The sequence below is a fragment of the Myotis nattereri genome (genome assembly GCF_964212035.1).
Source record: "Myotis nattereri genome assembly, chromosome: 1".
Taxonomy (NCBI): domain Eukaryota; kingdom Metazoa; phylum Chordata; class Mammalia; order Chiroptera; family Vespertilionidae; genus Myotis; species Myotis nattereri.
In genome coordinates, this window is record NC_138075.1 from 170,198,046 (window position 1) to 171,309,912 (window position 1,111,867).

Sequence of the window (1,111,867 nt, forward strand, 5' to 3'; positions counted from 1 at the left end):
AAACTAAAAATTAGGACTCTAATTCAATTGTAAAATGTCAAAAATGTCAAATATCTCATTTGACACATAAATTAATGAGGCAACTAGTAAGATGTTCCTATGGAGTATATCTTTGTGTCCCACCCAAATTTATATGTTAAAAAAATCAACCCCTAATGTAATAATATCAGGAGGTGGGACCTTTTGGGGATAATTAGGTTTAGATGATGTTTTAAATGGGGAGTCCCATGGATAGGGTTAATGAAGAAGAGATGATATCTCTTTTCTCTCTCTCTCTCTCTCTCTCTCTCTCTCTCTCTCTCTCTCTCTCTCTCTCTCTCTCTCTCCAGTACAAGGAATGGCCATGTGAGGACCTAATCAGGAAGAGGACCCTTATCAAGAACTCAAACACACTATCACCCTTATCTCAGAATTCTAGCCTCCACAAACATTAGTAACAAATGTTTTTTGTTGAAGTCACCAGTTTATGGTATTTGTTATGGAAGCCCAAGCAGACTAAACCAGATGTTAGGATCAGTTCAAAAAACCAATTTGTGTGTATGAGCTTTCAGGAATGCTGAAATGAAGTTGCCAATACCAGTGGTTCTCAACCTTCTGGCCCTTTAAATACAGTTCCTCATGTTGTGACCCAGCCATAAAATTATTTTCGTTGCTACTTCATAACTGTAATGTTGTTACTGTTATGAATCGTAATGTAAATATCTGATATGCAGGATAGTCTTAGGCGACCCCTGTGAAAGGGTCGTTCGACTGCCAAAGGGGTCGCGACCCACAGGATGAGAACCGCTGCAATAGATGCAAACCAGTTAATATGCTACAGGGCAATACATCACTGTCTTCTTGGTGATCTTTTCTATGAGGCAGAAACCAATGTATTTTTACTGGAGAAGGTTCATTTGCACTACTATAGACAAGAATCACTACATTACTATGAATTTTCTACAAATAAAGTTCAATCCCTATGGAGTTATAAAATAATCTACTCAATAGAAAGCCCATCAAAGATACATCTCCATCCTCACCCCTCATTCCCACCATATAACCCCCAAAATTTCCTATAAAAATGCTGAGCACTGAAAGAACACCTAACAATCTTTTATGCTGTCACAAACCAAGGACGGTCAGGAGTAAGGAGTTAGGAGAGAGGCTCAGAATACATCTCCCCTAAAGCCTTCAGAAGGAACATGGTTCTGCCTACACCTTGATCTTCATCTGCTAGTCCCCAGAAGGATGACATATTAAATTTCTGTTAGCTAAGCTACCCAGTTTGCAGTATTCATTATAGCGGCCCTGGGAAACTAACTCACTAACCTATTTCTAGGCCAAATCCAAATTCCCACTGACAAGACATGTAAAATTTCTAACATATATCTCAAAAAGATGAAAATAAATCAAATTTCAATCTAAATACTAAAAAGAAAGAAAGAAAGAAAGAAAGAAAGAAAGAAAGAGAAAGAAAGAAAGAAAGAAAGAAAGAAAGAAAGAAAGAAAGAAAGAAAGAAAGAAAGAAAGAAAGAAAGGAAGAAAGAGAGAAAGAAGGGTTGGTTTTGGTTTCATATTTTCTTGCTAGCAACAGGCCCTTTGTTCCTGGTAGAGTACAAAGGGCTGCCAGCCTTTTGTGTAGTATTGCTTTATAACATGTAACACTGTATTTTAAGCAAACATTCACTTGTGGCAAAGTCAATATCACAAATGAAATATAGTCTGAGAAGAAAGGAAAATCAATATCCACCTTTAGGGTCATTACATTTTAATAAGGATTCTCTGCAAACATCAATATACTACCAAATAGATATGCATTGCATGTTTTTCTTTCTTTTTTTAAATTTTTATTTAATGAAATCTATCTGGATCTCTCTCTCTCTCTCTCTCTCTCTCTCTCTCTCTCTCTCTCTCTCTCACACACACACACACACAATACACAATTTTCTACAGAATCACCATAATCCTTGAAGATTTCTATTGTTGTTATTTTGTTTTAAATAGATGTGTTAACAGATATTGGCCTTGCATTAGAAAAAAAGAAAATATCAAGCTAACCAGATACCTACATACACTCCAATGTCTGGACAAGTAGTTGTACAATTAGAATAGAGTAGACAGCTAAAAAGGATGAAGGGGATTAAAATTTTTGACTTTCATATTTGACAAAGATGTTTAAATTAAAAAAGATGGAAGTAACCAAAGTATTTAATAGTAGTTGAGAAGAACTCAGGATGAAAATGAGAACTAAATAAAGTGTCCTAAAATAGGACATCTTCCCACAGGGTTTGAGACAGTAGCCAAAGAAAACACAATTTCTGACAGGGCTCAAATGATCTAAATTGTTTTTCATTAATGTTTTTTCATTTTATCAAAACTAAGCTTTAAGTAACCCATTCCTAGACAGAAAAAAAAATTTTGCTAAATTATGATTTACACATGTACTTGCTTGACTATATGTTAAAGAAAAACTCAGGCTTTCAAAATATTTTTCTTACATTTTAATGCCATAAACCTAGCTATACATTACTATTAGCTAATTATCTTTATCCAATTCCACTCAATATTTGATTCACATTCATTGTAAAATGAGCTAATGACAATTTGAATGCCTTGGGCCAATAATTCTCAAACTCTTTGTCTATGCATGCTTTCAAATATGCGCATGCTTATGCAACACCAGGAATGCAATTTTGGACCTTGGAGTGACTGAACAAATACAAGTATAGCTACTATGTTAAATATTAAAACATAGCTACTATGGAACTGTGTGACACACAGACATAGTATGTTAGCAAACACTCTTCCACTGCTAATCTCCTGACATCACAGTAGACCCAGACAACATTGCTTATAGATAATGTCCATAAAAAGTTTGCAAATCTCTCCAATCTTATGTTGCATGTATGAAGTCCCTTACACTGTGTCCGGATTCATGCACTGGTGGGGTCCCTTGGCCTGCGCCCTCCCGCAATCCAGGACCCCTCAGTGGATGTTGGACTTTGGTTTCAGGCCCAATCCTTGCAGGCCAGGCCGAGGGACCCCACTGGTGCACAAATCCGGGCACTGGGCCTCTAGTATGCATATAAAAACTTTGGTTAATCTTTTCCTGCCCTCCCATCTCCCCCTTCCCTCTGAGATTCATAAGCCTGTTCTATGTTTCCATGCTTGTGCATTGAGCATCTGGCCCCTGGTGGTCATCAGTGTGTGTCATAGTTACTGGTCAGGTGGTCGGACAGTAGAATGGTCGGCCGGTTGCTTAGGCTTTTATATATATATAGACGGCAAAGAGCATTCACTGACTCCTAATTGCTTACAGATTTACCTACTATTTTTGGAAATATTTCCTTTGAAGTATTTCCAGGTACCCTAAAACTTACCATATCCAGCATGATACACTTTCCCTTTATGACTTTAGGACAGGGTCAGCACTGTCATTTGTGCACATTTTGTCAGTCATTATGAGAGGGAACAGCTCATCAAAATATAAACCGAGAGACTATGTTTCAGTAAACAAACTATGGAAGATAGTGCAGTGGTGTAAAATCTCTTTATATCCAGGAACACTTACAAATGACTGTATATCCTCTCACAGGGGATGTAATTTTGGAAAAAGGAATACACTGAACTTAGATTAGGGCAGGGATGATCATTATCAAGCCCAGGACCTTAGCCATGAAGTGAGCTAGCATCTACGGATAGACAATGCTCAGCAGTCAGAAGCATTTTGTTCACCAAAAGTATTTCCTAGCCGTTGGATCACAAAGAATTATAATTTTCTGGTGCTGCATGGGCCCAATTAAAAAGAATATAAATGACCAATATTTTTATAGTTCCCCTGATTAAAGGTTCAAAGCAATACTAAAAAGAAACATTGCAATGATTCCAATGTGATGGTATTACACCAAAATAACTTTTTCATGGTTTCTATTCAAGCATCCACAATTTCTCTTAGTTGACCTTCAGCAAGGAATTGTTCTTTTCTGTTCTCTAAAGGCTACAGCCTTTCACGTTCCAGTAGACACAATATTGTTCTCCCACTTTGCTCCTACTCATTGTGAGTTGTGCCATGCTTTCACATCATAAAACCCATTCAGCAAAATGTTTCATCTATGAAAGGTCAAGGAAAAGCTAGATAAATGCCCAGTTGTAGCAAAATAACTTTAACAATTTGCTTACAATTTAATAGCATAACCGTGATAGGTTAAATATATCCAGCTAAGCTTTGACATATGTATTCCACTCCTTTAGGGATCAAACAAAAAGGACATTACAGACAGTCCTCAGGTTACATCAGACTCGATGTATGTTGTTTCGTGGTTATGTCGCCATCATCTCCCATTTATTTATAAAAAAAAAAAGTTCCATCATTTCAACGTATGTACATATGTGCTTTATGTTTTTTTTATTATTTATTTACCACAAGTAAAGGTCAGGAATTGTTATCTTTCTTTTAATTTTTTTTTTTTTTTTTTTTTTTTTTTTTTTTTTTTTTTTTTTTTTTTTTTTTACTGTTTCACTTCATTACTGCTGTGTATGTGCTCCATGTGAGTGACATAGGTGCTTATGTAGGTGGGTTCCAACTTATGGCGAAAATCGCATTACATCGCACCATAGGAACGGATCTCCGATGTAACCCGAGGACCTACCATATAGGAAAGGTGTTTGGAGGGAAAGGAAAAAGCAAGAGAAAGTGAGGCTAGAAAGGGTTACAAAGACTTAGCTATCACTGGATCTCTTCATAGTTGCTCCTTATGTTATTTCCTAATTTTGCTTCTTAACAGGTCACTACACAGAGAGGTTTTCATTAAGAATTGACATACACTTGAAATTTTGCTAAAAGTACATGTTTTAAAAAATCAGATTGTACAACATAAATATATGTAATTTTATTTTTTTAAGTTTACTTCAAAAAAAATTTTATTTTTTAATCCTCATCCTGGGATATGCTTATTGATTTTACAGATAGGAATGGAGAGAGAGAGATAAACATTGATGTGAGAGAGACACCTTGATCAGCTGCCTCTCACTTGGGCCCCGGCCAGCAATCAGACCCACAACCTCGGTTATAACCGGACCAGGAAGCGAGCCTACAACCTTTTGGTGTATTGAACAATGCTCCAACCGAGCTACACTGGCCAGGGTGAGTTCCCAATTTAAACACCTAAGCACATCTAATCTCTATTCATGAGTACAGTTGACCCTTGAAAAATTCAGGGATTAGGGAACTGACCTTGGAACAGTTGAAAATCCATGTATAACTTTTGATTACCCCCAAACTTAACTACTACTGGCCTACTATTGACTGAAACCCTTATTGATAAGATATGCAGTCAGTTAACACCTATTTTACATATCATATATATCTATTAGAGGCCCAATGCACAAAGAATCATGCAAGAATAGGCCTTCCTTCCCCTGGCTGCTGGCACTGGCTTTCCTCCGGCACCCGGGACCTGGGCCTTTGCTCTGGCTGCCGCCTTTTGCCTTCGCTCTGGCCAGAGCCACTTTCCACCTTCACTCTGGCCCTGCCACCCTCCTGTAGCTCCTTCCACCCCTCCTCTCCAGCCCCAGCCGCTCTGTGCCTGTGCACACACACTGCACATAGGCCTGGAGTGGCCGGGCTGGTCAGAACACCTGCGTTGTCACCATGATGACAATGCAAGTGTCCTGGCCTGACTGCCACCATCTTTGTCACATCAATTTGCATATTCCCTCCTTATTGGCTGTGGGTGCTGCCATCTTTGTTGCAGAACGATGGTCAATTTGCACATTCTGTCTTTATTAGATAGGATAAATATTATATACTTACCATGAAGTAAACTGTGATTAAGAAAATCATGAGGTTTATGACTGAATGATAAAATTACAGCCCTTTCTCATTGGTAATTTGAAAGTGGACCAATTGAAATTATTATCTTCTGGCTTGTTTTATTTTTTAAGGGTTTATTTTTTTATAGGAACATGATTTTCAATAGTTTGCAAAGTAGTTTTTTAAAAAAATATATTTTATTGATTTTTTTTAAAGAGAAAAAGCGAGAGGGATAGAAAGTTAGAAACACTGATGAGAGAGAAACACTGATTCAGCCGCCTCCTGCACACTCTCCACTGGGGATGTGCCTGCAACCAAGGTACGTGCCCTTGACCGGAATCAAACCTGGGACCCTTCAGTGCGCAGGCCAACACTCTATCCACTGAGCCAATCTGGTCAGGGCATAAAGAAGTTAATACAATGCCCAAATACTGATAACATTGCTATAGTTGCTTCCATGTGCTTCTGCTTTTAAATCATTTGTAATTTAATATTTCAAAATTAAGTCCAAGTTGAAAATGCAAATTTTTTGCATTTTATAATTGCTGATATTGTCTTTTGAACTTTTCCACAAATACATTGCATCTCAAAGGAATTCCATTGTTCTTGTATTCATTTTATTTTAGTTATAGAAATGTTTAAGAGCTTCCATTAAAAGCCTTATTTTGCCTTTCATAAAATGAGTAGAATGTTAAAATGTGATAGTTCTGCTTTACATGTAAAAACAAACCTTTGGATAAGTCTAAAAGCAATCTAATAAATTGGAAAGAAGGCAACGATGGGGAACGAGACATTCATCAAGATGATAATTAGACATTTCTAACTGAATCAAAACTATTTTTCTGTTTATTTTTTTGAAAGAAGAATGAAAAGATCCAAAATATTCCTATGTGTGTGAGGTTTCAGATGTTTTATGCAGTATAAAGATAAATCATGCCCGATGCCTCACTGAAACAAAGAAAAGTAATCTAGCCTAGAAGGGAGACAATGACTGAGATTTGCTTTCTGCAACTGAGAAATAAGTCCTGAGAAACACATATATTCCTCCATGCAATTGTCTTTTCTACTTTAGTGTTAGCGTTAGAAGAAATTTCATTTAAATAACATTCTTTTCATAACCTCCTAATAACTTAGAAGGCAGATAAACATTTACAAATGAAAACAATAAATACTAAATAAATACGCTTCCAGTAACACTTTGGGCTTCTGCGTGATTTGTCCGTAGTGTTAATGGTTGTGTCTAGGTAAATGTCTGAAACAATATATGTTACTAATTAAAAGACTGTATATCCTGTGGTGTGAACTCTGTGATCTAATTAAATTCTGGCTGCCCTCCATTATGAAAAAGGAAAGGATGTGATGTGTGAAAATGTGCAAATTAAACTAGATTACTAAGTCCTTGAACCAATATTGCATTGCTAAGGTTAGATGTTTTTGATGATCTGGGGTGCATGAAATGATGAATCAAGGGATATAGCTCAAGAATGGAGGTATACATATTATGCCAGAGAGTGTGTGTTAGCCTGCTAAGATTAAAGTTAGCCAATGTATCAACAAGTATAGGTATTAGAAAGAAAAATTTAAGGCAATACCTTGTCCATTTAGCATATGTTAATTCTACTAAACCGTTCTTTCATTTAAATGTCAGTAAACATAATGCTAAAATTATAGACTATCTCTGCAGTTATTTTCTTTTTTAAAGTAATTGTATTTTATGAACTAGTATGAAATCAAATAACAGACACAAAAAATCATATATTTCCTAATTAATAGACATTATCATTTAGAAGTGTTTAAGAAAAATCAGCAGATAGCATGGAGAGTTCTCACACATCCTCCCACCCCTGTTATTAACATTTTATAGTACGGAAATTATAGAATAGTATAGTAAAACTTTATAATTTTTATAATTAGTAAGTAAATATTGATATATTGTTATGAGCCAAATATTTATAGCCCATCATTTATTTGATAATTAATCCATACTTTATTTAGATTTTCTTAGTTTTCACCCAATACCCTTTTTCTGTTCTAGCGATCTTATCCTGGATACCACATTATATTTAATTTTCGTTTTTCCTTAGGCTCCCCTTGCCTATGACGTGGATTTTGTACAATGTTCTTTGACATAAGATTGGTGCAACACCCACTGTCAAGAATCCCTGAGCAGAATCAGTGATTAAATTACCCATTTAACTGTATAAGAGTGATTTGGATATCTATTTTGAAAGTCCCTAATAAATAAATTATAAATGTATCATGCATTCAGGTAACTAGCATCATTCTTAACACTAATTACATCAATGTAATCATATGTCCTTAGACAATGACCGTGTGACTGTGAGTGTTTGCTTTAAACTTTTTATACTGATAAATTATGAGAAGGAACCACAATTTATGGCTATTTATCAAGGGATAATTATTGAGGGATTACTATGTACCCTTGTAGAACTGAATATATGGTGATGAATAAGCCAGAAAAAGTCCTTTCTTTGAGTTTATACAATAGTTAGATTAATAAACAGGGAATGAGATAATTTGATACCATAATTTCAGATATTGATAAATACTGTGAAAAAGTATACATAGTTTGAGCTGATACACAAATGACGAGAATGATCTGTGGGAAAATCCTCCTCGGCAGACAGGAGAGCCAACGCCAAGCTGTAAGGCATGAGCAAGCGCAGCCGTCAGGGCAGGAAGGCGGTGGCAGAGAGAAGAGAAAGCATTGGGAATTCGGAAAGCAATAAAGGACAGGCCAGAATGATAGGGCCCTTTACACCACGCAAGGAGTGTGGATTTATATCACAATAAATAAGCCACTGGAGAATTTCAAATAGAGAGTTTATGTAGAAAGCTTATCTGCCCTGATTTATGTTTTTTAAATATTATTCCCCTGTGCTATGGAGATTAGATTTGGAGGGAAACAGTGCTGGAAAATAGATGATCAGTCAGGAAGTGATTGTAGAAATAAGAAATGATGTTGACTTGGAATAAGGTGCTTTGCAGCAGAAATAAACATAAGCGGGAGGACTTGGAGTGCCCTTTGAAGGGAGAGCTAACAGAATTTGCTGATTAAATGAATGCTGGGGTAGGGGAAAAAAGAATCAAAGAGGTTTCCTAGATTTTTTGCTTAAGAACCGATTGCCATTTACTGAGGTGAAATATGGGGAGGAGTATGTTCAAAGGTGGATATTGAGTGTTTTATTGTGACTCCCATGAATTTTAGATACTTACATTTATATCCAAATGAAGATATCTGTTTGGCAGTTCAATATATGCTCAGAATTTGGGAAGAGGTCAGGATTGGTGATACAAATTTTGGGGTTACAGGGACATTGTGATTTTTTTTTTAATATTTTTGTTGATTTCAGAGAGGAAGGGAGAGGGAGAGAGAAATAGAAACATCAATGATGAGAGAGAATCATTGTTCAGCTGCCTCCTACACGCCCCCACTAGAGATCAAGCCTGCAACCTGGGCATGTGCCCTGACCAGGAATCAAACTATTACCTCCTGGTTCGTCGGTCAGTGTTCAACTACTGAGCCACATTGACCTGGCAAAATTATTTATTTTTATAAACTCAATGTCAAAATATTTATTAGGTGAACATAATTTTATCTCTGGCATGTACCACAATCATATTTTAGTAGATAAATCATGTATTAATTCCTTTTTTAATATTTCAGTTTTTAAAAGGTAACTGTCATAACTAAATTCAAAAGAAAATTTTTATTTCAATAGACCTAGTGGTAATACAAATATCTATGCTATATATATTAGTGTAATGTATCAGTGAAGAACCATGTATCTGTTAGATAATCAATTAGGATCTTTTCCATACTCAGCATAACCTTTACATATCACTTCATTATTAAATAATAGAATATTTATCAATATCCATCTGTAAATTGTGCACATTATTTACAGATTACAAATAAAAGGACCATGTAAAACCATCTTTCCCTACTACTTCTGAAAATAGCTTATGAAAATATTTGCTCTTAGTTAAGTCTAATCTTCCTTTTAGGGTGAAGAGAGTAGCCGCTACACTTTTAAAAACGCTTCTTAAAACCTAAGCCTTCAAATAATTACTATATAAACAAAGATAGAAGAAAAATCTGAGATATATCCTAAATACTGACTGGGGCATGGAGTGAATGAAAGAACCTTAATGCTAACCTAGCTTGCCAAATCAATTATATACTATTCATGACCTGTAACTTTGAAAGCTCTCTTGGTGATAAACATTTTTTATAATAATAAATTTTACTGCTTAACACAGAACTCTTTTTTCTCTACCTTTTCAGTTGTCACTTAGTTAAAATCTTTCATAAATACCTTGAAAATATCACCATTTGCAGTGATAAATAAAATCCAGTGTTTTTAAAACCAGTGTTCTTCTAAACCTGGGCTGAGAAAAATAATTGTTGAAAAATGAGTAATTTATTTTTATGTTTGAATAATTAATTATATTTTAAGCAGCACCATTGAATTAGTATCTACCTGAGGCACAGATGTCTCAGTCTCTGAAAGCAATTAATGCTTTTATATGCTATTTTCCTAACAGAACTGATGGTGGCTTCATTTTCACTGCCATGAACATACATTACTTGATTTCCTTGGCACTAAAAAATAGTGCCTTCAAGTCTTATTCAGAGTTGTAATTTATCTAAAATAATGAGTAGATACCAAAACTAGACATTTTAATACACCATTTTTTAAAAACCCCATTATCAGAAAGCTGTTCACACAGCAGATAACAGAAAATGGAATTAGTTACAGTTCAGATATGCAATCACATATTGTTTGTAGTAATTTTATAATAAGCCCCACTGATGTCGCTGGAATTGGTTACACTGAAAAGACACATTAACTCTCTCTTTCAAAGGATTATTGACTTCCTGAGTCTTAAAACTTTTCTTTCCAAAGTAAAGCAACAAAATGATTCATTATTTCAAGAGCAGGTAAAATCTAGACAAAGGAAAAGCAGTAGTTCCAATTGAGCTCCTAACTTGGCAATGACGTATTTTGTCTCCATTGTGTTTCTCTTTAACTTCCATCTATCCCTATGCCTCCAACTGAATATTAGATATCACAATAGCAAGTGGTTCATTTAAAGCGAATATCATTTAATGCAGTATGATTTTGAAGCCAATTTTAACTTAGTAACACCACCCAGTAATATAATGAGAACTAATACCTACTTTTTTTTCTAACTTTTAGAGAGAAAAAAGTCCATGCTAAAATTTCTATTGTAATTTTTATAGAATTTATGATTTCTTAATTTAGTACATGCATGTAAAAGAAGGAAATCAAATTGTCTTTAAAAACATGCATAGAATATGCAAATATCCTTGTAGTATTGCTTTCTTCCTAGTATAGTATAACCCCTGGAGTCAAACTAGTTAGCTATGACATGTCAGCTCTGTCACACACTTTCATTTTCTAAACACACAAAGGTGATAGTAATGACAGCTCCTCTATAGGTATCAAGTTACTATGGTGCTCAAAGTAGTGCTTCACTATATTGATTTTTGAATACCAAAAGGTATAGTTGGGTCTTTATTAAATAAAGTTAAAAAATAATATCTCAAATGGTATTCTCTGGGCTTCTTAAAATTCAGTTTAATCAGAAAATTCACAGACATAACATTTGCACAACTTATAAAATGCAGTGTATCATGGAAAAACCATGCTTTAGTTCCATGTGATCTCACCTAATTAGGTGCATGCCTCACTTTTAAGGGCTTAATGGAGTTTCAACATTTACATAGAAGCCTCTAGCCACAGTTCTTTCATCTAACATGGTGTTTCTCAAATTTTAGCATGTATCAGAATTACCTAGACAGTTTGTTAAAACGTAGAATGCATTTTGGGCCTCACCTCCAAAATCTCTGATTTAGTTGGTCTGGGTTAGGTCCTGAGAAATTGCCTGTCTAACCAGTTTCCCTGGTACTGCTGTTGTTGGTCAAGGCACCTCAATTGGACAACTGCTGCTCTAAAAAAAAAAAAGTGATTGCTTTTCCCATCTGGGTTTTGGGAACGATATAATCAGTACTGTAACCACTGAACTGCACGCTTCACCAGCACTTGCCAATGGTTTGGCTGAGGCAGGTGATATTTGAGAGACATAATCAGGTCTGAGGTCTTCCGTTTTATTCCCTTCTATGTTTGGGGACTCCCACAGTCACCTAGGCACGGACACCGGTGTGGTCCACAAAAGATTTACTGAAGTTTTTAAGACTGCAATTCTGGTTCGCTCTATGATTTAGACATCTCATTTTCATACATTTCTTGTGCTTGTCTTTCAGCCTCCATCCCTACCACCTTCTATGTTCTCTTTATCTAAGGTGCCTGAATCCTGGAAACTACATTTCTGTATTTGCTTTAGGCCAGGGGTGGGCAACCTTTTTGTGAGTGCGTGCCAAACCCAGCAAAATCTCTGACTCAAAATTCTTCTGCGTGCCAACCCTAATTTTTTGAGAACATGTTACGCCTACTTGATATCTCTTAAGGTATACGTATGTGAAGAACCTTGAAGAAATAATAAAATTCATTCGAGCGACAAAAACACAGTATATGATGATGAAAAATACATTTATTTTTTAATGTATACATGTTATGTAAAATTATTTATTTATCTAAGACGCACCTACACTGAATTTATCTGAAAAATAAAAAAGTCAATATTAAGAAAAAAATTATAAATGGAAGATTATAAGAGAGGGTTTTGCGTGCCAGCAAAAGTTACTGGCGTGCCATGTTTGGCACCCGTGCCAAGGGTTGCCCACCCCTGCTTTAGGCTCTGTTGATGACATGCATGCAGGTAAAATTTGGAAGGCATAAGAATGGGGCTGACACAGAGGTTCCAAGACATGACCTCGTGGCCTGTGTGGTCATTTGGAGCTCTGGGCAGCTGGGACTGTTTCCAGCTGCTTCCTGACTTCCGTCTCTCAGCTGTAGTGGCATCGGGCAATGATAGGTGATCCCATTTCCAATTCAGTAGTCCTCCCAACATAATTTCTTGCTGTAAGTGGTTTCTGATATCTGCAAGACTATCTTCTCTTTATACTCTCTATACCTTTTCTCTGTATCTCATAATCACAATTAATAGTATAATTTTTATTAGCTGTCATCATGCCATTTTCATTTCATTTCATCAGTTATCTACTAATTTCTCTGTTAAATTAGTCCCTTCTTAACATCCATTAGGCCTTCAGAAATCCTTTAATTTCCTAAATATGCCCATAGTTTCTTATCCACATCTATGCAACTGACATGCACATTTGAGTTACGTTTCAGTGCAAATGTCATTGCGTCTACAAATTGCTTACTCTAAAATATTGTTTTTACCACCTTCTCTTAAATACATTCTCCTTCAAAGTCTACAATACAGTTGTGGTTTCTTTTGTTTTTCCTACATACATTTATTGGTCTACTGTCTGCTCACACACGTTTCTATTGAGAACTTTGTCACATGATTAAGTTTTTGTCCCTTGGCAACCATTGCTTTCTTCTCCGGGGATTTTACCTTCTATTTACCATTCTGCTCTCAATTCTAACCTTGAACTTTTCCCTTCATGCCTTTGATCCTACTTCAGTCAGTTTCCGGGCTCATGTGTGCAACCTGGAATTTCTCAGAGGATAAATATACACCCTTTAGCCAACACGCTTCATAGTCTAAACCAGGCGTATCTTCTAAACCTCATCATCTTTCATGAATATTCCATTTACATTCTTTGCTTCATTTTACCTTCCACCTAAATATCCTCATCTTAAGAGCAAAGACATGCCCTCTTTAACATTTTCTGAAAATATCTTGTCCTGTGGCTTTTTTCTGCCCCAAAATCTTGATGAACTTTGTAAAAACAGAGATAATATATACTATCACTAGAATAAAAAGCCAGGTATTTTAATTATAATGTAAATTGACATTGGAGTTCTATAGTATATTAATGATGAGCCTTGTAAGGGTAGTTGAAGTAGACATTTTATATGTAGATCCAGTATTTTTAAGTAAATATTAGTTCATTTTATTCAAAATTGTTCTGTTAAATTGTTCAAGTTAAAAATCAAATTAAATCTTACTTGCTTATATTAAAATGCCAATTACATTTTGAGTTACACATTCAATATTACTGTTTAAATGAATCAAGGTACGATTCTAAACAGAAATCTGTGTTCTCTTTAATAAGATGTATCGTGGGGGAAAAAACTTAAAATTTGTGAAAGATAAAAGAGTCATTTCTATCATTCTTCATGCACCTCAAGTATCACCTCCTTTTAAAGGATATTCAAATGCCTCAGGCATATGACATTCCACTTGACTGCAATCTCCGTCCATTTATGTTTCTATTTGATAGCTGAATATGCAGGGCAATAATTACTAATTACTTATCTCCAACTCCCACTGGAACAGGTGATTTCCCGGGTGTAGTGATTAATATCTCATAAATGAACAAATGAGATAATGCCAGTAAATTTGGTCAATACAAATTTTACTTGCTGATAAAAACAGGAATAGAAAAAAAAAATGAGCTATTCCTGTTTACCCATCAGATAAGAATCTTTTTAAAAACAAATTATTTGCTGTTAATTTTCAGTTTTTACCTATTGAATCTATATATTATGTATTAGCCACTTGGCTATACTGACTTTGTTTAATCAACCAAGGAAAGTAAACCTAGAAAAATTCCAACAATTAATTACAATATGTTTTTAATTTAATGCACATTGTCTTCCAACTCTAAACCTGAGAATCACTATGTCACATGAAGAGAAAGGGTGTAGCGGGCAAGAGAAGGAGGTAAGTAGAAGGACAAGAATACACAGAAAGGGAGATGGATAGACATATGAAAGGAAAGTGAAAAGTAGAATCATTTATCTTCAAGTGGTAAATAGAGGAAGAATATAAGGATTTTGACATTGTTTTCTATACCTGCTTTCTTCCTTATCCTGCAAACCTCATTCCCTCTTCTATTCCTATTTCTCCTCTTCCAAAATTTATGTGGAATTTATTCCAAAGAATCATTCACCCTTCCTTTTTTGAAGTTTGTTAAAAATTTGTGTAACTTTCAACCTGATTTCAAAGGAAGGATTTAAGGAATTACTTCAGGATTTTTAAATGACACATTGTCATATAAATATTTTGAGAGTATGTTATACTTATACACATTAAATCTTCATTTGGTCACTATAATGACACTAGGCTGAAGTTTTTTGTTGTTTTTTTTTGTTGTTGTTGTTTTTTTTTTTTGATTTCCTTCCTTTAAAATATCTTAACATGAAACATTCAATAGTTTGCTTTGAAAGCCATTTGTTTAAAGCAAGCTATTGAACAACATGGGTTGGAACTGTGCGGGTCCCCTTATATACAAATCTTTTCAATAAATATAATGAAAACATTTTGGAGATTCCCTTACTACTGTGAAGCAATAGATTCCATTAGGCTACCATAAAGCAATCATATCGCTATTCCTTTGTTAGCACTGCAAGGATCGTTATACCTGTAATAAATATGAATTTCTTTTTCACATTATCTTCTCATTTTTTATGTCTAATATTAGTAACACATATAACATCTCAGTCATATATGACAATACTGATGTGGGTACTGACATGATACATCTTGTAAGCAAAGTAAACTTATGATATCAATATATACAGCAGAGTACTCTAAATGTATTTTTTCTTCCTTAAGGTTTTCTTAATAATATTTTTTATCCTCTAGACAACTTTATTAGAAAAATACATTATGAAATATACTAGAGGCCTGGTGCATGAATTCGTGCACCAGTGGAGTCCTTCGTCCTGGCCTGTGTGATTGGGCTGATACCGGCTTTCTGACATCTTCTGAGGGGGCCCAGATTGCGAGAGGGTTCAGGCCAGGCCAAGGGACCCCACTGGTGCACGATCAGTGTTGGTGAGGGACCACAGAAGGGCTCCAGGGTATATCTGGCCCCATCTCGCCCAGTCCCGCTTGGGACCAATCGGGGCCAGCTGGCCAGGGAGGGACATGGGAGCGGTTGAGAGGCCTTAGCATATTATTAGCATATTACACTTTGATTGGTTAAATGGTCGACAGGACACTTAGCATGTTAGATTTTTATTATATAGGATATAATATACCAAATATATTCTAATTGACTATTTATGTTATAGGTAAGGTTTCCAGTCAACAGTAATTACATTTTGGTAGAGTCAAAAGTTATGCACGAAACTTTGCATGGAGTTAGTACTCCTAACCTTTTGTTGTCCGAGGATCAAATGTAATTACTGTGATGAATATAAAAATGCAGTCTGACTAATCCATGCTATAACCCTTAAAACCCAAGAACAGGTAGGATAACTGTGACACAGTATCATTTATAAGCCACCCTTCCTGAAAATACTGAAAACCTCAGTATCAAGAAGAAAAAACAAACCCAGAGATTTCTCATTGTATGCAATATTTATGAAGATAAATGCATTTTTATAACTTCTAGAAAACTATTTTTTTCTAAATATGTGTTGTGTTTATGCTCTTCATAAAATAATATAGTTGGTATTCTAATATTTTAAAATATTTAATTTCACAGAATCCAGTAATTCATTCCTTCAAAAAGAAACACCAGCATCACAGAATAATTTTCTCTGTCTAATAAGTTTTCATACTCAAAATCTTCATATTGGTTTTAGAGTTTATTTATTTGATGAGTTAATATTTTATATTTCCTATGAAAAATTTAATATTTCCTTAAAATTAATTTTCTTTATATTTTATCTATTTAACTTTCTGATACAGTAAGAAATTTAAAAGTGCTATTTAATTCATATAATAATTAGTATCCACTGCACCTAATTGAATATTCTCACTCTGCTTGTTTCTAAAGTCTAAACAATACAGAAAATATACTTAAGGGGTAATATACAATCATAAATTTTACTAGGCAGCTTAAGTTATATTTTCCTCTCTGTAATTACAGTGAGATGACATTGCTAGTTATTTGGAAATGAAAGAGACAGTCATATTTTGCTAGTGTGTAAGCAAGTCAAAAGCAGGGACTGTGTTTTAAGTCATCTTATTAAGAGTATTATCTTGTGCCTAATATGGAAACGGCTATATTATTGAGTGGGCGTAGAGCAATGAAAAGCACTGGTCCTCCGAAGTCAGAAAAAGAAAACACAGAATTTGAATCCTGGCTCCATGCATGTTGAAGTAAGCTGAATAGTCATTCTCCAAAATATTTCCAAATGGTAACCCCCTGTTCATACTTGGAAATGGGTGTTTACAGGTCTAATCAAGTTAATAATCTTGAGGATAGATAACATCCTCTTGGAGTTAGAGTGGGCCTATATCCTTATAAGAAACAGAAAAAAGACAGAGGTGCAAACAGAGAAAGGCCAAGTGAGAATGAAATAGAGATTGGAGTAGAGTCCACAATACCAAGAGTTGCTGAAAGCCATGAGAAGCTCGCTGATAGGCCTGGGGAGGCTAGCTCTGGGCCTCCAGAGGAAACCAACCCTGCTCATACCTTGATTTCCGACTTCTGACCCCCAACATCCGGGATAATTTGTCACAGTAGTCCTAGGGAACTAATGCCAGCATTCAGTCACTAAGAGAGCTACATTTCTCATTTAAAAATGAGGCTAAGGACTATTATTTCAGATCTGTTAAGAAAGTTAAATGAGATAACCTTCAACCACTTAACCTGATTCTGATATCCAGCAGCACTCAGATATTGGTTCCCCTTCTAACAACCACTCAGGAGCAGTCTCTACTATGATTTTTCAAGGCAACGTATCTAAAATGTGCTTGCCTTAGCAAGGAGTATAAATATAATTTGTGCTTACATAAACTACGATTCATTACGAGGCAATTTTTATGTTTATTTCCTATATTGCTGATGATTTAGAAACCACCATAATGAGAAAATTTAATTAAATACAGTGAATATTAGTTATTAAGGATTTACACAGCACTTTTGAATCTCTTGAAACATCAGTAAGTCAGGTAAACAAGTTTCATCTTTTTCCCTGAACACTTGCTTTTTTTTTTTTTTTTAAACCTCACCCGAGGATATGTTTCCCATTGATTTTTAGAGAATGGAAGAGAGAGAGTGAAAGACAGAGAGCAACATTGATGTGAGAGTTGAGGTTTAAAAATCAATGTGAGAGAAACACATCTATTGGTTGCCTCCTGCACATGCCCTGAGCAGGGCCTGGTATGGGAAGGAGCCTGGAACCGAGGTACATACCCTTGCCCAGAATCGAACCCAGGACCCTTCACTCCACAGAGCAGGCTCTATCTACTGAACCAAACCAGCGAGAGCCACTTGCCTTCTTGACCCTTCCATGAGGCTGCCCACATTGACCTCAACATGAAGTGCAAAGGAAGAATGAAAAACAAGGGAAAGGATTTTGTCTAAACTCAACTCCTAAAGGTCCAGAGAAAACCTTTTATAGCCTATAATTTGAAGAATAATTATATTTCACATTTTTAGAAATTAAAAAAAGGTAATTTTAATAAGTGTTAAGTCTCAACAGCCTGACCCCACATTATTTTTAATGTTTTGCCTGTTTTGGCTATTCTTCTATGTGTGAGCAAGGACACATGTTCTTGTTAATAGTACATAAAAGTTTGGCCAAAACAGCTGACTGTATATCACATTTTCTATCAAAACTGTATTGCAAAAAACACAATTTTAAAGAGACAAGGCTACAAAACTCAGAACTCCCCCTGAGTATGCATTGAATAAATTCTGATCAGCAACTTTTTGTAAAATAAATCTCAATGTCCAATGAATATTTATTTATAAGAAATGATTTCTTTGTTTTCCATGTAAATTGAAACAAAAGCAGTTGTTAACAATTAAATTAAAATAATACCCTATTAATTTCAGTTACTAATTGACATTTCATAGATAAAAATTATACCCTAGGCAAATATTCTTTGTAAAAAAATTTAGGTGGTATAGAATCATATATTGTTATATTAATTTCAGGTATACAATATGGTGACCTTTTTCTACCTTACGATGTGATCTCCCCACTGATTCTAGTAATCATCTATCACCATGTAAACTTAACTCAATAAAAATGATGGAATGCCTCATGGATTTGCATGTCATCCTTGTGCAGGGACATTCTGGTCTCTGTGTCATTCCAGTTTTAGTGTATGTGCTGCTGAAGTGAGCACAAGCAAAGGGTCCTTACATTATATAAAGGTGTACTTCAACCTGTTGACTAGAGCTTAATCATAAGTTTCTCAGGCAAGTGGGTTCTATAAATTTATTGTGTTTAGCAACGTTTTAAAATGCTATTAAAGTCCACTAAACCAGGCATTAAGAAAAACATATTTATAATGTTTCCAACATTGTTCTAAATGAGACCTAGCCAGTTCAGCAAGGGCTACAAGAAGTGAGGAGGTGGAAAGAATGGCCCCTGGGGAAGGCGTCCTCTGGGGGTCTCCCGGGAAACCATTCCTCAATGCATTTTTAGGCACCTCAGATTGTACCTTTAGTCGCTCAGGTTTGAAAAGAGACCAAGAATGAATTGTTTTCTTATGGACAGATTCATCTGAACAACATTCATATGAAAGTTGTGTAAAAGTCAATGTCAATTTATTGATTTCCAATTTCAATCGTTACTGCTAAGGAAACCAGATTCGTAAGGCCACCAGATTCTAGCTATATGTTCTCTCTGTAGATACCCTGTAGAAAAGCAGCTCACAGTTCCAAATACGAAGGTGTATGAGGAGCATGGAATAATAGAGACAAAAAAATGCTTAAGCATTGAACTAAGCTGACTGAGGTTTCCATTTCTCCTTTCAATTATACCTTCCACAGGGATCAACAATTCAAGTGTTTCCTGTATTGTGCATGAAGGAGCTCTTGAATGCTTGATCTGTGGACTATTTTTTGTTTGTTTGTTTGTTTTAAACATTACCAAACCCTCCACTTATGATTGATGATGTCTGCTTTCCTCAGATTTAATATGTTGAATTAAATACAGCCACATTTTTAAGGGTCATGCCAGATTTTTCCAGTTTAAAGGAATTTGCATATATACACCCATATCTATTATGTATTGATTTCAATTTTCAGAAACCAATCATAATTTCAAATGTTTATTTCTCTTGGAGGATATTTCATTATGTCCTTATATAGAATATATGTCTTTATTTTTAAGGGCTTGGCAATGCACCTGATCAACATGCTATGAACAAAATGAGTCACATGTCTTCAAGAGAACAGGATAAAGGATATATTTTACATCCTATTTTAGGCCAACACAGCCATTTGAGTACAAATGTAGGGTTTTTACAATAGGATTCTTAGTGGACTAAAGAAAACCAAACACACACCCTGAGATTATGTGTGTGACAACAAATGAGCTCATTTTATTTAATTGATATTTAAAATTATCAAAAATTATATTTACTAATATTTGTGGTAAAAAATGTGATTATAATTTTTCCCCTGAGGATCCAAGTAATATATTTAGTACTCAGAGGAAAATTCAAAATGGAATTTTCTGACCTGTGCTAAAAGAGTTAAATGCTAGTCTATTTGCTCTTTAAGAAGCAAAAACAAATAAAAACAGTTTTGACCCATATTCATATATAATTACTTTAATTTTTTGGCATAAAAAATTAGATCATTATAATACTTGTCACATTTCATAACTGAAGTGAGGAACTTAAAATACTTTACAGGTTATTTGAGGAATCTAACACTATATATATATTTATATATATAATCTAATAAAAGACAAACATGGTAATTGACCATACCTTCGTTACGCTTCCCATTGGCTAATCAGCATGATATGCAAATTAACCGCCAGCAAAGATGGCGGTTAATTTGCATATGTAGGCACCAAGCGATGAAGCCAAGCCTGCTGGCCCCAGGCAGGAGCAGCAAGCGAAGGCTGGTGTGGTGAGTGCAGAGCGAAGCCCGCCATGCTGGCCCCACCTCTGGGGCCCGAGCGAAGAGCGAAGAGCGAAGCCCATCGTGACTGCCCCGCCTGGCGAAGAGCGAAGGCCTGGGTTCCAGGTGTCGGAGGAAAACTGGTGTCAGCAGCCAGGGGGAGGGGGTCCTGCGGGGCCCAGACTGCAAGAGGGCACAGGCCGTGCTGAGGGACCCACCCAAGTGCACCAATTTTTGTGCACCGGGCCTCTAGTCTATATATAAAAGCCTAAGCAACCGGCCGGCCAGCCAACCATTTGACCTTCAGACTGGTAGCTATAATGTGCACTGACCACCAGGGGGAAGCACTCAGTGCAGGACCAGAGACCACAGGCAGGGAAACGTGGAACAGACTGATGAATCTCAGAGGGAATAGGGGAGGGGAAAGGGAAGGACGGGAAGAGATTAACCAAAGATCTTATATGCATACTAGAGGCCTGATTCATGCACTGGAGGGGTCCCTCAGCCTGGCCTGTGGGGATCAGGCCAAAACACTCTCCGACATCCCCCGAAGGGTCCTGGAGTGCGAGAGAGCACAGGACCCCACCAGTGCACTTGTGAATTTAATTTGACCTCTAACCGAAAAACTAACATTGCAAAGAAATACTTCAATTGCACAAATGCCTGATCCTTCAGCCTTATGAGCTACGTACAGCTTCTCAAAGAAGCTGTGTTCTGGACCCCAGCCATACCTCCCCACATACTGCTCCATTCTCCTGGACTTGTTCTACTCACATCTTCAACTGACTCACTTATATTCAACCTTCCAGAATTACTTGGGCATCAACTCCTAATTTGATAGAAAGAGGAAAACTTTCCATAGCTTTTGGGGGGCGGGGGGTGGGGAGACATGATGCCTTGATAGAAATATTAAAGAAAAGAACCTTGGAATAAGAAATAGGAAAAATGGATAGAAGCCTGGTTTTGTCACTAAGCTTTGAACTCTGAATAAATCACATTATCTTTCAAGGATTTATTTGTGATATGTATGGATTGGAATAGATAATCTCTGGGACCATTTATAATTTTATATGGCAACTTGGAAACTTTTAAACTGAGTCATAACAGATAAAATTAAATTTATCCTCAAAATCCATAATATCAATGGGTTCCAATTACAAAATCTAAATTATATTTACTAACATACTTAATATGTTGCCTTAATCTAGATTTTCCTTTATATGTCATTAGTGATCTTACCATCTGTGTCCCTGGGCCTTCAGTGCTTGGCTTTCTCCTCTCCCAGTAGTTCTGGACCCATCGTGTATTCCTATCACTGTCCCATGAATAAAGGATCTTTTTCTGTTCCCTCCCCTCAGCCACAATGGGTTTTCACCTGTATGGGGTGCATCCCCCCCTGTACTTTAGGCTTCTGTTCTGTATGTACCTTTCCAACAGTGGTTAATGTTCTCTTCCTTGGACTCTTCACTCAATTCAAGAGTCACTTTATCAGGGGTTTTGCCAGTAATTTTATGTGATTATCCAGTGTGGACTGTAGAGAAGAACCTAAAAGTAGGAGCAAATTCTCACTATATTGATATTCTCTTGCTAGCCCACATTTGACCTTACCAGGTGGTTAACTAGAATTTAACAGAAGTCTTACTGCTGTTTACCTGTGTCTGCTACATCTGTTCTCTCCATGCTATTTCCTTCCTTTTCACTGCTAGCTCAGGCTAGCTGGTTGGCCTTGACTTTTCTTCTCTGGTGGTTTAAGAGAAGTTGCAAATGTATATTTCCTCTATATATTTTTGTTATTAAAAGAGTAGGAAAAAGGCTCTGCAGTTTTCTATACCCCAAGCTAAAACTAGAACATCTACATATGGTTATAACATATTTTCATTACCTAAATATATTCAGTAGCTGAGAATGATAATCATTATTGACTACATATCAAAGGAAATGCCTTCTATATTTTCTTTTTATTGAAACTGAACATGACTTTTACTTTTTAGTTGCTTAAAACTAAAAGCTCCATTAGATGTAAAAACTCTTACTTTGTTCTAAAAAAAAAAAAAAAAGACAATATTTAGAATTTTCCTTCCAGAGGATTACAACATAGATTACATTCTTTTTTTGTACCTTTTCCACTTCCTAACAATCTATTGTATTAGCTTGTCTTTTATTAGTGGTATATTGATGATTTCATCATGTCATTTAAAACTTTTCCTTGTTATTCTCTTTCTAACTGAAACTTCTCTTTTGAAGAATGGGATTTCCTTCATCCTAGATACATATGCACATTTAACTGTGAACTTACAGACATGATGCACTTTCTTTGTTCCCTGAGCATGCAGAGCCACATAAGCCTTACTTTACTCATGTAAGGTTTAAAGCAACCCTACCAGGTATGGCTTCTAAAGGTGTCTTTCAAAGGCAGTGATCCAATATAGGTAAAAAGGTCTATTAGTTCTCACTGATGTTGAAGCCTGTTCCTTTATTGCTTCTAAGCACAGAAAACAATGAAGAAAAGTAAAATCAAAGTTATGTCTAAAATAGGATAATGAATAATGTAAAGGTGTTCGTGGAATAATAGAGACCAAAAAAGGAGGGGGCAATAACAATAAATAAACTGATAAACCCAAAAGGAAATAAATCAGAACAAACAGTGAAAAAAATTGTTAGAAAAATATACTCTGAAGATAGCCCATCTTAAAATTATTCCTTCTGACTTTGAAAGAAATATTATTGCGAATAAAAATCTTGCTATCATTCCTTTCTTCTTGAATGTATTGTTCTTTACCACTTGCTGAATTAATCAATTTAAAAATTGCTCTTTAGTTCTAAAAAGAAGGGAAAAACTTGATTGAAAATGAGAGAGGTAAGCTAAAACAAATGAGAGAAAAGCATACTTTGAAGAATAGATAATATTAAATTTTTGACATATGAATAAAAATTGGTATTGCATAGAATAATTTTATATTTTCAAGAATAGATTGAAATACATTGTGAAAAACCCTATAGAAACATTTAATCTTTTAATCATGTGTAGCAAAAATAATTTCCCTTTATTTTTAGGATAATCCCTTAAACTATTAAACAAAATACGTATGTTTTTATGTTTATGCCCTGTTTTAAATATATAACCTCAGTTTATGTGTGTTATAATGGTAACTCCTATCTGATGATTCTGAATAAGAAAGTAGCATCATTTTCATGTGTGATCATTTCAGTTACGTTGATATTCCATTACCTGAGGATGGCGCAGCTAAGTTAGATATAGGGCATACCTTGTTTACTGCACTTTACTTTATTGCACTTCAAAGATATTGCATTTTTTTTTTACAAATTGAAATTTTCTGGCAACAGGCATTAAGTCAATAGGCTTTATTTTTCCAACAGCATTTGCTCACTTTGTGTCTCTGTGTCAATTTCTGATAATTCTCGCAGTATTTCAAACCTTTAATTACTATCATATTTTATGGTAATCTGTGATATTTGGTGTTATTATAGCAATTGTTTTGGAGCACAATTGCATCCAAATAAGATAGCTATCTTTTTTAAAAATTAGAATCCATGAGTTTGCTATTAGCATGAGAAGGCTCTTTTCTTTTTCTTTCCAACCATCCTTCACCTCCTCCCCTTAGGCAACCATCAGCGGTTCTTTGTATCATTGGATTTGTTTCTATCTTGTTTTGTTTATCCATTTGTTTTGTTTTGTTTTCAGATTCCACATACATATAGATGAAATCCTACAGTATTTGTCCTTCTGTTTGATTTTTTAAATTAAAATTTGATAAGGTGATATATTGATTAATAAAATTATAAAGGTTTCAAGAGTATTAATCTTTAATACTAGTACATCCTCTATATATTGTATTGTGTGCCCACCACCTAAAGTGAATTCTTTTTCTATCACCATATAGTTGACCCCCTTTAGAATCTCCCCACCTCCCTTCCCTCTGGTAACCAACATACTGTTGTCTGGGTCTATGAGTTTTTGTTTTTATTTTTCTTATTTGTTCATTTATTGCTTTCAGTTTTATATCCCACATAGGAATGAAATCAGAAGGTTCTTGACATTTTCTGTCTGACATATTTCGCTTAGCATAATATTCTCAAGGTCCATCCTTGATGTCACAAATGGCAGTATTTCATGTTTCTATATGCACCCCTCTGTTCATTGCAGCATTAATCATAGTGGCCATGACATGAAAACAACAGAACAGTCCTTCAGTAGATGATTGGGTAAAGATGTGGTAAATATTTACAATGGAATTCTTCTTTTTCTGATTCATTTTACTTAGCATAATACCCTCTAGGCCAGTGATGGCGAACCTATGACACACGTGTCAGAGATGACACACGAACTCATTTTTTTTTTGGTTGATTTTTCTCTGTTAAATGACATTTAAATATATAAAATAAATATCAAAAATATAAGTCTTTGTTTTACTATGGTTGCAAAGATCAAAAAATTTCTATATGTGACACGGCACCAGAGTTAAGTTAGGGTTTTTCAAAATGCTGACACGCCGAGCTCAAAAGGTTCGCCATCACTGCTCTAGGCCCATCCATATTGTGGCAAAAATAGAATAAAATTAATAAATAGAATTTTATTCTATTTTTGTCATTAACATTTGATTGTGTATATACATAGATATATGACATCTTCTTTATCCACTCATCTATCAATGGATACCTATGTTGCTTTCATATCTTAGCTATTGTAAATAATGTTGCAATGAACATAGGGGTGCATATAGCTTTCCAAATCAGTGTTTTTGTTTTTACAGATAAATAACCAGTGTTATTGCTGGGTTGAATTTGAATTTGAATTGTTTGAGAACTCTCCGTACTGTTTTTCACTGTAGCTGCACCAGTTTAAAATCACCACAAAAGTGCATGAATGTTGTATTTTATCCAAATCTTTGCCAACACTCATTTGTTGATTTTTTTATGACAACCATTCTGACAGGTGTGAAGTGGAATCTCATTGTCATTTTGATTTGCATTTCCCCGATGATTAGTGATGTTGATTACCTTCCATATGTCTGTTGGACATCTGTATGTTTTCTTGGTGAATGTCTATTTAGGGGTTTAGCTCATTTTTTAGTTGGATTATTTGTTTCCTTGGTGTTAAATTTTATATATTTGTGATATTAATCCTTTTTTGGATATATCACTTGTAAATTCTTTACCATTCAGTAGGTAGTGTGTATTCCGATTGTTTATCAGTTGGCAATTCACCAGTCTCCCTTACCCTGGGCCTTCCTATTCCCTGAGACACAACAATATAAAAATTATGTCAAATGATAACTTTACAATAGTCTCCCAGTTTTCAAGCAAAAGAAATAGTCACATGTCTCTCACTTAAAGTAAAAAGCTAAAAGTGATTAAGCTTAGTGTGGGAGGCAAATGGAAAGCCAAGCTAGGCCTCTTGCGCCAAATAGTTAGCCAAGCTGGGAATGCAAAGGAAAAGTTCTTAAAGAAAATTAAAGGTGCTACTTAAGTGAACACAAATGATAAGAAAGTCTAACAGGGTAATTGCTGAAATGCAGACAGTTTTAGTGGTCTGGATAGAAGATCAAACCAGCTACAACATTTCATTAAACCCAAATCTAATCCAGAGCATGTCCCTAAGCCTCTTCAATTCTTTGAAGGCTAAGAGAGATAAGGACACACCTGAAAAAAGTTTAAAGCCACCAGAAATTGGTTCACAAGTTTTAAGAAAAGAAGTCATCTCTATAACATAAAAGTGCAAGTGAAGCAACAAGTGTTGAGCTAAAAGCTGTAGCAAGTTATCCAGAAGACCTGTGTGAGATAATTAACGAAGGTAACTACACTAAACAGGTTTTCAACATAGATGAAACAGCCTTATATTGGGATATGATGTCTTTCAGGACTTTCCTAGGTAGAACAAAGTCAACGCCAGGCTTCAAAGCTTTAAAGAACAGGCTGACTCTCTTGTTAGAGGCTAATGCATCTGGTGATTTTAAGTTAAAGCCAATACTCATTAACCATTGTGAAAATCCTGGAGCTCTTATAAATTATGCTGCATCCACTCTATCTGTGCTCTATAAGTGGAACAACAAAGCCTGGAAGACAACACATCTACTTATAACATACTTTACAGAACATTTTATGCTCACTGTTGTGTCCTAATACTCAGGGGGAAAAAACAAATCCCTCTCAAAATATTACTGCTGATTCACAATGCACCTGGTCACTCAAGAGTCCTGACGGAGATGTACAATGAGATTAATGTTATTTTCATGCCTTCTAACAAACAGCCATTCTGAAGCCCATAAGTCAAGGAGCAATTTTGACTTTCAAGTCTTATTATTGCAGAAATACATATTATAAGGCTATTGCTGCCATAGATAGGGATTCCTCTGATGGATCTGGGAAAGTAAATTGAAAACCTACTGGAAAGGATTCATCATTCTAGATGCCATAAAGAACATTTGTGATTCATGTCAAGAGGTCAGGCTATCAACATTAATAGGAACTTTGAAAAAGTTAATTCCAATCCACGTGGATGATTTTGAGGTGGTCAAGACTTCAGTGGAAAAAGTAACTACAGGTAAGATGGAAAAAGCAAGAGAACTAAAATTAAAAAAATGAATTATGAAGATGTGACAGAATGACTGCAATCTCATCATAAAACTTTAATGGATGAGGAGTTGCTTCATATGGATGAGCCCTTTTAATTATTTCACCATTTAATCAATCTCTCTTTGTTGTTAGTTTTGTTTTGGGTTGTCACCAAAATAAATTTGTTAAATTGGGTATACTTTTGAAATAGCTAAAGTGATAGCCATAAAACAAATAAGTTCTTAATACTGAATACAACATAAAAAAGAGTAAAACTTTAGTTAATTTTAACCTCAAGAAAGTATTAATCACTGCTTTCCAACAGTCATAAATATAAATACTACAAACCAAAATCAACTGTAAGATATCTATATATGTGTTGGTTTTATAGAATAGGGTAGGAATGAAGATGATATCAATATTCTCATGTTTGTATACAGAATAAAACATTCATTATTTTAATATCATATTTTTATAAGACCCACGATTACAAATATTTAAGAAGTCTCAACTAATATGTAATTCAGAGATTCTAAGACTTGTACTTGACCAAAAGAAAATGTAATACTTAGCATTCCAAATTCATGTCTTATAAGCTTACTATTTCCAAGTCCACATGTTTAGAAATGCAATATCCTGTTTATGGTCTTATATTCTGAGGCACAGGATACACTTCAATTTTGGTTCCTCAGACTAAGAGAATCCATCCATCATCTTATTTTTCTTTCTGCTTTTAGTAAGATTAAGCCTTATGTAACCAGAAATAATAATTGGAACTCTCAAATATCTACTATTATTTTCATATTATACAGTTTAATTTTCTGCAAGTAAGAAATAAGTTTAATCCAAATTGAAGGTTACACTTCCATAACCTTTATATTTCCACTCATGATTTCACAGCACCTATTATGAATTTATATTTCCAAAATGTTCTAGTAGCAATAATTTCTCTATTCCAAAACAATAGATATTATTTTATCTTCAGTAACATCACTTATATGCACATCAATAACTTTTTACTTTAAGAAGTGGTAAATAAATTTTTTTTATCTCATTGAAATTCCTGCTATAGTTTTCATTTTTTATCAATTAATACTGCACCAATATCTACATAAAAGATGCCATAGCTTTAGTATACTTTAGAAAGTTAGATAATTGAGAAACAGGTAGAAGGAAATAACAGCAAGGGGCAATTTGAGACCTGCTAGTGATTATTTAATTTGGGGGGAATATTTAATATATCTAAATCCCATCTTCTATTCACATTATCAGTTCTTTCTGCCACAACTTCAATCATAAGAATTTAAATTTTGACCATTCTTTCATGAAAAAGGAGAGAGTACAGTGCGTAGTTTTGTTTGTTGTTTGGCCAGCTTTATAATGGTGCAAAGTACTTCATTTTTAAAAAAATCGATTCACAGATCCTCCTCAGTGAATGTCGCCAAAACCATGTGTTTCTTCTGCCGACAGTGAGGAAAGGCATTATGAGACAGAACTGCACCTTCGAATCACCTTTAACATCATATTAAGATGAATCTATTTGGCATTTATTGCTGAGCACGGCAATTAGATACACGTGGTGTACTGCTGCAGCAGTCAATAATGGAAGCAAACAACCATGATTTTCTGATGGATTCTGGTATGGGAAAAAGGAAAGACACGGATGGAATGGGCAATGAAAATAGCTCCTTCTCAAAGTCTGATGGCACTTTGGAGATTCCACATCTTAAATTTACACGTACATCCCTCACTGAAAAAAGTTCAGCGTATGCTCCTGAGCTAAAATGCATGTATCTGATTCTCGGGCAAAGTGTATATATTTATAATACAGCTGAATAAGGTTGTAATACCTCGGATTTATATCTAAAAATTATTATTTTCATCTGTTCTGAATATTATGACTTGGGGATAAACTATGGTGGTTATAAAGTCAACTTTGCTTTAAATTCACTAGTAAGACGATTTCTTTTCATGGATTTTTTTTTTCCTTTTCAAGAAAAGTTGCCTCATTCACGGTGGCTAAAACGCAGCTGTATATGATATCAGAGCTCTCTGAACAAGTATGTAAAAGAAGTAATGATTTAAGAAAGCTTACTGACTCGGTTGACAGAGAAAGCACTATCACTGTTGCTAAATAAAAATGAAATTAAATAAGAGCCACTTCTATCTCTGCCCCAGACTTTGAGCCATTATTGAAGCCTCGATGCACTGGGCAACATTGCAATGCAGTTTTCCTAAACGGGCTGGATAATGACAAACGGATAAGGAAGAGGCAAAAGGAACCATTTGCTAGAAACAGGCTATAGGTAATATACAACATGGATTGCATATTGACCTCCGGGCATTTGGTCTCGATCAGCATGCCATGCTACAGCACAGGAACACAGTCATGTTTACAACACAGAGCTGAAGGGAAGAGACTCACATAGCTGCCTGCGAGAAGGTACAGGAGCACTTCCATAAGCTGTGCCCTGTAAATAAAACACATTTTTTTTTTGGAGCAACTGATCATTAGAAACAGTATAAAATGGTAACAAAATGAACAGAGAAAATGAAAACACACAAAATAAATAAAAAATGGTTTTAGAGGCTGTTTTTATTAAATAAAGTTTTGGAGTTACTGTATGTGGCAGACATAAATATCAAAGTAATAGTTGTAGGAAATTAAGAAAAATATGTAATACATCAAAATGAGATATAAAAATAAAACTTGCAGCCAAATATGGGAAGGTTGAATTTGACAGACAGAACGTTATGTGAAAAGTAGAATGCATGATATTTATGAAGTGGCCTCCTTCCAGAGTAGGTTCTTTATCTGATGTAAACTTTTCTACAGCATTACCAGTAAACTAAACAGTGTTGTAGTTGCTCTTTCTTTCTCTACCTGACACACTGTACAAACCAAAAATAATGACTTCAATAAAACAACTCTACCCTGTGCATCAATAAAAGTTAATCACTGAAAAACAGCATAATTCAATGGAAAAAAGTTATTAAATAAAGATATTAATTGTGTACGATAGGCACTAACATTAGAACAACTACATTGTGAATATTTGCTATATCCTTCTAGTTGACAAAGATCTGCACAGACCTATTGTAATTAAAATTGTATATTCTTATTCCTGGCACTAATCTCCATCACAAAATTACATTATAATTTATGCAAGGAGAAGTTTTGAAATTTTAGGAAAATATAAGTCTCAGTGAAAATCAATAGTTCATTATAAATATAACTTGCAAATAACAAGAATATTTGAAAATGATTAATAATTATTGAACTTTCACTGTCTAAAGCTGCTATGCCTAGCACATGAACAGCATTATCTTATTTAGTTCCTACAACAGTCCCTGAGGTAGTTACAATTTTTTACTGTTATTTATTATGATTGCTGTTTTTGATGATGAGAAAACTCCTTAGAATTAATTAAGTAACTTTAGATTCAGGTTGGAATCAGTTAAGGAACTATCCACTTTGTTTAATGCTAATTATATAATTAAAAGAGGGATCCACAAAATAATTCCTGTTGCTGGCATTTAATGAATTTTCCCTCTAACAAGAAGAGCAAAAGCTAGTATTAAGGCCTTGGTTCCTATCCTATCTAATAAAAGAGAAACATGGTAATTAGCCATATGTCCGCTACCTTTCTCATTGGCTAATCAGGGCTATATGCAAATTAACTGCCAGCCAAGATGGCGGCCGGCAGCCGGCAGCTTGAAATTAACATGAGGCTTGCTTGCTTAGTGATGCAGGACCCAAAGTTCCCTGCCTGCCACTGCTGGCATCTGAGTTTGCAGTTTGAAACATTGTTACAAATATACAAGCTAAACAAAACCCCAGAAACCTCCTTTCAGTCAGCTGGGATCTCAGAACTGGAGTTGATACAGTGTTTCGATTACAGAACCCAAACAAACCAGGTACCTGCTTTCAGCAGCAGAGGCCTCAGAGCTGGAGCCAGAGCTAAAGCTGGCTGAGAATTAAAAAAAAAAAAAGAAAGAAAAAAAAGGAGCAGTTGGGAGCTTTAGTCACCCGCCAGCCTGAAAATAGCCCTCAGACACTCACCCAGACTGGCCAGGCACCCCAGTGGGGACCCCAACCCTGAAGAGTGTGTGACCAGCTGCAAACAGCAATTATCCCCTCATCCAGGCTGGCCAGGCACCCCAGTGGGGACCCCCACCCTGATCCAGGACACCCTTCAGGGCAAACCAGCCGGGCCCCCCCATACACCAGGCCTCTATCCTATATAGTAAAAGGGTAATATGCCTCCCAGCACCGGGATCAGCGGAGCTGCAAGGCCTCCCAGCACCGGGATCAGTATGACAGGGGGCAGCGCCCAAATCCCCTGATCGCCCTGCGGCTCTGTGTGTGACAGGAGGTGGGGCCAAAACCTCCCTATCTGCCCTGCTCTGTTTGTGACAGGGGAAGGCGCCCCAACCCCCTGATCAGCCCTGCTCTGTGCCTGATAGGGGGGAGCTCCCCAACCCCCTGATCTCCCTGCGGCTCTGTGTGTGACAGGGTGCAGCGCCCTAACCCCCTGATTGCCCCTGCTCTGTGGGTGACAGGGGGTGGCGCCGCAACTCCCCAATCAGCCCTGCTCTGAGCCCAACCAGGGGCTGCACCTAGGGATTAGGCCTGCCCTCTGCCACCTGGGAGCAGGCCTAAGCCAGCAGGTCGTTATCTCCCGAGGGGTCCTAGTCTGCGAGAGGGCACAGGCCGGGCTGAGGGACACCCCTCCCCCCCGAGTGCACAAATTTTTGTGCACCGGGCCTCTAGTAAAGGTATATAAAAGAGCATATACCTTATCTTGTAAAATGTCTGTATACTTGCATTGATGGATGATAAATAAGATATGCAAATCCCCTGCTTTAATGTCCTCTAAGAATATATTTGTATTTCTAAAAATCATCATTATTTGCAACAAGATAATAATAACTTGTAACAAAAATTCATCATTTGTGAAAACATTTTGTACTTTTTAGAATTTTAAGGAATTACTTCAAGTATAAGTAAAACCCATGAAACAAGAATACTATTTTTTAAAGCTGTACTATTAAAACAGAATAGAAACTGAAAATCACATTAATGTTCCTGTTTATTAAAAACAAATATTTCCAAGGCTGGCAGTATAATAGGACTCATCTTTATTAGATATATAATTATGGAAAGATGTTTATTCAAATGTATTCCTATAATTAATCTGGATCAAACTTACCCCTGGACCAAAATGTAAAATACAGGAAAGTAATATATCATGTTAATATAATTTGATTGGAGAAATTAGTCTCTGAAGTTCTGAAATTCCAGTTGTGATCACTGGTAGGGAGGGTCACATTGAGTTAATCCACAAAAGTTCAATTTTGTTATTAGGGAAAATACCTTGACTTGAAGGTTTTTTTTTCGTTTGTTTTTTATTTTATTGATTTTTTACGGAGAGGAAGGGAGAGGGATAGAGAGTTAGAAACATCAATGAGAGAGAAAGATCGATCAGTTGCCTCCTGCACACCCCCTACTGGGGATGTGCCCATAACCAAGGTACATGCCCCCAACCAGAATCGGACCTGGGACGCTTCAGTCCGCAGACCGATGCTCCATCCACTGAGCCAAACCTGTCAGGGCCGAAGTTTTTGTTTTAACTGGCTCCAAGCAGCTTATTGCATGACTAGAGGCCCAGTGCATGAATTCATGCACCAGTGAGGTCTCTCGGCCTGGCCTGCGGGATCGGGCCGAAACCAGTTCCGACATCCACAGAGGGGTCCTGGATTCCAAGAGGGTGCAGGCCAGACTGAGGGACCCCACTGGTGCACGATAGGGCCCAGGGAGGGATGCAGGAGATTGGCCAGCCGGAGAGGGACCAAAGGAGGGCTCCAGAGTGTGTCCGGCTCTTCTTGCTCAGTCCTGCTTGGCTGGACCCCTGCAGCAAGCTAACCTACCAGTTGGAGCGTCTGCCTACTGGTGGTCAGTGCATGTCATAGTGACTGGCTGACCAGTCAACTGTCTGCCCCCTGGTGGTCAGTGCACATCATAGTGAGCATTTGATCATCCTTAGCATATCATTAGCATATTATGCTTTGATTGGTTGAATGGATGACTGGACAACCAGACACTTAGCATATAAGGCTTTTTTTATATATAGGCCTAGAGGCCTGGTGCACGACATTTGTGCACTGGAGAGGGGTGTCCCTCAGCCCAACCTGTGCCCTCTTGCAGTTGGACATCCTCTAAGGGGTCCTTAGCACTGTCATGAGACAGGAGAGGCTCCCACCACCACCTCTGTGCTTGCCAGCCGTGAGCCGGGCTTCTGGCTGAGCAGTGCTCCCCCTGTGGGAGGTCGCTGGCCACCAGGGAACAGCTCCTGCTTTTAGCATCTGCCCCCTGGTGGTCAGTGTGCATCATAGCAGCTGGTCATTCCACCCTTTGGTCGATTTGCATATTAGGGTTTTGCTATATAGGATACTTCTTTCTTGGACAATATGAAACCCGTGTGTGGTGTACATACCTCTGTGGGAAACTGATAAAGGGTTGAGCCTCGGACTGACCTGCTGGCAAAGTCACAAACAAGTCCCAGCTTAGAGGGCTCAGTCCTCTTAGCATAATTAGGCTTGACCTTATAACACTCCCCAGATCTTACCTGGGAAGCTGATGGGCTGAGGGAAGTGCAGGGAGTGTAAACATGATCAAAACAGGTGAAACTCACAAGAACTGTAACTATGGTAACCACTGCATTATTTACCTTAGACTATAAAAGGTCAATGCGGACTGAGCACAGGTGGAAGTCCTTCCTCTTGATTTGGACTTACCCGCCTGGTCCCCCAATATTTCCAAATTATCTCTTGTCTTCATTTCTTTTGTGTGCGGCTTCTCTTCCAGATATTGAACCCTGAACCACGCAGGACGTGGAAGGAAACATTTACGACATACCTCATTTGGGTTGTCTCCCAGATCACCTTTCTCCCCCAAGTTACATATTCTCTGCATCAATTAAGTTTCTTTTGATTGCACTTTATACAGGTGACTGCTGCGTATTTGTGTTTCTCAGAATCATTTAATTTAGTTATATGTTTATTCTCAGTGGAATTTTTAAATAGACTGTAGTAATTAAAGCAGTTTTGGGTTCACACTGAAATTGAGTGGACGGTACAGATTTCCCCTATCCCCACTGCTCCACATATACGCTGCCTTTCACACTGTCAACATCCCCCACCAGAGAGGTACATTTGTTACAACTGATGAACTTACATTGACACATTACTATCACCCAGTGGCATTAAATGGGTTTGGACTGACATCTATCCATAATATGATAGTGTCATGCAGGGTACTTTTCCCTGTTCTAAGAAATTCTCTGTGCTCTGCCTATCCATCTCTCCCTCACTCCAACTCTTGACAACCACTGATCGTTTTTTACTGCCTCATAGTTTTAACTCTTTCAGAATGTCTTAGAGCTGGAATCATATAGTATATAGCCTTTTCATATTGGCCTATTGAACTCTGTAATATGGATGTAGGATTCCTCCATGTCTTTTTATGGCTTGATAGCTCATTTCTTTTTAACATTGAGTAATATTCCATTGTATGAATGCACTACAGTTTATCTATTCAACTACTGAAGAGCATCTTGGTAGCTTTCATGTTTGGGCAATTATGAACAAAGCTGCTTCAAACATCTGTGTGCTGGTTTCTGTGAAAACATAACTTTTCAACTAATCTGGGTAAATACCAAGGAGGGCAACTGCTGAGTTTTATAGTAAGAATATGTTTAATTTTGTAAGAAACTGTTAAACTGCCTTTGGTAGAGGCTGTATCTCAGTAGAATCTTTTACAAATAAAAATGCCATCAAATGTCAGTGAAAAGACCAACTATAGACAAAGTAATTGTATTTAATAAAATGCCAAATCCAGGTAATACATTTCCAAAGTCTTTATAAACATTATATGATGATATAAACCCTGACATTACAACTAATATATGTTATGTGTATTAGGTAAGAAAAAATGGAGAGCAAATATTACTAATTCTTTTCAAGTAATCCTTGGGTCAGGGTAACAAATTGTCACATATTACCATAAGAAGACTAAGCATTGTTAAAAAAATATTATTGTGTGTAGGAAAGCAGCTGAGCATAAACAACTTAGAACCAGTTAGAATATTTAGGGAGCTCTGATGACTAAATCTAAATTCTTCTATGTGGGTTTACCCACATAATTTTCTTTCCAACCCATTTTATCCCTAAAAAGTTGATTAAAATTCCATCTATAATTTGGGATTATAAATTGAATTTATTCATCCAAGGCTCTGATAAAGAACAAGCCTGTGTTCAATCATTTTAGAATCTCAGCAAATCCAACAGAGAATTACTTAACCCCCAGATTTTCTTTCGTGCGTACAATATCGTTCATGGATATCATTATGCTTATTTAACTAATATTTTTACAGTATTTTGTAGCACACTATGGGCTGATTTCATACATACTGCTATATAAGAAAGAACCAAATTTTCTGAAGCACATGATATCTCCATATGAGGTGACATATTTCCCATTACCACAAACGGAGAGGGAGAAGTAGAAAAACGAGTTCCCATGGCTACAAAGCCAGAATGTGGCAACAGCAGGCCTTGAAGTGAAGTCCTTTGGCTCCTGCAACCCAGGAGCTCACTTACTACAGGCTGAGATTGGTCAAGGTGAATATGAGGAGTGAGCCACACACATAGAGGCTATTCTGTGAAACATGGGAACATGGTGATTCCCACTATAAATCATATCAGTTGTGAATAAGGCCAGAAATAAACAGAAGATTTTGGAACAGTGAAAAATATAAAAATCAGAAATTCACAAAAGAAATGCAATACATGTATGTATGTATGTATGTATGTATTGTAAACAAAAATAATTTAATGTAGATTAGGTGCATACAAAACCAATGAAGTTGTAGAGGAGCAACAGACAGAAGATACTACTGCTAGCTTTTAGGTTTTTTGCTACCATGGTAGTGTTGAGAAAAAACATGCTGCTATTGCACTAGTTAGAATTATGAGAAACTACCTCTGAAATCACAGATTCCCCATAGTCACTGAGCAGGTTACCTTTAAAAAGCACACACAAAAAAGTGACAACCCTCATTAATACCTTCCTGACCTCTAGAAGCATTTAGAAAAAACAGATTGTAGCCCTAGTTCAGAACACAGAGATAGAAAAGAAGAACATATAGTCTGGTTGGGGTAAGAGCCAACACTGTTTTTACCTGAGAAAATATTAAAATAATATCTCAACTATGATGAATAAGAATTCAGAACATACTCACTGGCCCCAGGCACACACACCAAAAAGCAAAACAATGCCAGGCATGGAATGGAAATATGAATGTAAGAAAATTCTTAAGTAACCTTTATCCAAAAGCCTTGGGCTAAGTATTATTCAGAATCCAGAATTATTCAAAATTTACAAACTAACACTCCCAGCTAAGTCTAGAGCTGGAGTAATCAAATACATTAATATTGCTGGAGCAAACCAATGACAACTCCACTGTGATTTAATAAAGATTACAAATAGCTTCTTGTCAATTCAGATAAAGGCAGATTTGGTTACCAAACAAGTCATAGAAAAGCTCTTGGTTTTTAGGGGATTTTGTTTGCTTGTTTGTTTTTGGGATCTTAGAATTACTGATAAAAGATCAAACAGCTTTAAAATTATTAAAAATTGTGTAATTAGAAAGCAAGGAGGTATGAAATTTAGAAAATTAGAATTTTAATTGCCTTATCTTACATCCTGGTAGTGCTAAGGTTCTCGTGAAGAAGAAATACTTTAAGAAACAATTAGTTTTTCAAGAAAATAGATTTAAGATTTTAGCATTTACAAAAGAATGCTCAACTTTTAGAATAATCACAAATTAAGGGGAAGTTTGACCTTTTCCTCTCAGATACACATATGAGGAAATAGTAGGATTAAGTAATAAAGCCATTTTAAATTTCATAGAAAATATGATTTTAAATAAGATATTTATAATAAATGTATCAGTATCCTTGCATTCCTTCATGCTTTTTTGGTGGAACTTCTATTTTAATTGATAGTGTAATGTTTCAAGTTTACATATACCTCTCAGAACTATCTTCAAGGACTAATAAATCAGAGATGGGTGAGTAGTTCAGGAAATATGTAGATTTCAAAATGCTTGTTAATTACTGGAAATAGAAAACTATTCAGGTGTGTGAATTTTAGGTACCCAAATTATACAAGAAACAACTTTATTCATTCTTTTCTAACTTATATTCTTGCTTTGATATTAACTTTATCCCTTCATTAATGTACCCAAATTCAACATACTCAAATACTACCTCTTTTAAAATTTCTCTTAGGTAATAGACCTGCCCAGGTCATGCCCTTGATCTACTACTTTAGAAGACATATAGTGATAGATGCACTTGCTCATTAATCAAACCAGGCAGTGCACAGAAGTTGCAAGGCGAACGTGCCTTTAAATAGACTGCACTTTTTGTACCCGGCTCACCTTTATATAACCAAAAATAGTAAGAATCAGATGACTATCTACTATTAGCATCAGAAGATAGTGCAGTAAATTTGGTACAATAAAGGAAGAAGGATTTGGTGTTAGATATCTTAACTGCCAAAAAGCAAAAAAGAAATAATTTTTAATCAATAAATAAAAGAGCAGGGATATGTGAGATACTTTATTTTCTCAACAACCTGGAAGAAACTTTAAAATGAAAGCTTACAAGGTAACAGTGACTGAAATCCTTATGGCTTCCAAATAATGTACTGGCTCTAAACATTTCCATTAAGGAAATAACCATGGTAAAATTGTCTTGAGAAAATTAAATTTATGCCCTTCTTTTTTACCTACCTCCAACACTATGTATTTACCACAGTTACACACATAGTAACAAATTTACTATATATGCTTTAACAAAAAATTGCAGTACAAATTTTGATATCATTAGTTTTAAATATTAATGGTTAAAAGTTACCAGTTTTATGAGAGACATTTAACTGAGGCATACGAAAACATATGTACTATTACATGAATTTAGTTTTATATTTTGTATTCTTTTCTTAAATTGACTCTCTTGACAGTTATTCTTCTGCAAGTTTCAATAATACATCTCCTGCTAGTACTTCAGTAAGAAACACAGGAGATGGTATGAACTCTGAAGACACACTGAGAATATGAAATGCAATATTGCCCAAAAGAAAAACGCAAATTCTTCTGCACACTTTGTATCCTTTTAACTTAGAATAGTAATCACAACTTAATGTATTTCCCGGGGATCTCCCAAGGCACAGCCAAAGGCAATCAGTTCCTTCCAGCTAGTCACCAATGTCCTGTGTTTCTTTCGTTGCTTAAATGTTACCCTAAGCCTTTTCCTTTTATTTTATGCCTTTGAAATGTAGTGAACCTTTTCCCAAAAGACACTTATCAAGGAATTTGACATTTGCAACAGTGAGAAGCAGCATGCACTGTGTGTTAATATGAGGGCCTGAAACACTTGACGATTTGTGAGTCCACTTCTCTGGCAGTGTGTTCATTTATTATTAACACGCGTTAAAATCTTTTAAATGACAGCACTCTTCACACTATAGAAGTATGGAAAACAGGTTAGTTACCATGGAGGACAGGCTATTCATTATTTTTCTGAGAGGTACAGATAAACATTATCTTTAAACTTACTTTTTTTCTCATTTGACACATGTGCCAATCATGACAAACTACATGCTTTCTACAGAAAATGAACAGAGAAAAAAATTAAAGGTCAAAAAAGGTAATGAAAAACAAAGACCAATAAGATTAATTTAATCATTCTGAAACATACAACTGACATGTACAAATATTCATCAACAATCTTAAGTGCTTCCAGTGATGGCAGAATTAAAAACCTTTGCTTGACCCTCAGATTTGCTACAAGTTTACATTCACCTACTCCTTTAATTCTACCTATCACTTTCCCAAATAACATTCAGGTTGGCCTTTAAATAAAATGGAAAAACATGTAGATTCTGAGGTGCAGGAAGGAAGCATATAATTCTGAAAAGTTTATGTCTTGATGGGCTAAATTTGAACTTTATCTAAGTAAGGATCCAGTAAAATTCCGTTTACGTGAAATCAGGGATGAAAAATATTTAGAAGTATGAGAGGAATGTGGACCTGAAAGTAAAATGACCCATAAGTAGTAAAGAAGATATTGTATCATAGCATTATTTCACAGCTAAGGAATGTAGCATTCCTTGGGCTACAACATTACAATGAAACACATTAAATCTATGCCCTCTCATTTTTAAGATCAGTACTAGTTGACCGGCCACTGAAAAAGTTTATAAAACCAGAAATATTAAAAAGTGTATTTCCATATGTAAAACATTTTATTTTAACCTAAAGCACGTGGAGGTTCATTCATTCATCCATATTTTAACAATGACCATGGCCTTTGGAGTGAAAGTCTACATGTCACTCTCCTTCCTTTCTTTTGTTTTGTTTTGTTTTGTTTTGTTTTGTTTTGTTAATCCTCACCTGAGGATATTTTTCCATTGATTTTTAGAGAGTGGAAGGGATGGGGAGAGGCAGAGATAGACACATTGATTGATTGCCTCCCTCACCCGTCTACCAGGGCCAGAGATTGAGCCTGCAACCCAGGTATGTGCCCTTGACCAGAATCTTACCTGTGACCCTTCAGTCTGCAGGGCAAAGTTCTATTTTTTTAACCAAACTAGCTAGGGCTCCTTCCTCTTTCTTTCAAAGTCACACAGTAATGTATCTTCTTCATATTCCAGATTGAGTTACTTTAAAGTGGCTTTATAGTTTAAAGTCCATCGCAAAGCAATCTAAATGTTGATTCCCTATGAACTTGCTCATTTCTCCGTTTTTATTTTTCAGTGCTTTCAAAGGCTTTCTAAAACATTCTACTTGGTTTTGTTCATTGTTTTCACTTGCATGTTTTATCTGTTTATCGAATATTCTACTAATTCACCTAATAATGATAATACTTATAATAATAATTACAACCAAAATAAATATATTTAGGGGAAAATGACTCATGAAAAGGAAGTGAGCAGACTAACGGGAGAGATGCTTGTCACCAGCACCACAGCTTTCCGGAGGGAATGAGGCCTCTGAGTCACCTTAGTAAGTATGTTAAGTGGGATCCTCCTATGATCCCAGATGATGAAATGAATGTTCAATTAAGTTCAGTAACCATATTTTAAAGATGGGCAGAAAGTTAGATAGGAGTATGTGCTATCAATACAATTAATTTCATGACATGGTAATCTTCAATTATTTGGAAAATCCCTTAACTCACTGTACTTCTGACCCTTGTGGTGGTACCTTAATGAGGGATATATATATATATATATATAATTTACATAAACCATTATTTATTCAATTACTTTTCAATTTAATTGTTTGTATATTCAATAACATATTGACTAAATTATTATTTATTTTTATTGAAAAAGCCCTAAGTTAATCATAATTCCAAAGAATGATTTTAGAGACCACCACCAAATTTTAGAATTTGGTTAATGAACATAGTTATATGGAAAACATGAAAGTCAGTAGCTACTGAAAATTCTACTGAAATCTCTTGGGAAATGTCATTAAGCTATATCAACATTTCCTTCTTATGGTTTCATATGACTAAATTTAGGAAATAAGAGTTCACATACTATTACCAGTAACTTTGTCTGAAGTCATTTTAGCCAAGCTCAGAAAGAAAAATAAATATAAAAAACATAGATTAGCATACATGTGTTCAGATAAATATATTTTCTTTGTAATATTTCATGCCCCTACTGGGAATTGAGTCTACAGCCTGGGCATGTGGCCGAGAGGTGAATCGGCAACCTCTTGGTGCATGGGGCAATGCTCAACCACTGAACAACACCAGCCAGGGCTATAAATGCATTTTATACATAATACTTTATAATCCTACTAGAGGCCTGGTGCAGAAAAATTTGTGCACTCAGGGGGGAGGGGGGGGGGTCCCTCAGCCCGGCCTGTGCCCTTTCGCAGTCTGGGACCCCTCGGGAGATATCAACCTGCTGGCTTAGGCCTGCTCCCGGATGGCAGAGGGCAGGCCCAAGCCCTAGGTGCAGCCCCTGGTTGGGCTAAGAGCAGGGCCAATTGGGGAGTTGGGGCACCGCCCCCTGTCATGCACAGAGCAGGGCAGATTGGGAGGTTGTGATTGCACCCTCAGTCACGCTCAGGGTAGGGCCGATAGGGGGGTTGGGGCACCGCCCCCTGTCACACTCAAGGCAGGGTCGATGGGAAGGTTGCGGCGCCACCCCCTGTCACGCACAGAGCAGGGCCCATCAGGGGGGTTGGGGCTCCACCCCCTGTCATACTCAGGGCAGGGCGGATCAGGGGGTTGGGGCATCAACCTCTATCAACCACAGAGCAGAGCCGATGAGGGGGTTGGGGCACTGCCACTCTCACACTCAGGGTAGGGCCGATGGGGAGGTTATGGCTCTACCCTGTCACACACAGAGCAGGGCCCGTGGGGGGCGGGGGGGTTGGGGCACCACACCCTGTCCCACACAGAGCTGCAGGGCGATCAGGACATTGGGCTGCTCCCTCCTATCAGGCACAGAGTAGGGCTAATCAGGGGGTTGGGGCGCCTTCCCCTGTCAGGAACAGAGCAGGGCGGATAGGGAGGGTGTGACCCCGCTCCCTGTCACACACAGAGCCACAGTGCGATCAGGGGTTTTGGGCGCTGCCCCCTGTCACGATGATCCCGGTGCCAGGAGGCCTCTCAGCTCCACTGATCCCGGTGCTGGGAGGCATATTACCTTTTTACTATATAGGATAGAGGCCTGGTGCATGGGTGGGGGCTGGCTGGTTTGCCCTGAAGGGTGTCCTGGATCAGGGTGGGGGTCCACACTGGGGTGCCTGGCCAGCCTGGGTGAGGGGATGACGGCTGTTTGCAGCTGGTCACACACCCTTCAGGGTGGGGGTCCCCACTGGGGTGCCTGGCCAGTCTGGGTGAGGGGCTGAGGGCTGTTTTCAGGCTGGGACTGAAGCTCCCAACTGCTCTTTTTTTTTCTTTTTTTTTTTTTTTATTCTGGGCCAGCTTTAGCTCTGGCTCCAGCTATGAGGCCTCTGCTGCTGAAAGAAGGTATCTGGTTTGTTTGGGTTCTATAATCGAAACAATGTATAACTCCAGCTCTGAGATCCCAGCTCGCTGAAACCTGGTTTCTGGGGTTTTGTTCAGCTTCTATATTTGTAACAATGTTTCAAACTGCAGGCTCAGAGGCCGGCAAGGCAGGTGGGGAACATTGGTTTCCTCCGTCACTGATGCAAGCAAGCCTCATGTTAGTTTAAAGCTGCCTGGCTGCCGGCCGCCATCTTGGCTGGCAGTTAATTTGCATATCGCCCTGATTAGCCAATGGGAAGGGTAGCGGTTGTATGCCAATTACCATGTTTCTCTTTTATTAGATAGGATGAGATCTTCACAATCTTCAAAACAATCCTCCAAGCAAATATCACTCATCATTTTACAATTCAGGAAAATGAAGTTTGTGGAAGAGGTTAAACAGCTGCCTAAAGTCATCCTTGTCTGCCCTCCTCTCAAATCTACCCAGCAGAACTTCATCCATGCACCTTAGCACTACATTACTCAGGAGTAGGTTCAGCATATCTTTAGAGCACCAGCAATTAAAGGTACAAAGATACATGCTATATACTAACAAATTATATACTTGCTGTTTAGTAATTTAAAAACATTGACATATTTATGAATGGAGGGAAATATTACAATTTAATATTAATATGGTTTCCTTTCTTCTAATTGTGTGGTTTAGTGTTGTTTTCAATTAAATTATAGTATATACGCAGGGGTGAAGTGGTGCCATGATAAGACACTATAATTTTCATTGCTCAGAGCTTCTGACAGTCTTACTCTGACTCTGTACATTGTTCTATATTCATAAAAGTTACATGAAGCAGCATTATTTGTGGCTGAGAAAATTCAATTACTTGTCCAAGTTCACAAGACTAGTAAACAGCAGATATGTAATAATGTAAACTAAAAGCATTCTGACTGCAGTAGCCAAGTTCCTTCTAAGATATCATACTGACAACTAGTCTATTTGAAAGAAAGCCATAAGAGAAGAAGTTAAAAGAAATAAATGGGCTATCCTGGAGAAAAGAAAAGTAAAAGGATTATAAAACTGGTGCATGGGCCAATGCTCGACCACTGGTTGTATTTTCATGGTTAAAACAGATTTAAATGGTATTACCCCCATGAGACAGGACCAACACCAAAAATGGAAGAAAGAGTGGCAGATTTTGAATTAATCTAAGAACTATGTTGACAGTCAAAAACTATTACCAGAGATATTTGGATAGAGATCCAGTAACTATGTTGGTGTGAATGAAAAGACTGTACAAGCATTAATGGTCGAGAGAAAGGTGTCTAGACTACTTATTCTCAAGCATGACTATATTTTGGAATCATCTATAAAATTTCATTTAATGTTTAGCAAAATTTTCCCCAGTCCTATCCCTTTTGAGAATCTCTGAGGACCATGCCATAAGATGGATCAAGCCGGGAATCATGAAGTAGGACATGAACAACAGCAGTTTTGAAATCTGGATTTTAGCAAGGAAACTCCTTCCATAGCTTAATAATGTGAACACATATTAGGAGTCACAATAGAGTCTTGCCTCTGCCAACTAATCACTCTAAAGTTCAGTTGCCTCATCTACACAGTAAAATACTATAGAGTATATTGTAGAGTTAATGTAAGATCTAGCACAAAATCTATACAAATAGTAGTTATTACTTGTATGATTAATTTCAGTGAAGTAGAAAGTACTGTAGAGAACTTTATTTTTCTTTCCTCAGGCTCATGTGTGGGGGAGTGATGGGTAGGGGGAACAGTATGTTACGCTCTTGCATAATTATTAACCTCTTTTCATCCACAGATTTATTTTGCATATATTTCATACCCTTGAAGCTTATTCAATGTGCTATTATTTTTATGGTGAGAAGGTAAGCTCAACAAGGTTATTAAAAGAAATAGCTTATAGAAACCGATATCAACTGTATATCCACAGCAATTCTAGAAGTTAATCCTGCTATAAATTCATTTAAATTTGAAGTCTGTGCCCATGTGAATCTGAAAAACAATATACATGAAAGCATAAACATATCTAAACACTCAACTATCCATGCTATTTATTATTTCATTCATTTTGTGATTGTTTCCTTTCCCTAATGCTTCTATGTTGAATAATTTCTCTTTTGTAAGATTACCAAGGTCTTACTCATGTTTGTATGAGGTCATATCCTTTCATGAATACCACGGCCTCTTTGAGGACTATAAGGAAAATACATGACAGAAAACTGGCTCACATAAATGCTTTGAGAACAAATATATGTCCCATTTTATTCCAATACAAATTAAAACAAAACCATAAAACTAATATTTTTGTTTTTAAAGAAAGAAATATGGCAATGAATTTGCCAAATGTACCTTTAAGATAACATTCATCCAGAGCATTTAATTTCCATCATATTGGTTTTGAATCCTATTCCCATCTACAGTATTATTTGTGTTTGTTTGTTTGTTTAACTTTTCTTTTCCATCTTTTTCTAGAGTGTGTGGAAGGGACAGAGGGAGGGGGCGATAAAAAGAGAGAGAAACATCAATGTGAGAGAGACACATCAATTGTGCCCTGACCAGGGCCAAGGATCAAACCTGCCACCCTTTGGTCCTCAGGATGATGCTCTAACCACTGAGCAAAATCAGTCAGGGCTAGTGTATTCTTAATAATGCTCTTTTATTTATCAATTGTCTTCATTTTAATTTTTTTAAATTTCATTAAAATTTTTCCTCCAAAACCCCAAACCTGATGTAAAATGCACAATTGTTTTTATTGCAAGCTTAGTATAGATTTGATTTGCAACCTATTATCATAATTTAAAAACATTTTGGGAAATAGCTCTCAGGTTCCTATTCTATAGACACATGAAATGGAAGAAAAATCTATATATATAAAAGCCTAAGTGACCGGTATGACCAGTCGACCGGTCATTCAGTCGACTGGTCATTATGATGCAGATGCTCAATGCAGGAGCTGCCCCTTGGTGGTCAGTGCACTCCCACAGCCAACCTCCCATGGCCAGCCAACCTCCTGTGGCCCCTCCCCCTGGCCGGCTAGCCCCGATGGGCCCCAATCACAGGCCAGGACAAGGGACTCCATCTGTGCATGAATTCGTGCACTGGGCCTCTAATAATATTATAATTAAGAACACATGGATTTTTATCCTGGCTCCATCTCTCAATATGTTGGTATCCCTAGACAACTTGTCCTTCCTGCCTCATATTCTCCCCTAAAGTTAATTAAATGAGTTATATTTGTAAAGCACTTAGAATATTTTCTGATATTTAGTAATGGTCTGTAAATAAGCATGATGGATTTATTTTTGCATATTAGCATAGGGTCTGATATAATATGTACTCAATGAGCAAATTTGAGGTCATTTATATCCACCATTAATTGTATGATATTAAACGCAATCTCCTCAAGCTTCAATAGCCTCACCTTAAACACAGGATTTTGAGAGAGAGAGAGAGAGAGAGAGAGAGAGAGAGAGAGAGAGAGAGAGAGAGAGAGAGAAAGGGAGAGAGAGATCCATCTGTTGTTCCACTGATTCATGCATTCATTGGTTGCTTTTGTATATGCCCTGACTGGGGACTGAACCTGCAACCTTAGCATCTCAGGACAATGCTCTAACCAACTGAACTACCTGGACAGGGCCTGTGATACCTATTTTGTGTCACATATTGCTATGACAATTATTTGAATGCTATAATGTAAGAGATCAGTTAAAAGAAAACTAAAGTGCTTTACAAGTTATTACTCAGTATTGATATTAACTCAATTTTTCTGTAATGTATTCTCAAGTGTCAGGCAGAGGGAGTTTGCTTAACCCAGGAAGCACAATATTGGGAGACTTAGGGCTTCTCAAAGAGAAGATATTCTCTTCCAAGGATACTGCCTGGAAATATGGCTGACAAAGAAAAACATATTTTAAATAACATTCTATTTCATTTTATTGCACAAAAAGTATTAGCTATCCAAAGATTTTTAGTGTTAAATTAAGTAGTTCTTAGTGCATTACAATTTTCTGTATCTTAATCTCTTTGCCTCTCACATTGTGAGAAATTATATTTGTACTCAACTGACTCTAAACGATCACAAATTCTAAATTACTGACATCTACAGTAGTAAAATTATTGAACAGCCATAGCATTTGTCCAGCATAAAATAGGGTTATAATTGACATTTATATACTTTAAAATAGTAGCTATCATATCTCACTTCCCACCGATTATCTTACATATTTATTTCCCCTTTTTATTTTGGAAAATATCTTTCTAAAGCAAATTTGTTAATCATAAACAGCCTCCAGTTAAATGCACAAGTATTAAATCTTTTCTTCCCAGAAATATTTCTCAGAGTAAAGTTATAGCTCAATAAGGAAAACACATATTTCCATCTTAAACTTAGTACTAAATGTTTTGCTCATGGTCTCCTAGCACATTTGCTATTTATTGAGAAGAAACATTCGCATTTTCTGCAGTGGGCATTTAATACTAAGGTGAATTATTCTATTAAGAACAAGTTGAGTGTTTTCTTCACAAGTATACACACCTATATTTAAGCACACTGTGAGGTTACAACACACAAAACATTTCTTTTTATTATGTGCCCTTCTTCTTTTTTTAAAATTTTAATATTTTGTGATAAAAACACTTAACCTAAGATTTACTTAAAAAAAAAAAAGTAACTGTACAATATACCGTTGTTGACCAGAGGTACCGTGTTTTATAGCAGATCTCTAGAGAAAGAGTCTTCATTCATTATAAGATATTTCTGGATAAAATATTTGGTGTATCTTTATTTTCAGAGACCATTTAACTACTTGGAATAAATAAATACATTAGCTGCCTGCTTTCCATTAGAATATGGTGTTAGATTTGCAGGAATGCGTGTATGTGTGTGAGTGCATGCGTTCTGTATTCAAACCTTCTTGAATCCACATTATTCAGACAGACTAGGCAAGCTGAATCATGAATATTAAAATGCATTTTTCATATTGAGCTCAGCTTGATGTTAAAATAGTCTGAGATTACTTACTGCAAGAGATTTCTTCTTGAAAAATGAAATATTTAGTTATGTTTTCTAACTCCACTGCAGCAGTAGGCTACTTTGAGACATGTCAAAATTTATTAGGATGAAATAAAAGCTATCAAGAAATATTCTAAAACATAATAGTCCTAAGTATATATCAATACTTCTTTTTTTGTTTTATGTTTTTAGTAATAATACTATTCATCACTTTATCCTTAGTATATAGTGTTAGTATTTGGAGGCTACAAGGATAGTTTTACCCATATGAAAAGTTAAAATGAAACAAGACTTCTTTCTTTTTTTTTTCTTTCTTAAAATGTATAGATAGACTGAAATGTTGAAAAGTCTCGAGAAAGTGACAAAACATTTGTAAGCCTTTAGGAGTATATTATGATTGACTTATTAACATGCCTAATGAAAAAACAGTATCACCCAAGAGGAGGTTTTTTTAGCCCAGAAAGCACAGACTGGGAGAAGATATGAGGTCCTCCCAGCAAGAGGATGTTTAGTTACAAGAATACTTGCCTGGCAGTATTATTTTCTGTAAATCATAAAGCAACTTAGCAAAAAAAAAAAAAAATCAAACAACTTTAATTCCTTCTTTAATTAACATGCTCAGTTAGCCGATTTGATTATATTTTGGCTGCCTCTGTGCCACCCACATGGAGACAAAACTGAATAATTTATCTGCTTCCATCCTGTAGTTAGCGTTCTTACTGTTCAAGGATAAATTAGAATCCTGAGTTTGTACATCAGTCTCATAAACTCATTTTTTTTTTTTTGTGAGACTGCCTCTGAGTGATGGATGCTTTGGGAGTGCTAAAAGGAGTTTATCATTCTGTAGGCTGACAATTAGACACTAGAACTTTGAAAAATCACTATCAATGGTGACATTTCCTCAGTAATGATAATAAAGTAAGCAGACACTTACACAGGTCTATGATGTGAGATACTACTGTAATTCTGCCACATATACTAACACATTCTATGTCCATAAGAGGCCTTTGAGTTACGTACTTTTGTTATATGTCTTTTGCTTTTTCTTTTTCTTTTTTTTTAATGAAGAAGCTGAGTCAGAAAAGCAAACTTTAGAGGAAAGTGTCAAACTCAGACCTTTGGTTCCAGAAACTGTGCCTTGACTTCTATGTGCCAGAGTGCTTCTAGAATAGTTATTAATATGCTCATTAATAGAAGGCTTATTAATACCAAGTGAAATAAGTCAGTCCAAGAAAGATAAATATCACATGATCTCACTCATTTGTGGATTATAATGAACAACATAAACTGATGATCCAGAGACAGAGAAGCATTGATTATCAGGGGTGGGCAAACTTTTTGACTCGAGGGCCACAATGGGTTCTTAAACTGGACCGGAGGGCCGGAACAAAAGCATGGATGGAGTGTTTGTGTGAACTAATATAAATTCAAAGTAAACATCATTACATAAAAGGGTACGGTCTTTTTTTTCAATAGTTTTATTCATTTCAAAGGGCCGGATCCGGCCCGTGGGCCGTAGTTTGCCCACGGCTGGATTAGATGCTCAAACCTCAGAAGGAAGGTAGGGGAGGGAAGGGGTAAGGGGGAGAGATCAACCAAAGGACTTCTGTGCATGCATACGAGCATAACCAATGGACACAGACACCACGGGGGTGAGGCATGAGTGTGGGGGGGTAATGGGGGGACAGGGACACATATGTAATACCTTAATCAATAAAGAAAGGAAAAAAAAACACTAAGTCAGTCTATTTTATATTTCTTCCTTGAGGTTTTAAAAAAATTCCATAAAGCTAAAGTTTTATAACAAGGTAAATAGGAATTAAAATATTAGTTTTGTATTAGTTGGTAATGTATCTAGGTTCTAAAGATCCTGTAATATGCTACTTCCAGTGGAATATTAAAATTATTAGAAATTAGAAATATATTTTAAGTATTTTTGGAATAATTGACCTATAACTTTTTTTAAACCAATGTAGAAAATTCAATAAAGTAAACTATGGTGCTTTTAAAAGAGTTTTTAAGATAGAGCACTCACTCTTACTTATATAGATTTTATAGGAAACTTAGAGTTTATGAAACTGAAATCACACATCTATTTATTAATCACTGCCATTGCATGAGAGTTTTTCCTTTATATTTGTATTTTCCTTTATATTTAAAATTAGTGACTAAAATTAATGCCTGAAAGGACAAATCAGTAAATCTTTAATACTGCATAATCTTAAAATAATTCTTTATCACAAATATTTGCTTGTGAAAAGTTTATTTAGGGAACACATATGAAAATTATTACTGTGGGCCTGCTAAATACAATGCACCAAGAGAGATACAGAATAAGTTAGGAAAATCTCCCTTTTTAACCTATTACAAAAATACTGACAAAAAATAACAAAATAGCAAAAATAACAATACTATAGCTAGGATATGCTAAGTACTATAAAAAAGTATATGAGTAAAGATTATTTCTGACTGGGCTTTTATTTACTGAATACATATTTACTGTGCTACTTACTCTATTCCAGACTCAGTGTGAAAGAATCGGGGATACAGCAGTGAACAGATACAAGTCTCATGAATCTTACTGTAGATTCTAGTGACAGGAGAAATACTAGAAGTTATCAAATATGTAAGGAAGTGATGAGCTTGCTTATTAAGCAGGATGGTCAAGAGAGAAGTGAACTCAATGACATGAGAAAATTATTCTTGCAGGTACTGGTTGGAGATTAGCTTATTTGGCTGAAGGATGGATAACAGATTAAGAATAGTTATAGTTCATATAAAGCAAAGTTCTTTTTTTGTATTTTATAAAATGTAATTTAAACAAAATCTTAAAGGATAAATATGATTTGAGCAACTAATGGTAAGAAAGTAAAATTACAAAGAGAAGGTTTGGCATGAACAAATGCAAGATATTGAGAAACAAGGGAAAATTCAGGGAATTCGGGTTATTCTGTGAAAGTGTACGGTATGCATGGAAGGAAAGGGAGGGTGAGGCAGAGAAGGAAAGTTGAAATTAGCTGTATATAAGGATATGAAATTTAGTGAAGTAGATTATAATTGCTTCTACGGACAGGTTAGCTAAAATTTGATCTTAAAAATACATTTAGCAGTGCCCATGATGAAATTTTCTTAGAAAATAGGTCAGTGTAAAGGGCGGCGATGTTGTGCCAGTTTCAAACTACATTTATCTTTGACAATTGTTTGGCATTTTACATATTTTCCCCTCTGGCTCTTAAATGTGCCATATTTGAAAAATGACCAAATTAAAAATCATGAGATTTGGAATTAATGCCAAATCTGATAACTGTCATTTACATTCAAATCACCTAGTTCCCTCTCCTATAAGAAACACATTTTGAACTCAATGGTTTATCAGATTAGTCCCCAAATTTTAAAACTGGTTTAATGATATTAATGCAGTTCCAGTGTGAGGACGAAATACTACCCTCTGTTCAAGTAGGGGATGAGCTATTTGATTGACTAAGGTTTTTTACCTGTCTAGGACAAAAGTAATCACATAGTTTGTTTAAACTTTGAAGCTCTGGCTTCCTTTAAGCCATTCTTATCCATGAGTAAATGTCATTTTAAAAAATTTACTACCAAGACATCCTTTAGGGGGATGTTGACAAATCTCAGACTTCAAGTTATAAAATCACATATTGTGGATGAAATTAATTATCTACAGAATTTCTTAGGGCAGAATTTTAAAAATTAATTATACTTAAGTAGAGTTGATATACAATCTTATGTTGGTTATATTAGCTTAAGGTGGTCAATATAATGATTCAACATTGTTATACCTTACAATTTAATCACCCTACTAATTCTAGTAATCACCTGTCACCATGTAAACTTATCACAATGTTATTGAATAATTTCCTCTTCCCCTTTTTCCCACTCATTCCCTCTGGTAATAACCCATTTGGTCCCTGTTCCTATGAGTCTATTTTTGTTTTACTTGTTTGTCTGTTTTGCATATAAGTGAAATCATACAGTATTTGTCTTTCTCTTCCTAACTTATTTCACTTAGCATAATACCCTTTAGATGCATCTAGGTTATCGTAAAGGGAAATATTTCATTTTTATTACTGCATAATATTCCATTGTATATACATACCACATCCGCTTTATCCATTCACCTAGTGATGGACACAAAGGCTTATTCTCTATCTTTTCTACTATAAATAATGCTGCAATAAACATATTGGTGCATATATCTTTTTGAATTAGTGTTCTCATTTTCTTTGGATAAATACCCAGAAATGGAATTGCTGGGCCATATGTTATATCTAGTTTTAATGATATGATAAGTATCAGTACTATTTTGCACAGTTGTTGCACCAATTTGCAGTCCAACCAGTAGTGCGAAAGGATTTCCTTTTCTCCACATCCTTGCCAACACATGTTATTTGTTGACTTTTTGATAATAGTCATTCTGACTGGTGTGAGGTGGTATCTCTTAGATTTGCATTTCCCTGATGATTAGTGGTGTTGACCATATTTTCATAAGTATATGCATCAGAAAATCCTAGAGAATCCATAAAAAATTATAGAATTAATAAAAGAATTCAGTAAAGTAGCAGGATACAAAATTAATATACAGAAATCTGTTGTGTTCCTGTACACAAATCACAAACAATCAAAAGGAGAAATGAAAACGATCAAATGGGCAATTGCATCAGTAAAATAAAGTACCTAGGAATAAACTTAACTGTGGAAGTAAAAGACTTGTAGTGTGGAAACTATAAGACATTGAATAAAGACACTAAAGGGGACACAAATAAATGATCTACTGTGCTCATCGGTTAGAAAGATTAATATTGCAAAATAGCCACACTACCCCAAACAACTTACAGAGTCAATGCAATTCCTATTAAAATACCGACATCACTCTTACCAAAACCAGAAAAAATATTTACAAAGTTATAATAACCAAAACAGAATGGTACTGGCACACACACACACACACACACACACACACACACACACACACAGAAAAGAATAGAGAGGTTGGATATAAACCCTCACTTATATGGTTGACTAACCTATGACAAAGAAGATAAAAGTATACACTGGACTATTGACATCCCTTCACCAAGTGGTAATGTGAAAACTGGGTAGACACATGAAAAAAATAAACTGGACCACTCTCTTACACCATATACAAGAATAAACTCAAAAAGGGTTAAAGACTTAAATATAAGGCCTAAAACCATTAAACTCCTATTAAAAAAGCAGGAAGTAAACTATCTGACATCAGTCTGAGTAACATCTTTTTGGATACATCCCTTTGAGCAAGGGAAATAAAAGCAAAAATTTTTTTTTTTAAATGGGACTACATCAAACTAATAAGCTTCTGCACAGCGAAGGAAACCTTTGACAAAACAAATAAGCAAGCTGCTGAATGGGAAAAATATTTGCAAATAATATATCCAATAAGATATTGATATACAAAATATAAGATATTCATTCAAATAAGTAACAAAAAATAAACAATCCTATTGAAAGTTGAGCAGAGAACATGAAAAGACATTTCACCAAAGAAGATCCAATTACTTCTTATTGTGACTGAGTTAACACAAAATACATTTTCAGACTTTCCTACAGAGAAGAATATGCTAACAGAAGATGAGAGTGTTGTTTTTCCCAGCAATTACATTTCTCTAAGTCAGTCACTCTTGTTTTAGAGTTGCTAGGACTTTTTATTATCATGAATTAATCATCAAAAAAAGCTCTCTGATAATTCTCACACATTGGAGGATTTCAACTGGGACAATGAGACTCCATTAAGGCAATTTCCCCAAGTAAAACCTCGCTTTTCCTCTGTAATATTAAGGTCTGGTGAAGATTTTTTACAAAAGATATATGTCAAATTTAAATCTTCACCAGAGGATATGTTTTCTATTGATTTTGAGAGAGAATGGAAGGAAGAGAGAAACAGAAATATCAATGTGAGAAACATCGATCGGTTGCCTTCCATGCATGCCCCAACTGGCGATCAAACCCCCAACCTTTTGGTGTGTGGGATGATGCTCCAACAAACTATGCCACCTGGCCAAGGCTGATATATATTTAGTAGAGGCCCGGTGCATGAAATTCGTGCGGCGGGGGGGGGGGGGGGGTGGGGGGGGATGCCCTCATCCAGCCTACACCCTCTCCAATCTGGGACCCCTTGGGGGATGTCCAACTGCCAGTTTAGTCAGACATCCCACTCACAATCCTGGACCACTGGCTCCTAATCACTCACCTGCCTGCCTGCCTGGTCGCTCATAACTGCCCCACCACTTGCTGGCCTGATCACCCCTCACTGCCCTCTGCTGCTGGTCAGGTCACCCATAACTGCCCCCTCCCTGCCCTCCTGGTTGCTCCTAACTGCCCCCCACTGGCCTAGTCACCCCTCACTGCCCCCCCTGCCAGCCTAGTTGCCCCTAACTGCCTCCCCTGCTGGCCTGGTCACCCCCAACTGTTCCCCCCACTGGCCTGGTCACCCCTCATGGCCCCCCCACCAGCCTGGTCACCCCAGGCAGCCTGCTGTTCAGTCATTTGGTCGTCTCTCACTAACATCCCTGCCGGCTTCGTCGTAGGCAGCCATCTTGTGAGGGTGTGAGGGTTACTTTACATATTACCTCTTTATTATATAGGAGATATATATATATATATATATATATATATATATATATATCTTAATATACAGATCTACTCAATATCTCTAAATTTATTGAAGAGCTTACATATTTCCTCTTACTATTGCGCCACTAAAGAGAAAAGCACAGGTTTCAGCACTGTATTTTTATTCTGCGAAAACCTGCAATTATTTCCTTTCATACACATGTAGGGTCAGTATGTGCACATCTGGTTACTAGTCCTTAACGTTTGTAAGAAATATAAAAAACTTTTTGGACAAGCTATATGTCACAGGTTCACGTCTATATTTAATTGATGGATTTACAACAACTATCTGACCTTTTAAACACTTGATTTTAGGTCCAGACTTTATTATGATATGCTTGTTATTGCCTTTTAAAATACTAAATAAATATAGACTTAGCACTTTCCTGATTGATGTCCTTTTATCCTCAGCTTATGAGCTCTTTCCTAATTCTCATTCTCAGATGGAAGCATCTTCAGATCCAACGAAAATTTCTCAGCAAAGAATCCAATGAAAGAATTTGATTACAGGCTGAATTACAAATATTTTAGATTCATTATTGGTTCACCATCAATGGTGATTCATGTCAGCCTCCTAAAAGGCACATTTTAATATGGCCTCTATTGCTTGACTATTCAGGGAAAAGTGTATTTTGAACATGGTTGTGCCAGGAAATGCACTAAGAAATTCAATTAGTGGAAATGTTTGGGACTTCATCCGACTCCTCAAGTGGATTATGCTCCTCAGAAGCTTCATTTTTGTATTGTGTATCAAGCCTGCTGTTATGGGTAAAACACTTATGTAACAGTAAGGATAAACACTTGCATGGCCTTACTCCCTTAGATAAGAAATAGCTCAGCACTTCCTATGTACAAAACAGACGAAGAGCCTACGAGATACATAGAGTAATTTCTGAGATTGCAATTACCTCAGTATTTCAGCTTTCTGACTCAACTGCTAAATATTTCTCATCAATAAAGATCCAAGAGTTTATTTATTTATTTTATTTTTTTAAATATATTTTATTGATTTTTACAGAGAGGAAGGGAGAGAGATAGAGAGTTAGAAACACTGATGAAAGAGAAACATCGATCAGCTGCCTCCTGCACATCTCCTATTGGGGATGTGCCCGCAACCCAGGTACATGCCCTTGACCGGAATCGAACCTGGGACCCCTCAGTCCGCAGGCCGACGCTCCATCCACCGAGCGAAACCAGTTTCGGCAAGATCCAAGAGTTTAAAGAATTAGCGAGGCACTGCCCTCATGCCCAAAGGCCCTGCTCTAGCACAGTCAGTCACCATATTTCCCTCGATGCCATGGGACATGAGAGCCAGTCCATCAAGGCAGAGGGGAGGGACTCCAGGGCCTGGTTTTCTTAGATCACTTTTCGTTAGAGAGGACCATAGCTGCCTTTCATAACAATAACTTAGAAATCTCATTTAAAATAAAGATGCCAAATCCTCTTAAATTAGTAGAAGCAAAATCACAGGGTAGCATCCATTGTGTCTGTATTATAACCTGCACTCTCAGTGAATTTTATGTACACCACACTGTTTAAAATAAGTCTAGTACTGATGCCAGAGGCTGACATTTCCATCTTAGATAATTATTTCCTTTTAGCTTCCTTGCTGAGAATAATCCATATGTTTATACTATCGTCTTCAAGATTTGACAAAGAAAAAGCTTGTCTCTTGTGCAGATTTTATCGTCACATATAAAATACACTTTCTGAAGCAGATTTGATGAAACCATAAATGATAAGAGAGGGGAAAAAGATAGTAAAAAAAACCCTGATAATAGTTAAAGACAGAAATAGAAATAAATTATAGAGAGCGACATAGGTTAACATTTACCCCAAAGTTACTACATGCAAGTTGTATTTTATATGCAGGATGAGGCTGGGATTGATGATGATAAGCCACTCAGTCAAAGGGAAAATTAGGTGAAATTTGCTAATTTTAAATGTGGAATATTTGTGAGAGTACCTGCATCAATTCTCTTCACCTCCACTTATTATTTAGAGAAAACACTCAGCCCACTTTAACAATTTTGATTCGTGATTTAACATGTCATGCAAAATGTGTCTAACTCAAAGATAGTTATTGCCCTGGAAACTAAGAAACCATTCTATTCATAACAGTTGTGTTTCACCCTTATAAAATGCAACTATATTTTGATCCAGCAGCACGTGAACCAATCTCTCTCTGTACTTCTGATCATTCTAAGAAAACATAGTTATGTTTATCTCCTGTAGTTCAATATTATCAAACCATAAATGAGCAAACATGCATGCAGAATTCAAAAGAATGCCTCCTAATATTTGACCTGATTACTCCCAAATAACCTTGGTACAGCTTCTTAAACAGGCCTGTCCTCTATTAAGGAAAAGAATTAGGCTGTCCTACTTAGGAGAAGGCCAGGACATGAACCTTTGTTTTAAACTATAAAAAGATAGTTGATTTTGTCCCAATTTCAATCTAATCCATTACAAAGCTAGAATGAAAATAGACAAATACATTCAATAAAGTAAAACTTCGTCTGTTCTATATTTTCCCTAAATTTCAACAATTGATTCATCTGAACAAAAACCCAAAGAACATAAAAACTCTGACAGAATATAGATCGTAACTTTTTCATTCCTTCTGAGTGCAACAATTGTACACAATGTCCGTGTGTTTTTAAGAAAGAACTATTGCATGCATTTGAGGAATAGAGTTCACGGATTTTCAGTAATAAATGTAAAATATGCTAATAGTTTTAGCTTGTTTATTATAAGTCTATCATGTGTCAATATTAATGAGTACATACCTCTCTTCCAATAGGGGGAAATTAATTAGTATTATTATTTTAGAATAGACTTTAGAGATAAAATAGCAAGGGTAAAATACAATAATATAGGCTTAAGTAGTGGTTGCTATATAGTAGGTACTCTTCTAAGTACTTGGTTTATGTTAACGGATTCTTCATATTACCCTTATGATGAAGACACTATGTTGTGTGTGTGTGTGTGTGTGTGTGTGTGTGTGTGTGTTTCCATTTTTCAAATCAAGAAAACACAGCGAGAACATAATGGAACCGTAATTCAAAGCCTGTCAGTCTGACTCAAGAGTTTGTGCTCCTAGCCACTCAAAAGGGATGATTAATTCCATAGTGTTTTGGGTTAATATTACTACAAAGGATTATGAGATTTAATAGGAACATTAATTACATGATAATTTCTAGAGATGCAGGATGACAAATCTGGAAACGATGCCTACAGAGCACCAGGTGAACTGGGAATATCAGATTTTAAAAGGAAATATACCAAGAAAAGAATGTTTAAATTTTTCACATATTTCAAGGAAAAGAAAAAAAGAGAGATTAGATATATTCAAAATATAATATCACTAAAATGAATATTTGAATTTTCTTCCTAAATATTCCCAATTTCCATCTGAACTTATAAATGGCAAAAAGTACAATTTATGCCTACATATCCCACAAATTATTTTATGGTGTTCAAATTTAGTATATGCTTTCTAATTAGATAAAAATCCATCAATATAACTATTTATGGCTTTTAGGTCTTTCTATAATCTCTGTTTTGGTTTTAAGAGTGTTGGTTTTTGTTAGTTTTAACCTCTAATTGAGCTATCAGCTCAGACCTCACGATTCATTTTTAATTGAAACATCTATTAGAACATTGAAAAAGTAAGAAGAAAGAAACCCACAAATTGATGAGAATCTTCAAAGAATTAAATTAGAATCCGAGTAAATGTTGAATGGTGAGACTGAATTTCAAAGGCTTACAATTCTTGTTTATTAAAGCTAATGGGAGAAGAGGATGAGGCTGGGTGAACAAAAAGGCCTGACTGGAAAACTAATGGGAAGCTGAAACTCTCCCGGCAACTCTGACAGGTGGGTTTTACATAATTGACAATTAAGGGGATTTCCCATTTTCTTCTGAATTTCCATTCTGCTTGTTGCCTTCATATCTAATGTGTCAAATGTTTGTACTTTTTGTTTACTGTTGGAAAATATATTTTAAGAATATAAAATGAGAAAATCAATATGTTTGCATTTCTAGAAAAGTTCATTGAATCTTTTTTTTTTTTTTTAAGTTCATGGAATCTTGACAGAAAAAAATGATATACTAAAAACATAGGTAATCGAAAAGTTTATTCTGAATGTAATTAGTAATACTTTCACTAAATTTTAAAAAAAATTTTCAATATGTATGTCTTTTTTTCATTTATAGAGGTCACATATTATATCTACAGGAGAAAGTAAGAAAAAAAATCACATTAAAATGTGCTTTAAATGATGCATGTTGGTCATTAAAATAAATTTAGAAACTAAAAGACCATTTGTTGAGACCAGATGATATATTTACATTTTCTTTTACTTAGCTTATAGGCTGGACTTTTATTTTAGTACTTGAGTACACTGATGGGGTTCAAATTATCAACTTTTCGGTAAGACAATCTTGTTCAAATTAGCAAAAGGGAAAGTTAGCAAAGAGAAAAACCTTAATAGCATTTTAATGGTGTATTCTGATAATGGCCTAATCAGCATTTTACACAAACCTATCCTGTAAAGTGGGCATTAGGTTTTATGCTTGAGAGACTTGAGGAATGCATCCCATTCAGTAATGTAAATACAATCCCTGCCAAAGACTTTTCTTGAATTCCAACAAGATGTTCTTAGTGAGGACCCTGATCTGAAAGTTATGATGTCATTATGTCTTTCATTTCACCTTCCAAAGATGTTATCTCTACGACACTTTAATTAAATAATAATATGTTGTTTTCTTCAATAAAAACCTGCCAAGTGACTTTGACCAGCAAGTAAGTACAGATTAGTCACTTCCAAAAGTTTGGTCTTTTGGAAAAGTGTACTTTTTCATTGTTTTAGAATAGGATAATTCACTCTCCCTCCCTCTACTCCTCCCTTTCTCCCATAAAAATAAGACATGCCTTGTATTTTAAAAATATCAAACAGAATATGATACAAAGTAAACAATAAATATATCAATCCAATCCCTCAACCCCAAGTAGCTAAGAGTTCCACCCCCAGAGACTGCCATTCTCAATATTCTAGAGAACGCTTCATAGAATTTTTGTGCATATATTTCCATGTGTATATATACAGTGTTACACAGGATGAAACTACATATACCCTTCTGTGTCTATTTTTTTACTAGAGGCCCAGTGCATGAAATTCATGCACGGGTGAGGTCCGGAGCCCTGGCTGGTGATTGAAGCACAAGTGTCTGGCGTTGAAGGGCAGGTCCCAGCTGACCTCTGGGCCCTAGGCAGCACCTGGGCCCCTGGGCCCCTGCAGCGCCCCCTCATCCTGAGTCACAGCACCCAAGTCCCCACAAGATGTGGTGAGCGCAGCTGGACGCTGCAGGCGTGCTCTCTCCCGGCTGGCCTTGCAGACTGGCTCTTGCGAGAACCCACAGGGAGCCAGATTGGCCCCTGAGGTCCTGGTGGCTGTGGCCTGGCTCACCTGGAAGGTGCCACGCGGGTGTGGGTGGGCTCCTCGTGGGTTCCTGGCACCTGAGTGCAGGGCTTTCCTGGCGTGCAAGCCCTGGCGTCCTGGGGGAAGGTAGCAGGGGGAGTGAGAGCGCGCTCAGTGGACACCCCACACTGTTGGATTTCTAGGAACCTGATTGCTAGATCAAATCTTTTATTTTATTAAATGTTGACAGAATTTTTCCAAAATGGCTAAAGCAATTTACATTTTTACCAAAAATATATGAATGTATCACCTTCTGTGTACTCAAGCAACAGATAAATAAGATGCTACTGAATTTTTGCAAACCTGATGGACATTATGTAAAATTTTACTGTTTATTTCATTTGTTTTCTCTGAACACCAAAGAGTTGGGGCATGATTTATATGTCTTGCAAACAGTTTATAGTTATACTAGAGACCTGGTGCACAGAATTCGTGCAAGGGGCTCAGCCCTCGCAGCTGCAGCAGCTTGCCTAGGCCCTTGCAGCCCCAGCTTTGTCTGGAAAGACATCGGGAAAGGTCATTTGGCTGTCCGGTCTAATTAGCATATTATCCTTTCATTATTATAGATTTTAATTTGTGCCCCAATAACAATCACCTTCCTTTTACTAATGGTTTTACTCATATATATATATTTGAAATGTGTTTGATCATAAATTTGTATTAATATCTTATGTTTCAAATGATTTTTAAAATATTTTATTATATTTCACCTTATGGGCTATTCTTGCTTTGTCTTACTTTGTTGGATTTTCTTTTGTACCCTCAACAACATACAAAAATAGACAGATAAATAGATTATGTATATAATATAATTAATTTTCAACTTCTCAAGAAATAATATTCTAACCCCTACCTACAATGAGCAATTAGAATTTGTCCCATTAGGCTTAGAGTATTTTCAATTATTTTATCCTGTTTTACCCATCACCCATTTAGTTTAGGTGAGCATTTATTTTTTCTTAGTGTTTATATCTATAAACACAGTTATAATTCTAACATTTTATTTACTCAGGTAATTTTTATTGAAAAAAATTAATTATCTCACATTTTCCTTATCTCCTCCTCTCCATTATATAATGTTTTCACTATAACCCCATGTATTTATGAGTATTCTGCAATCAAATATGATTATAATTCTTGCACTGCAGTTAAATGGTTCAATCATTGTATATTTATTTGGTGTAGTTCTTCCTCAATCAATTATTAGCTGAAATTTATTCTCTAGAAACTTCTTATCAATTCATAGCAAATATTTATGTAAGGTTTTGAATATTTTTATTATTTTGTCGCAATCATTTGCAATAGTATGAATGGACCTGGATAGTATCATGCTAAGCTAAATAGGCCAGAGAAAGATAAGTATCACATGATGTCACACATATGTGGAATTTAATGAAGAAAATAAACTGCTGATGAAAATAGATCCAGAGACATAGGACCATGGAACAGACTGATGAATTTCACAGAGAAAGTGGGGGTGGGGGTGAGATTAACAGGGGAATTTATATGCATATATGATTGCCCATGGACACAGACAATGCTGTCATGAAGTTTTGGGATTGGTGGGTGCAGGGAGAAGGGGGCCAATGGGAAAATATAACAAATAAACAAGGGGCATATATTCAACAATAAAGAGAATTTAAAAAAAAAATTGTAAGAATCCTCAAAATTCTAACATTGAATGTCATTAGGAAGAAATTTGAAACTAATGGGATTTTTGTCCTCTCAAATGACTAGATAATATTTTCTAGATGTCTGAAAGAGTTTTCTATCTGGCCAGGGCCTCTATGTCATTTTTGTTTGTTTGTTTTAAATTCTGAAATTTAATCTGTATATCTAGAAATAGCATATTTATGTTTTACCATTTATGTTCTCTTTTGCAGGATTTTGTCTTGTTTTGTTTTGGATCCAGTGCTGCGGTCATATTGCTCACTTTCCTATTTTATTTTGAAGTTGCATATAACACAGGTTTTGGGTATGGCTGGGTTATTTTAGCCTTTACTTATTCTCTGCCATCTGAGATTGGCAGCCACATGCTACTCACAGGGAAGGTGTCTTGTGTTTGCCACATCAATGGTGATTCAACATGATTTATTCTATTCCACCAAGCTTCTCTTGCCGAAGCAGTTATAGAAAGCTCCCAAAGCTAGCCTGTTCAGCTTCCTGATGTTCCAAATAAAGGATTGTTGTCTTTCCTGCTCAAACTTTGTAACAAACTTGAAAGAATTATGCTCCGGCTGGTTTTACTGAGATCAGCATTCCAGGGCCAGTTTATGGCTGTCCTCAGAAACCCTGGGGCCTTCAGGCATTTCTCAGCTCCTTCTCACTTGTTTCAGTTCATTGATACAGGTGGACCTTGTTTTATACATAGATATATTTTTTCTTGTTATTTTTTTGGCAGGCAGGTGAGAGGATAGATTCCATCTTTATTTCATTTACAATAAAAAATTTAACAACGAAAAGGTTTTTATAAGCCATATTGCTAGTTAATGAAATATATCAGTAAAGATGAAAACACTTTTTGTAACAAAAATGTAAAAATTGATGTTATTCTTCCTGCTATGTAATGGATTATATATTTGATTTGCAGTGGTAATGTAGATCCAATAAGATATATATTTTAAAGAAATGTATTTTTTAATTATTTTGTCTGTTTTCAGATTATGTTTAATCAGCTTATATTATGCTGATATAAAATTTAATGGCATGATTTATGTAAGAAGCTGAAAATAATTTATGTTTTTAGTGTATATATATATATGTATGTCTGTGTATGTGTCTATACATGTGTTTCATTTGTAAACAATCTTGAACATATATAATTTTTAACCAAAGAAACATGTTTTTGCTTTTTAAAAATAAAAACAAAAACTTACTCCTTTAGGGAAAAAACACACATGTTTTTTAGTTTTCAGGAATAATGGATTCTATTTAAAATTACACCTGATTTTAAGAAACCAGTAGCAGGGTTCCCCAACATGTTTACTCAAATTATGACAATTTTCAAATATTCTTAAAATATTTTTGTTCCTTTCTCTGTGCAATCTAGGGTATTGTTGTTTTGTTCTGTTTTGTTTTAATGTTTGGGGAAGGATCAGAGAAGATCCCTGGGCTGGTGAGCAAATTTGGTTGGGGATAGACATGTTTAAAAAATTCACAGAACTGCCTGTGCAGAAGAAAATGCTGACTGGCTAAAATTTATATCCTAAAAATAGAAACCAAATAATTGATAAATCCACATATCTTTTTTCCTCTTTGCTGGTGTACACAGCTTGCCTTATTCGCACTGATCCCACTATCAAATGTATAAACCTTAACTACCAGAGTTAGAGATTTGGAGATTTTTTTTCTCAAATTTGACTAAATAGACTGTATGTTTTAAAGAAGCAAACAAACAAGCACAGACATGATTTTTAGCAGTTGCAGTTTAACTAAATATTTCACTGTAAAGCAGAAATTTTGTCTTCATGCACATTCACAATAGAACCTATTAAAATCGAGATTCAGTCTTAAAAATAAATCCTCTCAAGTTCTTTCTGAATTACTAAGTAGACTCCAATTAAGAGAAACTACTGTCATTTTTTGCTCATTTCTATTTGCTGGTTCCTTTTTTGTTGGTCTTCTTTATTGCTTATTACATAGTGTCTGTTTTAAAAAATGTAGTTATCTTCCACTACTTTAGGTACAAAAAGTGTTTGTGAACTAATATATAAACCTTAACTATCAGAGTTAGAGATGTGGAGATTATATGTTTTAGAAAACTAACTAAAAATAAATTATAGAAAACTTTCATTAATAATTTTAGAGGTTCCCTATGTAATGTCATTCATATTTTCAATGATAAAATATTGGGTAGTTATATAATTTATCACTTACAATATATTAAGTTATAGGGAGTAACTTTGGAACATGCAGTGATTCAGCACATTGCAAAAAGGTTTACATGGGTCATTTCATTTAATACTCATATTTGTGTGCTTGTGTTAACTATGCTATGATAATTATGGCCATTTTACAGATGATACAATTGTGCCTGAAATACTTTTATTCAATTTCCAATGACTAATAACTGTTGAAGCAATATACAGTCTTGACCTAGCCTAGATAATGCTCTAAAGTAAACCATTGGGCCACACAATTTGTTGTATTTAAACAGCAAGCTCCAATGTGTGATTCATATAGACTTAGATTATCTAAAGCCTCACATCAAGACAAGAAGGAAGAAAAACATACAGTGAACTTTGTTCAAATACACCAACAGTAAAGTATTGACATCATATCTGCACAGTCCTCCTGCAAGTGCATCCATGCCCTTAATCCCAACACTGCAAATTACTTATCGCTGATGTCCTGGTAGGAGCACCCGCTCCATAGTCCAGCCCCGATGTGCGTAGGTCTATTCATTCACATCAGCCCCACCAAAGAAAAGAAAAGAAAAAGTAAACCATGTTGAATTAGAAATCTGACCTATTTGTGTTGAGGAGTATAATCTTTAATTTAAATCACTGGCACAAAAATGTCTTTAATTTAATCAGATTTTCAAAATTTTGATAATTTCCTCTTTTGAAAATTTAAAGGGTTTACCATAGCTGTGTCATACAAACAACTGCATCATAAATTAAAACTTGTACATATATGTTCTTCCAAATTGACTGATCCACCCCTTGATCCATATCTGAGTCACCATAACTTCCTACCTTGTTATTTTTCCTTGACCTCTTCTTTTGTATATCTCTCATTGTTTTCTTTCATTTACTCCTTTTCTCTCTTTATCTATTCATGTTAGGGATTTCGTTCATATTTTTAACCTGTCAATTTATACACTACTTCCATTTTCCTTATCCAGACCATACATTATCTTTCTTTTGCTCTGTGCTTACAGTATCAATATCTGAGCTCAGAGGTTAAGTACTCAGATTCTACCCAAAGAATGACCTGTATTTCTGGCCCCTCCAATCTCACTCCAAAATATTCACTGAGTATACAATGTAAAACTATTTAGCTGCCACACAGATTAAAAGTTGCAGAATTAGGATTTAAACTAAACTCTGACTACAAAACCTGCACACAGATACGCAAGAGATTCAAAACTAATTCTTAGGAGGTTATAGACTCAAAATGACACTTGTCAATAGGAAGGATAAATAGAGCATCGATCTGTCTTCTCTGGTTGGCTCTTACCACTATTTAAAAAGTTATCCATGTGAGACATATGTACTACTCTTTGTAATACTTTAAGCCAGTGGTTCTCAACCTGTGGGTCGCGACCCCTTTGGGGGTCAAACGACCCTTTCATAGGGGTCGCCTAAGACCATCGGAAAACACATAATTACATATTGTTTTGTGATTAATCACTATGCTTTAATTATGTTCAATTTGTAACAATGAAAATATATCCTGCATATCAGATATTTACATTACGATTCATAACAGTAGCAAAATTACAGTTACGAAGTAGCAACGAAAATAATTTTATGGCCAGCACAGATAGAAAACCTTTCATTATCATGCATATTTCTACTGGACAAGAATGAGAAGTAGAGAAAATCTGTCATTTTGCAATTTATTCACAGACTTATTTAGTAATAAATATTAAAACATGTGCCTTATCTGTCTGCCTCCTACGGTATAGTTACAACTTTATTTTCTCTTCTTTTTGGATTTCTATATGATTTTGTACAAAATTACTATTTAATTAAATGTATATAAGCAGCATGATAGATAAATGTACATTGCTGAGAGTGAATCTGAAGCAATGTTAACTCACAATGTTTTAGCTAATTTGTTTTCTGAGGCAGGTAAGTGTTTTGTATGCTTTTTTTTTCTCATGTTTGTCACAAGAATTATTTTTAGGAACAGCTCACTCAAAGCACTATAACTAACAAAAAGATACAACAAAACTTTGGCCAGCTTCTAAAGTGGCTGCATTTCAGGATTCCTTCCAAACATAAAAATTGTTTGGAAAGCATTCCAGTTATAAGATAAGTAGCTCACTGTTAATTTTTTATACTTGGTGAATATTTTATTTTGGAAAACATCAATTTTGTTATTATTAATAAAACATGATAATTTTGGCTGAGTTGCAGCGAAAATCCTTAGGAAACCCATAAACATACTAGTCATGGCTTCATAGGTAAAATGTGAAACAATAAATATACTGGTCAATTCTAACACTCTCTGGGACTCACATTATGTATGCGACAAAGTGTAAATTCCTCAGCGCTCCTCAATAAATCCAGTATGTGTCTACCATATATCTTGTCCAAATTTTCCACCATTGGTACCCATATAGCCCTAAAGATCTTTTTACTATCTATCCTCTGTTGTTTTCTCTTCAAAATAACTTTATTTTTTGTGTCTTGCCAATTATCTAGGTCCTCGCCAATTAGGCCGTTTAGGATTTTCTGGCACCTTGCAGTGCAGGATCATGTGCTCTCCACTCACAGGATCTGAACAAACAGCCTAAAATAGTTGCAATGCTTTTCCTCTCCTCCACCTTCTCTCTCTCCCTTTTTATATATGTGTACATAACTTATATCATATAAAATTGGTTTTCCTTCTTCCCTTATCACACCTTTACTGTGTGCATTTTCTTCACAATACACTATTATAATACATCACATTAGACACACCCAGAATATTTATAGTAAAAGACAATAGTTATTTACTATTTATTTATTTGACAATTCCCCACTGGACAATATATTGTATTCCAAATTTGCTTTCATAAATAATGATCTGTTCTGCACTCTAACACACTGCACTCTGGTTATATTTTGATAATTAGTTTCTAGTATTATAGCATATATACAATGAGTTCAAGGGCTATATGACTTGCTCATATCTATATCCACATGCTTGGCAGTGAATCTAAACATCTTTGAAACCTAATTTTAAATTTATGCCTGAAATACCTGATAAAAATACAGTAACTACTTTAGGGATCAGTTCAAACTATATGTATTTGACTTAAGAGAAAATTATGGTAATAAGAAAAAATAAAGGTATTATAATTTATAACCTGATAAACATATAATTGAGTTTTCTTTTTCCATTCATACTTAAGGATTTTTCACTTTATTGGTAATACACAAGTATTAATTGAATGAAGAGATTGTCATAACTTTTCATTTGGAACTCTTAATATTATAATTATGTTCAATAAACATGTGTGTTTTAATTAATACTGTTGCATAATCTAGGAATGGAAAGAAATTCATGTTTGAAGAACAATTCATGGTAAATATTAATTTTACTATCTGTGTGTGTGTGTGTATGTGTGTGTGTGTGATGTTGGTATGAGGAAAGAGAAGCTTTTTGCTATGCTGAGATCTGAACAATAGAGAAATACTAGAAGCTATTTGAGTCACAAAAGTGAGAAATAAAAAATGAGTCCCAGAATTAGAAGCTTGAGGACTTTGAAGGGAGAACTGTAGTAACCAGTGAGAAAGTTTGACTGAGTTTTGCTGTATGGAGTGGAATATGATCCTCTCCACACTTATCTACATTGCATGCTGATGATTTTAAAGATGGATTGATTTTCAAGTTGATAACTCATGGTGAGAGCAAAAGCCACCTAACCATCCTAGTGATCTTAGAGTATACTTGAATGGATAAAACATATCTGGTCAGGGCTAGAGTGAATAACATGTCAAAACCCTTTGAAAGCAAAAAGCTCACATATTGGACAAGTAAAAGAAGGCAGTTCTTACAGTGGACAATGGATCAGACACAAATACAGAGGTAGAGGCCAAAAGAAAGATGAATCTTTAGAAAGAGCAATATATCTAGCTCTCTTGTTTTTTTGTTTGTTTTGTTTTGTTTTTAATTTCCATTTCTGGGTCCTGGTTCCTTGAAGCCTGCCTCATTTTCTGTCCCTAATAGTCCCTGAGACATACTAAGTGATCTTTACTGTAAATATTGTTTTAATTATGTCAGAGAGAGGTTTTGTGATTTTTTCCACTTAAGAGATTTGACAAAACAGCAGCTTCTCCCCCAGTATGGCTCAGTGATTGAGTGTCCACCCATGAACCAGGAGGTCACAGTTAGATTCCTGGTCAGGGCACATGCCCGGGTTGTGGGCTTAATCCCCAGTAGGGGACATGCAGGAGGCAGCCAGTCAATCATCCCCTCTCATCATTCATGTTTCTATCTCTCTCTCCCTCTCCCTTCCTTCTTTCTCCTTCTTTCTGAAATCAATAAAAGGAATACCAAAAAACAAACAAACAAACAAAAAGCTTCTCTGTCAGTAGGGAAATACCTGAGAAAAGAACCTGGGTTTCTCACTCTCAGTTTAGCTCTGTCCATTATACTGTGCTCCTGGCTACATCTTCTCCCCTCTATGGTACAAAACAAAGAGCAGTTTATGAAAGATCTGTAACTCTGGGAGGTCTTACAATCAGACAGTATAATAAGCTTGATAAAATGTGTCCATGAAGAGAGACTAGCAAAATAATAATCCACATGCATGTATGAAATATGTATACTACTTTAGATTAAAAAAAAAAAAAGGTATCAATTCAAACTGCTCTTGCTAGGTTACTAAAAATTCAACTTTGTTTAGAGGTTTTTCAGAGTATTGTACCAGAAATTGAAATGTGATTCTCATTTGAAAAGTTTTTCATAATGCTTTAATAATGAATATTGTTGATAGTTTTCCCTTTTACAACAGAGTAGTCCTTAAGAAGGAAACACATTAATATGAAGAAACACAAAGGAAAGAGTCAGCGTGGAGTGTGAGCACAGGTCACCACTGGTGACCTTGGACTGCAGAGCTATGATCAGCCGAACCATCTTCGCCCAGACACATGTGTATGCAGAATATGTGGACTGTCCATAGAGTGTTTGAGCAAAAGAACACTTTACAAGGATACACAGTATGCAGGTTATGAGTACTTTAGGAAAGTAACTATTCCTCCTACCAAATTTACAAAATAATATTTTAAACAGTCAAGTCCCAAAAATAATAAGTAAATAAATACCACCCTTAAAAAATAAGTTGAAATAGAAAATTTTTATATTTTGTCATTGCTTTTTCAATTTTTTCATGGAGAACTAGAACATAATTGATAAAGTTGAATTTCCTTTTTTTTTTTTGCCTTCCCAGGGTCAGCAATCCCCTCCTTCCTCTGACAGAAATCACTATCAAAACTTTAATCTGTATCCTCCTTGTCTATATATATTTTTAACTTAGCAGTTCTCAAAGCTTTTGCTCCCAAGACACCTTTATTCACTTAAAATTATTAAGGAGTCAAGAGTTTTAGTTTATGTTGGTCATTTCTACGTATCATATTAGATGTTAAAATTGAGAAAAAATATCTATTCATTGAATTAAAATGCACAAAGCAATAAACCCATGACATCTAATATAATAATAGAGGGATATGCAAATTAGCCAGAACGCTGTAACATCACAACTGATCTATAAGCATCGGAGAGGTACAGGGGGCAGAGCAGCAGGCAGAGAGCTACGGAGGGTGGGGAAGCGAGCTAAGAGCAGCTGAGAGCTACCAGCAGTGGTGGGCGGGGTGGCCAGCTGAGGCAAGCGGCAGGCAGGGAGCTACTCGCACACTGATTCGTGTTCAGGGCTACTAGTGTTACTATAAATAGCATTTTGTTAAAAAAAAAAAAACAACTAAATTTCCAAAAGAAAAATAAGTAGTGTTAAAAGTAGATTGATTCTTTAAATACAGTTCTAAAAAACTTTTAATGTCGGCCTAAAAAGAAAAAGCAAAACTCTTTCTTCTGCTTCTGCATTAAATCTATTCAGATGTAAGGTTTTATTTTAAGTATATGAAGAAAACCTGATCTGGCACAGATATGTGGTAGGTAAAAAGAAGGATTTCTTAGACCTCCTAAAATATGTTGAGGGTCCCATAGGTTCTCAAACCATACTTTGAGAAACACTGCTTTAATTATTTATTTGTAAACAGTGTGTAATATTTCTTCATATCAATTTAAATTTACTTAAGTGGTACTCTGAATATATATATGTGCACCATTATGCAAATTTTTAAGGTCTTTCAGATTGATACATTTATCTTAATGCTCCATAATAACTCAAACACTAAGGTATTGCTGGAGAGACAGACATAGGGATCAATGGAATAAAACAAGAGAGCCCAGAAAGAAACCCAAGCTTATGTGGGAACTTGTTTTATGATGGGCAAGTGAAGGATTATCTAATTAGTAGTTATAATATTAGCACCCAGATGCTTAATAACTTAGGTGCTAATTTTTAAGATAAATTAGATTATGTAGACCAGTAGAAGAAACAAAACTGGACTTGTTGTTGTTAAACAGAAGGATGGAGTAAACGGGGGCAGACGATGAAGCTTCCTGCCAGATTAGCGCCTCTTCTGTCATGATCAGGGCCACGAGAGGATAGACAGCCTCCCATCAGGGAATAGTCTTACCTAAAGTGTAACTTCTTCAATGTCTTTTTATTCCCAGAATATTCTTTAGGGAGACTGCGGGTGGGATTAAGTGAAGTAGGCCAAAAAGAAAAAAGAGGGAGTTGCTGCTATAGTGGCAGAACTAGTCAAATGCTTACTGAACAGTAGACTACGTACCAAAAGGAAATTTCATACGCCAATTCCCATTAACCCGCTTCACTTATTTTAGATGTTTCTGAATTATTACTCTGTTTTGACACATAAGGCATCTCTTTTAAACCGTCATTGTATTCTAGCTCTCAGCAAAGAGTATTTTCCAACATATTGTTCTCGTTAATCACCTAATCATAAGAATCAATTTTTAATGTTCCATTAACTATGTGATCGCTCAGGCAAAACAAATTACTTGTCATATCTGTCAAGTCATTGCCACCTTGTCAGTGAGCAGGAAAGCATGCAAGGAACTAGCATACATTTCCAGAGGCAATTGTTACTAGAGAAACAAACAAAACAGAACAAACACTTGCTTCTCAATTTGTTACATTTAAGAAGACAATATCTAACAAATCATGTGACCGCGATAAAAATATACTACCTAGGTTCTATTCTAACCTACCTATCACCCTTTCTCTGTGGTCCACATTTGAAAGAAATCCCAGTGGATTTCAGAGAGCTTCATTGAGCCCTATGCTCTTCCCAAACACAACACAGGAGGGAAGTGACCAGAAAGGCCAAACTGTGGGTCTTTCACTCTCATCTTAACCAGAACAATTCCAGGCATAACTGGGATAATAATTGATATTAATAACTCTATGAATAATTTATGAACTCTAGGGTAAGCTTACATGTTACAAAATGTTATTTTAGATAAAAATTAAATTAATACAAAATGAAAATCACTGGCTAAACAATTGCTCTGCATATGAATTTCTACCTATATGAGTTTCTTTCTAAAAGACAGATATGAATGACAGATACTCACGCTGGCAAGCATAGGCGTACTACTAAAATTAATACATTCAGGTTGGTAAAAATGTATATTCTCCATGACTTTTCTAAATATATCGTGCTCTTTTGGGAGCAGCAGTCCTCATAAAAATAGCATGCTACCAATAGGGATCTCTTGCCCTAAACTGAAATAACTAAGGAAAACTTCTAACAGGCCATTTCTTTCTCTCCCTTCTATCAAAAGTTTAAATAAATAAATATTACTATTTGAAGATAACATATAAACATTTACCATTTACTTTCACCCCCCTTCCCCCGATTGGCCAGTGTAAAGATCATCTGTGAAGTAGGATTCATACTAGCTTTGATAACAATTGTATTTGAAAATAGATTTTGAGAGTGTTTTGAGCAATCATTTAAATACATTTATGAAAATTTATATTGTAGTATATCAACTCAAATGAACTGAAGTCAATGAGATTGATTCAGATAACTGAAAAGTCTAGGAGTATGTAGACTTTATTAGATCTAGAAGTCAGAAGAAGGCTCTGGGGCAGTTTTCTCCTTTGCATTCAATATTTTTCCATCTACATTTGCTAAATTTTTAACAGATTTATTTTTTCTCCTGAGGGCCAAATTGGTCATAGTAACTCTAGGCTTACAGGTATTTGTGGTGATACTATCTCAATCACAAAAAAGAATTCTAATTGACTTTATGTCAATCACTAAGAAAAAGATACACATTCTTGGTATCTTTCACAGTCCCTGGCTCAATCACAGTTCCCAGGTATATTTGATAATCTGATGGGCCAGCCTAGGCCATTGATGTTAATATAAGTGAGTTAATATCATACAAGTTCTTTTCTGGAGGGAAAAGTGTAGTGTCCCAAAGGAAGGGAATGACTCTGTCTTCAGAACAAAAGGGGAAAGAATATAAAATATACAAAACAATGGATGTACCCAAACCTCAATGAAATTTCTGCAAAGTATAACAGTGATATGTGTCATTCAGTTAACATATTGTACTAAGATTTTATAAAAATCAGATTTATGAACTTTTAGTGACACCTCATAAACTGGCTTATTTCATTTCTATCTTCTTTTTGTCTGTTTCATAACAATATTGTTTGTATTCCAAACAATAACAACGGGATGATAAAAGAGATGAAATCTAAATGTAGTGAAGTTGTATATTTGTCCCTTTCATTCCTTCTTTCATTGGTGAGACAGACAAGCGAGAAAACTAACACAGCAATATTTAATTACAATGTGGAAAAAGCAAAAGGGTAAAATAATGCAGGAAAGAATTTGTCTTGTACATAGGAACTCTTTAAAAAATAAAGAATGACAATAGGATGTCCTAAAGTCAAGACAACATGTGTAGATTAGTGTTTCTCTACTTGATTATATCATGTTACTCAATGTGCTCACTGACAAGGGAGAGCCAACAGCTAGAGGCAGCCAGGAGGCTGCAGGCGGGAAGGTCCCTCTTCACCAGCTGTAGGTCTGAAGAATGACAGCAATTGAGAAGCTCAAGCACAGATATCTTGTTTGAAATGTTTGAGCAGAAAATTAGGACATGAGTTGAGGAGTCAAGAGAAAGTGGCTTATCAAAGAGGCAAAGTTCTTTAGAAGAAGAAAGATGATTGGATTCAGAACAAAGACCACTATTATATAAGGAGAAAAGACAGGATCAAAGACAGGATCCACCTTTGGTGGTGGAAAAATTAGATAGTTTCCAAGTCCTTGGGGAGTTCTACCACCTCAGAAATCCATAGCGCAATAGAAGACACTACTGTTTTTTATCTATCAGAGGATTTTAATAATTGCATGGATTAAAATTGGGCTCTAAAATTAACATTTAAATTAGGCATAACAGTTTATTCAGAGTCATTATACAATGACTCTGGAGAGTCATTAAATACATTTTCACTTAATATAGACAATACAATATTTCAGGATCTTGTGATTTCTCAGTACTTTAATTGTAAACATAATTTATCATATATATATATCTCCAGTTAACTGAATGTCTTTCTTGATTAATGAAATTTTAAATAAAAGGAATTAATTTTAAAAATCAGATTTACTTTAAAATTAATAAAACAATTCTTTTTGTCATATAAATATTCTCTCTTCTTATAGCAAGTGGTAGGTGAAGGAAATTCTCATATTCTTTTGAAAACTATCCCTTCAAGAACATACAATCTCACTTTGTTTAAAGGAGACTGAGCTTTTCATTTATTTAAAACTAGAGGGCCGGTGCACAAAAATTTGTGCACTCAGAGGGAAGGGGGGGCCTCTCAGCCTGGCCTGTGCCCTCTCACAGTCTGGGACCCCTCAGGAGATAATGCCCTGCTGGATTAGGCCTGCTTCCGGGTGGCAGAGGGCAGGCCCAATCCCTAGGTGCAGCCCCTGGTCGGGCTCAGAGCAGGGCCGATTGGGGAGTTGGGGCGCCGCCCTCTGTCATGCACAGAGCAGGGCGGATCGGGAGTTTGCGATGCCACTCCCAGTCACGCTCAGGGTAGGGCCGATTGGGGGGTTGGGGCACCGCCCCCTGTCACACTCTAGGCAGGGTCCATGGGGAGGTTGCGGAGCCACCCCCTGTCACGCACAGAGCAGGGCCAATCCGGGGGTTGGGGCACTGCCCCGTGTCACGCACAGAGCAGGGCCCATCAGCGGGTTGAGGAGCTCCCCCCATCACTCAGAGAGTAGGGCCGATAGGGGAGTTGGGGCACCGACCCTGTCACACACAGAGCAGGGCGGATCAGGGGGTTGGGGCACTGCCCTCTATCACCCACAGAGCAGGGCCGATCAGGGGGTTGGGGCGCCGCCACTCTCACACTCAGGGCAGGGCCGATGGGGAGGTTATGGCTCTACCCTGTCACACACAGAGCAGGGCCGATCAGGGGGGGGGTTGGGGCACCGCACCCTGTCACACACAGAGCCGCAGGGCGATCAGAGGTTGGGGAGCTCCCGTATCAGGCACAGAACAGGGCTGATCAGGAGGTTGGGGCGCCTTCCCCTGTCACAAACAGAGCAGGGTGGATAGGGAGGTTGTGGCCCTGCCCCCTGTCACACACAGAGCAGCAGGGCGATCAGGAGGTTTCGGTGCTGCCCCCTGTCATGCTGATCCCAGTGCCGGGAGGCCTCTTGGCTACGCTGATCCTGGTGCTGGGAGGCATATTACCCTTTTACTATATAGGATAGAGGCTTGGTGCATGGGTGGGGCTGGCTGGTTTGCCCTGAAGGGTGTCCTGGATCAGGGTGGATGGATGATGGCTGTTTGCAGCTGGTCACACACCCTTCAGGGTGGGGGTCCCAACTGGGATGCCTGGCCAGCCTGGGTGAGGGGCTGAGGGCTGTTTTCAGGCTGGCGGGTGATGAAAGCTCCCAACCGCTCCTTTTTTTCTTTTTCTTTTTTTTAATTCTGGGCCAGCTTTAGCTCTGAGGCTCCAGCTCTTAGGCCTCTGCTGCTGAAAGTAGGTAATCGAAACAATGTATAACTCCAGCTCTGACTCCAGCTCTGAGATCCCAGCTCACTGAAAGCTGGTTTCTGGGGTTTTTTTTAGCTTCTATATTTGTTAAAATGTTTCAAACTGCAGGCTCAGAGGCCTGCAGCGGCAGGCGGGGAACGTTGGAGTCCTCCGTCACTGAAGCAAGCAAGTCTCATGTTAGTTTCAAGCTGCCTGGCTGTCGGCCGCCATCTTGGCTGACAGTTAATTTGCATATTGCCCTGATTAGCCAATGGGAAAGGTAGCAGTCGTACGCCAATTACCATGTTTCTCTTTTATTAGATAGGATAGTGACTATGCTGTCTTTTAGGCACTGTTTTAATCACAGTTGTTTCATTGTGAACAAGAAAGATAAGCAGCTGCTATTCTAGTAAAAACTGGTAGAGAAAGATGAACAATAAGTAAGCACAGATATAAAGCCTCAGCAGCTATAGGGGATTTGAGAATATCAAATGGACTAACTCAGAGAGTAATAGAGGTAGGCAGGAACCACTTCAGTTGCTGATGATTGCTTTAGAGGGGAGGGGCACTGAAATTACTGAATGTCCAGGTATAGGGAGATGGGATAGGGTTTTATTTTTTACTAGAGGCCTGGTGCACAAAATTCATGCCCACAGGTGGGGGCGTCCCTCAGCCCAGTCTGCACCCTCTTGCAGTGTAGGAGCCCTTGGGAGATGTCCGACTCCCAGGGAGTGGGTCTAAGCCGGCAGTGAGACATCCTTAGCACTGCTACGGAGGCAGAAAAGGCTCCCCCCACCACCGCTGCATTTGCCAGCCATCATCACAGCTTATGGCTGAGTGGTGCTCCCCCTATGGCAGGGGTGGGCAACCTTTTTGTGAGTGCGTGCCAAAACCAGCAAAATCTCTGGCTCAAAATTCTTCTGCGTGCCAACCCTAATTTTTTGAGACCATGTTACGCCTACCTGATATCTCTTAAGGTATACCTATGTGAAGAACCTTGAAGAAATATTAAAATTCATTCGAGCGACAAAAACACAGTATATGATGATGAAAAATACATTTATTTTTTAATATATACATGTACACTGATAGTCTGACAGAAAACTTTATGACTCTGTTTGATATTATCAGTGGGACTTTTGCTGCTGCATCACTGATGACAGAGATTTTACATCAGGTTTATATTTCATGACCTTCAGAGATATGCACGAGCTACTACTTTCATCCATGAGGCTACTCTTATTACAAGACTTAACAAAATTCATCACTGAGAACAAAGATTCACAAGTGTATGTGGATGAAACCAAAACACTGGTCGGATCTAGGAAGGCAGGGAGAGTTAAGGCAAAGGCATAGAAATTGCTCTTCCCCTCTCTCGTCAATCCATGTCTATGGTCTTTAAGATAACTTGTTATGTAAAATTATTTATTTATTTAAGATGCACTTACACTGAATTTATCTGAAAAATAAAAAATCAATATTAAGAAAAAAATTGTAAATGGAAGATTATAAGAGAGGGTTTTGAGTGCCAGCAAAAGTTACTGGCGTGCCGTGTTTGGCATGCGTGCCAGGGGTTGCCCACCCCTGCCCTATGGGAATGCACAGACCACCAGGAGGCAGTTTCTGCATTGAGTGTCTGTTCCCTGGTGGTCAGTGCACATTATAGCAAGGTGTTGCGCATACTTAGCATAGCATTAGCATATTATGCTTTGATTGGTTGAATAGCCGACTAGATGATCAGACACTTAGCATTTTAGGCTTTTATTATATAGGATTCCATTTCAAATGACAATTACAATACACAATGTACAACTAAAAGACAGAAAAATGTATGTGACTGCATTAAATACATAGGCAAGCACTTTATCTCTATGCAGATGAAGATTATGCAAGTAAAGATAACTATTCTTTAATATATTGGCAAGGTAGACAGAATAATCGGAGCATAAGAAAATGTATGTGTGATTTCTCACTGACTCCTGCCTTGCTGCATTCTTTTGTTGATAGGCATGAGGCAAATGGTATAAGAATGGAATTTATGTTTTCTTTGCTAAACCCCAAAGACACCCAGCCAACCCACATACAAGATTTAGTTCTCTAAGGACTGGAAAGGCCTTGTCTATAACTCAAACAGACAAACATTCTGCGGCATCTCCATGGAAATAGGAAGCTGCTACGTGAGACAACATAACAGGCACAGTGGTAAACAGTGAAGGGTTTCTCCTGGAGGAATCTGAGAATCTGTAGCAATGTGTCTGGTCCATAGGACAGAGATGGCTTGATATACCAACGTGATGGCAACAGAAAGAACTGGTGTAAAGCCCAACATAAGGTTTAGAAACTTGAGTTCCCGACTTCATTAAAGGACCGTATGCTCCCATTGCTGCAATAACTTTGGTATCGAATAAACTGAACTTGTGAAACCAAGCTGTAAATTAGGCAACAAGTTTTCACACTGCTTTGATTGTGCAGGTTGACTCATGGATTAAATTTACTCACAGGGTCCTCCTCCCTTTCAAAAAGTTTGTGAATCTCTGGAAGCCTGGCTAGAATGCAGTGTTCATTTTTTATGGGGGACCAGCATATTTCACTTTATAATTGTCATACCTGAAACTCAAAATGTTTAAGTAATTTACATAGGTTACATAGGTAGCAAGAATTTCAGCCAGTTTCAACATGAATGCATGAAAACCTAACTCTTTTTAATACACCACAATACAATAACGTGGTATCTTTGAAGCTGGGAGACCTAATATAGTAAAATTGTGGCTGTACTGTAGACTTTAAGCTCTATGAGAGTGAAACTGGCTGTACAGAATCCCCACCACCCAAACAAATGCTTGGCACAAAGGAGGCATTCACAAATAGTGAATAAATAAATGTACAGATACACATATAAAAAGTTGAAATATAAAAATTCCAGTCAAAATATTTAAAATCTCTTTGTGTGTTACCTATAAAGTTCATATCATGTCCACTGTTGTTTTCTTTTTACAGAAAAGGTTGGTGCAAAGTGAAGTATCAGAAGTTAATGATCAGAACTGGAATGCTTCTTTCTACTTAATTCTACATTTTCCCTCTTGCTTCAGTAAAATATACTATCCTCTTGATCCCAAATGCTCAGACACAGGTGACATTGCTGCTGCCATATCCATAGTGAGAATACTGCCTCAGTCGTTAGAAAATTATATCAGACATATGCTAGAACCACTTAGCAGCTGAAACACTGAAGAGACAACTTTGTTGGGAAAAGATAAAAAGATCCAGCAGAGGGAGAATGGGGATGCATTCCCACATTCCAAACCGCCAAGGGTCTCAAAAAGCAGCCAGGCGAGAGCTTAATGGAGTGCAGTTCCCTTTTACAATTACAAGCAACTGTTTTTCATACAGCCTTAGCATAATGATGGGGCACAGTGTACAGAGAATACAAAATGGAAAGGAAGGAAGACACTGAAAGAAGTATGTTCTATTCTAAGCAACAAGAACATTCATTCACTTGTCTGGAGTGAATATTGTACCAAACAATTATACCTAAGATATTAGAAACACAGATATAATTTAAGGCCATTTTTCTGGACCAATGCAGTAATACAATCTTTAAATAAATTTCTCACTCTTCAAATATAAGCAAACTATGAGAAATGTGCATAATTTAAGAGATTTGAAAACACAACTATTGTCACAAAATCCAAGATAATCCTTGATAGCAATTCCTATGTCTTCCATTTTTCTTCCATGCATTTTTATAAAAAATGATAATTTCTTCAAACTAAAAAATCTCTATTAAAAGTCTTTGCAGAAAATTTATAATGCTACTTCTACCACTACTATTACTACTATTAATAGTGACTATAAAAATATGTAGTTCAATGCTAACACCCACTTTACATTATAATTAATCCTTATACTATGTAGTAGTTTTTATCCATCATTTTATATATGAGGATACTGAGTTTCTAGACTTTAGAAATGTGTCCCAAATTATAATTTGCTGACCTAGACCCTGAAACCATTTCTGTCTAATTCCCTAGTATTTATTTACTCCAATCATTATACTATATTGCTCCACATGCCCTTGTTGATGTAATATGACAGTAATATCTTTGTTAAAGCCTTTGTAAATGGCATAGTTCTATAACTCACAACTAATTTATTTCTCAATAACTTAAATAATCTTCGGAATATAGCTGCCATATTACCACACCTTTGAGACATGGAAGCTGTAGTACCAGGAAAAGAAAGACTAAAAGCAGCAATAACACTCAATGCCTGTGGAGCTACAAACCTTGTCTGTTAAGTCATCCTGTATGTTTTGTCTTTCCTAAATACTCCACATCCAGCAAGCTTTGGAGGTTGTCATTTCAAAATATAACTCAACTCCAAGTGATGCTCACCACCACCTACATTCTATCCCTAGTTCAAGCTGCCACCATCTTCCTCTAAATTATTATACTGGCATCTCAATTTCTCTCCCTCTCTCTTTTCTTATACTTGCCCATTCTCCATCGTCAAACCAAGCATCTTGTCTACACAGTAGCCATGATGTTTCCTTTAAAACGTAAGAAAAATCATTTCACACCTGAAGAAAACCACCCATGGCTTTCCCTCATAATTTGTTCTTATTCAATTTCTAACAACCTTAAATTTATATAAAATATTCAACAAAATGTCATGTGTATATAATGTTCAGTACTAAGAATAATGCTTTTCCTAAACCATTTAAAATAAGTTTCCAACCTAAATACTTTCCACACAAAAAGGCACTCTCCAATGTAACCATGACACCATTATCAGTATCCGGAAATTAACTGACATTGACATTACTACAGTCTCCTCAGACCTCATTTGGTGTCATCAATTGTCCAAATAATGTATTTTACTGCAAACAATCCAGATCAGAATACCACCCTGAATTTTTCATATCTCTTTTTACCTTCCTGACTTTTTTCCTTGATTATCATGTTCTCAACACTTTAAATATTTTGAAGTTATTTTGTAAAATGTCCATTTGGGATGAAATTATGTTTTATTATTCAAATTATACTTATTTTCAAGGGATATTATTTTTAAAAAGTGACAATGTGGTGTCACTGCATCCTACTAGGTGACATACAACTTTAACTTGTTCTATTACCAATTATATAATAAGTTCCAGACTCATTATACTTTCCCTGACAAGCTCTAGGATCAACCATTTCTGCAATGAGTCCTGATTCCTTTTAGTGGAGTATGGTATTTAGAAGCAAGATCTAGGTGCTAAATAGGTATTTGAGGTATTGTTGCTCCTAGGCACTCTGAGTTGACAGAAATAGAAAATATATGCATAAATATTTTATGTACATATAGTTGTATATATTATACATATATTTATTAATATTTATTAAACCTTAAAGTCACACCATTATCTCTAATTCTTGTAGACAGAAATATAATTCTCATTGTCCTTAATATATTTACTTATTTTATCAGTCCCCTTCTTTCTAACAAATCTTTCTTCACTTCTGCTCTACCCTCCATATCACTTGGGCTTGAACATCCATCATTGGGCCATAGCTCCACATGGAAGCCCCACTCATTCCTTTGGGTTTCTCACCACATGTGGGTTGCTGAAAACCACCCCTGTCATGTTGGAGCACCATGTAATTCAGTACTCCTTTGGGGATATTCTCTTGACCTTGTCTATGCTCCTACACCTGCACTAATGTACCAGGCCTGCTCCTTCAGGTGTGTATGCCTGTCTTACTCTGCCTAGCATCTTGGCTGAAATGTTCAGGAAAAGAAGAAAAGGAAGAGGGAAAGCTTCTGACAACAACTTAAAACATAGCAGCACTACTTGGACCTACAAAATTCTCCATGCACTAGACATCAAATTCCAACATCGTCTCTTACTCTGGCCTCAAGCACTTGTTCCGTGAACACACCAAGTACCAGCTTGCTTTTAGTCTTCGAGACTGTTAATCTCTGTACCTGAAGCACACTTCCCCAAGATTCCTTTCAGCCTCACAATCACTCCACCTAAATCCAATCAATCTCCATCAGTTACCCTGGTTTATTTGAATTGTTGTACTTTTACTCATATATTTATATTATATTGTATTATGTTATATATTATATTATATTATATTATATTATATTATATTATATTATATATATTATATTATATTATATTATATTATTATATTATATTATATTATATTATATTATATTATATTATATTATATTATATATATTATATTATATTATATTATATTTATTATATTATATTTATTATATTATATTATATTATATTAATTATTGAATTTGTTTATTGTCTGTTCCCTTGATCCCATGAACTGGAATGTAAGCTCTATAAGAACAGGAATTTTGTTTTCTTAGTGCCATATTCTCAGTAGGTAGACGATATTTGGTACAAAATGTGAGTTCTTCAATACATTGTTTAAATAAATAATACATGGGACATCTGCCCTTAGCTTGGCCTGTCTTTTCATCTTTGAATTCTGCCTATGTTTATCCATCTCATGTTCTATTAATTTATAGCTACTAGTTATTAGTGTTCTTCTGCTCAGACTTGCTTGGCCGATCTTGGTTCCTAGATTTAGTACTCCAGATTCTAGATGTATGGCCTACCCTTGAACAGTCTAATCTCATTTTCCTGCCCATAGAGCTAATGAGTTCAGCTACTATAGTTGGCCTAGAACAGGCATTGCCAAATCATTTCCATGAATGTATTCTTTAGTTTTCTGTTCAATATTTCATTCATTTATCCCAATGTTTTGTTCATAAACTTTTCATTGCTTCATTTATGCACATCAATCAAGTATTTTTCAGAAACAGAAAAATTAACATGTTAAAAATCTTATAATCTACCCAGATTAAGCATGACTTAATTCTCCTCTCAGATGGTCACTTTGGGCTCAAATTAACGCCAAAACAATCAGTTAACATTTGCTAAAACCTCATTGCTGTTATGAGCAAATGCTTCTCCCCCAGTGTCTTCCCATGACTCTTTGTAGAAGAGCATTCACTAGTGTGCAGCTCCCGGCCTCCTTCCACCCTTTGCTCTTTCTTCTCAAGGGAAAATAACTGATGTGAAGTGTGGTAAATCTGGGAAAAAGTAAACCAATTATGCTTGGCTCACCTTTATGATGCTGCTTCTGTTAGGGGATTTGTTGATTTTCCTGTGAAGGGGAAGGTTTCCCTGCCTCAGGTTTAGGTAAGTTTGTCTAATACTAAGGGCCAGTATTAGGAGGCCATTCTTACAAATGAGTAAAGGTGATATTCTGGCCCTTTTACATTCTTCAGATATTTCATATCATTTAGACCCAGAGCTGAGAAATTTTGCCACCTAATCCTTTCAAAACTTTTCTTGTTGTAGTAGTATTTTCCTCACATTCTGATTCTTAATAAAAAATGAAAGCTAGGTGAGATGCTCAGACTATACATTGATTCAAGACTCCTATTACGTAAGTCATTAAACTTAGTTATTTCTTTTTTTTTAAATATATTTTATTGATTTTTTATAGAGAGGAAGGAAGAGAGATAGAGAGTTAGAAACATCGATGAGAGAGAAACATCGATCAGCTGCCTCCTGCACATCTCCTACTGGGGATATGCCCGCAACTCAGGTACATGCCCTTGACCGGAATCGAACCTGGGACCTTTCAGTCCTCAGGCCGACGCTCTATCCACTGAGCCAAACCGGTTTCGGAGAACTTAGTTATTTCTTGACACATGCATTTTGAGTGTATGTCTCAGGACTTTGCAACTATATTATTTTGGAAGAACTTTTTATTGGCATATTAGTTTGGGTTTTGATCTTGCTATGAGGGGTTTGAAAGACTGAGAGGTATTTTTCCTCCCTCAATACTAAAAAGTTGGTTAAACCTTGATTTGATGGGAGTGGAAGCCCCAGCTTATAATGATTATTAATAGCGTTGTGTGTTTTTTCCTCTTCAGATTAAAGATGAAAGTTACCAGGTCCTTCATGATGAGGGGCAAAGAGCTGACACTGTAAAAGGCAACAGCATAAGTGGACACTCTTAGGAGGGAGAAATTAAATTTTGCTGCTACCAGGGAGAGGCTCAAGGTACAGAATTTCCATCAAATGGTAAATATCTTTCCCACTCTCCACCTTGAAAATAGAATCAGGGAGGCATCGCTACACGGCATCTTTGATGGCTAATCACTATGATCGCTCCTGGACTGGCCTCTATGAATCCACCAGGCAACAGTGCCCCAAAGAAGATGGAGGACCATACTTCACAGCAATATGCTAACCACATTAAATATTATAAACCACTCGGTTGTTGGAACAAGGACCCTCTCTCGTTTTATAGATATCATGTCAATTTCTTTAATACTGATAATCTGCAGGAGCTTCAATCAAAGAACTAAGATGGAGGTTCTGGATATATTGATTGGGAAAAAAAAAGGCTCAAATTGAATTTGATTTAAAACACAGTACAGTAGCATTTCATTCACCAAAATATTATACAGCAATTTCACATCATTACTTTAAGTCATTCCTTTATATATTTATAACTCTTTTTTTTTCCTTTGAGGTAAAATTTACATAGAATGAAATACTTAAGTTTCTGTAACCCATACTGCTATCAGAGGACATTAGATAATAGAACATTATCATCCCAGAAAGTTCCCTCATGCTTCTTCCCTTGGCCCCAACCCCAGAGGCCACTACTACTAGTATTCTTTTTGTTTTTGCTCACAGTATATTAATTCTACCTGTTCTAGAACCTAATATAAAGGAAATAAAACAGTATGTTAACCTTTTATGTAAAGCTTCCTTCACTCAGAATAACGTTTTGCAATTCATTTGTGTTGCTGCATGTATCAAGAATTCGCTATTTTTTGTTGCTGAGTTGTATTTCATATGAATATGACATAGTTCATCTTCCATGTTCCTATTGATGGATATTCAGTTGGTGTTGAGTTGTTTTTTTTTTTTTTTTTTTTTTTAACTAATACAAATAAACCACTGTAAATATTCTAGGACAGGTTATTTGGAAACAATCTTTTTCTTTTAGTGGTAAATATCTAAAAAACACATTTTTTAGTCATCAAGGATGTGTATGTTTTGTTTTACAAAAAACGATTCAGACATTTCTCCAAAGAAACTGTGCCATTTCACTCCCACCAACAATGCATGAGGGTTCTGTTTCTGGTTGGTCCATATCTCAACTCCAATGTTGATGTCAGTCTTTTTATTTTTACTAATGTGGTGAATGTTTTAATTCATTTTTGTATTTTAATACTTTTAAAATTTGAATTTAATATAAACTAAATTATAAAATTATAAAAATTTATAATAAAGTCAAATGAATTTATATGAGGTAAGAAAACATATTTGTTTTGCTTATTATTAACAGTAGTATCTAGAGAATTGCCTGACATAGTAACTGCACCCATATTTATTGAGTAAAGCAATTATGTAAATATTATCGAAAATGTTTTATCAATTCTTCTTCTTTGCTCTAAATTTGTTTTCATAATTACATCCTTTAATTCCTAGCCTCTACATACTTATGGTATTAATTTTAATTACCAAATATCATTGTGTTAATTTAAATACATATTCAAGTCCCAGAATATTATCAATACTGCTTATTGATCTCCATCTAGATTTCCCCCCTTCAATCAGGCTTGAATCCTCAAGATCTCCTCTCACCTGATTAGTAGAGTATCTCCAATTTCAAATCCTTCCACCCAACTACATGTCTATGGTCCTAATACTCCTGTCTCCATTCATTTTCATATTTTGTTTCCTTTGTGTAAAATGCCCTTTTTCACAGTTTTTTTTTTTTTTTTTTTTTTTGTGGATGGCCCTGTAAGTATCTATGCATATATCTAATTTTTCTTTCTGGATAGAAAGAACTGAAGGAAGAAAATACTACACCTACAAGTCTGGTTGTTTGGAACTTAAAGATGAGTACCAAAATGTCTAAGAGGAAGTGCAAACCACATTCAAATAGAAAATTCCAGAAACTCATGTACAGAAGGCACATCAAATTGAGAATGATTCAACCATCTCCCACGGTACATTCAGAGCAAAGTAGAAGTCCTTCAATGCCCACAACCAAACAGGTCAGAGCCCATCTGTCTCCTACAGCCATTGCCACCATGCGTCTTGCCTCATCAATTGTTGCTATTGACTGCTGGTGCTCTACTATGTGGCCACGTCTGCATAGGTGGCCCTATTCCTTAAACAGGAGACTAGCTTCTTCAGGGCACTTCTCACTGAATCTGCCATAATCACTCCTCTTTATCTCCAGTCCCTGTGGGCTTCTGTATTGTTTTTCCTTTAGAATTTCAGTTCCAAGGGAGTACGGCCTGTTTCTATATTGTTGTGACTGTATGCAAGAAATATTTGTTGAAAGTAAACAACTCTCTGTACTGGTTGAGGTCCTAGGAGTGAGCTTTGGCCTCAAACTGAAATTTCTTTTACTCTGCAAGAACCCCATCTCTGAGGAACATTTTATTTTCTTCTTTTCATTACCTTTCAGGCATAGGAGACCAACTGCATCTTTTAAATACAAAGACAAAATGCATTCACTAAAGGTAGGTGTGTTTTTAAACATACAACACTGATTACTGAACCTAATTGGTGGATGCAGTCATAAATGTATGAGTATTTTCTTCTCTTGATAGAGTAAACATGAGAATGTAACATTTAACCTTAAATTCTGTTACAGAGCCATAGCACAATTCTTTATTGTTTTCAATGAAAAATGCTTTCTCTCTCTTCCATGCTTTCATACATATTCCTTTCTCCAGACATTCCTGATCCATCTCTCTAAACCTTCAGATTTCAGTTTAAGCATAAATTCTGCAGGGTGTTTTATTTGGAAACTTAGAATATACTGGGTATCTTTGCTCTACTTACCCTTAGCTCTCTGTACATCTCAATCATGAGATATATTTATTTAATTATTTATTAAAATACTGTCTTTCTTGCTAGAACTCATGTTGATCTTGTTCTTTGCTCTATTCCTTGTACTTTTCACAATGCCTGCTATAGAGCTGTAAATGAGTAAAATGCCTAATAATCTTTCTTTTTTTATATATATATATACAATTACACAGCCTGCAATGACAAAATCTATATATATAAAAGCCAAGCAACTGGAACAACAGAAGACCAAAAGGACTGGTTGCTATGATGTGCACTGCAGCAACCAAATGGCCCAATTGGGGGCTTGATTGGCCCCCTTAAACTCCCACACCACTCTCCCTGCCAGCCCGGCTCAATTGGCCCCCATTGTGGTGGGCTGGAAGACCCCGCCTGTGCATGAATTTGTGCACTGGGCCTCTAGTAGAGAAATAAGGATAATCTAGGAGAAATTGGTTGGGGGAAAAAAGAAGAAGAAAGAGGAAGGAAGAAAGAGGGGGAAGAATAAAGGAAGAAAAATGTTGGTAAAAGAAGAATGTCAGTGAAAATTTTGGAGTAAAATTAGATTACCCTCTATTTCCACCATCAATTTATAGGAAATGATTAGAATTCTTGTCACTAGTTGTTTTTAACATCACTAATATAAAATGTACTTAATTTCTACTTATTCCAGGTTAAAGAAGCATAAAATATCTATAATTAAAGATAATATTTAAGTGCTTCTAGCAATATTTAAAATCTATCAAATAAAGAAAGCAATATTAGTAATAATTGATGTCATGTATATCCTCCTGAAATTATCTGTGTGTACATTCTATAGACAGTAAGCAGCCTAAGTGCTTTTTAATGAGCAAAGCTTCAGCTAAGGATTTTAATTTGAATTTTTATTTAATATTGAAGGAAAATTTAATTACCAAATCATCTTGAGTATATTCAGAATATTTCAATAACTTAAGAGTGCCTTCAAATTTAATTATTAGTAAATATTTCACTGCACATTTAATTTCAAAACCAATGGTCCTATAAATCACAGATAATTTAAAACTATTTTCATATACAATAATGAATATTATTTTGATTTATCTGTGTGGAAAACTTAATGGTTTAAGAATATTAGATTAAGAAATATGAAGAAACATTATGTCTTTATATAAGAGTTTTAAGGTACTTCCTTCATTTTTATTTAAAGATCATAAAAATATTTCATTATATTTGCAAAAAACAGTTATTTTCAAAAAAATATTAATAACTGTCATTTCAATATTTTTATTTATGATTTATATAAAAAGCATACTCTATATTACCCTTTTTATTAAAGAAAAATATTTTCAGCAATAAATAATGGAAGTTTTAGGAGAATGCATATTGTTTATGATGTTTGTGTGTTGAAATAAAAGTACAATATATAGAAATCAAAATTATCACCTTAATTTTATGAGAACTAACAAAGCAGTATTTCTTTTCTTTCTCTTTTCTTTTCTTTTTTTTTTCTAACTGACTTTAGATAGCGAGGAAGGGAGAAGGAAAGGGAGAAACATCAATGCAAGAGAGAAACATCAATCTGCTGCCTCCTGCATACCCCTACCAAGGGTCAAGCCCACAACCCAGGCATGTGCCCTGACCAGGAATTGAACCAGCAACCTTTTGGTGCATGGGATGACACTCAACCAACTGAGCAACACTGGCCAGGGCCAAAATAGCAATATTTTTCAGTGAATTTATTTGTAGAAAGTCCCCACAAAAATATAAAAGATTCATATCTTGCAAGAAGTTTTAGGGGTGGACACCTTTTATATAGCAACTGAAAAATAAAGACAGTTAAAAAGACATATATATGGAGGAAGACAGTTAAAAGATTTTCTAAATAGTATATCTAAATGAAACCCCGGGATGTTTACAACAAAGTAAGCTGAAGTGAAAGTCTTTATAGTCTTCTATGGTTTAAATCAATCTTATTTGCCATGTATGCAAGCTGGTTACTGAGCTCAGAAGTCAGTTTGAAAGTCTATGATCACTTCCCCCAGAAAGAATTTCATTCTCCACTGTTTGCATCTACACTCTACACTGCAAAATGCTTTCTGCACTTACGTTTTTAAGTCACCCTCCCTAGAGATCAGAGACCACTTTATAAAGGAATAATGACTAAATTATGTCACTTTATAAATGGTGGCAATAATAAACTGACCTTGACAACCATATTATTTCCTATTCAAATATTTAGTTATTCATAATTATAAAAATTACATTTCAGCCCTGGCTGGTATGGCTATGTTGGTTGGGCAGAATCCAATGCACCAAAAAGGTTGCTAGTTCAAATCCTAGTCAAGGGAATATGCCCAGGTTGTGGGTTCAAGGGGTTGTACAGGAGGCAGCCAGTGGATGTTGCATTCTCATATCAAGGTTTCTCTCGAAAAATCAATAAACTATTCTTTAAAAATAATTGTATTTCAGTCAATAATTTGACATCTAGAAGCATTAACCATACATTAAATTATTTTAAATGTTCATATGATTTTCTACCTAGTTTAGAGTAACCAAATTATATTACTCAAAATTATTTTTATAATTAGGCAGTAATGTTTTACCACAAATCACTATTAAACTCTCAGATCCAATGCATTTTATATTCAACAGACAGTAATCACTGTGGTCATAAAGTTATAAACTTTATAGAAATAACCAAGTACCAATCCTTCAAAATCTAATCAAATCTACTTGATTCAGAGTTTTTATATGTTTGTCCAGTCTCTTCTCAAAAACATCACTTTCCACACAACATAGTTGTTTATTCTCCTACATAAACACTGGGTTTTCTACTAATCCTGTTTTTTTTTAACAGAAAATATGCATGTTTTAACATAGCATACATATATATGCACATGTATATGTATAAATAAACATATCTATAGATCTACACATGCATATATAAATATATTTTATCAATATATATGTTTTATATACACACTAGAGGCCTGGTGCATGAAATTTGTGCACTGGGGGGAGGCGTGTCCCTCAGCCCAGCCTGCACCCTCTCCAATCTGGGACCCTTATGGGATGTCCGACTAAACCGACAGTCGGACATCCCTCCCACAATCAGGGACTGCTGGCTCCTAACCACTCGCCTGCTTGCCTTCCTGATTGCCCCAACCACTTCTGCCTGCCAGCCTGATTGCCCCCTAACTGCTCCCCTGCAGGCCTGGTTGCCCCCAACTGCCCTCCCCTGCTGGCCATCTTGTGATGACATGGGGGTGGCCATCTTGTGATGACATGGGGGTGGCCATCTTGTGATGACATGAGGGCATAAGGGCACAAGAGCCACCTAGGCTTTTATTAGTATAGATAAATGTGGTATGTTTATAGGTGTATGTCTGTATGTGTACACATGTGCTTATTGTCTATCATAACTCCACAGGGACATTTAATTTATTGTTTTAGCTCCAACACAAGAACAACAGAACAGTAGTAAGCAATCAGTGTATATTTGTTGAATTAATAAACATCAATAAGATTTTTTTTCAAATCGGGGCTTTGTTTCAGAAACACTAAAACACTTATTTGATAAAAATTATCTCCTAGATAAAAGTGAGTCTGTAGTTATAGAAAAATGTAGCAAATAGAAAGATAAGCATACAAATTTATACTGCTCAATGTATATATCTTTACTAGTTAGCTGGGATCAAAAGCTGAAACTATTTCATCTTTAAAAATTTTTGCTCTATTTTATTTTTTTCCATTACCATTCATCCCCCCACCCGCATACCTTCTTCTTCTAATTAAAACATCAGGTATTTCAGTCAACCCAATTTCAAAGATTCTTTCAATGCTAAGATTTGAGATGTATTCATTTGTAAAATATGTGAATGATTATATTCAAGAAGACTTTTAAAACAAAGAATATATTCATTAAAAATGGTTTTTTTAAAGAAACAAATCTAACTCATGATCCTTAGCTTTTTTACCATTGAAACATTGTTGTGTTTTCATTCTTTTATGTTGAACAAATAATAGATTATAATTAAAAATAATATTTCTAAGTTTTGAGTACATTAACAAATTTAGTGAAGTTAGAAATTTGATAGATTCATCTTGCAGCTGCACTAACGATGTTGGGCTAGAAACAAAGGAGAAGAGAAATGCCGACTCTTTGGAGGTTCATTTAAAGAACTGAGGCTCTGAGTCAAGGCAAAAGGAAGCCATTGCAGCGTTGTGAGAGGGATGGTGTTAATCACTTCTGAGTGGACAATGACTGCAGTAGGAAAGCAGTGACATCTGAAGACTGGGTGGCTGTAGCTCCCAGTAATCACACAGATAGATCCAAGAGAGAGACAGGAGAGAGACAGACAGACAGACTTTGAACATATTTTCTCAAATCAAATATAAAAATTAATAGTATTATTGTTTTTTATGCCAGTGAAGAATAATGAGAACAAGTAAATGGATGCATTACAAATAATCTTGAGCAGTAGAGCAAATGGGTAAGTCAAAGTACATATAAGAATCTGAAGCATCTTCTAATTTCTAAATATAACTTCTCATGAAATCAATTTCTTCCATCTATTTCTAGTGGAATATATTAATGTTCTCAAGTAGACCACGAAGAAGATTCTATAATAGAATCTTGTAACACTGTCCCCAAAATTTTCCCATGAAGTTAGTAAAGGTTGATTACCCTCCTAATCCTAGAAGGTCTCTAAAATAGCACTGTGCCTGCTAAAATACCAGTACATTCTGTATTTGACGTCTGTACAAAGTAGAGTTTGAGCTGTAACCAAGAGGAGATCTCAAATATTAAAGCTAATAATAATAATATTGGCCATACTGGCTTTGACAGAGTGCATCCAATGATAGACACCTCCCCAGACACTTAAAGAAAAATATGTTTGATCTTTATTTTCACTAATTGGCATGGCAATGTTCTTAATTGCTGAAATATTTGCATCAGGGTCAAGTGTTAATAGCTTCCTTAGCATAGCTAACATATCTATTATTGAAAATCATTCCATCTACTCACCATTTACTGAGGCTCAAAAATACTAATTTCAACACCTAACAATTTATTTTAAAACATTTCAAGTGTTATGATTAGAAAAATGAAGAAATAAATATGGCAGCTTCACTATCACTTTCTTCCTTTATTTAATGACTAGAGGCCCAGTGCATAAAATTCATGCACTGAGGGGGGGGATTCCCCCACCTGGCCTGTGCCCTCTCATAGTATGGGAGCCCCATGAATGATTGCCTCAAAGAGATAGGCCCTGCCCACCCATCCAGGGCTCCTCGATGGATTGTCCCAAAGAGGTAGGCTGGAGGCAGGGGTCCCGCCTCCATGCTGCATGGAGCCACGGTGCCCCCAGGCCTTGCAGAATGGAGTCGCCAGGCCCCACCTCTATGCCATGCATGCAGCATCAAGTCCCACCCACCCATGTACACCCACTGCACACACAGCCTCCTGGTGATGGATTGTGACAGCGTGAGGGTATCACGGCTATTTGCATATTAGCACTTTATTATATAGGATATTCCAGTGTAAGTTCTCAAATAACCCAATCATTTTTTTAGATGGGGCATGCAAGCTATTTTTTAAGGTAATGAAAACACTTAGAGATTTTCCTGTGGTAAAGTTTTCAATGACTCTCATGGATATGAGTAGGCCATGGCCTACAGAGGGTGTGAGTTGTACATTTGACCTTATTCTGAAAAATCTAATGAAACCTCATATTAAGATGCATCATAAATCACTCTAGTGAAACCATAGTCCACTTGCAGACAACAATTATAATAGTTGTCTCCAAGTGGACTGTGTGTGTGTGTGTGTACGTATGTGCAAGTATATTTTCCACTACATGCATTAGTTACAATTAAATAAAGAAAACTTGGGATGGTAAAAAGTACTTCTTTTTCATATTTATGTGATGTGATTTGTTGTGCTAAGAATACTTATGAAAATCAGTAAAATGTTTCTAATTTTTGAGACCCATCTCAAATGTCACCACTTTTATGCAAAGACTTTTTATAAAACATATTTTTATTTATTTCAGAGAAGAAGAGAGAGGGAGAGATTGAAACATCAATGATGAGAGAGAATAATTGATCAGCTGTCTCCTTCATGTCCCCTATTGGGGATGGAGCCTGCAACCCAAGCATGTGCTCCAATGGGGAATTGAACCATGACCCTCTGGTTCATAGGTTGACACTCAAACATTGAACCACAGTGACCAGGTGCAGACTATTTTGACTATTACTGTTACCTCAGATTCAATCTCCTATTTTGAATTCTTTTAGCATTTCATTTTTATTTCTTATAGGCATTTACTACATTTTTCTTTGTACTGCAATTATATTTTGGCTTGATTTATCCTTCATTCCTATAAGGGACTATCACCCACTATATCTTATTAGGATATTTCACATTGTTCATTTTAATGCAAATTGGTTAAAATTATTTATAATTGACATTCATTTAAAATCATAATAAGAGGGTGGGGGGGGGTAAGAGATCAACCAAGGACTTGTATGCATGAATATAAGCATAACCAATGGACACAGACACTGGGGGGTGGGGAGGGGTGATGAGGGCATGTGCTGGAGGTGGGGAAGCCGGGGAAAGGTCAATGGGGGAAAAAGGAGACATATGTACTACTATTTGTAATACTTTAAACAATAAAAAATTAAATAAAAAAGAATAATGTATTTTGTGTTCTTGTCAAGTCAATCAAGAATTGCCTCAAACTAAAACAATTATAAAACCCCTCCCTATTAACACAGTGACCATAAGGGGCATCAGGCCAGAAGGCTCTGAAAATCACACACACAAAAATAAGCAGGAAGATAATTCTAAATTATAAGTGAAAATGTAAATGCAGTGGGACATTGTTCCCTTATAGGGGTCAAGATACCTTAGAAGTGGCACTGAGTCAAAATATGGACTTACACAGGAGCACGTCAGGAAGCTTGATTGGGGGCAGTGGCAACAATAATGATCACACGAGAGCATTGCATATTCATATAATATTTTAACAGCTTTCCTAGCGCTTTGGCTTACAGTATCTTTTTGGACTCTTACAGTAATTCTGTTACATTTGCCCCTATAAATTTATGCTTTATCTGAGGTTAAAACTGAGTACAGAGATAGAACTAGTCTGGGGTTCTTTCCAAGAAAGAGAACTTCTTTTTGGATTGTTTTCCTTTATTAGTTCTTATGATATTCAAAACATTAAACATAGAAACAAAAATAAATGTAAGTCCCTATAGTTTATGGAATATAAATCCTGCTTCCATTATTTTAAGGAAAACTCAGTTATCATGGGACTAGATCATTGTAGGAGATGTTTGTCATGAAGTAAATTTTTTTGCAGATAGGGCATGCTTCTCTAGAGAGAAATTTACTTACATTCAAATAACCAAATGACACTGACATAAAGGAAGTATATACTTGTTATAGGAAAAATAAGGATAAAATGCAATCGGCTTAAGAAAAATATGCATATTAATGTAAATATGTCCCATGAGAATATAAGAAATAGAAGTGCGAATTCTATATAAGGTGCGGAAGTTGCCTAGAAACAGTTGGAAGTCAACTAAGGTTATCATTCTAATTAACTCATTTAATTAGACATGTGAAAGGCTCTGAGAGGTTCATATGAGGGAAATGATATTTCAGTTAAAAAAAAAACGAACTTAATCAAAAGATGTTTGCTAGAAAGTTCATTTTTAGAGCTATACATTTTACAATATACCAGGGACACTGCCCATAGTAGCCACCATTAAAAAGCTTATGTTCAGAAATTTAAGAATAAATAATTTTGACATCATTTTATACAAACTAGATTATTTTTTACTAGGAAAGAAACATTAGAAAACAATGCTGAATAAAAAAGTGAGAATGGAATCAAAAGATACAGAATCAAAACTAACAGGAGGAAATTAAAATACAAAGAGAGCCAAACCAAGGTTCTGCCAAGGGGATGGGCAATAAAAAAGTGATGTAAGAGATTTCAAGGATAGAAACAAGTTCTGTTGGCAATGAGAAGTAGGGGCCAAAAGGAAAGGGAAAGGGAGCATTTGACAACTTTCATTAATTGAGAACAAGCCATTAACTAAAAGAGTAAATTTCCTCAGTGGACCAGGTTTAGTGAGATGGATATATTGGGATATATTGAGTCAGAGGTGTATAGGGGGTAGACAGTTATCCTGCAAATATTGAAATCTAAGCATGATATTGCACATGACATCCAATAAAATTAAAAACAAAACAAACAAACAAACAAAAAAAACATGACTTATAATTTGAAGTTGGAAATCTCAAAGAGAAATTGAACTCTTGGAGGCTGAAAATTATCCTAGAGAAATTTATAGGAATATGGTGAGAAAATAGCCACATCAGGAACCACAAGCATAATTAAAATGGAATTCCATTTGGAGAAGACAAAGTATAACACTGGAAGGGAGGATTCTGGGGTAGGAAAGGAATCAGGAGAGGAAGATAATGGTTCCCAGAACAGGAAGAACAAAGTTGTCCTGCACTCCACTGAGTCTCGGCAGGGTGAGGAGTGAGGCTTTAGTTAGGTCACTGTTCCCTAAAAAAGATGAGGCAGAACATAAGGAAAGGAGATGAAGCAGCAAAAAATAGGCTACTCTTATTTCCATCAGGGTTCTCGGTTGCAAGCAATCAAAACCAACTCTGGCTGAATGAGGCAGAGAGGGAATTTATTACAAGGACATTGAGTAGTTATCAGAAATGGGAGAAGGGCTGACTAACCAAGTTCAGGGCCATGCACACCACATCCAGGATTCAACAAGGACACCGTGCCATCATCTATCAGTACCAGATGGTAAAATTCACACTTTCTAAGCAGCTAGCTCTGGACAAAGGACAGTACCCCACTGTCACTACTGCCATAGGCCCCCAGTCTCCCTGAAACTGTGAAAATTGCCTTGAAAGTGACTACCTATGACTCCATCTTTACAATATGACCATCAGGTTAATGAAACCTGAGTTGTATGTTCTTACCCTGGTAGTAAAGGACGCTGGGGAAGTGAGACCCTACTTCTCCAATGAGAGATGCTCTATCTCTCATCACGAACGACTCTGATAATAACCAGGCAGGCATTGTTATTGACATTTTACAGGTGAAAAAACTGAGGTCTACACATTCATAAAGTTGGGATTCAAAGTAAATTTTATTTAACTCTTTTAAGGATAATAATGCAATACACATGAGAGAGGATAATCTTCTGAAACCATGAAACATATAATTTTTACTCTGTAAATCATATTGGCCTATAACTCCCTACCCTTTAACTCAATGATATTCATTTACGTAGGAAATATATGTGAATACAGTCTCAAATAGAGAAGTCATTGCTCAGCTCTGAGTTTCCAATGTAGGTTCTTTTTTAAGTCCTTAAAAGACATAGTCTTAAAAGTCAGGCTTTGGGGTAATTCCAAAAATCCCCTTAATACATTAAAAGCAAATCTTAGATATCTGCATTAAAAGTTTTTTTGTAAGACAGTATAGAAAGTATAGGTGATATCCTATATGATAAAAACCTAATATGCTAAGTGTTTGGTCGTCTGATCATCCATTCAACCAATCAAAGCATAATATGCTAATGTATGCTAAGGCTGCTCAACTGCTCACTATGACTGCACTGACCACATGGGGGCAGACAATTGACTGTTCAACCAGTAGCTATGACGTGCACTGACCACCAGGGGCAGAAGTTCCAATCAGTAGGTTAGTTTTCTGCTGGGATCCGACTGATCAGGACTGAGCAAGACAGGCCAACACACCCTGGGGCCCTCCTATGGTCCCTCTCAGGCTGGCCAAGATCCTGCATTCCTCCCTGGCCCCAATTGTGCACCAGTGGGGTCCCTGGGCCTGGCCTGCATCCTCTCGCAATCCGGGAGGGTGTCAAAGAGCCGATTTGGGACCAAGCCCACAGGCCAGGCCGAGGGACCCCATTGGTGCACGAATTCATGCACCAGGACTCTAGTGATATATAAGAAGATAATTTCTTACCACATGGGAAGAGAAAAGTCCGCTCTGGTGTTTGAAGAAGTTTGAAGAGATTTGAAAGGGATCAGGGTAGCCAGCAATAAGGTAATACTAAATCTCTCAAAGGAAACGGGACCTAAATAAACACTTTTCAAAAAAGGACATACAGAAGGCCAAGAGACATATGAAAACATGCTCAAAGTCACTAATCATCAAAGAGATGTAAATCAAAACAACAATGAGGTACCATCTCACACCTGTCAGAATGGCTATCATCAACAAATCAACAAAAAACAAGTGCTGGTGAAGATGCAGAGGAAAAGGAACCCTCTTGCACTGCTGGTGGAAATGCAGACTGGTGAAGCCACTGTGGAGAACAGCATGGAGTTTCCTCAAAAAACTAAAAATGGAACTTCCATTGAACCAGTTAATGCCACTTCTAGGATATATCCCAAGAAAACAGCAACACCAATCAGAAAGGATATATGCACCCCTATGTTCATAGCAGCACAATTTACAATAGCTAAGATTTGCAAACAGCCTACAGTAGGGCCTTGACTTACGAGTTTAATTCGTTCCAAGACCAAGCTAGTTAAGGAGCTCGTTAAGGAGCTCGTTAACTCAAATTACTCTATCAACTCAATGCAAAAAATCGGTGGAGAGACAGCTGGTATCTCAAAAAACTCTTTAGTCGGGACACTCATAAGTCAAGGCCCCACTGTAAGCACCCATCAGCAGATGAACAGATTAAAAAACTGTGGTACATCTACACAGTGGAATACTACACTGCTGTAAAAAAGAAGGAACTCTTACCATTTGCAACAGCATGGATGAACTGGAGAGCATTATGCTAAGCGAAATAAGTCAGAGAAAGATAAATATCACATGATCTCACTCATTTGTGGAATATAATGAACAACATAAACTGAAAAACAAAAACAGAACCAAAGACATAGAAGCATCAAACAGACTATCCAACCTATGAGGGAAGGTGGGGGCTGAAGGGGTAAGAGATCAACCAAAAGATTTGTATGCATGCATATGAGTATAACCAAAGGGTACAGACAGTAGGGGGGTGAGGGCATATGCTGGGAGGTGGGAGTGGACAGGGAGAGGTCAAATGGGGGGAAAAGGAGACTCATATAATACTTTAAACAATAAAGAATTTGAATTTAAAAAATAAAAAAACCTGAAAATTGAAGGTAAAACTCAATTAATGTATTTAGTATTGCATATGAATAGAGAAGTTTCCCTGAAATGTGACTCTTGTTCACCCTTGCTATCTTGGAGATTTAGTGAAGGAAAGAGATGCCTCACATGAACCAATGGGTATGGAGAGGTCTTGACTTAGGATAAGGAGACCATGAAGTATAGGTATGTTAATAAAAACAATTATGTCAGGGGCCATAGATTCCAATAGTGGGCACCAAGGAGATGACCACAAGACTAGACAGGTACTGAAGTTCCCAGTGGATATCTGCGTGGGCTGCCCAGTGACCAGCCACAGGACAGAAGAGTACTGTACTTGCACTTGCTCTTCTGATGCTATGAGGCACAATCCCAGAAAATATCCTAAGATAAAGAGAAGGGAGCTGAGGAAAGGAGTTTCAATGAGGGGGTGAGTAGTAACGGAAAAATATAATAGCAGCAAAAATTGAGATAATTTATGTTGTATACCCTTAGTTTTAATTTGGTAGTTAGCAGGAGGCAGAGAGCTGTGATTGATATGACAGACTGAAGGAAATAGAGATTTAAAATAATCGTTAAGTGAATTATTTGGTCATTTATCCCTGAACCAGGAAAAAGAATCTGCTTTTAAAAGGTACAAAACCATCCATCACATATCTAAATGAATTCAATCCTTACAGTTAATTTGAACACACAACCGATGTTAAATAGTTACATGAAGTTTTTTAAATAATGTCTTCTTGTTCTTAGAAACAAACCATATGGGACACAAATTATTTGCATTTATCACTTTAAACTGAACTTTTATCTTTTCAGGTATTTTACATCTAGAATACAACTGCATATAATGACTAAATTATTCCACTATAACAACCTGCTATTTCTAAATATGAAAATACTTTTAATAATTAAAATAAAACATAAACCCACTCATTTAAATTCAAACCTTAATGAATAAAAACTTTAAAATCAAATAAATTCTCAATTTATGTTCACTTTTTTAAGAAATCTATAGATCTATAAATCATAACCTTGCATATATATAATCTTTTGGGAAAGAACAAAGTATAAATTGAAATTAAAAAATAAAAAAAGAATAACCAAACTGCATTTATTTCATTTGGATTCACAGAAATATTTGGCCAAGGACACCAAAATATTCAGATAATTTCCAGATGAATTTAAAGAGAACTACTATATCAATGACTATAATTTAAATGAGGTCATGTACAATAACTTTCTCAACTATTCTCAAATTCAGGTTAGACAATGACTCCAGGCCACAAGAGACCAGATGCTACAGGAGGAGAATTATTAATTTTATCACTAAGTAAATTTTCAGCATCTCCTGTCCTAATTAAGAATGAATACAGTGACATCAAAATAAGTACATCTACATGCTCTAAACCTGATTTTAAATCCAGGGCACAATACCTCTTGGAATACTTGGATTCCACCCATATTAAATAAAAAATAGGAAACACTTTTAACCATAAATCATTTTTGTTGATAAAGATAATACTGTTGCCCTGACCAGTTTGGCTCAGTGGATAGAGCATTGGCCTGTGGACTCAAGGGTCCCAGGTTTTATTCCGGTCAAGGGCATATACCTTGGTTGTGGGCACACCCCAGTGGGGTGTGTGCAGGAGGCAGCTGATCAATGTTTCTCTCTCATCGATGTTTCTAACTCTCTATCCCTCTCCCTTCCTCTCTGTAAAAAAATCAATAAAATATATATATTTTTAAAATAGATAATATTGTAATGACCTGACTGTAAAGCTACAGCTACAAAAAGTTTTAGGAGCTAACATTTACATACTAAGCACCACCATCTACTTTTTAAAAATCATTTGATACTTAAATTACTTTAGATCTAACGTATTCCACATATACCTAAAATCATCATGTGCACAATTTGGGGTACTTGCACATACCATCTAGAAAGCAGAATTCTAACAATTATATTCCTAGATATTCTAACTATAACTCTTTTACACTATTAATCTGGTAACTCCTAGAATTTTTTTGGTCACAGAAGATATCCCTTTCAGGAGCATATATAGATAGGCATATTAGTTCTAACTAGCACAATGATAAAAACTCTAGAGATATTATGACTGTTGTGATAGGCACAACACAGTTAATATTTTGTTGGTTCTACATTTTCTCACAATGAGTACAATGCTTGAACCACAAACATATTAAGTGTACAATTAGATCATTCATTCATTCAAGTGATATTTATTAGATATGTATAGACCACCTAATCAATATTAGGTAATGTTCTAAGATAAATAAGTAAGTAACAAGATTAAGTTTCTGCCCCTATACTTATGCATTTAAAAATATTTTTCAGCAATCATAAAATGCATCATAATAGTATTGCCTATTCCTATAAATATGTAATACTTGGAACAGGTCAACCTCATCATATTTACCCTCAAACCCTCTAATTCCTTTAGTTTATCAGAATATTTAGCAAACTAAAATAATCAAAGTGATAGAAAGGTTTGGACTACTTAGTTTAAAAATATAGTCAAGCCCAGCTGGTGTGGGCCAGTGATTGATTGTCGACCCATGAACCAGGAGGTCTGGGTTCAATTCTCAGTCACGGCACATGCCCAGGTTGCAGGCTCAGTCCCCAGTAGGGGGCATGCAGGAGGCAGCAGATCTATGATTCTCTCATATCTTTGATGTTTCTCTCCCTCGCTCCCTCACCTTTCTTCTATAATCAATAAAAATATATTTAAAAAATAAAACACAGTCAAGATACAACTGTCTAACAAAACCCAAACACCATAGCATCAACACTGAGAAATGACTGCTACTAGGAAACTTGAGATAGTATTGTTAAACACAATTTTTTCTAAAAACTGAGAGAAAAATAAACACTGGCAAGTACTATAATTTTAATATTAAAATAAGAACTTCCTCAAGCTTTACATAACCAAATGATGAGTGTTTCTTTTTGTTTTTGTTGGCTTTTGTTGTTGTTTTTTTTGCATTCATACAGGTATAGAAGGGGATATATGATATATCTTCTAAAATGACTGTTTCAATAGACTTCTATGTTAAGGGACTATATTTTATGGGTAGTGTTTTGATCTGAGGTTTATCTGATCCACATAATAAATACATGTTTTAAAGTGACACAGTCATGCTAAATGTCCCCTGGAGTAGAGAGAGCATGACATTTCCAGTCAAGAGATCTGAGGGTTATGCAATATAAAGTACTAAAGGTACTAAAGTTCTCTCAGACTCAGTTTCTTTATCCTGAATATGGGACTGTGTGAGACTACAACAGGACAGTCTATATGTTGAAGTGCTTTGTAAACTGTTCAGTCCTGTACAAAATTGTCCCCTTCAGTTCCTTCTACCACTTCTGAGGTTCCATAGTCACTGATAGGTGTAGCACGTCAGTAATTTTTTTTTTTTTTGTCTTAAGGTCACTTTCCTCCAGCTTCTCATGATGTTGTGTTGCTTTTTAATTCCAATAGTCCATAATTTGCTAAATAACAAATGCTACCTCTTCTGAGCACAGCACATGTGACATCTGACTTTCACAACTCTATGAGAAAGAGGCTTAGAGAGGTCATTCAGCTAATGCATGACAGAGCCTGGATTCGAACTCAGACAAGCTCTCTGTGTGCCCCTTACACCATGCCAGTGTACCCACTGGTCACAGGACTCTTCTGAGTACAGGATGGTGTCTTATTCACTTGCATGTTCTCAGAGTCTAGTGCTCTGTTTTTCAGTAGGATCCAATATGCTTAAGTGAATAACCCATCCATATGTCCAACTGACCTTCCTCTTCCTGCAAGCTGAGACCATGTCCTATGGTTTTAATATCAAAAGGAATAAAATACTTGGTTAGTTAACATTTGTATATTAGTCCTCAGTGATGTTTATGTAGTATTATATGCATTTTAACTTCTTAAAAAAATATATTTTATTGATTTTTTTTTTACAGAGAGAAAGGGAGAGGGATAGAGAGTTAGAAACATTGATGAGAGAGAAACATTGATCAGCTGCCTCCTGCACACCCCCTACTGGGGATGTGCCCACAACCAAAGTACATGTCCATGACCGGAATCGAACCCAGGACCCCTCAGTCCACAGGCTGATGCTCTATCCACTGAGCCAAACTGGTCAGGGCATGCATTTTTACTTTTAACTATTATTTTCCTTGAATTTTATAAGTAGGGTACAATCATATGTCTTTACCTTCTACACTTCAATTGTAACTGTTGCTAATGGAGAAAAACATTAGAGCCATAAAAACTTTCCAGATCCCTACTCCCCCCCCCAAAAAAAAAGAAGTAAAATGAAAGAAACAAAAAATAAACCCAAAATATTTTATTTCATTTATTCATACCCTCCTTGTCTAAAATAAGTTTTAGGTAGCTTTCAAAATAAAAAATAGCATGATAGAAATAAATTTTTTAAATGAAGCACTTAAAGTAAGGATAGAAAAATAAGATGTGGCCAGGAATTAAATTAGCAAACTCATTAAAGTTCCTATGCTTGGTTTAAAGTAGGGTCACAGAATATTCTAGAAGATGAAAAAGAGATCTATTGGAGTGTTCATGAGATAAAACAAACCAGTTGCCTAAATCTAACTATTCCTTACGTCAATACCGGAACAAAGTTTTACTGTGGATCCTACAAGAAATCCACAGTAAACATTGTGATGGATTTTATGGGGCTGTTTCTTGTAATGCATCTCAATAAAGGTTAATGGCTTCTTACCAGAACATAATGTTATAACAGGAATTTCACAGAGCACAGGTAGATGCAGTCCAGTGCCAGCCTTATGGTGGTCTACCCTAAACCAAGAGGATCTTAGAATATCTAGGGTAGGAGTTGGATTACCACAAAAATCTGTGAACCTCCCAATACTTGATGTGTGTGTGATGGGGTGGGGTGGGGCTGTGTATGCTGAGGTGTGTCTTTCTGTAGGGAGCAGAGAGCACCATTAGCGTTCATGAGTTTCTGAGAATGGATCAAGAAATAGAAGAACTGAGCATGTTCCCTCAGGAAGGCTCTGTAAAAGTTTTTGACCAATAGATAGTTCAAGATTAGGGTTACTGAGAGGAAGAGGAACTGTTGCCCAGTTCACTGCAGAACCAGTAGAGATGGATTTTCTTTTTTGAAAACTATGCTCTATAAGGACTTCCATTAAGAGGACCATTTGGCAGGGCAAACCCTTCTTTGGGAAAAAAAAAAAATTAGATGTTCCTTCTAACTCAGAGACAAAATGCACAATAATATAAATTATATAATTTCTTTCTAAAACACATCATAAAGGAATGCTACATTTAAAAATTATAGAGCTTGTATTTATTTGTTCATTTCTTGCTTCAGTTTTATATCCCACGTATGAATGAAATCATATGGCTCTTAGTTTTTTCTGTCTGACTTATTTGGCTGAGCATAATAGTGTCAAGATCCATCCATGTTATCACGAATGGAAATATTTCATTTTTACTTATGGTTGAGTAATATACCATTGTGTATATATATCACAACGTCTTTACCTAATTATCTATCAAAGGATACCTGGGTTGTTCCCATGTCTTGAACATAACGAGTGATGCTGCAATGAACACAGGGGTGTGTATATCTTTATGGATAAAAGTTTTCAAGTTTTCGGGGTAGATTCTCAGAAGACAGGTTTCTGAGTCAGATACTATCTCTATTCTTAATATTTTGAGGAGCCTCCATACCATTTTCCATAGTAATAGATACAAACAACATTGTGGTGGTTACTAGAAAGAAGGGGGTAGGGGTACTAAAGGGTAAATGGGGTCAAATATATGATGACAGAAGATTTGACTTTGGGTGGAGGGCACATAATGCAATATACAGATAATGTATCATAGAATTGTATACTTGAAACCTACATAATTTTATTAATCAATGTCACCCCAATAAATTTAATTTAAAAAACCTCCATATTTCATAAAATATTGCTTATCAATTTACCTCTAAATGAAACATAATCAGAAACTAAATATATAACCTAAATGATAGAAGATATTTGGCTGAATTATGCTCTGTTTTATACTGTTAGTCTTTCTAGATGAATCTATTTATTCACTGTATATCTTGTCTTCTCATTATTCAATTACTAAATAAATATTGCACATTATTTGAACAACAACAAAATGATAGAGCAAAATTTGAAGACATAAGCATTTGATAACTTTGTCTCTAGTCCTTATTATTTGCAATTTAAACTAACCTTAAATTTATTTCCAGACCTATGTAGACCTTTATTTTTTTTTACATACATATGTGTTATTTATTATGTTTTTAATTTTTTGGTTAATTCTCACCTGAAGAAATTTTTCCATTGATTTGTAGAGAGAGTGGAAAGGAAGGAGGGAGGAAAGAGAGAGAGAGAGATTGATTGCCTCCCACACTTGCCCTCATCGGGAGCTAAGGGTTGGACCTGCAACCTAGGCACATGCTCTTTACTGGAAATCAAACCTGATAACCATTCAGTGAGCAGGTCCATGCTCTAACCACTGAGAACACTTGCCAGGACTATTTATTTTTTTTAATGGTATCCAACATGTTTAAATAAATAAATAAATAAATAAATAAATCCAAAACAATTTAACCTAGTGATTGATGAGTTTTATGCAAAGCCAACAATAATGAAAGCTACAGATGAATAATTATTATGGAGTTCTTTATGCATTTTTAGAAGTATAATTTGTATTTGTTCCTTTCCTAAGCATGACTGGATTTATTAAAATCTTTTACTCTCTGGAACTAGAATTAAATAGATACCTTTCTTTTTTTTAACTTTACTGTTATTGATATCTATTTTGGATAGCAATATGTTTTATCCACTTGCATAGATAACCAAAATTTGTTATAACAATAAGTATATCTCTAATATTCTGGATTTATTTTACTCTTTAAATCGCTAAACAGTGGAATCAAATAATAGAATCTAGAGTTTCTATTTCTAAACTCAAATCCATTAATAAATAATATGTGACATGGCATTGTGAAGGTTATGATTTTCTTATATTGTTACTACATTTCTTATAACATTTAAAATATATCAATTTATATCATTGAAATATTATAAAAGTTAGGTAAAAAAATGCCAGGTCCTTTGCCATGTAAAACATCTGAGAAAATAGAAATTCTATTTCATTGACTATAAAAAAAGACGAGAATATCTGTAGGGGGAAATGTACCAAATTGCAAATGTTCACCCTGAATTTCTCAAGAAAGAGAATACCATAAAAACTTGAATGGATTGAAATAATAAAAAATAATATTAAAATGCATAAAAACTCTCCTATCCAAAATTATTATTTTTCATGATGACAGTTTTATGAGTCACAGGTTAACAAAATAATTATGTATATTAGATTACCTTATTACATCCAATTGTCAGGTGAATATCACATTCAAATTTTGCCTAGATATTTTACTCTTTTTTATGAGATGTATAATTTAGGTAAAATACAGTACAGAGAAGTGTCATATACCTTGGAATGAAAAATTGAGCTCAGTAGAATTAAATTATTTGAGGCCTGGGGTACTACAATAGTTTAAACAAAACTCTGAAAACAGAAATTCAAGAATACTATACTTATATCTGTAAGTTGAGTAGGTGGAAAATAAGTTAAGCTGACAATTTGTAAAAGTCCATTTCAAAAACATTTCTGAGACTTTTAATATTTCTGTAATTCTAAGTACAATGTTTTGCTTATTTGTGACTCAGCCAAGTTTCAGCATTAATTCATGACGTTAGACTATTCAAGAGAAACCTCACTAAAATTAAGGAAACAAATGTCTGCTGATATCATCTGCTAAGTATCCTATCTAATAAAAGAGAAACATGGTAATTAGCCGTACCTCCGCTACCCTTCCCATTGGCTAATCAGGGTGATATGCAAATTAACTGCCAGCCAAGATGGCGGCCGACAGCCAGGCAGCTTGAAACTAACATGAGACTTGCTTGCTTCAGTGACGGAGGACTCCAACATTCCCCGCCTGCTCCTGCAGGCCTCTGAGCCTGCAGTTTGAAACATTTTAACAAATATAGAAGCTAAAAAAAAACCCAGAAACCAGCTTTCAGTGAGCTGGGATCTCAGAGCTGGAGTCAGAGCTGGAGTTATACATTGTTTCGATTACCTACTTTCAGCAGCAGAGCCTTAAGAGCTAGAGCCTCAGAGCTAAAGCTGGCCCAGAATTAAAAAAGAAAAAAGAAAAAAAGGAGCAGTTGGGAGCTTCCGTCACCTGCCAGCCTGAAAACAGCCCTCAGCCCCTCACCCAGGCTGGCCAGGCACCCCAGTGGGGACCCCCACCCTGAAGGGTGTGTGACCAGCTGCAAACAGCCATCATCCCCTCACCCTGATCCAGGACACCCTTCAGGGTAAACCAGCCAGCCCCACCCATGCACCAGGCCTCTAGTCTATATAGTAAAAGGGTAATATGCCTCCCAGCACCGGGATCAGCGTGACAGGGGGCAGCGCCCAAACCCCCTGATTGCCCTGCGGCTCTGTGTGTGACAGGGGTCGGGGCCACAACCTCCCTATCCGCCCTGCTCTGTTTGTGACAGGGGAAGGCGCCCCAACCCCCACCCCCCCACGGGCCCTGCTCTGTGTGTGACAGGGTAGAGCCATAACCTCCCCATCGGCCCTGCCCTGAGTGTGACAGGGTGTGGCGCCCCAACCCCCTGATTGGCCCTGCTCTGTGTGTGACAGGGGGCAGCCCCAACTCCCCTATGCCCTACTCTGTGAGTGACAGGGGAGAGCTCCCCAACCCCCTGATTGGCCCTGCTCTTTTGCGTGACAGGGGAGAGCTCCCCAACCCCCTGATCGACCCTACTCTGTGTGTGACAGGGTACGGAGCCCCAACCCCCCTGATGGGCCCTGCTCTGTGAGTGAGAGGAGGCAGTGCCCCAACCCCCTGAGTGGCCCTGCTCTGTGTATGACAGTGGGTGGCGCTGCAACGTCCCCATCGACCCTGCCTTGAGTGTGACGGGGGGCGGTGCCCCAACCCCCCAATTGGCACCAGTCCTGATTGCTAAGCACCCTTAGAAGGTGTGAGTGGCGGCGGCTGGTCCCAATCTCCCCAGAGGGCTTCTCCACCTCCCCTACTCCTGAGGGGCAATTGGGGCAGTAGCTGGCGCTCGCACCTGCTGCTGGCACCAGCCACTATTGCTCCGCTCTGTCAGTGGGTGCAAGTGGGGCCAGTGCATGTGGGAGCAATGGTGGCAGGAGCTGCCAGCAGACAGGGGACTGGGGGTTGTGGCTGGAGGGGCTGGGCGGGGATGCAGAGGATGGGCTGAGACCCACCCCTGTGCCCACTGCAGTCTCATGGCTTACAGTTCCTTTCTAGGTGCACAAATTTGTGCACTGGGCCCCTAGTAACATTATATAAACAATTGAATAATTGAAAATGAAATTAAACTGTCTACAAAATGTACATGTAATCATAATTCAATTTAAATATCTTTATAAAGTTTTATGCTACAGACTGCTTTGTATCTAATAAATACAAATACAACATGGCAACCACCATATATGAAACAATTTATGTTCTGAAAATATTCATAGTTGTACCTTTAGAGGGTAAAAAATAGCTTAACATGCCTACAAGTATTTTTAACACTGTTGATTTTATTGTCTGTGTTTTTTTTCATGTGCATCATTTAATATACATAATTTCCTTTGTTTTAACATTTTATCTTGTCTTTGTAAAATCTTACAGAAATTTATTAAAAACTAGCAAGTTGAAAAATCATGTATATTTTGGCATTTGTTAAAAGGAAATATATTTTAGGTTTTAAAAAAGTATTTCTGTCTGGCCTGGTAGAGTGCAAAAGTGAGACCAAAGAAAATGAAGAATTGGAACAAATAAATAAATGCATTAATTTATGTTTCCATGTTAATTTTCCAGTAAATCAAAGTTCTCTTTTACAAAAGGCAGGTTTTGTATTTAAAAAAATAAATATTTTCACTGAAAATATTTTCTCATTCAACTTAAAATACTGCTAGTGGAAAGAGAAAAAGTACTAAAAATAATTTAAGGTGTCAATCTCAGAGGGAAGGTGTGGGTGGAAAGAGATTAACCAAATAATTTATATGCATATATGCATAACTCATAGAAACAGACAATAGGCTGGTGAAGGCCTGGGATGGGGGTAGGAATGGAGGCTAGAAGGAGTCAATGGGGGGAAAGGGTATATTTGCATAACTTTCAACAATAGAGATAAATTAAAAATATGAAAAAAAGACTTATAAAGCAGAATGATGATTAACTATGTGTGGTATACTGTTTTATAAACTTACTCTTAAACATCATTTAAAAAAACTTAAGTGCTCATAAGATGTCAAAAGTAATTATTTATTCATGGCTAATTGAAAGCTAATTAGACTTTCTGTTTGGGCAGTGTTCATCATTAGAGTAACTAACATCCATTTGAAATGAGCATTTGGGTAATGTCAAAGAGAATGTCTACTTTAATCATTTTTTTTTTTATCACCAGTATGTGGCACAGTTTGGGTCACATACTGTGCTCAACAGATATTTGCTGAATTAGTGAAATAAATAACTTACAGTATAAGTAAAATTTGGCTTTTTAATGTTAAACTTTGTGCAAAACACTATGTCCCTTCTCAAAATCATTCATCACTTAGATGCAAACAAACCTCATTATATTTAACTGGAGGCCCAGAGCATGAAATCTGTGCATGTGGGGGTAGTGGGGGTGGTCCTCAGCCCAGCCTGCACTCTCTCACAATCCAGGACTGCTGGCTCCTAGCCACTCACCTGACTGCTTGCCTGATTGCCCCTAACTGCCTCTGCTTCCTGCCTGATTGCCCCTAACCACTCTACCTGCCTGCCTGAACCCCCATAATCCCTCTGCCTGCCTGATCATCACTAACCACCTCTGCCTGCCTGCTTCATTGCCCCTAACAGTTCACCTGCCTGCCTGATCACCCCTAACTGCCTCTGCCTGCCTGAACCCCCCTTATCCCTCTGCCTGCCTGCCTGATCACCCCTAACCACCTCTGCCTGCCTGCCTCATTGCCCCTAACTCCTCGCCTGCCTGCATGATCACCCTTAATAGCCTCTGCCTCAGCCCCTGCCACTCTGGCTTCATCTGGAATGATGTCCATAGGTCATTCAGCTGTCTGGTCTAATTAGCATATTATGCCTTTATTATTATAGATTACTAAAGATTTCCTCACTTCTTTACTATGTCAGTAATTAAAATGTAGCTTTAAAATATCTTAAAAAATAGAATTAATAATTGTCTTAAAATCATGGTTATAAAATAAAAATTTATGGTATTGAAAGTCTTTGGGAATTTGATTAAGTATCCTTAAAATTTTTCTGAGTTGCACTTAAAATATTTTTATCCACACAGAACAGAAATCTCTAACACATGTATTTTTTCTGACTCTAAAAGTAGTTCTCAGCTGCACAGGTTTTCTGAGAAACTACTAAAGAACAGAAAGAGTATATTTACTCCCAAATATAAAAAGGAATATTAATGGAGGGAATCATTTTACTCTTGGAGGAGAAATTAGATATCAGCTGTGATCTAATAATTAATAGCTAATATTTCAAGTTTTCAAATTTATCTTAAAAGAATATTTGTACTACTAACAGGCATAACATCATTTTACTTTTAATACTGGAGCTTACCTAATTTTGGAAGTTATTTACAATCAAGGTATGTAATGACAGCCATCTAGAAGGTTAATACAAGCTCTAATACAAATCCTTCTTCTTTTATTTCAAGATAATACAGAATGAGTAATAAGATTTCCCATTTTCCTTGGTCAAAAGCTGTTGGCATGGCACTAATTTACTATAGGCATTAAAGAATATATGAGATTTTGACAGACCAAGTTATAAGAGGGCACATTCTAATCAGAGAAAATAGTATCTCCCAAAGTGGAAAAGTGTGAGTTCCTGAAGCCCAGGGATCCTATGAGATGAAAGTCAAATATGAAGTTAGTTGGAGCAGATTAGTAGCACCTTAACTGCTAAAAACAAGATAAGTCCGTCATTTAACAGGCATTGGGAAATCATTGAGAATCTCGAGAAGGGGAGATGTATTACCTGAGCCATACTGTAGGAAGCTGCAATTGCATGAAAGACTAGCTTGAGAGAAGGACAGGCAATGGCAAAGTTAAAAACTATAGTCCTGGCAAGAAGTTTAAAGGAAGAAATATTTTCAAGATAGTAAACCAAAGTGTTTTTCTTCCCAGGAATTCCTAGGTCCTAATTGTCTTGTGAGTCTCCCACTAACTGTATCAGTGGTATCTATTACTTTGTAGGAATTCACAGCATCAAGTCAGAAATAAGGGAGTCACTAGAATAAGGTAGTCACTCAAGTCTTAAAAATTAATGTGTGTGAGAGAGATTGGTTTTCTAAATTCCCAAATTTACTATATATATATATATATATATATATATCTCAGGCCAGGCTGAGGGATCCCTCCTCCCCCACCGAGTGCACAAATTTTTGTGCACCGGGCCTCTAGTATATATATCAGTATACTGGTATAAAATATGACTATGTGCCATAAGGTAGAGATGATGTAGTGTATATATTATGATATTAGAGCAGAATTTCCTCTAATGGTAAAAGGGCGGACACTTTATGGAGTAGGGAGGAAGTGAATAAATTTGAAGATAATAGCTCTAGAGCTAAAATGACTGTTGATTTTGGTGAAGGACTCACCAACACAATCTCTTTCCCCTGAGCTGCAAAGGGTGCTCTGTGCCAACAGTCACCACCATAGAGTAAAAATATTTTCAAGTAAGGGAGGGTATAGGATGGTGCTAGGTATATTTTAAGCTTCAAATAACATCTATATATATAAAACCCTAATATGCAAATAGATCGAATGGTGGAACAATTGGTCACTATGATGTGCACTGACCACCAGGGAGCATAAGCAGAACATGGTGGGCATCGGCAGCAGGAGGCAGAGCACGGAACATGACCGGAGTCAGCCGCAGCAAGATGGTGGAGCAGGTGAGTGGGGCCATCATACCAGAGTGGGGCACTGGTCGCTATCATCGGGGCAAGCCTCTGGTGGTTACTGAAAGTTCTTTGCTCCCACGTGCCATGGTCCCGCCCAGCACTCGCACCCACAGATGGTGCCGGAGCCACTACTGGCACCGGGCGCCAGCCCCGATTGCTCGGCACCATAAGCAGGTGCGAGCGGTGGCTGCCGGCCCTGATCGCCCCTGAGGGCTTCTCCATCTCCCCCTGCTCCTGAGGGGCGAACAGGGCAGCAGATGCCAATCATACCCACTGACAGCAGCAGTCCTGCTCGCACCTGCTGCTGGTGCTGGCCTCAATTGCTCTGCCCTGTCTGCGGTGGGAGTGGGGCTGCCAGCAGAGAGGAGACTGGTGCTGCAGTGGGAGAGGCTGGGCAGGGGCATGGAGGATGGGCCAAGGCCCACCCCTGTGCCCACCGCAGCCTCATGGCCCATGGTTCCTTTCAAGGTGCATGAATTCATGCACTGGGCCTCTAGTATTTAATATTAACTAATGGATATTCAAATAACTTAGAAGTGCAGAATACTGCTCCTTTGCTGCTTTGAGCAAGAAGCATTCAATAGTGTTGCCCCTGAATTGAACATTGAGATTTCATCTGCTCTAATACAAATCCTTCTTCTTTTATTTCACAAATACAATAGAGTCAGTTGAATCATGATTACATCTTACCAAATTCAGTTTTCTGAAAAGTGAATTATATTATTTTCAACCCTGTTCTGTAACTTAGTCCACATTTAAGTATAAGTGAAAAATAAGATCCTCCTATTGCCTGAAAGAAATGCTTCCAATTAATAACTTTTTGAGATCTTCTTCACTTTATTCAGTACTAAATATAGGAAGACTTTGAAAAAAGTACATGGACAATCAAAAAGATATTGACTGTTTGTTATACTATTTCCCAGATGCCAGGGAGATAGTGGTCCCAGATTTGGGACTATATCTAGGACATCAGGTTTGACATTTCATTTGCAATAAAAGTTACAGATGCTGGCCCTAACCTATTTGGCTCAGTGGATAGAGCGTCAGCCTGCAGACTGAAGGGTCCCAGGTTCGATTCTGGTCAAGGGCATGTACCTTGGTTGCGGACTTGATCCCCAGTACGGGGTGTGCAGCAGGCAGCTAATCAATGTTTCTCTCTCATCAATGTTTCTAATTCTCTACCTCTCTCCCTTCCTCTCTGTAAAATCAAAAAAATATATTTTTTAAAAAGTTACAAATGGTGAAGAGACAAGACCCAGCCAAGTGGGAATAGGTTCTCTAAGTGCTGTCCCTTACATTAACATATAAATGGAGATATAAATATAAATGAAGCATGTTATCACCTGTTGAATCAAAATGTATTTGATGTTCAGAAGGTTTAAGATTTCAGCATATTGGATATTAAAGTACAAAATGAAAATATCTATTATCATTATACACCAGTTGACACATTTAAATCCTGAGAAAATCAAAGAAAATCACTGCTGGAAATATGATAACACTAATAAATATAATACCATCCTACATAATAAAAGGGTAATATGCAAATAGACCAAATGGCAGAATGACCAGTCGCTATGATGCGCACTGACCACCAGGGGTCATATGCTCAACACAGGAGCTGCCCCCTGGTGGTCAGTGCGCTCCTACAGGGGGATCGCCGCTCAGCCAGAAGCTGGACTCATGGCTGTTGAGCCCAGTGGTGGTGGTGGGAGCCTCTCCTGCCTTCGCATCATTCGGACATCCCCCGAGGGCTCCCAGACTGTGAGAGGGTACACCGAGCTGAGGGACCCCCTGCCCAAGTGCACGAATTTCGTGGACCGGGCCTCTAGTAATACATAATTAGAAAAAAGAGAAATGCCTTAAAACATAAAGTAGCTAGACTCATCTGAAGAGTAAAGTCTAAAGTATTTTATTACTTATTAATTTCAACTTATAATATTAAGCATTTTCTTTTTCAATATTTTTTAAAATAACTTTTAGTATCTAAATTATACAAAAGAAGTCTGATTATGAACAATGACAAACAAAACTATTGTTGCTCAAGAATATTAAGGAGGACAGATATGAGACCATTTTGTCTAAAGTAGTTTATTTTTCCATAAGGCAGAGTTAATATGAGAATTAGAATGGTGAGGCTGGAAATGAGTGAGGTTTAGGCTGGTGGTAGGTGAATTGGGTAACACTCTCCAGCAGAGACTGAGTTCTTTATGTAACAGATAAAAACCCTGAAGACAGCCAAAACCGGTTTGGCTCGGTGGATAGAGCGTCCGCCTGTGGACTGAAGGGTCCCAGGTTCGATTCCGGTCGGGGGCGTGTACCTGGGTTGCGGGCACATCCCAGGTGGGGGATGTGCAGGAGGCTGCTGGTCGATGTTTCTCTCTCATTGATGTTTCTGACTCTCTATCTCTCTCTCTTCCTCTCTGTGAAAAATCAATAAAATATATTTTAAAAAAAACACCAAAAAACCCTGAAGACAAAGGACCCAGTGCATGCTCTCTCTCTTAAACATGCCCACTCCTCTCCCGACTACCTTCTTCACTCCGGCATGCTCTCTCTTTCACTCTCTACTTCTCTTTCTTTTTTATTTTATTTTTTTATTTTATTTTATTTTTTCATTTTATTTTATTTATTTTATTTTATTTTATTTTATTTATTTATTTTATTTTATTGTTTAAAGTATTATTCCCAGGGCACATATAATTTCTCCATAACTAACTTCTCCCATGAATACAAAGTTTCTTCTTTTTCACAACAAGAAGGTGTAAAAGCAGCGGACTAGCTGAAAAACAGAAGCTGACAAACTTATACAAGAGTTTCAAGGAATCAATTGTTTGGCCCTTAGTTTTAATCACTGTTCTTCTTGCTTGCACAAATCTATATTAAATATTATATAAGTGTCTAGTTTAACAGCATTTCCTAAATTTAATTTTCTAGGTTGCAATTATATACTCTGCTCTTAAATGTTAACTCAATGTTTGTGATATTTTCTATGCATTGTGCTGGAAGTGTTGAAAAATATAATCAAAACCCTCCAGACTTCAACACTCTTCTAGATACTTATACCTGTCTCTGAATTTTGCTACCTCTTGTAATTTTTTTTTTCTTTCTGTTCAATATGCAAATTTTCTTTCTGAAAGAAATATGCAAATCTTAGAGCACTTAGATATATGGCTTACATCTTCCATTCTAATTGGCTCCTCCACAAATTGATCAAAATAAATCCTTCTCAAATGGTTGTTCTGAGGAAAGCATGAAGCACAATACTTAGCATAAATAGACAATAAATAGTGCTTGAATCGCTTTTCCTATGTGCTTGTATTTAATCCTAAAGACCAGCATTTTCATTTGCATTTCTGGCCATTTTCCCTAAGGTCTTTTGCACATAACAGGTAGATTTATAGGAGGCCTATAAAGACATTTTTTTACAGTATTTTTTACCTCTCCCAATGACTTTCTTTTCCCAAACTATTGCTTTTTGGAATATTGCTTTAAAATTTTTTAATGTAAAAAATAAAAATAGGATCACTTTGGATTTAACATGCAGATTTTTAGCATGAATGAAATTTTATATTCTATACTAGACAGTGCTTCAAACAATCTTACAATTAATGAGAATACATTTACATTAAACCATATTTGAATATTCATAATACAAGGTAAAAGTACCTATTACCATACTATGATGATTTTTATTTATTTTAACTAAACTTATTTAATAGAGCAAACATTTCTATAACAGGTTCCTGTAAATTACATAGGAAAAACAAGAAAACATGTAATCAGATATCTGCTCCTGAGCCTTGGACAAGTGAGTATTCCTGTGTACCACTTCCAATAATTGAAAATTTATTTATTTTATTTTTTAAAATTTTTTATTTTTGAAAGTATTATATATGCCCCCTTTTTTCCTCATTAACCCCTTCTAGCCTGCACCTGTGCCCAGCCCCAGGTCTTCACCACACTATTTTCTGTTTCCATGAGTTATGCATATATGAATACAAGTTCTTTTGATAATGGGGGAAACATTGATGAACACATACAATGCTGATGAGCTTTGCTCTGAAATTTTAAAGGCCTTTTTGAAATCTGGCCTCATGACTACTATAGGGATTATTGAATATTTGGGACTTGTAATTTTCAATGTTTTGCTTTCCCAATCTTAGTCATTTGTAAAGAACTAATGAGTGTTGTGCACAATCAAAACAGAGGATATTTTATAAATTTAAAGTTCTCAATGTAATAAACAAGATAATTTTGTGAGAAAGAAGAATTAGATTTTATTAATTATATTCTAAAATTTAGAAACTAAGGTATAGAGAAAATAAATAACTTAGAGGCAATCATTCAGAAGGACTCAAATGGAACCTCAATTTCTGTGAATCCCAGGATAGTGATAAGAACACGAAAACACACATACATAGACACATTTAAGGAAGAAATGAAAATTTGCCAGCAACAACAAAAAAAATTGTACTTTAAAAATGGAATTTTAATGTCCTGCCATATAATGCCTACATATTATTACCTCAGCATTTAAGTTAATTTAATTATTTGGACCAATATACTCATGATGTCAAAGGCCATGAAATATAGATTAATTTAGTTAGGGTATGTGGTGTATTTTTCAATAAACTTACAGAAAATTTGCAAAAATAATTTAAATACCCCCTTTCATCCAGCACCCAGGGCACCTATTTGTGAAAATCTTACCACTTTTGCTTCTCCTTTCACCACTTTTGCTTCTCCTTTCCTTCCCTCTCTCTCTTCCTCTTTCCCTCCCTGCTTCTTTCTCTTTCTCTATCTGTCTCTCCCTTGTGTGTATATGTATGAGTAATATTTTTTAGTGAATGACTTGAACATAAGTTGCCGATAGTACATCCCATCACCCCTGAACATTTTATTTATTTATTTTAAATATATATTTTATTGCTTTTTTACGGAGAGGAAAGGAGTGGGATAGAGAGTTAGAAACATCTATGAGAAAGAAACATCCATCATCTGCCTCCTGCACACTCCCTACTGGGGATGTGCCTGCAACCAAGGTACATGCACTTGACCAGAATCGAACCTGGGACCCTTGAGTCCAAAGGCTAATACTCTATCCACTGAGCCAAACCAGTTAGGCCACCCCTGAATATTTTAGAGTGAATATCTTATGTTAAAAGAATTCTTGCCCCAGCCAGTTTGGCTCAGTGGATAGAGTGTTGGTCTGATAGCTGAAGGATCACAGGTTCAGTTCCTGATCAAGGGAACCTTCATCCCAGCCCTGGTTGGCTCCTGCAGGAAGCAGCCAATCAATGTGTCTCTCTCACATCATGTTTCTCTGTCTCTCCCTTTCCCTTCCACTCTCTCTAAAAATCAATGGAAAAAATATCTTCAAGTGAGGATCAACAACAACAAGAAGAATTCTCTGTGTAACTCTGGTACAGCCACCTAAATCATAAAATTAACATTGAAAACAATACCACCATCTAGACCAGGGTGGGCAACCTTTTTATGAGTGCGTGCCAAAACCAGCAAAATTTCTGACTCAAAATACTTCTGCGTGCCAACCTTAATTTTTTGAGAACATGTTACACCTACTTGATATCTCTTAAGGTGTACGTATGTGAAGAACCTTGAAGAAATAATAAAATTCATTCGAGCGACAAAAACACAGTATATGATGATAAAAAATACATTTATTTTTTAATGTATACATGTACACTGATAGCCCGACAGAAAACTTTATGACTCCATTTGATATTATCAGTGGGACTTTTGCTGCTGCATCACTGATGACAGAGATTTTACATCAGGTTTATATTTCGTGACCTTCAGAGATATGCACGAGCTACTACTTTCATCCGTCAGGCTACTCCTATTATGAGACTTAACAAAATTCATCACTGAGAACAGAGATTCACAAGCGTATGTGGATGAAAACATGGAGAGTAATGCTGTTGCAAAGTTTTTTAAACGAAAAAAATTTTCTGGAATGGCATTCCAAGTCCTCAATAGTTTGTTTTTGACACTATTGAAATTGCTCTTCCCCTCTCTCGTCAATCCATGTCTATGGTCTTTAAGATGACTTGTTATGTAAAATTATTTATTTATCTAAGATGCACCTACACTGAATTTACCTGAAAAATAAAAAATCAATATTAAGAAAAAAATTGTAAATGGAAGATTATAAGAGAGGGTTTCACATGCCAGCAAAAGTTACTGGCGTGCCATGTTTGGCACGTGTGCCAGGGTTGCCCACCCCTGATCTAGACTGCCATTGAATACACAGATCCCATTCAAATTTGAAGAATTCACTTTTTAGATATTTTTGAACTTCTGATCTGGAATCCAATCCAAGAATTCATGTTGCTTTTGTTTTGGTCATATCTCTTTAGTCTCCTTCAATCTTGGAACTGTTTCCAAATCTTACCTTTACTTCTGTGACTTTAATTCATTTTTAAAATGTGGTCAGTTCGTTTTAAGAATGCCTTTCAGTTTTAGTTTATTTGATATTTATAATTGGTTTCTCATTCTGCACTTCTGTTAGGTATATTACAAAAATGATGTTGATTTTTCCCATTACTAGTGATCATTTGGTTAAGATGATGGCTTTAAGTTAACTGCTAAATTATTATTTTCAACCTTGTAATGAATAAGTATATGTAGGGAGCTATTGTGAGACTGAAAAGATTCTGTTCTCAACATACTTCACTGTCTATTAGCACCCATTGATAATCCCATTACATTATTATGATTGTACCCAAATAGCTACTTTCTATTTCATATTCTCCCCATTTGTTTAATTATTTTTTTTCTTTATGTCAATAGGGTCTCAAGGATTTCTATTTTATTCAGTAGATAATGTGAGCATCAATATTTATTCTGATGCTCACATTTTCTAGGTGTGTTCAGTAAAGACTCTTAAAGCTGGCTCCTACATTTTTTCTTTTCTTTTTACTAAAAAAACAAAAGCAAACAAAAAACAAAGCAATAATAACATCTTTCGAGTACTGCCTTGTAAAACAGGAAAGTGCAGACTCATCTCGAACTTCTGCTGCCCTACCATGTAACCAGTCATGATTGTTATTCAAGAATGCTGACATATTGGAGTAGAGACTGGTATTTAAGATCTGAGTGCTTGATGTAATCATCGTTTCTAAATATCACTGCTTTTTGGCCCTCCGAAAAAGACAAAGTTAGGAAATATATGTTTACATAAGCACACACATATTGACATTTGTCTATATCTATATTTTTTCTTTTTATTAAAAATCAAAAGTTCACACCAATGCTTCCAAGTTTAACTCTATACCACAAGTGTCCAGTCATCCAGTTGGCTGTTCAACCAATCAAGGAGTAATATGCTAATGATATGCTAAGGCCACTCAACCACTCGCTATGACATGCACTGACCACCGGAGGGCAGACACTCAATGCAGGAGCTTCCCCCTGGTGGTCAGTGCATTCTCACAAGGGGAGCACTGCTCAGGCAGAAGCCCTGAGCCTGGCTCATGGCTGGCGAGCACAGTGGTGGTGGCGGCAGCCTCTCCTGCCTCCACAGCAGCACTAAGGATGTCTGACTGACAGCCTAGTCCCACTCCCCCCGCAGGGCTCCTGGACATCCCCTGAGGGCTCCTGGACTGGGAGAGGGTGCAGGCCAGGCTGAGGGACCGGCCCCGAGTGCACGATTTTGTGCACCAGGCCTCTAGTATTTATATATTTGTAAATATATTCTCTAATAGTGAAAATTGATGTCCATTATCATCATATACTATTTAATTGCTCACTCATTCCCTGTGTAACCAATCTCTGACTTTGTGAGGGGCTTTCTCCCTCCAGTGACTGGCCCACTGATTGTCATGGCACCTCCTGAACACCAAATCCTCTTTACCCTGGTTCATCATACTTTACCACAAAAGAATGGAATGGAGAAAGAAAAAAAAAGGGAAAGGGAAGGAACAAGAAAGAAAAGAGGAAAAAGGAAACAATTTTTTTTTTAAAGGAAGGAATAGAAGACAAGCAAATAGAAGAACAAGAACAAAAGGTTTTACTTGAGTAACAACATTTAGTACCCTTCAATCTTTTAAATAATATTTGAAAATTTGTAGTTATCTTTAATATGCTGGTGGATTTGTTTTATATATAGATAAAGCCCCCAACCATATCAGGCATTCTATCCCCAAGAAATACAGACCTAAAGTTTATTACAAAGAAAAATTATTTCAGTGCATATTTTATTATTATTTGTTTACCTAAAACTTATAAAAACTAAGGGTAAAGGAGTATTAAGTCTCTAATAGGTATATATTATAAAATCAAAAATAGTTTTATTTTTCCCCTTTTATATTTCAAATTATCTGTTCTAGAGTAAAAGTTATATTTCAACTAAATGCTACAACCCTCACAAAACTGTCCCAATACTCCAGGAAATATTTAGATGCTGCTTTGAAATAAGCATCTAAATCCAATAGTCACTCCAAGGGAGGAAATAATTGTAATTGCCTAAATGTATCCATTTCACTTGACTCTGAAGTCCTTTAATGTTCATATCATTTGTTTTCATATTGCATCACCAACACAGAGTTTAAAATTTAAAAGGTGCTCTATTAAAATCTATCCACTGAGTGAATGAATCAATTCTTCAGATCTCATTAAAGTTTCAAGGCAATTTTGAAATCAATCTGAAGTTAGAGGGTGTTCTCTAGTGTTATAATACTAGCATTTACATATTGTAGTGTCAACTTCCTAATTTGTATTCAGCACTTCATTATTCACATGTTTACATTATGCTCCTTATAACCTTTTGTATACTATAAATTCCTTATTCATCTTATATCTGTTTTTTATTAATTTCCTATATTAATTAACTCTACACTAGTCACCCTTAACCTTCATTTTATTTACAGTCACCAAGGTCATTTGAAGTATGCTAAATTCATTTCCCTAATAAACAAAACACTTAAACTCCTGTCATCTTCCAAAATGATGAATATATTCTTTATTCATATTCCATGTCTTTCTGTAAGATATTAGAGTACACAGACTGGGTTTTCAGTTTGAGACAAATTTGGCTGTTTTGGTATTCTATATCTAGATATACTGTGTGAAGAGCTCTGGTGTGTTTTCTTTTTCAATCTTAAAAACAACATATAAACTAGTATTTTCATCTTCATTTTAAAGTTGAGAAATATGAGCTCAGACATTTTTAATGATTTATCCAAAAATCATACAGCCAGCAAGTGGCTGAATTACAGCCCTACCTCAGTGTATCAATTCCACACCATGGCTTCCCAGCTTTTTATTTTGAAATGTTTCAACTACTGAAATATTGAAAGGCTAGTTTCATGATCATTGATATACTCTTCACCTACATTCACCAATTGTTAGCACTTACTTTATACAGAGAAAATGCTCTATATCTGACTCTCTCTTTTACTCAGGCTATCTTTACATATAGAGGTGTGTGTGTGTGTGTGTGTGTGTGTGTGTGTGTTTTCTTGTAAACCATCTGAAAGCAGCTGCATACACTATGATACTTACCTATCAAATAACTCAGCATGTATTCGTTATAGAAAAGGACATTATATGCTGCTTACACACACATTACCTATGTAGTATTCTTACCACAAATATTTAACCTGAATCAAACAATGAGGAAAATATCATACAGAGCCAAATTGAAAAGTGGTCTATACAACAATAGAATTGGAATTTTCAAAAAATATTCATATAAGATGATAAAAAATAGGAGAGTACTATTTATTCTACATGAGACTAAAGTACCATGAAAACTAAATACAATATATAGATCCTATCTTGACAAAATAAAAAAATAAATAAAACAGCTATGAATACAATTTTGAAGACAGTCCAGAAAATGTTAATAGTGTGGCATATTGAATAATATTATGCCACATTCATACCAGTGCTTTTCAGAGTCAAAGTAGTAAGTGCCTCCACAAGACTATTTTCTCTGAAATGCATGCAAACATATTTAAATGCACAAGAATTCTGTGTATGCTTTCTCTAATATACATACATACATATACAGATCTATAATAATTACGTGTTTATTATTTTTGTAAATATAGTATTGAATGTCGATAGTTCTTTTCATGATGCACCAAAGCTTTATATAGAGATATGGAATGAAAAGTATATAACATATTTTAACCTAAACAGTATGCCTAATAAAAAACAACTGAGAGCAATTTAATATCCCAACCTTTTTTTATGTTCTGATCTTTGGTTATTAACATTAGCAACTTATTTTTTTTAATATATTTTATTGATTTTTTACAGAGAGGAAGGGAGAGAGATAGAGAGTTAGAAACATCGATAAGAGAGAAACATCGATCAGCTGCCTCCTGCACATCTCCCACTGGGGATATGCCCGCAACCCAGGTACATGCCCTTGACCGGAATTGAACCTGGGACCTTTCAGTCCGCAGGCCGATGCTCTATCCACTGAGCCAAACTGGCCTCGGCAACATTAGCAACTTATTAAGAAAATTGGCTATTTGCTTCTCAATAGTAGGACAATAGAAAACTGCTTCCCTTGTAATAAACAGGGATTTTTAGGTCAGTTATTCAGTCATATAGCAAGCACCTTTCGAAGGATCAGAGAGGTATGGGCTAACTAAAACTATTAAGCATATCAAATTAATTTTGCTGATACCATTTTAGATACATATGTATTAATTATATAAAAGAATTTATGATATAAGGATAAAAGCCCATATGATAGAGATTTTGAGAAATGGCCATGAGGACCAAGAAGGAGACAAGCAATAAAAACCTGGGGTGAAGAGAGCAAATCACCATCATAAATCTGAGGGCTGACAAGGACCTGTTTGAGTATAAAACAGTTTCCTTTATTATATAGTCACAGGGGGAATACAATGAACTTTGGGTGTAAATTGGAGAGTTTGATAAGTTCAAGATGGACGATACCATGAATGTTGGTTAATTACACTTATAAAGGCTCAGCTGAATCAGTGGTTCTTTGTTGCTGAATATTAATCTATATACTTAAAACAATAAACAGAAACAAGCCACTGGGAGCTTGTTCTTTACAACAACATTTTCTCCAAATCTGCTGGCAGAGGGTCTGATATTTTTTTTTTTAATCAACTGAGATTGAATTTAAGTATTATGAATGTAATTACATCACCTTTTTTTGTACTGCTAGCCTACTAGCTTGTTTTTCTTAAATGATATGTATTCAAAAGTATATGTGAAATAGGCTAGTCAGAGAAAGACAAGTACCATATGATTTCACTCATATGTGGAATTTAATGAACAAACTGAACTACCAAGCAAAATAGAGACAGACTCATAGAGTGCAGGCTGACAGTTCTGGTGGGGTGCGGGGAGGGGAGGTGTTGGGGAGGGTAAAGGGATTAAGAAAAAATAAGAGAGAGAGAGAGATAGAACTCGTGGACATGGACAACAGTGTAGTGACTGTGTGGGGGTCGAGGTGGAAGAGGACATAGAAGGGATAAATGGTGATAAAAAATAAAATTTAAAAAAGTAAATGTTAATTATGTCATTGATAAAATCAGAGTTCTGTTTATAAGGTCAGTAACCTTTATTAAAATAATTGTTCAAAAACATTTCTTGAATTGAATCTGAAGCGATACTTAAAAGTACAACATACAAATCAAGAATATAATTAACTTCTAAGGGAAAACTTCATGTCCAGACTTAAGCATTTTTAATCAGTAGAGTTTCTAGTTAAATTTCTCCACATAGATGAAATAGAATGGACTCATCATTTATCTTCTCAAGGTAAAGGTCAACCCATTACTATGCAAATAGTAACCATTTCTTCCTATTCCACTCTTGTCTTTATCTGCTCAGATAATGGTATTGCTAAGTTTCCCTTCTCAACCCTGGGGATATCTCTGTCTTTCCCCTCACTCTTCATGCCCAGGAGACTACTGGCCATGCCTGTGTTTGATTTGAAATTCCTAGCGCTATTCCTTAGTTTACATTTCTCTTACATCATTGTGCATTAAACAGTTGTGATCTTTTTGCTTCTTTCTTTTACATCTTCTAATTTATCCCAATCTCTACTTCCATAGTTAAGTGTCTAAACCGCAAACTCACCTTGTTATTTCTTTGTCAGACTTAGTAGGTTCTCTATCCTTTCCCTGACTTCTTCCTTGATAATTCAACCCTCATATTGTTCAGCTATAGACAGGTAGCCACATATTTGTGGAACAAAATAATCTAGGATTAGGTAATTCCATTCCCATATCAGCGGCCATTTTCCAAATAGGCTTATAGAAGAATTTTGGCCATTGACACAGGGGGAGGAATCTACTGCAGAAATTTCTAGGCAAGAAGATGAAGAAAACAAAAGCTTTATCCCCTACCTTTAGACATTATAGACTGAGACTGTTATGCTTGAAATTAAATGAGCCATATAAACATAATGAGGGAAAACAATTGCAGAGAAGTGGAGTTAAGCCATGCTTTCACTGCATGACTGGATTCACTCACTTTCCCTGTACCCACCTTATCTCTACACCTTGTTATGTGTGATAGTACATGCCCTACTTTTTCTTTAATCAAGGCCTTCCTCCATTACTTGAAATAAAAACCACATTATTCTATTCAGAATTCCTGATGAGGTCCCTAATTACCCACCAGAGAAAATTCTCAATCTTTGGTATAGAATTCAAAGCATCTTAAATCATCGCAGCCTAACCTGGTTCTAGTCTAACTCTATTTTCCCATAACCACTTTGCAGAGAACATTTAGAAATTAGAATTACATTCCTTTTCATTTCTGTGTCTTTTTTACTGTAACCTGAGTAAATAATGCTTGTCACCCTTTTCCCCACTCAAAGGAATGTGAAATCTGACTCATTCTTCCATCCTCCATTTAAATACAAAGCTAAACCTTATTTGGCCCTTAAGATTAGAACCAAATATTTCCAATTTATTTATTTAATCTCGAAAACAAGTTATTTATGTTATAACTTAGTAATCATATCATGCTTGCATCTAGTAACCCAATTAGAAGGATAAATTATTTTTGTTAAGGGGGAGGACCTTCAGTTGAGCCTGAAGAAAATTTAGGAAGTGACTGGTGAGGATTAAAGTTTACATTTTTTAATCTTTGTAAAATGTGCAAAGTAACTTTATTAAAGTTGAAGGAGAGAATAGAATCCTATACTAATAAAAGAAAAACATGCAAATTGACGGTACTTTTGCTATGCCTTAAGCCACGCCCACAGCCAATCAGAGTGACTATATGCAAATTAACACAACCAAGATGGCGGCCGGCAGCCACAGTGCTGGAGCGAGCAGGAAGCCAAGGTTCCCTGCCTGCCGTGGCCCGTGTCTGAGCTTCATTGAATGCAACAAAGTTTCAATTGTAGAAGATAAAAAAAACACACCCAGATACCTGCTTTCAGTCAGCCGTGGCCACTGAGCTGGAGCAAGCAGGAGTGGGTTGCCCCTGACGATGGAGGAAGCCAAGCTTTTCGCAGGCCTCCGCTAAAGGCAACAAAGTTTCAATTATAGAAGGTAAATAAATCCCAGAATAAAAAAAAGAAAATAAGAAGAGGTTGGGAGCTTACGTCGCCAGGGTGCTTGGCCAGCCTGCAAACAGCCCTCAGCCCCTCACCCAGGCTGCCCAGGCTGGCCAGGCACCCCAGTAGGGACCCCCCACCCTAAAGGGGGTGTGGCCAACCTGGAAACAGCCATCAGCCCTTCACCCAGGCTGGCCAAACCTCCATGGGGTGAGGGTCCCCACTGGGGTGGACATCCTCTGAGGGGTCCCAAACTGCACGAGGGCATAGGCCAGGCTAAGGGCCCCCCGAGTGCACAAATTTTTGTGCACCGGGCCTCTAGTTAAATGTAATAGTCTCACAAAATAAAGGGACCACTAAGGATTATAAAATAATGTAATGCCATTTTGTTGGTTTGTTTTTGTTTTTGTTGACCCTGCGGAGGGAAGGGGAAGAGAGTCAAAAATTAAAGGGACTGATTTTAGAGGAAATGTGTAGGACTGGGCCAAAGAAGATTTCAGTAGAAGATGACCTCAAGCAGTATTTTCACAGCAGAACACAGATGACATACGTGACAAAGGGCCATGGTTTCATGTGAGAGAGCAGCAACAGGACTTGGACTCATGGCTGAACACTTTAGACCCTGTGAGGCCTGCCAGAAATATTTTATGGTGTCCCTCTGCAAAAGCACTGATAGTTTGGGAATGTGGTACGTGCAATAGGAATTTGAGCATTTATGCTAATGTGACTTTTCATGTTCCCCAAAGCAATATGACTTTTGATATCTGAAGTGCATCTATAGTCCATTGCACCTATAATAATACCTTATCCCTAGTAGCCATGCAATAACTATTATCAGGATGGAACCAAACAAATTTGTATAATTCTTTGATTAACCACAGCCAGTCAGTACATCCTTGGTCATCACCCAGGAGGCAGAACTACACTGAGTTGGGAAATATTTTACTAACATCAAAGCATATTTACAAAATAAATGCAACTGTGAGTAATTCCTAATTAAAGAACTGAGAGTCTCCCCTCCCCCCCCCCTTTTATTTTTCTCCTGGAGCAAAATATATAAAAGTAGTTAAGGTAGTGAAAAATATAGCAAGGGCATTCAAAATCTCCAATTTGTACAATTTAAAAAAATTACCATACAGCAAATGCAAATTTGTGCCTGCAATGCTTTGCTGTCAAAAGCAATTGATCTCTGTGTGAATGATAATGCTTAAGCTCATGGCCTTTCTGAGGAAAAGCACCTGCAGCAGAATGACAAACGAGGGGAGGCCGAGTAGTTGGCACATGGTCAGTGCGGTTACAGGAACCTCTTTTTGAAATAGAAGGAGCACAGTCTTCTGAACAGTAGAACTGATTAAATTCATATCTTTCAGGATCTCCCAATTCTATCTCATATATTGCCTGGACTTTTTTATCCACATGGTGTCCTTGGTAATTTCATAGAGTAATCATGGGGATTTCTAGATCATTTGCAGAATCTAATTTGAAAACATCATAGCTTCTTAGTCAATCATATCCCTCTGACTATACTTTTAAAAAATACATATATTTTTATTGATTTTAGGAGAGAGAGCGAGAGAGAAACATCAATGATGAGAGAGAATCATTGATCGGCTGCCTCCTGTGGAGATCGAGCCCACAGCCTGGGAATGTGCCCTGACCTGGAATCGAACCTTGACCTCTTGGTTCATAGGTCAACATTCAACCACTGAGCAACACTGGCCAGGCTGATTGTACTTTTTATGAGATGACACATGTTTCAGGATGATGGCAGAAGCAAGGGCTGAATCAATTACAAAGAGCTCTCTCCAAACAGGATAAACGCTCCATGTCATAAGGCATCTTCCTAGACATTCTGGCTTTCATGACTCTATTTTCCTCCTGACTGACAACAAAAATATATCCTGAAAAATCTACCTTGTCCACTTCAAGTTTTTGTATACAGACACTATATCTTCAATCTCAGATTTATTTTTTAATTTATTACCATCTATATTTGTGTTGAGCACTTTGCTGTGAAGTGCACAATTCTAGTAAATGTAGTAAATAAGTAAAGCATATTTGATAATTCAAACTTGTGACATGATGCTTAGTCTTATCTCAATTATTCAGCTATTCTTCAATAAAACTTAATGTAAATATCCATTTTCATTGCATCTATTCTATAACTGAATATTTGAAACAACTTTTAAAGTACTGCCTCATTCTAATTATGATTAACTCCTAATAAATAAATTGACATATATTTCATCTTATTTTACGGACAATATAATTTCATGTTTGCAACCTTCATTTTTTTAAATACTTAAGTTATTTTATGTTAATAAGCTACTAAAATATTTTTAAAATGTAAATTTGGAAATGAAAAATTTTTGGAAATTCTTGTCATTTATAAAAATACTAGAGGCCCAGTGCATGAAATCTTGCATGGGTAGGGTCCTTAGGCCTAGCCTGCAATCAGGGCCATCTTCCACCTGTTTGCCAGTCTCCAGTCCCGCCCAGCTGCCAACACCCACCCGGGTTCCCCATTAGCCACCTGGCAATCTATTGGAGCCTGCGGGCAGGGGGAGCGACCAAGAGGCCAAAAGGTCTGCCTTCCACCCAACCACCAGTCCCCAGTCCCACCCCACCACTGACACTCATCCTGGTTCCCCGTTGGCCATTCAGTGATAAGATCTTGTGGGAGGGGGGCAGGGACTGAGAGGTGGTCAATGCACCTCATAGTGCCTGGTCAATCGGTCATTCTGGTCATGATGCCATTATAGTCGCTGGCCTTTTATTATATAGGATAAATATCATGAGCCTAGGCCACTGGTCAGCAAGCTGTGGCTCGTGAGCCACATGTGGCTCTTTGGCCACTTGAGTGTGGCCACGAAGTTTCAATTGCATTGTACGTACACGCCCGCACGTGGTATTTTGTGGAAGAGCCACACTCAAGGGGCCGCAGTTTGCCGACCACTGGCCTAGGCTGTGCACACACTTAGACAAGTAGAGAAATAGAAACACAGGTAGAAGGAAAACCACTGAAAGATGGGCAGTGATTAAATAAGTCTTGGGTGTTGGAGCTAGGGTATGCTTCTTCTACTACAATTCCTTTTCTAAATTTCTGTGTAAGGAAAATAGAAAATAGCCTTCTACTTATTGGAGGGCTAAAGGAGGTATCTTTGGATGCTGATTTTGACAAATGTATTTACTTCATTCATTTTGTTTATACTTATTTCCTAAATTTGTAACCATGAACTTCATTAGGAAAAAGTAGTTTTAAAACACTACATATGGAAAATTTATATTTAGATAGAAAAATATGCATAGATATTTACCTTTTTTCTCCTAATCAAAAATTAGCTTTTTCTCCTATGATCAAAGTAAATGATAGATATCAAGTGCCAGTTGAAATATACCTTCAGTTTATTCAATATCTAAAATATCCATAAAAGCAATATTTTTTAAAGGAAAAGATACATATAATATATTCTGGGCTTAAACTAAGACTTTAATTAGGCCTCTTGTGATTTACTGGGTCTCTAACACTGAAATAAGTTTTTAAAAGAGCTAGTTCTCATCCCAGGGATAACTATACTTAAAAATAAACAAAATATGTATGTAGTTTCTTAATTTTACAATTACATATATAGTCCTTTTATAATTCAGACTTATTAGTAAACTATAAAATAGATTCATTCTGGATGAATGCCCTGGGCTATGTTTAATGATACATTTGTGTGATGTAACAGATGCATATCCGAAAATTTTGTGTAAGGCATTCTTCATAAATCTATGATTTGTAAAGCTACTAGGAAACCAGATAGGGAAAAAATAAATTCTAAAGTAAAAGAAGAAAACATCTTTCTTAATTAATCTGCTTTACAGACACAAATGTTCACATACTATGTTTTATTTTCAACACAAGCTATGCATGGATAGAGATGCTACATAAATTATAGGAATTTTTGATATATAAAGTCTACAACACTAATAAAAATAAAACTGTGAGATATGTTTCTTTAGTAGAAATAATGTTTACTTTACTGCAAAACAAGCTTCTCTATATACATTACTTTTAATGAGATTTCCCAGATATACATTATTACACATGATGTTCCATGCAAATAATATGCAATTAAAATATAGTATATCATATACTACTTATATAAAATTAGTAATTATTTCATAACTCCTGATGCAATGCATTTTTAAACATACTAATTTAAATAATTTAAATGTATGATAAAAATTCTACATTAAAAATATGTTCTAATTTTATTTAATGATTGAAGAAGTAGAAGCAAGGTTTAATCCCACATAGTAGTTGTAAAGTATATAAGAAAATTATAACTTAGGGAGAATTTAGTTTAAATTCAATTATTTCTATTTGAATTTGGGATCCAAACAGGACTTCCTTTCCATGAAGTTTTAAAAAATTGTTAGCCCTGCTTTTTCTTAAAAATAAGTAGTATGTAGAGAAAAGAAAATGTTCAGAGGAGCGTAATAGAATTAGGTTAAAGCATAAAAGAAGGCTGTTCTTTTGTTCGAGTTAAGTCAGTGAAAAAGTTTAAAGTGGATCAAACTTTTATATCATACAATTTAAATCCACCTAGAAAAAAAAAGACTTTGACTCTCAGCTCATGATGCTTAACTTCATGCAACACTTCTCAACTTGGGTTATAGAGACTTAATATGCCAACCATGAAAAATCTGGGTTTACCTATTTGTTTATCCTTTCACACACATTAAATGAATGTCTACTTCTATGGCAGAGATCGCTCCAGGTGCCAGAATACAAAGCTGAGTAAGCCATGGTCCCTGTACTCAGAGTTTATTATACTGTTAAAAGTTAGTGAGCTAAATCAAGCATTTCAATACATTGTATTATGTACCCTGGTTGAAACAAGAATATAGTAGAGGGGCGTACAGATGAGCAGCAGCAAAGTCTATCAAATTGAAATGAGGAGAAGTGTTGAAGCTTGAGTCCAAAGTATTCCTCATAGTTAGCCTGATGGAAAATTTCGATGTGGTAAAGTGGACAAATGGATTACATGTATGTGTAATGGCATCTAGATATTAGAAATTCTATTCAGATCAATAGGCTGAATCTGAGGGAAAATACGCATTATTGAATTTTTAATCCAGGTGTAATTTTAAAAATAAACAATGCAGGATTTCCTATGCTGTTATATTTATATTTTGTCCTACAAATGCATCTCCATTATGAATAGAACAACTGACAATAACTGAATTTTTAAGATAGTAATATTCTACTACATTTTAATAACATTTGGAATAAAAATTGCATTAACAATTAGCATAACATGTGTGCCTCAGGAAAAGATGTATTAATTTTGCTTTGGGTAATATAAATATTATATTTTATATTTATATATTTTATAATACTATATTTTAAAATATTACAGCAATGAAATCCATAGGAGTCCTGGAAAAGACAGATGACAGAAATATAAAGCAATTCTATCATTACAATTAATCTGTATGTGTGTCCTGCTCACAGTGAATAAGAACTCTTAAAATGGCATATAATTAGATAAACAAAAGAATAGACAGCAGAAAATATTGAGGCAATGCCAGCACACTAATTCTGGGTTTAATTAAATTAGGTTGACACTATATCAATGTCAGCTACAAAGCAATGACCTTAATTTCATAAATACATAAATCTGTGTTAGTTATATACAGCACATTTTAAGGTATTCTACTTTTGTAAATTGTTAAAGTGACACCTGACACCTGCATTTTTACTCCCTTCAACTAATATGACAATAACTGTAAGAGAAGAGAATTAAGGGTATTGTATAGTCATCCTAGGAAAAAAGTCTCTATCCTACAAATGCATTTAGTGATAAGAAAACTAAGTCACTGAGAGATTAAGCAACTTGCCCAGAGCCAAAGTCAGGATTTATAAAATTAAAAAAATATTTAGAGGATGCCTAGTCTGTCAAACTGCATCAGACTCTAGGCTTCCTGATTCCATGCTATACATGGGACAATTAAATGTCTTAATCACTTCATTGAATACCCATGTGACTATCTTGTTTTATATTAAACTAGTGGCCCATTGCACAATACCACGCACAGTAGGCCAGCTGTTGCTTCCGCAGGAGCTGGCGGGAGGGAGCCACACTGCTTCCAAGGCAGCCAAGCGGCTTCTGCGGGAGGTGGGAGCGAGCCACCACCCACAAGAGTGGAAGTGGGGCAACCTAGAGGTGCTCCATGCATCTATGCATCTGCTGGTGACCAGTTGCACATGCAGCCCCGCTTCCCCCCGCATGCAGTCCCACCCACCCACAGTCCTTACTGTGACACCGTAATGGACAATTTGCATATTACCTCTCTCTCTCTCTCTCTCTCTCTCTCTCTCTCTCTATATATATATATATATATATATATATATATATTCCTTTATTTATTAGTAAAATGACTACACTCGTGTCAAAGTTCTGATTTCTAGAGAAGCATCTGGATTACAACAAAAAAATAAAATATTTTGGTAAATATCTTACTGATTCTTTTGTATATTTTATCATGAGTAAATCCTTCAATGAAATATCTTTCTTAATTATAATGCTTGATGAATCTAATCAAACTACCAGGTAATAATGAGACAAAATGTGAAATAGTTTATAAAAACAATGCTATTTGAAAGAAAATCAATCCTATAAAATAAAAGCCTAATATGCTAAGTGTTCTGTCATCCAGTTGGCCATTCAACCATTCAATGTGGATTATGCTAAGATATGCTAAGGCAGCTCAACTGCTCGCTATGACGTGTACTGACCACCAGAGTGCAGACACTCCGACTGGTAGGTTAGCTTGCTGCTGAGGTCTGGCCCATCAAGACCGAGTGAGAGGGGCCAGGCACACCCTGAAGCCTTCCTGCGGTCCCTCCCTGGCTGGCAACCTCCCATGTCCCTCCCCGGCCCCGATCATGCACCAGTGAGGTCCCTCGTCCTGGCCTGCGCCCTCTCACAATGCAGGCTGAGGAATCCCCACCAAGTGCAGAAATTTCATGCACTGGGCCTCTAGTTTGTTTATAAAACTCATGGGTATATTCACTGGCACAGATGTAGTAAAAGAGGTGAAATAAAATAGACTTGGTTTTAATAAAATGATACAATTCAACAAGTATGACAGCAGCATAATAAAGGTCCAATTGTCATTTATTCTATTGTCCTCTAATATTCATTCAATGGAGTAGAAGTCTTCTGGTCTGTATGAGAATTTCGCCAGATCCCATGAATTTTCTCCTCACATTTAGGTAAGTCATTTAAAGTAATAAAACATCCTTCCTTAATAAGTTAAAATGATTCATTCTATTATGTCAATCGACACCACAGCCTTCAAGGTGAGATCCGTTTTCTCACAAGTCCAGACCTGGCCTGTATTTGGTAGCTATGTGCCTATTGGAGAAGAGGATAGATTGGTCAGATCCTCATCCTTTTTATATATGTTCTCTTTCCTAACATGATAAGTCAGGGGCAGGCACACAGAAAAAAAAATATTATTTATCTGTGTTGGTCTTGGTAATTTGTTAAATGTACTGTTATCTCTTTGGAATAAGAAGGCCAAAAACTCTCCCAAAAGTATATGAGCCATATTTGTAGTGATTGGTTGTGGTTATCACTTGCCATACATTATATTTGATAGGTTTTCTCATGCTCCTTGTTTTGTTTGGTTGTGTAATTAAAAAAATAGGAATCCTTTGAAATAATTTTTAAGAGAAAATATGCTTGATATTTGCATGTTGTTTTCCAAGTTGTACATTACTGAGGTCTCAAGATATGTGGAAAAGTAAGAAAAAAACTGTCAGGTCGCTGAAATAGTATGTTATACATCAGTAATGAATTACATACCTTCAAATAAATGTTTCCAATAAGCTCAACAAATGAATAGTAATAGTAAATTATCTGAAGTTCAGTGAATAATTAGTTTTGTATCTACAAGTCAGCAAAGTTAACAAAGATTAGGTTAAGATTCAGCAAAATTGTCAAGGGACCCATTAGTACTTAGTATTTGACTTTTGGATATAAATTTTAACCAATCATGACTCATGTGTTATTACTGTACTTTTAAAAGCAAACATATATTTCTGAATCAAAATTAATCCCTCAGAATCCAAATTCAATTCCATGTTTCGAAGTGAAATGTGTTTTTAATATGTTACAAAATAACTTCAAAAATTTTGCCGAAACCGGTTTGGCTCAGTGGATAGAGCGTCGGCCTGCGGACTGGAGGGTCCCAGGTTCGATTCCGGTCAAGGGCATGTACCTGGGTTGCGGGCACATCCCCAGTAGGAGATGTGCAGGAGGCAGCTGATCGATGTTTCTCTCTCATCGATGTTTCTAGCTCTCTATCTCTCTCCCTTCCTCTCTGTAAAAAATCAATAAAATATATTTAAAAAAAAATTTTTTAAGTAATTTTGGGGGATAAACAAATCACATAAGTGATATCTTCTTCACTATCTCAGAAATAAGATAGAATATTCTGCCAAATATGATCTTTTACATGTAAAATGGACTGGAATGATGATATTATATACATATATTATATATGCTATATATAGTGAATCACAGTAGAATTAGAAATTATCTACTTGTGGATGTAAAAACAAACCAAATAGAAATTAATGTAGGTAAGGAAGTCTTAATTACTTTCCAAAGTGGATTTCCAATCACTTTGAATAGAAAGGGTAATCCATATTTATATGAGTGACAAAAAAAAGAAGGAAACAGAAATCAAATTTAAAAGCCAAGAAGAAAAGTAAAGAGTATTTTTTCTATAATAGCTTTAATTAAATATTAAACATTAACAATTATGCATATACTTTTTTATTATATAAAAGTAAGTTTGGGAACATTTTTACATTTCAAATATATCTGCTTTTATCATGTTAAATATAAATAAAGTGTATATTTTTATCTGTATTCTATGCAAAAACAGGCTAAAAACAAACAAACAAAAAAAACACCTGTGGGTTGTGCTACACTTTAAAGTGCAAAAAGGAAAAATAAATAACCATTTACTTCGTAACTTTAGAAACTCCTAGATGCTACGCTAATGACCTAGCAATGACTACATATAGTTTATTTTTCGAAAGAGCTTACTTTTGCTGGGAAAGAAAGTTAAAATAATGTCTTAAGCCTAGCTGACCCATTGGCCAGTGTGGCTCAGTGGTTGAGTGTTGACCTATGAATTTGAAGGTCACAGGTTCAATCCTTGACAGGGTATATGACTGGGTTGCAGGCTAGATCCCCAATGCAGGTGGCAGCTGATCAATGATTCTCTCTCTTCATGGATCTCTCCCTCTCTCTCTCTCTCTCTCTCTCTCTCTCTCTTCCTCTCTGAAATCAATAAAAACACATTTTTAAAAATATTTTAAAAAACATATCTAAATAAAGTGATTGTTTTGGAGAAGAAGGCAGTTAACCTATCTATGAAAAAGTAAATAGCTATAATACCAAAATTTTCTCAATAATTGAAAGCAATTATATTGCTAGTATAAAGTATTTTTTAAAGTACTTTCTTTTTTAAAGGATTGTATTAAAAATATTTCTTGGTATAAACTCTTCTAAAAGTTAAAAAATAAGCATATATATTTTAGCTCATACTCAATATTTATGATTAGATGATAATATTAATATATATTATGAAAACTAAGAAAGATTTCATTTAATTAATGGAGACATAATACATAATCCAAGTGAAATATTTTCACTTTATTCATATGCTATGTCACCTGTCTCTAAAATGATAAAACTAATTAATAGCCATACTCTTCTACTATAAAAGGGAGAAAAAATGGAACATTTCCCTCTTAGCTAACAGCTTATTCAGCTGACACAGCAAATAGAGTCTTAATGGTCGACTCTGTCTACCATTGGAGGTGTCAGAACTCTGACAAACTGATCTATAGTAGAAGTACTATTAATATTCAGGAATGTAGACTAGGAACAAAAGTCATTTTTCATTATTATTTTGCCATCAAGAAACCAATCATCAAATAGGTGATAATAAGAAAAAGGTTACAAGAAAAATTTGGATTACTTAGTTTGATGATAATATAAATCTCCAATAGAAAGCATGGGTAAAAGGGACATTTAAAGTCCCCACAAGAGGACAAAAGGGGTTTTGTCCTTTATATAATATGTATGTCAGAGTGGTTAAGAAAGTTAAACTATTAAACATCAAAGAACTTTTATTAAACATCCATTTCTGTATGGCACTTGAGAGAGAGAGAGAGAGAGAGAGAGAGAGAGAGAGAGAGAGAGAGAGAGAGAAACATAGAAAGATTTTTCTATTTCAATGGAAAACAGTATGGAGTTTCCTCAATAAAATAAAAAATTTAATTGTCATTTGACCCAGTGATCCCACTTCTAGGAATATATCTGTAAGAATTCCAAAACACCAATCAGAAAGAAAAGATGCATCCCTATATTCATCACAGGAATATTTATAATAGCTAAGATTGGGAAATAGCCCAAGTGTCCATCAGTAGATGTGTGGCTAAAAAGCTGTGGTATACTATATAATAAAGAGGTAATATGCAAATTGACCCTCACTCTGTCATGATGGCTGCACCCACAGTGGAGGCAGGGTTCCCGTAACAAGCAATAAGCAGGGACATGAGGCTGTGGACCCCCGCCTGGTGGGGTTGACAGGGGACCTCAGGCCATGCCCCCCACCCCAGGCTGGGGGACCTGAGGCCATGCCCCCTGCCCTGGAACCGGGCCGGGGGACCTGAGGCAGCATCCCCTGCCCAGTGGTGCTTGACGGGGCCCTGAGGCTGTGCCCCCCGCCCGGCAGGGCTTGACAGGGGTGGGGCCTGCCAGGTCTGGGTCTTGCATGATTTCGAGGTGCACGTGGGCAGGCGGGGACTTGACTCTGGGTCCCACAGCATGCCCCAGACTCTGACAGGAGGAAGATTTTCATACACATTTTATAAATTTTCTTTCATCTCTGACACTTCTATTATAGAGAAAGGGAAAATAGCAATATTAAAATATTTCCTCTAATTAATTCCCTTTTAATGTGCACGAATTTTGTGCACCGGGGTCACTAGTATTTATATAATGGAATACTATGCAGCTGTTAAAAAGAAGGATCTCTTACCCTTTTGAGACAGCATGGAGGGGCCTGGAAAGTATTATGCTAAGCAAAATAAGCCACTCAGAAAAAGACAAGTATCATATAGTCTCACTCATGTGTAGAATCTAATGAACAAAATAAATGGCAACCAAAATAGATCAGAGACAAGGAAGCATGGAACAGACTGATGAATCTTGGAGTGAAGGGGGCAGAGATGGAAAGAGATTAACCAAAGAATTTATATGCTTATATGCATAATCTATGGATACAGACAATAGTGCAATAGGCCTGGGACCAGAGACAGGTGTGGGGTGAAGGGGACTAATGGGGGAATAGAAGGGGACATCTGTAATACTTAAAACAATAAAGATAAATTTTTAAAAAATACAAAAGGGAGAGCAGATGTTTGTGAGGTACTCTCTATTTCCTCTTGAAACCTTTCCTCTATTTGCTATACCTTTTTGGTTTTATTTTGTTTCTTTCTTGTTATGTTCCTATCTCTATCTCAGATTTCTCTTTCTGCTCATCCCATACATTTAAATATATTCAAAGCTTCATCCATAGTGATCTGGTATTTTTTGCTACACCCTGAAGATCTCAATTTCCTTCCTGGATTAAACTACCCCTTATTTGATGATGACTTCCCCAAGTTGTTTTGTCTCCTGAAAGATTCCTATAATCAATTAACCAGTGAGAATTTCACAGGTATCCCTTCATCTGGAAGAAAATTTGGAAACTAAACTATCATGCTACAGTTAAGCTTTTCCCTGAGCTCCCTTATATTTGTCACATAGTTAGTTAGTTCTATCAGACCTAAAACTTTGCAACCACCCTTGTTTCTTTCTTTCAAGTAACATTGGACTAGTCTCTAAGATGGGTCAAACCATCCTTCATGTTAACTCCACCCCCACTGTCTTAATATTTTCATCATAACCATGTTGATATATGATGAAATAGAAAATTCTATAGTGAAACTGTACCTGAAGCCTGCCTCATGTATTACCTCCATGAACCAAATTTTGTTCCAACTATACTTTGTTGTGGTCAACCATCATGTTCAAAAGTTTATTTAATTCTAACAGAGTTCTTTGATTATAGCAAAATTTTAATAATACTGAATTAGTGGATGAAAACTGATCATTGATCCTTCAATATAATATCAAAATGATTATGCAAATCTACACTAATAAAAGACAAACATGCAAATTGACTGTACCTTCGCTATGTGTTAAGCCACGCCCACCAGCCAATCAGAGCGATTATATGCAAATTAACCCAACCAAGATGGCGGCCAGGAGCCATGGAGCTGGAGCAAGCAGGAGGCTTGGTTTCCCTAATGATGGAGGAAACCAAGCTTCCTGCCTGCCACAGCCAGCTCTGAGCTCCACTCAAAGCAACACAGTTTCAATTATAGAAGGTAAATAAACCCCAGATACTTGCTTTCAGCCAACCATGGTCACGGAGCTGGAGTGAGCAGGAGTGGGTTGCCCCTGGCGATGGAGGAAGCCAAGCTTCCATCCCGCCCACCCTGGCCAGCTCTGAGCTCCTCTCAAGGCTACAAAGTTTTAATTATAGAAGGTAAGTAAATCCTAGAATTTACAAAAAAAAAAAAGAAAGAAAGAAAAAAAGGAGAGGCTGGGAGTTTCCATCACCAGGGGGACTTGGCCAGCCTGAAAACAGCCATCAGCCTCTCACCCAGGCTGGCCAAACCTCCATGGGGTGAGGGTCCACACTGTGGGGGGGCTTGACCAGCCTTCAAACAGCCATCAGCCCCTCATCCAGGCTGGCCAGGCACCCCAGTAGGGACCCCCACCTTGAAGGGGGTGTGACCAGCTGCAAACAGCCATCAGCCCCTCACCCAGGCTGGCAGGCACCCCAGTGGAACCCCCACCCTGATCTGGGACATTCTTCAGGGCAAACCAGCCGGCCCCCACCCATGTACCAGGCCTCTATCCTATATAATAAAAGGGTAATATGCGAACTGACCCTAACAGCAGAACGACTGGGAATGACTGGTCACTATGACACGGGCTGACCACCAGGGGGCAGACGCTCAATGCAGGAGCTGCCTCCTGATGGTCAGTGCGCTCCCACAGGGGGAGCTCTGCTCAGCCACAAGCCAGACTAACGCCTGCCAATACAGCGGTGGTGGCGGGAGCCTCTCCTGCCTCCTCAGCAGTGCTAAGGATGTCCGACTGAAGCTTAGGCCTGCTCCCCGCTGGCAAGTGGACATTCCCTGAGGGCTGCCGGGCTGCCAGAGGGATGTCTGACTTCCAGCTTGGGCTCAATCCCCCAGGGAGCTGGCCGAAGCCAGCAGGTGGACATCCCCCGAGGGATCCCAGACTGCAAGAAGGCATAGGCCGGGCTGAGGGACCACCCCGAGTGCAGAAATTTTTGTGCACCGGGCCTCTAGTTATTAAATAATGCAAATAATGTTCCCTGATTTCAGCATATAGCTTATAATATCACTTATATTGAAATAATTTTAAACTATTTTAGTCATCATGTAAATTCAGTTTTGCAGGTCTGTTTTATTGTTTCTGAAATTATTTGTGAAACTAGATAATCTATAGAATTCCAGGAAGTGCAGACATTCTAAATTTTTCTAAATTTCCCCAGTCCCTAGTATATTCTTCTAATATTTTCATTGTATACTAACTATGAATTCTATTTTAAAACATGCTATACACACAAATTTATAAATGTAAATTACACAATGGGCACAGCTATTCATCTACTTACCTACCAGATATCAATTCGTTTATTTATCTAGGTATCTTTATAAAATTTGAAAGCAGTCTTATTAATGTACTGTATACTAGCACATATTTATAAATTTGTTTATTATATTTCTACAAAGATAAACAATATAAATGACTTATTAGCTAGTATTTAGAGTTTCCTCCAGGGTTGAAAGACTGACATAGACAACCTTTTATTTCATTTTATTTTTTTTAAATAGTTATACTGCTTTTATTAATTTTTAGAGAGAGAAAGGAAGAGAGAAAAAGAGACATCAATGTGAGAGAGAAACATCAATAGGTTGCCTCCCACATGCACCTCAACTGGGATTGAACCTGGGTATGTGTCCTGACCAGGAATCAAAACCACCACCCTTTGGTGTACTGGTCAACACTCCAACCAACTGGCCACATCAGCAAGGGCTAACCTTTTATTTTGCTTATAGAAAGAATATTTTGAATCTGTTAATAAACAATTATTTTATCCTCTTTTCTCATATCAAAAATATACGTAGAGGCTCTATAAATTCTATTAATGTGAGTGAAGATGAATGTTAAAAGGCGGTCTAGGATTATTCTCAGGGATGTGACCATACATGTTATATATGTGTAAGTAAATTTGACTGTCTGAAAATACATTAAAATGATAGTTCATTTTAGGATTAATACTATAAATCAAAGAAAGATTTTAAGAGGGGAGAGGCTAAGAAAAGGTTGAAAGACCAACAATACATTTTAAATGGCTAATCCTCTCCTTTGTTCACCAATGGAGTTTAAGCAATGTCTTCTGGAGACCTTCTGCCAAGCCTTGAAAGTAAGCATATTCATCTCTGAATACAGTGTATTATGGAAATGAGTTACCAGAAAAGAACATCTGCCCCCCTTTATACATGAATATCAAAACTGCAGATTACAACTTCAATAGCTCACTTCTCATATCTTTTAAATAAGGAAATGTAAGTTATCTTTTAAACGCTGGCTGGCACCTTCACTGAGAACCCCAGAGCATATTTCCTTACTTAGACTGCCTGAGGAGGAAATGAGGCTATCTTATCACGGTTTCTAAATTTGAACAATTTACCTAAATTTCACTACAGAAAACATCTTCTATAAAAAAAAAAAAAAGCTATTGAAAGAGTTGATCAAAGTACTCATCTTCAAAATGATAGTCTACACTTATAGCAACAAGAAAGCTGCAAGTTAGAAATTATGCAAAATAGACAAAAAGAACACTGGAGTATAATTATGAATGGAGCTGTTGTTCGTATAAACAGAAGGCATTCTTTGGGGATGTATGAAAAGGTGTTTATCCATAAAAGTTTATTTCCATTCAGTGTTTTAGTTTCCTATGAAGTTATCCAGTCTAAAAAGAACTAAGATTAGTACCTATAACTACAGTTGTTACTACTTCCCTAAACAGATTACTACAAAGGAGAAGAAAAACAGATATGTCACTAATTAGCATTTTCTAAAATGTGAACTTTTATTTTTAGAGTATCCATACATGTATTTGCAAGCATCTCTCCTTAGCAGAATATTAATGATTAGAAGAAAATATTGAATCTTGGAGATACCAATAAGAAAATCAAGTATTTATTAGATATACATAATGCTAATGTTTTGTTATCAAATACATAGTAATATTATTTAATATATAAATATATAATACGTATAACTGTACAACTTTTATAACATATTTGTGGCTTACAGTTTGAAATATCAAAGATGGCAAGACTTAATCACTTGGGTAATACAGAAGTTTTTGAATTTTGTTAGAAAGTAAATATGGATGAAACTAATTACAAATAATCTTGTTCTGTTCTTACTATTGAACTAAAAAAAGAAACTAGTTTTTAAAGAAAATAAGTAAGTCTACTAAGGCCATATAATTGATGAGTAGCAAAGCCAGGATTTTTTAAAGTGTGGTTAACCCAGGGGTGTGTAGTAGAGCTCAGGAAGTATGTCTCAGCGCTGTGGCTGTTGCAATGGTGTGAGCACACTCCACCATGACATGCTTCCTCAGCACACCAGGAAGTAGCAACGCCCGCCTGAACTAACTCCTAGAGCCACATGCATAGTACCCCAGCCTTTCAGCCATTGGTCGCCTATAGCAATGTGTCTCCCTCTGATTGGTCGCCTATAGCAACGTGTCTCCCTCTGATTGGTCGCCTATAGCAACGTGTCTCCCTCTGATTGGTCGCCTATAGCAACGTGTCTCCCTCTGATTGGTCCCCTCATGCTATATATACCCCTGTAGTTCCTCAATTAAACGGATCTGCATCAATGAACCTGGTCCCCGGAGTCGTGCATGCAGACGCCCTAGCGCGTTGGGGCCCCGTCATCCTCACCCCGGAGGGATCCCCTGCTTCATCTGGCGCCCGAACGTGGGGCCCCCGGAATGGCTGGACGGGTGAGCGACCCTCTACAGTAAAATGGGAAACTTTCCCCCTTCGGCGAGAGCGCCACAAGCGTGCGCGCTCCACGCCTTACTGCAGAGCAGGCAAGTTAAGGTCTCTGAAAAGGAACTCCAAACTCATTGGGAGTATCTATTACAGTCAAATCTGTGGTTAATCAAGGCCCCCATTTGGGACCCCTCCACTTGGGAGAAGGTCTTGAAAAGGATTCGACCCGCTGAGGTCCACGAGGAAAAACCGTTACCCCCTTCTCTGACATTCCGTCCCCGTCGCCCGGAAGCCGTGTCTCCATCCCTCCCTCCACCCTGGGCTCAGCTCCCAAACCATCATGGTTTTGTTACTGTTGGTGGGATTCGCAAAAGGCACCACCAACTCCTCCATTCCACCGTCAACTGTCAATGGCTGCTGCAAAGGGCACCAACTCCCGCATTCCACCTCCAACTGTCAACGGCTCCCTCAAAGGGCACCCAGTGCCTTCACTGACACGGGGAAGCATTACTGTGCAGTAATAATAAAATCCCCTAAAACTTCCACCAACCCCACTTACCTTAGATATCCTTATCAAGGCTCAGCACAAGTAGGAGAACTAGAGCTATAATATACTCCCTTCTCTACTGTCAAAATAGTCCAGTCAATTTATTCTCCTTTGGTCTGGTGGAGAGACCCACTCACTGGAGCCTGGAAAGGCCCCGACCCGCTCTTAACCCAGGGGAGAGGGTTTGCTTGTATTTTTCCAGAAGGTGATGGGAGTCCCGCATGGATCCCTGCTCGTGACGTCAAACCCCACACCATCAGCGATGAGCCGTAGAACACCACCATCGCCCCCCATGGAGGAAATGGAGGACCTGACCATAGAAGAGAACCAGCCCCGACGGCGGAAACGACCTAGACACCGACGAGCTCACCCCATCACCTGGGGTGACATCAAGGCTCTACAAGACCAAGCCGCGCGCATGGCGCCAGAGAGGAACCCGTCGGCAGGAACGTTATTCTTGTTGGTGTGTGCTATCATCACAGCTGGTAGCACGGGTGCACACAGATAAGGACTGTGGACTGTGATACCTCACCCTGGCGTTCTCATGCCAGTTAGTTCCCAGTTTCCAGTGGCACGTGCCTCTGCTACTCCTTTCACCCGTTATAAGGCCACCCTTCTATCTCCTTCTGAGTAGTGACAACTCCTTTGCTTTGGCGCTAATTAGAAAGGAAGGGGGAGATGTAGTAGAGCTCAGGAAGTATGTCTCAGCGCTGTGGCTGTTGCAATGGTGTGAGCACACTCCACCATGACATGCTTCCTCGGCACACCAGGAAGTAGCAACGCCCGCCTGAACTAACTCCTAGAGCCACATGCATAGTACCCCAGCCTTTCAGCCATTGGTCGCCTATAGCAATGTGTCTCCCTCTGATTGGTCGCCTATAGCAACGTGTCTCCCTCTGATTGGTCGCCTATAGCAACGTGTCTCCCTCTGATTGGTCGCCTATAGCAACGTGTCTCCCTCTGATTGGTCCCCTCATGCTATATATACCCCTGTAGTTCCTCAATTAAACGGATCTGCGTCAATGAACCTGGTCCCCGGGGTCGTGCATGCAGACGCCCTAGCGCGTTGGGGCCCCGTCATCCTCACCCCCGAGGGATCCCCTGCTTCAGGGGTGGGCAAACTCTTTGACTCGAGGGCCACAATGGGTACTTAAACTGGACCGGAGGGCCGGAACAAAAGCATGGATGGAGTGTTTGTGTGAACTAATATAAATTCAAAGTAAACATCATTACATAAAAGGGTACGGTCTTTTTTTTTTTTTTTTAGTTTTATTCATTTCAAACTGGCCGGATCCGGCCCGCGGGCTGTAGTTTGCCCACGGCTGGACCTCACAAAACTGATCCTAGTATTCTGCCTCATAGTGTTGGTTGATTGGGACTACATAAAATTCCTCCTTACAAAGTTACCATAGTGAGGTACCTTTCAGAGCTTTGACTTTGCAACACTATGAAACACCTGATGAACCACTAATAAATCTTTAAAAGATGGTTTTGATCTCATTTTATCAACTCCACTGAAATGACTATGCAATAAAGTACTTCTATGTATTCACTTAAGCACTTACATGACACTTACTCTGCATCAGGTACTATTCTAAGAATCTTATTAATATAAGCTATGTAATCTGCAGTAACCCTGCGGTGGGAACTAGATAAGGAGTCTGACCCAAGGAGAAGTTTACCTGGCATAAGGCCAATTCAATAGCTACTAGTAAAAAGAGGTTAAGTATGGATTTGAACCCAGGCTAACTGTTGTAGGCGTCACACTATGAAGCCTCTGAAAGCTTTCACATTCAATGATCATATTCACAATTTCCAATTGTTTTTCTAGTCTTGCTAAGGGTCAAGACTCATTTATATGGAACCAAAATTTATATAAATAAATGTATTTTGCAGTAATGAACGTTACCTTATTTTATCAACCTGTCTGCTTAGTACTAAAAGCTTTTTACATGCAATTAGGACATTCTGCCATCAAGTAGTGCCTTTGTATGGCTCATGATATGAATGCAAAAAGTTTCTTTTTACTTTTAATATTTTTATTGAATGTATTTGGGTTACATTGGTTAATAAAATGATATAGGTCTCAAGTGTATAATTCTATAATAAATCATCTGTATATTGTATTATGTGTTCACCACTCAAAGTCTATCCTCCTCTGTCACCATTTTAGGTAAGATTCACTGACAAACTCACAAACAGACTTTGTACTCATATTTTTCTTTAAAACAAACAAATATAAAAAGTTGATTATATTAAAATAACTAAATAAATATAATGAACTATTAAAAATTCTAATGTAATTCTCATTTATGTTTAGGTAAAATCATTTTCAACTTTTTTCCTTTGGAATTATTAAGACAAAAAAAAAACAAATGAACAAACAAGAATGCCTTCTCAAAATTCCCACTGAGCTCATCTAATTTTTATGCAAATTGAAATAAAATGGAATCCTGTGTTTTGATTATCACTTGAGGAGAAAACCGGGAAACGTATTGGATAGTTTTTTTCTAACTTTAAAAAGGTTCCATTTTCTTCAGCAATAATAGCATCAGCAGTAATAGCAACAACTGAAACATCTAAAGCAGTGGTTCTCAACCTTCCTAATGCCGTGACCCTTTAATACAGTTCTTCATGTTGTGGTGAGCCCCAACCATAAAATTATTTTCGTTGCTATTTCATAACTGTAATTTTGCTACTGTTATGAATTGTAATGTAAATATCTGATATGCAGGATGTATTTAGGCGACCCCTGTGAAAGGGTCGTTTGACCCCCAAAGGGGTCGCGACCCACAGGTTGAGAACCGCTGCTCTAAAGCATTTATCAAAAGCTAAATATTGTTCTAAGGGCCTTACCTATTCAAGATCATTTACTCTTCACAATAACCCTATGAGCTAGATACAGTTAAACTCCATTTTCAAGATGAGAAAACTAAAGCACCGTTTCTTAGGCTTTGTTGTTGCTGTTAAAAGAGCTAGTAAGTGACTTAGCTGGGCTTTGTTCCCGGGTCCATAGGCCATCGTCTCTTATTGCCAAGCTTCCCTGCCATCTTATACTCAATCAGGGTGTGTAACCGATGCCCTATGGCTTCCTGGAGCTTCCCCTGTGTTTTCTCAGGGCAAAATGCCAGGGATGCGCGAGGGAGCAGAAGAAAACTGCTAAGCAACCCTCAAATCTTCCTCTAAGTTTCTTGATTCACACATTCAACATCCCCATAAATATTTTTTTGAGTATGTACCCTGTGCCAGGCAAAAGTAAAAAGTTACAGATGGAAGGCATATGTACACAGAGCATTTGTCTAGGTTTTATCTGTGCTTTAAAAGTATAAATTGATGCTGTTTTCTACTAAGAAAGGAGTAAAAACTGGGGACATTTTACTTAAGAAACATGTTGTTAATGACTTCAGATAATTTAAAACTCTCTTAATTTAATGCAAATATTGATGAAGGTTGAGGAGTATTTTTGCTTACTTCTAAAGAGATATGTCCTTTTGCAGAAATAATAATTTATTGTTCACTTTACATTAAGCTTTTCTTTATGCATTTTAAGAGGGGATTGAAATTATTTCAAATTTTGGAAATACGTTGAGTATATATCATCTCTTTATATTTCTAACTTTTTTTTTAAATATATTTTATTGATTTTTTACAGAGAGGAAGGGAGAGAGATAGAGAGTTAGAAACATCGATGAGAGAGAAACATCGATCAGCTGCCTCCTGCACATCTCCCACTGGGGATGTGCCCGCAACCCAGGTACATGCCCTTGACCGGAATCGAACTTGGGACCCTTCAGTCCGCAGGCCGACGCTCTATCCACCGAGCCAAACCGATTTCGGCTATATTTCTTAACTTTTAAATCACATAATTAAATTTTACATACCACATATTAAATATTAAGAGAGGCAGATAGTCTGATTCCATGACTACATTCATTCATTCTCTTTAAAAAGCAATAGAGAACATTATCATGTTGCACATAAATATGCCATTTTAAATTAGTTGATGGGATTTAACTCCTTTACATAATTAACAGTAGCAAAAGCAAAATACTAACCACCATCACTGAGTTTGGAAGGAAGTTTAAGTAGTCTGATGCGGTATTGAAACCGACCAATCCAAAGAGAAGCTATAAACTTTATGGAGATCCATGAGCCCCCTCCCTCCCTTTCATCTTTCTGTCATTTGTATAATGGATGTGCTTTGGAGCCACTTCTGCACAGGGAGGTAAAGCATGACCATGGGATCACTCAAGTGCATGCCTTCCGATGTAAGCAGCTCAGCGGCTTCCTTATAACTGTTCTCTGACTGGAGCTCCCACAAATACAGGAGAGGGCACATGTAGATTTACTGTGCCATTGTGGCATTCCTTTGAGTTAATAAAGCTATTGAAATAATCATAATCTGCATGTCTTTTTCCATCTGGACAGCTGTAAACATACTTTTGTCCACACCTATGCATATTTCATCAAGCTCTGGATCTTACTTGGGACTCTAAAGGCAGAGTTGTATCCAAAAATATAAGGTGCCCTGGCTGGGTTTGGCTCAGTGGATAGAGAGCCAGCTTGTGGACTGAAGGGCCCCAGGTTTGATCCTGATCAAGGGCGCAATCATGGGTTGCAGGCTCGGTCCCCAGAAAGGGATGTGCAGGAGGCAGCCAATCAATGATTCTCTCTCATCGTTCATGTTTCTCTCTCTCCCTCTCCCTTCCTCTCTTAAATAAATAAAAATATATTAAAAAAAATATATATATATATATATATATATATATATATATATATATATATATATATATAATGTCTCGTAACGTCTGGAGTAAGCAGTCAGGAACTAGTGGACTTTCAACCACTTAGAGATGTACTTCTAAGTATCTTAGATCCAAAAATAGATAAAGTCACATTATCAAATTGATTCGTATCTCTAGGTACTCATATTAAATACACCCCACGGTAAGAATATCATGATGTTCCTGACTTTGAATCAAAGATACATTATAGGTTTATAAGCTCTTTGAAGGTAGGGACTATATGTTATTCATGCGTGCAGTCCAAATTACTAAATGTATCACCGTAAACAGTAGACATAAATTTCCAAATGTCAACTGAAATAAATACTAGTACGTTAATATAAATCAAACTACTACTGTTCAAAACCCATATTCTTATGTTTAATTAAAAAGATTTTACTGAATGGTAGTTTGTTTTATATTCAGGAAAAGTGTAGTAGAGAAACAAAGTCACTGACTTTTAACTCCAAAGGTCTTAAAAAGTGTCTAGCCCAATAATAGCATATTTTGTCAATAAAGATTTAATTTGTTTTAAAAAGGTAGCCTATAGCACTTATCATTTAGATTTCAGAAGTTCATCATAAGAAAAGAAATAGAATGTCGCTGCCACTGTGGGAAAACTACATGTTTGATAGCAAGCCCATGTAGATTTAAATCTCACCTCTATATCATACTAGCTGTATGACCTATTCATCAGTCTAAGCATATGTCTTCAAGGTAGACTTGTGATAATAATAGCTATTTTGCAGAGTTATTAAAAAGATACTGGCACATAGTAGGTACTCAGTAAAGATTAGTTTTTGACTCCTAAACTGCTATTGGAAATGTGGTAGTGACATCTAGTGGTAATTCCTTCACACCTCAAGAAGGCCATCTTTTTACACAGAACTTCCCAAAACATCCTGCATTCATTCATCAGCAAACGTTTTTTAAGTAGCTCCTGTGTTCTAGACACTTGAATCAAATTCTGAAGATTGCAAAGATGTAAAAGGCAAAATCTATGCTAGAGAAGCTCTGGATTTAGCAGGCCTCACTCATACTGGCCAATTACTAAAAAAATATTATTTCTACAATAGTAGTAAGAAAAATTCTATATGTGACAGAAAAAGAGAGTTCACTCTGTTGAAGATAATGCCTTTTGTACTGGGTCTTAAATAAATAAAGTTCCCTCATTATAGTTTCACTGAAGAAAAAAAAATGAGGAAATTTGGATATTTCTAAGATGGTAATTGAAGACCCATTTGCTAAAGTCTTGGTTGATGTGCTAAGAAGGTCAGCCCCTATCTTTGTGTGACAGGAAGACAGTAACATGTTTTATAGAGGAATGCTCATAATTATATTCAGTCAACAGTGTGGAGGACAGAACGAAGAAGCCGGAGAAGCAGTTAAGAGGTCATTATAATAGCTCTCTTGAGAGGTGATGAATATCCAGATGTACTCATTGGAAATAGGATAGACAGGAGAAATGTGATGGAGAGATAAATCTGAAGTAGAGTGGAGACTGTGGAATGACCTTGAGGATGTGGAACAAGAGGGAGAAAGAAGAAATGTCGATTCTATGTTTTCTGGAATGAATGACTGATAAGAAGTCATGTCATTAAATGAAATTAAAAAAAAAAAACAGAGCAGAAGGAACTGGCTTATGGGGGAGGGGAAAACAAAGGTAATGATAATAAAGTCATTGTCTTTGGACATACGTTTAAAAGTTAAAGAATATTTAAGGAGCAGTGTGTGATAAGTGAATAGACTCAATGGTCTAGGTCAGTGGTCGGCAAACTCATTAGTCAACAAAGCCAAATATCAACAGTACAACGATTGAAATTTCTTTTGAGAGCCAAATTTTTTAAACTTAAACTATATAGGTAGGTACACTGTTATTAACTTAATTAGGGTACTCCTAAGGCTTAGGAAGAGCCACACTCAAGGGGCCAAAGAGCCGCATGTGGCTCTCCAGCCGCAGTTTGCCAACCACGGGGGAGAGACCTGGACTAGGGAGAGACTCGAGAACATCAGCATGTAGTCAATTACAGCCACCGGAGAGGATGAGAGTACCCAGGACAAAGAGGGCGGGCTAAAAGCCAGGATCAGGGTTTTAGGAAACACTGTAATTGAATAAGGAGACCCCAATTAAGAACTGGACTCACCCTTAACTTGTTCAGAACTGTCCCTAGTAATTATAGGCACAGGCTTAACCACAAAATGGCTTTGAAAACTAGGCGGATGATAGGAATACCTCAGATGTATCCAGAACATAACATTTAAAACTACATTTAGGATGAAAAAAACAAAGCTATAAAATTATTTCCATGCAGTTTCATGAAATAAGGTATTCTTCAATTTCCCTCTTATAACCAAAAACTCTGGTTTATGCTTTGAGTGTAAGTCCTTCCCGAGTTGGAAGGGCAATTTTATTTGACTGCCTATAAAACACCCAGCTTTTCTACTTATCCCATTAAATTTGGCCATCTAGGTTTCTTCCCTTTTTTTTAAATTTTATTTTAGTGTCTTCTTTTTTTCCTCACTTTCTCTTTTCTTTTCTCCTGATGCATGAATTTCTTGCTTCAGTGATTTTCTGGGAAAAGGGCCCAGTCGGTTTAATGCTTTTTATTACAGACTACCTCACGGAGTTAGGACATTAACTCACACGGGCAGCACTGGCAGGTTGAAAAAAAAAAGAGTTATTCCTGCTATTTTGTCAGTTAAAAATCTACAAATTATGGCCTCCTAAAAGAAATATAATCTTCATTTTATTATTAAAATTAAAATTATTCCCTTATTTTTCAACTTGTATCTTATTAGTGGAAATTAGAAAAAAAAATACCTGTTTTGTCCATAATTTTTGCTTCATGACCATTTCCTACATGCTAATTCTAATGAACTTTATGTGTCATTTAAATCTATCCCTAATCATCACAGATTAGTTTAAACACCATTTAACTATGTCATTTCAAAATCTATATGCCGCATTTACATGCACAGGTTAACTATGGGCAATCAGTTAATCTACTCTGCACCTGAATCAGCATTATTTGTTCGTAAGAAAATTGCAGTTCAGCAGGGTCATTTTAGATGCCAATGAGTCCTGAAGACCTTGCATAATTTCATCTTGATGAAGGATAATGGGCAATTTAACCAGTGAATAAGCCCCATCATAAAAGTCCATAAACACACTTTAAAATTCACTTGGATCACCAGATTTGAAATTATAAAACTTGGCAAATTTTAAAAAAATCAACTACATTATATTTTTCCACAATTTAGGCTTTATAAATATTTACATTTCTCACTATTTCAATTTTTTTATACCTCAAATTCAACTAAAATGTGATTAACCATTATGAGCATCTATCTCTTTAAGTAAGTTATATTGGAAATAAATACAATTAATATACTTATTCACTTTATTTCACTATTTAATTATAAGCCAAACCAAAATATATTTGTTAAATACAAAAAAGACAAAAGGAATGAATTATCTATGTAGAAAATATCTAGCCTGGCCAGTGTGGCTCAGGGGTTAAACATTGAACCATGCACCATGAGGTCACTGGTTTGATTCCAGGTCAGGGCATATGCCTGGGTTGTGGGCTCCATCCCGGCAGGGAACATGCAGGAGGCAGCCAATCACTGTTGATGTTTTTCTCCCTTCGATGTTTCTATCTCACTCTCCCTATCCCTTCCTCTCGCTCTAAAATCAATAAAAATATATCTTTTAAAAGAAAAGAACTAGCACAGATGTTCTAAACCTAATTCTACTGATCCTAAAAAGGCCCAAGGTTTAACTCAACAGACATTTATTATTTACTTGGTGCTTACTATTCAGGAACTGTACAATGTTTTACGGGTACTTATTGAATGAGACTGTTCTCTAGGAACTCAGTCTATATGACAGATGGGTGCAGAAACACACAAAGGACTCACAGTACAACGTGATAAACATAATAACATAGCAGAACTATGCATGAAGCACTATTTTTGCAAGGAGGATTCCTTGGGAATTTTTTTCTTGAATTGGAAACATTTAGTTTGAGATATGGTGCTAAGTAAGTGGATTTATACTCAGGGAGGAGATAGTCCACTGTCGTTTATTAATGTAAGGTCATAGTAACTATAATAAACTAGAGGCCTGGTGCACAGAATTCATGCACAGGTAGGGTCCCTCTGCCTGTCTGGCTACCAAGGCCAATTGGGGCCTTCTGGCTGCCAGCCAGGGCCTTCTTCTGCACCGCCCCCTGTTGGTCAGTGCACATTATAACAAGCAATCAAATTCCGGTCTCCTGGTCAAACTCCTGAGGGGACACTTGGCATATTAGCTTATATATATATATATATATATATATATATATATATATATATATATATATATATATATATATATATTAACAGCATTAAAAACATCCATATTGGCCTAGCCAGTGCTGCTCAGTGGTTGAGTATAACCTATGAACCAGGAGGTCACAGTTTGATTACTGGTCAGGGTACATGCCCAGGTTAAGGGCTTGACCACTAGTGGGGGGCATACAGGAGGCAACCAATCAATGATTCTCTCTCATCATTGACGTTTCTATCTCTCTCCCTTTCCCTTCCACTCTGAAATCAATAAAAATATGTTAAAAATAAAACAAAATAAAAACATCAATATTGGGCAATAAACAACAAGTGTTAGCAAGTATGTGGAAAAAAGGGAACCCTTATGCACTATTGGTAGGATTGTAAATTGGTATAGCCACTCTGCAAAACAATATGGAGGTTCATAAAAAAATTAAAAATGGAACTATACTGTATGAACCAACAATTCTACTTTTGGGTAATTTTCTGAAAAAAATCCAAAACACTAATTTGAAAAGACATATGCACCACTATGTTTATTGTAGAATTATTTACAATAGCCAAAATATGAAAGCAATATAAGTATCCATTGATAGATAATTGATCGGATAAAGAAGAGTTTGTACACATATACAATGGTATATTACTAAGTCATTAAAATGATTGAAATCTTGCTACCTGTAACAACATAAATGGACTTAGAAGGTATTATGCTAAGTGAAATAAGCCAGACAAAGACAAACACCACATGATTTCAATTACATGTGGGATCTAAAAATAAAATAATAAAATAAAAAAAATTAACAAATAAAACAGAAACAAACTCATACAGAGAACATGTTGATGGGAGGATTATTTGAAAGATGGGTGAAAAAAAGAGGAGAAGTTAAGGTCTACAAATTTCCATTTATAGAAACATTTATAAAAATGGGTATATAAAATACAGCATAGGGGATATAGTAAAAAATATGTAATAACTATATATGGTGTCAGATGGGTACTAGACTTATCAGGGTGATTACGTTACATAATTGTCTAATCATTATGTTGTATACCTGAATATCACCTGAATATCATATATCAATTCCAATTGAAAATTAAATAAAGACATTATCAAGAAAGTGAAAAGACAATTGATGGAATGGGAAAAAATACTTATAAATCATATATTCACTATATCTATGAAGAACTCTTACAACTCAATAACACAACTACAAACAATCTGGTTAAAAATGGTAAAAGGAGGTAGTAAAAGGGGTCAATTATATGGTAACAGAAAGAAACTACTTTGGATGGCGAGCACACAACATAACATTATTTAAATTTCTATGTATAATACTGTACATCTGAAATTTAAATAATGTCATTAACCAATGTCGCCTAATAAATTTAATAAAAATAAAAAATAAAGTAAGATATTTTTAAAAACTTCCATATTGGTTATTTTTATTGGCATCAGACATTGAGATGATTTTCATATGTAAAATCTCATTTTATCTATTCCTAAAAAGCCCATGAGGTAAGAATCTGAGCTACAGATAGGTTATGAAACTTGCTCAATGTCACGCTGCTGAGCAAAGGGAAGAATTGGTATTAAAAGCTCCAAAATACATGCCGTCTAACAAGCTTACTACCTTACACTGCTTCTAATATAAAGTCATTTCTCATTTAGGAAAAACGTAATGGATTTTTATGCCACAGATGATACCTTTGTCTCCAACACATATGAAAAGTTCTCACAACTAATTTTATGGTCCTATGGAAGCCATTGGCTCTCAGCACCTACATCATTTACAGTTTTCTCTGACCTCACATCGCATGAATTCCATATGAATGAATACTGGACTGACTATGTTTCTCCAGGCAGTGCCTCATGGTTCTTCTAAATTCCTTTCACTTACCGGCTTCTTAAATATGCTTATCACATTCATTTCCTTGTTGCCAACTCTTGAATATTTTCAACATGGCTATCACCTCTTTTATGCCATCAAAAGTCATTCACTAAGATTAGTAATACATTTTTCAAGACAAAACTAGAAGATTATTTGTTTTCCCTGATGCTGTTGACCTCTGTCTGTTTTTGACATTTCTGTACTTGGTACTACTTATTTTCAATATTCTTTGTGACCTTTACTTCCAGAAGTAAACTAGAGCTAATGCATTATTAATTTTAACTTGTTAGAGGAGAAATCAACAACATCTTTATAGGCTACGACTGGAAGCAAAGAAAGAGATGAAATATTTCTCCATTTTTTTTGTAAAAGGTGACCAACAGGTTATACTAGTATACAATATGCACGAAATTTTCAAATTAACCCCCCTTTTTTAAAAATAATATATTTTTATTGATTTTTTTTTTTTTTTTTTTACAGAGAGGAAGGGAGAGAGATAGAGAGTTAGAAACATCGATGAGAGAGAAACATTGATCAGCTGCCTCCTGCACACTCCCCACTGGGGATGTGCCTGCAACCAAGGTACATGCCCTTGACCAGAATCAAACCCGGGACCCTTCAGTCCGCAGGCTGACGCTCTGTCCACTGAGCCAAACCGATCAGGCTGATCTCACGTTTTTTAACAAATGTGTTTAATTTCTAAAATTCTGGACTTCTAGAATATTAAGTAAATCTACAGTTTAATTTTTTAACAACACTCAAGATTTGGTTTGACAATGGTATCAATTTTAACTAGGCCAATGAGTTAAAATTGCTAAATATCATTAATTTATTCATTTTTGATCTGGCACTTTTAAAGTACTTACAAATTAGGATATAAATTCAAAGAGGCCTGATATTTTATCCCAACTGTGTTAAGGATATTCCTCTGAGCCCTATTTGTGATTGTCTACCCCTGATGCTATGTAGAAATGGGAAGGAAAACAAGAAGTGTATTATGAATTTTCCTATGCAGAATATTGTCTGATTCCTTCCCTCTTAGTTTACAAAATAGAAATAAAGGCCATGCTAATGGAAGCATTCACATATTGACAATGATTTGGTTTAAGAAATACAATGGCTCAGATAAACATCGGATCAGTGATATCTGCATAGGGAACTATTTTAATTTTATGTTTTACTGACATTTGTCTCCTTTTACGGTATGTTATTTTTAATCAGAGAAAGATAAGACCCACACACACCCTCCTCCAGATGTAATAGATTAGAGGAGCAGAACGGTTGAGAAGTTAACTATGCAATGGTGATCAGGACCTAATTAAGAGGGTTAACTCATAGATACAGAGAACAGACTAGTAGCTGTCAGAGGGGAGGGAGTTGGGAGGCAGGTGAGAAAGGTGAAGGGATTAAGCAAAAAACAACTAATACACCAACAACAGTACAGTGATTGCCAGAGGGAAAAAGTATTGGAGAGAGAAAGAGGTTAAAGAGGATAAATGATAATGAAAGGAGATTTGACTTGGGTGGTGAACACATAGTACAAGTCAAAAGTTTGTTGTGAGAATTAAATGAGTGAATATGAATACAGTGCTTACAATGATAAGCACTCACCAAGTGTTAATTCAATTTTTTTTCTGGTAAAGAAACAGGACCTTTATTTTTTGTTAAGGCCACTCAACCGCTTGCTATGATGTGCACTGACCACCAGGGGGCAGATGCTGTGACCCGTAGGTTAGCTTGCTGCTGAGGTCCGGCCAATGGGACTGAGCGAGACAGGCCAGACACACCCTGGAGCCCTCCTACAGTCCTTCCCCCGGTGGCCAACCTCCCGAGTCCCTCCCCCGTCCTGATCGCCCTGATCTTGTACCAATGTGGTCCTTCAGTCTGGCCTGTGTCCTCTCACAATCTGGGGCCCCTCAGGGGATGTCAGAGAGTTGGTATCGGCCCAATCCCACAGGCCAGGCCAAGGGACCTCACTGATGCACAAATTCGTGCACTGGGCTTCTACTATATAATATATAACATATCTTTTTAATATACCCAGAATATGGAGCAGCAGCCTGTACAAACACATTGATATTTCTATAGCAGATATTATAATCATTCATGCTAAGTGAGGAAAAGAATAACTATAATTAGGTTTATATTAGTTCAACTCAGGTATGGGCTACCAAATGAGTCTGTGCCTCCATTTGAGGAGGAAAGAAAATCTGTTTTCAGAGCTGCTGGGGTCCAACCCCAGCAGGTCCAGGGGTCCCCAAAGGTGTGGACAGAGTCGGCGAAGAAGGAATGACGCGGAGACAGCGTTCAGTTGATCAGCAGCCTAGCCAGGATCTCTAGCCAGGATCTCCAGCCAAGTTCTGGGCTGGATCTCCAGCGAAGTTCTGGTTAGGATCTCCAGCCAGGTTCTGTCCAGGTTCTCCAACCAGGTTCAGTCACCAGGTTCTAGTCAGGTTCTCTTGCCAATTTCTGTAGTCAGGTTCAGTCCAGGATCTTTTGCCATGTTCTCTCCAGCGAAGTTCTTCTGTCTCTAGGTTCTGTGTAGGTTCTGTCTTCTTGGTTCTGTCTTCTTAGTTCTGTATTTATACCAGTTGATTCCAATCCTATCAATCTCTATTTCAAAGGTTAGGGCGTTTCTTATCTCCATTCTAGGGAGTAAAGATTATGTAGCTTAAGCATGATTGTTCATAGTTAAAGTGATTAATTACCCACCTGGCATTTAGTTAAGAGGTTTTGTTCCCTCCCTAACTTCAGGGGAAAATCCCTAACTGGGGAAACAACCTTTCTCAGAGACCTTGGTTAAAACACATAGTGCCAAGAAGGTGAGCAAACATATTAAGAACAGTATGCCATATATGCCAGGTCCCTTGAAACAGCAAGCATGGACCGGCTCCCGGCACAGAGCATTTGAGATATTAGAATTGCAGATAAGGAAATATGTACATGTGTTATTTTAATATTTTATTTACTATTGATTATTAGAATGTAAATGTAACTAATTTCAAGGTTACTGAGGAGAGTGAGATGCAACTGAGTAAATATTTAAGAGCAAAGAGAAAGCTTCTATTTGAGGAAAATGGATGGTGGCATTATATTATTTCTAATGTTTGTGATGGGCTGAATTGTGTCTCCCCAAAATTTATATATTGAAACCCTAACCCCCAGTACTTCAGAATTGGCTGTATTTGGAGATAGGGCCTTTAAAGAGGTGATTAAGGTAAAATGAGGCCATTGGGGTGGGCCCAAACCAATCTGACTGGTCTCCTTATAAAAGGACATCTGATAGACAGACACTAGGATGTGAGTAACCAAAGGAGAGGGAGGCCATGTGAGTTCACAGCAAGAAGGCGGCTGTTTGCAAGTCAAGGAGAGAAGCCTCAGAAGAAACCAAACTCGCTGATACCTTGATTGTGAACTTCTAGCTCCAGAACAGGGAGCAAATAAATTTCTATGGTTAAAGTACCCAGTCGATGATATTTTGTTATGGCATAGATAGCAAACAATATGTATAGAGTGTAACAGAAATTTTACATGAAGCTATTATTTTGAGTATAACTATTATTTGTGTGAGTCTGAAATTCTCTTACCTTTACATTTATAATCAAATTACAATTGTTTACATAATTTTTAATTTATTTCAGAGAGGAAGGGAGAGGGAAACAGAGATAGAAACATCAATGATGACAGAGAATCATTGATCAGCTGCCTCCTGCACGCCCAACTACTGGGTTCCAAGCCTGCAACCCAGGCATGTGCCCTTGATCGTAATTGAACCAGGACCCTTTAGTCCACAGGTTGACGCTCTGTCCACTGAGCCAAACAGGTTAGGGTGTGTTTACTTAATATTCTGACAGCACAATGATTCTTAGGAGCTAAAGGATCATAAATACATCATTTTTTCTGTTAATAGGAAATTTGTTTGAAGGTTTTAGATTACATCCTAGGTAGCAATGTGGTGATCACTGGTAAGGGACTGAGTAGGTCCTTGATGTAACTGAATGACAGCAATGAAATTAGTCTGGGTTGCTCCTAGTCCACTGGATTGACTGTGCATTGATGTCCAGAGAACTGTCTCAAAGTAAGTTTGAGGACAATATGCAAAGGAAAAAAAGACAAAATGTCAAGTAATTGTCCTCAACGGAAGGATGATCACAGCATGAAAAGAGATTTGGGGATCTATTTCCAACAAAGAGAAGGAGGCCAGTAATTTCACCAGAAAAGAGAGGCATTGCATTGCTGTTGTTACCTACAGGTTTACAGAGTGTTACTGTTAGTCAGAAAAGCCAATATTTGAGCATTTACATGGTGATTTTTATACTACATGGAAATATAAATCCAAACAAAAGGGAAAGTATCTTACTAAATTATGGGTAAGTATCAACATAATAAAATGTTTATTTTTGTTTGTACTTTATAGATTTTTTAAAATATATTTTATTGATTTTTTACAGAGAAGAAGGGAGAGGGATAGAGAGTTAGAAACATCAATGAGAGAGAAACATCGATCAGCTGCCTCCTGCACACCCCCCTCTGGGGATGTGCCTGCAACCCAGGTACATGCCCTTGACCGAAATCGAACCTGGGACCCTTCAGTCCGAAGGCCGACGCTCTATCCACTGAGCCAAACTGGTTAGGGCTGTACTTTATATTTTTTGGTGTGGAAATTGACTTCTATATGTAATTAACAAAGGAGTCATTAGTGATCTTCTCACTTATGTATGAATAAATACTTCTCTGATGAAAGCAGGCTGAATCAATTCAACCAACTAAAATAGTATTGTTTTAATATTCATTGTCATAAGTAAAGGGCAAGAAATTATTGCATAATCAGTTCCATACACAAATAAAACAACAATGCCAAACCCCCCCAAAACCCTATAAGCTTTCATATAAAGATATAAGATCATGTAATAAAAATTATAATTTTTCCCTTTTCAAAATAATACATCTTTGAAGGTTGATTCTAAAAACAATACTATATATTCCTTATGAAAACCAACGTCTAAATTTATGTTGATTAGAAAGTCAAAAATCTTTCTACTTTAATCCTTTTTAGTTCTTATCCTTTGTAAAATCCACTTTAAAGTTAAAAATCTTATTTTATATAAAATTTTTTGGAAAAAATCATAAACCAGGAAAATATGTTGTGTTTCATAACTCAGAATTCAGAATATTCATTCATTTTACTAGTTGTTCACATCAATGCAAAGTTATAGTGTCATAAACTGTGCCTCATCTCTACTTATTACCTTTGGCAATGTAGTATTTGTGGTGGGGGGGGGGGTTTGTCTGTTTGTTTGTCTGTTTATTTGTATTCCAGTAGGTCTAACAAACTTAGTTTTGTTTGATCAATAGGTTTTCTTCTTTGTGGTCTTTTGTGAGGTCAATAGTAAAAAATTATGGAGATATACTAGATTCCATCAAAACCCCTATGCAAAGTGACTTAGGCTATTGTACTTGAAATAAGTCCTTCTGAGGGTAAGGAAGTCTCCCGTTCAGGAGCCTCTCACACAGCAACACGTAAGCCCTGCATTGGGTCTAAACTTGAAGTTCTTTTTGTTAATCTCCCAAATGCAGAGTTTCTGTCTTCTGGGAATAAGAATGCTTTTTTTTTATTAATTCTAATCAAATTTGAAAACACTTACCCTAGGTGAAAAAACACCTGTTCTTTTCTTTGCAACATTATTGTTGGTCTGTTTTCATGACTCCCCATTGTGAGTCAATAAAAAGAGGTCTAACTTCAAGCACTCATAAGTTCAGAAGTTTTTGTCAGCCTGATTCCTTTACACAAACTTTACCTCAAATCATCTCTGGAAACCTTTAGAAGGACTGTCCTCTATCTTGTTTTTATTGATTCTACTTAGTTTCATTTTGCTTGGAGTGGCGGGGGGTTGTCAGGACCCTCACCTGGTCTTAGGCTAGGTTCTTTTTTAATGTTGACATAATTGCAGGTGATCCCCTCCACATCCCCCCCCCCCCGACCCTTGCCCACCTCTACCTATCTCTATTTCTCCCTCCCTTAGTCTTCACCAGGTATTGTCAAGGCTCTTAAAATAGGAGGTCAGCCAAACAAAATTTTATCATGGTCTTCTTAATCTATTTTATCCTTTAGGTCCACATTACTTTATTTTCTTTGTCTTTTTTATTTTTTATTTTTTATTAAATATATTGGAATGACATTGGTTAATAAGATCATATAGGCTTCAAGCACACATTTCTATGATACATGATCTGTATATTGCATTTTATGCCCACCATCCAAAGTCAACTCATCTCCCATCACAATATATTTGGTCACCTGTACCCTTAACTATCCCTGCACTCCTTTCTCCCTGGGAAGCACCATACTGTTGTCTGGGTCTATGAGTTTTAGTTTTATGTCACACATGTGACTAAAATCATATGGTGCTTATTTTTCTGAATGACATATTTTGTTTAGTATAATATTCTCAAGGTCCATCCATGCTTTTGCAAATGGCAGAATTTCATCTTTTCTAATGGCTGAGTAGTATTCCATAGTAATATGTACCACATCTTCTTTATCCAATTTATATTTTAACTCCTGTGTCTATGTCTCTAACTGGCATAATTCCACCCAGTACAATCTAAAACTGCAGAGTTCATTTTGGGGAACTTTGTCATGAGCATGACTGTTGAATTGTTGGCTGATGGATTCACAAAGTTTAAAATTATTTTTTAAGCTTATTGTACACATTCATTTGTGTGGCTCTGTGTATGTGTGGGTGTAATGTATTTCCTAAATCTAACACTTCTTTATTCCTCCACAGTGATGACTTCATACATGCTGTAAGCTGGATCCCTGTTACTTCTTCTCTTTCCTCTCTCTTTTTTTCTGCTTCTCTTTGGAAATATTGTTCTGTCCCTATGTACATACTCTATAAATATCTAATTGTCATAATCAATCAAACGTTTCCAAAAGAAAGAAAAAAATTAAATGGTGTGCACTTCTATTGGATTTCCCCCCTCATTTGAGAAACTACTAAGAATGTATTCTTTCTTAGTAAAGCAGCTCTAATACACTTAGTTCTGCTTAATCAATTGGTTTCTTCTGGATAGTTGCTTGAAATGCTAATGGTCTAAAAGCATAGAAGAGATAGTCAAAATCTAATTTGAAGATCTCCCAGACATGTGAAAAATGTGAAAAATAGCTTTAACACCTACAGGCCTTAGGCACAGCTCTCTGTAAATAACACTATAAGTAAAAGACGTTTTTTTTTTAAAAAAAAAAATTCATCTGTAACATGAAATGTGGACTTAAGAAATTTTGAGATTCAATGATGGATTTTAAATAGATTTTATTGTCCTATTTGAAATTTGTCACCTCAGATCCAATTTAGAATCAAGCCAGGTCTTAAAGAATCAGGCTAGGTCTTGGATACCTAGTCTGTGTAGATAGTAAAATCTCCCAACAACACGACACTCAAACTCTCTCTAACAGTTTGAAAAGATAAAAAGAAAAGCAGATGATATGAAACGCAGAACAGTAATTGCTGCCGTTTAGTGGGTATCTATTATGTGGCAGGGCACTGCTCAAAGAGATTTACTAATTTTATCCTTTCAACAATCTTATGAAACAGGGATAATTATTATGGTCTTGTAATGTGTAATTCTTTCAATTAAATACTGATCATAAGCACAACAGTCTTTTGCGTTCTTTATTTCCTGTCAATCCTGAGAAGGGGGGAATATAGATATTTTATTTTTTACTGAGTCCTTAAAAGGTCTCCTGATCTCAAAATCAAACTGCAAATCAAATGTGTCTTAGTGGAAAACTGTAGGAACTGAACCATTGAATTATTCTAGTGACAAATAGAAGAATTTCAAAAAAGAATATAATGTTAGCCAATACATATTTCCCCCCCCCAAAAAAACTGTGCTAACATTGAGGTTATAAAGTATCTTTATTCTACAAAACTTCACAGCAAACAAAAATGAGATAGCTAAATTTGAACAGAAGTAGAAACATTCTGTCTATTCTGAATATTGAACATAAGTAAAACATGCAAACGGAAGTCAGTTTGCAGAAAAATTATTAAAGATAAATGAAAATCATATGTTTCTTGGTGAAAATTTTATATTTGATGCACAAAGCTATAAAAGAAGTATAGTTATTTGCTATAATTTCAAAATTATGTAAAATATTAGATTTTAAGAGAACAATGGCACACCAACATTGTTTGCTAACTCCTATTTCCAAGAACAAGACACTTCCTTCAATTTTCACTCTATTCTTAGGACTCACAAAGTTGGTTTTTTTCAAAAAGTAATTATCTCCAGTGGTCTGTTGGACCTAGAAGTAATAAAGAGTTTCTTAGCTTACACAACAATCTGGACCTAAAATAATCTGTTTACTAATTCTAATTAAGTTATAAATAAAGAGAAAAATCAATGGCAATTTTTTAAAAAATATATCTTATTGTTTTTTTACGGAGAGGAAGGGAGAGTGATAGAGAGTTAGAAACATCGATGAGAGAGAAACATTGATCAGCTGCCTCCTGCACACCCCCTACTGAGGATGTGCCCGCAACCAAGGCACATGCCCCTGACCAGAATCGAACATGGGACCCTTGAGTCCGCAGGCTGATGCTCTATCCACTGAGCCAAACCAGCTAGGGCAATGGCAATTTTTGTTTGTTTGTTTTTTGTTCCACTAGGAATATGCTTATGCTAATATTCCAGGAAAACAAATTATTTTGAAATAAAAAATATCATTTAGCATTCTTTGCATTTTCTCTCTTTTGGAGATCAAATTTAAAAATGACTTTTCAACTTAAAAAGTATAGATAAATAATTTGTCAAGAAATAAACAATTAAAAAGTCTATCTAACTAGACATAACAAAGACATAAAATCCACTATTTTTCAGAATAAAATCCACTATGTATCAGAACAAAATAATTATTCTCTTTAGGAATATTATATGCTCAAGTGATACTTTAGATAAATAAAAAGCTTGAATTATTATTTGAATGATTAATGCATTTAATTACAAAGTAGGGTTGGGAAAATAGCATTGAACTAAACATTTGCTTTTCAGTCTACTTTTGTCAAATGACTCTAATTATGTTTCTTTAAGCATTAGAAGTCCATATTATTTATAATTTCTTACCTATGGTATTTGACAAAGAAAATGGAGGGCTGGGGACACTGCAATGCAACAGAGAGAGTTAGGGAAGCATCTGGGCTACAAAACAGACAGATTGCAGGACATTCTCATGATTTTCTTGAGGATGACACACTCATAAATCAGCTATTTTAATAATTTGAAATGGCCACTTTTTAAACTTTGTCTATTAGAATTTATCTATTTGTACTTGCAATCCACAAATTAAAAGTGGGATTTTTTTATATCATTTGCATAGTGAAAAAAAAAAAATTTCCCAAACCACAAGGAATTTTTCTAGTAAGTGGATGAATGTATCTATAGTATTTGTTGATCAACTTTCTAAAAAATGCTTCTAGAAATTATCTAAAGTGTTCATTTTCTTTCAGATGCTTGAGAAGCACATCCATAGTGTTCTATCACAGTATAAAACTATTTATTTAAAATGTTCAAATGTACCAATATTAATCCTGTCTTCAGAATTCCAGGTGAAGAATGGCGACATGATTTCTGTTTCTTTTGCTCATAACTATGGAAGATCTAAGCTTTACAATTACATGAAAGTGATTCTTGTTCATTACACACTTGCAATATTTCCACTGCATTTATCATTCTGGCATCTATGTAACCTCCAATGACACAGCCATAATCCAAAAGTTCCATTAACCATTATCTCTCACATTAGCTTACCACAATCAGCACAATTTCTGAAATTAAATTTTAACACTGATTTATGTACCCAACAATAACAATTAGTCTTCTTCATCCATGATGTAAAGTCACACATCATTTGTACTTAGACTGATATAAAATATCCAGAATATGGGCGATTGAGTATTATTGAGGCAGGGTGAAAATAAAGATAATTAGCCATTCAAAATCAGTGTGCACACACACACACATGCACACATGTACCCATACACACACAGAGGAATCTTATTAAATTACCAAAAACTGTGCTTTGGAAAATATAATACTACTTAAAATAAAAAATAAATTATAAAACATTTTCATAAAACTGATAGTAATTTTGGTTTTAATCAAATTAATTACAAAAAAACTATATGGAAAAACAGAAATTCCTTGAGAACAAAATAATAATTTATCTATATCTCAGACCCAATGGATTTTCACTGAGGTTTTTCTATGTGCTACAAGATCCCACTGTAGGGAGAAAGTTTGCTTAAAACCAGATAGAAATAGTAGTTAATCATATTTTGCATAGCATTCCACTAATTTCCCATTTTAAACAACCTTATTATTAACCACTATGCTAGACCTCATCAATCTATACATGGTATGCATATATAAATATACAAAAATATGAATGCAGCTTTTTAAAGATACAACATCTGTTTTTAAATATTTCACAATAATACAAGCAATTTAGGTGCTACCCATCTCTATTTCCTTCAGAAAAGGAACATATTTTAATCATGTCTTAATTTATACTTTTATACAGCATATAGTGTTCAAATCTGGCCTTCCTACCCAGCAATTAGCTTTTTAATAGTATTTAAGACCTAGCTAAATAGCATATAATGGTCTGCTTCAATTTTCGAGGCATTGCCATTATCTCAAATAAGTAAATAAAACACTTTAAATAACACTTCTTAAACCTTCTTATAAATATTTGGCAATAGGCCTTTAGTATTACATTCATCAACACCTGTTGGGAATATCTGTCATTTGCACTAAGACAAATTAATTCATCTTAAGATGTAATGGTGGTCATTAAATCGTCATCAATCACAGTAGCAATAGGATGAGAAATTCTAAGATAATGTTTTATGTGAGAGTTTCTAAATCTACACATTTCAATTTAACATAATCATAGATATATTATTCACATTTGTAATGCATACATGTAATGCAACAGAGCAAACAGGAATCATCAAGATTTCACATCTTGTAATTAAGAGAGATTAGGAGGCTCTTAAGATAGTAATTGGGGTATTTGTTTCCAGATCACATACCACTAAGATTTGGCAGAACAGTTTTCACAACATATTTCACCCAATTGTCTGATACATCCCTAAATTTCCCACCATAGACCAGATTAGGCTGTATAATCATGAGACAAAACTAAGGTGGGTGTTAGGTAGAAAAGAAATATGCCCAAGTAACCCAGTGGTGCCCAGAAAGGAGGCAAAGTTTCTTTTTTTTGAATTCTAATACAGTAGTTGACATTTACTGTTTATTCCTGAATTTAGAGTATCAAGTGGAAAAGACATTACTGGGCTATCAGTGATTTAATGATCTTACCTTTTTCACAATTACTCCACTAACCTCAGAGAGAGGGCCCGAATCAAGCTTGTCCTTTCAACGTAGATGAAAACTTTAAATTACAGGTTTATTAAAAATTTGACCTTCATACAAACCATAAAATAGTTTCAAGAAAAAATATTTTGAAAAAATTAAAATACATTATCAGCATGTCCCTTACCCATAAGTGCAATTAAAATAAAAATAAAATAAGAAGAAATGAAAAAATAAGCAATAAAATGTATCACTCTTTTCAAATACTAGTAAAACCAGTCAGTCATTAGGTTTTTTAAAATAACATGAAACATTGAAAAAACCATAATAAAACAAATAAAGAATATTTCTATTATTACATAGACATATGGATGTACATGTTCCTTCTTTGGACACACAGTTGCTACTGGACTAGGATGCAGCAGCAAGGAGCTGGATATCTCTAAATTGAGTGTCCTGAAAGGCACTGAATCAGCAGAGATAAATTGTGGCAGGACTGCTTGGCTGTGAACTTCACTTAGGAGGTGATGAATTAAGTTCTTTCTCTAAGTGGATCCATTTCGGTCATGTCTGAGCAAAAGCAGGTACCCTCACAAAACTGTAAGTGACTCTGAGGTCTTCCTTACAGAGTACATCTTCCCCATTCTGCTGCACTGATGACCACATTCTTATTACCTTGCTTTCCTACAACCAGAAAAGTATCTAAAGATTTATCTTCCTTTTTTTTAAAAAAAATATATATTTTATTGATTTTTTTACAGAGAGGAAGGGAGAGAGATAGAGAGTTAGAAACATCGATGAGAGAGAAACATCAATCAGCTGCCTCCTTCACATCTCCCACTGGGGATGTGCCCACAACCCAGGTACATGCCCTTGACCGGAATCGAACCTGGGACCCTTCAGTCCGCAGGCCGACGCTCTATCCACTGAGCCAAACTGGTTTCGGCGATTTATCTTCCTTAGCTCTTCTGCCAATGTGAGCCAACTACTATATGTTCCTCAAAAGGAACAGATTCATCTGGATGGAAAATAGCAAATAAATGGAAAGAGGCCCAACATGACAAGTTTACTAGGAACTAGAATGTCAAATATTAAAATGCACACAACTGGAAGTTATAACAGCATGGAAAGAAGAGGGAAACACCACATATTTAATACAGAAGAAAACTTTTTTACAAAAAGAGAGTCATGGATAGAGGGAGGTAAGACATATTTTCTCATTTTGAAAGACAAAACATCTTCACATGTGCCTTCACACACACACACACCAAACAACAACAACAACAACAACAACAACAACAAACAAACACACAAAACAGTTATATAAATATCACCAAAAAATAAAATTACCTTTTGGGCAATAAGAAAATATTGATTTACTGAATTAAATATTCCACCAGCACCCCACTTCAAACAACCGAAATCTCAGATAAATAAATTTATAAGTAAATTTAGACTAGTACACTTAGCAAGGAAAGCACTTTATCGTGACTGTCTGCATATTAGAATTAGAAAATAATAATATATATCATGTTTACAATATGGTCTTATGTTTGGTATTATTAAAAGTTACCCTTATGTTTAAAGCCTCTGGGATAGACAATAATTAAAGTTTTAAAATCACTAGTCTTATCAAAGCAACTTAACACTATCAATAACATATAACAGCCTAGTACCATATACCAATAGCCTTGGGTAGGAGGGTAAAGAATCTCATATGTCATAAAATGTTTTCATTGTCAGAATTTTGCTAGCTTCTCAGTAAATCATTTTAAATATTGCATGTAATGTTTTCTTCTGCCCTCTTCAGTGGGCCCAACTGCTGTGAAAGTCCATTTTAACAGAAAGAGCCTGCCTAACTAGAGAAAAAGTATTTTTTTCAGTTGCAGAGAAACAAGCACAAATAACACAGTTACATAAGTATGTGTAAAGTGTGGTTTGGCCAGAGTAAATGGAATATACTAGTATGTACACAACATTCTTCTCACCACATCCCCATCTCCATCGTCATCATCATCACTGTCACTGTCATTGTCATCATCATCATTATCATGATGTCACCTTCACCAACCACATCACTGCAACATTGGAACCATTTTCTCTTCCTCCCTCTCCCTCTCTCTTAGACTTTCTTACCTCTCTCCCTCCTGGTAATGCCTCCAGTCTTTTCAGGTTCAAACCCTGAAAGAAAACAAAATAAAAGTAATATATTATTATTGGAAAAGAAGTTATATAATAATTAGTACTAGTGCCAAACTTTTGAAGTAAAAGAAATAACTCACTTAACAAAGAAGATCTGAGTATAGGTGAGTATCTCACACATATGCCAATATCTGTAGCTGCCTAAGTCTTCAAAGCTGGTACCGATGAACTAGTATTTCCTGCTAAATCTTAAGATCAGTAGTAAAAGCGCAATATAAGCATTTATTTCAGTAATGATTGCTCGTGCCTTGCTGAGATGACAATTTAAAAGCTGCTGTTTAAACTGAAGTGGTGCGTGTAGGGCATGCTATGATAGTAAGCTCTTACTCTATGCACTGGGTCTGGCACATTTGGCACACGAGTGAGAAAGATCAAAGCAGCAGCATCCCTGGCAGCACTGGTCATCACCTAGGAAACATTCAGGATATTATCTCCTGGCAAAGGACCTGTCTCCCTCTTCTGTTATCATACCTGCTTTCTATGATAAGAATTCCCAGTGAACATGATGCTTCATTTAAATGGAAGAAGAGTTCATCTTTTTCTCAGCAAGCCTATCGTAAACAGTGCTTATGGCACAAGGAACAGTCTCTCTCTCTCTCTCTCTCTCTCTCTCTCTCTCTCTCTCTCTCTCTCTCTCTCTTGCTATATTCAAACAAAAATCTCAGGAAACACCTATACAGATCTCTAGAGCTTCTTCTTTGTGTATTTCCCGCTACGTGTTTCTGTGATCTCACCCTCAAATTCCAGCTGCCTTTGTCTCTCTAAACTCAGATCTTTGTCTCCTCAACTACAAATTTAAAGGCTCTGATGTTCTGTTTGGACTGTTCCTCTGTGCGCCGTGATCCAAAAACTGTCTCCAGGTAGAAACCCAGGTACTGTAAGCCTCTCTTTCTCTTTTCTCAAGCGTTATGCACTTTCTTGTGTGCTTTTTAATGTGTGTTTTTTAATGATAATTGTTTTATATGTTTTGTCCAGTTTTCTAATCATTACAGCAGACGGCAAGTCTTATAGATAGCACTCCTTCATCAAAAGAAGAAGTCAAAGTAAGTACTTTACATGTATTTTTTTCAAAGGAGAAACTTAAAGCTTATAAAACTTAAATTATGTCAGCTGAGTACCAGAACTAGTAAGTACAAAAGCAAAACTTAAACAATATCTTAAAAGCCTGGACACCAAGCTTATTCACTCATCCTTAGCCAGGGTCCTTTAAATTCATAGCAGTGGAAATGTTATGTGCTTTTTATACTTATGGACACAAATTAATGATGACGTGAAACTTATGAATAAGTCAGGATGTTTCTTCAAGGAAATAGTGATTAAGCTGGGTGTCAGGACTTTGAGGGGAAAAATAGCATACCCACTCGGATGAAGAGGGGCTGAAAGGTAAGCTTGCCAGGGTAATATATTATATGAATTATATACAGAGTTTGGTTATAATTCGGGCACTAAATTATTGCAAAACCAATCTTTAAGTTGAAGAGCTGAGTCAGAGAATCTGACGAGAGGAATTTGGGAGCCATGTGGGCAAAGAATAATGACCTAAGAGGATTCCCCATATGCTAACAGGGCCTCAGGCAAGAATTTATCTCAATGGAGAAGTCAAATGATCTAGGATGTAATGAGATTCACTAAGAAGTACTGAGGTGTGACCTGGAAGATGTGAAACCCTAACCGATGGCAGAAATTACTCTGAGCATTAGAGTAAGACTGAGCTTCTAGTTGGAAGGTCAGCTGGCTTGAGTGGGGAAAGCTGTTGGGGGAAGTACAATCTGTGACTTAGAGCTTCTACTAGGAAAACAATAGCTCTCATGATTTTTGGTGGCTCTTACAGATAGTAATTTGGTTAACTTGCTTTGAAAGATTAGACCATCACATCAACCCAATTAACTAAGCAATAACAGTTAAGACAAGGAGTATTTTCAAAAGAAATATTAATCTCAAAGGAACTCAATCTTTTCCTTGTGTTAATTTATATATGTGCCACACAATTTTCACATTTTTGAAATGAAAAAAAAAAATTGGTGTTTTAATATTTTGTGTAATATCCACTAAAATAAGTATTGAAATAATTCTGAAGAAAATGATTGTATAATTATATTCAATGGGACCATCTGATTCTCAGAATGACTTGAAGTTGACAAGAACAGTAAAATTATTTATTCTATATAATAAAAGGCTAATATGCAAATCGACTGAACAGGGGAATGACTGGTCACTATGACATGCACTGACCACCAGGGGGAAGATGATTAAGTCAGGAACTTCCCCTTGGTGGTCAGTGTGCTCCCACAGGGGGAGTGCCACTTAGCCAGAAGCTGGGCTCATGGCTGGTGAGCACAGAGGCGGTGGCGGGAGCCTCTCCTGCCTCTGGGGCATCGCAAAGGCTGTCCAACTGCCACAGGGAGCAGGCCTAAGCTGTCAGTCAGACATCCCCTGAGGGTTCCCAGACTGTGAGAGGGCACAGGCCAGGCTGAGGGACGCTCCCCCCCACCCCCCCGAATGCATGAATTTCATGCACCGGGCCTCTAGTGGATATATAAATATGTATGTATACTGGTTGACTATTAAAATTAAGGTTAACAAAATTTTAACTGATATAAAATCCCACTTTATTATTCTTAAATATTTAAGAATACAATATTTATCTAGCAAGTCTTGAGAAAATCATGTTTAAAACTACTCTGGAGGATATGGTGGAGGAAAATGTATTTTCCTTGCTATACGTATTTTCTCACTAGAGAATATAAATGGTTTGTGTGGAATGAAATTAAGCACATGGGACCAAACAAAAATGCTATAATTTTTAGGTGAAAAAAATTACACCAAAGCAAATGTTCTACAGTGTGCTAAATTAAAATGGTTGAATAAGGCATAAGGGGAAAAAGCTATCAACTGGGGGAAAAAAAAAAAAATGAATGATCTGCCATGACTCTCTTGCAGTACAGCATTCAGGCATGTATGTGAACACCCCTGGTAACTAGGCCAGGGTATGAGGTCATGTCTGTGTAAAGTATGTATGATATAAAATATTCTCTTTTGTAATTACTACAATCTCTACCTTGCCAAATTGCTATCATGCCATAAAGATTTCCCTTTCTTCCTTGTAAACCAAAAGTCAGAAACATAGTATCCAATGCCTCTAGATTTGGTTGATTTACTTGTCAACCAATATGAAAAACTATAGAATAAATAGGTGGAATAGATATTTCATTTCCAGTACTGTGGAGATTTCATTGTGATAATTTTTCTTAACTGTAGAAGGTAGTCATGATTTAACTGGCTAAAACCAAAATTTCACTATGGGATGTTTTACATTCAGCCTTAGCTATGGAGGCATAAGAAAAAACTAGAAGGAACTTTAAATAATTTGTAGTTCGACCTCTTACGCTGACTGATGTGGGGCTTACATCAGGAATTGAACTTACAAATGGTAGATTAGGGGCTCGAACTCTGATCAGTGGGTCTTCAATCCAAGACTATCTTTCTTTTATCAAATTGTTTTAGTCGTTCTGTTATAAACCATTGTCTTACAAGCTACATAACTTTTGGCATATTCCTTAACCATTTTATGCCCCAGGTTTCTTACCTGTAGAATTGAGATAATCCACTAAGTGGGAGAATCTATATAAAACACAGCTCAGTGCCTAGTTCAAAGTTAATCCAAATATGCACCAAATTTTATTGGTAGCTTAAGGTGTTGCTGCTTTTGTGATATTATTTTTTAAAAAAGACTAATTATTACAAAAGTTATAAAAATAATTAGTATTTTGGGGGTGTTCTCTATGTGTTAAGTACATCTCCAAGTGTTTTACCTGGATTAAGTCAATTCTTACAATAATCTTATTACATATTAAAATCAAATAGTTCTTCCCACACTGAGCTGAAATGAAAATTATCTTCTAATTGTTCTGCTCTATCTGTTTTTGAACCTATTTCTTTAGGCAAATTAAGACATGCCATCTTAGTTCTTGCTGTTGTAAGATCATTTTGTAGCTCCAGTATAGGGCCCAAAGGAATGACTAGAGTATAAAACGCTTCTGCTTCTTACTACTACATTTCGTCTTAAACAGGGGTGCCGTTTGGAGGAGAAACGATGAGGGCAGTGTTCAGCTCTAGACTTTGGTTTACCTATCAGGAAAATGATGTGGTGGTGGGAGGATATAGAGATAAATATTTAAAATTTAATATCTGTGGTATGTTTTAACTTAAAAACATACAGACTGGTTCTCTTACTGGTCTTTTCTATCTCGGATGGCTTCTCAGTGAGACTGATGAAACTACTCAAGAAGTTAAAAAAGTTCCAACAAGGTTAAACACAGTTTGATACACCCATTGTCAACCTTACTCAGTTCCTAAATTCTGGTTTTCTTACCTGGGATATCTACTTTTTCATCTACCATCTTGCTGCACAGACTTTAAATTCAGTGTCAAGTTCCTATTACATTTTGCTGATAAAAAATATTTAGCTGTATACAGTATTTGTATTTCTAACATCAGCCCTACTTAGGATTTTTTGTGTTAGTATAAGATTTGTGACCAGACATAGGTTTAGAAAATAGACTTAGAAATTCAGAAACTTCGCAGCTGCTAAACCTACCTAAAAACTATAATAATTCACTATTACTTATAATTTCCAGTTTACCTTTAAAGTTAAACATAGTTTAAATATTTTTGAGGGCCCTTTATCTCTTTTTTAGTCATTATATTGGAAAATATTTTATTTTCTTATTCTATATTGAAATAATGTCACAGAGAGATCTGTAGTGTACCTGTTTGAAAATTGTAGAGTTCATCAAGATCTAGGCTAAAATCTATCAAAGACAAAAAACAAACAAACAAACAAAAAACAGCCAAATGAAAAAATTTATCAAACTTTGTTTTCAAAGTTAGTTATTTTAATCATCTTTGAACCTCTATACCATGATATCTGTAATCTATTCACTGGGAGTTTTGAAATGCTCTTTATCTCCCTTTTCAAAAAACAAAATATGTCATTATTTTTAGATATTTTACCATTTTTCATGGTGAAATTTCTAAAAGTTCTTGGATTTTAAAAATGAAAAAATCATACCACATTTCCTAAGTAATATCATAACTACACCAAAAATGAAAAACCATACCACATTTCCTAAATAATATAATAACTACACCATGGGATACATTTTTTTTAGCTCTGAACATTGCTTTTATTTATGTTTTAATTAAATCTTTATTGTTGAAAGTATTACATATGTCCCCTTTTTTCTCCATTGACCTCTTCTAGCCCACCACTGTCCCCCGCCCCAATCCTTTACCCCCTATTGACCATGTCCATGGGTTATGCACATAGCATACAAGTTCTTTGTTTGATCTCTTCCCACCCACCCACCCCCTCCACCTAAATGTACACAAATGCATATAATAAAAATAGTGTCCAATTGTTGATTTGTTACTAGATGATATAGGCACTATGCTAAGCCCTTTACAGGCTTATTTTTTATCCCTCACAATTACACAGTGTTGCAGGTGTTGTAATGATTCCTATTTTTGTCACAGTAATTGAGGCAAAGAGAGGTTAATTAACTTGCTCAAGTAGACACAGCTAGAAGGAGGTAGAGTTGAGTATTGAATCCAGACTATCAGATTACAGAGATTCTTTTCCAGCCACTACACACACTACCTCCAAAAGTAACTATTACTTTGTTTCATTTGTATTGAGATGACTATCTAATATGAACTAGATTAATGTGTCTAATAAATTAATGATTGAGTAACCTATTAGATGAGAAAGCCTATTTCCAGCATTCTATTAAAGTTCACCTAAACATATCATTTTTACTGAAGAAGTAAAGGTGAATTAAATTCTTGCTTTTGAATTCATTTAAGATTTGGAAATAAATGTGGAGAAAAATAAATAGGATTGGATTCCAGAGTTCCTGATTTATTGGGAAAAATATATAATTCAATTGAAATATTTCCCATGGCATACAAAGATTAAAAGAAAATTAATGTAAGACTATAGGCACAAATGCATTTCATAGAGTTTGTCTGTGACTATTGTCACTCTAGGCTAGCTAAAGTATTAATCAAGTAGAGCACTTCTATGCCTCCAGTTCTCTAGCAGTTCTCATCGTGGTGAACTGTGTAAATTAAACTCCTGTTCCAAGGACTCAGGTTCTCATATTTTATGAGCTTTGATACGATGGAGTTCACCTTAAAACTGGAGTATTTCCCATGTTTCTAAAGCTCATAGCTGGGAGGTCATTTGTGACGAAGGTGTCGATCCATTTCAGACGTGAGACTAATCAACAGCACAGCACTTCTACTAAGACTTTATATAGTATTATTTTTGACAACCTGTACTTGTTTATCTACTTCTTACATAGAAAGTTACAGACCCAGTTTCAGAAGACAAGTAACCTTAACTATGTCAATAAAAGGTATATTGCCTTAGAATTCTCTCATGGTGGCAAACATCAGTCCAATGATAAATTTAAACAAACATGACAGGCATAGTACCTACTGTATGGATTGTGGCATCGCGAAATATTTGGAAAAGTATTCCTTAGTTACATTAGGCTAATTAAATCATTAATCTGTCTAGTACTGCTGTCTCTTATAGTCTTACCATGAAATCTCAAAATAAAAAATACACTAAACTAGTTCAAGAGAGAAGATTAATAACTAGAATGTGGTTATCTATCAATCAATCTGTCTGTCTGCCTATAACTTCAACCCCATATCTTTCTATAAACTCCACCCTCAACATCCATTACAAAATCTGGCTCTCTTGCGAGTCCATGGACATGTGAGGCATTCTTCTACCATAGGCTTTGGATGAGGTGCTAACCCCAGCTGAACTCTCATCACCTAGATATCCGCATGACCAACTCCAACAGCTCCTCAAGTTTTTGCCTACTTATCTACTCAGTAAGGTCTACTTCTATCACCTCTTTAATGGCTTAGTCTACTTCACCTCTAGGGACACTTAAAACCTTTTAGCATACTGTATAAATGTGCTATTATTGTGTATTATCTATCTTTCCATACTTGGACTTATGTGCCACAAAGACAGGGGTCTCTGCTGAATTATCCCAATTGTCCCAGTACTGCCTGGAGCATGGTAAATGTTAAATCAGTATTTAAATGTTTCTTTGATGAATGGAATATTTACTTTTCTTTTTTTCTGGTATTAATTTTATTCTATTTTCTGTATACCTTTAAGTATATAAGGGTTTATTTCCACAGGCTTCAGAAAATAGGTAATAGTCAAAGGAGAATCTCTCTGCCAAAAGAAAATTGCACACTTTGGTATGTGTTTGTCCTAGAGGGGAAAACTGAAGTTTCCATTAGCAATGCTGTGCAAGATTGTTACATAAGACCTAACACCAGCCCGCAGTGGAGGTCTTAGGCCTTTGTTCAGGGGCCCAGACTGAAGCCAAAAGCTGTTGAGTGTAACGGGGCAAAGGAGACAGTGAGGATGGGTAACAGGCACCAAGCATGGAGACGGAATACCAGATTACTTGGAATGGGGTGGGTTTTTTTGTTTTGTTTTGTTTTGTTTTGTTTTTGTTTTTTCCTTTTTAAGTCATCTTTGTGGGAAGGTGCTGGACAGGAATCCCAGAGAAAGAAAGCATCCAAGATTCCATTAGCTGGCTTGGGTGCAGGGCCCTGCTACAGCAGCTGGCACAGGAGAATCTACTATGTCAGGTTCAGGCGGAGCCAGGATGAATGCAGAATTAAAGGAGTACTTAGAGGAAACAGTTTGGCTTGGAATGCTAGATGGCCAAGCGTCAGCCTTTGGTTCAGTGCAACCCTGGCCTCACTTGTCAACGGTGAAAAATTCGTCTGTTTAGAAGAACCAGCTGGAATCACACCAGCTTCTGCTACCTTCATGCACATTGCTTGGAAAAGATTAATTTGTGTGAACTTTCTGAGATGTTAATTCCTGGGGACTGCTTTATTTTTCCCAGAAGGCTGCTTGCTGGTGGAATAATCCCCACGGGCTGAAAGCTAGAACACACCAGTCCTGGTCGGCAGTTCCTTAGGAACGGGTTGGCATGTGATTGAGCTTGGAGGAAAAAGCTTCATTTTCCTGTAGATCAGCGGTTTTCAACCTGTGGGTCGCGACCCCATTGGGGGTCAAACGACCCTTTCACAGGGGTCGCCTAAGACCATCGGAAAACACATATATAATTACATATTGTTTTTCTGATTAATCACTATGCTTTAATTATGTTCAATTTGTAACAATGAAAATACATCCTGCATATCAGATATTTACATTACAATTCATAACAGTAGCAAAATTATAGTTCTGAAGTAGCAATGAGAATAATTTTATGGTTGGGAGTCACCACAACATGAGGAACTGTATTTATTAAAGGGTCGCGGCATTAGGAAGGTTGAGAACCACTGCTGTAGATGATGAACTGACCGGCTATCCTACACCAACCTCGGTCTGAGGTATGCTTCAGCGAAGGCAGGCAGCTGTGTTTCTCAAAGCAGAGAAGCAGTTTGAAGAGCAGAAAGGTAGAGGGAATCTAGAAAAAATCTTCCCTGATAAAGAGTCATCCTAAGGCAGTGGTTCTCAACCTTGGCTGCACATTAGAATCACCTGGGAATCTTTTTAAAATCCTGATTTCTGGGCCTCATCCTCCGGAAATTCTGTTTCTTTGTTATGGGGTGGGGCCATAACATTAGTAACAAAGAAACAGAATTTATGGAGGTCGAGGCCCAGAAATCAGGATTTTAAAAAGATTCCCAGGTGATTCTAATGTGCAGGCAAGGTTGAGAACCACTGTCCTAAGGTGTGCGGGAGCGGGCAACGAATCCAGTGACCCTTCCCTTATCCAGCAATTTCTGTCACTGCTGTGACCAGCCTCTTCCCATTCAGTAGGCTCTTGTGCTGCTCAGAGATGGAGGGCTCATTAAAGTCCCTGCCTCTGTAGGAATTTGGACATTCATCTCATGATTTGGCACTATCTCACAAACTAGGGAATTCTTGCCCAGGTAAACGTGACAGCCATCTGTCTTGTTGATGGAAATCCCTGGCACTTTTCCCATTACCTGAACTCTGTCATCTCTATTATTGATTATCTCCATGATGCCCACTGCATCATAGAACACCAGACAGTTTCTTACAGTTGTCTAATATAATGGAGTTAATTTTGCTCTTAATTTGCAATGCCATATTAACACACTTGTATATATAAGCCACCTGGTTCAGCTCTGTGCCAACAATTACCAGGCTGGAAATGTTCTCCTGATGTTCCACTCTCTGCTCTTGCCATCCAATTCAAGGCAGAGCTGGCTCCTTCTTTGTGGCTATGTTAGGGGATGGGCTGACTCCTGGTTTAGGTAAGAGAATAGCTTGGGGCCACTTCATACTGGACCACTCTGAGCCCCCAGGGAAGGGTTCTTGTGAGTCTCCATGTCATCAGGTACATGTTTCAGGGCATGTGTGATGCTCTCTCTGATTAATCTGCTCAAACAGTGCTGAGCATGAAGTGGAGACATCTGACCTTGAACTGGTAGGGTAGGCTTTGGTGGGGGAGGCGGGCTTGGCAGGAAACGGGGTGGGATTTGATCCAGCAGAGGGTCCAGATGGCAAGCCACTCAGTTCTTTTGTCACGGGCCGCATTTTGCTCCGGGCCAGAACCACCCTATGGAACTCTTTTATCGTAAGCCTGCAGCTCTATCCACATACTCAAGTACGTTTTGACCAGTCCACATGCTCTTATCCATATCTTCGTACTCCTTGAGGACTTGGTTTGTATAAAAGATGGCAGTATCATTCATTTCTTTCACTTAAGGAACAGGCTTGGGAGCCATACCACCCAGCCCAGGGCTTGGATACTTTCGCTGGCAGCTTGACAGGTAATTTTACAACTTGCTGCCTTGGTTCTTCTCTGGAAAAGTTATCACTTCTTGGATCTGCTCTGAGATGGGAGCCAACAAATCAGAAAGCTGATTATCTGTTGGCTGCTGTCACTGAGAGGCTATAACCAAGAGAGCTCACTCCAACTTCAGCCCTGTATGCACCATCTCCGCCTGTTACTGCACGTCTCCTCCAATCTCTTTCCTGATCTTCAGGTAGTCTGTCACAGGACTAGCTGACTGTGAGTCAAATGCTTCCACGCAGGGAACAGATTCTGCTTTTGGAGCACTGTCTCCAGACCCACAGTGCATTCCAGAGGCACGGGATACACTGCCTCCAGGCAGCCCACAGCCCTCTCCAATCTTTCTACCAGATTTTGCATGTCAGACATAATGCACCACTTGCTTGGGCCTGTGAAAAGCCACTCTCCTCCAAGTATCTGAAGAGTTTTTCCCAATCTGTGCTGCATTAATTTATATTTGTAAACTGTACAAGTGGTTCTGGCTTTAGCAATTATCAGATAAATAAATTCATTTATTCGCATTAAACAAATAATTGAAAATCTAAAATTTCATTTGTAACTTTAAGAGTTTCAGCATTTTCTTATCACGCTGTTTTTTGACAACTCCAAAGAAAGTGTGCCATGCTTTTCCATTAAATGCCTAAGCAGTAATCACTCACAAAGCCTTTTATAAGGCAAAGATTGTTGATTTCAGGATATCCCTTAGAATATATTCTCAACTGGACAGTGTCCTCTTTCTATTAAGATGACAGTAATTATTTCAGGATAAAAAAACAAACATGCGCAAGTTTAGAAATAAAAACTGAGTTCAATTAAAATAAATAACATGGATTACAAGAATCTATCACAATACCTAATTATTCAGTTTTATCATAACTTTGACATTTTTAAAAGGTTTGGTTCCAAAAGACTGAATGATAAAGTTACATGTGATTATATACCTACAATGAATTCTAAGTGCTACTCAACGGGTTTCTGATACTGAGCCTGTTGATTCCTTCTTGTTAAGTAGGATCTCAATGCAAATCCAAGAGAAGCTAAGCAATGCTTCTATTTAACCTTTCCTTCCTCCCTGAATGGACCACACTCTGTTCATCCTCTTTCCTGTGTTGCACACACCTCTCCACTCATGGTTGTCTGCATTAAGATGTACTTTCATTTATCAGGTTTGCTATTATTTGCAGAAATCTCAACATCACATTTCCTCAAAGTTCCCTTTAAGTAACGACCCTTTATGAATTATACTAGTGGCCCAGTACATGGATTCGTGCACATTGAAAGAAATTAATTAGAAGAAATATTTTAATATTGCTATTCACCCTTCCTCTATAATACAAGTGTCAACCAAATTCATGATCGACAATGACAGATCAAAACACATGTGTGCGATTGGCACCAGTGAGAGCTTTATATGTATGGCACATGCGAAAGTCAACTTAGCCTTTTATAGATATAGAATAAACTTGCTTAATTAGACCTGCTTTCTGATTTAGCTAAACTTTTTCCAGCCCAGTGAAGCACCCCAACTTCTCTTTCAGGTAATTGTCAGCAACATAGCAGTAAATATCAACACAAAGCAGATTATTATCGTAGATCATGCAGGGAGAACAAAGGGTAAAATATTTAACTGCAGCAGTGTTTGACTATATCCTGTGCAGTGAGAAAACCTGAAGTCATTTTCAAGTTCCACCATTTCTTACTTCTTTTCAGTTGGGTCAAGTTTCTAAACTTTCTAAATCTCCATTTTCTGGCTAATGAAAAGAAAATAGGATTTTACCGAGTCTCGTATCCACCTACTCCAGGACTTCTGTGAGGGTCAAATGAGATGAGGTATGGGAAAATGCTTCACAAACATTTGGTTAAAGTGTGAAATGTTTGCACCTGACTACAAAGCAAGTCATGTTCCTGGGCTAAAGAAACTGCAAGGAGGCTAGTTTTTGCTAGGGAGAGGGAGCCGGACCTTGCTACGTGATGTCATTACCCAGAGCCCACAGCCACCTTTCCGGGCTGGGTTGTGGGCCACATTTTGAGCCATGGGGTCTCGGCAGCGTTGGCTGTGATTTGGTAGGCTGTTACTCTGGGGTGGTAGTGGGTCCTGTGTACCACTTGGGGGAAGCCGAGTGTTGCTTTGTGGGTGCCAGGTCTGTGGTGCCATTTCTCTGTAAATTGCCAGTGCACATCACAGCAGCTCCTGTGTTGAGCATCTTTGCCCTGGTGGTCAGTGTGCATCATAGCGACCGGTCAGATGAACACTTAGCATATTAGCCTTTTATATATATAGATTGCTAAAGGGGCTTAGCACAATGCTTACAGCTCATTACTTATTACCAAGAATGGGTGTCTCACTCTACTTATTAGGTGCATTTCTTAATACTGCTTTTATTTTTATTATTTTTTTATTTTTTTGTTGTGTCTGCAGGTTCTCTGGCCAAGAGTCCCTGTAAACTACCTCTGTGTTCTTTGCTTCACTGGAGTGATCAGAAGAATTTATGTGCTTCTTGCTTCTGTAAATTGAAGTTTACTTTTTGGAAAGAAAAGTAAAAAGGTACCACCACTGTATAAAAGCACAGATTCTATTTTATCCAATGTTCACCACAATTAAACATCATTGAGTGTTGCTACAGCTCAAGGGCTTTCACTATTTGTACATTTCACAGTGATTATGTGGGTGAGATGTCCATGAACATCATTCTGTGCCAGACTCTCTTTAAGGCTCTGGTGCTAACACATTTGATCACACATATTTGTACACAAGGAGACTTGGGTAACTTCTGGTAGTTTAGCTAGTGAAGTTTAAGGAAATCTTAATACATTAGATTTGGGTGATTAGAAGAACCATCATTCTTATAATGAGAACCATTAGTCCATATAGTTAAATAAAACTGCCCAAAGATACAGAATTAAATACTTCGAATAAAGGTTTTCCATGTTAAGAGGTGCCTCAAGCACATAACTGGTAATATTTTCTAAGACGGCTCAATTAAAGCTTTTATTGAGTCTGTATTGCTAACAATGCCTCTCAGATGTCACTGAGAGTTGCTACTTACAATAATTAACAAAAGTGCTCAAATGCTTATGGAGCTTCTCCCTATTAATCTAAACTTTATTCAAACTAGTCAGACTCATGGAGATCTTCAATCACTTGAGCCTACCACTTTCTTATGCAGTTTTCTTCTAATTTCCTTTTTTAAAATTTATTTTCTTGTTTAAAGTATTGTTTCACCTTAGAGTCCAAGGCTCATGATAATCATCAGGATGATACACAAACCTATCCACTTTCTTACTCTGTTGTACTTCCCCAGCAAATCCTAGACTCTGCATATCAACTGCATGAGGCATAGCTGTACCTAGTAATTTAAAGTGCATTGCTGGAGAAAAATGAAGAGTTGTGCTTAAATGTATAATTATGAAAGGACTTTTAGAGATAGAACAGGAAGTTTTAGGGAAAAGGGAGGTCCACAGGAGAGGAATACATATGTGATGTAAAGGAGATAGCTCCAAGACAACAGGATGCTTATCTTACTATCACAGAGGATAAAGAGATGTTATAAGAGGAAGGCATATATTCACAGAGGATAGAGAAATGTTGCAAGATGAGAGGGAGAGAAAAAAGGGGGACACCAGGTGGGCTTTGACCTTTGAAACTGATACTCTGCAGAAGAATGACCAATTAGGAAAGCATGGGGGTCATAAATTAAGGAAGGGTCCAATAAGAAATAGTCATGAAGAGACAAAGACCTATAGCCTTTATAAACCTGGGGAGAAAGAGACTCAGAACAAAAATTAGATTTTTCCCATTTTAGAGAGAACAAGCTTTTCCCATTTGGGAATCCCAGGGGGTTCCCCTTTAGGGAGCATTTCCCAGGGGGAGTTTGTATACGCTTCCAATAAACTACACATTTTTATTTAAAATATTTCAGTCTTCTGACCAGGAGTCTGGCACTGGGACATTCCTGACCCTCTGGACCTAAGCAGCTATTTTTCTCCTGAAGAGCCAGCCCCTTCCAGCAGTCTCCAGGCAAATAATACAGCCACACCCAGACTACACCCTGAGCAGTACAAAGAACACAAAAAATCTGAATAGCCCCAAAGAGTCCTCAATTGGGTTGAAGAGAGGCCTTTCAGTCCCAGAAAGTGATACAGCACCCTACCTACCTATAGATCTGTCAGAAACAGCCACTTGAGAGATAAAGATTGACAGCAGGCAGACAGGCTAAGTGGGCAGATTGGTCCCACCTGTTTACAGTCAAGGCTGTGAAGATAGACACAAACAGAGAAGCGGTGGATCGCTTGGAACTTCAACACAGTGCTGATTACCTAACAGGAAACTAAGAAGTGGCAGAAAGAACAGAAGAGTGAGGTCTTAAACCCATGGGGCATTAAAACTCAGCTGAAACAAAGGACACTTCACTTATTTTATTTTTATCTTTTATTTAAAAAAAAAACATTTTTCTTTATTTTGTTTGTTTTTTTTCATTTTTATTTCATTTTTTCACATTTTTTTCATTTTATATTTTATTGTCATTTTATCTTATTTATTTATTTATTATATTTTTTTTCTTTATTTTCTTCTTATCCACTCATTCCCTTTCTATCTCCTCTATACTGAACCAAGGTCCTCCCTCTATTCATTCAATTCCTTAACCTTACTAACGGTATATAAGCTCTGCCTCTACAGATTCTGTCTCCCCCTTTTTTTTCTGGGTGTTTGTTGTTTGCATTTTTTGGTTTATCTGTTTTTTCTGTGGTGTTTTATTCTCCCCATATACATTTTTTTCTCTTCCCTTTTCTTCTTGTTCTTTCCTCTATTACCTTTTTTTTTTCTTTTCTTGATATCACTTTTTGCCTTCTTTTCTCTCTCCTAATTTTCTTTTCTCTTGTGGACACTTATATTGGGGTTTTTGGTATTGTGAGTTCATTTGTGTTTTGTTTCCTTTGTGTCATGTCTTGTCAAATTGTATTTTGTGCTGTTCAGTCAACGTGGTAGAGAGTGAGCCACATAACCAGACACCCTGAGAAGAGACTCCATCCACAGACGGGACAATAACATTCAAGACCCAACTACACCAAGAGAATGCAAATATACCAAATAGGGGCATCCCTAGATTACCCATCCCTGAAGACCAGAGAGACTGCACCACTGGGTCCCACAACTCATCTACTATGTAAGACAAACTCAAAAAATCTGGATGGCATAGTAGTTTGATCTAATACATAGAAACAATCTCAAAGGGACAGCAAAACAGGGGGAAAAAAAGAAATAAACCCCATACAAAAGAAAAGGAGAAATCACCAGAAAAGCAAATAAATGAAATGGAGGCAAGCAATTTGTCAGAGAAAGAATTCAGAAGAATGGATATAAGGACACTGAAAAATATGGAAGACAAATTTAACATGGGTAAGAATCAAGAGGAAATGAAGAATGACATAGCTGCAATAAAGAACACAATGGAAAGTTTCAACAGCAGACTAGAAACAGCTGAGGACCATGTCAGCGAGTTAGAAGACAAGGTAGAAAAACACCTACACACAACAGCAACTGGAAAGAAAACTTAAAAAGCAGGAGGGCCTAAGAGAGCTTTGGGACAACACAAAACAAAACAACATCTGCATAATAAGGGTGCCAGAAGGAGCAGAATCAAAGCAAAGGTTAGAAAACCTGTTTGAAGAAATAATAACAGAAAAATTCCCTGATGTTGGGAAGAAAAAAGCCACATAAATACAAAAAGCTCACAGAGTCCCAAATAAGATGAACCCAAAAAGACCAACACCAAGACACATCATAATTAATTTAACAAACACCAACAACAAAATAAGAATCTTAAAGGCAACCAGAGAGAGATAGGAAGTTACCTACAAGGGATCTCCCAATAGACTATCAACTGATTTCTCAACAGAAACACATCAGGCCAGAAGGGAATGAAATGAAATATACAAAGCGATGCAATGCAAGTGACTGAATCCAAGAATATTATACCCAGCAAGGCTATCATTCAAAATTGGAATCTCAATACCAGATATCAAGATGTATTACAAAGCCACTGTTCTCAAAACTGCCTGGTACTGGCACAAGAACAGGCATATAGATCAATGGAATAGAATAGAGAGCCCAGAAATCGGCCCAAACCAATATGCTCAATTAATATTTGACAAGGAGGCAAGAACATACAATGGAGCCAAGATAGTCTCTTCAATAAATGGTGTTGGGAAAATTGGACAGATATATGCAAGAAAATGAAACTAGACCACCAACTTACACCATACACAAAAATAAACTCAAAATGGATAAAGGACTTAAATGTACGACAGGAAACCATAAAAATTCTAGAAGAATCCAAAGGCAACAAAATCTCAGACATATGCCGAAGTAATTTCTTCACTGATACAGCTCCTAGACCTAGGGCATTGGAAACTAAAGAGAAAATGAACAAATGGGACTACATCAAAATAAAAAGCTTCTGCACAGCAAAAGAAACCATCAACAAAACAATGAGAAAACCCACTGTGTGGGAAAACATATTTGCCAATGTCATATCTGATAAGGGCCTAATCTCCAAAATTTATAGGGAACTCATACAACTTAACAAAAGGAAGATAAACAATCCAATCAGAAAATGGGCAAAGGACCTAGATAGACACCTTTCAAAAGAGGACATTTAGAAAGCCAAGAGACATATGAAAACGTGCTCAAAGTCACTAATCATCTGAGAGATGCAAATCAAAACAACAATGAAGTACCATCTCACACCTGTCAGACTGGCTATCATCAACAAATCAACAAACGACAAGTGCTGGAGAGGATGTGGAGAAAAAGGAACACTTGTGCACTGCTGGTGGGAATGCAGACTGGTGCAGCCACTATGGAAGACAGTATGGAGTTTCCTCAAAAAACTGAAAATGGAACTCCCATTTGACCCTGTGATCCCACTTCTAGGAATATATCCCAAGAAACCAGAAACACCAATCAGAAAGGATATATGCACCCATATGTTCATAGCAGCACAATTCACCATAGCTAAGATCTGGAAACAGCCTAAGTGCCCGTCAGTAGATGAATGGATTATAAAACTTTGGTACATCTACACGATGGAATACTATGCTGCTCTAAAAAGGAAGGAACTCTTACCATTTGCAACAGCATGGATGGAACTGGAGAGCATAATACTAAGTGAAATAAGCCAGTCAATGAAGGAAAAATACCACATGATCTCACTCATTCATGGATAATAGAGACCATTATAAACTTTTGAACAATAATAGATACAGAGGCAGAGCTGCCTCAAACAGATTGTCACACTGCAGCGGGAAGTCTGGGGAGGGTTGGGGGGCAGGAGGGAGGGGGGTTAGAGATCAACCTAAGGACTTGTATGCATGCATATAAGCATAACCAATGGACATAAGACACTGGGGGATAGGGGAGGCTAGGGGACTGTCAAGGGCGGGGTGGAAAAAAGGACACATATGTAATACCCTTTGTAATACTTTGCCGGAAGCCGGTCCATCCTTGCTACTTGACACAGTCGCTGCAGGAAAGAAACATCTGCACAGCATATGTTTCAAGGGACCTGGCGTATATGGCATACTGTTCTTAATATGTTTGCTCCCCTTAGCGCTGTGTGTTTTAACCAAGGTCACCTCTCCGAGAAAGGTTGTTTCCCCAGGTAGGAACTTTTCCCTGAAGTCAGGGAGGGGATGCCTCTCCTAGAAAGGTTGTTTCCCCAGGTAGGAATTTTTCCCTGAAGTTAGGGAGGGGATGAAACTCCTTAACTAAGTGCCAGGCGGGTAGTTAATCACTTCAACTACAAACAATCATGCTTAAGCTATAATCTTTACTCCCTGGAATGGAGATAAGAAATGCCCTAACCTTTGTAATAGAAATTGACAGGATTAAAATCAACTGGTATAAATACAGATGTAACAAAACAATAAACAGCAGAACCTCTCTGGAGAGAGACCAGAACTTGGCTGGAGATCCTGGCTAGGCTGCTGATCAACTGAACGCTGTCTCCGTGTCATTCCTTCTTCGCCGACTCCGTCCACACCTTTGGGGACCCTTGGACCCGCTGGGGTTGGACCCCGGCAATACTTGAAGCAATAAAAAAAAAATAAAGGAAGCAAAGGAAAGGCAAAACCACTGTATTTATCAGAAACGTAATTTGCAGTGAAGTGATTTGTAGCACATTAAATCAACAAATTAACCTGTAAAAATAAAATAAAATAAAAAAATAAAAAAACAACAACAACAACAAAAAATTGAAGATGAAATCAGGAGTTTCACAGACCAAAAAAAAAAAGGGCTGATGTAGTTTATTACCACCAAGCCAGCAATGCAAGAAATGCTAAAGGGACTGCTGTAAAAAGAATAAATGGAAACAAAAAAAGGAACACAGGCATAAAGAATAGAACTGGTGACAAACAAGTACCTATCAATAATAACCTTAAACATAAATGGATTAAATGCTCCAATCAAAAGACATAGGATAGCTGAATGGATAAGAAAACATGACCCTATATTTGGTGTTTACAAGAGACCCACCTCAGAAAAAGGACTCACACAGACTTATAGTGAAGGGATGGAAAAAAAAATTCAGGAAGAAAGGATTATGCACTCCTATGTTCATAGCAGCACAATTTACAATAGCTAAGATTTGGAAACAGCCTAAGTGCCCATCAGCAGATGAGTGAATTTAAAAATTGTGGTACATCAACACAATGGAATACTACGCTGTGGTAAAAAAGAAGGAATTCTTACCATTTGCAACAGCATGGATGGACCCAGAGAGCATTATGCTAAGTGAAATAAGCCAGTCGGAGAAAGATAAATATCACATGATCTCACTCATATGTGGAATGTAATGAACAACATCAACTGATGAACAAAAATAGAGCCAGAGTCGTAGAAGCATCAAACAGATGGTCCAACCTAAGAGGTAAGGCAGGGGAGGAGTTGGGAGGATTAGAGATCAATCAAAGGACTTGTATGCATGCATATGAGCATAGAAGTAGAGGTTGAATGCATGTGCTGGGGGGTGGGAGCGGCTGGAGAGAGGTAAATGGGGGAGAAGCGACACTTATGTGATACTTTAAACAATAAAGAATTTAAATTAAAAAATAAAAATATATAAAATATTTTAGTCCTCAAATTTATTCTTCAAACTTCGTAGCACATGAATCCACAAGGGAAAGTCGGCTCGACAAATCCCACGTCACAATTACAATATTTGAAAACTGCTCTCATGCCCTTAAAGTCTTAATTCTTCCTACTTTAAAAAGTTTATACAGCTGCTTGCTTCTTGTAATTATCTTCCCACCATCTTTATAAGATCAATCAAATGATTATATCCTTGCCATTCAAATCTCAGTTTAAATTTATTGTCAGAAGCCTTCCCTGAACACTGAATCTAAAATAGACATCAGGTTGCTTACTGTTATTTCACCCAATTCTAATGTTCTGCTTAAGACTTACCAATTAAAACTATTTTTATCTTTTATTTATTATTTTATGTACTATTTCATCTCACTAGAATGTGAAGTCCATGACAACAAGTGGCATTTGTTTTGTAAAATTGTATTTCTCCAGTACTTAGAACAGGGTGTGGTACTTAGTAGGTGCCACACAAATATTTGTTGAGTAAATAGAATGAATAAGCCTCTATAACTATTCTACTGCTTTTTATAAACATTTTTTAAAAAATATATTTCATTGATTTTTTTACAGAGAGGAAGGGAGAGGAATAGAGAGTTAGAAACATTGATGACGAGAGAAACATCAATCAGCTGCCTCCTGCACACCCCCTACTGGGGATATGCCCACAACCAAGGTACATGCTCTTGATAGGAATTGAACCTGGGACCCTTCAGTCTGCAGACTGATGCTCTATCTATTGAACCAAACCGGTTAAAGCTATAAACATGGTTTTAACATGATATTTGCAATTCAAATTCATTCCAAAGAAAAATTAATTGAACTAATTGATCCCCTTCTCTCACTGACTTTAGGCAAATAACCTAAACCTTTGAGATCACATTTTTTTTCCAGGAAAATTAGAAAATTAAACTGGATAGTGTTTTAGTTCTAAGTTACTGAAATTTTTCTTTTCTTTGAGAAAACTATATTTTATACTTCTCAATTTTAATATTTGAGCTTTGTTTTCTAATCAATTTCAACTCAGGAGTTGTGGCCTTTCCCTAGGTTAAATCTGTGTCTCAGTGCTTTTCTTTAAAAATTTCCCTCAACTATTTTAAGAGCTTTCCAAAAATATTAAACAAGTACATTTAATAACTTTTACCTTGTAAATTGGCATAACTTTCAGCATATCTATGCAAAGTGTTCACTTTTAAATATGGTACTGATAATGTACAACTAAATATTGTCTGCACAACTCTATTGGAGGCTCCAACTTAAACAAATAAATCAGATTGTGTCAAAATCCACTGCTGGAGATCTTACTTTATTAAGTATGTTTATTTCTGTCATTATTAATTTCTAGTAACAGCAAAACGGAACAGAAAAATAAATGCATAGTCTCAGACTGCAAGCCAGAAAACACACCATAGCTTAAATTTTCATCTCAGAGATCAGTGTTCCATAATGTAGTTTAATGTCCTCTCAAACTCAAAGACCTACCTGGAAATAGAATGACAATTTCCATTTCTCCTTAGTGTCTACTCTAATTTAACTGAATTTTCATCATGGATATTTGGAAATTGGATCTCTCTTTAAAATGTATGGACATTAAGAAGAGAAGGTTACAACTATTTGGGCTATATTTTTATCCTCCCAATCTGATAATAACATAACAGCTTTGAAAAGTCAGGTGACACAGATTTCCATTCAAACTAGTCAGTGATTTGTGATAGTGAAAAGAAATGAATTAATAAGTTACATGGCTACATTTGGCAAGGATTAGCCAGGCAGGATGTACCGTTTGGGAAAATATATTTTGAAATTAAATACGGTGTGTTAGTTAACTCTAATGATATTGGCCCCTGCTTTATTCAACTTGAATGTGTAGCCATGGAAACGGTAGGCACTGTTCCTCATGAAATAAGCAATCTGACCACAGCTTGAAGGTCTAGGGATATTTGCATGGCAGAGAACCTGTCAGACATAGTATTCTTTAGTCTCAAAGATTTAAAACCACGTTGTAGCTTTGCTAACCAGGGGTTTTCAAATCTGTGAGAAACTTTGAAATTCCCTAGGAACTCCCTTTTTACCCCTCCTGCCTCACCACCACAGAGGGTACAGTTTACAGTACAGAGGAAGGAGAGGTGGAGTCTTAATGCAGCAGTGTCTGTTAGCACATGCTATTCTTCTGTTGATAGTCATTTAACCAACCCTCCAACCCCTCCCTTTTGTTTTCTGGCTTATTCAGTCATTCAACAAATTTTGAGTGCCTACTACTATGTGCTGGGACAAGACAAACAAGGTATAGTTCTTATGGTACATATAATTTTTTAAAATATGTAATGTTACATAGAGATTTATAGAATATGGCATTAAAACAGCTTAATAAATCATTTTGCCCATCTTTATTTTATTTGTGAGGAAATTGAGGTCAAGAGATAGGAAATATTACTTTTCATGATTACAGTTAGTGAAGATCCATAGTATACAGGCGTAAACAAATGTAGTTCACAGCTGTGAGCTTATACTTGCGTTACTTATTAATTATTATAGTACTGATTTGTATTATTTCCATACAAATGACTGTAAACCCACTTTTGCAGACCCTGTATATGATGCCAGTATTTGTTCTACTTCTTCACGTATCCATAAGGATAATTATCTATTCACCTCTGCTTTTTTAAATGTCTCTTTCCTCTTATTCTTTCACTGTGTTCTGGTTATTCTTTTTCTGCAACATGGATGACCTGGTTGAGAGAGTTACACTTTTCAGTTTGCCCTTTTCTGACTCACCTTCAACTTCAGGTTCTTTAATTGTTGTCTGACACCATAGGAATAATCTTGGCTGCAAAGGAGGCCAGGTGAATCCCCAGGGTTTACTGCTCTGTGCTTCATTTCTCTTCTGTTGCTAACTGTGAGACCATTTGGCAACAGTAGACTTAGAGCCTTAAGATAATTAGTTCTTCCTCAGAATGGCATGGTTTTTAAGGAGAAAAGTATGCAACATTTGTTCCAAAAACCAAATCTATCCTTTGAACAACATGACCCATTTTAGGGGCTCTCTGATATTTTTGAAAATACCTAACATGAACAATATTCTCAAAGAAGTTGTCTCCTTATGTTTTACTTCTGAATAATTTTTAATACCGCCCCAAACACATCTTGCCCTAATTGAAGAGAAACTAAAAAAAACAACTCGATGGAAAAACATAACTTACTACCACTTAAGTATAAAATAAAAACTTAAAGTGAATGAAGAATGATTAACACTTTAATTATAGACTTTATATAGAGTAATTTCATTTTTATAGACATGAGTACACTTTGCACCTAGCACTTAGAATAAATTACTACATATTGAACCTATAGATATTTTGCTAACATTTTAACTCAATGATACTAATGTAGAAAGCTATATTCAAATATTAATTCCAAGACAATGAGTAAAAAATTCATTATGATTGGGTGAAAGATAATTTATAATTTCTATACATATTTGTGAATCAGATAATTATCTACATCCACTAGGTAAAACTATTTGTTAATATATGTATTATAATTCCTCGAGGAAATTTGTTTAAACATACCAGAACAATCAGACCAGGTCTTACTAAATCTTCTATAATCTTCTGTTTGTAAAGATAGTGAGACAAAAATCAAATCCATAGGGATTATTAAAAAAAAACATAAGATATAATACTATGACTTATAATAAGTATATATTTTGTCTTCAGAGAGCACAGAGCAGCCACCAGTAAAATCCTTCTAATTTCCTAAGTGATAAATATTAACATAATGTCATCACATGATTTTTTCAATTTTGTGAGAAATAATGTGCTACTTAATAGCCAATGGGATACTGCTCCTTTCTTTGTTGACATAAAATGAGTAAAACAATTCCTTTGGAATGGAATTCAAAATCCTTGCAAGCTTGGTCCAGTTCACAGTCTTGATCTCATAATTAACTAGAGGCCCAGTGCATGAAATTCGTGCAGGGAGGGTGAGGGTTTCCCCTCAGCCCAGCCTGCACCTTCTCCAATCTGGGATCCCTCTCACAATCCTGGACCACTGGCTCCTAACCACTCACCTGCTTGCCTGCCTGATCACCCCTAACTGTCCCCACTTCCAGCCTGATCACCCCTAACCACCTCTGCCTGCTGGCCTGATCGCCCCTCACTGCCTCCCATGCTGGCCTGGTCACCCCTAACTGTGCTCTCCTACAGGCCTGGTCGCCCCTAACTGCCCTCTCCTGCCAGCCATATTGTGGCTGTGGGTGCTGCTATCTTTGACGCAGGGCAGTCAATTAGCATATTCCCTCCTTATTGGCTATGGGTGCCTTCATCTTTGCAACTGCATAAGGGTCAATTAGCATATTCCCTCTTTATTAGATTGGATTAATTAGATAGGAAAAATATATATTCCTGTGTCACATTGTAGTACATCTAAGTACACAATGTTGTGCATTCACAGCTCTGTATCTGTTCCCTATAAATGAGAACGTCATTGTACTATCTTTGCCATAGAAATATTTAAGGATAATAGAACTAAGTGTCACTATCTCCTGGCATTTTAAAAATTCTTTTTAAAGGGAATTAATATTCCCTTTTCTTACTCTTTCTTAGTCCTTTAAACACTTATTAAAGCATTTATTATGTCCTACTCTCTATGTGAAATATCTATGTGCATCCCTCTCAACAACTATGGCCTTGGGTTTTCCATAGCACTATACTTTTTATTTTTTAACAGTGAGGTAGAGAACAGGCAAACAAGCTTTAATAAATGTGTGTTCCTAGTTATATCTGACCATCTTGGTTTGTCTTTATAATGAGGGATGAAATTCTGAAGAAAAATTTGAAAACCCAGGCTTAGATCATTAGGATTCTTCTTCTACTGATGACACCATTATGTGGTGTTCTTTCTGGCATCAAGTTGTATATTTTTATTCAAAGTCCTGCTGCGTTCCACTGTCTTCACATATTGGCACTGTAAACTTTATAGGAGAGAGTTTACATGTAGGTCTGATATTGCTCTTTAGATGGACCTGTGCAGGAGCGGACCAGGCTCTGTGCCTGAAAACTTGGCTTTTGTTTTCTGCACTGATAAGGCTGCTTTGCATGCCTGGGGCACTGAATTCACTACACCATCCTGATTTATGGTGAACATCTGTTTTCCTTCTGGGAATCAGGAACTTCTGTGATTGTGGCTGATCACACAGGCAGAGAGGTGCCTGTATGACCAGTTCCAACAGAGACCTTGGACTGAGAGTCTAGCAGGCTTTTCTGGGCAGAAACACTGCATACATGTTCCTGTATTTAGCTGCTGGAGGCAGGAGCACGTTCTGTGTGGCATCCCCTGAGAAGGAGGACTTTCCATCCTGAGCCTGGATTCCTCCACGCTCTGCCACTGTGGTTTTCCTCTTGCTGGTCCTGTTAGGCATCCTTTCACCATAATAAATCATAGCCGTGAGGACAACTGCCTCTGAGTTCAGTGAGTCCTTCCAGCAAATTACCAAACATTCCTGGGAGTCATGACAAAGGGATGAACTAATTAGATACTGGCTTGTTACTTCTCTTAGCATCCTTCTTCCAGTCACTACGATATTCTCGTTTACGAAAAATGAATAACCCAGTGTTATACAAAAAAAAAAATTAATTGTCCCCTATACCTCCTAATACTTCATTCTTCTATCAGCAATTCCTACTTGTTCACAACACGGGCATCATTTAAGGAAGGCTTTGCCAGTTAAAAGATGAGAGAGTGAAATAAAACATAATTAAAATGTGTCTTTCTAAAGATGAAGCTGTATTGTCAAAGATATTGGGGAGATAATACAGAAGAAAGACATTACTGGGTTTCATAATCCAGTTACCATCCTGCTATTTCCCATGCATGAGACCTTAGGGAAATTTAACCTCATTGGAAATCAATTCTGAATATGTAACATGGGATAATAAGACTTCACTGCCACTTTTATAGGGATTCTGAGAAGATGAAATAAGCTAAAGTGTGTTAAATACAGCTAAACATTATTACATTTAATTAGGATGTATTCTCTCTATAATTCATTATTTTAGGCTTAAAACTGAAAAAAAGAATCAGAAAGAAGTGGTTCCATTCCATTCTGACCTCCATATACAGAGCTAGAACTACACAGGCCTGTGCCTTCATTTTGAGGAAAGCAAGAAAGACTTAAGAGATTTGAAAAAGAGTCAAGATTAAGTTGCAGCTGCTCAAGGATAAAAAAAAAAAAAATTCTGAATAATTCTTTTTCTTAAATGCACCATCAAGCCTCCAGAACGCATCTATTTAAACAACAAAAAAGTTTGATAATAACATGCAAGTATCTCTTTAATACACTTTCAAATATTCATTGTGAACCAGGCACTAAACTGTCAATTGCACCACATCCCTTATCTCATGTAATCCTATATTGCGCCTCAGAGATTAGGTATTATTATTATCACAAATTTGCAGACGAAGCATTCCAAACCATGAGCTATTATGACATGTCCATATGGATGGTGAGAACCCAGCAGAGTCGGTGTAGCACACCCACTATGTGTAGGTGTATTGTGTTGTAGGATAATTCCTCTTGAATAACACCATAGCGTTTTCCTATTCCTCTGCTTTGGCTAGGAACACAAAACTTTATGAGTTTCTGTTTCATTTGAATGTAACTATTCATGACATAGCTAGATATCATTTTTTCATTTAAAAATAACATATTTTTCAAAATATAAATGTTAGCATTATTTGATATTTCCTTATAGTCTAATAGAGTATTGAACTGGGCCTAATGAAATCATTGTTTATTTCTGGGATTTTGCCTTGCAAGTTTGCCTGACCAATTTACATAAATCAGGGTGTATCCAAAAACAAAGTCCAACATGAGAGGTATGTAATATTGTGGTAAATCCTACCAGAGATTATATTTGTGGATTTTCTTTTCCTCTTCTTTAGTAAGAGAGATAACAAAAGAATCATCTCAAAGTTACTGAAGATAAAATATCTTGATGAGTCCAGTTTGCACTTGTATAAAAACTTGGGAAATAGCTAAACGTGGGTTATTTATGTTTTGAGGACTAAAATGGTAATAATAACCTGCTTGGCTTTTAGATATGGGTTAGCTCAAGAAAAGGAGCAAAGTGCCTTGATGATGCACATTTATGTGTGATCCAAATCAGTACTCCAGGGACCTCCTGGTGCCAGAGAGATGGCTGTGTAGGTACTGATATAGTTCAGCACAAAGAGTTGCAATATTGGAGAACAAAGTCTGAGAACCCTTTGTCTGAAATGAGCCCTGAAGTTGGGTATCCCCTGCAGGGATGAAATAAGCCTCTACAATGAGCCAAAGCAGTAAGGCAACATCACAGATCCCCAGGGCTATATGTACCTGGGCGCCAACTATTGACACCACACGACAGCAGGAATCAATGGAGGAAGTCTAGTGATCCTTCTGCCTTGGTTAAGAAATAAAATTTGATACCTTTGGGGATATAAATTCTGGGGTAGCCTGAACAAAAAATTATTAAACTTAATAAATGAATTTGGCAATGTAGCAGGATACAAAATTAATACCAGGAAATCTATGGCATTTTTATACACCAATAGTGAACTTACAGAAAGAGAGATTTTAAAAAAATCCCATTTACCATCGCACCAAAAAAATTAAGATACCTAGGAATAAACTTAACTAAGGAGGTAAAAGACCTGTACTTGGAAAACTACAGGACACTGGAAAAAGATATAGAGGAAGACATAAATAGATGGAAGAACATACCATGCTCATGGATTGGTAGAATCAACATCATTAAAATGTCCATACTACCCAAAGCAATCTATAAATTCAACGCACTCCCCATGAAAATACCAATGGCATATTTCACAGACCTAGAACAAACTTTCCAAAAATTCATCTGGAATAAAAAAAAGACCCGAACAGCTGCAACAATTCTGAGAAAGAAGATCAAAGTAGGTGGGATCTCAATACCAGATATCAAGCTGTATTACAAAGCCCCTGTTCTCAAAACTGCCTGGTACTAGCACAAGAACAGACATATAGACCAATGGAATAGAATAGAGAACCCAGAAATCGACCGAAACCACTATGCTCAATTAATATTTGACAAGGAGGCAAGAACATACAATGGAGCCAAGATAGTCTCTTCAATAAATGGTGTTGGGAAAATTGGACAGATACATCCAAAAAAAAAAAAAAATGAAACTAGACCATCAACTTACACCATACACAAAAATAAACTCAAAATGGATAAAGGACTTAAACATAAGACAGGAAACCATAAAAATGTTAGAGGAATCCACAGGCAGCAAAATCTCAGACATATGTCAAACCATATCTTTACCAATACAGCTCCTAGGGCAATGGAAACTAAAGAGAAAATAAACAGATGGGACTACATCAAAATAAAAAGCTTTTGTACAGCAAAAGAAATGATCAACAAAACAACAAGAAAGCCCACTGCATGGGCGAACATATTTGCCAATGTTATCACCGATAAGGTTTAATCTCCAACATTTACAGGGAACTTATACAACCTAACAAAAGGAAGATAAACAACCCAATCAAAAAATGGGCAATGGACCTAAATAGATACTTTTCGAAATAGGACATAAGGAAGGCCAAGAGACATATGAAAACATGTTCAAAGTCACTAATCATCTGAGAGATGCAAATCAAAACGACAATGTGGTACCATCTCACACCTGTCAGAATGGCTATCATCAACAAATCAACAAACACAAGTGCTGGCAAGGATGTGGAGAAAAAGGAACCCTAGTGCACTGCTGGTGGGAATGCAGACTGGTGCAACCACTGTGGAGAACAGTATGGAGTTTCCTCAAAAAAACTAAAAATGGAACTTCCATTTGAGCCAGTGATCCCACTTCTAGGAATATATTCTAAGAAACTAGAAACACCAATCAGAATGGAAAGATGCACCCCTATGTTCATAGCAACACAATTTACAATAGCTAAGACTTGGAAACAGCCAAAGTGCCCATCAACTGATGAGTGGATTAAAAAACTGTGGTACATATACACAATGTAATACTATGTTGCGGTAAAAAAGAAGGAACTCTTACCATTTGCAACAGCATGGATGAACCTGGAGAGCATTATGCTAAGCGAAATAAGCAAGTCAGAGAAAGATAAATATCACATGATCTCACTCATTTGTAGAGAATATAATGAACAACATAAACTGATGAACAAGAACAGATCTAGAGACAGAAAAGCATCAATCAGACTGTCAAACCTCAGAGGGATGGGAGGGGAGGGGAGAGGTAAGGGGAGAGATCAACTAAAGGACTTGAATGCATGCATATAAGCCTAACCAATGGACACAGACACCAGGGGAGTGAGGGCATGAGTGTGTGTGTGCGGGGGGGGGGGGGGCAATAAGGGGAAAAGGACACATATGTAATACTTTAATCAATAAAGAAAAAAATAGAAATAAATAAATAAATATAAATAGAAGGCAAAATTTAACCCAGAGTTATTGACCTTCTGATAACTGCAGTTAATTTAAGAAAGAGATGTGCAATCATTTTTGCAACCTAGTCTTGCTAGTGAGTAAGTATGATGTTTTGAGATTTGTTATATTGTCAGTGAAAGATTAGAAAGAGAGAGAGTAGATAAATGTACTAAGATCCTATACAACAAGAATGATAGCTTAAATATTTCCTGTAGTGTATTTTGGCCCAAGGAAGAGTTGATGGTCCCCAGTCTCCACTCAACCTAAATAAAATACTAAATGCCACACAAAAGTAATCACAAAAACTTCCCTCATCTTGTATAAACTTAATAACAACTATTTATCAAATATATACTATATTCAAGGGAGTTGGCTATGTTGTGCTGCAATTAAGAGACACAAACACTATGCTAAGGAACTTAAATTCTACCATAGATGAGAGAAATTAAACAGTTAATTGCACACACAAATATGTTTGCTTACTCTTCTAATTATAATCATTGCTATGAGGGAGAAATAATAAAAACATTATCAATGAATGACATACCTCTGTCAACATAAATTAGATCATAAGGGAGGATAAAACCAAATTTGGGCCATAGGGTGAAATATAGCTTGTTATACCTTCTGGGAAATTTGATTTTAATTTTAACTTAGCTTCAGAAAGAGATCATCTCTCTCCTTGCTGGACTTTTTACTCGGAGAAACATGAGACCAGTATTTCCTTTAGCTATTTCTTTCCCAGCCTAATTAGGACACAAAAAAAACATGGATAAAAGGCAAAAAAAAAAAAAAAAAAAAAAAGTGAATCCTTAGCTGTATCCAGGGGATTGAGTCAGCCTTGAAACTTGCCTCTGTCCTACAATACATTTCTTTACTATTTATGTTACTTTGAATTGGGTTTTTGTTATCTGCAATTGAAAGTATCTGCACTGATATAGCCTCGCACAAGTCATTTAACCTCATGATTTTTTTTCATTTACAAGATGAGCCCCAAGGATATGAAGCTTATTATAAATATCTAATGAGATGATGTTTGTCACTGTTTATTTGCAATCTATAAACTCAAATACATTTTAAAGTCATTATTATGAGCAAAAAATATTGTAATCAGATTTATGTTCATTCTCACTAAGAATCATTCCTATACAAACTAAAATAGTAAAAATAATCCTGGATACTGTTCTTCATATAGAAGTCTCCAGAAAAGAACTGATTTTTATTTCTTTATGACAACTAACAACAATATAACTGAACATTTTATGGAAATTTAGTATTTAAAATCATTTCCACACTTAACTTATAAAAGAAAGAGGAAGTCCCTAAAGGGAGAATATGTGAAAATTATGAAATATGCTCCCTAAATAAAGGTGAAGAATTTCCCATTATAATGCATGAGCAGTGAGCAGATAAAAGTATTTAGGCCATCATCAACCTCATTGAAACTGTTGAACTGGGAAACACATGGCATGCTGGGAGAACACGGTCTAGCACTGAGGCTGGGCACAGAAAAGCAGACGTGAGAGTAGAGAGCAACTGGCCAGCCTGAAGAGCCACAGGCATAGATGTGAAATGAGAGGCAGGAATAAATGAAGCAGAACAATAGGTTGTGGAAAAAGCTCGAGAGGTTAAGAACTTTTTCAATGACATTTTTAAAGAACTTGCTTCAGAGACTTTTCCAGTGGTTCTAATGTCAAGTTTACATTTTATCTTCATAGCTTTGAAAATGAATACTTCCAATTTTAATGTACATTCTATTTATATTGCTCATTAAATTATCCCAATTTGGCCATGGGTGAAAAATAGAATTAGATTATTATAAATTAATAGCCAATTGCTTTTTTATTTATTAGGGTTTACTTATTAATTAATAAGAGTATTATTATAATAAGGTTAACCTTATAAAGAATATTATTTATTAATTAAAATTCTGAATATTTACCAATAAATACTTTTTGTTTATCTTTCACTTATCAATAGTTGTTAATGCCTCAACCTCATTATAGGAAAGGATATTGTTTTCAACATCATAATTTGGAGGGAGGAGAGCAGGATTATTGCTGTTCATATGGAAAATAATTCAATAATTAATACTACAAGAATAAGATCTGTGCTTCATGTACTCACAACTATAAATCTACTTTTGCCCCACCCTGTATAGCTGGCTGAATATTTTCCATTACTATTATAATGGTTCATGAGGAAGTTTAAAGATATTAGGTAAAATGATAAAAAAAAAATAAAAACTACCAAAATGTTAGTAAATCTTCCTGAATCAAATACTAACCTAAGCCTGGGGAAAAAAGGAGTTTCTTAAAAGACCACAACTAAAAGACTGATTGAATGATTGTTCAGCAGTCTGAACTATGGGAAGAAAATTGATCCTAGAGAAAAAAGCAATTACAATTGTTGGCATTTCAGCACTGATAGTGGTCTGTGTGAACCTGTCACTACTCAGAGGAATGAGGAGGTTTTTAGAGGTTTTGTAACACAGGCTTTTTTTTTTTTTTTTTTCAAATCCTGATTATCCAAAAGCATATGAGCATGTTTTAATATAGGACTTATTAGATCTTATATAAATGTCTTAGAGAAAAAAATAATTGTCAAATATAGATTCATGCTAGGTTGGATTAGTTTTTCTAAAAACTGAAAAGTAGCCTCCTAAAATGAAACAATGAACTATGGGCCTCTAGTAAAATTTTGAACTCTTATCTGTTTGCTTCATTATGACTTCTGAGTTATTTTTCTCTCTTGCTAATAAAATTCCAGTTATGTTGATTTCACTTTAATAACAAAGAACATGCATCTTACCAATCATATTTTGTACTCAAACCTTTCTATTCAAACTACTGAGTTATTATCAAATTATTGCCATAATAGAAAGACATTCAGTATTCACAGTTAGGATTGCTGCTTTGGAAATATATACATATTAGTTAAATAAACAAACACAAATCAAATCATTTATTAAACACACAAGCTCCAACATAAATGTCTTGGTTCAAGAAAAAGAACTTTTTTCATTACATTCAAGCAAATTCAAGAACTGGTAAGATTTAGGGGATTTCTATGAATAATATAGAGAGAAAATAAACCATACTAGGATATGACAAAAAATACAACTGTTCCCAAAGGTGGTTCTTTGGAAAGCTTAAAATACTACCCAAGTAATATAGTATTCTCTCAAATTCAACAACATTTTTCTTTCAAAAACCATACATCACTCTGTACCACTAGTAAATATTTCTTATTACGGTGTAGGGAATATATTTGGTATCCTGTATTTGGAGGAAAAATGACTGTGGGAATTATTATAGAGCAGGATGCAGAGTATAATAAATCGATCTGTTAAATTCCTCATTTTGGGGAGGGAATATTGCACGTTGCTTAAATGGAGACCTAGTTCAATTCCCAGATCCCCCACTTAAGCTATGTAAGCCTGAGCAAGTTACTTTCATTTTATAAGCTTCAGTTTTCTCATCTACAAGATGGAAAAAATCGTAATAGTGTTCCATATACTAATACGTTCAACTTAGGGCTTCTAAGACTTCTCTAAGACCTCCTAAGGCAAAGCTGACTTCTTGAAAGGAAGACAAATGTGCTTCTGTACTTGCAGGCAAAAGCAGAGAATAATATGAGGAGTATAAGACTTCTGGGCAGAAAAGGCGTGAAGTAATATTTGAGTAAATAAGAAAGAGCATACAGGATTGGAAAGCTGACCTAAAACAGGTATCATTATAATTTTAAAAAGAATAAAAACTCATCTGGAAATGAGAGATACTTGTCTGAACACAAGACCAATTTAGCTGTATAAGAGAAAATAATCCAAGGTAGAAGATCCTGGGCTTATAAAGAGAAATAATTTTAAGTTTTATTTAACATGAAACAGGAAGGGATGGAGATGTTATAATCAGAGAGATTTGGCATGAATGCTCCTTATATAGGCTGCATGCCACTCAGCTTACCTGCTAAATCATCCACATGAAGTTGTTTTGAAGAGCCAGAAATATATACATTTACACACATAAATAATTATGGTCTTATATGGATTGAATGAAATAATAGTCATTGTATAGTCGTTCTCATGCTGACACTCTCATAGTCACTCTCAGCCTGATCTATTTCCCCTTGGCATAGACCTGGGAGATCTCAATCCAGAGAATAGGTAAATTTGTTCTTCAAGGAAGAGCAAGATTTAAGAATTGCATATGCAAACGTTAAAGAAGGTGCATAGGAAGAGCAGCCTTTAGTCTTTGAATTTTCAATTGTCTTTCAAGGAAGATCAGAAACAACTTTTCCTGCAAGTGTTTGGTTATTGTTATAACTGAAACGGCCCAATTATGTCAGCCTCCTTTCTATTCTCCTAACAAAGTCATAAAAGCTCTCTTGTTTAAAAAGAGCAGAGGGAAGTTAGGAATACTGTATCCTCTGGAGTTTTGTTAGCACAGGATTGCAGCTTGAAAGTAGTTGGTGTTTTCCATGATTAGAAAGGCAAAAGACCAACTAGTGGGAACATAGACTTAGGGAAGGAAAGAAAAATATCTATAAGAAGTCAGCCTAGGAACAGCCAGGAATCCCTGGGTTTGGAGAATATCTGTGAATCTGATGTCATTCCCTATTGTTATTTGTCAAAAATATAAAATCTAACTGCATGGAATTCTCATTTCAAAGTGGGATAACAAGGCTTAAGAAGATAACTTTTGTAATTGCTTCCCTCTTCCATATGTCTAAATTGACCGACAAAACAAAATTGGAGAACGTTGCCCTGTGGCTGATAGTGACAGGAGGTATGTGGAGAAATCATGCCCATTATAACTTACAAGAGGCTCCGTGCACAAAATTTGTGCATGGGTAGGGGTCCCTATGCCTGGCCAGCAATCAGGGCCGATCTATGGGGTGACTGGCAGGCATAGGGACCCTACCCATGCTCACACCCGCCTTGGCTGGCCTGGTGCTGCCCACTCGTCAGCCCCACCCCCCACTGCCACCACCAGTTGGGGCCTGTGGGCTGGGGGCAGCTCCTGCATTGAGCAACTTCCTCCTGGTGGTCAGTGTGCATAATAGTGACTGGTCATTCTGCTGGTCATTCCACCATTCCGTCAATTTGCATATTAGGGTTTTATTATGTAGGATGGGACATCATAATGCTTAATCAGATACACATTAAGGGAAATTTTTTTCCAAAGGTTTATGGTTGCTTCAAGGGCATTTTTTCCTAAATTTATTCTCAAACTACTTTTAAAACTATTTTGTTAAGTAGTCATTTACTATTCTATTTGATCTTGGGCTATTTTCCATTATTTTAATGATTTACATATACTAAACAACCTTGCCAAAGGAGAACACCAACAGAGCTTAACCACCAATTTAATATATGTTAAATACTTTAAGCTTTATATAGGGTGTCTCAAAAAATGTGTACAGACTTTAACAGCTGATAGCTCAATTTTGAAAATAAAATGTATTTTTATAAACACTGCCTTTATAACTATTCAAAGTGGGTGTATACATTTAGGGGGACAACCTATATATAAACAAGCTATTGCTATCTTATTAAGTTTTATAGATTTTTAAAATCATACCTACTATAGTAAAGATACAATCTTAGGCACTTACAGGAGCTTTCAAGCCTTGACAATCAAAATTTGTTTTCAGTTTTATTTATTGACTAGAGGCCCAGTGCACTAAATTCATGCTCGGGGGGGGGGGTGTCCCTCGCCCAACCTGCACCCTCTCCAATCTGGGACCCCCTCAGGAGGTGTCTGACTGCCGGTTTAAACCAGCAGTCAGACATCCCTCTCACTATCTGAGACTGCTGGCTCCCAACCACTCAACTGCCTGCCTGCCTGATTGCCCCTAACTGCTTCTGCCTGCCAGCCTGATCACCCCTAACCACTCCCCTGCTAGCCTGATCGTCCCCAACTACACTCCCCTGCCAGCTTGATCACCCTAACTGCCCTCCCTTGCAGGTCTGGTCCCCCCCAACTGACCTCCCATGCTGGCCTGGTCGCCCCTAACTGCTCTCCCCAGCTGGCCTGATTGCTCACAACTGCCCTCTTCTGCCAGCCATCTTGTGGCTGTGGGTGCCGCCATATTTGAGGGTGTGACAGTCAATTAGCATATTCCCTCCTTATTGGCTGTGGGCACCACCATCTTTGAGGGTGGGGCAGTTAATTAGCATGTTCCCTCTTTATTAGATAGGATGAGAAAGAGAGATGGATTTGTTGTTCCACTTATTTATACATTCATTGATTGATTCGTCTATGGGCCCTAAGGCAGATTTTTAAATGTGATTATCCAACTGTAATATTAATTTAGAAGATAGCATTTCTAGTAAAATATTACTAATGTTAACTGTTTTAAATTTGTAAAAACTGATCTAATATTTTCACAGAATGAAGCAAAATGTATGACAATGCACAAATAAAAAGCTCATGCTTTTTATTTCCATCTATTTGAAAATATGATTAAAAGAAAGGAATGAAATGATAACAGTGCAGGGGGTATTTCAAATCTCTTATTTGTTTTCAGGAGATTTTGTTAGCCTCCCAAAAGGGAGACACAGAACCTTGAATAAAGATGCTAACAATCATCTGTACTAGGACACCAAGTGAAAATCAGAGGGAAATGCAGAGATTCAGAAGATAAATACAAGCTATAGTGGTATCTGGCCAACCTTGGAAAGCACTGCAGAATTTCCTGAAATCTCTCAAAGGTCCGCAAACCCCAAACAAGCAGTGACTGGCCTCAGAATGCTCAGACCTCTTATTAAGTGGCCCCAATTCTGGCACTAGTAGCATCTGGACTGTTAACCACATAACCACTCCTAAGCTTCTCTAAGCACAGGCAACAACTAACTGCAGATCACCTTGTAACTCATGCCATGTGGCTCCAGACCATAGACAACAGCTGACCCTGGCCTGCACCTGAGTCCTTCCCAAGAGGCCCCAGAACCAATATAACTGCTGGTCAACTTCAGACTACCCAAGTTGTGCCACAAATGGCACACCCAAAGGGTGAAGTAAGCAGGCACCAGAGCCCTCATAAAGCAAATTCTACTCTGTAGGGTCAGCCCCTAAACTATATACAGCTCATCTGCTATGTCATGGCCAATCCTCACAACCAATCAGTCTGAGGGTCAATCCCACCCACTGATGTGCCAACAGCAATCATGGCTCAACAAAAATAGAAGGGCACATACAACACACACAAGGGACACCCCTGGAACACCTAGGCCACTGTGCAGCTGGGCCCACAGGACAGCTACTACATAAGGCCACTCTGCCAAGACTGGGAGGTGTAGCAAATCTACTTAATGCATTGAAACAAACATAGGGAGGCAACCAAAATGAGGAGACACAGAAATATGTCCCAAATGAAAGAACAGTATAAGACACCATTAAAAACAAAACAAAACAAAACAAAAAATCACAACTAAACAAAATTGAGGCAAACGATCTATCAGATACAGATTTCAAAACACTGGTTATAGGATGCTTAATGAAAGTGGATGATAGATGAACTCAGGGAGAACTTCAACAAAAAATAGGAAACATAAAAAATGAGATAAAAAACATAAAGGAAAAACCAGTCAGAAATGAAGAATACAGTAATTGAAATAAAGAACAAATCAGATGGCATAAACAGCAATTAGATTAAGCAAAGAACTGAATCAGCAATTCAGAAGGCAAGGTAGTGAAAAACACCCAGTAAGAACAATAAAAAGAAAAAAAAAATTAAAAAATGAGGATAGTTTGAGGGACCTCTAGGACAATATCAAGCATAACAATATTCACACATACCAGAAAGAGAGCAAAGAACTAAAAACATATTTCAAAAATTAGTGACTAAAAACTGCCCTATCAATACTAAAGCTACTTACAAAGTTTAAAAGGCAAAAATAGGAAAATCATGTGTCATTATAACAGTAATTTAAGGGATACTCACAAGCACTCACCAAAAAGTAATAAATAATGACAAAAACATAATCATGGAGGGGGTAAGTAAAAATGGCAGTGACTTTACAATGTGTTCCATCTTAAATGGCCATTGATTTAAATAGATTTTAGCTTGGATTCATGAGCACATGGTAACCAAAAACCAAAAATCTACAATAGATGTACAACAAATAAAGAGAAAAGAATAAAAAACAACTCTACAGAAAGTCATTAATATTTAAGAGAAGAGAACAAGATAATAAGAAAGGAACAGAGAACTACAAACACAATCAGAAAACAATTTATAAAAGAGCAATAACTATAAACCTATTAATAATTACTTTAAATGTAAATGGATTAAATGTTCTAATCAAAAGATGAATGGATAAAGATGTGGCACATATATACAATGAAATATTATTTGGCCACAAAAAAGAATGGAATCTTACCATTATCAACAACATAGATGAAACTAGAGGGTATTACGTTAGTTGAAATACATCAGACAGAGGAATACAAATACTTTATTGTTTCTCTTATATGTGAAATATAAAAAGCAAAATAAATGAACAAACAAAATCACTCATAAATACAGAGAAAAAAAACTGATGGTTGAGAGGGAGGTTGGGGGATGGGTAAAAAAGGTGAAGGGATTAAAAAGTACAAGTTGGCAACTGCAAAATCATCATGGAGATGTAAAGTACAGCTTAGGGAATATAGTCAATAATATTGTAGTAACTACTGTATTTTTCCATGTATAAGATGCTATTTTTTTCTAAAATTGTTAGACTGAAAATTGAGGGGCATCTATACACGGAAGTCAGCCAAGGAGGGAGCTATGTGGGTGCATAGTGCCCATACCTTGTCAAACAGGCTTCCTCCAATCATGAGTCTTATTGTTACTAACATCAGCTGATGCCATAAGTGGAGGTGGAGGTGGAGAGTGTGCAGATGCAACCAGGACCAGAGCATTCTGAGCCCATAAAGATGTCTTAAAAATAAAAAGATAAATACCAGTAAGTGATTGTCTTACTCTGCAAAATTCAAACTGAATGCAATCAGCTATGCAAAAGAGCATGGAATCAGAGCTGCAGAGAGACAATTTGGACCTCTTCCCACTGAGTGTCTGATCAGACAGTGGAGAAAACAGGAAGAACAACTCCTTAAGATGCCAAAAAAGAAGAAGGCCTTAAAGGGAAAACCAGCAAAATGGGCAAACTTGGAGCAGAGGCTTAAGACTTGGATTATGGAGCAGCGCCAGAGTGGCTTATGTGTGTCAACCAAGCTTAGTCAATGTCGGGCAAGAATGTTTGCAAGCAAAATGAACTTTGTTGATTTTACAGGAAAGGCAAAATAGTGCTTCAATTTCATGAGGAGAGAAGGGTTGGCCATGAGAACACAAACAAAGTTAGCTCAGAAAATGCCACCAGTTTATGAAGATCATCTCACATATATAGACAGTGACTCAGAGGACAGCAGTGATACAATAGAAGTTGAAGAAATTGGTATCTCTGGACTAATAGTGATGAAGAAGAGAGCAGTGGTACAACAGAGGCTGAATAAAGTGATTTGCTGCATAATATCATAGTACTGGTATGTAAACATTACCTGCAGTTATCTATACTAATAAAAGCTTAGGTGGCCCTTGCACGTGACGTCATCACAAGATGGTCACCACAGATGGCCACCACAAGATGGCTGACATAAGATGGCCACATGCACAGAGGAGGTGGGGCCAGGCAGCTGCTCTGTGCAGTGAGGCCTGGGGGTCCCACGGCTCCACGTGGTGCAGAGGAGGCCAGTCCCGGTGTCTCCCCTGCCTCATGCGGAGGAGGTGGGTGCCAGCAGAGGAGGTGGGTCGTGGCAGGGGAGGGCAGTTGGGGGCGATCGAGCTGGCAGGGGAGGACAGTTGTGGGCAATTGGGCCAGCGGAGGGGGAAGTTGGGGACAATTGGGCCAGCAGGGGAGCAGTTAGGCATCAATTGGGCTGGCAGGGGAGTGGTTAGGGGGTGATCAGGCTGGCAGGCAGAAGAGATTAGGGGCAATCAGGCAGGCAAGATGTTAGGAGCCAGTGGTCCCAGATTGTGAGAGGGATGTCCCAGATTGGAGAGGGTGCAGGACGGGCTGAGGGACACCCTCCTCCTTGTGCACGAATTTTGTGCACCAGGCTACTCGTTACTAAATAAAAATGTGTTTCGTTTTATGTTTAAAATATTGATTTCTTAATTTGGGGTTGGAAAAGTAGGGGGTGTCTTATACATGGGGGCATTTTATACACAGAAAAAATATGGTATATATGGTTTCAGCTGGGTGATGAACTTATTGGGAGAGATCACTTTGTAAAAAGAAAGATGAAATACCAGCAAGAAAAGTTACCATATCTTTCAAGATAGGAAACCTCTTTTCTTTTTGTGTTTATTATCCTCTATTTCTGCTAGTCTCAACTAAGTTCAGGCTCTAGAATTTGATGGCCAGGACGAAATTCCTGATTTCATCATTTGTTTATTATGTGACATTGGGTAAATTATTTAATTACCCTAATTTTTTGCTCATCATTGGCACAAATTCATAAAACATATCATATAAAGGAATCAAATTGGTGCACTGGATATTAGTTGCATTATTCCAAGATCCATTTACTGTAACTACCTTTAAATATCATTATTGTTGCTAGAACTTATCATGATTTCTTCTTGGTTTAACTCTAGAAACTGGTTAGTCTTATGATGAACAAAATATATCTTCATTCCTTATTGTGATCACCTTCTCTCTCATTTAAAAACTCAATTAACAGGACCAATATGAGTGAGTCACTTTTAAGAAAAGCTATTAAGATGTCCATGTCTTTAATCTGGTTGCTGTGAGGTCAATTATTAGTCATTAAAAATTATTTTTAAGTATGTTAGGAGACTTAAATATTCTTGACTTTAGAGTTTTATCACAAGTAGTTTTTGTTTAAGTTCTTATTATGCCAGTAACACATCATTAAGCATGGGGTAAACCAATGAAAATTATAAGTAATCCCTTATTTGATCTTCCTATGAGCATAGTGCAATGTGTACTTGAAGCTCATTTTAGAACATTTTGGGATGCATGATGTATAAAGAATTGCTGCTCCACCAATATAAGCTCCTTTCACAGATGATTCTATTTTGAACTGCCAGTAAATTTTAGTAATGCAGAAAGATTTAATCATGAATAGGATTTCTGGAAGTCATTTGCTCATCACAAAAGTGAAGGAGAGTGTATAATCAAGCTCTTCAGGGAGCTACTAGATTATTAACTAATTATGTACAATTGTACACATGAAGTCATTATAATCTTTCATTCTTACTGTAGCCTATCCATGAGAATTAATACTCACTACTATCAAATAGTAGAAACTATATTTTAATACCAATTATTATATCCAAGTCCTCACTTTTGAAATCTTTTTAAACAAAAACACATTATTTGGAGGTTGAATATTATATATATATTTTTTTATAAATTAGAAGGTGTTGATTTTTTTTGCAAGTTATAGCAAATTGAGGAAAAAATAGGAAAAAAGACAAATATACTTTTAAGTGTCTAAGGTAAAGAAATGGAGAGGGAGAAAGTACAATGTTTAGTGGCTAGAGATATATATTTTAAAATCTTATATGATGCATATTTAATAACCATAAAATGGTTTAATTACTGTCATCTACCTTTCTACTATAAGTCATCTGGCAGTTATATCAACTAGTTAATAGGAGGTTAAAATTCATGGAAATATAATACAACCTCTTTAATAGCTACACAATAAATATTTGTCATGTCATTAGTAAAGTATCACATAAGTCCTTTTCCAATCAGAGGTCAATAAACAATAGAATTTTTAATAAATAATTTTTTGGATAGGAGCTTGTAAAATAATAAATTTACCCTTAAAGAGCAAAAATGAGGACTTAACTATTTACTTACTAGTAGAAACTAACACATACATTTTGCTTGCTAAAAGTTGCACTTAGATAAATTGAAGAGAAAACATTTGCTATGAATATTACTTTAATATTCCTAAGGACTTGAAGTTATTTTGTAGACAATATTCAAGGATGGCTTAAATAAACCTCAGCTACCTACACATTAGATGCCTAAATACCTCTTTTACTGAGTACCAACATATGGTCAAAAATGGCCTTTGAAGGATTAGAATTTATAAGTGATTTTCCATCCAAAACTGTGGTCTCACATATAATCTCAGTAGTGAACCAAATTCTAGTTCATAGGAGGAATCTGAAGTCTGAATCTCAATACTAATTATGGAGGAGCAGGTAAAGGGTCATATAAGGAAAACAAAGCCAAACATTAGAAGCAATCAGAGATGAGCTCTAATTTGGCAGGTTGTCAGAAATGATTGGGACAGGAAATAGGCCATTTGACACAAAGTGGGCCTGTAACTGGGTTTTGTGGGCAAGCTGAGGCAAGATATGTGCCTTGGTTACTCTGTTTTACAGAGCTGAAATATTAATTTTCAGGGTTCACCCTATTTTTTCTTTTTACATATCTAATTAAACAAATCGGTATTAAATTGGGGGAGTTAGAAGCTATGTAAAAATAATTTTGAGATGAATATAATTAATATCAAACTGGACTTCAACCTAAAAGCTAAAGATCAGCTCAATGCAGCTCTCACTTTACAGCTCAATGGACCCCCGATCATTAAGGCTTCTGCTTTCCCAGGGATCTGATATCTCCTGCAGTTTTGGGGGCCATGTGACTAAGTTCTGGTCATAGGATTAGGATAGAAATGATATAAACAAAGTTTACCATTAAAAACATATTTATTCCTCTTCTGTTACTACACAATTTTGAAAGCTAATGTCCCACAATCATTGTTACAAAATGGAAGAGAACTGGCTTAAACATACTGGGTTTAATGTGAATGAGAAATAGGCTCTTTTAAAAATTTTTAAAGAAACTTTTTATTTTGAGGTAATTAGAGACTCACTTGTGGTTGTAAGAAGTAATACAGAGAGATGGCATCTGTTCTTTACTCAGTTTCCGCCAGTAGTAACATCATACAAAACTACACTAATATACCACAGCCAGGCTATTGACCTGCCACAACACAATGATCTTAAATTCCTGTTTTACTTATACTTGTGAAACACTGGCCTTTCCTGTGACCACAGGAATGTGATTTTTAGATTTGAATGCCACTCTCTGGGCAAAGAAACAATAAAAAATAAATGGTGCATCAAAAATATCAATGAAAAGAGAAAAAGCAGCTCTGATTAAATAATTAAATCTGAACACAAAATTTTAATTTCTGATAATTATTAAAAAGAAACACTGTTAGTAATATGAACTTACAAAAATGGAAATAATTCTGTAAAAACAGAAAAATACACATACACAGAACATTTAATTTGTTATTTACAAGAGACTATATCTTATTTATAGCCAATAGAATTTGAATACTTAAAGAGTCAAAAAACTTAATTCGGGGCTATAATTAAAAATAAAAGAGTAGATAAATAGAAACAAAAATATATGAGAGTAGTAATTTCCCCACAGTATCTTTTTTTATGGTACCTCAAAACTGTATGTTATTTTCTTTTATAACTATAATGGAAACAACATTTTAAAAGAAAATATATCAAAAGAATCCCATTATAACTTCAGATATTCTGTAGAATTCTAAAATAGGAATATTGGCATACTGATGGAGTTTTGATTTCACAATGTGTATGAATAAAAACGTCAGATATGTTGTTTGAATGAATTTTAAAAAATTTTGTATGTAACATCTCTATTTCAAAAAGAGGAACTGATAGCCTTACCTGGTTTGACTCAGTGGATAGAGTGTCGGCCTGCGGACTGAAGAGTCCCAGGTTCAATTCCGGTCAAGGGCACATGCCTGGGTTGCAGGCTCAATCCCCAGTAGGGGGTGTGCAGGAGGCAACCAATCAATGATTCTCTCTCATCATTGATATTTCAATCTCTCTCTCCCTCTTCCTTCCTTTCTGCAATCAATAAAAATATGTTTTTTAAAAAAGAGGAACTGATAGTTAAAATGTATGTAATCTACAAAGGGTATTAAATTTATTTTTAAATACCTGAGGCTATAGCAAACAGAAAGCATTTTCATTTAGTTTATAAATTATGTAATATTTAATTAAGAGCATAAGAACTCTTCGCAACTAAATTTTAAATATTTATTTATTTTAATTCAGGGATTCTGGTGGACTGATTTAGAAGTTCAAAAAGGTTGGCTCAGTGACTGCAGAATTTACAAGTTGTAAAATAATGTCAAGATGAGTGTGAGTGCCCTTCCTTACAGGCATATTACCAACTACCCTGGGTTTTCTTCTAATTCTATGGCACTGCTTTAAGTTTATGTACATAAGATCTAACCCTCTGCTTTCCTGATCACAATTTAAGTATGTCCAGTAGAGAATAATATAAGGTAGCACATGCTACTAACCCACAGTAGAGCTAGTAAGTCATTTTTCTCAGCAAGATACTAAGGACTATAAAAAAGACATATCACCTAAGCAAGTATATCTATATATATAAAAGCCAAGCAACCAGAACGACAGAATGACTGGAATGATCAGTCACTATGACGTGCACTGCAGTGGCCAAACATCCCAATTGGGACTCCAATCGCACCCCCTCATCCTGCGGCCCCTCCTCCCGCTGCCCCGGCCCCTGACTGGCCCCCCCACTCTGATTTTTGGATGGGGCCAGCTGGGGGGAACCCCCCCTCTGATTGAGGGTGGGGCCAACTCGTCAACCTCCTGCAGCCACTCCCTCCAGCTGGCCCAGTCCCATTGGCCCCCATCAGGGCAGGCCGGCCTGGCCCCACCCATGCATGAATTCATGAACCAGGCCTCTAGTACATAATAAAGCCTTTAACAAAGAAATAGAAAACAGTATTCCAAACACAGAGAATTTTATGCAAGAAAAATACCATTTATTCATATGATGAACATAAATTTCTTGATCACTTATTATATGTCAGATGCTATGAAGAAGAAGAGGTACAGAGAGAACTAACCTGGTGAAGAGAATTAGGTCACATTTACCTGAGAAATCTGCAAGAGAAGAGAGATGAAAAAGCTTGTTTAAAGGTCCTGAGATGGAGAAGACCTTAGTGTGTATGAAAAAATGATAGATCAGCTTCAAAAGAAATGAACTGAGATGATGAAGCAGGTTGTATAAGAGGAGGCTTGGATAAAGGGAGGGTCATAACGTACAGGAACAGCTAGGCCAAGATAAACTATAGTTAAGCCCTTCTCGATATGTCTATAAATTAATTAAGAGTTACAAAGAGTATGATCATGAAATTTTTGTTTACTATGAAACCAAAAATTTGCGAGGATTATATTGCCTACTTTAAAGCTACTAGTGTGACCACTATGCCAAAGGAATAATGTTCCCAAAGAAGAACTCAAATTATTTCTTCTATTTTCTAATACATTTTTATCTTTTAACAAGTATATCAATATTGTTTATTTTGTGGATCTCCTTTACAGAGGACTCTGTTTGGCTCTATTTTGAATGGAATGGTCCCTAGTCCAATGGCTGGGATTTCATCTTGGGACAGAATTTCACCACTGAACACTGGTTTCACATATATCTTCCTATTTCTTGGTTCTAGCCTTCATTTTGCTAGCAATTTTCTTAGGAAAGGTATTTTGGAGGTAAATTTCCTGGGCCTTTACATATATAAAATAATCTTTATTTTACCATCACATTGATAGTTTATCTGGGTATAGAATTCTAGGTTAATTATAATACCCCCTGGGAGCTTTGAATATTTTATCCATTATTTTGTATAATCTATCTTTCTGATGAGGAGTCTGATGCTAGAATTTTCTTTTTCAGGAGACTAAGCTTTCCTTCTTATGCAATCTCATTACATTTTATTTCTGGTAATTTTATAATCATAAATTTATTTGTTGACTCTGTATTTGGCTGACCTATGAATCTGAACACTGTGTCCTATGCATAAGATACTAAATCTGTTGGGGTATCTTCTTTATTTTATGCTATCTCTCATTGTTGTTGTTTTTCCTCTTTTGTTCTATTTTCTAGAAGGACACCTTTTCTACTTTTGAAGCTCTAAGACAGTGGTTCTCAACCTTCCTAATGCTGCGACCCTTTAATACAGTTCCTCATGTTGTGGCGACCCCCAATTTCATTGTTACAAATTGAACATAAAGCATAGTGACTAATCACAAAACAATATGTAATTATATATGTGTTTCTGATGGTCTTAGGCGACCCCTGTGAAAGGGTCGTTCGACCCCCAAAGGGGTTGCAACCCACAGGTTGAGAACCGCTGCTCTAAGGAATAATGTTGGTATTTTATTTTTAAGTTTTCGGATGTTTTTCTTTTTTATGATTGTTTTATTTTCATAGTTACGTGTTTCTTTTTCTTTTCTTTTTTTAATGAATGACTTATCTTCTAGGGTTGTCACAAAAATGTAAGTAAAAGTTTTTTAGTTTTTATCTTTACTTTTTTGTTATTTCTTTTGTACCTTTTTTTTCATATTGCTTTCTAACTTCAAATGTTAGATGATACTTGGTTGTCCATATACATTTAAGGATGAAGCAACAAAAACCTGCTGGGGAGCTTTGCATAAGATGGTGAGGTAATTTATTGGAAGGGAAAAGGCTTTGATTTTTGGTAGTTGGGAAAGGAACCAGATATTTTTGTTTTGTTTTTGAGGACCCACAAATTTCATAATGTAGGGAGCTATAAGAACACTTTGCTAGCTGTTTCAGATGATTTATTTTCCTTAAAAAGTAACATCTCCCCCACCACCTATCAGATACTTTTTTTCCCTAGTGTATTAGATTTTTGATACTGTAGATTCTGTTCTCACAGAGTCAGGATCAACCGTTCCAAAAATAGCATTTCAATTAGCATCCTTGTTTATATTTTCATATTTTACTACTGATCTCCTTCAAACCCATACTTTCTATGTGACATGCTTCTCTGGGTTCTACTGAGCAGGTTATTTCTTTCTCAAGATGCATATCCTTCTGCATATAAAATAAGTTGCCAATGTTCCTCACTGATATTTCCGCTATCACTCTTCCACCCCCTTTCCATCTTCTGGAAATACTAAACTTCCACAGCTGCAAAGCACACTCAATTGCTTTATTGTGGTTTTGGAGCATCCTTTACAAAATTCTTTCACTGCCATTTTAAGGGGGCCTTATGAGGTTGAGCACATCTTTAAAAATTTTCTGATAAAAAAAAATTCCTCTAATTTCAAGTTCCTTGTAGGAAAATTGACTGAATACTGACAACATTTACTAATGTGGAAAAACAGGACGAGGAACAGATTTTAGATGAAAGATTACATACACAGAGTTTGTGAAAGATCGAGGTTATATTTCTATCCTCATTAATTCATGCACAAGGCAGGCTTAGACAAACCAAATAAGGAAACACCTAATTAATCTTACCTTTGCAAACACTTTCACATAAGCAAACAAAATTCCATGAAAAGTAATGTTTTTTCTTTCCTCTAGTTTAGATTTCATAACTTAATGAAAAATGCCAAATAGCATATGAAAAGGAAGATCAGCAATAGCGTCAGAATTATATTTTTCAGTAAACAACTAAGAAGTGGACTTTAGAAATAATTACTTCAATCCATCAAACAATGTCTGCCCAGCTTCAGAAGCACTGCTTCTCAAGTATCTGAGGGACATGTGATTGATTTTTGAGGACAAAAGGTTTGGGGACATTGTAATTCATGTGTCCGGAAACAGGTTCCTTCGTTAAAACTGCTGGAATTTATTTTGTTGAAATGCATGCCAGGCATTTTATGCTGGCAGAATCTGTTCTGCTTCATTTGTGAGACTGCTTGCATTTTTGCTGTTGTTGTTGTTGTTTTACTTTAAAAACAAGTAAATCTGTAACACCTGGCACCTGTCATGTCAATCTGAAGCTCTGCAAGTGATGGCATTGTGCATGTCTGGGGATCTGCTGCACAAAGTCATGGGGATTCTTTGCTTCTAATTATCTCTAAGTGATGCGTGTATGTTCCAGAGTTAGCACTAAGTATCAGAAATGAAGAAAGTGTTATTCCGTTTCTTTCTCCAATGTAACCCATGAAGCAATGCTAGTAAAAACAAAAACAAAAAACATGATATAGAGAAATATGGAACAAGAGGTTCTCACATAAATTTACCATTTCTAAGCCGGCTAAGTTGTCACTGACCAAAATGAATGATGTGTGGGAAAATGAAATGCACAAAGGATCAAGCAACTCCTAAAGTAAAATTCAAAAGTTAAGCATGAAGCTGGCCAGGATGCCTCAGAGGTTCAGCGTGGACCCATGAACCAGGAGATCTGGTTCAATTCCCAGTCAGATTGATCCCCAGTAGGGCGTGTGCAGGAGGCAGCTGGTCAATGATTCTCTCTCATCATTGGTGTTTCTTTCTCTCTCTCTCTCTCTCTCTCTCTCTCTCTCTCTCTCTCTCTCTCTCTCTCTCTCTCTCTCTCTTCCTCTCTCTGAAATCAGTAAAAAAAGAAAAAAGAAAAAGATAAGTATGAGGATCTTGTAAGGTAGAGGTGAGAGCCTTGGACCCATAGCATGGATTATTTATATCATGGAAAAATAAAATTCCTTAACAAATCCCATTGCATTCCTGATCCCTCTTCCCAATCCATTGGAGACTCTGATGTCAGGTGAAATTCCTTCACGTAATATTTTTCATGTTTCTTGCCTATTTAAATAGCGTTTGGTGCTCCCCACTAGAAAGTACGGAAGTAGCAGTGAAAGATGTCAGGAATCTTGCTCCATCCTGGAATTTTATGAATTTTCTTTTTCTTCCAAAACATTAAATCAGTTTGTCCTAAGTATATGTTTTTGTCTTCTGTTTAAAAAGCTGTTTGTTTCTGTTTTGCTCTCTTTGTAAAACCTATTAGTTACCTGCTTCTAAACATCCCACCAACCCAGCTTGTGTCATGCTTTTGTTTCAAACACTGTAACACTCCCTGCTCCTTTGAATACCTTTTCCTACTTTGGGTTCTAGACTCTGCTGGTATTTTGGACATGATTTAGGATCAGATCCTTCCCCAAACACACAGTATAGAATGAGTGGTGCAGGACATTAACTTTTTCTGGTGTCATGTCAGCACTTCTATTTGACTCTTTATTGAACGATATTGTTTGACTATTAGTGTATAATCTATCCCTCAAAAATTAGTAATTATAAAAAGACAAAGTTTATTTTCATTAAAAGATTAAAAAAAATAAACAACCAAAATATCTAAAACATGGAAAGTATAATGCTATTATTTTTTAAATATGTTTTGGTGCTTAAGATAGTCTTACACTCTTTGTTTACCATTGTTCTAGATACCTGCAGACCCATAATCCTGAGCAAGTAGTACTGCACTATTTAAGCCTTGTTTTTTATCACTTTTTTTGTATATTTGTATTCCTTTTTTATTTTTTTCTCACAATAAATTCAACCTTCGCCGAAACCGGTTTGGCTCAGTGGATAGAGCGTCGGCCTGCGGACTGAAAGGTCCCAGGTTCGATTCCGGTCAAGGGCATGTACCTGGGTTGCGGGCACATCCCCGGTGGGAGATGTGCAGGAGGCAGCTGATCGATGTTTCTCTCTCATCAATGTTTCTAACTCTCATCTCTCTCCCTTCCTCTCTGTAAAAAAAAAAAATCAATAAAAATATATTTTTAAAAAAAAATTCAACCTTCATCAAAGTATCTAACCTAAAAGTTGAAACCATAAAATACTAGAACAAAACTGGAAGTGTATATTTTTTTATTTAATCTCAGAGTGAATCAGCCTTCCTACACAAGGCAAATATAGGAGATAAAGCAATGTGACTATATAAATAGTTTCCAACTTTAAAGCATATATAATGTTAAGCATAAAAATTATATTTTAATAATTATCCTTATAGATATAATTGCTCAAATATGCATATATACATTACATATATACACTTAGTGTGCATATTACATATATACACACACACACTTGTAATTCTACATTTACAAATTTTCTCTGCAGATACAATTGCTCAAGTGTATATATACAGATTATATATGTACACATTTAGATATACATATGTATAGATATCTATGTGTACGTGTGTGTGTATATACGCACAAACATACATATTTTTTGCACCATTAAAAAATACCAACCAAATGGAAATAGCCTAAATTATACTTTTATTCCAGATGTAGTTGAAATAATTTATTATCCTCGTGAAGTAGGATGAAAAAAACCCAGGTGAACTATGATTTCATCACCTCTATACAATGGGCTATTATATAGCTATTAGAGAGAAAAACTCAATGTGCTAATATTGGAGAAGTGTCCAGAATAAGAAAAAAAACAAAACACAGAACTTTTGTAAAGAACTGGATCTCATTTTGTACATAAAATATATAGAAAGATTATAAAGTGGAACTATGAAATTATAATATGTAAAACTACAGGTATTCCTAAAATTAGCCTGTTTAAGGTTCACTGATCCACCTAGTATTTGAAGTTGACTTGGCCAGTATTGATTTTTATCTCATTATATCCTCTTCTTGACCACAGAAAGATATTTAAATCCTATCTTTCTGCTTATTCCCTTAATGAAACATTATCCCTAAGTCATTTACATTTTCATTTCACACTGCTCTTTTAACAGAGACATAAGATACAGTCTACATGATAAACTAAAGCAGGAAAATACGCAAGGATGAATTTGTCTTATTTTATGTTTGCTAATTCAACAATGTGTTCATTAAATCAAATGCTAATCCGCAATTAAATACTTAGGTTAGAATATCAAGTCAAGGATACATGATCATCTTTATTCCATTATAATTGTTGTTTATAATATTTTGTGGGGTTTTTTCATCCTACTTAATGAGGATAATAAATTATTTCAACTACATCTTTAATAAAAGTATATTTTTTAAGAATTTTACTCTTTTCACATAAGTTTTTTGTTTTTATTTGCTTTGTACTTTTTTAACTTTCTGCTAATTACATATATGTAATCTTGACTAAGAGGTATTATCTATTGTTTTAAACCTCATTAAAAAATAGAATACTTTCATTATATATTATTTACAAGTACCTCAGGAAACAATATCATCTTTCACTTATAGAGGATTCAAATGATCAATGTTTTATTGCTTTACTATATACTTCTTTACTGTAAATGAAATGAAATAAAAATTGATCACAATAGCAATAAATTTCAGATATTTAACAAGCAATCTGTACTACTCATATACATAGAAGCAATGGATTCTCCTTGTGTTAATAGTTGAACTGAGTTAGACACTGGGTCAAGATGGTGCAGCAGGCAAACGCTATGCCAGAGACTTACGGGGAGGAAGTGAATTGACTAGCTTCACAGCAAGAGCTAGAGAGACAGAAGTCAGTGCAGCTCTTTACAGGGACAGCCATTGCTCCTGTGTTGAGCTCTACAAGCCCCAGTATATAGGCACAGAGAGGCACCTAATCTAAACTCTCCATGAACCTGGCTAAAGCCATGCACCCTATCCTGATGATGGCCTGAATCTCTAGTCCCACCCAACTCAGGTGCCTGGGCCCAGCTGCTTCTAGGAGCTTTTCCTCACAAGTGGCTTGCCTCAGCTTGTGCTGTCAACTTTCTTAAAATATCTCAAAGGTCCACAAACCCCAAATATGCTTCAGTGGGCCTCATCATGCCATGTACCTCTTGCTAAATGGCCTCAGATTTCAGAATAAGCAGCAACCGGTCTCAACATATGTTGTAACTCCCATCAGGTGGCTACATGCCTGGCATAAGTGGTGGCCACCATTGGCTTGGACAGTAATTTCAACTAAGTAGTCACAAACCCAAACCAAGTTGCAGCTGACCTCAGCTCACATGGTGCTCACCAAACAGTCCCAAGCCTGGTACTAGTGGCAGCCAGCCTCAGATTGCAGCATAACCTCTCCCAAGTACCTCCAAGTGCAGCACAAGGGGCAACCAACCACAGATCACTTTATAGCTCCCATCAAGCAGCCCTTAGCTGGACATAAATGGTGGCTGACTTTGACCTGCACTGGAGCTTCTCCCAAGAGGCTCCAAAACCAACAAATCCAGTAGCTGGCTTCAGACCACACCAGAACACCACCCAACCAGCTCCACTAACAACACACATAATGTAGGGAGCAGCTATAGGGTTAAGCTTTGGACTGACCTGTGGCAGGGCCACAAACAAGTCCCAGCTTGGAGGGCAGAGCCCTCTTAGCATAATTAAGCTTGACCTTATAATTCTCCCTTGCTGGAGGAGAACCAAGATGGCGGCATAGGTTAATGCCGGAGTTTGCTGCCTTGAACAACTACTTCAAAAGTGAAACTAAAAGACGGAACGGACATCACCCAGAACCACAGGAACGCTGGCTGAGTGGAAGTCCTACAACTAGGAGGAAAGAGAAACGCATACGGACACTCAGAGGAGGCGCAGTGCTGAAGTCAAATTCTGAGGTGCGTAGTGCGCGGAGCGGGCTGGCGGCAGAGGTCATGGTTGGCGTTTTCAATCGGGAGGGAGTCGCAGACTCTGAGCTCCAGATACAGGCGAGTCTTTAGGGACCCTGACTCAAACGGGAGAAGCGGGACTGTCTGGCTTCGGTCAGAGCGAGTGCAGCTTTCTCTCCGAGGTTTGCAGCGGTTGCTGGGACTCAGAGAGGCAGAGCCCCTGGGGACAGGACTGAGAGCCGCCATAACTACTCTTTCAGGCCCACCCTGTTGATCCTGTGCGACCTGCCCCGCCCAAGCCCTGCACAGAGGCATTTGCCAGATAGCCTCAGGAAAGGCTAGATTAGCACCTCCCTAGAGGACAGAAGTTTTCTCACTGCAGACACAGCTGATTCTCACAGCCACTTGGCCTGGAGGTCAAACCCTCCCTGTATTAGCTACAACAATCAAGGCTTAACTACAAGACTGCGCACAAAGACCACTAGGGGGTGCACCAAGAAAGCATAACAAAATGCGGAGACAAAGAAACAGGACAAAATTGTCAATGGAAGATCTAGAGTTCAGAACCACACTTTTAAGGTCTCTCAAGAACTGTTTAGAAGCTGCCAATAAACTTAATGAGATCTACAAGAAAACTAATGAGACCCTCGATGTTATGATGGGGAACCAACTAGAAATTAAGCATACACGGACTGAAATAACGAATATTATACAGACTCCCGACAGCAGACCAAAGGAGCGCAAGAATCAAGTCAATGATTTCAAATGTGAGGAAGCAAAAAACACCCAACCGGAGGGGCGGAATGAAAAAAGAATCCAAAAATGCGAGGATAGTGTAAGGAGCCTCTGGGACAGCTTCAAGCATACCAACATCAGAATTATAGGGGTGCCAGAAGATGAGAGAGAGCAAGATATTGAAAACCTATTTGAAGAAATAATGACAGAAAACTTCCCCCACCTGGTGAAAGAAATGGACTTACAGGTCCAAGAAGCACGGAGAACCCCAAACAAAAGGAATCCAAAGAGGACCACACCAAGACACATCATAATTAAAATGCCAAGAGCAAAAGACAAAGAGAGAATCTTAAAAGCAGCAAGAGAAAGAAACTCAGTTACCTACAAGGGAATACCCATATGACTGTCAGCTGATTTCTCAACAGAAACCATGCAGGCCAGAAGGGAGTGGCAAGAAATATTCAAAGTGATGAATACCAAGAACCTACAACCAAGATTACTTTATCCAGCAAAGCTATCATTCAGAATTGAAGGTCAGATAAAGAGCTTCACAGATAAGGAAAAGCTAAAGGAGTTCATCACCACCAAACCAGGATTATATGAAATGCTGAAAGGTATCCTTTAAGAAGAGGAAGAGCCGAAACCGGTTTGGCTCAGTGGATAAAGCATCGGCTTGCGGACTGAGGGGTCCCAGGTTCGATTCCGGTCAAGGGCATGTACCTGGGTTGCGGGCACATCCCCAGTGGGAGATGTGCAGGAGGCGGCTGATCAATGTCTCTCTCATTGATGTTTCTAGCTCTCTATCTCTCTCCCTTCCTCTCTGTAAAAAATCAATAAAATATATTTTAAAAAAAAAGAAGAGGAAGAGGAAGAAAAAGGTAAAGATACAAATTATGAACAACAAATATGCATCTATCAACAAGTGAATCTAAGAATCAAGTGAATAAATAATCTGATGAACAGAATGAACTGTTGATTATAATAGAATCAGGGACATAGAAAGGGAATGGACTGACTATTCTTGGGGGGGAAAGGGGTGTGGGAGATGCAGGAAGAGACTGGACAAAAATCATGCACCTATGGATGAGGACAGTGGGTGGGGAGTGAGGGCGGAGGGAGGGGCGGGAACTGGGAGGAGGGGAGTTATGGGGGGGGGAAGAGGAACAAATGTAATAATCTGAACAATAAAGATTTAATTTAAAAAAAATAATTCTCCCTTGCTCCTTCCTAGGTAGCTAATGGGCTGTGGGAAGTGCAACAAGTGCTGACAAAACAAGGTGAAACTTACAAGAACATTGTAAACATGTTGACCACTTCCCTTGCGTTGCTTTGTGTGATCTGACTATAAAATAAAACTTCAGCTTGCAGGCTGGGTCTTTCTGTGTCCTCATCCAGGGGGAGATCCACTGAGCCCCAGCTGTATTCTCTTGTCTGTCTTCTTTAATCCTTCACTGCCCCTCCTCAGGTTCACCCTTGGCCATGCAGGCACAGCACCACACAAAGGGTGAACTCTACCGGCACCAGAGACCTGCTAAAGCAAGTCCTTCTCCATGAGGTCAACCCACACAAAACAGCGTATCTGCTGCAGTTACAGCCATTCCTCACTGCCCATCAGCCTGAGCATCAACCCCACCCATTAAGTGCTAATACCAATGAAGAATCAACTTTAACAGGAGGGCACACACAACCCATATAGGGGAACTCCTGAAGCACCAGGCTCAGGTGAACAGGGAGACTGTGCCACTGAGACTCATAGGACTCCTACTATATAAGGCCACTCTACCAAGTCTGGTGGAAGGAGGAGATCCACTGAAAATACAGTAAAGAAAGAGGGATCCAGCCAAATTAAGGAAACAAAGAAACGTGGCCCACAGGAAAGAACAGGTCATTTCAGAAAAAGATCTCAACAAAACAGAGGCAAGCAGTTAACCAGACACAGAGTTCAAAACACAGACTATAATGATGCTCAATAAACTCAGGGGAAGAAAAGATAAACTCAGTGAGAACCTCAGTAAAGTGTTAGAAACCATAAAGAAAAGAACTATTCAGAAATAAAGAATACAATGACTGAAATGAAATTCTAGAAGAAATTGGTGGTAAAATTGATACAGCTCTAAGTAATATTATTTAGATATATCTCTTTGAGCAATGGACAAAAGAGAAAATAATGGGACTATATCAAGCTAAAACATTTTTACACACACACACACACACACACAGAAAAATAAATAAATAAATAAATAAATAAATAAATAAATAAATAAATAAGAGGCTACACAGAAAAGTAAACCATCAACAAAACAACCAAACCAAACCAAACAAAACAAAAAACCCACCAACTTAAAGGAGAAGATATTTGCTAACAATACATTGATAAGGGGTTAATATCCAAAATATATAAATAACTCATATAACTTACTACCTAAAAGACAAATAGCTTGATTTAAAAAATAGTCAGAGAACCTGAAAAGAAATTTCTCCAAAGAGACATAGAGATGACCAACAGACAAATGAAAATATGCTCAATGTCATTAATCATCAGATAAATGCAAATAGAAATAAAAACCACAATGGGACATCACCTCACACCTGCAATCATGGCTATCATCAATAACAAAAACAGACAACAAGTGTTGTCAAGGATAAAATGAAAAGGAAACCCTTAATTACTGTTGTTGGGATTATAAATGGGAACAGCCACTATGGAAAAAATTATGGAGGTTCCTCAAATAATTAAAAATGGAACTGCCTTATGACCCAGCAATTCCACTTCTGGTTATATATCTAAAGAAACCCAAAATGCTAATTAAAAAAAATATATATACACACCTTCATTCATTGCAGTGTTATTTACAATAGTCAAGCTATGGCATCAACCCAAGTACCCATTCAAGAGATGAGTGGATAAAAAAGTGGTGGTACTTACATACAATGGAATTTTACTCAACCACAAATAAAAATTAGAGCATTAAAATATACTCATTTATTTTCCTAATTCCACAGTAACATATGTTCATTGTAAAATGATATGCATACAGATGGTTTAAGAAAAAAAAAATTTAATTTTCCAGAAATATGGCTATTGCATATGTATACATATTTAATAAAACTGGGTTTATTGTAAAAATAACATTCTAAAATTTCCACTTTTTCACTAACCAGGCATTCAGTGGTTATTTATTAATAAAAATGGTAACTTTTGACAACTAAGGTATAATATCACTTATATGTGAAATCTATAAATGCTGTACTCAGAGATACTGAGTAGAGTGGTGGTTACCTGGAGCTAAAGGGTGTGTGAAAATGGGGAGATATTGGTCAAAAAGTACAAACTTCTATTTATAAGATTAATAAATTCTGAGGATCTAATGTACAGCATGGTGGTTATAGCTAATAATATTTATCATGTAAGCAAATCTGTTAGAATAGCAGATCTTAAATGTTCTCACCACTAAAAGAAATGTCCTCTATGTGAAGGGATGGAGGTGTTAGCTAATGCTGTGGTGGTGATTATTTTACAATATATAAATGTATCAAATCAACACACTGTATACCTTAAACATAATGTTGTTAAATGTCTACAGTATATCAATAAAGCTGCAAGGTGAGTAACTTTTATTTTCACCAAAGTATATTTTTAAAAATAAAGGAAAGGATTAAGGTATTTATAAATACACACATTTTAATTTGTGTATATTTCTTTCTGAGTCCTCTTACTTTCCATTTTCATGAGAAATAGAACAAACAATCACAGAAGTGGCAAAATCGGTTTTCAAAATGTGGGGGGTTAGATAAGAGACTAGAGGAAGTAATGGGGCAAGTAAGGATATAAAACAAGGTGACTGATTAAGAAAAAAGTGGTGACAAGATCATTAAGAACAGACTGGTATTAAAATGATGGTAAAATTGAAACAATTAAAAATAAATAAAATTAAAAATCATCACTTAGATATTTTTTCTTCTACTCCCTAAAATTTAATTTTCTCCAGCACATCTGAAATTTCTTTTTTAAATTCTTTATAATGATTTTTTTTCTTTATTGATTAAGGTGTTACATATGTGCCCTTATTGCCCCATTGGCCGCCACAGCCCTACTCATGCTCTCACCCCCCTGTTGTCTATGAATTTCTAAAAAGGGCAGGGTAGGAGAAAGTCTTCTCTGATGACTCTTGCTCACCAGACAAACCCTACATTTCCAAATCACAGGAAAGGCCAGGAGCCTTGACTGAGCAAAGGATTGTGTGTGTGTGTGTATGTGTGTGTGTGTGTGTGTGAGAGAGAGAGAGAGAGAGAGAGAAATATAGAGACACTATACTTGGCTGTCTATTATAGTAGTTCTTTCAACTGTTTATATTCCAATTTTAGTTTATTTTTTTTTAATTTCTTTAAATTTGGGGCTTATTTTTTTCTAATTCATGATTTTTCATTTCTATTCTAAAATTTGTCTTTTCCTTTAAAATAAAATCTCTAATTTAAAATGTTTCTGGTTTTATGTTTTATATTATACCCTTACTTCAGTTTTTTACCTTTTATGGTTTTGTAAATAGAGTTAACATATATTCTATAGGTGGAATGGACTAAAGAAGCTATATAGTATAAACAAAAAATTGGCGCATGGTTTCTGTCTTAAACAAATGAAAGGCTGATAGTTCCATGTACCAACATAAACATATTCCGATTTGTGAAAGTGGAAATTCTGGTGAGGAGTGTAAATCTGATGTTCTATATTAGAAACACAAACTTTGAGCCATCTTTAACACAATCAAGTGTAATATCAAGAAGGGAGGTGCACATTGAAATCTCGGGCTTTAGACTAAAACATAAATTTCAGAATAATCATCATTCTACATTATGTAATAAAATGTTTCAAAATACTGTTTCCTGTCAAATAAGTTTGTTTAAAGAATATTTCTCTAAGATACAACTTTGGGTACTTTGATGTCTTTGTTTTGTGAAAGTGTCTTCTGTATTGTAGCATTTTTAGCACCAGTGGTCCCAGCGCACTAAATAGCAATCATGTCCATCCAATCTTGTGACCATGAAACATCTCCTTCACACACACATTTTCAGGTGCCCCTTAGAATGGGTTTCCTGCCCACTTCCAGCCCTTGTGGGATACAAAATGATTCTTTAATACAAGACTTTGAAGGTTTAGTATAGTTGTGTGTACTGTGAATTATCAAGAGGATGGCATATAGTTTGAATTTCCAAACTGTATCTATCCCTGCATACCTATTTTGTGGCATTCTACTGTAATCAACAGTTTGAGAAACACTGATTTATTCTGAAAACACGAAGCCCTCAAGAAGACAATAAGTTGGTTGTGCAGAGAACCCAGAATTACTTAATATTCAGTTTTGACTTGTTCTGGAATTTTATAATCATTCTTAAATATTAATGCAATGTATTATACTGTAAAACATGTAGAAAGTATGAAATATATGAATAAAAAAATATTCTATAGCCCTCTCCGCTCCAACAATCTTACAATATAGAGATAATACTCTTAACAGTTTGATGTTGATTTTCCAGATATTTATAGAATTATTTCTTTACCTGTTTTGAGATCAACCTTCCCACTTGATTTTAAGAGATATGATGGCCTTTACTTCAGGCATCTCTCAGAACCTATCAAGTATAGTCCCTCGTTGACTGACAGAAATCAAATGGCCTTAGAGAAAAAGGGTCCTTGCCATCCCATTAACCACTCGACGGCAGTAACCAAAGCTCAGTCTAGAGCAACAAAACTTAGGGTGGATTTCCTGAAAAATACACAGTCCCTTTTTGTCGAATATTTAGTGTTATGATTAAGCCACTCTGAGAAAGTCACGGCTCTCAATGATAATGGCCCCCTGTGGTGTGCACCTATAGAACTCTGGTTTAGCACAGTGCCTTCTACTTTTATACAGGGAAATAGCCAACGGAATTGTACATTCACTCTAAAAATAGCACGATTCACCACATTAAGACACATCATCTTCTTAAAAGAGGTTAAAGGATGAATTTTTTCCTTTGGATTCAGTCCAAAAATAGTGTGCTTCTCCTGACCAATTCAACCCTCTCCACCCTCCTCCCCCCTATATTTGATTATTATATTTCTGGAATGCTGATTTTATCTTACTTCCTATCTCTGATTTTACTTTGGCCACAGTGCCTTACCCCTTTTGTCTTACTATTCTGTTGGTACACCTTGATGTTTTTTATTCATTTTTACATTTTCAAGATATTTTTTGAAACAAGCTTCATATACATCTGTGCATGCATATGTTTTGCTCTGGCTTGTAGTCATGAAGAAAATGTCAAAATATTTTTCCCTCTCTCTTCCTCTATGCACTCAACAGAATTTTAAGGATTTTAAATTCCAGTATAGTTTTCTGTGAACTTCCAATTTTGTTCAATTTAATACAAACTTTTGGTTTCCTATCATGTAAAAGACAATACAAATAATAAGTAATTGAACTAACATTTATAGTCTAGTATTCCATTTGCTAATTTTAACCATCATTTATTCAACTGGATCTCTATATAAAAACTTGAGGTAAGGTAGACCTTAACCATTTTACAGAGCAGACTGGAGAGATTAAATGACTTGAAATTAAGAAGCTTATAGATACTCACATAGCTATTCAGGTAAACTGTGTTCAAGTCCCATACAAATATTTCTCTATAACTCACTGCAGTAAGTGCTAAAACCTGCTTCAAAGTGAGGGTATAAAGTGTTTAGTCATTTTAAACTCTAATATATTGCCGAATAAAAATGACTTAAAAGTAACACATTGAGCTCTGGTTACTCAAGCTTCAAGGTGAAAGAATAAAGAAGGATTCATAAAAAGACAAATATTTAAGTTAAAACTTTATATATTTTTGACAAGCAGACACAGAATAAAAAAAAGTGGCTTCAGCAGAATAAATTGCATAAGCAAAAATGTAGAGTGAGTTAAACATATGGTATTTTTGGTGAGAAAATGGTGTACTTCCTTTGCCTTATACTTAGGATGCCTATAGAGAAGTCATAGGACTTAAGGATAAGATGGCAATGGGCTCTTTCTACCATTTTGAATGTCACATATTATCTTATTGCTACCCCCAGGCAATGAATTCTGCCTCAGCTCTTGCTTCAGAAATTTCAGAGAGACTACAGAAAGGGATCTGAAAATAATTGAGATAACAAAGGCCATCTCTTGTTTGTGACTGAGAATTACAAAACCGTGCTGGGATTTATTACATCGAACTACTTTCAGGTACTAAACCAGTTCTCAAAGGTGCTTCCTCTTTGATGGTGAGACAGCTATGTTCTTTTTGCCTTCTTGGTGCTTAAACCAGTCCTGGAAGAGGTACAATGGCTTAGAGTCCTAGAAGTCCTAGAAGTCAGCTCAGAAGGAAGGAGCAAATGGTCCCAGTGCAGCTTGACTTGGACAATCATTTATCTCCTTACTAGAGGCCTGATGCACGAAATTTGTGCAAGAGTAGGCCTTTCTTTCCCCGACTTCCGGCACCGGCTTCCCTCGGGCACCCGGGACCCAGGTTTCCCTCGCATCCCCGGCTTCATCTGGAAGGTTGTCTGGAAGGACGTCTGGTCTAATTAGCATACTATGCTTTTATTATTATAGATATTCAGAGCAAACAATGGTGTTTTAACAGTATTTTTGAGTGATGAATGGTTATGCTTAAGGTTCTGATGTGGTAGTGATATCGTTGTATTTAACCCAGTTATACAAATATACAAAGGGAAGGGCAATATTATAGGCACACCCAGTAAAGTCTGAATGATATAGGGAAGGAGCTATTTGTCAGTCAAACCTGAAAACAGGTCACTGGCCAGTGTAGGCATGGCCACTGCAAGCACAGGGGGATCTGAGATACATAAGCTCCTGAAGAAAGGAGTTCTCCCTCTTGCTCTTGCTGCTCCCACCTGACTCATTTTATGTATCTCATTTCCAGCATTTCTTACTCTAGTTACTATCATTCACTTGATTAAATGTATTTGTGTTTTTGTATATATTTTCTCTAGGGTTTGTCCCTAGAGAATTCTCAGTATATGAGTTAGCTGTTAATAAAAACTTAGTTTAGTATAACTTTCCTCCCTTACAGGAGGCAGGAGGGAACTACAAGGAAAAAGTTTTACTCCAGATCAGTGGTTCACCAAGAGTGGTCCCAAGACACCACCATCAGCAGCATCTGGGAACTCGTTAGAAAAGCAAATTAATTCTCAGGCCCCCTGAAGACTTCCTGAATCAGAAACACTGAGGTGAGGCCAAGTAAGCTTTGTTTCAAACCGTCTTCAGGCAATTCTGCTTTATGCTGAAGTTTGAGAGCTAGGCACAATTAACAAATATAATCTATGTTCCTATAAATTAAAAATATTCACTCTCTCTTCGCTTCCTGCCAGCAAATGCATTAAAAACATCTAGACGTTAACTCTAACCTACCCTCTTGGTCTACCTTCCTTCTTTATCTATCAAAATTCTACTTGTTATTCAAAGTTGAGATGAGTGGCACTCAAAACCTTTTCTGCTTTTCAAATGTGAAAAGAATCTTTTTGTCTGGTATTTGCTTATGCTGCCTTATAACACTGCAATATATTTAATTTTCTTTTCTTTTTTTTCCATATAGGAATTATTTATTTCAGTATCCCCATTCTATTCACGACCCCTGACTATGCCTTGCACACTTCTGCACCCACATCTATCTTTTATTTTATTTTATTTTTTTAAATTAAATCTTTATTGTTCAGATTATTACATTTGTTCCTCTCCCCCCCGCCCAACTCCCCTCCTCCCAGTTCCCACCCCACCCTCCGCCTTCACTCCCCACCCACTGTCCTCATCCATAGGTGCACAATTTTTGTCCAGTCTCTTCCCGCATCCCCCACACCCCTTTCCCCCGCAAGAATAGCCAGTCCATTCCCTTTCTATGTCCCTGATTATATTATAATCACCAGTTCGTTCTGTTCATCAGATTATTTATTCACTTGATTCTTAGATTCGCTTGTTGATAGATGCATATTTGTTGTTCATAATTTGTATCTTTACCTTTTTCTTCCTCTTCTTCCTTCTTAAAGGATACCTTTCAGCATTTCATATAATGCTGGTTTGGTGGTGATGAACTCCTTTAGCTTTTCCTTATCTGTAAAGCTCTTTATCTGACCTTCAATTCTGAATGATAGCTTTGCTGGATAAAGTAATCTTGGTTGTAGGTTCTTGGTATTCATCACTTTGAATATTTCTTGCCACTCCCTTCTGGCCTGCAAAGTTTCTGTTGAGAAATCAGCTGACAGTCATATGGGTATTCCCTTGTAGGTAACTGAGTTTCTTTCTCTTGCTGCTTTTAAGATTCTCTCTTTGTCTTTTGCTCTTGGCATTTTAATTATGATGTGTCTTGGTGTGGTCCTCTTTGGATTCCTTTTGTTTGGGGTTCTCTGCGCTTCCTGGACTTGTAAGTCTATTTCTTTCACCAGGTAGGGGAAGTTTTCTGTCATTATTTCTTCAAATAGGTTTTCAATATCTTAGTTTTCTTTACCTCTGTTCGTTAGTCTTCGCTTTGTTTTCTTAGTGTCTTCTAGATTATTACTGAGAGTAAAAATAATGCCTCAATATTCTTTGAATTCTTTATTCGAATTATAGAATATAGATGTCAGACATTATTCTAGCATTTCAGACTTATTAAAAATATTGATACTTGAAAGTGCACATTAAAATTCTCCCAATATAAAGTTCTTTGAAGAGATTTATAACATGTAATCAATATAAATAAAGGCTAGGGCATTAATGTAATTACAGTATTAAAACAAAATAAGGAGTTATGCAAAGGTAGGACACATTTTCTTTTTCTCCAGTGCTTGACAATTACTTTATAAAAATAATAGTGTCTCAAAATATAATGTATAAATATAGAAGTATGAAGTTATAACTGATTGAAGTGACAAAATTACTTAGCATCTGAAATACTTATTATTCAGAAATAATCAGTGCTGGTTAGAACACATCATTTATCAAGATTAAATAATATCAGGAAAAAAAGATCTATGTAACACAAGAATGAATTTGTAGTAAGAGATAAATTTTTGCAGCACAGATTTGTAAATTTTAATGATTCATTTCATTTACATGATACTATATATTACCAAAATATATCTATGTTGTAATGTAATGATTTAAAAATAATGTTGTAAACAATCTGTGGTATTTTAAATCTGTGCAGAATTTATGTAACTCCAAAGCAAGACTTAATTCTCAGAAAAACAACTAATTTCCTAAAGAAAAAGAAAAATAGGGCTGAGATTATTCAAAACAAAGAAGTGGTCAAAAAGATTTTAAAAGTTCTAGATTTTTTTTTAATTAGTCAAACCGAACAACATAAACTTAGGAGATATATATATATATGATATGAGGTTTGACATTTATTATCTATTTTGCAGTAATTATTTCTAAATTACATGGAGCTTTTATTGAATAACCATTTGCAAATCTTTGTTACAAATCAGTAACCAGGATGAATAAACACCTTGAAAATAAAATCCATTTATTATATGCAAATATTTATTTTCAAGCACGTGTCTTCCTGGTATTAGAGTAGGCCTAGTACATAACCACAGTTTAGGGGTAAAGTGCTCATCCATGTAGTGCAAAAAGAACATTCTAGGGCACTGCCAGAGAAAGAATTTATTTCAAGATAACCTAATGTACTTTACAGCTTAGGTGTGTAAAGTTATATGAAAATTAATTACACATTTTATGATAAAGTCAAGCACACCCGGGCTAGTAAAATCTGCAATAATCAAACTTTGTATACTATTTATAGGTGAATTTTACAATAAAGAACCTCAGTGAAAGAGATGTGCTCCTTACTTTTCTCAGCAGAAACATATTTACACTTCTGGTTTTGCCCATAAGCAAAGCAGATATTTATGAGATGCTGGTTAGTCAACAATCTGAAAATAACTAAACTTTCTGAGGACAGAAGGTGTGACCTTGGAGATAAAAGACAACTGCAATAAACAACTGAGTTGAACCAATAAAATCAAAACAGTAATATATCTATCAGAATACTGTGTAATCATAAAGTTGATTTTCAGGGTGAAATTATGTCTTTTCATCCAACTTTTGCATTTTACAGCTGAAGAAAATATGCCTCAGAGAGGCATATTAATTAACTTCTTGCATATATTCCTATTTTTTTCAGAGAAGCTGGAACTTGAGGCTTTTATTTAAACTTTCTACCATTTAACATGCCCAAAGACTAACAGTTTGAAACTTCTGCAAATTTTCTCCTACTTTGATTTTAATTTAACCAATCTGCTAGTCCTTTTCTTTCCTCAGTTCAGAAGGTCACTTCCTTCCCACAGAAATGCCTCCACAGCTCCCAGCTTCCAGGGTGGCATCAGCTCTGCCTTGCTTCCTGCCTACAGCTGTGACATCTACATGTAGTTACTTGAATCTGAGTTAATTAAATTACAGTAAGATACAAAATGCAGTGCCTCTGTCACAATACCCACATTTCAAGTGCTCAATAGCTGTATATGGCTTTTGGCTCCTGTATTAGATGGAGTACGTACAGGACATTTCCATCACTGCCACGCATTGAAGTAGACAATGCTGGTATCTCAATTCTTCAACTAATTTTGATACTTATTTATTTGGATTCTCTTAGCACATTGATAATGTAATGTGCTTTTCTGGATTTTTAAAAATTCATAGAGTTCAATTTCCCATTTTGTCATTGTCTGTGTGTTCTCCAGTGTATTTCTTGGAAGGCTTAGTTTATGTGCCACGTTGAAAAAAACAGGTAAAATAATAATAATAATTATACCACATATAACTTGTGCATTCACCACCTTTTAATTGATTAAATTAACAGTCAAGAAATATTAATGGCAATAATATATAGCCCATCTTGCAGCAGGCAATGTATAAATCTACATAAAACAATCATGTTAGTGGTGAAAATATTTGCATATTGTTAGTGTGAATTCAATGTCCACTTTTCTCTGGTGCAGTGAACAAACATGGAGCTAGAGACCAATACACTTAAACAGAGTGTATTGTGTGCTATGACTATGTTCACAAAAATCCATTATGGCAGGTACAATTATTATTTTTATTTTATAGAATAGGAAACTGAGGGAAACAGATTAATAAACTTACCTAAGTTTGTACAACTATTAAGTAACAGGTTGGGTTGTACAAACTGTGCATTTTATGATTATTACTTCTGTGACTTTGAACAAATCAGGTATTCCCTTTAAGACTACACAGCTGTTATTTAATTATTAACATTTATTTATTTATTTATTTATTTATTTATTTATTTATTTATTTATTCCTCACCCACCTGAGGATACATTTTTTCCATTGCTTTCTCAGAGAGAGTGGAAGGAGAGTGGGAGAGGACGAGGGGAGAGAGAGAGAGAGAGAGAGAAACATGGATGTGAGAGAGCCAAATTGACTGGGAAGCCAACTGCAACCCAGGTATATGCCCTTGACTGGGAATCGAACTCTTGACCCTTCTATGTGCAGGCTAACTCTCTAGCCATTGAGAAATACTGGCCAGGGCAGGCACACACCTGTTTTTAAAATGAGTATGATAACTTAGATGATTGTATAACATACAACTAACATGTAGAAGTTTTCAAAAAATAAAGAAGTTTTCAAAAAATAAAATACCTTTCCCCTTGCTTCTCAAAGTATCTGGGTACATTCTCTCTAATCCTATATAACAAAAGCCTAATATGCTAAGTGTTCAGTCATCTGGTCAGCCATTCAACCAATCAAAGTGTAATATGCTAATGATATGCTAAGGCCACTTAACTGCTTGCTATGATATGCACTGAACACCAGGAGGCAGACAGTCGACAAGTTGACCAGTCGCTATGATGTGCACTGACCACCAGGGGCAGACCAGTAGGTTAGCTTGCTGCTGGGGTCTGGCTGTTTGGGACTGAGCTAGATGGCCCGGATATGCCCTGGAGCCCTCCTGCGGTTCCTCCCAAGCTGGCCAACCTCCCGCGTCCCTCCCCGGCTCCGATTGTGCACCAGTGTGGTCCCTCGGCCTGGCCTGTGCCCTTTCACAATCCAAGCTGACAGACACCCCTCCCCCTTCGAGTGTACGAATTTCATGCACTAGGACTCTAGTATCTAATATTTGCTTGTTTTAAAATAATGGTTGAGTCTCTCAGAGCATAGTTTTACCTTTGGTATGTGATTTCCTTAACAAGTATCTTCAGCACTTTAGATACTGTTCTGTTAAAGAAAACCCTATATGATAAAGATTCTACTAAAATTTATGAGATGGATGAAATGAATTTTTAAGCTAATATTTACTTTTTAGAGCACATATATGAATGTATTTAATGAAAAAAAATAGAAAAACTATGACTAGTGGCTTCATGGTCATTCCATTTGCTTTATACTGTGAAGAGTATCACTCTATATCCCTTTTCATGGACTTTTTCTGTGTATTTATGTAAGGTTTTTTCTAGTTTATATACTAAAATTAATTATGAAATTACCATATGATTATAACCAGTGGAGCTTCTAATACTGAGTAACTTCATTCTTCTCCTGGATTTTTATTTTTTGTTTGCTAGAGCTTATAATTGTCTCAAACACAGTATTAATATGTATTAAAGCTTCTAAATGATGTTTCTGCTACACTGTGATGTGAATGCAAAAGCATTCCCTCTGGTTATTGCTGCATCTGTCTCAAACAAACAATTTAATTTTTTCATATCCATGGGGAGCCATGCTCATAATATTCACCAGGTTTAGGGCTTCGAGCATGAATTTTCTCCTGGACACATGAATAATCAAGACACTGTTAACAAGAACGAAAGAAACAAGTAGATTACTTTTGTGATGTGTGGAGAATGATGTGACCCAATAAGATTGTATCGCTAATATTAGGCCTCTCTTTTACTCAAAGTGTTATTTGTTTACACGTTTGGTAATTATTACATATCATTGTATTCAGGTAATAAAAGTACTCTTTTGTTTTTGTCAACAAACAATGCCTGATGAAATGGCAGTAGGACATGCCCTTTGAGTCATTTTTTGCACCTGTAGTAAAGTGTGCTAATCTAGCAAGATTTCCCCCCCCTTAAACTCAATCATTTCAAAGGTAATACTTGTGTATACTCCCAATAATTCTATTTTATCAACTCTGTACTGTAGCCAACTTAGGACTCCTAAGCATAAAGGCAGTATGTTTTATTTCTGATTAATGGAGAAGAAAAGCATTCCATGCTGATAAACATATGAAATATTTACTTCATTACCAAAATATAACATTATTATTAAATTGTAGGTTTACAAATACATATGCAGTTGAATGTTTTTATTTAGTTATCTAAGTATGTGCAATTATAATGATAGGGTTTATTCTAATAAATCAATAGTGTTCTGCATCTGAATTTTTATATGTAATAGTTTCCTTTATGCACCCTTCTTTTTTCTTCTTCAAGTTATAACTAGAGTGAATAGAATTACAATGATTAAAATATGTTGAACTCCAGCCAGGTGTCTTAGTTGGTTGAGTGTCATTCCATACACCAAAAGGTTGTGGGTTTGATACCCCATTGGGGCTCGTACAGGAGACAACTGATCAATATTTCTCTCACACATAATTCAATGTTTCTTTTTCTCTCCCCCTTCCTCTCTCTCTCTCTCTCTCTCTCTCTCTCTCTCTCTCTCTCTCTCATAAAGGAACACATCCTCAGCTGAGGATTTTAAAAATTAAAAAAAATACACATACACACACAGACAGTCCTCGGGTTATGTCAGACTCAATGTATGTCGTTTTGTGGTTACGTCGCCATTTCCCATTTATATATATATAAAGTTCCATCATTTTGACGTATGTACATATGTGCTTTATGTTTTTTATTATTTACTGTATTACCACAAGTAAAGGTCAGGAATTGTTATCTTTCTTTTAATTTTTTTTTTACTGTTTCACTTCATTACTGCGGTGTATGTGCTCCATGTGAGTGATGTAGGTGCTTATGTAGGTGGGTTCTGACGTTCGGGGAAAATTGCATTACATTGTGCCATAGGAACAGATCTGAAGGACCTACTATGTGTGTGTGTGTGTGTGTGTGTGTGTGTGTGTGTGTGTGTGTATTTAAATAGAAATCATTCAACCTATACCTTACAATGCATTTGTTGTGTCTGTGTCTTCACAATTTTGGCTTGTATAGGGTTTTTAAGATATACATTAACTACTCCTGCCAGGACTCAACATAAGGTAAGCTCTGCTCCCCAAACAAAATTTACTCTGGGTCACTTTAACCCAATCAGAACTCACAGGGCAATATGCCTCCACTGAAATGAAACACGCACCTTGATCAACCAGCAGTAGCTAAATGAGAATGGTGTGCTTAGAGGGGAAAGGGAGAAAAATTCTAAATACTATAACTTTACCACATAAGATTATTCCACCTTTTAAAATAAAGCAGGAGGCTTTGAGCAGGACAGGAAGCTCAAACTATGTATGTTACACTTGCAAAAAGGCAGTTCATATGTTTAGCTACAAATGAGTCTTTTCAAATAGATATAATATTTCTCCCTCATGTTTCATTACATGCCTCAGCTGAGCTCCAACCCTCAGCCTAGGTATGTGCCTTTGGGAATCAAAACTGCAACCTTGTTGGTGTACCAGAAGACAGAAGACACTCCAAATGCTCCAACAAACTGAGCCACCCAGCTGGGGCTAAATAATGCATTTTTTAATCATAAATATATCTCATGCATATTTGGGACATACTCGAAAATGATAATACTTGCTGGTTATCTGAAGTTCAAATTTAATGTGAACATCATCTGTTTTATCTGTCAGCTTCCTCTAATCTTAGAACATTTTTACATGTGTGATTTTTACTAGCTTTGTTTAAATACTTATCTTATGAAATATTACTAAGAGAAAATAATATCTCAATCATAATTCTGTTTTTAAAATTGACAGAGTAATAAAAAGATTATATTTAATTTAAAACTAAAATTTATCCACAGGCTTCATGCCAATCTTGGACTTTTCCTGGCAAAGTGGATGCCTCCAGTTTTCATCCTTATTGCCTAATAAGTCATACTTTTTATGAATACCTTTTGGCTAATGGTGTGCAAAAACATGACTTTTTCTTTTAAACAAGATTGTTTAAATCTTCTTAATAGCTTTTAAAACTTTACACTAAGCTATTACCTCAGAAAGTACTTCTAGAGTAAGTGCTAAAATGGTACATTGTGAAGTTTAATTGAAGAATAATCAAATTGGCTCGATCTACTATTCTGTGTATGTAAAACCAAAGACTGTATATTCTTATCGCAAAGGGGGGAGAAAACTCCTAATGGATTTGGAACAGCTCATGATTTAAATTGCAAATCACATATTTCAAAGTTAATTTAGTACCATGACAGACCACAAGACCATGAATATTACCAGGACATTCAGAAAATCCTATATAATAAAAGCCCAGCAACTGAAATAGTGGAACGACCAGAATGACCAGAGATCAGAATGACCACAGCCGCTTGCCGCAGCCGGCCCCTCCCCACAGCTGGGATCCTCACCCCAATTGGGGCGGGGTCAGCTTAAAAACTACCTGCAGCCCTTCGCCCTGGCCAGTCACACCCGCCAGTAGGTACCCCAACCCTGATTGGGGGCAGGGTCGGCCTTCAAACTGCCTGGTCCCCTCACCCTGGCCAGCCCCACACCCCAGCAGAAACCCCACCCCAATCCAGGGCCCCCAGCAGGGCAGGCCGGCTGGCCCCCAGCCGCACACCAGGCCTCTATCCTATCTAATAAAAGAGAAACATGGTAATTAGCCGTACATCCGCTAACCTTCCCATTGGCTAATCAGGGCGATATGCAAGTTAACTGCCAACTAAGATGACGGTTAACCGCCAAAAAAGATGGCGGTTAATTTGCATATGCAGGCACAATGCTGGGTGGCGAAAGGGAAAGGACAGAAGAAGCCCCCTGCCACTGACAGTGATTGGAATAAGAGCCTTTGCCCTGCCCCCAGCCGTGATCAGAGAGCCTTGCGCCTTTGCCGCCCGGCCAGTGATAGCGGGAAGCAGGGTGGAGCCGGCAATGGGAGCTGGGCAGGGGGGGAGCCGGCAGTCCAAGGAGCTGGGGGTCCCCTGCACAGACCTAACGCCTTGGCCAGAGGTGTTAGGCCTGGGCAGGGGTGGAACCAGCCATCGCAGGGAGCAGGGACAGAGTCAGTGATCCTGGGCAGCTGGGTGTCCCCTGCCCAGGCCTAAGGCCTTGGCCAGAGGCATTAGGTCTGGGCAGGGGCAGAGTCTGCATCTGTGGGGAGCAGGGGCGGAACCAGCCATCGCGGGGAGCAGGGGCGGAGTCAGCGATCGTAGGGAGCTGGGGGTCCCTGCCCAGGCCTAAGGCCTAGGTCAGAGGCATTAGGTCTAGGCAGTGGCAGAGCCTGCAACCACGGTGAGCTGGGGGTCCCCTGCCCAGGCCTAATGCCTCGGCCAGAGGCCTTAGGTCTGGGCAGGGTTGGTGCCAGAGATTGTGGGTAGCAGGTGCGGAGCCGGGGATGGTGGGAGCTGGGGGTCCCCTGCCCAGGCATGACACCTCTGCCAGAGGCCTCAGGCCTGGGCAAGGGGCCAATCTGGTGATTGGAGGGTGATGAGGTGCAACTCCTCTGGCCGAGGCATCAGGCCTGGGCGGGGGGCAGAGCCAGCAATCGGAGGGGGCTGGGAGTCCCCTGCCCAGGCCTGAATCCTGACCAGAGGCATCAGGCCTGGGTGGGGGGCAGAGCCGGTGATTGGGGGGATATGAGGGTCCCCTGCCCAAGCCTGAAGCCTGGGTCAGAGGTGTCAGGCTTGGGCGGTGGGGTGGAGCAAGTGATCAGAGGGAGATGGGGGTCCCCTGCCCAGGCCTGACACCTCTGGTGGAGGTGTCAGGCCTGGGCAAGGGGCCGATCAGGCGATCGGAGTGTGATGGGGGTCGATGCCTCTGGCCGAGGCATCAGGCCTGGGAGAGGGTGGAGCCGGTGATCTGGAGGAGAGGGGGTCCCCTGCCCAGGCTTGAATCCTGGGCCATAGGCATCAGGCCTGGGCGGGGGCAGAGCCAGTGATCAGGGGGGAATGAGGGTCCCCTGCCCAGGCCTGACACCTCTGGCAGAGGCATCAGGGCTCGGCAAGGGGCCGATCCTACGATTGGAGGGTGATGGGGGTCAATGCCTTTGGCCAAGGCGTCAGGCCTGGGCGGGGGGTGGAGCTGTCAATCAGAGGGGTGTGCAGGTCCCCTGCTCAGGCCTGATACCTGAGCCAGAGGCGTCAGGCCTGGGCAAGGGTGGAGCCCGTGATTGGGGGAGATGGGGTTCCCCTGCCCAGGCCTGAAGCCTGGTCCAGAGGTGTTAAGCTTGGGGTGGGGGTGGGTGGGATGCCAAGCCGAAGATTGGTGTGAACTACAGAGGAAGCACCTTTTCTGTCCGCTCATTGGTTAAGCTCCCTGTATGCCACTGGTAATATTCTTAGTAACTTGGCTAATAAGAATCCAAAACGGTGATCTAGGGTTTTTCACCACATGCCTGGTGAAAAAAACGAAGGTCCGCTTCTGGAGGGCTAAGAAATGTCATATCCTGCCCTAGCCACTTTGGCTCAGTGGATAATGCCTTGGCCTGCGGATGGCAGGGTCTGGATTCAATTCTGACCAAGGGCATGTACCTAGGTTGCAGGCTCCTCCCTGGCCGGGGCCCAGGTCAGGGCTCATGCAGGTGGCAACCAATCAAAGTGCTCCTCTCATTTTGATGTTTCTCTCTGTCTTTCCCTTTCTCTTTCACATTCTCTAAAAATCAATGGAAACATATCCTCAGGTGAGGATAAAAAAATAATAAAGAAATTATTATTATATGAAAGACACATCTTGAAAATGCCTTAAAAAAGTTGTCATTTTTTCATGGTGACAGGACTGGAGTCTGTATTGATGAAAAAACCTTGCTGGCTGCAGTGACTGGCAGTAGCTGCAGCAGCGGGGTTATGGGGCTGGTTCCTTCCCTTGATCAGCCTGGTCACCTCCCACAAAGGGGGGCCAGACTGCGGCTTAGGCCCGCTCCCCTAGGGAATTTCGTGCACCGGGCCCCGAGTCCTATCTAACAAAAGAGAAACATGGTAATTAGCGTATGTCTGCTACCCTTCCCATTGGCTAATCAGCGAGATATGCAAATTAACTGCCAGCGAAGATGGCGGCCGGAAGCCAGGCAGCTTGAAACTAACATGAGGCTTGCTTGCTTCAGTGACGGAGGAAACCAACGTTCCCCGCCTGCCTTGCCAGCCTCTGAGCTTGCAGTTTGAAACATAGTTACAAATATAGAAGCTAAACAAACCCCCAGAAACCTGCTTTCAGCGAGCCAGGATCTCAGAGCTGGAGTTGATACAGTGTTTCAATTATAGAACCGAAACAAACCAGATACCTGCTTTCAGTAGCAGAGTCCTCAGAGCTGGAGTCAGAGCTAAAGCTGGCACAGAATAAAAAGAAAAAGAAAAAAAGGAGTAGTTGGGAGCTTCAGTCACCCACCAGCCTGAAAACAGCCCTCAGCCCCTCACCCAGACAGGCCAGGCACCCCAGTGGGGACCCCCACCCTGAAGGGGGTGTGACCAGCTGCAAACAGCCATCATCCCCTCATCCAGGCTGGCCAGGCACCGCAGTGGGGACCCCTACCCTGATCCAGAACACCCTTCAGGGCAAGCCAGCCAGCCCCAACCCGTGCACCAGGTCTCTATCCTATATAGTAAAAGGGTAATATGCCTCCCAGCACCAGTATCAGTGGAGCCACGAGGCCCCCTGGCACTGGGATCAGCCTGACAGAGGGCAGCGCCCAAACCCCCTGATTGCCCTGAAGCTCTGTGTATGACAGGGGGCGGGGCCACAACCTCCCTATCCGCCCTGCTCTGTTTGTGACAGGGGAAGGCGCCCCAACCCCCTGATCAGCCCTGCTCTGTGCCTCATGGGGGGAGCTCCCCAACCCCCTGATTTCCCTGCGGCTCTGTGTGTGACAGGGTGCGGCGCCCCAACCCCCTTATTGGCCCTGCTCTGAGTGTGACAGGGTGCAGAGCCCCCACAGCCCCCCCCCCCCCCCACCACCACCACCACAGGCCCTGCTCTGTGTGTGATGGGGTAGAGCCATAACTTCCCCATTGGCCCTGCCCTGAGTGTGACAGTGGCGGCGCCCCAACCCCCTGATCGGCCCTGCTCTGTGGGTGATAGAGGGTGGCGCCCCAACCCTCTGATCTGCCCTGCTCTGTTTGTGTCAGGGCATGGTGCCCTAACTCCCCTATCGGCCTTACTCTGTGAGTGACGGGGGGGGGGAGCTCCCCAACCCCCTGATTGACCCTGCTCTGTGCATAGCAGGGTATGGAGCCCCAACCCCCCTGATGGGCCCTGCCTTGTGTGTGACAGGGGGCGGTGCCCAACCCCCCAATTGGCCCTACCCTGAGCATGGCTGAGGGTGGCATCACAACCTCCCAATCTGCCCTGCTCTGTGCATGACAGGGGGCAGCGCCCCAACTCCCCAATTGGCCCTGCTCTGAGCCCGACCAGGGGCTGCACCTAGGGATTGGGCCTGCCCTCTGTCACCCGGGAGCCGGCCTAAGCCAGCAGGTCATTATCTCCCGAGGGGTCCCAGACTGCGAGAGGGCACAGGCCGGGCTGAGGGACCCCTTCCCCCCCAAGTGCACAAATGTTTGTGCACCGGGCCTCTAGTCTTATATAATAAAAGGGTAATATGAAAATTAACCCTAAGGGCAGAATGACCAGAATGCCTGCTCTACCAGTCACTATGAGGTGCACTGACCACCTCTCAGTTCCTTGTCCTGGCCGGCAGGCTCTGATCGTCCAATGGCAAATGGGGAACTGAGCATGGGTGGCGGAGGATGTGGGTGGCACCAGGCCAAGGCTCCTGCCCCACCAGTTGCCCCATGCACAGAGGGTGACCTGCAGTGGGGGCAGGGCCGGTGAGCGGTGGGAATGGCTGACATCTTGGTTCCTCCCCACAGCCGTCAGGCTCTGATCACTGGATGGCAAATGGGGAACTGGGGGTGGGTGGCGGTGGGGGGTGGGGCTGGTGAGCGGGTGAATGGCCAACTTCTCCATTCCTCTCCCTGGCCAGCAGGCTCCGATCACCTGATGACGAATAGGGAACAGGGGGTGGGTTTCAGCGGGGAATGGGCTATTGGCAGCCGGAAAGATGGCCCTGATCGCAGGCCAGGCCTAGGGACCATACCTGCACACGAATCTTGTGCACTGGGCCTCTGGTAGTTTCATAAAATGTTGAAAATTCACTGACACTTAGATAAACAGCAAAGCCATTTTCAAAAAATGATTTAAAACATGATATTCAACTTGATTCCTTTTTTAACATTCATTGAGGTCATTTAATACTTAAGCTTACTTTACCATTCTCGGTAAGGAGAAATTATAGGTGACCTGAAGTGGATAGGGGTAAGATGAGTAAAAAAAGTGGAAAATAGTGGATAGGGGGAAGACAATAGTAAAAAAAAGAAAAAGAAGAGTGAAATATCAAAATTTATAATGTCCTATAACTTTATATTTATGTATTGTGAAGCATAAAACAAGCTTAAGGTCCATATACATCAAATTTAGCAAATGATGCTCTAAGAAATGCTTATGCCACAATCCCACCTTCTGCCTAATCTGTGAACATCCCACAATGCAGAATGTGTTTGGCTTTCCGGAGGCAATTGATGTGAGGATAACAAGTAGACTATAGAAAGCTGAAGCACACACTTGGTGCATGGAAATTGCCTCGGCAAAGGAACCTGTCCTGTATACATTGTTCACATCACTTCTCCTGGCATGGCCCTATGTGGGCTCCTAGAATGACAAAAGCTGTGAGTTAAAAATAAACAGACAAACAATCAAAATAAAAAAAACCACACACACACACGCACACACACATGCACATACATATGCACATGCACACGTTCAACTTAAAACTGAAAGGAGCTGATTTAATATAAACAGTGAGCTGCCAGGAGCAGAAAGTATGTAGAGTTTGGGGTCCTGCAGTAACAGTATAACAGGACGGCCAGGACAAAGAATTGTCCCTTTTGTACCTCAGAATACTGAGTGTTTCTGGTGTCATAATTATGTTTGCAAAATACCCTCTGTCTTTGGCACTGTGTGCTAGTTCTTGCAGAAGGGAGATTTCAGAGAGGCCAGAGAATGCCTTGTATTGTCAGGACATCCTACAGGCATCAGTCACAGAGGCAGCAGCATTAGCAGAACAGGTATGCGCCTTCACAGGGCTTCCTGACCCGCCAGGGTTTTTGAAGCCTCGGAACCTTACATCATCACACAGTACTTCATCACAAAGAGCAGAAACTGAAGAATGAATGACTGGAGAGTGGAAAACGCTACATCTATTTCTCAGCATATAGGAGAGTATCCCTGAAGACTCTCAGAAATAAGGAGGTGGCTCTAAAGAGCTGAAGGCCTCATAAGAGTTGTTGAGGGACAACTAGAGAAACACTTTTTCTTCCACTATTAGTCTAAGTTTCTATTTTTTAAACTCCCCAGTTTGACACCACAGAAAATGCAGATTATATAAAACAAATATGTTCTGAAAAACATTTGTGTCTATTAGCTCAAAGCTGTAAAATATTCAGGATGCACGTGTTCCTGCAATTTTTTTTTTTTACTTTTTAAAAATGTGTATACAGTTGTAACAGCTAGATAGCAACATTCCATCTTTAAAATTATTGTTCATTCAAATATGTGTTAAATATGATTTCTTTGTAAACAATTGCATTGACAAATAAAAATACACTTGTGCTCTTTTAACGTGAACATTCTTATGTTTGTGTAGTAATTTAAACAAAAGAGAATGACTAATACTGTTTTCAAGTGTCTACAAGTTTGCATTGTATCTTTAAATGTAAATAAAAATAAGAAGCACAACTCACATAACTTGAATATATTAGCCTTATTTTGGATAACAGTATTGAAATGTCAGTTATTTCATTTATTTTCTTTTTAGTATTGATTATCTCAATCCAGTGAACAATATTTAAGAATAAAGAAACTTCCTTTGTGCAAATTTTGACAGGGGTTAACAAAGAATTTACGTATTTACAGTTTTTAGAGAGTTTGACTAATAAAAGGAAAAACTTTCTTTAATTTCTTAATAGAGTTCTTATCTATATCTTAAATCAGTACTTCTCAGATGATCTATAGTGACCATTTTTAAAAACTTTTCAATCTGTCACAGACCAATGTTTTGGAAAACAGGATATGAATCATATGTAGAAATAAAATTAAAAAACAAAATATATAAAATGGAAACTCCTCCTTTTTTCTATTAGATTTAACAGACATAAAATTAATCTTCAAATTTCTATAAAAGTTTTTACTTTCAGTTTCCAGACTTATTTTGTAACAGCAATAAACATTTTGTGGATCACACTTTGAGAAGTATTGGATTAAATAACCAAATTTATATTGATTTTGAGAGTACTCATAATTACAAGATATAGAAAAATGTAACTACTTTAAATATGCCTGTATGTTCTGTTTCTGTCTATATCTGTGTGTTCGCACATATTAACTGAAACCAAACGAATGGTTCACATTATTAGATCTTTAAAAAAACAAGTCAACTTTGAAGTTTGCCTTATAAAATGTTGTCATTGCTCCCGCCACTTGAGATATCTCATGATGTTGCATTTGTGGTTACTGGCTTCGAGAAGACTTATTTTACGTAATATTAATCTGTATTTTTTACAGTTTCTGGGACATAATAGATGTTAAAACATAAATGTTGAGTAACTGAATCATTCGGCATAAGCTGTATTAAACTAGGAGGAAATAATAAAATGCTTCTAAGAAAAAGATGCAAAAATGTGTTTCTGAATAAAAAAGGAAGAATAATGTTTTAACTCATCTTGTTTTTCCCAAAAATATGTACACTAAAACAATTAGGTTGCAAATTAAACTTTGTCATTGTAAATTATTTTTATTAGAATTAGCATATTAAATGTGTTTGAAATGTTTATGATTTATATATCAACCTAAGACTAGTGACTGCATTTTCTCCAAGTCTGTCACTTCGAATATTGGCTATATAAACATAATCTGTTGGAGTGGTTTTCACTTTTTATCACATGCACTATTTCATGTAAAACAGCTTTGCAGGCTCTTCGCACAATGTGTGCCATGATTTCTCCTTTCTTCTAACAGTGACTTGGAAGTCATTCCAGAAAGGAAGAGAGGAAAAGGAAAGAGGCAAAACTAGAGATTTGAGTAAAGCTATGATGAGAAGTTTTTAAATTGCCTTATGAGTTTAAAAGCAAATCTTGCCAATTCATCCTTACACTCATATAGGCATTGCAATTTAAAACACAGTTATTTCCTTTTGTCATGTCTCTTAATGGGAAGGTGGTCCTGTAAGAACATTTTTTTTAAGATACTATCTTTAAAGTAGCTCATCTATCTAAAGATATAAAGAAACATAGCAAAGGTTTGGGTTACCTATAACCACAAGTGGGTTAAGCTTTCCATATGGTACAGTATGTAATAGATCACATTTAAATAAGGATCAAGGTCCTTGAGTGTTAATTTCCAAGTAGAGGGGAAGAAAGAACAAGCAGAAACAAAGAAAACATAAGCGCCGTAGATACCTTTTCTAATGACAAATTGGAAAATAGACATGATCTACAAACAGACATATTAGGTTATACACACAAACTCAAGACTCCCTGGTATTATTTTTTTTTTGTAAAGTTGTCAAGTGCTTTCAAAGACTGATATGTTTATTAAAGTAATGTATCAGTAATTAGAGAATCATGATTAAAAGCTACATATCCTTTAAGAAAGAAATGTATACAACTTTACAAGGTGTGTGGTTCGACAGCAACAGCCACAGTATCAAAATATTATATTATATTATATTACTTCTAGTTATACATGCAATTTTAAATTTGAACTCCAAATAGAGCTATAACTATTATCTTAAGTAAGCATTTATTTTCCAAGTGAATCTTTTTTTATCTTGATTTTATTAGTTGTTTTTTCTCCCTAAAGAGATTATAGGTACATTATATTTTTCATTCTTGATAAACATTAACTCTGATGAACTTTTCTTCAATTAAAACTGGTGGTGATTTCTATTTTAAAAAACTACCAGTAGTTTGAAATTATATATATATTTTCTTCTTTGAAGGCTATTGGGTAAATATACTTTTTTATTTTTTTCACATCTGTCCATAATTGGAGAGCAAGCTTAAAGAAATAGCAGTGTGTGATGACAAAGATTTACTTATTTACTTTTGGGCAAAACCATTATGCTGTCTAAAGCTAGTCTGGCATGTACTGCGCTCTAAGGATCCCATTCATCAATGACTTCTGTGGCATTTCAGGGGGGATTTTCATGTAATTTACTTCTAAAGTCCGTGTAATAAGCCTCTTCTGAGTGAGGTACGTAACATGATTATTCATCATTATTGATTATTCTCCCTAGTGGTAAGCAACAGATGCAAATATGCCTATGGAAGAGAAGGAAGGGTGGGTACATGCATGATTAAACATAACTGAAGGCACAGGTTTGCCTTATTAGTCCTTTGAGTCATCATGTGGACTTTCAAAAAACAGCACAAAGCTGAAACTATCGCCTTCTATGTTCCTGATGTTAATGAAATTTCATAGCCACTAAGGCAAACTCTAAAGAGGAATTCTCTTATTAATAAGCTAAAATCATTTGTGTTTTTAGACTCAATAAGGCATAATTATGTCTTTTGTATTGAAAAAATAAAAATAGTAAAAAGAAATTCTAAATGGTTTTACATAAAACCCATGAATATTAAATTTGCAATTGGGAGCTAGCCAAAATGGAGCATTTTGAGTTAGAAACTCAGTCTAAAATACATATTTTAAAAACAAATTTATACAAACATTTATTTATAGTTACAAGAAAATACCTTGTTTTAAAAATGGGAAAGGGTACTGAGAGAAACTATCTTAAAATATCCACAGTGAGAGATAAGCAAATTTTGAATAGTAAACATAGAAAGATAGATTATGTACCATTTTTGGACTCACAGCATTCTAGTCATTCATTAATAACCATTTATTGAGAGGCTGTGTCAGACACTGTACTTCCTGCAGTGGTTCTCAACCTTCTGGCCCTTTAAATACAGTTCCTCATGTTGTGACCCAACCATAACATTATTTTCATTGCTACTTCATAACTGTAATGTTGCTACTGTTATGAATCATAATGTAAATATCTGATATGCAGGATGGTCTTAGGTGACCCCTGTGAGAGGCTCGTTCAACCGCCAAAGGGGGGCTGTGAGGTAGACTTGATTTGTGCTCTCACACAGACCAGTATGGGAGGAAAAGTTAGTCCTCAGTCATTATCACAATAATATGGGGTGAGGATAATCATAGGGGAAGGATAGAATGCTTTAAGAACAGAGAATGGGGCATTCAACAATATCTCAGAAATCAGGGAGATCTGAAGGAAGTAAATGGACAACTGCAGGTTAAGTAAGGATTGGCCCAGGGAAAGATAGGGCTTAGGAGGTAAGGTCCCAGACAGAGGAGCAGGCAGCATGAGTCAAGACTCAGAAGCCTGAGATACTATGGTACTGAATCTAAGAATAATCAGTAAATTAAAAGCTTAGCATACCATAGAGGTGTAGCAAGAAATGAAGCCAAAGAAGTGGACAGATGCCAGATTATGAAGGACTTGCTAAGGACAAAGATTCTTACCCTAAGAGTAATGGAAAGTGATGAAGGGCTTTAAACTAGGGAATAATCTGATCAAGCATATGTTTTAATAAAATGACTCTATCAGTGGAAGACACAAGAGCAGTGGTTCTCAACCTTTGCTGCACATTAGAATCACCTGGGAATCTTTTTAAAATCCTGATTTCTGGGCCTCACCCTCTGGAAATTCTGTTTCTTTGTTACTAATGTTGTGGCCCCACCCCATAACAAAGAAACAGAATTTCCAGAGGATGGGGCCCAGAAATCAGGATTTTAAAAAGATTCCCAGCTGATTGTAATGTGCAGCCAAGGTTGAGAAGCACTGAACTAGAGAATGACATCAAGATTGAAGATGAAGAGATAATTTAGGAAGCCAGTAATTCAAATGAGAGATAAGGATGACCTGTATATCTGAAGATAAAATCAACAGGAGTTGATAATTGATACATGAAGCAGGGAATGAAGAGGAGGGAGTGAGACAGTTAACTTGAAACGGAGATAGACTAGTCAGGGGTCCAGTGGGAAACGAAGGCAGGTAGAATAGACAGGGGCAGACACGTCAGTTTGAGCCAGCCTGACCACAGGAACCAACCAAGCAGAAATAATAAAATGTTTCTGGACTCAAAGCAGGAGGCATGGGAAACCAAGGGAGGGTCTACAGTCACAAGGTATACAAACACATAGAAACAGAGAAAGTTCAGCACAGGAACGGAGAAAGAACGCATAGAAACAGGGAAAGTTCAGGTCCATTGCTGGGCACAAACAATTGAGGGAATCAATCAGGTGACGACAGAGACAGACATAGAAGCAAGCTTGTAGTGAAAGGGCAAGGGCTACGCCCTCCATCTTGCCCCAGGGCGAGGGCTACACCCTCCATCTTACCCCGGATCCTCCATTTTTGGGCAGCAGCCTTAGCCATGTGCTCAGCAAGGAGCTTCTTCCTAGAAGCCCAAGCCTCTGCTAGCCACACCTAGGATTTCTTTAAACTAACCAATGATAATCAAGGGAAGTGCATGCCATAGATACAACCACATCCTGTGTAACAAGACACCAACTTGTGCCTGGCCAATCAGCAGGGCCCACAGTCCTCTCTCCTCCCCTTACCCCAACCCCCCTATAAAACCCCTCTCCACACAGAGCTCCCTCTCTCTCTGCCGCTTGCCGCTGTATTGGTGAGTGTGATCGGGGAGCCGAGCTAGCTCGAATAAAGACTCTTTGCTTTTGCATCGGACTCGGCTGGCTCCCTGGTGGTCTTTTGGGGATCCTGAAATCTGGGCATAACAGTAGCAAATATATACCCCTGGACTACAAGGCTTTAATGGGCAACCCATTCTTTGGGCCCCTCCCCATTGGGGAGTCTGAATCTGCTTGTAATAAATTTTCCACACTTTTGCTTAAATCTTCTGGTCTGTGGAGTTCATTCTTGGGCATCATGAGACATAGCCCTTGGCTCATGGTTATGGTTATCAGGAGGACACCGACTTTCTGGCTTTACTGGTCCTATTTGATAAGGAAGAAAATACTATAGAAAGTATAGTTTTGTTTTGGGGAAGATGAGTTTAGTTTAAAATATGCCAGGCATGAGGAAAGCAAGTGTGAGGTCCGTGATAGAGCGCTGAGCTGAAGAAATGAATGGAAGCATGGTAAGAAATATTAATTTGTAACTAAAACCATGGTTGTGAATGAGGTTGCCCAGGGAAAAAACACAGAGTTACTTGATAGCTCTATATGTTTTATGTACCGGGGACTTCTCTAGTACCTAAATAAGACTAATAATTTCCTCTCCCTCCCATACAAATAACAAGGCATCCCTTTAACTGTAATAATTTCTTTATCTTACAGGAAAAGGCTTCAGTCCTGAGGAGTGCCTCCAGTAGTTAACAACCCGAAGGTTCATTCCCATCTCACAGAATGATGAAAATCAATTTTGACAATGCCTGTGTGTAAATTTGCTCTGTGATGTGTAAAACACAATAAAATGGAAAGTTAATATACAAAATGGTAGAACCATACTTTCCACTGAAGACTAACTAGGCACAACAATGATGGAACGCTATCAGTATTCCATCCTCTCGCCTGGCAGAGAACCGGTCCTTCACAGTGTCGGGCAACCATCTGGTGGAAGGACAGCTGGTGCCGACTCTGTGGGCATCAGTTGAGGCTGAGTGGCTTCCAGGGCTATTGACTTGAAAGGTGGAAAAAGGTGAACAGGAAAATTATGCCCCGGGGCAATTCCAGAGTTTAAACAGACCAAGATGTCAGATGTACAATGTTCAGACTGAATCTAAAAAGAAAGACCCAGGGCCACACTCTCCCTATTCACTTCATGCTTTTCTCTCGAGGTCCTCCTAGATGTTGAACAGCAGTGTAAGTGCGCTGCCACGCATTCCCACCTGCGCTAATACTGAACAGAGGCCGAGACCTGGAACACCGACTCTGTGATCGTGTTTCATCAACCAGAATAAGGCTGTGAAAAACTTTGTGATAATACCTACTGCTGGATAAATAAATCACTCAGAAATACATGAAATGGCCGTAGCTGGTTTGGCTCAGTGGATAGAGCGTTGGCCTGTGGACTGAAAGGTCCCAGGTTTGATTCCAGTCAAGGGCATGTACCTTGGTTGCGGGCACATCCCCAGTAGGAGGTGTGCAGGAGGCGGCTGATCGATGTTTCTCTCTCATCGATGTTTCTAACTTTCTATCCCTCTCCCTTCCTCTCTGTTAAAAAAAAATAATAAAATATATTTAAAAAAAAGAAATACATGAAATGTAAATACCAAAGACAAAATATTCATGAGCAAATCATGCAATGTTTAAACATGAAATCTAGGAATATTAGAGAAGCGTTCACAAGTAGAGGTTCTGAGTATTTGAAAGCTACTACAGACGTATTTGATTAAGATTATAGTTATCTAACACCTGTAAGCTTGGCAGCTCCGTGTCAAAAAGGAAAGCACATATTCTGATGCCTGTTTTGAAAGATTCCTGAGTCTAATAAAACTTTACGTCTAATTTGCCAGGCACGGAGAACTCAAGAAAGTAATAACACAGACCAAAAGATTTTGTGTATACACAGTTGACTGCATTATGGAAAAGTTGAAATTAGATCATTACTGTGTATTATTGTTTTACCTTTATGCTAAAAAGGCTACTTTTAAAAAATGGTTTAAAGCCAGTATTGCAACATTCTGTTAAAGTTGCAAAATGACATAGAATTGTGCAAAATGACCAGTGTCCATAAAATTACTATTCTGTAAGCGAAAACCTTAAAATTAGATTGGTGGACATGAGTATTTTAGTAGACATTAAGTTATACGATTAGATTGATTTTTAAAAAAAATTAAAATTGTGTTCACAAATTAATATTTCTCATACTATCAGAAAAGGTTCCTGGCATTTGCTATTGAGAACCACATGTTCAAATACTCTTCAGACATCTTGGCTTCTGTCTTCATGGAAAGTGGAACGAATTATTTTTTTAATATGTTTTTACTGATTTTTTTTTATAGAGAGGAAGGAGATAGAGATATAGAAACCTCAATGGGAGAGGAACTTCATAGATCAGCTGCCTCTTGCACGCCCCCCCCCCCCCTTTACTGGGGATCGAGCCCACAACCTGTGCATGTGTCCTGCCTGGGAATCGAACCAGCCACCTCCTGGTTACTGGGCCAATGCTCAATTGCTGAGTCATACTGGCCAGGCTGGATAGAGCTCATCATTATTTTCATTGGGAAGTTTAGGACACTGAAAATATGTAAACTCTCATTATTCAGGAAGTACACTAGATGGACAATAAAAGGAAAACACAACTACACATTACATTTTGCATCTTTAGCAGTATACAAAGGAAATAAATCTATTTATTATACTCCTAAATGTTTAGTTAAAAAAATATTACAACTATATATTTTAAAACAGCTTTAAAAATGTAACCTCATCTATATACTTCTGATCTATTATTCCCCCCAAAAGTTGCTTGAAAAAATTTTCACATCTTAGTGGCAACTTAATCAGCCTCACACTAAACTACTGTCAATACCATAACTGATGCAATTTTTGAAATAATGTTATGAGGTTAAGAACGTAGTCCTATAAACATAAAAGCTAACCAATCACAAAATTATTGAAGCCAAAAACTTGATGTTAGTACTAGCAGATGTCAAAACTTTGCGAGGTCTCAAGCTACATTTATTACTCACTGACATTCTCAGCAGGGTCCATAATCTCTGTTCCGTATATCATCCCGGCAATCACTAGCACTGGCTGTCAGCCGATTCAGTTATGTCAAATGCAAATATTCCATAATAATAACTTGTTTTAAATAAAATTAATGGGGGGGGAAGTGAAGGTAAATTAAGAATTTTGATTATTGAGGCTAATTTTAGACCAAAAGCAAAGGACCAGCGCTTACTATTCTGGTTACCTTATCTTTAGGAATGTTCCACTGAGCCAGGGACCACTGCCTGCCACTACGCTGGCTGCATCCTGCACCTCTCTGAGGAAATCGTCCTGAAGGTGTGCAGCACACCAGTACCACCAGGTGCATTGAGTGCTGCTAACCCTAACACAGTGTACTAAATGTACCTACTTTGTGAGAGCCTTCACAATTGTGTCTGTATCCAATGCCAAGCATCATATAGATGATTTGTGATTTGAAAGACAGAAGTAGCTAAAGCCCATGGAAACAGATGAAAATTTGAAACAAGAGAATTCCAAGAAATTATTCACTTGTCCTTTTTTTAGTCACGATTTGTATTGCCATAAGAAAACCAGAAGGGATAGTAAATCCGGCTGTATAAACATCCTCAACATCAACAATAATAAAAGATCCCTTAAAAATTGAAAAATCTGCCCCACATTACTCTATAGCAACAAGGAGCAGAAGCCAATTCTTTGGTTCTATTTTGTATTTAGTCTGGGGGGGGGGGATTGGGAAAAAATGTCATATATTTCATGTCGATTTTCAGTTCCATATCACCTCCTCTGTGAGGTCTTGGTCCCTCAGTAGAGCTTATGTGTCTGTTACAGGATTTATGACTGTGTTAGAGCTATTTGGACAGGTGTTTGTCTCCATGAATTGAATGCTGATTCTTTTAAGTCTCAGACTGGCTTTTATTCATCTTGATATGCCCACTAACTGCTACAATGTTTTAAGAAAATCTAGGAATAAAATAATACCTGGAGAATGAATACGAAAATGAATAGTTTATAGATGTGCTTTTGAAGGATTCTTTTTAGAAAGCTTATTTTATTTGTTATCATATACAATTATATCATAATCATTTTTACTAGAGAGTGATAATTTTATTCATTTATATGATCAACAAATATTTATCGCATATCCATTATGTGCCGGTCCCTGGGTCTAAGCCCTGAGATAAAGAGTACAAGAAAATATATTAGAATTCTGCCACAATACAACTTAAATTATTAATATAAAACATATATTAAAAACCCAAGTAAAATACAGTATTTTGGTTCCTGTAATACTGATAGTACAGGGTACTATTAGAGCAAGTGCTATAACAGGTGCTATTTATTTAGCAGGAAGAACTATTCTAGAGTATGAAAGTCTTCTGAAGAATTTAGTTTAAAATTGAGATACAGAAGATAAGATTTTTGTCAAAAAAGGAGGGGCAGAAGGGAAAGAATATTTTATAAAATACTAAATGTATATTTGTAAAAGCAAATGTTTCACAAACTGGCTTAGATTTTAAAATATAATGTATACATAACACTACTTTATAAAAATTTGTTTATTTTCAGAATTAACAATATATTTAATGGATTATATCTTATAATTCCATGAAAAGTTGTCCTGAAAATTTCAACAGCTCTAAGAATTAGCAAGAATAATTTACTAAATCAGAAGCCTTATGGCTCACCAAAAGAAGTAACTTTTGCTCTATAAAACACTGTGTAAAGAGATTAAAAGACAAGCTGCAGACTGAAAGGAGAGATTTTCAAACCACATAGAAGATTAAGGGCTACTATCGAGAATATATAAAGAACACTCAAAACTCAATATTAAAAACACCCCCACAAATAATCAAGTTAGAAATGGGCAAAAGATAAACAGACATTTTACCAAAGAAGATATGTCAACTGCAAATAAGCACATGATAAAATGTTCAACATTAACCATCTAGGAAATGTAAATAAAAACCACATTGAGATATTACTAAATACATACCAGAAAGGATAAAATAAAAACTAGTGGCAACACCTAATGCTCGTAAAAATTCAGAGAACCTGGGCCATTCATATATTAGAGGTGAGAATGTAAAATGGTAATGTCACTCTGAAAAATTTGGCAATTTCTCATAAAGTTAAACATATACTGACCATATGTGGTAGGCAGAATAATGCCAACCTGCCCCTTCCCCAATAAAAAATTCATAGGTTCACCCTAGCTGGTTTGGCTCAGTGAATAGAGTGTCAGACTGAAGGGTCCCGAGTTCAATTCTGGTCAAGGGCATATGCCCAGGCTGTGGGCTCAATCCCTGGTAGGGGGTGTGCAGAAGGCAGCCAATCAATGATTCTTTCTCATCATTGATTTTCTATTTCTCTTTCCCTCTCCCTTCCTCTCTGATATCAATAAAGATTTGTTTTAATTCACAGGTTCTGGGTATTAGGTTATAGGTATATGTTACTAGTCAAAACAGACTTTGCAGAGCTGATTAAATTTAGGAACTTGAAATGAAAAGATTGAGTTAGATTATCCAGCTGAGTTCATTATATGCACAAAGATCCTTAAAGGAAAGAGGAAAGCAAGACAGTCAAGAGTGAGAGGAACAGATGTGATAACAGAAACAGAGAAATAAAGAGAAAAGAGGGAGAAAGAGACTTGAAGATGTTATGCTGCTGGCTTTAAAGATGGGGGTTAGCGGGGGGGGGGGGCGCGGGTAATCAAGGAAAATGAACAAAACTTCTAGAATTTGGAAAAGCTGGGAAGGCGATTCTTCACTAGAGCTTCCAGACAGAGCACTGTCCTGCACTCACCTTCACTTTGGCCAGTGAGATTTTGAACCTCTAGTGTAAAATAGCAAATTTTCTATTGTTTAATCCACTAAATTTATTGTAATATATTATATTAGCAAAAATAAACTAATATTCAGTACAACCCAGCAATTGTACTGTTGTTTATTCTAGAGAAATGAAACAAGTGCACACAGAAATTTGTGTATGGTTTTTACATAAGCTTTACTCATTTTCAACTTGAGACAGCCAAAATGTCCTTCATGGGTAAATGGTTAAACAAATTGTGGTACATGACTGTCATGGAATATGACTCTATAATGAAAGGAACAAATTAATGACAAAATCAATTTGTTTTTTCTTCAATGGATTATACTGAGTAAAAAAAAAAAGCTAATTTTAGAAGATTATATAAAGTATGATTTCATTTATATAACATTTTTGAAATGTCAAAATTTTAGAATGGAGAACATAGTGTTTGCCATTGGTCTGGGATGGTAGTGATACCATATTTTGGGACTGGAACCTGGATCCTTTGTCCACTAGAGTCAAAGAATGAATCCACGGACAGAAAGTGGTATAGCAAAGATGGAGATTTATTGAAGAACAAGTACAGACTCCCACATGGGGAGAGGGAAAGAGTCCCACAGAACTGATTCCCATGTAGGGAGGGGGAAAGAGTCCCACTGAGTTCCATTTTCCATGGTTTATAAAGGCTGCAGTGACTGTGTCCTGATATCCCCTCTGATTGGTCAATATTCCCCTTCGAATTGGTTACTATAGTGATTCCTGAGGCCCTCCTCCCTCATAGTCCTTCCATTCCTCTGGGCTTTCTGCTTTTCCATTTATTTCGTAAATAGAGACCTTTCTTGGCTACTTCCAGTTCCCTTGTCTTATGGAAATATATCTGTTGCTGCCTCCTTGTCTTAAGGAGATGCAACTGCACCTGGCTTCCTTGTGTACCTTCTCCCTGTCTGTAGTCCTGTGTTTTTACCATGGACCCCAATTCTAAAAAAATCCCTAAGCCTGCTTATGTTTCCCCAAAATTCCTGCTTCAGTAGGGGAGCGGAGGTTAGTATGAAATTTGGTTGGAAGAACTTTGGTAAATCAGTAAGAGGAATTTGACTGGTAGAAAAGTTTTAGGCTAACGGTGAAAGTGTTTGAATTCTCCCCTGAGTATTCAATTAGAGTCCAAAATAGTCACATTGCTAGTTGTACTGATTCAACCTGTTTTTATTTTCTTCTTCAAGATAAAGTCCTCTGATATATGTAAATGAGTGAAAAGCTTTCAGAAATAAGAAACAAATTGAAATATCATCTACTTGCCTATTAATGAAGCAGCTATTTTAGGAAGTTAATATTTAAATTATGTAACTCAGCAAATTTGTTAAGATACCTTGAAATCACAACTAATTTTCTATAGGAGCTTATGGGGAAAAAAAGTTGGAGAGTCCCTGATTAAAAACATTATTCATTACAATGACTTATATCTAATGCCTACCTTTCTAAGATACACATCTGCAAAACATGTTTGTCATGTTACCAGAAAATATTATATTAGTGCATACACTCATCATATGCACTAATTGACATGACATATGCAGATGAAAATAAAATGTTATTTAACCTTCAACAAATTCCCATTTGAATAATATTTTTTTTCTTGTTGATAGCATTGTTGGAATATCTAAAAGATAATTTCAATTACGATTTTGACCAGGCAACTAAATTTAAATTTTTATTTCAAAAAGTCTTAAAATCTGAACAAATTAAAAATGATACGCAGAGGAAATACACTATATATGAATGTTGTTACATTGATTTTATATTTTAAATATAAGGAAAAAAGTATCACAAAAATGTATCATCTTAAGAGCCAGATAATAAGAGGTTACAAATCAACTCAGAATCTTTTACGAGTCTAACAACATGCTACTGGTGAAATGGAGGACATATAGTTTTAATTTGATTAGTTGAATGGCAACACAATAACATAGTATTTCTTAATTATGGTATTATGCTATGCATTTTGGTTTGAGTTTATATTCATAAATAGTAATATAACTTTAAACAATTTTATAATAATAACTCTAATTATGTTCTAAATGTTGGCTGTGAGTAGAAAGTAATCTCAGCTTAATTAGCTGCATACTTATATATGCTAAATTAGAGCTACATAACAAGATAAAAAACCTTTAAATTATATAGTGGGGAAAAAATTTCCAAACATAATTACCAGACTCTACAGGAAGATATAATTACTATGGGCTAAATTCTTTCTTCGGTTTCATTTTTGCATCTCCCACAGAAGCCAAAATATGCAAACTGCATTCATATCTCCAGATTCAATATCAATTTACTGGGAATTCTTCTGGGCAATGTCCAAAAACTAATGGAGGATATACTGAGAAACCTTAAAGTAAACATTTTTCAACTATCTATAATAATAAAAATGTAATGCGCTAATTAGACCGGATGTCCTTCCTTCTGGACAAAGCTGCAGCCCGCGGGGGCCGGGGCAGATGCAGCAGAGGCCCCCAAACGCAGAGGGACAAATTTCGTGCATCGGTCTCTAGTTTATAATAAAACCAACGTAAGACACCATTCATTCTTTTTAGAAGCAGTAATCTGGAATGTTTGATGCTGATCATGATTTCCCAATCAACTTACTGTCTGCTCTTGAAGAACTTATTTAATTAGCTTACGACTAACTTTATGCATCTCTGAAATGGAGATAATAAATATTCACTTATCTCATGGGATGTTTAGGAAATTCATGACTGCAAAATGCAAAGAGATTTATGGATAAGAGTTATAGATCAAAGTGCAGAATGGGGAGCACTTCAGATGGTATGCTTCTGATCTGTGTCTTGAACATGGTGGGTAAAACGGTAGTCATTGGTTGATAATAGCGGTGTTTAGAATAACCAACAGAGTCAGGAAACAGATGATGTAAGGATGTTGAGCAAAATGGAGAAACAACTATATTATGGTGGAGATAAATGATCTGACCTCTAATCCTACCACAATGAATTAATAAACCACCAAAGGAAGAGACTGATCCAAAAAGCAACAGCATACTCAAAACACATAATGATTTGAGCTATGTGCATAGTTGGAAATGAAATATATAGCATATTGGTCAAAACCATGAGCTTTGGAGTTATGCAGCCCTGGTTTCCATCTCAGCCCTGCTTTATGTGTGGCCTTGTGCAAATTACTTTGCCACATTTATCTAATCCAGCGGTCGCCAACCTTTTGGACCTCACGGACCACCAGTGGTCTGCGTTGGCAACCACTGATTTTTCTAATCCATGAGAAAAATAACAGAATTGAAAACAGACTCATAAGAATTTTGTTAAAATTAATGAAATAATGTATATACAGCTCTTACCATAATGCTGATCATTAAATGATTTAATCTTTCAATGAGTGAACTAGCCTTCAAGGAGTTTACATTCTGAGAGACAGAAAAAGAGTAAAACAATAAAAGAGCATAATAAATTTATATGGTGATAGCTACACTGTAACAGACACTTTTGTTATAGATGTGTCCACCAAAATGTATGCTGAAGTTCTAACCCCTGGTAGCTGTGAAGGTGACCTTACAGGCTTGTGCCACTAACTAACAGGGATATGTTCTGAGAAATGCACCAGTAAGTGACTATCTTAGCACGTACATAAACCTAAGTGGGATAGCCTACTATTGCGATTTTTGTGCTCTACATACATATGGCAGCTGCCTCAGGTTTGCTTACACCAGCATCACCACAAACACATGAGTAATGTGTGATGTTACAATGGCTACAATGTCACTAGGTGATAGGAATTTTTTAGCTCCATTATAATCTTATGAGACCATCATTGCATATGTGGTTCATTGCTGACCGAAATGTTATGCTGAGCATAACTATATTTGGAGATAAAATCTTTGCAGATGTAATCAGGTTTGGATGAGGTCATACTACATTAGAGTGGGCCCTAGTCCAAAATGACTGTCCTTAGGAGAAGGAATGGAAACAAAAGGAGAACATGATGTGAAGACACAGAGACATACAGACAGAGTAAGTAGACGGCCATGTGAAGATTGAGGCAGATACTGGAGCTATGCTGCTGCAAACTAAGGGATGCCTGGGCTACCAGAAGCTGGGAGAGGCAAGGAAGGGTCCCTCTCTGGAGGCTTCAGAGGGAGTATGACTTGCCCCAATGCCTTGACTTCAGGCATCTTGGCTTCAGACTGTGAGACGATGAATTTCTGTTGTTTTAAGTCACCCTGTTTGTTGGTAAATTATTAGAGCAGCACTAGAAAACTAATACAAGTTTTGAAGAAAATAATCTTGTGATAATTATTTTAAATTTGTTCATGCAGAGGAGAAGAATCCAAGGTGATAGCGAGGTTAAAGGTTCCATTACAAAAGGAGAAGTTGAAAAGAGGACTATGCTGGAAGAGACAAGAGGGCAGGATCAAGAGGCATGTTCAGTGTGTTGATCACTCCCTCACAAAATCACCTGAGTGTCTGTTTGAAAGTTATATTCCTGGGCCCCATAAACAATGTATGAAAATGTAGTCTCTGAGTATAGAGCCTAGGATTTTGCAATTATTGTGATACGATCACACTAAAGTTTAGGAAACACGATCTAATCACTTCTATGTGCAAACTAAAACAAAACAAAAACAAACAAAAAATACACCAGACTTATATAGAAATAAAAAAAAAAAAATTGGTGGCTACCAGAGGCAGAGATGGGGGAGTTGGGGAAAGTGGGTAAAATTGGTAAAGGGGTCAAAGAGTACAAACTTCCACTTATAAAGTAAATGGGCCATGGGGATGTAATGTACATATGGTGACTATCCTATATAATAAAAGTCTAATATGTTAAGTGTCCGGTTATCTGGTCAACCAATCAAAGTATAGTGTGCTAATGATATTCTAAAGCCACTCAACCACTCTCTATGATGCACACTGACCACCAGGAGCCAGAGAGTGGACCAGTCGACCAGTCACTATGATGTGCACTGACCATCAGGGGGCAGACACTCCAACGGTAGCTTGCTGAGGGGGTCCAGTCAATCAGAACTAAGTGAGATGAGCCGGACATGCCCTGAAGCCCTCCTACAGTCACTCCCCAGCTGGCCAACCTCCTGCGTTCCTCCCTGCCCCAGTTGTGCACCGATAGGGTCCCTTGGCCTGGCCTGTGCCTTCTTGCAAGCTGGGACTCCCCTGGGGATATCAGAGAGCCAGTTTTGGTGCTATCCCGCTCAACACAGAAGCTGCCCCCTGATGGTCAGTGTGCTCCCACAGGAGGAGCACTGCTCAGCCAGAAGCCGGGCCCATGGCTGGCAAGCAGAGTGGTGGTGGCGGGAGCCTCTCCTGCCTCCGCGGCAGTGCTAAGGATGTCCGACCAGGGAGCGGGCCTAAGCCATCGGTCAGACATCTCCCGAGGGTTCCCGGACTGCAAGAGGGTGCAGGCTGGGCTGAGGGACCGTCCCCGCACCACCACCACCCAAGTGCACTAATTTCATGCACCAGGCCTCTAGTAGTTAATAATACTGAATTGCATAAGCAGTAGATCTTAAAAGTTTTCATCACAAGAAAAAAAAAAGATCTTGTGGCTATGTAAAATGACAGATGTTAACTAGACTTATTATGGCCATTTCACAATATATACAAATATCTAATCATTATGTTGTACTGAAGCTAATATAATGTTGTCTGTCAATTATTCCTCAATTTTAAAAAATAAATTTAATTAAAAGGAAACACTGATCTCTAGTGTAAGTAGTTAAATCATGAAATTTAGAATTTAATGTTTTAAAATGAGAGCTCTGGCACATGGAAATGGGGGCTAATCCTAGATTTGTGTTGGAATTGTAAAGCATTAGGAACCAGATGAGATTGGGTCCCATGAATTATTGAAAATAATTAAGTCTTTGATTGTGTCTTTCTCTATACCAGCACAAAGAGTTGCAGTACGAGTCACCATCTTAATACATTTCCCTGTTCTTAAATATATATTTTTTTCACTATCATGTTCTTATTTTTCTTTTGTATATGGCATGATTCCTGTCTTATATTTGTTTTCCAAAGTAGATTATTCCTCTGGCTCCAAGTAAAACTGCTCCATTTGTTATTTTTATTCTTTCTTGCCCCAGCCCTTCAATTACATTGACTCAAACTCAACTGCCGGTCTGTTTTTGATTAATCTTCTTGTTTTCTTCTCATATATGCCAAATTTACCTCAAGTCTACATATTTATAGGGGTAGTAGCCCCTCCAAACCTCCAATGGGACAGAAGACCTGTTCTCAAAGTATATTGGAAAGATCTAAGGAGTATACAGAACTTGTATATTCTTGGGCCCTCCCTCAGAGATTCTGATTTAGCATACCTGGGTCCAAGAATCTGGACCTGCAGGTAGCACTTCATCTGATTCTGAATTAGGAGCAACTTGCACATGCTTTCCAGAAACACTCCCCACAGTGAGAATTATTCTCTCTAAGCCCAAAATGATCACAGAGTCTGATGAAGTAGGCAGTGATGCTAGTGAAATATTTGGCATCATTAAGAGCTATATAATATTCAGATCAAGAAAGACAAGTTTCTTTACTCTTCCATGGCCAAATTGAGATTGAAATATTGTGACTGTTTACACATGCCTCTCCATGTCCAAGAGTGCTAGTCTACTCTTTCTATGGCCAGGACGAATCCAAACTTGATGGCTGACTCAGTTCCTCAACTTGAGAATGTTTTAGTCCATGTGGTTTGGTGACTAACAAGACTCCACTCTAGGTGTGATGACCTCACCTAGTGAATCATTTCTTTTTCCGTTATGGGGTATCAGAATTGTGGAAAATGACATAAATGGAGCGGTTTCAAAATAAGTTTGAGTCATCACCCCAGAGAAATTGCCTTGTACAGCTTACTCCTCAAACCTTTGAAATGTTTGAACTGAGCAAAATAAACTTTGCACTGGGCCAAACAACACTATATTCCAACCACTGTTTGTAAAGCTAACAGGAAAGCTGACACCCTGAAAATTGAGGACATTCTTTAGAATTACCACCACTATAACTTAGTTTATTCGCACGATTATAAATTCCTTCCTTGGCTTATTAGCAGCAATAGAAATTCCTTCCTTCTTTTCAGTTAATTATTTCCCTTCTCTTTCTCATAAATACCCCTTTGCCTTCACCTCATAATTGGAACACTGGGTTTCTGCCGGTATCAATGCTTCCCAAAAGTAGAGTTCTTTCTTATTTCACATAAACACTTGTTGCCTCTCATTTTTTTTTTTTCAGATTAACAGAAGGCAAAAATAATATTCACCCAGAATGGACTGACTGATTTCCTTAAACTACTACTGAGGATTAAGTGAGATAATCTAAATAAAGCACTTAACAATACTTAGCACACAACACTTTCTCAATAATACACATCTAAGGATAACCAGCATGTGAATAGCTTAGACAACAAAAAGAGTTTTAATGATTTCCACCAACAGTAATTCTTCTCCAGCATGCATTTAATTCTGATTCAACTCAGCAAGTACTTATTCATTTATTCATTAACTCAACTGATATTTATTATGAACAATGAAATTTATTATGAACAAGGCATTGTGCCCAGGACTGTCGGTTATGCTAAGAAGTGTAATAATGGTTACTTCGGTACTGTAACTGATAAAGAGAAAAATCAGTACTTTAGTGAATTAAATTGCTTGTAATCTCCCAAGGAGACAAGGATTTTAAAAATTGTATAAACAGCGTGTGATTATGTGCCAAACTATGTAGTATCTAGGCAAATGAGTACCATATATGATCCACTAAAGGATGGTACACAGTAAAATGAAATATACTCTAGAGAAAAATGCTTGATATTAAATTTTATTAGATAACATACTAAAGACTAATTCTGTGAAAAAAGAATGTCTACTAGCCCAAATAGACAATGTCTATTCCCTTCCCTTTAGTGTTTGTTTTCTTTATAATATTTGTTATTTCTTTTCTTAAATTCTTTTGTGTTGCTAGTTTTGTATAAATACATCAATGCTATGCTATAACAGGGTTCCTGGAACTCTGTTTTATCAGGAAACAGTGTTAAAATAGGACTTCAAATATTTCTAAAATAAAAAAAACTCCTGGAAGAGTTCAAGGAAGATTTATGCAGGATCACAGAATTTCTGTGATTGAAGAGACTTTGGGAGTCATATATCCAGTTATCTGGATTATTATTTACAGGGAATTTCACAAAATAACAGGCAGTTATTGAAAACAATTTATTTAGTATGTAGAGAAAAAGTAAGATTAGACTTTGGAATTAGAGTTATGGAAACATGTTTTGTAGACAGAGATTAATGTGTAAATAATTGTTAAAAATGGCATGAGATGCCACTATGCAAAATTGATACCCTAATAACTGATTACTTTTATCCAAGGGCAAAAATGGAATTCAAAAATATCTCTACATTTTTCTTGCCTTTATTTTAAAACACTCCCCAAAAGTAAAAAGTTATGAAAGTGATTCATGAAAGAATGTGTTAGGGTCCCCATGTTGGAGGTGGGGATTGAGTAAATATGTATACCATAAGTCCTCCTGCGACTGGTAAATGAGAGGGCATGAGGAGAGGGTGACTGATGGAGGGCACAGAATACCTGAGGAGATTCACTTAGCTACACTTCTGTGAGTATGAATTGTGTTCTCAGCCTGAGGGTGGGAATGAATGTGGGGCTATTGAAGTATGGTAGTAATCATCTCAGGTAGAAACTATAGTTTAACTTTAACCCTGCTGTGTGGCTTCTGTACTTATTTGCTTTGTTTAACAATAGAAAAGTTATTTTGATTTTCTGAATTATATAAATTATCCCATTCGATTGAATACCGAATACCCCATTGGTTGTGGTCATACTGGTTTTAGAAAGCACATTCTTCTGTACCTGAGAACCAGGACAGCACAATTATCCCAAGACCCGAGGGCTCTACATAATGTGTTTCTGTCAACTCAGTGATCCGGAGACCCAAAACTATAATTTAGATAACATGCTTAAGTCTGCTTCTGTAAACTGCTTTTTGCAAACCAGGTTCCTCATTCCAAACCCTGGGATGTAATCAGTACCTTTGTGATCTTTGCCTATATAAATCTGGTGTTGGGGCTGGGGAGGGCTTTGGGAGAGCGAAATGCCCCCTCGTAGTCCTGGATTTGCAATAAACGTGACTCCTTAATTTGACTTCTTGAGGCGTCCTTGTGTGAATCGCGGTGTACATCACAACACTATCGGTCTGCTTCCAAGGATTCTTCCCATCTTTTGATTTTCATTTTGTTTTGTTTTGGCTCTAGGGTCTCCAGCCTCAGGAACCTATTAAAGAAATCTTATTAGAGGTTTTTTCTCGCTCCTTTTTAGCTGCTTAGGCTCAAAGAAATGACCCTCTTATCTCCTTTGGTGGGAACACTTGTTAGTTGAATTTTACTTTCTTTGTGATAGCACTTGGCTTATTTTAGGCATTTTTATTTAAGCATGTTGTAATTTATCATATTTTGTAGGACTTTGTTTGTATATGTAGCCATATACTAGTACTAGTTCAAATATGGAAGAGGAAGTGCCAGCCTACCCACTCCGACTGTCCCATTGGATCCAGTCTAGCATCTAGCATTCTGTAAAATGTTTCCCATCCTGGCCCCAGATTAAGCCTTGGTTAAAATCCCTATTACACCTGTGAGGTAATACTGAAAATCCCCTGTAAATTTATGCTAATTGCTATAAACAGAATGCTTATATCCCCCATAGATTCATATGTTGAGATTCTAATCCCTAGTGTAAAGGTATTAGGGAGATAATTAGCGTTAGATGAGGTCTATTCAGATGAAATTAGTGTCCTTAAAAGAGGAAGAGATCAGACCTCTCTTTACATCTCAGCTTTCCACAAACCAGGAAGAGGGACCTTATTAAACACCAAATCTTCCAGGACCAAGATCTTGGGCTTCCCAGCTTCCAGAACTGTGAGAAATAAATGTTTGTTGTTTAAGCCATCCAGTTTATAATATTTTATTATAGCAGCTCGAGTTGATGAAGGCATTTATATAAAAAAAAAAAGTCTCTGTTTTCAAAAACATGGATTTACACACAGTCCCTCTCTAAAGCATACCACACTCTCACCTCGGGCCCATTCTTGAGTTCAAAACTACGCTGAGGTGATGGAAGACAGAAAAAAACTAAGCTCAAATCTAGTCTCTATTATTTATAAGTTTTGGGGCTGTGAATCAATTGTTTTACTTCTCTGAGCCTTACTTAATGCACCTCTAACTACAACCTCCACAAAGCTGAGGGGACCTTCTAGGTGCTGTCTCAGCTGCCAATCATTGTGATTGCCTCTGTCTGTCTCTCCGGTTTGCTTGAAAGCTCCCTTCTTCAAAATTCAGGAAGATCTCTTGAGTCTGAGTCCCCATTGAAAACAACATCCTTCCCAGTAGAGGCTATTTTTAGTTTAAGGGTTCTTTAAAATACCCACTGAGTGCCCCTGTGTGACAAGAGTCCTTCTAGCCATTGGAATTCATCAGTAAATAAAAGCAGGAAAAAAAAAAAAAACACACACACACAGAATAAAAACAAAAGAATCCTTGCCTTTGTGATGTTTCAACACATTTAAATAAGTACTTCCTCGCCCTAACCGGTTTGACTCAGCGGATAGAGCTTCGGCCTGCGGACTGAAGGGTCTCAGGTTTGATTCTGGTCAAGGGCATGTACCTTGGTTGCGGGCACATCCTCAGTAGGGGGTGTGCAGGAGGCAGCTGATCGATGTTTCTCTCTCATCGATGTTTCTAACTCTCTATCCCTCGCCCCTCCTCTCTGTAAAAAATCAATAAAATATATTAAAAATAAATAAATAAGTACTTCCTCTTCTATCAGCTCCCAACTACAAACCTTACATGATTGCTTTGAGGATTAAATATGATAAGCTTTGTAATATTGTATCTATGAACCATAAGTAAATATTGACTCACTTTCACTGTTTAAATCCACGGGTTTTATTTTAGAAATTATTCAACTTTAAAAAATTGTTATCTATGTATGGACTGTCTTAATTTGGGTTTCCTTAGAAGCAGATCCTGCTGAAAGGATTGAGTGCAATAGTTTATTTGGGGAGGTGATCCTAGGAAACATCATCACGGAGAACAGAGGTGAGCCAGCGAAGAACAGGACACAAATCCAGGGTGAATTATCAGACATGTTACCAATCTGGACAACTGACATTGAATCTCACCAGGAAACTCTAGGTGCCAGCATGGAATGCCCACCTCAGAGCTAGATTATTTACCCACCAGCTTCTGCAAGTAATTGTCTGAGGGCTTCCCACAGAGGGAATTAGTTCTTTGGCACTTTGCATCTACCTGGAGGGCCCTCAGGCAGACGTGCTGGCTGACTGCTTGGACCTACATGCAGAGGAGTGGCAATTTATCAAGGGGATCTGGGCAGGCTACCAACAGTGCGAGCGACATGAATCTTAGGTAATCTTGTAAGGAAAGAATAACTGTGATAGAGTATTAGCTCCTTAATATAGATCAAGGTCAAATCTGCTCTGGAATTCAGAATGAGATCTGACTTCTCATTCTATTTGTTCCAGGAATTCATTCTGGCATCCTCTCCTAGTTAGTATATGTTTTTAGCCCTTCTCCCTAATCTCTCCTTGCATCCCCTGCTCTCGGCTTCTTTCTCCTGTGCTTGCCGCACTCCCTTCACCTTGTAACCACAATGTCAGAGCAAACGCTGTTGGCTCCATCTCCAGTCTAATTTTGACACTTTGTGTCACCTCTACCCCAACTACCCATAGCAAACCAACCAGTCTCTCTGCTTCCCCTCTTGCCCTTCTTGTTTGTTATTTGCCAAGAAGTCAAAGCTGATCTTCGGAAATCATAAGTCTAATCATATCATTCCCATATTGAAAACTTTTTTCTCTCACTTATTTCCAAGTCTTATTGATCTGTGTGTTCATACAGCCTCTAAATGCTTCTTCCCACACGAATCTCCCCTTGCGCAGGCAGGCGCTCCCACTCGGTGTGGTTTACATGCAGCACCCCCTTCCCCATAGTTTCCAAACGTCCCCATGGTTTCTCCACATATTTGCACGAGTCCTGGTGGACTCAGGACTGTATGCACACAGTTTGTTTTAGAAGCTCTGTGACCATTTGCAGCAGAAGGCCCTGAGGGCTCTTGTTCTCCTTTTTTCAGGTCTCTGACCAACTACCACTTCTGCAGATGTGACTTTCCTGACCATTCTGTCTAAGATAGTACCCACGGCCATTCTTTATCTCCTTACTCAGCTTTATTTTTATAAGCACTTGATACTGTCTGTCTTCATATTACATATCAACTTGCCATTATTATTTTAATGTTTTAGTTTCATTGCTCGAACATAAGCTTCATGTAGGAAGGTACTTTATCTGCTTTGCTCACTATTATATCCTCAGCATCTAGAATGGCCTATATCAGTCAGCATGTCAAGTTATGCCTCATTAACAGAAACAACTCCAACATTTCATGGCTTAACACAGTGCAACTATCTTTCACCACAGTCTACAAGGCAATGTGCATCTGCCCTCTGGTGATCAGTGCGTGTCACAGCGACCAGTCATTCTGCCGTTTGGTCGATTTGCATATTGGCCTTTTATTATATAGGATTATATATGTTGTTAATCAATTATATCACTGAATACCTTTTTTGTACATAATAATACATAGGGCATTGGAAAGGCCCTGAGAACACTAATTAAAGAGATATAATAAAAATGAAATCTAACGGAAACACTAGAATGTTTTATCAATCTATTATCTATTAAAATGTACACTAATGATGATTGAGAAAATGTACCTGCCCATCAACTAATAAAGAAGTGGGAAAGTATATATATATATATATATATATATATATATATATATATATATATATAATTATTATCAATAAAATGTTATAAATAAATGTTATAATAAAAGCACATTCAAGTCTTAAGAAAGAAGAATGAGGGTGCTTCCCAGAGGAAGTATCTTCAAGCTAAACCTTGAAGAACGAATCAGAATACACTAGACAGAGAATTATATATACTTACACATATTCTATATATATATATATATATATATATATATACACATATATATGTATATATATATGTATATATATATATTAGATATAAATAGATATATAGTTCTTTCTCTGTCCAGTGTACATTTCTTCATACCTATCTATAAGCAGCTAGATATATCCACATATATCTATTCAATTTACATGTATATAATTTGTATTACATAGATACATACAAACCCATCAACTTAATATATAATTAATATATAAATAATTAGCATAAAGGTTTATATATGTAGCACAATAAGTCCTCACTTAATGTTGTTAATAGGTTCTATAACTTTAAGCAAAGCAAAGCATAAGGACACCAATCTTCCCATAGGCTAACAGATATAAACAAGAGTTAAACCCCTCAGGCATTTCATCAATGTTATAACAAAACTAGGGGCCCGGTGCACGAAATTCGTGCACTGGTTGTGTGTGTGTGTGTGTGGGGGGGGGAGTGTCCCTCAGCCCAGCCTGCCCCCTCTCACATACTGGGAGCCCTCAGGCGTTGACCCCCATCACCCTCCGATCGCCTGATCGGCCCCTTGCCCAGGCCTGATGCCTCCGCCAGAGGTGTCAGGCTTGGACAGGGGACCCCCATCTCCCCCCGATCACTGGCTCTGGCCCCCGCCCAGGCCTGAGGCCTCTGGCCCAGGAATCATGCCTGGGCAGGGGACCCCCATCTCCCTCTGATCGCTTGCTCCACCCCCCGCCCAAGCCTGACGCCTCTGACCCAGGCTTCAGGCCTGGGCAAGGGGACCATCATATCCCCCCAATCCCTGGCTCCGCCCCCCACCCAGGCCTGATGCCTCGGCCAGAGGAGTTGACCCTCATCACCCTCCGATCACCAATCACCGGATCGGCCCCTTGACCAGGCCTGAGGCCTCCGGCAGAGGTGTCAGGCCTGGGCAGGGGACCCCCAGCTCCCCGCGGTTGCAGGCTCTGGCCCTGTCCAGGCCTAACGCCTCTGGTCTAGGCTTCCGGCCCGGGCAGCGGGGACCTGCAGTGGCAGCGGGGGGTGCCGCGATTGTGGGCTTCGCTTTAGGCCCAGGCAAGGGACCCCTAGCTCCTGGGACTGCCAGCTTCAACTGTGCCCAGCTCCCATCGCTGGCTCCACCCCTACTTCCTGCTATCACTGGCCAGGGCGGCAAAGGCGCCTGATTCTCCGATCATGGCTGGGGGGCAGGGCAAAGGCGGCCCCAGGGCCGCCTTTGCCCTGCCCCCCAGCTCTTAGCTCCCCCCTGGGTTTCCGATCACTGTCAGTGGCAGGGGGCTTCTTCCTGCTTTCCCTTTCGCCTCCCTGCATTGTGCCTACATATGCAAATTAGCCGCCATCTTGTTGGCAGTTAACTGCTAATCTTAGTTGGCAGTTAATTTGCATATAGCCCTGATTAGCCAATGAAAAGGGTATCGCCGTACGCCAATTACCATTTTTCTCTTTTATTAGTGTAGATGGCTTTGAATGAAATTATGCTTTTTGAGAACCTGCTATATGTATGTATATGCATCAGGGTCTGCTTTTAGCTTCAAGTATAAGAAAATCATCCCATTCTAAGGTACTGGTAGTTTGGACTTCAAGAAATGAATTTTGGTGGTAACACAATTCAGTCCACAACATATACTAAAAAAATTACATCTATGTCTAGCTATCATCTTTATATCAATTTCCATAAGTTACAGACTCTGAAAATCCTGGTACCTAAGGAACCTAGTTCCAGGGTTCTGTTATATAACATCTTCTGAGATTCAAGATGCTATTCAACAGATATCCAGGTCAAATGTATGTCATAATTTTAAAGTCTAATATATGTAGAAATATATTGGTAGAGGTTGTCAATACAACTATAAATACCCAATAATGATTACTTATTAAATACTAGAGGCCCAATGAACGGATTCCTGAACCAGTGGGTCCCTCAGCCTGGCCTGCACCCTCTCGTAATCTGGGACCCCTCAGGGGATGTCAGACTGCCGGTTTTGGCCCGATCCCCACAGACCAGGCCGAGGGACCCCACTGGTGCACACATCCATGCACCGGGCTGGTTTCAGCTCAATGCCCACAGGCCAGGCTGAGGTGCCTCTAGTATGCATATAAGATTTTTGGTTAATCTCTTCCCGCCCTCCCCCCACCCCTTCCCTCTGAGATTCATCAGTCTGTTCCATATTTCCATGCCTGTGTGTTGAGGGTCTGCCCCTGGTGGTCAGTGTACATCATAGCAACAGATCGAACAGTCGAATGGTCACTAAAGCTTTTATATATATAGATACTTTAAATAAATATTTTAAATAAAAGCATCTGAACAATTAGCAATATATGAATATCCAACATGATTTATCATTTTTACTAAAAATAATAGCATTCAAGTTTAAAAGGTGATTTTGATTTTTTTCTCTAAAATAAAATAATATGTAATTACCTAAATTCATGTTATAATTTGTTTTTGTCATGCTACTGTGGTTGTATTATCATTAAAGCTTAATAAACTGCCTTCAGTGAGTAGTAGAATTTTTCATTATCTAAAAGCAAATAAATTAATTTTAAGACAGCCCTATATTAAAAACATGCTCCAGTATAGAAAAACAATCCTGTTATTCCCATAATAATACCTGAAAATTGAAAGACCCCCAAAGTATTTTGTCTTTTGCATTTACTTTATATTCTCTCATCTGTACTGTACATTACTATCATTACTATACATTGCTTGCTTAAACATGACATATTTCAAATGCTCATTACCAAGCCCTATATTTATTCCAGATGGAATGTGGTTATATTCAGTTTGAAATATTAGCTATGTGGCCCATTGAGGTACATTCTGAGAACCAAGTGCAAGGGCATATAAATATTCATAATTTCAAGTACTCCCTTATTTTACTGTCATATTGAATATAAATGAAAGATATCCCAATTAAGAAATTAAGCTGCCACAGTCAAAATAATATTCTTTCATTTCTTTGTTTAAATAGTACATTGAGTACAGAATAAGTTCTTATTCATGGTTTTGCCTATGATTTGACAACAGCCATCATTTCAACTTTACAACAAAGGAGAAATCAATAATTTTGCCCTTCTACATTTCTTATGCTTACTTGTATCTTACTATTTTAACTTTTTCATGAGAAAGTTTGTTTTTTGTTTCGTTTTATTTTGTTTTTACATTTGGCAGCGTAATTGAGAGGCTGAGGGGACATAAATACTGTAGAATGCTCATTGACTTAGCGAGACCTAGGGCATATTCCTGGCCCCACTGTTTACTAGCTATGTTACTATGGACTAATTTCTGAACCACTCCAGATCTTCTCAGCACAGAAAAATTGCTCAATGATCAGGGGCTGTAAACAATTATTTTTGCAAAAGAAGATTTTATAAGCATTGTGAGGACAGGCATGCATCGCATAATGACATTTTGGTTCACTAGGGACCCCATATACCACAGCAGTCCCATAAGATTATAATGGAGCTAAAAAATTCCTATTGCCCACCAATGTCATAACCATCATAATGCCGTAGCACAACACATTACTCATGTGTTTGTGGTGATGCTGCTGTGTACATACCTACTGTGTTGGAGGTTGTATAAAAGCATAGCAACATGCAATTATGTACAGTGCACAAGTTTGGTACTGATATTAAACAACTATGTTACTGGGTTATGTATTTACTATACTATACATTTTGTTATTTTTTTCTTATAGAAAGTTTGCTGTAAAACAGTACACCATGTTACATCAGTAACCTCCTCATATATTTTGTGTTTACTTTATCTTTTATATGAATCATTTTCTTTTGTATTTGATTTTAATCTTGTGTTGGTTTGTAATGTAGGAGCAATAGGTTATACCATATAACCTAGATGAGCAGTAAGCTTATACCATTTAAGTTTGTGTAACTGCACTCTATGATGTTCACATAATGACAAAATTTCCTACTGACACATTCCTCAAAACGTTTCTCTGTCATTAAACGTTGCGTGACTGTATTGAATTTTTTCTGCTGTTATTTATTTTTCCTGTTAGTGCCATCAGGCTAAGGAAGAAAAAAAAAAAATCAATCCAAATTAATTTAAGAAATCAATTGTCAACCTGCAGATCAGTTAAATGAACTGATTAAGATAACTCTATATTATATTGATATTAAAGCCTATTATGCACATTCTAGGCTTTTGTAATGGCAACATTGTTTTTACTATGCTGAGTAGTGATTCAACAAATATACATGTTATATTTTTATGTTTATAATGCAAACATTTTAACTTACAATTTTAATGGAAATTTAATACTGTTTTGAACTCAAATTTGTGTAATTTGTCAATAATTTCTGTTAATCCATTTGCAAATTGTCAGTATTAAGGTATAAAACTTTATATTAATATTCTAATATTTCATTTGAAAAAAAATTTTCCTATGGTCAGATTGTTCCATTTTCTGTAAGTTTTATACATATATACTTATTAATACATCTAATATAGGTATAGATATGTGCCTACACTCCCATTCATAAGGTTAAAAAGCTAAAAGATGGATCAGAAAACATAATGGTTGATCTTCTATGGTAACTGAATTGCGCCACAGTTGTTATCTCATGATATTTATGTTTGAGGATATATATATAGCAAGCTAGACGGTCTATACTGGAATTATAATAGTTTAACAGGTACTGGATAGGTAGAAGATCAGAATGTAGCTATTAGGAAAGTGACTCTAAATAGGGAGAGAAGGTGATAGGCAAGCAAGTTGCACTTAGGAGGCCCAGGAATACAAAAAAAAAAAAAAAGGGTGGGGGGGGGCGGATAGAGCAGACTGATACTATTGGGAAAACTCCGAGTTTGCTAAGGCACTATGGCCAATGAGCTAATGGCAGGGAGGGTTGCAAGTCAACACTTGGCTCCATTTCCTATGAGGGCACGGGACAAGGTTAGAGTTATGAGTGCTGGCAATGAAGGCACAGCTGTAACTGGAAAATATAATTTGAGAAGCAGGTTGCATGGTGCTTAAGTGTATAGACTGTGAGCCATATTGCCTGGGTTACTTTATCTATAAAATGGGGATGATAATACTCCCTCCCCTGTAGTATTTATAAAGTACTTATAGCAGTATCTAACTATATTAAGGTTCTAAATAAGTATTTCATAACTTCATAGATATCTCTAGATTCAGTCTAGTCTAATAGTGAAGAATAGAAACATAGTTCCAACTCCTGTAGCAAGGTGTCAAGAATTGGACTTTAGAGGGAAGGCAGGGGAGGATAGGTGGGAAGAGATCAGCCAATGAACTTGTATGCATATATGCATAACCTATGGACACAGACAATAGGGTGGTGAAGGCCTAGGGTGGTGGTGGGGGCAGGATAGAAGAGGTCAAAGTTGTGGCAGGGGGGTGGGGGAACATACGTAATACAATAAAGATTTTTTTTAAAAAAGAGTCAGAATTCCAAGTACAATGGTTCCATTACTGGGAGTAGAACTCTGGGGGGGGGGGGGGGGAGGGCAGGAGGCAAGTGGAGCTTTGACACTGAATCAAAATAAAAGGCCTCAGGTCAGCTGTGAGGCATTTGTTCACAGAAAGATGACAAAAGAGGAAGATGATACTACACTCATCTAGACTGGAGGTAGACTGAGAGGGGTAGAGTTCAGACAAATCTGCTCCTCAATTCAGTCCAAATTGGCTTAGGAACTGAAGTGCAATTCAGGTTCCAGATACGGGGTATCACTGAGCCTAATGATGTGGAGGCTAGGAGCAGCAGACACAGACTGATGAGATACCAGAATGGGGGTGAGGGACCAAATGTTTCCACACTGGGGAAGGAGAGATGCCAAAGTTAGCAACACAGTGTTTTATTTTACTATGTGGTTTCTCTAGTAAGTGTAATTTTCTTAATAGATGAATCCATTTCAGAGTAATGTCTAATTTTCATATCTCTATTCTTCTGTGCCTCTCAGTGTTTTACATATGAAAGCATTAAATGAAATCTTTTTTTAAAAAGAATGAATGATTAATGAAAACAATGTGAACAGATATGATCTGTGAAATATAATTTCAGGTAACTTTCCTCTCTAACTCATAGCATTAAATGTCCAATTATTACAAAGGAAAGCTATTTCCTTATCTTCAAGGGATGGCATTTAGGCCATTTTTGCTGAGCTGTCACTCTGGAGCAAAATTCCTAGACAAGCATAGGAACATCGAATGCTGAAGCAAAAGGTTTGATTAACAGTCTGAACTGGGTTATTAGTCTGAAGCCAACGGGGTTATTAGACACAGCCAAGTTGAACTGAGGTCCAGAGTGCAAAGGGTCTGTATCAAATGGCAAAGTTGGGGTAAAAAGGTCAGAGGTCACAGGCAAAAAGAAAAGAGACTTAAGGTTAAGATATGGATTGATTGAAGTAGGTAAACAAGATGGATTACTGTTAGAGAGGAAATGAAAAAAGCCCCCAAGGCAGAATTTAACCAGGAATTTGAGGTCTATTTTTTCATCTGATTAAGTATTAAACAGAGTGGGGGGAAAGTAGATTTAAAGTTTTCCGCATGGAAAATAATACAATTAACAAATAATAATACAAGAATAAACTCTGTGTTTCACATATTCACAGCTGCAGACCTACTTTTGCACAAGTCTGTATAATTTATCTTTGGCATATTATTTAATCCTAATTAGCCTAGTTTTCTCATAAAAAAGTGGGGATACTATTTTTATTTTTTATAATTAAACTAGAGGCCCAGTGCATGAATTCATGCACCAGTGGGGTCCCTCAGCCTGGCTTGTGTGATTGGGCTGAAACCGGCTCTCCAATATCTCCTGAAGGGGCCCAGATTGCGAGAGGGTGCAGGCCAGGCCGAGGGACCCCACTGGTGCACAATCGGGGCCAGGGAGGGACATGGGAGGGTTCCAGGGCATGCCTGGCCCATCTCGCTCAGTCCCGATTGGCCGGACCCCAGCAGCAAGCTAAACTACCTGTCAGAGCGTCTGCCCCCTGGTGGTCAGTGCACATCATAGCTACTGGTTGACTGGTAGACTGTCTGCCCCCTGGTGGTCAGTGCAAGTCATAGCGAGCGTTGGAGCAGCCTTAGCATATCATTAGCATATTATGCTTTGATTGGTTGAATGGATGACCTGACAACTGGACACTTAGCATATTAGGCTTTTATTATATAGGACTAAAGGCTCAGAACACAAAAATTTGTGAACTGGCGGGGGAGGGGGGTATCCCTCAGACCCACTTGTGACCTCTCACAGTCTGGGACCCCTCAGGAGATAACGACCTGCTGGCTTAGACCTGCTCTTGGGCGGCAGAGGGCAGGCCCAATCCCTAGGTGACTGCTTCGCAGCCCCTGGTCGGGCTCAGAGCAAGGCTGATTGGGGAGTTGGGGCACCACCCCCTGTCATGCACAGAGCAGGGCGGATCAGGAGGTTGCGATGCCACCCTCAGTCACGCTCAGGGTAGGGCCAATTGGGGGGTTGGGGTGCCGCCCCCTGTCACACTCAAGGCAGGGTCGATGGGGAGGATGTGGCGCCACCCTGTCATGCACAGAGCAGGGAAAATCAGGGGGTTGTGGCACCACCCCTGTCACATACAGAGCTGGCTGATCAGGGGGTTGGGGCACCGCAGCCTGTCACACACAGAGCCGCAGGGCAATCAGGGGGTTGGGGAGCTCCTCCCTATCAGGCACAGAGCAGGGCTGATCAGGGGGTTGGGGCGCCTTCCCCTGTCACGAACAGAGCAGGATGGATAGGGAGGTTGTGGCCCCACCCCCTGTCACACACAGAGCCGCAGGGCGATCAGGGGGTTTGGGCGCTGTCTCCTGTCACGCTGATCCCGGTGCTGGGAGGCATATTACCCTTTTACTATATAGAGGCCTGGTGCACGGGTGGGGGCCGACTGGTTTGCCCTGAAGGGTGTCCTGGATCAGGCTGGGGGTCCCCACTGGGGTGCCTGGCCAGCCTGGATGAGGGGCTGAGGGCTGTTTTCAGGCTGGCAGGTGACTGAAGCTCCCAACCACTCCTTTTTTTCTTTCTTTCTTTTTTTTTTATTCTGGGCCAGCTTTAGCTCTGAGGCTCCAGCTCTTAGGCCTCTGCTGCTGAAAGCAGGTTTCTGGTTTACCTTCTGTATTTGAAACAATGTTGCGATCCTGCTGGCTGAAGCCTGGAGACTAAAGCAGGTTTCTGGGGTTTTGTTTAGCTTCTATATTTGTAACATAGTTGCTTAGAGTTGCAGCTCAGAGGCTGCAGCGGCAGGCGGGGAACATTGGAGTTCTCCGTCACTGAAGCAAGCAAGCCTCATGTTCACTTTAAGCTGCCTGGCTGCCGGCCGCCATCTTGGCTGGCAGTTAATTTGCATATCACCCTGATTAGCCAAAGGGAAGGGTAGCGGTCATATGCTAATTACCATGTTTTTCTTTTATTTGATAGGATATATGCATTCATTATAGAAAAAATAGTAGCTATAAATAAAAAGAACAGAGAAATAACATAATCCCAACACAAACACAGCTAAGATATGTTGGTGTACACCTTTCTAGACATCTCCCTTTTGCTACCCGTGTGTGTGTGTGTGTGTGTGTATGTGTGTGTGTGTGTTTATCACTTTAAAAATCTAAGGACTCATACTAAATATGCCTTCACAGAAGTGTTTATTTTGAATGATATTGCTACTTCAGTCACTGGTTAAATCTGTAAAATAATAGCTTTGACCAAAGTTAATCAATCATTTTATCCCTTAGTAATAACTCTTCTTCTGCTGCTGCTTGCCATATATATAGAAAAACTCATTTCAAAGTCATCACAATAGATTAAAAATGTTTTCACATTGCACTAGGTGAAACTTGCTTCACTAGGATTTACAAAGAAATATTTACATAAAGATTGAGACCACCTATGCATTATTTGTTTTTCATTCGGTGTATGGTTTTATTCAGTTCCACACTAAGTGGAAGCTGAAAACACCATTTGTGTCAATTAACATGGAACAACAATATTAAACTAATGTTACCAATTTTATAAGATACTTGGGATGAGAACTATCTTAAGAATTCCTTTAACTTCTTGTGATATACTAATGCAATCATCTTTCATAAGATAAACACCCAGTGAAATGCTGAGTATAAGTTAAGTATAAATAAAAAAATTAAATTATAAGTTAGCTATTTTATTGTTGAAATGCAATAAAAATTAAAAAATGTTAACTACTAAATGTCTTTACTAGAATAGAATATAGTTCTGAGAAAAAGAACAAATACAAAAGTTAGATGTAACTGCAGAGAATATGATAGGTAGGCTAGCTTGAGCTAACATAGACTCAGTTCTGAGTCAGTGTAAGAAGGGGACTAGAGAAATGAAGTGTCTAAAAATGACATTATGGTGCTTCCCCAGGCAAAAAGTAGCATTAACACTGAGAGTTAGTAAACAAATCCCTTTATCATGTTCCTGAAAAGTGCTATAAAACATCCTAGTTACCAACAAATGTTTCAGCAATGTTTACAGCCACCAACTAGAGCAGGGTTTCTCAGCGTTGGCTCTACTGGCATGTTGGGCTGGATAATTCGTTGCTGTGGGGAACTGTCCTGTGCATTGTGTAATATTAAATAGCATCCTTGGCCTCTACCCACTATATACCAGTAGCATCCCCCAATTGTGACAACAGAAAATGTCTTCAGACATTACCAAATATTCCCGGGGTGGGAAAGAGGGGTATTAGAAAAGAATTAACATGGTTTGCCTAGATATTTTATTTTCACCTCTCCTCTCTTGTATTTTGACTTAATATTTTATTTTCATACATTTGCTTTGTCATCTTTTAATATTTTTATACTGACTCAACAAAAAGGGAATGCCCTTAATTATCTGTTAGTCCATGCCTCCAGAAAAGGCTCCTTTACCAGTGAATTTTCCTGCAATGTGATTTAAATTTTAGTTTTTCTTAAAAGTCTTCCAAAAATAGACAGGAGATTAAAAACATATTCATTATAGTAAATTGAGGGGGGGGGTGTTAAAAATATTCAGAGAATCCTTATTTAGAGATTTATCCTACTATGACTGGAAAAGTTAGCCTGACCATGAGAACTCACATGTAATAACTACCTCAATATCTATTTCTTTGAAAAATCTTTCTACTTGCAATAATGAAAACCAGAATAAAGACTTCAGAAGCATTCAAAATAAAAATTACAATTAGCCATGGTCACTGAAAGTTTTTAAATGTGTCTATAGGAAGTCAGATATCATATTTTATTTCTCCCAAATGGACATGCCAAGAGTTAATAAAACTTAGCTTTGATATCTCTTCATTATTAGTTATAAAACATATTGCTTACTTTTTTATTGAATGGGACTTCTAACAAAGCTTGTGAACCTTGTATAAAATGTTGTTAGTACATTTTATGAAGACTTACTTAGAATACTTTCCTGACAATTGCAGTAATCTTCTGGCTCATTAAACATTTTATAAAAGGAAAAGGATAACTGGAAAACAAACAAACAAACCTTCCCTACATTTAAAAACATCCTCAGCTGAAAGCGGGTTACGCCCTTTACAGCATTTTCTTCCCTTTGGCCCAAAGATTTCTCTTCTCAATGGAGTTCCTTGATAAACTATTCATTTTCTCTGCACCCCCGCTCCCCCCCCAAAAAAAGAAAGTATTATTACCTCTTCTTGCATAAGAGTGCTAGACCAAAAGTTATGTTTTAAGGGTACAATGTCATTTTCTTCTACACTTTGCTAAGCAACTAAAATAAACAAATCCAGAAACACTGAGAGATGAGACATTAGGTTCATTAACCCTTGACATGAGGTCGTGAGCCATTAGGATTCATGGCGTCAATGTTCCTGAGAAATCATACCCCAGAAATTTATTAGAAAGATGACATTTATAAACTTAAGTTGTTAATCTCTACCAATCCTGAGTGAAATTTTTAGTTTTCTATTCCTTATAACTATGTTTACAAAACTGCCTATCTAGGGTGCATAGGAGATACTCAATAAGCCATTATTGAAAGAAAGTCAGTGATAATGAAAGATCTCACACTGTTTTTGTGATTAACAATGCTAAACATATTTGTGAAACTTGGAAATGTAACATATGGTTCCCTCAGAGTGTAGTGCAGAAAAGAGCACATGAGTAGCACGTAAGTTACATTTCAATTGCAGGCAGGAAAATCAAATAGAGATTCCACTGTGCAATCATATTTCTTTCAAGAACACCCTGGCATCAACTAAGGTGGTTATCTCCAAACCGAAGATAATCTGACTATGCAGTCGGCAACCTTGCTGTTTTTAATTATCATGTATGATTGTTGGAAGGCTATAAATATGCCTCCTGGCTCTACACTTCTACAAAAGCCTGTACAGAAAACAGAGATGAGCTCCACCCTGCCTTCTGAATCAGATGGATAAAGCTGTGCTAATTCAATGGTTTTCTTTTTTAAAGAATTTCTATATTTGGTTAGTAGGTGATGACACTAGAATACAACAATAGAATTAAGTTTTGTGCTTTGTTTATTTGGGTCTTCACCAGCATATGTAGTTGGTAATAAAAATACATATCAGTCTCCATCAAGTTTGGTTAGTCTCTGAGAAAAAAAAAATTAAATTTATAAGATGTCAGTGTGATAATTCAGAAATGTAAAGGCAATAAGATAAAATAAAATTCAAACTCATTCATTCTCTAAGGCATTAATCCATAATATAATACAAGGACCAAAATGTCAAGACTGTCTTTTATCTATTCTACTTTACTTTCTCTTTTAATTAAAATGCTAGAGGCCCGGTGCACAAAATTCTTGCACAGGCAGGGTCCCTAGGCCTGGCTGGTGATCATGGCCAATTGGGGTCTTCTGGCTGCCGGCCAGGGCCTCCCTTCCCTGGCTGCTGGCTGGGGCCTCCCCCTTCCCCAGCTGCCGACTGCCGGCTGTGGCCTCCCTTCATTCTGCACCACCCATGGTGGTTAGTGCATGTCATAGCAAGCGATCTAACTCCTGGTCTCCGGTTGAACACCTGAGGGGACACTTTGCATATTAGCCTTTTATATATATATAGACAATTTTAATTGGGATCCTAGCAAATGGGCCAGTCAGAGCGTTGATATTAAATAAGTGTGGTTCTTTCCACACATCTCTATCCCCATCTACCTCAAAATGAAAAGAAAGCATCACTGCCTTTTTGTATCTTTCAGACACAGATAATCTTTTCTAACACTATACCTAGTGGAGAGGTATGGTGCAACGTAATGGGTGTGGTCTCTGTTGTCAGACTAACATGGAAGACACTACTTATTGTGCCATCAGGCCAGTTATTTAGCCTCCCTAAACCTCCATGTTTTCATCAGTAGAGCATGAATAATGACAGGGCCTTGCAACTTACAATTGTTATGGCTAACAAATAAGATGAAAACTCCATAAAATGGGAATTATATTTGTTTTGTTCATTGTATTTGTCCAGCACCTACATGAGAACCTGGTATAAAACAGACACTCAAATGAATAAATGTATGAATGATTTAGAACTGACATTACTCCATTGGAATGATTTATTTTCCTGAATACATCACATGAGAACAAAACATAATTACTGACTGATTTTTAATTATCAATTGAGTACATTATTGGTAGAGTAATGTTGTCCCTGACCCCCTGTAGTGACAATGATTAAGACTAAACTCCACCTTTTTCTAGTTACCACATTGTTTTAATTTTTAGTAGGTATAATATTTTAAGAGCTCAAGAAAATTATCTTTCAAGTTAAACAGTTCCTTATTTATGTGTTTTTTTTATTACCCAGTTATCCATTTGTAGTTTATGCCTGCTTTAAAGTTATTAAACTTTAAGTCAGTCTTAAATATTTAATGGAACTAAAAGAATAAACTGAATTCCTCTGCAGCATGGTTGCTCATATAAACAGACATCAAATACATCTATTTCATACAGAAATTTAATAAAACTAAAAAGTATTCAGAACATATGCAAAAGCATTAAGTGTGCCTATGTCAGATACTTAGAGGTACTTAATATGTTAGCATCTCTTCTTCTCTATAGAAATCTGTAAAATAACCCTAAAATCAAATAAGATCATAGATGTTCTCAAATTACGCTAAAATGTATTGTTTCTTAAATTAACACATTTCTTATCAGACATTGTTATTATGGTAATTATAATGGTATTAAAAATAATTGTGATTATACTTATACAGTCTGGTAATCTCTACTCTTCTGTGGTTGGTTGGTACATGGTGTTGTATGGTTTTATGCCCCGGAGCATAATACAACTGTATTTAATACACATTTCCTATATTATTACACAAAAATAATGTGAATCCATGCAAATTATGATTCTCTAGTAAAGTTGAATTAATAAATAAAACCTACTTCCATTTTTTTTCTATAAAAATTAAATACAAAATGGAGATCTGACTTGAGAATTCCCTAAGCAGACAAAATCATTTAAGCAAAACTAAAGCAATCTTATTCATGAACAAAGTTAAAAATTATCTTAGGTTATTTCTTGTAAATGCCTCTGACAATCATCAATAAAATTTAAGTCATTGTCCTAAAAATAAGATGATATAATCATTTTTACCAACCCCCTGCCATCTGGGAGCCCCCGTTGTAATGAGGAATCATTGTAAAAAGTAAATAACTTCCTGATTTTCACTTTTAAAACATTCTGTAACTTAATGTCCCTGAACTTCATATCAGTTTTTTAATTTAAAGGCTCCTAGTTCTAGTTCTATGTACAAGAAACACTTATTAAATACTATGTATTGATTTGGTAATTTTAATTTTGCTATTTCTGGATTTTTTTTACTTTTCTAATGCATAAAAATTGCTTAATAATGTCAGGATCTATATTTTAAAACTTAGAAAATTAATTATTGACACAGTGGGAATTAATATTTTTATAATTTGTGCATTTATTTTATTTTTAAAATATGTTTTATTGCTATTTGAGAGAGAGGAAGGGAGGGGGAGAGAGAGATACAAACATCAATGCATCAGTATTGATTGGCTACCTCCTGCATTCCCTCTTCTGGGGATCCAACCTACAACCACAGGTATGTGACATGACTAGGAATCAAACCTGGGACCTCTTGGTACATGAGTTGATGCTCAATCAATGAGGTGATCCAGCCAGGTAATTTGTGCATTTAAAAATTCTATTGATAAAATTTAAAATTGTGACAGTAAAGCATAGGCTGATAATACTTCAAATATCTACAAATTTTCATTTCATCCAAGATGGCTGCAGAGTAGGTGGAAGCTATACTCACCTACTTCCATCATTGCTTTATAATTTATAGATGAATTACAGAACAATCAACTTAAATAACCAACTGAACACTAGCTGAACTGAAATCTTACAACCAAAGATGTACAGAAGAAACTACAGGAAGACTGGTGAGAAAGGCAGAGAAGTGGAAAGGGCTGGCGCCCGCTCCCTATGTGGCAGCTGAGACCCTGGAGGGGCATCTTGGCTGTAAAACTCCCTACCCCCAGTTGCATGGGGTTGCAACCCACACAGGGATCCACAACCCACAGCAACAGAGATGGGAGGAGGAGCCCACATGGCATCTGGTGAGGAAAACCAGTGGGGATTCAGTTGGCCTGGGAGAGAAGGAATCCTGCTAGAGACCTATATGCCACTTTCCCAGGGTTGAGCACTCTAATTGTTATAGCACCTGTTTGGAGAGTGCGCTTCCTTGTCCTCCAGTTACTGGTGACACCACTCTGCCATGTCCTGCAGAAGGGTCTGCTGCCTATACTCATCGGGAACCTTTGGGGAGCTCTTTTTCTTAGAAAGCTCTTGGAGGAGACTCAGACAGTGATTGAACTGCATAACTTTGGAAAGGGGACCATTTCTCACCACCTTGAGCACACAGATACCTATGAAGCCAAACAGACAAAGAAAAAAAAGAAAAAAGCTACGGTAGCAATACTTAGATCAGACAAAATAGAAATCAAAACAATGGCCATAACAAGAGACAAAGAAGGTCACTATATAATACTAAAGGGGTTAAAATAAGATCAAGGAAGAAATCAAAGTTAAATGGACACAAATAAAAATGAACATACATAACCCCAAATCTATAGGACACAGTGAAAGTAGTTGTGACAGGAAAGTTCATAGCATTACAAGCTTACATCAATAAGCGAAACAAAACAAAACAAAAAACCTCAAATAAACAATCTAACCCTACACCTAAAAGAACTAAAAAGGAAAGGGAAGGAGAGGAAAAAAGAGGGAAGGGAAGGGAAGGGAAGGGGGAGGGGAGGGGAGGGAAAGGAAGGGAGACAAAGTCCAAAGTAAGTAGGAAGAAGGAAATAGTAAAGATAAGAGCAGAAATAAATGACACATAGATGTTGGGGCTCAATCCAAGCAGGTCCAGGGGTTCCCAAAGGTGTGGACGGAGTCAGCGAAGAAGAAATGATACGGAGGCAGCGTTCCGTTGATCATCATAGCCAGGTTCTCTGGCCAGGTTCTCCAGCCAGGTTCTCTGGCCAGGTACTCCAGCTAGGTTCTGTGTTTTATTGTCTTGTTACATCTGTATTTATACCAGTTGATTTTAATCCTATCAATTTCTATTCCAAAGATTAGGGTGTTTCTTGTCTCCATTCCAGGGAGTAAAGATTATGTAGCTTAAGCGTGTTTGTTCATAGTTAAAGTGATTAACTACCCACCTGGCACTTAGTTAAGGGGTTTTATTCCCCCCCTAACTTCAGGGAAAAATCCCTACCTGGGGAAACAACCTTTCTCGGAGAGGTGACCTTGGTTAAAACACATAGCACCAAGAAGGGGAGCAAACATATTAAGAACAGTATGCCATATACGCCAGGTCCCTAGAAATATATGCTGTGCAGATGTTTCTTCCCTGCAGTGACTGTGTCAAGCAGCAAGGATGGACTGGCTTCCGGCACATAGACTAAAAAAATAATGCAAAAGATCAATGAAACCAAGAGTTGGTTCTCTGTTAAGATAAACAAGATTGATGAAACTTTAACCAGACTCATAAAGAAAAAAATAGAGAGGGTCAAATAAATAAAATTAAGAAATGGAAAGAGGAGAACAAACCACAGAATTACAAAGGGTTGAAAGAAAATATGATGAATAACTAAATGCCAACAAATTGGACAACCTGTGCAAAATGGATAAATTCCTAGAAACAGACAAACTTGCAAAACTGAATCCAGAAGAATCAGAAAACCTGAGTAGACTCATTACAACCAATAAAATTAAAGCAGTTGTAAACAAACAAACAAACAAACACACAAACAAACAAAAAAATTCCCAGCAAATGAAAGTCCTGGCCTGGATGGCTTCATAGTTGAATTTTACCAAACATTCAAAGAAGAACTAACACCTATCCTTCAAAAACTATTCCAAAAAATTCAAGAGGAAGGAAACTTCCAAGTTCCTTTTATGATCCCAGAATTATCCTAATTACAAAACCAGATAAAGACATTAAAAAGAAAAAAATTATAAGCCAATAACCCTGATAAATATAAATGCTAAAATCTTCAACAAAATATTAGCAAACCAGATCCAGTAATACGTTAAAAAGTTCATAAACCATGACTAAAGTGGGATTTATTCTGGGGATGCAAGGTTGGTATAGTATTCACAAATCAATAAATGTGATACATCACATAAACAAAATGAAGGATAAAAATCACAAGATCATTTTGATAGGTACAGAAAAAAAAGATTTTAAAAAATCTAGCACCCATTTATGATAAAAAAAATTCAGCAAGTTGGAATAGAGGGATCATACCTACAGAATAAAAGCCATAATGGCAAAACCACAGCCAACAGCATACTGAATAGACAAAATCTAAAAGTGTTTTCCTTAAGATCAGGAACAAGACAGCAATTACTCTTATTCAACACTAGTATCCCGGTGCATGAAATCCGTGCACATTAAAAGGGAATTAATTAGGCAAGATATTTTAATATTGCTATTTGCCCTTTCTCTATAATAGAAGTGTGAGAGATGAAAGGAAATTAGTATAATGTATATGAAAATAATATATACATTTATTAATAAATAAATAGTAACAAAAGGATATAACAACAACAGAGGCATGATATAAAAACGACAAAAACATGATATGAAAACAACAAAGACATGATATGAAAACAACAAAAACATGATATAAAAACAACAGTGATGCAAACAATGACTGATAAAGTGATTAAACTTATTCTAATATCTCCCTGTACACCACATTAAGAGTGAAAACACTTTCAGAGTGCTTGACTAATTTCCCTTGTGATGAAGTATTTAGAACTTTACCTGTAACGTCACATGCTCTAGAGAAAGCAACATGTAACTGACCATGTGCAAAAATGGGTTCAGGTAGAAATATGCCTACTCTGTCTAGAGTTTGTCCTTGTGATTTATTAAAAGTCATCACAAATGCTGGCATCACGGGAAACCGTCATCGAATCAATTTAAATGGGAGGCCAGTGTCAGATGGGAAAAATTAATTCTTGAAATCAGAACAACCTCTCCCTCTGCAGATCCTGTTAATACTTGAGCTTCGATACTGCTAGGTCATAATCTTTTGATAATAAATCTGGTACCATTACAAAGACCCCATTTACTATTGAGATTTCTCAATAGCATGATGATTGCACCTACTTTCAATTTTAATTTATGACACAGCATTCCCGAAGGAGTAATACTATTAAGAAATTCAATGGGGGCCGAAACTGGTTTGGCTCAGTGGATAGAGCATCAGCCTGCGGACTGAAAGGTCCTGGGTTCCATTCCGATCAAGGGCATGTACCTGGGTTGCAGGCACATCCCCAGTAGGAGATGTGCAGGAGGCAGCTGATCGATGTTTCTCTCTCATTGATGTTTCTAACTCTCTATCTCTCTTCCTTCCTCTCTGTAAAAAATAAATAAAATATATTTTTTTAAAAAAGAAATTAGATGGGAAAATTTTCCTTTTCAGCATCATCTGTGGAATCAATGGAATCATCGCTCAAATATGTGTGAAAATTTCCATCGAGTATATCCAAAATTTCTTCATTTAATTTTTGAACATGTTCATTTTTTGGACAAAAAAATTGCATGGTTAGATATATTTTTAATATTATCTATAGATATAGTATTTCCAAAGGTAGCTTCAATAATAGATCCATTACAGATCATTTCACATGGGATTTCAATAATATCCATTCCTAAATGAAAACTGCTATCAAGTTTGCCATCTCCAAGTTTTACTAACCATCCACCATATGCAGAATCCTCTGATCTCCTATTTGTTGCAAGAGACAACTTTCTGAAACATCCCCAAACATTGCAGTACTTTAAACTCATTTGTACTATGGCCGATCACATAGCATGTGTCACAATACAGAGACATTGTTGAAAATCCCCCCTGAGAAGAACTTTCCCACCAAATACAACATTCAGACTCATAATTTCTCTTAGTAATCTGTCTATGGTGTTTATAGCATGACTGGATGCCATGGTGCATTCATCAATAATGAGAAGGTGGGCCTTTTTAATAGTTTTAGCAACTTCACTCTTTATATCGAGTCTAGAAATTGAAGTTTTATTTAATGGAATGGGTAATTTATATTGGGAATGAAAGGTGCTTCCATTGAAAAGTAAATTTGCAGCAATTCCTGTAGGCGCTGTGGGTAAAACAGTACCACCACAAACTCTAATATAATGTATTAAAACTTTATACAGATATGCAGGTGAATAGGATTCCTAGCTGGCAGGCCCCTGACAGCAAGCTGGCCACCTGTGGATTCCATGAGGAATGGGGCTCCCTCCTCCCTCCTGTCAGGGTCAGGGGTGCAGGTGAATGGGGCTCCTGGCTAGCAGGCCACTGACAGCAAGCTATCTAACAGCAGATTCTTTGAGGAATGGGACTGCCTCCTCCCTACTGTCAGGGTCTGGTTTGAAGGCCGGCCACGCCCCCTGTTGGGCCAGACCCAGAGTTCTACCACTCTGTGGCCTCCACCTCAGCAACCCAGGATTGACTGCTGCTGGGTGCTCCTGGCTGCTGGTGGGTTCTTCCCTCAGGCCTCACTGGAAACAGGTCAGGGAGTGTGAAGCCCTTGGCAAGGCAAGCCAGGACTCAGTACTTCCACACTCCACTCCGAGGGCAGGTACCTGCCTAAAACCTCACCCTGAGGGCAGGTTCCTACCTGAAACCTCGCCCTCTGGGTAAACAGCTGGGGTAGGGCGCAACCATTTCCAAGACGACCCCTGCAGGACTGACTTCCTTCTGGTTGGTTGAGCTTTGGGATGTGATGTTACACCCAGGGTTTTTATATAAGTAGATAGTATTGTTGGTGGGGATGCAGATTGGTGCATCCACAGTGGAAACTAGTATGGAGTTTCCTTAAAAATTTTTAAATAGAACTCCCCTCTGACCCAGCTATCCCACTTCTGGGACTATATATGAAGAAAACCACAACACTTATTTGAAAGAATATATGCACCCTTATCCTCATTGCAGCATTATTCACAACTAGAGGCCTTGTGCATGAAATTCGTGCATGGGTAGGGTCCCTAGGCCTGGCCGGCAATCAGGGCCAATCAGGGCCTTCCAGCTGGCAGCCAGGGCCTTCCTTCCCTGACTGCCAGCTGTTGGCCAGGGCCTTCCTTTGTCCCATGCTGCCCCCTGGTGGTCAGTGCATGTCATAGTGAGTGATCAAACTCCCAATCTCCCAATTGAACTCCCGAGGGGACAATTTGCATATTAGGCTTTTATATATAGAGACTAGAGGCCCAGTGCATGAAAATTTGTGCACTCGGGGGGTCCCTTAGCTGGGCCTGCCCCCTCTCACAGTCTGGGAGCCCTCAGGGGATGTCCTACTGATGGCTTAGGCCCGCAATCTGGCCTCCCTCTGTGGGAGGTGACCGGGCTGATCATAGGAAGGCGCTGCCCCCCATCACCCTGCTGCTGCTGCTGCTGCCACTGCTGGCCATCGGCCTTCGCTTCTTAGTGCTGGTCCCGCCCCCTGCCCACTGGTGGGTGGGGGGTGATCTGGGGCCAGGGAGGTTGGGGGAGGGGCTGTGGAAGGTTGAGGCACAGCAGGTCACACTCCGTCCAGCCTCTGCGGAGGCATGGCACCAGGACCCGGCCCGTGCCGCTGCCTCTGTTGCTGCCTCTGCAGAAGGGAGCAGCCAGCCCCAAGACCTCTCTCGTACCACCTCTTGAGAAAAGAGCAGTGGTGGTGGCAGAGGCAGCGCCTCTTCCATGGCCTCTGCCAAAGGGGCAACAGCTTTGGACCGGCCCACACCCATGCCTCTCTCACACTGCCTCTGCTGCCTTTCCCACGGCAGCGGAGCCACCTCCTCTTTGGAGGTGGTGGTGCCTCTCCAGTGGCCTCTGCAATTGAACCTGGGACCCTTCGGTCCGCAGTCCAATGCTCTATCCACTGAGCCAAACCAGCTAGGGCCATTTCCTTTTCTAACAAGCAATGGTTTTTAATCACTGTGTCATCAGTCCGTCCAGAAACTCCTGCCTGTATTCAACATATACATGTGTGTGTCCCTGTTATGCTAATTGAGTTATGTCACGCCTGCACCTTGTTTCTGAAAAACAGCTGATGTGTTCTCCTTTGCTGCCCCACCTCTCCCAAGCCCCTTGGCCCTGGTAGCTGCTGTGGCTTTGTCTGGATGGACATCTGGAAGATGTCCGGTATAATTAACATATTACCCTTTTATTAGTATAGACTAGAGGCCCCGTGCACAAAAATTTGTGCCCTCGCAGGGTGGAGGGAGGTCCCTCAGTCCGGCCTGTGCCCTCTCGCAGTCTGGGACCACTCGGGAGATAACGCCCTGCTGGCTTAGGCCTGCTCTCGGGTAGCAGAGGGCAGGCCCAATCCCTAGGTGCAGCCCCTGGTCTGGCTCAGAGCAGGGCCAATTGGGGAGTTGGGGCGCCGCCCCCTGTCATGCACAGAGCAGGGCGTATTGGGAGGTTGTGATGCCACCCTCAGTCACGCTCAGGGTAGGGCCGATTGGGGGGTTGGGACACTGCCCCCTGTCACACTCAAGGCAGGGTCGATGGGGAGGTTGCGGTGACACCCCCTTTCACGCACAGAGCAGGGCCAATCAGGGGGTTGGGGCTCTGTACCCTGTCACGCACAGAGCAGAGTCGATTAGGGGTTTGGGGCACTGCCCCCTGTCACTCACAGAGCAGGGTGGATCAGGGGGTTGGAGTGCCGCCACTGTCACACTCAGGGCAGGGCCGATGGGGAGATTATGGCTCTACCCCATCACACACAGAGCAGGGCCCATGGGGGGGGGGCGGGGGGTTGGGGCGCCACCCTCTATCACCCACAGAGCAGGGCCGATCAGGGGCTTGGGGCACCACACCCTGTCACACATAGAGCCGCAGGGCGATCAGGGGGTTTGGGCGCTGCCCCGTCATGCTGATCCTGGTGCCAGGAGGCCTCATGGCTCCACTGATCCCTGTGCTGGGAGGCATATTACCCTTTTACTATATAGGATAGAGGCCTGGTGTATGGGTGGGGGCTGAATGGTTTGCCCTGAAGGGTGTCCTGGATCAGGGTGGGGGCCCCCACTGGGGTACCTGGCCAGCCTGGATGAGGGGATGATGGCTGTTTGCAGCTGGTCACACACCCTCAAGGGTGGGGGCCCCACTGGGGTGCTTGGCCAGCCTGGATGAGGGGATGATGGCTGTTTGCAGCTGGTCACACACCCTTCCGGGTGGGGGCCCCCACTGGGATGCCTGGCCAGTCTGGGTGAGGAGCTGAGGGCTGTTTTCAGGCAGGCAGGTGACTGAAGCTCCCAATCGCTCCTTTTTTTCTTTTTTTATTCTGGGCCAGCTTTAGCTCTGAGGCTCCAGCTCTTAGGCCTCCGCTGCTGAAAGCAGGTTTCTGGCCTTTGTTTACCTTCTGTATTTGAAACAATGTTCTGATCCTGTTGGCTGAAGCCTGGCGACTAAAGCAGGTTTCTGGGGTTTTGTTTTGCTTCTATATTTGTAACATAATTGCTTAGAGTTGCAGCTCAGAGGCCGGCAGCGGCAGGCGGAGAACGTTGGAGTCCTCCGTCACTGAAGCAAGCAAGCCTCATGTTAGCTTCCAGCTGCCCTGATTAGCCAATGGGAAGGGTAGAGGTCGTACGCTAATTACCATGTTTCTCTTTTATTAGATGGGAGGATAGCCAAGATCTGAAAACAGCCCAAGTGCCCATTGGTGGATTAAAAAGCCGTGGTACATTTATAAAGTGGAATACTACATGTCTATAAAAAACAAGAGAATCTTACCTTTTGTGAGAGCATGAGTGGACCTTGAGATTATTATGCTACGTGAAATAAGCCAGTCAGAGAAAGACAAATAGCACATGATCTCATTTATATTTGGAGTCTAATTAACAAAATAAACTGATGAACAAAATAGAAACAGAGGCATGGATACTAGATATATATAGATATAGATATATACACACATATACACATACACACATATACACATATACATATATACACATATACATATATACACATATACATATATACATATATACATATATACATATATACATATATACATCTCACACAGAATAGCCGAGGGGGTGGGGATGGGTAGGTAGAGATAGGTGAAGGTGGGATAAATGGGGACAGATACAGACTTTGCTTTGGGTGACTGGCACACGATACAGTGTGTAGATGATGTTTTGTTGAATGACATACTTGAAATCTGTATGTTTTTTCTGAACCGATTTCACCCCAATAAATTCAATAAAGATAAATGACAATGGAAAAATCAGACTAAAGAAACGGAACCCTAATTTTGTGTGTGTGTATGATTTACATATGTGGGTAAACACAAACATATAATTATATTTAGACTAAATATCAAGTAAAAAATAGTTTTGGTGATGTCAACTACCATATTAACATTATAAATGTTGACCTAAGTATTTATTTTACTTACAATGAAAATAGTTTAATTAGCCATAGGTGGTTTGGCTCAGTGTATAGAGTGTCAGCCTGTAGACTGAAGGGTCCCAGGTTAGATTCAGGTCAAGGGCACATGCCCAGGGTTGCAGGCTCGGTCCCCAGTTGGGGGTATGTAGGAGGTAGCCGATCAATGATTCTCTCTCATCATTGATGTTTCTCTCTCTCTCCCTCTCCCTTCCTCTCTGAAATCAATAAAAATATATTTTAAAAATAGTTTTAATTAGTATAGTAATCAGCAAATTAAATATGGATAAAGCCTGGCCACAGTAGCTCAGTGGTTGAGTGTCGACCTATGAACCAGGAAGTCATGGTTCCATTCCTGGACAGGGCATATGCCCTTGCTGTGAGCTTGATCCCCAATCATGCAGGAGGCAGCCAATCAATGATTCTCTCTCATCACTGATGTTTCTGTGTCTTTCTCCCGCTCTCTTCCTCTCTGAAATCAATCAATCAATAAAAAAAATGGATTAAAAGTAAATAATATTTTTGAAGAGTCATAGTGGAAAACAAAAGCAAGAAGAAAGATGCACCCTGATTTGCTTACAAACTAAAATATTAATAGATAATTTTCTTATTAAATAAAAATATAAATTGTTACATTGTGGGAATTGAATATGTTAATATTTTTTAAATATTTTATTGATTTTTTACAGAGAGAAAGGGAGAGAGATAGAGAGTTAGAAACATCGATGAGAGAGAAACATCGATCAGCTGCCTCCTGCACATCTCCTACTGGGGATGTGCCCGCAACCCAGGTACATGCCCTTGACCGGAATCGAACCTGGGACCTTTCAGCCCGCAGGCCGACGCTCTATCCACTGAGCCAAACCGGTTTCGGCTATATTAATATTTTTATATCATAAAGATTGAAAATATAAAACTTGATTTAAGAGAATTTATGAGAAGGCTTTAACATTAAAATAGAGGAAAGAAAAACTTAACGTGGAACCTATTCGTTAATGCAAGTTATCTATTGCTGGATCAAGCATAGCATATAGATTGGGAATAAGAAAGCCACTTTTGCTCACACATTTAAAATGTTATGCCTGTCACCTAAAAGCTCTAGAGATACTTACAGAAGAAAAAATATGCTTGTAAGGAAGTACATGACTAAAAATTGTTGTTAGAAAAACACTGTCACCTTGAATTATTCTGACAAGTACAGTATTGATAGTTAGAAAAAAATCATCAAGTAGCTCTGAAGAAAACAACAACTACCTTTCTATTTTATATATGGGCATCATCATTTACTTTATAATAGTTAAAACAAACTTGAATAGAACTGTGGTAATATCAACAAATTCTAGGCCAATCAGTAGATAGTCTATTGATGTTAAACAGAAATGTTTTTTAGAAAAATACTAGAGACCCTGTGCATGGATTTGTGCACTGGTGGGGGGTATGGCCTGCAGGGATTGGCCTGCTGTGAGAGCACCACTCATCCCAGTCAGCTGAGCAATGCTCCCACTGTGGAAACACACTGACCACCAGGGGGCAGCTCCTGCATTGAGCGTCTGCCCCATGGTAGCCAGTACGCGTCATAGTGACTGGTGAACCGGTTGTTCTGGTCATTCTGCTGTTTAATCTCTCGGCTTTTATTATCTAGTATAAATATTTCAGAAACTAGTGGACTGACTGAACTCTATATGGAGGATATGGTGTAAGCAATAGGTTTGTCATATGACAAAAATTGAGATAAGTGTTATGTACACATGCCATTTTAAGAAAGGGGTATTCACAGGTTTAAAATTTTTGAATTACACCTCCTCCCATGACCACATCAAAATTACCACTAAATTACAGAACAACCATCATTGAGAACAACCTGAACACTAGTGGCACAGAAATTCTATAACTAAGGATATAAAGAAGAAACCATGTGGGGACTGACAGGAGGGGCAGAGACATAGAAAAGGCAGGTCCCACACTGGTGGTATGACAATTAAAAATTGGGAGGGATTTCTCCACTGCAGAAGGTTCCCCGGAGGAGTGAGAGGTCCCAGTCCCACACAGGCCCCCTGGCTCTGGGCACCAGGGCTGGGAAGAGGCGTCCCCATAAAATCTGGCTGTGAAACCCAGTGGGGGTTGATTCTGAGTGGGATGGAAGGCTGCTGGCGACCTAGACACTTCTCTTAAGGGGTTTGAACACTTACTGACTCACTCGCTCTAGCATCCAGTGCAGGGACAGCAGCTCAAAAGCATCAGGAACATGTGGAGAGGAATTAAATTGACCACCACCAGGGTGAGTGCTGGAGGGGCAGGGTTTTGGCAACTCTCTCCAGGGACAGAAGTGCTGGCAGACTCCATTATTCCTTTGTTGAGAGTTCTTCCCACCCAGCCGGCAGAGTGACAAATCTGTGATCTCCATTAACCTAGCTAATATTATTCACCCCACCCAGGTGATTTCCTAAGACCCTGTGACACCCACGTACACACTGGTCCAAGCCTCAGCTTGCGCTGCAGAATTAGTTTCAAAATATCTCAAAGATTTACAAACCCCAAACAGGCAGTGGCTGGTCTCAGCATGTATTGTAGCTCTTGTTATGCAGCCACAAACCCAGCACAAATGGTGACAGGAAACAACTTGCATTGTAACACCCACCAAGTGGCCCCAACCTTAGCATAAGCTGTGGTCAGTCCTGGCATGGAATGCAGCCTCAAATAGGTGACCACCAGCCCAGCACAGGTGGTGGCTGGTCTTACCTCACATAATGATGCCCACCCAAGTGTCCCAGGCCTGGCACTACTGGCAGCCAGCATAAGTTTGCAGTATAGCCTCCCACAAGCTCCTCTAAGCCCAGCACAATCAATAACTGACTACAGATCACTTTGTAGCTCCTATCAATATGCCCCCAAACCCACCCCCGGTGGCAACTAACCTTGGTCTACACTGAAGCCCCCCTCAGAAGGCTTTAAAATCAACACACCCAGTGTCTAGTTTCAGACCACATCAGAGCAGTACCCGACCAGCTTCACAAGTGACACATCCTAAGGGAGGACTCACCAGCGCCAGAGTCCCAATAAAGTGACTCCCACTACATGTGGTCAGCCCCTATGCAATAGGACAGGGCTGTATTTATAGCCTTATGCAGTCAGCCTCACCAAGTGACATGCCAGGAGGAATTGAGGCCCAACTACAACAGAAGGGAATATACAAAACTTTCACAAGGGACAACCCTGAAGCACCCAGCTCGGGAGACTAGGAAGACTGTGCCACTGGTCCTCACAGGATACTGACTATTTAGGCCACTCTACAAGAACTGTGAGATATAGCAAATCTACCTAGCAAATGGGGGGTGTGGGGAGGGAAGGTCAGCTAAAGTGAGGAGACAAAGAAACATGTCCCACATGAAATAACAAAACAAAACTTAAAAACAAGAAACAAAACAAAATGGAGTTAAATAATCTACCATATATAGAGTTCAATATACTGGTTATAAGGATGCTCAATAAACTTAGGGAAAAAATAGATGTACTCAGTGAGAACTTCAACAAAGAGATAGAAAACAAAAAAGTACCAGTTAGAAATGAAGAGTACAATAACTTAAATAAAACACTAGAGAGAATTAACAGCATTAAGATGAAACAGAGAAGCAAACCAGTGATCTGGTGGACAAGGTAGGAGAAAACATTCAATCAGAACAACAAAAATTAAAATAATAATAATTTTTAAGAAATGAGGATAGCTTATTGTCCTCTGGAAATCAACTGTACCAACATTTATAGCAGAGATACCAGAAATGAGAAGAGAAAGAGAACAAGGAATTGAAAACCTGTTTGAAGAAATAATGATGGAAAACTACCCTAGCCTGGCAAAGCAAATAGACATACAATTCCAGGAAGTGCAAAGGGTCTCAAACAATATGACTCTAAAGAGGACCACAACAAGACACATCATCATTAAAATGCTAAAGGTTAAAGACAAAGAGAATCTGAAAAGCAACAAAAAGAAGGAAGAAAGAAAGAAAGAAAGAAAGAAAGAAAGAAAGAAAGAAAGAAAGAAAGAAAGAAAGAAAGAAAACAGTATGTACAAGGGAGCTAGTACAAGGCCATAGCTGATTTCTCAACAAGTGAATTTTACCAAACATTCAAAGATGAATTAATAGCTATGCTTCTCAAACTAATAAAAAAACTAAAGGGGAAGGAAGGCTCCCAAGTTCATTTTATAAGGCCAGCATTACACTAATACCAAAACCAGGCAAAGACATTATTAAAAAAACTAGAGGCTCAGTGCATGAAATTTGTGCATAGGTAGGGTCCCTAGGCCTGGCTGGTGATCAAGGCCAGCTGGGGCCTTCTTTCATTCTGCGCCACCCCCTGGTGGCCAGTGCATGTCATAGCGAGAGGTCAAACTCCCAGTTGGTCGAACTCCTGAGGAGACAAATTGCATATTAGCCTTTTATTATATAGGATAATTATAGGCCAAAATCCTTGATGAACAGAGTTGCAAAAACCCTCAACAAAATATTACCAAACCAAATTCAGCAATACATTAAATTGTACTAGTATCAAGTGGGATTATTCCTGGGATTCAAGGTTGGTTCAATTCTGTAAAATAATATGATATACCACATAAACCAAATGAAGAATAAAAATAATGTGATTATATCAATAGATACAGAAAAAGCATTTGGCAGAACTCAACATCCACTTATTCAATTACTTTCAGCAAAGTGGGAATAGAGGGAACATACCTCAACAACCAAGATTATTCCACAGAACAAGATTCCAATCATTAGAACTGAAGAAGAGACAAAGAGTATACCACACAAGCAAAAAAAAAAAAACAAAAAACAAAAAAACAAAAAAACCTCTTTTTCCTTGGGGGGAAAGAAAGTATACCAGATAAGAAAAAGGCAAAGTAGTCAATCACCAATAAACTAGTACACAATAAGTATTAAAGCAACCTCTTTAAGAAGAAGAAAAATCACAATATGAATATGAAAATATAGGAAAGGAAGAAATTCTTAGTAAAACCAGTAAATCCGCAAAAAAACTAAAAATAGAACCCAGCAATTTCACTTCAGGGTACTTATCCAAAATAATTGAAAACTTCAATTCAAAAAGATATATGTATTCATATGTTCTTTGCAGCATTATTTAAAATAGTAAACAACATAAGTACCCATTGATAGATGAAATGAAGAAGGTAATGTGGTATATAAATACAATGGAATGTTACTCAGCCATTTAAAAATTGAAATCTTGCCATTTGTGACATCATAGGTAAATCTAGAGGGTATTATACTAAGTAAAATAAGTCAGAAAAAGACAAATACCATATGATTTCACTTCCACGTGGTATCTAAAAAAAGTCAACTAACAAAACAAACTCATAAACACAGAGAATAAATATATGATTACCAGATGAGAGAGGGGTTGAGTTATTGGTGAAACAGTTGGAAAAGATTAAGAAGTGCAAATTGCCAGTTATTAAAACAGCCCTGGTATGTAAGGTACAGCATAGGGTATATAGTCAATAATGCTTTAATAACTATGCATGGTGCCAGATGTACTAGACTTATCGGGGTGATCACTTCATAAGTTATAAATATGTAATCATTATATTGTACATTTGCAACTAATATAATATTATGTCAACTGTAATTAATTTTTTTAATATATAAAAAATAAATATAAATTGTGGCTCTGCCATGTACCAGTGGTTTTACTTTGAGCAATATGCCCATGTAATTTGTTAGGATTAAATTAGAATATACTTTCACAGCTCTTAGAACAGTGTCTGGCATGAAGCAAGTGATCAATACAATTTGCTTCGACTATAAAAAAAAAAAAAAAAAATTAACTAGATTTTTTCCTGAAAAACTGCAATGGAATTAATAGTTTTATGTCAGTATATTTACCACATAATGAATTTACACAGATTAATTTAAAGACAAAAAGTGATACAATTATAGCCATTGGTGCCATTTGCCCATGGCTTTTTGTGGTTTTCCCACTTCTGGGCATACAGTTGGTGGGTTCCTCCTGGCTCCTTGGCATTCGTTAGCTGTGTCCACTTGACTTACTTTATTTAACCAATGAAATGGGAGTAGAAGTGTTATGTACCACTTCTGGTGTGCAATCTGCCACCCTCTCTTTGCCTGGAGAAGCAGGAATATGTTAGGGGTGGGCCAGAGAACATCAACTGTGTTTCTTCTTCATACGAACAAGCTGAGAGAGAAGAAATGGCTCTATAAATTAGGAAACTGATGTGAATAAAGACACTGAGACTAGAGGGTAGAAATAATATGTTTGTGGAACAGCAAATACTGGGTTCAGTTTTTCTTGTATGTGTTTTATGGAATTTCTCTACTGCACATCTGATACATACTCAAGTAGAAGAACATGGAATATATATAAAAAAGAGATTTTTACATAAATAATCCTACATCAAAAATATCTTATGACTAGGTATTTTATATTCAATAACATATACAATAATGTATATAGTATAATTGACAGAAGAAAACATAAAGAACATACTCTATTCCAATTAGCCAAATTAATTATTGCTCTAGTAGGAGTAATTTGTATAAATGGCAAACAGAAGCAAAACAAATATTTATAATTTGAAATATTATATAGCTTAAAATATTATGAAGTTCCTTCTTTTAAAAAGATAACATTTAAATAACTAGCTCTTCTCCGGTGTAATATATTATAGTATACATCCAGAAAATCTTTCCCCAATTGACTCACAACATTCGTGGCCTTCAAAAACTACAATTTCTGAAAGCTTGCCTTAAGTGAAAAAAGAAACAAAGAATCTCCAAGAAAAGCAATATTCTATCTCTGGCCTCAAATTGTGTTTTGAAAGATTCAAAACATAGAAGAGAAACAAAAAATAGCTGAAATCTTGGATCAGATAAGCTTTTCCTTATACAGTATTATCTCATTGACGATTAAACAAAATGAAAAATCCAGACATTAGGTTTACCATTCCACTCCAATAGACTATCATTCTCAGAGTGAATGGTGGAAATGAAGCAGGTGGGTAGAAGTTAAAGTAACTGACTCTCCAAAGCAAAGAAAAGAAGGCAGGCAAACCTCCTCTAATCATAGCAACAGGAAAACTGGATCTCCAGGAAAATAAACTAATAATCCTAGCTAAAAGAAGGGTCTTCATCTACAGAAATTTTAATAGCAAGTACCTGGTAAAGGACTTTGAGTAAATAAATTTATCATATGTGGACTTCTGAGCGTGGCTCCCTGAAAAATGTCACACTGATCAGAGATCAAATGGAAGTGTTTCGTGGATGAAACAGTCCTGTGTGAGGCAACCCACAGAACCTCCCCTGGAGATGTGATTTATTACTCTCGCTCAGGAAGCAGATGTTCAATGAGGATAAAAGAGCAGCCCTCCACATTGCAGACCTGTCCCTCTTCATCTGAGCTTGACCGCCAGAACATTGAATAATTAGTAAAGCCTGATATTAGGGTAAAATCTATGATTTGTGTGAGTCTGATTTAACAATCTGATCCTTTGTGTTAGCTCGCCATGCATTGAATATTCTTTTTTTTTTCATTAAAAAGCAACAATAAATTTCTAATGTATATATAACATTTTTCTATTAGGTGCTTTTTTACTTTTTAAATCAAATTAATGCAAAAAGCAGGGGTTTTTTTTTGTTTGTTTTGTTTAATCAGATCAATTCTGATAAAACATTAGAAAAATGTTAATATATAGAATGTGCTTATGAATATAAAATTTTATATATTGTATTTGCATTATTGAAGTTCATAAGGTAGTTTTCAAGAGGCTAGTCATTGATTTTCAGAAACCTATTTTTAAAATTCATGTGGTTACACCCAATGCCAGTTAGATTACAGAAATCTCCAAAAACATAAGTCATAAAATAAAGTTGTATAAAAATTGTACTAATATAAATGAAACTCCAAATCTATTTTAACAGTAACTTCTTAAAACATATACATACCATGATATAAATAAAATTAAAATCTGTGGAGCATATTTATTGCCAAATGAAGTTATCTGTTCTTTCAAGTTCACTCTGCTATTCTTAGTGGGGAAAAAAGTACACAAGTTTTTTCCACGTTAGAAATTCTGCCAGTCTTATGAAGAAGAAACTTCTATGAAGACCCTGAGTAGGAAGGTAACACATTTATTCATTCTCCCTGAATATTATATTCAAATGTATTAGTACATAAGCCTTCCAGATTGTTCATCAGAGTTTAAGATATTGGCTGATCTCCCTTAAAGGGTGCAGGGACACTTCCTTCATCTCCTGAGTCTCACATTTTTTTAAATTAAAAAAAAAACCCAAAAAACTAAACTAAATCTCAGAGGGAAGTACCACAACAATGGTTTTACCCTTGCTGCCATGCTTGTTTTTCTCCATCACAATTCACTTAGCATCCATTTGTCATTACTCTTCCCAGAAATCAAAAAGCTCTTTCCCTTTCTTCCCTAGGAATGTTCTTGCTACCTATAAACATCCTACTCCTCAAGTTTCTTTTTCAAAAACATAACTTTACAATGAGGGTGTCCTCATTTCGTACACATGTGTATGAAATTAATGCTGCAATGAATAGCTTTCAGATGTTTGGAACAATCGCTAAAAATATTTTATCATTATTTGAGCCTCTTGCTCATAAACCTCCTATAAGTGAATCAATGTACAGCATTCAAACAGGAAAAAAGAAAAACAGAATTTTTTTTTTCATAAAATCAATGGATATACTCAATGTTTGATTTGGGGTAAAAAGTAAGAAAGGTATTTACATCTCCCCCCCATTTACAGTCTACCTTACTTTTCTCCATTGCAATTAACGGTATAAGCATACTGTGTATTCAACAGACATCACTTGGAAGGCATAGGACAATCTAACAGCTCTTAATGCTTATTGATGTCAAGAATATCAGTTCTTTTCAATGGAGGATGCATCCATCAATCTATCCTTGACATGTGGACATCTTTCAGCTACATAAATCAAGTACAATTGGTATGTTTAAAAATATATAAAATCCTCTTACAATTTTTTAAAAAGGTTCCAACACATCATAATGGTGATTACTGTTACCACACCCCGCCCTGCCAAAAAAAAGAAACACAAAACTACCAAGGCAAACAGAGAATTTTTTTTTTTTTAGAAAAGGTGATTATACATAAAAAAATTAAGATTGTCTGGAATTATATTTAGAGTCCTAAAAGGATAAAAAAAGCACAAAACACAGCAACATGAAAAGCATCCCTTTGTTAAATTTGGACATTCATGCCTCTATCATCAGGTTAAATGTGGAATAGGAAGTATATTTTGTTTTCTAAATAAACATTATTTAAAACAATATCAAGTTTAGGTAATTATGCAAAGTTATAGAATTTTAAACACTTTAGCAAGGGAGTTTTCATGTGGGTCATAATAAAAATCATATGTACAAAATAACATACTTATTTTACAGTTACTAAAAATCTTTTAAAACAACTATATGTCCTAAATCTAACCAAGAAGGATAAGTTGCCTATAGTTAAAAATATAAATAAATAACAACTAATATGCATATATTTTAGGGCACTACAAATTAAATTTTCAGAATTATTTAAAATATAAAGTATGTGTTAATAACTGTTAAAATATCTAGTAGAAGTGTCTGTGGTTTTCCTTTTAAGCACTTCTGCATTTAAATAAATAATTCTCACTATCATAAAATTATTTCCTTAGCTCATATGCTCATATATTATACATAGTAGATGGGCATTAACATAGTACATCTTCATCATCACAGTTATTGCTGGTCCACACTGCATATTTTAGAGAAATTATATATATATATATATACATATATATATATATATTTTATATTGATTTGAGAGAGAGAGAGAGGAAGGGACTGGGAGAGAGAATCATTGATCAGTTGCCTCCTGCACATCCCCCAGTAGGGACTGAGCCCATATCCCAGGCATGTGCCCTGACAGGGAATCAAAGCCACAACCTTTTAGTGCATGGGAGGATGCCCAACTAAGTGAGCCACACCAACCAGGATGAGAATTCAATCTTTAAAAATTTATAACACATATACAGTATACAGTTACCTATATATTTGCATATGTAATACATGTATAATTTGTATTGAGTTTTGCAATCATGCAATCCATGATTCTAAAATCAGGACAACAAAACAAAATCCTGACTTTTGATCTGGAATACCTAAGCACAATCTATAGCTCTGACACTTATTAGTAAAGTTACATGAACTTGAGAAAGTCACCCAACCTCTTCAAATTCCACTATTCTTATTTTGAAAATGAATATACTTATACTTGCCCATCTCTTATTTTTAGTTAGTGACTATTTCAGACAAATATACAGGCATAATGGTAAAACATAATGTTTCCTTTCATCAATAAATACTAATGTTGCAATCCTTGCAATAGTCAGATACACTCTGATGCCTATTTCTTCTTCTTTGGGGAATAATTATAAACCTTAGCTTTATTATACCCTGGGATATAGTACAGTAATTACAATGGTTCCTATACATTTTTTGCTAAAAACAGATCAACACTCCCATGTTCACCCTGTTTTTAATTCACTTTTAATATAATCAAATAAATACAAGAAAATTAAAGTTAAATGGACAGATTATATAATAAACATTGTGAGAAAATATATATTTTTCCATGAATGTAAAATTAACCAGTATATTACATGTTCACAGATGTATATTCAGCCCAAGTTCCAGTAAAAAATTAAAATAAAATGGGGGGGGGGTAAGAGATGGAAGGGCTTTGGAGCAAGGAGCACTGAAATGTCTTACCAGTATTAAAGAGAAATCATAAAATTGTACCTTTTGAGGTAGAAGCCTTTTTTTTTTTTTTTTTTTTTTTTTTAGTCTGTATTGATTGAGAGCTTCTGCTCATTACTTTTGAGGGGAAAAGTACCTTTCTTTATTGACTTAATCCAGTTGCTAATACAAAGTCGTTTTTTTCCTTTGCATCCTAGTCAAAATATCTTTAACTGAATTCTTTCTTCTTCTTCTTTAAAATGATATTGACCATTCAAGTTAATAATCTTTACCAAGGAAGTGCTTTATTGTAGGTGATATAGTTTCTTACCTTATCTAAATTAAAAGGTTTCAAATATAAAATAAGAAAATAAAAAGAAAGATAATAACAGGATAGAAGAATAAACTCTAGAAAACAGAGAAACAGAAGTTTTTTATCTTGACATAAAAGGGCACTTTAAGTGGCAAAATCAATGAGACATACAGTGTTTTCATGTAAATAAATATATTTGTAGTTTTATTTCAATACCATGATTTAAACCCAGCATTTGACCATGCGTATTACGTTATGTAACAACACAAATAATTTAAGAAATTTTATAACATATTCTTGAATGTTACCACCATTAACCATGATTATTTCATAGAACTCAATAATACCTGCTTTCTTCTCCTTAGCACTATGGCTGTTCTAGTTCCCAGCACACTGCCCACAATACTGAGCCACTCTCTGGGATCCATCACTCATCCTTGCAATAAACTACAACATTCATGAGTGCCTTGTTGCTTCCTAGCCATTTGATAATTAAAGTTAACTATTATAGAAAGTCAATACACAAGGACAGGCCAAAATCAGGTGGCTATTTCAAGTCTAGTAGGTATGCTTTCATTTATGACATTTCAAAAAACTTCCCACAATACTTATAAGGCCCATATCCAATAAACCTTCTTCACCTGTTTAGTGATATAGATTTTTAATTTCTATAGTAAGAATAAGACCTGTCATTATTCTATTTGAAGACATACTGCTTTCATCTTTTTAACTCAATGTAAGGAAAAAATAGAGATAATTTAGTTCTTCAGTAGAAATTGCCCTACTAGGACAGCAGAGCTAAAAGCATTGTTTTCAAACTTACCTAATGTGCACAGAATATGTGGTGAAATTAAATGAAGACTATAACCACAGAGACAAATGATATGGATGAGAAACTTGAACAAAAAATATGTACTGCCAAGTGGAATATTACATTCTAGAATAGTTGAACATAAAATTTTTAAATAAAAGTCTATTTTGTTTTTAAAGTACAATAAAAATAAGGTAGGAATATGTTAGTTGAAACTTTCATCAATATTTTATGCAATTTGGTACAAATGCAAAATGTGTGAAATATTTGGAATGGAAACATTTCTGTCTTACATACTCTGAGAAATAGCTAGCATATAGAATAAAGGAAAATTGTTTATATTCAACATTTAATAAGTCACCGATTCCTTATGGTCAAGTAATGATTTAACCTAGGTTGAAATATGTACTGGTTTAAATAAACCTTCAGTGCATGTAGGATTCCACAGGGCCTTGAAAAGAAGAAAACAAAAATAAATAAATGAATGACATCAAATTAATAAAACAAAATGAAATGAAATTTAATAAACATATAAAATTCTTAGACACTTTAAAAAAGCACACAGACCAACATAAAACTGTCCTATTTATGATTTTCTAAGTAAATATTGCTATTAAAATTTACTAAAAATATTTATATTAGTAATGTTTACAGGCTCCTAACTCCCAGTTAAATACACTTTAGTATTAAACACAATATGAAAGAGGGAAGACCAATGGACTAAATTTTATTATTTCCTTGGTTTTGTAGAGTCAAAAATAACAGTTTTACTAAACTATTTCCTCTTAGAATTCTTCAAGTAAAAAACTTCAGGCAAATTAAGCAATTAAGTAATAAGTCTCACATGGCTCTCCTGGTATTGTTGTAAATCATATTTAGTTACAATACAAGGTCCTAAACACAAAGTTCCAACATAATTTTGTCAATCTGTAGCAACTATGTTATTATTTTTAAATTTCTATACTTTATTATAGTTTAAGTGATAGAAAACTAAAACATTTAAAAGTCTATACTAACAAGTATAGAATATGATATCTGCCCCTAAGAAAAGTAGAATTTAGTTGCAGAGACATAGATATAGGAAAAAATGATCTATACTATAAGGTGATAGATTATATGTGAATATATGATATATGTGCATATATTGAGAACTGATATTATATAGAACAGACAACTGCAAGATAGTAGGTTATATAGGACTGATAGCTGCTGAAGTTCTGACATGAGAGATCACTCCCAGTTTGGGTGATCAAATCAAGTATATGAGATTGCAGCTTGGCCCAAAAAAGAAAGATATTACAGAAGAGGGTTAGTCCAGATAAAATGGTTAAATAAAACAAAACAAACAAACCGAAACACTAAACAACAGAGACAAGATATAGCAATTTATGTTGGAGCAGTTTAAATGGAATAAAAGGTTTAAGTTTAGAAACAGTAGGAGCTAAAATTGCCTAAATAGGGAAGGGAATAATTTTAGCTGCTACAGATGCTGGTTTGAGAAATGTGAATTTTATCATTTACTAGTAAACCTAGTGAGCCAGGGAGTTTAAAATACAAAACAATGTAAGCTGTGTGCGGTGTTTTCTTTTTTCTTTCTTTCTTTTTTATTTTTTGCTTTATTTTTGCATATTTCTTTGTGGTATCATATAGATTAGAATACGTAGAGACTCTAAGTAGGAAGACAAGACCACGGTCAACATGAAGAAGTCCTAAAGCAATAAGCAGTATTGAAAAGTAATTATTCTTCATAATATGATTTCCCCTACCAAGACGCTTGCTCCAGTTTTGTTAACAGTCAACCCATCCCTCAAGTTACAGCTCAAGCACAACATCCTCAGAATGGTCTTTCCTGATGAGTCTTTTCTAGGCATACGATCTCCTCTTTATCTGATTCATATTTTAATTTCATATATCTGCTATTTCCTTCATGGACCTTATCACTGGGAAAATATCTTATTTAGTTCTATCATTTCTAGTTTATTGTCTATCATTATCCACTAGAATATGAAGTTTATGAAGGAAAGGAATTTGTCTATCACACATTACTACAATCTCAGTGCCTGGAATATCCTTATTTTTTTAAATGACTATATGCATGAAAAAGGTGAAATATCTGATGACAAAAATAATCACAGGGCTACTGAACATGATATATAGGTACAATATGTATTTGCCAACCAAAAATGCTTATACAAAAAAACAACAAACGAACACAAAAATCTGTAGAATCATTAAGACTAACAAAGAGTTAAAAGAAGCCCAATGTTCAGTACCCGCTCCCCAAATGCTAGTTGAAACAATGTGAACAGAGGAAAGATATTTTTATATTTTATGTATTTCAGAAATTTGGAATTCTGCTATCCACAAAATGAAGGTTACCACATATCACAAATATAACTTAAGTAAGCCCACGCTTGTGGGAAATGCCTCACTGCTTAGAAAACCTAGCATACCCAATCCCAGTCCTCCACCTCAGCTTCAGCTAGCTCACCTTCCCCCAGGAAACAGGATCTGCCAGTCTGACCCGGCAATCTCTGACCTCAGTCATGCTCCTCATTGTGTTGCTGCCTCTAATGCTCTATAAAACTTGCTCTTGCCCCAAATCCCTCAGAAGAATGCTTCACTATTTGTGAGGCACCGCACTACACAATCCATGGATTATTTCCCTTCGAATAAAGGACATCAAACTCATTACTAAATTGTATACTTTAGTCATTTGACAGATTGGCAACGAGGATGGAATCTGAAGAAACCTGCTGAAGATTCCAGGGATGGCTCCCAGATGCAGGTGAAGGTACCCACAGCGCCTTTAGGTTTGCTGTCCCTCCAAGATTGCCTGTAAGCTTCTCTCAAATCAAACTCCACTTATTTTGTGTTCTGAGCTCTTCAGTGATGTTTGTTCTAATCCTTCCTGCTAGAAAATTGGGGTGTGAGAGACTCCAGACTTTTCACAGGATGAAAATGTGGATTTGAAAAACTTCAGACATTTACAGTGTGGAAACTGGGGTGTGACAGACTCTAGATTTTCACAGGAGACTTACAGGTCTCAGGAATTGTGCACAGGCAGCCAGAAACAGGAAATCTGCTTGAATTAGAAAAATATTATTTCAACAAGGAAAAATAATGGCTAGTTCTCAATCTACAGAAAGCAGGGACACACCTCCCAGGGCCCTGCCCTTTTTATGATAAAGAAATAAGATGCAAACAACTGTCTATTTCTAAAACATTGGCAATAAATAACCAAAGACAATTTAGAAGTACAGTCACCATTTTGGGGTTCTCTATGTTTGGGCTTATCCACTTATGAAGAGTCTTTAAAGTACAGGTTCAAACACTAAACAAAAAGAATGGCATACTTTCTTTGGTATGCTGATGTGTAAGCTTCTGAATCAAAAATTGTCTCTTAAATATTCATGGCAAAAAGCTGCCAGACAGTTAAAACAACAGAAATCTAAAAAATCAGGAAAGGCATTTCACAGTCACTCTAATCCCAACTGTACCCCATCCTCTCACTTCCCTTCTTCCTAACTACCCTGAGATCTCAACTTGTGGTTGGATTTCCCTTTCCATTCTGAAGATCTCATCACTCAATCCCCTTTTAAAACTCAGCCAACAGAAAATCCTAATAAAGACAAGGACACCCCTAAATTTATTCTTCAATCCAAGGCACTTTTCCACCACGATCCAAGGCTGAACTATGAGTCTTAGTAAAATATTTCCCTAAATGAAAGGAGAATCCTCAAAAAATTTACCGAGGAATTTAGAATCCTGATTAATACTTATGACCCAGGACTCCCTGATCTATGCCAATTGATATACCTTCTGGTGGGTCCTGAAAATGGTGAGAGAGGCGGGCTGGATGAAACCATAAGAGGAACTTCGATGAGAAGCTCAAGCTACTGCCAGAGATGCTAGATGAACTTGTAAAATGGCTCACAATTTTTTGAAGGGCTATTCCCAGAGTATTTCCACTAAGAACACATTGGGCTCTTGTTCAATCTTGTAAACAAACAAAGGATGAATCACTAGCAGATTTTAGAACTAGATTCAAATATTTATTTCTGAGACATTCAGGTTTTACTGAAACAACTTTCTCAAATCAATTTGTCCTCGAGTACCTCTTTCTGGGTGGCCTCTTCCAAGCGCTTTCCAGTGTGATCAAGCATGACAGACCAAAATGGGAAGTCATGAATTTGATGAAGTTTGTATTCCAGCTGAACATTCTGAATGTACTTTAGAATCATAAAACCCATGGCCCTCCAGCTCCAAGGGTCTCAGCCAACAAACAAGCCACCTTATAACTTTAAACTTCAAGGGACCTGACTTAAACAATCCTGTCCCCAGGCCCATGCCACATCTCTGAACAGACAGCATATTGGAAAAGAAACTCGCCCCCAAGAAACATGAGCTGAACCCATCTTCCGTACTTCTAAAATGGCCTCAATGGCAAGAAACACACAAAAGTAGCCTTCTGTAGTCCCTCTAATGAACACAATGAAATTCAAATCAAAATAAATGGAGAAACATGTACAGCTTTAGTAGACATAGGAGTGACCTTACCTATATTGAGCCCCACTTTTTAAAAATAAACCACTCCACCAAGTGAAAAACAATATAAAATAGTAGTGGTTTCAAATAAGAAACAAGGAGACTGCCCATCAAAACCAGCCCAGATGTCTGACCCTAGGGCCGGGTTCCTACAATTATACCTTTAGACTTTGTGATTCAACCCCTTTGAATTTAATCAGCCAAGATTTCATATTTAAATTACAAAGGCAAAAATTTCACTCCCAATGGAAAATTAAGCCTTGAATTACCTGACCAACCTGAAAGAGAATTATTATGTGCCTACAGTTTGCTATAGATGATATTGAAGGTGAGTCACCCTATGAGACTCAGAGTTATCTGAAGTTCCCTAGACTCTGGCAACTTTATTAACAGATAGTGGACAATCAAAAGTGCTGAACTCATAAAAGTCTGAACAGAATATACCAAAACTTTGCCTAAATTGTCTTACTATCCATTAAAATCAAGCTGTGCAAGGGCTCATCCCCATTGTGAATTCTTTAATTTCTCTCAGTTTATTTCTCCCTTGTACCAACCAGCCCTTGTAACACTCCCATTCTTCAAATTAAAAAGCCAAAGGGGCAAGGAGGATGAGTTGGTTGTCCAAGATCTAGGGACAATAAATAAAATTGTGACTCCTCTTTTTCTGGGGGCACCCAATCCAAACATCTTATTATCACAGGTCACACAAATCCTAAGTGGTAAACTTATGTTCAGCGTTTTTTCTTTCTTTTTTTGGTTAATCCTTACCCAAGTATATTTTTCCATTACTTTTTAGAGAGAGTGGAGAGGGGAAGAGACAGAGAGAAACATCAATGTGAGAGAGACACATTGACTGGTTCCCTCCCTGACACGCCTGGACCAGGGCCCAGGATGGAATTGAGCCTGCAACCAAGGGGTGTGCCCTTGACCAGAACTGAACTGGGACGCTTCAGTCTGCGGGCCAGTGCTCTATCCACCAAGCCAAACCAGCTAGGGCTCAGATTTCTTTAATATCCCTGTGGTCCCAAGTAGACAATATTTATTTGCCTTTACATGGAACAAGAGACAATGTATTTGGACTATAATGTCTCAGGGTTTTACTGAAGCTCACACCTATATTCCCCAAGCCGTCTATCAGGATCTGAGCTCCCTGTAATTCCCACACGGGTGCTCATTTTTACAGTATGTTACGATCTGTTGCTATGTTCTCCCACTCAGGAAGCCTCTAAATTAGACTTAATACATGGGGGAGAGGGGCAAAAGTAAGTTGACAGTTGCGAGTAGGCAAAACAGAGTTTATTCTTGTATTATTATTTATTGTATTATATGGACAACTGTAAACCCACTTTTGAACCACCCTGTATTTACTCCAAGAGTTGGCAAAAAAAGTTCGCAAGGCCTCAAAGGAAAAACTTTGATTTTGCAAATAGGTTGTTCACGATTTAGACATGAGATTGGCACTCAGGAGGTTTCACTCTTTCCCAAGTGTATGCAATTAATACAAAACTTTCAAAAATCAACCACAAAACCAAACCTTAGTGGGCTTTTAGGCCAGGCAACATATTGCCAGCTTTGGATTCTTGACTTTTCCTTGGATTCTTTCTCTTTTTACGGACTCACCAAAACCTCCACACCAGAACTCCTACCATGAAGAGATAAACATTGTGGGAACCAGGCCAATAAGAGCACAGAGGACTTGTTATTCATACATTGGGATGTTCAAGGCCAAGATACCATGAACAGCTGCAAGGCCACAGCGATCCCAAGGTACGCTGTGCCCTTCTGTGACCCAAATGATTGATGTCACTGTTCGCAACTAGCCTTCTTTTCTCTGGAGTAATATACAGGTTACTGACCAGAGAGAGGCTAGAGAGAGCGCAGCTGGGCAGAGAGCTCGGAGAATGTAGCTCCTATGTGTGCGGGAGAGTGAACAGCTCAGACGGAGCTGAGAGCTGATACTGCTGATGTAAGGCTAAGAGTTCCGAGAGAGCTCAGATATAGCTACCGCGTTAGCCAGCCAGTGTGCTGGGCAGGGTAAACAGGAGAAGCTGCTGAGCCAGAAAGCTCAGGTGCCACTATCATGTGAGGTGGTGAGTCTAGAAGGCAGCATGTGCCTGCTCAGATAATAGCTGTAGCTACAGAGACTAATGATGCTTTATGGGAAAGAGGCATCTGTTCACCAACCGGTGTCCGGCTGCCTGCCTGTATGGACTTTGCTATAAAGGACTGTGTCGTCGGACAGCTATGTAGCCACTGGCTTCTGCCATAAAGACTCATTGTATATGCCCACAACTTCTCATGGCTTCTCCGTCTGCCCTGCCACCAAGAATTGATCTGTGTCTCTCTGAGCAGTGGATAAAGGAGGAACTTGGGCTAAGTTCCTAATAATTTGTACAGTGGGAGGGTTTGAGAAGGACCAGCCCTGGCACAGTTGAATGGAAGAATTGAGAAGAACACATGAACTCAAAGCAAATCAGACCAGCAGAGCCATGCAGAGCTCCAGCTGGCTCTGACAAGCATGAACAAGCATTTAATGACCTTAAAGCAGTCCCCCCCCTCCACCCCTTCAAACCCACCAGCATTAGGCCTACCCAATTATGACCTTATTCCACCATGACATGAATAATCAGGCTTTAGGAATTTTAACTCAAGACCAAGGTGAAAAAATGAGACCTATCGTATATTATAGTGTTACTGGTGGCATTGTCTTCTATGTAAATGTGCCACTGAATCCATGTTTAGTAAACAATAAAAAGAGTTACACTCATTAGCTAGAGTTTACCCAAATTGCATTAAGGAGGTCACAGCGGTGGTTACATTAGTACAAGCCTATCTGATCTCAGGAAATTATGTTTATCTTCAAACACCTTATGCTGTTCAGCGTCTTCTAAACTCAGCCCAACTCAACATCTTTCTTTAAGTAAACTCTTCTCTTTACTTATGATCTACTGTTATCTCCATCTAACATACATCTTAAACACAACTTTAATCCTGATACTTTTTTCCCTTTATCAAATAAGAGAGAATGGGACTATGAGGCAGTTATTTCCAATTAGTTAACAATGTCTAGATTGAAAACATAACCCAGATTTAATTCTATATGTGACAGGTCCTATACCAAAAATAAGCAGGGGAAATATTAAGTCAGTTATGCAGGCACTACTGAATGTAAGTTTATTGAACACAGACCTCTCCTACAATGTGATTCAGCACAACAGGTGGAATTACTTGCCTTGACCAGAACTTGCATAATCATTCAAGGAAAAATCCGTTAACCTTCACACGGATAGCCGCTATGCCTATGGTATGGAAGGAGGTTTTAGAATGTTATGAAAACGAAGAGTTTTTCTAACTTCAAGCAGCACTCTATTAAAAACAGGTAAAAGTAGAACTTCTCTCTGCCATTTTACTTCCATCCAAAATTTAATATAACTAAGGTGGGTATTGCATTAAAGGAACTAGGTCCAGGGATCAGGAAAATGTACTGACAGATTTTCATGCCAAATCTATTGCATTCCCAGTTTGATGAAATCCACCGCATAGTTCAAAAGCCCATTAATTTTCTAACTCAGCTTCTCACATTACAGGTCATCATTTCACGACAAACTACTTCTCCTCCAGGGGAACAGCAATAATGGAAAGCAAAGGATTGCAAATGCAATGAGGCCTCCAAGCTCTGGAGAGTCAGGAAGACTACCTGGTTATCCCAGAATCCCTCAAGGTGCCCCTACTCCATGCCTTACATCCCATGACACACTCAAGAAAAGAAAAAATAATGCAAATTAAGGGATGATATTGGTGGGGAAATTGCCATAAGGCTGAAACTAAAATATTTAATTGGTGTAAGACCTGCCAAACTCATAATTCTGGTAAGCCATCCACAATTCAGGGGGAATAACTTCGCCCCTGAAGAAACGATTTAAACATTTGCAAATGGATGCCATTCAATTGCTCTGGTACAAGGTTATCATATGTACTAGTTACTGTTTGCTCATTTTCTGGATGGGTTGAGACTTTCCCCTATAGAAATACTGATGCCTTTTTTGTTTCAAAAAAACCCCACAAAATACAAAAAACAAAAAAAAACAAAAAACTAAATACAAGTAAGAAAAATCTTTTAGAACATGTTATCCCAACTTGAGAACCTATTTCACCGGAAAAATTGTACAGGCCCTCAATACTTTTTTCCATACCAGGTAACATTGCCATTGTCCAAACCATCTTCAACCATCAGAAAAAAGTTGAAAGAACCAAAGGCATGCTCGAACTTGAACTATCAAAGTTTTCAGAATCCACAGAACTACCTTGGCCTACAAATCTACCATTAGCCCTATGTACTCTCGGGAGCACACCAAATGGAAATCACAAATTAACTCCTTATGGAATTATCACAGGGATACATACTCATGTCCCTTCTGGTCAGATGGCATATTGGCACTTCTCTCATTTATCCTGAAATGATACAATATTGCAAATCTCTAATGTATTTCACCACTGTCTATTTCCAACAGGTTGAAGAAGCCTTTCCAAACAGATTCCATTAACTTTCCTCTTTGAAATCTGAACTCGAGTTGGAAGAGACATAAAAATATAATGTGCCTTTGTACCTCGGGAAGGCACCCTATCAACTTCTCTTAGCCATCAACACAGCAGCCAAGCTGCAGGGCCTGGGACCCTGGCTCCACATCTCAAATGAAGAGGGCACGGCTGGATTCTTGCACTCCCACCACCAGACTTTATCTCAAGAAGACTATTTCCACCCATGATGCCAAATCATAATTCCGTACTTTAACCCCAAATTTGAAAACCTTCCTTTTTCTCCTTCTTACCTTTACATGGACACTGGCCTGGAAAGGTAGTGCTGTCATCCATACCTCTCCCAGGATGCTGCTAATGCGGATATCCTTTCCGTCTGCAGGATTTACCCTCAAAAACTCCGATCAGCCCATGATGTTAATTACTCCCTGGTCCTCCTGGTGACCAGTTTCTCTTCCATGCCCAATGTCACCATAAGCTATAATCAACTCCCCTTAGAAGTCACTTACAAAGTCCGAGCTTTACAGTCAGAATATCCTGTGCCTTGCTTTAACCTCTCTTGTCATAACGAGTTCAGACAGACAGGAATACCTTAAACACATTCTCACCAACACGTTCTTATGATTATCTAAATACAAACTGCCCCTGGCCTAAAACTGCATTTTCCCCCCCTATAAGCACCTGCTTCTGCAAAGAGCTTAGCACTTTTATTTTAGAATAGACAATTATCTTCCCAAAGGCGATGAAACCTAACTGAGCCATGCTCAATTGGGCAAATGAAAAATTCCTAGCCAATGAAACCCATTAAGTTGTACTGTTTGTCATTTCACAAGTATATTTTAAACTTCCTGGCATTCATTATTTTTAATAAAACTCTAATACAGCTTCACCTTTTAATATTATAGAAAATGTTAGTAAAATGAAGTGAAAAATATAACACCATGAATATATTCAGAGACAAATGTCATTAAAACATATAATGCTAACACTTCTCTTACCATAAAAGTGTATAATATTCTAGGAGTTGCCCAAACAGCAAGGACAAACCCCCACTATTTCTCTGTCATTTTAGCTAGAAGAACACAGAGAGGACTGCAAAGAAATATTAAAGCTCAACTAATGAGAATAAGTGGTTCCCCATGACAACTCTGTAGAAACAACAATAATTTGAAAAATACAATTATCTTTTATGATTCATCACTCTGGGAATATTGTAAATTAAGAAAATCAGTTACAATTAGATCATCTTGGGCATTAAAACATAATGCATTCAATGTATTGTTAAATTGGAATAAAAATTCAACATTGAATATTTACTTTTTTAAAATACATTTTTATTGATTTCAGAGAGGAAGAGAGAGATAGAAACATCAATGATGAGAATCATCCATCAGCTGCTTCCTGCACACCCCCTACTGGGGATTGAGCCCACAAGCCATGCATGTGCCCCTGACTGGAATTGAACCCAGGACCCTTCAGTCCGCAGCCTAATTTTCTTTCCAGTGTGCCAAACCAGCTAGGTCGAATATTTACTTTTTAATAATTACATTTTAGAAGAAAAGTGTCTAACTTTGTTTCCTCAAAAATTTTCAAGTTATTTTATTTTGAATGAAAGTAGTACTTGAAATTAAATACAATATACAAACATAATTTCATATCCTTATGGCCGTGTTGGTGAGTTTGCTTTTTTAAATAATATATTTCTATCCTGAAATTACAAACATTATTATTATAAAGGCACATGTGTTCATTGAAAAATGTGAGAAAAACATATAAGCAGAAATAAGGATATAAAATGCCATATTCCTAACAAGCAGAGGTGATTCTATCAACTTTTGAGTATTAATTTTCACATTTTCTTCCTTAACAAAATGAGACCATACCCTGCATTCATTTTTTTTGTGTGTGTGTTTTTTTAAGTTACTATACTTGCTGACTTTTTTCCCAGTCAGTAACTTCTATCTTTCCATGTCAATATATTCTCATGTTATCTAATAACTGTACTTATTCAAATTTCCTTAAATATCCTTTAAATACATGGGATTACTAAACTGCCCAACCCAAGATTTAGTTCTGTACATGCATTTAAATACCATATAAATCTTGCTTCTAATTAAAAAAAAAAAAAGAAAGAAAGAAAAGAGAAAAGAAAAGGAAAAATAGCCTTTCTTTTCACTGGGAAAATTCTAAGCAAGTCAAAAAATAGAAAAACTGGTACCTGCACAGGGCCCACTTACACTCAGTAACTAAGAGTTGCCACAATTGTCCTTTCATTTGTTTCTCCATCCCTCCCACCCATGCACAATTACATATACAGATTGCACTTGTCATTATGTCTTTTTAGTCTCTTTAGTAATAATAACCCCCCAATTTTTTTTTAATATATTTTATTGATTTTTCACAGAGAGGAAGGGAGAGGGATAGAAAGTTACAAACATCGATGAGAGAGAAACATCTATCAGTTGCCACCTGCACACCTCCCACTGAGGATGTGCCCACAACCAAGGTACATGCCCTTGACCAGAATCGAACCTGAGACCCTTCAGTCCGCAGGCCGACACTCTATCCACTGAGCCAAACTGGTTAGGGCAACCCCCCAATTTTTTAATGACACTTTCTTTTTTAAAGGTACATGTCAGTGGTCTTAGAATACTGCTCATTTGGGACTTGTCTGATTGTTGACTGTGGTATTGTTTTACGTATCCACCTACCTCCTGTGTTTACTGTATACTGAAAGTTAGGACTGTCAGATTGAATTATTTCAGGCTATTTTTTTCTTTTCTTTTTTTTTTATTGTCTAAAGTTTTACATATGTCTCCTTTTCCCCCAATTGACCCTCCCCACCAGCCATTCCCACCCCAGGCAAGCCCTCACTGCCCCAGTGTCTGTGTCCATTGAGGCTAGACTTTTCTGATTATTGTTTTATACTCTTTCAGTAGGAAGAGATAAATATATATTCTTTAGTAAATTATTATTTCATATTGATAATTTCTATTTGAATATATTACAGGTTTTTTCCCTTTTTAATTTTCATACTTTATACTTTTTTTCTCTTACCCTGTACTAGTAAAGTTCGATTGAATTATTAGTTGAATTGTATACCATAATTATTAATTGGATATTACATCATATATAAATAGCTTCATAATTATTATTACAGTAGCAATATAATTTTACTACTGTCAAGTTTTAGATTTTTTTTTTTGCAGTTTTCTTTGTCCTTAAATTAGAGCCAACTAAATGTACAACCAGAGAAAGGGTTTCAAATCACTTTTAAAAATGTTTTCCCCCTGTGGTTATGATACCAAGTTGATGTACAATTAAGTTTATTTCAAATGGATTTTAACCTTCAGTTTTCTTTTTCTCAAAAAAGGTATTAAAATATATACTCAAGAAATTTCAACTTAATGTCATCTCTTCTGCACTATTTTATACTTCTTTCTTGCTTTCTCTATGGATAAACATTTTTATTATTCTGCTCTCATTCTGTTGTCTGCACATATACAAAATATTATGAAAATGAAAACTCTGTAACTGCTTCACACCTTGATTGTTTTACTTACTAATGTAGTCTAGAGATTCCTCTATATCTGAACATTCCCCACGCCCTTTTAGAAAGTTTACATTTTGTGAATAGGAGCCGTTATCAAACAGCCCGGGCATTTGTGGTATTTTTCACTTTTAGCTGTTACAAATAATGCCCATTAAGGAAAATCTTTATGGAGAGGCCGTTATTTTGTATGAATGTGCATGCTCAGGATAGATTTGTGGAGACAGCATTACTGGGTGGAGGGGAAAAAACATACAATTTTGTCAGATTTTTCAAAACTCCCTTTTAAAGGGAATTGTGCTATATGATAATGCAGTTCTTTCAAAGAAAAAAAATGTAAAAAATGTTTAAATGTTTGAATAATATGCAGTCATTTAACTATGAAATTAAAATGTTCTTATTAATATATAGTATAATATTCATTATATATGAAATGCCAAAAATATATGTAGATACATATATGTTTATGTACATCCTATATAATAAAAGCCTAATATGCTAAGTGTCTGGTGGTCCTGTGGTCCATTCAACCATTCAAAGCGTAATATTCTAATGATATGCTAAGGCCGCTCAACTGCTCACTATGATGTGCACTGACCACCAGGGGGCAGACAGTCTACTGGTCAACTAGCCACTATGACATGCACTGGCCACCAGGGGCATAGAGTCTACAGGTCGACTAGTCGCTATGATGTGCACTGACCACCAGGGGGCAGACGCTTCAACCGTAGGTTAGCTTGCTGCTGGAGTCCAGCCAATCAGGACTGAGCGAGATGGGCTGGACACTTCCGCGGTCCCTCCCCACCTGGCCAACCTCCCACATCCCTCCCTGGTCCTGATGGTGCACCAGTGGGGTTCCTCGGCCTGGCCTGCACCCTCTCACAATCCAGGACCCCTTAGGAGATGTCAGAGATCTGGTTTCAGCCCAAAGGCAGAATGACTGGTCTTTATGACATGCACGGACCACCAGTGGGGAGACAACGCAGGAGCTACCCCCTGGTAGTCAGTGACCTTCCACAGGGGGAGCACTGCTCAGCCAGAAGCTGGGCTCATGGCTGGCAAGCACTTTGGCAGTGGTGGGGAACCGGCCTAACCTGTCAGTCAGACATCCTCAGAGGGCTCCCGGACTGCAAGAGGGTGCATGCCAGGCTGAGGGTGCATGCCAGGCTGAGGGGACCCCCCCCCCCAGTGCACTAATTTCGTGCACTGAGCCTCTAGTGCAGCGGTTCTCAACCTGTGGGTCGTGACGCCTTTGGAGGTCGAATGACCCTTTCACAGGGGTCGCCTAAGACCATCCTGCATATCAGATATTTACATTAGGATTCATAACAGTAGCAACATTACAGTTCTGAAGTAGCAAAGAAAATAATTTTATGGTTGAGTCACAACATGAGGAACTGTATTTAAAGGGCCAGAAGGTTGAGAACCACTGCTCTAGTGTAATATAGTTACAGATAATGATTCAGTGTTTATGTTTAACCTACTAAAAAAAAATCAAGATGGAGGAAAAACTTTTAAAGAGTAGAAAATAACACATATATTCACAACAGGCAAATTATGTATATTTGTATAATTTTTGTTAAATTCATTTTAGTTTCACATTGCTAAAGGCCTAAGAGCGAGTGACTACAGATGTTCCCTCAAAGAAAAAAAGTTAATCCTTTCACATTCAACTAAGATTTGTAACAACTTTCCCATAAATTAAAAAATAAAAAAGACTTTTAAACAACATTTTTGGAACAATATTAAGTGTTTCTTAAAATTTGAAAAGCTAAGAAAATACTATATTTCCAGTTCAACATTAGTTTTTTTGTAGGCTTAAGAAAAACCATACAACTCATCAATTATTATGTTTTACTTTTGCAATGCAAGAAAATAATAAACCTGTTTAGAATACTTTTCTTTCTGAAAATTATTCTCTATTATACCTTAAACAAATTTCCTTTAATTTGTTGGATTAAATCTAAATCTATAAATTCATTTATAAGCACTGTTGTAATGTACCCCTCGAATCACACAAGGACACCTCAAGAAGTCGAATTAAAGAGTCACATTTATTGCAAATCCGGGACTACGAGAGGGCATTTCGCTCTCCCAAATCTCGCAGTGCCCTCCCTAGCCCCAACATCAGATTTATATAGGCAAAGATCACAAAGGTATTGATTACATCCCAGGGTTTGGAATGAGGACCCTGGTTTGCACAAAGCAGTTACAGAAGCAAGACTGAGCCGATTAGGTATCTACAAAGATTAATTATAGTTTTGGGTCTTCGGACCACTGAGTTGACAGAAACACATTATCTAGTGCCCTCGGGTCTGGGACCACTGAGTTGACAGGGACACATTATCTGGAACCCTCGGGTCTTGGGATAATTGTGCTGTCCTGGTTCCCAGGTACAGAGGAATGTGCTTTCTAAAACCAGTATGACCACAACCAATGGGGTATTCACATTACCATCAATAAGGCATTCAATCGAATGGGATGATTTATATAATTCAGAAAATCAAAATAACTTTTCTATTTTTAAACAAAGCAAATAAGTACAGTTTCTACCTGAGATGATTGCTACCATACTTCAGCACAAAACCCTTAAAATAATGACACATCTAAAGTAATTCTGATGTATAAGTAATTCTTAATATTTATGTATTTGATCGGCAATTTATACTCTCTTTAGAGTAATTCAGCTTTAGAAACTTCAAGTACTAATTATCATTTTTAATAATGAAGGGCCACATAGTATCATTTCCTGTTTACAAGGTCAATGCGACCTGTGGTTCTCTTTTAGAAATGTTCTGAAATGCAACATTATGCAAATTTCCATTCCATCACCTGTTTGGTCTTAGGGTTGCTGAAGGAGGAAAGTATAAGGCCGAAAATGGTAAAGAATTATAAATTTAGTAGATCACCTAGAAACCAGATGAGCTGAGCCCCCTAATGGTGCCAGCACTAAGGGATGGGAAGTCAAAGTTTTAAACGACTCTATGCGGGCTTTTTTGGTGGAGAATTCTCCTAGCAGATCCTCGGCAGATCCAGAGGGCAAAGATACTGGTCTTAGCAAATGGAACATGGTCTAAGTGAAAGGGCATGTCAGTTATGAAGGACAGGGGAGGGGATATCAATTTGATTATTTGATCAGACCTAATATATGGTATGAAGCCAAACATTTATAAAACTTTTTTTCCCCTGTAGTTCTTTACATTCACTTATTTAAAAACCTTATCTCTTCATTTTGAAATACTTGTTAGAGAACAAACGGTATCACTTGTGCCCATGATGACCAAACCTAGATTTAATACCTTGCCTAATTGCCATTTCAACCTCCCAGAAACATAATCTTTATCAACCAGTTTGGAATTTCCTGGTCAATACCAATGAGTTAATCTGCCATAGGGCCTTCTCCATGCCCCTTAGAAAGAAGAAGCAATCTGCATGATAAGATCCCTTGCCGTTCCCTTTCTCCCAAAAGATGGTGCCCTGATCTAAAAGTAATAATTTAAAAACCCTCCCATATGTACTACCCCTTGGACTGCCTTTCTATTTGTTAGATAGAATGATGCAAGATTCATGAATTGCTTAATAAAGCCAACTAGATCTTCAAATTTGCTTGGTTGAATTGGTTTATCAACATACTAATAATCGAATATTTTAATGTCTTCCCCCTCCTAAAATCATTAACCATTCTTTTACTGGCAGAAGATATATGCTAGTGAAGAGGAACAGAATTTGCCAACCTAACATATGCCTCTTTGACATGTAAATTATCTAGAGATGGCTATTTTTAAGAAACTGCAGATAAAGGATAAGCTCTAACAAGTAAAAGTTACCCTCTGTAGGAGACATTTACATTTATAAGGGAAAACTCTATTTTTAAGGGTGTCTCCCTTTTAGTACCAGAAAGAGTAGGATGACTAATGTCTAGAAACTCTAGGCACCCACTTAAATCTGCGTTACAACCATAACCTTGTTTTCCATGTGTTTCCTGGTCACCTCCCATACTGGTGTCCTCTCGTCCCCCACAGCGTCTTTCTTTTGTCCTTATTTGGAGATGTTATTTAAGACGGTGGATTGGGCCATTTGGGGAGTTACTCAATTTTCCTGAGTATCTCCCATGTGTATACATGTTACTAAATTTCTGTTTTTCTCCCATTAATGTTAATCTGTCTCTTATTATGGGGGGAGGGAGGATCTCAGTCAAGAACCTAGAAAGTAGAGATAAAGTTATTTTTCCTTCCCTACATAATTTAAACTACACAAAATATTTTGTATTTGTTCTTTTATTGTTTCATTTTAATGAACATTTTTATAATCATAACAGCTTTAATAGTCAATACCTAGCCTTGCTTTCCTCCTCATAAAGATTTTAAACACAAATTCTCTTAACAAAAGAATTATCAGCTACTTAATTATTTGTAGTCAAAGCTGAATTAAAGACTTGGAGACATTCCAGGAATGTTCTGGCTCGTAGATAAAGATTCGGGATTTTACAAAGGAGCGTTCAGTGCAATACTGCAAAAGCAACTGAATGTACATGCTTAGGTTTTAAAATTACAGGTTGTATATGCTGATCTGCATTGAATGCTTTGTTCTAAAAGGCACACAGAGCCATTTCAAAATGTGTTAGATGCAACAACATAATATAAAATAAAATGTGGGATAGCAATAGGCACGTCTGTAGTTTTTGTTGTAAATACAGTAAAATAATACATAATAATTTGTTATAGATTTTTAGTATCATAGTAGTAACATTACAGCCTTTTAGTTAATGCCTTTATTTTCACCAAGTAATTATTGAATGCTGTCTATGTCCATTTACTGGCACACCTCTGATAAACGAGATGCGCTAACATACAACGAAATCTAAATGTGGATGAAAAGGGACCACATCTTAAGCCTGACAAGCTCAGGTGAGGCATGCATGATGGCCTTATAAACTCAGAGACCTAAAGTAACCACACAGAATGGTATGAAATGAAACTTTCTAACCAAAAGCAGTTCATGGCCTGTAGTTATGTCCTAGGTGGGTATTTATCCCCAACAAAGGACATCTTTACCTTAACTGTCATCTTTTTGCACAGAGGATAACATACCTGATAACATGCTTTTGGAATAACAAAATCTTTTTTGGACCCCTCAATGCGCAAACACCTTACCAGACTGGGAGCCCACAAATCCCCTCATTATCATTGTTAACTGTTGACTGTTAACTAACCTGCACCCACCTATGTGAAAGAAGTATGTATCTATCCGTTTACTTTATATCCAGTCCCAGAGATTTCCCCACTTTGCTTTCTCCTACCTTCCTAATCTACCACCAATGCATTTCATGTAACCTGAAACCCACTTATGCCTCCTCTTTTGATTGTAATGCATAAAATAAGGTGCAAACCTGCCATTTTCCAGAGCATTTTCTCAATCCACTAAGGTTTTGCTTCCCTGCATCTGTCCTCAGTTTGGCTCAAATAAACTCATAAAAATCCTTACAGGTTTGGACATTTCTTACATTGACATTAACTTTACATTTGACGTATATAACTTTGACTCTAGAAGAAGAGTGGCACACAGAGAGAGAAGGAGGTAGAGAGGGTGCGTGCAAAAAAGAGGAAAAGCAAATTCAATTGACAAAGCTTGGGTGAGTCTCCCCAACTCTCTTCTCAGTCTTATTCTAGGGCATGTGCTCTGAGAGTTCTGAGCGGACTATTCCCTCACACAGTATGTGTTTTTCTGGTGTAAAATCTCTTCATGCACTGGGTCTGAGTGTAAGGTTTAATGCAGTGGTTCCCAAACTTATTTGGCCTACCGCCCCCTTTCCAGAAAAAATATTACTCAGCGCCCCCTGGAAATTAATTTTTTAAAAATTTTAATAGCAATTAGCCGAAACCGGTTTGGATCAGTGGCTAGAGCGTCGGCTTGCGGACTGAAAGGTCCCAGGTTCGATTCCGGTCAAGGGCATGTACCTGGGTTGCGGGCACATCCCCAGTAGGAGATGTGTAGGAGGCAGCTGATCGATGTTTCTCTCTCATCGATGTTTCTAACTCTCTATCTCTCTCCCTTCCTCTCTGTAAAAAATCAATTAAAATATATTTTTAAGAAAAAAAATTTAATAGCAATTAAACAGAAAGATATATGTATTAATGTTTCTACCTTTTGCGTAAAATGTAGTAAAGAAAGGTGTAAATTAGAAACATTGAAGTTTGAAATTATGAAACTATTTATTGAACTCAGAATAGAAAAGTAATACAAAAAAAGTTAAAACAAATGCACCTGTGGCCATCACCGCCCCCCTGGATCGCTGCAGCGCCCACCAGGGGGTGGTAGCGCCCACTTTGGGAATCACTGGTTTAATGGTACCAAATGCATTGTTTCCCACACAGCACAGCCTCCAAATGAAGCCAACTGTTCTTACCCATGGCTGCAGCAAGCAAAGCAATTGGTTCTCACCGACTGAAGGTGTTCAGGAAGCACACATACAAAAGGTTTTCTGACTGACTGTGGTTTTCATCTCACCTCCTCCATGTATTCCACCTTCCATCTCACTCTCCGACCTGCCTAGATCACCTTGTTTAAAATCTCTGATCATAACCCTCACCCCAGTCCCTACATTCACAATCACCCCTTCCCTATGCTATTTTTCCTTCCTAAATGCACTTAAGACTTTCTAGCATACTAAATAATTTAATGATGTTTTATATTTATTGTTTATTATAAGTTTTCCCTCACAAAACGGAAGCTCTATGAGGGCATATTTATTGTTTGATTAAAGGATGTATCTCAAGTACAGAGAACAAGGCCTGGCTTCCAGCGGTCAGTTAGTAATATTTGTTGAATGAATGCATGTAGAGATTTTAACAGTGAGGCCCTTAGAACTTCAACACTGGGGGAGCTTCTCCACTGAATGTTAATAAGCACCTGCAGCAAGTGATCATGTTTCCTGTAATTGTTTCTAATCAATGTTCTTGTCTGAACTGGTCCTTACTGCAATATTAAAACCTGTAGTCCAAAAGACAACTTGAAATATATCATTCAGTTTTTAAGCCTGATTTTTTAATTTATAAAAATAAACAGGAACACGTGAGATAAATAAATATAAATAAAGCGTGTGGGGGCCACACTCATCTACTAAATGCTGGGCATGTTGATGCCTGATTAGAAGTATTGAATTAAAGGAGATGGTAGGAACAAATGAATCCCAGGTAGAAACTATAGTTTATTAGCAGGAAGATGAGAGCTTAATTGAGAGTTATTCAATTCTTAGGATTAGGCTTAAGCCATAAGGCTGGCATAATACATTACCATAACAAAAATAGCTTTGTCCAATAGCTAATAAAACAAGTACAGTAAAAAATAATAATTTTATTACTTACATGATAAACTACTTTCATATTAGCTAGAACTCCTTGCACACTACTAACTGTGCCAGGAGCTCTCCAAAATTAAATCTAAGAAAAGTAGTATAGATTGAGACTACACAGAAAGCATTGAGCAGTTTTTCAAAATGTGTATTTATAATTTTTTTCCCCTAGCATATAGGCAGAAAACTACACTTATAAAGCAAATCTCACATTTTGGAAAATGTGCTAAAATATTTGAAAAACACAGTGTTTTGAGAACACATTTCCAAATTGATGTATGCTTCATTCATATGTGGCTGAGACAAAATATGTGTGATGTCACAATTCAGTCCATTTTAAATAAGCAAATTAAAACCACTAATGGCATTTAGACAGCAGTGATAAATTATATTTGATGACATAGAGCCAATAACTTCAAAACTCAAAGAAAATATAAATAATTGAAAGTTCAAAACTACTAAAAACACTTATTAAATGTAAGAGCAAAACATTCACGAATGAAAAGAAGAACCTTTTTAAAACGTTAGCACTTTTGCCTAAAAGAGCAACTTAGAAACCCTATGACTGTTCCACGTTCAGGCAGTAATTGAAAAGACCATGTGCACTTAGTCAATTAGCCACATTTAAAAAGGCACTCTTCTTAGAACATCAAAAGAAAGTTGAGAAAACAAAGCTACCCACAAATATGTCAAGTTAATAAAAGTACCTGCATTTTCTCAGTGTCAGAATATAAAATCTTCACTGAGGATTGTGGATATTCATTCTCAGTTATTTTAACCAAAATGTTATTTCCAGTAGTTCAAACTATGTTTACAGACAGCTTATATGCTATGTTGAAGCATCTATTTATTTAGTTGATACAATCAGGAGAATCTTCCCCACCTCTTAATGTAATCTTATCATCGGCAGCATTGCTAACTTGACTACATCTATTCATCTTCTACCCTGTTTTAATAACACAAGTGACACCTAAGAAATTATTCTTTGATCTCTCAATAAACTAAGCCTGTGCAGACAGAGGAAGGTGAAAGAGGTTAAATTGGCATTGATTATTTAAGACACATTCATCATTTATTTAACAATCTCCTTCATCACAAGAACTACTGTGTTTACAGGCTTTGCCAAGGCACTCTGGATTTACTTTTCAATAATTTGTGCCATGTGCCAAATTATAGCACATTGTACACTAACATTAGTTTTAAATCTCCTGATGAATCTGGTACAGGATAGAGTAGTTTATTGTACAAATCTTTGAACTAATTCACTGTAGTGAATTTTTAGAAATTTATTTTAATAGTTTTCACTATAATTAAGATCTAATGGGGATTCTATTTCATATCTTAAGCAAAATGTGTAACAACAGCTATCTTCCCAAGGAAATTATAGTAATGCATACTTGTAATCTCTTATAGTCTGGCAATCTTATCACTAAAACATGATTTATAATGATCCATAAAGAAAAATTTGTGGCTAGTGTTTGGCAGCTTTAGGAAGGAAGAAGGGAGTATAAGAATCATCAATAACATGCAAGATATTTACAAGATTTTTCATTATTTTTTTCTAACAAATAGTATTACAAATTATAAAGAAGTATATTCTATGTGGGTATCTATATATATAAAAGCCTAAGCGACCGTTTGACTGGCCGACAGGTAGCTATGATGTGCACTGACCACCAGGAGGCAGACGCTCAACGCAGGAGCTAGCAAGCTGCGGTGACTTGTCAGCTGCGGTTCTTGGGTGATGCACCCAGAACCAGAGAGGAGGGAGCCCGATTCCAGGGTTCATCACCCAAGAACTGTCCCCTCGAAATCTGGGAATCCTTAGGGGATGTCAGAGAGCCAGTTTTGGCCCAATCCCCGTAGGCCAGACCGAGGGACCCCACCGGTGCATGAATCCATGCACTGGGCCTCAATTATATATATATTTGTGAAAAATTATGTCAAACTACATTTCCTGAGAAAAAAAATGCAAACAAAATATTATAATTTAAAAGACTAATTATTCTTATTGCATATAAAATGTGAAAATTATTTATAAACAAATATTGAAAAGTACAGAAGATATGTCCTAGTTGTGGAAAAATTACACTACTGATGAATCATATATTCCAAATAGTCACACAAGAAACACTTTTAAAATGCTTTACTTATTTTTAACTTATTTAAAATTCTTCCTCCCCAGGGAGAATACTCTGAAGTTCATTACAACAGTTACCTCTCGTTACTGGCATCGAGGTCTATATGAATATAGTTGGTAATTAATTTTCTAATTCTGATGATGATATCCTAGAATATGTTATCAAGAATTGTTTACATGAAGTCTTTAAAAAAGATTATTAGTCTATGTTAACAATTACCAAAATAATAACAGACGCTTGTACAAGGAAACCCTTTAGGGACTCACTACCAAGAAATCATTATTCTTTAACATAACCCAATCCAGTCAAATACATTAAGTTCTCACTGTCAGATATGAAAAAAGATAGGAACAATGAGGATTTGACAATGAGGACTTAATACTAAGGATTAACTCTGTTTGTGACTTTAATTTTATTTACATGGTTAGAGAACTAGATAGCTCTGATATAAAAAAATGTATGTGGAAACAACAAAATTATGAGGCAAAGATGGGCAAATACACACGCTGCTGCTAGTAGCTTCAGCTTAGTTAGCACTCCGCCTCCCCTCTCCCCCAAGCAATTCATTTTTTAGCAGCTCTTGCTCACAAGCAGTCCTAAGGATTACAGATCTCATACATCCTATATTTTTATTCAGACATTTAGACACTTAGAATTCAATCTCCCAAATATAATTTCCTTATATTGGGTAAAATGGACTATTTGTCCAAATTCAAAGGTATTCCACATTTTTTTAAGAAAACATTACTTTTCATAAAAGACTAGATTTTACCACTACCATGTGGTAGTGAACAAGTGACTTCACTTTTCGAAACTCAGTTAACTTATTTGAAAATTCAAGGCTTTGAAACAGGGCTATAAGTTAACTTGTTCCTGTGTTGTGTGCTTTTGTTATATTGGGATATGATTTTATGGGAACTCTGGATTCATTACTTATTGGAAAACTCTCTGGCTTGAAGATTTAAAAATATATTGGCTATTATTTGTAAAAATACATACTGGGTTTACATCCTAGGCACAGATATGCAAATACTGTGTATTTAAAACTTTTAAAGAGGAAAAAAACTCCTCCAAAAAGATTAATATTGAAATATGTATGGAAATTCCTCTTTAAACTTAATAAAAATAATTTTTCTTAAAATATGAAGCATTAACATCATTGAAATAATACATAACACTGGTATTCAAGAAAAATTATAGTCACAATACTGAAATCTAGAAAATTTAGGTTTCTCAAAAACATATTAAAATAAATATAAGAAAAGTTAAAAATAAAAGCATAGCTTCTAGTGTTTTTATTTTAAATTAAAAAATACTGCATGTAACTATTGAAGACCAAGTTTCACTGGAATTAAAAACTTTGGTTTATTTCCTAATAGAGACAAATAGCTTTATATTAAGTGTGTTACTTTGCAAAACAACACAAAAGTAATATCCATATTTATGTTGTTTAATATAATGAGGACATGCAAATAAACATACATTGTACCATTACATACCTTCATAGAACAACTTAAAATTATCTTTATTCTGTTTATACTTGTCATAAAGTGCTAATAATTCTGTAATAAATGTTTTTAACTAGAAGAGAGAGTTCTCACAAATGTTACCTACAGATAAAGATAAAGCCTCTATTTTTTCATCAAAATGAAGTTTAAAGTCATAAACTTAGGCAAAATGAAAATTTCATAACTGCACGTAAGGAAAAAATAGGTATTTGAATCAAAGTTATCCAAAATCATCCAGTGTTACTTAAAGCAATCTTCTATTCAAACACATTTTACAATCTTATTTTGACAGTTCAACAAGTATTTCATATGAAGAAAAAATGCTAACTTTCAATTAGGTTACTTTCTGTAGCCTGCACTAAAGCCCAAGGGCTAAAATATTTTTTTTTTTATAAATTTCTCTGCTAAGTTGTGTTTCCTTTTATGTTTTAGATTATAAAAATGTTGTGCTTAGCTTTGGTGACTGCAAACTTTATTACACTGTTAATAAATAAATTAGTACTTCCTTAAAAATAAATTGTCCTAGTATCCTATTATGTATTAATCTACATGTCTGCAAATTAACTAATTCAAAGGACTGTCTTAGAGATGTTGGTTTAAAAATAAATTATAAAATATTGTTATGCTAGTCAGTGCCTGTAATTATCTTTTTTAGTTCTAGAGGGTATTTGGGAATTATTTAAGAGTAAAAGATGAATAGTGCATCACTAAATTCTTTTAAATCAATGCATGGGCACAGTAGCAGCAGAGGCAAATAAGCTTGTGGAAGTCTGAATACCAATAAAGAAGATAAAAATTGTTTTATATAGCTACTTACATCATAGCCTAGAACTTCAGTCTGTGTAGATTTATCTACTCTTGAAGCAAAAGCCTTCTGTAAATGCTTTACTTTATCCTGCAAAATAAAAACAAACAAAACACATTATTGGCGAGCCTCTAGTAATTATATATGAACTATGGGGTTATTCTAGTAATTCTAGGCTGTACAAATGCCTTAAGAAAAACAAAAGAAAGGGAGAAGAAATAATGCAGAGACAAAAGTGAGGGCATTGCAGAGTAGATACAAATCACACACCTGTCTGATATGATGCAGTAATATCAAGTGAGAAATATTTTCATGGATAAATTAGGTGGGTTATTTTCATAAAAAGCTTATGAAAATTAAAAACCTATGAACTCCATCCTCACTTTTATACTGTGGGAGAAAATTAATGAAATGATTTAGCCAATAAAATTAATTAGGGAGGAAATGAATGGAGAAGTGTCTTCTATAGGTAATACGGCCCAAGAGAGTTTTTTGACACGTCAAGTCCCAAACAATCCCCATTAACAATATCCTGATCTATAAAGCACACTTTCTATTAGTCGGGGGAGCCTTCAGTCCCCTGGCCCATATTTTCATGAGGGACTTCTGCTAGAAGTACACTTTTGGTTTCTTTCCCTACCTCTCACTCACTCCTCTTCTATAAACTGGTAAGTGACCTTGGGGTAAACACACACACAATCTGCTTGTTACTGGCATGTACGTAGCCTGAAAGTTCAGCTTGCCCAGGCATAAGCATACAGACTTTCCCTGTGGGAGAGGATGCAATTTTCCCCTCTGTCAGCAACCCTAGTGGGACACTTCAATTCAGTAAAGAAGGTATTGGAAACTTTTATGGCTGCATTCCAATCCGGGTTCATAGTGTATTATATTATAACTAGAGGCCCGTTGCACAAAAATTTGTGCACTCGGGGGGGCCGGGGGCGGGGGGCGGAGGGGAGGTCCCTCAGCCTGGCCTGTGCCCTCTCACAGTCTGGGACCCCTCAGGGGATGACCACCTGCTGGCTTAGGCCCGCTCCCTGGGGGATTGGGCCTAAGATGGCAATCAGACATCCCTCTGGCAGCCCAGCAGTCCTCGGGGGATGTCCACTTGCCAGCGGGGAGCAGGCCTAAACTGCAGTCGGACATCCTTAGCGCTGTTGAGGGGGCAGGAGAGGCTCCCACCACCACCACTGTACTGGCAGCCATCAGCCTGGCTTGTGGCTGAGCAGAGCTCCTCCAATGTGAGAGCGACCTGACCACCAAAGGGCAGCTCCTGCATTGAGCGTCTGCCCCCTGGTGGTCAGTGTGTGTCATAGTGACCTGTCATTCCCAGTCTTTCTGCTGTTAGGGTCAGTTTGCATATTACCCTTTTACTATGTAGGATAGAGGCCTGGTGCATGGGTGGGAGCCGGCTGGTTTGCCCTGAAGGGTGTCCTGGATCAGGGTGGGGGCCCCGCTTGGGTGCCTGGCCAGCCTGGATCATGGGCTAATGGCTGTTTGCAGCTGGTCACACCCCCTTCAGGGTGGGCATCCACTGGGGTGCCTGGTCAGTCTGGGTGAGGGGCTGAGGGCTGTTTTCAGGCTGGCAGGTTACTGAAGCTCCCAATCTCTCCTTTTTTTCTTTTTTTTTTTTTTATTCTGGGATTTATTTACCTTCTATGGCTGTCACTGTTGCTGAGAGCCGGGTTTAGCTCTGAGACTCGGCTCCAGCTCTGAGACCTCGGCTGCTGAAAGCAGGTATCTGGGTTTGTTTGGGTTCTATAATTGTAACACTGATGCGGTCCTGCTTGCTCCAGCTCTGATGGCTGAAAGCAGATTTCTGGGGTTTGTTTAGGTTCTATACTTGCAACATAGTTGCTTAGAGTGCAAGCTCAGAGCCCAGCAGCGGCAGGCGGGGAACCTTGGCTTCCACCTTCACTGGAGCAAGCAAGCCTCCTGTTTGCTTCAGCTGCCTGGCTGCCGGCCGCCATCTTGGTTGGCAGTTAATTTGCATATCTTGCCGATTAGCCAATGGGAAGGGTAGCGAAGTTACAGTTAATTACAATGTTTCTCTATTATTAGATAGGATTAAATTTCTCCAAATTTTCTATTTTATAATTCATTCTGAATTTAGGAGGGGGAAAAAAGGACTTGGTTATTGTCCCTTTTAAGCCCCAAAAATACACACACACTGAATCAATGTGAGAAAAATTGAATTGAAGTATAGTTTTTGACCAATACAATATCCATTGAACCTTAAATTCAACCTTGAAAATAGTTCCTCTAAAAAAATCTGAATTACTAAAAACAGAAACCTGTCTACTATATGGAGATTGACACTTTGCAAGCATAGCAAAGATTCCCTGAGCTTTTATTGTTTGACATTTTTATTTAGGAAGGTCAGAGTGTTATACTCAGCCCACTTTATCATTATGATTAAAAAGGATATTCCCTTTTTGAAGAAAAGTTTCGACTCAGGGGATTGTGAGCATTTTCTCTTATTGTAGTGATTTAATTTTAATGTATAGAAAAATTCTTACAATGATCTGTATGACAGTTTTTCAAAGCAGTCATTCATAAGGCCAATATGCTGATGACAGCATTACGAAAACACACGTATAAGGGAGACAAGAGAAAGATCACTACAGACCTGCAAAGTCAGCACAGCATTACAGGTTGACAATTGGCTAGAAATCAACAATGTCATGAATCAAACTTCACGGGACAAATTCTCCACACAGATCAAACTTCACTGTCAAACTCGAGAAATTCTGAATGCCATAAAATGCATTACCCTTCAAATTTCCTTCAGCACACTCATAAGCAAAAGTAAAAAATAAAATAAAATGCCATATATCTCTCTGAAGAGCAGAACCTAATAAAACAGAGAAGCTGAAGGGATTATAGGAGACTAGAATTACTTAGTTGTTCTGGATGTCTGTTTATTGATCTTTTAAACAACTGTTAGGTAAAGACATTTAAAGCTGGATTTAATTGATTCCAACAAATATTTAATGTGGATCTGTAATTTATTCATCCATCTGTCAGTAATTATAGCACATTTAATTATGTAAATTAAACTGATTTCACTTTTTCCTCTGTATAATTAGAAATACAATAACATTTTAGTTTGTTGAATGTGTTGTATTTTATATATTTTACATTTACAAATGAAACTATTTCTATAAAATGTTTGGCTAATCGCTCACTGTGAGCTGTTTTAGAGCCAGCTCCTAAGGAAGGCACGACTCAGCCGTTCAGCTGGTGGAGGTGCAGGCTCTCTCTGGAGAGTGGTCTGTGTAGAAGGCTAAAGCAACGCTCTCCTTACATACGGAGTGGTGAACAGCATGTTGTTCTTGCTGTTTCACTACCTAGAGTTCATAGGGGAAACAGGCTTCCAATAAGGAAACCAATAGGTGTAAAAGTACAAATTTTGGTGATATAAAGGGAAGCAATGAGCACCTAGGAAAGAGAATAACATGAAGGATGCCCTTTATACATGATGACACAGTTTGCCTAAATAAGGAAATGGCCCCTAATGCTAAACCTATAGGACAAGGGCACAGACAGGCAGTAGGCAGGGGCATGTCTGAAAGAGAGAGATTGAAGAAAGCTCAAGGGTGGGTGTGGGGTAAGGTTTTTTTTTTTAAAATAGGAACTGAAAAAAAGTACAGTGTGACTAGAATTTAGTGAGCAAGAGTGATATTGGCATATGATTATTATAGGTTCTGCTAAGCCTTGGTTTTATGTTAAGTTCACTGGAAACCATGAAAATGTTTTAAGTAGGCAGTCCTCGGGTTATGTCAAACTCGATGTATGTCATTGCATAGTTATGTCGCCATCTCCCATTTACTTATAAAAAAAAAAGTTCTGTCATTTCAACGTATGTACATATGTGCTTTATGCTTTTTTATTATTTATTTACCACAAGTAAAGGTCAGGGGATTGTTATCTTTCTTTTAAATTTTTGTTACTGTTTCACTTCATTACTGCTGTGTATGTGCTCCATGTGAGTGGCGTAGGTGCTTACGTAGGTGGGTTCCCACTTACAGTGAAAATCGCATTATGTCGCTGTAGGAACAGATCTCCAACGTAACCAGGGACCTACTGTATCTTCCCATTATATTTAGCCAGCATCATTCTGACTGCTATATGGAGAAGAAAATAGAGGCAAGGAATACATAGGTATAGGGGACTTTTGAATACTCTAGAATAATGCAGTTCAGAAGAAATGCTTTAGGCAAAAGGAATAGAGTCCTGTATTCTTTTCAGACTCAAAATAACTAGATTTAAGGACTTGTAACTTATTATGCAGGTAGGTTAAAGAAAGGAAAAAGTCAAGAATAACTCCCTGCTCTCTCTTCTGAGCAAGGAAGGCTGGATGGTGGCAGCATCTCTAATATTGGGAAAACTGCAGAAGTAGGTTTAATTGGAAACAGGGGTGGATGGGAGATAGAGAAGCAAGATGAATTGAGAGGGAAGGCAAATGGAACATACTTAGCATATTAAAAAGTGAGATTACTTTAAGATATTCAAGCAGATATGATTGTAAGAGTTGTTTTAAGAGACAATTTGGTTGCTAAAAGCTATAAATAGTGCTAGTAAGAGGGCCAAGGACACAGATAATATCTAAATGAATGCATTCCTCTTTTAGATGATAGCAGCACCCATGTTTTCTAACCAGAACTCCTCATTTTTCCCTTCACACAACCATACTTTCCTGGGAACTTCACCTTCCTCCACTTCGGCCACATGGCTGGGCCAGATCTGCTGGGAGTAAGATATGATCATGCTGTCACAGTGCACGGACTGCAGAGAGGGAGCATGAACCCTATTCCCATCTAGGCTCAGGACCTGTTCTGGCAGTGTTGGTACAAGAAGAAAGAAAAGTTCATCTTTCTTGTTGTGCTTGGATCAAAAGTGGTTATGTCTAAGAGCTACCGTGGGCCAAGTTTTTGGTGATACAAGAGAATGAAAGTTGGTGAGAGAGAGAGAGAGAGAGAGAGAGAGAGAGAGAGAGAGAGAGAGAGAGAGAGAGAGATATCAAAGAACAGCAGGGATGAGTAGAGAAAATGAGGATTACTATCATCTTAATTGTTAATGATAGTTGTTCCTAGGCCCCAGCCTCAGTCTTGTCTTTGGTTTCATGAGTCACTCAGGTAGTCTTTTAACAAATTCCTATTTTAGCTTATGGTAGAGCAAATTATTTTCTTGACATTTATTATTAAGAGAGATGTAATCAAGAAAAAGAGAAAGCCAAAAAGCAAAAGTCAAGGAAAGAGAACTAATTACAAAGAAATTAAATATTTCTAAAAAACAGTGACTAGTGGTAAGATCCTAAGTAGCAGTCTTCAAGTCTAGTTTTGTTTGCAGTTGCTTTTTAAATATGTACTTTAAATTTGCATTTAAATAAAATGGGAACTAAGAACTCAAAACTAAGTTGTATTAATAAAATGCATACAACTATAGTCTGTGTATATTTATAAGTATTACATGTTGGCAACTATGCTAACTTTATATATTTTCAATCATAGTGCTTACATGTTATTTTGTACTTAGCTCTTTTTTCTATTATATAACAAGCTTTTCAATATCAAATAATATTAACAACTATTTTAAAACTAGACAATATTTGATAGATGTAATATTTCTAAATGTTCTCAGACAAAACGTACTTATTATTAATATTGTTAATTCTAATAACCACTAATATTTCAAGTGATATACTTAAACCTATTTTCTGATATGTCAAATTTAGATAGTATCTAATAGTCTTTGTTATAAAACATTACAGCATTAATATGCTTTATTACTGACATCTACATTGTTGGATACAATTAGATGGTTTTAAAATTATAGTATTTTTTCCATTTTCTATATTTTAATCATAAATATTGGAAATATATTTATGATTTTGATATGTGAATATTACTTAGGTTTAAAACAAGTTGTATAGTTAGTCCAATAAAAAAGGAAATGTAATTCCAATAGATTTTTCTGAGTAAAAAGAAAAATTCTTTAAGGTTCAAGGTCTAATGGGGCATCTTTTAATTTCACCCTCCATTCCTTACATATGAATTTGTAATGGGCATATCCTGTTACATTTTGCTGATATTACATTATCTGTTAAACCTTCAGGATATTTAGACAACTTTAGAACCATATTGAATATTTTTGTACATGCACTATTTTTGGTTTTGAATTATATCTTAGGGATAAATTGTAGGGGTAGAATTAATCAAACAATATGGATATCTTTATGACTCATGCTACATATTGCTAAATTGTGTTCCAAAAGATTGTAACAAGTAAATGTCACTAGAAATAAATATATGCATCAGTTTTCTAGCAATGCTCAAGCCTTGAATTTGCCTTTAGAAACTATTAGCTAGATTGGTGAATATAATATGTGATTTCAGGCTTACCTTTGCTTAACCAGAGAAATGGGTATTACTAGATGTACGAGTATGTACACTAACTATATCTTTTCTGCTTTGTCTACTATATGTATTTGCTTCATACCAGTTAATAAAACACACATGCAACCTATATGTTCATGTAGACTAATGTCACCCCAATAAAATTTAAAATAAGTAAATAAATACTGTTTTGAGAATATTACTTAAGTCCTACTGATGCCTGAGGTTTGAGAACTAAGTTGATTTGAAATAAAACTATCCTATCTAATAATAGACAAACATGGTAATTAACTATACCTCCGCTATGCTTCCCATTAGCTAATCAGCAGGATATGCAAATTAACTGCCAATAAAGGTGGTGGCCATCAGCCACGCAGCTGAAGTGAACATGAGGCTTTCTTGCTCCAGTGATGGAGGAAGCCAAGGTTCCCCTCCTGCCACGGCCCAGCTCTGAGCTCCGGATACAACAATGTTGCAATTATAGAAGCTAAACAAACCCCAGATACCTACTTTCAGCCAGCAGCGGGCTCAGAGCTGGAGCCGGCTCTCAGCTCCAGCTATAGAAGGTAAATAAATCCCAGAATAAAAAAAAGAAAGAAAGAAAGAAAAAGAGGCTGGGAGCTTCAGTTGCCTGCCAGCCTGAAAACAGCCCTCAGCCCCTCACCCAGGCTGGCCAGGCACCCCAGTGGGGACCCCACCCTGAAGGGGGTGTGATCAGCTGCAAACAGCCATCAGCCCGTGATCCAGGCTGGCCAGGCACCCAAGCTAATGGGCTGAGGAAGTGCAGGAAGTATAACCATGTTGTAAACAAGTGAAACTCACAAGAACAGTGTAAACAAGTGAAACTCACAAGAACAGTGTAACCTTGGTAACCACTACCTTGTTTACCTCTGACTATAAAATAAAGGCTCAGCTTGCTTTGGGATCTTTCTCTGTGGCCCCAGCCAGACACAGGGAAGGTCCACGGAGACTAAGGAAAGCTAGAGAGTTCAGAACGCTGTCTCCATGTAAAACATTCTTCGCCGACTCCGTCCACACCTTTGGGAACCCCTGGACCGCTGGGGCTGGACCCCAGCAGATAGTTACATCTACCCTTTTCATTCATCTTATTAATAAAATATATGTGCTTTTTTGAACAATGTCTATCCCATACGTTAAACTGTCTACTAGGCATGTCCATGTAGATACCCGTCATGCATCACAATCTCATCATATTCTAAATAAAACTTGTCATCTTCTCACATTTTTCTTTCTTTTTGGATTCTCTGTACCAGTGAAAGCTATCATTATCAACGAATCTCTTAATAAATACCCTGGGAGTCATCCTGGTTCCTTTGCTTCTCACATTCATCTATCCCAAATCCAAGAACTTCTCTTACAAAATATTCTTTGGATGTGTCCCTTCCCTTCTACTTTAACTGCCAGTGTTTATTCCAAGCCCTCATGTTTTTCCAACTAAATCACTACTAAAACCTTTTTAACAGCATTTTCTCCTCCAGATTTGTTTCTCTTAATATATGCTCCTTATTGCAGCCAAACTAAACTTTCCTTAATAAAATCAGATCATGCTTCATTGGTTTCTTACAAATTCAAGACAAGTTTAATACTCTTTAGCATTACCCATCTGGTTCTTCTTGATCTGATCTCTGACTCTTTGTCTGACCTACAACTCCCCTGGATACTATAAGCTCCTGAAAAAAAAAAAAAAAAAAGGTATGACTTTCTGTTCCAGAAATCTGATAAGCTCTTGAAGGTGTCTTTGTTTTTTGTAATACTTTAACCCAAAGCCTAAAGTATGTTTACTTCACCTTTTTCTTCACTTGGCTCAGGATTCTTGTGATGTAAAATATAAATTATTTTATACATTTCACTTATTTTCAAGTCTATAAGGTGAAACTAATTTGATTCTTACAATTACAATGCAAATGATTTTACGTTTTTATTCTTTTTGAAAGAGCTGAGCAAAGAAAACCTTGCAACTTGCATTTATTCTTAGAAAGATCAACCTAGTTTTTATTCAGTTTAATGTTACCAAACTCTTGTAAAACAATGTAATACAGAATTTAATAATCCAAAAGGGCAATTTTTAGGCACCCCTAAAAATCACTGTTGTGTATAATATCTTTTGAGCTTATTATTAAGTACTATTTGTTTTTGTTAGTATTCAAATGCAAAGCAAAGAATATGGCTAGAATATTTAAAGAGTAACAATTCATTAAAGAAATATATGGGGCCTTTAATTTAAGTTTAATGCTATTTTATTTTTCAACTCTCTTTAAATACTTATACCTGAAGGAGTGTATATTTGTTCCATTTTTAGTAAAACGTGTAAAATAGGAAAGATATATACAGAGACTATATACTTTATTCAAAAGTTTTAAAATTTATCTTTCCTAATCTAAATTCATTAGTCTGTTAATTTTAATCTAATTTCAAAGTTGCACACACCAAATCCTATTGAATCATAGTTTGTTTGGGCTGCTATAATAAAATGCCATAGATTGGGTGACTTATAAATAATAGCAATTTACTTCTCACAGTGCTCAGCAATGGGAAGTCTAAGATAAAGTCACCAGCAGTTTTGGTGTCTGATGAAAGCCTGCTTTTTCATAAATGGTACCCACAGTTGGTGGAAGGGTGAGAGATCCCTCTGAAGTCCCCTTTATAAAGACACAAAATCCCATTAATGAGGGCTTCTCTCATGACCTAATCAAGCCCCAGAGGCCCTACCTAACACCATCATGTTGGGGGTTAGGATTCAATATATGAATTTAGAGGTAGCATAAACATTCACACCATATCGGAATCCCAAGCACTACCAACTCCAATTATATTGCAAAAAGCTGAGTACAATGTCCATCACATAGAAAGATTTAGTGAATAATAGATATGGCCATCATTGGTACTTGTAAGAAGAAGAAATATATATTACTACTTGATAATGAAAGAAGAAGACAAAGAAACAGAGGCAAAAGTGTGAGAAAGGGGGAGAAAATAAATGGTGGAAGAAATGACAAAAACAACTAGAAGCAGGTGGAGAAGGAAGAAAAGGAAGAAGAGGAAAACTGGGAAGTGGGTTGGAGAGATGGAGCCAATGGGCAGTACAGTCTGTTTTTCTAGGAACAAAGCAAATCGCTTTCCTGGGAGAGGGGCAGTGCAAGACACCAATAAAATGAACTGGAATTTAAACAAACATTAGTTGTCTTACTGCCTTGGTATTTCCAATATGAGGCCATGTACACATGTTGATGTTTTTATGTAAGTAAGCGTGTGCAAGGAAACAAACATATCAAGTTTTCCTCTGATTCAATATCTCTTTAGTTTGAAAAATAATAAGGTAGTTTAATCCATTAAAATAAAGCGTGGATGTTATTTACTCTATAAAAGTAATATTTAGCAGTATTAAAATATATCCACAGAAGAATAAAATTTTATATAAGATTGCATAGGTCTCATCCCATGTTATCTATTCTATAGTTATACTTCTAAGTAATCCATGTGTTTAAAAATTGCATATAAGCAGAAAATTTTCACAAAGATTTATTAGCTGATACTTGGCATTTTCATACTTCATTTACATGTCCTTTCAAGGGAATACTTATAAGGTCAGATTTCTGAATATCTTTTTCATTGTAAATGAAGATTTTTTCACTGTAAAATAAACACAGATATTCAACTCTATAATATTCTGTAGCTATAAAGTTAATAGTTATGAAATTAAAAAACAATGTATGTGAACAATTTAAAAGAGGAAAGTGAGTATGGGACAAATTTTACGCCAATGAATATAAACTTTTTACATAAATAATGCATATTAAATACAAATCAACACATACACACAAATTCATATATTCTCAAGATGTACAACTTACATGGGTTGCTGGTTACCACTTCTAAAAATAAATCTGAACGCACAACAGGGAGAGACAAAATCCAATATCTTATAACAACAACTGTATTTTAAACTGCTCTGTGTGAAAAGTGGGTGATCGGAGCTTAGGCCAGAGCCAACCAGATGCACCAGTGGACAGTTTAAATTCTGCTTCATCTCTGCTCATCCCAAATAACCAAAGAACATATATGCATAACCCATGGACACAGACAATAGCATGGGGAAGGCCTAGGATAGGAGAGAGGTTGGGTGGAAGGGGGCAACAAGGGAGAAAATGAGAGATATCTGTAAGAATGTCAACAATAAAATACAATAAATAAATAAAAACATATAGCCAATAAATATAAATCAAAAGAAAGTTGGAGTAACAATCCTAATTTCTGATGAACAAACCAGATCCTTCTTTGGTGACTTGCAGCCTATGTGACGCTCACATGCTTTGTATGCACAGTTCTGACCCCAATGTAAAATAATAATAATAATAATAATAATTCAAAAAGAGGTGACTAGTAGATAAGTAAGTTTAATTCCCATCTTTGGATTACATGCCCTCCGGGGTTTTGTAACTACATGACCTCCAGTTACTCTTAACTTCATTTGCCTTCTACTGTGGTTTTCACATTGGCCCTTTCCAACTTGTTCCCCATTGCCTACACTGTAACTGTACTTTTCTCATCATTGTACGATCCAAATGTCCCTTTCAGGATTGTGTTCATCTCTGTCATTGTTGATTCCTAATTTGTATGTCTTTCCCCACCTTAAAATTAGGCTGGATATCTCTTCTGGATATTCTAGACATTTGGAATGTTCTAAGAGTGCCTGAATATGTGAATTTGTAATTTTCCTTGGAATAGAGAGAAATGGCACTGTTATCTGGACTGATGTCTGGAACAAAATGCCCAAGAATTTAACCAGCTACTAGAAATCACTGGAAACATTTTGCACAACTTCTTGCACATGGTGTGAAAATGGGCAAGGAACCAGAGTCTCCGGGAAGGTCAGGCAGAGGTGACTCAGAAAAATGCAACATCCCTTCCCCCCTCTCATTTGTCTTAAAAATGACAAATGTGAATTGATGTTCCTTGTAGAACCTTTATTTTCCCACTGATGGTAGCCTTGACCATTATAATTCTTGGTGGCCTGCATTTGGAAGTCCTATCTCAATCTGGGAGCATCTTCACTGTATCCCACATTTATGTAAACATTTCTGTGCGTTATATATACTTCATCATTAAGGGGTATTTCTATCTGTGTGTATAGTCTCTCTTCTTTTACCCTCATTTAAATGTTTTGATTTGGTAGGCCTATTGGCCTCTTATATTCGCAATAGTTCCAATGTAGGTGATACTTAAAAGCAGAAGCAATAATTCAGCGGGAGGGTGCTTAGAAATTTCTGACCTCATGAGCATTGCAATGAGTTCAGTTACAGCCCTAAATTTCTCTTTTTCAACTAAGTAGACAGAGTTTTAAGGACTAATGTTCATAATGGTAGCTTCAATAATAAATAAGAGTGAAAACTCAGCAGAACTATCTTTTTATTTTGTGTCAGGTGACTTTAAATTGTATAAACCTTTTTGCATCTCAACTTTTTAATCAGTAAAACGAGGATAATCATATTTTGCATCATAGAGTTGTTCTGAGAATTAAATGAGAAGAAAATATGGACAAGAAAATTTCAATATATGTTATTACCATTCTTACCAATAATTAGTAATTATTACCAAACTCAAAGATTATAATTTAGGAATAAATATCTTACAAGTTAACATAGTCAATTGTCTGCATCATTTCAGAAATATCTAAAGGTCTGCCAAACAAAAATTTTCCCCAATGATGCTTAAATTCCTCAAAGAAGTTGACATGCATTTCATGGGGGAGGTAGCTCACTTAGAATGATCATTATTGCACTTGAGAATATGATATGAATATCTTTCATGACAAGGCAGACTGAGGCTAAATCAGAAAACTAATGTCCGAAGATATAATTGTTACAAAGACTGAAAGCAGACAATGATAAAAGGATTAAAAAGAGCCCACATCTGCAAGTTGTAAAGTTTCATGAGTTGTTTTTGCCATGATTCTCTCAAAGATATCTCCAGATTTCTCAAAGGGTGAAGGGCATACCTATCCTTGCAATTTGAATCCCAGTGCTGTTGTAACAGCAGCCAGCACCTTTAAGATTCTCATTATCTGACAAGGATGACTGTCCAGCTCACATATGAGACCCAGCTCACATATGTCTCTCTGGCTAGTGCAGAAAGACAGAGGTCACTGGAGAACAGCAATGGAGAGCAGCTGCTGGGAGTCAGGATGTGAGAGAATACTCAAGGCAACTTGCCCAAGATGGTGAACTGACATCAAGATGCAGAGGTATCAGTGATCGAATTGAGAAAAGAAAATTAGTAAAAGGATCAGGAAAAGAACATTGGGAATGAAAAGAATAAGAAAGAAGGGCTTTGTGGTAATGGGTTTGGTAGTAATGACTGTTGAATTCTCCCTCATTTGACATTATTTGCCATAACACTTGATGATGTGATTCAGGCATTCAACAAATTTGGTATTTCATTAAGAGACTTTCTGCTGCCCAGGAGATGGTCGTAATGTCAATTTTTACCACAATCATATTTTTCCTCAAATACTATCTCCTATTATTGCCATCTTTTTCTCAATTCCATTTACTGTTCTAATACAACTAAACAGTGCTTTTATAGCTAAAAGTCCTTCTTAGGAAAATATTCCATGTTCTTTAAGGTCCAAACGAATGAACATCCAAATGCAAGATGAACTCGGCAAAAATAAAAGGTAATTCCAGCTAAATTGTACAAAATTCTAAAAGAATTTATGACTCACAAAATCACAGTAGGTGCTGTTACACAGGGCAGGTCAAAGGCAATTATATTTCATCTGGGATATTAATTTTTAAAGCCATTAAGACAGTCTATCATTTATAGAAATTCTCCATTACCAATCCTGTGACATTTCCATAACTTCAATGATACTCTCTTTTCAACAGTATTCAATATTCAGAAATATAAAATTATATGTTGGCTGACACATTTTCCTTCCCTTTCTTTCAGCAAGTGCTCTCTTTTCAGTTTGTTTGGGGAGGATACTGTATTAGTGAGAGCCCTGCAGTGGTGGCCCTTTAAAATATAAATGCACTGCAATTTGTGCTTGACTCTCATGGTCACTAATAATTTCCTTTGAGAAAAACAGATTAGGTGACTGTCTCCCTATAATTTCTTGAATGATGTCATCTAAAAAGTATAACATTTTCCCCTTAGTTCTTTATAATGCAGAACTAGACCAAATGAGTTTATGCTTTTAATATTCTAAGGCATATATTAAAACTATAAAAGCTCTAACTCTATTGTAATGGAATTTGAAGGACAAACATAGTGGATGACATGAATTTTCTCATTTTTGATTTCATAACTATATTGTTGAGACATCATCTATATTTCAAAAAACTGTCCTCCATCTGTCCTTTTTTTAAGTATATAAAATGCTGAAGTCTCTCCTATCTTTGAAAAAGAAAAATCTCTCCTTGTCTTGAGTCCACTCTAACTCCCTCTCATCATTTTACTTTCAAGTTCAGGTTTTACAAAGTGTAGGTCGCACTTATTGATTCTTCTGCTCAAAATTCCCCAGTTATTCTTTATTGAAAGTTGCCAGGAAATATTTTTATCATGTATAAGTGAGTTTAAAAAATAGCATATACTTATAGACTCACTAAGCACTCTCAAATTTTAGCAAGTTTTCCCGTTTCTTTGATTTCTTAAATAAAGAGATACTGTTAACGTCCTTTGTACAGTTGTCTAATTTACCTCCCATCCTACTTGAGTGAATCACTAATGTAATTTGATGTATATTTCCCCTGGATTTTTAAAATAATTTTACTACATCTGTATATGACCACAGACACAATTTATACAAATTACATCTTATTTTATTTAGGTCCTCCCCCTACCACATGCTGTGCGTGCTTCACCTTGCCCCTAAATGGTGCTATTTTTCCACCACGTTCTTTTCTCCACTCATGACACCTGGCTTTATCTATTTTTCAATAAATAACTTGGAGAACTTATATGCCAAATGCTATGTCATACAAAATCCTGTTTAATGCTCTTTGCATGTTGCAGTATCACCTGCGGGTTTACAATTCCCCAGTCAATTATACGGAACTCTCCCCTGAGCTCCAGTTATCTGTGTCTCTGTATTTGGGGATAGCTACTTGGCGGATACATTGGCCTCCTCCATCCCCTTACTGGTTCTACTTCCTAATTTCTGAATATCATAAATGGCTTCACAGGTCACCCAGTGACTTTATATATCAGAGGTCACTTGTATATTCCTCTCCATTTAGTCATCAATCTCTTATGATTTTAACTCCTACACAATCCCTAAATGCATCTCCTCTCCAATTGTCCTTCTAAGGCACTTGTCAACTTTCTGTATTATTTCAGCCTTTTCAGGTTTACTTTCACTCTATCGCCTTCAGATATAATCCACCTGAAGGAAGAAATAGCTTTAAATAGTTCTCCTAGCATGGAGTTGGAGCACCTCACCATGACAGCATGACAGAAGGCTCTCTGCTAACTGGCACCTGCCTCTATCCCAGACTCATCTCTGCTGTTCTCCACCTCACACTGCTCTGCTCTCGATTAACTCGGAATTATTTTTAGTTCCCATATAGAGCTGGCTATTTTAGAACCAGGCACATTTGCTGTTCATTCTGCCTGAAAAAACCCTCAGACTTTCCTCACTTGTCTATCGTTTACTCATCCTTCAGGGATCCTTTGTCCGTAGGGTAGGCAGAATGCCATTTCCCCCCATCTTATCACTTTTTATATTTCCCAAGCACACTATTCCCAGGGCATTGTAGGAGTCCAACCAGTCTTAGTGGGAACTGAACTAAACTTAACTGTCCGGCATGCCTATTTTGGAAATAAAACAAAGTTTTGTGGGTTTTCAAATACAAAGTTCATAGTTTGTCATTGGTGATAACATCATCTTTGCTGACATGTGGAAGCCATTTATATTTGTCTCCTTTAATTTGCTGCTGTCATGAATCATATTGATAGATTCACTAAAAAATGTAACTATCCTTGAAATCTTACACCGTCAGCAAAACCAGGTAGTATATTGCTAAGACTGTGAGCTCAGGAGTCAGACTGCAGGGGTTCAAATTCTAGCTTTACTACTTATTACATTTATGTAAAGAGTCTACTTTAACTTGCAAGGCCCCAATTTTTGTATCAGTCCAATGGGGTTATAATAGAAAGTACATTGCAGAGTTGTTATAAACAAGAAGTGAGATCATGTAAGCATTTGGTAACCTTTGCCTACTATTTGTGTGATTCTTTTTAATTCATGACTAGACCTTATTTTCAAATATACTTCACTGAGACATTATCTTATTCTTAAGTGAAATTGTTCTATATACATATTTAGGGGGCTTTGTTAGTTTCAGTATTAAAGTTAAGCTAGAATTTTAGAGTAAATTAGAAAAGGCCATCAGTGCTTTCTATGGCATAAAATAAATGAGTGAAATAAGAAGCATTCATTCTGTAATGATTAGGTGGAGCTCAATTATAAAACCGTTGGTTCTTTTAACTTTAATTCTTTAAAATCATCCTTGCAATTTCTTCTTAACTTCTAGTTTTTAAAACATTTTTACACATAGCAGCTCATGGATCCTCACAGTAGGTATGTGACATAGGAAGTTCAGGCTTTATATTACCATTATAAATAAATAAATAAAATTTGAGTTTATAAAAAAATGCCCAATATAAAATATTTATTAACAGTTTAAACATACTGAGAATCTCCACATTCTGCTAAATAGCAATCTTTCTATTCAAAATTTTATGCTGTCTGGTTTGATGGCTCTGTGTGTTCTGAGCAGGTTTACATGGACAGATATGATCTTTCGGTAAATTTGTGTCAATGACTTTAGCACCTTTTCATGACAAGGGATTATGCCCAATATACTTCCACTCACATTTTGCTTGGCTATTATAGAAAAATGAACAAATAAGAACTGTGAACAATTATGATGTAATTAGGCAATATTACATATAAAGGCAATTTTTATATTTGAAAGGAAACCAGTAAAGGTTGGAATTAGCCCCTCTGGCTAATAGTTTAAAGAGGCGCCAGTTTGTGCTATCAGTGTTTTTTGTTGCATATTTGACCTTAACGAAGGACAAAATATTGTGATCTGGAAAATCCCTGCCAACTGCTGAAACTCCCTCAACCATCAACTTTCCAGACACAAAGTTCCCATTTCACTTAGACAATGAAGGGTCTATTAAAATAAAAATATGAGATGACATTTTAATTCTTTCAAAATGGAATGCTCACACACATGGAAATTTACAATGCTATGCCAATGAAGAATTTTAGGTGGTGAGGTTATATGATGGGATACATGTGCAAATACACTGAATACTCAGAAAAAAATATGTTAGAAAGCAAAAGCTCTGAAGGTAATGCTATTGAGGATATTTGGAAGAAATATACTTTTTTTTGAAAGTATAACTTTTTGGTTATGTCTTGAAGAAAATAAATTGGCCATATTAATTAGTTCTACAAAAAGGCCAGTACTAGTGGAAACATATACAGTATCAGAGGCCCGATGCATGAAATTCATGCATGGGGGGTGGGGGGTGTCCCTCAGTCTGGCCTGTGCCCTCTCACAGTCCGGGGCCCCTCGAGTAGGGTCCATGGGCCTGGCTGGCAATCAGGGCCTATCAGGGCTTTCCTGTAGGGCGCAGCTATAGGGTTAAGCCTCAGACTGACCTGTTCGCAAAGCCACAAACAAGTTCCAGCTTAGAGGGCACAGTCCTCTTAGCATAATTAGGCTTGACCTTATGATGCTCCTTAGATCTTATCTGGGTAGCTAATGGGCAGTGGGAGGTGCAGCAAATGCTGCCAAAACAAGTGAAACTCACAAGAACATTGTAACTATGGTGACCACTACCTTGTTTACTTCTGGCTATAACATAAAGGCTCAGCTTACCTCTGGAGCTCTCTCTGTGGCCTCAGCCAGGCACAGGAAGATCCACCTACCTAGACCCAGCTTATTCTCTTTGTCATTTCTTCATCCTTTCGCTGCCCTCACTCAGGCTTTCGAACCCGTGGCTGAGCTGGCTCAGCACACTTTCCTTCCCCCTGCTGCTGGCGGCTGTCCCCAGTCCAGCCCCTGCCACTGCTTGCCGTCTGTGCAGCACTAGCCACCCCCTCCCCTGCCACCAGTCACCTCCCTTTGTGGGCAACAGGCATGGGGTGAAATCGCTTGGTTGGCCTGGGCCTTCCTCTGCAGGGTCATCGCTGGCCGACCCGCCACAGCATTGCTGGCCCGGGGCCTGGGCCTCCCTCTGTGGGGCAATTGTTCACAGGGCTCCACAATCAATCGCCCAGCAAAGGGAGGCCTGCCTACCTGCCCACCCACTGCAGCTTCACCAGCCAGGTAGCCTGGGCCTCCGTATTTGGAAGGATCAATCGTGGGGCTCCATGATTGATCGCCCAGCAGAGGGAGGCCCTGCCCACCCAGCTGGGGCTCCATGATTCATTGCCCCATAGAGGGTGGCCTAAGCCTCCCTCTTTGGGGAGATCAATCGCAGAGCCTCCCCATGTATCGCCCCACAGAGGGTGGCCTGGGCCTTCCTCCGCACAGCAATCAATCCTGGGGCAATGGCCGCCCCCCTCCCCCCCCGACCAATCGCATCGCACCCACCTTGGCTGGCCTGGCGCCAGTGCGTGTCATAGTATGGTTCTCTGGAAGGTTGTACGGACGGTCATTCTGCTGTTTGGTCATTTGGTTGATTTGCATATTACACTTTTATTATTATAAATTCTAAATGCTTCATAATTCCTCATTCACTGAATTCTCACAACAACTATTATGTATTACTCTAATTCTTACATTAGAAATCTGAGGTACAGACTACTTTAATGTCTTACTCAAGGTCAGAGGACAAGTGGCATAGATGAGATTCAAACACAGAACATTCATCTCCAGTGTACATACTCCTCTCCATTGAGAAAAGATGAGGGAACCCATAGTTTGTGAAAGCCACTGGACTAAGAGGAATTAAAAAATAACTAAAACATAAATACAAAGTTAGGAAATATGATCACAGTTGGATTTCTCTACTATAAATGCCATATTCTTCTCAATTGATTACAATTTCCTCCAGGTAACAAGGCGAGGTGAGGTGAGGTAGATTAGTACTGCTGCTAAAATCAACTCCAGAAATATTGGTGTACAGGAGAGTTGGGAAAAGACAAGAGATAAAGAAGTCGGGGCATGTTTTCTGCTAGTTACAATGAAAGCTGCATTGAGCAAATCGAAACTTGTACTACCAAACTTTGATTATATCACTAACTTTTAGCAAAGCAAGCTTTTCTCCTATATGTCAAGAGGTGCCTATGTATGGTAAGCCACAAATGGGTTTTTTGATCCTGGAAACAATACTCGTTTTGTTTAGAAAACAATGTCCCTGAAACTCAAGTTCCTTCATTATAAAGGAAAAAAAGGTGTTTGATTAGAATGAGGATGCAATTCACATCGGTGTGCATCAATTAGGTACATAAATAATTGGAAGCTGAAGAAGATGTGAATGATACATGAACCAAAAAAGTTTATACTCTAGCTGTTAAAACAACTCTAATATGAGACAAAGGAATTCCATACACCAGTAAAGGAAGATTTTAGTTTGATTGAAAAGATATAGGATAACTCTAGGAGACAGTGATTGAGTAGTGATGAAAGGAAGAATGTATTTAAAATATTAGCTGAGAAAACACACAGAGAGAATGACTAGGTCAGAGTGCGTAATTGAGCATATGTCAGCAAAACATGGATGGGATTGGATTGGGCTCTTAATGTTAAAGTAAGGGCATTATGATTCAGAAACAACAAATAATTCTGAATTGAGAGATGATGATTAGATAGATACTATCTTGTTGAGAACAAACTCAAAGATCTTTTGGTTCTGAGTCAGCTTTAAAATTCTATGATTTTATGATTATAAAGGAAGCAACTCAGTTACAATTCTTTAATATATTAAAATATCACTGCATTAACCTATTCGACTAATTTCTTTCATGTCTGTTGTGTTGCCAATGCATAATTTTGGAGGCTATTCCCTGATCAAAAATTATTTTAGCTTATGAATTGCTTTAACAATAATATTTAGAGCTAATTGCTATGAACATCTTTGGAGATACAATCATTTAAACTTGGGTTTATGTTGTAATGAATGATAATTTAATGGTATTATTATCATTCCTCTTAGCTAAAGACTTTTGGAGTGCAAAAAGACAGTTTTTTGGTCTTTGAACTGAGGAGAAAAAAAAACTTCCTGGTTAGAGAGTGATAAGAAGGGCAAGGGCAATCATTTTGGTCTTTCTTTTCTGTTAACTGCCTTCTTTTGCAGATTTAATGATGTTTTTTAAAGTTTGAAAAGAAGGAGGCAGGACTATTACAATGGAAGAAGTAAACAACATTTTCAAAGCACAATAAGCATGATTTTTTAAATGTGCTATTGTAAACACTATCATGAAATTAAGAATTTGTAGTATTGCTTTCCAGAAATGAAATGTCATTTCAATAGTCTACTCCATTTTCTTGTATATTGTTGGATTACATTCCATTAAAGTGTATTCTTCAGAATGTTTTTAAATATGCCCAAAGAAAATTTGCAAATGACTAGGCTTCATGTGCATTGACCTTCGATCTTCTTTTGAATCTGCAGTATGGCTCATTTTAGTCAAGCTGTTCAAACATTTGTGGTATAATGAACAAATTAAAGCAACCAGCTGTGATGTTTAATTTATGTGAAAAGTTTATGATCTACAACTATATAATACCTTAGGTAATAACTGATATTGAGTGTAACTGCACTACAGTGACATGCAAGATATGTTACAAAATATCTATGAAATGTCACATATTTTATCATATTAAGCCATTGGACTTCAGGTCTATAAAGAATGCCATCATTTATACAAAAATGTATATCAGAGGATAAATGAATAGACTCAACATTATTGTCTAAGTGTAGATGAGATATGAAGTAATTTATTCTCATGTGTCAGAAGGGAGGTTTTTTGTTCTATCCTGTATTGTTTGTAATGAAGTACCTTCATTATTTATAGACATTCTAGAATTTGGAAATGTCATTAACCATGAAGCTCAACTCTGTTTATCAAATTTCTCATTGTACAAAAGTGAAGGCATTTAATAACCCCCAAGACAAAAGGATATTCATTTATCATGTTCCCTTTTCTTTGTTCGGCATGATGCACAACACAGTTGTTCAAGTAGCCCAGCCAGTGCAGGCTGCTCCATGTCATAGATCATTAGAGAACTTAAGCTCTTGAAAAAGTATTATATATATTTTCCTATGTTGGACACTGGGTTTTCAAATAACTAAATAAGATAAGCAAAGAAAAACCAAAGATATATTTCCTTGAAAGAATATCAACCTATGAATACCAAAGTCAGCTATAAACATTTGTTGAATTTATTTTTATGGCATTTTTAGATATAGATGGGAATAGATACTGAAGAAAGCTAAGCAACTTTCTGAAGATCCCTGGCAGTTAAGGGGTGGGGACAGGGCTAATCAGTAGCAGTAGGTGAGATCTAGATCATTTGATGATCTGGCCAAATGCCTCATCTATGAGACTAATATCAAAATAGAAACTCCTTGGCATGATTTCCAGGGTTGAAAGATATAAAATATTTTACAAGAATAAGGGGGAAAAGAAACATTTCAAATAAATTTGGACATTTGCTACATAGCCTATAGCTTTATTTGCTTATTTAAAAATCTTCAAATACAAACCCTTGGATGATTTGTGTTTGTAGATAAAGGATTTATGTAATCATATCATAAGAAAATATTTTATGAATTTAAAAAATATTACCTAAAGCTGTGCCTAGAGATAAAAAAGTATAAGAGGAAAATGCTTTGACAGCAATTTTAGTGGAAGAAAACATTATTCAATACCTCTGACTAGGTACATAGTTAATTTTTAAGTTGAAAATGGAAGGAAAGCTAAATGTGAAGGAACCATTCACTTTTCACTACACCAGCATTCTCTTTCACCTTGAACACAGATTAAAGATGGAAAGGTTGAAAACTAAATTATTAACATACATGGTAGTATAGTGCTATATGTAATTGTTTGCTTACAATTTTGAAAATAGAAATAAAGCCAGTTATTGAATAATACATCTTAATAAACCTAAAATATAGAAACAGCCCATTCTAAATGTCATCTGTGCCTAGTAGTGGCATAGAGAATAACAGAACCAGGACAGCAAAGTCAAGGCACTACAACTTTTAGCTTAATATTTGCTGTTTGTGTCCAGGTGTCTGCTATAACAAGTCCACTAACATTTGTTTCTTCTCAAAAAATGTATTTATTTGTATACATTTCAGCAGGTACTGTCCATTTTTCTTAGTCTTAGTACTTAGCATAAGCAGTGAATACTCAACATGATTATTGGTCAAAAAGTATAAATCTAATAAAATTTTTAAAAATAGTGATCTGGTAATCGGAATATTAATTGCTCAATGATTAGATATCTGAAGGGGATACTGAAGGTAAACATAATTTTAAAGGTTTTGGTTTGGTATTAACATGAATTGAACACCAAAAATAAATATCAAAGACATCAATTTGATGGAAGCATTTAAGAAAATCTGAGTCCTAATTGAAAATATTTAAAATCACAGCAAATATTTAACAATCAATACATTGTTTTAAAATGTCAACATTTTTCACATAAATAATTATAGTGAATTACAGAGCTATAGCAAGGGTCTGGGTTTATAACCTATAGCAGTTTTTACAGTTAAGAATATTGAATAGAAATTATTGAACATCTATGTGTAGAGGATTTATTTAAGCCCCATGGGGGGGAGGGGGGAAAGAAAGCATGAATATATAATCTCTGTATTTCAGAGGTGTGAAATCTCGTTAAAGAGGTAAAGAAAACATGTAATACAATAATGAGTATTATAACTATACAAGCATAAAATTAGTTGCTAAATTACAGGAGAAAAAGATCAATGAAGGATGCAACAATCACTTAAGGTTTCATAGAGGGAGGATAATAGTGATTAAACTTTTCATCCATTAATACAATATTAAACCACATAAACTGATACCTAAAACAGGAATTTTTCTTAATAAAGATAATTCTCAGTATTCTGTCTGAAAGTATACATATATTACATTAATAATAAAAATGTACAATTGAAACTCATGCTCAGTTAAGTGTCTTCAACCTACATCTCTCTTATCTATAATAATAAAAGCATAATATGCTAATTAGACCGGATGTCCTTCTGGATGTCCTTTTGGATGAAACTGGGGCTGTGAGGGAAGCCCGGGTCCCGGATGCCAGAGGGAAGCTGGTGATGGCAGCTGGGGGAAAGAAGGCCTAATCTTGTATAAATTTTGTGCATCAAGCCTCTAGCATTGACATAAAAATCGAAATGTAAAAGTTGTTAAATCTAACTTTCTATGCTTTGCTATTAATTCATTTTATTTTTTACTGAATTTATTGAGGTGGCATTGGTCAATAAAATATATAGGCTTCGGTACACAATTCTATAATACATCATCTGTATATTTTATTGTGTTAACCACTCAAAGTCAAGTCTCCTTCCATCACCATTTATCTTCCCTTTAGCCTCTACTACATCCCCCAAGCCCCTTTCCCTTTGGTAATCACCATTCTGTTGTCTGTGTCTATGAGTTTGTTGTTGTTGTTGTTGTTCTTGTTGTTGTTGTTTGTTTGTTTTGCTTAATCCCTTCACCACCTATTTCAACCAGTCCCCAAACACTCCACCCCTCTGATAGCTGTCCATCTGGTCCTTATATCTATGAGTCTGTTTCTATTTCATGTGTTTATTTTGTTCATTAGATTCCACATATGAGTGAGCTTATATGGTACTTATTTCTCTCTGACTGGCTTATTTCAATTAGTATAATGCTCTCCAGGTCCATCCATGCTGTCACAAAGGTAAGATTTCCTTCTTTTTTTAGACCTGAGTAGTATTCCTCTGTGTAAATGTACCACAGCTTTTTTCTCCACTCCCTACAGATGGGTACTTGGGCTGCTTCCAAACCAGGGCTATTGTAAATAATGCTGCAATGAAAATAGGGGTGCATTAATTCTTTGAATGAGTATTTTAGATTTCTTTGGGTATGGTCCCAACCAACTGAGCCACACCAGCCAGGGCTTAATTTAGCTTCTTCATTGCCTATTGTGGAATTGTAAGAGCACAATATACATGGAGGTATGTGGCAGGAGATTATGTTTCTAGGGTATTGTGAGGTATGGCTATAAATTGCCTGTTAAGTATCTCACATATTGGCAATAATAAGCCATCAAAAGTCTCCTGGCGTGGCTACAGTATACTGTATAGATTAGAGCAGGAGGGGAAGAGCATGTGAATGAAAGGAGCCTAGATAGTTAAGTGTGGAAGATGAGAAAACACTGGGAAGTGAGAGTGGTGTTTATCTCCTGTAAACTCTGATTGGCTACATGGCATCTTAAAAAAAACTGCACATTCCCAGTGTTTCCACTTATTAGAAAATTTCTTATTGTGTAGATATGACTTGTGTCCTAAAATTTAAGCCTAAATTTGATTGTTTATTCAACTCCAAATTGTGGGTGCGGATTTTTGCTAATGCCTGCACAAACAACATCACTACTCTTCTGTGTTAATTTTCTTTCATGTGCAGATATCTTATTCTGGGAAGTAACTATAAAGACCTTTTGTAAAATTATAAAATATGATTAATGCTTCTTTGCCTCTGTAATGTGCCTCATTACTCTAACTACTAACTCATTTATAACATGCTCAAATTAGTCACATTAGTAAATGATTTCTAATTATCAGTAGCTTTATAAGTTTACCAGCATTAGCCTTGGGCAAGCGGAAGAGGAAGAGAGGACTAAGGAAGAAAGAATGGGGAAGTAAGAATGTAAGTGTGTGTGTGTACGGAGGAAAGATGAGGAAATAAAGGGTAATGAGAAGATAAAGTGTGTGTGTGTGTGTGTGTGTGTGTGTGTGTGTTTGTTTTAAATTGTCCCCTAGATGTTTAATTAAATATATGACTTACAGTGTCTTTCACACTAAATGATTATGGGGGCTGTGTAGAGAGGCAAGAAAAAAAAAGAGGTGAGTATAATGCTAGAGAGAGATAATATGAATCATTCTATTACTGATGTGCTCTATGTCTACTAGCTGCCTAGATTAGTGTCTAAGACACTAAGTTGTACCAATAACAAATTGCTGGCAAAGGTATCCGATTTATCAGAGTCTGGAGGTAGGCATTTTAAAAATTCCTCAGATATGTCAGGTTTGCTCAGCTGTTATAGTCACATGACTTCCTAACTTCTAATAAGTATGAATCAATATTTAATTGGAGATGAAATTGTCTTTTCACTGCTCAAAAGGTCAACTCTGAGTAAAGAAAACTATGTCATATCGAAATGGAATAACCTTAAAGGAAATTCTAAAGAGACTTCCCAATATTATCTTCCTTATTCTCTACCCTTAATCATAACCACAGCAATAACCTTTAGTTTTTGAGTGAGCACAAGAAGACTAGTTCTAGCTATTCTTGTCAGTATACTTCTATGTCCTTGGGCAACTGACTTGTCTGTACTACAATTATTATGTCTATAAATAATATGTATTTTACATGATTTCAGAAAGAAAGGAATATATTGGATTCATCAAAATGAAACATTGCTGCTGGCAATTGTAAAAATACTTATTTTACAGCAATTTTAGGTGGAAGAAGGGAGGTCTTGAAGAAAATAAATTGGACATATTAATTAGGTCTTGAAGAAAATTAAGACCTAATTTTATTTTATAAAAAAAATTTGAGTTTATAAAAAAAATAGATCTGCATCTATAGATCTATTTTTCACAATGGTGTGTTTTTAAAATGTGAAAATTTCAAAGCTTCCTAATAGTGTGCACTTATAAGATTACTTTATCTCAAAATGTAACCTCTTGGTTACTTGAATGAGTAGATTACATATAGCTGTAGCTGCATGTCTCTAACACTGGGACATCAATCATTATGCATGGTAATATTGCATTATTGCTTCTGAAATCTATTCATTAGAATCATAAGCTATAAGCCCTTCAGGGACTGATTTAGATACACATTACACCCCTCAGTGCTTAGTATTCAGGTTTTATTATTAATAAATAATAAAATATTTATTATTTTCCTTTACATATGCCACTTTGAACTATTTTATTTAGAATAAATCCTAAATACATTCTCTATGTGTGGGAACAAAGAGACAAAGCCAAAACCAAATAAACAAAAAACACCTAAGGGTCTTAAAACTTTAAAATTTTTAAAGCATATGAAAAAAAACCTATATCTTAATATTTAAAGGAAAAACCTTTTGAGAATACTTAGACCAGGTCATAGATATATCATTAATTACTAGGCAAGTGTAAAATTGGCTAAGTGAAGATATTGGTGGTATTTGTAAGCTACAAGAATGGTAGCCATACTATCAACAGATATCCCATCTGTCCTGATATAGAGTAGGCCCAAACATTGACTGGTCCAGATATCATGTCTTGGTTCTGGGAATAACAATGATCAGGAAAAGAATATAGTGCTCTTTTGGATATTCAGGGGATGCTACTGCATCTATAGATCTATTTTTCATTTGGAACCCAAGTCCAACTTAGTTTACTTTGTTCTGACAAACTCTGCAGAATAAAGGAATCTATCTCAGAGACATGTGGAAAGCAAGTACAGGGCACTCAGGGAACGGAAGGGCAGCATTAAGCAAGCACACTAAAATCAAAGCTGAGGAGTAAATATGTCAATCCAACAACAGTTTTGGGGAAATATGGGAAGAAGCAAGCCGGTAAAAACATTAGTGGGTGAATCAGAAGCAAGTTCACAAGAAGAAAATGAAGGCTAAGGCTCTGCTACAAAAAAATCACAGCCCAGCACAGATCATCAAGGTCGGCAAAACTCAGTAAACGTGGTAAGCAAGGTGGACAGGGCAAAAGGAAATTCGGCCCGGATGAGATTGTCTTGGTCACCTCAGTGGTAAAGGGGTTTAATGACAAAGTAATGCTACATGGAACTAAAATTCTGCTACTCCAACTAAGCAAAATGTGTTTATCAAATTTCAGGTAATGAAGATTTAACAAAGAGTTTTTCCTTCCTTTCCTCCTTTTTTTTTTCTATTTCTTTCATTCATTCTTTTTTTTTTTTTTAATCCTCACTCTAGGAGTGAGAATATTTTTTCCATTGATTTCTAGAGAGAATGGAAGGGAGGCGGGCAGAGAGAGAGACAGAGAAACATTTATGTGAGAGAGACACAAGGATTGGTTGCTTCCCGCACATACCCTTACCAGGGCTGGGGTCCAGACCTGCAACCCAGGTACGTACCCTTGACTAGTAATCAAACCTGGGATCCTTCAGTGCACAGACCAGTGTTCTAACCACTGAGCAACTCCACCAAGGCTTATTCATTCTTTCTATTTCTGATTGTGGATGTTACAACTTTAAAATATACCGCATTATTTGGTATAGTCACAATAGCTAATATATAATAATATATTATAAATATACTAAATTGCTAAAGATGACTAAGTAAAAAAATGTAGTTTTCTTGAAAAAAAATGCAGAGGAAAATGAGAGATAAGGGAAAGAAAAGGGGTCTATAATAGGAATGCATATGATCACATTTATTCTTATATTAGCAGTTAATGAGATGTGATGTCTAAAAGTACAATCTGATTGAAAAAGAAAATAGGTATTGAACCAGTGAGGCAGAAGAAAATAATGATTTCTGTGAAGAACATCCATGTAAACATTTCAGAAATTCACTACTTGTACCTCACAATAATAAAATGTCAATAAAATAATCTTGAAGGAAAATCAAATAAAGGAAAGTGTTACATCCAGGTATTCCCTAAAAGATAAAATTATCCAGTAGTAATAAGGGCTTAGAAGTGCTACATAAAGATTTTATCTTCCAAATATAAGCTTTAATAAAAAAAGGAGTGAAGACATACTGATATGGCCAACAGTGGCCTCAATTTCAAATCAGGCCAGTCTGTTGAATACTAACTGTGTTTTTCTGGAGCCCACCAACATATCACAGAATGGAGGATCATTTCTATGCTTCAGCTTTAGTGGAGAGAACAACGGCTTTTGTGTCACCATGTTACACTGTCTAATTTCTATCTTGAAGTAGGACGAGATCGGGGAACACCTCAATGTTTGGAGCTACGCAGAAGTGCCATCATGTCATCTTCAGAGAGTGAGGGCCGTCTCGTGCTTGGCAGAACTAGGGAAAAACACTACTGCGACATTCTATTGTCTTAAAAGGTAGAATAAAAGTTACAGGCCCAGAAGGCATGAGAAGTGGCATCCAAAACCAGGGCCACTATTAAATCAGTGGTCATTCCTAAAAAGAAATGACAAATTCTGCTTTATTTGGGAAATGGCCAAAAAGCTTCACTGAAATGCTTCATTAGAGAGTGATAAATTTTCATTGAAGTAGAGGGACCATATGGTATGTCTCTAACTTACATAATTATTTATTAGTCTTGGGGACATAGCAGCAGCCCAGACATTTTTAAAGTATGTACCATGTACATATAAGTACACAATCTAATTGATAACATTTTTATGATGAGAATCTCTTGAGTCTCCTTTAATAAATAGCTAAATCCTATTTCACAAAATTGTATAAGGTAATGTGCTCAGAAATGTGTCTAATAATGACTCAATAAATATTTTTGAATGGTCCCAAAGAGCAATGGAGCGTTTAGGATTCATTGAATAAAGATGAAATAAACAAAAAAAAATATTTTTACTTGTTAAATGTGAACTACCTGCTCCTACTTTATGCTTTGTCAAATAATCATTCTTGACTATTAGTCTTGTACCATCCCAACCTTCTCTCATCCCACTAACACCAGTGCTCAATCCACACTGTTCTAACAACAACAAAAAAATTATAGAGCATTATATTGGGAGATCTGTGGTTTTTATCATATGTAACAAATCACCCAGATAGGCAATATTATATGATCATGTTCTCTGTTTCATTATTGGTAAAAACTCAGGAATAATAGCTATATGCTCCATCTCACCGATTTTGTGAGAGTCAAATGAGACCTGGTATTCACAAGGTGTGCTAGAAAGTTCAAAACCTTTTCATATTTAACATGATTATTATTGTAAATTACAAGCTAAGTTGTGATACCTGTAAAACTGTTTTTGTTATATGTTCTCACTGACACCTGCTTAACAAAATGGTTCATTTTTTGTACTTTCTCCAACTTCAAACAGAGATACTAACAAATGGATTAAAATAAGAACTCAACAATCATTCTACTACAATGGTGTGTGTTTTTAAAATGTGAAAATTTCAAAGCTTCGTAATAGTGTGCACTTATAAGATTACTTTATCTTAAAATGTAACCTCTTGGTTACTTAAATGAGTAGATAACATATAATTGTAGCTGCATGTCTCTAACACTGGGACATCAATCCTTATGCATGGTAATATTGCATTATTGCCTTTGAAATCTATTCATTAGAATCATAAGCTATAAGCCCTTCAGGGACTGATTTAGATACACATTACACCCCTCAGCGCTTAGTACTCGGATTTCTTATTCAGTTGAAATTTTGTAATTTCTCATATCATTAGCAGACAGCTCTGCTTTCAATAATAAATCTGAAAGCACAAAGATTTGCATATTTTCTCCTTCTCAAAAATCTAACCTATTTTTTTTTTTAATTTTATTTCCCTGAATTGTTTTCTACCTGCTTCCTGAATGGTACATATTCCAATTCAAAAATATGTGTATCATTTATTATTATTTTAAAACTCTTTTATTAAGTTATAATTTAGATAACCATAAAATTGTACAATTCGTGGTTTTTAGTATAGTTACAGAGTCATGCCACTATCAGCACTACCTAATTTCTAAACATTTTCTTCACCTTGAAGATTCTGAACCCATCAGCTATCATTTTCCATGCCCCAGTCCCACACCTTCTGGCAAACACTAATCTACTTTCTGTTTGCATGAATTTGACTATTCTGCATATCCTATATAATAAAGAGGTAATATGCAAATTGACAATCATGCCCTCGCACAAGATGGCCACCACAAGATGGCCAGCAGGGAAGGGCAGCTGTGGGCTATCAGGGCAGCAGGGGAGGGCAGTTGTGGGGGACCAGGCCTGCAGGGGAGGGCAGCTGGGGGGGGACTAGGCCTACAGGGGAGGGCAGTTAGGGGCAACTGGACCTGCAGGGGAGGGTAGTTAGGGATGACTGGGCTGGCAGGGGAGGGCAGTTGGGGGCAATTGGACCAACAGGGGAGCAGTTAGGCATAGATCAGGCTGGCAGGCAGAAGTGGTTAGGGGCAGTCATGCAGGCAGGCAGGCGAGCGGTTGGGAGCCAGCAGTCCCGGATTGTGAGAGGGATCCCAGATTAGAGAGGGTGCAGGCTGGGCTGAGGAACACCCCCCCGCCCTTGCATGAATTTCATGCACCAGGCCTCTAGTTTGGTATAAGTGGGATAATACAATATATGGCCTTTTCTTCCTGCCTCCTTTTACTAAGCTCTTTTCAAGCTTCATCCATGTTGTAGCCTGAATCAGCACTCCATTAATTTTTATGACTAACATTCCACTATATGGATTTACCACACTTGTTTATCCATTTACTAGTTGATGTGCACTTGGGTTTTTTCCATGTTTTAGCTTTAATGAATGCTGCTGCTATGAACACCATGTACAGGTTTCATGGTGGGCATATATTTTCAGTTCTCTTGGGTATCCAACTAAGAGTAGTTTACCAACTCACATGTTAACTCTATAACTTAACTTTGAAGAACTGCCAAACCTCTTTCAAACTGTTACACCATTTTACATCCCCACCAGCAGCGTATGCAGATTCTAATTTCTCCACATTCTCATCAGAATTAGTTAGTGCCCATCTTTTTTATTGTAGCCATCCTAGTGGGTGTCAAGTGGTATCTTATTTCTTTTGATCTTTTAATTATTTCTCAAGAGCCATATGTAGTTACCTTTTTATCACAATCTGATACAGCCTCTGTTTCTTACAGATCTTCCTCCTCTCCCTTTCCCCATTCCTTCCATAGCAGGAAAGGATGATAAGCAATTGTGTAGGGCAGAATCATTCCCTAAGAGAAATGTATCTGTTTTGTCAGTCCTGAATAGGAAACTAAGTGCCATAACAAAATGCATCTAAATTATATAGTGATATTAGTTTATACTTTCTTGCTACTGTGACTTATATATGCTCAAAGTAAAAAATGTAATATGTATTATGTTCCATTACATATGCCACTTTAAATTGGAAAAGTCACTTCAACATATAAATCATATTACACTATATTATAAAACATGGCATGCTACCTCAAAGGAATGGATAAACTTATCAAACACATAACTCTCCACAAAAGTCATCCTAATTGCCACACTTATTTTTGAAATTTCAAAATCACTGTGCAAGTTGTTTATGTAAGTTTCTTTATGAGTGTAAGCTAAAGATTTTAAAATTTAAACAAAATTTAAAATTAATATTTGTTATTTTTCAGATATTAAATTATCTTCTGAAATGGTCTTACAAACTATAACTGCAGCAATAACATTTTTAAGTAAACCAAATGCATTAGAAATGAGAAACAAACATTGGCCTATCCAAACAAAACGTAACAATGAAGCTACCAAATGTACTGAGGCCAATCAGCAAGGAGCTATATTTTAGAATTAGCATTGAAGAAAGATTAGAAAGAGAGTGAGAGGAAATAACCTAATTTAGTTGAGAGTGTAGTACATTAATATTTTGCATAGGTTATTTATAGGTTATTTTTTGCATAGGTTATTTTAATTTCATTGGAGAAGTAGCAATATGAGTTGTTAAATACGGTGATCATGTTTTGTTTTGTTTTTCTTTGTATTGGCTGTTGTTTAACACAGTTTCTATATAAATCAGTTGCTAAGAATGTTAAATAAATAAATATATGAATGTTGTTATTCATGTCCCAGATAAAAAACAAAACAAAACGTTGAGGCAAAAGTAGATAAATATTTAAAATACCACAGCTGATAAAAGTTGAAGTTTGCCTGATTCCCAAAACATTTCCTTTCCCTTTACATGAAATGCTTCCAAATAATTGTCTATTATTTTAAGATCTAGAGTAAGTAGACATCTAATTGACAGTGAAGCTACAACATAAAGATATTGATCAGTTAGTAAATATCACCCCCCCTAATATTTTTCTAACATTTTAGGTATAGAAAACTGGCAGAAAATTATTTTAGTAAAAATTGTTGAACAGAATAGTCATGGAGATATAAAGTACAGCATATGGAATATAGTCAATATTTGAATAATTATGCATGGTGCCAAATGGGTACGAGATTTATCAGGATGATCCCTTAGTAAGTTGTATGAGGTATAATCACTGGGACATATACCTGAAACTAATATAATATTGTATGTAAACTATAATTGAAAAATAAAAAAATGATTTAAAAATTTATTGACAAACTCTTAATAATAATTGCACTATATAAAAATACCAAAAAAATGTTGATTGCAGAAACCAGTTATAAGAATTATTGTTGGCCAGATATGTCCTTTGTCCTTCATTCTTGCTAAAGTGACAGAAACAAAATATGTATGTTTAATAACTTTTGCATTCATTCCAGAAGTAGACTTATTCTAAAAATTAAATACATAAAATGAGCAGAGAGCAGAGTAGTGGGATTCTCAAACTATGCTTTGACTTGTGTCTTCACTAGGGATAGAGTGAATAGTCAGAGAGAAAAGCAAAGTGGTGCTGTGAGATCTCAAGAGAAAGAAAGCAAATGTAGTATTCCTAGAAAGAAAGGAATAGCCCCCAGTGAATATCAATGACTTTAAATTATATTAAAAAATTCTGAATGCTCTTTTTCGGCCAGCAAGACAAGTATAAGGTAAAAGAGGCTGCATTCACCTGTGTACTGTGTGAAAGCTGCCATAGAGAGAATGCAGGGAAGTGTTCTAAGCTGAAGGGTTACATGGTGAACTTTTAAAAAATGTTATTGTAGCTCCCTGGCAGTAGGCAGCACGTGCTTTCCTAAAATAAAATAGCAATGTAAACAATGACCTTAGCATAAAGTGGATAATTGCTTATAAGACATGATCTGAGAGATGACAAGCAATGGCCACTGGATATAGTCCCTTTCAGAATTTGAATGAAGCAACTCTGAATAAATCTACTCCTAACTCCAGCATGGAAGATGCACCTTTCTAGCTCACTACCTCTACTTAAACTGCACATTCCATCCAACCCCACTTACTTCTAGTTCCTTAAACTCTCTTTTGAACTGCATGCCAGTTACACTACTAATGCGATATGATCAATATCCTTCTAATCAGGTAACTAGAGACTATTCTTTCTTCAAGATCCTAATTAAATCCCAATATATCCATGAAGTATTTCTAAACTATCTTATCTGGAAATCAACAACTACTTCTGTAGGAAGTTTTGCATCACCCACATCCTTGAAGGGTCACTGGAATACATCAGGAGCTCACTGCACATTTGTTAAACTGAAGGAATATTTAAAATTCAGTGAGGTCAGGCACTATATTATATAGTCTTCTGGACTCTCCTTTTAGAGATAGTACAGATAGTGAGTGCTAAAAAACACCTCATGAATGGATGGGCTTCCTGACTTGTATAATTGGAATAAGGGAGCTGGCTGTATCCCCTCCTTGCCATTGTTTATCGTTGTACCTCTCCTTGAATTTCATGAGCAAATACATTTTTTCCAATTTGAATTAGTTTTATCATCTCAACAACCATAAATGTCATGCCAATATGGCACTGACCTTTGTGAAATGTGAAATACAAGACAAGAAATTAGAAATCCTATGTGTTATTTCTCAGAACCACCCAAACTATAGGCTCTTTCACACACTTTTAGTTTAAACCAATATGTTCATTTCCCAGTTATTTTTATTTAATACATAAAATCCTTATTTAATTAAATATGATTTTATAGGTATTGGCTTATATAGCTAACGGAGTGTTTTTCAATTATAAAGGTTAAAACAAAACCATAGAGAAAACTCAAGGTAGCCGTATGAAGGGAACCAATAACCTATCAGGAATAATTTATTCTTAGCTGAAATGTTAAATTGGATTTTTAATTATGACTCTGTTTATACTTACATGTCTGATTTTCTTGGCTTATTAATTAGTAAAACAAGTTATGGCAGCACTGCTTTGGTTCACTAAGTTTCTTTGTTTTCTAAGATTTTCATTATTTTCAAGTTCTTGAAAATGAACCTATATTAGAAAAGAATGACCATCTCTGGAAGGTACTGCACTATAGGAAAATCATCTATTCAATGCGTACACTTTTATTCTTTGCTCCATCCATTGCAAAAAGTTATCCTTAAAAAGAAAAATCTAGTAAAGTAGTAAGATAGAATCAGAAGCAGGAGAGTGACCTGAGGGTTTTGTTGTTTTTTCTGTTGTCATTACTGTTGTTTTGATTGTTTATATGATGAAACCTTGGATATTTTTATTTCATACTTTCTGTTTGCATTACCTCTTGCTTATGCCCAAAGCCATCCTGTATCACAGGTGTTTGCTCTTGAAAGCAGCTTAGGGTCTCTCTCAAATTACTAGCCTTGGAGCAAATATCTACATTTACCAGAACATAGAGAAAGCTTTAAACAATCATATCTATGAATTGCTCTATAGTAAGATTATCAGTTTCTTTTTAGTATATAAAGTCTTTGCAGATTATTCTGCAAATCACATACAGCAGGTCTTTGAATGAAGTCATGTGTCATAATGTTGATGAGATGCCATAGGAACTTAAGACTTATTTATATCAATTAGCCTACAGTAAAACTGGTTTCATTATTCACAGTTTCACTTCAAGTTGCAGAACCTATTAGCGACATCGAGGACTTACTGTACAGTCAAATAAAAGCAAAGACACAATTAATTACTAGTTCATTACAAGGATTTTGTGTCAGTTGTCAGTTAATTTGGACTCCCAGTTCCAAATTTACTCTTCATTGCCTGTTGTGCAAAAAGTGAGTTGGGACAGTAAATATTCTTCCTTTGCCAGCTAGCATGACATTATTTTTTTCAAGGTGCTACACTGCAGGAGGAAGGCGTTCTCTTTCCTGGTTCTAATGGGCTCTTTCAGCAGGCTTCTGTAACGTGAGAATCTTAATTGCCAGGCTCCTAGTTGAGGCCCTTTCTGAATCTCCAGCTTCTGCAATGCCAAGGCTTCCCCACTGCCCAGCCCCCAAGTGCATGAGAGCCAACAGCACCCAGTGGCCAGAAGTTTCCCCCAGCAGCCTGCTTAGGCAGTCTTGTAGAAGAGTGCCTCCTCCAATACAGTCCCCATAAGAACACCCCTCAGCATTCTGCAGGGTGAAGTTCCATAAGTACAGGAGGACAGGCTTCCAGTAAATGCTGCCAGTGCAGCATCATGACGACTCCCCTCCCATTCAGTGAGCCATCGTTGTGTTCTCTCCAACAGGGAGAAAACCTTGGTCTAGATCTTAACCTAAGGGTGGGGGGACTCTTCTATGGTTGTTTATCTCAGTCTTAGGAATAGTGGCTGTTCTTTATATCTGCTATTCCTTTCACTCGTTTGTTTGTTTTTCGTTAATCCTCACCCGAGGATATTTTTCCATTGATTTTTAGAGAGAGTGGGAGGGAGGGGGAGAGACAGAGAGAGACATTGATTAGTTGCCTTCCACATGTGCCATGGGCCGATGCTCTATCCACTGAACCAAAATGGCAAGGACTACTCTTTCCATATTCCTTAGAATTGTCTTCTATTTACTAGCTAATGTTACATTAACTGGAGCTACGAATGCAGTTAATAATTTTTTTTATATTAACTTCTGTTCAAATTATTCTGTGATGTCTACTTATTGACAGAATAAAGTCTTAATAAAAATGTTAAAATAGATTTCCATTAAATAAATAATTCTATTCCAAAGACAGCAGAGTTTTAGATTATGTGAAGATGGATGGAATTCCTAAACTTTTCACACCTCTCATGTCTACAATTGATGCCTTTGTTTCTTTAAGATGGAAAAATTTCACTCTTATTCTGAAAGATTTCTACAGAAACACACAGACCCCTATTTAAAATAAGCATACAATTACCTTGAGTTCTTAGGCAATACAGAAGTTTCTGAAGGTATCAGAAATAAAATATCTAATGAATTTCAAAAGATATGTATATATGAGATAATGAATTAATTCTTCATTTTTGGTTATTGAGTCACCTTTTAGTATGTGGCAGAATAAACTCAGTGTTCTGGGTTTAGACAAAGGTACCCTCCTTCATTTTTTCGTGTTGAGCACTTATGATCTTAGGATCTATAATACCCATAAACAACACCTTTAAATGGCCTTATAGCGCTATGACACTAACTACACCCCATTTTGTGTTGCTGCCTAAAACTGTGCTCCAGAGTGAGGAAATACCAGCCGCAAGTTCACTGCCACAATTTCAGGTTTATATCTAACTTACGAAATAGGAAAATCTTATTCTCACAGTTGAAATAAGAATAGCATACACCATAGAAATCATGATTTCTTAATATGCTGAAGAAACATTTTTGTTGTTGGGAATTAAATTAACAAGAACTAACCAAGGTACTTAATTTTAATCTTGAACCTAGGGTTTTGCTGTCCTCTGACCTGAGACAGCCATTTACTGCTTATTATGATTCTAATTACTCTATTTACCTCAGTTATTCTATCATATGTAAGAATACATTTTAGTTGCCGAAACCGGTTTGGCTCAGTGGATAGAGCGTCGGCCTGCGGACTGAGGGGTCCCAGGTTTGATTCCGGTCAAGGGCATGTACCTGAGTTGCGGGCATATCCCCAGTAGGAGAAGTGCAGGAGGCAGCTGATCGATGTTTCTCTCTCATCGATGTTTCTAACTCTCTATCTCTCTCCCTTCCTCTCTGTAAAAAATCAATAAAATATAAAATAAAAATAAAAAAAAGAATACATTTTAGTTTTAATGAGGAACTCTTTTAAGATGACTAAGAAGGACAGAGTAAATATTTTAGTTGAGAAGAAATGACTATCAATTTTAGGGTAAAAGGAGAGGTAAACTTGTTAGGTAATTTATGCTTACATTTTTAATACGATTAATTTCAATACATGCATTTAATTCAGTCAGTAAATGTTTATTAAGAAGTCACTATGTGCCAAACATCACCAGAAAAACCATAGCCAAGTCCAGCCTACAATCTCTTTTAGTGAATACCATTTTATTGGAACATAGCCACACCCACTGATGCCATTGCAATAACCTGGTTATTATTTAAGAGGAAAGAAGGAAATGGAAGACTAGATATAGGCAAGCCATTTACACAGCTGTGCCAAAAAGATACATTGAACATTCTCTAGTCTGTTCTCTGCTGATCAATGTGGGGAGTGACTGGACAAAGGCAGTTTAGACACACACCCAGGAAAGGTCAGTGATGTGGAAAGGTGCCTTCCTGTCTGTCAGTCACACCTGGGAACAAATGAGTGGCAAGGATGGGCGTGGCCACTGCAAACTTGCTAAACGTGAATATTTAAACTTCCAAACAGTAGACTTTCTCTCCTTTCTTCCCCTCTCACAGGCCTGCCAGGTTCCTGGCTCTCCAGTGGCAACATGGTACATGGCCATGTTGGACTCTACATACGGACTAATAGACTTTAATCTGGTCTGAATGCTGAACTGCACCCGGATGCAACATGGAACATACACTCTGCACGCTGGCCCTGTTTCTGGCTCTGCTGGAACCCTCAGCTGCACCTTTTCCAGGACTGGCTTGTTGGGGAAGAGGGATTTTTGGACCTGAGAGATGTAACTCTACCCAAATAAGGCCTGTTTCCACATCCCATCCTTCCATGAGAATCTTAGAAAATTAATTTTCTGAAGATATGGCAAGAAGCTCACTCCCAAGACCAGGGAGTTTAATACCATCATTTACATATTGTCTTAGCTGCTTTCAGGCTGCAATGACACAGTTTAGTTGAGGCAGACACTTTAAAGCCTATATATTTATTATTTGGCCCTTTACAGAAAAAGTGAAGTGTTCTGATTCCTTCCCTACAAAGCAATAACTGGTGAATGAAACAAACATCCCTGCTTCCTGGTTCATACCTATTGGCTAGGGTGGTCAGATATCAATAACAAACATATAAAGAGGTCAATAGTATTGCATATTAGAAAGTAATAAATGATGTGGAGAAAAGAGAGCTGAGTAACAGGAATGGAGCATATGATATGGGGGCAGGTTGCCATTTTAAATAGAGCAGAGTAGGGGAATTTGAGAAGTTAATACTTGAATAAATTTTTGAAGGACAGGAGGTAGTAACCATATGAATTGGGGGGAAAATGTTCAGGTCTAAGAAGGCAGCTAAAGCAAATAACCCAAAAGAAGGAGCATGACTTGTGTGTTCAAGGAAGAATAAGGAGGCTGATTTGGAAGAATAAGTGATGAATATGTAGTTTTAACAATGAGGATTGTTTTCAATGGTACCAATGTTTGTTACTGCCAATCATTGCTGTAAAATATGAGCTTAGAGATTTTTTTTTTTATCATGCATGGTTAAGCAAGTATAATTTAAGAACTCCAAAGTCTAGTGTCAGTTTAGGAATATCCAGTTGCTACATATATCTCAATATATATTTCATATTACTGGAAAGGAGATTATAATGGTGACATGATTTATAACAATATCCTGGAGAACATCTAAATGTAATAATATATGAGGTCACAGAGTGCCTGGAAAGTTCAAAGTCTTGAAAGGTTTGGCTAGGGCTCAAGAGTACTGAATACATTAAAGAATACATTTTATATTATTGCCTTTACGCTTCAAGAAACTAAGCAATGTTTTCTTGATTAGTTGAATAAATAATTATAGAATGAGAAAATTTGTAAAACAAAGAAATATAATGTGTACTTTCATAACAGATTTATAGTCAAGAAAATTTCCAAGATATTTTTTTAAAAGGATTTAGTACCAAGTGACTTTTACCAAGACAAAACAAAAGGCATATGGAAAAGACAGCAAAAGAAGAAAGAAAAAATAAGTAAGTATAAAAAAATGATTTTATGTTGGGTGAAATAAAATATGAGAAAAGTTTCACATTCCATCACTAAAGATACATTCCTTTATAAAACATTTTTATGTTGAAAGAGAAAAAAAATTATTCTTAAGAATGGATCAAATTTTAAAATAACATTTTCAAGTATTAAATGGTATGAAAAACTGAAAATATGAATTTAGGTTAATAACAGTTGACTTTGGAAAAATATTTTAGACAGTCTTAGGCAACACTGGTAAAAGGCCTGACTCTTAGTTTATTACCAGTTTCTCCTGTAGGCAAACTTTAATGCAGAAGATCAAACAACACCTGGAAATCTGTAGGCAGACAATTTCCTGGAGCCAGAGGGAACCACTTTGGCAGTAAATAGTCACATTGCTATAAGCTCGCCTTTTTTCAGTGACTCATTTAATGGACACCAAAGTTGTATGAAGTGGATACTATTATTACCTCTATATCACAGATGAGAAAACTGAGAAGTGAGATATTATGTAATTTGCCGAAGGTAAAAAATAATAAGTGGTGGAAAATTAGGCCTCCAACTGTCCAATGCAGCTCCAAAAAGCCCACACTTAATTTTTAACCTATGCTGACTTAAGAGATGCCATTGTAGGGGTTCAGGTTAAGCCCCCAAATAATCTGCATACCATTGAGGCACATCGTTGTTTTCTGCTGATTCTCTTTGATGATCAAACACTTCAGACCAGTTCCCACCCGTTCTTCTCTGTATACCCAAAGCAATGCCCCCATTGAGCACCCCAAAGTTCTCCTCCTTCCCTTCAGACTCAATTGCTTACCTACAATACAGTCTGGATGTTAGTTCATCCCTGAGGTCATCCTTTCTGCTCTTACTTTGCCTCCATGTTTCTGCTAGTTTCCCATTTATTCCACCTCTCCCAGAGAAAACCAGTTGAGTCCAAACAAGCAAAAAGATAGCTCCACAAAGTCAAGGAATTAGAGATGGTGCATACAAAAACAACCCCGCCCCCTGCCCCCCCACACACATTTCCTGTATAATTTGTCCTAACAGTGTGAAAAGAACAAGTTTTAATAACATTAATTTAACCACTGATAATTTTTAATCAAAATTTGTAATTTTTCTTTCATATTACAGTGTGTTTAAAATATGTTGTAATTAAGGAGCTGGTGAGAAGAAAGAAGTTGTATTGACTAACAAATTAGTCCAGTGAAGGCTAGGGGGTGGAGTAATTAACAGTTACTGAGCACTCATTAATGCGAAGCATTATCTTTAAAGGGGAAAAAAGGAGAGAAAACATTAAATAGGCTGACAAAGGTAGAGAGGAAATGCAAAAAAGATAGCAGTTATGTAAATTATACAAGAAGTTCCTATTTGTGACTCAGACCTAAATTCTCATTCATTAGGCAAGTCATAGGAATGAACTGGCAAGAAAAACCATATTCATTCTACTTAAAGTTTTGGGTTTTGTGAGGACAAATGAGAGCCATATGTAATTCCAGAGTACCAAGACAACCCTCAAAATAGGGATAATGTAGTTTCTACTTGATTTAAAATGTAATAAAATTCAATCCAGCTTTTAACATTTAACAGAGTAGCCAGAAATCTGGGCAAAAGAGAAAATTGAAATCATAAGTAGTTCTAATACAAAATATACCCTGACCTAGATTATATCAGGGAATATATGCAGAAATATCTTCTTCATTAAGTGTTGATTTTTACCTTTGTTCCCACCCTGGACCCAAACACATACCTGAATTCTTGTCTTAGAAATGAGTTACCTAAGTTACAAATGATTATTTTGATAATGAAGGTTATTGTTTGAGAAGGCATGTGTCATTTTGTTTCTACATTAGCTATGGAGGATTTCAGACATTGATCTTATCAATGTGAAAAGTTGACATAAGCAGAGCCATTTTAAAAGAGAGCTAAGTCACCCATTCCAGAGGAACTGCCTTGCATATCTTACTCCTCAATCCTTTGGGATGTTTGATCCGGGCAAAATAACCTGGACTGGGCCAGGGCAACATTGTATTTCAAACAACTGTTTGCAAAGCTAACAGGAAAGCAGACATCCTGACTATCATCAGACTAAAAGTTAAAGACATTCTTTAGAGTTAGCATTACCCGCTAATCAGAACACTATTTGGGCTCCAGCTGGTGTTGCTCAGTGGTTGAGCATCACCTATGAAGCAGGAGGTCATGGTTCCTTTAGATTCCTGGTCAGAGCACATGCCTGGGTTGCAGGCTCAATCCAGTAGGGGGCATGTAGGAGGCAGCCAATCAATGATTCTCTCTCATCGCTGATGTTCCTATCGCTCTTTCCCTCTCCCTTCCTCTCTGAAATCAATAAAAATATATTTTTAATAATAGAAAAGAAAGAACACTCTTTGGGCTCTGGCCTGAACCAGTGCTTCCCAAATAGCTATTCCTTTTTCATCTCAAAAAAATGCTTGTCACCTCTCACTTTGGCCTTTTATTTTTAGGTTAACATCTGCAAAGGAGAGGAAAAGTATCATTGAGTAACAACTGACTCTAGCTGCTGACTCAACATTTCTAGGTTTTAGGTAAAATCTTAATAGGGGCATGTCAGATATATGGAATTTTAGAGCTGTAAGAAATCAGGTAATCTGCCTAATTTATGTAACAATTGCACTGGTAACATGCTACTCACTATCTGTCATTTTTAGATTTTTTAAAAAGAAATTGGAAAAAATTCTGCTTTCTTTTTAACCCAGATATCATTTCACCAATTGAAGAAAAAGAATTTACTCTCTGTTGAGAAATGCCAAAACTGCTATTGAAAATCAGAGTGACTTGGAAACAGAGTTTCAACTACTTATTTTAAAAAAATTATGAGTGGCCCTAACCGGATTGGCTCAGTGGATAGAGCGTCAGCCTGCGGACTGAAGGATCCCATGTTCGATTCCGGTCAAGAGCATGTACCTTGGTAGCGGGCACATCCCCGGTAGGAGGTGTGCAGGAGGCAGCTGATCGATGTATCTCTCTCATCGATGTTTCTAACTCTCTATCCCTCTCCCTTCCTCTCTGTAAAAAATCAATAAAATACATATATTTTTTAAATTGTGAGTGCCCTGGCTGGTTTGTTTGGTTCAGTGGATAGAGCGTCAGCCTGTGGACTGAAGGGTCCTGGGTTCGATTCCGGTCAAGGGCACATGCCCAGGTTGAGGGCTGGATCCCCAGTGTGGGGTGTGCAGGAGGCAGCCAGTTGGTGGGTGATTCTCTCTCATCATTGATGTTTCTATCTCTCCCTCTCTGAAATAAAAAAATATATATATATATTTTAAAAAATTATGAGTGCCAATTCATAGCTGAGGATGCTTCTTTTGCAGTATAACAGTGTCCCTTTGTTGATCTGTTTTAAGCCTTATCCATATGCACTGCAGTCAGTGAAGACATAAAATAGATCAACTGTGAAACATTTTGAATACTGACAATTTAAATTATTTTTTAATACTCATAAAACCCTACCCGTGAGTTTGCTGAAATTTAGAGCTGTCTGTTTCATTCAGTTCATCAGATACCTAGTAGGAGGACGTAATCACAAAGCTAGAAAAATGTGAAACACCTCAGGCTAGACAACTTAGGCTAATCATAATGCAGAAAATTTCTTCAAGACTTTGACACACAGCACTTCATAAGTAGTATCGCTACCAACTAATTTTTTTTAAATGAAGATTATGGATTTCCCATGGTGAAATTAATGTCAGAGTTAACCTCGTTTACAATAGAAAATGGTTATTTTGTCTTCTAATTCTAAATTAAGTTAGAATAGGACCTTTCTCCCCATTCTTCTTCACCTGCACATATTTAATTTAGACATTGGTGGAACTGATTTAAATTTTTCTCTCTCAAGTAAAATAAAGGATTCTCTCCTCTTTCTGCCATGTGAAAATATGACTAGAAGTCAACAGTATGCAGCCTAGAAAAGAGAGAGAGCCCTTACCTGCACCCAGCCATGCAGACACCATTATCTTAAGCTAGTAGCCTCCAGAACTGTGAGAATTGAATGCTTGTTGTTTATAAGCCAGCCAGTCCAAACAAGATCTAGGACAATGGAAGCCACAGGTATGTGCTGTCCTGTCCCATGTTTAGATTCCAATTGTTTCAGAACCTATACTTGGGAACTGTATGAAAAATTCACTCGCATTTTTTTTTTTATTTAAACGTGCTCTGTTTACTTACATCAATGTTTATATCAATGTTCATATATGTGTTTGATAAACTTAAATTTTTGGTGTGTTTTAACCTCTACCAAAACACTTATTTTGTGATATTAATTGCTTATATGTGTGTGTGTGTGTGTGTGTGTGTGTGTGTTTTCATTCCTTATCTAGATTATAGATTCCTTCTTCGATAAAGCAATTAGCAATATAGAAGACAAGCAAAACACTTGATAGTTCACAGGTTAGAAATGACTGACTATTTCAGAAAAATTAAATCCAAATGTATATCTAATGGCAGAAAATAGTTTACTTTTACTATATTTTATTTATTTTTTATTTTTAAACTAGAGGCCTTCTGCATGAAATTCGTGCGAGGGTTCGACCGCCACCGAGGTGTCTGCAGCCTAGGCCCCTGCCCACTGCAGCTTCCTCTGGAAAGTCGTCTGGGAGGATGTCTGGTCTAATTAGCATCTTATGCTTTTATTACTTTATTGATTTCAGAGAGTAAAAGGGAGAGGGAGAGGGAGAGGGAGAGGGAGAGGGAGAGGAAGAGGGAGAGGGAGAGAGAGAGGTAGAGAGAGAGAGAGAGAGAGAGAGAGAGAGAGAGAGAGAGAGAGAAAGAGAGAGAGAGATCAATGATGAGAGAGAATCATCAATTGGCTGCCTCTGGCACACTCCCTACTGGGGATCAAGCCTGCAATCTTGGCATGTACCCCTGACCAGAATTGAACTCAGGACTCTTCAGTCTGCAGGCTGATGCTCTAGCCACTGAGCCAAACTGGCTAGGGTTTACTATATTTTAATAATTTATTTTAGTTATTGAATAACTAATTTAAATGGGGCAACTGAAATATTTTAAATAATTACATAAGAAAATTTATAGTGTCAGTTGTATTATAAAAATGAAAATATTCCACATGACCCTGTTAACTTGAAAAATTATTCATTTTTTGAATTTAAAAAATATATTAGCTGATATATTTTCATACATAGATATATATACTCTATACAACCTATGATAAAATTTAGAAATCTTTAAATTTTGGTACTAAAATGATGAGGTGTATGCCAGAAACTCTATGAGTAAGTCATAGAGGCTGAGAAGGAAAAGAGGACCCAAATAACAAGGCTTATGAGCTGAAGAGGCTCAACAGAATATGCATCTGTTCATCCATATCTACACTAATAAAAGAGAAAAATGGTAATTGGCGTACGGTGATACCATTTTCATTGGCTAATCAGGGCTATATGCAAATTAACTGCCAACTAAGATTGGCAGTTAACTGCCAACAAGATGGCGGCTAATTTGCATAGGTAGGCACAATGCAGGGAGGCAAAAGGGAAAGCAGGAAGAAGCTCCCTGACACTGACAGTGATCTGAAACCCAGGGGGTAGCTAAGAGCTGGGGGGCAGGGCAAAGGCGGCCCTGGGGCCGCCTTTGCCCTGCCCCCCAGCCATGATCGGAGAATCAGACGCCTTTGCCGCCCTGGCCAGTGATAGCAGGAAGTAGGGGTGGAGCCAGCGATGGGAGCTGGGCACGGTCGAAGCTGGCAGTCCCAGGAGCTAGGGGTCCCTTGCCTGGGCCCAAAGCGAAGCCCACGATCGCGGTGACCCCCGCTGCCACTGCGGGTCCCCGCTGCCTGGGCCGGACGCCTAGGCCAGAGGTGTTAGGCCTGGGCAGGGGCGGAGCCTGCAACCGCGGGGAGCTGGGGGTCCCCCGCCCAGGCCTGACACCTCTGCCGGAGGCCTCAGGCCTGGTCAAGGGGCCGATCCGGTGATTGGTGACCGGAGGGTGATGAGGGTCAACTCCTCTGGCCGAGGCATCAGGCCTGGGTGGGGGGCGGAGCCGGGGATTGGGGGGATATGATGGTCCCCTTGCCCAGGCCTGAAGCCTGGGTCAGAGGCGTCAGGCTTGGGCGGGGGGTGGAGCAAGCGATCAGAGGGAGATGGGGGTCCCCTGCCCAGGCATGATTCCTGGGCCAGAGGCCTCAGGCCTGGGCGGGGGCCAGAGCCAATGATCGGGGGGAAATGGGGGTCCCCTGTCCAAGCCTGACACCTCTGGCGGAGGCGTCAGGCCTGGGCAAGGGGCCGATCAGGCGATCGGAGGGTGATGGGGGTCAACGCCTGAGGGCTCCCAGTATGTGAGAGGGGGCAGGCTGGGCTGAGGGACACTCCCCCCCCCACACACCCAGTGCACGAATTTCATGCACCGGGCCCCTAGTCTATATTATAAAAGGCCTGTGGCTGTAACGCCATCATGCCCAAAGACCTGTCACCAGGAGGTGCATTGATGGGCCCCACGGTGCACTGGGCCTGGGTCTCGTGCGATTCGGTGTACTGGGCCTCTAGTTAACTTATAAACAAAAACTTTTCTACAGCTTCTGACATTTGACTAATAACCCTTCATTAGGATGATAGATCCAAAGGTCTGCTTGATCTAAACTTCTGTTCTGTGTTTGCTGATCATATTTCTGTTCATCAGTATCAGAAGGGTATGGGAACAGGGGCTGGGTGAGGATGAATAAAACTATTTGTCAACTCTGTATTTCCTAAAAGTGTTCCACCCAATAGTACAATAGTATCATAAATAATCTGAGCATAGAAGAATATCAGAAATCTCATGCTTGTCAGAACAGAGTTCTATCTCAGAAAGTTGGGAAGGAGTGTTTTTCCCAAATCATGAAATACATTGAAGCCATATATGAAAGCAGCAGTTTTCAAAAGGCCAAATTTCTGTCATTGAACTCTAGTTTCATTCAACAAAGTGGAGTCATTTGAAAATTAGGAAGCATGAACCATTATGTCCCAGACCTTGTGTTGCTTCTAATAAGGCAAACATTTCACAATGGCATGTGATTCTCTAGATTTCAGCAAAATTCTCCCAGATGTCTTGCATACAATTAAAACAATCTGGAATAATCAATTTCAATTTGACAAAATGAAAACTATATTCTAGTTGGATATGTCTCTCAGGAAAAGTTCAGTTTTCCTAAACTGTCATCTTTGATGAAAGTTCCAGGGGCTGCTGGAAAATTATTAGATGTTATCAGTGATGTATAGAGAAAGAAAAGAAAATGTTTTACAGACAGATTTAAATAAAATTTGCTCAGGGGACTAATCCCATGTAGCAACACAGAGTGATTCTAAGCATATCACTGAACTCGACTACCATCTTGCAGGGTGGTTTCAGGGCTCTAAGGTAATAAATACTTCACAACAAAAAGAGACCTTAAATGTAAAGCAGCAGATTATGTTTAATATCATTACATTCAGAAGTTCAAATATGAAGCTGAAATTTGTTGTATTAATTTGAAAAAAATACGGTAGGTGCAAATGCAAAGGGTACTTTAAGAAAATATAAGAAGCCATTGAATAAATGACATATCATGTTCAATATAGATATAACTGTTAATTTCCATTAATAATAAACATCTAAAACTACCCGCTAATACCTTCAGAATGGAATTAAATATTTTTCTCTGCACTGTAATTAGCCAAGGAATCTTAACGTTAAAATAAGATTGTATTGAAATTATTAATTCAAAAATGGAATCTAACATCAGCATCATGTTTAGCATCAATAATTCATTCAGTTTACTGAGGTACTAATATTCCTTACCCTTTGAGAAACATGCATGAGATCCTAATGACTTTAAAAAGTTGATAGTTAGCAAGAAATAAATGATTTAATTTAGAGTTCCCCTGATCCTATATTATAAAAGGCTAATATGCAAATTGTCCCTTCAACCAGGAGTTGGACTGAGAGTTCAATCAGAGTGTGGGGAGTCACCCACCCATAGCCCATCCCCCTTGTCAGCCCGATAGGCCCCGAATTTGTGTACCAGGCTGCTAGGCATTAATAATTACTTGGTGAATAACTAGGAAAGGTAAAGAGGCATGTGGTTTCCCGAGGACCAATAGACAAGGATATTTCTGAGAAAATACAGGAAAATTCATTTAGAGTTGCATATATGACCTGGCTGGTATTGTTCAGTGGTTGAGTATAGGGCTATGAACCAAGATGTCATGATTCGAGTTCCAGTCAGGGCACATTCCTGAGTTTCAGGCTCAATCAGTATATTTAGAACAGTGTGTTCATTTATTCATTAAATAAATATTTGAAAGTGTATGGGACATGTATTATTTTATGCACCGATTCTTAATACCTGGGACTGGATGGCAGTAAACAAATGAGATGTCTTTAGAGTGATACACAAACCCTTTATCATAAGCCTTTTATTGCCAAGAAAAAGTCCCAAGGAATTGGCATAATGAAAGGATTATTAGTACTCTCCATAACTTTAGAGATTATTACATTGTCCTTGTGTAAAGAGACAGCACTAGACATTTAGATTACTGGAAAAGTGCTAAATAATGAAAGATTATTATGCACTACAACAAGTGTGTAGCATCTTATTTCCTCCAAGAAAGAGTATGAATATGTAAAATGTACTTAGTTTATCAGTAGGTATGGACCTTCTCATTTATATACAGGAAATGTATTCATACAAAATGTCAATTTAATATTTAGCTATGGATGAACACTATAAATAAGTTGCAATTTCATTGTTCCAAAATATTTTGTTCAAGTGTATACCCTTCAATTCTTGAAGGAAAAATACATAGAGTTGGGAGATATTGTGTTATTTGGTGTGAATTTTTAGTAGTTAAATGCTTCTGAGTAGAATAAGAATATAAAAAATTTTTGCAGATTTTGGAACTGACAAAAGGAATATTGTTCATTTGCCTAATGACAGGTATGTAATATTTTCAGAAAGCAGTACTTCTTTTCTTTATACATCTCTAAGATAGTGCACTTTGGTAACCAAACTTCAATATACATAATAAGAGAGGAATCATCGAATGGGGGGAGGGAGAGTCAATTCAAAGCAATTAACATGATTATTATAAAGTCCTATAGTTTTCTAAGAATGAGATGATTTTTTACATATTAGTATACACTAAAGCTTCTCTTTTTATATAGTTTGCCAGTTTTCTATGGCTCAGGATAAAAAAAAATGGCCATATCTTTTGATATATTATAAAATGTATATCTGTATCTATACCTATTATTCTAAATGAATATATGCAACTAAACTCAAGAATTTTCTATTCATTTGTAGACATTTCCAGGATAGGAAGGACACTTAAAAATATATATTACTAGTAAACACACACTTGTACTATTGAATTTGAATAAAGGTTAAGTCCTAGCTAGTTTAGATCATCGACCTGCAGACTAAAGGGTCCCAGGTTCGATTCCAGTCAAGGGCAGATGCCAAGGTTGTGGGCTCAATCCCCAGTAGGGGACGTGCTAGTCAGTGAGTCTCTCTCATCATTGATGTTTCTGTCTCTTTCTCCTTCTCCCTCTCTGAAATCAATAAAAAAATATATCTGATAAAACAAAAAAAAACAAAACAAAAAGGGTTTAAACAGTTAAATGGTAATACCTAATGCTTGGGAACAAGGATGTCTTGACATTTCTCCAATAATGTTAATTTTGAGAATTTAAGAAAAGAATTAGACATGTTAAATTTAGTTGATATATAATTAACACATCGCAGACCAGTAATGTTATTGCTATCTTTACCCAGTGGCCAGATAAGTTTCTATTGAACGAGTACAAAAAATGTTTTACATAAATGTTAAAGGCACATTTTGAAATTAAATACCCATTGCTTTTGAAGTTATTTATTATATATTCTTACAAGCTAATATGTTTTGAAAGTATGATACTTTGTAAAACACTGTGTAATATAAAGTGAGAATTCTCATGATCTGTCCACAATGTGTTAAAAAAAATCAGAGTACAAAAGAGTCATTATCATTTCAACAATATAAATGTGGGGTTAATACCTGAATATAACCAAAAAAATTATGTTGGCATCGTGGGATAATGGGTAATATTTTTTCTCTTCTGCCACTAGATAACTTTAATTTAAAAAAAAAAATGTTTACAGAGTTCTGGTCAAGATGGCAGCGTAGGTAAACACAGTACTTGCTGCCTTCTACAACCACATCAAAATTACAACTCACCTACAGAACAACCATCATTCACAATCACCTGGCATTTAGCTGAATGGAAGTCCTACAACTAGGAATTTAAAAAGAAGCAAATCAAGACTGGTGGGAGGGACAGAGATGGGGGGCAGAACTGAGGAACGAGTTGGTCCCACACCCATGTATGGTGGTTTAAAATTGGGAGGGGTATCTTGACTGTAGAGGTTTCCTTGAGGAGCGAGAGGTCCCAGCCCCCAACCCAGGGTTCCAGAGCTGGGAAGAGAAGTCCCCACAACTTCTGGCTATAAAATACAGTAGGGATTGTGACTGAGTAACAGGGAGGCTGCTGGAGTTCCAGGCAGTTCCTTTTAACCTGCCCTCTTATAGACTTACTGGAACTCACTCCCTCTGAGTTCTAGCACTGGGGAAGCAACTTGAAAGTAACCTGGGACATTCAGGGAGGAACTAACATGTCTGGAACCATGATGAGAGCTGGAAAAGCAGCTTTCTCCCAGACAGAAGTGCTGGCAGAGGCCAATGTTCCTTTGCTGAGCCCTATCCACCACAGAGCTCACAGACAGGCACCATATCTGAATCTCCACCAATCTGGCTTACATTTTTCACCCTGCCCTGGTGAAAAGGAACCTGAGACCCTTCCACTACATGTAGTTCATCCAAGCCATTTCCAGTGGCTTTTCCATACAGCTGGCCTCTCTTGCCTCATGCTTGGAACTTTCTAAAGTCTCTCAAGCAAGCAGCAGCTGACCTTAGCACGCCCCACAACTCTCAGTAAGTGGTCCTAGGCCCAGCACCACACCACCTTGGTTCACAGCTTAGCCTCTCCTGTGCACTTCTCAACACAAGACAAGAGCAGCCATCTACAGATTGCGTTATATAGGTCATGTTAGGTGGCCCTAGGCAGGTCACAGGCAGCAACTGATTTTGCATCTCCTGGAAGGCCCCAGAGCCAGTGCACCCAGTGGTCAGCTTTGACCACATTGGATTACAACACTACTACCTCTGGATTCAGTGAGCTCCAAAGGCTCACTGAAGCAAGTCCTGCTTCATAGAGTTGGCTCCTGCACAGTGGCAGCTCATCCTCCCAACTGACTGGCCTGGGGATCAATCCCTCCCAGTGACACCAACATCAATCAAGACTCAAATACAATAAGACAGTGCACATAGCTCACACAGGGACACATCTTGAATGCCCAGTTCAGGAGGCAGGGAAAGCTGAGTCACAGGGCCCTAAGACAAAGAGAGAATCTTAAAAGCAGCAAGAGAAAAGCGTTAGTTACCTACAAGGGAGCACCCACATGATACCTACTATACAAGGCCACTCTACCAAGTCCAGGAGACATAGCAGTTCTACCTAATCACAGGAAAAAAATACAGGGAAGCAGCCAAATGTGGAGATAGGGAAATATGGCATAAATGAAAGAACAGGATAAATCTCCAGGGAAAGAACTAAATGAAATGGAAGCAATAAAACTACCAGATACAGAGTTTAAAACAATGATTATAAGGATTCTCAAGGAACTTACTGAGGACTTCAAGGAACTTACTGAGAACACCAACAACATAAAAAAGAACCAGTCAGCCCTAACTGGTTTGGCTCAATGGATAGAGTGTCAGCCTGTGGACTGAAAGGGTCCCAGGTTCGATTCTGGTCAAGGGCATAATTCCTTAAATTATGTACCTTGGTTGTGGGCACATCCCCAGGAGGGGCTGTGCAGGAGGCAGCTGATCAATGTTTCTCTCTCATTGATGTTTCTAATTCTCTATTCCCTCTCCCTTCCTCTCTGTAAAATATCAATAAAATATACATTAAAAAAAAAGAACCAGTCAGAAATATAGCATATACTAACTGAATTAAAGAATAATTTACAGGATATCAACAGTAGAGTAGAGAACATTGAGAATCAAATCAGTGATTTGGAATATGAAGCAGTGATTTGGAAAAAACACCCAATCAGAAGAGCAAAAGAAAAAAATATCCAAAAATGTGTAGACAGACCAGGTCCCCTGGAGAGGCGAGTGCTTCGGCTCCACAGAAGATGCTAGACCAGGGAGCAGCCACTCAGAGGGTGGTCAACATCCATTTGGCAGACCTGGATGAGTGGTGCTCCCACAGCAGCCGATCCCCACAGGCCATGCCCCCCACCAGTGCATGAATCCCGCCTCTAGGACAACTTCAAGCATACCAACATTCACATTATGGGAGTGCTGAAAGGAGAAGAGAGGGAGCAAGAAATTGAAAAGCCACATGAAAAAATAATGACAGAAAACTTCCCTTGCCTGGTGAAAGAAATAGACATTCAAGTCCAGGAAGCACAGAGAGTCCCAGAAAAGATGAACGCAAAGAGGCTCACACCAAGATATCATATTTAAAATGCCAAAGATTAAAGACAAAGAGAGAATCTTAAAAGCAACAAAAGAAAAGCAGTTAGTTACTTACAAGGAAGTATCCTTAAGACTGTCAGCTGATTTCTAAACAGAAACTTTGTAGGCCAGAGGGAATGGCAAGAAATATTAAATGTGATGAAAAGCAAGGACCTGCAATCAAGATTACTCTACCCAGCAAAGCTATCATTTAGAATTGAAGGTCAGATAAAGAGCCTTCCAGAAAAAAAAATAGCTAAAGAAGTTCATCATCACCAAACCAGTATTATATGAAATGTTAAAGGGTGTTCTTTAAGAAGGAGAAAAATATTAAAAATATGAATAAAATGGCAATAAGTACATATCTATCAACAATTGAATCTAAAAATCAAAATAAGTGAACAAGCAGAATAGAAACGGACTCATAGATACAGAGAACATTTTGATGGTTGCCAAAAGGGAGGGGGTAAGAAGGATGGGTGAAAGGGGTGAAGAAATTTAGAAGTACAAATTAGTAGTTATAGTGTAGTTATGGGGGTGTAAAGCACAAAATAGGGAATATAACCAATAATATTATAATAACTATGTACGATGTCAGATGGGTTTGAGATTTTTTGGGATAATCACTTAATAAGTGTTATAATGTCTAATCACTGGGGTGTACACCTGAAACTAGTGATATTGTATGTTAACTGTAATTGAAAAAATTAACAAATTTAAAAATACAAAAATATGATTTAAAATATATTTTACCAACATTTATTCAATGTTATTGTTTTATGTAAAAAAAATACCCTCCATTACAATATACAAATGATGAGATTTCTTTAAGAAGCATTATTTTTGTTGATAAAATGAAATTGTGTTCATAAAGTTTCAAAGATGAAATATAGTACTATTCATACAACCTTAAGTTCAATTACATCAGACAAATGACATTAAACTTTTCAAGGGTATGCCTTTTCCAATATATCGGGGATAGCAAACAAATTATGTAGCCAATCTTGAGCAGTGTAACAGGCATAGTGTCACCTTTCTAGCAGCTTGTCTATTTTTACTAAAACAAATATGTCTATTGTGACAAAGTTCAGAGGAGAAAAAAATATAAAGAATCTCAACCATGAGAAAATTATCTATATATATAAAAGCCTAATATGCTAAGTGTCTGACCCTTTGACCAGCTGCTATGATGCACATTGACCACCAGGGGGCAGATGTTCCCAAACAGTAGGTTAGCTTGCTGCTGGGGTCCAGCCAATTGGGACTGGGCGAGATGGGCTGAACACACCCTGGAGCCCTCCTGTAGTGCCTCCCGAGCTCCGATCATGCACCAGTAGGGTCCCTTGGCCTGGCCTATGCCCCCTCACAATCTGGGACCCCTCAAGGGATGTCAGAGAGCCGGTTTCAGCCTGATCCCCACAGGCCAGGTTGAGGGACCCCACCAGTGCATGAGTCTGTGCACCGGGCCTCTACTATACTAATATTTTTCCTAAACAACAGATCATAAGATACTCTATGCCATCGAGGCCTTAGCCTACAAAATGATAGAGAATATTGAATACCTATTATTTTTAATTAAAAAGATCAGATTAACTGGGAAGTAAAAATGAGCAAACACATTTCAATTGATTCTATCCTATCTCCTCTCCTTCATAATGCATATCCAGCATGAAGAAGTCAGTTTTAAGCAAAGGCAATATAGGTAGTAACCCTAAAGCATCCCCCAGTCTCTCATCTACTGCTCATTAACTGATGGAAAAGGTCATTAATTGTGTCGAACCTTAGTTTCCCTATTTGCAACACAGTGAGAACAAAACCAACATAATTTACAGAATAATTGGGAACAGTAATGGAATACAGGATGTGTAAATGAATAAAAACTAAAATAAGTAATGAATAATAGGAGGAAGCCCTTACACTGGACAGCTATTATATTGGGGTTAAATGTGTTTTACTCCTCAGCATTTCTTACTAAAAGTCATGTCCTTTTAAAAATCGTAATGTCGTTCAGAATTGCTACCAAACTAGTTTGCTCACAGATGAAGAACAACTGACAAATGTTGTGCAACTGTAAGGACAGGAAGTGTGGGACAGCAGCCTCAAACCATGGGAGCCTTGACATACTGAATCAAGTTGATCTTGGCTGGCTGTCAAATAAACCAAGAACTGTGAAGTGTACTAGGAATTGGGAATTTAATAGAAGAAAAATTGGCAAATATATCTGGAATGCTGTAAGAATTTTAAGAAACTTTCATTTCAAAGCAACCAAGTTCTGTAAACTTCAATAGCTCTGAAACCCCTATCTATAACCACTGACTTGACATGGTCTGTTTTCTTTGTTCCTCTCAGCCTGACACTCCACCAGTCTGTGCAAGCTACAAACAGTGAGAAATAAATTGATTTAAGGAGCACTACAGTGGAAAATTTTTGCTTCTTCATAGCAAACAGTCAAATTTAATTTACATGTGAATAGATTGTTTGAATGACATCATGTAGTTTCATAACTTGGAGCAATTTATTTAATATCTTTAAGCCTGGACTCCCTTGATTATAGAGAAAAATAAAAGTATGACTGAGGGTGATGTGAGATGTATAAGCAAATTGCCTAGCATGATATTGACACATAGCATGGGCACTTATTTGCCCCATGTACTTCTTTCTTTTGTACTTTCACAAATATAGGTTATAAATGGTTGCTGTTTTAATTTATTTTTACTCTTCCATTTATACTTACCTTTTACAGTAATTATTCTTTTTCCTGTGCCATTAGCTTCCCCATAGCTACTTTCTATTCCTAATTTCACATTATAGATCATGTATTCTAAAAAATTTACAAGATCACATTGCATTATTTCAAATGTTTTTTCTTGTAAAAAATGAGAAGCAGACTACATTAGCACTACCTAAATTTTTGAAAAAAAAATTTCATTGTTTTGCTAATGCTGTTTCCTAATATGTTTTTAAAATCTAGAATATTTTGGATTCTAATCAATTTTAACTTTGCCCTTTTCTCTTTGCTTCTATCATTTCTTTTGATTCTTAGTCTTCAGATAATTTTATAGTTCTGCTTTCTCCTCTGTTTTGTCATCACTGTTTACTGTGGCACCCATGTTGCATTTCAGATCCCTGTTTCATGTCTCCATCCCTGGTTCATTTGAACTTCCTTCATTAAATTGTACACCAAAACCTCCACTTCCTGTTTCTCCTTTCCTCCAAATCTTGCATCTGCCAAATCATAAAATTTAATAATTGGATATTATCTTGCTTTATTTTCTAAAGGTTTATTTAACAAATGTAGGACCAAGAACTATGATACATATTCATTCCTTCCAACACTCACTGAATGCCCAGCCACTTTGCTGACAAGGCCCTGTCATTAAGGAGTTCATTAATGAGAAGGGAGCTCATTAATGAGAAAGGAACAGAAGTCAAGGTAAAGCCACATTAGAGTGTGACAGGGCAGCAAATAAGCAGGGCACTTAAACCCAAGCTTCTATGTAGGAACGAGTCCTGAGTAAACTCTGTATCCTCTATTTTATTATTTTTAAAAAATACGTTTTTATTGATTTCAGAGAGAGGAATGGAGAGGGTAAGAGAAACAGAAACGTCTTTATTGCAGAAGCCAATGGCCAGATAGCTGTCAGACAAATCAGTTCTTCACAGAAATCCCTTATGGACAGCCGCACACCGCTGGTAAATACATAATTCCCCACATAGTAGTCGCAGGCTCTTTACCCACAGTTATTATCTGAGCAGCCGCAGGCTGCCCCCTACACTCACTGCCTCTCATAGTAGCGGCACCTGAATTCTCTGCCTCAGCAGCTCCTCCTTTCTCCCTGGCCCAGCACACTGGCTGGTCTCTGTAACCTCACATCGTAACTACCTATGAGCTTCTCCCTCAGCACGCTGGCTGGTTAATTACATGTATTATACTCCTTACACAGAGAAGGCCAGTTGCCAACAATGACATCAATCATTTTGGCTAGAGAAGGGTACAGTGACCATGAGATTGTTGTACTTGCTGTGCACCTGCACATAGTTCTTGGACCTGTGTATGGTATCTTAGCCTTGAACATTCTGATTATGAGTCCCAGGCTCAGAGTGGCCTTGACCATCCAGTGCACTCTAAACAGGGTTCCCACAGGTCAACACTCAATCACTGAGCCACATTGACTGGTGTGAGAAATGGCTCACCTGTCCAAATTTCAAATGACAGACTGGGAAACAGAAATATGGTGAAAATGAGACTTTTAATAATACTCTCCAGAGCAGGCATCCATTATACAGGAACACACGTGGGGAAGGGAACATAGCCTATGTATTTAGTCCCTCCCCAGTTCCTCATAGGCTGAGTACTATTTGGTCACCTGTTTCCTAATACATCACTTAGGTCTTGCTGTTTCCCATTGGGCCATTTAAAATGTTGAGCTGAGACCTTTCTAGCTGTCTCCACCTCCCCTCTCTAGCTGAGGCAGGCCCCTTGGGGTATTTCCAACATGTTGGCCATGTGCACAGTTTTGTTCCTACATCCTCTTTCCTCTTACCCACATTCTGCTTGCCTTGGGGAAACTCAGCAAATTCCATCAGAAGCCGACCATGCTGGAAATGGATCACAGAGGTCCATGTCTTACACCGGGATCAAAGCACTTTTCAAAAATTAAGTTTCATTTAATATCCTTAGATGAAAGGAGTGTCCATGACAAAAACTGACATGGTATGAGATATGACATTGAATGATGTGTGATGTCCATGCCCTTCCTGAGGAAAGTCACCATACTCACCTCTGTGGCTGTGAGAAGGTGCTCAAAATGACTGCTCTGATATATCTACCTGTTTTGCCGCACACTGACTCCCTACTTGCTGCCCTGACTCCCAAGTCTGACTGCTGCTACCAGGCCAAACAATCAATAAACAGGAGCTACTGTTTTCATTCTGGTATTGATATGGAGCAAAGGAGCACTGTGGTATCTTGTTGTATAGCCCTAACTTCACAGCTTTGTAATTTTGAAATGTTTGATTTAATAGGGGGAAAAATATGTTCATGAAATCAGACAGATTGCTTCAAATCCTAACTCTATCCAATATTATGCAGATGAAGAAATCACTTAATCCTTCTGAATTTCAGTTTTATTATAGATGAACCAGAAGTCTTAATATGCACTTCTCAATTTTATTATAAAAATTAAAGGCAACAATAAACCTCAAGAATTATCAGAGCACTTGTCAAAGAGTAGGAACTCAGTAAATAATGGCTATTGTTATTAAAATGATCTGTTCTTGTCTGTCTCCCTCATTTGAATGCTGGCCCTTAGAAAGAGACTGGTAAAGCCCGACATCTTCTTAACCCTTGCTATAGTCAAGCTCAGGCTGGCTTTACAAATTTTAGATAATTTATTGTAAAATAGAACACTGGAACATGTTATATGTAATGTTTTATATATAATTTATTTTTATATGCATGTCGATAGGTATATAACATTTATAGTGCACATACACAATATATATATATATATATATATATATATATATATATATATATATATATATTAGAGGCCCGGTGCACAAAAATTTGTGCACTCGGTGCGGGGGAGGTCCCTAAGCCTGGCCTGTGTCCTCTCGCAGTCTGGGACCCCTTGGAGGTTGGCCACCTGCTGGCTTAGGCCTGCTCCCTGGGGGTTGGGCCTAAGATGGCAATCAGACATCCCTCTGGCAGCCTGGCAGCCCTCGGGGGATGTCCACTTGCCAGCGAGGAGCAGACCTAAGCTGCTGTTGGACATTCTTAGCACTGCTGAGGAGGCAGGAGAGGCTCCCACCACCACCGCTGTACTGGCAGCCATCAGCCTGGCTTGTGGCTGAGCAGAGCTCCCCCATGTGGGAGTGCACTGACAACCAGAGGGCAGCTCCTGCATGAGCTTCTGCCCCTTGGTGGTCAGTGTGTGTCATAGTGACCAGTCATTCCTAGTCTTTCTGCTATTAGGGTCAGTTTTCATATTACCCTTTTACTATATAGGATAGAGGCATGGTGCACGGGTGGGGGCTGGCTGGTTTGTCCTGAAGGGTGTCCCGGATCAGGGTGGGGGTCCCACTGGGGTGCCTGGCCAGCCTGGGTGAGGGGCTGATGGCTGTTTGTAGCTGCCCACACCCTTTCAGGGTGAGGGTCCCCACTGGGGTGCCTGGCCAGCCTGGATAAGGGGATGATGGCTGTTTTCAGGCTGGCCACACCCCCTTTATGGTGGGGTTCCCCACTAGGTTGTCTGGCCAGCCTGGATGAGGGGCTGATGGCTTTTTGCAGCTGGTCACACCCCCTTCAAGGTGGGTGTCCCCACTGGGTTGCCTGGCCAGCCTGGATGAGGGGCCGAGGGCCGTTTTCAGGCTGGCCAGCGACTGAAGCTCCCAGCCTCTCCTTTTTTTCTTTTTTTCTTTTTAATTCTGGGATTTATTTACCCTTTATAATTGAAACTTTGTTGCCATTACTGGAGCTGAGAGCCGGCTCCTACTCGCTCCAGCTCTGAGGCCACGGACTGCTGAAAGCAGGTATCTGGGGTTTGTTTAGCTTCTATAATTGAAACTTTGTTGCTTTTGGAGTTCAGAGCCAGGCCGCGGCAGGCGGGGAACCTTGGTTTCCTCCATCACTGGAGCAAGCAAGCCTCCTGCTCGCTTCAGCTGGGTGGCTGCCGGCCGCCATCTTGGTTGGGTTAATTTGCATGTCTTGCTGATTAGCCAATGGGAGGTGTAGCAAAGGTACGGTCAATTACCATGTTCATCTATTATTAGATAGGACTAGAGGCCCGGTGCACAAAATTTGTGCATGGGGTGGAGGGTCCCTCAGCCTGACCTGCACCCTCTCCAATCTGGCCCCTCTTGCAATTTGGGACTGCTGGCACCTAACTGCTCATCTGCCTGCCTGCCTGATCACCCCTAACCACTCTGCCTGCCAGCCTGATCGCCCCCAACTGCCCCCTGCGCCAGCCACAGCATGGTCTGGGTCAGGGCCTCACGAAGTCTTTAGTTCTCAATGTGCAGCTTTGCATAGAGCTTCCTGAAGCCTCCCTAGGGCTCTTCTTATTGGGGCTGGGTTCTGGGTTTAGGTCCTGCTGCCTCTGGAGGGGAAGGGCTGGATTCTAGGCTGATGTCAGCTGGATTCTCCTACTCCCCCTTCACAGGCCCTCTCCTCTCATTGGCAACTCTGCAGTGCTCCCTGGAGGCCTGTTGTCCCTGACCCTGCCCATCAAGCACCTCTACTCTCTGGGCAGGGCCATCAGAATCCTCAACCCCACAGACTCAGGGCTGCCAGGAAGAATCCAGGCTCTGTGTACCCTGCTCTTGATCAGGATGGGAGAGTCTGATCAGGGGCAGGCTGGCAGGAGGGAGGGGCTGCAAGGTTGGCCTCTGGCCCCAACTCCTGATCAACCAGTTTGGTGGCTACAGTGGGCGTCATAGTAACCAGCCCAATCAGGGTCATCTTCTGAGGGTTTGTGTCTCCGCTTGCTCTGGCCCCAGCAGCCCAGCACTGTGGCTGCTGCAGGGCCGGGGCTGGGGTCCGGACCCCCCTGTGGGTTTGTGTGTCCACTGGCTCTGTTGCTCTGGCAGCACTGCCATCTTTGTGGCTATAGGCGCCACCATCTTTGTCACAGTTACAGTTAATTTGCATATTACCTTTTTATTAGTATAGAGCAGTGATGGCGAACCTTTTGAGCTCGGCGTGTTAGCATTTTGAAAAACCCTAACTTAACTCTGGTGCCGTGTCACATATAGAAATGTTTTGATATTTGCAACCATAGTAAAACAAAGACTTATATTTTTGATATTTATTTTATATATTTAAATGCCATTTAACAAAGAAAAATCAACCAAAAAATGAGTTCGCATGTCACCTCTGACACGCGTGTCATGGGTTTGCCATCACTGGTATAGAGATATATATTTCTTCTTCATAGTAATTCAGGAACATGATTTGTACTTTCCCCCCCTTAATTCTAAGTCTTTGGCTATCTTTATGTCCTATTTACTACTAAAATAGTTATATTTGGTAAATTACTCCAAGCACTGGAATCTCGATTGGTAAAATAAAACTAATAATAAAAAAAAAAAGGGAAAACTACTAAATTATATGGCATACCTTACAGAAGAAATGAAAATATCCAAAATATCCAAAAGCATTAGGTATAAATCAATTTCAGCTACATGCCTAATTTGGCAATAATATGGCTGCATGCTCATTTTAAAACATTTGTCTTGAAGTTAAAACACCTTCATACTGGCATTGAAATTATACCACAGTTATTTTCCTATATCCATGCAATACTGCAGTATGACCACACTCTGTGATAAAGACAAACAAATGTCTAGGATTGCCAAGGCAAGTGCGGCAGAAGAGTAAAAGTTGTACCTTTTTGGCAATTCTTCATCAGGGTACTGGACTGTATAAGGAATGGAGGCTAATCCCTATTATGTATCATGGGATATTGTTACATTCACACTATATCTGTCTCAGTGACTGACAGGAGAGTAATTGCTGCTGAGATAAGCCTTTTCTGGAATATATGCAATTAATTCGCCTGAGAAAAAGAATGTAGACTGCCACTTTAATAATGTTTAAGTATACCTAATCTATTTCTTTTCTGCTCCTAATGTTTCCTAAATATGAAAAAGAAAGAGGATTTTTAAAGTACTTACAGCTGTCTGTTCTTATGTAAATCATGCATGGGCCTGTAATATTCTATCTCAAAATGACTAGCATGAAATAATACCATAAATTTTAATAGAATGTAGAGCAAGTGGGGAATTCCTTTTAAGATTAATTCAAGATATGGTTTTCATGCTAAAAAATGTTTCTCTTATCAAGAAGAAATTATTCTGTTATAAAAGCTTCAAGGGCATACAATTTTATTCAATTTGAATTCTACATGTATTTTTAAACCAAATCAAAATTACTCCTCTCCAGATTCTTGATAAAGTGCTCTTTATCATATATATTTCCTAGAGTCTTTTATTTGTAATTCCCCCTTTTTATTATGCATATAACCTGATTATACATAATGCTATACTTCCTGTTCTTCAATGGCCTCCCACTTCTCAAAATTCAACAATTCTACAAGTATTTTTATGCAGCCCCATACTTCACTATCAAAATGTTAACAAATGAGCTGAGAGCTTGGCTTACATTTAAATTAAATACATTTCATTTTAAAAGGATGAAGATAAATTGTTTATATGCTTACACTCAAATAAGAATATAATTTTCAATATTTCCTTTGAATGAGAATAAAGGTTTAATAACAAACACAATTTTTTTAACTTCTTTTATGTGATTTTTCTCCAGTCAGCTAGCAAGAGAAAGTGTTCAACATAGGGATGTACCCACTATGTTGTATATCTGGAACAGATCATTTTTAAAACTTCTTAAATAATAATAAAGACATCAAATAGATATTAGTAATGTCCAAGAAGAGAAATATAGCTGGTTAAACCTTTGTTGTATTGAACTTTGTAAAAAGTATGTCAAAAGTAATATTTTAATAAACAAAGTTTATTAAGAGTCTACAAAAGATGAGAATAAAGGTTTAATAACAAACACAATTTTTTTAACTTCTTTTATGTGATTTTTGATAACTACAATCTTGATAACTACTGAATCGTGCTCTGATGTAACATTTTTTATTAGTACATTAGTTTTAAAACATACAATTTAGTGTAAAAAAAGTTCAGAAGATATTGAGGATATTAAAATGTACAAACTAAATTTATAAGTGAGAGGGAACAGGGTTTGTTACAACAAAATATGCCTCTTTGGGATACTGATTATGTTAAACTGGCTATTTTAAGAAAAATACTCCAGAAGAACCTCTGACCTTTCCCCCTAACTGTCTAAAGGGAATTGAGATAGAGGACCTGCCCACGGAAAGGAGATACAATCAGTACCCTATAAAGGAGTGTGATAGGGAGGAATACAGCAAGGCCCATTTGTTCAAAGTCCTCTCTGTTAAAGATGGCCCAACAAACATGTTTGCCAAACAGTTTTTTCATCTCCTTGTGAGTTGTCTGTCTGATCACTGAAGCTCCAGACCACACCGCCCCACCTTCTCCTTAGCTCTAGATGGACCATAAGCCTCCACTATCAGATTTGTCCTCCAGTCTCATTCTTATGGCATCTCCATGTGTACATATGTAATGAATTTGCTAATGTTCTCTTATTAATTTGCCTCATGTCAATTTTATTAGTCCAGTGAGAAGAATACACCAGTATCCCCCACAACAATAAATGCCTCACAATTCTCACTCCATTTGTCTGAGTCTTAAATAAAAATACTCTAAATGTTTACTTCAAATGACTGAAGTGAAGTAACTCAAGCTTCATTCTTTCATCTTCACAATAACTATGCTCTCATTTACTTAGAATTTAGTGTTGAATATATTAATATGTAGTACCATAAGAGTTAGAAAAAATTGATCTTAAAATTTACTAGATAATTCTGACTGTATGTTTAGACCAGGGGGTGGGCAAACTTTTTGACTCGAGGGCCACAATGAGTTCTTAAACTGGACTGGAGGGCCGGAACAAAAGCATGGATGGAGTGTTTGTGTGAACTAATATAAATTCAAAGTAAATATCATTACATAAAAGGGTACGGTCTTTTTTTTTCAATAGTTTTATTCATTTCAAACGGGCCGTAGTTTGCCCACGGCTGGTTTAGACTCTAACTGGAAATTCTCTCAATTATCTTTTTTTTAAAAACTAGAGGCCCAGTGCATGAAATTTGTGCCTTGGGGGGGGGTGTCCCTCTCCAATCTGGGACCCCTAAGGGGATGTCTGTACCCCAGCCTGCACCCTCTCCAATCTGGGACCCCTCAGGGAATGTCCGACTGCCGGTTTAGGCCCAATCCCACAGGGCAGTGGAACATCCCACTCACAATCTGGGACGGCTGGCTCCAAACCACCTGCCTGCCTGCCAGCCTGATTGCTCCTAACCGCTTCTGCCTGCCAGCCCGATTGCCCCCTAACCACTCCCCTGCTGGCCCTATCACCCCCAACTTCCCTCCCTTGCAGGCCTGATCATCCCAACTGCCCTCCCCTGCCAGCCCGATCGCCAACTGCCCTCCCCTGCCTGTCTGATCACCCCTAACTGCCCTCCCCAGCTGGTCCAGTCGCCGCCAACTGCCCCCCCTGCCGGCCATCTTGTGGTGGCCATCTTGTGATGATGTGGAGGTGGCCACCTTGTGACAACATGGGAGCAGCCATCCTGTGATGACGTGAGGGTGTGAGGGCCACCTAGGCTTTTATTAGTATAGATGTCATGTTTATTAAGGGATGAATATTAAAAATGTGATAATTAAAATGATTATAAAATATAAAATTCAATCAAAAGCTGGAGTTACTAAATTAGAATTTAGGCCCACAAAAAATATTTTCATGAAGGAGTCTCATCACTAACATTTTTAGAATTGTTGACATATGATAATAGTAAATATAGATGACTTTTAGTCATTTGTATTATTGTTTTAAATGCCTTAGAGTCAATGTTTTCTCTTATTCATTAGCTAATAAACATGTGGTAGTTAAGGTACCAGCTTTCACTACCTTCTGACAAGTATAAGTGCTGTCATGTTGGTAAATAGAGGAGGATTATGAGAACAAACATGGGAAGTATTTTTGTTTTGTCTTGTTTTATTTTTTTCCTTATTGTTTTAATGAGGATGGTATTAAAGTGTACAGTTATTCCTAGATACAGCTAACAAACTTTTATGCTCAGGAAACTTGATTTGGGTGAACCATTTAAACTGTCCTTTTAAATAGAAAAATATTGTTTTCATTTTAAAAATATATTTTTATTGATTTCAGAGAGGAAGGGAGAGAGAGAGAGAGAAACATCAAATATGAGAGAGAATCATCAATTGGCTTCCTTCTGCACTCCCCACACTGGGGATTGAGCCTGCAATTCCAACATGTGCCCTGACCAGGAATTGAACTAGGGCCTCTTGGTTCATAGGTTGATGCTCAACCACTGAGCCACGCCAGCCAGGTCAAATATTTTGTTTCTTAAAATTATACTGTAAAATGTTACAGCTGATATTTTTTACTCAGATCAGCTAGAAACTGATTAAAAGTTTCCAAAGGGAAAAGTCTGAAATGGTAGAAATTATAAAAGCTTAGAATTACTGATAACCACTTTTCTAATGTGGTTATCCATATAAATTCACTAAATCTATTTGACAGAGTATAAGTAATAGGCATCCAAATTGGTATAACGAAACATTCAGTCCATACTATGGTGTATTGATCCTAATTAGGGTAATTAAATTTCAGTATTCACAGTCTTACATCTCCCTAAAGTTATTTTTATTTGTAAGTTACCTTCAATTTATTTAAAAATATTTTGAATCAATAAATAAAATCCAAATAAACTTTCAATTTCTGACATCACATGGAAAATACTTTTTACCTGTAGTATGAAATCATTTATCAGATTAATCATCATTTATAAAAAAATATATCTTTCTCCCCAAGACACAAGGCAACACTTCACCAGGAACATTTGTGAAAAATCTCTTGGATATTTTTAGGCACAAGAAAGTAATATTTACAATGTTCCTCAGTTTCTTCCTAACAATAAAATTACATTGTATTCTTCAATGTGACCTTCACTAAGTCTGGAAAAAACCTAAAACTTTTTTATGAGAAAACTATTTTCTGCATTACATGATGAAATTTAATAGTTAAAAGTTAAATATAAATTAAATATATAATTAATTTAAATACTTTTTACTATAATTGAATCTAATTAAGTATTCTTACTTTTAATCATTATGTTTAGACTTTTGGTCTATACCTGCACCTATGCAGTAAAAGTAAATCCATAAAATCCCCAAATCTTTGTGCTATGTGGGAGATTTATTTCCAGTATTAAAGTTGAATATTTTATACAAATAAACACAAAGTTATATTTGAATATATTTAAATATTATTTATTTGTTTAAAGTTCCTATTACTCCTGACTTCAAATGTTGGTTTATATTCATGTCTTTAAGATCTTGCCTGATCAACATGATTATTTAATAATTTTCAGTAAAGTATGTGTCATAGCTTTTCATCTCATTTTCTATTCTGAACTAATAATACATAAGTCTTAGCAAACCTTTTGTCTAAATTTTTGGTTTATTTGATTAATTTTTATTCTTACATGTGACTGTGTCAATCACAATCTTACAGAGAATTTTAATATGGAAAAATAGTAAAATCATAATTGCTACCATTAAGTAGTTGTAAAGGGGCATAATTCCACAAGACATCTCTGATACTCTTATTTCCCTGTTACAAACTAAATGCTTGTGTTCCCCAAAATTGACTTGTTTAAGTCCTAAGCCCCAAGGTCATAGTATTTGGAGGTGAGAACTTTGGAGGGCATTTGGCTTAGATGAGGTCATGAAGGTGAGAACCTCAGGGCAGAATTAGTGTCTTTATGAGAAGAGGAACAGTCACAAGAGCTCTCCCTCCCTCCCTGTGTGTATGCACCAAGGGAAGGACTGTGAGGACATATGGAGGAAACAGCTGTCAAAAATCAAAAAGGGGGCTCTCACCAGACACTGAATCTGCCAACATCTTGGACTTTCCGCCTCCAGAACCGGAAAGTTGTTTAAGCCATTCAGTTATGGTATTTTGTCACAGTAGTCCAAGCAGACTAAGGCATTCCCCCTACATGTGCGCACGCGCGCGCGCGTACACACACACACACACACACACACACACACACTCACCACAGCATGAGAGCCACTAAAATCAATCTACAGTCTTCATTTATTATCCCAAGAGATATGTCTGATTTTTTTTATTGTAAAAGGAATATATACCTGTCATTAAAAGTGAAACACTACTAAAACATATAGAACAGAATCTAAATATTCTCCTATTACCTAAAGATAATTATTAATTAAACTAGACTTTCTCTCCATGTATATTTTATGCAATGTTATACTATATGCAATTCTCCCCATTTCATTTTATAAATGCACAGCTATGTAAATATATATTATTGACATATACTATCACTATATATTATAATGTATCAAACTCATTGATAAATATTTATTTTTCTATATTTTAGTATTATCTTATTATTTGACAATTTAAAAAAACTGAGGCCAGAAGAAAGATAACTAAATCTAGTCACAAAGGCACACTCATATTCTGATTTTTTATATCACTGTATTCAGTCGGTCTCCTCTTCATGTAGAGAAAGATAAGGCCAAGAAGATAAAAGGAATTAGTGCCTCCTTTGCTCTAGTCTAGTTCTTTTTTTAAAAAAATATATTTTATTGATTTTTTACAGAGAGGAAGGGAGAGAGAGATAGTTAGAAACATCGATGGGAGAGAAACATCGATCAGCCGCCTCCTGCACATCTCCTACTGGGGATGTGCCCGCAACCCAGGTACATGCCCCTGACCGGAATCGAACCTGGGACCCTTCAGTCCACAGGCCGACGCTCTATCCACTGAGCCAAACCGGTTTCGGCTAGTCTAGTTCTTATTTAATCTTCTACCCGTGGTCGGCAAACTGCGGCTCGCGAGTCACATGTGGCTCTTTGGCCCCTTCAGTGTGGCTCTTCCACAAAATACCACATGCAGGAGCACACATACAGTGCGATTGAAACTTCGTGGCCCATGCGCAGAAGTCAGTATTTTGTGGAAGAGCCACACTGAAGGGGCCAAAGAGCTGCATGCATGTGGCTCGTGAGCCGTGGTTTGCCAACCACTGTTCTAACCTAACGCAAAGTTGATCAAATCTGGTGTATGCCCTGGGGATTCATGTAATGTAGCTGCCCCTGAAGCCTTGATAAAAAAAAAAAATGAATTGTGGAGGGGGAGACTGCATAATATAATTACCATTCTAAATTTGCTATCAGAGGGTTCATGAACAAAGAGTCTCAAAAGAAGATGGTATTCTGAATACAGTTTCCTGACACTATTATCTCCCAAGCTGACACTAATTTCTTCTGGCTGAAGCAGAAAGGCAAGGCTAAGAGGCACATGTGGGACAGTTTTGGTTCTGATGGGTGTTGAGAAGACAGGAATCTCAAGACTGTTCTAGGGGCTTAACTGGAGTCATTGGACAAGCACCAATAAGCCTGGGTTAAGAATGAAAAATCAAGGTTCTGGAGAGAGAACAGCTGATGGAATATATCCATCCCTGCAAGAAAGGTGATACTTCCCTAATTTCTCATCCTAAGAAGATCTGCAGAGTATTTTTGGCTGGAAGAACTGCAGAGCAGCCACCTACACCAGTCAGTTGTTTAATATTTGTAACTGAAGAGACCTCATGGTGTCACAAAAGAAAGCCAATGACTAAAATCCTTCAAGTTTGTTCATTGTTACTAGCCAACTAAAGCAGGTTCAATTGGGCCTTTGACCATCTCTGGTTTAAATTTTCTATTCTTTTTTTTAAGCTGAGTACTTAGGATAAATAGAGAAATAAACAAGCCAAAGAAAGTAATTGTGGATCTTAAGGGGACCAAATATCCTAGGAAGGAAGGACAAGCAAGATATTAAGGACAGGCTACTTACTACAGTGCAATAGAAATGCTGCCACACAAATGACAAATTAACACCAGCACATACTAAGAATATTTAATAGTATATAATTAAAACATTACAATTATTTTCTAGATTTAAAAATAATTTCTGTATTTTAATATTTATTAGACTATAAAAATATAGTCATTGTTGAGAAACAAATTAGTGGCTTAGAATATTAATGGAAAAATTTCAGCTAAAGATAAAATAGTTCAATACTAAAAGAAAAATATAAGGAGAGAGAGATCAATAAGATCAAATATGGACATACGGATTTCAAGAGAAAAAATATTCTATAATTTGAAGGAAGCCTTGAAGAGAAAATTTGTAATTTGAAGGAAGAGTTGAATGGACAGAACAGGATTGCTGATACTAGTCATAATTAAGGAAGAAATATAGTCACACACTTAGGTAAACCATGGAAAAAGGTCATGTGCAGCACCCAAATTTAAAAATTATGGAATGTTATTTACTAAGAAAAAAGAACCAAGACCTAAAAATACTACACTTTGACACGGTATCTGTCTTAGCTCAGGCTGTTATAACAAAATATCACAGGCTAGGTGTCTTAAAAAACAAGTTAAGACTGTCCTACTGGTTCAGTGGTTGGACATCAACCTATAAACCAGGAGGTCACAGTCCAGTTCCTCATCAGGGCACATGCCTGGGTTGTGGGCTTCATCCCCAGGATGGGGTAAGCAGGAGGCAGCTGATGGATGATTCTCTCTCATCATAGATGTTTCTCTCTCTCCCTTTCTCTCTAAAATCAATAATATATATATATATATATATATATATATATATATACACATATATGTATATAAATATATATATCTATATTTCTTAAAATGTTAATTTTCTCATAGTTTTGGAGGGTAGAAGTCCAAGATCAGGGTTCCCACATGGTCAGGTCCTACTAAGGGCTCTCCTCCTGGCTTGTAGGCAGCTGTCATTTTTGTTTTCACATGGCCTTTCCTCTGTGCAAGGCCACTAAATTCTATCAATTTAGGACTCCACACTTACCACTTTACTTAATCCTAATTAACTTCTAAAAGTCCTATCCCATATACAGTCACATTGGGGTAGGGCTTCAACATATGAATTTGGGGGGGATACAATTCAATCCATAGCAGCATCCTTTATCTTTCAAGGTAAAGAGATATTCAAAGATTTAGATACCATATCATCAATACCCCCATTGAAAGGAAACATTTGGGAAAGGACTCTAAAAACCATAAATGAATCAGATGAGTCTACATAATGGAATAAGATGAAAAGGAAAGCAAGGAGTAATCTATATATAAAAAGCCTAAGCGACCAAACGAATGACCAAATGACCAGTCGACCTGATTGCTATGATGCACACTGACCACCAGGGGACAGACGCTCAACACAGGAGCTGCTCCCTGGTGGTCAGTGTACTCCCACAGCAGGAGCACCACTCAGCTGACCAACGGGCGCCAGACGCGAGGCTATGGCTGGCAAGCACCGTGCAGTGGTGCAAGCCCCTCCCAATCAGGATTGACTGGGTACCAGCCTGTGGCAAGTGCAGCGGGGCTGGGAGGAGTGGGAGCGGCAGGCAGGAGCAGCAGTCTGACATCCCCTGAGGGGTTCCAGTTTGTGAGAAGGTACAGGCCAGGCTGTGGGACCCACTGGTGCACGAATCCATGCACCAGGCCTCTAGTGTGTAATAAATCTTAAACTACATATAATTTAAATATAAATAGACAATACCATGATTAAGGGTTTGCAAATATAAGCCACACATAAGCCTTCATAAGAGAAGAAATACCTTTCAATGGAAAACCAACTAATAAAAGAACTGAAGTCACTAAAAGTCCTCAACAAGCTCAACAAAATTCATGTAAGTTTGTACGGGAGAGAAAAGAGGAAAATAAAAACATTTTAAAGATCTAATTTGATGTGTGCATACCCCATTCCACATGGGCACCACTAGCCTATGCCCTCCACATCGCCTCACGGCAGGGCAGAGGAGATTTGTTCTGCTATAAAGCAGTAGGGAATAATCACCCCTGTGTAACTAGTTCTCTCAGGTTTACCAAACAGAAAATTCCTTCCTGAAAAGAACATTTCTTTTTCTCTTCAATGTTGCCACACCGCATATACAAACAACCCCAGGGCATTCTAATATTCTAATATGTAATACATATTTGTCCTTCATTTGTTGAGTAAAATGAGAAAGAAGTTATTACTTCCAGATCCAATGGTACATAGCTATTATTAAATTTAGTACCTCTTCCTCCAAGAAAAGTCCTGTGTTGGCTGACTTAGTAAAATGAGGCACAAGTGTGTCTTTTTACTTTAAATTTGAATTACCCAAATTGACTACAAGCTGACCCTTGAACAACATGGGTTTGAACTGCTCAAGTTCACTTATGCAAGGATTTTAAACATTTCTAAATCAGCAATAACACTATGCTCATGAGATCGATAATCAGCATTGTTTCAATCATGGAACAGTCTAAATAAAGGTCACGTCTCAGTAACATGCTGTCAGTTGCTGAGTCAATAAAATATGCTCTAAATTTGCCTGCCATCTCACCAATATGTTAAACATTCTCAGAAGCTTAATGGTCTATAAAATCTCTTTTGTCATTTAATTATATTTAATAATTACATTATACATTATTGTTAAAGTAATCAAATCTCTAGTCAAATATGAAACCATCATAAGTTGAAAACACATACTTTGAAAAGTAATGCCCAGTACTTATTACCTACCAAATGTGTTTTCATGTTATAAAAGTATGATTCCCTTTTTATGATACCACATTTAAAAAACACACCCTGAAAACATGAACTATATACATTTCATACTTCTGTATGATATTTTCTTTTTTTAAATATTTTATCATTTTTTTACAGAGAGGAAGGGAGAGGGATAGAGTTAGAAACATCGATGAGAGAGAAACACCGATCAGCTGCCTCCTGCACATCTCCCACTAGGAATGTGCCCGCAACCAAGGTACATGCCCTTGACCGGAATCGAACCTGGGACCTTTCAGTCTGCAGGCCAACGCTCTATCCACTGAGCCAAACCAGTTAGGGCTGTATGATATTTTCATCTGAGGTTTATATAAAATAATATCTATATTAATAAGTATCATTGGTAATTTTATGAAAATAAAAAGTAAAATCTGGTTTTGTTTGCAGGATGAATGAGTAATTTGCTTTATATTACACTAGGGGCCCAGTGCATGAATTCATGCACTTTGAAAGGAACTGTGGGCCACAAGGATGTGGTGGGCACAGGAGCAGGTCTTGGCCCATCCTCTGCACCCCCGCCCGGCCCCTCCCACCACGGCGCCTGGTCCCTGTCTGCCAGCAGCCCCGCTCCCACTGCCACCGCTGCCACCACTCCCACGCTCTTACGGCTCGGCCCCGCTCGCACCCACTGATGGTGCGGAGTGATTGGGACTGGGGCCAGATGCTGGTAGCAGGTGTGAGCACCAGGCAGGACCACAGTGCTAAGGAGCAAAGAATTTTCAATAACCATCAGAGTCTTGCCCTGATGACAGTGACCAGCTCCCCATCTTGTTCTGGTGCCCCCCGCTTCACCATCCCACCGTGGCCAACGCCCGCCATGTTCTGTGCTCTGCCACCTGATGCTGACACCCGCTATGTTCCACGTGTGCCCCCTGGTGGTCAGTGCACATCATAGTGACTGGTTGTTCGGCCATTTCACCATTCGGTCTATTTGCATATTAGGGTATATATATATATATATATATATATATATATATATATATATATTTTTTTAACTCTAGATATAGTAGAGTTAAATCATGTACTTTACAAAGTAAAATGTGGCTGTATCCTTCACAATTTTTCATAGATTTAACTGAAATGTCTAACTTTGGTTCAGTGATCTGTTTCTGAATTATATCAAGTTTAATACATAATATAAAACGTGCTATTTTTCAGATTGTCAAATCCTTATTACCACAGGATTACAAAATTGATAATCAGATTGAATCACTAACCATTTATAAATAACTAATATTAGTATTAATAAATAAATTGTTGTAGGGTTTATAGCAAATAATCTTGCAAAGAAAACACACTTGTGGGGCAAATATTATCACTTACCAGCTCTTCCTGAAGTTGGGAAATGAGTTCATCCTTCTCTTTCAGCTGCAGCTTCAGCATTGAGCAGTCATCTTTCATTATATCCTATAAAAACATCAAAGAGACAGCATAATAGGCTTAGCCCTTTCACTTTGCTCTTGATAAGGAAAGTCAGCTTCACACAGAGGGAGATAATTGCATCTGACTAATGAAAGTGAAATTTCCTCTACACTATGATAATTCATAATATTCTAAGTTGCAAAATAAGCTAATTCATCCAAAAATATTATGCTACAAATGATACACACGCCTCTGTTTTTTTCCTTATATCAGTCCTTTTCTTTGGATGTCCATTTGTCCATTTTGTTCCCAAAGACAGAAACCTAGGGGTCATCCTAAATTCTTTCACCCATTCCTGTGCATACATATCAGTGGAATAAAAATACCTACATTCTAAAAGAGAGACTTTACCATTTGTTCCCTTGCTGTAGTTAAATATTAGTTCTCAAACCAATGGTCATTTGTAGTCTTTATCTTTAATGATTCCACTATAACATTTGTCCCTTTTTCTAGCAATCTGTGGACATTTAATCTTCACTCTCTACATGTTCACTCAGCCACATCTATGGCTTATCTTAACCTGTCTTCCAAGCTCCAACCATGAATAAAACTACTTACTGAGCATATATTCAGCCTTGTCCTATAGACATTTACACTCAGTGTGTTGTAAGGATCCAGGGCAGGAGGAATAGGGAAACTGACGGGAAAGTTAAAACAAGGCCAAACACTGTGGGCAATTTGCAGCCAGCTTGTAACTAACAAGCCATTATCTTCCCCAGCCAAGGACACAGAGCAAATGGTTTAAAAAACCTCCCTAATGAGAGAATGCAGAAAGGAAGGGGGAAAAGGGAAAGGAAAAAAGGGCCATTTTACTTCCTAAGCAGAGAATCCAGCATTCTCAATGCTTGGCAAGATAAAGTTGCTAGGTGCTTCTCATTATCTCTGGGAAGGCCACAACAAAGTTAAAAAAAAAGGGCGGGGGGATCCTGAGACTTAATCTATACCAAACTATTCAACAAAAGAATTTTGAGATCTATGCACAGGAGGGTGTATGATGCCACAGACCCCAACCAAACTTGCTCTTCAGATTAGCTGAGAGCCCGTCTGTGCTTCATAAGCCAGATGTGTAGGTTTGCTTGCTTTGCTTTTGTTTTTTTTTCAATAAAGATGCATGCCTTAATTGTTTTTAATAAATTGGCTTTTCACAATGCAATCAGGGTCTCTCATATAAACTCATTTGTATGAGAAGACAATGATCGAGGTTGGGGACAGCCCTCTGCCACTCGCTCAGGGGGCTGTCCAGTGACACCTCTCTGGTGTTAGTGAGAGCTGCCTATAATAATTCTTTATTTCAACAACCTTTCCCCTACACCAAAGCTTTACTTCTACTTATTTCTCCCAGTATGTTTTCTAAAATGACCAGGAAGTCATCCTATGCTCTCAGTTCTTGTTCACTAGAAACCAAATCTGGTACTAAACTCTTTTTTTAATTTTTTTTTATTTTTTATTGAATTGATTGGGATGCCATTGGTTAATAAATTATATAGGTTTCAGGTGTGTAATTCTATAATGTCATTTATATAATATTATATTATGTGTTCACCACCCCAAGTCAAGTCTCCTTCCATTACCATTCATCCCCCCTTTATATTCTTCTACCTCCCACCACCCTCTTTCAGTGTGGTCATCACTATATTGTTGTCTGTGTCAATGAGGTTTTTTTTTCTTTGTTAAATCCCCTCACCTTTTCACCCAATCCCCCAACCTTCTCCCCTCTGATTGGTACCAAACTCTTTAATCTCTATTTCCTTGATGTTTCTTGGACAGGAGTTAACTTTCTCTAGGTACTCTTTGCTTCTTACATGACTTACTGCATTAAGTCTCTAAACTGGTTCTCTATAACTTCCCCTATCTACCAGAAATATTTTCCTAAATGGGAATTAATTATATCACTTATTAATTTAACAGCAAATCACTTCCTCTTTCAGAGGAAAAACAAAGTCAAAACTCTTTAGCATAGCATAGTGCCTTTCCTTGTCTGCTATTGCTTGTATCTGGGGTTTCAAACTTTTTAAGCTCCAACTTTCTTACCACCTTGGCTCACCCACAGAACAGAAACATAAAAATGCTCTTTCCTGTCTCCTTGCTTTACACATGCATGTCTCTAGATTACATTGTCACTGTCCCACTGAAACCCTTTCTCCTCCTCAAATTTCTCATGCTGGGAGAGGCATTTCTGAAAGGGTTAACCCTTTTCGGTCCAACGTGGAAGCTGACTCGACAGACCAGGCGCTAGGAGCAGGTCCAACGTTGAGGCTGAGGTTGACACCGCAAACCGTTCAACATTCAATCCCATCAATTAATTTGGACCAGACTGTTTGAATTCCAAAAATAAAATTGTACTGCAAAGGGTTAAAGGAAATAAAACGGGGCAGAGAAAAACGTATTGTTCTTAGCAAAAAGCTTGCAGCCTTGAGCACAGCATAGCTCAGATAACTAGAAGACACCTGGCATGGGAAGAACCAAGGATGGACCAGACCCTTACATCATCAGAGCAGCTTACAGCCAGCAAAAATCAATAAAAACCTATCTCTCCCTGCTCTCTTCACTGATGCCTTTCCTGGTCTCAGCCCACCTGCACCCAGGTGTCGGGAATAAAATCTCTTTTGATACATTATGCCCTCACATCATAGGTGCTCAACCCCAGCCCACTCCGAACCTTTCATTTTCAAGCATTACTCCTTATTCCACTAGGGAGCTTTCCCTTGCTGAATGACTTATGTATCCCTAGAGAGTAAGGACAAGATCCATACCATCTAAATCATACACCATCCCATCTAATAAAAGGGTAATATGCAAATTAACCATCACTCCATCACTAAGATGGCAGCACCCACAACCACAAGATGGCCACGCCCAGTCCTCTCAGCCCCTCCGGAGTCCTCCAGTCCCGGGGGCAGCCGCTGAGAACAGGCAGCGTGAGCAGCCTGGTGGAATGCTTGCTTCATCACCGCAGCAAGGACAATAAAAGTTGGCTCCAAAACAGCCTGTTTCTTGGCGAGTCCAGGCAGGAGGGGGCCCTGAGAGCTCTTCTGCTGGCTGCTCAGGAAACAGCATTGACACCACCAAGGAGCCATTGGGCAGGAGGCAGTAACCGCCACTGCGGAGCCAGAGTGGAGGATGCAGGGGAGCGGAAGCGGAGGAGGCAGGGCTGCCTCTGCTTCTGCAGGGGTGGCAGGTGCTCTGCAGTTCAGGAGCCTCCGGAGTGGCAGCGCCAGGCCATCCAGTGCTGCATCCAGTCCTGAGGCATGCCCGCCAGTACTGCAACACCAACTGCCTGCAGCCATCTGCCAGAAGGTGAGGTGGGTTGTGCAGCACACCAAGGGCTGCCAGCACAAGACCAATGGAGGTTGCAGAGTGTGCAAGCCATTCATGGCCCTTTGCTGCTACCATGCCAAACACTGCCAAGAAAACACATGCCCCATTCCCTACTACCTCAACATCAAGCAGAAGCTCCACCAGCAGAAGACACAGCACCGCTGACAGCACGCGTAGCTCATGCACCAGCGGATGCCACCATCAACACCCGCACCGTGCCTCAGCTGAGTCTGCCTTCCCCTCCTTCAGCATCACCCCGGCCCCCCCACACTGCATCCCAGCACACCCTGGACACCACAGCCCTGACTCTGCCCCAGACCTTGCCTGTAAGCATGTCACTAGCCGGCTTCTCCAGCGTGGCCAGAACTCAGCCCCCCACCACAGTTTGCACTGGGAAGCCCACTAACCAGGTGCCAGCCCCCCCACCCCCCACCCAGGCCCACCTGCAGCAGTGGAGGCGCCCGGCAGATTGCACATGAGGCACAGCAGCAGCAGCATCTGTACTGGGTGAGCACCAACAACGGTATGCCCCTGAGGCACAGTGACCCCTGAGAGCCAGATGGCCCCCATGGGCCTGAATGTGACCCAACCAAGTCAGTGGGCCTGTTATTCTGCCCCCCCCCCCCCCGAGCCCTGGCAGTGGCAGCCAGCACTGATCCCCCAGTAACAGTCAATGTGAGGCATGCCCAGACCCGTGATGTCCATGCAGACCCAAGGTGCAGCCACCTCAGAACATCTCTCCAGGTGCCCTGCAGGGCCTGCTGCGGACCATGAAGTCTCCCAGCTCCCACAGCAGCAGCACATGCTCAACATCCTCAAGTCAAACCCTCAGCTGATGGCAGCTCTCATCAAATAGCACACGGCCAAGTAAGTGGCCAGCCAGCCCGGCCTTCAGCTCTAGCCCAGCCTGCTGAATCTGAACGCCATGCAAGCCAGCGGGCCACGACCTGCTGTCCCTCTGCAGCAGCAAGCAATGGGAGGCCTGAACCCCCAGGGCCAGGCCTTGAACATCATGAACCCGGGGCACAACCCCAGCATGGCGAGTATGAACCACAGCACAGAGAGAAGCCACGGAGCAACAGCAGCAGCAACAACATTGTGAGAGGCACGTCTGACTGTCGGTTGTGATGGGGTGTCCCCTTCCCCTGATCGCCGGGTCGCCTCCCGCCCCTGAGGGCTCCCGGACTGTCAGAGGAGGCAGGCCGGGCTGAAGGACCCCCCCTCCAGGGCATCAATTTTCATGCACTGGGCCTCTACGTTTCATGTAATACTAAAGTTCAAGCGTTATTTGCTTGCACACAGCCTCAATGGACTGGTTCTCTCCTACCCCCACCACCTAGTGGCTAGACTGCAGGCATAACTCCTTCGTTTTATTGAGCACCACTTTACTGAGCTGCACACACAGATGTGTTTTTACTAATTGAAGGCAACACTCTGCCAGCAAAAATATTACGGGTTTGTATATTTCAATATTCACTTTATTGCAGTGGCCTGGAACCAAACCTGCAATATCTCTGAGGTATGCCTTTATTTCATTAGCATATTATTAGCACCAACCATTATAACTGACACACATAATACACTCAAACCCACCTTTCCTTCTCATAAAATTACCAAACAGTATAAACATTAGGAGAATTCTCGCTTTTTCTGAATCTGTTAACCTTATCTGAGCTGACAAGGAAGAAAACAGCTAATGGATCAAAGAAAATAGAATACTTATTTATTCTGGTTCTTGTGTTCATTTCTTCTTCACACAAAGCAATCTAGAACATGTTTCAAATTTACTAATATCTCCTTCCATGTGCTGGCAACCAGCTTGACTGGGAGACGCTAATTATCTCTGTTCCTTTTCTTCCATAATAGTTCTATTCCTTCCCTAAAATGGAGCTTTTTGGATACAGTTTATATTAATCATTTTTAATATTTGTATAGATTCTAAATATTACATGTTGCACTGTTAGTGACAAAAGGCTTAGCTTGCTCCACAGTGCAAAAAAGATATCAGCAGGCTTACGAGGCAGGTAAGAAAACCTTGATGTTTCTGAGAATAAGAGGATCAAATCCTCGGTTCTTCGGTTAAGCAGCCCTGTGGCTCTGAACTTCTTTGAGCCCCATGGACATTTCTGTGGAGGTTAGTGATAACACCAGACTATAAATTATCTGACATAAACTAGTTTATATTCCCCAAATTTTAAGTGATTAACTCCCTTCATAAAATAAAATGCCACAGGTTAGGTTCTCCTGGAAACAAGTACTTACGTGGAATTAAGGGTGCAAAAAGTTTATTAGAGAGTAAATCCACACGAAAAGAAAAGGAGAAGAACCAGAATTGAGCGGAAGTTTATTTGGGCCATGAGTCCTCCCTCACAAATACTCTGCCAGCTGAAGGAACGGCTCCACAGCCAACACTGCCCTTCAGAAGAACCCAGGGTTGAGGGTGGGCGGGTGGCTCTCATACCACTCCTTCCTGTTCAGCCATTGGTTAGGCGAAACCTTGAGGGAACTAGATCTCATTTGTTACTTTACTCATTGTCTCAGATGAACTTGACTTCAGCTGAGGCAGGCCCTACAGGCACCAATAGCTGGAGCAGTCAGTTAACCACAGGACTTGCAGCTGGGCAGTGAGTCCTTCACTGGAAGGGGATCTGAGCCTCAGCCTGGATCTACTACAATTGCTTTTTGTTGATTAGTTATCAACATTTCTTCGTATATTAATTTATATTTTGTTGATTAATTAGTTTAAAATGAAATAGTTATCTATATTTCAGCTAATAAAAATTGTAAAGAAACTTGGTTTTCCAAAAAAAAAATTCACTTCTCACAATTCTGTGATTTCATTCCTGGGGAACTTTTTCAAGAAGTTCAGAATCTCACAGCTTTAAATCAGGCAGGTGCTAACATATCGTTTGCATTTAATTATGGAATAACACATTAACTATCATATGTCATCAGAAGCCATTTTTAAAAACCTTATCTATTAATGACTTTGAAAGTAAATACTAGTTTTCTAGAGTTTTGTTGTTAGTCGGTATATTGTGGTCTGTACCTGCATGATGCAAAAATGAAAGCCTTTGCTGGTGGAGGGTGTTGGTAAGAAAACCTTGATGGTTCTGAGAATAAGAGGATCAAATCCTCAGTTCTTCAGTTAAGAATTTGAATAATTCTTACTCTGAGATGAAGACTGGTAGTGATTTCCCTCATTAGTCTCACTATATTTGCAAAATTCTAGGACACATTTGGCGGGATAATATATTGAATTAGAAATCATGTCGATGTGTAGAATTAACTGGATTTTAATATTCTTGGTTTTCAAAATAAGGATATTCCATTAACACAAAGGCTAATGTAACCAATGTAACCTTGTATTTATTTCAATGGATATTAGTCACAAATAGGAAAAACAGAATTTAATAAGTATAGCATCCTCTGTTTCATTGAAGGATAATTAATTTTTAGGACTAAAATTCAATTACTTCCTAATTCAATAATTATTCATAAATATGGAACTCATAACATAGTAGATTGAAAATAGCTACAATTCCTTTGATATTATTCCTACTGAAAGATGGAGTTTAATCCTTCTTTTTGGACCCGGGATGGTCTTCACTGACTTGATTGACCAATAGAATACAATGGAAGTAACTCTGCTTGACTTTCAGGGTTAGATCACAAAAGACCTTTCAGCTTCCACAGTGGGTCTCTGGAGATACTCGCTCTCAGTTTATTCCTTTGCAGAGAGAACCCAGCAGTCATGCTTCCATTGATAGCGTTGTCTGAGCTGCCAAAGGACACCCAGCACTAACTGCCAGCCCAGAGAGCGAGTCATCTTGCACATCCAGCCCCAGAGTCTCAGGTGACCAAAGCTCCTGCCAACATCTCTCCATAACTACCTGAGTAGAATCCTTTTCAAATTCCTGACTTATAAAAATTATGAAAATAAAAGTATAGTTTTAAGCTACTAAATTATGGGATGATTTGTTATAGAGATTATCAGAACATATGGGCAAACTCCAAATTATTAGAATTCGTGTAAATTGAGTCCTTATAGTTTTATAAAAATGTATGGCGCTAATTTTCAAAGTAAAATGTGTTGTGATTTACTTATGATTTTGGTATTTAAGTTATGTTATATTTAGTGTAAATTTCAAGTAGCTAATTTCATGCACAAAAAGGATATTTATGTTCTCATTATATAAACTACTAGAGATTCAGAAATACAAATATAAAAATTCCTTACAAATCATCTGATTTCCGCACTTTTATAAATTTGACAAGTTAAGAGCCAGATACCTATATATTTGGGTATTTTGTCCTGGAGCTGACTTCAGTCCCATTTACTCTATAATTTATTTATTTATTTATTTATTTATTTATTTATTTATTTATTATTTTTCTCCCAGCCCTCTTCCCTACAACCCTCCCCCCCACCCTCTATAATTTATTTTTGCCTGGAATTAGAATCATCTTTTTGTTTAAGACCAGTGTATAAAAAGAAATCAAGTATCATAAAATTAAAAATAAATACAATCTGTAAATCAACTTGAAAATGATCATATGCTGAAATTAGAAATGCAGATTTAAAAAAAAAATCAAATCATTTATAACTCACAAACCTCCCCATAGTTCCTCAGGTAAAATTATAAATATAACTCTTGGCTGCAAGTTAGAAAAGCAAGTTAAAATTGGTATTGAGTCAACATGACTCTCTATTTATAGACTTTGGTCATCTCTCTGGAGGGCTTTACTTTATGACTTATATACTACTCCCTTATTCTTATAAATGAAAAGGTCAAAGGATTAAATGGAAACAGGCAACTCTATCCAAGTAAACAATGACAGAATGTTATGAACAAGTGGGAAAAAGGAAAGAAAAAAATAGAAATATGGTAGGAGATGACAGCAGGGCAGACTTTAAAGCGTGCAAAAATGTTAATAAATTGACAATATTCTGCAGCTCTACCTAAATAACGGACCTCATAATTCTTAAGTTAACTTAGCTCTTAAGTAGCAGGCTATTTGCAACATAAACAGGACTATAAGAGGAACTGCTTTTCAAATACTGAAAGCAAGGTCAATAAAAATAGGACCCTAATTTTTTATTATTTAGTATAAAACAATTAAAATATATAAAGCATTTAAATATCAATAATTACTACATGACACTATAACATTAAGTTTTTTTCCTTTTATTTTTTTCTTCCTTTATTTTATTATTTTCCATCACCACTTATCCCCCAAATACCCCCTCCCTCCTCCACCCATCATCTCCTCCTGCATTAAATTAAATAAAAAGAGATTTTATATTCTAAATTTGACTATACATTTAAGAGATATACTAACACTCCATTGATGTACACTGTGCCTTTTTTCCTAAATATTGTTTTTATAGAAATATAAAAATAAAAAAGGCATAATAAATGCTCAAAATGTGTTCAAAGTGAGTATCTTAGCAATGTATTTTTTCACATGTAAATCAAATCAGAAAACATGGCATTGTCCCTTGTCACGTGTTATATTGGCTATTTTATATTGGCTAAATACAAGACTATTTGGATATCAACATAATTTTATAGCAAGTATTACTCTTATGAAATCTGAAGACTTCTTACTGACTTTCATCACTCAGAAGATAATGACAACAATGCTATAATTGTATAGGAGCTTTATAACTTAAAAAACACTTTTATGTACAAAATTTCTTTTTTGCTATCATAATATTTCTTGACCAATTTTTTTTTATCAAAATTATATAATTCTAGGCCAAGTAGGGCTTTAGGTATACAAATGAAGCAGAAAAAACAGTTGTAGCAAAAGTCAAGTAAAAGAAAACCATTAATAATACCAAGACCCTAAAATTGTGCTCATTATTTAATGTATTCCTACATTTTTTGAATAGTTAAAAACGTTAGCCTATTACTTAGAAATTTGCTAAGACATTAAAACAGTTCCAGGAGACCATGAGCTTGTCATTCCAAGTTATTAGAGCCCTCTTAAATACCCTTTCTTGCATTAATAAGAAAAAATTGTGTTGCATAACTCATCTAGTATAATGTACTCCATCTTACTTTTCTTTTTCTGTACAGTAAGAAAATAGCATGTTAACAGGTCATGATCCTTATAAAAATGTTATTCAAAGTTTTCACTGTTCTTTTCTTTATTTCATACAGTTTAATTTGTGTAAATTAAAATTTAAAAGCAAACATTGGTATTTCAATTTCTGAAGTTTTTAAATGATGGTACGTAATTTTCAGATATAAGGATATGAAACAAATGCCTCAGTGTCATAGAATGAGTTAGTAGGTATCACAGATTAGTTTCCTGATTTCTTAAACCCGTGGGTTTCATCAAAGTCAATTATAAATCACTCTGAAAACATAAATGTCTCTATAATCTCATCAACAATGAGCTTCCCTCCAGAGAAAGTCGAAAGTGATAAAAGTAATATTAATTCATATTGTCCCATTGAACTTGCCTGATACAAAATTCACAGGGAAAGACATGTCCTTAAGAGGTTTTGAGATTTCCTGATACCAGCATTATTTTCTCTCACAGAAGATAGGCAAAATTACTACATGATATCTTATTTATTTTTTATGCCTCATTTCTTAAGCACAGCAAGCAATGCCTTAAGTGACCCTTCCCACAATATATACAATATATGAAAAAATAAAAGTGGTTAAAAACATCTTCTTAAAAGTTCCTGTTATGAAGGCATGCTTACTTGCTTTTCATGTTTTAAGTAAGAAAATAAGAGAGTTATATTTGAACATAACTATGAACTTGGTTTCTGGGAATAAAAAGTAATCAAAAACATCACACACATCCCATTCCCCACCTAGAAGTGTATAATTCAGTTGCTTTTATTTTTTATTTTTTTGTTTAAAATGCTGTCTTGACCCAGCTGTAAGACCCTGGCGAGAGGCCAGTGAGTTCCCTTTCTTGAACAGCTGATTAAGTCCACATCCAAAACACTTCCCTATTGGGCCCTCCCACTCCAGGCCCATTATGTACCACCAGCCCAGGTACTAAGCAACTAAGGACAGACTGTATGGCCCAGAGCTCTTGAAATGATTCAAATTAGCCGGTCCTCAGGGAGCCCCAGGGAAACCTAGCTAATTCCATCTTGCCAGCCAAACATAAACTGCCCCCTCTGGTTCTAGTTTGCTGTTATTCTGTCCTGCATGGCCCCGCCTGGAAGCCTTCTCTCAGTGGAGGTATAAGTAACAATGAGTTCTGTCTTTAATCAGAGTGTCAGTATGTTATGTCCCTCTATCAAAAGGATCTTTATATCTCATAAAACACAGCACTAGCAGGGGCTGGCTGCAGGTAGAGGGCACCTTTCCACCATCCTTCTGGGGCAAGAGGCTGAGCCAGCTCTTGAGCCTGGGGCATTTATGCCAATTCAGATAGAGGGAAGGACAATGTGGGTAATATTGGGCACTGCTTGGCCATACGTGTTTTTTGCATAATGAAGGGAGAGTAAAGCCCTTTTAGTTTTATGTGTTAATAAAGGAGAGTTAAAAACTCCAGAGGAGGACATCGTAATATTAGCAGATCCTAAAAATTTAGTAGTATTCTGTTTTATGGGGTGCTGCTGAATTGTGACAATGATGAAGAATGCAGAAATAAGTAATGCTTTAAGGGTGTTTATCAAGGATTCTGGCATAATTGTAGAATTCTAAAGATGAGATAAAGTAGAGAGCTCAACATTATGCTGTACAGGAATTATGGACAATGTGACTCAATCTAAGCAGTGGTTTTAGGCAGTCTGGGAGGTCAGAAAAATAAGCTGCAAAAAAGCAGAAAACATTAGCTGAAGCTACGGATCACAGCTACAAAACACAAACCAGTGTTAGATATTAAGGGAAAAAGTAAAGGTTATGCTTTGTTCTGTGTAGAGCACCAATGGATAATGACAGCACACACAGTAGTATCTTCAAGTACTCGTTATATGTCCATTGTTAAGCAGGAGTCTTTTAAGATGGCCTATATATGAATTAGGGAAAATTGATTTTTTAACTTACGAAATAGATATACTTTTGAATGGTTGCTGATATAGTGAGTGCCTGCATATTGTGACTGAATGCATAATTAACATCCATCAAAAAACAAAATTTTGGCTTAAAGGTTATAGCAATTAAAATTAAGAGTACTTCAAAGTTTCAGATTATAATTGAATGGCATTAAACTATACTAGAAACTTTCACCTGCTGTAGAAAAACCCCCCACAAATGTAGCCATGTTTTTCATGTTGCCTCTTGCTGTCTCTCAATCTAGGCAGAGAAGACTTTATTGGAATCTTTGTTGTGTCATAAATTATCTGCGTGACCTTGAATAAATCAATTACTAATAGAGAAAATACAATTTATTGAAATTCTGAAACAATCCCAAATGCTTCACATACATGTCAGTGGATAATCATCTTTACCAGGGAGTTGCTACTAACCACATTTTTCGGTGTTTTAAGAATGTGCCTGTACTAATGGACTAAACATAATCATTACTGAATTAAACTCAAGCGTTCATTATTACAAAACCACTGGATCTCAGTTGTGGTTTATACTATTTCCTGGAGTTTCCATTTTCTTCATAAAATGGGGATCATAGCATTTTTCCCCATAGACACATTCAAATACATATAAAGGAAACAACCACAGTTAGGCTGTGATGGGTAGAACGTGTGAAACAGCACCACAAAGTTCTCCTGTCCTCATCTCCAGAGTGTGTGAATAGAACAAGATATCATTCTTATGGCTATACTATGTTTTATGGTACAGTTGACCTTAAAATCGGTAAGTTATCTGGGTGGGCCTAATCTAGTCAAATGAACCCCCAAGAATCACATAAGAACGAAGTCAGAGATACTGAAAGCAGGAGAAGGACTTGATTCAGGAAAGCTGTTTTGATGACTGCGAGAGTCCCCATGAGAAGGGAGACGAATTTTAAAGAGATAAGAGAAGCCTCCACTTAACAGCCAGCAAGGAAAAAGGACCTTAAACCCATAATGCCAAGGAATTAAATTCTTCCAATAGCAGAAATGGGCTTGGGAGAGACCGCAGAATGCAGCTGGCCAACACCTTAACTTCAGCCTTGGGAGACTTACAAAACTTAAGAGTGGGAGGGGAAAATGAGAGTAGAGTCAAGATTCACACTAAGCTTCTGGCAGATCTTCTGGGTGAATGCAATTACTGTTCACTCCTGTTGAGAGCACATACAATTTGAGGTGAAAGAATCCAAGATGAAGAAAAGACGAGCTGTAATATCCAGCTGAAGAAGTATAGTATGCACTGGCTTTGTAGGTAGGGGCTCAGAAGAGAGAGTTCTGGTCAGCAAATGGAGGTTTGGGAATCACCAGTATATTGATGTAGTGGATAATAAATAATAGGAAAAAAAGTGAAGAAAACCACAATTTATCAGTTTGAGAACAAAGAAAACATGGTGTTAGAATAGCCATAGCAGGAAATACTTTTAAGAAGGAGAGCGAGGTTGATGATATTTGATGTAACACAAATAAAGTAAAAATAAGGGCTCATCAAAAAATAAGGCCCTTTTTGATAAGTGTTAGAAGCAGACTCCAGGGTGAAAACTAAACTAAAGCACAATTATGTGCTTATCAAATGCAAGCCCCTTCCAAGGAATGAAGAATAGTAGCTAATCCGGTTGAGAAGGTGTGTGTGTGTGTGTGTGTGTGTGTGTGTGTGTGTGTGTGTGTGTGTGTTTAGATGAAAAAGCTTAAACTGGTATAATAAAGACTGCTGGGAATGATTCAGCAAGGAGGGAGAAGTTAAAAATACAGGAGAAAGAAGAAATAACTAAAGGAGGGAAACCCTTCAAGTGTTAAGAGATGAGATCAAGGACATAGGTGAAGATATTGGCTTTCAGTTGACAGAGAAATATCCATGAACAGAAAGAAATGAAATAATCTTCTGTTGGTGGTGCTTCAATGGAAAATATCTTGTTTCTAAAAAATCTTGAACTATTTAACAGACTGTTAAGAATAGAATGAGTCAAAAAAAAAAGAAAAAAAAATCCCCCCCTCCCCAAGAAAAAAAAAAAAAAGAATAGAATGTGTCCCCTCAAAAGTCACATGTTGAAGTAAAAATGCCCTGTGCCTCAGGATGCAACCTTGTTTGGAAATAACTAATTGCAGATTAATTGGTTAAGATAAGAAAAATAACGGGAATACTTAGGCCTCTAACCCAATAGACCGGTGTCTTACTATAAAGAAGAAATTTGGATGCAAATATGTGAGCATGGGGAGAATGCCACATGAATTGGAGTTATTCTGTCACAAACCAAGGAACTGCCAGAAGTTGGGAGCTAGACCAGGAACAGATCCTTCCCTAGTGTCTTCAAAGGGAGCATAGTTGTAGACACCTTACTCTCAGAATTCCAGCCTCTAAAACTCTAAGACAATAAATCTCCTGATTAAGCTACTCAGTTTGTGATAGTTTATTATAGCAGACCTAGGAATCAAACATATAGACATAACATAAATTCAACTGCAACATCTTCATATAGATTATACATAAACTAGAGGCCAGGCGCACAAAATTCGTGCACTTGTGGGGGGTCCCCCAGCCCGGCCTGCACCCTCTGGCAGCCCAGGAGCCCTCAGGGGATGTCCGACTGATGGTTTAGGCCCAAGATGGCAGTTGGACATCCTTAGTGCTGCTGTGGAGGTTGGAGAGGCTCCCGCCACCATCGCTGTGCTCGCCAGCCCTGAGCCCAGCTTCTGGCTGAGCATCTGCCCCCTGGTGATCAGTGCACATCATAGCAACTGGTCATTCCTCTGTTCGGTCGATTTGCATATTAGCCTTTTATTATATTGGATAATTGAGTTGATATGATTTTTAAATAGTTAATAAATGAGCAAAAAGAAAGAATGAAAAAAGTATATAAAGCACAACCTATTTTTTTTTTTTACTAAATCTCTTGCCTTTAAAGTTCTCCAAGTACTTACTCTTATTTCTAACATAGAGAAATATTAGAAATAGATGGGCTTATCAGCATATCTATATACATATACATAAAAGGCTAATATGCAAAGTGTCCCTTTGGGAGTTCAACTGAGAAAATGGGAGTTCGATAGCTCACTATGATGTGCACTGATCACCGGGGCGTGGCACGGAACATGGTGGTCGACCAGGGTTGGAGGTGGTGGGGCACTGAGGGAGTGAGGGAAGGAGGAGACAGGGAGGCGCAGAGACAGAGAACCTGATCGGCCCTGATCACCAGCCAGGCCTAGGGACCCTACCCGTGCACGAATTTCGTGCACGGAGCCTCTAGTCCAGCCGTGGGCAAACTACGGCCCGCGGGCCGGATCCGGCCCATTTGAAATGAATAAAACTAAAAAAAAAAAAAAAGAGCGTACCCTTTTATGTAATGATGTTTACTTTGAATTTATATTAGTTCACACAAACACTCCATCCATGCTTTTGTTCCGGCCCTCCGGTCCAGTTTAAGAACACATTGTAGCCCTCGAGTCAAAAAGTTTGCCCACCCCTGCTCTAGTCTAATATAACAGTAGTTCTTTATTCTTTGTTATAAACATAGTATCCTTATCTTTGCACTTTTAGTCACTACTTGATTCTTGAGCAAGTGCATGTATCTATGCAAGGCTTTACCTGACACAGTATTTCTTCCTCTATGTCACAATCACCTAATCATTTAAATGAATCCCAGAACTTCCCGTTGTGGACTTTAGTACAGATACTAGGGCTGCCAGTTAGGAAGCACCACCACATTCTTGAAACTTGAGGTTCATCAAAATGTGTAGACAAGTCAATTATATCAAAATCCAATTCACTTTGCTAATCAGTATGTAATGAAGTTCATGGAGCAATTGTTCAGATTCCTTTTCACATATAATCAAAGTGTAGTTAAGAAAAATATCACCTCCAGACATGGGAGAAAATGTAAATAAATGCCCTGATACCCACACCCATCCCCATCCCATCCCAGCACTGCTATTTAAAAAAAAAATTCTTGAAGACTGAAAATTAGCAGCCATACTGTAGATGTCCAGCATGAAAATGTCTAAATGTTGAAAGCAACCTAAGTATACAACAATTAAAAAATTATTATTAAATGATGGTAAATCTATTACATGAAATACTGTGCAATTTTAAAGAATGATGGTTACAAAACCTATGTGCTTAAATGAAAATATATATATTTGTAAATGTATAAATAAAATATATACTTATCATAAATCTGAAAATATACAAAATTATAACAATTATTTTGTTAGGGTTATGGGTTTATGTGTGATTATAAATTTTTTATTTTCTAAATTTTCAGTAATGTGCTTGCAATATTAAAGGTGCTATATCCTAGAAATGTATATGTATATATATATATATATATACATATATATGTATATATATATAAATATATATATTCATATATATATGAAAAACAAAATATGCAAACATACTGAGCAATCACATGACCTAGTGAATCCATGGCATACATGGTATAGTCTCAGAATAATATTGTTTTCAAAAGAAATGATTCCAGGCCCATAAAAAAGTTCCATAACAACCAGAGATCTTCATTTGTGTATCCTGAACAACATGACTAGAACACAAAGTTCATAAGAATAATCTGCACGATTATTCTCTTCTCTGTCAGTTTCTCTGATACACCCCCCTCTGCTCTCACCCCTAAGCATTTTACAGTCCTTGCTTATCTTGCTTAGGATAGGAGACACCTTTCTTCTACCTGCCCAGCTTTCCTTCTTAATTTTGCACCATAAAAACCATTAAGGATATCTCTGATAAAGAAGCAGCCCCCATCAGAGTGTAGGGAGGAAAAAAAATTAAGTAGACAAGACCAAAATTTCCTTTAGTAAACAGGGAAGAGATAAAATTTGGAAATAGTTTTATATACCCGCCCCCATAAATACCCACAAACTTAGAATAGCCTGAACATGTAGACACTAAAAAACGTGGAGAAAAGTGGCTAAATTATAAGCACCTGCAGACAAAGAATGGCATCTTTGAATCTTTTTGCCACGAAGTACTCTTTATACAAAGAGAAACAATAAGCATTTTGCTAGTTAAGCTTAAGAAAGTATACAAGAACTGTCAGTGCTAAAAAGATGTTACTGAAAATCTACTAGAATGTTATAATTGTAAAATATATAAATGGCAACTTATGAAAGTGTACAATTTTAAATCGCATTGAACTGAGATTTATATAGAAAGCACATATTGTAAAGGTGAATGGTGCCTTATTTCTGTCAATAATTGTCAAGTTATTTTGCTTGAACACAGAAATTGTAATTTTAATTCATGACGTCTTTATTCTGAATTTGTCACTTTGAGAGATTTGCACTTTAATGGTATTATACTATCTTGAAAGTAATAGACCTTTATGCTCACTTTACTGTGAACTTAAATATGATTGCTGTTCTTCCATCGCTACTTTAAATTTTCCCAGCTGTGCATGGTCTAACATCATAAGAAGGGAGCCAAGCAAGTCACAGAATTATAACATAATAAAAAGTAAAGAAAAGAAAACTATATCTTGGAGGAAGCCAATACTGAAGTACTAGTACATGGTTAGCAAACTAGATAGGCAGCTTTCAACAGAGAGTGAATGGAGATTTATCTAAATCACCCGATTTACCTAAGTCATCTGGGAAGCTTTTCAAAGATTTACAGTCTCCTCCTCCCTGCTTTACCCCTCCAGGTTTAAGACTCAATGGGAGGTGTGAATTGGAACCCATCTGTTTTCATTTTTCTAACTTCACTCTTTGGAACATGTTGTTATTGAAAAATCAGTTGAAAAAGGAATGATTCCCAGAATATATTAAAAAGCATATGCATTTATGATAAAGAGTATAATTTTGCTCATTGTAGTCACAGTGTGTCGTAAATTGTCCCCATGTGGAAAACACTTTCCACTATCCAGGGTGATGGGGAAAAGATGGGTTTCCCTGGAATTGTTCAGAGTTGGTTGTATATAAGATCATAAACAGGATGGGAAGGGTTATACAATTGTTCACTCTATTCAGATTACTCCGCTAAGGGGAAAGCCCTCTAAATTAGAGTAACTGAGTTTAGATCTTCTCTACTAAGTCTCTTCGTTTTTAAACTAGATTAAGTTTCTGCCTTTTTTCAAACCAACATAGCAACAGCAAACATTCTGCGATTCCTGGCTTCTGTTCCTGACTCTTTGCTCTTTTTATTAATGAGATTCTTGGAAGAGGAACTGCATATAGAATCCGCACCATCGTTTGCAATTTAGCCGACAAATGAATAAATAACTAATAAATAATCAATCTCCCTGCCTCTGAAAGCTGGTTTCCACTCTAGTTACTTAATTAAAATTGCTCTCATCAGTGTTAAGTAGACTTTTTTTTTTTTTTCTCCAGTCCTCAGCCTGATTTATGCTTTAGGTTTGGCAATACAACATCCCCCTGGACTTCTGCACCAGCATTTTCTCTTATTACATAGTATGATACTTTTTCAAATGTTTTAACATTTTTCCTTTCATTTTGTTCTTTCAAAGTCACCATATATATATATATTTTTTCCCCATTCATTCCAGGTTTCCATCTGAAGCTCTCTCCCATCTTCCCTTAAATGTTTCATCTCAACAACTACCTATAAATTAGCACTTCAGTATTTATTATCTATCCCCCTACCCCTCCTCTTACGAAATCTTGAGCCAAACTTCTAACTGCCTCCTAGAGACTTACACTTGTTATATTCCGGGTGTGTCAGACTCAAAGTTTCAAATCAAAGATCCTCATCCCAAGGGGCAACATGTTATTTTTTTCTACACTTCTGGTCTTAATAATGTAATTTCTCCTATAACTTGACCAAGAATCCTGACTCATCCTTGACTTCTTTTAGCACTTTAAGTATTTTACCCCATTCTCTTTTGGCATGGTTTCTGATGAGAAGTCCATTGTAATTTTTATATTTTTTTCTCTGTAGGTAAAATATTATCTTTCTCTGAATTCTTCCAAAATTTTCTCTTTGTCTTTTTGTTTGCTTGCTGATTTTTTTTTTTTTTTTTTTTGCAGTTTCAATATTGCATGTACGGGTGTTGATTTTTTGACTTACATCTTGCTTGGAATTCTGTGAGCTTTCTGGATCTGTGATTTGGTGCTTGCCATTCATTTTGAAAAGGTCTTGTCCTTTATTACTTTAAACATTTATTCTGCTCCATTCTTTCCTTTTTCTTCTGGTACTCCAGTTAGGCACATTTTATATTATTTGAAATTATCTCAGAGTTCCTGGATATTTGGTTATTTTTTCATTCATGTTTTTCTTTTTGTGTTTCAGTACACATATCTTTAAGCTCACAGATTCTTTCCTCAACAGAGTCTAGTCTACTGATAAGCCCATCAAAGACATCCTTCATTTATGTTGCAGTGCTTTTGACTTGTAGCATTTCCTTGTGATGTTTTTTCTTGGAGTTGCCATCTCTGCTTTACATTGCCAGATTGTTCTTGCATGTTGTTTCTTTTTCCACTAGAACCCTTAACATATTATAATTATTTTAAATTCCTTGTCTAACAATTCTAAAATCTGTGTCATATATATGTCTGCTTCTGTAGCTTGATTCTCTCTTCAGATTGTGTTTGTTTCCTGCCTTGATTATGTCCTGTAATTTTTTTCACCTTGAAAGCAGGAAGTGATATATTAGGTAATAATATCTGGGGTAAATATTGTGAGTTTTTATGTTTATCTAGCAGGAAGTTGGACTGTGTTTAATGTTTGCTGTACCCATAGGCCCCAGAGTTGCAAGTGAAACCAGAAGACTTTATCCTTCTTATCTTCCCTCACATTCCATAAACAACTGACAAACAATCTCCCTCCTTACTCCAAAATTCTTTTAATTTATTCCCTTTCCTCAATTATCATTGTCACTGCCTTCAATCAGGCCTCTGCATCTTGTTAAATTTCTTCATTGATCTCAGAATTGTTCTCCTTGCCTTTGTTTCTACACTAAGGAAGAGAACCTTAATAGAGTTTTTTGCTTATATATCTTAATTCCCTATTAAATATAACCCCTTTGAGGATAGGTACCATATTTTATCTTTATACAGCACAAGTCATCTAGTTCAGTAATTTTCACAGGGGAAGAATTCAATAAATATCAATTAAATGAATGGATGGGCAAACCATCTACTGTCCTTTGCGCCTTTAGTGCTTTAGTAAAAAAAAATAATAATAATTAAGCTAAAATTTGAAGTTAAAATGATATATATACACAGGTGTATATATATATGATTTATATCTGAATACTTAATAAAGGATTTATTAATACATAATTTTACTACCTTTCACACTATTAAAACCACTTACTCCTAATATATTATTTTATAACAGATTTTTTTTTGTTGCTGCCATATCTGGCATTTAACACACTGTTTTAGTTTTCACAATTCTTTTCAATGTGATTTTATCTTTTTTGTAAGGTACATTGCAATCCTTCTTCCTATCTTTCATAAGTAAATTGAAATAGAAAATAGAATGGAAAAGATAAGTGACTTGCTCAAGGCAAAAACAAAAGTTATCAAAAGAGCTGAAATAAAAGACTGTCGATATTTTGATAACAAATAAAAACCATGATTTCATATTGTAGACAATAGCTATAGAAAACAGAAAAATGCAGGAATTTTTATTTTACCTAATATCTAAAGCCAAGATTGCATATTATATATAAATATAATTTTAAAGAACACAGAAAACATATGTACAAAACACCCTATTTTCTTCAACCTCATAAAAGTAAAAATATTAACTAAATCTTATATTCCATATTTTATCCAAAAAATCTTCCAAATTCAACTTCTAGAAAAAAATATGAAAAGATTACCCATTCAGTTCCATGGGATTTATAGCTTTTATTTCATTAGTTTTGATTTTACAGAAATCCTATGAGATAAGTGGTATTACTAAGATTTTACAGGAGAGCAGAGTGCCTTAGAGAAGCCCCAGTAGCCAAGATTCCACGGTTATATTTACATTTAAAGAAAATCCACACATTGCATATTTGATGAATGACTAATTTCTGAGTTGAGCCCAGGGTCTGGTTCTATAGAGAATAAAAGCATTATGAGGCATAGTTTTTATATTCTTAGTTCCAAGAATTCATGGTCTTTTGAAGATAACAGATTCATAGAAATGCTGATACTTCAGTGAATTTAGGTTACCTTTACAAAGTATGTTAATAAAGTAAAAACAGTAGTATTCCTGGGCAAGAAGCCTTCCTGACCATCTGTCTGTCTGGCTTCCCAGGCATACATAGTTATTATTTTAACAAACTCATTTGAAGTAATATCAATAATATGTAATAGCCTATGCCTGCCCCCTTTCTTATAGATGGTGTTAACTGGATGGAAATAGTTCTCCCTCCATTAGATCCCACCTTCAACTTTTGAATAAAATAAAATCATGATAGATAACCTGAACTTCCTTCACCCCTGCTCTCCAGTTGACATCAGTCATGGAAAGTTTTCAGATTTCCCTAGTGTTATTGGACAGGGGACGTGGCCCTAGTGGGTCTGCCTAGGGCCAGCCAGCAGTATGTTAGTTCTTGACTTTATGCAGGAAAGCTTTCATAGCACGAATTCAGGTACCTATGAGGGTATATTTATTAAAGCTGGGGACAATGGAACTGCTTAGCATAGAAGAAGCAACAAAAGAGCCCAGGTTGGTCTGCATTGGCTCTCTCTACACATGTTATAGGAAGGAAATGAGCTGAGGTAGGGCTGTTTTAGCTCATTGGGAAGTCAGAGAAAAGAGGGCCTTGGAGACAGGTTCAAATGGTTAGCCTGGGATGAGCTGCCACTGCCCATTGCTCCTTGGGTTGCAAGTCTCAAGGGGTCCCTTAGAGTTTAGGAGATGCATGCCTGTGGGGGAAGAAGAGCAGGGAAAGGAAAGGCACAGGTGTGCTCCACCGAGGGAGAGTGTGTGCTGGGTCCTTTGTGTTGAGGGTTTTTCTTTCTTTCTTGCAGGCTGGAAGCTTAGAGGAGGTCTTAGGAGAGGGTTTCGGCAGACAGAAAATTTATCAGTTTTCAGGATCATGGTCTTGACTGATTGGTCAGCTCCAGGGCAGGGGGTGTTAGCCATGGCAGCTGGTCCTGGTGTCACCCACCTGGTTTTGCTGCTTTTCTGTGCCTGGAGCTGAAATACCAGTGAGGCCTAGATGTTTTCCCTAGGGAGGTGACCTTCTGCATCTGGCTGTAAATTGCTGGGTCAGTTTGTTCAGCTATTTGTTTCAATTTTCCCATTCCACTAGCCAAGGAATTTTCCGAGCTTCTTACTCTCCTGCCTCATTAGAGCATGCAGCTTGCATGCACAATAAAAATAAATGACTATATAGTATTTGTACTGCTTCTACTATCTCAGCAGCTTTCTTTAATTCTTTTGAGGATCATTAATAACCTAAAATAGTCTTAGAGATCATTTAGAAGGGAAGTAGAAAATGATACTAATATCCATGCTTATTTTTTTGGGATTCCAGCCCATCTTCCTTTTGAGGAAGCATAACACGCAGATTAAAGAAGCAACTTGTCCTCATTGATTAGTAGACAAACCTAGATTTCCTACTCCACCAGATAATAATGATTAACTGTGTAACAGGGACCCAGGGGAAGTCAGTCCTGAGGGCATCTCAGTTATAGTTTGGGTGTTTTTGAAAATAAGTAAAATGATACATACTTAAAAGTGGCTTAAACAGAAAAGATGTCAATTACCTCATGTAACAAGATGACCAGAAGTGGGTGGTTCCAGGCTCAGGTAACTCAGCAGTATAACATTATTAAAGATCCAGATACTCATCCTCAAAGGGTAGGCACTGTTTTTAGGTGTGACCCTTTACAGTTGTAGAACGCAAACACAGGTCCAAAAAGCAAGTTTTCAATCAACTGGTTGTAATACTGGGAAGAACACTTTCTCATCACAAGTATCTTTTTCATCCCATGAAATATTTTTCCCTCTAGCCCATTGGCCAAACTTGGGTCACACAACTAAACCTTAAATCCAAGGGAGTATCAGGCATTTTTCAGCTGGCAGGTTCTATATCAAGGGGTGATGTCTGTGTGGGGAGGAGATCAATGAGGTAGAATCTGAAATTGTAAGTTTATACATGCATAACCCTTAAGGAAAATCTCATTTGAACTTGTAATTTTATAACTCTCATTATTTTAAATACATTTCATTCAGTAGGGTATTTATTTATTCATTTGTTTGTTTTTTAAAAAAAATAGTTTATTGATTTTTAGAGAGAGAGGAAAGGAGAAGAGAGAAACATCAATGTGACAATGATCGGCTGCCTCTGCATGCAACAGCCCGCAACCCGAGCATGTGCCCTGACCAGGAATCGAGCCAGCAACCTTCCGGTGCACAGTATGATGCCTGACTCACTGAGCCACACTGGTCAGGGCTCAGTCTGGTCCTTTATAAATAAGTAAATGTTAAATGCTAACCACTGTACAAGGATTGAGAATATAGCAGCAAATAAGATAGAAAAAGGATGCTTATACTCTTTACATAAGGGACAGATTTTTACAGTATGATGATGTTATGGAAGGGAACTACTAGGTTTTAGGGAAACATAATCTAGTCTTTTTCAATGAAATAATGTTTAAGCTGAGATCTGAAGGATGACTATGGTCTTCCTGTGGGGAAATAAAAAAAAGAAAGAAACACCAAAACACGCCTGGACTGCTGGACTAAGCTACATAAATGGGGACACAGAAAGTTCAAGGAAATAAAACATACCTAGTATAGATGAAGTAAAGAACAAAAGGGGCAAAATGGCACTTAACAATGCTGTAAAATAAGCCATATCATTTGTTTTTCTTAGATTTTATCTTAAGGACAAGGGGAATGAAGATTTTTAGACTTGATTTAAGGACAAAGGAATAGGACATAATCTACAGAAAGCTGAAAGACTGATTGGGAGAATAAGAGGAGGGGATAAAGTTGTAAGAGAGGAAGTGAGGACCTATAAGAAGGCTATTACAATATCAGAGGAAGGAGATAATAATATTCTAACTAAGCTGATAGTAGATGCCTTAGATTGCAAATTTTCTCCCAATTCCGCCAGGAAAATGTTCAACTAGTATCTGAAATAATCTTTACCACAGCATTAACTTCTAAATAAATAAGTGTAAATTAATTCAATATGGTTTAATAAAGACTTTTTAAATGTCAAAAGGACCTCTAACCCTATTTCTAAGGCAGGGGTCCTCAAACTTTTTAAACAGGGGCCAGTTCACTGCCCCTCAGACAGTTAGAGGGCCGGACTATAGTTTAAAAAAAAACTAGTCAGCTGCTAAGCAACAGGCAGCGGCGGCAAAAACACCAGGCGGGCCGGATAAATGTTTTCGGAGGGCCGCATGTGGCCCGCGGGCTTTAGTTTCAGGACCCCTGCTCTAAGGGATCAGGAATCTTGGGAGTACAGTGTTTCCTCTAGATTAAATGCACTATCCCACACGAAGTTCACTGTCTTCGTTGAAGAAAACTGTCCCCTTCCCAAAATTAAAAACAAACAAACAAACCCAAAATAAAATGTACACAATCTCTGGGGTATTAGTTTGGGGAACGATAGATTTGGCTTCTTAACTTGTCAGTGTATTGGTTTGGTTTAGTTTTCTAGAAGAATACATTTCCAATAATATGCTGGCATTTATTGGGGGGAATTTGATTACAATAAATTCTGCTTCTTAGATACTTTACAGCAAGACTTACTTGCAATCATCCAACAAGAGATACAGCAATCCATGCACTTATGCACATCCTACTTCCAAATTAATCTTCTTGGATATTTTTTCGAGTGCTTGAATTTTAGATCTTTCTACGAACAGATTGATGAATACAGGGATATAGTATAAATCTTCTTCCTATCATAGTCTCCCCATTGCCAGTGGTCTGTAAAATGCATATTCTAAAAAATTAACTTTAGTGAGACCCACATTTCCTACTTCCTAAAGTAGTAACTTTAAGCAGTTTAGTGTTCAAGATAATGTAATTTGAGTTATACTGTTATCAGGCAAAAATGGTGCTTATATTTTAGAGAGAACTACATGAAAATAGCCTAATAAATTTATTCAGCCTTCTTTTCCCCCAATATTAAACCAAAAGAATAAAAGAAAATATAAAGTAAAGAAGAATTATTACTAAAAGCAGCAGCTCACATTTATTTGGTTTTAATTGTATGTCAAGCATACTGAACAAATTTTCTCATTTAACCTGTCCAATGACCCTGTGTTAGGGACTTGTATTTTGTGATTAAGCATTGAAAAACTGTTTTGAATGTATAAACAATTCACACAATTTTCCAGAACTACCCAGTAATAGTATTAGGTCTGTTTGGCTCCAATGTTTCAATATGATGCTACATTGCCTCTTTCATAAAATAAATAAATAAATAAATAAATAAATAAATAAATAAATAAATAATAAAAATCTAAAATATGCCAAACATTCTTAGATGTTTTAAGCACATTTACTGTAGTCAGTAAAATAATACAGCTACTGCCTTGGCCAGTGCACTCAGTGTGAGTGTCAGCCTGTGCACCAAAGGGCCTGGGACCTACTCCTGGTCACGGGCACAGACCTGTGTTGCAAGTTCTAGCCCTGAGTGGGCCAACACTCTGAGCACTGAGGAAACCAATTGATGTGTCTCTCTCATCTCTCTCTCTCTCTCTCTCTGCCCCTCCCTTCCTCCTTTCCACTCTCTCTAAAAATTCAATGGAAAAATATCCTCAGGTGAGATTTAACAAAATGATCATAATTATAATCATGCCAGATAGATATGTTCGTTACTAATATCTATATTATACACATAACAAAATCAGAGACCTTGAAATACATCTTCCAATATCACACAGTTAAACAGTAGCTAGAAATAAGTAATGGAGTTTTTATTGGAGCTTATACATTCTGACAACAAGGCACACTGTTCTGGTTCCAAATGATCCAAGATTAACAACAGAAACGGTGACAAATCCTCAGGAGAAAACCAGGTAAGACAGAGAGAACAGGACGTGCTGTGGGTGAGGTCTCAGAGCCCAAGAGAGTAAGTGTAGAGGCATTCTTAAAGTTGTATTTTAGAGCAGAAATTTATCGGTTAATTAATCTTTCAATACATTTATTCAACAAATACGTTTGGAGTGCCTACCACGTGCCCAGACACTGGGTGTATAATGTTGAAAGAAATAAGCTTCCCGTTGAGAACTGAGAGGACTAAGCTAACGGGCTTGCTGGAAGTAAAGAAACGCAGAACAGTGAGGGATAGAAATGCATGGGGTACTTGGACACTGGCAGAGTCGAAACATACACACACAGCCCAGCCAGCGTGGCTCAGGGGTTGAGCATTGACCAATGAACCAGGAGGTCAGGGTTTGATTCCCCGTCAGGGCACATGCCCAGGTTGAGGGCTCAATCCCCAGTAGGGGGCATGCAGGAGGCAGCTGATTAATGATTCTCTCTCATCACTGATGTTTCTATATCTCTCTCCCTCTCCCTTCCTCTCTGAAATCAATACAAACATATTTAGAAACAAAACAAAACAACCACACACACAAAATGTTTTCATTTACTTAGTTGTCTGGCCTTTCTCAGATTCCTGAAGATTGGGATGTTTCGTTTTTCTCGCATGGAGAGTGAGGAAATTATTAGTGCTTAATGTATATGGTTGTTTTAAACATGAAAATGAATGATGAAGATTAGTATGTAAATACATGTAAATCATTTAGGAGTGACTGACTTCCAGGCACTGAATAAATATTACTTATTAACCTTATACTTAGGTTGGATGTTACGATGATGAGTCATGTTTCCTATTAACATGAAGGCACATTACCAAAATTTATTCAATGTATAGCTAGCTCTTAATAGACACTGTTAATTAGAGCTACTAATTGGACCAAGACCATTTAGAGCAAGGGTTTCTTTTCCCAACAAGGTCAATTGGAGCTATAAAATTTTTCCTAAAGCTCTCATTTAATTTTATCATCTTGGAGATAACTTTCAACAATTTTACTTCATTCCCACAGGGGTCTCGGATTGCGAGAGGGTGCAGGCCAGGCCGAGGGACCCCACTGGTGTAGAATTGGGGCCGGGGAGGGACGGGGGAGGTTGGCCAGTTGGGGAGGGATTGTAGGAGGGCTCCAGGGCATGTCCGGCTTGTCTTGCTCAGTCCCAATCGGCTGGACCCCAGCAGCAAGCTAACCTACCGGTCAGAGCGTCTGCCCCCTGGTGGTCAGTGCACATCATAGCAACCAGTTGAGTGGCCTCAGCATATTACGCTTTGATTGGTTGAACAGACGACCAGATGACTGGACACTTAGCATATTAGGCTTATATTATATAGGATAGAACAAATTGTTTCTCCTTGATTTCAAGAGAATTGTAATGAAATTAAAAAGAAAAACTGTTTTATTTCATACAATACTGTTTTTCATTGTGTTAAAAATTACTTAAACACCAAATTTACTATCAGTTGCACTTTGGGCACTTTGGGATGCACAGCTCTAGCCACTCCCTACATTTTACACATGAAGATACAGAATGAAATGTAAAACCTACTTTCTCAAGACCCTACAGCTAATAGAGGAACCTGTACAGGCTGGCACCAAAAGCCCTCTCCTAAACTGTTGTTCACAGCAATGAGACCAACCCAGTTTTCACGTACAAGGGCAACTGACCACCATAGTTATAGCTCATCCCAGCTTGGGAGCCAGTGACAGCATCCACCTACTGAAGTGGTCAGACTTTTAAACATCTGCTTTAGAAAAGGAAATATCATAGAATATCCAACCTCTTCCCCTCTAAAGAACTATAAAACAATAGCTAAAAATTCATAGATGTAAATAACAATTCTGAATGCTAATTTCATAAGTTAAAAGGTGCCTGCCTATTTACGTGTAAATTATTACATTTATTCCATATTACTTTTGAAACCTATCTACATATATATATGAAAAGCCAGCACCTGGAATGCTGTAACAAATGGAATGACTGGCCACTACGATGCCCACTGCGGCCAGACAACTGCCTTATTGGGGGTGGGGCCGGTGGCCAACCTCCTACAGCTCCTCCCCCTGGCCGGCTCTGCCCCTAATTGGCCTCTCTTACCCTGATCAGTTCAGGGCAGCCAGCCAACCCCCTTGTGGCCCTTCCCCCCAGGCGGCTCCACCCCTGATTGGCCCGCCCCGCCCTGATCAGGGGCAGGGCCAGCCAGCCAACCACCTGTGGCCCCTCCTCCAGGCCGGCCCCACCTGCAATAGGCCCCCACTATCCCGATTAGCCCTTGGCCATCCCCCAGCCAGCTGTGACCCTAATCAGCTCCCCCACTCTGATCAGGGGCAGGGCCAGCTGGCCAACCACCTATGGCCCCTCCCCCAGGCCACTGGCCCCTGATTGTCCTCCTTACCCCATTTGAGGGTGGGGCTGGCTAGCCCACTGCCCACAGCCCCTCCCCCCAGCCAGCTCCACCCCTGATCAGCCCCCCCAACCCATCTGGGTCCACCACCCACAGCTTCTCCTCACTGCTGGTCCCACCCCCAATCAACCTCCAACCCCAATCGGGGGCAGGGCCACCTGGCCCATTGAATGCAGCCCCTCACCCCAGCTGGCCTGGCCCTAATTGGGCGCCAATCAGGATGGGCCAGCCAGTCAACCTGACAGGCCCAACCCCGATCCACTGATTGGAGCAAGGCTAGCTGCTCCCCACCCATGCACAAATTTGTGCACTAGGCCTCTAGTATATTTACAATTAACTTCTTAAGGGAAAAATCCATATGTGTATCATAGTAGCAATAATCTTCAGAACAGAAACTGACTTTTTTAAAACATCAAATTATAATGAATGTAGCTAAACCTTCGCCTTATCCCTCAAAATATTTTCTTACTATTAACAATTATAGTTCAGAAATTCTCTCCATGTGCCACATTTAAGAACCTTATCATATTCACAGTAAAATCTCAAGAACAATAGGTCTATGTTACAAACTATTTGTAAATAGATGGAATAATATTTCTTATGTTGTTTCACCAGGTACCACACAAATTTGGAGAAGAGTTAACAGAAAAGTAGTTATGTTTGACATTTGAACAGATTCTCCAGACCTCGAGAGGAAACGGGCTGCATTTTTATCACTTCATCTCAAGTACTCAACTCATCATTTTCCTATGATCTCCCAGAGGAAATGTGGAATGTGTCCATTCAATTTTAGTCTTCAAGGTTCTGAAGAGTTATTATTATACAATGAATCATTTTTCCTTTGTTAAATCAATTACAGAAGGGTTCAAATGGAAAAGGTTCTTGTCAATAAGAACTCTGGGCAGAGTTTAGAAACTAAACATTTCATTTAAAAACATCAGTCAGCTGCTTGTGGCTTTGTAACTTAAATTCAGAATGTCTTCTTTAAATCTGTAATAGCTGTCCCTTTTTAAGGCTGAGGATTGTACTCTGACATGCAGGTCCTATCAATAGACTTTTTGGAATAAGAGTGGGTGAGATTAATGAGCTTATTATAATTCATTAGAAAGTGGTATGTGGATGACTGCCTACTTTAATTAGTTTTATTACTGTAGGAAATTGTTTCATATGCCAGGCTCATCACCAAGCATGCCTGGAAAACATTAGAGAAGTAATCAGACTTGATTTGAGGGACCTTTCATTAGGCAGCATGGCTAAGGACACTTATAACGAACAAGGAGGGTATTAAAAAGATGGACACATGACAGCATTTAGCAAAAAGGATTTTATCAATTCAACTATTTTTGTGAAGCAAAATACCAAGTATAGCACTTCAAAACATTGTTATGGCATACAGGGTATTAGACACATAATTATGGCAAAAGGTTTAAGTACCTCAGGTTTAACCAATTAATCTCAATGCAAATGTTATCTGACTCATATATTATAAAAAAAAGTTAGTAGCCTCATCTTTGAAAAAAGTAATCACTGAATGATATCCCTTAACCATCACTACTCCCAAGGAATAATATACCAAAACTTTGATCAAATAGAAAAAATCAAGTCACAATCTGAAGGAAGCAAGTCCAAATATAAAACATATTTCAGATTAGAGGTAAATTAAAAAAATTATAAACATATTCCATAGGAATTGACAGGGTTCTTTTGGCAAGTTCTGATTAATAAAAACATGCTTTTAAAAAATGTCCTAAATACTTTTTTATTTTTTTAACCTTAGGTCAAAATTAATCTGACAATCATTTCATAATTAAGAATTTTGGCTTCAGACGCCACAAGAAGACACTAAAGGAACTGCTTTTTCAGAGAGCACATCCAGCAGGCTTGAAAATGGGCACTCCAAGAGGATTCGGGACTGGAACATGGGAGAAGTACCGAAAACATACCTTATTCATGTGTATGCGGCATGAACAGTTGGAGGTTCAATTTAACGGCAACAGGTTTCCAAAGAAAAACCTCCAAAAGGAACTTGCCTTGGAACTCTACCCACCGGAGTCAACAACAAAGACTTCATTAAGAAAACGAGTCAAATCAAGAAAGCAGAAGCAGCAGCAGCTATCACTAAAGCAACCAAATCAGATTCTTCCAGCCAAGAATGTGCCCACCCCACCTATAACATCAACCAGTCCCATAGCTCCCTTACACCTCAGCCCATAGGCCCTTCCAATTTGGCATGGGACCCTGTCATCACCGAGAATCCCACAAGTGATGTCCAAATGCAAGGTCCTCAGTTGGAGGGACTGGAGCCCTCCGTTCCTGTTTTGTTCCCTGATACCTATACCATAGAGCAAATTGTGGAACTGTACAGCTTTCCTGATGATATCAGTATCTCACCCACAGGCCCAGCTAGAAGAAAAGGGTTCTTAGCATCTTTAGGTCTGTTGTTTGGGCAAACCTCATCTAGTATGACAAGCTGAGGCCATTCAGCCTACAGTCTCAAAAACAGCCTGGAATTCCAGGATAGTGAACTTTGAATTTCTCTGACCAAAATATTAATAAATACCAGATTGTACAGAAAAAAAAAGAATTTTGGCTTCATAAAATATTAGAAGTTAAACCTCATGGAATAATTACAAAGAATAAAACTATGTACTTACTCCTATTTATAGTTTACTAGATTTTATGTTACCATACCTTGTTAAGTAGTGTTTATGAAGCACAGTCCTTACTTCACTGACCAAGAAATGAAAGTTATCATTTTTACATGTATTGACAGCTTGTTGAAGTTTCTGACTACCCAATCTAACTTTTACTTTCATGAGTACATCCTTTCAGTAGTAAGAATTATTCCTTCAAATATGTGAGCTATACACTCAAGACATTCTAATTTCACCTCTGCTATTACAGAAATAATGCTATTATAATTTCAGGTAAAGAACTGCAACTTCAGGCCTTTCTGCTAATGTATACTGTGTTTGTGTGGGTTTGTGTTTGTGTGTGTGCTTTTTTTGTTTGTTTGTTTGTTTGTTTTTACTGGAAATACTCTAATTACAAAGCATTATTGTTCAGTAATCTATCATTAAATAACAAATGCAAAAAATGCCAGCAACTATTTTTTTATTCCCTATAGATGCTATAGATGTCACCAGGTTGGGTAAAATCTAACTTCAAAAATATTGGGAATTAAGATGGAAAAGCATTTTACTATTCCTGATTAGTCTTATTAAAACAACAACATACAAACTTAACCATCATCACTAATAGTAACAGCCACAACAGAGCACTCCAGTTCCAACCCCAAAAAAAGCATCTGTAGTGTCCTAAAGAAAGTTTGTTTCTTGTAGCTTTCAAGAAAAGCTACATTCCAAACATTGTGATTTCCTATTCAACACACAAGTCTGCCCTCTATTGCTTTTATTAAAGGCATAAAGCAATGTAAAAATAAGCAATGCATATGTTTCAAAATAAGATGTGGGGAATCCATAATTTTAGAAATTTTTGTCCATTGTAAATTCATTTTTTAAAATACTCTTTTTAGATTACATTTCATCTTGTTAGCAATACAGATTAATAGATTAGTGAATATAGAGGATAGAAAAACTTAGGAGGAAAAACATTTTTCCCTTTGGGTCATAAAAGAAAAGTGTCTTCACGGGAAAAGACACTTAATAGATAAAATCATTTTTTAACACAATAAGAAAAGCCTAATTTTTCTTCAGAGGAAATCAATTTTAACAGACAAGTCACAGTAATTCTGCCAGGATGTTCTTGCGATTAGAGAATGATTTGAGGTTTCATTTTATCTGCTACACCACAACTCAAATGTTTGAACACTACAATAACTTAAATCCAAGCATGGAAACATTTTCAAGTATGAAGGCAGTCAGGTGATTGATTGATTGTTCTGCCATAAAAAAAGTTATAATTCCTTGTCAATTTTTCAAATGACAGGAAAATATTTGCATTTTGTTCCAGTAGTGAGTGTAAATTATAGCTGACATTTTCTGTGAGAAATGTTGCCTATTAACATACATAAAGTAATCATCAATAGACAGTAAGCATATATTTGGTAAGTCTTCCTCATATCGCCTGTAAAAAGTGGTTGTAAGCCCTGACCGGTTTGGCTCAGTGGATAGACTGTCAGCCTGCAGACTCAAAGGTCCCAGGTTCGATTCCGGTCAAGGACATGTACCTTGGTTGCCGGGACATTCCTGGTGGGGAGTGTGCAGGAGGCAGCTGATCGATGTTTCTCTCTCATTGATGTTTCTAACTCTCTATCCCTCTCCCTTCCTCCCTGTAAAAAATCAATAAAATATATATATATATATATATATATATATATATATATATATATATATAAAGTGGTTGTAATTTTGATCATGAATAGTAATTGATATAAAGTACAATCTCTAATGATAATGACACCCCAAAATATGCCTTTTGAAATATTACTTTAAGCAGTTTTTTAAGAAACAAAAGACTCAGGACTTTCAAAAGACTTTGACCTTCTCTCTGCCTAAAAGGAATTTAGATGGAGGAGCTGTAGTAGGCAGACAGACATGAACAAAGCAAGGACGATGGGCCAGATACACAAGGTCACCAGGGTGGAAAGCCCCAGGTACCTAGCAATGGGTAAAACTGGGAAAGCAAGGACCTGAACCACACAGTAACCTTCCCTCGCTAGCATATCACTGGCCATACAGTTTAGATCCCCTTACCTTTCATATCTCTGGTCATGCAGTTTGGACTCTCCTTGACCTTTGCACTCCTGGCATGTTGCTAGGCATTTGAGTTAGACCCCCTTAGAAGGGAACAAACAAAGGGGCGGAGAATAGCCCTTAAGCATTAAGCCCCCAGGATAATGAGGTTCTGACTCCCATCAAATACATCGAGGCTTCAGTTGTGTTGTTTCAGCTCCAGGACCAGAAAAGCAGCAAAACCAATCAAGGGTGCCATGGCTGACATCAGGACCAGCTGCATTGCATAATGACCCCTGCCTTGATGATGACTAACCAGTGGAGACCATGGCTCTGAAGGACACAGCTGGAAAGGTGATGCATATTCTGTTGAGATCCTCCCCTGGGAAGGGCCCTAAAATTCCCAACCTTGAAAGTTCTTAGGAAGGAACACCCAGCTAGGCTCTCTCTATGCAGCATGCCCATACTTTCCCCAAGGTGGGTTTTTCCTCACCTCTCTCTTTTTCCTAAGCTCCAAGGGCCCTTCTGCCTCTGTAACTTGTTTCCTGAGCCCATTTTTTCTACACTTACTTCTTCTACCTCTGCAACTTTATAAATAAACTTTCTCTTACAGTCTTGACTCTGAATTCTTTCTTAGCCAGAACTCAAGTAAGGAGTTTAAGAACCAAAGTCTGGTCTGACTCCACAGGTCTAACACCTGGTGCCATTTTGCCACTAACAGACCTGCTCCAGGAAGGCAGATATCATCACAGATAACTCCAGTTCAATATAAACTAGGTGGGATAGACAGGGGAAAACCTAGCAAGGCCCCTTTGCTCAGAGTCCTCTCTGTGCCCCATTGTAAGATGGTGTAGCAAAGACGTATTCACCCACAATACCCTCCCTCACTGTTGCTCCAACAATATCTTTGAATAACAATGCCAGGAAAATCTCTAAGAATAATGGAATGTGTTTATAATTTGATATTCTATTTATATGTTTTATGCTCTTTGCAGAGTAATCATAAGGTTCTGAATGGATTAAAAACAAACAAATAAACTCTTGTTTCTAGTATTTTTGAAACAAATGAAAAGCATCAAAACAGCTATTTCCCTATCTTAAGTGGCGATTCCATTTGCACTGTTATTCAAATGCCTTTTTCAATTAAGACTTCTAGTAAACTATTGAGCAAGAAATTTTGACTCAGTTTTAACTATGTCAATAATGCTTTTTTTCCCTACTTGCATGTAGTTGTGCTTTTGTGAGTGTATACATATATGAAAGAGAAAAAAACAGCTGTGGGAGAAGGAAAAATTAAGAGAGAGAGAGAGAGAGAGAGAGAGAGAGAGAGAGAGAGAGAGAGAGAGAAATTTGGAGAACAAGGGCAGTAGAAGAGGAGAGAATGAGTGAAGAAAAAGGAACACAGTGGTTGGTACGGTAAATGGTGACACTGAATACACTCAGGAAAGGATTACAAGTAAATCATGATTAATATAAGGAACATAACTTGCTTTGGGCGTTTTCTCTGATATTTGAGGATAATATTAAGATATAGCAGTACCTTGTTTAAAGACTAATTTTGACATATGTTATTCTTGTGATATTGATCTCAATGACCTCATGGCCCTGTCTAAAAATGGCAATCCTTACATGCCCTAATTTTTTTTAATTGCAGTTTTTTAAATTTCCACTCACATATTTAATAGAAAACATTTATTAAGTGCTGTATTAAATATATGCCTATAGCTGTGTAACAAAGTCAATGGAAAACAAATTCATCATTTGACACAGTTTCTGTGAGTCAGAATCTGGATGTGGCTTAGCTGGGTGTGTGACTTAAAGTTTCTTGAGGTTGTTGAAACCAGGACTACAGCCTTCTTAACTACAAATCTATTGGAACTGAAGCATCCTTTTCCAAGGTTCTTCATGAAAGCCTTCCTCAGGGCAAGTGACCCAAGGGAGAATGATATTGAGTGTCCAAGGAAAGTGTCCAGGATATGAATGATATAACACCTATACTAATAAAAGGGTAATATGCTAATTAGACCTAGAGACCTTCCAGACGTCCTTCTGGACAAAGCCATTGTGGTGGGGATGAGGCAGAGGCAGTTAGGAACGATCAAGCCAGAAGGGGAGGGCAGTTCGGAGTGATCAGGCTGGCGGGGATGGGGGGCAGTTGGGGGCGAGCAGGCTAGTGGGGGAGGGTTGGGGGAGATCAGGCTGGGGGGGGCAGTTGTGGGCCAGCAGGCCAGCAGCAGGGGCCAGTTGGGGGCAAGCAGGCTGGCAACAGGAGGCAGTTGGGGGTGAGAAGGCTGGCGGGAGGGGCAGTTGGGGATGAGCAGGCTGGCAAGGGGGGGCAGTTGGGGGTGAGAAGGCTGGCGGGAGGGGCAGTTGGGGATGAGCAGGCTGGCAAGGGGGGGCAGTTGGGGGTGAGAAGGCTGGAGGGAGGGAGGGCAGTTGGGGGCAAGCAGGCTGGCAGGCAGAGTGGTTAGGGGCAATCAGGCAAGAAGGCAGATGAGCAGTTAGGAGCCAGTGGTCCCAGATTGCGAAAGGGATGTCCAACTGCCAGACATCCCCTGAGGGGTCACAGATTGGAGAGGGTGCAGGCCGGGCTGAGGGACACCTCCCCCATGCAAGAATTTCATGCACTAGGCCACTAGTCTATATATATAAAAGCACAGCAGCTGGAACAGCCCTAGATTGGCCCCCAACTGCCTGATCAGGGGGAGGGTCATTAGGCCAATGGCCTGCTGGCCCCTCCCCCAGCCACCCCCACCCCTGACCAGCCACCCTACCTAGGTTGGGGGTGGGGACAGCCGGCCAACCACCTGCATGCCCTCCCCCTGCTGGCCCAGCCCAATGGGCCTCCATCAGGGCGGGCCAGCCAGGCAGACACCACCCATGCATGAATTTGTGCACCTAGCCTCTAGTATCATATAACTTTGTAAAAACTGTTTTTTTCTGAATAATCTAGTTAATGACAAAAGCAAAAGTAGCCTTTTGAATTCACTAAGTTAGGACAATCATTTGGTTTGGTTTAGTAACAGTAAACTATAATGCAAATGATCTTAAAGGAGAATAGAGGTTCATAGATAATTTTTAAAGTAGCAGAACTGACTAAACTATGACATTATTAAATCAGGAAAGAAATAGTAAAAAGTTCACATACAATCATATTATGATGCGTTGACTAAACAAAAAGGTTTTTTCTATCTAAATTTGCATTTTGCCTTTTTTAGAATTGTGAATGGTTGCACTATGTATTGCTAAATTCTTATCATATTAACTTATTATATCCCAAAGAAAAAACTGTAGGAACACAGAAAAGCACCATACATTTTAATAGTCCTCCTATGAAATCAGTTCAGAAGGCTCCATTGATCTGATATTGTGATGCTAAGATTATGACTATCATATGCATTTTTCCTAATTTGAACAATACACAGATCATCTGTGAGGTAACTGGCTGGATACCATCCTCTAGTCAGATAAATGGCATTCAACTGGCTAAGCAGTACAATCACACTTGACAGGTAATTCATCTTAAGTTGAACTGAGTGGTAAGGTAGTGATGAATTGCTTTGGCTTTACTAAACTAGAGTATAGATCACATCTCATATGAGCTATAGTGCACAGCACTTAAGGCTTCTTAGACCTCGTAAATGTTTTATATCTTTACACTGCAGTTAATTCTGTACCAATGAAGAGAAAATAAATGTTACTGTAGAATTTGTGAACAGAGAAGAAATCCAGAAAAAATAAATATTTAAACTCCTTTAAAATATGTGTGTATGTGTGTATTTAAATATTATTATCAAGTTGCACTTATTACATAGTGACAAGGTCATTTTGATTATGACTTGCTTTATATTTTTTTAATAAAACATATTGCATATAGGTAACATATTTAAATAAAATAGAGCATAGCCGAAACCGGTTTGGCTCAGTGGATAGAGCGTCGGCCTGCGGACTGAGGGGTCCCAGGTTCGATTCCGGTCAAAGGCATGTACCTGGGTTGCGGGCATATCCCCAGTGGGAGATGTGCAGGAGGCAGCTGATCGATGTTTCTCTCTCATCGATGTTTCTGGCTCTCTATCTCTCTCCCTTCCTCTCTGTAAAAAATCAATAAAATATATTTTTTTTAAAAAATAAAAAATAAAATAGAGCATAAATACATGTACATTTACATATATATATGTATATTACTTATCTCTAATTAGTTGTAAGTGGAATTACTTAATATGCAAGATCCTGAATATCTGAGTTGTAAATAAAAACTTTACACATTATTCTCCCTACCACAGGTATTTATAAAACAGAACTTGTCAATGTCAAAAAGAGAAAACAAATATTTTATATGAACTGAGGAAATTCGGAGAACAAAACTTTCAGCAATGATTTTCATAAATAAATGATCTGCATTAGATAAAAAATCTGCTATGTTCAAATATGGGTAGGATTTTAATTGAGATTGATGGGTTTGTTGTTCAGATTTTTGGCATACTACCTATCCCTAAATTTCTAACAATTTATATTCTAAAAATTTCTGACTTAGTTTATTAAAATTTTATTTCTGTATTCCCTTTTCTTCTTCCAGTGCCTTCAATGATCCTATCTACCTGTTTAGCTTTAGCCACCATACCTCATAGAAATCCATACAGATAATAGTCATGAACTTCTTACATGGCTTCACCTCCTTACTTTTACCATCTTTCTTTCTGCTCAGATAGGCCTTTTCCTATTCTAGCACAATCTGACAAATTCTTAGAAATTCAGAATAAATACTACCCTTTCAGGGAAATCTGGAATCTCTTGGTGTAAATTAGATGTTTAATTTTTGTATTTACTTAAAAATTGATTTTAACCACTAAGAATCTAGCCTTTTAGCTTGTTTTTCCCCCTCACTAGACTGTAATTTCCCTAAGAATGAACTGACTTTGCAACCCTGACTAAAATGGAGTTATGGTCAAGGAGGAAAGAAAGAAAGAAAGAAAGAAAGAGAGAGAGAGAGAGAGAGAGAGAGAGAGAGAGAGAGAGAGAGAGAGAGAGAGAGAAAGAAAGAAAGAAAGAAAGAAAGAAAGAAAGAAAGAAAGAAGAAGGAAGGAAGGAAGGAAGGAAGGAAGGAAGGAAGGAAGGAAGGAAGGAAGGAAGGAAGGAAGGAAGAAAGAGTTGTATGACTGGGAGAAATGGAAAGAGGGGATGGTTCCCTTTAAATCTCTGCATCCAAGATCTGAACAAAAAAGAGTGCAGAGCAAGCCTAAGCAAGTTATCAGGTGTATTTCTTAATTGCTAAGATTCTGGAGTGTGCCTTGAGTAAAATACCTGTATATTAGGTCTTCATAGGTCAAAAATGTTTACAGGAATGGAATATTAGGATGCCCCTTAGGGAGGTGGGAAAGAAATTTCTCTCCTGCTCTGCTTACAATCTGCATATAAATGAATTACTAATACGTGTATTAGGATTTTAAGCAGAGATTCTGAATCCTTTAAGGAGACCAAAGGCTATTGATAAAGCAATTTTTATTAAAAATTTGTTTCTCAAAACTCTTGTACACGTTGTTAAATACTAAACCAATTCAGGTTTGATACAGGGACACCTCTAATAACATAGGAGATAGTTCATTGAGTTAGTGACTTGCTAAGAAACAAGTCCCAATTAAAAGGAAACCTGAATTCTTTCATGAGTGTGTAAAAAACAAGATGTCAAATAATGTAAGATTTATAGTTATAAATATTAACGGTGATAGCATACTTTGAACAATGTCATTATTAGGCACTAATTCTCAATATTTACAAAATGATTGTCTAGTGTATTAGGCAGTGAGAAATATATATTAGTTAACAGTATAATACCATCATTAAAGTGCTTGGAAGTGGCACAGGCCAGAAGAAAAGAGAACATAAATTGCTACTAATATCCAAGTTATAAGTGACTTTTTAGAAAATCACAGGTTAGGAATTTTGAACTAATTATCTAATTGAAAAAATAAAGTTTCCAAAACTTGGCATAATTTAAATGAAAATAATTTTCATCATTCTTTTAAATGACTGAATAATAGATTAAGTTGTAAAAGTTAATATAAGAATTAATATTTTCAAAATGCTTTACGTTGTTTTAATAAATACTTCAATTCTTACAGAGAAAGTATTATGGCCTTGATACTCTGCTTTCTGTTTAAGAAAGGCTTTCCATTATGCTCAATGCAGCCCATACCTTAGTCACCACCATCATTAGGTGACAATTGATTTTTCTGTAGGCATAAGACATCTGGGAAAAATTAAAATTAATCAGTATTTTCAGTGTGTCCATAAATACAGCTTTATTAGTTTATACTTAAAGACCAAGTATTGGTTCTTCTACATAACAGATGAACAGTGTCCTGGATTATAGTTTATTCATATTCTACTAGAGGCCCAGTGCATGAAATTCATGCACTCAAGAGGGGGGTACCTCAGCCTGGTCTGCGCCCTCTTGCAGTCCAGGGCCCCTCGAGGGATGTCTGAATGCCTAAGCCAGAAGTCAAACAGCCCTCTCGCAGTACGGGGCTCTTACAACCTGGGACCCCTCGCTCCTTACCGCCCGCCTGCAGTGGAGGGGGAGAGGCTCCTGCCACTGCCATTGCGCTCACCAGCTGTAAACCGGCTTGTGAGTGCAGCAGGAGTGGGGGGAGTCTCTCCCGCCTCTGAGGCAGTGCTAAGGAGCAGCGAGCCCAGCTTCTGGCTGAGCAGCACTCCCACAGGGAGAGCACACTGACCACCAGGGGGCAGCTCCTGCATTGAGCGCCTGCCCCCTGGTGGTCAGTGCTTGTCATAGTGACCAGTCATTCTGATGTTAGGTCGATTTGCATAGTAGAGTTTTATTATATAGGATTGGTCAAAGTTAATCCTGTTAAAAAAAAACAACAAAGAAAAAAGACATGCACATTGTTTGGAGACATTTTCAATTGAAATGTCTATTAAGTAAATATATATTGAGTTCAAGCCTGTCCTCATTGATTATTATAATCTACCTGGAAGGTCAGACTTCATACAAGTCCTACAAGTATAATAGATACTCTGAAAAAAAAGAAAAGAATAAGAATCAGGAGTTAAGGGAAGCAAATGATAAGAGAACAGAGCATATGATCTGGTGAGCCAGGATAATTGTGAAATATTGTAATGTCTGCTTTTCCCCTCACATATTTTTTTTTTCTTACTCTCATTTTAAGCAAGGACTTAGGTTTAATTTAAAGGATAATCAATGTAAAAAAGAAACTCTTTATAAAATTCTATGACTTTATAAGATCTTGGAAGGATAATGCTGAAGATACTGAAAAATAAAAGGAAAGTGAGAAAACCTTTGAGAAACACGTAAGAGGTGAAGGGAGATCCTTCCATGAGAAGGAGAATTATATTGGTCCCACGAGCAGGAGAGACTTGGTTGTTCCTGGCATCACTGTGGAGACGGCAGAGGCGGCGGGAAAGGGCTGCCTTGTTTACTTTTGACTTAAAGGGCTACATCCTACGTAGAGGACTTTCTAATCTCTCCCAAGGAGCCTGTACCTCAAGTATGACATGACATGGGCAAAGCCATGGGACTTAAATGGTGCACTGGGAAAAGGCATGTCTGATATGGTGCTGTGTGAACTGATTGGACTTTTCAACAGCCACAAAATTTGTAAAAATCTTAGGACATTTGCAAAACTTTGCAATGGGACAATTCATAAATAATTGAAGTTATCACTCCTACTGTCATTAAAGGATGAGTACTTGGACACAGAGAGAGAAACATTAATGTGAGAGCAGAATTCAATCTAAATAACATTAAAAAAAATTGTGGCCCTGGCCAGTGTTGCTAAGTTGGTTGGGCATTGTCCTGTGCACCAATTCCCAGTCAGGGCATGTGCCTGGGTTGCGGGTGGGATTCCCCTGGTAGGGGGCATCCAGGAGGCAGCCAATCAATGTTCTGCTCTCACTTCAATGTTTCTCTCTGTGTGTCCCTCTCCCTTTCTCTCTCTTTAAAAATCAATACAGATATTTAAAAATAAATAAATAATTGTAATATGGTCCTTGAGTGCATGTGTTGACTTTGCTTGCTCCTATTAACCATGGGGGCTGCGCAAAGCATGCATAACAAATGGGTACTCCCAGCCATGTTGGTTAATATTCTGCCTTACCACTCACTTCCCATTTGACTGCCATAACTTAAAGTACCTAACAAGTGGACCCAAGTCCCAGTGAAAGCAACAATGAAACATAGGTAACCCACTGTGGGAGAATGGAATTGCAGTGAAATGACCATACCTATCACATTTTTGTCAAAATAAATTGCTGGAGAGCAGATGGCAGTTGGAACAACAAGATTTAAGGAGGCTGAGGCTGTCTTTGTAGAACTAATTCAATCTACACTAATAAAAGACAAAGATGCTAATTGACCATACCTTTGCCATGCCCTAAGCCATGCCCACCAGTCGATCAGAGTGACTATATGCAAATTAACCCAACCAAGATGGCAGCCAGCAGCCATGGAGCTGGAGCAAGCAGGAGGCTTGGTTGCCTAGATGTTTTTCCCCTCCCTACTAGATATTAATGGTAAGATATTATTAACAGCAACATTAATTCAAATGTTAAAAAATTATGTAAAGTTAGCATTCATATTATAAGTGAACATGATAATAATTTACGGGTGAAAATTATAGTCACATTTCACCCAAAATAGTATCTATTACTTCATATATTCATTTACTCAGGATATAGCATGCATGTCTCATTCAAAATAGCCAATAATTATTGCTTAAGAGACTTTGAACTTGGCACATATTCTTCATGGTAAAACTAAAAGATATTCATATTCATAAAACTTCTTAGTAAAATATTTATTATAATCTTTTAAAATATTAAAACAATAATTTTAAAGAAAAGTCACATAATGACATTTAAGTAGTTTTATACAGCTACTAGTATTTTAACCATATGAGAATACCTTTGTTTAAATAAAGCTTCTAATGTTTTGTAAATTTTGTGAAGTTAATAAATTTGTTCTTGATGTAATTATCATTGCTTTTTTACTAATACACACTTGTGGTATATGTGTGGTGATGGTGTGGAGAGATTGTTGAAAATAATTAATTTTGTTTTGTCTGTACAGATACAGCTCTTCTATTCATATGTGTGTGTGTGTATTCAGACATTTAATACATGTTTATGTATATATATATACATTTAATACATAATATTTCTAAATATACATTCTAAATGTATAAAGCATTTCCAAATGTATATATATTTATTTTTAGAATATGAATGTATAAAGGCTTATTATTTAACAGCTTTAACAATGCTTATGCAAATCTTATAGTTGTGCTTTTTCAAGTTGTTTTAGACATCTATGAATTCAGGTCTTCTACTTGACTTATATCTAAAGGTAGTATCCGGACAGTTGAAGAAAAAGCAATTGCAATGCATGGCCATGAGATGAAATTTACAGGAAAATTCTAATTATTTTTTGCAATCAGATTATATCAACAGTATTTTTAGTATATGTACTAGTATGCATATATATGTGTGTGTGTGCACATATATGTACACATATATACATATATATGTATATATACATTAGTATATGTATTCTGTGATTCTGTGTCATATATCTTTATATATCAAAATATTATTTTGTCAAAATATTACCATCAAAGAGTTTTATAAATTGTGTCACATGTTCTTCACTGTCTATAAAAAATGTAGCTTACTCATGGCCATCTCTCACAGAAAAGGCAATACATCCATAGCATAACATCAGAGAATTTGCCAGTCCCATAGCTGTTTCTAAGAGGTTTCTTATTTATAGGTTTTGTTTTATCAAATCAGGTGATTCTGTGATGCTTGCTACAGTGGAGTAATGGGATGGGTGGAAGTATCTTGGCCCCAAAGCTTTCTTGGCAGAAGCATAAGAGGAAACTCTTAATGAGGGGACTAACTTTGGCATTTTCTACTAGATAGCAACTTGCCAAATCAATAAAAATTTCTCTCAACAAGTTTGAATATCAACTGCCCCAAACGTATGTGGGAAGTAGACAGCAGAATTAGGTAGCAGAGAAGAATGGAAACATCAATGAATAGAAGACATGACATGGTAGGAATGATGTGACAATAGATGTCAACCCAGCAGAAGTTAGCAGGGAGAAACAAAAGAGAATTGGGAGAAGTTAGTCAATAGCAAAGGACAAAAGAATGATAACTGTAACACTGGAGGAAGTCAGGAGCATGGCGCCCTAATGTGCTGGCTGTTGAGTATCAGACCCTGAGAACCACAGTGATATACTAAAGAGGATGACTGGTTTTCTAGTTCATCATGGGTTCTCTGCTGGATTTGCCTGCATGAGTTTGCAAGAGCCCGTTGTGTTCATCTTTCTCGAACTCTGAGGTCAGTAACTTGACTTGATAGTTTGAAACTGGCCTGTGTGGTGGAGCAATGACACCAAATAAATTGGCAAATGCTGTAAATCAGTTTGGTGGTGGTGGTGGTGGTGTGTGTGTGTGTGTTTTAATTTTAAAGAGCTTATTATCATTTTCCAGCACACCACTGATTCTTACTATTTTGCTTTTGAAACTTGTTCTTTTCCTCCTAATTCCCTTTTATTTATAACATAAACTTCTACTTACTGAAGTGGCTTGAGTTTTGCCTATTCTCCAACATCCCGAGGAAACGCTGCAATTTTCTCATTATCATTCCTATTCAGTGAGATTGATTGGATGTTTATTATTGATTGGGCACTATACACAATGCATTATGTACAGCTGATTCTGAGATAAATAAGACATCATACTTACCATCAGATCAATTATAGTACAATGGAGAAATGGATAAGCAATTATTCCTTTGCCCTGTCATAGGCAATATAATTGAGCTTATTTTGAGGGGTGCAGAAGACAAGCACAAAAGAAAGATACTGTCCACTAATTGGGAGGCAGTGTTGGTGTCTGGAAATATTGCTAAGAGAATTTGAATATGGATCTTTTACTTTAAGGATGACTAAGCTTTGGTCAGACAGATGGTTTGGGAGGAGGAACAGTTGTTCCAATAGAGGAGACAAAGGATTTAAGAGAAAAGGGACTGGAGAGAGTATGTGAAATGGTACCACCATAAGAAATCATGACAAGTTGGGAGAAATGCAGATACAATGGTCTAAAATATCATTAAGATTCCTCTCCTTCCAGTTGTCCTTTTTAACCATCACCAGGGGACTTAAAATTCGCTCAATTTGCATTCTTAGTATTGAAGTATTTTTGTGTTGTTTTCATATTTAACACACTGATTTTATTTACTTACTTATTTATTTATTTTTGTTTATCAGAATAATTTTTTAATTTTTCTTATTTTTCAATTATAGTTCACACCCAATATGTGGGGCAGAAGTAGATTATACTGGTGAAAAACAGAGTTTATTCTTGTATTATTATTTATTAATTATTGTATTATTTTTCATAGGAACCTCTGTAAACCTACTTTTGCCCTACCCTGTATATTAGTTTCAGGTGTATAACTTAGTGACTAGACATTTATATAACTTAGGAAATGATCACATAGTTATCACAAAATTATTGACTATATTCCATATGTTGTACCTTACATCCTCTTGATTTTTTAAAAATTTCTTTATTGATTAAGTTTTAACATATGTGTCCTTATCCCCACATTACCCCCCATCCCCCCCACTCATGCCCTCACCCTCCTGTTGTCTCTGTCCATTGGTTAGGCCTATATGCTTGCATATAAGTCCTTTGATTTTAATCTCTTAGCAAACAAGATCTACATCTACATTTTAGCACTTTCACAGGAACTGTTACAAAAATAAATTTTATAAAGGAATTTTTTTAATAAGAGGGGAAAAAGGTTATCCTCAATTACTTAAAGTTTTAATCTTGGTTTAAATGAGTCTTTATAAATTTATTTTTAGTTTAAATAATATATTCATATAAGTGAAAAAATATGCATGTGTCCTCTGTTACTTATTTCATCCGTTTAACCTAATGTTCTGCTATATTTTCAAGAAGTACTTAGTAAAACTTAAGAATTACTTTTATTCAATAATTACTTAATAAAAATGTAAAATATGCAAAGCACGTTGCTAGGTATTTTGGAGGATAAAAATAGATATATGTATATAATAACTGGTTCTTGTTCCCTAGCAATTCAAAATTTGACATGAGAACTGAGAACATAATTTTAACCTTTTCACATTCTCCTAAGAAACCTTTGGCACATGACATAAAGCTGTCAGTATTTATTAGACATATTACATAATGTCATAAAACAAATCTACTTAAGTTGCTCAGAAACTTAATACTAAAAGAGACCATACTAATTAACTTCAATTTAAAAACTTAATTACTTTGATGCATGTTATTCTTTAAGAATCATCCCTGAAAAATGTTGAAAATTTGTTTGTAGTTCTGTGTACAGCAGTTGAATATAGAGACAAATATTAGTTAATGAAATCACTGCAAAGTTCTACAAATCATTGTGATGGTATTTGGCATTTGAACAGAAAGTAAATAATTTCATAGCAATATTTTCTTATATATTTTAAAAGCTTAATTTTTAGGTAAGATAAAACATTCTCAGTAAAATGGGAAATATATTTTAAACATATAAGTTCCACACAGCATGTAATTTAGCCAAAGAAGAAAGTATTGTTGGATTTTAAGTACAGTGTTTACTTTCATTAAGGGAACTGGTAGCCCTTCACAAATCACTTTAGGAGATTCAAGATTTTGTTTATTTCATTTAGGACAAATCACAGTCAACAGTGCTTGCATCACTGATAGTTCTTTAAATTCTGTTGCAACTTCAGTTGGATTTTCTTTCTAATTTAAGTAAGCAATTTGGCTATTTATGTAAGAACTAGGGGCCCGGTGCACGAAATTCGTGCACTGGGTGTGTGGGGGGGGGGGGTGGGGGGGAGAGTGTCCCTCAGCCCAGCCTGCCCCCTCTCACATACTGGGAGCCCTCAGGCGTTGACCCCATCACCCTCCGATCGCCTGATCGGCCCCTTGCCCAGGCCTGACGCCTCCACCAGAGGTGTCAGGCTTGGACAGGGGACCCCCATCTCCCCCCGATCACTGGCTCTGGCCCCCGCCCAGGCCTGAGGCCTCTGGCCCAGGAATCATGCCTGGGCAGGGGCCTCTAGTATGCTAATAATATGCTAAGGCCACTCAACTGCTCGCTATGACATGCACTGACCACCAGGGGGCAGTTGCTCCAACCAGTATGTTAGCTTGCTGCTGGGATCCGGCCAATTGGGACTGAGCGAGACAGGACAGACATGCCCTGGAGCCCTCTCACAGTCCTTCCTCTGCTGGCCAACCTCCAGCGTCCCTCCCTGGCCCTGATCATGCACCCGTGGGGTCCCTCGGCCTGTCCTGTGCTCTCTTGCAATTCAGGACCCCTCGGGGGACATCAGAGAGCTGGTTTTGGCCCAAAGGTGAAATGACCAGTCGCTATGACATGCACTGACCACCAGGGGACAGACACTCAATGCAGGAGCTTCCCCCTGGTGCTCAGTGAGCTCCCACAGGGGGAGTGCCACTCAGCCAGAAACTGGGCTCATGGCTGGCGAGCACAGCGGCAGTGGCGGGAGCCTCTCCCACCTCCGCGGCAGCATTAAGGATATCCTACTGACAGCTTAGGCCCACTCCCCCCGGGGAATGGGCCTAAGCTGTCAGTTGGACATCCCTAGAAGGCTTCCGGACTGCAAAAGGGCTCAGGCTGGGCTAAGGGACCCTCCCCATGGAGTGCACGGATTTCATGCACTGGGCCTCTAGTATATTACTTAAATATGCTAACAATCACAAACAATTGAAAATGCAATCTCATTACTCAATAATCCAATAAGAAAATTTCAAATACTTTAGCATCTATTTAATATATTGACTACCATTAATTTTTGAAAATCAATTTATATAAAAGCCTAAGCGACCATTGCAACCAAATGGACGACCGAACGGACTGCGTGGGGCGACCTGGTTGGCAGGGAGGTTAGTGAGGGGTGATCAAACGACCAAGCAGCAGGCTGCGTGGGGCAACCCATATGTCCATCCCTTTTTACTCTCTTGTTCTCAGTTTGGCACCATAGCCTATCACTTCTAGACAGGAATCTCTCCTGCATTTGCCTCTATATATCCAAGCATGGTTTTCTGACTTTCCAAGAAATTCTGTATATAACCAAATACCCCATACTAAAATTCTGTTTGTTTAAACTAGGGAAAACAAATTATATTCTCTGCATCTATGAAAACTGTCCAATATTACAGGTGGCTTTCATTCCAGGATTGCAAAGGTGGCTCAAAATTATTAGACCTATCACTAAGAAAATACATAACCTTAGTAGCATTATTATAGCAATAGATGCCAAACTGAAAGAATGGAGGGTTGATTTCTTATATCTTTTCTCTTTTATTCCCCTTCTCTTTCACCTCTAGTTTTCTCTCCTCTTATCTTGATCTTTACCTTTGCTTCATTTTGCATCCCTCTTTAGTTATATAAAAGTAATGAATAGTTAGAATCTTAAAATAAAAAATACTGTAGACTTCCTGAAGTACAGTAGTTAAGCCTTTAGAATTTTAAAAATCTGAGTTGAAATTCCAGCTGAGCCATTTACCAGCATTGTGACCTCTAGTCAGGTTCTTAATTGTTTTAGCTTTAATTTCCTTATTTGTAAAATGAGACAATAATTGTGTGTATTGAGGATTGATACTCTAAAGAAGCTGGCAGCTTTGTGAATTTTCAATTTTAAAAAATCAGTCTGTATCTAAAACTTCCAGCATTTGGCTATGGGAATCTCAGAAAAAGGAAACATTTATATACCCAAACAGGCAATTGGCTGGAAATGACCTTGTGTCTTAGATTCTGTTTATCAAATAAATACCAGCTGAAGCAGACACCAAATTTTCAGAACGCAAGATAAGATCATGACAAACAAGGGCTATTAAATACTAAATTTCCTAGCACCAAGTTATTCTCATAACAAATAATTTTTACCTTACCATTGGCCCAGCTATGCTTAGAGTTGTAGGGAAAAATAGAATAAGCTACAGAAAATTTGTTCAGCTTCCACTATTGCCCATTTCCACTCTGAGGGGCTGACTGCTCACTAAAGCTTAATCCAAAGATTCCTTGTGAATGGCATTTCAGCAAAGCCAATTTGATCAATTTGATCAATTGCTACTCTTGTGTTTATGCAAATAATCAAGTCATACTAAAATTGGACTTAATACAGTCTCTTTGAACATGAGGGTAATCTTAGGGGGAAAAAATAAAGTGTGTTTCAATGAAAATCACCATACCAATTGTGGGCATTGAACTCCAGTGCAATTAACTGTCTTCAAAATTTTGTTTTAAGACTGTATCTGTGTATGCCATACAGACCTCAGCACCTGAAAACACCAGAAATGTTCTAACTGCAGACAATCTGGGATTGTCACCGCTTGCTTTCATTCCAGTCGAAGACTTGCATATGGAAATCTTCACAATTAGTTTATGATTTGCTGTGTGCATTAACCTTTGTGTTTTCCTGCTTCTGTTTTCATAAAATGTAAGCCTATATTCTTGTTTACATGATCAATTGCTCACACAATATAGGCCTCACTATAGAAGCCATTTGCATCAACTTCTTCTGAAATGAGACTCAACGGTTTGGACTTATGGTTGAGACAATGAAACATGGACAATCTATTAGCTTCACTGGAAACTGCTTTCCTTTTTCTGGCCAAACAGTTCAGACATAAAAGTTCCACAGTTTCTCATGGGGAAAATCTTAGAATATCTCCTTCTGCTTAATTTAGATTTAGTGGGGAAAGGGGTTTCAGATAGGTAGGATACACCTGCCTCCAGGGAAGACACTCCTCCCACTGGAGACACTGTAAGTTTATCTTTCCCTTTATCACATGGGTTTTTACCTCTCATCAGACCTTTAGTTGTTACAAGTCTCCTCACCTTTGAATTATGCCTTTTAACCTTCCTGTCAAGTTTGTCATTTCTAGAATACAACAAGGATGCCAGCTTGTCCAATGCATCATACTCCTGGACTTCACCCAGGTCACCTCCCAGGGACACCAGACTGATCCAGCCTTTGCTGGTTTTGAAGATGGAAGGAAGTAATGCTGGAAACCCCTGAATGCTAAAGAAAACACATAGTTAATTGGCTTATCCCCTAGCAAGCATGCGGCTAGGATAAGTTTGACATGCTTGTGAGTCTTCAGAATAAAAAACAAAACTTAGCTCTGCCAACACTTTAGTCCAGAGAAACTCAATTCTGTCACAATTATAAGATACTATTATGTGAATTGTCTTAAGCCATCAAGTTTGTGGCAATTTGTTAATATGAAATGAATACACTAACTACAACTTTTTAAGATATAACAATTCAATAAACATAAAAGTATGAATCTTTTACTATGTATTCATATTATTTTAATATTAATATAGGCTTGTTTTTCCTATTGGGGCAAGTACAGATGTAGACAATCAATAATATTAGCTGCAATATAACAATTACTCAGATTTCAAATACATTGTCCTTGATTAGTACCATTTGATAACCTAGGAATTGAAAATTTTCAAATAAGGTGCAGAACTCATTCTGTGGAAATGGAGCACAAGAAGAATTATAAGCCAAGATCTGGAAATAGGCCAAATGCCCATCAGTAGATGAGTGGAAAAGAAAGCTGTGGTACATTTATTCAATGGAATACTATCCGGCTCTAATCAAGAAGGTACTCTTGCCCTTTGCAACAGCATGGATGGACCTGGAGAATATTATGCTAAGCTAAATAAGCCACACAGAGAAAGACAAATGCCTTATGACCTCACTAATGTGGAATCTAATGCACAAAAGAAACTGATGGGGGGAAATAAAGAAAATAATTATACAATTTTCTACATTTTGCATCTTATTATTTGCTTAACTTGCTATGGTCTGAATATTTTTATCCCCACAAACTTCATATGTTGACATCCTAGCACACCAAGGTGACAGAATTAGGAGGTGGGGCCTTTTGGGTGTGATTAGGTCATGAGGCCAGAACCCTCATGAATATGGTTAGTGCCTTTATAAAAGAGGACCCAGAATGTTCCCTGACCCCTACTACCATATTAGGTTACAGTGAAAAAACAAACAAACAAACAAAAATGGCTTTTTAGGAAGTGGGCCCTCACCAGACGCTGAACCTGCCAATGTATTGATCTTGGACTTTCCAGCCTCCAGAAGAGTGAGAAATAAACTCCTATCCTATTCTTTATAATAGAAACCTAATATGCTAAGTGTCCAATCGTCCATTCAACCAGTCAAAGGGTTGCTAATGATATGCTAAGACCACTCAACTGCTCACTATGATGTGCACTGACCACCAGGGGGCAGATGCTTTGACTGGTAGGTTAGCTTGCTGCTGGGGTCTGGCTGATCGGGACTGAGTGAGACAGTCCAGGCACGCCTTGGAGCCCTCCCGCAGTCCCTCCTCGGCTGGCCAATCTCCTGCATCCCTCCCGGCCCCAACTGTGCACTGGTGCATGAATTTATACACTGGGCCTCTAGTTGTTTATAAGCTTCCTAGTTTATGGTACTTTGCCACAGCAGCCAAAAGAGAGTAAGATACAACTCTTGCTTGCTTGCTATACCTCCTGCCTGTGGAAGGTAGTCCTAGCAAATAATATCCTTCACACCAAACAACTTCTTCCTTATCAAGACTGAATATTTATAATTTCTAGATCCTTATGACCTAGCCTGGGGCTTGGGCTCTTCTTTCTCAGCTCAGATCTCATGAGATTTCTCTTTCTTCAAACCTGTCTGTACTTTTGAAATGCTTTGCACTTTTCCAGGCCAAGTTCACATACAACCAGCATTATAATTTTCTGTAGCTTTTTATAGTCAGAATAAAATATTTAGGCCCTAGTACCTTCATATAGGTTTTATACATAGTAGGACCTCAATAAATGTTTGTTCATTTTCTGAATGACTCACCACATTCAAGAAAGTAACAGAAATAGTAAGAAACAATAACAGCAGAACTAATATCACCAAATGACTAAATCCCATAGGAAAGAGCAAGAAAGAGAAGGAAAGAGCTATGTTAACAAGAAGACCACTGTAGGCTTTATTCCTGTAGGCATTAGTATTAGAAACTGTGACCAGATTCTCTTTAACGTGGCCTAGCAATTGGCATGGCTCCATTTTTCTACTGGCTCTCTTGCCAAAGGTTCTATTCCCTGGCAAAAACACTTAAGGGAGAAAAGTGAGCTTATTCCTCTACCCTTAATTATGTTGGGCAATTCTGCTCAATGTTTAAAATTTTTTCAGACTCAAATACTGCTGCCAAAGTCTTTTTTTGCTAAACATTTATTCTTAAGAAATACATGCAATAAAATTCTAATGTAACAGGTTTAGCCAACATCTCCAGTGCCTATCACATCTCCTGACATAAGGGTTTCCCATCAGATTTACTAGAGTAAGAGCGATTACCTAAGAAAAGTTCTTGTCTAGGTATAGACATAGCTGACTACTGATAATATCATGCAAAAACTTGAGAAAACATAATTTGCATAGCTGAGACTCTGACATCAACAGTTACTCAGAATATTAAAATTACCTCTAGCTTCACAATTATTGCTATTAGGCTGTTGATTATATTCTGATATATCCATCTGGCAACTGCTCATCTTCAGTGCTCTGCTCTGTGTGATGGATCTGCCACTATCCAAGACGATAAAAGTAAATTTCTGCAAAACTGCATTGCACCTTTCATTATCTCTTTTGGAATGCATTTTAAAGTGATGCTCCTACTGCCCTACACAACTAAGAATATATTTACTATAGGCAACAGTAAATAGAATTTTCCAGTTTTTCATAATTATTAGCCAACTTTTAATTGGTATCATCAATATGCAAATTTTGCCCAGCAGGATTACTATAAATAACAGAATCTCAACCCAGCTATTTATATGTAATATGAAAACTTCAGGTATAAAATGTTAAAGGTATGCTGCAAAAAATTTAGAACAGAATATTTGCTTATTTTACTAATTTTATTGTATCTGTAACCATGGCCATTTAATACCTCCATATTATATAATTAAAACAATGGATGCCCAATCTCTTAGTAAAACATTTTAGATCTAATCTTTAAATTTATGTTAAAATTTATTACATTATAAAAGTTATCAAGGATCATATAACCATTTGTAAATTTTATTTGATGTATGGTAGAATTAACTGCACTTAATTGTATTGTATATATATATATATATATATATATATGTGTGTGTGTGTGTGTGTGTGTGTGTGTGTGTGTATGCATATATATATAATTTATTGCGGTGACATTGGTAAATAAAATTATATAGATTTTAAGTGTACAATTCTATAATACATCATCTGTATGTTGTATTGTGTGTTCATCCCCCAAACGAAAGTCTCCTTCCATCACCATTTATCCTCTATCCTCTTCTGCCTCCCACCAAGCCCCCTTTCTTTTGGCAATCATCATACTATTGTCTGTCTGAGTTTTTGCTGTTTTTTTTTTTTTTTTTTTTTTTTTTGCTTAATCCCTTCACCTATTTCACCAGTCTCCCAACACACCTTCCCTCTGACAGCAGTCAGTCTGTTCTTTGCATTATGAATCTGTTTCTATTTTGTTTGTTTATTTTCTTCATTAGATTCCATGCACATTATAATTTAAAGTTTCAAGTGCATATTGATATGAACTCTAAAATGAATTTGTAATTTAAATAGACAATTCCAAGACAGAACAGATGGAAGTCATTATCAGATAAACTAAATTCATGCTGAGTCCACTTTTGACAGGTTCTCATATTCATGGTCATTCTCAAATGAGCATGTTAATAATGAATCCTAATCTTTAGACTTTATCTTTATTGCTAACATCTTATTTAAAAATATATATTGCACTATATTTCACACTTACTGGTAAACTCTAAAGTAATGCTAGAGATTATATTAAAAACCAAAATATGAATGTACTAGTATATGGCCTAGAGAGTATATGACATGGTAATGCAGAGATAAGAAATAAACACTATGCTAAATATGAGATAAGTTGTCTAAATTATCATTGAGAATGATGTGTTATCTCAAATGTAGTGTTAATCCCAAGCCGATTCCAATATCTGATGTCAGCATTAGATGTTAAAAGAGATCTTGTTAACATTCATGCGCACAGCAATCTCATATCAAGGTTTTCTAGACACATGGGGCAAGCATGTGTTGAGGAACAGGGCATCAGCCAACCCTACACATCTTGACTTCACTGTTTTCAAATAAAATTGCCCTGACACCTTGTTGCCAGATGAAACAAATGTTTCAGTGATGACACTCCACTTGATGTGGGTCCCCAAACCAAGGCTGAGGTCATAAAGACTCAGTTTCTGTAAAATATTGTGTGTGTGTGTGTGTGTGTGTGTGTGTGTGTTTTCAAGAAACACATAAAGTTGTTTTATTTCCCAAATTTTCAAAGCTTTTGTTGGCTTTAGGATTTGGATAGCAGTACTTCCACATCCTGTCTTTTATGTACAAATGTATCCAGGATTTTCATCCTATGGTCTACACCTGAATTTTATCCTCCCATGTTCTATATCTGTTTTCTAAATTCAAAATTTTCCTACAAAAGCCCCACTTTTGTCAATTATGAAATACAATCCATATCTATGCATCTTGTTTTCTAGGGCTCTGTAAAACTCAGTGATATATAAAGTGGATCTCTGAATTCAATTTTCTGTGTTTTAACAGATGCTTGGTAAATCTTGTCCACAAAAATATATCCAAGGGACCCTTTAATTAGAATAAGCAAAAAGAGTATAACTCAATACTCTGAAAGCACATTAAAATAAGGCTTTTCACAAAGAAAGTTTTATATTAGTATCATTTGGAGAACTCAAAAAGTTAAGTTCTCCTAAGGCATCAACCTATGCAAAGATTAAAAAAAAAAAAAAGAAAAGAACTCATTTAATTTAAATTTAAGAAAGAAAATGAATGGATGAGCTGGCAATGGTGTGGGAAGGTGTATGCCATTATATTTAGTCTGTATTAATGTTGACACGTTCTATATCTTGTACAGGCATTGCTAAAATCATTTGGACAGTGTGTGAGAATAACTTGGACAGCAATATGAAGCTAGTAGGCAACATACAAATATTTGCTTTTTTAAAAATTAAAATCCTTCTCCCTGAGGTCTGAGAGATATTGCATATATTTAACCCAAATTAAACAAAATTGGTTTTGGCTTTAATTTATGTAAAATAATTTTATTTGTTTCATCAGTAAATAAAATTATTTTTCTTCCTATGTGAGCATTCATCATACATCAGTAACACTGCAAAAATCAAATAATAGATAAAATGTTCATTCAAAATTTATCTTGACAGACCAAAAAAAAGTTAGCATAAAATAACACTGTACAAACATAATACAGAAAGAATTGTTTGGTAGTTATTTCAATTTAAATTTTATTCTCAGTGATATTCAAGAATTTGGTAAAATATTTTTAAAGCCATAATTCTTTATTACTATCAACCACAAGATTTTTAGGACTATAAGTTAATTCAAATATGGTGACATTTAATTAAACTTCCCAAATTTAATGAAAATTAAAATAACATTGGAAAATGTACTCACATGTGTATACTGGTTGATAAATATAAATGTTTAAGGAAATCTCTTATTTCCTTATACATATTCTCACACCTGTCTGAGAATCCAATAGCGCTGAAAATTGTTTTAACAAAGTAATATCATATGTTAGATAACAGATTGCTGCAAATCTTTGTCATTCCCCATCAAAATAAGCAGTTTATTTTACCTTCCCTTGAGTTAAGATGTGCCCTATGTGCAGAAAAGAGATAACCTAGCAATCTGGAGTCTATCTTTTATGGGCTGAATTGCATCTCCCCAAAATTTATATGTGACCATATTTAAAGATAAGATCTGTAAGATGTAAGTTAAAATGAGGACATTTGGGTGGGCCCTGATTCAATATAACTGTTGTCCTTATCACAGGAGGAAGAAATACCAGGAATGTGGATGCACAGAGAAAAAGCCATCTAAGAACGTAGAAGACTATCTGCAAGCAAAACAGAGTTTCCCCGGAAACCAACACTTCCAGCACCTTGAATTTATACTCCTAGCCTTCAGAACTGAGAGAACATATATTCCAGCACAGGACTGCCGTAAGAAAATAACACAATATTGTTTAAGCCACCTCCTTGGTGACATTTCCTAATGGCAGTCCTAGCAAACTAACACTATCCTTAGAAAGGCCTGCTTACAAAGTTGGCTACTGGCTGGCCTCTGAGAATGGACTGGTAAACAGTGTCCCACTCTTACATCAAAGTTTTCATAAAGGTTAAGTGTGGATCACTTTGCTTAAAACCATCTGTACAAAAGACATTGCTTATGCTGAACATCTGATTTTTTTTTAGGAGTCTGGAATTTCTATATGCTCTAGGGCCCCAGTGGTTGGCAAACTCATTAGTCAACAGAGCCAAATATCAACAGTACAACGACTGAAATTTCTTTTGAGAGCCAAATGTTTTAAACTTAAACTATATAGGTAGGTACATTGTTATTAACTTAATTAGGGTACTCCAAAGGCTTAGGAAGAGCCACACTCAAGGGGCCAAAGAGCCGCATATGGCTTGCGAGCCACAGTTTGCCGACCATGGCTCTAGGCTTAGGGTTTCTATATGACCAGTCCCCAGTAAAATCTTTGAGTGTTGACATGATATGTATTTGTGTATTTACTGTATATCTTTTTTCATTAGAATCCAAATACCAAGAAAGCAGGGTAGAAACATCTCATACATTGCTGGAAGAAGGGTGTATGTGCTCTGTGTTGCTACAAGCTGAGTTCTGTGAGTCCTTCTAGCAAATCTCTGAACATAGGGGTGGTCTTGGGGACCATCAACATACCATATAACTGCTTAACCAACATAGAAGGATGTGGAGGGAGAGCTGTGTATTTCTGTGTCTAGTGTGTAATTGGTGTGGTGGCTTCCACTGCCTCTCCTCTTCAAACATTCACTCTGGGGGATGCCAGAAACCATGTAACGACCCTAGTCACTCTAAAACCACTATACTGTGAGAAAACTGAAGCTAGTCTGTAAGAGTTATCTTGGATGTACACCCCTCTTGATCCTTCAGGTAAATACATTCTCAGTCTACATCTTACTGTAGCCATTTGTAAACGTCAAGTAAGAACTTTCCAGATATGCTCAGTCAACCTAAAGAATCATTAAAAAAATAAGAACTTATTGTGTTAGGCTGTCAAGCTTTAAAATGGTTTATTAGGCAACAATAGGTAACTAAAGCAATAATTCTATTTTGAAGTCATCCAAAATAATTGCTTAAACTATACATTTATAGATCCCTTAATACATTTTAATAAATTAAAATTTATTCTAATTAGGTCACATATTGATGCCATTTTGTATTTAAAATTATGATTATATCATAAACCAATCTCTTAAATATATAATCATAGTGATTTTATATTCAAAATTCATGTTTGCCCCCCTGACACTTATTTCTTCCACTATCACTAAGAAGTCGTGTTTTACTTGACTGGTGTTGCTTAGTGGAGGAGCGTCAACCTATGAACCAAGAGGTCACAGTTAGATTCCCAGTCAGGGCACATGCCCGGGTTTTGGGCTCAATCTCCAGTAGGCAGCGTGTAGGAGGTAACTAATCAATGATTCTCTCTCATCATTGATGTTTCTATCTCTCCTTCTATGTTTTTCTTTGAAATCAATAAAATCATAAAAAAAGAAGTCATGTTTCTGTCCCATATATAAATCCACATAAAATTATAAGTTAAATCTAGCTTTACCTGTGTGTTTTCAGTTATCCAGGAGAGAAACAGATTACCAGAAATTATTTTCTTTGTATAATTGACATTATCTGACATCTCACATTGCCCTCTGACTCACTACTACTAAAACAATGAAAGCATACCAACAAAAAATAAGATTTAATTCATCTATATATCATGGTATCTACTTATTTGCAATATCAAAGAGAAAGTGAAAAAGGTAAAAATAGGAAAATATGGACAAAGTTAGAATTAAGAATAATCTTTGATATTCTTTTTTATATTGCACATACAATCCAATAATAAATTCTGTAGACTCACATTCAAAATGTGTACAACATCCTGCCAATGTTAACATCTAAACTTTTACTGCCAGTTTAAGCCACCATCATCTCTTGTTATAGGATCCCTGACTTCCTTCTTTTATCATGTCCCCTTGTGCCTAAATCTGCACAGAAGTCAGAGTAATAGTTATAAAAGAAGGTCTGATTATGCCATTTTCTCTCTCAAACCACTTGAATGGTTTCCTATCGCTTGTAAAGTAAGATCCCTAGTCCTTCCTTTGTCCCATAAGGCCCTTCCTGATCTGGTTTCTCTCTGACCTTATCTCTAATTACTTCCGGCCTCATTTACTCTGCCCCAGCCGCAATGGCACTCAGGACTATTCCCCAAAGGCCTGGTGTTCTCCTGCCTCACAGGTTTTGCACTTCTTGTTCTCGGGCCTCATCCCATAGATAGAGATAGATGTGGCTTTCTCCCTTTCTTCATTAGGGTCTCTCCTAAAATATCTCCTAATCCAAGTGGCCATCTTTGACCATCCTCTCTGAAACAGCAGCATACTTCATAGTTACTTTCTGTCATCCAAATCCTGATTCATTTTTTATCATAACATTTATTATCCCTACCTGACATGATATGTATTTGTGTATTTACTGTATATCTTTTTTCATTAGAATCTAAATACCAAGAAAGCAGGAATTTGGTCTGTGTTGTTTACATTGAAGCACCAGGGTCTAGAATATTATCAAGTGCATGGTAGGTATTCAATAAATTTGTTCATTAACAAATGAGTGAATGAGTAAACAGCCTAGTCAAAAAAAAAAAAATGTTCAGCCTGGCCAATGTGGTTCAGTGGTTGAACATCGACCTATGCACCAGGAGGTCACCATTCACTTCCCAGTTTGGGCACATGGCTGGGTTGCTGGCTTGATCCTCAGTAGGAGGCATTGCAGGAGGCAGCGATGAATGATGTTTCTCTCTCATCAATATTTATATCTCTCTATTCCTTTCCTTTCCTTTCCTCTCTCTGAAAATAAAAATATATTTAAAAACAGAACAAAACAAAACAAAATGTCCAGAAACGCAAAATATAATCCTTTGGGGTTCTGTGACACAGAAAAAAAAAATGATTTTTAATAATAAAAGAGACCTTTGAATTCCTGAAAAACAGTAATAAGAGACTCACACAAAATGTCTAAATCTCTGCAGGATATACAATAGATGATGTGTGGATGTCATGCCACTATCTGACTCCTCTCTCCCGGAGTCTCCAAATGTGCTCTCTCCATTATGTTGTTGTTAGACAAAATAAATGACACTACTTAGTGGACTGATGTTTTAATACAAAAAGAGTGAAATGTCAACATTGCTTTGTTCACAGTGTGGTTTTTCCCAGCATCTAATGTGATTGAACAATGTTCCTTTAGTGGCAGCTGCATTTAGGAGGTTACCAGCTTAACTTACAGGGGAAGGTTTGGGAAATCAAAGAAAAATACACTCTGGTATATTCCTGATAAAAAGAAAATACTATTTGTCCCTATGGTTACAGATACTATTATGTATTTCTTTTTCCCCCGTAATGATTTACTATACTTACTAGTTTTCCCCTAAGGAAAATTTACTATATTTACTTATTCTCCCTCATAATTAATAAACATTTCAATCAATTATATTTTATAAGAGGAATCAGATATATGAGCTCATCTCAATACTTGAGGGTATAAAATAAACAGCACGGCTGCTAGGAGTGAACATTAAACACTTTTTTTCACCAAAGCAAAGGGTTTATGTTTCAACTATATTTCTGATCTCACATTTGCAAATAAAGTAAGAGGGGTTGAGTGAAATATTTCTGTGTCATGTTATTTATATCAGAAACTTTTTGCCTTAAAGTTAGAGATATTTCTTCCTAAAAATAACATTTAACACATATACTTCAAACAATATACTATTCTAAACATTTTCAACTCCTTAACTTGTTTAACCTTACAAGAACCCAGTGAAGAAATGATTGCTGTTGCTCCCTTTCACAGATGGTAAAATCAAGACACAAAGGCTTAAGGTCACCCAGATACAAAGTGTCTGGACTGGGATTTCTTTCCAGGCAGTTTCCTAACTCGGCTACATTGCTTATAATGTTCCCAGCTCTCTTTTCTACTTTCTTAAAAATAAATATGTTATTAAAGTAGTAATAAGTGGCCCTTACAGAAACTACAAGGAAAATATTATGATTGATGATTGATGTATATTTTCTGGATTTTTTTCCTATATAATATTTATTTCATACAACTGAGAGCAAACTATGTGTGTTATTACATGCTACTAAGCCCTGAGTTTAGGCTCTTTGGTCAAGTGGAATCATCATCATCCCTGCCCCCCCAATCCCCACCCTGCCGCTAACCTTCCAACATTGCATGACAGAATAAGTTATCTGAGACTGTAACATTTATCTATTTACACCTTGTTCCTTACTTAAACTGGTGACCCTGTGATTCTTAAAGTTATTTTTGTGTGAGGACAGAAGAATCTTCAGACACTTCAGACAATTCTTTTCCTCAATTCTATTTCTAAAAGTACATTGAAAATATTTTTTCCAGACCCTGGCTAATTAAAGGAGAGAGGAATTATATCTGAGAAAAGTTTGAAGAGAGCGTTTTTCTAGTCTAAACTAAACAATGATTTCTGGGGATGAAGAAAAGGGGTCACGAGAACTTTGGATTGCACAAAGAGACCCAGGTACGAGCCCAGCGCCACCCCGTGGCAGCTTCTGGGAAGGTGGCTGGACCTCAGATAGGGTGGCTCCATTGAGTATTCCAAGCACTAGACACCCAAACTCACTAGACAGTCTAGGAACCCAAACATCACAGAGAAGCGGCTGTCAATGGCTGGGCCAAGAAAGCCATGAGTTATTTTGCTTTTTTTTAGACTTTGAAGATTGGTGAATTGAGGGTATACTTCAGTGCCCTTGTGTACTTTTGAAGTAGAGACTAAAGAAAATAGAGTTGCATTTGTTTTTATCTCGTTGAATTTATCACAGGGTAAGGATAAAAGGTTAAGGGAGAAAAGTTCCTTTTTCTAACATATCTAATCAAAGAAAATATGTTTTTTTGGAGGAAGAAGGACAAAATGTAGCATCCATGCTTTGATGAAGTAAAAATAAATTTTAAATTATGTGATGAATGTGGCAAGCAAAAAGAACATGGCCAAAAGAACATATATTATTACAGAGGGGCCAGGAACAATGAACCAGCTTTATCTTCAAGAGTGCTAGCTTAGGAATGGATTGAGACTGTTAATATACAAATAAGTTAATAGGGTAATTCTACTAAAGAACAGTAGAATTTGGTAGCTCCAAGGAATCTCTGGTGTGGAACATCTGACTGAGCTTAACATAGGGAGAGAGGAGGTCAGTGATCAGATCGTTGAGAGAATCAGAAAGAATGGCAGAGAGAAAATGTAGAATATAGTAAAATGGGAATATAAAATTTAACAATGCCAACTGGGTTCATTGTTATTCTACAGAAAAACATAAAAATGTAATTAACAATTAAGTAGTGGGCTCTCTCACTTTTGCTGTTGTTGCTATTGCTGTTAATTTTCACCTAAGGATATTTTTCCATTGATATTTAGGGAAAGTGGAAGAGAGCAAAAGACAGAGAGAAACATCGATGTGAAAGAAATACATCCATTGGTTGGCTCCTGCACTTGCCCTGACCAGGGCCCAGGCCCAGGCCAAGGAGGAACATGCAATCAATGTACATGCCCTTGACTGAATTGAACCTGGGACCCTTTGGTCTGCAGGCAAACACTTTATCCACTGAGCCAAACTGTTAGCACTCTCTCACTTTTTTCAAATCAAAGCCTTAGATGAATGCTGGTGAACTTTCATCATTCTATTATGGTTATTTGACAAAATATTATTCCCACCCTTGCCAAATTAGTTTTCCCTTGGTCCTTTCATAATGATGTAGTGGCAAGACAGAGCAGCTGTGTATAGAGTGTATGTAATGCTGACTACTGTATTAAAAAAACAGAGGTTATATATTTGCTTTTTGTCTCCAAAAGTATGTCTATTGCAATAGCATGCACAGATTTATTTTGGAATCCTAGAAAATTCTCAGCACCAAGAGTCTGACTACGAAATCTGTGATTGTATTACTTACAGAAAATGTACAGAATCATGCATTATACATCTTCTTCTCTGAAAAGATATAGTCAAAGTTTCCGTGGCCAGACATGAATACAGTAAGGAATGGTGATGACTGTGGTGAAATGACATTCATGTGCCCTGCCCTATTTATCTTTGGTCAATCAGTTCTATCTGACAGAAAGGCACAAAGACCCCTGCAATTGTTTAATACTGGATGAATATTTGTAGAAAACATCCTCATTTTTGAAAGCCCAGCTAAGCAAAACAAAACACTACAGCAATAGGTTTTAAATGGTAAATGCAAGTTTAGGAAGTTTAGTAAGAGGTTACCTGCTCTGTGGAGAGCACTAAGAAGGGAGTATGGGATTGGATTTTCTCTCAGTGCAGATCTGTTTTTCTTTAAAAAAATTAAATTGAAGAATGAGATCCAATATTAATAGTGTAACCCTATCTGGTTTGGCTCAGTGGATAGACCGTTGGCTTGTTGATTGAAATGTCCTGGGTTTAATTCTGGTCAAGGGCACTTACCTTGGTTTCAGGGTCCTCCCCGGGCCAGGCCCTGGTCAGGGCGCATGCAGGAGGCAACCAATTGATGTGTATCTCTCATATCAAAGTTTCTCTTTGTCTTTCCCTCTCTCTTCCACTCTCTCTAAAAGATCAATAGAAAAATATCCTCAGGTGAGGATTAAAAAACAAAACAAAAATAGTGTTGAAAATACTGCTATATTGTGGAAAGGAAGCATTTTGTCCCAAACAAGATCTAATTGTCTTGTTTAACCTACCTCTCTTGATTGACTCCTTGAGAGATTCTCCAGGATGCTATCCAGTTTTCTTCCACATTTAACTTAATAGACCTTACTGTGGTACTATTGGTGTATTCTTAGCTAATTTTTCATCTAACGTTCAAGTCAAGAATAAAGACAGAAATATTAGTGGGAAGATATTTATTAAGTTGTAAATGTGAATAAATAAATAAATAACAAAAAATATATGTCATATTTGAGATTATATGGTTAAAATCAATTTAATTGGAATGTCATTCTAAAGCTGATAATTACAGAAAAGCATTCACTTTGATAAATATTTGAGTCAAAATAGGATATTTTCCTTCAATTGTTGCATGAGTACTTTCAACATGGACCAAGAAAGAATGGAATGCATTTCTTTTAGTAATTTAACTTCCAATAGGAAAGATAAAACCAATTCCCTCAATCAGTCATCAAAGAGGCCACATTAGTGCAGTTGCCTAAGGAGTCAGATGCTGGGATCATATTCTAAGAAAAGGAAGCTAAGTGATTAAAGAATATTAATTTTATATTAACTTGAAAGGCCATGCTACATTCATGCCATTTAGTCAAATATAATTTTATTTATTTATTTATTTATTTTTATTTTATTTTTTTTAAAATATATTTTATTGAGTTTTTACAGAGAGGAAGGGAGAGAGATAGAGAGTTAGAAACATTGATGAGAGAGAAACATCGATCAGCTGCCTCCTGCACATCTCCTACTGGGGATGTGCCCGCAACCCTGGTGCATGCCCTTGACCGGAATCGAACCTGGGACCTTTCAGTCTGCAGGCCGACGCTCTATCCACTGAGCCAAACCGGTTTCGGTGAGTCAAATATAATTTTAAACAAAGTTTTAGATGTAAATATTTATAATTTCAGGATTTTTCAAGATATGGTTATAAGAAAACTTCAATGTCTTCTATGTGTTGAACAGTTTTCAACACATTTTTGCAATTATAATACATTTTAGTGCTAAGGTGTATCTCAAAAGAGTTTTTATATGTTTTGTGAATACACAAGGATAAATAAATATTCTATTACTCATTCAAATAGTAAAAATTTATAATATAAAAATAAAAAAGCAAATACAGGAATTTTATCTTGTAATTTATAATTTTAAATAATTTTAGATTCTAATGAGACATTTTTATATCTGATAAATTTTTTTGAAAAAAATTATAAATAGTATTCCTTTCACAAAAGAAGTAACATAACAGATACTATAATTGTATGCATTGACAAAAGCCAATATTATCCTATCTAATAAAAGAGAAACATGGTAATTGGCGTATGACCGCTACTCTTCCCATTGGCTAATCAGGGCGATATGCAAATTAACTGCCAGCCAAGATGGTGGCCGGCGGCCAGGCAGCTTGAAACTAACATGAGGCTTGCTTGCTTCAGTGACGGAGGACTCCAACGTTCCCCACCTGCTGCTGCAGGCCTCTGAGCTGGCAGTTTGAAACATAGTTACAAAAATAGAAGCTAAACAAAACCCCAGAAACCAGCTTTCAGCTAGCCGGGATCTCAGACCTGGAGTTGATACAGAGTTTTGATTGTAGAACCTAAACAAACCAGATACCTGCTGTCAGGAGCAGAGGCCTAAGAGCTGGAGCCTCAGAGCTAAAGCTGGCTCAGAATAAAAAAAAAAAAAAAAAAAAAAAAAAAAAAAAAAAAAAAAAAGGAGCAGTTGGGAACTTCAGTCCCAGCCTGAAAACAGCCCTCAGCCCCTCACCCAGACTGGCCAGGCACCCCAGTGGGGAACCCCACCCTGATCCAGGACACCTTTCAGGGCAAACCAGCCAGCCCCCACCCATGCACCAGGCCTCTATCCTATATAGTAAAAGGGTAATATGCCTCCCAGCACCGGGATCAGCGGAGCCGCGAGGTCTCCCGGCACCGGGATCAGCATGACAGGGGGCAGCGCCCAAACCCCTGATTGCCCTGTGGCTCTGTGTGTGACAGGGGGCAGGGCCACAACCTCCCTATCGGCCCTGCTCTGTTCCTTACAGGGGCAGGCGCCCCAACCCCCTGATTGGCCCTGCTCTGTGCCTGATAGGGGGGAGCTCCCCAACCTCCTGATCGCCCTGCGGCTCTGTGTGTGACAGGGTGCGGCGCCCCAACCCCCCAATCGGCCCTACCCTGAGCATGACTGAGGGTGGCATCACAACCTCCCAATCCGCCCTGCTCTGTGCATGACAGGGGGCGGTGCCCCAACTCCCCAATCGGCCCTGCTCTGAACCGGACCAGGGGCTGCACCTAGGGATTGGGCCTGCCCTCTGCCACCTGGGAGCAGGCCTAAGCCAGCAGGTCGTTATCTCCTAAGGGGTCCCAGACTGCTAGAGGGCACAGGCCGGGCTGAGGGACGCCCCCCTCCCCCCCGAGTGCACAAATTTTTGCGCACCGGGCCTCTAGTATATTATAAGCACTTGCCATTTTTAATTGTTGATACAATCCCTTACACACATTAACACAAAAATAATATTTATCTCTTAGAACCAATCAGAAACACTAACGAAAATGATTATATTTATATTAGATGTATATCATTTGATTTTAGACTATATCTCACCTTTTATTTACCTCTTAAAAAATACATTAACTTTTAAGGAAGGTAGGCCTTAGCAATATATTAAAAAGAGAAAATGACTTCTGATAATGCTTTGAAAATCCAGTGAAAACCTTGTTAAATATGTTTCTTCTGTTAATTTTGTCCCATAGATCATAAGATGAAAATATCAAGTAACACTAAGTTTTGAAATATTGCATTATTTTCTTTTTTTGTTGTAGGATAATAAAGAAATATTTTTCAATAAATAACATAATCAGAATACTATTCCGTATTTTGCAATTTTCTGATATAAATGGATTTTTAACAATTATTATTGTCTATCATTAAGCAAGAAAGCATGCATAATTAGAAAACTATGATAAACAATGGAATTCATAGCCTTCTATTATTTTAAGTTAAACAGTACAGTAAATTTTCACGATATGTAAATCCATGCCAGTCACTACAGTAGGTGTAAGCAGTATGAAGTTGAATAAGCTTTTATATGAAAAAGAAAAACTCCCAAAACAATAATTTTATGATAAATACAAAAATTATGCAAGTTATAATGAACCCCTAAATGTTCATTTCCCTGTCTTTAAACCAAACAACACTGAATTATTGCACGTAAGTGTATTATCCCATCTCTCCAAGTTTTTCTTTTTATCTCCTGCTCTTAAGGAGTGCCTTTATTTATAATAATCCTAATGAAATCCAAATATCCCTGGCATAAATATAAAGTAGCTAAGCTAGAAGCTCTGGCCTAAAGAGAAAAATCTAATCTTAAATATCAAAACAAAAAGATGACTTCATATTTTTAATGTATAAAGCCTCCCAAACTGCAGAATTCTACTAATCATAATACTTAAATACTTATTTGCATATTTACTTAAATATTTTAAAATTATAATGTGGAGGAATGGTTCCATATTTCAATTCATGAATTTGACTATTATTTTGTAAAGATTAGATAATTAATTATGCCCTACAGTCATCAATGAAAATTTAAACACTTGATGAGGGCTGACCATTCACTCTAAATTTATTGCTTAAATTAAAAAGGTTTGGAACCTCAATTCATGTAACATCAAACCATTACAATGAAAACACTGTCTATCACATGCCAAGCAAATAACATGTTCCAGAAAGTATTAATATATATTCCAAACCTTTACTTTTACTTTGCAATTAGAATGACAACAAAATGAAACAAAAAAGATTTTAATATTTCATATAATATTATTACAGATTAAAGCAGTTCATTTGCCACTTAAGAATTAAATATCTATTTTATTATATTTATGAACTATTTTTAAAAAAATCATGTTTGTTTGTTGGTTTGTTTGTTACCTTGAAAGGCAATGGCTCTTCAGTAAGAGGACTAACTGGAAGTGAAGTGGTGCTACTTGCTGGGCTCATATCCGCACTCTGCAGGAAAAAAAAGTGAATTGAAAAGACACTTTTTGTAGCCATTTTTATTATTTCTCACTTAGAATATAATCCTTGTTATTAAAATTAAAAAATAAAGTAAATATGGGTGTAGGAAAATAAAAAGTATCTATATATATAAAAGCCTAAGTGACTGAATGACTGAATGACCGGTCGACCAGTTGCTATGACGCTCAATGCAGGAGCTGCCCCCTGGTGGTCAGTATGCCCCCACAGTGTGAGTGCTGCTTAGCTGACCTACCTGTCCCAGCGGCCCACTAGCCCGGCGGTAGCCACTCACTCCATCAGTATTCCTGCAGGTCCAATCTCCAAAGAACGGGCCAGTCACTGATGAACCAGTGCTGCCAGCACGATCCTGACAGTGTTGATGGCCCCCTTTAGTCGCTTCCCCTCCCTAGACTCTCCACAAGGAAGAAATTATATAAAAGTGGCCGCCAGGTGGCTCCCAACAACTGGCATGAGCGTCAGTGGGAGGGATCCAGATCCTGCTTTGGCAAGGGTGTCCTACCACCCACCCAGGGGATGAACGCATCCAGGTCTCCCCAAAGCCCCCTCATGACAGGCGCCAGATTCAGGGCTTATGGCTGGCGAGTGCTGTGGCTCGAGCCTCTCCAGATCAGGACTGACTGAGCATGAGCGCCAGGGGGCTGGGATAAGTGGGAGCAGTAGGTAGGAGCTGCAGGTGGCATTGGACTGCCAGCTTCGGCCCAATCCCCACAGGCCACTCCAAGGGACCCCGGGCCTCTAGTTGTTATATAATGAACTAGAGGCCCAGTGCACAAAATTTGTGCATGGGGTGGGGGTAGCCCTCAGCCCGGCCTGCACCATCTCCAATCTGGGACCCCTTGGGGGATGTCAGACTGCAGGTTTAGGCCCAATTCCACAGGGATTGGGCCTAAACTGGCAGTCGCACATCCCTCTCACAATCCAGGACTGCTGTCTTTTAACTGCTCACCTGCTTGCCTGCCTGATTGCCCTTCCCCTGCCAACCTGCCTGATCGCCCCAACTGCCCTCCCCTGCCGGCCATCTTGTGGCAGCCATCTTGTGATGACATCATGTGATGCCACCTAGGCTTTTATTATATAGGATTATTTCTTATTTAGAAATAGTTATCTGAGATATCAGTGAAATTATAACAATGTACATTACAAGTGCATTTTATTAAATATAATAATCATTTTTGTGTTAGAGTAGTATTTAGTATTACATTTGCTTACTTTATTTTTTTACCTTTTCTTTGAAGATAATATGTATCTGTGTTAATTCATTATGTTGCTATTTCTATGTCTTTCAAACTCATTATCAAACATAGATTATTAATTTTTTTCATTTATGGAGAATAATATAATTGTATCCAGTTTTTATAAAAAACATGTCTGTCATTACTATATTATTGCAAAATGAAGAAATATTATATTTTTAATATCCCCACATACAGGGCACATACAGGAGGCAGCTGATTGATGTCTATGGACCCTGCCATTTTACAACCTTATTATATTCTGCTAAACAAAACTTTTAAGGACAAAAGACACAGTATAAGAGCATTATTGGAAATTTGCTAATGCTGTTATTTCAGTACTAAAAATTTAATCAATTAAAACTTCTTACGTAAGAGATTAACCTAAAAAATGAGTTAGAAACTTGTCATTATTTTTTCTAAAATCAAGAAAAGGATATTGACAATAGGTAGCAACGTAATTTATTTTACTATATTCTTAGCTTATTCTCTCAGAGGAATTTTCCATTTAAGTAGTCAAGCAAATAAAATATTGAAATTAATTCACACCTCCAGTTTTCAGCTCATTTTCCAAATATACGTGCACACAAATACAATAAATTTTGCAGTGAAGATTACAGCAAAACAAGGAATTAAGCATGATTGAGATACGGGAACAAGTAGACAAGTTTGGCTGACTTAAGTTCCAATAAAAGAAGAAATTCAAAGAACAGATACTGCAACTGCTACAAATTCTTAAACTTTCTTTTAATTCAAAGATTATTTTTGCCCTGGCCGGGTTGCTCAGTTGGTTGGAGCATTATCCTATGCACCAAAAGTCTGCAGTTCCATTCCCAGTCAGGGTACATACCTAAGTTGTAGGTTCAATCCCTGGCCAGGGCACATACAGGAGGCAGCTAATCTCTCTCTCTCTCTCTCTCTCTCTCTCTCTCTCTCTCTCTCTCTCTCAAAACCAAAAAGACATATCCTTGAGTGAGAATTAAAAATTATTATTTTAAGTCATTTTTATTTATGTGTACAATAAACTGGGCACATAGCAAGTGATAGAACACAATTCATATACATTTGAATTATATGATATTATCCTGAACTAATGACATTCTGCAAAGCACATTAAAGTATTTGCCCTTAAAAATTATATATTCAGGTGACAGAGATGACATTCAGTTGTGAAAATATAAAATCCTGGATCATAATCTTACAGATGAAGGTTTTCCAACTTCCATAAGTAGAGCAGCTCGAAATCAAGTTTCATGGTTAACTTCTCTTAGGGCTGAGGTCTCCCTACAACATTCCAGAAATAAATGTGCCATCCTAAGACTGTAAAAAGCAGACTCTAAAATTTGCATCATGTAACCTTGATTCTTTGAATGTCAGTCTTAGAGAAAACTTTGTTCTAGCTTTCAGTTTCAAATCCATCTTATAGTGTGACACTTTAATTCCATTGCTCATGAGAAGTCATGAGAAAAAATCTTTAAAAAACAAATCAATCTTATATGACATCTTATGAACTGCACTTAATTATTAAGTTGAGAATATATATATATATATATATATATACACACGTATACAGTATATATATATATATAAAATTTAAAATCTTCATTTTAGCTTATTGCTTTTTCTATTTACATTTCAGTAATCTGTAATTTAGCTGCCATTCCAATTTGTTTTTCCTTTGAGTTAAAATACTATAGTAAACTCTTCAGATATGCCTTATCCACACATTTTACCATACTTAAATTCATTTACCCTTTCATTCAATGATAGCAATACCAATGCAATTGTATGTTTAAATAAAATTAACAAAGTACTTCATAGATGTACTTTGCATAGATATAAGTTGCAAAGATGATTTTAAAAGCTAACAGTGTATGTTCTTCTATAATATCTTCATAAAATATTTTGTTAGAATTATGGCTTTATCTGCTTATGATATATTTCAGAGGTTGTGGAAATGGCTGGTTTATGATCATGTGAAAGTCAATCCCAAGGGAATATAGAATACTTATTCTTCAAAGGAAGCAAATCATCCCAAAAAAGGAATGCCCTTAATTCTCCTGAAATACCCTTGTGTTTTTTACTCATTTGGAGACTGCAATAGACATTCTCATTATAAGAAGCCTATCCTAACTCTGACACGTGTCCTAAAACTTAGTTTTCTGCTTCGAAGTCCAATAAACATCTCCTTTTCAACACTAGGTTTATAAGTAATATAAACCTAACATTTTCCCCACACTTAAAATGTTATTTCAGCCAAATTGCTAGATTCCCCCCTTTCCATTTCTATAGCTATAAATTATTTGGGGTCCAGCTTCTTTCACGCAGCAAAATTATTTTGAAATCCACCATATCCTGAAGCATTGTGTTGTGACGGAAAGTAAGGACATGCTCAAAAATAAAAAGATGGGGCATGCCAAAGAGACAGAGGAGCGAACTTGAAAGAGCTTCCAATTGCCAAAGATGAAACACTTTGAGCAACAAAATAAATAACATAGAATTGGAGTACAACTCAAAGTATAAGACAAAAATGAATTCAGACATAAGTAAATAAGTGACCAAATAAATAAAAAATTGGGAGACGAGGCAATCTCTCCTGCAGAAGAATTCCAAAAAATTTTAGGTAGCTGCTCCCCCTCTTCAAGAAGTGGGACTTAATAGTCCACCCCCACACCTAGGTTGTGTTTAGTAACTTATTTCTTTTGGGTAGTGATGGATGAAAAGGGAGAGAGGTAACTTTTCAGTGGAAAAAACTGGCAAACACTGCCTTAACCAAGTGATCATGAAGGTAGCATGATATAATGTTATGAGAGGGATAATTCACTTCTGTGGTCTTCTTACCAAAATCCAACTATTTCAGTCTACTTATGAGAAAAATATTCGACAAACTCAAATTGAGGACCTTTTTAGAAAAAAATCTGACCAAAGTCGAGTTCATCAACGACATGGAAAGTCTGAGAACTATTACAGATTATGATTCTAAGGGCAACATGATGACTAAACATAATGTGTCATTTTGGATAAAATCCTGGAATAGCAAAAGGGACACTAGGGGAAACTGGTGATATCAAAATAAATTGCTGAGTTTAGTTAATAAGAATGTAGCAATATCAGATCTTAGTTGTGACAAATATTCTCTGCTAAGGTAGGAGGATCACAATAGGTGAAACTGGATAAGGGTTATTCAGGAGTTCTCTGCAACTTTTCTATAAATCTGAAACTGTTTTAAAATAAAACGCTTATTTTAAAATATTCTTTATTAGCAACATAACTAGGCTTTTCAGTATTATAATGCATGACTGTCATTTTACTGATTGCTTCTAAGCTTGCATCAGACCTTTTATAACCATCACAAAAATAAATTTTGACGGACCATTTTATTGGAATGCATAATATCTCTACCAAAGAATCTTTAATCGTCTATAAAGATCTCACTGAAAAGAAGATGTTAATTTCCCCCCCCCCCTCATGCATTTATGTTCCATATGAGGATGTTGAAGGAAAGCTTCAGCCATATAAAATGATATATTTGTTTGGGTACTCTTAAGGTACTTGGAAAAGTGAGTTTGAATTATTAGTATTTACTGAGTGCAATAATTCCATAGTATAGACCCATTAATTATACCTCCCATGAAAGCATAATTAATGGATCTGTCCTATGGGATTAAAGTTTATTATCAGGATTTATTGAAGCGAGACATGATCAATCGGGCTCAAATCTGTTGAGTACATAAACAGATTTGAGTGTAAGTAAAAAATTTTAATTTTTTAAACCATTAGGATAAATTTTATAAACTAATTCTCCAGGTCTATTAAAAGGAAATGGTCATCTAAATGCATTGACTCTAATTTGAATATGTGTCCTTATAATTATAAAATTATATTGTAAAAAATGCACCACATATTACACTATTAGCTGTTTTGTTTTGTTTTTTATTTTTTTTAAAAATATATTTTATTGATTTTTTACAGAGAGGAAGGGGGAGAGATAGAGAGTTAGAAACATCGATGAGAGAGAAACATCGATCATCTGCCTCCTGCACATCCCCCACTGGGGAAGTGCCCGCAACCCAGGTACATGCCCTTGACCAGAATCGAACCTGGGACCTTTCAGTCCGCAGGCCAATGCTCTATCCACTGAGCCAAACCGGTTATGGCATCACTATTAGCTGTTTTAATAATCAATTATATTACTACTGATAAAATACATAGATTTCTGTGGTATAAATGGGTTGCTTTTCTTAAAAGTGCTTTTTGTCAGATGTGTCAATTTTCTGTGGAAATTCAGGCATTAATTCATTCAGCTATTCAATAATTATTGAGTATACATTAGGTTTCCCTTTCCTTAGATTTTAAGTCATGTTTCATCCCACTTTTAAGATGTGGTTGCCCCAAGGACTTAGTAAGAAAAGGAAAGCAGAACATCTCATCATGACACAGAAAGACATATTCCATGCTTACTTGTTTCTTGTTTTGGCAGCAAAGTGAAATGAGAGAGACAGTAAGTTGAGTTCAATATCTAACTCAGGACTAGCTCTTTGTATTTTAAACAAACTCAACAACCTTATCAATTTTTGTGACATCTTTTATTGGTCCTTTTTTTTCCAGATGAAAATGCAAGTTTTTTTTGTTGTTGTTTTTTATAATACATTCTTGTAGTTGATATCTTCTACTTTGCCTTTCAAGTATATAATCCATTTTACTATGTTAACAAAATTTGAATTTTCTTTTGGAGAGTGATTTCTCCTAAAATCTCAATCCATTTGTTTTGAGCAGTGCTGATTCAACACCCTTGCAATAGGTATGAGCATATGGCAAAGTCCTCCAATCTTTCCTATTGGACACAGAACAGAACAGGAGCCAAATCATTTAAATGAAGCTCAAATATGGAAACTGTGTTGGAATCTTGAGAAAGAAATGCTCTCATTAAGCTAATGCTGCTAGGGCCGAAGAATGTGTTTCTACCTGATTTTCCAGAGGTACCCAAGTACATGGAATATCCTTCGGAAATAATCCAACACAGAGCCAACCCAAGAAATGGAGAAAAAAACTTGAGTCCTAAGTACACATCTGGCATATTGATAATGGAGCTCTGCATGGTCAGATAATTGTTACAAAACAGTGTGCCTAAGATTTAAGCATCCTCTCTACTCTAGGAATAAACACTATGGTTGGGAAATTGCAAGTTATATAACCTAGAATTTGGAATTGGCTGACACAAGTAGAGACCCAGGATACTACTCTATTCTAAGCTAAGCAGTTACCAATATTTATGATAGAAAAATAGTTTACAAAATTATTTTCAAAATTTTGGGGACTCAGTTATCTATTTTTGAATTTGAATCTTCATGATTTGATCAAAATATGCCTGCACATAAGAATGTATTTACTTACATTCTTTTAAAATTTATATATATTTTAAAATTTTCGCTTTAACTAGATAGCACATTCACATAGTCTTTTTCCAGAAAAACATTCCCCTTCCACTTTTAGTCCCCAGACATTGAGAGGCCTCTAATTCTATCATTTTATTGTATAATCTTCCATAGATGTTATATGTATATAATAGAAATACACATAAATATATATAATCATGGATTTTTAAAATGTTATATATATGTTATTATACATACTGTTCTTCAACTTGCCTTTTCAAATTACCATGTATCTGTATATAATTAGTTTATTCTTTATTTTATTTTGCTTTATAGTATCCTATTTTATGCCTCTGTCATAATATAATTAACTAGTGTTGCATTCCCACTCTTTAGCTATTACAAAGAGAGCTGAAATAATCATATTATTTGCATATTTATCTTTAAAGTAATTTTTTGGAGGTGGAATTACTGGGCTAAAAGATATATTCAATTTTAATTGTGAATGTTTTTGCCACATCACCCTGCATAGAGATTCTATCAATTTATACACCCACCTGAGGCTTAAGAGTAAATATTTTCCCACTGTCTCATCATGCATTCTCTACTTCAAAAGGTCTTTAGTACAGATACACAAGGTAAACAAAAGCTCTGGCTGAAGTTCACCTTCCTAAAATCACAGAGGTTCTAAAAACGATGTACTTTTAAAATCTCTTTCTGGATGCTATCCACTAAGATAGTTGAGAGAAATAATATCCCAACAGGTGCCTGGCTCAGAGTTCAGTTAGTTTTGCTCTTTGCTCTATTCTGATCTTCTGAACATTTCAAATTACCAATCTCATTTCTTGAATGTTTTGTCACCAAATTACAGCTAAATCAAAGCCGTGACCAAACCCCACAATAGCCTTAATTACTGGACTATTGCAACAAAATAAACAGACTCAGCCAGGTGCAGTTGGTTGAAGCTTTATCCTATATGCCAAAAGGTTCAATTTCAGTCAGGGCACATATTTAGGTTGTAGTTTCGATCCCCTGTAGGGGCCCATATGTCAGGCAACCTATTGCTTTTTCGCTCTCACATCAATGTTTCATTCTTTCTCTCTCTTTCCCTCCCTCCCTCCTTCCCTTTCTCTTTCTCTAAAATCAATAAAAATATGTCCTCAGGTGAGGATTAAAAATATAATAATAACATAAAATGAATTTACTTGTTCCTTGAGGGTAAATCCCACAGGAGAAATAAGAAATGATTTCTAAGTTTGAAAGCTTCAGAAATTAAAGTATATCAATTCACACAGGTATTAGTACATTTTGCGGGGTAATTCAGAATAACTAAATGAATTACACACAGTACTTTATCAGATGGGCCAACGTAGTAGTTAATTTGGCATTGGAACTCAGGGTGGCAACCTACGTGAGCTCTTCCTTACTGGTGAAAAGAACCACTCAGAAACCACATTATAGAGCAGAGGATTCTTTGTTTAGTATAAAATTAAAACAAGTAACTGGTAACTCTCAAAGGATGCTTTTGTCAAGCAATGGTTCATGTATATAGAAATACAAATCATTTAGAATCAAAGCACTATTTTCTTTGAACAGTGCTAAAGCTTCACCACAGTGACACAATTAATGTTACCTCATTCATTTTAAACAAATTTAAAAGTCAGCTACCAAAAGCATAATTTCTTCATGCCAGACACAGGACAGCATAATTAAGAAGAGAAATGGCTTATCTTATTAGCAATATATTTTTAAAATCAGCTTATTTTTTCATGGTTTTGTGGGCCACCTCAACAATGACTAAGCATATTCATGTTATTTTGCTTGGGGTTTGTTTCATTTTTAGGAAACTGAAGATTCTACTCTTGTATTCAGATTCTGGGAGTGCATGGTATTTGAACCTTCAAGTCCCTATATCATTCGTCTCAGTTATACAGATACTATAAGGCAGAGTTCCTTTTTTAACCCATTATTTTTCCGAGGGAGAGAAATTCTATCTCTGATCCCTAATCTCTGAGGTTGAATCCAAACCAAGTGCTCCTGGATCTCCATATGCTTTAGTCTATGATTTGAATCTCCACTATCCCTCTGTCTGTTTATATATTTTCTTGAACACTCTTGGTATGTTCTGCTGCTTCAAACAAGTTCAAATTATGATCTCATTTAATAACAACATTTAACAAACAGTATTGAGAACCTACCACAAACCAGATTCTGTGATGTATGTTTAATAAAAACAGTTTGTCCCTCTAATTATCTTATGCTCATTAAGGGAGACAAGCCACGTATGGAAAGTACAAAAAAAGAGATGATTAGATAGATAGATGATAGATAGATAGATAGATAGATAGATAGATAGATAGATAGATCATAACAAAGCATAATATGCTTCAGGACAAAGCTGGGGCTGCAGCCACCACAGCTGTGAGGGAGGGATCCAGGCAGCTGCAGCTGAAAAGGCCTACTCTTGCATGAATTTCGTGCACTGGGCCTCTAGTAGATAGATAAAAATCCAAATAGCAAAAGATAATTACTGCTAAAACATATGAGTATTTTCCAGTATTGTGCGCAATGTGATTGATTGAAATTAATGTATATTATGTATCATCAATTTTGTCTTAAACTACAGTCTCAAGACTTTTGTCATATCAAATATTTTTTTCAGTGTAACTTATGATGAATGCATACAATTCCATCATATAATTACAGCTGTATTCATCTTCTCAGGTCCCTAATTTTAGACATTTTTTATACTGCCATTTTTTTCCTTTATAAGTAATGCTGTGATAATATTTTAAAAACATATCTGTAATTATTTCTTTTAACACAGTTATAGAATTATAAGGCCTTACTTATAGAATATGCATATAATTAGCTAACTTCACATATATTAATAAATTTTCCTCAAAGGCTAATGTGCTAATTTTTACTCCTATTTGAGAAGTTTGAGAGTTCTAAATTTACTGTCACTTCAGTAGGTAAAGAGAAATATAATAGGTTATTTAAAGGGCTGTGATTTACCAATTGGTTAGTTATTAGAGAAAAAAATATTCTTAAGTTCCATTCAAATAAATCCTGAATGGATTAAAGTGCTAAATACATAAATAACCCAAACAAAGAACTTGAAAAATATAGGTAAACATTAGATATATATTATCATAAAATGGATGGAGGTTTTCTAAACTTAAACCTAAATAGGCCTGGCCAGCACGGCTCAGTGGTTGAGTGTTGACTTATGAACCAGGAAGTCATGGTTTGATTCCTAGTCAGGGCATATGCCCTGGGTGTGAGCTCAATGACCAGAGTTCCTGCAGAGGCAGCTGATCAATGATTCTCTCTCATCATTGATGTTTCTATCTCTCTCTCCCTCTCTCTGGGAAAAAAAAAAAAATATATATATATATATATATATATATATATATATATATATATATATATATATATATAAATATATACACACACACACACACATACTGAGTGGCCAGATTATTATGACCAACCCCATCAGTACTTCATTGGGCCACCTTTTGCCTTCAGTACTGCGGTGATTCTTCTTGGCGCTGACTCCACGAGATGTTGAAAGGTGATGCAAGGAATCTGACACCATGCCTGATGAATAGCACTGTCCAGTTCTGTGTGATTTGATGGTTGTGGAACCAGCTGCCTGATGGCTCTTTTAACTTCGTCCCACAAATGCTCCATTGGATTGAGATCTGGTGATTGTGGGGGCCACCTATGCAAGGTAAAGTCTCCCTCATGTTCTTGAAACCACTCCTGCACAATATAAGCACCATGGCATGGCGCGTTGTCTTGTTGGAAGAAGCCATCTCCACTGGGATATGCCATCAACATGATAGGATGAACTTGATCAGCAAAGATACTTAGGTATGTTGTGCTATTCAGATGTTGTTCCACACAAATTAAAGGGCCAAAATCATGCCAGAAAAACATGCCCCAAACCTTAACACTGCCTCCACCAGCTTAAAGTGTTGTACCCATGCATGTGGGGTGTATGCTTTCATGCTGTTTCCGCCAAATTCTCACTCTGCCATCTGCATGATGCAACTGGAAATGTGATTCATCGGACCACATGACTTTTTCCCAATGCTCAACAGTCCATTCCTTGTGTTCCTGTGTGAATTGGAGACGTTTTATCTTGGTAACTGCAAACAGCAAAGGTGTTCAAACAGGCCTTTGGCTTCCATATCCCATATGATGCAGTGTATGGCTAATTTGCCTACAAACATCAGGTTGTCATAATAATCTGGCCACTCAGTGTGTGTGTGTGCGTGTGTGAATACACATAAACCTAAATAAATCACACAAAGAGTGGTATATGTGACTATGTGGAATTTTCTGCATATTTAAGAAAACATAAAATAATAAAACAAATAAAAATTTTGGTAGATTTAGAAGTTTGATGGGAACACTTCTTCCTCATTCGTGCTGTTCCTTTCATGTAGAAGGAGCTCTGTTAGTGTTACACTCTCCGTTCCTCTGTCTACCAGAAAAGGATCACTTTTTCTTGCTGATAAATCTGGCATAGATGAATGTGGTGCCTGGCTCAGCTCATTCCTCTTTCGTTTGCTAGCAAGATCACATACAGAGAACATGTGTTCTCCTCCACAGCTAAGCAGTTAGCTTTTTACTGCTGAGTAGAGCTTTAAGCTTCAGATCATAAGAGTTTAACTGGAAGGCTGCCTGCTGCTTTGGAGACTTCTCCCATAGGCAGGAAGCTATTTCTACATTCTTCTTACTCTTAAGTGATGCTTTGTGGGATGAATGGGCCTCAGTAAAGCCTCTGCGTCCCAACAACCTCATGAAGGCAAAGGCCATGTGTAGTCTCAGCCAAAACACAGATGCCAGGGCCTTGAGGGCTGCAAGCTGCTGCTGGTTGACTTTCAACTGCACAGAGCAGCTTTTTCCTAGCAGATTTGGCTGGTGTAGTATTGAAATGGAAGGAAAGGGTGTCATTTCATTCTTGGACTTCAAAAGTGTCAGTGGATAGGATAATGTTTGCAGCTTTTAAACTGAATGACAGTGGAATTTCGTGTCTGCTACAGAGGGCTAGTAAGCTTCTAGCTTTAAATTCTGAGTGCCATCCTAGGGCTTAGCATTGGAGATGTTGCCCAAGGTAAGTGGCTACTCAATGGCCTCAAATGCTTTTTGCTTTTGCACTCTTGTGTAATACCCTTCCCTTCAGTGTGGGCTGGACTTGATAACTCACTTATAATGAAAAAATGTGGCAAATGCTAAGTTAAAAGGAGACTACAGAAGGGCAAATGTGGAAGCTGAAAGACCACATCTGAGCCAAGAGTAATCAGGGGGAAGGAAGAGAACAGTCAGAAAACTATGAGGAGGAGAAAGAAGGACACCTGCTTCTTCTCTAGGCCCCATGACATGAGGAGATGGGTCATAAACAGCCACACTTAGCTAGACTTCTGGAAATCAAAATGATTTCACCTAATTTTTTTCTTTCACAAACCCTACCGAAGAGGACAGAAGTTTAGCACCTTCCTGCCGCAAATATATGTACAACCCACTTAGCCAATTTACAATAAAGAAAGACCAAATGAGGAGATGAAAGAATAAACAGAAAGCATTTACTTCAACTTTACACCAATTTTACCTATTTTTTCCACACTTCATTTGTCTAAACTCCTCAAGTTATCAAGAAACCTAACAGTATTCTCCGAAATCTGTCCAGTCTTTATAGCTAATAGTGTCATTGCCAATAGTGTCTTCTCTTCTACCATGCCTAGAACATAGCAGTTAAGACAAACTTTGCTTTGATTTCTTGTTTCTTTGTTTTTAAAGAATTTAATTCATTGCATGAAAAAATCATATCTGAGGTGGGATACATATGCTGGTGTAACTCAGCCACCTTGCCAGGGCTCCCTAGAGTTGATTCTGCTCATCTCTTCCAAAAGGGGTTAATAGCTCACCAAAGTGTTGTAAATATTATTTTAAACTGAAAACTTCTGAACAATCAGAAACCACAGAAAGAAACGTTATCTGAACTTAAGCAGATCCTCCCAGGAGCACAGCCACCATTGATCCCTTAGCAGGAGTGCAATTCCAGGTGCCCAGTAGAACCTCCCATACTTCCCCACTGAAGTCCTAAGCTGCTTCCCACTACTCCTTGTTAAGTGGGGATGGCTATCCATTGAGTTACTCACTACTGAGCAGCTCTGCATGAGTAACTTTTCTGCTGTAGATCTGTCTGTTGTCAGTTAATTTGAGGGACCCAAAAATGTCAATCCTAAATTAGCAGGGAAGTTTTCCTCCCCAAACTTCCCAAATTCATGTTTAGTTACATCACACTGGTAGTTTAAAATTAGCCATGGAAAGATTAGTTACACCACAGAAATTGGCAAATTCCAGGTCAGGGCCTTTAATTTGGAGGGCTGATTGTTAACCATTTACCTGCACACCACTAGACACATTCAACACACAGCTATTCACAACATACAATTTCTTGTACAAGAGCTTGAGTAGAAGCAGATGAAACTTTAATTGCCTTTTTCTTCACTTTGTAGAAAGAAATAATCACAAAATGCATGGTGGGGAGGGGTCAATTTCTAAATAATATCTTGTTCTGCAGACTCATTTTCCAAGTTTCCATTTCTATATTGGACTAAAGATCTGATTCAGAATACTATAATCCTTGTCTGTACTCAGCCTTCCCTCCTCCAGTCCTTCCCTCACCCGAACATCAGACTGACCTTTCTGATCATCATTCTTCATGCCTCCTCTCTGCTAGAAGGGTTCATTATTTCACTTAGGGACATGGATGAATTTCACACTCTAGGAAGGCATTCAGGTCTCTCAAGCTGAGAAAACCTTTTCTTTTCATTCCTTCACCTTTACTTACCTAAGTAATTCCAGTTCTCAAAACCAATTATTAGCTGTTTTCCAATAATCCTTTTAACCATAATTCCTCTCATGCAATTTTACTTCCTTTTAGTCCCTTCTTCATCAGAAATTTTGGAAATGCCCTTCTTTAATAATCTTAATATCAAAATCTGACCCATCTTTTACCAAGCTCAGCTGCCTATGACTCCATGAACACTTGCCTAATGCCTAAAAGCAACATTGCAGTTCTCTGAAATCCTATAATACATTGCCTGGACCTCTTCTGGGCTCATGATATTATCAGTTACTATATTTTTGTACATATCTCATTTCCTTTCTAGATTTCAAGCTCCCGGTGGATAGTGTACTTATCTTACGCATGCATTCCTCAGAGTACAGAGTAAAAATGGCTTTCATAAAACAGACAGTGGAACAAATAACTGTAAATCAAGCATGTTAAACTCTCGGGCCACATGTGGCCCACAATGAATATTTTTGCAGCCCAGCCAATATATGGTAGGGAAGAAACATTTTAATAAACATTTTGTAACTTAATTTTTACAATATCCCGTTATACATAATTATTAATAACGAACTACAACTAATCAGTTCACTAATGACTGATTACTATAATCACGTTGCATCCATTTCCCTTACGTGCCTTATGCTCAGGCGCACCATTTCTCTCCACTAATACCAGCAGCGAATATTTTTAGCAGCCGACTGCCACGTCATTAGTCTTGTGCTGACTTGTTTGGTGTGTGCAACAGGAAATAGTTCGCTTTCGGAGTACAAGATAAATAGGTTTATTTGAGTCATGCTTATTAACTTGTGCAATTAGTCAGTGTCTGGTAAGTTAATGTTCAGGAAAAAATGTTAATTTTTATTAAAATGTTCTATTCTTTTATGTTAATGATTACTCATTTATTACAGGCCTTTGCATTCAGCATGTCTCTATCTAAATAAACCTACGTTTCTATGAAAAATTGAAGCTTTTGTGTGTTTTTATTGCAGCCCGCATAAACTTGAACCTTGTTTATTTGGCCCGTATTAGAGTTTGGCATGCCTGCTATAAATCAATTGTTCTCCTCTTATAAAAAGTTCCTCAAGTCACCCTTATTTGCCACTAGGATGGAGAATCATTAGGTTAAGTTAATTAATTAATCAATGTTAAACTTGGTCATATCTTTTGAAAGATTTCCTGAATGTTTGTACAAATATCAAATAAATGGAATAGAATGATAGGAGGTGTGTGTGTGTGTGGGGGGGGGTGTTGAGATTTGTATCTTGATAAAAGAATAGTTAAGAATGAGTATTTTCTTATGGATTACTTTAGAAGATAAATGAAATAAGGATATAAAACAAATAATTTTTTTTTATTTCTATCTGTTGAGATATTCATTTTACTCTGACTTTTTAACCAATGTCGCCATTTTATGTGTATTTTGAAATACTATTTATTTTTTTAATAAGCTAACCACAAAGAGGACAGTTTTAAAAGCCTTACTCTGATCTGGACCTTATCTACCCTCTGACACTTCTCATCTTGAACTTTACAGTCTTAACAGGATCCTAGAAATTATGGTGCAGAGCAGTTTGTCACCTGAAATGCTCTAATAAAATGCTCATTTGGGTTACCCAGAGGGATGCTGACTCAGTAGAACTACGACATAGCCTGGGAATCTCTATATTCATCATATAGCCAAGGGCTTCTTTTTCAGATGGTCTGTCGCCTCACTTTGAGAAATATGGCTGTGTTAATAAGAACCTGTTATTGTTCGCCTCATATGTCCATGGGTCTCCTAGCTCTTTGCCCTCAAGAAATCTCTTCTCTGCCGAAACCGGTTTATCTCAGTGGATAGAGCGTCGGCCTGCGGACTGAAAGGTCCCAGGTTCGATTCCAGTCAAGGGCATGTACCTGGGTTGCGGGCACATCCCCGGTGGGGGATGTGCAGGAGGCGGCTGGTCGATGTTTCTCTCTCATCGATGTTTCTGACTCTCTATCTCTCTCCCTTCCTCTCTGTAAAAAATCAATAAAATATATTTAAAAAAAAAGAAAAGAAATCTCTTCTCTTATCCCAGAAAACTCTTTAACTGTTCCCCCTCCCCCAGCCCCTCCAATGGTTTCCTTTTCCAGCACTCTGCAGCACATTGTTATTTCTCAAGCTGTAACTCAGCATCTTCTCTCTGCTACAATTGTAGCTCCTGTATTACACCTCTTTTTCCCCATCAAAATTCAGGCTGCTTGGTTTTAATCTCAGTTTAGCAAATTATGTGTCCTTCGGCAGTTACATATGCTCTCCAGGCAGCATTTTCTTTTCTATAAAATGGAGATGACCATAGAACCCACTCTTAAGGGTTATTGAGAGGAGTAAATGAGGTAAAACTAATAAAAGCAGCTGGCATGCATGAAGTGCTGTGTTAGTTTTCAGCTATTCTCAAACTATATTGAAATTATTCGTTTTTATGTCTGTCGGCTAAAAATGTGAGCCACCTTTAGGATGGGTTCATGTGTTGTTCATCTCTATATCACAGAAACTACCATCATTATTTAATTGGGGCTTATTATAGTTCATTATTATGAATTTAGATGATTACTTAAAAAAAACACCTAGTGGTTAAACTATGTTTGAAAGCTTTTGCTTTGGTAAGTTCAGTGTAATAGGATTTTAGTAGTTTTAGAAAAAAAAGAGCAGTTTTTCAATTAATTTTAACCACAATAAAATACCCAACATGCTAGAAGATCCATCTTGTTATCCAAATTGATAAATATATGAAAAAACAAGTCATTTGTATGAATAACTATTGAATGTGGAACTGCTTGGCAGGAGCAAATCAGTTAATATAAATGTAAATAAATTCAGCCACAAAGCACGGTGCACATTATCTGTGGACATTATTCACCCTGACTGGTAGGGCACTTATTTTTTAATTAAAATAAAATAAAATATAAGATCAGCATGATGCTAACCAACCTCAATGTTCACTGCCTATAAATTAAAGTTGATAGTTGGATATAAGATTTATATTAGGGGAAAGTAATCAATGAGTTATTAAAGAGAGTAATTATTTACAGAAAGTGTATCACTTAAATTAATTTAAAAATTAATAGTTGAATTAATTTAACAAATATTGAGGAATTCATTTACTATCCTTGGTTACTTATATATTTTGTCTGACAATTGTTTCTAAAGAATCAATCTTAATAGTACAATCATAGAATACCAAGGGTTGAACTCAATAAAATATGATAAACATTTTACACAATAATATAAAGAAAATTCCTTGATAAAATATAAACATCAGTACCAGGATATCAAATACAAATATTTGGTTTAATGATATCAATAAATGAAATGCAACAAAGTATATTAATGTAAAGAGAGTATTTGGTTGCCCTTCTCAAGTTCATAAGCTGTGGAGATTCATCTAAATGAGCTTATGTGATCATGAATAAATCTCTCAAGAACCCAAACAATCCCAACTTCCTTGCCTTTATACTTTCCTATTCTGCAAAGAAGACATTTATTCCAATTCCTTATTTCTTTCTGGATCTAACATTGTATAGTATTTCAAGTAATATATACCTAAAAGAATAAACTAAAAAAGAGGAAATAACAAATTAATCCTATCTAATAATAGACAAACATGGTAATTTACTGTACCTTCTCTACGCCTCCCATTGGCCAATCAGCACAATATGCAAATTAACTGCCAACAAAGATGCCAGCTAATTTGCATACTGCAGGCAGGGCCGGCAGCACGCAACGCTGCCCGCGAGACCCGGGCCCCGGACCCCTGACCCGGCGAGGTGGGGCCGGCAGCGCCTGATGCTGCCCAGGGGATCCAGGCCTTGGATCCATGACCTGGCAAGGGAGCAAAGCAGTGGAGAAGGAAGAGGAGCCCAGGTGGCAGAGAAGGGAGGGAGCCAGGGGGTAAGCGGAGAAGGGAGGAAGCAAGGCAATGGAGAAGAGAGCGAAGCCCGCCTCAGTGGGCTTCGCTCCCTTCTCTGCTTTGCTGCAGTCTCAGGAAGGCCTATTCTTGCAGGTATCTTCCCTCAATGGAACTCTAGTAATAGTAATAATTTCAGCTGCAAGTTTTAGAATTCTCACTGTCTTATGAATTGTGAAAAACTGAGATGTTATTATCTAACTAGAGGCCTGATGCATGAAATTAGTGCAAGAGTAGGCCTTCCTTCCCCCGGCTGCCGGCACTGGCTTCCCTCTGGCACCTGGAACCCGCGCTTCCCTCGCACCCCAGGCTTCATCCAGAAGGTCACCCTGAAAGGACATCTGGTTTAATTAGCATATTGTGTTTTTATTATTATAGATAGCTACAGGTGAATGATTTATTTCTCTATAATGCTTTATTTTACTATGTGCATTTTAAAAATTCTTTAGTCTCACAAGTCACAAAATTCCTCATTTATGCTAGATCTTTTTATTTTTTTAATTAAGTTTATTGGGGTGACAATGGTCAACATGAACATATAGGTTTCAAGTGTGTGTTTCTATGTTACAAGATCTGTCTATTGCACCATGTGCTCACTACTCAAAGCCAAATCTTCTCCTGTCAGCATTTATTAGGACTCCTTTCTCCCCCCACCCTCTTCCCTCTGGCAACTGCCACACTTATGCTAGATCTTTTATTCATAATTGATGCACCTATCAGGTTCACACTATTTGAGGCATTTATTCAAAACACTGTGTCCTTGAATTTACCTGTAACATTTTAACTCCTTTTTGAATTATACATGTATGGTTGGCAAGTATATAGAGATCAGAAATTCTAGATTGGTCAAAACAAAACAAAGCACCAAAATACCCTTTTCTCTCAATTCTGGCCTTCTCTCTACATGCCCTCTGAAAGCAAAAGGAAGCATCATTAATAATAATTTTAAAAAAGTGCACGTTAATGGTAAATTGTAGTCACTGGCATTCAGACTTGATAGTACAGTAAATTATTTAAGTGATTTCCAAACATCTTTCCTTCTCTATAAAACTGAGGTTTGTAGCCAATGTTTTAAGAATTCAGTGCTTAAATTGGTTTCATAAATTAAAAAACATACACATCAAGAGGTGAGAAAATGTCCAATACACTGGCTAAATGGAGCTTTTTATACTGTAGAGAACATTTGGCAGAGGTTGCCACATTTAATAAGCTCTCTGACTCCTTGTAAGATTGAAGAAAGATTTTGAGTGTTACTCCCGGCTCTGGAATTTTCTTGAGGAAACAAAAACCAAACAAACATGAAGCCATTTTCCATGCCCCAAAAGAATAGAACATTTTGAACCATTAGGTTTGTCTATGGCACAAAACATTTCACTGGAACTGAAAGCTAGCATGAACATAAAATAACTACACGGAAACTTTCTTTTCTACTTTCAATTGACCTTTCCTCTCAATTAAGCAGGGAAAGTTACCATCTTGCAACAGACTAAATAAATTAGCTGTCTAGCAAGCATTAAATGCCTATTCACTCCACTTCCACTGCTTCCTGAATACAAGGATTCATGAAAAAGTTTGTAATGTATGTAGAATTTTTCTACCAGGGAAAGATGTAAGTTGTGCACGTAATGACTAAAACGTGAATGCTCCAACTTGAGTACATTAGTATTGAGGATTATTAGCATATGGAAAGTAGTTAGCAAAGTACCTAATTCAAGATAGATGCTCATAATTACTGCGATTTCCATTAAACAAGGATGATATTGCAAAATTAAGATTTGTTTGAAATTGTCAGACTCTTGGTCCAGTGTTCTTTCATATAACAAGGACCATTACTCACCTTCAGATGGTGTTCCCTAATTAAAACAATTAGAGCAAACATAAATTTCTAGATTGTTATGACACTATATTGTCATGAAAGAATTTTTCAGTTTTTAGCATGTGTGTGCCTTTGTTTTGACAACTAAATTATAAACTAAAGGATAGGAAATTTCCCTCCCCTCCTCACTCCTCCCTTTCCCTCTTTCATAGTAAAAAGGTATTAACTCCCCATAATAGCTAGTATTGTAAAAGATATAAATTAGATACTTAGGGAATTAATTGGCTTTGGGTTATCTCTGGTAGTATAATTTCAGAGTAACACAAAAATTAGAGAACTTAAAAATAATTTAGATCCCAAATATTATTTTATAACAAACTGAAGTCTGTAGAGTTTTCCAGAGGTTAAATAATAATTAGTTGCAAAATTTGACAAAAATTAAGTCTTACATCCGACTGTCACCTGAACAATGAACTATCAATAGGACACTTTTGCATAGTCATCAAGAGTACCCCCTTTTATTTGTTCACAATCTTCTCCCTATCAGCTCAATAAAATTTCTCTTGGCTTGTCTCTTCCTGTGAACAAATTTCCTTTCCTGAATGAAATAAGTATTGAGTTTTTCAACTCCTTTTCCTCCTTCATCGTCTAGGACAGTGGTTGGCAAACTCATTAGTCAACAGTCAAATATCAACAGTAAAATGATTGAAATTTCTTTTGAGAGCCAAATTTTTTAAACTTAAACTATATAGGTAGGTACATTGTTATTAACTTAATTAGGGTACTCCTAAGCTGGCCTTTGCTAAAAACGTCCTCAATCTGATTGAGGTACATTCGCTGAGGTCGAGCCCTTCCAACTCTCCCATCCACATTCGTCTTGTATACTTGTTTCATCTATCTCCTTTCGTTCATCCTTTCTATATGTCCAAACCATCTCAACATACCTTTCTCAATCCTCGACCCTACATCTTCTTTCACGCCACAACGTACCCTAAAATTAACGTAATAGACTTTACTTAAAGTTTTAAGTCAACTTTGCACTGTACATGCGCGCCCACATGTGATAATTTGTGGAAGAGCCACACTCAAGGGGCCAAAGAGCCGCATGTGGCTCACGAGGTGCGGTTTGCTGACCACTGGTCTAGGAGACCCAAGTCCAACTTGTAGCATGGAAAGAATAAATGGGGACATAATATGAGTTTGGGGGAAGAATTATTATAACCATCACTATAAACTTTTTTTTCATATCTCTGAAGTGGAAATAGAAATAATTTTAACATTTGTTTTTATCATTTTTATCTCATAAGGTTTGCAAAGATTAAATATGTTTATACATATAAAGCTCTTACCTTAGATCAGTAATTGAGAAGTGGTAAGTATGCACTAAATGTTAGTTGTCTTAGAGAGAGAATTTGAAGACTCAGGCCACTGTGAAGCAGAATACCATTTAATGAACCCAAGCTCATCATTAACCTCACCCCCAGAAGTCCCGCTCTACTGCCTCTGACATTATAAAGACTGTTGTCATCTTTCTGGGATATTATTAGTTTCTTTAATTTCTTCACACAAACAAAGAGATAAACATCTTTAGAAAGAATATAGAATATGCACATAAATAAGAAAAAAAGCAGAGTAACTTTGAGAATATATAGTCAATAGGTCATCTATTACATTTGAATGAAAAATAAGCAAAATAAAATGCATCTTTTAAGTTTATATTGATACTATTGTATTTGACATTGTTGTATATTGTTCAGTGATAGAACCACAAAAAAAGAAATAACACATTGTAATTTATGACTAACAGTGTTAAAGTCCAGACACATTTATTGAAGAACCTTCATTAGCTAATTTAATATTTTTAAGGCATTGCACTATCCTAATTATGTTAGCTATTTCAAATGGTTAAATAATATTGGTCATTCATAAAGTATAACTCATATGTCAAAATTAACAAATAATTTAACCAACATCATTATGGAACGAGGCATTTTACATTTTTCAAGATAACTGAAGTTTCCATTTCAATGTCAAAATTGCTTTAAAAAAATTCTATGTTAGATAGACACTATTGTAAAACCCATTTTATAAACCCTGCCTTATTAATTTGAGTATACTGAACCACAGTACATTCTAATTTATGATTTAGGAATAGCACCATAAACATCAATTACTCTCCTGTACTTTGTTATGCAGGTCTGCAGCTTGAACACTGCCACTCAGCCAAGTGTCCCTTCATGTAACTGCAGCCCTTATGCCTCCAAAAATCCCTTCCTAATTTGTTCCTGTTAGTCCAGGGTTTTCCAAATGTATTTGACCATGTAACATTTTCATATTATAATGCATCACTGGAACACAATCAGGAAGTATGATATAAATGTGCTCTAGTATTAAAGTCGATGCCAGAAATTTATTTGAAGTTAGAAATGATTAGCATTTGATTACCATATTTAACAAAAACATTGAGTAACATAACCAAGACAAAATTATAAGGTAAGGCACATGACACAGATGAGCTATTGGACAGGTGTTAGCAAAATTGGCAATGGATTCATTGAATCAAAGAACGATGTTCTTTGGAAAATGGTTTGAGAAACCCTAGTCTAATATGTGATGAATTTAGGAATAAGATAACCAAGACTCTTTAAATTGTAGGAAGCATATCCTATATAATAATAAAAAAAAAACATGTAAATTGACCATCCCTCTGCTACGCTCACCAGCCAATCAGGAGTGAGTATGTAAATTAATCTGACAAAGATGGTGGGTTAATTTGCATACACAGGCGCTGGGCAGAGAGCAGAGCAGGAGAGCTGGCAGAGATTGGAGTGGATTGGGGAAATTGGCTCCCCAAGCCGCCAGACAGAGAGCAGAGAGGGAGAGTTGGCAGCTTGGAGGACTTGGCAGAATGGGAGGCCATGGGACAGAGACAGAGCAGGAAGGGAAAACCAAGATCACGGGGAGCACCGGGAATTCTGGGAATAGTAGTTTTGGTGGCAGCCCTAGGACCAGAAGCAGAATCCCAGAGCACGGGGAGCACCAGGAATGCTGGGAATCGTAGTTCTGGTGGCAGGCGGATCTCCTAGACACTAGAGCAAAGTGAGCCTGGAGCAAGTTACTGTTGCGGTGGGGGATGGAGGGAAAGCAAAGGTGAGAGACATAAGTAAAATCAGAGCGTCTAGGGAAAATTAAAGGGAAGATATCCTAAAAGTTCCAGGAAATCATCTCCACCAATGAAGCAAAGGAAAAAAAAAAGCCTCTATTATTCTGTGAGCAACAAACCAAACTGAGTTGGGGTCTCAGACAATTTGCTCATATGATTGCAAAGACAGACAGAAACTCCCGGATTGGAGAGGGCTCCCAGATTGGAGAGGGTGCGGGTCGAGCTGAGGGACCCCCACATCTCCCAGTGCACAAATGTCGTGCACTGGGCCTCTAATGTATCTATAAGAGACTGAGAGGCATATCTTTGAGTAAAACAGTAGTTTATACAGCGCACGAATGCCGTGCACTGGGCCTCTAGTGTATCTATAAGCGATCAAGAGGCATATCTTTGAGTAAAACGGGAGTTTATAAACTACTAGAGGCCCGGTGCAGTCTGGGACCCCTCAGGGGATGTCTGCCTGTTATGGAGGTGGGAGAGGATCCTGCCACCACCACTGTGCTGGCCAGCTGTGAGCCGGGCTTCTGGCTGAGCAGCGCTCCCCCTGTGGGAGTGCACTGACTACCAGGGGGCAGCTCCTGCATTGAGTGTCTGCCCCCTGGTGGTCTGTGCATGTCATAGTGACTGGTCATTCTGCCATTTGGTCTATTTGCATATTAGCCTTTTATTATATAGGATAGAATAAAAATTTAATAGTCAATTTATTAAAAGATATGTTTCTACTTCACTGATAGTCTTGAAGAAGGCTACCATACTGTTATTTTTATTGTTATTATTAATAGTTCCTATAATCTACCATGTCAGAGGTATTGCATTGAGCATATGTTTACAGTAACTATATGAGATATGGACAACTATCACCTCTTTTTACCAGATGGAGGAATAGAGAAGTTAAATATAATGTTAAAAGTTACACACCAAGTAAGTGGCAGAACTGGGTTATATGTCTGGTTTCAGAGTTTGAGTAAGACTCTTTGAAAAGAAATTAGGAAGCTCCAGAAAAAAAGCATGTAACTTTGTAATCTGGGATCATAATCTATATGGTATCATTTTATCAGAAACTTGGAATTGTAATCCTAAATAATCATTACAGAGAATTAAATGGCCTATTTTAACCTAGAGAGAGAAGAAAATAAAGGAAACAACAAGGAAAAGGAGAGAATGGTGAAGACAGCAGAGTTCATGCTGAGGAGAATATGGTCTCACTGACAGGGTTAGAAAAACACAATTTAGAAAAAAGAAGAGGAAATGAGGCTAGAAGAAGCAGAAGACCAGACTGAACTTATGCAATTCCAGGAACAGTTGGCATAAAGGACAAGAGGTTTCTCTAACAGTGGATTTTTAATAAGTTTTAAAGGACAATAATTTAGTTCATTCAGTGGGACAATTAGAGATTTGAAAAGAGGACACACAAAATTAACTAAAGGAAATCTTCCTCTACAAGGTAAGAGAAATATTGTTAATTTTCCCATATAACATTCATAATACACCAGACTAACACTGTTAATGCTTAGTTTATAGTGGCAAACAGATTAATGATCAGGTGTTCTCTTCCTCTTCCTACTCAAGCACCCTTTGATCCTTATTTCCATCAAATAGAGATGAATCGAACTCCAGTCCTGAGTTATTACTGTGCTTTGAATGTCAATACATTATTGCGTTTATCACATTAATATTTTTAATGCCTAGCACCTCTTCTACAGCATGAATGCCTGGTAGTAGTAGTCACTGGTGGAGCCCCACACATACTGCTTTCCATCCCTTTGGCCAGCTCAGGTGTATGTGTGCTTTGCTTCTAATGGCTCCAGCTATATCCTTCAGAGGATTTTCCTGGACTCTGGGTCTGTCCACCCATCAGAGTTACTGGGAAGACCTCGGAGTTTTCAACATACCTCACTCCCATGATCCCTCTACCTCTTGTCCTGGACAGCAGGGCTAGTAAAGCCTTACTCCTTTGCCCAGAGGAAGGACAAACTCTCAAGTGAAATTTAACTTCCAGAGCTTCCCTTTGGATCAGGCTGAGCCTGGAGCTTCAACTGAAATTTCTCCATCGCATGGCTTCTCTGTCTTCCAGTTCCTCTTTTCTCCTCCCCTTACTATTTAATCTGGGGCACTTCCTTGATATCAATCATCCATACCTGAACTTTAAGCTCAGGGTCCACTTATTGGAGCATCCAACCTATAGCCCTCTTGAATCTAGTTAACATGACTAATATTTTTGAGGTCCCAACACCAAAGCTTATCTTGGCATAAAGCAAGTACTGAATAAGTGATAAGTGAATAATAGTTAAATTACATGTTAGGAATCTCAGTTCAATGTTACATATACTAATAAATTATTAAAAAGTAAACCTAACCACAAAATAATGCATCATAACCAGATATGTTAGATTTATGAAAGACAGTTTTTTACACAGAGAGTTTCCAGCAATTTGACCTATTATTGTTTACTTTGAACTTTGACTTAATGAACACCAATATGCATCCAGAATTCCATATGATTTGTTCAGTCACTTCCAGCTTTTGCGTCCCTTCTTGGGATCTAACTGAGGGTTGTATGCTCTATTTGAATGCTATAAGATTGAGAGGAAAAAATGTCTTCAAGTTTGAAATCATATATCTTAAGCATTTCAAAAGAATAAAATATCACAAGATCTTGAAAACAGAATTATGTACACATTAAGAGTTGTCCTGTAAATGTGTAATCTTTCCAGAGATTATGTGGTATGCAGAAGATAATTTTAAATCAAACTTTATTACTCAGGCTTTCTTAGCCAAAATATAGTACACTAGCTATCTTCTAAAGCAATTTTAGTAGCTCGTAAACATGGTATATAAAAATATTTTCAGATATACATATAAGTAAAAATAATATCATGCATTTATACTGAGTCTTGCAGTGCCTAAGAATCTGAGAGCATGATTGATTTATCAAAAGTAATTTTATAAATAGTTGCCTGCCCAAAGTAGATATTTTATGTAAAGTGTTTAACATTTCCACAGATGCATCAGTTAAGTGGGTTTGTCATATATTTTCTCTGCCTCAGTGTTTGGATGAAATAATTTGAATGCTGTAAGAACAGGCTCACAAGAGACATGCAAATGCCACCATCAAACATTGCCCATCAGGGAGATACACTTGTTCTCTACCTAAACATTTTACTAGGTCTTACTCTTCTGAGAGGCTAAATTTTATTTCAATTTTAAAATCCAGCACATGTTTATTAGGGTACTTATTTAATACTAGAGGCCCAGTGCACAAAAATTTGTGCACTCGGGGGGGATCCCTCAGCCCAGCCTGTCCCCTCTCGCAGTCTGGGACCCCTTGGAGGATCACCACCTGCTGGCTTAGGCCCACTCCCCGGGGGATTGGGCCTACGCTGGCAGTCAGGCATCCCTCTGGCAGCCCGGGAGCCCTCGGGGGATGTCCACTTGCCAGCAGGGAGCAGACCTAAGCTGCAGTCGGACATCCTTAGCGCTGCTGAGGAGGCAGGAGAGGCTCCCACCACCACCGCTGTACTGGCAGCCATCAGCCTGGCTTGTGGCTGAGCAGAGCTCCCCCATGTTGGAGCGCACTGACCACCAGAGGGAAGCTCCTGCAATGAGCGTCTGCCCCCTGATGGTCAGTGTGTGTCATAGTGACCAGTCATCCTCAGTCTTTCTGCTGTTAGGGTTAATTTGCACATTACCCTTTTATTATATAGGATGTGCTGGCAAGTGTATAATACTATGACAACCATAAGGAGTAGCCTACGTAATAAGCTTTTAAGAGGGACTTCTAGTATTAGTGGTATGTACCATTAAATTGTTTCACAGTAGAGTGTATGGCATTTTTTTGTGGTTTGTGGATTTGCAAAAAGAGACCATACACGCACATCCCACACTTTAAAAATGAAAACTTATTTAGCAAAGTAAGAGAGCATGCAGGGCAATGAAAAAGGTATTGGGAGTGGAGCTGATGCAGCACGTTTTGCGGGGTTGGCCCTGACCACTGACTGGTTCCCGAATGAGGGTCACAGATGTCCTTAACACATGGCCTGCAGGCAGCCTCCAGACAGAGTTGAGGACATAGACTCATATTTGCTACACCTCTGCCATTTTATATTTGGGTTTATATTACTATTTCAGAAAAACCTACATGAACAATCTATGCTTTTTTTTTTTTTTCATTTAAAGAGATGTTTGTGACTGACAAGCTTTCCTGGTTTCACTTTATTTGGATGGTGACCTGTTGATTTTGAAGTATATGTTCTCAAGAATTTTGCATTAGACATTAAGAGAAATTTGAAATTCTTCTGTGAAAAATGTACTCAGCTCTAAGAAATCTAGGAAGAAATTATCCCTTTCTCTGGTAGTCATTATCAACATCTTATCTGAAAAAGCTGAGGCTATATGGCTACCAGTCCTGGAGAAAGGCATTGGCCAAGAAAATTACAGTAAAGCTGAACCCTGAAATATGGCACACAGGAACCTCACTGCATCCAGCAACATGACATAATTTTCCTTATTTAATTGATGTTTACAGTTACTTACTGACAGACGCATCCTTGTACTGAATCTATCACCAGAAATGAGTTGTCACAAGCAACAAACTCTATAATGTTACTCTTGCAAAAAAGAGTGGGTAAAACAGAGAAATAATAGTCCACTCTGCTCCTCAGAGCTTCCTGGTTAGTGATCTTTCTTGTGTGGTTTCGAAGCATTTGGCTAAAGGTTTGCTCATTTGGGGAAGTGATAGAAAATTTTCAGGATGCTGGTGTTTTGGTTACATCTTGCAACTCTCAGTTAAGTCCTTCACGACAGAGTTATGCTTTGGCTACAGTTGATGCATTGAAAAATAAAGAAGAAATAAAACACAATTCTGCTTAAAGAGGTTTCCTCATGTTTGTGGGCTATACCACAAAGTGATTTAGATTCCAATAATCTGATAATTTGGGGGAAGGGGGAATGAAAAGCCAAACTTTGTACTCCAAGCTGTAGGCAATGCAAACAGAGACAGTGAGAATGGAGTCTGAGCACAATATTTGATCAGATAAAAGAAAATTCTATAACCCCTGACTTCTGGCAAACACCTAGAGTTAAACATTATTAACCTGCTAAAGGGGCCAATCTCATCTTTAAAATGTAGGTGGAAAGGACACCTTATATGTGTGCCTTCCCATATCAGGCTGTTCTGATTTTCCTCATGGCAGAGACCACCCCTAGAGAGTGATGATTGTGGGGTTGAGGGAGGGATGGATGGGACACTGTGGTGGGTGGCTAAGACTGGATTTCCCAGAAAAAAATGACTTGCCGAGACAGTTCCTCGTTAGGAAATCAGGCCATGTACTTGAATGCAAACAAGTTAGAAGCCAACTAAATTTTTAAGGAAACTGCATTCCCAAAGTGACTGGAAGGCTCATCAGGGATATATTTCTGTAAATAGATCAATCTTCAGCTCACGAAACCCACCCAACAGGAAGGGAATTGTTAAGGCTGTGCAGCCCAGAGGTAACGCACCTCCCATGTGCCCATCCCCCAAGTGCCCATGGTGGGATATGGAGAGGAAGTTACCAACACCACTTTCCATCCTGGAACAGAGAGCCCTCACATTTGCAGAACAAAAGCAATCTGGCCAACTACTAGAACAACAGCACTCACTATATATGAAACATGCTATGAGTCAGTGTCATTGTGTCCCCCCCCCCCCGCCCCTTTTTTGAAGGAGAGTTTTTATGGTAGTATTATTTCCTATTCTCCACTATCAGAAATTGTCAACCTTGGGCAGAGAGTAAAAAACTTTCTTTCACTGAACTATTAACAGTTACAGTATAACATGATAGAAAGAATTGCACTTTAAACAGATATTCTGAACTTGAATTTGCTTTAGTAACTGTAGGAGTATGTTGTCTCATTTTTGGTAAGGTATAAATCAATTTCGGAGAGGCATGGACATTTTTGGAAATGCCTATAGATGGGAAGGACATGTGTTTGTATGGTGGGTAGCTAAGATTTTGGCCTACAGTGATATATTTGATTGACATCCTGATATCCATTGTATTCCTAAATGAATATTCATTATATTCTGCCTCCCAGTATTTCTTGTAGGAATTGGATAATTCTGATAAATCTACTGGAATGTCTGGGGGATAATTTCTTCAGTCTCACTGAAACACAGAAAGATACAGATTAACCTTCTAATTAGGATGTGGCTGTATATGGAGGTATGGCCAGAAAATGCTGTTGCCACCTAGAGATGAAGCTATCATCACCAGCAACAAGGGAGAATGTTGGAAAGTACCTAGACACTGAATAACATGACTAACTACTGATTGCTCTATGCTGGGAGCTCATCCTACTCCCAAGTATCATTTGTGGATATTGTTTGAGCAGGCTTGAGCTGAGATTTTCTGTGACTTGCAGATCAAACAATCAACATTATATAATAGATATCAGTGGGTGGACTTTGGTCCAGATTTAAAACATAATCATAACAACTTATTACTCTCTATCAAAGCAATAATATTAACCAAAAACTCTAGCCCAGCCTATTTTATTGTTTCCTATTTTTTTCTTTAAAATTCTAAACCAGAAAATATATATTTATCAAAAATAATAATAAAACATTATTTTTTTTTAAGTTTAAAGAAACCACAGGACTGTAAAAATCCTTTCTGGCTCTAAGAATTTATAAACTTAAACACAGGCTTAAACAGTAAGGACAAAAATAATGAATAGGATGTGTTATTTTTAATTTTTTTGTTCCATTGAGTTTTTAGAGAGAGTGGAAAGGAGGGAGTCAGGGTGGGGAGGAGAGAGAGAAAGAGAGAGAGAGACATCAATGTGCTAGAGACACATTGATTGGTTGCCTCCCACAGGCACCCCTAATGGGGTTCTGGGGACAGAACCTGTAACCCAGGCACTACCCTATGACTGTGAATCAAACCTAACAGCCTTTGGTGTATAGTCTGATGCTCTAACCACTAAAAACACTGGCCAGGGCAGATGTGTTATTTTTTAAGTGGGTATAACATGGCAGGCACTATGCCAGTTATATCATTTTATACTCATAAGAGATGGGTATTTATAGTAATCTGATTTTGGAAACAAGGAAATGAAAGCTCAATGAAGTTAAAGAAATATATTTCAAACCTTCTTTCCCAGATAAAACACATTTTCTTGAAGAAATTGATTGCATGCCAAAATAAAGTGAAACAACATAGATATATTCCTTTGTTACACAAAACTGTAACTACGATCACTACTTTTCTAATTTTGACAATAAGACTTTATTTTAAATTTTAGAAGATGATGTGAAGCTGTTATTTCAAAACATAATCACCGAATCAATCAAACTCAGAGCATTATCTAGAGTACAAACAAAACATGACAGGTTTGAAGCTTTCGGAAAGCATTTTTTGTATAATTGCTGGTAACTGTTGAGGGCTTAGAAATATGTTAGAGGAAAAGACTGGAAGAAGGTAGCAATTAGTTTGTTCCAGTTGCTCTCTCAGTCAAAGAAACATGCCTCACAAGACAATTCCAGACCATTATCGAACATATCCTCTCTCATTAATTTATTACATGAGACACATTTTTATTAATTTTAGCAAAACCCCAAATTCTCTATTTTAGTGATGAGCTTCTTTTCTCTTGATTCAAATCTGTATGTTATTTTCTTTCCAATAGCTTAAAATTAAAATCATAATTAAACATTTCAGCAGAAAATATTTAAATGCACATATTTAGAAAATTAAAAAAAAGGTCCCAAAGCATTTTAATTAGAGCTTGTCTATTTTAAAACCATTTCCATTGTGCAATTCATAATTTTCATAATTAGATTATTTATCAACTAGGAAGATTTTTTTAAAATTATAATTTAAAGTGACTTAGAGATTAGTGAAAACTAATCCATGTTTTTCGATATATAGCGAAGTGTGGAAAATATGGATTAACAGTGAATGATTGCATCAGGTAATGTAGACATTTATTATTATTAGATGTTCAAAAAATACTCTGAAAAATATTGCAATTTACTTTAAAACTATAAAAAATAATACTTTAAAAATTTAATAATTAAAATGAATTCTATTTAATAATTAACAGAACAGGATGTGTACAGTAACAACTCATGCATTCACCAAGTTCCGAGAATTTACATAATGTTACACATATTCAAGGCAAAATGACCCTTTGGATGTCAGTAGACAGTATTAGTGCCTACCGGGTACCACCTTGCTGTCTCCACCCATTCCCCTTGGGGAGGCAGAGCTTAGGGGCTAGTTCTGGCTACAGGTTGGAAGCTGAAACAAAGTCTGTCTCTTCTGGGATAAAACCTTGGACAATCATGAGCCCACCATTTACTCCCTTTTGCTGCTGTGGTGACCAAGAAGAGGCAGCTGCAGAATATATGGTGCCTTCAATAGTCTGCAACCCTAAGTGATTTTATGGGACAAAGCCCTGGCTACATAACCGACATGAAGCAAAAGCAAGAAGTAAACTCCCGTTATGTTAAACCACTGAGGTTTTGTAATAATATGACATTGATACATAACCTAGCCTATCCTAATACATATATCTTGCATAAATAATTCCCTATAATGGTAAGATATGGGAAAAGAAGAAGGCATTCACCAATCCATGATATACTATATTTGGTAAACAGTACTAGTTGTCATGCTACATATATACAAAAGGTATTTTTTAAAAAAAATCTGAGATAATTTAATTAAACTGATGATTAATTTTAACTTTAATAACTGTCAGTTTTAGTCTAGGCACAATTTATGATGAAAGCAATATAAATAGAATTATTAAAATTTAAAGTGTAGAGTTATTTGTAAACCCATTCTGGGAAGCATTTATTTATAGACTAGAGGCCTGGTGCATGAAAATTCATGCACTGGAGGGGGGGTCCCTCAGCCCGGCCTGCCCCCTCTCACAGTCCGGGAGCCCTCTGGGGTGGGAGGCGACCTGGCAATCAGGGGAAGGCGACACCCCATCACACCTCTGCTGCTAGAACTGCCGGCAGCGCAAGCCTCAGCTGGCCCTGCTTACCTGAGCCTCAGGCAGCCATGGGCGGCTGGGCAGCTGACAGCTGAGGCTTGCCTGCACCTCAGGCCGGCCCTGGGTGGCTGGGGTTTGAGGGGACTGGGGGACTCTAGAGGCAGGCACGTGGTAAGGCCAGGGCCAACGGGTCCAGTCTTGCCATGCACCTGGTGTCCTGGCAGGGATGAGGGTACTGGGCGCTGCCATCTTGTGGTTGTGGGTGCCACCATCTTTGTGATGGTGTGAGGGTCAATTAGCATATTACTTCTTTATTAGATAGGACTAGAGGCCCAGTGCATGAAATTCATGAACGAGGGGGTCCCTCAGCCCAGCCTGCACCCGCTCCAATCTGGGACCTCTCGGGAGATGTTTGACTGCCGGTTTAGGCATGATCCCTAAACCGGCAGGTGGACATCCCTCTCACAATTTGGGACCACTGGCTCCTAACCTCTCACCTGCCTGCTGACCTGATCACTCCTAGGCATCTCTACCTGCCTGCCTGCCTGATAGCCCCTAACCACTTCTGCCTGCCAGCCTGATCGCCCATAACTGCCCTCCCCTGCTGGCCTGGTCACCCCTAACTGCCCTCCCCTACTGGCCTGGTTGCCCCTAACTGCCTCTGCCTGACCCCCGGCACCTGGTTTTGTCCGGAAGGATGTCCAGATGGATGTCCGGAAGACGTCTGGTCTAACTAGCATATTACCCTTTTATTAGTATAGATAGATATGTACATATAAAAACTGAAGATAAAACATACATAATAATTATGTATATATATATTTTCATATATACATGTATGAAATCTCCAAGATAATCTACCCACTCCAAGTTTACTAAATCAGAGTAAGGATGTAATTCCTGCAGGCCGACACCTATATTGGTGGGAAAAGATGTGGAAAAATTTGATTCCACACTGTTCAACAGCTGTTAACACTGGTAGTTCAGAAAGGTATAAAGTAATTAATAAATAGTTTCTATTCATAGAGTCTAATATCAGCAGTAGTGGACAAGTAAAGGATCGCTTTTGCTTTCTTAAGGCAATACTTGAAAACTGTAAATATTTTGACATGTCTTCCTTTTTTTTATTACCTAAGACTTCAGTACAAAAAGAAAACTTCTAAAAAAATATATTCCTGAGTTCTGTGAATTTTTGTGCAATTTTCACTTCTTCAGTCTAAAAATAAACATGTGACATGTGCTACCATGTATGATAGATATAAATGTATCTATACATATAAAAGCCTAAGTGGCCGTTCAACCGTTTGACTGTTCAACTGGTTGCTACGATGCGCTCTAACCACCGGGGGCAGATGCTCAACACAGGAGCTGTCCCCTGGTGGTCAGTGCATCCCCACAGGGGAGTGCCGCTCAGCCAGAAGCCGGGCTCACGGCTGGTGATATATAGCGAAGTGTGGAAAATATGGATTAACAGTGAATGATTGCATCAGGTAATGTAGACATTTATTATTATTAGATGTTCAAAAAATACTCTGAAAAATATTGCAATTTACTTTAAAACAGCCGTGAGCACAGGTGCCATGGCATCAGGAGCCTCTCCTGATGCTGCAGCAGCACTACCGAGCAGTGGCAGCAGGCACAGCGGGCCAGGATGAGTGTGAGCAGTATGGCACCTGGCTCCCGGAGAGATCCTGGACTGAGAGAGCGATGTCCAACTGCCTGTGTAGGCCCGATCCCCTGAGGGGTCCCTAAGCTGGCAGTCGGACATCCCCTGAAGAATTCTGGATGCGAGAGGGTGCAGGCCATGCTGAGAGACCTCCCCCAGTGCACGAATTTCATGCACCAGGCCTCTAGTATATTGTAATAAAATGGATTATATATATATTAACACAAAAGTCTTTAAATATATCATTAATATCAAATATATTTGTCAGCAAAGGCAAAATAAAACGACCTTATATATACTAACATTTGAAATGAAACTATGCTATGAGAGGTTGAAGTAACTTGCTCAAGGTCACATAGAATATAGCAGAGCTGGGATTTGAACCCAGGTAGTCTGGTTTCAGAAACTGTGCATCTATATGTTAAGTATATGCTTCACTTAACTGAATCACCCACTGAAAAATACCCATAATAATGTAAGACAAAAGCATTTATTTTGTTTACACTTGCAATAAAGCAATTCTTCTTTGCTTTCATTCAGGGTCAAAGTCCCTTGATGTTTCCTGAGGGTGACTTACTCACATACAAAATAATTTGTGCACAAGCCTAATATTTATTAAACCCAACAATCACTCACTCACAGAAATTGGCACACTTTTTTACGGGCTGTAAGGAAAGGAGCGAAACCTGAAGGAGATGGTAAAAGTGCATCATTCAAGATATCATGAATGTGACCTCAAAGCAATCTTGAGACTGTCTGTGAATTGAAAGTATAAAACAATTTACTGATCATAGATATATTCTTAAAGGTCAATTATAATTTTGTGTGGTGATAAGATGATGCCCTCAGGGGCTCCCAAGTGCCAGGACTGTCTCTTCCCATTAGCAAAGGCTTCTAACTTCTTCCTTCTTACTTTTTCCCACCCTCCTTTTATTCCTTTTCACACTTCGCTCTCTCCTTTTTAAGTATTATCTCCTCACTCACTGTCACTTGACAGGTGTCCCTTTATAATGCTGTAGTCAGCATGTCTGTCTCCAACAAGAAGCCTGCAACCCAGATAATGTACAATCTGCTGTGGGATTTGAAACTATGTAACGATGTCAGAGGTAAGACTAAATGATCCCCCTGGGCCTACAGAGCTCCAAAATGAGTAGTGTACTGACAAAATAAAAATGAAGAGCAAGAGGCTTAATTCTCACCGTTGAAAGAAATAGATTTCCCTCCCCTCCATTGTCTTAGAATATATACTATAGAAAACATGTAATTACAAGTACATTTCCCCCTCTTTAAGATATACAGACATCTTTTGAACGCTAGATAGGTCTTTTGTCAGCTTTTAAGCCAAAGGAGATTTTCCTCGAAAAACTTGGGAGCCACCCCGGCCGGTGTAGCTCAAAGATTGAGCATTGACCTATAAATAAGGAGATCACAGTTTGATCCCCAGTCAGGGCACATGCCTGGGTTGCAGTGCACGATCCCCAGTGTGGGACAGGCAGGAGGCAGCCGATCAATGATTCTCTGTCATCACTAAAGTTTCTATCTCTCTCTCTCCCTTTCTTTTCCTCTCTGAAATCAATACAAATATATTTAAAAACAAAGCAAAACATGGGAGCCATCTCTTTGAATGTAAACAGTTTCTCTGGGAGGGAGTTGCCCAGCTTCCTGAGCATGAGTTAATGTTTACAGACACACCTTGGAGATATTTAGTTCCAGGCCACCCCAGTGAAGTGATTGCTGCAATAAAGCGAGTCATACAAATTATGTGCTTTCCCAGTGCATATACAAGTTATGTTTATGCCACACTGTAGTTTATTAAGTATGTAATAGCATTATGTCTAAAACATGTACATACATTAATGAAAAATATTTTGTTGTTAAAAATGCTATCATCTGAGCGTCAGTGCGTTGTAAACTTTTGTTGGTGGAAGGTGTAGTTTCAATGCTGATAACTGCTGACTGATCAGGGTGGTGTGTGCTGGATGATGGGGTGGCTGTGGCAATTTCTTAAAATTAGACAACAATAAAATCTGCCGCATTGATTGCTTTTGCCTTTCATGAACGATTTTCCTGTAGCTTGCAATGCTGTGTGATAGCATATTACCCACAGTGTACTTTTTCAAAATTAGTCAGTCCTCCAAACCCTCCCACTGCTTTATCAACTAAGTTTAATATTCTAAAGCCTTTGTTGTCATTTCAAAAGTCTGCAAAGCATCTTTATCAGGAGTAGATTCTACCTCAAGAAACCACTTTCTTCACCCATCCATAAGAACTCCTCATCTGTTAACATTTTAACAAAAGATAGCAGCTGTTCACACACAACTTCAGGCCCCACCTGTAATTTTCCTTCTCTTGCTATCTCCATCACATCTGTAGCTACTTCCTCCATGGAAGTCTTAAACCCTTCAAAGTCATGCATAACAGTTGATTTGACAGTCTTAAACCACGCAAACTCATGAGTAAGAGTTGGAATAAACTTTTTCCAAATTTCCATTAATTTTAACCTCTGCCCAAGAATCATGAATGCTTCTTTGATTTTATTGATTGATTTTAGAGGGAATGATGAAGGAAGAGAGAGGAACATTGCTTTATTGTTCCACTTATTCCACTGATTGCTTCATATTTGTGCCCTGACCAAAGATTGAACCTGCAACCTTGATGTATTGGGACAATGCTCTAACAACTTAGCAACCAGCCAGGGCAAGGTGAATGTTCTTAATAGCATTTAGAATGTTGAATATTGTCCAGAAGGTTTTCAATTTACTTTGCCGCCACCCCCACCCCATCTGACAAAGGAATCACTATCTAAGGCAGGGGTCCTCAAACTTTTTAAACAGGGGGACAGTTCACTGTCCCTCAGACCGCTGGAGGGCCGGACTATAGTTTAAAAAAAAAACTATGAACAAATTCCTATGCACACTGCACATATCTTATTTTGAAGTAAAAAAACAAAACGGGAACAAATACAATATTTGTATTTGCATGTGGCCCATGGACCGTAGTTTGAGGACCCCTGATCTAAGGCAATTATAGCCTTACAAAATGTATTTCTTAAATAATAACACTTGAAAGTCAAAATTACCCCTTCATACATTGGCTACAGAATGGATGTTGTGTTTTGCAGGCATGAAAAGAACTTTAACTTCCTACTTCTCCATCAGAACTCTTGGGTGACCAGGTACATTGCCAATGAGCAGTAATGTTTGAAAGAAATATTTTTCTGAGCAGTACTTCTCAACAGTGGGTTTAAAATATTCAGTAGAGCATGTTGTAAACAGATGTGCTGTCACCCAGGCTTTGTGTCCTATTTATAGAGAACAGGCAGAATAGCTTACGTAGACTTCTGAAGGGCCCTAGGATCTGGGGAGTGGTAAATTAGCACTGGCTTCAGCTTAAAGTCACCGGCCGAATTAGCCCCTGCCAACCTGCCTTTTGAAGTGTTGAAAAAGCCAGGCATTGACTTCTCTCTACCTATGAAAGTGCTGGGTGGCATCTTCCAATAGAAGGCTGTTTTGACTCTATGGAAAATCTTTTGTTTAGTGTAGCCACCTTCATTAATCATCTTCGCTAGATCTTCTGGATAACTTGCTGAAGCTTCTATATCAACACCAGCCGCTTCATCTTGTATGTTATGGAGACAGCTTCTTTCCTTAAACCTCTGACCACTCTCTGCTAGCTTTATTTTTTCTCCCTTTCTGCAGCTTCATCTTTCTCAGATATTATAGAACTGAAGAGAGTTTGGGCCTTACTCATGATTAGGTTTTTGGCTTAAGGGCACATGGTAGCTGGTTTGATCTTTTATCCAGACCCCTTAACATTGTCCATATCAGCAATAAGGCTGTTTTGCATTTTCTTTTCCTTCAAGAACTTTGCCTTTGTATTCATCACTTGGCTAACTGTTTGACACAAGAGGCTTGGCTTTCAGTTTATTGTGACTTTTGACACGCCTTCCTCACTAAGCTTAATCATTTCTGTATTTTGATTTTGAACACTTAGAGGCCATTGTAGGTTCATCAATTGGCCTAATTTCAATATTGTTGTGTCAGAACACACAACCTTTATCAATAAAGTTCACTCTGTTGTATGAGCACAGTCCCTACCTCCCCAGAAACAATTACAATAGTAAGGAATATCAAAGATAACTGATCACAGATCGCCATAACAAACTTAATGATTTAGAAGTTTGAAATGCTGAGAGAACTACCAAAATGTGACAGGGACATGAAATGAGCGAACACTGCTGGCAAAATGGCACTGATAAACGTCCATGATGCAGGCTTGCCACCACCCTTCAATTTGTAAAAAAAACACTATCTGTGAAGGGAAATGAGGGGAAGCACAATAAAGTGAGGTACAGCTACACTTTGAAAACATTCATGGAATGGGTTGTATGTGCTTGGCTACACAAAGGGTGAGATTTCTGCCTTTGCAATTTCTTAGTGAATTGCCTGTGATGTGCATCACAGTCTGGTTTAATGCTTACCTAATAATAAAAGTGTTTATTTTTTCCTCTTGTTACCTTTGTGGAGAGGATTTCTGGGTTGAGAAAATATTCTGTTTTTATTTTCCCAACATTAGGGTGCCTATGTATCAGCCAGCATGGAATTCATGCCTTTTTTTGTGACTCTTGGAAGTTCATTTATTGTTTTCAAATACTAATGTTTCACATCAAGTTTTAATTAATCTACATTTAGAGATAATTGGCAACTGGATAATGAAATGTTTCTACACATGACATGTCATAGGCACACGTATGTGAGCATTCACAGTTTAGACAGCATTTCGCAGAAGTAAGATATTCCACTAGTTTGAATTTTTCAGAGAAGTGAGGCTTAAAATTTTTAGTTTAAACAATCATATCCATTCTTTTTTGCTCAGTGCATTTCAAAAAATGTAAACAGCAGGGCCTAATAGGTGAGCCCATCTCTGTTCTTCTATCACAGTGGAACATTATAGAGTATTGAACATTACTTTAGCACATAACTCATTATAAAAATATTGATAAACTTTACTATTGCTGCTAAGACATTGACATACTCCTGGATAAAAAAGGTTATGTATTCTTTTAGTCTATAATAATTCACTATTCATTTTCAGTAGTTAAAAGGTAGCCAATGACTATTTAATGACTGAATAGTGCATATGTATGTAGAATATGTCTATGCCTTGATTGCTCAGTAATGTACATTGAGCATTTCTGTTGCCCTATCCACACCTCCTTTATTAGGCCCAACAGTGATGAGTGTTGGCTGCTGAAGATTCATGGTTGTTTCCTTCTTTGGATAATTTCCCTTTGCCTATGGGAAGCTGCTTTACCTAGGCGACTACTAGCCCCCTTCCCCAAAGTCAATAACTGGTGCATGAAGGTACGAAAGGCCAGCCACCTCTTTGCATCAAGGTTGGGCCAACTACATGGTAAGAATCATACTACAGAGCCTCCTCCTGTTCCCACAGGATCAGAATGAATCTAGCTTCTAGCAGACACCACATTCTCAATTAGAGACTCCCCTGCTCTCTTTTCCTTCCCTCACTCCTTTATCTTCAGAACACATCAGCAAAGAAATAGTAGAGGAAAGTGTCTAGGCATTTTCCTCTAATAATTCTATTTATATCTATGCATTTATCAAAATATGCCTAATTAGAGTTACAATATTATGATTTTACTACACATTCTGTACCTTATTTCCCACTTAATATTCCCATTATCTATCTGCAATATAAAGGGAACATTTTGATTGACAAATTTCTGGTAACCTTTCTCTTCTTATACTCTATTCTGCTTTGTATTTCCCTATGGTCCTTACTATACTGTACCTCAGACAACAGTCATGTGTACAAATGATCCATCCCTTTAGTTGTACTAGTACCCTAAGGCAGGAAATAAATTGAGTGATTGTTACATCCCATTAAATGGTTAACAAAGTGCCTTGGTAGGTATCAATTAAAAGGTCTAGTCCAATCAAAATATGCTTATGATAGCATTAATTTTATAATTAACAACAGGAAAAAAGTTGCACTAAAACAAAATCATAATTGCCAATTACTTAATTTAGGAAATCAATATTCTTCAAAAGCTTTTGAATATAGTGAATTTAACTATTTTAATCAAGATGTTCTTTTTAAATATTTTTTAATCTTCACCTGAGGACATGTCTTTATTGATTTTAGAGAGAGAGGAAGGAAGAGAGAGAATCATCATCAATGTTAGAGAGAAACATCAATTGGTTGCCTCCCATATGCACCCTGACAGCAGATCAAGCCCACAACCTTTTGGTGTACAGGACAATGCTCCAACCAACTGAGACATCCAGCCAGGGCTGAAGATATATTTGAAAACACATTTCATCTCACATTTCCTGTAAGTGATTTTTTACTTACTTTTCAAATCATTCTTAAAAAAAAAAATCAGATTCAGCATTTAACACTGATGCATTTAGAATATTTGTGAAATAATAAGTTAGAATGAATTCTATGACATATTCAACTCATAAAGCATAGAAACAAGCATCTAAGAGGTTTCAAGTTGCCAACTGCATAGCTTGAAATAACCCTAAATAGCAAGAGGCTAGCATTTTAGAGGAAGGCTCCTTATCTGTAAAACTTGTTTACTCTGCTGCAAATGGAGTTGTACAAGGGTAATTCCCACTGGGAGTGTGCTTAGAGGATAGAGTTAGAAAAGAGATGGATAGTTTTTCAATAACAAGAGTGGCATTATATTTCTTCCGTCTCCCAGTAGGTGACAGTAGGTATTTATTGTGACTACTCTACCTAGAGAATCATTTGACCCCCTTTGTTTTTCATGACAAATACATTTCTCAAGAGTATCTCTAAAAAAATAACGGCTCTTTTTATCAAAAAATAAAGTAATCCATCAGACAATTTTACGTTACTATGATTGGTACCTTTAGAGCTACCAAAATCATTTAAGCTATAACCTATTTTCCCATCAACTATGTTGATACAGATCCACAGGACACACAATGTACCTCTTTGAGATTAATATGTTTTTCCTTAGGCAGAACAACTGAACTAACTGGTATACATAAAATTATTAAGTTTTGCACAGATCTCCAGTCTGAAAAACTGTTTTGCAGTTGTTTTTAGTCATGCATATTCTGCAATATTTAAATCTTAGATAAGCAGGTGAAAAACTGTACAAGGGACTATTAAATAATAGCAGCTAACAGTTATGAATAGTTATAAAGGGACATGTGCTCAATTATCTTCATAACTACCCAATGAAATAGTCACGACTGTCCTCATTTCCACTTTGCAGATAAAGACTCTGAGGCACAGAGGTGTGAAGTAACCAATTCACAGCTATAAGGCCAAGACTGGAATTCTTGCACCCGGGTCCAGGGTTTGTGTTCCTGAGTATTGTGATACACTGACTTGCATAAGCCATAACAAATAATGAGGGAAACAAATGGTCGACTTGGGTGACATATACGCTAGACCTTGCCGTCCCTAAAGTCTGGTCAGTATCAACTCTCTCACCCGCCATTGAAGACCACGCAGTTCTCATCGACTGGACTTCCTTTGCAGATTATTTGATAACGACTGAAAGGAACACATCCACTTCCAAGGGGTTATTTAAATTTTTATTTATTAATTTGAGAGAAAGAGAGAGAGAGATTTGCTGTTTCACTGATTCTGTATTCATTGGTTGTTTCCTACATGTACCCTGACAGGGGACCGGACCTGCAGCCTTGGTGTATTGGGAGGACACTCCAACCAGCTGAACTAACTGGCCATGGCTGAGGTACTTCCCTCAGCACTTGATTGTGCACTCTGGGGCAGCTTCCTGATTATCACCCCTCCATGGTCTTTAATATTCCTCCAATCTGGGAGGCTCATTTACCCTCTCTCTATCCTTGTGCTTAGTAAGTGCCAACTTCAGGTTATTTCCCTTCATTTAGTGAAGACTTTTGTATTTGACTCCTGTTTTTCTCTCCACTACCACTCTGTCATCATTTGGCTGACTTCTATGTGCAAATATATGATCCAAACAACACCTTAGCCACCAAGTTTCTTAACATCTTCCTCTGCAATGAAACATCCCCACAGTGGTAGGCAGAATTTTGATCTATGCCCATGGTGTCAAGCCTGTGCATCATATGGCAAAAGGGACTTTGCCAATGTAATCAAAATGACTAATTAGTTGACTTTAATATAGATAATACTGAATTATAGGCCCAATGTAATCACATGAGCTCTGAAGAGCTAAGTGTTTTTTTGTGTTTTTTTTTCCCACATGAAAGCAAAAATGGATATTCAGAAGAGATGGGGCAGAAAGAAAAGTCAGAGAGAAACAAGGGATGAGAAAGACTCCACAACCTGTTGAAAGGAGCACCTTTACTGGAAAGCAGGAGGCTTTATGTTACTGAAAGACACTCCTGGCTGACAGCTAGGGAGGAAATGGAAACCTCAGTCCCACAGCCATAAGGAAATGAATTCCGCCACCAACCTGAATAAACGTGGACATAGATTCCCTCCCCCATCCTTCTCACTCTCAGAACCACCAGATAAGAAAGAGCTCAGGCTGCTGACACTTTGATTTTTGCCTTGTGAGACCTGGACAAGAAAAACTAGACAAACTTTCCACTCCTGACTTTCGAACGACAAAACTGTGAGATAATAAATCTGTTATTTTAAGCTGCCGAGTTTGTGGTCATTTGTTACCACAGCAATAGAAAACTAATATACTACTGCTTCCTTAACACTTTGCCACTTTCTCTGACCCCTCCGGTATCAGCACTTTCAGTACGGAGACTCCTCCTTCCCCTTGGATTATTGATATATGTTCCAAAGCCCAGAAAATAGACATCTGATACTTGTATTTGTTTCATATTTTTCTTCTCTTCTATATTGTTAGTAGCCATATTACTGATATAGCCATACTATACCCAATCACCTAACATAGTGGTTGAACTTAGTAGGCATTTGGTAATGTTATATTGGATAATAACAATAAAAAGAGAAAATAAAAAAATAAATTCACTGAACATGGACATAAATTTGTCAAGATTCATTTTTAAAATAATAATCATTTTTAAAAGTAAATCTTTGCCACAGCACAAAGATTCAATAAGAGCATATTACTTTATACCAAAAGTCTTTCTTGGGCAACTTTGTAAATAGACACATTGATCACCCAACTGTATAAATTAAAAAAATTATTTTATTGTTATTAGTATATACAAGTACAAAATATGGTGCCATACATTCTATTAATAACAAAATTACTGTAATGCCTTTAGCAAAAAAATTTCATTTTCCATTTGTACATAGTATGAATTTATACCATGTTTATGCTATGTGAACACATTTCCAAATTAAATTATAACTTACGATTGAGAGCTTAAAAAAGAGACACTAATCACAGAATTATATTGTTGCATTTAGCCCCATTTTGAATTGCTTGTCATCTAGCTGGAAATTTGTATTGAAATGAGAAATCATCATGTTATTTCATTAGTAAATAATGAAGTACATAAACAACATTGTATTCCGTTCATATTTCTATTATAGTCATAGCATTGCTATTTTATTTTTTAATCAATCCTTGGACTCTTAAAAGTTAATCTTCAAAATGAATGCCACAAAGTAGTTTTGTGCATCAAATAAATCCCTTACAGAATAAGTGGATATTTTTTTATTATCTCTGAACTTGAAAATCAATTCCTAACTTTTAAATGGTAGTAGTACATGGGTAACTTAATATGGTTAGGCTTTTGTTTTGCTTTAAAACAACTAGAAAATAATATTAAAATTTTGTGTCTTAAGTTAGAAGCACTCATCTTTAACATTTAGATGAAAAGTAATAATAATAACATTATTATTTTGTTTGGTCACACAGATATAACTAATAGGCAAACATCTATCCATCAACAATGCATTGCTGTGAGGAATGACATAATTGACAATCTGCAATCTTGTGTTTTAAATTTGACCTATGTACTTTTAAAATATTCTTTTTTTTAATATATTTTATTGATTTTTTACAGAGAGGAAGGGAGAGAGATAGAGAGTCAGAAACATCGATGAGAGAGAAACATCGATCAGCTGCCTCCTGCACATCCCCCACTGGAGATGTGCCCGCAACCCAGGTACATGCCCTTGACCGGAATTGAACCTGGGACCTTTCAGTCTGCAGGCCGACGCTCTATCCACTGAGCCAAACCGGTTTTGGCTAAAATATTCTTAAATAAATATTTCAAACATTTTGAAGAATAGTATGATTTGGTGATTCTTAATTCTAAACATTCAAATCATTGATTTTTGTAAAGATTCCCTCCACTTATATCTATGTGTAGCCAGAATAAGCAGAATAATGAAACTGATAGGACTTCAGTTTCCTTAGTTTTCTATAAAGTGAAGTTAATGTTACCTATTTCATTAGAAAATTAAAAACTAAATTTCTAAAAATATTATAAAATATTGCCAAGTGTCAACCAAAACAAATCATTATTTTCTTTCCTCTAGGTTTCAAATGATAACACATTAATGCATTAACAAACTACTGCAAATGAAAAGGCACAGGGTACCTTTTTTCTGGCATATTTCAAAGTACATTTTAGATATCAGTATACACTATTAAATACTTCAGAATGCATATTATTAACTAAAGCTCAATATGTGTTTAGAATTTTTAGGTAAATTACACATACAGTGAAACATGTATGTGTCTTCAGTGTACCAACTAAACACTTTTCAACATTTCATTAAAAATCAGGACAGCAAGAATACACAGTTAGACACATATATTTGGCTTACAAACACATTTGGAAAGACAATTTTTTAAAAGTTCAAATACTATATGAGGTGATAAGAAAATAATTGCTATAGTAAGAAAGCCTGTTAGGTAATAAAATTCATTGTAACAATGTTGTTTAAAATATAGCTAGCTTTATGAAACATACTCACAGTTAAAATAATAAAAATTTAAATAATAATAATAACTTCAAGCCCACAATAAATAATTTAGAAGTACTGAAGTGCTACTGCTGCTGATAATAATGATGAAAAAAATCACAACTCTTTTTGAATTACTATATTCTAGGCATGTGTAATCTCATGTAATTTTAATTTTATAAAGTAGGTGCATTCTTTTCCACAGAAAGGAAGAAAATTTATATGCTCTGAGTTATCCACTTTTTAAGTGGTAGAACTGAAATTCATATTCAGAAAGTCTCATCCAGAATTGGAATTTATAACTGAACACAAGGGTATGTCATTTGCCTTTTGTTGGCACCTTCAGTTGGTTGTGCTAACAAGGTAGCAGTATCAGAGAATAATCTTGCTGAAATTCTTTATAGGAGATCAGTCCCATTATAACATTAATTCAGGAGTAGGTCTTCATTGTAACCCAAAGCTCTGAAAAAAGTCTATTGCCTTCCATGATTTTGAAAGTCAAACTGACAATAAAAATTCTGTTATGTTTCTCAAACTATATTCATAGGCAAGAACATAAGAAGGCAAAATCATATATATGTGTATATGTAACACTTACACTAAGAACTCTTTATTATGACCATTTGGTCTCAAATTACTTAAGAGTGTATAACACATTCTAATATTTATAATTCATGAAGTGCTATGAAGGAACAGACTCAGTGGTCCCAGGCTTCTTAAAAAATAAATATCCATTGTAAGTACATTTAAATGTTTATTAACTCTTTAAATACACAGCTTTAATCTGAGTTGCCTTATTTTCTTTTCAGTTATTCCTGGGGTGGAGTTACAGAAAAATTATTCACATAAATATGGTTGACAGTAAGAATAACCTGCTTCTAATTCAAGACTACTACTCTAAATTTCAGAAAGAGAAACACCAATGGCTTGACAATAATATATGCACTAATCAACAGAGGGTTAATCTAAATGCAGATAAATGATAAACTAGCTACATAACTCTGTTCGATAGTTAAACATTCAGTACACAAATTTTTAGTTTTGTTTGGCTTACATAAATAAGTAGTATATTTTCAAGATAGAAGACATTTGTCTATGGCATTTCTTTCATTTCTGAGGTATTTTCCTAGATCCTTATATTTTAAAATAATTTTCCTAAAGAATACAAAGATAAATTTGGGCTGTAATAAGCAACAATATAATGGAATTTGGATAATGAACGGATAAACTGCATTAGACCTTTTGTTACCAATGAAAAAAATATATAATTATGATTTAAATGTATTTTATAAAAATCTTAATCTAAGACAGTGAGACTATTCTCCTAATAGGGACAGAATAAATAATTAGATTATAAATAATTGTAGTTCTTTTTATCTGATAGTGGTGGATTAGAGCAGAAGTGGGCATTTTATCTTTTCTGGAAAGAGCAAGATGGTGAGTGTTAGGCTTTGCAGGCCATACTGCTTGTCACAACTATCCAATTCTGTCCCACGTCTTCTTTTGTAGTAGAAAAGCAGCCATAGACAATAGTAACCAAATAGTGGTCTGTGATCAAAGAAAGTTTCATTTATAAAGACAGGTGGCAGAAGATATTTGGCACATAAGCCCTAGCTCTTAACTCTTGGATTGACCACTGCTCTACTAAGAAAAACCAGAAAAGTCTCACCAAAACCCAAATTTATTTGGAGACCTCACAAGGCTACTAATGCAGCCTTGAAAAGTGAAAGACCTGAACCCTCAAGATTCCAGAAAAAAACAAAACAAAAAACAAACAAACAAAACACACACACACACACACACACACACAAACAAACAAACAAACAAAAAACAAAACAAAAGAGAAGCCAGAGAAATAAATTTGACATTTGGTGCCACTTTTATCCTTCGAGTCTGTGAAAATTTGATATTTGGTTTCTGCCAAGGTTTTCTGGCATCTAGTTCCTAAAACCCTTGGACTCTCCCAAGTGATAAGTGTATGCTAATGAGATGGCTGAGGGCCTGGGGCTCCTGGACAGCCTCAGGAGGAGTGCTGGTTGCAAGTGGATTCAACCATGCAATTAGAGGGTTGGAACATTGAGCCCAATCCTCTAACCTTTAGAAAGGGAAGAGGGCTAGAGCCTGACTTATTCACCAATGGCCAATGACATAATCATTAATGCCTACTTAATAAAGCGGCTCTCAAAATCCTAGTCCAAGGGATTTGGAGAGATTCATGGAGGTGCTGGGAGGATGACCCAACTGGAGAGGACATGGAAATGCCATGTCCTTGACTCCATACCTTGCCCTATGCATCTCTTTTGTCTGGCTATTCCTGAGTTACATATTTTTGCAATAAATAAATAATATAATAAGTAAATTATTTTCCTGAGTCCCGTGAGCTATTCTAGTAAATTATCAAACACAAAGAGGGGGTTTTGGAAAACTCTAATTTATAGCCAGTTGGTCTGAAGCATAGGCAACAATTTGAGATTAGAATACAGAAACGGGGACAGTCTTGTGGGACTGAGCCCATAAATTGTGACATCTCATGTTAACTCCAGGTGGGTTATGTCACAACTGAATTAAGCTGAAGAATAGTCATTTGCTATCTGCGGAGGATTGAGGAATTGGTTGGTCTGGGGAAAACCCCCACACATCTGGTATCAGACTTTCTGAGTGACGTTGAGTGTGATAGGAGTAGAGAGCAGAGGAAGAAGTAGTTTGTCCTTTCAGGGTCACTTGGCAGTTTGAAAATAAAACTGAGCACAAAGCAGTGGCTGAGAATGAAATATCTTAAGCAGAGTTATCAGCAGTGAGACTGGGTTCAGAGGACATTGGAATTCAGATCTCCCAAGGGGAGTTCACGGGGAAACTTTTGGCTTTCCTTCCATTTCTAACCCCATTAAGTTTCCAATGACTCATGTCCATCTTCAAATCACTCCAATCACCAGAGTACCCACACTAGAACAAATATTAACTAGAACAGGTCTTCAGGCATTAGAACAATGATCTCAGAGAGAAGTTCAGAGGTGTAGGAATGTTTAAAGTTCAAAGAAAATAGTAAATATCGGGTAAAAGTGTTCTAAAATTTAAACATTACACAGAAAATTCTATAATTAGTCTTTAAATTAAATTTTCCTCAGGTCCAGGATATATTGTAATCTTTAGCATAACTACTAAAAGTACAAATTTTAAATATTACATATATAACTAATAGTTTTTAAATATTATATATGTAACTAATAAAAGAGAAAATGGGATAATTAAAAAATAATTAATCCAAGGAGATACAAAAAGAGACATAGAACAAACAGAAAAACAAATATTAAGATCATACATTTCAGTTCAAACATTTTAGTGGCTAATTAAAGGCAAACAAAATACAGACTCCTATAAAAAGATAAGGCTTTTTAATCTGGAGTCTAAGAAAAAAAGTCAACTATGTCTCATTTACTAGAGAGACATGTAAAATATGAGGATACAGAAATAAAAAAAAATGAAATAACAAGCCCAACTGGTGTTACTCAGTTGGTTAAACATCATCCCATGCATCAAGAGGTCACTCATTGGATTACTGCTCAGGGCACATGCCCAGGTAGTGGGCTCGAACTCCAGGTGGGGGCATGTAGGAGGCAGCCAATTAATGTTTCTCTCTCATTGATGTTTCACTTTCCCTCTCACTTCTAAGATCAATTAAAAAAACAACACATAAAAAATAAGAAAATGAAAGATACATACCAGGAAGATACTAATCAATAGAACTAGTACACCTATATAAATATTAGACCAAGTAGACTCAATTCAGATTTAATAGAGATGAAAAAAAACAAATTATAATAATTATAACCTATATTTTAAAAATTATAAAAGGGTCAACCCATCCAATAATATTATTTCAAAATATATAAAATAAAAATTGACAGAAACAAAAAAATAGAAAAGTTCATATTCTTAGTTGATTTTTTTAGCTAGAGAGGGAGAAAAAGGGAGAAACTCGATGTGATAGTGAGACAGTGACTGGGTGCCCCCTGCACACTTCCTCCTGGGGATCAAGCCCACACCCCTGGCATGCGCTCGGGAATCAAACCAGCAACCTTTCATTGCATGGGATGTTGCTCAACCAACTGAACCACACTGGCCAGGTCCACATCGAAGGTTTTGATACATTCCCCTCAGAAATATATAGAATATGCAAAATAAAACAAATTTCCAGAATGGGGGAATTCAGACATTCCAAGGAGCTTTTAAAACCTCTTGTTGAACAACAATTTTTAAAACCTTTAAAAATAAAAAATTTTGAATATCAACATTTCAAACAACTGAGTATCTTTTTATCTCACTAGGGAGATAGATGAAGTCAAGAGGTAGTCTAAACACCTGAAGATAATGGAGAATAAAATAAATTAAAGCAAGCTTTTCTAGACTTGGGGAGGCAGAATATTAATAAAAGAAAAAGGCTAAGTATATTATAATTACGCATAATTTTTTGGAATATCTTGTCATGTGCATTCTGTGGATGTTTACTCTTTTATCTTTTATTTTCATGGATTTAAGGTACTTTTAAAAAATGTTTAAGGTTATACAATAATATAAAATTAATAATGCCTCTGTTTGCATTAAGTGTTTAACTCTCTATTTATCATTTAAATTCTGAATAAATGCCTACATTCATGTTCATTCAAGCTATACTTTGTCAGCCCTCAAAGTTTTATTAAAAGACTAGAGGCCCAGTGCACAACATTCGTGCACTGGGGGTAAGGAGGTCCCTCAGCCCGGCCTGTGCCCTCTTACAGTCCAGGACCCCTTGGGGGATGTCCGACTGCTGGCTTAGGAGCAGGCCTAAGCCAGCAGTCGGACATCCCCCGAGGAATCCTTAGAGCTGCTGCGGAGGCGGGAGAGGCTCCCACCACTGCCATTGTGCTTGTGAGTCCGGCTTCTGGCTGAGCGATGCTCCCCCTGTGGGAGCGCACTGACCACCAGGGGGCAGCTCCTGCATTGAGTGTCTGCCCCCTGGTGGCCAGTGCACATCATAGCAACCGGTCTTCCCACCATTTGGTAGATTTGCATATTAGCCTTTTATTATATAGGATACTGTGGGAACCATGCCAGAGGTGCCTGTTAGTCAAGGACAATTAAAGCACAGAGGCCCTATTGTCAATACATCAGATTGTCCAAGGCCACTCTGCACCTAGGCTAAGATACCATAAGCAGGTGCATGGACCCACAGTGCACTGTGACCTTCTGCAGCCAAAATGATTGATGTCACTGTTGGCAATTGGCCTTCTTTGTCTCTGGAGTAATATACAGGTTACTGACCAGCTAGTGTGAGGAGCAGAGGTGGTAGGTACAGAGTATGTAGCTCCTATATGTGCAGGAAAAGGCTAGAGAGCTCAGACAGAGCTGAGAACTGGTACTGCTATGATGTAAGGCTAAGAGCTCATAGAGATCTCAGATATAGCTACCATGTTAACCAGGCAGTGTGCTGGGGGAGAAGTTAGGAGGTAGTTACTGTGTGAGGCTACAGAGACCAGCCAGGGAGACAGGACTAGCTGCTGAGCCAGAAAGGCTAGAGAAGCTGCTGAGGCAGAAAACTTAGGTACTGCTACCATGTGAGGCCGTGAGTCTAGGCGGCAGCATGCGGCTGCTCAGATAATTACAGAGACTGCTGCTACTGTGTAGAAAATATATGTATATACCAGCTGGTGTATGGCTGCCGCCTGTATAGAACTGCTGTGAAGAATTGTTTTGTCTGATGGCTATATGGCCATGCTTCTGCAATAAAGACTCATTCTTATATACCCACAACCTCTCATGACTTCTCCGTCTAAGACCTGGCATCCTACAAGGTCCAGCCCTAGGCAAAGGGACTCAGTCCCAACACCTGTAACTGGTGAGCAGAGAACAAAGTTCCCAACAGCTAGTACAGTGGGCAGGGTTCAAGAAGGAACCTGCCCTGGCGTAGTCGGGAAGAATTTAGAAGAATATAAGAACTCAGAGAACTAGAGCCCTGCATGGTTCTTGCTGGCTCTAACAGTTAATCTTCATACTGCCCAAACTAGAACTCAGGAAAACTCTGAATTAAAAACTATAAAAAAACAGCCTAGATCATCAGGACCAATCTGAGGACACAGGGGATTTTCAAAGAAAGTTTTAAGTCAGACTAGATTAGATTGGAATTTTCAAGGTTTGATCATACTCATCTTCAGAGTTTCACAAATGCACTCCAAATATTAGAAAAAGAGAGAAATGGTTTTTCTTTATAGGACAAACAGAAAAACAAAGTTTAAAAAATAAAAAAAGTTTTATTTTAATGTGAAACAAAAGAGAATAAAAACTTTCCACATTTCTTTTTTTACCAAACAACAGAAAGCTATCATAAAAGCCATGAAAACACTAGATTGTTATTGTCCTGCCATAAAGCACACCACAGAATATGCTATAGAAATTTGTTCATAAAATGCATCCTTCATCTCATCAAACCATGACTCTAGTAAAGAGCAAGTGATATGAGGATACTATTATATAACTCTATTATGATTAACTATCCATAACTAGGGTAAACAGAGAACCATTTTATTCTTTATTGAACCTGCTAGAAATGATATGAGAAATACAAAACTAAAATCCATTGGGTTACACTGTTTCAAATCACCAGGCAAGAGATCAAACACACTTTTTTCTACAGTGATAGTAATGCCATCTGTAGGCACAAAATAGAGTCTATAAAATCCAACACATTTTAAAATATAGACAATGGCAGAATAATCTAAATTTAAATACCCAAGTTACTAGTTGATAAAATTTCTTTATAAGTGATAGTGCTGCTTTCTTTATCTACTAAAATTAATTAAATTTCTGAAGATAATAACTCTCAATTTTATTTATCTTCCTCCACTCCATCCACACCCATAGGTAAAATTCTAGGATCTGGCCAGTCCAATGTCTCTTGTAAATCACTTTTTCTGGCAAAAACTCCATACTCAATATTATACTTCCGAATTTAGTGTGACGATGGATTCCCAAAGAAATTTAAATTGGATGTGACTCTTTCACTTAAAAACTGAGATGTGATCTTACCTTTTGTGATAGCATAGAGGGATCTGGAGAGCATTATGCTAAGTGAGATAAGCCAGTCAGAGAAAGACAAGCACCATATAATTTCACTGATATGTGGAATCTAATTAACAAAATAAACTAGCAAAGTGGAGACAGACTCATGGATACAAAGAGCAGACCAACCTCAGAGGGGAGGGGTTGGGGTCTGGGAGAGAATAGTGAAAGGATTAAGCTCTGCCCATCCAACCCTCTAACTCCCCTTGGGAGGTACCTGGAGCAGCCCAGATGGAAGAGGGACACACCCTCTGTCACAGATAAAAAAAAAACACAAAAAAAAAACACCCAAATTTAGGAAATTATAATATTTTAAAGGTGGGCTAGCAAATTGTTAAAACATTGTCCTAGAGGGGACATTATAACTCTGGTCAAAACAGACTTGTCCTCTGCCTTAGAAGGAGCTATTATCTCTGTATTACAAGTTGAATCAACTTGGGTTTGTCACTCAGGATAATACATTTATGTTATTTAGCATAATGGCTTCTTCTATGGATGTTGGCATTGCTGCTGGTTTAATGCCTAAACAATTATACAAAATTTAAAATTAACACCCAGAAAGCTATGTTTTTTTTTACACCAATAATGAACTCACAGAAAGAGAAACTAAAAAAAAATCTCATTTACCGTTGCACCAAAAAAATGAAGATACCTAGGAATAAACTTAACTAAGGAGATTAAAGACCTGTACTCGAAAACTACAGGACATTGAAAAAAGAGATAGAGGAAGACATAAACAAATGGAATAATTTACTATGTTCATGGATTGGTAGAGTCAACATCATTAAAATGTCTATACTACCCAAAGCAATTAATAGATTCAATGCAATCCCCATTAAAATACCAATGGAATATTTCACAGACCTAGAACAAAAATTCATCTGGAATAAAAATAAGACCCCGAATAGCTATAGCAATCTTGAGAAAGAAGAACAAAGTAGGAGGGATCACAATACCAAATTTCAAGCTATATTACAAAGCCACTGTTTTGTACTGGCACAAGAACAGACATATAGACCAAAGGAACAGAGCAGAGAACCCAGAAATCGACCCAAGCTATTAAGCTCAATTAATATTTGACAAAGGAGACAAGAGCATACAATGGAGTCAAGACAGTCTCTTCAATAAATGGTGCTGGAATAATTGGACAGAGACATGCAAAAAAAGAGGAAACTAGACCACCAACTTACACCAACATAAAAATAAACTCAAAATGGATAAAGGACTTAAACCTAAGATAGGAAACCATAAAAATCTTAGAAGAATCTATAGACAGCAAAATATCAGACCTATGTCATAGCAATATCTTTACTGATACAGCTCCTAGGGCAATGGAAACTAAGGAGAAAATAAACAAATGAGACTACATCAAAATAAAAAGCTTCTGCCCAACAAAAGAAACCATCAACAAAACAACAAAAAAAACCCCACTGCATGGAAGAACATATACGCCAATGCTATTTCAGATAAGAGTTTAATCTCCAAAATTACAGGGAACTCATACAACTTAACAAAAGGAAGATAAACAATCCAATCAAAAAATGGGCAAAGGACCTAAATAGACACTTTTCGAAAGAGGACATACAGAAGGCCAAGAGATATATGAAAAAAACTCAAAGTCACTAACCATTGGAGAGATGCAAATCAAAATGAGATACTATCTCACACCTGTCAGAATGGCTACCATCAACAAATCAACAAATGACAAATGCTAGTGAGGATCTGGAGAAAAAGGAACCCTCGTGCACTGCTGGTATGAATGCAGACTGGTGCAGCCACTGTGGAAGACAATATGGGGTTTCCTCAAAAAGTTAAAAATGGAACTCCCATTTGGCCCAATAATCCCACTTCTGGGGATATATACCAAGAAATCAAAAACACCAATCAGAAAGGATATATGTACCCCTATGTTCATAGCAGCACAATTTACCATAGCTAAGATTTGGAAATAGCTTAAGTGCCCATCAGATGAGTGGATTAGAAAACAGTGGTACATCTACACAATGGAATACTAAGCTGCTATAAAAAAGAAAGAACTCTTAGTATTTACAATAGCATGGATGGACCTGGAGAGGACTATGCTAAGCAAAATAAGCCAGTCGGAGAAAGATAAGTATCACATGATCTCACTCATTTTTGGAATATAATGAACAACATAAACTGATGGCAAAAACAGATCCAGAGACAGAGAAGCATTGGACAGTCAAAAGTCAGAGGGAAGGTAGGGGAGGGTGGGGGTAAGGGGGAGACATCAACCAAAGGACTTCTATGCATGCATATAGGCATAACTAATGGACACGGAGACTGGTGGGGGAGCATGTGCTGGGGGGTGGGAGTGGCTGGGGAGGGGTCGATGGGGAAAAAAGGAGATATATGTAATACTTTAAACAATAAATAAAAAAATAAAATAAAAATAAACATTTTAATATTTGATCTATGTACATTATATGTCAATTTACTTTTTATGCTTATTTAGGCTTTAGGGTTTTTATTTTTCTTTTTTATTGAAAGTGCTAAAACAAATCTTAAAAAAATAAAATTCGTAAATAAATGAATGCTTTCTTTTCATGTAAAATCCAGAAGTCAGGATTCAACTTTATAATAATCAACACGTATTCCATAAGAACATATATCATCACCTCAATTAAAATTTACAAAATAAATTTGACATTTATTTTAGCAATAAAGTTGTTTTCCTTCTCTGAGACATCCATATACACTGTCTTCATGCACTGAAAAACATTTAGTCAGCCTCTCCCTACCTACAGTTGTGTGAGGTGCTCTGGGAAATACAGAGAAAAGAAAGATGCGGTTCCTAGCTGAGAACACATGCACTGATCTGTTTGGTGTATTTTTTTAATATGTTTTTATTGATTTCAGATTCCAGAGAGAGGAAGGGAGAATGATAGAGAAAAGAAACATCAATGATGAGAGAGAAACATTTATCTACTGCCTCCTACACACCCCCTACTGGGGATTGAGCCTGCAACCCGGGCATGTGCCCTGAACAGGACTAGAACCCTGACCTCCTGGTTCATGGGTTGATGCTCTACTACTGAGCAACACCAGCTGATTATACACTGATCTTAATAACTACTAAATCATAGTATAAGGATATGAATGATTAAATGCATGTAAAACAGGTAAAATTTAAGGTTAAGAATTTGCAGAGTAGGGGGAAAAGGGCATGTTAACCTCGGCGTCGGGAATAAAATGTGCAGGAGTTTACAGTATATCAGCATGGGGTAGCTAGAGAATAATGAAAAGGGAACACTGACCAGAGCAGAGCAGAGACGTTACCTGGGAGATAAGGCTGAATAGCCACGCTGCGAACAGCTTAGAACAAAGAATGAGCAGTTGAACTTTATCTTCTAGAAAACAGGGGGTTGCTGGATTTTCTGAAGAAAAATAGTATGATGAAATAAGTAAGACTGGGTTAGAAAAGAGAAAGAAGACAGTTATTCTCTCTTATGTTTTTCACTCTGCAGTATGTACTAGTCTTCTCACATCTCCCTCTCCCTCTCTATCTCCCTTCCTCCTCCCCTCCCTCTCTTTCCTCTCTCTCTTTTTACTACCCAGTACTTATTGGTCTTCTCACATATTATTTAATTCCTCATTCTATAGATGAAGAAACAAATTTGTAGGCATGAAATAACTTTCCCAAAGGCAACTGGTATGCAAATGCCAGAGATGGTATTCTATCCCATGTCTGTGTGACTTAATAGCTTCTCCTCCTAAACACTTTGCAATACTGCTTCCTGGTTATGAGACTACTGTAATATTTCATACATTTAAGGCAATGAACACTTTAACAACAGCATTGGTTATAAAAATGGAGAGTAGCCTTAGCCTGTGCTCAATGGTTAGAGCTTTGGCCCATGGACTGAGGGGTTGAGAGTTTCATTCTGGTCAAGGGCACATGACATACAGGGCAAGTGCAGGAGGCAACCAATCAATCTCTCTCTCTCTCTCTCTCTCTCTCTCTCTCTCTCTCTCTCTCTCTCTCTCATCTCTTCTTCTCAGTCCCTTCCACCACTCTTTCTAAAAATCAATAACAAAAATAATCTGGGGTGAGAATTAACAAAAAAGAAAAGAGAGAGTAAATGATGAGGTTGAAAAATGGGTTTCAGAAAAAGAATAGAATTTAGTGACACATTGGCTAAGAAGAAAGTGGTATATACTAATAAGTGGGGGCCCAGTATTAAGTTTTGGTGTTTAGAAAATGGTGGTAGAAATGAATAGTAAATATTTGTGAAATGGAATATTAATACTAAGGAGCATCAATCATGAACATGCTGTGTGTAAAGAGGGTGATGTATCTAACAAGGGAAATCAGCTTGTGAAGAGACTGGACCACAGATGCAGTGCTTTCTTCCATTCACCAATCATCCTCCCTTTATTTATTTCAAAATCAGATTTGTAAAGCATGACTTGTTTATATCTACAAGCTTCCCTTTCCTCATAATTTTCATCCAAAAATTTTGTAAGTCTAAAATTAAACCTATCTTTTCATTATCTTAACATGTTCTTTTTTTAAATCAAAGACAATTTTTTTAACATAATCCAGTGAACTATTCTCCTTTCCTTCTGTGGAAAATTTGACTATGACAACCCTTTCCTACTTTGTTTAAGAATATTCTCCCCATTTCCCCACTCTTTGACCCTTTATTTTCACAAAATCTATACTTTTTTTTTAAGAGGCAGCATAATATACTGGTTAAGAGTATGAATCTGAAGCTCTTGGCTATTTAAAATCCTAACTTCAAAATACCACTGAATCTGAATTACCTATGCAGTAATTCATAGGGAGGTTAGGAAGATTAAATGGGATAATATTTGTAAATGACTTATAACAATATTGGCACATTGTGAGCACTATATAAATGTTTGTTATTTTTTTTATAACTGCTTCTTTGCATATGTTATCTTTACTCCTTTCTTCAGACCCACCTGTTTTTACTTTTTTCTTTCAATTTTCCTTATCATTGCCCACTTCATAAATCACAGAGGGATAATGAATCATATCACTATTGAAGCATATCTAAGCAAATAAATTCATAAATATGTAAATTTTGGCATGACCTTTTATTCTAGCCTCTTCTGTATTGATGACTTATTCATAAGTCATATATATTAGCCACTTGGATAAACCACCACTACCTCAAATCTAACATAAATTAAATCAAACTCATGATTTTGTCTCCAGAACTAGAATTTTGAATCTCCTTTCTTGTCATTCCCACCAAATTTATAAAGTGAAGACAATCTTTGATATGTCTTCTCCTCAATCCCTCTACAAAATCAGTCATTAATATCTACATTTCAACTCTGATACAACTTTCAGTCCCCTCTTTTATCCCAGAAACCTGACACTGCCCCACTCCACACTTATTACCTCAAACCTGGATCACCAAGCTGATCTTCATTCCCCCCAGCAATCTTTATGCCAGTAAATCCTGCCTATTGAAACCAGATTAATTTCTGGACAGGACTGCTGCCACTTTCACAAAGTGCTTCTGTAGAAAATATCAGCCTAAAATTAACTTAACCTCTTGGTCATTTAACAGTAAAACCATGAACGGAGCATTGCCCCTTTCTTGCTACCAGTACAAAGCTATCAAGCATCTTGCCACATGTACATACAGATGAATGTGTTAGAATACGCAGCTACCTTCTGCTTTTTAAATCAACATTGTAAGACTATGGCATATATAAATATATATAAGTATATGACCATATACATTTTTGGTTAATCTCTTCCCATACTGCCTCTGCCCCGTCCCACTTCTGAGATTTATCAGTCTGTTCCATGCCTCTATGCCTCCATGCTGCTGGACCTATTGTGTCGGTCAGTTTGTTTTGGTCATTAGATTCCACAAATAAGTGACATCATGTGAATGGGTCTGTCTCTGTGTGGCTTATTTCACTTCGCATAATAAACTCCAGGTCCATTCATACTCTCTCAAAGGATAAGAGATATATATATTTTTTTTACAGTTGCATAGTTGTCCATTGCTATGGAACTTTATTGATGGTCCTCTATGTACTAGTAAAACAGACAAAGTCATTAGGTCCCCTGTATATGATCTGGTTTTGACTTGGCTTCCTCTATTTAGGATGTTGGCTGATATATACATTTTCTAGGTTGCCATAACTAATACCACAGACTGAGTGGTTTAAATAACAGAAATGCATGTTCTCATAGTTCTGGAGACTAGAAGTCCAACATGAAAATGTTGGGAAGTTTGGTTTTTCCTGAGGTCTCTCTCTCTCTGGCTTGCACATGATCATCTTCTTTCTGTGTCTTCACATGGTCTTCTCCCTGTCTCTGTCTGTGTCCAAATGTCCTCTGTGTGGTTGCATCCCTAGTGAGTCCCTCTTTTAGTATAAGGACACCAGTCATTTTGGATTAAGGCCCCATCCTTATAACCTTAATTATTCCTGTAAAGGCCTTATCCCCAAATGCAGTCACATTAAGAGTTAGGATTTCAATAGTTAAAATATGGGGGATCTATTTATTGTATGATGCCTTACTCCCATAGAGACTTCAGGCTTTAAGCTTGACTTGACTTTCTGAACAAGAGAAACTTTTTGAAAAATTTTATTTATTGTCTAAAGTTTTAGATATGTCTCGTTTTTCCCCAAATGACCCCCTCCTCCTTTCCCCAGGCATTCCCACCTCAGGCAAGCCCTCACTGCCCCAGTGTCTGTGTCCATTGGTTATGCTAATATGCATGCATACAAGTCCTTTGGTTGCTCTCTAACCGTCCCCCTCCCCTTCCCCTGCCATTTGTCTCTGGATCTATTTTTGTTCATCAAATTATGTTGATCATTATATCCCACATATGAGTGAGATCATGTGATATTTATCTTTCTCCTACTGGCTTATTTCACTTAGCATAATGCTCTCCAGGTCCATCCATGCTGTTGCAAATGGTAAAAGTTCTTTCTTTTTTATAGTGGCATAGTATTCCATTGTGTAGATATACCACAGTTTTTTAACCATCAACAAAACAACAAGAAAGCCCACTGCATGGAAGAACATATTTGCCAATGCTATTTCAGATAAGGATTTAATCTCCAAAATTTACAGGGAACTCATACAACTTAACAAAAGGAAGATAAACAATCCAATCAAAAAATGGGCAAAGAACCTAAATAGACACTTTTTGAAAGAGAACATATAGAAGGCCGAGAGACATATGAAAACATGGTCAAAGTCACTAATCATCAGAGAGATGCAAATCAAAATGACAATGCAGTACCATCTCACAGCTGTCAGAATGGCTATCATCAACAAATCAACAAACGACAAGTGCTGGCGAAGATGTGGGGTAAAGGAACCCTCATGCATTGCTGGTGGGAATGCAGACTGGTGCAGCCACTGTGGAAGACAGTCCACTGAGTATAGCATTTCCTCAAAAAGTTAAAAATGGAATTCTCATTTGACCCTGTGATCCCATTTCTAGGAATATATCCCAAGAAACCACAAACACCAATCAGAAAGGATAAATGCACCATGTTCACAGCAGCACAATTTACAATAGCTAAGATTTGGAAACAACTTAAGTGCCCATCAGCAGATGAAGGGAGAAACTTTTACAAATTTTTCCTGAGGGCAGCCTTGTCTTTCCTTCTTCCTTCTATTCTTTTTTCCCTCCTCTTGTAATTCTTTCTTCTTGTAGCCTCAGAGACTTTTATTCAATGATATTTGTGGAAAAACTAAACAAAAGTCTCTGTATACATTGAATTGTATAAGATATAGTAAGGGGCCTATAATATAAAATGCCATTTACAAACCAAATATTGAATATAAAAAATAAACACAAAGCTTAAGAAATTAGTCAATAAAACAAAAAGTTCTCTTCAGAAATGTAGGCACAATTAAAATTTCATATAAAATATTTTATTTAAAAACTGATTTATTATTCCTGTCTTCTCCACTTAGATTCTGAATACAGGTATCATCATTTCTTTTTACCAAAATTACAACTATCACAAGCCAAATAACATTGGTTATTACTTATTGATTGCTAATTTTTTTTTTTCCATCCAGATTTTTTACTATCTTGAACTTACTCTACTTTGCCTCCCGAAGTCGTAGGATGATTTTGTAAGTCCATTTGAGCTTGTACTAGCCAAATATAAAATAAACCATATCTGGATTTTCCTTCTTATTTTCCATCTATAATAAGTATTACTTTTAAAGAAAAATTTCATGTACAATCAATACTATTTTTAAATTGTCAAAATGGATCTCATTTTTCATGATTTATTATTACTAAATATCCACTCCATTGCATTCATATTACTTACTGCACAAATACACAGCATACATTTTTTGGGGAAAGCTATGTCAGTTTGTGTTCCAATGTCTTATATTTTAATTTTTAGGGCAGAGTGTGAAGAACACTTCTAAATAATCTAAAATAGTACCAGTGGCTAAACTGATTGATAGCTTGATGTCTACCAGACCCTGTTAAAAATGATTAGCATTGTCACACGTGTCTATCTGGAGGGGAAAGAAAAAGGTACAGAATCAATAGAATTATTGTTCCTTAAACACAAACAGGTATAGAGTTGGCAGTCCTGTCACTATCTCAATCAGTAATTGTACAGAATAAAGTTCCATGGTGTTTGTGGCAGGTTGTCAACTTGACTCACTTTATACACAGTTAGTAAAAGCCTCAAAGCAGCTTAAAATCAGGAAAATAGATGCTAAACGACCATGAACAGCTACTGAAATGGTGCTGTTAAGGAAAATAATTCTCATTATAATAAGTTATCTTAATTAAAGCTAAATGCTTGCTTATTATCTCATGAGCAGGAATTCAATTTCGGGGTAAACAAGAATAGCTGAGCGACCATGGATATCTGAAACAGTGATGAAAACATATCAGAAAGAAAGCACATTTATATTAGGCTGTGATTTAAATAAAAAGGTGTGTGTAGTGGGGTGAGGGAGGAGGTGGAGAGTGTTAGGAAACGATAAGTTCTATGTGAGGAGGTACTTTTTGAGAATAAGGTGGAGTCCAGATCACTCCTACTCTGTGTAGCCAAACAAATCTAGAATTCCCTTAAGGTAATCAAAAAGGAAATGCCCTAGAGCTAATAGGAGAGGGAGACTTGGCCATTAAAAAGTAGTCTCTTTTTTGCTTTACTACTAAAGGGGAGAAAGATCAATGCATAGGAAACAACAGTGAAAGAGCCCGAAAGCCTACAGGAATAGTAAATTAAGTGGATCTAGTGGAGAAAAGCAGGAAGACAATAACTGACAAGTAAAGATTGTGAATGCAGGTGTGCTGCTTTCTAGGAGCATCTCACGAATTTTGGGAAGGTTGTGTGATCTTTAACGGCCAGATTTAATCTGACAGGAAGGAAGCAAACAGATGATTACTACACATTCAGGGTGTCTGCTTTCTGTACCTATTAAAATTTTTTCATTATTGATTTGAGAGAGAGAAACATTGATTTGTTGTCCCACTTACTTATGTATTTAATGGTTGATTCTTACATGTGCCTTAACTAGGCCTCAAAACCGCAACCTTGGCACCTTGGCATATTGGGATGATGCCCTAACCAACTGAGCTACCCAGCCATGATCCCAACCCCAGTACATGTGAATGCATACACTCAACAACCCCCAACCCACCCTGGTACTTGTGTGCATGCACACACACATACACATATATACCTGGTGTCCTGGTATCTCTTCCATTCTCTAATATTGCAATATATCAAATGCATATTTGAGTTATTACATTGTGTGACTATCTTTCAATAATAAATTCCTATATTTGCTGTACGCACAGAGATGTAGATGTTACCTGCAGTGCGTTTGCTCTCAAAATCAGTGCCAGCAGTTACATGTATCCAAAGTATTATTAAGTGCTTTTTTTGCCCACTATTCATTACCAAAAATTGTTTTCTTTTCCAAAGGTTTCTTGAAGGCAAGAAAATAGAACTTTGGTAAGTACTAAGCAATTTGCCAGTAAGATGGATAATATTAGGTATCAATTAAATAAAAATAAAATAAATGTCCAGATAAATAATTTAATAATATTTACAAGTTGTAATTATCTCTCCAGTAGCAATTAAATTTGAAATCTCCCCAATGAAGGAAATTTCTAAAGTTGCTAAATAATTTTTCAATAATGTGTAGTAAATGAAGACACCTTATGATATTAGAAAATCAGCCATAGGTTTCAAACAGCCTTAGATTTCAAATGCAATAGAGGCATATTTGAACAGAGAACTTTCAGCAGATACTGAATTAGACCACACCTTATTTACAACCACATTTTCAAACCATGGCAGATATTCAATAGTTAAATGAAAGCAATATGCTGACTGTGAGCTATTCACAAAGGCCTAAATAAGAAATAAATATTTTAATATCATTTAAGGTAACAGTGAATAAGAATTAAATTCCATCCTAGATTACATTATTAAAATAATGTTTTAAACAAACTGCCACCTTGAGGGAAAGCTAAATTGTTTGGGAAAAGATGTAGATGCACTAAAATTGTTTATATGTTGGCTGCAAACAGAAGCTAAGAAAATCACTTCAGTAATATAGAATTCCCTATAAGAAAATCACTTTAAAATAGACTTTCAGCCCTAGCTGGTTTGGCTCTGTGGATAGAGGGTTGGCTCGTGGACGGAAGGGTCCCAGATTTGATTCTGGTCAAGAGCACATGCCGGGGTTTCAGGCTTCATTCCCAGCGGCGTGTGTGCACGAGGCAGCCAATCAGTGATTCTCTCTCATCGTTGATGTTTTTATCTCTCTCACCCTCTCCCTTCCTCTCCAAAATCAATAAAAAATATTAAAAAAATAAAATAGACTTTTATTTCAGCAAACATTAGGAAACTAACATTTATGTAGAACTTTCCTTTGCAAAACACAATTTACATGTAAACTTCATGATAAAATCTATAAGAATTTTTAATCCTCTTATTATATGTGAGGTAATCTAATATTCATCAAAGACATTGAATAAATGTGAATAAAATAATATTCCTAATTTGTTATAGATCTAAGATTTGAATTCAGGTTTTGAATTCAGTTTTTTGCCTAATGGCTAAATAAATGATATTTATTTCACGAGTTGTCCTCAGACTTTGTGATAATCAAAATAACTAATACATATTCTGTATTGCTATGTGTCCAACATGATTTCATGCATTTTATTTATTTACTAGAGGCCCAGTGCATGAAGTTCGTGCACGGGGGTGGGGGGGGTGTCCCTCAGCCTGGCCTTGTGCTCTCTCACAATCCGGGACTCCTTGAGTAGGATCCCTCGGCCTGGCCGTGATCAGGGCCTATCAGGGCTTTCCTTCCCCCAGCTGCCAGCAGCAGGTCCCACCCCCACCACTGCCACTGCTTGCCATCTGTGTGACACTGCCCCCCCTCTCCCCTGCCACGGGTCACCTCCTTCTGCGGGTGACAGGTGTGGGGTTTGATCGCTTGTCTGGCCTGGGCCTCCCTCTATGGGGTGATCGATCGCAGGAACCCCCAGATCGATCACCCAGCAGAGGGAGACCCTGCCCATCTGCTGCAGTGCTGCTGGCTGGGTAGCCTGGGCCTCCCTCTGTGGGGCGATCATGGGGCAATGGCAGGGCCCCCCAACCAATAGTATCACACCAGCCTTGGCTGTCCTGGTGCCAGTGCATGTCATTGTGTGGTCATCTGGAAGGTCATCCGGACAGTTGTTCTGCTGTTCGGTTGTTCAGTCAATTTGCATATTATGCTTTTATTATTATAGATTTATTTTTTAATCCTTATCCAAGGACACACTTAGAGAAAGGAAGGGAGAATGCGAGGGTGACATCGATGTGAGAGAGAAACATCGATCGGCTGCTCTCTGTCTGTGACCCGACCAGGGACTGAACCCAAAACCCAGGCATGTGCCCTGACCGGGAATCAAACTGGATGCACAGGATGCATCCCTTTGATGTGCCCTTTGATGCACAGGATGAAGCTCAACCAATTGAGCCACTCCAGTAGGACTTTTTCATGCATTTCAAGCATATTAACACATTTAATGTTTTCAACAAACCTAAGTGATATGTTAATATTATTATCTCCTGAGCTTAATGTGCCTAGGGTCATTCAGCTAATAAGTAAAGAGGTAAGATACAGACTATATTCTTGCTCTCAAAACTAATGCTCGTAACTGCACAGTGCCTTCTCATGACATTTTCATCACCACACTCTAAAGTAGTATGACAGGCCAGGCCAAAAACCACATCTGGCCTGCTGCCTGCTTTTTACATGAAGTTTTATGGGAGTCTAGCTATGCTCATTTGTTTATGTCATAAAGCTGCTTTCTTATTACAATTTGGTTGAGTTGTTATATATAGGCTAATATGCAGATTTGTCTCAATAAATATACTGTCAGCCCTCCAGATTTCTAGGTTTTGCATCTGTCGATTCAACCAACTGTAGATCGAAAACAGTGTTTTCCATTCATGGTTGGGAGCCTGAGACTGCAAAGAGCCATTTTACATAAGGGACTTGAGCACACCCAGATTTTGGTATCCCTTGTGGTCAATCCCCATAGATATTGAGGGATGACTATACTTTGGGAAAGGGTCAAAACTTAAACATGGATCTTAGAATGCATGAGGTCAGGGCCAGTGACTCCAGCATTGTTCAAGGGTCAACTATAGATCTATTTGTTTCAACGTGTTGGCTGTAAATATAATTTGAGTCATTTTGTTTTTTTATTAATAACGAGTCCCCTCTGAATAGTCCACTTTCACTTTAAAAAGAACAGTATCAGAAAATAATCTACTTAAAACTATATTTGAAATAGTAAAGATCTTTACTTCTATTAGTAAATGTATGCTAAAATAAAGTCTATAGTTCAGTCACGCTTTCATTTTCGTCAAGGTTAAAGTGAAAGAGTTAAAGAATCACTGCCTTCCATCTCAATGAGTCCCTAGATGCTGAAACACTTCTCATCTGTAAACATGAGAAAACTTTAAGGTTTATATCACTTTTAAGCAACTGCATTATGCTATCTAAATCTGTACCACCATGTTTTATATACCCAGTGATTAAAATAGGCATTTTCACTGTAGCTAAATATTGCTTTGATTCTGATTTTCAAACAGAAACAAAAAACATTCCAGTCAAAATGTGTCTCAGAGGAACACAATTGCAGGCTTTTCACAGTACCATTTGCTCAATGGCTCTCTGCTGCCTGTCCCCCTCCCCTGCCAGAAGTGCCTAACACTCTAAGTATCCCCTGGAGAGCCAGTAGGGTGCCATCTGCTGTATATCCGCTGCGCTGCAGCCTGAAATCCTCAATGCCAAATTTAGCTCATATAATTACATAACAGTATGTGAGTGGTATTAAACCGACACACTAATGCCGGATTCATGAAGCAAATTGAAAGTCAGGCATGCATAGCAAACCATTTAGTGGTTATTTGATTAATTATTGAATATGGTTATAACACAAATAACCACAGCATTCAGGTACAATGCGAGTAGCATTTATAGTTAATACGGTGGGTTGCAGTTTTGTTTTTAATCTACACTAATAAAAGAGAAAAATGGTAATTGGCGTACGATGATACCCTTTTCATTGGCTAATCAGGGCTATATGCAAATTAACTGCCAACTATGATTGGCAGTTAACTGCCAACTAAGATTGGCAGTTAACTGCCAACAAGATGGCGGTTAATTTGTATATGTAGGCACAATGCAGGGAGTCGAAAGGGAAAGCAGGAAGAAGCCCCCTGCCACTGACAGTGATCGGAAACCCAGGGGGGAGCTAAGAGCTGGGGGGCAGGGCAAAGGCGGCCCTGGGGCCGCCTTTGCCCTGCCCCCCAGCCATGATCGGAGAATCAGGCGCCTTTGCCACCCTGGACAGTGATAGCAGGAAGTAGGGGTGGAGCCAGCGATGGGAGCTGGGCACGGTCGAAGCTGGCAGTCCCAGGAGCTAGGGGTCCCTTGCCTGGGCCTAAAGCGGAGCCCACGATCGCGGCGCCCCCCACTGCCACTGCAGGTCCCCGCTGCCCGGGCCGGACGCCTAGGCCAGAGGCGTTAGGCCTGGGCAGGGGCGGAGCCTGCAACCGCGGGGAGCTGGGGGTCCCCTGCCCAGGCCTGACACCTCTGCCGGAGGCCTCAGGCCTGGTCAAGGGGCCGATCCGGTGATTGGTGATCGGAGGGTGATGAGGGTCAACTCCTCGGGCTGAGGCATCAGGCCTGGGCGGGGGGCCGAGCCGGGGATTGGGGGGATATGATGGTCCCCTTGCCCAGGCCTGAAGCCTGGGTCAGAGGCGTCAGGCTTGGGCGGGGGGTGGAGCAAGTGATCAGAGGGAGATGGGGGTCCCCTGCCCAGGCATGATTCCTGGGCCAGAGGTCTCAGGCCTGGGCGGGGGCCAGAGCCAGTGATCGGGGGGAGATGGGGGCCCCCTGTCCAAGCCTGACACCTCTGGCGGAGGCGTCAGGTCTGGGCAAGGGGCTGATCAGGTGATCAGAGGGTGATGGGGGTCTACGTCTCTGGCTGAGGCCTCAGGCCTGGGCTGGGGGCAGAACCAGTGATGGGGGGAAATGAGGGTCCCCTGCCCAGGCCTGACACCTCTGTCAGAGGAGTCAGGCCTGGGCAAGGGGCCGATCCTGCGATTGGAGGGTGATGGGGGTCAACGCCTGAGGGCTCCCAGTATGTGAGAGGGGGCAGGCTGGGCTGAGGGACACTCTCCCCACCACACACACACCCAGTGCACGAATTTTGTGCACCGGGCCTCTAGTAAGCAATAAAATAACACACATAACTAGCAGATAACATAAACACGCTGACCAAGAAAGATTTTTCTGACTGATAGGCATATGCTTCCTCATGGTGACCCCACTCCATTTTTATTTCAACATCAAATAAACATCAGAAAATATCCTGACAGCAAAGAAGTAGCCGAAATATTTCTGAAGCTTTCATAGTAAGAGAGATGCAGAGGAAAACAAAATATTCCTTGTGGGAAGTGGTGATATATGAATGTAAGGCATTCTATTAAACTAATATACTATACCCTGCTGGGAGAGTAATTTAGTATACACTTTTGAAAAACCTTGATCATATCTAGTAGTTTTGAACATGCACTCTACCACTTCTGGAAGATACCAGATTTTCTTGAAGAAATTCAGCACCTTGCAACAAAGTCACATGCACCAAGTGAGAGCTGAAATTCAAGTTGAGCAGTCTGTTCTAATATAGACTACCATATCCTGATCACTATGCTAGATTGACTTTGCAGTGTAAGTAAAAACCTTAAGTAATATAAATAATATTTTAAAAGAAAAAGAATACCTCAGTGTAGTGGGTTCCCTTATGTAAAATGAACTTTTGGTTATCATTGTGAATGAACCTAATAAAATCTATAGTATCTTTCCAAAACTAAATGTTTTACTTTAAAAGATATTTTAAAAATTCTTTTGAGACATGTATTATTCATTTGCATATCCTTAAAATGCATAGACCAAGGCCTTGTAAAGAAATGAATTAATGCTATGACAACTTAGAACCACCTAGAAATGGTTACTATTTCTATTCTAGGCCTTGGTTTATAAATGAACACTTTGACTAGGTTATCTTACATATCGAAATTCATAAAGCCCAGGGAATATGCTATGGGGTTGATTGATGTATGATTGCAAATCTTTTATTATCGTGCTTACACCTCAGCACCATGTCTTAACTTGGCTTTTTTAGAGTAATATTTCTCTTACCTTCTTGACACTACACCCTTAGCGTTCTTCTCATCTCACTGGATTCTCTTTTTCCTGCATATCTGATCATTGAACATTGGATTATCTCACCTTGGTTTTAGATACAAGTTATTTCGTTCATAGGTTCAAACAGAATATATTTAATTATAAATAATCAACCCTGATCTTTCTGGGTTTGCAGAGACATTAATTCAAATTTCTACTCCACACACACACTTGCATGCTAAGTAAGCGCCTTAGCCTTAACCTGGCCGAAACGAACTCTAGTTTCCTCCCTGCTTCACATAGGCTGCTCCTTTCCTAGTGTTCCCGGTCTCAGAAAATGGCAACCACATCTGCCCATTGCTTAAACTGCAGCTCTCAGTTACCTTTTTTCTTTCTTTCTTTTTCTGTCACCCAGTTTCCAATTCACCAGCAAGTACTGTTGACATTACTTACAAAACATGTCACACATCTTTTCCTTTTTCTCTCTTTTAACTGCTGCTATCATGGTTACCATCATTTCTCACTTGGAAAACCATTTGTATACTGTAAACAGGAAATTTAATTGACATGTAGTAGTTCTTTTGCCAAAGAATACCAGGTCAAACGTGCTGCCACAACTGAAAGTCCAGAAAAGCATGAGTGGCAAAAATACTTCTACTTTTAGTTTCAGCCAGTGTAGCCTTTATTAACAATTAATGCTGAATTATTCAATAACTACAAGATTTTGTCATATTAAAGAAAATTTACTGGTACATTTCCAAGTGTTTGAGAAATCTCAAATATCACCCACCTCACTCAACACAGTAATAATCACACAAACAAAATCATTGCAGTAGCTCATTACATGGGTCCTTACCACACACTCCCACTGTGAAAACCTCTTATATGCACTTTATTGTTTAATTGTCCAATTAACCCTATGAGATAGTAATATTGACTATGATGAAATAGACTCAAAAACCTTAATCAACTTGTGGCAGCTAGTAAGTGGTAGAAGTGAGAATCACATCTAAATCTTCATCATTCCAAACACTTGCGATTTGTGTTACTCTAATATACTTCCTCTCATGGGACTCCATGAGTGAAATGGGGCTGGGTTTAGGAAAGAATTTTTCTCTGACTTCTCTCATCTCTCCCAGAGCACTGTTGAAAGTTAAGGTTGCTTACATAGTAAAAGAGTCATTGATTATACTCCCTTCCCTTGCTATCTACTCTCAAGATCAGTTCTATTCCCTCACAAAGAGCCAGGCTGTATGTAGGCAGAATATTCTTATTCAAAAACCTACTCATTCTCAGTAAATATAAGGCCACAAGTTTCTTCAGAGTGTATGCAATGGGACCCATTATCATATATGAAGACAATGGTGCACAGTTAAATTTTTTTTAACTTTTTCTAAAAATGGGGGGGAGGGGAAAGCTCTAACAACAATTTGTAAGAATTCACACCACCATCCTAACTTGGTCTGCATGATAAACGGTCAGAGTTCATTTACTAGTACAGGTCTCTCAGGGGAAGAACAAAAATTCCACAGAATGACACCATTAACAGTGATGCTATCAGTTATGTAATGATATCCCACGTGCTGTTATGTTAAGCGTATAATTTGATGAGCTTTATTAAAAATGGAAACCTATGCAACCACAACACCAATCCAGATATACACATTTTTACGAACTTAGAAATTAATTTAGAATATGCAGAGCTAGTCTGAAAGATGAAAAGTGCTGCAGAGTACTGAGTTCAGTCAGAAAGTGCATTTAGCTCTTGCTGGTTTGGCTCAGTGGATAGAGCATCGGCCTGTGGACTGAAGGGTTCCAAGTTTGATTCCAGTCTGAGTTGCTGGCTTGAGCCCCAGTAGGGGGCATGCAGGAGGCAGCAGATCAGTGATTCTCTCTCATCATTAATGTTTGTATCACTCTCTCCCTCTCCCATCTTCTCTGAAATCAATAAATATTTTTTTAAAGTGCCTTAATTGAGGTTTAAGGATATGTCTCACAAATACTCTCAACAGACAATTAAAATTATAAAATCTTAAAGGGTTGTCTCTCAGCTATTTCAAGTTAAGAAGGACTTATCTTGAAAATATGGGTGTGTATGGCTTTTGTCTGATAGAGTGAATTCCTATATGGCTTTTGTCTGATAGAGTGAATTCCTGATAAGGTTGAGAGATCCCAAAATAATTTAAGTGAATTAGATTTAGAGAAACACGCTGTACTTTAGACTTAAGTGGAAAAAGAAGTTACAAAATTAAAAGAGGCCTTTAGAGTATGCCTATGAGCACAAATAAGGATGAGAAAACTATTCAGCTGTAATCATGTGCTAAGTTTACATGAAAATAAAGAATGACTAGGAGGGTAGAACCTTGAGTACAGAGGCAGGAATTAAAAGCCATGGAGAATTATTCTCAGGCTTTAAGTCCTAATCAAGAAACTGCTAACCTATGAATTAATTCAGTCTTCAAATGAAGGACTGTACTTGAGTCACTGTACTTAAGCCTCATCTACATCTGCACATGATTTACATGGTAAAATTCTGTACTTTCAGCTGATGCTGTAATGCAGAGGCGGGGACTATCCAGCCCATGGGCCATATAAGGCCCAAGAAATCATTTGGTCTGGCCCTGCCAAGGCATTAGGGGTGAGTTCATTAAATGTCTGACCAAATATAGAAGGCTAATTTTTAAGTTGATAATTTTGTATGGCCCATGAATGACGATGATGATATATATATATATATATATATATATATATATATATATATATATATATATATTCTCCAAATGGCCCTTGTAGAAAAAAGGTCCCCCACCCCCCTGGGAATGGAATGATTCTTTGGGTGGCATTAGGAGAGGGTGAGTATACCTTGCATTGTGAGAGATGCATCATTGGGGGCTAGAGAGTAGAATGTGGAAGCCAGCTTCCAGATGTTCTACAATGTTCCCCACCTCCTGGTAGCCAAATCTCTGTAAAGTGCCTCCCCTGCTGAATCAAGGTTGCTGTTGTCACCAATAAATAAATTTGACAAAAGTGATGTTATGTTACTTCTGAGACTAGGTTATAAAAGAACAGCACAAACTAAAAGGAAACAACAGAAACTAGCTCTGTACAGTAGACATCCTCTTTTTTTATAGATAACGGAATCACATTTAAAAACATTAACAAAAGAAGAAAAAATGTCTCTTCTGCTATAGTCACTTCTTTTATCATGAATAGTAAAGAATAAAGTAACAGTAGAATTTCTGTGGGGCCAAAGTCAGTTTGTTTTTGTTATTGTTTGTTTTTAAATAAAGGAGCTGATGTTTGGGGTTGTAGGGAATACTTCTATGCATTTTAATAATAGCAACTGATCTTCAAAGAAGGGGAAGGGCAAATTAGGAGTATGAGATTCCATTCAGATTATTCACATTTGACTCACCTTAAAATTAAAATCTGAGATGTCACCTGAGCTCCATTAGGAAAAATTTCCAATAAGAGCATTTTCTAGCAGGATATATTAAACTCATTAATCACCTTTTTATCTTAAAAATCAAATAACTGAGTTCTGCAGTTAAAAAATAATCTGTATACAAAAGTCAGACTACTATGGATCATAAAAAATAAGTTCATCGTCCATGGTCACAGACAACACTGTGGTAAAAACCAGGTGAGGAGTGGACGCAGAACTGAGAGGAGCTGGGCTAAGGGAGGGGGAAATGGGGAGGGGACATCTATAATAGTGTCAACAATAAAAAATAAATTTAAAAAGATAAGTTCACAAAATAGGAATAAACATTATTGTTCTATATTAAAAAGTATTGTTAATGTAAAATGGATAGTTGGTATTAAACTCAAACATAGTAATGAAATGTGAATTGCCATTTGAAAATTTCTGGTTTAAATAAAAAAAACATTTCAATAAACCATTTCCTTTAAAGACATCTATTATGAACATCTTATTACTACGACACTTGACTATGCTGACCGCAATATTTCTTTTCTTGTTGACCATAAAGAATTTAAGACTCCCTGCTCACTGAAGAGGCTTAATAAATAGATGTAATTATTGCTCATTGTACATCAGTTTCAAAAATCAATTCTCTTCAGTTTCTTCAAACACTGTTTCATGAAGAATAACAGACAAGTATAAAATGGATAAAAGTATAAAAACAACCTCAACATATTCTGAACATTGACTTTACGGTGAATATCACTAAATAGCTTTAAACTATAAAATTAAGTACCCTAAGAAAGCCTCGTGACTCTCCCAGATGACAACTCTTCTACTCCCCTTTATTTGCATGAATTTTCTAAATTAAAATATGTGACCAAAGAGAGAAGTAAGAAGCTGAATAGTTGAATGTTACTGACTTTGAGATTAATATCTTAAAGATTAATATCTTTTAATACTACCGCCATTATTAAGTTTGCCATGTTCAAAGAGGTTCAGGTTATACGTTAAGCCAAATGTCAGAGAGATTCCACAAGTGCAGCAAATGCTTATATTGTCAATACAGAAACAATATTCATTCAGAGAGCAGTGTGTTGGTAAATATTTTACAAAACGCTCACCAAAAATTAAAAGCACTAATTTACAGTGTTTGCCGACTTCTGTGGCATAATACTTCTATTTGGCTGATTTCATGCTACCAAAATGACCTAAATGAATCTACAATTGGGAAATATGCACCATAGCTATTATATAGGATTTCTACAAATAAATCCAATAGATATAAATAAGCTCACAAGTATAGTCAACAGTAAAATATAGTACAATAACTAGAAAATGAGTTTTGAGTTTTGATTATGCTGTTAAAAATATAATTTCTTTTGTTACACATGTAGGTAATTTAATTTTTTATGCCTGTGCTTAACCACCAGCTCTTAAACTTCCTGAAATGCTAACAGCAATCCAGTATCAGCACAGCATTCCTACATCCTACTGCATATATCGTAAGACCACCCAGCTACATAGTCACAGGTATGGGACATAGAGATTTCCAATTTTTGCTTCAAGGGCTGAAAAGAACACATGACTGAATGTCCTCAATAATCTGTGGAAATCATTTTCATTAAATATCCTTCTCTCTTCCTGATTCCATTCTGGCCTCTAGTGGTAGCTGCTAGCATTCTTATTATTATCAGTGCTAGAAAAGCAATTATCAATGATCATCATTGTAAAGTTAACCACAATATGATTAATTTCTCTTTTCAAACTATTTATTAGTACTTCCTATCAATAAAGAGAAACAAGTGAATGATCATGGGATATAACAAAAATCCACTGAATTTGAAGTCAGAAATCTCAGACTGTCGTCTTGAATTTGAATGTATATATTTTAAAAAATCCCTCAAAGAAAATAATTGGAGTAATTATAAAAATAAAACCATAAGACACTTGATTCTAAAGCATAGCTGACTCCTGGACAGAAAGGTGAAAGAATGCATTATGCATTTTCCTGAGCAGTTTATCATCTAAATGAGCATAAGCTGTGGGAAGGCAACTATATTCAACAGGATAAAATCAAAGATTCAGATTACATTTTACCAGACTGATTTTCATTGCAACTAAATGACTAAATTGTCATTGTTATACTAGAGGCCTGGTGCATGAATTAGTGCACAGGTGGGGTCCAGCCAGCCTGCCCTGATGGGGACTGATCCAACCAAGCCAGCAGGGGGAAGGGGCCACAGGAGGTTGGCCAGCTGGTGCCGCCCCCGATGAGGCCAGGGCAGCTGGGGGAAGGGCCACACCCTGATCGGACCAGTTAGTGGACCTCAGTGTGTGTCAAAGTGACCGGTCGTTCTGGCGTTCTGGTCACTTGGCTTTTATATATATATAGATAAATAAAGCCTCAGTATGTTCAAAGTGAAATTCACTTAATGTGTCTCATTTAGCTTTATCATAGCATATAAGCATAGCAGCTGATGCCTATTTCTCTTTACTTGGTATCAATTACTTTTTTAAATTCCTTCACAGAATATTAAAATTTTAGAGCTGATGAGTATGTCTAGAGCAGAACTTCAAACACTTGATCCCTGCCCTGTGTAATGCAATTAATTTGTTACAGAAGTGGGGACTAACCAGGTCTGTCTGTATACTAGCACCAAAAGACATTACTCTTAGAGTAAACCATTACCTCTTGAAGAACTCTCTTCATCTTTAACAATAGTGTCTTGACAGCTGTGCAGTCCTGTAACATCAGTCTGAAGGGCAGAGAATCTATGCCTCCATTTTCTTCCACACCTTGCAGGGGCCAGTCTGCAGATGGACTACTGGGCATTCGGCTAATATGTGAACACCTGCCTTCCTGATCACTGTCTTTTGTTAACTTCAGTGAAAGGTTCCTAATAAGAAAAATAATAAACAACAATTACAATGTAGCATATTCACAGCAGTATTTTCCAAGTTGTCCATCAATGTCAACAGTGAGCCAGAAAATATGTCCTTGTGACCCTCACATGCCCTCCTATTAGTCTTTGAGAATCCTGAGACTTTTTGTGAAAATTATGAAATGAGCCAATTGAATATTTAGTGGTGTGAGAGTGAATGAAGGAAATCTCTTTTTTAATTAAGTTAGGGAGGCCAGAAGGAGGCGCTCTCACACACTACCACTCCATGTCAATTGCACACCTCAACAGGAAGAAGCCTCAATCACAGACCCCTACAGGAAGAAAGGTACATTGTATTCCCATCAGGAAGTGTCTCAACTGCTGCAGCAGCAGGAAGGAAGAGTTCTCCTGGCCCAGCCACAAGCCCAGGGGTTGGGGAACCTCACAACTCAGCCAACTGGAAACCATTACCTCCCTGAACTCTCACTTTCTTCCATTGAAAGCACCCCCTGAGTTTCCTTCTTTTCTTTTTTCTTTTTTTTTTTTATACAGTAATGTCCCTCTCCTTTTCTGCTGGATTGCCTATAGTTTTGGTTAGAGAATGCTTGTCCCAAATTGCAATTTGCTGTTTTCCTGAATAAGCCCACTTTTTTGTTGGTAAAATAACTGGCTGTTCTATTTTTAAGGTCAACAATGGTAAGATTCACTGACAATCACCATAAAAAGTGATTTTCCCCCAGGTTAGAATTTCATCCTAACAGTGTGTTTATACTTGTTAAACTCTTTTAAAAATATGGAAAGTCAACAGAAATCTCTGAAAGAGAAATTTCTTACAAAGGTGTTCTGAAAATAGTTTAAAAATTAATTGGAAAGTTAATCCAATACATTTTTATATATTATTTATCAAATTATATGACAAATTAGTTACTTAAATTGGAAAAAATATAACAACAAAACTTGCCTTGGAACTTGCCACCAAGGTCAGGCAAGGATGCAAATAAGAAACTATATCCTCAGCTAATTTTATTCAAATTTCATTATTTATAAATAGTGTGATTTAATTTATAAATTATTGAATAGTTAACAAAGAAAAACACACTTTTGGATCACACTAAAATGTTTACTTGTCTTCATAGGTACATTCATTGGTTACAATAATATTACTATCCCCATTATCTATCTATATATAAAAGCCTAAGTGACCATTACAACCAAACAACCGGTCGCTATGACATGCACTGACCACCCGGGAGCAGACACTCAACGCAGGAGCTGCCCCCTGGTGGTCAGTGTGCTCCCAAAGCCAACCTCCTGTGTCTGGCCAAACTCCTGTGGCTTTCCCCACCAGCCGGTCAACCTCCCGCTGTCCCACCCCGAGCCAGTCGGCCAACCTCCCGTGATCCCTCCCCCTGGCAGATCACCAACCAACCAGGCCGAGGGACCCCACCTGTGCACAAATTCATGCACCGGGCCTCTAGTCCTATATAATAAAAGGCTAATATGCAAATTGTCCCTACAGGCAGGAGTTCAACTGACCGGGAGTTAGACATACTCTGACCACTAGGGGCAGTGCAGAACATGACGGGCATTGGTGATGCGGTGCTAACAGCCAGTGGCAGTGAAGGCGCTGCCAGCCACAATGGGCCCTGATGACAGCGGGATTGTGTCGGGCCAAGGCAGGTGTGAAGGGAGGCCCCTGCTGGGGCAAATTTTGTGCACTGGGCCTGCAGTATATATATAATGAAATAATTTTTTAAAAAGTCATAGCTAACATTTTTTGATAGCTGACTGTGGGCCAAGTATTGTGCTATCCATTTCATGTGTGTTAATTCAATAAAGCCCAAGAGGTAGATAAAATGAACATTTTCACTTTACATATGAGGAAACTAAGGCTCACATAAATAACTTTGCTCAGAGTTAAAGAGCTACTAACAGATAGACCTGGATGACCCAACATAAGCACTCTTGCACGATAAGATTTTTTTTCATACTAACCACATAATGTGCTAATATATACAGGGTATCCCCCCAAAACAGTACACACACTTTAACAGTTGATTGCTCAATTCTGAAAAATGAAATGTATTTTAATAAGCATTGCGTTTCTAATTATTCAAAGTGTGTATATACATTTTGGGGGGACACCCTACATATAATAATGCTTAATGTATCTCAGTTTTGTAAGGACTTTATATATGTTAAACCACTTAATACTTATAGCAACCTTTTGAGATAGATAATATTATAATCCCCATTTCATAGTTGAAGGATTTAAGTCTCAGAGACGTTAAGCAACATACTGATGGTCACATAGCATAAAAGGGACAGAGCTGAGATCTGAATGCAGGCAGTTCACTCAAATTCTAAATTACTACATAATTCTGCATCTCATGTGAAAAAAGCAAGCAAATAAACAAAATCAAAAATGAAAAAACAAAAACATGCCTATAGTTATACAAAGAATTTTTATATTTTTTCACTCTTAAACTATATTTTACCTGATATATCTGATTCATTTCAATTATACACAATCATTATTAAATATCTGTATTTTATTTTAGTATATTCTATACTATTTTCTCTAAGACCAATAAGAAGAATATAAAAATTAGAAGTCACATTATGTGTAATAGTATTTTAGTTACAGTGAAATTATCAAAAATTTATGAGGTTTACATCATGAACTAGTATGGTATCTGAAACATATTAGGCTGACTCAGTAAATAATTATACATTAAAGATGAATTAACAAATACAATAATGAGTGACTGAATAAAAAAATCTTTGTAATAATCTATACATACAACTCTCATTTGTACATTTAATTTTTTTCTGTAAGGTGAACTGTTATGTATTATAGAACTGCATCCCATAGTTCAAAATTTCTCACCATCTTACAAAAAAATAGTTAACATGTTATGATTTCTTTTATTTGGATTGATGTTTCTTTGAAATGTTTATCCAATCGTGAATCTAAATATCAGTGAAGACTGACAAAGCTTTCAGAAACGGTACTAGCTGACTAGTTTCAGGAATTTACTGAGGTTTTGAGAATTAGAATTTAGCATTTATAAATCTAAAGGTCTCTGCCAATGTCAGTTAAGAATGGGCTACATATAGCAATGTATTCAGGCGATAAAATTTGCCATTTGTTTTGTACTTAAAAATTTTAGATCTATTCTTGATTCCAACAAGACAGAATGATGGCATATTTTCAAAATGATGGGCAACATCTACATTGTGTCCTTATATCCAGCACGGCAACAGTCGTTGAAGTTTCAGGGATTAATAGGAATGGATCACTGAACTCCAGAGGTACACCAGAATTATTAATTTCTTATCAGTTGATACCAAAAAATATAACAAATAATATTCTTTCACGTGAAATTTTCTTATCTCGAAACATTTTATTTCTACATGAAAAAGAGTTGGCAACAAGATCACAGTAGTCCAATCCATTCTTACTTAGGCTGAGGCAGTAAACTGGGCTGTTAAACAGGGATGCTATTGAGTTGCATTGGCCAGCGGGGCCATCTTATTCTTTGTATGGTCAGTGTTTTTCTGATTGATTAATGCCTGGGGTTTACAGTTGTTAAATATTTTGAACATTGATATTTTTAAAAATAGATTTTTATTGGGCCAAATTACCCAAGTGATAAATTCACCTAAAAATAAAAACAAAAAACAAAAAACTAAAAAAAAGGTCCAGCCCTGTAGTTGACAGGAAAAGTAGAAACGTATTTCATGTGGAGCCATGGTTTCCTCTAGCAAAGACAACCCTTATAAGCCCAGAGGGTAGAGCTAGGTTCAGATGCGTTCTTGCTCCTGTTTAGCAGAATTCACCAGATAATACATTTATACACTTTGGGATATATTGCTCTCTTTGCCAATTCTCTGAATTGTTACAGTTTCAGGAAACTGAACAAATGTTCTTTATATTGAAAAAGAGAGTCCCTTATCTTGGCAAAAACAAAACAAAACAAAACAAAAAAAAGATACTGAGGCCTAAAACAGTGGTTCATTAATCATCATAACTACTGCAAATAAAAACAATGTAATTGCCACTGAGCTCATTTATATACAGTTCACCCTCTGTTTTAACTCCATGAATCTTCGGTAGAATTGTTCAGTGATATTTACACTTGTTTCCTTGCTTATGATGCTGACCAAGTCTTTAAAATTCTGTAACATTTAGATAACGTCAAATTGAGACTTATGGGTCTTTCTCAGTCCATAAGTACAAAATGACAAAAGTTTTGAGTAAGATTAAAAGCAAAACTCATAAACACTACATTAAATGTATTCTTGAAAGTTTCAACTTGGAGAAACTTGAGAATTTGAGCCATAAAACATCTAAATTACATGACTATGGTGAATTGGCTCTATACCTTTGTCACTATCCTTTGTGTGAAGGGAATTTTCTACCAAGCTATTTCTAAAAGTTCTGCTGCAGTTCTATTTTTCAGACAAGTAAATAATTGTATATTGAAGTTGAATAAACAGTCAAGTTTACATAGAGTAATTAATAGGAAAGAATATAAAAGAGAATTTTCATATTTTTCCTCATTTAGTTATTGCTATCACTATCATTTTAATAGTGAGAAATTTTTCCCATTCACATATTCTCTTCAAATCACTTGAGAAATTCCCAATACAATGGCCAAAATACAAGATCATGCTAGTTGCAAAGGATTGATGCTCTTACCTATCATAGGAACTACTATTGTTTAGTGCACTGACACCTTTCATTATAATAAATATCTATGGCCAAAAGGGATGTCAAAGATTTGCACCTTATAATGTGGCTATGATTTCTGAACCAGATTTCCAAGGGGTGGAAAGTAAAGGTAATATCATTTTGCCCAGCATAAGAAACAAGCATATGTGTACACCTGCCTTCAAACATGTCATTAAGTAGATTTTTGAAAAGGGCCAGGTTAGTTATGGTAAATTAAATCTCAGCTTGAATAATTCTAAGACAAGCGCAAGGTATAAATCGGTATTAATAAACTGGCATCCCATAACCTAATAAAAACTGTTTATTAAAGGGACTACAACAAGACTATTAGTGAATAAGCTATCTATTTGCCTCATATTTTCTATGAAAATATGTTGTTTATCTGAAAGTATCATTTTAGGGGAAAAACTTTGCACCTTACATTGTCTTAAAATTGTATATTTAGCTGTATTTCTAGAAGAGATGGAACTAGCACCCATCCCTCCACAGTAGTATAGTAATTGTAAAGAACTTGTCAACATTTTACATTTAGGAATGCATTTACATGTAAGAGAATTTCACACTGCCTAAGTGATGGGTAGAGGAAATGGAAGATATGGAGGAAGGCAAAAGTAAAATCCAAATATCTTAGCATAGCCACAAAGATCCTCCATAATCTAGCAACTGCCTGCCTCACCATATCTCATTTTATAACAACTGCCTCCTTGTGTTTTGAGTCCTAATTTCATTGGCCTTCATTCAGGCCCTGAAATACATCAAGTTCCATCCTGCCTCAGGAACTTTGCTTCTGCTGTTCTAGCTACATGAAAACGTGTTGCTTACCCATCTTCAGATCTCACCTTAAAACGTATTGCTTCTTTAGGGAAAACTCCTTTGCATTCCTACCTTTCAAACATACACAGGTTCCTCTTCTCTATGCTAAGTCTTTCTTTGTAGCACTTATCACAGATGCAGCTAAGAAAAATTGATTTGAGGAGACCTGTGGGAATACATTGGACTGAGTTGACCTACACTCCATCTCCTGTTCCAAATACAGAGAGATACCAGATTACTTATAACCACATTTATTTCTAAACATATTACAGTGCAGGAGGGAAAGACAGAAACATTTCCAGGTGCCAAAAGCACAAGATTAAAACAGCAATAATTATATGAGTTGCCACTGTGCTGGCTTCAGGGTGTTAAACTTGGTCACAGTCTGTAGTTTTTATGCTTATGCAGATACAGAGAGTATCTGCCAGTGACACAGAAGTCACATAGTGCTGGGAGGCATGAGCTTTCCGAGCTTTAAAAAAGCTTCAAAAAATCAATCTGATCAATTTGTAAATTAGCTGCCTGCTAGCACAACACTCTTTTTTTTTCTTTAAAGGAAGACAATATCAAATTCAAACTCTCAAAAATGTGACATCCTCAATGTCTGACAAATATTTAAAGCAATAGACATGCAAAAAAACAAAAAAATCGTAAACACTATGAGATGACCCATATATTAGAACTGGCAGGAAAATTTTAAGCAGCTATTATAAATATATTCAAAGTCTTAAAAAAAGGAGTGCATAATAAATAAACAAATGGTTATTCTCATCAGAGAAATGAATACTATGAAAACTTGACTCAATTTATATAAATCTGAAACAAAAAAAATTATTATGGCAGACAATGTTAGCTGCTTATTCACTATTGATTCATACCTCCTTCCTGACTCTTTAAAACAGCAACAAGATCACAAACTATATTTATATTTTTATTCCCAGTGCTATTTGTTGTCTGTCCTTTTCCTGTCAATATCAGGATAATAAATCACAAAAATACCGATGTCTTATTTCAGAGCCATATGATGTGGGAAAGTTGATTAATCTTTTAAAACAAAACTACCACCATAAACCCATCCCATTTCATTATCACATAATGCTGGGGAGCAGGAGACTTGGTTGGAGAGTTTGTAAGGAGAACATTCTGAGAAAAGGGAAGTGTGTGGAAGGCTGCCTGCCCTGTTTATCAGAATTCCGACTTAGGGGAGACTTAGGGGAGGATCTAAGGCAGCGCCCCTAATTATTCCTTGACTTTTCCAAACAAGTCTGTGCACATGTAGGTCCCCGGTGTTCACTGGAATCCTTATGCTTAATCCCTGGATGCCTTTTCCTAGAGGACAATGTAAATGCATGTGTCCTCCCAAGATTACTTCACCCTACTGATTGTATCTAAAGATAAAAATTTCAGTAAAAGCCAAAGGAAGCAGGCAATCAAGGTTGTCTGGCTTCTTTAGCTGGGCCATTCCTTAGCCCTCTTCCCCACAGTAAAACTGTGTCAGAGTAATCTGTTCATCCATCATTCAGGGACTACTGATCAGCCCCAGTAACATAAGATATTATTTATTTACTAGAGGCCCAGTGCATGAAATTCATGCATGGTTAGGGTCCCTAGGCCTGGCCGGTGATCAACATCAATCTGTGGGGCAACCGGTGGGGTGATTGGGGGACTCCCGCTGGCACCCACCTTGGCCAGCCTGGTGCCACCTCTCGCCAGCCTCGCCCCCCCACCGCTGCCAGTCACCTCCCGCTGTGGGGTGACTAGCAGGGCAATTGGGGAGCCCCCACTGGCACCTGCCTTGGCTGGCCTGGGGCCTGCGGGCTAGGGGCAGCTCCTGCACTGATTGTCTGCCCCCTGGTAGTCAGTGCACATCATAGTGACTGGTCGTTCCACTACTCGGTCAATTTTCATATTAGGCTTTCATTACATAGGATTTCTTCCTCCCTCCCTCCTTTCCTCCCTCCCTCCCTCCCTCCCTCCCTTCCTTCCTTCCTTTCTTCCTTTAAAATATATTTTTATTGATTTCAGAGAGGAAGGGAGAGGGAAAGAGAGAGATAGAAACATCAATGATGAGAGAGAATCACCGGTCAGCTGCCTCCTGCACGCCCCCACTGGGGATCAAGCCCACAACCCAGGCATGTGCCCCTGACCAGAATCAAACCCAGGATCCTTCAGTCCACAGGCCAGTGCTCTATCCACTGAGCCAAATCAGCTAGGGCTATTACATAAGATATTTAGAACCGAATGTTAATTGTTTTAAGAACTTTTATGTAAAAGTCTCCTTTTATGACCACTTAAGGATTGCACACAATGTATTTTTTAGATATAATTTTTAAAAATTATAAAATGTTATTGTATATTTGCTTCCAATAATTTGCATTATATCACAACTTCTTATATAAGAAAATAAAACTATAGAATGTCTTCAATTACCCTCTAAGTAACATTTATAAAATGCAAATTTTTACACATATGAGCAGCAAGAGTTAATTACAAAAAATTCTGATATAATATATAACATTGGTGATATCGTTAACACTATACAACCTACAGACAACTGCAGTTTTAAATGATAGCTGTGTGCCCTTCACCTTTTAAATTATCTGGGACCTGGCAATCTAAGTGTGATAAGTGTTAGCTATGAGTGTATAATTTAGGAAGTAGTGTTTCCAAACAGAAAATCAATACTCGCTCTGTAGCTTGGCATAAAGGCAATACCTAAAATTAGTGGCATAATACATTGTGGCAAGGAAACTGTACAAATTCCAATACTTTTCAAAAATGAAGGAGTTGGAGATTATGACTCTGAGTAAATCTTTAGAGCCATGGAACTATATCAACTTGGGAACGGTTAATAAAACCTAAATCAATCTTACCAATGAAATTTCCCAAATTCCATTCTTGAGATAATGGTTTATATTAGACTTTAACTAGAAAAATAAGATTTTTTTACAGATTACACAAAACTAAGGATTTCCAAATATCCAGAAAGACAAACTCTTTCTCACACATACAAAATCATTTGGCTTACTTTTTAATATATGACTTCCAGCCCACTGTGTCAAATCTGGTCTTGTTATCTTTAGCAAGACAAACAAAACATGTAGTACAATAGCACAATAGATTAGACATATTTTATCGTGTTCACTGGTCATAATTTCCCTCAGAATATATGTGAGTTTTGATATAGCATGGCTAATTTATCCTTATCCTTAAAACCTGGATTAATGTACTCCCTCTCTCTGGAAGTCCTCTGCAATCCTTCCTACTAACTCAGGCTACACTAATTGTTTCTTCTCTTTAATCCAGTAACACCAAAGTAGGTGAAGACCTCTTTTGGTGACCTTTGTATTTCCAAATGCCCAGCACCCAGCAGTCTCTGAATAAGTGTTTATTGAATTAATAGGCAGTCATGGAAAAATGAATTAATATATGATGATTTCACATACACTAAACATATATGCTAAAGATATAGCATATATAGCATATAGCATATAGCATATAGCATATATTTAAGTACCTTAAAAATACTAAATAATATGTTTACATATCACAATTTTTCATGGAGCATTTTTAAGACTTATCTTTAGAGCCTTACCAAGGCATAACTATTCAAGGTAGTAAAAATATTATATGTCAGTGCATTAGGAGTAGAAAAAATAAACATCAGGTACAATGAAAATAATAATAGTAACAGAAATAATAATAGTAAAGGTACTGAGATTGAGTATGAATAAATATCAAGTAGTTGCATGAGGGAAAAGTGTAGTAGGAATTTTCATGGCTTTCAGGTTTAAATATAGCTCCTCTTCTTGTTCTTAGGGAGACATATTTTAGAATATAAAGTTGTAGTGGAGGCACAGTTGTCTGAGTGAAGAAAATCCCATATTTAGTAATATAGAAAACAATGTATAGTTTCTCACTCTATTTGCTAAATAAAATGTGCATAATTAGGTTCTAGCCAATACTCTGTCCAAAACCCTAATTCTAGAAAGTAAGAGTCTGCTGGACTCATGCATACTGGATGGGTTGAGGGAAGGTAGGGGAGGGTGGGGGTAAAGGGGAAGAGATCAACCAAAGGACTTGTATGCATGCATATAAGCCTAACCTATGGACACAGACACCAGGGGGGTGAGGGCATGAGTAGGGGAGTGGCAATGGGGGTAGAAGGACACATATGTAATATCTTAATCTATAAAGAAAAAATTAAAAAAGGTGTTAAATTTAAAATATCTATGCTAAATGTTACAATAACAAACACTATGATATGCAAAGCACACTGTCATGGTGTAGAACCATCAAATGGTACTTTGTTAATAATAATAAGCTTAACCAGTAATGGACAAGGAAGATAAAGCATGTCTACCTTTTTTTTTTTTAACTCTGAAAAACAAACAAACAAAACAACTGCTGGACTTTGTATAAACAACAGGCTAGACCATTTGTGTAAATGAAAAGCACAGAATATGGTTCATACATAATTATATATCATAGAACTGTCAACGTATAAATATCTGTTGCAAGTCCTTGAGGCTAGGAAGCGTATCTGAGGCTAGACCTTGAAAGGGGTGACATAAAGACAGAGTGCCAAGGATGAGCTGATTTAAATGACTCAGTTTGAAGTAGCTGAACTACCTTTCCATTATTCATCAGGTAGCACCAACATAGATAAATACTGCAACCATATATATAAACATGATATGTGGCTATAAATCATAAGGTTAGATAAGTTAGAAGCTGCAAAATGCTTTAGGTTTCTGTTGACTAATCTTTTTCTAACTCCATTCTTGATGACACAGACACTTAGATTGTTAGACTCTATCTTTGGCTCCAATATATTCCTCTTTTAATGTTATCTCATTTCTTTCTTTCTATGCTGAAGTGTACTTGACATTTAAAACCAGATAACAGTGCTTGCTGGTGGCATAGGATAGTTTCTCTTTTACAGAAGCAGCGGAAACACAGATTGGTATCAATGTTCAATTGTCTTTGAAACAGAGATGAGGGTGAAAAAAAACCAAAAACCTACCCTTTTCTTGACACCACCAGAAGAGCTGATAAAAGAAAACCTCCACTTTGTTCTTTCGTCTCCAGAGACAACTATCCATTTAGGAAGGATAACAGGGGGAAAAATTCCTCAGAAAGAAATCAAGTTCCATTCTAAAACAAGTGTCCCAAAATAACAGTAGTAGGTTATTTTATATCTATTGTTGATGACTGAAAATAATAAAGTTTGTGGGGTTTTTTTTTAAATTAGCAAACTTAATTATATCCTAAATTATGTCACCTTTTAAGATTTTCATAGTCAATTATGATATTAATAAGTTACAGATGAGGAATCTAAGGCATAGAAACTGAACAGGATGCAGATGGCAAAACTGGGCTTTAAATCTAAAGAATCCTGCTCCAGAGTCTGTGTCCTAACCCCTCTGCTTCCTCTAGAGACAACTGACTGCTTGGCAAACGTTCAATGAGCTCACTCAGACAGACTCTAAAAGTCATAAACAATGATTGGAAAATATAAGCAAATATTACCTTAGAGTAATTTCTATGATCTTTTTATTTCTTTTTCTATCTCAAACATTTTTTGCATCTTATTCTTCAATAGTTTCATAGAAGGTAGCAATTACAATAATTTATACTGGGAACTTTACCAAAAACAATTTTGTTTTATTAAAAAAAAAGTATCCTACAATCATTGAAGTTAACAATTTTGGAATATTTAAAGGCAAGCGTCTATGACCCAGGGTGGTGCTACGGGAGCACTGTTGCAAATAAACTATTCCTGGCCTTAGAGACAACTTTAAGAAGCTGGTCATCATAGTGCTCGAATGGATCCTTATATTTTTATTCCTATGTAAATCCGTTTTTTCCTGCACAGGAAGAAATCCTCCTGCTTTCTTTCCTAATAAAGCCTTTACATTCCTTTGAGAAAGTCCCTCCTCTTCATGCTTGCATGCAGTCCTCTGGGGATTCCTCAACAAGTCCCCCCAACTCTTCTGTGCTGTTAAATGTCTTGAGCTTGACCTACAGACTTTGGTTCCCCAAAATATGAATCCTGAGGATCCCAGCACAGGGACAGAGAACCACAGTTGCTGACTTATTCTAATGGAGCCCTGAAGCGCCTGTCCATTCATGCATGCAACGCAGGGCCAAATTCATGGCCTTGTATCCTGTGCAGTCACATCAGATTTGCTCTTAGAAGGGCCTTGCAATTTGTTCAATATCCTGTGAAAATCATCTTAAAATTATCAATAATTTCTAACAAGGAACCTTGCATTTTCATTTTTCACTGGGCCCTAAAAATTATGGAGCTGGCCCTGTGATCTCAGTTCCCTGATATTACCATATTTCTGCTCTTCTTCAGGTCTATTTGCTCTCTCTATATATATTTCTGTGAACTGTATATCCTTACAATAAATACTTAAAAAAAAATGAAGTGAGCACAGTAAGTTTCTGGAGCTTGTATCAAAGAACTCTATGCTGTACATTTGGCAGGCCCAAGGCTAAAGCGTAAAATGTAATATAGTTTTTTTTCCGGTGCCCTCACACCCTTCGGTGTATTCCTGCTGTGTCCTTTTCTGTGATCTTCTCCAGGTTTGCTGTGCAGTATTACCGCTCCCTGGATATTCAGAATTCATTACCGAGATGCTTTATTTCATTTTGCACTTTCTAAGTCAGAGGCCATTCAATTCTTGTAACTCCTCTGTCAAAACACACTGATGTTATGTCCTCGCCCTCACCACCCTGACCCCTCTTAGGTAATTAATCCAGCTAATGTGCTGGTGGCTGATAAGGGACTGGTACAGCATTTTTATTTTAACAAATATTTCTTCTCCAGAAGGAATGACTTCACACACAAAAATTTAGGGCATATTGTCTGCTCAAAACAGACATTTTGTGGCTTTAGGTTTCTCAAACCATATTAAATGGGAAGCGGTATATTCTGCATAACACTTTCTCCCGCATTTAGAAGGAAAATATATATGTGGTTCTAAGACTAATATTTTCTAACTTCTTTTCACCAGGAAAAATAAAGTGGCTGGAGGTCTGCACTAGAAAATTATATGAGCTTTGTTTAGTGTGGAATTACCCTGCTTTAAAATGGAGCTGCATGTGTTATAAATCTTGTTTTATGTTATACTGCCTAAGTTTCTTTTCATTGGTAACTCCAATAAATTGACTTTAACTCAACTTCTCTTTTTGTTCATTAGAAAGGTAGAAATTAATGGTTGCTTTCTGTGATTATCTTGTCTTTTAAATGATAGACTATCTACTATTCTCCAAGTATATTGCCCTACTAAATTATCAACAGGAACTTCAGGATATGCTTTACACCATTTAAAAAGAATGATATTTGGTATATCCCTTTCCCCCCTCTATAGTCTTTCTAAAATTTCTCCATAAACTAAAATTTTACCTTGATTCAAAATATTTTATTTTCTGTTTTAATGTTATTTTAAGATTTAAAGTGTTTTGTCTATAAATGACCTTAGTAATTTTTTAAAATATGTTTTTGTTGATTTTTAGAGAGAGGAAGGGAGAAGGATAAAAAAATAGAAACATCAATGAGAGAGGAACATCATTGATGGGCTGCCTCCTATACACATCCCCACCAGGGATCAGGGAATCGAACCAGTAACCTTTTGGTTCCTGGGTCCTACCTGGCTCAACGGCTGAGCCACACCAGCCACCAACCCTATTAATTTTAAATTGCACTTTTATACAGATAGCAATAGAAATATCTGCTATTTGACTTACCTATAATTGTCACTTAAAATAAAATACAAAAAGAAAAGTAGAAAAAAAACGTATATAGTTTTCTTCAAATGAAATAGTATTATAAAAATATCCCTATGAGATTTTGTTTAGTAATGAAAACATACACAAATGAAATAAGCCAAACATATAAGAACTCAACATACATTTTGAAAAAGGTCTCTTTTGGACTTTAAACACTAAGTAGACTAGTCATGGGTGAATACAAACCTTCTACTCCTGGAATCATTTTGTTCTCTCTGCAACCAACTGAGATTTGAATCAATCCCACTGGTCTCCTGCTAAAGCATCAAAGGGATAAAGCACTGTGCCTTTGACCTCTGGCTCATGTACAAAAAAATATCCTCTGAATTTACAGCTTACCTCCCTCATATCACAGGAAAGACTAGAAAACATTAGTCACCAAAATAGTCCCATCATTAAAGAAAGATGAAATGTGTTCATTTTTTTCTATAATTTTATTACTGACTGCCTTTTTTATTAAATATTAACCTATAACATTGCTTTGAGATTCTATTTTTATCTCATAGTTGCTATGAAATGTGATTCAAACCACCACCTGTACTACATACACATCCTAGCTTTATTTGTTCATTTCATATTAGTAAATTCAATATTATGAGTGGTACCTTTTTAAATCAACAACTATCATCTATAATAATAAAAGCCTAACATGCTAATTAGACTGGACAGCTGAACAACCTTCTGGACGTCCTTCTGGATGACCTTCCAGAACGACCAGGGTGGAGGGGGTGGGGCCAGCCATGGCGGTCCCAGCGCCCCCTGCCCCCCCTTCCTCAGAGGCTACAGGAGAGACAGCACCAGGACTGGGCCTGTGCAGCCGCTGGTCCTGGTGCTGCTCCTTCCACAGAGGTGGTGGGAGAGGCCAAGGCATGGCCAGGTCCCGGTGTCACCCCTTCCACAGAGGCAGCTGGAGAGGGGGCTTCACGGTCCTGGTCCTGGTGCCCTGCCTTCCACAGAGGCGGGAGGGGAGGTGGGAACAGGGGGCGGCACAGTCCCAGAGCCTCCACAGAGGTGGTATGGGGCATGACCACAGAGTCTCTACCTCCCACGGCCCTCCTCCGGCCAGCACGGCCCCAGATCACCTGCTTCCACCAGTGGACAGAGGGTGGGGCAAGTGCTAAGGAGCATCGAGCCCGGCTTCTGGTTGAGCAGCACTCTCCCCACCCTCCCCTCCACTCAGCCAGAAGCCAGGCTCATGGCTGGTGAGTGCAGCTGAGGTGGCATGAGCCTCTCCCATCTATGCAGCTGGCGGGTGGTAAGGAGTGAGGGGTCCTGGACTGAGAGAGGGATGTCTGAGTGCCAGCTTAGGCCCAATACCTGGGGGTTCCTGGACTGTAAGAGGGCACAGGCCAGGCAGAGGGATCTACGCCCAGTGAACAAATTTCGTGCACCAGGCCTCTAGTAGTCACAATAATATTGACAGATGAAGTTTATTGTTGCATAATTTAGATTCATTATTGATTTGACTCCTAAATATTTTAGAAGCAAACTACTCAAGTGGTACAGTAAATAGCATAAAACTTTTCTAGCAGCTGAAGTAGATCAATAGCCTCCCTGTCAAGGTGTCAGACTCAGAAAATAAAATCACTTTATTCATATCCTATTAAATTGATTAATTTATCTCTACATGTATGATATGTGTAAGCAATGGCTGGCTGTAAAGTATTTATTGAGAGCTGTTTGCAAGTGTCATTGCTGAACATTTAAGGTGAAAAGTCTGGGTGTGACCTCAGAAGAGCAGCAGAGTTTTTGATTCAGACAGAATGGCAGATTCCTCAGGAACTTTTGTGATTACTGTTTCCTGAAATGACACATTTAAACTGATATTCCTGTATAAATATGATTTTTCTTCTGTCAAAAATATATTTTCCGCCCTAACCGGTTTGGCTCAGTGGATAGAGCGTCAGCCTGCGGACTGAAAGGTCCTAGGCTCGATTCCGGCCAAGGGCATGTACCTTAGTTGCGGGCACATCCCCAGTGGGAGGTGTGCAGGAGGCAGCTGATCAATGTTTCTCTCTCATCGGTGTTTCCAACACTCTATCCATCTCTCTACCTCTCTGTAAAAAAATCAATAAAATGTATATATATATATATATATATATATATATATATATATATATATATTTCCAACCAAAATCACACAAATCAATATGAATCTTATGTAATTCTTATATGAGAAATAAAATCATATAAAACATGAATTGAATATTTTTAAGGCCAATGACACTAATATGCCAATGGTTACTAAAACACACTTCCTATTGGGTTGCATTTATCTAGATTCAGTATTCTTATCTACTTTTACTCATAAGTGTCTTCTGAGTGTTCACTTATATAAAATAACTCTAAGATAGTTAGCTAACTAGCTAGTTTAGTAAATATAGATAGAGATAGCCAAATTGGGCAATATATGACACCAGCCACCATACACTGGAGTAATGCTTTATAGGTCCATAGTTCTTCTAACATAGTCATGTCAATTGTTTTCATTGCAGTTTGAAGGTTGGGACAGGTCTTTATGTAGAATATTTTATTTCTTCCTTCACATGTGTACTCTTTGTATCACAAGGAAAACTAGACTGCTTTTTAGTTTCTGACACAGCAGTGCTGGTACTGTCCTCATGTGGCAGACTAGAAAGTGTCACATTAGTACTTAAATATGACTGGCATATGATTTTTAAACAATGTATCATAATCATCTTAATTCACTTATAAAATAAATATGTAAACCAATCAATATCAACCATAGTAAAGAGAAATGTGAGTTTACCCTTTATTAATATCTAGAGAAAGATATAAGATCCCTTTATGGCCTGATTTCTACTGTCAATGGTCTCATTATCTAGCAAGGGAAGACATATCTATGTATACACATATGGCAGAATAAAGAAAATTGATCATACCTCTATTATGGCCAAGTATAGTAAACATCCAAAATGCCGTTATTACAGATAACTATAGGAATCCAAGATTCTATCTTGGAAGCAGTAGCATTTGAGGCAGGTATTGGATGTTAATAGAATGCAATCAGAACAAATGGGGCCACGTGGGGCAAGTCCCATACAGGGAGAACAAAATGAACAAAATCATGGGGTGAGGGTATAATATAGAGAGATACGCTAAAAAGCAAATAGTGGAGCAAAATCATGCAGGTTATTTATGGCCAGATGAAACTTTGGTTGTAGAGCTAATGAAATGCTTTTGAAGTTTTTTGAAGAGAGGAGTTAGGTAGCTTCATTTTTCTTCTAGAAAGATAACTTTAGAAGTGATATGAAGGAAGGCCTAAAGAGTGATGATGGTTATTTTTGAAAGATAATTTTTCAAACATAACTGACACAAAAGCACTTTGAAACATATGAAGTGCTTTCTAAATGTAAAGTATTAAGACTCAGTAGGGGGATCCATGCCTGATTTATGTCAGGGATAGCACCATTTCAAATATTATTAAGGACATTCTCATTTTTGCACCCAGCACTGATAAACTTGTAGATCAGTGCTTTCTAAACTTATCTGACAATAAGAATCACCTGAAGTATTTCATTAAAAATATGAATATCAAAACCCACTGAACCAGAATTTCGCTGGTAAGCTAAACTTCTAGCAGGCTCTGCAAATGATTTTTAACTGAGAAGAATAAGAGAAACAGTGCTGTCTAGATCGGAGCTTCTCGGCCCTATGAAATGGAGATTCTGGTGCACTGGGTTGTGTAGTGGACATTCGAGTTTTCTAACAAACTGTCAGGTGATGTCAATGCTGCTGCTCTGCAGACCAGTTTAAGCAGCAAGGGACTAAACTGCTACTTCTTTCGGAAAGAGGTGCTTAAATGGGTTAGTATCATACATATATTTTTTAGTTCTGTCCAGTGACAGCACCTAGAAGCAATGGCAAACAAAATGCAATAAGCACATCTAACACCAAGATCTAGGTTCCTAAAATCCTTCCCATGTAAAACTGTAGGGAGCAGCTACAGGGTCAAGCCTCAGACTGACCTGTTGGCAAAGCCACAAACAAGTCCCAGCTTAGAGGACACAGCCCTCTTAGCATAATTAAGCTTGACCTTATGATGCTCCCTAGATCCTTCCTGGGTAGCTAGCTAATGGGGTGTGGGAGGTGCAGCAAGTGCTGCCAAAACAAGTGAAACTCACAAGAACACTGTAACTATGGCAACCACTACCTTGTTTTTCTCTGATTATAAAATAAAGCCTCAGCTTGCCCTCTGGGTCTCTCTCTCTGTGGCCTCAGCCAGGCACAGGAGATCCACCTAGACCCAGCTTATTCTCTTTGTCTTTTCTTTAATCCTTTGCTGCACCCCCCTCAGGCTCACCGAACCCTTGGCTGTGCTGGCCCGACACATAAAACAAACTGGATTCTTGGAGAAGTGATCCATTTCAGGCTGGGTCAGGGAAATACAAGATGCGCCACCTGTAGCATCTTGTGATGCCAGAAAGTAAAGGAATGCTCAACAAGAACAGTGGAATGCCAGAAGGCACTGACGCTAACCTGGAAAAGCTGGAATGATTTGAGCAATAAAATTAATAATAGTGACAGTTTGGGATTATGCCTATAAAATAAATATTTATAAGGCTATACTAATATAAATGATTGAATAAATATACTAGTATAAACAGGGAGAAAGGATGGGGCTCCCTTCAAAAATAATTTCAATTTCTCCAAATTCCAATAAGGGAAATAGAAAATTGCCAATAGAACACCACAATGATAATTGTTGAAGAAATATCTACACACAGATACTAAAATTAGTGGGTGAAAGTTTGAGGAGAAATAGGTTATTTGCATAGTCTAAAAAATATCTCCACCAGGAAATGTAATATTTTAAAAAGCACAACAGCAACTTTGCAGTGAAGGAAGCTGGTGGCAACATTTAGCCAAGCGATCAAGGATAACCATCACCAGCAACAGACATATCCATGTCATAGTTGACACTGAAGTACATAATTTCTGTTGTCTTGCAAAAAACTAACTCAATCTATTAAGAAAAAAGAAATCAAGTCCTTTGGTTGATCTCTTACCCCCTCACACCCCACCTTCCCTTACAGGTTGGACAGTCCGTTCAGGGTGAGAGGGGGTGATGAGGGCATGTGCTGGGGGGGGGGGCTGGTGGGAGTAGCTGGGGAGAGGTCAATGGGGGGGAAAGGAGACTTTTGTAATACTTTAAACAATAAAGAATTAAATTAAGAAAAGAAACAGTAAATCAGACAACTGATTTATTAATTAAGGAATGGTCTACAAAATACATGACCAGCCCTCCTCAAAAGTATGAAGGCAAAGAAAGACTGAGGAGTTGGCACAGAATAGAGAAGACTAAGGAGAATAATACAACCACATGGGATGTGGGGTCTCGGCTTGAATCACAGAACAGAATAACATCGATAAAAAAAGCAGAGGGAATCCAAATGAATTCTTCAGTATATTTAATCTATCATATCAATATTATTGTATTAATTTTGGTAATTCTACTATGGAATACAAGGTGTTCACATTAAGGGAATCTGGGTAAAGGGCATATGGGATCATAAGTATTTTTTGTGAAAATTTTCTCTAAGTCTAATTATTTTCAAAATAAAAAGTTATAAATAATTTAAAATAATTAGTCATGTTATTGAAAAGGCATTCCACAAATGTCTTACTATAAAATCCTTAAGAAATTGATTAACAATGAGTATGTTCAGTTTATTTTACTCCCTTTCCTCTTATGAGAGCTTGTTATCAAAACTGTATGCTTAGAAGAACTATCTCTGAGTAACTAAACCTCACACAGTTGAAGTTTGATTTGTTAAAATTTAATGTCTTCACCTGGCCTGTGTGGCTCAGTATTGACATACAAGCCAGGAGGTCATGGTTCCATTCCTGGTCAGGGCAAATGCCTGGGTTGTGGGGTCCATCCCCAGTGTGGGGCATGTAGGAGGCAGAGGATCAATGATTCTCTCTCATCATTGATGTTTCCATGTTTCTTTCCCTCTCCCTTCCTCTCTGAAATCAATAAAAATATATTTGTTTAAAATTTAATGTCTTCGATTAATTAATGAAGGAGATGGCCCCCAAGATTCAGCTGCTGGTGTTCACACCCTGACATTGTTCCCTTTGGAATAAGGATGGAACCTGTGACTATGATGGGATATCATGTGATAAGTCTGATAATCTGTTGCTTCCAGTTAATGAAAATAATTTTTAAAAAGCTTATCCTAATGGGCCTGAGACAATCAGTAGAGCCTTTTAAAGTATAGATATTGCCCTGGTCTGTGTGGCTCAGTTAGTGTGAGCCTCATTGGATACACTGGAAGACTGCAGATTACTAGCAGAGCACATACCTAAATTGTGGGTTCAATCTTCAGCCTGGGCGAGTATGGGAGGCAACCCATCCATCAATGTATTTCTCTCACACTGATGTTCTCTCTCTCTCTCTCCTCTCTCTCTTAAGTCAATTTCAAATAAAGAAAACAAACAAAAAAAAGAGATGTTTTACTGCTGGCCTTAAAGTCAAAGTCACAATGAATTCTACAGATCCAAGGACATCATTCAGCCAAGGACCACCTGAGCTTGGATCAGTAGCCTCAGGTGAGACCCAAGCTGGCTGATACTATGATCGTAGCCTTGCATGTCCCAGAACAGAAGAACCAGCTAATCCCTGTCCAAACTCCTTACTGCTAGAAACCCAAGATGTCTGTGATCCTTGTTCTAACACGTTGGAGAAAAAGAATGTACTTTATACACTTACGTTATTGCCATTCTAGTGATTTGAATTTTCTTATTAGTACCTCTGTTTTCAAAATGAAGCAGCATTGCTTTTTAAAAAATATTGAAGGGACTAATCTAATTATTTTATTTTTATTGCAGTATTTATTGTTTTCTCTTTTTAAAACATTTCTTATAAAAAACATAATGTTGAATTTATATTTATGTGAAGGAATATATAGTTACTAAAACAGTGTGTTTGTAGATAGAAGAGCTTTTTGTAGACACATTCTATGCAAACACTTGACAGCTAATTTTATCTGTGTGTATTACACACATTCTGGCTTAATTCATACAAAGAGACTTCCATCATTTTGAGGTGCCAGGACAATTTTAAGAATGATAAAACTGTGTCAAGAACTATCTGGGATTTTACTCTACTGGTTAAGTAACAAGTGAACAGGTCATTTCCATGAATTCTGACGGCAGACCCATTTCTGGGGCAGAGACAGGAGACGTTTATTACCCACAACGATAGCAGTAGCTGGAGCGTCAGTATTTTCTGGGGGCACTTCCTTACACCTAATTCCCAAAAGATACTTCAAAGACATGTGTAACGTCTACAGACACAGGGATTATGTCACAGGCGAGGATGACGCTAGGAAAACTGTCTTCGGTGGGACAGGTTGGCATGCCTATCTTTGTGGCAGAGAAAAAAACTATCTTGTGTTCAAGGCTGTGAGCCATAAAACAAGACACTGTGCCTCTTCAAAGGCTGGTTGGTATATAAAAAAGCATTCTTGGAAACATATTAAAAAAGAAAGGCAGTCAGTATGTCTGCTTGCAAAACCTACAGAAATATGTTAGACCCATGGGAAATTGTCTTTCAACAAACTTTTAAAAGTTTCGGTACTTGCCATATAATCATATATTCACTGTGAAAGGAAAGAGGACACCCTAGTTTTTCTACTGTTTATAAAACTGGCATTCCCCATGTTCAGTTGTTTGTCTTATAAATTTGTTTCTGGTATTGATTGTATCCTCTAAGTTTTGTTTGTTATTTTTAAATTATCAGCCAGGGCTTCATGTCAGCTTTGCTGCCCACCGTGCATCTTAGGATGTCTGTGTCAGCAGTTCTTGGCCGGGGCTTTATTTTGGTAACTCCCAGCAGGAGCAGCTGTGGTCACTCTGCAGAGGCTCAGGAGCTTTGCCGTTGGTAGATTTTTCAAAGTTTGAAAATTGCAGGGGTCTCTTCTTCCATGTTTGGAAATCAAACGCATGCCATACAAATATGATTCTTCATATCAGTAACAGTAAATAATGAAGTTTGCTATTCTCCACAAAAAATAAATGTGTTTTTTTTCAGAGTAATTATGTGTCTTTCTCTTACTAAATTAAAAAAGTCATATGACACTTACGAACAAACGGGCATAATGAGTTTAGTGCGATGATATCAGTACTTGTGTAACATGTCACAAGACTATCATAGCACCTGTAGTGGATGAAAAATCGAGGTTTCATTACATGCTGCTCTATTGTCTTAGGAAAAAGTCTTAATATTGCCAATAAAACATTTTCAATGTTTTCTCTACCTGTGCTTACTTACTCATTTAGCAATTATCTGTTGAGTGCCTGTGTCCAGTTTATAGCAATTTTCCTCGACTTCACTCTTAAATGTGTGAAAACCATCACAGCAAATCAATATGACTCTCAAAATAAATGTCAAGTCCTTATAGCAAAATGACTGTATATAAAATTGACTATTTTGTTTCCAAAATTTGGACATATAAAATATTACAGTTTGACTCAAGTTATGATCTAATGTTTTGAGATATAACTGATTGCAAATTTTAAGTTCAACAACCATGTTGTTGACTATTGTTTTCTTTAATAATACTATGTACATCCTTTAAAATTTGTTTTTGCAAATAGGTACATGATATAATGTATGATAGCACAAATAATCCAATGATTACAATATTGGTCGAAATATATAAGAAAAACAATAAGTACTTTAGATCTGTTCTGTCCAATAACATAGCCGCTAAACATATGTGCCTGAATTTAAATTAATGAAAATGAAAAAAAAAAAAAGTCTAGTTCCTCAATCACACTTGCCATATTTCAAGTGCACACAGCCCCATGTGACAACACAGAGAACATTTCCAATAGCACAGAAAGTCCTATTGGGTAGCATTGCCCAAATGCTATATGTAAAGTATTTTTCAAGAGTTTCTAAAACAATATCAAATCATGAAATGCCTAATTATTCTGGGAATATATTTTATAGCATATTCATGTATTTTATTTCATAAATTGCATCATGGTCATTACTTCAGTTTAGTTGCATACTAGGGAGCTATAAACACATTCTATTTCTAATGTTTTAACTTTCTCAGGCTATGGCTCATTGGGTAGACCACTGAAAGGAGCCCAAGGACACATTTACTTATTTTCCCACAAAACCTTATGTCTGTGCTAAATGATACAGTCTTCATATGAATTGCATGGTTTTCTCAAAATTTTCCTAATTGAAATGATCTCATCGAATAGTAAACTACACTAGACAAGTGAAGGTAAGTGGTGGATAAGAAACTGAAAGGTCTGAAAATCACGAGTCATGTCTATTTATAAGAAAAATGTTCTTAAAAATTTTCATTTCATATATGTGTATGTAATATATATATCCATAGAGATTATATATATACACATATATATGTATATATATGCATATCTATATACATAAAAGGATAAGTGACGACTGTACAACCATCCAACCATCTGACCAACTGACCGGCCGGTACATATAATGCGCACTGACAATTTAAAAATAAACGTTGACTCGCGCATGCTTGATACATATAAAGCTCTTGCTGGCGCCAATCAAGAAAGAAGCCTACGCTCTATCCACTGACCCAAACCAGCTAAGGCAGTCGCACTTCTTTTTCAATAATTTAATTCCATAAAAATGATTAAACTCTAGACAGAGTAGGAATATTCCTCCCTAAACCCATTTTCAGACATGGTCAGTTATATATTGCTTTCTCTCAAGTTCAAAGAGTGTGTGATGTTAAATTTAAAGTTGTAAATATTTCATCACAAGGGAAATTAGTCAAGCACCCTGAAAGTGTTTTTACTCTTAATGTGGTATACAGGGAGAGATCAGAATAAATTTAATCAATTTAACAGTCATTGTTTTTATCAATGTTGTTTTTATATCATGTCTTTGTTGTTGTTATATCTTATTATTATTTATTTATTGATCAATTTATATATTACTTTCATATACATTTTACTAATTTTCTTTCATCGCGGACACTTCTATTATAGAGAAAGGGCGAATAGCGACATTAAAATATTTATTCTAATTAATTTCCTTTCAATGTGCATGAATCTGTGCACTGGGCCACTAGTAAATTACATATTCAAAAATATAATTTATTTTTGAGGTATATAGTTTTGGAAAGCAACTTATGTCATTATTAAAACATCAACAACTCTCGAGGTAAAAAAGATATTTTTCATATCTGCTAAATATTTTATAAAAGCAATAATGAAGTAAAAACTGATAGTTATTTAATCACCCCTATTTGACAGACCCTCTACAATGTCCTTTATATTAAATGTTTCCTTAATGATCTATATGCATTTTACATACCTATGAAAGATCTTAACTCCCTTAGAATTATTATATTTACTAAAAATAACTATTTTACAGGAAAATTAGTAATAAACACTAAAAGCATATAACTGCCTCAAAAAAAGCTTATAATAGTCTTAATATTCAAAACACAAAAGACCCAGGAAAGCAATTTAGAGTATAACTACATAAACAAATCTCAGTTTTGTTTTACCAAATTTATTTTTGCATTTAAAATGAAAAATAAAATTGTAAGGCACTTTTTACAATATATTTTATCCAATTGTGTAAAGCCACAATTACAGAATCTACACTAAAGATATAATTTCAATCTCCATATTTATAGTTTATGAAATAAATATAAAATGCCTAAAGACTTGCTTTTCCTTTGACATTAAGTGTGCATGAGACTTGTGAAGTACAAAAGAGAAAAAGAGAGAGACTGTCTTCTGGAAGGAAAATACAAGGTAAAATCATTTATATTTTTCATGTTATATGTATTAGTTCATCAGGATTGTGTATCAAAAGGACAAGTCATGCCCTGACTAGTTTGGATCAGTGGATAGAACGTCAGCCTGTGGACTGAAGGGTCCCAGGTTCGATTCTGGTCAAGGACATATGCCTTGGTTGTGGGCACATCCCCAGTGAGGAGTGTGCAGGAGGCAGCTGAATTGATGTTTCTCTCTCATCAATGTTTCTGACTCTCTATCCCTCTCCCTTCATCTCTGTAAAAAATCAATAAAATATATTGAAAAAAGGACAATGACAAGTCATGACAAGCAAAACATTTTAACTTTCAGTTATTAAGAAATATGATGCATTAAAAAAAGAAATAGATGTTAGAGTAATGTTGAAATATTCAAAGATAAAGTATTTTAACAACAAAAAATGCAAACTTTCAGATTTGGTCAAGAGTTTATGGCTTTAAGTTTAGGAATCAAGTAAATAATAAACTTATAATTAAAAGGTAGATATATATGGGATATCTTCATAATTTTGAGTATTCAATGAAGTTAAATACAATCATATTCATCATTCTGTACTTAAATACCAATAAAGAAAAGGGGAAAATGGGATATGTTTTATTTCATACATCAGCCTTTGAAGGAAAAAGGAGAAAGGAAAAGTGTCATTTCTTTTTTTTTTTAATATATATTTTATTGATTGTTTTTTACAGACAGGAAGGGATAGGGATAGAGAGTTAGAAACATCGATGAGAGAAACATCGATCAACTGCCTCCTGCACACCCCCGACTGGGGATGTGCCCACAACCGAGGTACATGCCCTTGACCGGAATCGAACCCGGGACCCTTTGGTCTGCAGGCCGATGCTCTATCCACTGAGCCAAACCAGTCAGGGCAAAAGTGGCATTTCTTAAGCAATTAAAAATAAGATATTTTAACTCTGGTTGGTTGCTCAGTGGTTAGAGTACCAGACTGTACACTGAAGAACTATGAGTTTGACTCTTCCATCGATGTCTCTCTCCCTCTCTCCCTTCCTCACTCCCTCCCTCCCTCCCCCCTCCATCCCTCCCTTCTTTCTACTATCTATAAAAATAGAGTCAATACTCAACTTCTGAGCAACACTGTCTGGGCCAAAATTTATTTATACCAATTTTTTGAAAGATACCTATTTGGTATATAAATACAAAAGCTCAGCCTGAGTCTGATGCCAATGTTAATATTTATACATTATAACCCAGTTTATTGGTCTGGGTATCACATTAACCCTCATAGCTTGAGATGCCCCAGTGTTATTTTAGAGCAGAACAGTACATACAGTACATTATTACCTCTAAGAGAGATCTTAATTTCAGCAAATGAACCATTAGATTAGGAATTCTTTAATTCCCTTTATACTGCAAACCTATGTCATTGATTTTTCTATGAAATGATGCATAGTACTTTAAGAATAAAAGTTATTTATAGACATATTAAAAATACTTTGTTCGTAATAATATAGTGAAAAACTGAGATACAAACTCCATTCAATGAAAATATAATAACACTGATAGAACATTAGCTCTGGCAAATAAGTCATTAAAGCATAACTTTTGGATATTGCATTGCAAGTATATACACTTATCTCTTCTATATTGAAAAATTTAAGAAGCATTCTTTACTCATCCAAAAATTATACTTGCTTTCTTTCAGAGACAAATTTCTGAGCAAAAATAATGACCAAATAATTGTTTTTAAATTAAAACAAGTATAATTTAAAAAATTAAAAGATAATAATCCTTTATAAGATTCCTGAAAATTATGAAAATTACCCAAAGAAAATGGTATCAATGTAATTTAGCATTAAATTTAGGATAACATGCTAATTATAGTTGCATTCAAATAAGCTTCAGTGTTATTAAACAATAAATATGTTGCTAAGATATACTGTATCCAAATTATGTTTACTGTCTCAATATTTTGAAAATACTCAAAACTTGCACCAAATTTTTTGGCGAGATTAAACACAATGGCACTAGTACAACTAGAAAATTACATAAGTGCATTACATTTTCAACAATCAAAGGATGTACATTTTGTTTTAATATGAATACCACTATCACATTACTAAGATTCCCAAGCTGTTTCTGACTTTCTGTCCCATTGCATTAGGGCAAGGCATAAAAGGACATAGTGATGGAGTGCTACCAGCCAATTTTCCTTATGAAGGAAAAAGTGGAAGTAAAGTAATTACCATTTATTCCCCCCTTGAGACTTAAGGTGGTGAACACACAATAAAATATACAGATGATGTATTATAAAACTGTACACCTTAAATCTATATAATTTTATTAACCAATCTCACCCCCACAAATTCAATAAAAAAGTAAATGAATTATACTTTAATTGGACTTGTAGTCTGGTATGCACATTCTATTCTATTTTATATTATTTGCAAACATTTTTTTTCATTTTCAGCTTGCTTTGACTTGTGAAGAGATATAGATGAGATTTAATACCTGACTTTGAAGAGTTAGAAATATCACTTTAGTTGTCCATATTTATACTACCATAAAAATAATTTATAGCAGACTGCACACTTTTACATCAAGTCTCATGATACTCAGCATGTGCTAGTACTGAACTCTACATTTTTCACCCTTTTACCCCTCTTGCCCCATGGTCACAGGTAAACACACATTAATGCAATAATATGCTAAGAACATTATATAGACTAGAGGCCTGGTGTGTGAAAATTCATGCCCTGGAGGGGGGTCCCTCAGCCAGGCGTGCTCCCTCTCACAGTCCAGGAGCCCTCAGGGATGGAAGGTGACCCGGTGATCAGGGGAAGGCAACGCCCCATCACACCTCTGCTGCTGCCACTGCTGGCAGTGCAAGCCTCAGCCATCCCTGGTTACCTGAGCCTCAGGCAGCCCTAGGCAACTGGGCAGCTGCCATTCAAGGCTTGCCTGTGCCTCAGGCCAGCGCCTGCTGCCCTGGTGAAGCTGAGGGGACTGGGCACTGCCATCTTGTGGCTGTGGGCACCGCCATCTTTGAGGCTGTGGCAGTCAATTAGCACATTCCCTCCTTATTGGCTAAGGCACCCCCATCTTTGCGATGGCATGAGGGTCAATTAGCATATTCCCTCTTAGTAGGTAGGACATACACACACACACACACACACACACACACACATACACACACACATTACCTCTAATTCTCACAATAAACTTGCTAGGTATGTACTATTATATCTGCTTTGTAGATGTTGGAAGTAAAGTTCAGAGCTTAATTAAATGGCTCAAAAATCACACGTAGTAAATGATGACGATGGTACACAGAGTTTGATTTAAAGTAAAATATTTTCACCTCCAAAGTCTGAGTTCTTTCCAATATACATGGACAGCCTTGAGCAGAATAAAAAAAAAATCATCAAAGTATTAATTAGAAGTTTAAGGGTGTTTATTGAGAAGGAAGATGTCTGTCACAAACAGAAAAATGAGCATAGGTTTTATAATCTTCCACAGCTGTCTTTGCATCTTATTCTTAAATGCATGATTTTCAACAAGCCACTTGGCAGCTGAAGCTCAAAGACTCATCAGGGATGATCATGAGAATAATATAACTACTCATAGAATTATACTAACAATTAAATTGGAAAATCAATGTGAAAGCTGCTGGCATAATGCCTATCAGAGAAGAGATCTAATCCTTTACTTTTTTCCTTCTCAGTAGTGAAGGGATTGATATTTGATTAGATATTAGGTCACATAATAACATTTCAAAGTATACTTCTTCCCTCTCATTGCTTCGAGGACTCACCACTCAAAGGCACTGAGTGAATGTCTAGGAAGGACAGACTGGGTACTCACTTCTCTTCCTACATTATCTGCAAACAGGCTTTTCCTTCCTCCATTCTCCTTGGTTACTCCCTGGAAAGCAATTGTTTTTGGAGAGTAATTTGCTACCATCTATCAGAATGTGAGATAGGCACACACTGCAAGCCACTCCATTTCTAGGAACCAATCCAATGGAAATCCTTTCACATATGCCAAAATATAGATGCACAAGGCTATTTACTAGAGTATCGTTTGTGTGTGTGAGAGAAAAACTGTTAGAAATTACATTAATGAAGACTTTGATGCATCATGTGTTGTCAATTCAGCATCACTTTTACTCACCCACACTCTGCTATAACACAGGCAGAGGAAGAGCCCTAGGGCTATCCTTCCCAAGTTTGCAGAGTGCCCGCAGATTGTGCCAGTGAAAATCACTTGAATGAGATTTGGGATTTGAAACAGTAAGATAAGCCATTATTTTCTGGCACTGCTGAGGACAGGCACAAGGGCATTGGCAGAGAGCAGGATGAAGACTTGGGGTTTGGCCAATAGCTTTCAGGCATCCTCCTGAGAATTAAACACTTTTATATCACAGGCAGCACAGATCTGCAGCTTCAGCTCACCTGCTCAGCCTGCAATTCTAGATATCCTGATAGCAACCATGGGGTCTCACTAAAATTTGCTGCCCCCACCCTTCCAACCATTGCATAAGCTTCCGATTTCTTATTCAATATCTCCTTACTCTAAATATTTTTATGACAGAACTGTGACTGATACATATACATCGGTTGGGAGATAAATTCCTCAGAAGTCTCCCATTTCTTCATAACATCTAAACAAAGGTCATCAACAGCTTTGTGCAATGATGTTTACAAAGATACCCCAGGGCAGATACTGGCTTACATCTCAGGATAATAAAGCTAGAGTATCCTGTCCTCTCCAGAAGCCTGTCTGAGTGAGAAAGCCTGTGTCTTTTCAGGAGAAAGGGCAGATTTGATTCCTGACCAGGATAAAAGAGATATTTCCTTGCGAGGCAAAGGTTGGTCAGGTCTGTGAGCAGATCCCTTATAAAATTAGAGATGTTCTGTCTTTGTGACAAAGAATCCTAGGTGGACAGTATCCAATTGGACTCTTTCTATATTGCCTTCATGGGGCTCTGGGGGTCCAGCGGAACCAATGCAGAAGTGAAAAGCGTGCTGTTTGTGGTGCCATGGGTAATAAACTGTCTCACTGCTTCCTATTAATCAAAGCCATAAAATACGGCAAGCTAGCCTAGCAGGTGCTGGCTACTTTGAAGTCACTTGGCTACACAGCAATATAATGGGATACCTTGAGTTATTAAAAATAATATGATTGCCGAAACCGGTTTGGCTCAGTGGATAGAGCGTCGGCCTGCGGACTGAAAGGTCCCAGGTTCGATTCCGGTCAAGGGCATGTACCTGGGTTGCGGGCACATCCCCAGTAGGGGGTGTGCAGGAGGCGGCTGATCGATGTTTCTCTCTCATCGATGTTTCTAACTCTCTATCTCTCTCCCTTCCTCTCTGTAAAAAATCAATAAAATATATTTAAAAAAAATAATAATATGATTGAGATACTACGATGGAAATTGGGCAGCTGAGAGACCTCCAAATAAAATGCAGATATTATCAAATTGTATTAAAGCTGCAATACCTAATGGCATATTGTCTATAAAAAACAACTTCAATACAAATGCATAAATAGAGTAAAATAAAATAATGAAAGAATATATATCATGCAAATACTAATCAAAATAAAGCAGGAGAGGCTGTATTAATACTAGCCAAAATGACCTTGAGAGCAAATAATATTACCATGTATGAAGGAGGTGATTTCATTGATAAAGGAATCATTGATTTAAGAGAGAAAAAAGAATCCTAAATGTTAATGCACATAGTAACAGAACTTCAAAATATATGAAGAAGCAGAACTTGACAGAATAAAAATCCATAATTAGAGTCAGAGATTTAAATACTGATCTCTCAATCTGATAGAAAATGTAGACATAGATTCAATAAGAATGTAGAAGATTGGAATAACACAATCAACCAACCTGATTCACTTGAAATTTATAGCCCACTCCATCCAATAATAGCACAATATTAATTCTCTTCAAGTTCACATGGAACATTAACCATGAGAGACCACATTCAGCACTATAAAGCAACTCTTAATAAATTTAAAAGAATTCAAGTCATGATAAGTATGTTCTCTGACCAAATATAATTGAAATAGTAATTGGTACAGAAACTCCCAAAATGTTAGGAAAATAAATAACATACTTTAAAATAACCCATGAGACCAATTAGAAAATATGTTTAACTGAGTGAAAATAAAAACACAACATATAAAAGTTCGTTGGATGTTTCAAAAGCAATACTTAGGGGAAATTTAGAACACTAATCGCATATATTAAGGAAAAAAAGGTCCTAAAGAAACACATTTTGCTTCCATCTTATATCTAGAAAAAGAAGAGCAAATGAAATACAATGTAAGTAAAAACAGTAATGTAGATAAGACTAAGAATAAATGTAATAGATAGTAGGCAATAAGGAGAGAGAGTAAATGCAAGCAAAAGTTGGTTCTTTGATAGAATTAATAAAATTGGTAAACCTTTAGCTTGGATGAGGAGAAAGAGAGGGAGAGGAAAAAAAGAGGGAGTGGGAGAGAGGCAGAGGCAAAAAAAATGTATTTCTCATATTCTAACAGCCATTCTTGATAAAACTCTCAGGAAACCAAGAATATAAAGGCACTTCACAACTTGTACAATATACAGTAACACCTCACACTTAATGATAAAAGTGGAATACTTTTCATTAGGAAAAACTGAGATGTCTGTTCTTACCACTGTCTTTCATTATTATACTGAAGTTTCTTATGAAATAAGGTAAGAATAAGATAAAAATATATCCATATTGGAAAGGAAGAAGTAAAACTGTCCTTTATTTATATATGACACACTTGTGTGCTAAAAAAATCTGAATTTACTAGAATAAGTGAGTGTAATGAGGTTGCAGAATACAAGATCAACATACAAAAATCAATCATGCTATATATATATGGGCAACAATCAAAGTTTGAAATAAAATAATGATATTTACAATAGCATAAAATATTTAAAACACTTAGAAATAAATCTGACAAAAATGAAAACTACTAGTACAAAACATTGCTTAGATAAAAAGAGGCCAACATATATATATATACTATGTTCATAGATAGAAAGACAATATTAGGAAATAACAATTCTTACAAATTATATATATATATAGTTAATATGCAAAGTGTCCACTCAGAATTTGACCAGGAGACCAGGAGTTCGATCGCTCACTATGACATGTGAGCTGACCACCAGGAAGCAGCACGGAACGAAGGAAGGCCCTGGCCGGCAGCCGGCAGCCAGAGAAGGAAGGCCCTGGCCGGCAACCGGAAGGTCCTGATCGGCCCTGACCACCAGCCAAGGCTAAGGGACCCAACCCATGCATGAATTTCGTGCACTGGGCCTCTATAATTAAATGTAATCTCAATCAAATTCCCAGTTTGCCTTGTAGAGAAAATTGCCTATTTGATTGTAAAATTCAAAAGAAATGTAAAGATATTAAATAGCTAAAATGACTTTTTTTAAAAAAAATCACATATTTGAAGGACAAATACTACTTGATTTCAAGAAATTATCATGTTACAATAATTAGGATAGTGTGCTATTGGCATAAAAATAAGCAAAAACATCAATGGGATAGAATACAGAGTCCATAAATAGACCAATAAATATGTAAACAATTTTATTTTTTAAAGGTGCAAAGTGTAGTCTTTTTTCCACAATCTTGAAATATCCATACACCAGAAAAGATACTTCATACCATACCTCACACTCTATACAAAACTCAATCTAAAAAAGAAACTATTCTATCTAATAAAGAGGGAATATGCTAATTGACCCTCACACCATCACAAAGATGGCAGCACCCACAGCCAATAAGGAGGAATATATTAATTAACTGCCCTGCCCTCAAAGATGGCAGTGCCCACAGCCAATAAAGAAGGAATATGCTAATTGACTGCCCCGCCCTCAAAGATGGTGGCACCCACAGTCACAACATGGTCAGCAGGGGAGGGCAGTTAGGGGCAATCGTGTTGGCAGGGGAGCAGTTAAGAGTCAATCAGGCTGGCAGGGGAGTGGTTAGTGGGTTATCAGGCTGGCAGGCAAAAGAAATTAGGGGCAATCAGGCAGGCAGGCAGGTGAGCGGTTGGGAGCCAGCAGTCCCGGATTGTGAGAGGGATCCCAAATTGGAGAGGGTGCAGGCTGGGCTGAAGGATAACCCCCCAGCGCACAAATTTTGTGCACCAGGCCTCTAGTACATATATCCTATCTAATAGTAGACAAACATGGTAATTGACCATACCTTCACTACGCCTCCCATTGGCTAATCAGTGAGATATGCAAATTAACCAACAAAGATGGCGGTTAATTTGCAAATGTAGACAGGAAGCAGCGGAGCGAAGACTGAAGGTGGCTCCGGCTGGAACAGCGAAGGCTTGAAGGTGGCTCTGGCCAGAGCAGCGAAGACTGAAAGTGGCTCCGGCTGGAGCCAAGGCCTGGGTCCCGGGTGCTAGAGGAAAACCCATGCTGGCAGCCCAGGGAAGGGAAGGCCTATCGCACAAATCTTATCATGCAACAGGCCTCTAGTATATATATAAAAATCCAGTGATCAGAACGCCGTAATGACCGGAATGACTAGTCACTATGATACCCACTGTGGCCAGTGAACCAGCCCGATCTGGAGGTGGGGCTGGCTGGCAAACCTCCCCGAGTCCCTCCCCCGAGTCAGCCCCATCCATGATCAGCCTCTCCCATCCTGATTGAGGGTGGGATGGTTGGCCAACCCCCCGTGGCCCGTCCCCCCAGCCGGCCCCACCACTGATCACCCCCCACCCCAATAGAGGGTGGGGCCAGCCAGCCAACCTCCAGAAACCCCTCCCCCCATCCTGCCCCATCCCTAATGGGCCCCCACCACCCCCATTGGCCCACAGCCCCTACCCCAGGCCAGCCACACCCCCAATCGCCCCCCTTAACTCAACAGGGGGCAGGGTGGTGGCCAACCTCTTGCAGCCCCTCTCCCCAACCAGCCCCAACCCAGTTTGACCCCCTGATCCCAATGAGGGGAAGGTCAGCCAGCCAACCAATTGTGGCCCCACCCTCCAGCCAGCCCCATCCCCAATGGGCCCCCACTTCCCATCACCCGCAGCCTCTCCCTACAGCCAGCTCCGTCCCCAATTGCCCCCCACACCAATCGGGGGTGGGGATGGATGGCCACCCTCCCATGGCCCCTCCCCCTGCTGCTGACCCCCAATTGGCCCTCCCCACCCCAATCGGGGGCGGGGCCCGCTGGCCAATCACCCACAGCCCCTCCCCCCAGTTGGCCTGGTCTGATCGGGCCCCAATTGGGGCAGGCTGGCCAGCCAACCTCCTGCTGTCTCCTCCTCCAGACAGCCCCCAGCCTTGATCCATCCCAATTGGGGCTGGGCCAGCCGGACACCACCTGTGCACAAATTTGTGCACTGGGCCTCTAGTCAAGTATATGACTGAAAAGACTCAAATTATTACACTTTAAAGAGAAAACTTGGTGCTATTGGGCTAAGGGAATATTTCTCTGATGTCACAACAAAGTCTAAATTAATCTCAATCCATAAGACACGCAGACAATTAATTGAAGGTTATAAAGTTTATACAAAATCAAAAGATACTTTTCTTCAAAAGACACAGTTTAAAGAATGAGAAGCGAAGCTACAAAATCTGGAAGAAAATCCCTGCAAAGCATATATCTGAAAAATTACATGTATGTAAAATACATAAAGAACTTTAACATTTCAATAAAAATATTTCAAATGGGTAAAATATATAAACAGATACTCCACCAAATAAGATATAGAGATAACAAAATAAGCTCAGAAAAAGCTTTCAACAGTGGGAAAATGAAAATTAAAACCACAAAGAAATATTCACCAATTAGAAAGGCTGAAATGAAAAAGACTTATTGTATCAACTGCTGGCTATGAAATCTCACATAATGCTAATGGGAACGTAAAATGGTACAATCAGTTTGAAAAACAGTTTGATACTTTCTTAAATATTTAAACTTTCAGCTACCATGATTCCAGGCCTAGGCATTTATGCATACAATGGAATACTATTCAACAATTAAAATGAATGAACTATTGACACACACTGTGGCACAGATGAATGTCAGAATAATTACTGTGAATGAAAGAAGCCAGGCAACCTAAAGTACGAACTGTATATTTTTATTTATATAAAATTCCAGAAAATGCAAACTAATGTTTCTGACAAAAAGCCTATCAGTGGTTCTCTGGGGCTGCAGAAAAGGGACTGAAAGTAGGTACATTAAACGGGCACATGAAAATACTGGGAGGTGATGGTTATATTTATTATCTTGATCTTTATGATGGTTTCATGGGTGTATATTGATATTGAAACTTAACATACTGTACATTTCAAATATATGCAGCTTACTGTATGCCAGTCATATCTTAAACTGCATAAATAATAAAGTAACATGTAACCTCCAGTAAGTCAAAATGCATAATGAATGTAATAATAAAGTAACACAAGTTCAGCTGGGAAGTCATAACACCATGCATTTAAGTTTAGAATGATCAAAGAGGTATAAACCAAGAATAGATAAGCATTTGATTTTTTCAAGTTCATCTTTGATTTTCCTATTGCAGGTTGTTTTTACAGCTTATTTTAAGTGCTGAGAATCTTAATTTCAACTTTAAAAAGTCTATGGGTTGCCTGGCCTGCATGGTTCAGTGGTTGAGCATCAACCTATGAATCAGGAGTTCAAGGTTCTAGTCCCGGTCAGGGCACATGCCCTGGTTGGGGGCTATATCCCCAGTGTGGGGTATGCAGGAGACAGTCTATCAATGATTCCCTCTCATCATTGATGTTTCTGCCTCTCTCTCTCTCTCCCTTTCTCTCTGAAATCAATATATTGGCTTGCTTAATGAATAAACCCATATATTCCATGGGTTTATTCATTAAGCAAGCCAATCAGAAGATAGAATTTACACTTCTATAGAAACAGACATTATCTATATATATAAAACCCTACTATCAGATAGACCAAACGGTGGAACAACTGAACAACTGGTCCCTATGATGACCAGGGGGCACACACAGAACATGGCAGACATCGGCAGCAGGCGGCAGAGTGCGGAAAATGTGGGCATGGGCCGCGGTGCGATGGTGGAGCAGGTGAGTGGGGACACCAGACCAAGGCGGGGCACCAGTTGCTGTCATCAGGGCGAGCCTCTGGTGGTTACTGAAAATCCTTTGCTCCCGCGCAATGCGGTCCTGTCCAGGTGCTTGCAACCGCTGGTGATGCACAGCACTGGCCCGATCACTCGGTGCCAGCAGTGGGTGTGAAGGGCGGCTGCCGGCCCCAATCGCCCCTCAGCTTCTCCACCTCCCACTGCTCCTGAGGGGTGATTGGGGCCAGCAGCCGCCCTTCACACCCACTGCTGGTGATGGCCTCGCTCGCACCTGCAGCTGGCAGCGGAGCCGCCATTCGCACCCACTGTCGGCACCTGGCACTGGTCCTGATTGCTTGGCACCATCAGTGGGTGCCAGTGGTGACTACCAGTTCTGATCGCCTCTAAGGGCTTTTCCACCTCCCCCTGCTCCTTAGGGGCGATCAGGGCAGCAGCCACCACTCCCACAGGCTGCCAGTGCTGGCCCCACTCGTACCCACTCCTGGCACCAGCCCCAATCACTCCACGCCATCAGCGGGTGTGAGTAGGGCCTGTGCCATCAGCATGTGGGAGTGAGGTCGGCAGGGGGTGGGGCTGCTGGCATACAGGGGACTGGGGGCCGTGGTGGGAGGGGCCAGGCAGGGGCGTAGAGGATGAGCCGAAACCCGACCCTGTGCCCACCACAGCATCGCAGCCCAATGTTCCGTTCAATGTGCACGGATTCATGCACTGGGCCCCTAGTATTTTATAAACTCCTGTGTTTGAAATTAGTAACTTAAAAGATTGAGCTTTTAGGACCATACTAACCAGTCATGTGAATGAGAATGATTGAGAGTAAGTCATATAAATATGGAAACCTTTTTACCTTATTTTTAATGCCCTGGAGCAAATTATTTATTATTTCCATTTTCTTTCTTTGATAATATCTGAAGTCCACTATTCAATATTTTAGCCAGTTGTTTATTATAAATTCTTACAATATCCTTGACATTTTTTAAAATTATGGTCTGTTCTAAATTGGTACTTTCTTTGAAATTATCTTATGACAGATTTTAATCATTTGATATGACACATAAAGTATTATTTATGCTTTAAAGTCTGTCACTTTCTGTAAAGAAAATTATCTGGTTAACAACTATTTTTTTTAGGAGAATATATTTTTGCCCTTAGCAGTAACAGGAGCATTGAATCCCTTCTCTTATTTTTTTATATCGATTGTATCTGACTGTCACTAGGAACTTACTGCTGTAAACTCAGTACCTGAGCTAGTTATTGAACTGACACTTTAAACTGTCCTAGGAAAAATCAAGTAGACTCATGATCATGATGTTTTATAGCTATATATTGTCAATATAGAAATAAGATTAAACACTAAATTAAAAAATTAACGATTGGTGCTTGTCTAAAATTTTAAATCATTATATATAATAGAGTATCTATATACTTTATATTTCACTCACTTCATAATGAAACTTAGATATGAATAAACTCTGAAAAATATTTAATAATTTTTCAACTGAATAAAGGAAAAATTCCTTACTATGTAAATTAGCCTAAGTTATTATTCATGTATCTTAATTTGCTTTTAACTTTATAATTTTAATTTATGACTTTATTTTATTTTTAATGTGTATATTTTAACTTGCTTTCTTTTAATCCTTGTAGTTTAATTGTCAAAATAGGAAATAGTTTTCTCTCATCATTTGAGTCTATATACATGCTATTCAAAGGGTGCTCCACAGTCTGTCAGCATCAGCATCACCTGGGAGTGAATCAGAACTGCACATGCTCAGACCCCATGAACTAAAGCAGAACCCTTAGTGGTGGTTCCATGATCAGATCAGTGCTTTACTGGACTCTCCAGATGATCTGCATGGACACTCAATTTGTGAATCCCTGTCCTATGTTAACGACTGTTAGAAAGTCTTCCCCTCTTTCATATGAAGTCTGCAATGCCTCCCCATCCCCACCCCCCCATGGAAGGTATGCTCAGTCCAACATAGTTTAATTAAGTAATATTATCCAGTTCCTTATTATCCCTTAACTTTTGTGAAATGAATGTTTCAATTTAGAGAGGAAACACTTAGTTCTGGTTAAGGAGCACAAAGAAAAGTTGTAAGAATGCTAAAAACTGAAGTGTATTACTGTCTCACTTCATAAGATTTTAAACTGCTAATTAAGATCAGAATCAAGAAAGGTTTCAGGTTTACATTGTTAAAGTCAACATATATGTATACTTATTTTATTACATGGTGAAGTTAATTATTTTCAATTATGTCCAAGAAGCACAAACCAGGAATACAAACTTTCTAAAACTAATTAATTTATAATATAGAAGAAAGTTAATCAAGATAGCCTTCTGTTACTTTAAAAAAGTATAAATATACTCAACATTGTCTGAGTTGATTTTATATTTCAGGTGTCTACCATTATTTTCAAATACTAAGCATTGCCTATTTCCAGTATACTTTCAATTAAAAGAAAACACACACACACACACCAAACAAAAAACAACAGCTGTTAAAATGACTGTTTCAGGTGACAATGTTCTTTGCCTTCCCATAAAAACCACTACATGTTTCAATTTCATCTGAAACATTCCAACCAAGATATTCTATACTTCTAATGCTTCACTATGAATTAAATTTTATCACATTAAAATTACGTTATCCAAACTAGTGGATGGGGTCTTGTTTATTTTAAGAATATATAACAGTAGAATAACATTATGGATGGATAAGATGTTTAATACATGTTCTTGTGATGAATTCTCTGATAAGTGACTAAAAGCTTTTGGACATATATATATAGAAGATGTTAAATAATTCATCATCAGAATTTGTATCACTTAATGTATAAAAAACATTACTTGGGATATTAAAATCTAAAGTACATGTAATAGGCACATTACCAATAAACTCAGGTTATTTAAATTCTAAGTGCTGCCCTGAAAAAATTATCTTGTTTCAACACAGCTAACAACTGAGCTGTATTGGCTAGATATCTTCTATAAACCTAAAACAAAGTTTTAACTCGGGCATAACCATTTCTCTCTTATATTTTCAACCTTTAGACCAGTGGTTCTCAACCTTGGATGCACATTAGAATCACCTGGGAATCTTTTTTAAAATTCTGATTTCTGGGCCTCATCCTCCGGAAATTCTGTTTCTTTGTTACTAATGTTGTGGCCCCACCCCATAACAAAGAAACAGAATTTCCAGAGGATGAGGCCCAGAAATCAGGATTTTAAAAAGATTCCCAGGTGTTTCAAATGTGCTGCCAAAGTTGAGACCCATTGCTTTAGACATAAAAGTCACCTTATTTTGTCAAACATCAGGTTTTAGTTATTAAAACTAAAACCTAAATTCATCATTATTTTGAATTAATTTATAATGTTTCATATTTCTATCATACATTATACATAAAACAAAATTACTTTTTAAAATACTTTAAAGGTATTTTCAATCACTGGACATTCAATATTATATTAGTTTCAGGAATATAGCATAGTGGTTAGACATTTATATAACTTACAAAGTGACCTTCCCCGTTGTCTTGTACTCACCTGACACCATGTATGGTTATTACAATAGTAGAGGCCTGGTGCATGAAATTAGTGCACTCGGGGGGGGGGTGTCCCCCAGCCTGGCCTGTGCCCTCTCACAGTGCGGGAACCCTGCGATCGACTGCCCCAAAGATGTAGGCCAGAGCCGCGGGACCCGCCCCCGTGCCTTGCGGAGCCGCTGGACCCCCAGGCCTCACCGCACAGAGCTGCAGGCCCTGCCTCCGTGCCATGCATGCAGTTCATGCACCCACTGCGCATGCAGCCTCCTGGTGATCGCTCATTGCGGCGTGAGGGCGTCATGGTGTGAGGGCATGACGACCACATAGGCTTTTATTACTAGTATTATTGACTATAGTCACTAAACTGTATTTTACATCTTTGTAAGTACTTTCTAATTGTCCATTTGTGTTTCTTACCCATTTCACCTTTTTTACCCAGCCCCTCTATCTCCCTCTTATCTGGACACCATTAGTTTGTTCTCTGTATCTTGGATTTTGCTCCAGTCCTGTGAGTTTCTTTATTTTTTTTAGATTCCACATATCAATGAAATCATACGATATTTTTCTTTATCTAATTTTTTTCACTTAGCTCAACACCTTGTAGGTCCATCCATGTTGTTGCAAATGCAAGTCATTTTTTATGTCTGAATAATATTTCATTGTATGTATTTTTGTCCGTTCATCCCTTTTTTTTAAATCCTCACTAGAGAATAAGTTTTCATTGGTTTTTAGAGATGATAGAAATAGATAGAGATAGAGATAGATACAGATAGATAGATAGATAGATAGATAGATAGATAGCCAGCGAGAGAGATAGAGATAAGAAAACATTAATTGGTTGCCTCCCATATGCACCCTGCCCAGGGATTAAACCCACAACATAGTATGTGCCCTTACTGGGAATTGTACCCACAAGCTTTTTGGGTGTACAGGATGATGCTCCAAGCAACTGAGCCAAGTGACCAGAGCTCACCTTTTGATTGGAAGCCAAGCACAATGTGTGTTTGTTCTGAGGTCCCTTAGGAGGGGATCCAGTGCAGGCCACTACCTTGGTCCATCCTGGGGCCACCTAGTAGAAGCTACAAAGTGATTTGCAGTTTGTAGCTGATGTGCTGGGCATGGAGGTGCCTGGGAGTGGTTAGCCTGTGAACCAAGGCTGGCTGCCATTCATGCCAAGTTTGGGGTCCTTTTCCAAGAGGTTTAAGGCACACGGAGGCCAGCTCCTGCTTGTTTTGGGGTTTGTGGACCTTTGAGCAATTGTAGGAAAGTCCACAGGACGGGTCAAGACGTGGAAGCCTGTGTGATTTAGCCTCTTAAATTGGCTTGGGCTGGGTGGGGGTCTCAGGGAATCATCAGGATAGGTAGAAATTAGGATTAGTCTGGTTGGTGGAGAGTTAGACTTGCCATCTGCTTATGTCTGAAAGGAACAATTTCCAGGACAGAGCTGCCTCACCAGCGCTCTCTCTGAAGCCAGACAATTCATTTCCTCCCTGTATGTCCCTGATACTTAATTTTTTAAAAAATTGATTTCAGAGAGGAATGGATCAAGCGTGCAATCCCCGCATGTGCCCTGACCAGGAATCAAACCTTGATCTCCTGGTTCACAGGTCCACACTCAACCACTAAGTCATGCCAGCTGGGCCCTGATGCTTTGTAAACTGCTGCCCTAGTGCTGGAGTGAGTTTGTCAGTAAGTCGGTCCATGGGTGGCTCCTTTAAGAGAACATCTTCAGCAGCCCTCCATTTCACCTGGATGGAGTCCTTGCTGATTTTCACTGACAGATGTTGTGGGGACTCCTCTTCCTGGCACTGCTGCTTTGGGCTAGGGAGCCCAGTGTGGGGTTGGGACCCCTCGCTCCTCCGGAGGGACTTACATAGCCTAGCCTAGAAATTCCTCCTGATTTTCAACCAAGTAGCTTTGGGGACAGCCCTGTCCGCATCTTTGCTCCTCCCACTGGTCTGGTCTCGGCTTTGTTTCTTTATATCCTGGTTATAAAAGTTTTGTTTAGCTAGTCTTTAGGTGGTTCTCAACTGTGGTTTTTCTATAATTCAGTTGCAATTTTTATGTAAGCACCACGTTTGCCTGTTTGCCTACTCCGCCATCTTGACCAGACCCAAATAAGTTTTTGTCAGAATTTTTATTTGTATAATCAAAACAGGATTTCAAAAGAAAGTTTATAAATGGTAATGCTGGACATTTTTCAGATTCTTTTAATATTTCAATTAATATTTTCATTACCTTTCTGCAGATTTCTTAAATGGAAAAGTTCACAATTCTACCTTTTGTTGTTAAAACTCTACATAGTATTTGACAAGGTAGAATGGCTTAGTTAAAATTTCAGTTGAAGCATTTCTATGTGTTTTTTTTTTGTTTGTTTGTTTTTTTGTGTGTTTTTTTACTATGAAAAGGCAAAACTAAAGAAACATTTATAGGGAGGAAATGCTTTTTACCTGTCTTGCATGCCTTCCTTCTGAAAATAACTCCTTCCCCAATCTATTCAGTCCTCTGAGACTGACCACTCTAATGATAGCATGTGAGCATGGTGTCTTATTACCCTATCTATACCTTTGGTGCACTGATTGGTCAAAAGATAGGCATTAGAAACAAACTGGTAGTTAAATCCTTCCCTAAGTATTTATGCATGTACCACGGAGAAAGGGCCAGACTTCTAATTGAATTAGGAGTGGCAAGGAGCAAATCTGGCCCTAAGAAAAGCTATAGTTTCCTCTAAGTGGGGAGCCAACCTGAAAATCTGAGACAACCCATAGAGTAAAACAGAGAGGAGCGAGTCAGAGCCATGTTCACATCATTTAAGCCATGCCATACCCTTTTCTTGTTAGTTCAGAGTTAATAAACATGTTTTGTTTTTGTTTTTTTTTTTAAAAAAAGCAAGCTGAAAGTGTTTCTTTTTATTTTCTTAAAAATAAAAGAAATCCTAGCAAATTTACCTTGTGAATGTCAATAGAGATATCCCCAAAGGATCCGTTCCAAAGGTTTTATTGGATTTCAATTGTAAAGATTTTTCTTCCTCCAAAATGAAGCCATTTAAATATAAGCTATAATTATATTTAATATGCTATAAATCTGTATTTACATTTTTGATAAGTATTTACTGAGGCCCTACTATGTGCTAAACACTGAGCTAATCATTTTGGAAATGTATTAGTAAAGAAGATAGACATGATCCTTTTGGTCACAGATCTTTTAGTTTCATAGACTACTCTAATTCAATACAGAATAATTTGAATAAATTATACTATACAATGTAATAGGAAACATCTATGTTGTTTTGGAACCACAGAGGAGAGATATCTAATCAGAGTTTAGAAGTGAAGAAAGGTGAAATGAATATAACACCAAGGGGAAAATACAATAATACTGTATTTAAATATAAAAGAGTTAGTGATTTTGGCAGAATTAAAAGTTCATTTTTATTGCCAAGACCGGCTTGGCTCAGTGGACAGAGCATCGGCCTGCGGACTGAAAGGTCCCAGGTTCGATTCTGGTCAAGGGCATGTACCTTGGTTGTGGGCACATCCCCAGTGGGAGGTGTACAGGAGGCAGTTGGTCGATGTTTCTCTCTCATTGATGTTTCTGACTCTCTATCTCTCTCCCTTCCTCTCTAAAAAATCAATAAAAATATATTTTTAAAAAAGTTCATCTTTATTAACATTCACTTGTCTAAAAACTGATATTTTAGAACATCTACTGTATGTAGGTATAAAATTTTAGATTGGGGTTTTACTACAAGACAACTATAAATAAGTATAACTTTTACATTTTCTTTAAATTGTTTTGCTGTCTTTCTACATTGAAGGGTGCAAAATTAAAAAATAATTTTTTTTCAAAGTAGAAAATTATTGGGAGGATGGTTCCTTAATATTTAAGTTTCAAGCTTTGCGGTTCTATTTCAAAGTCTGATAAAAACAAAATAGAGTTTTCTGGTGTAATAATTAAAGTATACCTATGAAAACAGAAAATAGATGCATTATGAGATAGTAATAGTGTCAATTTCAGCATCATTAGGTTTTTCTTGGCAGTAATAAGGGGACAATCTCTCATTACAAAAAAAATGGAAATATTACTAAATTTTCCATTTTATAAAAACATAATAATATTGGCTAGAAACTATTTGCTTAATAGAATGGATGCTTAAGAATCTATGGTTTTCTACATATGTTTATATCTTATTCTTCAGGGGAAAAAATCTCAAAAAATAATTTAAAGGATATTATTGTGACAACATCAGAAATAGAGGAACTTAGTGGGTGAGGGCATGGATTGTGGGAAGAGGCACAAAAGGCTTGACTCAGGATGTCCAGCACAAGTTACACCTATTCAACAATTAAATAATGTATTCACTCAGCAGGTGCTTACTGAGCACGTATTCATGCACTATGTTATGCATTTGCATTCGATTTTTTATGATGCTGTTAACAGGTTACTTGAAACTTTGTGGCTTAAAATTATCCAGTCAAACTGAAAATATTATTTTACAGTTCTGTAGGTCAGAAGTCAAACATAGCCCCTTGTGCTAAGATAAAGGTGTTGGCAGATCTGTACTGTTTTCTGGTGGTTATAGGGATGAATCTCTTTCCTTGGCCTTTCCTGCTTCTGGAAGCTGTCTGCACTCCCTGGCTCATGTCTCTTCTCCATTTTCAATCACAGCAATGAAGGGATGAGTCCTACTCACATTGCTTCACTCTGACACTAACTTTTCTTCTGCCTCCCTGTTCTATTTCTAAGAACCCTGGGATTACACTAGACTCAATCAGGTGATAGAAGATAACCACCCCATCTCAAGATCCTTAATTTAATAACATAGTCACAGATTACAAAAATTAGGGTATGCAATTTTTCTGCCTATCACAGATTACAAAAATTAGGGTATGCCATTATTCTGCCTACCACAACATTGTACTAGCAGGGTCAATAAGGTTCCTGGATAAGTTCCTAGTTCCATAAAATTTACACATAAATAACTTATGGAAGTAATTTTTGAAACATCGTTAGCAATGTAAAAGCTATGAAATTATTCCTGTTCATAGCAATCGAAATGAATGTTGTCTGTTATAGATGTGATTGATTTCTGTCTGGTAGAAAGAATAACCCCAAGCACTATAGTTTATTGCCTAGTAGGATATTAAGTAATTTTGCAGCTTGGTAAAAATTACTCTTTACTGGTACTTATTTTAGGAATCATTGTTTCAGATGCCTTGGAACACCTAAATGAGCCTCATTCTCAATAAATTTTACATATATATCTTTATAGATACAGATATAGATTTTTCCTTCATTTCTTAAATGGGATAATATAATAAAATTATAAATCTCATGATACTTTTATGAGATTTAAATGGGATAATGTATTTAACATACTGTCTGACATATAGCAAACTCTAAATAATAGCTATTTTATCATTAATACCAGTAATCAGAATTTCAGTATGAATTATCATGTGACTGGGAATTATGTAAATATACAATTAGAACTGACAAACCATTGCTTTGCTATTAACATTGTTGATCAAACACCTTTATGCAATTTAGTAACAATTAAATGACAATTTTTGAGACATGCCTGTGCTTATTAGTCAGTACTAAATGGAAGAAAAGTCATTCAACAGAGTAACACAATTCTATGTTGACAATAAAAGTTGAAATATATATTTTAAAATTCAAGCAATAGAGTAATTAATGGTTACTCTTAAGGTAACATCAATTAGAGTTACAAGAACAAGAAAGCACTTTTGAATATGTTGAAACACTCATTTTCATGTAAGCAATTAAAGAAATAAATATGTTAAAAGGTTTTCTTGTCTTCTTTTTTGGTTTTTAAATCAAGGCAGTCACTCTGTGTTTACAAAAGTAATTTACAGTTTAATCACGGTTTAATTAGAACGTTAAATAAATTATTGGGAGTTTTACTGTACATATAGGATTTTATCTTAGTTTGAAGAATCTGTTTACAATCTGTTTTACAGTTTATATAAAAATCAACCTAAAATATGGCTAAGTACATACTTCATAGTTTGATATATATTATCCTGGGCATAGTTTAAATTGCCTGGATCATTTAAAATTTTTATATTAAAATTTGTTATTAAATACCATGCTACATGGCATATTTCCTTAGATAAATCTACAGTAACCTTTTTAGCTTTCTATTGCTATAAGTTACCACAAATTCAATGCCTTAAAACACCCATATTTTAGCCAACAAAAGCTTGGTCCAAAGTCTGTCTCACGATGGTTGGGTTCTGCTCAGAGTTATTATAAATCAGAAATCAAAGTGTCAACTGGCTGGGTTATTTTCTGGAGCTTCTGGGGAAATTTTCACTATAAAACATTTGTAATCTCATTTTTCTGGGAGTTAAGTTCCTTGAGGTTGAAGTAACTGAAGTCCTTATTTCCTTGCTGGATCTCAATTGGAAATCAGCAACTGGATGCTCCCTTCATTATCTGCCATAAGGTCTTTCTTCATGCCAGCAAGGGCAGGTCACATACTTTTCATGATTAAAATTTCTGAGTTCATCCTTCCCTGACCTCTAAACCCAGACTTAAAAGTATGCCATGATTAGATCAACCAAACTGGGATAATTGCCTAATTTTAAGGTCAATGATTTGCAACATTCATTGTATTACAAATTCCCTTTTGCCTTGTGCCTTAATCTAATCATGGGAGTGAAAGCCTTTATGGTCCTAGGGAAATTATATAGGGTATATGCACCAAAAGGTGGGGATCTTGGAGATTATCTTAGAATTCTGCATACCACAGTGACATTTGGCTTAACTGGTATAATTATAAACTTAATAGTTTTTTTTTTCTCTCTTTTAAATCATACTTCCTATATTATTGGGCACTAATGATGAAAAATATGTTCAAATTAAAAGTAAATTGCTACATATTTCAAAAAGAACATAAATTAAATTTTATTCCTAAAATATTTTTATTTAACATTTAAAAGACTATCCTTTGATATGTCCAATAAAATCTAATTTTTCCCCTCGAATATTTTTATCTATGGGTGATTTTTAACCTTTTGTATTTAGCTGAAACTAAAAACAGATGTGCTAGAAAATCACATAAAAAGTGTTCTCATTTGAGAATTGTGACCTTTGAGATAGAGATAAGCTTGGCTGAAAAATCAATACTCAGAACACATCTGCAAAAAATTAAAGGTTCAGTCATCACTAACATATGGGTTTACATTTTAGCACATTTGACAGGAAGTGTTTTGCCTTTTCTTAATACCTATAAAAAGTATATTTAGCATATTCAGAATTCACAGAAGTATACAACATTCCTGAATTTAAACAATGTGAAAGCATGTAATGCAATGATCTGATTCAAAGAAATTGAGTGGAATGTGGTGTAGTCAGTAGAGTTAATGTGAAGTACAATAAGGGAAAATAAGATCTACTAACCACAATGAGAAATAAATTCAATACACATAAAACAATGTTTTTGAGAACTGAAAAATACGATTAATGACGATTCTTCAGAAGATTATCGATTAGTATACCAACCTAAATAATTTCTCAAGAGTTAAAAGTCATCTGTTTGTAATATTAGTCAATCTTTCATAGACTATGCCAAAAGTTGCAATTTTTCTCAAGCATGCATTAATCAGATAATTGGTTCAATTTTACACTTCATTCTTAATGTCTTATATTGTGAACATTATCATCAACATAATAATACCTGAAAGAGCTTCTTTAAATATGCATGTTTCCTGCAGACAAATGTGCATTACACTTATCTGATATTGTGGTCCACAGCCAAGAGAAGAGGATGAGAGAAAATCCTATCATTGAAGTTCACCTTACATGTCTGATAAAAAATTGATTCTGTGTTGGAACCTGTGTTTGATTATACATTGATGTTACCCAATGGACAAATAATAGTTATTTCAACATCACTTAGGACTTGATGGTTTATCGAGTGTTTTTACAGTCATTATGCACTTTGATTTTTGTACTAGTCATGTGGAGTAGCAGTTTTATTCCCATGGAATCAACTCTTGTGCCACCAACTAATATAGAAATCTGGATTCAGCAAACTCTTCCTCCCCCAATTTTTAAAGGAACATTTGGAATTCCCACTTGTAAAACAAAATTACTCAGCTCATGAAATTCATCAACCATCCCTCAGATGATAATACTCTCCCTGTTAGATATGACCACAGTTCCACCCCACATAAAGAATTGCTGCCACTTCTACCAACACTTCACAAAGAATCATTAATTTATTCCCCAAATACCAAGGCTCTGTAGTAATGGGAAAAATTTTTTTTGCCTAAATTTGTCTTCATTTACAAGTTCTCTCACAGAGGATCAATTAGTCCCCATGCAAACATACTTCTAGCAGTTCTGTTCTGCCCATTGGTCAGGCAAGGCTCCTGCACCAAGGCAATTCCTAATTCCAGATCGTACACTGTTGAGATCCAAGCCATGACATGCCTTCCTCTACTTATACCAAATCTCCTTACCTAAACACAACTCAAATTACAGATGGGGAAACTGAGGTGTAAAATATTTCGTTTAAAAGGAGGTAAGCAATTTGTTCAAGGTCACACAGAAAGCTTGAGACACAGGACCTATAATTTCTGTTATTAAAACCTGTTATTTAGGAACTTTTCAAAAAATCATTCTTCTAAAATCATTCCTGCCAAGTCTTTTGGTGCTACTTATATATAACCACTATATATATATTTCACACACACACACACACACACACACACACACACACACACACTCACGTAAACATTATGTCTTTTTCATTCTTAACAATATCTTTCCTTGATGAAACCTGCATCAAGTAGAATCTAACCAAACAGATCTGAACCAGATCTTTTTTTTTTTTTCTGTCTCACAATGACTACCTCATCATTTTATTTTCCTATTGAATGTCCCTAACAAAAAGGAAGTATTAAACTGAACTTTTAAAGTTTTTTTTCCTGGAATAAAAAATTACAATTTATTATGTATATATGCTCATAAATTATTTAAAGAGCTTTCTTTCTTTAATCACTCTCTTTGTAGATAAGTAGAGATTCAGCCATATATTCTAACTAGAGGCCCAGTGCATGAAAATTCGTGCACTCAGGAGGGTTCCTTAGCCTGGCCTGCACCCTCTTGCAGTCTGGGAGCCCTCAGGGGATGTACAACTGATGGTCCAATTGTCCTCTGCCCCCATCGTCCCGCTGCCACCACCGGTGGCCTCCCTTTGCGTGATGTGACTGGTAGCCATCGCCCTGTTGCCACTGGTCACTGACCCCAACTTCAGTCCCCTCCCTCTGGCCGCTGGCACTCACCTTGGCTGGCCTGGTGCTGTGCACTTGCCAGCCGTGACCCACACTGATTGGTTGTTCCACTGTTTGGTTGATTTGCATATTAGGCTTTTATTATATAGGATGATAGCCCATGGGAGAAATTTTGAGATACTACAAATCTATAATATAATATTAAATTATTTATGCTACTATATATTAATTAACCTACATTTATTTCATATATTGTAGCTGTTTGAATTAAGAAATTCGGATGGAAAAATTATACAATTTATTTTGTAAGATATTAAAGTAGGTTTTTGAAGGTTAGAAAATAACTAAAATGTTTTAGAATTATTGTCAATGAAAAAGTTCAAATGAAAAGAACCTTCTAGTTAAGCTTTTGTAAATAAAGTACACAATCAGAACTCACTTCTCCTCAAGAATTCTGTTAAGCTAGATATTTTTCTGTAAATATTACTTTCTTTCTTTTTATCAAGCGCATTTCCAAGAGAAGTAAACACATTTGAACAGTTTTCACTAATAAAGTCTATATATGTAGTGACAAATTTAAATAGAACAGGGACAGAACCAAAGACAGAGAAACAGCAATCAGACTATTAATCCCCAGAGGGAATGTAGGGGAGGGTGGGGGTAAGGGGAAGAGATCAACCAAAGGACTTGTATGCATGCATATAAGCCAAACCAATGGACATGGACAACAGGGGGATGAGAGCATGAGTCGGGGGGGGGAGAGGATGGGGGTTAATGGAGGGGGAATGAGGACACATTTGTAATTCCTTAACTAATAAAGAATTTAAAGATAAAAAAAATGTTATTGTCTTCAAGTGTACCAAATTTAAATATATTATCATTAAAAATATAACTGAAAAAAAAATTATCTTTATTGTTGAAAGTATTCAGATGCCCTTCTGTGTGTGTGTGTTATTTTGTTGTTTATTTTTATTCTTTTACCATTGACCCACTGCACCCTATACCTGCCCCTCCCAGGCCTTCACCACACTATTGTTTGTGTTCATGGTCTATGCATATCCTATATAATAAAGAGGTGATATGCAAATTAACTATCACACCCTCACAAGGTGGCTGCCTATGACAAGGCTGGCAGGAGGGTTAGTGAGAGACGACCAAACGACTGAACAACAGGCTGCGTGAGGAAACCAGGCCGGCACAGGGGGGCAGTTAGGGGTGATCAAGCTGGCACACAGAGGCAGTAAGGGGAGATCAGGCTGGTGGGGGGGTGCAGTTAAGAGCAACCAGGTAGGCAGAGGGGGGTAGTTGGGGCCAACCAGGCTGGCAGGGGGGCAGTAAGAGGTGACCAGGCCAGCAGGGGGGGGGGCAATTAGGAGCAATCACGTAGGTGGGGGCAGTTGGGGGCAACCAGGCTGGCAGGGGGGCAGTAAGGGGTGACCAGGCTGGCAAGGGGGACAGTTAGGGGCAATCAGGTTGGCACACAGAGGCAGTGAGGGGCAATCAGGCCGGCAGAGGGAGCAGTTAGGGGTGACCAGGTAGGCAGGTAGGTGAGTGGTTAGGAGCCAGCAGTCCAGGATTGTGAGAGGAATGTCCAACTTCTGGTTTAGGCCCGATCCCCGGGTTCAGACCTAAAATGGCAGTCAGACATCCCCCGAGGGGTCCCGGATTGGAGAGGGTGCAGGCCTGCATGAATTTCATGCACCAGGCCTTTAGTATGCATATACGTTCCCTGGTCAATTACTCCCTATTCACCCTTTTTCCCCCCTGAAATTTGTCAACCTGGTTCCTGCTTCCATGACTCTGGATCTATTTTGTTCATTAGATTCCACATATGAGTAAGATCATGTAATACTTATCTTTCACTGACTGGCTTATTTCCCTTAGCATAATATTCTCCAGGTCCATCCATGCTGTTGCAAATGGTAAGAGTTCTTTTCTTTTTTATAGCCACATAGTATTCCATTGTGTAAATGTACCACAGCTTTTTTATCTACTCATCTGCTGATGGGCTATTGTGCTGTTTCTAAATCTTAGCTATTATAAATTACACTGCTATAAACATAGGGGTGCATATGTCCTTTCTGATTGGTGTTTTGGGTTTCTTAGGATATATTCCTACAAGTGGGATCACTGGGTCAAATGGCAGTTCCATTTTTAATTTTGTGGCAGTTTTCCAAAGTGGCAGCACCAATCTGCATTCCCACCAGTAGTAAACTAGTGTTCCCTTTTCTCCACATCCTAGCCAGCACTTCTTTGTTGATGGTATCCATTCTGACAGGTGTAAGATGATAACTCATCATTTTAAATTGCATTTCTTGGTTGATTTGACTTTGAGCATTCTTTTGTCTTTTGGCCTTCTGTGTGTCCACTTTGGAGAAGTGTCTATTTAGGGCCTTTACCCACTTTTTTAATTGGATTGTTTATCTTCCATTTGTTAAGTTTATGAGTTTCTTACATATTTTGGAAATTAACCCCTTATTGGATGTATCATTAGCAAATATGTTCTCCCATGCAGTGGGCTCTCTTTTCATTTTGCTGGTTTCTTTTGCTGTGCAGAAGCATTTTATTTTGATGCAGACCCATTTGTTTATTTTCTCCTTAGTTTCCTTTGCCCTAGGAGATATAGCAACAAACATATTGCTACCTGAGATATCTGATATTTTGCTGCCTATGGTTTCTTCTAAGAATTTTGTGGTTTCATGATTTACATTTAAGTTTTTAGCAAGTATCTGTGTATTTGCTCTTGACTACCTTTGATATAATGTGCAACATAAGGGATCAGAAGTGCTTATTTAGGAGTCTTGTAAAGGAAAATATTAACAAGGTCTCTATGTTCAAACCTTATGCCTTCTCAAAAAAAGCATGTTTCCAGGATTGGCCCTTGGCTAGTGTCCACCAAGGCTTCAGCAAGTTTGCCTAGTTTACAACACTTCATATTTCATATATGAGGAAATCAAGGTGTGGAAAGGTTAAGTAGTGTTACTGGGGTTACATGGTAAGCAGGACAACCTGGAATTGATCTGAGGTAGTTCAGCTTCAGAAATAGTCCATAACTACACATTTGCAATATTGAGTGGCACAATTATGTGTGTGTGTGTGTGTGTGTGTGTGTGTGTATATATATATATATATATATATATATATTATAATTATGCCTCCCCATACAGTCCAAAAATCAGGAAATCTAAGTGAAACATTAAGAAACCTAATTTTATTTTGCTATATAAAAATATTATTATTAAAATGCCACTGTGACTTTTTCTTCAATTTTATTTTCTCTTACTTTTGAGTATGAATTTTTGCTGTAACTGTAAAAAGGAAAGAAGAAAGAAAACCTGTGTAATAATACAATTTACAGAACTATATAAAACTTTACTAATATGTTCTTGAAAATCCTCCTTCCCTATGAATAAAATTACCCTCCAGTTCCCATAAAAAGTCTTGATTTTACAAATTGCACAAAATCACAAGTATGACATGAGGTAAAAAATTAATTACTCTAATATTATCTCTCAATATTTGAGTTTTAGAGATAAAATTTAAAGATTTACTTGTAATTTTTCATTTCTGAAAGCTGATAATTCCCCTCAGGTGCTGTATATTAGTATTTCACACCATCTAGTAATTATATATTGCTTTTGAAAATAACCATGAGACAAGAGTGCAAGGAGGTATGAATAGTCTTTCTGAAAAATTATATATGAGCAGATGGATACCACATAAAGTAGATTAATATGTTAATTGTCCAAATGGAAAAGCTTGTCATGCAATTTCAAGCTATTAACGAGATCAAGAATCCCAACTATGAAACAAAGAAGTGGTTTTATGCCCTTGGTAACTAGATTTTTTGCCCTTGTCACTTTGTCATTTTGTAGAATAATTGCTCCCAAAGGAAAAAAGATTGCTAGATGAGAAAACAGTTAGTAGAGTGGTTAACCTCTGCATTGCTAGAAATGACTGTTGCAAGAATATTAGCAGACCTGCTAGGCCTACTATAGCACAAGCAAACAAAGTCCCTGAAAATAATATTTGAATATCTGTTTTATTGTTAAAATAATATAATTTGAACAATGGTAAATTTGTAATTTTACATGTATAAAATTTAATCTCCTCTGTTACCTAACATTGAAAATAAGCATTAGCAGTACCATTTTTATTTGGTTTAATACTTTAAAAATATAAATCATTTTTCACAGCCAGAGTGGCTCAGTTGGTTGAGCTCTGTCCTGTGCACCTAAAGGTTGCCGGTTCAGTTCTGGGTTAGGGCACATATATACCAGGTTGTAGGTTCAGTGTAGGAAGGGCAGCCAACTGATGTTTCTTCCTCACATTGATGTCTCTCTCACCCCTTCTCTATCTCTCTAAGCAAGTTCTCAGGTGAAGATTAAAAAAGGAAAATTGAAAAAAAAATATAGATATACATAGATATAAATCATTTTGAATAGTAAAGATGTTATTTTCTTGATTAAAAAAAAAAAACTTCAGTCAATTAGCTTTCCACTAAGAGTAAATGAACAGTCACAGACAACATAGTATTTAAAACTTTTATAAGCACTCAAAGTATATAGAGATTATTGTATGCATTCCATATCACCAGTTATCAGTGTTTTAAATCATATCAAATATTTTTAAAGCTAGATAAATTCCTGCTTTGCCTACCTCCAGGTTACTTGTGAATTAGACAATTAGTAGAAATCTAGGTAATATATGTGAAATTATATGTTAATAAATATTTATTCAAAACATAATAAATTCCATTTATTTATCATCTATTTCAAGAATTTTCCTAGATTCATATGGTAGGCAGGACAAAGCCTCCCTCCCCCAAAGATGTCCATATCCTAATACCCAGATCTTGCAAATACATGTTTCATGGCAAAAAGGAATTAAGGTTGCAGATGGGATTAATGTTGGCCATCAGCTGGCTTTAAAATGAGAGATTATCCTGGATTATGAAGGTGGATCCTATGTAATCACATGAGTTCTTCAATGTGGGCAAAAGGCAAAAGATAGGGCCAGAGTGATGAACATGACAAGACTCAGCCTGCCTTTTCTGTCTTTGAAGATGAAGGAAGGGGAACAGAAGTCAAAATGTGCAGGTGGTGCTAGAAACTAGAAAATGCAAGGAACGTATTCTTGTCTAGATCCCCCAGGAAAGAAAACAACCTGGCTGACACCTTCATTTTAGCCAAGTGAGACCCATATGGGAATTCTGAACGGTGATAAATTAGTCTTTTTAAAACACCAGTGCAATAATCTACATTTACATTAACTGTTAATTCTTTCAAGTATTCTAAGTAACCTTTTTTTAAATTCACAAATTGTGATAGGATATTTAGTCTCGGTTATTATGTTACTTGTAAAAAGCAACACAAGTCTAACCCATGTGTGAGAAACTCTAAGTCAGTTCCTTTTTACCATGTTACAGTACTTCCTAGTTGAGCAAATGTTAAATAAAAGTGGTTTGAAAATACATGGTTATGCACAAAGGTAATGAATATCAACATTGTTATTAATAGAGAAATATTAAATATAGAGACTGATAGCTCAGTATATACCATGAAAGTGTAAGTTACAAACTCTCATATGTACATCATGAAATAAAAGAGAAAATGTTTATTAAACAGTTAATATTTCTCTTAATAACATCAGAATTATCTCAAATGATCCTCAAGTAGAATATTTTATTTCATTTTTAATGTTTTTATTGATTTGAGAGAGAGAGACATCTATGTGAGAGACATCAATCCTGCAAGCCCCCCTACTGAGGATGGAGCCCACAATCTGGGCATCACCCAAACCTGGAATCAAATCAGTGACCTCTTGATGTATGGGACAATGCTCAAACCACTGAGCAAAGAAACTCCTGGATTTTTTAGTCAAGAAGTCCAGGCAGACATTTCTCTTTTTTCATTTTGTGAAAATGGATAAGTAACAACCTCTTAGAGTTTCAGTTTTGTCATCTTCTAAATTAAAATAATGTCACTTCAACATTCACTTGGATAAGTAAATTAAACAATAAATAGTTCTTGCAAAGTTAAAGGCATAGATCAGGGTATCAACAAATATGTATAGGTTATTGTCATTGTCTCAACATTTTTTATTCAAACTCATCCTATAATATTAGATGACAGAATAAAGAGTTATTACAATAAAGTATAATAATTAAAAACTAGGCTCTTTCTATTAAACATGATGGATTGACTAAATATATTTATCTCCTGTCTTTCCCCAAACCTGACTGAAATCATTGCAAAAAGTATCTGAAAAGGTGTGAGCCTACAGGAATAAAGAGAAAGTGAGGAAACAATACCAGGCAAAGAATGGGAAATCCAAAGCAGATACAGGAGTGGAGACTGACAACATAGTGGAAAAAGTTATGAACCTAAAATCCTGCAGAACGAGATTATCACTAGGAAGAGAGCCAGCTCATCCACTTGAAAGGAGGAGACAGGACAATTCTTTCCAAAACATAATAATTACATACATACCCTGCTAAACTGTCCATTGAAAGAGAAGGAAGAATGAAGACATTTCTAAACACGCAAGGATTAAAAATTGGAAGGGAAGTAGCGAGTAGAGAATATTTATATTATTCTCTAAGGTAAAAGAGGAAAATTGTTAGATAAAAAAGCTTACGTAGCATTGAGAGTACATTTGTAGTTCAGGTCAGGCATTCATTACAATGGTGTAATTTTACATGTTGACAGAATGGCTGGAATATCACAGACAACTGGTGGCTAAATTGAATCACAGATGTGCAGATGCAATAAGGGAGTGGGTCAGAAGTGAAAGGAATGAGCAGAAATTGATGAACCATGGAGAAGTGTGCAGGGAGAAAGTTAAAGGTAGGAGATAAATAACAGTTTTGGAGAAAATGGTACAATCAAGGATTTGAGATTCTACATATAAAGTTATCTCAAAAGACTATACTGAACACTTTAAGCTCCCCTCTATATATCCCTACATGAATACTCAGTAAACATTATAAGTTTATGATATTAAGAGAGGGAAATTACTATATTATATTTTTATTTATGTAACTATGGTTTGAGCAAAATAATTTAGTTGATATTGAAACATTGTTCAGCTAATATTTCATTTTTGCTTTGTTAAAACAAAATCAAGTTTTTTTCTTCATTCACTCCATAGCCTTAAGTGGTATAACCAAAGAGAGGATGCTTTTAAAGTATTAGAATAAGACAATTTCCAAGATATACGAAAAGACAAGCGAACATGGAATAGAATTTGGTGTCATTATGAACTAAGTTGATAAGGTCTAAAATGTATTTGGTACCAAAGATTTAAAGCAGGTGCTTTATTTGTCACTTGTTTACTATGGGTAAATTAGTAAGTTTTAACCAATATAACTATTAACAAAATAGGTATTAATGATATATATTTTAATACTGCAGAATGACAAAACTAATCAACAATTTTTATAAATGGTAAATTTATAGAAGAAGTTAAAAGGGCATGAAATTCAACATGTGTTTTTACTATGTTAAGTCAAATACAACCATAGTTTAAATATTATATGGGCTTGTCTTGCATTTGGAATAAATGTTATCAATATCCCTTCCAACTTTAAAAATATATTTGTATAAATGTCTAATAACGATATTGTATACTTTAAACTACACATAGATATTGTACATCAACTGCATTAACAAATAAATTTTTAAAATAAGTAAAAAATACGAATTATTGTTGGCATGTTTCTTTTAAAAATATATTTTTGTATTATTTTTACTTTCTTCATTTTCTTTTTGAAACAGGGTGACAATTAACTTTTTAATAAAATTTACAACATTAAAGTATGCTTTATCATTTGTTTCCTTTGATTTTAAATTCTGCTTAACCTATGAAATATTTAGAATGATGTCTTTTTGGAAGGTTGTGAATATTAAAATAATCTGATGAATGAAAATCAAACAGGGAGTGAATCAGTCATTAGTAATGGCAACCAGTACCTCCAGGAGAAACCAGAAGAGTAGGCCACATGTGAAACATGGAGTGATTTTAATTCATCTTCACAGTCAATTCCCTTCTTATGTTTTGTTGTCATAATCATGTAATGTCATGTTCCAATCTTGAAGTAATAAAGTAAAAATAAAGTGCTATAATGACTTGGAGAAATAGGAAAATATTTGTAAAGGTAGACATGTATTTATAATTAACTGCCTTCCTGCTATTGGTGGTGGCAGAAGGTTGCTTGATGAACTTAATTTAATGGCTTATACTAGTACCATTGCAAATAGCAGGATAACCCAGAGAAAGTCTAGATATCTAAGGCAATCTTTGTAAGGCTGGCACATGGCTGCAAATAAACTGTTTCACATTATGTATTCTGGAAATATAGATACAAAAATAAATTACTAAGCATAAGTTATGACTGATATCTATTGGAATAATATGCTTTAATCCCAAGTTTTTATGTTAAGCCAAGAGGGAGCTATTTGAGCATAGGAGATTTTACACATCTTTCAGCTAAATTAAAGACATAAACATTAAAGTTAACACTAAGACCTCATGGAGATTTGTGGTACTATCTAGGGCACCATAGATCCATAAACCAATGAAAGGATCTATAAATGAGCTATTTCCTTCTCAGACTGAGTCTTGGTGAGTGGCTTTTAAATTAATAATTTCAGAAGGCCACTAAGAGTTGTGTGGAATAGAAATTACCTGGCAGAGGTGCGGTAGGAGATGGAACAGATCAGAAGATAAACGAGAGATGTCTTGTGTTTCTGGACAGAACTATGAAAGGTGAGTCATAACACATTCATTGTATATTATCTTGTGAAAGGCCATTCCATAGATTTCTGAAACAGACTTTCTGTATTTAGTATCAATATATAAAATTGTAAATGAGAACAAATACCCAGTAAGAATAGTTTACTACTAACTGAATTAACATACTGGGATTAAAATAAGCAAATGACCAATTCCTGTTTACGCATAAAATCACTTGCCAGATGATCTGAGCTAAACCTCATTTCATTTTTCTTCAGGGTTTTTAAACTACCAGAAATAATTTTAAATAGTCAAACACAAACAAGATTAACAACATTTTCACTCATTGAATAAGTTATAATAATAAATAATCACCTTGTAAAAATATCAATATTTTAAAAAAGTAGCTAGAGATTTAAAATAGTATTATTATTAATATTATTGTTCAAGATGGTGTTAAATAACTTAAAGTTAAATTATAAAGGCATTTCAGATAATAAGGGAAGGAATATGAGGTGAATAATTTCCAATAAACCATTCATTTAATTAAGAGTTTAAAATCCCTACAAAGTGCCATTAGGGGCCCATGAAGATGACATTGGTGTAGATCAAACACATCATTTTTAGAATGGGCAGTATGATTTGGATAACAATGCCTGTAAAACAAAATAAAACTGTTAATGAATTGTGCGGCTAGCCCATCAGGGTCTCTCCTGTCTGGATGGGCAATTTGGATGCACTTGTTCAGGTTGTGAAGACCAGATTGTGTATTGAAAGGGCAATTTTGACTCTATCTGGATGGCACTTCCAATGCAGAGACTGCAATTCCAGAAATCTCTGATTATTTGTCATCCATTTCTTCAATCTAATCTAGATTGTTCAGAGCTTTGCAGCTAGCAAATATTTGGATTCAGGGACATGCCCTGGCCTCCTGGCTTCCTGAGAGAAGATGGCCTATTACTTCCCCTTTGTGCTACCCCCTCCCTTTTCCCATGGGTGATACAAAACATAGCCAGTCCCTGTTTGAAAACAGGGGTCCAGGAAATCACCAATTATATTATGTCCAAAATCTTTTTATCCAAGGTATGTTATTACAGGCTTTTAACATAACAATAGTGAATGAGTGCTGCTGGCAAAAAAAAAAACACAACAAACAAACAAAGAACATAAAAAACAAACAAACAAGAAAAACACACACAAACATTTAGCTGTCAGTCCTTCACAGAATCAGTTGAAGAGAGATCCCCAGGGCAGCCAGATCCAATTACTGGTCAATGCAAGTGTAATCTGAAGGCCAGAGGCCTTTACTCCAACTCAGGCCATCCCAGTTTCAGAGCTCCCCGTGGGGTCAGCTGAGGCCTTCACTGAAACTGAATTGCAGCTCTACTCCCTTTAACCAATTACGCCTTTTCCTCTCCCTAGATGGTGACCTCTAAATCACTCCTTAGTACATATCTAATGAGTTATTCACTATCTAGGGAATGAGAAGTGTGAAAATATTAAGGTAAGGAGTGATTAATACAAGGGAGGCAGCTAACTTTTGGAGAGCATTCATTTTAATTTCATAACTTTACCTAGAAATTTTCAGCTGCCTAGAAACAAAAATATAGAAATGAGGAAGTGGTGTTTATCCAGGCTGGGAGTGCAGAAGACAGTTCAGCTCTACAGAGTGTGGATTAGAACAAAGCCGTGCAGCAGCCAGGTGGCAGCAAGCAGGCTGTACAATCTCTTAGAGCAAAACTTGCACTGGAAGCCCTTGGGCTCTAGTTGGTTTTGTTTTAATTTTTTAAAAAAAATGCCTCAATTGCCAACATTACATACAGGAATATTTCATAAAAATCCACATATTCAGATTCTCTTCAAAAACCTAAAACTGAGTGATGTTTAGCTCCCGTGACTACACAATAACAATCATTGTAGCTAAGTCGCAGCTGCCCCCTCTGCACTATGAAGAGTGTTCTTCCACTCTGACACCATTTCCTATTGTTTCACACCTATTTCCATCATGTATTATACTTGATGAATTATTTTGCAATCTGAGTTGTATGAGGGTCATGTTACCTACCTTTTAGACAAAGATATTGCAAATAAAACTCCCAACAGAGTTCCCAGTATGTAGACACTTGCTAGGGACGGAATTTGTGTGGTGAAGCCCTAACCCCCAATGGTACTTGGACATGGGGCCACTGGGAGATAACTGAGTGTAGAGGAGACCCTGAGGGCAATGCTATTACAAGAAGAGACACCAGAAGGTTTCGGTTATATTGGTTAGGTTGGCCAGGTAGGAAGCAGGTGAGTCCAAAAGTGAGGTGATGTACTGGAATTTATGTACAGTAATTTAGATAAAGTATACGTTAATTTTATTTAATTTCTACTAAATGTGTCCGGTACAAATTCAAGTTTACATAATAATAATGTTTTCATACAGAATTTTAGGATGGAAAAAGGCTTCTTTTTTCCTTGCTCCAGTGGTCGGCAAACCCATTAGTCAACAGAGCCAAATATCTACAGTACAATGATTGAAATTTCTTTTGAGAGCCAAATTTTTTAAACTTAAACTATATAGGTAGGTACATTGTTATTAACTTAATTAGGGTACTCCTAAGGCTTAGGAAGAGCCACACTCAAGGGGCCAAAGAGCCGCATGTGGCTCGCGAGCCGCAGTTTGCCGACCACGGCATAGCCTTCCACAATTTATGAGGAGCACCGGGTAATTAAACCCCAAGATTGTTAGCTCCTCTGATTCAAACAGTCCTCTGTTCAAATAGCAAGACAAGTTACTTTCAAGGCTACTTCTTGCATACATACCCCTCCCTCCCTTCTGTTTATTTACAACTCAAGAATAATTAGTAGAAAGTTCCCTTTGCCACTCCTCTTCAAAAAGTCTATTCTGAACTCTTTATAACCTTTGCTCCAAGAATGTTTTATAGGCTTTGGAAAAATATTAATAAGGCACCTCCCTAGAACATCTGCCAAGATTGTCTCCTAAAGAACTAAGACAACCCCCCTGGTGTCTGCTCAATTTCACCTAGCAATGGCAGCCGCCTGGAAAAGCCCCTCCCTTCTTTGTGCAAAGCTTTAAAGGGGGGAAGCAGCTTTTTGTTCTTTGCCTTTGTATTGATTAGCAATACACTGACCCTTTCCCTTGGGGGTAAGTAAACATAAAGTTTCTCTCTGCATCTCTCTTCCTTTAGTTGTGAATTCTTTTGCAGCCCGCATCATCTGCCAAAAACCCTAACACAGAATATTTCAGAATGTCTCACTCATTGATTGCAATTTAAACATGCCAGAGAAGGGAGCACATGAGTCCCATCCATTAGCAAATACTGTGACTTGCTGGCAAATTTTTCCTGAAATAATCATTAGTTTCTAGAAAACGTTCTCTTTCAATTCAAACTTATCCAAAAAAGAAAGTTAAAATCTTCTAGCTAAGTCCTTCGTTTATTATATAATAGCAAGTAAACTCTATATTACCATTGTTTTAAATAACACAAATGGAATTATGCCTGAAAAGAAACATTCAGAAAAATAAAAACATCTCAAAATAAAAATCCAACTTTTTCTCATTACATAATGCAATAATCACATATTAAGATATGGTACTAAATACTTTCAAAGTATTTCAAATATCACACTTGAGATTATATTAAACAATGTCAAGTGATATATGAAACGTTGCTACATCTGTGAAAGAAACATCTTCAGAGTTTACTAGATTATCCTCCCAAGAAACAATGGCAACGAAAAGTGCTGATGTTTTATAGAGTGTTAGTTTCCAAACTGTTCTGCTCTTCATTATTCCTAATAGAACCCCTACTTTGTCTTCATTTACACTTAGTATCCAGATACTGCATAATGAATGAGTCACGATTGCTCTCCTGAAGTTATGATGATTCTATACCCTAAATTTCTAGCCTTGGTAGGATGGTCATATAATCCCATTCTTGTCAATAAAATCTAAGTATACATCTGCTTAGACGGTTTCTTGGAAAGCTTTTGCCAGGCTGGCATAAAATAAAATGCATTCCCTTGCTTTGACTTTGGATATGATATTTGTTGCTGAGGCAGTCTGCTGCCTAATAAAACCTAATTGATCCACTTTTATTTTAAAATAATAGCTAATGCATATAAAGAGCTTAGTATCTGGAAGACAGTACTCTGGGTAGATGATTTGCATTTTATCTCATGTAATCTCAAAAACCCAGACAGTAGGTATAAATATTATCACATATATCTATGAGGACACTGAAGCTCAGCAAGAAAAATGGACTTGGTGGTGGTCACAGAGCTTGTCAATAAAAAAGTTTGGACTGAACCAGAGGATTGTATGACAAAATGATCTTATGTACCATAATGTAATGTTTCACTGTATTTACATAGAAAACGCCCACTGCTCAGAAGGTGGGTAAAGTCACCAAAATATCAAGAAATTGGTAGATTTTATTTCTGCTGACACTTTTCTTTTTTCATATATATATATATATTTTAATATATTTTATTGATTTCCCACAGAGAGGAAGGGAGAGGGACAGAGAGTTAGAAACATCGATGAGAGAGAAACATCGATCAGCTGCCTCCTGCACATCTCCTACTGGGGATGTGCCCGCAACCCAGGTACATGCCCTTGACCAGAATCGAACCTGGGACCCTTCAGTCCGCAGGTCGACGCTCTATCCACTGAGCCAAACCGGTTAGGGCTTCATATATTTTTATTAATTTCAGAGAAGAAGAGAGAGAGAGAAACATCAATGATGAGAGAGAACCAATGATTGGCTGCCTCCTGCACACCCCATACTGGGGATCTAGTTATGAACCCAGGCATGTGCCCTGACCAGGAATTGAACCATGACTTCCTGGTTTATAGGTCGACGCTCAACCACTAAGCCTGGGCTGCTGACACTTCTTCATAATTTTTCATTAATGGCTAAAATCTCCAATGAGTATTAGTTAATATATAGTCTTCCTCTAGTTGGAAATCTTTGATATTCATCAGGGCAGCCCATTACCAAAACACATCCCAGAATCCAGGCTTTATAAATAGCCTTTTCTTGGGGACCACAATGACCTCTATTTTAAGTGTTTTGGAAGAACTACAAGACTCCACAGGACCCTCAGGGGCTGCCCCATTGAAATGCTGGCTAATAATTCCCTCCTCAGTTAAGGTAACAAAGACAGGGAATGTTTATCAAAAGGCATGAAAAGAGCACAGAATGTTGACAAAGCATAGAAGTGACCACAGGTACCATACCAGCGGTTTTCCATTTGCCCCTCCAGATCCATCTGCATACACCATGGCCTATTATCTGCTCTGGCAGATTAACCTGTATGTCACATCAGCAAGCTCCCTTACCCCACTGGCTTCTTGTTAGGTTAACCAAGAAGGGCATCAATGGAGATCAGAAGGAAGGAAGAGGGCAGAGTTTTATCCTCCTGGCTCATTCCCATGCATTAAGCCCAAATAGATGCATCTAACTCACCAAGATCAAAATTTGCCTTAAGCTTGCATTCTGTACAAGTCTTTCTTCTGCCTAATGAAGGTAATTTCTTCCCCCACTTGTGTTTTCAGACCTAATAAATATACCAGCCCTAATATGGTCATAAAAATTGTGATTTCCCTACATATCACCCATACCTTTGCAATAATCTATGTTAAACCCTTCTTGACTTACCCAATTTGTGTACATTTTTTCCCCTACAGAAATCATGATTGACATAGCTATGGACACTATATTTATAGTTTATTTATTTTTTAATAATCAAAGGATGTTTAACAAAAATGATTAGTAAAAATAAATGCTGCCTGGCCAGTGTAGCTCAGGGACTGAGCATTGCCCCCTGAACCAAGAGGTCACCAGTTTGATGATTCCTGGTCAGGGCAACTGCCTGGTTTGTGGGGTCAATCCCCAGTAGGGGGCTTACAGGAGGCAGCTGATCAATGTTTTTCTCTCTCTTCAATGTCTCTATCTCTCTATCCTTCTCTCTTCCTCTCTCTCTAAAAAATCAATAAAAACATTTTAAAAAATAAAAAAGAATAAATGCCAAAGTGGGAATGTCTCACGTGTCTTTTTTCTATATATCTGTACATAGCAGAAAATATTTGCACTAGTTTAAACATTTTGATTTACCTTGATGTTTGGAAAATATTTCAAAGAGTAGAATGTCAGTAAAGAAACTATATAAAAATACAGTAGGATTTCTTTGCTGCACTTTTCTATGATTTATTTAAAGAATATGTTGCTATAACCATTTTATGTTAAGTGAAACTCTATTGTTGAAATTGAGCACAATGTCTTGAGAAAATATCTACAAAATCAATAGTGCTATTTGCTACAAAGTAGTTGCCTCTGATCCTACCTTAAACTATATTTGCTAAAATAAATATTCATTTGAAATAAAATGCTTGAAAACATTGTTTTTTTGATTAGTCAGTACTAGGAGAAAAAAGTGTACCCATCAATCTAATGTTCTTAAATAATTAACAAAAGTAAAAAAAAATTAGACTGACTTTTTCCATTAACAATATGATTGGTAGTAGAACCATAATCATCATTCGATGTGATATATTTAGAATATCAAAATGTCCTCTCTAGTCTCTGAAGTTTCTGGGTTCTTATAAAAGTATTTGCTATAGTCCTCAATTATTCCGGTTTCAAGGTAATGGTTGATAGGCAGCTATGGACAATATATGATATAGAAATTCAATGTAGGTATTAGTCACTGAATAATTTTAGTTTACTTTCAAACATCATAGATGCCAACTCTAGAATACTCTCAGAAGCCTGCTATATCTCATTAAAATCCTAAAATTTTAAATCTAGATTATTGTGGGGATGGGGGATGTCTTAAACATAACAAGAGAAGAATAGAGCAAATATATACAATGCATTCTTTTAAAGTGGTAGACAAGTTCATATCTAAAAAACAAGTTCATATTCAATTTTGGTATATAAATTTTACTTTTATTTGCTAATAAATGGGAACGAATGTGATTAGTCACATAATAAAAGTTTAAATAAAAGTGTTTAAGCTTGAGAGTTCTTAAAAAATGTTTTCAATTTAAATTTAAATGTTCTATTATGGTTTAAACCCCGGTAATAACATCATAAAAATTCATGGACTATTATTTAATTAGCAGGCTAGAAATATTGAATATAACTGATATTCTAATTTGTGCTTCCAATATATTCTTCTGGAATATTCCCAGAGGTCCTAGATATAAAATAAGAATTTCACAGGTAAGGACATAAGAAAGTATCTTTATGTCCTCCCTTATTTAAAAAAAAAAATGCTGTTTTTACACATGTAATTTTCTCATTAAAACTGTATTCAGATTCACTCCTGAATAAAACTTGGTTCTAATCATTGTTATATTGATGTACCATGGCAGTTTACTTACACATTTTTCTCTTCTACAGTTCCTTATATTCTATGTATGTTTATATCTCTAGCACATAGCCTAGAATTTAACATGCAATAATCACAAAAATCTCTCGTAACTTTATTTCCCTTACCCTAAATGCAGTCTTCTATTTTCTCCCACTGAAATTCTTTTTTTTTTAAAATATATTTTATTGATTTTTTACAGAGAGGAAGGGAGAGAGATAGAGAGTTGGAAACATCGATGAGAGAGAAACATCGATCAGCTGCCTCCTACACATCTCCTACTGGGGATGTGCCCGCAACCCAGGTACATGCCCTTGACCGGAATCGAACCTGGGACCTTTCAGTCTGCAGGCCAATGCTCTATCCACTGAGCCAAACCGGTTTCGGCCCCACTGAAATTCTTAAATGTATATATATTTACATATGCGTAGACATACACACATATAAATATATAATTTTTCCACTTGATTACCTACTTTTCATAAGTATATATCTTCAGTTTATAAGATCTGATTTCTATAATCCATTATTCTTATTATTCTATGTATATATTTAATAAATATTTTATTCTTCATATACCGTATGGGCCAAGAAAGTTGTGTGAAAGTATATACTCTCATCAATTTTTTTATTTTTCTTAAAAAGTAAAGTTTTATTTCTATCATCTAGTTTAATTAACTTATTTGAGGAAGTTTTAACAGTGTGTGTGTTTGTCTACCATCATATGAGTAGTTCAGAATATAGAAAAAATACTTTTTATCCCTCCTGGTGATAATTTAACATACTGGCATAGTAGATGGTGCTGTTTGTTTTATTTCTTCTGTTTATATTTAACTGCATATGCATTATTTAAAAGACATGAGTCTTGACTACTCTGCACATTATGAATACCAATGGATAAAGTATTAGCAAATACATTTGGAAGTTTACATTTTTATTATAATGTAAAATAATTTGCTGTCTTAAGTAAAATACTGTGTAAGCTATGGTGTCTGCTATGAAATCTAACAAGTTTGCTATTCATGCCCTTGAAAATAAATCATTTCCTTTTTATTTATATTGATCTGCTTTTAAAATAATATCTTGCTTAATTCAGTGATTATTCTTATCAATTGAAGTATAAATAGGACACTAGTAAATTTGATGACTATTAATTTTCTTTATGTAACAATATTTATTATTCAGCAATAACAGACATTTACATATTTTATAAGTATTGCTTTTTTCCGTATGTTCAAATCATTTTGATATTACAAAGGTAAAATTAAATGAAGGTTTATTTGAAACTGGGAAAAGTACAATCTCTAATCAAGCAAATTCTCATAGGAAGTAAATCACAAATAGCAAAAACTGCTGGTCAAAACAATAAGCTTTAAATATTTAATTGAAGACAATATGGAAAGTAAATCCCTACCTACTATGTTTCAACAGTCTAAAATATTAAATATTAAAAAGAAACAAAAAACAAATAGAAGTAGCTGGATAATTTTAATAGGAGATAAGCAAAAGTCATTGGCTTCAAAAACATATCTGAATAATGTTTACAAATATGCAAAATACCTACTTTTTTGTTGTTGTTGTTAATCTTCACCCAAGCATATTCATTCCATTGATTTTTAGAGAGTGGAAAGAAGGGGGGGGGGGAGAGAGAGAGAGAGAGAAACATCCATGTGAAACACATCAATTGATTGCTTCTGGCATGAGCCCCATCAGGGCTGTGGATCAAACCTGCAACCCAGGCATGTGCCCTTAAAAAGAAATCAAGACCCTTTGGTGCACTGACCAATGCTCTAACCACTGCACACCAACACCCATGGCTGCCTACATATTTTTGATGCTTTTACTACTGTGTTATCTAAGAAAAAATCTGTCAGGATAGGTCTTCTCTTGGAAAGTCACTGGGTTCTATAGCTGTCCTATACCAAAAAGTGTTCCTTTGTAAGTGCTACTATGCAAAGCTTTTAAGAAGTTCTTTACACATTATTTCACTTTTCTGAAAAGAAAGAACTCAAAAGGGGGGGGGGGGCGCTGTATTTTTTATTTTTTGGTTGGCATATTTTTCAGCAAAAATACATTTTAGCAGATTCCTACTGGGTAAAAAATAATTACTTAAGTTGGCAGCATACATCTGACATAATAAAGAAGGGAATACAAAAGTCCTTGATGTAACTGAAGTGTTTATCACTTTTTAGAAAATTCCTGTTACTGCCAGATTCAAGGAAATATTTAATTAGGAATAGGCTCTCTTTTCATCTTCACTAACTCAAGGTGCAGTCCTCTTTACTCTCCTGGGTGTGGAAGAGTTCAGTAGCATAAACAGCATTATATTCTGCTTACCAAATATCTCCATTGATAACCAGACATGAAAATAGGCCATATTCTTTAACTTTGGGGCTAAGAACAGTAAAATCTGTATTCAATTATCTGTATATATATAAGCCGAAGCAACCATCACAACTGAAGCAACCGAACAGATTACCAAACAGGCTGTGTGGGGTGACCAGGCCTGTAGGGGGGTTACTGAGGGCCGACCAAATGACTGAGCAGCAGGCTGCGTGTGGTGACCAGGCTGGCAGAGGGTTAGTGAGAGCCGACCGAACAACTGAGCAGCAGGCTGCGTGGGACAACCAGGCTGGCAGGGGGGGGGGCAGTGAGGGCCGACCAAATGACTGAACAGTAGGCTGTGTGGGGCAACCTGGCCTACGCAGGGGGGGGGGGGGGAGGGGGCAGTGAAGGGCAACCAGGCTGGGAGGGGGGCAGTTGGAGGCGACCAGGCCGGCAGGAGGAGCAGTAAGAGGCAACCAGGCCAGTGGGGGAGGCAGTTAGGGGTGACCAGGCTGGCATGGGGGGAAGTTGGGGGTGACCAGGCCAGCAGTGGGGGCAGTTAGAGGCAATCAGGCAGGCAGGCAGGTGAGCAGTTAGGAGCCAGTGGTCCTGGATTGTGAGAGGGATGTCTGACTGCCGGTTTAGGCCAGATCCCCAGGCAGTTAGACATCCCCCGAGGGATCCCAGATTGGAGAGGGTGCAGGCTGGGCTGAAAGGACCTCCCCACCCAAGGCATGAATTTTGTGCACCAGGCCTCTAGTAGAAGTATAATCTCTCCCAAACAATTCACATACTTTCAAGAACTTCCTTTGGGAAATTCTCCATTGCACTTAGACCCCTGTTTTTTTGGGAGTGCTTTTAGCAGCTGGCTGGTTGGCAGCAATATATCCTCATTTGTGAGCTCTCCCCCATTCACAAAGCAAGCAGAAAAATGCAGGTCTCCAGATGGACCCATATTGTTATGTCACTTGTTAAACTTACTGAATGGTTTTTATTATTTAAAGGTGAGTTGAATCCTTAATGCAAAAATAATCCATTTTATTACTTAAAAATTACAAAGTGCACATAAGGTAAAACAGAAACTCCCCCTGGAACACTACCTCCAATCTCAAGCAAGAGGTACCTGCTAACAGTTTCATATCTATGCTTTTAATTTCCAAATGTACTTTTAATTTCACAATATGTCATGGACATCTTTCTAACGCAGTAAATACATATCCTCTCTATTTGTTTGAATGGAAACACATTATCACATATTTTGAATGTACCATGATTTCTTTGAACATTTCTCTATTAATATATTATTCTCTCCAATCTTCTGCTTTTACCTATAGTGAAGTTAAACATTATGATATATAAAAGACATAAAACACAAAATTTGGTAAGATACATGGTTCACATAAAGTACAGTAAACCCTCAATTTTGTGGATCCTGATTTAACGGACTTCAGATTTAATGGACAAAATTTCTGGTCCATATGTCATATGTGGCCTTGTCACCTTGAGGTTAATAGTTCTAATGTGTAATATTGATAATAATTATTTAATTATTAAAAATTAGAGCTATAAAACATATTTAATAGGAAATAATAACTAATTCAGTTAACTTTATCTGCACTTACCCTTGTCTTCTTAAAGTTAACATTTATTACTTTCTTTTCATTTTATACAAATGTCTGAAATTTGCAAACATTTTGTGATTAGGAACACAATTCAATTAATATTTTATAAAGGGAACTTCAGCAAATAAACAATGTAATATTTAATTAAAGCTGTATTTGAAAATGGCCATGTAAATGCCCTATAGTTTAATTGAAGGACCACTCATGTATTATTAACAGTTAATGCTCTGGTTCAGAGATTATACTTTAAGTTAAATATAAACAGACCTCAGGTCAAGAACAAAGAAGCAATCTCACAGTATACTTGCGATATTATCAAATCAGAGGTGTTAAATAATTTCTGCATGGCTAGCATGCATAGAGGTATAAAAAGGCTAATTATATAGCACAGCATAAGGTACACTGCTTGCTGAAAATTTAAAATTGTTATTCAAAATAATATCCTAGTTTTATATTCTAATATTTTTATATTTAATTGTAACGGAATATTGTATCAGAGTACAGGTCTACCATTTGCCATATGAGTTTTTTGTAATAAAGACATCAATTACTTCATGTAACATTCAACAACTAACATGTATGTTCCTGCACTGTGCTTAGATGCTGAGGTTATACGGGTGAATGAGGTAGACATAGTCTCTACCCTTATAATGCTTAGAGCCCTAACCGCTAGAATCTCAAAATGTTACCTTGTTTAGAAAAGAATGGTTATTGCAGAGGTACTTAGTGGAGATGAGGTCATAATGGAGTAGAGTAGGTTCCTAATCCAATATGACTGGTATCATTATAAAATGGCCATGTAAAGGCACAGAAACACAGGGAAAATTTCCTATGAAGATGGAGGCAGAGACTGGAATGATGCATCTAGAAGCCAAGGAATGCCAAGGATTGTTAGCCATCCCCAGAGCTAAGAGAGGCATGGAATAGATTCTCCCTGAAAGCCCTCAGAAGAATCAAGGTTGCTGATACCTTGCTTTTGGACTTCTAGTCTCCAGAACTGTGCAAGAGTAAATTTCTGTTTTTATAAGCCACCCACTTTGTGGTACATTGGTACAATGGCACTAAGAAACTAATATTCTAAGAAATTATGTCCCATCTACATTCTAAACTGTCTTAAAAAAAAAAAAAGAAAACCTCTGCAATACTAAAATGTCAGCAGATGCTTGGCTGCCTTTTTATAAATTCTCAAGGGTAAATGTACTCCGTAAGTGCCTATTATAGTACCACACTTTAAATCTACTGACAAACTAGTTCATCATATGTGTTTTATATAACAACTAGAGGCCCAGTGCATGAATTCGTGCACAGGTGGGGTCCCTCAGGTTGGCCTGCAAGGATCAGGCTGAAACCAGCAGTCCAATGCAGCTTTCCCCTCCTGCCTGCCACTCCCGCTCATCCCAGCTCCACTGCTCCTGCCATGGGTTTGCACCCAGTCAGTCCCCATTGGGAGAGGCTCGCACTGCAGCAGCAGTGCTCACCAGCTGTGAGTCCTGCATCTGGTGCCCATCCCGAGGTGGGTGGGGTTGGGGGCTGGATGCGATTGGCCCTCCAGGCAGGCAGTGGGATGCTCTTGCTGGCCCAGGATCTGGATCCGTCCCACTGACATCTGCGCAGGTTGTCAGGATCCACCCGGCAGCTGCTTTTATATTGTTTCTTCCTTGTGGAGCATGTAGGGAGGGGAAGTGGTGATGGTGCCTGAGGCGCTGTTGTGATAGTGGCAGCGGCACCAGTCCATTGGTGCCAGGCTGGTTCTCCGGAGATTGGACCTGCAGGACTACTGAGGGAGTGAGTGGCTGCTGCCTGGCTGGTGGGATGCCGGGACGGGTCGGTCAGCTGAGTGGCACTCCCACTGTGGGAGTGCACTGACCAACAGGGGCAGCTCCTGTGTTGAATGTCTGCCCCCTGGTGGTCAGTGCACATTATTAGTGACTGGTCAACCGGTCGTTCTGTCACTTAGGCTTTTATATATATAGATATTCAGATAATATTTCCAACTAGAAAGAGGATAGCATTCATTCTGAAGTGACTTTCAACTACTACAATAGCCAACAACACCCCATCTCCCCAAACCACACTTATGTTAAGATATTAAATGAACTACTTTTCAAGTCTTTGGATGTTAGTTCTCTCTCACACTTGCTTCTTTTTTTAAATTTTGATATAAACATATGGAACAATGCTCTAAGTCAACTGAAATTCTTCACCCTTTTCAATTTCAATTTGTTTCACAAAACTTTTTTTGGGTCTGAATAATGGAGTTTTCTAGATTAATTTGTGGTATCTTAAAGGAACTAAAAGATGTAATTTTGGGGAAAAATTGGTAAGGGAATAAAAAGTTTTTTGCCAAAATGTTACTTGGAAATATTTGGGTAAATGAAAGAGGATATTATAGATCCTCAAGTAAAACAGGTAATAATGGAGCTAGTAAGCAAATTTTAAAAATTAAATTTTATGAAGGATCAGTCACCTTTCCCAATTATGATTCCCATTAGGTAATTCCTATCTTAAGCAAGTATAAAAAATCAGTAAGTAGCATACTTTAAAGGTAAAAATTACTTCATTTTGAGAATACTGTGTAGATTCCCATACATATGTACATATGCACATATATAGTTAGGGAAATGTATATATTTAGCACATGCCATGCTACAGAAAGACAAATGAAGTATCTCTCACTTATAAAAAAAACCCTTCTTCTCTTCAACTCCTCACTGGCTACTCCTTGCCTGGTATCCAACTTACATTTTCCTAATTCTAAAATGGGAGGATGATTAAGCACTAAAAAAAGCAGAAGCGAAATCTAAATACTTACAAAGAAATGGAATAGAATGTTGTGATGGTGATGTAGTGACTTTCTTTCTCTTAGTGTCACCATTACTCTTAGCCACCTGGTTTTGAACTTCTGGAGATAGCTTTGTGTCCTCCCTCCTCCCATGTCCAGTAATTTTCAAGATTATTGAATCTACCTGTGTAAATCTTCCTCACATTATTTTTCCTTTATCTTTATTGAAATTCGGGTACTTTTGACCTCCCACCTAGTCTCAATCTCCTCCTTCTTAATCCATTGCACACTCACCTGAAACATAATCCTGAAATATTGCCCCACCACTAACCCTTACTGGCATTTCTTTATCTATACAATAAGGATTATATTATTTATTTAGCATTTAAAGGTGTATTTAGCTCAGTTTTCTAACCTGGTCTCTTGCATATCTTTTCAATCATATTGATATTCCCTTGTTCTATGCAGTATCCAAAGTTGTCTGCTATGCACATCTAATATAGGGTTCTATGTGCATACCTAAACTTCCCCATCATCTGCCAATATTTTTTCTCTTTCCCAGATGTATCAAATTCTAACTGTGTTTTACGACCTAACTCAGATTCCAGCAGTGCTATGAATACTTTTCTGAAGAACCCCATTTTCACAACTACCCCAAGTTGAAAGCAATCTCCTTTTGAGAAAACCCCTTTATCTTGACTTCTCTCTTGGCACTTATTTCTATGTTTTGCTATGACTAATTCTGTATGTAACAATTCTCCTAATAGTTTGTTGAATGGGAAGCCTCTTTTTATAACTTCCTGTATTACAGATATTTAGCAAATATTTAGGAAATAAAATGTTCTCATTTTAAGATACAGGTAATTGGTGGGTAGATAACCATGTCTTATTAAACATCAGCCAACTAATATTTATTGAATGAAGCCTTACAGGAAAGAAAACAGTGAAGGCAATGCTGGTGTGTGATCTGTGAATAATGTCCACATTACGGTGGGTGTACACTGCAAATTATATAACATACAAAAGATATTGGTAGTTATCATGCTTCATAAAGTATGTTCCAAAGGCTGCTGAAATCAGATCCATTGTGGATCTTTATTTGGAAAACAAATTATTGGCTCCCAGACCAGACAATTCAATTGTGATTCAGAATCCAAGAACAAGGCTCTGAAATCTCATATTAAAGAACCTTGCCCACTCCTCTCCCCCAACGATTGTTTGCATTCTGAAGTTTAAAACACCTCAGGATGAGCACTTTATTATTGAGGAAGAAAATACCAGTGTATACCTTTAAATGATATTGTTAATTGTTAACAAAATGTTACTATAACTTTTTTCTAAATCTATTCTCTTTAGCATGGCACTAATGGGAATTATTCACAAGTGGACAAGTCACATTAGATTATTAACCTAAAATCGAAGGATCTCTAGAGTCTCAAAACTGGTGGGAACCCTTTGCATTGTTACTAGCAATTTCGAGAGTTCCAACCTCTAACCAGAGGGCAAGCTTTCCTTTCTACCTGTCCTTTGACCTTATTAGTGAGAAAATCAGTTCTGTCTGTTTGTACCAGGTGGGAGCCTTGTATGTCTGCACTATTGCTTTATAAGCTCATGTCACAGACATATCCTAAAAGGTTATATTTGGGGCTGGAAAATGAGTAGTACACAGATAAGGGATACTTTATCTTTTTCCATTAAAAAAAATATTTGTACTGATTTCAGACAGGGTGAGTGAGAGAGATATAGAAGCGTCAATGATGAGTGAGAATCATGGATAGGCTGCCTCCTGCATGCCCCCTACTTAGAATAGAGCCCACAACCCAGGCATATTGTCCTGACCAGAAATGGAACCATGACCTCCTGGTTCATCGGTCAATACTCAAGCACTGAGCTGTGCTGGCTGGGCAATAAGAGGTACTTTAAAGGGTAAACCACTTACTCTTTCTTTAGCTGCATGAGAGAGAGTCAGTTGTACTATCAGGTTTTTTTTGTCCTAGGAGAGATCCTGACTTAGGCTGTTTAAAAGTCCTATTGACTACCATTCTAAGTTGCTGTTTAGCCTGTGCTGCAGATTACACTCCACAGTAATTGTCCTTGTCTTCTCCTTACTTTCGGAGATATGAGAATGTACATTAAAGGTCAACTTGAGCCTTCTTCTTCAGTTCTTTTGACCACAATTTTAGCTAAAACATAAATTATTGGTTTTCTAGCAAATGACTTATTTATTTGAAGATTTATTTAACAAAGAACAACTCAGCAGATATATATTTCTAAGAACATACCAGCGAGACGTACTTTACCACTGCTTTTTATATCAAATGTCACAGAGAGGACCTTTCACAAATCATTTCCCTTTGAATTAAGGTCAATTGGTAAAGCCACATAAAATTTAGGACCAAATTATCTTATATCTAGCAACTCATCTTTAATTTGAAATTGTTCTCTAAATTGATATCAATGAAAGTATATCTGACAATGGTCAGCAGATATGGATCTTAGAGAAAGAACTGGGATATTTTCTTGGAATTTCCTTATTTTCCAAAACTTTCTCTAATTAAGAGTTCCAACTTCCAAAGTTTTTGAAAGAATAAGACACAAAATATATTTTATTTTTTCTATTCCTCACAAATGATATGTGTGAGTAAAATAGTTCATATGATAGTTATAGGTAAAATAAATTGGACTATGAAACTAAAAATAAAATGACAATGTACAAATAAAAGTGAAAAAGTATGAAATGTTCACATAATGTATTTCTCTTTGGCAGTAGCTAATAACAATGTTGTTTTCCTGGTTATAAATTGTGCAGAAATTGGCATTTTATTATAAAACATAGAATTAAACATTCCTAATAGGAACATTTTTAAAAGAGCACATTAACAATTAAATAAACTGCATCAAGTATATAACTATCCTTCATATTGTGCTAGTAAAATGTTGTCACATTATAGACCTCTATTGTTATTGCTTAACAAGAGGCATAGGGAAAATATCACCCAAATAAGCCATAAACACCTCAAAATTAATTTCTCTAAAACTTATCTCATAATAATTTATCTGCAAATAGATGTTTTATCCCTCTGACCTTTTAAGAATGAAATATAAATCATAAGTTTTATTAATTTTTCCTGAAAACCCATTAAAACTCATACTCAATCAAATTTTGAAAGCCTTAAGTCAGGAATGTACATATATGAAAAGCTGGATTTACAAATTCAGACTTTGGAAAGCTGTTTGAAAGTTAAATGCAGTGTGATGCAGCCAATAACAAGTAAAAAGTACAAGTGAATATGAAACAAAATAAATCTAAACAAGAATGACTATAAGTTGACATACTGTAATCTACTCATAAATATATACTCTAAAATTCCTCAATAGATGATTCGCATAGTTGGGGGATTGCAGCTTCTCAAAGAAAAACCAAAATATTGAGAAGTATTTTATTTCCACTAAAAATAATCCATATCATTCATATATAATCTAATAAAAGAGAAACATGCAAATTGAACATACCTCCACTACACCCTCAAGCCTTGGCCACAGCCACGCCCACCAGCCAATCAGGAGCAAATATGCAAATTAATCCAACTAGATGGTGGTGGTCACAGAGCTGGAGCAAGCAGGAGGCTTAGGTTGCCACCAGTGATGAAGGAAGCCAAGCTTCCTGCCTGCCTTGGCCGGCCCTGAGCTCTGCTCAAGGCTACAAAGTTTCAATTATCTACACTAATAAAAGACAAAGATGCTAATCGACTGTACCTTTACTATGCCCTAAGCCACACCCACCAGCCAATCAGAACGACTATATGCAAATTAACCCAACCAAGATGGTGGCAGGCAGCCACAGAGATGGAGCAAGCAGGAGGCTTGGTTGCCCAGGCAATGGAGGAAGCCAAGCTTCCCGCCAGCCCTGAGACAGCTATGGCCTCCGCTAAAGGCAACAAAGTTTCAATTATAGAAGATAAACAAATCCCAGATACCTGCTTCCAGCCAGCCTCTACTGGAAGCTTGGGTGGCTGGGGGTTGTGGCCAGCCTGCAAACAGCCATCAGCCTCTCACCCAGACTGGCCAGGCACCCCAGTGGGGACCCCCACCCTGAAGGGGCTGTGGCCAGCCTGAAAACAGCCATCAGCCCCTCACCCTGGCTGGCCACACCCTAATGGGGTGAGGGTCCGGCTGGAGGGCTTGGCCAGCCAGCAAACTGCCATCAGTCACTCACCCAGACTGGCCAGACACTCCAGCAGGACCCCCACCCACCTTGGAGAGGGTGTGACCAGCTGCATACAGCCATCAGCCCCTCACCCAGGCTGGCCAGGCACTTCTATATAATAAAAGGGTAATATGCAAACTGACCCTAACAGCAGAATAACTGGGAATGACTGGTCACTATGAAACACACTGACCACCAGGGGGCAGATGCTCAATGCAGGAGCTGCCCTTTGGTGGTCAGTGTGCTCCCACAGGGGGAGCTCTGCTCAGCCACAAGCCAGGCTGACGGCTGCCAGCACAGCAGTGGTGGTGGGAGCCTCTCCCGCCTCCTCAGCAGCGCTAAGGATGTTTGACTGCAGCTTAGGCCTTCTCCCCACTGGCAAGTGGACATCCCCCGAGGGCTCCCGGGCTGCCAGAGGGATGTTTGATTCCCATCTTAGGCCCAATCCCCCAGGAAGCGGGCCTAAGCCAGCAGGTGGTCATCCCCCAAGGGGTCCCAGACTGCGAGAGGGCACAGGCCGGGCTGAGGGACACCCCCCCCCCCGAATGCACAAATTTTTGTGCACTGGGTCTCTAATATATATATATATATATATATATATATATATATATATATATATATATGCTTTAAAAGGCACTCATTTTCTAACTAAAAATATATAACACATTTTGTATAAAATATTGAATTGAAATCATTTTCCACTAAGTTCTCTTGTTTCAACATTAGTTGTTTTATACCTATAAATATCTAAGCATACTAAATATATCTGGAAAAGAAACAATTGATCCAGCCATTATCCAGGGCAGAAAATTACCCTGATACATGAGTTATAGAGAAATGATATCTAAGAAATATCAATGAAATTAGAACACTGATGTCTCCACCACCTCAGCCCGTTCTAGTAACTGCATTTTATGTAAGAATTATGGAAGCTTGTATTACATTGGATCTGGCGTCCTGCTAGAGTCAGCAGCAAAGCCACTGCCTGAGGTTGGATTTACTGTTCCCTGATAGGCCCAGCCATGCCAGTATCCAGAGGGAACAAAAACTCAGAAGGAAAGCACAAGATAAACAGGAGGGGAGATAACCTCGTTCTGTGAGCTTCATTTTGTAGGTCTAGATTTTAAGGCGGCAAACTAGTTCAACCAATGCTCCTGGACATTAAGGCTAAAGTAGAGCTCTGTCACATCAAAGGCAGTCCCTGGAACTCTGTCCCCCTGCCATGGGGGCACATTGTATCTTAGGGGAAAACATGTTAGTTCATGCTGTACTCTGTACTTATTTACAGATTATTACTCTCCTGACTAGATTTTGCTACAGGCCTTGGTTACAGCCTTTTATGCATAATGTATACAGGCATTCTAAATGTCCCTGGAAGAAATACTGTTCAGGGCACATCCCAAATGTATTTGACAGTCAAATTATATTTTAAGGGTGCTATGTTTTAGTGAAAATAGTTTGGAAAAGCTGCCATAACAATTTATTTAGTTACCCACCTACACCCAGCTCACAGCTTTTAGAAAACTCTTTTTAAATGTTCCAACCTTTACTATGGGATATTAAGGGAAGGTATGAGCTGAACACAGAAAGAGAAGCACCATATGCGTTTTCCTTTTGGATCAGTGGGAGTGCCTACAGGGAAAATAAATATCGTGGAGCAAAAGCCATAGCTAAAAATGTGTGTATTAATGAGACTGGGGTGGAGTTGATGACAAGCAGGGGCATCTGAAGAGAAAGAGGAGTATCTGTCATCTCCTTTCCACTGCTGACTGGTGGGGCAGGCTGGGGACTGTCACTGTCAAAAGTGGGACAACATTTTAAGGAAGATATAATATTAGCACCTTAAATTCTAAGTCATGGGTAGGTTTCGTTAATTTCATATCCACTGGGGCATCACATTGTCTTTTAGAAGAAAAAAATAGTAACATATTTCAATAATGCCATCTCATGAAGAGACCTATTGCTATCAGCTTCAGGTAATCTGTGACATCTCTTTTCACTGAAAGCCTCCCAAAGCTTGCTCAAGCTATGTATCTATGCCTGAGAGATGCAAGAAGTCTCCTAATGTGGAAAGACGTCCTCTCTTGCCAGCATAGAGACCAAATAATTAGGTTGATCACTTTATGCACATCTAAAGGCTTTCACTTGGAGAGAGGGCCGTAGTCCACCTGAAGGGCAAGGGATTGGGGAATGGAAATCTGAAAAGATGAGTTTTATCCATTGCAAAGCCACACCTAGTCCCTGGCAGATGATTTTTCATGAATCTACACATATAGGCAATAATAGATAATTTGCCCCAGGACTAGTTTGTCTGAAATATTTGTATAACTAGATAGCTCTGGAAAGATGGAGATAAAGATAACTTCCAGCTCTCCCCAGTAGAGTGAGATTTCCTTACTTCCAAAGGTATGTAATAAAGAAAGCAACCTGGCCTAAATATAACTTTGCCCTTAGCTTCTACAAGGTAACCTTTAAACCCCTGGAATGTCATGGCTGACAGAAGTATATTTGTTTGACTAGGGGTCTCGGGTCACTGGATAGTCTAACAGTAGGAATTTGGGGTCTTCCCACACTAGATTTGATTTGGGATGAGAGCATTGGTCACAGAGGATCAGCTTGCCCTCAGGAGGGGATAGAGAAAAAGAATGGCCATGTGGTTAATCAATTCTGCTTAAGTAACAGAACTTCAAAAAACTCTGGACACCAAGGCTCGGGGGTCCCTCCCTGGTTTGGCAATCCTCTGTCAATACTGTCACACAGAGTTGCTGGGAAAAGAGTGCTGTCAATAATTCCACTGGGAGAGGACAACTGAAGCTCAGTGCTTGAACTTTCCTAGACTTTGCCACATGCGTCTCTTCTTTTGGCTGATATTAAACTGTATTCTTTCACCACAATAAATCATAACTTCGAGTACAACAGCTTTCAGTGGGTTCTGTGAGTTCATACAGCAAGTCCTCAACACTGAAGCTGGTTTTGGTGATGCCTGACTCGTAATTGATGTCAGAAGTGAGAATGGTCTTGTGGGTTTTTCCCTAACCTGGCACAGGATAATAAAGATGTTTTCTCTAGGGCATAGGATGGGCCAATTTTCCACAAGCTCCTATGAAATACAGAATCTTCTAATTTCTTCTGAAATATACCCTCACCACACATATAGGTACCACCCTGCACTCGTCACATTGCCCCATGGGAACTGGAGCTCAGGGAACAACACTACAATATTACCCTGGATGTTGCTTACACTAAAAGAAATACATTATTTTGTCTCTGACACCAATAACTCATATCTTTCTGCCAATATCTATGCAATTACAACAGGCTAACTCAATGCTCATGCTTGAGTACAGGTTAAAAATCTCAAACCGTTTTAACATTTCTGACTTGATGTTTAACCCTAGTACTAACCATGACCAACCTTTAGAAAGATTTAACTAAGAAAATTCATTCTAAGAGTGAGCTAGTGGCCAGTTTGGAAGTGGTTTCAGTTATAGGAGATAGTATCTTTAAAATGCAGTGAAGAGTCCTTCAGGTGGAATTAAAGAAGTGCACGTCAGACATTCTTGTGAGACACAGAAACATTTCACTCCACAGGTTGATAAGCAAACTCATTTTGTGGTGTGCAGGTCTACAGCACTGCTGCCATGGGGTGACTGGGAATTTAAGGTGACAGCATGGTTTATCACTGACACCCTCTGCACTGTCTTCAGACTCAAAAACAAACAAAACCAATCACCAACAAGGTTTTGAAATGCGTATTTCCATTGGTTGCTAAATTTTCCAAATCCAAGTCTCATCTAGAAACATTTATGACTACAATCTAGCCCAGTATGATTGCTTTCCTAATTCAGGCTTTGGTGCCCATCTACATATTGACAATCTCTTCCTATAGAGAAAAGACCTGTTTTAACTTGCACCTAGCAGCAAAGAGTGAAAAGATAGATATGTACGGCCAAGATTTTTGTAGCAACTCATTGTGTTTTGGGTTGCTATCTATTCTTTCAGTTCCATGGAAAGTCTCTCTATATATAGGTGTTATAGTTTCTATTCAACAGCCACTGAGTAAAATGTGCACAAATGACACAGTTAGCCCATAGCAACAACAGGAAAAACAATGGCAATTGCATTTGACCTCCCAGTATGAAATCCATTTAGTCTCTACTTCTGTTGACAGGCATGCATTACCAGCAGATGTGAGTTCAAATGAACATACGTTTCCATGAATCAAATTTTTAAAAGTAAGAATTTTGAGGTAAATGTGAATATGTGTAAGGGATTAGCATATATTTTTTAAAAAGTAGCAAATGATTTTAATAAATAACTTTTACACCTTTTCAAACCAACACCAATGCCAAATACCAAGGAGGAATACAGCTATTTTCAGAAACCTGTTTATAATAGTTAGAGTAATATATTCTCCCAAATATGATAACCTGCCTCATAATATTGTTTTAACAAAAACTCCATTAAGACGCTGTGGTATTAAAAACTGACTTTTGAAAAATATAGGGTGTCCCACACACTTTACCAGCTGATTCTATTACATTTTGAAGATAAAAAGTATTTTAATAAACACTGCCTTCGTAATTATTCAAACCGTGTATACATTTTTGGACACGCTGTGTTGGCAACAACATTCATACATATTTTACAGTAGTTAGTTTAAGTCTTTATACTTATGCAAATAACCACTGAACTTACTAGAGATAAAAGCCTTTCCCCTCCCTGTATTATCTAGCATATACACTTGCAATTCATTTCTGATTTGATTTATAGAGTTGTTACCACAGTTTGCCACAACTGAGACCCCCTAAGTGACTGCAATCATTTTCATCAAAACAACTTTTTTATGGAGCATGCAGCTTAGCTTGATGGCCTTCTTATTATTGATGCAATTGTTAGCCCATAGCAACTACAGGGGAAAAAATGGCATCTCTGAGCCTGACCGGAATAAGTTCGCTTCTTACTTTCTTCCCGCTGTGGGAAAACTCTTTTTTCATCTAAACTACAGAATATACTGGTGAACCTAATGGAATCTGACAGTCCATCTTAAATAGTGTCATTAGGTAACAATGAAAAATCTAGTTATTTGGTCATTTTGATGACTTCTTTTTCTTTCAATTTGAACAGAAAACTCGAACTCCCAAAAGGCTTTATGAAATTTTGGCTTTTTATTCTGGGTTTCTCTCTGGATAATTCTTTCATCACAAATCAATGTTTTAAGCAAATGGCTTCAAAATATGGTTAGTGAGACTCTGAAGGAGAATATCACTAATGAAGCACTGTTACCATATTATTATTTGTAAGTTTTACAAACTCATAAAATTATACAAAACCAAGAAGTAAACTGAGAACTATCTGGCTTCAAATTTCCTTTAAATGAATGGTATCAAATGAAAAAATAATGTAACAAATTTCAGAGTATGCATATTAAATAAATAACATTGCTGTTAAATGTATAATATACCATTTACAGGTAAAGAACTTGCGGTGTTTGGGAAACTTAAAAAATATTCATTTGTAAATAGCAAAGTAAAGGTCAAGGCCAGTTTGGAAAATAATTGGTATTTACATAACATCAGAGCATTTATAAACCATATATATATATATATATATATATATATATATATATATATATATCTTTTGAGGTACTATAATCCTTATGAGGTAATATATATATATATATATATATATATATCTTTTGAGGTACTATAATCCTTATGAGGTAATATATATATATATGTATATATATATATATATATATTCCTTTTGAGGTACTACTACCAACTATGATAAATTTATGTCCATAGTTGTCAAGTGATTTGTTCCAGATAAGATAATTTATAGGGTTTTTCATAGGATTTGAAACCAAAAAATCTAAATCTTTAGATCGTGTTCTCTATAGTCTTTCAGTATCCTTTGAGAAAGCAGAGAAAAGCTTACTTTACAGACAAAAAAATTAACTTGACCAAAGTTATCATTTTAATAAGTAGTAGAGAAAGAAAGCGCTTTCCTGACCTTCACTCTCATTTTCATTCTCAGACTTTCTTCAAAGTCTTTGTTTACGCAGTGTTCTCTGGCTTCCCGCTTTGATACTCAACAATTTTAGAGTCAGTCATTTTTTTTTTAATTTTTTTTTTGCAAATTCATTTCTTTTCACCCTCTCCATTTCCCTCTTTACTTCCCTAACCACACTTTCATACCAAGGCGTAAGGAGTGAACGTCCAATATCTATAACTCTCCCATGGCTACGGTGGCAGACGTTTTTCTAACCCAATGGGTCAATAAATCATAGAATTTTAAGAAACTGACTTAGTTTAAAAAAATGAAGTGAAGAATTTTAGTAAATTGAGAAAAGAGCATTTCATAGTTTCCATCTTATCATCCATGATCATAATATCTTAGTCATGAAGCAATGGATGTTTGCTGATTGTTAACTAACACATTAGTTGCGCTATGCATTCACTATGTCAAGTAACTCTATTGCAATCCCATTCTTGTTGTTTCTGTTTTATAATATAGAAACTGAGGCTCTTAAGAGTTATCAATCTGTCTGATGTTCAAGAGTTGGGAAGCAGCAGCGTAGGCGTTGGAAGCTGTCTGTCTGAGGCCAATAAACTCTGAAAGCTCCTAGAATCTCTGCTACAATGTTACGTAATCTCATCTAGGCATACAGCTATATCTATTAATTAATACAAATAAATGAATTAAAAAACTGGGGTGGGATAAAGGGGATTATAACCAAATAGTAATATTTGGAATCAGAAAATATTGATGCCAATATAATTATACTAGAGGCCCGGTGCACAAAATTTGTGCACGGGGTATGTGTGTGTCCCTCAACCAAGCCTGCCCCCTCTCCAATCTCCTTGAGGGATGTCTGACTGCCTAAACGGGAAGTCAGACATCCCTCTCACAATCCAGGACTGCTGGCTCCAAAATGCTCACTTGCATGCCTGCCTGATCACCCCTAACCACTCCCCTGCCAGCCTGATTGACGCCTAACTGCTCCCCTGCTGGCCTGATTGCCCCCAACTGCCCTCCCCTGCTTGTCTGGTTGCCCCCAACTGCCCTCCCCTGCTGGCCTGGTTGCCCCCAACTGCCCTCACCTACAGTCCCAGGTCCGCCCAACTGCCCTCCCCTGCAGGTCTGGGTCCCCCCCAACTGCCTTCCCCTCCAGGCCATCTTATGGCAGCCATCTTTGACCACATGGGGGCAGCCATCTTGTGTGTTGGAGTGATAGTCCATTTGCATACTGGTCATCACTAATTAGCGTGTCAGGGCTAATTAGCATATCCATCTCTTATTATTGTGTTGGAGTGATGGCCAATTTGCATACTGGTCATGACTAATTAGCATATCCAGGCTAATTAGCATATCGCTCTCTTATTATGTAATACTATAGGCCCAGTGGACAAATTCGTGCATGGGTGGGGTCCAGCCAGCATTGCCCCCTGGTTGAACTCCCACTCAAGGGGACAATTTGCATATTAGCCTTTATTATATAGGACTAGAGGCCCAATGCACGATTAAATTGTACACATGTAGGGTGCCCTCAGCCTAGCCTGCCATCATGGCCATGTCCACTGCCCCTGACACCTCACATGCTTCGCGGACGCTGCCGCCCCTTGCCCTCCACTGTATGCCAGGTTCTCACCTTCCCTGGGCCTGGCATTTACACACTTGGAGGATGCCTGTAGGCAGCAGCCCCATTATGGAGCTGCTCTCGGTGCCCTCCCCTTTGGCCATGACCCGTGGGCCACGCCATCTGGTATCGGGATGCCGGGATGTCCTTCTGCTCCACCAGCTTCTGCTCCGTCTGAGCTCGGGTAGTAAATGCTGCTGCCATCACAGTCGCCATGCAAGAGTAAAGCTGGTAGGCCAGTGGCACACACGAGTGCACGCTCCCTTACACTCCCCCTCGCACCTCTCAAAGATAGTCCCATCCTATCAAATCCAGCCAATCCAGGAGCCCTGCTGCACCACCTCCAGCCAATCCACTCGCCCACCGGCCTACCCCTCCAGGCCCCCGCAACTGCCTTCCCAACCACCCTGGAGGCTCTCAGTCTTTTGAGCTGAATCTTGCAACCCGGTGAAGGCAGGGAGAGCCAGCTGACACACCAGGAAACTGAAGTCTGAGGCTGAGTGTGAATGCAGCTCTGCTCTGTTCCCTCCCATGGAGCCTGTCCTATCCCTGTGCGCCAAGTGATCAGGTCCTGCCCCTCCCTGACGTCAAGGGCCTATTCTGCCTCCCCGCCTTTGCCCGCCTACCGCCGCCCGCCGCTGCCACCTGCAGTGCCCCGTCTCAGCTCCTGCCTCCCGCCTCCGCCGCCTTGGCTTCGTTCCTGTACCCACCACCTCTACTTTGCTCCCTTCTGCAGTGCTTGGCTTACTTCTATGTTGTTTTCAGTCTTCACTCACAGCTGGTATATGCAAATTAACCGCCATCTTGGTTGGGTTAATTTGCATATAGTCGCTCTGATTGGCTGGTGGGCGCAGCAAAGGTATGGTCAATTAGCATCTTTGTCTTTTATTAGTGTAGATTATCCTAGTATATGCTGCTTTATTCATAGCTTTTCACTTTTAAGGAATATTTAAAGACTCCTGATTTCCTTAGTTTTGAGGTTCTGAAATATGCATTGCCCCAAGGATAGTCAGTGTAAAATTATAGCCTAATTAAAGCCTGTGTTAGTGGCTTTCTTTGGTCTTTTCACCATGGGAATCTTCTACCATATTATCAAGATTTTAACTACATAAAAATGAATTAATTTGCAACAGGGGCTCAGCTGTTGTGTATTAAGGCTTTTGAAACAATGCTCTTGAACAGACATGTTGACTTTTCTTTGGAAATAAGTTAAGCATTACTCCCACTATTACTGTGGTATGAGCAACAATGCAGACCTTTCCTCTTAGAGGTATAAATAAGTACACATAAACACACATACATACATAAATACACAAACATTAAACAAACAAATATGAATGGGCCTTATCTATTTTTCTGTCCCTATATTCTTACAAAATTTATTTTAGTGTTTTTTGATCAATATAAAATATAGTTGTTGAGTTTAAGAAATCTTATAAGTCTGTAAAACAGGTTTTACAATTATCAAGAAAAAATATTTCACAATATTATATTTCTAAGTTATATTTTTCCAATGCTAAGCTTAGAATATTTCATGTTTCAGAGGCTGTCAAAGGAGCAGCACTGTCTACCTAATCAACTAAGTCTAAAACCTTTCCTTAGCATCCATGTTTATTCCAAACTTAGTCAAAATCTCTTCACCTACACAAATTCACTCCATCCTTATAAATAACCTTTGTTCAAAGCCACATATTGCCCTGGCCTTGTCATTTCCATGCCATTGCTGTTCTTTTTTCCTCTCCTCGGACTACAAACCTCTATAAATGCCTTGGAAATTCTACCTCTTCTTCAAAATTCAGATATATGACCACTACTAACATAAACCACACAAAAATAGACACATATATAAATGAAACGGAAGAGTCCAGAATTAAACCCATGCAAACATGGTCAATTAATTTATGACAATGAGCCAAGAATATACAATGGAGAAAGGACAGTCTCTTCAATAATGGTACTGAGAAAACTGGACAGCCATATGCAAAAGAATGAAGCTGTACCATTGTTTTAAACTATATATAAAAATTAACTTTAAATAGATCAAAGGCTTGAACCTAATATGTGAAACTGTAAAACTCCTAGAAGAAAACATAGGGAATAAGCTTTTGACATAGGTCTTTGCAATCATTATTTGATCTGACACCAAAAGCAAAAGCAAAAGCAACAAAAGCAAAAATAGACAAGTGTGACTGCCTCAAACTAAAAGATGTCTGCACAGCAAAGGAAACCATCAACAAAATGAAAAGGCAACCTATTGTATGGAAGAAAATCAATTTCTGATAAGAACTAAAAGCCAAAATATATAAAGAACTCATACAACACAAAATGCTAAAAAGATCTGATTTAAAAATATGCCAAAAATGTGAACAGACATTTTTTCCAAAGAAGACATACAGATGGCCAAAAGATATATGAAAAGATGCTTTATACATCATTAATCATCATGGAAATGCAAATCAAAACCACAATGAAATATTATCTCACACCTATTATAATGGTTGTTATAAAAAAGGCAGTTATTGGTGAAGATGTGGAGAAAAGAGAAATCTTGTGCACTGTTTGTGCAGCTACTATGAAAAAAGGAAACAAAAACAGTATGGCCCTAACCCGGTTTGGCTCAGTGGATAGAGCATCGGCCTGCGGACTCAAGGATCCTAGGTTCGATTCCGGTCAAGGGCATGTACCATGGTTGCGGGCACATCCCCAGTGGGGAGTGTGCAGGAGGAAGCTGATCGATGTTTCTCTCTCATTGATGTTTCTAACTCTCTATCCCTCTCCCTTCCTCTCTGTAAAAAATCAATAAAGTATATTTTTTTAAAAAAACAATATGGAGATTCCTCAAAAAATTTAAAAATAAATTACCATATGTACCTCTATGTTCCTTACAGCATTACTTACAATAGCCAAGATATGGAAATAGCCTAAGTGTATATTTATGGATGAATGGATACAGGGACTGTGGTAAATACACACACACACACACACACACACAAAATTCATCCACGAAAAAGATGATAATCTTGCCTTTTACTACAGCATTGATGGACCTTGAAGGCATTATATTTAGTGAAATAGGTCAAACAGAGAAAGACAAATAACATGGGATCTTACTTATATATGGAATCTAAACAATAAAAAAAAAAAAAATCAAGGCTCAAAGATACAGAAAACAGATTGGTGGTTGCCAGAGGCAGGAGATGGGGAATGGGCAAAATAGGGGAAGAAGGTGAAAAGGTACAATCTTCCAGTTATAAAATAAACAACTCATAGGGATGTAATGTATAGCATGGTGGCTATAGTTAATAATACTGTAGTGCATATTTGAAAGTTGTTGATCAAATAGATATTTAATTTGTCTTTTTAAGAAAAATATTCTGCAATTACATATAGTACTAATTAGATTTATTTTGGTGATCATTTTGCAATATATACAAATATCTTATCATTATATGTACATGTGAAACTAATATAATGTTGTATGTCAATTATATCTCAATAAAAATAAAATCAAGGCTCAAATATAACATCTTTCTATTCCTGTTACCAATACCCTGGTTCAGAGCCTTGTCTTGTGACTCCTTGCAGACTATTGCCAGTATAAAATATTTTAAATGTTTATTTTGACATAACTTTCATTGACTCCTTTTCTAATTATATAAACATTAAAGATAAAATGTATATATTTTAAAAAAATATTCAGCAAATTTGTGCAAGAAAAATTTTTTCCACTTTACTAACATTTACAAACATATGAGAAGTTGAAGTAATTGACAAAATGCAAAAATAGGAAAAGCTTAGACATTTAAAAATATTTTATACCTGAATGATTCATTCCATAAGGTCTTCTCCATTATATTTCCCTTTTTTGCATATAAAGTAGTTTGTTATTCACACAAAAGGATTCCCCAGAAAGAATTCAGATTCCATCGGTAGTGAGGAAGGGGATGGTGGCTTGTATTTCTATGGTGTTTAGAGACTGGAGCCAGGATTGGGGTACCTATAGGTCCAGACAAGTCTGGTTTTAAAATTCTTCCAGAGCCAAGGATTTGAGGGCACTGGGCTTTTTTCTTTCTTTTCTCCTTCCTTCCTTTCTTTTTTTCTTTTTTTCCTTTTTTTTCCAAATTTAAATCAGATTGCACAGGTGTTCAACAAAGAAAAAAGATGAGACATAAGAGTTTGAAAGCTGTCAGAGATCAACATCAAAAATGTAGTCTATTAGAATTATAGTTGTGTGATTTTGTAAAAAGGCATCACTGTGAAATTATATATAAAAGTTAAAATGATTTTTTAAAATTTTATTGATTTCAGAGAGGGAGAGGAAGGGATAGAAACATCAATGATGAGAGAATCATTGATTGGCTGCCTCCTGTCAGCTCCACACTGAGGATCAAGCCCACAACCTGCCCTCGCCTGGAATTAAACTCTGACTTCCTGGTTCATATGTCGATGCTCAACCACTGACACGCACTGCCAGGCTAAAATAAAAAAAAAAAAAATTTAAAAGCATTTCAGGTAAAAGAAAACTATTCTTTTCATTAAAACAAAACAAAAAAGAAACACAATAAACAAACAGACAAAAACAGCTTCCCTGACCTAGATCTAAATTCTGTCCTGTCCAGTGATGAATAAATCACAAGGAACTTACAAAATAAGTTGTGACATATATATCACATACATAAATGCTTGTACCAGGTAAGTGGAAATTATATTAACTTCTATGCATATGTGCAATCCTAATTAGATAGAAGGTATCTAGGCAGTCAGGGATGGGAGCTTGGGAGAGGGAGAAGCATGGATGCAGCTTGCTGATTCTGCCCTGTTCCGAGAGAAACAGAAGAGAGAGACAAAATGACCTAAAGCTGAACCCAACTAGGCAGGAGTTACCAGGGCAACCCAGCTGGGCAGGAAGGAAGCATGCAGGATACATGAGCTTTAAAATGTATGGATGTTGCTAAGACAAAATAATTTGAAAGGACCAATTAGGAGCTAGTAGAGCATATATCTACACCTAGAAGCACAATCTCTTCTACCACTGGCACACTGGGCTCCTGGCTCTCCTGTGGCAGGGGATATGCTCCCCTGTGCCCATGTGGCTTACGGCATATGGGACTCCACACATGGACTAATGGACTTTAATTAATTTGGATGCTGAGCTACACCCAGCTGCCACATAGAATGGAAGCTCTGGGCAGTGGCCTGCTTTTGGCTCTCCGGGAACTGCAGCTACACCTTTCCCAGAGCTGGATTAGGAGCTGGAGCCTGAGACAAAGAAGCTTCATCAGTAACCTGCTTGGGCCCCCTCCATGACTGCTGCAGGGCGTTCCTCTATCTCTCAGTAAAGTCTTTGTCCATGAACTCATTCTTCGATTTTGTGAGACAACAAACTCAGACCTGATCACAGCACTTTGGTTTCACTAACAGCAGATTTTGAAGTTCTATAGTTACATTCTTTATTTTTTCTTTTAAATTTATTTTTATTGTTGACACTATTACAGATGTCCCCATTTCCCCTCCCTTTGTCCAGCTCCACCCATTATAACTCCTGTTATTATTATTAAGATCTAATTTCATTATTTTAAAAAGAAACATGAACTACTCTATGAGACACTCTGGAGGCTTTAAGATAAATATTTCAATCAGATAACAAGTGAATAATCCAACAATGGATTAATTTTGCTTCATAATCAGGCTAAAATATGACTTTAAATGATCCAGTGGTGCTGTTATAAAAGCACAGTATATCATACTGCAAAACAATGCACAATGCTCTCAGGCTAATGTTTATAAAAGAAACAAATCTGAGCAAAGGCAAATCAAAGCTGTCAAGTAGTAAAAGAACCTAGCTCTAGGTTTTAAGCAATAAAAATTGACCTGAGTACATGTTAAAGCTCTTATCGGCTTTATTAACAGCTAGAGGCCTGGTGCATGACATTCATGTACTGGGGGCGGGGGGTCCCTCAGCCCGGCTTGCACCCTCTCACAGTCTGGGACCTCAAAGGGGATGTCTGCTCTGGGGAACGGGCTGAAGCCGGTAGGCGGACATCCCCCAAAGGGTCCTTAGCACTGCTGCAGAGGCTGGAGAAGCTCCTGCCACAGCAGCTGCACTTGCCAGCCATGAGCCTGGCTTCTGGCTGAGCGGTGCTCCCTGTCTAGGAGCACACTGACAACCAGGGGCAGCTCCTGTATTGAGCGTCTGCCCTCTGGTGGTCAGTGCGTGTCATAGTGACCAGTTGTTCTGCTAATTGGTTGATTTGCATATTAGCCTTTTATTATATAGGATTCATGCATTGAGTAGCATACTATCTAGAAAATGGAAATTTGCTCTGAAGAGGTGTACACAATGAGACTTTGAAGGAAGAAAGGGGATGAGACAAGGAAATTACTGACATAGAATAGGTTAATTCTATTCACCATTCTTCAGGAATCAGCAGGGGTCTATCAAGAGATTACCTCAGTAGGGCTAACCAGGTAATTCCAGATTAATTGGTTTAATATATCTCTCCAGGGAGAGAATAAAACTGTAATTAAATTATGTCTTGGTTGGTAACATAGACTTAGCACAAATGACTCTCTTTGGGGGTCTGCTGTTTCAATTTTAACATAAAAACTTTTAAAAATAATTCCAGGTTAGCTAAGGACTATAGTGATAATACTGCCACTTATCTTTCACAATATTCCCCTCAAATGAGAAAAAAATGAGAATTATTAAGTTCTACATTTAAAAATCAGTAGAAAAATTAAATTCTATGCAAATTCTTCAAGAATAACTGCAAAATTATCTCTCATGCTTCAGCCCTATGCCTACTCATAAGCACGCCAATGTAGGCTGAGAAAAACTGTAGGGAAGACAAAAGAGAGCAATTTACAAGAATCTCTTGAAAGATGAAATCCACCACATAACTGAAAATAATGAGAAAATGTCTGTGCAGATCAGAGCAGCATGATTAAAAGAGACAGATGCAATTTAAAGGGGGACTCTTTGAAAAGAATAACATATGTGAAAGAGAAAAGACAAAAAGTAGCCTTTGGTTATTTGGTGATGAAAAAGAAAAGACAAAAGGTAAACAATAAAATTAGATGATCACAACCTCCATCTCCCACCTTCCCCACTCCCAGGAATAAATACAAAACAAGACAAGAAGCCCTACTGATGCTAAAATTTCAGGTGGGGTACACATTCCTTTTTTCATAAAATCGAAGAATGAGTTCATTTACAAAAATGGTAAGCAGAAGCAAAGTTTATTGACAGATAGATGGACTCCCTGCAGCAGGCTGCAGCGGGGAGGGGGCCCAAAGTGGTTTGTCAATGGAGCTTCTTTGTCTCAGGTTCCAGAGCTTCTGTTCTATGCTGTAACAGGGCATAGTTCAGTATCTAAGGTAACTAAAGCCAAATAGTCCATCTGTGGAGTCCCAGATAGTCATTAGCCACATGGACACAGGGGACTATAATCCCTGCCATAGGAGAGCCAGGAACCCAGTGCACCAGAGAGAGAAGAGAGTGTGCTTCTTTGTCTAGATATAGCTATATGCTTTGCTAGCTCCTGATTGGTCATTTCAAAGAATTCTGCCTTAGCAACACCCATACATTATAAAGCTCAAGTTCCCCCTAACAGGTCCTTCTTCCCAGCCAGCCAGTTGCCTTAGCAACTCCCACCAGCTGGGTTCAGTTCTAGGTCCTTTTATCTCTGCAGTTTTGTTTGTGTTTTTTTCTTGGAATAGGACACAGTAAACTGCATTCTGTTCAACTTTACAAGATCCTGTTATTCTTGAACTTCGGGTTTTACTTCCTCCTCCCATGGTCCCAACCCTGACTACCTAGCCCTCTTCTATCTTCTCACTATAAAGTACCTGGATTTTCTATATCAATAAAAGAAAAATTTGTTAAACGAGGGATGTTGTATAAAATGCCTATAGCATAAAGGCAAAGAAGAAGAAGAAAGTGAAGTTTTACAGAGTTATGGCAGAAAATAAAAAACAAAATTCTACACATGAACTGAAGAGAATTCTTCACACAAAGTAATTACAAAGCAGAAGAAAACTGTTAACACACTAAGGTATTAGATAAACTCAAATAAGAAGGTGATGATATTTAAAAAGGCATCTTTACTCAGAAATTAAAAATTTAAAAACAGAGTAGAAAAGTAGATTAGTGAAAAAAAAATGTTCATTAGCCCCAGGAAAGAAACAGGTGAAAAATATAAAATTATCTCTGAGATGGAGAATACATTAGAAGATAACCAAGGCAGAAAAAAAAAACTCAACTGAAAATGTGTTATGTTTCTTGAAGAAAGGGAGAAAAATAACTAAAAGAATAAAAATGTGATAAAGATGTAAAAGGGTCAGAGAGAAAGTAGTAAAAACAAAAGACAGGCAAAAAAAAGTCATTACCATTTGAATTATCACATATTAATTTGTTATAAGAATAGTAAAACGATGGAACAGACCTAGTAATTAAAACTATAAACCAAGAAGTTTCGAAGGAAGAAAAAGACCCGAATCTACCCATTAAGAGGGCTCATCTGGGATAACTGACCCAGAATAACATCAAGGATAATAAATCCTCAATGCCTCCAGGCAAAGTGGCAAATAAATTCACAAAGGCAAAATAATTAGTGGCAAATAAATTCACAAAGGCAAAACCAAATTTTTCAAAACTATTATACAAAGCAAGGCAACAAACAAGCATAAAACCCTATAAATACCAAGGATAGAGAAAAAGTTTTCAACATACAGGAACTTGGGGAATTCTGCTCTTATCAGTCCTTGAAGAATAATATACTGCAAATGAATTTTACACAAATTTAACAATAGTAATAGCCATATAAAGTAGCTACAACTTCCCCCATTCATTTTTTTTTTTAAAAAAGGAAACAATAATGAGCAAGATTAAATGAGAAGATTAAATTCTAAGCAGCATCAGTAACAGAACTGGAATTAACCCACACCTTCAATTATCAGGTTAGTGCACTTTCAAGTAAATCACAGTTTCCTCCTCATTCTAGATTAATCAAAGTCAAGCTAGAGACTCTAGACACATTGCAGTCAATAAATGCCACATATTCAAATATCTCTAATGTGGCATGAACCATAAGTATGTTTTTCCCAGTTACAGAATATATACTAGTATGTAATTTGGCCAGCTGTATTTTGCAAGTAGGCACACATATTTCTAATAAATCAAACACTCACTACTATAAAGGAGAAAACCTAAAGTATTTCTGAAAAATGAAATATTAGTATCAACATATAATACTCCATGTTATATTTTATTATATTGTTATATTAATCAAGGTATAATATAGCCAAGGGATAGCATAGTCATGAAATTTAACTGTAGCCTTCATCTCTTCAACTGTAAAACTGTAGTTAATTCCACTTCATCGGATTCTTATAAAGAATAAGTTAAATTCTCAACTGAAAGCAGTGTCTGAATACTAAACATATAAGTTACTCAAAGCATTTTCCTATAGATTTATTTTTGAAAATGTGTGATCTCTTCCAGTATCTTTGTCTAATGTCTTCTCTGACTCTTCAGCAACATAAATGCTCTCAGCCTCTGACATAGAAAATGGAAATTGAGTTGTTCTGAAGGGTAAATGGGATATTCTGACATAGAAAATAAGCTTTCAATGATATTTATGGAACTCCTACAATCTGCCTGGTGCTGCTCCATAGATCAATATAAAAGAAAAAAGTGATCCCTGCCCTTATGATTCTTAAATTCTAGCTATGAGTCAATGTAGATATGTATAACATTAGGGAAATCGAGAACAGGGTTTAATCAAGTCATCTAATCATAGTCTTTTCTATAATTCTGCTAAAAAAAGATTAATCAACTTTTTAGTTTTTATAGACTCCTGATGTCAATAAAACTGTGCCCAAATATGTGCTCCTATTCAGGAGAAAAATCAAAATACTGTCAAAAGCAAATATTGCACTTAAATCAGACAAATGATTGTCCTTAAAACAGATATGTATAATTCACCTTAATTAGTAAATGACTGAAAATTAGTACCAGCTTAGCTTCTGTTTGTTTGTCAGCCATGTGTAACATCTGTGTAGTTTTATGTGAGTTGAAATCTTTTTTAAAATTTGTAGTCTTTGTTTTTTGTTTGTTTATTTTATTTTGTCGTTTTTTTTTTCCCCTCAAGAAGCTGTAGTAGAAAATGGAAAACAGTTCTATAAAGGAAATGACATTTTCTAAATACTTTTTCTTCCTGCATAAAGATATTCATTGTTAGTTTGTTAAATTGCTTTGCCTTATAAAGACCCTGAAAATCTTAAAAATGGGTATTTACATTCCTGGAGATATCTTTATTGAGTTTAATAAAATCCTCAGTGGGACTCACATGCTGCAGGTTTTCCTTTATACTTTTGAAATTACAATCTCTTACTCACCAGGTGTCTTTGTATTAGTTTTATGGTTCTGAGCCTGAATATTTATTTTACAAGTCCATTCAACAAACTGTTAAGCTTTTAAATCAGTAAGAAGAGGGGAAGTACTTTCATTGCACCTTTGAATATTAGTTATTTAAAGGATAAATTTGATGCTTTACATAATTAATATTTAGAGTAAGAATAATCAGGATACACTTCTGTTGTGGAACTGAGAATAAATTACTTAAAAATAGAGAGCTACTTTGTACCCAAAGGTATGATGTGTTACATTGCATTGCTGAAAATTCTAGGAAAAACCAGTCTGGACTCTGTCCACATGGGTACGCACACATACGTACATGCATTTTTCCAGTTGAGTCTTTCACATATCAGCTCCCTATTTTTCCTATTAAATTTTACTCATATAGGACTAAAGAAGGATTCTGTCAGCATGCTCAGTATGAAAACAGTTTATATCACATGAATCAGAAACCATTGCATTGATGTCTAGGTTAGATTAAAAGGGCCTTTACAATAAGGCAATAGAACCTGATTTTAAAAGAATATATATATATATATATATATATATATATATATATATATATATATATATGTATGTATATATATATTTATAATATATATATATATTTCTTATTAGAATAACTAAAACATATTCCTATGAGATTTTTTAAAAAATATATTTTATTGATTTTTTACAGAGAGGAAGGGATAGGGATAGAGAGTTAGAAACATCGAAGAGAGAGAAACATCGATCAGCTGCCTCCTGCACATCTCCTACTGGGGATGTGCCCACAACCAAGGTACATGCCCTTGACCGGAATCGAACCTGGGACCTTTCAGTCCGTAGGCTGATGCTCTATCCACTGAGCCAAACTGGTTAGGGCGAGACCTTTTTTGATAGACCTCACAATTTAGAGTAAGTAATAGTGCAGGTGAGATAACTTGTAATAACTTTGTAAATCAAAACTCTGCTTATTTATCATATGTGAGCCCTTCTCCTTTTCCTTTTCCTTCTCCTTCTCCTTCTCTCTCTCTCTCTCTTTCTCTCTCACACACTCTCTTCCACTCTCTTAAAAAAAAAAAAAGCAATGAGAAAAATATCCTCCTGTAAGGATTTTTTAAAATAAGAGAAGTTGGGTCTGGTTACAACTGTCTTCTAGGCCAGGAAAAGGCCAAACTTTACTGTAAATGTCCAAGTAGTAATTACCTTAGGCTTTGCAGAACATAAGATTTCTGCTGCAACTATTGGATTTTGCTGCTGCAGCAAGAAGGCAGCCATACACAACACATGAATGAACAAGGCTGTGTTTCTGGATTTGTTATTCTGCGTCTTATTTTCTTTTCCGTAAACTAATTTCCTGTGGGATTCTACCAGCATACTTTCCTGTTTCTCACAGTTAAGGCAAATAGCTGTACAGAGAGGACAATTGGCTAGGATGTTCTTTTCTAACTTTGTAAAGCTAAACCTGTCAATTTTGTTATTTTCTCAAAATATCAAAATGATCAATCTTTGCTGCCTCTTCTAAGTTCACCGCAAGTATTTACCTATAGCCTTCCTTATCTTTGTCTCTCGTTTCTGCTCAGGACAGTTTAGGTTACCCTCCAAGGAGTTTCTTATTTTTTAACTTTTAAACATTTATTTTTATAGTTTACTGAATTTATTGGGGTGATATTGATTTGCAAAACCCTACAGGTTTCAAGTGTACTACTTAATAACACATTACCTGCTCACTGCATCCGGAGCCCATCTCCTCAAAGCCCCTTTCCATCTCCACTTTCTCCCCATCTGCCCACCTTCACCTCCCCCGACTCCACTTTCCCTCTGGCTATCACCACACTGCTTGTGTCTATGTGTGATATATGTTTTTTTGTGTGTTTTTGCTTAATTCATTCACCTCCTTTCATCCAGTCCCCCAACCTCCCTGCCCTCTGTCACAGAGCAGCTATCAGTCTGGTCTATGTATCCATGCCTCTGTGTCTATTTCATTCCTTTTCAATGTGGTCTTTGTCCTACAAAGGAGTTTAGATATTTTAGTTTTGAGATTTCAATGATCCAGACTGCTCCACACACTCTCTTACTTTACTTTGGTCCTTTTGCATTCACCCACAATTTTGAGTCAGCGCTATTTTGTCCCAGGTTTGGCTGTGATGCCCTGATTGACTCACTGTACTTGCCAGTTGTCTGTGAATGAGTTGGCCAAGGATGCCTCACCACTGCTTCATCTTGCACAATGACTGATACCAGGTAGCTTTTGAGGTAATTGGTGGTTTTACTGATTCATATTTTGGAGTTCATAGCATCATTTATAACTGGAATTTGTAGTAGATTTTCAGGAATTTTTGGTTTTACTATCCTGATTTTATGGGAGAATTTGGAAAGATTAGAAAACTGTTCTATTTCTATATTTTCCAATCACCTACCATAGGAGTCATTTGATGGATTTATTTTTCAAATTAGAGAAGATAAAAGTCTTAGGATTCTGGATTTCAGTACTTGAGGGTATTTTTGCCTATCACTTTATACGTTGATTCTTTTATTTATTCAAAAATTACTTTTATTTTTTGAGTTTCTGTGATATTCCAGAACTTGACTAAGCGTTTGTGATCTAGGAGTCAGAATGTTCCAGATATAAGATCAGATGCTTTAACAAATAATAACCCACTTACCCTTCAGAATATCCAATTTTCATTTTCTGTATCAAAGGCTGAGAGCAATTATGTGTCTGAAGGTCACACACAGCTTCAGTAAAGGGTCTTTAGGTTAATTGTATAATTGAATGAAAAATATAGTTTAAACAATAATTTATTGTTTATATTTGCTGCTCTCTGGCATTGGGGATAGGATAATATGCTGGCATTTTACAACATATTTGCTTATTTTTCTACAGTAAAAACTTTACTATTGAAGGGAGTCACTGTTACTTTAGATAGAAATTTGAGAAGATATTGCAAGGCTAAAAGAAATGAGTGAATATCTTCACACACATAGGCAGACATACAAAAAGAAAATAGATGAGGTAATGCTCATCTATTTTAACATTAGTCTTTACTTTTAAGTCGTTTAGGATGAAAATTCAAATCAGGTTTCAATGCAAGGAAGAATTACCTGTTCTATGAATCAGCCCTGGTTATTGTATTACTTTATGCTTAGAAGCTCACCTGAGGTTCATAATTTTCTTTTATGTCTATGTCAGATTAACTCAGTAACAATATCATCAGGCCTTTCTTTAGGCATTTCCACATGTTTGTGAACATTAAAAATACCAATTTAAAAATGTGTGTTTATGAAAACATCTATTATTTCTATAGATGATCTTTGGCCATAATTAATGCCTACTTAAGTTAACCAATCATTTTGCACATGCCTAGATTTCTTATCCACATAATGTCTGCGTTAAGTGTTCTTGAATGCCTTGATACTCAAAGTGTGGTTCAAGGATCAGCAGCATCTGCATCACTTAGAAATTAGAAATGAAGAATCTTCTTATGGACATGACAACAGTGCAGTGATTGGAGAGGGGGTGGGAGAAGGCATAGAGGGGTAAATGGTGGTGGGGGAAAAAGAGAAAATAAATGGAGAATCTGGCCTCCACTGATCCAGAATCTACATTTTCACAAGATCCCAAAGTTATTCTGATAAATCTTAAATTTTGACAGTAAACTCATCAAGTCTGGGAAGAAAATAAATACTAACTAAATATCTAAATAATCTCTTAAGGCATAATTTTAAAAATATATATAATCTAATAATATTTGAACATAGTAAACAATTATGTGAAATTTTTATTTAAACACTTGTAAATACTGTGTGTGATATTTTCTACATAAGTTCAATTTTGAGGGAAGAGCTTTGATAGTATGTATGTGCATTAAAGATAATTTTATATAACTTTAATAGTTGCAAAGCTCATATAATTTTATGATAATTTATTTTTAAAACTCTATTGATTATGAATTAGCACAGAGACCTACTAAATAAGATTGTGCAGTGCTCAATTAAGGGGACATATGTTAAGTCCTGCCACATGTATATATTCTAGATATGGCTGCTGAGAGCTTCCTGTTGGTGTAAATTATTGAATGGCTTCAAGGAAAATAACGTTTTCCTTTCCTCGATAGAGCAAAAAAAAAAATAGTTGATCATCATATGGTAGTTTTTATAATCTTGCCTACATCTATAAAGCTATCTGTTCATTTCTACTGAATTTTAGAGAAGTTAGGGATAACATAAAGTACAACTAACATGGATATTATGGGATCCGAACTCCTACAACATAATTCAATTTATGTTATGGGACAAATATAACCACATTCATATTTTGCTAAATGTTTCTAATTGTCCCAATTTGCCGGTCATTTAACAAAACAAAACAAAAAAGGTTAATATAAAAAACAATTGTGTGCTAGCAAAATAGCAAAGGTGACTTAATATGCCATTTAACTTTCCCTGCACTCAATTTCGAATGAATGAGTTCTATTTCACAACATCTAGAATGGGGACAAAAAGTGGGTTCTATAGAAAGTCACCTCACAAGGGTTATCCGATCATAACTTTCTATTTGGACAGGTCATGGAGGTTAGTCATGCCCCAAACATATAACTTCTTCAATAAAAGATTATCTTTGCCTTAACCTAGCTGTGTCCATTGTTTCTGGTGCATTTCAAAGGATTACGCGTTTGAAATAAGCATAGCCACACTTGTGAGAGCACAGCAACTTGTAAACTATCCTGTAATCCAATCCCCACCTTGCTTTCTCCTACCTTCCTGTATCTTCCTTATGTTCCCTCCTTATTTAAATGCATAACTGAAACGACGAACTGTCATTCTCAGGAGCATTTTAGATCTTGCTTCTTAGAAACTGCCATCAGCTTTGGCTCAAGTAAACTATTATAAAAACTCTCTATAGGTTTAGATGTTTCTTACATCAAACAAATTTCACGCAAATTTACTTTCTCAGGTGACTAAAAAAATCACTACAAAGCATAACATATTTGGGTGCTTGACAGAAGAATTTACTTTTACACTGGATAGCATATAGCAGAACTAAAAAGCATCTCTATAAGTAAGCTCAGTGAACATAAACGATGTGGTATTATGAGTTATTCTAGTTTGTGTGGAGTAATTAATTCTAAACCAGAAACAGTCATAAGTAATGGTGGAAAAAACAAATTCCTAAAACTGCACTACTAAAGACAAAGTTCTAAATCAAACTGACCCAACCAAGGCATGGTAACAAAAAAAAAAAATTTTTAAATAAAGAATTCTCTTTTATCTTTGGGTTTCTAAATTACATTTTTTGTGTATTTTTATGCAAACTTTTGGTAATACAGTGTTTTTTTTCTTTCTGGGTAGAACATAAAACAGCAAAGAGAAACTGGTTGGTTTCAATGACTGACTACAACAAGGTCAAATGCTAATTTAATAAGCCAATAATAAAATTATGAACATTTTAAATGACAGAAATAAAATAAAACTGAGAAACATGTGACAGAACTATTTCCTTATGTGCATGTCTATAATCATTGTACACCCAAAATGTATATTTTCATATTTCAAATGCTAGCTTAAAAGGTAACCCAATGGACTGTGGAAGTCTATTCTGCCTAGAATACATGTATAAATCAAATACTGAGCAAATACCACTTTCGAGTTAAGTTTTGTTATAAATAACTATATGTTTTCATCATGTTCCTTCTCTGTCAAACACTGAAAAAGTTACACTCTTTAAATCATTACAATTTCCTCTATGCTGTCAACAAAGAGATTTAATAAGGTGATAAAAAAATGTAGGATATTATGTGTTTCTTCTAAATCTTGTACATTTTATGTAGAGCTTTAAAAACTAGTATATATTTTCTTTATTTTTACTTAAATGGTATCTTCAATTTGAAAACAACAGTCAAACAAAATTAAAATTCAGTAGTTCATATAAACTATGTAGAATTCAGGATACTTCAGATACAAAGAATACATAAATAGAAGCCAATTTGTTAAATAAGTCTTTTGTGCTTTTGTAATTTACATTATATACTCTTTAGACATTGTTTGCATCTATTATTCTAGTTTTGATTTAATTTTAGCTAATATAAATTCCATAATACCAAAAATCTAATGAGCCCTGATTCTTTTATATACTTTGGAAAGTCTTCAGATTTTCCAAATCAGTCATAATTTAAGAGTTACAGAATCACTAAAATCATCATTCCAGATGACAAAAACTGACTTGCCCAGGATTAAATTGCTAGTAGCAGTAGAACCAAGTCTGGAACTTAAAGTTCCTGAATCCCAGAACTTGGATAGTCTTTATAAATCCCCCCTTAATAATACCAGGAATGATAAAGGATAAAAACATTCTCAAATACTACACTGTTTCTGTTAAATTACTTTTCATGTGAAAGAAGATGTGGAAATACCATACTTTATTTGCCAACTTAACAATTCTAATTATAAGGGGAACACCAAAACTAGAATAAAAGCTGGTTACCAGGAAAGAAAGAGCCCACTTAATTTAATTATGTATAGTCACAGTAGTACCAGAAACAATATTAAATCAATGCTGCCATTGCTGGGATTGCAAATTGGCCCAGTTACTATGGAAAACAGTATAGAGAGTCCTCAAAAATTAGAACTACCATATTATCCAGAAATTCCACTCTGTGAACATATTTAAGGAAACAAAATCACTAACTCAAAAAATAACTGCAACCCTCAGTTTATAGTACAACTAGAGGCCCGGTGCATGAAATTTGTGCACTTCAGGGGTTCTTCAGCCCAGCCTGTGCCCTCTCACAATCTGGGACCCCTCTGGGGATGTCGGATAGCTGGTTTCAGCCTGATCCCTGTAGGCCTGATCCCCGCAAGCCAGATCCAGACAGGAGGGAGCCCGATCCCGAGCCTTGAGCATCTGTCCCTTGGTGGTCAGTGCTCAGCATAGTGACCGCTCAACTGGTTGCTTGGTTGCTTAGGCTTTTATATATACACTAGGGGCCCAGTGCACAAATTTGTGCGCCTTGAAAGGAACTGTGGGCCGCGAGACTGTGGTAGGCACAGGGGCGGTCTCGGCCCATCCTCTGCACACCCATCTGGCCCCTCCTGTTGCAGCTTCCGGTCCCCTGTCTGCCAGCAGGCCCCCTCCCACTGCGCCACTCCCATGCACTGATGGCACCAGCCCCACTCGTACCTGCTGATGGCACAGAGCAATTGGGGCCAGCGCCAGCAGCGGGTGTGAGTGAGGCCTGTGCTTTCAGTGGGTGTGAGCAGTGTTGATGCCCAGATTGCCTCTCAGGAGCAGGGGAAGGTGGTGAAGCACTCAGGGGTGATCGGGTCCAGCAGCTGCCACTCGCACCTGCTGATGGTGCTGAGTGATCAGGACCCATGCCAGGCACTGGCTGAAGGTGCAAGCAGGGCCAGCACTGGCAGTGGGTGTGAGTGGTGGCTCTGGTGCCAGCCCTGGGTACAAGTGGGTCCAGTGACAGCAGCAGGTGTGAGCATCAGGTGGGACCTCAACAGACGGGAGCAAAGAATTTTCAGTAATCACCAGAGGCTCATCTCAATGACAGCGACCAGCGCCGTGCCTTGGTCTGGCGCCCCTGCTTACCTGCTCCACCATCCCACCATGGCCAATGCCTGCCATGTTCTGCACACACCCCCTGGTGATCAGCGTACATCAGAGCGACCCGTTGTTCGGTTGTTTGGATGTCCCGGTTGTTCCAATGTTTGTTCTATTTGCATATTAGCCTTTTATTATGTAGGAATGATAGATAGCTAAAACACTGAAACAATCTCAGTATCCACCTATGGATGAATGCATAAAGAAGTTGCAGCTTACATGGGGTATTACTCAGTAATAAAAAATGAGGATATCCTAATATTTGGGACAACATGAATGGAATTGAAGGGATTACTCTAAGTGAAATAAATAAAATAGAGGAAAACACTGTATAATCTCACTAATATAGAAAATATAATTAAACTGCTATATAATATATGGAAAGTTGCTAAGAGAGTAGATCCTAAGAGCTCTTATCACAAGAAAATTATTTTTCTTGTTTTTTTGTCTTATGTATATGAGATGATAGGTGTTAACTAAACCTATTGTGGTAATCATTTCACAATATATGTAAATCAAACCATCATGCTATACAACTTAAAAGTGATGTATGTCAATTTTTTTCTCAATAAATGAAAAATTAAATAAATTGGTGTTGAATTATCTACAATATCAGAACCATTGTTATTAAACTATGAATCTGATTTGTTAGTTACTAGTATATAAACTCGAATCTTTTACTCAACTTTACATCTTCCCTTCCTTAAAATATGTCTTGATTGATTTCAAAGAGGGAGAAGAGACATTGTTAGAAACATCAGTGATGAGAGAGAATCATTGATCAGCTGCTTCCTAAACATGATGGGCATGTGTCCTGACCAGGAACCAAACCATAACTTCCTGGTCCTTGGGTCAACTCTCAGCCACTGAGCTACACCATCTGGGCTCAATCTTCTTAATTGGTAAATGAGCATTTGGTTATTTTATAGTACTATTATAAGAATTAATGAGTAGATGCTTAAAATATTAATGAGAAACCTGGCTTGTAACAGTAATAAATAATAGTTAGTTTCACCCATTTTCCACCCCACACCAAAATATTGTTGACTTTGGCTATAGAGCTTGGAACAGAAATAAATCTAAAGGTGAGCACTAAATAATTCTACAATTTCAAATCAGAATGTGTTAAAACAGGCAGCCATAAATATAACAGAGATTGTACACTACTCCAAATGACAATTAATGTAAGGCAGTAATAGAACATAACCGCTCAATTCATATTTACGTAAAACCTACTTGGGAACAGGCATTAGATGATGTATAGGGAATATAATTTCTACCATCAGAAAAAATATTTTCTTGTAAAGGAACATTAGCAAACAAATTATGACATATATGTTTGTTCTCTTACAGAGCCTAAAAAATAAGAGGGGTGTGAGGAAAGGCTTCACAGAAAAGTAATATTTATGCTGTGTCTTGGAGAATGTATGGAGGTCTAACAGGCATTTAAGAAGAAAAAGCATTTCATACAAAAGGAAAAGCATGGACAAAGACTATGAGATGGCAGGCTCAGAAAATGGGGATAAATTCCTATAAAGGAGCTTAGGATATGGCATCATTGGTAGAGAATGTTCACAAATGAGGCTGGAGAGAAATTTCAGGTCTAGACTTATGGAGGCTGGACTTAAGACTCTGGTTAGCAGAGCCATGTGCAGATAGTTTAGCAGAAGGATAACAGAGCTAAACTGGATTTTTCAGTAGATGACTGACAGCAAATTCATCACCACGTTAATGGTTGAGGAAAGTGGCACAGAGCTCAGTTAGGAGCTTATTCAATAATATTGGAGGAAAATGATGAATATATGACCTAGAGCTGTGACATCTCTGATTGGAAAATAAATTCTGTTATAGAATGTACAGGATTTGATGATTTATAAGCTAAGCTGTGAGTGTAAGAAAGTGACCTGGCCTGGCCGGCATGGCTCAGTGGTTGAGTGTCAACCTATGAACCAGGAGGTCACGGTTTGGTTCCTGGTCAGGCCACATGCCCGGGTTGTGGGCTCAATCCCCAGTGTGGGTGCAGGAGGCAGCCACTCAGTGATTCTGCAGATTAGAGATGGAAATGCTACCTCTAGTGTTTCTCTCTCTCTCTCCCTCTCCCTTCCTCTCTGTAATCAATAAAAGTATTGATGTGCATTACACCAGGATTTTTTAGCTTGGGAGATGGGTTGGATATTTTTAAATACAACTAGGAAGACAGAAGCAAGAGGAACCATATGCAAGTGAGCAGAAATCAATTCAGGTTTGTACAGGTAGAAAACTGGTAATAAGGTTCTGAAGATCAATGATAGAAAATAAAAACAGATTTTGGAGTTTTCACAAGAGAGCATTTTAAAGAAATTATTGATTAGGTAACCCAGGAAGAGTATTTAGAGAGTTGACAAGAAACAGTTCCTTTATAGATAATTAAAATTTTAAAAATAAAATGAAAAGGGGTTAATGAGGAAGATTGTAAAGAGTGAGTGACCAGCCAAAACCGGTTTGGCTCAGTGGATAGAACGTCAGCTTGCGGACTGAAGGGTCCCAGGTTCGATTCCGGTCAAGGGCACGTACCTGGGTTGCGGGCACATCCCCAGTAGGAGATGTGCAGGAGGCAGCTGATCGATGTTTCTCTCTCATCGATGTTTCTGACTCTCTATCTCTCTCCCTTCCTCTCTGTAAAAAAATCAATAAAATATATTAAAAAAAAAAAAGAGTGAGTGACCAATCAGCTTGGTCTGACATTTTGAATAAGAGAAAATTTCAAGAACTAGGGAATGATTTCCATTTCAAATGCTATCTTGGTCAACATTCTCTTAGGTTTAAATTAGTGACCCCCTATTTCAGAAAGGCCCAAAACTCTATGTGAAAGAAAAACAATACTTGTAAAACAGGATATAAAGAAAATAAGTCAATATCCCCTCCATAAACACTATATGCAAAGAGAGAAAAGACTGCTTGGTCTAAAAAATGAATCCTGCAGCGTTCCTATCTCTAACCTGCAGAGAGGAATGAGTTTCCATCTATTTGCTTTTCATGACTACAATTTGGTTTTATAGTTACCATTTATTTCCCTTGCTGCAAGAAGCTGTTCATACAATGGGCTCACCAGTAGACAGTTATGTTTCAGAGGACTTATCCTGTTCAGAGCGGAAAAAGCTTGTGGGTGGTAAACAAGGGTGAAAATTTAGGTAAAATGTGTATTCTATCACATGAATTGTGACAAATTTTCATTTTCACTAGACTTGTTTTATAAATTGTTAATGCTCAATGCGTATCCTGCTCTTGATGGCAAACACAGACATTATCATAATCATATTCTTCAAAACTGTTCCTTTTGTCAGTCTTTCCTTTTTTATTATTAGTTTATTAGGTCATTGTTACTATTATTATTTGTTTAAGAGTGTATTTGAAGTCTGTTATTGATGTAGGCATACTTGATAGCAATAGATTGGTAACTTTAGGGAACAAAAGATTTCTGCTAAAAACAAAGAGAATCAGAAAGGAAATTGAATTGTAGTTTTCACCTGAGTTAAGTACATTAAATGAAAAGAATCACTTTCTAGAGTGCCTTTCAGATTTAGAAAATTGATGTTATTGATTTTAATTATGCAAAATGAGATTTAATGTTTCATATTTCTTCTCCCAGTGCAAGGTAAAAACTTAATCATACATTTTAACTCACATCTCTTTTCATAAGCATTGCCTTTAGACCATTTGCTTTTTTTTTGTGCCCAAGTGTTCTTTAAATATATAATCTGCCAGTACTCTTCATAGAAGAAGATGCATTTGATTCACCATTAAGGACAAAGACTTGTTTTTATGTTGTTAAAATAAATTTGATGAAATTTTCATTAATTCACTCCTGTAAGAGGAAATATACCAAATATTGTGAATTCATAAGATATAGTCCTGAAGGATGTTGGAGTATAGGAAGGAAGCCAGCAAAAAGGTAGAACTATAATGCTCAATCACAATGTCAGTAAAAAATGATTTGATACCATAATTATTATTTCAAAAATATTAAGGACATAGATATCCTATAATCATAGTTATTATTTGAAAAATACTAAGGATATGCATATCTTATAATCATTATTATTTAAAAAATACTAAGGTCCTAGCCAGTTTGGCTCAGTGGATAGAGCATCAGCCTATGGACCAAAGGGTCCCAGGTTCAATTCCAGTCAAGGGCACATGCTTTGGTTGCAGGCTCCTCCCCTGGTCAGGGCTCCTGCAGGAGGCAACCAATCGATACGTTTCTCTCACATCAACGTTTTTCTTTGTCTTTCCCTTTCTCTTCCACTCTCTCTAAAAATCAATGGAAAAATATCATCATGTGATGATTAACAAAAAAAAAGTATTAAAAAATACTAAGGATATAGGTATCCTTTTTCATTTAGAATCTATATAAATAAATTACATATATGTATAAAACAGTCAATAGAGTATACTATAATTATATTATATGTAATATATAGCAATTAAATTTTACATTATATTTACTTAAATATAATAGTTATATCCCATCTAATAAAAGAGAAACATGGTAATTAGCGTACGACTGCTACCCTTCCCATTGGCTAATCAGGGCGATATGCAAATTAACTGCCAGCCAAGATGGCAGCCGGCAGCCAGGCAGCTGGAAGCGAACATGAGGCTTTCTTGCTTCAGTGACAGAGGACTCCAACGTTCCCCGCCTGCCGCTGCTGGCCTCTGAGCCGCAACTCTAAGCAACTATGTTACAAATATAGAAGCTAAACAAAATCCCAGAAACCTGCTTTAGTCGCCGGGCTTCAGCCAGCAGGATCACAACATTGTTTCAAATACAGAAGGTAAACAAAGGCCAGAAACCTGTTTTCAGCAGCGGAGGCCTAAGAGCTGGAGCCTCAGAGCTAAAGCTGGCCCAGAATAAAAAAAAGAAAAAAGAAAAAAAGGAGCGGTTGGGAGCTTCAGTCACCCGCCAGCCTGAAAACAGCCCTCAGCCCCTCACCCAGACTGGCCTGGCATCCCACTGGGGACCCCCACACTGAAGGGTGTGTGCAGCTGCAAACAGCCATCATCCCCTCATCCGGCTGGCCAGGCACCCCAGTGGGGACCCCCACCCTGATCCAGGACACCCTTCAGGGCAAACCAGCCGGCCCCCACCCGTGCACCAGGCCTCTATATAGTAAAAGGGTAATATGCCTCACAGCAATGGGATCAGCATGACAGGGAGCAGCGCCCAAACCCCCTGATCGCCCTGCGGCTCTGTGTGTGACAGGAGGCGGGGCCACAACCTCCCTATCTGCCCTGTTCTGTTCGTGACAGGGGAAGGCGCCCCAACCCCCTGATCAGCCCTGCTTTGTGCCTGATAGGGGGTAGTTCCCCAACCCCCTGATTGCCCTGCGGCTCTGTGTGTGACAAGCTGCGGTGCCCCAACCCCCTTATCAGCCCTGCTCTGTGTGTGACGGGGTAGAGCCATAACCTCCCCACCGGCCCTGCCCTGAGTGTGACAGGGTGCGGTCCCCCAAACCCCTGATCTGCCCTGCTCTGTGTGTAACAGGGGGCAGTGCCCCAAGTCCTCTATTGGCCCTACTCTGTGAGTGACTAGGGGGAGCTCCCCAACCCCCTGATCGACCCTGCTCTGTGCGTGACAGGGTACGGAGCCCCAACACCCCTGATGGGCCCTGCTCTGTGAGTGACAGGGGGCAGCGCCCCAACCCCCTGATTGGCGTTGCTCTGTGCGTGACAGGGGGTGGCGCCGTAACCTCCCCATCGACCCTGCCTTGAGTGTGACAGGGGGTGGTGCCCCAACCCCCCAATCAGCCCTACCCTGAGCGTGACTGAGGTTGGTATCGCAACCTCCTGATCCGCCCTGCTCTGTGCATGACAGGGGCGGCGCCCCAACTCCCTTTCGGCCCTGCTCTGAGCCTGAGCAGGGGCTGCACCTAGGGATTGGGCCTGCCTTCTGCCACTGGGGAGCAGGCCTAAGCCAGCAGGTTGTTATCTCCCGAGGGGTCCCAGACTTGCGAGAGGGCACAGGCCGGGCTGAGAGACCCCCCCTTCCCCCCGAGTGCACAAATTTTTGTGCACCGGGACTCTAGTATTAATAATAAACATCTACAGAAATAACAGTTTGCATTTATTAAAGGCTTATTTTATGCCCAGAACTCTTAGGTTAGAAAAGGTTATCTCATATACTATCACCTTAAACTATAACATAGAAGTATTAATAAAAGAGTGAAATAGAGCATTGAGATGTTAAAACAACAATAAATGCTGGTATACAAATTCATATTCAAAAAGATATAATTTCAAAGATCATGCTATAACCATTGCAGCACATATTTTAAAACAAATCAAGTAGAATCTAGTTTTTAAATAGAATAAAAATTAAGATGATATTCATTTTCCCTGAATTTATCTGTCACTAGTAGAGCAACAATGTTCTGAGATAATTAAACATTAATTAAATGTAAATTATCTTTTCATCCAAAAGCATTAGTCCAACAATTATAACTCCTCAACATCTGCTATAGTTTGATAAAAGTACTGTCAACAAAATCTCACTATCAAAACCAATTTTTTAAGTCTGATTCTGACAAAGACAAAAACTCAGAACATTAACGTAATGATTACTAATTAGCAGAGTTAGATTATCTTTCTCACTGTTATTTGGTAAAATCAACTTTATTTATGAATAAAGAATTTTAATAGATTTTGTAATATAATTTATTAATACTGCTTGGAAAATACTATATTCTTAATTAATTGACATCAATCTGGAAACATCTTTGTTTTTAATGCTTGCCCCTATAAAATTTGTTTTGGGAATTATACAGTAACCATGTCAAGATTCAACTTGTGTCAACATGATCATATTCTAAAAAGTTCTAAATTATTAGACTGTTTAACTTATAATCAATTGGACTCATCTTAGACTTTTTCCTGAATAACAATTTTATAACCACCTTAGGACAATAAATAGCAACATGTATTTACTTACTTCTGTTATTTTCCATCCTTGATTCACTATAAGCTTCATGAAAGTGAAAACTTTTTTATTTTTAAGAGCTAGAAACATGGCTGGTACTCAGTAGGAAGGATGAATAAATAGAGATTGTGAAAGTTATCTCGATATTGTAACTTCAAACCAAAACAACAACAAAAACACCTATAAACTTAATAGCTAAAATTGTTTCCACCACAAATTTAAAGTGTAAATTGTATCCATGCCTCCAAACAAATATTTCGAAAAAGTATCCTATTGATCATGTTTCTTTAGTACAGAGTAATATGCTATCCAATGGAAATAAATTTCCTCTATTGTAGCTCAAATATTGTCTGCTATGTAAATGTGTTGGACCTAACAGCATAAAATGTCCAAGTAGAAATACAACCTACATATATGTCTTAATATAAAAGTTTGCCCTTTATACATTTAAAATGTAAATATATTAAAAATGTACAAATGCTTTTTACATGGCAAAAAAGTAGTATCTAGAATTGCTATATAAACTATGAAAAGTTTCAGATGAAATTTTCTATCCTAACACCTCAAATCAGGTCAAAATCACATGTTCATTAATATTTTCTACTCAGGATCTATTACAGTCACTGTGTTATTACCAATTAAAGGCACTTCCCCTCCTAAGTCTTTAAGGGCACCTGAGCAGAAGTATTCACTGATCATTTTGAACACCTATTTGAGTTCATGACAGTTATCTTGTGGTTAATGGACTGATTATGAAACTGCAGTCATTACCAAAGATGTTTAAAGCTCTATTTTCACATCCTAATAGAAAATAATGGATTTCATATTTTTATGTGATGATGCTTAAATGTCAAGACTTGTTTTCAACTGTACCTTTCAAACACCTTCCGTCTAGGCCAGGGGTGGGCAAACTTTTTGACTCGAGGGCCACAATGGGTTCTTAAACTGGACCGGAGGGCCGGGACAAAAGCATGGATGGAGTGTTTGTGTGAACTAATATAAATTCAAAGTAAACATCATTACATAAAAGGGTACGGTCTTTTTTTTTTAGTTTTATTCATTTCAAACGGCCCGCGGGCCGTAGTTTGCCCACAGCTGGTCTAGGCTCTTATTAATAAACTAGAGGCCCGGTGCACAAAAATTCATGCACTGGGGGTGGTTCTCTCAGCCTGGGCTGCCCCCTCTCTCAGTCTGGGATCACTCATGGGATACCCTACTGATGGTTTAGGTCCACTCCCCTGGGGAGCGGGCCTAAGCCGCAATCTGGTCTCCCTCTGCCGGAGGCGACCAGAAGGATCAGGGGAAGATGCCACCCACATTACCTTGCTGCTACTGCCAAAGCCGGCTGCTGCCGGGGCTGCTGACCCTTGGCCCTCACTTCTTAGCACTGGCCCCACCCCCCGACCACTTGTGTGTGTGTGGGGGGGGATCTGGGGCCAGGCCCGCTGGGGGAGGGGCTGGGGAAGGTTGAGGCACCTTGCCTGCACCCTGCCCAGCCTCTGTGGAGGCTCTAGGACCTCAGGCTGCCCTGCCTCTCCCAACGCCCGCCTCTGCGAACAGAGGGGCCTCAGGGCGGCGGGTGGGACCTGCCTGCCTCTCCCAGTGCCTGCCTCTGCAGATGGAGCGGCTGTGCACACAGGTGAGACTGGCCTGGGCCCACTGGCGCCACCTCGCCTCTCCCAGTGCTCACCTCTGTGGACAGACAGGCTGCACAGTGCAGGTGGGACCGGTCTGGGCCCACTGGCGCCGCCCTGCTTCCCCACACCACCAGCCCTTGGCTTTGTCTGGAAGGACAACCAGAAGACATCTGGTCTAATTAGCATATTATCCTTTTATTAGTATAGATCACATGTTCAAGTATTAGGAATAAGTTGTTGGAAATAAGTACCAAAACTCTTCATAAAACAAGCTGTAGCTTAAATTAATTTTCCACCCATTAAGTAGCAAAATCAAATTTTTGGCAACTCTATGGCAAAATCCATTTTAAAATGTTGCTTGACTTAACCCCATTTAAAGGATGGGAAACCTTATTATCAGGGAAAAGAAGGCTAGTTAATTATAATTTAATTTATATGTTAGAAGTGACATATAAACTATGTAAAACTACTTTCCTCATTTTTACACCCCCCTTCTTTTGGTCTATCACTATTCTAGGAAGATGTTGAGTTCACTTTAACAAGGTTCTACCATTTATGATGCACAGCCTAGTGTCATGGAAAAACATTAGTTTTGGAGTGAGGCAGAAACAAAAGCTAACTTATAGCCAGGTTGATTAAGCTGATTTTCAGATCCTCATTCATAATGTTATAGCATTTAATACATAGAAGCATTATAATCTAAGTGAGAAAACTAATATAAAAGTGCCAGCTTAGTGATAGCATGTATTCATTTGTTGGATCCTCTTTAATTTGCCTCTGCTAAATAGCTACGTTTTACAGGGCTTAGTCTGTCACCTTTCTGGTATCTCAATATGCTCTTCCTTAAAATGATATCATCACTACCTCCCTTCAAGTCTACTTCTAGAGGATTACAGACTGGTTTAAACGTCTATATTCAATTTGTTGGTAATGCCACTTGAATGTTTCATATAAACACTGAATTAGACAACATCTCTATCCCGTTTTGTTAATGAAATAATTTTTTCCTATGGCAGTTTGTGGTACCAGCATCTACTCACAAGTCAGATACACAATACAGGAGAGAAACTGTGATACTTTAATTTGCCCTATTCATGCAAACTATTATCAAGTCCTTCTAGTTATACCTTCAAAAAAGATCTGCACACACATAACTGGACCCACCAGATGGGTTACCAAATAACTTCATTTCCGCTGCGCTCATTTATGCTCCTGCCCCTCCAAACCTGCCTCTGGCATGTTTACATGGCCTCCATGCATAGCCTCCAGCAAGCCACTGCATCAGATAGAATGATATTTTTTTTCCAAATGCAAATCTGATCACAACTGTGATACTATGATTTATAATAAGAAATATATATATGTCTTAGTCCCTATTTCTGATAGAGAACTCTAAAGCAGCAGTTCTGAACTGGTGTGCTGCAAGAATTTTTAAAACATGGAATACCTATTTAGTCAGGGGCACTGACCTCTTTTAGATTGTAAAAAAAAAAAAATAGATAACAGCTAACAGAACAGCTTTATATTGTGAACGAATCAAAATTATACCTATTTTTTGTCAGATTGGCAAAAAATATATATATATGATTAGTTTCTGTGTACTATAGGATGAGAAAGGTTGAAAATTTCTAAAGTCCTTGGAATTTCCTTAGAAATAAGAGCATAAAAGGTGTCTGTTGTCATATTAATGAGGTGACTTTGGGAAAGGCCCTGGGTAACCTAAGGTTAAGTGCTGGTTGCCAGTGGAGCCATCCTGTGATTAGACGGTTGTAACTTTTAGTTCCACCCACTGATCTCAAGGGATGGGAAAGGGACTGGAGATTGAGTTCAATCACCAATGGCCAATGATTTAATCTATGCAATGAAACCTCTTATCTATGTAATGAAACCTCCATAAATCCCCCAAAGGACAAGGTTTAGAGAGCTTCATGATTGGTTAACATGTAGAGATTTTGGGAGAGTTGTGTATTCAGAGAGGGCAAGGAAGCTCCATGCCCTTCCCACATACATTACTATAAGCATCTCTTCCATCTGGCAATTTGAGTTATATCATTTTAAAATAAACTGGTGATATAACAAGTAATGTGTTTTTTTTTTCTGAGTTTTTTGAGCCACTCTAGCAAATATTTCAACTAAGGAGGGGATTGTTGGAACTTCTAATCTACAGCAGGTTGGTCAGAAGCAGAGGTGATAACCTGGACTTACTACAGGCATCTGAAGCGGGGGGGAGGGGGGGTGGGGGGGGTTGAGGGGGTGGGGGGAGCGAGGCAGTCTTGTAGAAATGAGCCCTAAATCTGTAAGACCTGATGCTTTCTCCAGGTAGTTAGTGTCTACTCCCCATTCAAAAGGAAAGGTCTCCATTTCAAATGTTCCTCATTTTATTTAAAATAAAAGGTAAACACTACATAATGATCTACATATATGGCATAATACTTTAGCTGCTGAAAAATTTAATGGATATACAAAACCTCTTTCTACTTTTTTTTTTCACTGTACTCTCTCTCCCAGGAGGCTGACCTAAATGGATTAATCAATGGACTCCATGCCCTACCCTTTGATAGTGTGCAGGCAATGAAGAGTCAACTCCATTAGGAAACTGGAGGGCAGGAGGCAAAGTGTGATCAGAAATTTATTTTTGTCTCCATTCTTTTGGGTTTGCTCTACCTGGCAGTAGTCTTTGATGAAGGAGGTCCTCTCCAAAGGAGGGTCATCCTACATGATCCTCTTCTTTCCAGTTTCAGGAAACTCTGTTAATCCTTTTGGTCTTGGGGTAGCACTTGTGATACTCTTGTAGTTAGGTAGTTATTAATAATAGGAAAGGAACAATGGGAAGGCCAGACATTCTAGGGATGTCATTTGGCCAGCTTCACCAGGAAGCTACAACTTTGCACTCCCCAGGGAACCACCAGCCTATTCCTTGTAAAACACTGGAAGAAGGAATCCAACAAAAGGAAGATGTGCCCATGTCCAGTAAAGTTGGGGTGACACAGGGAAGATACTTGTCTGTCAGTCCCACCTGGGGACAAAGATCTTTAGCCAGAATGGGCATGGCCACTGCCAACCTGAAAAAATTTGGGATGACATAATTCCCTAAACAAAGGGATGTTCCCTCTTGTTACTCTTGGCTCATGACTCTTGGCTCATAGGGCTCTTTTGCTCCTGTTTCCTCGCATTCACACTTATGGCCCATGGCCATGTGGACCCCACGCACAATGGACAGATGGGCTACAGGGGGAAACACAAACTCAATTGGCCTTGGTGAACTGGACTGCCCTAACATGGAACAGCAACTCCGGACACTGGCTTTGATTTTAATTCTACTGATGCCCAGCTACACTTCTTTCATGGCAGGACAAAGGGAAATGGACTATGGAAACTCAAGGATTTAATTCCATGAAATTAAATTCTTTCTACCATATCTCATCTTCCCATGTGAGTCTCAGAAAATTCTTTTTCTTGGCATCTCACAAGAAATAAACCCCCACAAGCTACCAGGGGAGATGAGGACCTCTCTTATCTAATAACAGTAGCTCCACTACTGCTCACCCCAAGTTTTTACATCATTCCTTAAGTAAGCCCTATATCTGGCCTACATCTTCGCAATTAGTCCCTTCATAGATAAACCCTCAATGAAACAGACTAAGTTTTAGAGAGCCATCTGTTTCCTGTTCAGACCTAAGTGATACACAGAGTACTCCCTTAGTTCCAGGAATCCTGGCTTTCTTATATACTGTTCCTTCTACCTGGAATTCTTCCATAACTAATCACCTGGCTAGCTTCTCATCATGATGCAAGTCTCAGCTTAAATATAATTTCTTAAGAAACAGCTCGTCCACAGAATCTGAAAAAGACCCTAGGTTTTGTAGTATCTTATAATAGCTTTTCCTTTTTGTTCTTGGCCACAATTTTGCAACTGTGCACTAGTCTGCAAGTTATATTTGTATATTCATCACTCTAGGCCTCATGAAGGCAGAAGCTGTTTCAGCTTTATTAACTGGAAAACAGAATGTTGACACTGTAGGCACTTGTTAAATATTTATTGAGCTAAAGCATAAATTCAATAAGTGCTCTTTCTGTTACAACTGGTGAGTAGATAATCTATATAAACTATGTATTTTATAGAGTCAGTATAGTATAGCAGTTAAAAGCATGGTTCCTGGAGTTTATCCCTCTGAGTTTAAATTCTAATTCTGCCTTATACTATTTTTGTTTTATTTTAACTAAGTGATTCACCTTATCCATGCCTCAGTTTTTCTCACATTTGTTTAAAAGGGATAATAATAGAACCGGGCATCTACTCTTGTTGTGAGACTTGAATCAATTAACTTCTGAAAGTACTTAGGTTTATGGGCCTGAAATTGATATGTGCTGTATATGTATTATTATTAATTATTATTATTATTATTACTAGAGGTCTGATGCACAAAATTTATGTGTGTGTCGAAGGGGCGGGGGGGGGGGGTCCCTCAGCCTGGCATATGCCCTCGAGCAATCTGGGACCGCTCGGGGGATGTCTGACTGCCAGTTTAGGCCAGTCGGACATCCCTCTCATAATCTGGGACATCTGGCTCATAACCACCTGCCTGCTCACGCCTAACTGCCCGCTTGCTCGCTCCTTACTGCCTGCCTGCTCTTTAGCACTGCTGCAGAGGTGGGAGAACAATGAAAAATTTAAGTCTATAAAAGAGTTCTTGATTGAATGAGAGAAGAAAAGTATATATAAAAATAAATTCAACATCACTAAATAAGTGGTGTTATAATAATACATAAAAATAAAGATATATAGAGCCCTCAAAGTACTCAAATTTATTAAGAAAATCCTAATGATTCATTTTATGGGCATATAAAAAGTAACAGGGCATCACAAGTCAGGAAAGACAGTAATTATGAGGTAGAACTCTAACTATGGTATCACTATTACTATAATCAATAAGAATTTTAAATATCATTGCATAAAACTAATTTTAAAAGGTTTATTCTTTGTATTTGCTTCTTTTCTTTATATATATTAATAACTGCAGAAAGTAACTATAAATCATATATTAATGTAATATATAACCATATTTATATATGTGTACAAGCATATATGGTTACATAGGTTTAAAATGTTTTAGGAACTAACAAAATAGGTCCAGAGACATGGAAGCATGGAACAGATTGACAGATCTCAGAGAGAAGGAGGTGGGTGGGGGTGGGAAGAGATTAACCAAATAATTTATATGCATATATGTATAGTCCACGGACACAAACAATAACAAGGTGAAGGCCTGTGGTGAAGGAACAGGGTGGAGGGAGGTAAATAGGGGAAAATGAGGGACACCAGTAATACCCTCAACAATAAAAGTAAATTTAAAAGTAATGTTTTCTGAACTGTATCCCCATATAATTTTATAGTGACAATCCATTAAAAATATTATCTCAACTACATCTTATTTCTATTAAAATAAGCACACTATTGAAATGGGCTTAATTTCACCTAAATAAAATAAAATAAAGGTCAAAGGCATGCTTTTATCAAATTGATCTTTAATCACTGAAAATAGAATATAAAATTTCATGAGAAATTATATATCATCATAGTCTATGACTCCTGTGGCAGATTAATCTCATCAAATTTGAGACATCCATTGCTAGAACAAATCCATTATTATTTAAGATGCCCAAGTTGCTACCCAACTCCTAAAACTTTTCCATGCTCTCCTCTGAAATCCCGATCAGCTTTCTGCAAATGTCCATTTCTCTTTTGTAGATTTTCTTCTTTATTAGCTGTAACTAAAATCTGGCTCTTGAAGCCAGTTTCCCCCATAGCTTTCTCAAATAACAGCTGCTTTCCCTCCCTTACCCGTTTTCCTGAGCAGGTAGCAGCATGGGTATCCATCTTATTTACTCCTTTTTATACTTTGAATCATCCTCCCTTTCACCTCTGTAACCACTCCCAACCTTAAATCTCATGTCATCAAATACACCAACTGCCCCTCATCCTCATAGTCATCTACCACACCTCTCACACCTCTCACACCTCCATTTTTAAAGACTGTTTTCTGATTAACTCAAATTTCGCTCATGCTTATCTGGTTCTGGAACTCAGTCTCCTCAAATGATCTCTTTTTCCACCCATTATCAGTCCTTCTTTCCTATGGTCATTGCACTTTTCACTCATCCATTCAACAAAGATTATTGTTAAGCTTCTCTGAATACATCAGACAATATTAGAGGCACTAGGGACTGAGCAGGTGGGAAAAGGGGAACAAATAAAATCTCTGCCCTAATGTACCTTGAGTTCTAGCAGGAGAAAAGACAAAACAATATAAAATCAGATAAACCTAGACTTTATATTTAATTAGAATTGCAATTCATTCAAAATTATAATTTCAGAAATTTCAGTCTTCAAAACTCATTATCTCTGAGTACCCATTGCAATGATTTTTCCACTTTGCAGAGACCTACCATTCATTGATAAAATCAGTTGTTTCAGTATTCTCCACCAACCTCTTTGCTCTGCATAAATTCCATGGCTTCTCATCATATTACTTTATTGCACACAACTTCATTTTCTTTGGCCACACAACCCTGGTAAAAATATAATGCTATTTGTACTGACATCTATGCAAGTGAACATGGGGGAAGAAAAACAAAACTATGCTGAGTGAGCTTCATGTATATTCATGCTCTCTATCAAATTATTTTTTTAGTTTTGACTGGCAACTTTATTTCTCTAGTGAATGCCCTCTGTCACACCTGACCAGTTATCCAGTTGTTTTGCTTGTGACCCTTCTAAAATAGTTTTGAAAAATCTGTATCTCTATTATTTTCTCAGATGAAATTTAAAATCTTTATTATAATAGTTGCAAATGACATTGTTTCTGATAAACAATAAGTATGTGTTATTTGTCTCAAACAAAACATTGTTTATGTACACATATTAATTTTATTACCACTAAGCTTTAAGTGTTATTGTTTTATGCTATATTGAATTATTATAATTATTAGTAATTTAAAATTAATCAAAATAGATATATTCTAAGTTGTGATTGATAATTATCAAGTTATAAATGTATCATTTTATTAGACATATTACATTATAAGATACAAAGTCATTTTTAGGTTTTGTTTATTTTGATGTCACATGTGTATCAATGGATTGATATTATTGCTAAATTTAGCCTGAGTTCAATATAATTTCTATTTCTCGTTATCCTTCGTATAGATGTAAGAATAAATAAGTGGGAGTGGAGTTTCATTATAGTAATGTATGTCAGTTTATTGAAGTCCTAATAATATAATCGCATAATGATATATCACCAAATGCAATAATTATCTAACAATTATTAAATTGACTAGGTCCTTGCTTTTGATTAAAGCTACTAATTTGAAAACCATTTGATTTTCAAGAAGCCTTGTTACTTAGGTGATAGATTAATTTATTTTCTTAACCCAAATAATATCTTATATTTAACTTTCTGTTTTGAGTCAGAGATGTGTTCTCTCAGGGGCAATGCACTAGAAGTGGGTGGTCTGTGCTGCACAATGAAAGAAGAGGTGAGAAGGAAGAGCCTATACTGCAACTCCACCCTCAGGCAGGCAAAGCTTAGGGAAGAACACTGGCAAGGAAAGGTTTTGAAAGTGACCTTTTTCAAAATGATCAGTAGCCACACAGACACTGGAAAGTTTACATGTCCCTCAGTTCACAGACCCTGCCCTCGATCACTGTATTCATTTCTTCCTTCTTCTCAAATCTCCAGTACTTCTTTGCTCATCTTCTTAGCTGATTATCTTGCTTCCTACTTACTGACAAAATAAAATAAGCAAACAACCAAAAATGTTCCACAAACCCCACAACCACATATTTACACCGATGAGCATGAGCGTATGTTCCCATATATGCATCTGCATTTCTCTTTGTCCTAGGATAATTGTGGGCTCTTCCCTGTTAGAGATCACCCCCTCCCTTGGTGAACCAGATTCCTTCAAGGAATTTTTCTCTCAGCAATATTTCCTTTCTCTTTCTCACATCATCACTTTTTCTCCTTTCATTTTGTTACTTGTAGCAGCTTTCAAACATGCTTAGAAAATTCCTTTTATCCCATTTCTCCCTCAAGCTACTGCTCCATTTTCTATTTTGCTTATACAGGTTGAAAGAGTTTTCTGTACTCACAAACTCCAATTCCTTTTGGTTCCTTCTTTCTAAACTCATTCTAATAGCACTCCAGTCTTCATTGCTCCACTGAAACTGCTGTTTGTTAGAGTTATCGGTGACGTTCACCTTCACCTCTCACTATTAGCAACGTTTGACACAGATGATTACTCTCTCATGATGGAAACTCTTTCCTGCATCCCTTCCAGGATGTCACTCCTGGTTAGTGGAGTTCAGGCTTTCCATCTCCTACAGTCCCCACTGTTGGAATAGTGGTGTTTCATGGGGTGGAAGGGGGCAGAACAAACAAAACAAAGAGCAAAACAAACAAACAAAAAAGACACTTGATGACAGCAGGTAGAGTTTGAAAAGTCAACACTGACATCTAGGATTTGTCTTCTTATAATTTCTCATTAATCTGTCTCATGTATGATTATGCCAGCTGAAATATATGTTCAAAAGGTTAAAAGGAGACAAGATGGATAAAAAAAATTAACAGTTGGCATTCTATCATTCGTTTATGTGAGGGTAACTTGGAAGAGAGTAGTATCAATTACTAAATATCAAAAATTTCATTAAAAACTGTTGAAAAATGCCGAAACCGGTTTGGCTCAGTGGATAGAGTGTTGGCCTGTGGACTGAAAGGTACCAGGTTCGATTCCGGTCAAGGGCATGTACTTGGGTTGCAGGCACCTCCCCAGTGGGGGATGTGCAGGAGGCAGCTGATCGATGTTTCTCTCTCATCAATGTTTCTAACTCTCTATCTCTCTCCCTTCCTCTCTGTGGAAAATCAATAAAATGTATTTTAAAAAAATTTAAAAAACTGTTGAAAAAGCTCCATTTCATCAGAATACAAAATACTTTAACCTATTTCGACTATTAGAGATGATTTTAACTCTATTCATCTCAATCTCATTTCAGGAAAGGCTAAATAATAATAATACCTAAAAGACTACAGTAAGCATAAAGTTATAAAATGTAAGACATTATTGGTAATAAAGTATTTTGAGGCTTCTCATAGGATTATTTGTTCCATTTCATTTCTTTTTCCCTGTATTTGTCCTTTAAGGAATCCTTCAGTATCACATATTAGTTTCCAATGTGAATGAGCACATCTAAAGGAGAAATGTTTAAAGTCTAACATACTGTGAGATTAATAAACCATGGAAATCAGACATTACTACAGATGCAGGGCATTAATTGCCTTTTGATACAGATTTAATCTCTATGTCCCATAAAAATTTAGTTATGATTTTTCAAAGAGCAAGACAATTGCTAAGACAAAATTATTTCTATACTCAATATACATATTAATAGTCACAAGATTGATACTTAGTTCTACAAAGCATATATTTTAAATATTCAAAGACAGCAGGTCCTCAATTACAGTAATTTTGTTCAATGTCATTTCATTATAATGCTGATGAGATGTCAAGAGAACTTAACTCTTGTTTATATCACTTAGTCTGGGGCAAATTTGCTTTCATTTAATGTCCTTTCAATGAAAGATGCAGAACCTATTGAGGACATTAAGTGAGGAGTTATCGTATGTTAACCTATGTTAGGCAAGCCCGATGATCAGTGATGAAAGCATCACCACTGCCCCCACTGCATCTCCAGTCAGCTTCCTGCTGTCATTTAGGCTAGAACTAGAACTAATAAGTGAAAAAATCAGGGAATAAGTACATACTCATCAAGAAAGCAGTGAACAGGAAGAAGACAAAACAAAAGATTAATCTCTGAAATTGTTCTTAATCAAAGTTTTACTCTTTCAAGTTAAAGCCTGTGCTTGGCTTGAGGCAAATCAAGATACACATAGTTATGATAATAAAAAAAAATGCTTGTAAATGTAATTAGGGGAAAAGATGATTCAAGCCCTTGTTTTACTCAATAGAGTTCTCTTATGTCTGAGTTATAATTGGTGAATGACTTGCCAAATTTCAAGCACGTCTTTATGAAAATATATATATAATAACACATTACTCTTGTTATTATTTGATGTTTATTTTCCCACCCAGCTGCTATGGAGACTTACATTCTCGGAATACCCTATCTAATAATAAACAAACATGGTAATTGACTATACCTTCGCTACGCCTCCCATTGGCTAATCAGTGTGATATGCAAATTAATCGCCAACAAAGATGGCGGCTAATTTGCATACTGCAGGCAGGGCGGGACAGCGCCATCCCGCCCCCTGCCGCCATCTGGGCTTGTTATCTGTGACCCGGGGTGGTGGGCGTCCACGTGCACGACCCGGGGCGGCACCCCAACCCCCAGATCGGCCCTGCCGTGAGCACGACCCAGGACGGCGCCCCAACCCCTGGATCAGCCCTGCCGTGTGCGCTACCCAGGGCAGTGCCCCAACCCTTAGATTGGTCCTGCCATGTACGCGACCCAGGGTGGCGCACCAACTCCCGGATCAGCCCTGCCATGTGCATGACCCACGGAGGTGGGGCAGGCACCAAGGGATCCGGCCTGCCATCTGCCACCCGGGGAGCGGGCCTAAGCCAGCAGGTGGTTATCTCCTGAAGGGTCCCAGACTGTGAGAGGGCACAAGTGGGGCTGAGGGACACCCTTCCCACCCCCCCACCCCTCCCACCCCCATACCTCCCCTCCCCCACCAGTGCACAAATTTTTGTGCATTGGGCCTCTAGTTATTATAATAATAGAAGAATCTCTGCCCTTCATATATCTAAATTTTCCAGAAAGACAATGTGGAGTTAAGATTGTCCTTTTGTTTAGATGTTAGCAAGCTGCACGTTGTGACAAAAGTGTACCTCTACTACAGCTTTTATCACACAAATATAACCACCCATATATTCATACGCATACATATATGCAAACATGCAATAGTGAAAACATATAACTCTCAAACTCTTCTATAATTGGGACTCCTAAGAGAGATTAATTCTTTGAATTTATTAAATACACATTCACACACAAGTATGCACATATATATATAGGGGGGGTGGGCAAAAGGAGGTTTACAGTTATAATACAAATAAATAATACAATAATAGATAAATAATAACAGAATAATAAACTCATTTTCATGTTCTTACAAATGTAAACTTCCCTTTTGCCCAACCTGTATGTATATAAATATATATATGTATATACATGCATATATATATATATATATATATATATATATATATGGAGAGAGAGAGAGAGAGAGAGAGAGAGAGAGAGAGAGAGAGAGAACTATGCTAATTAACCGGGACACCGTAACAGGTCGACCGGACAGGAGGAGGTTGTGCGCACAGCATCAGGGGCAGGGCAGCAGGGACCTGCACGCACCTGTACTGGGGGAGGGCCTGATCTGCAGCAGCCACAGCTGCTTCAAGGGCCGGAGAGGGAGGCAGGGCCAGACTGGCAGCAGCCATGGCTGCTGCGGAGCCCAGGGAGTGAGGCAGGGCCAGACCAGCAGTGGATGCAGCTGCCTGGGGCCCAGGGAGCAAGGCAGGGCCAGACCGGTGACTCGATGGTGGGTGGCACCGCATGATTTCAAATTGCACACTGGGCTTCTAGTACATATACAACAAAATATTTAAAAATGCAAACTTTCTTTAAAAAGCAATACATTAAATCAATATATGCTAATAACATTTTAATAAGATTAGTAAACATCAAGAAATCATATACTTCAAAATTAGTTCTGATATTTGACAGATGACATTGAACTGCTAAGATAAAGTTATTTCTACAGTCAATGAGCGTAAATATTTAATTTTGTTAAAATCATCTCTATTTTTTAAAAATATGAGAATACTAATTATAATAAGACTAGATCACTCAGCTACTAGTAAAAGAATAGCAAAATTGTCTCCAAGACATCTGAAGCTGTAATGGTACTAATTAAGGAAGAAAAACATTCAAGAAATAATTGACAACAATACCCAATCACCACAACATAGATGTCTCACCAATATACTACAGCTCAGAATAAATAATTTTCAATAGGAGAATATAAGAAAACATTTAGCATATGCTCCCTTCTTGAGGGAGAGCAAGTACAAATGAAATGTTGCAGAGGAAGTTTAGAGATTTCCTGTGCAGAGAAAAAATCTGAATGATTTCTAAATGTAAGGAGATAGGAGCTAAAATTAGAAAAATAACATAGTAATTACATCTAGAATCAAAATTAAAAGTATGTAAGGCCTAACTAAGAAAAAAATCCAGAAAAAGAGCAACTTCAATTTTAATAAATAAGATTGTTAAATAACTTCTATAAGGTATAGATCCATACGATATAGATAAGACTACAGATAAGAGAGGGTGATAAATAGATAGGTAAATAGATGATTGACAGATAGGTAGACAGAGAGATAATAAATAGTTTGGCCATATCTTGTTCCTCCTTTAATAGATTTCTCAGTACAAACTTTTTTGAGAGAGAATTTTAGTGTTCTCCACTGTAATTTCCTTAAATCCTAAACATTATTTTGCATCCATTACTTTTCTAGTCACCTAATCCAAAATATCTATAATAATAAAAGTATAATATGCTAATTAGATGTGACAACATTCCAGATGAAGCCGCAGCAGTGGGGGCCAAGGCAGCTGCCGTGGTGGTGGGGGCCGAGTTCCTTGCACGAATTTTGTGCATTGGGCCTCTAGTAATAAATATATTAAACGCAACATGAAACTAAATTCACACATTAGTTAACATTGAGCTCCAATTTATTTCTATGTAGACATTATATTATGTGTTAACACTTATCCCATTCTTTATTTTCAGGATTCATCTTACATTTATGTTAAAAAAAATTACCTTACATATATGTAAAATAAAATTTGCTGTCTTGTTTTTCTCATTGGGTTGTCAAACGTTTGATTTAGAAAAGAAAATCCTCTTTTAAAAGCAGGCTTTCGATGAAAAAAAAAGCTGGCACAACTAAAGATAATCCTACCTAATTGAAAATTAGCCTTTACATTAGTTCCTGCCTTCTACAGTTTGGAGCCCTGAGGATAAGTGGCCAGATGGGGAAACAGTCAGCCTTGATAAGGAAAATATGGTAATGGATATACCTAAAAATTTGTCTTTTATCTTTGTCTCTTTTCTATTTTGGGGAAAGAGAAATATGTAGCAATTTTTCATGCAGAAAAATAATTAACTAAAAATCTTAGAGATTAATAATCACAATTTTACATTAGATAGATGGACATTTTAAAAAATAATATTGGACAATGTAAACTCCTCTATCATTCTTGTTTATTTTCCTTTTTTCTTCATTTATGTCTATTCTTTATTTTATTTTCCATTTTTAAGGGACAAAGCAAAAGGTAAGGAATAATGGTACAATTTACAGTATATTTATCTTTTTAAGTTTGTTCTGAGCCATTATGCTTTTATTGCTTTGGGATACAGGAAAGAGATAATTGCTACTATATTAGCAAATAGCAATCAGTGTAAAGAATAAAACTAGTGTGTTCTTTCATGCTTGGATTTTATTTCTATGTACAAATCCACATTCCTTTATGCTTCATTTAATTTTTCAATTTTTCTCGTTAAGCCAAAATTGTGTATAAAGTATAGGCAGTCAAATCATGAAATAACTATTTAAAGATTTTATTTCAGTGACAAGAGAATCGAAAAAGAGAGTTTATTAACAAAAGGTACTCATCTACCTGCTAGGAACAGAACCAAATTATGTGTTAGTATACAAACTACAAAATAATAGCTAATGTCCAAAGCAAGAGGCAACTTAAATGGAATATATAGTAGAGAATATAAAGGGAATTTAGCAACGTTTGTTATTTTTCAAAGTTCATATTTAAATACTGAGAAAATGTTCAATTGACATAAGCTTAAAAATTTGTGAACTGAAATGTAAGCCAAGCACAATGATGGTTAATAAGCTCTAAAATAACAAATAAGAAAATAATATTTTTTATTTACTTAGGCTCTCTCACTGGAATTTTATTTATGACTAGTAGCCCGGAGCATGAAATTTGTGCACATTAAAAGGGAATTAATTGCTCTAACTGGTTTGGCTCAGTGGATAGAGCATTGGCCTGAGGACTCAAGGGTCCCAGGTTCAATTCTGTTCAAGAGCTTGTACCTTGTTGCGGGTACATCCCCAGGAGGGAGTGCACAGGAGGCAGCTGCTCGATGTTTCTCTCTCATCGATGATTCTAGTAACAAAGAAACAGCTGCTCGATGTTTCTCTCTCTATCCCTCTCCCTTCCTCTCTAAAAAATCAATAAAATATATTTTTTAAAAAAGGGAATTAATTAGCAGAGATATTTAAATATTGCTATTTGCCCTTTCTCTATAATAGAAGTGTGAGAGATGAAAGGAAATTAGTAAAATGTATATGAAAATCATATATAAATTTACTAATAAATAAACAGTAACAAAGGGATATAACAACAACAGAGGCACGATACAAAAACATGAAATGAAAACAACAAAAACATGATATAAAAACAACAGTGATACAAACAATGACTGATAAAATGATTAAATTTATTCCAATATTTCCCTGTACACCACATTAAGAGTGAAAACACTTTCAGAGTGCTTGACTAATTTCCCTTGTGATGAAGTATTTAGAACTTTAACTGTAACGTCACATGCTCTTCAAACTCGAGAGAAAGCATCATATAACTGACCATGTGCGAAAAAGGGTCCAGGTAGAAATATGCCTACTTTGTCTAGAGTTTATCCTTGTGATTTATTAATAGTCATCACAAATGCTGGCATCACGGGAAACTGTTGTTGAATCAATTTAAATCGGAGGCCAGTGTCAGATGGGGACAAATTAATTCTTGGAATCAGAACAACCTCTCCCTCTGCAGATCCTGTTAATACTTCAGCTTCGATAATGTTAGGTCATAATCTTTTGATAATAAATCAGGTACCATTAAAAAGACCCCATTTACTATTGAGATTTCTCAATAGCATGATGACTGCACCCACTTTAAATTTTAATTTATGACAGGGCATTCCCGAAGGAGTAATACTATTAAGAAACTCTATGGGAAAATTTTCCTTTTTAGCATCATCTGTGGAATCAATGGAATCATCAGGCAAATATGTGTGAAAATTTCCATCGAGTATATCCAAATTTTCTTCATTTAATTTTTGAACATGCTCATTTTTTGGACAAAGAATTGCATGTTTAGATATATTTTTAATATTATCTATAGCAGTGGTTCTCAACCTTTGCTGCACATTAGAATCACCTGTGAATCTTTTTAAAATCCTGACTCCTGGGCCTCATCCTCCGGAAATTCTGTTTCTTTGATATGGGGTGGGGCCACAACATTAGTAACAAAGAAACCGAATTTCCAGATGATGAGGCCCAGAAATCAGGATTTTAAAAAGATTCCCAGGTGATTCTAATGTGCAGCCAAGGTTGAGAACCACTGATCTATAGATATAATATTTCCAAAGGTAGCTTCAATAATAGATCCATTACAAATCATTTCACTTCCACGCTCTGCTCCAAGGGCGGGTTCCTGCCTGAAACCTCGCCCTCCAGGAAACAGCTGGGGGAGGGCACAGCCGCTTCCAAGAAAACCCCTGCAGGACTGCCTTCCTTCTAGTTGGTCGCCCTTCTGGCTGTGATGTTACACCCAGGGTTTTTATATAAGTAGATATAAAAATGTTTTCTACATTCTCCTTTTGCTAACTATAAAATAAATAACTAGAAGAATACTTTGATAATGTTTTCGTTTTTCTTGTTGTTCTGCTAATCCTCACCTGAGGATATTTTTTCCATTGCTTTTCAGAGAGAATGGGAGAAAGGGAGGGAGCAAAGGGGGAAGGGGGAGAAGGGGAGAGGGAGGGAGGGAGGGAGGGAGAGAGAGAGAGAGAGAGAAAGGTAGGAAGGAAGAAACAAAGATCCATTTGAGAGAAACACATCAACTGGTTGCCTCCCATACATGCCCTGACTTGGGAGGGAGAGTAAACTGCAAACCTGGTACCTACCCATGACAGGGAAATGAACCTGAGCAAGGCAGGGCATTAATGTTTTCTAATGATCACTGACTTACCTAAGATTGATGCTATGTTTTTAAGAATAATCTCTTTCTATGCATACAGGTAACCCACAGAATCAAAAGAACACTATAAAGTTCAGTACTTGGTTCTGTGTACTCATACTATAATTCAATACTTACTAAGTAACTACATGTGCTAGGTCTGAGCAAGGCACAGAGGGTGAAACCTGAATAAAACAGGCCCTTGTTCCCAAAGAGACATGGAAGTAGAATTACAAGACAAAGTTATAAGTGGTATTCTAGAGTTAAGATCAGTGCTGTGGAAACAATCCTACCCAGGAAGTAAAGAAAGGCTAAGGAACACTAATTAAAGCTCTCAATAAAAAAATAAAATGTGAGGGTATAGCCCTTCTGTGAAACTCTTTGTCACCATGTTAGATAAGTGAGGCCCAAATAAGTTAGTTAATATGTGATGACTTCAATTTACATCAGCATGCCATAATATGAAGACAGCATCTACCCTTGCAGTATTATCATGACCATTTAAAATATGCCTTTCATTGTGCCTGATGCAAAATTATACTCAGACAACATTAGTTACTATTATTGTATCTTAATTTAACATTATATTCAATATTGGATGACTGTTGTACAGTATAAATAAATCACTCTATACTATAACAAGTATGGAATGCATCTTGTATTTTTGTCCTTTTCCCACTTCTATATTTAAGAGCTATACATCTATCTCTATATCTATCATCTATAGGCATGTCCTCTTTTAAAGTTATATACATATAAACTACCTCAAATCACCATTGAGCACATGCATGAACACTTACATCAAGAATTTTCTAAGCAAAGGATTGAAGTAAATGAGGTAGATAATGGTAATAGCGGTAAAGAGAAACTTTGATATAAATTTTGTAACAGATGAAAAATAGATATTTTAAAAGTTAAATGTACATGAAGGGACAGGTACAAATTAAAGAATGTTTGTTTAGGACTCCAACACAGTGGCCGGCAGAACCTGAGTGAGGGTGAGAGTGCGAGTGAGGTAGTGCGGGAGAGGGCAAATGTGCGGACTTGAAAGAGTGTGTGTGTGTGTGTGTGTGTGTGTGTGTGTGTGTGTGTGTGAGAGAGAGAGAGAGAGACTGTGTGTGTCAGATCACATACTGGAGTCTCAGGGGCTGGTGGTTCTAGTTTTCCTGGCCCAGGAGCCTCTGCTCCACCAGAGCCACTCCCGGGTGCATCTTTGGCTTGAAGACCCTGCCATCCTGAAAGGTTCACAGGTTTATAGGATGCAGGGAGCAGCAGCAGCTAGGTGCCCAACCTTGCCACCACTGGGACTAGATGCAGCCAGGCTGAACCCAGGCGTACCCTTCCCCCAACCCTGTGTGCCAACAGAGGACACCACCTAGACCCACATGCCCGCCATGGACACCGGTTGGACCTTGTGTGCCCACCACTGACTGGACAGGACTTTGCCCCTGCTGTGGACTAACTCACTACCACTGCTACCATGCTGCCACCACTGCCCCGCGCTGCTCTATTCCCCCTCCAGGGCTCAGCGGCAGGAACTGTGCTGAAGGCCAGGGATGTGGATGTAGTCTTGCCTGCCCTGGACCTACTACAACAGAGGAACTGCGGATACTGAAGAGGCTGCAGACCTGCAGGAACTCCTGCTGGTGAACAGAAAGGAGAATCAGCCTTCTTACCCGCTGGCAAAACAGCTGCTTCTGACCCCACCTGCAGCAGGTAAGGGGGACAGCCCAGGGTAGAAATCTGTGCCCCCATTGGCAGCCAGGAGGCACCAGCAATCAAGGTAGGGCTAAGGCACTGGAAGGAGAAGAAGTGCCCAGCCCCTCAACCACACAAGCTACTGGCACCTCTCCCAGCACTAGTCTGGTCAAATCATCCCTTCCAAGACCAGGATACCCCTGAACCCCGCTCCAAGGGGGAAGGGAGCACAGCTCAGAAGAGAGACACTCAAGGCTTGAGACTCGAAGCCCACCCAGCCTCTTGGCCAAGAAGGCTCCGCCTAGTGGACTACTAAGGGCTTTAACCTATGGGACCTCAATCAGGTTGCCCAGGGCCAGGAAGGGGCATGAAGCACAGAAAAGCTCCCCAGGAGGCACATGAAGGGACTGGATTCAATAACATCAGAGCAAAATCCAGTGAACTCCACACACATCAGACCCAAAGTTCTTTTGAGTGTATGAGTATGCGTGTTTTTTTTTTTGTGTGTGTGTGTGTGTGTTTGTGTGGCAGTGGCTTTTGTTTTTGTTGTCTGTTTTATTTCCCCCCTTTTTTCTTTCTTCTCTTTTTTCTTGCATATCTCTAATTTCTCTGGTTCTATTCTCTTTTGGTCTCTTTTTATTGTTATTATTAATTTTTCTTTATCTCTTTTTTTTTCACTTTTCTTTTTCCATTTAACTTTTCCTACCTATATCTTAATATGTCCATTGTTTCTATGTTTTAAATTCATTATTATTTCATTCATTTTCTATTTCCTTTCTTTTCATTCCTATACTAGTTATTTAGCTCCCTTCTTGTCCCCATATTGCCACTTTTTCTTCTTTTCCTTTAGTCTTTGATCTTCTGTCTTTAAGTGTTACTTTTATTTTTTCTTTGTATTACTTTCTCTTCTTTTTCCTTCTTAGTCTTTCCTGCTGTTGCTTTATGTAGCTTGATTTTCATTGGATTTTTGATTCAGTCCTAATATGTCTTGTTCTGTTCTGTCAGTGCATGTATAACAGCTGGCATGATGAGATTGAGGCTAAGCCTCACTGTCAGTAAGTTGGAGGGGAGATCACTCCCACAATCTAGACATAAATAATCAAGTTCCAATTACAGCAGGGGAGTCCAAATAACACACATGAAAGACAACCCTAGAGCATCCAGCTCAGGAAATCAAAGATACTACACCACTGGACCTCTCAAGACACTTTCTACATAAGGCCATCCCACAAAGGTTGGGAGACATAATAGTTCTATCTAATACATAGAAACAAATACAGTTCTAGCGAAAATGGGGAGACAAAGAAACAATGCCCAAATAAAAGAAAAGGAGGAGTCTCCAGAAAAAGAACTAAATGAAATGGAGGCAAGCAACCTAACAGACATAGAGTTCAAATCAATGGTTATAAAGATACGTAAGGAATTTAATGCAAATTATATGAAAAAGGAAATAACCATGAAAAAGAATCAGACAAAAATGACGAATAATATACCTGAAATCAAGAACACTAGAAGTAATTAAAAGTAGAATGGGTGAAGCAGAGGATCGAGTCAGTGATTTAGAAGACAAGATAAACATATATGCCCAATTAGAACAGTGAATAGAAAAATAATTAAAAATCAGGAGGATAGCTTAAGAGAGAACTGGGACAACACAAAATGTAAGAACATACACATCATAGGAAAAAATGAAAAAAATATGACAAATAATAAAAAAATGCTCAAAGTCACCCATCAGAGAAATGCAAATAAAAATTACAATGAGATATCATCTCACACCTGTCAGAATGGCTATCAAAAACTCAACACACAAATGCTGGCAATGATGTGGGAACACTAGTTCACAGCTGGTGGGAATGCAACTTGGTGCAGTCACTATGGAGAACATTATGGAATGTCCTCAAAAACTTAAAAATCAAACTGCACTTTAACCCAGCGATCCCACTTCTTGGAATATATCCTAAAAACCCTGCAATACCACCGAAGCCGGTTTGGCTCAGTGGATGGAGCGTTGGCCTGCGGACTCAGGGGTCCCAGGTTCGATTCCGGTCGGGGGCATGTGCCTGGGTTGCGGGCACATCCCCAGTGGGAGATGTGCAGGGGGCAGCTGATCGATGTTTCTCTCTCATCGATGTTTGTAGCTCTCTATCTCTCTCCCTTCCTCTCTGTAAAAAATCAATAAAAATATATTAAAAAAAAAAAAAACCCTGCAATACCAATCAGAAAGAATATGTGTACCCCTATGTTCATAGCAGCCTTATTGACAATAGCTAAGATTTGGAAATAGCCCAAGAGCCCATCAGTTGATGAATGGATAAAAAAGCCATGTGTCATTTACACCATGGAATACTACGTAGCTGTAAAAAAAAGAGATCTCTTACCCTTTGGGCCAGCATAGATGTACCTGGAGACTATTATCCTACGTGAAATAAACAAATCTGAGATAGATAAACATCACATGATCTAACTTATTTGTGGAATCTAATGAACAAAAGGAATTGATCAATAAAATAAGACTCAAAGCATGGAGGCATGGAACAGACTGACATAACTCCATGGTGGGGGGCTGGGGGTGAGGAGAGATAAAACAAAGAACCTTGTATGCATAGCCCATGGACACAGACAATGGGGGAGTGAAGACCTGGTGCAGTGGTTAGGGGCTGGAGGACCGGGGTAAAGGGGGAGAGAATGGGAGACATCTGTAATATTGTCAACAATAAAATAAAAAAACTTTAAAACTAGAAAGCTCTCTGCACAATCACATGAAACAGCAGAATGCCCGTAGCTAAGATATAAAACTTAATTCATAGAAAACTAGACACATTAAATTATGACATTAATACTAATACTGAAACTTCCAAAAATATTTTCCACATTTTTTCTAGTCATTCACACAGAGATCCACGACTCTTACAAGAATGTATCAGATTTTGGGAGGCTTCCTTCAAATAAGCTGTAAGACATCTGCATTAAGAGAAACAAATGTCATTTGAATATGATTATAAGACCAAAAACAGTTTCATATAAAATAGAAAAATTGAATTATTGTTTAATGATCACATATATTTATGTATTTATTTTTTATTGATTTTAGAGAGAGAGGAAAGGAGAGGCAGAGAGCAAGAGAGAGAAATGTCAATTTGTTGTTTCACCCATTTATGCATTCATTGGTTGACTCTTGCATATGGCCTGACTGGGGATTCAACCTTCAATCCTGCCATACTGAAAATGCTCTAACAAATTGAGCTGCCCACCCAGGGCTAATTTTGACACATATTTAGATAAGAATTGATAAAATCAGAAAACATATTTGTGGAAATCTTGAAAGATATAATTTTCCCCCTAATATCCAAAACCCTAGGATAAAAAAACAGGGAAGAAAAAGAATGAACACTGACACTTTCACAACACTAATCTCACATTAAAACTCACATTAAACAGTCATTTAAGTACATGCTCTGAAATATTTGTGCACAAAATAACATTTCATGTAATTCTTTTAAATGTGTTAGCCCTAACAGTAATATTTTAATGTATTCATACAACAATGAAGATGATTAATTGTATCCTATATAATAAAAGGGTAATATGCAAATTGACCCTAAAGGCGGAACAATCGGCCACTATGACATGCACTGACCACCAGGGGGCAGACGCTCAACACAGGAGATACCCCCAGGTGGTCAGTGGGCTCTCATAGAGGGAGCTCCATTCAGCCACAAGTCAGACTGACAGCTGCAAGTGCAGTGGTGGTGGTGGGAGCCTCGCCTGCCTCCTCGGCAGGGCTAAGGATGTCCGACTGTGGCTTAAGCTGTCAGTCGACCAACGCCTGAGGGCTCCTGGGCTGCCAGAGGGATGTCTGACTGCCTGCTTAGGCCCAATCCCCCGGGAAACTGGCCTAAGCCAGTAGGTGGACATCCACTGAGGGGTCCCAGACTATGAAAGGGCACAGGCTGGGCTGAGGGACCCCTCTGAGTGCACAAATTTTTGTGCATTGGGCCTCTAGTAAAATAATAAAATCCTAAACATGGAAAGCTATGTATAGGTTTTATATCCCATAGGCAATTATCTTCTAATTTAAAAAGTTATACTCCAGAAAAATAATTTTTGATGAGAATTGATTATTCCCTTTTATTCTATAAAATTATACAATATATTGTTCAAGAGTAAAATTCAAACAATTTTAGCAGAGTATTTATTCAGCTCCTCTTATGTGCAAGTGCTGTGCTATTTGGAGGATGTAAACTTTTTAAAACTAAAATTATTCATCGTCAGTTTTTAAAATATCATATTTAGTTGTATACTTTTATATGTTGTGAAATATTCTGCTTAATATATATGGTAGATTCTTATGCTTGAGATAGTTCAGACAAACTTAAAATAATTTTTCTAAGATATATATTTTTCTTTTATCAGTTACTATTCAACTGAAATTTGACAAATGTGGTAAATTTAAATTGATTTCTGTAAAGTTATTTAAATTGAGAGTTTTAAAAAATTAAATTTGGGTAAACTAATGAGGTACTGTTTTCTAAGTATTCATATATAAAAATACAACTGGAGGCTACCCACATCTCATTTGAAAAGGCCAAAAATATATTTAGAAAAAGGTATTTTTAATTGTGTTTCCTCCATTTGCTAGACTATTTTAAAAATAAGATTTGCAATGTCTTCAAAAACAGCCCATTGCAGCTTAGAAACATATGCCAGGTAGGTATATAGTTTATATTTCTGATATATTTGAATGTTCCACAGTAATATTTAGAGCAATATCTTCCATTACTATTTCCCCATTATGAACGTAGAGACTAGTAACTCAACTGTCATAGAAAGCATTAAAATGTACCTAAAGGGCAACCTGGTTGTTATAAACAGTCTAAAGCAAAACTAAAATAAAGTTAAATCAAAAGACACAATTTAATAGCTAAAATATAATCCTATAAATTTAACAGTGTCTATGATGCTTGGATTAACACAGTTTCATTTTATATCAACAGACATTAATATCATTAATTACCAGTATCAAGGATTTTTATGTTGCATTAAATTAAAGACCAGAAATTTCAGTAGGCAATAACTAGCTACTTAGCCAATATACTATTATTATGAAATCTTTTATCTTTTCCAAGTGAAATTTGTATGAATATCAAATGCACTATCATCAAGAATAAAATTATTTTTAAAATGAACTTTTAATGAAGGTCAGAAGTACAAAGGAATAAATTCCTCCCCAATATTTAACATTTTTCCTTTTGTGCTAGTCTCTATGAAGAAAAACTATTTTATCTACTAAAATCCTATCTAATAAAGTGGTAATATGCAAATTGACCATCACACCATCACAGAGATGATGGCACCCATAGCCACAAGATGGCGGTGCCCAATCCCCTCAGCCCCGCTGGTGTCTGGTGTCCTCCAGTACTTTCAGCCCTTCCAGTGGGTGGCAGGCATGCAGTGCAGCCAGACCTGCCCTCAGGTGGGTCCGGCTGCTCCTTGCACCTGCCACTGGAGTCCCACAGTCCTTTCAGCCCAGCCAGGGGGGCAGCAGGTGTACAGTGTGGGTGAACCCGCCCTCAGCCCCAAAGCTGCCCAGGGCCAGCCTGAGGTGCAGGCAAGCCTCAAATGTCAGCTGACCTGCCGCCCAGGGCCACCCGAGGCTCAGGTAACCAGGGCCGGCAAAGGCGTGCACTGCCAGCAGTGGCAGCAGCAGAGGTATGATGGGGGCATCACCTTACCCTGATTGCCAGGTTGCCTCCCACCCCTGAGGGCTCCCAGACTGTGTGAGGGGGCAGGCTGGGCTGAAGGACCCCCGCTCTGGTACATGAGTTTTCATGCACTGGGCCTCTACTGTTAAAAATAAAAACACTTCATAAAGTTGCACACTGTACTTGTTTGCTCCATAAAGTCTTTTTTTTTAAAATATATTTTATTGAATTTTTACAGAGAGGAAGGGAGAGAGATAGAGAGTTAGAAACATCGATGAGAGAGAAACATCGATCAGCTGCCTCCTGCACATCTCCTACTGGGGATATGCCCGCAACCCAGGTACATGCCCTTGACCGGAATCGAACCTGGGACCTTTCAGTCCGCAGGCCGACGCTCTATCCACTGAGCCAAACCGGTTTCGGCTCCATATAGTCTTTTGATTTCAAAATGGACATATAGTTAGCATATAACATTAGTTTCAGGTATACTAATTAATCCTATATAATAAAGAGGTAATAGACAAATTAATCCTCACACCCTCATAAGATGGCTGCCTACGACCAGGCTGGCAGCATGAGGCAACCAGGCTGGTGGGGGGGGGGGGCAGTTAGGGGCGATCATGCCGGCACACAGAGGCAATGAGGGGTGATCAGGCCAGCAGGTGGGAGCAGACAGGGGCGACCAGGCAGGCAGGCAGGTGAGCAATTAAGAGCCAGTGGTCCAGGATTGTGAGAGGGATGTCCAACTGCCGGTTTAGTCCTGATCCCCGTGATTGAGCCTAAACCGGAAGATGGACATCCCCCGAAGGGTCCTGGATTGTAAAGGGTGCAGGCTAGGATGAGGGGACCCCCCCGGGTGCACAAATTTCATGCATTGGGCCTCTAGTGATTTGATATGTGTTTATTTTGAAATGATCACCACAATAAGTCCAGTTAATAGCCATCACCACATATATTTCTTCTACCTTTGCCATATTAAACTACTGATATTTATTTTGCTTGCTTGCTTTTAGGAAGAATTTGACATTATTTTCCATTGTTTCCCAATTACTGTCACTGTATATATTTTACTTATGAACTCATAAAACTCTGAAACAATGCAGGGCTGCTATTTATTTCCTATGGTCACTCTGATTTTAGAAATCATTTAACACATCCTCTCCAAAATATGTCTTCACAGTTTAGGATTAAAAAATGTATTTATTACCCTGGCTTGTGTTTCTAAGTGGTTAGAAGTTTGACCTGCACAACAAAGGGTCGCGGGTTCAATTTCCATTCAAAGGTACATACCTAGGTTGCATGTGCAGGACGCAACCAGTTAAGTTGTCTCTCTCACATCAATGTCTCTCTCTCTCTCTCTCTCTCTCTCTCTCTCTCTCTCTCTCTCTCTCTGCCCCTCCATTCCTTTCACTCTCTCAGTATAGCAATGGAAAAATATCCTCAGGTGAGGATTAACAGAAAACATATGCACTCACAAAAAGACAGATGTATTTTACTTATTTGTTTGCTTGCTTGTCTGGTTTCTTGATTGCTTTTCTTTCATATGTGCATTTATCTATACACTAACACAATTTCCAGGTGACATCAACATTAATGAAAAAAGATATGGAGCAAGTACACGGACCTTCTTTTACTCTAACTTGCTTTTTCTTTGTTATACAAATCATATACACATGCTCATTTTAGAACATGGTGGGATAATTCAAACACAGGCCAAGTACCAGGGGCTATAAGGTAATATGAGAGCAGCAATTCAGAATTAATCTACCGCATGATGAATTCACAGAGCCGTTCTCTAGTATGAAAACAGGGGAGAATCAATGTGGCCTTTATACTCCAGGTATTGATTACAAACCGAAAAAGGGACAAAATGTTACTACAACAGTAGAAATCATTAACAGGAAAGGAATGTTACATGCAGCAATTTTGTATTTCTTTTCTTTTACCTTTGTGCTTTGTGAAATTGCAATTAAAACATCTAAATATTCTTACAAATGGCTGATTTGGCCCCTCAATGTAAAATAAACCTGTCCTTACTGCTTTCTGAATTAACCTCAGTGGAGGTATAGCTGATGGCTTGGTTGCAGTCAAACAGTCCAAATATTCCTTTTAGAGAATGCCCTAAAACCTCAAGGTATGATGGAATATGACAAGTCATAGTTTTATTAATCCTTTTTCTTGCTAATAGCCATCATTAAGATCTGACAAAATTATTCTTCTGCTGGGCTTATGATATTATTTTGATTCATTTGTTAGAAAGAAAGATTGTAACAATTTTAGCATGGTCAGCACTGGTTATCAAAACAGGTAAATATATAGGGTGAAAAAAATACAGGCAAGGCCTCTCTCTAATTTACATATATTACCATGAATCTGGAGCTAAGTTCAAACATCAAGAAATAAGCTTGCAGAAAAAAGTGACAAGTTTAATTCAAGCACTATTAACCAGATGTCCCAACTTTAATCACACATGCACAGATTTTGCTAAGAAAGACATTTTAATAGGTGATAAATGGGAGAAATTTGAATAGTGGGGGGAGGGGAGGCAACATTTTATGTTTAGAGATATAAAATAAGGTTCCAGGTTGTACTTGAGTAGGAAACAGGTGACCTTTTATTAGGGAATTTAGAACACACACATTTTAGTATGTCTACCATACACACAGGAGACACTTAAAACAGTTATTAAAAACAGAACTTCCATTTGACCCAGTCATCCCACTTCTAGGAATATATCCCAAGAAAACAGGAACACCAATCAGAAAGGATATGTGCACCCCTAAGTTCACAGCAGCACAATCTATAATAGCTAAGATTTGGAAACAGCCTAAGTGCCCATCAGCAGATGAGTGGATTAGAAAACTGTGGTACATCTACACAATGGAATAATATGCTGCTGTAAAAAAGAAGGAATTCTTACCATTTGCAACAGCATGGATAGAACTACAGAGCATTATGCTAAGCGAAATAAGCCAGTCAGAGAAAGGTAAATATCACATGATCTCACTCATTTGTGGAATATAATGAACAACATAAACTGATGATCAAAAATAGAACCAGAGTCAGAGAAGCATTGAAAAGACTGTCCAAACTATGAGAGAAGGCGAGGGGTGAAGGTGTAAGAGATCAACCTAATGATGTGTATACATTCATATGAGCATAACCAATGAACACAGATGGGGGCGAGGGGTTAGGGCATGTGCTGGGGAGTGGGGGCGGCCAGGGAGAGGTCAATGGGGGAAAAAGGAGACTTATATAATACTTGAAACAATAAAGAATTTAGATTTTAAAAAAAACAACACACAGTTATGCAATTAATATTGTGGAAGTAGGCCATGGATTCAGCCATAGGCAAATAAGGCCGTAAAGTCCAACATTAACAAGTGTATTTCATAGCTAATTTTATATTTAGAAATGTAGGACTTATGTATTGATAAAGGATTTCCTAATAATTATGGCATAGTTATTAGATAATCATTGACTTATCACTTACAGTAGGACCTTTGAAAAGTTAGCATTAGATTTAAATACGATCTAAATTTTAAAAGTATATTCACTAATCTTTTAGAAGTAAATAATGCCAAATTTAGTGTTTGGGTTAATTTCTTCCTCTATTTAAAGAACTACGCGACACTACTACTTATTGTGTGCCCTGTAAAATAAAATAAGGCATAAGACTTGTAAATGGTTAAAATATATATAAGGAATTTTTATCTATTTTAATTTTCTTTGTGATGTGAATATGAAGACTTTAAAAAATGAAGCCTGGAATCATTATTTTATGGAAAACTTTAACCCTTTGTTACAGAATAGACAAAACATAATTTTTGTCATTTAAAATTTACTGCAGCTGTCTATAATGAAATAATATTAAACAAGACAACTGTTGATAGAATATTTTCAAGTCATTGATTTGAAATGAAGGCAGAAAAGCTTCATAAGTTTTACTTCAATCCTGTATCATACCAGGTTTTATGAGTATTTTCTCAACATCAACCTTATAAAAAATGTTAATATTCTGAATACAATGAGACCTTCAAAAATAATGTTTTATTATGTTTACTGTAATCAAATCATACATTAAGGCTTAACTATAGCAAGCACATTGAAACTAAGAGATGGTGTGTGTCTAGATAGAATCTGTTGTTCACATATACTTCTCCCCTCTACTACCAGCTATATCTTTCCTATAAATAGATTATATTTTATGACCAATTTTCAGCTTGGATGTATTCATGTAGCCAGTGGAATATAAGAAGAAGTGTCGGAATGCTCGTTTTCAATATTTCCTTTAAGAGATATTTCATGATTCCAACTCACCCTCTTGTACTACTGTACTCCACCACAGATTATTCGCTGAGTAGCTACTGATGCCAGAATGAGGAAACTGGGGTACCAGATCGAAATCCAACTCTTAGCCAAAGCCAAGTTAAGCTGCTTTAGCTGATTTCAAAAAGCAAAGCAAAAGCTCAGTGTATCCTAAGACCATTGAGCTCTGAGATGCCCAGTTATTTGTTTTGCAGTATTAGTTCAGGAAACCTAACAAAGTAATGTGTATCTTCCTCTAGCTCTAAACTGATTTTCTCTTCTCTTTCTAAGTTACCATAACATTACACATATTTGTGTTGTGTTACTTTTAATCTATTATGGAATGCAGCAAGGTTGAAAGAAAAGTGCTACATTTTAAATTAAGCATTATATTTCATGATTAAATAATCCCTTGCCACAAAAATACTGAAAAAAAGTCCCCAAATATTTTGTAAAAGCAAATTATTTAAGATAACATTAGAAAACGTTCCGTGGCTAGAGTAGATAGGTAACTTATTTTCATTCTTAGTTATGAGGAGGATGTAATAAGAAAAATAACCCAATTCTATAATTCTTCATATGCTTAATATATATATATATATATATATATATATATATATATATATATATATATATATATATCGATTGATGATTCTTGAATGCTTGGTCTTCATAGTATAATGTAGCAATTATCTTACAGTTAAATACAAACAGTCTGTCTTTGTATGGTTCCAATTTAACTGAAACTCATCCATGTTCAGAACCATGGCCTCACTTTTGAATGGTTCAGCAGCAACTGAAATTTGATCAAAGCAAGGACAGAGTTCCAAAATGCATGGGTTTCAGTTAACATGGAACCATGCAAAATAATGACTGCTGGTATTGATCAACATATTTCAGTGAGCAAAAATAACATTGCAATATTACTTTTAACATTTCAATATTGTTGTCTTAGAAATAATGTAAATAAACAATGATTCATATTTGCCTTTCTTCCATACTATGCATTTGATAACTTTTACTTTCTTTGAGGTTTCTGTAGTAGGTTTCAATCCATTTCAAGGAACATATTGGTTGAATTAACCATGGTTGATCAAACTTAGTGGTGTTTGCCTAAAATGACCAATACATTTATTCAAAGCTTAACCAGAGAATCTCCTAAAAATCTGGAAAAAATAGAAATTAGTACACCTCAGTTTATGAGTACAAATCAATTCAAAGAAACAGAATCCACTCACATTTTATAAATAGTGAAATGTAGGAAACCTATTGATAAATGAATTGCCTTCAATTCCATTTGAATATGTCAGTCAACAGTCCATCTATATTGAAAACATTTGTTTTAAATTCCAACCCCTCAACACACAAATATTACTGAGTGAAATAATTTCAAGTGTGAATGTTCTATTGTACACTTTAAATAGATCCATCAAAGATCATTTTCTGAAAAGAACACAATGATTCTTTGACAGTTTTTAAGCTGTCCATTCCTCAATAGCTCTGTAAGTATCACCATAGGAACTAAGTACATTCTATCAAGCTTCTTTAACTGTTGTGTCTTCAAGTGGAATTCATCATGCTTTCATTGAGTCACTCTGGACCTATGTTATCAAAATTATGTTCCATCAGTATTGTTCAAGTTGCATTATGAAATACGTCCCATTTATTCTTTGAGAGGTTTCTTTTTATTTTTAAACTCCAAAATATCACTTTACAAATATTTTTTACAAGAGATATTATTTGAATGAATCCCCTTTCTGAGGAAAGTAAAAAAAAACAAAAAACATAAATTGATCTTAATTACTTTTTATGTCAAACTGCCTTTAATCAGTAAAAGTACTCCTCCTCCCATTGATTTCACTGCTTCAGGGGTCTGATAATTATAGAAATATATATTTACAATCTAGAACGCCAAATTGAATAATTGTGGGGCCTTTTATTTAAAGTCATGGATCCTCAACTTCTCCATTGGTAAATAATGATCTCTGCCTTATATTTAGAAGTGTCATTACAAAATATAACAATATGACACAAACTATCAATCATTGTTCATTTCTATTACTACTATAATTTCATGTTATAAATATTTAATTTTTAAGTATTCATATAAAAGATAGTTGGGTATCCTTTAGCTCAAGTATAATTAATTCTACAATGGAGTATTATTTATGTGGGGGAATGCTTTATACATTTGTTGACATGGAATACACTGACGTCTGTTATTTCTGGCACTCAAGATGAAGTAAAGTAGATGTCAAGACGGCTAAGCTGTAACTACCTAGTAGATGTGAAAATGCCCGTTTCTAAAGTGAATAGGAAAAACAGTGAGTCTTAATAAGCTAACCCATTTGGGAAATCATCAAGCTGGCCATTAACAATGGTCATGGGGTTAGTCCAACTCAAATTCATAACAATAGTAAGTCTTTGAGTTGCGGTAATTTCTAAAGCATTGTTATCTAATTATGAGAACCACTGTTAGATGATGGATATTAGCCATTGCAATGAAAGGTAACAAGTGCTCAGAAATTTAAGTGATTTGCCAAATATAGAATATAGTTATCTAAAATAGGAGAGAGTTACACCATATTAAGGTTTTTGCAAATATTTACCTCAGGTAACAATTGGACCAAAACCTTGAGAATATAGAAGAATCAAGTCATTTCAATATTTGGTAAATTTGCAGACAGGGTAATGTTGATACCAGATTAATATCAGGAATTAGAAATTATGAAAGCACCTCAAAAGAATGCCAACTAGGACAGACTACAAAAATCAGGGGCCAAGGCAAGGAGGACCAGGTTCAGATATCAAAGCTAGGAATACAGGCAGCAGCAAAGCCATACTAGCAGATGGAAAAGAAAATTATTTTTAACCAATGGCTAAGTTACCCAGGAAGCCCATTCCTTCCTACTTCTTATCTATGGCAAGAACCATTCTGTAAGTGTGCTGGGGTTGGGGCCATAAATATTAAGGTATAGAGAGTTGATCAAATGGTAGACTTTTATTTTAATTGTTATTTGAGAAAAGCAGGCAGTCTTGAATAAAAGTTCTAGCTATTATTTATTGAGCACCAACTATATCCTTTCAGCCATTTTTAAAAATTTCTAAGGGCTTTACAAAATGGGTATAAATTTTAAAATGTGTAAGTCCTTAACATTCAGCAAGATCATGTAGCTTGTTCAATGTCACCAAATATTCAAGAGACAAAACAGAAATTTAAAAGTAAAGCGTGAACTGATCAAAATTTTCCACTTTGTCAAGATTAGCGAAATCTCAATCAGCATTACATGAAAGTTGACTCCCAAGACTGAGATTTTTACGTCTATCCTGTATATTTTCTAAAGCTGTCTTAAAAAGTGTAACTCTTAAAATAGTATACAGTTCTCACGTGCAGCTCAAAATAAGCTGTTCCCTTATAAGATTGAACTGTAAGACACTGAAATTCATTAACCTTGAGGCAATATTCCACTTCTCTATATGGAAATATTTTTTTTCATCTTCTCCTGTACACTGGTGTTAATTACCCTGTATAATGTACTAAAACATGATCAAGAGAGTATGCTCCATAAAATGAATAAATGTTGAAGAATGACATGTGTTATCAGAGAAAACTTAATCATGAATTTGGAAAATTATCTACCCATGCCATTAATTATTAATCCCAGAATTAATAAAGTATAAGGTATTCTCATTATCCTAGTATTTATTATTAAAGTCCCCATATTTATGATTCTGAACAGAGAGATAAAAATTGCCATACAATAAAATATTCACAAGTGAAAAGACTACTTGTAAATTTAACGTGCCCTCAGATGCTCTTTCCCCATGCACACCCCCATCTTCAGCTCAAAGTGCTTAAAGGGTGATTTTGAATTAATTGATAATTTTAAAGGCTTTTGTGAAAGTCAATGAAATCCTGATATATTGTTGTGCAAATGATCCTGTTAACATAATAATATACAATTGGAGTAAAAGATGTCATATCTTGAGAGCCATCACTATTTTTTTTCAAAATATCCTACCTTCCAAACAGCTATAATTATAACTTAAATGTAAAATATAAGATAAACAAATTATTATCACATTGTTTTAGTTTTCAGCCACTTAAATCTTTTCTCACTATTACAAAGTTTTGTAGTCACATCTACTGGTTCACATTTAGAGGACTTTTTGTTATACATATTATCTTCAGAAATTTGGGGCTCTCTTATATATCTTGGACTACAAAGGACTTTTGTTAAGTAATTATGTAGTACAACAATTCATCTTGTATATTTCCTCACAAACGATCCAGAAACAAGGAACATACTACCTCTCAAAAACCTGATTTTCTCCATTTTTCCATGTGATGAACTCTTAGATATTCAAAACTGTTGAAATATAACTTCTTAGGAGAAGCCGTTTTTATACATATGTGTTAACATCTCTACTACAATCTATATAACCCTAGATAAATATTCATTGTTTCAACCACTTATTCTATACACGTTATAGCCCCTACTATGAATCTGGCACTATGGTAAGGCATTAGATGCAACAATTAATAAGAGAAAGGGTCCCTGCACTCATCAAATTAAAAACAATCACTGTCATACACACTTAACAAACTTTTAAAATCTAGAAGATGGGCATCTGTAATTTACTAAAAGTGACTTCTTTTTTTAATGAAAAAACCTCTGTGTATGATCTAAGTGGGACAGTTGAAGAAAAAGGAACCCTTGCGCACTGCTGGTGGGAATGCACACTGGTGCAGCCACTGTGGAGAACAGTATGGAGTTTCCTCAAAAAACTAAAAATGGAACTCCCATTTGACCCAGTGATCCCACTTCTAGGAATATATCCCAAGAAACTAGAAACACCAATCATAAAGGATATATGCATCCCTATGTTCATAGCAGCACAACTTACAATAGCTAAGATTTGGAAACAGACTAAGTGCCCATCAGCAGATGAGTGGATTAAAAAATCATGGTACAGCCCTGACCGGTTTGGCTCAGTGGAAAGAGCATCGGCCTGCGGACTCAAGGGTCCCAGGTTCGATTCCAGTCAAGGGCATGTACCTTGGTTGCGGGCACATCCCCAGTGGGGAGTGTGCAGGAGGCAACTGATCGGTGTTTCTCTCTCATCGATGTTTCTAACTCTCTATCCCTCTCCCTTCCTCTCTGTAAAAAGTCAATAAAATATATTTTAAAAAAAAACGTAGTACATCTACACAATGAAATACTATCCTATATAATAAAGAGATAATATGCAAATTAACCTCACACCCTCACAAGATGGCTGCCTACAACCAGGCTGGCAGGGGGTTTAGTGAGGAATGACCAAACGACTGAACAAGCAGGCTGCGTGGGGCAACCAGGCCAGCAGGAGGCCATGAGGGATGAGCAGGCTGGCAGAGGGGGCATTCAGGGGTGACCAGGCAAGCGGGGGGGGGGGGGCAGTAAGGAGTGACCAGGCTGGCAGGGAGAGGGCAGTTGGGGGCGACCTGGCTGGCAGTGGCGGGCTGTGACCAGGCCGGCAGGGAGGGCAGTTAAGGGTGATCAGGCCTGCACACAGAGGCAGTGAGGGGCAATCAGGCCAGCAGGGGGGTCAGTTAGGGGTGAACAGGCAGGCAGGCAGGTGAGCGATTAGGAGCCAGCAGTCCAGGATTGTGAGAGGGATGTCTCACTACCAGTTTAGACCTGATCCCAGGCACCGGGCCTAAACCAGCAGTTGGACATCCCCCGAGGGTCCCAGATTGGAAGGGTGCAGGCTGGGCTGAGGGGACCTCCTTATGCACAAATTTCATTAAGTGGGCCTCTAATGCTGCTATAAAAAGGAAGGAACTCCTACCATTTGTAACAGCATGGATAGACCTGAAGAGCATTATGCCAAGCAAAATAAGTCAGTCAGAGAAAGATAAATATCACATAATCTCACTCTTTTGTGGAATATAATAAACAACATAAACTGATGAACAAAAACAGAGACAGAGAAGCATCGATCAGACCATCAAACCTCAGAGGAAAAGCAGGGGAGGGCAGGGGGAAGGAGGAGAGATCAACCAAAGGACTTGTATGCATGCATGTAAGCGTATCCAATGGACACAGACACTAGGGGGGTGAGGGCACGAGCAGGTTGGGTGGGTGGAGGCAATGAGAGGATAAGGACACATATGTAATACCTTAATCAATAAAGAAAAAAAAATAGTTGCTCTGTTTAATAAAATAACAGGAATTCTGAATGTGCAAAGTAGTCTGAAATGAAATTCCCTCTAAAGATGTCATAAAAAATAAGGATATTCATTATTAACTAACGTAAAGTATGCTAGCTAAAGGTTGAGTTGGCATTCTTCTCAACTTATTTTTTATCTCTTTAAATATTTAAGAACAGTCTTAAAGTCTCAAGATGGGTGTTATAGGTCTAAGTGTATTGTCTTCATTGATAAAACCAGAAGCAGGAAGGGAGACAAGAGGGAAGAACGTTTTTTAATCTATGTATCAAGAAGAAAATATTTCAAGCCCTTAGCTGACTTTTCATTATGCCTCATTGTCTATAACTGACTCACATAACCATCTGAAGACAAAAGCCTAGTAAGAGGGAATGGGATTGTCATGACTAGTGAAGTTTCAGACCAGACATGATTCATCATCTGTGGCAGGCATATTGCTGATTCCAGAACAGAAGGGATCTATTGTAAGAAAGATGATGAAAACTGATGTTGTAGATATCCAATATCATTGCCCATAATGTGTTTTAAAGTGGCAACTCTGGAGCAAGTATGAAGTATATGTAGGAAGAGAATAGAAAAGTGGTGAAAGAACTTGATAAAAAATGTACTGAGGAAAGGAAAAAAAAAATAGCCAAAGCAGTAGATGTTAGGATTTCAGGGGGACTTTAGTACACTGATGGCAGGACACTGCAGATAGCAGCCAGAAATAGCTGAGATAAGGCAACAATTTGGGAACATCAGAATGTTGTAGAAAGACATAACCAGGAGGAAAGGAATTATTGATTATTTCTCTGAAATATGGGGGTAACGGTAAGGAATAGGTCTTGTATTCAACACAGTTCTTGGGAGTAAAGCATAGGACTTTTTTATTTGAATATAAAGGAAAAATAGGACTTAAATGACTGATGACTTGGGACCATTCACAATGATTGATTTGGTAAAATTTTCATACATTTAACTCTTTTATGCTAAGTAAAGTATAGGAAAACTACAGAATGTAGAGCACATAACAGAATGCTCCTACTTGAAGAAGAGAGCTATAAAACAGGAGATGAGTCCAAGTCAGTCAGTATGAAGATTGGAGGAAACTTCTAGGCAAAGTCAACAGTATACAGGGAGGGCAAAAGTAGGTGGTATGTGAAACACAGAGTTTATTCTCATACTATTATTTTTGAATTATTATATTATTTTCCTTACAAATGATAGTAAACTTACTTTTGCTGAACCCTGTATATGCCAGCCATAAATAAAAGGAGGAAGTATGTATTTGGGGAACTGTAATCCAGTGTGAGGGGAGAGAAATAGGGAGCTGGCCTGAGATGGGTCAAGGGTGAGGTGGAAGGGAGGTAGATAATTCAAGGCCCTGAACGACATGTTAAAAAATGTTTAACTTGACTAAGAGCAACAGTTTTGAGGATATTTCATTTCTGAAAGACCTCTGAATTGTGAATACTAAATTAAAGGAGGGTCAAGAAAAAAAAAAAACTGCAGAATTCCACTTTGGAGGCAACTGTGATCAGCTCAGAGGTTTGCAAGGGAGCAGCAGTACATATAGAGAGAACCTGCTGGAGAGATTTGATGTCAAAACTGTCCATGGTTTCAGGAATGACCAATTAGCAGATGGTAGACAGCTAATTGTTCATTTACTTGATAGCTAACAAATGAGGTGAAACAGGTCTTAGAAAAATGTCTCTATGATAGTTTATTTAAGCTGGTGGGATGGTTGGTAGGCAAAAAATTCCCTACTGGCCATGCTGAGTTTGTGATGCTATGGACACCCAGGAGAGATGAGTGGAATGTTGAACGTATCGAACTAGAAAGGTTGGTTTGGAAATATACATCTCCTAGAATAGACTCTTCGAATCTGTGTGTTTAACCATTGCTCTAGTGAACAGCATCAGCTTGGCACTAGTCTTTGAAAGATGAAATTAGGGATCCTCTGTACCAGCATAAAACTATCTTTCACAGAGTTCTCCATTGCGTGTGTGTGTGTGTGTGTGTGTGTGTGTGTGTGTGTGTGTAAATATCGGTAACATAAAATTTACAATTCTAACCATTTTAAAATTTGTAGTTGGGTGGCACTACAAAATGAATACGTGTGCAATCATTACCAAAATCCATCTCCAAAACTTATCTTTCTAAAATGAAACTCCAAACCCATTCAACAATAACTCCCCATTCCAATTTCCCCCACCCCCTGGCAACCACAGTTTTACTCTGTCTTTATGAATTTGACTACACTAAGTACCTCATACATGTAGAATCAAGCAGTATGAATCCTTTGATGACTGGCTTATTCTATTTAGCATAATGCCTTCAAAGTCCATACACTTTGCAGCAATAGTATTTCCATAATTTTTAAGGCTGAATAATAGTCCATGTATGTATACACTTCATTTTGTTCATCAATTCATATGTTAATAGACACCTGGGTTGCTTCCATCTATTGTCTATTGTAAATATGCTGCTATGAACATAAGAGTACAAATATCTGTTAGTGTCCTTATTTGCAATTCTTTTGGATGTATACACAGAAGTGGAACTGCCAGATCATATGGTTATATTTAAAAAAAAACAACAACAACCACTTTTTAACACAGAAATTGCATCATTTTTCCACCCATTTGTTTTGAAAGGGGATTACATAAATCATTAAAAACAATAAAAATGTTGACTGATTCTGGCCTGAGGTTGAGTCTTGCAGCTTACCAACAAAACTCCCTTTACATTATAGCACAGAAAACAGCACACATATGGTCCACTTTTACTTATGATTTCCATGAAATTTTAAGACAGTGAAACCATATTATACTGATTCTACAAATTTTTGACCTATTAGACATAAAAATGGTTATATGAGTTCACATAAAACTTATATTTGTCATCATTTTGTAAATTTAATGGCAGAGAAGTTTTATTTTATGCTTGATAAATTTCTACTTTCAGATTACTATGTATCTCATTGGGTAGTTTTGATTGTTTTAAAAGTGTTTATCACTCTAAGGCAGTGGTTCTCAACCTTCCTAATGCCGTGACCCTTTAATGCAGTTCCTCATGTTGTGGTGACCCCCAATTTCATTGTTACAAACTGAACATAACTAAAGCATAGTGATTAATCACAAAAACAATCTGTAATTATATATGTGTTTTCCAATGGTCTTAGGTGACCCCTGTGAAAGGGTCGTTCGACCCCCAAAGGGGTTGCGACCCACAGGTTGAGAACCGCTGCTCTAAGGTAACTTCTATAAGAAGTAGAAATATTAATACAAAGTACAGTAACATTTATAATGGATACCAGACCCAGACGCCGCCATCATTGGCACCCCGCTACCCCGAGGTTCCCTCACTCCCTCCTCCTCCTTCCCTCACCACCACATTGCCACATTGGCAGGCAAGCAGTGGGCTGATTGGGGCCTGCCGGCTGGGGGGAGGGACGGGACATGGAAGGTTGGCCGCCAGCCCCAAGAGGGGAGCCAGCCCTTGGCCCCTCTGGGTTAGGAGCCACATCTGCCGCCACCCACCCCCAGTTCCCCATCCCAGCCTGGGGACCAGCCCCAATCAGTCAATCAGGGCCTGCTGGCAGGAGAGAGGGACTGTGGGAGGTTGGCCAGCTGGGGGAGGTTGGCTGTGGGAGTGCACAGACCACCAAGGAGCAGCTCCTGCACTGAGTGTCTGTCCGCTGGTGGTCAGTGCACATCATAGCGACTGGTCGTTCTAGTTGTTCTGTTCATTCCAGTCATTCCGGTCACTTAGGCTTTTATATTTATAGACTAGAGGCCCAGTGCATGAAAACTCATGCACTGGAGGGGCCGTCCCTTAACCCGGCCTGCCCCCTCTCACAGTCCGGGAGCCCTCAGGGGCAGGAGGCGACCCAGCTATCAGGGGAAGGTGACAACCCCATCACACCTCTGCTGCTGCCACTGCCTGCAGTGCAAGCCTTGGCCGATCCTGGTTACCTGAGCCTCAGGTGGCCTTGGGCGGTGGGACAGCCACCATCCTAGGTTTGCCTGCACCTCAGGCTGGCCCTGGGAATCTGGATAGCTGCCATACGAGGCTTGCCTGTGCCTTGGGCCCACCCTGGGCAGCTGGGGGGCTGAGGGAACTGGGGGACTACAGAGACAGGTGTGTGCCACCCTGGCAGGGCTGAGAAGACTGGGCACTGCCATATTGTGGCTGTGGGTGCCACCATCTTTGAGAGCCAGGCAGTCAATTAGCATATTCCCTTCTTATTGGCTGTGGGTGCTGCCATCTTTGCGACAGCATGAGAGTCAATTAGCATATTCCCTCTTTATTAGATAGAATAATGTCATTTTAATATAAAGTTTTTATTGATTTTTTATTATATGTTTATTTTGTAACAGGAGAATTGATCAGTACTTAATATTTCTAAATATAACTATCCTAGTAATATCTCAGAACCTTGAAATTGAAAGAATGACTTTTTTTGTGCCAACTGAATACAAAATGTACAAAGTTTACACAACCGCTGTTTTGACAACAGCACTCTTTCTACTGGCACAAAATGATCAGACAGCAGGAAAATATGAACTACGCTCCTTGAAAAAATTTATATATTAAATCTTGCGGGTCTACACTTATTGTTTTTATCCTTAAGATTTTTCTGAATTGAGCATCTGTCATTTATAACCTAAAAAAGTACTGACTAATAAGAAATGCATGTAAGTGTCTCTGTCCTCTTGAAATTTAAGTCATTTCTTCAGGCATCAGAGACCACCTACTGTTAATATTGGGATGGATGGTCAGTAAACTTTCTTTACTGGGGTATCAGACCAACCTGAAACAAGTTGGTCATCAACTCAGTCACATTTCTGAAGACAATTATTTAGGGAGCAGTCTGTTCAATAGCACCTGCCAAAACATTCAGTTTGCTTTTTAACTTCCATTTTGCTCTCAGTTTACTCCAGATGAAGTAGTTAAAGGTTACTCTCCTGAGTATCTCGGTCATCTAATGACATTTAAAGCTTTGTCAGCCTTGTTAAAATTATAAAAACTATAAAAGATATTGTAATATCCTATATAATAAAAGCCTAATGTGCAAATTGACTGAACGGTGGAATGACCAGTCGCTATGATGTGCTTTGACCACAGGGGGGCAGACGCTCAATGCAGGAGCTTCTCCCTAGTTCGTGAGTGAAGCGGTGTTGGCAGGAACCTCTCCTCCCTCCATGGCAGAGGTAGCACTAAGGAACAGCAAGCCAAGCAATAAGGAGCAACGAGAAGGCGAGAAGTAGGAGCGAGGAGTCCCATACTTCGAGAGGGTGCAGGCCGGGCTGAGAGACACCTCCCCTCAGCCAGTGCATGAATTTCATGTACTGGGCCTCTAGTTCTGTTATAATATTCTCAAACCCATTATGGTGATGGGTGAAATAATTCATTTTTCAATTTAGTTCAGGGATCTATAAGTAGCTTATAATAATTTATCTTCCCCTCCAGGTCAACTACAGGTATAGAAGAAAATGGGATCAATAGTTGGGATACTAGTACAATAGATATAACAAGCCATTCCTTGTTGTTGTTGTGTTTTGTTTTGTTTTCTAAAATAGTTTCTTTATGACACATAATTTACCAGATAAAAAGTTTTAAACTGCCAAGTAATTAATGACATAAAACATATGGAAACTACATTAAATTTAAATAATAAAACTTCTATCAGCCAGCTGCTTTCCATCATATTTTGACATTATTAGTTTTCTGATAGTAAACGTTCATTCATTTTTAAAATACTTTCTAATTTGTTCCTTTTTAAAAAAGATTTTATTTATTTACTGTGTTTAGAGAGAGAAGGAAGAGAGGGAGAGAGACAGAAACATCAATTTGTTGTTCAACTTATTTATGCACCCATTGGTTGATTCTTTTATGTGCCCTGACAGGGGATCAAACACAAAACCTTGGTGTATCTGGACAACACTAACCAACTGAGCAATCTGTTCAGTGCCGCTAATTTGTTTCTTATTCCAATTAAATGATAAAGCATATGTACACAGTTGAATATAATGCAATAATTTTAAGAATTTTTTTTAGCTAAAAAGCATTTTTATATATGTAAATGGAAAAATACTTCTCTAGCTTTATTATATTACCCCAATCTAAGTAGATGATCAAATTTGAGATTAATTTCAGTTATTGATAATGTAATAAAAATAATACACTTATGAAAAAAAAGTTACAAACATGTAATTCTGGAATCTCATTAATTTAGTCCCTGACATAACTCACTCAATTAGCTTATGACAATAGAGGACAAAAAATACTAGACCATTCTGGCCCTGGCCAGTGTGGCTCAGTTGGCTAGCACATCTTCCTGTGCACTGAAGGGCCACGGGTTTAATTCCTGATCAGGGCACATAGCCAGGCTGTGGGTTAAATCTCTGGTCAGATCCCAAATGGGAGGCAACCAATGGATGCTTCTCTCACATCAGTGTTTCTCTTTCTCCTTCTCCCTTCCTCTCTCTCTAGAATCAATGAAGAACATTCTCAGGTGAGGATTTTTAAAAAAATAGAATCATGTGTTACTAAGAGAGAAAAAAATTTTAAATTTCCATTTGGAATATGACAATTTTATTTCTGAAGACATTAAAGTTTATAGCTTTATGTAACTGAATAGCTTTCAAATGACAAATGTTTAAAAATACAAAATTATTATAAATACACTAATATTTAATACTCAACTCATATTTTAATTTTTTTTAAATTACATAGCACAAAGAAATGTTAAAATGGCAAGTTAGAACATCAGGGTGAGAGATGAGAGGCCTTAAAAATATTAATTTAATTTAATTTTTCTCAGCATCAGTTATCCCCTCTATGCCCTCCTCCATGCCCTTCCCCTCAAACTTCCACAATAACCACACTGTTGTCCATGTCCATGAGTTCTTTCTTTCTTTTTCTTTTTCACTTAATCCTTCCACCCCCCAGCATTCCTCCTCCTGCCCCCAGTTGTCTGCCTGCTCTCTATCTACCAGTCGGTCTCTATTTTGCTTGGTAGTTCAGTTTGTTCATTAACTTCCACTTATGAGTGAAATTATATGGTACTTGTCTTTCTTGTTGTTGTAACTGACAAGTTAAGTTATATCTTGTTTTAAGTAAATATAATACTTTAAATAAAATCTATAATAAAAGGGTAATTGCTAATTAGACCGGATGTCTTCTGGATGTCATTCTGGACATCCTTCCTAACGAAGCCATGGCCAGAGGGAAGCCAGCCTGGTTCCCAGGTGCCTGCGAGCAGCCTGAGGGAAGCCATCCCGGGTCTCGGGTGCCTGCTGGTGGCCGGAGGAGAGAACCCTGGGTCCCAGGTGCCGAAGGGAAGCCTGTGCTGACAACCAGGGGAAGGTTTTCATGCATCAGGCCCCTAGTATAAGATAATTGACTTAATAATAATAACCTTTAAAAATGCAGTTGATCTTGTTTGAAACATATCTCGAAAGAAATTTTAAAGATCTGGGTTCCATTAACCCAATAATGCCTAAATGCACCTACATCATGCATATAAGATAGTTATATAAACATTTCAGTGACAAGAAGCCGCTACATCTATTGGCTTTTATAAAAATCCATCTTTATACCATAATCTATCTTTGTACTCTTCCTTGTGCAGCTTCATTGTGCCTTTTAGAGCCACACAGAAGCATGACCATGACATTATTTCTGGTCCCAAATAACAGAGAAAATACTAAACTGAATTCTGTAGAAAAGTAAAAATCATCCAACAACTGCCTTTAAAAAGTTTATCAAACTAGCCAAAGTTTTTATCAATATTTTATTTAATGCACAGAGTTGCGATGTATCTTAAAGCATGTGACATTTTACAGGATACAATGGCTGGAGAGAACACCATGTCTTTATTTTCCATCTTATACATCTCTCTAAATTAATATGTGCCTTTTTAGTCCTTGACAAAAAAATATTATTTTAACCTTATTGATATTAATGTAATAAAAGTTATTTTCAGAGAAATGTAAAAAAGGAGAAACTAAAACAAGTATTAAAAAGTAGCTAGTAAAATGAATGACATTAACTAGGAGAGAAGCATTACAAAACAAAACAAAATGGTTTTATTCTAGGAAGAAAAAAAAAATTTCTTCCTGGCTCATTTTAGTAGAAATATATGTACAAATGAAGAGGTACTGATTGATTGTGATAAACATCTGTGAAGAATTTTGTTGTTTAGTTTTTCTATTTATTCTATTGATTTGCAAATGCTAGTCATTTTTGGTTTATAATGACATCCATACTTTTTAGGTCATGATAGTCTAATAAAATTAGTAAATATGAAAAAAGGATGATTGCCTCATGTGTCAGGTTTAACATTTAGTAATTAAAGTAATTAAAAGCAAAGTATAATTTAATGTTTTTTTAAAGGGTCATCTTGGATAAATTACTTAATCTCTGTGTGACTTGGTTTCCTCACAAGTAATAACCTGAGCATAATAATGCAGCATAACACTGTTAGGAGAATTAAATGAATTAATATTTATAAGGCTTAGAATAGTGCATGGCATTTATAAACTATGTAAGTGCTATTAAATAAGTTAATATATTAATTAAAACAATATATGTATAAATTCAACAAATAATAATCCAGTGCCAACAAAAGAAAATGTTGTGCTAAGCATAAGAAATTGAAAAAGAAAGACAAAATTTGATAGAAAATATTAATCCTCAAATAATGTCTTCACCCTGGCTAGGGGGTTCAATTGGTTGGAGCATTATTCCATACACCAAAAGGTTGCAGGTTCAGTCCCTAGTTGGGGCGCATATGGGAGGCAACTAATTGAAGTTTCTCTCTCTTTCTCTCTTTTCCCTTCCCTCTCTCTTTAAAAATATAGAAACATATCCTCAGGTGAGGATTTTAAAAAAAGTGTCTTCAGTGTCTTGTGAGAGATAGCATAGTGTACAGGCAATTATATTTTTAAGCATAAGTGTCATAATAAAGGTGCTCAAATATTTTAGCAGTGCATGAGACTAAGTCGGTCTACAAGTACCCTTATTTTCCCATCAATTATGAGGATCCTTTAATTTCAGATTTGAGAATATTCATGAATCTTCATTATGTATTCCTCTAAAAAGCAACAAAAAGAAAAGGGGGCTCCTTCACAGTTTACAGCATGCTTTCCTAGACTTTTTCTACTTAGAACTTCTCTGTGAAGTTTGTGCTGTCAATGGTTGTTTTATAAGCAACTATGGTTTAGAAATACAAATAGCCTGCTCTGTCCCAGATGTGAAAGTCAGGTTTCCAGACTCTCTGTTCAGAGATCTTTCTTTTCAATATGTGTGATAAAATTACTGTTTGAATTCCATGTGACATATTAATTTTTTAAAATATTTAATATGTTAATATTGAAGTATTAATATTGGCTTTGTGTTAATCAAACCTAAATTTATTTTCAATTTGATAGTGTAAAGCAACTATCATAGTTGGTTCTACTTTCTAAATCAAAGATAATGCATTTCACTTCCAAAATATTCAAGTCTCCAGTATTTTTTTAGTACCTACTAATTATTCTCCTATATGATAAAAGCCTAATATGCAAATTGTCCCCTTGACTGGGAGTTCCACCAGGGGGCAGGGCCGGCCAGCCAACTGCAGGAAGGGAGGCCCTGGCTGGCAGCCAGCAGCCGGCAGCCACTAGGGACCCTTCCTGTGAACGAATTTCATGCACTGGGCCTCTGGGGTAAGTATTACAGATTTAAAAGGCAATATTTGTTGTAAAATAGACTCAAATCTAGCAGAAGAAAAAAATATAACACTGCCTTCATAAATAATAAGCAGATAATCACCTTATGATTAGGTACAGTGAGGAAAATCTAAAATCATAAATTTCATATAACAATTTATATTGTTATAGACCTCCTCCCCAACCACTCCCCCAACTTACTCATAGGAGAGATATTAAGTCAGTTACCTTTCATTGTTTATTTTCCCGGTGCCCTAAATTATTCTACCTGTTTTACATTTAAACATTGAATACTTAAAACAATCTTACAAAGCGAGTGCTATTGTCCTTATTTTATCGAGGATACTTGATTTCAATAAAATTACCAATATGGTCTCCACTCCTCAGGCTGCTAAGCAGAGATACATTAAATTTCAAAGCTTTTGATTTCTCTTTCAATCTTCTTCCGTGGAAAGGGTAAAGTAAAATTTAATAGTGGACACTATAGCATTTTTACAGTGTTATTAAATGATTTATGCTATAGAATAAATTCAAGTGAAGTCCTTTAATCATCTAAAAACAGAAATCTTCCACAAGGTGATGTTAGCAGAGACAGTTGAAGGTTGGCAACATGCCTTTTATCTGTGTGTAAGAGCTACTTTCACAACAATGGTGGTGGCCCTGCAGTCATTTTCAGCGGTCTGACAAATTGTATTTATATTACACTATAAAGCACACAGTGGTACTGTGCTGCACTGGTGAGCTGAAACACTTCACTCATCTAATCAAGGCTGTCCCAACTCATCTGAAAAATAGCATAGAGTGTTCGATGCACAAAGAAGGATTGTCAAACCAGATGCAAATATTACAATAGGAATTCTTGACTTGACAGGTTGTCTGCACAAGGGATGAGATATTATGACTCACTAGAGAGCAATAAACAGCAGAGAGATAAAATAACAACACTCAATCAAGGGGAGCAGTTTCTCCAGAGATTTTTATGTATTTATTTTGTATTAAGATCCTCTGGCTCTTGAGTAACACATGAAGTTTGAAAACAATCAACTTTCTTGAGTCTTATTTTTTTAGTTTCACAAACCAGTGACTGATGAGGTAAATAGGTATGATGAAACATGAAAGGATCCTCTCATAAGATATATAAATTGATATAGCTCAATTGATCAAACACCTAACCTTCCCCTTTCCTTTGGACCCTGGGCTTCTTCCTATACAATCTGGCCTCAAAGGGTGAGTGCCCCAGCTCCGTCCACCACCACTGTCATCAGCTGTTCCTTGCAGCCTTCGGGGCCATGGGCAGTACAACACTTGGGGAGGACCCAGGGCCATTTGAGCAGGGAAACCCCAGCACTCTGGTGCAGGAGGCACTGACTTCTGGTTCCTAAGAACCCTTAACTCTGGAACTTTTGCCTTGTGAAAAGAGGCACAGCCAGAGAAAGGATATAACTCAATCCTTTCACGTGCAGAATCCAAGGCAAGATCCCTGACTGCCTAGATCTAAGGGGCTGGTATTAAGAAACAGATTCAGGTTTTGTGAGGCCTGAAGTTTAAAAAGTCTGGAGGTGTCATTAATGAAAATCAACATTAGTAAGCAGTTGGCTGGCCAATCTTAATCCTCTAGATTTTACTTCCTTTTTCCAGACATAAATCAGATCTGTCCATTGTGTTTCCAACTGCAGAGAATACATCTGAAACTCTTTGAATGATTTCCCCAAAGACTCTGCATTAGGCTTGAGATTAGAAGATTACTCTTCCCAGCTCCAACTTCTGCTCCAAAAGCTGTGACTGACATTTAGGCAACAACTCTCTGCACAGAAGTCTCTCCACATAAGTCTTCTGATAGCTGTTTCTACCCTTAAATTGACCAATTCATAAAACAGGTACAATTTCTTTAAAAACTTGCATGGGAAGAGGGCTGTTTCATATTCATAGTAGTATGTATCAGATATTTATCAAATTCATGCCTCTATTTCTTTTGTTTTAAATAAATTTTTTGATTAAAAGTCACAACTTCTTAAGAGATATCCCCCAACCTGGAAGAAAGTTTTGCAATGCACATAGCAACCCAAGTTTAGAGATGAGATCAGAATATAAAAAGAGAACTTCTCCTAATAGATATAGAGAAAAGACAAATTGCCAATAAAAAAATGAACAAAAAGAGATGGATAGGCCGTTTATGAGACAGGAAACACAAATGTCCAATAAACACTTGCAAAGATACACTACATGACTAAAAATAAGTCTATGTAAATCAAAACCACAATGCCAGTTCACACCCCTAAGACTGGTGAAAGTATAGAGCCTCACAAGGCTAACTGTGGGCAAGAGTGTGAACCATGAGGAGTTCTGGTGAATGATTTAGCATTGTCTGTTGAATTCAAAGACGTATGTGCCTTACAACCCTACCATCCCACTCCCAAAGAAACCTCACACTGGCTCCAGGAGCCCATAAATGTTCATAGAAGAACTATTTATAAAATAAGCATTGCAAACTGTGTATATGCTTATTAACAGGAGACTGAATAAATACATTTTGATACAGTTATATGATGGAATATTATCCACTACTAATAAAAATAACTAGCATTGTAAGTCAAACATTTATCAGCACACTGCTGGGTGGTGGATGTGCCTTCTGGATACCTATGGCCTGTGGTGGTGAGGAGGAAGCTTACTGTGCCTGACTGGTCCCAGGACAAGAACTAGGGCCTTTGTGAAATGGTCTAGGGAGGTTGACATGTGCTGAAAATGAAGAAGAGTTTCCTAACAGGACAGGCTGGCCAAGATCCTCTAAGGCAGCGGTTCTCAATCTGTGGGTCACGACCCCTTTGGCAGTCGAACGACCCTTTCACAGGGGTTGCCTAAGACCATCCTGCATATCAGATATTTACATTACGATTCATAACAGTAGCAACATTACAGTTATGAAGTAGCAACGAGAATAATTTTATGATTGGGTCACAACATCGGGAACTGTATTTAAAGGGCCAGAAGGTTGAGAACCACTGCTCTAAGGGAATAAACTGTCATCAAAGGTGTCAAGCAGGGGGTGGGCAAATTCATTTTCAGTGTACCAAGCACTAGATACCAGTAGTGTAAGGGAAGGGTTAGATGAAGATGGTCTTTATGACCTCTCTTCCACACCCAAAGGCCCTGTGGTTCCATGATTCAGTGACGTTGCAAAGCATGATCCAAAGAGGACAGGACTGAATAAATAACCAAATGGTGATGCATCCATGCCGTACAACACTGCTCACTAATAAAAGGGCACAAACCCTGGCACATGCAACAACATGGATAAATCTCAAAAAACATGCTGCGTGAAAAAAGCCTTGAATGAGGGGCCTCAAACTGATTCCATTTATGTCATGCTTTAATTTCTGACTTTTTCAAATGGGAGAGTTTTAAGGTACTAAGTAATGGAAGATAAATAAAGGCTAAAGTCTAAGTATAGAAGAAAATTTATTAGTAAAGAATCATAAGAATTTCAATAAGAACCTAAGTGGAATTTACTGATACTCATGTGAATTTTCAGTGAGAATCAATGGCAATGATTCAGAAAGGAATTTTGTGGAAAGTACATTTATAGGTTTCACACTTACATAGTTCTATTGATAATATTCAGTATAAATTAAAATAATACCAGAGGTCTCCCTTGCCTAGACTATTACTAATTCAAAATAACATGTTAGGATTTTCATAATATTACATTATTTCATCATAATTGCAATTAGTAATATACATATTTCTTCTCCAATCTTAATGGAATTACTTGGTAATATATAGAAAGTTTTATAACCATATTTAATTTGCCTAGGTTCTGAAATGCATATTGGCTCAGTTCCCTTTTCACATTTCACCATGTCCAATGTCAGTACCCTAATCAATGCTACTCTCAGAAACCACGAAATGGTCTCACTATAGACACCAGTAGTGTGCTAGAAAATGGATAATGACCAGCTCTTTGGGAGAAGGGAAAATCCTGATTTGCAAGATCTACCCATTGCTATGGTGTAAATACATCCACCATGGCTAATTTCAAGCTTCCAATGGAAAATCACTGAACCTGGAGTTGGGAAGAAATGATAACAAATTGACTCTTTCAAAACACTGTCTTCACACCACTCCCCTCGCCACACCCAATATATTCGTCATAAGGACACAGGATGAGGTTTTTAAAAGATCACACCATCTGGGGCCTGGTTAAAAATAAATTTTTCAATTCTTTTTACTTCTCCCAAACCTTCTTTCAATTTTTTCCTGCTCCCAGTCTTTACAGAGTGTTTGGACAAGCTGTTATCTGTGCTGGAAAATTCTTCCTTTGCCTTTTCACATAATTAACTGATATCCTTCAGATCTTAGCTCAAGAATTAGTTCCTCAGAGAACTTTTCCCTGATGCCCTTGGTTATGTTAAAGCCCCATATTAAAGCCCTTATAACAGGATACTACCTCTACATTATAGCTACTGTTACATCTACAGTCTTGTATTTCTTGATGCAATCAATTAATGTGTGTCTCTCTGACTATACTCTTAAGTTTATGAGACAGCACTTGGTTTTCAACACCAAATCCCCAGCCCTGAGCACAGTGCCAAGAACAAAGCAAATACTCAAGAATTAGATGAGTAAATGTGTGCCTAAAATCATAAATAAATATGTTCCCCTGAAATTCATAGAGTTGAAGATTAGATGATAAGAGGAGTCTTTGATGTGTCTTCCGTAGGGCTACAGAGTTTGTGTAACAACTTTATAGATGACATTAGAAAGTACTTAAGCTTTTCCAAATTTAATAATACATTATTCATTCAGATAAAATAAAAAGAGCTGACAGAACTTTAAATGTTTGTTCTTAAGAACCTATCCAAGTAAAATAGGTTACTTTTAGCCCTTCTTAAATATATGGCATTCTGTACTAAATGATGGCATCTTCACCCTTTCAGAAGCAGCTCAAACTTTATGTCAATAAATGAAGCACTACAAGGGGGTCTTGAACCTGGAGTGCATACAGCTTATTTAGCTAATGCATCATTTCAACAAATTGAAACAATAAACCAAATGTCTTAGGAAGTTTAGATTTCTCTATATAAAATAAAAACATGGAAATTGACAAAAGTAATAGAATAATTTATCTCTCTCATATTCACCTCTATCTTTCTAAATTTACAATGACCATAAAATGCTTTTATTTCAGATGTTGAGTCAAGATATATATAGACAGAGTACATGCATTTCAACAAATATTTCTAATAAAAACACAAAATAAAATTCAAAACTAATCATCAATATGGTTTCTATTGTCCTCTTCAGAGTTTGAATTTTATGTACATGTCATAAGCTGCTCAAAGCCCATAATTGTGATTTGAGGAATGTATAAGTTTGAGTAACATGAGAGTGTGGCTGGATATGTGGACATATTTTTAACATTAAGATTTTATAATTTTATAAAGCTCTGCATTCACAGCTTTTTGATCCCAACATCCCATGCTTATAACAAGTAATTAAAAACTGTATACTCTTTTTGGATCACAAAGATTTTTTTTTTCTAGCAAATTTACCCTTTCCATGGTATTCTGAGCTACCTATCAGACCAGACTAAAAAGTAAAGTAAAATCTGTACCTTTGTTTTCTGAATGAAGATGATCTTTAGATATATCAACAAGAGAACAGGTCTGCATGTTCTCACTATAGTGCTCAGAATGCAGCTTTCCTTCCTAAAGGATTTAGATATTTTCTCCCTATAGCTTGCTATGCTGAAAAATGTATATTTCATTCCTAACTGAAATGCATTATTCTTCCTTTATTCCTTACAGAAAATGTCTACAAAATTATAAATACATGAGAATATTTAAAAACTATTTGTAAAAATTAGAATATTTTCCCCCAGACTATGACTAAAAGTTGGTAGGGTTATATAAAATATTTCAGTCATAAAATATTTCTGACATTCTAAAATCATATATCAATACAATGGTATAATTAAGACCAATATTCTAAGTTTGTTTTCATGAATTTATATCAATATATCAATAAATGTGGCCTAGCGTTAAATAATCATATGTCCAACCCAAATCAATACCTTACATTAGATAAATAGCATCTGTTGCCTTTATACTACCATTGATCTCTTAGGTGCATATTTTACCTCTTTACCTAGATTATGACATCCTCAAAGATACATTATCTTACATATTTTTTCTTATGTAAACTCTTATGTATTCAGAAGCTTGTATACTGAGATTACTGCACTTCTTAGCAACAGATATGCTGAGATTTGAATTATATGACTCTATGAGTCCTATGTTTCAAAGACTCAATGGATTTTTATGCATTTATCATGCAAAGCCTGTACAATTAAAGGTAAAATTTTACATAGAGAAATAATTCCATCATTAATTTAAAGGAAATACTAGTTATTCAAAGATAATGTCTCAACTTACAGCATTCTAATATCTTACTACAAACACAGTTTGAATAATTATAAAAGTAGTGTTTATGAAACTACATTTCATTTTCAAAATTTAGCTATCAGCTCTTAAAGTGTGTATATATTTTTGGTGACACTATATATAATACATTTGAGTTTTCAAATATAATTCAATTGTTGTATATGAGATGTAATTTTCCTCCCATTAGACAAAAAAAAAAAAAAGGCTTTTGGAACCTAAAAATTAGACTATATTAAGAACAGTTAAATTGTTTTCACTTTTAGATTATATCAAAACTGAATTACAATCATTACTTTCTAAATTGGTTAATACTTCTCTCATAATAAGTATATTAACACTATTTTCATTCAATCAAATATATACATTGCTCCATTTGAACTCAACATTCTTAGATGTAACATTAAGGGATTTTCTAAATGATTTCAGAAAGAGTAGCAGGCATTTTCGTTCCAGAGAACTCTGTCTTCAGGAGTTTATTCAGTAGAAAGGCATCAAGAAACAAACATTATTATACAGTGTTATCAATGGGGAAAAATAACAGGTGCTTTAAGGTAACGCTTCCTCACTGATGAAGTGGTCAGCCAGCAATCCTTGGCAACATCATTCATCACCTCTTTCCCAAATTCAAGCAGGCATGGCACTACTTTCACTGGAAAATCATCAGTAGTTTTTCCTTTTTCACTTATTAAATGCATACTCAGAAATAATCCTAGTTTATTTGATATGTCAAGCCCATATAGCTCACATTTGTGGCCATGGATTTAGTGGTCTCTTGTCATTATAATAAAGAAAAGAACTATCACTTATTCCATATTAGATCAAACTTAAATATAAATTAAATTATAAAAAGCAAACCAACTTTAAGCTAGGAAGTTTATATTAAAATCTGATCATATTTTAGAGCATTAAATCCTACAACTACAAAATAAGCAATCTAAGAACAGTGCACCCACATTCCCAGGTAAGGAAACAAAGTGCTTCAGGCTACTTACCCGAGTTCCTAAGATAAAGTAACAACACGACCCTTGGATGGGATATAGTTCAAACACACAAAGTTGGAAGCCACAGAAGTTATTCATGAGACAGTAGATTGATATTTAATGTGCAAAATTTACTTCTGCACTCTCCATATGACAGTATTGACACATTCATTATAAACCGCAACTTCTGAGCAATCTAATCCAGTTATCTACAAGTTTTACAAAGCTCTAAAAGTCAAATGAACAACTTACTGTTTGGAAGGTTCAGGGAATTTTAGCTCTTCTCCTTTCCTCATTTCTATTGTTGGTTCCATAGGAGTGAGCACTACGGCAGCACATGAGACTACAGAGTTGTACGATTCCTCCCGGCAAACTGTTGTTATTGAAAGAATTCATTGTAAATGTCAAAGTTATTTATTAACTAGTCTCACTTTCCATTTTTCTACTTTTTCTTTTCAGTCAAATTAAAGAGATAACTAACTAAAACATTCATTATAATTGCATTATCCTAATTATCATTTTCTAAACTAAGTCATCACTCACTAGGCGTTGCCAACATTTTACAGTCCTTCATTAAAAAAAAGCTTTTCATTGAAGAGTGAGAAGAACACAAATCATACACAGCTAAATTAATCTTTGCAACATGAGAACATCTGTTTAATCAGCATTACAATCAATAAGTAGGGCATTACCAGCACCCTAAAAATCCTGTGGTACCCCTTTCTAATCACTATTATAGCCTCCAAACTTAGCCATTACAATTACTTATATAACCACAGATTAGTTTATCTACTTCTAACCTTAATAAAAATTACATCATACTCTTTTGTTGGTGTACTCTTTCATGTGGCTTATTTCAATTTGTTCATTCTTATACTTTCCAGTGAATGCTATATATATATATATATATATATATATATATATATATATATATATAATACATTATATGTATGAATATATATGGTGGGGCAAAAGTATGTTTAGAGTCGTAAGCATGCAAAACAGAGCTTATTATAGTTGTTGTTGTTGTTATTATTATTATTATTATTATTATTATTATTATTACAAAACAGCCATAGTTCAGCTTTATTAGGCTGAATTTAATTAGTTTGCCTTATGGAGCACATATTAGAAATTAAATGACTTACCTTCTATGAATATATTTGCTACATGATTTTTTTTGTATTGTCTAAAGTTTTACATATGTCTCCTTTTTCCCCAATTATTTTCCATGCGAACAGCTACAGAACTACTTTTACCTGACCCAATGCGCGCGCACGCGCACACACACACACACACACACACACACACACGTTAATTTTATTGGTAATAGACATTTGGATTGTTTCTAGTCTGGGGCTACTTCAAAATATCTATAAACTTCCTTGTACTGTTTTGATGCATAAATAAATTTATATTGCAAAAATACTTATGAATTGTTCCTAAGGTATATTCGTATGTTTTATGTTTGTTCAGCTTTTCTCAACTGATTGTACTAACTTGCATTCCCCAAAATAGAATAAGAATTTCAGTAGTTCTGCATCTGTACCAACACTTGGTTCTGTCAGGTTTTTTCTTTTTAAAAATTTAATATTGTATTAATTTTATTGCTATATCCAAATTTAGCATCTTAAAACAATATACATTTAATATCATAGATCTTCATGTTAGCAATCTAGGAAGGCTCCATTGTGTTCTCTGATTAAAGTCCCTCCAGGCCATTGTCAAGATGGTAGCCAATCTTTGCTCTTATCTAAAGTCTATGGGTCAAGAATCCATTTCTGAGCTTGTATGTGTTGCTAGCAAAATTTAGCATGCAGTACTGGGATACAGGTCTCCTTTGCCTTGCTGGCTAGTGGTCAAGATCTATTCTGAGTTCCCTGCCGGCCAGTGACCCACAGCATGTCTATCCCAGCAATGGAGAACACCCCTTACATTGAGAACTTCTCATGCTTCAGATCTAATTTCTTTTTTCCTAACAGCTGTGGAAAATATTCCTCTGCTTTTAAAGGACTCATGTGATTAGTCTAGATTATATCCTTTTTTATTACCTCAAAGTCAACTGATTAATAATCTTAATTATAGCTGCAAAATCTCTTTTACCATGTAACATAACGTAATTATAGTAGTGAAGTCCTATAATTTTCCCAGTGGAAGTAATTATACCAGGGCTACAGTCATGTGTCATCTTAGAATTCTGCCTACCATGGCTATTCCTGTAAGTGTATAGTGATATTACATTTTCATTTTCATTTTCCTGATAGCTAATAAATTAAATATACTAGAGGCCTGGTGCATGAAATTTGTGCGCTCGGGGGGTAGGGGGGTGTTTCTAAGCCCAGTCTGCACCCTCTTGCAGTCCGGGAGCCCTTGAGGGATGTCCAACTGCTGCAGAGATGGGAGAGGCTCTCACCAAGGCCACTGCGCTTACCAACTGTGAGCCCAGCTTCTGGCTGAGCAATGCACGTGGTCAGTGCACGTCATAGTGAGTGGTTAAGCAGCTTTAGCATATCATTAGCATATTATGCTTTGGTTGAACGGACGACCGGACACTTAGCATATTAGGCTTTTATTATATATATAATCTTCATTTTACATGATTCTGATATGCAAAAATTTCAGTTACATGATTTAGTTAAATAACACCAGATACCACCAAACATATGTTTCAAATCTCAGTTAGCATGATATATCAGCTATAATTGTATAAAGTATAAATTTCTCTACTAGCTCTTCAGTCCACACATCACTACACAAATAATAGGTGTGCTTCATGATCAGTTACACACATATTGCTTCTTTGTAAGTCTGTCAATGATTGGTCAATGATTGGTGCTCAGGTTAAGCACAGACCTCAAAGTGTGTAGCTGCATTGCTCCCTTGTCTTCCAGTGATAAGCCCATGTGACATTTTATAAAAATGAGTACTCTGAGGAAGGAATTTGCCAGTGGAAATAAAAGTGTAGCAAAACATGAAAACCGTTGGTGCTGGAAGTGATATTAGATTTGATTATAAATAAAAAAGCCATTGACCACTGATCTAAGTATTCATTTCAAGAACTAAGAGCTAGACAACAAATTAACTTCCACCCCTGTGTAGAAAGGGAAATACTACACGAACAGCACACATTTATGAAAGGGAAGACAAAAATACAATGGTTGGGCCATGATCTGAAAGAGAAAGGTGTGAGAAATGATCCCAGGTTCTCCAATTTTCCTATAAAAATATTTGCTGAGTTACTAATCTGCTCAGGGCTAGAGTATGAGGTATAAAATAGATGGCCAGCCCTAGCTGGTTTGGCTCAGTGGATAGAGCATTGGCCTGCAGACTGACAGGTCCCTGGTTCAATCCTGGTTAAGGGCACATACCTGGGTTGCAAGCTCAATCCCCAGCAGGGAGTGTGCAGGAGGCAGCCAATCAATGCTTCTCTCTCATCATTGATGTTTCTCTCTCTCTCTCTCTCTCTCTCTCTCTCTCTCTCTCTCTCTTTCTCTTCCTCTCTGAAATCAATAAAAATATATAGATTATATATATAAAGAGCCAGGTGCTGTCACATCCGAAACAACCAAATGGATGACCGAACAGTCTGAGTGGGGTGACAAGGCCAGCAGGGGGGTTAGTGAGGGATGACCAAATGACTGAGCAGCAGGCTTCGTGGGGCAAACAGGCCAGCAGGGGGGCAGTGAGGAGTGACAAAATGACTGGACAGCAGGCTCCATGGAGCGACCAGGCTGGCAGTGGGGAGCAGTGAAGGGTGACCAGGCCAGCAGGGGGCACAGTTGGAGGCAACCACCCTGGCAGGGAGGCTATGAGGGGCAACCAAGCTGGCGGGGGGGACAGTTGGGGGTGACCAGGCCAATGAGGGGACAGTTGGGGGCAACCAGACCAGCAGGGGGGCCAGTTAGGAGTAATCATGTTGGCAGGCAGAGGCAGTTAGGGGTGATCAGGCTGGCAGGGGACCAGTTAGGGGCATTCAGGCAGGCAGGTAGGTGAGCAGTTAGGAGCCAGCGGTCCTGAATTGTGAGAGGGATGTCCGACTACTGGTTTAGACCCAATCCTGGGCATCGGGCCTAAACTGACAGCCAGTCATCCACTGAGGGGTCCTGGATTGGAGAGGGTGCAGTCTGGGCTGAGGGGACCACCCCTCATGCACACATTTTGTGCACTGGGCCTCTAGTAAATAAGTAAAATAGATAACCATTTTGCCAGGCCGAGTGGCTCAGTTGGTTGGAGAGTTGACCTTGTACACCCAAAGATTGTGGGTTCCATTCCAGGTCAGGACACACGCCCAGGATGGGGCATGTAGGAGGCAGCTGATCCATGATAATTGATGTTTCTCTCATCAATGTTTCTCTCTCTATGTCCCTCTCCCTTTCTCTCTCTTAAATCAATAGAAACCTATTTAAAAATAATAACATAAAATAGATGACCATTTTAAGTAGAGCTGAAATTGAAACGATCCTGTGGTGCTCAAGAGATAAGAATGTTCACAGTGGTTCCAGGAGGGGATCTGGTTTCCTCACCGTCTCTATGCCATAAGGCAGATTTTCTTTCTTTGTAAAAAAAAACATTTTAATTTTCTCTACTTATTCTTGGCATGAGCTTTGTATCTCTGACAGACAATTCCATCACAGGTGAGAGCAGAGAACTCTATTACAGTTTAAATTTGCACTGTTGCCCAACCACTGCTAGAGAAGAATTAGACTAAGAACATTGATTTACTTCTCTGAGATAACATTTGCTTATTCAGTAAACATTTAGTGAACTACTGATATGTTCCAAGAAACATGCTGAATTGACAGGGTTTAACTCTGGGCTAGAGAGAAGTGACCCCACCCCACAAAAATGTGTTAATGAAGTTTTGATTTAATCTTCTAGAGTACTGATTTTCAAGCTTTTTCATCTCATGGCGCACATGAAAAAATTACTAAACTTCTGCGGCCCATCCAAAAATATAGTTTTGGCTGATTTGACAAAATATTGGTATAATTTTGATTCATTCACACCACATGGCTATTGTTGTGTTGGCTCTTGTCATTTTTTTATTTGACAATCTAAGGAAAAAGAGGTCAGTTCCCCTAACTAAACAGTCAGGTATTTCATGTATTAAAAATTCTTACTGCACACTGAGAATCACTGGGTTAGAGATATTTCTCAAATATTAGAGCAGTCACCCTCTGACCAGATTAGGTGAAAGCACCTACTTAGCTTTCTATAGGAGAAAGTGGAGTTATTAAAAAAAAAGAAATAGAGAAAATGCTGTAAGTAAGAAAAATCTCAAAAATAAGAACATTTGTTTACTCAAGGTAATTTGAATATGATTACTTAATTTGTATAATCTAGAGGCTGGGATAAATGACAATGCACTCAAAGGTATAAGGCATTAAAAAATGAATAACTAGGCCAATAAGAAAATAACCCCCAATAATTGTTCTATTAAAAAAAGTGACAATTAATGAACCTGTCTGAAGATGGATGGTTGGGAGCTCCATTTAAATGATTAAGCTTTTATATTTAGCTGAAATTAAATTACACTCAAGTTTCAATATCTTTAAATTTCATTTATCATGAGATAAAAGAATTAGTGTAATAAATGCAAGTTAGGCAATTAAGTAATAGAGAAGTTATGACTTCAAACAAAGTGAATGGAATAATAAACGGGAAGTACAGATTTTCCAAACAAAAAATACTTTAGGTAGTTATAATATTATGAAGACCAAAAATGATAAAACCTTCTGAGAGCCTCTAAATAAAAAATCTGTGATTATTGGGGCAGAGTAGAAATAATTTCTGGATTCATTCCATGTACTTATTTATTTTAATTTAAGTATTTCTGGTATATACTTACATTAACAATATAAGTTTCCTGTGAATAATAAAATTATTTAACATCATATACCTTACAATGTGATCACCTCACTAATTCTAGTAATTATCTGTCACCATATAAACTTATCACAATATTCTTGACTATATTCCTCTTCCCCTCTTCACCCATCCTTCCACCCATTCCTTCTGGTAACCATTCTTTTGGTCTATAAGTCTGTTTTCGTTTTATTCCTACATTCCACATATAAGTGAAACCATATATACATAAAGCACATAGACACGGATAACAGTATGGTGACAGCCAGAGAGAAAAGGGGTGGGGTAGATGGAGGTAGGCAAAGTGGGGGGAGGGGGAGTGGGCTGGGGACAGAAAGATATTTTACTTTTGGTGATGGGCACAAGATGCAGGGTGCAGATGATGTTTTGTTGTGTTGTACACTTGAAACCTATATGGTCTTGTTAACCAACATCACCCCAATAAACAAATAACTAAATAAATAGAAATTTTAACACTTCTATTTCCAACACATACATCTTATATTTACTTGCTTACTTTATTAAATGAAACAAAATTCTCATTATATTACAAAAACAGAAATTATAGTGAAAGTTTGGATGAGAAAGAAGAATTGGCAAAAGCTGGAAGCAAAGACCTTCAAATTAATTAATAAATAATTTAAATAACAATTTAAACTTAAAATATTCTACAACCATATTATGTAAGAATAATATTATCTTGGGAATCATTTTAAAATATGTTAAGAATTGCATAAAAATTATTAATATCCTGAATTAATAACTGACTTGAGAAAGAATACAGAAATAGAAATGAAATAACTATATTCTGGAAATGTTAAACAAAACTATAAAATGTAAAAAGTAACTTTAATTTAGTCAAGCTTATCTCACATGTTCCAAATTTTGGTATTTTTATTGTGTGCCAATAGTAAACTTTCATATTGTTAAACTTTTGGACAGCCATCAGGTTTATTAAAATTATGGTGGGCCCTAAATCAATATGACTCCATGAAAGCCCTCAGTTGGCCATCATCAACAACTGAATGTAAATAAAAGGGCTTTGTATTTTGGCTGAGGCCTTAAACATCATAGAGCAGAAGGAAACGCCCAGCTTCACCCTGTCTGAATTTCTGATCCACAAAAATCATGAAAGATGAATGATGTTCACTGTTTTAAGCCACTAAGTTTTAGGAAAATTTGTTACACAGAAATAGATAAGCAATACACTCCTATAGAACATTTGTCATTAATAAAAAAAAATAGATTTTAATGCCTCAGGAGAGAATGTTTTTATTAAAATTGTTACCTCAATTTTAGAGGGGAAAACAAATTTTTGCCATAAAGACTTGCTCACATGTGTATGTGTAATTTATGAATGAAAATTATAGAAACTAATAGTTTAAATCCTCATTCAGCTGTTCTCTATAGCTTAACACTATGGAAAAATAAATAAATAAATAAATAAATTTAGATATATAGATATATAGATATATAGATATCTATTCTAGAGGCCCAGTGCATGAAATTTGTGCATGGGCAGGGTACCTAACGGCTGCCAGCTGCTGGCGGGGGCCTACCTTCCCTGGCTGCCAGCTGCCAGCCGAGGACTACATATGATTTGCACCGCCCTCCTGGTGGTCAGTGCATGTCATAGCAAGCGATTGAACTGCAGGTCAGTTGAACTCCCGAGAGGAGTATATATACTAGAGGCCCAGTGCACAAAATTTCTGCACAGGGGGGTGTCCCCTCAGCCTAGTCTGCACCCTATCCAATCCGGAACCCCACGGGGGATGTCTGACTGCCAGTTTAGGGCCGATCCCGATCGGCCCTAAACTTGCAGTCGGACATCCCTCTCACAATCCTGGACTGCTGACTCCTAATCGCTCACGTGCTTGCCTGCCTATCTGGTCACCCCTAACTGCCTCTGCCCCCCCTGCCATCCTGATCACCCCTCACTGCCTCTGTGTGCCGGCCCGATCGTCCCTAACTATCCCCCCCCACCAACTTGATCGCCCCTAAGTGCCCCCTGCTGCTGGCCAGGTTGCCCCCAACTGCCCCTTACCTGCTGGCCTGGTCGCTCCTAACTGCCTCCCTTGCCAGCCTGGTCGCCCCTCATGCCCCCTCCCTTCACTGGCCTGGTCACCCCACGCAGCCTGCTTGTTCAGTCGTTTGGCCATCCCTCACTAACCCCCCTGCTGGCCTGGTCATAGGCAGCCATCTTGTGAGGGTGTGAGGGTTAATTTGCATATTACCTCTTTATTATATAGGATAGATGATAGTCTGGCAAATGTACTGATTTTCCCAGTTATGTTTCTCATTTCAAACTTAGAAAGATCCTTAGAACTATTTTTCTACAGCAAGTAGGGACAAATATTTTATTAATTTCCCAAGCACAAGATGAAATCATAGTTGTTATCCATTCTGGGAAAACATGCACTATAAGGCCTATAGCATTTAAATAATGCTTAACCCATAATGTCTGTAATCTAATATCTTAAATTCTAGAACACAGAAAAAAAATAATTAAAAGGAGGAAAAAGAAGATGGAGAACAGGCCAGGCACAGACGGACCAGCACTGCCTTCACCATCCCAACAGCGCAACTGGCCTCCTGGAAGTCAGCCTCAGGCACCGAGGCCACTTCCCCTCCCTAGATGCTCCGCAAGGAAGAAATGATATAAAAGCGGCCACCGCTAGCCCAGAGGGCTGATCACATTGCGGCACCCCCCCTCCTCGGGACCCCACCTGTGCATGAATTTGTGCACTGGGCCTCTAGTAGAATACAAAGAATTTGCGAAGCACTCTTTATAGGCAATAGATAATGTCCTCAGGGGAAGGGTAGCTTAAACCAAACTGCATTTTAGTGTCATTCTTTCAAGATAAGCATGTCGACATTATACATTGTTAAGAAACATATTCTACCTCGGTTTTTCAAAGGAGCAAGAATAAAACCACTATTAAATTTACATTATAATGTTATAAAATATCTTTTAAAACTTATGGAGAAAATATTCTAATTATATGTTAATAAAACTATGTTGAATGTAACTTTCCCAGATGTGTTCCCATTTATTAGACAAAAGTATATTGAGCTTACTTATGTATCACCCACATTTCTTCTCTTATCAGCCCAAAGTTGTTTTGCCTTGGGTACTTTCTGAGTTAGGTGTTTGTTTGCTTGTTTTTAATGCTGATGATTATTACATATAATGCAATATAAATCAAGGCAATAATGCAAGTTTTAGTTTATAATCTGCATGGATATTATAAACTAACACAAATTGAAATAGTTATTTAGTAGTCACTTTAAATATATAGTATCCCATGTAATTTAATTAAATAAAAAAGATAATTTATTCAAAAAATATTTGTTAAATCTATACCATATTCTAGGTTCAGAAGAAGAAACAGTGAACAAAAACAGAAAAATATCCCTGCTACTTTAGGGAATAATTGCTATTTGATTTCAACAACATTATAAATGTACTGGTTTTGCCCTAGCCTTGCCGATTTGGCTCAATGGACTGAAGGGTCCTGGGTTCCATTCCAGTCAAGGGCAAGTGCCTCAGTTGCAGGCTAGATCCCTGCCAGGGTTGTCTGCAGGAGGCAACCAATTGATGTGTCTCTCTCACATTGATATTTCTCTCTCTGTCCCTCCCTTGCGTTTCTATTCTCTCTAAGAATCAATGGAAAAATATTCTCTGCTGAGGATTAACAAAACAAACAAACAAACGTGGCAGTTTACTACTCAGGTTCTAGTAAGAGGAAGTATTATAGGTATTTTTGTTTGTGTGTTTTTTTCTTTTTTCACAAAGATCTCAGTAAATCTTCTCTTACATCTTTTAGTACTAGATTAAATATCAACCAATGAGTAGTTACTGAATAGTCAATGTTATCTCTTCTCCTCCCCTCCCTCTCCTTCTTCCTCCTTCCTTTGCCCTCTCCTCTGCTTCCCTCTTCTTCCCACTCTCCCCTCCCTCATCTTCCTCTTCTCCCCTTCCTCCTCCTCCTCTCCCTTACCCCTCTCCTTCTTTCCTTTCCCTCTGTCCTCTTTTTTGCAGTAACTTTTTGGCTGACCAGAACAAAAGAACAAGTATCAAATGAATTATTATTCATCTTTGTTGAAAAAATTACATCAGCTATATGAAGAATCTCTCACAGGTTATGAGACATAATTGATAAGTATTTAGTTCTATAGTACTGATGGGTTATTTAATGGGCTTCACTTTGCAAAGTATGAAGAGCAATATAAACCACATAATGCCCATCCTTACTTTTAAGAAGCTAAATTGTTCAATTATCTCCTTTAGAAAAATCCACTCTTCAGAATTTTACATATGAGTTACACATTACAAAAATATATCAAATATATAGTTTCAATAGGTGATTCAAATAACAAAAATAATTCAAATATGTTGCAGCTAATCGTTTTAGGCTGCTCACCCCTTGCTATCATTAGAAAAGATTCTGAATTACAAAAAAAAAAAAAGTCATCTTCCCTTTGCCTTCTTTATTCTGTTGCATATGAAGTAATCACCTTTATTTTGGAATCTCTTCAGTCTATAGTAAAATTTCAACTTAGAATAGAAAGTAGCATTATCAACTAATTTGAGTATGATTTGGTTTGATAATAAAGAAGTAGATAATTCAACTGTCCAACTTAAGTGAAAATATAGAAGCCAGAATAAGGGGGCCTTTGAAGAGTTTCACATAACTACAATCTCTGGTTGAGCTGGTGAAAGTCAGGAAGTATAACTGCATAGATAAAAATCACACAGGGACCAAGGTATACTGAGCCATAAATGTCAAGCCAAGTTGTTGGTATTTTATCCTGTAGCACCCAAGTTCTCAATTCATAAGCAAGTGCTAATTTCACAGGAGCTAACCATGAATAATATATACTGTTGGTCCTGGCTCTAGAGGCACCGAATCAAATAAATCAATACATATAGCAACATTCTGCACATTCAACCAAATATAACAAGTCACTGTAACAGCCCAATATTTCCATAGGATCACCACGCTGATTAGGAGGGAGGAGAAAGGGAACAACAGCAGCAATATCACACTTCCCAATTTCCTTTAGGTCTCTCCCTAAGGGATGAGTTATCTGAAAGAATCTAACCTTTCATAGTTTACTAACAAATCTCATAATTCTGAAGAAACATTTTCTTTGTTACAACACTCCCTTTTTTAAGCCCTGTTAATCTTTCTGGATGATGGAAGTCATGGCTACATTTTATGTCACTAACGTGTCCAGAAATTATGTACATCTAAAAAAGGCATAAGCATACTTTAGTTCACATTCCAAAGTAAATTAAAATTTCTCAGTCCACAAGATCTTGATAGATGCAATCACAAATTTCCCTTTAGACATTCATTGAACACCTTTTCTGAACGGCTACTGCTGCCTACCCAGAGAAAATATCCCACTTTGAAAATTTCTTTAATGTGAATGCTTAATAGTCAAATCTTTTGACATGAGAAATAATTTGTACAGGTCCATGAATGATTTTCAACCCTTTTGATAAGGGTATTTTTCAAATATTATATGTATATAAAATAGAAAATTATATTAATATTCAAAAATTCTGATAGATATATCAGAATCCTATCTAATAAAGAGGTAATATGCAAATTGACCATCACTCCAACACACAAGATGTTCGACCCCATGTGACACAAGATGGCCAGCAGGGGAGGCCAGTTGTGGGTGATCAGGCCAGCAGGGGAGGCCAGTTGTGGGTGATCAGGCCAGCAGGAGAATGCAGCTGGAAGGGACCAGGCCTGCAGGGGAGGGCAGTTGGGAGGGACCCAGGCCTACAGGGGATGGTAGTTGGGGGGGACCCAGGCCTGCAGGGGAGGGCAGTTGGGAGTGACCGGGCTGGCAGGGGAAGGCAGTTAGGGGCAATCAGGCCAGCAGGGGAGCAATTAGGCATTGATCACGGTGGCAGGGGAGTGGTTAGGGGGTGATCAGGCTGGCAGGCAGAAGTGGTTAGGGGCAATCAGGCAGGCAGGCGAGCGGTTGAGAGCCAGCAGTCCTGGATTGTGAGAGGGATGTCCAATTGCTGGTTTAGGCCTGATCCTACCAGATTAGAGAGGGTGCAAGTTGGGCTGAGGGACACACACACACCCCGTGCATGAATTTCGTGCAGTGCACTGGGCCTCTAGTTTTAATATATTTCTTGGATTATCAATATTTTATTTGTGACCAAATAACATAGAACATGGATGCATTAGTATCAGAACATGTCATTAATACTGTTCCAATCTTCCATCATAGAATATGACCTCATAGTAATGAAAGCTTTGCCGTTTACTATAGGAAGTATAAATATTAGCAAACAGCACCCAAGATTAGTGTCCATATTAAAAATGAATGCTAAACTTGTTAAAAAATTTAAAAGATGTGATTTTTTTGATAAGTTGGCAAAACATAAAAGAGCTATGATTAAAATGCCAGCTTTGTAAAATTCCTATAGGGGTATCCCAGGGTCAATGTTTCAAATGGTTATGCTTTAGCTTTACCCTCACTTATCTTCTCCTTTGTCATCTTGAAAAAGAACAAATGGCAGCTAAACATTATTAAAGTGTAAATAATGTCCCCTAGCCACATACTAACCATGTCAGAGATTGATTCTGGCTTTTAGCACCTGTCAGAAACTCATGAGAACTTTTCTAGGTGTGCCCTGTTCTGTCTCATCTCCAAACACTCATCCACCAGACATTTCTATAATCTGCTATTAGATACAGCCAACTGTCCAAAGTATACATACAAGGTACAAAAGCACCTGAACCAAACATTGCTGACTCTCACAGGTGTCTCATAATTGCATTTTCATAATAAGTCTAATTTGGACACTGGTGTTCTAAATTGAATCATTTCAACATAGATAATTGCTATGGACTGAATTATGTCTCCCCAAAATCCATATTTTGAAACCCTAACCTCTAATGTGATGTTATTTGGAGATGGAGCCTTGGGGAGATAATTAAGTTTATATGAGGTCATGAGGATGGGGCCCTCATGATGGGACTAGAGCCCTTATAAGAAGAAACACCAGAGAGCTTGTTCTCTCTTTTTCTCTCTACTGTGAGAGGGTCACTGTGAGAAGGGAGCTGTTCACAAGTCAGGAAGAGAGCTCTCACCAGAAAATGACAATGTTTAACCCTTGATCTTAGAATTCCAGCCTCGAGAACTGGGAGAAAATAAACTTCTTAAACCACTCAGTCTGTGGTAGTTTGTTGTAGCAGCCTGGAACTAAATGAGATGATAACATAGACACATTTTGATAATTTTGAATATGAATAAAATTGTTTATATGAAAACAGCCTTAAAACAAAAAGAAAGCAAAATCCCAAATATTCAATTGTCTAGATTTTTCTTGGTTTGAGGAAGTCTCCAAAAGAAACTCAGATGCCAAAATGAACTTCATAAAGGATTCCTTGACTATGGTAAAATTTTTTAAACTATTTCTTTAAGACACTTCAAACCCTAACAACTTGAACCTAACTGCTGTTATCTTCTCTCACCTACTACCACTGCCCTCTAGTCACAAAAAAACCCTTGAAGCTAAATTGCCTCTTAAAGCTAAAGCTCCCTGAAAATAGGTAAAATCCCTTGTCTTAAGAGATTTAAATGTTAATTCCAGGTCTCTGGATGACCTTGGAGTAATTAAGAATTTGCAAAGCCTACACAGAAGACAAAGATATTCTGAGAAATTTTTAAAATAGTCCTATAAACAGGACTTCTGTAAGGACATGTATGCCTGGAAGGCTGTGGTCCAACGCCATTTTTGCAGGCTATAAGCTGGGCTCCGGAACCAGAGGGAGCACACAGCTTTCCTTAAAATTGAAGGTGTTTATGTGGAGATGAAACTGAATTCTATCTAGGCAAGAGATGTGCTTATGTGTACAAAGCAAAGAACAACACAGTGACTCCTGTTGGCAAACCGAACAAAACCAGAGTAATCTGGGGAAAGATAACTTGTGGAAACAGCAGCATGGTTTGTGCTAAATGCCAAAGCAACCTTCCTGCTAAGGCCACTGGTCACAGCATCTGTGTAATGCTGTACCTCTCAAGGATTTAAACTTATTGAAAATAAATAAAATAGTCCTGTGATCATATAATCAAGTACCCCTAGGTCCATATCAATTGGCACATAGGTTAGTATCTTAAGGAAAAAAAGAAGGAGACATATGTAATACTCTTTGTAATACTTTAAACAATAAAACAAAATTTAAAAAAGTAGAAAAGATTGTGAGACTCACATAAAACAACCCAAACTGTATAGAGAAGAAAAGATATTTAGAAAAATCTGTACTGTGGAACAACATCTTTTGGAGACTCAAATCATTCCTCTGCACAGAGTACACTCAAATCCAGTCCAGCAAGCTGGAAAGAATGTGTGCATTGAAGACTTCAGGGATAGACTCTGTCTTTGGACAGTACTCAGAAGTAAATTCTCAAGCCCAAGTTACCCCAGTTCTTGCAGTGTGTGTGTGTGTGTGTGTGTGTGTGTGTGTGTGTGTGTGTGTGGCCTTCAGCCAGAATTAGGAGATATAGAAGACGATTCCAAGGCAGCGGTTCTCAACCTGTGGGTCACGACCATTGGAAAACACATATAGCATATCAGATATTTACACTACGATTCATAACAGTAGCAAAATTACAGTTATGAAGTAGCAATGAAAATAATTTTATGGTTGGGGGTCACCACAACATGAGGAACCGTATTAAAGGGTCGCGGCATTAGGAAGGTTTTGGAAGAGTCTTGGAACAGAGAAGAATAAGACTCAAAATACACTGCTGCCTCACTCAACTCCAATCAATAAGTATTGGGGTAGAGATGTTAGAAGTATAGCCTTTTGCAAATAAGTTAAAAGAATGTGACAATATTTATCAATTATTAAAAATCAGTACTTTAAAGTATATTCTCTTATAAGTTCTGTGACAATGACAGTAACCAAAACTATATAGGAATGAAATGATAACTGCATAATGTTTTACCACTCAGGTATTTTTATTATTTTAATGGACAATAGCATGACAGTTTAAAAAATCACACATAATATAATTTTTCATATTTCAAATATGCTCATATTGATAAATCCATTATTTTGTTATTTGTATTGCCCCAAATAAAAATTCCTTTTTAATAATTTAGGACCAGAGTGTAATTAACTTGGTCTTTGATAGCAGACAGATAAATGACAGATAGATGGACAGATAGATGACAGAGAGATAGATAGATACATATAGTAGGACTCTGTAGCTGTCTTTTTAAAAGACAATATCAATTTTGATTAAGGTCAGGGATGTTGATCTACCGTGAAATACCTTGCTTTCCTTCAATAAATCCAGTGCATTTATTATTGGGTTTATTTGAATTTTTAAATTAGAAATTTAAATTATTTTCACAAGTTTATGTTATGTGAATTAGCCCTTCCTTTTCTTTTCCTACCACCATCATCTTTCATTATTGCTCTATTATAGTACTAACCAGTTTTTTTGTTTTGTTGTTTGTTTACGTTAACAATCTACACTAATAAAAGAGAAACATGTAAATTGGTGTCACTCTGCTACACTCACCAGCCAATCAGATGAGTATGCAAATTAACCCTACAAAGATGGCGGTTAATTTGCATACATAGGTGCCCAGCGGCCTGGGTCCCAGGAACATCATCAGCACCCAGGTCACTCTGAGGAAGGCCCCGTGTGGGCCCTGAGCAGCGTAGGAAGGGCTTGAACCAGCGGGCTTCTGGGCAGGGGCAGAGCCGGCCATCGGAGCTGCGGGGGGGCCTCTGCCCAAGCCTAAAGCCTCGGCCAGAGGTGTCAGGCCTGGGCAGGGGTCGGAGCCAGCGATCGGAGGGAGATGGAGGTCCCCTGCCCAGGCCTGATGCCTGGGCCAGAGGCGTCAGGACTGGGCAAGGGGCTGATCCCGCGATTGGAGGGTGATGGGGGTCAATGCCTCTGGCCAAAGCGTCAGGCCTGGGCGGGGTGCAAAGCTGCCGATTGGTGTGAACTACAGAGGAAACACCTTTTCTGACCGCTCATTGGATAAGCTCCCTGTATGCCACTGGTAATATTCTTAGTAACTTGGGTAATAACAATCCAAAAATGTGATCTAGGGTTTTTCACCACACTCCTGGCGAAAAAAATGAGGTTCACTGCTGGAGGGCTAAAAAATGTCATATCCTGCCCTTTTGGCTCAGTGGATAATGCCTTGGTCTGCAGCTGCAGGGTCTGGGTTCAATTCTGACCAAGGGCATGTACCTAGGTTGCAGGCTCCTCCATGGCCGGGGCCCAGGTCAGGGCTCATGCAGGAGGCAACCAATCAAAGTGTTCCTCTCACTTTGATGTTTCTCTCTGTCTTTCCCTTTCTCTCCACATTCTCTAAAAATCAATGGAAACATATCCTCAGGTGAGGATAAAAAAAAATAATAAAGAAATGTCATATCCTATGAAAGACACATCTTGAAAATGCCTAAAGAAAGTTGTCATTTTTTCATGGTGAAGGGACTAGAGTCCGTGTTGATGAAAAAACCTTGGTGGCTGTGGTGACTGGCAGTGGTTGCAGCAGCGGGGTGATGGGGCTGGTGCCTTCCCCTGATCATCCCAGTTGGCTCCCACAAAGGGAGGCGAGACTGCAGCTTAGGGCTGCTCCCCAAGGGGAGCAGGGAGTGGGCCTAAGCCATCAATAGGACATCCCCTGAGGGATCCCAGTATGTGAGAGGGGGCAGGCTGGGCTAAGGAAACCTCCCCCCGCCCCAGTGCACGAATTTTGTGCACCGGGCCTCTAGTGTCATTTATAAGTATGTAGTTTTTATAGAATTATATAAATATTATAGAAATACATCAACATTTGCCTGTGTAAGAAAAAAAAAAGCTATATAATAATGGGTGAATCAGATTTTGAAAGTATCCTAACTAAATGAAACATGATACCCATTTAAATTAAATGACCAATTTATTGTCTCCCCATGTTAATACCAAGGGATCACTGGTTATATATATTTATCCAAAAGCACTGCAATCTACTCAGTTTCCAATAACTTTCACATTTCTGCAATTGTGCAAAGATTTTTTAAGTTTATTTTCCTTTTCTTTCTTTTTTATTGTTTAAAGTATTACACATGTCTCTCTTTCCCCCATCAACCCCACCCTGGCTACTCCCAATTTAGTTTCTTAAGAGAAATTAAAAGGGCCATTGAATTAGTAATGACAATAATAACGACATATAATAGTTAACTTTATAGAGTTTTCTGTATCAAGCACTGAGGAAACCTTTTTAAATGTACTATTTCATTTAACCATCACAACAAACTCTTCAAGAAAGTTGTATTATTTGTTTATTTAATTTGCCTATTTATTTATTTATTTATTTATTTATTTATTTATTTACTAGAGGCCCAGTGCACTGGTAGGGTTCCTAGTGGCTGCTGACTGCCAGCCGAGGCCTCCCTCCCTTCTCCCGGCCAGCCATGCCCCTTGGTTGAACTCCAGGACAAACTCCCAGAGAAACTTCCAGTGGGGGTGGGACAATTTGTATACTATGTTTTATTATATCGGATTTATTTATTTACACAGAAATGTGGAGATGTGAATAAAATGCTCAGACAGTTAATTATGTGGCTAATCCAGGACTTTAAACCAAGTCTCTTTGATTGCAAAGTCCATGTTTTTACTTACTGTTGACAAAAAATTCCTATCACAATTAGTCAAGAGTAATAAAGCCTTCTGGACATTAAATCACAAGTAGCTATTCAATGACCAAAGATCATTTTCATACATTCAAACATAATATTTCCAGTTCTAGTACTTATGTACCCAAGTAATCAGTAGTATATTTTTTCAGATTTAAATCATGTTAGTACATTAGATATATTATATTGAGACATAAACAGTCTGCTGGCCTCAATGTGCTGATGTGTCATACAAACAGAATAATATAAAATGACTGCTGACTACATCATCTGCATTATCTCTAACCTTTCTTACAACCAGCAAATGTAGTTTCATTATCCCCATTTTACAGGAGAGAAAGCAAATGGATTCAGGGATATTAACCAATTTTCCAAAGACAGCCACCTAGTAAGTAAAAGGGGAAATTTAAAGATTTTTGCTCCCACCTCTGTATGCCTATCTCATCATGCTATCTCTGTCCAATATGATGAATGTCAATTAGCACTCAAGTTTCAAAAAATATGTAGATAGAAGTATATTTATATTATTCATTTATATAGAGAGACATATACAAATATAAACATGTTCACCTATATTCATTAAGTATCTCCATTACATAATTTTCTAAATATGTATGGCATTATAAGTGACAGATGTATCCGTTTTTTATGGTATAAACATACTAGATTTAGAGTCAGAAAATTTGATTCTTTTAAATAGATCTGATTTTAACCATTTATAGGTCTCAATATTTTTGGTCTCATAAACTAAAGACTAAAGATTAGATGATTTCTAACTCTCTTCTAGCTATAAGCTCTTATTCTCAGCTCAGTTTTTGCTTTTCTTTTTTGAAATATAAGTGGTATTCAAAAATGTCCCTTGATTCACAATATTCATATCATTTCTAGGCTAAGCATAATTGTATCTTCTAGCTTGAGACATACTTTTGAGACATAGTTTTCTGCTGAAGATTCATAACAGCAAATTTATAATTATCTGCTTTTTATTTAGAATGTTGTTTGTTAAATTTTTTTAAAGCTAAGGCAAATTAGCTTCTAGAAAAGGACATTTTCATTTACTCTTGATGAATAATCCCATTAATCAAGGCAGGGCATCTCCCTCAGTATAACTGATTGTGCAGGTATACAAAAGTAAAAACACAATCCTATTGGTAAGAACTGCTATAGATTTTTATTATTAACCTTATCTGAATTTAGTCTTGACCTCTGTCAAGTATATCTTATATGTAAATGAAAATGTAATTTTCTACTACTCTATGAGATCTTGGATACTGAAATTTTTGTACTTAGACTTAAATTAGGAACATTGTAATCCATTTAAGTTTTAAAAAGTATTTGAAATTAAACAAATTTACAAAATTAAAATAGTCCTTGTGTTTAGCTTTATAGTTTCTAAAACAATTATCTTAAACTATTTTAAAGCAGTCATTAACAAGGAATATTTTAACTATATAATGAGTCTCTATCATTTACTGCCTAGCAGAAAATATTAATGTTGATTGAAATTTTAAGTATCATTATCTGTGGCAGCCATAAATTACACAGCTTAAGTGAAAAACAATTAACATGTTGTCATATTTATGATATGCACAAATAAAACACCGCTAATCTGCGATCACTTAATGTTCCCCACCCTCTTGCAAAAACTCAAACATAATTACAAGCCAAAGGAATAATGTTTAGTGGCCTAGTAGTAACTTAGAAGAATAATACAATCCTATTATTCCATTAAGCTTATATTCAAGAGATACATTCCACACAATCCATCAACAGAACAAGCACTATACTGGTGTTAATTTTATTAGTTTCTTCCTCAAAAAATAATAATTACAGGTTATACATTTTAAGAGAACAGAATTCTTCAGAAATAAAGCTTCTTTTGGAGAAACATGGCTTCCATTTCCTATATTATATATTTTCTTGTTTCTAAGAAGTTAACTAATTTTAAATTGAATGGATCAATATTAAACACTAGGATGTTTTTTAAAAAATCTCCATTATGTTGTTATTATTGACTAAACAAAAGCTTACAAAAGTTGGCAGAAAACGTTGACAAAAATATTAGTAAATTTGAATTTCTTCCTATTCTTCACAAGTATAAATTTGCTATTTTTCTTGCTTCTTTACAATGATTACCTATTAGTAAAGCTGAGTAAGCTATAGTACTATGAGCTTATTGAGACTTTTTTTTTTAAATATATTTTATTGATTTTTTACAGAGAGGAAGGGAGAGAGATAGAGAGTTAGAAACATCGATGAGAGAGGAACATCGATCAGCTACCTCCTGCACATCTCCCACTGGGGATGTGCCCACAACCCAGGTACATGCCCTTGACCGGAATCGAACCTGGGACCTTTCAGTCCGCAAGCCGACACTCTATCCACTGAGCCAAACTGGTTTCGGCCTTATTGAGACTTTTTAAAATATATATTTTTATTGATTTCAGAAAGAAAGCAAGTGGGGGGGGGCGAGAAGAGAGAGAGAGAGAGAGAGAGAGAGAGAGAGAGAGAGAGAGAGAGAGAGAAGATTAATGATGTGAGAGAAGCATTGATTGGCTGCCTCCTGCACGTCCCACACTGGAGATGGAGCCTGCAACCCAGACATGTACTCTGACCGAGAATTGAACCTTGACCTTCTGTTTCATAGGTTGATGCTCACCTCCCCTGCTTTCCCTCTGAGTTTGGACGGTCTATTCCATGCTTCTATGTCTCTGGATCTATTTTTGTTTATAATTTATGCTGTTCATTATATTCCACAAATGCGTAAGATCATGTGATATTTATCTTTCTCCGCAAAATAAGCCAGTCGGAGAAAAATAAATATTCACTCTTTTAATACACCATTTTCATGACTTATTATGTGCCACAATGTGTTTATTCTCCAGTAATATCCATTACTGTCAGACCCATGGGAAGATCTGGGGGCTCTAGAATGAGAAAGTTGGGCTGGCCCTCAGCAGAGCCATCACGGATGCCAGGAGGACCTCATTAGTGTCTATGGACATGTCCAGAGGATTGCTAAATTCCCCTCTCTACCTAAGTATCACAAAGTCAATGGGATTTAAAGACTTTAAACATTGTAACAGGGGGTAGGAAACTGACATGGATTTCATTACTTTATTATGTTTGGAGCTATCAGTAGCAGGAGACTTGCCCCATACTTGGACTCTCCAGTGTTCTATTCCTGTCAAAGGCAAGCTATTGGGGCAGTTTTTCTGAAGATTTACAGAATGCATCTAAAGATGAATCATGTATGTTCCTTTACTTTATTCCTTCTTTCTAACCATACTAATCCTTTGCAGAGTTAGTCAGAACCATATAACTTTAACTTCACTCACAGCTGAAATGTCAAGTAAAGGCCTACTTTTCTTCCCTAACTAAGCTGTTAGCAGTAGACATTTGTTTCTATGTTGTCATGACAGTGTTTTTTGTCACTACCCTTACTTTCAGGTCCAGTCATCAGATTTGTCGATGTGAATGTACAACGAGGTTAACTTAAATGATTCCTAAAATGAAGGGTTTTATTTTTATAAACTACATCAAATGACTCACTACCATCAATTTATATAACACTTGCTTGATAGTTGCAGTTTGGAGAATTGTTTTCTGTTACTTTTTTTCAGGCACTGAATGCTCTGCTCATGACTCACTAATGTTACCCATCTAATCATTTGAACATTTCTCAGATTCTTATGATTATACTCCACTTCTTCCTCTATTTTTACATTAATTTCACTGGAGAGTAGAATTAAATATTTGAGTGGGTTGAGATAATAAAATGTGTGCATTGTAGGAAATCATTACTTCCTTTGGGCTAAAGATGTAAAAAGAACATAAATTATTCATCTCTGTAAACTGAGCCTCTTGTGAAATTAAAAACAGCCATCAGTTTTACCTTTGAAGAACTTTGGTTGTTTGACCTGAGAAAAATCAGCTGCCAGAGTGCTTTCCATCAATATCACTATTTTTATCCAAGTCTTCCACCCATCACTCCCTCCAAGGAAATGTAAACTATTAAAATACGAGCTTTTAGTAAATCCTTCTTCCTTTAAGCCAGCATTACAGAGATAAAGTTAAAAGTCCATAAACATAATTCCTTAAAATGAAAACAAATTTTGTGAGTTCTATTTTTCTATTCATAATCTCCTCTACAAAAGAGATCTTCTCCTCCTTAAACAATTTTACTTAGCTTAAATTTAGATTTATGAATGTAATAAAACATGAAAAATATTATTTCCGTTTCTAATGTTTTATAATGCTCACTTGGATTTCTGCTATTGGTTAAAATTGTTATCACAGAAGTATTGAAATGCTTTCAAATTCTTTGCTAGCTCAGGCAATCCTGCAAATGATTTCCTATTGAAGTTCTCTGAAATGAGTGTGTCAGGTACCTTGTTATTCATTAGTCAGTTACATGCACACATCACATTTATTATTTATTATAGGCTTTCACATATTATCTTCTGGAGAAAAGATAGTGTTTGACACATAAGCATAGGAATCACACACTTTATTGTATGAAAAAGATCTTAAAAGAAAACTTGCTGTATGGCTTTCACAGGTGGTGAGTGTGCTGTACTTCTAAAGCAGTACTATTCCTGAAACACTAACCATTGTGGCTGCTAAAATATTTAAATATTCAAATCCCTGAGAAGCAGTGAGAACTGTCAATTAAATTGGACTTAGCTATGTGATATATTTTAATTTACATATGTTTTTAAAGATTACTAAGATAATGTGAATTGATTTCCTTTTTGATGAATTTCAGAGTTTCTACTAGAGATTTAAATGAATATAAACTCTGCACACACAAAGGCAAAAATATCCTTGAAAATGGATTTTGACACTGTCACAAATGATTTTTACCTGCTTTTTACATTTTTAAAATATTTTTTGCATAGTTGGGATCACTTTCTTCCTTAAAGAGAATACATCTGAAATAGAAGTTCAAATGTTAGATATAACTGAATATGTAAATATTAATTTTTACAATTTATCAGAAATTTATTTAATGTATAAATAAGTCCAAATTGTAACTGTAATCTTATTAATTTATACATAGAAAAATGCCAATTGCAACCCTCTTTGGAAGTGTACCTGGTGGAAAATATAATTAATAATTAGTACTATATTTTCTACATGACTTTTATTTCTCTAAAGCAATTGAGTAAATGAAAATGAGTGCATTACTTTTCTTCACCCAAAAGCACTTTGACTAAATAAATAATAATCTAGCAAATTTCTGATAAATAGAATTTGCTTTGTAACAAACATGATATGGTTAGAGAAGCATATGTAGTTACAGATAATTTTTCTTTATAAAACATATTTGAAATTCCTCATAATCTATAACTATTCTTAGAGATTTCCTATCAAATATCATTATGGGTAATTGAAATATATCTTAATCTTTTTATAAGTATAATATTTTTATAACATATTTTTATTATTATATTTTACTAGAGGCCCAGTGCACGAAATTTGTACACTCAGGGGGGGGTCCCTCAGCTCGACCTGAGCCCTCTAGCAGTCCAGGAGCCGTCAGGGAATGTCCCACTGACTGTCTGCCCCCTGGTGGTCAGTGCACAGCATAGCGACTGGTTGACCAGTTGACTGTCTGCCCTCTGTGGTCAGTGCATATCATAGTGAGTGGTTGAGCAGCCTTAGCATATCATTAGCACATTACACTTTGATTGGTTGAACGGCCGACCAGATGACCAGACACTTAGCATTTTAGGCTTTTATTATATAGGATAATGAATTTATGTATTCAGTTATTCATTGCTTAATTCTCTCTAATAGTTCTTCTTTCCCCTCCCCTTATATTTCTCTTTCACCTACCCCTAACACACACACACACACACACACACACACACACAACTATTTCTGTTCAAAACTAAGAGAGCACAGAGCGTGTCTATGAAAACAGGATATATACTCAGTTTTATTACACTCTGTGAGCATGTTGTAAAATAACTATTTATTTAACTCTATTTCAATGCACAAAATAAAATTCTGATTTATAATGGAAGCAAAATAGAGTTCATTTTGATTTGTTTTAGCTACACACAAATTTGCTTCTATATAAATATTCCTAAAGGATATTTACACTGAGAGGTTTTCATTTTTCTAATCTTTCATAATCACAAAATCTAAAATGTTTATTTTCTGTTATTAATTTTCAAATTCTCATGAGATAGTTTCCTGATAACTTTGATATTAGAAGAGAGATTTTAGTTATATTTAGTATCTGTCCAATTTTGCAAATAATAAGCTAAATAACATCTACCAGAGGATATTCCTAGGCAGGTATCGGAGGCTACACTTATTTATAATAAAAGACCAAATGTGTGAGAATAAGTTCAAAGGCCTAAAGTAAGACCATTGAGATATTTATAGATAAACCACGTAAACACTAAGCATCTCCTAAAGTAAGTACATATAAGATGTGTCATAAAGTATGTCTCCTAGGACACAACATTCTTTGGCTGCAACCTTGATGCACCATTCTCAATTACCTTCATTTAAGACATCGGGTTGACATTCCAGATTGTCATATTGTTTAATTAATGTTTAGTATAATGAAAATAAATATTTGTATTTTATATATGATGTTATTCACTAAGCATATCAGAGCATTTCCTTTTTTGTGTTGGAGAGAAAGATAAGGGTAAGATGGTAATGTAGAAGGTAAAAAATAAAAAGGACAGATTCTGCTGTGAAATTCTGCCTAATAAAGCAACTTTGCATTTTGCATAATAGGCTAAAGCTTTTATGTTTTTAGTAAATTTATTCATCTCTGGAGGAGTATTGAAAATATAAAATGGAAAACAAAAAATAAAGTAGCAAATCCATCTGTAACACTTACTCGATTTAGGACCTATGAGCATCCTCTCTGCACTGTGTCAGGCAGGACCAGTCAGTACAGAAAGATCTGGTTAATACAACCAAACCACAGGTATGCCTCTTACAGAAATGAGTTTCTGTTCCTCGCGGCTATAATAAAAGCTAGATTGAAAATGGGGCTGATTAACATTATATTCTAATCATTAAGAGTATAGTTTGCTTATACTAGAATAACAAAAACCTCATCATGCCTCTAAGCTCAAAATTAGCACATATAAATATATATTACTGAATATAATTAAAATCAAATTAAAAATACACTTGGAAGCTCAGATCTACCTATACACTTAGGACCATAGAGTTGTTAAAGAAATACCCTAGCTTATAATTTTGCTTGAAATTCTTTCCACTGGGTGTTGAATAATGTTCATAAAAATCATCATTATAGCTTGAATTATATTTGTTACCTAAAGTCAACCACAAATTTTTAAAAAGTGCCATAGAAAAACCTCATAGTATATTATTGAGATTCACAGTCACTTAAAGCTTCAACTTAAATTTTAATTTATAATATGCATTAATTTTATTAAGCCATATATAACTAAAATTAATTCAAAGTGTTCCATTCCATAGTCTATTTCTTTCAAGTTAGATGAGAGTACATTATTTTACTCATCGATTTGAATGTCCTCATATATAAATATTGTTAGTTAGAATATATCTAAGTTATCTCCCTTTTCTAAAATAATATGTTCTTTTTAGTGAGGTTAATACTTTTTGTCCTAATTCTCCATGGTTAGAAAAAGAATCTTCAAAGAACTAAGCAGCTGAACTAAGAAAAATATCTATATTAGAATTCACTAGGATAAAAAATATGAACACATATTTGTCTACCGGACACACAAAATGGCTCTTAATATTCACAAGCTGGTTAGAAAAAAAAATTGACTTTAATTACTTTTGAAGGTTGCACATAAAGTTTACCTTTTTTTTCTGAAAATATATAACTTTCTTATCTCATAAAAATGCTTTCTAAATATTTTAAAAGAATTATCTACATTTTTTTCAGATTATTTCATTTTTCAGAACAACCTGAAAAGAATTCTGCTAGTAATAGAAGTACAGAGTTATTTAGAAAAGTATATTGCCAAGATCCAACACATAAAACTCATTCCCCTGGTTAATACTTTATGACAATTTTTATTCACATATATCAGCAGAGTCATATATTGAAAAAGAACAACTATACCTTTATTCAAATATTTATACATTTAATATTTTATTTTGTAGGAAAGTCAGAACCAAAGTTTTACTTTGTTTTTGACTATTTAAAAACACTTGACAAAAAATAATAAGATTAAAATTTTTATGTATTATTCCCAAGTAATCTTTTGCTTTCACAAAGTTGGTGTAACCGTCTATTAATTTTCAGATGTACTTAAATATTTATGTCTTTAAACTTTTCTTTATATTGATTCTTGCCCATAGAATGCCTCCCCACCCCAGACTTTATTGCAATTCATTTAAATACAAGTACAACCTCTCCTCAAGCCTATCCCACCTGCTGCAGCCCAGAGAAGTATCTCTTTCCCCTGAATATATCTTATGTTTACTTAGTCCTTATCATCATTGCCTTAGTAGTACACTTATTTTTTTCAAGGGCACCCCACTGACGTCAAATAGATCAATGGTTTTGAGACTTCGTTTTAGCAGTTGAACACTGATAGTTAATAAGAAAAGAAAGAACATTTCAGGATGAGAAAGCAGCACTTCCAACATCAAATTTATTCTCTGCTTATCCTTTATATAAAAGCTTAAATGTCACTTTCTCAGGAGGCCTTTCTTTACCACCAAAATTTCCACCTCTTTCCACTCACTGTACACTGCTCTTTTCCCCCTTAATAATTGCTTCAAAATATAATTTTCCATTAGACCATATGCTACAACCTGTCTCATTTGATACCATAATTTTAGGACCAACAGTACATACACCTTCAATAAATATTTGCTGGAAGTCAATCTTATCATGTAGAAAAAGTGTTAAGAATCTTGAGAACTTTGTACGCAAAGCTAAGGAACTTGTAATGTACAATAAAGGTGATGTAGAATAATGAAAACAATTGTAAATCTATTAGTGACCAAGATCAGATTGGTGTGTTAGCATATTTTGAGGGTAATATGCAGAATTGACTAGAGGAGGTCAAACTTAGAGATAAAGCAAGAGACAAGCAAATGTAGCAAGGCAGAGAGTAGGTCAACCCTCCAGCGGCAGTTATGCGGATCCAGTTGGAAGAGCCCTGCTTTTGTTGGGAAAATGCTCTGTTAAACCACTTTTGAGGGTGGAATCTGTGCCTTTGGGCCTGTGAGCCAACTGACACCTGAGAGCAGCCTGTAGATTTTCTTTCTGTGAATTAAGAAAGGAAGAAGACAAATGGGCCGGAACTTGGATAACAATGTGGCTGCAGGAGAGAAAGTAAGTCCAGAAGACAGAGTAAAATGAAACTCCTGAATATTCTACATTCTCTCTCACCTCCTGCATTTTCAACTGCCATGCTCTTACCTGCACTGATTACTGCCCACGTCTCTAAAAGCTGATATTAAGTCAACATTAATCATGAAAGTTTTTATGTGATAGAGAAACCTTGCGGAGTGGGGTAATGGAAGGAAAACTGAAACAGATCCTAAGCCTGCATCAACTCTGAAACTAAGTGAAAAAGAAAGAAAGAAGGAAAGAAAGAGAGGAGAGAGAGGGAGGAGAGAGAGAGAGAGAGCGAGAGAGAAAGGAAGAAGGAAGGAAGGAAGGAAGGAAGGAAGGAAGGAAGGAAGGAAGGAAGGAAGGAAGGAAGGAAGGAAGGGAATAAGTAAATAAGTGACACTAATGCCCACTGGAGCCAGGGAAAGGGCCTCAAAATGCCAACTGGGAAGAGAATTAGAGGAAAAATGAAGCTGGCCCAAATAAAGGTGGAAATAAGAATTGTGGAGAGAAGGGAGTAGAATCAAGAATAACTACAAAGTAGAATCAATTAAAGCTAGCTAGACGTGGTTTCAAATTTTGTAGTCTGCATGATGTTGCTGTCAATCACCAAGAGAGAAATAAATAGGGCAAAAACAAATTTTAAGGCAGGAAGAATAAGGTTAATCTCTAATGTATTACATCTAATGTATTACATATAACTAACAATGTTGGATGAAATTCCTAACAGACTGTTAAATACATCTATATGTACATCACGAGAGAGGCTTGAACTGAAGGTAGAGACTTTATGGTCAGTATTTCTGAGTCACAATTGAGGTTGACCTCTTATTTTCATGGAGTGATAAAAATGTAGAATATGAGATAAAAATGTAATTTTCATCCTAGCCAGTTTGGCTCAGTGGATAGAGTGTTAGCCTGCAGACCTAAAGGTCCTGGGTTTGAGTCCAGTCAAGGGCATGTATCTCTGTTGCAGGCTCCTTCCCAACCTGGGCCCTGGTCAGGGCGTGTGCAGGAGGCAACCCATGGATGGGTTTCTCACACATCGATATTTCTCTTTGTCTTTCCCTCTCTCTTCCACTCTCTCTAAAAATCAATGGAAAAATATCCTCGAGTGAGGATTAAAAAATAATAATTTTTTAAAATGTAATTCTCAGTAACAGAAATCTCTCAAAAAGGTAGTATATATAATATATAAGAATGATGAAGATCATAGTAGGTGGAGGCTAGGAAATATATAAACATACAAATGCATGAATATGCACAAAACAATAAAATATACTGTATAACCCACGTGCACAAGTGGAGAAATGACTATTGAAATTATTACTATACTGAAGATGATGAATATTTTACCTTGGAAAATAATGAGGCAATATAAAGGGAAATGAAATTCTGTTAAGTGTATCCAATCAGAATTGGATGCTATTCTGGATCCTTTAAAAGGTGGAGATCTAAAATCACGGGTTAGCCGAAACCGGTTTGGCTCAGTGGATAGAGTGTCGGACTGTGGACTGAAAGGTCCCAGGTTCGATTCCGGTCAAGGGCATGTACCTGGGTTGCGGGCATATCCCCAGTGGGAGATGTGCAGGAGGCAGCTGATGGATGTTTCTCTCTCATCGATGTTTCTAGCTCTCTATCTCTCTCCCTTCCTCTCTGTAAAAAATCAATAAAATATATAAAAAAAATAAATAAAATAAAATCACGGGTTAATATTATACCCTATGTGTCTCTGAGATTCCTATTTTTCTTACATAATATATATTTTTGGATCTAAGACACCATTGATTATAAGACATTAATTTTATGTATCTCTTCAAAAGAAAAACAAAATTGCTGTTATTTGAGGACATAATACTTTGTGCACTCAGGGGAGGAGGGCGTCCCTCAGCCCGGCCTGTGCCCTCTCACAGTTCGGGAGCCCTCAGGGGATGTCCAACTGATGCTGAAGCAGGAGAGGCTCCCACCACCACTACTGTGCTCGCCAGCCATGAGCCTGGCTTCTGGCTGAGCTGTACTCACCTGTGGGAGCACACTGACCACCAGGGGGCAGTCCTGTGTTGAGCATCTGACCCATGGTGGTCAGTATACCTCATAGCAACCGGTCATTCCACCACTGGGCTGAAACTGGCTCTCCAATATCCCCCGAGGGGTACTGGATTGCGAGAGGGTGCAAGCCAGGCTGAGGGACCCCAACGGTGCATGATCGGGGCCAGGGAGGGACACAGGAGGTTGACCAGCCAGGGAGGGGCCGCAGGAGGGGTCCAGGGCATGTTCGGCCCATCTTGCTCAGTCCCGATCAGCCGGACCCCAGCATCAAGCTAACATACAGGTCAGAGCATCTGCCCCCTGATGGTCAGTGCACATCATAGCAAGCAGTTCAGTGGTCTGAGTATATCATTAGCATATTACACTTTGATTGCTTGAACAGATGACCGGACACTTAGCATATTAGGCTTTTATTAGATAGGATTATAAACATATCAATATCAGATATTAAAGTGTGAAATAATGTGAGTTGTTAAATCACTGAAATATGTTATTTAAAAGAACCACCTGGCAAAAATGGCAATGACTTTCCTTACGTTTTCCTTAGAATATTTTTACATTATGTTCCCCAAATAATATGCATTTTTTATAATTTTCTAATTATGAATGTTGTAATTGAGGGAGCGGACCCAAGTTATTATCGGTCCCAAGATATCCAAAGAGAACCCAGATCTTTCAATGCATACGAGTGATGTTTATTTAGGAGACAGCATCTCACAACAGCAACAAAAGAGACTTTTTAGGTACCTTAATCACCTTGCAATATGGACAAGTTTACAATGACAAGTTGGTTTAGTCTATCATTCAACTACTGTTCCTATATATGGTACCACTGTTAAGATGTTGAGAACAGGTTTAGACAAAGTATTAAAATATTTTAGCCCAGGAGAGATTTCCTCTTTCTACAGAAACCCTTTCCAGATACCCATTTGAGGCCTACGCTGGAGATACTTTTGTCCTCTTTCCCAGACATCAGAAACTTTGGTAGTTTGGTTAACAACCTCAGCATGGGGGGTGGGGTTTATCTCTTGTTTAATCTGTGTACTCAACTTCTGGCTGGGAGTGAACAATAAACCCTAACCAGAACCCTTCTTTCATTGTTTGTGTTGCAGTTCAGATGTATAATCTCCAGTCTTAAATGATATCATCCAACTGCTCCAACATCAACGATCTGGTCGAGAAAAGCCTATTCAGCAGAAGGAAAAGAAAAATCTGACTGTCATGGTTGATTAGACAACAACTTTGTATGTGATTGTGTCACCTCAAACAGTAGTAAAAATATGGATTGATCATGTCTCCAGTTAAAATTGATCTATTATTCTGTCTCCCTCGATGTGGAGATTCAAACCTAAAACCAATCTCCAAACAGGTAGATGACTGTCTCTATGAACATCAATTTACTCTTTCATTGTCTTTACTGGAATAACTTAACTATTGCAATTAACTTTATTGTTCATTAATAGGATTTCCCCCAAAGACCCACCAATTCTTCAATAGGAAACATCAACAGTTAGCTTATGGTCTAAAAACCGTAAAATCCTTCACCTTAAAATCCTTATTTTGCTGCTGCCAATCCTACTCTCTTAAACTATAATACATTGATCTTTACCCAATCTTTATCAGGCTCCCAAAATAAAAGGTCCATCTTAAACCAAATTCAAATTCTTAATAAATCCTATATTGTTCTTCCCTCTCCACAAAATGACCAGAGCTCAGTGGAGGTAACATTTTCCCCTAACCTCAGTAAAGAATAAACTGAGCTAGGTCTTACCAAAGGTTTGAGGAGCCAGCATTATCGTGGTATCACTCAAATCTACTAATTATTCTGACAAATATGTCTGTATTTAAGTTATCCGAGCATACTAAGGTGTTCTGTTATAGAAAAGGTGGTCCTCATAAGAATAAGGACCCCCCCATTTCACTGCAGGCTCATCAAGATATATATAAAAGGGGCAAATGCTTTAGCAAAACCTGATAAAATGATGCTATTAAATTTTTATAATCCAAGGAATAGAAATTCTGTAATTGTTTTTAGTGTGTACAATTATAATTTAATTTGTTATAATAGTGTGAAATGTTCATTATTACTTCTCTCTTTTCTGCCTAAGGCACTGTAGAAAATTATGTTACACGTCAGTGGTTATTTTTCTTGTTGGTGTACGATTTTAAATACATAAATATTCTACTTCTTCTGAACAAAGACCAGCGTTTGCTTCTTAATTACTTGTTCATTTTGATAGTGACAGCTGATGTTGTTGGCATTACTCAAGCAATTGTCTGGAGATGTCACCACATAATTGTTAGAGGCCATGAAATTTTATATTGAGCCACATATTTTCTTTCGAATGGCTCCAGAAAAACCATGCTGAATGAAGGAAATCTTTTCCATTGACCCTATCCTCTGCACTGGAGCCACTGATGACCTTTTGCACAGCAGAAGAGAGTTATAATGGTGGAAAACGCTACAATAGCAGGTTACAAGTCAATTCTGTGACTTCATTAAAATCGCTGTCATTTAATATTAAATTAGGTCAGAATGTGTAAACATTTTTCAACTACAGTTGATTAGGTCTTAAAAACTATTGTACCTAAGAGCCCTCTTTGCAGCTAAGCAATCTTCATGAAATATAGCAAAGTCTGAGGGGCAAAATAGCAGAGGCACTTTTAAATCCACAAATACAAGTGATTTACTCTGTAGATACTTATATGAAAAATAAAATAATTAATTGCAATGTGTACTTGCTAAATGAAACTAGCCAATTTCTTATTAACAGGCCTGTTTGTACTACAAAATAACAGCATGAACTTGAATAAGGCCTTTAAAACACTGAATATTCACAGGGAGCAGAAGTAGAAGGGGTCAACTTCATACTATCTGGAATTCTCCTCCACTTATGTCCATTCTTCTGCTATGTAAGTGCAGCATTTAACACAGCAAATTGAATACAGAAAATAATGTGTTTGTCCTATTTTGAACAAGTCAAATATTTTAAAAATTGATATTAAAAACTCAATATTAAATTAATGTACAACTCCTCTTATGTCCATTCAGTCATTTATAAGAACTTGGGGGAAGAAATATGGGGAAAATATTGAAAATTATATAATTTTTTTTCAATGAACTTTAAAATATATTCACATTTTTGCAATACAGAATTCTTATAAAATGATACTTCTGGGTAAAGTTTCTGAAGAATTAGGATTATTTTCTCATAACATATTAATAAATAAAACTAACAGTTTAGATGGCTGCATTTCCAAAGTGAATTATACAGCTTACAATTTTAGAGTAGGCAGAATATAACTTTTTTTCTTGATGATTTGGGGCTATAACAATTTTTAAAATGCTATGGAGTAATATATTGCAATACAGTAATGCTTCATACCCTGCTCATACAGATGGAGATATGTGTTCCTACATTAAATGACCCCACACTGTTCTGTTTTATGACTTTGTCTCCTTTTCAAAGCTTTTTGTTTTTTCTTTTCCCTTTAGGCTAGCAATCCTTATTTTTCACCACATTAAGCATGTCTGCGTGTAGCAAACCTTTTCTCCTCTTCTTCTAAGATGTTACTATAATTTTCAAAAGCTTTCGAAAATATGTTAACCTAATGTATTAGAATTAGAAGCATCAAGGTCTAGAAAAATAGTGAAAAGAACCCGTCATTTAATGTTAAGATTTGGGTTAATATTAGCTGTGTGAACTGCAATAAATATTTTAATCATATAGTATTTGCTTCCTCCACTGTACTTGGGATATATTAACACCTATTTCAAAGTGTTATTGTGATAATTTGATGAGAAGATAACATATTTGAAATCCCTTGTAAACTAAACTGAATGCAAATGTTTATAGGATTACTATCGTCATTTTCAGAACGCTACTGCCATCTAATGGCTACTGAGCAGATAACAGATACTCTAACCCTTTGAAAGCAGAAATAAAAAAAGCAAAGGCAACAGCTGATCAAAACCAAATAACTAAGACCACACTTTCATCTTTACTACATCTGCTACTCAAAGAGTGTATTACAGTAGAACATTGTGCACATTTATTATAATTGCTTTTTCTAAGAACTAAACATCATTGAGAGCTTTATATAGTGAAAATATTTGGTAGGTATCAAGTCAAAACAGTGTAATGTAAACCCTAGTTCTGCCACTTAACTAGATTGAAATCCTGGACCAACGACAACGCTCTTCTGTGTTTTCATCCCTTCATCCATGACTGAAAATAGTAATACATGTACTTTCTAGAAGCTTGATGATAGAATTAAATAAGATCATCCCAGTGCTTATAAATTATTGCTTAAAAACAAGCAAAAACACAACTTAGTGCCTAGACCAGTCCTTGGCATAACACAGGTGCTTCAGTAAGTATCAGTTAATTTTAGCTTCTTGCATGAAGTCAAAGGCAAATACATATAAGCTACGCAGGTAAGTGAAAAGTCAATAGAAAAAAGAGCCAGTTTCCAAAAAAAAAAGGTTACAATGTAGCTGTGATTTTGAAATTTTATATAAATTAATTGTATTAGTCAAAAGAATCATAAAACTTAAACACAGAGCCTTCAGACTTAGAAAAACTTTGGTCCAGGTGTGACAACTACTTCCTGTAACATTTTATTACCTAAAGCTTCAATTTTCTCAAATCTGAAAGTTATTATGTAATTCATTGAATTGGCACTAGACTCAAAAAATGTCATTTGTTATTCTTTCATCATTTCATTTGATATTACAATTGCATAAATTTTGAAATACATGAGGGTCACAAAATTAACTGCATGTGTTGTGGCATTCTGTTTAAAAGTTGAGAAATACTATACTTGAAAATGAGGTTGAGAAATGCCATTAATAGACAAAAGAATAATCAAAATTTTCAATACTGGATTCATATTAATCAAGTGTGTCATATTTTATCATGCATAATATAAAAAGTGGTATCTGCTACAAGTCTTAAGAGTATTATATATGCCAGATGAGAAAGAGCTTTCTACTGGGATTTTTAAACATATTATTTCTCACACAAATTTATAAGGTAGATACTTTTGTTCTTCCCATTTTCAAATGAAGGGAAAACTGAGAGATTAAATAATTTGCTCAAGTTTACATAGTCTGGTTGTTGTCTGAGATTTGCCCAGAGTCAAGATTTCTAGCTATTATATTGAAATTCTAATATTAAGTGTCATATATTTCTTAACTTTAAATACTCAAATTGAAGATACCTTACACATACTTTTTCTGACCCAGACATACCAAAGCTGTAAAAATCTGTAGTTTATTTTTATAATTTTCCCTGTGTGAATGTTGTGATTTGTATATTACCATTCATATTAGCAAAGCCACTAGGGTTTCATCTCTGCTCTGCTGTGCTATAATCCATTAAAAATTAATAACGAAAATTATCTCCTTAATTAATAGGCACAGGAGGAGTTTCTAACTCACTGCAGAATTTTATGTTGCTTGTTCATCAAACTCAAAATAATTTAGCAACTACCTAATTAATTTCTAATTGGGCCATTACTTTCCCATTTGCATCCGGACATATACCAAGAGATACTGTCCTAGGTGTTTTTAGATATAATTTCTTAAATAAATAACAAGAACAATATAAAATTTCTTCACTCAACCATGAAAATGACCATTACATTCTTTTAATCAAAGAATAATATCTAAGTAAAATGTGTTTTCAATTAAGTAACTCAGCTGCAAATTGTTAAGATCAAATTTAATACAAAGTGACAGCCTGCTTTCCCTCTGAATATTAAAAATTTGAGTTAATAAGCTTTAAAGTATTTCACAGGAATGTATTTTCTCTAAAAAAATTGTTATTTTAAATATGTTATAGTATTTTGGACATGTGACTAATAACACAAAAAAAATGTTTTTGTGCATTTCAATGCATTGGTTTTAACACAGAGAAATGTACCACTTGTTACAAGCCAAGTGCTCTAATTAATTTTTGAGTAATAAATACTAAGAAAACACTTAAACTGTTACACAGAATTTAGATAATAAAAATTCAAATAATGCATATTTAAAAATAATACATATCAGTGATGAATCATTAAGATATTAAGGACTATGAAAAATAATCAATGATAGGACAAACTCTTTGACAAGGAAAACTAAGATTTAAGAGAAGTAACCAACTTGAAGTAGCCTCCTGTTTTATTCAAGGCAACTGTGAAAGGCACTTTACATATAAACGTGTTGTCCATTTATGTAGGATGACATTTTAAGATAATTTTTATTATTGTTATTTTACAAAAGAGGAAAGTCAGCTCAGAAAGAGTGAAACACCTGCCCAAGGACAGTTTGACAAAGCTGGAATTCTAATGTGGATGTGTCTGCCTCCAAAATGGCCCTCCTCTTTGGAGGCGAATTTGTAATTTTATTAAAAATTTGAATGGATCTTTATGATGAAATATTCTCTCTATGAGTTATTGTGAGGATTAACTTGAGGTAGCTGAGGAAAAGAGCATAGCTCATTATAGGGATTCAGTTTTTCTTCCCATCAACTTAGGTCTCCAGCTACTAATTGCTCAACCTTATACACAACCCACCCCTGGGATTAACACAGGAGCCGAGGAAAGAATGGGAGAAATAGTATTTTAATGACTATGTTCCAAACAGGTAACAGCAAAATGTGTTTTAGCTTTCTTTCCTTTTGGCTTTAACTCATTTGATGAATTATGATGCGTCACTGTCAGGTTAGCCAGGCACATGTTTCCCATCAGCTCTGGCCACTATGAGGCTGCTACTTACCGTAACAGCCTACACAGAGATGTCACCGTGTTCTAGTTTATTGTGGAAAAGAATGGCTACAGAGTAGGTGTTCCAAAACCCCAACTCTCATTTCTGTATAGAACAGTGTGTGCTATCTGGTATTTAATTGGTGTTTTGATCACATCTATTTGTAGGAGAGTTATCTCAGTTACACAGGGTTGCATTTGGGAGGACGCATCAGGAAGTGGCAGTGCTGAACACTGGCTGCTCTGTTAGGCTCTATGGTATTTACCTTGTCTGAGGAAAATGCTTGATAACATGTGCTTTAACTGTTCTCAACATTAAAAGTATCACAGGAATGTGAACTATGGACAAGGACCTAAGTTTCAGTTTTAGATTAAGCGAAATCCTCATGAAGTTCAGAGCTTCGGCTAAACTGCTGTGTCACCATTTAGAACTGCTTCTCCTGAGCATGATGCTACCAGCTTGTACTGAAAGTAGTTGCTGAAGAAATTGCTGTTGAAGGCATGTGAGCAAAATATCTTCCAGATTTTAGTAATAAGAATTTCTTTTTCTTTTCATTGTCTAAGGTATTACAAATACCTTAGTACATATGTCTCTTCTCCCCCCATTGAACTCCCCCTGGCCTCCCCTACCCTCTGGCACATGCCCTCACTTCCCGCCCCCAACCCCCAGTATCTGTGTCTATTAGTTATCCTTATATGCATGCTTACAAGTCCTTCAGTTGATCTCTTAACACCCAACCCTCCCCTGCCTTTGAAAAAAAAATGCATTGATTGATTGACTGAATGATAGTTTATAATTTTAATCATGTAACTGGTTGTGTTTCTTTCTTCACATATGCTAGTAGAACATACCACGTAACATTTTCCACTCAGTGTGGTAATACTAGTATATATTTTGTGTGCCAACATTACCCATGACTTCATCTTATTTTTCTTATCCTCCTTTTATTGTTACTCTAATTTTCTCAAATTATTATTATTGTGCAAGATGTTTCAATAAGTGGAAAAAAACCCAAAACACAAAAATGTAAAATTACATTAAAAATTAAGTAAACATATATAGCTGGTATTATTCCTTTGACAGATTACATAGTTTATAACATGTATTTCACTGTAAAGAAATACTTTAGATCCCTCATTTGAGCATTATACCTATTAAATTTTGTTACTATGTATGTGGTGTGTGTTTTTTTAAACACTCGAGATATAGCTAACCAACATCACTGCTAACATCTTCTTCCAAGACTCATTTGTGGCCAAAGCATGACCATAACAACATGATTCAGAGACTAAAGAGAGATGAAAAGTTGGGTAGGTTCAGTAATATATATTTTAATTTATCAAAGTACAAATGATAGCACTTGATATTTTATAATTAAAAATAACTGGTCATACATGCATTATAAAAATTTATATGCATTATAAAACAATAAATTTTACCAAAAGAGAAATGACATGTCTGGTATTAAACAAACTTATAATCCTGTATTTGAAACACAATACATATTAGTTACTCATAAAATTATCCAGAAGAATAATTTAAGCATGAATTCAAGAAAATGTGACAAAAGAAATCTGGAAGGCTTATCCATAGGCTTTTTAATCTAAAAGCTTGGATTTTAGATTAGAATGTACAAAGATAAAAATCAGATAATGCCAAGATCAAAGTAAATTATTTAGAAAAGTTGCTTTTACTTTTTCTCCTCAAGGAAGTCTCCTTGTGGGACTCACTTTGAATTAATTCATACACTTCCTTTCTCTGAAACTCTCTTTTCTTGCTTTCATTAAAATAATAATAATAATAATAATAATAATAATAATAATATCCAAAAGGTTGCAGGTTCGATTCTTCGTCAGGGCATATACTGAGGTTGTGAGTTCAATACCACGTTGGAGTGCTTATGGGAGGCAACAGGTCAATGTGTTTGTTTTTCTCTCTCTCTAAAAAACAAATAGGAAACATATCCTCAGGTGAGGATTGAAAAGCAAATAACAAAAAAACAACAACACACTTTTAAAACCCTAACTGTAAACTTACAATTCCTTTTAGATGAAAATGCAGATAGCAAAAAATGAAATTCAAAAAAACATATTAAAGATGTCCAGAATTATTATGACTACAATAATAAATAGCAATCTTTACTAAGGTAGGTACACTCATAAACACAAAATTGAACAGCATGATTAAATATATAGTTACATATACAAATGTGTAAATATATGAATGTGTCTATGACACAGATCTTGAACCACACAATTTACACTGTATTTTTTGTTTTGGTATTCTGATATTTTCCTGGCCTGTTGATATACTTTAGCTCATGTTGCCCATAGTGCAGGTAGTACATATATTATGCTATTGTCCTTTAGATTGTCTATTTGCATGTTAAATCATTCAAAAGAACAGTATCCAATATATACATTTTTCAAAATGCAAGGATATTTTTTAATTAAAGATTTTAAATATTTGTCCATTAAAATAAATGTATTAATTAAAGGTATTTGGTTTCTTCTAAGAAAAAGATTAAATTTACTAATTTTTGTTTTAAAAATTCTGATAAGTACCTATATCTCCAAAGATGTCTGGCAATATTTTAAATAAAAATCATATTAATAGATACCAACTGAGCATCTACCATGTGCAAATCACTGAGGTAAAAAAGACAGCAGAATTTCTATATTTTCTACACATCGTGATTTCTCTACTCTTTGCAAATCTAATTGTATTTTAAACTAAATAAAATTTATAAATGCCACATATGATAATTACTACAATATTTGACTTAATAGTTTTAAAACAAAAACACTTCTCTGATCTTTTAAAAAACTTATCTTGGCCTTATTATAAACTTCTATGAATCTTTGCTTTAATAAGACTCTACAGCTAAAAGTAGATATTTTTGTCCTAACAAAGGTATTAAAAAGCCTTTAATGATTTACAATAATGTAAGTAGTAGAATTTATGGTACCATTATTTTAGTTTCAGACTTTTGAAAATCACTTTTATTTAAACCATTACTTCAAAATGTTTAGTATTAGTGAGTTTGTATCAATATTAGTTATCAATAATGCTTCTTATATCCTGGAAAGGCTTTTAGTTGTGTTGTGTAATAAAGAAAATAAATTATGTAAAGTTACCAGAAATTCTTATTTCTGAGTTAATGTGCTAAATAAAGATTTGGGGCTTTTTCAAAACCTATAATGTGGCATCCAATGTGAAACAGGGTTTCAAAGACAATTTACTAAGCAACATTAAATAAGCCAACTCACTCTAAGGGATATCTCATTTACCAGCACTGCATTCCATATATGCAATACAACACTATTTATCTTATGAACAATTTGGTTAAATCAGTTGATTCCTAAGGCACCTTAGTGGCTCCAACCAAACTATCTTCATCTTAGTAGAGTCAGGAGATTCATAGTATTTACTGTATCATTATTTTCTGTACAATAAATTAATGAAGTGCATAGCTATAAAAAAGAAACTGAAGTTTAAAGATGTTCATTTTTGTTCCTAAACAAATAGTTAAGGCTTTATGTTTTTAAGTAATTTTTTACTCTTTATCACAATTGCCTACCAAAAATAACTGAGATAGCTACATGATCTATAATCATTTTAAATTATTAATTGGTTTTATTTTTGTTGTAAAGTATTTAAAATTGCATAAAACAGAAAAAATATTATGACTAATGAATAAACCTTTCACCACAACATTGATCATTTTCAATATTTTCCAACTTTGTTTCATCTATTATTACCTCCAAATTTGTAGATAAAACAAATATTAGATATCATATTGTTTTAACCATGCATCCCTTTAGTTTTCCTTAAAAACAAACAAAAAATAAAGATTTTCCACACCCCCAAAATAAATAATAACTCAATTATTTCTCAAATTTCTCTGGTTAACTCAAAGGATATTTTTATGATAATTTTATGCTCTTCTACATGAATGCCTACAAAGATATTACATTCCATTTGTCACTTCTGATCTACAACACCTATCCCCTTTTTATAGTGTCATTTCTTTGTTGAAGAAACCAGTCCAATTATTCTGTAGAATTCCCCACATTCTATATTTGGTTGCTGGACCTAATCTCTATATTTCCTATAAGATCATAGTTTAACCAAGACAACAGAATAGACTTAAGTACTTATGAACAGACGGAGTGGGACTATGAACTCTCTAGGCATTAAGAGGGACAGAATGTCTAGTTGTTACTCTTTTCGTGACATTAAGATTAATTAGTGAGTTTAGGTGTTGCCCGTCTAACCCATTATTGTAAAATTCTCCAACAACAATACATCCTTATAATCATTCTATAGCACAAAGTGACACTTTCAATAATCCTTGTAATGACTGCTTCTTATACCACTGGATATTCAACAAGTGTCCTGTTGCAAATACAAATATTTGCAATGAGTCATTATTTGCATACATTATTTTGTATTTCCACTGATTAAGGATTAAATTTCTAGAAGTTAGACAGTTGTATCTAAAGGTAAATGCATGTATAGTTTTGATATAAATTGACAAATTTGCTAGAGTTTGACAAATTTCCCTCCATTTTCACCATTTGAAAGTCTTTTATGATAAACATGATGACAAAATTGTATAAGTTATCTGCATACAAGTGAGAAAAATCTATATTTTCAAAAAATATATTTCAAATCAACTGCAGGAAGTATATCTCAAGAAATAGTTATTCTTTTTTATTTCAACTAAATAATTTAACTTCTTTTTTAAAACATATGTTTTTATTGATTGTTATAGAGAGATAGGAACGAAGAAGAATAGAGAGATAGAAGCAGGGATGAGAGAGAAACATCATTGATTGGCTGCCTCCTACATGCCCCCTACTGGGGATTGAGCCCAGGCATATGCCCTGAAAAGGAACTGAATCAATGGCCACTTGTCAACAACTGAATCACACAAGCTATGTTTAAGTAACTTCTTATTAAATTAATGTAAAAGAAAGTGCAAAAATTATAAACACTGTTATCACCTTCTTTTGACAACTATTAATATGACATTACTTAAAAAATGCTCCATGAACAAAAATTAATCACAAAATATTAGAGTTGAAAGTTATATCTAAATGCTAATATTTAAAATTTAGACACTAAAATCCAAGAGGCTGATTTTTCTCAAATGTATGCAGTAGGATCCAAAATTCCTTAGCTCCAATTTAATTTTATTTCTAATTTGACTTGAAAATGATAGTCTTAAAGGTGTTATTCATAATAAAAAGTAAATAAAAGCTTGTCTTTATAGTAAAATATCTAAATTAGAATGAATAATTTATTCCTATAACAGTTTCAAAGGGAGTAATTTTGGTATTGGACACATGACATTTTATGCTTTAATATAAATTTATAGTATTACTAATATTATGGGCTCCCTTATGAATTCATTCAATAAGAATTTATCTCATACTATAATTCTATTTATGTGTGTGTATGTATTTATGAATATGTATTTGTGGTTGCTATTGGTAATTATTAATTTTGAGGTCAACTTTATTGCATCAACATGAATGTTGCAATTATTATTGAAGTGACAGATTTGAAACAGTAAATCCAGATCCACCAACCTTCCATATGGTTATATAAAGTAAATTAAAAATTAAATTTTAATTATTTTCTTCCAAAAATATTAACTATTTCATTAAGCATTTAATATGGATTTTGTTCTTTTATTTTACAGGGGTTTTGTTTTGTTTTGTTTCGTTTAAATATATTTTTATTGATATCAGAGAGTAAGGGGAAGGGAGAGATAGAAACATCAATGATGAGAGAGAATCATTGATTGGCTGCCTCCTGTATGCCCCCCACTGGGGATTGAGTCCGCAAACCAGGCATGTGCCCTTGACCGGAATTGAACCCAGGACCCTTCAGTCTGCAGGCTGACATTATATCCACTGAGCCAAACAGGCCAGGGCCAGGATTTTTTGTGTGTTTTTTTAAATTTCTAATTCTTTTCCAAAAGGATTTATAATTCAATAATATATTTTAAGCTCACCAGAATCATGAGTCCATGGTACGGAGCAGGCACCTTGCACAACTGGGGACTGAAAAGAATGAATGCAGCCTAAACAATATACAGCTTACCAAGGAAAGAGCTGCATGACGGGGTGCATTTATTTCATACTTACCAGGTGGAAGAAGAGTCTGTTCCTCTAATAATTCTAGGTCAAGCATGAGATCGTCTTCATCGAGTTCACAAGATCCCAAATTATTCAAAACATCCTGAAGAAGAAGCAAAGTCAACATTATAGACCAGAACACTGAAAAACTGAGAAGATATTCACACACAGAAGCCGTGAAGCAAAACAACAACCAACAACCCCTCAAATTAGAAGTGAAAAGTTTTAACTGATACCCAGAAGTTATTTGACTATCTTTAAGATTATCAGTACAATAAAAATTCCAAGAATTTTTACAAAAATCTAACTTTTCCAACTATTTACCTGTTAGCTTTTTAAAGGATATGTAGAATTAAACAGAAATACCTATGTGAGCAGGTATCAAAAATATTAGAATACATGAAATTATTTGTCTTAATCAGAAGTTTTTTTATAATGATCATGAGAAAGGTGATATTTTACTTATTGAGCAAAGAGGATACAAGGTTTTTCAAATGTACAGAAGTCTGTGAACTGAAAGAGGATTATTTTTCTAATATTTATCTTTGAAATCTATGTAACATTTTTTGACACATTTAATGAATTGTTTCTGAAACAAATATTATAAACAGTGCCAACTGTGAGACATTAATTTAGACCACACTTGGGAGTGGGGATCCAGTTATCATTTCTCAAAAATTTGCTTTAGATTAGAAAAGATGAATGAAATAAATAAATATCAGTTAGATTAAAATTAACTATTGGTTTTCATAATGCTATGAACATCAGGGCTAGTATCCTTCCTTCCTCCCTTCTTTTCTTTCTTTCTTCCTTCTTTCTTTTTAAGAGGGCAAATAGCAAAGTCAACCAGTAGGGTATATTGAGAAGTCCTGAAGGAAAACAGTGATGCTGAGATAGGAATTTTGGAGAAAGGAATAAAGAATTTATTTGTATATTTGTGTGTATAAACATATAATAAATATATTTTAAAAAGCAAGAACTAGCATTTAGAGACTAAAACTGAAATAACAAAGGTACAAAAAAACAGGGCAAGAAAAAGAACCTAAATATAAATGATACCACATCTCCAATCACTTTTCCATTGATTTGAATGTTACCATAATTCATATTTAAAGAAGTAAAGATTCATTATGCAAAGTCTAATGATATTGTCACAGGCTTAGTTCTTCAGAATTAAAGGACACTATCATTTATACATAAACTACTCTCATTATAGAAATATAATTAACACTTATTAAACTTTAGAAATGTGTTATTCACAAATACAGCACAACAGCTTCAAAGGTGATAAATGTTTACAAATCTAAGTGCTTCTTTCTGCAAATGAAAGTTACAAGGAACTCTTTTGTATTGTATCATATTGTATTGCATTTTGTTGTAGTATATCTGTATTAGTTACAAGGTAACTAATAATTTAAACTATATATAAAATCACTGTTTATTGTAAGCATTTTAATATACTGTGGCAGGGATAGCTTCTTGAGAGTAAGTTGTTTATTTATATAGTATCAAGAAGATGTTATAAGATATAGGCATCAAAAGATAAGCTGCCAACCTCAATACGTTAAAAAAAAGTTTGAATTTGAAATGACAAAAGAAACATAATTGAAGTTAAATGTGAAAAAAGACAGAGTTTTAAGAAGGGAAATTTTTTAAAGATAATTATTTAAATGTTTATTAAGCACTATCCAAATGGGAGAATCTTAATCTGCTAGTCAATACAAAGGTTAAAAAAAAAGTTTCATAATGAAAGTATAATAATTATCCAGTTTCAAATTAGCCAAAATAAAATTATACTTGGATGTGAAATTTCAATGACCAATACTTGAAAGGCGCGCCGCCCGCCTCTCCGGGCGGTGCGGGAGGAGGAGTCTGGCCGCTGGGCTCTGAAATCCCTCCGCGCCCGCCGTGGGGCCTGGCCTCCCGGGAGCAGTCCGAGTGTCTGGACCGGCTGTGTGGTGGCCAGCGGCGGGCCGAGGGGTGGGGCCGTGCAGCAACCGACCATGGGGGAGGTCATGGGAGCAGAAGGCCTCACCGCCTGGCTCTTTCCTCCCTTCCCCCGTGGTCAGCTCCCCGCTTGCCTGTGCTGGGGCCGGGGGTCCATGCGGCCCTTGGGGCCCGGTCGGGGGGACCAGGGCCTGTGTGGGCCGACCGCCGGGCCCCATGGGGGGGGGGGGCATTGGCTCCCTGGCCCACGGCGGGAGCCCGGCGCGGGCTGCCACCCGCCCACTGCCCCCCGGACCGGGCCCAGTGCAGCAGCGGCGGCAGCGGAGTGGGGCGCGTGCCCTAGCTCGGGGAGGCTGCCATGCTGCAGTGCACCAGCCCCATGGCCGGGCCTGCTCCGAGCGGATGCCGCTCCTCCAGAGCTGGGCCACTCCACTGGCCGCACCCCGTTTGCTGAGCCTGTGCCGCCCAGACGCGCTGGAGTCCCAGTCTGCCCGCAGGCCAGCTGCGGGTGCTGTGTGGGAGGGCCATCCTGCCTTGTGGCGAGTTCGGGCGGCAGCAGCAGGAGCCGGACAAGGACTGCGCCCTCCATCTTGCCTTGGGTCCTCCATCTTGGGACAGAGCCACGTGCGCCCTCCATCTTGCCTTGGGTCCTCCATCTTGGGACAGAGCCACGTGCGCCCTCCATCTTGCCTTGGGTCCTCCATCTTGGGACAGAGCCATGTGCGCCCTCCATCTTGCCTTGGGTCCTCCATTTTGGGACGGTGCCATGTGCTTCCTCACGGGAAGAAGCCGCTGCTAGCCACACCCAGGATTTCTCTGGACTGACCAATAATAATCAAGGGAAGTGCACGCCATCACTATGACCACATCCTGTACCGACTCGCGCCTGGCCAATCGGCGGGACCCACAGTCCCCTCTCCTGCCCTCACTCCACCCCCCTTTAAAACCCCCTGTCCCATCAGGCCTCGCTCTCTCTCGGCCACTGGAGCTTACCGTTGCATCGGTGAGTGTGGCAGGGGAGCCAAACCTAGGTTTGAAATAAATGACTCTTTTCTTTTGCATCGGACTGACTGGCTCCCTGGAGGTCTTGGGAACTTTGAAATCTGGGCACAACATAATATGGTCTTAATTGTCTCCATCAAAAATTTACATATTCAAGTACTAACCCCCAGTACTAACCCCCCAGAATGCTAGAACATGATTGTGTTTAAAGATAGGAATACATGATCTTTTCAGAAGAAATTCCAGTGAAATCAGGTCAGATAGATGGACCCTAATCCAACAATTCTTGTTCTTATAAGAAGAAGAGGATATTAGGACACAGACAGGAGGATGACGATGTGAGGACAGAGCAAAAAGGCAGCCTTCTGCAAGCCAAGGAGAGAGGCTCAGGAGAAACCAAACTGCTTGCACTTTAGGCTGGCACGTCTATCCTCCAGAACTATAAGAAAACAGGTCAGACGTTTGGACATGGTTTATCTGTGGATAGTCCAAAATAGGCATCATAACCAAATTGGTGATCAGAGCCCTTTCGTAGAAATGAGAAAAGGGTTTTTTGGAGATGGATATTGCAACATACAAAATGCTGTTATCACAGAAACCTTGGATTTCATTGCATGGATGTGATCATTGTAAGTCTATGCAAAAAAATGAAAAATATCGTAATAGTAGGTCCTCTGGTTCGTGGTTCCAGCAGCTCCTAAAGTCTAGAAGAATATGTCATCTCTTCAAGGTTGGAATTTTCAACCGTCTTTTGAATTTTGACAGTTAATACATCCACCCATAGTTAAAAAAAAAAAAAAAAAGTTAACAAGGAAATACTTAAGAACCCTGCCACCATTATTTCAACATTTAAGAAAATAACACCAGCCTGTCTAGTGCGGTGCATTTGGTTGAGCATAGTACCATGCTCTGAGAGGTAGGTCACAGGTTCGATTCCCAGTCAGGGCACGTGACCCAGATTCGGGCTCAATCCCCAGTAGCAGCATGCAGGAGGCAGCCAATCGATGCTTGTCTTTCATCAATGTTTCTATCTCTCTTTTCCTCTCCCTTCCTCTCTCTAAAATAAATAAAAAACATATTTTTAAAAATAAAATAACACCAACAAAGTGAACAAATTAAATTTGGAGAACTCACTAAATGGTTTCAATGTTATTCTTATTTTGTAAGTAACCCTTGACATTTAGAATAACCCTTGACATTTACTCTGGTCCAGATAAACTATTCTTAAAACTACTCATTCTAAATTGCCTGCTTTGGGAACTTGCTTACTAAGCAACTTTCTTATTAATGTGGGTCAGAGTCTTTGAAGCTGGTGAAACCTCATAGCAAAATGATATGTTACAGAAGAAAAATCAATGTGAACTCATAAACCGATATATATATATATATATATATATATATATATATATATATATATATATATTTTCCCCCAGATCTCTCCTTAAAAGAGACCAATAGCAGCAAAAGTAGTTTTGCTCTCTGCCAGCACTATGGATAATTCAGATACTTGTTACCCAATATTCACCAACAAAAAAGAACCAGCTCCTTAGTTATTAGGGAAAGAAAACAAACAAAAAAAGAAACAAATCAACCAGAATATCTCTGGGATATCTTTTTGTTGCCAGTAAGAAAACAAGGGTTATCTAAAATAAAAAGTCAGAGGCAGTTTTGAAAGGCTAAGGAAAGTCACCTAAATGGTTTTTCCCTGGCTAATTTCTGACATGAATTTCAAAAAATATAAATCATTATGGCTAAATAAAACAATCTGAATCTCCTGAAAGTTCAGAGTTCAGAATACTCAAACAGAAAAGTTAAAATGAAGGATATAAATAGGCACTAACGATATATATACAATATCGTAAACAGGGTGGAATATTTTTTAATTTCTATTGTTTTTTTTTAAAATACTTAATAGCTGGGGTTCTTTTTCTAATTATATATACATTTAAAATATGAAGGCATGCATTTTCCTCTGTATTAGGAAAGACTTGTAAGTAAAGTAGTTGCATCAAATATACCCGTTCTGTATCAGTAATAGAAAAGGCTGGCCAGCACTGATGATCACACATAATAACCAAATGGGAAAGGAGTCCCGCATTTAATTAACACTAATAATCTAAGTGGGCACAACTGTGTGTTTCAGACATTTGATAAATTAGCAAAATATACAGACATGGTAAATACACAGAAATAGTCTCTTATTTCCTGGTAGATAAAAAATTAATGGCTCTACAAAATGAAGATATAATCATGAAAGTCAATGAGTTTTTAATAATATTAATATACCAGGAATATATATCATAATAACAGGAATATTGGTATGTAACACAAGCAATTGGAACTTAAGCAAATGATTTCGTGAGGGGACACTAATGTTGGACAAAATTAAAAGCTGGGGTTGAACTTTTAAAAAAGGCCTAACAGCATATAACAAGTTAAGTTTAACTAAAAAAGTAAAGTCCAATCAGATGGCCAGTAACTTGAGTTTAAATCATCTCTGAATGTGTAACAAATTCCAATGAATGACTAGACAAAAAATTATGTAGTTAACAACCTAGGATATACAAATTTAAGAAACAACTTTTATTTTTTAAGCATGTTATGGTTACTAAATCCAAGGGAAGTACAAAAATAGACTCAGGTATTTCTGAAATCTCAGAGAAATATGTAATTTCCAGGTTAGCAAAGTGTAAGAAGGAAAAATAGAAGAAATGTAAAGCCCTAGCATGAGTACAGGGAACCGGTTTTCAGGGAAAGCATATTGATTTGCTTTGGGATCACTGTAACGTGTATAAATTTTTTCTCCAAAACTGGCTAAAGAATTTAAGACAAATGGATATTTTAGACTTGGTATTTTTATAAAACATTGGGAATAATCCGATTTTATAAAAGTTCAACTAATGTTTAAATACCATTAAAATTTAATACATATTACAATTTATTGGCATATAGAATTTATATGAATATTTTCAGAGCCTTTGATTGTTTAATTGTAAGAAAATATTAATTATATGCTAAATTTATAAGATTAATAAATTTGTTGTTAAATAAAGCACAATTACTACTAAGTATTTTCAAAGTACAGATTTTAAAATATGTCAATAATACTGATTACTTATGTAATCAAGGCATTTACTGACTTCAAGGCATTTACAAAACACTAAATAATTATTAATTAAGAAATTAACTTTCTAAACTATAGAAGTATAACAATGAACATAACAGGCATGTTTTCTTTCCTCACAGACTTCTCAGATAATTGTATTCTAGTAAATTAATTCCTAATTTCTTTTATAAATAAGTCGCTCTCTTGTGTTTAGTTAGTGTGAATCAATTCTCCAAAGCCTGATTGCTATTGGCTGAAATAATATAATTGAAGCTACAAAGTTGAATGGACAAGCTCTGGTCCCTCCACTAATGGGCCTTATGGAATCCTATATAATTCCATGACATAGGAATTATATAGAGGCCCAGTACATGAAATTTGTGCATGGGAGGGGTGGGTCCCTCAGCCTGGCTGCACCCTCTCTAATCCGGGACCACTCGGGGGATGTCCGACTGCCTCTCACAATCTGGGACCGCTGGCTTCTAACCGCTCACCTGCCTGATCACCCCTAACCACCTCTTCCTGCCTGCCTGATCGCCCCTAACTGCTTCCCTACCAGCCTGATCACCCCTAACTGCTCTAGCCTCGCCCCACACCCAGGACCCAGGAATCCCTCCTCCAGCCAGCCGCAGGCACCCAGGACCCAAGCCAGCTTCGCCCAGGCCGGCGCAGCCACAGGCTCCTGGGACTGCTGGGCGGGCAACTTGTCCCTCTCCTAGGCTGCAGGCACAGCCACTGGTGGCAGGGACCGTGGGGACCATGGAACGAACAGATTGTTCCTCTCCTGGGCCGCAGACACAGACACAGCCACTGGTGCCCGGGACTGCAGGACATGCGGCTTGCCCCTCTCCTGGGCTGCAGTCCCAGCCACTGGCGCCCAGGACTGCGGGGCGGGTGGCTTGTCCCTCTCCTGGGCCGCAGACTGGCTGGTCCCCATTCCTCTCGCATGAGCTCATTTTTGCCTGGCTGTTCCCCATTCCTCTCTCCCCAGTGTTGAGTGTCTGAGCCATTACTGTGTGACAATGTGAGGGTGTGATGACAATTTGCATATTAGCTTTTTATTATATAGGATTCCATAAGGCCCTTTCTAAAATAACCCTTTAGACTTATTTGTCTCTTTATTGAAATAGAAATAAATTATGATCCAGCTAAAAATAAAGGAACCTGAAACATGTCACTCTACAAAGAAGTATTGCTTAAAAAAGGAAGAATTCCTTCAGAGGAGTTTAATAAACTATTTTAAATTTGTGCCCTACCTAGTGTGGCTCAGTTGGTTAGGAATCATCCTGTGCACCAACGTTGCTGGTTTGATTCCTGGTCAGGATACATGCCTTGGTTGCAGGCTTGATACCCCAAAGGAGGCATCCAGGAGGCACCAATGTTTCTCTTTGTCTCTCCCTCTCCCTTCTTCTCTCACAAAAAATCAATAAAAATGTTATTTTTTAATTGTGGCATTATAAAATTGCATTTCTTTTTATTTTAATCCTCAGAGAAGAATGTGTATTTATTGAGTTTAGAGAAGAAGGGAGAGAAACATCACTCAATTGCCTTCTCTACACACTGACCAGAAATAGAACCCACAACCTAGGTATGTGCCCTGACCTGGAATGGAAGCTGTAACTTTTTGGTGTATGGGACTAAGCTCCAACCAACTGAGCTTAATTGCATTTCCAGAGTGTTATATTTTAGGCAGAGAACTTTCCAAACAGGCTTAAAAGATCTATGGCGTCCTGATCTGGACTTCAATAGTTGTTTATGTAATACTAGAGGCCTAGTGCATAAAATTCTGCATGGGTAGGGTCCCTAGGCCTGGCCAGTGATCAGGGCTCATCGGGGCCTTCCAGCTGCCAGCTGGGGGCATTTTTCTGGCTGCTGGCTGGGGCCTTCTTTCATTTCACACTGCCCCCTGTGGTCAGTGCATGTCATAGCAAGCAGCTGAACTCTGGTCGGTCAAACTCCTGAACGGACAATTTGCATATTAGCTTTTTCTTATATAGGATTTAATGACATCATAGAACTGTTTTGATCATTTTGGCAAAAAGTGAAGAGGGAATTATACAAATGAATAAGGATAGTCAATCTAGTATGCATTCTAATTCTAGTTATTCTACATTACAGTCAGGTATTGCTATGGTATACATTTATTTATCACTAGTCTAATCATAGGAGTTTCCACAGATTGACTAAAAAGAAAATAGTTTTATTTTTCAAATGTATGCTGCAGCTATTATAGAAGACCTTCAGTCAAACTTTCCTATATGAGTCTACAAATACATTCTGAGAGTTACCTTACATTTAATTATATTTACTGTCTTATGTTGGAAAAAAAGATAAATCCAATTAACTTGGTCAGTATTTTTAAATATTTCACAGTACCCGAGAAAGATAATTGACATAAATTGTAAAAAATGAGAGACTTAAGAGTGGCAAAGTACACACATCACCGAGAACAGACACTGGAACAATCTATTAAGAGGTGACGTGTACAACTATACATGCAGTGGGGAAGAGAACATGAGGCATTAACACATGCATATATTTTTATTGATATGATTTCACTGATATTTTTTGGAAAAAGAAATTAACATGACAATATTTTATAACTAGAGGCCTGGTGCACGAATTCGCGCATGGCTGTGCTCTGGACAGCCCACCCTGATGGGGGTCCATCGGGGGCGGGGGCGGCCAGGGGAGGGGCCACAGGTGGTTGGTCAGCCGGCTCCTTCCCCAGTCAGGGTGTTGGGGGCTGATCGGGGGTGGGGCCAGCCAGGAGGAGAGGCTGTGGGAGGGCTCCAGGTTGTGTCTGGCCCATCTCGCTCAGTCCCAATCGGCTGGACCCCAGGAATAAGCTAACCTACCGGTCAGAGTGTCTGCTCCCTGGTGGTCAGTGCACATCATAGCAACTGGTTGACCAGTTGACTGTCTGCCCCCTGGTGGTCAGTGCACGTCATAGCGAGCGGTTGGGTGGCCTTAGCATATCATTAGCATATTATGCTTTGATTGGTTGAACAGACAACCAGATGACCGGATACTTATCATATTAGGCTTTTACTATATAGGATTACTACTTTAAGAATAGTTATTTGGTTTTGATTTCTGGTTGGATAAAGAAAGCATATTTAATCAACTTAATCATTATGATAGTTATGTTTACCATTCAACACAGCAGCAATAAAGCACTTCCAAATACAACTTGTTCTTTTCTAGTTACCTTATGAATTTGTATAGCTCAAAATATATTTTTAATAAATATTTTCAAAAATTTGTCTTAATTCTTAATCTACTCTCACTCATAAGGTTTCCCACTACAAATACAAAAACATATGTTTCTGCAAATATAAATAGTGTTCTTGTGTTTGTCATTAAAAAATGCCATTATAAATTTGTACATAGTATAGTATTTTGTTTTGTTGCTGTGTATTTTTCATGCTTGTGAAACATTTAGCAAATGAGATTCGCAAAGTTATACCAAGTTTCTAATTATTCCCTCTATACTGATAAAAGATTATTGGTATAATAAGTAATATATAATATATAAGTTATTCCAAGTTGCACAGCACTAAAATACTAAAACTCAAAAAACTATCTTGCTATAATATTTTACTTTTTAGGAAAAGTTAACAGTTACATAGATTCATAAAAACATAGATTTTACATGGATTTTAAGCCGAATTTGCATTCACACACAATTTAAAATTAAACTCTGAACATTTTCATTTTAAACTATGTAAGGAAATAAAGTTCATTTTTGTTTTTAAAATAAAAATGGAATATTGGGATTGTAAATATATTACATACTTGGCAAAATTCATCATTCAACGTGAAAATTTAATGATTGCTATTATTTTAAGATTACATAGTTTTCTTCTCATTTAAAACATGGAGAAGAAAAACTGAAAATTTTTGCATTCTATTTTCATGACTAAGTAGATTCATTGTCACAGATATCATCTCCTTGAGTCAAATGTGACTATTTCAGGTTATGTCATTATCAGAAGCCTCACAAATAAATCATTTTATAAACATGAAAGATTTTAGAGAGATTATCATTTCTAGAGTTCATTCTTCTTTGTGTACTAGGGTAATTGAGCATTCCAAGTTATGAAGTATACCTCATTTTCTCTTAATTGGTGCCCCTGTTAATAGTGTATCAAAAACCATTCCAATTCTTCAACTTCACTTATAATGCTTTCTGCACACTACTCTGAGATTGCTCTCACTAAAGGATTCATTTGTATGCATGTCCTCATTGTCTTAACGTACGTAAAAATGTCAATGGCATGTGTCTACAGAATAAATACTAAAACCCTTATAATTCAAAACTCTACTATATGATCTCCTATTTACCTCTTCAACATTGCTTCCTGCAAATTTATTATTATAACAAACTCTATTACTGATCGTTTACTGAAAATACCATTTGCATTCCTTTCATTGCACTCAGTCTATTTCCTTGCTCTAAATGTCTAAAGAGCAAATACAAGGTAACATATTCAAACTTTATTATATCCCAGGCATTTTTTACAACACCACTTACAACAGGTGCTGAAAAGCACTTCTTGATAATGTTAGGAACATTTAAAAGCTTTTCTTTAAAAACTCCCTTTATATGCAATATATGCTGGTTCTCATGGAACATAAGACCACAAATTGTACCCACATGAAGCAGAGTATAATTGCCTAGACAGTGATTTGGACTATTCATTGTACTTCCTGCAAGAGAAGTCCAGAAAAACACATATGGCTGTCTCCTTCTTTGTGCTGATTCTAAGCAGACAGTTCTTAAACTTTCAGATTCTCTAGTATGTTATCATTAGAGCATACGGAAAATATCCCATTTACCACATAATAGCTTATGTATGATATTATAGCAATATGTCATTTCATTATTTGAAAATGAGATGTCATATTGCTAAACTATTTTGATGAAGAACATTAGTTTCCTTTTTAGAACATAAATTTTTCAAAACTGCTGTTGGATATTTTGAGGAAAATATATTATCCAGAGAATACACACATGTTTAATAAAAAGGACTATTTAAGGGCTCTTAATTGTTAACCCAACACTATTTGAATTTCTGACATGTGCTTTTTTTAAAGCTGTCATTTTAGCCTCACTGAAAATACTTATTTTTCATCATTATAAGCATATATGATTCTGAAAATTGTATGAGCCTCCCATCACTTTGATATTCTAATATATGCTGAATGGGAATTAGCCAAAGAAAACCGAATATGTAAGTTTGTTAAACCCGTGATAATAGTATTACAAGATTAACATCATCAATATTATTGGATATATTTGATTTCTATTTTATAAATAAAGTTATCAAAATTCTTAATTTATATATTAGTAAACTATTGATTAATTTCATAGTATACTATATACAAAGATAAACTTAAAATAAAACCTTAGGCTTAATTGTAAGAAAACTATGCACGCCTAAAAATAACTAGTTTCCTAGAGCCTCTGTCTTCATCTGGGAAATACCAATTTACTTTGTGATTAATACTATTATCACGGGTTTAACAAACTTACATATTTGGTTTAGTGGGGAACCCAAAAGTCTGTGATAAACCTTACCCACCCACCAAACCATCTCTGTGAATTGAAGCAAATCATAACCTGCCCGACGCTCTTCCCTAAAATATAATATTTGAATAGTTCTTTGTAATTCCATCCAAATCTAAAATGTTAAAATTTATAAGACAACTATCAGCTTCTTTCCCATGATTGGATACTACCCAGATTTAGCCAAAATTCAAGGTCTAAGGGCACAGTCCCCCAAACTGCTCTTACTTTTGACAAGAGCAAATTTGGAGTGTTCATAAAAGCACAGACACATGTAATAATTCCCTGGAAGATCTGATAGAACTCACTGAAAGCTGTACTCACCATTATAATTTATTACAGGAAAAAGGTACAGGTCAAAGGAAAAGATGCAGAGGGCCTAGGAGGGTTCCGAATACAAACTTTCCTTTGAACACATGATGCACTACTCTCCTAGCCCTGATATATGACAATACACACATAGTATTGCCAACAAGGGAAGCTCACCCAAGCTTCTGTGTCCAGAGTTTTTACTAGAACTTTATTACATAGCTATTATTAATTGGATGATTACATGGTTGATTTCAATCTCCAGATTGTGTGATATCAAATGACCTAAAGGTAGCACTGTAAATCACATGGTTAGTCATTCTGGCCAGTCCCACCTTAAGATTGTCAGGTGTTTTCAGCCTCATGCAAAGATCCATGGAGGCCAGCTCCCACCTTAAACAAACACACTTCTATTAGATATCCTATATGATAAACCAGAAACATGTAAATTGACCATCCCTCCACTACGCTCACCAGCCAATCAGGAGAGTATGCAAATTAACCCAACAAAGATGGAAGGTTAATTTGCATACGCAGGCATCAAGTGGCCTGGGTCCCAGGAACATCCTTAGGACCCAGGCCACTCCTAGCCTGTAGGCCCACACATAAGCCCTGAGCAGCCGGTGTCCCAGAACACCCCTGGCCACTCCAGGCCTACAGGCGTAGGCGCCAAGTGGATGTTCCCGCCCCGTGGCCGCTTGTGTGTGCACCGGCACCAAGCGGTGACCTGGGTCCATGCCCCCCAGCCCAGAGCCCATCACAGGGCAAACAGACCAGGCCACGCCTCCCCAGGATCCCAGGCGAAGAAGCCACTCCTTAGACCAGATGCCCTTCTGGACGACCGTCCAAAGGAAGCCAGGGCTGCGAGTAAAGCCCGAGTCCTGGGTGCCAGAGGGAAGCTGGTGCTGGCAGATGGGGGAAAGAAGGCCTATTCTTGCACAAATTTTGTGCATCAGGCCTTTAGTAAAAGATTAACTTTCAAAAGAAGAGGGAAAATGCCAGACCTCTTTTTGAGCACGGAGCAATTCTTCACTATGCATATACAATGTTTCCATAGATAGTGCATAGTTCCTGATCTAATTTAGTCTTAAATTATTTAATCCTAGCATAAATATAAAAGAGAAATTATGTCATATGACTTTGTTTCTATTTTGTGAGATTCCAGAGTGATATCTGTAGGTAGGAATTACCATTATGAGGCTTGTTTTCTTTTTAAATGAATGCATATTTTTAAATATTAAATAAACAATTAAGTCACTAATATGCACCAAACTTTTACTAGAACTTTGAATATAAGTGAGCGTGTGTAATTATGAAAAAGAGGTCTAGATTGTTTTCCTTAAAACTTCTCAAACAAGTATGCTTTCATTTTTGTTATTGTCTGTGGAATCTCAAGCAAGTTAAGAAATACTTTTGGGCCCTAACCAGTTTGGCTTAGTAGATAGAGTTTCGGCCTGGAGACTGAAAGGTCCCAGGTTCGATTCTGGTCAAGGGCATGTACCTTGGTTGTGGGCACATCCCCAGTAGGGAGTGTGCAGGAGGCAGCTGGTCGATGTTTCTCTCTCATCTATGTTTCTAACTCTCTATCCCTCTCCCTTCCTCTCTGTAAAACATCAATAAAATATATTAAAAAAAAGAAATATTTTTGGGTCATAATTCAGTTTTCTATAAAATGAGGGCAAATCATCCCTGATAATCTACTTTCCCTATCTGTAATTCTTTTCACATTCAAATGATTCTTCACTATGCTGTAAGATAATGTTAAAATAAAATTGAATTGACTTTTCAAATTTTGCTTGACATTTTCCTTTTTTTCACAGTTGCAAATTGAAATTAATTTCTACCTTTTATTTACACTATCATCAAGATCCAACTAACAATCCCTCCCCTTTTTAAAGACTCCCTCATTTTCATGTGGTTAACATTAATTTGTATTACTCACATGAATTACTAACTCATTTCTTCCCACATGGCTTATAATATTATTCTTAACTAGAGGCTCAGTTCATGAAATCCATGCACTCATGAGTTGGGGGAGGGGAGTCCCCTCATCCCAGCCTGAGCCCTCTCGCAGTATGAGAGCCTTTGGGGGATGTCAGATATACTTAGTACTGCTGCAGAGGCAGGAGAGGCTCCCACCACCGCTGCTGCACTCGCCAGGTGTGAGCCTGGCTTCTGGCTGAGTAGTGCCTCCCTGTGGGAGCACACTGACCACCAGGGGGCAGCTACTGCATTCAGAATCTGCCTGCGGGTGGTCAGTGCGCATCATAGCAACAAGTTGTTCTGCCATCAGGCTGAAACCAACTCTCCAACATCCCCTGAGGGGTCCCGAATTGCAAGAGGGCACAGACCAGGCCAAGGGACCCCACGGGTGCATGATTGGGGCCAGGGAGGGACATGGAATGTTGGCCAGCCAGGGAGGGACAATGGGAGGACTCCAGGGCATGTCAGGCCTGTCTCCTTCAGTCCCTATCGGCTGGACCCCAGCAGCAAGCTAACCTACCATTCAGAGCATCTGCCACCTAGTGGTCACTGCACATCATAGCGAGCAGTTGAGCAGCCTTAGCATATCATTAACATATTACGCTTTCATTGGTTGAATAGCCAACCAGACAACTGGACACTTAGCATATTAGGATTTTATTATAAAGGACTAGAGGCCCGGTGCACAAAAATTTGTGCACTTGGGGGGAAGGGGGGGTCCTTCATCCTGGCCTGTGCCCTCTCGCAGTCTGGGACCCCTCGGGAGATAACGACCTGCTGGCTTAGGCCTGCTCCCGGGTGGCAGAGGGCAGGCCCAATCCCTAGGTGCAGCCCCTGGTCGGGCTCAGAGCAGGGCCGATTGGGGAGTTGGGGCACCGCCCCCTGTCATGCACAGAGCAGGGCGGATCGGGAGGTTGCGATGCCACCCTTAGTCACGCTCAGGGTAGGGCCGATTGGGGGGTTGGGGCACCATCCCCTGTCACACTCATGCAGGGTTGATGGGGAGGCTGTGGCGCCACCCCCTGTCATGCACAGAGCAGGGCCAATCAGGGGGTTGGGGCACTGCCCCCTGTCACTCACAGAGCAGGGCCTATCAGGGGGGTTGAGGCTCTGTACCCTGTCACACACAGAGCAGGGTCCATCAGGGGGTTGGGGCGCTGCCACCTGTCACACACAGAGCAGGGCCCATCAGGGGATTGGGGCGCCGCCACTCTCATACTCAGGGCAGGGCCGATGGGGAGGTTATGGCTCTACCCCGTCACACACAGAGCATGGCCCGTGGGGGGGGGGAGGGGGGTTGGGGCACTGCACCCTGGCACACACAGAGCAGGAACGATCAGGGGGTTGGGGAGCTCCCCCCTATCAGGCACAGAGCAGGGCTGATCAGGGGCTTGGGGCGCCTTCCCCTGTCACGAACAGAGCAGGGCAGATAGGGAGGTTGTGGCCCCACTCCCTGTCACACACAGAGCCGCAGGGCGATCAGGGTGTTTGGGCGCTGCCCCCTGTCACGCTGATACTGGTGCCGGGAGGCCTCACGGCTCCGCTGATCCCGGTGCTGTGAGGTATATTACCCTTTCACTATATAGGATAGAGGCCTGGTTCATGGGTGGGGCTGCCTGGTTTGCCCTGAAGGGTGTCCTGGTTCAGGGTGGGTGTTCCCACTGGGGTGCCTGGCCAGCCTGGGTGAGGGGCTGAGGGCTGTTTTCAGGCTGGCGGGTGACGGAAGCTCCCAACCGCTCCTTTTTTTCTTTTTTTTTTCGTTTTTATTCTGGGCCAGCTTTAGCTTTGAGGCTTGGCTCCAGCTCTTAGGCCTCCGCTGCTGAAAATGGTTTATGGCCTTTGTTTACAATGTTGTGATCCTGCTGGCTGAAGCCCGGAGACTAAAGCAGGTTTCTGGGGTTTTGTTTAGCTTCTATATTTGTTACACAGTTGCTTAGAGTTGCAGCTCAGAGGCCTGCAGCGGTGGGGAACATTGGAGTCCTCCATCACTGAAGCAAGCAAGCCTCATGTTAGTTTCAAGCTGCCTAGCTGCCGGCTGCCATCTTGGCTGGCAGTTAATTTGCATATTGCCCTGATTAGCCAATGGGAAGGGTAGCAGTCATACGCCAATTACCATGTTTCTCTTTTATTAAATAGGGTTACATCATCTTGAATGTAAATATGGTTTATTATTCTCCCTTTGCAGCTCCTACAACATTTAACATGGCCCTGCATATATTAACAATTTACTTCAATCAACAATTAATTTATTGAGAATCTTCCATGTGTCAGGTACTATGCAAGTACACACTGTCTTGAAATTTGAGCTTTTTGACTAGAATAGGATAATATATAGAGGATTTTCTGAGCTAACAAGAAATTCATAGCTATTTAAATAATTTTATATTTCACTTATTAAAAGTAACATATTGGAGGTGCACCATGTCCCTCAGGCACCAAGCACATGCCTGGCCTGCTGCCACGATGCCCAAGAGAAAGAAACCTGCTCCTGCAAAAGTGGAAACGAAGCCCAAAAATGCAGTAGGAAAGAATAAGTCTACAAACAAAAGTGCAAATGAAAGGGAAAAGGGGAGCAAAGGGAAAGCAGGCCGAAGTGGCTGACCAGGAACCTAAAGAAACCTACCTGCGGAAAACAGAGAAACTAAAAACAAGGAGAGTCCAACCTCACATGGAGCAGGAGAAAAAGAAGCCAAGTCTGATTAATGTCACATACCATATCTTATCAGTGGTCCCTGTCTCCCTTCTTGTACAATCCAGAGGAATATTTTTATTAACTATTTTGTAAATACAAGTTTTTCAGTAGCTCTAGAAACATTTTTAAGAAGGAGGGAATTCCACCTCATCCCATGTTTTAAAGTGTAAATGTTGTTGTTGTTGTTTTTTAAAGAGGTGAAATCATTTGCAGATTGTTTATTTTTTGGTACAACCAGAAAATAGTGGGATATTGAATATGGGAGACTTCGATTGTCTTGGGTGTCAGCTTAACATTCCATAGACGGGGGTAGCTTTTATATCCTATAATACAAAGCATACTAAATGGTAATTTGGAGTCAGCCATGCGTTTGCAAAGTCTTGAATATTTTAAATTACTTCTATTGACTGGTGTGAAAAGAAGAAATAAAAAAGGAAAAAGGAACACAGGCACAAAAAATAAAAATGGCCACAAACAAGTACGTATCAATAATAACTTTAAATGTAAATGGACTAAATGCTCCAATCAAAAGACATCAAGTGGCTGAATGGATAAAAAAAACATGGCCCATAAATATACTGTCTATAAGAGACCCACCTCAGAACAAGGGACTCACACAGACTGAAAGTGAAGGGATGGAAAAATATCTTTCAGGCAAATGGAAATGAAAAAAAAAGCTGGGGTAGCAATACTTATATCTGACAGAATAGACCGCAAAGTGAAGGCGATAACAAGAGATAAGGAAGGCCACTTCATAATATTAAAGGGATTGATACAACAAGAGGATATAACTCTGGTAAACATATATGCACCCAATGTAGGAGCACCCAAATACATAAAAATACTCCTCAAAGATATCAAGGAAGAGATTGATAATAATACAATCATAGTAGGGGACTTTAATACAACACTGACATCACTGGATAAATCCTCTAGACCAAAAATCAGCAAAGAAACAGCAATCCCAAATGACTTACTAGATCAGATGGACTTAATTGACATCTTCAGAACATTTCACCCCAAAGCCACGGAACATAAGCTCTTCTCCAGTGCACATGGGACATTTTCAAAAATAGACCACATATTGGGTCGCAGGAAAAGTCTCTCCAAATTCAAGAAGATAGAAATCATATCAAGCATCTCCTCACACCACAATGGCATAATATTAGAAATTTTAAACTACAATAAAAACAATCAAAAAAAAATTCAAACACTTGGAAGCTGAATAGCATGCTATTAAACAATGACTGGGTTACCAAAGAGATCAAATAAGAAATTAAAAATGTCCTGGAAATGAATGACAATGAAAACACAACAATCCAAAATCTATGAGACACAGTGAAAGCAGTCCTGAGAGAAAAGTTGACAGCTCTACAGGCCTACCTAAAAAAAAAAAAAAAAAACAAAAAAAAAAAAAAAAAAAAAACAAGAAAAAAATGGTAATAAATCATCTAACTCTACCACTTAAAGAATTAGAAAGAGAGCAACAAGAAAATCCCAGGGTGAGCAGAAGGAAGGAGATAATATAGATCAGAACAGAAATACATAATATAGAGACAAAAAAAATACAAAACATTAATGACCCAAGGCTGGTTCTTTGAAAGGATAAACAAGATTGATGAACCTCTAGCCAGGCTCACCAAGAGGCAAAAAGAGAGGACACAAATAAACAAAATTAGAAATGAAAGAGGCGAGATAACAACAGACCCCACAAAAATACAAAGGATTGTTAAAAAATACTATGAGAAACTCTATTCCAACAAACTAGACAACCTAGAGGAAATGGACATATTCCTAAAAAATACAACCTTCTAAAACTCAATCAGGAAGAATCTAAAAATATCAATAGGCCAATAACTATGGAGGAAATTGAAGCAGTCATCAAAAATCTTCCAGCAAGCCCTAATAGGTTTTGGTCAATGGATAGAGCGTCAGCCTGTGGACTGAAGGGTCCCAGGTTCGATTCCGGTCAAGGGCATGTACCTTGGTTGTGGGCACATCCCCCATAGGGGGTGTGCAGGAGGCAGTGGATCGATGTTTCTCTCTCATAGATGTTTCTAACTCTCTATCCCTCTCCCTTCCTCTCTGTAAAAAATCAATAAAATATATATTTTTTAAAAAGCTTCCAGCATATAAAAGCCCAGGGCCAGGCAGCTTCATAGGGGAGTTTTACCAAACATTTAAGGAAGAAGTAAAACCTATCCTCCTCAGACTATTTCAAAAAATTCAAGAGGAAGGAACACTTCCAAACTCATTCTATGAAACCAGCATTACTATAATATCAAAACCAAATAAAGACAACACAATGAAAGACAATTACAGGCCAATATCCCTCATGAACATAGATTCTAAAATCCTCAACAAAATTCTAGCAAGTCGGATCCAGCATTAATCAGAAAGATCACACACCATGACCAAGTAGGATTTATCCTGGAGATGCAAGGATGGTACATTACCCGCCAATCAAGAAACATGATACATCATATAAACAAATTGAGAGATAAAAATCACAGTCATATCAACTGATGCAGAAAAAGAATTTGATAAAATCCAACACCCCTTCTTGATAAAAACTCTTAGCAAGGTGGAAATAGAGGGATCATACCTCAACATAATAAAAGCCTTATATGACAAACCTACAGCCAACATCATACTCAATGGGCAAAAACTAACACCATTTCACCTAAGAACAGGAATAAGACAGGGATGCCCACTCTCACCACTCCTGTTCAACATAGTACTGGAAGTATTAGCCATTGAAATTAGACCAGAAGAAGAAATAAAAGGCATCCAAATTGGAAAAGAAGAAGTAAAACTGTCCTTATTTGCAGATGACATGATATTATACATTAAAGACTCCATCAAAAAATTATTAGACTTAATAAATGAATTCAGCAATGTAGCAGGATACAAAATTAACACCAAGAAATCTATGAAATTTTATACACCAATAATGAACTCACAGGAAGAGAGATTTAAAAAACAATCCCATTTACCATTGCACCAAAAAAAAAAATTAAGGTACCTAGGAATAAACTTAACTAAGGAGGTAAAAGACCTGTACTCAGAAAACTACAGGGCACTAGAAAAAGAAATAGAGGAAGACATAAACAGATGGAAGAACATACCGTGTTCATGGATGGGTAAAATCAACATCATTAAAATGTCCATACTACCCAAAGCAATCTATAGATTCAATGCACTCCTTATTAAAATACAATGGTATATTTCACAGAACTAGAACAAACTCTCCAAAAATTCAACTGGAATAAAAAAAGACCTGAATAGCTGCAACAATCCTGAGAAAGAAGAACAAAGTAGGAGGGATCTCACTACCTGATATCAAGCTGTATTACAAAGCCACTGTTCTTAAAACTGGTTGGTACTGGCACAAGAACAGATATATAGACTAATGGAATAAAATAGAGAACCCAGAAATAGCCCAAAATCACTATGCTCAATAAATATTTGACAAAGGAGGCAAGAACATATAATAGAGTCAAGTCACTACAATAAATGGTGTTGGGAAAATTGGACAGATACATGCCAAAAAATGAAACTAGACCACCAACTTACACCATACACAAAAATAAACTCAAAATGGATAAAGGACTTAAATGTATGACAGGAAACCATAAAATTATTAGAGGAATCCACAGGCAGAAAAATCTCAGACATATGCTGAAGCAATTTCTTCACTGATACAGCTCCTAGGACAACGGAAACTAAAAAGAAAATAAACAAATGGGACTACATAAAAAAAAAAAAGCTCTGTAAAGCAAAAGAAACCATAAACAAAACAACAAGAAAGCCCACTGCTTGGGAGAACATATTTGCTAATGTTATCACCAATAAGTGTTTAATCTCCAACATTTACAGGGAACTCATACAACTTAACCAAAGGAAGATAAACAACCCAATCAAAAAATGGGCAATGGACCTAAATAGATACCTTTCAAAAGAGGACATAAGGAAGGCCAAGAGACATATGAAAACATGCTCAAAGTCACTAATCATCCGAGAGATGCAAATCAAAATGACAATGCGGTACCATCTCACACCTGTCAGAATGGCTATCATCACCCAATCAACAAATGACAAGTGCTGGTGAGGATGCGGACAAAATGAAGCCTTGTGAACTGCTGATGGGAATGGAAACTGGTGCAGCCACTGTGGAAAACAGTATGGCGTTTCCTCAAAAAACTAAAAATGGAACTTCCATTTTACCCAGTGATTCCACTTCTAGGAATATATCCCAAGAAACTAGAAACACCAATCAGAAAGGATATATGCACCCCCTTGTTCATAGCACCATAATTTACCATAACTAAGATTTGGAAACAGCCTAAGTGCCCATCAGCAGATGAATGGATTAAAAAACTGTGGTACATCCACACAATGGAATACTACGCTGCTGTAAAAAGGAAGGAATTCTTACCATTTGCAACAGCATGGATGGAACTGGAGTTCATTATGCTAAGTGAAATAAGCCAGTCAGAGAAAGATAAATATCACATGACCTTACACATTTGTGGAATATAATGAAAAACATAAACTAATGAACAAAATCAGATCCAGAGACAGAGAAGCATTGATCAGACCGTCAAACCTCTGAGGGAAGTTAGGGGAGGCTGGGGGTAAGGGGGAGAGGTCAACCAAAGTACTTGTATGCATACATATAAGCCTAACCAATGGACATAAACCCCAGGGGGCGAGAGCATTAGTGGGGGGGGGGGGGGAGGGCAATGGGGAGGATAAGGACACATATGTAATACCTTTATCGATTAAAAAAGGTATCAAATTGGAGTTCTGTTGGAAAGTAGTATAGCTTCACTTACTGAATAATTTTCATATTAATATACCTTGTACTAAAGTATATACACAAACATTCTTGCAAGCAGAAGAAGCACACCATAAGCAATTGCAGAGCACCTTTCCTTTTTGTTTTAAAAATAGAAATGCTTATCTATTTGAAAGCTGAAATTTATATTAATTTATTACAAAGTTTATGTGGTAAAAAGAGTAGTAGTTTAATCACTAAAATAAAGCAGAGTTACATCATCCAAGAAAAACAACCATTTTGCCAATGTTAATATATGGACATAACTAGTTTAGAAATGCTTTACCATCAACTGAAATTTCTTTAGTTCTTAAATACCTATGATGATTTATAAAGACATATAGTCTTACTTCCTATTCTTTGTAGTCTAAAAAACACAATATTGGCATTACTCTACACTAAAACACATATAATCACAAAAAATATATTCATAAATATCAAGTACATGTCAATATTAATTTCATATAAAATGGACAGTGCCGGGAGCCGGTCCATGCTTGCTGTTTCAAGGGACCTGGCATATATGGCATACTGTTCTTAATATGTTTGCTCACCTTCTTGGCACTATGTGTTTTAACCAAGGTTTCTGAGAAAGGTTGTTTCCCCAGGTAGGGATTTTCCCCTGAAGTTAGGGAGGGAATAAAACCTCTTAACTAAGTGCCAGGTGGGTAATTTATCACTTTAACTACAAACAATCATGCTTAAGCTACATAATCTTTACTCCCTGGAATGGAGATAAGAAACGCCCTAACCTTTGAAATAGAGATTGATAGGATTGGAATCAATAAGAAAGTATCATTAGAGTTTGAATCAGAAAAATCATTGTAATAAATGACAGTCAAGCTAAAATAGAACTGGTTCATTTCTTTAGTTTGGCACATTTGATAACTTTATTTGCTATAAATACTTTTAAATAAATTTATTCCTATGGTTAGGTCAACATAAAATGTAGACAAATATTTTATCAAAATCACTTGCAAAATTGAAGACAAATGGGAATATTCTATCCTGTCCAACCACTCCCATCAATGTTAATACTATGAAAAATTTAACATCATCTTATTAAATCAATAATCTAGATTGATTGTAAATGTATTGAAAACACAATGTCTATTTAAGTGAGAGTTTTTGTATTTTTATAGCCTGTGTTCTCATGAATAGTCATGATAGTTCTTTATTTAAAGCTTTTTTGAATAAAGCATTTTTAAATAAATTTCCTATTTAAAAAACAAGAGGTGAGAGTGGTACAAGAGGACTTGTAGAATTATAAGCAAATTATGTGCTTATTAATTAACAGAAATCTAGTTCAGTATTTAAAATCCATCAATACAAACCAATCAATTCAACTTCATTAATTTACAAATCAAAGGGATTTACAATATAATGATGAAAGTTATTTCATGGTATTAAAATTGATGTGAATGGTTGGACAGGATAAAATATTCCAATTTTGTCTTCAATTTTGCAAGTGATTTTGATAAAATAAAATATTTGTCTACATTTTATGTTGATCTAAGCAGAGGAATAAATTTATTTGAAATGTAAATAAATAATTATTAAGATTTAAAAAATAAGTTTAGAAAAACATCAATTAAACAAATAAAAATTTAAGTAAAATTATAGTTGCTTTACAATACAATCCTATATAATAAAAGGCTACTATGCAAATTGAAAAAACAGCAGAATGACTGGTCACTAAGATGCGCACTGAACCCGGGCTCACAGCTGGCTAAGGACCACTTGGGAGGGTCCCAGGGGAGTAGACCTAAGCCAGCAGGCGGACATCCCCCAAGGGGTTCTGGACTGTGAGAGGGCTCAGGCCAGGCTGAGGGAACCTCCCCCCATGTGCATGAATTTTGTGCACTGAATCTCTAGTCTATATATATAAAAGCCTAAGTGACCGAATGACTGAATGACCGAACAACTGGTTGAATGGTTGCTATGATGAACACTTATCAATAGGGGGCAGATGCTAATGCAGGAGCTGCTCCCTGGTGGTCAGTGTGCTCCTACAACCCCTCCCCACAGCTGGCCCTGCCCACAATAGCCCCCCCTCCCCTATCAGAAGCAGGGTCTGCTGGCCAATCACCCATGGCCCCTCCCACCAGCTGGCTCTGCCCTGATCGGGGCCGGCCAGCTGGCCAACCTCCCGTCTTCTCCTCCTCCTGACAGAGCCAGCCCTGATCTGCACCAATTGGGGCCGGGCCAGCCACACCCCACCTGTGTATGAATTCATGCACTGGGCCTCTACTATTACTTTAAACCTTTTCCCTTTTTACTCAGGTAGCTCATTTTTCTTTCATTCTTTTGTTACAGATTAAGATTTATTTTAATGAGCATTCTAAAATTCATTTCTTAAGTGCATTTTATCATCTTCCTTTTCCCCCCCTTTATAGCAACAAGATCATTACATTTGTGAAATACAATGACCACTATTAATTCCATGTACATAATAATATTCTTTGGAGTAAAAGTATTTTAAAACCTTATTATAATTACATATTAATGTGCTTGCAGTTTATAAATATATACACCTGTATATAATACAAAGTTAATATAAAATTAGCCTTTGTATTTTACAAAGCTATTGTTTTCATTAGTTTCATTTAATATGCACCATTGTTTCTAAAAGATTCAGACTTTTCCATGATGCTTCATAAATTTGAGAGAAAGTCTTGGAAAAGAACGAAATGAAAATTATTTTATATATTAAAATAAAAAAAAAACAAAGAAATTTAAGATGTTAAAACATCTACCTGGTGGTTTCCTTTTTGCCCTAATTTTCCCATATCCTAAATCACAGGGGTATGTAGGGGTGGCCAGATAAGACCAGTTTCCCAGACTTGCTTTCAGGCCACACCTGTTCTGCCCTCATATAGTAATTCCTACCCATGGGATGCACATATTTCACCATTGTTACTTCCTCTGTTTCTGCTGCATTCTTTGAAGACTGTGACTCTGGCTTGGCCAACAGTTCTGGGTCCCATTAAGTGTCAAACTCTCTGGTCTGAGGTAGGTGTTTTCCTTTGTGTCCTCACATCATTTATGCTTCCTTCTGTCTTGGCACTTTGCACTGTGCTGCACTCAGTTCTTAGATTATCAGTTGTCCCTTTGAACTATAAAATCTTTGGGAAAAGCAGAGGGTCACAGTAACACATGATTCTTGAATGACCTGGCTATTTTTTAGATGTCTCTACCTAAGGAGGTCACTCTATCATAAATGAAACTGTAATTCTTACCTAGAAAATGGAGGAGATTGAAAATAGTTGTCAAAATTTCTAAAGGCATGAACAGTGACAAGTATTCCACACATGTTAGATTCAGCTAACAGAAACTTGAAATTAATTGAAGTATTTTCAGAAAAATATAAAAAAAAACACATTTAAAAAAGATTTCAAAATAAAATAGTGAAATAATTATTTTGAATGCTTTTTATGAAAATCAGAGAACTGAAATGCACTCTAAGTGCCAAAAGCAATTGAAGTTAATTATTGTATCTTTCTACATAAATAAATAGGCAAACATTAAAAAATTAATACACATCTGCATAAAAACAAATTGTAATAATAAATCTAGTACTTTGAGTATAATTATCATTAATGAATTAATGATTAAGTAATAAAATACTATCTTTTAAAAAATATCAAAATTATTATCTCAAGATTAATTTAACATAGTTATTTTTATAAGAGAGGAATCAATTTTTATCATTTTTCTCACTTTAGCTATATCATACATGTGCCCTATGATGTATCACTTCTTTTTGATTAACCACTCTCTGATATATTCAGAATGTTTCTGACAATTACCAATGCTTTTATTATAATTCTGAGAATATCTCTCAAATTCTTATATCATGCCCTATATATCCCAATTTCTGTAGAAAGTTAAATTGCCATTCTTTATTCCAAAGGTTCCCATTACACCTTTCTAACTTTGTTATCACTTGTCCTCCTCACTGTTTCTAATAAATGTCTCCTCTGTGGCATACCACTGTTTCCCTTCCCCTATATTCAAAATGTATATGAGGGCATTTCAATCCCTCATACCCAAAAGGCCTGACAAGTTCTTCAGAGTATGCTTCACATGGTTATCAGACATGAAGGAAAACATTTTTTTTTTGTTTCATAACCCCATGTCTTCAGCTCTTCCTTTCAGATGGACGTTAAACTACATATTACAGACTTCCTTGGAGCTATGTGAGAGCCATGTTAACAGGTGTTGACCTTAAACCCATTCTGTATAACCTCTAACACTGTCCCCCACTTATTCACAATATGAAGGAGAGCAGCCCAGGAGAGCCAGGTTCACCCTGGATTTCGTGTGAGCAAGAATACATTTTGTGTGTGTGTGTTTGAAGCTATTGAGATTTTTCATGGTTTATTTCTCAGTAGTACATACTGGTCTATCCTAACTAACAGATTTTCATTCTGTTTTTATGCTTATTTCATATGCTCTCTGTTCTTCTAGTTTTATCTTTAAGTTCTGTAATCTATAATAATAAAAGCGTAATATGCTAATTAGACCAGACATCCTTCTGGACGACCTTTAGGCTGCCAGGGAAGCCCGGGTCCTGGGTACCTGCTGGCGGCCAGAAGGAAGCCAGGGTCCCAGGTGCCAGAGGGAAGCTGGTGCCAACAGCCAGGGGAAGGGAGACCTACTCTTGCATGAATTTTGTGCATCGGGCCTCTAGTATCCTAATAATTGTCCCTCTACAATAGACCTTAAATGTCCTTGTGTTTCTATCTTTTAGCAGGTCTCTATTGCTTTTTAGAAAATCATTGGCATTATTGACTCTCATATTGGCAATATACTTTGTGTACCAAACTTTCTTAAGGGGATTTTATAATGTATTTCAAATCTCATAGAATTTTTCTTTTGCTATGTACATTTTAAATGAAGTGAATAAACACTGAGATTTGGCAATACTAATTTACTATACTAGTATATTTAAATTATAGGATATTACTCTTTCTTGTAGAGAGACTTTAATAATATGAATTCATTGGCACAAGAATCTATGTCTATATGGTATTAAAATCAAATGTGTTCTGTAAATTTCTGATGTACTATCCTATATAATAAAAGCCTAATATGCTAAATGTCTGGTTGTTCGGTTGTCTGTTCAACCAATTAAAGCGTAATATGTTAATGATATGCTAAGGCCGCTCAACCGCTCGCTATGACCAGGGGGCAGACAGTTGACCAGTCAACCAGTCGCTATGACATGCACTGACCACCAGGGGGCAGACATTTTGACAAGTAGGTTAGCTTGCTGCTGGGCTCTGGAAGATTGGGACTGAGCGAGATGGGACGGACACTCCCTGGAACCCTCCCATTGTCCCTTCCCAGCTGGCCAACCTCCTGTGTCCCTCCCTGGCCCCAATTGTGCATTGGTGGGGTCCCTCAGCCTGGCCTATGCCTTTTCACAATCCAGGACTCCTTGGAGGATTTCAGAGAGCAGGTTTTGGCCCAAGGGCGTAATGACCAGTCCTATGACATGCACTGACCACCATTGGGTAGATGCTCAATGCAGGACCTGCCCCCTAGTGGTCAGTGCACTCCCACAGGGGGCGCGCCACTCAGCCTGAAGCCAGGCTCATGGCTGGAGAGCACAGTGGTGGTGGCGGGAGCCTCTTCTGCCTCTGTGGCAGCAGTAAGGATGTCTGACTGCATGGGGAGCGGGCTTAAGCCAGCAGTCGGACATCCCTTGAGGGCTCCTGAACTGGGAGATGGTGCAGGTCAGGCTGAGGGACACCCCCCCAATTGCAAGGATTTCGTGCACTGGGCCTCTAGTTTGGTAATGACAACATAGACAACTATGTCTGAAAGCAGGTCAAATTTTCAACACTAAAATACTTCTTGATTTTTGTTGCAATTCTAAGCTGTAAAATCCAGATGCATTATTTTAGGCATATTTGGGATATCACAGAATAAAGGGGTAAAAGAGCTTATGTTTCAATGCAGTTTCAGTCAGACCCTTTCTTAAATAGTAATTATCAAAAGATGCTGAAGATATAAATATTAACTCCAAATTGCAATCAGAAGTAGTTTAACCCTATCATCTGCCAAGTATACACAGATTATAGTGAGAATGCACACAATTTTTTTGTGTGTGTAATTCTCACTGTGCAACCTGGATTTGGATCACATCCTCCTAAAGACTTAAGTTCTTTTTCTGTAAATGAAAGTCAGTCCTGCTTATCAGAAATAATAGTTAAATGGCAAGGAGAAATTAGAGATGAAACAAAAATAGTGACACAGAAAATAGGATATTTCTATTATTTTTCCTACATTCATGAAAAAAAAAAAAGCTTTGGAATGTAATTACAAATACTTTCTATGGAAATTTTCCATACACAGTTACTTTGTCTAATTATTGGGTGTGTTTTTTTCCCCAAATTATATTTTGTTACTCTCATTTGTTAACTCATCTCAGTTACTTTTGATTTGTTAGAAACTAGAGGCCCGATGCACAAAATTCGTGCAAAAGGCTTGGGCCCTCACAGCCCTGGCTGCCTCAGCCCTAGCAGTCCTGGCTTCATCCAGAAAGTCATCTGGACGTTTCTTCTGCTGTTTGGTCTAATTAGCATATTAGCTCTTTATTATATAGGATATTACATTGGATTTCCTACACCTTAATAGAACATGATATTCACAAGTTGATTAATGTAAGTCTTATTATTAAAATTTTAGCAGTGTCTATTAAATAGACTATTTCTTAATCATTTTCCTATTTTAATTCCATCTCTCAGATGTAATTTTTTTTTCAAAAAATTAACAATTTTTTATGTGCTACTGATATTTTCCTTGGAGTCCATGGCTCTGATATGTTGCTGACATAACCCATTTTGCTATAGAATGATTTAGAATACTGCTACCCAAATTACACACAATTTATCTAGCCCCTTATTCCATTTCAGACTTACAGTTTGGTAGATGTTCAGAGTTTGGATAGCACAGCATTTTATGGAGCTAAATTTCAGTAAAAATTAGATTTTTTTAACCTAGTCATAAATGCTAGTGGGATATAATCTCCTTTCTGAAAATTAGCTTTGACAACATAGTCATATTATTTTTATAATTTCAAGTATAATGTATCTACAAAGAAGTATGTGTGAATTGTCTAAGATTTGTCCCTATCTGCAAGCTCACCTTTAGCCTACCACAGATTTATATTTGCTAGGAGAAAAAATAAAACTCTTGGGTCAGACACAAAGAACTTTATTACTCACCCTAAAAGCAATAGATGGAATAAACGTCAGCATTTTTTGGTAATAATTCCCTAAGCACAAATTACCACAAATCAACACAAAGAGAGACAGGTAATAGCTATGCATACACTGGGTTGTTAGATGAGAAACAAACCTTGTTTGGGAGGTTCAGGTAGAATGCAAATCTTGGATAATAATGTGTTAACTTTTTGAAAAATTTCCCATCACAACACTCTGTTGTCTAATCTGATTAATTCAATTGACCATGGTTGGGACCAAATCCATCCCATTTGTTCCACACAGCATTTAATGAAGGCTACTGACAACAAGACTCCAAGCAACAATATTAGGCTGATTTTCAAAGTCAAACTGAAACACGTCCCCCAGGGTCCCAGACCCAGAGAGCTGAACAAATCCTTCAACTGATCAGGGACTGCTATAAAAGCCACGTGGCTTTCTGTATTGACCTTTCCACTTGACCCAAGACATTAACCCAGGTGCAGCAGGAAGTATTAAAGATTGCAGAGTCAGCCTTGGCAGGCAAAGAGGAAGTCTATGGCAAATCTATCATCCATAACTATCCTTGTCAGTGAGTTGAGTATGACCTGAATGCCTTCAAGAGCTAAAGTCATGCCATTAATCACTGCAGCTGAAGGCAGGGGAAATTCTATACAACTTTTCAATTTGGCGATTCCCACTATAGGGATAACTGCATATGCAGTGCACATTAATAACAAGGCACTTCTTCCTCTTTGAAACCCCCCCAGGAATGACAGCAATCTCTGCAGTTATCTGAGGGCTACCTGATCTACTGTGTTTCCTTAGATCCGTGGTCAGCAAACTGTGGCTCGCGAGCCACATGGGGCTCTTTGGCCCCTTGAGTGTGGCTCTTCCACAAAATACCACATGCGGGCACGCACGTACAGTGCGATTGAAACATCATGGCCCATTCACAGAAGTCAGTATTTTGTGGAAGAGCTGGTATTTTGTGGAAGAGCCACACTCAAGGGGCCAAAGAGCCGCATGTTGCTTGCGAGCCGCAGTTTGCCGACCACTGCACTTGAAAGTCAATTATGATCACCCCTATAATGTACACATTTTCAGAAAGGAGGCAAGTTAATCACTTACTTCCACACAAAACAATAAAGTATCACAGCTACATATGGGTGCCCCTGAAACAAGTGTTTTTAACAAGTGTTACTCCTTCAAAAATGGGGGTGGGGGACACAGGTTGCCAGTGCCTTCGATGTGGCCTCTGAGATAGCTGGGAAGTCTTGTGTACTGAGTTAATTTCAAATAATTAGATCTAGTCCTTGTTCCAAAGGACTGCCTAAGGGAAATCAATCTAACCCGTCTTGATGTCCATGGCATTTGTCTAGAGGCCCCGTGGTCGGCAAACAGTGGCTCGCGAGCCACATGCCGCTCTTTGGCCCCTTGAGTGTGGCTCTTCCTAAGCCTCAGGAGTACCCTAATTAAGTTAATAACAATGTACCTACCTATACAGTTTTTAAGTTTAAAAAATTTGGCTCTCAAAAGAAATTTCAATCATTGTACTGTTGATATTTGGCTCTGTTGACTAATGAGTTCGCCGACCACTAGCCTATAAAAAGGACTCAGTGACAACTGTGAGAATCTGGGTGTGGAAGATATCAGGAAATTTGGCAGTGCTTTCTTTTTGAGCTGTGAAAACTGGAGCCATCCCTGCTGTAACCAACAGACTTCTCAGCAAGGTTAAAGGGGAATGTAATCAAATTGTAGTTACAGACATTTGGTGGGACATGGTAGACCCAGCACCCATTTAAATTTGTTTATTGCAATAGTTGGAAAGAGACACACCAGGGTGATTTCCTTTATGTGAAAGGAAACAGGTGTGGTTCTGAAAAAGAAAGATTAATGTCCGTCCTTCCCCTTATAGCCTTGATTATTCTTTCTCCGGGTTCTAGAGCTGTTGCTCTCCTACTATCATAAACTTCTCGTGTCCCATCGTAGTAGTTATACCTTACCTTGTTTCTGGAAGCAATAAGGTGAAAGATGACAAAGACATATTCGTAAGTCCTACAGAGACCTATGTGTCACTCACATGCTTCATGTGGACCTCTCTGAGAATAGTGCACTCACTCAATCTAAGAGTATGTCAATTCAACAAAGGATTCCAGGTGGATAAACAAAAATTATGTTTGAATCCTTTAGGTCCCATTTTGGCCGGATGCTACCCAGAGCGTGGGCCAATCAGGCCAAATTGAGGTTGTCACTGCAGGAAAGAAAGGCACACCAGGACAATAGGTAAAACCCAAAATTTTCAAAATAGGTCTTTATAACCACCCCCCTCCCCTTTTGTCAGGCAGTGGTTGAGAGGAAATGATCCCTCTCCATGGACAACTGAACTCAATGACCAAACTTTCTTATTAAGATTTTTTGACCAGGAAGAGGTGAAGAGAATAAACCTCTGATTTGATTATTGAGCAGGCCATTCCAATACAACAGACAGTTATAGATTGATAGGAAGATAGTGGAAGTTTCATGATCTTAACTATCAGCCCATTATCTAGTAGCTTTTATAATAAAAGGAGCACAAATGTCAGACTACAAAAGTTTGGAAAGCAGAACATATGACAAAGATTAGTTTCAAAGCACATAAAGGTATGGCCAAATTGGGCTGATTGAACAGAAACAGCTCTGTAATCTGAAAAGGTATCAACATCAGTGAGGTACTACAGGGGTGAGGGGATGTCAAAGGTCCAAAGTAGTCAATGTGCCAGAAGTGGGTGGGAACAATGTTCTGTTTAATGGGACTATCTTCACCACGCAAGAAAAACACATCAACTTTGGTAAGAATCATGTCTTTCATGCAACTGTGGCCTCTACATAAGAAACCTAGGGTCCTTTATTTTGCGTCTACTTTGCAATGGTAGGCGTGGTACCATGTCCACTAGGATGATGGATTCAGTAACGGTGGCAAACTGGGTAGTTCAGGCTGGATCAACAGCTTGATTCCAGTTGGTCTTGCCAGAGAAAAGGCCAGTGCCATGAATGTCTACATGAGTAGACATTGATTGAAATCTGCAATTTACCTCTACTTTTCATGGCCCAAAAAGGGTATCTTTCATTTTCTGATCTTCTATTTTCCAAATGGCAGATCAAACAGACCATTTGCACTGCCAAGGGTCAGTAAAAACATAAAAATATTCATCAAAGGGAACACTGGCCAGAGTTATGACAGCAGGTGAGTTCTGCCAACTTAAGAGAAAAGGCCATGTGCATTTTGGTTTTGCTTAGCCGATACAGAGTTTCTATAGTTTCAGCAGTCCAGGAGGTATTATTGGGTTTCAATTAAGCCTAATCAGTGTTTCAGGCCCAGGCATTTATGAGAAACTGTGAATCAAGGCTCTATTAAGAGATTTGCTTCAGGCAGTAGAGCAGGGCAGAAAGTTTCCCCCATCAGATTAAGTGCTACTTTTTTCATTTAAAAATGAGATGCCCCTAGGGCCAGGCCAATGGCGTTCTTGAATACTACATTTGACAAGCAAGGCTTATCATGCTCTTCCAGTCTAATTGGTTTTTTAGTTGATCCACCACAAAATGGAAATATCAGGCCAAAGAGTCACAAGAATCACAAGAGCTCAGTAGCAAAATAGTAGCTGCTTTTCTAAAGGAGTATCTGTTAAAACCTTATCAGGCAGAAATAAGACTAAAACCCCAAGGACTGCCTATCAGATGAAGGCTGCTTCCCTTTGCCAGATCCTCTAATTGGCAAAATCATCATCAATAGAGATCTTAGCTCAGATGAGTAATTACTTTGTGGGGCCCCAAAGAAATAACACTTTTTTCATGCCTTATTCCTATTGGGAGACTTTTTCCTAGCACTTGTGAAACAGGGAACTACATTCAACTCAATTTTCTACTATGTATTCAGAAGTGACAGTCACAAAAGCAACATATTGAATTTTCCCAAAGGGACTTACTTAAAAAAATCATTTTAGCTCTTTGCTCCTTTGAGAGCCTTGCCCAAATCTCATCTGTTGAATTTTGGTGCCCCTTCCCCATACGACCATAAAAATAAAAATGACTTGAAGATCTATATATAACATAACCATAAAATGTCAGATCCCTTTCCTGCCTAAAGTTCCTCAGCATGTTCAGATGGATCATCATGATCTTTGTTTTCCCTTGGGAACAGGGAGATTTTGGTCTCATCCATAATCTTTCTCCTTAAAGCTATTTAGATTGGGTCTAGGTTCCATGTCATCGAACAAGTCTTCCCACCACTTTCCATTTTTATTAGTGTGGCAGTGGCTTGTGGATCAACTAAACAAACTTCAAAAAACCCAATACTGGGTGTCAGTACTATTACTACCGAGACTAAATTTCAGACAAAATGATCCTTAATTTAATAGTCATGCAAGGGCCACGAGTCTGTTTCTTTGGCAGACCTGGACTTGATTCTGAGAGAGAGCAACAAATTTTTTAAGAAATCACATTATTGCATCACAGTTGCTGCCCCATTGTCATGGCATCTAAGCCCTTACATGGTTTCATCAGGAAGGCTATGAGAATTATTTTGGGTAGCAGGACTGAATGCAAGAATTTATCTAGATATTTTTGAGTCAGTGTCTCCTTATCCAGTGGGCCACCTTCATTAGCATTGTAAATCTAATCCACAGCAGTATGGGCCTGAATATTATTCAATGCTTCATCTATGGTTTTCCATGATACTCCCACTGAGTCAAAACACCCTTACAGCCTCTACAACCCATTAAAAATACTCTGATATATTTTACTGTCATGTTGAAATATATCTAAGGTTGGTAGACTACAAAAGGGATTGAGCCTTTAAATGAACAAGGATTGTCATTCTTAATAAACCTTCATTTCCCAAGTGAACAACCAGCTAAAGTTGTAATAATTCACCTGTTTTCTCCTTATACTAGTCATGACTTCCCCCACCTTCATCGTCAGTGTATCTGGAAGATTCTGTAACTGTTTTCTCAAAGCAGGTGGAATTCTGTTAATCTAGGAAACATCTTAGCTCTAGTTGTTTTAGTGGGAGTCTTTAGACTGACAGCCAGATTGGAAAGCAAATGCTCTTGCCTACGTGTGGAGAGGAGAGACTGTTACAACCCAGCACTGTTTATAAGTCTCTGTGTACCTACTCCCCAGTACTCTATCTGGAACCACCTTTCCAACACCTCCTTACTAAAAGGCAAGGAAGTAGAGGATCATAATTGCCAGGTTGACTATATAATCCAGTCAACATGTTTGCTACCAATTCCAGCAGAATATCTTCAAATCCTGTTTATAGATTCTCACCCATTCTCTTCCAAAACTAAAGACTGTCTGCATCTCATCCTCATACCAAAACTGTCAAGACTTTGAAAAGTCTAAGATTTTATATTACTTACAAACTAGCAAGTTAGCCTGCCACAGTTTGGCTTATGCTTGTCTAAGCCATAATACTCCCGGGTCAGAGACAAAGGACTTTATTACTCATAGCTATAACCATGTCTAGAATATCAGCATTTCCAATATCACCACTCATCATCCTTCTCAAAATATTGCTTTCTTCTCCCATTACCTACTATCTCACTGCTACTCAAATTTTAAACCTTTTCTTATTGCTCCATTCAAGCTGAGCTATATCACTTTCAAAATTTTATTGAGAAAATTACCTATACTAGAACATAGAATTATATGGATGCATAAGCCTTAGGTTGTGCATTTTAATTTTCAGTTTAAACCTGCTTTTTCCCACGGAGATTTTTAGCTTCCCGATGACAGAAACCAGGTCCTCTAGGGCTTTGTAGCTCAGAAAATATATGACAATTGAAGAGCACAAGCATATACAAAGAGTTCAAATGTGAATATTCACTAGTAGTTGAACAGTTGTTAGCCTTGCAGAGACCCGTGTGTACGGCTGTATATGCGAAAGCATTCTTAAATACTTATTTTGTAATTTATTTTTGTGTTTTCTCTTTCAGATGTGCAACCTCACGGTGAACAGTTTATTCACTAGTGTTCTAAATTAATTCCAATCACGTTCATTTTTTTTTCTAAGTCACTCACATTAATTTACAGTAAATTGATACATGCAATCATCCAGGATAGTTTTTCACATGGTTCTCATCAAATAATTACCAGCAAGGAAATTCTTGGTATCATTTGACCTGCGATATGACCTTCATCCTAACACTGGTTTTAGTTTATGGTCTGTTAAGTTAACCAGGTCTGTTCTTCCATAATAAAAACAGGTTAAACTAAATGATCTCTAAGGCCTCTTTTAAGTCTAAATTATTCCAAGCATTATAGTGATAATAAAAACAACAGTATTTGTTGTAACTATTAATGTTTCATAACTGCTTTTATATTAATAACATAATTGTTTTCTTTCCTGGCTTATCACTAGTTTTCAATATGTATGAACTCAATTCATATTTTGAACAATGAAGTCATCTCACTACTTCAAGTTAAGTAAAATATGTAAAATACCATATGTTGTATTCAAGCATGGCAATTATTTATAAATAAATTTGATTCATATATTCAATTATAGTTGCTAGCAATAATTAAGAAAATTAACCCAAAGGACTAATTCCTAAAGGGCATATTTATCTCTGAACTTCACAAATTTGTTATTTAAAAAAATTCAACATAGGGATTATTTTCTGGGAGGACAATGGAGTTCTTGAAATAGGGATATTTTTAAAAGGTTAATTGGATTCATTGCTCCCAGGGGCTCCCTGAAAAAGTAGACAAGATGGTCACACACAATAAAACTATATGCATCTGTACCTTATATGTTGATAGAACTTAAGATTAAAATTAGAGCATTATTTATAGTCAAGGTCTGGATTTATTCCCTGCAACAGCTGTAGCAGCTAATTCATCAAGCTTTGTACCAGCTAAGAAATTAAGCATTATGAGTTGCATTAGAAAATCTAGGAAACAGTAAAGGAAATGTTAAGCCATTTAAACTAATGTCAGTTTTGAAATCTGAATAATTCATGGTCAAAATTAAATGTTCCATCTTCTGCAATTTCACATGATTCCAAGGGAAAAAATGTATATAATAAAAATAACAATAAGAAAAACAGCAGGAGCTTTAAATCTGCAGAATCTTTTGCAACCACGAATAAAATCTCTGTGCATAGGTAAAGCTTTTGAAATCATTTCTACAAGAAAAAATCTGAAAAGCTTTTATCCTCTGAGAAGGATAATTTAAAATGAGCTTTCCTAAAAGAATGTGTGTAATAAGCTAGAAAAGAGATTGCAATGCAGGCTATGTGGTTTTTCAAATTCCCTACAAAAGGTACACAGAGCATGCTGAATTTTGAATAATGTTCAATTTTACTCTTAAAAGCTGAAATGTCAATGACCAAAAGCACTTGAAATATGTGAAATAATTTATTTTTAACTCAAGATCACTATCCCCCTTCTTGAAGCTTTTGTTTTACAGAGTGAAAAATTACTATCTATAGTGAATTTTCTGGAAATAAGTGAAAATAATTGTACTTTTTATGGTCTTTTAAATCTGATTTTAGAGGTTCTAAAAAGTTACATTCATGTTCCTATAACCTTAATTAAAAACACTCTCTTCTATATGAGAAAAGGTGGCCAATGTGGAAGAGTTATGAAGAAAGATGTAGGCACCTGCCGGGTCAGGCAGAGCAGCCAAGATACCCTGAAGGTCAATGTTATGGCAGATGTCTATGCCAGATGGCTCGTTTCCTTGAATATATTTTAATTTGTTTATTTTTGAAAATTAAACAAAATAAAAAAGAACATAAACATTTTCTGTTTCTTTAACTAAGGTTTTATAAATAAATCTGTTAGGTAAAGCTTCTAAGATCAAGTAAAAACATTCAACAACAACAAAAAAATGCTGCTCCATTTTTTTAAACTTGCATCAAATAAACTAGAAAAATTTCATATACCAAATGATCCTCAAGTTTGTAAAGGAGTAGAGCCATATTAAGTTTAAAAGTGCTGCACATATGTATCTCTTCCTAATACCTCAAAGAAATAGCAACCAAATATTTCTTAATAGTAAGAAATTTACATAGGCACACATACATAAATTTTTCAGTAACATATAGGGTAGTTACTATATGGTCAGATAAGGATTCCAAAATATGTTATTTGCCCAACCATCACCTTTCTGTAATTTTATGTAACTTTTTTTTTTAAATATATTTTATTGATTTTTTACAGAGAGGAAGGGAGAGAGATAGAGAGCTAGAAACATCGATGAGAGAGAAACATCGATCAGCTGCCTCCTGCACATCTCCTACTGGGGATGTGCCCGCAACCCAGGTACATGCCCTTGACCGGAATCGAACCCGGGACCCTTCAGTCCGCAGGCCGACGCTCCATCCACTGAGCCAAACCGGTTCCGGCAGTAATTTTATGTAACATTTTAATGGCTCTGATCGTCATGTTCTAAGACTCGTGAGTTCTTTCAAAAAACACTCAGGAATGCCCATATTCCATACAAGTCTTTCTCTTAACTTGAATAACAATGAATGCACAAATTATTCAAATTTATCACCAAATAGTAGGAGGAAAATTTATAATTATGTTGTAAAATAACTCATCCTAATAAACATTATAGATTAAATACACCTGTCATATATTTATAGTTTGAAAGTGGTAACTTTGAAATAACACCTGAAGGCAAAGTAGGTGCTAGCCTAACAGATAAACATTAAAGCACCATTGCATATTTCCCACCACCACCACCCCCTAAGAAATTAACTCTCCCATGGCACAAAGAGCCTGAAATTACATAAACAGAGACACTGAGCTCCTTGTAGGCAAGGGATAAGCTAAGACTTTCAAATGCTGTTAGTTAGCAGAAATAATTGAAAATAAAAATGTACATATTTAAGGTGTATGACAGGATGTTTTTATAAACACACTAGAGGCCCAATACACGAAATTCATGCAAGGGGCTCAGCCCTCATTGCCGCAGCGGTTTGCCTCAGCCTTGCAGCCCTGGCTTCATCCTGAAGATCGTCAGGCTGTCTGGTCTAATTAGCATATTACACTTTTATTATTATAGATACATTGTGAAATAATTACTACTATCAAGCTAATTAACATAGCCACCACCTACATTACACTTTGCGTGTGTGAGGAGAACATTTAAAACATAATCTCTTTGAAATTTTCAAGTATACAATGCATACAGTGTTAACTTTAGTCACCATGGAGTCTTTTAAAAATTTATCATAGAAGAGAAAATTATGGAGGGCAGGTTTAAAATCGATACTCTAGGTGAGAGACTTACAGAACACAATTAAAAGAATCCAAATCAAATAGCAATAAGGTTAGCTCAATGGATCCTCAACTTCTCCCTGAAAATGTCATGTGATTAAGAAACATACCTCAAGATAACAAAGACCAAATATAACCAGCCCAAAGCTAACATTATACTAAACGATGCAAAGCTAAAAACTTTCCCTCTAAGATTAGAGAAAAAAATAAAGGTGCTCATTCTCAACACTTCTATAGAAGTCCTAGGCAGAACAATTAGATAAGAAAAACAAATTAAAGGCATCTAAATTGAAAAGGGGGAATTAGGGAATTTGGGATTTCCTCACTATTTCTGCGCCGTACAGTTCTTTCTGGGCTACTCTGTAGAAATTTGAGAGTTTTGAGCATCATCTTCTGCCTGAACTCTTTGGAGACATAATTTAGGAGGAACTTCCGGCTGTGACTAGACTTTTAATGGACTCACCAACAAAACTTAAACAAGCGTCAATCCAGGAGTCTTCTCAATGCCCCAAGAAGATTCAGCTGGCACTCAAGCTGTCTCAGAAGGACTAGCAAAGAACCTTAGTAACCGGACTCTCTACGCTAGTACCAACTCCCCTTCCCTTCCACCAAAATGTTCACCCCAACAGCAGGACAGAGAAAAGAACTTAAAGGGGTCCGGACTGGGGCTGACTCAAGGCATTGTCTACAGAAAGACAGGTGGAGTGAGGACAATGGCAGTCATCAGAAAGAATGGATGTTTAAAGTTATTATATATGGCACCACGTCTCTCTTTGAAAAACATCCACAGCAGAGGAAACTTGAGATTGATCAAGATTCTGAAGTTTAGAAGTAGCTGTAGTTACTGTCAATGTCCTGGAGATCCTTTTGATAATTTCAGCATGGAGAATTCTGACATGGAATCAATTTAGCTATATAGGCCTTATTCTTGTACTTACTTGAGTTGTAACAAAGATGTAACATAAAGAAGAATTACCTGGACATTTTTAAAGATAAAAACTTACTGCAATGGTCTTTACTCTATAAAGTCTGTATAATATTTGAGCTGTTTTTGGTAAACATTTTTTATTGGCTTAAAATTTTACTCCAGAACTTATATTTTCACTAACTCAAATGTCAGGATTTTTAAACCGCAATTTTCTTCTAAGTCCTAAAAACAGAACACCATCTATTTTAGTGGTTCTCAACCTTTAATTTCATATGACAATTTATATAGTCTTCAATTTTCAAGTTTCAATAGTAAACTTCATCTTTGGTAATAAAAAGAATTGGGGTTTGTGTGAAAAGTATGAGTAGAGGCAAATATAGGACTACCTGAATTTGGAGGAAAGAGACAGATAATTAGAAAAAGCTCACATTTTCTTCTTTCCCCACCACACTTCCATATCAAGGAATCAATTTTATTGTCTATTAAAAGGTAAAAATGTAGATGTAAACAGTTTATTTTTAGTTTGGGTATAAAACTCGTTCTTCCTAGAATTTTAAAATCAGATTACTCCCAAGAAGTCTATATATGTTTTGCAGCACTTTATAGAAGGTTTATTTAATTGTTGAGATTCAGTTTTTAATGGTAAGAGCAGGGACATTTTTTTCAGATTAAAGTATTTTGAGCATGCTTATGTATGACTTACTTTCAATAAAGCTTTAAAAATTGAGAAGCAGGAAATGCCCTTTTACTCTTTATTGCTAGTGAAGGAGCTGACCTGACAGGTTTGATAGGCTGCTACATCATGTCAGTAAGACAAAAGCAGAAACATCCACCCTGCCGCTAGTGATTAATAACTTCTTGTGACATACACTGTGTTTCCTCTCATTTTAAGCTTCTTACTTGACCTGTTAATCAATGAGAATGTGCATTCTTTTTTAATGCAGTTCCTGGTTAACTTTTTTTATAAATTAAAATACTATTAAGAATGATAAAAACTAAAAATCTTTCAGAGCCATGAATTGTAAATCCTGGAAAATATTAATTTCCCCTTTTCTCAGAAATACCTTTTCTCTGACATGGTTTTACTATGTTCCAGTTTGGTTCCTCCATAAAACATTTCTGAATTATAACCACTTAGGTATTATAAGAAAATAAGTCTCTCATAATTCATGTTTTAATTGAAAGGCTTACCTACACTATTACATAGGAAACCACGCATAAAAATCACCTAAGACTGACTTTATTAAGTACAATACTGCCATCAAGTGGACACCATAAGATTAAATGTACAGAATACTGAAGGCAAGTACCTTTGATAGGTGGCCTATACCTTATGTGGGGAACTATAAAAATATTACATAAAGTAACCTTTAAAATCTACATCAAAGGTTATTATTAAATTATACGTTACATATTTTTTTAATATAGCACTGAAATTCTTCAATTAAATAAATGTATTCTGCAATTGAATAAAATTTGGACAATAAAAAGTTTTTTTTTTAAAAAAAAGTCCTGCCCTAGCTCGTTTGACTCAGTGGATAAAGCGTTGGCCTGCAAACTGAAGGGTCCCAGGTTCGATTCTGGTGAAGGGCACATGCCTGGGTTGTGGGCACTATCCTTAGTAGGGGGCGTGCAGGAAGCAGCCAATCAATGATTCTCTCTCATCATTGATGTTTCTATCACTCCCTCTCCCTTCCTCTCTGAAATCAATAAAGATATATATGTTATTAAAGTATGCTTATCATCACTATTGATTTAAAAAGGGTAGACATCACCATTTTTATTAGACTCATGAAAAGTAATTTTAAAGCCTACTTGAATCTTCCAAATATAATTGATTGCTCAAAATGTTTCTGCAGATCACTTTTTTCTGTCTTAAATTCTCTGAATTTAAAAACCTGTAATATAAAAAATATATATCTGTAAGTTAAGTGCAAATACCATAGAATCATTTATTTTGCCTGTCAGAATAGATACTATTTAATTTCTTCTCTAAAATATTACCAGACATTATTAAAGAAATGTATGGGCTTATATGGTAACTGTATTGGATAAATAGATAAGTTAATAAAAGTCAGTCAAGCAAAAACAAAGATAGTAGCTAAAATTTGTTTCCCTATGGGTTTTAAATTTATTATTTCATTCAAATCTATGAGGTTGACAATATCATTTTCATTTAGTAGGTAAGCCAGTGAGGCTTAGACACTTTGAGGTCTCAAAGTCACACAGCTGAAAATGTTTAAGGCAAGGCAGACTGAATCCTAAACACTAGCTTTTAGTCACTGCACTGTAAACAATAGAGCTTAGATTAATTTTTCATATTAAATATTATAGTTTTCCATTTCATAAAATATTGTAAATACAGTTACTTCAATATTTCTGAATTTAAAGTAACTGCAAACATCGCAATTGCATTAAGAGCATTAGTTCTTAATACTAATAATTAGTGAATGAATTTATAATTAGTTCTTAAAAGGAAAATTCAATCTTATGTATAAATTGTGGGATAGAATATTGTAAATCCTAAAAATCTAGAAGTTATAAAATATAAAAGCTAAAAAATATTAAAATGTTTAAATACAGAATGGATGTATATGATGTCTTCCATATTCTTTACGTTGTACAAACTGTCAATTTTATTGAAATTTCAAAATATAATGATTTGAATGGACTCATTATCATGCCTACCAAATGAACCAATTCACATTTAACTATTTCTAAGATGAAAGTAACCTCTGCATCCTATAAAGTGAATGATTTACATTTATAAAAATTTACAACAGTCTTTGGCAGCCATAAATTGCCCGAAACCTTGTCTTTCCCATTGTTTTAGCAAGAGCAGAAGTTAGTAAATTCTACCACAAGAGCCATTCAATCAGTGTCTGAACAGATACCAAGAACCAAGGTGATCTTCCTTTAATATTTTTTCAGAACATATAATAACAGCAAAAAGAATATTATATCTGTGAGCATTCTCTACTACTCTGCCATGGAATAGTAGAAAGATGACAGGCTTTCGAGTCAAATCCTAACTCTATCTCAGCTTCCCCATTTATCAGTGTCTGAGAAATTCAAGTTATTTGTCCTTTCTGAAGCTTGACCTTCCTCATTTGAAAATAGGGAAAATAACTCGTATTTCATTATATATAATGATCACATGCAAATATTAATACCCTTCACCAGGATCTTTGAGAATTGAATAGAATAATTACATAAATTGTAGGTACAGAGGGAGACCTGACATAAAGAAAGATAAAATCTGTGCCAGCAATATGATAACGTTAATTTAAAAAGTAATTTGAATTAAACCTTTACCAGGATGATTTATTTCTTTCTTACTCTATAATTCATCATTAGCCTCTTCCTTTGGGAAATGTATCTATTTAATAAACGGAAATTATGTGTTCCATTGTTCCAAAAAAAAAAAATGTGTAGGCCTATGCATTCTTTTTAAAGACCAGTTCTTTATTATAGACACAGCTTAATGTAATTGATAGAGAATTGGTTCTTATCCAGAAGTATTCAGTCTGTTTGTCCTGCAATTGGGTGTGTCTTGGTAAAAATGATCTAATTGAGGCTCGGTATTTTTCTTTCAGTAGAGTTAATGACTATAAAAATTTACTGACTAGAAATAATAAAATGAGTAATATACAGTGTTTTGTACTTAGACTTTGTATTTAGAAATATACTTCAGAGTAAGCAACCATCACAGCAAAATGAACTAGGGAGCAGAATGAAGAAACTGAGAAATGCCAACATTTGCAATATGGCAAAATTTCTAAAAGACATGGAATACATTAGAAAAAAAAACACAGAATTTATCTAAATTTTCTTTGAAAAATTCTGGGGCAATTCAAATCATTATATTTATAACTACTTGGTTGGTATAGTATTTAAAAAGATAGCAAAATCTGTGAAAATGCCCAGCATAAAAACTTCCAAATAGACGGCATAATTAATTTTAATTGCATATGAATTTGAACACATAAAAGATAAGTTGGCCTGTGTCTAAACGGCCCTCAGAAATGTGAAGTAGGCAAAGATATCACTTAAGAAGGTTGGCTCTGTGAAAATTCATCTAATAGAATTCGTTTTTGTAATTGTAATAATCAATAGAATGTACCGGGATATATTTGAAATATTCTATTTCAGTGAATAATTGAAGAGGAATTATACCTAAGTCACACTTACCTATGTACTAAATTTCTGATTTAATTTCCTTGATACATCCAAAACATGTACTCTACTATTATCATCTGCTAATTCCAACAATGGTGTAAAGGTAAAAATTTCTCTCAGTCAGCAACTATAATTTGATATTCACTGCCCTGATTTCCTCATAAAATAAATTTAATGCTACCAATTTCCTATCCTAATCTATCATTTTTCTTAATTATATGTGTATAATTTTTGCATTTGTAAACTTATATATTCTATAAAATAAAAATGTCAAAGCCTAAAATACACAAATGAATAAAGAGCTGAGGCTTTCAATGTATCTACTCTTTAATATCCTATTGGCATTTTTATTGCTATTGCATTGCACTTATTTTTAGACTTATATTTTAGAGCAGATTTAGGTCCACAGCAACATTGAAAGGAACATGTAGAGGTTTCCCATATACCCCCAACTTATACATAATTAAAGTCTCCCCAATTATCAATATCTCCCATGAAAGCTGTAAAGCATTGCAATTGATGGACCTATATAGACATATGTCTTTCAGTTGATCCCTTTTGGGGTTCATTCAGCTTCTTAGATGTGTAGATTTATCTTTCCAAAACTTGAGAAAATTTTAGCCACTATCTCCTGACTCCATGGCAAAATAAGCATTTTCTTCTATATTCCTCCTCCTTACTTTCACAACACCCTCTTCTTGTATCACCAGGATGTCTGATGACAGTTACTATTTCCTCAGCTCCTAGAATAGGTCTGCATATTGTCAGCTATCAGTAACTGTTGCATAATCACAGATGGTGTTAGTTAAAGATCAAAACTGGTTCTGTGGAAGTTGTAATCTACACAGAAATGACATTTCAAGTTTTAAAACAACCAACTGAGCCACACCAGCTAGGGCCTTGTATGTTTACTTTTATGGGGGTTTTTTCTCCAACTGACCTGACTAGTTATACACCCATGACAAACTTTAATTTCTGTAGCTTTGCAATATATTTTAATGTCTAGTAGAGTAGTATTCCTTTTAATTACTGTAGTTTTATATGTCTTAATATCTGACAGAATTAGTACCCTCTTCCTATTCTTGCTTTTCAAAGTGTCCAGCTTATCTTATTTGTTCATTTTCTCCTAAGTGCTATAAACCATCTATATTACTATTATTCTTTTAAAAATATGTTATTCAAATGTAATTAATTTATAGATTAACTTGGGAAAACTTGACATCTTTATGAAACTGATTCTTTTTATCAAGGACTATGGTCTACTATTCCTTTTCTTCAAGATTAGTTTTGTATATCAAAAAAAATTCAAAATTTTCTTTGAAATCATTTTGTATATTTCACATACAGTTTAAGTACTTTGTTATTTTTGGTACTATTTTAAATGAAATATTTATTTCCATTGTATCTTCCAAATAGTTTTTATTGGAATTAAGAATGCAATTAAATTATTTCTGTATATTAAGATTTATATTCCCACACTAAAAATTTTCTTTTTGTTTTCCAAATAACTCTCTTCAGTTTTCTATGTAAACAATTATATTACTGATAAATAAAATTTACTAATTTCTTTATTTTATTGGCACATACTTTCAGAAAGATGTTAAATGATAGTCATGATTGAGATTACACTTGCCTGTTCCTCTTTGTAAGGGGAAAACTTCTCAGTTTTTCCTGACCAATGCCAGGACTCCAAGAATTTGCCCATGTTCTCTTTATTATTCTCCAAGATAATATATGGTGTTTACCTCCCTCTTTTGCCCATACTTGCATTCAAGCTCAGTTTACTCTCATGTTTTCTATAAGACTTTCTCACTCCTTCCAACCTGCACTTCACCCTATAGTGACCCCTCTAGCATGTATTCTTTGATATATTTACTTACTCACTAAATTCATTACTTCAGTAATGACTGATCATCTACTCTATGGCAGGCCCTGAATGAGGGAGTTTTACTTTAAAACTTAAATGTCATAGCCCTTGTCTTTTAAGGAATAAAAATACAAAGGGAAAGCAGAACCATTTGTCTGATGTTTGTTTGTCTTTGGAGACAATACAAAGTCATGTTTATGATTATAGATTTTGGACTGAGACAGTTTAGGGTTTTTAATCTTTACCATCTATGGAACTTGGACAAATGCCTTAACCTCACTCAGCCTCATTTACCTCAATCTGAAGGAAGGATGTGCCTCATAAAGGCTTTTATGATTATACATGGGATGCTTGAACAGCTCTGAGCACAGGACCAGAACATAGTGAGAACTCAATGAATGTTAGTTATTGTTATTACTACAACCATTGTTATAATTAATAGAGCTAAATACTATCAGAGGTTCACAAAATGTGCCATAGGAGACAAGAAGGAGTCTTTTAGAAAGCATAAGGAAATGGGCTGAACAGGAGACAATGAGATTGTCTGGAAGACAAAGGTGAAGAATTTTAAAGGAGGAAATATTATAGAGAAATAAAAAGTACATACAATGTCATTGGTCTATATAAATAAGTGCATGGTATGCTGAGAAACAAAAGGTGTTTCAGTAAAATTAGAGCCCAGTATCAGAAGATAAGCTCGAAAGATACACTCTAGAACCATATACTATAGTTTCCATTCTACTTCTTTAGCAGTTACACAAATATGATCTTGTATAATTACTTAACTACTTCATTATCTCTAACATCTCTTGACTGCTAGGAATGTATGAAAAGAAATACAAAAAGTAAACTTTCTACACTTTACCAAATATCATCAGTGCTTTGCATGTTCTAATATCTGCTAAATAAATAAATGCAGGTACAGTATTTGATATTAAAATATAACCTTAGCTGAGTTGGCTCAGTGTATACAGCATCTGCCTGTGGACTATAGGGTCCTGGATCTGATTCTGGTCAAGGGCACATACCTTGATTGCAGGCTCCAGGTCCTGGATGGAGGTATGCACGACACAACCAATCAATGTGTCTCTCTCTCATTGGTGTTTCTCTCTGTCTCTCCCTCTCCCTTCCACTCTCTCTAAATATCAATGGAAAACTATCCTTGGGTGAAGATTTTTTTTAAAAATTGTCTCCTAGGTAAGTGATCATTTAAAAGTAAAAAGTCAATATACTTACACAATTTAAACTTCACCTTCACTACACCCCAATTCATGTGGACTGGCTTATGACTCTTAGATACATGAGAGGTAATTTCTCACAGCTTGTCTTTAATGTTACGTTAGTGGAAAATTATTACAATTTCATGTGGGCTGGAACTTATTCTTTAAAAGGCATGACTGCACATTTACTAATCTACAGGTACAATACTGACCACATCCTATCTAATAAACAGAGGATATGCTAATTGACCCTAACACCATCACCAAGATGGCAATGCCCACAGCCAACGAGGGATTATGCTAATTGACTGCCCCGCCTCAAAGCTGTCTGTGCCCACAGCCAATAAGGAGTTAATATGCTAATTGACTGTCATGCCCTCAAAGATGGCGGCACCCACAGCCAATAAGGAGGGAATATGCTTATTGACTGCCACACCCTCAAAGATGGCAGTGCCCACAGCCACAAGATGGCAGTCCCCCATCCCTTTAGTCCCACTGGGGTGGCAGGCATGCAGCAAGGCTGGGCCCACCCCCAGGTGGGCCTGGATGCTCCGTGTACCTGCCTCCAAAGTCCCCCAGTTCCCTCAGCCCCCCAGCTGCCCAGGGCCGGCCCGAGGCGCAGGTAACCAGGGCCAGCCGAAGCTTGCGCTGCCAACAGTGGCAGCAGCAGAGGTGTGATGGGGCGTCACCTTCCCCTGATCACCGTGTTGCCTCCCACCCCTGAGGGCTCCCAGACTGTGAGAGGGGGCAGGCCGGGCTGAGGGAACCCCCTTCAGTGCATGAATTTTCATACACTGGGCCTCTAAATATCTACTTTCTATAAACTCAGATATTAGCAGGGAAAAAAGGAGAGATATTTAAAATATATACAAAGTCATATACCAGATAGATAAAATGTTGAGAGCTATGATGAGTATAGTGGTTGTGATATGCACCATAGTTTGTTGGGGGTTGGGAAAGGGAAATCTTAAACAGATAGGAAAAGGGACTAATGCAAACAGATAGAAAACTAATGCAATCATCTTACTAGTTAATGTCCACATAAGGGAAATAAAAAGTTCACTCTATTCTACCACAAGGATATTTTTTAAATTTTAATACTTGTCACTGAATATTTTTAATTGTATACCATTCTTTTTCTCAAAATGCAATTAGTTTCTCACAAGTTTGCAGCATGATAAAGAAGAAAAAAGTTCTAGACAAATCCTCCTTTTAACCCTAAAACACAGATATTTTGAAGTGCTATAGTATTCTGGGAAGAAAAATATATTATTTTAAGTATGTGAAGAACAAAACAGCTTGATATTCATTTTTGTAAGGCATAAAAACATTCCTATAAAATCTGATCTACAGTACATGACAGAATTTTTACTGTTTCTTCTTTTTAAAGTAATGAAATTGTCTACTATAACCTAAATTAAGGGTTATTGGAGAAGAATTTATATGATCTATTCAGAGTTGCTGATCATTTACATTATTACTTGTTAGTAATAAAATGCAATGTTATAAATAATAAATATAAAAATTGCAATAGTTCTTTGTATTTTCATTACCAGGTCAAATTAGATAGGAGACCAATATATTTTTAATATAACTTGTACTTACATGCATGCAAGTATCATAACAGACATCTACCCACACACATATTTCTGAGTAACAGTAAATCATAACCATATTGACACTTTTTTTATCGGGCACTTCAAAGCTCTTTACAAATTTAGACAAATTAAAAACAAAACATTACTTGATAATGGCAAACATTCATAGTTACAAAGCATTCAGGTTTAGTATTCAAATTAAATTTTATCTTAAGTAGAATTATGTATAGTGTATCTAAGCATTCACTGGTAATTAGTCTATTATTAATATACAGTATCACATCATTATATAAAATGTATCAAAATAAAATGATTATTAATTTTCCTAATTTTAACATAATGGATAAAGAGGAGATATCTGCAAGGTAATAAGAAATATATTATTGACTAGACTAGTGGTCAGCAAACTCATTAGTCAACAGAGCCAAATATCAACAGTACAATGATTGAAATTTCTTTTGAGAGCCAAATTTTTTAAACTTAAACTATATAGGTAGGTACACTGTTATTAACTTAAATTAGGGTACTCCTAAGGCTTAGGAAGAGCCACACTCAAGGGGCCAAAGAGCCGCATGTGGCTCGCGAGCCACAGTTTGCCGACCACGGGACTAGACCATATTAAATTTGGATTAAATTTTAGGTATATGTACACCATTTTAAATGTACTTTATGACCACATTGTTTTATTTATATTTCTGCATAAAATTCCTTTGTTAAGGCATAACATTTCTATAACTTTTACAAAGAATTCTTTATATAACTTTAAATCTCCATTGTTGTTTGTTATATAGATTACTTTTAACTTCATCAATAGCATTTCATACATTGAACACACCATGTGCAAAGCTCCTATTACAGGACAAATACCTTGGAAACATCAACACACACACACAAACACACACACACACACACACCATTAACAAAAGTAATTAAGAAAAAAATGAGCAATAAAAAAAGAATACAATGGTCTGGAAGGCAAAAAGTTTGTTTTAAGAATAAGGGAGTAGTGCAATGAACATAGGGGGTGCATATATCTTTGCAAATAAATGTTTTCAAAATGTTCAGGCAGACACACAGCAAGGGGGTTACTGGGTTATATGGTAACTCTATTCTTAATTTGTTGAGGAGCCCCCATAATGCTTTTTGCAGTGTCTGTACCAGTTTACATTCCCAGCAACAGTGAATGATGGATCCTTTTTCTTCATGGTGGCCAATACAGAGACAGCCACAGTGTCCTTCGACAGATGACTGGATAAGGAAAATGTGGAGCATACACTAGTATACAGTGGAATAGCACTCAGCCATAAGACAAGATGAAATATTGCCATTCGTGACAACATGGATGGATCTTGAGAATAGCATGCTAAGCAAAGTCAGTCAGACTGAAAAAGTAAAAAAAAAACAAAAAACATGTTTCACTCATATGTGGGATATAAAACTCTTATAAGATCTCAATGTTAAGCACTTAATCAAGTAACATGTTCACTGATTTCACTTCAAAATGCAAGGGTAAATATGTTGTTTTAAAAATTTATATGTGAGGACAGAAATATTTCAGCTGATCTTTTAAAGGTAGTGATTTTCAAAAATAACATAAAATTGTCAATCCTACAGTGATAGCTATGGTTCTCAAAATCATATACTACTTGGAAATTGGCACAATTTTTCCTTCATAATAATAAAACTATAAAATGAAAACCGATAATTGATATTCAAATCTTGAGCATTTTTAAAGTCACAAGATAAAATGTGTGTTACACAAACAGGGTGGGGCAAAAGTAGATTCACAGTTGTGAGTACACAAAACAACTTATTCTTATATTATTATTTATTTATTATTGTATTACTTTCCATATGAACAATTGTAAAATTACTTTGTCCCACATGTATATTGTAAATTTGTTCAAGACTTCATTGCTATTAAACATGTCCAATCATTTGGTTAAATTTTCAATGTTCTAGCTTGATACCTAATTCCAAGATAAATTGACTGTTCATTTTGAGAAATGTCACTGGGCTCTACTGTCAATACCTCTCTGAAATGGATGAATAACTGCAATTAATAAATAAATTTCAAGTGAATATAAAATGTACTCTGAATGATATTAATATTTTCATGACTTGCACGAATCTTATGGGAATGGTTAGAAATAAAAAAGAGAAAATCTATTACTAGTAAATCTCTTGAAATTGCCAAGATGTAAAGCACAGAAAAGTTGGCATGTGAAATTAATTGAATTACTGAGTCTCCAAAATTATAAATTCTGCAATATGCACAATAGCTGATTCAACAGTTTTTTTTTTCATTGCTTTTAACTAATGTAATTATAATTTCCTCTGAATCCACAAAGTATACCAAATAAAATTTAATTTGACTGAAACATTTTGAGTAATAGTGAGTTTTATCTGAGGCCTTTTTTTTTTTTTTTTTTACAAAAGTCTCTTTCCTTACACAGGAAATATGGAAAAACAGAGGAGTCACACTCCCCTTGCTTTGAGTGCTTGAGGCTAAATGTACATCAATGTTTCAGAATAAACAAATACACTTGGTGCCTTACAATCATGCATTAATATGTATATTTTAATATAAAAATGTCCTTGTAACATTAGCAGTAATTCTCATTTTTTGTGGCCAAGAGAGAAATTAATATGTAATTTGGTGACTCAGAAAAAGTCTGTTTTAGCAAATTTTTATTTCAGTGGTATAAAACCATTGAAGTGAAGGGGGGGGGGAAGCAGGGAGGGATTAGAGGGAGTAGATTTTTTAACTCATGGAGAAATTACAAAATAACAAAGGTTTACTATGAATTTGTAAATCTTCATATCCTCAATTATTCATTTCTTTTTGCTTTCATTAATATGCATTTCATGTCTTCTTTGCATAATTCCCTGCTCTAGGCCTTAAAAATGTCTCACCAAAGAAAATAAATGACTCATGCACTCAAGGATCTTTTATTCCAATATGGGATAAGGCCAACAATAAACAACAAACACATAATAGGTAAAATGGTCATAAGTTATATGAATAAAATATAAAAAGCAGCCCTGGCCAGTGGTGGGAACCTCTCCAGCCTCCGCAGCGCTAAGAATGTCTGACTGTAAGCCGTCAGTCCAACATACCCCAAGGGCTCCTGGACTTCGAGAGGGTGCAGTCTGGGCTGAGGGACCCCCCGAGTGCACGAATTTCATGCATGGGCCTCTAGTTTAAATGTATTCTCAGTATTCTTAATTCAGTAAAATAAAGTACAGAATTAGAAAGTAGTCAATCAAGTTAATTCAACAAATGTTCCTTGACTGAACACTATGCTTAGGCCCTTCACTGGGGATAAAACAATGGGACAAATATGAAATCCTCATAGGATAATCAGGATGAAATATAGGGTGTCTCCAAAAAATGTATACACACACTTTGAATAATTATAAAGTCAGTGCTTATTGAAATACATTTTATTTTAAAAATGAGCTATCAGCTGTTAAAGTATGTATACATTTTTGGGGACACCCTGTATTTTTACTTCCTTATAAAAGATGGCATATTTTGGCTTTGCTTCTTCTTTCCTTTGTAAAGTGTAACAGAATGAAAATAGCTAGAAAGTTCTTTAAAAAAGACACTCACATAATTGCAGATCTTTAAAAAGCAGAAAGAAAAATGTATAAATAGATGTAAAGTAATGGAAAAAACAGAAAACAATCAGAAAATCATTTGATAAAAATAGTTATAATCTTCTTGAATGGATTAGTTTACATTCCTGATAACTGAGCTCCTTATGAAAAATGAGCATTATCAGCTCCCCAATAGTTCAATATTTGACTTCTGCTATGTTCATACTTGGCTTCTCAGTAAAGGTCTCTCTCTTATATATATACACAACAGAAACTCAACTTGGCTGCTATTGATTTGCATGAAAAATATCCCAATTTTAATTTAAACTCTATTTAATTTTCCTAACTACTATATGAAGTAGATAGTAAAAACATAGGTTTTCAGGTCAGGGATGTAAAAATATACAAGGGACTAAGTGCCTTGCTAAATCCAAATTTTATGATTCTGAGCTGTTTTCTTTCTACTTGATCTCATTTTCTGGGTCATATATTATATGTTTTGTATTTTATAACATTATATCAATAAACTATCCATGTGTGTTGACTTGATTCTTAGACTTGGAGCCACCCTATAAGTAGCCTTTAATAATTTTCTGTTATTGCTAATGATGATAAATGCAAAACAGAGATTTATTATTGAGGGTATTTACAATAAATCTCATACAAAAATTATTAGCTCCAAATTCACTTGTTTTATAAATGTATATTTTTACATACTGCATTTTCTTTAGCAAATTGCATACTGCATTTTCTTTAGCAAATTCCATTGTAAGAATGGAACAGCCTGTAAAAGACTTTTATAAATTTCTGATTACATATTATCATTTTGTAAGAAGTATTACATCATTATTCTGGGCCCTACACTTGAGGATATGTGTCCTAGATTTATGTCTTTGAGTACAAGAGTTATTTCTGATGAGGAAGATGTGTGTGTATATATATATATATATATATATATATAGAGAGAGAGAGAGAGAGAGAGAGAGAGAGAGAGAGAGAGAGAGAGGTTTTAAGTCTCCTTATTTTTAAAAAATGCCATAAATGTTTTTAAAAAGCTTTAAGTATCTGAAGAACTAGATTTGAGTGTAGCATCAGAATGAGACACAGTTAGAGGAAGGCAGAACTCAGTTCAACATAAAAAGAGAATTGTAATAACTACAGCACGTTCACAAAAAGTGTACAGAGCTCTTTAGTCAGATCTTTTTCTTCTTAGAAATGGTTATAAATATGAAATATTTCCCCTATGAAAAGTGACCATGTAATCCATGATGATGAATAAACTCCCAATAAAGATTAACTTCCTAATTTCCCTATCCCTATGAATATGAACTAATTTATGAAATAAATATTTGCTCTGATAAAGGTTAAAATAAAAGAAAGGGAGAAACATTATAAAATCTTTAACTAAGACAATTATAGGTAAAATTGTCACTAAAAGCATACATTTTTAGGCATTAGGAAAAAATAAGAGCTGAACATCTCCTAATAATAAATATTCGAAATAATAATGACCTGAAAGCTACAATCACGACTTCTTCCTTCATCTCAGACATGTTTGCACGTATTTCTCATTTCGAATCCACCCATGATTAATTAATTAGTTTGGTGTCTTTAATGTCACACCATAAAGTTGTTTAGAAGATGGTGGAGAAAGGCAGCAGGGCACTTCCTTCTCTATCAATTGAGAAGCCTAGCTGACAGTTAATTTTACTTTCTTAATCATGACACATCATTGTGATTAGGAGAGAGTCTTCTAATCAGCTCAGATAGATTGCATCTCTGACCCATTGTCCCTTCATGTCTACCACATTTAGTAAAAAGATGCACTATGAAGAAGACAGCTGATTACAGAATAATTACACAGGAAAAACAAAAAAACAAAAGCATGCTAATTACAATGCAGAGTATCAATCCCTACACTCACAACCACCACTGCTTATAAATAATATTTTCTATTTTTATGAACTCTTCCTATTACTTTATATTATCTTTCACACAACCCTGGGTACAAAGTTATATGGACATATTACAGACTGACAGTTGAGTTAGAGACGATTATGAAAATGGCTTGGCTGGAAAATGGGTTGTTCATTAATTAGACTGTGCGATTATAATAGCTAATAAATTATGGTTCTTTATAACTGAGTATAATTATCATATATAATAAAAGGCTAATAAGCAAATCGACCAAACAGAGGAACAACCGGTCACTATGATGTGCACTGACCACCAGGGGGCAGACACTCAACATGGGAGCTGGCCCCTGGTGATCTGTGCACTCCCACAGGGTGAGCACTGCTCAGTCAGAAGCCAGGCTCATGGTTGGCGAGTGCAGCGGTGGTGGCGGGAGCCTCTCCTGCTTCCGCAGCAGTGCTCAGGATGTCTGACTGCTGTCCTAGGCCCACTTAAGCCGTCATTGTGCACTAAGCCTCTAGTACACTTTATAATGTGAAAGGTAAACAAATTGCCAAGTAAAGAAAAATAGTCAAAACAGGCATAATTCAGTGCTTTCCTTTTTCTGGAAATATCTTTATTACTATTCTCCATAGAGGTTTAATAGATAAGTTAGTAATTATTCAGTGTTATGAACTAATTGGAAAGCTTTTAGCTACACACTTTCACAATTTTTAGACATAAGCAAAAGGAAAACTTAACATATAATTGAATAAATAAAATGAAACTTTGATGAAGTGCTGAGGGAATAGTTTTAACTTAGTGGCAAAGTATCTCAACCAAATTTGAATACAAGATTTACCTCAAATGCCAACACAAAATCAATATGCTATTTTACATTCACATAATAATAAAAAAACACTACAGGTTTTCTTTTCATGTAAGGTATTTATCACTATAACCTACAGTCACCTACTGAATTCACTTAATTCATTTAAATTAGGTTAATAATAATGCCAAAAGTCATACTTTCATGCCACTAACCTGCTTAAAACCATCAATGGCTCCTAAATTTCTAGAACATCCTTATTATTTAATGCATGACTGTCTGACCTATATTTTCCTATCTGTCTTCCCCTATTTTGAGAACGCACCTCTATCCTAGCACTCCTGTCTTACAGAACTGTTTCATACATTGATGCAATTACTCATGAACTGCTGTTCTCTTGAGTTCACCATGAGGTAATGCCTGTCTTAGGAATCATTATCCAGTATTTCATCTTTGCTCATGCCTGAGTAGTATCCCATTGTATGTATGTACCACATCTTCTTTATATAATCATCTACGGAAGGATACTTCGGTTGTTTTCATGTCTTAGTCACCATGAATAATGCTGCAATAAACATTGAGGTACACATGTCTTTTCAAATACATATTTTCTAATTTTGGGGTAGATATCTAGAAGAGGGTTGCTAGATCATATGTATTCTTAAATTTTTGAGGAGATGAAATACTACCATTTGCGAAAATATGGATGAATCTTCAGAATATCATGCTAAGCCAGCAATTTTAACTGGTGTGTCAGGAGAATTTTTTAAATATGTAATACCTGACTATTTTGAAGGACACTGACCTCTTTTCCTTTAGACTGTCAAATAAAAAAGAATGACAATAGCCAACACAACAATAGCCATTCAATGTGAATGAAACAAAACTTTACCTAACTTTTTGTGAGATTGGCAAAAAATATGCCAATTTTTTTGGTGTGCTTCAGAATTTAATAACTGGTGTATTTTTTTTATGAGCTGCAAAAGGTTGAAAATCACTGTACTAAGCAAAAGAAGTCAGACGGGAAAAATTAAGAACCATATGATTTCACTCATATATAGGGTATAAAAGCAAAGCAAGAAATGAAACAAGCAGGAAAGAAAAAAAAAAAACAACTTGTACATACAGAGAGCACTATGGTTGTTACCAGAGGGTAAAAGGGTGGAGACAGTAAAAGGCAAAGGGGGCAAATACATGGTGACAGAAGATGATTTGACTTTGGTGGTGGGCACCCAATGCAATATGTAGAATCATATATCAAAGAATTGCATAATTGTACACTTGAAATCTGTATAATTCTATGAACCAGTGTCACTCCTCCAATAAATTCTGAAAAAAAAAAAAGAAAGAACCATTATCCAAATCTTAGGAACAAGTCCAAAAAGATGACAGCAAATTCAAGGAGAGTCAATTAAACTGCAATGCCAGAGAAGTCACTTCACTGTCTCAATCCAAACATCTCTTCTTGGATCCCAAAGTGACTCCCAAGGAGCAATAGCATTTAAGTGTGCTGACTTTCTGTTTTTCAATGTGTTGTTTCTTCTGATTTTAGGTGAATTTGATTGTTTTAGTTTTATTTGTTTTGTTTCTGATAAATTCTGTTCTTGTCTAACTCCTGGTTTAGGTCTGTGATCCTCTGCACAATCAAGCATCAAGGCTGCTGAGTCTGTGTCTCATCACGAATCACTATGTCAGTTACAAACGAAGAGTTGAGAAATCAGCCTATGTAAGTGAGGGCTTCATCTATGTTCCTTCTCACAGCCAAGGGAGGGACTAGGCCAGTGGATCTAAGCCAGCTTCAATTGCACGGTCAAAAAAGCACCTGTGAGCCTAACCGGTTTGGCTCAGTGGATAGAGTGTCAGCCTGCGGACTAAAGGGTCCCAGGTTCGATTTCAGTCAAGGGCATGTGCCTTGGTTGCGGGCACATCCCCAGTAAGAGGTGTGCAGGAGGCAGCTGATCTATGTTTCTCTCTCTCATTCTCTCTCAGATGTTTCTAACTCTCTCTATCCCTCTCCCTTCCTCTCCATAAAAAATCAATAAAATATATTAAAAATTAAAAAAGCACCTGTGAGTATGATGTTACATGACCAGTATGCCCCATTTGTGAGGTATCATTTAATAGTTTGATCATTTGATGATCTCCATTGTATTGATGACAGATCAATCTCTATCAGGTGTGACACAAAAGAGAAACAAATTTATTAGGGATTTTGTTGTTTGTCTTGTTGGGAGCTCAAATTAATTACAATGTTGTGCCCACTGAAAAGGAAAGTAACTCTTGAGATCTGGATACGGCAGAAATCAGGCTTTCAAAAAATATTGTCTAAGTCTCATGGGGAAAAAAAACACAAAACTGTACTTTAAATGTACTTACTTCCTGGAAGAACAGGAAATAGCAAATTTTTGAGACCTCAGATGAAAGAAATTCACCGAAGTATAGGTACTACAAGTGATACCTAATAGAGAGGTAAGCTTAGTTTCCTAGCCTCAAGATTAAAGAGCAAGTAATAAAGCTCTTTAAAGGCTCTATTCCTATATTTCTTAATGACATTTAGGATAATTTTTACTCAATGCTCCATGTTCCAGAAGGCGCACAGAATTAACATCTCACACTGCACAAATATAAATAATCAGTCCATAATAAAATCAGGATCAGCTTTTTTTCTGAGATCAATAATAATCTTAGTATGTTATAATAATTTTATAATGGACATATATATAATGTTATAATAATATACATATCAATATTAAAATAATATTTGCAAAATATTTGGAATCAAAGAGAACAGAAAAAATTCAAATATTAAGAATGAGGCCAAGAGGATGATTGTACATCTTGTCAGTGTCATTTTGAAGGATTATTTAATTCAAGAGAAGATTGTCCTGCTTTTGACTCTGCTATTTGCTGTTAATTAAAGGAACAGACCCTGTAAAGTTACATGTTAACTTGTAAACGTGTACCCAATATAATTGTAAATGTTTTCCTAGGAAAAATAATCTCAAATATTACAGTGAATTGCCTGGCAAGACATCAATCAGTTTTATAATCAAACTAACAATCTTATTGTAATATTTCTTTATTAAACTACCTATAAATAATCTGTTCCTCAAGTATTCTTGGAATCAGGTTTAAATTTTATTGGTTCCCCCATTAATTAATTTGAATAAGTCTTTGACATATATAAAAGTCATTTTTTTAACTTTTAGAAATTATACTTTTACATTTTTAGATACTAATTACTCTATAAAACCTTTTGTTAATACTCAAGAATTTATACCTGTATTGTTTGTACCACTACTTTACCCTATTAATAGTATGTGTGAAAAGCACATATAACATCAACATACATAAGTTTATGTACTTCTCTGTCTGCCCTTGCTACACCTAAGAGTTGCAGTATCCTAGACCCTATTGACATTTTCACTGAATCTCTAGGGCTAACAAAATCCAGTACCTAACCACAAGTTAACAAATGTTAATGAAATAAGTGAATGAAAGAATACATGAATAAATTTAAAATAAAAATTTATTTATCTTACTTATTTGAAAAGAATAACTCAACCCAAAATAAAAGGTAAGTTATAATGCATTTTGTTATATAGAATATAGAGTTTAATAGCAAGCATTTCATGGCCAATTAGTATCCTTTGAAACTATTGGGGATAGGTGGATATAAAATTCATAATACCAATGTAGAGTATAAAAGTGTGAAAATATTGCCAGTACCAAGAGCTGGAATCTTAGCCAGACACATACTCCTAGTACTTGCTAGATGGTAGATTCACTCAGTCTTCCAGTATCATCTATCACCCATCTTTAGCTTATTCAAGACTAGACCTTCATTAGTTGATTCTTCAAAGGGATTCAGGAGTACTTTGAGAGGGCTCCCTCAAATCAAATCTGGAATAATTTAAGCATTAAAATAAATAATGATGATAATGAATTATAACCCACTGAATAAAACAGGAACCCATGATTCACTTCTGTTAAATCATAGATGCATATATGCATACATATATATATACATATATGTATACATATACATATACATACATGCAAATTTACCTAAACAGGGAAGAAAGGAAAATACTTTCCTATAGCATAATACCAACTAATAAATATAGAAGGGATAATGTTGTTATAAAATAATTATTGTGCAAGAATAAAAGGAAAAAATAAATGGGGGGGATCATCAATGGATACTAAAACTTCTGAGTAAAAGTTGATGAGAAATATGATTTTTACATAGCTTCAAAGTAGCTCTCCACAAAATAACTGCCATGTCTTGTGAGATCAAGTATGGTGAGGACCCATGCCAGACTGAGAGAGACTAAAGGAAATGTAACATATTATTCTGGATTGGAGCCTGGAATGAAAAAAATTGAAACAATTTTCAAAAATTGAATATAGACCTATCCATAATAATAAAAGCATAATATGCTAATTAGACTAGATGTCCTTGAGGACAACCTTCCGGATGAAGCCAGGGCTGCAAGGGAAGCCTGGGTCCCGGGTGCCAGAGGGAAGCCGGGGGAAGGAAGACCTATTCCTGCATGAATTTCGTGCATCATGCCTCTAGTGTTAAATAAGATATTGTGTCAAGGTCAAATTTCCTGTTTTTGATACTTATACTGTGATGTAAGAAAATATATTTCTTTTCAGAAAATACATGCAAAAGTATTTAGGAATAAAGCATCATGATGCGTACAATTAACTCGTACATACTTCAAGAAGATAACATGCATAATTCACATATGTATGCATCACAGTGAAAAAAGAAGAGAGAAGATTTTGCAGTAAAAATGATTGATGAATCTATGTGGAGGATATATGAGAGTTTCTTGTAAAATTTTCCTTTTTTGTAAATATGATAATATTATAAAATAAATTAAAATATATTTAGTATATTTATAGTAATATGATCTAACCAAAGTGATGGTGGCACTATGTAGTCTCAAAGGCAAGTTGGTTACAATTTCTTTTAAGTAAAAGGATTCACATGAGCACAGAGCATTGAGAATACCTAGTTTTCCTGCTCTTTTGAATCTGAAACCATTAATATCTAACTGAATTGTGTTACTTTGAGTCATGTTTCATTATATTTTTGAGAAAGGAGCTGAAGCCAAGAAGAAGTAGTTAAAATAGGATAGAGAGGAAAAGAAAAACACAGAGAGAAGGACAGTTCATTCTTATCTGAGTTCTACTTGGAAAAAGTTCTGTTCTATAAATTATCTGAGCAAAAATATGATATAACCTTATAAAATAAAATAAAATTACATTTCTTTGAACACACAATGCCTACCCCAGTTTCTAATTTAATGTAGATAACCCACAATATTGAGGGGTTTTTTATGTTTAGTTTTTTATCTCTGCACCATTTTTTACATTCCCATCCCCCCACACCCCTTCTCTTTAGCAACAATCAACAAAGTGTTCTCTATATAGATGTGCCTGTTTCTGTTTTGTTTTGTTCATTATTTGGGGGCTTTTCTTTGTTGTTGCTTTTTTAGATTCCACATATAAGTGAAATAATACAATATTTGACTTTCTCCATCTGACTTATTTCACTTAGCATAATTCACTGTAGGTCCACCCCACAATCTTCTTCATTGAAGAGATAATTAGAATTCATTTTACTTAAAAAGTTTTGTTATTCACCAATAATATATATATCCCCTCACATCTATTTTTCAGAGTTGTTACAGGGCTGCTCACTGCTTAATACATTACTTAGATCTGTAATAGTCAGATTCCAGAACCAGAAATTTCCTATCTATTCTAGTAAAGAACCTTACTTTTTAGAATGTAAAAATTCTATGACCTGCACAAGAAAATCTAGATTTTTTTGAAATCAAGACTTTATCGTGTTTTAATATTGTATAACTCAACTGCCATGAGTAAACACACCTCCTCTTCCATTTACCATGCCATTCCCATCCCAGTCAAAGCATGTCTAACATGCCCTGGACACACATAGCTTACACTGGGTTCAACTAATAATTCATTTTGCTTGGCCATGAAGCTCATTTAATAAAATATCTTTTGAATTTATCTTTAATTTGGGCTACTTTACCCTAAGCAATTATGTGATTTCATTATGCAATCTTGTTTGGTAAAATAATAATAATAATAATAATAATAATAATAATAATAAAATAAGTATTCTTTAATGAAGGTTTTATATATTGCTTTAGTAAAATAAGTTCATTTATTGAACCAGAATAATTTGCTATTCTATGGTAAAATGATTTTTATTTTTAAACTACAGTAATTTTTAGCAAATCCATAGTGTCAAAATTGGGAAATCACTTTTTGTTGTTATTTTATAAGTGCAGAAACAATTTCTGTGAAAATCATTTGTATGGGTCAATTGTTCTGATTTCTTTAAAATTCCTAATGGAATACTTTTAACAAGTAGGATCAGAACCATGAAAAGCTGAAGATTTAACATCAGTTATGTTCAACTCACTGCACTGAATCAAAAAATGGAAAACAAAATTCTACACTGGACAAAATTATACACTGAACTTCTGTTAACTAAAGAAGTTCAAAGTGGCAATTTTTGAACTTCTTTAGTTAACAGACCCTACAAGCTTCCAACTGCATGACAGTTAAGTTCCCTTCAAGAAATGGTAGTATCACTTCATAAAACACAGTGCTGTCCCAACCCCCTTTTGTTATGCAGGACTTCCTAGAGAGATGAATGCTACTGGGGAAAAGTACGCATTAATAGTTCCTTTTTATTTTCTAAATATAAGCCCAGCATCTCTGCTTCAGTTCTCTTTTTCTCAGCTATAGGAACTGCCAATGGACTCCTGGGGCAAGTTAAATCTTCAGGGTCAGTGTGATCTGGCACTCTCTTGGAGTGATATTTTCTACATATTGTTGTGGTTGTTGTTGTTGTTATTATTACTATTAAAAATAAAAGAGACAAGCAGTGTGATTCATGAACCATAGTCAGGTGGCTGATCTTCTATTCATTGAATATCACTATTTATATTAATGCATCCACAGTTCTTTGGAACATAAATCTAATGAAAGCAACAGCATGCTGAGATACACTGTCTCATCCCAACCAGGACCTAATAAACACATGAATTTTCTAACACTTGATAACCCCCTTCAAACTGAAGCACTACTGGTGGATGTATTCTTCCAATAGAATGAAGAAAGAAGGAAGGAAGGAAGGAAGGAAGGAAGGAAGGAAGGAAGGAGCAAAAAATTGAGTCTGTTATAAAAGTGTCTCTCACAAAAGTTTACAATTCTTAAATTATCAAAGGGCAGACTATTACTAAATATATTGAGCTCAAAATTTATTTTTAAAGAAAATATGATACTCTACAATAACTATTTTCTTCAACATTATTTATTTCCTTGAAGTCATTGCTTGTTCTATTTTGGATAACGTTATCTCATGATTTATCAGAAGATACTTTTAAAGTGGTAATTTATCAAGTTATTATCAAATTATTTTGTGATTATATAATGTGCAAATTAATATCCACAATTAAATTTGCTTTTCATTTAAGAAAACAAAGAATGCAAATTAAATTTCTTTATAAATAGCCAAGACACTTGTTTTAAGGACAGATGCTATATTCCTAATTTCATAATCAGGAAATAACAAGGTTAAGTGAGCCCTCTAATTAGAGTATAACATGAATGTATTAAAATGTGCAAATCTTAAATTTACTTCCTTCTTAATTTGTTTCTAAGCAATATAAATTGATTTTGAAAAATGTATGAGGGTCAGAAAAATAACTAAATGAGAAATCATGTAAATAATAGATTATTCCTAGAAAGCATTAATATGTAAATAAGTTAAACATTTTAATGACTAGCAGTGTGTGTGTGTGTGTGTATGGCTTAAAGGAACCAGCTCAACTTAATGTCATGGTAGTACTTTAAATGTGAATTCATCTTTTAACATATTTGTATTTCTAGATGAATACTTTAATAGACAATACTATTTGTATTTCATTTTCTGGCTTTGATACATGTTATTAATGAAAAAAGTGTCATTTCCATCAGTATTGTTCCTTAAAATTTGTAGAGCCTTTTCACATAAAATGTATATATTATTTGATCTTTATAACTCTGTGAGGTGGACAGCATTATTATTGAGAGAAATGAGACTAGATATGGTGTCTGTTTCCAAATCCCCATACTCTTTTCATCACACCATACTTGCTTAAAATGAAAAGTTAAAATCATGTTTAACTAATATAAAAGAATTTCCGTTTTATAAATGTGCCCATTTTGGACATGTTTATGTGTGAGTAGAAATAATTCTCTTTTGATTTTTAAGCAATATACTTTTATTACAGAAAAATGTTCACAAAGACAAAATAAAAATACATATTCTTATAAGATGTTAAAGGTTAGAAAGCACTAAAAGAATTCAGAGGGAAAAAGAAGTATAAAAAGTATGAAAATGTCATAAAGTTGTTTGTTTATTACTTACTACATTTTTATTGTTATTAATTTTTTATTTTTAGGAACTAAAGGTACTTTATAGATTTTCTTCCCTTCTGAAATCGTTTTTAATACGTCCCCCTCACCCTTGCACACACACACTGTAACCACAAGTTCCTCTTGGACCACAGCCAGCCTGAGACACAACCCACAGGAAGCTCTGAAGAGACAAAACAGAACTAGCAGGTTGCAGAGACCCCTGGGTAGGACAGAGGTGGGCAGTGTGTGGTTCTCTGGTAGTTGGCAATTTTTCTGGAAGGTCAAATACATACTGCTTGCACAATGCCCATGTCTTTTGCCATTGTTTGTCCTTCTCTCAACTTAAGCTACTGTCAATTTGAAAAAATAAAAATGAAACCTGTGGTGGTGGGTGATAGCAGTGAAGGCAGGATTGATTATTGCAATGTATTTATTCTAACTCTACTGGCAAGGTCCTATTTCAAGTGCTATAATTGCTACTTCTCCAATGTGACTGTAGAAACAGAGGAAGGGGAGTTTGGAATAATTGGAATATCTGAAAAGGAGACTGAAATATATGTGTACTAAAACAGAAATAAGATAGTAATATAGATGGGGGTGGGTGGGGTGGAGCAAGCAAAGGGATAGAAGCCATTGGCCATTAGGGCAAAAGACAGCTTACTGCCTATTTCTCCATATCCATGCCAAAGTTTCAGTCCTCAGTTTCAGCTAATCTCCTTATGCAACCAAATCTTTCACACATCCTCATTCTATTTCCATAAATCCAATATATTGTGCTTTTCAATACCTATTGATTTTTTCATATTTCTGATATGAGATTTTCAGCCTTTTCATTAGGAAGCTGCATGTCACTTTAACTACATCTGACATTTTCAGGTAGAACAGGTAAAATATAAAACACAAGAGGGTCATGGACCAAATACCAAGTAATAGCTGTGATTAAAGTGTGTGTGAAGCAGAAGCCTGCTAAGGGGTCTGGAAGGAGAAAAGAAGAAGAACCAGAAGAGCATTAGCTCTGGGAAAAGGAGAAATGGTAAATATACAAAAAAGTATTCAACAGTGTTAGAAGCTGAAGAGAGGTCAAGAAAGACTGACACACACAAAAATCTGAAAATTGGTAAAGTCACTGATGGCTTTAGAGTAGTTTTCAATTGTGGGCGATTCTTGCCTACTAAGGCATATTTGGCAATGTCTGGAGATATTTTTGGCTGTCACAACTTAAGGGTTCAACTGGCATTTCATGAGTAGGGGTCAGGGATGCTATTAAACATCCTATAGAAGGCATAATACACCCCCCTAAAAACAAACAAACAAACAAACAAACACCAAAGAACTATCCAGGATAAAACATCCATAGTGCCAATACTGAGAAACATCCTGTACATTACAGGAGCTAAAATACATGAAACTGAGGAGCTTTGTGAGCAGTTAAGAAATAAATATGGCTAGAGAAGGCTAGTCTTTCAAAACTTTTTGCCTTGCAGGGAAAAAGAGTGAACAGATGGAGAACTCTAGAAGCAGACAGGACCTAGAAACAAACATTGCTGTATGTTGTCTCAGTGGTGGAAAACTTGGTAGTGTTGTAACCTGACAATAATGAAGAGACGGAGAAGAATTGGGGATGAAAACAGAAGAAACATACTGATGAAATGCTGTTTGAAGGAGATGAAAGGTAGAAATCAGGAAGACTGGTAGAAATGAGTGCTTTGAAGAACACAGGGAAACATAGCTCTAAGATCAGAGGAAATGAAGGACTAATGGGTAAAGATAGGAATATTTTTGGAGTGAGTGGCAAGAACAAGATAGGCAGCTTGAGGAGAGTGTTTAACATTCATATTTAGTGCCTAGAATAAGCAGCTGGTCTGTTATAGAGGGAAATGGCGTATCCTTCCTGGAAAGTAAAAAGGCAGGTGACCTAGTGTAATTTTGTAAACAGACCTCCTAGCAAACAAACAAACAGAGTAGCCAACTGAATATTTTTCACTATCAGGAGAGCTTATATATGGATCTCATTTAATGGAATGTGTCTAACTAGGACAGCAAATGAAAAATAAAGCTGTAATATAAAGATGTATGGGCTATGGCTCCTTGCATAATGTCCATGCATGCTACATAACTACCTGAGTGTAAAACTAAGATGTTTCATGTGATTCAAGGTTAAAACACCCAGTTAATAAGTTCTGGTACATAATGTACAGAATAAGAACTATAGTTGGAAAAAAAATAGAACTGTTTCTCATCGAGGTGGCTCCTTCTGTGTAAATGTGGAAATTGTACATGTCCAACAATTGAAACCTCATCCAACAATCAAATGCAGGAAGAAAGGACCTGGGTTGCAGGGAAGGTATTCCAGATCTCTCCCTACTTCACCTGTGCCTCTTGACACCTGATAAAAGCTCTGATTCATGGGAGTCTCTCTTAAAAAAATATTCTTTGTGTTTCTCACCGACACAAACACTAGTTATTGGGTAGTGTTGAAGATGACCTAGCTGATATTTTGTAAGGAGTAACAAATGTATACAATAAAAAGCCTAAGGGAGAGGACTAATAATATCAGTACTTAGGCTGTTTCAGGTTGGATGTAACAAGCTAAGCACAAATAGAAGATGTAGACAAAGGAGGTATTTCTGAGCAAACTTTTAACACTAGTGTAAAACGATCGCTGAATTAAATGATAAAACTAATAAAGTGACAGCTACTCTAATTTAGAAATGATTAACTCAAAAACATTGCATTGGAAAAATGTGAAATATATGTGCATGACTCATTTCTAAGTCATACCTTTTTATCCTGACATTGCAAATATGATGGTATGGGATATAATTATCAAAGTCTCAATTTAAAAATTATTTCAAAAACAGTATTAATATTTAAAATATTTATATTTTCTCTAAACTGTCTATAATTCTTAATATTTGATATAATATACTACTATATTTCTTGACCTGGGAAGTAAAAATAAATATTACTTAACTTACTAAATTAATTATGTTGTATTTAAGTTTCAGAATAAAGGACTCTATGAATAAATTTTGCCTCGTTGTCTAATTTGAATAAGGTAAAAACTTCAAAATCCAAAGACTATTTCCTCAGTAAAAGTAGTTATTTTACTCAAGACCAATCTGTCTTACAGGTTAGGCAGCTGTTTGAATGGTCAGAGATTTTTCATGAATCCTAAATCAATAAATACTTTCTCTCTTTCTATGAAAGCTGTGCTGGCCCACAGGGTTACCTAAATAAGGCATAAAATAGTTTTTATCTCACAGAAAACTGAGACAACTTGACACAGTTAAAAATGAAATTGTCACTTTTGCATTCTAACCCCAAGAATAAAAGGTAAACAACCTTAATTATGTAACTTATTAATATTAGAAAGATATAAACTCCCTAACAGGTATGCTCAATACAGTATGGTTAGATAAAAAAAATTTCTTCTACATGTGTTCTTAATTATTTCCTTGAAAAACATAATAAAAAATAAATTAAAATGTATACTTTCAACAATGAAGCTTTTAATATATATTATTTAATACTGATATTGTTACAACATGATTGTTTATTGCTATGGTCTAAAATTCACATGTTGAAATTCCAATCTCCAAAGATGATGGTTTTCGAAGGTAAGGGTCTTTGAGAGGTGCTTAGTTCATAAGGGTGGAGGCCGCAGGAATCGGATTAGTGCTTGCATAAAAGAGGCTCCAGAGAGATACCTCGCCCCATCCACCATGTAAGACACATGGAGGAGGTGCGAGTTATGAGCCAAGAATGATGCTGGCACCTCAATATTGTACTTCCAGCCTCCAGAACTGTGAGAAATAAATTTCTGTCATTTTCACGCTACCCAGTCTATGATATTTTGTTATAGCTGCCTAAGGGACTAAGGCACATATTAAGTTTTAAGAAAGTAATTACAGAGGAAAATATTAGTTACTATGCACATTCTCATGTGAACTATATGAAGAGATAGTTAATGATTGTGGTACTGCAACTTTATTTACTCAAACTAATCTTAAGGTCATTTAGGATGAAGTGAGTTAGCTCTATAAATAAGCTATTCATAATTCTGTCCATCAAACTATGAATAACTATGAAATCTGCTAAATAAAAATGACTCACCCAAAACTAAAAAAGAAAAAAGGTATACTTTATTCAATTCTGCCTCTTTAAAAGTAATGCTGAATCTTCAAGTTTACAAGAAATGAAGTGAGTTGGACTAGATAAAATATGCACAGGAGTTTTTAAAATATCACTTTAAACATACTTTACCAAGAACTTGTATTTTTTAACGGGTTATCCAATAAATATCACAAGTAATTGACTATTTATTGTCTCCTCTGTATGGCAAGTCCAGAACTATTGTACTGATATGATCTTATATACCATTCCATAAGGCTAATTTTCTAGGGTTGGGGGGCTGGATGAAAGAAAGTAAAGGGATTAGCCAAAAACATATACATATAACACATAGACACATACAACAGTGTGGTGACAGCTAGAGGGAAAAGGGTAAGGGAGGAAGGTGGAGGTGGGCAAAGGGGGTTGGGAGTAGGGATGGAAAGAGACTTTTCTTGGGGTGATGGGCACACGAATCAGTGTACAGATGATTTTTTGTTGGTTTGTACACTCAAAACGTGTAAGGTTTGGAGAACGAATGTCACCCCAACAAATTCAATTAAAAAAAAACGTAAAAATAAAATAAATAAATGTTTCTACTGTAACAGTATCATAATTGTATGGCCTTCATTATCAATAATTAGAAAAAACCAAAGCTCTATCAAAAAATGTTTCACAAAATTATCTGCACATTTGTATAATAAACCAAAATGTCAAATAATGCACATAAGCACACCACACACAAAGACTGCACTAAAAGCATGCATCATCACCTTGTCAGCAATTTTACCTTTAATTCACCCACATTTTTTGTGTATCAGGCACTGTAGTAAATGCTATAAAAATGTTAATACATCCAAAATTTCTTCCATTTAAAAGATGAATGTCTAACAGGTAAAATGAGACAAAATCAAATAACTAAGTGGTGATTGCCACATATGTGATATAACTGAGAAGGACATTAATAGGAAAGTATCATTAGTAACTAGGAAAATCAATAAAGGCATTACGAGTGAGGGCTATTAATCTAAAATTAATATACTGGTTATCAACAGATGTAATTTCATGTTGAATGATTGATACTTGTGATTCTCCTTCTTAAAGTATAAAAGGATTGAAGAGAATGATTTGTGTGGCTCCATTTCCTTAAAAATATTAAGGCTTTCTTTTTCTCATTAGATGTCCTTAAGCAAGCAATGATATCTGTTTTAATTCCATTGACAATGAGTTAAATCAAAAGCTAAAATTATTATTTTAACCCTCAAAAAGTAATTAGTATTTTACATATTTGAAAGTCTTACCTAGCATTTCAGGATTAAGAGAAGATATGTCTTCAGTCAGATTTTCTAATCATCTTTCCTTTGAAACTATTCTTTGAAACTTATTGTTGTACATTCTTGCCTCTCAGAGTCCCTGTTCATTCAAAGCTGGACCCCAATGGTAGAAATTAGCAAAGGACACAAGAATACACATATATATTCAACAGCATCTATTGAGCATGTGAGATAGACTCCATATAAATTAAATACACAGTAGTTCTTGTTTAATCCTTTTAATATTTGATATCACAGGTCACAATCCAAATAAAGCCCCACCCATTTAGGATGGTCAAAATGGTTAAATCTGTTGTATTGACAAGATCACATTAATATCTCCCAATATGGAACTTTTAATACCTGAAGGGCTGACTCTTTCATCTTTGCATCTTCAGAGTAGGTTCTCAATAAATTTTTATTGAAAGAAACTATGAATGTATTGATGAATGGATAAATGAATAAAAGATAAATTAATAAAGTAGGACATAGTAGAGCACAGAAGAAAAGTGAATGCATAGGAAAGTGTTTGGCTATTTAACATAGGGCTTACATAGTCTTACATGATTTAACTATTATTAGTAATATCTAATTCTAGATTTGACATACCAAATGATTAAAATATGACATGAGATGCTAATGATCTACAAGTAACAACTTTTTGCTTAAATATAAATCTGGTCTATTCTTCTATTGCAGAAGTCCTACAGCTTATGTTTTCACTGTGCAGTTCACAGTTTCTACGGAAAGGCAGCAGGATGCCAAACTGCGAATGAAAGAAATTAGACTGTGTCAGAGTAAAACTAGCCATCAATGAATGCTGTCAGAGTCACTCAGCACAAATAGTTCAGGGCAACTTTGTGGATGCATTTGCTGAGTCATTTAAAGATAACACAACTTTCCAAATCAGCGTTTTAATGTAATAAAAAATAAATACTTCCAAATAGAGTAGGGTTCCCAGAAATTGAATTGAGCAGTTTTTAGATCTACATCTTAAGGCTTTTAAGTCAGGAAGAAAGCACATGCCAAAAAAATAAAATGTATGGCTATGAATGAATCCTTCAGTGTCAAAGATGTCTTCTATTTTCTCAGTCACAGTGACCAGAGCAGCCTGACATAAAGTCAGGACCCTTTATATGATTGTGGACAAAAGGGAGGGAGAGGCAAGCAGGAAATCTCAGTTAACTGAAAGAACTGAGATACAATAAATTATTTGAGACTATGACAGTCATCAGTGCTGACCGAGCATACCTCGGTCTACCCCTTCGTCACAAGAAAAAGACTGCCTCCTGTGCCTTTGTGGCTAGTTTGGGCCATGTGATTAGATCAATGAATCTCATGGGTTGGAGCACTTATTTTTTTTGTTTTTGTTTTAGGAAAACTGTTTTTATTTATTTTATTTTTTTAATCTTTAAATTCTTTATTAGTTTAGGAATTAAAAATGTGTCATAATCCCCACCATTAACCCTCCCCCTCCCCCCTGCCTTCCCCCGTCCCTCCGCTCAATGAGTCTCATGGGTTGGAGCACTTATTATTGGGATTAGGACTTCCAGAGAGCTCTTTAGCCCTGGTGAAAGGCAAAGTTTGCAATAGTAGCTGCTTCAACAGCCGGGATACAGAATGGACCTGGAACAGAACTCCCAGCACCTTCTACAATGACTGAGAAAAACATATTATTAAGTGACTGAGATTTGGGAGCTATTTGCTATCACTTAGTTTATTTCATCTTTACTCGCACATTCAGGCACATTCCTTTCTGTAATGACAGATCCTCAGTATTGATCATAAGACATAATCTATCCTCCCATTAATAATTCTTATAAAGTAGGGTGATATTATAAATATTTGGAGGTAGACTTCAACTTTGTAAAGCTGTGGGAGAAACATGACAAGTCCTTACATTTATTCAATGATATACCACAGTCTGGAAGGGAAGTTCTCAGAAAGAAAGAGCCTATTTCTAGAAAAAAATTTTGTTGTGTGTGTGTGGTTTTTGTTGTGTTTTTTTTTTAAATATTTGGACCCTCCTAAGAAAAGTATCAAGAAAGTTATTCATTATAGAAAAATTAAGAAAAGTATTTAAAGCAATTTGAGCACATATAGTAAATGTGAATGCTTGTACAATTGTTTCAAATATATTTTGGTTTCTTATAATAAGTTTAAGCGAAGTCCAACTTCTTCTGGGCCATTGATATTCAAAGAATTATACATCCTACCATTTCCCTTTCAGACTGAAATATCCACCATTGTGGTCTATCTAATGTATTAGGGCATATTTTTGGTCATTGGGGAACCCTTAGCATCTTAATAAATAGAGCCATATCCTATTGGTAGAATTAAATCTCCATGAACTATACAAAGTATGCCAGTACTTTCTAAGCATTAGTATCTTCTTTTATGACAAAGTTCCGTTTTGAATGAACTATCTCTCAGTATATACACTAGTACCATTCATCAGCATATCAAGATACACTACCAAATGTTAAGTCCAGAAAAGTACTAAATTGTATTCCTTTTTTGTATTCTTTATGGAGGGTCTCAGTCTACACTTAGAGCAAGCACAGTTTGTCTTAAATGCGTTAACTTCATTACACATAAATAATGCAGAAAAAATTAAAAACTAATTTATATCTATTATATGCCCCCCAAGCAAGCATGATTTAAAGTTTGACAACTAGGGTCCAAATCTACTAGGTGTACTGGTTAATAATGGCGGATTTTGTAATCAAAGAAAACATGATAATTTCAATAGAAACATCAATAGTGCTTTATTCAAAGTAATGTCCAGCACTAGCTATGCATTTCCCCCATCTTTCAGGTAATTTGTGGATACCGTCCCAATAGAACTTTTCTTGTTTTGAGGCAAACCACTCAAGAGACCCAATTTTCCACTTCTTCGTACGTTTTGAAGTGCTGCTCAGAAAGTGCCTGTGCCATCAATTGGAACAAGTGGTCATCTGAAGGAGCAAGGTCTGATGAATACGGTGGGTGGGTTAATACTTCCCAGGCAAGAACTTTTCATGTGTCTTTAACTGGTTTTGAAGTGTGTGATGGTGCGTCATCATGAAGCAAAATTACTTTGCTGTGTCTTCTGGCACATTCTGGTCATTTCACAATTAAAGTGTGGTTCAATTGATTATTTGTTGTCGGTAGCGATCAGTATTAACCATTTCACCTGGTTTTAGAAGCTTATAATACACCACACCTTCCTGATTCCACCAAATGAAGAGCACTGTCTTCCTTCTGAAGCAGTTTGGCCTTGCAGTCCATGTCGATGGTTGACCTAGATCAACCCAGGATTTTGTGCATTTGGGATTCTCAAAATAAATCCACTTTTCATCACCAGTCACAATTCGATGCAAAGAAGACTTTCTTTCATACCGTTGAAGCAACATATTACTGATGACTTTTCGGTTTTCCATTTGTCTTTTGTTCAGTTTACGTGGCACCCATTTCCCTTCCTTTAAAATCTTTCCCAATAAAACAATTAAAAAAATCTTTCCCATTGCTTGTAAATGATTGGAAATTGTTTGCTGAGCAACGTTTCATCTTCCTGCAAGTTGTTTTTGAGTTTGACACACATCTTCCTCCAGTAATGCTTGTCATTGTTGGCCTTCACACTTTTTCGGTTGACCTGGACGTTCTTTGTCTTTCACATCGAAGTCATCACTTTTAAAGCGTTTAAACCAGCGTTCACCAGTACCTTGAGATGGAGCATGTTCACCATAAGCTTCCCGAAGTATACGATAACTTTCAGCAGCACTTTTCTTCAAAATAAAGTAATAAATTAAAATTTCTGCAAATGCTCTTTTTCTGGCACAAAATTCAACATTTTTAAGTGTAAATATATCTATGATGTTAACACTTTCAGCAAATTTGACATATGAAGTTTTGAAGTTCGCTGTCAATACAACAAAATAGCATACATATCAAATCACATGCATATCAACATATGTGTAACTCCATCTAGTGAAAAAAATCCGCATTATTAACTGGTACACCTACTAAATCCTATTTCTGCCACTTACCGTCTGCGTTATGGGGCAAGGGCTTATCTTCTTAGTGCTTTATTTTCCTATTTTTCATACTGTGATCAATAACAGTATCCCTTGGTTCATAGTTTTGTAAGAACTTAATGTTTTAATACATGTGAAGCATTAACTATAGCCCCTTGGTTAAAATTAGCCTTAATAATACATGTTACTCTTATTATTGCTCTAAAAGAAAAAAAAATAGCTGAACTATGGGTGTATCATATATATATATATATATATATATATATATATATATATATATATACATATATATATATATATATTTGAAATATTTTGGAAAAGAAATATGGAAAATGTGGGTCACTTTTCACACAAAAAGCTATGATTTTCTAAATATATAAGTCACTTGTTTCACATATAGCTAAAATTACCTAAGGAACTCTAGCATTTCTTCCTCACTTGGATTGCCATGAGGTAAAGAATATATTTTATGCATTTTAAATTAACTATCAAACAGTTAATTAAAGGATGAGTTAGTAGTTGCAAATCCAAAGGAAAACAGTAATGTCATAGAGATTTTAATAGGTTTCATGTGAAAATTCAAGTGTTTCATTATTTATTTCAACAAGTTTTACCTGTAAGTCCAGTGAAAATGTACAATATTTTAACCAAGTTCCTGTCCCAACCTTAATACTTCATAGCAGTGATTTTCAACTTGTGTGTCACAAGAATTTTTAAAACCTGCAATACCTGACTATTTTAGTCAGGTATACTGACCTCTTTTCCTTTAGATTGTCAAATAAAAAGATGTCAACAACCAACACAATAATAGCTGCCGGGGTGGATTAGTAAAAATTATTCCTATTTTTTCTCATATTGGGAAAAATATAATACATATTTTTGGTGTGTGCAGAATTTTAGTAATCAATTCATATGTGTTATGAGATGAGAAACTGAAAATTTGCTGCTTTATAACCTTTCCTTCCCCATCCTTCCCCATGGCAATGGTGTAGTCCTGCCATCTACTGGAAGATCTACATCACTGCAGGGACACATTCTGAAAATTCATAAAAGTCTTAAATAAAAGGCAAAATTACATTTTTGTGCTTTGATATTTTAAATTTTAAATCTTGAAAGTGTATCTCAAAGGAAAAGTTATTTTGTGATATTACAAGGGAAATTATTTAAATGTAGTATAAAAATGAGATACAAAGAATGCATAAGAGGCCCAACTTTGGGCAAGTGTAACAAATAGTGCACAATTATTAAAATAAATACCGATCTATGAAGGTATAGTGGAAAGTTTGTGAAGGGATAATGGAAATTATTATTTTTCATAATAATTCATTAGCCATAACCTATAAGTTTACATTAACTGGAAATCTTTCTTAACATGTTCTTAAACTTAGAAAAAAAAAAAACCTCAATTGTCAAAATAGTAAGTTTTAAAGCACCAAAGAACAAAAAAGAAAGATGAAATATAATGGATTTCTATATATTCACATGTAAATACACACAATCATGTTTTAGTATAATAAAAAACAAGAAGCCCATTATCATTTGTTGTTTTGTAATTCCGATTTTCTCAAGATTAAAATCTGGCCAAGCCTGACCTGATGGCTAGAACTTCTGACTTCAACTACAATGGTCTTGCTAACACTCAGTAGTACCTCAGTAACTTAAGCCTTCTTCACAACATGATGGTTTAAACTACATAATCTAACAATTTCATTTGAAAAAATTATCTAGCATATACAGAGATGTCAAAAATTATAGTTTTATGTATTTTTCACATATATGCATGAATAAATAGGTAGATAGGTAGATAGATCATTTGCAAGAAACACTGCTAAATATTAGGGATCAAAGGTGTTACTGAAAAAGTAATAAATCTGTGAGAAAATAAAGTGAACTCCAAAAGGCCAGCCCATCCCAATATCTGTGAGACCTGAGGCCTCCTGATCCCTTGGGCTGCAGTCCACTGGTCCCTTCTTCCCACCCCTGACTCCCTCTCACGTTACAGAGAAGCTTCATTCACACGCCTCTAAGACAACCAGGCCACAAGTGCAAGCCTAGACGCAGCTCCTACACACCCACCTCCACCCTCACCAGCAGGCACCCAGAGTTTGGACCAGGAATTTGGAACCTCTAAGACGTAGAATGTGCAAAAGTTGTGGATTGTGCCTTGACACGCAGGCACCTCACTTTGTGTGGAAGGGCAACGGTGAAAGGACAGGTGAGTAGGGTCCATTAAAGGGTCTAAGGGCGGTACTGAAAGAGGGCAGTTTACAGAAGGACACATTTTGTGCCAGCTGGAGGGTGATGGCACGGTGTGCAATGACGGTGCCAGAGCGTAGCCTCAGGATCACCATTTTCCTTCGCTGTGCATTCCAGGGTTTTGTTCTAGAATGGAGACCATTGAACTTTCCATGGGAGCAAAGAAGACAGGAATTAAGGGCAGCTCTCTCTGTATGCTCCTGTCTGTCATGAGGGTCTTAAGTGCAAAGTGAGCACCTCTGACTTGTGACATCAAACTATGGAGACCAATTTTCCCTTCAAATGTAAGGAGTCTAGTCTTCAGTCTGTTTTCATTTTGCATGCAAGAACTTGCCAGAGACAGAGGGAATTATTTCACCATGTGCAGGCACATGTATTTACTTACCATGCTGTTCATTTTTGAAGATGACGAACCTGCTCTTTGCTTTCTTAGACTATTAACTTCTTCTACATTTCCATCTTTTGGTTTCAAAATCATTCTGCTACTCCCTGCAGTTCCTTCTGATGAAGACCGCAGTCGTCTCTCTATAAATCTTCCTTCACGATATGGACTGAGGCTACTGGCAAGAACTATTACAAAAAATAAATAAATATATAAATAAATAAGAATATAAATGTTTAAACATAGCTTTCATAAATGTTTCATTGAAAGTATATGGAAAACACTTAGTATCATTTAAAAATTCTCTCTCACAGAAAACGTTTAAAATTAACAGTGGTAGTTTAGTTTGCTTAATCATGTAATTACTTTGAAACCTAAAACTTTTGGAATCAGCCCGGCCAGTGTACTCAGTGGTTGAGTGTCGACATATGAACCAAGAGATCATGGTAATATTCCTGGTCAGGGCACATTCCTGGGTTGTGGGCTCGATCCCCAGTATGGGGCATGCAGGAAGTAGCCAATTAATAATTCTCATCATTGATTTTTCTATCCCTCTCCTCCTCTCACTTTGTCTCTCTGAAATCAATTATATCAATTATATCTATACTAGGGGCCTGGTGCACAAAATTCGTGCACTTGAGGGGGGGTGTCCCTCAGCCCAGCCTGCCCCCTCTCACATACTGGGAGCCCTAAGGGGATGTCCTACTGAGAGCTTAGGCCCGCTCCCTGCTCCCATTAGGGAGCAGGCCTAAGCTGCAGTCTGGCCTCCCTTTGTGGGAGGCAACCGGGCTGATCAGGGGAAGGCACCACCCCCATCACCCCGCTGCTGCAGCCACTGCCAGTCACTGCAGCCACCAAGGTGTTTTCATCAACACAAACTCCAGTCCCTTCACCATGAAAAAATGACAACTTTCTTTAGGCACTTTCAAGATGTGTTTTTCATAGGATATGACATTTCTTTTTTTTTTTTTTTTATCCTCACCTGAGGATATGTTTCCATTGATTTTTAGAGAATGTGGAAGTGAAAGGGAAAGACAGAGAGAAACATCAAAGTGAGAGGAACACTTTGATTGGTTGCCTCCTGCATGAGCCCTGACCTGGGCCCAGCCAGGGAGGATCCTGCAACCTAGGTACATGCCCTTGGTCAGAATTGAACCCAGACCATGTGATAGGCAGGCCGAGGCATTATCCACTGAGCCAAACCAGCTAGGACAGGATATGATATTTCTTAGCCCTTCAGCAGCGGACCTTCCTTTTTTTCTTCAGGAGTGAGGTGGAAAAACCCTAGATTACCTTCTTGGATTCTTATTACCCAAGTTACTAAGAATATTCCCAGTGGCATACAGGGAGCTTAGCCAATGAGCATCAGAAAAGGTGTTTCCTCTGTAGTTCATACCGATTGCCGGTTTGGCCCCAGCCCAGGCCTAAAGCCTCTGGCTGAGTCTTTAGGCCTGGGCAGGGGCCCCCCAGCTCCTTCTGATTGCTGGCTCCACCCCTGTCCAGGCCTAAAGCCTCGGGGCCTGGGCAGGGACCCCCCCCATTTCCCTCAGATTGCTGGCTCCTTCCCTGCCCAGGCCTAAAGCCTCTGCCCAGGCTTTAGGCCTGGGCAGGGGCCCCCCAGCTCCTTCCAATCTCCGGCTTCACCCCTAAAGCCTCAGCAAGAGGCTTTAGGCTTGGGTAGAGGCCCCCTCAGGTCCAATCGCAGGCTCGCCCCTGCCCAGGAGCCCCCCTGGCTCAGGCCCTTCCTATGCTTCTCAGAACCCACAGAGGGCCTACCTCAAAGTGACCTGGGTGCTGATGATGTTCCCAGGAACCAGGCCGCTGGGCGCCTACTTATGCAAATTAACCGCCATATTTGTTGGGTTAATTTGCATACCCATCCGATTTGCTGGTGTGCATAGCGGAGTGATACCAATTTGCATGTTTCTCTTTTATTAGTGTAGATGTGTGTGTGTGTGTGTGTGTGTGTGTGCAAACCTTTAACTTGGTTCATCAAGAAAGAGAGAGAACCCAAATAAATAAAACCAGAAATTAAAGAAGAGAATTAACAACTGCCACCATAGCAATACAAAAGACTGTAAGAAAATATTACCAACAACTATATGCCAACAAATTGGACAACTGAGGTGAGATGGATAAATTCCTAAAAACATACAACCTGCCAAAATTGAATCAGCAAATATCAGAGAACCTGAATAGACTGATTATAACTAATGAAATTGAAGCAGTAGTGAGAAAACTCCCAGCAAATAAAAGTCCTAGATAGCTTCACAAGTGAATTTTATCAAACATTAAAAAAAGAACTAATATTTATCCTTCTCAAACTATTCCAAAAAATTCAAGAGAAGGGTGGACTTCCAAGCTCATTTTACTAGGCCAAATTATTTGGATAATTTGAATTATCCAAATCCAAAATTAGATAAAGACACTACAAAGAAAAAATATATAGGCCAATCTCCCTGATGAACACTGATGCTAAATACCTCAACAAAATATTAGCAAATCAGATTCAGCTATACATTAGAAAGATCATACACCATGTCAAGTAACATTTATTCCAGGAATGCAAAGATGGTACAATATTCACAAATTATTAAACATGCTATATCACATAAACAAAATGAAGAATAATAATCACATGACCATATAAAAAAGCATTTGATAAAATCCAGCACCCATTTATGATAAAAATACTCAGCAAAGTAGAAATATAAAAAACATACCTCAATGTAATAAAGGCCATATATGACAAACCCATAACCGACATTATACTCAATGAACAAAAATAAATGTGTTTCCTTTAAGATCAGGAACAAGACAGGGATGTTTGCTTTCACCACTCTTATTCAACAAAGTACTGGAAGTTCTAGTCACAGCAGTCAAACAAAAAGAAATAAAAGGCATCCAAATTTCAAAGGAGGAAGTACAACTGTCATTATTTGCAGATTCCATGTTACTGTAGATAGAAAACCCTAAAGACTCAACCAAAAACCTATTAGAACTGATAAAATGAATTTGGCAATGCAGCAGGATACAAAATTAATGCCCAGAAATCTATGGCATTTTTATAAAGCAACAATGAATAATCAGAAATAGAAATTAAGAAAACAATACTATTTACAATTGCATCAACAAAGAAAAAATAAGTTCCCTAGGAATAAATTTAACCAAGGATGTAAAAGACCTGTGGTCAGAAAAAAAAGAAAGGAAGGAAGATACAAATAAGTGGAAGCATATACTGTGCCCATGGATAGGAAGAAATAACATCATTAAAATGTCCATACTACCCAAAGAATTGAATCTCTAAATTCAATGCAATTCCTATTAAAATAGCAATGGCACATCTCACAGTGTTAGAACAAATATTCCAAAAATTTATATGAAACCACAAAAGACTTCAAAGAGCCTCAGCAATCTTGGAAAGAACAAAGTTGGAGGTGTCATGCTACCTGATATCAAGTTATACTACAAGGCCATGTTAATCAAAACAGCATGGTACTGGCATAAAAACAGGCATCTAGATCAATGGAACATAATAGAGAGCCCAGAAATAAACCTATACCTTTATGGTCAATTAATATTTGAAAAAGGAGACAAGAATATATAATGGGATAAAGACAGTCTATTAAATAAATGTTGTTAGGAATATTGGACAAAATATTGCAAAAATATGAAGCTAGGCCACTTCCTCACACCGTAACAAAAATAAATTCAAAATGGATTAAAAACTTAATTTGAGTTGTGAAACTATAAAAATCCTAGAAGATATAGGCAGTAAAATCTTGAACATTTCTCATAGCAATATTTTTTCTGATATATCTCCTCGAGTAAGGGAAACGAAATTTTAAAAAAAAAAAAAATGGGACTACATCAAACTAAAAAGCTTTTGCAAAGCAAAGGAAACCATCAATAAAATGAAAAGGCAACCCACTGAATGGGAGAACATATTTGCCAATGATATATCTGATAAGGGGTTACTTTACAAAATTTATAAAGAATTTATATAACTCGATACTAAGAAAATAAACAACCCAATTTAAAAATGGGCAAAGGACCTGAATACACACTTCTCCAGAGAGTACATACAGATGGCCAGTAGATGTATAAAAAGATTCAAATATCATTAATCATAAGAAAAATTAAAACTATAATGAGATATCCCTTCACAACTGTCAGGATGGCTATCATCAATAAATCAACAAACAAGTGTTGTGGAGGATGTGGAGAAAAGGGAACCCTCGCGCACTGTTGATAGGAGTACAGATTAGAGCAGCCACTGTAAAAAAACAGTATAGAGTTGCCTCAAAAAATAAAAAATGAAACTGTGTCATGACCCATCTATCCCATTTCTGAAAATACTTCGTAAGAAACCCAAAACACTAATATGAAAGAATATATGTATCTTTATATTCATTGCAGCGTTATTTATAAGAGCCAAGATCTGGAAGCAGCCCAAGTGACCATCAGTAGATAAGTGAATAAAAAAGCTTTGGCACATTTACTCAATGGAATACTACTCGGCCAGAAAAAAAGAAGGAAATCTTACCTTTTGTGACAGCATGGATGGACCTGGAGAGTATTATGCTAAGTGAAATAAGCCAGTCAGAGAAAGACAAATACCATATGATCTCACTTATAAAGGGTGTCTCAAAATTCACGCAAGAAGTAATTTTGATAGAAAGCACAGGTTTACAATTAAAAATTGTAAATTTTTTATTGATTCATAAAGTAGACATTATAGGCTTATGTAAGGAATAGCATGTCGTATAAATGGCCTCCACGGCTTTGCTGGCACATACACACTCTTTGTTATTGCCTGAACAGCTGCATTTTCAAAGAAGAATGGTCCGATGATGCCTCCAGCCCAAAATCCGCACCAAACAGTGACACGTTGTGGATGCATTTGTTTCTCAACAATCACTCATGGATTTTCTGAACCCCAAATGCAACAATTTTGTTGATTAACCAAGCCATCAAGATGAAAATGAGCCTCATCGAAATTCAGCCACATTTATGCAAAACGGTCATGGAAAATTTCAACAAAAGAGTGCATATGTGCCAGCAAACCTGTGGAGGCCATTTACCCGATATCCTATTTGATACATAACCCTATACTGTATACTTTATGAATCAATAAAAAAAGTACAATTTTTAATTATAAACCTGTGTTTTATATCAAAATTACTTCTTGCGTGAATTTTGGGACAACCTTTATGTGGAATTTAATGAAACAAAGTAAACACATTAGAAACAGATTCATAGATACAGAGAATAGACTGGCAGCTCTCAGAGAGAGGTGGTTTAGTGATTTCCAGAGGAAAAGGGGATGTGGGGAGGTAGAAGAGAGCAAAGAGAGAACAAATGGTAGTGGCAAGAAACTTTGGGTGGTGAGTGCACGATTCAGTATACAGATAGGGTCTTATTAAGTTGTACACTTGAAACCCGTATGGTTTTATTAACCAATGTAATCTAGTAAATTCGCTTAAAAATAATTCCTATATTTTTTTAAATGTAGTTACAGCTAAAAGTCTGGAAATAAAATGCTAAAATGTCAATATTTGATAATTCTGACAGAGTAGAAGCAATTATTTCCTTTGTATTTCACAATGTTCCTTTAATTTTTACAATGTTTTTAAAGGAATATATTGAGGATAACTTATGCACAGCTTCACTAGGTCAGATAATTTTATTTCATATTATAATTATAAACATGCAGAATGGACAAAATGAATAGAAACAAAACAAAAAAGTTGGCAGATACATAAAAATGATCTCATCGCCGAAACTGGTTTGGCTCAGTGGATAGAGCGTTGGCCTGCGGACTGAGAGGTCCCAGGTTCGATTCCGGTCAAGGACATGTACCTGGGTTTCGGGCACATCCCCAGTAGGGGGTGTGCAGGAGGCGGCTGATCGATGTTTCTCTCCCATAGATGTTTCTAACTCTCTATCTCTCTCCCTTCCTCTCTGTAAAAAATCAATAAAATATATTTTTTAAAAAAATGATCTCATCAAATGTAAAAAAAACACTAAGCTATATAATTATATCACTAAACAATTAATTCATGGATTTAAAAGTTTAAAATTACCATAATCATGGAGGGACTAGTTAGATAAATCATATAATGTCATGATTCATAACATTATAATATACAATTTGACTTATAAATCTTATTTTATATTTTAGTATTATTATTCTTAATGTTTTAGAAAGAGCCCGGGCATATTTGTCTGATAGCCTGGCCATTAAGAACCTGAGCTTTGGACTGAGATAGCTGTACCTGTGGCCAAAGTTGTCACAGTGGGATTCCATGCTTCCACTTTTAGAGAATACATCTGCTTCAGACACAGAATCTTCAGTCCATACTAAAAACTCTGAAGGTGTCTGAGCTGTGGTAAGATCAGCAGAAAGCAATGGAGATGGTAAAGAGCTTCCTGCCCTTTATTACCAGCTCTATGGTCTCTTGATTTTAGTTTTCACGTTTGTTAACTGGGAAATGTACTAGTGCCTATTTCATGGGGTTTGTGTCCAGAACAATTACATACAATTTGTAACTTTGGACACATTACTTATCCTACCTGTGCTCCAACTGTTTTGCCTGTACAGTGTGCTACAACAAGAGAAGTGATTTCAATGATTTGAAGACTAAATGAATTAATGTATCTAAAGAGCACAGGACAGTGAGTGGGACAGAAAAATCTTTCAATGTTGGGAGAACTAGTACTAGTAGTAGTAGTAGTAGTAGTAGTAGTAGTAGTGGAATATATTCATTACAATAATTAAGAAATACCAATATTCCACCATAAACTCTAAAAAAGACAATCCTTGCCACATGGATTAATAAGCCACATGGAAAGTAAAATTTGTTTTCTTCCACTTTCTTCTGAGGGTCAGATTTTGGATAACACGACTAAGAAAAATGAGTAATACTGCTGAATTATATTTTTAGCAAAATTAAGTTAAGATCGAATAGTGAACAAATTTCAAATTATAAACAGGAAAGAATATTAGAGTAAAAAAAGAAAAATGTGGTTTCAATTAATGACATGGAGTAAGAAAATTGAATAATTATAATAAAAATTATAATTTATACAAAGAAAATCAGTATACCTTTGGCAGGATTTGCATCATATCCATATGTTTTGTTAAAAATATGACGATCACCAGAAGCAGGTATTATCCTTGAATCTGATATAGGATGAATCCCTTTAACACGTTCAGCTATTGCTTTATGCTGCTCATAAAATCCAAGTTTCCTTGGGGAGCTTGTTGCCAACATTGTATCACCATTTTGTAATACCATATGCTCTTCTCCTTGAGTATCTGCTGATAGGTGATTCTCTAAGTCACTCCCATTTGTAACAGGGAGTTCAGAGATTTGCAATAACACTTCCTTCTGATTAGCAGCAGAGGTTTCTGGTAAGGAATTAGATTCAGTGCTACATCGACCTTCTAACCTATATTTTCCAGGAGACATAATTGCACAGGGAACAGTTCCTATACGATCTATTGTTGCCTTTGTGACAGCAGCAGGGTTGGGAGAGATCTGAGAGGTAGAATCATTGTGGCCAAAGTTGTCACAGTGGGATGCCATGCTTCCACTTTTAGAAAATACATCTGCTTCAGAGACAGAATCTTCAGTCAAGGCTAAAAACTCTGAAGGTGTCTGAGCTGTGGTAAGATCAGCAGAAAGCAACGGAGATGGTAAAGAGCTTCCTGCCCGTTCTGTTACATCCACAGAGCAAGATGGAGAAGCTCTTACTGATACAGGTTCTCTCTCTTGGAACTGTGTAATTTCCAATGAGAATTCAGACTGCTGTACCAATGAAGTGGACTGGCTCGGTGGAACTGGCTTAGAAAATTTATAGTGAGAGGAAAAGGATTTAGTAAGCAGTTTCTTTGTTGACTGCTTAACGGAACGGCGAGTTGGTTCTTCTGTGAATCCAGAATCATCCCCTTCACTTTTGCCAGAACTTAAGCAATTTATAAAGACATTCTTATTAGTTGAGTGCTCCTTTTCCCTTTCAAAATCCTCTGTCAAAGATCTTGTTATCTTCTTATTTCTTGAACTACTAAAACCAACAGAATGTCTTCCCCTGGTTTTAATATGTTCTTCCAAAGTCAGTTTTTGCATACTGCTGTGACCAGCTTGAGCACCATTTGAAATACTAAGGTTCTGGTTGGTAGGTTCTTGCTTAGGTTCACTCCCCTTCTTATGGTGGAAGCTAATGGAAGGAGTTCGGAATATGCTCCTGCGTTTACCTGTACTACCTGAGCTTGAGTTCGTGCTGGAAGGAGAAGAACTGTGGACACCAACTGTATTACTGGAGGAAGGTGAAGAAGGAAGAGAATCATGTCTTCTGCTGATACTTCTTCTGAATATTGGCAACCTGGAGACCAGGGTAGATCGTCTTGATCCAGAGTCCCCCATTGGGACCCCAAAGCTTGCACTGTGATATCCAACTTAGCAGCCTGGGAAAAGTTAAGACAAAAAGAACAAGTCAATAGAATTCAATTATAAATAAGCCATTTTGACATAAATAATTGTTCTTCAAGACACAAAATATGATTATGTTTATATTAAAACAGTAAATACTAAAATTCTGATACTTAAGGATTTTATTGAAAATTTATAAGTGGCAATATTAGAGAATATTTTACGTAGCAACTTTGTGATGCTGCAAAAATTTCATGAATACCCAGAATATTTAAAGTCTATTCAAAAGAGTATTGGGTTGGGAGACACAAGATCATTATTCAAGAGCCAGCCTTACTACATACTCTGGTTCTACATACTCTTACTAGTACATACTCTGGTAAATCGTTGAATCTTAACTTTTTATGTCTATTTGTTTAGATGTAGTAGGCAGGTGGCAGCCATGATCATTGCCCTCTGGGTAAAATGTCCCACAACTGCCTCTGTTAGCCAGCACTAGATAGACCATGGGTTTCAACACATTATTCACCTGAACTTATATTAATCACAGACCAGCCTAAGGTATAAGCTGATATTAGAGGCTCCACTCAAAGGATAAACAATGAGGATGCATTCTTCCTCTTGGAGTTTGATTTAGGACATTTAGAGATACTAAGTACATTGGCAGAAGCAACTAAACCACGAAAGAATAGAGTGTGGAGTTATAAGCAAGATAAAGTTATGAAGAAACCACAAGTATGAGTTGAAGACAAGACCTGATTGAAAGCTAATTCAACAGGTAAGAATACAGACTGAGAGGAGAAGCATGGAAAATTCTAAAGCATATTAATATCAGAGTACTGATGATGGAGAAGAAGAAGGAAGAGGAGAGCGTAGCAGATGTTCAACTATGATGTACTGAGTACTTTTACACAGTTTATCTCTTTTAATGCTTCTGAGTGGAGAAGTAGATAATACTACTATGGACATTTTATAGCAGAAAGATAACTTGCCTAATGTCACTCAGTTAATAAGTGGTAAAGCAGGAATAAGAAGCTAAGCCTTACCTAACTACAGGATCAGCTCATAATCAGCATGGCTTGTACTGCTTTCACTAGAGTGAAAAGGCAAGGCCCAGACACGTTTCCATTTCAGGGATTCCTGGTTGTATGGTCAATATTGCTATCCTGGTGACTGCTATTTTTCACTAGTTTTCATAATGTGTCATAACATGGTTCCTGTTTTGTTTTGCTTTGTCTCTAAATTTCACTTAATACCTTAACTATAATGTACATGCTCCCTTTGTCAGCTTAAGGCTCTATTTCATTTTGTTGCTTTTTGCAACCAAAACGAAACAATAACAAATACACATAAAATGATAAGACCTCCATTTTATCGTCTTTACTGATATGAGACTGAGAAAGTAAAATGTTCTCATGTCCTTAAAGAAGTATGTGACAATAATGGAAAATATTTTCTCTTTCAGATATGCATTCATATATTTTTAATATTTTGTCCCAAATAACAAAAAATGTAACAGTTTTGCATTATTTGATTTTCTGGATGATTTTTAGTTATACTCACTGAATTTGAATTTAAATTAAACAGTGTATGAACCACTCCCAATATATTTAAGTATTCTTATAAGGCTTTGGGTGAAGAGAACTTAAAATATAAACATACATTAGCTCTTGAAATCTTTCACAAATCAAAAATATCTCATTTTCTTCCCAGCTTAAATTTTTTTAAATGGATATAAAATATAATACATTTTTTTCAAAATTTCACTCTTAATAATGCTTTACTTAACATCATTCTCAGCTGTGATTTTTCATTTACATGCAAGATTTATTGCCATCAAATGCCCAGTGAAGATGTTGCTCTCATTAGAGCATTATCAATCATAATGATTTGCAGCTGGTGGTGAACCTACGGCCTTCAATGCATTAATGTCAAGATATTTATCATTTGTATTGACAAAGTATAAGAACTTATGTATATTGAAATATTTATTGGCCTTTTAAAAATTATTTCTTGCATTTGTATCATCATTTAAAAACAAAAGAGTGACTCAGTTCCATATTTCTTTAGTAAGTATTCAAAAAATTTAACTAATAAAAATTCAGAAAAAATATTATAATAATTACTCCTTTTCCTAAGTGTTTAACGAAAATGACCAGGTTCCCATTGGGTACAAAAAAAAACAAAACACATTTAGGCTACTAATATATTTTTCATAATTTACTTAAGTAAAACATCAGAGAGATACTAAGAGATATTTACACACTGAATGGATGATATGGAGTGAACATAAAAACTATTAGAGACAAAAATTCTTTAGATTTTACATTGTCTACTGATAGTCTTTTAAATTAAGTTCTTTATTTCCTACTGAGAGCTTTCCAGCTAAACAAGAGACAGATCAAATATCTGTAGTTTGGAATTATCAACATTTTTTAGAGAGACTCTTTAAGGTCTGGATGCTAGCTACATCTCCAGATTCATTATCCCACTTCTCCCACTTTACTCTCCAATTACACTGATTATAGTTTCCATTTTCTGCCCACTTTCACCTTCTGGGCATTTGCAGATGTGGGTGCACCTGCTTGGCATGCCCTTCCTAGGACCTGATGTGGCAATATTCCTGTTTCCATGACATCATTCATTCCAGGACGCCGTCACTCAGCCCCCTTCCCACCCTCCTCCATTTCAGATATACTACTCTTTTATGAATCCTAAAATATTACTTTATAAAGTAAGAATCTGTTTATCAATCTGATTTTACTATTTACCATAGGTTTGTTAAGTAGCAAAGGCCATCGCTGCTTTGCTTTGAGACCCCAATGCCTAGTATAATACACAATTAATATCTAAAGAATTGGTGGATTTTGCAAACTGAAGCTTCATCTTGAACACATCAGTATTTCAAATATAAACAAACATCTGCTGTCTCACCACCATAAATAAATGCTATAATTTGCAGTTACTTATGCTGAATTATGACTTTTGGAGTTGAAAGCTTTTCAAGCTGTAATATTATTTAATAATCTAGCCGAAACCGGTTTGGCTCAGTGGATAGAGCGTCGGCCTGCGGACTGAAGGGTCCCGGGTTCGATTCCGGTCAAGGGCATGTACCTGGGTTGCGGGCACATCCCCAGTGGGGAGTGTGCAGGAGGCAGCTGATCGATGTTTCTCTCTCATCGATGTTTCTAACTCTCTATCTCTCTCCTTTCCTCTCTGTAAAAACTCAATAAAATATATTTAAAAAAAAATAATAATCTAAAAGCTGCCAATGTATAAAAATACAATGCTAAACATGTTTAATAAAAGAATATATCATCACATCAGCTTCAATCATTTTTTTTTGCAAGGCAAACATCTTTACTTCTACGTAGAAGGGTGTGTACACATGGTCTGGAAGCGCGTGCACCACATCAACCTCAATTATTAATGAAAAACTAATATAACATTACATGTTAATTTTATTTTTATTATAATTTTATTATAAATAAAAATTACCTTTAATTCCTTAGCAAAACTTGTATGTATTTTCATATTTTTAAAACAGATTTCTAAATCAGATAAAATAGACATATTTTTCACAATTCTCCTCTAATATTTCTTGGTTCGGAAGTCTTAGCCACTTTAAACATAACAGGTCCTAAAAATATATGATTGGACTAGACCTTCCCATTGTCCAGGGGCCTTTACAACCATAAATATTATATTCTTCAGAAAAGCACATTCTTCATATATAAAGAGTGTCCTCTAATTATACCTTTTAAGCTGTATAAATAAGCAAAAATACTGACTTGTAGGCAATATCACTACACAGATGCATACTGACCCTATTAGAAGTGGTGTGAAACTCTGTGATCTCAACTGAAGAAATGGTTTCCTTTATTCTTTAGTATCAGAATTTAACAAAAAACTCCCAGAAAGTACTTTATCCAGTGATCTCTTAACAAACACTATCATTGCTCTTAACAGAGTACCTTATATGGTTGATCTATTCTGAATAAAAGGAGAGGGGAATTTCTTGTTTGGTATGGTTGAGGAATATATGGATTATAATTTAAGGAGTTATATGAACTGCTACTATGTTAGCTATTTAAAATTAGAGTACAAATAAAATATATTAAAGAAGTTAGAAATACTGAAAAAAGACTTCCATGATTCCAAAGGCCTTATCCAAAGGCATAACACAACCTTGCATTGTTTCAGAGATATCATCTTGGAAACTGATTCTCATATATACAAACAGATATATCTTTCTGTTCAAGTAACAGGAGCAAAGCAAAAAAACAAAACAAAACAAAAAAAAAACCCTTCACCCTTTCCCTTCCCAATATTTTCAAACATTTCCTTAGAATTTTGACAACCCTCATATTTCTCCACTGTGAGCCCAAGGTAATAAAGAGTCACCTGATGTCCATTTGGTTTGTTTCTCTCCCCAAACTGATGGTATTTTTATGAAAAAAGCAAAACTAAACAAGACATACACATGCAATTAGCAAAAATAAATATACACACATGCAATTAGCAAAAATATAATAATAATAATAATATAGTTTCAACTCCAAGTTCTGTCACATACTAGTAACATGAACTAGAACATAGGTAACAATTATTTTGTAGTGATTTCTTGTAAGGATAAGAAGGCACAACATACAAACCTAACACTCTGTCTGGTATAGAGTATATTTTCAATTTCTTTCCGAGGAAATGCATTCAAACAAAAGTGTCATGGTGGTGCAGCACATACATAGAGTGATTATGATAATGAGCTACTTTTCAAATCTGTCCCAAACCCTCTAATTTAAAAAAAATCATTAAAACTACTGGGGGAAAGGAGATATGTAAATTTAAATTGAGATCAGTATTCTATTCCCTTATGATGAACCTCCCCAAAGTATACACTTTTATTGGACTTTAAAAACAATGATCAATATTTGTGAGAAATGTTGCATGAAATACATCCTGTCCCAGTTCTACTCTTTCTCAGAAAAGATTTCAGAAAATAATCCAGTAAAGCCTAAATGACCATGGTGAAAAGAAAACCTATGATACATGATAAAATGGAAGAAAGAAAACTCACAGAAACCAAACACTCTCTAGATAACAATTTTTCAACATTAAGAAAATGATGGCAAAAAATAATAAAGAAAGAAAATAAATCATATGTAAATATACCAAAGGGCATTGATCAATTTTTATTACAATTAAATAGGATAAAAGCTTGAAGAAATTCTCAAAACAATCTTATCTAATTATGTCATTTAGCCACATATTTAAATGAGGCTCACACCTGTTAGGTGGTTAGTGTTTAGCTGGAAAGCCTCCCAGACTCTTTCTATTACAAAAGCCATGCAATTTCACTTCAACATCCTTATACTTTATGGTATAATTTGTCCTTAAATGTTTTTCCAAAATGTCTTATTGTTTTCTCTTAAATGAATCGGGAACTGATGAAAGCATTTTTAACAGGTAAATCACTTCACAGCATGAGGAAGGATCATTCCAGCCTGGAGGGTGAGTGAGGACCATATGAGACACATTAAAAGGATGACTGATCATGATCATGTGGGTGATTGGTTACAGGGAAGAGAATGAGATTGTCAGTCTAAGGTAGCAAGAGTGAGAAATCATATAATTGACTGGATTGTTTAATTAACAAAGTATTATATTTGCATATAATTTAGCCACATTGAGTATACTGTTATTTTTAAATAAACAAGAAAATAAACCAAGTAAATAACTTATTACATCATAAATGTCTACTTTTATGTGACTACTAAAAATGATTTGACTCTGAAGGTGATATGTAAGCAGAGATGATTGTCCCTGATCAGATCTGTATAAATTAATCTCCTAAGTAAAAAGAGATGCCAAATTAGCATGATAATGGGAACTGTTACCACAGGAAAGGAGAATACATTTCAAAGAGATTATTCTAGCAGAATTTAGGGAGGCAGATGAGTTCCTTGTCTGAATTAATGGAAGGACATGAGCCATGATACATATTTAACAAGATATGTCACCTTGAGACCCATCCAAATATGATATTAGTTCTTTAGTGACCAGAAGAGACAAAAGAAAAATAAAGAAAGACTGGATTTTAGCCAGAGATTAGACAGAAGTTACTAGTGACAGAAGAAAGAAATTTAAACACCATATCTACATGTAACCAGGCTTAGGTAAATAATGAGACAACTTTTATATTTTAGGAATATTATATATCCTGGTATTTTTACACAAATGAATGTATAACTGTTAAGAATGTGGATTCTGATGAAAGAATATCTAGATTTGAATTCATCTCAACTCATAAGAGTTGAATGGCTTAAAAAGTTACTTACACTCTAAGCCTGAGAATAATAGTTGCATGGTCTTAAAGAGATTTTATGAGGAACACATAAGTAAATGCAAAAAGGGACTTAGAACAGGGTCCAGCAAATGGTAAGTGCTTAACAACTATAATTGACTTATGAGGAACAATTTACAATTTTTACTGTCTCACAGCATATGTATTTTAATTTAGCTGATAACTTCACCAACCTCTCTCAGCTAGAATTTCTAATTGTGTCTACTGGTAAACTAATACTATCATTTCCTGAGTCTATCATGAACAGTACAGAAAGGTAATTCAAGCAGTAATAGTATATGTAAACTAGAGGCCCAGTGCACGAATTCATGCACCGGGGGAGGGGGGGGCCGTACCCTCACCCTGGCCTGCTGGATTGGGCCAAAACTGGCTCTCTGACATATCCCGAAGGATCCCAGATTGTGAAAGGGTGCAGGCCAGTCTGAGGGATCCCACCAGTGGATGATCGGAGCCAGAGAGGGACTCAGGAGGTTGGCCAGCTGGGGAGGGACCACAGGAGGGCTCCAGGGCATGTCTGGCCCATTTTGCACAGTCCTGATCAGCCAGACACCAGCAGCAAACTAGCCTACCGGTCAGAGCGTCTGCCCCCTGGTGAACAGTGCACATCATAGCGAGCGTTTGAGCGACCTTAGCGTGTCATTAGCATATTATGATTTGATTGGTTGAACAGACAACCGGACACTTAGCATATTAGGTTTATATTATATAGAATGAGGCTTGGAATTAGGACATCTATCTGTCTATCTATCATCTAATCTATATCACTGAATAAAGACTGATGTAGTCAATATTACAAACACATCTTAAATTATCTCTTACAATCTCATTCAACCATGGCTTGTTTTTGACCCAAAATATTATTGACTGTGTTGATGTCCTTCCTGACTATAAGTTCAGTTCAATTTTTTTTTAAATATATTTTATTGACTTTTTACAGAGAGAATGAGAGAGGGATAGAGAGTTAGAAACATCAATGAGAGAGAAACATTTATCAGCTGCCTCCTGGACACCCCCTACTGGGGATGTGCCCGCAACCAAGGTACATGCCCTTGACTGGAGTCGATCCTGGGACCTTTCAGTCTGCAGGCCAATGCTCTATCCACTGAGCCAAACCGGTCAACGGCCAATTTTTTATTAAATAAATATTGAGTTTAATTACTCAGTCTTAGTTTTTAATTTTCAACCAGATAATCCAGACTTCAAGGAGCAAATAAATGAAAACACTATAAATATTCAAAGACTGTGTCTCAGACCCTGAATATTATTCCCAAACGATGACTTTGTTAACTTTGTTGAGCAATATCAATATAACAAATATACCATTTTAAAGATGGTAGCACACACCTAGAAGTATATATGTTTGTGAATAAAAAAAAATTACATTATTATTTTTAATATATTTTATTTATTTTTCTACAGAGAGGAAGGGAGAGGGATAGAGAGTTAGAAATATCAATGAGAGAGAAACATCGATCAGCTGCCTCCTGCACACTCCCTACTGGGGATGTGCCCACAACCAATGTGCATGCCCTTGACCGGAATCGAACCCGGGACCCTTGAGTCCACAGGCTGACACTCTATCCACTGCGTCAAACTGGTTAGGGCTACATTATTTTTATACACATACCTTACATGGAGTAATTTAGTTTGTTATTTTAAATACTATTTTGGGGGAAAATTTTTTTTACAATTTTCTAAGTTAGGTTTTCTAGAAGCAGAGCCTGAGCAAAGGATTCGTGCTGAAGCAATTTATTACAGAACAACTCTCAGGGGAATGTGAGGAAAGAAGGCATGATAGGATGGGGGAAAAGCTAACCAAAGATTTGGAGACCAGCCTCAGACTGATCCCATTGAACTGGAGCACTAATTTAGTTCTTGAGAGAGTGGCTGGTCCTTGTATCCCCAGCCAGACAACCATCTATAGACTTCTCTAAGGAATGGGAAAAAATATTTGAAACATAACAGTCAAATAATTGATAACTGGAATATATAAATAACTTTTACAAATCAATAAGAGAAAGACAATCCAAAAGGAAAAATAAATGTGTAAAGAACATGAACAAGCAATGTGTAAATGCATAGGAAAAAGATATGAAAGGATGTGTGAACAGTGGTTATCCTTGAAGAGGGCATTAGTATTGGGGATTGTCATCAGTAGGGACAGCAGTGCTATCCTATCTAATGATAGACAAACAAGGTAATTGACTGTACCTTCACTACACCTCCCATTGGCTAATTAGCACGACATGCAAATTAACTGCCAACAAAGATTGCGGTTAATTTGCATAGGTAAGCTCCAAGCGGCAGAGGGAAGCCTGAAGGCGAGCCAGAGCAGCAAAGACAGAAGACTGAAGGCGGCTCAAGCTGGAGCGAAGGCCTGGGTCCCGGGTACCGGAGGAAAACCTGTGCCGGCAGCCAGGAGAAGAGAAGGCCTATTGCACGAATCTCTTCATGCAACAGGCCTCTAGTACGTACTATAAACTCTTAACAATGAGAAAATTCATGAATTGCTTTCATAATTAAAACTTTTAAAATTTTAAATAAAGGTACTATAAAAATATGTGCCCTATCAAAAAGTACATAATGTTGAAGGATATAGGCATATAATTGTTTTAAAAGTAATTTGAAGGGTACACAGAAAATTTAAAATATTTGCTGGAAGAAAGAGAATGAGCACCTGGAAAAATGCTTTTTCTAAAAATAATTTGACCAAGTATGACAAATACAAATATCAATTCTGATTGTTTTATTAAAACCTACATTTTTTATATTTTAATACTATATGTTTAAATAAGTGAAACTGATGAAAGTGTTATGAATCCTTACAATAATATAAAGACTGTATTTTTCATGAACCTACATTTTTAATACTGAAATTCATGTTTTATGTGACTGTCAGTCCAAACAGAATCTGCTTATGAATTGAGATTTACTTTTCTAACAGCTGGAATGCTATTTAGTTTCACTATTAAAAGCTATTTCCTCCTCCTTAAAAAATTATTTAAGTATTTCTTTACTACATAATTCACCTCTACATATTGACAGTGGTAAGTCAGACACAAATGTTTTAAGTCAAGTTTTTCACAATTTTTTTAATGTTTTAGTATTTCCATAGTACAAACATTAAACCACCATAGATTACTTTATACAATTGACTAATAAATCTGAGTTATATAATGATTTGGAAACATGTAGCTATGACTTCTTGTCATTAATAATAAATTGATGCCATTATACCATTTTTTTCAAGGCTAGTAAACTAAACAGACAGGTTGGTTTTATATTTGCTTGATCCAAATTCATTCTTCTTTGAGACATTTATAATAGTTTATTTGTTTACTAAATATTAAAATGCCTTACAATTTAATACAGATAAATTTAAAAAAGAAAATAAAAATAAAGGACCAACTTCATAACAAATACCCTGCAGTTGCATTTACCTATCAGCAGAGGGTGGAGGAGATCTTCCTCAAAGTCAATTTTTTTTTTTTTAACTTTCAGAGCCAATTTAAGATTCATTAAGCATTTAATTATATAAAATATCACAAAGTCCTTTATGTAATGAAAAATCAAAGTCTTCAATTACATTTGAAAGTTAAATATTGATTTATTAAAACAATTAGTATCTTAGAAAAATAAATTGCCTTTAGAATTGAAGAAAGACTAATTCTTCACTTGAAAATTGTAAACAATAATTAGAAAAATAAAATATTTTTGGTATTTAACTTATAATTATATAGAGAGAGCTTATATGTTAAAGGTAATTCAGATTCATATATTTCAATTCAAATTTATTATTTTTTTCAATAGTTTTTGCTCATTGGTTTTGGAACAGTAGAACATATACAATGCTTTAAGAAATATACTAGTGCAAAAGGTATATACAGATGATAGCATATCTTTCTACTATTATATGTTGTAAATATCTGTCACTTAATTTTTAAATTTTATTTACAACATTGCATAGAATAGCTCATGGTCAAAGACAGAAATATAAATAAGAAATTAAAATATTATCATATGGCACTATAAAAAGATACCAAAACCAAATTAAAATAATTTTTAAATGAAAGTTAAAATACCTGTGAGCAGGTTAAATTTAAATGTGGCTACAGTCAATATTCATAATTATGTGTATATGTGTCTGTGTCTATGTCATCAGAAATATGAACACCTGATAATATAAATCAGCATTGGCAGTAATATAAAATCCAACATTTTCGATGTATGCTCCAGTTCACTTATAAACTGAATCAATATAAGTATAAACTTAAATCAATATCATAGAAAGTCAGCATTGGTCTGGTGACAAGAAAAAAAAGGAATGAGTCTGTCTGAAAATCATTCCTGCTTTGTTTCTGTGATAAATACCGTTGTAGTTGTATCCTTTATAATGCTAATGGAAGCATGTTAAAGAATATGCTAATTTCCATTCTATGTGTTGGCATGGACTACAAATTCTATCAGAATTATTTTTAAAACAAAATACTGTATTTGTCATTTTTAACTATTGTCTTTAAACTCAATCTATATATACAAAAATCCAGCGCAACACCTGAACGACCAAACGACCAGTCGCGCACTGACCACCAGGGGGTAGACGCTCAGTGCAGGAGCTGCCCCCTGGTGGTCAGTGCACTCCCACAGCGAGAAGCCAGGCACAGGAACCTCTGCCACCTCTGGCAGGCACAATCTCCAGCAAACAGACTGCAGTCCCAAAGCCCGGGTGGTGGGGGTGTAGCTGGAATGACCATGGATCAGCCATCGCTGGCCCCTGTAACTCTCCCTTCAGACCCTGCGGCTGCACCACACCCCTTACCTATTGCCCTCTGGGTCTCCGGATGCAGGCTCAAGAAAAACCCCCAGAGGTGCTTCACAAACGTACTGCCTGGGCCAGCCCCCATCTCAAAATCAAGTGCTGGTGAAGTCCAGCCCAAGGACCAACACCCACGCACGTCCATGGGTGAGCCCTTCGCAATCTCCACCTACCGCCCAGCCCCGGCTCCATCTCCCGGAAAGGTCTGCGACCTGGCACCGAATACCCACTCTGGCACCCGGGATCAGGACTTCCCTCTGGCACCCGGGGCACGGGCTTCCCTCCAGCCCCAGCAGGCACCCAGGACCCGGGAATCCCTTTGGCTACCAGCAGGCACCCAGGACCTGAGCTTCCCTCGCAGCCCCAACTTCATCCGGAAGGTCATCCAGAAGGACGTCCTTTTGGACGTCCAGTCTAATTAGCATATTATGCTTTTATTATTATAGATTTCCATACAATCTGTGAAATTTAGGAATATACCCTCTAACACACATGCACACATCTAATCAAAAAATGTCATTCTGAATATCATTTTTTCCCAGTACAAAGTTAATAATAAACTATGTTCAGTGTTATCTATGTATAAAACTATATATATAAAAGCCTGAACCACCAGATGACCAGTCAACTATGACGCACACTGACCACCAGGGGGCAGACGCTCATTGCAGGAGCTGCCCCCTGGTGATCAGTACGTTCCCTCAGTGGGAGCACCACTCAACTCATGGGCAACATATGCCAGGCTCACGACTGACAAGCGCATCTGTGGCAGTGCGAGCCTCTCCCACCTCTGCAGCGGTGCTACCGAGCAGCCGGGTGCCCCTTTGCGCACTACTACATTCCTCGGGGAATGTCAGACTGCTGGTTTCAGCCGGTTCCCCCGGATTGCAAGAGGGCGCAGGCCAGGTTGAGGGAACCCACCGGTGCACGAATCCATCCACCCGGCCTCCAGTACCACGGATAGAAAGGTAACAATCACGTTCTGTAGAATATTACCACAAGCACAGATGTAGTGTGTCTTATGAAAAGAGAGCAAAAGCACACCTGGGAATGCAGCCTCTGCGTTACGTGATGAAATTAGAAATATGCTATGTTTCTTCCTCTCACATTGCATTTGCTTATGTAATCAACCAATATGACCAAATCATAAACCAAATCATGGTTTACAATTAATAAAATAGTACAGGGAGTTCGTTTTTAGAATCTAGAAAAGAAGGCATGGTCGATATTTAACATATTTTGAAAATAAAATCCTCTGATATAATATAGTATCAAAGTAAAGTTATTTTAAATTATATTGAGATAAATTTTAAATTGGTAGAAAAGCCTAATAACCCAATGATTAATAGATATACTCTAGATCTATAAAGTATAATTAAAAGTAGATTTTACTAAATATATTAAAGTATATTTTGTTACCTATAGTGATCTTTGACTTAAAATTTTATTTATTTTAAGCAGAATTACATAACATATACTATAATAAAGTGAACATTATAAATTCAATGAATTTCCTTCTTTAAAAAAAAAAAAAAACACACAAGAACCTTAATCTTTGTTAATAAATTTACTAAATTGTCTTCTTATGAGACTATAGTCCTGCATCAAAGACCACTCTAAGGAATGACTGACTGTTATGTAGTTTATACTGAGTTGTATACTGTTTATTTGATAGAATAATTATTAAGAATGAAATCATGAGAGAAGAACCTATGTTTAAGCCAAATGCACTGTTTTAGCTGTACTTGGTAGCAGGGGGAATGTGCCTGACTTGAGTTGCCACTAGAGGGAGATTTTGCATCTTGGAACAGTTAAGGATTTCTGCCTTGGTGAACAACTATTGTATAAAATTTTACACTTGAAAGGTGGACTACTTATTATTATTATTTTTTTTATTATTATTATTGGTTGTGGGTATACAGCTTAGTGTTTAGATAATCACAAAAATTATGCAATATTCCCCTCAAAAGGTGGACTTCTGTTTGAGAATGAAGAAATCAAAATACAGAGAGGTTAAGTACCTCATTCAAAGACACACAAAAAAGTGGTAGCATTAACATTTATAGAGTTCAGTGTTCCTGATAATAGAATTAACTCTAACCCAACCGAATGACAGCAGAGATTGTCACTGCCAGAAAATTCTTATTTCAAACAAGCAAAAAGACCCTTGCTCTATAAGCATCTGACATAGCTATATATTTAAATAATGTTCCCATTTTTGTATAACTTTAATATATAATTTATTTTTCAAGGAACTACATCAACATAATGTTTTCCCTTGTTTCCCCCGTGTGTGGGCTTTAAAAAAAATCTTAGTCACAAATTGACTAGAATGAGTATATAAATTATCACTTTAATCTTCCTAACAACTGTGTTAGATAACTGTAAATAGTATTCTGTTACCAGCCATTGAGTCAGCTCCCACTTTTGGTGACTCTGTGAGTGAGTGATGTCCTGCTCTCAACAGCCCTACTCAGCTCCTGTAGACTCATCATGCTTACGGATTCTTTTATGGAGTCAATCTATCTCATATTTGGTCTTCATTTTTCCCTGCTGCCTTTTGTTTTCCCTAGAACTATTGTCTTTTTCAAAGAACCCTGCCTTCTCCTGATGTGCCTGAAGTAGAACAGTGTCAGTTAGTCATTTTCATCTCCAGCAATGTTTCAGGCTTAATGTGTTCTAGGACCCATTCACTCATCATTTTGGTGTTCCAGGGTATCTGTAGAGCTCTCCTGAAACACCATATTTCTCATCCTATCATTATAATTACTAGAGGCCCAGTGCATGAATTCATGCACAGGTGGAGTCTGGCCAGCCAGGCTATAATTGGCGGATCAGGGCCAGGCCTGCCGGGAGAAGGAGACAGCAGAAGGTTGACCAGCTCGCCTGCCCCAATTGGGCCCAATCAGGGATGGGCTGGCTGAGGGAAGGGGCCTCAAGCAATTGGCCAGCAGGCTCCATCCCCATTTGGGGTGGGGGGGCAATTGGAGGTGGAGCTGGCTGGGGGGAGGAGCCACAGGCCAATCGAGGTGGTGAGAGATGTTGGGGGTGGGGCCAGCTGTGGGGAGGGGCTGTGGGCAGTGGGCGGGCCAGCCCCAACCCCAAATGGGGTAGGGGGCATCCATCAGGGTCTAGTGGCCTGGGGGAGGGGCCATGGGTGGTTGGCTGGCCGGCCCTGATCCTGATTGCCTGATTGGAGTGGGGTGTCCAATCGGGGGTGGAGCTGACTGGGGGGAGGGGCCGTGGGACAGTCGGGGTTGTGGGGGGCCCATTAGGAGTGGAGCTGGCCATGGGGAGGGGCTGTAGGAGGTTGGCTGGCCCGCCCTGCCCCCTATTGTGGTATGGAGGAGCAATCAGGGGTGGGGCTGGCTGGGGGTAGGGGCTGCAGGCCTATAGGGGTGGGGAGAGCAATTGGGGGTGGGACCAGCTGGGGGGGAGCGGCCACGGGAGGTTGGCCGGCTGGCCCCACCCCTTGATCAGGCCTGTTTGCTGGCCACAGTGGGCATCACAGCAACGGTCGTTCCAGTAATTACAGCATTCCAGTAGCTGGATTTTTATATATATAGATTATATTCTTGTTATAAGATAAATAAATTTTGTGGGTCACAAATGAGATTTGAGATTTGAATCCAGTTTTTTCTGATACTAAAGACAAATTTTGAAATGATATCACTCTGTGGGAGTGCAACAAAGTGGGTAATAGTGACAATAATATTATACAATGGTAAATAATAATATCCTTAATACTACTCTACCCTACAAGTTTGTAATTGAGAGTGGATTTGTATTCCAAATCAGTATTCCAATGACAGGTCTATTGCCAAGTCATTAAGAGGAGTTTTAAGTGAGTCTCTAATCAGAATAGGACACAAGGAATATTAATTCTTCAGAACAAAACAAAACAAAACAAAAATACACCCACCAGCAAAGAATGTGCAGAATGTTGAGTTAAACTGCAAGAGAGAGGAGGGGGCCAGGGAAAGAAGGACAGAAATGGTTGTGCCATCCCACAGACTTACTTAAGCTAACAGTCTCATGTCCAAGACTGAGAATTAAATGACATAAGTGGGTGTGATTCACAATAAAATTTTCAGAAAAACAAAGCAGGTAAAAGAAAGCATAACAAAGAAAGTGGGTGCCCTCCTAGCTTTGTTTGTGGAGGAACTACATAATGCTACTGGAACACTATCTATATACTTTATACTATACTAGTGTCCTGGTGCACAGATTTGTGCACATTGAAAGGAAATAGAAGAAATAATTTAATATTGCTATCCGCCCTTTCTCTTTCATAGAAGTGTCAACCAAATTCACAATCAACAATGAAAGATCAAAACACACTAGTGCGATTGATGCCAGTGAGAGATTTATATGTATCATGCATGCGTGAATCAATTTTTGTGGAAATAGAATAAACTTGCTTAATTAGACTTGCTTTCTGATTTAGCTAAACTTTTTCCAGTCCAGTGAAGCACCCCAACTTCTCTTTCAGTAATTGTCACCAAAAATTTTGTTGGGTCACGAGTGAGAGCAGTAAATATCAACATGAAGCAGATTATTACTGTAGATCACTCAGGGAGGGCAAAGTGTAAAATATTTAACTGTAGCAGGGTTTGACTATATTCTGTGCAGTGAGAAAACCTGAAGTCACTTTCAAGTTCCACCATTTCTTACTTCTTTTCAGCTGGGCCAAGTTTCTAAACTTTCTAAATCTCCATTGTCTTGCTAATGAAAAGAAAATAAGATTTTACTGAGTATCCTATTTACCTACTCCAGGACTTCTATGAGTATCAAATGACATGAGGCATGGGAAAACTCTTCACAAATATTTGGTTGAACTGTAAAATGTTTGTACCTGGCTATAAAGCAAGTAGGGTTTCTGGGCTAAAGAAACTCCAAGGAGGCTAGTCACTAGGGAGAAGAAGCTGGGTGTTGCTATGTGATGTCATTAGCTGGCACCCACAGTGACCATTTCTAGGCTGGGCTGGGTTGTGGGCCGCATTTTGCACCATGGGGTCTTGGCAGCATTGGCTGCAATTTGGTGGGTTGTTGCTCTGGGGTGGTCGTGGGACCTGTGTCCCACTTGGGGAAAGCCAAGTGTTGGTTTGTCAGCACCAGGTCCAGGGTATCTGTATGTCATTTATTCTTAAATGGCCACTGTGCATCATGGCAGCTCCTGCGTTGAGCATCTGCTCCCTGGTGGTCAGTGCATGTCATAACTACCAGTTGGAGGGAAGGACAGACACTTAGCCTTTTATATATATACTAGAGGCCTGTTGCACTAAAAGATTCGTGCAATAGGCCTTCCCTTCCCTTCCCCTGGCTGCCGGCACCGGTTTTCCTCTGGCACTCGGGACCCAGGCCTTCGCTCGGCTGGAGCCGCCTTCAAGCCTTCGCTGCTCCAGCCAGAGCTGCCTTCAGTCTTTGCTCTGCCACTTTGCGCCTACGTATTCAAATTAACCGCCATCTTTGTTGGAGGTTAATTTGCATATCTCGCTGATTAGCCAATGGGAGGCATAGCAAAGGTACAGTCAATTACCATGTTTGTCTATTATTAGATAGGACTAGGGGCCCAGTGCATGAAGATTCATGCACGGGGGTGGGGCGGGCCCCTCAGCCTGACTTGCACCCTCTCCAACCTGGGAGCCAGCAGGGAGCCCTCTCCAATCTGGGAGTTTCTGTCTGTCTTTGCAATCATATGAATGAATTGTCTGAGACCCCCAACCCAGTTTGGTTTGTTGCTCACAGAATAATAGAGGCATTTTTTTTCTCTTTGCTTCATTGGCAGAGATTTCCTGGAAGTTTTAGGATATCTTCCCTTTAATTTTTCCTAGACACTCTGATTTTACTTATGTCCCTCACCTTTGCTTTCCCTCCATCCCCCACCGCACCAGTAACTTGCTTCAGGCTCACTTAGCTCTGTTGTCAAGGAGATCCGTCTGCCATCAGAACTACGATTCCCAGCATTCCTGGTGCTCCCCCGCACTCTGGGCTTCTGCTTCCAGTCCTGGGGCTGCCATCAGAACTACTATTCCCAGAATTTCTGGTGCTCCCCCCGCTGGGAGCAACCAAGGGAGCCACGGCCCCCCAAGCCTCCAGCTCTCCTGCTCTGCTCTCCACCCAGTGACCAAAGGAGCCACGTCCCCTAAGCTGCCAGCTCTCCTGCTTCTGCTCTCCGCCCGGTGCCTGTGTATGCAAATCAACCCACCATCTTTGTTGGGTTAATTTGCATATTCACTCTGGCTGGTGAGCATAGCGAAGGGACGGTCAATTTACATGTTTCTCTTTTATTATATAGGATATATATACTAGAGGCCCAGTGCACGGATTTGTGCACCAGTGGGGTACCTCTGCCTGGCCTGCGGGGATCAGCCGAAACTGGCAGTTCTACATCCCCCAAGGAGTATAGTAGTGCGTGAAGTGGCAGGCAGCTGGGGAGGAGCCCAAGCCCAGACCAGGTGCTATGCCGCACCCACTCATCCCAGCCCCACTGCACATGCCACCGCCATTGCTTTGTAGGCTCGGTTCTGCTCCACTGCGGTCTCCACGCACCCATCCTAGAGCGATACCAGTGCACCCATGACTGCAAAGGGGTTATGGGCTCGCACCCAGTCATTCCTGACGTTGGACCTGATCCAGTCCCAGTCCAGATAGGGGAGGGACGCACACAGGGAGTGTCTGTGGGATAGGCTTGCACAGCTGCAGCTGTGCTCGCCAGCCATAACCCCGGCGTCTGGCACCCATTGGTTAGCTGAGCACTGCTCCCCCTGTGGGAGTGCACTGACCACTATGGGGAAGCTCCTGCATTAAGCGTCTGCTCCCTGGTGGTCAGTGCGCGTAATAGCTACCAGTTGAGTGGTCGAGCAGTTAAACAGTCACTTAGGCTTTTATATACTCTGAGTGGCCAGATTATTATGACCACCTGATGTTTGTAAGGAAATTAGCTATAATTTTGCGCTAAAGTTGCTAGAGGGCCAAACCATTATAAATAGGGAAGCAGGTTGTTTACCATGACAGAAGTGATTTTTTCTGACGATATGGGTAAACAATGCAATTTAACAGCCTTTGAACGTGGGATGGATAGATAGATATAGATAGATATAGATATAGATATAGATAGATATAGATATAGATATAGATATATAGATATATAGATATATAGATATATAGATATATAGATATATAGATATAGATATAGTATATATAGATAGTATATACCACTATGTTAATACTTTAATCATATGACAAATTAATTACTGAAGGAAGGACACAACTGTCTCAAAGTATGTTACGTTTTGACCTTTCTTCTAAATAATTTAACATCTCATTCCAGTGTTCTGTATAATCTGTGGATTAAATTTATGGATCCACATTTTCTGGGTTTGGCTTCTGGCTTCTGCACTAATTAACTTGGGATAAACTACTTAATCTCCCTCTTAGCCTCAGTCTCACTATGTGAAATGGAGAAATAAATAGCACCTACCATAACATAGGTAACTATTATGAGGATTAAATGAGCTACTGTGGTTAAGTGCTTAGACCTATGCCCAACACAGAGTAGGCACACAATAAATGTTATCTAATTTTATTATTGCAAATTAGGTAGTGTATCCGACTTTTACATTTTCAGAGTCTGGAAGAGAAATCTGTCAAGAATTTAATGCCTCGAATGAGAAAAACCATTGAATAAGCAACCTTTCCACAATTTTCTTTTAACAGGGTTTTTGGCTTCTCTGTGAGCTACAACTAAGACAGTGTCTATTTGGATAAAGTGGGTAATATCCCTCCACAAACCCTGTACTGGTAGTCTGGAAGCGAGGAAAGATGGAGGCAATGAACCTTAACATTCTATGTGAAAGACAAACTCTCTTTTAGTTTCCTTCTATTCAACTGTCTTTTATGCTGATTCCTTGGATACTTTTATGTTGTTCACATTATCTAACACAATAATTTAAAACTTGTTTTACTAAAATAATTGAAAATCTATATAACCTTTATCATACTTTAAAAGGTAATCACTAACAATTTTTCCACTTGTTTAAATACAGCAAAGGTTGTATTTTTGTGGCATGTTCTACACACTGTATGTGCTTTAAATAAATTTTCATTAATATTGTCTAGCGGCATATTTAGCTCATTTAAGGAAAAGATATGTAAATGTATGTCATTATAAATTCATTTTTAAAAGCAATCCTTACTGTCAAACCAACCAGCCAATTGAAGAGTCAGTCTTCAGAACAAGAAAAGGTTGAAATCATCAAATAAAACTATTAATACTCCAAGTCAACATTCTTGTTAGTCATTTTTGGAATCAAATAGAAAAGGGAGGAGAGAAGGTGGAACAAGGAGAGAGAAGAATGACTCAAAATATTGTGTCTATGAAATAAGGCACCATATCCTCCAGTATTATTCTGAAGAAATACTCAAGAGACTCCTTGAGGAATTAAACCTATGATCCACACCTTGGAGATTTTTAAAGACCAGTCAATGCATCCTAGAAATATTCAGAAAAAAATGATCTTTGCCTTTTTAAGTGGGTATGGAAGGCAAGGTAAGGAAAATGAACTGACAATCTCAAAAGCTTCTTAAGCAAGAGAACTGTATGGAAAAATCACAACTATATATTGAGGATTGAGAAATTAATTCATTTAAAGGTATGCATGCTGACATATGCCAAGGGAGTCCTTGAGACCCTGGTGTTATTACACTACAGTTTGAATAACACTGCTCTAGCATACACAAAGTGCTCAGTGGATTCTCTCAAATATTTCAAAAATAGCAACTATACTCTCTGCTAGGCACAGAGAATTCAAAAGAGAATAAGAGGCACTAGGCTTCTTTTCTGGTGGAGTATCTACTCCAGTGAGGGAGACAGAATATAAATAAGAAGTCAAAAGAACATGATAATCTCCAACAGTGTCATATAAAAAATAATCACAGGAATGATATAAAACGTAAGGGGAAATGTGGAGGTGGGCATATTTGAGGTGAATGAAGATCAGTAGGAAGAGCATTTCCAGGCAACATCAAGTACAAACTCCCTGGGGCAGGACTGCATTTGGTCTATGCAGATGGGTTAAGGTAATGAGTATATGAGACAAGGCAGATCAGGAAGGTAGAGGCCATATCCTGTAGGGCCTCAAAGGCCATTGTAACATGCCTATTCCAATTGCTAGAAAAAGCTATCAGTGACTTAAGTTAAATGAGATATCCTTTTTGTAGAGGAGGGATTACAGTAGTAGTTGGCCAGTTAGGAAATTATTCCAATAGTTCAAAGGAAAGATGATAGTGGTCTAGCTTAGGTAGTCATAGTTCATGGGTAGTGCCAACAAGAACTGCTGATGAGTGGGATGTGAGAAGAAAAAAAGAGGAACAAGAAAAATACCAAAGGTTTTGATTTTTATTAATATTGTTGTTAGCTTGTTATTTAACTGGAGGAAGAGATGCTATTTAAAATGACCATCATAATAGTAATGTCAATATGGAGTAGATAAATGAAAAGCAGACATCCAAAGTGTGAAATTATGTTTAAACTAGTGTCCTGGTACACGGATTCATGCACATTGAAAGGAAATTAATTAGAAGAAATATTTTAATATTACTATTCACCCTTTCTCTATAACTAGACCTGCTTTCTGATTTAGCTAAACTTTTTCCAGCCCAGTGAAGCACCCCAATTTCTCTTTCAGGTAATTGTCAGCAACACAGCAGTAAATATCAACACAAAGCAGATTATTACTGTAGATCACTCAGGGAGGACAAAACGTAAAATATTTAACTGTAGCAGTGTTTGACTGTATTCTGCACAGTGAGAAAACCTGAAGTCATTTTCAAGTTCCACCTTTTCTTACTTCTTTTCAGTTGGGTCAAGTTTCTAAACTTATTAAACCTCTGTTTTCTAGCTAATGAAAAGAAAATAGGATTCTACCGAGTCTTCTATCTACCTACTCCAGGACTTCTGTGAGCATCAAATGAGATGAGGCATGGGAAAACGTTTCACAAACATTTGGTTGAACCTGGCTATAAAGCAAGTTGGATTCCTGGGCTGAAGAAACTCCAAGGAGGCTAGTCGCTAGGGAGAGGAAGCTGGGCATTGCTACGGGATGTCGTTACCCGGCACCCACAGTTACTGTTTCCAGGCTGGGATGTGGGCCATATTTTGCACCATGAAGTCTTGGCAGTGTTGGCTGCAATTTGGTGGGGTGTCTCTCCAGCGTGGTGGCGGGTCCTGTGTCCCACTTGGGGAAAGCCGAGTGTTGGTTTGTCAGCTCAAGGTCCCTGGTGCCGTTTATTTTTAAATGGCCATTGCACATCATGGCAGCTCCTTGAGAGTCTGTCCCCTAGTGTTCAGTGCGTGTCATAGCTACCAGTCTGAGAGATGGACACTTAGCCTTTTATATATATAGACAATGATTCTTAAGTTAATAACTTTTTTTCATATTGAAAGCAAAGTGTTCTTGCAACATAGCCTTTAAATATAAGTTCATTTCTGATCTCAAAGTCAGATAATCTGGAAAATAAAAACATACAGGAAAATATAAAAAATTAAAAATATCCAATCCCCTCAATGGTACTCTTTTAGTTTATTTTTAATTGTAGGGGTCTTCATTTTGCATGGTATTATGTTAAGTGAAAAATGTGCATATAGGAATTAGCTTTGCATAATTCTGTGGTACTTAAATCTCATAAGTCTCAGTTAACACAGTAGATAATGCAAATCAATGAGGAATGCCTATTTTCTTCTGTAAATTTTACATCTTTGAGATAAAATGCATATGTAATGTATCTTAGCAATTCCTCATATTTTATTCACTTTTCAAAGAAATTTTAACAATTGGATGGTATTTCTTAAAGGGAATTACCATAAATTACACAAGGTAGAACATGTAGGTAGTTTCAAATGGTTTCTGCTAAAAAATAGCAATCTTATATTATTATAAAAGTAATCAATCTACTTTATTCCTAAATAATAATTTGACAGCATTAAATGTCTCTAGTTTTGACTGGCCCAGTTTTGGGGAATTTTATTAATGATATAATCCAAAGTGATGTTTTGGATTTCAGCCCAATGGCTATATTTCTTCTATTATCAGTGTAGTTGGACCAAAGTCCTATGTGTAAATCTCTTCTTGGTAATAAATGAAGCTATTCTGAAGCCTACAAACTTGTCCAGGCCACTAGGGTACCATTTAGTAAATTACCACAGCAACACACTATGGCTGCAGTCACCAGAGGCTAAAGTGTCTTATCATACCACACTTGTTTGTCCTCACAATGTCTTTCTCCTATTCTGCAGTGATTAATTCACTTGAAGTTGTGTAGACAGAGTAAGAACACCTCTCTGTAGTACTTTAATTTGAGAAATAAAGTCAAGAAAGCAGACAACAGGGTGAAGAATACTGACATTGAGATAGAACATTCACAAAGAATATAAATCAATTTACAAGTGAGTGATTTAGCACACCTTAATAAAATCTCTTACAAAGTAGGGGATCTGTACTAGGCATAAACGGTAAATGCAAAATAAATGCAGACTTGCTTCCTGGCTTTCAGAAGTCTAATAATCTGATTAAACTAACATAAAAGGAAACAGAGGCCAAATGTGAATGATAATGTGGTATTGACTATAAATGCAATTATAGTTCTGAGAAGAAAAGGTAATGATGCAGATTGGAAAAGAAAACTTTAAAGGAGAAATCTAAGGCATGAAAATTTGATACAAAAGAGTTTTTATTATGTTTTGAGATTTTAAGGATTTGAGGAGTTAATTTATTTATTACAAAATCTATTCCACTGAAAAATCTATTCTGTTTCAGGTAGGACACCAGAGATGCTCTGCTTTTTTCTCTCTCTCCTCATCTATTTGTCATTAGGCCATGGATTGCAAGAACTATAAAGTCCTGGACCTAACTGGTGACCATCGTAGCCAGGATGTCCTCATTTAATGTCTTTGATAGGTTCTTGGAAACTGTGACTTTAAACAAAATGATGTTTAATAAAACCAATTTTACCATAGGCTAATTGATATAAGCAAGAGGTAATTTCCTATGGCAAAAAAACACACCACCAAACTTTTAAATGAAGATCCCAAACACTTCTAATATTCAAAATTGAAACCTATAAGTTATACCTACATTTGAGAAAATTTAGTTTTTAAAAATTAAGATGATTATTTTCCAACCTGTGTATTCCAGTTCAGGGTCAAGGGTGGTTGGAGCTGCTACCAGCAGCTCAGGGCACAAGGTGGGAACCCACTCTGGTCAGGACACCCTTCCACACTCACACCTACATCCGCACTCAGATGGGGCAATACAGACACGCCAATTCACCTCAAGTATACATCTTTGGGATGTGGGGGGAAACCAATGTCTCTGGAAGAAACCCATTCAGACATGGAGAAAATGTGCAAATTCCACACAGACAGTGGTTCTGGTTTGGGAATTGAATATTTTGTATTCTTCATCATTATAATAAAATAACATGCAACAAAATGACATCATTCTGGGACCTGCTATATAGTTCCAGTCCAGCAGCATCAGCATCACCTGGAAAATTATTAAAAATGCAAAATGTTGGTCCACTCCCCCAGAAATGCTCAATCAGAAACGAAGCAAGAGTCCCGCCCTGGCCACGGAGAGCCTCTGGGCAGTGGGCACGGAGCAGCCAGGCCCCACAGAGAGTAGAGAACCACAATCACTGGGAGTGGGCCTATGCCCCCAGGGATCCTGGATTGGAGAGGGCTCCCCTGAGGGCTCCCAGATTGGAGAGGGTGCAGGATGGGCTGAGGGACCCACCCCTCCAAATATGAATTTTGTGCACCAGGCCTCTAGTATATTACTAATATAGCTCTTTATCATATTTATTATGAATACATTCTTATTTCATTTTTTAATATTTTGAATGTTTTGTTTTTTATGTAATATGAAATATTCACATTTTAATTATTTTTCAGTACTTTATGTTTTGAAAAGTTTTATCTTTTCTAAGGGGAGGTGAATATTCACCTATTATTTCTTCAAATATTTGTGAGTTCATTTTTATGTTTAACTCATTAATTCATTTGTATTTTTTAAGTGTTAGTCTCAAATTTTAGCATTCGTCAGAAGTACTTGAAGGGCTTCTTAACATACAGTTTATTGGATCTCATTCTCACAGATTCTGATACAGTAGGTCTGATAAAATAGGGTTAGCATTTCTAACAAGTCCCCATATGCTGGCCCTAGATCACACTCTGATAACTACTAGATAAAGAAACCAACCAACAAACAAAACACTTTCTGTGTACACAGAGGATTTGAATACTGTGCACTGTACTAGTTTAATGGTACAAAGGGGGGAGATCAGAATGAAATAAAGAACAGATTTGTAACTAGAGTGCAGATATCTTTGAATATTAGGAGTATAAATTTTTCTCTGAGGCAAAATACCCCTGTCCAAGATTGAAGAAATATATCTATAATCAATGCTCACTGAAATTAATTAAGGCTTAAAAATTCACTCCACCTAAGAAATAATGTTTCTTAATTATAAACTAATTATTTCTCTTTGTTATGTTAACTTTCATCACTGGAAAAAAATTATAAAGAAAGCATCCATCAAGGAATTTGTGTGGCACAGGATAGAGAGGGTAAAGGGATTAGCTAAAGAACATGTATGCATACCCCATGGACACCAACATTAGTTTGGTGAAGGCCAAGAGACGGGGAGCCTGGGGTGGGTGGTGGTGGGCACAGTGGGGGAGAAAGGGGAACATTGCAATAATGTCCACATTAAAAATTTTAATAAAAAGAATAACATATAATTATTTTGAACTAGAGGCCCAGTGCACAAAATTGTGCACTTGGCAGGGTCCCTCAGCCTGGCCTGCACCCTCTTGCAGTCTGGGAGCCCTTGGGGGATGTCCAACTGATGGGGAGCGGGCCTAAACTGGCAGTCGAACATCCTTAGCACTGCTATGGAGGCAGGAGAGGCTCCCGCCATGGCTGCTGTGCTCACCAGCCATGATCCCAGCTCAGGGCTTCTGGCTGAGTGGCACACGCCCCTTCCTCCCCCTCCCCCCCGTGGGAGCGCACTGACCACCAGGGGGCAGCTCCTGCATTGAGCGTCTTCCCCCTGGTTGTCAGTATGTGTCACAGCGACTGGTTGTTCTGTTGTTCAGTCAATTTGCATATTAGCCCTTTATTATATAGAACTAGGGGCCCAGTGCACGAAATTCATGCACTGGGGGGGGGGGGGGAGAGTGTCCCTCAGCCCAGCCTGGCCCCTCTCATATACTGGGAGCCCTCAGGCGTTGACCCCCATCACCCTCCGATCGCCTGATCGGCCCCTTGCCCAGGCCTGACGCCTCCGCCAGAGGTGTCAGGCTTGGACAGGGGACCCCCACCTCCCCCCGATCACTGGCTCTGGCCCCCGCCCAGGCCTGAGGCCTCTGGCCCAGGAATCATGCCTGGGCAGGGGACCCCCATCTCCCTCTGATCACTTGCTCCACCCCCCACCCAAGCCTGACGCCTCTGACCCAGGCTTCAGGCCTGGGCAAGGGGACCATCATATCCCCCCAATCCCCGGCTCCGCCCCCCACCCAGGCTTGATGCCTCAGCCAGAGGAGTTGACCCTCATCACCCTCCGATCACCAATCACCGGATCGGCCCCTTGACCAGGCCTGAGGCCTCCCGCAGAGGTGTCAGGCCTGGGCAGGGGACCCCCAGCTCCCCGCAGTTGCAGGCTCCGCCCCTGCCCAGGCCTAACGCCTCTGGCCTAGGCGTCCGGCCCAGGCAGCGGGGACCTGCAGTGGCAGCGGGGGGCGCCGCGATTGTGGGCTTCGCTTTAGGCCCAGGCAAGGGACCCCTAGCTCCTGGGACTGCCAGCTTCGACCGTGCCCAGCTCCCATCGCTGGCTCCACCCCTACTTCCTGCTATCACTGGCCAGGGCGGCAAAGGCGCCTGATTCTCCGATCATGGCTGGGGGGCAGGGCAAAGGCGGCCCCAGGGCCGCCTTTGCCCTGCCCCCCAGGTCTTAGCTCCCCCCTGGGTTTCTGATCACTGTCAGTGGCAGGGGGCTTCTTCCTGCTTTCCCTTTCGCCTCCCTGCATTGTGCCTACATATGCAAATTAGCCACCATCTTGTTGGCAGTTAACTGCCAATCTTAGTTGGCAGTTAATTTGCATATAGCCCTGATTAGCCAATGAAAAGGGTATCGCCGTACGCCAATTACCATTTTTCTCTTTTATTAGTGTAGATAAACCATACTAATCATTCTTTGACTTTATTAAAATTTAATTATCAACTTCCCTGAAATTATAAAGCCTGCTTTCATTTCCTTTTCTAAACAATGAAATTGCTAAGTATAATAAAGGGGCAAATAAAAAAATAAAATGTATTTAACCTGAACATTATAAATATAATTTCTATTTAATAAAGAGTACTTAGTAATAGGTAATGCAACATAATCCTCCAAAATGTAACATAATCCATAGCACTGAAGCAATGAAATCTGACTTTAAAGTCACAGCAATGATGGGATACTTTTAAATCACAAAATATCACAAAGTATTAGAGTTTCTATGAGAAAGATGCTTCCCTAAAAAGTTTACTTAAAAGATAATGTGAATAGAATAACATGTTATCTCTAGACAATGGTCTCCCACTGTTACAAACAGTAGATTACAGGGAAGAAATATATGGGAAATAAAAGTCCAGATAAAGCAAAGCTGTTTATTTTCAAAATAGGAGGAAGCTACCCTACAGTAGTAATTCTGCATGACAATCATTTTATTGCCTCATACCAAATGCTTTGATGTGACTTAGCACTTACCTATCCCTTTTTTCCTGGATAGAAAACTCTTATCAGCATCAGCAGGATTTTAGAGTAGATTAAATACAGTACTGAACCTTAATCTGACTGTGTGAAATACAGTGACCCTCATTGAATTATACAACGCCTTTAAATAGCCATTTCCAAGATCTCAAAAGAGTGTGGTCTCTACAGTCACCTAATGAGGACACAGTATAGAGGTCTGCTGAATTAGATGATATTGTGGGATTTGTAACAGAGCTCTGCTGACATAGTGATTTGGGTAAATTGAGATGAGCATATAAAATATCAATTACTTAAATGTGTATAAATCTCAAGTTTCAGTTCTATAGTGTACTTATATTTACTTAATCACTTAAATGCTTTAAAAACACTACTGCCAACAAGTTGAAAGTTCATTCACATTCTAGATCGCATTATAGAAATTAACTATTAGCAAAAATAAATACATATAAAATATGTATACATGTATTATATATATATTAACCTAGTTTACAGAGGGATTGCTTAACTTTTTATATCATTTTGGCATTAAAACTACACCCAAAATAGTGCTCTTATTAAGCATAAAAAGAAATAATAAAACATATAATGTATATTAATATAAAATGGTAATCTATTAAATAAACCAAGTATAGTTAGAAATGTTTTAGTGAAACTGGAATAAAAGCTTTAGAACAAAATATCAACAACTAAAAGCACTCAAACATATTTATTCAAGTCTAATTGGTATGCAGCTGCAATTAAGCTGATTCGGAAATATAAAACCAAGATACCATATGGTCCTTAGTTCTTTAAAATTGCAGAAATAAATGTGGATTTCATACACTGGTATCTGGGCACAGTACTATTGATAACAAAATGCTTTGCTCAGTCATCCTTAGTGTCTTTTGAAAATCTGGTTTGGAAAATACAGTGTGTTTATCCCATCAAAACAAGTGAGAGTGAAATGCAGCCAAATAGGCAGTTATACAATTTCGCTTATGTTCGAGTTTAAAAGTTCAGGATCATAGAGTAATTGAAAGTGGGGTGAATTTATATATCTATAGGAATATTTTGAATGGGTTGGTTGCTAATTCATAGTTTTCAGACTTTTTAACACCATGAATAAGAAAAGATAGATAAAAAATAGACTTGAGAATGTCAGTGATTCATTCCAATGAATTGCTTTACTAGGCATGATTATGCTATTTTCTGTATTTTCTCATTAAGATATGAATAAGAAACATTACCTGGGTGAGATCAAGGGAAGCTATATAAAACCAAATCAGCAAGTCAAAAAAATATATTTAAAAGATGCAGGAAATTCTGAATATCTATACTACCACATAGCTGGATCTGTTTAGTAAACAAAAGGAGGTCACTGTGCTTAAAATACTTTTCAAGGTCAAAAATAGTACAGATACATGTAAATATCAGTGTGATTTCAAGTGTTGGCCTATTTAATTTCAAATAACTTTAAATATGAACAAACACTGGGTTGTGTAATGTGAGCATGTGATTTGCAAAGCAACAGGAATGGAATTGTGAAGATAATAATCTATGCTGAAACATTACTCTAGAGCTGTAGCTCTACTTTATTGGAAGCCTTCCAATGGTCCTTCAGCCAGTGTGATAAAATATTTAGATTAATGGGTTAAAGACATTTTCAGGTGTCAAAGGAGCCTGGCTTTCTTATTCTAAATTTCTTGGCAAGGAGACACTCTAGTAACTCTCATTGAAGGAGACAGTAGGATAGTTGGGAATTTATATCCACATGTAAATGAGGGCTTAGGTTAGGACTGATTTATAGCCTCTAGATTTCTACTTTCATGGTTATCTGTGTGAGCCCATAGACCATGACACTTAAAACAGAGGCCCACTTATTGAGAGTCCAGCAACCACATTAGAAGAAACAGCAGAGTCCTCCCATTCCCTTTCCTCCCTTCTATGCAAAGCTGTGCCATTGCTTAGTCCTGGGCTCAATTTTTCCTTATAATTTAAAGTTGACCTAATTATATGTCTATGAAAATATTTTATGGAGGCCAAAAGACTTATCATTATAATGTGCTCATCAGATCTGGGATAGTGGATTTACTCCTTCAGTCTGTAGGTTCTTGAGTCAATCATGGAAATACTATATAATAAAAAGGTAATATGAAAATTGACCATCACATCCTCGCACAAGATGGCCGCCCCCATGTGGTCACAATATGGTTGTGCTCTTGTCATCACAAGATGGCTACCACAAGATGGCCAAGAGGGGAGGGCAGTTAGGGGCAATTGGGCCAGCAGGGGAGGGCAGTTGGGGGGGACCAGGCCGCCAGGGGAGGGCAGTTAGGGGTGATCAGGCTGGCAGGGGAGCAGTTAGGTGTCAATCAGGCCAGCAGGGGAGTGTTTTGGGGGCGATCAGCTTGGTAGACAGAGAAGCGATTAGGGGCAATCAGGCAGGCAGGCAGGTGAGCGGTTGGGAACCAGCAGATCCCTGTGGGATCAGGCCTAAACTGGTAGTTGGACATCCTCCGAGGGGTCCCGATTGGAGAGGATGCAGGCTGGGCTGAGGGACACCCCCCCCCCCAGTGCATGAATTTCATGCACCAGGCCTCTAGTATTTTAATGAGAATGGTGAGTTTGTAATCCTCCTCTTACCAACTCGTTCGAATTTTTTTCTTGATGCTGTTCAGAAAATCCCCTTTTACTTTATATTTTATTAATATGGGCTTCTGAATTATATTTATCCCATCTCTGATACAAATTTACTTGGAACAAAGTCCCTTAACTCTTCTAATTTTTATGTAGTATAAGAATTTTAGATTCTTTACTTGTACTGTCTTGACAGAGAAAATGTCAAAGATTAATTCACAATAAGCTCTTAATATCTGACTAACATTCATAAGCCACAAACCCACATTTAAAAACATGATAACATTTTTATTCACAGCACACATTAATACAACACAGTTAATTCAAAGAGCCAGTCACATCTAGGGAGTGAGTTTCTAAAGCATTTTATTCTATGAGAACCAATAGATTACACTTATTAACCCTTGGAAGCAGTAGGTAGGTAGTTATGGCCATCTGGATATCCTATCTAATAAAAGAGAAACATGGTAATTAGCATACAACCGCTACCCTTCCCACTGGCTAATCAGGGCAATATGCAAATTAACTGCCAGCCAAGATGGCAGCCGGCAGCCAGGCAGCTTAAAGCGAACATGAGGTTTGCTTGCTTCAGTGATGGAGGGCTCCAACGTTCCCCGCCTGCCGCTGCCAGCCTCTGAGCTGCAACTCTAAGCAACTATGTTGCAAATATAGAAGCTAAACAAAACCCCAGAAACCTGCTTTAGTCACCAGGCTTCAGCCAGCAGGATCGCAACATTGTTTCAAATACAGAAGGTAAACAAAGGCCAGAAACCTGCTTTCAGCAGCGGAGGCCTAAGAGCTGGAGTCAAGACTCAGAACTAAGGCTGGCCCAGAATTAAAAAAAAAAAGAAAAAAAGGAGTGGTTGGGAGCTTCAGTCACCAGTCAGCCTGAAAACAGCCCTCAGCCCCTCACCCAGACTGGCCAGGCAACCCAGTGGGGACCCCCACCCTGAAGGGTGTGTGACCAGCTGAAAACAGCCATCAGCACCTCACCCAGGCTGGCCAGGTACCCCAGTGGGGACCCCCACCCTGATCCGGGACACCCTTCAGGGAAAACCAGCCGGCCCCCACCCATGCACCAGGCCTCTATCCTATATAGTAAAAGGGTAATATGCCTCCCAGCACTGGGATCAGTGGAGCCACGAGGCCTCCCGGCACCGGGATCAGTGTGACAGTGGCGGCGCCCTTACCCCCTGATCGGCCCTGTCCTGTGGGTGATAGAGGGCGACGCCCCAACCGCCCCCCATGGGCCCTGCTCTGTGTGTGATGGAGTAGAGCCATAACCTCCCCATCGGCCCTGCCCTGAGTGTGACAGGGTGCGGCGCCCCAACTCCCCTATCGGCCCTACTCTGTGAGTGACAGGGGGGAGCTCCCCAACACCCTGATGTGCCCTGCTCCATGCATGACAGGGGCAGCGCCCCAACTCCCCAATCAGCCCTGCTCTGAGCCCGACCAGGGGCTGCACCTAGGGATTGGGCCTGCCCTCTGCCACCCGGGAGCGGGCCTAAGCCAGCAGGTCGTTATCTCCCGAGGGGTCCCAGACTGCGAGAGGGCACAGGCTGGGCTGAGGGACCCCCTGTTCCCCCCAAGTGCACAAATTTTTGTGCACCGGGCCTCTAGTTAGTTGCATAAGAAACCATTTATTTTTACTGCTGAGCCCTAATATGTTCTTACTACTTTCATATAATGAAATACACATTTTTCATATATGTGTGTCTGTGTATACACACACACATAAACAGTATAGCAAGGAACAGAAAAAAAGTCTAACAAGATTTTCCTTCATAATGGAAATGCCATATAAAGTTGCTAGATCTTACATTCAATTTCCATTTCATTTCTTTACCTCATCTTGGGGATACCAAAATCTTCCTGGGTAATTTTCTGTTTGTCATTCTGTATCGTTGCTATGTGGCGATTTCTTCCAGTATATGATGACTGTTTTTAAGTCCAGTACTCTACAAGTTCCTGGTAGTTTTCTATTTTTTCACTACCATGACTTCTATATCTGATGATATGAATCTACCAAACTGTTAAGAGAAGTCTCATATGTCCTCCCCAATATTCTTTCTTGAAGTTTGGATAAAGCTCTACTCCAAGACAAACTCTCATTCAAAGTCAGATGGGGTGAGAGGGAGGAAGAGTGGAGAGTCTAGACACAAAACGATGCTGAAGACTTGAACTCACTGGATTCAATGTCTCCAAAACATTCGGGTAGTATCCTCCTACAGAGCATTTTAATTTGCCTTCCTCTTAAAAATGAAGGGAGGCCTACCTTACTCAGGGATGTCTTCTCTGCTCTGATCACACACAGGTGCCAAAACCCAAACACTTTAAAGGATGCCAAAATGCAGATGTCTCCTCACTTCTACCTTCTATGTACTGCTTGTTCCTGGGAGTAGTATTTCTGTTGCTTTGATTTAGTGCATAAGAGAAAGTCATTTCCAGGTTGGATTGTGTAATTATGGAGAATTCCACTCATGTTTTGAGCTTCACTTCAGAATGTGTTTTTCAATAAAAAGTCAAAGTTATATATACTCAGGAGATAATGTAATATGATGCTTCTGTGTTATACCAACTACATAAATTGGTTATTGCGAGTTACCCTTCAATAATTATTACTGTATAATCTCTAAAGAAAAATGTTTGATCAGATTAAGAACCCCAATTTAAAAATCTGTTTTGAAATACACTAGTATAGATGAAAATACTCCAAATTAACAATGATTTACAAACAATGTAGAAGAAATAATTTTATGAGTTTTCTAAGTCATATGACAGTCAATTTTGGTTCTATAATAATAATTATTAACATAGAGTTTTCTATAATGATCAAGGAAAGAGGGGAGGGAAAGAGGAAAGATTGATTATAGAATGTTTTAAAAAAAATCTGTTCCAATAGTGTTATACCAGAATTTTAAGATGAATGATGGTAGTCCTTGTCTGTTCTATTATCATTATAACTAGAGGCCTTGGTGCACAAATTCATGCACAGGTGGTAGGTGATGGGGCCAGCCGGCTGAAGGGAGGGACTGCAGGAGATTGGCTGGCCATGGGAGATTGGCTGTGGGAGTGCACTGACCACCAGGGGGCAGCTCCTGCATTGAGCATCTGCCCCTTAGTGGTCAGTGCATGTTATAGCAACTGATCAACCCATCAACCTGTCATTCCGTTGACCACCCCTAACAGTCAGCCTTTAAGCACTGAGGGAGCTTGGTGGTGGCCCCGCCCCCAACCACAGCTGCTGGTCGCCTCCTGCTGGACCTGATCACCCCACCAATCGCCCCGCTGCCGCCCAGCTCCCAGGTGCTAGGGAGCCAGGCAGCGGCCCTGCCCCCTGGCGGCCAGTGATGCTTCACCAATGCCAGCCAGGTTTTGCACAGTCCCCTAGTGGTAGCGCACATCTTAACAAGTGGTCTAACTCCGGGCAGAACTCCCGGTCGAGGGGGACAATTTGCATATTAGGCTTTTATTATATAGGATAATTATATTTTTATTGATTTTTAAAGGGAGAAGAAGAAAGAGAGAAATATCTATGTGAGAGTGTAACATCAATCGGCTGTCTCCTGCATGCCCCCTTCTAGGGAACAAGCCCTCAACCCTGGCACGTACCCTGATTACTAGTAGCAATGTAATCAGTGACCTTTTGGTGCAGAGATGATGCCCAACCAGCTGAGCCACACAGGCCAGGGCAATAATTATCATATTTATTAGAGCTGTGTTTTATCAGATGCTTGCAGTTTTAAATATTTAGCTAAAGTCATAAGTGAAATAATTTAAAGGTGAATATTAAAAGTCTTAGGGTCCTCACATCTAGGGCTACTGAACAAACAATGAGCTTAAGTATGTTGCTGCAAAATATCTGAAGGCTACAGCAGAACCAGACCTGAATTTGAAAGACTAAAAACTCTGTAAGGTTATAAGAGAAGTATTCAATCAGAGCCTGAGGATGTGGTTGTCAGAATATAGCAGTGCCTTTTAGTCTATATATCAATTCAATCAAGAAAATGAAATACAATGATGACCAAATTATTTCTCCTACAGAAGTACTGTAAAATAGATTCTTATTCTTAAGATCATGTAATTAATAATTCATAAAGTAAAACAGCTGGATTCAGCATTAAGCATGAAATATCCTCTCCTCACTATACCTAGAAATATACAATTGATTCTGAATAAACCCTGGATATAACCTCATGGTAGAATATAAAATATTTGATTTTAATTTCTGACAGCTTCTTTCACTGGCATTCTTTAAAATATAGCAATATGGGCAGAGATGTCTTTACATGATTTGATGTAATCACCTAATAACTAACAAATTTTAATTTCTGTATCATAATATTCAATAATAACATTGTTATTAACCAACCTTAATTTTACACTGGTGAAATTTAAACATTTACCAAAATTCACCAGGTTAGTTTTTATATACCCGATTAATCATGATTGTATTATTGTAAGTGTTAAAATAAACTTTCATTTATTATTATTTGGATATTTATTTTTTAATTTTAGAGAAAGAGGAAAGGAGAGAGAGAGAAAGGGAGAAGAGAGAGAGTAACATGGATGTGAGTGAGAAACATCCAGGTGTTGCCTCCCATATGCGCCTTGACCTGGGATCAAACACCCAACCTGGGTTATGCGCCCTGGCTCATTCTGGTTATTCAGATCTTAGTTCCAATTTTACCTCCTCATAGAAACTTCAAGATCACTCTTTATATCAAATTGCTTTGTTCTCCTACCTCATCACTGTGCAAGCACATCTCCATCCAGTCCCCATTTGCCTGCCTTATTATATTCATTCATCTCTCAACCTGTCTTGCTAACCTATTTCTTTCCTTGCCCACTATCTTCTCCTGGTGGGCAGTGACTTTATCTGTCTTGCTCTCTACTATACTCTATCATCAGATCAATGCCTAGATTATAATAAGGATTAAAAAATATTTGCTTAATAGATGAATGAATGAAATGGAAAATTATTTTAAATCATCTCTAATGTTTTCATTAGTGGTACACTTTCAAAGCTTAAACAATTTATGGGCTACACTCATTTTCTTATCCACAGATTAATAATTTGTTTAGTTCATTTAGAATCATGCAAGTACCTACCATCAAGTTAAATTCCTAGATACATCAATTCCTTTCTTTACATTGCATAATTTCCAAATTAACATTAAAGAAGTCTTCAGTGCTCTCTCCTAAGTGAAATGTTCTATAAACTGTCTAGAATCCAAGAAAGCTGCACTATGTTAAAAACAACCATAAAAACTATTCAAAAGAGGGTGATGGAAGGATTCAGAAGAGTAAAAAGTGGGCCCTTAGCATTTGATTTCAGCTTAATGTTACCCCAGAATCTCTGACAACAATTTAAAATTATATCATATAAACATTAAAACCAAAGTGAAAAAGATCCCAAACTTAACATTACAGTTTTATTCCATCATTCAATTTTGTGAGGAAATGAAAATATTTTTCTGATATTCTATGACCCATCTGCTGCACAAATATTAAAAAACACTAGAATAAGTAGGAAAAACAAGGATTTGGGACTTGTTGGTTATTAAATAGGATAATTTGTATGTACTAGTGAAAATATGGATGTTGCTAAATATGTTTATATAATTCATTCCATTATTTTTGCATCTATCAACATCAACTTTTTCCCAAAGAATTTTGTAATTACCTGAATAATTGAAATATCTAGCTATAATGAATTAATACATATAAATCTAAAAATGATATACTATAATTTTTAAAGTTATAATTTTAAATATTTCAATTTAATGCATTTAGTAACAAGGCTGCTTTTATATTTGAAGATTACTTACCATAGTTTAATTTTTTTTATTTCAAAATATCTTATCACAAAGTAAATGTAATCCCATCCAAGCTCAAAGTTTTAGTTTTAGCATATAGTCCACATGATAAAATGCTTTTCAATATAATAAAATGGCCTAATTAAGCTTATTCCAGAGGCAAAAAAAAAAAAATCATATAGAAACATAGAAAAATGAATCTCTAGTAGAAATTCATAAGAGTTCACCTTATCCTATAATGTATAACTAAAGACCCAAGGGCTCAAATTATACTAAAATTACAAAAATTCTTTAAGCAGAGAATTCTTATATGCAAATCTTTTCAGGAGCTCTCTGTAATCATCAGAAAGTTCTTACTTCTCTAATAATACTAAAGTATTATTTTATTCTTTCACATAAGTGTATCAAGGGTCAGATTTATTCAGACATTATCTTAAATATGTTAAGAGTGTTCAAAGGATAAAATAAAAATTCCCATCCATTTTAAAAAGCTACCGCCCCAATAATTTCTAACCTATTAAAATAAACCTACATAAAAATCACAGTAAAAACATGATGATAGGTTCTTCTTCAAACAACTACTATACCTGTTTCAGAGAAATGAGATTATGACCAAGCACACAGGCTAGCCTAGGCATGTCGGGCTCTCAGTGTATCCCATAAATTTTAGAGGCACACTGGATGCATATGTCTGAAAATGTTTAATAACAAAATATATAGCTATACTACTATGATTTAAAAGTACCTTATGAATTATAATAGCATATCAGTTTACACAGTTGATATAAAACACTTCTCAATTAAGTAATTCAGATATTGGATTGGCTGGGCAAATTGTCCTGTAGACACACTATTGAATACTATTCATCATTAAGAAAGAATATGACAGTATTTCATGACAAATTTTCAAGTGTCAAAAACATATCCTATAAATTTATACTATGACCCCATTGAGTAAAACATGATGCCTATGAGGGGAAGCCATATAGTTGCTCAGCTCAGATCTTCCTTTAAGAGAACCAACTGTAGGGAGCATAAGTGACTGACAGCCTCCAGCTGCTGCACCATTAGATACAACATGGTGTTATGCTGAGGTGACACTTCCCTAGTCTGTTCCCAGTCAATGACTGAGCATGAGGGGGCTCCTAGAATCAGGTCATTCTTACCACACATGAGATTTCTATTAAGGGCAACTTTCACTTGAGAACTTCTCAATAGACTGGCTGAGACTCTCAAATGATTTTGCTGTCTGAGGTTTCTTTCTACCCAATTTTCCCTCCCCTCTCTTTATACAGATGTCAAATCGTCATCATACTCTGAAAACTCCCCAAGACTACTTCTGCTCCCTCCCCTCTACCCTCCACAGGTGTCTCCTCCAATAAACCTTTTGCACATCTGGTTCTATTTTAATGTCTGCTCCTTGCAGACACAAAGTAACACAGCATATATAATTAATTTCCTTTGTATAGAAAAAGGCTTTAAGAAATATATGAACCAGTATAACTACTTCTGAGAAATGCAACTATAATTTTTTTAATTTTTATATTTTGCTTTTATAAATAGTTTTAAATGAGTAAATCATTTTTCTATAATGACATGTCTGTAGTCATCAAATACAGACTTAAATGTTGGAATCATTATTCTATAAACACCATAATATATTTGCTAGCTACCAGCTCTGTGTCATCTTGCCATCAGTCTGGAGCCTTAACTGCAGGAGAAAACTGAGCAGTGGGATAATTTTGTGTCAATTTAATCGGCCCACAGACGGCCCAGATATTTGATGGGCCTCACCAACTCTGACGAAGGCCTGAATAGAGGAAAAACGGAGTAAGAGAGAATTTGCTCTCTCTCTGCCTGTCTTCAAGCTGGGACATTGGTCTTCTCCTGCCTTTGTACTTGGACTCAGGATGGAACTTACACCATGGGTTCTTCTGGGTATCCAGCTTGCCAACTGGAGATCTTGGGGTTTCTCAGACTCCATAATTAGATGAGCCAATTCCTTATAACTAACTATCTAGCTTCTATCTCTCTCTCTTTCCATCTCTCCTATTGGTTCCATTTCTCAGGAGAACCCAGACTAAATAGCAATGCTTTGTTATTGAAAGATTACATTTTATGACATAGCACACTGATATTTTGTGCTATCTCTTTTCTTACATTAGTTAAAATCATGTTACCGTTCAAGAAAGTTTTATATTTATTAATACTACCACTGTTTTCTACAACAATAATTAAGTAAAACTATTACCGATCCACTTCTTAATTATACCATTTATTAATCTTTCATAGCAATCTCAAGATGAATTATGTAAACTTATTTCTTATGACTAGTCTTTTGTGTTTCTTAGTATCTCCTTCTTAATATAGGGCTAATAACTAGCTCCATAGAAACATTCTGATTCAAAAATCCTGACACGTCAAGTACTCAGAAATCATCTGAGGCTATGACAGGGACTGTTGGAAAAGAGCAACATCTTCAGAAAAAAAAATGAACACAATTCAGATCCAATACTTATAAACAATGCAGCCTAAAGCACCTTAGATAGCCTCACTAAATCTAAGTTCCTTTATCTTTAAAACTGGAGACAACAATGCCCATCCCACAGCACTTCACCATAGATTAAATGAGATAACATGTAGGTGGCCCCAGAATAATGCCTGGAACACTACTTTTCTGCCTGGTTCTTATATCCTTCCTCTTACCTATCCTGCAAATTATGTATTTTTGCAATAGAGAGAATAGGCCAGGTCATAAATCCTATGGAAATTTCTATGATTATAAAGAACGGCCTCCGCCAGCAATCTAACTAACCAAGTTAAAAGAACAGAGAGAACTCCAGTTGGATCTGGAAGAGTGTCAATAAACATGTTTTTCAAATCTGTGAAACCTAAGGAAATAAACTAAAGAATATGAGAAAAAAGTCTTCACATAATTTCAGATGCGGTGTGGCAGAGCTGGAGTCAGGCTGCCAAGGTAAATGCCAGAGTCCATCATCGCCTCGCTGTTAAACTTAGATCAACATAAATTTACATAGACCTCCACAGTTTTGGTTTCCTTTTGCATAAAATGAACAAGTCCCTACCTATTGTGACAACTAAACAACAATATACATGCAAAGTGGACAGTATCTAAAAAACAGAAAGCAAACAGATATTATCATATTTATGCAATGGCTACTGGTGATCTATTTTCTAAAGACTTCTTATGATTAAACTGTGCTCTTTTACTCTTCTTTGGGCAATTGGTAACAATTATAATCTCAGTGCCATATATTGCATTTAAAGGCCAAACAATCTATTTTGCAATCAATAGATTCTATAAAGCTTATTCTAGGAATAGAGATCTGAAATTGTTAGCTGCAAAATATTTCTGTAAATGTTTAAATTTTGCATTTATCATTTTTTATTTATACAGTATATTCTTAGAATTACTATCTTACATTTAAGTTGCCCTAATTTTTATAGCCTGCATTCCTATAAATTGAATAAAATTTATTGACAGTAGAATGAATAAATGCAAACATATAGTCAAAACAAAATTGCTTGATACTATGAACCATTCTAATTATCAAAGAATAACTATTGTTCAGATTCCATGGTCACCAAGCAACCTTCTGATTATAATTTTACTCCCATGTTGATCTCTCTAATGAGAAAAATATATGATGATCATGCGGAGTCAAGTAGTTCTTTCTCTGTAATAATTACAATTATATCTGTAAATTAATAAATCAGAATTCTGGTGGTATTTTTAATGAGACTGTGAGATAGTGTTTATTAAAATATTGTTACTTGGTGATGAAAAGCACTCTAGTAAATTTTCCCTGATGTATGCTTTGAAAAACTCTATCATTTCACTTTAAAAAAAGGATAATTACTGATAAAGGCAGAATAAATAAAGATAGAAAAATATGTTCATAAAAAGAAATATATGTATCAAAGTATACTTTTTATAAACATATACATATTTTTGTAAAAGAAAGTAAATGCTAAGGATGCTACAGGAGGAATCTACTTGAAAAAACTATTTTGGGATTCCTTATATATTTTAATTATTTTTCCATTAGAGCTGACATTCAGTATGGGTTCCTCATTTTTAAAATTCATAAAATTTTCATAAATGCGTCTATTCTAAATTTCATTTTTATGTATTTGCTTTGCTTAAAATGTAGTACAGCTGCAGATCTCCACATTTCATCTTTAAGCTACATTTCAAAACTTCACAAGGATACCAGTAATATTCAGTTAAATATTCTCAGGTTAGACTCCTGTGGCTATTGATCATTTAGAAATGGCATTACTCATACAGAAGTATCCAACTTTATTTCTCAAAAGACAAAGTTGGGCTAGGTTAATCAGAATATCATACAATTTAGATCAGATTTTTCTTTTCCACATATCTTTGTAAACATGAGCAAGCAACAATAAACATTTGATCTCCCTAGAATAAAATGTTTTTACAAATCCAAGTAATAAATAATCCATATTAAATCTTTGTGAAATCCCTTGGTTTTTCATACTCATCTAAAGTACCACTAACTTACAGAATATTTCAACTTCACAATGCTCATCTGGAGACAGCACGCTATGCAGAAAAGAATAAATATATTTGAAAGAACTTTCCTAGAATAGGTATAAAGAGCTCCCTGGGCCCTCTTTCCTGGGGAAACAATCATACAGCTGAAAATAATGTAAAACAACCACTTAAAATAACAGGAAACTGTCCTAAGGATATGCAACGTGAAAAACATTTATTCAAGAAGAGGTAATAAATCTTAATGAAAACAGTGAGAGTCCATGGCATTTGAGCCATGCCCACTTGCCCCAAACTAACTCAGACTGATGGAAGCTCTAGACAAGCATGTGCAGCCAAGAACACGGGGCTCTCTCTCACCCAATATTATAATCTAGGGCTATGGTTTCTCCACAAGAGGAGCAGTTCACCAGCTTTCTGCATCCTTTCCATCTCAGTGTTGCCAAACCTGTATTCCAAGCAAGAACAACCGAATGATCTGGACTCCTTTCATTCATCTCCCTTTCATCAGGTAGAAGACCACCCAAATGTGGCTGGATCATGGCACTTGGCCCTGATCATCCTTGTGTATCCAAGCTCTGAGGGTGCAGGTACCCCACGCTTCATAATAAGGATGTCACTCCTAGAGCCGTGCCCTATACCCAGTTCTGAAGAACTGATTCAAGGTTTCTTCCCGGAAGAAGGGATAAGCCATAAGAGTAGAATGATCCAGAGGTCTCTTTAAGGTTCCTGGCTTTATTTGGGTGAGAGCATGGGAAGTGCAAGTCTAAGGATGCTTAAAAAGATTGATGCTAAGCTGGTGTGACTGGGTGTTTGAACATCGACCTATGAACCAGGAGGTCACAGTTTGATTCCCGGGCAGGGCACATGCCCAGGTTGCGGGCTCAATTCCCAGTGGGGTGCATGCAGGAGGCAGCAGATGAATGATTCTCATCATTGATGTTTCTATCTCTCTCTCCCTCTCCCTTCCTCTCTGAAATCAATAAAAAATATCTTGAAAAAAAAGATTGAAGATTTTTATGTTGATACATAAAGAGAAGACCAGTAGCACTGTGAGAATAAGAAAGATAACAGCAGACAAGCTATAGGTTTTAACAGATAAAACCAGAGCAAGATGTAACTAAAGAGAACACTTCTAGGGTAGGAGTAAGCCTCAAAGTCCTGTTTCAAAGAAAACCTCCGAAAGCAAACTCAAATTTAATTGGATCAAACTGCAGAGCAATCTTTTCCCTAGGTGTTGTTCAAAACAATAGAGTGATCAGAAAGCAATTAGAAGAGGCCAACAGCTGAGAATGAAACCAATGGAGATAGACCAGTTAGAAATTTAACAGGGAATTTTAAGAGATAGCCAAAAGGAGACTGACTAAAACTACTGTTACATCTTGATAAAAACTGACATCAAGGTGACTGTGCACATGCCCAAAACTGTGCCTCTGCAGAACAACATCACAGGCTATTCACTGTGGAGAAAATGGACTTTATTAAAAGTTGGACAAGATCACTAAACAAATAAATAAATGAAAATGAGCATAAGAAAATCTTGAAAGCATCAAAAGGAAAACAATTTGGCACATACAAAGGAACCTTCAGAAGAATAATGATTTTTCACACACACACACACACACACACACACACACAAACCACACCAAAAAACAACAATGGAGAACATAAGGCAGTGGAATGATATATTCAAAGTGATGAAAGAAAGAAAAATGTCAGTCATATTTAACAAAATAATCTTTCAAATATGAACACAAATACAGACATTCTCAGGTCAACAAAAATGAAGATAATTCATTACTTAGCATATCTTTAGTTTCAAAAAATACTAAAGGAAGTTCTTAAGGCTGAAAGCAAGTGACATCCAACAGTAATATGAACCCACATTAAGTAATTTCACTTAATGTGGTTCAAACTAATATTTAAACTTAACTTGGTCCTAACAAAACCCTGAATTTCTCACTTCCACCATTAAATCTGTTCAACCTCCTGTTGTTTTTTCTCAGTAAAGTACACCATCTTCCAGCACCATACACAACAAAGGGGTTATCCAGGATTCCTCTTCTCATTCACCATCCAGGTTCAACTCACTGCGATGGAAGTCACAGGGCTTCACCTCCAGCTTGCCAAAGGCACACATTTCTTCTCAGGGACCTTTCCTTCCATTCTCGCCAAGTCCACACCCCCACCACCACAATACACACAGCACAGACCACAAGAGCTACCTTGTCTGTCCTCTAATTAACAGCTTATTGTGGCTTCTAACTGCACATAAATTACTAGCATATACTCATATGTGATCTGACCCTGGTCTGCCTTCTAACCTCATCACCCACCACTCTGCAATTACTGCCAGGATCACTTAGGTCCTTTGCCCTAGGTAACAATGTACTTGAATGAATATACATGAAGATACTAATATATGAACTTGTATTTCAGTCAGCAAAGCACTTAAAATTATAAAGAAGTACAGAAATAAAGCCACATGATAGTAGCAAAGATTAGGAACTAAAATCAGACTACAATGGATTGAGATTCCATTTGTCAATTTTAAAGTAATGATCCTTAAAAAAAATAAGTGTGAATTCTCTAAGCCTTAATCTTCACATGTGCAAAATGAAAAGACAAACACACATTATTTTTAAGCACAAAAAGTACTGAAAATCAAAATAGCCGTGTGTGCAATGTAACTGTAAAATTGCCAGTGCTTAATAAAGACTTTTTTCATTCCCGGTTACCAATCCACAATCAGCCACAAGATGCCAGGTGATCAATTAGTTTGCAATCCTAGTAAATAACAATGCTCCCTCCCTCCTGTGAGAGAGATAAGTATTTCAAGATGACTCAATATTTAGAGAACAATATTAACTACCTTCTCTATAGTTTCTGTTTAAACTTATTCCCTAACAAGGAAAAAAAAGAAAAGCTTCTTATTCTGTTCAATTGTCCTAGGCTACAAGATTCCTTGTGGTTACAAGTATTTTATACTGTTTTCTGGGACACTTTAATTAGATAGATAAGCATAGCATTTCAAAATTGAATATCATCACTGACACTGACTATTTTACAAAGACCGGAAAGTGAAGGGGAGAGTACATGAAATTGGCCTGAAGGAGCTCAGTAATATACAGTCAAAATCAGTAACACTACAACTGAAAATTATTCACATATAGATCGGTATATACTCACTTGAAACTGAAGCATAAATGTGGCCTTGATGTGTAATGCTCATTTTTGTACAATTGCTCTGATTTTTACTATACATATGAATAAAAAGTCTACAGTTAATTTTCAACTAACAGTGGGCTCTTATAAGACATGTAATAAACACAACTCACTAACAATGTCTTCTTCCTGAGCTCTGACTTATGAGAAGGAAGCAAAAAGGAAACAGACCAAAGAGTCTAACGCACCCAGCAGTCTAGAGAAAGGGTCAGCCACGGCAGTTTAACTCCTTCGGATGAGGAGACTAATTATACCATGAAAGAACCAAAAAATAACAGGCTAAATTTTCTCAAGAGCTAACAGTCATTGCACGTGTTTATCATTTGAACAGAATTTAATCTTTAAGTGCTATTCACAGATTTAAATAGTCAACCTGTTGTAAAGTTTAAAATCCCCTAGATCAGTGGTTCTCAACTTTGGCTGCACATTAGAATCACATGGGAATCTTTTTAAAATCCTGATTCTGGGCCTCATCCTCCGGAAATTCTGTTTCTTTGTTACTAATGTTGTGACCCCACCCCATAACAAAGAAACAGAATTTCCGGAGGGGGAGGCCCAGAAATCAGGTTTTTAAAAAGATTCCCAGGTGATCCTAATGTGCAGCCAAGGTTGAGAACCAATGCCCTAGATTTTCTCTTCACATTTCTAAGAAATTGTTAGAACTTAGACTTGTTTCTAGATTTTTGGTAAAGCATTTAACCTTTGTCTGGTGATATCACACCACCTCACTGTAAAAAAAAAAAAAAAATTTTTTTGATAAATTTTTCTAATGCCAGACCATTTCTCAGGGCTTTTGTTAATGAGAATGCTTTTTTTCCTTATTTAAATATGTAAAATATGCATATTAATCATAATGGACTGGTCTTGCCAAGAAGTTAGATAAATTGAGTTTATTGAGTTTATTGAGTTTATCGAGTATCTGGGTACAATTAGCAACACCCTATTTCCTAATGCTCTCTCCACCCAGAATGATCAGGTCTCTCGTCTGTAACATTTACGGTATAAACAGCTCTGTGTTCAGCCGCCCTCATCAAGAGAAAATGGTGATACAACCTTTAAGAAAGTTATTTTTCTAATGGGAGAGGTAAGAAACAAGCCTGAACATACTCAAAATATCATTGGTATAGTGAGATAATAGAAAAACAGAGAAATTTGATAACTCACTATTGTGTTAGCTATCGTTTTCATTACAATACTTAAGAATTAATGTTAGAAAAAAAGGAATCTACAAAAAAGCCACAAAGAGGAACTCAACACACTTAGTTTTTGTTATTTGAGTCAAGAGTGAAACATGAAGATACCAGTGAAAGCCTCAATAGCAAAAAAGAAGATTCCTGGGAATAGAAAAAAAATATTTTTAGAAATTATAATATATTCACCCTGATCATTCATATCACATTGTAGGTTTCAGCTGTGTTTATACTTTAGTGGAAATAGGTGTAAAAGTTTAATACAGATCTAATAAAAACTACCAGCTGAATTTTTAGTCTTTAAATTCAACATTAAAGTTAATAAGATTACCAAGTACTTAACAGTGAAAAACCAAATGCTTTAATTATTTTTAACTTTTAGAAGCTACAATGTATATTGGAAAGAGCCTGGGCTTTGCGGATGTGCAATCCAGGATTGTATCTTTGTTAATTTACTTTTGGGTGTGTAAACATGTGTCACAAGTTGCCTTTTGGGTCCAAACTTCCATTTAAAACTAAGGGGTCCTAAATAATGTGTATCTGAGAGGATAGATAAGGATTGGCAAAAACAACCAATTCTTTACATATCAGGTGTCTACTTAGAGGACCTTCAAACATGCTATCTATAATTACGTATTACCCTTTTATACAAAAGAAAAAATAAACAATGTTTCAAGCTTAATTTTCATACAGTCATTGAAATAATGCATTTTATGAAAGTCTATTCATTTATAACTACCATATCATTTACTAGATTTATGTTCTTGTCCATTCTTTTCTCTCCTTTTTACACTTTTTTGTTCTGAAATGAATTGTGTCTTTTTTACTCAACTATTTGGTACAATTCTTGGTAGTTCAGCAAAAATAAAATGTCTACAAATAAAGAGCTATATTAAATTCATTAAAATCGGGAATAGTATCTTACTCCTACCTCCACTACGACATGTAATGCTTTGCTATATTCATGAGAGATGAAGATGAATTCACTTATAGACTTATTATCATGCATTAAATTCAGGGTTAGTAGATTTTATCTTAAAGTTAGAAGATTTTGGAAAATCATTTCATATCAAAGACATATGTTTTATCCTAAATTATTCCATTACTCATTTTATAGATGTGGTTTATACTGGTTTTTAGAGCATCACCTATTTTCCACACTGCAAATTAACTACTTGTATTTGAATATTAGCTTTTCAATACTCATGTTCCTGCAACACCATTTTAAAAAAGGTCATTGCAAACAATGTACTTGTTGGATTATTCATGTTGGAATTTTAAAAACACTTATAATAAAATACCCCCCTTTTCCACTTTCTTTTACCTAAAGGGGAGGAAAAACGCACCCTAAGAAAAGATTATAAATCCAAAGCAAATTGCCAAAGCAATTATATATAGTATTTCCATCAAAAGCTTTTTCCCTTTAATATAAGAAAGAATAAAACATGTATAACAAAACTGTTCTATGTCCTGGCTGCTAGGGGAAAAAATGTGCTTACCAATGGTAATTCTTATATTAAAGCAACAATAGATATAAATATTGTGAGTGTCTTAGCAACATGGCTCTTACTGTCATTTATAATAAACCAGCTTTATCAAGGAATTATTAGCTTATATCTTTTAAAAACTATATTTAACACCTATACACCTAGACCCATGTGTATTACATATACGTAATATATAACAGTTGACAACTCATAGACATTTGATTACAACAGTATATAAATATAAATGTAAATAATAGTATCTGTAGAACACTAGGAAGTGGTCACTAATAATAACCTTTTCTCACCTAGGCCACAACAATAGCTATACTAATAGCATAGAGAAAAAAAAATGACTGACTAGTAACACATTGATCCATGCACTTGCATGTTCCTCAGTGCCTCAAGATCAATATTGCTCTTTAGCTTTGCCAAATGAACTGTGTGCTCTTTCTAATGCAGACAGCAGGGGTAAACAGTGTCTTCGCTTGCTTATAAAAGAGATATGAACGCTCTCATTAGAATAGAGATTATTGGTATTCCATGGGTTTCTTCCACTAAAGTTGTTCAAACACTTAGTCTAAAGAATATGAGCAGACATGCAGTGCCATATGCAGACAGGCTTCCTATCCCACAGCAAAAATCTAGGTGCACTGTGTTTGAAAGATACAGTGAAAAAATAACCTCAGTTCTAAGCTTAGCTACTGAAATCAAGGATAGACAAGTACAAGGGCTAAGATTAAGGCACCAGTACACAATATGATATTCTTAAGGAAATTGGAATTGTCAGTTGTGCTGTAACATTAGCTATAACTAGCATCTAAATGAGTAAACATGTGCCTCCTATGAATTACAATTCACCCATGAACGATGCAGGGGGACTAGGAGAGCCAACATCTGACACGGAAAATCCACATATAAATTTTGACTCCCCAAAAAGTTTACTTGAGTCATCCCTGGAGATCTGTGGGGGACATCTGCTTACCCAATTCCGTGGATGCTCAAGTCACTTATATAAAACTAGAGGCCTGGTGCATGAAATTCATGCATGGATAGGGTCTTTAGTCCTGGCAGGTGATCAGGGCTGTTCAGGGCCTTCTGGCTGCCGGCCGGGGCCTTCCTTCGTTCTGCGCCACTCCCTGGCAGTCAGCACCCATCATAGTGAGTGATCAAACTCCCAGTCGAACTCCTGAGGGGATAGTTTGTATACTAGCCTTTTATATATATAGAAGATGATCTAGAACAATGTATCCCTGGATTCCCAACCACAGATCAAAAATACTATTTTCCATCCACAGTGGTTGAACCTGTGGATGTGAAAAACTAGGGATGTGGAGGGCCAGCTAGTACATTTATTGGAAAAAAAATCTACATATAAGTGAACCTGAGCAGTTCAAACCCATGTTGTTCGAGAGTCAACTGTAATGCCTCCCAGCTTCGACTGCACTCTTCAATACATATATGTTTTGTGATCATAGTAGTAGATGGAAATCCTTTAAGGAATTCTCCTTCACATTGAGCATGATGTTACACTTTCTGCGTAGAGAAGCTTCAGGTACACTGCAAGACCAAGGGGCACTCCCACAGTTCCTACTGACCAGGGCCCAGGCCCTCTAATGGGCAGTCACCAGTTGCATTGCCGGTGCTCTGCCTGCTTAGTTCAGAGTCTGTGAACCACCTCTACCTGTGCGGCCAAAACCCTGAAATTCTCTAAACCCAACAGTATGAATTACTACACTTTCTTTCCAAAGATCTGAACCCCTTCCTAGTTTGTCCTTCCCTAATACACACCCTCAGCCCTAGGTATCATATAGGTTTCCCTTAGTTATGCTGTTATCATACTTTAGTATTTTTATATTAAACTCACTTATTTTGCCTAAAATGAACTGACTGATACACAATTCTACCAAAACCTGATGGTATCAAAACAATCTGATTGTGAGTCAATTTTTGAAACAATTATAAGCTACACCTAAGAATAAATAAAAATATAAACTTGATTTATTTATTTATTTTTGATCCTCTTATTTAAAAGGTAGATTAGAAGATGACTGCATTACAAGTAAATGAGTTATTTTGAATATTAGCAGCAGAATAACATAAGTTTAAAATATGTAGCAGTAATCAATTTTTACATTAATGTGCCCATCTTTCTAGGTCAAAGATCAATGCATAAAGGGCAGTCCCTGTCTCAGTATCACCAAAGTAATCAATATCCCTGGCTATAGCTTACAAAAAGATTGTTATTTATGAAGGTTAACTCCTATGGGATGAAGGTGCATTGTGTCTAATGAATGTCCAAAGTGTGCTTTTTACTTGTGTGAAACAATTCCCCCAAAATGTGTTTTCATTATTAAGTGTTCTAATTTTAGAGGAAAATCCACCAACATAATTCAAATTAACTGTTTGCAGAAGACATCAACCCTCATAGAGCTTCATTAGAGACAAAACGGAGAGGGAGAGGGAGAGGGAGAGGGAGAGGGAGAGGGAGAGGGAGAGGGCACAGAGGGAGAGGGAGAGGGAGAGGGAGAGGGAGAGGGAGAGGGAGAGGGAGAGGGCACAGAGGGAGAGGGAGAGGGAGAGGGAGAGGGAGAGGGAGAGGGAGGGGGAGGGGGAGAGGGAGGGGGCACAGAGGGAGAGGGAGAGGGCACAGAGGGAGAGGGAGAGGGAGAGGGAGAGGGAGGGGGAGGGGGAGAGGGAGGGGGCACAGAGGGAGAGGGAGAGGGAGAGGGAGAGGGAGAGGGCACAGAGGGAGAGGGAGAGGGAGAGGGAGAGGGAGAGGGAGAGGGAGAGGGAGAGGGAGAGGGAGAGGGAGGGGGCACAGAGGGAGAGGGAGAGGGAGAGGGAGAGGGAGAGGGCACAGAGGGAGAGGGAGAGGGAGAGGGAGAGGGAGGGGGAGGGGGAGAGGGAGGGGGCACAGAGGGAGAGGGAGAGGGCACAGAGGGAGAGGGAGAGGGAGAGGGAGAGGGAGGGGGAGGGGGAGAGGGAGGGGGCACAGAGGGAGAGGGAGAGGGAGAGGGCACAGAGGGAGAGGGAGAGGGCACAGAGGGAGAGGGAGAGGGAGAGGGAGAGGGAGGGGGCACAGAGGGAGAGGGAGAGGGAGAGGGAGAGGGAGAGGGCACAGAGGGAGAGGGAGAGGGAGAGGGAGAGGGAGAGGGCACAGAGGGAGGGGGCACAGAGGGAGAGGGAGGGGGCACAGAGGGAGAGGCAGAGGGAGAGGGAGAGGGCACAGAGGGAGAGGGAGAGGGAGAGGGAGAGGGCACAGAGGGAGAGGGAGAGGGAGAGGGAGAGGGCACAGAGGGAGAGGGAGAGGGAGAGGGCACAGAGGGAGAGGGAGAGGGAGAGGGAGAGGGAGAGGGCACAGAGGGAGAGGGAGAGGGAGAGGGAGAGGGAGGGGGCACAGAGGGAGAGGGAGAGGGAGAGGGAGAGGGAGAGGGAGAGGGAGAGGGAGAGGGCACAGAGGGAGAGGGCACAGAGGGAGAGGGAGAGGGAGAGGGAGAGGGAGAGGGAGGGGGAGGGGGAGAGGGAGGGGGCACAGAGGGAGAGGGAGAGGGAGAGGGAGAGGGAGAGGGCACAGAGGGAGAGGGAGAGGGAGAGGGAGAGGGAGAGGGAGAGGGAGAGGGAGAGGGCACAGAGGGAGAGGGAGAGGGAGAGGGAGAGGGAGAGGGAGAGGGAGAGGGCACAGAGGGAGAGGGAGAGGGAGAGGGAGGGGGAGGGGGAGAGGGAGGGGGCACAGAGGGAGAGGGAGAGGGCACAGAGGGAGAGGGAGAGGGAGAGGGAGGGGGAGGGGGAGAGGGAGGGGGCACAGAGGGAGAGGGAGAGGGAGAGGGCACAGAGGGAGAGGGAGAGGGCACAGAGGGAGAGGGAGAGGGAGAGGGAGAGGGAGGGGGCACAGAGGGAGAGGGAGAGGGAGAGGGAGAGGGAGAGGGCACAGAGGGAGAGGGAGAGGGAGAGGGAGAGGGAGAGGGCACAGAGGGAGAGGGCACAGAGGGAGGGGGCACAGAGGGAGAGGGAGGGGGCACAGAGGGAGAGGGAGAGGGAGAGGGCACAGAGGGAGAGGGAGAGGGACAGGGAGGGGGAGAGGGAGAGGGCACAGAGGGAGAGGGAGAGGGAGAGGGAGAGGGCACAGAGGGAGAGGGAGAGGGAGAGGGCACAGAGGGAGAGGGAGAGGGAGAGGGAGAGGGCACAGAGGGAGAGGGAGAGGGAGAGGGCACAGAGGGAGAGGGAGAGGGAGAGGGAGAGGGAGAGGGAGGGGGCACAGAGGGAGAGGGAGAGGGAGAGGGAGAGGGAGAGGGCACAGAGGGAGAGGGAGAGGGAGAGGGAGAGGGAGAGGGCACAGAGGGAGAGGGCACAGAGGGAGGGGGCACAGAGGGAGAGGGAGGGGGCACAGAGGGAGAGGGAGAGGGAGGGGGAGAGGGAGAGGGAGAGGGCACAGAGGGAGAGGGAGAGGGAGAGGGAGAGGGAGAGGGAGAGGGAGAGGGAGAGGGCACAGAGGGAGAGGGAGAGGGAGAGGGAGAGGGAGGGTGCACAGAGGGAGAGGGAGAGGGAGAGGGAGAGGGAGAGGGAGAGGGAGAGGGAGAGGGCACAGAGGGAGAGGGAGAGGGAGAGGGAGAGGGAGAGGGAGAGGGAGAGGGCACAGAGGGAGAGGGAGAGGGAGAGGGAGGGGGAGAGGGAGAGGGCACAGAGGGAGAGGGAGAGGGCACAGAGGGAGAGGGAGAGGGAGAGGGAGAGGGAGGGAGAGGGAGAGGGAGAGGGAGAGGGCACAGAGGGAGAGGGAGAGGGAGAGGGAGGGGGAGAGGGAGAGGGCACAGAGGGAGAGGGAGAGGGCACAGAGGGAGAGGGAGAGGGCACAGAGGGAGAGGGAGAGGGAGAGGGAGAGGGAGAGGGCACAGAGGGAGAGGGAGAGGGCACAGAGGGAGAGGGAGAGGGAGAGGGAGAGGGCACAGAGGGAGAGGGAGAGGGCACAGAGGGAGAGGGAGAGGGAGAGGGAGAGGGCACAGAGGGAGAGGGAGAGGGAGAGGGAGAGGGAGAGGGAGAGGGCACAGAGGGAGAGGGAGAGGGAGAGGGAGAGGGAGAGGGAGAGGGCACAGAGGGAGAGGGAGAGGGAGAGGGAGAGGGAGAGGGCACAGAGGGAGAGGGAGAGGGAGAGGGAGAGGGAGAGGGAGAGGGCACAGAGGAGAGGGAGAGGGAGAGGGAGAGGGAGAGGGAGAGGGAGAGGGCACAGAGGGAGAGGGAGAGGGCACAGAGGGAGAGGGAGAGGGAGAGGGAGAGGGAGAGGGAGAGGGCACAGAGGGAGAGGGAGAGGGCACAGAGGGAGAGGGAGAGGGAGAGGGAGAGGGCACAGAGGGAGAGGGAGAGGGAGAGGGAGAGGGAGAGGGAGAGGGCACAGAGGGAGAGGGAGAGGGAGAGGGAGAGGGAGAGGGAGAGGGCACAGAGGGAGAGGGAGAGGGAGAGGGAGAGGGCACAGAGGGAGAGGGAGAGGGAGAGGGAGAGGGAGAGGGCACAGAGGGAGAGGGAGAGGGAGAGGGAGAGGGAGAGGGAGAGGGAGAGGGCACAGAGGGAGAGGGAGAGGGCACAAGAGGAGAGGGAGAGGAGAGGGAGAGGGAGAGGAGGAGGGAGAGGGAGAGGGAGAGGGAGAGGAGAGGGCACAGAGGGAGAGGGAGAGGAAGAGAGGAGAGGCACAGAGGGAGAGGGAGAGGGCACAGAGGGAGAGGGAGAGGGAGGAGGGAGAGGGAGAGGGCACAGAGGGAGAGGGAGAGGAGAGGACAGAGGGAGAGGGAGAGGGAGAGGGAGAGGGAGAGGGAGAGGGAGAGGGAGAGGGACAGAGGGAGAGGGAGAGGGAGAGGGAGAGGGAGAGGAGAGGGCACAGAGGGAGAGGGAGAGGGAGAGGGAGGGAGAGGGAGAGGGAGAGGGAGAGGGAGAGGGAGAGGGAGAGGGCACAGAGGGAGAGGGAGAGGGAGAGGGAGGGGGGAGAGGGAGAGGGCACAGAGGGAGAGGGAGAGGGAGAGGGGAGGAGGAGAGGGAAGGGAGAGGGAGAGAGGAGGGAGAGGCACAAGAGGGAGAGGGAGAGGGCACAGAGGGAGAGGGAGAGGAAGAGGGAGAGGGCACAGAGGGAGAGGGAGAGGAGGGAGGAGAGGGAGAGGGCACAGAGGGAGAGGGAGAGGGAGAGGGCACAGAGGGAGAGGGAGAGGGAGAGGGAGAGGGAGAGGGAGAGGGAGAGGAGAGGGGAGAGGGAGAGGGAGAGGGAGAGGGAGAGGGAGAGGGAGAGGGCACAGAGGGCACTACTACCCAGGTCACAAAAAGTCATATCTAACAGTACAGTTCTGCTTCCAGGGTAATATTGCCATATCACCAGGCAATAGAAAGTAATTTGAGATTAAAAATAAAAGCAGTAACAAATCCTGCATCTTAGATACAGTATTTCATGGAAAAGGTTATCTGTTGCATTATTTTACTTTTGGCAAAGCTTCTTTTCCGCACATGACCTTTCAATTCCCCTTGTAGAATGCCAGACTCAGCTCTCTAGCATTCACCCTCCCCCTCCCCCCAGCATTACTTCATTAAGAACTCTCTGCAATCTAAAGGAAACAGGTTGTGAGGAACCTTAATCAGCAGTCCAACAGAGGCGATGATTAATAGACACCCAGACTACCTGATCACTGGCCTGCCACTCCTGGAGTTTCCCGTATGATACCACCATACCCCTGCTGCCCCTTATTCCACATAAACAACTGAAGTTATTCTATAAAGTACTAGAGCTACAGAGAAAGGTTTGACTTTTTGAGCTGTAGCATTTTTTTACAATGTATTTTGACAGCATGTCCCGATTCTTATCAGCACCCTGGGATAATATAGGTTCTCATTACCAGCACCTCATCCAGAAATATGCTGTTTCTGCTGTTGAACGCGCTGATAAACATACAATGACTTTAACAAACATGCTAGGGAGCAGGACATCCAATTTGATTAAGAAAACTGCTGAATATTAATCATCACTGCTCACTGAGACAATAGCTGAACAACTGTCCTTGAAAAACACCACACTGAACCTACTGTCAGAGAAAACGGTGGTGTTTGACAGCTGCTACTACTCCAAAAACCTAGAATGCATCTAATTATTACAGTAGTCAGCTTTTAATAAAATTACCATAATGAAGGTGCTGTCATTATTTTCCACTTACAAGTTCTCTCTTCCCAGGTTAATACATTCATACATTTAAAAAAATTGGCTTGATAGTAAATTCAGTAGCATTTCCATTTCCAGAGACTCCCTGAATAGTTTATAGTTTTAATTAATTATTTTCTTCTTTGTTTTAATTTTCCAAGACTTATGAACTAAAATTTTCTATGGTTGTGTATAGTAAATATAAAAATCATTTTAATCTATTTAATGAACTAGCTCATACTTCCTTGAAAAAGCTACCAAGAAAACTTTCCATTAGTCGGCTCGACTATGAACTAACTCCAAACTCAAGTACTTTCCAATCTCATCTATGTAAACAGATTGGAAGCATAAGAAAAAGAAAAAAGCTATCTAGAAAAGTATCTCTAAGTATAGCACAAATATTTCTTAAACATACCATTAAAATAAAATGAAAATATTCAGTACAGATGATAGACAGGATACTCAATACTCATAAACATTAATATTTACAAATGCCATTTGCCACTCTACAAACTTTTAAAAGCTCTCCCGCCACAATTTTAACTACATAAGAACATTAGTATCTTCACATACGAGGCATGAATTTCCATAAAAAAATAAAAAATAGGGAGGATAAAAAAATGAGGCAACTATAAGTTATTTCTCTCTTCAGTGTTTTTTTTTATAATCTTCATTTTATCCAGAGTTCTTTATAACATATACTGGCATGTGGCTCATAAAATATTAAAACAACATCTAGGTAGGATGTTTAAACACTATAGCATTATTAGATTATTTTCTATGCATCATATACTAATCTACTTTTCTTTCATTCCAACTTTAAAATTAAGAAAAAAACTCAAAAAGAAAGCACGCACATTAAATACACACACAACCACATCTGCACATGTTTATTTATTTAGGATAAAAACATATTTATATCTGTTAAAAAATTATATTTTTATGCAATTTACTGTGGGGAGGGGGGATAGAGTCCCAGATGCAGATTTATTCTGTAACTACAATAGTTTGACATGATGTGTTTAAGTATTATTTAACAATCCACACTTGCTTAGTTGAAAATCGAACACAAAACTCTCAATCCATTATTGCAGGTGGAATGTAAATATAAACTTGCATTGTACTCAAACAAAAAAGTTTTTGACAAGAAGGATCTTGATACAACTATTTTTTGTCTTGCTACTTGTAGCAATAAATGAAAAAAAATAAAGTAAATCTTGTAGCATAGAACTAAAAGCTCTTTCAAACTAAGAGCTCTTTGCCCCCCCATTGCTTTTCTCAATTAAAAAAATTCAAACAAAATTTTATTTTTAATTAAGATGATAAAGAACTCAGCAATGTGACATTCTTTTCCACCAGTTAAAAATTCCTTATTTTGCATGTCCTCAAGAGTCATTGTACATTTTCATGCTGTTTCCTTATTTTCCAGCTTTGAGACAATATTGGCTTCCTTGTGACTTAAGGTTGGAAACAAAGGTAAAAAGAAATCACCCTCACCAATTAAATCACGTTTTCACTGGAAGGCTTTTGATATCAGTTGTATGAATTATTGATAGGACTTCAAAGAAAGATTAGACTTCCTGACTCCTTTTTACATGCAATGTAAATCACACTACCACCCGTCCTAGGTAGCAAACTTGCATATACTTACATAGTAATTGTTTAATAATTAGCATGATTCAATTCTTGCACAGATAAATATATTTTCATGATTATAAAATTTAAGTGCTTTTTATTTTCAAATTAAAATGTCTAATGTAGTGGGACTTCCATATTAAGACTAAATTATGTTCATTCTAAGGTTCAAGTGTTTATGCTCATGTCTCCAGGGCTAGTGGGGCATTATATGAAGGAAGAGCCTCTAAGGAAAAGAAATCTCTAGGGAAGGAGATAACAGAGAATGGAGGTACATGTTTGGTTCAAGGCCAGTTGCCCCAGATGCTAGGGAAGATAAAAAATACCTCCAATCATCATCTATCCCAGGCTCCACGGATTTAAGCCTGAGTCCTGATCCTAAGGCAAAGGATCTGTAGGTAATGAGCAAGTGAAAGGTAAAAGCAGCTGCTTGTCTACAGAATCACCCTGGGACACTTGGAGCCCACGGCATCAACAGCACTGGCACTGGCAGAAGCAGGGCTGGCAGTTGTTGGCAGCAGCACTAATGACAGCAGCAGTGCAGTTAGTGATAACAGCGCGTTTGGCAGCAACAAGAGCTACTTTAGCCTCCTGCACATCAGCTCCCCACACCTTGAGCATCCACTGCCTGGTCTCTATGGCAGCAGAACTGGTAGACAACGCAGAGGAGCACAGCAACAGCAGCCTCTTCTGTGCCAACCAGTGGCACTGTTGGTTCTGAGACAGAACAGCGAAGCACGTAGGGGAACAGAAAAGCCGAGGTAACACAGAGGTTATGACAGCATGGACCTTGCATTCAGCCACAGCTGGGTTCAAACCAAGTCACTGCCGTTTATGAGATACAGTGACAGTGGTCTATTTAACCTCTCTAACTCAGTGTGTAAAACGGAAAAAACAAGAGTTCCTATCTAATATCATTATGGTGATAATTAACAAGATAATTTACCTAAGGAACTTCGCATAGTATCTGAAAGATAATAAAGGCTTAATAAAGGTGGCTTTAAAAGAGAGGAGGCAAATCAAAGACTCTATAGTCCATGAGGGCTATGTCTTATTATCACACAATACACCAGGGATTCCAAAAGTTATCTCAAAAGGACATGAGAGAGGTTGGGTATGCATGGCCCTGGAGAAATGTTATAATTTGGCTGCAACTTTTGCCCTAGTTTTACCACCTGTAAAAACACAGCAGGTCTGGGAATCACAGATTGGATTAATAACCGTATTTTCTGAATTTTCTAACTTCAAACCTTCAAAGTAAGCATTTGTTTTCTATTCATATGACAAACGCACAACATTAAAAATAAACTTCAAAGAACTTCATTCAACTCAAGATTAATAAGTTTATTTCCATACATTTTAATTTCTTCTCAAATTCTACATATTTCTAAGAAATGCATAATTAAATAGTTTCCATATTTCAAACTGATTATTATTATTTGTTCTTTCTTATGTGCTAATTATGCAAGATCTGGGTGCACTGGTCATAGTAATGATACACAGTAATAGGAGAGAAAAATGGAAGATTATTTTCCAAATTATAATAAATAGCATCATGATTGATTGGTTTTCCACTCCTCTTTCTTTAATCATCTTTGATGTTAGTGCTATCAGCCCAAAAAACATGCGTTGCAAGAAGCTTCAGTAGACATGTTTTATTAGACAATGATATATGTCCATCTTTTTATGCTGAGTTTAGCAGATTTAGGTGACTCCAGATGGTTACAAATATTAGTAAATGAGTCATATTTAAAAACCACAATAAACATGCACCTTTACATTTTTTAAGAAAATACAGATTTTCCAAAGTATAAAATTTGTGATTTAGATAGGTATCTCATGCGTACATCTTAGAATTATTGCAAAGCTTATCCAACTCTGCCTAGAAGCAATTAGAGTGTACAGCACAATGTTATAGGACTGCCAAGTTGGGAGGGCCTTTACAATTCTTCTAGACTGAGCCACCTGTCAGTTTAGTTCCATCAACTGTATCTTGCTCAGATCCTAACAGAGGCAGGTGCTGAATCAGAAATAGGAGTACAAGATGTTTATAGGGAAGTAACACCTATAGTAATTAGTGTTACTATTTATGAGAGATAAAGAGGAAGGAAACAGGATTGTGCAGGAGAAGTCTTCAAATCACAGAGCAGATCCTACACTTGTTAAAAATAATAAGGTAGGAAGAAGCATTGGACAAGGAGAAATAACTATGGAATAAATGCAGCTCTCACACAGTCTTAACCAATCTAATGGGAAGCTCCAGAAAAAAAAAATATCAGCCTGTCAGAGGGTCCTGCCTTCGCAGAAACGACCAAGGCCCCTCGTACCCTATTGTGCCTAGCTATTAGCTGGGGGATGACCTGAAGAGCACTGCTTTAGCTTGAATGCTACAAAGGACTCTAAGGATTCTGCAGCTAAAGGTCTGCTGTCTGCTAACTGTACTCCTCACAGCTGAAAAACAAGTTTTCTTGAAAGGAAGCCAAGAAGCATGACTCCATGACTGCCTCACATCTCAAAAAGGTGGTAGGTCAAAGCCCCTTGACTGTCCAGCAGTGGAGAATGTGCTATTTTTGAAAGTACACTACAGATGACATGTCCATATTTAATTTTAATGTGAGGAAAGTTCCATAAATGAATTAAAAAATAAATAAGTAAATGTTGATTTTTAAAAAATACTAAAATTATATATCAATTTCTTTAGAACAACTTTCCAATCTAAATTCAATGTGAGGGAAGCTTCTAAATGAATCAATCAATGTTGCTTTTAAAAATTACTAAAATTATATTTCTCTAAAGCAACTTTCCAATCTAAAAAAAACACAGGTATTCAATTTATTTATTTAAATAAATAAAAAAGACATTATATAACTTCATCAAGTCATCAATATCTCTCAATAATATTAATTTTGGATTGAGGGTGCTGTTCTTTTCTTTCACCTTTATTAAGATAAAATTAACATCTAACATTGTGTAAGTTTAAAGTATATAATATGATGATTCGATACATGTAAGATATTATAAAATGATTATCATAATAAGGTTAGGTAACACCTCTATTACCTCACAAATTAACTTTTTAATGAAACATTGAACTTTACTCTCAGCAGCATTCAAGTATACAATTCAGTATTGTTCATTATAATCACCCTGCTGTGCATTAGCTATCTAGAACTTAATCATCTTATAACTGGAACTTTGTTTCCTTTGACCAACATCTCTGCATGTCTCCACCCGCATGCCTACTGCCCCATCCCTGCCCCCCCCCCCCCTCCACCCGGGTCTGGCAACTACCATTCTATTCTGTTTCTATGAGTGTGGCTTTTTTAGATTTCACATATCAGTGAGATTATTCAGTATTTTTCTTTGTCTGACTTATTTAACTTAGCATAATGCCCTCAAGGTTCATCATCCATATTATCACAAATGGCAGAATTTTCTCATTTTTATGGCTGATTCATATACCATTGTATCTTCTTTATCCATACTCCATTGATGGGCACTTACGATTGTTTCCATATCTTGGTTATTGTGAATAATGCTGCAATGAACATAGGGGTACAGATATGTCCTTTTGATAGTGATTCCATTTCCTGCAGATATATACTCAGAAGTGGGATCCTAGATCATATCATAATTCTATTTTTAAATTTTTGAGGGACCTCCATACTGTTTCCTATAGCTGCTGTACCAACTTACATTCTTTCCAACAATACACAAAAGTAGCCTTTTCTCCATGTCCTCATCACTTATTTCTTATCTTTTTTATAATAACCATGGAATATTAATTTTATTTCCCTTCTCATAAGACAAATAAACTGAGAAACCACATAAAAACATTCTATAATTTCGGGCCTACAGCTGAATAAGCTTCTATGTCAGATTCAATGCAATACAGAATTCTTTAGTTATATGGTTTCTTCTAGATCCAAAAGCATGACACTACAATCATTGGATTAATATTGTTCACATTTAACAAATTCCCTACAGTCTGAGTCCTTCAAGGTCATAAAACAAACTCAAGATAATGTAAATTACTAGATGTTCTGACTTTAAATCCACCTTTTTCTCTCTACTTGTGACACCTCTGATAATACCTGCTCCATATTACACTCCAGTGATTAATGTGCACATGAATCTCCCATGTTCAACATCAATGCAATCAGTATTTTTGTGACCCACAGTCACATACTTCTTGTTTATAGTCTGTAATATTCTAACTACTTATGTGGCTCTCAGCTCCCTCAATTAATACAATAGTGAAGAGTTAATAATTTCCATCTATGCTAAAATACAGAAAAATACTACTTATTCTGAACTTCTAATAAACATTGTAAAATAAACATTGTCTTTTATTAAATTCTTTTAGTTTTATGACAAAAAGTACATAATGAAAAAAGTGCATATTGTTTTAAACACATAGAGACATTCAACCCAAAAAAAGTTGCATACTACATTCTTCCATTAATAAATAATTTTGAGACAAAATTTTAGAAATGGAGAACATATTAGTGGTTTCCCAGGGTTAGGAAGCAGGTAGATAGCACAGAAGGGAGATGGATATGATTATGTAAGGGCAACAGGAGGAATCCTTGTGGGGATGAAGTCATTCAGTATCTTAACTGACTTCTGCATATGAGAAAATTGTATAGAACTAACACACATGACACAATAAATGAGTACACACAAAGCTGGTAAAATCTGAATAAGACTAGTGGACTGATTCAATGAAAATATCCTACATGCAGTACTATATTATAATTTTGCAAGATGTTAATACTAGCACAAATTGGGCAAAGGGTTCACAGAATCTCCGTATGTGACAATTACATATGACTCTAGAATTAGCTCAATACATATTTCAACTTAAACGAGAGAGAGAGAGAGAGAGAGAGAGAGAGAGAGAGAGAGAGAGAGAGAGAAAGCCCTGGCTAGTGTTGCTCAATGGTTAGAGGGTCAGTCCAAGCACCAAAGGTTCATGGGTTCAATTCCCAGTCAAGGGCATGTACCTGTGTTGCAGGTTTGAATTCCAGCCCAGTCAGGGTGAGTGCAGGAGGCAACCAATAGATGTGTCTTTCTCATATTGATGTTTCTCTCTCGCCTCCCCCCTCCCTTTCACTCACTCTAAAAGTCAATGGAAAAAATATCCTTATGTGAAGATTAACAAAACAAAAAGAACAAACAAAAAAGCAGAGAGCATGTTTTCATAAGGGTCCTAATAAAAAAAAACTATGAAAGATATTCATGTAAACATGAAAAATATAAGGAATAGCAAATTTAATGTTTTTAAAATGCTATAGTGACAAAAATTTAACTTAAAATTAACTTTACTTTGAAATTTAAATGCCATGTGAGATTTCTCTTGTTCTAATTCTCATATTTTCATTTGAAAACAATATACTAAGCCAAATTTTCAAAGCAACTCCAAAATCCAGCCAAGCCCAAACTTGTCTTTAAGAAAAGAAACAATGCCATAAAACAATCCATCCTCTGAACTATGTACATAACATCTACTACCAACAGTGAGGGATATTTAACTGTGGTGCCATGAATTATGAGGTGAGAGAGAAGTAAGGAAAATTAATTATAGTAGCACAAAAGATTGGAACAGATCAAAGTATATTTTAAATTCCAAATCTTTTATGCAGGTCACTCCTTTAATATGCTAATTAGAACTAAGACACTCTCTTAGAAAAAGGAGGTCCTAGGGAAATCCCACTTAAATATGTCCCTGTCCAAATATAAGACATTTCTGCCTAACCTTGTATTTTTAAAACAGTGCTGCTTATTCATTCACCTGACCACTGACTTTCAATAAAATGAAGCCTTAGTCAAGTCATCTTGCCTTAGCCTCAATAATTATGTTAATTATATCATTAGAGTAACTGTATGTCCCAGTTCACTTGAGACATTCCGAGTTTCTATATGTAATGCCAGCACTGTTATTAACAACTAGAGGTCCGATGCATGAAATTCGTGCAAGGGTCTGGGCCCTCCCAGCCACAGCTGCCTTGGCCAGCCTGCACAGCCCCTTGCAGCCCCAGCTGCCTTGGCCGACACTCACAGCCCAGGCTTCGTCCAGAAGGTTGTCCAGATGTCCAGATGGTCATTCTGCTGTTCAATCTAATTAGCATATTAGCTCTTTATTATATAGGATGCTGCCTTTCACTCTCAAAGCATTCCTTTTGGACCATATTTTAAGCATGGTCACCTCATCTACTATGGACATTATTAACAACCTGCCTATGGCCCTACATTTTAAGCCTGACCTCTACTACCCAAGTTTGGCATTGGCCCAGTTGGTGAGAAAGTGCCCAAAAAAGAGAAATCAGACTAGGATAATGAAACAGTAGACCAATCACTTATCAAAACAAACTAAAACTATATTACTGGAAGGAAAAATGTAGATACTTTTTAGCATCAACATCTATCCCAGTCCCAAGTCCCGAAACCTAAATAATAAAAGAAGGTGACAAATGCTCAAGAGAATCTTGGGTGAGATTGTTCACACAACTAGGAAAGGATGTTTACTAATTTGATAGGAAAAGTCATGGTTGAGATTTTATAGATAACTACAGGCCCATTGCATAGATTCGTGCACGGGTGGAGTCCCTCGGCCTGGTCTGCACCCTCTCGCAATCCGGGACCTCTCAGGGGATGTCAGATAGCCAGTTTCTGCCTGATCCCCACAGGCCCAATCCAGACAAGAGGGAGCCCAATCCCCGCAGGCCCGATCCAGCCCAATCCTGTAAATTGAGTTTCTGTCCCCTGGTGGTCACTGCATGTCATAGCAACCAGTCGAACAGCCATTCAGTCGCTTAGACATATATATATATTAGAGGCCCAGTGCACAAAAATTTGTGCACTCGGGGGCTGGGGGTGGCCTCAGCCGGGCCTGTGCCCTCTTGCAGTCTGGGACCCCTCAGGGGATGTCTACTTGCCAGCGGGGAGCAGGCCTAAGCTGCAGTCAGACATCCTTAGCGCTGCCGAGGAGGCAGGAGCGGCTCCCACCACCACCGCTGTACTGGCAGCCATCAGCCTGGCTTGTGGCTGAGCCGAGCTCCCCTTGTGGGAGCACATTGACCACCAGGGGGCATCTCCTGCATTGAGCGTCTTCCCCCTGGTGGTCAGTGTGTGTCATAGTGACCAATCATTCCCAGTCTTTCTGGTGTTAGGGTCAGTTTGCATATTACCCTTTTATTATACAGGATAGAGGCCTGGTGAATGGGTGGGGGCTGGCTGGTTTGCCCTGGAGGGTGTCCCGGATCAGAGTGGGAGTATTACTGGGGTGCCTGGCCAGCCTGGGTGAGGGGCTGATGGCTGTTTGCAGGCTGGTCATACCCCCTTCAGGGTGGGGGTCCCCACTGGGGTGCCTGGCCAGCCTGGGTGAGGAGCTGACAGCTGTTTACAGGCTGGTCAAGCCCCCCACAGTGGAGACCCTCACCCCAAGGAGGTTTGGCCAGTCTGGGTGAGGGGCTGAGGGCCGTTTTCAGGCTGGCCAAGCCCCCTGGTGATGGAAGCTCCCAGCCTCTCCTTTTTTTTCTTTTTTTTTTTTATTCTGGGATTTATTTATTTTCTAGAATTGAAACTTTGTTGCGTTCAGTGAAGCTCAGAGCCAGCTCCTGCTCAGTCCAGCTCCGTGGCCACGGCCGGCTGAAAGCAGGTATCTGGGGTTTATTTACATTCTATAATTAAAACTTCGTTGCCTTCAGTGGAGCTCAGAGGCAGCCGGGAAGCTTGGCTTCCTCCATCACTGGAGCAACCAAGACTCCTGCTCGCTTCAGTGGCTGCCGGCCGCCATCTTGGTTGGGTTAATTTGCATATAGTCACTCTGGTTGGCTGGTGGGCGTGGCTTAAGGCATAGCAAAGGTATGGTCAATTTGCATTTTTGTCTTTTATTAGATTAGACTGATATTTAGATTGTGCATTGTAAATATAAAGTGCCAAAAACTTATTGAACACACAACATAATTTCCTAAGTAGGTAAATCGGTTGTGTTACCTTTCTTTCCACAAATAGCAGTTTCCACCTTGCCACAGAGGGCTATTGCAGAAAACATAAAAACACACAAAAATAACACTGAGGATTAGATTTCTCTAATTTAGGGGTTTTCATGAAGGCATTTACAACTTACTCTGTTAACTCAGATTTATTTCTCATGGACATCCCCACCTCACTTACTTTGTTACAACAGCCTGAGAAATTCAAACTCACCTGATATTTGGGAGGGCTTGCATTACTGTTATAACGTAAAACACATGAGTCATACTTGGAATATTCCACAGAAAAACAAAAGAATAACTTAGGGTTTGAGGTATAGATTTGATTCATCTAATATATCAGCTATGATTTATTTAATTAACCATAGTAAAAGCAGCCAGGATCGGTAATGTGTAACATAGGCAAAACAAATAAACAACTCTGTTATCAACTGGCCCTTATTTCTTATGTTCTACCATCTAAGTTCAAGTAGTCAGGGCCTCTAAAATCATTTCTACTTCCTCTGTGAAAGCCTACTTGCTGAAGTGGTTAAAACCATTCATACCAAAGGGTAGATATTTATGAATACAAAGAATAACTCCTCCCAGTAATTTAAATATACATATATACATTTTAAGAGTGATAAAGTTTTAAGTTTTTCGGTTTAATCAGTAGAATTCCAGGGACTAAAATGTGACAATAGGAGGCATTTGGAGGATATCAGACCCCACTGTACATTATAATTTTCTGTCTAATGCACTGCTTACATGTGAAAATGGCTGGTGCAGCTCTTGGCATATGATAGATGCCATATAAATATTCTGAAATTTTAAAATTCTGTAATAGTACCACATAAAATGAACAAGATATCTAGTCCAAATATAATGGTGGCTCTTAGTGGATTTCAAAAGGATATAACTTGCATGTATGCTAAGCATCAAGAAAATATGACTTCTGCATATTAGATGTAATTAAATTCTCTCTCCACAATTTTCCCAAAATTATATTTTCTTTTGCTACTATTAGGCAGAAGCATATCTTCACTAAAATTCTATAATACTTTGAGGGTTCATGCATTCTATTTTCTGTCCTTCACTAAGATCTAAAGTATTTAAGTAAAAAACACAACTTACTATCGTCAAAATAATGATTTCTTATTTTAAAGCATATAAACTGTCATAAAAATATTTATTTCTAAAAGTAAATACCTGATTATGCAAATTTAATTTAGTTATTCTTAATATTAAAAAAAGCCAATTTATATCACAATCCATTTTACCCCTTACAAATAACTAAATTAGCATATATTTATATAGGTATCTATTTGTCCATAATAAAGAGAAAGTCATGATAGAAAAATAAAAATCAAGAGTAACTAAAAAATTTATTTCTATATATTTATGGTACACGATTCCATCTAAATTGCTTCTGACCAGTTACAGTTTTTTTGAAGCAATACACATATCTATAACCATCAGGACCAGCTCTAGCTGGTTCTTACAGATAGCCTGGGCAAACTGTCTGTTGCCTGGTAAATTAAAGTGATCCATCAATGTCGATGCTGCTGCAAATACACAAGATTGGTTTGGGGAGATGGATACAAAGTACAGAAGAGGTGCCAGCTGTGTTAGATGCTTGAATCTTTTTTTCAAACAGGATATACACCTCAAATATGTTGAAGTCTATCAAAACTGATTTCTGTTCTGTTATGTTGTCAAAAATCATTTTTATTAAAATATTCCTAAGAATGATAGCTCCAGTCAATAAAATACACAGAACCCATTAAATATCCTTATAGTTATTTATGTTTTCTTCTCAAATAAAAAGTAAATACAGAAAAAAATCTAGGTAGATATTCATGTTCAGGGAGGAAAATGACATAGATGACAAAGTAAAGAAAGGGAGAAGATCAGGGGAAACAGCACTTAAGTTCAGTTTTACTTTTTTCACAAGTGGTAAAGTAAAACTATTGAGTAACATTTTCCTTATTTATTCATCATCTTCATGTCCATTCCTCATACATCCACTTCTTCATTCCTAATTTACAGAAGCCATTTGAAGTTCAGATTTCCAGTGTTTCATGCAGTAACTATTTGAGCATAGCATGTTTCTAAGTCTTGTTTTGAGATACAGTGACACTGAAGCAAGTTCCATCGCAATCCTTGACCCAAAATAATTATGCTTCTCACAATCTGAAACTGAATAAAGTTCCATATATGCCATATGAAAGTAGCAGGACATGAAAAATCCCTACTTCTATTTCCAATGACTATCAAGGCATAATTTTTATTGAAAGCAAATTTAAGCTCACAGTTATATTTGGATATTGAGTTCCAGTGAGTGATCTGGATTGAGAATGTAGATATGAAGGCATTTACATATTCAATAATTTGAATGATGGGGATAAATGATATAGAAAGTATAATTACCTCAAGATAGTTAAATATTTAAGGAATGAATATCAGATGTCTGTTTACCAGGTATCTACATTTGGATGTTCAATCTAAAATTTAAAAAAAAATAAAAAACGGGGAAAAACACACAGAAGAACAAACAAAAAAACTTGATAGAAACAGAATCGATCAATTCCTTCCAAACCTACTTCTCCTACTATATTTCAAATCAATTTTTTAAGGCCCAAAACATATGAATTAACCATGACATTCCCCTCCTTCTCACCAACCCCCAGGAATCAGTGAATGCATCTTATAGATTTCTCCTCCTAAATATTTCATTTCTCCTCATCCCTATTTCTGAATGTCTAATTCATATTACCATCATATTTGCCTACATTATTAAAATAGGTTGTAGCTTCTGTCTGTGGTCTTACTGATTCCCCTTCTTTGCAAGTATCTTATATAATAAAAGGTTAATATGCAAACAGACCGAACGGTGGAACAACTGGAACAACCGGTTGCTATAATGTGCACTGACCACCAGGGGGCGAGTGCAGACCATGGCAGGCGTTGGCCACAGTGGGATGGTGGAGCAGGTGAGTGGGGGTGCCAGACCAAGGCAGGGTGCCAGTCACTGTCATCGGGGCAAGCTTCTGGTGTTTACTGAAAATTCTTTGCTCCCGTGGGCCATGGTCCCACCCCGGGCTCGCACCTGCTGCCATGCCGGTCCCACTCACACCCACAGCTGGCATTGGAGCCGCCGCTTGCACCTGTTGCCAGTGCCCAGCACCAGTCCCGATCACTCAGCGCCATAAGCAGGTGTGAGTAGCAGCTGCCGGCCCAATCACCCCTGAGGGCCTCTCCACCTCCCCCTGCTCCTGAGGGGCAATTGGGCAGCAGCCGCCACTTGCACTCACTGATGGTGCTGGCCCCGCTCACACCTGCTGCTGGTGCCATCCCCAATTGCTCCGTGCCATCAGTGGGTGTGAGCGGGGCCTGTCCATGGGAGTGGTAGTGGCAGGAGCAGGGCTGCTAGCAGACAGGGGACTAGGGATTGTGGCAGGAGGGGCCAGGCAGGGGCATGGAGGATGGGCTGAGATCCGCCCCTGTGCCTACTGCAGCCTCACGGCCCACAGTTCCTTCAAGGTGCACAAATTCGTGCACTGGGCCCCTAGTTAGTCATATAAAATGCCAACTTCATTCCTTTTCCTAAACTCTTCAACAACTTCTCTTAGCCTTGAGCTAAATTCCAAACACATTCAGAGGGTATAAAAAGCCAACCTCATATCTCACCAATATAAGCTCTTTCCCTATTATTAACACCATACAAACACATTTACACACACCTTACACCCCAGGCATACTACTCAATTTTCATTTATTAAAAACTGTCAGGTTTTCTTTTCAGTCTTACTTTTATTTGCATAATCTATGCCTCTGTCTGGAGTTCCAACCCTTATAAACTACTCCTGAGGAATCAAGACCCTGTGAGGTTATCACTTGTCCTTATTATGTAGCTAATTGCATATAACTAGATAATTAAAGCCAGATTTCACAGTAAGTTTAGTATTTTATTTCTTCTTTTATATTGAAAACTTTTTTAAAAATGTAGCAGCAGAAATCTCTTTCACAAGCGTAAAACCCTAATGTGCACAGCCTAAATATAAGGTGCTCTGATTTTTGCAATTTTGAGGCTATATTAACTCAAAACACCTCCTTTCCCTGGAATCTCTTAGGCTATTTCAGCAGCACTAAAAATCTGATAATAGAAGAGTATGAAATCCAACTGTAAGTAGAAACCCTTCTACTTCCTCCTTATATGGTGACTTAGCTCATAGAAGAAGGAATTTATTGCAACATGTCAGGCTTCTAGAGAAGTGCTTCTGAAATTCAATGCACTAACAAGTCACTGAAGATAGAGAGGAATTCTGGTTAAAAGCACATTGTGATTGACTAGGTCAGTGGTAGGCAAACTGTGGCTCTTGAGCCACATGCGGCTCTTAGGCCCCTTGAGTGTGGCTCTTCCTAAGCCTTAGGAGTACCCTAATTAAGTTAGTAACAATGTACCTACCTATATAGTTTAAGTTTAAAAAATTTGGCTCTCAAAAGAAATTTCAATCGTTGTACTGTTGATATTTGGCTCTGTTGACTAATGAGTTTGCCGACCACTGGACTAGGTCATGGATGGAGCCTGAGATTTTGCATTTCTAACAGCCTCCAAGTTGATGCAGTTGCTGCTGATCCAAGAACCACCTCACATTTGAGTAGCAAGGGTCTGAGTTATAAAAAGGTCTCCTTTCTACCAATTTACTCATATTTCTTCAGGGATAAAGGTAACACATTTTTTACATCAGAGTTTTCCCCAAATGGTTGGATATAATTCATTGGATACTATCCATACACACACACACACACACACACACACACACACACACACACACACATTCTGCAGAGACTTCTGTGTTCCGGACCTGCAGCACCCTGATCCTGAGAGGGCTCCCATCTCTGCCCCTGCCCTCTCACCTCTTCATGTTCCCAAGTAGTAAAAGGATTTGGGCAGAGCTCCCATTGGGTGGGGGATCTCAAAACTGGAGATGGGGCAGGAGTTATAGACTTCCACCTTAGCCTCCATGTTTGTGAACTGCACAACTTGAGCCTGACTGCACATATTTTAAATTTGTTTCATAAAAATGAAGCACTTTTAAAAAGCCATGTTTTCCATTGTATCTTTGCCAAAAAGGTCTATATTTGGAATATTACTGGAAAGTACCTGGCCCCATTATTAAAGGAGATACTTTGATCCCCACTGGACAGCCAGTGACCTGTGTCTATTTTCTCTGTTAAATAGAGCACAGCAGAGCGGAGAACTGTAGGCCCCCCTAGTCATCTTCACTAACCTAGATCATCTCTCTAAATTTAGTAGTTAGGAAAGTCTGATGTATTTTACTATATAAATACACTTCTAAAATGTGTAGTTACTATTCAAGTAGACAAAACATTGATTTTGAAAAGTGGGCATGCACAAGTATGGCTGCATATTTTCAAAATGAGATCAACTGTGTTTTTCCTGAACTTTAGGGCATTCAGCTATATTGATGTCTGTAGAGAATAGTTTGCTCACCCATCATTAAACTTGCTATTATGCTTCTGGTAGAAGCATAATATTTCTTGTAAGCAAGTAGGTCAAGAACATCCTTTTCCCAGTCAGTATGCTTAAGAAATATATACTGTACATTGATGAGAGGACTTTCATTTAATAAATGCTCACCCAAGTGAAAGACACTTTGAAAATGCTTTAAAAAGAAAACATTTTTTTAATAGCTATCTTTGTAAAGAAGGGCTACAAAGTAATCTTGTATTGTTAATGATAATGCTTCACTAGCCAAGTATTACATTCAACCTATTTCTCAGGAACATTGCACATGATTTTTTATATAGCATCTATCTAATCATTTTAAATAACTTATTTCTTTGATAGAATTCTATTCATCCAGAAGAAGTAGTGTAAAAAGAAAACTATAGCACTCGAAACATTAATTGAAAACACATTTCTTTAAAATTAATGAGCTTTTAAAAATAGAATTCCTACTCATTTGTCTCCCCTTAATAATAAAACCGTCAAAAAGAATTTAGATAGCTGTGCAAACATAAATTGAAAAGCCGTATGGGAGTGCTCTATCAGAAGGAATAAAAATAGAATAAAATGTAACATTCCTAGGATGTGCAAATCTACTACAACCTTCTAAGTTCTTTGTAAGCAGTAAGATTCGCAGAAGATAAGGAATGCCTTTAACCTCTCTGAACCTCAGTTTCTTCACTTATAAAATTAGGAAAATGTTCTAAAGATTTTCTCTGAAGTCCATTATTCAAGTCTATATGATAGTTCACATATCAGAGTTTACTTCACCCAAGAATGAATTAGTAAGAATTCTGATATTGCCTTTGCTACTTATCAAACCAATGGATTTGGCTGGATCTTCCTATGTAATGCTTTTCTTTAGAAAATACACCTGCTTTCCACTGCCTTGTAATAACCTAGCAACTATAAGGTTAGATGTTATTAAAAGAATTGAAAAAAATACATACAATTTATTTATTTTTCTGAACAAATATTCATTGACCACTCTGCTGGTTTTAGACTCGCAGGATTTAACCTCCAGTGTGCCTGTGGTTGCACTCTAGCCGTCCTACTTGTTCATCCCTCTCCAATTCACCTACATAGCCTGTTCATACCTTTTCCATTGCCCTCAAACCTTCAATACCTTCTTCTACACTCTCACTCTCAGACTTATCACTAAAAGCAGAAGCACTTTGAAAAGGACTTCCCCAGACTGGGAGTCTCATATATACAACCCACTCAGACTTCCAGCCTCATATTTCCAACCCACTCAACCCTGTGCCCATGTAATCTGCTTTCCCTCCCATTACTAAGGATAAACAAAATGCCTACCAAAGGCCAATTCTCCCCTGTTTGCACTTCGTTCCATGCTCTCTAAGCTACTCAGTGGTGTCACTTCAAAAATACTTGTTTTCTTTTCAAACTGCATGGATAATCTTCTCTTACCTTCTGGATTATTGCATATGATTATTCCCTACAAGTATAATGTCCTCAGTCTTAAAAACAAACAAAAATCCCTAATTACTCCCTTCATCTAGCTATTGGCCTATTTCTTCTTCTTTTTTTAATAGCAAAACACTCCAAAGAGTTGCTTGTACACTTTTAATCACCAATTCTACTTCCTCCATTTTCTCTTAAACATAGCCTCAGATCCCTGATGATCGCTAATTACAACTTGTTATGGGAACCCTGCTTCCGCTGTGGGTGCAGCCATCTTGTGATGGCATGACAGAGTGAGGGTCAATTTGCATATTACCTCTTTATTATATAGGATAATGCTAATTAAATCATATATAAAAGCATACTTGTGAAAAACAGAATTATTTTAATAGAAATCTGTGACAGTATTTAAAATAAAAGTATTTCAGCTCTAGAATACAATATTTAAATAATTATGTTTATTTATCTACTTAATTTGTAAAAATAAAGTTTGGAAAACTATGCCATTGTTGATACATGCATGTATATATATCTCATTCTGTATGAAGATCATTAAAGATTCTATAAGGCTTATTTAAATATCCTATCTAATAATAGATAAACATGGTAATTAACTGTACTTTTGCTATGCCTCCCATTGGCTAATCAGTACAATATGCAAATTAACCCAACCAAGATGGCGGCTGGCAGCCACGCAGGTAAAGCGAGCAGGAGGCTTGCTTGCTACAGTGATGGAGGAAGGCAAGATTCCCCACCTGCCGCGGCCCGGCTCTGAGCTCCAAAAGCAACAAAGTTTCAATTATAGAAGCTAAACAAACCCCAGATACCTGCTTTCAGCAGGCCGTGGCCTCAGAGCTGGAGCAGCCAGCTCTCAGCAAATAAGTTTCAATTATAGAATGTAAATAAATCCCAGAATAAAAAATAAAATAAAATAAAAAAAGGAGAGGCTGGGAGCTTCAGTCGCAGGCCAGCCTGAAAACAGCCCTCAGCCCCTCACCCAAACTGGCCAGGCACCCCAGAGGGGACCCCCACCCTGAAGGGGGTGTGACCAGCTGCAAACAGCCATCAGCCCCTCACCCAGGCTGGCCAGGCACCCCAGTGGGAGCCCCACCCTGATCCGGGACACCCTTCAGGGCAAACCAGCCGGCCCCCACCCGTGCACCAAGCCTCTATCCTATATAGTAAAAGGGTAATATGCAAACTGGCCCTAACAGCGGAAATACTGGGAATGACTGGTCACTATGACACACACTGACCACCAGGGGGCAGACGCTCAATGCAGGAGCTGCCCCCTGGTGGTCAGGGTGCTCCCACATGGGGGAGCTCTGCTCAGCCACAAGCCAGGCTGATGGCTGCCAGTACAGCAGTGGTGGTGGGAGCCTCTCCTGCCTCCTCGGCAGCACTAAGGATGTCCGACTGCAGCTTAGGTCTGCTACCCGCTGGCAAGTATACATCTTGTGAGGGCTGCTGGGCTGCCAGAGGGATGTCTGATTGCCAGCTTAGGCCCAATCCCCCGGGGAGCGGGCCTAAGCCAGCAGGTGGTCATCCCCCAAGGGGTCCCAGACTGCTAGAGGGCACAGGCCGGGCTAAGGGACGCCCCCCCCCCCTCAGCCGAGTGCACACATTTTTGTGCACCGGGCCTCTAGTCTATAATAATAAAAGCATAATATGCTAATTAGACCAGCTAGCCGAATGACCTTCCGGATGAAGCCGGGGCTGCGAGGGCCAAGGCCAGACGCTGTGGCTATGAGGGCTGAGCCTCACACATGAAATTCGTGCATGGGGCCTCTAGTTATCTATATAAAGTTAAATGTTTATTTCCACAGTGTTAACAGGATTTGAATATCACTTCTTTGCTAAATTCATAGTAGGCTTCTGAGCTCTACAAAAACAACTTTATTAATTTTATATTTTTTTACCATTTGACCATTAACTAAAGCTTAATGTAAATAATGTAATGTTTTAAATAACAATTTTAAATATTCCAAATTTATCAAAAGTACTACCTAACAAATCAAATAATCACAGAGAATTTTGCCAAATTATTTAATTGCATTAGAAATTATAGCAGAATAACTGGTACTACATACAGAAAACAGTTATCAGCAATGCAGATGAAGACAATTGTTTATACCTTACAATTCAATTTTAAGAGACAACATACCATGGAACAGTCAATTTTTCAGCATTAATTTTTCCATTATTTTAATAGATTTTAAAGGTAAGTTCTCTGAAGCAATAGATTATTTTTAATATCTTTTAATTTTTATTGAATTTTTTGAGGTGACATTGGTTAATAAAATTACATAGGTTATAGATTTCAGGTGTATATTTCTAGAATACTTCATCTGTACATTGTATTGTGTGTTCACCATCCAAAATCAAGTCTCCTTCCATCAGGATTTATGGTTTCTTAACCCTCTTCTACCTTCCCCTTCCCCCCTTTCCCTCTGGTAATCACCCTACTTTCCTGCGTCTATGAGTTATTTTAAAACAATGTAAACTGTAAAGATTGAAGCACAGACCACTGGCTTGCAGGTGCAACTCAAAGTAGGAAAGGGGAAATGGCTGCTCAATTTCCTTCTTTTTAAGAAAAGGCCTTTCACCTACATAACTGTTTCTCAGGCTACTGAAAATAGAGTGCAAAGAGAGCTTGGAAGAGGCAAGTAGAGGTTCCCCTGGTTAGCAGTAAGCAGGAAGACTAATGTTTTACAATGTTAAGAACAGGGCATAGAAAAACTGTCAGTTACTGACAGAGAAAGGCTACAGCAATTTTAATACCAGACAAACTGATCAGGAGAAATTACAACTAAGTACAGCACACATCCATAGAAACACACACACAGGTACATGCACAGAATGAGATGGGTCTACTGGTTTTACTCAATCTGCACATGGGAAAAATAAAATGTTGTGTGTCTTTAACAACAATTAGTAAATATTAATCCTTAAGGTAATTAAAATAACACTATACAAAACTTTTTGTAAAAAAAAAAAAAAAAAGAAAGAAAGAAAGAAAGAAAGAAAGAAAGAAAGAAAGAAAGAAAGAAAGAAATTAGATCAGCTGTGGGCAAACTACGGCCCACGGGCCGGATCCGGCCCGTTTGAAATGAATAAAACTAAAAAAAAAAGACCGTACCCTTTTATGTAATGATGCTTACTTTGAATTTATATTAGTTCACACAAACACTCCATCTATGCTTTTGTTCCGGCCCTCCGGTCCAGTTTAAGAACCCATTGTGGCCCTCGAGTCAAAAAGTTTGCCCACCCCTGAATTAGACAAACACAATGAGCATAATCATTCAGAGAAATTTAATTTGGAGATGAAGATCTAAGGATTCAATCTAGCCCAAAGTAGAGTAAAACTGAAATTCAAAGTGTAAAAACATAACTTTTAAATAAATTACGAACGGTCTTAAAATCCCACTGATTAGATCCATCGGAAAACCAGTATTATACTTACTTTGAGCAAGGTTCTTAAAGGCTGCGTTGTGTTGTTGTGTTGTTGTTTTGTCTTATTTTGTTTTGGGGTGTGTGTGTGTGTGTGTGTGTGTGTGTGTGTCATGGTAATCAGGACATATGCTGTTCAAAAGGAAGCATGGCTAGACTTCTGTTCCATGTAAGTGATCTTGGGTGGTTAGGCTGCTGCCTCTCCCACTTAACCTTAGACATGATGTCCTTGGAGTCTTCCCCTCCACCATCTGCCCCACTCTCTTGTTCTTTGCTGAACCTTGGTTTCATTTACCCAGATCCCTATCTATGCCAGTGCTACAAAGAAGGGTGCTCCAAAGGTAAATCCACTCCTTTGTGCTAGGTCTGACTCTGGCAGCCCTTCACTCGAGTGTCTATGACCAGAACACCTAGTGTTCATTTCTTTCTGTAACCACCCAGCTGTCTGTTTCAGTGGATCATCCCTTTCAGCTTCTATACAGTGAAGGGAAGCAATAAGGAATAGAAGACTCTCTCCAAATGATCACTATAATGGACCCCAAGTCTTATACACAGGTGGGCCTCTGGGCATCTTATGGAAGGGCAAAAATAAGAAGTTCTGGAACTGATATCAGGCAAATGCTTTCATTTATTATCAATACAGAGCCTAAGAAAAGCCATGCATAGAAAGAAAAATCAATTGCTTTCTAATAAACCATTAAATAAATATTTAAAGCACAGTCATAAGGCAAATTATTTTATCTTCTGTTTCTACTCAAGAATATCTATAGAAATCATAGTTGTTTCTGGAGACAAACTACAGGCAAGAATTTGACAATGTTAAACAATTAAACATTTTTTTAAAAAAACGAATGATGAAGAATTTAGAGTTCCCTATAATTTTTTTTTGAAAATCAGTTAAAAACTAGTGGATAATCAGACACAGATTGGAAATATTTCCAGGCCTTTTAACTGTAGAATATTTAATGAGGTACAAAGCCTGTGCCTATCATTGATCAATTTACATGAGTCATTAGAAATCACATAAGGAACTGTGGTTTGTGAAAAATGCATTTCCATAGATAAGAAGACAGTAATTGCGGTGAACAAATGAATGTCATCATCTAACTAAATGTGACAGAGTAACGAAGCAATTAGAAAGACATAATTAAAATATTTCTAAATGCTGGAAGTAGTGAAAAACACTCTCCATACACATCTTCTGCAGACCTGTTAAAATAGAAAATACTCTAGAACAATGCTTCCAGTGCTTCAGGTCCATGAAGGTTACAGTTGTGCTGTGAAAATTAGACTCCTTAATCCAGCAAGTTTGGGAAGACTGAATTAAACAAAATTTAAAAGGTTTATTTACAAGACATTCAAAAAACTTATTATGCAGGGTTCACTGTGAAACACCAAGTAGGGTTACTTAGTTTTGAACACTATTTAAACCTATATATATATATATATATATATATATATATGTATATATATATATATATACACACACACATATATATACACACACACACACACACACACACACACACACTCTAGAGGCCTGGTGCACAAAATTCATGCATGGGGTGGGTGGTCCTCAGCCTGGCCTTCACCCTCTCACAATCCAGGACCCCTCAGGAGATGTCCAAGTGCTGGTTTCAGGCCTAAACCAGCAGTCGGACACCCCTCTCGCAATCCAGGACTGCTGGCTCCTAACCGTCCACCTGCCTGCCTGCCTGATTACCCCTAACCACTCTGCCTGCCTCCTTGATTGCCCCTAATCCTTCTGCTTGCATGCCTTATCACCCCTAACCACTCTGCCTGCCTGCCTGATCACCCCAAACCACTCTGCCTGCCTGCCAGATCATCCCTAAGTGCTCGCCTGCCTGCCTGATTGCCCCTAACCACCTCTGCCTCAGCACCCACTGAGGGGGAAGCGCCTCAACCCCCTGATCGGACCTGCTCTGTGCATGACAGGGGGGAGCTCCCCAACCCCCTGATCGGCCCTGCTCTGTGCGTGACAGGGTATGGAGCCCCAACCCCCCTGATGGGCCCTGTTCTGCCCGTGACAGAGGGCAGCGCCCCAACCCTCTGATTGGCCCTGCTCTGTGCGTGACAGGGGGTGGCACCAAAACCTCCCCATCGATCCTGCCTTGAGTGTGACAGGGGGTGGTGCCCCAACCCCCCAATCGGCCCTGCTCTGAGCCCGACCAGGGGCTGCACCTAGGGATTGGGCCTGCCCTCTGCCACCTGGGAGCAGGCCTAAGCCAGCAGGTCGTTATCTCCCGAGGGGTCCCAGACTTTGAGAGGGCACAGGCCGGGCTGAGGGACCCCTCCTCCCCCCCGAGTGCACACATTTTTGTGCACCGGGTCTCTAGTCTATAATAATAAAAGCATAATATGCTAATTAGACTGGACGTCCTTCTGGACGACCTTCCAGATGAAGCTGCAGCAGTGGGGGCCAAGGCAGAGGCCCACAGCCAGCGGGGCTGAGGCAGCACCGCGGCAGCAGGGGCCGAGACCCTTGCACAAATTTCGTGCATCGGGCTTCTAATTAATAATATAATAGGGAAAACACTGCATTGTAATCAAACACCATGACTTTGAACCCTAATTCTTCCACTTCCTTGCTATGTGATACTGTATAAATTATTCAAGTGAATCTACAATTGTTTTCCTGTAAGAAGCAAATACCAAGATTTGTAAGCATTACAAATAATACATGTAAGGAGACTGGCATATCAAGGTTTCCAACAGATGGTAACAAACAAATGTGGAAAAAAAAACCCTCAAAAAATCAATGGCGCTGAGAGAAAATGGCGGAGGTTTAGACAGACGTGTCGGTGCCTTGTCCCGGAGCAGATAAGGGCGGGCAGCTGAAACGGGTAGCATACAGCCCGAATAAGCAGAGGAGATTCAGCTGAGACAGTCTGCAGCCAGGAAAGACAGAGAAATCCTAGATAAAGGGAACGGTTAGAGGCTGAGGCTGAAACCTCTCCAGGTGCGCCAGCACAGCCGCGGAGACCGTGCCATCTTGGGTGACTGTCGCCGGCATCCAGAGACCAGCTACTAACCCGGCAACAACGGCTCTCAAGCAGCGCGACTACGTGAACTCAGAGGAACTCGGCTTCTCCCCACAGAAAGATCCAAGCAACAGCGGCCTCCTGATCTCCACACGCTCTGTCTGAGGAATAGCTGCTGTGGGTGAAGCCTCCCTCCACCAGCCAGAAGAGCCACAACAGCTGTGAACAGCACCCATCAGAAGACCCGCTAACAACAGAGGAGCAGCTGCTACCACAACCGCCCAAGGAGCAACCACAGCCCGAAGAGCCACTGCCACCTAGGGAGCAGCCACTGAACGACTCAATATCTATATACGTCAGTGAGATCAAACATGGGTAGACAAAGAAATCCCCAAAGGAAAGAAAAGGAGGACTCACCAGAAAAGCAGCTAAGTGATACAGAGGCATACAACATGACAGAAAAAGAATTCAGAATAAGGGTCCTAGAGTGCATACACCAGATGGAGGAAAAAATCGACAACTTATCCAAGAAGCAAGAAGAAACAGATGAAAAAATCGACAACTTAACTAAGACCCAAGAAGAAATGAAGTGCGATATAGCTGCAATAAAGAACACCATTGAAAGTATCAACAGTAGACTAGGAGAAGCGGAAGACCGAATTAGTGAATTAGAAGACAGGGAAGCAAAACACACCCAAACTGTACTTCAGTTGGAGAAAAAAATTAAAATACAGGAGGAGAGCCTAAGGGAGCTTTGGGACAACATGAAACGAAACAACATACGAATAATAGGGGTGTCAGAACAACAGAAAGAGGAACAAGGATTAGAAAACCTATTGGAAGAAATAATATCAGAAAACTTCCCTGAGGTGGGGAAGAAAAAAGTCACACAAGCCCAGAGAGTCCCAAGCAAGGTGAACCCGAAAAGACCCACACCAAGACACATCATAATTACCATGGCAAATGTTCAGGACAAAGAGAGAATCTTACAGGCTGCAAGAGAGAGACGGAAAGTTACATACAAGGGATCTCCCATTAGATTATCAAATGATTTCTCAACAGAAACACATCAGGCCAGAAAAGAATGGACGGAAATTTACAAAGTGATGCAAAGCAAAGGACTGAATCCAAGAATACTCTATCCAGCAAGGCTATCATTCAAAATTGAAGGGGAAATAAGAAGCTTCACAGACAAAAAAAGGCTAAGGGAGTTTATCACCACCAAGCCAGCAATGCAAGAAATGCTAAAGGGACTGGTGTAAAAAGAAGAAATAAAAATCCCAGAAAGAAAACAGCCACACACACAAAAAAAGAAATGGCTACAAACAAGTACCTTTCAATAATAACTTTAAATGTAAACGGGCTAAATGCTCCAACCAAAAGATATCGAGTGGCTGAATGGATAAAAAATCATGACCCATACATTTGCTGTCTACAAGAGACCCACCTCATTAGAAAGGACTCACACAGACTGAAAGTGAAGGGATGGAAAACTATCTTTCAGGCTAATGGAAAAGAAAAGAAAGCTGGGGTAGCAATACTTATATCGGACAAAATAGACCTCAAAGTGAAGGCCATAACAAGAGATACGGAAGGCCACTTCATAATACTAAAAGGATCAATACAACAAGAAGATATAACCCTGATAAACATATATGCACCCAATGCAGGAGCACCCAAATACATAAAAAATCTTCTGGAAGATATCAAAGGAGAGATCGACAACAATACAATCATAGTAGGGGACTTTAATACACCACTGTCATCACTGGATAAGTCCTCTAGACAAACAATCAGCAAAGATACAGCAATACTAAATGACTCACTAGATCAGATGGACTTAATAGACATCTTCAGAACACTTCACCCCAGTGCCACGGAATATACGTTCTACTCAAGTGCTCATGACACATATTCAAAAATAGACCATATATTGGGTCACAAGCAAAGTATCCCCAAATTCAAGAAGATTGAAATCATAAAAAGCGTCTTCGCAGACCACGATGGCATAATATTAGAAATAAACTGCAATAAAAACAACCCAAAATACTCAAACACCTGGAAGCTGAATAGCATGCTATTAAATATTGATTGGGTTACCAATGAAATCAAAGAAGAAATTCAAAACATCCTGGAAACTAATGACAATGAAAACACAACAATCCAAAACCTATGGGACACAATGAAAGCAGTCCTGAGAGGGAAGTTTATAGCTCTACAGGCCTATCTCAAAAAACAAGAAAAAATGGTAGTAAATCAGCTAACTCTACAACTCAAAGAATTAGAAAGAGAGCAACAAGAAAACCCCAGAGTGAGCAGAAGGAAGGAGATAATAAAGATTAGAGCAGAAATAAATAACATAGAGACCAAAAAAATAATACAGAAAATCAATGAAACCAAGAGCTGGTTCTTCGAAAGGATAAACAAGATTGACAAACCTCTAGCCAGACTCACCAAGAAGCAAAGAGAGAGGACCCAAATAAACAAAATCAGAAATGAAAGAGGTGAAATAACAACAGACCCCACAGAAATACAAATGATTGTTAAAAAATACTATGGACAGCTCTACTCCAACAAACTAGACAACCTGGAGGAAATGGACAAATTCCTAGAAAAATACAACATTCCAAAACTCAATCAGGAAGAATCTAAAAATCTCAACAGGCCAATAACTATGGAAGAAATTGAAGCAGTCATCAAAAAGCTTCCAGCAAACAAAAGCCCAGGACCAGACGGCTTCACAGGGGAGTTTTACCAAACATTCAAGGAAGAACTAAAACCTATCCTCCTCAGACTACTACAAAAAATTCAAGAGGAAGGAACACTTCCAAGCTCATTCTATGAAGCCAGCATCACCCTAATACCAAAACCAGGTAAAGACAACACAATGAAAGAGAATTACAGGCCAATATCCCTCATGAACATAGATGCCAAAATCCTCAACAAAATCTTAGCAAATCGGATCCAGCAGTACATCAGAAAGATCATACACCATGACCAAGTAGGATTTATCCCAGGGATGCAAGGATGGTACAATATCCGCAAATCAATAAATGTGATACATCACATAAACAAATTGAAAGAAAAAAACCACATGGTCATATCAATTGATGCAGAAAAAGCATTTGACAAAATTCAACACCCATTTTTGATAAAAACTCTCAGCAAGGTGGGAGTAGGAGGATCATACCTCAACATAATAAAAGCCATATATGACAGGCCCACAGCCAACATCATTCTCAATGGACAAAAACTTACACCATTTCCCCTAAGAACAGGAACAAGACAGGGATGCCTCCTCTCACCACTCCTGTTCAACATAGTGCTGGAAGTGTTAGCCATTGCAATTCGGCAAGAAGAAGAAATAAAAGGCATCCAAATTGGAAAAGAGGAAGTAAAACTGTCCTTATTTGCAGACGACATGATATTATACATACAAAACCCTAGAGACTCCATCAAAAAGCTACTAGACTTAATACATGAATTTGGCAATGTAGCAGGATACAAAATTAACCCCAAGAAATCTGAGGCATTTCTATACACCAATAGTGAACTTTCAGAAAGAGAGATTATAAAAACAATCCCGTTTACCATCGCACCAAAAAAACTAAGCTACCTAGGAATAATCTTAACTAAAGAGGTAAAAGACCTCTACTCAGAAAACTACAGGACGTTGAAAAAAGATATAGAGGAAGACATAAACAGATGGAAGAACATACTGTGTTCATGGATTGGTAGAATCAACATCATTAAAATGTCCATACTACCCAAAGCAATCTATAAATTCAATGCACTTCCCATTAAAATACCAACGGCATACTTCAGAGATCTAGAACGAACTCTCCAAAAATTCATCTGGAATAAAAAAAGACCCCGAATAGCTGCAGCAATCCTGAAAAAGAACAAAGTAGGTGGGATCTCAATACCAGATATCAAGTTGTATTACAAAGCCACTGTTCTCAAAACTGCCTGGTACTGGCACAAGAATAGGCATATAGATCAATGGAATAGAATAGAGAGCCCAGAAATCGGCCCGAACCAATATGCTCAATTAATATTTGACAAAGGAGGCAAGAACATATAATGGAGCCAAGATAGTCTCTTCAATAAATGGTGTTGGGAAAATTGGACAGATATATGCAAGAAAATGAAACTAGACCACCAACTTACACCATACACAAAAATAAACTCAAAATGGATAAAGGACTTAAATGTACGACAGGAAACCATAAAAATTCTAGAAGAATCCAAAGGCAACAAAATCTCAGACATATGCCGAAGCAATTTCTTCACTGATACAGCTCCTAGGGCACTTGAAACTAAAGAGAAAATGAACAAATGGGACTACATCAAAATAAAAAGCTTCTGCACAGCAAAAGAAACCATCAACAAAACAACGAGAAAACCCACTGTGTGGGAAAACATATTTGCCAATGTCATATCTGATAAGGGCCTAATCTCCAAAATCTATAGGGAACTCATACAACCTAACAAAAGGAAGATAAACAATCCAATCAAAAAATGGGCAAAGGACCTAAATAGACACCTTTCAAAAGAGGACATTCAGAAAGCCAAGAGACATATGAAAACATGCTCAAAGTCACTAATCATCCGAGAGATGCAAATCAAAACAACAATGAGGTACCATCTCACACCTGTCAGACTGGCTATCATCAACAAATCAGCAAACGACAAGTGCTGGAGAGGATGTGGAGAAAAAGGAACACTTGTGCACTGCTGGTGGGAATGCAGACTGGTGCAGCCACTATGGAAGACAGTATGGAGTTTCCTTAAAAAACTGAAAATGGAACTCCCATTTGACCCTGTGATCCCACTTCTAGGAATATATCCCAAGAAACCAGAAACACCAATCAGAAAAGATATATGCACCCCTATGTTCATAGCAGCACAATTCACCATAGCTAAGATTTGGAAACAGCCTAAGTGCCCATCAGTAGATGAATGGATTAGAAAACTGTGGTACATCTACACGATGGAATACTATGCTGCTCTAAAAAGGAAGGAACTCTTACCATTTGCAACGTCATGGATGGAACTGGAGAGCATTATGCTAAGTGAAATAAGCCAGTCAATGAAGGAAAAATACCACATGATCTCACTCATTCATGGATAATAGAGACCATTATAAACTTTTGAACAATAATAGATTCAGAGGCAGAGCTGCTTCAAACAGACTGTCAAACTGCAGTGGGAAGGCCGGGGAGGGTTGGGGGGCAGGAGGTAGGGGGGTAAGAGATCAACTAAAGGACTTGTATGCATGCGTATAAGCATAACCAATGGACATAAGACACTGGGGGATAGGGGAGGCTGGGGGACTGTCTAGGGCGGGGGGATCAAATGGACACATATGTAATACCCTTTGTAATACTTTAAGCAATAAAAAAATTAAAAAAAAAAATCAATGGCAACCCAAGTTCACAAATTTTACAATAGGACTTGATGATCATACCATTCTAAACAATGTTACCTTGCCACTATTCTTAATTTCTTAAAAATCAAACTTAAGAGGATTAAGTCCCTGTAGATGATAAACAAGAAACTACAGACACATTATATGAGTGGCCTGCTTTGACTAAGACACACATACAAACTCCCAAAGTGTAGTACTACAAAACTATCATGATTTTTAAAAACAATACATGACCAATTAATTCTATCAGTTTGTAAAAGCAAAGCAACACAGGCATGGAAAAATATGAAGGGACTTTTCATTTTCACAGCAGTTAGAGGACATTCCAAACTAAACTAAACATAGTGTCTTATACCAACTCAAACTTTAAGCTTTACAAAGAATATGAGTGGTTAAGATTCTTGGAAACCAAAGCCTTACCTATTATCAATTAGTATAGCTGAATTTATTTCAGTGTTTAGGACAAAGTATTATATCAAATAACTTAAGCACTGATAACCCCAAATCTTCCTCACACATTTCTGTTTTGTTTGTTTGCTCATTCAGTTTTACCTTCCTTGAGCAAAGAGGAAAGGAGAGGGCTAGAACAGTCAGTTATATACAGTTCAGTTTGTGTCAACTTTTAATTATAGAGTGATTTAACCTATTATAATAGTTAGAAAAATATTTCATTTCAACAAAAATATTACCATGGTAGCAATTATAGAGTGCCTTATTAAATTAAGGTTAAATAACTCCTTAGGTGAAAATGAAAGGGCTAATTAAATGATTAAATTGAATTTTCGGCAAATATTATCATAACTTTTAGGTGTCATTTGTTTGAAGAGAGAAATTTAACAAGTAGAAGTCCAATACAACCTACAGATCCATTCTTCTGCTCTAATATTAATAAATTATGGAGTGGGTGGGGAGAGATTAACTGGGGAATTTATATGCATAGATGCATAGTCCATGGACACAGACAATAGTGTTGTGAAGGCCTAGGAGGAGAAGATGTGGGCTGGAGGGAGTCAATGGAGGAAAAAAAGAGGAAAATCAGTTAAAAAAATATTTATGGATTTAGCATATGTTGATTACATTTTCTGTGTTTCAACATTTTTTAAAATATCTTAAGTTTGGAAACCTCATTATTAAACAAAGAAAATATCAAAATTTAAAACCTATTTCAAAATCAATATTTGTAAACATGAACATTTTAGAAGATACAGCAATGAGTTCCTTACAAAAGACCAAGTAATTTCTGAATTTTTGTGTAACAGATACGCTCGAAAAACTGAAACCTAGACGAAGAGATTAGTAAAAGGCTGACCTTTTTTTTTTTCATAAATGAAAGACAAATCTGTTGAAAAATGGGCTTTAAGTTATAACCAAACTAAAGGTAATAAAGTGATAGTCACAATACATATAAAAATCAGAATAAGGTAAAAGGTTCCAAGGCATTTACACTAGCAAAACTATCCTGCTCACACAAAGCCTTGAACTCTTATTTCTGAAAAGAATCTTTATTGATTCTTCATCAGTTTTTTTCAAAGTAGCTCCTTTGGACTGATGGATTTATACATTACCATCAAAAGGCCTCTTACATGATTGATTTGAAATAGTTCTTTTGAAATTTAAAGGTCAATAAGCATCTCTTTTAATGCTAGCTGTAAATGGTGAATTGAAGTTTTCAACCAAAGCTGAATCCTTCTGGAGTTGAAATGAATCAAGATAAAGTTCACTGAAATTTTACGTTAGACTCAACATAAGGTCTCAATCTGTAACAGCAAGGTTCAAAAAACATTTTATCTTGGCATAGAGTTTTTTTGTAATTTGTTTCTATTTCTTTTTTCTTTAAATCTTCACCTGAAGGTATATTTTTTTACTTAAAATCAATAAGAAAGATCTCTAAAATCAAAAAGGAGAGAGGGAGGGAGAAGAGAGAAAAACATTAATGTAAGAGAGAAAGATTGATTGGCTATCTCCCATAGGCACCCGAACAGGGATCAAATGCAAAAACTAAGCATGTGCACTGACTGGGAATCCAACCTGCAACCTTTTTGGTGTACCGGATGAAGCTCCGACCAACGGAGCCACCCGGCCCAGTCTAATGGGTTTCTATTTATCTTATGACATAGCATCAACCTAGCATGTTTCTGTAACTCATATTTCACTCTTGGCTCAGAAACATATTCAAATGTTTTATATCGTATTGCTTGAACAACTGAATGTATAAGACAGTGGAATAGGATTACTGAATTTTTTAAAGCTTTATTAAAGTGTGACAGGCATGCCTATTAGTTAAATTAAAAGATATATATTGGTCTTCCATATCTGCAGGTTTCACATCTGTATATTCTACCAACCATAGATAATATATATATCCGAAAAGTTTCACAAAGTAAAACATGAATTTGACACTCACGCCAAGCACTACACTGAGTCCACATGAATGAAGTGTTGTGCAGGAATACCCTGCTGTAGCCACTATACAAATAGAAGTTATATGCAAATATTACTCCATTTTACATGAGACTTGATCATCCCTGGATTTTTATTTTTTGCAGGAGGGAGGACCAATCTGCCTTCCACAGATACCAAAGATACCTAAAAACTGGCTTAAAGGTACTTAATTTGGAGTAGTGTCTTGATTACTTTGAGGTAGTTACATAGATAACACAGTTTTCCATTTCAAACTTTCCCATATTTTATGTGAGAATATCTACTATGTACCTGAAACTCACAGAAGAATTAGTTCATTTTCAAAAAAACTATTTCTAATTTTCTTCAGAAGAATAACCAAGTTACTAAGACTCGAAGAATTCCTTCCTCCTATGTTATTTAAAGTTTTTCTGATCTGTTCCTGGTTAGCAAGTAAGGTCTGAGCTGCCTTGTTGTTTTCAATTTTTAAAAAACAAAGTGTGTTTTATTAAAACAACCTATTAAACTCTGGCCCTCCATATATCCAAAGGGAGTGACAGGTCATAAAATAATAGCACCAATAAAGACCACAAAAATGAGATCAAATACTCTATAGTATAATAAATTCCATATTTACAAGGTCAACTCTGTCTACACACAGTACAGGTTATTTAGCAGAAATCACACTTTAAGGAACCATGGGTTTTAAAACTGGGAAAAATTCAAAACACCAGGAAGTCTGAATCTCTCATTAACGTACAACAGATATAGTGAAATAACTGATATTCAGATATAGATAACTACCACTAATAAAGTTCAGAATAACAAATACCTAAATAATAAGTGCTGCCACCTACTGAGCATAGTTTACATGCTAACCACTGTGCCAACTGCCCTTAAATCATCATTTTATTTAATCTTCATAATAGTTGTATGGCATAGACAACAGTTTTCCCACTTTGTAGATGAGAAATTGAGGCCTGGCTTAAATACATTGTGTAAAATCAAGTCACTGATAAGTAAGTGGGCAGGAATTCTGATCTAGGCTATTTGTTCCAAACTATAATCTTCTAATCATAATATCACTGTCCTAGAATAAAAGACAGGGAGCTCTTTTCTTCCTAAGGCATCCTATTGTAGCTACTGATCCGTTGGGTCTACAAAGACAACCCAAATTAATACCCCAACATATTCCAAAAAGACTTAATGAATTTATCTGAATGAATAACTAAATGTTTACTATACAGTTGATATAGTATATGTATAAATATTTAAACTGTACATGTTATGACCACCTAATATCCTATATAATAAAATCCTAATATGCAAATCAACCAAATGGTGGAACAAACAGTCACTATGACACACACTGACCACCAGGGGGAAGATGCTCAATGCAGGAGCTGCCCCCTGGTGGTCAGTGTGCTCCCACAGGGGGGAGTGCTGCTCAGCCAGAAGCCGGAGCTGACAGCTGGCAAGTGCAGCAGCAGTGGTGGGAGCCTCTCCCGCCTCTTCAGCAGCACTAAGGACCCCTCAGGGGATGTCCATCTGCCGGGTCTGCCAGCTCATCCTCCAAAGGATCCTGGACTGCAAGAGGGTGCAGGCTGGGCTGAGGGACCCCCTCCAAGTGCACAAATGTTGTGCACCGGGCATCTAGTGCTATATAAAGAATAAAATCAAATTCCCTGATTTTAGTATGTTTAGTTCATATTTTTAACTTTAGCTCCCTTCTTCTGGGAACTAGACTTTTACAGAATTTTGTTGAGTATTATCAATTGGCATTCTCCTCAATGGTTTTTTCCTCTTATTTTGTATACTTTATATCAGGTGAGATAGATGCTAAAAAAATACAAATGTCTTCCTGCAGGTAGAAGCTCTCAGCTTTTTGATGACCTATATTTAAAACTAACTGGAATATTATAGTTATGGAGCAAAAATAACAAATATTAACTGGCTTTCCAAGACTGCATTCAAGGGAGTACAGGAAGAAATGAGATTAACATACTACCCAAAGCAATCTATACATTCAATGCACTCCCCATTAAAATACCAACAGCATATTTCACAGACCTAGAAGGAACTCTCCAAAAATTCATATGGGATTAAAAAAAAAACAAAACCGAATAGCTGCAGCAATCCTGAGAAAAAAGAACAAAGTAGGTGGGATCTCAATACCAGATATCAAGCTGTATTACAAAGCTACTGTTCTCAGAACTGCCTGGTACTTGCACAAGAACAGACATATAGACCAATGGAATAGAATAGAGAACCCAGATATTGACCCAAATCACTATGCTCAATTAATATTTGACAAAGGAGGCAAGAACATACAATAGAGTCAAGAGGGTCTCTTCAATAAATGGTGTTGGGAAAATTGGACAGATACATGCAAAAAAATGAAACTAGTCCGCCAACTTATACCATACACAAAAATAAACTCAAAATGGATAAAGGACCTAAACATAAGATGGGAAACCATTAAAATACTAGAGAAATCCACAGGCAGCAAAGCCTCAGACATATGCCGAAGCAATATCTTCACCGATACAGCTCCTAGGGGCAATGGAAACTAAAGAGAAAATAAACAAATGGGACTACATCAAAATAAAAAGCTTTTGCACAACAAAAGAAACATCAACAAAACAATAAGAAAGCCCACTGCATGGGAGCACATATTTGCCAATGTTATCACCAATAAGGGTTTAATCTCCAACATTTAAAGGGAACTCATCCAACTTAACAAAGGGAAGATAAAAAACCCAATCAAAAAATGGGCAAGGGACCTAAATAGGCACTTTTCGAAGGAAAACAGAAGGAATGCCAAAAGACAAATGAAAACATGTTCAAAGTCACTAATCATCCGAGAAATGCAAATCAAAACAAGAATGAGGTACCATCTCACACCTGTCAGAATGGCTATTATCAAAAATCAACAAATGACAAGTGCTGGCTAGGATGCAGAGAAAAAGGAATCCTCATGCACTGCTGATGGGGATGGAGACTGGTGCAGCCACTGCGGAGAACAGAATGGAGTTTCCTCAGAACGCTAAAAATGGAACTCCCATTTGACCCAGTGATCCCACTTCTAGGAATATATCCCAAGAAACCAGAAATATCAATCAGAAAGGATATATGCACCCATATGTTCATAGCAGCACAATTCACCATAGCTAAGATTTGGAAACAGCCTAAGTGCCCATCAGCAGATGAGTGGATTAAAAAACGGTGGTACATCTACGCTGCTGTGAAAAAAAGAAACTCTTACCATTTGCAACAGCATGGGTAGAACTGGAGAGCATTCTGCTAAGTGAAATAAGCCAGTCAGAGAAAGATAAATATCATATGATCTCACTCATTTATGGAATATAATGAACAACATAAACTGATGAACAAAAACAGATCCAGAGACAGAGAAGCATCGATCAGACTGTCAAACCTCAGAGGGAAGGTAGGGAAGGGTGGGGGTAAGGGGGAGAGATCAACCATAGGACTTGTATGCATGCATATAGGCCTAACCAATGGACACAGACAACAGGGGGGTGAGGGCATGAGTGAAGTTGGGGGGGGGGGGGCAATGGGGCTATAAGGACACATACATAATACCTTAATTAATAAAGAAAAAAAAAGAAATGAGATTAAAGAACTATGTAGTAGGCAAAACTATGTAATTAGGTGATCAAATGAATAATAACTTTCAATATGTGTTGCAACTTTACAGGTCCCTACATAATTTTGTCTCTATTATCTTGCTTAATATGCAATACAACTTTATGAATAAAAAACTATTTCCAGGATCCCCTAACTCTCTTGTGTTCATACTTAGTGCTTCAATTCCAAATTCAATGTCCTTACTACTATATAGGAAACAGCCCTCTAGATCATACAATATATGAAGTATGACTACAGATTGCTCACTCACTCAGCTACTCTATTCGTTTATTGAACATCTACTATGTGTCAGGAACATGTTATACACTTTAGCAAGACCGACCTGCTCCTGCCTTTAGAGTGGCTTTAGGAAACTAGGTATCTTATGACTTAGTGTTCTGATGCCGGGGTCAACCCCAGCAGGTCCAGGGGTCCCCAAAGGTGTGGACGGAGTTGGCGAAGAAGGAACGACACAGAGGCAGCGTTCAGTTGATCAGCAGCCTAGCCAGGATCTCTAGCCAGGATCTCCAGCCAAGTTCTGGTCTGGATCTCCAGCGAAGTTCTGGTTAGGATCTCCAGCCAGGTTCTGTGTCCATGTTCTCTTGCTAGGTTCTCCAGCCAGGTTCTGTAGCCATGTTCCCTCACTAGGTTCTCCAGCCAGGTTCTGTCACCAGGTTCTAGTCAGGTTCTCTTGCCATGTTCTATCCAGGTTCTGTAGCCAGGTTCTGTCTCTAGGTTCTTCAGCCAGGTTTTCTCGCTAGGTTCTGTCTGTAGGTTCTGTTGCCAATTTCTGTCCAGGATCTTTTGCCATGTTCTCTCCAGCGAAGTTCTTCTGTCTCTAGGTTCTGTGTAGGTCCTGTCTTCTAAGTTTTGTCTTGTTACATCTGTATTTATACCAGTTGATTCCAATCCTATCAATCTCTATTCCAAAGGTTAGGGCGCTTCTTATCTCCATTCCAGGGAGTAAAGATTATGTAACTTAAGCATGATTGTTCATAGTTAAAGTGATTAATTACCCGCCTGGCACTTAGTTAAGAGGTTTTATTCCCTCCCTAACTTCAGGGGAAAATCCCTACCTGGGGAAACAACCTTTCTCAGAGACCTTGGTTAAAACACACAGTGCCAAGAAAGTGAGCAAACATATTAAGAACAGTATGCCATATATGCCAGGTCCCTTGAAACAGCAAGCATGGACCGGCTCCCGGCATTCTGAATTATGCATCCAGGTTCCAAAATGTCCATCTTAATATCAGAATTTATTTTTTCACAAAATAATCATGGACATTAAGAAATAATGATATGCCACTGCCCTCAATACATGGGAATTGTTCCTGATTTTCTTCAACAGGGTGCCATCTGTATGCTGAGGTGATAACAGGCATCCTAATAAAATTTATTTTAAGATTTAGTTATTTGTGGTGCACAAGCTGTTTTCTGGAAAGAAAGATTGTTTTTTTATTCTTATTTTTATTTTATAGATGTACTAGAGGCCCAGTACACAGATTCATGCACAGGTGGGGTCCCTCGGCCTGGCCAGCGATCTGAGCCGATTGGGGCCATCTCACCCAGTCCCCATTGGGGCTGATGGGAGCCGGTTGGCCGGGGGCGGGGGGGGGGGGCACGGGAGGTTGGGCTTCTGGCCTGGAAAGAACCGTGGGAGGTTGGCCGGCTGTTCCAATTGGGATCATTGGGGCCGGCCAGCCGGGGAGGGAGCATGGGAGGGCTCCAGGCTGTGTCCAGACCATCCTGCCCAGTCAGACCCCACCAGCAAGTTAACCTACAGGTCGGAGTGTCTGCCTCCTGGTGGTCAGTGCATGTCATAGAGACTGGTCGAGGGGTCGACAGAATGTTCAACCTATTGGTCAGACACTTAGCATATTAAGCATATATATATATATATATATATATATATATATATATGTAATGTTATGTCTACATTCTTTCATGACATGAGAGAAAGTATTAGTGGTATACTTTATTAAATTCTGCCTGCTGCTTTCTATTCAGACCTAATCCTTAGAATTACACACTTTAAAAACTTTTTACTAACTTCCTTATCTAGAAACCACCGCACACTTAAAACAGGGATTTTATTGTTATTTTTATGTTTCATCCAGTATGAAACTGGTAATATAATTCATCTTCATTATTAACTGTTATGAGCCAGGAACCATGCATGAGGTGCTTGGCATATTTTCTTCACCACAGTCTTAATAGATAAGCTATTAGTGTCCCCATTGATCACATGAGAAAATAGTCTTAATGAGGTTAAGTGCTTTATCTGAGACCAAGCAACAATCGTGTGGCAACTGTAAAATTCAAACCCAGGACTTCATTGGCTCCAAAGCTGAAATTCTCAACCTCTACTGGGATACTATTTCTCAAAATGAAAACTAAATAAATGTTTATTGAATAAATGAAATAGATGTGCTTTTTATTTTTATTTCACTGTCTCTGCATTCTGTTATTTTGCACTTTTCTACCTTAGTAAATATAGAGGAATGATGCCTTATACATAACCTAACTCAATGCAATGTCTTTAATATGCAGTAAAAAACAACCACATTGTAAAAGTCCCAATTTTCTTCCTTATTCCACATTGGGAAATATTACTTATTGTTGCATTGTTTTTATTTGTCTGAACTCAACAAAGAAACTGTGCATTTCTTAAAGGTAGAAAGAAGTCTTGTGATGAATCCCTCTCTCCTCATTTTTCTACTTTATAAGAATGGTGGTATTTCCACTTCTCACTAGAGGAGACTAATGGAGGAAATACTATCAGCACCTCTCCCTATTGCTTTACCAGTTTCTTCTCCAAATAGGAGATGTTTCATCATCATGCAGAACCTTAGATGTTGCTGGGATGCTTCATAAGTGATCGGAGTCACTGGTTTTAAAGACAGCATCCACTCATGCTAAGCCCTCTATCCTTTCTACCATGTCCTTTATGCATGCAGCTAGTGTGGTAAAATGACTGCCTCTCTCCCCTAATCATCCTACTTCCTCTTGCTAACTTGGACTTGACTATTCCCTTGTCCCTGGATTAAATGATCAAGGCAGACAAAGTACAGGCACTCCAAGCCAGCCTGGCATTAGGCACTGGGGACCATCTCTCTCCAACCACCTACCTCATTCCAGTAGCTAGGCTTCACACCAAACTTTATGCCCCACCCACACGCAGGCTATCATAATGCTTTCTGCAATAGGCGGAGACACCGCGTGAAAGAGGCCTCACCTAACCTTCTACCTCAAGCAACACCTGGCAATTATTTTTTCCTGAAAGCCCTGTATTGGAAGGGTTTGGCCAGCAATGTATTCTACTTTTCCTAGAAAGCCCACAACCTACTAAGTTATGAACATAAATAATTGCTCAACCAAACTAGTCCAAAGAGAAATCAGAAATTAGAGGCAAAGCAAAGCTCCTTAAATATGTGTAGGCATGACACTCAGTTCTCATTGGGTTTTTTTTAAGAATTGTGTGGCTCTTTTTCCATTTTTATTAGCTATATGAAGTTTTTTTTTATTTCCAGTAATATTTTTATATGTTATACTTAGTTTCAAACTTTCTATTTCGAGTTACTGCTGACAATAACCATTTTGTTCCAAGCACCAGAAAGAAATCCTTGGCTCCCTTAACAGCTGCACTTAGCATCTTGCCCAAAGAAGTGTTCTTTCCTAATCACAACAGAGAGCTGACTAGAGATAACAGAGCAACCAGATAGTGGTTTGGCAAAAGCAACAAATACAGGACAAATCGAGTTTGGGACAAGTGAAATACTATCACTGTCGTCTGGGAGCAAGAGGCCAAGAATCTCCTGTCACACACACACACACACACACACACACACACACACACACACACGTACATCTGTGAATAGCTCCTATGGTGTCAAGATGTGAGGAGGGATGTTTGAGAGCTGAGAATGGATGCTTTTTCCTTTAGTACAGTGGTTCTCAACCTTCCTAATGCTGCGACCCTTTAATACAGTTCCTCATGTTGTGGTGACCCCCAATTTCATTGTTACAAATTGAACATAATTAAAGCATAGTGATTGGTCACAAAAACAATATGTAATTATATATGTGTTTTCCGATGGTCTTAGGCAACCCCCTTGAAAGGGTCATTCGACCCCCAAAGGGGTCGCGACCCACAGGTTGAGAACCACTGCTTTAGTATAAGTAGAAAGCAATTATCTGCATTCTGATGAAATCTGTCTTCTGACCATGACCAGCTCCTTGTAGGTAATTTCATTATCAAGAAACTGCTACTGAAGTCGTTCTTAAGGTAAAACTAACCAAGGCTTTAAACTTTCCCCACGGTGACTGTCATAGGAAATTGCTTTTCATCATGAATGCAAATGTGGTTGCAAATGCTCATATTTACTTTCTGGGAGGGGTCCTTTCTATAGCTAGTGTCTGACCTAGAGGTGGGAGGTTTTATTCATCGTTCTAGATGTGGTTGCTAAGTCAAATTGCATTTTTACATTTTGGCTTCCTTACCAACTATTGTTATTAAGTATTAAAGGCAAATCACAATAGATAAATGTAACATTCTTTGTCATCTCATGTCAGAAATATTATATTAGAGACCCTTTATTAACAAAATATAAGTTGATGTTCATTCTATCCCACATACTGCTTCCGTAGCGGTAACTGCAAATATCAAATGTCACCAAATTAAACTATATGTTGTACATTTCTTTCTCTTCATAAATAAAACTCATATTCTATTGAAAATGTGCCTTTCACTCCCTCTCAACAACAATTAATTAAACAGACACATTTCTCTCTGTTAGGAAAATATCAGGGATAAAAGTATAAGAATATTAAATGAGGAAATTAAACCTTCAAGGACCACATATGTTTATCATCCAACTGCAAAAGTAATTATGTATATTTTATATAAAGCAAACACATGAAACATTTGGAGAGAGTATGGGTGGGAAGGATTGGGAGAGACAAAATTTTGCACAGGGTTGCAAGGTAAAAAAAAATGAGCATAAAATATTAAACATTAATTTTACCATGGTATATGTGTTTACATATACATATAAGTATATATACATACACACATATATTCATACATACATATATACACAAGCAATCTATGTATATACACTAAACCTACTTGCAGATACTTACATGCTCAGTGCACTTCGTAAGCCAACTATCTCAGACTTGGAATTACAGAGAGGAAAGGGGATTAAGAGGTTATCTGAGGAGGTCCTTTCCTTTGAGCAGGTCAGTGCTTAAACCATCCAAAGACCTGGCTATCTATTCTAATTTTAGAGCTCTCTAGGGATGTGGTCATTATAGACTACACAGTTCTGTACTTGTAATAGACTCACAGGTGGCTTTCTTGACAAAACCACATTTCACAGATCCTTGGTCCAAAATTCTTCCATTGGTACCTTCTAAATGTATACCTCTTTCCTTATTGTGATAGCATGGCAGCTAAAGGACTTAGCTTCACATGAAAACGCTGTAAAGATTTCAAAAGGGACAGATGTGCATGTAAAAATGATGTCGCCATAGGCTAGCTATTCATTCCCAACACCCCTGGGCTAACCCTAGGCAAAAATATAAAGAAGGTAAATTTTGTTTTCTCAATCCACACCTTCTCAAATCTCCTTTATTTGCTTGTGGCAGCCTTCTCGTGCCATTAGTTATCAGCACTGAATCAGGTTCATCAGGTTTTTCTACTAATTACATAATAACAGTCCCCTGTCCTATTTCTTACTCACTCACCCAGGTCACTTCACTTTGAAGATTGTTAATCTGAAAAACACTAATCATGGCTGACATATTCAGAAGGAGCTAAAAGACTATTGCTAACTTTCCAGAGTTACTAGAGTACATAATTTTACATAATGCTTTACGTATAAAAAATTCCATGAAAATAAGGGGTCTTAATATTTTCAAAGTTCACCACGTATTCTGTAACCTACTAAGTGTATGCATAGCAGTATCCCTGCAAAAACCAACACTACTTTCAAACCTTTGGAAAACTTGTAAATATTCTATATAATAAAAAAGAAACATGGTAATTAACTGTAACTTCGCTACCCTTCCCATTGGCTAATTAGTGAGATATGCAAATTAACTGCCAACCAAGATGGCGGCAGGCAGCCAGGCAGCTGAAGCGAACAGGAGGCTTGCTTTCTCCAGTGACAGAGGAAGCCAAGGTTCCCTGCCTGCTGCTGCCGGCCTCTGAGCTGCAGTCTAAGAAACAATGTTGCAAATATAGAAGCTAAACAATCCCCATGCTTTCAGCCAGCTGGCCGAGCTGGAGTTGTAACAGTGTTTCAATTATAGAACCCAAACAAACCAGATCCCTGCTTTCAGCAGCCAAGGCCTCAGAGCTGGAGGCGAGCTTCAGAGCTAAAGTGGGCTCTCAGTTCCAATGACAGCCATAGAAGGTAAATAAATCCCAGAATAAAGAAAAAAAGGAGAGGTTGGGAGCTTTAGTCACCCGCCAGCCTGAAAACGGCCCTCAGCCCCTCACCCAGACTGGCCAGGCACCCCAGTGGGGACGCCCACCCTGAAGAGGGTGTGACCAGCTGCAAACAGCCATCATCCCCTCATCTAGGTTGGCCAGGCACCCAAGCGGGACCCCCACCCTGATCCAGGACATCATTCAGGGCAAACCAGCCGGCCCCCACCTGTGCACCAGGCCTCTATCCTATATAGTAAAAGGGTGTCAAGCGGAGCCGCGAGGCCTCCCAGCATAGAGATCAGCAGAGCCGCGAGGCCTCCTGGCCCTTGGAGCAGCATGACAAGGGGTAGCGGCCAAACCGCCTGATCACCATGCGGCTCTGTGTGTGACAGGGGGCGGGGCCACAACCTCCCTATCCACCCTGCTCTGTTTGTGACATGGGAAGGTGTCCCAACCCGCTGATCGGTCCTGCTCTGTGCCTGATAGGGGGGAGCTCCCCAACCCCCTGATCGGCCCTGCTCTGTGTGTGATGGAGTACAGCGCCCAAACCCCCCCCCATGGGCCCTGCTCTGTGTGTGACGGGGTGGAGCCGCAACCTCCCCATCGGCCCTGCCCTGAGTGTGACGGGGGGAGTGCCCCAACCCCCTGATCGGCCCTGCTATGTGTGTGACAGGGGGAAGCTCCCCAACCCCCTGATTGGCCCTGCTCTGTGTGTGACCAGGGGGAGCTCCCCAACCCCCTGATCGGACCTGCTCTGGGCGTGACGGGGGGAGCTCCCTAACCCCCTGGTCGGCCCTGCTCTGTGTGTGACAGGGGGTGGTGCCCCATCCCCCCAATCGGCCCTACCCTGAGTGTGACAGCGGGCGGCACCCTAACCCCCGAATCAGCCCTACCCTGAGCGTGACTGGGGGTGGCATCACAACCTCCTGATCCACCCTGCTCTGTGCATGACAGGGGGTGGCGCCCCAACTCCCCAATCGGCCCTGCTCTGAGCCCGACCAGGGGCTGCACCTAGGGATTGGGCCTGCTCTCTGCCACCTGGGAGCGGGCCTAAGCCAGCAGGTCGTTATCCCCCGAGGGGTCCCAGACTGCGAGAGGGCACAAGTGGGGCTGAGGGACATCCCCCCACCGCCAGTGCACAAATTTTTGTGCACCTGGCCTCTAGTAAGACTATAATAATAAAAGTTAAATTAAAACCCCATTTATTTGCAAAGAGTACTGAAAACAATAGGGTAAGAAAAAGGATCATTGTCCATAGTGAAAATATGACTGGTAATCTATTTTTTAAAGCCCTTAACTCAACAATCCTAATTTTGAACTGAAAAGTTAATAGAATTAAAAGATATCCTAGAGGAACATACATTAGTGAACATTCCTCATAGCCTAAGCCAGTATAATTTGGTGGTGCAGGATGGGCAACAGAGCAGAGTGGGAGGCGAGAAGAATAAATAAACAGAAATTGTAAAGAATTATTTAAATAAATATTCTTCTTGCCAAGAAATAGTACTACTTAACTGCTTCAAAAGAGTAAACCAGTCTAAAAGGCAGCGATGGATTTGCATGGTGGAAAATTGGAGAGCTTTCTTTCAGCTACAGCTTTCAATCTCAAGAGCACAAAGAGCTGAATTTTAGCCAATTTTCTGACTGATTTTTTTTTGTTGTTGATGAGATTGCTTTTCATTCTGCAATTGTTTCCAATGTCTTCTAAAGAGAAAGAACGACACAAACTCTTTTATTTGAAACTGTGTATCACATGATTAGTAATTACAGATACAAAGCCTTTTCATCTTAAAAAGGATAGCCAATCCTTCAAGACACTATGTTCATCTGTGATATTTACTCATATTGATCACTTCTCTCTCAAAATAAAGTGAGACAGAACAAAAGAAATCAAAGTGTTATAAATGATATTAAAATAGCAAACTGATATGGTAAATACATATTTCCAGTGCAGATTTCTTACAAGTGTCCTTAAAACAATTTGGGGGAGGAGCTTCTTTAATATAGAAAAAAACCCTCAAATTTTAATTAAGGTTTTCACAGCAGCCATTAGGAAATACCAATGGTCCAAGCCGGCTAAAACATGTGTTTATTTATGTATGTTTAGTTTATATAGAAGTGTGTAAGTGTGTGTGTGTGTCTGTGTCTGTGTGTGTGTCCGTGTGTGTGTGTATGTGTGTCCGTGTGTGTGTGTGTGTGTGTGTGTGTGTGTGTGTGTGAAGTACAATAAGGGAGGTAGTTTCTACCTACACTGAGGCATGGTTTGAAGGATGGTAAAATACAGCTACTCTATATCATCAAATCTAATGTCATTGATTTTAAGAAATTATTATTTTATGAATCACTAAGAATAAAAAAAGCATGCTTCCAATTAAACTATGACACAGTGTTTTATTATCACAGCAGTTTTAAGAATGTATCCTTGCCCTCGCTGATGTGGCTCAGTTGGATGAGCGTTGTCCCATACACCAAAAGGCCACTGGTTCGATTCTGTCAGGGCACATGCCCAAGTTGCAAGCTGGATCCCGAGTAGCGGGCATGCAGGAGGCAGCCTGTTGATGATTCTCTCCCTTCCCTTTCCTCTCTCTCTAAAATCAATCAAAATATTTTTTTTCTATAAAATAATGTATCCTCATTCTCAGAGATGGTAAAATGTGGGGGGAAAATCTAACATGGTACTTCTCCCTAGTGATTTGTCAATAGGTTTAGATGCTCACACTGTGTCATCTTTTTAAATAAGTTTATGATTCTAAAAAGACCTTTTAAAATGCAAATATTTTACCCTAGAGGTGTAGCTGATTAAGTCATTAGCAGTCATTAACCTGCATTAATCTATTGCCAGTCATGAAAATTGTAAGGAATGTTAATTTATCAGATTATCAGAGCAAAGAGAAGAAAAGGATACAGAGATACAAAGGGGGAAAAAGCGTGATCGGTTTATAGACTTAATCTAGGCTGCTACACAAAGAGACTTCTGGTGCACTCTGAGGAGAAAATTAGGGAATCCATGATGCAAAGTTAGAGGTATAATGATACAGAGCACAGATGATGAGAGAAACAAGCAAACTTTGCAGTTTGCCTATATCTGAAGTGAAGACAATTAGAGATTCTTAGGATAGAGGAGATACCTCTAAATAAACCACATTTCCATTTATGGCAATGCTTCCCAGATTGTTCAAACTTTGGGTTTCCAAATGATAGTCATATGTATATGTGTAATTTTTATATTGTTAAATAATAAATACTTCAACTGTTCTCAAGACTAGAAAGCAGTTTATCTATTTTATATTTTATGCTATGTGACACCTTTTTCTCTCTTTAGCTTTAGGAAGACACTGATTTATACTAAAATGAGTCACAGTGTTTGGTTTTGATACTAAGAGTACAGTTCAAAGTCACTTAGGGTGAAATATCTTACATTTTATATACAGCTATGCCATAGACTTCCTACAAGGCATGTAGAAATAATTTAATCTTACCCCCACAGAAATACAACAAACCTGAGACATAGCCTTTGAGAAAATCAGTAGTATTTTTAGTTTATGTTAGAAAGGCCATAGAAAAGATTAAATGTTCTCTAGGACCCCAGCAAGTTCCTTAACCTTTTATCAGCCTCATCTCTAAAGTAGAGATAATAATATTATCTGCCTAAAAACAGCATTCTAAACATCATTTCTTGGTGATCAAGATCCAATACTCATTGATCTGTTCTATTCTGGACAACAAACACTGTAAGATATTGACGAAAGAGGTTAAAGAAGACACAAATAAGTGGAAAGATATCCCATGTTTTTGGGTTGGATGGATATTGTGAAAATATCCACTCAACTAAGAAATCTACACATTAAATGTAATCCCAATCAAAATACCAATGGCATTTTTTCCCACAGAAATAAAAAAAAATATTCTAAAATGTACTGGAAACCACAAAAGGACCACAGAAAGCCAAAGCAACCCAGAGAGAAAAGAACCAAGCTGGTGCATCACACTACTTGATTTAAAGCTATATTCCAAAGCTGTAGTGATCAAAACAGTACAGTACTGGCATAAAAACAGACATGCAGACTAGTGTAACAGAACAGAGATCCCAATACCTTCAAATCAGTCTTTCAGTAGATACTGCTGACTACCAGCTTGTGCCAGACACCAGCAACAGTGCTGCAGACCCAACAGGGAGTGACAAGATACTGATCAGCCTCGCTCCCATTCCTTGGGTTCAAGTAACCTCAAATTCTCACTCTGGAGAATAAAATCTTTATGGCACAGAGACAGGAATTGCTGCTGTCTTTTGTCCCAAACTATGTGGAGAATCCAGAACTTCAGCAATAATTAAGTATCATTTCAGTCTGGTATGTAAAGCACATCATTTTAGGATTCTAAGGTCACATTTCCAATGCAATCATTGTTTCCTCCCTCCCTCTGTCCTCACAGAGCCCCACCCATTACACCATATCGTCACTCCTTTTCAGTGTTTACACTTCTCATCCCAGGAGTAGAAACTACATCAGGTGTGTCAAAACCCTTGGCAGGCTGAGCAAGAATTTTACCTGCTTAAAATAAGAATACTTTTACAGCTTTGACTTTTCCAGCAGCTAATTAGAGAGGGGTGTTAAAAGCATAGAAAACTTCCACTTTTATTCAATTACTAAAACGCTCCAATAAAATACTCCTATGTCTTCAGTCTATTGCACTACCTCTTTGCAATATTACCTGCAGAAGGATCTGATTTTCCATGCTCCAATGATATCTTTTAAAAAATTGACATCTGGGTTCAAAGAGGATTAAGTCTAAAGAAAAATTGTAAGAAGTCAAAGCCAGCTCTTGAGCCGCCCCCACAGATCATTTTGGATTTAATTGTAAATGTGTTCCTTGGGGCTAACCCTTCTGTAAGCTCCCCGCAGGGGTTGCTGATAGAGATCAATCAGCTATAGGATTGACCAGTACTGTGTTTTGCTTCAAATGAAAGCTTCAAGTCCCAGGTCTGATGTCCTCAGTATTGTTGCCTACTTTCTAATAAGATCAACTAATGTAATAACTGAATGTGCACAAGCGTGTTACTTTATTGCCATGACTAACTGTCTTACTGATTTCAAGAAATATGCTCTCAATTTCACTGAAGCTCCTCCCCTCTGTGTTATTTCTAGACGAGTGCTGGATATTTCAGGCATACAGCAGCCACCAGGGAGAGATTTTCATTCAGATGTGCTGTGTGATGCTCTTCAAAATACAGTTTTCTTTTTCAATCAACACATAGAGTGTTACAATTTTACAGTATTATTTATTGATTTTCTCGCCTTTGTATGGCAGATTGGTCTCATATAAATAAAATGTAAATGAAGTTTTCCAAATTAATAAACAATTATCCTGAAAACAGTCTCAGGGAAATGTTTGTGAACACATCCTTCAATGCAAATATATTATTTGCAGTAAAATGAAACTGTGCTTCACACTGCCCCATCGTGACAATAGGAGAGAATTTAATTTACAGTAATTTGAGTGTTGTCCTCATGAAAACATTTAAAACTTTGCAAATTCTGCCTTTGAGGTTTAAAAACCTGGTTACTAAAAAAAAACAAAACTCATCAGAGTAGCTGTTTAGCTGGGTGAGTACCTTTTCCGCGGTATTATAATAGAAGTTAATTATTCATTATTCATTCTGTGTGTGTGTGTGTGTGTGTGTGTGTGTGTGTGTGTGTATTGTGGAAGAAAGGTAAATGGCACTGACAGACCTTGGAAGGGAAAGTCAAAAAATTTTAAACATTTCCGCTCAGAGGTAAGTTCACTATGATATTATCATTCCAGTCTTTTGTTTTCCAACTTTTCCTTTTATAAATTACAAATAAATTATCACAGATTTGTACTGACAAAGATCCTTTGCTTGACCAAACTTTAGACAGGCTCCTGAACTTTCTTCTCATGTGACCATCTGTACACTTCCTTATAAAATCCAATTTCAATAAGAACTCTGCCAGATCATTTAAGGAATCCCCACCTTCAATATGGAATCACTCTTGATATCTAATCAGGTTTCTCATGCTCCACCTTCCCACACACCAGTGATATCTGATCATTCTGACCTGCCTGTAGCAAGAATCATGTTGGGTCGGTTTAGCCAGACCTCTTAACCCCTGATATTTAGTAATATTAGATCCACCAACCTCCACAGGCCCCTTGGCTGTAAATCCCCATTTTGCTGTTTTGTGTTTGTAATTGAACCCAGTTCTATAATGACATCTCTTTTTCCCACTGCAATAGTTCAGAATGAATTCGGTTTTTACCACTTTAACTACTGTTCAGCTCTGGTTTTTATTTGGCAGTAACTAAACCATTTTCATTTTACACATGAAGTAGGAGATTATTTATGATCCCTATTTGATGGTTAAGAGGATACAGGGTAGAGAGGGAGAAAGAGTGTGAGAGCGTGTGTGTGTGTGTGTGTGTGTGTGTGTGTGTGTGTGTGTGTGTTTGGAGATCACAGGGATACAGAAATTATACAAATGGGGAGGAAATCTAGCAAGGGTAATCAAGACAAACGATCTACTTTGTAATTTTGCTTATAGAGAATACTGAATATTTGATTCAGCATAATCTTAGATGTCATAATTTAAACATTTCCTCAAGATCCACTGATAAGTCTTCAGAAGTTTCCTAATTCAGAAAGGTAATACATAGGAAAAAACACATTTTATGTTTTTTATATGCCAAGTGAGAAAACCAAGGATATAAACTTGGAGAAAGGAGTACCGAAAAAATAAGTTCATTTCCTCTTATTTAATTATGAATGTATTTCTTTCATTTTAGCAATTGTTTATTTAATAGCAAATATAATTCAATTAAATATAATTTTTATTAAAGCAAACATCAGTAAAAAGAAAGTTAATAATTTCTCTTATTAAAGCAATTTTTAGAACATATTCTTCCATTCATGTCAGTGATGAATGCAATTTTCTTTCAGGATAAGTGATTAGAAGTCTATTTCATCAAAGTGTTAAGTGTGTATTTATTTTTGAAAAGCCAATCTTTCTATTACTAAGTGCAACAAGCAAATCTGAGAAAGCTGCATACTTTATGATTCTAACTATAAGACATTTTGGAGAAGGGCAACCTATGAAGACCAAAAAAAATCAGTGGGCGGGTGGGGGTAGCTCTGGAAGGAGGGATGAGATAAATTGGCAGAGCACAAAGAATTTTTAGGGTAGTGAAAATATTTGCATGCTATTATACTGATGAGTATATAGCATTAAACATTTGTCTAAACCAGAGATTTTCAACCTGTGCGCTGCAAGAATTTTTAAAACATGCAATACCTGATTATTTAGTCAGGGACTCTGACCTCTTTTCCCTTAGATTGTCAAATTAAAAAAATGACAACAGCCAACACAACAATAGCTGTCTGGTGTGAATGAAACAAAATTATACTTATTTTTTTGTCAGATCGGCAATTAATATATTTTTGGTGTACTGCAGAAATTTAGTAATTAGTTTATGTATAGCATGAGGTGAAAAAGGCTGAAACCACTTGTCTAAACCCACTGAATATACAAACCAAGAGTGAACTCTTTGGAAAACTACAGACTTTGGGTAATTATGACATGTCAATGTAAAAAGTGTACCATTTTGGTGAGTTATGTTAATAGGGGAAACTAAATATGTGAGGGTCAGAGGGTATATGGGAAATCTCTGTACCTTCCTCTCAATTACACTGTAAACCTAAATCTGCTCTAAAATATAGTCTTTAAAAAAATGTTTTTAAAAGCCAATATTTCCTCTAAGCTTATATTGTTTCCTCCAATCTTCCTTTTCAAAATAGAGGTGGACAAGTTTTCCTAAGAACTATCCAATGATACTCAAAAATCTGTAATCTCCTACATAAAAGAAGCTTAAAGAGTCAATTATTTCTTTGAAAAATTAACCTCAGACATTGTGATTTTTACCAAGACTCTCATCATTACCCGCAGCAACTCTCTGATCTGTCCCAAAATACCTTCTTCACCTCTGGGTAAAGCAAATTGACTGTAATATCTGAGAGAGGTCAGTAAGAAATAGCATAAAGACTAGTTCTACTTCTTCTGGTCTAACAACAATACAAAAAAAACATAATTGCACTGATTAAATCAATTTTGCTTCCTAGAAATTTTCATTCAACTTAATCACAAATAATCTGATTTCTATCTCTTTTAGGTCAAGTAAAGTGAATCAAACCAAAGGCAAATATGTTGTTAGTGTCTTAAAACTATAATCAGCGTTCTCTAAAGTAAAAGAAGTCGAATTTTATAACATGTAGACACAGTCAATTCAATTCCACCCCAAACTTCAACAGAAAAATATAAAACAAAACTATGTATAATAAATAAAATATAAAAAAAAGAAAAGAAAAAGAAAACAAACTACTTATTTGTAGCACATAATTAAAATTATCTTTAGGTTTTTTTAACATTAATATAAAAAGGTTTATTATCTCCAAAATATCTGGGCATCAAATCATCATTCTTTTCTTCTTGGCAAATTAACAGATTTATTTACTGTGCCCACAGACTCTGTATACAAATAATCAGTTATTGTCTTACAACCCCTTATTTTATCTCAAATCCTATGACTCAATCCCCCATCCTTTTTCAATCCCACCCTTAGATGTTCACCAAATGGCTTCTTTTATGGAATCTTCCTTTCTTTTACTTTCAGAGGACTGGGAGAAGTAGAAAAAGACAGAAAAAGGCAGTCAGTCAGCTGACTCACTAGCTCTATCTGTTGTACAATCAAGAATCAAACTGATTGTCAAACTGCAGCAGGAAGGCCAGGGAGGGTTGGGGGGCAGGAGGGAGGGGGGTAAGAGATCACCGAAGGACTTGTATGCATGCATATAAGCATAACCAGTGGACATAAGACATTGGGGGGTAGGGGAGGCCAGGGGATTGTCAAGGGCGGGGGGAAAAAAAGGACACATATGTAATACCCTTTGTAATACTTTAAGCAATAAAACAATTAAAATAAATAAATAAATTAATTAATTTAATTAAATTTAAAAAAAAAAAGAATCTTCCCATTGTCAGTAAATCTGAAGCCATCACAGAGTCTGTCGAGTCATACATTGGGGAAGATGGATGCTACTGGGAAACTTAATTTTTTAATCAAAAAGTTATCTTTTGAAGTTTCATTCTAGGAAAATAAAACTGAAGAGTTCATTGGAGCCATGGAAAAGACAGATCAATCCCCTCCCCTGAACCTCTTCCTCTGTCGCACTCTTACCATCGTAACTAGCTATCTAATATTAATAAGTAAAGGCCTGATGCACGAAATTCATAAAAGAGTAGGCATTCCTTCCCCTCAGCTGCCTGCACCAGCTTCCCTCTGCACCCAGGACCTGGGCTTCCCTGGCAGCCCTGGCTCCATCCAGAAGGTCCTCAGGAAGGATGTCCGGTCTAATTAGCATATTACACTTTTATTATTATAAATAGGAATAAAGCAAAAGGAAGGCCAGACATTATAAGCACGGGCATCTGGAAGCTGTACTTTCACATTCCCCACAGGGAACTACCGGTCCATTCCCTGCAAACCACTGGGAAACAGAAATGAATGCACGCATAGTGAAGTCAGGGCGACATAAGAAAGCTGCTTGTCTGTCAGTCTAACCTGGAACAAAGATCATTGGCTGGGAGGGAGGACACCAATGCAAGCCTGCAAAAATGTGGGAATACATAATGCCTAGACAAAAAAATTCTCTCTCTCGTTACTTTTGCTTCACTCCTGCTTCCTTGAACTTGCCCGCGTTCCCTCCATAGCCATGTGGGCCTAGAAGCAGCATGGCCCAGGGCCATGCAGACCCCCACATGCAATGGCTGCAGCTGGAAACACAAGCTAACCTAGCCAGATGCTGGGCTGGACTAGACTGTGCACATATGGAGGGGAATCGCTGGATACTTTCTTTGATCTTAGCCCTGCTGAAGACAAAATGGGAATGTTTCCATGGCAGGACGGAGCGGGACGGGACTTTGGAAACTCAGGGGTTTAATTCCACAGAAATAAAGCTTCCTATGATACCTCATTCTCTCATTGGGGCTCCATGAAATTATTTCCCTCGTGGCACCCCAAGAAGCCCACTTTCACCAGTAACAGGTGGAGACAGAGAGAGCACCCACCAATCATTATTTTGCTTTTTCTTCTTTCTTCTACTTCTTTCTTATATATTCTCCTTATGCCTTTCCTCCTATTGCTCTCTCCTAAATGGGTTTCAGATGGAAGAAAACAGGTAAAGAGATACTGAGGCCTTTTGTGCCTGGTCATTTTCCTTAGAGCAATGTCTGTAAGTTTCATCCATTTTGTAGCGTGTATCAAAACTTCATCCTTTTTGCATTATGTTTTTCTATCACATTGCTCATCTATTCTCCTTTGAGGAAAATATAAATTATGAATTAACATTTTATATGAATTATTATTACCACCACTAGCTCATTATTTTAAGTCCTTCCTTTGTTCCAGAAATTTTTCTAAGTGTTTTTGTGTGTATTAATGCCTGTGATCCTCACAATACATAGAGATTATTGTAATACTCATGTAGTTAAGTAAATTGAGGCACAGAGAGGCTTAATAACTTGCACAAGGATAGTTTGTGCAATGGTAGAGTATTGAACCCATTTAATCTAGCCCTCGACCTATCGTTTTAGCCACATTTTATTTACATGATGATGCTCATTTGTGTTACTTGAGATCAGATCCATGAAATACTTACTGAATACCTATATAATCCCTTTCTCAGTTTCTCAAGCCTTACTGAAAATGATGCTTGTGCCTCTGACAGTGAGAGAATAGGTGACTGAAAGAGAATATGCTAACTCACTGATTCAAAAGAGGATTTTTATAAAGGTGACTACCTCATACAGAGGGAAAAGTTTTCTAAAAAAGATAAGCCATTATCTCTTTACTCTGAATTTTGGCTTAATTTTGAGAGTTGTCTTATGTACTTAAAATGTGTGTCCCAATTCTAAAAAATATATACAAAATTAAAAGGATTATAAAATGCCTATGGGCAACAAAAACAAAAACAGATATAATACTAATATATCTCTCATACCAACTTTCCTGTTTTAGAAAATCAAATACATTCATAAAAAAAATTTTAGTAGCCATAACAAAATTTAACTTAACTTTTTCTTTCTTTCTTCTTTCCTATCATATATTAGAGAGTCTTCATAATTTTAAGTTGAAGGATATGATTATTATATATTTAATTTAGATAGGCCTTAAAAATAGATATGCCTCATAAAAAATGGCAAAGATATAAAATAATGAAGGTTTCAGATATTTTTGGAGAAACAAAACCAAGAAAGGCTTGCTAGTATGTTTATAATTATGCCAGCTAGAAATAATGGAGTTTAACTGGGTAAAGAAAAATTGGGTTAAACATCAGGAAATAATTTCTAATGAAAACAGAAATTGGGCTGTGTAAGAACAATTCAAAGGAAGTTACTGGACATCCATGATTGGAACCACTCATAGGAAATGGTTAAAATGCTTTTAGCTATACCTCAGAACATTTCTTGTACATTTGCCAACATGGAGTTGGATAACTTCCACTCTTGCCAAATTATCTATTTACTTTATATGCTCTTCTTTGCTTACCTCGGAGCTATATCTACTTTCTTTTATTTTAACTGTACTCTTTCCTTTTCAGCATACCATGTCAAAGGCTTTGACTCAAATATGTTCTTCAAGGAAAGAAAACTGATTCCTTGTTTGGTCATTCCTAAGGTGTCCCAGGGTAGTACTTTCTTCATTACATAAACAATAGCTGTGTAAAACTAACAGAAATAATGCTTACACCAGCATCACTAATAATCCTCAGGAAGTAAAAAACAATATTCCTGAGGATGTGTGTACTAGTATGTGACTGTGTGTGTGTGTGTGTGTGTGTAAGTTTCTTTATTAGGCTAAATGGTAAGAAAAAGAAACCCTAAGTAGTCAATTCTTATTTAGCAAGTTCCAAAGGTTACTCTTTATCCATATATCAAAAGAATTTCACATTTTGGAAACATGCCATACAGAATTTCATTGGAAAATGCAAGCACTCTTAACAATCATACACATAACTGAATCACCCAAAGTTTTCCCCTTAAGAACAAAATAATCATTCCTTAAGTCTTGGAAGAATTACAATTGTCTTTTAAGGATGTACTGTTATGTCCATACTATTGTCATTTCATAGTCCAACATATTCATCTGGCACAGTTTGTCCTACCCCACCCCAAGCTTTTCTTCTTTAGTGAGTGGGAATAAATTATTCCTTACAGGCCACCCAGGACACTCATTAGCACTTATTTATATGCAATTTTCCTCAGTAGGAACACACAATACTATAATAAATGTCACATATCAAACTCATAATTTTCTAGAAAAGCCTTCAGTGCTTCAAAAAAATTAACATCAAATATTTGATCTTTCAAAAAAGCCACATAAAGTACCCAATTAGAACACTGCCCTAAAATAGGAGGTAGCAGAAATAGAAGGAAATGTTTCTTCATTAGACACAAATTGTTTCCATTCATTAGCTGTCCAATTTCCCTTCCAGTTATTGTATCTTTAGAATAATTTCAATAAGCTTTATTTCAAAGCCAAAAAAAGCAAAACAAAAATTCCAATTTTGCAAATATCCTTAGAATACTTTTCTATTTATGTTCTAAATTTTATACTAAATTGCTATATTTTATATTCAAACATGCAACAATTTTTACTGTTAAAATAAAATAATGTGTTCAAAAAGTTTCAATAGTTCAATAGTTCCATCTAGGCCAGTGGTTCTCAACCTTCCTAATGCCACAACCCTTTAATACAGTTCCTCATGTTGTGGTGACCCCCAACCATAAAATTATTTCCGTTGCTACTTCATAACTGTAATTTTGTTACTGTTATGAATTTTAATGTAAATATCTGATAGGAAGGATGTATTTAGGTGACCCCTGTGAAAGGGTTGTGCGACCCCCAAAGGGGTCGCGACCTACCGGTTGAGAACCACTGATCTAGGCGATCAGTGCTACTCTCCATGCCTATCCTGACTGTGTAAATAAGCATGGTCAGAGTAACCAGACTTGTGTATCCTCCTTGAAATGTAACATATTCTATGACCTGCTATGAGAATCCTATGGTTTCAGCACAATTTATAATGAAAAAATGTACAAAAGGAGCTACTGTTGTGAAGAAAAGCAGGAATAGCTCCCTTGATTCTAGGCTTACAAATGCAATGATGGCTTTAACCTCCATCATCACAATGATTTTTTTTTCAGGCAGGGAAGAAGGGTAATGCTGTGAATAGATCTGAGGAAGAGATATGAAAATAATAAAAGAGTGGATGAGTCTCAGTGAACCCTTTGGTAAGACCTACAATGTATTCACAGAAGAGCAGGCTACCCCATCAACAGTATTTTCTCCACATTTGAAATGACGATTACTGGGTCATTTGAATCATGGCTCCCCACCCCTGATCAGTGATCTGGAGAGGAAACTGATAAACCCATACATTCATCCTAACAGCACTTTAAAGTCAGCACTTTAAAGTCGAAGACACCTTTCCAATAAAAAGGGAAATTGGCAAATTGTTGCAGTTGCTGCTACAGTTGTGTTTACTCTTAGAATGAAAAGATCAGCTGTCAGAGATCAACATCTTCATTACCTTTATACACTATTTTCTCTTCTCTTGCCCTGCAACTACAGGGAAATATGGCTTATTTTAAAATGAACTTCACTTTGATAGATGAGCATATATCTATCATGATGTTCATATTCAGAGATGACATCACAATCTTGCCATTTTCTATGTGTCCTGGACACACAGTTTACCTGAAAATACTAGGGTAAATTTTAGCATAGGGCACTGAGAATATGCTGCTGATGACGTCTGTCACTTGAACTCTGCATCATCGCTTCATGTACCCGTACAACTTTGTAACCCCTTTGCTCATGTGTTGTACATAATGTAATGCTAACTCATTTATCAGCAGTAGGTTGCTCTATTATGAAGCAAGAGAATGTGACTTACAGCAGCCTAACTAATTTGTACCCAGAGAATAACACAGTGTCCTAGACTACATTTGATTTATTATACTCTTCAGAATTGCCGGGTTCCCACTGAAACTCAAAAAAGAAAATGTCAGCCTTCCAGGACCCTCCTAATTTTAAGATGACTCCAAGGCGTTCCTTATTCTGAAGTTTATGTCAAAATAGTCCTAAAGCTATCACAATGTTAACAGCACTTGGAATGCTGCTAAGAGTCCTCAGAGTTTCTTGACAAACACAGTAAGTCCAAAAATAAGACAATTTATTATGGTAAAAAAATTATCCAGCCAAATTTGCCCTCAGGAAATAACCCTTATCAGAAAAAATCGCCAACCTCAACAAAGGATACCTTTCTCTGTGTATTCTCATAGAAGAAGACCTCTTAACCACTGGGTATGTTTGACATAATTTCTCGTAGATGCCCATTCATTGTCCTTACTAGAGAAACTAACATCTTCTCACTGGTAAAGCTATGGACCTTTCATTCTTCCTCTTCACTAGGACTTCTCCAAAGTTTCAAAAATTGCATCCTTGTTTCTGAAGCTCTTTTACCAAATCAGCCTCTTCAATACTATTATGACTGCATGCTCTTCTACATCCATTCCTTTAAAAAAAAAAATCTTTATAACTTGCCAGGCCATTGTTCAGTGTTTGAGCGTCAACCTATGAACCAGGAGGTCAGGGTTGATTCTCAGTCAGGGCACATATCCAGGTTGCAGGCTCAAACCTCGATAGGGGGATGAGTAGGAGGTGGCCAATCATTGATTCTCTCCCGTCATTGATGTTTCTGTCTCTCCCTATCCCTTCCTCTCTGAAATCAATAAAAATATATTTTTTTAAAAAATCTTTATAACTTTTTCCTGAATTCACGTAACTCAAGTGCTTCTGAAAAATCAGTTTGGTATCCTCTGCTCTTCTGACAACAATCTCCTTCCCTCAGAGGAATGGTCCTTTCTGATAATTCCAAGCATTCTTACTCTAAAAATACCACCAAAACTCCTTAGCCTATGATTCAAAAGTTCTAACCCATCTCACTACTTTTCTTTAACACCAGATGGCATCACCCTAGTTGAGATCACAGCCTATTCAACCCATGAAAATTCCATGATTTCCACTTTAATGATGTGAACAAATCCCCATTTATCTTTCATCCCTATCAAAATGTTAACTTTTCAGTTCTAACGCATAACTCACTATCTTTGTTTAGCTTTCCTTAGCTGAGAGTGATTTATATTTCTTTCTTTCTCCACACTCTTATAAATATTGAACTTACTGTATCTACCCTTCATTTGGAAAATATCATTTGCTCATATTATCCTATTATAGCTTTTTGAAAGATAACTGCTACATAATAAACTGCATCTTTTAAGATGTAATAATCAATAAGTTTTGGCATATGTATGAACTATGAAACCATTAGCATAATCAAGGAAATGAACAGATCTATCACCCCTAAAAGTTTCTTTATTCTCATGTAACCCCACCTTCCCATCCTCCTGGCCAGTGCACACCCCACCACTGGACTGATTTTTATCACTATACATTAGTTTAATTTTCTAGAATTTTATACAAATTGAACCATATACTATACCCTATCTTAGTCTGGCTCCTTCCACTCAGCATAATTATTTTGATATTCACTCATTATTATATCAATGGCCCATTTCCTTATATTGCTCAGTAATATACCACTATATGGATATGTCACAATTTGTTTACCCATTCACTGGCTGATGGCCATTCAATGTATTCTGGGTTTCTGGGACTTATAAGTAAAACGCTAAAGAACATGTGTGCACAAATCATTGTATGAATATATATGCTTTTATTTCTTTTGTGTAAATACTTATGTTTGGAAGTACAGCAAGGTCATCGGTAGACATATGCTTGACATTTTATGAATCTGATGAACTGTGTTCCAAAAATGGTTGCATTTTACATTCCTACCAGCAGTGTATGAAGGTTCTAGATATGGTCAGTCTTTGTAATTATAGTCAATCTATTAGGTGTGTGGCTACCAGCAGCTGGTACTATTCCTAGCCCTGTGTGATTATCAGGCACTATTACCTCTGTGTCTCATAAATATTTCTTTTACTGGCATCAGGTAGTTTCCTCACACACATGTGCTACTTAGTACTCAGCTAATAAGGAAGATCCTTTGCAGATCTCTGGAGTTCTTCCTTTGTATGCAGGTCTCTTTTCCAGTACTGTGTCCTACAATCTCTAGCTTCTGTTGTCTCCTCGAACTTTCAACTCTGTCTCTTCATTACAGAAAAGCCACCAGGCTCCACCTGAGTTTTGCCCTCCATGCACCAAGACTTGGAAACCCTCAGGCACTAAAACTGAGTAAAAATTTAAGGCTCACCTCATTTGTTCTCCAACCTTTATGATTCATTGCTCTTTGTTGACTGATGTCTAGTGTCTTGAAAACCCGGGTGCTTCATATATTTTGTCTGTTTTTTGCTGTTTCAGATTAAGACCAGGTTCCATCAAATGTCATATGCTTATATTCTTTTTAAAAAATTTTTAAAAATCTTTATTGTTGAAAGTATTACGTATGCTCCCCTTTTTCCCCCATTGACCTCGTCTAGCCCCCACCCCACACCTCAGGCCTTCACCACCCTATCATCTGTGTCTATGGGGTATGCATATGTGCATACAAGTTCTTCTGCTTATTTCTTCATCCACCCATCTACCCGCCCTTGCCTTCCCTCTGAGGTTCGAAAGTCTGTTCCATTCTTATATTCTTTATTACAGACTTTTGGTATGTTTTATATTATAAACTAGTTGTAAACTCCCAACACAGGTAGATTATTCTTGCATCTTTTTATTCCTTATACTGTGGAGATTCTGGCTTTCTAGGCATCTCATACCAATTATTAGAAGGCATTCTCTATACCCACTTCTTCTTGCCCCTTGCTCGGGATTACAGATAACACTTTAGTATTAAACAAGCCTATCAGCTACTTTGTCCAAAGAGATAGTTTAATGATGTGTATGTGTTGTTTCTGACTTCGATAAAAGGAATAAAAATCTAGTGCATTTGCTTGGCCTTCCTGTTATCCCTATCTGGCTGAAACCCTCTTCCTAGGGTCTATGCTTTTTTGTAGGCCACAGTACCACTGGGCCCTGAAGTGGGCATCTTTGTTTGAGACCTTGGGCAATGGCCACTGGACAGAGGCTGACCCACAAAGAAGGGTGTTATCTCAAAACCCCCCAAACTCCCAAGGTCTTCAGAGATAAGAACTTGTCCCCCCCCCCATTCCACCTGGGGTGATAAGCACCTAGGAGAGAGAATGTCAATTCCCTTTTATTGTTGCCTGCTTTGTAACTGCTTTAAATAATGCATGCTCTGCACCATCCCAGTGCCTGGTGGGTTCAGTCAACCCTCCTCACAAAAGCTTATAAAGAGCCAAAGAATTCTTGGGAAGCATAGCAATGGTGCAGGTACAATTAAGGAACATAAAGCAAGTGTTGAGTCAATCAGGCTTGACAACTGCCAGATAATAATTGTACATATGTAATCAATGCTCCTAAAATGTCCATAACTGACCCTAAGCAACTATATGTGATCTATGAAAATGACTTGCTATTTTCTCAAGCCAAGAGAAAATTATTGTTTTCTTTGCTATTCTTTATTTTTAACCTTTAACTTGGTGCCTAGCCCTTTTGGATTGACGACAGAGTAAAATGGTTTGTCTGAATTGACTTTGGTACCATGACAAGATTCTGCCTCTGGAGTGTTCATTTCAATCACATATTACAGAAAAGCAAGATTTAGGATATTGTACTTAAGGATGAGATTGGGGACCCAGGCTCCTACTTTTCCAGTGGGAGCATTGGTAGGGACAAAAGTGAATAAAGTCCAGTGCTGGTGGGAATGCAGACTGGTGCAGCCACTGTGGAAAACAGTATGGAATTGCCTCAAAAAACTAAAAATGGAACTCCCATTTGACCCAGTGATGCCACTTCTAGGAATATATCCCAAAAAACCAGAAACACCAATCAGAATAGATATATACACCCCTATGTTCATAGCAGCACAATTTACAATAGCTCAGATATGGAAATAGCCTTAGTGCCCATCAGCAGATGAGGGGATTAGAAAACTGTGGTACATCTACACAATGGAATACTACGCTGCAGTAAAAAAGAAGGAATTCTCAACATTTGCAACAGCATGGATGGAATTGGACAGCATTATGCTAAGCGAAATAAGCCAGTCAGAGAAAGATAAATATCACATGATCTCACTCATATGTGGAATATAATGAACAACATACACTGATGAACAAAAATAGATCCAGAGACATAGAAGCATCAAATAAATATGTATGTATGCATATAAGCATAACCCATGGACACAGTCAGAAGGCAGGGGGAGGGCATGTCCTGGGGGGTGAGAGTAAGGGGGGAGAGGTCAATGGGGGAAAAAGGATTCATATTTAATACTTTAAACAATAAAGAATTTTCTTAAAGTGAATTTAATTGAGCTTTATCCTAAAATGCTAGAAATTGCCTCAGTCTGCCTGGGTGACCTTGATATTGACCAGTTATTAGGATGAAAGGATGTAACCATTCAAAAAAGTGCTTCTCAAAGTATGTCTCATAAAGAACCAAATTTTAAATGCCAATTATAGATCAATACTTTTGTAAAGTAAAATAAACATAAATAACTCTTCATTCTTACTGGTAATAATTTCTGGCCCAGTATAGATCCATGGAATCCAGTTTGAATGACATACTTTTTATCAACTTCCTACATTCATAAAGGTGTTAACAGTGCTGGACAACACAACTCCCAAGTTAATATCTTAATATCTTGTTCCTCAGTGGATCGTCTGTCCTGGATTCTTGAATATGCCTTCTGGGTATCAATATCTTAATGTTTTCTAGTTGGCTCAGCTCAGACTAGGAAAACTGAACTTTCCTTTCCAAATGTGTCTCACAACCAACTCACCTTCCTGTAACTGATGCCAGCACTGTTCCAATCATTAGAGTCCAGAATCTCATAAAAATTTCAATATTACCTCACCTTCAATATTTACATCCAGTCACAAATTATTTCAGATTGTGCAATCTTACTCTCTGATCTCATAGCACACCACCCACTACCGAATTCCAACCAAACCAGGCGAGCAGGCTGTTTCAGTTCTAGGTCACATTCCATTTTCCTGTTCCAAGTGCAGCTGGTATGAATGACTTTCAAGGTTGCATGTATATTTCATCATTTTCCCAGAGCAATGAATAACATAATGGTTAAGAGTATAGGATCTAAAACCAGAATACCTGGTTTTGAATTTAGTTCTCCACATACTAGCTGTGTGAACTTGAGAACAACCATATCTATGCAACCATATCTTCACCCACAAAATGTTCATTGCAGTACCCCTCTGATATAGTTGTTCTGCAGATTAAATGAGTTAATATAATTAAAATACTTAACTGTACCCATAACTAGTGCATTATCAATACAGCTACTATAATACTGCCCTATTCAATCTTATTCCCAAGCTCTTACTAAAAGAGAATTTAAATTGACAAAACCTATTTATTGGTTTTTACATTTGACTACCACAAAGAACCTATTTCTATTTACAGGCCTTTGCATAAATTCTTTCTCTTATATTTTGATTTTCCCTGTGTGCATTTTTATCCTAATCCCCTTCAAAATACAACTCAACTTCCATCTCCCCCATGAAGCCTTGCTAAGTTACTTTAACCTGCTCTGAGTTGTTCTAACGCAACTATATGCCATACTCACAAAAGAAGTCATCATCACATACGAACGCAATGTTATTTTATGATCATTTCTTTTTAAATCCAGTTAATTTATCATGAAGAAAGAACAAATTTTCACCCAAATTTCAATTCCCACTCTTGTCACTCCCACTGAATAATTTTTGGCAACTATTTGATTTCTCTAATTCTCAGTTTCTCTCATTTTATTATTAAAATAACACTATAAGATAATTCTATAAAATGCCTATATTAGCATGTACAAATCCCTTCCTAAAAACTGATCACAGAATTATTGCGAATAGAAATCACATCTCATTTTTTCTATACTCTCTATCCTGTACAGCAAATGATATATACAGAGTAGTATTCAATAAAAATTAGTTGGTTTGATGTTACATTTTAAAAAGAGTACTGGAACATAACATGTTTATCCAGAACTCTTCTAATTGTACAACTCAAATATTTACTGCTCTGTATTCTCATGGTGTACCCTCTCTCATGCTGCTAAGTAACGAAGTTGAGTAATCTCCTTACAAAATGCTAATCCCTACAGGCTGCAATAATTATAATAACTTCAAGGGACTTACACAGTGGAATCTGTTTCTAAGTAAAGAAAAACTTCTGAAGTGTTTTTAACTTAAAATATCTTTATAAACAATAAATGTTACACTGACATTACCAAAAGAAACCCAGATTAAAAGGAGTATAACTTAAAAGGTTTTAAAGAAAAGAATATACAGTAGACAAGAGAGAGCTGAATGATTAATAGTAGTAAATGTTTATTTTAGATTATGAATATCCTGTTTTCATGAGGGCAGATTGACACAATAAGCCCTTAGGCTGGATTTTAGTAGGAACTTTTTAACAACAATATTTTTGAAATTTTAGTTTGAGTAAGCAGTCAAAGGGAACTGGGAAATTTCTTAATATAAATATTTTAAACATATTTTAAAATTGTTTAGTGCCAGGCAGGTAGTAAAAGAATATTAGCTATTATTAAGTTGGGTATGTATGGGACTGGAGAATAGAGAGACATTTCGAGGTTATTTTCACATAGCCATAGCTACATATCAACAGTTTAGTTTGTAGGGGAAAAACAATATAAATCTTATCCATGATATAACAGGATGTATTGAATTTATTTGTGTGCCCAAGTACAAAATTTATATAGAAGTCTAATTTCTGCCCTAGCTGGTTTTGCTCAGTGGATAGAGCATCAGCCTGTGGACTAAAGGGTCCCCGGTTCAATTCTGGTCAAGGGCACATGCCTGGGTTGTGGGCTCGATCCCCAGTAGGAGATGTGCAGGAGGCAGCCAATCAATGATTCTCTCTCATCATTGATGTTTCTATCTCTCTTTCCTTCTCTCTTCCTCTCTGAAATCAATAAAGATATATTTTAAAAAAAGAAATCTAATTTCTGGTAAAGAAACAGTAGCATATTTGAAGATACAATGCCTATCTGTCAGAGGGAAAGGTTTGGTCACGTTTGACTGGAAATAGACAAGTAGAATGAAATGGGAAGCTGATTAGGTATCAGCAAAGATTCAGGAACTGTGCGGAAATCTGGAAACTTTTAGAGGAACCTGGAAATAAATAAGCCAAAGGAAATCTTGGATGATATGAACCAGAATAGAGGTGGGTCATCACATTAGGCGAGATAAAGACAGAAGGGCAGAGAGAAAAGGCAGAGACTCTGAATAGGAAGGGCAGGGGAGAAGAGGAAAGGGGAGGGGGAAGTCAGGTTCAGTGTGTCGTCATAGAACACTCAGTCTGGAAAATAAAAGAGTTTATGCTCAGAACTAAGAATAAAGCATGAGAGGAACACTATATAAACACACAAGGTAACCCTGTGGTTCACACCCACAAAAACCAACAAGTAAAGAATCATAGACAAAGGTTAACTATTAGGAAGGAAGAAATGCTGAATATGTACAGAGAATGGAAGAAGTTGTTCTCATACACCACATTAAAACTCTTGCTGTGGTGTACCAAGACTTAATAACAATGCATTTCGGCAACATGATGGTTTATAGCAATGCCACAATTTTAAAAATGATATCCTTTTTCTTTCCCAGAGTACCTTGGTCTTATTATATCCAATGAAACTTATCCCAAAATGTCTTTGCCATTATATTTTGCATTAATGACTACTCATTATTGTGTGAATAGCTATTGACAAAATGACAACTTACAACCTTACTGAAATATTCTTGTACATTTCTTAAGTTCATTGTGTATTCTTATATCTATAATAAAATCCTTAAAATTGACACATTTCTAATGGCTGTGGTTTAGGGAGTAACTAATAGAAGATATTTTTAGTTTATTAACTTCATTGATGTTTTAATATTTAGCAACTTTGCAACCCTTTCAGTTTGTATTTTTACCATCAGAAATAGAAACTTAAAAATTATATTGGTGAATTTTATATTACCTGGTTTCATTATGCAAGGTTAAATCATTTTTATGACTATTGATTATAATAAAATTATATATAAGATAACATAAAGTTATGTTTGACTAAAGTCTAAGATTTTCACTAAATTGATGTTTCTAGCAAGCAACTGCCTAGGAATTAAAAAATATAACCAAAAAACTAATAAGTTAGATGGCTTCAGTCCAAGAACATCATGATCCCAAATTGCTTAAACACTGGCAAGTTAATTAAAATGATCATATGGGTTAATTACATACTATTTAAATCAGAGTGGTGTACAATGATCCTTTAAATAAGTTTTAAAAGCTGATTATTTAAAACTCTCTTAACATTTGCAAGAAAAATACCTTTATTTTGTCTATAGTAACGTAATCAGGTCCTATTGCCTTAGACCTGTGTTTGCTGGCAAGTGATTAATTTTGTAAAATTATCTTAGAAATCACAAAAGGAAGGTTTTATTGAATTATGTTCTTTAACCTTACATTCTGACTTAAATTATACTGATATTAGCCGGGAGTTAACATTTGAGAATTATTTTCACTTGAATTATAAAAATGCTATAAACTTATAATGATCTAAATAAAGAAAATGCCTCCTTGAGAGTCCTATCTTCAAAAACCCCTGTGTCAAGTTTGGAAATATAGTATACTGTTGTATAATCTAGGATCATATACTTACCTTTTTCTATACGTAGCTTTATAAATCTTCCTATTATTTTGTTATTTGAGTAGTACTCATGGACTCATATCTTGAGCCACTATTCTTAAATTCTGGAAATCAATATCTCCAGCTTTATCCTGGCTTTCCCTAGAATTTTTAATATTGAACTAATAATTCTCTAGTTTCATGCATTTCTACTTTATCATCTCAGTTATACTTCTACTTCTTAAACTCACCATTCCTCACTTACCATAAAATTTTCAACCCAATTAATCTTCACCATTCAGATTTCTTCCCTATGTCAACCAGCCCTTTACAGTTAAAACAACTCTCTGATTATTGTCTTGTGATTCCCTCTGTTTTAGCATTTATTACAGTAGTAGATCATAATAATGGAAAGGTGGATTTAATCTGTTTACAGATCTGTCTTCTCCAATATATATGATCCATGGAGTCAAACATAGTTCTTATTCACTGTCGTGTCTCTGATAACAGAGTTATCAGGAGTTTCTTCTCCTTTCCAAACTAGTTTAATTCTAAGCCATTCTCAAAGGAGTGGATCAATTAATAAGGTAATATTAGTGTAGTTTCAGGAATTCCAATTCACACCCACATCCCCCAAACTAAACAGAATGGGCATAACTAGATCAATAATTAGGTAAAGAACAGCAGTCTTATTTTTATTATTCTTACAGGGTTTAGAATAGTTTTAGGCACATTTTAAACAAATGGAACCTTTACTGGCAACCAGTGTAGGTATAACACTGGCCATTGTGTTTAATGAAACTCAATATTTGGCACAGTTGGTATCAGAGAAGATTCTATCAACTTCAGACCTAGGCATTACACTAAGGTCAGGATTCTAGTTACTCATAAAGAGTGTCAAGTAGATAACAGATTTAGCCTGGGAACTGAGAATTAGAATCCAGGGGAAAAACGTGATTTTCCAACATGTTAAAATTATGTAACGCCTATAAATATTTGCTTTGGGGAAAAAAACACATTAAATATCATTTTTCCCTATTGTTCTGCCTTATGGTCTATGTCTGCATGCTCTCTTAATATTCATAAAATACCAATTCACAACTAAAAGAGTCAAAAAAGAAAATCCAAAAACATGCAAATTTTACCAATTGTCAAGAGGAGAGTAAAGGGTAATGGGGGGGAGGCATAAAAGACTGGGTGAGTGAAAGAATTTGTATATCTAAACAACAAAGAGTAAAATATTTTTAACAAAAAACCTTAAACACTTGTCTTTAGACAATTTCACATAAAACACAGTAGCTGCTTCACATTTTTTCCTCTCTCAATTTCTGTAAGATTCTAGACTACCTCTTATTTCCCTTTTATCTTTATTTCTGAGCTTATTAGTTCAAATTATTTTATTGTGACTATTCTTTTAAGTTCACTTCTAAAAGTATACATTTAGCCCTATCAGGTTTGGCTCAGTGGATAGAACACCAGCCCGCAGCTTGGAGGGTCTGGTTTGTTAGGCAAGCAATCCATGTGTCTCTCTCACATCAGTGTTTCTCTCTCTCTCTGTCTTTTCCCCTTCCTTCCACACTCTAAAAATCAATGGAAAAATATCCTCCAGTGAGGATTAACAACAACAAAAGCCAGTTAGCTGTGTGTTCTTTCTTATTTAACTCAATATACCACCTCTACTACTTCAGAATCCTTATCCCTTATTCTAATTATAAAAAAGAAGACCTAAAAAGCCCAGCAACGCAGGTATAAATTCTTTTTTAGCCAACAATCATTAAAGTAAAAACAACTATTCCTTGAATTTAACTGAATATAAATTTTTATGCCAACATATAAATGTAACCACTGGAAAAGATTCTTCCAGAGGCAAGCAATAGCAGAAGCCAAAATTTAAAGAAAAAATTTTAAATCTTAACAGATCAACCAAAGGACTTATATGCATGCATATAAGCCTAACCAATGGACACAGACAACAGCGGGGTGAGGGCATGAGCAGGGGGGTCGGGGGAGGGGGGTAATGGGGGGATAAGGACACATATGTAATACCTTAATCAATAAAGAAATTTTAAAAAAAGAATTTAGTGAATTGCAGCTATTATTTTCCTTCGTGATTTGAAAAAAAAAAAAGTATCCTTATTCAATATGTACTATGGAATATCTTCATGTAGCTTCTGAAATGCCACTAACCCATGGAAGTTTGAGAAACTTTACACTGATAGAAGGTAATACTAGTATTTCAGGAAGCAGTCACAAGTGCCAGAGAGCCTGCTGTTGACCTAAAGATGTGTGACATCTCAAAGGTGCTCTCAGCCCCTAACAAATATGAACCATAACAGGAGCAGGTATGCAGACACAAAAACTGCAATAAAGTCCACTGAAATTCAAACCTTTACCAAAGAAGATGGTTAGCAGAAGTGGCTACAAAATTTCAAAAATTTCAAAAGAAACACTCTCCTTTTCAGCATGCCAAGCCAACGAAGGAAATTTTCCTAGTGAATATAGCTTCCCCCCAATTTTCATTTCTGCTTTATTACTTAAAATTCCAGAAAGTCAGGTTCTCAAATGTCCTTTAATTTAATAGTCCTAACCTTCTTTGAGGGGACAATCTGGAGTAAGTAAAGTTATAAATCTAGGTCTTCCCCTCCCCGTCATCTAGATAACTTTGACAAAGTTATTTAACCTTCCTTTATCTCAGAACTCTCATTTTTATTTACATATTTATTATTATTTTTTAACTAGAGGCCTGGTGCATGAATTTGTGTACAGGTGAGGTCCAATTGGGGCCAGCCTGGGGGAGGGACTGCTGGAGGTTGGCCCACTGCGGGATGTTGGCTGTGGGAGGGCACTGACCACCCAGCCAGCTGGGGGGAGGAATCTTGGGAGGCTGGCCGGCTGTGGGAGATTGGCTGTGGGAGCTCACTCCTGCATTGAGCGTCTGCCCCTTGGTGGTCAATGTGTCATCATAGCGATTGGTCAACCAGCCATTTGGTCGACCAGTCATACTGTCACTTAAGTTATATTTATACTAAAGGCCCAGCGCACGATTAAAACATTCAGGTATAGTCCCTAGGCCTACCCTCCTGAAATCAGGGCCATCGTCTGCCCGTTCACCAGTCCCCAGACCAAACACTGCCTCCACCACTGGGCTGTCAGGCCTTTGGGATCACCAGTTCATCCCCGGCTACTCCGGGGCTCAGGCCTGTGGTAACGCGGGCACTGGAGACTTCACCTCCATGCGCATACGCTGGGCCGGCCGCTGATGGAACGTGCTGCCTGCTTGGGGCCACTCACGTGGGCGCCACCACTGCTGCTGCCACTGCAGCTGGGACTTGAGGTGTTGACGGAGGCTGCAGGGCGTGCCCGTGACCTACCTGTCCCCGTGTGAGCGGCCCCAAGCAGGCAGCGCAGTCCATCAGCGGCCAGCCCAAAACATGCACATGGAGGTGAAGTTGCTGGCAGCCACTTTCCCGCAGGTCTGAGACCCCAAGCAGCCAGGGATGAGCTGGTGATCGAGGAGCCCCGGATGAGTGTGCAGGGCCTACCTCTTTAGGGAGATCAATCACAGGGCTCCCACACTGTGAGAGGGCACAGGCCAGGCTAGGAAACCCTCCAAGTGCATGAATTTCGTGCACTGGGCCTCTAGTAGAAATTTAAAACCCTACCCCACCACCACTTCAACCCAACCTGCCAAAGGCTCCTGAAACCACAAAATTAGATCACTGATTCAGACTAGCATTTCAAAGTATAAAGCCTCATTCACACGTGAGGAATTTGCACCTTTCTCCTTCCCCTTGGACTCCACGTCTCAGAAGAGGCATGCACAGTACGGACAGACACACAAATGAAAGCTCAGAAAAGTGACTCTTTTGGGGTCCTATGGCACATCCAGGCAGAGCCAAGCACCAGATTCTGTCCCTTCCTCATCCCGCAGCCTCAGCTCCAGACAGGCACTCCCCATGGCAGGACACAAGGAGACCCCCGTCTCAAATTTTTGCAGAGATGGGAATACTCAGGAGGCCAAGATAATAGAAACCTAAGGAAGTGGAAGGATTGGAGCACATCTATATATATATATATATAAAAGAGTAATATGCAAATCGACCAAACGGCGGAATAACCAGAACGACCACTCGACCAGTCCCTATGAGGCACACTGGCCACCTCTCGGATCCTCCCCCCGGCTGGCAGGCTCTGATTGTCCGATTGCAAATGGGGAACCAGGGGTGGGTGGTGGCAGGGGGCAGGGCCAGCTGCCGGCAGCTGGGGAAGATGACCCTAATCACAGGCCAGGCCTAGGGACCGTACCTGTGCACAAATTTTGTGCATCGGGCCTCTAGTAACTGAATAATTTCCTGTTTCTTACACCCAGGGTAAAGATATAAATGTTTTAGATCATTCAATTAAGTGGTTCTCTAGTGACCTGAAGTATTAACACACTTATATACTCCACTGTTCCTGACAAACTCTAATCCACCATTTTTTAACAACATGGTTCCTCTTACTTTCATATTCAAATATTGACTCTTTTAAATTCAGTGAACAAAAATCTCAGGAGGCTATCCTTATACATCATGGAAGAACAAAAGGAACTGTTTTTTGTCAAAGATCAAAAGGTAGCCACCACATCTATGCAGCACCCTGCTGTTTCTGAATTAATTTAGCTTATTTATGACTCATTGGACTCTCTGCTTGTCAGTGCTTAAGTCACTTTCTACCACTGTTGGGGTTTTGATGTCTAAACTTTTTTTTCTTCATACTACTAGAATACTGTTTAGGGTACTACACTCATTAAAATACAGGATAAGTTTTAGAAGTTCTTTTCCAACTGAATATGTTATCGATTTTGTTTACTTTTACAAACAGAAAAAGTAAAAACAAGCATTAGGAACTAATTTCAATTAAATACTTATTTGTCTAAAATGTCATTATCAGATGAGAAATGATACAGGAAGACTTTTGCTATTGCAAAATATGAATGGAACATGAGAACTTATTATGCCAGAGCACATAAAATACATAAATACATAAAATAATCTTTCTTTTTGGAAATAAAGGGAAAGCAAGTTAATGAAGGAAAGGCTTTATTTGCATTGGGTTGGATTGGGTGTGTAAGTAAGGCAGTTTGTCACAAATATCCCAATGAGAAGACAACATTCAAAATGAGCTTACCAAGTCAAAAAGAGGGTGAGCCTGAGAGAACATGCCTTATACCACTACAGCTTCCACCAATTTATCCCTTTCCCATTCTACCACACTCAACCTTCCAGTACACTTCAGTTTTATTTTGTTTTCTACCTTCTGACCAGCAGGTTCCACCTAATATTAATATCTTTTCTATCCAATGCAACATTTTTCTATTTACTAACAAAACTCTATCTTATAAAATGAAGCTCTTTAATTTCACAGTTAAAAGTTTCAAAGTGATTATTAGAGTGATTTTATCGGAATTAAATATAGCAAAATGGAAATAGCTAATCCATCATAAAGTATGCAAATTCTATATTTCAGTCTTTTTCATTTGCAAAATCTCCATAAACTATCTAACTCAGAGATGGTGGGAGTAATCAATGATTTATTATGTCCCAGCCATTAGAACACTTCCTGGAACACAGTAAGTTAAATAAATGTTAACTGTTATTATAAACCAACTATGCAATCTGTTCTTATTCTGCATGGAGGAAGGGTATAAAGAGAAGATGGATACTGCATACTTGTAATAACTCAAGCAAAGTTCATCAGTGAGAAAGCAAAGAACATAGAACACCCATATGAGAGGAAATTTGAAGACCACAAGTTTATGGAATAAATGCATTTTTATCTTTACATTCACCTAGGATACATCACAAGTTGTACATTTTTATCAAGCATCTCTGGTAGTTTATCTTTTGGTAGCTTATCTTTTGGTAGCTTATATTCTTGTCAGCTAAATTTGAATTTTAAAAGTCTTTGTACTACATGTGGTATTTGGCAAAAACATCACACCAAAGTTCAATGAGGGTTTAGTCACATACTTGACTGAGAGCACTGAGCTCATCAATGAGATTATTCCCAATTTCACTTTACTGCAGATGGTGTTTTTCTATATCTTCATCAATCTCTTATTTCTCTAGTCCAGCGGTTCTCAACCTGTGGGTCGCGACCCCTTTGGCGGTTGAACGACCCTTTCAAAGTGGTCGCCTAAGACCATCCTGCATATCAGATATTTACATTACGATTCATAACAGCAGCAACATTACATTCATGAAGTAGCAACGAAAATAATTTTATGGTTGGGTCACAACATGAGGAACTATGTTTAAAGAGACAGGAGGTTGAGAACCACTGTAGACATTAATGAATTATTTTCTTGTTTCACTGGAGAATTTGGTCATCATCTTTGTTTTGAAAATCTCATCTCCACTGCATTCTTTGTCACTGAACATTCTTCTTTTCTTTCTTTCTTTCTTTCTTTTTTAATCCTCTCTGAAGGATATTTTCCCATTGATTTTTAGAGAGAGTGGAAGAGAGGGAAAGACAGAGAGAAACATCCATGTGAGAGAAATATCGACTGGTTCCCCCTGCAAGCACCCTGACCAGGGCCGGGGCTGGGCAGGAGCCTGCAACCAAGGCACGTGCCCTTGATGAGAATCGAACCCAGGACCCTTTGGTCCACATGCCAATGCGCTATCCACTGAGCCAAAATGGCCAGAGCTGTCACTGAACATTCTTAATGGTCCTCCTAATTTTTTAGTTCCTCAGTCACATTTTGGCCCCAGATTCTTACTCTAGTCTTCTTTTCTTCTCTTTCTCTAATCTCTCCTTTGTAAGTACAACCCAAAATCATAGCTCCAATTCCCATTGTAATGTAAATTACTGTTATATCTTACTAGAGGCCCAGTGCACAAAATTTGTGCACTGGGGGGGGGGGGTGTCCCTCAGGCTGGCCTGCTCTCTCTCACAGTCTGGGAGCCCTCGGGGGATGTCTGACTGCTGGCTTAGGCCTTCTCTCTGAGTAAGCCATCAGTTGGATATCCTTAGCGCTGCTGCGGAGGCGGAGAGGCTCCTGCAACTGCCACTGCGCTCGCCAGCCGTGAGCCCGGCTTCTGGCTGAGTGGAACTCCCCCTGTGGGAATGCACTGACCACCAGGGGGCAGTTCCTGTGTTGAGCGTCTGCCCTCGGTTGTCAGTTCGCATCAGAGTGACCAGTCGTTCCGCCATTCGATCAATTTGCATATTAGCCTTTTATTATAGAGGATATCATCAACCCTGTTAGGCCTAATCTTTGGATGAATTTTTAGTCTCAACTTTCTAATTTCCAAATGCAAGTGTCTACAGCAGCCGTGGGCAAACTACGGCCCGTGGGCCGGATCCGGCCCGTTTGAAATGAATAAAACTAAAAAAAAAAAAGACCGTACCCTTTTATGTAATGATGTTTACTTTGAATTTATATTAGTTCACACAAACACTCCATCCATGCTTTTGTTCTGGCCCTCCGGTCCAGTTTAAGAACCCATTGTGGCCCTCGAGTCAAAAAGTTTGCCCATCCCTGGTCTACAGTCTACTCCCTCTCCTCCCCTAAGCTATAATACCATTTTAAGGATTTACTTTGACAGCAAAAATGTGCACAGGTTTGAGTACAACAATCCGCAGAATAAATTCCAATTTCACTGCCAGCTTTCAAGGTGTTCTACCATCTGATCCCAATGCACCCTTTTGCTGTTATTTGCTACAACTTCCCTTCAGGCACTCTACCCAGCCAAATTGAAATCATCAATGCTCTCTATTGTATACATATTTTCTTTCCTTTATGTGTTTACACAATCCACTCTGCCCAAACGTCCCTCCTGATATCTGAAAGTCTAAATAAATCACACTTCAGTGGATCTTGCAGGCTGCCTACTAAAGATATATCCTCTCTTTCCGATCACCAACAGTACTTACATTCAAAACTCCCCATAGGCAGATGAATACTAGAAAAAAACCAAGCCCCATTTCCAACTCCAGGGATGAGCCTTGGTTCACATATGCCAACATGCACATTCCTGCACCCGGCCATAGATTTTTTCTAAAAGTGAATATGTGTCCTAAGCACAGCAATTACCATAGACCTGGGGATGTTTCTTTGAAATACAGAGACAGTGTTTCTTCTTCTAGAGATGGCTAAGTACAAGTTGTCTCAGAATTCATTCCCACCACCCTCCTTCTACTCAAGGAAAAGAGCGGAGCCGATAACATCAGAGAGAAATAGAGCAGAAGCTCTGAATGAACTGTATCTGTTCACTGCTCTCCGTGTGAGGTTTAGTTATATGACCCGATAAAACTCTGTTTTTTAAGATACTTCAATTACTTACTAATAGGCAAAAAATTTCAAATTAACACATACACATACTTCATAACCAAATTAAAACAAAATACAACATACAGGTGAAGATAATCTCTCCTTTAAAATAATACAGTGTTTTTATATGCATTTTAATGGCATTTACATTCTAACTACTTAATGCATTAGGATATAAAGAATATTTGTCATAACCACTTCTTTTGAATGCCAAATCCATGTCTAATTCATCTCAGTATCTTTCACAATGCCTTATACATTGTAAGAATAGAGTAAATAACTATTTTAATACAGAATAACTGAAAAAATGAAAAAAACAATCTATGTAATTAGCTCCTAGAACAGCGGTTCTCAACCTGTGGGTCGCGACCCCTTTGGGAGTCGAACGACCCTTTCACAGGGGTCGCCTAAGACCATCAGAAAACACATATATAATTCCATATTGTTTTTGTGATTAATCACTATGCTTTAATTATGTTCAATTTGAAACAATGAAAATACATCTTGCATATCAGATATTTACATTACGATTCATAACAGTAGCAAAATTACAGTTATGAAGTAGCAACGAAAATAATTTTATAGTTGGGGGTCACCACAACATGAGGAACTGTATTAAAGGGTCGCGGAATTAGGAAGGTTGAGAACCACTGTCCTAGAATCAATTGTTTTAATAAAGATATAAAGTGATTATCTGAGTTTTCTTTTCAGTTTATTCTTTGCATCATGTGTCTTCTTAATCATAAAAATATTCTGAAACTCTAACAATATGTCCTAGATTCTTAGGATTTAAAAGCATTAAGAGAAAAGAATAGGTTAAATATTAATGACTATTAATCTCATTTGCTGCTTCAATATCTGTATTCCATTTTAAAAGAGTGATTTAAAATGTAAATTATATAGAAAAAAATCCCAAATAGTACATTTTTTTAAATTCTATAGAATCACTTTAAAATTAAACATTTTCAAACAATTAGATATTGAACATATTGTATATGAATAAATAATTTCTAAATCAAACATTATAACTATACCTTCATGCAGAAACCCCGTATCATCATGTTGTTGTTTTTCTATAAACCCAAAATATATGAGGATATATTAAAATGCTACCTCAACAACTTCATCTTTTGGCTTTTATTATTCCATTTATTTTATATACTATCATTTCTTTTTGCCTAAGGACAATTCTTAGGTACATTTGAAGTGTTCCAGGCATGGATTTTTTTTTTTTAATCCTCACAGAGGATAATTTTTCCATTGATTTCTAGAGAGAGTAGAAGGGAGGGAGGAGAGAGAGATGAAAGAAAGGGAGGAAGAGAGGAGAGAGAAACACCAAGGTGATAGAGACACATTGATTAGTTGCCTCCCACAGCGCCAGAACAGAGGCTGGGGAACCTGCAAACTAGGTACATGCCCTTGACCAGAAATGGAACCTGAGACCCTTCGGTGGTGGGCCGACATTCCAACCACTGAGCAAACCGGCCAAAGCATGGATTTTCATTATTCAGCAATAGGAGGACCTTAGTTCTAACTGCTTTGACAGCTTTGCTTTAAATCTTTCATATTTCCCTTCATCGTAATCAACTGAGCAAGTTTTTATCAATCCAGAGCATGATTGTGGAAGCTTTTATTAAATCAAATGCTGTGCTTTTATGAGGATAGAAAAACAAACAATAATCCATTCAATAAAATTATAATGATGGTATTTTAAGAAATTTCAACCACAAAACAATAAAATACCAAAATGATGAAAAATAGTGAAGACATGTGTATGTGTGTGTATCTGTGAACTGAACTAATAACTATTTAGAATCCTTAAGTAGACAAGTTATTAAAACCATCTGTCTATAAACACTAAACCTCTGCACTACATAAAATGTGTTTTCTATAAATAGATTTAGATCAAGTAAAGCTGGCTTACTTAGTAAGATATTGGTCTTTCTTTTTAATAATTACAGTGATCTGTATATGATAAAATCATTACAGTGAACTGTATATGGTAAGATCATGGTGGTAGGTTTTAACAACATGCCGCTTCTTACATTCAGGACATTGACAAGGGTGATAAAGATGAATGAGGTACAAGTACAAGTAAGTGTTTTCATGTTCAGAATACTTCAAAATCTAGAAATAATCTTTTTTTTTAATGTGAGTATGTGATACATGCACAATGGATCATAAACCATGTATCTCATTTAAAGTGGCAAGAGGAGGGTTGATTACATGTGTCCCTACTAATGAGGAGGCAAGGGCTTAGCAGAAATGAGTGAAATTCAATTTTCCCCACATCTGCAACTGACATTATTAGGGTTCTTATAAAAATATAAATTTAAGGCCGAAACCGGTTTGGCTCAGTGGATAGAGCGTCGGCCTGCGGACGGAAAGGTCCCGGGTTCGATTCCGGTCAAGGGCATGTACCTGGGTTGCGGGCACATCCCCAGTGGGAGATGTGCAGGAGGCAGCTGATCGATGTTTCTCTCTCATCGATGTTTCTAACTATCTCTCTCCCTTCCTCTCTGTAAAAAATCAATAAAATATATTTTAAAAAAATATATATATAAATTTAAGAAGCAGACTAATTAATATTGAATTGTATTCCTTTGGAAAATCGAATATAGCTCAGGAAGTCACATAAACATTGGTGACTTAAAAATTTCTTATGGTATGTCCTGTCTGTAAAGTTTCTAAATCAGGGGTGGGCAAACTTTTTGACTCGAGGGCCACAATGGGTTCTTAAACTGGACTGGAGGGCCGGAACAAAAGCATGGATGGAGTGTTTGTGTAAACTAATGTAAATTCAAAGTAAACATCATTACATAAAAGGGTACGGTCTTTTTTTTTTTTTAGTTTTATTCATTTCAAACTGGCCAGATCCGGCCCGCGGGCCGTAGTTTGCCCACGGCTGTTCTAAATACACTATGTTACACTGAAGAACATAATGTGATTGCTTTTAAGTATAATATAGACAAATTGAATATTAAAAATATATTGGTCTATTTAATCCCCTCTATTAAATGTCTTGATTTTCCTGCATCACTAAATATTTTAATCAAAGTTCTAAATAAATTCAAGATCAATTTTCAGTTAAGAACAAACATATTTCTCATTTGAAAAGATCTAAACAAGTTTCATGGTTTAGTTCATTATAAATAGTATTTCCATAATTGTCATATAGAGGACAAAGTTATTTATAAGTATATTTTTAATTTTGATTAGTTACTTCCTTCTTCCAAAAATGAGCACATTTTTTAAGAATCACTAAATGTTGGATTTGACTAAAAGGAACATCAGACATCTAAGATCTAGTCCTAGTGCTGTAAATTATTTCCCAGTTGATGCTGGGTCATTAGCATCACCTCAGTGGTGGGGGATTAGCTCAAATGGTAGAGCGCTCGCTTAGTATTAGCATCACCTCCAAGTGTAACAACCAATGAAATAGAAATGAATTACTATTTCACCAATATTAGATTTTCATTATTTTTGAAAGGGCCACCAAATGGCTTACCCTTACAACAAAATATGCAAACATTTATGAAGAAATCTTTAGTTAAGCTCTATGTTTATCCAGTGAAGTGGTTAACGGCATAGATTATGGAACCTGCTCAACTACTTCCTATTGGCTTATTTACCTAATTAACATCTCTAATCCTCAATGTCCTCATCTGTAAAATAAGGAAAATATCACCTAACCCAGTGGTCAGCAAACTGCGGCTTGGCAAACCGCGGCTCGCCAGCCACATGCGGCTCTTTGGCCCCTTGAGTGTGGCTCTTCCACAAAATGCCGAGTTCTGCTCATGGGCCACGAAGTGGCAATCACACTGTATGTGCGCGCCCGCACATGGTATTTTGTGGAAGAGCCACACTCAAGGGGCCAAAGAGCCGCATGTGGCTCGCGAGCAGCGGTTTGCAAACCACAGATTCCCCATCAGGTTATGGTGAGGATTAAATGAGTTCATACGTGTAAAATTTTTAGAACAGTGACTGGTAAATCTTAAAAGTGATTATAAATGTCATGGATTTTTGAAATATATGCCATAAGAAGAAAAGGGAAAGTTCTTACAAAATCAAGATACCTTTCACATTCCAAAATACATTTTGTCACTCATATCTTTCATTAATGATATGATCAAACCAAGTATACTAACACTGCAAAAGATATATATATATATATATATATATATATATATATATATATATATATATATATATATATAAAGCCAGTGACCGGAAGGCGTAAGGACCGGTGGCCAGTGAACCAGCCAGATCAGGAGCTGGAGTCAGCTGGCCAACCTCCTGCAGCCCCTCCCCCAGCTGGCCCCACCCCTGATTGCCCCCACACCAATAGAGGGTGGGGCTGGCCGGCCAACTTCCTACAGCCCTTCCCCCCAGCTGGCCTCACCCCCAATGGGCCCCTACCACCCAATTAGCCTGCAGCCCCTCCCACCAGGTCCCATCCCTGATTGCCCCCCCTACCCCAATAGGGGTCTTGGCCAGCCAGCCAACCTCCTGCAGTCCCTTCTCCTGGCCTGCCCTACCCCTGATCACCCCCCTACCCCAATAGGGGGCGTGGCCAGCCAGCCAACCTCCTGCAGCCCCACCCCCAGGATGTTGGCCTCCGATTGCCCCCCCCCACCTCATTCAGGGGCAGGACAGATGGCCCACTGCCCACAGCCCCTCCCCATGGCCAGCCCCACCCCAGATCAGCCCCCACTACCCCTATTGGTCCACGGCCCCTCCCCCAGACAGCTCTGCCACCAATCGGCTCCCCCAACACCAATTGGGGTGGGGCTGGCTGGTCAACCTCCCACGGCCCCTCCCCCAGCTGCTGACCCCCTATCAGCCCCCCCCACCCCATTCAGGGGCAAGGGCCTACCTGTCAATCGCCTGCAGTCCTTCCCCCCAGCCAGCCTGGCCCTGTTCAGGCCCCAATCTGGGTGGGCCGGCCAGCCAACCTCCCACCATCTCCTCCTCTGGACAAGTTCGGCCCGATCTGCCGATTGGAGCTGGGTCAGCTGGACCCCACCTGTACATGAATTTATACACTAGGCCTCTAGTATAATTATATTTTAGTGAATATTTTCAAGAGACTAATATTAGGGTTTTCAAAGTAAAGTCATGAACATTCTAGAAGATCTACACACTACTACTCACAAATACTATTTTTTAGTTTATGCACACATGCTTATTTGGGGGGTGGGCATTTATTTCCTCAATTTCCAAAAGATGCCTATAAACTTAAAATTTTAAATTACTAAATTCACTCTTTAAAATGATCTTTAAAATGAACAAGATAAAGTAGATTATCTTGTTCAAAATGAATCACATTCTAACCGACATAAATTTACAATGTTATGCAGTTAGTGATATGTTCCCTTTACTGAAACCACATTGGTTAGACTAATAGAGTGGCATTTCTGTTTTTCAATATAAATGCGAAAATTATTTTTAATATATTCTTATTGATTTCAGAGAGAAAGGGAGAGGGAGAGAGAGAAACATCAATGATGAGGGAGGTCATTGATGGGCTGCCTCCTGCACACCCCTTACCAGGGATTGAGCCCGCAACCCAGGCATGTGCACTGATGGGGAATCAAACCCTGACCTCCTAGTTCATAGGTTAACACTCAACCACTGAGCCACACCAGCTGGGCTGAAAATTATTTTAAATGTTTATGTTTATTGATGTATTCATCTCATTTTCAAACCTGAAATTATGTCATGGAGATTTTTTAGGATTTTAAGTCTCTTGCTTGCAGTACACGTATTTCTTCAAATACTAGTGGTTATAAAGCATGTATTTAATAAAATTATTTTTTTCAGAATAATTTATAGTAGCCACTTAAGTGTTTGAACATTGTCCATATTACTTTCATGTCTATAAGTAGATGACACATACTTTAATAAACCAGAAATAACTTCTGATTTGTAATGTCCCTTTTCAAATGTATCGCTTTTTTAATATAATAAAGTTATATAAGATAAAAGAAAATAAATTATTCCACCACATACAAGCCATGCAGTCTTTGATAAGTTAATTTTTCTGTGCCTCCATTTTTCAAGCAAAAACAGAGATTAAAAACAACCTATTTTATAGGGTTGTTCTAAGAATAAAATGGGGCCATGAAATTGGAGCATTGAGCATTGTGCCTTGCCCATAAAATGTGCTCAATAAAAATGAGCATTTAACCTTACATATTAAATACTTTTATAAGGACATTGTAGTTTTTTAAATGGGAAGTGATGTGTGTGTGTGTTTTCAGAAATTAATAGCAGCAATGATGATGATTTCACAAAAGTCAAATTTATAAGAACATGGCCAAAGCAGTGCTGCATCCTCAAGTTAAAGACAACAAAATAAGTCAGTCAGAAAAAGACAAGTATCCAATGATCTCACTCACATGTGGAATCTGATGAACAAAAGAAACTGATGAACAAAATAGATCCAAAGGCATAGAAGCATGGAACAGACTATCAAATCTCAGAGGGAAGGCGGAGGTGGATAGTTGAGAAGAGATTAACCAAAGATTTAGTAAGCATATATGCATAACTTATGGCTACAGATAATAGTGTGGTGAAGGCCTGGAGTGAGGGATGGGTGTGGGCTAATGAGGTGGGGTGGGGGATGGGAAGGGGACAATGGGGAAAAAAGGGGACATCTGTAATACTTTCAACAATAAAGATTTTTTAAAAAGACAACTAGTCGCCGAAACCGGTTTGGCTCAGTGGATAGAGCGTCGGCCTAAGGACTCAAAGGTCCCAGGTTCGATTCCGGTCAAGGGCATGTACCTGGGTTGCGGGCACATCCCCAGTGGGAGATGTGCAGGAGGCAGCTGATCGATGTTTCTCTCTCATCGATGTTTCTGACTCTCTATCTCTCTCCCTTCCTCTCTGTAAAAAATCAATAAAAATATATTTAAAAAAAAAAAGACAACTAGTCATCTTCCAATTAAATATTTTTCAAAAATATGTTGTTCAAATACATGTATTATCCTTTGGAAAAATAATCATCAACTACTAATATATTTTATGAACATTGTCTGGTCTCATCAAAATTGATTAATATTACACTGATTTACCTTAGCCAAGTTCAATAACAGTTAAAAGTTAACAAAATTATCAATACTAAAAAATATTCCAACCCCCACCTTCCTCTTTTATTATTTAACTAGAGGCCCGGCCCAGTGCACAAAAATTTGTGCACTCGGGGGGGAGGGGGGATCCCTCAGCCCCGCCTGTGCCCTCTCGCAGTCTGGGACCCCTCACGAGATAACGACCTGCTGGCTTAGGCCTGCTCCGGGTGGCAGAGGGCAAGCCCGATCCCTAGGTGCAGCCCCTGGTCGGGCTCAGAGCAGGGCCGATTTGGGAGTTGGGGAGCCGCCCCCTGTCATGCACAGAGTAGGGCGGATCGGGAGGTTGTGATGCTACCCTCAGTCACGCTCAGGGTAGGGCTGATTGGGGGTTGGGGCACCGCCCCCTGTCACACTCAAGGCAGGGTCGATGGGGAGGTTGTGGCGCGACCCCGTGCCACTCACAGAGCAGGGCCAATCAGGGGGTCGGGGAGCTCCCCCATCACGCACAGAGCAGGGCCGATCAGGGGGTTGAAGAGCTCCCCCGTGTCACTCACAACGTAGGGCCGATAGAGGAGTTGGGGCACTGCCCCCTGTCACACACAGGGCAGGGAGGATCAGGGGGTTGGGCGCCGCACCCTGTCACACTCAGAGCAGGGCCGATGGGGAGGTTATGGCTCTACCCCGTCACACACAGAGCAGGGCCCGTGGGGGGCAGTGGGGTTTGGGGTGCTGCACCCTGTCACACACAGAGGAGGGCCGATCAGGGTGTTGGGGCGCCGCACCCTGGCACACACAGAGCCGCAGGGCGATCAGGGGGTTGGAGAGCTCCCCCCTATCAGGCACAGAGCAGGGCTGATCAGAGGGTTGGGGCGCCTTCCCCTGTCAGGAACAGAGCAGGGCGGATAGGGAGGTTGTGGCCCCGGCCCCTGTCACACACAGAGCCACAGGGCGATCAGGGGGTTTGGGCGCTGCCCCGTCATGCTGATCCCGGTGCCTGGAGGCCTCGCGGCTCCGCTGATCCCTATGCTGGGAGGCATATTACCCTTTTACTATATAGGATAGAGGCCTGGTGCACGGGTGGGGGCCGGCTGGTTTGCCCTGAAGGGTGTTCTGGATCAGGGTGGGGGTCCCCACTGGGGTGCCTGGCCAGTCTCGGTGAGGGGCTGAGGGCTGTTTTCAGGCTGGCGGGTGACTGAAGCTCCCAACCGCTCCTTTTTTTCTTTTTCTTGTTTTTATTCTGGGCCAGCTTTAGCTCTGATGCTTGGCTCCAGCTCTTAGGCCTCTGCTGCTGAAAGCAGGTATCTCGTTTGTTTGGGTTCTATAATCGAAACACTGTTTCAACTCCAGCTCTGAGATCCCTGCTGACTGAAAGCAGGTTTCTGGGGTTTTGTTTAGCTTCTATATTTGTAACAATGTCTCAAACTGCAAGCTCAGAGGCCGGCAGCGGCAGGCAGGGAATGTTGGAGTCCTCCGTCACTGGAGCAAGCAAGCCTCATGTTCGCTTCAAGCTGCCTGGCTGCCGGCCACCATCTTGGCTGGCAGTTAATTTGCATATCGCCCTGATTAGCCAATGGGAAGGGTAGCGGAGGACGCACGGCTAATTACCATGTTTCTCTTTTATTAGATAGGACTAGAGACCCGATACATGAAATTCATGCACGGGGGGAGGGGTCCCTCAGCCTAGCTTGTCCCCTCTCACAGTCTGGGAGCCTTCAGGGGAGCAGGCCTAAGCCACAGTCTGGCCTCCCTCTGCAGGAGGCAACCGGGATGATCAGGGGAAGGCACCACCCCCATCACCCCGCTGCTGCTGCCACTGCTGGCCGCCACAGCCGCCAAGGTTTTTTCATCAGCACGGACTCTAGTCCATTCACCACAAAAAAATGACAACTTTCTTTAGGCATTTTCAAGATGTCTCTTTCATAGGATATGACATTTCTTTGTTTCGGTTTTTTTTTGTTTTTTTTTACCCTCACATGAGGATATTTTCCCACTGATTTTTAGAGAGCGTGCAAGAGAGAGGGAAAGACAGAGAGAAACATCAATGTGAGAGGCACACTTCGATTGGTTGCCTCCTCCATAAGCCCTGACCTGGGCCTCGGCCAGGGAGGAGCCTGCAACCTAGGTACACGCCCTTGATCAGAATCGAACCCAGACCCTGCAGTCTGCAGGCCGAGGCTCTATCCATTGAGCCAAACTGTCTAGGGCAGGATATGACATTTCTTAGCCCCTCCAGCAGCGGACCTTTGTTTTTTCCTTCAGGAGTGAGGTGGAAAAACACTAGATCACCTTCTTGGATTCTTATTACCCAAGTTACCAAGAACACTGCAGTATACAGGGAGTGGTATACAGGGAGCTTAGCCAATGAGCGATCAGAAAAGTCCTGCAGAGGCGGGACTGCTGGCGTGCCGCAGCCACTGTGGCTAAGGGCAGACCCCCCTACGTGTTGTGTCTCCACTGCTCTGGCCCCCCTGTGGCTTGTTGTCTCCACTGCTCCGGCCCCAGCAGCCCAGCACCATGGCCCCAGGGCTGGGGCTGGAGGCCGGCCACCCTGTGTGTTGTTCTCTCCGGCTCCGGGTGCGGGGACGCCCTGTCTGTTGTTCTCTCAGGATCTGGGCCCACGCCAGGCCCCTCCTCCTGAGCTGGTCGTGACCCTTACCGCATCCTGGCTTAATTTGCATATCACCTCTTTTTATATATATGTAGGTTCACACCATTTTTGTGATCTACACCTTGAATTAAGTACAAGCCGGCAGACTAAACTTCCCAGGAATTAGAATGATGGCAACTGCTATTCCAGGCTAAATCAAAGAGGTACTAAGTACTGTAGGACAGATAATTTAAAAAGGAAAAAAATGATCTAAAGATCAGACCCTTTACATTTGTTAAATTTAAACATGAGAAAAAGCATAATTTGGGGAAAGTATTATTTTATCCTTGATAAAAATTTAAAGACATTTTACATATTAAAATATTCCTCTGATCTTGTATTCTTGCACTGTGGATTAAAATTCTACTATTACAGAAATTTGATCCCCACTTTTCAAAGTATGTAAAATATAAGAATGTAAGAACTAGAGACTTCACAGAATAATATATCAAAAGAAGAACAGTACTTATCACTTGTTCTTGTTCACTAATTTAGTTAAATATTTTACTTTGAAACATTTTTCCCATTTAAAATTAATTTGCTATTTTAAGTCTCAGGCAATAAGACTGCCAGTTCCTAAATACCAATAGCAGTTAGCTTTCAGCAAATGAGAACTACAAAGCTGTATAATAGTGGTGCACAGATAAATTCAGGAAATTTATCATCTCTTTCATCATTTTTCAATGTCACGGCATAAAAAAAATGCATCCTAAGAAAATGCCTGTGAGTGCATGGATCATCATAATATGAAGACTCTGGTCTTAATTTCAACTTATATCATCTGAGGAATTGTATTTTATTTTTGTTTTTATTATACATATTTACCAAGGATGCTATGTTTGGGTTCCAGCTTTAAAGATTTCCAAAGGATCTATATATATAAAAGGCTAAGCGACCTAAAGACCGAATGACCGGTCGCTATACACCCACTGACCACAAATACAATTCACTTTGTATTGATAATTGGTATTTAGGAAGTGGTAGATGCTTAATGCAGGAGCTGCCCCCTGGTGGTCAGTGTGCTCCCACAGCCAACCTCCTGTGGCCAGACAACCTCCCCCGCTCCCTCCCTCTGGCCGACTGCCTCCCCTCCCCCGTCAGCCCCAATCACTGGCCAGGACAAGGGACCCCACCCATGCATGAATTCATGCACCAGGCCTCTACTGAAATAATAATAAAGGAAAAACTATATAATTTTTATTATGAGACACTTCACAGATAATAATATATTAATACACTCAATAATGAAACATCTATAAGATTATCTTTAAAACAATGACTATATAAAGATCATATTCCTCTAACAGTTTAAATATCTGTAGTCCATATAGACCAAAGATTGTAATTTAAAAAACAAAATCACTTTTAGTTTAATAGATATTGAAATACTAAATACATATTCAGCTCAAGTCCATGGATAATGTTAATGCAAGTATGAGTCCAGAGCATAATACTAAAGAGAACATCATTATAACAATGGAATTTTATTTTCAAGGCAATAATATACAATACAATACAATACAATACAATACAATACAATACAATACAATACAATACAATACAATGGCAGAACTACTATTATTACTTGTTTTACTCTTCCTACTTTTATTTTAAAACTAGAGGCCCAGTGCATGAAATTTGTGCACGGGGGTGGGGGGTCCTTCAGTCTGGCCTGCACCCTCTCCAATTCGGGACTCCTCGGGGGATGTCCAACTTTCTCTCACAATCTGGGACCGCTGGCTCCTAACCGCTCGCCTGCCTGCCTGCCTGATCTCCCCTAAACCCTCTGCCTGTCTGCCTGATCACCCCTAACCACCTGTCTGCCTGATCACCCCTAACCACCTCTGCCTGCCTGATCGCCCCTTCCCACCTCTGCCTGCCTGATCACCTCTAACCACCTCTGCTGCCTGCCTGATTTCCCCTAACTGCTCCCCTGCTGGCCTGATCGCCCCAACCGCCTCTGCCTTGCCCCTCATCCAGGACCCAGGATTCCTTCCTCCAGCCAGCCTCAGGCACCCAGGACCCAGGCTTCCCTCCCTCTGGCTGGCTGCAGGCACCCAGGACCCAGACTGGCTTCGCCCTGGTCAGCCATAGCCACAGAGGACCGTGGGCAGGCAGCTTCTCCCAGGCCGCAGCTGCAGGTGCCCAGGACAGTGGAGCAGGCAGCTTGTCCCTCTCCCAGGCCACAGGCACAGCCGCTGGCACCCAGGACTGCAGGGCAGGCGGCTTGTCCCTCTCCCGGGAAAGGCCACAGGTGCAGGCATAGCCACTGGTGCCCAGGACCACAGGGCCTGCAGCTAGTCCCTCTCCCAGGCTGAAGGTGCAGGCGTAGCCGCTGGTGCCCGGGGCCGTGGGGCTGGTGGCTTGTCCATCTCCCAGGCCACAGTCTGTCTGGTCCCCATTCCTCTCTCGTAAACTCATTTGTGCCTGGCTGGTCCCCATTCCTCTCCCCCCAGTGTTGAATTCTGAGCAGTTATGGAGTGATGGCATGAGGGCGTGATGACGTAAGGGTGTGATGTCCATTTGCATATTAGCTCTTTTATTATATAGGATGTAACTCTTAATTATTTAAGTATTATTTTGATCATATGGCACTCCACATTCACTAATTTGATGCATTTTGTTTGTTAAATTGGAAAGGTACTCTACCTTCATATTTTCCTTTAAAATTTCATTGGGGCCTAGGATATCAGAGTATTTTAAAGATAGAAGATAACAAAAGAATATGATTTTCATTTCAAATGTTATCTAGAAAGCAAATAAATTAGTTTATATTTTTATCATATTACTTGATTTCTGGAAGTTTATTGGCCATTAGACTTTTCTCTTCATAATTATATGTAGCTAGAAAATAATTTTATTTATAAAAATAAACATCATAATGGCCCTAAAACTTTTCAGAAATATTACTCAAAAGGTAATTAATTTAAATAAGTTGATCCTTTTGGTTGCTCTTTTAAAATGTTAGATAGTAAGTTTGATTATTGAATGATACAAAAAGTATGTAACTGAACAAAATGAATACATGGGACATTTGAATTCTCATAGGGGCAACTAAGCCTTAGAATAGAATATTTTAAGTAAAATATTTTTCTGGAGGCATACTACTTAGTGACTGCAATAGTCTGCATATCTAAAATTGGATTCATGTAATTGTGCTATATAGAAAGTATAAAAATCCTATGTGACCCTACTGTATTCTTTAAGCACTCCAAATCACCAAGGTCACCTAAAAATCCAGCTGACATTTCATGCCTGAAATGATGAGTAGATATAATTATATTCCACTACTTCATCATTTATTTTTTCTCACCACTTAACCAAGTTTTCACCCAGCTGCTTCACTAAGTGCAATGACTAAATGAGAGTCCACATTCACAAAAAAACTTCAACTAACTTATGTCCAAGGCTATAGCCATGAAGTATCAATACTTGGTGATGGGGTTAATATTACAAGAGTTATATGGTAATCCACATGTCCTTGATTTAATGATGTTCCACTTAAAATAATGTAGTCACCCAGATTATATTAAACTAGAGGCCCAGTGCATGAATTCGTGCACAGATGGGGTCCGCTGGCCCGCCCCAATGGGGCCCAAGGGCTGGAGGGGGATCGGGGGGGGGACCATGGGCAGTTGGCCAGCTGGCCCCGCCCCCGTATCAGAGGTATGGGGTTGATTGGGGGACAGGCCAGCTAGGGGGGCCATTAGGGCCCAGATCAGGCTGGTTGGCTGCCACAGTGCATGTCATAGCCACCGGTCGTTCTGGTTGTTCTGCCATTCTGGTTGCTGGGCTTTTATATATATAGATAGAAAACAGCAAAGATGTCATACACAAGGTTTGGAATTACAATTAATGGAATGAATAGCAGAGGTTGCCTTCTATAATAAAGTTCCCCTGACAAGAAGGTGAACGTAATGTAGCTGTAACTTCACCAGGCAAAGTATGGGAACAAGTTCGGGAAAACTATAGCTATACTGAAATAAAATTTCAAAAAACAAATTCAAACTAAGTTTGGGGAATAAAGGCTATAGATGGGATAAACTAACAATTAGTTTCTTTCATTCTAAAAAAAAAAAAAAAAGATACCTTATAGTTTGGGAGCTGAAGCGGCCTTATAAGCAATGCATACACACATACCAGTATTTGGTAGGATGCAAATGAAAAAAAAAATACAATTCACATATATTAAACATGTCAGCAAACTGACATAGAACATGGGACCTGGGGCACAGCTCAGGTTGAGAGACTGTGGGCAATTCACTTCCCTGAGCACCAGTTTAATCCCCTGTAAAATAAACAGATACGATTTTATTCTATATTATATCTAGCAACTATAGAACCCATTTCCAATTATCTTTGTTTTCTTTCTCCTTTCCCAGAAGAAACCACTACTGAAAATTTGGTACACAACATGCACTTTTATACACAGTATGTGTTTAAATACAATGTGTAACTTTGATTTGCAAGTTTAAGACTAAAATAAATAATTTTAAACTCTTACAAATGTATACCTATGAATAGTAAATAAGAGTGTTGCCAGATATTCAAGAGTTTTAAAAATGCTGCACTGAACTTTTAAAAAATGTATTCTGATGCACATGTGAAAGAATAACTTTAATGTAAAACCTAAAATAGAATTATTTGATTACTGACTCTTCCTTATCTTCAACTTTATTATATAGTACCCCTTAAGTGTTTATAATGATTTACATTCACAAGAAATGCATACTAATAATACCCTGCATTCCTACCAAAATTAAGTAGTGCCAAAACTTAATTTCTGTCATTGTAAGTGCTATAAAATGACATGCTACTATTTTATTTTTAATATATTTTTATTGATTTTAGAGAGAAGAGGAAGGGAGAGAGAAACATTAATATGAGAGAGAATTGACTGCACACACCCCAATCAGGGATTGAGCTCACAATCTGGGCATGTTCCCTAACTGGGAAATGAGCAGGCAACCTTTCAGTGCACAGGACGAGGCTCAAGCAACTGCGCCATGCAGACCAGGTCGACATGCCACTATTTCCATTTCCCTAATTATTAATAAGATTGAGCGTGTTTACTTTCCAATGAGTTTCCTCTTTTATAAGCTGTTATTTTTATTTATTTTTTATTAAATGTATTGAGGTGACATTGCTCGACATGATCATATAGGTTTCAGGGGTGGGTTTCTATGTATAAGTTGTTGGCTTTCCTTATATATTCTGGGTACTTAACCAGTGATATTTATTGCAAATATTTACTTCTTGTCTGTGATTTGTCTGTTCACTTAATTTATGGTGCCTTTTTTATATATTCTTAGATTTAATAAAAATATCAATAGTTTCCTTCAAAAATTGTCAATTATTTCTTTTAAGGCCTTGTTAAAGTTACCCTTCTATATTCAAGCATAATAAACATACTCTTTTATACTTTCATTTCTAAGCTTTTCGATTTTGTGCATTATTTTTAAGTTTTCAATTTCTGGAAGATAGAAATATAAGAAATTGGAGACTATAACATTTTATTTTCTACATTGTATTTAATAAAAATTTTATAAAACAAAAACATAAGCCACAAACTTCCACAAATTCATACACTATTAGGAAATGTGGTGACAAAAGTGATATGGATAGAAAAAGAAGACTCATTCTAAGAAGGATATTCCAAGTTTAGCTGTCAAAAAATAAGAAATTTTATCCATTCATCCATTCATGCAACTAAAATTTATTGAATAATTACCTATATATATCTATGTATACACATATAATATGCATGACACTTATACTATACATATTAATACCTGCTGTGTGTAGGTGTGCGTGTGCGTGTGCGTGTGCGTGTGCGTGTGTGTGTGTGTGTGTGTGTTTAAGTGCTTGACAGGACATGGGACTGCAGCAGTTGGGAAAAACAAACATGATCTCTGTTCTCATGGAGCTTACAGTCTAAATAAATAAAAAATACTATCTAAATAATCTCACAAATAGTTGTAAAATTACAGCTACATTACCAAAAAGTGCATGGTGTTCTAAGAATTTAACATAGTATAAAGAAAAGACACAAGTTGAAAGAGGAATTTGGGGAAGAAATTGGCTAAATAAAACAGGAATGAGAGAGCATTTCAGGCAGAGGAAAGAAAATCACACATTAACCAACATACACATTTTACTAACATAATTCTCCCTATTTACCCATCATATAGGAGCTAATTCACATTACCAAAAAAAAAAAATGCATTGTAGCAGAACAGACTGTACTTAATTATCTGGGCCAACTAGGTATTGCTCATAACTCAGAGTGTAACAAAGGAAACTCCCAGGCAGGTTAAAGCTGTCCTGGAAGGCTCCAAGGAGTTAGAACTGTAATGACAGCTGAGATTTGCATAAACAGGAAGGATTAATGCATATACCACATGTGTGAGTGTGCTCTAAGTTACCTGACCTTAATCAAGCGAAAGATCTATGTTTGGATTAGCAGGGTGTGGTGAGTTTACAGAGGGCCTCAAATGCCAGGCAGTCAGTTCATATTACTTGAATAAGAAAAGATAGTTTGGGATGAGGAAGTATTATGAGAAACTACCCATTTAAATACAGTAAAGAAAATGTTTATTGCTCTATGCAATATGAATAACATGATTATCAATAAAACATGACAGTCCATTTCTCAGACCTGTTTGAGTACATATGAATCATCTTTGCATAGATTGAGTACAAATACAAATCCTTTAAAGTTCTAAAATGAATGTATTCATGGCCAACATTGTATAAATGCAGTGGACAAGCACACTTTTCATAATCCAATGTTACATGTTATACTTAAATTGCTAAGTAGAGTAACTTAGCCTATTAACAATTGGATGTGAATTTTTTTTTTTTTTTGGTTGCTCATGGGGCAAATGACATTTACTAGTAAATAACAAGGTTGAAAAACTGACATTAACTCTACAAATTTACTTATCTATAGCCTAATATGCAAATTGTCCCCTCGGAAGTTTGACCAGGAGACCAGAAGTTTGATTGCTCCCTATGACGTGCTCTGACCACCAGGGGGTGGCACAGAAGGCCCTGGACAGCAGCCAGAAGGCCCTGATCGGCCTTGATTGCCGGCCAGGCCTAGGGACCCTACCTGTGCATGAATTTCATGTTACATAGTTGTGGATCTTCCACTAGAATTAATACACTTGGAAGATATGGCCTCTGTCATTCATTTTCTGTAAATTACTCAATTGTCTAGCATTGTCTCTTGCACATAATGTGTGCTTAATAAATAAATGACTATAAAAATGAATAAATAATAAATAAATGATGACCTAAGCCTACAAATGCCAATAGCTGAACAATATTAAAGTATCTCTGGCCAAAGAAAAAAATACGAATATACCAACTTATGTAAACCATAAAGGGCTTCTTAACATATTATACTTCACCCCCTGTGATGGTTAAATTGCATGCATCAATTTGGCCTAGCTACGGTACTCAGTTTTTTGGTCAAACACTCGTCTAGATGTTTCTGTGAAAATATTTTATATGTGTGATTACTATTTACAATTGGACTTTACAGAAAGCAGGGTGAAGGCCTGAAGAGCAAAATTAAAGTTTCTTGGAGAAGAAATTCTGCCACAAATTATAACAGAAATCCTGTCTGAGTTTCTAGCCTACTGGCCTGTCCTACAAATTTCCAGTCTCCACAATCATGTGAACCAAATTCTTTAACATAAATCTTTTCATAGATAAATGATATAGACATATACACCATTAGTTCTGTTTTTATGGAGAGCATAGACTGATTCATTCTTCCCACTAAAAAAAAAAAAGAACTAAAAATACCCATATTATTACAAGAAATGTAGACGAGACAGGTCCATTATAACACATTATACTGCTATACAGTGTGTGTGTGTGTGTGTGTGTGTGTGTGTGTATGTGTATATATATAACATATATATACATATATATATAATGTATATTATATATATGTGTGTGTGTGTGTATGTTTGTACATACACAGGTAAAACAAAGATTGACCCAAGCTTATACTTAATGTCAAATAATACTGTAGCAAAAGCATTTTAATTTGGTAATATTTGAACAGGATTTTAAATTGGTTTTGCCTTCTTCTGTTGAAGAGAAGCGTGCAATCACCGCAGAGCCCCATCTTTCCTGACCACACTCGAAATCAGAAGCAGTTATCACTTTTAGACTCCTGGGTTTGCCTAAGTGCTGAGGATTCCTGAGGCTATGCTTACACAACGCAAATGATTCACATGATTGCAAAAATTCCTCCCTTCCTACCAGTTTCATCATAAAACACCTAAATCCTGAGTATACATCATTTTCTCTATTGAAACAGTTTTAAGGCTACTTTTCTTTCAGATAGATTAAACATAGTTTTCTACAGAAGGGTTTCATTTCTAGTATTATTAGAAAATTGGCTCTACTCATTTTTAGTCCATAAAATTAATGATGATCATATTATTTGGCATAATTCTAAATATTTAGCAAAGAAATGATTAGTTTTCCTAACAATGAGTTCATTTGAAATGGTTACAGAAAACCTTGCTTCACTCATTTTGTACTCTTTAAAAATCCTTTCTTTTAGATCTAAGTTATTTTGAATCCATATTATTTCCTCTAAGGTATATAATAACTAGGTTCCCAAAGGGAAAATCACTAAGAATTAGAGCTTTTCATTTTTTAGTTCATAATTGGAACATTCCTGCTAGCATTGCGTAAAAGAAAAAAACATCACAGAAAAACATGACCTACAGGATAAATAATATATACATTTCAAAAATGTGAATGGTAGAACTACAAAGTGAAAATATTCCCCAAAGACTTCACAACCATTTCCTATGTCATGCACTTGAAATACATGGAATTTCTCACCAAAAGATAAACTATGAAATCTAAACTATTCTTGGAATGTCCTGATAAGAGGAAATATAAACATGTACACAAACTACCAACATCAGGTAAAAGTGATGAATAAGTCAATATCACACCAGTGACAGGATGGATTACATGTAAGTAGAAGTGTATTTCTAAATGATTTAGTCAACCGTTGCCACATTGGACATTCAGAGCAATGATATGCGTGAGGACAGAGTAGTGGAAACAAAAGCACACTTACTCTTTATGGCTGTCCAGAAAATCCCTAATATGGCTACAAGAAGACAGAGAAAGGAAATTTACCAACTTCTATTCGTACCAAGGCCCATGGATAATATGGGTACTACAAGTGGGAGCTAGACTTTATGCTTCAGGAATGAAAGAATTCTGTCAGCATCACACGGACTCAGATTTGTAGACATTTCAAAATGTGGATCTGGAAAATGATAGGAGATGACATATTCCAGAGGCCTTAGAAAATGAATGTGGAGTGGGTGTTCCAAATTCTAGTTTGAGGAAGTGAAAAGCCAGATTCTCCTTTGACCCCCATTCTCCACATCAATGTGTAGGACTGCTGCTTCTTGCTTTCTTAAACCTTGCAGATCCCCCCCATGGCCATGTTATATGCCTTTTCTTTCTTTTTCTTTTTTTTTCATGACTTTTAGCCATTTTAGGTTACTCAGTTTCAAGTTAAGAAAAAAAAAATCAGGCCATAAAAAAGTCATGGAGGGCAATATGAAAAGTGAACCAAAATATGATTCAGGACAGTGGCTGCTAGCACAGGAGTACCTCACATAAAATGGACAAAATTCAAGTCACTCTTTATTCATTCATTTATCAATTACTGAGGATCCTCACATCGCTGGTTGAGACCAGCTGCTTGAAAAATGAGAATAAAATACAAAATTCCTGCTCTCACAGAGCGCATGATCTAGTAGGCATGAAGAACAAGCAAGAGTCAATTGTGATACTTTAAGTGGAGATTTGACAACGATGTACACAGGTTGTTGCTAGAATTCAGAATAGGCATCTTGCATGGGGGCTGGGGTAGGCTTCCTTGAATTTATATGTGAATTGAGCCTTGAAGGACCCACTGGAATAAACCAAATGATAGAAAGTTAGTCACTCCAAGTGAGTAATGTAGTCTGCCAACAGCAGGGGTGGGCAACCTTTTTATGAGTACGTGCCCAAACCAGCAAAATCTCTGACTCAAAATTCTTCTGTGTGCCAATCCTAATCTTTTGAGAACATGTTATGCTTACTTGATATCTCTTAAGGTGTATGTATGTGAAGAACCTTGAAGAAATAATAAAATTCACTCGAGCGACAAAAACACAATATATGATGAAAAATACATTTATTTTTTAATGTATACATGTACATTGACAGGAAACTTTATGACTCCGTTTGATATTATCAGTGGGACTTTTGCTGCTGCATCACTGCTGACAGAAATTTTACATCAGGTTTATATTTCATGACTTTCAAAGATATGCACAAGCTATTACTTTCATCCATCAGGCTACTATTACGAGACTTAACAAAATTCATCACTGAGAACAAAGATTCACAAGCGTATGTGGATGAAACCAAAACACTGGTCGGATCTAGGAAGGCAGGGAGGGTTAAGGCAGAGGCATAGAAATTGCTCTTCCCCTCTCTCGTCAATCCACGTCTATGGTCTTTAAGATAACTTGTTATGTAAAATTATTTATTTATCTAAGATGCACCTACACAGAATTTATCTGAAAAATAAAAAAGTTGATAAGAAAAATATTGTAAATGGAAGATTATAAGAGAGGGTTTTGCGTGCCAGCAAAAGTTACTGGCGTGCCATGTTTGGCACACGTGCCAGGGGTTGCCCACCCCTGCCCTAGGATTAACCCTACCCTCACCCCCCAAAAGGCAACAAAATGTGTTACACAATTTTGCAAGAGTTCAGCAGGAAGTCTAGTACCCTGGATAGCTCCCTGTCATCCAAAGTGATTGGAGAGACTGAGGTCTGGCAGACTGGAAGAGAGAAGAGAGCATCCCTAGAACTTCAGTTACCAATATATACTACATCCAAATAAACAAATCTAAGGATTTCAAAATACTTCATCCATTCCTTTACTGCATTAGATCTCCGAGGCTGTGTGTCTTCTCTACCATCATCCAACAAACCTGGCTTTCCTTAGAAATATCCTGAGAGGCAACTTCTTCCTTCACTAAACAGTGAAGAGTCTTTATAACTTACTGTTTTAAGAAGCACTTAAACCTGAAACCCTGAGAATTCCCCCAGAGATGCATCATATTACACTTTCCCTCCAATCAACGTCCAGCCGTGGGCAAACTACGGCCCGTAGGCCGAATCCGGCCCGTTTGAAATGAATAAAACTATTGAAAAAAAAGACCGTACCCTTTTATGTAATGATGTTTACTTTGAATTTATATTAGTTCACACAAACACTCCATCCATGCTTTTGTTCCGGCCCTCGAGTCAAAAAGTTTGCCCACCCCTGATTAGACCCTACATTTACACCTTGCGGTATCCTGTAGGTGTACCTACAGGTGTACCCAGGCATTGCCCTGACAGGGAATCAAATTGTGACTTCCTGGCTCATAGGTCATGCTCAATCACTGAGCCACACTGGCTGGGCTGAAATAAATTACTCAGTCCAGATCTCTAATATGAGTTTGAGTTTGGTTTAGAAATTGCCTTCTTTACCTAACCTGGAAGAATTTTCAGGGTCTCAGGTTTAAAGAAATTGGTAAAGAAATCGCCTCCTTTACCTAACCTTTTCATCTGATGTTTCTGGGATATTTGCATGCTTTTTTGCCTTCATGTCTTTCTTAAGTATCCTAAAGAAGACTGGATGTTAGAAAGGAGAACTTTAACTGAACATATTTAATATATTTAAACTTAATGCACTGGCAGTTTGCATAACTATAAACAAAAAATAATCAAACAAGCAAAAATCAAGATAGTTTCTAGAGAAAGAATTGCCTAGAATGTTTAAGCCTACATTTGCACATATTTTTGCCATGTCTTTATTCATGTATACTTGTTTGGTTTTATTTATAAACCTAATATAGGTTTGCGATAAATTGTTTTCTGCTGTTGTCCAAAACAAACAATAAACAAAGAAACCACACACACAATAATAACAAATCATTAACAGAATCACAGTATTTACCCATTGCTGTGAAACAGCTAATTGCAGTGAATAGGCAAATAAATCTGACATGCTCGTCTAAATTTGGTTGATAAGAAAGATGTATCACTAAGTCTCCCACAAGAGTTGAATTAGGGGAGTGCACCTGGCTTAATCACTTTTTGAACCCAGGCATACTGCTAGTTTTCATTAATGAATGATAAAAAGTGGAGAAGGCATTATACCTTCTGGAATATGTTTCCTCAGCTGTTCTACATTCCAAACATATCATATACAAAGAAGGTTACGATGGAGAATAGAGAAGAGCCAGATCATCTAGAAATTAACTGACTAAACAAAGAAAAACAGACAAATCCTAAAAATAAAATGAGCACATTATGCAAATACTAGAGGCCCGGTGCACGACATTTGTGCACTGAGGGGGGGGGGCGTTTTGGGGAGCGGGCCTAAGCTGCAATCGGACATCCTTAGTGCTGCCACAGAGGCAGGCTGCTGTGCTTGCCAGCCATCAGCCTGGCACTGACCACCAGGGGGCAGCTCTTGCGTTGAGCTTCTGCCCCCTGGTGGTCAGTGCGCATTATAGTGACCGGTCATTCCATCGTTCGGTTGATTTGCATATTACCCTTTTATTATGATGATTTGTATACACATATCACATTTGAGTACTAAACAAGACATGGAAATGTATATTTCATTTATTGTGGATTATGCTGTTTGGGAACCATAGGACGTGCATTCTTTTTGAAACAGAATGGCTTATACATAATAAGAATTTACAAATGTTTGTTGTCAGTGATGGTGAATGAGGCAGCTCTATAGTGGGGCATAGACATGTAAGGGGAGATTACATGTAGCAAAATGAGGCATCTCTAGTGATGGGTGGAACCCAGAATTAGACTTGTAATTAGTGTAGGAAGCACTATGAAAACTTAGCTGTAAATAACTCCAAGAAGTCCAGCCAGCCTGAGTGTCTGGGGTATGGCAATATGCCATAAGTCACTGGCACCACAGAGATCCAAGAGTGAGTACTGGAAATTTAGCATACCTCTAGGAGCTGGCAATGTTTAAAGATCCAGGAAAGTGGTATTTTGTGGGCAGTCTCCTGCTATATAAAGGAACTCCGGAAATGAGATGGTTTCAGAGGGAGAAGCCTAGTCTTTAAAGACATAAAGAAGGCCCTGTCAAAAGGGCTTTGCTCAAACACTGGGAGAAATGGTGATATTGGGTAATTTCTCAAGAGGCAGGGGAAAATATTAGGTGAGAAATCAGTTTTAGTTACAAGAAAGAAGCACTACTATAAATATATTATATTGTAGTTGGGCATCAATGGCTTAATGTTAAGTCCCAAAATGTGGGGCTAGACACAGGTCAATTTTCCCACTACATAGAGGGATTGGTCCTGATTAAGGGGCATGGCTGAGGCTCCAGTTAGTGATCAAGTTTTCCAACAATGAAAACAGATTCTGACAACAGCTACAAAATAGGCCCTACCTGAAATACTCAGTTAAAGCAATCATTATTTTCTTCCTGATATTAGGCATCTACTGTTATTCACATTGTGGACTAAAATAAACACATTATAAAATATATAAGTTTGCACATTTAGTCTACTAGAGGGGTTCAGAATAATCAAATTTAACTCTCTGATTGTCCATTGACGTCTATAGAATCAGTTTTTAAATATTTCCTTTTCTGCAAACATTTGAACACTGATTAAACTCACATTTAAATTAATGAGTTGAAGAATAAAAGCCAAAAGAAACTAAACTGATATTACCATATGACATTTCCTTCACATCGAAGGCAATGTGGGTTAATAGACTGTACCTATGATCAACTCTGCTTAAGCAAGGTATTCAAAGCTCTGGTTGAAACTTTCCAGAAGATAAGTTGCATATCTCCAAATATGGAAAATATCTAATGTTTGAACGTCCTCTACAGACAAGCACCTATTCTTAAAAGTATACTTGCTTACGTTTTACATTTCCATTAATGACTTGGAATATTCTGAACAGATGGGTAAGGAATTTTGCTTGCATGGCACTGAGGGTGCACAATGTCAGTGCTGAAAAGAACAATAAGAAGCTGAAAGCTTCAGCCTTGCAATTCCTTCATCACTTGTTCTGGTTACATGGGAAGCAAGAACATTCTCACTGAATATGGTGGAAACAGGCCAGGTAATGCACAGACGTGCTGGGCCCCGAGTTAAATCAGGAACATAGCCTCAGTTTCCTCATCTCTAAAATATGCACAAAAATATGTTTACAATTTTTGATAAATCACATGGCATAACATATAAACTGCTTCTCATGGAGGAAGTGTTCAGCACATTATGGCCATTTCCGTTGTTAATAAAAAATATGTCGTCACTCTGGCCGGGTGCTCAGTTAGTTGGAGCGTCGACTCATACACCAAAAGGTGGAAGACACAGCCTTCACATTTCACTGTAAATACTCTAGGTCCATGGTCGGCAAACTGCGGCTCGCGAGCCACATGCGGCTCTCTGGCCCCTTGAGTGTGGCTCTTCCTAAGCCTTAGGAGTACCCTAATTAAGTTAATAACAATGTACCTACCTATATAGTTTAAGTTTAAAAAATTTGGCTCTCAAAAGAAATTTCAATCGTTGTACTGTTGATATTGGGCTCTGTTGACTAACGAGTTTGCTGACCACTGCCTAGGTCAGTGATGGCGAACCTGTTGAGCTCGGCGTGTCAGCATTGTGAAAAACCCTAACTTAACTCTGGTGCCGTGTCACATATAGAAATTTTTTGATATTTGCAACCACAGTAAAACAAAGATCTATATTTTTATATTTATTTTATATATTTAAATGCCATTTAACAAAGAAAAATCAACCAAAAAAATGAGTTCGCGTGTCACCTCTGACACGCATGTCATAGGTTCGCCATCACTGGCCTAGGTCATTGTTTCTCAAACTTAAGAGGGCATAAGAACCACATAGAGGACCCCACCCCAGAACCCATCCCAGAGTTTCTGATTCAGTCAGTCTGTGGTGAGATTGGCATTTTAACAATTCACTGGTGCTCTGCTCAGGGAACCATATTTTGAGAAATACTACTCTAACTTAAGAATTTGCCATTAGATAGTAATATGATTCCTTATAAATTACCTTTCGATTTTTTTTAGTTTCAGAACAGAGTCATGGTATTCAAAATTTTAATCAGCTAAATTGAAATTTAAAAATTGTTAATACAGTGTAAGTAATGCAAAGCCAAAAGCTATGTTTTAAATTAATCGAGGCACAGAGCCACAGTTTGGCCAAATAACAAACTTCATCTGTCAATTATCTAAACCAGTGGTTCTCAACCTTCCTAATGCCGCGACCCTTTAATACAGTTCCTCATGTTGTGGTGACCCCCAATTTCATTGTTACAAATTGAACATAATTAAAGCATAGTGATTAATCACAAAAACAATATGTAATTATATATGTCTTTTCCGATGGTCTTATGCGACCCTTGTGAAAGGGTCATTCGACCTCCAAAGGGGTCATGACCCACAGGTTTAGATTCTATCACTGTTTATTGGGAATTTTATTTAGCCAGAATAAATAATTTAAAAATTGCAATATGATCACTGTAAAATAAAAACTGATAATATCTTAGTACTGTATCCATTGCAATTTAGATTGGTCAGTTTTACATTTTTATATTATATTTAGTTTAAGCTACACATTGAAGTATATTTCATTTGTTATAGTGTTTTTCATTAATCTCCCCATCATTTTTCACTGCTTATCCCAGCCCAGACTTTATGTTTTATTGTTAACTGACAGTCATGCATAGTGAAGATAATATATTTCTTATAGAAGTGTACATTTGCAATATAAAGCCAACAGATTTTGTCATTATCCAATAGGGAAATCATACTGAACTGTCAGTCACACAGTAGGAGAGATTACATTATCAAAGTGATACACTTGTGACAAACGAAACTCCTCAAACCAAACTCAAAAGAGACCAATTAACAGATAGTCTGGTTTTACTCTAACTTGGAAATCCTCCCATTCCTGCACAGAAATGAAATTAGTGATTTATAGGTTTTTCACTTTTGTAATAACTCTTATCTATTCAATCAACAAAATATATATGAAACTTTTAATTCAACTAACCTGAAAGTAATTGTATTGTTATTTATTGATAGTCATATCCAATATTTATACTATTTCTTTACTATCACCATAACATACTTTTGGGGAGTCATATTGAAAGACAGGTTAAAGTCAATTCAGATGTTTCCCTTTGTATTCTTATAATGAAGAAATGCATTTTAAAATTTTTGTGTATTTTGAAACATAAATATATTTACAAAGAAAAAATAACTAAGTTCAGAATGCTGAGAGAAGACATGTTTCTATTACTAATACAATATATTTACCAGAAGATAGTTACAATATCTTTAAAATTATTGCTACAATATTAAAATAGTTTCCCACAATTCCTTCATGGGAAATAATGTAAGAATAGATTAACTATTATATGGATGAATGTCAATATTTAAAATAAAAATGTTATAGAAAACATGTTGTTTAATGAGCTATACATTATATATGAAGAATATAATATTAAGGATTCAATGAGTAAGTATTGTCTACAAATACATGTCAAGCATTTTTTCCATTAAAAGGCAATATAAAGTCAAAGATTTGTTTTCTAAGGTACAAAATATGTACTGACAATTCATTCCAAGAATAGAGTATACAGAATGTTGTACATTAAAACAAACTCACCCTGCACTTGGCACAACAAATTCAAGTGCAATAGCTAAATCTATTTCAAAACAAACTTATCTTCACTATCATATCTTTTGTTCTTTTCTATAATTCCAAGAGACTTGCATCTTGTACCTCATATTCTCATCCACAAGCCACTAATCCTATTTATCCTTTAAGATCAAGACCAGGCAAGTCTGTCTACCCCAGAAGCCTTTTCAAACAAAACCCGGTATGAAATGTTATTATCATGCTCTGAACTCCTGCAGCCCTCATTAGACATGCAATCTCTTATTGCCATGAGTTGTTAACTCTGTCCAAGCATGAGCATCAGATTCCTCCCAAATGGAGAGTAAGCTCCTGAAGGGCAGAGAGCTAGGAAGTCATGTTCCCCACAATCCTTCAATAGTGCCTTGCACATGATGGGCCATCTATTTTGAGTGCTATGTTGAATAATAAAATGCAATAATGAGTATTATATATAAAACAATACATTTTCACTTTCTACTTCATGAATTTGATGTAAATTTACATCCTACTGTATAAATAATGCATCACTAAAATAAATAGTTGCTGATTCTCTGAGTGTCAAAAAACAAAATATATCCATAAATATGACTTTTTGATAATTGTATAATACAGTTTATCAAGTACATTGTAAAATTCCCCGTTATTTATTCTACATTGCAATGATTCAGGAAAGTTAATGTAACAACACTCAGTGGGACTCTAAGCCTGCATCCGAAGGTAATATATAAAACACCGCACATGCTCCATGTTGAAAATGCATTTCAAACCAATATGAATATAACCGAATCAAAATAACAAATCCTTAACTCCGCTCTGCCTTCAAAATGAACAGGACCGGTAAGGAACTGGTAAGCTACTTTCACACTGGGAAAAAGAAAAGAGAAAAACTAAAACGGCTGGCATGTTTTGATTAAAATAAGATGCTCCCTAATTAATATCAAAGATAGACACATCACTCTGACAATAGATTGACCAGTTTATTTCTCTTTCTTCTCAATGAAACTATTGAAGGAGTAGTTGCAACATGGAACTTCAGTGTTATAAAGACTGTGCTTGGCCGGCAGGCCTTTGAGATATACCAATTTAAAATAATAATGACCCTGTCCTACCACCTCAGTCACAATCCAGTCATCGACTCTGTAAAAGCACAGGCTGCTAACTTTTAGGAACAAACAGAAATTTGCTAAAGCTTAGTTGGTAGACACTGTCCCAAGTCATATCTAAGCTTCAAGTTATGTCTCTGGAATTTGTACTTATTAAAAAGCAAATAGAAAGAGAAACAGAAACAAACTGTGTCGTAGCCTAAGTTAGAAGAATTTTAGATAGTCTCTTAAAAGCTGGCTTTTAGTCAGTAGTAACCAATATAAACCCAGCCAGGTGTCTGCTTCTCTTTCCTCCCAACATTTTTAATAAAAAACATCTTTACAGTAAAATGTGTGTACATCATTTTTAATAGCCCTTCTTAGGGGCAGGCGCGGACGGCATGTGTTACATTTCAGTGGGAAGGTATTCAACTGTAAAGATACTAGAAATGAAGCTGTTGAAATCAAGTAGGTACTTTGTCCTGTGGTCCTACTGATGGCCTGAAGAGTTAAGAGGAGTAGAGAATAAGTACAAAAACATGAAAGGGCACGAGATTCTCTAAGCAGCATTTTTTTCCCACCTGTTTAAAACACACACATACACACACACACACACACACAAAACAACAACCAAAAAACACACAAGTGATTCACTTCGTATTCCAGGTTCCACGAGAGAAGGTGGAAAAGCAAAATTGCTGCTAATTCTGAGAAAAATGAGGGAAGAGATGGGAGAGGGGGAGAGCGTAAAGCGCCAGATACACTGAAAGAAACCCCGAGAAATTTCACAACTCTTTACCATAAATAGCCTTTCTGCTCACTCAGGATACCTCCTCCCTGACATCAGCGAGGCTCAGCCCCGCGCGCAGCGAGCCACCATTCACAAATCCCTCCGACAGCCCTCCGCGCACCCTACCCCAGGCGGACCGCGCGGGGTCCCAGGAAACAAGCCCCAAAAACATGCGGGCCCGAGGGGCCACCTGCGGTTTCGGCCCAGAACTGATTTTATTTTCCGGTGAAACAACGCATAGACTAGTCAGCAGCGCGAACGAACGAACGAACACACACACACACACACACACACACACACACACACGCCTCCCGAGCCCTGGACGCGCCACCACAAAGCAATTTGTTGCCACTAAGTCGCTGCTGTTCCTGCGCCGCTGGGGAGGGTCTCGTCTCCAAGCCGGGAAGCCAGCGCCAGGGGATCAGCGGGCGGGGGCCGGAGGCGGTCCCGGCCCAGCACTGCGGGGAGCCCCGCGATCCCCGCCCCCTCTCCCCTTCCCTCCCGGCCGCCGCCCCCTCCCAGCGCCCGCAGCCCGGCCGCCTTACCTGCGGGACGCGGGCGGCGAGGGAGGGGGTGAGCAGAGCCTACGCCAACTCCTGCCTCCTCGGCCGGCCACGCTCCACGTCGCCCGGGAGCGGGGGCTGCGGCCCGGGGCGCAGAGCGCCGGGGAGCACGAGTGCAAGGCCACGCAGCGCCGGGAGTCACGGGCCAGCGGCTAGCGAGCCGTGCGTCTCCCTCCCCGCCCGCCCGCCAGGCCAGGTCTCCGCGCCGCGCACGCCGGGCCCGCAGCCGGCGCCCCGGGCCTGGGCGGGGGCTGCTCCGCGGCGGCCCGGCCCCGCGCGGTCACCTGCCGGGCGGTCACCCTGGCGTCCGCCTGGGGCAGCGGCGACCCGACGCGCGACCCTCGGGGCGCGGGGGTTCCGGGGGCGTTACTACCTGAGGGCTCCGCGTCGCTTGTTAAGGCTCCTCCCGGGCACTCGGGGATTTATGTCTTCGGGGCACGGGGGCGTCTTGCCTGGACCCCCTCCTCCGCCCGCCCTCCCTTCTTTCCTTCCTCCTCGGCTGTCGGGCTCCTCTCTCCTCCCCCAGGTGCACGGAGTCGCGCCGCGTTATCTAATAATCCTCCTGCTCCTCTCGCCCGCGCCAGCGGAGCTGCTCCGCCTGGGCCACCGCTTCCCAGTCGGTCATGGTGCTGGGAGCGAGGCGAGCGAGCGAGCGAGGCGGATTGGCAGTCTGTCGGCGACTATTTGCGGGGAGAGAGAGGAGAGCCGAGCCAGAGGAGGGCAGGGGAGGGACGTGGGGAGGCGCCTCCAAGTGTGCGAGCGCGCGGAGTGTGACTGTGTGGGGAGCCCGGGAGCCACCTCCCCAGCAGGCGCCCTTCCCACTGTGCGGAGGGCGGCGGCGCGCGCACCCTTTAAAGGGGTGGGGGGGGGCGGGGCGGGGCGGCGCCGGGCCAACTGCGGTCGCGGGTTTCCACGCGCGCATACTCTCGCCTTAACGCGTGCACACCCCTGCCGGCCCGTGCTGAGTTTTCATTTCAGGGGACGCCGTCTCTGACCGTGCTGACTTGGCTTTCCCGGAGCCCAGCCTTGTGCTCCAGTGGAATCCGAGTGCACGGGCAGGTCCAGAGAGAATAAGAGGGGGAGGCTCACGCTCAGCGAAGGGATCCCGGGGATGCTGAAAAGGCACGATCTCCGTCCTCTGCAAACCACCGCTGTTATCTTCTTTCTCTTCCTCCGCCCGGGAGGAAATTGTGAGGCTCTTTTCACTCTCACCCAACCTATTCGCATCCTGACAGGTCTCTCTTCCCTTCGGGGCTTCTGTCCTCAAAGCAGGTCACACCTTCCAGGCACCATTGACAGCAATCAGTTCTTCTAATGAAAGCATGGGCCCTGTGACCCGGAGTGAAACTTGGGTTACTACACAGAAGGCCCTGGACAACAAGGGAATTACAAACAGAACCAGTTACCAAGTTCACCTGGTTTGACTGATGGCCCCCTGGAGAAAAGTTGCCAGTTTAGAGATGGAGAGGACGTCTGATGCATGGTGCTGTTGCATTCTTAATTTGTTTTCCCTGGATCGTCTCTCCCATTGCACTGTCTGATTTCCTTTTAGGTTTACACTAGGTCCCGAACTATTTCCCATCTATCCCCTTCTTTATCTCCACTCTTATACATGCATTTATGTCTTGAGCAGGCAGTACAGCAGATGGAGTGCATTTAACTGTGTGTTGGTGAGACATTTTTTAAAATGTATTTTATTGATTTTTACAAAGAGGAAGGGAGAGGGGTAGAGAGTAAGAAACATCAATGAGAGAGAAACATGGATCAGCTGCCTCCTGCACGCCACCTACTGGAGATGGAGCCTGCAACCCAGGTACATGCCGTGACCAGAATCGAATCCAGGACCTTTCAGTTCGAGGGCCAATGCTCTATCCATTCAGCCAAACCGGTTAGGGTTGTGAAACATTTTTAAGCCCATTATGTTGGCGTGTAGGACCATATCTGGATAGATAATACATCCCCAGTGTTAAGTTTGTACACCTGACAACGCATCCCTTATACCTTAACTAGCCTCCAGCCCAAATTACAGGATATTTGTAATCTGGCACATTACTGTATCAGAAAAGTGTACAGGAATCAAGCGATCTGTCACTTTCACAGTTGTGTGTGTTGGGGGGGGGGGGTAGGGATGTTTTCTAAATAATGTGATTGCCATGATCTGACTTCAGAAATGTGAATCAATTCGGTGTAAAATCAAGGTGTTTTTTTGAATGAGTGTTAGCAGTTATTGTGCATTTAGGCGTGGGAACAACCCTGCTTTTGGGAGACAACTGTGGAAAACTCTTTTTATTTATTATTTTCACAAATGTGACAAAAGGAACCTAAGAATATTTAGGAGGCTAGCGAGGTGATGGAAAGGTTGACAACTCAGTTATTATATATTTTCTCATTATTAGTAGCTCCTGATCATTGCTATGTCTTTGGGTTTTTCACATTGATTTTTTCTTTTCCCTGATTCCTTTATGTCTCATATAAAGAGTTTAGAGTCTGTTTAAGTCCATTAAAAGTGGTTTAAGCATATAATCAAGAATGGGCAGCAAGTTGGATCAAGTGGACAAATATATGAATAACATATAAATATAGGATGTTATAGCTTCTTTGATTAAGCATTGGAAAATGGATGCATCAACAAAGGATGTTGGGATTTAAAGTGTGTGCCCAAATTTTTAAAAGCTATTATTATTTCTTCAATTTCACAGATCAGAAATGTCAGGTTTGGGGAGTGTAGGTAGTTAACCTTAGATCACACACAGGTCAAGTGATGAGGCTGACATTCAACCTTGGTCTGTCTTACTCTACTGTTCATGCCGCCATTCAGAAATCTTGGCTTAGTTGAAAATCTTAATAGTTTCTTTAGAGCTTTTGGTAATCATGAAAAAGCTTATCTATAATCTTTTGGCATTTTTCTATTGCAGGAATGTTCATTTCTAAGATTAGGTGAGGAAGTCCTAAGTGGTTACTGTACTTAGGAAGTCCTAGCTAACACTTATAGATGAAAAAATGTTAGGAAACTTTTCTACAAAGTCCTTATTAAAGAATGTCACTATCAATGCAAAATGGATTTTTTAGAAGAGATATTCCTGATCTGAACGTTTGCACTGAGCAAATAAATATTTGATTTATTTAAGAGCTGTAAATAGAAATTTTTTTTAAAGTTTTGTACCCCTTTAAGGGTGGCACTCAATTATATTGGGCAAGTTTTGGGAGCTTTTATTGTTCTCATTCTTTATTTAATTTTCATCAATAATGATAATTTAATAATGACTCTATAGTCCATATTTTAAAATTATACATTAGACCAGATATTTCAAGGGCATTTTGGTAACCACAACTGATTGTAATCTTCACACTCTCAAATTGTACCCATAATTAGTGAGGACCATGACAATCTGTTGATTGCCTTTATTCATTAAGGTATTAAATAAAGCCAACGTTTCTCACTTAATTTTCTAACAATTTTGCTTTCCAAATAAAGTCTAGAATTTATATCCACTAGACAAAATAAAACAAATGAAAATGTCACCTACAGCACATTCTAAAAAGTTGATTCATTTTAACTGTTTTGTATTTCTGTTTTTAAAAAATCTGTACTAGAATTCCCATTTATAAATTATAATAAACAACATTTTAGAAGTTATGTAAATGAATTATTCTCTTTTAAGACTGCTTAATGTTTCAAGTAGAATTTCCCATGTTGCTACATGTTCAATGATACAATTTTTGTTGTGATAGGAAAACAGAAAGTTAATGACTCTTTCCAGTTTGTTCATTTTCATCTCTTATGCTTGCTGCTGTTTGCTTCCCAAGTGCATTTAACTGGCAAGTTCAATGAAGATTTGGCATTGCACCATTTGATGAAAGCAGAAAAATTAGGTTGCCAATTACATATGTGCCCCTTATGTGCACTGAATTCCCACTGAAGTGATGAGCCAAATTAGCAATTCTTCAGTAGTGGCACCAAAAAATTAAAATTAGTGCCTAGGGAAGGTAAGGGAGGTATTTTTTTTCTTTACAACCCTATTACTATAATAAAATTCATAAGGTGTTTTAGAAAGTGAATTAACTTAAAACATTAGCAAACAATGTTTGTAGATGAAGAATCAGAAAATAAATTTAAAAGTTACATTTCTTTTTTTTTTGTCCTAGCTATTTTATAGTTTTCTGATTTACTTCATATCCTATCATGGTCATCCAATCATTATGAAGGCAATTTCCCCCCATTTGCTTTAGACTAATGGTAAAAAAAGAAATGACTATATATATTAAACATTCTGGATTTCTTCCATATTACTACAACATAAATTATTCTTTTGTACCAACTGTTGTAACATGAAAGCAGCATTATGCATACCTTGGAGTGGCAGGAGCCTTTATTGGAGATGGAGGCTGAAACTTGCACTTGGTTCAAGATCAAGGACTGATGAGAAAGTGTGAGATAGGAAACAGGAGGATTTCTCAGTTGCAGATCACACTCCAGAAAGCAGAGGAAAAACTCAATCAACATGGCATTAAGTGGGGCAGTCTACTGGTAGACAGGGCACAGTCAATGAAAATTTACATAGAATTATTTTTCAGGAATCTGGTCGTGGTGACTGTAATTGGTAAATTATCTTTTATGCCAGGTGTCACAACAGCAAGATCTCTTCATGTTCATGCTCTCTGGAGGAAACCAAGCGGCCAAGCAGGCCAACGAACCAGGATTTCAAACAGGAATCCTTGGCAGAACCTAAACCCACATGACTGGATCAAAATACTCACCCAGATGACTGGATCAAAATACTCACTGCATCAGCTGTCTTTGATCTGGGAACTACAGACCCCAAGGATTCATCCCATGGGAGAAACATGGGATGGCTGTAAAGGTGAATGAATGTATGCCACTGTCCGTGTTACTGGGTTACCAAGCTCCATGTTTACAAAGTGGTCTGGGTCTAACTCTAACCCATTAAATGGGCTGAGAGAAAGGAAAGCAGAGTGCATGGAAAGGCATTGCTTACCTAGCAACTGAGGTAGACATGAATTTTCAGGGGAAACTTTCCAGTTGAGAGAGCTAAAAAAAAGTTGAAGTGGTAGAAACGGGAACTGACAACAATATTGATGTTCTCTGAATTTACACCTCTATTTTTTAAGGCAAGTAAATTGTACTAAAAATAATGTTTGTCACCATAAAACCAAAAGAGTCTTTGTAATTTTATATAATTTCCTTATTTTTGTTTTTGTTTCCCAAATGTGATTAAGGAAGTCTTTGGAGAATAACCTCAGGATTTCTCACCTTCATATGAGGTAATTTTCATGTCTGAATACTTGTTTTTTTCTGATTGCAATATTAAAAATATATCTAACCTGCCCTGGCTGGGTGGCTTTGTTGGTTGATGGTTCAATTCCCAATCAGGGCACATATTGAGGTTTTGGGTTCAATTCCGTTGGCATGTATTTGGGAGGCAACCTATCAGTCTCTCTCTCTCTCTCTCTCTCTCTCTCTCTCTCTCTCTCTCTCTGTCTCTCTCTCTCTCTTTTTCTCCCCTCCCCCTTCTCCCTCTCCCTCTCCCTCTTTTCCTTCCTTTTTCTAAAATCAATAAACATATCCTCGGGTAAGGATTTAAAAAATTATATATATAAATCCCAATTAATTGGTTCATTTGTTGAAGTTTACAGGCTACATTTATCAAAGTGATTTTTTAATTGGGCTTTTAAGTTGTTCTATTATGATTGTCCTCAGGCATTTATGTGTTTGTAGGCATTTCATTAAAATAAATAGAAATTGACACATCGTTTTAGAGAAATTATTAGTTAAATCATCTCTAAAAGTAAGTATATTGATAAGTCTGAATCTATAATAATAAATTTATGTATAAATCACATAAATAGATCTATAAATATAGCGACACAAGAATTGTAACATAATAGTAATAGTACTCTATGCTACTTAGATATATAGTAAAAGTAGACAATGCTAGTAAAATAATCTAAACCATATTAAACCAGTACTTAAGCAGGTTGGAAACTGGTCTCACCATCTGTCAGTTTCTACACTGGCAGTTTCACAAATGAGATCTCTTTTTAACAAAACATCACAGCAGGAGACACAGATATGTGATTTGTAATTAAAATGTAGAAAATGCATTTCCTACTTTTTGTCACTTGTATAAAAGTTCTCTCATATTGTGAAATTTTGACTTATGAAGTTATGCAACATGGAAGTCATTTTTATTCTGCCAAACCCATACATTGTTTGACAAAACTTTAACTTCAATAATAAAAGTATATACTGTCATGAATTAAAGTTATTTCTGGCTCACTCAGTAATGAGATTCAATTTTTAATTATCCAAATGTAAGAGATGAGGAATCATTTGTATGTTTTTATGCAGTTTTGATCTGCTTATTGTTTTATATTCACTTACCATTGTATTCTGTAAATAAAAACAATATTTAGTTTTATTTAGTTTCTGGAAAAAGTAGACCTAAATTAGATACTTAACCCTGTAATGGAAAAGTTGCTTACATTTTATATCTGAGTGAATAATAGTTTCTCTGCTTTCTTAGCATTTACATACCATAAAACCAAAATAAGCGATGTATTAAATGCAACCACTGTTAATGCTATGTACTACTATATATTGAATAAATGTTCGAGAAATTAATAATGATGTAATTTGAGCTAAAGGCATATAAATTACAGTTAAAATAATACATTTACACTTAAACAGATCTTCATTTTTATTTTTACTCCTCTTCTTCAACACCTTGAGTATTTTCTAGAAATTTAAGTTACTGTTAAAGTTAGCAAGCATTTTTGACATTTGTCATTATGGGATTTATTATGTACAGGTAGGTATATATATCTAAACCATTCACAGCCCGAGCTTATAGCATTGAGGTGTAATGATTATTTTCCTTGCACTGTCTTAATTTCAACTTTTCCTTCAAATATTAACATTTTAGAAACAAAATGGGTATTGAGATAGGAGTGAATCATTAAACTACCATGTAATTGTATGTTTCAAATATTTCACAAAATATCCCATTTCATACTAACTTCTTACAATGGGATGTTGAAACCATTCTGACTAAGTGGTAAGGGTTATGTCCTTTCTGCTTGAACCTGTGCAGATCTTTATGACTGATTCCACCAACAGAATATGGTGAGAGTTATGTTATGTAATTGCCTAGGCTAGGTCATAAGATTGGCACTGACTTTATCTTTATTCTCCTGGGATGCTTGCTCTTGGAACCTAGCCAGCTGCTATAGGGAAGCTGTGTAGCCTAATTAAGTCCCACATGGAGAGGAACTGATGACTCCAGGCCTCAGCGTAATGTGACAGACACCACGTGCAACCAGCACCAACTTTGCAGCCATGTAAGTAAGCCATCATGGAAACATATCCTCCAGGTCCAAATCTATCCATCTGCAGCCAGCCATGTGGAGCAGAGAGAGAAGCTGTGTTCGTTTTTTATTAATGCATCACCAATTACCACAAACACATAGTGGTTACAATAAACACAAACTTAGTAGATCACAGTTCTGTAGGTCAAAATTGTTGCAAGATGTGGCTAGTTTTCTGCTCAATTTCATAAGCCTGAAATCAGGTGTTAGCCATGCTGTGTTCTCATCTAGAGTCTCTGAGGCAGAAATCAACTTCCTAGCTCTTTCTGGTTGTCGGCAGAATTCAGTTCTTGCAGCTGTAGGAAAGAGGTCTCTGTTTCCTTGACACGTGGCTTCTTCTTTTTCAAGCCAGCAGCAGCAGCTCTGAAACATTCTCATGCTTCAAGTCCTTACATTTGTCTTCTTCCACCAACCAGAGAAAACTCTGCCACTAGACTATAAGCCAAAGGTCATCCCATGACTGAATTACTTCTCATAAAATCCCCAGTGCCTTGTTGAAGCAGAATAATAGGTGAGACAAAAGGTGGTGGATATGACTGAAGCTTTACTCTTTATCATTTCCTAAAAATTATATGGAATGGAGAAGTCATATTGTTCATTATTCCTTCAAGAGCCTTTATTTTCCTCCAAACTATTGGCCATCTTTGTCTTAAACATCTTTCATAAGTTATCTTTCTTCTGAACTGACTTTGAAAATGAAAAATTGTACATGATGGAACTCTTCCAAGCTCATTTTGCAATGCCAGTATTACCCTGATACCAAAACCAGACAAGGGTGTCACAGGAAAAGAAAATTATAAGGCAACATCCCTGATGAACATAGATGTAAAAATCCTCAACAAAATATTAACAAACTGAATTCAACAATACATTAAAAGGATCATACACCATCGTGAAGTGGGTTTTATTTTAGGGATTCAAGAATAGTTCAACATCTGCAAATTAGTCAATGTGATACACCACATTAACAAAATGAAGAATGAAAAGCATATGATCATCTCAATAGATGCTGAAAAAGAATTTGACAAAATTCAACATCCATTTATGATAGAAACTCTCAACAAAGCTGGTATAGAGGAAATGTGCCTCAACAAATAAAGGTCAAATATAATAACCACATAGCTAACATTATACTCAATAGTGAGAAGCTGAAAGCTTTTCCTCTAAGATTAGGAACAAAATAAGGATGCCCATTTTCACCACTTTCACTCAACATAGTATTGGGAGTCCTAGCTGAGCAGTTAGGCAAGAAAAAAAATTAAAGACATTCAAATTGGAATGGAAAATGTAAAATTGTCACTATTCACAGATGACATAACATCTTATATACAAAACTCTAAATAATCAAAAAACTGTTTGAACTAGGAAATAAACTTTGTAAAGTTCCAGAATACAAGAATCGATAAGTGAAAATTCATTGCATTTCTATACACAATGAAGAATTAGAAAGAAAATTTAATAAAATAATCCCATTTATAATAGTATCAAAAATACCTAGAAATAAATTTAATCAAAAAGGCAAAAACTTTGTCTAATGAAACCAGAAGACACTAAAGAAAGAAAATACAGAAGACAAATAAATGAAAAGATATTCCTTGCTTGTGTATTAGAAGAATTAATATTGTTAAGATATCCAGACTAGCCAAAGCTATACACAGAGTCAGCACAATCTCTATCAGAATTTCAATGTCATTTTTCACAGAAATAGAACAAACAATCCTAAAATTTGTACAAAACTATAAAAGACCCCAAATAGCTAAAGCAATCTTGAGAAGAAGGACAAATCTGGAAGCAGCATGCTCCATGACTTCAATCTATATTATAAAGCTATAGTAATTGAAACAGTATGGAACTGGCATAAAACCAGACACATAGATCATTTAAACAAAATAGAGAGCCCAAAAATAAACCCATGTATATATGATCAATTAATTTATCTCAAAGGAGCTAAGAATATACAATGGGGAAATGACAGTCTCTTCAATAAATGGTGTTAGGCAAATTGGTCAGCTACATACAAAACAATGACACTCAATCACTACTTTACACCATACACAAAAATTAACTAAAAATGGATTAAAGATTTGAACCTGAGACTTGAAACCATATAACTCCTAGAAGACAACATATGCAGTCAGCTTTTTGAGTAGGGTCATGGCAATGATTTTTGTTTTAATCTGACACCAAAAGCAAAAGCAACAAAGGCGAAAATAAACAAGTGGAACTACATCAAATTATAATTTTCTGGACAGCAAAGGAAATCATCAACAAAATGAAAAGGCAACCTGAGTGGTAGAAAATATTTTCAAATTATATATCTGATAAAGGATTAATAGCCAAAATATACAGTGAACTCATACAACTCAATAGCTTAGAAATATCTGATTAAAAATGCACAGAAGGTCTGAGCAGACATTTTTCCAAGAAAGATATACAGATGGACAGCAGGTATATGAAAAGATGTTCTATAGCATTAATCATTAGAGAAATGCAAATCAAAACCACAATGAGATATTACCTCACATCTGTTAGAATAGCTGTTATCAAAAAGACAAGAAATAATAACTATTGGCAAGGATGTGGAGAAAAAAGGAACTGTTGTGCACTGTTGGGAATATAAATTGGTGCAGCACCATAAAAAACAGTATGTGGTGAGCTTTGATGCAATAACATAGCAGTTGTCTTAGTTCTGTTGGGATGCTATAACCAAGGCCATAGACCAATGACTGAAATTTTTTTCACATCGTTCTGGAGGCCGAAAAGTCTGAGATCAGGGTGCCAGCCTGGTTCTGACCTCTTTCTGGTTCATGACCAGTGCCTTCTAGCTGTGTCCTCATATGATAGAAGGTCTCTTTGGAATACTAACGCCATTCATAAGGGTGGAACTCTGACCAAGCACCTCCAAAAGACCAACCTCCTAGTTCTATCCCACTGGGCTTTAGAATTTCAACATATGAATTTTGAGGTGGGAATAGGGAGGATGACACAAACATTAAGAACATAGCACAGGTCAAGACTGCAGAAGATATAAAAGACCTTAAAATAAATTCACCATTTCCCAAGAGGTTTAACTGATGCTGGAAGAGGCATGGAACTTTGTATTACCATGTTTATTTTTTTGACTCAATAAATAGTTATTAACTATTTTCTTCTCCTTTCTCATATATTGCGGCCATCTTTATGGATAAAAGTCATAGCTAGTAGAATGCCATATCTCTGAAAAGTAACATGGGATTTTGGTGCATCATATATTTCTGGTACTGTGTTGAATCATAGGAAGTAAATATTGAACAAATAATCTGAAGTGATAAACTAAAAGATGAGAGAAATAATAAAAATAACAGTGGGGAGAAAACAACAAAATCTATCATGAAATAACTCAAAAAGTAGTCTTGGATAGAGAGGATTCCTAGATCAATAACATGTAATTATTTATATAGTCATGCTGTGTAATCAACAAAAGTTAAACAAGTGATATAGTAATTATTCTTTTTCTAGAAAATAGATAGAAGTGACAAACTGACAGTCATTCTAAGCATATTGGAGGAGCATATTTACAAACATGATACATGAGAATTATTTCACAATCTATATTAACTGTTAATTTCTCCCCAATATTGTGTTGTTAATATCTACAAAACATTTTCATTTAAAATCAGAGAAATGTAGAATTTAAAATTATCCTAGACATTTAAAAAATTCTATTGAAGATGTTAAACAAACCAAATATTCTTGAGACCAAGATGAGGAAAAAATTATTTCCATTGAGATAGTCATGGATACAAATGACTAGAATACAATGCAATAAAAAAGGTACATAGGCAACTACTCTCTGCCTTCAAGGAAGTAACAATCCAATAATGGACATATTGCAACCAGTGATTACAATAGTTAACTCTCAGCCCTCACTTTATTGGATTCTGGATTGGAGTGACTTTGTACTGTGTTGACCTAGCTAAACTGGCACTGTTCTTCCCAGAATTCCCTTCCCTGAACAGTTCTGCATTGGGATTGTCAGAAAAGAGGTCTCCATAGGATCTGGAAGAAAGAAATGCAGTATCAGCTTTATTATATGTGGAAGGTTAGTGTAGGGAACCAGCTGCTGTTGCAGCTCATGCTCTTTGTTGAACTGCTACCTCACGTTGTAGGTTTGGAGCAGCAGCTGCATCTGCAGATCCCTCAGTTCCTGCTGGAATTCCTCCTTCCTTCTCTCAGAATGTGCCTGTACATGTGTGGGAAGCTCTATTATAAAAGGTCCTTCTACATATAATTTGTAATGTTAAAGTTGGAGGTGGAGAGAGACAGGTGTAGGTTCAGATTGTCTTTGGGGGCTCCAATTTATCCAATCTGTCCCAGCGGATGTTGGTCAAGACTGTCTTTTGGAAGTCTAATTCATTCTGAGGACTCCAGTTTGTCCCAGGTGACCCCAAATCCACATAGCTTCTCTTCCCACTGCCAGTTTATTGATCTCAGTGACTTTAAACCACCAGATGTAGTGGCAATGAAGTTCATAGACTTCTTCTAGCTCCCACAATTGTATAATGTCTAATCCCTTTAATAAATCCCTTAGTCTAATCTCTCATATTAGTTCTGCTCCTCTGATGAAACACACACTTACATGGAAATATTTTGTAGAAATAACCAAAAAAGTACTGAGGATCAGATGTAGATTGTAAAAAAAGGAAAGAGTAAAAAGTGATAGTTTTAGCCTTTTTTTTTTTATTGAAACATGTCTTTCATTTGGTTTATGGGACACTACAGTTCCATTATTATCCCTCTCTTTCTCTGCATGCTCAGTCTATTTTGCTGGGTTCAACTCATGACCTCAACATTTGGACTGTTCCAGGAATCAAGACTTAAACTTCTGTTTTCTGTTATTACGCCCACCACCTCTTTTTTTGGTGACCTCATTTAGGCTCAGAATTTTAGTGCCATCTTAATACTGATTACATCCAGGTTTGTATCTCCAGCTTTAAGCACCTAACTCTTGTCTACCTGCCCACTTGACATCTCTGCTTGTACATGGAAGAATCTCAAGCTAAAATACACTAAGCCTTCTAAATGCCTCTCAAAACCGGTTCTGTATGTAGGCTTCTCAGTCAATGTCATCTCTATTCTTTCAGTTGTTTGCGTTGGAGACCTCTGGGTCATTCTTAGTTTCACTTTTTCTTTTATAATGCACATCTAATGTGTCAGCAATCCCGTTGGCTTTATCTTTACATAAATAGAGTGTTCAACTATTTCCACTGCTATGACCTATTTATTTTAACCCACCATCATCATTCACCTAGGACTCAGTGGTCAGCAAACTCATTAGTCAACAGAGCCAAATATCAACAGTACAACGATTAAAATTTCTTCTGAGAGCAAAATTTTTTAAACTTAAACTATATAGGTAGGTACATTGTTATTAACTTAATTAGGGTACTCCTAAGGCTTAGGAAGAGCCACACTCAAGGGGCCAAAGAGCCACATGTGGCTCGCGAGCCGCAGTTTGCTGACCACTGACCTAGGTTATTGTGATAGCCTTCTGATCTCTGCAGCTACTTTTGCCCCTCACAGTCTATTATCAACACAGTAGGCAGGGATATTATGTGAAAATCTGAAAATCAGATAATCTCACTGTTCTGCTCAAAATCCCTCAGAGGCATCCAGTTTCACTGAAAGTAAAAGTGGTTAGAACGGTTTACAAGTCCTTAATCTCATAACTCCCCTCAGGTACCACCACCACCTATTAGTTGTGGCACCTCCGTCCATAGATTCTCTTGCTGGATATGCAGGAGACCCTCTTTACATTCTTTCAGACTTTGCTCAAATGTCACTTCAGTGAAGCCTTCTCTGACTGCTGTATTTAAAATACTAATGCCACTCCACACAGTGTCAATTACCTTATCTATTTTATTTTCCTTAGTGTTTATCTCTATCCAAAACAATGTATATTGTATGCATTTATTCTTACTACATCTTTTCATCACTAACATAAAATATAAAAAAAATAGGGATGTTTCTATTCTCTCCCTTCTCTACATGCCTAGAACAGGCTTTGTGCTTAGTGACCCTCAATAAATATTTGTTATATGAATAATAAATCACTGAAAAAAAAGCACAATACCATTTATTCAATGATAGAAGCAAATGCAAGAAGTATAACAGGGGGATAAAAAGGGTTTAAATGCTGTCTTCACTGACTTTTCTGAAAAACAAAACAAATTCTTGACATTTGCACTAACTTTGTAAAGATTTAGTATGGATTTTTTTTCTAATTAATCTCTATATTTATGAGGCATGTGGTAATTGAGAAATGAGTTCTCACAGTGAGTCTAAAAACAGATGGCATTCATTCATTTATTCATTTAGCCACAAATATTTACTGAGTATCTACTATGTTCCAGGAGTTAGATACAAAGGTGAATAATGAGATAGTCACAGACTTTAATTAAACATTGGCAATATTCTAGACAGAGTCTTAAACTATGGAGATGGAGAAATAAAATATAGAGAGAGAGCTGAAAATCTAATATGAAAAATGAATAAATAAATAGGCAATTACTAAACTGTGTGGTAAGGGCAAAAATAGATGCAAAATGGGATGTTTTGTGTTATATGTCAGAGGTATTAATTTTCCAACCTTAAGGGGTGGATTGTCAGGGAAAGATTCCTATTAGATACTTTATCTGGCCTGAGTTCTAAAAAGTGTGTCTTGCTTGACTATATAAATTTTGTGAGACAGGTGGCAGCAAATAATTATTCCATTGTTGAGTTCAATAAATATTTGTTAATTTGTTAGTATTCAAATAATATTGTATTTGAGAGTATTATTTTAATAAACACTGAATTTTTAAAAACCTTATACATTGTTAATCTTTATCTTTACGCATTTTATTTTTTATTTTTATAACTAATTTAAAATGAGATTACTAACTCAGAGGTCTTAAATGTCTTGCTAGATACATATGGAGATAATGGAAAATACTTATGCCATCTATTTATTTGAGAATCTCTGTTCATGAATAATAGCACAGTGGGTGCATATTCCTGAGAATAAAAAAAAACGAAAAATTACAGTTCTGTAATTTCTCTTTTTTTCTTGAGATTTAATGGATGAAAAAAAGTCAAAATTTAAGAGTCAATTTATAATTTAATTTTTTATTTCGTTGCTGACATTAAAACATTAACTGTTTAGTTTTGAGATTCTATGTTCAATTAAAATGCCTAAATAAAGAAGAGAATGTACTGCTGTACAGAAGCATTATATGTTGGAAAAGTTGCTTAAAACCCTGCAGCTACTATCTAGGGGAGATACACATTAGAAATAGACTGGAAAAACAACCAGCAAGTTTAAATTAAATCACCATTCTTCCTGACCTCAAATGCTTATTCTAATGTGCATATTTCACTCGATATTTTTATGTCATACATTTTTGAGGCGGTTCTATTTTTATCCATATCCTGCATAAAACGACAGCCTCAAAATATAGGTCAGGGTGTTACTGACTGCTTAGAGCAAGTACACACTTGGGAAATTTCTTTCCCTAAAAATCCCTGTAAAGAGAGAAAGGTGGTTGGAATTTTTGATATTTAGGTATCATTATAAAATCCGTAAAGGTCTATAACTTTTACATATAAACACATATGAACATTTACTGTAAACAATGAAGATCTGCTTAAAAGTTATTTATATTTAATTTTTTAAGATGATGCATTAACATATCTTTTAGTAATACCACACTTTAATAAAATCAGATCATACAGATATAACATTAGAATACCTATAAAAAGCTACTTTTACCTTGTAATTATAAAGCCCATATCAATGCTGCATTATTTGCAATAACATAACTCATCTGCTCTTCTAATTTAGGGCATGAGACTGTGATTTTTATGTTACCCATTCAATTTGATATTTTTCTTCTAACAAGGCACATCTGTCTGCTCTGTGTTAATGTTTGATGTTCTCCTAGGAAAAGTAGCCTAGAGCCTAGACAATTAATTACCCCCTGAAAAAAAAATAAGAAAGCATAAGTGCTGAAGCATATAGAATGTACTATCATATTAAATATGTATTCATTAAAAAAATAAATGTAAAATGAGAGTGGTTTTCAATCTTCAGGGCAATTGTAAGTTATGCCTCAACAGTCTGCATGAATTTATGACCTAAATGTACTATTCCGTACTCTATAAAATCTATAGAGTAATATTAATACACTTAATATTTTGGGGAGACAGCTCTCAGTAAAGGTTTTTTGTTTTCTTAATGGTTAAAAATGTTAAGGTATTTATATGTATTTAATTTAGGTAACTGCAGGTATTTTTTTTTCAGAATATATAGCAGTATATGAATATCTCTATAATATTTACCAGAGGAAAGGATTCCTTGACTTAAAAAAAAAATTAGCAAAGGCTTGTAAAAGTAAACAAAATATTTCTCCTTTGTTTTCTCTGCCTTTCTTTAACACCTTCTTCTCTTTCTTCCTCTTGCTACTCCATGTTATTTTATTCTCCTTCTTACCATCCCTCTCACTCCTATTTCTTCCTCTTCTTTATCATAATGACTACCTTCAACTGAGGCCTGACTCACACGGGGAATGCTGGTGTTATTTCCTCAAATGTCTTCATCAAAATGAAGACATTTTGAAGTAACACCAGCTACAAAATGGACTCCACTCTTACTAATTTTTGATTGAGTTAAGCATGTAACTCCATTTTCAAGAATTAAGCTTCCAGTGATGAGTACATTATTTCCAGCATCTGAAAGCCTACCTCCAAATTCCTGGACCAGTTTCTTATAGGATAATGCACCTGATAGAGCTTCTCAGGGAATGTGTGTGGGCTACACAGCATGCTAATGTCATCACAGAAATGGGGTCACTACTCCTTTCTTCACAGCCTCCTGTAGTCACAAACTACCCTAGCCTTGGTTAAGAGAGAAAAAGTGTGAGTAGATAATGCACATGTCTATTTAAACAGAACAATTTTTTAAAAAACCAAAGTTCTGGAGGAAAATTTTTTTAAAACTGTTGCTTAAACATAAGGCATATTTTGTGGAAAATAATTATATAGCTCTTATGTGTAAATAATGAGAACAGATATCAACATAGCAGCTGATTTAATAAGAGGCCATCCTATATAATAAAGAGCTAATATGCAAATAGTCTCACACCCTCACACCCTCATACCCTCACGCCATAACGGCTCAGACACTAACACTGGGGAGAGAGGAATGGGGAAAAGCCAGGCACAAATGAGCTTGTGAGAGAGGAATGGGGACCAGCCATGCTGTGGCCCAGGAGAAGGACAAGCCACCCGCCCCATGGTCCTGGCGCCAGCGGCTGGGGCTGTAGCCCGGGACAGGGACAAGCTACCCAACCCAGTCCCAGGTGCCAGCGGCTGTGCCTGTGGCCCGGGAGAGGGACAAACCACTGCCCCATGGTCCTGGGCACCTGTGGCTGTGGCCTGGGCAAAGCTGCCCACCCACAGTCCCCCGCAGCTGCAGCTGGCCTGGGCGAAGCCGGCCCAGGTCCTGGGTGCCTGGGGCCGGCCAGAGGGAGGGAAGCCTGGGTTCCAGGTGCCTGTGACCAGCCGAAGGAGGGAACACTAGGTCCCAGGTGTGGGGCAAGGCAGAAGCGGTTAGGGGAGATCAGGCCAGCAGGGGAGCAGTTAGGAGTAATCAGGCAGGCAGGAGAGCAGTTAGGAGTAATCAGGCAGGCAGGCAGAGGTGCTTAGGGGTGATCAGGCAAGCAGGAAGGATGCCTGTGGCTGCAGCCAGAGCGAAGCCACCACCCACGGTCTTCTGCGGCTGCAGCCAGCCTGGGTGAAGCTGGCCCAGGTCCCAGGTGCCTGTAATCGGCTGGAGGTGGGAATCCTGGGTCCTGGGTGCAGGGCGAGGCAGAGGCGATTAGGGGCTCTCAGGTCAGCAGGGGAGCAGTTAGGGGCAATCAGACCAGTAGGGGAGCAGTTAGGGGTGATCAGGCAGGCAGGCAGAGGGGCTAGGGGTGGTCCAGCAGTCAGGCAAGCGAGTGGTTAGGAGCCAGCAGTCTTGGATTGTGAGAGGCAGTTGGACATCCTCCGATGGGTCCTGGATTAGAGAGGGTGCAGGCCACTGAGGGACTCCCCCCCATGCACAAATTTTGTGCACCAGGCCTCTAGTCTATATATATAAAAGGCTAATATGCTAAGTATCCCTCTGCCCATCCAACCATTGCTATAATGTGCACTGACCACCAGGGGGCAGACACTCAAGGCAGGAGCTTCCCTGACGCACACTGGCCATTTACAGAGAAATGGCAGCACAGACCTTGTACCAAGAAAGCAACACTCAGCTTCCCCCAAGTAGGACACAGGCCCCATCACCACCCTGGAGCATCAGCCCACCAAATCACAGCCAATGCTGCAATGGTGCAAAATGTGGCCCACAGTCCAGCCCAGCCCTGAAAGGTGGCTGTGGGCACTGGGTAATGATGTCACGTAGCAATGCCTGACTTTCTCTCTCTAGTGACAGGCCATTTAACAATAAATGGCACCATGGACCTGGCGCCCACAAAGCAACACTCAGCTTCCCCCAAGTGGGACACAGGCCCTGCCACCACCCCAGAGCAACACCCCACCAAATTGCAGCCGACACTGCTGAGACCCCATGGCACCAAAATATGGCCCACAGCCCAGCCCAGCCTGAAAATGGTCACTGTGAGTGCCGGGTAATGACATCACAGAGAAACACCCGCTTCCTTTACCTCATGACTAGCCTCCTTGGAGTTTCTTCAGCCCAGCAACATGACTTGCTATATAGCCAGGTGCAAACATTTTACAGTTTAACCAAATGTCTGTGAAGCATTTGTCCGTGCCTCATCTCATTTGATCCTCACAGAAGTCCTGGAGTAGGTAGATAGGAGACTCAGTGGAATCCTAATTTATTTTCATTAGCCTGAAAACAGAGATTTAGAAAGCTTAGAAACTTGACCCAACTGAAAAGAAGTAAGAAATGGTGGACCTTGAAAATGACTTCAGATTTTCTCACAGTGCAGAATATAGTCAAACACCGCTGCAGTTAAATATTTTACCCTTTGTTCTTCCTGCATGATCCACAATAATAATCTGCTTCGTGTTGATATTTACTGCTGTGTTGTTGACAATTACCTGAAAGAGAAGTTGGGTTGCTTCACTGGACTGGAAAAAGTTTCCAGTAGCTAACTACACCAGAAAGCAGGTCTAATTAAGTAAGTTTATTCTCTATATATAAAAGGCTAAGTTGACTTGCACATGTGCGATACATATAAAGCACTCGCTGGCACCAATCACATGCGTGTGTTTCGATCTGTCATTGTCAATCATGAATTTGGTTGACACTTCTATTATAGAGAAAGGGAAAATAGCGATATTAAAATATTTCCTCTAATTAATTTTCTCTCAACGTGCACAAATTCATGCACCAGTCCACTAGTTATTAATAATAGAAAAGGAGGAAAGGAAAGGCCAGACATTGCAGGCATGTTCCTTGTAAAACAGGGTGGAAGGGAACCACATAGGGAAGGTGGACACATGCCTAGTAAAGTTGAGATGACATAGGGAAGGTATTTGTCTGCCAATCACATCTGGAGACAGAGGTGGTTGGCCAGAATGGGCATGGCCACTATAAGTTCATGAAAATTTGGGATACTAACCCTCTGAACAAAGACGTTTGCTCTCTTGGCACATTATGCTTGTCTCCTGGATTGCAGGGCTCTTTTGTTCCTGCTTTCCTGCTAATGCCCACCTGGCGCACAGCCATGTGGACCCCCACACAATGGACTGCTGGACTGCAGCTAGCCTGATGCTGTGCTAGATGTGTCTCCAACATAGAAGGGGACTCTGGACACTGGCTTTGCTTCTAGCTTTACCGGAACGCCAACTGCACTTCTTCTATGACTGGGCTAAGGGAAATGGGACTTTGGAAACCCAGGGATATAACTCTACAGAAATAAAGCTTTCTACCATATCACATCCTCCAAGGAAGTCTCAGGAAAATTTATTTTCTCAAAATACTGCAAGAACTCCAACTCCAATACTCACTGGGGAAGAGAACCCCTACTTTATCCAACATCAGAAATACATTTCCAAGTTTTCAAAAAATATTTATTGAACACTTAGGATTTTTTAGTCATTATTCTATAATGAGACTAAAAATAAGAGTGAACAAGGAAGTTAGGATTCTGGCTTTTCTGGAGTTTACATTCCAGTTTGTGGAAGAATGGAGTAGGGCAAGAAAATAGAAATATAACTAATGGATAAACAAATACATTAGATAATTTTATGAAATATTTAATGTTATGAGGATTTGAACCCCATGACACTTATAGCACCTAGAAATGGCATGCACACTTATAGCACATAGAAATGGCATGCAGGGAACAAGATAACAATGTCCTCATTGTCCTGGGACTTAATTCTCCTTGTTCATTCCCCTTTTAAGGGTGTTTAACCGGCAGGACTAACAACATGCCAGGGGAGGATCTGAATGTGCTATAAGTGCATTTTCAAATGTGGTCCATATTTTTAAATGGCCAGTACGTGTCATTTTGAGTAGAAATCAAAATGATATGCAGTATGTGATGGGTAACTTCTTTGGTCTGAAATGTCAACAGAGGACTCTTTTTGAATGTTCACTTAAAGTAAAGTCTAAAAGAGAAGAAAGAGCTATAGCTAGCTCAAAGATTCTAAGGTGGGAACAAGTCTACTATATTCTTAAGTAGGAGGAACAGAAACTAGTCCAATGTATCTGGGGATTAGTGGTCTAGGGCCTACCTTTTTCATCTCATAGCACACATAAACTAATTACTAAAATTCTGTGACACACACAAAAATGGGTTTTTTTGCCAATATGACAAAAAATAGGTATAATTTTGATTTATTTGCCCTGGACAGCTATTGTTGGGTTGACTATTGTCATTTTCTTAGTTGACAACTCAGGGAGAAGAGGTCAGTGTTCCTGACTAGGTAGTTAGGTATGACAGGTTTTGAAAGTTCTTGCCATACACTGGTTGAAAATCACTGATCTAGGTGAAGAGTAATTTTTAAACACTTTGTTTTGTGCATTTATTTGTTTTTCCTTGTCTGGATCATTGACTACTTTCTATTTAATTGACATATTTATTCTTGATGTTAGGAAAAAATCATTTCCTTTTAATCCAAGGTATTTACAATTTCTCAGAAAACGCCCACTGTGTACTCTGACAGCATTAGCAAATTTAAAAACTCAACACAATTTATATGTCAGAGATAGAGAGGTGATTTTTTTTTTCCTGGGTACAAAAGCTAGAAGATATTGTTCCATAGACACTTGAAGAGTTTATGTAAAAACTAATAATTCTCTACCAGTTTCAGTAAGTCTATTTCCGTCTGCAGTCACAGAAATAGGAAGTGGGGGAAATGAAGAGCACGGAGCTGTAGTATACTCATCCCACAAGCATTCAAATCATTTAACGTTGCACTGCTCACTGTACTGAAGCTTTTACTGTGAGGGGTCCCTGAGCAAATCATTTCCATTCCTAGTCTGTTCTAATAACCCCTTTGCTGATTCAGCTACCTGAATGTAAATATCATAGAAATGACTGGGAAATGAAAGCCAATTTGAAACAGTGAACATGGATCTAAAAGAAAATGCTTCCTACTTATGCCTTCATTTTCATAACTCTTTGTTTAAAAATCTGCTTATCATAGATAAAATCTTTTGACTCTATTAGAAGCCAATAGAAGAAAAATAATTCCTTTTTTTCGCATATCATTCTGTTTCTAAATCTTCCTATCTTAAATGACAGCTGTTTCAGTCATACTAACCCAATACATTCAGAAATTTCAAATGAAATTTCCACAAATATTAAAATAATCACAGTGAATTCCATAGCATAACAATTAGAGTCCTCATTGTTTATTCAATAGAAGTCTTAGTGGTCTTGAGGTACAAATGAGATCGTGCACTGTTTATTTGTTATACACAGAAGGTGTTTTTCTCTCTGCTCTATATTCTCACTACATATCCAACCCTCCCCCAGCTCCCAGCAACCTTTTAATACTACTAGCTATTGAATTTAAAGACTGGCCTCCAGGGGAAAAAAATCCTTTGTGTGATCTTTATGATTACAATATTAAAGTAAAAAAGAGACAGAGTAATATAGTTTTTTGAAAATCTCTCCAAATAGCATTAGCAATGTACGTTACTGCATTTATACCTAAAATAAAAGATTATCTTATATATATGATTATTACAAATGACTTTGAAGCTGCCTAATTACATATTTCAAAGCTGCTCTGAATAGGTTTAAAAGGCTATAAAATGCAGAAAAGTAAGCAGCTGCCTTCAGAAAGAATTTGTAATTAACAAATCATCATAGTATTGAGTTGAAATTCCATCACAATTAAAGCCAAAATATTAAAATACATTTTAAAATATAAAGGCTTAAAAAAGAGATGTTCATTATGAAACAGAGTGAATCTGTGGCTATTACAATAAATGAGGAGCACTGAATCATGCCAGAATAAATTGTATCACTGAGAATACAAGTGGAATTTTAAGTGGTTTCTATTATTATTATTTTGCAGTATATATCAGTTTATCCTTTTCCATGCTGGTAGAAATATGTGCAGATTTCTAAAAATCATAGAATTTCCTTTAATATCAAGATTCTAAACTCTTTTTTGCATTAGTGCTAATGGTTTGGTAGAACTTAAATAAGGCCTGTTTAACAATCGATGACATCTTGTTTGGTTCCTAGAAGGCATGTGTAAAAGCCAAGGTGGATGTCACCCTGTGAAGACAGCTCAGTATGTGTGCGTGGGGGTGTGTGGGTGTGTGTGGAGAAGGCACCAATTATCTGCATTTGACTCACTTTTTGCCTTCAGCAAAACATAATGAGAGCTATTTATAATGGTGGTAATATTAATAGTTTCCATAAATGTCTATTTTTGCATTTATTTATTTCTAAATAGTAAAGTGTGTGTTTTTAGCCACTTAAAATTTGCTTTACAGAATTTATAATCTAGCATAAATAAGCACTGTAAAGGAAAACAATCATTTCTTCCAGAAGTTTTTGTCCCTTTTTCCCAGAGAGAGGTTTCGGAAGTTATTAGTGCTAAAAATTGAGAAACCATAGTGGGAGTATGCATGTTAGTTAAAACAGGGTGCTTAATTCAGAAAAAGATCTAACATATGCTATTCCATTAAATCTTCACAACAGCCAGGTATAAAATATGTTTGCCTCTGCTTCGTAAATAAAAAACTGAGGTTCAAAGAAGTTAAGAAATACAGGGTGAGCAAAAGTAGGCTTACAATTGTTCATAAGGAAAATAATCACTAGTAGATAATAATACAAGAATAAACTCCGTGTTTCATGTACTCACAACTGTAAACCTATTGTTGTCCCACCCCCTATATAGAAGCAAGATTCAAATTCAGAAGATATAGCATCTTGCTAAACTTGAATGGGCCTCAAGGAAAGTTAAAGTTAGATCAGTTAAAGAGAGGTGAAAGGGAAGCATCTCAGATGAAACAGGCTGGTTCTCGGCATTGTCAGTTGATAATATTTATCATTTTGTGGATGAAAAAGGGGCCATATACTAAACCTGACAAGCTCAGGGAGGCCTGCACGGTGGGCCTTACAAACTCAGAGTCCAAAAGTTACCACCTAGGAAGGTCTGAGCATAAAAATGTCTAAGAGCAGGTTGTGGTGGATAGTCATGTCCTAGACCAGTAGCTTACAAGACAAAGGTCAATCTTTACTTTAAGTGAGCCTGTCTCTTGTCTTGTTGCATCCAAGATAACATAGTAATGTCAAAGTAATCTCCTTTCCAGAGCCCTCAGGGCACACCCAATTTACCAGGGCAGGAGGCCACAGAAACAGGCATTGTTATCTTGTTCCCTGCATGCCATTTCTATGTGCTCTAAGTGTCAATTGTTAACTACCCTGTACCCACCAATGTAAAATAAGTATATGTCTCTCCATTTTACTTTTTATCCAATCCCAGAGATTTTTTCACTTTGCTTACTCCTTTGCTTACTCCCATCCCCTTAATCTACCACCAATGGATTTCACTGAAACCCTGTTTGTATCTCCTCCTGTGATGGCAATGTATAAAATAAGGTGCAAAACTGCCACTCTCTGGAGCATTTTTTCAAGTAGTTGAGGTTTTGTTTCCCAACAATTGTCATCATCACTTTGGCTCAAATAAATTCATAACAGTTCTCTACAGGTTTGGACATTTCTAATATTGACAATTTCAATCATGCTGTAGTGAAATTATATAAAAATACAAAGACCAAAAATTTTATTAGCAGTGTGACTGTTAGCAACCAAGTGTCCTTTAGGAAGCATTTATTAACTCTACTGGTTCCAGTGTTCATTTTCTGATTAAATCAGTGTCGCTGTTAAATATATCATGGAGCTCTTGTTTTTTTAGTATTGTAATTAATGAAAAATGTGTGTATAACTTAAGTATTAAGTAAGAAAGTAGTTTAAATATACATTTTAAAAAAACAAACAATGGAAACCTGCTTTTTCAGTCTTCCTTTAAATTAGGAAAGAATAAACATAACGATAACCTTTTCTTTCCCCCACTGGTCTCAACCTCAGGAAATGAGGGCTTTGTTAAGAAGAATGGTAATTGTAGAGCCTCAGTCAGTCCTGGAAACTGCTCTGCTTCTAGTATGACCCTTCCCGCTCTTTTCAGCAGTGAAAACAGAGCATGGGAAAAGAGGCCTTGAATACTGTGTCTGGCTGTCCTTACTGGAAATATTTGCCAAACTTGACACATTTTGCAAAACTGTAAGGTTGAGTATATTGAACGGGGTGTGTGGGGGGGGGTGGGGGGGTGGGGGGGTAGTGATTTCAGAGCAGATAATAATGTTTTTCAGACCTCAGTCTGTTCCCTTGTCTCCCTCTCGCCCCATCTTGCACTGCCAGGCCCATTCACGATCACAATACTTTTCTTTGTTTTCTGTGCCCTTGGCATGCGCTCTCTCTCTTTTAATCACTATCAAGACATCTGCTTTTACATGGTCCTGTAAAACACCATAGTTTCCTCCTATTTTTAACTTCCTTAACATTTCCTCTTGCTTTCTCACACGTGGTGTGAAAAAACTACATTAATGACATCATTCATCTGAGCTCAGCACAATACAAAATAGGGATCCTAGTCAAAGGAGCAAGAGAAGTTATAGGTTGTTTTTTACAGAGGTCTTATAACCTAATGGTTTCTAGAATGTGTGATACCCACTCCCCCACTATTGTGCACTGTTGCATTGCATGGTGGGAAAGTCACAGACCACCAGCTCTAATGTTAACTCTACCCTTCCCCATCCTCTATTGGTCCCACATTATGCTCACTCTAACTAACCTTCTTTCAAATAAGAACACACAATTATTACTCTGTATAAAAATGTAACCTAGATTTTTGAAGAATCATATCTATTTGCTAGAGCTACTCTTGAACTCTGTTTTAAACGAATACTGAAAATCAGTGTTGATGGTGCCGAGAACTGCACCAGATATTAGACCAATAGAATTAGACCAGACCTTGGTTCAGCAACTTCAGTACAGATAGTTGAGTTCTAAGAAAGAATTCAGAGCCAAGACTCAAACTAGAAGAGAAAGTTTATTTAGAACGTCACAGAGGTAGGAAAAGTTATTCAGCTAGGTGTGGCTCAGGAAATAACTTACAGAGGCCAAAGAAGGGCTCTTGGCGCTTACGACAGAAAAAGATATAGATAACATGCCTGAAGTAAAGAAAAGCGGGAGGGAAAAGGCATGGGTATGCTCCAAAAGGGAGACAGAGAGCACACTGGGTCCTCTGTCCTAAGGGCTTTTAAGGGTGGATGGGGGTCCCAGAGGGAGGCTATCAATAGAATATTCATCAGTTTTCCAGGTGTGTCCTATCAGGTTGATAGGTTGATGCAACCTACTCATTTGCCCAATTGGAAAGACCTGACATCACTCTAATGACTCATTCTTTTTGATATTCTATACCCAACTGTTTACTAAGAGCTACTAACTCTCTTTTTAGTGTATTTTCTCTGAATATTATAATTTCTATTTAATCTCTCTTTAATATATTTGTTGCTTTCAAGTTTTATGGCAATTACCTTAGTTTAGTCTACCATTACTGCTAGCATAAATTGCTGACACATTTTCCTAACTCATTCTCACAGCAGTCTACTTCCCAATCCAATCCATCCTCCATTCTCTAGCTTATTTGGTTTTATAAAATACAAATCTAATCACATCATTCCCTGATTTGATTAAAACCCTTTAAAGTCTTCTCATCAAAATACAGTCTAAAGTCCAAACTTCTCAAGATGGCTTAGAAGACCTTTATAGTTGGCCTCTGATTGATACTGTAGCTTCATTGTTCATTGCTCTCCCAGTAGTTTCTACTTTCTATCCTCATTCTACCAATTTATAATCCCACCAACTACTTAACTCTCTTCATTCCAAGCCTTTGCACATCTTGCTCTCTCAGCCTTAAAACCTTGTCACTATCTTGTCCCATCCTCCTATTCGACTCTACTCCGCTTCACTACACACTGCTAAACATACACACACCACTACCACCTCTGGCTATCCAATTTTGCTTTAGATCACCATGTACCATATCCAGAGGCCTCTCTCTCTCTCTTCTATGTGGGGTTAGATATTCCTTCTCTATACTCTCAGTGTATCCCATGTACTATCCTTAATATACTCTTGACATTTCCAGTTGTCTCTTTTATCCTCCCCATTAGAAAATACGCTTCTTGAGAGCAGGAACTGTGCTTTCTCTTCTTTGAATTTTAGAATTTGGTTTGTTCTCAGAACACAGTAAATGTTCTATAAATACATGTGAAATAAATATCTGATGTTGATATCTGCATGTTCCTGAGATAGAGGTTTGGCATGAAGTGTCTAAAATTCTTTTCTGACCCACTTTCATATTTTGATGACCACAGCTTCCCTATGCCTAAGGGTTTAAGGACAAGAGTTTGAAAAGAGTGAAATCTGCCCTAACTGGTTTTGCTCAGTGAATAGAGCATTGGCCTGTTGACTGAAGGGTCCCAGGTTCCATTCCAATAAGGGCACATGCCCAGGTTGAGGGCTCAATCACCAGTAGGGGGCGTGCAGGAGGCGGCCTTTCAATGTCTCTCATCATTGATGTTTCTATCTCTCTGTCCCTCTCCCTTCCTCTCTGAAATCAATTAAAATATATTTTTAAAAAGAAGAGTGAAACCTACTCAAAATAATACTCAGAAACTTTTCTAGATTTCCTAGACTAAACTATGTATCTTTATTCTGCATATATTTAATCTGTGCTTCAATAGTGTCCTGGCATATCTCTGACACTGTGCTTCTAAATTGTATTACATATATCTTTTTATAGTTCTGCTGGCTCATGAGACTGTGAGAATTTTTTTTAAAAATGACAGTTTGTTATTCGTCTTTATATTTCTAGTGACTATCTTTATGCCTGGTGCATATTTGATGATCAATAAATTTTTGTTGAAAGAACATTTTTCATGAAGCTGGAGGCAATTTTTTCTGTTTAGTATATAATGAAGTATGACAGAAGTTTCAGGTTTATAGAAAGAAAAGAAAAAAGTGTAAAACAAGTTTGGTTATATTGGGCAATCTGTTAAAGGTGACTAAAAGAATGACTATATAGCACAGGGGTCCTCAAACTTTTTAAACAGGGGCCTAGTTCACTGTCCCTCAGACCGTCGGAGGGCCGGACTATAGTTTAAAAAAAAAACTATGAACAAATTCCTATGCACACTGCACATATCTTATTTTGAAGTAAAAAAACAAAACGGGAACAAATACAGTATTTGTATTTGCATGTGGCCCGTGGGCCATAGTTCGAGGACCCCTGATATAGCAGCATAAAATTACCCGGCTTTGCATTATTTTCCATTCATATTATGTGTGTAAATCTTATCTTCTAAAAATACATAAGTAATTATTGCAATAATCTCCTAACTTGTCTCCCTGCTATGTCTTTGAAAGTTTATTCACAAGAAAGCATGAAAAGCAAGCATTTTAAAGGTAGAACAAGTAATATCAGTCTTCTCCTCAAGACTCTGCAGTGGGTTCCCAATGATGAACAAGTTCTGCCATATCCCAACCCTCTCACATCTCTGACTTCATTCATCCCTACTCTTCCCAGCCATCTAGCTCACTCTGCTCCACCACACTGATCCCTCAGGGCATTTGTCCTTGGAGTGTCTTGGTGCCTGGAATGCTACTCCTTTAGAAATCACATGCCTTTCTCACTCACTCACCTCCTCCAGGTCTTTACTCAAAGGACACTTTTTCAATGAACATGTTTGAATTACCACCAGTCCCGGAGACCCTCCTCCATACACATGCACTTTCCATACCCTCTTGCCTCTTTTACTTACCATTTACCACAATCTAACATATTATATTTTACTTATCTTCCTTATTGTTGTCTCATCATGAGGAAAGAGATTTCAGGGTTTTGTTTTTCCTTTTATTTTACACTGTTATAAATTCCAGAACTAAAGCAGTGTCTGGAATTTGATAGACATTAAAAAAAAATTGTCAAAGCACTGAAAAAAGAATACTTGAGAGAAGATACATTTTATTTTTATAAAAATAAAGTATTCAATACTGACTGAGGGATATAACACCTTCTATATGCCAAACTACTAAATGGCCTTTTGAAAGAAAGAATTTTCTTTGTAGTAGTGTTAATCCTAAAGAGTGCCTCTGTTGAATAAATATGGACATTTCCTCTATAAAGTGGATTTCCAATGTCGACCACCAGAGGATCAAGACTGTTCATAGTCAGGTATATATTTTTAAAGCTTCTTCATAGATTAAAATATGCACCGAAGAACTTTACATAAAGAGCACCAGTATTGTGAATTTGTTTTTGATCAACAAACAACGAGTCATGCTAAACACTAACATGTAAGTCAATGTCAAGGCAACGATGAATGCCTTTGTAAATTTAATCTGTTTCCCAAGACACTAAATGATTTCCCAGTTTATCATAGATTTCATGTGTGACGTGAGAATCAGCTGTGACCACCAGATCATTAGATAAAGGGCCACAACCTGACAGGTGACAAACCGATTTGGATGGCTTCTAAGGATAGGGAAAAGAAAGACTTAACTCATACTCTGGCCCAACTACCCTTCTGACCAGAGGTAAAGACAAAAAGATTGTAATTGGGAGAAGCATGATTAGAATTCTTAAAATAGTCAAAAGATTTTGTTGTGTTTTGAAAATGAAGGGTAAGAGAAAACATATAGGTGGGAAGGATCTGAGTCAAGCTCACAGGTCTTCATTCCTGTTTAAAGCTTATTTTTTTGTTTTGTTTTTTATACAGTCTCAATAATGAAAACAAGATGTGCATTCCTTTCAAATACCTAATCTCACCCTGTGACCTCAATCTGGTAAATAACCAAATGCTCTACCCTCAACCAAATAAATGCAAACCTTTTTAGGACAAATATGCCTTTGAGTCAGGAAGACCTTTAACATTACTATGCAGAGTTATTTGATGCCTGCACAGCTGAATATTAGTCATCATTGCAATAGATTAACCCTGGCCCTGCTCCTTCAGATAATGGCAACGTTGAAGTGATCTGTTCCAACACTTTGATAAACCCCTTGGTTTATCTCAACCCCCTAGACAGTCAGAATATTGCTTGGATCACATATATAGTTGATATTGGTGTTATTTTCTAGGCTCAGAGATACCACAGAACAGAAAAATGCTATGCTTAGCTGCACAGAACACTTTTTTAGTGTGGTATATGGCACTGATTTTTATATTTTTGTGTCAGATATAAGGATATCTCTTTGGGAATTTTTATTTTTCTCCTTAAATATTACTATTTTTATTTAAACTATAATTGTATTTCCTTTATATCTATTTGTTTATTTCTTTTATTTTTTGAGAGTCTAAAGTTAGTTTTCTGGAATCTACCTGAATTTCAGAAATATTATAGTAACTGAAATGTGTTGAGCCAACAAAAATATCATATTTATACAGAGAAAAAAAAATCCTTCAAAATATAAAATCACTTTCAGTTAAGAAAGTGTCATTTTTTGAGTACTGGAAAATGTATTTCTTTATTCTGTTCCTTAACGGAGCATTTATGGATAATCACCATCCTCATATATCATCCATCTACTGCTCTGCCCTGCTGTAATCCCGATTATGATTGGGACTACATGTCATTTTGAATAAAATAAAATGCTCAACTATGCCAGCGGACCTGGAAACATATTCTCCCAATTTAAAACCCTGTATAAGAAATATGCCTAATAATGCTTTCAGGAAAATCCTGCGTATTACTTTAGTGAATTTTTTTATTATCTGAAAAAAGGCAGCAATAGGCTGGAATTTATTGATCTTCTGGGCTCCTTAAATTGATACAGAATGAGGCAAATATTTTTGAAGAAATGAAAGGTTGAAGAAAATGGTCTGCTCCTCAACTCTCAATGAGGTTGAGGTTGCAGATATAAATAATAAAGATTTCTGTGGATTTGGTGTTAATCTAATTTTCTTTACTGAGATCACATACCTTCAAGTATTAAAGAGGGAGCACCACAAAACCTTTTCTGTGCTATCAAACTATGCATGGAAACTGAAACCGACGCCTTAAAAAATATGTAAAAGTTGCACCTGTTTACCTTGCCTTCCAAGTCTCTCCTTTCAACTGCTTGTGTCGATTGCTGAATAAGACATTTACCTTTATTATGATGACTAATAGCAACAGCCCAAATTTTCTTTCGTATTGAAATATTAATCCTTGACATGTGCTCTAATTTTGTTGGTATGAACATGGGAATCTGTATTGTTTCCCAACATTTCCAATTTGATATGATCTGCTTTCTTGCTTGTGGCTTCTAGCCCTTTTAATACAAATTCTGGCAAAGAAGGAAAGTGTAACACTATCCAGATGGCTTTCTAAGCAGATATTTTTGGGTATGTAAATACGAAGGTCATTCATCTATAGCAGATGGGTGACTTTTTGTTTTCTCACCCGAGGACATTTTCATTGATTTTTAGAGAGAGAGGGAGAGAGGGAGAGAGGGAGAGAGAGAGAGGGAGGGAGAGAGAGAGAGAGAGAGAGAGAGAGAGAGAGAGAGAGAGAGAAGAAAGAAACATTGATTAGTTGCCTCCCACAAGCACTCCAACCAGGCCAGGAATAGAACCGCAACCTAGGTATGTGCCCTGACCAGGAATCGAATCTGCCACCTTTCCATGTACAGAGGACACTCCTACTGACTGAGCCACACCAGCCAGGGCTACAAATGGGTGACTTTGGCATTCTGTTTGAGGGTGATTCCAGCAGCTTATTTCAAGTTCTTGCTTCAGGAATTTAGAGTACTTTTAGAGCATAAAGGGAAGCTTTAATATTCCTTGAAAGACAGCTTTGGTGAGACTATTCTGCTCATTACAGTGGTATTAAGTAATCTCCATGATTTGTTCCTACAATTCATTTAAAAACAAAATATATTGGTTTTATGTCAATATTTGCTTCTGTGAAATATTTGCTTCCATTTTGTAGCCTACCTCCTTCAGAATTCCATCCTTAGTATTCATAAAAGGTATCAGACAGTGATGTCCATTTCCTGACACTCCATGAAATCCATAAATCATTTCTGACACAAATTTGCCCTCAAATTAATGCCTTTTTTCCTTCATGTGGATTTTGATCAATAGCAATATAGAGAAAAAAACTCTCCAATATACTTTGTGTTTGTGATGCACAATTAACCTGTAAATTACACTGAGATCTGAAAAGATAAAATACTTGCTAATTTTCTCCATCAGTAATAAAATCATGCTGTTTCGTGTATCGCTACAAGCAAACCATGCACTATAGCATTTCATTAATGTCATTCAAATATTGTTTTAAAATTTGCAGTGGGCAGAGTTTATTTGTTACTTGGGATAGCACAGTAACAATTATTAGGCATATTCTTTATTAGTGCTTTAAATAGTCTTAGTACAATTCTGTATCCAATAAGAAAAATACATTTAGCTAAGTCTCAGTAATTTTTCCCCACTTTATTTTCTTATTTTAAATAATAAAGATAAAAATTATAAATAATATTGCTAAAGTTAATTGAGCATTGTTCCAGCATTTTCTCAATTAATTCATTTATTTTGCTTTAAAATGAGGGCTGGCAATAATTTCCTGGATACGAAACCAAAATCGAAGGCAACAGAAAAAAAAAAGGACATACGGATGGCCTCTTATATTAGACATCCTTTTGCTGGAGCCCAGATTGAGTGTCTGCATGTGATATTTTGTGTGCTGGCCCTTTAAGGAGGTTCTTGGCTTTCCAGCAGTCTCCCATCTCTCTGGCAGACAGAGTCCCTGCTGATTCTCATAGTCAAATGTTATGTGGGCTCCTCTTCCTGGCACTGTTCTCTGGACTGGGGAGCCAGACCTGGGGCTGAGACCCCGCCCTCCTCAGGGGAGACCTCTGGAGCTGAGATGTCTCTGTTTCCTCAACCCGTGCACATGGGTGCAGCGCCAGCCCGTTTCCCATCTCTGCCCTTTCTACCAGTCTCAACGTGGCTCCCTCTGTGTATCCTTAGTTATAAGATTTCTGTTTAGCGGGTCTTCAGATGGCTATCCAGGCTATTGTTCTGTAATTGAGTTGTAATTCCAATATGGTCCTGGGAGGAGGTGAGTGTAACTTCCATCTCTGCTGCCGTCTTGCACCCCTGCTTGTGAGTGCACTTAACACCATCGAAGTGTACACTTACAAATGGTTACAAGGGTAAGTTTTATGACATATAGATTTCACCACGATATTAAAGAGTGAAAATCAGAACAAAACATAGTCATTAGAAGAACAAAAGTTCAAAACATAGTCATTAGACAGTGATTCTCAACCTTCTGGCCCTTTAAATACAGTTCCTCATGTTGTGACCCAACCATAAAATTATTTTCGTTGCTATTTCATCACTGTAATGTTGCTACTGTTATGAATCATAATGTAAATATCTGATATGCAGGATGGTCTTAGGCAACCCCTGCGAATGGGTCATTCGACTGCCAAAGGGGTCGCGACCCACAGGTTGAGAACCGCTGCATTAGAAAAACAGAAGTTCAATTGTTCAGAGATGATAATTTGAACTTGGTTTTTTATTTCTTATCTATTGATGATTTTGAGCACCTGGCATATTTTCAGCACCAACATTTCCCCACAGCTGGATAATGTGTGAGATGGCACACAGATCCATCCTTAGGGATGAAAATTGCCCTTAGTTGCTGGGGATCTTGGGGGCTGACAGGTCTCAGGTCCCAGCCCTCTCAGAACTTCTCTTCAGCTGGGGAGCTGCCTGTTCGAGGTCACATCCCCTTCTCCAGGAAACCCTCTGTCTAACGAGCGGTCGAATGAGAAGTACAGAGGCCCGTCTCCTTGCCGTAAGTGGGACGACTTGGAAGGGACGACTTCAGAGCTCGTGTCGGGTCAGCTGTAGTCTTTGCTGACACTGCAGCCCGGCTTCTCCCTCTGATGAATCTTGCCTCATCCTCTGCCCTACCATCGATGTTGATTCTAGCACTCCCTGCTAACCTTCTTTCATGCTAACTTCCACCTCAGAGTAACTATTCACCGAGGAAAAGAGAATACCTAAGCATTTCTTAGTCATTGGACACAAAATCTTTGTTGCCATCAAGTCCTGTGGAACAAAGTGTCAGGAAATCCCCCCCTTGGAAAAGGGGCACGTAGGGCCAGGTATTAAATGGAGTCTTGGCCATGATCTGACCCTACAATGGCAGCAGAAGTTCATCAACCCATCCAGTAATGTTCTCATTACCTCCTTATACACTTGAAATGGAGATTTTTGGTAATCAGCATAGCCTGTACATTGTTCTCCTTGCCTGAGTCCTGCCATAGGGTGGAAAGTTGACCGGGGCCTGTGGAACTGATATGCCAGTCAAGATTGTATGTCAAACAAATGCACTGAATGAGCAATGGCAGAGGTTAGTTCCCCTAAAGGAGGCAAGCTAGTGGTCCTGACCTAAATTTAAGTCACAAGTCTGGCCCCTACAATAGCAAAATGTTTCCTGAAGGATGACAGTCAACTATTGCAAACTCAATTAAGAAGTAACCCTCATTGAGGTTGCTATGCTAGACATGGTATCTTTGCTGGCAAGATAAATACAGCCTTGGTTTATGGTACAAAGCCTTTGATCCAGAAAAGGTGTTCTTTCTCACCCTTCTCAGGAAAAGGGAACTGAAACAATTAGCATTAATTCGAAGTTACAATATTATACATTGCAGTCTTGCCCCGAGAGCTATGTTAATGCTTTCTCCTTCTGTCAAAGAAATCTGGATTGGCTGCACATCAGGAGGAACATCTTGCTGGCACATTACACTGATGACATCATGCTAATAGAACCAAATAAACAAGAATGGCATGCGTGTTGGAGATTTTAGTAAGACAGATGTGCTTTAAGGGGTGAGAAGTAAACTCAACAAAATTTCAGGGGCCTGCTGGAGCCTCAAAATTTTAAAGGTCTTGTTGTCTGAGGAATGCTGGCCCAACCTATTCAAAGAACAGAACAAATTATTGCACCTGACATCTCCCACCACAGAGGAGGAAGGACAACATCTGGTAAGGCTTTTTAGGTTTTGGAGGCAGCATATGCCACACCTAGGAATATGGTTACTCTCTGGCTCTTATACTAGATGACCGGAGAAGCTGCCAACTGTGACTAGAGCACAGAACAGGACTCCAGAGCAGATTCAGGCTGAAGTGCAGGTATCATGGCTGCTTAGGACACATGAGCCAGTAGACCCTAAGATACTGTAGGTATCTGAGCTGAGAAAAGATAAGATGTCAGGTTTATGGCAAGCCTAGTAGGATAATCAGTGTACATTCCAGAACCATATTCAGAGGAGAATGGTTGCCGTTTTGCAAAACAGTTCCTGGTGAGTTTTTGGATCTTGGTAAAGATGGAGTGCCTGACTCTGGGGGGAGGTGGGGGGGGGGGGCAAGGAGGACATATGTAATACTTCAATAATGAAGATTTTAAATTAACAAAAGGGGGAAAAAAGGTTAAATGGTCAAATATATTTTAAGGAAGGGAAATAACATATAAATACTGTGATATGCTTAGCAAATTTGCTTATAACTAAAATGCTTTATTTGCATACGATGTACGTGTGATCCTTGGTGTGCAGGACCATTTGATTCAGTAACATATACCTACTTGTGACTCGGCGCATGAAATTCATGCACATTAAAGGGAATTAATTTGAGGAAACATTTTAATATTGCTACTTGCCCTTTCTCTATAATACAAGTGTCAGAAATGAAATAAAATTAGTAAAGTGTATATGAAAATCTTCCTCCTGTCAGAGTCTGGGATGCACCATGGGAACCAGAGTCAAGTCCTCGCCCACCCACGTGCGCCTCGAAATCGTGTGAGACCCAGACCTGGCCGGCCCTACCCCCATTGGGCTAGATCCAGACCCAGCCAGCCCCACCCCATGAAGCCCCACTGGGTGGGGGGGGGGGCACGGCCTCAGGTCACCAGGCCTGGTGCCAGGGCGGGGTGCGGGGACTGAGGTCCCCCAGCCCAGGCGAGGGGGTGCGCCTTGAGGTCCCCTGGCCCGGCCCTGGGGAGGGGTTTGCAGCCTGAGTTCCCCCATCAAGCCCTGCCGTGTGGGGGGTTCAGCCTGAGGTCCCCTGTCAAGCCCCACCAGGTGCAGGGCACAGCCTCAGGTCCCCTTCCAGGCCCAGCACCACACAGCCTCAGGTCCCTGCTGATTGCTCATTAAGGCTCGTTATGGGAACTCAGCCTCAGCTGTGGGTACAGCCATCTTGACCATTATGGTGTGATGGTCAATTTGTATATTCCCTCTTTATTAGATAAGATTACATACAGATGGTATGATACCAACTTAAATTGTTGTTCATTTTTGAATGTGTGTGACGCATATTAGCATATATCAAGTTCTACCCAGAAGTAAGCAAGAATGTTAAAAGTGCTGCAAAAACTATTATATAAATGAATGAATGTCAGTTTACAAAATTTAAGGAATTGCCCATTGCCTGAAGAAAAACCTAGCATATTAAAAACCAAAACCTAAAAAATGTTACTTCTGTATCAGAAAGAGTATTTGTGTTTAAGGATAAGTATATATTCTTTGGAACCATATGAGTAGTGGAGGAGTAACATTCCATATTCAACTTGACCACCATTTACTTTCTAACCCCTTCCTTCACTTCAAATCAATTTGCTGCATTTGGTATTTTATCAGCTTGGGTGAATTTATAATGCATTTATAATTGCATTTGTGATGTAATGAGTTGGAGGAATTCTGATAACAAAAAGTATCTTATCTAAAGAAGACAATACAATTATAGGTTAGTAATGAGAACGGGATTTTGCTTGTATCATTTTGTTTCCTGCTGCAATCTTGCATCAAGCCCCTTTGAGCTACACATGCAACTCCTGTTACCACTAATTGCAGTTTTATAACACAGGCACATCAAAGGAAAGACACAGACCTCCTTTATGCTGTGGGTTTTTAATCCTTTTTATATTATGTAATGAGGTCCAATTCTACTTTCACATTTTAGCTATTGGTTGTTCTTATTCCAATGTTTACCCATTTTCAATATTCCTTTTTAATTTTTTAGAATTCTTGGAACTTTTCAGATAGATGTATTAGAATAAAAATTGCTATTTATGTTTTGGGGCATAACATTCTTGATTCTAAAATGAAAAGAAAATAACTCATAAGGGTGTATATCTTTTTATCTTTAAGATTGGGATAGTTAAAAACACAATCTGGAATTTTACATCTATGTAGGAATTTACTGACATAAAAATTTTCACAAATTAGTTCCAAAATTGTAGTCATGTGGATATAACTAACCTTTTCTAGTTCAAATCACAATAATTATTTAAATAAGCAACATGATGTGCAGAAAGGACTGAATTGAAGGCACCTGGATTCTGTTGTGGGCCCTGCCCTAATTGTCTCTGAAAACCCTCAGGTTTTTTAAATACAGTGGGACCTTGACTTACGAGTGTTCGGACTAACAAGTTTTTTGAGAGACCAGCTGTCTCTCGGCTGATTTTTTGCATTGAGTTGATAGAGTAATTTGAGTTAACGAGCTCCTTAATGAGCTCCTTAATGAGCTCGGTCTCCGAATGAATTAAACTCGTAAGTCAAGGCACCACTGTATAAACCACTAGAGCAGTGGTTTTCAACCTTGGCTGCACATTAGAATCACCTGGGAATCTTTTTAAAATCCTGATTTCTGGGTCTCATTCTCCAGAAATTCTGTTTCTTTGTTATGGGGTGGGACCACAACATTAGTAACAAAGAAACAGAATTTCTGGAGGATGAGGCCCAGAAATCAGGATTTAAAAAAAATTCCCAGGTGATACTAATGTGCAGCCAAGGTTGAGAACTACTGCACTAGAGGCTCAGTGAATGAAATTTGTGCAAGGCGGAGAGGGGGGTCCCTCAGCCCGGCCTGCCCCCTCCTGCAATCCAGGACTCCTCAGGGGATGTGTGACTGCTCATGTAGGCCTGATCCTGCCTGTGGAATTGGGCCTAAACTGGCAGTCAGACATCCCTCTCACGATTGGGGACCACTGGCTCCTAACCGCTCAACTGCCTGCCTGATCGCCCCTAACCACCTCTGCCTCAGCCCCCGCTGCCACAGCTTCATTCAGAAGGTCATCCAAAAGGTCATCCAGAAGGACGTCTGGAATGACGTCGTCCAGAAGGTCATTTGGCTGTCTGGTCTAATTAGCATATTACACTTTTATTATTATAGATTATGCTCCACTAAACCTTTCAAGACCAGGAGATACACCATGAAAAGGGGAGGCGGAGATTCATGCCACCCTCCCTGCTCCTCTGCCATGCTCCCTACCAGAGTTGGTACCCCCATCTGGTCAGAACCCTGGTACATGCCTTCCATTCCATCTCCTCTGCCCTTTATTTCCTCTATTGCAGACTCAATAGTTTTCCCTTGTGAGGAGCTCATGATTTCAACGTTTCCTCTCATCACTATCATCCAACTCCTTTGGCCTTATTTCTAGACTATTACAGAAACTCCAAACTAGGCTCTCTTCACCCACTCTGTCACTTTTCTCTCTTCAATCCATATCAAAACAGGGATATTGCTAAAAAATGCAAACATGTTATACTTTACTCCTGGTTAAAATACTTCAAGGGATCCTCATTGCTCTTCAGATTGAGTCCTAAATTTGGTTTCTGTAGTGTTAGAGACTTTAAATTTTATCTTATTTTACTATTAAAAAGTTTTCAGAGTACACAAGAGGAAAAACACTATATAAGTTTACAGAATTATTGTCAGTTTTTTTAAACGATTTTTCTGTGAAAAGAATTGATATGTATATGTATAGTTAAGTATAACTATACACATATATGTTTGTGTACTTTCTGAGACAGTATTATACAGAACTAACATTTACATAGATTATTGTTTACAAAACACTCCTGTGACTATTCTCTTGTTAGATTCTCAGTAACAAACCCGCGAGGCAGGTATTACAAGTTACAAGGAACCCTCACGTGAAAGAGCTAACAGGCAGTGGCCAGGCTCTTGGGTTACATGCCTTATCCTGTTACTAACAGTGAGCAGTGCCCTGATTTGTGGGCAGGTGCTGGTACAGAGGGCTCCAACTCTCAGCAGCTAGAGACAGAGAGAAGGAAAGATAACATCGTCGCTACTTCCAGAATATGGCACTGGGAACACGATCAGCTGGTGATGGAAGGTAGATTATTTTGCCCTCGCATTCTCTGTCTTTGCAGTTTACTGCCTAAGCCTGCTTGGAACGCTACATTTATTTAATCCTTCCAGCAGAGAACAATCACAGTGAGTTTCCCCGCTGACATACTTTTATTTGCTGACAGCTCATTCTTTGCAGGTTGAGCAAAGATACACTCCTAAAACGTATGTAAATAACTTCCCCCACCCCGTGGCAAACTATGGTACCCCACAGTAAGAATAGATTAAAAGTATTCCCAGGAAATATATTCTACTTAATATATGAACACTTCAAAAAAATAAAATAAGTCAAGAAAAGAGCTAACCTTGCATTTTCACGGATCAAAATGTTGATTCAAGTAGTATTTGCAGAAACATGGCTGAGTGTCTACAACCTAAATGGTGCCACATTTAGCATGCTCTCCTCAGATCTGAAGAAAGGGGGTTGTCATATGAGTAAAATTGTTTAGTTGACCTGGTTTTGTTTGTTTCTTTATTGAATTATAAGTCAATAAAGCAAAATGAATCACGAGTTTCAAATAATTGTAAATATTTCCATTTAGTACAGAATGCTTATAATTCTGAAAAATTTATTTGAACAATGGAAAACAAATTATAGATGAAAGAAATTGGATTAATGTATTTTCTACTTATTTTCTAATATTTAAATGATTCTATGATACCTGGTTATGTGACTAAAATTTGCAAATGATTTATTTTTTTTTTAATCTCAATTTAGATAAAAGATTAGAAATGTCAGTAATATTGTAGTATTTTCTGCAAGTTGACATCAGAGAGGAACTCGGGACAGTTGATTTTTCCTTGGTCCAGGCTGAATTCCAAAATGCCATGAAGAGAGTGTGGCAAAGGTGAAAAGATTTTGCAGATATAATTAAGTTCTCAAATTAATTAATTTTGAGTTAATCAAAAGGCAGATTAGCATAGGTGGCCATGACTAAATCAGAGAAAAGCCTTGAGAAATGATCCCGACAGCCTTGAAGAAATAAGCTGCCAGGTTATGAAAGGGCCTGCAGGCAGCCTCTAGGAGACGAGAGGGTGCCCAGCTGACAAGAACAGCTAGAGGAGGACCTCAGTCCTACATCTGCAAGGAACCGAATTCTGCCAACAGCCACCTGAGCTTGGAAGAAGACCCCTAGTTCCTGAAAGCAATTCATCTATGAGACCCCGAGGACCCATAAACCATGCCTGACTCTGAGGACAGAAACTGAGATGATAAATGTGTGTTGTTTTAATCTTCTTTTAAAAAAAACTATCAATAAACTGTGACTGTGACTCCTCCATTAATTATTATTACCAGATATTTACCAAGTGGCCCCTGGGTTTCAGGCAGTGTGTGAGGATCAGACAGTGTGATAAACACCGAAGACTACATTTCTGAGTGTAAGTGAAACTATGAAGGAAAAAAAAGCTCATTTCTTCTTGTTTCACTCAAACACAGTGTAAGCATAGTATTGTGACATAAGAAACATATATTTGGTTTCTGCCCTGATTCTTGGCAGAGAACTCATAAAACCCTTGTAATATCTGAGCCATAGGAATGTTAGTAGCATCTTTTGTTCTAGCATTTGATTTTTGGCCCTGATTCCTGACACAGAGCTTCTAAATCTTGGAATTTCCTGGATGATACAAGTGTATTTTGCTCTACTCTTGGTGGGCTCCTGGATGGTGGCTGGTTACCAGAAAAACCAAGCCATGATTAGAAGGTTGGAACTTTCAGCCCCATCCCCTACCATCTTTAGGAAGGGGAAAGAGACTGGAGACTGAGTTAATAATCTGTCATGCCTAAATAATGAAGTCTATAAAAATTCCTAAATAACAGGATTTCAGAGAACTTCCAGGTTGGTGAACATATCCATATGCCTGGAGAGTTTCACATTCCAATTCCATAGACACAGAGGCTCCTGAGTTCAGCACCCTTCTGGACCTTACCCTATGGACCTCTTCATCTAGTTGTTCATCTATATTCTTTATAATGTCCTTTATAACAAACCAATAACTGTAAGTAAAGTTTTCCTTGAGTTTTGTGCGTTACTTAATAAGAAAATTATTGAACCTGAGTTTGGAGAGTGGCTACAGTGTTTGGACAGGTTCAAGCCTTGGACTAATGAGAGGGCACTGTCCTCTCGTGGCAAAGCCACGTGCAAGTCCTATCTTGGAGGGCAAAGCCCTCCCAGCACAATGATAGCCAAAGGCTATAGTTGTAAGGTTGAACCTATGATCTGAACCTGTGGTCCCACATGGCTAAGTGATATGGGCTGCGGGAGGTGCAGCAAGTAAACCAAGCGTGATCAGGTGCATGTAATTGAGTAGATTCAAAAAACACAAGAATGTTGTAACCACGCCCTTAGTTACCTCCTGGAATCTGGCTATAAAAATAAAGACTTGGCTTGTAGGCTGTGGCACTGCTCTCCATCAGAGAGGACAGAGTCCCACCCAGACCCAGCTTTCTCCTCTTATCTGTCTTTTCTCAATCCTTCACCACCCCTTCTCAGGCTCACTGAACCTGGCTGAACTGGCTTGGCACATATGGCGCCCAACGTGGGGCTGAGCCTGGGGAACAGGGGCCTGAGTTCAGGTTCACCCATGGCCGTGCCAGCTCGGCACACCTGAGGAGGGAGTCTTGGCAATGCCCAATTTGTACCCAAGTCAAACAGAAATGTGGGTAATCTGGAGATCTATTACTTGCAACTCTCTGAAATGGGGGGGAGGGCAGTCTTGTGGGACTGAGACCTTAACATGGGGAGTCTGTGCTAACTCTAGGTAGTTAGTGTCAGAAAGAATTAAATTGTATGACACTCAGTTGCTGTCCGCAGAGAATTGGAGAATTGTTGGATGTGGAAAACCCACACATTTGTTGTCAGAGTGCTGTGAGTAGAGAAACAGTGTCCCTTGAATTAGCCTATCTCACACCTTCGTTATTCCACCCCAATTTCACCACAAACACAACTGAGTTCTCTGCCCTGGCACGATGAATGCCAACTTCTAATGATCTCTTACCTTGACTTAACTACACAAAGTTAGGGGGATGGTTTAATTAAGGGGAAGAGCCTGTTTCCTGAGTCCCAAGACAGACTTTTTACTCTCTCCTTATATTATTTTACTGAATTCTTAAAGTTCCACATGTTACAAATTGTTCACCTGGACCTAGGATACTTATTTTTATCCTAATGAAATTCAATTCCTTGACGTAAAGACTTGCTTCTTGCACTAATAGCCCCAGATTTCCCTGTGAAGTTCAATCTGTTGCCTTAAACTGTAAGCCATACTGGCTGAATCCCACTGATGCCAACTCGCCAGCCCTGGGGATTCCTTGTTAAACCTGTCCTGTTTGCCACTTATGCTGCCCCATGATTGAAGGCTAGTAAAATGATTAATTCATTCCTTAGTCCTTTCTTCCTTGTCATTAGAAATTGCTCTCAACATCTCTAGGAGATGGGAACTAGATGCATCTTAGTAACATCAGTCATTTCTGGTTCTGATACTAATTTTGAAATAGGTTTTGGAAATTTGAGTTGGTTATTTCTGTGATAAGACAGGATTTTGAGATGTGACCCTAAATTTTGTTTTTATTTTCTTCTTATATTTCCCTTTCTTCCTTTTGCCTGAACCTACCTCAAACATGGAAATCCTTGAACTTCTTTGTCTTAGAGGGCATTTGAAATAGGCTGAGCGGTGGTGGGAGGAAGACATTTACTTCCCCTTTTAGTTTTTTTTTTTTTTTCCTGAAAGCAGAAGCTCATGTTGCAATTCCTGAGCAAATAATATGAAGTGAAAAGGCTTTGTCTAAGCTAGGAAGAGATGGAGATCTGAGAAGATTAAGACTGAGTGTTGGGAGCAGAGGGGATAGGTCTTGCTGTCCTGCAGTGTCTCCAAGAAGGTGGCAAATTCCCAGTGAGGAATGTGGGCAAACGCATTTGGTACATGGGACTAACAAACTGCCTGTGCTTCCAGAACAGCATAGAGACACAACATGCAAATCCCGCCTTCACAGAGCCTTGGCTGAGATCTTTCACCTGCCTTGAATGCCCTTCCTTCTATTAGGCTGCCCATTGGCCACTCCTTTTCAAGCCCCTCCTACTCCACTCAGCCTTCCTCTTGACCTCATGCCCTTGTGTATGACCGCTCCACCAAATATTCCCCACTTTTATTGTCACTCATTCAGCACTTAATCCTACTACTTTGTAGCCTCCCATATGATGTCTTGTATTATTTAACACTTCATCCATTCACTTAATATGAATTAAATTACAAATTCTTTGAGTTCAGGATAAGTCTTAAAATCTTGTTTTGTTGTAGTATAACCACAAAAAAATTATAAAAATGATGTATAATGAAAGTATCAAAGATTTTCTAAGGAGAAACATCACAATATTTTAGCTCCTAAAGCAATCTTGAAATGCCCATAAAATATACAACCATATTAGGCCAAAATACAATCATATTAGGGTTTCCTACATAAAAATACAATATTACAGAATCTTTTCTAGAGACACATGGTGGAACTCAGGGGATTTTCAGGGCAGTGGAAGTGTTCTGTATGATACTATAATGGCAGGTACCTGACATTATGCATTTATCAAAGCAACTGACTCATACCACACAAAGAGTGAGCCCTGATGTAAACTATAGACTTTAGTTAATAATTGTGTATCAATATTGGTTCATCAATTGTAACAAATGTACTCCAATAATGCAAGAAGCTGGGTGGGGAGAGAGATGGAGTATATGAAAACTATACTTTCTGCTTACATTTTCTGTAAACTGATGACTGCCCCAGATAATAAAGTTTATTATAAAAAACAAAAACTACAGTATTTTAGAAGCAAGCAATCTTCTCTAGAGGCATGCCATTCCAAGAATATACCAAATCCCACTGAATGCTTTTTTTAAAAACAGAAAAATTTGAAAATGTCATATACTGATTTTTTCCATATTTTGATAACCCTTTTGCTCTGTATATTGAAATGGATCTTTTATTATACCAACAAGATAGCAGCAGTTGTTCACTGGTGGCTAGCCAGAAGTGTACTATAGTGAGATCATCATATCTTATTTCGACTTAAAAATCATGCCTATTACCTGCTAATTGCCATGTATTGATTTACTTAAGCATCCATGGTTTCTGTATGAGAAAGATAACACTTGGATCTCAGGGGCCTGGAAATTCTTTGCACTGTCAGTGACCTTGACTGAAAAGGGTAATTAATCTGAACCTCCGGATGGAATTGAGAGACTTGGACCTTTCATTCTTTATGAAAAGCTTCATCTTTAGTGATGTGAGCACACAGTTCTATTTACTGAGGAAACATCTTACATTAACTTATCTCCTCTTCTATGATCAGCTACCAGAATTGCAGGGCTATTTTCAAGGAAAAGAAAAGAGACAAAAAGGACTTGGTATATAGCAAGGAGTTTGATTTTCCTGTGAGGCTATGCCCGCTCATCCACTGCACATAGCCCCTTGCTGATGGCCAGACCACTTCATTTTCCTGCTTAGTTCTTCTTTTTTTTTTCATTTGCACAATGAAATAATAAAAGTTTGTACTTTTATGAGATTAAAAATAAAAATGTAAATATTTTAAAACTGTCTTATAAATCCAGGTGGGTTTTTTTTTTTTTTTTGCTTGTTTGTTTTTACTGGTATACAGCCACTCAAACATTAAAATAGATATAACGCCTTATTTTCTTATTCTTCACTTATTTCTTGGCTTCTTACAAGAATCAACACACAAGAGATGCCAGGCACTGTGATATAAATGTGAAAAAAATCCAACATGATGACAAATCAAATAGCATGTGTAAATTTTGTAAAACGTAGAAATGTTTTGAGATATAAGTGTTCTTGAATATGTTCTAGCAACTGTAGGTTGATGCAAAATAGGAAAATGCAAAAACTACTTTTCTTTTGATAAATATTTCACAAATGCCTTCCGTTTGACTAATACTTATAAACTGCCAAATGATTTTTTTTTTTTCAATTCAGAATTGCTGGTTATCATTGATTCCAGGCAGGGAAAGGAAGTATAGGGAACATTGTGCTGTGCTACCTTGAAAGATACTACTTGACTTCCAGATCTCTCTGGCAATGTTTCAGTCTACCTCAAGTGCATTTCTAGTTATTTTCTTTACTGATCAGTAAGCTGACAAGCTAACTGAAGGTTCCATGGCTTTAAGAATTATGAAATAATTCATCTTCCTCCCTATTGAGTATTTTATTTTGTGGAGCTGACACTTCCGTGTCTTTATCAAGTGCCACTTCTAGAAAAACTCTCACAGCTCTTGCTCCTTTTGTTTTCTCTCGGAGGTTTCACAAGGTGCACTTTTTGCATGTGATTTTTCTCTTTAGTACAATAGCTACCAATAGATACTGGAGCTAATTTACCGTGGAAAAGCTGAACATACTCTGTACCTGTAGGAACACACTGACATTTATGTTGAGTTGCCTGACTGAACGCTGAGCAACATATAAAGAGCCAGGTTATGGGTAATGGACGAGGGAGCAGTAGGCACCACCAGTGGCAGTAGTTCTTAGATTAAGCGCATTGTTAGCAGGGTAGAACTAAGGGCCCCTTTGAATGCGGCATACATGAGCTAGTGACGACAGAGCGTCAGGGAGCCATGCCATTTCCAGCGGTGGTTCGTGTGAGTGAGGGAAATGATGAAGAAACAGAGGGGTGTCAGAGGCTGGCTAGAGGAGGCAGCTTCGAAACAAAAATTAAAGACACAAAAAATCAAAAATAGAAACAATAAAATGGCAACAAATTGTAAATCTATCAAGAATTGAATCTAAAAAACAAAATAAACAAGCAGAACAGAAACAGAATCATAAATACAGAGATCATTTTAATAGTTGCCAGAGGGGAGGGGAGTTGGGAGCTTGGGTGAAAGAGGTGAAGGGATTAAGAAGCACAAATTGGTATTAGCAGAGTAGTCAAGGGGCTGTAAAGTATAGCATAGGGAATATAGTCAATAATATCCTAATAACTATGTATGGTGTCAGATGGGTCCAGATTTATGGGAATTATCACTTAGTAAGTTATTTACTGTCTAATCACTGGGGAGTACACTTGAAACTATTATAATATTTTATGTCAACTGTAATTAAAAAATAAAAAAATGGTTTTTAAAAATGTACAGTCCCTTAGGAAGCACTTAAAGGAGGCCTCTGCTCTCAGACCAGCCCCTTAGCTTTCAGTTTGCATAGCCTCTGAGTAGCTTTCTCTACGGGGCTTGCTGGTGTAGGAAGAAGAATAAGTGCCAGTGTGGAGAAGCACAAGCAGAGTCCTGCTTCTCCATTATCTCATTCAGAGATAGTGGTTCCCAAGCTTCTTTCTTTCTTTCTTTTTTTTTTTTCAAATATATTTTATTGATTTTTCACAGAGAGGAAGGGAGAGAGATAGAGAGTTAGAAACATCGATGAGAGAGAAACATCGATCAGCTGCCTCCTGCACATCTCCCACTGGGGATGTGCCCGCAACCCAGGTACATGCCCTTGACCGGAATCGAACCTGGGACCTTTCAGTCCACAAGCCGATGCTCTATCCACTGAGCCAAACCGGTTTTGGCAACAAGCTTCTTTCTTTACCATACCATATTAGAGGGGCATAATTATGAATATTAACACAATCCTAAAATGAGTCTACAAATCACAAATTCATTGCATACTTTTTAAGTTCTGCATTGCCCTATACAAGCATTCTGGCTAGAATTTAGAAATATATATGTATTTCTAAACTATATGTACCTTTTATGTACACACACACGCACATAAAGTTTTGCAGAATTTTTTTTTTTCTAGTTGATACATTCCTTGGGTGGATGAGAGGAGAGGATGATAAGAGGAAATCTCAGAATAAATGGATAACTTGGGTCAGAGTAAAGTGCCTCAAATTTGTTAGCAGGAAACTTCTACTCATTTTTTTGGTACCCATATATAATTATAAAGACATGTACAAATTATAAAAGTCTGAAACAATGTGAAAAAGTAGGTGAAAGGAGGGTGATGTGTAGATAAGTGCCTGGTTATTGGGGAAGTTCCCATTACCTTAGTCTGTTCACCATATTCTGGGATTGACCTGCATAGCCAGAAAGAATTTCTCCCCTTCTCTCATTTGCAGAAATAGACCCATATTAACCAGCATACAGAGGTTGACAATGTAAACCAGAATATCAGTGAATTCGTTTACGACCATTAAGATGACCAGAACACTTAAATTGTCCAACCACAGTAGTGAGCGTGGCAATCAGACTAAGAGAAGTCTGTTTATCTTAAGTGATTTTTAGCTAATGAAGTCTGAGATGTTTCACCTACTAGAGGGTGCACTTGCCAAGGAAACCTTCATACTTGGACTTAGCAAAGAGTCATTCCATCCAGAGCAGAGAGTGAAGGCTCTGCCACTGTTTGCTTCTGAGGCTTTCCTTTCCTCATGCTTCCATGGCTTAGCCCCCCCTTTTCTGATCTCACAGTTTTATTTTGTTTTTCTCCAAATAGGTTTAACCAGTTCCATTTCTAGGAGGGAGTTTATACATACTAACAATACTACCTCTGAAGTGACTCTCAAATATCTTATGTTCTGACCATTAACTTGCAGTTTATGAACAGTATCCAGATTTCTAATTCAGATGGCTAATCAGAGCAGTTTGATTTGGATTTGATGAATTGAATTTTCCTGAGGGCAACCTCATTTATAAAGGTTGGGGGTATCTCACCACAACCTCTATTATCCTGACAGCAATATAAGTTGACAGCAAGTCATTTTTTAATTTGCAAATGTCAACATAAATGTAAGAATAAGTGAACATGTATGTATGATATTAAAAATGATATCCAACCCCTAGAAAGAAGGTTGGCACTATGAGAGGAGTATTGGCTTTAGCATCTGATGGAGATTTTTATCCTTACTCAAGCACTTATTAACACTGTGACCTTAGGCAGGCTATTTAAACTATCTCCAGTTCCTCCTTTCTAAAGTTGGGCATAGTGGTAATAATTGTTGCCTCATAGAGTTGTTATTTGGATGAAATAAAGCTAATCTATCTATATCTGTATGTATATATATATATATATATATGTATATATATATATATAAAAGCCAAGTGACTGGAATAACTGGAATGACCGGACGCTATGATGCACATTGTGGCCCACCAACTGGCAGATGGAGGTGGGCAGCTGGCCAACCTCCGCTGCCCCTCCCCCAGCTGGCCAACCTCCCGTGGGCCGGGCCACCAATCGGCAAGCCCCATTCTGATCAGCAGGTGTGGCCAGTCAGCCAACCTCCCTCGGCCCCTCCCCCTGGCCAGCCAGGTCCCCAGTGGGCCCCCCTACCCCAATCGAGGCGGGCAAGCTGGACCCCACCCATGCACCTATTCATGCACCGGGCTTCTAGTGTTTCTTTATAAAAGTAATGCTAGATAGACAGTACTTCTTATCAATTGTAAGTAAACTGATTGCAATGCAAAGTGATCAATGTTTATATGCATCAACAAAAAGTTGCTTGTTAAAAAGAAAATAAAAGTATGTTTATGGTCTAGCCATACATTCTGGTGTTTATTTCCATTCCTCATTCTCTACATTTTCTTGATCTCAAGATGTTTTTCAAAGATGAGACAATATAATAGAGATGCTAGGACCCACTTCTCTCCCACATGAAAATGGGTTTTATCCAGAAGATTGTAACTGTCTAGCATTCTCTAAACCTTTAAATCCAAATTATACCTTTGTTTCCTTGACTCTGAACCAGATGGGATTATTGCGAAGGGAAGATAGCAGGGAAGCTACACATTATCCACAGACTCCCAACACTTTGCATAGAACAAGTCTTGTCCTCCCACCATCAAACAAGAAGGATGTCTATTTAGTATTTCTCAGGCAATGTGGCTTCTGAGCTCATACTTGTAAGATTATAAGAATTCTATGACTCAACCCTAACATGAAACCAATTGGTAAACGGTGGACAAAGAGAACTTTGTGTTCCTCATCTGATTCTAAATTCTGAGTTACTTCCCAGGAGGAAGAGTTACATCTATAATAAGGTGAGCTTAAGTAGTACCGCCTGATATGCTTCACATTCCCTCAGTGCACTGGTCATTAAAACTCTGCAAGGTGCTAATTTGCTATGCACCTGGGTCTCAGAGACCTAAATTTTTTCATGATTTGTTTCAAAAAATTATTCTGAAATTTTATTAACAGAACTAGGTTTACACTCTAAATAAGTAAAGAAATAAAGGACAGACAGTTTTTAGTCCCATTCCTTCATCTACCTGGAACATAACACACTTCTAATGTTATTTTCTTAAGGATGCCTCTCATTAACCCTCCATATTATTTTCTCTCCATTTATGAGAGCCCATAACGCCCCATCATTTATTTTCCATGGCATACATTATAATATTCATAATGATTTGCCTTAGCATTTTAGTTCTATGCACACTGTCTGTTAAAGTTCAAGATTTTCAGTTGAAAGTAGAAAAAAGGAAATTACTGCTAAAATATTAATATTTTTCCAAGAATAACGAGAAGAGCTGATAAAGTAATCCTCAGTGTAGATGGGATCCAGGACAGTTAGAGAGATCACATCAGCCAGAACTGGCCTGCTTTCCTGCAGGCACTCATATAAAGTGATTTCACTTCAAATAACCTCTAAAAATCCTCAAAAAGGAAATCACTGGTCCATTGCTTTCCCTACCTCCCATTAGACTAATGATAATAGCTAGAATGCAAATAACTATGATTGGCCTACCCTGGAGTAACACGTATAGGTAAATGATGATGAGAAAGTACTGGCAGGCAAAAGCAATTACTACGCTCACTATGAGGTCCACAAGAATAGGAATTGATGTGCGTGTGCGTGTGTGTGTGTGTGATGGATGTCTCCAGATGTAAAGTAGATACTTGTTGCCTAAAACATATTCAATAAAAGTTTGTAGAATGAATTAAAGAAGCAATTATGGAGGAACAGGTCATTATTCATAAGTAAAATTGAGATGCCTACATATTTTTCCCAAAAAACAGCTACTCCCAGAATGTCTGCGAGTTCACTATCAATGAGATATCCATTCAGTTATGCATTGCCTTCGCCATTTGATGTTAAAATTCACATTCATGTTTATGTGTATTTTAGCCAATCCTCTGATACCTTACTGTAAATGTATCCACCAGAAGGTTTTCTCTGGCACTGGATATTTGAGGCACCAGAGTCTTAGAAAAAATAATGAGAGCTTGCTAAAATATTGGAGCTGGATAGAGTAGGAAAAATACACACCAAAGGAACACAAAAGGCATGTGCAAGTATTGAACATTTGTGGTTTGTACACTCACAATTAAGGGATAAGTTCTTAAATAATTAATAAGAAGGAGTGATTTCACCAGAACCCAACCGTGCTGACACTTTCAGCCTCCAGAACTGTGAAAAAAATAAATTTATGTTGTTTAAGCCAATAATAATAATAATAATAAGAATTTTCTTTCAGACTTAAAACATAAACACTCTGAATTTAATGGTATTGCCTGATATAATTCCTTTCCTCTGGTATAAATTATTCCTAATAAGCATAATTAATGCTGACATTAATAGGGTGTCCCAAAAATGTATACACACTTTAACAGCTGATAACTTACTTTTCATCCCTTTTCAGGTTTAACTGATTTGAAATAATGGTGAAGCCGGACTAAGCTTTGAACAAAGAAAATGAATCCTAAAGTGCCACTTTTTTAAATGGGGATACATAAAAGATAAAATTTACAGTAGAAAACTGACAACAGTTGGTGAATTGAAGGTGCACAAATACCAAACAAAGTGATTATTGATGTTTGCAATTCCATTGCTTTGCATTATCAGCAGTGCATGCACTAGAGTGGTCATCAGTTTGAAAACATTGACAAAAAAAGTATTCATTTATGTAGATTCTTTTAAATTTTGAAATGAACTGTATGTTAATAAATGCTGATTTTATAATTATTCAAAGTATGTGCACATTTTTTGGGACACCATATATTTTTAAAATTTATGATCTAGTTTTTGTTCTTGGTGAATCTCAGCAGCTGTTCTTTTCACCAAGCTTAGTCAAGGCTGGGCTCGCTTCTCTTTGGCAGTGATGTTTGGAAGGAGGTCCTTCCCCAAATCAGATCTCGGATACCTGGCCCTAAGAATCCTAGCTATGAAGCATACCAGCATTTAATATAACCCAAGTTCTGTGAGAGCAGGAAATTTCTGATTATATACATTCTATGTAAAATAGTGTCTCGCCAGTAATTACTATTCAATAAATATTTGTAGAATGTTAGTTAAATCAATGAATGAATAAAATTACTCCTGAGTATTTCTTAGAATCAGCTCCCATAGATTTAGGTATTGATCTAGATTTATTGTATACAGTGAATGAGTGATGGGAATGCTAATGAAGGGTCTGAAAGATTTCAATTAATACAGTTTTCCCCCCTCAATCCAAGTGATATTCTGCCAAATGAATCAAATAAAAAGTTTTCTGCCAGGCTGGCATGGCTCGGCGGTTGAGCATCAACCTATGATTCCCAGTAAGGGCACATGCCCAGGTTGCGGGGCTTGATCTCCAGTGTGGGGCATGCAGGAGGCAGCCAATCGATGATTCTCTCTCATCATTGTTGTCTCTCTCTCTCTCTCTCTCTCTCTCTCTCTCTCTCTCTCTCTCTCTCTCCCCTTTCCTCTCTGAAATCAATAAAAATATATTTTTTAAAAGGCTTTTCAATCTTAATGACCCTTACATCAGATAGTCTACAATACCCCTTAGCACTCACAGTGCATAGAACCACCAAAGACCTTAGTTGTAACATTATACACAAGGAGCCCGAGTCTGAATTTCCCCAATGTCCCACATATAGTATAAGTGGCAAAGAAGAACTGAAACCTAGATCTTCATATTACTTATACAGAGCTCTTTGCTTCCCTTATGACGGAGATGCCATCTTGTCTAGATGGATTGATTATATATAAATGTCATTTTCTGGGCATGTGTTCCTGTTCACTGATATAGGAAATTGAATGATCAATTTTTTGTTAAGACATAGTTTATGGTAGCTTTGGCCATTGATGACCACAGTAATGTTTTGGGCACTGATGGTATTTTATTGTTTCCAATAACTTTGTCAGCAAAACAAAACAAAACCCACATCTATTGTGAAAAGAAGTGGGGGGAAAAAGAATTTTTTGTGAATTTTATTACTGTGCTTAAGGTGCTATCACTTCCTGGGAAGAAAGATACATTATGAATTCAAGAAACTGGTTGCCATTTCAAATTCAATCTCTGAATATCTGTGAAATCTAACAACGTCTGATATATTTGGCCAATTTTTTAAGTTACATGCCGAACCCATTTGTAAACAATGAAAATGTCTTAGAAATATTAAATTAAAAAAATAAGAATATTTGCATTAATACAAGTGCTCCTCTACTTACAGGATGGTTATATCTTGCTAAAACCATCATAAGTTGAAAATACTGTAAGTCAAAATTCATTTACTACATCTAACCAGTGTCTCACCCAACATCACAGCTTAGCCTGCCTACTTCCACTTCTGCTCAGAACACTTACATTAGCCTACAAACTGGGTAACCAAATCTTGAATTTCATTTCAGGAGTAATTGCCTCTTCTTCTCCCCAGAAGCAGAAAACACAGATGGGTGTTTCGTACACACGATGGGAAGTGAAAACACAATATCCCCTAAACGCTGGCCACACTGTAGCATGTCAGATGCTTACCCTCATGCTGTCTGCTCAGCATCACAAGAGAGTATGGTACTGCATATCGCTAGCCCAGGAAAAGATCAGAATTTGAAGTTCAAAGAATAGTATATCACTTTTGTAAAGTCAACAAATTATAAGTCGAACAATGGTAAGTCAGAGACTGTCCACATGAATCATGCGGGTTTTTGTAATTTGTGAAGACACGTTCTCCTTACTCAGGGTTCTTATTCACACGTCCATCGTATGGGTCCCAGGCCACAGCCTCCTCCCCAGTCTTCAACTGCTGACACAATGGAAAGTAAACTAGAAATACTACTGGGACATCTATATACTTAATCTCAATTCTTTAAACATACTACTTGTATGGCCTACCCTCTATCCTCACTAGTGTTCACCAATTATTTTTTCAGGATAGAATAAAAATTCTATGCAGGCTAACTGAAGCTTTATTCAGAGCAAAGCTTTCAGAAAGTTTGTCTTTGATAATCACACCCTATTCGTCTCTGGCCCTTATTGATAAGTTGTACTCCAGAACTCATTCCCCTTAATGGAACATTGCTATGAGCCATCAGCTTTGTTAAAAAGAGCAACTGCAACAGATTATGGAGTCGTTCCCTCCTCCTCCTGCCAACCCTCAAGGATCTCTAACATCCTGAAGTTTTCAGACCCATCGGCCTCAAGAGATGTATGATATCACAGGTGTAAATTGTCCGACTTAAAAAGTCTAATTAGCCCTGACCGGTTTGGCTCAGTGGATAGAGCGTCGGACTGCGGACTGAAGGGTCCCGGGTTCAATTCTGGCCAAGGGTATGTACCTTGGTTGTGGGCACATCCCCAGTAGGGGGTGTGCAGGAGGCAACTCATCGATGTTTCTCTCTCATCCATGTTTCTCACTCTCTATGCCTCTCCCTTCCTCTCTATAAAAAATCAATAAAAATATATTTAAAAAAAACAAGTCTAATTAATCATCTGTACTGAAGGAGACCTTAATAGCTGGGAAATGAAACATATGGCTGATATCAGAGTTATGTATTTTGACAGCTTGTTCCTGCCCAGTTAGAGAAAATCCTATTCTTTACCCCTTAAAACCTGAAAGTGTCATCTATTCCTTTTCTGATTCTTTAAGATATAGGTGCAGGCACCGGGCTTTCCTTAGGTCCTAGCATATAGTTCTCTAGTATTAGAAAAATTTTCTTCTTTAATCCCTTAGATGAAAAAGCATCTTAATCTATATACATATATGTACAGGTAATTGATAGCATGGAACAATTAAATTGAAGAGGGTTTTGAGTGACTTTTTTGTTGCAAGGCTATACTCTAAATTCTTTAAGAAAACATATTAAACTAGCCCATGTGCATAATTCATATTTACTAGGAAAGATGGTGAACAAGATACTAGTTTATCTTGATTATTACATTGATATTCAAATTGAGGCATTCTATAGAAGTTCCACTTTTAAAAATAAACTTGTTTTTAAGGAGAAGAATGTTAAAATGGTTTATTTAGGAGAGTTACCATTTAACAACCTCTATTGATTCCTTCTTTCCACTGTGATGGAAGTTGCACAAGCAGGTTTTGCAATTCACACCTGGCTGGATGTGAAGACAGTGGGAGATTTGCTTCCAGAAGTGCCACTATATTTCTACAAACATTTAACACATTCCCTCTTAAGGCAAAAGATAAAATATTTTTCTTCAAATCCTGGAAGCAGTTCTTGTGAACATCATGTCTTAAACAATCCTTTAGGCAAAATGTATACAATATTGATGGCATGATAAATATGAAGGAAATGCCCAGGATTCCTTGTACTTGTGGTTTTGTCTCTTTTTCTTCTTGATAATAAATACATTATGCTTTTTTTAAATTTCTCCCACTGCTCCCTTCTCCCCACCCCCATTCTAATCAGAAATCATTTACTAGTTTTCAAGAATCATCTTAGGATTCACAGAAATACAGAGTTTCTGTGAATATTGGCTGTTCCAATGACTCTCAATAAAAACGATAAAAATAACTTCCTCAATTTTACTGCAATAGACTGATTTTCATAGTCTTAATTTCAAGAAAAATACATATTTCTACCCCTGCAGGACTATTTAACCGATACTTTAGTAATTTCCCAATAAAGAAATTTGCATAATTTGTACTAGTTTCCTCTTGCACAAAATCAATGATTATGCATCTTAACTGCATATACAGATCCTGGCTCTGTAATTAAGGCCCTCAATGATCATGAATTTCATCCTAATGGAGGATCTGGTCTATTAACTTTCTGATTGCACGTAACTTATATGTTTGGGATTTTTACAATACTTAGAAAGATTTTGTGAAGAGAGAGTGGTGGAGGGAGAAAAATAACAAACCATAACATATCCAAGTATTTAAGTCTTGGCTCTACCAGTGAATAGCAAAGTGTTTAGCCATTCTTAGCCTCAATTATTTAATTCATAAACAGTGGTAATAATAATAATAATACTTGCTCATGTTTTCTAATGTGATTGTTTTATAAAAAAGTGAGATACATGTGAAAATATTTTAAAAATTATTGAAGGATATACAAATATTAAGTGGCTTTGTTATTCCATTTATCCATATGAAATAAAGTACATATGGTTTGACTAAACATTCATATCATATAGAAGTCAGGCCTTCAACAAAATTTTGAAATTATTGAAGTGGTTAGATATATATTAATCAGGTTGGACTACATTATGGTTCATAATAAACTTAAAATCACAGTGGCCCGGGAAGAGATTAACCAAAGAACTTATAAGCATATATGCATAGCCCCTGGACACAGACAATAGACAGATGAAGGCCTGGGGGTGGGTGAGAGATAAGTAGAAGAGGGGAAAGGGGAGAACATAAGGGATATCTATAATACTCACAATAAAATAAATTTTAAAAATCACCGTGGCTGAAAACAAAGGTTTCTTTTTCTTTCAAAGTACACGTCCTTTGAGAAATGCCTGGGAAATCCAGAGCAGAGTCAGAGTAGCCACCTTCTGGAACATTACATAACCATGTCAAAAGGAAACTGGACAACAGTGGGCCTTTTATGCTCTGACATAAAATTGGCACACGTTACTTTCATTCCCATTCTTCAGCCAGAACTAGTCATATGATTCACCCAACTATCAGGGCCACAGGAAATGCAAACCTACAAGGAAACTGACTGGAAGGTGAAAAGCAGGAAATATTTCCTTTAATGACAATCTTAGTTCCCCAATTTACAAAAACTAATCCACCTCTTTCTTCCAGGTGCTCTCCCCTTTCTATATTTAATCTGTATATAATTTGTGTAGGGATATAAAGATTTGTTAATAGGATTCAGCATTATAATAATGTACACACAGATATACACACACACAAGATGATAGAAAATTAAGGTATTTTATTTTCTAAAGCATAGCTCTATTTTAACAACCATCCCTAAAACAACAACGAAACACTAACAACCAAATCTTCAGAAATCCATTAATGAATCCTTATTTTCTATTTTTCAGAATCTTAGAATTTTGTCTGCTTACTCCTGAAATAAGTATTTTTAAGGAAGTTAGTCTCCCCTGGGCAGGACAATTCAGATCACAACAAATAGTTTGTCCCCTTCCACAAAACAGGAAGCAAGAATAGATGTGTTCAAGAGTCATCATCCTTTAGGGGGTTGAACACAACACCATTCCATGGATTCGTGAAATGCTCTTGGGGTACCATTTCTCAGACTGGAAACTGAGAAGTCAATATTTCAGGGAGCCCATTAGAATACTGACTTAAGTTAATAGAACGAGTAGGAAGAAAGGGAACAAAGTTATTGCTTTTATTTTCTTGCTATTGTCCCAGCTATTGTTTAAGCAGATGGTTCATATAAAGTGTTGTTTGTTTCTGGCTTAAAATAGAATTTCTTTATTCTTTTGTTGATTTCTCTTAAAATGCTGTCTTTTTAAAAAAGACAAGCATATAACAACAATTTTTTGCATAATAAGAACCCAATTATAAATTCTTTAAACTTTTGTGATTTTTCAAAATAAACCAAGCTAAGCAAAAATATTTCTGGAAAACTGTTTGGGATAGATTTTTACTATCGTTTTTAGCCCAAGGAATATATAATATGGCAAGAGTCTCCTTACTTCCACAAAAACAATGACTGTTGAATAGTGTCTAGGACAGTGGTCTCACTCCTCTAATAGCATATCTACACTAATAAAAGACAAAGATGCTAACTGGCCATACCTTCGCTACGCCATAAGCTACACCACCAGCCAGAGCGACTATATGCAAATTAACCCAACCAAGATGGCGGCCGGCAGCCATGGAGCTGGAGCAAGCAGGAGGCTTGGTTGCCCAGGTGTTGGAGGAAGCCAAGCTTCCTACCAGCCCTGAGCTGGCTGAGGCCTCTGCTCATAGCAACAAGTTTCAATTATAGAAGACAAATAAATCCCAGATACCTGCTTCCAGCCAGCATCCACTGGGAGCTTGGGTGGCTGGGGGCCATGGCCAGCTGGATGAGTGGCTGATGGCTGTTTTCAGGCTGGCCACACCCTCATTGGGTGAGGGTCCCTGCTGGGGGGCTTATCCAGGCTGAAAACAGCCATCAGCCCCTCACTAAGGCTGGCCAGGCACCCCAGTGGGGACCCCTACCCTGAAGGGGCTGTGGCCAGCCTGCAAATGGCCCTCAGCCCCTCACCCAGACTGGCCAGGACCCCAGCATGACCCCCCACCCTGAAGAGGCTCTGGCCAGCCTGCAAATGGCTCTCAGCCCCTCACCCATGATGGCCAGGCAGCCAGTGGGGATCCCCACACTGAAGGTGCTGTGGCCAGCCTGCAAACAGCCATCAGCACCTCACCCAGGCTGGCCAGGCACCCCAGCAGGGACCTCCACCCTGAAGGGGCTATGGCCCCGCCTGCAAACAGCCATCAGCCCATCACCCAGGCTGGCCAGGCACTCCTATATAATAACAGGGTAATATGCAAGTTGACCCTAACAGCAGAATAACTGGGAATGACCTCACTATGACACACACTGACCACCAGGGGTCAGCCCCTGAGTTGATCGTCTGCCCGCTGGTGGTCTGTACATGTCATAGTGACTGGTCATTCCGCCATTGGGCCAAAACTGGCTCTCCGACATCCCCCAAAGGGTCCCATATTGTGAGAGGGTGCAGGCCAGGCCGAGGGACCCCACTTGTGAACGATTGGGGCTGAGGAGGGACTGCGGGAGAGCTCCAGGGCGTGTCCAGCTCATCTCATTCAGTCCAGATCGGCCGGACCCCAGCAGCAAGTTAACCTACTGGTCGGATCATCTACCCCCTGGTGGTCAGTGCACATCATAGTGACTGGTTGACCAATTGACAGTCTGCCCCCTGGTGGTCAGTGCACGTCATAGAAAGCAGTTGAGTGGCCTTAGCATATTATTAGCATATTATGCTTTGATTGAACGGCCAACTGGACGATCGAACACTTAGCATATTAGGCTTTTATTATGTAGGATAATTTAAATATATGGTCAGGATCCATGAAAATACTCTTCCTTTTTTTTTTTTTGAGGATAAATCTATTTTTTAGTTGACTTTTATTGGAGTGACATTGGTCAAGATAATAATTTGTGTTTTACATTTTTTAAATTCAAAAGCACTTCCTAGAGTCATAGAAATTTAGGGGTGGAAGAGAACCTCACTTTGACTCCTTTCCTTTACAAAAATGCTAATTGGAATTAGACAAGTTATATAGGGTGTCCCAAAATTCACGCAACATTTGAATTTTGCATGAGCATTAACAACAACAAAATAAATAAATAAAAGCCTAATTTTACTTGGTTCATTGAATCAGATTCTAATATCTGTTGCCCTTTTATTTCAATCCCTTCAATTTGATAAGCATTACCAAGTACCAATTATGGCCCAGGAGCAGGGTCAATGAAGAACAATGAAGATCACGGCTTTGTGTATGTGCCAGCAAAGTCATGGAGGCCATTTACCCGATGTGCTATTCCATACATAACCCTATGTTGTATCCTTTATGAATCAATAAAAAATTTACAATTTTTAATTATAAAGATGTGTTTTCTATCAAAATTACTTCTTGCATGAATTTTGGGACACCCTATACAATTTGACAATGAGTATACAGAAATTTGTTGACAGGGAGAGTAGTAAACAATTCTAATTTTTCTTTGTTATTTATTCCCCTATATCAGGGGTGGGCAGCCCCTGGCACACGTGCCAAACATGGCACGCCAGTAACTTTTGCTGGCACGCGAAACCCTCTCTTATAATCTTCCATTTACAATTTTTTTCTTAATATCAACTTTTTTATTTTTCAGATAAATTCAGTATAGGTGCATCTTAGATAAATAAATAATTTTGCATAACATGTATACATTAAAAAATAAATGTATTTTTCAACATCATATATTGTGATTTGTCGCTCAAATGAATTTTATTATTTCTTCAAAGTTCTTCACATATGTACACCTTAAGAGATATCAAGTAGGTGTAACATGTTCTCAAAAAATTAGGATTAGCACGCAGAAGAATTTTGAGTCAGAGATTTTTCTGGTTTTGGCACGTACTCACAAAAAGTTTTCCCACCCTGCCCTATATTTAGTTAAAAAATATTTTAATAAGAATACTAGAATTCCAAATTAAGTACCACATTATTTTTTTAATTACATATATTATCCAAATGGATAGATATCTATTTGTATCTAGACATATTAATAGGAGAGACAAACAGATATGTAGATAGATAAATAAATAAATATAAACTTGTACTGAATTGATATTTGTCACAATAAGAATAAATATTTGCCTATGTGTCCAAGAGATAAAATTAAATTGGGGCCCAAAGAGAAATAGGCCCCAAATTGATCTATAAATTATCTTCCATGTTTGGTTAAAGGTCTATGTAGATGACTGGAAAACGGAAGAATAGAGCAAGATAGTTAACTTCACAGGGACTTGTTCTTAACATGGCTTTCAGATGAGAGCAGGTATCTCTTTATCACTGTACTCGGACAGCTTTTATTTTATGGTGTATAAATCCATTCTCAACTAAACAAAACTATACAGAACGAAAAACATTAAAAGTGCATAAGAGGCAGTCATGTGAGAAGCTGGAATTTTATTGTACATTTAACAGAAAGCTTCTTAGGTGTGTTAATGAAGGAAGTGAAGTGACCCAGCCAGTTGTGTGAACAGCAGCTGATAGAAGGATCAGACAAGGAGAAGGAAAGACCAAGCAGGGGACCATGGCAGTAACACAGGCAAGAGAGAACTTTAGGGTTAGAATCAGAACTAGGGCAAAGTTTAGGAGCAATGAAGAAGTATGGACAGAGAGAAAAGAGGTAACAGTTAGGGTGGTGGGAAGCATCACTATAGAGTTGGACGAACAGACAAGATCATTGCCAAATATTTCTGGAACCCATCCCACCTACTCCACCAAACATTTCCCTGCAACTTGTCTCCTTTTTTTCCCTTTATAGCATTATAACAAATGTTATTAATTTTTGTTGTAAATTATGCAGTATTCAGCTCTTCCATTGAACTCTATGTACAATGAGGATGAGAACTGTGTCTGTTTTGAATTGCACACTAAGCACCTCTCTCAAGTGAGTGTCTGGCATGTACCTAGGCTTCAGGCTCTCCTGGCCGGGGCCCAGGTCAGGGCTCATGCAGGAGGCAACCAACCGAAGTGTCCCTCTCACATTGATGTTTCTCTCTGTATTTCCCTCTCTCTTCCATGCTCTCTAAAAATCAATGGAAAAATATCCTCAGGTGAGGATAAAAAAAGAAAGAAAGAAATGTCATATCCTATGAAAGACACATCTTGAAAATGCCTAAAGGAAGTTGTGATTTTTTCATGGTGAAGGGACTGGAGTCCGTGTTGATGAAAACACCTTGGCAGCTGTGGTGGCCGGCAGTGGCAGCAGCAGCAGGGTAATGGGGTGGCTCCTTCCCCTGATTAGCTAGGTGCCTCCTGCAGAGGGAGGCCAGACTGTGGCTTAGGCCCACTCCACACGGGGAACAGGCCTAAGCCATTAGTAGGACATCCCCTGAGGGCTCCTGGACTGTGAGAGGGGGCAGGCGGGGCTGAGGGACCCCACCCCCAGTGCACAAATTTCATGCAACGGGCCTCTAGTAATTAATATACGGGTTCTTATTTTTTTTATTTTATTTTATTTTTTTTATATTTTATTGATTTTTCACAGAGAGGAAGGGAGAGAGATAGAAAGTTAGAAACATCGATGAGAGAGAAACATCGATCAGCTGCCTCCTGCACATCTCCCACTGGGGATGTGCCCGCAACCCAGGTACATGCCCTTGACCGGAATCGAACCTGGGACCCTTCAGTCCGCAGGCTGACGCTCTATCCACTGAGCCAAAGCGGTTTCGGCGATGGGTTCTTATTTTTATAGCATTTGCTATTAGCTGGCATTCTATTTTAACATATATGTAATAGAGGCCCGGTGCACAAAATTCATGTGTGGGTATGGTCCCTAGGCCTGGCCTGTGATCAGGGCCATCTTCTCTGGCTGTCCACAGCTCCCCCACCCCCCACTGCCACCCACTCCCAGTTCCCCATTCACCATCAGGTGATGGGAGCCTGCTGGCTGGGGAAAGGGACTGAGAAGTGGTCAGTGCACCTCATAGTGCCTGGTCAAGCAGTTGTCCTGATCGTTCTGCTGTTAGGGTCAATTTGCATATTACCCTTTTATTATGTAGGATATGTAATATGCACATATATTATATACAAACTTAACATTAATTAAAATGTCAATGGGTTATATGTCACATTAAAAATTCCCTAGTAATACTTTCCTTTCTATGTTGGCTAATTTAAAAAGACATTTTCAATTTTTCATGACTATATTAAATGGATGAGGTTCACACTAATTTGTTCCATGTAGTCAATTAGCCTAGTTAATAACTTGAGATTCATTGCAATAATTTGAGATTCATTGCAATATTCTAAAAAATGCAGATAGTATTGCACATATATGAGAACATTCTTATTCTTATTTTTTGCCTCCTACAACCGTGCCAATGACAGCACAGCTTGGAGCTAGGGCTTTACAGCAAAAAACAACAAGATTATATATTATAATCTAGTTGAAATAGTAAAATTGCTACTTTCCTCTGATTAAAAAATTATAAGCTTGCCTCAGCTATGGGGAGATAAATGCTTCTCAACTCACAAATAGCAATGCTTGTTCTTTTCATTGTTTCTATTTATTATTTCATTTAGTAATGACTATTGCAGTCAATTTGCAAAGTAATGAACAGTTTTATACTAATTTAAAGCATACAGGCACAATTATTTTCAAATGTAGTTTTGTATGGTATCATCTTTTATTATCTAGAATAAGAAGTAAATTTCCAGTTCTAGAATTTATCACCAAAATCTTTAGAAAGGTTGCCCTTTTCCATCCTTTGAAATATATATACAAGATCCTGCATCTTGTTGAATATTACAGTATTAAAACAGTTGCAGTATTTGAAAGGCGCCGTTGTCTCTTGGTAAAACATTAATGCTAAGTAAATACATAGAAGAAACAAAGCACTGAGTCATTCATTGAATTATGGTTGTAAACTTGACCTTAATGAGGGAGGAATGATCAAGAAAGCTGCTTGGATTGGGTATATTCTTGTCACATCTATTTGGAATAAAAAAAAAATAATAACTATTGTGATTGTGTTAGCTTGGCCTGTGTCTTAGTTCTTTTGGGATACTATAACAAAATACCATGGTTTGGGTGGTTTGTAAACAATAAACTTTTATTTCTTACTGTTCTGGAGGCTGGAAATTTAAGATGGGGCTACCAGCATGGTCTGGTTCTGTTGAGAGCTCTCTTCCTGGCTTGCAGACTGCTGTCTTCTCCCTTTCCTCCCCTGGGAGAGAGAGCGGGGGTTAGAGAACAAGGTCTCTGGTGTCTCTTCTTACACTCATGACCTTACCTAACACTAATTCCTCCCCAAAGGTCCTATCCCCAAAATACCACCACATTGGGGGTTAGGGCTTTGATATTTACATTGAGAAGCACATACATTCAGAATGTAACAATACTATATTTCAAGGAAATTGGTTAAGCAAAGACTCATGTTATTTAAGAGAAAGAGTCAGAACCTAACCAGGGGTGGGCAAACTTTTTGACTCGAGGGCCACAGTGGGTTCTTAAACTGGACCGAAGGGCTGGAACAAAAGCATGGATGGAGTGTTTGTGTGAACTAATATAAATTCAAAGTAAACATCATTACATAAAAGGGTACAGTCTTTTTTTTTTTTTTTAGTTTTATTCATTTCAAACGGGCCGTAGTTTGCCCACGGCTGCAACCGGTTTGGCTCAGTGGATAGAGCATCAGCCTGTGGACTGAAGGGCATGTACCTGGGTTATGGGCACATCCCCAGCAGGGGATGTGCAGGAGGCAGCTGATCGATGTTTCTCTCTCATTGATGTTTCTAACTCTATCCCTCTCCCTTCCTCTCTGTAAAAAAATCAATGAAATATATTTTTTAAAAAGAGAAAAAGTCAGATAAAGAGAGAAATATTAAGAGATGAATCCTTGTCTTTTATAAGGAAGAATGATTATACTGGCAAACACCTAATACCTCTCATTAGTATAAACGCAATGGTAGGTAATTGTATATACTCTATGGGAAAGGTAGTGAGAAGATTTAGTAAATAAGGGATTCACAAACTTGTATCAGCTGCAGCATATAAAAGGACAGTCATTGTTAATATGTTGAAATATCTAAACTTGGCTTTCAAATTTTTTACACAACATTTCTAAATGGATTGTTGGCAGCAACAGTCATTAACAAGGTCTTATGGCCTTTCTATTCCAGCCTTCAAATTGAGTAGAAGTAAACATAACAATTTTATTTATAGATCTTTGAAATAGAATGCCTTTATCATTTAATAGGAAGCTAAGACTTTTACATTCACTTAAAAATGTTACTTGTTCTTTCTGGGAACATTTTCTTGTTAAGAAGTAAAAAAATAGGACAGTAAAAAAAATGGTCCACAGAAGAAAAGAGATCAAGTGGAAATAAAGAAGAAAACAGACAAATGCCAAGAAAAAGAACTTTTTCATAAATTACTTTCCCCTATTTGAAAGTTAAATAAAGTCAACTTGTTTGTCTGGATTCTTTCCTCAGAGAATAGAATTCTGGATAGGTCTCTGATCAAGTGTATTTGGCAAAAATTATTATAAATCAGGTTATTATTTAATGAAATGGTTTAATTAATTTAGTATTTCTATGTGTAATTTTCTTATGTCAAAAAGTAGCAGTTATCTACTGTTTTATTAAATGTGCTTCTATTATAATTTTCACCGACCTTTTTTTTGCTTTTTGTTTTTCAGATTCTGAGTAAATTCTATTCAGATATGGCTTTGCTATACTGAAGACAATATGGTAATCTAAAGCTTTTCTTTGCCAACATTATTGTATTCTGTTTTATTAAATGGTGGTCTTAATATGACTTGAGATTCACTAAGAGGATTAAATAAATTTAAAAGACGGATAAAATTCCCATAATTTATATAGTTTTTGCTTAACATTTTAGAAAAAAAAATAGAAAATATTGGACAGTTTTCCTACAGAATTAATAGCATTGTATTTCCAGACTTGAGCACTATATTTCAATATAAAGTATTTAGAATTTGACAAACAAGAGCAGCATTCCAGCTGTGATTTTATTCCTCATGCAGCTGTGGCCCACCTGCCCTATGCGACAGTGGTTTGGACACTGGGCATTCTTGGCTCAGTAATATACTTGTTGAAAATGTTAAAGCAATTAGCAAAGGCAATCTCAAATGAGAAAACCCTAGAGAATAATACCAGTGAGGCTGTTGAATAAAACATATCATCTTAAAATCTTTCCTTATTTCTTCGGTATAATATTAGCACAATTAAAAGAACATTCTGGATTTTGCCTGGAATGAGCTATTTTGAGTCCTTCAATTAAGCTCTTTTCTTATTCTATATAATAAAATCATAATATGCAAAGCAACCAAACAGCTGATCAACTGGTTGGCGGGGGGGGGGGGGGGGGGGGTGAGGCCGGCAAGCAGGTGGCACTAGGCCAGCCAAGGTGCGTGCCAGTGGGCAGAGAGAGGGGATGGTGATGGGGGGGTGCATAGAGGCGACCAGCGGAGGCAGAGGGGTGATGGGAGGGGAAGGTGGGCTGGCCCCTCACTGACCAGCACCAACCCCTGATCGGCTCACCTGGTTGCCTCCCACAGAGAGAGGTGAGCACTGGCAGTGGGGCGATGGGGGGCGGGGCCAGCCACTAGCCACGAGCACCATCCCCTGATCGGCATGCTGGTCACCTCCAGCAGAGGAAGGCCAGACTGTGGCTTAGGCCCGCACCCCAGGGAAAGTGGGCCTAAGCTGTCAGTTGGACATCCCCTGAGGGCTCCTGGGCTATGAGAGGGCACAGGCCGGACTGAGGGACCCCCTCCCCGAATGCATAAATTTTCATGCACCAAGCCTATTAGTTATTATAATTAGTTATCATTTCCATAACAATATGAACTTTTTATAAGCGCTTTGTAACAATATTAAGAAGTTTCTGTTCTTTGTGGTCTTATGAGGTAAAAGTTAATATACATAACATTCACAGGAAAGTGCTGATGCCATTGTAATATCCTGATTATTATTTAACAGGAAAGGAGGAAAGGGAAGGCTAGACAATAGAGTCATGCCATTTATACAGCTTTGCATTTAACATTTTCCAATGGGGCAAGGACTGGACAAAGGCAATTTAGATGCATGCCCAGTAAGATCTGAGTGACTTGGGATGGTGCCTGCCTGCTTGCCCGTCATTCACACCTGGAAGCCAGTTGGTGGCCAGAATGGTTTTTTTCTCCATTCTCTCTGGCGTTCTGAGTTCCTGGCTCTCCTGTAGCAGCGGGCACGCTCCCTCGTGTCTATGCAGCTCATGGCCATTGTGGGATCATGGCCTTGCTTTTGGCTCTATTGGAACCCCAGTGCACCTTTTTTCAGGACTGGTTTAAGGGGCAGGGGACATTGAAAACAGAGGAATGTTACTTCATGCAAATAAAGCTTTTCCCCCATGTCATTCTCCAGTGCAAATCTTAGAAAATACATCTTATAAAAGTATTGCAAGAACCTCCACCTCGCCCCCATGAACGATGGGGAAGTTTGAGTCTCTGGCAACAGTACAACACGTTATCTGGAGCCTACATCTCACACTGAAATCACCTGTAGTTTGCTTTGCCAAAAGCCAACATAGATTGCGGTTCTTGCCAAATGAAAGGACAGGTAACTAATTTATGCAGTCACATCTAAAATGAGCCAAAAATATAGGCATAGACCTCTGTCCCCATTATCCATTGTCTTGTGCCCCCCAATACAAGGAGTCAGAATCCAAATAAAACCGTAATGTGAATCTATACAGTTAAATATATCATTAGGAGAGCCAGTTATTACTAGCCTTGCATAATGTATGGTAGCAACGAATACAATTGGAAGTAAGTTTCAATTTCCAAAGCCACTGGAAACCAGACCCTCAGCTCCAGGTTGGATAATGCTCTGCTGAGAGTTGACTTTTTTCAGTCACTTGAGTCAGGGTAGATTGTTACAAGCTCCACACTGCTTCCCTGGTGGGATTTCTAATATAAAATTGAAATAAAAGCAATAATCAACATATATACATGACAATGCCTCTTTAAAAGTCAAGCTCATTCCTTAGGGAAAAAAAAAGCCTCACAATTCTGATAAAGGTGACTTTCAAAAACTTAAAGGCAAGTCAGGCACACACATAGAACTTTTTGGTCTCCCTTGTCAACTCATCTTTTACTTTTACTTCTTAGAAAGTTCCTGGGTGCTAAACATTTCCCGAATCAGAGAAGCTCTCCCAAAAGGCTTGCTTGGGCTCTCTCCTTCCTCTCATTTTATTTTGGTCATAAAAATTTTCCTATATAAATATGATATATCTTTTATATCTTTCCTCTGTGTTTTGACTTTAATGAGAAAAGATTGGAAGGCTAGGAATTATACAATAGCATTCTGTTATTTTCTCACTGAAAAAAAAGATATTTTGAAAATTACTTAATTTCTATTTGTTTTCATAGTAAATTCCCCATTTTGGGGGGAGAAATTAATATCCTCTACAGAATTAAGAAGCAAAATGTGCTGAATAGGGAAAAAAGTAAGATATCTAGGCTTGGCATACTCTAATATCACCCTCTGTTCAATTCACTAAATATTAAACATTCAAAAATACTAACTACTCATACTTTTTCTCCAATGGATTATTGTAAACAATCTTAATATCATCCATTTAAAATGCTTTAGAAAGCAAGGGGAAAAGGAAGGAAAGAAAGAAGGAAGGAAGGAAGGAAGGAAGGAAGGAAGGAAGGAAGGAAGGAAGGAAGATACAGAAGTTGGCAAAGTAGGTTTACAGTTGGAATATGAAAACAGTTTATTTTTTATTATTGTTTATTAGTTACTAGAGGCCCATTGCAGGAAGATTCCTGCAAGAATAGGGCTTCCTCGGGCCTATTCCTGCAAGAATAGGGTTTTCTGAGACCGCAGCGAAGCAGAGAAGGGAGCGAAGCCCACTGAGGCGGTCCGCTGCCTCACTCCCTCCCTTTGCCGCTTCGCCCTCGGATCCCTCCCTTCTCTGCCACCTGGGCTCTCTTCCTTCTCTGCTGCTTTGCTCCCTCGCCAGGTCATGGATCCAAGGCCCAGATCCCCTGGGCAGCGTCAGGCTCTACCAGCCCCGCCTTGCCAGGTCAGGGATCCGGAGCCTGGGTTCCGTGGGCAGCTTCGAGTGCTGCAGGCCCCGCCTGCAGTATGCAGATTAGCCACCATCTTTGTCAGTGGTTAGTTTGCATATCGCGCTGATTAGCCGATGGGAGGTGTAGTGAAGGTAAGGTCAATTGCCGTGTTTGTATATTATTTGATAGGATTGTATTATTTATTCTTATTACCTCACTTTTGCCCATGTCTGCATAATATATTCAATTCCACATCATCTTAAGAAAACAGAATTCAGTAAATTGTTATTTTCCCAGGTAACATGAATCTGTTTTCAAAAATATCTTCTATGTTCCATACCTCAAATTCTCAGCCTCCACTATCATCTAGCATATTGTTTTACCTATCTCTACACCTTTTATCTAAAATACAGAGAAAAACTTCCAGTTTGACAGAGAATCACCGAATTTGCATAGAAAGTAATCAAGGACTATTAAGTTCTGTGAGTTTATGACCTTCTGATGTGATCTCAAGATCAGTATTTTCCTGCTCTAGAGCCCTGAGGCAGGTATTTGCATACGAGTTTCAGTTGCTCCTAAACACACAGAATTTATGGTGGCCCCGTGATTACCACTGCTCTCCTGAACTGCTTCCCCAAATCGCCTTGGTACCAATCATACCCAACACTTGGGGTCACCCTACATACGTGCATGGCCCCCCTACACGGCTGAGTTCTACTAGTATGTTTCCACTTTGGTCTTGCTTTCTAAATTCCTCCTAGTTTCATGCGTGATGCCTCAGTCCCCCTGAGGGCCTGGAACTCTGTTTTGGTTTAATGATTGAGAGTCCCTGTCACCTGTACTTTACCAAGTCTGAAGACTTAGCTACTACCAACCTGCCTGCCTGGGACTTTGATAAGTGCATGGATTTTCTAAAGGGAAAATACCTGCCATTGAAGTTCTGCTGCCTGAGATTCTTGTTATTACTTGTCACTATCACATACATGTTATAGACTACCTAGGAATTACTATTATGGGTAAATTGTGTCATTTGTAAGATATAGTTCCTCTCTCTGACTCCTTCATCTGGTTCTACATAGTCTAGATTTTAAATTGTAAACCCAGGGGTTTTTGTTTGTTTGTTATTAAATCCAGAGTCAAGGTTATTGAAAGGTAATTATTTCCAAATATACACATAGAACAAAAGTTATTAATGGGTATTTAATATTTTTCTAAATAGAAATATAGTAATGATTCATGCTGGCAAACAATTTTTTTAAATAATTTGGTTATCAGTGGAGTTGGAATTATGGATCAACAAATTCATTTTCATCTTAGTGACTTCTTTCTCTCGATTATCCCTCTACATTAAGCTGTCAAAGTGGAAAGTATCCCACCATTAAAGAATGATTTATTTGGCTTTTCCAGTCCTTTCATTCAAAATGCATTTCTAATAGGAATTTAAAGACTACCCAGACAGAATTGACCTCTCTTTATGAATGCCCACAGTATTTAAGAATGTGGAAAATAAAAAGCTAGATTCTATGTCTGGATCAATAGGGACACTGAACTAAATCATTACAAGTGAAGCTTGGTGCCAAAGGTAGCCATGAGAGCTTAACCAGCCCCACCTGCCTCAGCTTAAACAGACACAACCACAAACACTCCACTACATCCCAGCCCTTGGAAATGCAGATAAATTCTTGTGAGGCTATTGAACATTCTATACATTAGAGAACTGACCTATCTACCTAGTGTTTAATGATCAGGGTTGCACTATGATGGTATTTGGTTTTCCCTTATAAGTAAAACTCCAAAATCTACTACTGGCTTTTTCACAGGGCCAGCATCAGGAAAGCATTAAATTATGTAATGTTTAACTTTGTCATGTTTACTAATACTCTAACTTCCTTATTTAAAAGACACATATCTATCAGTTTCTACTGCTTTTTCTTACTTTACACACACATGTGGATGTGCAGGAACCACACACGGGAAGCCTTATTCGTGTATAAAACAATCACTGAAGGTTTAGGGCTTGTACTTGTACATTGCTGCAATGCAAACTAAATTGAATGGAAAACATGACTGAAATCTCTAGATATTTCCGAAACTCATGCTTCAGCTCGCACTAACCTAATTGGCATCCTTGTTGACTCACTGTTGTTCTGATTTTATTTCCATTTTTCTCTCTGCCTGGCTTGTTCTTTTATTTTTCCCCTCCTCTTTTCTATAATGTCCCTTCCCTTTCCTCTCTGCATCCTCTTTCCACCCCATTAAAATAAACTCCATTAAAATATATCCTCCATTTTTTTATATATATATTTAGTTCTCTTTGGTTCATATCCCCAAATTCAGAAAACATTTTTTGCGTAGTCTGAGAACTTATCTAAGGAATTCAAAAGTCTCCACCACATTTTCTTTAATAACTGGGTACCCCCCCCATTAGAGATGGTGGGCTGGGGGTGATGTACAAAGATTCAAGGAGGATATGATAATTTTTGTTTACATAAAGATTTATCTCTCAATTATTGGTATTATTAAAATCTACACTAATAAAAGACAAAGATGCTAATTGACCATACCTTCGCTATGCCCTAAGCCACGCCCACCAGCCAATCACAGCGACTATAAGCAAATTAAACCAAACAAGATGGCGGCTGGCAGCCACGGAGCTGGAGCAAGCAGGAGGCTTGGTTGCCCTGGCGATGGAGGAAGCCAAGCTTCCCACCAGCCCTGAGTTGGCTGAGGCCTCCGCACATGGCAACCAAGTTTCAATCATAGAAGACAAATAAATCCCAGATACCTGCTTCCAGCCAGCCTCCACTGGGAGCTTGGATGGCTGGGGGTTGTGGCCAGCCTGCAAACAGCCATCGCCCCTCACCCAGGCTGGCCATAGCCTCATGGGGTGAGGGTCCCTGCTGGGGGGCTTTGCCAGCCTGAAAACAGCCATCAGCCCCTCACCCAGGTTGGCCAGGCACCCCAGCAGGACCCCCACTCTGATCCAGGACACCCTTCAGGGCAAACCAGCCCCCCCCACCCCCCGCGCCCCATGCACCAGGCCTCTATCCTATATAATAAAAAGGTAATATGCATATTGACCCTAACAACAGAATGACTGGGAATGACTGTTCACTATGACACACACTGATCACCAGGGGGCAGACGTTCAATGCAGGGGCTGCCCCCTGGTCATCAGTGCGCTCCCACAGGGGGTGCTCTGCTCAGCCACAAGCCAGGCTGATGGCTGCCAGTACAGTGGTGGTGGTGGGAGCCTCTCCTGTCTCCTCAGCAGCACTAAGGATGTCCAACTGCAGCTTAGGTCTGCTCCCTGCTGGCAAGTGGACATCTCCCGAGGCCTCCCGGGCTGCCACAGGGATGTCTGACTGCTAGCTTAGGCCCAATCTCCCAGGGAGAGGGCCTAAGCCAGCACGTGGTCATCTCCCAAGGGGTCTCAGACTGCGAGAGGGCACAGGCTGGGCTGAGGGATGCCCCCGTGTGCACAAATTATTGTGCACCGGGCCTCTAGTAGTATAAATAAATTTTAATTGTGTGATAGAGGATATTTTAAATTAGAGAATTAGGGCAAATAAATAACTATAGGCTTTATGTTACAGAAAGCATTGAATTAATTTTAGCTAATAGTGGTTGATAAAGTGTGATTTCATTCATTATACATCTTTCCACTAGCAGCTCTAATCAAATCTTCATATCTATTCCTATAAATGATTTTAAGACATGTTTTCATATCAATCAAGTTCCAAAGAGGTATTAATATCTTAATTTATTATACAAATGCTCTAATGCTTTTTATTTTCTTTATAAGGTGTAATTGTTTTACTAGTCCTTACTTTAGTGTATCTATTGCTGCTCTGCAGTCTCTTGTAAATTATATTGTTACCAAAATCATTTTCTGTTTTCTAATCACACAGCTTCAAAGTACGTCATTTCTTTTTCACTTCCTCACTCCAACTGCATTTGGAATTCTCACAGATAATGAACATGAACCTAATAGACAAGCTCCTCAACTCTGGTAATGAGAAGGAAAAATTAAACTATCTCATTCATGAGTTGAAATTATTAACTGTGAATTTTCTCATTTGTCTCATTTAATGAGGTAATTCACATGCCAGCACATTCAAAACTAAACAGTAAATGTTGGTTATTACTTATAGTAATAATAATAATGATAATAATAACACTTTCTCTTTCTTATTATCATACCTTTTCAAAGATGATTCAAATCATAAATGTTATGAATTGTGATTTCATCCACTAAAGGCTGGGTAGGAGAAAGCCTAATAAAAGCCTAGCATTGATGGGAAAATGTAGTAGAAAAGGTATCTGTGGTTGATAGTCATTAACAAGGATTTTCTAGATCAAGGAAAGACTTCTTATATAAAGACATAAACATAAACAAATCCTATAATGGCTATTCAAACAATGAGAGGGTTTATTTCAGATTTATGTTAAAGAATTAGCTTCCATATAATTCATTTAAACCAACTTATTTCATAGAATTCACAGTACCAGGAACATTGGACTTTTATTACATTCAAACAAACAAAAAAAAAAACACCTGTAAAATAAAGCAGGGGGAAATAAATGGGTGTGGAAAGCAAGCATTTATCCCAAAACCTTTTAATTTGCCCACAAACCTAGTGATAACTATTTGGTAGGGTCATTGGCAACAGATAGGAAGGACAGAGGCTTTGGGAGTGGAAATTGGCAAAGAAATTTACAAAAGTGTCAGAAAGAAGAGGTGTCAATATACATCTCATCTTCCATCTACTGGGAATCCACAAAAGTCAAGGTATTTGGTTAAGTGTGGTGAAACAGTCCTAAGGACCCATCTCAGTAACTGTTTATTTTTCTAAACTAAACAAACAAGCAAACAACTCGTCAGTAATTATTTTGTTGGGATTTTTGTTTTGGGTTTTTGTTTTTGGTTTTTGCACCAAAGAGTAGTTAATGTCTGTAAAATAACTTAGTGTGTTAACCATATTCTGTCTTATTCCTAATTTATCAGTTCTCTAGGCAGGGCTTTCTCTTTTTTTTAGGTCTGTATAAAAATAGTGCCAAGTCCTGTAGACAATGCAAAACAACAACAACAAATCTGTTTGAAAGGAAAATATCTTGCCAATATTCTCTATCTAAGGTATTCCTGACTCTAAACAGGTGGTTTATTGATGGGTTTGGTTTTTTTCTCTCTCTCCTGATTTTTCTCTCTGCTGTTTTCTCAGCACATTAGTTCAGTTGTGATCTGAGTTTTAGGTATATACATGTCCTGCAATCTTCCTTTTTACTCCCCCCACCCTTTAAGTCCCCTTCGTAGTTTTGTGGATGCTATTAACTATTATTATTATTCCTGATCCAAACACCTGCAACATATCAGTTTTGTTTTGTTTTTTTATCTGTTCAGGTAAAGAGACAACCAGGTTTTTTTTTTTTTTAATAAATCTATTTCAGTTACATAAGAATTATAAAATAAAAATGTGAAGGAAATAAGATATAAATGTAACTAGATTATGGAGAAATCAAGAAAAGGGAGTTTCATAGATAAAGGTATGAAGTAATCAAAGTAACAATGATTTTTATAATGGCATAATTAATAAACTTCAATTTCACAGTATTCTCCCACAAAAAGAACTATGGGGAAGAAGTAAGGGTAATTATGCATTAATGAGAACTTTGATAATAGAGTAGCAACATTAGAGATTAGTACTGGAATTTTGTAAAAGAAAATTCCAGAAAGGCAGCTGATAAAACAACATAATGATACCAGCTAGTCAATTGTTCTAAGGAAATTGCACCTGCTAACTTCGTAACAATAATACAATTTTAATTTTACTTATAAGAATATAAAGAGAGTATTATGATGTAAGTAAATTAGTCATGTTTATTACTATAGATATTATCATTTTCAAGACTTTTTACTTTTACTTTTTTAATAGAAGTATTTATCCCAAAACAACTCTGATAGAGGTTTACAGATGCTGAATCTAGATCATAGCATTAAAATAATTTTCCAAAGGTACATACGTCGATTAGAGCCAGAGCCACAATCTGACCTTGCGTCTTTCCCCTTCTGATGCTAACCTTATCTCTTACATGACCACCTATCGGAAACCTTTTTGTGTTAACCCGGAACAATTTCTTTCAATTTGCATTATCTGTCTAATTATATCTAAGATTAATTTATTCCAACATTTTCAGGCTTTCTAATGTTACGCCATTTTGAAAAAATACACTTTTAAATCCAATTTGTGAATCATTAAAAGTGAAGTCAATGACATGCTTTAGCATGTCTCTGGGCAGGTATCCTTTTCTGTATCTAGAAGATGGTGTCATCATTTTTTGAAAGAGGTAAATTGTACCTAGAAGGCGGTCAGTCAGTGATATATAATTTGTTCTTTCAGAAATATAGTACTCGCTCTTCACATATAACAGTAAAATTATTTATGCTGTTGTGGATATAGTTTCTTTCTACGGATAAGAAGTGTAATATGAAATCTGTTGGCTTTTTAGGGATCTTGAATAAAATGTGATGGGCAGTTAGTTAGACAGACATGAGCAGAGCAAGGACCAGGGGCCTGGTACAGTCACCAGAGAGGAAAGCACTGGTACCATCAACTGGGGGAGGAAGAACCTTGCCCCCGGGTAATCTTTCTGCCACTATCATGTAGCTGGTCATGCCGTTCAGACCCTCTGCTCTGACACATCAATAGTAATACCGTTTGGGCCCTTCCCTGACTGCCTCCCCTGGCATGTTGCTAATCATGAGGGTTAGACCTCCTTAGAGGAGGAACAAACAAGGGGGCCAGAGAACAGCCCTTAAGCATTAAGCCCCCAGGACAATGAGGTTCTGGTCTGCGTCAAATTCATCTAAACCTCAGTTCTGTTTCAATTCCAGGCCCAGAAAAGCAGAAGAACCAGACAAGCCACTTGGCTGACCTCAGGACCAGCTGCATTGATTAAGGACGCTCTGCTCTGACGCTGGCCAATTAGTGGAGACCACAACCCTGAAAGGACACACCTGGAAAGCTGCTGAATATTCTATTGAGATCCTCCCCTAGGACCTCCCCTAAAATTCCTGCCTTTAAAAGCCTTTCAGACAGAGGACACAGCCCACTCTCCCTCCTGGGAGCAAACCCTCGCCTTTCCCTTCCCCCTATGCTCCCCACAGGTGAATTATCTTCACCCTTCTCTCTCCTAAACTTTAAGAGCTTTTCTTTTGCCTCTATAACAGTGGTTCTCAACCCTCTGGCCCTTTAAATACAGTTCCTCGTGTTGTGACCCAACCATAAAATCATTTTCGCTGCTACTTCATAACTGCAATGTTGCTATTGAATCATCATGTAAATATCTGATATGCAGGATGGTCTTAGGCGGCCCCTGTGAAAGGGTCGTTCAACCACCAAAGAGGTCCTGATCCACAGGTTGAGAATTGCTGCTCTCTGAATTGTTTCCTGGGCCCATTTCTTCTGCCAGTCACTTCTAGCTCTATGACTTTCTTAATAAACTTTCTCTCGTAGGTTGAGTTTTGGCTCTGAATCTTTCCTAGCCAGAACTCAAGTACCAAGGTTGCTGAACCAAGGCCCAGTCTGACTCCACCAGTCTAACACCTGGTGCCATCCTTGAGGCTGCCAATGAAAACACTTTGGTAAAATTATTAATAAAAGTATAAAGTACAGAAAATCAGAGGAGGCCACTTGTTTAATATCAATAGCTTCCAAATTAAAATTGCATTTTATTTTTTATCTTATTTTTTAGATAAGCTAAGATACAACTTCTATGTATATTTGTTTCCTTAAGATTTCATACTAAGTAAAAAAATGAGAAAATTTAAGAATATAATATATTTTTGTTGAAACATATAGAAATTCGAATTTGGAGTGAGTCTTTAATAAGTGATTAAGTATCTCTCATCACACACATGCCACAAAGTGAATAGTTTACATTCTAAATTGAAAAGGTAGTGAAAAAGAAAAGCCATCGTTTTCCTCACATAATGCATTTTACACCGAATAGAAATGAAATTTAACAATATAGGCTTTACTCTTGGCTGCTTACAATAAAAGACCTTGACTGTCAAATGTTATTATCATTGAAAGGATGACATTGTCAAATGAAACCATAATATTCCAGCAAGTTATTCCCTTTCCTCTTTATCTACCTCTGTAAGCATTTTAATGTTTTTGTGAGATTTTGAATTTGCTTTTCTCCAAAAAATTTAAGACAACACATGTAAAAGTAAATAAACTTGAACCATTTTAAAATTTTAAATATTGAAACCAAAAAAAAAAAAAAAAAAGGGAAAGGGGGAAGGAAGAAAAACATCAAATACTGGACACAGTATTAAGAATTCTACTAACTGGATAATAATGAGTAAACAAAGCAATATTATCTATTTCATAAGTAAATATGTTTTATGTGCATATTGCTTTCTGGTTCTTCTCAGGCAAAAAACTGAGTGAGAGACCCACATGAAACATTATGTGAGAATTGATTACTGCTGCCCTTTCAAGTCTCTTTGAAAATGAATTGGTCAATAAAAGCCCCTCTGTTTATTAGGGAGTAGGGAGGAAGGCAGGCCTTCCAGCAGAAATAATAATAGATGGTAAGGAGTAAATGATCCCCGCCACATCTTCCCCCTAAGGAAGACTGAAATTGAAAAGGTAAGAAAAACATGAGTTTTCTTGATTTCAATAGTTTTATACCAGGAGAATCTTGTGTTAAAGTCCCTTCCAAACATTACATGTGTTTGCATACAATCACACAGATGCTGGCTGCCTCTGGAGAGACGTCATCCTTAGAGGTAATGTGTCACAGATTTTTCCAAAATCCCCAAGCCAAACATCAGCTGTGGCAAAACTTTTATATTTTCTTCCTGGATATGAAGATCTCTCAGCTCATGTCCATGATTATCACTTTGTTACTTAAATCAACTTAAAGTAAAACTGGAAAAAACGAAGGTCATAAGAAATTATATTGATATGGGATTTTTTGGACTGGAACACGTGGTGTTTCTCCCCACCCCCACCCCCCCACCCTCCAACACCGCCTCGGGCAGGATGGTTCCCAGGCTCTTTGTCCCTTGGAGTCGAAAAATGAATCCCTGGACGGAAGATGGTATAGCAAAGGTGGAAATTTATTGAAGAACAAGTACAGACTCCCAGGTGGAGAAGGAGAAAGAATCTCACAGCTCAGACTCCCACATGGGGAGGGGGAAAGAGATCCACTGAGTTCCTTTTTTCCCGGATTTATAAAGGCTGCAGTTTTTGTGCCTCCATATCACCTCTGATTGGCCACTATAGCAACTCCTGAGCTCAAAGGTCAAACCTCACAAGGGACATGTGAGGCCCTTCTTCTTTATTTTATTTTATGGACCTTTTGCTACTCCCAGTTTCCTTATCTTATGGAAATGTAGCTGTTGCCTCTCCCTTGTCTTATGGAAATGTACCTTCTCCCACTCCCTTGTCTTATGGAAATGTACCTTCTCCCACTCCCTTGTCTTATGGAAATGTACCTTCTCTCAGCTCCCTTGTCTTATGGAAATGTACCTTCTCCCACTCCCTTGTCTTATGGAAATGTACCTTCTCCCAGCTCCCTTGTCTTATGGAAATGTACCTTCTCCCAGCTCCCTTGTCTTATGGAAATGTACCTTCTCCCACTCCCTTGTCTTATGGAAATGTACCTTCTCCCACTCCCTTGTCTTATGGAAATGTACCTTCTCCCAGCTCCCTTGTCTTATGGAAATGTATCCTTTTGCAACTCTGTAGCCTGTGCTTTTTCCATGGACCCCCTTAATTTCTAAACTTTTTCTAAACCTGCCTGTTTTCCCCAAAAAAATTCCTATTTTACCTCAAAAACTCCCTTCAGTATTACAGTGGATAGTGCTTGTCCTACTGGATATGAGGTCACCAGTGCCCTATCGGGCCTATTTCCACTTGCTTAATCTCCTTAGAATTGGGGGCCTCCAAGTCTTCTAAAGAGCCTGCCCAAGGGCAACCTAAGGGAAGCCCTATATTTGCCTGAATCCAGACAATTTTTATGTTAAGTGTTTCTTCAGCAAGAACACAATATGGAATAGACTATTAATGCTCATCTCTTGATGATCCCAGAATAGAAAGCCAAGTAAGTGTTCTCTGACTCCTTGCATCTTCCCCTGGATTTTTCTTATATCATTTATTTCTTGGGCCTCTGCTCCAAGAAAATATTTATTTGGGATATATAAAATATCCATCAGTACACCTTGAATTCCATGTTGAAATATTTAAGTAAGCGAGGGACGGACACATACATACTTATTAATTTTAATAACAATCAGGTGGTGATACATGATTTTGGGGCTGGAACACATGGTGTTCCTCTGGGCAGGATGGTTCCTGGATTCTTTGTCTGCCTGAGTTGAAGAATGAATCTGTGGACAGAAGATGGTATAGCGAAGGTGGAAATTTATTGAAGAACAAGTGCAAACTCCAATGTGGGGAGGGGGGGAGAGTCCCACCTACTTCCTGCTTCCAAGGTTTATAAAGGCTGCAGTTCCTGTGTCTGGATACCCCCTCTGATTGGTCAATATTCCCTTTTGAATTGGTTACTATAGTAATTCCTGAGGCCCTCCTCCCTCATTGTCTGCCTATTCCCTCTGGACTTTCTTCCTCCTTTATTTTGTAAAAATAGACCTTTTGCTACCCCTAGTTCCCTTGTCTTATGTAAATATAACTGTTGTCTCTCCCATGTGTTATGGAAATGTAACTGCACCTGTCTTCCTTGTGTTATGGAAATGTACCTTCTCCCAGTTTCCCTTGTGTTATAGAGATGTAACTTCTCCCAGTCTGTAGCCCTGTGTTTTTTTCATGGACTCCAATTCTAAAAATTCCCTAAACCGGCCTAAATTCCCCTAAAATTCCTGTTTCAGTGGGGTACCTATTTTAGATGACAGTTATTTTACCTTCTTCAGGTGGCAGGGCTAGAAAAGGAGGAAGCCAAGTTTGAGACTGCATGTCCTTCTGCAAAGGCGTGCTGTTTTTTATAATTAGGTTACTGTACAGAAATTTGGGCCAAAGTTTCCATAAGTTTAAAGAAACTAATAAATGGATAGATACTGGGAACGTGACTTCATTAAAGAGATACAATAAGATTGTGTTCATGAATTTAAATTTAAATCAGTGGTCTGGATTATATGTATTCAAAGACACCCTTCCACAAACAAAATTGTGTGCATTTGATATTTCATAACACCCACTGATAAAAAGGGCACTTAACAAATCCTATATAATAAAAGGCTAATATGCAAATCAACTGAACGGTGGAACAACCGGTTGCTATGACAGGCACTGACCACCAGGGGGTAGGCGCTTAATGCAGGAGCTGCCCCTGGTGGTCAGTGCGCTCCCACAGGAGGAGCGCTGCTCAGCCAGAAGCCCTGAGCCGGGCTCACGGCTGGCAAGTGCAGTGGTGGTGGCAGGAGCCTCTCCTGCCTCCGCAGCAGTGCTAAGGATGTCACCTGCAGCTTAGGCCCTCTAGCCATCAGTCAGACATTCCCCGAGGGCTCCCGGACTGCGAGAGAGTGCAGGCCAGGCAGAGGGACACCTCCCAGGAGTGCATGAGTTTTGTGTACCAGGCCTCTAGTGTATTATAATGGCATGAGCTTAATATTTTAATTGTATGACTAATATGGCAGGTGCCACTCATGTCTGTCTCATTTCTTTCATCTGCAGACATGTGTCTGCCACATTCACCACTATACCCCAATTCAGGAATTCATCTCTGATCCTTCATATCTTCATCCCCATGTAAGTCCATCCCTTGCCAAGTGATCAGTCTTCTAGCTCTCTGACACAGCTGAAAAACATAGAATTTCTATGACAATCTAAAAATTGCTAGAAACTGATCATAAAGCATTGGCTGGCCTCCTGCACTTTCTAGTTCAGAGTAGCTTCCCAAACCTTCCCAGGGATGGTTTATGGGCTACACGTACACCACCCTAACTAGACTGCTAGGCAATGGCAGATAAGTTAATTCCATTCTTAAATCTCATTCCCAGCCCCCTACCATTCAGATAATTCTATTACAGAAAAATTATTTGGATGTACTATTCTTATTTCACCACAGTGAACAAAGAAAAGAAAAAATATGGACAAAAGAGAAGATATAATAAAGCCACCACATAAAAATTGAGATGTTAAATTTTGTAAAAATTGATGTAAATGATAAATACAAGTTGGCAATAGAGGTAGTTCAAAATCAGTTTGTCAGAATAACAGAGCAATATTTATAATTTTAAGGAAAATATTTTTGTATATTCTTAAAATGACTGTATAATTGTTACTTGATTTTTCTATAATATAGATTTATAATTTATAATGTATTACATAGTATTTATAATTTTTTAAGTAATTAATTTAATCTAAGATTGGGTTTCAAACTGTTCCCCAGAGCCCTAGCATCCAGAGCGGGGAATACATACAAGAGGGCAATTTGGGGGAGGAACATCAAGCTCTATGTAGTTTTCAAATGTTTCCTGTGTAGAATCCTATCCAATAAAGGCTTTTAAAAAAAGCTTTTGCTGCTAGCACTTTAATCCAATTATGAAGTCATTTTTTTCATAGAAATATTATTTAGACCTTCTTAAACATTTTGTAACTGTAATTCTCTTACAGATATAAAGATCTTTTGAATTATTCAGTTTGTGAATATACAATAAAATATTTTAAAAATATTTAATGAAGATCAAACTGAGCCTATATCTGAAAATGTTATATAGTTCCTGAATTATAAATATTTCTAAATTTGCATATTCAACATTTGCTAAATCTTAGAATTTGAAAGATTACATTAAGATGTTGCATCAAACTATCTGCTGTATTTGGCAAAGACAATCAAACATGATGGTTAAAAATCCAGACCCTAGAGTCTACACAGAGAACCTGGGTTCAAATCTTAGCTCTGCCAGTTACTCAGGGGAACTTGCTTGTGATGATCAATTTTATGTGTCAACATGATAAAGCATGCATGGAGCACCCAGATTAAACATTATTTCTGGGTGTGTCTGTGAGAGTGTTTCTTGATGAGATTAGTTAGCATTTAAATCAATGGACCCTAAAATAGATTGACCTCCTCAATGTGGGTATCTTCTCCAATCTTTTGAGGGTCAGAATAGAACAAAAGGTGGAGGGAAAATGGATCTGTTCCTTGTTTTTCTGCCTCACTGTATGAACTGGGTCAATTCATCTCATCTTCTCCTGCTGTCAGGCTGGGATTCATACCATTGGCTCCCCTGGTCCTTAGGCCTTCAGACTCAGACTGAACTATATTACCAACTTTCTCAGGTCTCTAGTTTGTAGACCTCAAATTGTCGGACTTCTCAACTTCCACAGTTATGTAAGTCCACTTTTCATAATAAATCTCCATATACTTATCTCTCCTATTGGTTTTATTTCTCTGGACAACCCTGACTAATAATTTGGCCAAATTACTGGACCTCTCTATTTCTTAGTTTACTCATCTATACAATCCATAATAATAAAAGCATAATATGCAAATCACTGAACAGCAGAACGACCGTCCGGATGGTCTTCCGGACGACTACTCTATGACACGCACTGGCACCAGGCAGCCAAGGCAGGTGCAATGTGATTGGTTGGGGCCGCTGCCATCACCCCACTATCACCCCGCAGAGGGAGGTCCAGGCCCCCCTCTGTGGGGCAATTGATGGGGGGGCTCTGCAATCGATCATCCCACAGAGGGAGGCCCAGGCCACCCTCTGCTCAGCGATCCATCACAAAGCCTGGGCCGGGTGGGCAGAGCCTTCCTCTGATGGGCAATCGATCATGGAGCCCTCCTATCAATCGCCCGCAGAGGGAGGCCCAGGCCAACCAAGTGATGGCACCCCACGCCTATTGCCCGCAGAGGGTGGCAACCAGTGTAGGGCAGGGGCAAGCAGCGGCAGCGGTGGGGCGGGGCCAGTTGCCGGCAGCCAGGGGAAGGAAAGCCCCAATAGGCCCTGATCACCAGTCAGGCCTAGGGACCCTGCCCAAGGGGTCCCAGATTGCAAGAGGGTGCAGGCCGGGCTGAGGGACAGCCCCTCCTGTGCATGAATTTCGTGCACTGGGCCTCTGGTGGTAATAATAAAACACTTCCCATACAGGGTTATTGGAAGATTCAACAGGTTAATATATGTAAATATGTCTCAGAATTTAATGGGTTACTTAGATTAGTGCTTTGTAAGTATAACAGCCATCACTTGGAGAGGGCTTGCTATGTGCCAGGCAGGTAAGTGTTAGCTGTTTTATCAGTATGGATTTACTTACTCAAAAGGAAATGATGACACTGTGGTCATTTAGCTGTCACTAAGCACTGGCAGTAGCATATTAAACCATGTTAGAGCAATCAGTTGCACATGAGAATGCAAGTAATAATGTAATAATGTCTTTTTGTGATAAGGAATGCCTATTGAAGGTTTTTGGTTATTACTCACTAAATAGCTTTGCATGAGCTTTGGTTCTAATTTACTTTATCTTTTGAGAATATGAAATAAATTATGCAGGGAATTTCTCTTAAAAATAACAATGCCACCATGAACAAGAGTGGGGGAAATCTTTAGATGATAGGTCAATTGTCTTGTATTTAATGGAGCAAAGACAATTTTGTTTCCTTTATAGAACCAGCATTCTGCTCCTCATTATAGGGAGCAATGTGGCATTTTTCTGACATCTGTCTCAACCTTACAATCAAGATTATTCTCATTAATTTTCACAGTCTCTGCAAGAAAGTCAATGTTATCAGCTTTCGGAATGGAGAAACCGTATGGCAAAAGGCTTAGTAATCTCTCCATTGTTTCAAGTCAAAGAGAGAAGCAATGACTTTAATTCCAGTAAGGTGTTACACTATTAATATTGTCACTTAATTCGTATTACAAACTGTGACTTTTCTTCTTGGAAACCTAATATGGATGTCCATGTAGGTCATCAATAAGAAATGTTATGTTGTTTAGATACCAATCTCCGTTTCCCCTTTTCTCATTGCAGGACATTTGGCTATGATTGACCATGCCACCCATTTGCCTGTCTATTTATCTATCTACTAGAGGCCCTGTGCATGGATTCATGCACTGGTGGGGTCCCTTAGCCTGGCCTGTGCCCTCTTGCAATTTGGCGCCCTTCGGGGGATGTCAGAGAGCTGCTTTCAGCCTGATCTCCGCAGGCCAGGTGGACCAGGCCTTGACTATGCATATAAGATCTTTGGTTAATCTCCTCCCACCCTCCCCCCTCCCTCTTCCCTCTGAGATTCATCATTCTGTTCCATGTTTCCATGCTGATGCATTGAGCATCTGCCCCATGGTGCTCATTGTGTGTCCTAGCTACTGGCTGGTCAGCCAGTTGGCCAGTTGCTTAGGCTTTTATATATATAGACTAGAGGCCCGGTGCGTAAAAATTTGTGCACTCGGGGGGGAGTGGGGCCCCTCAGCCCGGCCTGTGCCCTCTCGAAGTCTGGGACCCCTCAGGAGATAACGACCGGCTGACTTAGGCCTGCTCCCGGGTGGCAGAGGGCAGGCCCAATCCCTAGGTGCAGCCCCTAGTCGGGCTCAGAGCAGGGCCGATTGGGGAGTTGGGGCGCCGCCCCCTGTCATGCACAGAGCAGGGCCGATCAGGAGGTTGCGATGCCACCCTCAATCACACGCAGGGTAGGGCCGATGGGGGGGGTTGGGGCATCGCCCCCTGTCACACTTAAGGCAGGGTCGATGGGGAGGTTGCGGAGCCACCCCCTGTCATGCATAGAGCAGGGCCAATCAGAGGGTTGGGGCGCTGCCCTCTGTCACGCACAGAGCAGGGCCCATCAGGGGGGTTGGGGCTCTGTACCCTGTCACGCACAAAGCAGGGCCAATCAGGGGGTTGGGGCACTGCCCCCTGTCACGCATAGAGCAGGGCCCATCAGGGGGTTGGGGAGCTCCTCCCTGTCACTCACAGAGTAGGGCCGATAGGGGAGTTGGGCACCGCCCCCTGTCACACACAGAGCAGGGCCGATCAGGGGGTTGAGGTGCCGCCACTGTCACACTCAGGGCAGGGCCGATGGGGAGGTTATGGCTCTACCCCGTCACACACAGAGGAGGGCCCGTGAGGGGCGGGGGGGCGGTGGGCAGGGCGGGGGTTGGGCGCCGCACCCTGTCACACACAGAGCAGGGTCGATCAAGGGGTTGGGGCACTGCACCCTGTCACACACAGAGCCGCAGGGCAATTAGGGGGTTGGGGAGTTCCCCCCTATCAGGCACAGAGCAGGGCTGATAGGGAGGTTGTGGCCCCGCCCCCTGTCACACACAGAGCCGCAAGGCGATCAGGGGGTCTGGGCACTGCCCCCTGTCACGCTGATCCTGGTGCCGGGAGGCCTCTCGGCTCCACTGATCCTGGTGCTGGGAGGCATATTACCCTTTTACTATATAGGATAGAGGCCTGGTGCGTGGGTGGGGGCTGGCTGGTTTGCCCTGAAGGGTGTCTTGGATCAGGGTGGGGGTCCCCACTGGGTGCCTGGCCAGCCTGGGTGAGGAGATGATGGCTGTTTGCAGCTGGTCACACACCCGTCAGGGTGGGGGTCCCCACTGGGGTGCCTGGCCAGTCTGGGTGAGGGGCTGAGGGCTGTTTTCAGGCTGGCGGGTGACTGAAGCTCCCAACCGCTCTTTTTTTTCTTTTTTTTTTTTTTTATTCTGGGCCAGCTTTAGCTCTGAGGCTCCAGCTCTGAGGCTTCCGCTGCTGAAAGCAGGTATCTTGTTTGTTTCAGTTCTATAATTGAAACACTGTATCAACTCCAGCTCTGAGATCCCGGTGGGCTGAAAGCAGGTTTCTGGGGTTTTGTTTAGCTTCTATATTTATAACTATGTTTCTAAAACTGCAAGCTCAGAGGCCGGCAAGGCAGGCGGGGAACGTTGGAGTCCTCCGTCACTGAAGCAAGCAAGCCTCATGTTAGCTTCAAGCTGCCTGGCTACCGGCCACCATCTTGGCTGACAGTTAATTTGAATATCGCCCTGATTAGCCAATGAGAAGGGTAGCGATGTACGCTAATTACCATGTTTCTCTTTTATTAGATAGGATAGATCTATTCATTTATCTCATCTATCTTTCTAACCTTCTATTAGTAATATACTCATTTTTTTCCTTACTTAAAATTATAAATCTGAATATGTTTAAAACTTGATTTTTTAATTTACATTTGTTTGCAAAATTTATGATTTTCTTTGCTTTTTCCAAAAACAAACTGTTTGGTCCATGTTTCTTTGCCTACTTCCATTGTTCAACTCATCTTGAAACCATCCCATGCAGCAATTTTCTAAATCATTCAAACTGTGTCAACATTTCTGCCTTAGTATACCTTGTATAAAACTTTCTTCTGTCAAGAGATAGAAGAGCTGGTCTCAACCTGTGGGTCACGACCCCTTTGGAGGTCAAATGACCCTTTCACAGGGGTCACCTAAGACCATCAGAAAACACATATATAATTACATATTGTTGTTGTGATTAATCACTATGCTTTAATTATGTTCAATTTGTAACAATGAAAATACATCCTGCATATCAGATATTTACATTATGATCTACTTATATAAAAACGATGGGTGGTGTTCATCACATACGCACGAACAGCGACCAGTGGAAGGAAGTCAGTCCTACAGGGGTTGTCTTGGCAACAGCTGCACCCTCCCTCAAGCTGTTTCCCAGAGCTGCTTCCTGTAAGGGCGGAGTTTGAGGCATTAACCCACCCTTGGAGAGTGGAGGCAGATCTTTCTAAAGTGTGAACCTGAGTGGGGCAGCTGAAAGGCTTAGAAAAGACAGACAAGAGTGAAAGCCGGGTCTTGGTGGGACGCTGCTTCTCTGAGAGACAGCGGCCACACCCACAGCCATGCCTTTATTTTATAGCAGATGCTATGAGGCAAAGTAAGGGCGTGACCAAGATGTTTACAAACATTCTCCTGAGTTTCAATCCTACTCAACTACATGCACCTGAACTCTATCAAGCCCACATCACTCAGGCACGTGGGGCCATGTGTTCCGACCATGGGTTCAAGCTTACAACTACAGCTGTTGGCTATAATTGTGCTGGGAGGGCCCTGCCCTCCAAGCTGGGACTTGCACGTGGCAATGAGAGGACTGTGCCCTCTCATCAGTCCAAGGCTTGAACCTGTCCAAAACACTGTAGCAGCTCCCCACAATAAAGTTTTAATTCTGTTTCTTTGTTACTAATGTTGTGGCCCCACCCCATAACAAAGAAACAAAGGAAAATTTCCCAATGGAATTTCTGAATAGTATTACTCCTTTGGGAATGCCGTGTCATAAATTAAAATTGAAAGTGGGTGCAATCATCATGCTATTGAGAAATCTCAATAGTAAATGGGGTCTTTGTAATGGTACCAGATTTATTACCAAAAGATTACAACCTAACATTATTGAAGCTGAAGTATTAACAGGATCTGCAGAGGGAGAGGCTGTTCTGATTCCAAGAATTAATTTGTCCCCATCTGACACTGGCCTCCCATTTAAATTAATTTGACGACGGTTTCCCGTGATGCCAGCATTTGTGATGACTATTAATAAATCACAAGGACAAACTCTAGACAGAGTAGGCATGTTCCTACCTGAACCCGTTTTTGCACATGGTCAGTTATATGTTGCTTTCTCTCGAGTTTGAAGAGCATGTGATGTTACAGTTAAAGTTCTAAGTACTTCATCACAAGGGAAATTAGTCAAGCATTCTGAAAGTGTTTTCACTCTTAATGTGGTGTACAGGGAGATATTAGAATAAGTTTAATCACTTTATCAGTCATTGCATCACTGTTGTTTTTATATCATCTTTTTGTTGTTTTCATATCATGTTTCTGTTGTTTTTATATCATGCCTCTGTTGTTGTTATATCCTTTTGTTACTGTTTATTTATTAATAAATTTATATATGATTTTCATATACATTTTACTAATTTCCTTTCATCTCTCACATTTCTATTATAGAGAAAGGGCAAATAGCAATGTTAAAATATCTCTGCTAATTAATTCCCTTTTTTAAAAAAATATATTTTATTGATTTTTTACAGAGAGGAAGGGAGAGGGATAGAGAGTTAGAAACATCGATGAGAGAGAAACATCGATCAACTGCCTCCTGCACACTCCCCACTGGGGATGTGCCCGCAACCAAGGTATATGCCCTTGACCAGAATCGAACCTGGGACCCTTGATTCCACAGGCCGATGCTCTATCCACTGAGCCAAACTGATCAGGGCAATTAATTCCCTTTTAATGTGCATGAATTTTGTGCACGGGCTACTAGTTCATAACAGTAGCAAAATTACAGTTATGAAGTAGCAACAAAAATAATTTTATGGTTGGGGGTCACCACAACATGAGGAACTGTATTAAAGGGTCACAGTATTAGAAATGTTGAGAACCACTGAGGTAAATTTTTCAACTTTCCTTTTATAAACCAAATTTCTCTTTTCATATACAGAAATATTTTATTAGTTAAAATTTTCATTTGCAATCTTATCAGCAGAGGCTTCATTTGGCTGGATGTTATGAGGGGGATTATTTCTGAAGTCCCTAATTAAGATTACCAGGAAAACTTAGAGCTTCAGTGGATAGATATGAATCCCAGGACAAATATATAAATGCATTATCATGAGCATCCTGAAGGATTAGTAAGATGAGGACCAAGAGACCAATGTATTTTTATCCTTCTTTTGCCATCCTACTTTACAGAAGCTAAAAATGATTGATTAAAGCATAAAGCAAGGCACACTGTTCTACTTAATTTAAACAAAATTTTTTCTCATTTTTAAGAGCTATCAGATATACTTGAATTTATATTAAGAATTCCAGATCACCTATCAAGAATTTGTCTAAAGCACAACCTCTGTTATTTACAGTAATGTTACTGGAGAATAGAAATTACATTGCTCATATTTCATAGACTTATCACTGCCATTCAAAGAGCTTTATCATAATGGTGATGACATATATTCTTCCTTTATGTATTTCGTGCTTGTACTAGCAATCATTGCATTCCTTCCCTTCAAAGAATTGTCTGGTGTTGAAAACTATTACTGAAAATACTTAAACCTACTTGACTCATTCCTCTTAACTTAAAAGATTGTGTTTCAATGAAGACCAAGTGTTTAATAATAAATAAATATAGAAAACAGAAAACACTGCTGCTTTATTGCCCATATGTGCATAATAAAAGAGAAAAGGTTCTTTCCTTTTCTGTCTTCTACAAGCACTCTTTCCTGGCTCAATAAATGGTGTTAAGGAAGAGGGAAACAGTACAGCCACCTTCTCTGTGTACCAGTTACTTTCATTTTTCAAATTTTATTTTATGTGTCATAAGGTTCTAGTGTATAATTAAGAAATGTATCTTAATAAATGTCTATTAATGTTGTTCTAGGTGTTTTAAAAATTTTTATTAATATCTACCTAGTATATACTGTCTCATGTTGTTTAGCACTTTTAATTGGAATCTGAGCATGAAGTAAAAATGTTTGGTAAATTGTTGGGGGAAAAAACCTTAGAAATTATAGTCATACTAGAGGCCTAGTGCACGAAATTTGTGCATTGGGGGGGTGGTGTCTCTCAGCCCAGCCTGAGACCCCAATCTGGGACCCCTCGGGGGATGTCCCTATAGGATCGGGCCTAAACCGGCAGTCGGGCATTCCTCTCACAATCCGGGACTGTTGGCTCCCAACCACTCACCTGCCTGCCTGCCTGATTGCCCCTAATCACTCTTCTGTCAGCCTGATTGACACCTAACTGCTCCTCTGCTGGCCTGGTCACCCCCAACTGCCCTCCCTGTTGAACTGATCACCCACAACTGCCCTCGCCTGCTGGCCATCTTGTGGCTGTGGGCGCCACCATCTTTGAGGGTGGGGCAGTCAGTTAGCATATTCCCTCCTTATTGGCTGTGGGTGCTCTATCTTTGAAGGCAGGGCAGTCAATTAGCATATTCCATCCTTATTGCCTATAGGTTCTGCCATCTTTGTGACAGCGTGAGGGTTAATTAACATATTCCCTCTTTATTAGATAGGATAGTCTTTTAATAAAATTATTAAAAGTCATTTAACCAATATTCTCTAAAGTCAATCAGATACATATATTTGATTATTTGGTTAAAGAAAATCAGTCTAAACAAATCACTAGCAGTAAACATTTTAAACTTCCTCCTTGCCATATCTATATATATAACGAATTAATATGCAAATTGTCTGGGATGCCGTAAAGGTCACAACTGCTCAGGAGGAGGCTGCGCGTGCAGGTGGTCGGCAGGGGGCTGCATGCGCAGTGAGGCAAGCCACGGATGACGCAGGTCAGCTAGCCGCAGCGATGAGCAAGCAGGCCCACAGGGCCCACAGAGAGCAGGGCCTGCCAGCTCGCCATGGCGGTGGTGATTGCTCACTGGCTAAGCTCCCTGTGTGCTACTTGCAGTGTTCTTGGTTACTTGGGTGATAAGAATCCAAGAAGGTCCTCTAGGGTTTTTCCACCACACTCCTGCAGAAGAAAACGAAGGTCCACTGCTAGAGGGCTAAGAAATGTCATATCCTGCCCTAGCAGGTTTGGCTCAGTGGATAGAGCAGTGGTTCTCAACCTTCTGGCCCTTTAAATACAGTTTCTCATGTTGTGACCCAACCATAAAATTATTTTCGTTGCTACTTCATAACTGTAATGTTGCTACTGTTATGAATCGTAATGTAAATATCTGATATGCAGGATGGTCTTAGGCAACCCCTGTAAAAGGGTCATTTGACAGCCAAAGGGGTCACGACCCACAGGTTGAGAACCGTTGGGATAGAGTCTCGGCCTGCTGATCGCAGGGTCCGGGTTTGATTCTGGTCAAGGGCATGTACCTAGGTTTCAGGCTCCTCCCTGGCCAGGGTCCAGGTCAGCACTCATGCAGGAGGCAACCAATTGAAGTGTCCCTCTCACACTGATGTTTCTCTCTGTCTTTCCCTCTCTTTTCCATGCTCTCTAAAAATCAATGGAAAAATATCTTCAGGTGAGGATGAAAAAAAGAAAGAAAGAAAGAAAGAAAGAAAGAAAGAAAGAAAGAAAGAAAGAAAGAAATGTCATATCCTATGAAAGAGACATCTTGAAAATGCCTAAAGAAAGTTGTCAATTTTTTGTGGTGAAGGGACTGGAGTCCGTGTTGATGAAAACACCTTGGTGGCTGCAGCAGCCAGCAATGGCAGCAGCAGCAGGGTGATGGGGGCAGCACCTTCCCTTGATCAGCCGGGTCTCCTCCTGCAGAGGGAGGCCAGACTGTGGCTTAGGCTCGCTCCCCACGGAAAGCGGGCCTAAGCAGTCAGTAGGACATCCCCTGAGGGCTCTCGGATTGGAGAGGGTGCAGGTCAGGCTGAGGGATCCCCCACCCCATGCATGAATTTCATTCACCAGGCCTCTTGTAATATATATATATATATATATATATATATATATATATATATATATTCATTAATACAATAAACCTGATACAGAGCAAATTAGAAAATGCATGTGACATTCACTGAAAATAAAGTCTTAAGATTTTGAAGTTGACATTGAGTCATTTGATTTTAAAAATTTGTTTTCAGACTTCTTTTAACATACGTTTTTGTCATAATAAATATGCTTTTGGAGTTAAAACTACTTTTAGGCTTCTGGTTCATTCTTACATGCAAAGGCCTTAGAGGTTGTCACTCTGTCTTAACAATAATTAAAAAGCTAAACAAACTGAAAAATCAATATCTTTTCTTAGATGTGTCAGGGAATTAATATCACAGAGCAGCAAGTAAAAACTTTTGTAGAAACCAATGCAAGAGTAGGAAAATCTAAATTGTAGTTGATGAATTGTTGGAGGCTCAGAATGAACAAGTGTGTGAGTTAAAAACTCCAGGAGACTCAGTCAGAGGAAGGTTCTCATGCTCTTGTGAGTTTTAGCTCAGGAACTTTCTTGGGTTCTCACAGTGAAGATCAGAGGAAAACACTCTCATGCTTCTGGCAGCGGGAAGGGAAAAGAAACAATTTTGAAATATACCAGGGCTTTCCCACAACAAACTGTTTTACCAGAGCCTAACCTATTGGGGCTTTTTCTAGCCCTCTCTAGCCTTGCAAAAGGAGGGGAGAAAATACCCAACTGCAGACACTTCTAGTTATTCTGTCCAACCTAACTGGATGAGAAAATACTGAGAAGCGTTTGTGAGGTGCACAGATCAGAGACACAGGCTAACTAAAAGACTACAGACTAACCATAGGAGTGGAGAATGCTTTCTCTCTCCCACACCTGACCACCACATCACTAAAGACCTGCTTATTGCAATTCCCTTTACACAGCCTATAATTTGTAGCCACTAGGGAAAAATTACAAGGCAAAAAATATAGTTTGAACCAACTAAGCAAGCATCAGAACCAAATAAAGATATGGCAGAAATGTTGGGATTATCAGACCAGTAATTTTAAAAATCTATAATTAATATGCTAAAGGTTCTCATAAACAGAGTAGACAACATTCAAGAACAGATAGGTAATATAAGAAAGATAAAAATTATAAGAGTCAGAAAGAATCGCTTAAGATAAAAACATGGTAACATGTCTAACATGCTCATTACTACACTGAACATGGAAAGACTCTCTGAGGTTGAGAACATATCAACAGAAACTTCCAAAACTTAAAAGCAAAGACTGAAAAAAGGAACAGAATATTCAAGGACTAGGAATCACTACAAAAAGTATTAAATGTGTTTAATCTGAATACAGGAAGAGGAAAATGAACAATAGGAAAAGAAGAAATATTTGAAGCAATAATAAATGAGAGTTTCTCCAAATTATTCTCAGACACCAAATCACAGATGCTGAATGCACAGACAATGCCAAATAGGATAAATGCCAAATAAGCCACACCTAGGTATATCATATTCAACTATAAAAAACCTAGGATAAGTAAAAAATCTTGAAAAGAAAAAAACCACACCCATAAAACAAACTGTACCTATAGAGGAGCAAAGATAAGAACACATCTGACTTCTCTGCAGAAACAATGCAAGCAAGCAGAGAATGGAGTGAAATATTTAAAGTGTTAAAAAGTCTGAAAAAATTCTCAATGTCACTAATCATCAGAGAGATGCAAATTAAAAGCACAATGAGATATTACCTCACACCTGCCAGAATGGCTACCATCAATAAATTAACTTATGACAAGTACTGGCAAGGATGTGGGGAAAAGAAAACCCTAGTACACTGATCAGAATGCAGACTGGTGTAGCCACTGTGGAAAACAGTGTAGAATTTCATCAAAAAAATTTTAAAAAAGGAACTGCTTTTTGACTCAGTGATCCACTTCTGGGATTATATCCTAAGAATTCTGTAATACCAATCAGAAAGGATATATGCACCCCTATGTTTATAGCAGCATTGTTTACAATAACCAAGATCTGGAAACAGCCCAAGTGCCCATTTGTAGATGAGTGGATAAAAAGCTGTGGGACAATTACACCATGGAATACTACTCAGATGTAAAAAGGAACTCTTACCTTTTGCAACAGCATAGATGGCCATGGAGATTATTATGCTAAGCAAAATAAGCCAGTCAGAGAAAAAAAATTCTATATGATCTCACATATGTGGGATCTAATGAGCAAAGGTGAACAAAATAGAACCAGAGACATGGATACTGTATATGGTACAGACTGGCAGATGTCAGAGGGAAGTTGGGTGGGGCAGGCGGGATGAAAGAAAGTGAAGAGAATAGCCAAAGAACATATACGCATAACCCATGGACACAGACAACAATGTGGTGAGTGCCAAAGGGAGGGGAGGGCAGGTTCTGGCTGGATGGTGACAAAGCAGGTAAAAATGGGGGCCATCTGTAATAATGTCAACAATAAAAATAAAATGCAATTTGAAAAAGTTCTGTATCCTGCAAAATTATCCTTCAAAAGTAAAGGGGAAATAAAGACTTTCTCGGTCAAATAAAAATTGGTAGAATTTGTTGCCAGTAGAACTATATTGCAAGAAATATTGAAAGAAGTTCATCAGAGAGAATGAAATAATATAGGTTGAAAACTCAGATCTCCATAAGTAAACGAAGAACATGGGAGAAGGAATAAATAAAGGTAAAATATTTTCCCTATTCATAATTGATCTAATGTTAACTTCAAAATAATAGCAAGAATGCATTTGATTATTTGTGCATATGTATATATCTTATGTATAATAAGTGTTTATGTATACTTATGTATACGTGAAATGAGTGGTAACAATGACAAAGAATGGGAATGAGGAATTTGGGTTATTTTGTTTTTATAAGGTATGCATACTTCCCAAGAAGTGGTATAGTGTTACTTGAAAGTGAATGTGGCCCTAGCCAGTTTGGCTCAGTGGATACAGCATCAGCCTGCAGACTTAAGGGTCCAGGGTTTGATTCTGGTTAAGGGCACGTGCCTTGGTTGCAGGCTCCTGCCCTGCCCGGGTCCTGGTAGGAGCGTGTGCAGGAGGCCACCAATGGATGTGTTTCTATCTCATTGATATTTCTCTCTGTCTTTCCCTTTCTCTTCCACTCTAAAAAAATCAATGGAAAAATATCCTCGGGTGAGGATTAAAAAAAATAACAAAATGTTTTTAAAAAAAGAAAGTGAATGTAGATTAGTTGTAAATGCATATTGCAAATCTAGGGCAATAACTAAAAAAAGGTAAGAAAATAAGTGTAGCCCAGCCAGTGTGCCTCAGTGGTTGAGCATTGGCCTATGAACCAGGAGGTCATAGTTCGATTCCTGGTCAGGGCACATGCCCAGGTTGTGGGCTCAATCCCTGGGGGCAGCATGCAGGAGGCAGCTGATCATTGATTCTCTCTCATCATTGATGTTTCTCACTCTCCCTTCCTCTCTGGGAGATTATATATATATATATATATATATATATATATATATATATATATGGTACATAGAAGAAATGGAATCATATAAGATGTTCAGTTAAAATCATAACAGGCGGAAAAGGGTGGAAGACAAAAATTGGAACAAAGAACAGGGTATTGAATAGAAAACAGTAGCAAATATGGTAGATATTAATCAAACTGTATTAATAATTACATTAAATGTTCTAAATTTACCAATTAAAAGGAAGATTGTCAGAGATGATAAAAAAACAAGACCCAACTACATGTTGTTTACAAGAAACCAACTTTAAATATAAAGACACATATAGATTAAAAGTGGAGGGATGGAGGACGTACCCTTGACAACACTAATCAAAAGAAAGCTGAGTAGCTATATTAATTTCAGAAAAAGTGGACCTCATGTCAAGAAAAATTATCAGGACTACAGAGGCAACACATAAGAATAGAAGGGTCAATTCTCTAAGAAGACACAATAGTCCTCAATGTATACGTGCCTAACAAAACAGCATTAAAATATGTGAGGGAAAATTACATAGAATTGCAAGGGGATACAGATAGATCCATTATTGTAGCTGAAGACTTCAATACCCCTCTATTAGAAATGGACAGATCCAGAGGGCAGAAAATCAATAAAGACATAGTCGAACTAAACAATGCCATCATTAACTGGATACAATTGATATCTGTAGAATGCTTCATTCAACAACAGAAGACACAGTCTTCTTAAACTCGCATGCAACATTCACCAAGATAGACTACATTCTGGGATATAAAACATACCTTCACTAATTTGGAAGAATAGAAATTATTTATTGTCTGCTTTTAGACCACAATGAAAATAAAATCTAAATCAACTGCATAAAGATAGCTGGAAAATCCCAAAATACTTAGAGTCTAAACATCACATTTATAAATAACGCATGGGTCAAAGAAGAACTTTTAAGAGAAGTTAAAATTAGTTTGAGCTAAATGAAAATGAAAGCACAAGTTATCGAAATGTGTGGGGTGCAGCAAAGCAGTGTTTAGAAGGAAATTTATAGCATTAAATGCACATATTAGAAAAAAGAAATGTTTAAAATCGATAATCTAAATTTCCATCTTAGGAAACTAGAAAAGGAGGAGCAAATTAAATCCAAGATAAGCAGAAGAATATAAATGATAACAATTAATGAAATTAATGAAATTGAAAACAGAAAATCAATAGAGAAAATTAACAAAACTAAAAGCTGGTTCTATAAAAATACCAATAAGCCTCAAGCTGTGCTAAGCAAAAAAGAAAGAGGACACGCATTACTAATATCAGAACTGAAAGACAGGACATTACAACCACTCCCCTGGGCATATTGAAAGGATAATAAAGGAATAGTATAAATAACTCTATGCCCCCAAATTTGATAACCTAGATGAAATGGACCAATTTCTTTTTTTTTGTTACTTAAATTCTTTATTGTTTAAAGTATTACTTAAGTCTCCTTTTTCCCCCATTGACCTCTTCCCGGCCCCGCCTCTCCCACCCCACAACACATGCCCTCACCAGCACCCCCCATCTGTGTCCATTGGTTATGCTCATATGCATGCACACAAGTCCTTTAGTTGATCTCTCTCCCTTATCCCCATCCACTCCTGCCTTCCCTCAGAGGTTGGACAGTCTGTTCAATGCTTCTATGACTCTGGTTCTGTTTTTGTTCTTCAGTTTATGTTGTTCATTATATTCCACAAATGAGTGAGATAATGTGATATTTATCTTTCTCTGACTGGCTTATTTCCCTTAGCATAATGCTCTCTAGTTCCATCCATGCTGTTTCAAATGGTAAGAATTCCTTCTTTTTTACAGCAGGTTAGTATTCCATTGCGTAGAGGTACCACAGTTTTCTAATCCACTCATCTGCTGATGGGCACTTAGGCTGTTTCCAGATCTTATCTATTGTAAATTGTGCTGCTATGAACATAGGGGTGCATATATCCTTTCTGATTAGTGTTTCTGTTTTCTTGGGATATATTCCTAGAAGTGGGATTGCTGTGTCAAATGGAAGTTCAATTTTTAATTTTTTTTTTTTTTTTTGAGGAAAAGCCATACTGTTCTCCACAGTGGCTGCACAAGTCTGCATTCTCACCAGCAGTGCAAGAGGCTTCCTTTTTCTCTGCATCCTCTCCAGCACTTGTTGTTTGTTGTTTTGTTAATGATAGCTATTCTGAAATGGAGCAATTTTTTGAAAGACACAATCTGTTAAAACTCTGACAAGAAGAAATAGATAGTCTGAATAATTTTATATCTGTTAAAGAAATTGAATCAATAATGAATAACCTTCTAAGACAGAAAGCACCAGTCCCAGATGGGTTCACTAGTGAATTACACTAAGTATTTAAGGAAGAAATTATGCTAGTTCTCTATCATCTTTACTAAAGATAAAGATAAGGGGATATTTCCTAACTCAAAAAGACAAAGATATTGCTATAATAAAAAAGAAACAAAACACAGACCAATATCATTCATGAACATAAATGCAAAAACCCTCAACAAAATATTAGCTAATTAACTTCAACAATAAAGGAAACATTTTATAGACCTAGACCAAGTGTGAGATTTATCATAGGTGTGCCAAACTGGTTCGACATTTGAAAATCAATAAATGTAATGCATCACATCAACAGGCTAAAGAAGAATAATCACATGATCATATCAACAGATGCAGAAAGCACTTAATAAAATTCAATACCCATTGATGATAAACTAAAACTAGAGGGAAACTTTCTCAACTTGATAAAGAATATCTACAAAAACACTGCAGCTTGCATTATTGTTATTGTGAGAAACTCAAACTTTTCCCACTAAGATTAGAAAAAAGGCAGTAATAGCCTCTCTCACCACTGTTTGTTGAAATTAGTTAACATTATTTATTCTCTTTAAGTAATTTCCATCATTTTATAAATTTTAAGCCAATCAGGAGGATATAAAAGTAACCAATAATCTTGACCAGTGTTATTTTTAGATATCACATTTATAAGATTGACTGGAATATATAATTAAAAATTGAAATGTGTTTGTGTGTTGCCTGCATCTACTCTGTAAATAATATAAGCAATTTAAGACCACGCATTGATAAGAAGTATTAGAGTCTCCTCAGCATTCGCTTGAGAAGGCTGCCGGAGAACTGGTGGTGATCAGTGGAAGTGGACCTTCCTATGGGGATATGAGATTTGCTACAAAGGTTTTGAACACAAAGCCTGCAACGCAAATAAGAATGATAATCATAGTCCCAATCACAAACCTAATACCACAGGGGTGAATACATGTTATTCTCTGGGGGAGAAATAGATTGATTCTGTTTCATAAAGGGGAGAAAAACCCACATCTACCTCAGATTTGGCGTCAAATTTATGGCTAAAGTTGGGTTGGTTTCGAGTGGAGGCTGGTAAATTGGAAAGAGACAATTAACTACTTCTCTGAGGTATAAGCACTTACCACATGCAGAGGGGGTTATATTTACTAAGCATCTAACGTGGTATTAGCACATTTTAGCTGCCGAATAGATATGATCTTCCTTTTGTTTCCAACCTGCTAGCAACCACCTAATGATATTCTCCCATCACCACTACTAACAACAGCCTCTGTTAACCCAAGACCTACTCCCCATCTTTTAAATATCTGACATCTATGAACCTGCAACCTTCTGGTGACCATCAGAAAGTCACCAGGACCTGGGGACTTCCACTCTGCCTCTCTCTGCCTTTAGTCAGCTTCATTACTTTAACTCTCACAAATTAGTTTTTTAAACAATTTCTTGCCAACTAATGCTGCACTTCCTCTTTGCTCTTTCATGTGCATGTTCTGTACCCTGGAGATTACAGGCTGAAATTCAGTATGTATTTATTTAATTAATATATTTTTATTGATTTCATGGAGGAAGGGAGAGGGAGTGGGAGATAGAAACATCCATGATGAGAGAGAATCATTGATCAGCTGCCTCCTGCACGCCCCACACTGGGGATTGAGCCAGCAACCCAGGCGTGTGCCCTGACTGGGAATCAAACTGTGACCTCCTGGGTCATAGGTCAATACTCAACCACTGAGCCATGCCAGCAGGGGAAGAAATTCAGTATTTACTTATTCATTTATTTATTTATTACCACAAACCCACTCCAACCAACATTTTTCTCATTTGATAATTATTTAAGAGGAAAGTAGAAAGCTGATCTCATTTATTCATTTTATCTCTTGTAAAGATTTTTATCACATTGTAATCATAACATATATATTGGACTGTTTAATCATTAACACAGAATTATTACCATAGATGCTACCAAAGAACCATTTCAGTATAACAGATTTAGTCTGCACCAAGGCAGATTAGTAATAGGTCAGAAATAAATATATGTCCTCATTACCCACTCTCTTCAAAGATAAGCAAAACCTCAAAATAAGATGAATAATAGAAAAGCTATCTAGGTAACTAAAGAAAGTATTCTATATTTCAGCTCTTTCAGCTGAAGGTACTAATTAATTTGATTTATTCATTTCAAGTTTCTGGTTCATATAACCTGAGAAGTCAAATAGAATACATGGACAATAATAATTTAAAAAATACATGTAAATGGTAAAAATAATAAAGGAATTCTCTTAGTTGGTGCAATAATCAATGTTTATTTTCTATTTCTTTATTTCAGGATGAATCAGATGGTGGAAAACCCCAGTAAGTACATACCTTAAGGAACCACAAGTTTCTTTCTACTTCCTTATTACCAAAGGGGAAGTCAACTGTTGCACATTTAAAAATGTCTGTACTAACATAAGTCAGAGTAGCATAAATTTTTAAAAAATTATACTACACTACCAATTTAAACTAGGCCATGGAAATATGAACCTAGTTTTGTTATTGTATTGTTCCTTTGTTTTAGGAAATGAAGTAAACAGAGATATTACAAAGGGTGGTTGTTTGGGGCAGTTTTGTAATGTAAATTTTAAAAAGTTAGAAGCCCTGAGTCCTAATCCTATACCTCCTCCTTTAGGACTTGTTGCTCAAAACATGCCATAGAATTATCTTACTAATTTCCAATGACACTGGTAAGGTTTCAGCATTATGGAAAATATACCGAAGGTATTAGCTGTAAGTTCAGCAAACTATGATACCATAATCCTATTTAGCAAATGAAGAAAGAAAAAGAAGAAAAAGAGGAGGACAAAGAGAGAAAAAGCTAGCTGTGGTACCAGAGAAGCATTGTGTTTGAGCCTGATGTTTGTCAGCGAAGTAGGAAACGGTGCATGACATTTGTACTTGCAGTGTGTACAACCTGCTGCTTTGTGAGGTATGCAACCTTCCTGGTTATTCTGTGTTCTTACACGTCCTCTCTCCTCTTTGTTCTCAACTCAACATTCCAGTTCCTAGAGGTCGTACAGATTCAATGTTTTAAGACTGCATAGAATATCTATTTTATTTTATTTTAAAAAGAGAGCTATATAAAGAGAGAGAGGGATGAGAGGGGGGGCAGAGAGAGAGAGAGGGAGAGAGAGAATCACTAAAATATTGTGGGCTGCAGAGCATTTGGTTCTTAAAAATGTCAATGATTAATAATTATTACTTATAAAGATATACATAGATTTTAACTAACATTACACATAAATATGTCGATTTTAGACTGTCAAAATTTTTAATTGCTTAGCATTTTTAGACCTGACAAAATGTTTGTTGTCATTAATAGTAATCCAAGTGGCCTTGCATTTGGGGTTGCCGTTGGGATTGGGCTTTATCAGAAAAGATTTTATTTGGAAAAAAAAACTACTTATTAATGAAAATAGTCTCATATTCTCAGAGTGCTTTTGCTTCTTTTGTCTTGAACCTATAATCACTTTTAATTTTCTTTTGCTAGTGTATTTTTACTAAGCCTCAAACCGAACTCTTTATTTACATTATTATAACTGTTTTTCTGAACTTTACATTCAAATAACATTTTTTAAGTCCAAAGTGTCCCAATTCATGGTGGCTTTTGTGCCACATGTGCTAAAATGTGAAATAACCTATAAAGATTATTAATCATCTTGACCTAATGCATTAGGATGTTTTAAAAGCTGAAGTAGCATTTGTGCTCACATTTGTGAGTTCTTTGGGTTGATTTTTGTATAAGACTGTACAATGCCTTATACAAAATAGAGATAGGTATCAGCACGTGAGCCTATGAACTCTGCTTTTCAACATTACTATTCCATTTTAAAATCACAAACTTTGTATGTGCACAGGCACAACATATCTCAGCGGTATAACTACATGATGCATATCCATATTGTTAAAATTATGGGTATGCTCCTCTCTGTTCATTTAGCTGAGAGTATAAAAAATGCTACCATTCTATCAGTTCCTCTGAAGTATGAAGAAAATTAAAATGTTTCTGTCCGTTATTAAGCCATTAACCAAAATGCTCAACAAACTAATTATTATGGCTTCACTCCAAATTATTTTCTTTAAAAATGTTCTTCTCTCAGAAACATTTAAATAACTCTCTAATTAAATTCAATATTCTGCATGTGCACTTTTATTCACTTTAGGCTGAAATATAGACTACTAGTTGTTTGAATTTTTGCTAATTCTACAAGTACATAAACATGTAAATAAGTAACTATTTGACCAGTTTAAAAAAATTTTTTTTTGCTAATTTGATATCCAGAACTGAATAGCAAAAGCAGAAAGACCAGACCAAAATATAACAAGGACAAAATGATTGGGAAAATTCTCAAACAAATTTTGCAGAGCAAAAATAGATAGATATATTGCTCCAATGTTCTGGTTCAGTGGCAACAGTATCAAAGTCTCTTTCAGGTTTCATTCAGGCATTAGACTTTTAAGAGAAAATATTAAAGCATTGTTTTCTTTTTTAAATTAGATATAGTGCAAATAAGGTGGCATATTATAAAACCTCAAATGTGGCTTTTTATTTCCTTTTTGTAGATTAGAAAACATGAAGAAGGATATGTGGATGTGCCCTCTGCTGGCAAAGTTAAGATCAGAATCTCTTCTAGAGACAATAGAAACAAATCCTGAAAGCAGAACAGCACCTAATATTCAAAGGCATTTTACAGAAGAAGCAAAACAGACTTGATTTAATTAAGTAAATGTCTTGAAAGGACTGCAGACAAGTTTGGTGCTGCAGTTCATAGCAAGGCTAAACAAAATTATTGGAAAATAATGTTATATTTTACTCTTCAAAATTTTACAGTAATTTGTTCAAAAAAATAATGAAGCTTAAACATCTCATTTGGCTAATTCCATTAAGGTTCCAGGAGACAAAATAAAGTTAAATGAGGCTTTGTAAATCTCTGACAATAATTATAGTCCATTGTCTTTCAGCCTTAAACACTTGATAAATTTGGTATTCCTAAAATTAATAGGATATTAATGTGAATTAAACTGATCTCACATTTCCATCTTCTTAAAGTCTTGGAAAATCTACACTAATAAAAGAGAAACATGGTAATTGGCGTACGACCGCTACCCTTTTCATTGGCTAATCAGCGAGATATGCAAATTAACTGTCAGCCAAGATGGCAGCCGGCAGCCAGGCAGCTTGAAACTAACATGAGGCTTGCTTGCCTCAGTGACGGAGGACTCCAACGTTCCCCGCCTGCAGCTACAGGCCTCTGAGCCTGCAGTTTCAAACATTGTAACAAATACCTCCGGACTTCAGCCAGCAGATTCGCAACATTGTATGCAAAGGCCAGAAACCTACTTTCAGGAGCAGCGGCCTAAGAGCTGGAGCCAAGCCTCAAGCTAAAGCTGGCCCAGAATAAAAAAAAAAAAGGAAAAAAAGAGCGTTTGGGAGTTCAGTCACCCCCAGCCTGAAAACAGCACTCAGCCCCTTACCCAGACTGGCCAGGCACCCCAGTGGGGACTCCCACCCTGAAGGGTGTGTGACCAGCTGCAAACAGCCATCATCCCCTCACCCAGGCTGGCCAGGCACCCCAGTGGGGACCCCCACCCTGAAGGATGTGTGACCAGCTGCAAACAGCCCTCATCCACTCACCCAGGCTGGCCAGGCACCCCAGTGGGGACCCCCACCCTGATCCAGAACACCCTTCAGGGCAAACGAGCTGGCACCCACCCATGTACCAGGCCTCTACCCTATATAGTAAAAGGGTAATATGCCTCCCAGCACCGGGATCAGCGGAGCCGAGAGGCCTCCCAGCGCCAGGATCAGCATGACAGGGTGCGGCACCCGCCCCCGCCCCCCCAGGCCCTGCTCTGTGTGTGACGAGGTAGAGCCATAACCTCCCCATTGGCCCTGCCCTGAGTGTGACAGTGGCGGCGCCCCAATCCCCTGATTGGCCCTGCTCTGTGGGTGATAGAGGGCAGCACCCCAACCCACTGATCCGCCCTGCTCTGTGTGTGACAGGGGACGGTGCCCCAACTCCCCTATCGGACCTACTCTGTGAGTGACAGGGGGGAGCTCTTCAACCCCCTGATGGGCCCTGCTCTGTGCATGACAGGGTACGGAGCCCCAACCCCCCTGATGGGCTCTGCTCTGTGTGTGACAGGGGGCAGTGCCCCAACCCCCAGATTGGCCCTGCTCTGTGCGTGACAGGGGATCGCGCTGCAACCTCCCCATCGACCCTGCCTTGAGTGTGACAGGGGGTGGTGCCTCAACACCCCAATCGGCCCTGCTCTGAGCCCAACCAGGGGCTGCACCTAGGGATTGGGCCTGCCCTCTGCCACCCGGGAGCAGGCCTAAGCCAGCAGGTTGTTATCTCCAGAGGGGTCCCAGACTGCAAGAGGGCACAGGCCGGGGTGAGGGACCCCCTCTTCCCCCCGAGTGCACAAATTTTTTTGCACCGGGCCTCTAGTAATATATAAAATGAGTTTAAAGAGATTCAATTAGATAAAGCAAGATTTTTAAAAATAAAAATCCAAAAACAAAATAAATATACCCTGGGAATTTAGTAAATCATCAACAAATATTCCCCAAACTGAAAACCCTTGCAGAGAGAATAAATGGGTGAAAAGGATGTGATCAATGCATTAGTGTCAACTCAGGAGAATGTGCCAATGGTGCCCTGGGAGAGTGGTTTCGGGGCCTGGTGCTGCTGTACCTTCTCCTCAAGTGTCCAGGTGATAAAATACAAACATATTCTTTAAATCTGAAAATGGCATTAAAGAGCCAAAGACTGATTTAGTGACAACTTAGAAAATGATTTTTTTTTTTTTTGAGGTAAAAAGTGCCTCAGGAGTTAATCTACCTGAAATCACTTATTTTGCAAATGAGGAAACTGAGTCCCAGAATGATAAAGTAAGGTCAAAAAGATTGGAAGAAATCATATTGAATAATGAAATAATCAGATACAAACTGTAGTTCAGTAAAGACAATTGTGGAGCTGAACATTGGGGAGGAAATAAAAATATTCCATAAATCTGGTAGGAAACAGCTTAGGATCATAGTTCATAATGAGATGACAATTAGACTGAGAGTAGAGTACACATTTAAAACAAACAAACAAAAAACCCCATACCTAACAACATTAAAAGATTGAAAGAAATTTTTAAAGGAGAAAATGTATAGAAAATAATGTATATAATGGGCCAGGGAACCTATTCCTTATGTTTCTATCAATAAGTGAAACTTTTGATCAGTTAATCAATCTGACCCAAATTTTCTGTGTAAAATAAGCAGGCCAATTAGGTGACCATCTCCTATTATTAACTTATGAACTATGCTGCAATCGCTGGCACACCTACTGAAAATGGGTTGCCTCTACACATGAAGGTACACACAGTGATATGTTATTTTTATTTTAAAATCATAAAAGCTTATAAATTTGAAGAATAATCACAAAGCTAATCAATAGGTTAGAAAGGAAATGGAGATATTAAAAGAATTAGGGGTAAAGGCGAAGAAATAGAAAAGGAAAAATGTGGTGATGTCATCACAGAATTTTAGAACTAGAATAGCAGATGCTCCAAATCTTTCCTTTTAAATAGGAAGAAACAGGGAATGAAAAAGTTAAATGATAGCATCAAAGTTAAAAGTTAGCAAATGGCAAAGAAGTGGAACTCCAATCTCAGTTATTCACATTGGCCTTAACGAGATAACAAGAGCTTCTTCATTGCTGTGGCTAGGACAATAGAATCGGATCGAGAACTTAACTCCAAAGCATTCTCTCTGCTCGCATTTTAGGGGGAAGTCTACAACCACTTAGTGTTAGCATCGAGCAGTATGGATCACCAATGGATATTATTTGACAGTCCATTTTCAATTCCTTTTTTTTCATTTTCACTTCACTTGCACATTTTCTTAATGATGGTGGGTGTTTATCCTTGTTAGTTACAGCTGTAGTTACTTTAGAACATTAGGTGATTTTTTTAAAGAGAGTAATGGAATCTATCTTACAAAAACATGTTGAGGTTTTTTTATAGCCACATTGGTAGGCAATGAGTCAGAGTGTAGCAGACAGTAGCACTGATGTTTATCAGCAGGTTTATTTCTTACTGGCCTAGCACCAACCTATTCAGCTTTCATGTTTCTATTTCCTTAAAGAAATATAAGCCAAAAATTAATTTTGAAGAGATATGCAATGATTTTAATATATGTGGCAAGTACACATATATTAAATAAAATATTCAGACCAATGGAGCATACCATTTTGATAAATAAGAAATCATAAAGAACCATTTGCGAAATGGAAGGGTAGTGCTGCAAGATGTGCAAGTGTCTTGAGATGAGGAAACACAGCACAGGGCATGTCACAGTGTGATCACAAAAAGGACCATTCAGAAGGAGTTGAAGATCTGATGAATATAGCAAAAAAGAGTAGATATTTGTAACACATAGAGGGACTAGGAACCCAAGGGGTGACAACTTACTATTAGGTGTAAAAGCATAAAAAAGAAAACTACAGATGTAACTATTGATATTCACATTCTTTTTGAAGATGTTGGAAAGGCTGAAAGCCTAAATTGAAATAATGTGTAAAACCTTTAGCAGCAAAGGATGCATATCCAAGAATGATCAGGTCACACTTACAGGCTATTCGTACCATTGCAACCAACCACAAATTGTGGTAAAGTCTGAAAAAACACTGAGGTAGCAGGAAGTAATGGCTACTATGTAGGCTTGAAAAACACAAGCACCGTTGTACATCTTCTACTTAGTAATCTATACAGAGTTGAAGTTTCCAGAATAGAGTTGGGCTTCCTGTTGGGACAGCCATTTCTCTAAGAGTCTTGCCCTATAGGACTCCATTTTCAGAAAAGACTAAACAATTCTTACAGCCAGTGAAAAACTTGCTAATCTCCAATATTACAAGGTCTTGCCCAGTTTGCTCTGCAAAACAATGTGACTGAAAATAAAGTACTATGTAATATTCAAGTAAGGTCACCTTCTATAATCATAGGTGATTTTTAATTTTTAATTAAAATAATTTGATCCAAAAGCCATATGTAGTGGGAAAAAAATCATGACTTTGTTGCATACTTCTTCTTGCTATAAAAATACCCAAGGTATTGGTGAACTTTAGAACCAAAGTTCTATAGATTTTGATTAACAGCACCAATGGTTTCTGAAAGCTTCTGATTTATTCCTGCATTGTTCCCTTCCGTGTTTCATTGGCAGTTTTCAAACAGCCACTTGATCACATTCTCCCTTAGTCTAGCTCTTTCTCGATATGTCCACCATTCTGACCCCTAAAAGCTGAGCATTTATTCACTCACATGTACAGAGAGCAAGAGTGACAGATGAGCTCAGGACTACATAACTAACACTGGTGGCACAGTACCAGAGGTGCTCCCAAACATAGCTCTTAATTTGAAGCTCTATTTCCTGGCAATTAAGAAATTTTTTTTTCATACCCTTGAGAAGAGACAAAATTAAGTTCCTATTGCACTCCACTCTTACTCATAAAATTCTAACTAGGTATTTAATGAATTATAAAATTGCAATTAATCCACCTGCTTTAGTCTGTTCAGATTACCAAAACAAACAAACAAAAAATGCATTAGACCAGGTGGCTTAACAACAAACATTTATTTCTCACAGATTTGGAGACCTGGGAGTCCAAGATCAGGATGTTAGCAGATGCAATGCCTAGTGAGGACTCACTTTCTGGTTCAGATGTGGCCATCTTCTTGCTGTGTCCTCACATAGCAGCAGGGGCAAGGGAACTCTCTGGGGTCTCTTTTATAAGAGCACTAATCCCATTCATGAAGGCTCCACCCTTAGGACCTAATCACCTCCCAAATGTCCCACTTCCTAATGCCATCACACTGGGATTAGGTTTTAATATATGAATTTGGGGGAGCACACAGAAATTCAGTCCATGGTACTACTACTGCTCACAGCACCTAGATTACAGATTATTTTTTCCTATCTGTTCTTGAGGTTCTCCTCTCAACACGTAATGGCTGGATAAATTCAACAAAGAGAGTCTGATTCCTCTATTTGTGTTACGTAGTCATGGTTTGGCTTGACGTGAAGCCTTGGAAAGACCATAAAGCTCATACAACAATACAGTTGTGCCAATTCCCTAAACTGAATTTTGGTTGCCCATAGTAAAAGAAGAAAGAAAAGATGTTGAGAAGGCCTACAAAACATAAATGTGTTCACCTTCAACCTCTGGCCGCTAAATTTGAGTCTACCCATTCATTTTCTTCCTTATAACTTAGATGGTTGAAAATGCTCCCCTTCCTTAGCACACACACTTCATGCTTTTCTAGTTGGTAAACTCTACATTTATAATTTCCTCTTGGTAGCAAAGGTACTTGGCCACAAAGTGTCTCCAGAGGGAAGGAGGCAGGAGGGCAGGAAGAGATTAACCGAAGGGCTTATATGCATAACCCATGCATACCACTAGTGTGGTAAAGGCCTGGGTGGAGGAGGTGGAAGGGTATGAGGGAAAAAGGACATTTATAATACTTTCAGATAAATTTTTTAAAAAGAGTAAATGTATCCCAAAATAAACCAGTATAAAATATTCTTCCCTCAATATCAATATGCAACCTAGGAACTCATCATATTTGAATTAAATGAATACAAATTTTTTTGTTTGCTAAAGAGACAGTAATCTGCAACAAATATAGCAGTAACACATGTACATTGGCTAATAAAATTAATCTTCCATATGTGTTATTTTAAGTAATGTCACTATTAAACATAAGACAGATTAGAAATACTTTAATTTTCAAAGATACCCTTAGAAAGATAACAGTGATAATAAGATACATTTATGTATATTTTAAACAGTGGGAACTGCATTTTCAGTAAGTAAGAGTTGAATGGAAAAAAATTAATTTTTCATTGTTAATAAAACTGAAGAGTGATCTGGACACTGTCAGTTTACACACTAACCAGGGGTAATTTTAAAGGCTAATAATGATAAGCAACATGCTTGTGAAATCTATAATCAGATATAGGTATCTCCTTTTAAATAGAAGCTATTATTAATATGCTAACAATTAGTGATATAGGTAAATCTAATAAATTGAGCACTATATGTTTTATTTTCTTGCTTAATCAGGAGTTGTATATTAAATAGAAAAAAGATTTTCTTAAACTTGTGTTTCTAAAACAAAGAATGCTTTTTACTCACATTTAATGTCAATAAAATCCTTGGTTTATTATTCATAATAATCTGTGTACAAAGTGTAACTCAAGAAAACCTCATTTTTAGGGCTGAAAATGGTTCATACAATCTATTATTTTCAGATAAAAATTTAAAAAGCACAAAAAAAGATTGGGTTTATTATTTGAATACATTTAAATGCTGGCTACAAAAATATTTCCAACTATAAGAGAAACTGAAAACACCAGATTTAAAAGAAAAAGTATTGCTACAGAATGCAATTGGGAGACTATTGCTATCTATAATAATAAAAGGGTAATATGCTAATTAGACCGGATATCTTCCGGATGTCATTCAGGGCACCCTTCCTGACAAAGCCAGGGCCGGAGGGAAGCCACTGCCAGCAGCCTCGAGAAGAAAGGCCTACTCTTGCACGAATTTTCGTACATCAGCCTTTAGTATTTATAGAGAGTGGAATCCCACTTTTGAGTTTCCTCACATTGAGGATAGCAAAAATATAAAATGATTACAGGTGCATTTGAATTCATCTTCATAACTCATAAATTACTTGTAAAGAATGTATTTATAAAGCAGTAAAGACCTGCGGACTCACTCTGCCAAAGAATGTGCCTATGATCATGGTTTTGAAAGTTCCCCAGATGAATAGAAGTCTCACTGGCTGAAGAATCTTAGGAAAACCATTCCACTTTGCTGATCTTATATCACTCACTGGTAGAGTGCTGGGTTCTTTAAAAGGTCTCTTTTACCTGAGACCTATGAGAGGGAGATGATTGGAGCATGGCAAATGAATATCAGGTATCACTGTAAATCACCAGTGGGGACTGACTAAAGTTGGACAATTTTTAAGTGTGTTAATATTAGTTTGTTGGGTGTCCATAAAAGAATACCATAGGTTGGATGACTTAAATGAGTAATGTAACCTTTGTTATCCTCAAATTATCTATAACTAGAAGCCTGGTGCACAAAATTTGTAAATGGAGGGGGGGTTCCCCTCAGCCTTGCCAGCACCCTGTCCAATCCAGGACCCCTACACCTTTTTCTTATCTAGCTAGCCTCTTCACATTTAAAAAAAGTAACTGAAATACCACCTACTCTAGGAAATCCTCTTTGAACAAATCTCTTTACAATTTGTAATAAGTATTTTCATAGTATACATTCTTTTTCTTTAGCAGCAACTTAGAGTGGATACAATCTGCTTCTCATTCTTGCCTCTGAATTCTTTCTTGTTGCTCTTGTAATAGCGAAGCTTATCCAATTACATTTGCCCTTCAAGGGCTTGTATTTGGTTCAGTTTCTAGTTGGCTCCCTGCTTTTTTCTTTAAGCAATAAATTTGAGTTGTGATAGTAAACCTCACTCGTAATCAAGCCTGTAGATCTCCCTATCTGAATATTTCTATAATACTACCACTTTAGCATACCAGGGATTGTGTTCATTTATAGAAAATAACAATAAATGTCACCTGATATTTGATCTTCTAGTAATATTTCATAGCAAGATGCACTATTCTAGTAATTTAACTATTACAAAACTGAGGCGTACAGAAATAAATCACATTGAACAATAAAGAATGTCTCAGATATCAAAGCATAGTACACTAGGGCCTCTCGTGTTCTGTGCCTCAAATATCAGCATAGTACACAGTTCACATGGAACTCAGCTTCCTTTAAATAGGAAGGGATGCCATACTCATGAAGCAGATACTTCCACACATATTTTTTTTATTTAATTTATAGCACATACTCTTTGTACTAATTGTTGGAAAATAACCTCTGTATTGTTGCCTTACATTCTGATGTCATTACTGCGCTTTTATCATCCACTCGCTCTGATAAGATTGTGAATTATTTAAGGGCAGAGATCATGACTTGAGCTTGTGTTTCTCTGTCATGGTGCCTAGAAAAATATTCAAATGCCATCCAGTCCAAATGACTGTGATGAGAGAGGCCCACCGGATCAGTTGCTGGAGACCTCTGATTTTTATTTAGGGGGCCTCACTTGTTCTGTGCCTTTAAAGAGGGGTGAGTAGCGGCTGAGGGAATTTGGGGAAACCCAGACAGAATTCTCCTCCTACGAGATTTTGCTAAGCTGGAGCCTGCGACCGCGGGCAGCTTGGCTTCTTTGCTCTGAAACCATGGTGGCTTGCCTTCTTCGTCCTGGGACTGCAGGCGGGGTTACCTCTTCACCAGGCAGCTTCTCCTGGGCCCCACAGCAACAGGTGCACGGGCCCGGCTTTGTCAGGAAGGACGTCTGGATGGTCATCCAGAAGATGTCTGCTCTAATTAGCATATTACACTTTTATTAGTATAGATAATAAAAGTGTAATATGCTAATTAGACTGAATAGCTGAACGACCTTCTGGAAATCATTCCGAAAGTCCTTCTGGATGAAGGCCCAATCACAGGGGCCAAGGCAGAGGCAGTTAGGGGCGATCAGGCAGGCAGGCGAGTGGTTAGGGGAAATCAGACAGGAAGGAAGAGTGGTTAGGGGAAATCAGGCAGTCAGGCAAGTGGTTAGGGGTGATCAGAAAGGCAGGCAGATGAGCAGTTAGGAGTCAGCAGTCCCAGATTGTGAGAGGGTATGGGCCAGGCTGAGGGGGCCCCTCCCCATGCAGAATTTCATGCACTGAACCTCTAGTCTACACAAATAAAAGACAAAGGTGCTAATTGACTGTACCTTTGCTATGCCCAAGCCATGCCCACCAGCCAATCAGAGCAACTGTATGCAAAATAACCCAACCAAGATGGCGGCCAGCAGCTATGGAGCTGGAGCAAGCAAGAGGCTTGGTTACCCTGGCGATGGAGGAAGCCAAGCTTCCTGGACAGCTGTGGCTTCCGCAAAGGCAACGAAGTTTCAATTATAGAAGCTAAATAAATCCCAGATACCTGCTTCCAGCCAGCCTCCACTGGGAGCTTGGGTGGCTGGGGACTGTGGCCAGCCTGCAAACAGCCATCAGCCCCTCACCCAGGATGGCCATGCCCTCATGGAGTGAGGGTCCCTGCTGGGGGGCTTTGCCAGCCTGAAAACAGCCATCAGCCCCTCACCCAGGCTGGCCAGGCACCCCAACAGGACCCCCACCCTGATCTGGGACACCCTTCAGGGCAAACCAGCCGCCCGCCCCCTCCCCCCCCCCCCCATGCACCAGGCCTCTAGCCTATATAATAAAAGGGCAATATACAAATTGGCCCTAACAGCAGAACGACTGGGAATGACTGTTCACTATGACACACACTGAACACCAGGGGGCAGACACTCAATGCAGGAGCTGCCCCCTGGTGGTCAGTGTGCTCCCACGGGGGGAGCTCTGCTCAGCCACAAGCAAGGCTGATGGCTGCCAGTACAGCGGTGGTGGTTGGAGCTTCTCCTGCCTCCTCAGCAGCACTAAGGATGTCTGACAGCAGCTAGGCCTGCTCCCCGCTGGCAAGTGGACATCCCCCGAGAGCTCCCGAGCTGCCAGAGGGATGTCTGACTGCCAGCTTAGGCCCAATCCCCTGGGGAGCGGGCCTAAGCCAGCAGGTGGTCATTCCCTGAGGGGTCCTAGACTGTGAGAGGGCACAGGCCAGGCTGAGGGACCTTCCCGAGTGCACAAATTTTTGTGTACTGGCCCTCTAGTTCTCTATATAAAAGATGTAATAATTGCTACCTGGAAGATATTTTCTGAATATTAAATTAGAAAATGTATTCCAAGCACCTTATGGTTCACAAATAGAAGCTATTCTAAGTAGCATGTTTCTCTAAAGAATAACTTTCTTTAAAACAAAAATGGTTTGTATTAGGTTTGATTTGCATTTTGGCTTTTCTTCAAAATGCCACTAATCTGTGTTGCAATATTAAATGTCTTGTTGCTATTACTGTAAGCAAGAGAATCTACTATAATTGCCAACTTCAACAGTGCACACTGTTTATGGTAGACTATTGCAGTCATGTCCCTGAACTTGTCCCCGCCTTCTCATATGCTCTCCCTTATAAAGACCTATGCTGACACTGGGCTTGGCCTATGACTTACTTTGATCCATCCAATAGCACGTGTGCCTTTAGCAGAGGCTTGAAAAGCACTTGCACTGTGTGATTTTCCCTCTTCGCTGCTGCTGGGATCACTGTGACTGCCCCCGTAAAGAAGTCCAGGCTGGCCTCTAGGAAGAAGAGTGACCACACAGAGCTGAGATGAGCCATCTCAGAGGCAGCCCTGAAGGCCAAGCACACTCCCAGTCCAAACAGCTCCCGCTGAGACACGCCCTGGTCCCAGAGATCACCGAAGCTGATTCAGACCAAAATAATTGCACAATGGATCCTCAGAATCATGAGAAAGAATAAAGTTTGGTCTTAGGCCACTAAAGTGTTTGAGTTGTTTATTATGCACCAAATAATATGTCTAATTGACACATCATTGTATTTCCAGTCCCTAGCAAGATTCCTAGAACATAGAAGATAATCAATAAATAACTGAAAAAAATCTGCAATCTTTATTTAATGGCTTTAGCATACTATATAGTTGGATAAATTGTTAAAAAGAAATGCTTTGAATAAAAAACAACTTTTCTTCAGTAGTTACTATAACATACGTTATATGATGTGATATCTTTCTGCTTTGGCAACAGTGTGACAAATATTTTCTTAAACTTGTGTGAAATGTATCATGCACAAATATCAAATATCACTTTAATACTGTGCTAATTTTGAAATTTTAATTTTCATGATTTATTTACTAATTATGAGTATCAGGAAAATATTTTTGTATATATATACATATTCACTCAAATCTATATGTATATATGTATAAATATGCAAACAGTTAAATTTTACATTATAAGGATTAAATAAAATTTGTTATATGGTTTGAAGAATAGTCACAGTTAAGACAAAACATTGTTTAAAACCAGACAGTGGAGAAATCTGAATATACCTGGTGGGCTGACATCTCACTCAGAATAAACACTGCAGTGCTTACTATGACTCCTAAGGTCCTGCATATCAGGTTATATGTTACTCTCTGACTTCTCCTGAATAGCACCTCCTAATTCTCTCCACTGCTACTCTACTGGCCTTATTTTATTCTTCAAACTTGCCAAACACGCTCTCCTCAGGGCCTTTGCCCTTACTAATGCCAGTGCCTGCGTACTATTCCCAATGCGCTCGCTCAGTCACTCCCCTCAGGTATTCGTTCAAACCTGTTTCTCCGCACAGGCTTCCCTGGTTGGTCAATTTAATTCCATATCCAACTTCTCCTATTTCCGTTTTCTCCTTGGCACCAATCACTGTCTCACATACAATATATTTTATTTATTCTCTTCTTTATTGTCTAGCTCCCTACACTCGAATATAAGCCAAATCAGGGTAGGAATTTTTATCTATATTCTTTATTACATTATCCTCAGCACCTAAAACAGTAACTGACTTATAGTAAAAGCCCGCTAATAGTTGTTGAATGAATGAGAGAAGTGTTTATTCCTAGGTGTTTCAGGGTGAATGAGCTGGACATTTTATAGAACTGTGGTGTAAAAGTAAACCTAATTGCAGTTTTATGAGGAGAGGATTCATAACGTTCAGCAGATTAACAGATTTTTTTCTTGGCACAGGAACCAAAAAATGCTGCAAATAATTGGCCTAGAAATTTACAATACCTTTTGAAATAGGTAAGAGTTTTTGAGGCTTTTTGAGAAAGGTAGTGGCAAGAGTAGAATGGTACCAAAAGAAGATTAATCAGTCAGAATGATGGATTCAAGTCACAAGAGATTAAAGGCAAAGGGACCAGCCAGGAGGTTATTGTCTGAAGTAAGACAGGCATTAATGAGGTCCTGAACTGGAGGCATGGTTTGGGGAATGAAAGGAAGCGTTCCATCTCATTATGTGCAAATGCTGTCAGGAGTGTTACTATGTTACAGTGTGATAGCATTGCTGGAATGGAAATCAAGTAACATAATAAGAAAAACATATTTTTAGTTTAAACTAAATAAAACTTTAAACAGTGGGATGTTGTTGGCTGAGATAACCTTGACACCATTGTAATGAGTTAGTTATTAATAACAGGAAAGGAGCAAAGGGGGGAGTCAGGCATTATAGGCCTGTCATGTGGGCAGCTTTGCCAGGAAGCTGCAACTCCACGCTCCCCTGGGAACCACATAGGGAACATAGACGCATGCCCAGGGAAGTTGGGGAGACTCGGGAAAACGCCAGTCAATCACACGTGGAGACAGAGATGGTTGGCCAGAGAGGGCACGGCCGGCCGCTGCAAGCTTGCCAAAAGTTGGGAATGCGTCATCCCCTAGGGGTCGCTCTCCCGTTGCTGTGGTTGCTCCTGTGCTCTTGGCTTCCCCGCATTCCCTGCGTTTCCTCCGTAGGCACGTGGCCCCGTGGACCCCACGCGCACTGGACTGACGGATGGCAGCGGGGGACACAGCTCAGCCAGCTACACTGCTATGACTGGACTGAGGGAAATGGGACTTTGGAAGCCAGCGGTGGAATTTCACGGAAATAAAGCTTCTTTCTACCATATCTCATCCTCCCAGCGTGGCCTCCAGAAATGCTTATTCCAGTGGCACCCCAAGAACTCCACCCCCAGCAGCAACTGGGGGAGACGAGCCCCACTCCCCTTTTATAACAACCTCACCGCATTAAAGGGAAAAAAGCTTTTACTATAATGCACCAACCATCTTGACTTTTATCCGAAAGCTATCTTTTCTCTCTCCCTATAAATGCCGCCATAAGTATATTTGGTTAATGGAAAGATGGTGGGGAATTGTTTGTTGAATCCCATTAGAGATACTGGAATAAGACAAAATGGCACCATTATTTACCAGTTTCACTCTTGATTTGATTAGCCATGAATATATTTAAATATTTTCACTTTCAACTTGAAACCTAAAGTAACATTACTTGGTAAATATCTTGGTGGCAATTATCTGAAATGTGTCACTGGAGGGTTCTTGGTGCGAGCTTGAGAATTGACCTCTCACATTAAATCGATTCCAAGCCCTATGCTTTATGTGCATTTTGCATTCTTCATCAATGATTTATTTGTGTAATTTTGAGAGAAAACAATAATTAAAATTATTCATTCATTAAATTCTCATGGAAAAGTGTCTTAAAACATTGCTGCTGTGTTTAGAAAACTTCCCCCACCACCCCCAGCCCTGAAACATTCTGTATATTCAATTTTTTGGGGAAAGATGGCCTTGATAAGAATTATGTTTATTTTCTCATATTGTTGCAAGTGGACTATAGCAAGGTGAATCATGAGCTGAAAGAATTCAAATGCACCTTGGCCAGTTGGGTTGGAGCATCATCCCATATACTGAAGAATTGGAGGTTCGATCCCCAGTCGGGGCACATATGGGAGGCAACCAACCAATCTCTCTCTCTCTCTCTCTCTCTCTCTCTCTCTCTCTCTCTCTCTCTCTCTCTTCCCCTCTCTCTAAAATTAATAAACATATCCTCATTTAAGAATTAAAAATAGTAACAGTAATAGCAATGTCAGCTGCTATTATCAGAGGAATTCTTAGCACAGCAATGCAACTGAGCGATTGGAGAGTAGCTATCCTTCATATGTGGGTTTCTCTGCACTCTGAAGAGTTCTCTTTACACTGTGAATTTGATGCTTTCTTAGGACTCTGTTCCTACAGGCTCAAGTCAGGTGTCCCTTCTCTTCCTTGAGCAAGTCCAAGATGCCTATTCTGCCCCTATCCTATCCAATCCAGGTGCAATATTTCTTCAATTTCTGGAATTTGACAGGTAACCCCTCACATTATGGTCACTGGTGTTCTTCAAAAGTTAATGGCCACCCTCACCATATGTATATTCCTCCCTAAAACCTCCCATCTGTGGTTCTTCCCCACTCTCCTGGGCATTTCTCCATCACAACCAGCTCTTTGCATCAATGTCCTACCTGCCTTTCCAGCCCTCAAATATACCTGCCATGTTGCTGGAAACCTGATCACACTGTTTGCTTATGTAAAACCAATCAGCAGTTTCTCAAAATCATAGGCTATAAAGTAAATTATTTGTGGAATCATGCACACCCCTCCGGGTTCAGGTTTCACCTTCCATCCTTGTCTTATTTCCCCTTACATTCACATATTGTACTTCACATTCTTTTTTTTCCTGGAACACCATGCTGCTCTCTCCACCGGCCAAATACACCCAGTCCTCAAGTGTCAACTCCCTTCTCTTGCCTGGGCATATTCATTCTCTTCCATTTCTCAGTTCTTTATGTATTTCTGCTGAATTTCTCATTGTATAGTAATACTTGGACAATTCCTTAGTCATCTTTTATATCCAGTAGCCAGCATAGTGATTGATGGCTGCATACTTTGTTTTAGCAGAGATAATACCTTTAAACCAAGAAATAGTCTAATGTTAAAACTTCTACGTTCCATATGTGAGAAGGGGAAATATGTGTTTTTCAAACTGTGCCACTTACATGTTTAAGTCGGGCTTAGTCACTGTTATTCAATAAATGCATGTGGGAAACCTCAATCTTCCTTTGGCTGACTCATTTTCTGGGTGCTGGCTCCAATCATGAGGCCAGGCGGACATCTAGGAAAGAAAGAGGGCAGAAGGAAAAGCTTTCAGGAGCGAATCGAGGAAACTGGGACTTGGCTTCTGTAGTCTCGGGCGTAATGGCTCCTGGAACTACAGACAGCTGGGCAGGGAAAGCCCTGGCTCCCAAAGGAGATAAACGCATGCCAACCATTTTAAATCCTTACAGGTAAAAAACCTAAAACCACAAGAACATAAAAACCCAGCCTCTCAACAAAGAAGAGCAAGGAAATTTCAGCAGCTTTTTATTCAGCTATTGCTTTAAAAAAATAAAAAAACAAAACACAAAAATATTGGACTATCCCAGGAATTCTTGGCTGCGTGACAAGAGAGGCATATAATCTCACTGTCTGCTCAAGCTAACCATCTGGACATGGAACCTGCTCACTAAGATGAGACACCTTGTGTTTGTGACATTCAGATTGGCACAGTAGCCCTAACTTAAACCTGGAAGCTTATTTAGGTTCCACTGCTAGAGTTTCAGAAAGTGCTCTAAGCTTCTGGAATGGACCCCTAATACTTATGAATTAATATGAGACTGAGTTTCATTTGTTAAAGGGTCAACTTTTATTTAAAAATGAAACAATGATTGCTATTTAAAAATAACAACATTCAAATATTAATGAGTGTATAAATTATAGATGCTTCAAATGTTTGAACACATTCCATTTTTTTGCATAAAATCAAACTTAAAATGTATTATCCATGACAAATTTACTTTTTAAAAATTTATTCCACTTTACTAGTTCTTCTTTCATTACTATTTTTATCTAGTGATATACTAGTAATATCACCAATATTTTCATATTTCATAGTAGAGAAGCAATGAAGCCATTTCAATAACAGTTCTATTAAAAAACCCTGTTAATATTTGTCCTTACAATCCCATGAATATTCAAAGGAACAATGTGAAAAAACAAAGCACGTACTAGATTCAGTGATGTCCTCTCTCCTTTCTCTTCCAGTAGTCCAACCAGTAACATCTAAATCATGCTTCATACAGCCTGAGAAAAATAAGAACACTAATATAATTCATATACATAGACATAACAGTGTATAGTTTGACTTTTAAGTTTTGCCTAACATGTATTTTATTATGCTATCACATGCTTATAAGACTCAAAAATGGGTCTATGTAGTTCTAAGGAATAGATTCTAGACTAGTATTACCAGAGCATCACCCAACAAAAGTAGCACCAATTAAGGAATCTGTTTATCCAAAAACTAACTAGCTGCTCCACCAGGAAGGAAAAGATCCATTCTTGGCTCTTATCCATAACATTTAATAGAACCCGGCTTTCTTCTGAGTGCTCTGTATTTTTAAAACCTTGGGACCATGTTACACAATTACATGGTAACTATATTTCTGTTCTATGTAAATATCTTAGAATCTATACATATTAGATGAGCAACACTTTTCTTTTTTAAAAATATATGTTTATTGATTTCAGAGAGAAAAAGGGAGAGGCAGAGAGAGATAGAAACATCAGTGATGAGAATCATTGAGTGGCTGCCTCCCGCATACCCCCTTACCGGGGTCAGGTCCACAACCCAGGCATATGCCCTAATGGGGAATAGAACCGCCTGGTTCATGGGTGGACACTCAACCACTGAGCCATGCTGGCTAGACAAGCAACACTTTTATTGTTTAAATAAAAGTCGGGGGAGGGGGGTAACAGAGGGAAGGAGAAAGAAAATCTAAATCTGAAACTACAAGAGGATTTTTCGGCATTGTTCTCCAATGCCCAGACTCGGTAGGTAACAGCATAAATGTTCTTTGGGAGGTCTGGTGCTGGCATTTGTGGTGTTTTATTGCCTCAGCCAGGTCAGCAGCAGTAGGAAGCAGTGGTGATAGAGGTGATGGTAGAAGTGACGGTGGGGAGTGGTGCTGGTAGAACTGATGAGACGCTTTATGTGGGTTCCTAGGCAATGGAGGTCTCAGAATGGAAGACTTACCCAAGAGCATGCATGAGAGATTTCTTTGGCACTCTAACTAATATTGGAAAAAAAAAATCTTTGATGAAGCTGAAAATACTACGTTATGTTTTCAAAGAAATAGTCTTACTTATTCTAAACATGGCACCATTTTTATACCTGGGCCAGGTAGCTGGAAGAAATGAAAGTAAATGTATAATTTATTTTCTAATGAAAATAAGGCTGATAAAAATGAGACATAATTCTAAAAGTGATTCTTTAGAAAATATTTACATGCAAAGAGTCTACAAAGTCCAATACTAAAACAACCGATGTCTAATTTTGAGATCTCATTCATTAGCAATCAATGTAAGATATTTGTGAGCGATACAAAAGCTATTTGAGTATTCCAAAAATCAGTCTGATTTTCTCTGCACTAACCCTTATAATTAATAAATATGGGTCACATGAAATCTATTAGAATGACACGGCCTTTCCTGATGATAGTTTGTTGTAGACATTTTTCTTATAGAACTTGCATTCATTCTGCTTCTTTAAAAGTTTATTTCATTGTTGTGAGTTTATTGGAAGAAAATAGCATCCTTTCCTGAGAGATCTAATGACTTCTGATTAGAATTAACTCCACTCTTACAGGGGGAGAAAGGGCTGTTAAGAGCAGATGGGAACATTTTATCTTCTGCTTACTCATTTCAATTAGGTGAGTTGTATAGTAACTAAAAGCAATTTTATTTGAACTTCTCAGTGACCTTTATGCGAGTTTGGCAGTTTGCGGCTACCTCAGGACCTGCCACATTTCAAAAGCACCGATGTAATTGGCACGCCTTCCAATAACCTTTTCAGAGTCACAAGGTTAAGTGGGAACAGAGGCCAAAGCAAACCTTCACAAGGGTCTTTTTTTTCTTTTTTTTTTTTTTTTTTTTTTTTTTTTTTTTTTTTTTTTTTTGGACAAGGTTCAAGGCTTTTATTATTTGTTTTTTGTGTTTTTGTTGTTGTTGTTTTAATAATTTAAGAAAAGGAATTAGAGGGCACTTGATAAAATGCTTTTTGCTGAACTCCCTGAATAGTACTTTGTTTTTCTACTTGATTCTCACAAGGAAAAGAGTAAATAATGTGGAGGGATGTGAGCTTTGTAGCTGTGGGGTCACTGGAACAAGTGTGATCTGGGGAAGAGCCTGATGTGCACCGCGCCGGATATGCTCAGCGTCCTGCTAAAAAAGTGGTTATTTATACATATGGGATACTTACACATATGGGCTATTTATACGTATGGGTTTCTTATACATATGGGTTATTTATATATATGCATTATATATAAATTTATACATATGGGTTAGTTATACATAGGTGGGTTTTTTTTTTAAGAGAACAGAAATTTATTGCATCACAGTCCTATATCAAGGTATCAGAAGGGCCACCACCCTGTGAGACTCTGGGTAGAATTCTTTCTTCCTTGCATATTCCTTCTCCTCTCTTGTGAATCCATTTAGGTTTTTTGCTGTGTGGTTACTGGAGCTTATATAAAACTTCATCTAGATATAAAAGTCCATTTTATACTGACTACAACTTTGATTTTGTAACTTCCCATTTATTCCCTCCCCTTTATGTTTTGGTTTTTTTTTGTTGTTGTTGTTTGGAAATACACAGACATTTTCAATGGAAGCAAAATGGGGCAACGGCGTCACAGCTAACAGGGATTGAGCTAAGGCTAGGCAAGGCAGGTGCTGTGCCCGGGTCATGGAAGCCACAGCAGCCTGGAGGAGACAAGCGGGGAGCGGGGGGGGGGGGGGGGAAGGAGGGGGGGAGGGGGGAGGGGGGGCCCCTGGCCTTGGGGGCCTGAAAGGAGCCCAGGCTGCCAGCTTCATCCCTGGGGAGGAGCGGAGGCTCTGCCCCAGGTGGTTCTGTGAAAACCTCAAGGGTGGGCACCTGGCGGCTGAGTGAGCCTGCGAGCTGAGTGAGCAAGAGGTGGGCTGGGTGGTTCGTTTTTTTATGTTTTGTTTTATGTTCTGGTTGTTTTTCATATCAGGGAGCTTTTCCCATCATTCTGTCAATCTAGAACCTTTTATGAATATGAAGGTGGAACAAACTCAATCAAGAATTATGTTTATTTCCTGTGCTATTTACAGTCACTTGCAAGAGATACACACAGAAAAATAGTCATCAAACCCTACACACAAAAATGCCTATTTATTAAGATTCTTCATGGTCCAAATATTATGAGTGATGTGGTAAGTGCTGACTATGAGAAAAATCAAGGGCACTTTTTATTTCTTTTTCCATGCTGGTAAATTTTACACATGGTATGAAAGTCCTACGGCTGACAGTTTAGCACACTGTTCCTCCACGATTTGGTAATTAGTGGAATACACCAGAATAAATTAACTGGAGGTATTTTTTTTTTTTCAACGTAGGCCTGGGGAGAGGTGAATTGCTCCTGCTTCTGGCCCAATGTGTTTTGCCATCTGGACTGCCACGGCAAGTGCTGCAAGTGCCCCCTTCCTCCCAAAGAAAAACACAAGATAAACGATTCTGAACACCACCTTATGCCCGTTTAACATCAATTTCTGACGAGACACAGTAGTCTGCCCCCTCCCCCTCATTCTTCTCATTTCCCTCCCTCCAACTAGCCTGACAAGGAGAAAGAGAGGTGATCCCACATTGCCATCATGATCCCCAGTGTGGTGCCGCTAAATAGTACCCCTTCTGAGTGGGTCTAATTGGCCAATATATGGTGCTTTCTATTGATGCTTTTTATCACTACAGAGTTCGATAAACTTGCATGTATATAATTCATCACAGGAAGGTCACTTTCTTCACCCCTATTGTTCTGCCCTTTGCATTGTTATTCTATGTGAATTTCCATGTAATTAGCTGGTTTGGTGGCAATTTCAAGCACTTCAGTGAGACAAAAGGAAGACTGAAAAAAGGCACATTTGTGAGTTGGTTTACATCCAGAAGCATTTCTTGTCGTTTTCCTAGACCACCAGATGTCAGCCTAAATTGAAGAATGGAAAAGAAACTGTGTATCATAATGTTAGTGTCTAGTAGGCCAGATGGAGTTTTACACGACCCTGTTGGAGGAGTGAGCCAGCAGTTGTAAAATACAGGGTTAGAAATAGTCCAAGTGACACTGCATGCACTGTAGCTTTTTTTATTATGGAACTTAATTGTATCATAGATCACTGATAGCTTAATTTATGGGGATTGATTTTGTTAATTCAAGCAGTTCAAAAGTCACTGTTAAAGCGTTAGTACATTTAATTGTATCTGACTTAAGCTTTACTTGTGCCATCAGAAGACAAATGACTGTGTAGAGGTTATACATTTTTATTTTTTCTGCTGTTTGCCTATTTATTTCTACATGTGTCATTTACTATGAATTACATCTCAATGAGCAGTGTTAAATATATAAGGCAGATTTTTTTTCTGTGTGCTCTCAGTTGAGCTAAAAAATGCAAATGTTAAACTATGTTTAAAAAATGTGACACTCTCATTTCACTATGAGAGGACAACAACCATAGAATGTTAAGATTTTCCTCTCAATGCACCCATCCATTTCAAATGGGAGATTGTAGATGTGACTTCTTAGGACCAAATAGCTGTGTTTTGAGCTAAGCTAATGAAAGTGGTCTGCTATATTTTTTCATTAATATGCAACATTAAACATGTCAGGAAATTCCATTAATACATGCATTAAGCAAAGCAGTCAGGCTGGCTGGAGTGGCTCAGTTGGTTGAGCATCATCTTGTGTACCAAAAGGTTGCTGGCCTGATTCCCGGTCAGGGCACATACCTGGGTTGTGAGTTCAATCTCATACAGAAGGCAACCCATCGATGTTTCTTTCTCTCTCCCTTTCTCTAAGCATGTCCTCAGATAAGGATTAAAAAAATGAGAAGAAAAGGAAAGAAAATAAAAGTAGTCAGGAATACATTTTACTTATCTTTGGATTTAACACAGAGGATGAGTAAATAACAGAGGAGTAAATTTAAAAGATTGAGCCAGTGCATGTGTGTGTGAGGGGGGGGGGGGTGGGGGGGGGAAGCATGTTTTGCCCTGATAGCTTATTTAGGATTATTTATCTATTTATTCTTGCTTGAACTGCCTCTCATTACTGATGTATCAATGAAATTATGTTTTTCTCTCTCTGTGTTTTTTTTTTCTATTTGAACACTGTAGCCAGGTTCATATATATATATATATATATATATATATATATATATATATATATATTTACCCTACTGAGCTATGAAAGCCAAATTCCCTTTGGAGGGAATGATAATGATAATAAAACCTCACATTTGCTTATAATTTTGAAGAACAGTGTGCATGTAGTGTCCTGGGAGAATGATAGCCCAAACACTGACTTCGTCCAATTGTCTACTTTGACTCACAAACCTCCGTTTCCAATGCACGCATTTATCACAAACCCCACTGTACACGAACTAAGCGTTAGACTCCAGGTGCTATGTACATCTCAAATACCTAAACATTATAATTCAATTTTCTTCTATTCTTTTTAAAAAATATTTTTATTGTTATTGATTTCAGAGAGGAAAGGAGGGAGGGGGAGAGAGAGAGAGAGAGAGAGAGAGAGAGAGAGAGAGAGAGAGAGAGAGAAACATCAATGATGGGAGAGAACCATTGATCGGCTGCCTCCTGCACGCCCCACACTGGGGTTCGAGCCCGCAACCTAAGCATGTGCCCTTTGACCATAATTGAGCTTAAAATACTCTGCAAATATGATCTTATTAATCTTGTAATAATTAACCTTGTAACCTTTTTTACATAGTGAATGCAAATTTCAAAAAGGTTAAAGGCTTACTCCATTGTTGAATAGTGTATGGATGTCAGAATCAGATCAAACTCTTTATTTTATCGCAGCATTGGCTTTGACATCTGAATTTCCTTTTAAAACCAGATCAACAGGAAAGAGGAACAAAATAAGCCCTTTATTCGGTTTTCCATAATCCTTAATGGGAGATCTTTTACGTAGAGTAACTTTGTAGAAAATGAAATCTGGCCTGGCCGGTTGTGGAACAGTGGTTGAGTGTCATCCTATGGACCAGGCGGTCAGGGTTCGATTCCTGGTCAGGGCACATGCTCTGGTTGCGGGCTCGATCCCCAGTGGGGGGCTGTGCAAGAGGCAGCCAATGAATGATTCTCTCTCATCATTGATGTTTCTATCTCTCTCTCTCCCTCTCCCTTCATCTCTGAAATCACTAAAAAACAAAGAAAATAAAATCTGAAGACATAGGTGTGATTATATCCTACATATTATCTTTTTATATTTTAAATCTCATACATCTGATCTACATGTATGTCTTCCAATTTTTAGCAAATATTGTAATAGTTCAGAGGCTTATTAATTTCTAGTGCATTAGAAACAAACTAGGATACAGTTTTTGTTTTGTTTTTAAGAAATTTATTTATTTATTTGTTTGTTTGTTTTAGAGAGAGAAAGGAAGGGAAAGGGGGAGAGAGAAACATCAATGTGAGAAAATAACATCAATCAGCTGCCTCCTGCATACCCTCTACTGGGGATCAAGCTGAAAACTGGGCATGTGCCCTGACAGCGAAACAGCAACCTTTTGATGCATGGGATAAGGCTCCAACTAACTGCGCCACACCGGCCAGGGCTAGGGTACAATTGTGTATTATTTCCAATATAAATAATATTCAAAGGGTAGTAGTGCTGATATCCTAATGAGGATAGAATAATCTAACATTTCACCCCACGTAACCACTACGTTTGCTTATGAATTGTAAAGAATAAATTTGGTTTGACAATTGTTGTTCAAGAAATAAATGACAAAGAAAATCAAAGGCAGAATGCCTAATACAAGCCTGTCAAACGATCCTCAGCAAGAGGTCTGGATGTGACATAATGTGTCCAATTACATGGATGTAGTGGGACTCCAGCGACTGAGTCTGAACATACACTTTTATGCACATAAAGGTAAAGTTGTACACACAGTGGCTTGGGTTTTACTTTTGTTTGTGTCTTGTTTTTCCTGCCCAAAGTAGTACAGGTGTTTGTTTCAGTATTCCTTTGCCTACCTGTGTTTCCAAAAGGCCCAGATAAATTAATTAATTAATATTAATTACTTACTTTTCATACTCTTTAGAAGCCACAAAATCATAGATAGTAGTAGTTAAACTAGTCCAGTTCCACCAAGTAATTGTGTAGATCACACAGAGCTTTGAGAATTTCCCTGAGGACCGGTTCACTCACACACTTTCCACAGTCTTCATGTAAATGAAAACCAAGACTGTGGGACCTTGTCTATCCTTTCCCCCTTAATCCAACAACAGATAGAGATATGCGACGATTTTCCTCCCTGTCAGTACTGCAGAACGGTGTTCTCTTTCTTCTGACTCAGGTTCTGTCTATTCTCTCAGGCAAAGTACTTCTCAGAATGACTTCCATCCCCTCTGCTCTCTGCTCATCCGCCTTTCCAATTATGCATCTTAAAATATATAACCCGCAACAGTCCTTTTCCTATTCCTATACTTAAAGCTATTCAACAAACACTTGCTGTTATGCACCCCAGGGCGATCTGAGATGAGTTACTCTTCGTGAAGTGCACAGTCCAGCAAAGACCTCAGAGGCAATGTGGTTAGTGCTTTATGGAAGTACAGTGGGGCCTTGACTTACGAGTTTAATTCCTTCCGTGACGGAGCTCATAACTCAAATTACTCATATGTCAAATCAAAAAGTGAACGAGTGAGACACGTGATGCTGGGCTGATGTTGTGGCGTTCACTGTGACATTCGCTGCTCCAACTAGCGGTGGGGTATCTGAAGCTGGCTCGTAACCCGAATTTTAGCTTGCAACTCAAAGCAAAAAATCGGCCGAGAGACGGCTCATATCTCGAAAAACTCGTTAGTCGGGACACTCGTAAGTCAGGACCCCACTGTAATAAAATGTGCTGGGGAAGGAGCCTAGTGACAGGAACAGTTCATTCTGTCCTCGAAACAAAGGTGATGTTGGGAAAGCAGCCTTGAAGCACAGGTAGACTGTTTCCATTTGAATAGTTTGGGAGACATTATTCTGGATAGCTAAAGCACAGACATGTGTGTTTAAAGAACAGTGTGCATGTAGTGTCCTGGGAGAATGACAGCCAAAACACTGACTTCGCCCAATTGTCTACTTTAACTCACACACCTCCGTTTCCAATGCACGCATTTATCACAACCCCTATCTTACACGTGCTAAGCATTAGACTCCAGGTGCTATGTACATCTCAAATACCTGAACATTATAATTCAATTTTCTTCTGTTCTTTAGAAACCTTGCATGTTCTGTTTGATTCATTGCCTTCCATGACTTAGAGAAAGTAGCAGCTTCAACTTTACTGCCCATTCGAATCACCTAAGGAGCTTTTGCAAAATAATCATACCCAGAGACCTCCTCTAGCAGTCAAAGCAGATATTCAGGTGATTCGCATGTGAGGATCTCTGCTGTAGACTGTGGAGGGAGGTCTGCTCTCCTGTGCTGTCTGTAACCAGGGTCACTGAAGGAATTAGCATTTCGATCCCCTAGACTGCCCCAGGGCTATAAGTATGGAACAGATTAACCTCCATCAATCTCTTAGAGCTCTAGCCACTTATATTTTTCTGAGGAAAATTCTTGGAATATCTTCATTGAGTCTCCATGGACTTCAGGATAAAGTTAAAATTTTTTAAAACAACCATGCAGGAACCTTCATTAATTTCCTGCTAGATGCATATTCAGCCTCATCTGCTCTCACACACAACACACATACACACACACACACACACACACACACACACACACACACACCTTTTTGTCTAGTGATGTAGACACACTTGTCATTCTCATGCCAGGATCCCTCACAACTTTCAGCTTTAAATGTGGTCTTTTTCTTCCTGTTCAGGTCTTGTTCCCTCATTAAACTTCACACCTGTGCACAAGGAACTCATTCTTCTAGGCTCTATAGGCAAGTGTTCCTTGATTTATAACCCTCAGGATAAATTAGGTCTTTCCTACTCTCTATACTCTGTGTGTAGGTCTATTAGAGTACTTTTTCCCTATAACGTAATTGCTAACTTCTCATTGGTGTCCTCACTAGAAGGTGAACTGCTGAGTAGGCAGGAATTTGTGTTTACTTCAGAAATCCTTTGTACACAATGCTTGGCATATAAAAGAGGCTCAAATGTATACTGAAAAATGTATATGACTTTATTGAGTCATGTTTCTATTCCAGAATGTAATGATATATTCCTTTATACCTGCATAGACCAGTCGTCACTGAATGACTCTTAAATTCTTGGCACATTGAAGAGCCATATTTGTATGTAAAACTCCTCAAAATTAGAATATCTTATTTGAAAATTATCTCTCTTTTTTATCCTACATATTTTAAAAACTTAAAATATAGACTCAGGAAGTGCTGAATCGGGTAGTGATTTATTCTTTATATTAATAGCAATTAACTGGATAATGTTTCTTTATTTAGAAGGAAATTCCATTCTTAGAAGTGAAGATATTTTCTTTGCACTTAGTCACTGTTTCTTTTTCAGGCTTATGGAAAAGGAAAATGAGAAAAAGGAATTTATTTAAACTGGATAAGCAATCTGTAAATCAGTGCAAAAGAACCTAACTATCTTTTGAAGATCCCTTTCTTCAGGTTTTCCTCCATTAAAAGGGTAAAAGAGCATTGAAATTGCATAAATAGTGCTAATTAATATTTAATGAGTGATTGACCAAATGCCAGATGTGAACCTACCATGACCAAAACCGAAGAAATATTTTTTAATGGTTTTCACAGCTAATGTCCTTTGGGAATCATTTTTTAAATAGATTGTTAAACCATTTATCCTCTGCTTCTATATTTAGCAGTGAGAAATAAGAATCTTTGGATGTGTAATCAATGAGCCAAAAATCATGGAAGTACAACAGTGTGTACTTCAAAACTGCTGGAAGCACAAAGGTAATTTAAATCCTGCTATGTCATTTGACTGCTATAAAGAAATATTCCTATAGTGTAATGAAACTTTTCTATTTGAATCATTTCCTTTTTTACTATTTTATCTCCATCAATTTCTGATTCCTTTCTTATTACCAGACTGCCAAGATATTGTAACTAAAATTTTCATTCTAAGTGTTTAAAAATCAGTTATTTCTCTTTACACTTCTTTCACCTTTAATTCGTTTGTAGGTTTCTTCACACTCATATTTTCTCCATTTCTCGCAAACGTCTTTATCTTACTACATATCCTTAATTAATAAGGGACTGTTGCAGGTTGGGTTAGCTGAGGAGACTTTGAGATGAAAATTTCATTCAGGAAGTTTATTAGAGAGTGATCTCTGGGTTCACAACTGTGGAAAGGAAAGGTAGAAACCAGACTGAGCAGATGGAGAGGCTGAGCCAGTACAGAGGCACCGCAAAGAATTCAGCTCCGTCAGCCAATCCCACAAAGAGCACAGGCCTGTCATTTTCCTGAGTCTAAGTGAGGGGCCAAGGCCTTTATACCTGCATAGACCAGTCTTTACCTCTGAGCTGCCCTAGAATGGGAGCATGACCCTGGTCAAGGAGACTTTCTTCCCCTAACCAGTGGTCGGCACACTGCGGCTCGCGAGCCACATGCGGCTCTTTGGTCCCTTGAGTGTGGCTCTTCCAAAAAATACCACGTGTGGGCGTGCATGTATAGTGCGATTGAAACTTCGTGGCCCGTGTGCAGAAGTCAGTATTTTGTGGAAGAGCCACGCTCAAGGAGCCAAAGAGCCACATGTGGCTTGTGAGCCGCTTGCCGACCACTGCCCCTAAGCCAACTCTGAGGCCCAGAGAGATAGCATTACCAGCAGCTGGGGAAGAAGTCCTTTCATCCTGAAGGGGGTCCTGGTGGCACATCAGAGTGCCCTCTAAAGACCAAAGAAGGTTAAACCAACATTTTCTAAGGGAATCTAATTACTTTTGCTAATGAGGGCTTTAGATAAGGCATAAAAGACTCCTTTAAAAAACAATTTGAAGGCCCGAATTAAGAAAAACAAACAAACAAACAAACAAAAAAACACAGAGCAAATATCACGGGAAATGGGCATGAGTGAGGTAGCTTTAGTATGGCCACTCTATGGAATAAAGAGCCAATGAGAAACCTTCCAGTGGCACGGTAGCCAGGATTGTAAAGAACAGGGTTGCTAATGTTTGGTAGGAAGTTGTCGGTATTGCTTCATCGTAAAACTCCCTCCACTTCACCACTCCCTCCAAAGTCTTTAAGTATACTTCAGGCATGTGACCTGCATGAGAGATGTGATTTTAGTGGAGATTAAAAGAAAAGCTTGAAGTTCATGAGTGGATGAACATAGCCTGCCTTATAAATAGAGGCCCAGAACCAGAATTGACCATTTAAATTTTCTTAAATCTTAGCAAATATTGTTAAATAGATCTTTCATAAATTGTAGCAGATTATGAAATGGGGTTCAAATTTACCTTAATAGATTTCAAGGAATGATGACACTCCAGGTGATACATGGTATATACTTGTGAAAAAATATATAGCAGTTTTAAAATAGTTAAACAATGAAATATTGATAATTCAGGATGTAGTAGAGGAACAGGTTTTTATAGCCTCTCCTCTGATAGAGTGTTTGGTAAACAGTACTTTTATTAATGAGTATGTTCAAGCCCCACTCATCCTAGAAGATATTCTTTCTCACATAAGCTAGGAGCACTGGTGAGACCCTGCTGCAATCCCGGACAGGACATTCTGTAGAAGAAATGTATACACAGGGCATACTATTCCTCAGAGACCCTTACTAAGAGGATTCCATTTTTTTGCATGGATATTTGCAACAAGAATTTATTAAAGAAATAAAGCAATAAAATTAGATTGTAAAATCTGTTTGAGAAAGAAAATCATTGCAGTTTTGAGGTTAAACCTAGAATAATTGGAGGGAGAAAAAACAAACAAAAATCTGCCATTTACCAAGTACCTGCTCTGCACCAGGGCCTGAGCAAAGTGTTTCTAATCCTCACATGACAATGAATGTTAGACTGCCCCATTTTGCTCTGAGGAGTGCAAGGGTTAGAGAGGTTGTCACTTGTCCATGCTAAGATTCAAACCCAGCTTGGTCTGGCTAAAGGTCCATGTTTTTCAATTGCTGAGAAGGTTTGAAATTTCCTCCTCAATTATGATAAAAGGAAATGATTAGTCTGATATGTTTCAGCAAAGTCTTATGTAGAATATAAATTTTCATGAAATAAGCAGAAGATGAAGAACAAATGGATCCTTATAAAACTGTTAGTCAATTGTGTTCTCAATGGCTAAGGCAGAGGGTATTGGTGATTTGTAAGAACTTCATTGTAATTATACCTACATATTATTTGAATTTGTTTTCCAAAACTTATTCTTTCTAGTAAACTACTAGTATAATCTGCTCATTCCATAGTGTTTCATCAATGATTATCAACATTATTCTGTTGATCTTAAGAGATATATCTGAGCTCATGAGCCAAATTTATATTTATATTCATAAGCCCCAAAATTGATGTGCTGTGGGCTGACCAGGCAAGCAGCATCCTTTACCTAATGAGAATCTGAGTCTTATCTGTCTATGTTAGTCTGCTATACCTTAAATTTAAGATGTCAGAAATACCTTATTTTGAAGGTACCTATTAATAGCAAATCACCCTACATCTCTAAAACTGCTAGACAAATTTGTTGTGGCATCGAGGGCAGGTTTGTTTGTGTGTTTTTTTTTAACTGGTTCATAAAAAATGAACCCTTGTAATATGTAAATTTGTTTAGGATTTATATTTAAATCCTAAACAATTAATGGTGGCATTTTTAGAATGAGAGGCTGGATATACTCATTAAAATGTTCCCCCAAAGAAGTGTTTTAATATCTATTTGGTGTTCCTTATGCAAACTTCTTTTAATTCTTATGCATTAACTACCACCCTCACTTTTGTACAGCTCTCCAATATTTGTCATCCTCTCTTCAAAGAACTACTCCAGTCTTTTTTTTTTTCCTGTGTGAACTCTGTGTTTGCGACTTTATCTTGTTTTATTCTGCAACTCATAAAAATTAGGCAAACAAATGTAACACTAGAATAATTTTCTTCCACCAAGCCAGTTTTAGAGTGTTCACCAAGAGAATATATTACTGTACAGCTTAGCGAGAGCAGATATTTACCTATCAAATCAGGGCTGTTCCCTGTAGGTTGTGGCATCACAAAAGCTTACATCTCCAATTACCCAGAGTCTGGTTTCAAAGATGCTTTCCTTCTAGGCAGGTTTCCTGTAACAGATCCTGTGCCCAAACACTCTCCCTCGGGCAACGCAAGCACAAAGGTGCCTTTGTCTTCCTCTTGAACAGGATCCAAGCCAACAGCCCTGGTTTCTTTGCCTGTGGGTTTGCCAAACTGTTCAGCATGACAGGAGGAAACAGTGTGTCTGCGGTCCTCCACCTGCCACACCAGACAGAGTCAAGTGGTAGCAAACCCTGAGTGCACACATCAGGCTTCTGAAGTCCAGCGTACACCCCTTAACAGGAAGTTCAAAGAATCAATTTTCCCTTGGTTCTATTTATATAGTTTATCTGGTGTTACTTCCTGGTAAGTACATCATACAATGAAGGCTCGTTACATCTCAGAGGAAGGATACGTTTAGGAAATACCAATAAATACAAAATAACATGTTTCCAAGGGCCAGGAGAAGAAAAAATAACATTTTTCTCTAGGTTTTACATTTGTAAATGTCCTGTGTGTCATGCCTTTCTTTCTTATAGAACCAACAAATATTGAGTGAGCTCTCACAAGTGCACATAAACGGATTGTGATAGGACATAAATCCCAAGCTTCATACGGGGAAGGCATGTGTTCTTTCGATGAACTACAGCCTTTGGCAATTATTGCTTTGTTTGTGTGCAACTTGTGTGTACCTGGTTATTTCTGCAACATTGGGCCTTTTATTGTCCATCCCTCCAACATATTTGGCAAAAATTGCCAAGGGCTGCGTGTTTTCTCCTTTGTGATTTTCTGAATTTCTGTTGTTGTCTATTTAATTTACATTGTTCCTCACACTATGTGCCTTTTTAGTTTCTCTTTCAAATTCTGAAGCTAAACATTTTATAGTTTTTCTCTCCGATGCTCATGTCTTTATAATCTTTCAGCAATTATTTCTAGTTTTTAAAGGTTTTATCTTGTGCTTAGTCACTTTCATCCTTTATTCCCTCTTTATTCATTCTTGCTTTTGGGTTTACATTCCTAGACTGTGATCCTGCCGGCGACCTCCTGTTACAAAACACAGCCCAGGAATCTCCTGGGAACAGCCTGTCAAAATTGTCTACTTGGCGATCGGTTACGATGCTTGGCAGGTGGCGTGTGACTGATCATTACTAGAACAGAAATATATTAAAGTGATATGTGGCCACATTAGAGTCACTTAAACAACTGCTTCTAGGTGATAAAGTAGCCATGGAGCATAAAAATAAAATTATACGAACAGAAAGCAAAATTACCACTGAAATCATATAAAATAATGGTAAAATGTCATAAGGTGGGCCAAAATACTCATGTTTCTCTTGTTCTGAGAATTACATTTTCTTGTGCTATGAAATAATGTTGTATACATGTGTGAAACAGCATATAGTATGGATAAAATGGTTTAAACTGTGATTTTTCAAAATATTTTCTAATTCTCAACATTGTGTTTCTCTTCCATACTGTCTCCTAATGTTTGCTATAACTGACCTGGATACTCTATCTCAAAAGGGTTTAGTAAAATATAAAACATATAGCATCATATGAGTAGAGTGGGAAGTGATAGGAACAACTAAGAATGTTACCTGAGCTCCTAATAGATATAGGTGTTCCATTTTAAAAAAGCAGGTGCCCATAGTATAATAACATGGTGTTCAACATTTATGCCTTAATAAAGCCAGAAACTATTCTTTTATATGGAGTGAATGAAGAGGAGTAAGGGATTCAATTTTGGAAAAAAAGCAAACCAAGAGTATGAAAAGGGAAATCCTTTTTTTTTAAACAATGATTCCTATAAAACCAATAATTATATTTAACCACAGACATGTTGGAATAAAGGAGAAGCAAAGGGAAAACAACGGGTGTTGGTGAGTATGTGGAGAAATCAGAACCTTCACTCTTTTTGAGGAGTAAGGTACAATAGTGCAACCACAATGATAAATCTACACTAATAAAAGAGAAAAATGGTAATTGGCGTATGGCGCTACCTTTTTTATTGGCTAATCAGGGCTATATGCAAATTAACTGCCAACTGAGATGGCAGTTAACTGCCAACAAAGATGGTGGCTAATTTGCATATGTAGGCACAATGCAGGGAGGCGAAAGGGAAAGCAGGAAGAAGCCCCCTGCCACTGACAGTGATCAGAAACCCAGGGGGGAGCTAAGAGCTGGGGGTCAGGGCAAAGGCGGCCCAAGGGCCGCCTTTGCCCTGACCCCCAGCCATGATTGGAGAATCAGGCGCCTTTGCCACCCTGGCCAGTGATAGCAGGAAGTAGGGGTGGAGCCAGCGATGGGAGCTGGGCACGGTCGAAGCTGGCAGTCCCAGGAGCTAGGGGTCCCTTGCCTGGGCCTAAAGCAGAGCCCACGATCGCGGGGCCGCTGCAGCTGCGGGTCCCCACTGCCCGGGCCGGATGCCTCAGCCAGAGGCGTTAGGCCTGGGCAGGGGCGGAGCCTGCAACCGTGGGGAGCTGGGGGTCCCCTGCCCAGGCCTGACACTTCTGCCGGAGGCCTCAGGCCTGGTCAAGGGGCTGATCCGGTGATTGGTGATCGGAGGGTGATGAGGGTCAACTCCTCTGGTTGAGGCATCAGGCCTGGGTGGGGGGTGGAGCCGGGGACTGGGGGGATATGATGGTCCCCTTGCCCAGGCCTGAAGCCTGGGTCAGAGGCGTCAGGCTTGGGCGGGGGGTGGAGCAAGCGATCAGAGGGAGATGGGGGTCCCCTGCCCAGGCATGATTCCTGGGCCAGAAGCCTCAGGCCTGGGCGGGGGTCAGAGCCAGTGATCGGGGGGAGATGGGGGTCCCCTGTCCAAACCTGACACCTCTGGCGGAGGCGTCAAGGCGTCAGGCCTGGGCAAGGGGCCGATCAGGCGATCAGAGGGTGATGGGGGTCTACGCCTGAGGGCTCCCAGTATGTGAGAGGGGGCAGGCTGGGCTGAGGGACACTCCCCCCCCCCCCACACCCAGTGCACAAATTTCGTGCACCGGGCCCCTAGTAGTTTGATAATTCCTCAAAAAATTAAAAGTAGAATTTCCATGTGATGCGACAATTCCATTTTAGGCATATAACCTAGAAAACTGAAAACAGGTACTCAAGAAAATACTTGTATATAAATGTTCAGAGCAGCAGTACTCATAGAGCCAAAGGTGAAAACAATCCAACTGGCCATCAACAGATGAATAAATAAACACAATCGGCATATACACAAAATCAAATATTTTTAGTAACAGGAATCAAGTACTGATACATGGTACAGCATGGATGAACCTAGAAAACATTATCCTAAGTCAGATAAAAAAGAGTCACATACTAAATGATTCTATTTATATGGAATACCCAGAATCTATAAATCCATGAAGTCAGAAGCTCATTGATGGTTGCCAGATCTGAGGAGAAAGGAGAGTTGGGAGTGACTGCTTAAGAGGTGAGGGGTTTTCTTTTGAGAAGATGAAAATATTTTGGAATTGGATACAGGTAGGGGTTACACAGCTTGGTGAATGTACTAAGTCCTACTTGTTTTCCTTCTTCCCTCTCATTTTTCTTTCTTACTTTCTTTTTTACTTAAAAATTACTAAATTAGATATATGAGAATATTTTCTAAATGATAGCTACAGAAATGCAATGCTTATGATGTTATATAATATCTGACCATAGCTGCATGGTATAGTTTAAAGATGTTTTTTCTCTATCCTGAGAAGTCCCATGATGTTCTAATGTACTTTAGCACAGAAACTTGTTTTTACATTTAATCTCACATAGGACCCCTATATGTCAAGTAGGTAACAGTGGAACCGATCTATTTGAAGCTCCCTTTCCGCAGGTGGCCTCTCACCTCAGAACACAGTTTGAAAACCACTGCTTCAGCCAGTTCAATACATTTAATGACATTTCTTGTTTCTCTATTTCTATAGAACGTGTTGGGACTATTACTACAAGAAAGGAACAAATTGCTCATTTTTAGTGATACATGGACTCAGGGATTCCTCCAGAATACATTTAGGAAATTACTTCTAGGGAGGTAAATTGTACTTTAGTAGCCTGAAAAAGATGATGAAATTTGGGAGAACAAGAAACCATCTCTGTCTTATTCAATCCTTTCTGTGAGGTTTTGGACATTCTGAACAGTTTACTTCTTCTAAGTTTTTATTTCCATCAGGATAGGTCAGGGACCCATTCTTTGTCCCTCTCTCTATTTTTTCACTAGTAACCTCACTAATCATCTGTCAGCTACATCTCCAACTAAGCACATATGACTTCAAAACACATTCTTGGGAAATTACCAGATAAAACAGAGTTAGTTACAGCAGGAAAAGGCAGGGACTGCATTCACTGATCTAACTGGAACCACCAGGAAGAACTCATCCTAACAAAATGAATCTCCAAAGGGCCTGGAGGAAGACAAAAACTGAGTTTATTGTGGCTGTTTGCACGAAAATACATTAAGGTGCCCTTCCAAGACACGAATGTACTAACTAGAAACTCAGAAGCTGACCAGCGTTTACTCCTATGAAGTCCAAGGCATGTCTTCTGCAAGCATCAGAGACTGCTATTCTTTCTAACATTTACTAGTGGCCAGGAAATCACAAATGACATTACTTGCTGTCTACCTATGTTATAGTTTAGCCATAAATCAAATAATTTGATATAGAATTTATAACTTTGTAGAGGTCTCAGTCCTTCTGTCTTCCCACTCTCTTCCCCCGAACCCCCAGCAGAACACTGGTTTAGTGAATAATTCTGAAAAGCTTATGTCCACACCATTCTCCATGCTGGGCATTTTCCTCTCTGCCCAGCTTCTTTCTTGTCAATATTCATAATATCCTTATCCATTTATCTTTTTAGTGCATCCATTTGGCAAAATGACAACCCTACATCAACATAACTCTACCTATTTTTTCCCATACAGGAGATACTGAATTCTTACCATATTAAGTTGGTGCTGTGGCAAATTCATGGTGTCCAATCTTGATAGAACAGACTCCCACTGCTGACTGTCAGTCACTCATGAGCCATTCTGTAAATATTTTTTAAATCTGTATCATGTGCCAGGAGCTATTCCATGCTCTGGTGATGTAGCTGGAAAAAAAAAGGTCCCTTCCCTCATGACACTGACTTTCCAATTGAGGACACAGAGTTTAAACCTATATTCAAAGGTAATTTCAGTTACTGTGGAGTACAAAGAATGAAGTCACCAGGATGACATGATAAAGACATGTGGAGAGTGCCACTTTTTCTCATGGTCAGGAAAGGCCTCTCTCTTTCAGAGGAGATGACATTTGAGTTCAGCTAGCAAAGCAAGAACACAGGGAAGGCAGCTGTAGAGCAAATAACTAGAGTCCCATTTTCTTATTTAGGGACAAGAATAAACTTGCCTTATATGGACACTTTTCTGTTCTCCACAATAGAACTGAAAAACTTCCCAAAAATTTGTGTTAGCCTCTGTAGAAGACCTTAATTTATTAAAAAAAAAATACATCTACCAGAAATCATCTCGATTTTGCCAACTCAAATACAAATATACCTACCTGCTCCTATTTTCATTCTTTCTTCCCTTCCTTTCATGGAATGCCCAAGTTAAAAGGTACAAGTAAATTCATACAGAGACACATACTGAATATTCAGAAGACCAAGAACAAAGAGAAACTTTCTAAGCTCGCAGACAAAAAAAGAAAACACAAAAAGGAGAGACACTAACAAAAGACTAAGGGTCAACACGACTGAAATTCTCCATAGCCACATTGAAAGCTAACAGGTTATTAGATAATTTGCTAAGAAAGAAAATGATTTTAAATTGAGAATTTGAAATCAGTCTACATTTAATCAAGACGAGGATAGAATGAAGATATTTTAGTCATACCGGATAGCAAAGAATGATGTCCCTTGTACTCTTTCTAAGAGAGCTGGAGAAAGTGGCCCATTAAAACAAAGGACTTAAACAAGAAAGAGGAAAACACGGAATAGATTGTTTAGAAAGACACCAAAGGAATCCCAAATATGAGGAAGAAACAGTCCCTGGATGACAGCTGTGATTCTGGCCCAGAGGGAAAGGAAACTCGTTTGGAGGGGAAAGAAACTAAAATTGACAGAATGATTCATGAATCTGATCATTTAGGAAAAGATTATACAATGGGAAAGGGTTTGGGATTAATTGATGAAAACAGAGAAAACTAAGCAAACAAACAAAGATGATTTTTAACTCCAGAGGAAACTCATCTGTGACTAGCATTTGCATAATCATTACAATGTAAAAAAAATAAAATATTGATCTCATCAAACACATGACAGAGCCACTACTGGGAGGTTCGCTAGAGGATGGGTGGGTGTGTTGGGGGGGGGGGGGATGGTGGGGGGGAGGTATAGCGGAAGAAAGTTTAATGGTCATCTCCCACAGTAACAAAGTGAGCAAATAAGTCCTAAAACTGAAATAGCAAGAAGCAGGGTTACTGACATGTTCTGGAGAACCGTGGAGTTAAGTGCCACAGCAATCCATTTTAACTGATTAAAATACCCCTGGGGAAAAAAGGACTGTGGTAGAGGGGCCAGGGAACTGCTTTTTCATGGCTAACAAGCTTATGCATTTGTCTTTTAAATTTTTCTGTACATGTAAAACTTGAATGAAAATGAAAAGCAAAATATAATAAAGACAAAATATTACCAAAGACTTATGGGGTTTCACCCTCATAATACTTACAGGTAGTAAGGGAAACAGGCAAGTAATAAACACATAAATAATATCAGGAAACACTTTCTGAAAAGTGCTATAAGGAAGCCGTGGATTCTGATAAAGACTCACTGGGGTGACTTAAAAATATGTTTTTGTATAGGGTGGTCAGGGAGGATTTCTCTATTTCTTTAAAGAGATTAATTATTACATGTTAAACTGGAATAAAAATTCATGCCTGGGGAAATGGCTGGGGGTTGGGCTGGAGGAATGTTCCATGCAGAAAGAAATGTCAATTAAAGACTTTGAAACAGGAAAAAAACTTGACATTTTAGAGAAATTGAAGGAAGGCCTGAGTATTCATAGTAGCTGTGATGGAAAGTTTGAGATGAGTTAAGATAAACAGAAAGAGGTTAGATAAGGCATGAATTTATAAAAAAAAAAAAATATTTAGAATAAATTGGAATGTTTAAGTAGGCAAACAAATTGATGTAAAGATCATCCTGGTGGCCATATGGAAAATGATTTGAACACAGGCAAGACTGAGATCCAGAAGACCACATAGGAGGCAGTCTAGGCTAAAGACGGCAGCAGCCACAGAAATGAAGAGGCATTATAAAATGTATTTGAGCCATAATGTACAACATCAGATAGTGGATCCAACCTGGTGTCTGCAGAAAAGGAAGTATTAAAGATAGCCCTCAGATTTCTAGTTGGAGCAACTTGGTAGATGGTGGCACCATTTACTCAGATAGGGAATGCTAGAGAAAAGACAGCTGGAAAAAGGAGTGTGCAAGAAGAAAAGTAGACTCCTTTCTGAACAATTTCAATTTTAGATGCCATTAGGCACGCAATAGGATCTATTCATCTAGCAATTGAATTTGTGAATCTGAAGTTCAGATAAATCAGTCAGGGAGCCATCAGAAATCAGATGAAGCCATGAGAATGGATAGGTCAGTGAGGCTGAGTGTGTGAAGACAGGAAGGAGGAAGACTATGTTTGAGTTCCGAGTACTAGTAATTCTAAAAATTAGAGTTGAGAAGTACAAGAGGATCAGAAGAAGCCCAACAAGAGAGCATGCTGACGCCCTGACTGGTTTGGCTCAGTGGATAGAGCGTCGGCCTGAGGACTGAAAGGTCTCGGGTTTGATTCCGGCCAAGGGCATGTACCTTGGTTGCGGGCACATCCCCAGTAGGAGATGTGCAGGAGGCAGCTGATCGATGTTTCTCTCTCATCGATATTTCTAACTCTCTATCCCTCTCTCTTCTTTTCTGTGAAAAAAATCAATAAAATATATTATATAAAAAAAAAAGAGAGAGAGAGAGAGCATGCTGATGTAGGAGTCAAAAGAGGAAATCAGTTATGTCCAGTGCTGCTGGGGGTAAAATTAAGAAAAGAGCAGAAATGTGTCCTTTAAATTTGGCATGGGGAGGATATTAGTGGCCTTGAGGAAAATAGTTTCATCCCAATGCTAGAGGCAATAGCCAGAACCACACAGATTAGAGAGAGGAGGTAAAGAATTATAGACAACAATGGAAAACAGAGGAAGAATGAGTTCCTAAGAAATATTTATTGAATGAATTGTATATCTAAACAGCCAACAGGCCCCTCAGTAAATGGGAAATGTCAAGAAAGCCACAGGATGGGCTGAGAGGTAGGAAGTGACAAAGGTCAGGAAGGGCCCGTGTCATAGGGGACTTTAGTGTAAGTATCTTAAGTTAGATATTAGGTCAGTTGCATATTAATAACAAATGGCTGGTTTAATATTTCAAATAAAAAGCATTTATATAAAGTAAAAAATTCAGAGCCAATGTCTTCACTAGGGTCAGAGATGTCAAGAAGCCCAGAGCTGTTCGCACCTAGTTGTACTTTAGAAATTTAGTTCATAAAAGCAGGTTAAGAGTCTGAGTGCCTATTGAATTTCACATCTTTGTTTGTTTTTGTCACTCATACAATTGTAAAGCTAGCAGGGTCCTCTATTTATTTCTTAGGCTGCTGGAATGAATTGTCACAAACTTGGTGGCTTTAGAAAACAAATTAATTTTCTCGGGGGATCAGAAGTCCCAAATCAGTATCACTGGGCCAAACACACTGCCCCCGGGCCGTGCTTCCTCCAGAGGCTGTAAGAAGGAATCTGTCCCTTGCCTCCTCTAGCTCCTTGTGACTTTGGCATTCCTTGGCTTGTGGCTGCATCAATCCATGGTCCTTCTCCTTTTCTATATCCAACATTCCTGTCTCCCTCTTATTAAGACTGTGATTGCACTTAAGGCCCTTCAGATAATCCAGGGTCATCTCCCCACCTCAGGATCTTCACCTTAATCACAACTGCCATGTTAGCTAACTGTCACAGGTGCGAGAGTTATGTCTAGGGAAGAAGGGCATCATTTGGCTTAAACAAAGTGAACTTAAGCCAAACAAGATAACCTAACGTGCCTCTCATTTTTGATGAGGGAAGAAAATGTGGAATTAAAGTAACCTACTCAGGCACATACCAAATAACAGACAAGGCTGAATTCAGGTGCCAACTTCTTTGCTGCAAAAATCTCACATAAAATTAGAAGCAGAGTGGCACTTTTTCTGTTTTTCTAAAACTGGTTTTGCGTAGGCAAATTGAAGATTTATGAATCAGAGACTGAGGATCAAAACTTCAAAAAAAAAATTGTGTAGTTTTATTTCAAAGATAAACCTAAATTTTTTTTAAGTTATACAGATGAAACTTCTCATTCATAGTGCTAATTCATAATTTAAAATGTTTTATTAGATGCCGTGGCCGGCAAACTGCAGCTCGTGAGCCACATGCGGCTCTTTGGCCCCTTGAGTGTGGCTCTTCCTAAGCCTTAGGAGTACCCTAATTAAGTTAATAACAATGTACCTACCTATATAGTTTAAGTTTAAAAAATTTGGCTCTCAAAAGAAATTTCAATCATTGTACTGTTGGTATTTGGCTCTGTTGACTAATGAGTTTGCCGACCAAGAGTTTAGTGTCTTCAGTAAGTGTTTACCAACTGGGATTTGCAGACACTTTTCCTGAGGGTTCTGGAACATTTTCTTCTTTTAATGAAACAATGTTTGAAAACAGTGGTGTGCCGAAACCGGTTTGGCTCAGTGGATAGAGCATCGGACTGCGGACTGAAAGGTCCCGGGTTCGATTCCGGTCAAGGGCATGTACCTGGGTTGCGGGCACATCCCCAGTAGGAGATGTTCAGGAGGCAGCTGATCGATGTTTCTCTCTCATCGATGTTTCTAATTCTCTATCTCTCTCCCTTTCTCTCTGTAAAAAATCAATAAAATATATTAAAAAAAAAAGAAAACAGTGGTGTAGATCAGTGTTTCAGTGTGTTAGTAATTCAGATAATGAAATATTATTTCCCCGCAATCACCTGGAGAGATAGAATTAAACAATGTGTGACCAAGATCCTTCCCGTTGAGGGAGCTGGGAGGGCTACCAGAGTTTTCATGCTTCCAAGCCATTTTACAACTAGATCAGCACATTCTCTTTCATCTTATGTGTTTACACTCCATACAGAAGTTCCCTAGCCAAAGGGAGAAAAAAGTTAAGGACACTGTCTTAGACTATAAAATCATGCCCCAGAGAGTGTTGTTATGATAAAATTGCTGTTGTCAGTCATTATTGCAAATTTTCTAAGTGTCATATCAACAACTTTAGGATAAAAAAAAAACAAAAAAGCACAAAAAGTATAGGAGAAAAACATTCAAATTAAAGTTGATTACCCCACAGTCACTCAAAGGTGTTACAGGTAGGGATAATACTGGTATATCTTGAAATAATTAGGTCAGACCTAATGCTATTTGGAACTGTAATGTGTACGTATTTATTGAGGAAGCTTTTCCAAATATTAACATGTTCAGCCCCACCATGCTTTGTTTGAAAAATGAGCTTTGACAAGTATCATGCTAGATTCTTAATTCCTGATTTTATACTCAGAAAAAATTATTAATTTCATTCTTACACATCCTTACCTATACTTGTTACTTTCAATCATTTTATTTTTAGTAATTCAGTGTAGTGCACACTTATTTTATTGTGATTCTATTTTGCACATTCTAAAATGTTCATTGTCTACTTGAATATCCTCATTTTTCAAGTTCCTATAGAAGACTTATGCCCATTTCTCTTTTAAGCTGTATTTTCCTTTTCTATTTGCAAGTTCTTTATATGTTCTAAATATGTCTTTTATTGGATATATGCATTAAGAATATCTCTTCCATTCTATTGTTTCTCTTTTCACTTTCTTAATGTTATTTTTATACATGGACCAATGATTAATTTTAATGTCAAGGATAATATCTAATATTTTATTATAATAGAGCTTACCCACCCATTCTTAATGCTTGATTTTAACCACAAGATCAATCAGCTGTATGAATTTACATAACTATTTTTGAAACACTTGGTTTATTGAATAACATCAATCTTAAAATAATAAATCTTCAAGTGCGGAACCCAGTTAGATTCATTCACAACTATTTTAGTGAGAGTTATGTGTTAGTGTAGCATAGTATGTTAAAAGAGTGGTTTTGACATCATACATGGTTCATAGCCCTCACTCTGACATCTAGTTCAGATCAAAGGATTATCAAAGATTTATTAGTCTCTCAGTAACTTTTTATGTACCATATGGATAACAATGTCTACCTGGTAGATTTATTTTTGAGTTTTAAATTGTTATTATCTACATATATAAAAGGCTAATTGACTGACCGTTCGTCTGTCTGACCGACTGACCGTCCAGTACATAGGACACACTCTGGCAATTTAAAAATAAACATTGACTCTTGCATGTGCAATACATATAAAGCTCTTGCTGGCGCCAACTGCATGCATGTGTTTTGATCTGTCATTGTCAGTTGTAAATTTGGTTATTTTGTTGACATTCTGAAGCTGAAAGAAAGCGGTGTCATCGACAGAATATGTCTGAAGGCCAACTATTGGCACAACTGTCCCTGTCTGACACTGGCCTCCCATTTAAACTAATTTGAAGACAGTTTCCCATGATACCAGCATTTGCAATGACTATTGCAAAGGACAAACTCTAGACAGAGAAGGAATATTCCTACCTGAACCTGTTTTTGGACATGGTCAGTTATATGTTGCTTTCCCTTGAGTTTGATGAGCCCGTGATGTCGAAGTTATAAATACTTTATCACAAGAGAAATTAGTCAAGGACTCTGAAAGTGTTTTCACTCTTGTTGTGGTGTACAGGGAGATCTATATATATGTAAAAGCCTAAGCGACCATCTGACCATTTGACTGTCCAACCGGTAGCTATGATGCACAATGACCACCAGGGGGCAGATGCTCAATGTAGGAGCTGCCAAGCTGCAGTGACTTGGCAGCAGTGGTTCTCGGGTGATGCACCCGGAAC

General features: G+C 37.7%; 1 protein-coding gene and 2 pseudogenes across 4 annotated transcripts; 1 reads left to right on the plus strand and 2 right to left on the minus strand.

Annotated features, from left to right (window-relative positions):
• Positions 1–29,270: 29,270 nt before the first annotated feature.
• On the minus strand, positions 29,271–971,819 carry CCSER1 (coiled-coil serine rich protein 1). Of its 2 annotated transcripts, XM_081109401.1 has the most exons (11): positions 971,438–971,819; positions 815,640–817,001; positions 808,535–808,719; positions 733,952–734,045; positions 692,372–692,492; positions 531,374–531,581; positions 458,386–458,463; positions 392,899–392,982; positions 322,171–322,248; positions 164,365–164,409; positions 29,271–29,749 (listed from the first exon to the last, which is right to left on the minus strand). In XM_081109401.1, the coding sequence occupies exons 2-11, from the start codon at positions 816,958–816,960 to the stop codon at positions 29,672–29,674; spliced, it is 2,292 nt and encodes a 763-aa protein (XP_080965527.1). In that variant the 5' UTR covers positions 816,961–817,001; positions 971,438–971,819; the 3' UTR covers positions 29,271–29,671. The 2 variants fall into 2 exon arrangements, with proteins under 2 accessions (XP_080965527.1, XP_080965528.1); XM_081109402.1 differs by lacking the exon at positions 458,386–458,463.
• LOC308530098 (adenylyl cyclase-associated protein 1-like) lies at positions 173,258–174,680 on the minus strand (annotated as a pseudogene). Its single transcript has one exon. The product of its transcript is annotated as an adenylyl cyclase-associated protein 1-like (transcript).
• LOC308529520 (large ribosomal subunit protein eL33-like) lies at positions 705,716–706,055 on the plus strand (annotated as a pseudogene). The gene has a single exon. The product of its transcript is annotated as a large ribosomal subunit protein eL33-like (transcript).
• Positions 971,820–1,111,867: the final 140,048 nt, after the last annotated feature.

Excerpts from the sequence above, each read along its gene's own strand:
- CCSER1 (XM_081109401.1), bottom strand. The coding sequence starts at position 816,960 with ATGGGGGACTCTGGATCAAGACGATCTACCCTGGTCTCCAGGTTGCCA. Across the intron at positions 808,720-815,639 it reads TGATGCAAATCCTGCCAAAG|TTCTTGCCAGTAGCCTCAGT; the intron begins GTATACTGATTT and ends TTTTTGTAATAG. Across the intron at positions 322,249-392,898 it reads CCCAACTTCAGGAAGAGCTG|GATAAAGTAAAGCATTTACA; the intron begins GTAAGTGATAAT and ends TTTATTTTGCAG.